The 832,273-nt window shown below is 35.4% G+C and overlaps 11 protein-coding genes, 1 non-coding gene and 1 pseudogene across 47 annotated transcripts; 8 read left to right on the top strand and 5 right to left on the bottom strand.

The window, feature by feature from the left end:
• Positions 1 to 9,213: 9,213 nt before the first annotated feature.
• Positions 9,214 to 15,929, bottom strand: LOC141450161 (putative nuclease HARBI1). 4 transcript variants are annotated; one of them, XM_074120316.1, is made up of 4 exons: positions 15,412 to 15,929; positions 13,840 to 13,998; positions 12,785 to 13,185; positions 9,214 to 10,470 (listed from the first exon to the last, which is right to left on the bottom strand). In XM_074120316.1, exons 3-4 carry the CDS (start codon positions 13,154 to 13,156, stop codon positions 9,691 to 9,693), a joined length of 1,152 nt encoding a protein of 383 aa, XP_073976417.1. In that variant the 5' UTR covers positions 13,157 to 13,185; positions 13,840 to 13,998; positions 15,412 to 15,929; the 3' UTR covers positions 9,214 to 9,690. The 4 variants fall into 4 exon arrangements, with proteins under 4 accessions (XP_073976417.1, XP_073976418.1, XP_073976416.1 ...); XM_074120317.1 differs by lacking the exon at positions 13,840 to 13,998; XM_074120315.1 differs by lacking the exon at positions 15,412 to 15,929 and having other exon boundaries at positions 13,840 to 15,340.
• Positions 15,930 to 17,608: 1,679 nt separating this feature from the next.
• Positions 17,609 to 53,949, bottom strand: LOC141450159 (uncharacterized). Of its 4 annotated transcripts, none has more exons than XM_074120308.1 (4): positions 53,805 to 53,949; positions 20,502 to 20,679; positions 20,297 to 20,416; positions 17,609 to 19,213 (listed from the first exon to the last, which is right to left on the bottom strand). In XM_074120308.1, exons 2-4 carry the CDS (start codon positions 20,659 to 20,661, stop codon positions 18,285 to 18,287), a joined length of 1,209 nt encoding a protein of 402 aa, XP_073976409.1. In that variant the 5' UTR covers positions 20,662 to 20,679; positions 53,805 to 53,949; the 3' UTR covers positions 17,609 to 18,284. The 4 variants fall into 4 exon arrangements, with proteins under 4 accessions (XP_073976409.1, XP_073976407.1, XP_073976406.1 ...); XM_074120306.1 differs by lacking the exon at positions 53,805 to 53,949 and adding an exon at positions 37,105 to 37,233; XM_074120305.1 differs by lacking the exon at positions 53,805 to 53,949 and adding an exon at positions 21,704 to 23,291.
• Positions 27,144 to 45,573, top strand: LOC141450160 (uncharacterized). Of its 6 annotated transcripts, XR_012455962.1 has the most exons (3): positions 33,323 to 36,882; positions 40,843 to 42,161; positions 44,510 to 45,573. XR_012455962.1 is itself a non-coding variant. In XM_074120312.1 (2 exons), exon 2 carries the CDS (start codon positions 40,905 to 40,907, stop codon positions 41,688 to 41,690), a length of 786 nt encoding a protein of 261 aa, XP_073976413.1. In that variant the 5' UTR covers positions 27,144 to 27,232; positions 40,843 to 40,904; the 3' UTR covers positions 41,691 to 45,573. The 6 variants fall into 6 exon arrangements, 5 of the variants coding, with proteins under 5 accessions (XP_073976413.1, XP_073976411.1, XP_073976410.1 ...); XM_074120312.1 differs by lacking the exon at positions 33,323 to 36,882 and adding an exon at positions 27,144 to 27,232 and having other exon boundaries at positions 40,843 to 45,573; XM_074120310.1 differs by lacking the exon at positions 33,323 to 36,882 and adding an exon at positions 27,631 to 28,801 and having other exon boundaries at positions 40,843 to 45,573.
• Positions 51,065 to 51,135, bottom strand: TRNAG-GCC (transfer RNA glycine (anticodon GCC)). The gene has a single exon. It is a non-coding gene; the product is annotated as a tRNA-Gly (tRNA).
• Positions 53,038 to 68,270, top strand: LOC141450158 (uncharacterized). 2 transcript variants are annotated; one of them, XM_074120303.1, is made up of 12 exons: positions 53,038 to 53,222; positions 53,415 to 53,583; positions 55,203 to 55,393; positions 56,374 to 56,484; positions 57,084 to 57,232; positions 58,511 to 58,621; positions 59,663 to 59,857; positions 60,303 to 60,415; positions 60,585 to 61,070; positions 61,595 to 61,747; positions 62,121 to 62,434; positions 63,094 to 68,270. In XM_074120303.1, the coding sequence occupies exons 2-12, from the start codon at positions 53,415 to 53,417 to the stop codon at positions 63,166 to 63,168; spliced, it is 2,067 nt and encodes a 688-aa protein (XP_073976404.1). In that variant the 5' UTR covers positions 53,038 to 53,222; the 3' UTR covers positions 63,169 to 68,270. The 2 variants fall into 2 exon arrangements, with proteins under 2 accessions (XP_073976404.1, XP_073976405.1); XM_074120304.1 differs by lacking the exons at positions 53,038 to 53,222; positions 53,415 to 53,583 and adding an exon at positions 54,318 to 54,459.
• A 1,801-nt stretch (positions 68,271 to 70,071) lies between these two features.
• Positions 70,072 to 78,141, top strand: LOC141450157 (uncharacterized). Its single transcript, XM_074120302.1, has 5 exons — positions 70,072 to 70,450; positions 72,927 to 73,162; positions 73,774 to 73,943; positions 74,742 to 75,033; positions 77,943 to 78,141. The coding sequence occupies exons 1-5, from the start codon at positions 70,397 to 70,399 to the stop codon at positions 78,118 to 78,120; spliced, it is 930 nt and encodes a 309-aa protein (XP_073976403.1). The 5' UTR covers positions 70,072 to 70,396; the 3' UTR covers positions 78,121 to 78,141.
• A 6,571-nt stretch (positions 78,142 to 84,712) lies between these two features.
• LOC141450153 (high affinity 3',5'-cyclic-AMP phosphodiesterase 7A-like) lies at positions 84,713 to 477,407 on the top strand. 10 transcript variants are annotated; one of them, XM_074120290.1, is made up of 17 exons: positions 84,713 to 84,858; positions 89,038 to 89,146; positions 415,700 to 415,766; positions 446,009 to 446,235; positions 450,481 to 450,544; positions 452,502 to 452,597; positions 452,700 to 452,800; positions 452,889 to 453,020; positions 454,014 to 454,184; positions 454,288 to 454,528; positions 454,661 to 454,845; positions 455,442 to 455,893; positions 455,999 to 456,152; positions 457,588 to 457,711; positions 462,518 to 462,607; positions 468,676 to 468,828; positions 470,835 to 477,407. In XM_074120290.1, the coding sequence occupies exons 2-17, from the start codon at positions 89,039 to 89,041 to the stop codon at positions 470,870 to 470,872; spliced, it is 2,403 nt and encodes an 800-aa protein (XP_073976391.1). In that variant the 5' UTR covers positions 84,713 to 84,858; position 89,038; the 3' UTR covers positions 470,873 to 477,407. The 10 variants fall into 10 exon arrangements, 6 of the variants coding, with proteins under 6 accessions (XP_073976391.1, XP_073976392.1, XP_073976388.1 ...); XR_012455956.1 differs by lacking the exons at positions 84,713 to 84,858; positions 89,038 to 89,146; positions 470,835 to 477,407 and adding exons at positions 152,001 to 152,461; positions 199,775 to 201,947; positions 463,627 to 468,571 and having other exon boundaries at positions 468,676 to 468,829; XR_012455958.1 differs by lacking the exons at positions 84,713 to 84,858; positions 89,038 to 89,146; positions 462,518 to 462,607 and adding exons at positions 152,002 to 152,461; positions 199,775 to 201,947; positions 462,038 to 462,203.
• On the top strand, positions 188,489 to 188,609 carry LOC141450566 (U2 spliceosomal RNA; annotated as a pseudogene).
• Positions 477,408 to 482,561: 5,154 nt separating the features above from the next.
• On the top strand, positions 482,562 to 494,721 carry LOC141450156 (uncharacterized). Of its 7 annotated transcripts, XR_012455961.1 has the most exons (8): positions 482,562 to 484,141; positions 484,207 to 484,374; positions 484,454 to 484,601; positions 485,064 to 485,216; positions 485,764 to 485,958; positions 486,873 to 487,019; positions 487,463 to 487,654; positions 487,795 to 494,721. XR_012455961.1 is itself a non-coding variant. In XM_074120299.1 (7 exons), the coding sequence occupies exons 1-6, from the start codon at positions 483,873 to 483,875 to the stop codon at positions 486,990 to 486,992; spliced, it is 1,053 nt and encodes a 350-aa protein (XP_073976400.1). In that variant the 5' UTR covers positions 482,562 to 483,872; the 3' UTR covers positions 486,993 to 487,019; positions 492,769 to 494,721. The 7 variants fall into 7 exon arrangements, 5 of the variants coding, with proteins under 5 accessions (XP_073976400.1, XP_073976399.1, XP_073976401.1 ...); XR_012455960.1 differs by having other exon boundaries at positions 486,873 to 487,654; XM_074120299.1 differs by lacking the exon at positions 487,463 to 487,654 and having other exon boundaries at positions 492,769 to 494,721.
• A 1,420-nt stretch (positions 494,722 to 496,141) lies between these two features.
• Positions 496,142 to 801,581, bottom strand: hiw (MYC binding protein highwire). 4 transcript variants are annotated; one of them, XM_074120283.1, is made up of 75 exons: positions 801,381 to 801,581; positions 800,308 to 800,377; positions 799,030 to 799,254; positions 779,102 to 779,255; positions 778,815 to 779,008; positions 777,396 to 777,528; positions 777,117 to 777,310; positions 776,869 to 777,030; positions 776,060 to 776,278; positions 775,749 to 775,971; positions 775,496 to 775,663; positions 775,252 to 775,404; positions 774,697 to 774,901; positions 774,433 to 774,590; positions 773,656 to 773,913; positions 773,417 to 773,566; positions 772,806 to 773,002; positions 772,465 to 772,720; positions 771,872 to 772,025; positions 771,208 to 771,479; positions 771,004 to 771,131; positions 770,770 to 770,904; positions 770,561 to 770,652; positions 770,295 to 770,475; positions 769,918 to 770,125; positions 769,318 to 769,446; positions 769,083 to 769,222; positions 768,637 to 768,864; positions 768,343 to 768,537; positions 767,817 to 768,023; positions 767,593 to 767,727; positions 767,130 to 767,308; positions 766,800 to 767,037; positions 766,513 to 766,709; positions 763,240 to 763,538; positions 760,390 to 760,602; positions 760,154 to 760,298; positions 517,736 to 517,958; positions 515,843 to 516,025; positions 515,592 to 515,768; positions 515,308 to 515,514; positions 514,638 to 514,843; positions 514,324 to 514,462; positions 514,105 to 514,249; positions 513,833 to 514,024; positions 512,897 to 513,062; positions 512,358 to 512,545; positions 510,417 to 510,443; positions 509,646 to 509,738; positions 509,061 to 509,218; positions 508,620 to 508,954; positions 508,347 to 508,523; positions 507,913 to 508,240; positions 507,567 to 507,771; positions 507,205 to 507,468; positions 506,808 to 507,064; positions 506,442 to 506,613; positions 505,761 to 506,155; positions 505,470 to 505,675; positions 505,033 to 505,135; positions 504,704 to 504,928; positions 504,512 to 504,626; positions 503,144 to 503,334; positions 502,898 to 503,056; positions 502,500 to 502,751; positions 502,261 to 502,409; positions 501,964 to 502,177; positions 501,652 to 501,879; positions 501,406 to 501,534; positions 499,775 to 500,008; positions 499,513 to 499,701; positions 498,859 to 498,966; positions 498,549 to 498,728; positions 497,244 to 497,514; positions 496,142 to 496,966 (listed from the first exon to the last, which is right to left on the bottom strand). In XM_074120283.1, the coding sequence occupies exons 1-75, from the start codon at positions 801,446 to 801,448 to the stop codon at positions 496,851 to 496,853; spliced, it is 13,968 nt and encodes a 4,655-aa protein (XP_073976384.1). In that variant the 5' UTR covers positions 801,449 to 801,581; the 3' UTR covers positions 496,142 to 496,850. The 4 variants fall into 4 exon arrangements, with proteins under 4 accessions (XP_073976384.1, XP_073976385.1, XP_073976386.1 ...); XM_074120284.1 differs by having other exon boundaries at positions 512,897 to 513,041; positions 801,381 to 801,580; XM_074120285.1 differs by lacking the exon at positions 510,417 to 510,443 and having other exon boundaries at positions 801,381 to 801,580.
• LOC141450154 (uncharacterized) lies at positions 520,366 to 578,723 on the top strand. Its single transcript, XM_074120294.1, has 4 exons — positions 520,366 to 521,296; positions 572,706 to 573,113; positions 574,025 to 574,317; positions 574,937 to 578,723. Exons 1-4 carry the CDS (start codon positions 521,135 to 521,137, stop codon positions 576,507 to 576,509), a joined length of 2,436 nt encoding a protein of 811 aa, XP_073976395.1. The 5' UTR covers positions 520,366 to 521,134; the 3' UTR covers positions 576,510 to 578,723.
• Positions 719,417 to 754,860, top strand: LOC141450155 (uncharacterized). Of its 2 annotated transcripts, XM_074120296.1 has the most exons (3): positions 719,417 to 719,555; positions 719,788 to 719,935; positions 751,386 to 754,860. In XM_074120296.1, exons 2-3 carry the CDS (start codon positions 719,930 to 719,932, stop codon positions 752,682 to 752,684), a joined length of 1,305 nt encoding a protein of 434 aa, XP_073976397.1. In that variant the 5' UTR covers positions 719,417 to 719,555; positions 719,788 to 719,929; the 3' UTR covers positions 752,685 to 754,860. The 2 variants fall into 2 exon arrangements, with proteins under 2 accessions (XP_073976397.1, XP_073976396.1); XM_074120295.1 differs by having other exon boundaries at positions 719,417 to 719,935.
• Positions 801,582 to 804,514: 2,933 nt separating the features above from the next.
• Tmc (Transmembrane channel-like) lies at positions 804,515 to 825,290 on the bottom strand. 5 transcript variants are annotated; one of them, XM_074120278.1, is made up of 16 exons: positions 825,104 to 825,290; positions 823,809 to 823,995; positions 813,519 to 813,663; positions 813,212 to 813,422; positions 812,128 to 812,365; positions 811,678 to 811,866; positions 811,333 to 811,580; positions 810,918 to 811,112; positions 810,402 to 810,650; positions 810,237 to 810,306; positions 809,384 to 810,083; positions 808,749 to 808,900; positions 807,904 to 808,179; positions 807,488 to 807,808; positions 806,345 to 806,540; positions 804,515 to 805,383 (listed from the first exon to the last, which is right to left on the bottom strand). In XM_074120278.1, the coding sequence occupies exons 2-16, from the start codon at positions 823,950 to 823,952 to the stop codon at positions 804,635 to 804,637; spliced, it is 4,083 nt and encodes a 1,360-aa protein (XP_073976379.1). In that variant the 5' UTR covers positions 823,953 to 823,995; positions 825,104 to 825,290; the 3' UTR covers positions 804,515 to 804,634. The 5 variants fall into 5 exon arrangements, with proteins under 5 accessions (XP_073976379.1, XP_073976380.1, XP_073976382.1 ...); XM_074120279.1 differs by having other exon boundaries at positions 813,212 to 813,419; XM_074120281.1 differs by lacking the exons at positions 823,809 to 823,995; positions 825,104 to 825,290 and adding an exon at positions 819,777 to 820,168.
• Between the last annotated feature and the right edge of the window lie 6,983 nt (positions 825,291 to 832,273).

Below are 832,273 nucleotides of genomic sequence, written 5' to 3'. Positions count from 1 at the left end.
TTTACAAATCACCTAAAATAAAACTCCAAATATCTCGTATTCTATTTATCAGAATTATATGAAACTTTGCTCAATTGTAGAATAAATCAAACTCTACAACTGTGTGTAATACCAGTATTCTAGCTTCAATAGTAAACGAAATATGCAATGTTGAAAATTGCAGTTTTTACAAATCACCTAAAATAAAACTCCAAATATCTCGTATTCTATTTATCAGAATTATATGAAACTTTGCTCAATTGTAGACTAAATCAAACTCTACAACTGTGTGTAATACCAGTATTCTAGCTTCAATAGTAAACGAAATATGCAATGTTGAAAATTGCAGTTTTTACAAATCACCTAAAATAAAACTCCAAATATCTCGTATTCTATTTATCAGAATTATATGAAACTTTGCTCAATTGTAGAATAAATCAAACTCTACAACTGTGTGTAATACCAGTATTCTAGCTTCAATAGTAAACGAAATATGCAATGTTGAAAATTGCAGTTTTTACAAATCACCTAAAATAAAACTCCAAATATCTCGTATTCTATTTATCAGAATTATATGAAACTTTGCTCAATTGTAGAATAAATCAAACTCTACAACTGTGTGTAATACCAGTATTCTAGCTTCAATAGTAAACGAAATATGCAATGTTGAAAATTGCAGTTTTTACAAATCACCTAAAATAAAACTCCAAATATCTCGTATTCTATTTATCAGAATTATATGAAACTTTGCTCAATTGTAGACTAAATCAAACTCTACAACTGTGTGTAATACCAGTATTCTAGCTTCAATAGTAAACGAAATATGCAATGTTGAAAATTGCAGTTTTTACAAATCACCTAAAATAAAACTCCAAATATCTCGTATTCTATTTATCAGAATTATATGAAACTTTGCTCAATTGTAGACTAAATCAAACTCTACAACTGTGTGTAATACCAGTATTCTAGCTTCAATAGTAAACGAAATATGCAATGTTGAAAATTGCAGTTTTTACAAATCACCTAAAATAAAACTCCAAATATCTCGTATTCTATTTATCAGAATTATATGAAACTTTGCTCAATTGTAGAATAAATCAAACTCTACAACTGTGTGTAATACCAGTATTCTAGCTTCAATAGTAAACGAAATATGCAATGTTGAAAATTGCAGTTTTTACAAACCACCTAAAATAAAACTCCAAATATCTCGTATTCTATTTATCAGAATTATATGAAACTTTGCTCAATTGTAGAATAAATCAAACTCTACAACTGTGTGTAATACCAGTATTCTAGCTTCAATAGTAAACGAAATATGCAATGTTGAAAATTGCAGTTTTTACAAACCACCTAAAATAAAACTCCAAATATCTCGTATTCTATTTATCAGAATTATATGAAACTTTGCTCAATTGTAGACTAAATCAAACTCTACAACTGTGTGTAATACCAGTATTGTAGCTTCAATAGTAAAGGAAATATGCAATGTTGAAAATTGCAGTTTTTACAAACCACCTAAAATAAAACTCCAAATATCTCGTATTCTATTTATCTGTGGAGTTGATAGGTTCATCTGTGGAGTTGATAGTGTAAAGATCGCTCTGTGTTTGGAAAGCTAGTTTACTTGGTTGTAAGTGACAGTTTGTGATAAAATTTGGCGTGTTTGAAGTTGAGTGACTAAACGTTGATCTGGTGAAATTTCAAAAAGTTCTACCGAGGTATTGCCTAAAAATTTGTAAAAGAAAATTTAACGGTTTTATTAAAATTATATATTTGTATAAGTGGCCTTGGACTGTGGTGGGGAGAGATGAGCGACAATAATACAAATATTGATAAGACAGGTGAGCCAAGTGGTGGGGGCACTGTTTCTATTACTGATACATTAATAAATAGCATTTCAAACATTTCATCTTCCATTACCTCTATAAATAATGAAATGAAAGCTATGAGGAAGGAATTTGATGTAATTCGTGAGGAAAATAAGCGTATTTCCCTGTCTGTTACATCGTGCGAAAATCATCTTAAAAAATCATTGCGAGAGCTCAAAGATGAAACTTTACAAATTAAAAAAGTTATTAAAAATTTGGAAAAAGAGAACTTACTATTAAAAAATGAATTAATACAAGTGAAACAATCTACGAATAAGGCTATTAAAATAACAAACTTCCCTAAAACTGAAAATGAGAGCCCTGTGTCAGTTTTTGGAAGAATTTGTCAATATATCAAATTTGATTTCAATCTGGAATTTATAGAAGATTGTTATTATCTGAATGTGCGTAATAGCAAGTATCCCCCTATGATTGTGGTCAAATTCTTGAGAGATAAAGATAAATCGTTGCTACTAAAATATTTAAGAGAAAATAAAATACGACTATCAACAGAGATGTTTGTTAAAGAAAATACAAATGTACCGATCTATATTTCCGAATTTTTGACTCGTGAAATGGGTCAGTTGTTTGCAGAAGCAAGATCACTAAAAAGAAATAATGAAGTTAAATACGTATGGGTGAGAAATAGTCGAATCTTTGTTAGAATCTCCGATAATAGTGAGCCAAAAATTATAAGAAGTAAACTTGATTTACAGCAATGTTTGATGCCAAAACAAGTGGGTACTATGAAGAAGGATTTCTATGAGGAAACTGACTTTGAGGAATCGGATGCAACTGATATTTCTGAAGCTAGTAAAGGAAGTAAGAAGAGAAAATTGAAGAAAATTGGGGGACATGAGAAGATTGATCGTTTTTTTCGCATGCCAGAGAAAAAAGAAAAATAGTGGATATCGACTACATATTGAGAATGGTTTTCGACTGGTATTTTGGAATGTAAGTGGTTTTAAAAATATTTATGAATTGCCAGATGATGGTGCTTCGTTCCTTAGGGACTCTGATATAATATGTTTTTGTGAAACTTGGTTAACGACCACCGATCTCTCCTTCCCTGGATTTCTTCGTGATTACGGAAATATTCAAATTTTAGCTGTTAAAGAGAAAAGGCTGGGGCGCCCCTCTGGGGGAATTTTAGTTTTTACTAAGAGAAGTTCTATCGGGGAGGTGAAGATTGTTGGTCGTTCCAGTTCCTGGGTCTTCATTAAATCTGTAATTGATAACGATCTTGCAATTATAGGCGTGGTTTACTTTAAACCAAATTTAAGTAATGTAGAATTTGAGAAATTTAATGAAATTCTTTATGAAATATTTATTCACTACAGTCATTGTAAAATAATTATTATTGGCGATTTTAATGCTCGCCTTTCCAATTTGAATTCTTTCGATGATAACGTATTTCAAAATTCTTCCCTATATGGAGAAAGATGTTCGTTGGATTTGGTACTGAACTCACAAGGGAAAAAATTGTTGGAAATTATGGAGAATTATGGATTCTGGGTATGTAATGGCAGATCGCTCGGAGATCGCCCAGCTTGTTATACATATGTCAGTGCAAATGGGTGTAGCGTAATAGATCAGGTGTGGGTTAACTCTACTTTGCTTGATTCACATTTAGATTTTGAGGTGTTGAACTTAGCTGGCCACTCTGGTCATTCACCGATACTTTTCAGAGAGAATTTTTTGCCAAATTGTTTGTCTCCCTTTGATTGCAAAAACAATTTAATTAGTTATAACGTAATCAACAAAGACCCTTGTTATTTAGAGCATTTCAGAGAATTTTTGAATAATTCTAGTAATATATACTGTTACAGTAATTCGGTTGATGAATTGAATGAAAATTTGATGAGTACAATAACGGAAGCTATGACAAAGACTGGTATGAAAGTTACTCGATCAGTGAATAATAATAACAAATGTAATAGTGCAAATAAATGTTGGTTTAATGCAGAGTGTTGGAGCGCTAAAAAAGTAGCTGCTCGCTCACTTAGGAAATGTAGGAAATTTAATTTTGAGCAACCCTATCTCAATGAATATTTACAAGTTAAAAAAGAGTATAGGAAAGTTTTGTCAGTTTCTAAGATTAATTATTTTGAAGTTGTAAAATTAAGATTAAGGAATGTAAAAAGTAGTGCAGATTTTTGGGCGGTTGTGAACAGATTAAAAAATAAAGATTTTCAAAAATGTCCAATTACCATAGAGGCATGGGAGAATTTTCTTAAAGATATTTATAAAAACAACCCTCTCTGTTTGGGTCTTGGGGAGCATGAAATTCATCCATTTCTAGATTTTGATATAACGCTAGAAGAACTAATAGCAAGTATTGACTCTGTGAAGTTTAACAAGGCGCCAGGCCCTGATGAAGTTGTTAATGAATGTTACAAGGTGTTACCACCAAATTGGCTACATTATATGTTGAATCTTTTTAATACAATACTGACGGCGCAGAAAGTTCCAGCGACTTGGGGAAAAATTAAAATGAAGATGATCCATAAAAAAGGTTGTCCACTTGAGCCCACTAACTATAGGGGTATTGCACTTGTCAATAATTTAGTTAAAATATTTACTAAAATCTTAAACAAGCGATTGGTTGATTGGGTTGAAGGTAAAAATATTATTTCTGAAGAGCAGATGGGATTTAGACAGCAAAGAGGTTGTAGAGATGCTGTCTTTTCGTTGTCCTCTCTGGTGAATATTCATCTGCGTGTTAAAAGAGCTAAAGTCTTTGGAATATTCGTAGACTTTCAGCGGGCTTTTGACTCTCTGTCTCATGGGAAATTATGGGAAAAATTAAATGACGTAGCCATATATGGCAGAGCTGTAAATATAATAAAGGACTTGTATGAAAAGGCGTCAGTATTCATTGAAAACAACAGGGAAATTACTAACGAATTTAATGTCTCTGAGGGAGTCCTTCAGGGGGAGAACCTTAGCCCTCTTTTGTTTAGCCTGTACATACAGGACATCATCCACTTCTTTAGGAATCATGGAGCGGTGGGTGTTAGTGTCGACCAGAAAGAGGATGTATTAATGCTCTTATACGCGGATGATATTGTCATTTTGGGTTTCTCTTGGCAGGACGTGCAGTTCAAGCTGGACCTTTTACATAAATATTGTCGTTCCAATTCCCTAAATGTGAACATTGATAAAACAAAAGTCTTACCCTTTCATAAAGGGCCAAAGCTAGGTGAACATAGAAAATGTTTCTATAATAAAAGGGAGATTGGAATCGTGAGAGAATTTAAGTATTTGGGCCTAGTTTTTACTGCGAATGGTAAATTTAAAAGAACAAGTGAGCACAACACGTCCTTAGGGATTGCCGCGGCAACGAAAGTCAAAGGGATATTGTGTAAAGGTAAATCGGATACTTGGGAAGCAAAGGAGGTACTGTTCGACTCAATGGTTGCTAGTGTGTTGTTATACTGTGGTGAAGTGTGGTCACTCCCTTACGCTGATCCGCTAGACAAGGTCCAGATAAAATTCTTTAAGTCGCTTCTTCAATTGCCTAGATCAACTCCTGATGCATTGTTAAGATTTGAAACTGGCAGAGTTCACTTGGAGTTACAAATTTTTAAAAGATTAATTAGCTGGTGGGTAACACTGCTCAAAATGGGTAATGATCGCATTCCTAGAATGTGTTACAATAGATTGTACAGTATTCATAATTGTCAACAAATGCCCTTCAACTGGTGTAGTTATCTCAGGTGTAGTCTGGAAAAAATAGGAGCTGTGCACTTATGGGAAAGCAATAACTACATAGAGGTGAACAAAAATAAAAATAATTTAGTTAATGCTTATAAATGCCATTTAGTCAGTATCGATATTAACAAAATTTATAATACTAAATATAACAGTTTCATCAGGTTCGTTACTACATTTGATAATAGAGAGTCATATATTAGATTAAATATTCCATTTGAGTTTATAAAGATTATAGCACAAGTACGCTTAGTAAATCATAAATTCCCAAGAATAATAGTAAATAACATAAAATATGAATTTAAGCCAGAAAGTGATTGTGTTCTCTGTTCGGGTAATTTTTCTGATACGATTATACATCTTTTATTGGAATGTAAATTTTTTGCAATTTATAGGTCAAAATATTTAAATAAATTTTGTTTCACAAATGAGCATACCGAGCTGGACAAATTGGACCTTATATTAAACTGCACTACTTTATATAAAATTAAATACCTATGTACTTATTTAAAAAAATGTTTAACTATAAGAAATAATATTGTGCCATGGTTGCGGAGTAGTCATTAATGCTAGTACATGTATGTATGTATATGTGTATGTATGTGTGTTTGTATATATATGTATATTAGAATGGAATTACGCTATAGAAACAGTTAATGAAGTAAAATATCAGAAGGTTGATGTTATGAGTTTGATACTGAAGGTCTTTCTTATTCTTTGTATTTGTTTATAAGTATAATTCTTTTTCGTTTTATTTATTTTGTTATTAGATCCATTTAAAAGTCAGCTGAACTCATGCTACAAAAATTGTATTTTTTAAGCAAATAAAGTATATCTATCTATCTATCTATCTATCTATTTATCAGAATTATATGAAACTTTGCTCAATTGTAGAATAAATCAAACTCTACAACTGTGTGTAATACCAGTATTCTAGCTTCAATAGTAAACGAAATATGCAATGTTGAAAATTGCAGTTTTTACAAACCACCTAAAATAAAACTCCAAATATCTCGTATTCTATTTATCAGAATTATATGAAACTTTGCTCAATTGTAGACTAAATCAAACTCTACAACTGTGTGTAATACCAGTATTCTAGCTTCAATAGTAAACGAAATATGCAATGTTGAAAATTGCAGTTTTTACAAACCACCTAAAATAAAACTCCAAATATCTCGTATTCTATTTATCAGAATTATATGAAACTTTGCACAATTGTAGAATAAATCAAACTCTACAACTGTGTGTAATACCAGTATTCTAGCTTCAATAGTAAACGAAATATGCAATGTTGAAAATTGCAGTTTTTACAAATCACCTAAAATAAAACTCCAAATATCTCGTATTCTATTTATCAGAATTATATGAAACTTTGCTCAATTGTAGAATAAATCAAACTCTACAACTGTGTGTAATACCAGTATTCTAGCTTCAATAGTAAACGAAATATGCAATGTTGAAAATTGCAGTTTTTACAAACCACCTAAAATAAAACTCCATATATCTCGTATTCTATTTATCAGAATTATATGAAACTTTGCTCAATTGTAGACTAAATCAAACTCTACAACTGTGTGTAATACCAGTATTCTAGCTTCAATAGTAAACGAAATATGCAATGTTGAAAATTGCAGTTTTTACAAACCACCTAAAATAAAACTCCAAATATCTCGTATTCTATTTATCAGAATTATATGAAACTTTGCTCAATTGTAGAATAAATCAAACTCTACAACTGTGTGTAATACCAGTATTCTAGCTTCAATAGTAAACGAAATATGCAATGTTGAAAATTGCAGTTTTTACAAACCACCTAAAATAAAACTCCAAATACCTCGTATTCTATTTATCAGAATTCTATGAAACTTTGCTCAATTGTAGAATAAATCAAACTCTACAACTGTGTGTAATACCAGTATTCTAGCTTCAATAGTAAACGAAATATGCAATGTTGAAAATTGCAGTTTTTACAAACCACCTAAAATAAAACTCCAAATATCTCGTATTCTATTTATCAGAATTATATGAAACTTTGCTCAATTGTAGACTAAATCAAACTCTACAACTGTGTGTAATACCAGTATTCTAGCTTCAATAGTAAACAAAATATGCAATGTTGAAAATTGCAGTTTTTACAAACCACCTAAAATAAAACTCCAAATATCTCGTATTCTATTTATCAGAATTATATGAAACTTTGCACAATTGTAGAATAAATCAAACTCTACAACTGTGTGTAATACCAGTATTCTAGGTTCAATAGTAAACGAAATATGCAATGTTGAAAATTGCAGTTTTTACAAACCACCTAAAATATAACTCCAGTTATCTCGTATTCTATTTATCAGAATTCTATGAATCATTGCTCGAATATAGACTAAATCAAACTCTACAAGTGTGTGTAATACCAGTATTCAAGCTTCAATAGTAAACGAAATATGCAATTTTGAAAATTGCAGTTTTTACAAACCTCCTAAAATATAACTCCAGTTATCTAGTATTCTATTTATCGGAATTCTGTGAAACTTTGCTCAATTGTAGACTAACTCAAACTCTACAACTGCGTTTAATACCAGTAATCTAGCTTCAATAGCAAACGAAATATGCAATGTTGAAAATTGCAGTTTTTACAAACCACCTAAAATAAAACTCCAAATACCTCGTATTCCATTTATCAGAATTCTATGAAACTTTGCTCAATTGTAGACTAACTCAAACTCTACAACTGCGTTTAATACCAGTATTCTAGCTTCATTAGCAAACGAAATATGCAATGTTGAAAATTGCAGTTTTTACAAACCACCTAAAATAAAACTCCAGTTATCTCGTATTCTATTTATCACAATTCTATGAAACTTTGCTCGATTATAGACTAAATCAAACTCTACAACTGTGTGTAATACCAGTATTGTAGCTTCAATAGCAAACGAAATATGCAATGTTGAAAATTGCAGTTTTTACAAACCACCTAAAATGTAACTCATATGTCGTATTCTGTTTATCAGAATTCTATGAAACTTTGCTCGATTATAGACTAAATCAAACTCTACAACTGTGTGTAATACCAGTATTGTAGCTTCAATAGCAAACGAAATATGCAATGTTGAAAATGGCAGTTTTTACAAACCACCTAAAATGTAACTCCAGTTATCTCGTATTCTATTTATCACAATTCTATGAAACTTTGCTCGATTATAGACTAAATCAAACTCTAAAACTGTGTGTAATACCAGTATTGTAGCTTCAATAGCAAACGATATATGCAATGTTGAAAATTGCAGTTTTTACAAACCACCTAAAGTTTAACTCCAGTTATCTCGTATTCAATTTATCAGAATTCTGTGAAACTTTGCTCGATTATAGACTAAATCAAACTCTACAACTGTGTGTAATACCAGTATTGTAGCTTCAATAGCAAACGAAATATGCAATGTTGAAAATTGCAGTTTTTACAAACCACCTAAAGTTTAACTCCAGTTATCTCGTATTCAATTTATCAGAATTCTGTGAAACTTTGCTCGATTGTAGACGTCCGTGAAGTTGGTATGGCCACCACCGAGTTTTTTAACCAAATTTCGCACATCGTTTACAGAATTCTATGATAGTTTTGGTGGGGTTAAAAAATTTGAGATCTGAACAAAATAGCTTAATGCTGTAATACTTTATTTTATAGTCGTTTTTTGTGATTATTGAATAAACCTGGTCAGTAATGTTAGAATACTACAATAATGGTTTTTATATACAGTTTGTACTATTTATGGAATAGGTTTGTCAATTTCTTGGAAAGATAAGAAATGCTTACTTTGATTATGTTACATTTAATTACAATTCCTTTACTTAGAGAATGAAAGAGGTAGAGATTATCCATTCCTCGTCGTTAATGTGCGAGATCTTTGGAAGTCGGCGTTACATGTGGTCTTCAGCATCATAAAAATGAAAATGTTTTTTTGTCCTTCAGTTTTTTTATTTTGCGGCACCTTCAGATTTCATTTTGGGTCATAACCATTTTCTAAAACGATTCACGTTCAGTAGTAATCAAGATGCTTAGTGTCTCGCGTGTAGCCGTTCCGTTGTTCTTGACGTCAAGTTTAGTTTTTGTCTATCTTGTACAACTATCATGGTTTCAGCTCATTGCTGCTACCTTATACTGCCACGGAAGCATTCCTTCACCGCAGAAATACTCTTTCAGGCAGTCTCTTCTATTCTTAGCCGCATAAGGTGATCCCTCGTCATTATATTTGCCTAAATTGCGCAGTCCCATGATCTCTGACCTCCATCTGCCGTGCGTTACCTCACCAGTGTCACAGTCTTGTTCATCGAGCGCTCCTTTGAACAGATAAGTTTCACCGGCCGTCAAAGTAAACCAGTTATGTAAAGCACAAGCTGCCCCGACCAATTTGTTAATAGTCTCCATTTTGACGGCCAATCTTGTGTCTAAAGCACGAAATCGGCTCAACAGAATTCCAAAAACATTTTGCACAGTTCTTCTAGCTCTGTTTAGCCTACAATTGAAAATTTTCTCATCTTGTTGCAATGGATTGTTGGCATAAGTGTACGGTTTCATTAGATAGTTTTCCAGTGGAAAAGCTTCATCAGCAACAAAGAAATATCCTTCCGGTAACATGCCATTTTTTACGCACTCTAATAGTGCGCTATTTTGGAAAATACACTCAGGCGATTTGTAACTTTTTTTCTTACAAATTTCATAATTTGTAATACAATATCTATGATCAACTACTATTATTAATACTACACTGTCGAATCCTCTATAGCGGAAACATTGTGCGTTAGTACAATTGACGAGAATGTGTTTGGCGTCAATAGCTCCGCAACATCCGGGAAAATTCCAAAGGAAATCGTATGCATCGCTTATATCTATCCACTGTTTCTCTGTCTTTGGCTCCTAGAACAAACAAAAAAAAAAAAATTGTCAAAACGACAATCGTGGGAAATTTCACCATAAAAATCATTAGATGACTTACAGTAATTATATCTAGCCGGAAACTGCAAATCGCCACAGTGGTAATGAAGATTTCTTGAACTTAAGAGGGTCGTTTGAAAAGTCCGTGCAAAAATAAAAACTACTTAATTTTTTGGGGTAAACCTTTTTTATTTTTCAACATAGTCTCCTTTTAGGCTTATACACTTCGTCCAACGCTGCTCTAGTTTGTTGATCCCTTCCGAATAATAGGATTTGTCCAAATAGCCATTCGTTTCTGCAATCACCTCCTCGTTTGAATAAAATCTTTTTCCCGCCAGCCATTTCTTCATATTGGGGAACAAATAGTAGTCCGAGGGAGCCAAGTCTGGAGAATAGGGGGGATGTGAAACGAGTTGGAACCCTATTTCCATTAATTTTGCGACCACAACTGCTGAGGTGTGAGCTGGTGCGTTGTCGTGATGGAAAAGGACTTTTTTGTGGGCCAATCGTGGGCGTTTCTCTTGCAGCTCGGTTTTCAAACGGTCCAATAACGATGAATAATATGCACCTGTAATAGTTTTACCCTTTTCCAGATAGTCGATGAGGATTATTCCTTGCGAATCCCAAAAGACAGTCGCCATAATCTTTCCGGCCGAAGGAACGGTCTTCGCCTTTTTTGGCGCAGATTCCCCCTTGGTAACCCATTGTTTAGATTGTTCTTTGGTCTCAGGAGTGTAGTGATGTATCCATGTTTCATCCACAGCGACGAAACGACGCTTAAAGTCCTGCGGATTCTTCTGGAACAGCTGCAAACCGTCCTTGCAACACTTCACACGATTTCGTTTTTGGTCAAGCGTGAGCAATCGCGGCACCCATCTTGCGGATAGCTTTGTCATGTCCAAATGTTGATGCAAAATATTATGTACCCGTTCATTCGAGATGCCCACAGCACTAGCAATCTCACGCACCTTCACTCTTCTGTCTCCATCACCATATCATGGATTTTATCAATGATTTCTGGAGTAGTAACCTCAACAGGGCGTCCAGAACGTTCAGCGTCACTTGTGCCCATATGGCCACTCCGAAAATTTTGAAACCACTTATAAACTGTTCTAATCGAAGGTGCAGAGTCACCATAATGTTTATCAAGCTTCTCTTTAGTCTCCTGAGGCGTTTTGCCTTTCATAAAGTAGTGTTTAATCAACACACGAAATTATTTTTCGTCCATTTTTTGAAAATCACTCGACTTCCTCGATTCAAACGAATGCCAAACACAAAGAAATAGACCGATCTGGCTGAAACTTGGTGTGTGTTCTTCCAAGAGATGCTACTAACTAAACACAACCTCGATACGCGCCAGTAGTGCTATCTCTCTGACTTTGCACGAACTTTTCAAACGACCCTCGTAAGAGTACCAGAAGTAACAACATAAGATAGGAAATGAGACTGTAACTAATTTTCAATAAAAAAAATGAAAAAAATAACCTCTGAAAACCGCTGATTCTTATTTCTTTTCAGAAAAGTGGCCATTTTCCTTGGTGATTAGAGGGGCTACAGTAAATTTAAGAACGTTAAATTTTCCATAAGTAGATCGATTCCTGATCATACAGACTTTGCTGGAAAACCTGCAAAGTTTCAGTATAGTGGAAGACGATGTATTTCCCTCGAAGATAATGTTTTATCTCAATTTGCGGTCTTTCCATTCCTGGAATTTATTTTGTGACTGGACTTAACTCCAGAAAACTGGAAAAAATGTCATAATTTTCAAAATTTGAATTAACTACTTCTTACACCATCAACACCCTTTTTGAGCAAAAAACTGTCAAAGCTCTTTAAAAAAATCATCTTAGAAAAGTGTTTACTATTTATTTAAACTTAGAAAAAAATCCCCCTTCCCTAAACTGTTCAAATCTTGGTGTGTGCATTTTTTAAAAATGGTTTTAAATTTTTTTAGCGTCATAATTTATTTGTGTTAATTGCGTTTCATTAAAAACCTGTGCATTGTTTCGAACCTCCTTTTAAAATCAATCTTAAATTAAGTGAAGCGAATCTTCACTATTTTGAAAAATATTTTGTAGATGAAAATGGCCAGCATAATAGAGTCTGTGACATCTAATAAATTGTAAACAATATTAATGAAAATTTAATGCAGCAAAATTCACTTAAATGACGATAATGAAATGAGTACTTGCTGATTTGTTTACCTTTTGTCGTTTATATAATATAACCCCTCTTATGTATAACCTTATACATAACCTTTTAAACTGTTTATGAGTGAAAGAATGATCAAGCTTACCGTTATGAACTCTTGAAGGCTTTCAATAATGGCATCGCACACATTCGGTACAAAGTTCGATATAGCCGCTTTTGACACACGAAAACAACACTGCTGCGTGTGATAACTACTTCCAGTGGCCAGGAAATTCAATGTCACTTCCAGCATAACACTTGGCGAGATTGGCTCTCTCAAAACGGTACCCAATTTTTGTATCTTTGGCAAAACCAAGGCCAGCAGTCGATCAAAAACGTCTGGCGTCATTCGCAACAACATCCTGTATTCGGCTATATATTCAGGCACAGGTTCCTGTACCACCGGCACATAGGCTACTTGAAAGTTCTTCTTTTCAGCGTTTTCCGCTTCACGCAACTTCGCTTTCTCCGGGTCCATTTCCAATTCGACAAGATCTTCCACTTCGTCTAGTAAAACATTATATACACGTTTTAGCAATACTTTAACAGCACGTCTACGATTTAAGAGCATCTCCTGGGTTGACATATCTGGATGTTGTCTCTTAAAAAAACTAAATCAAAAAACACTTCTAATTATATGAAGGTTAGTGTACTTGTACTGGTACCGTTGTTAACTGGCTCACAGACGTGACACTACTGCTGTCTAGCGACTGTTCTCGTCCCCACTGCACCAAATGCGCTTGGAGTGGGGTACAAAGGACGTCACATTAACTTGCCAGCCCTCTACTGCGTCACCCTATTTTATTTCAAATATTTACGGCCCTAAAAGCAACGCGTATACTTAGCATTACATAAAAAGTGGCCAATATTTACCAAAATCTGTAAAAATCCGGCGTGAACTCGTCACTTCCTCTTACAAAGAAGTCTCCAACGGAAATTCACAAAGTTACCTTTTATCTTTTAGAGGAGTTCGAGCCATATTTAATTTTCACAAACATTATGCATATTTTGTAAGCAGCACTATGCGCCAAAATGTTTAAATCTTTTTTAAAAATGCCTACCTCAGCCACTCAAGTGAACTAAATGTTAACATTATAAAATTGATGTTAACTTGTTGTAAAAATGGTGGTGCATGTGTGGTGATGAACTGGACTGGTTTACCTGTAGGTTCGCTAAATCCAAGCAGTTGCAGTCCCTTAACTACCTCTGCAGGCCCTACTGTGTGTTAATTGAGTGAATTTTAGTGTTCTAAATGTTGTTAGGCTGGGTTACCCGCAGCGACGCCAAGATCCCTGAAGAAATGGCTAGTCCACTTCCCACCTACGGAGTATAAATATATATATATATAAAAAAAATGGAATGACTCAAATCTATAACCACTTTCTACAAATAGTGAATTTCAGCGGATGTTGCGTATTGGTAAGTCGGCCTGACGTAAATTATACTAGCAAGAATGTCGCACTTCCTGGAGTTCTGATTTTAATTCTAAATGTGGTCGTAACATTCCGTCGTACTATTTTTTATTTACAAAATACAAAAGTACAAAAAATTAGAAAAATAAAGAAAATTATTAACAGTATTAATAGGCATGGCGTCCGTCGGCCTAAGTTCGCTAGACATTCAAATAACAAAATTATCTCAACAAAAAGATTAACTCGATTAATTTCAAAGTAAAAGAAAAACTGAAATGTTTTACAATCAAAAAAAATGTTTGCTCAGCTCAATAAAATTAAATACTGGATTTTAAATAAAGAATGGTGTAGGTAATTATCAGATACATAAGAGATCTTTACTGGGAGGTAAATAATTTAAACAAGTGATTAAATACAAGATTTTGAGATTTTGAGATGACGGGGCGGGACCCATGCCCCACGGCACCGCAGCCACAAGAGGCTTATTGTGCCTTCTCCTCAAGTCTAATAAGTGAAACCTCTCCTTCTAAGAAGGTCGAGGACTTTCCCTACCAGTTCCTTCTGCGCTACAATCTCCTTTGGCCGCAAAGTTTCAAAGATTTCGTAGCGCAGTCTCTCGATTGCAACGCAATCGAACAACAGGTGAGAGGCCGTTTCTTCCTCTTCCTGACACACAATCTGCACATCGGTTCCGAGCTAATAAGCCCCCACCTTGTGCAGATGCTTTCTGAACCTGCCGTGCCCTGTGAATAGGCCTGTAATCAGAAGTAATCTGATTGCTGCCCAAACCTAGAGTCACTTTAGTTTTTTGTTAGCACAACAAGGGCATGACCCTCTTGCTGTGTTTGACCCCAGGAAGCATCACCCAGTACCTTTCATGTTCTCTCCAGATCCAATCTCTGCGAACTGCACCCCCAGTGATCCCCAGGACTGGTTCCGGACCAGTGAAGGAAGTACTAGCTCCATTCCTGGCCAACTGATCAGCTATTTCATTCCCGTTAATCTCCACATGGCCCGGGCACCCATTCCAATCGGACTTAGTTGTGCCGAGCCAGTTGAACTAATCTAGAGCCTTTTTACACTCCCAGACCAGGGAAGAGGTAGTTCTGAAGGAAGAGAAGGCCTTCAGTGCCGCTTGACTGTCCGAAAAAATGCAAATCTCCCTATTTCTAAGACCCATTCGCAGATTTTCCCCAGCGTAGGCATTAAATACAAGAAAAAATAGAAATTTTATGAATTTATATGAATTATGTGAAGTGCTCTAACATATAAATAAGAAAGTGTAAAATATTAGTAAATAAATGAAAACTTAGTTATAAACCTGAGAAATATTAGAAGGTCAAGTTTTTCCTCAAATCCATAGCCCTACTAGTATATTCTCAAGCAAAGGTTTTGCACGACTTGGAGGGATAACATCTGCACTATGTCACTCCCTTGAAGAGTGGCACTACCAAGGAAACGTTTTCTCAAATCACTTAGAGCGGGACATTCTACTAAAAAGTATGATGAAGATTCTGTCGTACTAATATTTTATGCAAAGCTTTAAAAAGGTACAATAATGCACTGTAACTGCACTGTTTTAGACGATAACTTAACTACTCATTAAGAACCCAGCTTAAAGTTCCGTGAAAAAAAATGAGAAAAGTTCAAGAAAAATAGACCTCCAAATGTGGGTTCGAAGTTTATCAAAAAAAAAAATCACTTAAACTCATTTTTAAGGAGCAAAAATAGAAACAGTAGTAAATTGAGCAAAGCAGCTCTGTGGTCTTCGATTAGCTACACATGGAAACCACTGAAAATTGAGTACACTCAATACGCATGTTACTGGACTAAAACTCATAATTTAAAATTGCAATATTCTCTCTCTATTTATGGGGGAAAGAAAATAAATAACAATGAGAAAAAAAAATACTTTATTACGTAATAGGAGCTCTAAAATAGAAACTGTTGCATCCTGGTTGGTGCATACGGCGATAAAATTGTATATCCATGCACCAACGTGTGTGAGTGGGGGTTTTGGCATGGCGCATCGTAGTGGTGTACACAGGGCGTTTTGGCAAGAAGCACTATTGCCAGTTCTGGCACCATGTCCAGAGAGAGATCTGGCAACGATGTTTTGCTGTTATCTCTCGGCTGTGTAAGCAGTTCACGACATCACTCCGCTGATAACGCTGAACCAATATAATTTATTGATAATTTTTTACTCATACAAATTTTTATAAATAAGTCATAAAAACAAAACAAAAAAAATCTCGTGTGGTTAAATTGTGACCCAAGAAATTGAGTCAAATTTTGTTTTCTTCGCCCGAAATATGGGACCCATAAACAGAACTAAAATTCTTTTTTTCGTCTTCAGGGGACCTCAAAATGATATTTACAGCGAAAAATTGATATCGTTTGTTTTGATCACAATTTACTTTAAGTGTGATCACTTAACATTTTACTTTTATTGTGAAACATTGTTACATTTGATTTTTATATGAGAGATGTGATTACCAGATATTTAATTTATATTTATATTTATTTATATTCCGGGACCAATCTACAATTTTTCTTAATCGAATAATAAATTCGATTTTAATCGAATTCTTTTCTTACGTAATTTTTGGAAAAACCTATAGCGTAAAAAAAAACAAAAACAAATAGTTTTTCTTGCACTTTTTGCGAACAGTTTGAGAAGACGGATGAAAAGGTGTGTAGAGATGCGAGGATTTGTGAAGAAGGGTTGATTGGGCCGAGTTAAGGAGCACAGAATGGGGATGACCTTGAACACTAGATGAAGACCCCGCTCACTCTCTCTAGGAGTGGGGGCAAAGGGCTGACATGCCCGTGCACCACTGCGCCATCACTGGGACCCCCCCCCCCGTTGGATCAATAGTCCGGGGATAACCACAGCTCGCAGCACCTTTAGTCACCGCCGTACTTACCGCCTCATGTTCTGGCAACGGCCTGTAGAGTGCACTCCATTCAAGGGATTACACGTTGCAGCGAGATTTGAACAGAAAATCCGACGGAAGTACTCGAAAAGACTTCCTCTTTTATATCAGTTATTACGAGGGGTGTCTTATTAATTATTTTTTTAACGGGAACGCTTAGGCCTAAACTTTTATTTTTTTAAATATTTTTTACGCACCAAAAAGGATTTAGTAATAGTGCAATCACGGTAAGCGGCGACATGACGTCCCAGTTAGTTATTTTATTAGCCAATCATGCAATGCAATAATAACCACATACGGAACTTACTTTTACATAAATTGGAGAATTCAGAGCTGGATCTGACCTCCATGCGTCTAGAGGTAGACAATTGTGTTCACCATATCAACCAATTTTCGTTAAAACAGAAATCATCTTTAGTTCCGGAACGCGTTCCTGTCCAAAAAGGAAGTACCGGAACGACGTTCCGCTTACAAAGACGAAATATGAATCCAAAAAAGTCAGTAGCAAATTAAAATCTACATTTTGCTGTCAATAAATTACGCGATAACAGGGTTAGGAGGTTACAATTCACAAAAAAATAATGAAATAATAAAAAAATCTTTGTACTTAGTTGTAATTCACAATAAATCACTTGGTAAAATAAAAATTTTACCTTTAAAAAAAATATTTTAAAAAAACTAGTTCAATTCAAATGAAGTTATAATTCAAAAAATAAAAATAAAGCTAACGTCACGGAGTATATACATTACAAATACAAATGTTCGCTACTTATTTTCACAATTTGTGAATGTTCAGAACGTAACAGTACAGGTTATGTTGTGGTTTTCTCGTAAATCGAATTATGGCCACAACGTGCTTCAGCAATGGCGCCGCGTCCAAAGAGAATTGCCTTAATTTAAATATGGTGTGCAGTCAAGACTAGATTTTTGCAGGAGAAGAGCGATTCTTCTATGAATGGTGGAAGGCCAATCACGATGTGTGGTGTACAGTCAGACTAAGAATCGTTTTTATTCAGAATATAGAGTTCGCTGTCACTCGGATTATTCACAAAAATTTGTGGCTCATATTATTCATATAAATACATTGTTAGTTCGTATATCATTTTTTAGCACGATTAACGTTAAGATTGTGAAGTAAAATAAGGATACAGGAAGTCCAGATCAGGCTGAAGGAAGCTGGCAGGACCACACTGAGCACACTGGGCCCCCACGAAGAAGTTCAGTTTCTCCCACACAGAACTGTGCATTCAAACTTAAACTAAGTCGTCTTTTTCAGATTAGTTACTTTGCCATCCAAGTTATTCTTTTCGATCTCACTTAGCACTTTCAACACCTTCCACCGGAACTGTTGTTTAGCGCTATCTGGTAATAGTTTAACACGAGGTAATAGTCCATTGAAAAATGCTAAATCATCCTTGCTCACAACTATAACGTTTTTCTTCGAAAATTGCGGGCTACTCAATACGTTGCTGGGTGTTGGCCTCAATAAACTGGCACCACTTTTATCCGGGCTTTTTGGCTCATTCAGCCCACTTCGACTGTTCGATTCAGCGTTTTTTTGCGCACCACTGTTTGTGGCGACCAGGGTGAGATCCTTTTCAGGAGGTAATAATTGAAAAGAGAAGTTTTCCTTTGAACTAGCTCCTGTTGCTTTATGATTGCCTGATTTTAAATCATTCTTACCTGGAATCCTAATAAATGTTCTCTGATCTTTATTACCTCCTCCAGCCAGACTTCCTACATTTTTATAAAAAAGTTTTGGATTTTTATAAATTTTAATTGACTGATTGTTAGCCAACGGTAGAGTGTTTGTAGATGTAGTATGTAATATTGTCAGAGAGTTGCCCAAATTGACAGCTTTTTGTAGTTTAGGTATTGGCACTTTAGGCACTCGGTTTGTCTGTTCCAATTTGGTTGAATTGTTGATCACTTTGTTGATACTATTTGTGTCGTTCATTAAAACTTTGTAAGTTGCATTGTTACCAACTTTATATCCAGTAGGTAATACAGTAATAATACTTTCTCTTCCAGAACTATCAGCTGCGGTACTTTGATTTTCTAATTTTAAAAATGAAAGTCGATCGAAGTATTGCCAATTGCTAGTTTTAATCTTCAATTTTTCCATATTAATCAACTCTTCAAAGAATTTCCTTTGTAGATGTTGCCAAATCTGTTTGACGATGTACACTGCAAGAAAGAAAATACCTTTTTTAGATCAAACAATTCTTCATCTTGCTAAGATTTTGAGGAAGAAAGACGCTACTCTCTCTCCAAACGTAGTTTTTCTAATTCCGTCACTACGGGAGACAATAATATGGTAACAAGGACTAATTTTACAAGAACTGAGTTTCTAAGTGGAATGCCCAGCTACTTAAGATTGGGCTTAAGTCTGGTCGGGCCCCAATGGCTGGGGCCCTTGGTGGTTTTGTAACGGAGAGGGTCAAGTTCATACCAAATTGCCTTTGATAATCAATGGGATTGGCTCATTTCCAACCATTTCGCCGCAAGTCTTGATCAGAGAGAGTGCCCACAACCACTCAGGATACCTTTGCCCAGTTGCGAATCGAGATGAGGAAACTTTTTTTTTTGTATCCTGTCTGAGTGTCTGCAACCGCTATTTTTGGACAATTTGACCTTTTTAATACCAAGAAAGTTAATCGAGTTAATGGAAAAACCCAGGGCCTCTTTTAGTCCAGGAACATTCGGTGAAATGAGATATAAAAAGCATAATGATGAGGAGAGAATGTGGTAAATAAAGACTGTACTGATAATCGCCGTATACAGAGTCTTCATGGCCAATGAGAAGATTGAGTTAGGTTCTTCAGGTGACAGAAGAAAAGAATGCCTTAGATGCGAGTGAGGAGGACATGGTGGGCCTTGGGTTGAGGGAGATTGGATGGACATGGCAAGGTTGTTTCCACGGGGAGTTCCTCAGGCCTTCAGTTCCCTAATCCTGGCATGGTTGCTTGGGCAGATAGGGTTTATCTTACACCCTTGCCCTTTGGGTAGGGCTACCTTACAGCAAGTAATTCACGTATATTAAGAGGGTTGTTTAGGGCTCTATTAGGAGAAAAGGGTACTTCAGTCAGCACAGCTGCTTGTAAAAATACCACTTCCTTTCTCCGGGAAGGTTCTTCCTAAGCCTCAGGAGATCATTCCTCTACCCTCTCTTTGATGCTCCTCTATCGGTAACCACAAACACCACTTTAAGGATTTCACCGGAGTGCGACTATCCTCAAGACCAATGTTAACAACCAAAACTGAACCTACCACCTCGTCTAACTTCTTTCGCCACTTCAGTCCACAGTTTCTCTACCTCGTCCTCTTGACCTTTGGCAGTTTCCATCCACAATTTTGGGCGATTATAAATGGCCTTAATAATGGAATCCTCTGCATTAACAAAAAAAAACAACAAAAAAGTTGTAAGTAAATGGATTTGAGTAAAAGAAGTAAATCCCACAAATACTTTCATTACCTAATGTTACTTCGCCCGTGATAAGCTCCGGCTCGCTAGGCGGTACTGGTGCGTTTCCATTCTTATCGGGTAGAAGATCAGATGTAGCCAATGGTAAAATCTTTGGAGTTGGGCTTAATTCTACTGCTTGAATTCGAGGTCTCTTTGGTGATGGTTCCATCTCCTCTGATCTGCATGGCTGTGAAGAAGAGAAGTAGGTTTATTTAAACTGGTTCCAGTTAAGTTGTTCGCCAAGATTCATGGTCAGGTAGCGAACATCATCGCACTTCTACCTTCCCGAACAAAGCTGATTCCCAGGAAAACAAAAAACAATAAGAATGTTGTCTTCTTCTTGTTCCAGTTAGGAAATGAATTCTAAGATCGTATCCAAGATAAGAAAGATCGGAAATTTCTGTTTTAAGCTTCCATGTGACACAAAAAAGTATCTTTTTTAGGAAAAACTATTTTCGGGGGGCCCCAAACGGAAGTACCACTTTACTAAATAGATGTTTTCACAACTTTTATTTCGTAACATTTTTTTTATTTCAGGAAAAATCAATTAAGGGTACTTCCGGAGAAGCAGATGGATAAGTATTCCTCTAAAGTACCAATTCAGTATTATTTACCATCTTATGATAACTTTTTTTATGGAGGGAATTCGCTTTGTAGTAGTTCTACAACGGAAGAGTTATGGCTAGATGTGTCATTTTGGTATGTGGTTTTTACAATGTGTAATGAATTTTAGTTATAATTAAATTTGGGGTTAGAAAAAAAAAATACGTTAAGTTAAATCCAAAGAATCGTAGTGTGTTCGCTCCTTGCTTCAAGACATCGTAAAAATCTTTTCTTATAACATGGCTAAGAACGTAAATAATAACTTAATTCTGAAGCATTTCCTGTCCGTGAGTTCCGCAGGTAGAAATGAAATGAACATAACTTCTACAGCTGTACACACACGCGGACGGAAAAGGCAGAGGGGGATAGAAAACAAAAAGATGCGCATGCGTAGATGTTCTGCGCATAGACAGTTTGCCTTAGCTGATGATTCGTTCTTTTGACATTTCAGTGAGAAGTAACTAAAAATGATTCGTTCTCTTTTACATCACAAAACAAGAATATTTACTCTGGTTTAAAAAATACTCACATAATTTTCTGTTACATAAAACATTATTTAATTGTTAAATTTAAAATTAATTGAAATCAAAATAAATTTTAATGCTCACCAACTGATCACTGCCATCTTCATCATCAGATAAATTGATAATCTCATGTTTTACATCGTTTTGCCCAATAATTTTACCTAATTTCGATGTTACCATTGATTCTATTTTAGATTTTTCAAAGATTGTAGGACATGAATTCGGCTTTAAAATTGCTCTTTTAATCTTCTTATTTGAATGTTCACCAAGAAAAAGTTCTTTAGGTTTAGATCTTTTTTTCCGAATAATACAATCATCTGTAAAATGTTTCATACAAACAACACTACTACTGGTTGGCGTGAAATTCGTTCGGCCAATATTCTTTAACCATTTTTCAACTAATTTTTTATCTTTTGGAAATAGAAAACAACTAATATATTTATGCTCATTTCTATAATTACTTCTACAACCGGGTACACAACACTTGAATGGCATTTTGTAATTGAAATTTCGAGTATTAACAAACCAAACAATAGCGTCCTACACTATCAGCCATGACACTTTCAACAGCAACGCAGTCTGCGCACGAATGAGTGGGGGCTAAAGGCCTGCTATTCCCCCACCCCCAAATTGATGACGTAGTAACCCCACTCTTATTGCACATATTTCCCATAATGCTGTGGATTCTGGTACTAAATTTTTAAAGATATATTTATTTTATTTTCATTCCAAACTTATAAATGTTTATTTAAAGGAAATAAAATCTTTATTAAATAAATTATTTTTTTGTAGTCTACTATAACAAAAATTATTCCTTTATATGCTTTTTTTCTCAATAACTTATGGCAGCAAATTCAAATTTAAACCCATCCGTGATTCTTTTATAAACCTATTAAAATATACTTTTTTGATTTTTGAATTCATTTTTCTGGGAACCTCATTAGGATACAAAATTTTCTAGTTCATGTTCTGCATAAAGGTGTGTGGTGTTTAACAAAATAAGATTTCATTTTACGAATCGAATCGAAAGATCGAATTTATATATTTCTTTTACTATTCGTCAAAGAAGGTACTGAAATCATAGACTTTTTTAATTATGAGTTTGCACCAGAAATATCTGGTTTAAGATCACCCAAGAATCAATAAAATCTGGTTTGACTCACTCACACGACTTTTTCTAACTACTATTCTCAAGGTTCCTAACACATTTAATATTCACAAAACTGGGAACCTGCTGTAACTCACTCACACGACTTTTTCTAACTACTATTCTCAAGGTTTCTAACACATTTAATATTCTCCAAACTGGGAATCTGGTGTGACTCACTCACACGACTTCCACTAACTACTATTCTCAAGGTTTCTAACACACACTCACACGACTTCCACTAACTACTATTCTCAAGGTTTCTAACACACACTCACACGACTTCCACTAACTACTATTCTCAAGGTTTCTAACTCATTTAATATTCTCCAAACTGGGTATCTGGTGTGACTCACTCACACGACTTCCACTAACTACTATTCTCAAGGTTTCTAACTCATTTAATATTCTCCAAACTGGGAATCTGGTGTGACTCACTCACACGACTTCCACTAACTACTATTCTCAAGGTTTCTAACAGATTTAATATTCTCCAAACTGAGAATCTGGTGTGACTCACTCACACGACTTCCACTAACTACTATTCTCAAGGTTTCTAACACATTTAATATTCTCCAAACTGGGAATCTGGTGTGACTCACTCACACGACTTCCACTAACTACTATTCTCAAGGTTTCTAACTCATTTAATATTCTCCAAACTGGGCATCTGGTGTGACTCACTCACACGACTTCAACTAACTACTATTCTCAAGGTTTCTAATACATTTAATATTCTCCAAACTGGGAATCTGGTGTGACTCACTCACACGACTTCCACTAACTACTATTCTCAAGGTTTCTAACACATTTAATATTCTCCAAACTGGGAATCTGGTGTGACTCACTCACACGACTTCCACTAACTACTATTCTCAAGGTTTCTAATACATTTAATATTCTCCAAACTGGGAATCTGGTGTGACTCACTCACACGACTTCCACTAACTACTATTCTCAAGGTTTCTAACACATTTAATATTCTCCAAACTGGGAATCTGGTGTGACTCACTCACACGACTTCCACTAACTACTATTCTCAAGGTTTCTAATACATTTAATATTCTCCAAACTGGGAATCTGGTGTGACTCACTCACACGACTTCCACTAACTACTATTCTCAAGGTTTCTAACACATTTAATATTCTCCAAACTGGGAATCTGGTGTGACTCACTCACACGACTTCCACTAACTACTATTCTCAAGGTTTCTAACACATTTAATATTCTCCAAACTGGGAATCTGGTGTGACTCACTCACACGACTTCCACTAACTACTATTCTCAAGGTTTCTAACTCATTTAATATTCTCCAAACTGGGAATCTGGTGTGACTCACTCACACTAGACTTATTTAGACAGAGACTGAGACTGACATAAACACAAACATACACACGTACTTAGTCCATTTTAAAAACACTTTTTAGCACTCTGGGCACCTCAAATCAGACACTTTCGGTGAAAACTCGAATTCAAAAATCTTCTAAATAATTTTTTAGCCAAATATGGCTACCGGAAGTGCCATTTTGATGAAAGTATATTTCTGTTTGTTTTTTTTTGGCTTGAATGCAGTTGTATAAAATTTTTGAACAATAATTACATTCCATTAGTTTGTGATGTGGTAATATAATTATCATTTTACTTACGTGCCCATTAATCTACCATTTTTACGCAAGCTATTTGTAATCATAATTAATACCTAAATTAACATAGCAAAATATTGGAGCTTAAAAAATGGTAAAAAAACTGTTCAAATTACGATTCTCCACGTTCAGTACTTCTAACACCGAATTTCGGAAAAACATGCCGATTCAATTATTACTTCCGGTGTGGAAATTACCTCCAAATTCGGAATTTTAGCATTTTAGAATTTTTGTTCCTTTTTGTAACAATATAAATAATAAGAACTGCACTGAAATGGTACTATTTATAGGAAAAACCTACTAATCTTTTTTTTTTCAGAGTTCATCTCTTTAACAAATTTTTCGGAAAAATGCTTTTAATCTAAAATTTTAGACTACTAAACGAGCACAATACGAGTGTGGATTTTAAAGAAAATTGTTCGCGTCATATTCGAGGAAAACTTGTCAAAAAGGTGAGAATAGATAATTCCGTATTACAATTACGCCATTAATTTATTTATTTATAATTTATGTAAAAAATAATTTTAGTAAAGGTTCTGGGATGGTTGCCTCCCAGTGAGATTGCCTTCAGTGTCATCACTTCAATGTTCGGTTAGAGTGAGGCTCAAATGATCGGCGTTTGAAGAAAATCCGTAACTATGATACGAGAGTTCACTGCTGATCGTTCCATTACCAGGAGTGGAGATATTTTGCGCTACAGTATTCACAAAGAGGATTGTGGTGTTGGCGCGCATTTGTGTAGGCGGGAGAAAAAAAGAATGGGCGTGGTTCAGCAATTCCGGCGCCCTTTGTGAGACTGCGCGTCAGTGCTTAGATGGTGGCGCCGTGGTGTAGCTAATGTTCGTAACTTGGTTCAAACCATTTAAAGTCTTCATTAGCCTCCCTGGTCACCGCTCGTTCATACGTTCTTTTGCGTTTTTGCCAAGAAATTTTTGCTCTCCTTGGTCTTAGCCTTTTTAGGAAATAAAAAGATTAAAAGTAAATGAAATTTGGGTATCAATTCAGTTGTAAGTTTTCAGAAAATCTTCTCAACTCTTTTGTGCGTTCTTTGCGAAACACCGCAAAATCTTTTTCTTTTTTTTTTTTTTGAAGCTTATTTTCGAAAACTGGACCAAAAAGAAATACCAAATTTGAGCTTTCTACTTTCATTCAATGAAATGGGCTGAAATTAATATTTCGAACACTTTGGTACCCACAAAATATTTAATTGGGAGAAAATTCATATTAGAAAATTTGTTACTACCCACTAAATTTCGAGACTAGGTATAAAATGTGAAAAAGTAAAGTAATTGCCTATTTTTTCGGGCCGGCTTTACGTCCAACTGGTGACGTGAACTGAGGCGACTAGCAAACATACTTTACTATAAATTTCTTTTATTAACCATTAAACAAAATCCAAGGCCTAGACCAGGGGAATCGAACCCACTAAACCAACAATACATCTTAGCATTGCGGGTCTAGTCTCTTAACCGCCTAACATACTTGACTATAAATTTCTCATATTAACCATTAAACAAAATCCAAGGCCTAGACCGGGGGAATCGAACCCACTAAATCAACAATACATCTTAGCATTGCGGGTCTAGTCTCTTAACCGCCTAACATACTTTACTGTAAATTTCTCATATTAACCATTAAATAAAATCCAAGGCCTAGACCGGGGGAATCGAACCCACTAAACCAACAATACATCTTAGCATTGCGGGTCTTGCCTCTTAACCGCCTAACATACTTTACTATAAATTTCTCATATTAAACATTAAATAAAATCCAAGGCCTAGACACCGGGAAATTGAACCCACTAAACCAACAATACATCTTAGCATTGCGGGTCTAGTCTCTTAACCGCCTAACATACTTTACTATAAATTTCTCATATTAACCATCAAAATAAAATCCAAAGCCTAGACCCCGGGGAATCGAACCCAGTACCTCAAGACATTAAATGTGAAAAGGTTCAATTCCATTTTACCCTCTCAAACCACTTTAAATTTGAGCCTAATAATCAGCCACTTTGAGGCTTTGTATTTAAGGCGAAAAATTAATTATATTACTGCTGTTAATACTTAGACTCATATTCGATCACAATAATACTGACTAAAACATCAATAGTTCCAAAATTGCTCACGATGTTGAGCTTAAATCGGCGCTTCTATTTTTTCGCATTTAATTTTCAATTACTAAATGATACTGCATACATATTAAAAATTTTAAAAAAAGTTTTCTGTAAAATGTAGTTAAAATAAGTTCAATGCATGGATACCGGATATTCATGGATCTGTTTAGGTATTGACTAGAACGAGGGGTATATAGTAAATACTACGGAAATAGATGTAATGAGAGGGCGACATGACGTAACAGAGGTATTTCATTGATCCGGTCGTTTTGTGTGTGTGTGTGAGTGGATCCAGTACACTGAAACCTTCCCGCCTGGTTATCCATACAAACAGGTCTGGCAATACTGGGTCGGGCAGTTAAAAAAAAGAGAAGACAAACAGTCGCGCACCCTGTCCACTCCCTGGGGAACTTCCGACTGACAGTTGGGAGGTTATGAAAGCCAACCAGCCGTACAATGCGAACAGCTGTGCTACACTACAGAGTGGGGATATAACTTGTATTTATTTTTGTTCGAGTTGAATGCTTGAGGTAGGACGCAATGTTGGGGTGGTTACTCTAGGCTCGGTATGAGTATGGTAAAGAGACAGAGAGCTCGTTTAGTAGTAAAAAAACAGTTGGTTTGTACTGAACACAGTGGGACGGAAGTACTGTTCAGTTCGCTCGCTGCAGCATCCTTAGTATCATCAGTGCAGTGATTATATTTGGTATTTCTCTTACACTCAATACTGAGCATGCTCAATCGTGCAGATTTTCCGATTTAGAGTTACAACCGAAAACTCCTCAGTCCGAAAAGAAAAGTGGATTTCTACAAATTGGTCTGTGTATTACTTAACTCGGAAAAACATAAATAAAATTATCAAAAGTTGTTTCGCATCGGTACGGTACACCATTAGAGAACGCGTCAATGCGGTTTTCGTCTAAAGAGCCCAATTTACCAAAAGGTTTTTTTTTTTTTTAATTTCTATACATATATACTTCTTCCAAAGAGGCGCCACGGTAGCCGAGCGGTTAAGAGACTAGACCCGCAATGCTAAGATGTATTGTTGGTTTAGTGGGTTCGATTCCCCAAGAATAGGCCTTGGATTTTATTTAATGGTTAATATGAGAAATTTACAGTACAGTATGTTTGCTAGTCGCCTCCGTCCACGACACCTAATTTGGTAGTTGGATGTAAAGCCCCGCCTGAAAAATAAAACTTCCTCCAAAGCGGTTCCTTTGATTTCGCTTTGAACTTCCGATGCTCATTAAACTCTTACCGGATCTCTTACTTTTATTTAAAACCTAATCAATGGAAAAGCCTCTCAAGACAGTTCTGAGGAAGTGGTGGCCATAAGCTTTTCTCTTATGTCGCCAATCCGGACTCATTTCTGGCATAAAATTTAATCGATTTAAGGAAGTAAGTGAAATCCTCATTATGACGCAATACGCTTAACCGGAAGTGATGCTGAATATAATATTTTTTTTTACAAATTCCAATGATATTCTTCGCAACTTTGTGTACACATAAATGCGGGCCTTTAGTGCAGTTATTTGCAACCGGAAGATTATTACTAATTTCGGTCATAATATTGCATTTATTTACTTTTTGCCAATCTTTCTATACGCAGGACCTGAAGATGACCTAGTGGCTGGGTCGAAAGCATGGGGGACGTGAACTGATTGGCTGAGTTTTCCCTTTCGGATTGATTATAAAGCAGCCTCCGAATAAGATGAAACAATATTCTCCAATTTATTTGCAACATTTCTTTTTTTTTGTGCAGTTTGCTCTAACGTGCCATTTCAGTATATTGTACGGTTCTAACACCTCTATAATATTTACTAACTGTCTAATCTAAATGGCGAGTTGTAGGGAATCGCTACGGATTGCAAGTAACCTTTCAAGTTCTCTAACTTTCTTGACTGTTCTCCGAAGGGTTTCCTTTGAACTTGAGCCATAATGTAGGTTAGTCTTGAACCTTTTTTTGGTCCCAAGGGTATATTGGAGTGCACCCCGGGTGCATATGTTCTCCTGGCATTCTCAACCTAGTAAATTTGCATTTAAACTGTTCGAAATTTCGGGATCATAGTTAATCCTTACTGACCTACACAATATGTTTTGCAAAAAACGCTGTGTCTCACAGAAACTTTGGAGGGAAGACGAGAAAATCGAATTTTCTTAGAATAATTATTCAAATGAAAGTGCTAGATGAACTATGAAGTTTTAGAAAAAAAAGAATATCTCAAAAAAGGAAATAGACCATGCAATATAGATGGCGTCACTTCCGGATACTCAGGTAAAGACTCAATTTCGAGAATTTAGCCAGATCGCAATCTTACTGCAGTAGTAAGAGAGAATGATAGAACTTGGCAGGTGAGAATCTAAGCAGGGCAAAAAGGGCAGAAGTGAAATTGGAACTAGAGAGAGAGGGAGGATCGTTGGCGTGTTTCACCACTCCAAGAGACCTTGGAAGGGCCAAAGTGCTCGGGTGCGGAGGGTCTGCAGGAACAAATTGCCAACGGATAGTCGTGCCAGCTCCCAGAAGGGTCTCCCCTCCGCGCCCCAGAGGGCGTGGTCCTTGATTACCCTAACCTACAAAGTTCCCAAACTCCAATCTCCCAAACCATCCATCTCCCGACCTTTCTTGGAAATATTCCCAAAACCTCTAAAGCCTACTTGAGGGGGGGCTTAATTTCGCAATCTTTTCATTAAATGCAACAAAATTTTAAGTTTTAATTAATTTTCCGCTTCCTCTCAATACTACCGGCAAAGCGGAAGTTCATGACTACTTCCTGTCATTACTACCGGCAAAGCGGAAGTTGATGGTTCCCAAAAAAACACACGATTTTCCTTACATTTTTTTTAATTTTTAATTTTTTATTGAAATTTACAACTGCAACAATTGTTGTAGCAAGCAAATGTGGTACGTACATGATTAAAAAAAATGTCACGTGAAAATATATGAGTGGAGAAGGCGCCCCAGAAGTGTCGCTCCATTATCGTGGATAAATATTAGTCTGCTCTTATGATGAGAGTAGATCGTGAGGCCATCTTCTCTTCAATCTTCTTGGAAGATCACCTGGTATTGCCAGGAGAAGATAGTTTTTCGATTAGAGGGATAGGATGAGCTACTGTTGAGAGAATTTGAGAAAACGGAGTTTTAGCAAGATCATTGACGAAAGGTATTTTGAGATCATTATGGATGGTGAGGTTAGATAAATAGTGGGCGCCACGGTAGCCGAGCGGTTAGAGGCAAAAGCTGCAAAGCTATGTATTGTGGTACTGGATTCGATTCTCGATCTTAGGCCTTGGATTTTATTTAATGGTTAATATGAGAAATTTACAGTAAAGTATGTTTGCTAGACGCCTCCGTCCACGACACCTAATTGGTAGTTAGACGTTAAGCCCCGCCTGAAAAAATAGGCGATTACTTTACTTTACACAGAATGGAGCGTTAAGAAGTTTTCGTAGTATTTTTTGTGATTGTAAAGTCTGGGTGCGTAGAGAGTTGAAACGTTTAGTCGATACCTTATGCTTCCGATGCTGTATGACGCCAAATAGGTCGCCGTAGCAGAAGGAATAAGAGTCTTTTCTTATGTAGGTTGAAGTTTAGATTGATTGTCAAGTAGTCTGGCGAGAAGTTTTGTAGCTTTTCAGTCTATTTTGGGGGATTCTATGTCAACCGCTTGTTTCTAGGTACAGTCCAAGACCGCAGATTAAAATTTGAGATTTTGAACTAAAAAGTTTTTTGATAATTTCTAAAAAATTTTACTTTTTCACTAAATAAATGAAAAGGATACTGTCGCCCAAAAGGAGTTGACTGTCACAGCTTCCCTTCACAGTTTAACAAACCCCTTAGAAAGAAAGTGCCATACCAGAGTGTGACAGGTTAGTCTTGAAGTCTTCCAAGAATCTATGAATCGATAGGCCATTACAAAACTGATAGAAATTAACCGTCCCGAAACTTGGCTAATAGTCGGCCATTACTTTTGGGTAAGAGTTTGGGGGGAATCCCCCCCAAAGAGCGGCAGGAAGCAACATGAAGACGTCTACATCCCCTCCACTGGTTGATCGATAAGACACCAAGGAGCTTGTGTCTAGCCAGGTGCTTGATCGCCTAATCCATACTGGCCACATCCATTCGCTGTTGGCCCTGTTCTCACTGCTTTGTTCCAAAACAGGCTTGCCAATTGTCGAATATTTTACACGGGTGGCTACACTGCTTTAGATTTTATTCTTGGAGGAATTTTTGAGTTTTTGGTATTTTTTTGTTTTGTTTTAAGGAACAACTTATTATTTTCAACGTTTCGAACTATATTTAGTTCAGGACTACGAAACAAAAAAAGAGAGATCTTGGAATTTGAAATATCAAAATAATGATTGAGGTTGTGTATTCGTTGTTTAAAGTGTTTCAAAGCCGCTAGTACGTAAACCCAACTAATAATTAATTCTATTTTGGAACTTACAACTTATATTTACTTTATATCTAAAGTAACCTCCCCACCTTCCCTATCACCATAAACCTGAAGAAGGACATCAGGGTAGCCCAGGGAAGATAATTAACATAGTGGTTAGCGAATACTGGATTCCAGTTCCAACGTTGAGATCACGGGTTCGAATCCAGCTGCTAGCACATGGATTTTCTTTTTCTAGAAGCTTCTTACAACTCACTCTCTTTTGATGGACAGTGTTATCTGAAATGAGAGAACACTGGCCGGAGGCCGAGGCAGTACATTGAAAAAAAAGCTCCGAGCACTAATAACTTCAGAAGTTGTCGTGCCTTAAATCATCTTTTTTTAAAAAATATTCAGAGTTAGCCCCAAGAGTCGAATATTTAAGAAAATTATTACTTTCTTTTGACCCCAGCCAACAACATCAGGGCACCAGTCTGAGCGATAGAAATCCCCATACCCCGGAACTGCCACTTTGCTGAATGCATTTCCGCTTAAGTTTTTCTCGACAATGACTCCATCGATTTTCTTTGATAACTACATGATGCTGTGACGTAGATCTATCATGATTATTCGGAAGATTTTTCTAGGAAAATCCCATTACCGGAACTCCCAGGACAGGAAGGATGGGGAGTCTCTTAACAATATCATTTAAGTATAACGAACGGTTGTGTGAATAATTAAGAGTTCAACGTATTGAAAACCGGAAGTCATAAAGAAATTTGCTTTTAATTAGAATTGAATCTTTTTGGAGAACAATGTATTGCTCGAGAATTCTAGAGAGAGAGAGAGAGAGAGAATTTGACTTGAACACCAGATTTCCCCACGCTTAAGTCCCGGGTTCGAATCCAGCTGCTGACCCTTAGATTTTTTCTCTTTCTAGGACTTCTTACAGCTCACTTGCAGCCCCGGTGATGGACAGTGTTGTCTGTAACGAGAGAACACTGTCCAGAGGCCGGTAGTGCACTGAAAAAAGCTCCGGATGTGCCAATAACCTTAGATGTTGACGCGCCTTAAATCATTAAAAAAAACACCAGATTTTTCTTTTGAGAATCGTACTTTGCAGTGAACATGTGTAATACTGAAGTGAGCTACTGTTTTAGTATAAAGACCAAGTTTAAAAAACGTAAATTGCGGTAAGAGAGAGCCTAATGGAGTTCCAGATCAGTTTTATTCCAACATATCCTCAGAGCGTCTCTTAGCATTCGAACAGAGCTCACTGAAGCGGACATAGATACTGTTTCCGTTATCACCTTCAGCCAAATTGATCAGTAGTTAGTTGATGAGTCAAATTATTTCCAAGATTCTGCACAGTAATGCCACCCTAATACAAAAAAAAAGAGAAAATACCTGCACGGGAGCTAAAAAAAAAAAAAATCATGCACCAGAGACTAACTCATGCACGCACACCGAACATGAAAGAGATCATGTTGCACGCCTGCCAACGGAAACACTGTGATTCGTGTACCACACTATCAGCGTACCTTTTTTAAACCCTATTAACAAGATCTATATAGCTGGAGCGGATGGCGAACAAGCATGCCAACATTGGCTCAACATGCAACTAAAAAACAACATCATGATCATGGATGTTAGAAAAGAAAAATTAGAAAGGGAAGAATAATTCTAAGTTCATGATTTTAGATTTAGATCGATTAAATTTATCGATAATACGGCGAGTGGTTTTTTTTTTTTTTAGTACAAACGATATTTGCTTTAGAGAAAGTTTTAAGATTTTGAAATAAATAAGCTAATTTATAAGGTTCCCATCTACCTTGGGGTTGCTGAGCGATAGCCACTTAAGGAGCTGGAGAATGGCTTCTAAATACTTCTTTGGCAAGATTTTCAATGTTCTATCTAAGACAAAGGGCTGGGAAGGGTGGAACGCCACCATTAGATGATACTGAACTATACGACAGCTCCAAGAACGCGACTGTTAGATGATACTGAACGATACATGGACAGCTCCAAAAACGCCACTGTTAGATGATACAAGGACAGCTCCAAGAATGGAAAAAGAGCCAGAATGCTTTTGGGAAAAGAACTAATCCATAGTTTGGCATGTTTGTAAGCCCAAGCAGATTACCTACAGACTATCCGGCAGAGCTAGACGAAGTATTTATTTGCGATGCCTAAGATATAAGATAAACAATAGGTAATACCGTAGTCATCATCTTAGACCACCCAGTCTGGAGAGGGGAATTCTGAACCCGGATTCGAGTTCAAGCAATACTATCGATAGAATTTCCAATCCTAGAAGGTGCAACCTTACGGTGCTGGATCTAAAACCGCAATATTTTCCATTCATAAATAATTTTTAATTCACACCGATATTTCCTAGCGAACTACATAAATAAATACTAAATTAAAAAAAAAAAAGGTGACCAGACAGACATTAAGCAAACCTCACGTAAAGAGCACACCGTACTCAACGTGACGGACACGAATCTACACGAAATGCCAGCTGTTAAATGTCAGCTGATGACATTTACAGCTCTGGATATTTACAGCTGTACAACTTTAATACAATTCAGGCAGCAGTGGATCAGCTGATTCGGAAAACTAGGTTTCAAACTTTTTAAATTAAAGTCTATATAATAGATTATGTATATATTTTTTAATTTTCGATGCTCATCAAATCCCCGGAAGAGTTTTTTAAGATAGAATAATGTGGCCTGCAGGAAATGGATTAGAATGCGTGAGATTCGTTCAGGCTTTGTAGCCAATAAAATATGCGCATATTAACCCAAAGGGACTTTAACTTAGCGATCGAAATCCCCAGCACGAAATCGCTAAAGAAACTTAGATTTTTTTTTACGTTTTTAAGAAAATGGTATCTACTTCCTTTACTTATAGCTAGGATTGGCTGGAGCAAGCAGGAAGGCCTTGTCTACAGTTGGCTATCAATGCAACACGCTATCTCTTTGTAATGGCGATAACACGTATCAGTTCGTATCACGAACATAACGCCCATATGGCATTTTAAATGAAAGTATTCTTTACCCAGACATTCCTGGAAGATATTACAAATAAAAGTTAAATGGTAAAAGCAGGCAAATAGTTATGGTATGAGTGTCTCAAATTACGGGAAGTCGTTAGAGTTGAATTTGAGGAAAACTGCTGCTTTTAGTTTCAGTGTTGACAACAACAGGGATATTTCCCTCTATTTATTTTTATTTTTTTGCAATTACTCAAGGAAGTGCTCAACTTTTTTTAAACTACCCTTTAAAATATAGTACTTCCGGTGGAGACATGTTCTTCTCCAAAATCAGGTTCCAGGAAGTGATCAGACAAAATACAAAAATTTAGCTTACAAAATTCTAGGGGAAACTTTGATACTGCAAACATAGGACACAATCGCAATGCTTAATTTTTAACCTATTTTAGGTTACAGTAAAAAGTCCAGTGCAGCCATAATTGTTAAATTACGCTTATAATAGAAGGACGAATGTTTGTTCACATCTGCATTGTTGGTTTGCTTTCAGAAAGCGTGATTAATTTGTGAGAGCAAACAAAACAAAAATGGCGCGAGGCGTCACAAATTGTTGATACGAACTACAAGGTTCTGTGAAGGTAACGCCACAATCAATCACAAATGTGAAGAAATTGTCCTTAATATTTTGTTTATCTAATCCTTCCCTGCATGGATATTTCATTAATAGACCATTACAAGAAAACCTAAAGGGCTGCTGGTAAATGTTGAAAATGTTGATAGACAGCGCTAGTGTTTATTAACGTATCAGGGTTTGGAGGAACTTCCGGTTCAGTGAGTTTTGGTCGCTAAACTTCTTTCAAGTCCTAAACTAAATATACACTTGGGACTTCCGGCAAATTATTCATTTTCAAGTTAGTGTTAGTGCACATAAAGACCAATTAGAGAGGAAGCCAATTAGTAAAGAAATCACTTCTTTCGTGCACAAGACGAGACCTTTGAAACGTGTATATTTCAAGAGAAATTAAAAAAAATTGCCAACCTGCACGAAAGCAGTTACTTTTACTCTTAGTAAAAGTTCAAACGGAAAAGAAAATATTGGCAGCCTGATAAAAGTGCCAAAGAGATAAAAAAAAGAAAAAAAAAGATGACCAAGCGCGGGAGTAAGAGCGAGAAGGCGATAAAGGAAAGAGAAAATGGCGGGTAATGGTAGTGGAGGGCGCTGAACGGAAACGAGCCGAGAAGAAACTGCGACTTTGGCGGGAGACAGATAGAGAGAGTGAGTGGTGAACTCGCTTGTTTGGTGAAATCATTTTGCAAACGTGCGCGAGACTCTACTAATGTCCGTTCTATGTCGAAGGTACAGTCCCTGTCCGAAGTGTACATTCCTATACAAAAACTAGAAGCAGAAAAAAAAAAAAACGTAGTGTGAACACACTCACACGACTTTTATACTTTGTGCAAAATGTTTCTTCAAGAAAGATAATTTGACGTAACTTAATACTTTGCAACAATCAATAAAAGAGAATTATTTAAGGGAAACATGACGTCATATCTTCCCCAAAACGACTTTTTAAAAATAGTAAAAACAGCCCAAAATTCAGGACCAAAATTCAAGGCAAAAAAAAATTAAGATGTACCCAAGATGAAATAAAACCATTTTTAAAGAATTCCTCAGAAAATAAAAAAACATCGTAAAAGCTATTTCCTATTCGATCCACACTTCCGGTGGTGTAAAGCGGTTAAACTCAGGATTTTGGCAATATACCAATAATAGTGAAAACAGCTAAACACTTCTTTCAGTGTGGTGAATGAATCTATGAACTCGAAAAACCTACTTGCGATTTCCGTTTAATTTCATTTTTTTTTTTGTTGTAGATATTTTATTTGCAACATTTTAAAAACATCACCACAGGTGCGGGGGAAAAAAACTTTGAATTTTGAAAATTCGATCGCAAGACATATTCTCGTATAAGCTAACAAAGCTAAGTACAATTTTTGAAAAAATGTCCGTTTTTGCACATTTTTGGGCATGAACGTTGAATTATCGTTTTTCTCGATAATTAATTAAACTATGTTATTACGAAAAAATTACAGTTATAAAGGAGGATTTGCCCTATATTATAAAGAAAATTTGGAAATTTTATCTTCTATAGAAAAAGAGAAAAAAAATTGTCAAAGTTGGGTGTTTTTCGTGCAGTTTTTTGACGATCAACCCTTGATACAACTGTTTTATTAAAAGAAAATTAAAAATCGATTTATTTAAGTACTTCCGAATTTTGATGAAAAAATTTAAATCGATCTGCCAAATATCGAAAATATGCACAATTACAATACTTTCTTTTTTAAAAAAAGTAAAAGATATAAAATTTTGTGCAAAATTATTAGATAAAAGGTTGCGAAAAATAATTAAGAAGACGAATATTAAAATTAATAAAAATATCAGGTTATACAAAAAAAAACAAAATAAAATAAAATAAACGTAGATCAAAAAAGAGGAAAGTGCGAGCGAGAGGCAACGATGGAAGATGAAGTGGTGGCCGCACACAGTTTTGTATGTGGTGTATACGATATTATAAAAGGAACGAAATATTCCCCAAGTACACCCAGGTTCCATACCAAGCGAGACCCTGCGATACGAGGACGTCCGAATGTAGCCGAATGGAGGCCGAGAACAGCCAACCACTATCGGCCTCGTCATTTTCTGTTCTGTTCAGTTTAGTTCGGTTTTGTTCGGCATTCGGTGAAGGTTATACAAAGAAAGAAAAATAGCGTAAAATATTTTTTTTTTTTTTTTTTTTTTTTTTTTTTAAGTAAATACAAAAATTTTTTGTTGTATATTTTTTGCAATAATTAATATAATGGATGTGGCTAGATTAATTACTGAAGTTTATAAAAGAAATGGTATTTGGGATCATAATTCTTCATGCCATTACATGAGAGATGCTGTAGCTGGACTATGGTATGAAATTGCTGACGTCCTCGAAGCGCCTGGTAATGTACATATATAAAACACAATAACAGTATATAATTTAAAATTAATGAATCCGTTACAGTTTGTATTAAAAGATTTTATTGCGTAATGTGTACAATATATATATTATTTTTGAAGGTCACCAGTGCATATATATATATATATATATATATATATATATATATATATATATATATACATACGTATGTAGTACAATAAATACGTTGTAATACTTTACTTACATATGTATATGTGCATATGTTTCCTGTCTGGAAGTAGTTTTTGCAATAGTAGAGGGGGGGTGACAGACACATTCCTGTTAGAAAACCAACATGGCGGCAGAGTTTTCGTGTAGATAGAAAGTGTATGGCGTGGTTATAACCTAGGCAGGTTTATTAATGACGTGTTTTCTTTTTAAATTTTAAAATTCTTCATTTTAAATTTTAAACTGTTTCTAAATTTTTTTTTTTAAATAAACAAAAGTTTGTGATAAAATAATGCCTTTAATAAACAAATAATTTGTAACCTAATTTTTATTTTTTTATACGCCGCTTTTAATGTGAGTTGCACATTAACAACCACAAATCGACACAAAACGAACTCGTAATAATTTGTCAAAAAATTGTTTAAAAAAAATAAAATAACTTACAAAGAGGTGAATGCACTCAAAATAACCGGTTTAAATTTTTTGGGGGGAAAAAAAAATTAATTGAATTAAACCTTTTTCTTGGCTAGTTATCGTTCGGGGAGCAAAAAAAAAAAAAAACCGTTATACTCTGGGCTGATCAGCTGTTTTTGTAAAGTGCCTTCCACTCACTGAATGCATTTTATGTATGTGAGATATGTGCATTAATTTTTTACAAAGCTGGTGTAGACACTCGCATGACTTCCTCTTTTTAGAGCAGTTTACGTAATTAGATTTTATTTTTATACTTGGGATTTTTTTACGAAAATGGTATTTTCACTTCAATATTGAGACATATTCTCTTTAAAGGCTAACTTTCCCCGAAAAAGGGGTGGAAAAATGCTAAAACTACAAAGATTAACTTTTGGCCAGCCAATTTCCCTCAATATTTTAAATACATCGTGATTTGCTCAACACCGGAAATAGCCCTTAAACGGAAGGTAAGTTGAAACATTTTGAAATTGAATCAGGCCTGGTGTTGCTAGGAGACCTGTTGGGTTTATACCTGCAAAGTATTATCTACCAACCCTAAAGCACATCCAAAACTAAGTTAACTTTTAAGAAAATATTGAATCTTCAATTGTGACTAAAACGTTGATATTTTAGCAAATGGTTACTTGACTCCAATGAACCATCAAGCAATAAAATCGTAGTGTTTTGCTAAATTCAGATAATTTTCATCTGTGCTTTGTTTTATATTGATGTATTATTGTTGATGCCCCACAATACATTCATTACCTGGTCTATAAGGTGAACAACATCCTGGTGTTGAAGAGAAATCGGTAAAAGACCTAAATTGCGGTCAACAACCGGCTCTGTCCTTGGTCTTTCCCAGATTTACTTTTTCTTATTCCTAGTAATGTGGGGGAAGTTTTGTAGTCTGATTATTGAATTTCACCGGAAGTCGTACGTGTGTGAGGTTATCAGATTACGAAATAATGGTTCTTAATAAATAGTTATGGATGCCTTCAAGTATTTGTACTTCCTTCCCAAAGTAATTGCCCGGAATTCTCCAGTTTCGCCACCCTTACACTGTCCATGCTAGGATTCCAGCTTACTAAACAGGTGTGGCATGCAGAGTAAGGGGACGTTTTGTGCGTTACTATTGTAAGAGATACTAAGAATTCAAAGTAAATTTTGGTAGTAACTCACATTGTGTTAAAAGAAACAGATTTTAATGCCGACTTTAAAGAACATAAATTTTTTTTAGGCAAATTTAGCGATAACCTAATTAAGCTAAATCAACAGATTTAACCACAAAGTATGAATTGTTTTCAAACAAGCGTAAAATACAGTTTTAGCATCGAGCTAAATCTAAATGCAGAGAATGTGGAATGAACAGCGCCTGAGCTTGCATACACCGGATATGAATATTTAAACAGGTTGACCTAGCCCTTTGTGTCAGCCCAGCTGATCCCTACTTGTTTTGTTTCCCAAACAGCTGATTCTAACATCGATCTGTGGCGGTAGTTTTGTTTTACTTTTTTAGGTTAGGAGAATTTTTGCTTTCGTGTTTAGATTTTCTATTTCTAGTTTTCACGGGAAATATAAAGTTTTGAGGAGTTTTCCTGATTAGGTAAAGAAAAGTGGTTTTTTTTTTTGGGGGGGGGGACAAATGTTGGGTCATCAAATATCGCCAAAGCTGAAAACGTCAGAAAGCTGAAACTTTGTGTTCATTTCCTCTCAGGATCCCGACAGCATCCTGGCCGCCAAAATCCATCCACCGGAAACCCCACTTAAACGATTTACTTAGACTTTTAGTAAGTATTACTTAAATGCTGTTATCTTTCCTTATTCCGTCAAAATTTTAATGGGGCCATTATCAAACGCTATACACCCCCAGCCATTTTTACAGTAATTTTGTGAACATTTTGAACGTCTACCTTGTTTCCATGGTAATTTGCACGAGCACCATGAAGTATTCGATTGGCTAAACTGTGCTCGAGGTAATCTTAATGCAAAAAATTATTATTAAAAGGAAGAAAAGTTATAAAATAAATGATATTTAATTGGACAAATTACACGAACACACTGCGCTGATTGGTGGAAGGGAATTACTTTAACGAAATTGGTGATGTTATTTAACAAATCGATACTTTTTAAGTCGATTAATAATAAAAAAATTTTAAAGACATTGCGAGGGAGGGTTAGCTTTTACAGAAAATAGTGGAAAATTAAAGAAAACATTTTTTTTGTGGAAATTCTAATTTTTCTTCATGTTATTTTATTTAAAGTTGAAATCTTCTTTAATCTGAATTAATATTAAGTAAGGTGTAGACAGTATCTTCCATTAAAGTGGCAGTACTGGAGTTTCTTTTTATATTTTCCAGAGAAAATGCCTAAATAAAGGATATAGATTCCCGCATTTAAGCAAGGATTTTTTTTAAACTTGTATTTAGGGAGAGAAAGTGATAAATAAATTTAGAAAATTGAGAACCATGGTTCTGCAGTAAGAGAAAAATAAGATTTTTTGTTAAGATCAGAAATTATTAGAACTCTTTAAAAGTGTAGTTGAAGAAGTCTACCAGTTGCAGTAGAGAATGCCTCCTGGAGTCAGGTTGACGAAGTCTGTTAGAGCAGAACAATAGCCAAGTACCTGGGGACTAAAGCCCCTTTGTTAGAACATCTGTCCGGGCAAGTGACCATCCCTAATGTTCTGCATTCAAGGGGTTTCTACTCCTGAGCCCCACCACTTCTGGTGCTAGGAAATATCTCTGTTCTGGATAACAGTTTCGGGACAGGTTTCTTCAGGAACATGTTTTTATAAAGAGAGAGAGAGAGAGAGAGAAGAACTGTGAAATACTTTTGCCCTTCTACTGGCGGTGCGTCATCATTACCGCACCAGGCTGGGCGCCGTGCGTATTAGTGGGCCCCCCCCTCTACCGCCACTTCAAAAGAAGTTAGAACCTGGTGGATAATTTGGTGCTAATTAAGTTGCTCTGATCCGGATTTTGTCGCTCAAGACGATTAGCCGGAAATCTAATTTAAAGTGGGCGTGGCTTGCCTAATAATATTCACCCTTCTACCTTCTACACCTGCAAAAACTCTGCTCTGAACACACTCACATGACCTTCTCTTACCACTACTCTCGAGTTGTTCATTTTCACACACCCTGAAATTCCTCCTGAAATAATTATTCAAATAGAAACTTGGGATCTCAATGCGAAGTTTAGAGAGACTCCTGAAGGCAATTAGGAATGAACATCGACAAGGGGAGAGGGGAATTCTGTTTTCAACTTTCTGTGAACTTAATTTTATTCATCATTTAATAAATATTTTCATGTTTTTGTTCTAGTTGATGCGGTAAAAGCAAAATGGAGGAACTTAAGGGATACTTACACAGCCGAATGTAGGAAGATGTACAAACGAAGTAGAGGCAAAGAACCAATGGTACGCTCAAAGTGGGTGTGGTTTGCCTCGATGGACTTTCTAAGGCCGCACCTGAAAAGACTGCGAGAATTACAAGAAGGCAAACCGCCAGGATTGACACCAATCGCAGGCAGAGGAGCCGGCATTACTGCCTACCATCGGCTGAAGAAGGTGATGAAGGAGGAAGAGGAGGATGAGGAATTGAAGGACGAAGATCAGTTGATCGAAAACGTTGAAGTGGACATGCTTCCGAGTGAGACACTACTGCAGGCTGTACAGCATCTGGAAGAAGATGAAAACGGAGCTGTGATCACGGAAATCAACGATGATTCCGTGGGTCCACCTGGTGGTGGTAACGAGGTGGTGAATAGTTCGCATAATTCACACGGTATGGTTAACTATGGCCTGGCGAATGCTGCGGCCAACGGTTCTATGGGCGGCCGGAAACGTCCATGGACGGCCACGTCTACACCTTACTCTAACAATCATGTGACGACCATGGACAGGAAACGAAGCAGACAATTGCGCTCCCTAGAAGAAGAATTCTCCATGCGGGAAGTGGACGATACGTTTCATTTTCTAATTAGTTTACGCGAACCGTTAAAGTCTTTAGCGTTAGATAGGCAAATGTTTGTACGATATAAGATACAAGAATTATTATTCAACGAGACCTACGATCATCAGAAATCGCTGCAAAACGAACACGTAGAACATGTGGAAAGTACGCCGGAAATCATGGCCTTAGGTAATATAAAAATGGAACCACCAAATTGACTCTTAACATTTTGGAAAATAGTACGGAGAAAATGTTCTTAAAAAAAAAAAAAAAAAATATGTACAAAAGAGAAAATACCAGGAGTGTATAATGTTATCCTGTAACAGGAGAACACTGAACCCCAACTTGTGTTGTGCGGAAGTAAACTACTTGGGGAAGGTGACGCCTTGTTTTAGCAACGTGTAAAAATGTGTTAATGCAGTGAACATTCACTGCAATTATGTGACTGTAGATTATGGAAAATAATCCCCTTAAGCTATTCCATCCCAAATCCAACAAATGGCCGTATCGCATCAGCGTTGCGTATCATTTTCACTGATAAGATACCAGTACATATCTTGATTTGTTGGACTTAAGTGCGATTCCACGATAAAATAATTGCCACGTATTATTTGTCCTAATACATTAAAATTATCAAAATTCTTGAGCTCCTAATCCTGTCCAGAGACATTATCTTTAATTAATAGGAGGTTGGATAAGCGATTTAGTCGCTTTTTTTATTATTATTAAATGGTCATACTTTAATAGCATTCCTGGAAGTGCAACACTGTTCATGGGGAGAGAGGACTCAATTTTAACATAAAATTATACAATTATACTTTACTTAGAACTTCTACTTAAGGATTCAAGTTGATAGCCTCTCCATCCACCCTGTGAACAGGCGTTACTCTTACAGGAAGCCATTACTTCACTATAAGGGAAAGGATTAGCTTAGTGCTTAGCGAACGATTGATACCTTTTGAGATTAAATCCTGAATAGAATGCCCAAAGAGCAATCAGTGTTCTGAGGCGATTAAGGGCCCCACCTTCCTTCAATACTTCCTGCTTCCTTTCTCCATAATCGGCAAATTGCAGCCCCCAACCTAACTATGGGAATTCTTAAAAGCTGGTCGGATTCGACTAATCTACTAAGTTTCCCTTAAAACTCGTTCTAAACTGAAGATAAGTCTTCCAAAGCATCCAGAGCACCATAAATTTCGTTTTACATTTAACGTTAGAACGCTTACAATTACAACGAATTCTCAACTTAGTCACTGGGGATTACACATTGACACGAGTTCTTCAAATCTTGTTGCGACCATAAATGCTCTTGCCTCTACACAATCACTATCGTACATTGATACGCAACGCTGATACGGCACGTCCGTTTATAAAGAGAGGATTATAGGGCTTAATTGTTTTGCCTATTTTTTTAAAGTTAAATTTTCTTTCTGTCTTTAGCAAGGCAAAGATGATCTTAAATAAAATGTTATTTCTTGAATTTTTTTAAATTTTATTTTATTATTTTTAATTTACGGAAGGATGTTAATTATCTCAATTAAGCATGACGTCATTTCTTGTGATGAAAACATAGTTTATGACATCAGTTCTTGGACTCCTCGCCACTAAAAGTTGCAAACATTTCATGTGCTTTGCGCCGCCCGGTTTTATGATCAAAGCATAACAGTGCTAAGTCTTTCCAAGTCTTAAGTCTTAACAGGTGCAAGTTCTTCCAAATAGGTTCTGATCGTTAAAAAAATAAAAAAAAAACCTTTGTTTTCAAATTCTGCATAAATGCAGAAAAAGGCTCATAACAATTTAAAATTTTTTTTTTCTTTTACAAATGTTTTCAACCTCCTTAAAAACCGTATTTTATAGTTACAGATGGTTACCAAAGGAAAAAGCGCTTGGCACAACAACAATGGCATTTTGGACAAGTATGATTTGGCAATCGCCACCATTGTTTTTGGCTAAAGACAATCCACTTGACCTAACAAGGCTCCTACTAAGGGAGCTGGTCAGCGTGCGTTCCCGTCTTAAGACTGTAGCTCCTCTGTTGGATCGGTTTTTTAGGTGTACCGGATTGTCCCGGAATTATCCGAATAGTTGCGAACAACTTCAAAATAAAAAACCTTACTAAGGTAAAACACATTTTTGTGCAGGTAGTTCTGCCGCCATATTGTTTCCTCATTTAATTAAACATTTGTACTTCGTCCATTTTTTTATTTAATTATTTTTTTGTAATTATTTAACAATTTCTCTATTAATCACATGAAATATTTGCTACTTTTTTGAGAGATCTTAAGTGTGGGCACTTATTAAATAAAAATTGTACTTTTGGTTACTTTTATGAATATTATAGGTTGATCTAAATATTATTTCTGTAGTAGCTTTAGCCTTCACAGATAGCATCTGACTGGGCAACTTAGTTTTCTTTTTTTAAGAAAATCCCCAAAATCTTCTTGTTTTACTGCCCACTATCAGCTGAGGCGAATATCTTGCTTGGTACTCCGCTAAGAAGAGGTATGTGTGGAAGACCCTATGGCCTCTTCTTATTCAACAGAAGTTAAATCTTTAAAGAAATTAACCAGTGAAAGTAGCCTGGGTCTTAATACCCGATTTCCGTGGACTACAACTAAAATTTAGGAACCCACCAACTGAGATCTTAGAAAATCGTTTACCAGTTATATTTACACATTACCTCCACTGCAAAAATGACTAAATACAAAAACTGCCTTGGAAAATGACGTATTAACTAGACAGAAAGCTAGAGCTATTCGATCAGTCAGACTATCTGCCTAGGCTAAGTATCTGCTTGCCACATTATTAAGTAATATCGAGCAACTAAACAAATTGAAATAAAGTAAAAATGAAAAACTACGTAAATTAGAGAAACTCAGACTTCTTTCTAGATTGAGTTTTGGTCCAATCTTCACTCTATTGTGTTATTTATTTAATTTTTTATTTTATTTGTAGTTTTTATTGTATTTATTTTATTTATTATTTAGGCAATTAAGGTATTTTTTTAAAAAAAGTCATTATCATTAATTAATAGGAGGTTGGATAATTTCTCTCACGTATTAATTGCCCTAATACATTTAAATCGTCAAAATTCTTGAACTCCTAATTCTGTCCAGAGACATTATCATTAATTAATAGGTTGCATAATTTCTATCGCGTATTAATTCTCCTAATACATTTAAATCATCAAAATTCTTGAGCACCTAATCCTGTCCAGAGAGACTTGTAACTCTCCCAAATACCCTGGCGATATGGGCTTATATTACCTAGGTAATTCTCATCAATACTGCACATTCAGGAACACCCGCCTGTTTTTTTTTTTTGTAGACGACTGGCTTCCAAGGTGGTGGCGCCTACTCTGCACATATTTTGGAACTTTGCATTGTATCCTTTTCATGGATTTTCTCTAACTTGATCACTTTCCCGTCTATCTATGTAAGATCAACAGGATCTGTGAGTTTATCCTTCGCAGACGTTCAGTATCAACCCTATTTCCAGGACCCCGATCAGCAATTTACGCGGCCTATGCTTTTTGCCAAGAGCATATCCATAAGAAGATTTAATGCTTTGCCATACATTCTTGGAAGCCTAGATCCAGAGAGCCGATAGCAGATTCTAATTAAGCCTTAAGAAGCCATTCCCCCCCCCCCACAGTTTCATTTCCCTAGATACCCCTCTCTCTCTCATTGAGGATATCCTTTCTGGTAAGAGCCGTACATCCCCGGATATCAACCAGCGAGACGAGTTTCATAAATTTAAAGTTCAACAGAAATTATTTCAACCTTCATTTCAACTGTTTATTTTTTTTTTTTTGTACCATCATCTTTTTCATTATATTTTACAAGTATTAAAGTCACTTATTTTTATATTATCAATTAATTGACTACGAACAAAATGACTTCGAGGTTCATTTTGACCAATGGAGACCAAAATGACATGTCTGTTGAAATCAAGTACTTAGTATAATTTAGATGCTGTATAAATTATTTTTTAATACTAATTATTTATACTAAGACATTATTAATATTTTAATTGTGATTTAAATTTGTAATTTTTTTGACTATTAAAAGTAAATGTATTTTTTATTTATTTTATATCCAGGGAGGGGGCTTATTGACTTTTTTTTTAAATAATAAAGTCACAACTAGAGTAACATTTTTAGGCTGTTAATTTTAAATTTTGTTCCCTAGTTTATTTTTTAAAAGCAAAAATGTAATAATAAATAATTCTTTTTTTACTTTACCTAACTATTGGTTAGGGAATTTTTTTTAAAAAAATCTTGTTTTATTTAAATTTGATAAATAGGTTGTCAAAATTTTTGAATTAAAAAATAATAAATTGTTACCTAGTAAGTTGTCTACTGTTCTAGTACCTTAACTTCCTTAGGTTGTCAATAATTTAGGGAAACTTATATTTTTTCCTAATACAATGAAATTGGATATACATTACCTGGATAGAAGTTCATATTTTCCCAGTTTGGGGAAAAATAACTTTCTAGTGAGTACTGGAATAAGGATACCCGATAGATAACGCCACGGTCAAGCTAAAATCATCAACCAATCATTTCTTATTTATTTATCCTTTTATTGTTTACACCTGTACCTGTAGGTACAGGTGTGAATGAGGTAAATGTATATAGTAACGTGGCAGACGTGAATGACGGGTCATCCATTGGTGGCCGCCATTAGTCACCCAGAGTTGGTCACGGGGCCAACGGCGCCTCAGCCGTCTTCGAGGATTAGAGGGTAGCCGTAGTTGAAGACAAGTTTGCAGCTAAAGGGTTGGGGGATTAAATGAGAGTTTTTGATGAAAATTTTTTATATCAGATTTTGGCAAGTTCGGAGATGAATGGGAATTTGGAGATCTGTATCTTATTGTGTGGTTGCTAACTTATAGAATGGGAGCGTCTACTATACGGCGGAGTATTTTTAGATTGGAGTGTTTGCACAGTCTATTGATGTTTGATTTTTTTAGCTGTTCCGTAAAGTTCCGAGTCCGTAAGTCCATATTGGTGGTAGAGAAGAGCTGTATAGAGTCGTCGTTTGTTCTGTAATGAGAGTTTTGAGCGTTTGTCGAGTACTCTGGTCTAGAAGTTTTGTATCGTTTGTTTAGTTCGGTACGTTTAAGTCTCGTATGAGGGTACCAGGTAAGTCTTTTGTGCTAGGTACATTCCAAGGTACCCGCATATGGTCTCGGCTGGTGGGACAGGTGTATGATGTAAGAAGACAGATGGTGGAGTTTGTCGTTTAAGTGTGAAGACTATGTATTTAGACTTAGCTGGGGTTAATTTTTATGCGCCAGTTTTCTAACCAAGGTTCTATTGAGTGAAGGTGGGACTGTAGTGAGCGTACTGCGAGGATAGGGTCAGTGTGTGTGGAGAAAATGGCAGTGACGTCAGCGAAGGTGTAAATAGAGGTATTAAGGTTAGAAGGTAAGTCGGCAGTGTAGATTGTGTAAAGTAGAAGAGCTAAGATACTTCTCTGTGGTACACTAGCAAGTACAGGATAGATGGAAGAGTGAGTAGTGCCCTTGGAGAACTTGGAAGAATCTGTCAGAGAGATAAGAGCTGAGTATGAGGTAATAAGTGCTAGGAAGGATACGTTTGAGTTTTCACAGTAGACCTTCGTGCCAGACTCGGTCGAAGGCTGGCGATACATCGAGGAATACTCCAGCGCAGTATTGTTTTCGTTCGAGTGAAGAAACGATGATGTCTACAACACGATGGGCCTGCTGGATCGTCGAAACCAATCATTTAAATAAATAATTTGAACTCATTAAGTGATTAAAAATCTGCTGTAAGAAAGTTTTATTTCCAACTACAAGTTTTCCATATCAGCAACCCGAGAATGAGGTCAACCATTGATGTGGAAGGTAACACGGTAGGTTACAATGTTTCCGAATACTAAAACCTTTTAAATCTTTCAACACGTTTTCAGAACATTTATTTAAGGACATCTTGTGGCTTACTGATCAAGTTCAAAATTTAAACATAATTGATCAAACAACAACAAAAATGGTGAAGTTCAAAAACTATATTAGGAATTCAGATCAAAGAATTTATTATAATTCTCTAGACATTCAAATTATTTAAATTTATTGATTGTGGGCTCTTATTAATTTCATAAAATCCTGTTTTATACCGAAAAATAATAAGAGTAATTTCCAGCTATAGCAATCGAAGAACTTACAAAAATGTGCCACAGAATGCGCTACGTGATAGGGGCTCAAAATAAAGTTTAACCAAACACGTTTTTTTTAACGATTGGCTGGCTGAACAAACTGTAACTTTTTTGATTTTGGGGTTATTCTGTTAAAATGCAGTCTCAGGCCCAAGTTATTTGCTAAAAACTACTTTTTACTAAAAAAGTACTAAAGTTAATACTACTTTTACTACTAAAAAAACTGTGGCTGTATCATGGACACGGCCGTGTGTTGTACGTGAATACGTTTATGTAACGGGTTATATTTTTTATATAAAATATTTTTATTTATGTATTTAGGATGAAATCAAATTGGTCATTATTTATCGACGTTGATGAAATTAAACTCATTGAGTCGCTATTTAGAACCCAACAGTGGTGCGATACAGTCCGTTGTCGATGTACGTAGAAGCGATTTCATCATCCACTTGCATAATTTCAACCGGCCCAGCTGTACTGACACCGTCGTTGTTGATCCGCTCGGCCGCATTCATTCTTCTACGTTCCTAGGCACAGCTTGACCCGGTCATATGGTGTTTTATTATTACCATTCGATTGTACTTGAGAAGCCCTTTCCAACCGTATACGATCTCTTGGTATTTGGTTTTGATGCGTATAGGCCGACATTATATATTTTTTTTGATAATATTTTTTTTATTCTAACACCTTATTATTTTCACTGTCACTATTTTACACTAATGTTTTATATAAGATCGATAGATTGTGACAACAGCTGACGATTAAAACTTAAAGGAACATCGTAGCTTCTCCGAGTCAAAAGTTATATGTACTAATTGCAAATCTCGATACGCAGCAAAATGATCTCAAAATGGCGGCGCGATGCGACACAGTCCTCGCTTATCGTAATGATCCTTTTGCTATCCAGTAGTTTAATTTAATTTTGGATGTAGACGATAGATTCGAAACTATAATGCCAAACTGTATCCCCCGATTTTGTTATCATTAGTTTTTTTGGATTGCCTCCATATGATAGCAGATTTAAAGACGTATTCACGTCAAAACTGATATCTTTGTCCTTGTTTAGGATTTTGTAAATGAAACGTCAAACCGACACGAGTTTTTCAGTTTAAAGAATTTTTTCCCCTTAGTTGACTATTGTAACCGAAGAAATTTATTGAAACACCATTTTAAAATCTAATCAATCTTTATTTACTCACCGCACCACGCATGTTTGTTGTACCCCTAACCGGTTTCGGACTTACGTCATACCTTCTTTAATATTTAATTTAACAAAAGAACAAATAAAGATGAATGCTGTACAAATTCAATGCTTTCCGCTCTTTCCAGGCCAAGTACAAACTCGTAACTTTACGATTCTGAAAGAAAATGCACAAAAACCTACAGGAACATACACGATTACTAACGCACAAAACATACAGCATCCTCAAATTAGTGCTAGGTATCATTATTTTTTTTTTTTTCATTATTTTAACTAAATGTTTTACGATTCATTAAGATTTTGAATAAAACACACATACACAAGCTTGTAACCTTCTTCATTCAGTCAGCAAGTGTAGCGGAAACGGAAACATAATTAGATTCTCTACCTCTGAAGATGGATGTAAGTCCAAAAAATGGTCAGGGATACAAAAAAAAACAGGATATGACGCGATAACATCAGGGATATTATCTAACACTATGGATTTTAAGAAATTTTCTATATAACCTTACTAACCAATAACCTTAACCAGGGGTCGGCAACCTATTTTAAGACGAGAGCCATTTCTCCTCAAATAATTTTAATAAATTGTACCAAGAGCCGCAAGGATGATAGTGTAAACAACTCTGTAGATCATTTATATTCGCAAATTATTATTTTATGATATTCAATAACATTTAAATGTTTTATACATTTATTTTCACATATTGCAAAGTAAATAAACAAATAAATAATAACGAATGAAAAGGCGGCAGTCTTACAATATAAATCAAGCACTTTATTTTGATATTGTATAATTCTATTCAATTTCGAACCTGTCACTTTTTGAGATTATTTTTGCAAAAATACCTTTAATAAATGGAAATTTTCATTCGTTTCAATAAAATTAAAATATACAATATATTTTGGGCAGGCTGAAGAGCCACCCCACAATTTGGATAAAAGAGCCGCATGCGGTTCGCGAGCCACGGGTTGCCGACCCCTGACCTTAACGACAAAAAACAAACAACGAAATGGAATACCAATTTTAAGATACCTATATGTGACTTATTAATTTTGGATTATTACGTTAAAATGCTGTCTCAGGCACAAGATATTCGCTAAAAACCACTTTTTACTAAAGAGTACTTAAGTTAATACTATTTTTATTACTAAAAACTGAACAAGATGATTTTTTTAAAACGTCCAAAAACTCGATTGAAATGATTGCAATACCCAGAATAAGGGAACGTGAACATCTGGATTCCCCTTAATGAAAGTACCATTACGTTTGGTGTGGCAAATTAAACATCGATCTACTAGTTGGCATTGATGTTGTGTGGTGCATCTTATCTAGAGCAGTTATCACCACAGTGGTTCGTCGCACTTCCTAGAAACAATTAATCAACGTCACAGTAGATTGGCGTTGTAGCCAGATATCTTGCATTATTCTGCATGCTTTAGCAGGTTTTAACTTACATCTCCTTAGTGCAATGGATACGCTTAAGTTTTATACATCAGCACCTTTGTAAAGAGAAATCTGTTATCAAAACACTCTTAACGACTATCTCTCACCATTTTAAAATAAAATTTTTTTGAACTAAGTGAGGTCAGCTGGCTGCCATATCGCAATAAAAATAATATAACAGTTAACATCACCTCTACAGAACAGCTCTCCCTTAGCCCTGGTAAAACATCGATCTCCTGTCGATATCCGGTATCATGAGTGGTCTTATCACTTAATTAGATTATAATTCCGTGTTTGAAGATTACATAGCCGGAAATATCACTTTACGACAGAGGGACAAACTCGAAAGCAACTTCCTGTGAAATTCTGCCATAAGTAAGCTCTACTGTTCGATCGATATTTATTCTACAAAGGTAATAAATAATTATCGTATAGTTTGTTTAAAAGTTCATGTAAGGATTTTTTTTTTTTGTGATTTGTTATCTGCACTGTTTACTTCAGCTTTAAATTTCCCCTAAAATAGGATGATACTTGTACAATGTGCAGGAATTTTAATGTGACTCCAGTGAATAAAAAAATGTATCAAGCTTGATTTGGCCTGGAAATAGCAAGAGATTCCATTATTACAGCTAATTTCTTTAAAGCTCAATGAAACATTAAATTGAAAATATTGATTGACAATTTGATTAAATTCCACCCACAACATTCCTCCAAAAAAGTATTGTATACCACATCGTGAGATTAAATGGGAAAAAAAAAAAACTATGCATCGGCCGGGAATCGAACCCGGGCCGCCCGCGTGGCAGGCGAGCATTCTACCACTGAACCACCGATGCTTGTACGCAGCGAGTGAAAATTAGTTTTATATATTGAACAAAATACTGATTTTTGTAAAGATTTGCTACACACGAGCGAGTGGTTTAGATCAAGAGGAAAATGTACCAATTCAAGATGAATAAATTTTGTTCATTTATCGATACTAATATTGTTTTAAAAAATCAACAATCGCCAAAGTTTTGCTTTACACACTTGAACGGATATGACTATCAGGATGTGCGATAGCGATTAGAAGTTTAATGGTGTGTAAAAATGAGCTTCATTTCATTGTGGGAACTGAAACTTCTACCATCTTCAGTATTACGACTTCTACGACACAAAGCGGCACCACCTTCTATTCTATCGAAAATGATGTTTACAGCTGGTAAACTGTAATTCTAATTGCAAAGTTGGAAGATTCAAAGAAGCATCATTCAACGATTCATCTAGTTTTATTTGTTACGAGTGATTATTATTTAAGGTTATTATGATTAGTATCACTTTATTATTGGTATTATATTTTCATAACACACGTGGACCGCATGCGGACTGCAATACCTGTTGTCATCAAATGGGCGTGTCGGCACTGTCTTGACGTTCTACCCATATTAATTAGAAAGATAAGTGAACATTTATCATATACAACGGTGCAAATTGAAGTAACAGAAAATGCATGTGAACGCCTCAACTAGAATATTCACTTACCTGCACTTATAGCCCAGTATTCTGATCGTGTGATGTTTCCGCAGAATCCCAGAAGAATCTCTTTTTAAGAAACACAGAATTTTAGCATATTTAACTCAAAAGTTTTGTAGATTATGAAATCGTATAATTCAACATAGATGACGCAATAGAGGAAAGACCCCAAATACTATTCTCTCTCGGAAAATCTCCTAAAAGAGAATTTTCACCGAAAACGTTTCAAGTTAAACTGATTAAAGTTCTTGCAAAAGTATTTCTTATGCACAATTTATTGAGTTCAGTTTAATTGGTTTTATATAAAAGTTGTGGAAAACTGAAAATTATATTCAGAAAATTGGCACATCCAGGAAGGTCATTTTCCTCAAAATTGTAAACTAAAGCAACTCATTTAATCCCTTCAGAGAAAAGCGTCTTCAACTAAATTTGTCCAGGATAATATTTGAAACAATGCTTCTTTTAAAAGTGCCAATCCCAGGTGATATATTGTCACCCATGACTTACATGCATTAATGGCGGGTTAAATGCGCTGAATTTAGGGTCCCAAAAAAAAGCTCTTCAACCGGAAGTACTACATTGAACGTAAATCGCAGACACTTGGATCTATAACTTCAATTTGAATCATCTTTGTAGAAAGCGATGTTTAGAAATACTTCAGAAGGACGAGTAAAACTCCTCTCTAAAGTATTGTTTCAGAGTAAAATTTTTAGTTTTAAAAACTATTACTAGAAAACTTGAAACTAGTTTTAATATCTAGTGCTAACACTCACATGACTTACCGGAAAAACGATGTACTTTGAACCCGGAAACAATACAGAGGTAAAAGTTATAGAAGTTAAATAATTAATGTATAGATGTTGGCAAGTTTTAAAAAAATCTTAGAAGCCACTATCGAAAACAAAAATCGATTTAGTGACATTTCTGTTTGACAAATTATGTTTTAAATTTAGAATTTTGCTCACGCATTTAATGTGTTTTAATATTATAACAGATAATGAGACCGTACATTACTATAGAAAATTGTACTTTTAGTCTAAATTATAAAATAACGAGCACTCGTTAAAATAATGCCAGCTAATTGAAGAAGCAATTACGAGGTTTTTTAAATTAAGCTCAACTTTCAGACTTTCATAGTGGGGCGTCCACGAGTGCGTTAGTTGGTGCACCTATGGTTAGTGTGCAAGTTCTGGATTGGATTGGCTCGACCGACACTCTGTGTGAGGTGATTGGTACCAAGAGTGGGGAAAACAGTCTGTGTTGTTTTCTTGTGTCGGACAGTGTCGATCTTAGTCGAAATTATATTTGGTGTTTTGTTTCTTTATTCCACTATTGTGGAAAATTATAAACAACTTTGTTTTCTTAATTATTAGTGACATTGGATTTAAAAAAAAAAATATTTAAGCTAAAAGTAAGTTAAATAGCAAAGTGAACTTCTAAAGCCTAACCTTAAAATAGTGATAACTCCTCTATTGTGCAAAAAAAAGAGAGTAAATTATCAGATAATCGACTTTCTTTTATCTTAAAATTACTTGCAATTTTTTTTTTTAACTTTTAACTTTTTTTCGTTTATTGTTTAAATCTTAAATTTTTTCCATTAAAGATGGATGAAGAATCTAATGAAGAAATTGATAAAGAATTTAAACAAATTCTAACAACTTGTTCATTTTGTGATGTTGTTCTTGATAATATGGAGTCAGTGAAAAAATGCAAATTATTACAGTGTTTACACAGTATCTGTGATAATTGTGTGCAATACATTCATTCACAAGGTAAGTTTACACTATTTTATTTTTGCACCCACCAAAAATCAAAATAGGAACTCTTTTTATTATTATTATTACATTTAAACTGGAATTAAGGTATGATGCAATTTTAAGTTCATTATTAAATATTGATAAACTGTGGGAAAACTCCTTAAAACTTCTTTTAATAAGTACCTTTAAGATGATCAATAAATTTCTCATTAACGAACAAAGTAAAAGAAACTTACAGTGCAAATAAAGTAGACTTCTAGTTTAAATTACTCTTTTTTAACTTAAAAAACAGTAAAAAATTGTTAAAGAAATAACATTAAAAAAAAAGTTTAAAAACTCACAACTCCAAAACAATTACTATTCCTAACCTTACTTGTTTCATGGCAACAGAAATATACATTTATAACCATTTAATAAATATGTATTACTTCTTCCCGTAATACTATAACCTTCCTAATTAATAACAAAGTTATATTAGTACAAAGTATAACCTCTCATTTTTTTTTTTGTGATTTAAATTAAAGTAAATGTTTATAACCTTCGTTTATGAAAAATATTAATTCTGTTTTACAAATTTTTTGAGATCAAATACAATTATCTAATTTAATTTTTAAAATCTATTTTATTTAATTTATCGTTACTAAAAAATATTTTAAAATCCCATCTTAATTCTTAATTGAAAGTTGATTATGAAATTATCTCCTCACTTCTTTTTAGCCTCATTTTAAATTAATTTTTGAACTAGGATTTTTATTTTTTTTTTAATAATAAAGATTTAGCCTAAAAAAGAAGTATACTGGAAATTTTCATCAAAAATAGTTCTACGCCATGTTGTCTAGGGATACTTGTATTTTTCTAGTTCAGCTTTATTGATTGAAGGCTTAATTGAAGGTTGATAAAGATCTGTTAAATGATATAGAAAAAAAACTATTAAATAAAAGAAAAACAAAAAATCTCGTGAGTTATTATGGGAGTAAATTTAAAGTTAAATTGATCATCGGGAAAAAAACTATTTGATATAATGACCATATCATTGTATTGTTTGAGACTTAACCATTAGAGGATTGAGACCAATAATTGTGGGGATTTTCATTTTTCATTTCATGCAGTTACCAGAAGTCATAATAATTTCTTGTTTATTTTTTCAATCATAAAGAAAAAACTATAAATTAACAATTATACATCAAAATTAAACGAAATAGTTGGTTAAAGTCTTACTTAAAACTTCCTCTTAGTTTTTAAGAATTATTAAGAAAAAGATTCTTAGCAATAGTTACAGTAACCCTCATGATTGGCAGAAACTTTTACGTGCATGTTTTTTTCATTGTTCTCAGAATACTTTTTTTTTTTTTTAAATCGAGCTATTTTTCTCAAATTGCAAGCAAAAACAGCCTATCAACATTATTTTCAAAATACAAGAAATTTCATTGAATCATGATAATAAACTTCCAGTGTAGAGTCAAGATGTCAAGACTTTAAAAAATACGATTGACTGATGTTATCTTTCTTTTAAATTATAACTTCCAGAGCAGTAATTCTCTCCAGTAACATTTAATCTTTAACCTCTTCATTGTAGCATCTTCTCATTAATCTTTCATGCATATCCATTTGTTTATTTTACTTTCTTGTTGCAGGAAACAAAGAAACGTACTGCCCAAAGTGTACGTTGCCAGTGAACATGGAGAAATTATTGGATCATAAAATTTTGGAAGAATTAATTGCTTTTGAAGATGAAACAAATGTGACCTGTATGATGCATCCATCAGAAAGTGTAACACATTGGTGTAACAATTGTTTGGAATATATTTGTGATGTTTGTATTAAGGTAAGTTTATTTTATTTTTTATCCTGTTTACCGGAGTATTTCTTGGAGGTGGATGTACTTGGATTTGATAGGAAATATGAAGAAAGTCTTTGTCTTTCATGGAAAAAAGAGTTTTATTGTGTCGACCATTTGTGAAGGTCTATTAAGAAAAAGAGCCTACCCAAATCAGCTGGGTAACAAGCATCTCAAGAAAGAACAAGAAATCTTGCTCCTGCTAATTTAGCCAGTTCATGATCCCTCCACGCCACACATATCTAAAATGAAACATTGACAAAGAATGTCAAGTTGGATTTCATTCTCTTTGTCTCATTTTTAAAAAATATAAATGGGGATCCAAGTGATAAACCGATCTGTTCTGATTTGGTCTGTCTAAATGGATGGTAGATTTACAGTGGAGTCTCGGTTATCCGTCACCCTTTTATCCGTCTATTCCAATTAACCGTCCCTGTCCTCAGTATTTAAAATTGAAAAAAAAAAAACAAAAAATTATTTTAAAAAGAAAACTTTTTAAAAATTTATTTTAAGAATATTTTCTTTTGAGATTTTTTCCTTTGTCTTTTAGGTACATACTCCGGTCCATCATTCGATAGTTTGTGGGTTTTTTCCTAAAAAGATCAACAAACAAACAAAACCGCCCACAAAACCGATTAGATGTCGGCAGACATTGTATTCATTAATTTTAATACCCAATAGAATGAATTGAATAATGAAAGATACCTGACCTCTAAGGCTTAAGCGTATAAACGTATAAAATATATATACCAGTTAATACAAAGTTTTGTACACGTTAAACAAAAGAATCTGGAAATTTTCCTGTTTTTTTTCCATTATCCGTCTATTCGACTATCCGTCACGTGTGCGGTCCCGGTCATGACGGATAACTGAGACTCCACTGTAGATTTTTCTATTATTTTAGAACCATTATTAGTATTTTCATTTAATGATAAGTACAATGTTTAATTTTTAATTTTACATTTTAGTTACATTTGCAATTGAAAGCTACAAAGGAGCATGAAATCATACCAAAGATGGAGTATTTAAAGTTTAATGAAAATAAACAGGGCAATTTCCCATGTAAATTACATCCTAGTGTAAGTATAGTTAATTGAAAATAATAGTTCTTAGATTTGTTCATTTAATTATCCATTTTCAGCTATAGGTGTTGTTATTTTCCAACCTTGGTATAAGTCTAGTTTGGTTGGTTTCCGCTGGGTATTGCATTGTTATATTGTAAAAATAACTTTTTGAGGTGAACGCTAATTCTGCGATTCAATACTAAATCAAAAATTGAGAGAGAGATTTCGGCTTCACTTATTACCGTCTCGCAGTATACTTGCTGACTGAAAAATATACCAAAAATAAATACTCCTAAATATCCCTTTTTTTTTTTGTTTCTTAACCTAGCCAAATCTTTCATTTCATTCTAAACTGTCTCTTAACACTTATCCCGTACTATTTTCCCCTCGAATATCGCCTCGCGATTACCTGATCGCATGATAGAAAAGATCATCCTTCGAAATCATTTCAATACCCTGTGTGGGTCGACTCATGTAGGTCGCCTCATCCGTTGGACCCTCATTTATTTCTTCCAGTTTAAGTTATTTATGTACAACACATAATCATATTTACTTGTTGCTAACAGGTAGTTGTAAATTAAGTAAAGAGAGTTAAAAAAAAAAAATTGTTACAGGAACAATTAACACTGGTATGCACAACATGCAAACAAATGACCTGCAGAGATTGTCAACTGGATCTACATCGTGAACATGGTCATGAATTTCTAGGCACTGCAGTAGTTCCGGCTAAAAGTGAAATTCTGCTAACCTACATCCAATTGGAGTAAGCGTCTTGTTTATTATGCTAATTATTAACTGTACCATAATAAAATATTTCAAAAGTGTGCATTTAAAAAAACAAAGGATATGGACTTGACATTTCATCGGTTTCTTTTTTCCTCATGGAATCAAGACAGCTGTGAAGATAAAAGAGTTTTTCATACAAAAGTTACAGGTTTAAAGTTTGTTTCAGTTGTATTTTACAGGTAAAATATTTCTTTAACCTACCTTCTTTTATTCTTCTTAGTGTCTTAAGAAACTAATTGTGTCCCTTAAGTTTTATGATTGAATTAGAGTTCAGCAAAATTCTTGTAATAAAATAAAAATGTACGCCAAGCTCATGAAATTTCATTACTGCAAACAAGCTTTGCAGATTCTTGGCGAAGCCCTACCAGTAAGTGTGATTAATAAGAAGTAATAATTTTAAGAGATGCTGTAAAATTAAGTCAATCTTTTGGGTTGAAGCTAGCGAAAGTGTTGATGGAGCAGATTTTCTGTCCCTCCAAATCGATTCTAGATAATAGTTTAGTCATGTTTTTTCCAGACAGAGACAACTGTAATCATAGAATACTACTTTGTGTAAAAGGAATGACAAGGAATATTTTCTGAAAGGAGGGCTGCGCTCAAGGTTTTGGTATCAGCTTAAGTTGAGAAGGAGCTCAAAACTAATGGTTGAATGTAGTATGGAAATACGTGATCACGTTGCTCAAAAAAAATTTTAGGGTCCTAGGAAATGTAGTCAACGTATGATGTGGCAAATTGGATAGTTTGTGACAGAGAAATGAAAAATTAAACGATGAAGGAACTTATTTTAGCTTTTTGGATGCCCTTCACTACAGTAAAAGAGGGCAACTGTTCAACAATTGAAGCTTGCAGAAGATTTGATAAGCGTGAAAAAACTTCATGAGCTTAGCGTACATATCATAAGCATACGTGAAAATGCTTTCATACTTAACTCCCGGGGTGGGTGAGAGGTCAAAAAGCGTTCTAATCTGCAAAACCATCTAATCTCGCACAGAGAACACTGCTCAACAAGTCACAAGTTATTATTAAATGTTAACACGAATATTTCAAGCTGTATAGGTTTTTAGAGTATGACGCATTATTCTCTCTATATTTGTTGCGCACCCCTGCTTTGCAGATTTTTTTTTTTGGCAAAAACAGTCCTTCCTAGGAAGTCGTAGAAGTTTTTGCGAAGCTGAGGATTTATATTTTGTATCCACGATTATTATTTCTATCAATTGAAGTAATCAATAATTTTTGTTCTGTTTTTAATTTGCAGACATCACAAACTATTGTTAGATGAGGCCCACAAATTGATTAAAGAACGAAGAAATGAAATTACCCAAAGAAAGCAGGAAGTGCACAAGGAAATAAATACATTTTCTCAAAAGTGTGTAGTAATTAGATCTATTTTAATGTATTTGTATTGATAAATATTCTTGTTTATTTCTTTTATTAGGCTTAGAAAATTATTGCAATTGAGTCAAATTTTCGAAGTTGGAGTTTTCAATTGAAAAATCCTTGTATTTAGGGCTACTTTCTGACTTCAGCGGTGCAAGTACTCGTATAACAGAAAGTAAAACAATTAAGTGTGACCCCTTATCTCTTACAACAATTTCCCCAAGCTCAAAGCTTTGAGCTCAGTTCATTTTTTAAACTTATTTAATTTTTCCAAACAAACTTATTTTACTTACTTTGCAAAGCAATGACTTAGTGGATTACCTACCTCACTTCTCAGGTGATAAGGTTAACTTTTAGTAACTATTTTCCACAAATTCACAAAAAAGGTAAACAGTAATAATAATTGTCTTTATTAATTATATTTACATTTATAAACATCACAAAATTAAAAAATCACCTACAAAAGAAAATAACTAAATATACTGCAATCATTTTATCGGTGGGCCCGAAGTGAACCTGTGCTTTGGTTGATTTTATGATCGTTTACAGGTAAACAGTAACATAAGTTCTTATGTGAAATTTTCCTAAAATTCGAAATTTTAATTATAAATTACCTCTCCTTTATAATATATACATAAGACACAGTATTATACATTATTATTAATGGTACGAGAAGAGAAGCCTAACAAATCTCGTTTCTCCAGAAATCGAAATTTCCTCGAAAAATTTGTAATCATATGGGTGGGTACAAAGTTTATGGAAAATTTTTTGAAAACATTTTTGAGGAGATTTGTAAAAATGTGAAAAAAAAAAATGCATTCAGTGTAGTTACTGAATCACTGTTACTAATCGGATTCAATCGATATATAAAGTTCCAGTGGTTATTCGATTTTGTATAGTTCATTTTGTATCCCACTAACTAATTTTTCGGACTCAGATAGCCTGGAGTAAAAACATGATTTCGCAAATTTGACATCTCAATAAGTTTTTTTTTTCTTTATTTTTTCTAAGAGAAATATCTGTTTAACAGTCTAGTAAACATAATCATGAAGTGGACCAAAAATCTAATTGGAAATCTGGATATGATAACCTCTAAACAATTGACGTTATACGATACCCAGGCTGAATCAGTCAAAGATCTGACTCGGCCAATCATTCACACGTTGAAGTTTGTTAAGAAAACTTTGAAGACAAGTTCAGATACTTCTATACTTTACTACAAAGAGTAAGTCTTTTATTAGTTCTATTAATCTTGGAAGTTAGATTGATTGAATATTTATACAGGCTTTGACTCTAATGATCAAAGAACGTATAAATAATCTTGAACATTTTCTATTTTGAGTTTTTGAACCGGAAATAAACGTTTTAAGGTCCAATCCTGAGTCAGAAAAAGTGGATTTTACAAAATGGTCTGCGAGTTTGCCTGTATATCCGAATGATTTAGATGCCAAAAAATACGCCACAATAAATTTTTGATCAATATCGGAAGTATAACTTCCGCTGAATCAATTTTTCCTTTTGTTTGATTAAGGTTTGCTCAAAAAAAAAGTCATGATTTTCTTTAAACTTATGTAGATCCATAACTTTGATTTGAAAGATTTTTATGAGGATTTTGTTTGAACTTGTGTATGTGGTTATAAAATTTGTTTTGTTCTTCTTTTTTTTTCTAGTTTAATACTAAATCGAATGCAGACATTGAATAGGCAAAAGGTGCTTGTACCAAATTCTGCTAAACAAACAAGAGTTAAATTTACATATGGAAATTTAAATAACTTAGTTAGAGGTAAAGTGAAATAAATCTCTTATTTTTCTACCTTACTTTGTGATTTCATTAAAGAAAATAGAACGATGGTAGTTGCATTGGTTACAATTTGTGGATTTTTATTAACATGTATTTTTCTCTTATTCAAATGGAATATTGATTATTTTTTCTCATGATCCCAAACTTTTAGTGTTGCAAAGTTTTGGTGAGATTACGGTATACGATGAAATGGAGGACGGAAGCACTGGCAGTGATGAAATTAATGACAAATTAACTTCTATGATGGCACATCGAATAAAACAGCAACATCAGCAAAACCAGCAACAACATCAGCAGCAACAACAACAACAACAGCTGCAGCAACCGCCGCCACAAGACGAAAGGAGTAAAAGTCTGCCAAATTACAATGCGCCTCTGGTCAGCGCACATGGACAAGTACTTGCGTCAAATCCAGTGCCAGAACAGTATGGCAGATCTGCAGCGCTAACTCCGGCCGCCCCAACTCAACCACCGCCTCCACAACCACCTCCCGTGGTGATTCAGCAGCCTACGCGCCATTCCCAGTCTTCTTATGCCAACCAACTCTTGCTACAGCAGCGTCAGTCACACCATCAGTCCATGCAGCAACACGCCAATGCTGCCCATCACCCTCAGCCAGCTGGATATACGAATACGGGTAATTTTATTACAATTAGTACGAATACTGCTATTTCTTGTAAGGTCTCTCCAATCTTCAATGAGAAACTTTCTTCTTTTTTAACATTTAAAGAAAAAGTTTCTTATTCAATAAATTTCAGGCAGATATTGTATTCTGTGTTTTTAGATGCCAGTTAACAATTGAAAATAATATACAACCGAAAAAATTATTTTGTAATCTAGAAAAAAACAAAATAAACTAAAACATTGTCAAAAATGGCTCATACTATTTTGTTTAAACTTGGTATACTGATCGCTCACAATGTAGAGTATAACCCCAAGGCAAACTATACTCTACTGTGTAAGACTAGAGCTTTAATTTGAAATAAATTTGAGAGAAGAGGAAGAGGAAGAGGAAGCTTCTTCCACTTTACGGCAAAAGTTTTCAGACAATGGCTTCTACGTGATTTCACAAGTTTCTTTTCAAATATTACTAATGGATTAAATCCATTTATCGAGCTTAAATGATAACTCTTAAATGATTAGCATCAATCTTTGTCTCAGTGAAAATGAGCTACGCAGAGATGCGGATGCATGCAACCACACCACAAATCCCAACTCCTTCACAAGCCAGTTATCCCAATCACCAGTATCCAGCTGCGCATACAAAACCGTTACATCATCAGTATCCATGGCCTGGAGCGACACCAAGTATGGGTGAGTGGAATAAGATAAATTTCTTATTTTTTTTGGTAAGATGGAAATTTCAAATAAAGTACACTTTTCTTAAGATTTTAGAATTTCCAGTCTTCTTGATCCAGGCAGATCCGTGAGATCTCTTTCCCTAAATGCCTTTTCATCCTTCCTTTCTCGGGATTGTCTTTCCTTTTACTCCTTAAATCTTCTTTTACTTCAAGTGTGACCCTCGGGTACTGTAAGTAATAACAAAAAAAAAAAAAAAAAAAAAATCTAGCCACGAGATTGTCCGTGCTATAGGGTGTGCATTATCTTATCGCAAACTGTTACCTCCTCTCGCCGCAATGTCACTATATTCCCCAGAATTAAGATTTCATAGCTTTATTAATTCCAGGTCCGCAAATAGATCAAAGAAGCGTTTATCCTTCAGAACAAGCATACCATCAATCTTCCATGTTACATCAACGGGCCATGATTCAACAGCATCATCATCAACAACAACAGCAGCAGCAACAACAACAACAACAACAATCACAACAAACGAGTAGTTGTCTATATCAGACTGTGCAATATCAACCTTATCCACCGTATCAACGGCCGCAGCAAGTCTATCCTAACACTTCCAGATCGCCAGCCCATTATCCTGCACAACCTCCTGGTTATGGTGATAGGCAACAACGTGTTGTTCAACAACGGCCTCAGACACCAGTAAGTTTTTTTTTTTTTATGATACGAATCTCTTAACAAATCTGTGTTCCACAGACCTCTCATAAGTTGATGCACCTTAATTTATAAAAGTAACAAATGATAATGTCGAGAGAACACTGTCTGTAGACAAATTTCTCTTTATTTATTCTTCTCTTGTCGTCTCAGTGGTCCTGCTTCTAGGAGCAGTTGCTCTTTAGCACCTCTGGGAGGTAGAGATTAAATTTTGTTCACAGCCTTCAGTCTATTTATTAATTTATTAAACACTGTTTCGATACAAATATGTATATAACAGTGGGATTGACCCATTTAAACACAACCTTCAGTCACGTTTTCACTGACTGTGAAAATGTGCAGAAAAGCGGTTGAAAACTTCAGAATTCTCCTTCAAGAGTGTATCGCGGCTGACGGCCGCCACCTAAGTGATATCATCTTTCAAACTTAATGTAAAAAACTAGATTCTGTACTGAATTAAACAATATAAACATAATTTCTGTAAGTTGAATTGTTTTTGTTTTACATCCCTTTAAAACCGGTTCATACCTTTTGCCCCACCCCCTGTACTTTTCAGAAGCATGGCAACAAGAAGTAGAGAAGTAAATAACCCGATTTCCTTCAAAAAATTGTAACAGATTATCACTTATTCTTTCTCTCTATTCTAGGTAGCTTCCTGGCACATACCTCAGCCCAGAACATCCGACGCAATGTCTACAAGTTCGGGTGGCACTCCAAGCTAGTGATCGTTTTCTTCTAATTAATTAGAAATAACTCAATATTATATAAAAAGAAGTATTGTAAATAAGGTCATGCATATATATATATTAGTGGAAGTGTTAAAATATCGATAGTTCCTAAGTAAATAAAAGAATAATAATTTTTAATCATATTAAAATACTTATATATATATATATAAAAAATACTCAATGTACAATTATTAAGAAAGAAAAAGGAAAAATTGAATGAAGTTAATTTTATAAAAATCAATATTTGTAAGGTTCAGTAAATTAAAAATTATCAGAGCTGAGGGGCACTTGTAAGGTCGGTACTTTAAACCAGATGCTATCAGCTTATTCTCTTAAGAATAAAATATGAACCATATGTTCGGAGTTGAAAGAAAATTTGTGAGTTAGAACCTTGAGAATTTAGTAAGAGGAAGTCTTGTGAGTCTTCATGCCTGATTTTTTTTTTTTTAAGTTAAAGACTTAGTAGTCTTTTTTGGGTTCAACCCAAATATCTAGAGCAGTCTTGGGCAAACTACGGTCCCTAAACTAAGGCTTCTATCCGACCCGCCGCTGTTTGTTTTTTTTTTAACATTAGAAATTTTAAATTTTATTGTATCTAATAAATTCTGTACAACAACAGCTGGTGAACGATTACGCGTCACTTCCTGTCTGTGCAGATATTTCCTACAATGGAACTACCAAAAAGAAAGGTTGAATTAGAAACAGATCAATAAATCCAGCCTTTTTTTATCTTCATTCCTCAGAATAAGTTCGTACTTATCCGTGTACATCCAAGTACAAACCTGATTTACTGAAGGAATTTTTTAGAAAAGCAGTTACGATTCCATCCATTCATCACATTAAATTTTTAAGAATTTCCAAGAAACATGTAGTCCTAATCTTTGTCTTTATTGCGTTAATATTCTTGGACGACGCTCCAAATTACCCATTGAACTCAAACGCTTAATATACAGTACTATCCTCAAACCTAATGTGGACTAAGCGGACTGTGAGGTTCAGCCAAACCTACAAAACATACGGACAGTACAAAAATTTCAGACAAAACTCCTCCGACAGATAGCTGACGCTCCTTTCTACAGTGACTAACCTCCACTCTTCACAACGATCTCAACATTCCCTTCATAGACCAACTCGCCAATACTAAATATCAAAAAATTCCATACTTGTTCTCTCGACTAGCTCTAATTCTCTTGTTCTGTCTCTCGCTTTCTCTGATATTCCTAATAATCCTCCTCGCCGACTGAATCGCCAGTGGCCCCGCGACTTCCTTGTAGGCTGAAGGCCTAAACGCCATTATTTTCCTATCTCTCCTCTCTCCTCCTTATATTCTCCTCCTCACATTCTCCTCTCTCCTATAAAGAGTGCTACCGCTGGGTAGTTTCTCTCCTCCTGCTCTCCTCCCGCACCAGTTCATCACTCTCTCCTCCTCACATTCTCCTCTCTCCTATAGAGAGTGCTACCGCAGGATAGTTTCTCTCTTCCTGCTCTCCTCCCGCACCAGTTCATCACTCTCTCCTCCTCACATTCTCCTCTCTCTTATAGAGAGTGCTACCGCTGGGTTGTTTCTCTCCTCCTGCTCTCCTCCCGCACCAGTTCATCACTCTCTCCTCCTGCTCTCCTCCCGCACCAGTTCATCACTCTCTCCTCCTCACATTCTCCTCTCTCCTATAAAGAGTGCTACCGCTGGGTAGTTTCTCTCCTCCTGCACCAGTTCATCACTCTCTCCTCCTCACATTCTCCTCTCTCCTACAGAGAGTGCTACCGTTAGGTAGTTTCTCTCCTCCTGCTCTCCTCCCGCACCAGTTCATTCACTACTCACTCCATATTTCCTGATTGTATATGTACAATGTATACAGATTGTAAATTACAAATTAAAATAGTTCCCCCCAACTTTTATTTTTGTTCTGAGGCCTACTTAAAAAAAAAACTTTGTCCATCATTGATTTATAGCATCCCTGGTTGAAGTTCAGAACTGCTGTCTTTTTTAAAGTACTGATTTTATAAACTGCCTTTGGAGATAAAAAAAAACATCAAAATAAAATCTTTATGTAAATTAAGAAACTTTCTTCTTAGCTATTCATCTAAAAAAAAAAAAAAAAGTTTGAGAAAAAATGTTCTTGTAGTTAAAAAAAATAAATCAATAAATAAAGCCTAGTTATATGTTAATAAAGACAAAAAATAAAATTATAACTTAAGATGAAGATTTGTTAAAATTAATGGAAAAGCAGTATTAATTATTATCTTTTATTAAAGGTTCATCTAAATCAAAAGATTTTAAGGCTCTCTATAAAATAGATTAGAATACAAAAAGGTTAAGTAATTTTACGTGATGATGGGGGGGGGGGAGGAGCAAAAACTTGAATTTTACCGTCTTTGTCCTGAGTCTAAGCAGTCGATAAACCTTATCAGCTCCAGTATGATGAGCTAAAGTTCGCCAAAATAGTTACAGATAATTCTTCAGGCCCATTTCTCTGTAGGGTAGATGTATGTAAGGTACCAAATCCTAAATTAAAAATAAATTATTGGCTATCCTTTTTGGTGCAATATAATATCTTCATTTTATTCATAATTTTAAAGTTAATAATTTTTTTTTTTTTTTTTTTTACGTTGACTTAGACAGGTTATTCACGCACAACATCTCCTTTAAATTATATAAAATCTAAGAAATCTAGGGTTTCTTCTAGAGTATATCCTCCTCCAAACACTTGTCAACCAGCTGTGCGTGTTTTCAAATTTTCCCTGATTGATGGTTAACCTCTCCTATTCCCCCACAGAATCTGCAGATAATCTCCTATAGTTGTAAAGTCTTACAAAGACCAAGAGAGACATTCTTTATTTCTCTTCCAGTTTATAGCTCACCAGCCTTATCTTAGCTCTGGTGAGTTTAATATATCTTAAGACCAAGATATAAACGGCTAAACTTCAATGAATTTATCAAAATTAATGAATTGAACATTTGGTCTGTCCTGAATTTTTTTTTTTTTTTTTTTTAAAAAAAGTCCAAATCATCTGTGATGATTTCAATTGAATACTTTTTCAGCTTGAAGAGTGTTGCCTTTGATTGCCTTCCTTTTGGGTGGATTTCAGCTTTTCCATTTATTAGAAAACCAGAGATTTCTCTCTTATTTCCTTTTCTTTTCACAAATTCCCGAATGTTTACCGTAATATTTTATCCAATCCGGGGGCTAACATAAAAATGTAAAATCAGACCCAATACCATCTTACAGAATGTTCAGATAGTAAACCATTTTTGAACCTCCTTGAAAGATTAAGGTTATTCCTCTTTTTTGGACTGGTTTTAGTCACAAGTACAAAAAACTGGAAAATTAAGCGTACGTCTGAGTTCTGCCAAACAACCCCCCCCCCCCCCATCAAAACTAGCTTGTACCATATTCTCCTCTAAAAAGAGGTATTTTGTAATCAATTTGCCAAAGTAAAAAGACAAAATGTCTTTATTTCAGTTTGTTCTTTTTTTTTTTTAGATTGTTCTGAATTGATGTGTATATATTTTGAAAAATATTTTATGTTACCTTTTAATTTCATAATGTGTGATAATTTTAATTATTATTATTTTTTAAAAATAAGAATACAAATTTATATTTTAGCAATATAAAAATTAATAAGTAAGGTTTCAATAATTGTGTAAATATAATCTTTAAAAATATCTTAATTAAAAAATAAAAATGTAGATTACCTTAATATTTAAGAATTCATTGCTTTTTCATTTTTCATTTTTGTTTTACATTCGCTCCATTTTCTTTTAATTAACTGTTTTAATAATAATAAGTTGAACAGAAAGTTTGTCTGTAACTTTAAGTAGTTATTTGTATGAACTTTATTTTTTTTTCATTTAAAATATGTTTGTCGTTTGAAACAAGTGTTAGCCAGCAGTTTTGACCACAATCTTGTAACATATAGACGCCTACAAATGGCTAATTTGCATTATTACAAAAAGTTCAATAAGAAGAAGTAGGTTCCCGCTGCTGACTCTTTTCTCTTCCTAGGAGCTTCTTACAGCTCACTGTCTGGTGATAGACAGTGTTGTCTGTAACGAGAGTACACTGTCCGTAGGCCGGTATAGTACACTGGAAAAAGCTCTGGGCGCCAATTCCCCTTAAAAAAAAAAAACTATCCAATTGATCAATTCCTCTTCTTGTAAAAAGAATATCTCATCCCTTGCCTCTAAATAATCATTTTGAACCGGTAAAAGTTGATCCCATTCCGCGTATTAGAAAAGATACCAATTCATCATGCAATTATCTTTTATTAAACTGTACTTTCTTCACTTACAGTGTATTTAAGGACAGGCAAAATGCGGATTTCTGTAGAATCTGGAAATTCTATTTTCCTGCTGCAACTTTCGCGATGTCCATCATTTCCCAGATGCTCCCCTTGGGAACCAGGCTCTTTAGGAAAGAGTTTTAAGGAAGAGACAGAGAAACAGTAACCACTCTCTGGAGACCACCAGTACCCTGATATTCCATAGATGGGTGTCTCAAGTTGGGAGTTTCTCAAGTGCGGGCACACTTCTTTACCCTAAATTTCACAATTAGTTCAGAAAAGACTTGAGGTTTCCTGGAAAACATGGAGACTTCTCGTTCACAACATACGACATCCCCGTGACATCCAATCTTCAGTACGGTTTGGCTGTTAACTTGGATCAGGCTTGAGATTGGTCTTTAAGGTTTCACTATAAACCCCCAAATAAAAAGCGCACGTCAACTCTGCAAAAATCCTTGCAAGTAGTTAAGGCAAGGATATGCTCAAAGACACAAGATCTCTTCAGAAATGGCTACTTACCTTCATGTGGGCTTCAAGTTCACATTTTTCATTTATTTTACCGAAAAACTTTCTGTTCATCTTGATTAGACAAGAAAGCCAAAAAATCTTTGCCAGTGAAGATTGATAATTAAAAAAAAAAAGCGATTTGTATTTTCCCTATTTAATTAATAAATTTTTTGTCATTGTGTTAATTTTTTCAATTAAAAAATTATTTGAAAAAAACTAACGGGCATGTGCAATTTTTGATCATATATTTTATAATTTCAATTAAACTATGTACAGTAAATCTCATGAAAGATTTTTTCCATTTTTTACACCTTTTATTTTATTATTATATTTTTATTTTAATTTTTTGTGTACTAAAGTTGTATTTTGTTGTATATATTGTAGATTATTTTGTAGTTTTGTTTTTTAGTAAATATTACTGTATTTGAAAGTTTTTATTAAGGATATTGTCTAAACAAAATATAATAAATCTTTTTTTTTTTTTTTTTAACTGAACTGATTTTTCTGATGTTTTCACCATATTTTTGATAATTTTAGTTCTTACACGGTGTTTAAAACTCTTATTTGTATGCCTGTTGTTTACCCGCCATCGATTTTTAGAGAACGATCTTTCGAAGATTTTAATTTATTCATTCATTGGGTTTCAATATTCGTAACTGTTTAATTTCTTTGTGTTCTTTGGACAGCCTTAGCATATACAGAGTACTTTTTATTTACGATCATGGTAATCTTACGATTTTAACTTCTGCCACAAAGAGAAGTTTTAACTTTTAGTAATCTTGAATAAAATTTTCTTGTATAAAAATGTCTCGCTCACCGGCAGAGAGATAAACACTACAGTACACAGCAAAAATAAGTATAACCAAACAATGTATCATTGCTAACTCCACAAATTATTCTGAAACAGTAAATAAACGCAATCGACATCGATTTCTCGTACAGAATCTGTCCTTGGTGTTATCCACGGCGCCGTGTGGGCTTCTTTTAAGACATGGTTTTGTAAAAAAAGAAACACGACCAACACTGAAAAATAACTTATTATTATAAAGAACTAAACACACTAAGTGGTTAATTAATGCCTGGATTACAATACACCAGAACTGAAGAGATCGTTGACTTAGAAATTGGTATACCAGCAATCACCATCTATAGACCAGAGAATATCATAATAGTGGACTTTGCAAAAAGACGAGGTTTTCTGCAAGGAATAATAGCCTCTGTTTAATTTGAAACAGTTTATCATGCAGATATTTAATCTTCTCAACTAGTCTATTTTATGTCACTCTTCTGCGAGCGTAGAAAGATACTCTCAAGAAAACCGTATAAAAACAAAATACCACCAACTCATTTACCAACTAGAAACAATATTAAAGATTGACTCGGTGAAAAATACGTATATCTAATTAAATTACGAATTGCTTTAAATACTAGATACCTAAATCGGAATTGATAAAAGAAGTTATACAAAGTACTTGTTATAAAATTTACCAAGCTCTTAAGAATAAATTGAAAGAAATAGATGTCGATGGAACTGAATGGGGAGAAAATTCTGTTATGATATATTTTTGCATGGAAAGTGTAATATTATTTGTTTTTCTATACTACATGATCAAACCTAGTTTTTTTTTTAGTTGCAATGAAGATTTATTTAAAATTTGGAACTGGGAGCCTTGCAAAGCGAGATGTTCACCAGCTTCTTTTATGTTATGCAAATTCCAAGAATAGAGAAAATTGATTTCACATCCTATTTAACAAGAATCAGACTTATAAATAAACTTGAATTCAGTAATCAAATGTTACAAATAAGAGACCAAACACTAAGTAATTTACGTCTAAAACATTCCTAGCCTAGGGTTTAGTGGCACCCTCCTATAATGAATTGAAATAAATAAACTAAATTGGTCGTATCCTTCGAAAATTATTGGGCACATCCTCAAAATTTATAAAGGTTGTCATGTGCAATAACAGTGTTTAAGCTGACACTTTTCCATTAGCAAGTTAGAATGGTCACATTTTGTTTTAAAAACTGCTACGCAATCTTTACTGCGAAACTTTACCATCTGTTTTTAATTCAACCATAATTAAAAAAATGTCCAAAAAACTTCAAAAATAAATCTTGGAATAAACAAAATTACTTCTAACTTGTTTTAATCATTTAAATTTTTACTATTTAAGAAATTTATGTCATAACAAAGAGTAATATTTTTGAGGTTACCAATTGTCTAATAGAGAAGGTCTTGTTTACACTTACAGACGACTTTTCGATTTAAGGAAACAATGTAAGTGGTTATAGTTTTTAAATTTTGATCACACATCCAACTTCGTTGTACATAGATAAGAAGTTTTTTTAGAAATGTAGTTTTAATCCAGGTTAGGAGTGCAAGGTTTTAATTACGAACATATAATCTACCCTGGATAAGTACAATTTTACATTATGGATATTTTCATTGGAAGGTTATTAGAACTTTTAAGTGATTTATTTTTGCAGGTAATTTTTTTCTAATATTTTGTTTTAAATATAAATTTAACTGTTTAACAGATCGTAGTCCAAAGTATAGTTGTGTTTTAATGCTTTTAGTCCTTCTTTTATTTTTTGTTTACGTTGCGAATAAATTGGTATTTGAAGGTACCGGGTCTTCTTATTAAGCTATAGTTTAATGTTTATTAACTTGATTAGTAAACAGTTTCTCTCGGAAAATTATCGTTTTGTAAAATGAGAATTGCTCTTATATAAACAGTAAAATCATAGCTTTCAACATTTCATCATCGTCCGTAGATGTTGCAGTTGTTGGCAATCAATATTTAAAGAACATGTATTACTACCTTCTATTGCAATTTAACCTAAGAGAAAACGATTTGTTTCCGATATGTTAAGTTTCTGTTATGTGGAAACCATCACAGCGTATGTTTCTCACCGAGGCAAGCCTCTGATCTATTCTGGTTATGAGCAGTAGTAGGTAATACGAGTATTGGGCCCAAACTCAAATAAAGTATAACTTCGGTATTATTTTTATTGTAGCTCTATAGAATAGTATTGGTTCCGGTGACGAAGGTTCGATTCGAATTGTTCTGATTTTAAATTATTTTTCTTGTATTTCTTGGAGTTTTGTTTGTATTAACTTATTGTATGTGTTTCAGTAGTTCATGGGTTTTATACGTCGATATTTATTTTCCTGTGAACGTAATTTCCAAGTTAAGCGCATTGCTGCTATATTGATTTTTAATCATACTATAATTTTGTTATTTGCATGTTCTAAGCGCTTCGGTTATGTACTTATTAACAATAATAGTGGAGAGGAGATATTAGGTCTCTATGCTGCAAATGTTTCAGAGAGAGAATAAAACACTTGCCCAAGTGCTTGGAAATTGCCCTAATAAAATATTTCTCGTGACCCGGCCGGCGAATATGGAGCTAACGACTGACAGACAAATCAATGTTTTAACGATATGAAAATGTTTGGCGTTTAGACAAGTTTTCAACAACTACACCCAAGAAATCAGAATCCAAACCATAATAGTAGAAAAATATAAAATCAATAAGTAAGCAACTAAAAATAGAATACTAAATGTGAAATTTTTGAAGCTTTCTGTTTACATATTTGCAGTCAAGCGATAAACATATAATATAAAAACAAAAAGTTGAAAATCTTTTCCTCTATTCTCAGATAATTTCCAAACTTGTATATTCCTGGCGAGAGCTCAATCACGGTAATTGACCAATGATTATGCTTCTTGCATGAGCATTAGGAAAAAAAAACATGAATCCACAGTTGTTTGTCAAATTGGTCACAGAAATTTTAGTAGTGAGTGACATGATCTGATAACTGACAGAAATAAGATATGATTGGATGCAATAATGGGCTAAAAAAAAAAAAAAAAAAAAATAGCATTTTGTATTCGTAAGATTCATATAATGGAATGTAAAAGTTAGCAATTTGCGGAAGAAATATATCAAATCCATTAAAAAACCCCAAAAAATATATTATGTACATATGTGAGACTTACCTTTTTTTTTAATGCTTTAAAATCAGGTTTGTAAAATGTAAGCCTTGAATACTCGTCTTCCCCTGTAAGCCAATTGTTTTGGCAAGGATGTCAACCCGCATCAGCGGTTAATTTGTGACGGAAGTCTGCCATTCATTAGCAGAGGTTATAAATCTAGTTGTGGTTCTAATCAGATGACTGCGATGGAGGCTGATCTCTCTGCCTTCTTGATTGAATTTAATTATATGGTTATGTATACGATTTGAGCTATTTGCGCCTTATCCTGTAGTTAATTATGGTTGAATTGTGTTCTTCATGGATTAGAGCAATAATAAAGTGTAATTTTGGTATTCCTTGTAATATTTTCCCCGTTTCTTTATCGGTGTAGACGGGGAAAACAGGCTACAACTGTTTATCGTGTTATCTTTAGATTCGAATGTTTATAGGTTTGGCTGAGCCAGGGCCGGATTTTCCTATAGGCTAACTAGGCTTCAGCCTAGGGCCTCAAGATCAAGAGGGGCCTACATTCAAATTGTTAGCAAAAATAAAATTACACCATACTAAAAACAGTACCAATAACAACATGTTTCATTTAATATATTGATATATATCACAGTAGTGATGTATTTTATTATCTCTCATATAATTTACAAACTTAAAAATAGGAGGTGAAAGGGCCTCATAAGTGGAATAGCCTAGGGCCTCTTTTCATCTAAATCCGGCCCTGGACTGAGTCCTAGATTTTTAGTCCATAGGTTTGTTTATAGGATTGTTAATTAACTTTTTTTGTGCAATCGGTAATTTAAGACATTTTTCTTATAAGTCAATTATATAAGTTAGCGCAATAGTCTTTTCTTATGTCGAGTGTACGGGTTGTTTAGCCTACGAAGAATAGCGCAACTGGTTTCTGTGATTGTTATAGCACAAAATTGTTGATAATTTAAGTTGATATTAACTGAAAAATAAATATTTGCCCCCAGGCTTTCGTTAACCAATGGCAAGTGGCCGTTTGCTCAAAAAAAATCCAAAGTGGAAACTCATCTCGGCCAGTGAAGAGACAACGTAGTATTGTGCGCACGATTGGTACCTACCTTCCGCTTCGCAATGCGCCCAGGGTGCATTTGAATTTGGCAGCATGGAATAACTGTGCGAATAATTACGCACCAAATGTGACTTTCCACGAGCAGGACTTTGGAAAAGATGACTTGGATACAAAGTAAGTTGTTCTTAATAGAGTACCGGGATGTTCTGTGGGCAGACGAAGGGCGTAAGTAGCATATTGTAGATATTGAAGGCGCCACAGTAGCCGAGCGGTTGGAGGCGAGACCTGCTAAGCTAATATGTCTTGTGATATTGGGTTCGATTCCCAGTCTAGGACTTGGATTTGATTTAATGGTTAATAAAATGAAATTTACAGTAAAGTATGCTTGCTAGTCGCCTCCGTCCACGACACCTAATTGGTAGTTGGACGTAAAGCTCGCCAGAAAAAATAAGAAGTTACTTTACTTTGTCGACACTGAAACGTTTTTCAAAGATTCAAATTATAAAGAGACCAATTTACGTAAAAAGAGGGTGTGAAATGTGTAATTGATTAAAATAAAAGAATTAGTCTACAACCTGAAGTAAAAATTAACGAATTCTTAGTTTCTTTGTCGAAAAATTGCCAAATATCCTCGGGAACATAAAATGTTGAAGTCCTCTCTCTAGTTTCCTTTCATCCCTGTTTTCCCTAATACTATGAAGGTAACTGCATATTTCTCTTCAGAATGAAACAAAAAAAAAAGGAATAATTACCTATTTTATAATAATTTGTTCATGATTTTGCAGTGGAACAATAAGCTGTCATAATGCAGAACGTGAGGCGAACAACAAATATTTGCAAGAACAATTGGATCAGTTAAAGCTTTTTGTGGCGGAAATACTGGAAAAACAAAGTGATACGATCAAAGAAATAGTGGAGGAAATATTGGACAAACAGAAGAAGAAAACAGTTGGCAGTAAGTCGGGCTTGGAAATTGTTATAGTTAGGAATATTGGTTGGGATAAATGGTCTAAAATTTTAGAACGGAAGGGAAATCAAAGACATACACACATCCGCTCGTACAAATATACAGCAAAACTGACAACTGATCAAACGCAGTCACCAACCGGACTGTATCAACAACACAATGACGCTGTTACGTACAGCAAGGAAAGGAAAACGTAATGGGACATCTTAGAAAGAAAAGAATAGAAATCTACTAATCAGAAAGCCATTCCCAAAAAACATTACTTTGCCCTAGTACGTAATATACTCAACTGGACGCCATAGTTTATTTGTAGTTTTAATGATAAAGTGTGTGTTATTGTGGGCGGTTGGAATGCTGCCAATAAGGAATCACTAGGCAGGAGAGATTTTTTTAGTAGCCATTCAGGCGCCACGGTAGCCGCGGCGATTAAGAGACTAGACCCGCAATGCTAAGATGTATTGTTGGTTTAGTGGGTTCGATTCCCTGTCTCTAGGCCTTGGATTTTATTTAATGGTTAATATGAGAAATTTATAGTAAAGTATGTTAGGCGGTTAAGAGACTAGACCCGCAATGCTAAGATGTATTGTTGGTTTAGTGGGTTCGATTCCCCCAGTGTCTAGGCCTTGGATTTTATTTAATGGTTAATAAAATAATTTATTGTAGGAGTAAGTTTGCTAGTCGCCTCCACTGTTGGAAAAAATAGGCATTACTTTATTACTTAGCCGTAGATTGTTACTTCCACCACAGCTTATCAAGCTTATACCTGCACAATTCTACTCCCTACAGGAATGGTGTGGATCCAGACGGACAGTGAAGAAGAAAACAAGCCGAGCGTTGAACTATCCATACCTCCGCCGCCTCCACCTCTTCCACCAACTCCTCCACCGCCTCCACCACCTCCACTGCCTCCGGCTGCCTACACAGGTGTCAATGGATTGAAGGGAACTAGGAAATACCGTTCCAGTAATAGTTCTCTAAACAGTAATTCCTCTACACCTCAGACAACAGCCAAAGAAATCTTAGGACAGTTAATGTTAGAAATGAAGAATGGCCGACCGAAATTGAGGCCTGTTCAAAGGTAAGCGTAGCAATAGAAAAATCTGTTTTGAACCCCATTTCTATTTTCATGTTAAAACATGTAAAATTCTTACTAAAATTTTCAAGTTCATAAAAATCGTATTTTTTTATCAAAACAAAAATAAAAAAAATACATAAAATAATAAATGATTTATTTAAATTTCTTTTTTTTACATGAGATACGTTTCGAACTTATTTTAAGTCTGAACAGGAAGGAAGTAATAATATGTCAGATGAGAGTATAATATCTTAACATATTTTCCGAGCATTTCTGAGTACTATTTAGGAAAATATACAAATTTTATTATTGCCTTTTGCGCCGAGAATAGTTTTCTGTAGTACAATTTCCCTTATCCTGTAGGATTCTAACCAAAAGGACAAGTTGTCCTTGTAAGCGGCTCATTCCAAAAGCAAAAATTATCTCGTAAGTTGACTGTAACTTATATTTTATAGGTAAAACATTTTATTTTCGTTTTTAAAAAGTATAAGCTATAATTAATTCAGTTCAAAGCATATTTCACAATCTAATGAAGTGATTAATTATTTATGGTCTACGTGGAGATACAGTTTCTTCCTAAAAAGCAAGGGGGACAACTGTCCTTTTTGTTTGAATCCTATAAAATAGGGACAATTTAATTTTTAGTAAATCGCTTATTTAAATACATTTCTTTAGTTTTTCTAAATGTTATTCTGATTTAAGATCTAAATGTGTCACATGATGTACTCTCTTGATTCCTCTTTTTTCGTACATCTCAGGCTGAGATGTACTTAATATAAGTTAGAACTGTTTTCTCTTGTAAAAAAAAAAAAAAAAATTAAAATTTGGCATTTAGGGTGAAGGGACCAGTAATTGACTGCTTAAGAAAAAAATCGAGTTTAAGATAGAATAACTTCCGTTATTTTGGCTCCAGGTGTAGGTTGTAAAATTGTACCGCTCCAGTAGGATGTATTTTATTTTATTAATATTTTAAAAGCAGTAAATTCGATCTTTATGTCAACCAAAAATGACTTTATTTGTAAGTATGTCAATGACCCAGTAATTGACATACCGAATTTTCGGTGGAACCAGTGTTTGACATGGGGTGGGACCAGTAATTGACATACAAATATATTCATGAAACGACATAAGGTATGCATTCAAAATCACTTTTAAATCTAAATAAATCACCTAAATCACTTTTTCAATTGGATTTATAACAAAAATCAGTCTTATTCATAATTAATTACAATCAGTTCTTAAATAGGCAAACCTAAATAATCTAATATTTTTTCATCGTTACTCTTTTTTATGCAGTTTTTGACGATCAACCCTTACACAACTGTCCTACCGGACAGTTTTAATTAAATCTAAACCAAGACAGGTAATTTGAAGAACAGCCCTTTCTTTCAATAGTACCAAGGAGATATTAGCTAACATGCTTGTTAGATCGTACACAATGTCTGTCGGCTCGCTTTTATCTCTTTCTCTCAACCCTTCCGCTCTCTTATCCTTTCAAGTTTCCGCTAAATATTTTGTTACTTAAACCTTTTTTTTTGGGAACGTTTTTGGTTCTCACTTTACCAAACTCTACTTCCGATTAGACTATGTGGTCACATCCTTGTTTTATTCATTTCGCCTATAACGCTGCTACCGATCGCAACTACGCGACTTTGTGTTCGAGTTGTTGGTGCTTTCTAGTGAACCAAATTTCTCCTACGCTTCCCCTCTTTCGGGGCGCTTCGCTAATATTTTCCACAATCTGTGCTGCCAGTGTCATTTGCTTCGAAACCTATCTGATTGTAATTCATTCTTACTTTCTGCATCTATTCAGTATTTTATTGTTTATTATTACTGAGTTACCTCTTGGGCACATGTATATTATACATTGTGTGCACGTTCATCGCGTCCCGCCACAGGTTGTAAGCATTCGCACTTATAACAGTAATAAATAAATGAAGCTGTTCGGCGATCACGATTATTCCAGTTTGTTGTTCATACATTGTTGTTCTCTACAGAATAATCATTCTGCATGCCCTCTTGAAATAAGGCGTACATTTGCTAATTCATTAATTTAAACATATTTTGTTGGAAGTTTTACTATTTATTTTGCCGATTTTTATCAATGATTTTATTTTACAATGATTGAATTTTTAATTATAATAAAATTTATCAACCTATCTTACCATTTTCCCAGGAAGTCAATCACTGGTCTCAAACAAAAAAGCTGTAGGACTAGTAATTGACATACATGTCAATTACTGGGCAGATTGCCGTTTCAAGGACCAGTGATTGACAGCCCCATTTTAATCCTCAATGCTTCTTATAATTAAAAAAAAAACTACATAAATGAAATCTACAAGTAATACTAATTATAACAGAACATTGATAACCACACGAATATATGAACAAATAAACGAAAAATAAGAAAAAAGGAAAATTATTTTCTTATCAATCCTCCTTAGCAACGGCTTGTTTTTTCCTTGATTTTGAACTTTTAACACAAATAACCTTCCACTGATACCAAGGAACATTCCAATAATTAATATTTTTCTGGAACTGCTGCCCAAAGGCTTCTCAATAACGAAATTGAAAGAATCACCACTAAAAACGGCTCATATCCCTTATAATACCAGTTTATTTCTGGTATGTCAATTACTGGTGCCCAGTCAATTACTGGTCCCTTCACCCTATGGAACTTGTGTTTTTTTTTTTTTTTTTTTTTTTTTTTTTTTTTTTTTTTTTTTTTTTTTTTTTTTTTTTTAACAGCCAACACACCAAATGTACAAATTTTTGTACAATTTAAATATACATATTCGGCCAGGGAGTTTTCATTTGCTAAATCTATTTCCTGACAAGCAGGGAAAGTGGTTAACGTAAGGGCTAAGAAGAAACTCGCTAATAGTGTTCTCTTTTTTTTGTCTGACCCACAGATCTCCTGGTGGCAATCCAATAAAACGTGCAAGAACTCCATCTAAAGCTGATCCAGCCGATATACTGACCGAAGTGTTAAGGAGAAGATATTCACTAGCGCAGATGTCCGATACGAACGGATCGGATACATCATCAGGTGTAGCTTCGTCGCCTGATTGGAGATCATGTTCCGCTTGATGAGTTTTTTTTTTTTTTTTTTTTTTTAAAGAAAATAATTGAGAAGACAAATACATAAATTTGGGAAAAAAAGTTTATGTCGCAAAAAATATAGCAATTTTTTGTTTTCCATCCCTAAAACAGCAGCTATCCTGATGATTAGAGCTGTGAAATCTTTCTGAATACATTCCTGAATTATGTTCCCATATTTTCCATTTTCTGGTTTCCAATTTGGTTACTTATTTGTGACATACGTAAACGTTTATGTGCACTCATGTTTAAAAAATAAAAAAACTAAGTTTATTCGTTTGAGACCAATTCTGTGACAATCTCCTGTCTTCACACGTAAATTTTAAAAGTTCCTTGTATTATTTTTTTAAAAAATGCGTAAAAGAATATGGTTCCATATTAGTTAAGGAGCTAATTTAGTGTTTTTCGTGTTTAAATAATTTTTTAAAAATGTTGGGTGCTCAAAAAAGTATTTATGTAATTATTAAATTTAATAGTTTCATGTAGAAAATAGTAAGTTGTCTGTAAAGTTTATTCTTGTATAAGTTGTGTAATCGTTGATAATATCGTTGAAATCTTAAACAATTATATTTGAAGTACATCTTGTAAAAAGTCTCCTCCAATAATTACTTTTTTTTTTGGTGCGATTAATTTATAGTTCATGTCATTTCTAGGCTGAATCACCTTTATGACGATTTATCTGAACTTACAATGTGTACTCACCGCCCATTTTTTTTTTTAAATCGCAATACCAAAAATGTATCACCAATAATCGTTTTCATGGAGCAGAACAAAAATAGAAAATCCAACCCTAAAATGATCTTTTGTTTATTGAATATTTCAAAAAAATGTGTTGAGTTTGTGAAAAAAATAAAATATTGTAGCTCAGTGATTACAGCTCTGAATTAGAACGCAATGCCAGAGAGTTAATCTTTTCAGAAGCCTCTTACAGCATATAGATTACTGTAAGGAGTTTACAATATCCTAAGACTGGCAGTCAATACATAAAAAAAAAAGTGATTTTAGTCAAGAATTTGTCCAAAGATTTTTCTCTAAATTAATCATAATTAAGTATTAGAATTAATTTGTTTAAAATATGTACCATTAATAAAAAACAAATACGTTGTGTCTTAAGATTAAATTACAAATTCAAAGTCAGTTTACTGCATAGTATAAGACTAACATTCTGTCATTCAGAGGGTTTAAATGATATAGTTTTAAAAAGGTTAATTTTTTTAGAAGTGCCTTTACAGAAATATAATAAGGTTGGTAACATTTATTATTAAGCAGCTGTATTCTGAAACTATTCGGGAATTTCGAGGATATATAATCCAGCGGGGGGACGTACCACAACAAAAAGTTGAAAATCCTCACGCAAAACGGGGGGACCTACTTTCTTCACTGTTTATACAGATTGCCTTACCTAAACCCTATGGAGCATTCTAGGTTTCTTAAACTTTAGTACATTTCTAGTAAGATTTCGTAACCTGAACTAAACTATTAAAACAAATTTTCTTTTCTTTTCTTTTTGGAGTGCCCCCCACGAGTCTATTAAAAAAAAAAACCAATCATGTAATTTATATCATTTTAACATCTTCTCATTAATTTTTTTGCCATTTTAATTTATTTTTTTATAGCATTACATACCCAATGCCTAACTCTTTAAGTCCAGGATAAGAAAGCAAGATATCCAGGTACTTTATTCTGGAAGAACTTCCCTTCCAAGCATTAAAGTCGCATCTTTTCTTCCTACAAAGTCAGTTATGTTATAACAGTATCTGAAGCTATGCATCAGTTAAAGAATATATTCATTTTTATCGTCACCATCCATTATAATATTTTAAATAAATTTTGCTTCCGTCCTGATTTTTGAGGGGAGGAAATAACTGTCCATTTTAATGATTCTACAGCTTGCAAAAATTTGAATTTGTAATAATCTTATTAGTTTTTAAGACTGATTCTACTAAAGATATAATAAAGGCAAAAAAGAATAAACATATAGAAAATTATAAAGATCTCAAAATTATTAGCTACTTAATTGTGTTTATTGTGAAATTAGTTAAAATATTTGTTGTGTACAAATTTCTAGTATACTTAAAAATTGCAATGTATAATAGTTTATATTTTGAGCTTTAATTATTAAGCAGATAAAAACAAGTTTCAGTACTGATGCCTAATGAATGAGACTGCATGTGATCTTGATGAATACTGTTTTTAAATAAAAATTTGTACTTTTTCTACTTTTATAAATAAACTTTTCATGTTTTTTTTTAAATTAAATTATGGCGTTTCAGTTTGAATTGCCTCTTCCATTTGGTTGAAGTTGCTTGCAGTATACTTCAACAATGATCCGGATTCTTCTGCAGTCCTAACCGCCCCATGTTCCATCAGACTACACTAACAGAGTTAGATATTGTCCCGGATAAACTAATCCAGGATTGTGCACAGATCTAGAGTATCGTTCCATGGTAACATCTGTCGTATAACTTCTGAAAATTTCTTGAGGGAGAAGTTTTTTTGCTTGTTCCAATGTAATTGTAATTACTGTTTGTTATTGAAAAATGTAAATGTTATTCTTGTATTACGGATTTATGTTGAAGATATGATAAAGTAACGTTACATTAAAAAAAAAGAAGTAGAAACATTTCATAAGAATTTAAATCATAAAATAATTTATCTGCTACTCAATAAAAGTATTGTAACAAGACCAGTATTTTTTTTTTTTTTTTATGATTTAAGGCGCGTCAACATCTAAGGTTATTGGCGCCCGAAGCTTTTTTCAGTGCACTGCCCCGGCCTACCGGACAGTGAGCTATAAGAAGCTCCTAGGAAGAGAAAATCTAAGGGTCAGCAAGCTGGATTCGAACGCGGGACCTCCGCGTGGGAGTCCAGTATGCTAATCTCATAGCTAATCCCTTCCCTAACAAGACCAGTATTGTTAACTAATGAGCCTAATATTTAAAAAAAAGTACAAATTAATTACGTGAACATACGGACTTTGTACAAAACATTTCAGTCAAAACTACTGCCGACAGATAGTTGACGCTCCTTTCTACGGTGACTAACCTTACTCTTCACATCGATCTCAACATTCCCTTCAAAGACCAATTCGCCAAGACTAAATACCAAAAATTCCATACTGCTCTCTCGATTAGCTCTAATCCTCTTGTACAGAGTCTCTCGCTACCTCTGACATTCCTAATTATTCTCCTCTCCGACTAAATCGCCAGTGGCTCCGCGACTTCCCCGCAGGCTGAGACCTAAACGCCATTATTCTCCTATATCTCCTCCTCACCCTCTCCTCTCTCCTATAGAGAGTGCTACCGCTGGATAGCTTCTCTCCTCCTGCTCTTCCCGCTCCAGTTCATCACTCTCTCCATATTTACTTTATGGTATACAATTTATACAGATTGTAAATTACAAAATAAATTAAAGAAAAAAAAAAAAATTACGTGTTAGAAAAATAAAAACATTATCCTTAACAGACTACGCGAGTTAATCGAGGCCCTATGCTAAAAGTTGCTACTTTTAAGAAGAGACATCAACGATTGCTCTCGGATTGTTTTTATCTTATGCTCACATCCTTCATCTCTTCAAAAATCCATTTCCACGGCCAGTAGATAATAATATGTTTTGAATTTAACTTTGCAATAAGTGTGCTATGAAAATGCGAGTGTAGGTAGCTATAGTATTCAAAATATTATTTTTTAAAAAAGCGAGATTTTTTTTACTTTTAATTTTTTAAACGTAAGTTTTATAACAGTTTTATCAGTTATTTCAAACCAAGGTAGAGGTAAGGAGTGGATTATTTATTAACAATGTCTCAATTACTACTTAATCTTTCTTTTGAAAATATTGTAATCTTTTAATGGTGCAGTGTTTACCTTAGCTGATAAAAAGAATTTCAAGAGATTAATTGTTTGTTTTATTTAAAACTATTTTAAATTTTACTGTAATTTTTCGTAAATTTGGGTTTTTATATAGCGGCGTGTACTTTTTTCAATGATCTAAAATAGAAATTATATTGCAATGAGTCTTCGACGAATCTTTATGTCAATTTTCATTACTTTTTCAATGAAACGGTCTTTAAAAGTTTCCAAAGACGATTTTTGATGCTGCAGGATTTTTTTTTTTTTTTTTACTTTTCATTTATATATTAAAATGTATTTATGTTGTGAATGCGCGTCATCATTTTGTTCCAATGGCGAATGACCTAGCGGCTGTTTCGAATGGAAAATCGCCCTTAAAACGTTTCCCGCTAAAGGGCCAGCGTGTGACCAAAAACAAGACCTATAGCTTTCTATTGGGGAACAGTAAACGTTTCACCTCCTCGAAAGTCCTGGAAAAAGGAAACATCCTTCCTGTTTTCTAAAAGGCGCAATCGCTAGTTTTCGATATAACTTTGCTGGCATTAGGTAACCAGAAGAGATAATGCGGAAAAGCTAACAGTTAGAAACCTCTGGTTTCTTGTGAAAAAAATTTCCAGCAGTACGTTGGAGAAAAAAGGACCCATCCTGTAGTTTAAACTATACCATTATCCCTTGACTTCCCATTATTTCTTAGAAAGTAGACCTTTACTTGCAGCTTCCCACTCAGAAGAATAAATTATTGCATACATTCTGAAAAGTTTGACACAATGGACAAATCGACATTTTTAAAGTAAGCCTTTCAAATTATTTTTTACTGTGATTTAATAAAAAAAAAAATAGAATGGAGTAAATCTATAGAATAAAGAGGCAGAGCAGATTTGTGCTAACAAATAGAGAATCTAAAAACAATTTATTATTTACATTTTTCTTACTTTATTTACATTGATTTATTTGCATTAAATCAATGACCTTATAAATGATGAATCAATACACACACAAGTGATGTGCAAGATATACATACATTAATTTCAAGGTCTTTTTTCTTGAATTGGAAACATCCATCCGCATTTTTTTTGCAATCATAATAATTTAACGCGAATTAATAAAATATAAATGAAATAATTTGTTAGGAAAAGTAAAGTATATCATTACTATTAAATGAAGAGACAAATTGGATGTGCTTAAGGCAGCTAAATATGTAGTATGGATCACAAGGAATCCCTAATGCTTTATCCGTAATAAGACCTATCACAAACAAGCTCATCTGTGATGCATAGCGCTTGTGCAGTTAAGTCCACTCCAGCGTAGTCTTGCAGATTCAAACGGGAAACGAATTTGAAAAAAAAAAAAAGGCGTCAACGGAATGATTCTGTAACCTGGGTTTCAAATTTGATATTTCGTTTAGGTATCACCCAAGTGAATTGACAATTTTTTTTCGATAAACTTAACAAGTTCTACTTTATTGGATATTACTATTATTCACCAAATATTTTTCTAGAATACCTTGTTTAGTAAGGAATGAAGACAAGCTCTGTTCTGAAGTACTCTATTCTGGCATATTCTTCGGTTCTAACATCTACGTATGTTTCGTGAATTAAGAGCACAAAGTTCGATCATACCGTATAGAGCGGCTTGTTTCTAGTTGCCTTTCTGTAAAGTCAACTAAGTCCAACCATCCAAGACTTGGACATAACTTTATGATAAGCCAATCATTTTAGTTCTAACTTATTTAGAGAAAATTGATCTTATTGAGGGGTTCACAGCTAACTGAAACATAACACCTGCCCTTTCCACAGTACCAGTTTTAATAATACAGCTCACAAAGTATAAATATTGAAGATAACTTTTTCTTTTTAGAGCAAATTTCAAGAGGTTTCATAAAATTTTAATAACATAAGTTGGGCTAAGAGAAGGTCGTTTGAGTGTTTACAACAGATTTAATGATTTCAAATTTAATTAAGGCCAAAAAAATGCAGTTTTTAAGGCGTAATTCGTAACAAAAGGTAATAAACGTTATGACAATGGGTCATAAATTAATAATTAACAGCACTACGTGTTAGTAAAAGGAGCCTTAATAATGTAATAAAACAAATTATTTTGTAAAATGTAATATTAAAATTGTTTTTTTTCTGTGGATAATGAGTAAAAACAAATTCCAAACCTTATTTGTGTAAAATAAGTGAATAAAATAACCTATACAAAAAGCAGTGTGCATGGAAAATATACATAATAAAGCCACATAACACTGTATATAAATCATGTAGAGGTTATACGAGTAAGGAAATAAGAGCTGCAAACAAACAATACCGTTTAATACGAGCTGAGAAACCAGATTTAGTAGCTAGAAATAATAATATAGAAAACGCAACTGAACGGGGTCAAGGGTAGATTTAATAATGTTTGGTAGTATGGATGGAGTTAAACTCGCGTCTCGTATACAAGTTTAATAGTATGATAAACCGAAGTCCCCCGTCAGTAGTACACTGTCTCGGCAGCAGGATACAACTCGAGAGTTATTTTAATTTTTTTTTTTTTTTTACTTACACTTGTGCTGTTTTAATAATTAATTTCGTTCAATGTGCTACTTTGTTTACTAAGAGAATTCAATTAATTTTAATTTTTTTAAAAAAAACTTTTAGGTTCACTGTGTCACAAAATCTTCTAGTTTTTGTTGTCTATGGATTCAAAACAAAAATAATGGGTTTAATAATAATGTAAAAAGTTATTCATCGCAGAAAAGTTGTGTGAATATGTGTGTGGTTCCATGAAAGTGTTTTGTATTAAATTTTCCTTTTGGTTTTGTGATAATTTCCAAATAAAGAAACTAACCAAAGTGGTTTTATAGAAAACATCTCTGCTGCAGGTTGCATCCATATTTTAGGTTAGATTAAAACAATATTTTCTTTGTTTACACCTTTTTATTGAATCAATATAATGCTTAGTTAAATAACTATATTAAATTTAACACTATAGTGATTAAAAAAAACAAAATAACAGACAACAAAAGTAACACTTGATTTAAGTTTCGACTTACGAGGACCATGTTTGTAGCTATGCAATTTTATAAGCATGGTTAACAGCTGACGACTTGAACAAGACTGCCAACTTGTAAACATATGTTCTTTTTCTCACTGCAGCTTAACGTATTTATTATTTTGAAAAACAAAAAAAAAATTATATTCAAAAGTGTTATAATAGTATAAAATTGTGCTCATTCATTAAAATTGTGCCGTCCCATAACTGTGCTAGGATCAAACTTAAAATGAATGTTCTAAAAAAAAAAAAAACTCTCAAGTCGGAATTTTGGCTACTCTTAAGATATTCTGAAACAATACTTATAAGAAATAAATAATTAAAGAGAAAATAACATCTGTTACGTAAATTGGTCTTTCCGATTGGACCGATTTTGCGAACGATAAGACCTGAAATTGATCCTTTAAAGGGAAAATCCTAAAATATATTGAAATGGGCACTTACTGGCAATTCTGTGGGACAAACGCTTACTTTTTGGGTTCCTTGGTGGCACCTGAACCAAATATCAAATTTGAGCTTTTTTTTCTTTTTTAACATAGTAAATGAAAGTAAAAAAATATTACTCTAGCCAGTAAATCAAAGAAAATTGAACAAATTTTAGTAACCTCATTTCGATCAAGCGATATTTTTTCAAACAAGAGATTTTTAGTGAAATATTCAGTTATTTCTAACAACTATGCCTAATACTTTAGACTAAAATGATACTTTAGAGAGATTCCTAGGTTCTATCAAACCTTCCTGCATTAATGTTTTGAATACAGCATTTTTAACAGTAAAAACCAAAATATTAACAGTTTTCGTGAAAACAGAACTATACATATATATTGTTGTTTTTATTATTAACTGCAAAGTAACCTTCTCGATTGTATAATTTTTGTGTAAAATCTCAATTTGGTTTATGTATTACTTACTTTTTTTCTTTGGTAAGAATAAAATGAAAGAATGTTTTTATTAGGTTGCATGTATGTGAATGGGAACAGATTCAAAAAGCTCTAATTTGATGTCAGTTGTAGTTTTGATAGTAATGTTTTTTTTGTCGAAATCTAGGTATGAAGTATCGATTATACTGAAGCGATTCGTCAGTTTTTTGCGATTAGTTTTTTTTTTTGAAAATGGCTCTAAGACTTTGCATGAAACTTCTGTATACTACTGATGCGTATAATCAAAAAACGGGGGTAACACTTTTATTTGGAACTTTTTCTGCAGAAAAAAAATCGATTAATTGCAGTTTTGATGGTGAGGTGGCATCCCTTAAAAATATCATCTCAATGGATTGTGTTAGGTTAGGTTAGGTTTCAAAAATTCGGACGATGAGTTGTGTAAAGGAAGCTATTGTATTTTTTTTTTTTAAATACTTTATTTTTTTTGTACAACAGAAAATTAAAAGTTGAAATTTTATTTCCGGCTCCATTATAAGTTTTTTATTTTATCAAAAACAAAGACATTAACGCGCTAATGAAGTCACTAAATTCAAAAACACTCTCTGCAACGGGAAGCAGTTATGATTGAATAAACGTTATGTTAATAATAAAATATCCTTAAACAAAGTGAAAGCAAAAAATAAAGGTGCTTTTTTGTTTTTTTTTATCTTTGAATGAGTTTATTTCCGATTTTTTTTGGCAAATTGTCTTATCGTGTGCAAAAAAAAAAAAACGTTACCCAGTCTACACGATAATTTATTTGCAAATAATTTAATTTGGGTCTAATTTATTTTAATTAAATGCATAGAATTTGCATTCTGGGTGACATTGTTTTTTTAAAAAAAAGGTTTATGTATTTATCAATACCATTCTTGTAAACATAATTTAATGGAACTTTTCAAGTTTTTCAATCGAATTAAATCGATATAAAATGGTCTAACTTTTATTTTAATCATTGCTTTGGAAAAACTCTTTTTAGTCCTTTTTTTTTTGTCTAAATACACAGCCTCATCGATTTCAAAAAAATTTTGTTTTTGAAATTCGATTGTAAACAAATATTCTAAATTGAAGTAAATTGCGTAATCGATTCCAATGATTTTTGTACACTAAGAGAAATCGTTGAATTCTTTTTTTCAAGTTCTAATAAAATGACGTATTATTTGCGTCACAATGTTAAAAGTTTTCTTGATATTTTATTATTTGATACAATCAAAATACTTGATGTGAATAGAATTTTCCTTGAGAAAAACAACAACTTCTTTCTCAAGAACATAAACGTAATAAAGTTTTCTTCCAAAGAGATAATAAAATATTTCCCTAATAGTTTATAATTTTTTTATTACATCCGCTAACATATTGATATTTAACTGCTTCTCAAGTAGGTTAAAACTTATATAATACTCGCAAACAACTTGCATCATGGGAACTGATTCGATTATTGGTCGTCCATTGTTGACATTCATAAGCCCTGTGTGTTTTCTTTTTTGCTTACTTTACGACTTTTCGACCAATGATTTTTATTTTGACGTCAGCTTTAATATTTCTTGTTTTATTTTCTTAAATACAACCAGTCTTACCCTCAGTCTACACGTCTATGACGTCTGCCTCACGCAGCTTAAAATAATAATTAATCAGAAATTGACATCTTCTTTCATTGATTTCTGTTATCGATATTTAATCTCTACTGTATTCTACACGAGATGTGGCTATTAAATAACGATGCTGCTACAGAAGAACTATGCATACGCCAAATCCTAACGACCGACAGCTGTGCAGCGTAAAGCCTTCTCCTTGTGTCGTGTTTGTAGAGAAATCAGGCTGACCGGAACAGTCGTTAGTGGTATTAGAGGTGTTTAGTTTCGTTTTGCCGCAAAACATCGATACTACGCAACGTAGTAGAGCAACGAATTGTCGTGAAATTTCACATCAAAACTTGGTAAAACCTCTACTTAAACTTATCTTTTATTAAAAGAGGTTTATGGCGATGAATGTTGAATCACGTGCGCAAGTTTTTTGAGTGATTCAAGTGGTTTCCAAGATGGCCCGAGAAGACGTCAGGAGATGATGTCCGCCCCGGATCGCCCTTCCACGTCCAAAACGGATGAAAATATCGATTATAATTAATCAAACATTACTACCGGTGAAGTGTTTTTCTCAACTCCGTGAAAGAGTAAGGGGAAAAAAAAAACGACCCAATTTTTGTGGAAGAACAATTCACCGGGGTTCTCCATCAAGGACAACCGCGGCGCCGGCTCACACTGCATTGTCTCTGTCAAGATGACATTTCTAGCCAAGTACAACATCCCAGTTTTAGGCCATCCGCCTGACCTGGCGGCCCCATGTGACTTTAGAACTGTTCCGCCAAAGTCAAATCTGCATTTTAAAAGGAACACGATTTCAGTCCGCTGTGAAGCTGTGAAAGAAAAAGCCTGCACGCGTCATGCAGGCGCTCACAGAAGAAAAAGACTTCCAGCACTGTTTCAGAACAATGGTAAATTCGCATGGAGCGTTGTAGGGATAGGGGAGTGGTGTATATTGAAGGTGATAATAACTAAATATGTTTAAATTTGGAATAAAATGTTTTTTTACAGCATCAGTCTCGTTATTTAATGGCCACACCTCGTATAAGGTTTTTTCTTTTACTTTTGTCTTAACAAAATCGATCGATATACATGGCAAGTTTAAAAGGAAACTTGCAGGAGTCAATTTCGTAAATAGGAAAAAGTATTAAATCCATTTAATTAAGTGGAACTTCCGAATGATGTAAAGTTGAAGTCAGAAAGTACATTTTGTAGTGAGATAAAGTCGTTTGTCATGGTCAGATATAAAAATAATGTAATTCTTAGTGCAATTCTATAATACATTACAGTATACACGACGTATATTCCTAAAATTATCTACTTAATAATTAAATTGAACTATAATAGAGTAGAGAATCAATATTATGCTAAATAAACATACAGTTGGCAGAATTGTTTACAAGATTTCCAGGTATACCATTATACATAATCTCTTAGGTAAACAAATGTTCACTTATTGATGTCCATTAGTGGGAGGTGATTATGGATGGATCAGGTTAGTTTACCCGGCCTGTTCAATTGTTACAGAATGATGTTGCCCTGTTTACCGTTAGACATCTCGGTGCCCAGCTCAATTCTGGCTAGGAGGGGAGCGCTAACCTGTCTGGAACTACCTCTGGAATATCTTCTAACGATGGTAATATCACAACGTTCTATTTTTATTTTAATGGACTTATTATCATTACTTTCAGCAAATAAATAGAGATCTATTTATGTATCAGAGGTAAGTTATTTCCTCAACTAGAATACCCCCATCCTAAAAAAATTATGTAATCTATATCAAGATGAAATATCCCCCCCCCCCATTCTAAAGAAAATATATTTTTTTTACGATTCACAAACTGTATACCTTTATTTTTGGGTTAGTGTTTAATGAATAATAACTAACAATCGATCTAAATCAATTGAATTATTCAAATCAGCTGTTTACGTCATCCATGTTCTTCACCTTACCCTTATTATTCTAGGATTTTTGTTTGCACTAAATATTTGATTAGGAATTGGTTAATTTGTGTAAGAATAAGAAAATTCTTTGTAAATATTTACTTCTAATACACTGTGTGCCTATTTGTAATTTCTCTGGTTTATACTAAATAAGAGGAAGTATTGTGATCGTTTCCAATATCAATTTTTCAGCGGGAAGATTCATTTTGAGGGCCCCCTGAATCAGGAAAATCAAATTTGAAATCTAATTCAGGGAGGAGCAATCACTGTCCCCGCCAAAATGTAACCAGTAGTGCTTTTTTTTTTGTTTTTCTTGAATTTATTATTAACTTTTTCTTTTTTAAAAACAATATTTTCACTGAGGCAGCCTCTAGCATTTTCTTCAAACTTGGAGTTCTTACTTTGTGCGTTAGGTAACTTACTAGATTAGATTAGACTAGGGCGGCCTCAAGGCCCACGCCACTACGACCCCTTTGGAGATCTATTGTGCCTCCTCTCACTCTAAAGCTCACCCTTCCAGACCTCGTCCTTTTAATCAGACTCTTAATTCTGGGAGAGTGACTCTTGGGTAAAGCTCACACAGGCCTTGGTTTTTCGCTCCCCGAGAAGTAAACATCCTTAGCCCAGACAAGACCCCTCACATTGACACAACACGTGCAGTGACGTTTACTCCTCTTCCTGACAGAACCTACAAAGGCTATCATCTGCCAGGTCCAGAGGGTTTTCTGAGCCTGCAGTTAGGTCGGTTAATAAGCCCACAATCATCCATATAGCACCACACGGCCTTGACGGATTAATTCTGCAGTCAGCCTCGGCGAATAGCCCCGTAATGAACTCCTTCGCCTGTCTCTGCACCCATAAGTTAATGGTCGCAGTCTTAACACACTTCGAAACCCCAAAACAGGGCTCCGGGCCAACGAAGTGTCCCGCAGAACCTTCCCGGGTGAATCTGCCGCTTCGTTTTTCCCTTATGTCCTAAATGACCAGGTACCCAAAACCAGAAAGACCTTATTTTGGTCACTAATTTCCTTCAGGGCACCCAGACAGTCCCAAACCAGTTTTGAGTTAACCTGGTTGGAACTAATAGCTCGTAGAACAGCCTGACTATCCGAGAAAATTACGACCACAAAGCTCCGATTACCTATTGAAGTTAGGTAACTTGTAGTAGCTTTTATTTATTCGGGAAAATTCGACTAAGGGCTACATTTTGGCGAAGGATTGCCCTTCATTTTGCTTCTGACTAACAAGGTGAATCGTGAAATAGGTCGTACTCTCCACTGACCGGAAACTAAGCTGTGAAAATCTCAAAAAAAAGGGATGTTATCCCATTCTGGAGTAGTGTTAGTTCCGGTTGAGAGGACTTGATTTTGCCATTTACTTTGTACCATGCACAAATATAATATGCTGTTACTTCGTCAAGGTTAATGTATTTTTATGAAAATAGTTGATACTCACTACTTTTTTTAGTTCGTAGATAGTTTTTTATTTATTTATTTACGGATATGTCCTTGGCGGAAATAGAGAAAAAAATTAGGTCGCTTTGTGACGTCGCGAGTAAAGTGACAATGTGAGACAATTAATCTGATCTAGAAATTCCCGTAATTGCTATTATTACTGCGCTAATTGTCCAAAATTCTCTTAGAACTTAACGTAAAAAGGGCAATTCACATATTCTACAATAAGCCTGTGAAATTTCGCTAAATTTCGTGATTGTTTACGTAATTCAAATGCAATTGTTTTTTATTGCGTCTATCTGCTGCACTTTCCGAGTTTAATTGATAACTTTATGCTCTGGCTGGCTGGCTATTTGACCCCTGGCCTACGGCCTCAAGATCAAGAGGGGGCCTACATTCAAAATTGTTAGCAAAATTAAAATTACACTATTCTAAAAACCGGTGAACACTAAAACACTGTATTTAGTGATGTATTTTATTATCTCTCATGTAATTTACAAACTTAAAAAATGGGAGGTAAAAGGGCCCCTCATAAGTGGAATAGCCTAGGTCCTCTTTTCATCTACGAGGGTCGTTTGAAAAGTCCGAGCAAAAATAAAAACTACTTAATTTTTTGGGGTAAACCTTTTTTATTTTTCAACATAGTCTCCTTTTAGGCTTATACACTTCGTCCAACGCTGCTCTAGTTTGTTGATCCCTTCCGAATAATAGGATTTGTCCAAGTCTGAAAAATAGCCATTCGTTTCTGCAATCACCTCCTCGTTTAAATAAAATCTTTTTCCCGCCAGCGATTTCTTCATATTGGGGAACAAATAGTAGTCCGAGGGAGCCAAGTCTGGAGAATAGGGGGGATGTGAAACGAGTTGGAACCCTATTTCCATTAATTTTGCGACCACAACTGCTGAGGTGTGAGCTGGTGTGTTGTCGTGATGGAAAAGGACTTTTTTGTGGGCCAATCGTGGGCGTTTTTCTTGCAGCTCGGTTTTCAAACGGTCCAATAACGATGAATAATATGCACCTGTAATAGTTTTACCCTTTTCCAGATAGTCGATGAGGATTATTCCTTGCGAATCCCAAAAGACAGTCGCCATAATCTTTCCGGCCGTAGGAACGGTCTTCGCCCTTTTTTTTGGCGCAGATTCCCCCTTGGTAACCCATTGTTTAGATTGTTCTTTGGTCTCAGGAGTGTAGTGATGTATCCATGTTTCATCCACAGTGACGAAACGACGCTTAAAGTCCTGCGGATTCTTCTGGAACAGCTGCAAACCGTCCTTACACGATTTCGTTTTTGGTCAAGCGTGAGCAATCGCGGCACCCCCATCTTGCGGATAGCTTTGTCATGGTCCAAATGTTGATGCAAAATATTATGTACCCGTTCATTCGAGATGCCCACAGCACTAGCAATCTCACGCACCTTCACTCTTCTGTCATCTATCACCATTTCATGGATTTTATCAATGATTTCTGGAGTAGTAACCTCAACAGGGCGTCCCAGAACGTTCAGCGTCACTTGTGCGCCCATATGGCCACTCCAGAAAATTTTGAAACCACTTATAAACTGTTCTAATCGAAGGTGTCAGAGTCACCATAATGTTTATCAAGCTTCTCTTTAGTCTCCTGAGGCCGTTTTGCCTTTCATAAAGTAGTGTTTAATCAACACACGAAATTCTTTTTCGTCCATTTTTTTTTGAAAATCACTCGACTTCCTCGATTCAAACGAATGCCAAACACAAAGAAATAGACCGATCTGGCTGAAACTTGGTGTGCGTTCTTCCAAGAGATGCTACTAACTAAACATAACCTCGATACGCGCCAGTGGTGCTATCTCTCTGACTTTGCACGGACTTTTCAAACGACCCTCGTAAATCCGGACCTGCGATTCACTTATGGTTCTAATTCGTTTTTGGTTAAACACTCTTAAATACTTTAAAAACATAATTAGTTAATGATGTAACTAACATTTCATTGAAATAGACGCCTAAAGATTTACAAGATTTAGCGCTAACCTTTCTAAGAAAATGCCGTTGATCGAATGTTTCTTAGAAAATCTACGCAGTGAATGGGGTGTCCTTCAGTTTTCCAGGAAAATCGTTGATGTTTTCCTTTGAAATCTTGACCTCAAAATGTGGCATCCTAGGCTACTGTTCAGGTGATCTTTTATTTTATTTTATTAAAACAAATTTTGATTTAAAAATAAATTTTATCGAAATTCAGTTTAAATAAAATTAACCTAAAAGATAAGACCATAAATAACATTCAGCGAGTGGTGACGTGTCTAGTAGAACTTTCCCGCCAATGCAACGTCAATTTTAGGTTACCATTTCCCGCGTTTCAAATTTTAGGTTATCTAGGCCCAACTATTTTTTTTTTATTGCAACTATAACTTAAAAGTGGTTGTTTATTGTTTAACCAAACAATATTACAAGTTTTATTGTCGTTGAAGTTATTCTCGATTAAAAAAAAAAAAATATTTGAAAGGATAAACAGAACTTCGATTCCTATTGTGTAACTATAGTTCTGGGTTACTAAATTTATTTCAAATTTAAATTTCTGGCATTACATTTAGTATCTCTTATTAACTAATAAAAGTATAAATAATAAATTCCATCAAATTATACAGTATTATTTACCTGAACTCCAGCCAAAACGAAATAATGAATTCTGTGAATAACAAATTTTTTTTTTCTGCACGTTGCATACTGATTGTGCACAATTTCTATTAGTTATCTGCAATAAAAGAACTAATTATTGTACAATAAATATCACCAACGTACAATAACAATCCATTAGACTAATTACTTTTTTTTTTTTAATGATTGCTACGTTGATAACAATGACAATAATTGTGTGCTTTCTATTGAGATATTTTGATTAGACATCGATTGTAGGAAAAATGAGAATACTATAGATGTTCGCTAATGGGTTATTGTCCGCTATCACCTTTTAGTACGACATTATTATGTTTTAGTGCGAGGCAACACTGTTTTAGTTTAGAAGAGGGGAAAAAAACTTAATTTTTAATGACGTAACTTTTGGGAAATAACCTCTCACCGAGAACAATAAATTATATTAACACAGTACCTAATGAGATAGTTTTATTTTTAATTAACTAAAAATTACTTCTATATGGGGGGGGTGTCGATGGAGATTTCTGTAAAATTATATAGGGGGGTCCATAATCAAAAAAAGTTTGGCGACCCCCCCCCTGATCTAAGCGAATTATCAAAAATTTGATCCTAACCGTTTCGCCCATTAAAAACTATTTTTCCCGAATTCAGGGTATCTATCTCAAAACGGATGTTTAAGGTTAAAACTCGAAAATTTGGAAATCCGCACGATTACAGTACTTCCTCTTGCTTAGGAGTAGAGTGAGCAAGAAGAGCCCAATCCTGGTGGTGGGGGGGGGGGCCGAACACGCAAGTCTTATTGAAGAGCTGTTAGACCATGGCCTTATTTTAGCCATTATTTTATTTACTTTATTCTGCGATTGTTGCCTGATTCGTGAAAAAAAAAGAAATACAATTCTAACTAGCTATTTGGGGGAGTTAACGGGGTTAGCAGCTGGAATTATTTATAGGGCCGAGGGCCGCTGGGTGTGTGACGTCACATAGTACTAAATAATAATATTTCACCGGCCCCCGCGCCCCCCGCATGGCTCTCTCCATACATCCTAGAGAACGTCATAGTTCCAACCCCGTCTTTACATGGAGGGGTGCCTTGCTTTTTCCGCTTCCTCAGTTCTTTCTTAGTAGTTTCCTTGTTAGTTCTTGGGACAATAGTGTGCCAATCCGGTGATGTGATAATCATCCAGTTCAAAGAGGAAATGCTTTGCACATGGAAGCCAGAGGAGAATTCTAGAACCTACTAGTTTCCGCTTTCTCGGCCAGTGATGACCATCTACGTGTAAGTCCACCATCATTTCCAATTCCTGGATACCACCTTTTACAAGCTTCACTGGATAGCCAGAAGTATTTCCCAGGAGACTATAAAGAAAAAAAAACAAAACAAAACTTCTAGGTACCAAATTTTCCGTCCAAGAAATATAATACTGGAGTTGAATCGTTGCCAAGTGTCACGGCGCGGTTGCCAAGCTTTACTCTGGTTCAAGGTAATTTAGCTTTGTGCTATAATATTTTCTATTATTTTATTTTATTTTTTAAAATTAATTTTATCCTAGTTTTTTTTACGATTTCCAGACTCTCTACAACTGCGCCTATTTTTGCTGCATCCGGCTAGGTTAAGAAAATAATTGCGGTCATATGAGTAATCTGATAGTTAACAGATTACCTCAAAAACTAAAAAAAATCCCTTAAATATGAAACTATTTTCCATCAAATTTTTGATCCCTCCCAGAAGACCTTATGGTGACGTAACGATCAATAATTCCATAACCGGATGTACTACTCCAGGAGCGGGGAGATTTTATTGCAGAATAATGCCATGCTAAGGATTCACTTAACTTCCTATGAACCAGACGTGTTTTTAAAGTAAGTACCGGTTTTGAAATTCGGCCGCTACAGTGCTGCGGTCGGTATTTGGCGCATGCGCGCTGAGTAGTTACACTATACACACGTAAATTAATAACTTTTCTCTACAAATCCTATGAAATACAAGGTCTATTAATATTAACTAAATTTAGTGAAGGAATTTTAATTTTTCTCAGTCGTCAATTGGAACTAATTGTGGATTTAATTAGATGATGGGATATTTATATATTTTTTTTTGATGATTTAAGGCGCGTCAACATCTAAGGTTATTGGCGCCCAGAGCTTTTTTCAGTGCACTGCCGGCCTCCGGACAGTGTTCTCTCGTTACAGACAACACTGTCCATCACCGGCCAGTGAGCTGTAAGAAGCTCCTAGGAAAAGAAAATCTAAGGCTCAGCAGCTGGTTCGAAATTTTGGTTTGCGCCCAAATTATTGACATTACTGTCGTGTTATTCGTGTTCATGAATACAGCTGAAGTTCATGGCTGAACTAGTAATCCGGGTCCATTAGACTGGTCTAGTTTTTTGAGCCTGCAGACAAGTAAGACCTTTTAAGAAAAATGCAGCATTATTTTGAGAGAATGTAATTGGTCACGAACAACACCAAGGACTTATTACTTCTCTTGGCCATACTGGAGGGTGGGGGCAGTGTTTCTTTTTTATAAAGACGTGGCATTGGCATGACTCTAGTACATTTTCTGGGCTGTAGGAAGGGCCTGAATTCCGACCATATATTTATTAACTTTTCTCATGAAAAATAGTTGTATTGAGAAGAAAATTACTTTTAGAAGTTATTCTGTGTTTATTGGCCTGCGGTAAAATCATAAAATGAAATTATACTCATTAGTTGCGTAGCTTGGTTATTTTATTAGGGTTGGCTAAAATTGTGGGGACTCCATTAATATTTTAAACGCATAATAAAAATTCTTCTTAAATACACTATTGCTTAGCGGACACATCAAATAGTTTAAAGTGGAAAGAAGTAGAGTACGAGTAATGGCCTATTTATTCAGGCGAGCTTTACGCCCAACTACCAAATTAGGTGCCGTACATGGAGGCGATTAGCAAACATACTTTACTATAAATTTCTCATATTAACCATTAAATAAAATCGAAGGCCTAGACCGGGGGAATCGAACCCACTAAACCAACAATACATCTTAGCATTGCGGGTCTAGTCTCTTAACCACCTAACATACTTTACTATAAATTTCTCATACTAACCATTAAATAAAATCCAAGGCCTAAGACCAGGAATCGAACCCACTAAACCAACAATACATCTAAGCATTGCGGGTCTAGTCTCTTAACCGCTCGGCTACATCTACCTACATCAAACCTACATCAAATAGTTCATATAAAATGATTTTCAAGCAAATCAATTTTTAAAAAGGCATTCTAGAAACAACAAGATCCCCTTGAAAGTACTTTTAATTGGTGATCGTACATTAAAATCAAATCGTACATTAAATTTTTTTTCTTGTATAAAAATACCATGTTTGGAGAAAAACTATGAAAATTGTGGAGATAGTCGTGTGTGACCAAAATTGCATTATTATCACTATTAAAGGTGTCAAGCTCAATCCTGATAAAAAAAAAAAAATGTTTAAAAGATAATCTGCAGAACTAAACCAATAGTAAACAAAGTTTCATGAGATAAACTATGGAAGCCAATCACAGATAAGAAAAGTACCTCCGGTGCGCGCGTAAAAAAAAAGAAAAGAAGTATAAGTTTTGAGCCAATGAAAAAATCTAATTCAGTATCATGTTCCACTGAAAGATAACCAATGCTAAGCGTAACCTACACCCACAAAAGTAAACTGAACGTATCAAAGTGGTAATAGGTTAAATTTTGAAGTTAGGTTATCTCTAAATATTAATTTTCTTATGTGTTTTTTTGGGATCCGAGTATTTTTGTTATTTTATTTATTTTCTTTGTCTTGTTTAAGAATTTAGCGTTAAGTACTTGATTAACATCTTCTGATGTGGGAGCGCTACATGACACTTTTTATTTACGAAAAAATCTTGAAACTGTTAAGTGGTTTTCCGTGGGGGGAATTCTAAATCCCCTTCAAGAAGGCTCCCCTTGGTAAAGTAATCAAAAAACAATAGCTGACATTGACAAAATTCACAAGGTAAGATCCGAAGATATGGTTGATCACTTTTTCTCTGATTTCTGTAAACGGACAAATCAACCAACCCAAATATTTAAACTTTCTGATTGCGGAAATGCCCAATGATATAAATTACTCGTATCAGCAAGTACCTAATAAAAATACATGCTTTTCAGTTCGTAATTTCGACCATTTAGAAACGTTCGTTAAAGCTTAAGGATTTTACTCAAATTTTACATCATTTAAGTGAATTTTACTGCATTCAATTTTCATTAATATTGTTTACAATTTATTAGATGTCACAGACCCTATTATGCTGGCCATTTTCATCTACAAAATATTTGTTCAGTAATTGGAGATTGTAAAAGGAAGTATCTGAACTATTAATCATTCAATCTTTAAATAATAGCTCTAAATAAATAAACTCACGAAATGACAGGGAACAATAGCTGAACAAAACCCACAATTTTCTTTTACCTACTTCACCAGGAAAATAACCATTATTCGTAGTTTTCTGGTTATCCTTACATTATTAGAATATTAAAACAAGACATTAAGCGAGAAAAATCTTTTATTTTTCATGTTTTTATTGAGATAAGTTTTGCCTATTTTGATTCTTCATTAAATACCTACGGGGGGGGGGATTAGTAAAAAAAATTAAACTATTATTTTTCATAGAAATAATTAAGAATAAAGAATTGGCCAATCTCAGTGAAGAATGGAAGTGTAAAAAGTAGGTGGGATGAAAAGCCAATCAAAAGCGAGAACTGTTTATCAAACCACGCCTACCCACCCATGTATGTCTAACCACGCCTACCCGCCCATCTATTTTACACCACGCCCTCTTTGGCCCATAATAAAATAGTACATTTCATTCCTACTTGTAATTTCATCCATTTAGAAACGTTCGATAAAGTTAATGTATGTTTACCTAATTTAAATTAATTTTTAATTTAATTTTTTTAACCCATTTTCATAGAACGATTTCTCAGTTATTGTTTAATAACCTTAGAGGAAACCTTATGCACGTTGAAATCTTGATGATTCACATAGTTAAGGAAACCTGTTTTAAGTAAGTAAGTAATTGCCTATTTTTTCAAGCGGGCTTTACGTCCAACTACCAATTAGGTGTCGTGGACGGAGGTGACTAACAAACATACTTTACTATAAATTTCTCATATTAATTATTAAATAAAATCCAAGGCACCTGGGGAATCGAACCTACTAAACCAACAACCAATCTTAGCATTGCGGGTCTAGTCTCTTAACCGCCTAACATACTTTACTATAAATTTCTCATATTAACCATTAAATAAAATCCAAGGCTTAGACACAGGGAATCGAACCCACTAAACCAACAATACATCTTAGCATTGCGGGTCTAGTCTCTTAACCGCCTAACATACTTTACTATAAATTTCTCATATTAACCATTAAATAAAATCCAAGGCCTAGATACCGGGAATCGTACCCACTAAACCAACAATACATCTTAGCATTGCGGGTCTAGTCTCATAACCACTCAGCTATCGTGGCGTCTTAGGGAAACCTGTTTTAATTTTTAACTTTACAGAATGAACTAGGAAATATCTAGTAACCACTTAATCAAATCTTAATCAAAAAGCTACCTACAATATTCGCCATTAAAATCACCTGGTTGTGAAAAAAAAACAAGGTTATAACCTTGTGTATAACCTACATATGAATGTTATAACTTTCAAGTAGCACACTTCTGTATTATGATACATATCAGCCACTGGTGAGGGCACATATCTGTGCTGAAATGTTGAGCATATACGCGTTATACGCGCCAAGACCCAACAACACCCAATAATGTAGATTTATTTAATTGCCATTTTGTACCCAATTAAAATTATTTACATCTTAATTTAAGAATTGAAATATGAGAAACCTGTAATCAGTAAGATCATTGGTCCAGAGTTACCGGGGCTCCTGCATCAAGTAAACTAGGAAAGATACAAAGCCTGGATTAAGTACTACTTTTGCACTGTGCATGTTTTTATTTGCAATTAGTAAGAACAATTTACCCAATGAATATAAAGGGTTGTTAAATTTAAATCGATCAAGTTGACCTTATCGATTGCAGAACTTCTATTTGTGATTTGAGTGTGGGCGGCGTACATTTACTTATCAATTTCCTTAAATTACTTAGTCAATAAGAAACACATTTATGTGAACACACTCACACGATTTCCTTTTACTGCATTTAATCAAGTTTAATAACTCCAACTTTTTTTTTTCAAATTCGAAACATATATAAAATATTAATGACCGTAAAAAAGTTTTTTGATAACAAAACGATAACCGGACTTAATAGTGAGGAAGTAGACTCAGTGTTGGCCCTAGAGTTATTCGGCGAAAGGTCGTTGAACAGGGATTACCTCGCCCTACTTGTAGGCCAACACGTGTCAGACACGAGTCCCCAGCACATCTTTGTTTAAATCTTTAGCAAATGTTAAATAATTAAAATAGATGTAAATATCAACTAACCAACTGTCTTCTGTAAAATATTACGTTTATATATATATATTTTTTTTATCATCTTTTACTTGGTAAGAGGATCTACTGGGATTTTGGTACCGAGCTTAAACCTGAATGTCCACCGTTTAAGGACCCCTGGAATCTGAAAAACGAAAAACAGCAAAAAGCTAAAAATTCTATACTTCGATTGGATCTCATCAGGAGACCTGACTGCAAGCTTGAGATCTAAATTTTGCCCACCGGAAGTACTACCACTTTACAGAAACGGATTTTTGACCTTTTTTTTGAGATTTCCTTAAAAAAAAGAAAAAGCTTCAAAATAATTTCTTTTAAACTTGCCCTAGTATTGATTTCTTTTCTTTCATAAATTTTTCTCGAACAATTTGATTAATCTCGGAAGTAGGGGCGGCTGAGTAGGGGGGGACTGAGCTTCATGGACGTAATATCGGCTCCAGCTGACGGACTAGTCCAAACTGTAAAATACTTTTTGTCATTATCATTTTTATTCTTTTTACTAAAAGTTTTTTTATTATTACTATTATTATTATTATATTATTTTTTTTTTTCAGGCGGGCTTTACGTCCAACTACCAATTAGGGGTCATGGACGGAAGCGACTAGCTTACATACTTTACTATAAATTTCTCATATTAACCATTAAATAAAATCCAAGGCCTAGATACCGGAATCGAACCCACTAAACCAACAATACATCTTAGCATTGCGGGACTATTCTCTTAACCGCCTAACATACTTTACTATAAATTTCACATATAAACCATTAAATAAAATCCAAGGCCTAGATACCGGAATCGAATCCACTAAACCAACAATACATCTTAGCATTGCGGGTCTAGTCTCTTAACCGCCTAACATACTTTACTATAAATTTCTCATATTAACCATTAAATAAAATCCAAGGCCTAGATACCGGAATCGAACCCACTAAACCAACAATACATCTTAGCATTGCGGGTCTAGTCTCTTAACCGCCTAACATACTTTACTATAAATTTCTCATATTAACCATTAAATAAAATCCAAGGCCTAGATACCGGAATCGAATCCACTAAACCAACAATACATCTTAGCATTGCGGGTCTAGTCTCTTAACCGCCTAACATACTTTACTATAAATTTCTCATATTAACCATTAAATAAAATCCAAGGCCTAGATACCGGAATCGAACCCACTAAACCAACAATACATCTTAGCATTGCGGGTCTATTCTCTTAACCGCCTAACATACTTTACTATAAATTTCACATATAAACCATTAAATAAAATCCAAGACCTAGACACCGGGGAATCGAACCAGTGGTTCTTAACCTTTTCATTGACGCGGAACACAATTATATGTATGTATTTTTCTCTTTTTCTAGAGGAAAAAATTCCATACCAATACCTGGTTCACAGTGGAAGATATAGAACGGCCATAATTTTACAGAATTTCATGACCCAACAAATTTTCAACCCTTTATATCTTCGACATTTATAGATCTGTGCACAAAATAACTATAGTTTATAATTGAGAAAAACAAAGTGTACAAGAGAACGAAATTCCATATCAATACGTGGTTCACAGTGGGAGATATAGAACGGCCATAATTTTACAGAATTTCATGACCCAACAAATTTTCAACCCTTTATATCTTCTACATTTATAGATCTGTGCACAAAATAACTATAGTTTATAATTGAGAAAAACAAAGTGTACAAGAGAACGAAATTCCATATCAATACGTGGTTCACAGTGGGAGATATAGAACGGCCACAATTTTACAGAATTTCATGACCCAAAAAATTTTCAACCCTTTATATCTTCTACATTTATAGATCTGTGCACAAAATAACTACAGTTTTTAATTGAGAAAAACAAAGTGTATAAGAGAACAAAATTCCATACCAATACGTGGTTAACAGTGGAAGATATAGAACGGCCATAATTTTACAGAATTTCATGACCCAAAAAATTTTCAACCCTTTATATCTTCTACATTTATAGATCTGTGCACAAAATAACTACAGTTTTTAATTGAGAAAAACAAAGTGTATAAGAGAACAAAATTCCATACCAATACGTGGTTAACAGTGGAAGATATAGAACGGCCATAATTTTACAGAATTTCATGACCCAAAAAATTTTCAACCCTTTATATCTTCTACATTTATAGATCTTTGCACGAAATAACTATAGTTTATAATTGAGAAAAACAAAGTGTATAAGAGAATAAAATTCCATACCAATACGTGGTTAACAGTGGGAGATATAGAAAGGCCACAATTTTACAGAATTTCATGACCCAAAAAATTTTCAACCCTTTATATCTTCTACATTTATAGATCTGTGCACAAAATAACTATAGTTTATAATTGAGAAAAACAAAGTGTATAAGAGAACAAAATTCCATATCAATACGTGGTTTACAGTGGGAGATATAGAAAGGCCACAATTTTACAGAATTTCATGACCCAAAAAATTTTCAACCCTTCATATCTTCTACATTTGTAGATCTGTGCACAAAATAACTATAGTTTATAATTGAGAAAAACAAAGTTCACAAGAGAACAAAATTCCATATCAATACGTGGTTCACAGTGGGAGATATAGAAAGGCCACAATTTTACAGAATTTCATGACCCAAAAAATTTTCAACCCTTTATATCTTCTACATTTATAGATCTTTGCACAAAATAACTATAGTTTATAATTGAGATTAACAAAGTGTATAAGAGAACAAAATTCCATACCAATACGTGGTTAACAGTGGGAGATATAGAAAGGCCACAATATACAGAATTTCATGACCCAAAAAATTTTCAACCCTTCATATCTTCTACATTTGTAGATCTGTGCACAAAATAACTATAGTTTATAATTGAGAAAAACAAAGTGTACAAGAGAACAAAATTCCATATCAATACGTGGTTAACAGTGGGAGATATAGAACGTCCATAATTTTACAGAATTTCATGACCCAAAAAATTTTCAATCCTTTATATCTCCTACATTTGTAGATCTGTGCACAAAATAACTATAGTTTATAATTGAGAAAAACAAAGTGTATAAGAGAACAAAATGCCATACCAATACGAGGTTAACAGTGGGAGATATAGAACGGCCGCAATTTTACAGAATTTCATGACCCAAAAAATTTTCAATCCTTTATATCTCCTACATTTGTAGATCTGTGCACAAAATAACTATAGTTTATAATTGAGAAAAACAAAGTGTATAAGTGAACAAAATTCTATATCAATACGTGGTTAACAGTGGGAGATATAGAACGGCCATAGTTTTACAGAATTTCATGACCCAAAGAATTTTCAATCCTTTATAAATCCTACATTTGAAGATCTGTGCACAAAATAACTATAGTTTATAATTGAGAAAAACAAAGTGTATAAGTGAACAAAATTCCATATCAATACGTGGTTCACAGTGGGAGATATAGAAAGGCCACAATTTTACAGAATTTCATGACCCAAAAAATTTTCAATCCTTTATATCTCCTTCATTTGTAGATCTGTGCACAAAATAACTATAGTTTATAATTGAGAAAAACAAAGTGTATAAGAGAACAAAATTCCATACCAATACGTGGTTAACAGTGGGAGATATAGAAAGGCCACAATTTTACAGAATTTCATGACCCAAAAAATTTTCAACCCTTCATATCTTCTACATTTATAGATCTGTGCACAAAATAGCTATAGTTTATAATTGAGAAAAACAAAGTGTATAAGTGAACAAAATTCAATATCAATACGTGGTTCACAGTGGGAGATATAGAAAGGCCATAATTTTACAGAATTTCATGACCCAAAAAATTTTCAACCCTTCATATCTTCTACATGTGTAGATCTGTGCACAAAATAACTATAGTTTATAATTGAGAAAAACAAAGTGTATAAGTGAACAAAATTCCATATCAATACGTGGTTCACAGTGGGAGATATAGAAAGGCCACAATTTTACAGAATTTCATGACCCAAAAAATTTTCAATCCTTTATATCTCCTACATTTGTAGATCTGTGCACAAAATAACTATAGTTTATAATTGAGAAAAACAAAGTGTATAAGTGAACAAAATTCCATATCAATACGTGGTTAACAGTGGGAGATATAGAACGGCTATAATTTTACAGAATTTCATGACCCAAAAAATTTTCAACCCTTCATATCTTCTACATTTGTAGATCTGTGCACAAAATAACTACAGTTTTTAATTGAGAAAAACAAAGTGTATAAGAGAACAAAATTCCATACCAATACGTGGTTAACAGTGGAAGATATAGAACGGCCATAATTTTACAGAATTTCATGACCCAAAAAATTTTCAACCCTTTATATCTTCTACATTTATAGATCTTTGCACGAAATAACTATAGTTTATAATTGAGAAAAACAAAGTGTATAAGAGAATAAAATTCCATACCAATACGTGGTTAACAGTGGGAGATATAGAAAGGCCACAATTTTACAGAATTTCATGACCCAAAAAATTTTCAACCCTTTATATCTTCTACATTTATAGATCTGTGCACAAAATAACTATAGTTTATAATTGAGAAAAACAAAGTGTATAAGAGAACAAAATTCCATATCAATACGTGGTTTACAGTGGGAGATATAGAAAGGCCACAATTTTACAGAATTTCATGACCCAAAAAATTTTCAACCCTTCATATCTTCTACATTTGTAGATCTGTGCACAAAATAACTATAGTTTATAATTGAGAAAAACAAAGTTCACAAGAGAACAAAATTCCATATCAATACGTGGTTCACAGTGGGAGATATAGAAAGGCCACAATTTTACAGAATTTCATGACCCAAAAAATTTTCAACCCTTTATATCTTCTACATTTATAGATCTTTGCACAAAATAACTATAGTTTATAATTGAGATTAACAAAGTGTATAAGAGAACAAAATTCCATACCAATACGTGGTTAACAGTGGGAGATATAGAAAGGCCACAATATACAGAATTTCATGACCCAAAAAATTTTCAACCCTTCATATCTTCTACATTTGTAGATCTGTGCACAAAATAACTATAGTTTATAATTGAGAAAAACAAAGTGTACAAGAGAACAAAATTCCATATCAATACGTGGTTAACAGTGGGAGATATAGAACGTCCATAATTTTACAGAATTTCATGACCCAAAAAATTTTCAATCCTTTATATCTCCTACATTTGTAGATCTGTGCACAAAATAACTATAGTTTATAATTGAGAAAAACAAAGTGTATAAGAGAACAAAATGCCATACCAATACGAGGTTAACAGTGGGAGATATAGAACGGCCGCAATTTTACAGAATTTCATGACCCAAAAAATTTTCAATCCTTTATATCTCCTACATTTGTAGATCTGTGCACAAAATAACTATAGTTTATAATTGAGAAAAACAAAGTGTATAAGTGAACAAAATTCTATATCAATACGTGGTTAACAGTGGGAGATATAGAACGGCCATAGTTTTACAGAATTTCATGACCCAAAGAATTTTCAATCCTTTATAAATCCTACATTTGAAGATCTGTGCACAAAATAACTATAGTTTATAATTGAGAAAAACAAAGTGTATAAGTGAACAAAATTCCATATCAATACGTGGTTCACAGTGGGAGATATAGAAAGGCCACAATTTTACAGAATTTCATGACCCAAAAAATTTTCAATCCTTTATATCTCCTTCATTTGTAGATCTGTGCACAAAATAACTATAGTTTATAATTGAGAAAAACAAAGTGTATAAGAGAACAAAATTCCATACCAATACGTGGTTAACAGTGGGAGATATAGAAAGGCCACAATTTTACAGAATTTCATGACCCAAAAAATTTTCAACCCTTCATATCTTCTACATTTATAGATCTGTGCACAAAATAGCTATAGTTTATAATTGAGAAAAACAAAGTGTATAAGTGAACAAAATTCAATATCAATACGTGGTTCACAGTGGGAGATATAGAAAGGCCACAATTTTACAGAATTTCATGACCCAAAAAATTTTCAACCCTTCATATCTTCTACATGTGTAGATCTGTGCACAAAATAACTATAGTTTATAATTGAGAAAAACAAAGTGTATAAGTGAACAAAATTCCATATCAATACGTGGTTCACAGTGGGAGATATAGAAAGGCCACAATTTTACAGAATTTCATGACCCAAAAAATTTTCAATCCTTTATATCTCCTACATTTGTAGATCTGTGCACAAAATAACTATAGTTTATAATTGAGAAAAACAAAGTGTATAAGTGAACAAAATTCCATATCAATACGTGGTTAACAGTGGGAGATATAGAACGGCTATAATTTTACAGAATTTCATGACCCAAAAAATTTTCAACCCTTCATATCTTCTACATTTGTAGATCTGTGCACAAAATAACTATAGTTTATAATTGAGAAAAACAAAGTTCACATGAGAACAAAATTCCATATCAATACGTGGTTCACAGTGGGAGATATAGAAAGGCCACAATTTTACAGAATTTCATGACCCAAAAAATTTTCAACCCTTTATATCTTCTACATTTATAGATCTTTGCACAAAATAACTATAGTTTATAATTGAGATTATCAAAGTGTATAAGAGAACAAAATTCCATACCAATACGTGGTTAACAGTGGGAGATATAGAAAGGCCACAATTTTACAGAATTTCATGACCCAAAAAATTTTCAACCCTTTATATCTTCTACATTTGTAGATCTGTGCACAAAATAACTATAGTTTATAATTGAGAAAAACAAAGTGTATAAGAGAACAAAATTCCATACCAATACGTGGTTAACAGTGGGAGATATAGAACGGCCACAATTTTACAGAATTTCATGACCCAAAAAATTTTCAATCCTTTATATCTTCTACATTTATAGATCTGTGCACAAAATAATTATAGTTTATAATTGAGAAAAACAAAGTGTACAAGAGAACAAAATTCCATATCAATACGTGGTTAACAGTGGGAGATATAGAACGGCCACAATTTTACAGAATTTCATGACCCAAAAAATTTTCAATCTTTTATATCTCCTACATTTGTAGATCTGTGCACAAAATAACTATAGTTTATAATTGAGAAAAACAATGTGTATAAGAGAACAAAATTCCATATCAATACGTGGTTAACAGTGGGAGATATAGAAAGGCCACAATTTTACAGAATTGCATGACCCAAAAAATTTTCAACCCTTTATATCTTCGACATTTATAGATCTGTGCACAAAATAACTATAGTTTATAATTGAGAAAAACAAAGTGTATAAGAGAAAAAAATTCCATACCAATACGAGGTTAACAGTGGGAGATATAGGACGGCCATAATTTTACAGAATTTCATTACCCAAAAAATTTTCAACCTTTTATATCCTCTACATTTATAGATCTGTGCACAAAATAACTATAGTTTATAATTGAGTAAAACAAAGTGTATTAGAGAACAAAATTCCATACCAATACGTGGTTAACAGTGGAAGATATAGAAAGGCCACAATTTTACAGAATTTCATGACCCAAAAAATTTTCAATCCTTTATATCTCCTACATTTGTAGATCTGTGCACAAAATAACTATAGTTTATAATTGAGAAAAACAAAGTGTATAAGAGAACAAAATTCCATATCAATACGTGGTTAACAGTGGGAGATATAGAAAGGTTACAATTTTACAGAATTGCATGACCCAAAAAATTTTCAACCCTTTATATCTTCGACATTTATAGATCTGTGCACAAAATAACTATAGTTTATAATTGAGAAAAACAAAGTGTATAAGAGAAAAAAATTCCATATCAATACGAGGTTAACAGTGGGAGATATAGAACGGCCATAATTTTACAGAATTTCATGACCCAAAAAATTTTCAACTTTTTATATCCTCTACATTTATAGATCTGTGCACAAAATAACTATAGTTTATAATTGAGTAAAACAAAGTGTATCAGAGAACAAAATTCCATACCAATACGTGGTTAACAGTGGGAGATATAGAAAGGCCACAATTTTACAGAATTTCATGACCCAAAAAATTTTCAACCCTTTATATCTTCTACATTTGTAGATCTGTGCACAAAATAACTATAGTTTATAATTGAGAAAAACAAAGTGTATAAGAGAACAAAATTCCATACCAATACGTGGTTAACAGTGGGAGATATAGAACGGCCACAATTTTACAGAATTTCATGACCCAAAAAATTTTCAATCCTTTATATCTTCTACATTTATAGATCTGTGCACAAAATAATTATAGTTTATAATTGAGAAAAACAAAGTGTACAAGAGAACAAAATTCCATATCAATACGTGGTTAACAGTGGGAGATATAGAACGGCTATAATTTTACAGAATTTCATGACCCAAAAAATTTTCAATCCTTTATATCTCCTACATTTGTAGATCTGTGCACAAAATAACTATAGTTTATAATTGAGAAAAACAAAGTGTATAAGAGAACAAAATTCCATATCAATACGTGGTTAACAGTGGGAGATATAGAAAGGCCACAATTTCACAGAATTGCATGACCTAAAAAATTTTCAACCCTTTATATGTTCGACATTTATAGATCTGTGCACAAAATAACTATAGTTTATAATTGAGAAAAACAAAGTGTATAAGAGAAAAAAATTCCATACCAATACGTGGTTAACAGTGGGAGATATAGAACGGCCACAATTTTACAGAATTTCATGACCCAAAAAATTTTCAATCTTTTATATCTTTTACATTTGTAGATCTGTGCACAAAATAACTATAGTTTATAATTGAGAAAAACAATGTGTATAAGAGAACAAAATTCCATATCAATACGTGGTTAACAGTGGGAGATATAGAAAGGCCACAATTTTACAGAATTGCATGACCCAAAAAATTTTCAACCCTTTATATCTTCGACATTTATAGATCTCTGCACAAAATAACTATAGTTTATAATTGAGAAAAACAAAGTGTATAAGAGAAAAAAATTCCATACCAATACGAGGTTAACAGTGGGAGATATAGGACGGCCATAATTTTACAGAATTTCATGACCCAAAAAATTTTCAACCTTTTATATCCTCTACATTTATAGATCTGTGCACAAAATAACTATAGTTTATAATTGAGTAAAACAAAGTGTATTAGAGAACAAAATTCCATACCAATACGTGGTTAACAGTGGAAGATATAGAAAGGCCACAATTTTACAGAATTTCATGACCCAAAAAATTTTCAATCCTTTATATCTCCTACATTTGTAGATCTGTGCACAAAATAACTATAGTTTATAATTGAGAAAAACAAAGTGTATAAGAGAACAAAATTCCATATCAATACGTGGTTAACAGTGGGAGATATAGAAAGGTTACAATTTTACAGAATTGCATGACCCAAAAAATTTTCAACCCTTTATATCTTCGACATTTATAGATCTGTGCACAAAATAACTATAGTTTATAATTGAGAAAAACAAAGTGTATAAGAGAAAAAAATTCCATATCAATACGAGGTTAACAGTGGGAGATATAGAACGGCCATAATTTTACAGAATTTCATGACCCAAAAAATTTTCAACCTTTTATATCCTCTACATTTATAGATCTGTGCACAAAATAACTATAGTTTATAATTGAGTAAAACAAAGTGTATCAGAGAACAAAATTCCATATCAATACGTGGTTAACAGTGGGAGATATAGAACGGCTATAATTTTACAGAATTTCATGACCCAAAAAATTTTCAATCCTTTATATCTCCTACATTTGTAGATCTGTGCACAAAATAACTATAGTTTATAATTGAGAAAAACAAAGTGTATAAGAGAACAAAATTCCATATCAATACGTGGTTAACAGTGGGAGATATAGAAAGGCCACAATTTTACAGAATTGCATGACCTAAAAAATTTTCAACCCTTTATATCTTCGACATTTATAGATCTGTGCACAAAATAACTATAGTTTATAATTGAGAAAAACAAAGTGTATAAGAGAAAAAAATTCCATACCAATACGTGGTTAACAGTGGGAGATATAGAACGGCCACAATTTTACAGAATTTGATGACCCAAAAAATTTTCAACCCTTTATATCTTCTCCATTTGTAGATCTGTGCAAAAAATAACTATAGTATATAATTGAGAAAAACAAAGTGTATAAGAGAACAAAATGCCATACCAATACGAGGTTAACAGTGGGAGATATAGAACGGCCATAATTTTACAGAATTTCATGACCCAAAAAATTTTCAACCTTTTATATCAGTGGTTCTTAACCTTTTCATAGACGCGGAACACAGTTATATGTGTATATTTTTCTCGCGGAACACTAACATTAAATAATTTGAAATTCGGTATTTTGCAAGAACTTAAAATTAAATTCAAATTAAAAAAAAAGGAACAATTCTTTGTTTTCGTATCTTTCCTAAGTTTCTAAATTTCAATACATTTAAAATTGAAATTTCGCGGAACACTTGGACCATATTCGCGGAACACCAGTGTTCCGCGGAACACCGGTTAAGAACCACTGGCCTAGACACTGGGAATCGAACCCGCTAAACCAACAATACATCTTAGCATTGCGGGTCTAGTCCCTTAACCGCTCTGCTACCGGTATAACTGCTAACCTAGTATTACTCTTATTATTATTACTATTAATATTATTATTATTATTATTATTATTATAAATATTTGTAGGGGTGGCCCACTAAAGTACAAGTTCAGGATAATGCACGACTCATCTTTATACTATAAGTAGTAGGCTGGATTCCTTGATTAAATTCCTAGTTAGAAGGGGATTACAAAAACTATCGGAAGTATTGAGTTACTCCATGAACTTTTCTCAGTTTTTTCCAGCCATAAAATGTTTTCTAAATTTTCTTTGAACATCATATTTGGATAATAATTCTGGGAAATTTTTGTTTTCTTGCATTTTGAGTTGTGTTTAAAAAAAAAGATGTTTATATCAGTTAACTACTCAAGAATTGTAGTGTTAAAGGAAAAAGTCTTGTGAGTGTTCACATCAAGTTATCTAACTGGAGTACCATGAAGTATTATCCAGCAAAATGAGTATCATCAATTTTACTGTGATGACTTTTCCACTAGATACGTGATATGAATCATCTATTGCACATGCGCTAGCACACTGATAAACTCATTCTGCATGGCTTTGTTATCTTCTGCTTTGTGGAGGTACTTTATCATTCTTTTTAACACAGATGTCCTTATCAGCCGAGCAACGCTATCAACCAAAACCCTTTTTTTGCTCTGCTAGATAATGCTGGCTGGGCTGGTATTTCTATCTCATTGACTTCCGATATTCTGTCCTGGGTTATATAGACCATGACTATATAGAGTATTCCTTTCTTTAGCTTCAGTGTGTGTATGTGCATGTGAACACAATATTTGAAAAAACTAAAGACTGACGTAGCTGGATGGATTTTTTTTAAGAGTTCCGAGATTATCTGAAATATTGCAGCACTCAGCAAAGGCTTTCTAGAGGATTTCTGGTATGTATGGGGTGGGGGAGCATCAGGGTGCCAAATTTACCCTTTTACTCTAATGCCCAAATGGAGATGGAGGTCCTCAAACAGGGAGAGTTCTAGGCAGGGCGGGTCTTCCTCAAGGTTCTCCAGGGAAGGTTCCTGGTAGATTAGAAGTGTCGCGTCATCCTCCTTCTCCTTCTTTTCGTCCGAACCAGCCCCTCAAGCGCCTTCCCTTAGAGTTTTTATTCTTCTTCAGAGGACACTTACTCAGACTCTCTGGGAAACTTCCAATTTCCCATTGTCAATATACTTCCTCTTATAGCTCTCTTTGATTCGGAGGATCGTTTTCACGATTAAGTGAATTTGGATACACCTCTAGTGAAATTCATGGTAGAGCGGGGTGCTCAGGAATAACCATTCTTTGATACCTTTGATACGGAAGACAGTCTTCCTAAGGGAATATCCATCTTGAACATCTAAATGGGCTCTTCAGGAAGGTTATTCTGGTCTGCAATCAGATATAAATACATCTTGTAACCAAGCGCACCCTCACCCCCGGGCCAACCTACTATATAATTCAAGGATGATTTACAAAATTAAGAAAATCCATGAGAAAATCCATTATAGTAAGGATATAACCTTCTCTAAACCTATGAAACTTCCGTTTCCTTCAGAGAAGTTCTAGAAATAGTAAGGCACCAGAGACCTGCGAAGCTAATGTGTATTGTGGTACTGGGTTCGATTCCCGGTCTTAGGCCTTGGATTTTATTTAATGGTTATTAAAAGAAATTTAACAGTAAAGTATGTTAGGCGGTTAAGAGACTAGACCCGCAATGCTAAGATGTATAACAATACATCAACAGGTTTAGTGGGTTCGATTCCCGGTGTCTAGGCTTTGGATTTTATTTAATATTTAATAAAAGAAATTTACAGTAAAGTATGTTTGCTAGTCGCCTCCGTCCACGACACCTAATTTGGTAGTTGGACGTTAAGCCCCGCCTGAGAAAATAGGCGATTACTTTACTTTACTTTTTAGTAAGGCACCAGCTGACTCCCCCGCGTCAATGTCATCCTCCAGATAAACCGGGTATGTTTTTACCAAACTGCAAGATTGAGGATTACTAATATATCCCGGTTGCAGCACAAGACCCCATTCTTGTCCTGTTTTTTTAGCCTTAGGATGTCAGAGTTAGTAGTAATCAAATTTTTTTGTTGCCTCAAGTTTCCTAGATTTCTTGAAGTTGAGGAATCTCAAAGTAAGCCTAGCTTAATTTTCTCTAGGCAAGAAAAAGAAAAATAAATAGAGAAAATAATTTCTCATAGTTCTAAAGTAATTTGATGAGACTCACTCTGCCGTGAAAATCAACCAGGGTAAGCTACACGATTCACTTCTAGTAAAATATTTATTAGAGTTAGGAGAAGGTTGGCTACACTGAGAAAAATGTAATTTCCGTTGGTTGTGAATGCAGGCTTTACAGGTGTTAAAAGTTTTATTAAGTTCACTCCAAAAAGATTTTTTTTTTTTTTTAAATAAAAATTAATTTATTTTCCCACCCTGCTAGTACTTTTTCTCGCTAGAAAATTCAATTTGAGTGCCTGCGTTTTCCAAGGAGTAATTTTTCCAGTAGATCCAAAGCAAATGCCTAGGCTAGCGTGTGGACTAGAAAAGGAAACTGTATGGCAAAAGAAAAATTGCTAGAGTTTCCAAGTTAGGGGAAAATGATTGGAAAATGGAATTAATGAAGACTCAGGACCCTTGGCTCTGCCCGTTAAGACCACCCTCCAGTCAACTACACGTCCTTCTCTTTCTGGTATTCTCAAAGTTTTAACCCAAATCCAGAACTTTTGATTCTCCCCCAAGAAGTTAACCGATTTTTTTTCTAGAAAAATGATAAATATCTACGAATAGATCTACGAACGTACAATTAGCATTCCAACTTTAAAGGAAAACGTATAAATATATTTTAGAGAAAATTAAAAACCAACGGAACTATCGATTCACTCACTTTTCACCTTCGGTTTTTAGTGATTTTAACCAAAACGTTATTTCGGATTCCTTTAATTTGTAGATACTCCTTTTTCGGACGTAAGACATCTCAAAACTAATATTTTTGGTACAAATCTCAAAATCCGCACGATTACAGTACCGTCTATTACTTATGAGAGAGCGAAAAAGACAAAATACCTCAGTTTTATTAAGATCAGCTGATTCTCAGAAATAACCTAACAAATCTAACAATAATTTAAAAAGAGGTTATCCCCCTCTATTAGAAAGTAAACAGACACTTGATATCCATAATTCGATTATTCAAGTGTTAGCTACTGTACTAAACTCACACACTAGATATATCGAATTGTTTCGACAGATCGATAGTCATTACACACAGCTGTTTGGAGGACAAGTAATTTAAGGTTAGTGTGTCACTTCCCGCCCAAACGTTAGCTAGCGCTACGTGGTTTCCAGCTATAACCTCGATTTAATTATTCAATCTGGGGCTGCGTCACCCATTTAACTCCCCCAATATACTATATATTCCCACCGTTTCTCCTCATATCCCCAAACAACTGATTTTGTAAAAAATAAATAAAATCTCAATATGGACTCTTTTTATTTCCCTCAGGACACCAAATGGGCCAGTTACACTGAGCCTTTTACCCACTCCAGGTGTTGTTGTCAGGGGCTACAGAAAGTAGAACTTCCGGAACCCTCTCTTCCGTTTCGGAGTAATGGCGGGAATACAATGATTTTACCGCCGTACGTAGGGATTTTTTTTTTTCTCGCGCCGTTTGTGAGGAAAGTGTTGCAATAATTCCGGATATACTTGTCATCCGGAAATATCAGTTTCGAGACTCCACAGTTAGAAACATGGCCCTTTCCCTCAGTCTTTTATCATTAAGTCCATAAAATCAGGATCAATAAAATATGATAGATTTGTCTAGCTGAATCCAAATAAGGAGACGCCATTATGCGTTAGGGCGATGTTTAGGACTGCTTATTAACTGTGAAGACGGATGGTTTATATTAAGTACTATGATTTCCGGTTTGGAAAATTAATTAACCGAAAGTATGACTTTATTGGTTAGACTTTTCACTTTCTTTTATTGTAATTTTCTCGCGTACAGGAAATATAACACACTAAATTCTGAATTATAAAAATATTGCACCAAATGTTAAACCTCATACACTGGACAAACTTCCACAATATCTAGAAAGCAAAGTGCAAAACAACACGACAGTGGACTTAATAATAGTAAGTAATCGCCAATTTTTTAGGCGGGGCTTAACTCCAACTACCTTTTACTAGGTGTTGTGGACGGATGCGACTAGCAAACATACTTTACTATTTCTCATTTAACCTTAAATAAAATCCAAGGCCTAGAGATCGGGGAATCGAACCCACTAAACCAACAATACATCTTAGCATTGCGAGTCTAGTCTCCTAGCCTAAAATATTTTACTATAAATTTCTCATATTAACCATTAAATAAAATCCAAGGCCTAGACCTGAGGAATCGAACCCACTAAACCAACAATACATCTTAGCATTGCGGGTCTAGTCTCTTAACCGCCTAACATACTTTACTATAAATTTCTCATATTAACCATTAAATAAAATCGAAGGCCTAGACCTGGGGAATCGAGCCCACTAAACCAACAATACATCTTAGCATTGCGGGTCTAGTCTCTTAACCGCCTAACATACTTTACTATAAATTTCTCATATTAACCATTAAATAAAATCGAAGGCCTATACCAGGGGGAATCGAACCCACTAAACCAACAATACATCTTAGCATTGCGGGTCTAGCTCTTAACCGCCTAACATACTTTACTATAAATTTCTCATATTAACCATTAAATAAAATCCAAGAACAAGACCGGGAATCGAACCCAGTACCACAATGCATATTAGCTTTGCAGGTTTGACTTAATAATATAATAATATATTTTATTTGCCTAAAGAAAAATACATCTTGTGGCAAGGAGACTGTCCTGCACACTTTTACAACTTTTACAAAAATTAAGTAATCTTAAATTAAAAGTTAAAACCATTACATCCTGAATTACTCGAAAATAATTAAAATATAGAATAATGATATACAAAGAACAGATACATACAATTTAAAGTAAAAAGAACAACTACTTAGATACAACTTACTCTGATAAAATAAACTAGAAATTCTCGAATACCTGAAATTAACACTACTGACAAAGAACATTTAGTTAACTTCTAATTTATTGAATATATAGATATACAAAGAGCACACGTTTTCACCTACTATTCTAGCCATAGCTGGCAGTGCTTGAATAATCTTAAGAAAAATATTATTTATTTTTGCTCTAGAGCTTACAACCAAAAAATTTTCTTAATCTGTCGGAATGAGTGAAATATTTAGAAAGCCAATTTTTCACTTAAAGATGCCAGCGGAAGGCAGTTCAGATAGAAATGTTCCAAGACTATCACCATCTGATTTACAAATTATACAATTACGACAGTAGATTTATAAATAAACATGTAGCATTTTAACACAGCCCTAGCAATTATTTGTGGTATTATTACAAAACGCCCCACATTGTGTGGGGTAACTTTGATTTTATAAGAATAACGTGATCCCTTTAACAATAGTTCAAAACTACAGAAATAACTGTTTTTAACATATGTTTTGTATTATTTGTTGTTTGACTGACAGCAATTGGCGTGGTATATTAGAGCACGTTTTATTTGAAAATAAACTAAACATAATTGGCTGGTATTTAGGTTGCTGCTGCTCTCTGTAAACAGATTGGTGAACTAATTCTGTTTTTTTTTTTTTGTAAACACCAATTATTGATGGGCAGTTTTCCTACTTTTTAGAGCTGGGGTGACATTTAAGGCATTGTTTGGGCTGCCATTGCTCAAAAAAGAAGAAGAGTAACTTTGTACGTCAACTGGTATCTTAAAATGGAACCATATAAAAATAATCAAATTTAGTTCAAATCTGTTCTTTTAAGGGGACCTTTATTACCAACAAAGAGATTTTAAATTATGGACCCATCCAGCATCCTCTTCCGCTAAAGGTTGGTAAGGGGGAGCCCTTACCGTTCAACATTCAGCTCATCAAAGGACATACTTGGTGGGAATCTTCGGTGAGAAAGAGAAATAATAAATCTCACTTCCAATGGCTGCGAACAGGTGTGGAGTTCGTCCTGGAGATGGTAGGCCCGAGGGAAAGTTGTTGGCAAGATCTGCTAGAAGCCTAAAGAAAATTAAAACTATCAGATACGAAAGATGATGTGGATGGAGAAGAAGTATAAAGAGAGTTGTCGTAGAGAGGGCAAGGAATCCGAGGAAAGAGGGGAACTAACAAAGTTTAAGGACGACGACGCTAAAAAATAGGCGTGCTACCGGAAGTTCAAAGTTTTTCAAAAAGGAAATATTGACTCAGCGTATGAGAGATTTGAACCAGGCTAGAGATTACTGGAGGGGCGCGTTAGAGGCGAGACCTGCAAAGCTAATGTGCATTGTGGTTCTGGGTTCGATTCCTGGTCTCAGGTCTTGGATTTTATTTAATGGTTTAATATGAGAAATTTACAGTAAAGTATGTTAGGCGGTTAAGAGACTAGACCCGCAATGCTAAGAAGTATTGTTGGCTTAGTGGGTTCAATTCCCCCCCAGTGGCTAGGCCTTGGATTTGGTAAATATGAGAAATTTATAGTGAAGTATGTTTGCTAGTCGCCTCTGTCCACGACACCTAATTTGGTAGTTGGACGTTGAGCCCCGCCTGAAAAAATAGGCGAAAAAAATACTGAAGGGGCGCCAAACTGAGAGAGCACGCCTGGAGATAAAATGGAGAAAACTCAAATAGAATAGCTGGCCTGAGGCAGACTCCTTAATTAAAAGTAAAAGGTGATATCATTGGTACAGGATTTATGTTTAGAAAAGTCATTGAAATCATGGGGTGGTCCTTCTTAGAGAGTCAATGAAAGAGATATGAACCATCCCGTGTAAAAGGGAGGAAAAAAATTCTTCAATGCATCCTTGATAAATTGAACAGGCACTACAGAAAAGAGGGATGAAGGAGTAAAGGATAATTTCCAAGACTTTTCTTTCATTGGTCCTTCGTAAAATTGTCGTGGGGTGAGAAGTTGGAAAATCTGGGTGAGGAATCCAATTGGACAGCGTAGTAAAAGGTGAAGCTAAAGTAATGAACATTTTTCCAGGAATATTCGATTAACGGAAGTTCTATGGCAGGAAGAGAAGTCGAGGGTATCTCAAAATTATCCGGGGGGGGGGACGGGAAACATTTGAATCGATCGCAGTACTTCCTCTTCTCAAGAGTTTGGACTTAATTTTCTTCAGATGCTGACTATTATAGTCATACTTACAATAATTAATACCAGCATTATACAGTTTGTAAAATAAATGTTGGGTACGTATTCTATCTTTGTAGACAAACTGAGGAGTTTTACTTTGTGGGGGGGGGAATTGGACGACCCATTTTGAGCTAAGAGGAACTTCCGGTTTCAGCAATATTCCTCAAAAAACACGGAATTTAACTCTGCCTTTCACAGAACCCAAGAGATGGAACCGTGTGTATCCTACAAAATATGGACACTTTAAGGTGGGGTGGGCTCCTCAGATAAGGGACCCCCATCTCTCAGAGGTACCCTTCTTAATGGAATCTCCCGAAGACAATTCTTCAAATAAAGAGTGTAAGTTTATAGGTTCGAAACCACTATTAGATTTTTTTTTTGTAAATCTCAAAATATTGCAAATTTCATTCAATAATGAGGTACTTCCGGTCAGATTTTCTTGTAAATACAGAAATTTAGTCCGACCTTTAATTCTAATTGGTAATGCTGTTGGCTAGACATCCGTTTCCGGAGAAGACTCAAACATTGAATATCTAACTCGATTAAAGAACCCCCCTCTCATACTGCAGTAAACAAAATTACAAAGAACAATTTTGATTTACAAAAAAGTTTTGCAAAGGGAGAGAGAAAATTTACGTTGCTAACCTTGATTTGACCTTAACAATAACCTCCCTTTGTAAGGGCGAAGCAAGGTCAGACAGGCCATCATTCTGTTGTTGTTTAAGATAACCTATCAATTTCATCGACAGGCTTTTGAATCTTCTAATGGAAAATTAGTTCACCTGAATTCCTCCAGCCTCATTATAACCAACCACAAGCCGCCACCCGCGCCAATCACATCCTTCCGTTACTCCCCCCACCACCACCAACTATAGCTTTTCCAAACCAAATTTTCCCCCTTATTATTTTCCTTTCTTGGAAAAGAGGTGTTTTCCTCTTAACAACCACAACGCCAAGCCCACAAATGACTTGACTTTTCCTGTTTTCATTTTAACCCCCCCCCCCATTTGATTGGAAAATTCAGCAGACAATCCTTCCCGTTTTCAACATCAAGAGTTTTACTTCCGTTTACGTTGCTAAAGTAAGTAAGATTTTCTATTTCTAGGTTTCACAGGAAATATCGTTTTGGGTCTTTTGAGTCCTAAAAAAAAGGTTTTTTGCATTCTCTCTCTCTCTCTCGGGCACTTCCGGTCAGATGGTTTTCATTCATTTTGGAAATTCAGTCTCTCATTTGATTCTTATTGATACTGTACAGGTGGCAATCCGGTACAATAAACAGTAATGGCACTTTACAGGGTAAGTGTAACCACCCCCTCGCCCAGAAGTGCCCTGGAACGAATTCCTGCAAAAATGGTGTTACATTAAAAGGAATCATCATCCTGTGTCAGTACCTAAGTTAAAGGTCACGTACTATTCTCTAAAAATGTGGTACCGGAAGTACATCAAATCATTCTTTCTCGGAAGGTTCTGGTGATCAAGAACAAGGAATTTACCACTGCGAAGAAAAAAACCATTTCCGGTGGGAAGAGATTTTCAACCATACAGAGTGTAGCGTCTCTTTGTCCGATATATCGAATTTCATTTTTCCACGATTTACCATTACACAAAAAACACTACTGTGAATACAGATATATGTATATACACACACAAACACGTCAATCTGTGTAGACCAAAAACTCTTTTTCCCGAACTCATGTGTGAAAAGAAAATATTTGAGTAAACAAACAACTTGTTGTTTTAATAATTCGATCTGGACTTGGCTCTCCAATCGGCCTGGCCAAGGCCGTAACCTTTCTACGGGTCAAAGGTTACCAGGTTCATGTGCGTTTACTGGGGCTTAATAAATACATGTTTTCTGTGATCATCTCGGGTTTTTCTTTTTTTCCCCTTTTAATTATTTGCCTGGTTGATTTGGAATTTCCCAATCGATTTAAATACTGTTTTGTGGTAAACTGATCTACTGTCACAAATTATTTTATCGACATTGGCTGGCGATACTACTAATGATTAAGAGTCGATGAGAAGATGAAAAATTTTATATGCAGATTAGAATGTACATTAAATGTTTTTAATATAACAATAAAAACGTGCTAGAATTTCTGAAGAAGGACATTATGGTGGTCATATAGACGTTTTATTGATTATTATTATTCCATATGTAATGAATTTTAGTAATAATAAAATGTAGGGAACGGATTAGCTCAGTGGATAGAAGATACTGGCTCTCAATACGGAGTTCATGGGTTCGAATCCAGCTGCTGACCCTTAGATTTTTTTTCTTCCTAGGAGCTGCTTTCAGCTCACTTGTCCGGTGATGGATAGTGTTGTCTGTAACGAGAGAACACTGTCCGGAGGCCAGTGGTGCACTGAAATAAGCTCCGTGCGTCAATAACCTTGGATGATGACGCGTCTTAAATCATTAAAAAAATTGGATTGCTGCTCCCAAAGTTATACCACTCCGAGGCCTTTGATTGAACCTCAACACTGTGATGTGTTAGGACTACTGAGAAATTACTAGTTGTGCCCTAAAGCCCAAAAGCTTGCGGAATATGATGTTATAGACCAGGGATGGCAAACCTTTTTGAGACGTGGGTCAAATTTTGTTCATTTTCTTTTTTTTTTAGTACTAGCTCTTGGGTCACTAATGCCCATTTGGCACAAGAGTTAAGTTTAAAAATTTTAAACTGAATATTTTCAAAACTAAACATCTTTAAAATTCAGTTGGCTTAACTGGGTAAAACGGGGACGAAACCAAGTGCTATGGAAGTCTCTTTTTACAAACATAACTGACACAAAACCTTAACAAAAAGTGTGTTTTATCTGAAGAAAAATCTAAATATGGTTATTTGCTTTGGGTTGTCGATTTTTTTTAACAAACAAAATATGAGTAAAATTATACATTTTATTTGATATTTTGTAAACACTTTTGCTTTATTTCCAAATACTACAGAAGCATTTGTCGTCATTTGCGTTTTTAGAACTGGTAATGATCAAACTAAAGGTTATAGATAGCAATTTAAATTGCTTTTGTGTCTAATGCGTGATTGAAAAAAAATACAGATAGAATATAAATTATCCTCAACAATTAGAAAATCTAAATCTTCTCCGCGTAAACAAACAAATGGTTGCCTAGCAATTGTGTGGGTCAGTGAAAAAACTTGCGCGGGTCATAGGTACGCCATCACTGTTATAGACGTTCTTTATCCTCTTGGCGGATTACTTCTGTACGTTTTTTTTTGATAATAGGGCGAACGAGGGTGATGGCCCCTTCTCTGTTTAGCCGCTAGGAAGAATTACATTTGTTTCCTCCCTACTACTTAACGGGACAAATTCCGTTTTCTCACCACCGTAAGCTTTCTTTCTTTGTCGGCCTGAAGTCCGGATTAGTGTGCCGACATTGGTGTGACAATAATAACAATGGAAAATTCCCCATAATATTTTATTTGTATTTTATATTTTTCAATTTATGACGTTTCAACATCTGTGTTTACTGGCGCCCGGGGTCTTTTGGACAGTGTTAAACCCAATGAAAATGGCACTGATGATGACACATACTCTTGGTGGGCCCATGTATTATGTGTTGGAAAAAATATATATATATATATATATATCCCTTAATGTCCGTCCAATTCCACACACTACTACCAACATTCTACCATCCACTACTAACGACAATCATGAAGGCTACGTATTGGTGTTGTGTCCGGGTATGTCCTGTACAGGATATGCTCTATCTGTTCCTGTCAAAGGGTGGGAAAGGTTTTCATCATCCTCCACCCGCCACCACTCCACACAGGGTGGGTTGTAGCGTGGCGGCCGGGGTTTTGTATACACCACCAGAGGGCGGTCTTGCTTGCTCCCTATTGAGCGAACTCTAGTAGCCGTTTGGCCAAAACTACCAGTATCAAATCTGCCACCATTGGAGTCGGTTGGGTTTTTTCTTTCTCTTCTATCGTCACTCTTTTCTCTCATCTTTGCCTAGTTCTATTGTCTGTCTTCTTACCGAATTAATTTTATTTTATTTATTTCTTAACATTTGCAAGTATATTCTCTTTTGTACACTTTATTCCTTATTTTTTTGGGGTTTATATTGTCGGTGTGTTTGTTTGTGTTTGTTTTTTTTTTTAAAAAACTATGACGTAATTTATTTTTCTTGTACACAAGTTTCGTAATAAAAAGTTTGTATAATAAATTTCTCTCTTTGTTTAATTTTTCTATATTTTTTTGTTTTTTCACTACGCATTCACAAATTTTTTTTTGTGCCGTTGCGTTGATTTTGACTTCCGTTTACGCGTGCTTCAACTACTTTTTCCTCCCAGTGCCAAATAGATCGCAGCAACATGATTCCTTTTACAACAGTACTTGCTTCCCGTGGACGATGGACCATTCTTATCACTCAGGTATATGTTAATATTTTTGTCTGTCTGTCTGTCTGTTCGTAGTTGTTGATTTTATTTTTTTGAATTAATTATCCGATTATTTTTTTTGAAAACACCTCAATTGACTTCCTCTTTACTTCTATTTCCCCCCCCCCTACCCTTTTCTCATGTTTTAGGATGACAATTAATTGTTACACAGTGTTAACAGTTTTCTCGCTTGATTTTCCCAGGAAAAGACAAACTTTTCCTCGAAAGAAAATGATTCAAATTAAATGTTATGGGATTACCTTTTGTGTTATGAATAGACAAAAAACTAAAAGATTGCTGTGAGCTGTTTTTTTTTTTCAAGAAAATCTCAGGAAAATTGATTGAATGAATCTTTTCATCAATGTAGAGCTTCCGGTGGGGAATAACGTTTCTTAGAATTTTCGCTAAACATTTTAATAGCATAGAAGACGATATTTATGCGTAAAAATTTCACTGTGTGTTTACATTTGAAAGGAAAGACTGCCTAAAAAAAAAAAAAGGGGGCCTTATAAGGCTATTTCCTGTGACAGATTCCTGTGAACTGGAAAAAATTGTAGAAACCGTTTTCTGGTGGTGGGGGGATGGTAACCTTCCAAAAAAGTGGACAAAAAAAGAAGGATTCTGTGAATCCAATGGACTTCCGGTTGGTTTGATATTGAACGAAATGCATATTGGAAGATGCAATTTGTGTGTGTGTGGGGGGGCTTCAAGTCAAACCAATTTGTGCAGTGAAACTACTCACACGACTTCCCCTTACACTGCATTCTCATATTTGCTTCCGGTTTTACTCAGACTTGAATTTTTTTTTTTTTTTTTGCTATTAACTACAGAGTAACGTACATACTGCGTGTGTATCTGTGGAATAACTACTTACTTATAGAATACGTAACTTACGAGTTTTTTATTTTATTTTGTGGGAATAATTTTTTTAAGTAGAAGTTATAGACCGGAAAGAGTGGAAAGAGTTAATAATGTTAAAGGCAAAAATCAGTTAGAGTTTGGCTCTCAAGAAAACCCAAAATTGTGAGGAAAAAAGAAACAAAGGAACGTGCTACTTCCGGTTGGCAGTTCATACCAACGCTAGCGCATGCGCACAACAGATTATTCTCAGAAAACCGCTTTTTCTGCTTCAGGCGACTCCAAAACAGAGTCTAAAGCCTTCTGTATTTGGGCACGATCGCAAGATGTACTTTTACTTAGAGATTCGAGTGTCGTGTCATATCCGGGAATCCCTTACCTAGTGTTCATGATTAAGAATTTCAACCAATAGCAACAGGTCTGAGCAACAATGTGCCAAAAAAAAAAGGAAGATATCTTACTAATATTGAATAATTTGGTGGTAATACCAAAAATAGTCAGATAATGGCACGTCAGAGAGCTGCGTGTCCAACAGTACTCCTTTTAAAGTGTAAGATGAACCTTCGAGACCCCCCCCCAAAAAAAAAACAGTAGCCCAAAAAGCGATTGGTAGGAAAAACCCTTGGACCTTAAAGAAACGAAAGATATTCTTGCTCCAGGGTCCTAACTAGCAGTCGCAGTTGGCTGTAGGGGCTTGGGAAACAGGATCCGCCCCATGGTTTAATCCAGTAAAGATTCAGCATTTTAAAGGAAACTCTTTTGACTGTTCATTGGAAGATCCATCATGATTTTTCTGGAAAATGTAAGTGACGTATTAACGTGTCGGAAATCGATGGACGATGACCCAAAAGTTTGTGAAAAGAGATTTCGTTAGCTCACGAGTGCTTGGCTATTTTTCTGGATAATCTCTCCTAACTCTGTGATCAAGAAACTAAAACGCTTCAAATGGTCCGGCGATCTTATGAAGATGGACGGAGATTGGCGGCAAAAAAAGAAAAGAAAAGAAGAACAGTTTACTGACTAGCTCCCAAAAGAAAAAGACGCAAGCGAGACAGTCCTAGAAAACGCTGGATAGTTAAATGTAGGGTCAAGTATGTCTGTCTTGAGGATTCAGTGCAGGAGATTGGTAGTACTGGAAATTAGGGCTTTTGGGGCTATGGGGAGACAGGAATAATTGAGGTTAAAGAAGGCCCGTGTAAGTGTTTCGAAGAATTGTCTGAATTGATACGAAAATAATGTCTACACATATTTTTAACTCAGCCTTAAAGCTCGGGGGTCTTAAATCTGAGTCATGTTGAATGGAATAGGAATTGTGTGAAGAGGGGGCAGAACGATACCCATATACTGGTGTCAGGGGGTAAAAGATAATGGATGGTTTGTGTACATTGTGATTGGTTGGATGAATCACGCTGAGTTCTTTGCGAGCCAATGATTATGTTTTCTTTTTTCTGTTCTCGTCTTTCACTGTTTACTAATTATTTAGTTTTGAGAGGTTTTACTTGGACTAAACATTCATTTTGATCAATCAAACACTAACACAGTTAGTAGTGTTGATATGTTTGTTCTCAGTTTGTTGTTACGAGTTTATTATTCCCCAGCATTATCCGGAACATTCTACCAGATCCCTTTCGGCTATACTAGGTCACCGTCCACTCAAATCTTCGTCTTTTATATTATTCACTTCCTGCATGCGCAAGCGCATTCATTGTTTTCCTTTTTAACTGCTTGCAGGAAGCAAGTAAAAGCTGATTGGGCAATTGAATTTTCCCCAGAATATATATGACTTAAGGTCCCTTGATTCCGAAAAAATGGTATTTAGAGAAAAGGTCAGGTTTTAGGGTTTGAAACCTCGTTCGAAACTAATAAAAGTAAAGTAAAAGTAATCGCCTAGTTTTTTCAGGCGAGGCTTAACGACCTTAACTAATAGGTGCCAATGAACAGGAGGGCAGAAGCTCATACTTTACTATAAACATTTTTTTTTTCTAACAAATAAAAAGTAGTCATACGCGGGATTCGATCCGGGGATCTCCTACATACGAAGCCATTATCTTGACCACTAGACCAACACCCGCTCCGCATTCTAAAACTAATATTTGAATTAGTAATCATTTTCTGAAACATGATTCCCATCTCTCCCAAGTTATAATGATAAGCATTATTTAATTAAATGTGAATGAGATCAAGGGCCTTTTGTTTAATTCAGTTTCTTACGGCTGAATCTGTTCATATGACCGACATATTGTCTCCTGTCAAGGTTTACCTGCGGGACTTCAGTTGATCTCCCTCAAGTTACATTTTTTTCCCCTTGATTCCTTTTAAATTTAACCTTCAATTGACTTTTTTTTATTTTAGGGAAAAAAAACTTATTATTATTCGTAAGAAATCTCCTACGTAAGTCCCTCTGGGTCTAAATAGCAGCAGCAAGAACATCGGCTCCATACCCTGTCCAGGAAGTAGGACCTAGAACTTCCCATTCCCCCCCCAGGATGTGCCACAAGATGGAGGGGATGCCCCCACCAAAAAAAGTGATTCCCCCTTTTGGTCTCTGTGTGTGTATGTTCCGCCATTCCACAATAACCACAAATCACCGAAAATTGAACTTAGATATGTTGAGACGGAGTAGTAGAAGTTTTTCGAGGACTTTCCCCAAGTCCCCAAACTGAAATAGTCCCTTTAAATATCATTCCTGACCATCAGTTCGGTTTTCGGAGTTGCCACTCGACTGTTCTCCAAGCACATCGAGTGGTGGATGTAATCGCTACTTCCCTTGAATTAAAGCAGTACTGCCCGGGTGTCTTCCTTGACATATCTCAGGCATTTGACAGGGTATGGCACACGGGACTGCTTTATAAACTCAAACGCCTACTGCCTTCTACCTTTTACCTCATTCTTAAATCTTATCTCTCCGACCGTTTCTTCCAAGTCAAACAAGGTTCTTCTACTTCTTCTCATATCCTTCCAATACTCGCTGGAGTTCCTCAAGGAAGCATTCTAGCCCCCTTACTTTATATTCTCTATACTGCCGACTTACCAACTCACCCGACTACAATTACTTTCACTTTCGCCGACGACACTGCAATTCTTTCTCCTCATCTAGATCCTGTAATAGCAAGCCGTGCACTCCAATCACACCTAAATCTTCTCGAGCCTTGGCTGCAAAAGTGGAGAATCAAAGTGAACGAATGTAAGTCTAAATACATAGTATTCACCTTAAACAAGAAAATTCTCCCTCCTCTCTCCTTCCACAATACATCTATACCAATTACTAACCAAGTACGGTATCTCGGACTACATCTTGACAAACGACTAACATGGAACCCTCACACGAGACTCAAACGAACTGACCTCAATCTGAGGTATAAAATGTTGAAAAGACTACTCGACAAACGTTCAAAACTGACCCTGACAAACAAACGATCACTATATACCGCTATACTTGCCCCAATATGGACGTACGGAATACAACTTTACGGAAGTGCCAAAAAATCGAACATCAACCGACTTCAGACCTTACAATCAAAAATTCTAAGAACCATAGTTAACGCTCCCTTCTACGTCTCCAATCATACTATACACTCTGATCTCAATATTCCTCTCGTTTCTGAAATAGCCCAAACTCGATACACAAAACTCCATTCAAACCTACACGATCACTACAACCCTCTGATCCATAACATGTCTACCACAACACTTCCTTCTAATCCTCAACGCAGACTAAAGCGGCGGTGGCCACGCGACCATCTCAACACAACGCCGACCTCCTAGGATGGTTGCTGTGTAAGCTTGCCAATCTGGCGAACTAACGGCTTCCATCACTGGATGGTCGTCGTTCACTCCAATCACGCCCTTGGCGCACATGCATGTGCGCGTATGTGTATGGATATGCATATGCGTGCATGTGTATTTGTGCCATCCCTTTTCACTCATCACTTTTGCTTATTGTACTGCATACAGTTGCAAAATAAATAAACAAATAAAAAAAAAAAAAAAAAAAAAAAAGATATGTTGAACTTACGAGACAATCAGATGGGTTGCGCCATACAAGTTTTGGCACCTAAAATCAGTTTGCCGGAAGTACTACTTCAGGATTTTTCATTTTCTGAAACCTTTTGTTTTGGGGTTACGGGGGGGGGGAAGGAAAACGTCTCCCTAATTTTTGCTCCTTAACTTCGTAATTAGATCAAAAAGAGTTTATATTTGAATCATTTTTTTTTGTGGTACTAATTCGTTTTGGGCATTTTTGTGGTGTGCTGGAAAACCTTTTTCAACAGTAAGTCAACAACTTGGGAATTTGAGTCAAAGAAAATGTCGAATGAAGATTTTTTTTGCTAAATATAAAGCATAAAGTTTGGCAGCAAAAGTTTATTTAAGCAATAAACCGGAATTGGGCTGCACTGTAAGCATGCTTTGCTAGACACTCAAAGCACCCTTGAACTTAGCCACCTCATTTCCAGGGGCTACTCCAGTTCTTCCCCTTTAGACTATCCTCCTTTAACTCATTATCTACCTACTCTCCTCCATTCTTCCTACATAATGTAAGCTATCCGTTTTCAAGCTCTTTTAAAAGGAGTTGGAGGGAATAAGAACTTCTTCTCTCATCGTTTCCTGTTAAGCCGAACTTGAAAACTCTCCTTTTATCTCCTAAATATTCTTTCCTGTTCCGTCGATGCTTTTTTTTCTTTTTTACTTTTTATCTTGCTACTTATTTAAAAAGGAAATTTCAGTTCTGTGGTAAACTGAGTGAGTGGGAAAATATGGTTTTCAGGAAAAAGCTCTTTTTCTCTGGGCGAGTGTGTTTGTATTTGTATAACAACACACACTAGTTCAAAAAAAAAACGGAAAATCTTTTCTTTTTTTTTGGAGGGAAAATGTTTATAAGGAACGTCTTTTTTTTTAAGGAAGTCCCAGTTCCTGTGCAGGAGCAGGACTTCCTGTGCTTTCATTTCGCTGAATTGTACGAGTTTCAAAACTGTTTTATTTAGAGTTAAATATGTTTTTGTCCAGCATCCTCTTAGCATGTTCCATAGTAAAAGTCGTGTCCAAAATTAATTTCCGCTTTTCCCTATTTTATCTATTTTATGGGGGGGGACTACTTCCACAATTTCACCATTTCATTGGGGGGGGGGTGTCTCCAAATAAATTTCATTTTTTTGATAGGCGTAAGGGAAAATGTAGAAAAAAAAAATCTTTTGCGAACTCGCACGACTATTTCTTCTTACAGCTGTTCTCAATATTTTTCTCTTCTTTTACTTAGGAATTTCCTTCAAGTACCGGAAATGAGTCATATCGAATTTTCCAGCCATATATGATGTTTCAATAAAATTAAAAGGAGTTTTTTTTAAAAAAAAATATATTATTTAAGACGCGTCAACATCCGGAGTTATTGGCGCCCACAGCTTTTTTTTTTTTTCAGTACACTGCCGGCCTCCGGACAGTGTTCTCTCGTTACAGACAACACTGTCCATCATTGGTCAGTGATCTGTAAGGAAGCTGCCCTAGGAAGAGAGAAAATCTAAGGGTCAGCAGCTGCTTTCGAACCCAGGACCTCCGTGTGGGAAACCAAATACGCTAACCGCGTAACTAATCCCTTAGGAGAGAGAGTTTTGTAGTTTGTTTTTGGGGGTGGGGGTGGAAATTCTATTCAGTACAATGGCACTTCTGATTTTCCTCTAAATTTATAAAAATTTAGTCCCAATTTTTTGATCCTTCGTAATATTTGTGAGAGGGAAAGGACAGTACAGTGAACAGTAATGGCACATTAGAGGTATGCCTTAACCACCTTCCTCTCCCATAAAGTGCCTTTAATTCCAGCATTTGGCTGGAAAAGTGTTTTTTTTAAAGAAAGTTACCGATTATCGTTTAATTATCAAATAAATGGAAAATTGACTCATTTAAGTGTTACTTCCGGTAGACTGGTTTTGGCCACTTTTAGCGTCTAAATTAAATATCAAATTTCAACTCCCACGATTTTTTTTTCGGTACAGAGGGGGTCCAATATGTGAAAACCACTTTTGCGAACTCAGTGGACCACTAGTAGATCTCTGGTACCCAGTCCTAACGAATGTAGAGTTAAAACGGACGTCATCAACAGGTTTTTTTTTTTTAAACTCCGTCACCTTTTACCCCACCCCTCCATACCCAGAAGTTATGACGTAACCATACATCTAGGGTCTTTAAATCTTTGCTAGCAGGCCATAATAAACCCCAAATCTAGATTTCCAGCACAGCGCAGTGCACACATGAACTTTTTCCACCTTCTGAAAAGCCATGCAAGATTAATTTTCCGAGCTAGTGATGTGGAAAATTGTTGCGCTCTGCACTTTAATTAACTCCAGTTTTCCATTTAGAGCTCTAATCTTCTCCAGCTGTTTAAATTTCCATTTATGGTCGCCTACTTTTTTATGTCCATGTTTAATGTACTCTCCTTTTTATTTGTGTGGTACTTTTGTATATTCTCTTACTGCACTATAAAAAGGACGTATTGCGATCACATTTTTACCGGAAATTCCCCATATAAGACCCCCTGAGATCGATAAAGTTGTTTTAAAAAATTTGTGTGTGTGTGTGTTTATATCTATCGTGGAACAGGATATTCGCAGAAAGTTCAGATATGGTATTTGGTTCAGGTGCCAACGGAAGGAAGTCACTATCAGGTTTTGTCGTCAAGATTGGCCAACCGGAAGTACCAATTACTATTACCGGATTATTCACTATTTCCTTAAAGTCACCTATTTTCTTGTAACTTTTCTGTTCTCTAGTGCGCTAGTGTTGGTCTACCACTATTTTTAGATAATTTTTTTTCCCCAGGACAATTCGGTTAAAGAGTCCCTTGGGAGTGTGGAGGGGTATTCATCCCTGTATAAGACCATTTGAATGTGATGTGCTTTATATTGTAAAAAAGGGGTTAAATATCTTGATTACATATCGAGTTCCAAGAAAATACCAAAACCACCGGAAGTGCCAAATTACTGAATGGTGTTTTTAACTTTTCTTTTTTTCGAAAATGTATCCTAAATTTTTTCTCTTAAATACGTATTTACATTGAAAAGTTTTTTATATTTTTAAATGATTTTTCGAGAAAAATTTATTATTTTGAGGCGTTTTGAGGTTTAAGTTTTAAGAGGAAGTCACTCCAGAAATTTCCCTTTGAGTAACTTCCTTTCTCACTTCTGTAGACAACTGTTACTATTTTTGACTGATGATCATACAGTTCTATTTCTTGTTCTTCACTTAATTGAATTGGCGTGATCTGCCATAAAACACGTTCAAATCAGGATGATACCCGGAGAAGTGTGGTGTGGTGGGGTTAATTTTTCGAATAACCGGATACTGGAGTGACGACGGGAAGGTCGGGATTACAATGGTTCGTGATATTGGTTGGTCGCTAACCGGGTAGAGAGCTACGGGTGCTGTAGTGCCCCAGAAGAACGAATGAAGAAAAGGTTGATAAGGAAGAAAAATTGAGGGAAGGGATTAGCTATGAGGTTAGCATACTGGACTCCCACGCGGAGGTCCCGGGTTCGAATCCAGCAGCTGACCCTTAGATTTTCTCTTCCTAGGAGCTTCTTACAGCTCACTGTCCGGTGATGGACAGTGTTGTCTGTAACGAGAGAACACTGTCCGGAGGCCGGCAGTGCACTGGAAAAAGCTCCGGGCGCTAATGACCTCAGCTGTTGATGCGCTAAAAAAAAATAGTAATAATAGTAGAAGAAAAATTGAGTTCAAAATAAGTGTTTTGTTTTTTTTGTGGGTAGAAAGTGAAATTCTCCAACTTTAGTGAATATCCGCTGACAGAAGGAAGTGAAACTTCTTTCTCACTTGGGCTCTAAGCGGAAATAATCAACAAATAGCTTCTTCGTGTTTAATCAAATTTATATATTTACAAATGTATTTAGGTCTGCGTGCTAGATAATGTTGTTGAATTTTTTATCCAACGTTGCACGCATGTATTCCTGTATCCAACCTTGTATTCCTGATCCTTGTAACCCTGTATCCATCGTAGCACGCATGTATTCCTGATCCTTGTAACTCTGTATCCCTCGTATCCATCGTAGAACGCATTTATTCCTGTATCCAACCTTGTATTCCTGATCATTGTTACTCTGTATCCCTGTATCCATCGTATCACGCATGTATTCCTATATCCAACCTTGTATTCCTGATCCTTGTAACCCTGTATCCCTGTATCCATCGTAGCACGCTTGCATTCCTGTATCTAACCTTGTATTCCTGATCCTGGTAACTCTGTATCCCTCGTATCCATCGTAGCACGCATGTATTCCTGTATCCATCCCTGATCCCTGTATCCCAGTATACATCCCTGTATCCCGATATCCATCCCTGTATCCTGGTATTCATCCCTTTATCCCTAATCTGTTTTGGACTTTCATCCTTCATTTCTATTCTTACACAGTATCAGCCAAGAAAACATACTTGAATTCTCTTCACCAACCACTGAAGATGAACCTTTTCAGGTCTTACAAAAAAACAGATGGGATGCAAAATTTTACAAAAACAATAAATTCAGCTGCCAGAGTTATTTATTTAGACTTAATGGGTGGCACTTTATAGTGGCAATTGTTGATTTTACAGTTTGCACTTGATCTTACAACTCGTTAGCGTGAATAAGATGAGATGAACAGTGTAAATTGCGATGTACGAGTAGTAGAGGTCTTTTGAGCCAGCAAATCGTAGGCCCGGGGGGGGGGCAGTTCTTGGGCGGCCACCCGACAGACAGTGGCGCTACTCCAGGTGCTGTGGCAATCCTGGACCATGGTATACTCCCATCCTCTTTATCTCTTTGGAGAGTTCCTGGCCACAGTCCTGTAATCAGGTTAATTAAAGCTCACCACCGCCGTCACTCACTGTAATACCTCTCACCCCCTCACCACCCGGAGACCCGTATCTTTTTCCTTTGTCCATTATCTGCCACCCGACCATCTCTACTGCTGCTGCTGCTGGTGCTGGTCTCGTCCATTTCCCTTTATGCTACCGCGTAACCTCCTGAACCATTATTCCCATTAGTTTCCTTCTTTACAGTGAATCTTATCAAGGTTTTCTTCATTGAAATTTTGCACCTGAAGGGCACATGTTTGGAAAAGCTGAAAGCGTTTCCTTTTTTTTTTGTGGAAGAAGGGGGAGGGGCGAGTTTGTTTTCAGAATCTGATCAAAACGAAAAGCGGAAGTTAGTACGTTTTGGTAATATTGATACTTTCTTCAGAACCATAGTTTGGATTGATGCTGTACTCCCTAGGCGAATTGTAGGGTTGCGTTTCCATGAGGAGGAGTAGGTGTTCCAAACAGACGTGAATTGCTCTACTTAAAACTAAGATACCTAATCTCTAAAGACATACTTTCGATCGGTCAACACCGATCTTCTTCAGATTGAAAATTGAAGCATCGCTTTTAATATTATTTGATATTCTAAATGCAACAGAACTCTTAACTTGTTTTGAAGTAGCACTTTAGAGGGATTGCCTTATGTTGAAGTTCCCAGAGTGGACCTCCAAAACTCATTTTCCCTTAGAAAATGATTCAAACAAAAGATATTGGCACTTGGGAGGATAATTAAAAGAAATCGCTGGAGCCATTTTGGTAAGAAAAGGCCAGTTTAAAAAGTTAAGTATAAGAGTTTGATTAAACGACAAAAGGTACCTAAATCAGCTGGTACCTAACATTTTTTCATTCATTATTCAGTTCGTAATTTCAGCCTGTAATAGGAGATGTCAAACTATTAATCTTAAAATAACTAAATAAACATACAAAATGGCAGGTAACAATAGGTGAACATGAAACGTGACCCACAATTTTCTTTTATCTACTTCCCCAGGAAAATAACCATTATTCCCCAATTTCCCTGTTTACCCTTACACTATTAGTACAGAAAACAAGACATTAAGCAAGAGAAATCTTCTATTTTCCAAGTTTTTATTGAGATAAGTTTTTATTGCTTATTTTGATTCTTCATTAAATACCTACGGGGGAAAAATTAGTAGAAAAAATTAAACTATTATTTTTCATAGAAATAATTAAGAATAAAGAATCGGCCAATCACAATGAAGAATGGAAGTGTGAAAAGTAGGTGTGTCCAAGAGCCAATCAGAAGAGAGAACGGTTCATTGAACCACGCCTACCCGCCTACACGCCCTCTTTAGCCCATAATGAAATGGAAGAGCTGTACTTTTTATATTATCCTGTTTTCTAGTACTTTTTACAAAAGAAAGTATTAGCCAATTACATTTAAATTAGGTATTTTGTTGCTAAAGAAGAATACTAGAGTACAAAGTAACATACAGTTAGTAACAAATAAATAACTACTTGTAAAAAATTCATTCTAAATTAAATGGGTGCTACATTTTACAGAACAAATATTTTTGTAAATGAAAATGGCCAGCATAAAAGTCTGTGGTCATCTAATAAATTCTAAAAAATTGTATTGAAAATTTAATGCAGTAAAATTACTTAAATGATGTTATTGTTATTAAATCTGAATAAAACACAAGCCTTTTCAAACGTTTCTAAATAGCTGAATTTACGATCTGAAGAATGAATGAAATTTTGGGTACTTGCTGATTTGTGTTACCTTTTGGCGTTAATATTAACCCTTATACTTTTTTTTTTAATCTTTTATTGCAATTTACCACTGCAACATTTGTTGCAACAAGCAAATATGGTGAAAGAGAAAATAAATAAAAGGAAATCATGAGTGGAGAAGGCACCCAGTAGTGTCACTCCAGTAACGTGCTTTGCTCTCACGATAAGAGAAGTTCACGAGGCCATCTTCTCTTCAATCTCCTTAGAGAGGATTACCTGGTAATGTGGGAGGAAGATAGAATGTTCTATGAGAGGGTTAGGATGAGCTGCTGTAGAGTGGAATGAAATTTGAAGAAACGAGTGTTAGCAAGATCCTGTAATGAAAGGGATTTTGAGATCATTGTGGATGGTGAGATTAGGATACATAGAACGGAGCGTTTTCGAAGTTTTGCGAAATATTTTTTGGACTGTAATGCCTGGAGGCGTAGTGAGTTGGAAGAACGCTTAGTCGATCCCCCCCATACTTCGATGAAGTATGACCAAATGGGTCGCACGCAGTAACTGTAGATATATGAGTCTTTTGTTATGTAGGTTAACGTTTTGAACGTTTGTCAAGTAGTCTGGCGAGAAGTTTTGTAGCGTGTGGTTCAGTTTCTTGTCTTTTCCAGTCTAGTCTGGGGGATTCCATGTCTAGGTACAGTCCAAGGTAGCGTACTTTGTCCACAGTTGGTACAGGAGTTTGGTTCAAGATGACAGGAGGTAGGATTTTCCGTCTGAGAGTAAATACTATAAACTTTGACTTCGTAACGTTGGTTTTGATTCTCCATTTGAAAAGCCAATCCCTTATACTTCAAATTTTGTTGTCAAATCTTGTTATAGGGATATTTCATCCTATTATTAATAAAATAAAATAATAATATAAAAATAAATTATATAAATAAAATATAAAGTTCCGGTGATAATCGGAAATCAGCACGATCGGTAGCGTCTGCTCTTACCTAGTAGAGTTAAAGGAAGTGAAAATAGACGATTAATTCGCTTAAATTCGGCGATTTTGCTTTTCTTTTTTTTTTAGAGGTTTTATCCTAATACAAATGATATAAGGGAAAGTCGTATGGAGTTGTTTTACACCGGGATCAATAGAAAGGAAACTGGAGGATTAGGGATACAGGGAGAAATGGGAAACTAAATGAGAAATGAAAAAGGGCCAAAGAAATCCAGGTCATGTACATTAAAGTTATATTAGAGAGAGAGAGAGAGTTAGAGAGAGAAATAGAGGTAGCATAACTCACAAACATTCCACCAATTGGTGTGGGTGGATGAAAAGTTATTGCGCATGCGTTTTCACATAAGGTTACCCTGTTGAATGAATAATACCTACAATTAATTGAAATGACCCTAGAATAATACGAGCCCTTCGACCCCAATCTTTTTTTTTTTTTTTTTCTGTCACTGAACGTACTGGACGTCAGTCAAGCCGTCTCTAGAAATTGCGCAAACATGCAACATGCTGAAGGAAAGAAATATCTGTTCACAGTAGTCTTACAATTTTCGAGGTCATGACCTGAGGTCACCGCCAAAAAAGAAAAAAAGTCAAATTCTCCTCTTCCGCCCCCACATTACTCGAAGATTCTGTCACATTGTTTGGAATACCAATTTTAAAAAATATCGTGTGCCGTTCTTCCTAACATCCTGATTGTTGAGCTCCTACATTACCATTGTAGAGCTCCTACATTTCAATTGTTGAGCTCCTACATTACCATTGTAGAGCTCCTACATTTCAATTGTTGAGCTCCTACATTACCATTGTAGAGCTCCTACATTTCCATTGTAAAGCTCCTACATTTCCACCGAAACGTAGAAGCTTTAACGGGAAACTACGGGGCTAATTATTCCTCAGAATGCTCTTAGAACGTATTTTTCCTTTTTTATAGGAAAATTATTGAAATAAAGCTCCTGTGAACTATGGGATCACATTCATTTCAACCGAATAAACAACATCAAAGGATTCCAGAACTATTTCAATTTTTTGGTTCCTCAACTAGGTATTAATTTTTATCTGCCCTAAAAAAAAAACGATTTAAAGCTAATCAGGAGTTAAACATCGTTGAATTTGTCTGTCGAAGAGAGGCACACTGAACCGGATGCAGACTTTCTAATTTTTCTGAACAGATTTTTCTTTTAAGATTTTCTTCAAAAACTTTCCCTATGATTTAACGTGGAAAAACAATTATAGCTGGAAATGTGGAAATGAAACTTTTCTTGATTTGAACCATTTATCTCAGAAGCTTTACTGGGAAAAAGGTTAGATTTTCCTGCTCACATTTCTGTCAAAGTAATCATCGTATACCTCTTATTCACTGTTGAGTGGAAATTCGTATCGTTGCTGGAAATCTAGTTCAAAGAAAATACCCTAATCAGCTGAAACTTTTTTCTACTCCAGGAAAAATGTCTTCTTGTATTTGCTAAAAATTTCCCAGCTACTTAACACTTTTCATTTTTCCAGAAATCTTTAATTGGAAAATCTGATTATGATTTCTTCTCTTATTGGTAGAAAAAGGTAAATAACTTAAAAAGAAAATTGCCGAGGTATATATTTTTCTTGCTCTGTGGTTGTTGTTTCCCCCCTTCCAACTTGTCTGGAAAAGCTTCTGAATGTAAGCACTTTAATTCAGGTGGTTGAGCACACACTTGCGTCATGCTTCTTTCCAGCTTTTTCCTGCAACCACCGTCGCAGAGTGCTTACCCACCACCCCCGCCAACAGCGTCTCTACTTGCCATCAACCAACTGTCAAGTATCATTCAGAGTGTAACAGACAAAAGATCCTTAGTGAATGCTTGGGAAATTCAGTTTAGAAAATAACAGAGATAGTATTCATTCACTCTGTTCAGTTTTTTTTTTTTTAGCTTTTCTTTAAAAGAGACAAATTTTCTTTTGACACTTTCCTTGTGGTTTTACCTCCTTTTTTACCATATAAAATTTTCGAAATGTTGAGATTTCTACAATCCGAATCCTAGAATAACATTTCTCTCAATCTACCAATAGATAACATATTTGAGTTCAACTTAGTTCAACTTTTCAAACTCCTTTAAATTTCAAACCCTTGCCTCTCTCCCTATATTGTTCAGATTTAAAGAATACTTTACCAAATTGTAGAGAAAACATAGCTCTATAACTGACATAAATGCCATTCATTTAGTAATAGTAGTTATAGAGATATTAAAGCTTAAATTTTGGTGTTTTACAAACTGCTTCAAATTTAAAACCTTCATATCTCTCTTTGTATTGTTCAGAATTCTATGATTTCTTTACCTAATCGTAGAAAAAACATACCTCCATAAATGACATAATTGGCATTCTTTTAGTAACAGTAGTTATAGACATATTGAATGTTAAATTTTGGTGTTTTTCAAACTGCTTCAAATTTCCAACCTCCATATCTCTCTTTGTATTGTTCAGAATTCTATGATTTCTTTACCTAATCGTAGAGAAAACATACCTCCATAAATGACATAATTGGCATTCTTTTAGTAACAGTAGTTATAGACATATTGAATGTTAAATTTTGGTGTTTTTCAAACTGCTTCAAATTTCCAACCTCCATATCTCTCTTTGTATTGTTCAGAATTCTATTATTTCTTTACCTAATCGTAGAGAAAACATACCTCCATAAATGACATAATTGGCATTCTTTTAGTAACAGTAGTTATAGACATATTGAATGTTAAATTTTGGTGTTTTACAAACTGCTTCAAATTTAAAACCTTCATATCTCTCTTTGTATTGTTCAGAATTCTATGATTTCTTTACCTAATCGTAGAGAAAACATACCTCCATAAATGACATAATTGGCATTCTTTTAGTAACAGTAGTTATAGACATATTGAATGTTAAATTTTGGTGTTTTTCAAACTGCTTCAAATTTCCAACCTCCATATCTCTCTTTGTATTGTTCAGAATTCTATGATTTCTTTACCTAATCGTAGAGAAAACATACCTCCATAAATGACATAATTGGCATTCTTTTAGTAACAGTAGTTATAGACATATTGAATGTTAAATTTTGGTGTTTTTCAAACTGCTTCAAATTTCCAACCTCCATATCTCTCTTTGTATTGTTCAGAATTCTATTATTTCTTTACCTAATCGTAGAGAAAACATACCTCCATAAATGACATAATTGGCATTCTTTTAGTAACAGTAGTTATAGACATATTGAATGTTAAATTTTGGTGTTTTACAAACTGCTTCAAATTTAAAACCTTCATATCTCTCTTTGTATTGTTCAGAATTCTATGATTTCTTTACCTAATCGTAGAGAAAACATACCTCCATAAATGACATAATTGGCATTCTTTTAGTAACAGTAGTTATAGACATATTGAATGTTAAATTTTGGTGTTTTTCAAACTGCTTCAAATTTCCAACCTCCATATCTCTCTTTGTATTGTTCAGAATTCTATTATTTCTTTACCTAATCGTAGAGAAAACATACCTCCATAAATGACATAATTGGCATTCTTTTAGTAACAGTAGTTATAGACATATTGAATGTTAAATTTTGGTGTTTTTCAAACTGCTTCAAATTTCCAACCTCCATATCTCTCTTTGTATTGTTCAGAATTCTATGATTTCTTTACCTAATCGTAGAGAAAACATATCTCCATAAATGACATAAATGGCATTCTTTTAGTAATAGTAGTAATAGAGATATTGAAGGTTAAATTTTGGTGTTTTTCAAACTTCTTCAAATTTCAAACCTTCATATCACTCTTTGTATTGTTCAGAATTCTATGATTTCTTTACCTAATCGTAGAGAAAACATAGCTCCATAACTAAAATAAATGGCATTCTTTTAGTAACAGTAGTAATAGAGCTATTGAAGGTTAAATTTTGGTGTTTTTCAAACTGCTTCAAATTTCCAACCTCCATATCTCTCTTTGTATTGTTCAGAATTCTATGATTTCTTTACCTAATCGTAGAGAAAACATACCTCCATAAATGACATAATTGGCATTCTTTTAGTAACAGTAGTTATAGACATATTGAATGTTAAATTTTGGTGTTTTTCAAACTGCTTCAAATTTCCAACCTCCATATCTCTCTTTGTGTTGTTCAGAATTCTATGATTTCTTTACCTAATCGTAGAGAAAACATATCTCCATAAATGACATAAATGGCATTCTTTTAGTAATAGTAGTAATAGAGATATTGAAGGTTAAATTTTGGTGTTTTTCAAACTTCTTCAAATTTCAAACCTTCATATCACTCTTTGTATTGTTCAGAATTCTATGATTTCTTTACCTAATCGTAGAGAAAACATAGCTCCATAAATAAAATAAATGGCATTCTTTTAGTAACAGTAGTAATAGAGCTATTGAAGGTTAAATTTTGGTGTTTTACAAACTGCTCCAAATTTCAAACCTTCATATCTCTCTTTGTATTGTTCAGAATTGTATGATTTGTTTACCTAATTGTAGAGAAAGCATAGCTCTATAACTGACATAAATGGCATTCTTTTAGTAATAGTCGTTATAGAGATATTGAATGTTAAATTTTGGTGTTTTACAAACTGCTTCAAATTTAAAACCTTCATATCTCTCTTTGTATTGTTCAGAATTCTATGATTTCTTAACCTAATTATAGAGAAAACATAGCACTATAACTGACCTAAATGGCATTCTTTTAGTAATATTAGTAATAGAGATATTGAAGGTTAAAATTTGGTGTTTTACAAACTGCTTCAAATTTCAAACCTCTATAACTCTCTTCCTGTTCATCAGAATTCAATGATTTCAAAACAAATTGTAATTGGTTCTCTCCTTAAAAACAAATAAACATGGTCCAATTAAATGTATTTATTTGAACTGGCATAGTTTAATTAAATCCTCATATCTTGATAGTAATTGGTAGCTGTCAATTAATTTCATGTTATAATAACTGGGCGAGAAATTTTGTGACGCCAATTTTATTTATTAAACATTTGTTGTATTTTTATTGTTTTCCTATCTCTTACACCTAGAATGAAGAGGTATTGTGATCGTAGGAAATTGTCTTGAATTTCCACGGGAAGTACTAGTTTAATGGTTTCGTGAATATTCTTTCACTTCTCAAAGTAAGAACTTACTTTTTTTTGCTCTCACCGGAAATGACACTTGAGTGGTAACTCATCCAGGAAAATTCATCCAAATCTATGGATATTGACATGTCCGAAAATGTCTGGAGTGTACATTCATGCCATTTCCTTTTATCTATCTATCCAGCCTCCACTCTCTTGGCAGTACCGTATCGGTTAACCGGCACTTTTGCAACGGAAATTCCGGAATGTTTTTTTTCTTGTCCCTTAAAATTACTTAGAGCTGTTAATTCTGTATATTGTTTTGTTATCGCACATTAGAGGACTGTATGTGTTTGATTGAATCTTTTCTGATAACTCGTCTAAAAGTAAATTTTTAAGTTCTTAGGTAGACCCCAATAAATACGAAAAATAAAGAAAATGTCAGTTTAAAAAAAAATTGTCAAATTAAATGGTAAAGCAGAATGAAAAATCCCACTTCCAGATAAAGTTAAAGCTTTCCGTAATTTTTCTTTTTTTGTTTTGTTTTCCCGGGACCCGTCTTAAAACTCGTACTTCCGGTGAATACACACTTTCTAAAATTTAACACGATCGTTCGTGCCTAGGAAATCCTAGGCTGTACTCGAGAAGAATCTATGTTAGCCAGAGATTGGAGAATACTTATATTTAAGTTCGCACTCAGTTAAGAGAGAGAGAGAGAGAGAGAGAGCGAGAGAGAGTGAGAGTACGCGAGAGAGCGTTAGAGAGAGTGAGAGTGCGCGATAGAGCGTTAGAGAGAATGTGAGAGCACGAGAGAGTGAGAGAGCGATAGAGAGAATGAGAGAGAGTGAGTGGGAGTGCGGAAGAGAGCGTTAGAGAGAGTGAAAGTGCGCGAGAGACCGTTAGAGAGTGTGAGAGAGCGAGAGAGCGAGACAGCGATAGAAAGAGTGAGAGAGAGCGAGAGAAAGAAAGAAAGAAAGAAAGATACGTTTATTATGCCCTGGGACTCATGTCCCTTAAGGGCAACAAAAATAAATAAAATTTATATGATAAACAGAAAAAAACTCTCGGTTAAAATAATAAATATAAAATAAAATCCAAACAACTGTTCACAAAAAATTATTTACAATAAATATAAACTAATAAGAAAAAATTATAACTTTCACAACTAGAATAAATAATAAAAATAAATAAATAAACTATTTCCTCCTAAATTCCTGTAATAAGTAGTCATAAAATAAAAATCTGAAATTAAAAATTGTTTTCCTGTTCGTAAGGTCCGTTGGTAGGTCGTTCCACAGTCTACAGGCAGTAACGAAAAAAGAATTCTGATAGGTAGCAGTCCTGTAAGTTGGTATGTACAGTCTGGTGTGGACAGTCCTTGTAGTCCGTAAGTCCAGTACACCCTTAGCAGTAAACATGTCAAACAGATATCGTGGAGTCTGCGTCCTAAACAACTGGTATAGAAAATTGCCCTTAAAATATTTCCTGCGGAACTCAACATTAAGCCACCCCAACTCATGGTAATGTGCTGTTATATGTTCGTCTTTTCGCACATTTAATATAAAACGGACACATGAGTTTAGTGATCGTTTTAGCTTTAAGTTGAGTTCCGCAGTCAAATCAGCGTACACTAGGCAGCAATAATCCAAATAAGGGAATATCAGTGTACTGACCAGCTGTCTACGGAGCGGTACAGGTAGCAAGTCTTTGTGGAGTCTTAGCTGGTACAGTGACTTGTAAATACTATTTGAAATATCACTGACATGATTATTCCAGGACAGTGTATTCGAAATAGTCACTCCCAAACATCTAGCAGACTCCACATAAGGTATTGCAATGCTATCATTTACAATAATTTTCGGTACTATATCCAGCTTAATAGAACTTATATATCTGTTACTGCCAATTATCATTGCTTTAGATTTAGAAATATTAAATGAAATAAAATTACACTTTGTCCAGTTATAGATAGCTTCTACATCCGCCTTGACTTTTTCTATTCCATCTTCTAATTCTGACGGTAGACAGTGTAAATATATTTGCAAATCATCTGCATAAAGCGCATGTTTACAATTTTTCATTACATTCCATAGATCATTAACATATAAACAGAACAGAAGAGGACCCAAAACAGAACCCTGAGGCACTCCGGAATTGACTGACTCCCACGAAGATCTTTCTCCATTACCACCAATCACTAACTGGTTTCGGCTACAGAGATATGACTCAAACCACGACAAAGCAGAATACGAAAAATTTAAAAGTTTTAATTTGTGAAGCAATAAGGAATGATTGACTGATTCAAAGGCCTTTGAAAAGTCAAAAAGCACGAGAATAGTAACCATTCTTTTGTCTATAGCCAAACGAATGTCATCTGTTATCTTCAATAGCAGACTCTGTGTACTATGTCCTTTCTGGTAGCCAGACTGGAATGGATCTAATAAATTATTAGTTTTTAAATATTCTTTCATCTGGTTACATACAATTCTTTCCAAGGGCTTGGAAACTGCTGGAAGTAAAGATATAGGACGTAGTTCATTTAGAGAGGAAGGAAGCTTAATTTTTGGAAGAGGACGAATGAGAGATTGTTTCCATATTGATGGGTATTTTGAATATGTTAGAGAAAAATTATAAATTTCTAGTAAAGGAGATATAATGGACGGCATTGATTTTTTTATAAAGTCTATAGGAATTTCATCTGCACCCTTTGCATTAGACTTACTGTGAAAAAGGTTCGACATAAGTACATCAAGGGTTATGTGTTTGAAATAAAATTGTTCTTGACTGACACTGGCCACCGGATACACTACATTGGAGAGATCCCAGATATTAGTGTCATTAACAAAGCTGGCAAAGTATTTATTAATTTCATCACAGCTGAACGGTATATTAGTCTGTTGTGACTGAGATTTAATTAATCCAAGTTTCCTCAACTCATTCCAAGTTACCTTGGAGTCAGTGATAGCTGAAAATTTAGTGGAGTAGAATGTCCGTTTAGCCTTTCTAATTATATTTTGTACTTGATTTCTCTTAATTTTATACTTCAAATAGACAGTATCATCACGCGTTCTAATAAATGCCCTACGTAACTTATCGCGTTCACGCATCAAACTACGAATTTCATCCGACAGCCAAGGCGCTGATGGTCGCTTGATATTAACAGAACGTAAAGGAGCATGATTGTTCATTGTCTCAATTATAAAGTTATTAAAGAATTGTACTTTATCATCTATATCTGAAGACTGATAAAAGGAATTCCAGTCACAGTTCTGAAGGTCAATTAAATATTCTTCAGTGACAAAATGTCTAAAATCTCTGAAGGAAATTACCCCATTAAGTAAACGAGTCACTTTAAAAGAATACCTTATTTGAATCAAATCATGATTCGAAAGAAAAGAAACCGGAAGTTGAGAATGTTCTATAACTTTGTCAGGGTCGTCAACAATAAATATATCTAGCCAGGTGTGCGAGGATGATGTATGATGGGTAGGATAGAATGGAACCAGGAACAAATTACACTCATGTATAAAATTACTGACATAACTACTGTCGAATGTAACTGCATTCATATCAGTATTCCAATCACCCACAATAATTAAATGCTTATAATTCTGATTGTATTGCGAGAAAACTTTCTCAAAATCAGAAATAAATCCTATTTTAGGGGGACGGTATAGAACAGTGAATAGTAATTTAGAAGCTTCATGGCCCTTAATCTCAACAACAAGAAACTCAGGGCGAGAAGAGTAGAGCGCTGGAGAAGTGGCTAATACTTTTGTGTGCAATGAGTGGTGAACAAACAGACCAACACCTCCACCCACCCTACCCAAACGATCCCATCTGATAAGGTTATAATCATGTAAACTAACAACCGTATCATTAATATGTGGTTTTAACCAGGTTTCTGAAAGAGCTATGATATGATAAAAATGTTTTGCGAAAAAGTGACGAAATTCATCAATATGCGCAACCAATGATTGACAGTTAACATGACATACTAATAAATTATCTACCATAATCATTGTAAAAATCAACTCCAAAATCATTCCTAATTAAGAAGTAAATGTAAACAATATATAAGTGTTGTACCTGTGTGTCTAATTTTAAATAAAAATACAAATCAAAATTAAAGAGAACATAACGTGAAATATTAGTAAAATAAAATGAATACAATTTGATACAATAAAAATAAAACCTTCTGTTGCTAGAGAAATAACACTTTTGACAGCTGTAGTTTTCCTTATTTAATTTCATATAGTAAATGAAAGAGTAACATAATGAGAGAGCTGAATTAATACGCATTGCAATACAAAATTTAACAGACATCCGATCTCATTGAGATGGTATATCATCTAGTTTATGCACCACTATCACAGGAGCACCATCAGCTTTCCTAATGAGCACCCTACCGTTTTTCACCCACACATATTTTACAATATTTGATTTTTTCGCGGCACGAGCCGCACCATAGAGTTTCTTGAAGTACGGAGTGAGGGATTCATTGATGTAGATAATATGATTCTCTTGTGTAGCCCAACCGATGTGCCTAGTAGAGAAGTCCCTTTTTACTTTTCTTCTAGTGATAAGGTCATCTCTAGTGCACTGCCTCAGGAAAGTAGCTATGATGGGAGGTGGTCGAGGGGGGTCAACAATACTTGGACCTGGTTTAGCTCTATAAACAAAATCGACCTCTCCAACATTGACATCTAGAGCTGTTCCTATTTTGTTTAACAAATCATTCGCATTCTCTCCCTGAACCAGTGGCACATTATGAATTTCTACGGTTTTACTTCTTGAGGCCTGTTTTAACACCTCAACTGTCACCAGTAATTCTGACACTTTACCTTCAAGTGCTTTTTTCTCCGAAGTGAGTACATCTACTTGAGCAATGAGAGAATCAACCTTTGCCTGTAAAACATTTACAGTGGTCGTATTCTCTTGTATAGAGGTATGACAATCATCTAACGACTTTAAAATGTCCGCATTTTGTACCTTTTGACTCTCAATAAAATTATTGAGTGCAGAGGTGTTATTCTGAATCGCCTTGAGTACTTCATTTAACGCAGACATTTCACCGCCAGAAGTTATTTTAGTGGGAGCTGGAGATGCTGGTGTGGAATCAGTACGAGCAACTCGCATTTCTTTATTACAAGCATTACAGAACCATGCTTTATTTAAATCTTTTAACGTGGACCAATCCGCAGGTGTGAAGCCAACACACTCCAAATGAAACAATAGATTGCATTTGTCGCACCGTGCGTGAGTAACATTTGTTGCACGAGTTAGTATAACGTTGCATTTACCACACTTTGCCATAATAATACACTTTAAAAATATTTGTACTTGTTGTAATAAAGGTAAACAATTAAATTATTTACCAAAGTATCCAAACGAGCGAAGTTCAAACTAAAAAGAAACAATGACTCACCTCTACTGTTCTCTTATTAAACTTAATTAAATTTTAAATTACTTTTTTTACAAAAACCACTCGATAGATTATTTCAAAAATTTTTGTACTAATTCAAAAGTCACTTCAACACAACTCTGCCAAATTTCACATCAAAGAGATCGCTAGAAAAAAAACTAAATCAAATTAAATGCAGAGACGATGTTCACTGAGTGACTGCACAACACCGAGAGAGTGAGAGAGAGCGAGAGAGTGAGAGTACGCGAGAGGGAGTGAGAAAGCGAGAGAGTGCGAGAGAGCGAGAGAGAGTAAGAGAGAGTGTGAGTGCGCGAGAGAGAGTGAGAGAGCGTTAGAGAGAGTGAGAGAGAGAGCGAGAGAGGAGAGAGCGATAGAGAGAGTGAGAGTGCGCGAGAGGGAGTGAGAGCGAGAGAGAGAGTAAGAGAGAGTGAGAGATAGAGTGAGAGTGCGCGAGAGATAGTGAGAGAGAATTTGAGAGAGTGAGAGAGAGAAAGAGAGTGTAAGAGAGAGAGAGAGTGTGAGAGAGGTTTATTGGCCGATATAAATAGTCCACCAATAAGCTCGCAAAATTGGCCCTATAACACTGACCAGTCACCATGGCAACCACACAAGCTCTCTTTATCCCTTATAATTAGGGCAAACCTTACAAGATTTTGTAACTTTAACAACCTGCGTATGTAACCTCTTCTGGAAGGTTCACTCATTTTTATTGGTGTCAATTTTTTTTTTTGAGGAAATATTGGTTCTACATTACCCATTTCCTTTACCGGAAATTCACTAAAGACTAATCAGTAAATTGTGCACTTCCGGCCAGCCAATATTTTTTACATGTGGGCTTCCGGGAACATATTTAATCCTTATTAACATTTAGTAGAAGCTGAGTCCGTACTTTGAGGGAAAGCCTCTACCACTCGTGCCGGAAGTGCTCATAATTAAATTATTATTATCTGTAAAATGTTTTAAATATAAAGTTTAGATCTATATTCGGCATTAAGAATACCAAATTGTTCTCCCGGGGAGGCTACGAGAAGGCATCTGGTGGAGGCCAGCCCGTTGGCGGTGAGGGTTGAAGGCAAGTGGAAAACGGGAGGGAGGAGAAAAGGGAAGATAAGGAATTATGGGGGAAATAAATAAAAAAAAGAAAGTTGGCAGAGGACCAGTTTGCGAACCTACGATGTGCGACTCAGTTCGCCAATGCTCTAATCTAATCCAGGGGGCTCTTAACGTAGTGCCCGCGGGCGCATTTGCGCTGGTACCCCTGCTGGTTTTTCACACACTTTTGTAGGATCAACCTAGGGTATCCCACTCAGGTGCGCGTTGGTGTCAGGGTACCTTCCTCGCTGTTCTCTGTTCCTTTTCCAGCTGTCTTCGTCACTCGACCCTCTAATTAATTCCTTAATTTAATTTCCTAAACTAATTTTCTTAACCCTACATTTTCCGTAATCCTAACTATACAAGTCTAAAGAAGCTAGAAAACACTAGAAGAATTATTTGCCTGCTGGAGAAGCTGCTGCACGATCTAAAAAACAAAACCGTGAGAACCATAGTATAATCGTAAGCAATAGTATACGGTCATTTCCTGTCGAAACCGGAAAGCAAGCGTTTCTTTAGCGAGCGCAAAGATTGACCTTACATAATCCAATAGCTGCGATTTATTAGATGTTCGTGTGATTTATGTAGCACTGCCAGCTATGATCAGTGCATTAAATTGCCAAAGTTTAATTTATAATTCAGCCGTGACCCGTCTCAAGGTTGAATCGTAAACTCACAGTTCAAATGTAAATTTCATTTTAATTCAGTTTAAAATGTATTCGTAATAAATAGAATATAAACTACTATTCACATTTCAATTTTTCAACTTTCTTTGACAATTTAAAGTAATTAAGATTTCATTTCCTTGAAATACTTTCAAAATAAATAATATTTTTAACCTTAAAAATTTGGCCGCCAAACCAAACAGTGTTTAACCTTCCACAGCATGAATGTGCCTGCACTATCTTGATTTTGTGTAAAGTGTTTAATTAATACTTTAATAATAATAATAAAAAAATTGACTTTATTTACAGATTACAGATAATTTCCTTTCTTTTGTTAATTATTGCTGTCCTTCCAGTGATTGTAAGGTGCTTATTTTGTTCTCCTGAAGGTGATGTAGTAATTGCAATTCTCTATTTTCAAACTTGTACTGGTGCATAGGAGCAATTAAATATGACACTATTATCTGTATCTAATAATAAGGTATAGGAAGGCGCCACGATAGCCGATGCGGTTAAGAGACTAGACCCGCAATGCTAAGATGTATTGTTGGTTTAGTGGGTTCGATTCCCTGTGTCTAGGCGTTGGATTTTATTTAACGGTTGATATGAGAAATTTATAGTAACGAATGTTGGCTAAATTGCCTTCTTCCATTACATCTAATTTGGTAGTAGGATGTAAAGACCTCCTGGTAAAATGGGCTTTACTTTACTTTTCTTGTAAAGCTCAAGTAATGAATTTAATGAACGGTAATCTATTATACGTCAATTTAAGTTATCTTACAGTTAGCGTACATAAATTTCAGTTATCTTAAAACTTAAATTCCTAAAGTAACTGAACTAGTAAGAACAGAAAATCATGCAATTTTTTTAATTAAGAAATATGTAAATTTGTAAACAATGTAAACACTTGACTGAAACAAACACCTGTAGTTTGAATCGTGACCACGTCACAACAGGACTTCTAGCCAAGTAACAGGTGCTGCCATCGCTACATCGCCGTGGGCAGTTGCAGTTCACTTGCTAGTTCTGCCGGTCGCCGACAGAGATGGTACCCAGTACCTAATTCAGCCGGTATTCTATATTCCTCTATGTGGAGGAATAATTTTATTATTTTGTATTTAATTATTTGAATAAAGGTTCTGATTTTTTAATTATTTTTTTTTCCTTGCGTCACTTGGTAAGAGGAAGTGAGGCGATCTTGTAAAATTGTTTAATTTCATCGGAAATCAGTGCTTCTTAAACTTTTAGTGGCCGTGACCCCTTTTTAAAGTGAAAATTTCTTGCCAACCTCTTTATATCCTAACACCTAATGATTAGGCTATAAGTCGATTTAAGGTCATATTTGGTGATGATTGTATAATGTAAGTTTATATATAAAACATCAGGCTGTAACATCGCTAAATTTATCCTCGATTTTTTTAGACAGGAAAAAAATTGAAGTTTGTAAAAATAAAAATACCGTATATTAATTTTAGGCTTTCAATGCTTCGTCAGAGGTTGTTGGACATTTTTTTTAAACTTCAATCCAAAAAGTAGCTAAACTTTTCTTGGGAAATTCATGTTTAAGACTTCAGCACCAGCAGAAAGTTCTGCTAGTTCTTCCGGTGTCTTTAGAGTGATAAATGTTGCACTTGATATTTAATTAAGTTGACTTCAATACCCATTTGATTAGATTCAATATCTGAATTTTGTCGAAATAAAACAGTTAAGTTAATAATTTCAATAATTTTTGTAGTAACAATTTTTAATGCATAATTTGATTCTTTATGAAATACCTACGGAGGGAAAAATAGTAAAAAAATTCTAAACTATTGTTTTATTAGAGAAAAAAAGCATTAAAAATCCTAATGGCGGATCGAACAAGCGTGTAGTGGGCGTGTATACTGGCCAATAGAACCGTAGGTAGGTGGGGGACTAGACCATTCTCAAATTCACGCCCACTTACTACTTCTAAGTTCCACCATTATGACTTTTTACACTCTTTTTTCGTCACAAAAATGTACTCTAGGATTTTTTCACTATTTTTCCCACCATAGGTATTTAATAAAGAATGAAATTATGCAAAAACAATAATAAATTTATTTGAATATTTATATTACGGTTCACCATCAACTGCAAGTTATGAATGATTGCAGAATATGTTTTATGTCACTTAAGATGTTCCCAATTTGGATTTGATTAAAAAATGTTGTCGAAATAAAACAGTTGAGTTAAGAATTACAATAATTTTTGTAGTAACAATTTTTATTGCATTAATTGATTCTTAATGAAATACCTACGGAGGAAAAAATAGTGAAAAAAATCTAAACTATTGTTTTTATAGGAAATAATAAACATTAAAAATCCTAATGGTGGATCGAACAAGCTTGTAGTGGGCGTGTATACTGGCCAATAGAACTGCAGGTAGGTAGGCGGAGACAATGCTCAATTACACGCCCACTTACTACTTCTAGGATCCACCATTACGACTTTTTAGGCAAAGAATTCTTTGAAAGTAAATTCTTCTTTTTCGGATTCACATTTTTTTAGCTTGATTTAGCCAACTTATCGATTTTAGAGTACAAATTCAACTAAAAATAAATCGTAAATAAGTATCGATGTTTTTAATTTGTATGAAGCGTAGAACTTAATAGCCTTTAACATTTACCACGTATTTGTAAGATTAAGACACTGTGCAATTGGACGAAACCTAAACTCCGTTGAAAATAGTGCACTGCCACAGAACAACAAACTTATACTTCACTTCCTCGGTATCTTTGATAGGATCACTACAACATGTATCCCCACTATTTGCTGAACGTTCGCGTGTTACGGTAGTTTTTCTATTTACTTGTTCCTAAAATGTTAATTGTGCTAATCAGTTCACAATATATAGTTCCGCGACCTCCAAAAAAAAGTTCTCCCGGAAGGGGTCGCGACCCATAGTTTAAGAAGCACTGGTTTAGGAGGTAAGGTTCTCTCTGTACGCAAAAATGGTTCTACGTAAACTAAAAATGAAAAATAGAATTTGATATTTAGTTTAAGGCGCCACTAAAAAAAGGTTATAAAAAGAAATTCGCGATAATCTTTAGGAAAAGATGTTTGCGGCTGTAGGATTTCCACCGGAAGCACTCATTCCATCTTTGTTAGTGGTACTTCCTCTTCCTCCCCAATAGCGTAAACTTCCCGGGTAAGTACCAGATGATGTAAGTGTGGTTATGAACATAATATTTTCTTCCTGTGAGTACACCGGATGATAGATTGCATTGGGTAGCCTTTTAGTTAAGCCCGGGGGTGGGGTCAACTTAAATCACTGTTTTCACCCACTAAATGGGTCTGTAATCAAGATATATAACACTTTGAGAATTGTACCCTTTATCTTGTTTTTTTCCGTCTCTACTTTGAGTTTTTTTTTTTTCTGTTTCCATTGTTGTTCATCTAGTTGTTGTTTTGTTACAGGTAAGTTGTACATCTGCTGCCTAACTACCAACCATTTATCATCTGAAAAATATACAGGCTGCGTTGCCAAGGTAACACAAATCTCTTTACATTTATTCTTCCTCTTACCCATCCACACCGTAGCTACGAGGAAACTCGTTATTTGGCCATTGTTACGTTATTGTGCAGCGTTAGTGGAAGGTAGGGGGAAAATGGAAAAATGGAAAATAGGTCTTCCTACATTTTCCCTAGGCTATAAAACAGGCTCTCTCCGGTTTTTCTCGCTGGTTTATAATCATAACCAACCCCCACCAGAGTTAACTGTTTTTTTTTTCTTTTTTTTGGGGCCATATTGGTGCAGAAAACGCTTTTTCTTATTAGAAATTCTTAGGATTCTTATAATTTTTGAACTTCAAATCCGTGTGTACGTAGGTTACAGAAAAAATCTTAGGAGCCATTTTTCTGTGAAACATTTTTAGCAACCTGTTGATTAAAAAAAAGCACTTCCGGTAGAGAAATGTTAGCAACACTTTTTTTAACCCTACTACTACTAGCACCACCAAAGTTAGGATCGTTTTTCACAAGAAAATGAAAGTTTTAGTGAAAAATCTAACCATTTTCTTTCTCAGAGGTGCTTAGAAAATTTAAATAAAAAGGATTTTATTTAATGGTTAATATGAGAAATTTATAGTAAAGTATGTTAGGCGGTTAAGAGGCTAGACCCGCAATGCTAAGATGTATTGTTGGTTTAGTGGGTTCGATTCCCCCTGGTCTAGGCCTTGGATTTTATTTAATGGTTAATATGAGAGAATTTATAGTAAAGTATGTTAGGCGGTTAAGAGACTAGACCCGCAATGCTAAGATGTATTGTTGGTTTAGTGGGTTCGATTCCCCCTGGTCTAGGCCTTGGATTTTATTTAATGGTTAATATGAGAGAATTTATAGTAAAGTATGTTAGGCGGTTAAGAGACTAGACCCGCAATGCTAAGATGTATTGTTGGTTTAGTGGGTTCGATTCCCTGTGACTAGGCCTTGGATTTTATTTAATGGTTAATATGAGAAATTTATAGTAAAGTATGTTAGGCGGTTAAGAGACTAGACCCGCAATGCTAAGATGTATTGTTGGTTTAGTGGGTTCGATTCCCCCTGGTCTAGGCCTTGGATTTTATTTAATGGTTAATATGAGAGAATTTATAGTAAAGTATGTTAGGCGGTTAAGAGACTAGACCCGCAATGTTAAGATGTATTGTTGGTTTAGAGGGTTCAAAACTCATAGTCTAAGCCTTGGATTTTATTTAATGGTTAATATGAGAGAATTTATAGTAAAGTATGTTAGGCGGTTAAGAGACTAGACTCGCAATGCTAAGCTGTATTGTTTTACTTTACTTTTACTAACACTGGTTTCACTTAACATTGTCAATGACGATCGTATTTATCGCGCAACACGCGCTATCGAGTAGTGGGGGTGCTATTGGAGGGGGAGGTGTGTGTTGTTGGTTTAGTTAGAGAGAGAGAGAGAGAGTGAGTGATAGAGTGAGACAGAACGAGTTTCATTGACTTGGATTGGTTGCTGTTATTGTGGTGTCGTTCGTTATCTCTCGGCTCGTTACCAGCTTTTTCTATATTTATTTATTTAATATTTCTTTTTTTTTTATTTATTATTTATTTTCTTTGTTAAATATTCTGTTCTTTGGTGTAAAATGTTCAGTAGTTAGTTTACAAGCATTCCGTGCGCTTGCATTGTATTTCCGTCGTTAGCGATGTAGGTCAATCGCAAATAAAGAAAATCTTTCTTTGATTCTTACTTCATTTATTTATTTATTTTTGTTAGTGAAATTGAAAAAAAGTTATTTCGTGAAATGTGGTGACAAAAAAGACAATTTTTTGTTGTTGCTCTCTCATTTTTGTGGTAGTAAATGGAAAAGTGCTCGTGAAGTTGTTATTTTTTGGGGGGGGGGTTTCCATTTTCCTTAGTTTAGAAAAAAAAAAATTATTTTCATTTTCTAAAAATTGAGGATGTGCTTAGATAAAGTGGACCATATTTCTAGTTTTTCTTTGCAGTTATTTAGTCATTTGTATAGATCTAAGTTTAAAAAGAAAAAGGAAAACTTCTAATTCTAAAGGAAAATCAGAACAAAATAAAAAACTGGGTGCGTATTTAAAAAATAAAAATAATCAAAAAAGTGTCTTTTTAAAATAACTAATTTTGGGCTAAATAAAAACATATGTTCATTTCAAATAAATATTTAAACATCCGGTTGCGACTACACATACGACTTTTATTTTACAATTCTTCTTACTACTAAGTTCGAACTCATTAATACTTCCTTCCAAACTCCCCCCAATGTTTCGAGTTAGGAAAGGTTTTTGCGTGAAGTATTTATTTCAGTAAATTGGCACTTCCGGGTCAGTTTTGTTTGTTTGTTTAATCAAATTTAAGAACTTTTTATCCTCATATTCGATTCTTATTAATATTATACACGTCCGGCGAGCCAGTACAGTGTACAGCAATGGCACGTTAGGGGCGGAAGCGAAACCATCGTCTCAGCCGGAAGTGACCTTAATCGAATTTTCCGGGGAAAAACTTTTTTTTTTAAAAATAATAGTTATAGATCTAAATAGACCAGTGGTTTCAAACCTTTTTCATGACCAGGGACCATTTTAATATTTTTGTTGTTCAGCAGGAACCACAAAGTTCAGCATCACAGTAAACTACTTTTAGATTTTACAAATAAACGGTCAATTAACATTGTGATTATGTTTTTCAGTTATATTAATGTGCTTTTTGAGCTTGCATTTTCTTAACAAGATGGAGTAGTAATCCTGGGATTGATGAGATTGCTCCAAAGCTACACGCACATATCATTTGCTTTTTAGTCGACTCCTGGACTTGTTTTTAGGCGCTCTAAGCGATGCTCGACGTCCCCATTCACCGTGCCGTAGCCGCATGTCAAATAAATACAGTGGTACCTCGGTTCTCGACCACAATTCGTTCCGGAAGTGCGGTCGAGAACCGAAACAATTTATCCCATAAGAAATAATGTAAACTATGTAGTTTATTTCGTTTCCTAAGCCCCAGAAATATTAGGCCGTTTTACTGGCCTAATATTTTATATTTTATGTAAAAAACAAGCTATCTAAACAAGAAATAAGATCTAAAAGTGTAAATATAAGACAACAACTCGGCTCATCTCGGTGGTGTTCGAGTTCCAAATGTTTGTTCGGATTTCAGGACAATTGTTTTCTTCGAATTTCTTGGTCGAATACCGATTTGTTCGAAAGTTAAGTCGTTCGAAAACCGAGGTACCACTGTATATTATTATTTAAAAAATGTTAAGTGTTTCGCGGAACCATATTTTAGTTCTTGCGGACCACAGGTTGGGAACCACTGACATAGACCAGTTTATTTAAAAAAAAAAAAAAACTCTTTTTCGGGAAACTCAGTGAAAATTATAAAATCGGGGGGAGAATTGCACGATTACAGCGCTTTCTCTCGTGAAAAATTTTGGTTTGAACGGGGTTCTTAGTTTTTTCTTTCCTTAAAATTCGAAATGTTAATTGACTTTAATATAGGACCCCTTCACAGTTTACATTTATGATAATATCAACTGTCAATCGCTATTGTAAATTCAGCAATCAATAAGTTGGTGACTTTTTGCATGAGTCATACAGTTCACACGACTATTTCCTCTTATTGCATTTCCGGGCTTTTCTGACGTAAAAAATTTACACCAAACTACATGTTTACTTTATCTTTACTAACATTATGCTTGTAGATTGTAAATGACTCATTAGCGAAAAGCTAAAGTCTCATCCATCCCTCTCTGCTGAAATACGTATCTTAAAAGGAATTTCCGTTGAAAGAAAGAGAATAAAATAAAAAAAAAAGAAGATTTTTATATAAATAATAATTATGGCACACAGTTAATCAAGAAAAAGAAGTTGAGAGAATTTTTTTTTTCGAAGCTATTTTGGAGAAAAATGGTACTTCTGGTTGAATGATATAGATCGCTATACAACAATCGGATCCCCAGGAAGGAACCAAATCAAAGTATACAAGTTTCATTTTCCTGCGATTTTCTGTTTTAGAGATATTCATACACACACACACACACACAAATTTCTGAGAGGATCATAAAATAGTTTATTTCCGGTAAAAAGATTCGATCTCGAGAATTTACTGTGATCGCTACACTTTCTTTATTTTTTTTTAAATAGACTATTTAATTCTGTGGCATTTCCCGGCCAACCAATTTGTACTTTGAACAACCCAAAAAAAATCATGGGCATTCCAAAGTGAACTCTAACCAATTTGATGAAGTCAAATGTTTTAAAACAAAATTCTTTTGAGCTATTTAATGTAATACATGTTTTAGGTCTCAATAATTTTTTCTAAACAGACTGTTTAATTCTGTGGCATTTCCCGGCCAGCCAATTTGAAATTTGAACAACCCAAAAAAACATGGGCATTCCAAAGTGAACTCTAACCAATTTGATGAAGTCAAATGTTTTAAAACTAAATTCTTTTGAGCTATTCAATGTAATACATGTTTGAGGTCCCAATAATTATTTTCTTTTTTGAGTTATTTTGTTCATGTACCCCATTTTCTATTTGTGTATTTGTACATATATACAAAAATTCGGAGACATCAATACGTGGTATTTCCGGTGAGTTCTCAATAGCGTAAGTTTAATTCGATGTAAAAAAAAAAAAAAAAAAAATTAGAAGGGGATAAACTTGTTATAATTACGTCTTGAAGAAGGTTATTTATAATTCTTTTAGACAAATATTTGTTTTATTTCGTTAAATATTACTTAGTGTGCGTTTGTGTATTTAATTTTTATTGGCTAGGAGATTAGATTAGAACAATAATTTCGTTTTATTGTGTCTCCACTTTTTTTTTAAATATGTTTATGGAACTGGGTTAATATAATTACTTAATTACACATGGATTCGACCTAATTGGTTTAGTACTGGGTAAATTGTCTTTCTAATATTTTGAGGAATTATTGTGGTCGATGTCGATCGAAATTTAGAGTATTTACTGCGCATTGTAAGTTCCACAAAGCATCCAACTTCCTTAAATAATTCGTCACTTCAGACCGGGAAGTCATTCTATTGACTCACCCAAGATCTTTAGCAAAGTACCAGGAGAGGTTGTTTCAGGACTCTGCGATTAGCGATATCTACTCCAGAGGTTCCGACTCCTCGCTTCCTTCTTGGAAAGTGCTCCCAAGGGAATGTATTCTCCCTGCAACACCTGGTACCTTGTCTAGCCTCTCCAGGTAGAGCGGAAAGTTGGAAGTTGGGGTAAACGTTTCGTGTGTGACACATAAACACTATCACCAGTTGTTCTGGAAGAGCCTATTAGTCAAGTGAATTACTGGATCAGGTGTAATCCATATTCTGGTGTTCCATGCACCTCTCTCTTTCTCCATCACCTTCCCGAGATTGTGATACAATTTCTAGAAGTGCGATTGAGATCTACTTCAACCCTGATCATAGGGTAAAGCCTCAAATCGTCTTCTCGCGTTCCTGCTCTTAGGAGCAGAGTTGTCCGGGAAGCTACACGAAGAGTTAGCGATTGGAATCTCTATCCTGAATAAATTATTGTGGATTCCCTCCCGGCAGTAACTGGAGACCATGCAGGTTCTGCAGGGAAGCGCCAAAAAGCTAGGAGAAGCTGGCCGGCTGGGATAACAACTTCAGTAACTCACAGCTTTTTCAACCCTGTCACCCCTGCGCTATCCATTTTCCAGCCGTTTTAGATTGGGCTTTGAAGAGAGGGGGAGCAGCAGAGAGCGCTACCACACCCTCTCCAGAGCCATGTGCTCTCTTCACACTGAACATCTTCCCTAAATCTTCTAAAGGATGACCCTATGTATACCCAACAAGTTGTAAGAAATGTGCGATTGAGATTTACTTCAATCCTGATCATAGCCTCAAATCGTCTCCGCTATTCCCCTGCACTTAGGAGGAGAGTTGTCCGGGAAGCTTCACGAAGAGTTTGCGGTTGGAGTCTCTATCCTGAATAAGTTGTTGTGGATTCCCTTTGCCTTCTGCCACCGTTTGACCTCATCATAAATCTTATAAACCTTATCTAAATTCAGATCCCTTTAATTTATTTAACTACAGTCTTACTTTTATCAAGGAAAACTTGGTGATCTTAGAATTACAGTTCTGGCGCTTAGAGTTAATCGTATCCATATCTTTATTCTGTAATTACATCTTTGTACAAGTTTAAGAAAACGTTTGTTGAAACCACGTTTTTTGAAATATACTTTTTTAAACGAACGCATGTCGTAGGCGTTCTACAGGACAAATCATGAACGCATCTACCTTTATAATTGGTTAGTTGTGGATGTAAAACATGGGGTCTTATATGCGAACATCTTATTATTATTTTTTATGCACATGTTTATCAAGAATACTGGTGCATCGTTATCTTTGGATGCGTCCCAACTTTTTATAATGTGGCAATAATGCATCCTTCAGCTGTCATTAGATTTATCTATGCAATTATTATCACGTGATTAATCGTTGGTGTCGCTTGACATGGAAGTGGGGTGGAGGGGGAATAAAGAGAACCACTGATAGTTTACAGGAAAAGAAAAAATAGAAATCACATGAATTACGTCAGCGGAAGTATTGTGATCAGTGTTTTCTTTTTTCTCGCCGGAAGTTACGATAAATTTAGCGTGAACAATTTAATTTTTAGTTTTCAGCAAATCGTGGATATATTCCCTTTTAATGGGAGCAGGATATACTCTCCCAATCTCAAGGTTGTCCCCTTACCTTCTCCAAGGCACATTAACTGATTGTCTGAATTGCAACGAGAAACCTCGAAAACAAAGAAACAAAAAGAAAAAGTTTGAATAATACAGCTGTTCAAATATTTAAATGTACACAATAAGAATGCGCAATTGTTTGCATACTTTATTGTTGCTCCTCTAGTTTAATACAATTTGTTTGTTTTTGTTTTAAAGAAATCGCATAACAGCTGTTATTTTGAAGACACAGCATTGTTGAATTAAAATCGATTGTTAATAAAATAAATAATAACAAAATAAGACCGAATAATAAAAGAAAGATTTTCTATGGGTTAGACTACACAATTTTTAATGAAATTAAAAGTAAAGTAAAGTAATCGCCTATTTTTTCAGGCGGGGCTTAACGCCCAACTAACAATTAGGTGTCATGGACGGAGGTGACTAGTAAACATACTTTACTGTTAATTTCTCATATTAACCATTAAATAAAATCCAAGGTTTAAACACAGGGAATCGAACCCACTAACCAACAATACATCTTAGCATTGCGGGTCTAGCTAACATACTTTATTATTTCTCATATTAACCATTAAATAAAATCTAAGGCCAAGACCGGGAATCGAACCTACTAAAGCAGCAATACGTATTAGCTTTGCAGGTCTAGTCTCTTAACCGCTCGGCTACCTTAATGAAATTAATTGAATCATTAAAAATTAGCATCAAATTTTAATAAATTCAATAGGACCCCCCCCCCATATGTGGTAGAAATTTATTATTTCGCAATTATTTTTTATTCGAAATTCAAGTAATCTATGTAGGTGTGCTTAAATATAAATGATTTAACTATATGACGTAATGAATGATGTGAGTGGAATAAGTAATTATTATAGAATGTCATTAAATTTTAATTGAATTATGACGAAATATTCATTAATTGTTGTTAGTTCTGTTTGGAATAGTGGGTACAACAAAACATTTTGCTGTTAGAAGATTGATAAGGAAGTAAATCAACCCTGTGGAGTTCTGGTGCGAACAAACAGGAAACCTCGTTTTTCTTTTAAAGCTTTCAGGGACTTGCCACCTATCGTTGTTCAGAGTTCTGTTCCTTGGTCCCTAAACTCGTAGAGGTTTCTTAGCCTAAAACTAGCAATTGTTCCGCAATCTTAAACTGGGAGATGTTACAACTCCTCGTGTTCCTTGACTTAGGAACTAGCCACACCTACAGCGTGGATATGTTTTCTCACTTGACATGCTCTAGAACAGTGATGGCGAACCTATGACCCGCGGGTTAGACACTGACCCGCACAAGCTTTTTCACTGACCCACAATTGCTAGGCAACCATTTGTTTGTTTACGCGGGTTGATTTAGATTTTCTAATTGTGGTGGATAATTTATATTCTATCTGTATTTTTTTTTCAATCACGCATTAGACACAAAAGCAATTTAAATTGCTATCTATAACCTTTAGTTTGATCATTACCAGTTCTAAAAACGCAAATGACGACAAATGCTTCTGTAGTATTTGGAAATAAAGCAAAAGTGTTTACAAAATATCAAATAAAATGTATAATTTTACTCATATTTTGTTTGTTAAAAAAAATCGACAACCCAAAGCAAATAACCATATTTAGATTTTTCTTCTGATAAAACACCCTTTTGTAAGGTTTTGTTCAGTTATGTTAGTAAAAAGAGACTTCCATAGCACTTGGTTTCGTCCCCGTTTTACCCAGTTAAGCCAACTGAATTTTAAAGATGTTTAGTTTTGAAAATATTCAGTTTAAAATGTTTAAACTTAACTCTTGTGCAAATGGGCATTAGTGACCCAGGAGCTAGTACTAAAAAAAAAAGAAAATGAACAAAATTTGACCCACGTCGCAAAAAGGTTCGCCATCCCTGCTCTAGAAGAAGGCCAGATTAAGTCAGCATAGACTCTCGGTCTAGAACCGCCATCGGTTAGGCCAGCTATGCCTCTAAAAAGGTGTGCGCTATTACCTAGGACTGCTCTAGAGGGCGGTGACCTGAACTTGAAATATTCTTCAAGTTCTAGGAGCGGAAGGGAAGGAATGCTTCGCTACTAGGTGAGTGTATATGCTCCGTCTAAAGCAGGATACCGAACGGTCCTCTCTAGGGACATCTCCCAAGGGCCTAAATTTAGGTAGCAACTACTACAGCCTAAAACCCTACTCTATAGTCCCCTTTTTTTGCTTCTTCTTTGCTCGGAACTATAAAAAAAAAAAAAAAAAAATAACGGAAATGACGTGAAAAAAAACTTGAAGATAGAATAGAAACTTCCTGCTTACTTGTTCATTTAAATTCACTCTTAACGATGATTACGTTTATCTTTTTCAACACAATCACTTAACGAGATTGTTTGTCCAATGTGTTTACAAATGAATTTAGATAACGTGACCAATTTTTTTTTGTTTAGCTAGACTACAGTAAGCATCAATAAATTGACAGCCATTAATAATTGAGTAATTACTTTAAAAGATAATTGTTTAGATCAGCTGACTCTAAAAAAAAACATAGCATTTTCATTGGTGTTTCCTGTGTTACTAGTACAGTAGATAGGTTATAATTAGGTTAGTAAAGTAATTTTTGGAGCATTACGTATTCGTAAATCGTAATAATTTCAAACGAATTTAACCTAACAAGTGTCGCAAGTTTTACGACAATACTATCTATTCCGCCAAAAAAAAGAAAAAAAAAAAAAAAGATAGTACATGCGCAGTAGGTCGCATTGAATTAGCCAATTAGATTGAAAATAAATTATGCCAAAGAGAAAACATGTGTGTCTAAAATGAACCATTTAAAGAACGGATCTTTATAAGTTTAAAGATTCGTTCAGCCAATTAAACAGATGACAGAATTGACATTGATATCTATTAAATTTTAGTATTTTTTTTTTTTTATCTCTCATTTAATACTTTAATGAGGTCAGTCATCACTTTCTATTCGCAGTTCCGTTTTTAATACAACGAAACTTTAAATTTCCATAGAATTGCCAACTAATTAAAGGACTCGTTCTCTTTTCACCGGAATGACCTTTTCTAATAACAAAATGAATCAAACCTCTCTTCTATTTTAACTCAGAATCTTTCGGATCACTATTTCTAAAAAAAATGAACGAATAAAAGATAACCCGAAATGTAAACTCCCGACTGAAAAGTTTTTACTTGCTTCCGGTATTTTTTTTTTTTTTTTATTTCCACCGAATAAACCATATACATACAAAACACATTGCTACCAACTTCTTTCTAGAAAAAAAAAAAAAAAAAACTATCAAAACAATATATTTATATGGCAGTGATGTAGGGAAGTTTTTTCCTGGTTTGTTTTACAATTTTGCTCTGTTTTCCGTGCGTGTGTTCGCTGCAGGGATATTTCCTAGATCCCTGAGTGTGTTTTGTTGGCTGCCTTTGCACTCCCTAAAGGGTTCTTTATGTTTACTCCTGCCATTATACTTTCTCCCGGGTCTTTATTTTCTATTTTATCCCCTTTGCTTCCATCTTTGCTATATCCTTATGCCCTAATATCCCTTTTACTCGCGGTAAGTTATCCCAGATATAAAGAATGTGTGAAAATATAAAAAATTGAAAAAAGAAAAGAAAAAGTTTTGAATGATCGCTTTTTTTTCTCTCTCTCTTACCTCTTAATATAGGATGTTCTGCAATCATGCTGATGTTTCAATGTTTTTTGGGTTTCCACCGGAAATACACACGTTTTGTGGGAAATACGAGAAAAAACCAAAATCACGCCTGAACATCCTTTTCAATTTCCTCTTATCACCCATTAACGTATTTTTTAATTTTCTTGAAAATTTCTTGAATTATGCAATTTGTACTAAAGAAAAAAGGGAAGTTCATTTCAACGTCTTAAAAACCAGTTTTAAAACTTGAAACATTAAAAATCTTTTATAGCATTTCCGGTCAGCTGTCCAATCCTTGCAAATGCGCGATAGAGAGCCAAAATCCAAACCATCACTGAAATGACGTAATCTAGGAAACCCTCTTCCTCTAACCGGAAGTGCTCTTATTCCAGTTTTCCCGGGGAATAGAAGTGTAGTAGGAACTGTGTAGGAGCAATAAGGGAGCCAAGAGCCGTGGGAACCATTACCGGAAATGGCAGTAAAGTGGCACTTCCGGTTCACTGATTTGTTTTTCCCCAAAAGCATATTGTCTAGACTAGAGGTCGGCCAAAGTGGTCTATATAGACCCCCCCAGGGGTCTATTTAACAAAGGTAGGGGTCGAAGGAAAAAACAATTTCGAACCCAATATAGCGGAACCTTGCAAAGAAACACCAGGCACACACCCATCTCAAGCAATACTGTAGTTACTTTACTTATTATTTAATAAATATTAAGGTGTTTAAATTTCAACATTAAGATATTTTTCACAAAAACTATTTGTTACACAATGTAAAATTACTTTAATGAATGTTTAAAATCATTAAAATAAATTGAACAAACACAGTCAACCTAATAGATAGTTTTATTTTTAATTAACTGAAAATTATTTTTATATTGGGAGGGGGTTCGATGGAGATTTCTGTAAAATTATATAGGGGGGGGTCCACGATCAAAAAAAGGTTTGGCGACCCCTGGTCTAGTCCCTCGGTGACGTCTGAACCAAATATCTTATTTAAACTTCCTGCTTTTCTTAGCTTTTGTTTTGAGTTATAGACTATCCAACAGCCAAATATCTCTACAAACCTTTCTAGATTTGAGATTATTTTAGAAAATTAAAATTATTTGGAAAATTTATAATTGATTTATCCACCATGGGATCTGGCACTAAGCTTTTGGTGAAAAACCAGTGCACCGGAAGTCCCACTTTATTGAATAGATTATCCAGTATTTTCAGTTTTTCTCCAAGATGGCTGCTACGATTTTCTTTAAAGCTTGGTTTACTTATTGCAACTTAATTACAACTCAAGACGCGTGGTCCAAGAAAGCCACCTGTGTGATTTCCTCACACTGATGATAATTTCGCGAATAACTTCCGGTGAAAATAAAAATAACAACCAAAAATCAATCAGGAAAATTCGACTTGAGAAAAAGGAGGCCATGAGAAAATAAACTGGTAGAAATCTCGCGAAAAGTTTTAGCGGCGCTATCAGCTGATATATAATTGAATAGGAAAATAGGAGTATAAAGTGTGCCAACACAGTTGAGTGGGAAAAACAAAATTACCTTCTTTTTTTTCCTTTCTTAAAAGGTTAGCATGTCAAGGTCAAGGACTGTGTTCTGTAACAAAAAAAAACGCTTGGAGTAGTAAATATTTCCTAGATCCAACTTCTCTCCTTTCTTTCTCTCTTGTAAGTGAGTCTGGAGGCCATGGCGTCACTATTTCCCAGCCAAATGTCTACAATTTAGCTCACAATGAATGACACATGCTAAAAACTAAACAACAGAAGATGTTTACCAATTCATTAGGACGAACAAAGAAGAGAAAAGAGAAACGGCCGTAAACAAACAACGCCAAGAATTAGGAAGAGTGGGGAGTGATCGTTGTGTGAGTGGGTGGCAGAGAAAGAGAGTTAAAGAGCAAGCGAACGTGAGAGAGAGAGAGAGAAGTAAAACCTCTTGAATACTCTCTTAAGTGCAAGTACTCAGATGGTGATAAATTTCTTTAAAGTATTCAGCGGTAGTTCGCGTACAGAGAGATTGACAGAGTTATTAAAAAATAAATATACAATATATTCTGATTTTTCATCTTATTTCTCTTATAATTCTCTTGGATCCTCAGAATGCGAATCTTATAACATGATCAACCATTTTCCAGTTGAAAAATTCAATATTCCGCATAATGACACCTAGGAGCTGGGTAGCACAATCATTAAAGTTATAACTCAACTTTTACTATTATTCTTATAATTATACTCATCTCCTACTATTATTCTTAAAGTTATTACTCAACTCTTACTATTATTCTTAAAGTTATAACTCATCTCTTTCTATTATTCTTAAAGTTATAACTCATCTCTTTCTATTATTCTTAAAGTTATAACTCAAATCTTACTACTATTCTTAAAGTTATAACTCATCTCTTTCTATTATTCTTAAAGTTATAACTCATCTCTTACTATTATCCTTAAAGTTATAACTCATCTCTTACTATTATTCTTAAAGTTATAACTCATCTCTTACTATTAATCTTAAAGTTACAACTCATCTCTTTCTATTATTCTTAAAGTTATAACTCAACTCTTACTACTATTCTTAAAGTTATAACTCATCTCTTTCTATTATTCTTAAAGTTATAACTCATCTCTTACTATTATCCTTAAAGTTATAACTCATCTCTTACTATTATTCTTAAAGTTATAACTCATCTCTTACTATTAATCTTAAAGTTATAACTCATCTCTTTCTATTATTCTTAAAGTTATAACTCATCTCTTTCTATTATTCTTAAAGTTATAACTCAACTCTTACTACTATTCTTAAAGTTATAACTCATCTCTTTCTATTATCCTTAAAGTTATAACTCATCTCTTACTATTATCCTTAAAGTTATAACTCAACTCTTACTATTATTCTTAAAGTTATAACTCAACTCCTACTACTATTCTTAAAGTTACAACTCATCTCTTTCTATTATTCTTAAAGTTATAACTCATCTCTTACTATTATCCTTAAAGTTATAACTCATCTCTTACTATTATTCTTAAAGTTATAACTCATCTCTTACTATTAATCTTAAAGTTACAACTCATCTCCTACTATTATTCCTGAAGTTATATTACCATTTTTTTTCTTTGTTGAAATAGGTTTCGAACACTACTTTGCCGTCCCATTTTTAGATATTTTTTTCTTTAAGAAAATTGCAGAAAACTAAAAATTCCATTCAGAAAATTCACACTTCCCGTATTGCCATTTCCTTTAAAGTCGTAATTTTTTTTTTGCAGTTTATCTTATTCTAGTGAATATTTTATATGTGTCATGGGTATTGTTCATCGTTTTTGGTGACTTATTTGATTAATCTAAAAAGAAGAAAGAATATGGTCAATTTCAATTAATTATTTTTAATTTTTCGCGAGCTTTCCATCTAGAGAGTACGTCATCTTCAGGGTTTATGCTTTCTGACAATTACTATATTTGTCTGAAATTGGTTGAATTCTTTCTTGCTTATTATATATGTGATAAGACCATATTATTATAAAATAAAATAATATTTTCAGGGCTATATCCGGTGAAAAGAAGTCTAAATTGAAAATCTTTTACGAGAATAAGAACTACTTCCTGTTACGTATTCCTTGGCCGTAAAAAATTAATTTAGATCTTGGATTGAAGAAAGAATCTTCTAATTAGGGGAAACTATAATTGCCTGATTTATAAACAAATAATAAATATTTTATCATCAGCTGATTGCACAGATTGGCGATCTCTACATATTTGGAAGGCAGTGGAGATTAGTTTGTCTGGCTCGTAGTTTTTCATTTTTTTTTTTATTTTATTTTCCATCTTTTTTAATTTTTTTTTTTTTATTGGCCAAACTGTTATCTCTCTCTTCTATGATAATTATTATCAATAAATAACAGAAATTAGATCATCGGCATTCTTTCTATTGATTTTATCAGCGTCAACTTTGATTAATTTTATCCAAATATTAAAAAAACGTTAAATGAAATCATTATTATTATTATAATTATTATTATTATTATTTTAAATGATTTAAGGCGCGTCAACATCTAAGGTTATTGGCCCCGGCCTCCGGACAGTGTTCTCTCGTTACAGACAACACTGCCCCATCACTGTGGACAGTGAGCTGTAAGAAGAGAAAAGCTCCTAGGAAGAGAAAAATATCTATGGGACCAGGCAGCTGGATTCAAACCCGGGGACCTCCGCTGGGGAGTCCAGTACGCTAACCGCATAGCTAATCCCTTCCCTTGTTATTATTATTATTTTCGCAATATCGGTCTCCCTTAGTGTGTTCCCATTAAATATCGGTTTCTATAGTTACGCGTTTTTTGAGTTTTTGAGTTTTATTGAGTCTCCACCCTCTCACCCACATAATGACCAATTTTTAAAATAAAAACTACTAATTCAATTTAAGTAGCGAAACACTCAAAATACATAAATAAAATGAAAAAAAAAAACAAAAAAACAACTTAATTTTTGGCAGATTTAACAAAGAAAGTAAAAAAAAAAAATTAAATATTTTAACTAACAATTAAATTACAGTTGTGCCAAGGGGAACATTATTTAAGAGGTTAAGTTAAAATTATTGATCAAATGTTGTTACCATAGTAACAACAAAATTCACCCAGATCTAATATCTTTTATTAGTATTGTCACTTGGATTATTATAATTCTAACTGATAGGATAACATGTTACAATATAGATATCTCCTTAACAAAAACTTACAGTTTAAAAAGTTAAGTATAAGGGTTGATTAAACGCCAAAAGGTACACAAATCAGCAAGTACCCATCATTTCATTTATACTTCATTGACATTATTTAAGTAATTTTACTGCATTAACTTTTCCTTCACATTTTTAGAATTTATTAGATGTCACAGACCCTTATGCTGGCCATTTTCATCTACAAAATATTTGTTCTAGACTGTAGATTGTAATATCTATTTATCTATAATAATCAAACTATTAATTACAGGTTAAAAAGAAAAAAAAAAATAGGCTAAAGATTTCAAAAACTTTTTTTAAAAAAATGCTTACACCAACATACATCAATGATTTCATTTTATTTATTTTTATTTTTAAATAAAAATCGTCGGTTTAAGTTCATTCTTCGATTAAAGTAATTGTTATTTTATGTAGTAGTCAAACGTTTGTGATAATAGGTAATAATTATCTGGCTTTATCGCAAATAATATAGTTTTCTTCAATTACATTCTCCATCTAGGTGTTCTTCCCACAATGTTGTATATATGTAATATAAAATAAATAAGATATGCATATTTTTAGGACAGCTAATTATTCCAGTATTTTACTATAAGTAAAATTAGGGAGACTAAATTAAATTACAATTGAGAAATGAATAATTATTGTTGAATAATCTACTTGTTATTAACTGTGTGTTATTTGTGCTCACGAATATTTCGGTAAGACGAATTCAAGACTGAAATATTGTTTTAAATCCTTCGTGATTCAAATTTAAATAGTGGCTGACTCTGACTTTGTCTTTTTCTACTTTAACATGCATGTATATGTGACTACTCAGAATAATTCAGAACTCATTTTATCATAATTATAACAAAAAAATATTATGAATGAACTGGCCAGCATAAGGGTCTGTGACATCTAATAAATTCTAAAAATGTGAAGGAAAAGTTAATGCAGTAAAATTACTTAAATAATGTCAATGAAGTATAAATGAAATGATGGGTACTTGCTGATTTGTGTACCTTTTGGCGTTTAATCAACCCTTATACTTAACTTTTTAAACTGTAAGTTTTTGTTAAGGAGATTTTTGTACCTTTTGGATAGATTTTTCTTTTTGTCTATTTTGCAAAGTTACATATCTGCTTTACTGTTTTTTTTTAAATTTGGAATAAGCAATTCTATCATTATAACCTGATAAGGTGTTAAGTAGGAACCGTAACTACCACTGGAGAGATCTTTTTAAAGAATGATTATAGTTGCGGTCCCCAAACCATCCTCAATAACAATTTTTTTGAGAAAGCCTTTTTATATAAAATAGGAAGGTATTTGTACGTAAAAAGCAAATTTAAACTGCGATTTCAGACCTTCCTTTTAAGAGGAGTAAGAAAAATAAACGGGCGATTACAGTACTTCTCCCTAAAAGGCAAAGAGGCAAAGATTTTGAATCGAACGACAATTCATTAATGTAAATAGGTTCACCCATTGATAATTTTAACGATTTCAGTACTTCCTCTTAGTAGGTGTAAGAGCATGATGGCACTTCACAGCCATGTAGAGGAGCTTTAATCACTTCTTCGTGCTAAATTTTATCAAAATCGGACAAAGCGTTATAGAAATATTGGTAATAATAGTTTTAGAAAGGGCCTTACTTGGGTGGGGCAAACTCCCCTCCATATGAGGCATAGCGACGAGACTTTTAAAGTGCAAATCTGTACAAAATTTCGATTCGAATGACACTTCATTCATGAAAATCAGTTCACTTGTCGATAATTTGAAACGATTGCTATACTTCCCCTTAACTAGTGTAAGAGCAGATCGCCGCTTTAATGTTACGTAGGGGAGCCCTAACTCTATCATCCTACCAAATTTTATCAAAATCGGGCTAAGATTTACAGAGTAATTAGTAATAATAATTTTGAAGGGGCCTTACATAAAAGGGGCTAACTCCTCTCCCATTCGGTGTACAGGGTCGAGACCCCCAAAAGGCACATCTACATAAAAGTCCGAATCGAATAACACCTCATTCATGAAAATCGGTTCGTGCGTTTAGGCGCTACGTTGTTTACAAAAAAGGTAACAACAACAACAACAACAACAAGAACAACAATTTTTGAAAAAGCGGTTTTTGCTCATTTTCGGCAACTTTTTTCTCGAAACCTATTAGATCTGGGTTGTTGCAAAAAAATTACAGTTATAAAGGAGGGTTTGCCCTATATTTTAAAGAAAATTTGGGAATTTTATCTTTTATTGAAAAAGAGAAAAAAATTGTCAAAGTTGGGTGTTTTACAACGTTACGCTTTTTCGTGCACTTTTTGACGATCAATCCTTATACAACTGTCCTACCGGACAGTTTTAATACAACTGTCCTACCGGACAGTTTTAATAATACCGTGTGGTTAACTACTGATAACAGAAAATTGGATGCTGGATTTGAATCATTCAATAAAATCAGACTTATTATGATATTTAGGAGCATTAAGAATTTTTACTTTCACTTCCATCTAAGATTAAAAAAAAAATGTTTAAGATAATTTTCACCAAATCTTTTAATGTTTGAGTCGCTCGCTGAAAGTATACTGTTATACCTGTCTGAAGTATGGGGGCTGTCAATATGCTAATGAAGTGGAGCGTGGGCAATTAATTTTTTTTTCAAAAACTCTATTGAGATTGCCCCCCCCCCCAACAATCCCTCAAATGCATATATTCGACTGGAGACTGGAAGAATATGAGCTGTTATTTTTGAAAGTGGTATAAGTCCATTTTTCCATGTATCGAGATATTTAAGGTTTTTCACTTTCCCCTTCTTTTACGGGGCCAAACATTTTTCCTCAGAATCTTCCTCTCCCAGGAATTAATCAATTTTCCATCCTCCTTGGTCAACACCCACGTTTCACTGGCATACTGGCCTCAATATGCTTTTATTAGACGGTTAGTTTTGCCTCCCTAGATAGTTCTCGAAAACTTAACACTTTCTGTAGTGCCCAGAAACACCTATTGCCCTGCCGTTAACCTGCCTTTTATTTCTGCACTCACTTCATTTTAATCGGTTAAAACGGCTTCTAAATATTTGAAAGATGAAACCCTCTCAAAATTGTACGGTGCGCATTTTATAGTGCAAAAAAAAAAAAAAAAAAATTCACCTAATCACCCCCTCCCATTAAACATTTTCAATCTTAAAAATCGATTTAGAATTTCTACGCATACAAATCATTCTTACGCAGTCAAAAAAAATTACGTAATAATCAGAAAAATATTTAAAAAAAAAAAAGAAATATCCATGAACGCGATTCTGTATCACGTCGCAATTTATGCTAATGTCCCCCCCAAAAAAATTTTAAGAATAAATTTATACATATATATTTATTTTTATTTATTTTTTAATTTAAATTTTTACGATTTATTAAGTGAAAAACAAAGAAAAATCTACGTGATAAACATCTTTGGTACCTCGCTTTTTGTGACTTGTAATAAAGTAACTCTTTATAACAAAAAAAAATATGTCATTTTATTTATACTAAGAAGTTGATTGTATTTTTTGATCTTTTAAATAAAACAACTTAGAAAACAATATTTTCTTTTTAAAAAGGCGGCTCGATAAAGAAACGAATCTTTAATAAATAAGTAATAAATTCGTCTTTAGCAACGGTTGCTATGGTTATTGTTTATTTTCATTTTTATAACCTAACCTTCCAGCTGCGTAACAAGTATTGGGCGAATAAAAAATAGAAATAAACCCAAATAAATGGTAACATATTTTGCTTTTAAATTCTTATCTTTCTTCTACTTCTTTGTTTTACATTTTATGTTAATATTTCGTGATCCTGAGACATTTAACAAGACTGGGATGGGATATGGTGAGGGACAATAATTCCTTTAAACAAACCTAAGTAAAGTAGTAGTGCTTTTTATTTAAAAAATGTTTGCCCCTTTGTAATAGAGAAATGATAAACTAGAACTATGAATAAATAGAGAACTAATACATAGGCTAAACTATAGAAGCACAAATACACTAAACTTGTTTTATATTTACCATGAAATTGAGCTAAATGGGCGATGAATAGATTGCAGTAATGCAGGATAATGGTAGAGATTAGAGCAATAGATTACAGTTTTTTTAGAATTGGCTTTTAGCGGTCGATCTGCTGAAATGCGCTCATTTTTTTTTTTTTTACCGCCCTTCAATTCCCGCGTCTTCAGCCTTATTGTTTTTTTGTTTTTTTTCATCCCTACGACAATTCGGTGAGCGGGTGTTGGGGGTTGAGTTAAGGCCCCTCTATAATGTGGGAGCTCGTTACCACCGTAACAAAGCTACTTTCACTAACGCTACTAGCTAGTGAATTCAATTTATGGTTTTATCAGAGAATTATTCCTGGGTCCAAAATATTGGTAGAAACTAATACCGAATCGTTTTATTTTTCAACGAATTTCTTAACAGAGTGTAAACATGGTGTAGCAATAGTAAATATCTTAAGGCGCCACTATAGCTGAGTGGTTAAGTAACTAGACCCGCATTGCACAGATGTATTGTTGGTTTAGTGGGTTCGATCCCCCCAGTGTCTAGGCCTTGGATTTTATTTAATGGTTAATATGAGAAATTTATAGTAAAGTATGTTAGGCAGTTAAGAGACTAGACCCGCAAAGCTAAGATGTATTGTTGGTTTAGTGGGTTCGATTCCCCAGTGTCTAGGATTTGGATTTTATTTAATGGTTAATATGAGAAATGTATAGTAAAGTATGTTAGGCGGTTAAGAGACTAGACCCGCAATGCTATGTTGTATTGTTGGTTTAGTGGGTTCGATTCCCTTGGTCTAGGCCTTGGATTTTATTTAATGGTTAATATGAGAAATTTATAGTAAAGTATGTTAGGCACTTAAGAGACTAGACCCGCAAAGCTAAGATGTATTGTTGGTTTAGTGGGTTCGATTCCCCAGTGTCTAGGATTTGGATTTTATTTAATGGTTAATATGAGAAATGTATAGTAAAGTATGTTACGCAGTTAAGAGACTAGACCCGCAATGCTAAGATGTATTGTTGGTTTAGTGGGTTCGATTCCCCGGTGTCTAGGCCTTGGATTTTATTTATTATTAACTTAATATGAGATACAAACAAAAATTCAGAATTATAACAACTCATAAGACTTTCTCTGCCCGCAAATAAATTTCCTTGAAACTTATTGTACAGTTTGTACTGAAAAGACAGCTCACTTCAATATTACCGTTGGAAGAAAGGAGAGGTCGCAGCGTACTCAGTATCACACACTACCTACTCAGTTGAAGTTGCAAACCAAGATAAAAACACACATTTTGTCCTCGTTCAAGTGAACATCTTTGGTAACTGCCTGGAAAATTCACCAGAAAACGGGGAAAAGCCTTTCTGCAAAGTCGCATTTCTCTTCTCCAGCTCTGCCATTTACTTGCAATTTAGCTTCCATCAATCCGCTGCTAGATTGCGCTGCCAAAGCGTTTACCTTGAAGAAAACAGGCGCATTCGTTTTCTTAATGTATTCATTAAAAATGTATTTTTTAAAAATTTTATTTTACATTTCTTTACTCGTTTTTCCTTGTTCTTTAAAATGTATTTATTCTTTATAAGAATTAAAAAACAAATATATTTTTTCAAGATTCTCTCATGAGATACATTTTTGAATTTGTTATCTTACTGAACAATCTGGCCCCCAGCGCTTATTGCTTTCATAAATGGTTTTAGTACCAAGCTACAAGTTATCAATCAATTATGCTTTTTTACTAAAGCGTTTTCATCTATCGAAGTTCATGTTCAATCCCTTATTATATAAGCTTACATCTGCTTATCTGATTTGCAGCTTTATAGAATGGATTATTACAGTTTGGCTAGTTCAAGTAATCTGGATTATTTCTATAACTTTACTCTTTGGATGGGATCAAGCTTTAAGCTATCCAAGATCTTATAATGGGCCTGTTCCCATCATACTAGCTGATACAGATATTGAAATAAATCCGGGCTTAAAGCCTCTCATGACTATTCCCTGAAGCTGTTTTTTTAGAATGTATTGTAAACTTGCAGAGTCTCTTAGACTCGCTAACTGCTGCAACAATGTCTCTTAGACTCGCTAACTGCTGCAACAATGTCTCTTAGACTCGCTAATTACTGCAACTACATCTCTTAGACACCACTAACTCTGCAAACAATGTCTCTTAGATTCGCTGACTACTGCAACAATGTCTTTTTGACACCGCTAACTACTGCAACAATGTCTCTTAGACACCGCTAACTACTGCAACAATGTCTCTTAGATTCGCTAACTACTGCAACAATGTCTCTTAGACACCGCTAACTGCTGCAACTTTTGTCTCTTAGACACCGCTAACTACTGCAACAATGTCTCTTAGACACCGCTAACTACCGCAACAATGTCTCTTAGACACCGCTAACTACTGCTACAATGTCTCTTAGACACCGCTAACTACTGCTACAATGTCTCTTAGACACCGCTAACTACTGCAACAATGTCTCTTAGATTCGCTAACTACTGCAACAATGTCTCTTAGACACCGCTAACTACTGCAACTTTTGTCTCTTAGACACCGCTAACTACTGCAACAATGTCTCTTAGACACCGCTAACTACTGCAACAATGTCTCTTAGATTCGCTAACTACTGCAACAATGTCTCTTAGACACCGCTAACTACTGCAACATTTGTCTCTTAGGTGCACATTAGCTGCTGCACTTTGCTACGATCTATTATTATTTTTCCTTGTCAATAGTAGCGCATCACTTGTGACAACATCTTTGTAGCAAATGGGTTAGAAACATCCTCTCAAATATACACATCCTAGCTCCCAGCAACAGAGCAATCTGTTGAGAGAGAAAAGCAAATCCATTTTAAAATTCTATCACAGCATCCTCCCATATATATATGAGAGATGTTTTGTGTACGCAGAAAATAGAAGAAAATGATTTCGAAGGAGCGGATGTCTTGGGACGGGGGGAAAATGCCGAGGAGAAAGATGGGATAGTTTTCCCACATGGGTAGCGGAAAAGCACTTAAAGAAGAGCATGTTGCTTTCCCTCACACTCTTTTCCCAGGGAAATCCTTCTTCTGTGCTGTCAACTCAGCAAGCAACGGAACTGCAAACCACTTGGTGTTCCCCCATTTTGTTGTATATACTTCGCGTTCATTCTTACGTTCGTTTACTAGATGGTGCGAGGTGGGGGTGGACTGGTTCAGGTTTCCCGTGGGCTCTTCTCATATTTTCTACCCTCTTAAGACTCTGATTGGCATTTCCCATTATTTTTCCTTACAGAAGATTTTCCTTTCTGGTCGTTCCATTTGCACTTCGTTTTTTTCTTTGTATCTAAACATCGCACAGCTTGCATACAAATAGATAAATATGCAATATTTTTCCGAATGTATTGCCATCCATCTTGAGAAAATTCGTGGGAAATTTATGCCAAATATTGTGCTACGTGAGTTTTTTTTAGTGTGTACGAAGATACTCTTTTAGTTACCTAGCGGAAATCTGCTTACGCTTTAAGGGATTTCCTTCCGCCCTGCACTTTAAAGTGGCGCATCCTCTATGATGGATTTTCATAATTTTCTTTTTCCAAATTTTCCTTTTTCTGTTTTTTTCTTTCTTCCATTCGTGGCAATACCGCAAATAAAGGGACTCTTTAGGGTTAAAATATAGAGAATTAGAATGACAAAAACGAAATAAATGAAAGGAAAAAATCGAACTGTACAATCGATTGTTAACTTTGTCTGTCAGCAGGATTTTTCTCTCTTTACAAACCATCATAAAAAAAAAAAAAATAAGCACAAAGTTTATTCTATCGTGCTTCTAATCGCCCTGAGCGATCCTGCTCCCTTGTGAAGGTCACTCACACACACATAGATCATACAGACAGACAAGCAGGAAAGCAAAACGTATTTTTTTTTAAGGCTATCAAAGCATACTTAGTTGACGTCAGTGTTCCTGCGCTTCTTAATTTCAGATCATTAAATGTTTACATTCTCTTACACAGGTAACAGAAGTATTGCAATCGTATTTCTTCCTTTTTTTTTTTTACTTTCCCGCTTCCTTTTTATGTTTAGGTAACCAATCAGATTAGATACTAGGCTCACAAAGCTAAGATACGAGGTGTGTCTATTAAATAACCAGACTGATGCTGTAAAACATTTTTATTTTAAATTTACACATATTTAGTTATTATCAACTTCAATATACACCCCTCTCCTATCCCTACAACGCTCCATGCGAATTTACCATTGTTCTGAAACAGTGCTGGAAGTCTTTTTCTGTGAGCTCCTGCATGACGATTGCCGCTTTTTCTTTCACAGCTTCAACAGACTGAAATCGTGAACATCTATAAGTCACATGGGGCCAGGTCAGGCGAATCAGGCCGATTGGCCTAGGAACTGGGATGTTTGTACTTGGCTAGAAACGTCGTCTTGACAGACAATGCAGTGTGAGCTGGCGCAGCGGGTTGTCTTGGTGGAGAACCCCGGTGACTTGTTCTTCCACAAAAATCGGGTCGTTTTTTTTCCTTACTCTTTCACGGAGTTGAGCAAGCACCTCACGGTAATAATGTTCGATTAATTATAATCGATATTTTCAAATCGGTTTGGACGTGGAAGGGCGACCCGGGCAGGTCATCATCTCCAACATCTTTTCGGCCATCTTGGAAACGCTTGAACCACCCAAAAATTTGCGCACGTGATAAACATTCATCGCCATAAACTTCTTTTAATAAAAGATAAGCTTCAGTAGCGGTTTCACCCAGTTTCATGTGAAATTTCACGACAATTCGTTGCTCTACTATATGTGTAGTATCATGTTTTTGGCAAAACGAAACTAACACCTCTTACACAAACGACGGTTCCGGTCAGACTGATTTCTCTACAAACACGTAAGAAATCGCAGCTGCACAGCTGTCGGTCGTTAAGATTTGGTGCATGCATAGTTCTTCTGTAGCAGCATCAGTCTCGTTATTTAATAGCCACATCTCGTAAATCAATTATTCTACCACTGATAATGGATGAAAATCCAAAACTGGTCAGATATTTATCCAAATCGGGCACAAGATTTACAGATTAATTAGTAATAAATAATTTTGGAAAAGGCCTTACATACATGGAGCTAACTCCTCTCCCATTCGATGTACAGCGTCGAGACCCCCCCAACAGCACACATTTACATAAAATTCCGAATCGAATGACACCTCATTCATGAAAATCGGTTCACGCGTTTAGGCGCTACGTTGTTTACAAAAAAACTTAACAAGAACAATTTTTTGAAAATGCCGTTTTTTGACTCATTTTCAGCAACTTTTTTCTCAAAATCTATAACATCTGGGTTGTTGCAAAAAATTACAGTTATAAAAGAGGATTTGCCCTATATTTTAAAGAAAATTTGGGAAATTTATCTTTTATATGAAAAGAGAAAAAAATGGTCAAAGTTGGGTGTTTTTCAACGTTACGCTTTTTCGTGCACTTTTTGACGATACATAGAATAGAATAGAAAAGAAATTTATTATTCTGGGACAATTGTCCCCTAAGAATAAATACAGGTACAAATAGAGGCCTTCATAGTTTGGCCTGTGATTACACAGAAATTAAATAAATAAATAAGTATTTACAAAAGTGAAAATGAAAGTAAAAATAAAATAATAAAACAGCAGAAATTAAGGAAATAAATTAAAACAATTAGAATTTCGGAGGAAGCTGAATAGAAAGGAGATAACTGAATAGACGGGATTTAAAGATGGATTGGGTAGGAGCATGGCGAACAGATGAAGGCAAGGAGTTCCAGAGAGAGGTAGCACGTATTAGGAAGGACTTGTCAAAGGATGAGGTACGGTGAGAGGGAGTATAGAGATCAGATGAGCGAGATCTAGTGTTACGGGAATGGATGGAGGATTTAAACTTAAGGAGTTGAAAAATATAGGAAGGCCTTTGAGACTGGATGACTTGAAAAAGGAAAGAAGCCAAAAAAAATATTGGCGGCGATAGACAGGGAAAAAGCCACTTCAACTCATCGTAGCAGTGCGAAATGCGAGAGTCTCTGGAAATGCTGAAAATAAATCTTATGAAGCAGTTCATGAGGCGCTTAAGCTTAGCCTCAATATCACCAGAAAGACCGCCATACACTAACCAACCATAGTCGAAATGGGGGAATATAAGAGAGGAAACTAGGAATTGCCGGGTCTTAATTGGAAAAAGGTGACGGGAACTATTAAACTGCTTAAGGATATGGATGGAACGACGAGAGATTTGGGAAACATGGTTTTTCCAGGATAGGTTTTGATCGAAAGTGATACCAAGGTTTTTCACAGAGGAACAATATTTTATTTTATTATATATACTGTAACTTTACTATATTTTAATATGCTTCCCTTTTATTTAAGTGATCGTAATTATTGAACCGGAAGTAAAACTATTATGAATTTAAATTTTATTAAAATTATATCGAAAATGATACCAATTTAAATGGCTCTTTTAGATGAGCAGGAAGATTTTTGGGTATTCTTCCACAAACTACGCTACCACCTCACTGAAATGAAAAAGCTAAACCGGAATTGCTTTATTAAATCGTTATATTTTAGTTTCCAACTTATTTCCTCCCCCCCCCCAAATTTAAGTTTCAAAGAAATTTATTTTTTCAAAAACTGTGTCATGAGAATTTTTCTAAATGATTTTCTAAATAAATTTGTGAATCATTAATTTACAATTCTATTTACAGTGAGACGAAAATAATATTTACAATTTTAATTTACATGCCTTATTTAGTTTAGTTTAGTTTTTTTTTTTTTTCTTTTTAGTTGTATTAAAAATTTATGTCGACCTTGAGAATATCTAAACGATGTTTACATGCTAGCTGTGTCGTCGCTAAAGGAGACAATAAATTTGTTAATATCTGCGGTTTAATTTCTAATACTCTCTCATTGGCTCTCTCTCTCTCTCTCTCTCTCTCTCTCTGTGGTGTGTGTGTGAGAGAGAGAGAGTGTGAGAGGGAATACAGAAGGTATTCAGAGGAGTAGCAGAAACAGAGATACATTTAAAATATTTCTAATTACCCTATTCTCCTTTTTAATAGACATTAAATATTAAGAAAATATCCGTCTCGTATTTCCTTGAAGGAAATGCTTCTATAAATACACGAACAATCAGACGTACAAACAATTTTACATTTAGAATATAGTTGCTCTAAGATAAACAAAGTCAAGATGAACGAACATTAAAAATACCTAATAAACAATGTATAATCACTACAATTATTTAATGCAACGATAATAAAGAAGAAATTGTCAATCCAGTGTTGTTTTTAATTTCTGATGGTTAAATAATAGCAATAATAATAATAATAATAATAATAAGGGGAGGGATTAGCTATGAGGTTAGCATACTGGACTCCCACGCGGAGGTCCCGGGTTCGAATCCAGCAGCTGACCCTTAGATTTTCTCTTCCTAGGAGCTTCTTACAGCTCACTGTCCGGTGATGGACAGTGTTGTCTGTAACGAGAGAACACTGTCCGGAGGCCGCGGCAGTGCCCTGGAAAAAAGCTCCGGGCGCCAATAACCTCCAGAAGTTGATGAGTCTTTAATAATTACCATAATTAAAAAAAAAACCACACATTTTACTGATTCATTTTTTCCGGTTTCCGGAGTTCTTTATCTGTCCGCAGATGATGGTATTAGTAAGTCTTTTAAGGTAAATACCTTAGAGAAATTAATCGTAAGATTGTTTAAGGTTAATTTTGGAAAGGGAATAATAAAGGGAATAATTTGTTTACGGCAAGATGAAATGGAGTTCTATTCTGCGAACGTAGATAAATTTATTATCGACCTTAGAACAGGATGTAAGTGTGGGTATTCAGCGGAATTCACTAGTCCTGGAGGAACAATGGGTTGGGTTCATTTCGATTAATACGTCACTCAGCATCTTATCTATCCCAACAATAACCACGGGCATCTCTAGTTTATCCAACGCTACGTCATTAATGATGCAATAAACTAATAATCAGTTGTTGAAATCCCCAAACATTCCTCTAAGATCTACAAACTTTGATCAAAGTTCAATCTGTTCCCTATTTCTCTTGGTTTCTACTAATTAGTGGAAGTATGACGATCATGTTGAATTTTCTAAATTCAATTTTCAATTTAGTCCCTGACTGATACGTCAATAAAGAGCCTCTGACAACAGCTATGAAGCTATGGCCGTTCTATGAATAATGAAGACATCCGCTTAGAAACTTTCTCTTTTTTTTTCAAATTCGGTGTGATCACTCAGATGACTTCCGCTGGTTACATTTCTCGAGGGAGGGCCCAACTTTTACAGTTGCTTCAAACCTAGAATTAAAAAAAAAATTCTTTCTAGAATTCTTAATATCATTATTAACGTTTTAAATCAGTGCGTTACACCGAAGTGGCACTTATGAGCTAAATGCGAAGGGGATGAAATCGTAGGTGTCACCATGGAGACCAGAATATCATAAAAAATGAAAAAAACCCATCCAGTAACTTCCAGTTAATACGATCGCTCTGGTATAGTCGTCTTCCGTCGTAGGGTAAGTCAGTCCGACAGGTCTAAAGAGCTACGATTTTTCGTCTTCTTCTACCCAATCGTTCCTAAGTCTTCTGTCTAATATTTTAGTGGATACATTACGTAATACTTACCTGAGAGACGTAAGCCCTCTAATTGATCTTTTATTGAATTCAATTCAAAGGAGAAGGTAATTATTTAAGTAATTGAATAGAAATTGGTCGGAAGAAAGCTATACTTGGGAAAAAAAATGCCCTTAATCCAGCCGGAAGCTTACCTTAGTCATAAAATCTTCTCACCGGAAATCGCTTACTTTTTCATTTTCTGATGAATTTTATATTAGGGGGGGGCAAACAAATTTTTACCGCATTATTTTTCTGGTTTAGATATTAAAAAATGAACAACGAGGATTCGGCAACATTAGCAACACTAGGCCCCAGTTGAATCAATATTAAACAGATCGATAGATATCGCTAATTGAAGTAATGCGCTTGGCGATAACTGTATCTGTAGTTAATTATAGTTTGCTTTACAATGTATATACGTATATTGGAATGATCTTGTCACAGTTCATCGCAGACGTAATCATCATATCTTGTGACCGACCATGTTAGTTTCATCTATTTCCGGTGTATGTAAACTAATGCTTTATAAATAGGCCTTCGTTCAGCAAACGTAATTATTATTTACATGGTTATAATATTAGAAAATATCGCATTATACATTATCCATTTTTTCTTGTTCGGAGCTGTTCCTCTGATAGGAAATCGGGGTCCGTCGTGAAACTGTTGCGCCTGAATAAATTTTTTCAGCATTGCGGGTCTAGTCTCTCTTAACCGCCTAACTTAGTTTACTATAAATTTCTCATATTAACCATTAAATAAAATCCAAGGCCTAAGACCTGGGGAATCGAACCCACTAAACCAACAGTACATCCTAGCATTGAGGGTCTAGTCTCTTAACCGCCTAACATAACTATAAATTTCTTATATTAACAATTAAATAAAATACAAGGCCTAGTCACCGGGGGAATCGAACCCACTAAACCAACAATACATCTTAGCATTGCGGGTCTAGTCTCTTAACCGTTCGGCAAACGTGGCGCCTTCACTTAATAATTTGGCTCCTCTTTCCGTGTTACTCGGGTACGTTTTTCCCTGGTCGCAAGCGAATACTCGATCGGGTTTGGCATCCAAATTGGGTCCTCCAACTGGAAGTTAGTTAGATTCCTGTGATTTTTCTCAAATATGGCTCTCCTACCATTTTCTTTAGATCCTGGTTGTATACAAATAGACTTTGGTTAACGTAAGAAAACTGGGGAAACTTTTCCTTCTGTAACTTTGCTTAAAAAAAAAACTGGGAGATGCAGTTTTCTAAGGAGATGGTGGGGATAAAATAGAAGGCTGTGGAAGGGCTCGCTGATTGAATAAAGCAGGTCAGAGTTGGATTTTAACGGCAGCATTGTTAGGTCCGAACAAAGTTGCCAGCGAGCGAGCGATATACACACTACGGGGTGAACGAACCCTAGCTTGAGTGTGCGAGCTACATCGATCTTGCCGAGGGGTCCCGGTGGCCCACTAACACACCCTATCCCCACCACTTTCTGTTTCTCTACCCCCACCACCATTCAGTCTCATTCTTCTCCCACCACCAGTCCTTCTACTCCCCACCATTTCCAAGTTTTTTTCTCCTACTCTTCAAATATCTGTTGTAGTTCTTTATCATTTTCCAGCTCTTATCGGACTCCATACCGGCTTAATTGACCATTCCCATGAGTACTCTCGTATAGGAAACAATTTTTATTTCCACTTACTTTTCGTAAGAAAGTATTGTAATCGATTAGATTCTCGATTCTGAGCTTCTTTAAGAAATATCGATTTAAGATACCTGCATACGAATAACAAAAAAGGTTTTTTGTGTTTTATGTCAGCCTGTTACTGTGTACATATCCACCGCAATATATTGTATTGTATTTTTATAGAATGAGCATAGATCGAGTAATGGAAGGTTCCTGGTCGAGCCACGACGTATCGTCATTTACGAAGCTGAACAAATACTCGAAAGGAATTCCATCACACTTTACATCAAAGCTGGGCATGTCCAAATTTTAGACCTCGTGGGCTTCCATTGTTTTGTGATCAAAATGGACTCTAATCAAATCAAATTCCTGCAAAAAAAAAACAAAAAAAAACCTCATTTCATTGGTCTAACTTCCATGCAAGCAATCAATTTAGTTAAAAAGTCCAAGTTTCCAAGAAAATTTAATATTACGCACACTGCGGCACAAGAAAGTCGTGTGAGTGGTCACCAGAAATATAAAAGGGAGGGGATTTTAGTTTCGTAAGATTCGTGAGATGCGAGTTTTTGCTCAACTCTTTAGTTCCGTTTTGTGGCTCCTAACGCGGCGAAGATATGACTGTTAAATGAGTCTACCGTAGTTCTGAGTTGATACGAAGTTCATTAAGTTTTCTGTGTAACTTAAGCCAGTCAGCGCCAAACTGTTCGGGGGAAGGAGTCTATCATATTACTTTCAATTAGAGAGAACAATTATCCCAGTGTGGTTCCAAGGAAGCTCTGACGTCATACTTCCTTCAAATACGGAAGTTAATTATATTTTTTTTTTAAGTAAAAACTCCAGGTTTAAAGAAGCACATTAGAAATTTTGTTTTTCATCGTTCAAATACACTTAATTTACTGGCATTGTTGCCAGATCTATTGACGAGTGACGTAGTAAAACAAAGTCTAAGCAGTATAGTCGTGATTTAATCTGATTTACCTAATTGTAAGAGCCGCCCCCTTCCCTGCGGGCAGTGGTCCCCCCTCTAAGCAGTTTCCCGCATTAGGGAATTATCATTTTTGCTGAGTCTACAGATATGAATATAAAATTTATTCAATTAAAGTTAAAAGAACGATTCGCTCGTTCATGTTTTTCCTCTTGTTAAAATTATTCCAGAATTTAATTGGGTAATTTCTTTACTATCACGGGAGCTTCGGGAGCGGGAGAATTATGTTTGTTGCGGTTAGATCTCAATGGATCTGATCGCATCCTCAGCCATCTCCTCCATACCCAATCAGCTTGGACAATAATGGCCAATTTGGCATGACCACAATACTTCCTGACATCTGGTGGTGCACCTTAGTAATGTAAAATAAAAGGGCGTGGTTCCTTTAATTTGGACCAATGGAAAGTGTGAGTTGGGCAGATCGGCCATTTTAAGCTTCCCAAAGTGATATCAGCAGCCATTGGTAAAAATGTTCTTCCATTCCAGGGTCATCCGACTTCTTGTGTTCGCTTTCTTTCTTCCAAGAGGAATAACGCACATTGATCCTCTGTGTGTGTATGTATGTCCAGTCGATTGCCGGAATCATGCAGGATACTTATTGTCTACAAGACCACTCCAGAATCTTTCCTCAGTACTGGTAATTCTAGCTACCTGGACAGATTGCTTGAACCAATTAACCATTTCTCTTTGCCACCTCTTCTAATACTAACCTCAGTTCTTCTCAGATGATCTCTTTTTCACCATTCCATCCACTTCTACCACCTTCTTTTAATTTCACTATTTTCTTTTAGAAAAGTTTAGTTAGCTTACAGAATAACCTGAAAACTTGGTTCTGCCACACTGCTTAGAAGTTGTTCAGTATTTGGTTCATTTATTTGGACTCCTAAGCGCCACGGTAGCCGAGCGGTTAAGATACTTGACCCGCAATGCTAAGATGTATTGTTGGTTTAGTAGGTTCGATTCCCCGTATCTAGTAGGTCTTGGATTTTATTTAATGGTTAATATGAGAAATTTATAGTAAAGTGTGTTTGCTAGTCGCCTCCGTCCACGGTACCTAATTTGGTAGTTGAACGTAAAGCTCGCATTACTTGAAATAATAGGCATTTCTTTACTTTACTTACTTTTATTTGGTCTCCTTATATCCATAAAAGTTCCTTATATCTTGGTAAAGTATCCAAGATAATTTACTTAATTTAGTGAGATTTAAGTTTGACGTTTTCTCAGGTTAGTTGCTGAGTTACCGAGCTTAACTAAACTCGTTTAGGCATAACGTCAAACTTTCAAAATTATCCTGCAGACGGCAGCAATCATTGTCATATTCATCCTCTTCCTTAATTATATAAACTGTCTAGAACTACTCTGAACTTCTCCACAGCATCTTTAGTACAGATAGCCTTAAAATCTCGAGGATTTTGTTCCTTTATGTTCCGTTTTCTGAATCACCATTTACCATCAAGCAATGCTACTTTATTTGGAGCTTAAAGATGAAATTAACTAGATATTATAATTATATTTATTTTAATGATGTTCCAGCAGGTCATCTGAATCTTCTCCTCTAATCATTAACCACATTCTCTAAGGAATCTGATAATCTCCCACGTCATCTAACACTGGGACAGACGCATAGACTAATGTATGAAAACTATTTTTCGAACTCACGTTGCCCCCCCCAAACCGGAAATGCTTAATGACTGCGATGCTTCCTCTCACAAGGGGTTAGCGGAAGTAAAATATATATATATATATATATATAAAAGATACATTTATTTGTAAGAAGTTGGTTTGGTTTAGTAAAGTTAATTTTATTTCAGTTCAACTTGGCGGTTATTGTTTATGGCCTCCGGAAGTTGTTACAGAGTGGCCAGGGTGATGTGGTGGTGGAGGGGGTTAGTGGAGTTAACTGCCGTACGAACTAGTCTGCCTTCCTCGCCGCCTCGCCCATAGAACCCAAGACTTTGTATGAACTATGGGTAACACGCAATGTTTTCACTTCTATTGTGCTTTATTTAGAGTACTGTTTGGGCTTTACAGTTCTAAAGTCTAACTTACTCTGGGAATCATTTACATACCCGTTTGCATTATGGAGAATTAATTACTGCTACACTCTCTGGCCTAGAAATGGAGTTTATGAAGAAGTTAAGAGTGGTGGGGATGAAACTACTCTGAAAGTTTCCGGCTGTAAATTCCTTTGAATTTATCAGCTGATGAATCAGCTACTACATCTCGCAGTTCTGTCTACAAGGTGAACTCATGAAAGAATATGGCTATAAGTAACTAAAGTAAATTGCCTATTTTTGTGAGGCAGGCTTTACGTCCAACTAACTACCAATTAAGTATGGATGGAGGTGACTAGCAAACATACTTTACTATAAATTTCTCATATTAACCATTAAATAAAATCCAAGGCCTAGACCGGGGGAATCGAACCCACTAAACCAACAATACATCTAAGCATTGCGGGTCTAGTCTCTTGAACCGCCTGACATACTTTACTATAAATTTCTCATATTAACTATTAAATAAAATCCAAGGCCTAGACACCGGGAATCGAACCTACTAAACCAACAATACATCTTAGCATTGCGGGCCATAGTCTACCAATTGAATGGTAAGAGGAAGTGAAATTAGTTTTAGGACTTTTTCCTCGTGGAGGAGTGGGGGTAGAAATTTCCTTGAAGAATCATTCCACACTCCAGCGGATATTTCTATTCTATACGTATAAAGACAAAATGTTCGCATGATCACGTCACTTCCTGTTTACTAAAGGTAAAGGAAAATTGAAAATAAGGTATAGCATATCCGATGCCTAGGCGGTATAGTTTGTTGGTCGGAGGACTTAGATGCTTTAGGTATGCCTGGGAATATTTATTTAAGGGTAAGCCTAAAACAAACTACAGACTATAGTTGGGAACGTCTCTGTAAGATTTAAAGAGGAGACAGGTTGAGTTTGGCCAAAGAGAAGTTAGTGGGATATGGTCCATGATGCTGAGAGAGTGGAGTGAGATAGAGAGAGAGAGAGAGAGATTCAGTATAGGGGCAAGCCAAGGTGTATTGGAGAGTTGTGAACGCGCGGCTACTGTTTCAGACCTTGACCTGAATGTATGTCGTCACTAGGCTCGCCATTGTTGACGTCACCATCTCTCTCAACCTCTCTCAGGACTCCAAACCCCCTCCCCGCCCCGCCCCATGGCCACGCAAATGCCGCGTACCGGTGGCCTCGCTCCTGACCTAATCTACCAATAATAAGGGTGATTCGTGATTTGCTATTAACTGAAAAAAAATCTATAATTCACTATTATTTGTGTTAGTTTTTCTCATCCCTTTTTATTTTTTTCCTTTTTCTTACTTAGCAAGGGAGGGGGGAGCAGAGTTTCCATTTTGAGATTTTATCGGAAGTATCTGTTTCAAGGTCACTTTATCTTTAAGTGAAGAGTACGTATGTCTGTCTGTCAGTTTTATATCCGCCGTAACTTAAAAACAAAAAGTCACTGGAAGTTCAAATTTGATATTTAGCTCAGGCATTAGCAGAGAATGAGATTGAGAAAAGTTTCCGGTCAAAATTGGTCAACCGGAAGTGCCCACTTTTTCGAAGAGAATTTTCCCGTATTTTAAAATTGTCTCGCAATCAGCTGCCAGCGAGTTTATTTAAACTTCGTACAGTGATTACAAACACACAAATCTACAAACTTTTAGCGGAAACATTTTAAATATTTTTCCGGAAATTCGATCAAGTTGGAGGCGGGAAGAGTCTTTTTAATGTGATTTTTAGAATCAAATATGTATAATTAGGAGACCTATTTATGAGTTAGACGTAATCGTAATTTATTTGGTAAATATTTTCTACGTGGGATGGTATTAAAAAAAACACTAAAAATATTTCGATGTTCATATCAAGGTTGCTGAAAATAAAAAAATAAAAAATAAATGAATATATTTATAACCTTCCTCAGTAACCTTCGTGTAATTCTGTTTGTCCTTAATCCAAAAACAGACCTTTGCAAATAGTTTTAGGGGGGCCGGTTCTTTTCGGTCAAAGTCGGTCAGCTGGGAAAACACTATTACTTAAAACGTTTTTTCTTTTTTAGTGAATATTTTTTCCAAGAAAATGCTAATTTGGGCTTTCTTTTTCTTTCTAAATTCTTATTGTTTTTCCTTTTGCTTTCAGTTTTCTTAAATAAACGCCACAACAAGTCCTATCATTTTTGTTTTATATCTTTTTCCTGGAAAAATTCATTTACGCGATAAATTTCTCATATTAACCATTAAATAAAATCCAAGGCCTAGACTCTGGGAATCGAACCCACTAAACCAACAATACATCTTAGCATTGCGGGTCTAGTCTCTTAACCGCCTAACATACTTTACTATAAATTTCTCATATTAACCATTAAATAAAATCCAAGGCCTAGACTCTGGGAATCGAACCCACTAAACCAACAATACATCTTAGCATTGCGGGTCTAGTCTCTTAACCGCCTAACATACTTTACTATAAATTTCTCGTATTAACCATTAAATAAAATCCAAGGCCTAGACACTGGGGAATCGAACCCACTAAACCAACAATACATCTTAGCAGTGCGGGTCTAGTATCTTAACCGCTCGGCTACCGTGGCACCTAGAGAGGTATTTTCTTTTTTTATAAATGTAAATGAAAAGTATAGATCAGTGAGTCTGGTAAAAGATTAATGAAAATTGTTGAAACCGTTGCAAAAACCGGAAGAGTGATCGTAATTTCTGAGTTTTCTTTAATTTTCTGTTGGGTGGTTAAGAATTTTATTCCTTTTTTTTCTTTTTTTTTTACTGATCAGCGTAGTAGCCCTAAACTTAGCCGTTGGAAACGAAATGTCGGTATGTAGATACGAGAGAGCGTGGGTAATTGAATGATGATGATGACACTCCAAGATATGTTTCACGCTGTGTAGGCGGTGGTAGTTGGTGGGTCGTACAGAACCCAGGACGTTGAGTAGGGTGGAAGTATAATAACGAATGACGTATAAAGGTGTTATGAGCAACACCACCTGGTGCCTATAAGCCAGGGTAACTAGGGAGATTTTGGTATGGGGTCCAGAGGAAGAACGTGAGATCGATGCGGACGCGGTATAATAGCGCTCTCTGTTGGATCGCTGGTCAGAGGTTTTGAACAACGATTAAAAAAAACAAAACAAAAAAATGGGTGGGCGATGAATCGCGCGACGTCGTCGTTGTGTGTGGTGAGGTATGTATGAGCGTCATGTTATAGCCTAATCGTGACGCGGTGGCCATTGCGTCACCGCTGGTCATCGATCTCTCCACCAACTTCCTCTCTCTTCTTCTTCGTACCTACCCACCTTCACTGTGCACATCGCCTTCTTCTTCATCCCGGGCTACATTTGACTAGTTTTACCTGTCAGCCTTCATTTCCAACTAATTGCTTCCGTTTTAAAACCACCGCCCCCCCAACCTGGCCGTCGTCCGTTCCTAACCTCTCTCTTTCTCTCCACACTTCCTGTACTTTACACCGTTAGAGTTGGGTTACGACGTCATCAACTAGTTCCTCTTCAGCCCCGCTCTAGAATACCTCTCGTAATCGTTCCAATTTTTCCAAACTATTCTTCTTCTTCCAGTTTAAGTTATTTATTTTAATTACTCCTTTACTCTAAATTCCTTCCAGCAAATAATTATTATTAATTTCCCTTTTAATCTTAGGATCTAATTTTTGGAATGGGATAAGTAGTTTAGGAACTGCCACAGGTTGCTTTTTTTTTGTAATCATCCATTGTGATTAGCCTATATCTCGACATCATGAGCATTGACCACTCAAGATCGTAGTCTTCGTCGACCTCATCTTCTACTTTTTCTTCAGCATCCTTTTTCAGGATAATACCCCCTGAAATCAAGCTCATCCCTACCCGATTGATGTACTGAGACCAATTTGTTGTTGATCATAGAGTCTAGTACCGCCTCACTCACTCACTATCTGGTGCAACAGTCCTTAAAGTAGGATCTGGACCTCCTCAACAAACTGTCCCATCCGCTCCGGTCTGCGGCCTTAAGGCGCCATCTTCTTATTCCAGCCCGACGAAGGTCTTCCTCTACATCATCCAGCCATCTAAGTCGAGGGCACCCTTGAATTCTTCTGCCTCCTGGGTTTTCATTTAATAGTTTTCGGGGCACCCTTCCCGCAGGCATCCTCTCCACGTGTTCCAACCATCTCAATCTCCCCTTCTTTATTTGGGCGACTATGTTTGGTTCTCCAAACAATTCCATCAATTCGTGGTTCTTTCTGATTTTCCAGTCGCCATTCTCCTCGCACTTCGGGCTAAATATCTTTCTTAATACTTTTCTTTCCCAAACCCCGAGTATCTTTTCACTTTCTTTGCTGAGCACCCAGGTTTCGCTGGCATATGTGACGATGGGTTTGATTATTGTTTTATAGGCTATTATCTTAGCCTTGAATAGCGAAGAGGCATCTGTTTCCTGCCGCTATTCTCGCCTTTATTTCTGCGGTTATGTCATTATTGTTTGTAACAAGTGACCCTAGATATTTAAAATCACTCTAGTACCGCCTACTAAATATTAAAAAGAGCTAGTCGCCAACATGACCATTTCTCGGACAGAATGGAATGTCCTATGAAATTTTTAGAAGCCTACTCCCTATAAGATTCTGCTGAGGCTGGCTTAATACCCTAAAACTACCCGAACTACCACAAAAAGGTATACAATATATACCCAGACTTGCAGTCCGCCTTTTCAAGAAAGCCTATCAGAGATTTGTCGCGACAGAATCGCTTCTGCAGTCGTTATTTGGTGTCCTTACTTTCCTAACCGATTACAGAAGTTTATGATGGCTTTTTCTTCAAAGAGGAACCCTATAAAGGCTAAGATTCATTTAGAGCCCCCTTCTTAGCGCACTCATGCCAAGATCATGCGTCCCTTTGTTTCTTGTTCATCCCAACGACAACGTGATCACTTCTTGCCAAATCAATTTTATCCCATTTATCTAATCCATGCCTGATCTCTTAGTCTAGCCGAGCAAAAGGGAAAAAATCTGTAGGGACTATCCTTATACCAGCAGTCGCATCAGGCCAAAAACTTGTACTTCCTTTCAATAACGTTGCTTACCGGAATTCCCATTTTTCCTCGATATCTTCCTCTAAATCATCTTCATCATCTGGTTCATGGTCTTCTTCTCCTTCTTCAATAAGCGTTAAAGGCGTTTTTCAAACAGCGGTATAGTGGATCTTACCTCAATGTACCACCAGTTAAATCACCACCGCAACCAAAAAAAAAAAAAATCCAGGTTTTTTGTAACCTTCCAGCATATCTGTAACATCATCTTGGAGGAGTTCCCATTAATTGTGTTATCTTTTTACCTCCTAAGATTCTAGGACACCTAGAATTCTAAGGGCTAAGTTCCAGGAGGAGTTCCTCCATAGGGCGCCAATTTCTAGATCATGTTTTTCTTTGTTTTCCGGTCTCCACGATGGTCTTCCCCCCTCCCCACAATCAACAACAAAAATAGAAGATTAACGTCCGCTGAAGTTTTAACATTATTATTTATTTATTCTGTTTTAACCAGATAGGTATACAGAAGAAGTTGCATAAACAAAACAATTACTAAAAGATACAAATTAAACAGAACTTAAACAGAAAAATAATTATAGGTAAATTATGAATCACAAAATATAAAAATAATCGTACTAAATAAAAGGTAAACTTCTAAATTAAATTATAACTTAAAAATTGTAACAATAACTTATAACTTACTTCAGTCGCTTCTCGGCCTTTTGGCTAAGATCAAAGTGTAGTATCTGTTCTTAAGTTTTAACATGTTCGGAACAGTATAAGTTTCTGTCAAGAACAATTAATCCTGTGATTTTTACCGATTTTTTACTGCCGTGTAGATAGAACTGTAATCCTGATAGTTGCCAATAAAACGGTCTGGGGGTTCTCTAAGATTTATAATGAGCTCCTGTTCCGGCGAGCTCTTGCTTTTTTAAATTTTTCAGGACCGCAGTACTTTCTCTTGAAAGAGATGAGAGAAAGTATAAAATTGATTAGTATGTTGAGAGAATGGGAGGAAGATGATTGCTGGACGGAAGAGAGCAATATCAGGATCGTTTTGGTTAAACCTGCGACTGGACCATCGACAATTTAACCTTCTGTATTTGTATGAGAAAAAATGAAAATTAATAATTGAAATACGAAGAAAAAATAGTTTAAACGTTCTCCCAGAGGATTATAAAGTGACTTGATTATCCCAACCAGCTGGTTGCTGCAGCAAAGCGTAGGCCTGGATTAGGATCGATCCAATTTGTAAAATGGAAATAAGGGAGGAGGAGGAAGACAGAGAGAGAGAGAGGAAATAAAAAAGGGGATTAACGAAGAATAAATGACTGAGATTTAGCTGAGCTCCATGATTGGCTGGAAATTGTACGTAGTGGGAGCGTCAAAGTTCATACACCCACGCAGCAATGTGATGGCAGTTGTTGATGGCGGAAGCCAAGTAGTGGATACTTTTTTCTGCCATTTCTCTCTCTTTCTTTTTCTTTCGAAATGCCCTTTGGGAGAAATTGAATAGATCTCGAGTAGCAGCCTCTCAGCTAACTAACTTGAGGAGCTTCAAAAGTGGAGCTGAAATTACTAGCAAATAAACAGGAAGTACAGCTGCTGTAGACCCATCCGGAAAGTCATCTCTAGCCAGCCAGGGAGGGGGTGGTGGTGAGCCAAGGAAGTGGCAGAAGTTCCTCGGTAGTAACCTCCACACTCCATTCAACAACAACTCCCACCCTAACAAGGCTGTGCCAGTCTCTGTCTGGGTATGTCGATAATGGGACATTGAGCGCATGCACTTGCAGCCAGCCAGCTGCAATAATCCGGCTGGTGCATCTTGTGTTGCTGGTGCAGTAGATCGAGTGGAATGTGCGTGAGTATGCATCCCGACCAAACAGTGAGCCTACCTTCCTGCTCTCCTTCTTCACTCCCACCCATCAATGCCGCCTCCAACATCGGCGCAGAGTTAGGCTCTTGTTGTCGTTGTTGTTGCCGTTTCTCCACCTGCAGGGTGCAGGGCAATTCTTGCTGCAATCCTGAACTTTAATCTCCATGGGACTCACTCGCTCTGCTGTGCAATTGGAGTAATCAATATTTATATTATTGCCGTCTGGTACTGCCAATGTACTCTTCGTTATAATAACGTTATATTCACTGGGCAATATAGTTGCATTATTCCTTTAATAAGAGGCCACATTGCGATCGTAACTAACTCTAGTGATGGAGTAATGAAAGTTCATTGTTATTAAGGTTCTCCCTGAGGTGCGTCTTTCAGTCTGTGATCTGAAACCTAATTGAAATCTGGCATTCTGTCTTGACTTGGAATTCCATCTTGACCTGGTACTCCGTCTTAACTTGAAATTCCATCTTGATCTGGTACTTCGTCTTGACCTGGTTCTCCGTCTTAACTTGAAATTCCATCTTGAACTGGTACTCCGTCTTGACCTGGTACTCCGTCTTAACTTGAAATTCCATCTTGACCTGGTACTCCGTCTTGACCTGGTACTCCGTCTTAACTTGAAATTCCATCTTGACCTGGTACTCCGTCCTAACTTGAAATTCCATCTTGACCTGGTACTCCGTCCTAACTTGAAATTCCATCTTGACCTGGTACTCCGTCTTGACCTGGTACTCCGTCTTAACTTGAAATTCCATCTTGACCTGGTACTCCGTCCTAACTTGAAATTCCATCTTGATCTGGTACTCCGTCTTGACCTGGTACTCCGTCCTAACTTGAAATTCCATCTTGATCTGGTACTCCGTCTTGACCTGGTACTCCGTCCTAACTTGAAATTCCATCTTGATCTGGTACTTCGTCTGGACCTGGTACTCTGTGTTGACCTGGTACTCCGTTTTGACCTGGTACTCCGTTTTGACCTGGTACTCCAATTTGCCTTGTTATTTCCACTATTACTCTTTTATTTGTTCATAAGGTAGGATGAAGCCCCATTAAGTCCTACACAGCTACACTGAAGCAAAACAACATAAGCCAGTGTCCAGAAAATAAGCCCAGACCTAAACTTGTAATACTTAGAATTAACTTTGTAAAAAAAACTTGTAACTCCTTCAACGTCTACCTGTTTTTACTAAAGATCTTGTTCTTAAATCTAGTCCAACTCCAGAAAATTTCGCCCTGGGAGAATGGAAAATTTCCCCTTTCCTCATTTCACCAACTCTCCTGTGTAGATCTGGTATGTGAATGAATCCCCATTATGTAGAAGAATACCTTCCCCGCAAACCCATGATGTCAGCAAGAGATCCAAGAAGCTGCGCCAGAGTGGTATATCCATGGCAGATGAAGAAGAATCACTTTAGGGTTCCGTCTTCGTGGGAGACCCCTAGAGAGTCTGGGAGGGTTACCTGAGTCAGGGGAGTCTCAATATTTGTGAGAATACTCCTAAAAATAAAATTTTGGTACTACCTTTTGTAATCGTACCTTGAAGAAGAATGACGTTGTTAACAAAAAAAAAAAAGATGGATTAAATTTAGTAGAGTATTGCGTGACTTTTACTTTTTTCATCTCCGGAGGTTACAGTAGGGTTACTAGGCGACATACAGGTCAGGTTGGTAATGGAAGTCAGAGATTAGGTTAAAGGGGAGCACAAATTATTTACTACATTGCCTATTTTAAGACCACAATACAAACTTCCGGCTTAAAAATAATAAATTTTCGACATCTCAAATACATCCTTCAGGAACTTGTTCAGAAAAGGTCCCTAAATATCTTTACAATATCAGGAGCATTGAACTTTGTATTGTAAAAACACCCAAATATCCAAATTTATAATACATTTTTCCAATTTGGTTGTATTGTTTTATATTATAATACTTTTTATGTATTAATTTACCTTTTTTTCTACTTTTTTCTTACTCTTATAAGTAATCGTGCAGATTTTGGGATTTCCCTGGACATATCCGTTTTAGGGTCTCCTGAGTCAGGAAAAGGGTTTTTCCCGAATTGGTATGTATGTGTTGGTGATGCGTATTTCCGCTGCAATTCTAATACGATAAATCCAGAGATAGTTCAGATGTTAATAGTGCCAACAGATTAATCTCTCTCAGTAAGGCGTGGTCAAGATCGTCTTATCGGAAGTAGTATCACTTTACTGGCTAATTTTTTTAAAACATTTCCGCCAATATCTTCTGAAAATTTTCTTTAACTCTGTATGGAGATTACAAAGCCATAAATCTGCAACTTTTACTGGAAAAAACAGTTTTCCCCAAAAAAGTTAAGATTAAGGGCAGTTCTGAGAGAGAAGGGGTAGACAGAGAAGGGGGTGGATCCCTTATAAAGTGATTTAGAATTAAATATGACTCAAAGGTTCGGTATTTGAGTAGAAAAAAACTAATCTGCGAGTCAAAACTTTCAGAATAGTCGTGTGAGTCTGCACAGCTGAATAAGTTTGAATCGTAAGAAGATAAAGGTGAAGATTTTAGTGTTTAGTTTATGGTGGGGGCAAAACTTTGGTGTTTGTTGCAAGCGAGAGACGCTAAAATATCAAGGAAAGTTTATGGGTCAAACAGTTTTCCGGTAGATAGATGGGATTCTGGCTGGACCACCACTTTTCCACTTCTAATCTCCTACTATAATACCCCCCCCGCAAGTTGAAAGGGAAAACTTGGACTTGCGTGTTTCGAAATGTCTTTAAAAAAAATATTCACCAACCAGGTAACTTCCGGTTGATCGGTGTTCAACCAAAAAGGTAACTTCCGGTTGATCGATGTTCACCCAAAAAGGTAACTTTCTGTTGAATCGATGTTCAACCAAAAAGGTAACTTCCGGTTGATCAATATTCACCCAAAAAGGTAACTTCCGGTTGATCGATGTTCACCCAAAAAGGTAACTTCCGGTTGATCAATATTCACCAAAATGGGAACTTCCGGTTGATCTATGTCAACCAAAATGGTAACTTCCGGTTGATCGATGTTCAATCAAAAAGGTAACTTCCGGTTAATCGATGTTCACTAAAATGGTAACTTCCAGTTGATCGATGTTCACTAAAATCGATATTTTCGGTGAAAGCCCCAAAATCATAGATATGGTCGATTTATCGATAACAGCATAATATGTCGATAAATATATCGATTACAGTACTTCGATTACAGGCAAACGTACTAAAATAAAGAAATCTTATGCGAGAAGTGATCAACAACTATTAGAGAAATTATGTTGTCAACATATATGATCACTCAGAACTGATACATCCATTTGCATTTGGAGTATCATAGGCAGGCCTCACATATTCTAGTCGAACGGAACAGACAGGCAAACTGTAACTATATTCTGCCGCCAGTACAAATCACGTTCATGCCATTTATCAACGAGCGTTCCCGCTTCCCTCGGACATCTTCAATATTACTGGCTTAAAACTAGACCATAGAGACCCCTACACAGCCAATGAAATTAGTTTTGAAACTTTGAAATTGCTTGAGTGAGGGAGAGGGAGGAAGTGATTCTGTACGGGAGTATATTGTGTGCACTCATTTACGCCACTTCCTGCCTGCCCCTGCGTACACACACACACACACACACACACACACACACACACACACACAGAGTTCATGCTCGATATGACCTAAAAGCCTGACTGTCCAACCCTCTAGCGTCGCCGCGGCCATGTTGGAATTGAAAACATTGCCCACTGTATACATGAGTTATCAATAAATCAACACAAGGGACTAATTGTGTACATCCGGCAGAGAATCTGCCCTCCCGAATGGATTCTGGTGGGTACATAATCATGTCCCGGGGCAAACAGAGAATCATAATACCCAGATGGGCTGCACAGGATTAAAATTACTGCAGTTTTTCCTACACACTTCTTGGACTAATTTACGTTCATTTTTCCCAATGAATAAATTAAAAAGGATTTACAAAGAAAAACGGAACTGTATTGTTCACAGAATTTTACTAATATTTTTTCGGCAGAAAATGATACTGCGCTAATTTTTCTTCACTTTGCGTCTTGGAAAACAGCACTTTCTTCTCGTAGATAAATATAACATCTAGTTGGTCCATGCTGCAGTACTATGCTGATATAATACTTTTCTTATTTTACGCTATAATTTTAAAATAATTAGAGACGCCACGATAGCCGAGCGGTTAAGATACTAGACCCGCAATGCTTAGATGTATTGTTGGTTTAGTGGGTTCGATTCCCCCTGATCTAAGCCTTGGATTTTATTTAATGTTTAATATGAGAAATTTATAGTAAAGTATGTTAGGCGGTTAAGATACTAGACCCGCAATGCTAAGATGTATTGTTGGTTTAGTGGGTTCGATTCCCGGTGTCTAGGCCTTGGATTTTATTTAATGGTTAATATGAGAAATTTACAGTAAAGTGTGTTTGATAGTCGCCTCCGTCCACGGCACCTAATTTGTGATAATTGGACGTAAAGCCCCGACTGTAAAAATTGGCTTCACTTTATTATAAAATAATTGGGTACAGAAATGTATCAGGAGACGAGAAAAGAAGGTGTAGAATCTTTGTAAATTACCTCTCTCTATGCTAATAAATGCATTCATCCTAGTAAATACTCACGTTAGATTCGATTCTAGTAGGGTGCCCTTAAAGGTCTACGCCACTGCGTCCCCTTTGGATCTATTGTGGCTCCTCCCACACTAGAGCTCGCCCTCCAGACCTCGTCCGTTTAAGCAGAGTCCTGATTCTGGGAGAGCGACTCCTGGGTAGTAAAGCTCTCAGGCCTTTGTTTTTCCACCCCGAGGAGTAACATCCTCAGCCAGAGAAATCCCTCGCAATGTCACAACACGTGGTGCAGTGCCGTTTCCTCCTTCTTCTCCTCCTCCTGGCAGAACCTTGCAGAAGGCTATCATCGGCCAAGCTCATGCGATGCATGTGTTTTCTGAGCCTGCAAATGGCCGGTTGAATAGGCCTACAATTTTCCAAATATACTATAGTAAGTTACCCCCCCACCCCCATTCACAGCATTCATACTGCGCACAAATACCCTACTTCCAACTGGAGTAGATTACAGGATATTCATTATTCCTGTAGGAAAATTCCATATGAAACGCGTTCTTATATCAGGAGATTTAAGAGTAAATTATGATTAAACGAATTACCTGTTATTCTGCCAAAATTATGAACATATATCCGGTAAAAAATTTAGTTACATGGAATTTAAATTAGAAAAGCCTTCATAAACTTTTCATCACTCAATATGGAAAACTCAAGTGAATTATTAATTTCGGATTATAATGGATTTTTGTTTTTCTCCACCAAAGTTTTCTTCTTTTTTTTCCGCTGAGTTTGTAAACCAGCTTTTCCACCCCTTCGTCTCTCCTCCTCCCCGCGAGTGGAAAACTCGTAGGGGAAATTTATTTTAACTTGGGTATTAAACAGATTAAAAAGTTTTGTTTCGAAAACACTTGGATGTGAGTGTGTGTGTGATAGAAAGGACAGTGTGTGAGTGAGATGAAGAGGGAGGAAGACGGAAAGATCTTAGTTGCCATGGTGACGCAGTTCACCTCTTCTTATAGTTTTTTTATTAACTTATCTAGGGCCAAATTTTTGGTGGTAAAAATTTTCTTACTCTTCTGGAAGTACACAGTTTTGGGCGGCAGAAATTGAAAGTATACTTTGCAAAAGTGGGATGAAGGCTTCAACTTGAAGATTAAGCTAAGACTTTGTAGAAGTAGGGGGACAAAGTGGCGGGAAAAGCAATTAGTAAAGATTTTAAAATGACTCTACCGCCTTTTACTTCTTTCCTGTTAAAAGGATGTATGGTATTGTGGCAGCAGTGATTTCTAAGTAGGAACTTAGTAAGAGCCGGTATATATACGTACCTTTTTAACAAAAAACTTTAAAAGTTTAAAAAGTTAAGTATAAAGGGTTGATTAAACGCTAAAAAGGTTCACAAATCAGCAAGTACCCAACATTTCATTCATGTTTAGTTTTCAATCGATTAGTTTAAGTTTATTGTTCGATTAAATCTATTGTTACTTCACTTTATCTAGTAGTTACGCTTAAAAATAATTAATCTAGTTTAATATTAGTTTTCAGCAATTAGATTCTTAATCTAGGTTTCTGTAATTTTTTGCTCTTGTATTCTTCTGTAGCTAAAAATTTCTAATTTAAATATAATTGGCTAATACTTTTGCTTGTCAAAAGTAATAGAAAACTGTAAAATGTAAAAATTACAGATCTTTCATTTCATGATGGGCCAAAGTGGGCGTGGTGTGACAAATGGGCGTGTAGGCGTGGTTTAATAAACAGTTCTCTCTTCTGATTGGCCTTTCAACCCACCCACTTTTCACACTTCCATTCTTCACTGTGGTTGGCCAATTCTTTATTCCAAATTATTTCTATGAAAAATAAAAGTTTAATTTGTTTTACTAATTCCCCCCCCCCCGTAGGTATTTAATGAAGAATCAAAATATGCGATAAAAACTTATCTCAATAAAAACATGGAAAATAAAAGATTTTTCTCGCTTAATGTCTTGTTTTCTGTACTAATAATGTAAGGGTAATCAGAAAATTGGAAAATAATGGTTATTTGTCTTGGGAAGTGGGTAAAAGAAAATTGTGGGTCACGTTTCAGGTTCACCTATTACTCCCTGACATTTTGTATGTTTATTTATTTGGGGCTGTTATTTAAAGATTGAATGATTAATAGTTCAGATACTTCCTTTTACAATCTCCAATTACTGAACGAATATTATGTAGATGGAAATGGCCAGCATAATAGAGTCTGTGACATCTAATAAATTGTAAACAATATTAATGAAAATTTAATGCAGTAAAATTCACTTAAATGATATCAATGAAAAAGTATGAATGAAATGATGGGAACTTGCTGATTAGTTGTACCTTTTGGCGTTTATATCAACCCTTATCCAACTGACCTATAGAAAGAGAAGTCAATCAACCAAGCTCCTAACGCGTCCCAAAAATAAAACTCGGGTATAACATAGGACAAGTAGTGGGAGTGAAGCTCCCGAAGGAACCACATAGGGACGCTTAGTACACTGTATAGTCCACAGTTTTTTTTGATAATTCTATACAAACTAACTTCAAATGCCGGGGCAGGGGTGGCAAACTTTTGTCTTCTTGTCTCGCAGGACGTCTTCCTGCACTTTCTCGGGAGCCACTGCTTTCTAGGACGGGTGGGTCTGTGTCGGGATTGGCACCCTGGCACGCGTATGAATGGGCTGCGTAAATGTAAATAGATTTAGGATTGTAAATGAGTGAGAGGAATATAGAGTACTCCACTCAATGTATATATAGGAATATAACTATTAGGATGAATGTATTTATTAGGATGAATGTATTTATTAGGATGATTGTATTTATTAGGACGAATGTAATTAATAAGATGAGTATATGAGTGTACAAATAAATGTGTAAATAGGTTTTTTAAAATTTAGGTTAGATCTCTATGGGGTGCGAGGAATATCGAGTACTCCACCCCAACATTAGTTAGTTAGGTTAGAAGAAAATAGGAGTTAGGCCAACCGTTAGGTTTGTATCGATCAGATTGACTAGGTTAGGCTGTGTAGTAAAGTGTCTATTCTACAGTATAGTTTAGGTGCAAAGGACCCTTGTTGTTGCGCACCTTACAAAAACCCCAAACCAAAAACTAACTTCACTCAGTCCACTTCACTCTTCCGCTTTGCAGACAGGAAGGAAGTTAAGGCTAGATGACGTTAAGAATTGTAGATTTACTTTTTGTAGGCTCTGTAGATTTAGTAAAAACCTGCAACCCTAAATAGAAACTATAAACTTTCATTTCTAGAAAGAACAAACATCCGATGATACTTATTAATCATACGTAAGTTATTATTTTTTAAACATGGCACTTTTAATGTGACCATGTAGAAATTTTTGGGCTTCAATTACTTTCAAGAAGATCTAATTTACGGTAAGTGAAAGTCGTATGATTGGCCACAACCGATTATTTGAACGAATCCAAGTCCTTCAAATGATTCTCGCTTACATTTCCATCTGATTCCCAGAATTGTTCTATTTTGTTCCCTGATATTTTGGTAAATAAGAATTTTTTTTTTTCTAGGAAAAAGTTAATTTAATGAAAGTCTGTGGAGAAGGGGAAGGGAAAATTGTGACGTCCAGCATCTCAGTTTATTTATTTCTTCCGCACGTCAGGATATTTGACGTCATATCTAAGGAGTATTGAATTTCATTTTACGTACACTACATTGGAACTGCTGCGTAGCTAATAGTAAAACTCATATCTAAGGGTTGGTAGGTTACGGAAAAAAAAATAATAATAATAACAAAAATCGATAACCAATATCGAGATAATGTGTGATAATGACGTCACTACTATGCTTGGGCCAAGAGTATCTCTCTTTCGCTCAGGTAGTATTAGAGCAGAACGGCGGGCGGAGGACGTTGATGGTTGGCTGGGTTCGTGGTAATAGAATGGTGAAGAGATTGGTGGAAGATCTATGGGTGTTGGTGTTGACAGCAGGCTATGAATCTTTTGCTGTCAGTCCTGGGGGCTTCTTCCTCTACAGCGGGGGTGTGGGGTGTGGAGAAAGATTTCCTGGAAGTTCCAACAGCTTGCTTGCTGTCTTGCCGCCCCCGCAGAAGTGGTTGGTCTTATTATACTCGTCTACATTGGTCTTCTTTTTGGTATCCTCCACAATAATTACACAAAAACTAGGTAACGTAAAGGTAAAACCGGATATAGCAGGGAAGCCAGGGGATTTAGCCAAGTGGTTGCTTCCTTTTTGAAGACAAATGGTCCCAAGACACCGAGGAGCTTCAAAGATACTTCATATTAAATCGCAATGTGTCCCAATATATCGCAAGTACCAGCAGTCACTGATATTTCCTTCCGGTCTACTGATTACATCTTTCAGCTCTTGTTTTATTCTACATAAAAACAGAATCTGTACTCTTTATTACTAAGGAATAATTACGATAGTTCAAATTTTCGAGATATCGATTTTTTTGCACTGGAAATAGCTGCTCCTGTTTCGATAAGCTAAGAATGTGATCAGAGAAACGTACGCTTGGTAAAAGTAATAATTACGATAGTTCAAATTTTCGAGATATCGATTTTTTTGCACTGGAAATATCGAGAAATTTCTGTTAAGTATGTGATCAGTATAACTTAGAAACGTACTGTGCTTGGTAAAAGTAATAATTACGATAGTTCAAATTTTCGAGATATCGATTTTTTTTACCGAAAATATCTCTAAAGTTTTTTTCGATAAGCTAAGTAGGTGATCAGAGAAACGTACGCTTGGTAAAAGTAATAATTACGATAGTTCAAATTTTCGAGATATCGATTTTTTTGCACCGGAAATATCGAGAAATTTCTGTTAAGTATGTGATCAGTATAACTTAGAAACGTACTATGTTTGGTAAAAGGAATAATTACGATAGTTCAAATTTTCGAGATATCAATTTTTTTCACCGAAAATATCTCTAAAGTTTTTTTTCGATAAGCTAAGTAGGTGATCAGTATAACTTGATATCAGCTTTAGGCGCCACCTTCAGCTACGACAAATTTTTGTTGCTTTTTTGAACAAAATTATCCAACCGGAAATGCCTCTTTACCTCTTTATGAGTTGAAAATTGATTCCCATTTTTTTTTTTTTTTTTTTTTTTTAAGCAAATAAAAATTAGCTTTACACGGGATTCGAACCTGTATCTTCCAGTTACAAAACCACGCTTTCTAAACCCACGACACCAACACTAAAATGTGCTAACAAAATAATTCGAAACTCTTAACGGAAGAATGAATTTAAATGAACATATGTTTTTATTAAATGTTCAGGTTTTTTATTTTTAAATTGAAATAAGTAGGTATATCTTTGTTAATTTAACTTGATCTTTGTTAATACCTCCATTTTTTTTTTTGTAACTGAATTGATTTTGCCACCATTAATAACCGTCACAGTTTTAGAATCAAATCTTTCTGAGTCCCACAAATCGCCATCTGTTTTAAATCGATTTCTGTCCTATCGATTTTCATTATTTTTTAATTCAATTCTTTATTTTTTTTTGTATAGGAAGATGGAGACAACGATTTCGAGTTTGATTTAATGATGACGTCACAGCTTGTATAGATTTGGAACCTCTGTAATCATTCTTATGACATTCTACCTGTTGCAACTTGTTTTTCTAAAACAAAGAACATTTTTATAGTGCTTTCTCTTTCTCTTTTTGTTCTTCCCGCGCGCGGAAGCTGCATTAATAGATGAGGGTTTGGTTTTTTTTTTTTACTCTTTAGTGGTGGTGAAGTGACGTCGTAGACGGAAAAACTCAGTGTTAGTGGTCATTTTCCTTTGGAAAATGTTCTTTTAGACGTGTTTATTTTACGGCCCTTTTCAGGTGTAAGGAGAATACAAAAAAAAAAAAAATCAATTTTAGAAATGTGATGGTATTAGTGCTTATAAAAGCGGAAGTGAAAATAAAGCGTAAAAGAAGAAAGAAAAAGCGGAAGAAAAGGAAAAGGCGGGTGAAAAAAGAAAGAGGGGAAAAGTTTGTGTTTGTGTGTGTGTGTATTTTTATTTTTTTTTTTTATTTTAAAAGAAAATTTGTAATAGAAAGGAAATTGTGACTTGTTTTCTTTTTTTTTTTTTAAAAAAAAAATTCATTTAGGTTTTTCCCCAATAAAAATGGGAACAATAAGGTTTTGTTCCAAATTCCAACCAATCGGAAAATAAAAAAAAGAAAAAAGAAAAGTGTTCTGATACTAATTTAAGTTTTTCCTCCCTTCAGAAAAGTTCCATTTTCACAAAGAGTTTTGCTCGTGGTTTTTGGAGGTGGGGTGAGGGGAAAATGTTTGCGTTAAATAATAAATTTTTTCTACTCAAAACATTCATTATAATAATAATAATAATTTTAGAATTCAATTCTGAAGATTTGATTGTGATTTTTGCACATACTAGAACCAAAGACAATTTTTTTTTTTTTAAGGGCGAAGGGATTTTTCAAAATAAATTTTAGTTTAACAATAAATAAATAAATAAATAAAATAAATAGAAAAAAAATACTGTTCACGTATTCTTTTAAAGGAGAGTAGCAAAAGCTTTGATAGAAGACACAAGATTGGCTGTAGTTTAGCGATAGTAGCGCTCCTGTACGTAGTGGGGAGAAGTTATTGATCGTACTGGGCGCGGGCGACCACATTTTTATACTCGCGTGTGTTCGAAGTGTGATATTCTCGCAATTTTTTTTTTTTTTTAAATTTTTTGGCGCCACATCTTGGGAAGATTTATAAATCCAATTGGGGGTGGTGTATTTTATTTAATTTTATTTTTTAAAATGTGGTGAATAATTATAATGAGAAGGTACACATAAATAAACGTAGAAATAATGATAATAATTGGAATTTACTCGTAATAAGGGTAAAAAATATAATTTTTTTGTTGTTAAAACTATTGAAAAGCAACAACAAAAATATAAATTGATATGGAGATATCACAGCGAATATGTTTCCAAACTTCTAAAGAAGAGCTCTTATGTTTAGTTTCTGGCTAGCTTGTTGGAGAGCGCTAGATGTCATGCCAGCTATACTGCGCAAGCGTTTACCCTGACTGTGTTTAGTTGACTAGTGGGGGAGCTCTCTGTCGGTTATCGTGTGTATTTCTCTTCGTCGATTCTCCTTCTCATTCCCTACTCTCTCTCAATTGCTTTCAGCTCCAAGTAGGTAGCTTTCAAATACGCGTGCGCCTTCCCTTTTTTTCTTTTTTTTTTCTTGTGTATTTTAGTGTGTACCAGTGTGTAAATAAAATATATATATATTTATAAATATATACATATACAAAAAAAAAAATAAATAAATAAAATAATAATAATAATAATAATTACACTCCTCTGTGTTCGTGCCTCAGTGTCTGTGCGTTACCCGGGTTAGCCTGTTTGGTTTATTTATTTATTTTTTTATTTAATTTTATTTATATGTGTTGTACGTGTTGTGGAAGCGGCAACGGGTTGCTCCACAGAGCTCCACGGAGCTGTCGCGGGAATCAAGGAGGCGGTGACGGTGGCAGCACCTGCAAGCCAAGACGTCCAGTGCCGGGCAGTCGGCCGCTAGCTGGCCCAGTAAGGGGCCGCAACATGCAGGCTCAGTGTGGACTTTGTTCGGCCGTGGCTACACTGTTCAGGCGATTAATGTGTATAGCTCCTTCGCGACGTGGCTCCCACGAATCCTATTATACTTCTCTGCAACAAGATCAGGTAGGTATCAGGATTACATAATTATTATATTATACAATTTTTATTCCATTTTAGTATATTTTAATTTTTATTTTATTTATTTTTTTAAAGACGATTAAAATATGTCAACTTTTCTTATATCCGCTCTGCTCCAATTTCATTTATATTTTTAACATTTTAAAGAATTTTCATTTTTTGTTTTTCCGACCATTACTTACTCTACTGATTTTCTATTTTGAATTTTCCACTGTCAACTAAATATGAAAAAGCTTTTCTTTTAACGAATTAGTCTCTCTCTGACAAGTTTGTACGTATGTAAGTAAGTATCCAACCGATCATAGCTCTAAAACGGAAAAACGTAGAAAGTTTAAATTTGATATTTAGCTCAGGATGCTGAAAGAGGAAGTCAACAATAAGTTTTCGAACAAAATTCAGTCAACCGGATGTATCAGTTTACGGAATAGAGTATTTTCAGTTTTCACAAACATGGCCTTTTTGATTTCTTTCAAACTTTACAGCACTAATTATATGCATACGTCATTCTGTTATTTTTTTTTTATTTAAAACATATTTCCGGTAAAATTCGAGTAAAGGGGTTTTTTTTGGGGGGGAGACGAGGGGAGCGGTTACACTTATCTCTAATGTGCCATTACTAGAACATTGTACTGGCTTACCACCTGTACAGTATTGATAAGAATCAAAAGGAAAACTGAATTTGCAAATTCATGAAAAATCAGCCGACCGGAAATGACTTTTTATCGAACAGAATTTCCCGTTTTTTTTTTTTTTTTCAAAGATTTCCACGCAAAAAACGGCTCCTACGATGTTCGTTAAACTTGGTACAATTTTTTGGTTTCTATCCAGATCCATAAAATTTAATTTGAAATGATTTTTTTTTTTACCGGAAATTTCGATTTAAGGGCCCCCCTTTGTAGGACCCCAAGTTATGGTAGATTTTCTTAAGTGGGGGGGGGGCTATTTGTCCCCGTAATGAACAGTCCCCCAAAACATAACTGTGGGTGGGTTAAAGGTGTTGATAAAAAATGGGGGGAAAAAGCTCCAGCCGGAAGTACCCGTTTGCTCAATGGATTTTTGTTGGGTTTTCTCCCGAAAATGGCTCCTGACGGTTTTTTACTCTAAACTTTTACTATTTAAATTATTTTTTTCAAAAACAAATTTTTTTGTAGGATAGTTTCTGATGAGGAGAGTGGCGCGGGGGCTGGCTTTTCTCTAACGTGTCATTTACGGTCACCAACTGTTTACAGTGTTGATAAAAAGTAAATAGGTTAAAACATTCATGGTTTGAAAAAAAATGATCAACTAAATAAATTATTATTACTATTATTATTGTAAGTTAGAATGACGTCATGAGAGTGGTATCAGAAAAAAGTCTTGGGAGTGTTCTGAAGTTTTCATTTTATTATTTAAAATTTATTATTATAAAGATTAATTTATTATTTTTTTCAGTTTTATTTTTAATTATTTATTAGGTTTGTTTTTATTAATACCTACTTGCTATTAATTTTTTGTTCACAATATAAACTTTTATTATTACTATTATTACTACTACTACTATTATTATTATTATTACTATTATTATTTTTAATGATTTAAGGCACATTAACATCTAAGGTTATTGGCGCCCGGAGCTTTTTTTCAGTGCACTGCCGGCCACCGGACAGTGTCCTCTCGTTACAGGCAACACTGTCCATCACCGGACAGAGTTATCTGTAAGAAGCTCCTAGGAAGAGAAAATCTAAGGGTCAGCAGCTGGATTCGAACCCGGGACCTCTGCGTTGGAATCCAATATATTATTATTATTATTGTTATTATGCAGAATGACTGGTAGAGGACCCCGTTTGACTGGACACAGAAATATCTGTATCGAATAGAAAAAGATTTGGCAAAATAAGTTGGAAGAAGAATCCTTTCGCAATAAGCCGGGATGTTATACTCTGGAGCAATACTCTGGCTTCCGCTCTAGAGAAAGAAGAGATCTTACCACACGATGACTCTGACCGGTAGTGAAACTGCAGAGTGCACAAAAATTTGAATAAGGCAAAAGAATTTCCGGTTCCAAGAGACTTCCGGGCGGAAAGGCAGTATCAGATTAGGCAAACAGCTTGCGTAATAATTGGACTAGCTGATTTACACAAAGAAACCTCTCTGACCAAACACTTGTGGGTTCATGGGATGCTGTAGTCTTCAGTGATCACTACGTTGATTTACTCTGGTGGACTGCTGGACTTTTGTTCCTATAAATATAATGAATATTAGAGCACAATCCCTATTACTGGAAGACAATCAGAGAGATCTTCTATTTATAGTGTCACCTAAAGGAAGAAGTCTCTCTTAAACTAAAGAACTTGAGGTAGACCCGAGGAGTACCGTGAATTTTCCAATTATTTTCCCGAGCTCAGAATAGATCGTTATCTAATACCATTAATAAGATTAATTAAAGACTATAAGATGCGGTAGTCTTTCCAGATCTGCTTAAAGGGAGTAGAGTTTCCATTTGAATGGAAAATCTAGATTGAACATTTCTTTCCCGCTCACTACTTTCCAACTTGTGAATTCTTTTTTTTTTTGTACGAACTAAAATATATTTAATTATTACTGACAATAATAATAACAAGACCTGCGAAGCTAATATGTGGTACTGGGTTCGATTCCCGGTCTTAGGCCTTGGTTATTATTTAATGGTTAATGTGAGAAATTTATAGTAAAGTATGTTAGGCAGTTAAGAGACAAGACCCGCAATGCTAAGATGTATTGTTGGTTTAGTGGGTTCGATTCCCCCTGGTCTAGGCCTTGGATTTTATTTAATGTTTAATATGAGAAATTTATAGTAAAGTATGTTAGGCGGTTAAGAGACTAGACCCGCAATGCTAAGATGTATTGTTGGTTTAGTGGGTTCGATTCCCCCTGGTGTAGGCCTTGGATTTTATTTAATGTTTAATATGAGAAATTTATAGTAAAGTATGTTAGGCAGTTAAGAGACTAGACCCGCAATGCTAAGATGTATTGTTGGTTTAGTGGGTTCGATTCCCCCTGGTCTAGGCCTTGGATTTTATTTAATGTTTAATATGAGAAATTTATAGTAAAGTATGTTAGGCGGTTAAGAGACTAGACCCGCAATGCTAAGATGTATTGTTGGTTTAGTGGGTTCGATTCCCCCTGGTCTAGGCCTTGGATTTTATTTAATGGTTAATATGAGAAATTTATAGTAAAGTTTCCTATTCGCCTCCGTCCACGACACTTAATTGGTAGTTGGACGTTAAGCCCCGCCTTAAAAAATAAGCGATTACTTTACTTTTTTAATAATAGTAAGAAAAGGAGGAGGAAATCTCCCCACTTCTCTCCCATTCTATAAAGAATTTATCTGAAAAACTTATTCAGATGAAATTTATTGATCTACGTGTATCTATAATGTAGATTATAAATGATTGAAGCAGGCATATTTTTTGTAAAATAAAAAAAGGCGGAAAAATGAAAAACCAGTAAGGTGTCACTTCCGATTGTAGAATTTTCTTCATATCCTGAATTTCCGCTAATAATCTTTCTCTACTTTTGATCATGGACCCCCCTTTATAATTTTTTGAAATCTCCATCGACCCTCATATAAAAATAATTTTCAGTTAATTAAAAATAAAACTATCTATTAGGTTGGCTGTGTTTGTACAATTTATTTTATGATTTTAAAATATTTATTAAAGTAATTTTACATTGTGTAACAAATAGTTTTATGAAAAATATCTTAATGTTGATGTAATTAAGATACCTTAATATTTATTAAATAATAAGTAAAGTAACTACAAGTATTGCTTCTTAATTAATGAGATGGGTGTGCTCCTGATGTTTCTTTGCAAGGTTCAAATGTATTGGGTTTGAAATTGTTTTTCCTTCGACCACCCTGCCCACAGATCGACCCCTACTTTTGTTAAATAGACCCCTGGGGGGTCTATATAGACCACTTTGGCGACCTCTGCTTTATGTACTGTACTGGCACTCCAGAGGAAAGCAAGTCCTGCTCGCTAAGAAGTGCCTTTTCCGGTTACCCCCTCACAAAGGGAAAATGCTTCAAAGAAAATTTATTGATCAACTTTATCGAAAATTTAGTACAAGTTTAGAGGAAATCTTTAATTTTCCTGAAAAAAATATCTTTAAAAAACTGGAGGGGGAAAAAGGAAGGATTAATGGAAATAGTTGCATGAATTCCTGAATTTTCATTAATTCCCGGAATTCAGGCAAAACACATTTCAAGCCCACCCTCCCTTCCAGCCTTTATAAATATGTGGTACACAGAAGCGTACAATATACTCGAAATGCTCTTTTAGTGGAAAACCTAACCGCACCAACTAAACGCAGAAGTGCCCCCCTAATCGAGTTTTACCCGTGGGAAAATGCTCCTACAGGACACCATGAGTGTGGTCTAGTTTACAGGAAATCGTTAGGGAAACTCATTTCAGTGGAAATCTCTTCCCCCCCCAAAAAAAAGAATCCGCTCAGTAATTTTGGTTACTTCCGGTTTAGGGATTCCTCTCTCCCCCCGTTATCACTTTTAATTTACCTATTGTTTTTAATTATTAAAATGCCAAGAGTAAATTGTATTCTCTTTTGTTGCTACTAAGTAACTTTTAGTGCATACAATTAACAAAAAATTATCTCATGTTTTATTGGTGATTTATTGTGTATATAAGTAAAAGTAAGTAAAGTAATCGTCTATTTTTTCAGGCGGGCTTAACATCCAACTACCAATTAGGTGTCGTGGACGGAGGCGACTAGCAAACATACTTTACTGTTTTTATTTCTTTTATTAAACATTAAATAAAATCCAAGGCTTAAGACCGGGAGTCGAACCCACTAAACCAACAATACATCTTAGCAATGCGGGTCTAGTCTCTTAACCTCCCAATATACTTTACTATAAATTTCTCATATTAACCATTAAATAAAATCCAAGGCCTAGACACCAGGGAATCGAACCTACTAAACCAACAATACATCTTAGCATTGCTGGTCTAGTCTCTTAACCTCCCAATATACTTTACTATAAATTTCTCATATTAACCCTTAAATAAAATCCAAGGCTTAGACACCAGAGGAATCGAACCCACTAAACCAACAATACATCTTAGCATTGCGGGTCTAGTCTCTTAACCGCTCGGCTACCATGGCGCCTAGAGTTATTGTGTATATAAGGTTTATACCCTGTAGCTGTTGCCCTATTAAGGTATCACACTATCTCTTTATGGAATCACTTGTCTTCAAACTAGGTAGGTATTTATTTATAACAAGCATGTTTTATTGTTGTCATCTTTTTGTTTTTTTATTACATTTATGATTATAAATAAAAATTGAATATTCAGTGGTGTTCGTCATTTTGTATGTAAATTACCATTCAATTGTGGATTATTTCTTAGTCATTAATATAAAGATATAAAACATAAATTAGAAATATTTTTACGATTATTATGGTCATTTAATGATGATTAGTACTTACTCTTGATTGGCTGTTCATAATAAGTATTTTTTTTTTTACATAAAAATATATGCAAATTGTCGTAAATGATGGTTAATCGGGCGTTCAAGTTTCTTTTAATCGCTACAGTGAGCGCTAGTGTCACTTAGACATTTCCTTATCCGCTCCTGAGAATACGTTACTTTGTATTTGCGATCGTTCAAATCTCTATTATCACTTTCCACCGGAAATACACGTTTTAGGGTTCACTGAGTAAGGGAAAAATTGGGTCCTGTATTCACACGACAAAAAAAAAGAAAAATTTACTATTTAATACGTAATCATTTTGAATAAATTTGTCTTTATTTTATTTTCTTTTTCTCTTACTAAGTAATCGTCCGGATTTTCTAATTTTAAGTTTTCATCGGGGAATATATGCGCTTAGAGGCCCCCCTCCTAGAGTCGGAAAAAGGGATTTGTTTTTTAAATAAAATGATTCAGTATGCACATGTCTAATTGTTCATTATTTGAGAAATTTCCCTTTAGCTACTCAGTAGAGGACGTCACAATAAGATTTTGGGTGGGAAATCAGCCAACCGGAAGTGCCACGGAAGTGACGCCTATTTTTTATTTTTTTTTAAAAGATTTTCTCGCAAACTGCCTTTTGCAATTTCCTTTAAACTTTGCGAGCGAGCTAAATAAATGTACGTGGGCAGATCTATCACTTCTATCTGGAGCATTTAGCCATCCTGTATGAGAGAGTTGGTGTTACCTATCCTGTTTGTTGTAATACTTCGACCCTACTGTGTGAGTTATGGATCACAATATTCCGCAAATCGGAAAATTCCAATTCATTAAGTGGATTTCTTCCTGTAATTAGAGTGACTCATTAAAAAAAAAAAATCTACTACAATTTTTTTATTCCCAAGCTTAAAAGTGCTACTTAAATTTATTAAAAATCTTTAAGGGCTTCTGGGAGACGGGTTAGGCGTCCCTCGTTTAGAGTAATGTTTTCATTGTGATTAAGTCTTTTCGAAAATGAACTCTTTGATCAGAATATAATAAAAATGCTATGTAAAAGTGTAACCATCAAGCTTACATAACTAACCTTATGAACTAGACTAAAAGCTAGGCGCCACGGTAACCGGGCGGTTAAGAGGCGAGACCTGCAATGCTAAGATGTATTGTTGGTTTAGTGGGTTCGATTTCCGGTGTCTAGGCCTTGGATTTTATTTAAAGGTTAATATGGGAAATTTATAGTAAAGTATGTTAGGCGGTTAAGAGACTAGACCCGCAATGCTAAGATGTATTGTTGGTTTAGTGGGTTCGATTCCTCGGTGTCTAGGCCTTGGATTTTATTTAAAGGTTAATATGGAAAATTTATAGTAAAGTATGTTAGGCGGTTAAGAGACTAGACCCGCAATGCTAAGATGTATTGTTGGTTTAGTGGGTTCGATTCCTCGGTGTCTAGGCCTTGGATTTTATTTAAAGGTTAATATGGGAAATTTATAGTAAAGTATGTTTGCTAGTCGCCTCCGTCCACGACACCTAATTTGGAAGTTAGACGTAAAGCCTTGCCTGAAAAAATAGGCAATTACTTTACGTTACTTTACTTAATAAAAATGCCAGCAAAGTTTTTTCACAGTTGCGCAGTGGTTTTTCGTGGAAATTTACTTTAGAAAAGAAGATATTTTGTCGTCTGCCTTTTGATGGGCCATTTCCGGGGATTTTTTTTTCTTTTCTCCCTCACGAGACCTGTATACGTAGGTATTTCTAATGAAAGAGAGATACCTGTATGCAAATTTAGACGTGAGCACAGTTCTTTCTCTTACTGGAAGTGATTGGATGTTACAAGGGGGGGAAGAACAATTTCTTGTGGGGGGGTTATACAAAGAAATGTATAATAAAATACACTGTTGCACGTAAAAGTTGGTTGATTTTTTTTTTCTCTAATATGAAAAAAGCTCGCTAGAAAAATATTTTCCCAAGAGAAAACTATATTACATAGGTTTTCCTGCCGTTAGTATTAGTTGGCCATGGGATTAGAACTGTGGATGCTCTCCAGAACAGGGGAGAGAACTTTTGCCCGACTGGTAGCACCTGTTGATTTTGAATCTGTCGGCAAAAGGGGATGGTACAACTATTTCTATTGGTTGTAAAACGTGTCCCTATGATAGATTTTTTTTGGTACTATTTTTAACTGTTTTTTCTTTATTCTTTTTTTGTTTTTAACTTCCGGAAAAGGAAAGTATTGATTGAATTTTGACCGGAAGTGTATAGCAAAACAGGTTCCTTTTCTAAAGGTCCCGTGAACATGTTTTTTCCCCCCTTTGCAAATGTACTCTGTAAGTTTGTGTGTTTGTGTAAGATTAAGATTAAGATTAGATTGCCGGGGTGAGAGCTATGCTCCACGGCAACGCAGCCACAAGAGGTTTATTGTGCCATTCCCCTTCTTGGATCTAGTAGTCGAAACCTCCCCTACTAAAGAGGTTGAGGACTTTCCCTACTAGTTCTTTTTACGTACCATCTCCTTTGGTCTCAAAGATCCAAAGGTTTCATAGCGCAACCACTTGTTTTCAACAAGTGAGAGCCCGTTTCCTCCTCATCCTGAGACAATCTGCACTACAGTTCCGAGAGCTAATAAGCCCCCCCCCACATTGTACAGATGACTATGCCCCCATGTGTACTGTGTATCTGTAATGGGGTGTAGTAACAGTATATGTTGTGTTTATGTATGTTACCAGTATATGCCACCCGTACGGAGGTGTGTTTATGTATGCTAACTGAATACCACAAAAGTTCGAGCGAACACAATCTTGGTATTACAGTGCCTTGGTATTTCTGTTCCTTGGTACTACAGTGCCTTGGTATTTCCGTTCCTTGGTACTACAGTGCCTTGGCACTTCCGTTCCTTGGTACTACAGTGCCTTGGTATTTCCGTTCCTTGGTACTTCCAGTCTCTTCAGATTCTAAAGGTTTAGGCCAAAATCCCTGAACCGAAGCAGAAGCGATTTTCCACGTAAAAGGCTCCCAGAAGAATCGCCTTTCCATACTATTTACCCACCTAATTTCTCGCCACTTTTATGTGAACCGGAAGGAAGGAAGATTATTGCCAATTTCAGTCACGATTTTTTTTTTTTTTATTAAGCCGAGCTTTCGACCCAAGGACTAGGGTCATCTTCAGATCTCTGGACCATATTTTACAGTAACAGATTACTACTATATTTTATACATCAATCAATTAGTATAGTTTTCTAAATCAGATTGATGTAGAAATTATAATCATTTGTTACAATAAAATATGGTCCAGAGATCTGAAGATATCCTGGACCCAAAGCTTGGCAATCATCCTTCTTCCTTTATTTCTCTAAAACATTTATCCACTTTTTGGGGGGGGTATCCAAAAATGGGAGAACTTTCAGGGCTGTTACAGGACAGGATAAAATTTTCACCACCTGTAGAATATCAAGTAATTTTAATTTTGTGTAGCTAAAATTTCAAATTTAAAGAAAAATGGTTTTTCCGGAAGAACGACTGATCTAGGAGTCGTGAAGTACCAAGGAGGGGTTGTTTTTATATATATTTTTGGAAATTTGATCTTTCCATATTTATTTTTATTATATTTAAATTGAGTTCAAAGAAAAAACAATTATTTCTATACTCTACCTATACTTCCTGTCAAAACTGCGCTAATCCTGTTACGTAATGTTAAGTAATCAGTATTAAGTGATAATCGTTATTAAGTATTGTCTTTTATTCATTGTTATTTTTGCCAAAAAAAGTTACAAATTTGTGATAATATACGAGTATATATATTTACATTCATTTACGGTACCTATATTTTTTTTTTAATTTGCACCATTTCAAACAGAGATGAATGTACAATTGTATAATACAATGGTGGATCAATACTAAATGCGTCATTATATTAAACATTCATTTTTAACCGCATTAATTATGTGTTACTCTAATGACGTCATGTTCTCACAGTCGAAATATTTTTTTTTTTTTTTTAGCGTAGAATAAGTTTGGAAATTGGAAAGCTTTTTTTAGCAAACGGTAAAGTTAAGTAAGTAAAGTAATGCCTATTTATTCAGGCGGGCTTTACGACCAACTACCAAATTAGGTGTCGTGGACGGAGGCGACTAGCAAACATACTTTACTATAAATATCTCATATTAACCATTAAATAAAATCCAAGGCCTAGAGGCAGGGAATCGAACCCACTAAACCAACAATACATATTAGCATTGCGGGTCTAGTCTCTTAACTCCCTAACATACTTCACTATAAATATCTCATATTAACCATTAAATAAAATCCAATGCCTAGACACTGGGGAATCGAACCCACTAACCAACAATACATCTTAGCATTGCGGGTCTAGTCTCTTAACCGCCTAACATACTTCACTATAAATATCTCATATTAACCATTAAATAAAATCCAAGGCCTAGAGGCAGGGAATCGAACCCACTAAACCAACAATACATATTAGCATTGCGGGTCTAGTCTCTTAACTCCCTAACATACTTCACTATAAATATCTCATATTAACCATTAAATAAAATCCAATGCCTAGACACTGGGGAATCGAACCCACTAACCAACAATACATCTTAGCATTGCGGGTCTAGTCTCTTAACCGCCTAACATACTTCACTATAAATATCTCATATTAACCATTAAATAAAATCCAATGCCTAGACACTGGGGAATCGAACCCACTAACCAACAATACATCTTAGCATTGCGGGTCTAGTCTCTTAACCGCCTAACATACTTCACTATAAATATCTCATATTAACCATTAAATAAAATCCAAGACCTAGACACTGGGGAATCGAACCCACTAACCAACAATACATCTTAGCATTGCGGGTCTAGTCTCTTAACCGCCTAACATACTTCACTATAAATATCTCATATTAACCATTAAATAAAATCCAAGACCTAGACACTGGGGAATCGAACCCACTAACCAACAATACATCTTAGCATTGCGGGTCTAGTCTCTTAACCCACTCGGCTACCGTGGCTTTTTGTATATCCACCATAAATCATAAAGGAAACATCGCAGAAAAAATTCAAATTTGAAAGTTCAGTTTTAGGGCTAAACCAGAGGATGTCATAATTAAGTTCCGTTTAAAATTGGCTGAAACGGAAGTATCACTTTAATTGAGTAGATTTTTTTGTTGTTTTTTTTAATGGTATTTTCTCACAAAATGGCTGCTACTTTATTTAAGCTTCAAATAGTGATTACGAACATACAAATCTACAACTTTTTCTGGATTTTTGGCGGCCCCCCAAAATTTGATAAAGGCTCTTTCTGATTAGAATTAAAAAATATGATTCAATAGTTCCTTGAGTTGAATCTTTCGTGAATAATAGTTACAGGAAGTCGGGTGAGTGTTCTCTACAGTTTTTTTTTTAAATTGAATTTTAAATTATTAAATTCATTAATAAATATGAATTTTTGGTTAACGCTTGTGTGGAAATGTCAAGCTGATTATGATTAAGCTGGCAAAATTTTTAATTAAAGAAATATGTTAAACAAATTTCATCTAAGAGAGAGGAGAGAGTGTGAGGGAATCTCATTAATCAAATGCATGACTCCCAATATCGGCGCCACAGCATCATCCCGCAATCTGTCTCGCAGATCTCTCTCTCTCTTCTCTACGACTTTCTCAATGCTCAATCTAAAAACAAACATCGTTAAATGGAAAATGGCCGCACTGTATTCAGTGGAGATATAAATTTGGCAGATATATATCGCCTTTGGCATTGTTGGAATTGGTGGGGGGGGCGGAACTCCTACGTCACTAAGTAGTTTCCATGTTATCTATGATTGATTTGTGCCATATTGTGTCACCAGTTTAATTTCCATGATGTATATGCCAGCTGTCAGAAAGTTGTGCCAATCTTTGGCACCATAAATGTTCCTTCAAAAGCATTTCTACACGTTTTCAGCAAATGCCTGAAATGGCACTCTAGAGGGTATAGCTAGCTCCAATTACTCACTTCCCCCGGAAATGCTTACTAAATTTTTAGGTAGAAAAATTCCCCCTGGAAAATGTAATAATCTTTTTGAACATGAGTTTACGTTGAGCTGAGATATGATAATTTTTGTCTGCCATGGCATGCGTGTTTATTCATGATTATTTCGACTTTTTTGAAGCAGTAGTACGAGATGGTGACGTAAGTAAAGTCGAAATCTCTACACCAAACTAGTCTACCTCTGCTGACTCGATTAAACATGCTTGCGATGATCGATAAAGTCAAATGATAATCTTTCCATTATTAATTAGGATTTACAAGTAAAAAGACTTCTGATCGATTAGTTTTCCATAAAAACTGGGAAAATTAAAAAAAAAAACATTTCCTTATTTCATTACTCCATTTCTTAACCAGTTAAGTGTGGAATTTAGTTTTTAACCCCCCCCCCCCACAATATGCGGAATTAAAATCAGACAATGACGTCGCATACACGTCGAACGCAGGGCAAAACAACCAAAAGTAAAACAACGACGTAATAGTCACTGCAAGCGACTTTTCCTGCAATCTCTCTGAGGCTTACAGATTACCAGAGTATTCTGTGTTCATTCCAAAATCTTGCACCTTTTTAAGTTATGCATTGCTCCTTAGTTAACTAGGGACGCAAGAGCTTTTTCTACAAGGAAGAAAAGAGCTCTCTGAATTCTGTGCAAAATGAAATCATGCTCATACTGTGAGGTCTGAATCTCTAAGGTAAAAACCAGGGCATTGCACAAGGGGTTGAGTGCTTCTATTTGTGTGCGTAATTCCCCCAATCTCTAATACGGAGACCCAAACATGTACCAACCACTTAAGTCATTTGGCTGACTTCCATCGCAGTTCTATTGGTAAGATAAAGGAAACATCCCCACCAAATAATATTCTTCTTCTTTTTTTTTTCCTTAAAGGCGCGTCAACATCTAAGGTTATTGGCGCCTCGAAGCTTTTTCCAGTGCTCCGTACAGTGTTCTCTCGCGTTACAGACAACACTGTAGCATCACCGGACAGTGAGCTGTAAGAAGCTCCTAGGAAGAGAGAAAATCTAAGGGTCAGCAGCTGGGATTCGAACCCGGGACCTCCGCGTGGGAATCCAAAATACACTAACCGTGTATTCCTTCCCTTAATATTCTTATTGTATTTTATTAAAAATTTCAAGTTTTTATCATTAATTTATTTTTTTTTATTTATTTATTTATTACTTGTTACAACTTAGCAGTTTTACAAGAGAGTTGGGACTTGACAAAATATGGAAAAATATAATATACAAATATAATATTACAAAAAGTAGAAAGATTACACCTATATAATAAAAAGAAACAACCAATAGTGCAGCACAAGTATAAGAAAGATATCTTCTGGACATTTGAAAAATTTAACAAACTCACAAACATTTATATTGACTAACTATTCATTCATAATAAAGGATCTCAGCTTCAATGAACCCAACACGTAATACACAATGTCGTTGATCTTGTCTGTACTGTCAAATACAAACAAACTCACAATATCAAGGTTCATTGAAGGGAAATACTTTAATATATATTGATCGCGTAGAGGTCCGTATATAGGGCAGTAGAAAAAGAAATGTTCCAAATTTTCTATTTCATTTCTTTTGCACAAACTGCACAACACGCCGCCATCCAAACAATACTTATTGCCTTTATAGAATATCCTTATTACATTTTTATGAGAGAGACGAAGTTGAGCTATGATTCTAATTTTTGAAATAGATAAATTTGCTTTTAAATAAGTCTCTCCATCGCCCCAACAGGCTATACTTCTATAAATGTTACTGTAGCGGGAATTCAATACATTTTCAACCGCTAGACTGTACCAGTGGTTCGACCATTTCTCAGTTAAATCTTTAATAACATTTTTCACCAACTGAGGGTTAGTGAAATTAACCATTATCATTAATGGCAATTTTAAAATTTTTCACAACGAGTATACGTACACGTGGAACCCACACCATAATCGAGATTTGGATTGACGTGTATACACACCTCAAACACGCTTAACTGGTTAAACTGGAATTGGCCCTTCAAATCAAGGCTCAGAAAAAGGCGTTAAAATTAATTTTTCCTGAGAAAAAAAAAAAAATGCTGTAGCCCTTCGTATGAAATGTTAATCAGCTGTTTTCCAGAAAATCTCGGGGGGGGGGGGATGAAGGGAAATACGGTTTTTTGGGGGGGCCACCTGTAGCTTCTTCTATTATTGTAGATTAAGGCTTCAGTTTCAGAAATCGTTCTAATAGGTTTATAATTTTTTTTATCTTTTAACAAAAATGTTTTTGAATTTAATGATATCATTATTTTCTTGTTTGATTACAGGTAAGTGGACGAAGCATGTTTTCTGGCTTTGAAGGAAATCTGTAAGTACTAAGACTTAACCAGTTCTCTCTTTGGTCAATTCTGTTTCGCACGTAAACGGGAGGGATTTTCCTTAGGTAAATACAAAAATTTACGGTTTCAAAGGTTCTGTAAATAATTTTTTTATTATAATTTTTAGAATTACTCGTAAATATTTATTTCCGGTTCTAAATTTTTTAGTTTCGAAATATTAGAAAGGGAGAGAGACACACACACACATACATACATACACAGGCACATAAAAAAAACAAAATAACACCGCCGCTTTCTTGATTAGAATTAATTAGGCTGATTAAAAGTAATTTCACTAATGAAAGGTTATAACTGGTTATAAGCAGTACGTGTTATTAAGTAGGTTATTTGTGTAAAGGTTATTTTGTGTAGTACGTATATGCGTGGAAGTAATGTTTGTGTATTATTATGTTTACTAAACAGTCGTGTATATATATATATATATGTATGTATGTGTGTGTGTGTGTATGTATCTCTGAGCGTGTTGACAATTTTGTGTAAACAAGAAGTAAAGTGCCCATTTATTGGCGGAAGTAGTGGCGACATACGTGCATACGCGCGCAAACAGTTATGTTGACGCACGCGCACTAATTCTTGCACAGCGCTACATTTATGTTGTGTTGTTACCATTATGGTGTACGTATTGCTCATATTATGGCAATTAAAACATTGTTAACTAAATTGTTCACCATTTTCATTGTTTTTTTTTTTTATCCCCCACCCTTTTCGTCTTTGTTTACATGTTTACAAATGAAACGATCTCTCAGCGTGCTCTGCATGCTGTTACTTGTATTAAACTGTGTGCCCTATATATATCGTATAATGCCTTTATAATTATCTACTACAATATATCGATTAGTGTATCTTACTTATTTATAGCGATGTAAACATGATGTTTGTGTGATTGTATATATATATATATATATACATATATATAAAATAGGAAATGAGCCTGTTATAATTAATTAATATCTTTTAATTTTGGAGAATATATCACTCCATCTAATCCGGTTACTTCCTGTGGGATTAGGGTGGCCATGGTTTATGCTTGGCTTACCCATTCGATACGCCACAATTAGAGCACTTCCTCTAGAATGTGACTATTTCTATTTCTCGGAAGATTTGACCTTTACCTTCCACAGTACTAGCAAAATAGTAAACAAAATATTTTTTTATCTAGGCCCCGCTGATTAGATTAGATTAGATTAGTCTAGGCCTAGGACGGCCTAAAGAAGGCCTACGCCACTGCGACCCCTTTGGATCTATTGTGGCTCCCCTCAGTCTAAAAAGCTCTCCCTCCAGACCAGTCCTTTTAATCAGACTCTTAATACTGGAGAACGACTCTTGGGTAAAGCTCCTCAGGCCTTGGTTTTTCGCTCCCCGAGAAATAACATCCTTAGCCCCAGACAAGCCCCTCACACTGACACAGCACGTGCAGTGGCCGTTTCCTCCTCTTCCTGACTGAACCTACAGTGGCTATCATCAGAGAGCGATGCATGTGTTTTCTGAGCCTGCAGTTAGGCCGGTTAATAGGCAATTATCCTTACAGCCCCACGAGGTCTTGACGGATTAATTCTGCACTTAGCCTCGGCGAATAGCCTTTAATAAACTCCTTCGCCTGTCTCTGCCCAGTGGTGGCAAGCCACCACTCCTGAGACCTATGCTCCGCTGATAGTTACCCCGGGTTTTGAATTTTAATAATTGTCGACTCTAAATCTGGCCTTATATCATGTTATAAGTCCCTGAGGAGATTGAAGCTAAAAGTGGAGATACGGTCTCTCTCTGTCTCTCCCACTCTTCCCCATCTGATGAAGCCTTCTTCTTGGGACACCTGGGGCGTGGTGGGAAGACAGGATTCCTCCAGGAAGTGGTTATCTCCGAATGCCAGAGCATCCTAAGCTTTTCTTTCAGTTTCTTTTAATTTGAGAGAATCATTTTACCAGAATACCTTCGGGTGGACATTGTCACAGCGAAGTGATCCCTGGACTACCTAGAACTCTTTCTAGGATTTGCCTATAGAACCTCGTTGACTGGTTTCATCACCTGGGAGTGCTGCAGGATGACTGCGAAGTAAACTGGGTGCCAGACAGGATGAAATTTATGAATTTTGTTTGCTACCAAATTGAAAAAGTTTGCGAAGCAGTTGTTTCTTCGACTTTCATGAGTAGAATTCGCCCCCAAGCGACACACGTTTAAATTACATCCTTGATATTATTTCGTATAATAAAAGTTGGATAATTCTTTTGTTTTTATTAATACGTCATATTAATACGTCATCAAAAAACAAAAACAACAAACACCAAAAAAAGAAATAAAGTGTACCATTACATTCATGACAGATGACGTAACCCTTTATGCTCATCCCATAAGCAGTAAGAAACATTTTGTCCGTTAAAAGATAATGAAATCTTCTCAGCATCCCATAACACACACACGCAACTTCTAGTACTACCACTAAATATAACTAACTTAGTGTTAATTACGTTAGCTGTGAAACATTTACCATTATATATACGACAAATACATTCACATTATAATTATTGTGAATGAGATGTGAATTCGTGAATGTGAAGATTTGTGTATGCATGCAGAGGAGATGATTTATGAATCTCTAATAATGTGTTCAATCCACGTGTGCAACACAGATGTTCTAAGACGCTACCTGTTAACGTGGCTTTTGGTTTTCCTGTTCTTCCGTTTACCGGCATTTCCGTACCATTGCACACTGTTCAAAATAATTTCTTCCATAAATTTCCAGCTGATCTTACAGATGAATTTTTCAGCCGCTTTCTCGCAAGCACTAAAGAAAACGAACTCACAGTGCAGTACGTATTTCACAGTCGGCGGCGGGATTCTGCAGCGGCGGAAGCATTTTAAATACTTAGAAAAGGAACATAAACACGGTCGAATGTTTCCGTATTAGCGTCTGGTTTCTAACTGACCGATGTAAGTACACACAGCGCGCATGCGCCAAATGCGGACCGCTGCAGACACAGCGCGCATGCGCCAAATGCGGACCGCTGCAGACACAGCGCGCATGCGCCAAATGCGGACCGCTGCAGACATAGTGCGCATGCGCCAAATACCGACCGCTGCAGACACAGCGCGCATGCGCCAAATGCCGACTGTTGCAGACACAACGCGCATGCGCTAAATGCCGACCGTAGCGCTGTGGCGGCCGAATTTCAAAACGGTACATATTTAAAAAAAAAAAAACGCCTTAAAGTGAGTAAAGTGGAGAAATTCTGACATGTTGGTAATATTATTGAATCATTTTTTTTCTTTTTTTTTTAAAAAAAACTATTTATAACTGCACAAGCATAAATGCAATTCAGATACAATTGAATGCTATTCAGCTTTTGCTTTTTTTAGATGAATGGGTAAATCTACAGGGTTAGTCAAAAAGAAAGGGTTTAACGAACTAATTATTGATTTAATCTTGCTGTTGGCAATAACTTCATTCCCGGAAAATGCAGCGGTGTCAGATTGTCGGGATTCTCCGGGTGAGTTTTCTTAGGTTGAATAAGCTAGCGAGATTCCAGCAAGTAACTTTATTTCTTAGGTGGTAAAGTACTGTTTTATAGTACGCTAATTATTTCCGGTGAGCATTTGGCCTCAGTATATTCACGTACGAGCAGGAGGAAAAGATGTAATAAAATCAGCTGTTCTAATATCTTTAATAAAATCAGCTGTTCTAATATCTTTAATAAAATCAGCTGTTCTAATATCTTTAATAAAATCAGCTGTTCTAATATCTTTAATAAAAACAGCTGTTCTAATACCTTTAATTGTTTAACTACCAATTAAAAACAAACAAAAAAAAAAACCTTAAAGTAATGATGGGTAGACCCAATCATATCTCTCACTCACTCCTCCACCACTACTTTTTGACATCAAAGGATTAAATTAATTAAACAAATTGTGTTAGTATGAATTAGTATTGATTGGTGGCGGAAGTAGGAGAGGGTGAGGGGAGGAAGTGGCGGCTGTTCTTGCAAGTAGGCTCAATTCAGAGGGTGGTTTTTTAACCACTTTCAATGAGGGCAAACTTTCCAACAAGGCTAACAGAGGAATGGCTAGAAGAGAGAGAGGCGTGGTCTAAAGTGAAAACTCTTCTCTTTCAAATTTTCTCCATAATTAATTAATTTCCCACAAATTAGTTTTTCCTCGCCTCCACTAAAAAATTATCGTAGTAAATTTTTTGTACGTACAGTTTTAGAAGGAATTTTCTTTCCAGATTTTCTTAAGCTTTTTCTCGTGGAATTTCCTTCTTTTTTGGGGGGGGGGTGATATTTTCTTTACTTTCCATTTTGGGGGCGGTCAGCTTTTCCGAGCTTCTATTGTAGTACATTCACCCACCAATATCTTCTAATAATGTACAAACCTCTGGGGGAGAACGGTAGGAAAAATCGGATTAGAAAATTAAACCGCTTAAAATTATTTAATTATAAATTTTCATTCTGTGCCGATATGAAGAGAGGGGGGAAGGCAAGTTTTTCCGGACTAAATAATGGCCGATTTATTCTTTATTGAAGAATTTTCTTTTAAATTCTCATTTTACTTATTTTACTCCTTCCAATAAATTCAATCAAGATTTTAATTTCCGGTAATATTCTACAATTTATTGCTAACCATAAATTAACCTCTTTCCCCTTCCGGTCGTGTTATTCCCATTTTTTTACTTTTCCTTATTCACAGTGTAGTTGGAAAAACGATTGTATGGAAGGGATTGGCTGAGTAGTTAGCGCATATACTAGATTTTAGCGCTAGAGATGAAACCTCCCCTACTAAAGAGGTTGAGGACTTTCCCTACCAGTTCCTTCTGCGCTACAATCTCCTTTGGGGCCTCAAAGTTCCAAAGATATCTGTAGCGCAGCTGCGTTGCAATCGAATAACAGGTGAGAGGCCGTTTCTTCCTCTTTCTGACCACAATCTGTACAACGGTTCCGAGCTAATAAGCCTCCACCTTGTGCAGGTACTTCCTGAACCTGCCGTGGCCCCTGTGAATAGGCCTGTGATGCTTCCTCTTCCTGGCACAATCTGTACACAACGGTTCCCAGGTGATAAGCCCCCACCTTGTGCAGGTACTTTCTGAACCTGCCGTGCCCCGCGTGAATTTGACCTGTAATCAGAGTAATCTGATTTCTGCCCAAGCCTTGGGTACTTTGTTTACACAGCAAGGGCATAACCCTCTTGCCGTGTTTGACCCCAGGAAGCATCACCTAGTTCTTTTCATGCTCTCTCTCCAGATCTCAGTCTCTGCATCCTTGGTGATCCCCCAGGACTGGTACCAGGCCAATGAAAGGAGTACTAGCTCCATTCCTGGCCAGTAGATCAGCTGTATCATTCCCCTTGATCCTCCACATGACCCGGGCACCCATTCCAAACCGAACTTTACTTTGTGCCGAGCCAAAGTTGTTTCAGGGCCTTTTTTTTACATTCCCAAACCAGGAGGGAAGAGGTAGTTCTGAAAAGGAAATAAGGGCCTTCAGTGCAGCTTGGCTGTTCGAAAAGATGAAAAATCTCCCTATTTCTAAGATTCATTCGCAGATTTTGCCTCAGCGCAAGTTTTAATGGCAAAGATCTCGGCCTGTAAGACGGTGGCATATCTCCCCAAGAGCTCTCTCAATGAGTATCTCAGGTTTAACCCCCCCCCCCTCCCATACACTCAAGCTCCTTAAAGAGTTGCCTTTTGCTTCCTAGAATCCTGTTTCCTCCCAATTCCAGTAAAATGATACTTCCGGAAAACGTATTTTTGCAGAAAAAAAAAACTTAATGCGGGATTCTCTGGGAGTACGTAACAGAAATTATCACATCTCAAAATTATGAGATTTCCTGTATTTTTTGAGTAGCACACACAGACCAACTGGGGAAAACAATTTTTCCTGTACTTAGGGAAACTCAAGATTCTTTCTGGATGAAATCTGAAAATAAATAAAAAAAAAAAAACCCACGGGATTAAAATGTTTTCTCTTACTAGTGGAATAGAAAGTAAAAGTACTTTATGTAATTGCCCTAGTTTACGCACAGATCTCTCTCTTACAGTAAGAGTAAGTTTCTCTTACGGTAGTAAGTTTCTCTTACTGTAAGAGAAAGTCGTGTGAGTTTGCCACATAAGAATTTATTTCCGTTCAATAATAATTGAACACTTTCTGTTCTAAATAAGCCAGCGCCTTTTAAATAATTTATGGTGCACAAGTTTTACAGTTAAATTTTAAAAAAATAAATAAATATATAAATAAAATTTTATATATATATATATATATATTTATATACACATATAGATATTTACGTAAACTAGAAAGTTTGTAGCGGTAATAAACTAATAGATAATTTATCATACTGGCTTATACATGTGTATATTTATGACGACACCTCGAGGTATCAACTTACTACCGCGTTATGACCTCATTACATTCCAGGTATATTTAGTGTTTTTCCCCCCACTAGTTCGGCATCCCTTGCACACTGAGTGTGAGTATTTACATAAGATGGCCGAAGCGATTTGTGATGATAAAGTGCCGTCAATAAATTAATATAAATATTTATAATTATCTTTTTTTTACATTTGATAAATAAAGATAATTCGTTCTTTTAATTTATTTATGAATTTATTTATTTATTTTATTGATGCTTTAAGCAATATTAAACAGCTGTTTGCGTGGGGGGAGGTCGGTCTATTTGTTTGGGTGATAAGGTTTAATCTAGATAGCCTGTGAGTAGTAAGTAGGTGTCTGGCTGGTTAGGGGATTAGGAAAAAGAGCAGGTTATCGTGGTCTACAGGGCGTTGCCTTGGATACCAGGAAGTGGAGTTATCACTGAATCATCTAGATGAGTTATTTCATCAGCATGGAGGGGGGGGTCTACACCAGTCCTATAGGGTGGGAGGTCTTATGTGATGAACTAGCCGGTGAACCCCGACAATTTCTAGCTAAACACCGAATGTTAACTCTCATGCTGGGCCCTCTATTGCTGAAAATGTGTCTACGAAAGAAATCTACTCTCTTAGAAGTAGCTATTCCCAATTTTGGGCTTAGATTAGATTAGTCTAGGGCGGCCTCAAGGCCTACGCCACTGCGACCCCTTTGGAGATCTATTGTGGCTACCCTCACTTTAAAGCTCACCCTCCAGACCTGTCCTTTTAATCAGGCTCTTAATGCTGGGAGAGTGACTCTTGAGTAAAGCTCACAGGCCTTGGTTTTTCGCTCCCCGAGAAGTAAACATCCTTAGCCAGACGAGCCCCTCACACTGACACAACACGTGCAGTAACGTTTCCTCCTCTTCCTGACAGAACCTACAGAGGCTATCATCTGCCAGGCCCATGCGATGCATGTCTTTTATGAGCCTGCAGTTAGGCCGGTTAATAGGCCTACAATCATCCTTATAGCCCCACACGGCCTTGACGGATTAATTCTGCAGTCAGCCTCGGCGAATAGCCTTTAATAAACTCCTTCGCCTGTCTCTGCCCAGTGGTGGCAAGCCACCACTCCTGAGACCTCCTCTGCACTCATATGTTAATGGTCGCAGCCTTAACACACTTCGGAACCCCAAAACAGGGCTACGGGCTAACGAAGTGTCCCGCAGAGCCTTCCCAGGCCAATAAATCTGCCACTTCGTTTAATTTTGGGCTTAGGAGGGCCCGTTGTCAACTTCTCAGCGTACACTTGCATTCTCCTCAACATTCCCTTCATAGACCAACTCGCCAAGACTTAATATCAAAAATTACATACTACTCTCTCGACTAGCTCTAATCCTCTAGTGCTGTCTCTCGCCTCCTCTGACATCCTTAACAATCCTAATCGCCGACTGAATCGCCAGTGGCCCCGCGACTTCCTTACAGTCTGAAGGACTAAACGCCATTATTCTCCTATCTCTCCTCCTCCTCCTCACATTCTCCTCTCTCCTATAGAGAGTGCCACCGCTGGGTAGCTTCTCTCCTCCTGCTCTCCTCCCGCACCATTTCATCACTCTCTCCATATTTACTTATTGTATATATTTATACAGATTCTAAATTACAAAATAAATTTCAATTCTTTGTGCTTCCCTAAAAACAGCCTGGATGATGGTGCTGCGAGTTTTGGGCTTACTTATTATTCCAGATACTTATTGGGCGGAAGTAGTTCTTGAATTTTTCCTGGGCAACTTTGATTGAGGGCACTTAGAACCTGAGGGAACGGTTGGTATTTACTCTGAAGTCCCAGTTTAACGTGTGGGCTTCCTTCGTCTTCTTCCTAGCCTCAGATTGAATATGTAACCAAAAAGTACAAATTTTAAGAAACAGGACTGACCGGAAATAGCGATTTATAATCGTAAATGGTACCTTTACAGCTAACAAATAGTGAAATCACCTACTAATTGTGAAAATGATGTGTCTCTTTACACAATATTTTTGTTTTGTGAATGACATTAAATTAATTTAAAATAAATTATGTTTAGTGGTATTGTTTGGACGTTACCCAGAGAACAGGAAGTTGATAAAACAGAACGAGTTTAGTGGTTCTATTTAATGGTGGTAGTGGTGGTAGGCCTGATTCGTCCCAACAATACACACTCAAGCCCTGACAATACACACATTACGACGCACACCAATCACTCAGTCTATCCTACTTAAACAAAAAAGGAAATTAGATAATAAAGAGTTTGAGAGGTCTATTGTTTTCTAACTACGTCCTTAGTAGAGCCTCTACGCTACTGATAGAGCGTAGAGGCTCTACAATCAGAACTGTTCTATCCTACTTCTGACATCAACTAGCCTTCATATTCTATGCACCCTCTCAGCCTTTTTTCTCTCTTCAATTGAATCTACAAAAAAATCTATTCAATGAAAATACTTATTGGTACTTCCGGTATGTAAAATTTGAATTTCCCGCTCACTTCGGATGCTCGAAAGAAGGTCATTACATAAATTTAGATAACCAGATAAGAGTTCAAGTTATATACAGGGTGTTCATTTTAGGACGGCTCAAATGCATTTCATGCTTAAACGGTTGATCTGAGCAAAAAAAAAATGGTAGAGGAAAGATTTGTTGCCCGTCAGCTCTAGTTTCAGAAAATGTGACTTGATTTTAGATTTCTGCCCACATAGCGGCGACCAAAAGTGAGAGGGCTCGCAGTTGACCCCCATTTTCATATACACAGTTTTAAAGAGTATAAAAAGTTATTAAAGAAACCGGAAACCGCAATTCGATATCTTCAAAATTAAAGGTGCTAGGCCATTTCAAAATCTGGTATTTATTAATCATATTTCAATTTTTTAACTTGTTATCAAAGAGAAAGAAGAGCACGCGATAGATCGTTTTTATGTATTTTTTCATCCCCTTTCTACTGAAAATATTGCCAAGGCAGTAAAGCTAGTATTTTGCTTAATATCGGGAAATAAGTCAGTTTTCCGAGTGATTTTTCTAAGCAATAATCAAATGTTAAGAGCTTTAGATGTTCTCAAGCATACACAAAATGGCTAAAAATTAATTTTACATTTGTTACAAACAAGAAGGTTTAATAATTATTTGGTAATTTTGGGAGAATGGCGTTTAATTACCAAAAAAAATTGGAAACCTCCTGCCACATATTTAAGTGATCAATATCTTTCATGTAAAAGATCAAATTTATTCCTTAATTTATCAAATAATGCACTTTACTCAACTTTTGAAGCATATACTGTGCCTTCAAAGGTGCCTCCTCTGGCTCGCAAGCCAGGTTAGCCAGGAGGTTATCAAAACTGCTCTCTGTATCTGTTAATGTATCTGATAGCTGTGTAGTAACTAATCCTGGTTCTGTAGTAACTAATCCTAGCTGTGTAGTAACTAATCTTGGCTGTATATTAACTAATCCTGGTTCTGTGGTAACTAATCCTGCCTCTGTTGTAACCAATCCTGGCTATGTGGTAACTAATCCTGGTTCTGTGGTAACTAATCCTAGCTCTGAGTTAACTAAGCCCAGCTCAATGGGAAAAGACAGTGAATACTCCTCCAACCAACCATTTTTAGCAACCACCCGGTCCATTCTAGAGGGAAACACATTCATGGATTGCATACTTTTTTCTGGTGTCGCATACATCCCTCTCTCTCTTACCACGCCTTTTCCCCCAGATAGTCTTAGGATGTCTCACTTTTCCCAATTTCTTAACAATCTTGGTGAAAAGAAGTAAGAATTGAGGATGATCTACAATGGCGAATGTGGAATCTGATTCCATACTGTAAAAGGGCAATCACAAGGAAGTTTGGATCAGATTTAGGCTTCTTCCGGACGGTTAAAGCAAAACGCATTACTTCCTCTGAGTTTGAGATGTCAGTAATCGATCAGCTGAAATCGTAACTCAATACAATCCTCGTGCTGAGACACAAGGTAACAGTTAAAAATTAGGTAGTTAAAATCAGTAGGAGTAACAAGGTTGTCAAAAGTATAAAAGTACGTCTTAGATATCTTCCTGTGTGTGAGTGAAAGAGAGCGGAAGTAGCGAAAGAGAAAGATGGAGCGAGGGGTAGTAGTATGACGTAAAGGAAGACCATCCACCAAGTCACAGTTATCGTCGTCTCACTTTAAATGTATGAGAGCGAAAAAAGGGGATTATGTAAGGACGTTGGAGAAAAAGGAGAGGAGAGTGTGAGACGTGCCAACAAGGAGGATCCTTCCAGGACGCGAAAGACGGGATGAAGAAGAAGTAGAGAGGGAGCCTTCTGGCACACACCAACTGGTCGCCCTTACATTATAATTCATATATACGTCATATTGTTTCTGTCGTCATAATCACCGTGTCTAACCTCCGGTTTGATGGATCTATGTTTTCGTACGTATCTAAGACCTTTTATTATTATTATTATTATTGTTATTCTTCTTCTTTGTCTTTTTTATTTTTTGATGACGTATTTCTTTTTTTTTTTATCAAGAGTGAACCAAATACCACCGTTCTTCTATGCTAATTTTCAAGAAGATAAAAAAGGTAAAAATGTTGATTGGACAATTTTTGTGACGTCAATTTATATTGGGCAAAGGGAGGGAGTAGAAAGAAAAGCTGGAAAATGAAGTCATCGCTTGATGGCTGACACGTCATCGTTTTGTGTTACAGATTTAGGCTACTGGGGCGGTGAGGGATGAAGTCACTTTTAATTGTTGTTAATTTGGAAATTTGAAGTTTTCCGTTTTGGTAAATTAACAGACACCTGACACAGCAAGGCAGTTGCTGTTGCATATTTTCTTGTACAACACGGTAGATCAATCTTCTGTCAAGTCTATTTCGTAGAGATCGCTCTATTTTATTTTGCTTTTTTTTTACTTTGTTTTTGCCGGTAATCACTTCCTACTTTTGGAAGAAAGCAAAGAGATCAGAATTGGTCATTGCTGTCCTCTGAGTGGGAAAAGTGATTTTCGCAAAAGCGGAAGAGGGGCCCCCTCCGGTTTGAATTTTTGTGAACAAAAAAATTCTTGTCTCATGCTCTAATCTCTCTAAAAATCTAAAGACTACCGTATTTACTATTTACGAGGTGTGGCTATTAAATAACGAGACTGATGCTGCTACAAAAGAACTATGCATGTGAGCCAAATCTTAACGACCGACCAGCTGTGCAAGCGTAAAGCCTTCTCTGTCGATTGTAAGAGGTGTTAGTTTCGTTTTGCCGTAAACATCGATACTACACAACGTAGTAGAGCAACGAATTGTCGTGAAATTTCACATCAAAACTAGGGTAAAACCGCTACTGAAACTCATCTTGTATTAAAAGAAGTTTATGGCGATGAATGTTAATCACGTGCGCAAGTTTTTTGAGTGGTTCAAGCGTTTCCAAGATGGCCGAGAAGACGTCGGAGATGATAACCTCCCGGGTCGCCCTTCCACGTCCAAGACGGATGAAAATATCGATTATAATTAATCAAACATTACTACCGTGTGAGGTGCTTGCTCCACTCCGTGAAAGAGTAAGGTAAAAAAACGACCCGATTTGAGGGAAGAACAAGTCACGGGGTTCTCCATCAAGACAACCGCGGCGCCGGCTCACACTGCATTGGACTGTCAAGGCGACGTTTCTAGCCAAGTACAAGATCCCAGTTTATAAGGCCATCCGGCCTTATTCGCCTGACCTGGCGGCCCCATGTGATTTTAGATCTGTTCCCCAAAGTCAAATCTTCATTTTAAAAGGAACACGATTTCAGTCCGCTGTGAAGCTGTGAAAGAAAAAGCGGCACGCATTATGCAGGAGCTGACAGAAAAAGACTTCCAGCACTGTTTCAGAACAATGCAGTAAATTCGCATGGAGCGTTCTGGGATAGGGGAGGAATGTATATTGAAGGTGGTAATAACTAAATATGTATAAATTTAGAATAAAATGTTTTACAGCAATAGTCTCGTCATTTAGCCAATAGCCACACCTCGTATATAAAACTAATTCAGAATTCATCAGACATGGTTTGCCATGCTTTGGCTTCTCTTTGCTTTTGGAATCTTTGGATTAGATTAGACTCTAGCTTGGGGGTTGTATCTAAGTCATGGCATCCCAAAGACGACCCCTATTTCATTGGACATGCCAAAGATTGGATTAGACTAGAGCTTGGGGTTATGCTCGGGACATGGTATTCCCTATTCTTTTCCAACCTCTTTGGAGGAAGCTCTCATATTTTTGCAAATTGATCAAGATCTTTTCCCAAGTTATCAAAGATCCACGTTTTGACTTTAGTTCGTTTCCACTTCCTCGTGATCCATGTTATTAATAACCCTTAAAAGTGGGGGGGGAGGCTTTTTTTTAATGAAAACCCTTTGTTTTCCGTAAGGGCAGCCCTAGTTTTTGTACTACAAAGAAAACTCTACAAAATAGGTTTTTCATTTTTTTTTAAGGCTCAATGAAAAACAGTTTCTACGCTTTTCTTTAAACTTGGAGTGCTCATGATGATCTCACCAGATTTTTACAATTGAATTGTGATGATTTCACTCCAAAAAAACAAAAAAAGAAAAGGCGTGCCTTGTGTAAAACCAAGGGAAAATTGTCTTTCCTTCTAATACATGCTCAATAACATTTATAAAAAAATAATGTGAAAAATCGTCTCACTACCAGTGGAAGGAACCATTATCGGGAAATTCAATAAAATTATAGAAAAATGTCTCCCATCATATCTTTGTACGTATGTAGATGGTTTGAAGTTCTCGTTATTTCCGATAATGTTTTAGGAAGTCCAATAATGGAGACCGTAATAGCAGGAAGTGGATGATGTAAGGAAGAAAAACAAGAAGTTACTTCCTCTTTTTTTGGGGGGGGGGGGAAAATGGCAAAGTAATTTCCACCCAAGCTGTTTAGCGGTTTTTCAACGGGTCCGTTCGAGCGGTTAATAAGAAATGAGAGGTGGGGTATAAATGGGAAAAATTTCTCAAAAGAGAAAAAAAGCGCGGGTATCTCTTTTTATTTATAGCATCAAAAGATTAGATCTGGGAGTCTGTGTTCCCAAGGCAACGCAACAATAGGCTTATTATGCCTACGCCTTGTATGTTTAGTAGCAAAGGACCTCACTAATTTTTTTTTTCCATGCGAGTTTTCCAGAGTTTTTCCTCTCCATTCCCTTTTTTCTTTTTTTTCCCCTGGTCTCAAGGTCCCCATGAACGTCTATAGATTGTGGAAAAGAATCCCTCAAGGGTATCAGTAAACAAAGTTGTGACTGGCTAGGGGAGAAAGAGGGACGCTATCCTTACGGGCGCCAGGTAGCCGGAGCTATCAAGAGACGATATCCCTAACCAGCGCCAAACAGATAAAATACCCTTAAGGGCGCCTCTGGCGGGATAGCTCATCGCGAGAGGAGGGAGGGTACTGTAGACGATCACCGGGGCGATAGGGAGCAAAATAAGTTCTCTCTCTTTTGCTATAATTGGACAACCAAAAGAATACCTTTATTTAAGGAAAGATTGATGCAGAAAAGATTGAGAGATTTAATTATAGAAAAATTGTAAGTACCATATGTTCTAAACTAAAGCAAGGTAGAACGAAAAGCTTACAAAAAAGAATAATTATGCTGATTACAAAATAATAATAAGAAAATACAAGACTCACAGTGACGATAATGATAATCAAGGCACTGGCCAGGCCGAGCGAACGGCAAGGAATGAATCTCTTATTTTTAAAAAATGTTAGCGATAAACAGTATATCGCTTTTGCAGTTCAAGGGTCAATCCAAATTTATATTAATGCGGCAGCTCCTGCTGCCATTTTTTGACCATTTTTCGGTTACAAACTTTAGTTTTCCTGAAATGATGAGAAAATTTCAAAAGAAAAAGAAAAGTCGATTCAGTTAAGAGGCTCGGCTGGAATTAGCTCAGTGAAGTGTTTAGCGTATACTTGAAGTGCAAAGCCCGGAGAACACAGGATCGAATCCAGCTGCTGGCTCCTTAGATTTTTTCTTCCCTATGAGCTTCTTTCTAGAAAAATTGTAAGTACCATATGTTCTAAACTAAAGCAAGGTAGAACGAAAAGCTTACAAAAAAGAATAATTATGCTGATTACAAAATAATAATAAGAAAATACAAGACTCACAGTGACGATAATGATAATCAAGGCACTGGCCAGGCCGAGCGAACGGCAAGGATTTCTGTTGATACGTCTTATACAAACACAAATAATTGAAGTGCTTCAAACTATCGTATGTTTTGTCCTAAGAGTCAGTCATGATTGTGGCGTCTAGGCTACGTATCTTTAGTGCCACATTCTGTCCTATGATTTGGGGCTAAAAGTCAGATGTGATTGTGGCGTCTAGACAACGTATCTTTAGTGCCACATACTGTCGGATGATTTGGGGCTAAAAGTCAGATGTGATTATGGCGTCTAGACAACGTATCTTTAGTGCCACATACTGTCGGATGATTTGGGGCTAAAAGTCAGATGTGATTGTGGCGTCTAGACAACGTATCTTTAGTGCCACATACTGTCGGATGATTTGGGGCTAAAAGTCAGATGTGATTGTGGCGTCTAGACAACGTATCTTTAGTGCCACATACTGACGGATGATTTGGGGCTAAAAGTCAGATGTGATTATGGCGTCTAGGATACGTATGTTTATTGCCACACCCGTCGGATGATTTTGGCCTAAAAGTCAGGCGTGATTGTGGCGCCTAGGCTACTTATCAAATTGCAACTTCCTGCCACTTTTCGTTTGTGAGTTATGCTGGACCCCACCCTCCACAGGGGGGGTTACACACCATCATAAGAACAATTTTTTTTTTCAACTATTCAGACTTCAATACGATTTCCGGTAAAAAGTAGAATTAAAAGATGCAAAATACGGAAGCAGTAGCCCAAATTTAACACAGGAAGAGGAAGTAAAAAAAAAAAGAATAACGAATTTTCATGACGAAGTGCTTCCTGTAAACGTCATCATTTTCTATCCCGTGTAGTTTTATAAAATAAAATTACTTTTGGCAGTATAAAACTTATGTTTTCCTAGTCTCCTTAGACAAATAAGGCTTTTTGGGGGATAAATAATTTCCCTTTTACTGGAACCATTTTTATTTGCTACTTATGTTTGTTTTTTTGTCTCTTTTTCTTCTTTTTGCGTTTGCGAGGGCGGTTAGAGTGGACCCACCCCCCTCCAAAATGGGTTGATATTAATGGAAACTGTGTGACAGTTGGAGGGGGGTATTAATATAAATATGGTGGCAAGGGGGGCATGGTGAATACATTTCTCTCTCCATCTTGTGAACACAAAGTAAAAAGCTTACGTCATTCATTGCATCACTCAGAAAAAAAAAAAACAAAACAAAACAAACCCAGAAGTTCAGGCCGTCAAGTAAAGTTTTCTTACTCCATAGAAAAGGCCATCAGTCACGTCACAGTTCTGGCGGCGGTACCACACTCTATCTTCCCGCCTCCTTCCAAAGCATTGCTTTACGCTTTACTACTTCACTTCCACACAGTCCAGTCCAGTACTTCCGCCAGTATGAAGCAGGCAAATGGAAATGTGAGGAAATATAAATGAGATTTCCTTTTTTCCTCCACCACCACCGCCACCCTATATCCAAAAAATGGGCACTCATATTTCATTTTCCTTCATATTTTTTTTAACTTGTCACAATGAAATACGGAGATCTTGAAGACAAATTGGGTCACATTTTTGTTTACCTCGTATTTCATACTTCAAGTGAATAGATCTTCCAAAATTTTTTTTCTGTCCTGGATTCTAGGATCGTGAGAAAAAAGGTTTTCAGCGGAAGTCGTCTTACGAGTACGGAAATAAAACAAAAAAAAAACTGTGAAAAAAATCACACGATTTCCCCTATTACAGTTTACGTGATAAAAATAATTATAATAATAACAATAATTGTTGAGTTTTAGTGATAAAAGTTAATAAGATATAGAAAGTTACATTTGCAAATACGTTCAAATTTGAAACCTCTATAATACTCATCCTGTTCATCAGAATTAAACGATTTCTTTACCCAATTGCAGAGAATACATAGCCCTATAACTGACACGAATTGCATTGTTTTAGTGGTAATAGTGTACGAGATATAGAAGGTTAAAGTTTAGAGGTTTTCAAATACCCTCAAATTTCAAACCTCTATAACTCTCTTCTTATTCATCAGAATTAAACGATTTCTTTACCCAATTGTACAGAAAACTCAGCTGTATAACCGACCCGAATTCCATTGTTTTAGTGGTAATAGTTTACGAGATATAGAAGGCTAAAGTTTAGAGGTTTGCAAATACCCGCAAATTTCAAACCTTTATATCTCTCTTCCTATTCATCAGAATTAAACGATTTCTTTACCCAATTGCAGAGAATACATAGCCCTATAACTGACACGAATTGCATTGTTTTAGTGGTAATAGTTTACGAGATATAGAAGGTTAAAGTTTAGAGGTTTTCAAATACCCTCAAATTTCAAACCTTTATATCTCTCTTCCTATTCATCAGAATTAAACGATTTCTTTACCCAATTGCAGAGAATACATAGCCCTATAACTGACACGAATTGCATTGTTTTAGTGGTAATAGTGTACGAGATATAGAAGGTTAAAGTTTAGAGGTTTTCAAATACCCTCAAATTTCAAACCTCTATAACTCTCTTCTTATTCATCAGAATTAAACGATTTCTTTACCCAATTGTACAGAAAACTCAGCTGTATAACCGACCCGAATTCCATTGTTTTAGTGGTAATAGTTTACGAGATATAGAAGGCTAAAGTTTAGAGGTTTGCAAATACCCGCAAATTTCAAACCTTTATATCTCTCTTCCTATTCATCAGAATTAAACGATTTCTTTACCCAATTGCAGAGAATACATAGCCCTATAACTGACACGAATTGCATTGTTTTAGTGGTAATAGTTTACGAGATATAGAAGGTTAAAGTTTAGAGGTTTTCAAATACCCTCAAATTTCAAACCTTTATATCTCTCTTCCTATTCATCAGAATTAAACGATTTCTTTACCCAATTGCAGAGAATACATAGCCCTATAACTGACACGAATTGCATTGTTTTAGTGGTAATAGTGTACGAGATATAGAAGGTTAAAGTTTAGAGGTTTTCAAATACCCTCAAATTTCAAACCTCTATAACTCTCTTCTTATTCATCAGAATTAAACGATTTCTTTACCCAATTGTACAGAAAACTCAGCTGTATAACCGACCCGAATTCCATTGTTTTAGTGGTAATAGTTTACGAGATATAGAAGGCTAAAGTTTAGAGGTTTGCAAATACCCTCAAATTTCAAACCTCTATATCTCTCTTCTTATTCATCAGAATTAAACGATTTCTTTACCCAATTGTACAGAAAACTTAGCTGTATATCTGATTTGAATTGCATTGTTTTAATAGTAATAGTTTACGAGATATAGAAGGTTAAAGTTTAGAGGTTTTCAAATACCCTCAAATTTCAAACCTCTATAACTCTCTTCTTATTCATCAGAATTAAACGATTTCTTTACCCAATTGTACAGAAAACTCAGCTGTATAACCGACCCGAATTGCATTTTTTTAGTGGTAATAGTTTACGAGATATAGAAGGTTAAAGTTTATAGGTTTGCAAATACCCTCAAATTTCAAACCTTTATATCTCTCTTCCTATTCATCAGAATTAAACGATTTCTTTACCCAATTGCAGAGAATACATAGCCCTATAACTGACACGAATTGCATTGCTTTAGTGGTAATAATTTACGAGATATAGAAGGTTAAAGTTTAGAGGTTTTCAAATACTCATGTTTCAAAGGTTTATATCTCTTCTTGTAATCATTAGACTTCAATGAATTCTTTACCTAATTGTAGAGAAAAGTTACTTCTATAACTGGTATAAATCCCTATGTTTTAGTGGTAATAGTTAATGAGATATAGAAGGTTAAATTTTGCAGTTTAATAATTTAATGCAGTAAAATTAATCAAATAATATCAATGAATTATTAGCTAAAAATTTGTAATTTAAATATAATTGGCTAATACTTTCTTTAGTCAAAAGTAATAGGAAACTGGAAAATGTAAGAATGTCCTGATCTTCTATTTTATTATGGGCCAAAGTGGGCGTGGTGTGTGTCATAGATGGGCGGGTGGGCGTGGTTTTAATAAATAGTTTTCTCTTCTGATTTGCTCTTCAAACCCACCTACTTTTCACACTACCATTCTTCACAGTGATTGGCCAATTCTTTATTCCATATTATTTTTATGAAAAATAATAGTTTAATTTTTTCCACTAATTTCCCCCCCCCCCCCACCTTAGGTATTTAATGAAGAATCAAAATAGGCAATAAAAACTTATCTCAATAAAAACATGAAAAATAAAAGATTTTTCTCGCTTAATGTCTTGTTTTCTGTACTAATAATGTAAGGGTAAACAGGGAAATTGGGGAATAATGGTTATTTTCTTGGGAAGTGGGTAAAAGAAAATTGTGAGGCATATTTCATGTTCATCTATTGTTACCTGCCATTTTGTGTGTTTATTTGCTTAGGGCTGTTATTTATCGATTTTTTTAGATTTAATGATTAATAGTTCAGTTACGTCCTTTAACAATTTCCAATTACATGAAAATGGGCAGCATAAAGGTCTGTGCCATCTAATAAATTTTAAAAAATATTAATGAAAATTTAATGCCGTAAAATTACTTAAATCAATGAAGTACGCATGAAATTTTTGGTACTTGCTGATTTGTGTACTTTTCAGCGTTTAATCATCCCTGATGCTTAATCTTTTACGCTGTTATTTATTTATTTTGTTTTTTTGAGAGGGAGAGATTATTAAATGTCATTCTTAGCAATAATGTGGTTTTATTAAGTATAGAAAGCGACCAATCAGTTTACTGCATGGTATTTTTAATATTATAATAAAAGCGAAAGTAGGCTAATCATATGCACGAGAACATATTGTAAATGAACGATCGATATTATCGCGGGCATTCCAATTGTCACTGTGGACAGTATGTTTGATTACGTACGGTGAATTTATTATTGTTAACGATAATAATTACAATAATATTTATCGAAAATATAGTTCAGTTGGTTGATATCGTGAACCTGTATGAGCACGATAGTGTTTAGTTATAAAACATTCAGTGAATTGTTTGTGTATTTGTTAGTTTGGTTATTCACGATTTTGACATGTTCTGTAAACAATAAGTTTACATTCACACAATGGTTCTTTAATCTTGGATTTTCTATTGTAATTTACGAGACAGTTTTATCGTTTGTCGCAGCAAGAATGCGATTTATTTTGGGTATGGGTTTAAAAAAAGTTGGTTAGCCTAAATCGAGTTCTGATATTTCGATTAACCTCGTTAGGCTCGCTAGTTAATCTTTTTGGCGAAGTTAGTCGTTCGAACCTAGTTCAGAGCTGCTTAGATCCTAAATTTTGTAATAAATTCCACAGAATAGTACTTTATCTCAGACAACCTGCAGGTACTTGCAGGTCCATTAAGTTCTCTGAAGTCTGTACCAACCTGTTTTAGGAGTCTGCTTAGAAAGCCGAGGATGAGAGAGAATTGGTGTGATCAAAATGATGATGTTCTTTCTCGTCTCGGTTTTTTTTTGGGGCAATGTGACTGCTGGGTCACCTTAGAGTTTTGTGCAGTTTTTACCGGTGGGTGGTGGGGGGGCTGAACCCATTTTTGGCACCATTGTAAAGTGACTGTGTGGATTCTGTGTTGGTAGAAAATGAAAAAAAAGGACTTTTCTGACATTGTGATTGGCTCATAGTTTTGGAAAAGTAAAAATCTATGCCGTCACATTTTGGCCTATGGGCTCGAAATCTTACTTCTAGGTCTAGTCAAACAGACTGGTGGGAATGCTGTATTAACTGTACCTTAATAGACCCATTCGGTTGCAGTGGAGCACACATTCAGGCCAATCCTTGCAGAATCTATCTAAAGTAAAGTAAGTAGTGCCTATTTTTCCAGGCGTGCTTTACGTCCAACTACCAAATTAGGTGTCGTGGACGGAGACGACTAGCAAACATACTTTACTATAAATTTCTCATATTAACCATTAAATAAAATCCAAGGCCTAGAGACAGAGAATCGAACCCACTAAACCAACAATACATCTTAGCATTGCGGGTCTAGTCTTTAACCGCCTAACATACTTTACTACAAATTTCTCATATTAACCATTAAATAAAATCCAAGGGGAATCGAACCCACTAAACCAACAATACATCTTAGCATTGCGGGTCTAGTCTCTTAACCGCCTAACATACTTTACTATAAATTTCTCATATTAACCATTAAATAAAATCCAAGGGGAATCGAACCCACTAAACCAACAATACATCTTAGCATTGCGGGTCTAGTCTCTTAACCGCTCGACTACCGTGGCGCCTTCCTTGCAGAATCCATCTACTTAGGCAGGAAAAATAAAAATTAGCCTCTAATGATGGATGAAAATCTGAAACCGGATGGCAATATAAAAAAATATGCGTACTACGTCGGATAATTAAAAATACGTATACTCATTAACATTTATCGATGTTTTATCATCTACCTCCAAAAGTCGGCATCGACTTGCCCAAGAATGTTATATACTTTAAATAACTCCAGCTCTGTAGGTGCCCCCTCTCCCAAGCTGTAAGTGCCCTTATTATGAATTTTCCGGAAAACATATATTTTTCCCAATAAAAATTTCCAGATCTACGTAAATGCAATCAAAAGTTCAAAAAAAAGTAAATATCACTTAGAAAGACACAAGGGTGTAAATTAAGCAAATCACTCACCGAACAGCTGATGGACATCTGTTCCAAGTAGGACGGCTATCTGCTGATGACGTAAGTTTTTTCTTTTTTTTTTTTAATAAATTAGAGACAGCTGTTCAGCTACATTATTAATGTATGTGTAATTTATTCTCTAAAACTAAAAATATTTGCTAAATGAAACGCATCTAAGATGACGTTAAATATTTCCCGCCATCCGTAGATTTCCTGTGCGCCCTTATATCTGTAATATAAGGTTACTGTAGATCTAAATATTTCTGAGAAAAATCACGATTTTTTGTTCCTATGAATTTATTTATATTTTCTATTTCTTCAGCTGAATTGATCTTACATTTCCCGTGTATTTATTTATTTTTAAAGTAATGTCTATTTTATCAGGTCGGCATTAAATCCAACTACCAAATTAGGTGTCATGGACGGAGGTGACTAGTAAACATACTTTACTATAAATTTCTTATATTAACCATTAAATAAAATCCAAGGCCTAGGCACTGGGAATCGAACCCACTAAACCAACAATACATCTTAGCATTGCGGGTCTAGTCTCTTAACCGCCTAACATACTTTACTACAAATTTCTCATATTAACCATTAAATAAAATCCAAGGGGAATCGAACCCACTAAACCTGTTGGTTTATCCATCTTATTGTTATACATCTTAGCATTGCGGGTCTAGTCTCTTAACCGCTCGACTATCGTGGCGCCTTTAAAGAAAAAAAAGCTTTTCCTAATATAGACTCCCACGATTTTACTCTAAACTACGTATCTGTAAAAATGTTATATAGCCAGTACTGGCTGTGAGCAAAGGAGAGTGACACCTAAGTGACACTACGTAAATGCAATGAAAGTTTAAAAAGTAATTATCACTTAGAAACACACAAGTGTGTAAAGCAACCAATTCACTCACCTATCAGCTGATGGGCGACTGATCTGTACTCGTTATCTTATAAATGCTTATAACAAGTGTATGTGTTGATAAATTTTTAAATAAAATTAAAAAAAAGATTGAGCGGAAGTGGTTTATTTATTTGAATGTAATTTTTAATTTTAAGCGATTTTTTATAGTTTTTTTTAAAAAAAAATTCTTACTTAAATTACGTCATGAGAAAGTCGGTGAGTGTGCGTTACTTTTTCTTCCCTTTTCTCTTACTCGAGGAAGATCGAAGGGGAAGTGTAACTGGAGATAACTGCACTAAACGGAATTTCTCTGGAGGAATTACTTAAATAAGACCCTGTCTACGTGTGCAGCGGTACGAAGGACGGAAAATCGTCTGCGTCATTTGCGGAAAAAAAAAATAGGAAATCAGTGATAGATCTCTGTGTCAAGTTCTACTTCCGGTTTCTTTATTTATTAATTTATTTTTTATTTTTCGGTATTCAATAACCAGGAGCTTACAAAACTTAGTTATGTCTCAAATTTTTCTGAAAATTGTGCCTTCCATTTTAGGCAATAACTAATCTTCATATCCTAGGTATCCCAGTTATTTCCATCATCAGTGAAAATGGGTTGCCCAATTTTCTGGGGTAATCTTGTAGGAAAAGCTGTTTTCCTCTATCGGGAAATGAAACGTTTAGGCGGCCAATATGGTGGGGATGTTATAGTTGGGAGTATATCTTTAGCATCATCTTCAAAAGGGGGAAGTGTACCTACTTCCTGTTTCACTCAAATTCTCTCGGCGTTTTATCGTTTCCTGTGTTGTTTTTTTTTGTAATCTATTTCAGGTTATCGACTAGGAAATTCGTTTAACTACCTAAAATCACTCATGTTCATTATTTTTTCTGATAGGTAGTTATTTTTTTAACTTATTAGGGTGCTTGCGCACCATTACTAGTTGGATAGTCTTAACCACTCGCACGACTCTTTCTCTTACGGCCATAATTTCTCTCACGACTGTAAGTGGTGAGGGGGGGTGTGGTTGTTCGATAGTATGTTTTCACCGGAAATACACAATTTGGAAAAGCGCGTAATTTGGACAAAACTCGCTTTTCTTTGAGCTGGAAACTAGTACCAGGAAATCTGTGTTTTTTTTTTGAACACTCTCGTGACTTCCTTTTTTTAATTAAACTAAAAAAAAAAAAATCTAATGTTAAAAAACATCATTTCCGGTCAGTTGCTTTGAAAATGTCGCCAACATATTTTCTATTCTTCAATATTATTATTAAAGAGGTGACTTCAAAGGGATCTTCATCCAATCTTTCCGCCAGGAAGTGCATTATATCGATTTTTTTTACCAGTTAAAAAGAAAAAAAAAAAAAAAAAAAGATAAAAATACGAATTATGGAACTACTTTGCGCCAGAAGAATCCCAATTTGATCGGAGGGGGGGGGAAGGAAATATATTGATCAATCGTACTGGTAATATGGTGTTTCCGGTAAGTTGACTAGGATCGAAACTGAAACTGAAACAGGACCTTTTGCTCTTGGGCTTAGCGTAGCGCAGTCACTTCCGGTTGCTTTCATTGGTGGGCTATTTTCTTTTCTACGAGGAGTGGGGGGAAAGTGAAGAATTAATTTTAAAGAAATAAAAGAAAACAAGTACTAACCCTTATGAAGCAGCTAGATCTGTTAAGGGCGCCACAATCTACTCCTTTTACGAAAAAAGGGTTGACGTAGTGTTTTTGGCCATCCCTTTGGAATTTATTCTAATTATATAATTAAATTACTAGCGCCAGTTAATTAAAAATCTAATTATATTATTTTTAAATAAATTAATTTTATATTTGGCCCTTAATCGTGTTTTTAAAATATATATATATATATATATATATATATATAGTAGTTGAAATTTTTATTTTTAGTAAATTGTAAAATTTTATTTGTGGAAGTTGCTTTTAACTCATCCTATTATTATGATGGCACTGGTTTGTTTTGTGAGAGAGGGGGCGGCGGCAGGAAGGGAGCGGAGAAGTGTTTACAAAGTTTTTGGCACACCATTTACCTAGTGTGTTACCTCTCCCCTTCATTCCCCTAACCCCCACCACTCTAATACATCTCTTTAAAGGTTTTTTTTACTTGGCTCTTTAGTGACTGAGTTGACAAAAATAACCTCTCACTGAAAGGTAATAATAGTGGTTATCTTTCTTTTCTTTTCTTTTCTTTTTTTGTATTTTTAAATCTATGGTGGTACCCCTGAAGATAGACGTAAGCGTTGTTTTATATATATACATACATATACGTGTGTGTGTACATTTCTTTAATGGTAACAACGCAATTTTTATTTTTTTATGATTTTGTAAATAAATAATAGTTTAACTGTTGCAAATGTTCTTTTAAGTTTTAACAGCTGGACATTTCAAAATGTTTTTGACTAAACTAAAAAAATTGCATACCCCTCCATGGACGTCTCCCAGTTACGAACCTGTAGGAGCAGCCAGGGAAGTTAAAGACAACTTAACTTACATAATTTAATTTCTCTTACCCTAGTAAGATGAGATTAGAAAGCGGTACGGGAACTACACCCTACGTCACCGCAGCCACAAGAGACTTATTGTGTCTTCCCCCTTTTTTTTTAAGGATCTAGAAGACGAAATCTCCCCTACCAAATAGGTTGAGGACTTTCCCTACTAGTTCTTCAGTTACGAACCAGTAGGAGCAGCCAGGGAAGTTAAACACGTAATTTAATTTCTCTTACCCTAGTAAGATGAGATTAGAAAGCGGTACGGGAACAACACCCTACGTCACCGCAGCCACAAGAGACTTATTGTGTCTTCCCCCCTTTTTTTTATGGATCTAGAAGTCTTCCCTATCAAAGAGGTTGAGGACTTACCCTACTAGTTCTTTTTACGCTATTATCTCCTTTGGTCTTAAAGATCCAAAGGTTTCAAAGCGATTAAATATGTCTCTAAAGTTTACGTAATTTTTAAAGAATATATTTGTGAGTTAGTAACTAGAAAACACCAGTAAAAGATTAAGTTTGTGTGAAGATTCACAGCAGATATTTTGGCACGCAGCATCCCAAGAGAGAATGAGGTATTCTGTGTGATTTAAAAATATTTTTATTGTGACATCAGTTTGAGGGACACAAAATATTTTGTAAAATACATTTTTTGTATTTAAAATAGTATTTTTTATATGCGTACATAAATTTAGATACAATATAAATAACATTTCATTTGTAATCTATTTTGTTCTGGCTGCTTTATATATAAGTATATAATGTAAAATTTGTAGCCATCCATTGGTCCAGAGTAACTCGGATACAAGCCAATCAGGTCAAAGAATTTATTATTTAATTTTTTATTTTTTTAATATTTATTATCTAAACTTTGTAGTTTTTAGGTTATGTTCTGATGAAATAATGATTTCGTAAAAGAGATAACTAATTTCCAAAACATATGGGACCACTAATGGCGCCATTAATATTAGGTCATGCACGTGCAGGTTTAGATTTTGTATCAGTTATGGTTTTTATATTTTTTACATACTAGTAAAAAAAAAAAATTATAAACTTTCATTTATTTCCACGTAGATTGAGGCGAACACGATAGTGGAGGGGTTAAGATACTGGACCCGCAATGCTAAGATGTATTGTTGGTTTAGTGGGTTCAATTCCCCAGGACTAGGCCTTGTATTTTATTTAATGGTTAATATGAGAAATTTATAATAAAGTATGTTAGGCGGTTAAGAGACTAGACCCGCAATGCTAAGATGTATTGTTGGTTTAGTGGGTTCGATTCCCGGTGTCTAGGCCTTGGATTTTATTTAATGGTTAATATGAGAAATTTATAATAAAGTATGTTAGTCGCCTCCGTCCACGACACCTAATTTGGTAGTTGAACGTAAAGCTCGCCTGGAAAAATAGGCATTTAGTGGCCCTGAAAAAATATGGCAGTTCAAAGGGGTTGGTTTAGAATACGCTTCCCTTTAATTTGTCATTTCTATGTAGTATATGAATTTACAAACTTTATATAGTGTTAGTAAGACGTAAATATTTTTAAAAAATTATGAGTTTCAAGGTTATGACCTTCACATCAGCTGTTTTTTTTACAAACAATTTTGTTGGTATAATTGAAAAGAAAAGTTTTATTAAATTCATGCTCACTTTGATGTTGATGTAAAAGAGAACTTTGGCGTTTAAACTTCGTACAGAGTTTGTGAACATGAAACCTTGCCCTAGATAAGGGCAGACTTTAGGTCTGTGTGTAGGGCTACAAGTCGGAGTAGAAACTTCATCAAGTACTTTACTTCAAGTATGTGTGTGTGTGTGTGTGTGAGGGGGGAGTTTTCCACAGCTTACTATGTTTTCCCGGTAGAAAATATATAACCGGAAGTTACTTCAAAGTGATAGCGGCAACTGATGTAGTATTTTCATTGCTTCTGGAATCGTGTTTAGTTCTAATTATTTCTGTTTTTCAACTCTCACTCCCGCAAGCAATGGAAAGCATTGCGAACTTACAGATTTTCTTTTTTTGAGGTCCCTTTGGTGCGGAAAAGTGTTTTTTTTCCCATTTTGTATTTATTTTTCTCATCATTTTCTCGAGATTTGTTTATAAGAGAAAGTCGTGGGAGTAGTAAGAGAAACCGTTTTTTTGAGTTTAATTAAAATTGTACAAATATTCACAATAATTTCTTTCAGCAAGCGGAAGAAATGCACAGGTGGGTTTGTAGCGAAAATTACCCACATTAAACTGTCATGTGGGCTGGTCCACCACTGTGACAGATGTGCCAATATCTCCAGTTCCTCTTAGCGAACATCAGGGATCTATGTCGCCCTAACTGGGCTATTCTATTCAGTATCCTAGCTGGGGGGTTATTTGATATAGTACTGCAGAGATATTGAGCTACTTCTAGTGTGTGTAGGTGATGATAAACCCTGTTTCCTGTCACTTGTTCAAAGATAGATGCTCATCTATCAGAGCCTCTAATCAGACGGTTACTTGGGAGTTAAGGTGTCCAAGATGGATGTCTCTGCGTATCTCTTATAGACGGAGGTGACTAGCAAACATACTTTACTGCAATGTTCTCATATTACCCATTAAATAAAATCCAAGGCCTAGACTAGGGGAATCGAACCCACTAAACCAACAATACATCTTAGCATTGCGGGTCTAGTCTCTTAACCGCCTAACAAACTTTACTATAACTTTCTCATATTAACCATTAAATAAAATCCAAGGCCTAGACCTGGGGAATCGAACCCACTAAACCAACAATACATCTTAGCATTGCGGGTCTAGTCTCTTAACCGCTCGGCTACACTGGTTGTATCAAATGTATGTAATTCTTTCTCACTGTTATAATTCATTGCAGCTCCCTCTCACAGAATGAAAAATGTTTCTAAATAAAAGTTTTTGATTTAGATCTTTCGATTTCATACCGTCCATTGACCCATGTGGGGGGGGGCCCTCCCACTAATCTAACTTTGCTAAAACTCTACAGCGCTTTAATTTTTCCATTTATATTTTCATTATTTTCATCGTAAATTTTTTTTTTGGCCTTTTTCTTTTCCTGCACCCTCTATTTATATTCATCAATACCCAGTTATTTTCATTCACTTATTCAAAGAAAGAAAAACCGAATTTCCATGGCAACTTTATTTACCCCCCACCCCACCCGCAATGGTGAGGGTCTGTCATGATTTTCTTCTTTTTAGAAAATCCCAAACCAGATGGTAGTTCGTATTTTCTTTCACTGGGCCTCTCTGACAAGGGGTTGGGGGAGTGGCGATGAATGCATTACACTTTATTCATTCTTCTGATGATATTGCTTTTTACCGTATTTTACTTCTTTTATTATTTATTATTTTTTTTTATTTGTTTTGTTCTATTCGTTTCAAGCTGTCGATCTATTTTGTCCTTCAGTTCCAATGTTTACTTTTTTCAGCGGACTAAAAAAGAGAAGTAATTACTGTTTTGTTCTTTATTCTTTAAAATGAATATTTATTTATTTATTTTTTTCTCTTCTACATTGCTCGAATTCTTTAGTGAATAATTATTTTATTGATGATAAAAATAATTATTAAAGATTCAGAATTTTAACGAAATAATACGAAATAGTACGAAATAATACGAAATAATACGAAATAGAACGAAATATTACAAAATAATAAAAAACTAAGAACCTCTTCTGTATAAGTTGAAAATGATGTTTACATCTAGGTTCTCTTACTTCTACCAAAGAGTGATATGTGATCAAGGTCAGATTTTTTTCTTATCAAGTTTTCACCAAAAATAAAGTTTTTTTAAGGCTGATAAAGTGGTTTATATAAGCATGTCTGTACTTGTCTTTTGGTATGTATACACTGTAACCTGCCCAAACAAAACTTTGAAAATTGCATAAAGTTTAAATTTAAAATTTAGCTTAGAGGATGCCGCCGTATACAATTTTTTGTTCAAAATCGAATAATCTATAAAAATACTAATTTTAGTTAGGCGCCACGGTAGGCGAGCGGTTAAGAGACTAGACCCGCAATGCTAAGATGTATTGTTGGTTTAGTGGGTTCGATTCCCCTGGTCTTAGATTTTATTTAATGGTTAATATGAGAAATTTGCAGTAAAGTATGTTTGCTAGTCACCTCCGTCCACGACACCTAATTTGGTAGTTGGACGTTAAGCCCCGCCTGAAAAAATAGGCGATTACTTTACTTTACTTTTTTTTTTACTTTTACTAATTTTAGTTTCTAAGATTTTTCTTAAACTTACATATGTGTGATCTATACCATTTTTCGAGGAAAATCTGTTTAATAGCATTTCCGGAATATCGGTTCGGCGATTTCCTCTCTGAGCTGCCACATCATGCATTCTACGCTCCTAACTCTTGTGCACTCTTAAGGAGAGTTAAATTTCTTGGTTTAAATTGAATTTAAAGAAAATTTCCCCAACCGGAAGTGTTTTTTTTTCAATCAATGGATATTTTCCAGGAAATGGTTCCTGGGGGTTTTCCGGTAGACCCTACGCGTAAGCGTAGATTTATACTTATATATTCAATTTTCTCGGAACATTCGTTTGGAGTTCGAAGGATGTTGGTGAAGTTACTCACAAACACCTTATCAGGGAAATTTTCTCAAAACTGGGAAAAGCTGGAAAAGGAATGTCTCTGCTTTCTTGAAAGAGGGGGTGAGGGAAAGTATTGAAGGGGGAAAAAAGAAAAGCTGATCTGACGTTGCTTTGATAGGTATAAAATAGGATACACAGCACGACCTTTTATTGAGACGACAGTTGTCAAAGGGCCAACCTAACCTCATTAAAATTTACCCAATCCCTCATTCCATTTTGTATTACACGTAAAATAAAAAAAATAAACTTCGTTAAAAATTAAGCACGAAGTAAATCGTAAAGCTCGTTGAAGGGCGGACGAGAAGATGCTGTGGATTGCCCAAAAAATTAAGTATACCTTGAACTTTAATCAAGATAAGCAGCATCATCATGATCAAGTTGTCTTCTAAGCAGCAGGAAGGACTGCGGAGGGCGGAACAGGATGTTCATAACACCCCCTCTGCCACCCACTCTTTTGATCTTAAAATGAAATTATAAGACAAAAAGTCAAGTTAAGAGAACCCGGAGGGTTGGGGGGACCCGGACTTGATATTCTGTGGTAAGACTTTGAACAAAGTCCAAGGATGGGAATTCTGGTGGTAAGGGTGTGTGGGGAAAGTGCCAAGTTCGCTGCTGTGAAAATAAGAAAACCATCCAGGGTCTTTTTTCTTGGGTGGGGCAGGACCCGCTCCATCGTGTCCCGATCTTGACAAACTTGTGGTTCCTTGAGGAAGTAAAACCCTGGCTAAGCCTTTATTCCCTAATTTTTGTTAAATTACTCTTCTTTAGCAATAATTCCCTCCCTTTCTATTTCCTGAGGGCATTGAAGTCTCCTAAATTGATCTCTTTTCCGTTTATTTGTACGCCTATGTATTCAACCTGGGTGTTAACGAGAGAGCAGGAAAAAAAAAGATTAAATACCTGGGAAAGAAAGGTTTTAAGAAAAGTATATGGTCCTGTGAGTAGTGGTAGACGGGTGGAAAATGAGATCCAACTCAGAACTGAGGGAGCTGTACCGTGAACCAGATATAGTGGGAGTGGTAAAAGCCAGTAGACTGAGGTGGAACTGTGGTAGATGAAGAAAGCAATGGATGGTCAACCAGGTGGTAGAAGATTGAGGGGCAGGCCGAGAATGAGATGGTTGGAGGATGTGGGGAGGAGGATATACGAAGACTGGGTATTAGGAGATGGCGATGGTTTTGATGGAGATTGTCGAGATGAAGCCAAGGGTCTCCTGGGTATGTAGAAAGAAGGGGAAAAGAGAGAATGCCCAAGAAAGCAATGGATGGTCAACCAGGAGGTAGAAGATTGTGGAGGGGCAGGCCGAGAATGAGGTGGTTGGAGAATGTGGAGGAGGATATATGAAGACTGGGTATTAGGAGATGGCGATGGTTTGGAAGGAGATTGTCGAGAGGAAGCCAAGGGAATCCTGGGCATGTAGAAAGAATGAGAAAAGAGAGAATGCCCAAGAAAGCAATGGATGGTCAACCAGGTGGTAGAAGATTGTGGAGGGGCAGGCCGAGAATGAGGTGGTTGGAGAATGTGGAGGAGGATATATGAAGACTGGGTATTAGGAGATGGCGATGGTTTGGAAGGAGATTGTCGAGAGGAAGCCAAGGGAATCCTGGGCATGTAGAAAGAATGAGAAAAGAGAGAATGCCCAAGAAAGCAATGGATGGTCAACCAGGTGGTAGAAGATTGTGGAGGGGCAGGCCGAGAATGAGATGGTTGGAAGATGTGGAGGAGGATATACGAAGACTGGGTGTTAAGAGATGGCGATGGTTTGGATGGAGATTGTCGAGATGAAGCCAAGGGTCTCCATGGCCCGTAGTATTCAACATTGGTAACTTCCTCCATAATTTCTTGCTGATATTCCGTGCCGATATTTTGGCTGCCCCCACGAAGTTCTTGTTGATACCTACATGCTCCCAATTCCCGATTTCAGCCCCATTCTATGCAAGAGACTACATTTTTTTTGTTTCTTTCTTGCTCGAACAATGTGCCTTCTAAATCTACCTAGCACGCACATACTCTCTTTACCCTTTTCTACCAAAAAATCAATAATAAAAAACTCAACATTACAAAAATAAAAGTAGACGTATTTTGGAAAGGATCAGATTGGAAATGCAAAAGCATTTATTGTCCGAAGAATAGAATCATAACAAATCTTAGTAAATAGACAGTCAAGTTAGACATATGGTGCTCGTCAGATCCAGAATAGAAGAAGATAAAGGAATACAAAAAGGAAAATTACAAACCTATTTGTAAACAGAAAAATACGATAAAGGAAGAGACTAAAAAGCATTGAAATATGTAATTGCAGCAACCACTTTTATAGTGTTCAACCCAAACGAGCGAGCTACGTCATTGTTATTGTTAAGACTAAAGCCTTCTTTTATTGTCGTTTATTTAATCTTTCTATTAATATATATGTTTATGTTGGTACGCTTGAATATTCTTCCTCTTCAAAAGAAAAGAGAAGAAGTCTGTTGTGCACATTCACATGACTTAACGCAGTTTACCGTAATTAAGTTCTCTCGAAACTTCGTCATACAGGTTCAAAATGGCATTTCCGGTCTGGCTAATTTCCTTAAAAAATTGTAATTTTTGGTTAAATAATTAATCCTTGTATATGTTTAATGTGGTAAATCCTTAAGCTTCCCCTAAAATAGCACTTTAGAGTGATTCCTTACCCCCCCAAACTCATTGCCTTAAAGTAGGGGGTCGCCAAACTTTTTTTTTTGATCATGGACCCCCTCTATATAATTTTACAGAAATCTCCATCGAGCCCCCATATAAAAGTAATTTTCAGTTAATTAAAAATAAAACTATCTATTAGGTTGGCTGTGTTTGTACAATTTATTTTTATGATTTTAAACATTTATTAAAGTAATTTTTGCATTGTGTAACAAATAGTTTTTGTGAAAAATATCTTGAATGTTGAAATTTTAAATACCTCTTAATATTTATTAAATAATAAGTAAAGTAACTACAGTATTGCTTCTTAATTAATGAGATGGGTGTGTGCCTGGTGTTTCTTTGCAAGGTTCTCGGTATATTGGGTACGAAATTGTCTTTTCCTTTGACCCCCTGCCCACAGATCGACCCCTACTTTTGTTAAATAGACCCCTGGAGTGGGGGGGTCTATATAGACCACTTTGGCGACCTCTGATCTTAAAATGTCATTAATCAAATTTCTCCCGAGAAAAAGTTTTTTTAATAAAAGTAGCGCAACTGGAAAATTATTTCAGTGAAGTCGCATTTCCGGTTGGATAATTTTTTTTTTCCTAAAAACTTCCGATAGTAGTACCAAAATCGGATGTAAAATTTAAACTTTCTATGAGTTTTTAATGTACGAATATAGACAGCAGCTGTTTTTGAGAAAATCTATAAAAAAAAATCTGATAAATCATTTCTAAGTAATGTTAAGACTTCCGGTTGATCGAACTACGTAAAGATGATGTTAAAAGTTTTAGCGAAAAATCTGGAAATAGTGGAAAATCAGTTCCGAAGTTCTGGGCACCTTCAGGTGACCTGAAAATGGGTATTTCCGGTGAAACCGGGGGGGGGGGTGATTTAAAGATTTCCCAAGATCGTAATAATAATAATAATAAAAAAGAAATAGGTATATTGAAATTGTTTTCTCGTATCAGGTCTGTTATAATATTGTGTACAGTGTGGTCTGCCGTGCATTTCAAAACATAGACCATGAAAAAGACATTTGTGTAATAAATACAATAAACCACATTGAAAAGGCAGCGTTAATTAGCATTGGAGTTTGCAAAAAAGTTTTCAGGTTTAAATGTTTCAATAACAAAGCCCCTAGATACATTATTTTTTTTAATTTAGATGCAATTGTTAACATAGAATAATTAGCCTTCTTTTGTGGTCTTGAATACATACGTAATTACATGCATAAATAATTTTTTTTTTGTTTTGTTTGTGAAAATGAATACCTAAAGACAAGCTAAAACATGCTTGGAACTGTGACGTACTAAGAATGAGAAAGATTTGAAGCTCTTAAACGATTTAGAATTCTACTCCTGTTAGATAGGAGCTCGGCCAAATGGTGTCATTCGCTTTTATTATCGATTAAGTTATTGCTATCATGTAGGTTTTTTTTAATTTAAATTTTCACCGGAAATGAAGAGAATTTTTCACGAAAACAACATCTACGTGTTCGAATTATTTTTGATGGAAAAATTTTATTTATAATATTTTCCGAGGGAAATTCTATCAAGAGTACTTCAAGAGTAACAAGAGTAAGGGGGGGGGGGGGAAAGTGCCTTTTTTCTCCCACAAAATTTTTGTATATTTTTCACAGTTCAGGGAGGTTATAATATGTTACCGAAATCGTATTTAAGGAAAATTTTGTTCTACCGGAAATGCCTCTTTTTGTTCAAAGAGCTCTTCTCTTCATTTCTGGTGAAAATTTAAATTAAAAAAAAAAAACCTATATGATTGACATAACTTAATCGATAATAAAAGCGAATGTACCATTTGGCCGAGCTCCTATCTAACAGGATTAGGATTCTAAAATAGTTTCAAGAGCTTCAATCCATTTTCTCGAATATGGTTCCTAGGCTTTTCTGCTTTGTATTTAAATATATTTATATTACGTAAACTTTTTCTTTTTTATTTTTTTTTAAGAAAAACTCGTTTTAAGGCAGATTTCACGAAGAGGATGTTGCATAGGCTTAATATATATTACGGTAATTTATGGTTTTACAGACGGTATAATGATGGTAACATATTGAATGTATCTCAAGTGTTTTGCTATTTGAATAACACTTTTGAGCTAAAATTTTGGAGAATTAGTTTAGAGAGCGGAAATGGAACTACCACCGGAAGTTTTTAGAAAAAAAAAACAACAAAAATTAGCCAACCGGAAGTGCCATTTAACAACATTTTTTTAAAGTCTAAATTCTAAGTTTCAAGGACATTGAACTACGAGTAAGTTGGCCTAAGTACTGACTTCAGAACATCGTATTCACTATTTTGAATGGATTTTCAGAGTGCAATCGAGGCCACCCGTCAATATTACTCGTACTTGCAGGTCCATGTTAGTGTTTTTTGCAATCCACATTTCAAAGGGTTCTCCACTACTTCCGCCCTGGTATGACGTGCTCCAAGTTGAGTGCAACGAATAGAGTGAGAGAGGACTAAAAATAAATTCTCTAAGGCGACAGTTTTGGAACTTTGCCCAGCGGCAATTATTGCAAAGAGGCGCCTTAATGTTTGTTGCAGTTGTCAGCATTTACTCTTTCACTTTATTAGCTGTTTTTATCCTTCTCTAACTTGTTTTTTTTTTTTTTGCAAATACAAATTCAAAGTAATTTGAGTGTTTTGTTTTTGAGTTTAAATTAGTTTAAACTTTGAACATTTCTTTTCTTACACACACTTCTCTTAAGTTTTGTACATTGCCCTTTCTTATTTATTACGTAGCGGAAATAGGATTGGAATGTTCGATGAGTATTCTAGTGATGGTGTCATCATCATATTAGCAGTCTACACAGCGTCGGATCTAGGTATTAGGCATTTGATTGAGACGGTCGTATGGCCACGGCCGCTACAGTTTGCGATTCAGGAAGTATACCCTGTGGTAAACACAAAAAAAAAAAGCGAGTGGTTTTAAAACCGGAAATAAAGTTCTATGTTAGAATTAAGAAGCTTTCAAAGCTTTTTAAAAACTTATTTTTAGTGTGAAAGATTAAAAAACAAAAAAAAAGCGTTGAAGTTTTTTTTAAAAAAAAGCTTATCGTTTAAGTTCTTGCCAGCCATATTGGGAAGGAAGTGGAGCCCCTAGTAGGTACACCATTAGCGTTACAGTTTTACAGGTAGTTGGGGGGGGGGGCTTTTCCCCATAGCAGGCAAGGCGGTAGTTTAATTCTAGAAGGTGGCACTCCAAAATGATAAGAAAAGCCCGGGAAAAGGACAGTTTGTTGCAGTGTGCGAGGTTTCTTCCTGTTTGGCTTAGTGTGTGTGTATGTGTGTATCTTGCGCTCATCCTTGTTATAATTCGGAGGGGTTGGCGGAAGCCACAAAGTTAGTGTGGAAAGAGTTTTAGCGAGAGTGACTTAGAGTAGCTCTCACCTTCCTGCACCATCCCCAACCCACGGTAGGGCCACCCATTCCGATCAATTCCAGGTCCCCTCGTCAGGCTGAGCGCTTGCTAAGGCCGTGCTCACCACAACACTCTGCTACACTCTCAGAATTCATTCCCCCACCCACTCTCTATCTCTCTCTCCTTCCCTCCATTCAGTAGGGTGTACTTCGCCCCCACCACCACTTCTCGCCAACCTGGACAGGGTACACCACCTGAGCCAGCCATCTATGCTGGCGGCGAAGAAGGGAGGAAGTGCTATGCGTGAGTAAGCACCGCGCCATATTGATCTTACCCCCCCCCCTGTCACAGGTGTACACCCTTTTCCGGTTCCTCTTCACTTCCCACAGTTTGGCTACTACCAGGGCCTTCTATTAAGCATGAAAAATATTCCATGCTTAAAAAGAAAACTGGTGTTATCACACTCGCAAGACTCACCTTCACTACATTTTTTTCCTCCCAGTTTTCCATGTATAAATTTTCCTTCATGCTTACAATATTTAGACTAACTAAAGTACAGTTGGCAGAACCGTACATTACACTGAAATGACCTAGGTAAGCCTCCTTCCCCCGAGAACTGCCCTCCAACGAACTTTACATTTGAATAATGACGAAAAACTTAATCAAACTTGAGTCAGTAGCTGTATTTGTGAGACGGAAACATGAAGACGAAATTTTAACACGACATTGATTAATCGATCTCTGATGATGAATGAAGGTGCAAAACGAGCCTTCTACGATGGATAAAGTCGACGAAAAAATAAATGGATTTTCAAAAAAAATAAAAAAGTTGTCAGGACTTCCTGTCCTAGAGGGGTTTTCTTAAAACTTTGGAATTCTAGTTACGAGATTAAACTCTCCTTAAGATGACCCAGAAATGGTTCTCTAGAGGAAGCTCTTCCTGGTGTATCCTAATCAGGATTATCCTGGCAATAATGTAAAGTTGTAGTTTATACGTGTTAAAGACTAGTAGTAAGTAGTGGTAAAGTAATCGCCTATTTTTTTAGGCGGGGCTTAACGTCCAACTACCAATTAAGTGTCGTGGACGGAGGCGACTAGCAAACATACTTTACTATAAATTCTCTCATATTAACCATTAAATAAAATCCAAGGCCTAGACACTGGGAATCGAACCCACTAAACCAACAATACATCTTAGCATTGCGGGTCTAGTCTCTTAACCGCCTAACATACTTTACTATAAATTTCTCATATTAACCATTAAATAAAATCCAAGGCCTAGACCAGGGGAATAGAACCCACTAAACCAACAATACATCTTAGCATTGCGGGTCTAGTCTCTTAACCGCCTAACATACTTTACTATAAATTCTCTCATATTAACCATTAAATAAAATCCAAGGCCTAAGATCGGTAATCTAACCCAGTACCACAATACATATTAGCTTCGCAGGTCTCACCTCTAACCGCTCAAGTTTAAAGACTATCTTAAATTACAAAATACCATTTCTGTTCAGTGGGGAGGGGGTTCTTCAAAATCGGAAATGTAATATGCAAATTGTAAAGGTGGTGAGATATTTTCCGAGGTACAGTACCCCGGAAATGCTACATTAGAGGAAAACCTCTTCATCCAAAAAAAAAAAAAAATTGGTTTGAAATAAACGTTACAGATCATTGCGTAAAGGAAAACTTTAAAAGATTTTCTTTTTCAAGAAAACCTCTCAAGAATTGGAGTGAATCTACCTGTTAAAGTGTGGCACTTTCGGTTTGCCAATCTTCTCGTAGCGAAGTATCAAATTTGAATTGTTCGTGTTATTTCGTTTTTAAGTTGTGTGTGTTTATATACACACAGACATACAAATGGGTACCTACACACGCTCACATATACACCAATGTACTATTTCTCACACTTTGCTTGAAAGTTAAGTCAGTTATTTTAAGTTGGGATATTATTTATCAATTTTCTATTTTTATTAAATTTTATTATTTTTCTCTGTTGCAGGTAAAGTGAATCAGTCATATTTTACTAGTGAATATGTTCCGTGGAAATGAATTTGTAAGTAAAATTTCTTAATTTTGTTTTCTTTAAATTGGTGTAAAGTTTTGGAGCTGCGGCCATCTTGATTTATTCGTTCTAAAAATTTGTTACGTTTTTGTACTTCCTGGGGAATCGAACCTTCTAAACCAACAATACGCCTTAGCATTGCTGATCTAGTCTCTTAACCGCCAAACATACTTTACTATAAATTCTCTCATATTAACCATTAAATAAAATCCAAGGCCTAGACACCAGGGAATCGAACCCACTAAACCAACAATACGCCTTAGCATTGCGGATCTAGTCTCTTAACCGTCTAACATACTTTACTATAAATTTCTCTTATTAACTATTAAATAAAATCCAAGGCCTAGACCAGGAGAATCGAACCCACTAAACCAACAATACATCTTAGCATTGCGGGTCTAGTCTCTTAACCGCCTAACATACTTTACTATAAATTCTCTCATATTAACCATTAAATAAAATCCAAGGCCTAGACCAGGGGGAATCGAACCCACTAAACCAACAATACATCTTAGCATTGCGGGTCTAGTCTCTTAACCGCCTAACATACTTTACTATAAATTCTCTCATATTAACCATTAAATAAAATCCAAGGCCTAGACACCAGGGAATCGAACCCACTAAACCAACAATACATCTTAGAATTGCGGGTCTAGTCTCTTAACCGCCTAACATAATTTACGATAAACAATTTTTCGTAACAAATAAAAAAGTAGCCATACACGGGATTCGATCCGGGGATCTTCCACTCACAAAGCCACTATCTTGACCATTAGACCAACACCCGTCCCAATTTCTAGGTTTTTTAAGTAAACTTGGCCTGTATAAACGTGTAAAAGGTTTTGTTTTTTTTTTTCTATAAAATCCTTGTGTGTGACAATTTTTCCCATCAGATTTTCTTGTCCTTTTGAAAAACTAGTACCTCGCCTTTTCATCAGTTCAAGACAAGATTTAGTGTTGCTATTTTTAAAGTTGTTTCAACCTAAAAGTTTTGTTGGGGGCCCGAAGTTTGTGTTATTAAGCCGCCTAAAGCTCACATGTTTAATTAAAGTTTTGTTTCAAACTATTATATACATGGTACTAGTTGCTAGCGTGTGTGTGTATATGGATTAGTTGGTGGAGGGGGCGGAAGGAAGCGTGGGTATAAACTGAACGTGAGGCTCTTTGTCGGAAGTGACGTAAATTGCACGGCAGACTAAGTTGTAAGTAATTTCGCTTCCTACTGGTTGGAAGTTGCCTTAAACGAAAGACAATCAATAAATCTATAATGGTTAAATAGTTTTAGAAAATTTAAAAAATTATTATGGGAAAAATAAATGTTTTTCTCTTGTCACAGTTTACTTATACTTAAATTTTTTTGAAACTTTAAATTTGTTAAAAAAAGTAACAAAATAAACTGAATCAGTAAAGAGTTACTTCCGTTACAATCCATTTTCATTTAAAATTTGGAATTTGACTTACGTATTGAATTCCTATGTGTTTTCTAAAGGTAGTAATGCTTTGTACGAGTCTATTAAAACTTAAATTTTATTTAATGGTTAATATGAGAAATTTATAGTAAAGTATCTTAGGCGGTTAAGAGGCTAGACTCACAATGCTAAGATGTATTGCTGGTTTAGTGGGTTCGATTCCCGGTCTCTATGCCTTGGATTTTATTTAATGGTTAATACGAGAAATTTATAGTAAAGTATGTTAGGCGGTTAAGAGACTAGACCCGCATTGCTAAGATGTATTGTTGGTTTAGTGGGTTCGATTCCCCTTGGATTTTATTTAATGGTTAATATGAGAAATTTATAGTAAAGTATGTTAGGCGGTTAAGAGGCTAGACTCGCAATGCTAAGATGTATTGCTGGTTTAGTGGGTTCGATTCCCGGTCTCTATGCCTTGGATTTTATTTAATGGCTAATATGAGAAATTTATAGTAAAGTATGTTAGGCGGTTAAGAGACTAGACCCGCAATGCTAAGATGTATTGTTGGTTTAGTGGGTTCGATTCCCGGTCTCTATGCCTTGGATTTTATTTAATGGTTAATATGAGAAAATAGTAAAGTATGTTTGTTAGTCGCCTCCGTCCATGACACCTAATTTGGTAGTTGGACGTAAAGCTCGCCTGAAAAAATTAGGCGTTAGTTTGCTTTAATTGTAAGTTTCAAAAAATTGTATTACGTAAACTGTGGTAAAATAAAGTGTGGTGAGTGTGCATCTTCGATTTTTATTTTTTTTTGGGGGGGAGTTCTTTGTGCTTAAATAACCTACCAAATTGCAGGATCTCTCCCAGATGTTCCTTTTTTTATTATTAGCTGCCTCTTCCCTTTTTTTCTATCTCACTATCCGCACTTTGTGTGTTAGGTTTTAATAAAGAAGGTCATGACATTTCAAACTGAGGCTATTTCCGTTAAGCTGTAACCTTCATCCATTTCCCGTCCACAAGTTGTGGTCCATTGCGGCTTTACTCTTCTGAGATGTGTCTTCGTGGTTGTTCTCTTCGTATCTTCTCCTTCCATTGCTTTTCTCCAGACCTTCTACACAGGCTGGACAACATTTCTAATTCTGGTTTATTAGATACTTGTATATATATATATATATCGGTATTTTTATCTTGGATTCTCCAGGTTTATTTTTGTTAACCTTGTTACTGGACGAAATCGACTTCTCCAGTTTGTTGCTTTTTATTCCTTGTTAAATTTAGCGCTTGTAATAGGATACTAAGCGATGTTTAGGCTCTTTGCCGTTCTTTTTCACCGGCAGTTCGCTGTTTACTTCTAACTTTACCTCTTTGTTTTACGAGTATTTACTTTCCTTAAATGTCAACTTGTTTTGGAGGGGGGGGGTTCACTTTCTCTCATGATGCTCATAATACTGGTGTGGCTATTAAATAACGAGACTGATGCTGCAAAACATTTTATTTTAAATTTATATACATATTTAGTTATTATCACCTTCAGTATAAACCCCTCATCCTCTATCCCTACAACGCTCCATGCGAGTTTACTGCATTGTTCGGAACAGTGCTGGAAGTCTTTTTCTGTGAGCTCCTGCATGACGCGTGCCGCTTTTTCTTTCACAGCTTCACAGCGGACTGAAATCGTGTTCCTTTTAAAATGCAGATTTGACTTTGGGGAACAGATCTAAAGTCACATGGGGCCAAATCAGGCGAATAAGGCCGGATGGCCTAAAACTGTTTACTATTGTATTAATATATTAAAAATAACTAATATTTGGCACTTTTGAAATCTATTTTAAGATAAAGAAATTACGAAAATCGGGTTTAAAAAAAAAAAAAATCAAAGCCTCGGCACAGATAATTATACACCCAGTGAAGCAATACACAGTCATGGCGCGTATTTTCTAAATGACAATTGGTTGGCTTCGCTTGAACTGTTCAGGTTATTTTTACATTTTCCTATACTTAGCAAAACCCTGATTACGCCAAGTATCTGTCGACGGGGGGGGGGAAATAATAAAATTACAATGTTCACTATCTCATTATCCAAAAACTTATATCTTTGATTTTATAACCTGTCTCAGCATGCACGTTTATTGATCGGTTTTTGGTTATTCATCCATCGTCAGAAGTAGATTAACAGTTTGGTGTAGAGATTTCGGCTTCACTTACTTTACCGTCAATCAGTACAGTTGCTGAGGGAGATAATATCGGAATTTTAAGATGTAACCACAGAATTTTACTAAAAAAAAAATATCCGTTCATTTAAGTCACACTTCCGTCTGAAGTATTTGAACTATAACTTTAGTAGAATAATTAACAGCAAAAATTGAACGCAGTATCTTAGTTACGTAATAATGATCAGATATCCGTCTCTATAATAGTAGGATATCAGATTTAATCTCGTCATCTTTTGAAGACCTTGGTGGTCTTTGAAAGTTGTTGGCCGGCCGTTGATGATGACATTGAAATCGCGGGGGTGGAATCCTGTGATATGATGACGGGGCCTTTGCGCAAGCGCGTCGGTACGTTTATTTTTTTTTGCGTTTCACTTAGACAAGATGGTGCGCTTCTAAGAAGTATTGGAGTGAAAACTTCTCCAGTCCCCCTCCTAAAATAAGGAAGGGAGAATTTCCAGAAGTTACATTGATTTGACTGGAGGATTTTTTTTTTTAGTTAGCGTTGAGTAACTGCTCCAAGCCCTAGATACAGAGAATCGAACCCACTAAACCAACAATACATCTTAGCATTGCGGGTCTAGTCTCTTAACCGCCTAACATACTTTACTGTAAATTTCTAATATTAATCATTAAATATAATACAAGGCCTAAGAACGGGAATCGAACCCACTAAACCAACAATACATCTTAGCATTGCGGGTCTAGTCTCTTAACCGTTCGGCTATCGTGGCGCCTTTTATGTTTAACATATTATGAAGCTTCAATAGATCATGTTCGCCCAGAATCATTTCGTCATCATTTTCTCATTAAAAAATTGATTGCAATTTGTACCTAAATGCAATGAAGTTTAAAAATGAAGGGCAGAAACAATCCATTTACTTATCTCGATCCAAATCCCCCCTCCTTCTCCAGATAAAAGTACTGGGCGCGTCACTTTAAACGAAGGTAGAGGGCGATATGTGCAAGCAGAGGCGATAATAAAATAAGTCTAGGAATATAAAGTTGGTAAACGAGAAATGTTTGGACGAATGTTTTGTACGATTAAGGGATCTACTCACGTAGATATAGTGGGTGGGGATTCAGCGAGGGGGTGGGGGTATCTAAAAAAGCGGTTTATGTTTGTGTTGTCAAATATAGACTGGGACTGTCTCAAGAAAGTGAGAGATATAGTCGACAGCTGGAGGCCTCGTAGTTGGGAACAGAGACGAAGTTATGTCATTGAGCGTATGTGCAACAAGGATAGATGGATGCTGGCTCTTTTACTTTAAAAAGAAAACTCTCCAATGAGTAACCTGGAAGTGGGAGAGAGAAAGATAGACAGTTGTATTTATAGTTAGGCGAGCTTGAGGAACTAAGTAGGAGCAGCGGGGCTTCGGAGGCGAAGTCCTAGATTTATTCTCTTCTCCCTTTACAGCTTCAACTCAACTTTACTGCGTTACTTAGTAAGTCAAGTACTAAACTTACATAACTGTATAAAGAAGGCTGCTACATAAATTCGCCGCACCTTTCTAAACAGTAGTAAAATATACTTGGAAAGGATGTTTAAGCAGAATTTCTTTTCCACTGCTTCCTTCCTGTTTCCATGTTTCACCCCCACCAACCAAGAAAGAGCAAAACTCGATTAGAAAAGAATCAATCCGCATAAACGAGGTCTGCAAATTAAGTAATGAGACTGAATTAAAAAAAAAGAAGTTTTTTAAACTTCCTTCTGAAGCCACACAGCGCTGGAGACGTTTCTTCCACTCCTCATATCTATCTGTCTATACATGGCACAACAGTCCTAAAGGACCCAGGTCTCGTCCACAAGCTTCTGCCAAACACCCTTGTCTTTGGCCTTCATTCTCCAACGCCTAACACCAATTGGTCATCCTGGAGATCGTCCAGCCAGCGCAAGCGAGGTCTTCCTCACCGGCCGAGCTCCACCGGGTCGACCATAGAGGAGCCTTTTAGGCAGTCTTTCTTCCTCCTTTCTCTCTACATGACCTAACCAGCGGAGATGACCTTTCTTTATAAAGGTCACAATATCATCTTCTTTGTACATCTTCCACTCCTCATAGCAGTGCTCAAACTCCGATAGTGGAATAGCCTTCAGCTGGTCGGTTACAGCCGTTTGAATGTTTTTCGACTGTCCCAAAATGAGTTCCCTTGAGGTGATTTTTCAACTTCGGGAAGAGAAAAAAAGTCACAAGGACTCCAAGTCAGGCGAATAAGGCTGGAAACATAGTGGAGCGGCGAGCAAAGCGGCGAAAACAAACACTCTCGAGTTGCTCTATCTTCGCTTTACTCTCCACTATGCGCGGTCCCAAATGTTAACTTGTTCGCCGCTTTGCTCTTCGCTATCATCGCCGCTTTGCTCGCCGCTCCACTATGTTTCCAGCCTAAGGAGGCTGAGGAGCCACAGGAATGTTTTTACTGTCCAAAAACTCGTTTATTAAAAATTGACAAGGAGCGTTATCGTGATGCAACACCCCCACTTGTTCTTGATGTTTGGTCTCACAAGAAGGAGAACCTTTTTTCTTAAGTTTTTCAAGAACCTCTCGTTAAAAGTGTTGATTGAACCGTTTGATCTTGAGGTAGAAACTCTTTGTGGACGATTCCCCGTGGATATCGATAAAACAAATCAGCATGCATTTGATCTTCGACTTCGCCATCCTTGCAATTTCAATAAACGAGTTTTTGGCCAGTAAAAACATTCCTGTGGCTCCTCAGCCTCCATTATTCGCCTGACTTGAGTCCTTGTGACTTTTTTCTCTTCCCAAAGTTGGAAAAATCAACTCAAGGGACAGTCGAAAAACATTCAAACGGCTGTAACCGACCAGCTGAAGGCTATTCCAGTATCGGAGTTCGAGCACTGCAGCTATGAGGAGTGGAAGAAACGTCTCCAGCGCTGTGTGGCTTCAGAAGGAATTTATTTTGAAGGTGACAATATAGAATTGTAATTCTTTTTGAATAAAATTTTTTTAAAAAAATCAGTCTCATTACTTAATTTACAGACCTCGTATGCGCCAACACGCTACCAGAATAAAGTACACAATATCCACATTTGGACAACAGATTGGCTAACATAATCCAAATTAAAAAAAAAAAAAAATGGAGGATGTACTCTCGTGCACATGATTTGGCCAATATAAAATGGAGCACAAAGTGTGGGATAGTTGAGGACACGTCGCCCAAGAAGAATGGCTTCCCTCCACAAAACAACTACTTTAAAGTAATGAGGGTCCCAGTAATTTAAAAATTGGGGAGAGAGAAGAGCAGGACGATAGAGTTCCCCGGCCCCAACTAAACCATCTATTTCCTGTTTGTAACTAACATTTTACAATTCGCCCCCCCCCCCCAACTAGGGGCAATATTGTTGATAATGATGCAAATTTATGGTCGTAAAAGAAAAAAAACTATTTCAATAATTTGCATATAAAAAAAAATAAAATACAAGGCCTACAAATCTAGGACAATTCTAGTAAAAAGGATGTCATTACGATTACGTCATATTGACTCGGAAAAGTGCCTTTTTCCACTGGATGGAAATCGATCTTTTTTGGCGAGATCCATTGAACGAAAAAATGCTTGATTAAGTTTACATAATCGTAATGCGACACAGTAAGGAGTGGGCACTTTTTTTCAGAATAATAATTAAGCCGTTATTATTTCCGGTGCCTTCAGGGAAAAAAAAAATCTGATTTGATTGCGTACTTCCGCAAGTTAGTTGGAGTATGAGAGAGAAAGATCGATAAATGACGACGAAATTTTTTGTAACACGTAATAATACCTTAACGAGCAAAACAAAATGTATTCCTCTCATGACGTAATCAAATTAATTAGCATTTTCAAGGAAGAAAATACATTATATTTACAAAAAATTCTACTACGTCTTTTAGGTTGGGAAAATTAAAATCTTCGTTTTAGTCAGTCCGGTGAAGCAAAAGCAAGAGTTAAATGTTAAAGGTTAGGGAAAAACAGAGTTTTCTTTTCGGGTCTGGCTAAAATGAAAGGTTGGGGGGGTATCTTTAATAGAATTTAAATTTGTTCCAAGAGTTTAGGCGCAGGAGGTGAAGGGAAATTTAAAAGTATAAACACAAAAAAAATAGTAGGAGTTTGAAGAGGGGGAGAAAAACTCCCTGGAAAATCTTGTACAGCACAGGTATCATGATGGAAATTCTGGATTGCATGCTGAACAGTCCTTCGGGCACATTAGCTAGCGGCTTTTTCTTTTTGTAGCTGTGCATGGGGTCAGCTAAGTTGTAATGACGTGGGAACATGCAAAGTGAACTAAGTAGGAGAGAACTTCTAGATTGGAGGAAGGTGGGAGATAAATATCGATCTAAGTACGCAGTAGAGTACCAGCTGACGGTTCTGAATCAGTTTAGCCCAGCTGGTTGCCGTAATTTCCCTTTCCGACTCGCTGCAAGGCTTTTTATTTCTGTTTTCTCTCAAAAAATGCACTTGATGAAGTACGAAGTATTTTAGTTTAATTAGTTACCAAGGAAACGTTTTAGATCAGCGTTTCCCAACCTTGTGGTACGCGAAAAATAATCAATAATGGCGGACTTAAAAAATAATAAAAATATCATAAAAATTAGTTTAATTAATAATATTATACAGTAAAGTTGTTAATATGTACACAGTAATAAGGTTAGGCTGTCTCGAGATATACGAGAAAATATCATAGCACATTTAACAGGATTAAAATTAGTCTTTCTTGCGAGTATTTTCCCAAAACCCGAAAACACAAATGATTAATTGGATTTCAAAACCCCCTTCTATAAAGAAAATTTAGGAAAAGCTGCATCATTATCAATAAAAGATAAAGAAAATTTAAGAGAATTATCACGTGAAAGAACTTAAATGATAACTATGTAAAGATCTGCTTAAAGAGACTGGATTGTAATGAGTAAGCTCTATCCAAGCAACATTAAATTTAATTGGTACTTACAGGTAGTTGAATACTTAAATGAATTTAATTTAGAAGATTTGGGCACAAATATAATAATCCTAAAGAAGAACTTTGTAAATTAATTAATAATTTTAAAGAGAAAAATATGTACGCAAGTTTTAATTATTTAAAAAAAGTTTTAAAACTAAGATCTTACACTTTACAAAGTTTATAAAGTGAACATGAACTTGGGAACTCCTTTGTAACAGATACATTGGTATCTCTATACAAATAAAGATGATAATAAAAAGAAAATAACACACTCGGGAATAAGAAATTTCACGAAATACAATTATTTTCACGAAGTGGTAAAATTTAGAATGATGAATACTACCAAGTGGTACGGTGAGCCAAAAAAGGTTGGGAAACGCTGGATTAGATTACGAATTTCATTCTAAAAACGTCACGTCTTTGACTTTAAAGGTGAAAAACTCAGTGGGATGCCCAAACTATTGTCCTGGAGATTTCTCCCGTTGCCTGTCTGCGACCCAAATCTAGGCAATATCACAGATTAAAAAAAAACACAAAAACAGATGATCGTTCAAGATTTCCACAGTCATGGAAATGTCTGGACAAAGTTTGGGATGGGCACTGAGTTATCTCCATAGTTCACCTAATTCTGGGCACTAATGGCCGGTGAACCAGTCCGCTACCCAGTCCGCTAGGTTTTGCTGATTCCAGTACAATTTACAGGAATTTACAGGATTCCAGGAAATTGTCTACAACAAATTTTGGGATCTTGATCTTTTAAAGTGTGCATGACTCTGCATCGGGGAAACAATCTTTAGATGGTAAGCAATGTCTTTAAAAGTGTGCATGAAACTGCATGGGGAAACAATCTTTAGATGGTAAGCAATGTCTTTTAAAGTGTGCAAGACACTGCATCGGGGAAACAATCTTTAGATGGTAAGCAATGTCTTTTAAAGTGTGCATGACACTGCATGGGGAAACAATCTTTAGATGGTAAGCAATGTCTTTTAAAGTGTGCAAGACACTGCATGGGGAAACAATCTTTAGATGGTAAGCAATGTCATTTAAAGTGTGTATGACACTGCATGGGGAAACAATCTTTAGATGGTAAGCAATGTCTTTTAAAGTGTGCATGACACTGCATGGGGAAACAATCTTTAGATGGTAAGCAATGTCTTTTAAAGTGTGCATGACACTGCATGGGGAAACAATCTTTAGATGGTAAGCAATGTCTTTTAAAGTGTGCATGAAACTGCATGGGGAAACAATCTTTAGATGGTAAGCATTGTCTTTAAAAGTGTGCATGAAACTGCATGGGGAAACAATCTTTAGATGGTAAGCAATGTCTGCAATGTACGAGATGGTGATGGTAAATGGTGCAGCGAAGACACAAATAGAAGATCTAGAATAGTCAGCACGAATCCACAGACAAACATAGCCTATTTTTCGCTCATAGAAAAAGCTATAATTAGCTAGTTTTTTTTGCATTTAACTTTCTATTTTATTCACTATGTGCAGTTAAAGAAACAGAATTCCGTCTGTAGAATGTGCATTGCAGCGATCGCTCTACAAATAGTAAAATAGCAGTTCAGATAATAGTCTACTGGCACCATGCCAAACTTTGTAATACACTTTCTATTTTATCCCCAACGAGCCACTTATCAGCTGATTGACAGTCTATAAAACATATGTTCTATAAAATATTTTGTATTCACCCAACAGCTGTTTAGATCGCGTGTTTACAAATCAACTGTTTATAAAACGTTTTATTTCTTTTTGTTTTATCTTTTAGTTTCCATTGGATGTGATGAAATAGTGAACCACGTTGTTCAATTATATTACATTGGTAGCAAAAGTCTTGTCATTTTTAGTAAGCGGAAGAAATACGAATTTTTACCGGAAACATTTTGCTCCAAGTCCCTCTGAACACAAAAATCAATGTTTGAAAACTAAACATAAAAGGAAGTTTGAACTTACGCTTTAAATATATTATCGCTTCCGTTTTGGACACAATTCGTCATCCGGAAATGGGATTTTCTCAAAAGTAATGTGACATTTTCCTGGTGTAAAATGCTATCATCAGATCTAAACTATTTCCTATAATGTAGTTTGGAGATCAAGAGGATACGAGTTTAAAGTGGAAGGCGGAAATCATTGCAAAGGGTGAGTGACTTCACAAACCAGATTGGGCTTTTCGTGTTCGCGGTGGCGATGGCTGACCATGAAGTCTTGGGCGATTATCAAGTATCAGTGGTAGATTTGAAAGGGCAGACATCATTACCTGCGGAAATGGCTAGTCCACTTTCCCCCTACAGGAATTATTTGCGCCCTACAAAGGATCCCCCATTCTCGCTCTGTTTATCCTATTGCACCTGGACATTATCTGCCAGGACTTATCCACCGGGCCAGTTTTTCCTACTAGAAGTCTTCTGGGGGGTTCTCTTCCCTCTGATGAATCAGAAAAATGCTGTTATCCATTTAAACTATTCCAAAGGATAACTGGAACCTCATCATCTAGACATCATCTGCCAGGACTTATCCACTGGGCCCGTTTTTCCCAATAGAAGTCTTCCGGGGGATTCTCCTCCCTCTGATGACATCAGAAAAATGCTATTATCCATTTAAACTATCCCATAGGATAACTGGAACCTCATCATCTAGACATCATCTGCCAGGACTTATCCACCGGGCCCGTTTTTCCAACTAGAAGTCTTCCGGGGGATTCTCTTCTCTCTGATGACATCAGAAAAATGCTATTAACCATTTAAACTATCCCAAAGGATAACTGAAACCTCATCATCTGGACATCATCTGCCAGGACTTATCCACCCGGGCCATTTTTCCTACTAGAAGTCTTCTGTGGGGGGGGGGATTCTTTCCTCTGATGACATCACAAAATGCTGCTATCCATTTGAACTATCCCAAAGGATAACTGGAACCTGTACAATGAAGGTATGGCGCCGTAATCCGCTTTTCCTGATCCTCTGGGGTTTTTGCATTCCAAAAGATGCCCGCCCCTATATATTTTTCCTGAGCAATTCTCTATCTAAGAGAAATTCATAAACAGAAAAGATTGTTTTTTTTTTAAGTTTGTATGTAATTCTTGTCAAGTAGTTAATACTGTTTTTTTAACCACTTTAATGCCAAAGCAAGGGAACTTTGATGAGGACGAAGTAAAGTAGTTTTTCTTTTTTTTTTTTTTAATTTTCCCCTAAACCTACAATTTTTCTCTTTCAGTGATGCTCGCAAAGAAAAACTTCGTAACACTAAATTACCTCCGTTTACCCCTCCCCTCATAGAAACCTTTTCTTGTAATTAACCCAAAGTTCAGTACAGCAGGTGACCCTAATCTGCCCTAAAGGTTATCTACATGAAAAGGATGTTGGCAACACTGTTTTATAAAAGTGTTTTTTAAATATTTTTTTTGTTGCTACTTTGTAAGTAGAACGTTTAGTTTAGATGAATCAATTTCACTCTTAAATATCTTGAATGAAAAGAGTGTTTATTTACAAAGTGTTTAAAAAAAGGAAAAGTAGGAAAAACCTGTCTGCTGTTTACATTCACACGACATTTTGTTATTTTATAATTTATACCTCTTCAATTACAATTTTTATTTTTTCTTTCTACAATGCATTATTTACTTTGCCTTCAAACTTCTAAAATTTACAATCCCTATTCCGCTTTGACGACACTTCGCACTATTTCAGTGAACACTATGTCACGTTCGGGTAATCCAAATTAGGTTTTTAAATGTACACAACAAAAACAAAAAAAGTGATTTTCTGTTAGTGTCCAGTTTCCAGTTGGATTTTATTTAATGGTTAATATGAGAAATTTATAGTAAAGTATTGTTAGGCGGTTAAGAGACTAGACCCGCAATGCTAAGATGTATTGTTGGTTTAGTGGGTTCGATTCCCTGGTCGAAGCCTTGGATTTTATTTAATGGTTAGTATGAGAAATTTATAGTAAAGTATTGTTAGGCGGTTAAGAGACTAGACCCGCAATGCTAAGATGTATTGTTGGTTTAGTGGGTTCGATTCCCGGTGTCTAGGCTTTGAGAAATTTATAGTAAAGTATATTAGGCTGTTAAGAGACTAGACCCGCAATGCTAAGATGTATTGTTGGTTTAGTGGGTTCGATTCCTCGGTGTCTAGGCTTTGGATTTTATTTAATGGTTAATATGAGAAATTTTATAGTAAAGTATGTTAGGCGGTTAAGAGACTAGACCCGCAATGCTAAGATGTATTGTTGGTTTAGTGGGTTCGATTCCTCGGTGTCTAGGCCTTGGATTTTATTTAATGGTTAATATGAGAAATTTTATAGTAAAGTATGTTAGGCGGTTAAGAGACTAGACCCGCAATGCTAAGATGTATTGTTGGTTTAGTGGGTTCGATTCCCGGTGTCTAGGCTTTGAGAAATTTATAGTAAAGTATATTAGGCTGTTAAGAGACTAGACCCGCAATGCTAAGATGTATTGTTGGTTTAGTGGGTTCGATTCCTCGGTGTCTAGGCTTTGGATTTTATTTAATGGTTAATATGAGAAATTTTATAGTAAAGTATGTTAGGCGGTTAAGAGACTAGACCCGCAATGCTAAGATGTATTGTTGGTTTAGTGGGTTCGATTCCTCGGTGTCTAGGCCTTGGATTTTATTTAATGGTTAATATGAGAAATTTTATAGTAAAGTATGTTAGGCGGTTAAGAGACTAGACCCGCAATGCTAAGATGTATTGTTGGTTTAGTGGGTTCGATTCCTCGGTGTCTAGGCCTTGGATTTTATTTAATGGTTAATATGAGAAATTTATAGTAAAGTATATTAGGCTGTTAAGAGACTAGACCCGCAATGCTAAGATGTATTGTTGGTTTAGTGGGTTCGATTCCTCGGTGTCTAGGCTTTGGATTTTATTTAATGGTTAATATGAGAAATTTTATAGCAAAGTATGTTAGGCGGTTAAGAGACTAGACCCGCAATGCTAAGATGTTGGTTTAGTGTGGGTTCGATTCCCTGGTCTAAGCCTTGGATTTTATTTAATAGTTAATATTAGAAATTTATAGTAAAGTATTCAGGCGGTTAAGAGACTAGACCCGCAATGCTAAGATGTGTTGTTGGTTTAGTGGGTTCGATTCCTGGTATCTAGGCCTTGGATTGTATTTAATGGTTAATATGAGAAATTTATAGTAAAGTATATTAGGCGGTTAAGAGACTAGACCTGCAATGCTAAGATTGTTGGTTTAGTGTGGGTTCGATTCCCTGGTTTAAGCCTTGGATTTTATTTAATGGTTAATATGAGAAATTTCTTCCGCTTACTAAGAATGACAAGACTTTTATTACCAAAATACTTGTAATAACAACGTCCTTTTTCTCGTTACATCCGGTGGAAAAATCCTAAACACTTCCACAATACTCGGTAGTACCTTTAGAGGTAGTCAATGTGTTGCAACTATTTGGATTTAGCAAATCCACAGGCAAACTCGAGCTCACCATTACCCCCACACACAAACACTTATTACGCATTTAAACAAATTAAAAGATTTTTGGGAGCCACAATAAAAATTTTTTGAGTCGTAGTGATTGTGGATTACCTTTCCTTCCCTAAAAAACATGACTGGAACAATCTATTCAGTTCGGTTGGATCGATTCTGACCAATTCTGACGATTTTACTGCAGGAAGTGATGTCATTGTCTCAAAGGATTTTCTTATAACCTTATTTTATATCCACCTTGTTGAAAGAAAAGCATTACTTTAGTTCTGAAATAGCTTTCCATTTTCACTATTTTTTTTTTACTCAACATACGGCTATAAAAACTTTTATACTTTACTGTGTAGCCTTCGTAAGAGCTCATCGTAGTAATGGCGTAAATCGGCGAAGAGCGGAAGCAGATAAAAACGCTTAAGGTACTGCTAATGCCTGTGACTATTTCCTTTGGTCATAAAAGTGGAACTTAAGAAAGAAGAAATAACGGAACTGGTGCGCAATAAAACTTAACAGCATCCGGTTTCCTTTGGTATTTAATTATAGTAAACCGTTGTGAAAATGGTATTGGGTTGTTGTCTTCAGCGAAGTCGAACGTAAACCAGGAATGCTTGTGAAGTTGTTGGAGACAATCGTGTTGAAAGGATGGTCTCTGCTCCTTGTTGTTTTTTTTTTTTTTCGAAGAATGCTGCTCACTGTGGACATCCATTCAAGAAGAAGAGGTAGAACCTAGAACTAGAAGAACTAGAAATGGATATTCCGAGCTAAATAAATGTGACCTCCAAGGAAACAGGAAGTGAACGTCATCCATTATCTGGACCTGACAGAATTGAGCTAGTACTTTGTTTCAAACCATGGTTCGTATCCTTTGCGTGGAATTAAAGGAATCTTTTGCTTCTTTAGCAGCAGTTCTGGATACCTCCAGTTAAATTACAAAATCGAAAAATCTTTACAATATAAGAGTAAAAGATTTCCTGTTAATTCTATTATTGAAAACCCTCAAGTTATACTTGAGAAAAGAGGAAAATTCTTTTCCTATAAATGATTGCTGACCAAAAAAAATAACAGAATTTTTTTCACTATTCACTGGCGATACAAAGAGTAAAACTGTGGCTCAAATTTTCTCCTTAAAGGCGCCAGAAAATTCCTATCTTATTACATTCTTCATTTTCCCCTCCCTGATTTATGATGAATCTTGAATGTCTGGAAGAGAAAAAAGATTCTCAGAAAGATTTATGAGCCAGTGAAGGAGCGAGAGAGACAGGTGAAGGATTAGGTCGAATGTAGGAGTTGAGCTATTACCAGGAACCGGGATCTTGTAGCCTTCATTAAACAAGGGACGCCATGGTCATGTGTAACCGGATGGAACCAGAGCGCTTGCCCAGAAGGATGTTTTATGGCACTTCATCGAGGGTGGCCTCATATGGGGTACGCTGGATGATGTTGGAGACAGCGCTGATAAGCTGGGATGGGGTTCCAGAGCCCAAGATCGAGAGGAATGGAGGAGGCTGGTCAAGAAGGCCCGGATCCTTTCAGGACTGTAGTGCCCCAGAAGAAAGAAAGAAAGAAATTTATAATGAATAAGTTAAAAGAAGGGAAAAAGAAAAATTAACAAGTCCTGGAAAAAGGCTAAATGAAGAAAATGCAAAAAAAACATCGGGAATAAAAAGATTTCCCCTTTAATGTATAATAGATTTGTTTTTGTGTTCCCAGTGTTTTTGTATCCCTAGATAAGTTGGTTGGCAGATATCCAGGATTTACACAAAAAATTAGGATAGAATATCCACAAATGATTTTACCTTTTTTTCCCCCCCAGAACTTCTGATAACCAATTCCAGGATGAAATTTTCCTGGAGACAGTCAGGCGTCGTCCAACTAAACTATTTACGTAACTGTTCATTATCTTTGGTGACTGAATCATAGTTTCAGCAGGAAGAAAAAATTAATGCCAGTTTCAGTCATTATAAACTTTATTATGCCGAGCTTTCGACCTAGGGAATAGGGTCATCTTCTGGGCTGTGGAACATATTTTTACAGTGTGTTAACAATAATTATATTAAAATGAATATGTATAATGTAACATAGCACAGAAAACCATCATACTTTCGATTTCACAACAAAAAAAGGAAAGTGCTAGAAATGATACACTTATCTAAGACAGAAAACAGTTTAAATTTCAAAAAACTGACACCTACAATTTAAACAGTATGTACGCAAACTTACTACAAAATACTTGACAATTGGCAACACTGAGACTTCCACACAACCAAACACGTATCCACACACAGACCGATCACACTCAGTCTATGAACAGACAAGACAGAAGACACTCTAACCCTGTAATGTTGTAAAATATTACCTTGTAAATTAGGTAAATAATTTTTGTAAATTTCGTTACATTATACATATTCATTTTAATAGAATCATTGTTAACAAACTGCAAAAATATCTTCCACAGCCCTGAAGATGACCCTAGTCACCCTAGGTCGAGAAAACTCGGCATAATAAAGTTTATCATGACTGAAACTGGCGACTATTTTCTCATCTTATTTATGTAACATTTAATTGTGCCTTAATATTGCTTTTCAGTTAATATCTTCGTCTGTCAAGCCATGAACTTCAAGCGTAGAAGAATTTGGATGATCTTACAGCTGTTTGAATTGAAAGTGGCCTGGAAAACTGTTGGTCCAAAATGATCCTAGAACTCCTGGATTCACTCTAGAGTTGCATAAAATGTTGTTAAAGACCAGGGGGGCCTTTATTTGGCTTAGGGTAAAAGTCAATACCAATAAAAAGAAAAATAAAAGAAAAAGTTCATGTATTCTGTTTGGTTTTCCGCTTGGAAAATATATAATTTTGATTAGTTAAATATTGCTTCACTCTCCGGAAAAACAGCTCCTGGAAAATATACTGGCCTCCTTAAAAGCTGCAAAGCACAAAAGAAAAAACAAGAATAAATGTTTTTCTCCCCCATTTTCTATTATTTCCCAGAGAACGGGTTGTTCCTTCTACTGGAAAAAAGAAAAAAGACTGGGTAAATTTGGGTTGGCAAATGGAGCAAAATATATAAAAATAAATAAAGTTCCCTACAAAGTAAAAGGGCCGACAGTTAAAGGGAAATGATAGGGAACAGAGTGAAAAGAGATAATGCTATATCCAATTTTCTTTCTCTTTTTAATCTTTTCTTCTGTATGTTTTCTGTTATTTTAGTTATTTGTTCTGTTTTCACAGTTTTTCTTCTTTTCCATTTTCTCAGCTTTTCTTCTCTCGTGGTTTCGATTTTCAGTCAATATTTCTACGGTTTTTCTCTCTCCCTCACTCTTCCATTTCCCATTCAAAGCAAAGTAACAGATACCTTATTATATTTTTTTACTCTGTATGAACGTAAAGGCTTTGTATTTTCTTGTTTTTATTTTCCCTTATTACTTGAGAAAAAAACATTCTTGGGAAAACTCTGCTTTAGGATTGCAGCGGTCATTGATGACATCATCTATTGGAAAAAAAAACAAAAATGCAATTCTGGTACAATGCATTCAGGTTGCCTTTATAGTTACAATAAGTACTGTCATACCACCTAAATAATCTCTTTAACAAAAACTTAAAGTTAAAAAGTTAAGTAACTATAAGGGTTGATTAAACGACAAAAGGTACACAAATCAGCGAGTACCCAACATTTCATTCATACTTCATTGATATCGTTTGAGTAATTTTACTGCATTAAACATTCATTAATAAGTAAGTATAGTAATTGCCTATTTTTTCAGGCAAGCTTTACGTCCAATTAGGTGTCGTAGACGGAGGCGACTAGCGAACATTCTTTACGGTAAATTTCTCATATTAACCATTAAATAAAATCCAAGGCCTAGATACCGGGAATCGAACCCACTAAACCAACAATACATCTTAGCATTGCGGGTCTAGTCTCTCAACCGCCTAACATACTTTACTATAAATTTCTCATATTACCTAACCATTAAATGAAATCCAAGGCCTAGACACAGGGAATCGAACCCACTAAACCAGTGGTTCTTAACCTTTTCATAGACGCGGAACACGATTATATATATATATTTTTCTCGCGGAACACTAACATTAAATAAATTGAAATTCGGTATTTAGAGAACTTAAAATTAAATTCAAATTTAAAAAAAAGAACAATTTTTTGTTTTCGTGTCTTTCAACTTTTCAACCCTGTATATCTTCTACCTTTTTAGATCTTTGCACAAAATAACTACAGTTTATAATTGAGAAAAACAAAGTGTACAAGAGAACAAAATTCCATACCAATACGTGGTTCACAGTGGGAAATATAGAACGGCCATAATTTTACAGAATTTCATGACCCAAAAAATTTTCAACCCTTTATATCTTCTACCTTTTTAGGTCTGTGCACAAAATAACTATAGTTTATAATTGAGAAAAACAAAGTGTTTAAGTGAACAAAATTCCATACCAATACGTGGTTCACAGTGGGAGACATAGAACGGCCATAATTTTACAGAATTTCATGACCCAAAAAATTTTCAACCCTTTATATCTTCTACCTTTTAAGATCTGTGCACAAAATATTTATAGTTTATAATTGAGAAAAACAAAGTGTACAAGAGAACAAAATTCCATATCAATACGTGGATCACAGTAGGAGATATAGAACGGCCATAATTTTACAGAATTTCATGACCCAAAAAATTTTCAACTCTTTATATCTTCTACATTTATAGATCTGTGCACAAAATGACTATAGTTTATAATAGAGAAAAACAAAGTGTACAAGAGAACAAAATTCCATATCAATACGTGGTTCATAGTGGGAGATATAGAACGGCCATAATTTTACAGAATTTCATGACCCAAAAAATTTTCAACCCTTTATATCTTCTACCTTTTTAGATCTTTGCACAAAATAACTACAGTTTATAATTGAGAAAAACAAAGTGTATAAGAGAAAAAAATTCCATACCAATACGTGGTTCACAGTGCAAGATATAGAACGGCCATAATTTTACAGAATTTCATGACCCAAAAAATTTTCAACCTTTTATATCTTTTACCGTTTTAGATCTGTGCACAAAATAACTATAGTTTATAATTGAGAAAAACAAAGTGTACAAGAGAACAAAATTCCATACCAATACGTGGTTCACAGTAGGAAATATAGAACGGCCATAATTTTACAGAATTTCATGACCCAAAAAATTTTCAACCCTTTATATCTTTTACCTTGTTAGATCTTTGCACAAAATAACACCAGTTTATAATTAAGAAAAACAAAGTGTATAAGAGAAAAAAATTCCATACCAATACGTGGTTCACAGTGGGAGATATAGAACAGCCATAATTTTACAGAATTTCATGACCCAAAAAATTTTCAACCCTTTATATCTTTTACCTTTTTAGATCTGTGCTCAAAATAACACCAGTTTATAATTAAGAAAAACAAAGTGTATAAGAGAAAAAAATTCCATACCAATACGTGGTTCACAGTGGGAGATATAGAACAGCCATAATTTTACAGAATTTCATGACCCAAAAAATTTTCAACCCTTTATATCTTTTACCTTTTTAGATCTGTGCACAAAATAACGATAGTTTATAATTGAGAAAAACAAAGTGTATAAGAGAAAAAAATTCCATACCAATACGTGGTTCACAGTGCAAGATATAGAACGGCCATAATTTTACAGAATTTCATGACCCAAAAAATTTTCAACCTTTTATATCTTTTACCTTTTTAGATCTGTGCACAAAATAACTATAGTTTATAATTGAGAAAAACAAAGTGTACAAGAGAACAAAATTCCATACCAATACGTGGTTCACAGTGGGAAATATAGAACGGTTATAATTTTACAGAATTTCATGACCCAAAAAATTTTCAACCCTTTATATCTTCTACCTTTATAGGTCTGTGCACAAAATAACTATAGTTTATAATTGAGAAAAACAAAGTGTATAAGAGAACAAAATTTCGTTCGAATACGCGGTTCACAGTGGGAGATATAAATCGGCCATAATTTTACAGAATTTCATGACCCAAAAAATTTTCAACCCTTTCTATCTATTACCTTTATAGATCTTTGCAGAAAATAACACCAGGTTATAATTAAGAAAAACAAAGTGTATAAGAGAAAAAAATTCCATACCAATACGTGGTTCACAGTGGGAGATATAGAACGGCCATAATTTTACAGAATTTCATGACCCAAAAAATTTTCAACCCTTTATATCTTTTACCCTTTTAGATCTGTGCACAAAATAACTATAGTTTATAATTGAAAAAAACAAAGTGTACAAGAGAACAAAATTCCATACCAATACGTGGTTCACAGTGGGAGATATAGAACGGCCATAATTTTACAGAATTTCATGACCCAAAAAATTTTCAACCCTTTTATATCTTCTACCTTTTTAGGTCTGTGCACAAAATAACTATAGTTTATAATTGAGAAAAACAAAGTGTATAAGAGAACAAAATTTCATTCGAATACGTGGTTTACAGTGGGAACTATAGAACGGCCATAATTTTACAGAATTTCATGACCCAAAAAATTTTCAACCCTTTATATCTTCTACCTTTTTAGATCTTTGCACAAAATATTTATAGTTTATAATTGAGAAAAAAAAAGTGTACAAGAGAACAAAATTCCATATCAATACGTGGATCACAGTAGGAGATATAGAACGGCCATAATTTTACAGAATTTCATGACCCAAAAAATTTTAAACTCTTTATATCTTCTACATTTATATATCTGTGCACAAAATGACTATAGTTTATAATTGAGAAAAACAAAGTGTACAAGAGAACAAAATTCCATATCAATACGTGGATCACAGTGGGAGATATAGAACGGCCATAATTTTACAGAATTTCATGACCCAAAACATTTTCAACCCTTTATATATTCTACCTTTTTAGGTCTGTGCACAAAATAACTATAGTTTATAATTGAGAAAAACAAAGTGTTTAAGTGAACAAAATTCCATACCAATACGTGGTTCACAGTGGGAGACATAGAACGGCCATAATTTTACAGAATTTCATGACCCAAAAAATTTTCAACCCTTTATATCTTCTACCTTTTTAGATCTGTGCACAAAATATTTATAGTTTATAATTGAGAAGAACAAAGTGTACAAGAGAACAAAATTCCATATCAATACGTGCATCACAGTGGGAGATATAAAACGGCCATAATTTTACAGAATTTCATGACCCAAAAAATTTCCAACTCTTTATATCTTCTACATTTATAGATCTGTGCACAAAATGACTACAGTTTATAATTGAGAAAAACAAAGTGTACAAGAGAACAAAATTCCATATCAACACGTGGATCACAGTGGGAGATATAGAACGGCCATAATTTTACAGAATTTCATGACCCAAAAAATTTTCAACCCTTTATATCTTCTACATTTATAGATCATTGCACAAAATAACTGTAGTTTACAATTGAGAAAAACAAAGTGTACAAGAGAACAAAATTCCGTATCAATACGTGGTTTATAGTGGGTGATATAGAACGGCCATAATTTTTCAGAATTTCATGACCCAAAAAATTTTCAACCCTTTATATCTTCTACCTTTTTAGATCTTTGCACAAAATAATTACATTTTATAATTGAGAAAAACAAAGTGTATAAGAGAAAAAAATTCCATACCAATACGTGGTTCACAGTGGAAGATATAGAACGGCCATAATTTTACAGAATTTCATGACCCAAAAAATTTTCAACTCTTTATATCTTCTACATTTATAGATCTGTGCACAAAATGACTATAGTTTATAATTGAGAAAAACAAAGTGTACAAGAGAACAAACTTCCATATCAATACGTGGGAGATATAGAACGGCCATAATTTTACAGAATTTCATGACCCAAAAAATTTTCAACCCTTTATATCTTCTACATTTATAGATCTGTGCACAAAATGACTATAGTTTATAATTGAGAAAAACTAAGTGTACAAGAGAACAAAATTCCATATCAATACGTGGATCACAGTGGGAGATATAGAACGGCAATAATTTTACAGAATTTCATGACCCATAAAATTTTCAACCCTTTATATCTTCTACCTTTTTAGATCTGTGCACAAAATATTTATAGTTTGTAATTGAGAAAAACATAGTGCATAACAGAACTAAATTCCATAATAATACGTGGTTCACAGTAGGTGATATAGAACGGCCATAATTTTACAGAATTTCATGACCCAAAAAATTTTCAACCCTTTATATCTTCTACCTTTTTAGATCTTTGCACAAAATAACTACATTTTATAATTGAGAAAAACTAAGTGTACAAGAGAACAAAATTCCATACCAATACGTGGTTCACAGTGGGAGATATAGAACGGCCACAATTTTACAGAATTTCATGACCCAAAAAATTTGCAACTCTTTATATCTTCTACATTTATAGATCTGTGCATAAAATGACTATAGTTTATAATTGAGAAAAACAAAGTGTACAAGAGAACAAAATTCCATATCAATACGTGGATCACAGTGGGAGTTATAGAACGGCCATAATTTTACAGAATTTCATGACCCAAAAAATTTTCAACCCTTTATATCTTCTACCTTTTTAGGTCTGTGCACAAAATAACTATAGTTTATAATTGAGAAAAACAAAGTGTATAAGAGAACAAAATTTCATTCGAATACGTGGTTTACAGTGGGAACTATAGAACGGCCATAATTTTACAGAATTTCATGACCCAAAAAATTTTCAACCCTTTATATCTTCTACCTTTTTAGATCTGTGCACAAAATATTTATAGTTTATAATTGAGAAAAACAAAGTGTACAAGAGAACAAAATTCCATATCAATACGTGGATCACAGTAGGAGATATAGAACGGCCATAATTTTACAGAGTTTCATGACCCAAAAAATTTTCAACTCTTTATATCTTCTACATTTATAGATCTGTGCACAAAATGACTATAGTTTATAATTGAGAAAAACAAAGTGTACAAGAGAACAAACTTCCATATCAATACGTGGGAGATATAGAACGGCCATAATATTACAGAATTTCATGACCCAAAAAATTTTCAACCCTTTATATCTTCTATATTTATAGATCTGTGCACAAAATGACTATAGTTTATAATTGAGAAAAACTAAGTGTACAAGAGAACAAAATTCCATATCAATACGTGGATCACAGTGGGAGATATAGAATGGCCATCATTTTACAGAATTTCATGACCCATAAAATTTTCAACCCTTTATATCTTCTACCTTTTTAGATCTGTGCACAAAATATTTATAGTTCATAATTGAGAAAAACAAAGTGTATAAGAGAACAAAATTTCATTCGAATACGTGGTTTACAGTGGGAACTATAGAACGGCCATAATTTTACAGAATTTCATGACCCAAAAAATTTTCAACCTTTTATATCTTCTACCTTTTTAGATCTGTGCACAAAATATTTATAGTTCATAATTGAGAAAAACAAAGTGTACAAGAGAACAAACTTCCATATCAATACGTGGGAGATATAGAACGGCCATAATTTTACAGAATTTCATGACCCAAAAAATTTTCAACCCTTTATATCTTCTACCTTTTTAGATCATTGCACAAAAAAACTACATTTTATAATTGAGAAAAACTAAGTGTACAAGGGAACAAAATTCCATACCAATACGTGGTTCACAGTGGGAGATATAGAACGGCCACAATTTTACAGAATTTCATGACCCAAAAAATTTTCAACCCTTTATATCTTCTACATTTATAGATCTGTGCACAAAATGACTATAGTTTATAATTGAGAAAAACTGAGTGTACAAGAGAACAAAATTCCATATCAATACGTGGTTCACAGTGGGAGATATAGAACGGCCATAATTTTACAGAATTTCATGACCCAAAAAATTTTCAACCCTTTATATCTTCTACATTTATAGATCTGTGCACAAAATAACTATAGTTTATAATTGAGAAAAACTAAGTGTACAAGAGAACAAAATTCCATATCAGTACGTGGATCACAGTGGGAGATATAGAACGGCCATAATTTTACAGAATTTCATGACCCATAAAATTTTCAACCCTTTATATCTTCTACCTTTTTAGATCTGTGCACAAAATATTTATAGTTTATAATTGAGAAAAACATAGTGTATAACAGAACTAAATTCCATACTAATACGTGGTTCACAGTGGGTGATATAGAACGGCCATAATTTTACAGAATTTCATGACCCAAAAAATTTTCAACCCTTTATATCTTCTACCTTTTTAGATCTTTGCACAAAATAACTACATTTTATAATTGAGAAAAACTAAGTGTACAAGAGAACAAAATTCCATACCAATACGTGGTTCACAGTGGGAGATATAGAACGGCCACAATTTTACAGAATTTCATAACCCAAAAAATTGTCAACCCTTTATATCTTCTACATTTTTAGATCTGTGCACAAAATAACTATAGTTTATAATTGAGAAAAACAAAGTGAACGAGAGAACAAAATTCCATATCAATACGTGTTTCACAGTGGGAGATATAGAACGGCCACAATTTTACAGAATTTCATGACCCAAAAAATTTTCAACCCTTTATATCTTCTACATTTATAGATCTGTGCACAAAATGACTATAGTTTATAATTGAGAAAAACTGAGTGTACAAGAGAACAAAATTCCATATCAATACGTGGTTCACAGTGGGAGATATAGAACGGCCATAATTTTACAGAATTTCATGACCCAAAAAATTTTCAACCCTTTATATCTTCTACATTTATAGATCTGTGCACAAAATAACTATAGTTTATAATTGAGAAAAACTAAGTGTACAAGAGAACAAAATTCCATATCAGTACGTGGATCACAGTGGGAGATATAGAACGGCCATAATTTTACAGAATTTCATGACCCATAAAATTTTCAACCCTTTATATCTTCTACCTTTTTAGATCTGTGCACAAAATATTTATAGTTTATAATTGAGAAAAACATAGTGTATAACAGAACTAAATTCCATACTAATACGTGGTTCACAGTGGGTGATATAGAACGGCCATAATTTTACAGAATTTCATGACCCAAAAAATTTTCAACCCTTTATATCTTCTACCTTTTTAGATCTTTGCACAAAATAACTACATTTTATAATTGAGAAAAACTAAGTGTACAAGAGAACAAAATTCCATACCAATACGTGGTTCACAGTGGGAGATATAGAACGGCCACAATTTTACAGAATTTCATAACCCAAAAAATTGTCAACCCTTTATATCTTCTACATTTTTAGATCTGTGCACAAAATAACTATAGTTTATAATTGAGAAAAACAAAGTGAACGAGAGAACAAAATTCCATATCAATACGTGTTTCACAGTGGGAGATATAGAATGGCCACAATTTTACAGAATTTCATGACCCAAAAAATTTTCAATCCTTTATATCTTCTACCTTTTTAGATCTGTGCACAAAATAACTATAGTTTATAATTGAGAAAAACAAAGTGTACCAGAGAACAAAATTGCATATCAATACGTGTTTCACAGTGATGACCCAAAAAATTTTCAACCCTTTATATCTTCTTCATTTATAGATCTGTGCACAATTTAACTATAGTTTATAATTTAGAAAAACAAAGTGTATAAGAGAAAAAAATTCCATATCAATATGTGGTTCACAGTGGGAGATATAGAACGGCCATAATTTTACAGAATTTCATGACCCAAAAAATTTTCAACCCTTTTTATCAGTGGTTCTTAACCTTTTCATAGACGCGGAACACAATTATATGTATATATTTTTCTCGCGGAACACTAACATTAAATAATTTGAAATTCGGTATTTAACAAGAACTTAAAATTAAATTCAAATTAAAAAAAAGGAACAATTTTTTGTTTTCGTATCTTTCCTAAGTTTCTAAATTTCAATACATTTTTTTTTTTTTTTTTTTTTTTTTTGTAATTTATTTGTTATTCACAATCTACAAAAGAATAAAATGCAATCAGTGAATAAGATGAAAGAAGACATTATGGCTGGATCAGCTTGAGGAGAGAAGCTGCCCTCCGGCAACACTCTCGCTGGAGTTCCTTACATTACTGGAGCTGGTCACGAGGCCAACAGCGTTTCAATCGACGTGGAGGACAATCTAGAATCGTTGTGGAGGCAAGATTTTGAATAAGAGGATTGGTACAGAATGGAAGAGAGTCAAAGAATTTTTTATATTTAGATTTAGATTCGTCAGTTACGTATGAGATTTTGAGATCGTTATGGAGGGTGGAGTTAGAGACATAAAATGGAGAATTCGTAATCTGACGGAGTATTTTTGATTGGAAGGACTGTATTCTTTGTGAATTGGAATGTTTGGCTGAACCCCACAGTTCAAGTCCATAAGTCCAGATCGGTTTAAGTACGCTGTTGTATATTAGTCGTTTATGTTCCAGTGGTAGTTTGGATTGTCTGCCAATTAGTCGCAGTAGTAATTTGTTTCGTCGGTTGAGTTCAAGTCTTTTGAGTTTAGTGTGCGGGTTCCACGTTAGTCTTTTGTCGATGTACATCCCAAGGTAGCGAACTAAATTAGCAGAAGGAAGAGGAATTGAGTTAAGACTTATAGAGGGACAAGAATTACGACGCAAAGTAAAAGTTATCTGTTCGCACTTTTGAGGATTGAATTTGACTCTCCACTTTTTGGCCCAGGGTTCTAGTTTGTGTATATGAGATTGTAGATGAGAGGAAGCGGTAGTGGCGTCTGAGTTAGAAGAGAGAATAGCAGTATCGTCAGCGTAAGTGCAGAGCAGTGTGTTTGAGTCAGTTGGTAGGTCGGATGTGTACACAGTATAGAGGAGCGGTCCGAGAATACTACCTTGAGGTACACCAGCCCGTGCCAGAGAGTAGTCGGAAGAGGCAGATCCACAACTTATCTTAAAAAAGCGGTCGGTAAGAAATGATAGTAGAATTAAGTAATAAGTTGATGGAAGAGCACTCTTTAACTTCCACAATAGTCCTGGGTGCCAGACTCGATCAAAGGCCTGAGCCACGTCGAGAAAGGCCCCACAGCAATATTGTTTCCGCTCCAGAGAGGAAGATATGGCGTCTACTACTCTGTGACACTGGTGAATAGTGCTGTGCTGTTGTCGGAAGCCAAACTGATGTGTTGGAATTATAGTCACAGATTCCAGAATAGGGTAGATGCGTTTAAGTAAAAGTTTTTCCAATATTTTTCCCATAATAGGTAGCAAACTAATAGGTCGGTAAGAGGTTGGAAGGTGTAAGGATTTATTAGGTTTCGGTATCATTTTTATTACAGAGAATTTCCAAGTTAAGGGAAAGTATGTTGTCCTGAGAACTGAGTTATAAATGTATGTTAAGAAAACGATTGCTTTTTTCGGAAGATTGCGAAGAATTTGTGCTGTTATCAAGTCGTATCCTGGAGATTTTTTGTACGGTAGGGATTTTATTACGTGTTTAACGTCAGACGGAGTGAATGGTTTTGGTGGTAACGAGAGTGGGAGAGGGATGTCTAGGTCTGCTATGACGTCAGTGCAGTGTGACTCGTCTTGAATATCTGGGTGAGGAGTGAATACGTTAGTTAAGTGGTTCTTAAATTCTGTCGCTGTTTCATTGTCGGTAACTGTCCAAGATCCATCGTCACGTCTAAGAGGAGAGGAGACAAATTTATATCTGAGAAGACGTTTGGTGGCTGTCCAAAGAGATTTGCGGTCAGATACCAGAGAGGTCACGTACTCGTCATACTTTAGGGATCTGTGTTTTTGAAGCTCTCGTTTCAGCTGTCTCGTCAGTCGGTTGAAGGTCAGCTTGTCACTCGGATAGCGAGTGTGTTGCCACAAAGCACGGGCTCTTCGTTTCTCTCTTATTAGCATTCTTATGGCAATAGGTACATTGTGTTGTCGAAAATTATTCTTTAGTGAAGTGCATCTGGTGGATTCGGAAATGGAAGTTTGAATAGAAATAGTAAGTGTCTGTACTGCGTTATCTATTTCATCAGGGGTTTTTAATGATGTTAACAGATTTAGTTTGTTTGCTAAGATAGTTTGGAAGAGAGTCCAGTCTACAGGCCCAGTGATTAGTGTAGGAGGTGAAGGAGTGGGTTTGGCTACTACACTGAGTGTAAGGAGTACAGGGCTGTGGTCAGAAGATAAGTCAGTAAGTGTATAAATGTCTTTGTAAATGGACGTCGTATTAAAAGAGATGAAGATGTCCAGAATGTCAGGTAGTTTTGACTGTGCTGTAGGCCAGTATGTCGGTCGGTCTGGTGATAGAACATCGTACTGTTTACGAGAAAGAACATCCAGCAGTGTGCGTCCCCGTGGATTGGATGTACGACATCCCCACTGAGGATGCTTGGCGTTGTAATCTCCTCCAGCAAGAAATTTAGGCCCTAGGGAATGGAAGAAAGATTGAAAGTCCGTTGCTGAGATAGCTTTATTAGGAGGGCAGTAAACTGCTGCTAGATTGAACCCTAGAGGTTGGCAGTCTAGAGAAATGGCTGTGGATTGAAGGAATTCTCTCTGGTAGGAAGGAATTTGGTGATGATTTAGAGTGCTTCTGACTAAAATAGCTGCGCCACCATGAGATGTGTCGTCTGGGTGATCAGTCCTGTACGTTTTGTATCCGGTTATGTAAAAGTTGGATCGTCCAGTAAAGTGAGTCTCGGTAATAAGTGCAACGTCAATTCGTTTGTCATTTAGAAATATCTCTAGTTCGTCTCTGTGAGAGTTCAAACCATTTGCATTCCAAAGGAGAATTGCGAGTGATTGCTGAAGATTAGAGTTCAACGTGAGAGTTTGGGAATGATTTCTGTTACCAGAGAAGTGAGTAATGTGATGAGTGGAGTGATGAGAGACTTGAATTCGGAGAAGAATGTGTTAAGGAGAGAGGTGAGGTCGTGAGAGATAGGGGATGGTTGAGTAAAAGCTGGACGAATCGCTGAAGGCCCCGCAACTTCTGCATATGTAGGTCTGTTACTGGTGGTGGTTGGTAGAGGATGTTCACGAGTAGATTCTTTAGCAGGAAGCACAGGAAATTCGGAGCTTCTTGGAGGAAGAGCAGTTTGCTGTGATGAACCATTCTGATGTTGATCTGGCCAGATTCCATTTTTGGCGTAGATGTTTCTTCTCCTGAGGCGCTGAAGTTCTTTGTGAACAGTGCAACCTTTGTAATTTGCTGAGTGGGCTTCAAGACAAAGTGCACATGTTGGAGGAGTTTCTATTGGTTTCTTGCATTCTGAAGATGGATGCATACCTGCACATCTTACGCACCTCGGATTATGGTTGCAATATGACCTCGTATGGCCATATTGTTGGCATCTTTTACATTGTAGGATTTCTATTGTCTTGTGTGGTTCCTCTATGTTAATTCTTGTGTGTACAATCGTTTGTAATTTGAAAATATCTGTATTATTTATTTGGGGCTCAAGATCAACGAAAAATAATGGAAGCGGTAATTTTGATTTTGGATGTCTGACATTGGTTACGTTTCTAACTTTGAAATTATGGCGTTCCAGGTCCTCTTTAATTATTTCAGTTGGGGTGGAATGGTGAAGGTGCCGAATAACAATGCGGAATGCTTTTTCTGTTTTAATTTGGTAGGTGTGGTATTCTGCTTTATTGGCTTGAAGATAGTGTATTGTCAATCTATATGCTTCGACTGTCTTTGTGGACAGCCGTAGACTGTCTACACTGGATTTACATTCGAACGAGTCTGGACCAATAATCTGAGTTAGTACTTTGCAAAATTCTACATAATTTGACACATTTTTGATGAATATTGGAGGTGGTTTGGTATTTTTTTGAGGTTGATTTTCTTCATGTGTTGGTTCATCTTCCACGCTCAGGGGTGCAAATGGATTAGGAGTATAAAATTTAGATTCACAATTGCTAATTTTTACGGGGGAATGATCAATCTCATTTGCTGACGGAGGATTTTCTCGGAGAGATTCTAATGATTGGTGGATACTTGTATTATCTTCGAAGATCTCGTCGTCCTCAGTAGAGGAGGTCTTTCGGGATTTTCCTTTATTTTTTTTATTTTTTTGTTGAGTATTGGAAGATGTATTTGTTCTCTTAGAACATTTATTTATAACCGTATTAGTGATGCTCTTGCCTTCTTGATCACAGCTGGTTGTTGCGTGGTTACACTCCATATGGACACTTTATTAAATTAAATTTAATGAAATATATATATATATATATAAAACAAAATGTTCAAATAACTTACTAACTAACCTTAAAAGTTCAGTTTATATTTGTAGGACTAAATAAAATATTTTGGTTCCTACATCACAACTTAGAGTTTTAACATGCACTGAAAGTTAAGCTATATGAGAGGAGAATCTCCACACACTAAACTGTACACTTTTACCTTTGAAAATAACACAGATTTCAAGAGCGAAATTTATCTATACTTTCCGTGTCACTAGCCACAGCTTCAATACATTTAAAATTGAAATTTCGCGGAACACTTTTACCATATTCGCGGAACACCAGTTTTCCGCGGAACACCGGTTAAGAACCACTGCACTAAACCAACAATACATTTTAGCATTGCGGGTCTAGTTTCTTAACCGCCTAACATACTTTACTATAAATTTCTCTTATTAACCATTAAATAAAATCCAAGGCCTTGACCTGGGGAATCGAACCCACTAAACCAGCAATACATCTTAGCACTGCGGGTCTAGTCTCTTAACCGCCTAACATACTTTACTATAAATTTCTCATATTAACAATTAAATAAAATCCAAGGCCTAGTCCGGGGAATCGAAACCACTAAACCAGCAATACATCTTAGAATTGCGGGTCTAGTCTCTAACCGCTTGGCTACCGTGGCGCCTTAACTTTTAATATTTTTTAGAATTTATTATATGTCGCAGGCTCTAATGGCCATTTCCGTCTACAAAACATTTGTTCAGCAAAGTGTAGCACCCACTTAACTTAGATTGCATGTAATAGGTGGTATTAAACTATTCATGCACTGGTTTTACGAAAATGCATTTACCAACATACATTAACATATGTTTTATGTTGACATCTGATTTAAGTACAATTTTTCATTGCATCAGCAGGAAGATAAACATCGATTGGTTTACGTTTATATTTCGATTAAATCAATTGTCACTTCACTTTATCTAGTAGTAATTATTAAAAATAATATGTAATTTATAATTAATGTAGTTTTTTTTCAATTACATTCTTCATCTAGGTGTTCCCATAATGAAAAATACAGATCTTCCATTTTATTATGGGCCAAAGTGGGCGTGGTGTACCATACATGGGCGGTAGGCGTGGTTTAATACACAGTTCTCGCTTCTGATTGGCTCTTCAACCCACCTACTTTTCACACTTCCATTCTTCACTGAGATTGGCCAATTCTTTATTCCAAATTATTTCTATGAAAAATAATAGTATAATTTTTTCTACTAATTCCCCCCCCCCTAGGTATTTAATGAAGAATCAAAATAGGCAATAAAGACTTATCTCAATAAAAACATGAAAAATAAAAGATTTTTCTCGCTTAATGTCTTGTTTTCTGTACTAATAGTGTAAGGGTAAACAGGGAAATTGGGAATAATGGTTATTTTCCTGGGGAAGTAGATAAAAGAAAATTGTGGGTCATGTTTCATGTTCACCTATTGTTCCCCGCCATTTTGTATGTTTATTTACTTAGGGCTGTTATTTATCGATTTAATTATTAATAGTTTGATACCGTCTATTACAGGCTGAAATTACGAGCTGAAGTATTAATGAAATGATTGGTATTTGCTGATTTGTTCACCTTTTGGCGTTTAATCAACTATTGTGCTTAACTTTTTAAACTGTAAGTGTTTGTTAATAAGATTTTTGTACCTTTTGGATAGATTTAGTTTTTTGTACCTTGACTTGAAAAACTTTAGATATATTGCTGGAATATCCAAACCAGGGGATAACCACAGAGACATGGCATACTCTAGTCATGAATCCTGGACTGATTTTATTGCTTTCAGTCGGACAGAGAATAAGTTCCCAACTGGCGGCATTCCAAATTTAATGACGACACCCTGACGACATAATAAATTTATGCTAATTTTTTTATTGAGAAAAAGAACAAAATTTTGTCTTTTACTCTCGTGGGCGGAAGTGACGTGGAACTAGGTTAGGCCATAAAGTCCGCCATAAATACTTACATGTCACAAAAAACAAACAAACAAACGAACAAAAATGAGTTTATGGTGAATGGCCAGTACAGAGATATGACGATGGACGATTATAATATTGGATATGAGCAAGCAACGAGTATATCGATTCTTGTAGTTTCTCATGGTTGAATGCTAGTTGCCAAATAAAAAATCGTAGACATTATTTTGGAGTCCTGACGCTTCCATAAGACAGATATCAGCGGCGTGCGGATTATCTTGTAATGGGTTTGTTTTTGTTCTTCATTCTCGTAAAGGAAAGTATGGCGATGTGCCAAAAAAATGATAGAAAATCAGTTTTCACGAGAAAGTTCCAGTTTGAAAAGTGTCGGATGGTTTTTTTTCCGGATAGTTATGTATGTTTACAAAATATCTAAAAAATGCAAAAAAAAACACGCAGTTAGCTGGAACTTTAAGTTTCCATTTAGGGGACATAACTATTACTTAATTATCAAATCTTCCAACAGGAAATACCTGGAAGGAGGCGACTAGCAAACATACTTTATTATAAATTTCTCATATTAACCATTAAATAAAATCCAAGGCCTAGACCAGGGGGAATCGAACCCACTAAACCAACAATACATCTTAGCATTGCGGGTCTAGTCTCTTAACCGCCTAACATACTTTACTATAAATTTCTCATATTAACCATTAAATGAAATCCAAGGCCTAGACACTGGGGAATCGAACCCACTAAACCAACAATACTTTTTAGCATTGCGGGTCCAGTCTCTTAACCGCTCGGCTACCGTGGCGCCTAATATTGTACTGTACTAACTCATATATTGTATTAAAAAGGTGAATCAAATGAGTTGTTTAAACTCCTTAAGTTCGAAGAAAACCCTTGACCGGAAGTACTACTCTACAGATTCAATGGTTTAATTTTTTTTTTATTGATTATTAATCGATTTAATAATGTAATAATTAAAAATAAAACAAAGGGATAACCAAGAACATTGACCTATAGGGAGACTAAGTGTATTTTGAATAAAAAGTATCTTCAATATTTATTAATAATTTTTATCAAATATTTGAACAAATAATCATCCTCTATTGTTTACCTTAAACAAAGTACGATTTAAATAAATCAAGCACATATTAATGTTCGCCCACACTAATCTATCTCAATAACCTGCAATTTACAACCTACCCAATTTTTTTTGTTGTTTTTGTTTTACTTCATGAATTATTCGCTTATTTATTTAGTGCGCCCAATCAAACCATTATTTATCTTTTATTTATTCACGGATCGTTCATTAACTAGATTTTCAGTTTGCTTTTTTTTTTTTTTTTTAGGTTATCTTTAATTCTCATTTATTTTCGTATTTATGAGGGGTTTTTCTCTTATTACTGAAAAAAATCTGGTGTATGTATAATCTTACAGCTTTCTCTAATAAAGAGACCTCGAGTTTCTAGCGCGCATCTTTCAAACTGTGAATTTTATTAAATGTATAATTATTAGATTATTAAGATGCATTATCTTTAAAAATTTAATAAGTAGGCTAGCGATTAGAGGCGTGGCCCGCAAATAATATTGTGGTACTGGGCACAATGCCTAGTGTCTAGGCCTTGGGGATTTTATTTAATGGTTAATATGAGAAATTTATAGTAAAGTATGTTAGGCGGTTAAGAGACTAGACCCGCAATGCTAAGATGTATTGTTGGTTTAGTGGTTTCGATTCCCCCGGTCTAGGCCTTGGATTTTATTTAATGGTTAATATGAGAAATTTATAGTAAAGTATGTTAGGCGGTTAAGAGACTAGACCCGCAATGCTAAGATGTATTGTTGGTTTAGTGGGTTCGATTCCCTCGGTCTTAGGCCTTGGATTTTATTTAATGGTTAATATGAGAAATTTAACAGTAAAGTATGTTTGGCGGTTAAGAGACTAGACCCGCAAAGCTAAGATGTATTGTTGGTTTAGTGGTTTCGATTCCCCCGGTCTAGGCCTTGGATTTTATTTAATGGTTAATATGAGAAATTTATAGTAAAGTATGTTAGGCGGTTATAGGCTAGACCCGCAATGCTAAGATGTATTGTTGGTTTAGTGGGTTCGATTCCCTCGGTCTTAGGCCTTGGATTTTATTTAATGGTTAATTTGAAAAATTTATTAAAACTGTCCGGTAGAACAGTTGTCTAAGGGTTGATCGTCAAAAATTGTACGATAAAGCTGTAACGTTGAAAAACAATCCAACTTTGACAATTTTTTTTTCTCTTTTTCTATAAAAGATAAAGTTTCCAAATTTTCTTTAAAATATAGGGCAAATCCTCCTTTATAGCTGTAATTTTTTTATTTTTGCAACACAGATTTAAAGGATTTCACATTTTCAATAATCGACTTGTTCCTGTTACCTTTTTTTCGTAAACAACGTAGCGCCTAAACGTGTGAACCGATTTTCATGAATGAGGTGTCATTCGATTTGGAATTTTATGTAGATGTGCCTTATGGAGTTCTCGACGCTGTACTTTCTACCAGCGAGTAGTTAGCTTCTTTGCCCCCCCCCCTCTAAAACTAATTTTACCTATATTAATGGATTCAATTTAGCCAGGAATCTGTCGAGAACAAAAAACTTCAACTCCGTCTATTTGTCATAGTTTCGGGAAATTTAATTACCTTCTTCAGAGCCTATGCGGTTTGATTGAGTTACAGAATATGTAACAGAAACGTTGGCCAATCATATCAAGATTTTTGAATCTTTTCGATCATTGGGGATCTCTGAACTTATATTTCCGGTCTAAACATCGATTTTGAAAACTTTGCATGACCTTAATACTTTCTTTACCTAGTATGGAAATAGTATATGCGATCGTTTTTTTATTTATATAGCTTGGTACCGATAGAAGTACGCATATCGATCTACTTCCGGTGGGAAAAAAAACTTCTGAACGGCAACATGTCTGCCCAACTGTTTCTCTCGCCTTTTGTCACTTGATTAACAAAAGCTTTTAATTGAACATTTAAGCAGATTAAACTGAACAAAAACAACTAAGCGCTTCCATTAGACAGCATTAGATGGCATGTACGCATTGTTAACAGTTGTTAAAAAGTTGCCACTTCCGGCAGGAGTAAACACTTTCCGGTGAAAACCCTCCCCCCTCCACACACACGGCTTTCTCTTGTTCTAGTAATTACAAATTATGGTATTTTCACTTTTATTATTATATTTTATTATTAATTATTCACTTTTCTTTTTACGGTAGCCGAGCGGTTAAAAGACTAGACCCGCAATGCTAAGATGTATTGTTGGTTTAGTGGGTTCGATTCCCCGGTGTCCAGAGCTTGGATTTTTTTTAATGGTTAATATGAGAAATCTGCAGTAAAGTACGTTAGGCGGTTAAGAGACTAAACCCGCAATACTAAGATGTATTGTTGGTTTAGTGGGTTCGATTTCCCTCGGTCTAGGCCTTGGATTTTATTTAATGGTTAATATGAGAAATTTATAGTAAAGTATGGTAGGCGGTTAAGAGGCTAGACCCGCAATGCTAAAATGTATTATTGGTTTAGTGGGTTCGATTCCCTGTGTTTAGGCCTTGGATTTTATTTAATGGTTACTATGAGAAATTTATAGTAAAGTATGTTTGCTAGTCGCCTCCGTCCACTTGAAGTACACAGTAATGGAGTAGACCACGCCCTTTTAATAGTGAAATAATTTCGGAATAACGGAAATCGGTAGAAGAGAACGTCGTATGAGTAGGCCTTCCAAATTTGTTTATTGATTTTTTTTTTAAAAAAAAACATTCTGACTGAGCTACAAATATTTTCCAAACCAATTACTTTAAATTCCAGGACATTTAGGGATAAACTACCTTCCAGATAACTGCTGGGAAATGATTGTGTTCAAAGTAAAGCGGATGTAATAGTGTTAAATTACAGCAGATCATTTTATTTAAGTAAGTTTTGTGTGGGAAAATTGGATGAACTTGGTTGGAAAATTCAGAGAAACAGGAAATAGCAATTTGTATATAGCGGAAACAAGATCGCTCTCTAGTGGTTAAACATCCGACGGTTATTTCGTTAATGGGACGTCATCATGCTGGAAATGGTGGCTAGCAATGTGCTAGTTACCTGTAAGCATGGTAGGAGAGATGTGACACTCAGGTCTCCGGACGGTCCCGTCAGTTTGCGCTGGAATGCCCGGCTCTTAGCTACTTCCACACACACACCCGCAGCAAGGTAATATAGTTAAGTGGTCCCTAAAGGAGGAGTACAACTCTTTGCTTTCCCATTCCCCTCTAATTTCCACCACTGTCACAGTTTCCGCCTCCTCAAAAGCCTCATAGCGATTTTTGGGAATAGGGCGGAGGAGGGGTTTTGCAAAGAAAATGCCTATCACGTGATATTTATTCTCCTGTGAGACGGAACCAAAATTGTACAGTCTATCGATTTTATTTGTACGTTCATAAGTAGGCGTTGAACTTTGTCGATTGGAAAGCGTTCGTCCGAAAGTTTTGTGGCATCTAAATACTCCTTGTAAATTAATTAAAATGGACTGAAATCGCTGGGCCCAACTTTGACGCAGGAGCCCCATTACCATGCAACACCTTCTATTATTAATTTAGTATTTCTATAATTAATTTAGAATAAATAATTTTTCAAAATAAAAATTATTGATACTCATTGTTGAATCAATTCTTTGAACATTGATTTTTTTTTTAATATTTCGGTGGGGGTACACATTTTCCTGCATTAAACAGATTGAAATAACAATGAGACGCCACGGTAGCCGAGCGGTTAAGAGACTAGACCCGCAATGCTAAGATGTATTGTTGGTTTAGTGGGTTCGATTCCCCGGTGTCCAGAGCTTGGATTTTTTTTAATGGTTAATATGAGAAATCTGCAGTAAAGTATGTTTGCTAGACGCCTGCGTCCACGACACCTAATTTGGTAGTTGGACGTAAAGCCTGCCTCAAAAAATAGGCAATTACTTTACTTTGCTTTTTACTTTTAAATCATGTCGGGAGCTTCCGCAGACATTCCTGATTATAAGGATGATTACTTGGAGAATTTATTGAATGCAGAAAATATGGATTATATATGATTGTTGCCTTTATAATACATAAAAATTGGTTACCATAACAACATCCCATTAAAATTTCATCATAATCTCACATCTTCCTCACTACCATTTACAACTCTATTCTCAGAACTACTTACTACCCTATACTCTGGAAATTTTCTACAGTTCGAATGATACCCAAGCCCAACAAACCGACTCAACTACCTTCTTCTTATCGACCGATAAGCCTACTGCCTCTCTTGGGCAAAATATTCGAGAGACTTCTGTTACCACGCCTCCACGAAATTACAGAATCTCTCGAAATTATACCGGACCATCAGTTTGGTTTCAGAAGCTGCCACTCGACGATCCAGAAGGACCATCGTATTGTAGACACCATCGCTTCTTCACTCGAGAGAAACAATACTGCGCTGGAGTATTCCTCGATGTTTCGCAAGCCTTCGACCGAGTCTGGCACGAAGGTCTACTGTGGAAACTAAAACGCATCCTTCCTAGCACTTATTACCTCATACTCAGCTCTTACCTCTCTGACAGATTCTTTCAAGTTCTCCAAGGGCACTACTCACTCTTCCATCTATCCCGTCCTTGCTGGTGTGCCACAGGGAAGTGTCTTAGCTCCTCTTCTTTACACAATCTACACTGCCGACTTACCTTCTAATCTTAATACCTCTATTTACACCTTCGCTGACGACACTGCCATTCTCTCCACACACTCTGACCCTATCCTTGCAGTACGCTCACTACAGTCCCACCTTCACTCAATAGAACCTTGGTTAGAAAACTGGCGTATAAAAATTAACCCAACTAAGTCTAAATACATAGTCTTCACACTCAAACGTCAATCTCCGCCACCTGTCTTCTTACATCACACACCTATCCCACCAGCCGACCATGTGCGGTACCTTGGAATGTACCTAGACAAGAGACTTACCTGGAACCCCCATACGAGACTTAAACGTACCGAACTAAACAAACGATACAAACTTCTAGCCAGGCTACTCGACAAACGCTCAAAACTCTCACTACAGAACAAACGACGACTCTATACAACCCTTCTCACACCAATATGGACTTACGGACTCGAACTTTACGGAACAGCTAAAAAATCCAACCTCAATAGACTACAAACACTGCAATCCAAAATACTCCGCCGCATACTAGACGCCCCATTCTATGTTAGCAACCACACTATACATACAGATCTCCAAATTCTACTCATCTCCGAACTTGCCAAAATTCGATATAAAAATTTTCACCAAAAACTCTCACTTCATCCCAATCCTTTAGCTGCAAATTTATCTACAACTACGCTACCCTCCAATCCTCGAAGACGGCTGAGGCGCCGTTGGCCCCGTGACCAACTGGGTGACTATGGCGGCCATCACTGGATGACCGTCATTCACGTGTGACACGCTATTGATTTATACCTATCACATTTACCTATTGTACCCTGTAGGTTCAGGTGTAAATTACATTAAAAGGATAATAAAAAAAAAAATCTCACGTAATACAGAATTAAACCAAAAAATAAAAATAAATATAGTTAAAGCTGAAGAAGGACCTCTCCAGAGAAGGAGATGAGTCCTGAGTCCTGTGGGACAGCCCTTTATGTTCGCTATTTTGGTTTTTTACGTCTTCCCCGGTTTTCTCCACTCTTTCTGCAGTTAGCCCTCGTCTACAACCTAGTAATTAAAACTTAATTATTCAATTCTGGACTGAGTCTCCTCTCCTCCCGCTCCTACGGGATATATGCGCTGTGGCTCATCCTAAGCCCAACTAACCCTTTTTCTTTTTCCTGGATTTTCAAGTTAATTAATTTTTTCTCTCTCTCCCTCTCTCTCTAGAAGCACAAATTATATTTAGAACTTCCGCTTTTCTTTGCCCGCCATTACAATGAGTAGCGTTGCAGAAAATAAATAAATGAATGGAAAATTGGGAGGATGAGAATTTTGTGTTTTTCACACTAGTTAGGGGAAGAGAGAGGCATCGCTGTGACGTCAAATTTTCAAAATTGAGTTTACCGGAAAAGTGCTTTTCACCAAATTACGTCTTCACTTTGAAATGAAGACGTAATTCAAAATTAAAGAAAACAAAAAAAAAAATTACTGTAAGCCCAAAATTTAGATTTAGATGCCACTGCCGACTATATTAGAAAAAATCATCCAACCGGAAGTGACACTTTACAAAAATCGATTATTCAGTTTTTTTTTTTTTTTTAAATTGTCTGGAAAGCTCCTCCTACGATTTCCGGCAAACATTGGTGTGCTTATTGTTGCACAGTAAAGTTCTACAACTTATATTTTTCCCGGAAAATGCGAATAAGGAGCTTTTTTTTAAGGGGTGGCTGGTGAGGGGGCTTTTCTCGAAAGTGTTAATTTTTTTTAAATAAAATTCAATTAGGTTAACTGCGGTAAGAGATAGCCGCGTTTTGGATTAACAATTTTAGTTCTGTTCTATTTGAAATTTATTTCCGGACTGTTAGTTCATTGAATTTAACCTGGAGACGTATTTTTGCAAAGTTTTATCCATTGACAAATGAAAGTTTAATTAAGGATTTATTATAAATTCTTGACGTCACTCATTTTAATTTTTTTTTATAGTGACGTCATCAGTCTGTGGCGAAGTTTATTCTCCTTTTTCCAGTAATGTTCCTTTTTCACTCACTTAATTCTAATTAATGTTTCCCGAGAAAAAAAGGGGTCGTTAAAGGGCTTTACTGAGCCGAAAGAGTAAGCCCTTCTTCCCCCTTCTTTAGTACTTTATTATTACTCATAACTTCTAAAAGAAATCCTTTCCTAATTTCCATGGATACCCATTCCCGTTTCTCGTGGAGTTGGTCCGTTTCCCAGCCCATTGTAGCTCAAAGAGATTTACTTGTACGCTTCTAAAAAGCCTTCTCTCTGTCAGCGCACAAGTCTGGAAATTCTTCTCCAGTAGCTTTCCCTTTTTCCATCGGCGCAATCTTTGCACATCTGCTAACTGGGATCAAAACCCATTTTTTTTTTGCGGAGCTATGGAGAGATCCATATGGCTCCTGCCAACTAGTGCACAACGTTCTTTTCTCTTTTTATTCTCTAATAACGAGGCGCTACGGTAACCGAGCGGTTAAGAAACTAGACCCGCAATGCTAAGATGTATTTTTGGTTTAGTGGGTTTGATTCCCCAGTGTCTAGGCCTTGGATTTTATTTAATGGTTAATATGTGAAATTTATAGTAAAGTATGTTAGGCAGTTAAGAGACTAGACCCGCAAAGCTAAGATGTATTGTGGGTTTAGTGGGTTCGATTCCCCTGTGTCTAGGCCTTGGATTTTATTTAATGGTTAATATGTGAAATTTATAGTAAAGTATGTTAGGCAGTTAAGAGACTAGACCCGCAATGCTAAGATGTATTGTTGGTTTAGTGGGTTCGATTCCCCGGTGTCTAGGCCTTGGATTTTATTTAATGGTTAATATGTGAAATTTATAGTAAAGTATGTTAGGCAGTTAAGAGACTAGACCCGCAAAGCTAAGATGTATTGTGGGTTTAGTGGGTTCGATTCCCTGTGTCTAGGCCTTGGATTTTTTATTTAATGGTTAATATGAGAAATTTATAGTAAAGTATGATTGCTAGTCGCCTCCGTCCACGACACCTAATTTGGTAGTTGGACGTAAAGTCAGCCTGAAAAAATAAGGCAATTACTTTACTTTTTCTCTAAACACGGTTATTTCCAGTGAATATTCAAAATAGAATCTGCATGATTATTAGAAGAATAAGACCCTTAACTCATAAGATTCACTTAATTACATAATCTTTACGCGAAGGAAACTGTTTTTGGTTCGCTGCCACACTGCTAGCTGAATCGTTCTTGTATATTCATTAGTATAGTGTGGGTGACCTTGGCCGTCAGCTGGCCAATACAATGGGACCACCCGCAAATTCCGCTTATTTCTGTTACGCTCTTACTATGTAACATACGTCCTATCGATTGGAATCTATTCCGATCAAATATTTTACGCTCAGTAATCTGCTAAGTTAATTATTGTAAACAAACGTATTTACAGATTTTCCAATTTGATATGCTTCATTTTATTTTTGTTTGATTACTTTTTCTTAATCTTCGTAAAAAAAAGAGATTATTGTAATTGTGCGGATCATTTCCCATGTGAAAAATTTTACCGGAAATTACCTTAAGAGATCTCGTGAATATAGAAACAGAGTTTCAACAAAGTGACATCTGTTTGTGTATCCACCGTAACCAAAAAACCCAAAATTGTTACGACAATTTTCCACAAATTTGGAAATTTGGTTACCTATTTAATTCCCTAATAAATACTTGATTGGTTATACATCCAAAAGTCCAGTGACGTGTGATACTTTCTAGAAAATCTCAATCACCACTTATTCGAATTTTCACGAGAAAATGTTTCAAGTAAAAGTTTTTTAGAACTTTTTATGAGTTATGCAAAATTTGGTGAAAATCCTAGGAGCCCTTTTCTGGAAAATCGATTCAATGTAGGTGACACTTCTTGTTGATTGATTTTGTCCAAAAGCTTAACTGTAAAAATCGATTGAATTTAGGTGACACTTCCGATTGATTGATTTTGTTCAAAAGCTTAGCTGAAAAAATCGATCCAATTTAGGTGACACTTCTTGTTGATTGATTTTGTCCAAAAGCTTAACTGTAAAAATCGATTGAATTTAGGTGACACTTCCGATTGATTGATTTTGTTCAAAAGCTTAGCTGAAAAAATCGATCCAATTTAGGTGACACTTCTGGTTGATTGATTTTGTCCAAAAACTTAACTGGAAAAATCGATTCAATTTAGGTGACACTTCTGGTTGATTGATTTTGTCCAAAAGCTTAACTGTAAAAATCGATTGAATTTAGGTGACACTTCCGATTGATTGATTTTGTTCAAAAGCTTAGCTGAAAAAATCGATCCAATTTAGGTGACACTTCTTGTTGATTGATTTTGTCCAAAAGCTTAACTGTAAAAATCGATTGAATTTAGGTGACACTTCCGATTGATTGATTTTGTTCAAAAGCTTAGCTGAAAAAATCGATCCAATTTAGGTGACACTTCTTGTTGATTGATTTTGTCCAAAAACTTAACTGGAAAAATCGATTCAATTTAGGTGACACTTCTGGTTGATTGATTTTGTCCAAAAGCTTAACTGTAAAAATCGATTGAATTTAGGTGACACTTCCGATTGATTGATTTTGTTCAAAAGCTTAGCTGAAAAAATCGATCCAATTTAGGTGACACTTCTGGTTGATTGATTTTGTGCAAAAGCTTAACTGGTAAAAATAGATTTAATGTAGGTGACACTTCCGATTGATTGATTTTGTTCAAAAGCTTAGCTGAAAAAATCGATCCAATTTAGGTGACACTTCTTGTTGATTGATTTTGTCCAAAAACTTAACTGGAAAAATCGATTCAATTTAGGTGACACTTCTGGTTGATTGATTTTGTCCAAAAGCTTAACTGTAAAAATCGATTGAATTTAGGTGACACTTCCGATTGATTGATTTTGTTCAAAAGCTTAGCTGAAAAAATCGATCCAATTTAGGTGACACTTCTGGTTGATTGATTTTGTGCAAAAGCTTAACTGGAAAAATCGATTCAATTTAGGTGACACTTCTGGTTGATTGATTTTGTCCAAAAGCTTAACTGTAAAAATCGATTGAATTTAGGTGACACTTCCGATTGATTGATTTTGTTCAAAAGCTTAAATGTCAGCTCTGATAAATGGCACTTTATTTTTGTGCTTCCGGACATTTTTCGTTTTGAGTTTTGTTGAACGCCCACTCTATAGACCGACAGACGGACATGGATTTATATGAAAATCACTTTTTTTTGGGGGGGGGGAGCTGCAGGAGACCTAAAAACGGAATATTTCCGGTGCAAACTGGGTATCGATAGTTTGACATTATTGAAATCATTTCCTTCAGTAAAACAGTAAAAATTAAAAACGTTAATTTTCTTGTTTACAAAAAAAAGAAAAAATTGTTTACCAATAATTCTGTGACGGACATTTTGATTTTTTTTAAGAGTCGGCGGAAATGCTAATTGCGGACAGAAATCAACAATAGGGAAACAACTGCTGTTGACAGGGATTCACACAGCCTCCTTGAATAAAGAAAAGCGAGCTTCTTTTCTTCCCGCTAAAAATAAAAATAAAAAGTTTTTCTCCATAAATTTTCCATCATTTTTCCTCCTAAATATGATGACAATGAACAGGTGAACAACTTGGAAAACAGTTTTTTTTTAGCAGCCAACCTAAACCAGGTTTGGCCCTTCCCTCACAAAATGGGAATACTGCCGCCCTTTCTAAGTGGTTGTTGCCCGCAGTTGGTGTTGTTCCCTTGCCCTTCCCGCGGCTTATCACGTCGTTCTCGGCTCCAAAGTGGCTTTCTGTTGGCTTCTTTGTTTAGTCGCCAAACACATTTTACCTGTTGTCGCCTACCTCCCGAATATTCCCCAGACCTAAAGTGGGCGACCTTAAAACTCCTGTCCTCTCCCTTACTTAACTTCTCCTTTAACTAGAAGAGAGCACTGTTAAGTGGGAGGGATAACTTAAGAAAGAGTTTAAGTAGAGCAACGTCGCCTGTTCTAATGCCTAACGTGGTGTGGTCACATTTAAGGAACCCCTCGCATAATCGTCCCTGATCCTACCCTCTAATCCAGGATTAGCCCTGCAACAACTTGTCACTTTTTTAACGGGTGTATAAAACTGCCATGAATTTAGGTCTCCTACTAAATTTAAATTGCTCAAAAACAAAAAATGTACTTCAAGTGGACGGAGGCGACTAGCAAACATACTTTACTATAAATTTCTCATATTAACCATTAAATAAAATCCAAGGCCTAGACCAGGGGAATCGAACCCACTAAACCAACAATACATCCCAGCATTGCGGGTCTAGTCTCCTAACCGCCTAACATTCTTTACTGTAAATTTCTCATATTAACCATTAAATAAAATCCAAGGCTTAGAACAGTGGAATCGAATCCACTAAACCAACAATACACCTTAGCTTTGCAGACCTCACATATATAAACCCGTATGAGGGTCCATGCCAGATTTTTTTTTATGGTATTTTACCAATTTTGGGAGTTGTATCCTTTCAAAAAGTTTGAGAATAAGTCACGTGTTTTTGAAATATCAATTAAGCAGTGCCATCTAAATCTGTACACTCTTTATTACTTTATTTCAGTATATAACCACAAAGTAAACCTTTCTCACTTCCGGTTTTATATATATAGGTTTTATAAACAGTGTTGCTAGTGCAAAAGAGCAACACTTCTGGCATCCAGAAACTGTACTTTTGTTTACACACTAACACATTTACAGTTTACACACAAGTTCGCTTGACAGTGCTGCTATCTCTGGTCTAGTTGTTTGTTGCCGGAACTTTATATATAATGAAGTTTCTGTTTAAAGTTTCTGCTTCATTTCTCTTTGCCGAACAACCCGAACTGCCACTGCAAACTGTTAACAGCAACAAAACGTACAGTTTTGTCATCAACACAACGTTATATATATAAATATATATATATATATATACAATATATGTATTTGTTGTATGCCTCTTGCCTTTGTGTGGGTTTCTATTATGATTATAAATGTGTACACACGTCACCAAGCGCTGTTGTTAACTAAAAAAGTTGCTTGTAACTTCGTTTATATGGGGAGTATCCTGTAGATCGACATCCGTTCCAACTGGATCAGTAAATCCGCTGCAGCCTCATCCAGAAAAAAAAAACATTGACCCTCGAATGGCTTAAGACGGGGCCACAAGATCCCCAGAAGGCTGTAGTTCAGTTTCACATCAACTTCCTGAGGAAATTTACGCTTAAAATACGTGCATTTTGAAAGGAAGTGCGTCATTAAATTTAACCACAACCGGAAGTATCACAATCGTGAATTTTAAGCGATATCATGGCTGCCATTATTATTATTTTTATTTTTTTAATGATTTAAGGCGCGTCAACATCTTAGGTTATTGGCGCTCGGAGCTTTTTTCAGTGCACTGCCGGCTTCCGAACAGTGTTCTCTCGTTACAGACAACACTGTCCATCACCAGACAGTTAGCTGTAAGAAGCTCCTAGAAAGAGAAAATCTGAGGGTCAGCAGCTGGATTCGAACCTGGGACCTCCGCGTGGGAGTCCAGTACGCTAACCTCATAGCTAATCCCTTCCCTGGCTGCCATTATTATTTTTAGTCCCGGGATACAGTTTAGTTCACGGGAAACGCATGTATTTCCGGTGAATTAGAATATTTACATAAAAACTATGCTTCCTTTTGTTTTGTGCTGGAGAAAAATGGGAAAACATTGTTGGAATGCTTATAAGACGAGCTCCTGGAATGCATCCTTCTTCCGCTTCAATGCTAATTACTTCATTTTCACACCTGTTAAGTATCAGGATAAACTATGTCAGTAATTTTACCAAAGATAAATGCATAGAGAATTTCGTTTCGCGCACAGTACGACGAGCAACATTTTAGCACCTACTTGATTAGTGTCACACCTTCTTCCAGAAGGTATTTGGCCGCCAGCTGTAGAGAACCGTCGAGCTTGGGAGTATTTAAACAATATTCCAGTATCCAGCGTGTTCCGGCTCCAGGTGGGGGAACTTCCAGGTCGGCCACACTCACCATCCTAACTGGCAGGTGGGTGGGGCATCACGCCGAGCTGGAACTCTGACCTAGATAGGACATTTCCTCCTCACTTCTGCTGCAGTTTCGCTACCCTCATTTCTCCGGTGGGCAAAAAAAGGAAAACCTCCTTTTCCTGGGCAGAGATAACGACTAAAGAAAAATTATGTGGAATTGAGTAAACCAGTGATACGAGTAAAAACCCCGAGCTGTCTCTGTGCCTGCTCGCTTCCGTTTCCTCTGCCCTCTCTTTCTCTTAACAGATGAAAAGATTTAGCGCACTTAATAACGATTCAAGACACATGTTACGTTTTCCGGTGATTTACATCCGCTATTTATTTTTGTACGTAATTTATACAAGCTTAAAACAAAAGAAATATTTACACCGTTAAGTCAGATTCTTCAGTCGAAACAGGAAATCCATCCGTCAGTCCAACACGCCTTTGAGCTTTTTTTGGTTTTGGACCTTGGTTGTCTTCCTCTATTTGTTAATCGTCGGACACGAATATCAATGGAACTGGTGAAGATTAGGAATATATATGTAGTTGACAGTGACCCGGTAGATACTTTAAATAATTATCAGCTGTTTAAGAACCAATCTGAGATATTATAAATAAGATGTGTGACAGAAATAGAAATAGCGATAGAAGTTTTTATCAATACTTAAGTGGCTAGCGTTAACTTAACTATAATGAGAGATTTGCGCTAACTGAACTCGGAAATCTAAATGCAAGTATCAATTAAGTACATTTAAATTGCAACTTTGTAAGACCTGCTAAGCTAATATGTATTGTGTACTGGGTTTGATTCTCGGTCTTAGGCCTTGGATTTTAAGAATGGTTAATATGAGAAATTTATAGTAAAGTATGTTAGGCGGTTATAGGCTAGACCCGCAATGCTAAGATGTATTGTTGGTTTAGTGTGTTCGATTCCCCCGGTCTCTAGGCCTTGGATTTTATTTAATGGTTAATATGAGAAATTTATAGTAAAGTATGTTTGCTAGTCGCCTCTGCCCACGACACCTAATTGGTAGTTGGACGTTAAGCCCCGCCTGAAAAAATAGGCGATTACTTTACAACTTTATAAAAAAAAACACTTTTTCCGGAAAACTCGATTAGGGATACTTCTAAGTGAGGGGATGAATAGATCCCCCTATAAAGTTCCAGTTTGATGTAATGTACGGTCCTGTCTCTTTTGTCCTGGTAAGGAGGATTATTTGTTATTAAAACTTCTGAGTTTAAAGAAAATCCCTCAATCCGATGTAGACCATCTACTTAAGGTTTATTTTTTGGGGTTCCCGTGAAAATGACTCTTAGGATTTTCCGGCAAACTTTGTGTATATACACTACATACATACAGATGGACTTATCAAGTTGTATCTGTCCCGGGTAGATTTCCTAGGAACATTTCAATGTAATGTTTTTTACCTAACTGTATATTGTTGGTAAGAATTAAATATAGTAGATATTGTTGTTGGAAGGAAATTGATTAGTAATGACCTTGAGAGTTACAGGAAGTCATGAGAGTGTTTTCACTTAAGATTTTATTTAACAGCTGATATGATGAAAATTATGTAGCTAATAATTTTATTTTCTTTTGTTCACAGGTCAGTATTGTTGCGCATGCTCACTAATATTTGTAAGTATGATTCTACTTTTTCAGATTTTTTAGGTTTTAGTCCCTTATTTAGTACAAGGAATTGACGACAAAATGGAAAATATACGTAGACTTTAATTGGGTCGATAAAGGGGGTTTTTTAAAAATTTTGATAAGGGGCGGTCGATGATTATAAAACATTCCTGTCAACTCCTGTTCTAAATATTAAAACCTGCTGTCACCAGCGAAAACTAGCAGGGAAGACATTTCGTCCGGAAGTGAGTGGGAGTGCGAGGAAGGAAGAGAGAGAGCAGGTTACTCTGCTCTGGTCCTGGGAGGACTCTATTAGTTAATAATCGCCCCCAAAGTGGGGGTCTCTAGAACTGTTCCCCCCTTCACACCCACATCTAGACCCCCTCCTCTTGCATATCCAGGACCAATTTTCCTCTCAGCTGCCCGTTTGTTTCCTGTCCCTTGGTCGCGTCAGGTGTTCCTACATTTTCATTTTTCTTTTTGTACCCTTTGGTTTTCTAAATTAAATTTGAAAACTTAGTCCCATTTTCTATTAAAACATTTCTTCCTCCAGTACTGAATTGTTGCCCTATTTTGGGGGGTCTAATGTTTGATAAAGGGCACAAAATTGTGGCCAGAAGGCGCTTACCATTGTTTCTCGAAGATATAACCTGCCCTAAAAGAGATCCGTCTAGACCCTTCCGACCACGCACACATCTGGTTCACACAGCAGCAGCAAAATTTAATTTAAGCGAGTTCTGAAAGGATGTAGAGCAGAGCAGCTTCTTCTTTAGAGCTTAGCAAGCTGGGCTTATTAATTTCCTTTGTCACTTTAAAATCTGACCAAGTTTTATATATATATTTTTTTCACATTATTATTATCATCTATTATTTTCTTGTAGTTCCGGCGTAAACAAAAAAAATATAATAATTTCCATATAGGGCGCCACGGTAGCCGAGCGGTTAGAGGCGAGACCTGTGAAGCTAATATGTATTAAAACTGTCCGGTAGGACAGTTGTATAAGGGTTGATCATCAAAAACTGCACGAAAAAGCGTAACGTTGAAAAACACCCAACTTTGACAATTTTTTTCTCTTTTTCTATAAAAGATAAAATTCCCAAATTTTCTTTAAATTATAGGGCAAACCCTCCTTTATCACTGTATTTGTTTTGTAACGACCCAGATTTAATAGGTTTCGAGAAAAAAGTTGCCGAAAATGAGCAAAAACGGCTTTTTCAAAAAATGTTCTTGTTCTTGTTCTTGTTCTTCTTGTTCTTCTTGTTCTTCTTGTTACCTTTTTTGTAAACAACGTAGCGCCTAAACGCGCGAACCGATTTTCATGAATGAGGTGTCATTCGATTCGGAATTTTATGTAGATGTGCCTTTTGGGGGTCTCGACCCTGTACATCGAAAGGGAGAGGAGTTAGCCCCCTTTATGTAAGGCCCCTCCAAAATTATTATTACTAATTACTCTGTAAATCTTGGCCCGATTTTGATAAAATTTGGTAGGATGATAGGGTTAGGGCTCCCCTACCTAACAATAAAGCGACGATCTGCTCTTACACTTGTTAAGGGGAAGTATAGCAATCGTTTCAAATTATCGACACGTGAACCGATTTTCATGAATGAAGTGTCATTCGAATCGAAATTTTGTACAGATTTGTACTTTAAAAGTCTCGACGCTATGCCTCATAAGGAGGGGAGTTCGCCCCACCCAAATAAGGCCCTTTCTAAAACTATTATTACCAATATTTCTACAAAGCTTAGTCCGATTTTGATAAAATTTAGCACGAAGAAGTGATTAAAGCTCCTCTACGTGGCTGTGATGTGCCATCATGCTCTTACACCTACTAAGAGGAAGTACTGCAATCGTTAAAATTATCAATGAGTGAACCGATTCACATCAATGAATTGTCGTTCGATTCAAAATCTTTGCCTTTTAGGGAGAAGTACTGTAATCGCAGTTTATTTTTCTTGCTCCTCTTAAAAGGAAGTACTGAAATCGCAGTTTAATTTTGCTATTTACGTACAAATACCTTCCTATTTTATTCAAAACGCTTTCTCAAAAAAATGGTTATTGAGGATGGTTTGGGGACCGCAACTATAACCATTCTTTAAAAAGATCTCTCCAGTGGTAGTTACGGTTCCGATTTAACACCGTATCAGGTTATAATGATAGAATAGCTTATTCCAAATTTTAAAAAAATCTGTTAAGCAGACGTAACTTTGCTAATAGACAAAAAGGAAAATCTACCTTTTCAAAATTGCTGATTTGTGCACCTTTTGGCGTTTAATCAACCCTTATACTTAACTTTTTAAACTGTAAGTTTTTGTTAAGGTAGTAAAGTATGTTTGCTAGTCGCCTCCGTCCACGACACCTAATTGGTAGTTGGACGTTAAGCCACGCCTGAAAAAATAGGCGATTACTTTACTTTTACTTTAATCATTTCCATATTTTATTTAGTCCCTCCTCCCCAAGAAACCTGTTTGACTTCACTTCCACCTAGCGTAACCTATTCACTTTCTTGCAGTGGAAGTACGATCACATAGTTTATTCATGTGATTAATTTTTTCTTTCTGATTGGCTAAAACTTGCAAATAGACCACATGAAAGAAATATTCAAGCAAAGGAAAAATAAAAATAAAAAGACAAAGAAAAAAATCCATGAAATATTCAAATACTAATGAGAAAAAGAAAAAACAAAAGAAAAGTGGAATACGTGTGAAAGAAAAATAAAGAAAACCGCCAAGAGAAAAAAAAAGGGCTTTTGTGACGCAAAACACACTCATACAGAGTACACGGAGGGAAATGGGTGAATGGGTGGGTGATGGATATAAAAGAAAATGACCCGAAATGTCTGTTTTGAAAATCAAGGAGGTGATTTTCTTTCTGTTTGTTTTCTTACTGTGACAGAAATATACTTAGCAAAGGAAAAACTTAGCATGGGGGGGGAATAAAGGACATTTGTGATTCAAAAAACAGGTTGCTATGGTGATACAGTGGAAGGGTCAGTGGTTGTACATTAGCAACGGGATGGGGGGGGGGAAGTCCTCGTCCAAAAACTGGCTGGAAACCTTCTTAAGCTGGGAAATTCTCTCCCTATGTGTGTGTGAATATAAAGAGAAAAGGAGATTTCCCAATGATTTTCTGCACCCTTTCACTCTTAACAACCATGCTAACGCATTTTCACATCCCTAAAAATACAGTTTGTTTTTCCGACCTGACTTAGTGTACAGAACTCTCAGATAAAACAAAAAAAAAAAAAAAAAAAAAAAAAATGGGTCCCAGCTAGAATGAACGTCCAGGACAAGTGAATACGAAGAAAAGCTTTCAGACGCACTTACTAGGCCCTTATAAAGGCCAAAATCACCACGCGAATGTCCGACATAAAAGGGAACCAACAATAAAAGGGTTGAATAATCAAAAATAATCTTTCCTCTTTCGTCTGTGCTAGATTGACGAAGGAAATTTCTAGGGCTCTGTGGATGGTTAAAGATGGAACGTAATAAAATGGAGTAAGGATTGAACGGATGATTTTAGGATGAAGGGATTATAGTCTCTGAAAGGTCGAATATTTGGCTGAATAAATCCCATATCCAATTCAGTACGTTCAGGTAGGTTGTTAAATTGTATTATAGTAAGTCGGTTATGTCGATTCAGTTCTTGTCAGTCCTTTTATCAATGAACAAGCGACATTGGTGAGAGAAATAGAGGGGGTTAAATTGTGCTAAAATGAGGCTCCACGGTAGCCGAGCGGTTAAGAGACTAGACCCGCAATGCTAAGATGTATTGTTGGTTTAGTGGGTTCGATTCCCCGGTGTCTAGACCTTGGATTTTATTTAATGGTTAATATGAGAAATTTACAGTAAAGTATGTTAGGCGGTTAAGAGACTAGACCCGCAATGCTAAGATGTATTGTTGGTTTAGTGGGTTCGATTCCCCCGGTCTAGGTCTTGGATTTTATTTAATGGTTAATATGAAAAATTTATAGTGAAGTATGCTAGGCGGTTAGAGATTAGACCCGCAATGCTAAGATGTATTGTTGGTTTAGTGGGTTCGATTCTCGGTCTCTAGGCCTTGGATTGTATTTAATGGTTAATATGAGAAATTTATAGTAAAGTATGTTTGCTAGTCGCCTCCGTCCACGACACCTAATTTGGTAGTTGGAAGTAAAGTCTACCTGAAAAAATAAATTAATTATTGGCCATTGCCCATATATTCACAGCGTTTTCGTTCTTACTTATATATTCTATCTCCTTAACAAAAACTTACAGTTTAAAAAGTTAAGTATAAGGGTTGATTGAACACCAAAAGTTACACAAATCCGGTAGGACAGTTTTAATAATGCACTTTTTGACGATCAACCCTTATACAACTGTCCTACCGGACATTCATTTAATATTCTTGACATTACATGTCGTAACTCGCTTTTTTCTTTCTTTTTTTTTTGTCCCGGACCGGTTTCGAACTTTTTTCCATCATCAGAAGTAGAATAATCATTTTGATGAGGAGATTACAACTTCATTAATGTTATCATCTCGCACCTTATTTGTTGAATTGTATAGTTTTGAGTGGTTGTTGTTTTTGTTGTTTTAGTTTCATTTACGCACTCTCGGACACACTTTGTGATTCACTATTTCCTTAAAAAAAAAAATCAGTTTTTTTCGGGATTCAGGGTTACTAATCAGTGGCAATCCTTCTTCTTCTCAACAGGATTTAGAAAAAGTAAAAATACCTCCTGGCAACAGGTACATCTTAATAAGAATGACGTAGGTTCCAGTTCAGCGAGTGACGTGATATCATTTTTATTTTAGTTATGGTGCTGCGGGGGTAGAGGGGGGGAGAACCTAAAAAATAAATAAACAAATCCTTTTTTCGGCTTTCATAAATTGTCTACAAGTGTTTAGGTAACAAGAAAAGACAAATTGAATCGTAGTCGTGAACAGTTCCGTGACGTAATTGCGGACTTCCTTTTAAACGGATGCGCAACTCGATTAGAGATTATCTTTGTCTGTGTGTGTGTGCGTGTGAGACTTATTTCTTACCTTTTTTCTTAAAATTTTTTATTTTTAAACCATTGGTTTACGTTAGAAATTTAACTGTATCGTGGTGACGTCACATGGTAGCATTAAATTAGATGTTTATCTCCAAAACTACTAAACTTGATATTAATATTTTGATAAGGTTAAAGCGGATACAAACAGTGCAAGTGAGACAGAGTGAATCTCAAATTAGTACTCTCTGTAGATGCGAGATATAACAGTGCTGCTGTGACGTCGTTGGATCAGTGCTCTCACTGTCTGTTGACGTCATCAATATAAATATATATCTTAGTTCCGCTTTGTACGTTATAATACTACTTCCCCTTTCTTTCTCTGGTGTGTATGTTTGTCCTATATATACGAGTAGTACTATATGTTTTGAAACATGAACTGAACATGTTATAGACCATTAAAACTTTTATCACTCATGCTATAAAACTTTTAAAGCTCTCTATACACAGCAGAAATTATTAAGTTTATACACTGAGAGTGAAGTGAGAGGGAGACTGTGAAACAAGTGTTGCTTTATAAAATTGCTTTCCACTCAAATTGAATCCAGAGATCTGCAAGGTAACGCAATTTGTAATCATGTTGTTTGAAATTACATCATCTTTGTAGTAAGGATAAGCTTTATTTTATATTTCTATTCTCTTTTACTTGTATATATGGAGTTAACTTTAGCCGAGCGGTTAATATACCAGACCCGCAATGCTAAGATTTATTGTTGGTTTAGTAGGTTCGATACCCGATGTCTAGGCCTTGAATTTTATTTAATGGTTAATAAGTGAAATTTATATTAAAGTAAGTTAGGCGATTAAGAGACTAGACCCGCAATGCTAAGATGTACTGTTGGTTTCATGGGTTCGATTCCCGATGTCTAGGCCTCGGATTTTATTTAATGGTTAATATGTAAAATTTATAGTAAAATATGTTAGGCGGTTAAGAGACTAGAACCGCAATGCTATGATGTATTGTTGGTTTAGTGGGTTCGATTCCAGGTGTCTAGGCCTTGGATTTTATTTAATATTTAATATGAGAAATTTATAGTAAAGTATGTTTGCTAATTGCCTCCGTCCACGACACATAATTTGGTAGATGGACGTAAAGCCCGCCTAAAAAAAAATAGGCTCATGTTTGGTGTCAAACAAAAACTCTTTTGAGCTTTGAAAGAACCATTGTGGCTCCCTTGTGTTCGTTATTATTATGTGTTTAATTAATGTTACATCTTATGATTGTTATGATAGTGTTGTTTCAGTATTAGTTTTTACATTCTACCACATTTTAATAATAGTTGTAATTAGTTTGTAAGCTGTATAGTTTTATTTTTGCACATTTAACAATAAATAATGGAACTTCTACCAATAAATTCCCTGCCTACAAACTCACTCTTTGTAAGAACCATTTTTTCGTACTCAAGAGAGGCTAAAAACAGGTACTCCGGGTGAAAACTCCAAGTGATAATCGGCCCGATTACAGGACTTCCCGGTTACAAGGGTTAAGAGGAAATAAAATGAGTAGGATTAAAATTTTAGTTTTTTTTTTTTTAATTTCCTTTTCTCTTGGATTCAAAAAAATATATATATAATAAAATATGAACAAAAGAGGCTTCGCAAAAAAAAAAAAATAAATAAATAATAATAATAAAGGGATAAGGTATAAGCCCTGTAAAGGGAGAGGACATTGTGCTAGCCAGCCTGAGGGAGTTAACCGTTCCGCTCGTTAGTTAGTTTTAATGAAATTTAATGATAGAGCCCAGCCCTATAGATAGGGTATGTCTGTCCCTTTCGCTAACTCGGCCTTATTAATGGCGCTTAGTTCATTTCATTGGACGTGGAAAAAAAAGGTAGTTCATTGTCCGCCTACCTTGCATGACCACTCTCACATATACCCCATTGTATGCTGACACGTTTTCCACGCATTTTATTTTTTCCTACATATCATTAGTAACTTTATTTTTTTTGTTTTTGCAGCACCCCCCCGGGAGTAGTTGGGGAAGAAACCTATTGTTTTTCCAGGATTTATTTCCTCCCCTCCTCCTCACCCCACCCTGCATTGCACAAATATGGAAGGAGAAAGTTTCCATTGTATTTTCCACCAGTATCCTGTAGTTTGTAACTTTTGCCTTAACTGGGATTAATGAGTCTAGTGAAGGGAGGCAGGTTTTCTGAGACAGAATTGATGAACAAAAAAACTAACTGGTACTTATGGCCGGAAGTAGCTAGTCCCTTCATAGCCTAGGGATATGGGACTGGACAGTTTTTTCATTTCCTGTGATGAAACTCTTAAATTTCCAAACAATTGACATCATCAAAACACTTTTTTCAAATGGAAAGAATTGAAATAAAGTTATAAAGTTGCAGTTCAATTTCAACTTGTTGTTTATAAAGCACAAAAAAAAATTGTGGCATTGTATTTAATTGCTTGTAATTGATAAAGCGAGAGTTTGATAATTCGACCTTGGATAGTGACTTGGAACAAAACTGTCACAAAAGTGGTATGTCTTTCGTACAACGCGAGAATGTGTCATTATGTGAAAATAATAATAATATTACTAGGCACCACGATAGCCGAGCGGTTAAGAGACTAGACCCGCAATGCTAAGATGTATTGTTGGTTTAGTGGGTTCGATTCCCCTTGTATTTTATTTAATGGTTAATATGAGAAATTTATAGTAAAGTATTTTAGGTGGTTAAGAGACTAGAACCGCAATGCTAAGGTGTGTTGTTGGTTTAGTGGGTTCGATTCCCCAGGTCTAGGCCTTGGATTTTATTTAATGGTTAATATGAGAAATTTATAGTAAAGTATTTTAGGCGGTTAAGAGACTAGACCCGCAATGCTAAGATGTATTGTTGGTTTAGTGCAGTGGTGGGCAAACTTTTTTAATGGGGGGCCACAAAGTTTAAGAAATTCTAGAGGAGGGCCAGGAATTATAGAAAAAATGCATTTTGTGTTAAAGCTTTTAATCATAATATTATCAAAACATTACAGCATTACACACTTGTGTAACTACGCGGCTAGTTTAGCTTCACCTATAGGTTATGCATCTATTATTCTACTAAGTAGAATCTACTTTATACTTCTCGACCGTCAAAACGTAATTATAGCGGCCCATATACTATCCATGTCGGAGGGTCCCTCGGCGGGCCGGATTAAATACTTCCGCGGGCCGGAGTTGGGTTTAGTGGGTTCGATTCCCTGTGTCTAGGCCTTGGATTTTATTTAATGGGCAACAAAAGAAATTAACAATAAAGTGTGTTTTTCTAGTCGCCTCCGTCCACGACACCACATAATTGGTAGATGGACGTAAAGCCCGCCTAAAAAAAATAGGCATTACTAATGATAATAATAATAATAATAGAGGGATGGGATTAGCCATGCGGTTAGCGAATTGGATTCCCGCGCGGAGGCCCTGGGTTCGAATCCAGCTGCTGACCCTCAGATTTTCTCTTCCTCGGAGCTTCTTACAGCTCACTGTTCGGTGATGCGACAGTGTTGTCTGTAACGAGAGAACATTGAAAAAAGCTTCAGGCGCCATTAACCGGAGATGTTGACGCGCCTTAAATCATTAAAATAATAATAATAATAATAATAATAACAAGAATAAGGCCTAGACACCGAGAAATCGAACCCACTAAACCAACAATACATATTAGCATTACGGGTCTAGTCTCTTAACCGCCTAACATACTTTACTATAAATTTCTCATATTAACCATTAAATAAAATCCAAGACCTAGACACCGAGAAATCGAACCCACTAAACCAACAATACATATTAGCATTACGGGTCTAGTCTCTTAACCGCTCGGCTATCGTGGCGTCTTATATCCAATAATATGTTACGATTTTATTACATATATTTATCACAATTTATATTATTTATATTTATTATCACAGGTGCTAAGCGGCCATTTTGCATACATATATCCTCATCCATCCCCCTCCTCTTTGGCTTCCATAAACTATGAAGTGTTTGCGTACCTTCCCCTCCCCTTTAATGAATAAATAAAAAGTGATAAAAAACACATGAAAAACCCAAAATTGTAGCAATAATTAGAAAATTTTTAAAAATAAATAAACAAACAATTTAATCCACTTATTGAAGGAAAACTCAATTTCCCATTGGATGAAAAAAAGAAACAAAATTAATAAAATAAACAAATTAAAATTATTTTCAATATTTCATCCCATAATTACATAAGAAAAACCAATAATGAAAATGTAAATAATTTCAATTGAGAACCAAAAAAAAAAAAAATTTTTTTACAGTGAAAGAAAAATTAAAGTGGTTATTTTTCTACTACTTTCCCTTACATTACGTCACGCCGGAAAATTGAAATGGTGTCCAGGGGTGGGGCTAGTGAAAGAAATGAACTTCTAACCCCTCCCACCCTCTTCTTTTTATTAAATAAATGAATAGAAACCCAGTAAAGGGTGAAATGGTTATGGGCCAGGGAAAGTAGGAGGGGGAATCCCTCCAATATCGTTTCGCATTCTCTTCTTCTCTGTAAGCCACGCCTCTTTATTTTTTTATTTTGTACAAGTGTATATATATATATATATATATATATATATATATATATATGTACGAGGGTCGTTTGAAAAGTCCGTGCAAAGTCAGAGAGTTAGCACCACTGGCGCGTATCGAGGTTATGTTTAGTTAGTAGCATCTCTTGGAAGAACACACACCAAGTTTCAGCCAGATCGGTCTATTTCTTTGTGTATGGCATTCGTTTGAATCGAGGAAGTCGAGTGAATTTTCAAAAAATGGACGAAAAAGAATTTCGTGTGCTGATTAAACACTACTTTATGAAAGGCAGGAGACTAAAGAGAAGCTTTATAAACATTATGGTAACTCTGCACCTTCGATTAGAACAGTTTATAAGTGGTTTCAAAATTTTCGGAGTGGCCATATGGGCGCACAAGTGACGCTGAACGTTCTGGACGCCCTGTTGTTGAGGTTACTACTCCAGAAATCATTGATAAAATCCATGATATGTTGATGGATGACAGAAGAGTGAAGGTGCGTGAGATTGCTAGTGCTGTGGGCATCTTGAATGAACGGGTACATAATATTTTCCATCAACATGACAAAGCTATCCGCAAGATGGGTGTGCCGCGATTGCTCACGCTTGACCAAAAACGAAATCGTGTGAAGTGTTGCAAGGACGGTTTGCAGCTGTTCCAAACGACTTTAAGCGTCGTTTCGTCACACTGTGGATGAAACATGGATACATCACTACACTCCTGAGACCAAAGAACAATCTAAACAATGGGTTACCAAGGGGGAATCTGCGCCAAAAAAGGCGAAAAGCGTTCCTTCGGCCGGAAAGATTATAGCGACTGTCTTTTGGGATTCGCAAGGAATAATCCTCATCGACTATCTGGAAAAGGGTAAAACAGGTGCATATTATTCATCGTTATTGGACCGTTTGAAAACCGAGCTGCAAGAAAAACGCCCACGATTGGCCCACAAAAAAGTCCTTTTCCATCACGACAACGCACCAGCTCACACCTCAGCAGTTGTGGTCGCAAAATTAATGGAAATAGGGTTCCAACTCGTTTCACATCCCCCCTATTCTCCAAACTTGGCTCCCTCGGACTACTATTTGTTCCCCAATATGAGGAAATGGCTGGGGGGAAATAGATTTTATTCAAAAGAGGAGGTGATTGCAGAAACGAATGGCTATTTTTCAGACTTGGACAAATCCTATTATTCGGAAGGGATGAACAAACTAGAGCAGCGTTGGACGAAGTGTATAAGCCTAAAAGGAGACTATGTTGAAAAATAAAAAATGTTTACCCCAAAAAATTAAGTAGTTTTTATTTTTGCTCGGACTTTTCAAACGACCCTCGTAAATGTGAAAAACAGTCAAGTGAAACAGGCAGCAATCGGTTCATCGACCACACAACACATCGGATCACTGATTCAAATAGAATCGGCACCCATTTTAGGTTTCAAATTGGGACCGTTTTATATCAACCTCCATATTTTTTTTTATCGTCCCGGCTATCCCCACTCACCGTTGGGGTTTCTCTACCTTTCTAAGGGACTCTTTTTCTGGATTTTAAAAATAATTGTCAAAAGACTTGAATCTAAACTCTCTTTTCATTTTGATTTCAAATGAATCGCCCCCCTCTTTAAACTATCAAAGCATTTTAATAAAGCTGGTATAAACTTTAAAGTTTATATAATGGCTTAGATCTTAGTCTGATGCTATCCTGGTAAAGTTTAATGAAGTTTTATGTGAATCGAGGATTAAAAAAAAAAAAAAAAGCTCTCTGTAAATTTAGCTTTTTTTCTTACTTCTTGGTGGGGGTAAGCAAGCTTTTATTTTCCTTAGTGTGACCAGCTTTCCTGTTTCTAGGGACATTATGCTCTAGTTGGCTTCACTAGAGAAGAATAAGGTTGCACATTCTGCAGCATCTCTTCCAAGTCTGTTGCAAGTTACCCATGGACGTTTCTCATAGAGCAATACCAAATACGGTCCAAGGATGGCTGCCGTCACTCTCTTGAAAGATCTGGAGAAACTGAAGAGAAGAAGGAGCAAAGAACTTGGCCCCGGATCTGTTTCATATCACTAGGGAGGCTTTTAAGATCTCATTTTGTCAAACTGTTTGAAGATCGTATCCAACTTCATGACGGGTAGACACTTCAAAGTTCAAATTTGGACTACCCAATAAAAGGCCCAAAATGCGGCTGTTGGTCTAGTGGTCAATAGCGTGGCTTTGTAAGTGGGAGATTCCCAGTTTGAATCCTGTATATGATTACTTTTTATTTGTTAGAAAAAATTGTTTATAGTAAAGCATGAGCTACAGCCAACCCCCGTCCACGACACCTAATTGGTAGTTGGACGTTAAGCCCCGCCTGAAAAAATAGGCGATTACTTTACTTATACTTTATTAAAGCCCCAAAATAGAATTTTTGTATAGAAGTTTAAAGGATATGGTAGGAGCAATTTTAAAGAGGATTTCCCCAACCCCCCAAAAAAGAGAAAAATAGTTTCAGATAGGTAGCATTTTCGGCCCAAAAAGCTTTTCTTTCTTTGTCAAGTAAACACAAACAGCAGATGATCAAGAATTCAACTTCTTGTGATTGTCCAGATTTGGAGTATTGAATAGCCGCAAACTCCACAAAACAGATCAATTTGTCCAATTTGCCCACTTTTTTTTTTGAGTCAGAGGAAAATCTTTGCGAGTTTTTTTGAAGGAAATTTCCTTAACCACAGGTAGGCGCCACGGTAGCCAAGCGGTTAAGAGACTAGACCCGCAATGCTAAGATGTATTGTTGGTTAGTCTAGGTGTTGGATTTTATTTAATGGTTAATAAAAGAAATTTATAGTAAAGTATGTTTGCTAGTCGCCTTCGTCCACGACACCTAATTTGGTAGTTAGGCGATTACTTTACTCCTTAACCACAGGAAGTAGTAGTATGTCTTTTTTTTTAGATTATCCGGGAAATATCCGGAAACCTCCTGCATATACACAGACATTCATCTGTCTTTATTAAGGATAGTTGTTGCGGAAGGGCCCTTTATAGGATTTAAAACTTTGTTGCTCGTAACAATCTAATATGGCTCATATGGTCCCCGCGAGATGTAAGTTCGTACTTTGAGAATAGAATTAAGAGGAAGTCCTGTGAGTCTGTTCTCGTCCAGATCTTTTTTTTGTTTTAAATAAAAACTAAATATATATTTAAACTTAATGTAACCAAATTTGGTATTTTCCTTTTATCTTGCTCTTTTATGTACGTCTTTGCCCCCCTCCACTAGCTGGTTTCCAATAAACTAGACGGTTTATTAGGCTGCTTTTGGTTGTCAAAAAAAGCAAAGTGTTACATAGCTGTACACTGATTGGCTGCTGGCTAATGTTGGATTTCTACATCGCTTCATGTTCCTATTTACTTCCATTTTATTTTGTATTTTATCACAGTTTGGTTAATTTCCATCTTTCTTCTATTGGTTTCTGTCTATAATAAGTAGTTTCTTAAAACAAACTTTGGTATAAAACTTTAATGTATAACCTTCTGAGTTTGGTTATTTAAAGTTCAAAAACAAACCCAAGCGGAAAGGATTTAAATAATTATATAGTCTGAACATTTTAGTCTAACTTTTTTTAGCCATTACAACTTACGGCGCATTAGCATCTGAGTTTATTGGCGCCCGGAGCTTTTTTAACATTAACTTTTTTTTTTTAACTTGACTAAAATTGTGAGCTGAAGTATGAATGAAATATTGGGCACTTGCTGATTATGTGCTTTTTGACGTTTAATCAAAGCCTTAAACTTTTGAGACGATCTTTACGTCCAACTATCTTTGTGATATAGATATATCACAACTACTTTGTGTAGGTGTCGTGGACGGAGCTGACTAGCAAACATACTTTACTGCAAAATTTCTCATATTAAACATTAAATAAAATCCAAGGCGTAGACACCGGGGGGAATCGAACCCACTAAACCAACAATACATCTTAGTATTGCGGGTCTAGTCTCTTAACCGCCTAACAAACTTTACTATAAATTTCTCATATTAAACCATTAAATACAACCCAAGGCCTACAGACGGGGAATCGAACCCACTAAACCAACAATACATCTTAGCATTGCGGGTCTAGTCTCTTAACCGCCTATCAAACTTTACTATAAATTTCTCATATTAAACCATTAAATACAACCCAAGGCCTATAGACGGGGAATTGAACCCACTAAACCAACAATACATCTTAGCATTGCGGGTCTAGTCTCTTAACCGCCTAACATACTTGACTATAAATTTCTCATATTAAACCCATTGAATACAATCCTAGGCCTACACAATACATTATTTATTTAATTATATAAGCCACTCATTCTGAATCGATTTTCCTTTTTCGTTTAGCGTGTGTTGGTCCTTAAAAATAGTTCCAGCATCCCTTTTTTTTATTTATTTTCTAGAAATAATTCATTTCCAGGATACTCTGAGAGTTTTTGGGTTTCCTCTTGGAAAAAAAAGAAACATTTTAGAATAATGTGCAGACTCATCTAATATTAATAGGTATTAAGTACTTTAAAATTCCAAATTGGCAGTACAAGTGGGTTTAGAAGGGCCACTTTACTTGATTGAATTCTTCAACCTTGAAGGACTATCGGATGGTGGGCTAAAGAAGTTAAAGCCCTCCAGCCAAGGGCTGTTTCCGTACATTTGGCGGTACTAAGAAACCCATAAAATATTTATGAGAGTGAAGAAGGTAGTAACAGAAATTCCACAGGAAGTGCGTCCGTTTAGAACGTTTTGGTTCCAGTTGCCTGTAATTCCCTTTGGCTATCTTTAAAGGGTTAATTTAAAACTTAGCCTCACTTTGTTTTTTGGTTTCGATTAACATAAAAACAGGAAGTAAAACATTTCTATGCTCAACCCATTAACATGGTGGATTTGTAAACTCACCATTTGTATGTCTCTATGTTCAACTAATTGGAAACAGCTGTCCCATTTTTGGGGGAGAGTAATGGGTCGGCGGGTGGGGTGGGGGAAATAGACGACGATTGTAGCTTTTCTATATGGGGGCAGCTAGTTAGTATTCAACAGGTGAATTAGGACAGCGGCTGTTTTCTTCTTAATTAGCGCTACGACCTACAACACTCCAACCTCGACGTCTTGTTTTTTGCACGTCCAGTAATGGTGTACATAATTCGTCAGGTGACCTTCGTTCAACACCTGCCATCTTTTAAAAAATATATTTATATTTGTTTTAAGAAAAAAGATTCTTTCACCGTTTTCTTACTACTGTAAGAAGGCACAGATACAGACACACACATAAATCATGCAGTTTCTGTACTAATACACTAATTCTGATGACTTACTTTCTCTTACAAAGGTAAGAGACCATGAAATTAATAGCTACATGCATAGAATTAGCTATTATAGCAATTTATTGAAACCGTGTGGTTGGGGTCAGCAATGTTGTAAACCGATATTTTTGTAGATTTATGTACGAGCAATGTAGAATAATGTAGAAGTTGTTCGTGAAAGAAAAAAAAAATACGGAAACTTCCGTTTGTGAAAGTGACATTTCCGGTGAGCTGATCTTAGCCTAATTGGGAAATTCGGTGTCATTATTATTATTATTTTTTTTTTTTTTGCGCATCAACAGCTGAGGTTATTAGCGCCCGGAGCTTTTTCCAGTGCACTGCCGGCCTCCGGACAGTGTTCTCTCGTTACAGACAACATTATTATTTTTTTTTTTTTTTTTTTTTTTTTTTTTTTTTTTTGGCGCATCAACAGCTGAGGTCATTAGCGCCCGGAGCTTTTTCCAGTGCACTGCCGGCCTCCGGACAGTGTTCTCTCGTTACAGACAACACTGTCCATCACCGGACAGTGAGCTGTAAGAAGCTCCTAGGAAGAGAAAATCTAAGGGTCAGCTGCTGGATTCGAACCCGGGACCTCCGCGTGGGAGTCCAGTATGCTAACCTCATAGCTAATCCCTTCCCTAACATTATTATTATTATTATTATTATTATTATTATTATTATTATCACGCATACATGTGAAGTTAGTACAATAACTATTATTTGATATGACACTTCAAAGAAAATCTCATTATCCTCCCCCCCACTCAACAGAAGTGCCCTTAATCGAATTTTCCTGGAAAATTGTGCCCAATAAAAAGGACCAAAAGTGAATGGGCAGCAGAAAGCTGAAAGGAAAATAGTGTGTGAGTCATGGGAAAACTATGAAAATTCTTCTTCTTTTTTTGCAGAGTGATACTTCGGTTGATTGATTTTCAAGGAAAACCTAATTGTGGCATCTATCTTCCGTTGGTGCTTAAGCTGAATATAGCGGCATTTAAGCTTTCTGCAACATTTGTTCTTGCATTTACGCTGGATACGCACAGATGCAGACCAACTAGTGAACAAAGTAAAGTAATTTCCTATTTTTTCAGGCCGGCTTTACGACCAACTACCAATTAGGTGTAGTGGACGGAGGCGACTAGCAAACATACTTTACTGTAAATTTCTTTTATTAAACATTAAATAAAATTTAAGGCTTAGACCGGGACTCGAACCCACTAAACCAACAATACATCTTAGCATTGCGGGTCTCGCCTCTTAACCGCTCGGTTATCGTGGCGCCTTCAACCAGTGAAAACCTTCTATTTTTTCGGATTCAGAGGACCTCAGAGAACGGATATTCCCGGTGAAAAGTGAAAATCATTACGATTGAAATAAGAGGAGTTTTTTTTTAAAAAGTGAAAGTGCCGTTTTAAAATAAAAGAAACCAAACAAGTGAAATTGTCTAAACAATTTTATTTTTGCCAAGAAAGCCTGTTGCCTTAATCTAGTTTTCTACACAATAATTGCCATTAATATTAAGGCACTTATCGTCTTCCGCCTGATTTGACAACCACTGCAACACGGTCGTTTTGGCCTTAATCATTGTCGACGGACGGGACGCTGATCACCCAGTTTGATCTTAAAATGCAGAACCAGTTGGCAGGTCACTGGATCGGGTCTGTACTAGGTGGGTATCCAGTGAGACCATAACTTCCTTGATAATTTAAGCCGTCCGGACACAATTTCATGGAGAACACACTTCGTGGACATCTTGAGGAAGCTAAAGTTGGTAATGGCGTCCTGTTCTCTCTTTCACTTTTTCCTCCAACTTTCTGTGCCCCAAAAAATCTTCAGTAATGATAGAATTAGTCTCCTAATTCGTTCCACAAACTTAAAACACGGTCTCCGTGTTAGCGTCTGGTTTGTTACTGACAGATGTAGGTACACAGCGCGCATGCGCCAAATGACGACCGCAGCACTACAGCGGCCGAATTTCAAAATGATACTTATTTTAAAATAAAACACGCCTCGTATCATCTCTCGCTTACACGCTAAGTGAGAGAAAATAATAAATAAATTATAATTAATTCAAATAAAAATAATTCGAACCCTCCAACTAGTAATTAGTAATGCCAATTAGTAATTAAATTATAATATTGTAAAATTAGTATTTACTAATTAATTAGTCAAACCCATCAAATAATATTTACTTGTTAATTAATTAAATTTTAATTCGCAGAGATTTCAATTAAATTCGCAGTCAATTTATTAGTATTGAATTTAGTAATTTGTTAATTGAATTTTAAAAAGTGTAACTTTGTTAATTTGTTTATTACGTGGATACTTCCTATGAGAATGGAATAAAATCAAAGTTAATTAAATGTGTAGTACAGGAAAGAAGTGGCGCCACGGTAGCCGAGCGGTTAGAGGCGAGGTATTGTGGCACTGGGTTCGATTTCCTGGTGTCTAGGCCTTGGATTTTATTTAATGGTTAATATGAGAAATTTATAGTAAAGTATGTTAGGCGGTTAAGAGACTAGACCCGCAATGCTAAGATGTATTGTTGGTTTAGTGGGTTCGATTCCCGGTGTCTAAGCCTTGGATTTATTTAATGGTTAATATGAGAAATTTATAGTAAAGTATGTTAGGCGGTTATAGGCTAGACCCGCAAAGCTAAGATGTATTGTTGGTTCAGTGAGTTCGATTCCCCAGTTCTAGGCCTTGGATTTTATTTAATGGTTAATATGAGAAATTTATAGTAAAGTATGTTAGGCGGTTAAGAGACTAGACCCGCAATGCTAAGATGTATTGTTGGTTTAGTGGGTTAGATTCCGCCGGTGTCTAGGCCTTGGATTTTATTTAATGGTTAATATGAGAAATTTATAGTAAAGTATGTTAGGCGGTTAAGAGACTAGACCCGCAATGCTAAGATGTATTGTTGGTTTAGTGGGTTCGATTCCCGGTGTCTAAGCCTTGGATTTTATTTAATGGTTAATATGAGAAATTTATAGTAAAGTATGTTAGGCGGTTAAGAGACTAGACCCGCAATGCTAAGATGTATTGTTGGTTTAGTGGGTTCGATTCCCGGTGTCTAAGCCTTGGATTTTATTTAATGGTTAATATGAGAAATTTAAAGTAAAGTATAGTAGAAATATCAATTTAAGCTCAGTTGACCTAGAAGAAAGAAGCACATTTCCCCTATCTATTAATGTGTGAAAGGGTAAAAAATTGAATAATTACAATAAACAAACCAAGTCAAATAATAAAACATTAATAATAGACATAGTAATAAAATCAGAATAATGTCAGCGCTAAATATAATTTGACCTATATTAATCTAGACGGCCTGCCATAACCATTAATATCCGCCCTTCTGTGCCTGTCTAATTTATCATCTGCTTTTATAACCATCCTCAGTTTCATTGTAACAGCTGACAGCTGTGACGTATCAGAATGAATGTTCTACTTTCTCCTATTAATTGTGATCATTGTTTTTGTTCAGTATCAAGTTTGTTTTTTTTTTACCGGAAATATCCAATTTTTGGGCCCCCTTAGCCCCCTCCTAAAAAAAGAAGTGTTTTTTTTATTTAGAAAATGATCTGTACGAGAACAGAGTTAAGAAATTAGAACAATATATTTCATTGGCATATCCTGTGAGATCCGGATGTAACTTTGCGGTGAAAATCTCAAATTCTACAAGACACCAGGATTCGAATTGGTGAACTCTCTCACTTGAGTTTGACTGTGGGTTCGCTGTGCCAAAATAAAAAGTAAAGTAAAGTAATTTCATATTTTCCCAGGCGAGCTGCTGGGAACGTGCAACTGCCAAATTAGGTGTCGTGGACGGAGGCGACTATCAGACATACTTTACTATAAATAAATTTCTTACATTAACCATTAAATAAAATCCAAGGCCTAGAAACCGGGAATCGAACCCACTAAACCAACAATCTTAGCATTGCGGGTCTAGCCTCTTAACCGCCTAACATACTTTACTATAAATTTTTCATATTAACCATTAAATAAAATCCAAGGCTTAGACTATGAGTTTTGAACCCACTAAACCAACAATACATCTTAGCATTGCGGGTCTAGTATCTTAACCGCTCGGCTATCATGGCGCCTCTGTGCTCAAATTATGGGGGGTATACATCTCTGCAGGCCTGAAGTGAAGTGTTGTCCGCGTTGTTAGACTCAAGGATGCCCGCAGGGGCGCTTAAATGGATAGGTGTTCATACAACATTAAAAAAATATTGGATAAGAAGCGGATATTCAGTTTTGAAACCCTTTATTGTTGTTTGTGAGCGTGGGTATGTATGAGGTCTTCTGTTATTGGTCTATCATCATGTGGGCTGAGCTAGCCCCCCCCCTATACTTTTTTAGCTCTGTTCATCATCTTTTCACTTGCCGCCCTTATAGCCTACACAGAATGAGAGTATAAGAAAAAGAAAAGATAAAGTCCAAAGAGTTCTGGGAAGTAGCCGCCCCTTCTTTTCAAAGACTTACACTGTTTAGATCCTTTTTATTGGTTGAGAGATGACAGGGAATGGAGAGGCTAATCCATGGAGTCCCCTGGAGAGGAGCAGGAGGAGCTGAAAGTGAAATGGACTAAGTGAAGAAGTAAACGATGAGAGAGTAAAGAAAACCTATACTTGGGGGAGGCTGTATAGTAGATTACGGTTTAATAGACTTACAAAGATTGTGGCAGGTTTGGTGTGGTGCCGGCTGGAGAAGGAGGAAGGATATGTGGGTGGTTGAAGGGGTGTCATTCCAGCCCCTGGAGCTGGCAATAAGGTTGGTTTGTGTGTGTATGTGGCCAACGACGGGTGACCACTAGGGCGAGAAGTATGGGACCTCCTGGCTAGATCCGTTCTGTGAGGAGGTAGTAGCCTGAGATACCCTGGCCGGGTAGGACCTCCAGTTTATTGATTCTCATCCTGCAACTCCCTCCTTCTTCTCCTCCTCCTAGTCATTGGCATCTTCATCAACTTTTCATGGTACATGAACTTGCCACTACAACCTACAGTTTTCACTAATTACCCCAATCCGGGTCCATTACTATTCGTATGAATTTTAGCAAATCATTTTTGATTCCCTTAAGAATCTCGTTATATTTCCGGTAAAAATAGTCTCAAAAATTTTTTTTGGGTTTACACACTTCCGCTTTCCACATTTTGTTTCTCTACAACACGAGGAAAAACCTCAACTCACATAAGAAAAAGAAAAACACAAAAGTTAATTTCCTTTCTGATATTTTTGTTTTTCCTTTCTTTTATGAAAAAAGTAAAATTAATGAAAACTAAATTTACATTTCCATGAATATATTTCCCATTTTCTAAATAATATTTTCCTCAGATTGCTGTTCAGCGCGCTCTGTCTGCCAAGTTTATCAACGCAAACTTTTTCCAGACTTTTCTTTTTTACTGGAAAAAAGAGAAAAGTTTTCATAAAATTTTCTCTTGCCACTTCCCCAAGGTGTTTCCTTTTTACTAAATATAATTTACATAATTTTCTTATAAGAGAAATAGGAAAAGTAAATAAATAAATGAGATAGTGAGGGTGGAAAAACCTTTTACACCCCATCTTATATTTAATTTAAATTTTTTTTAATGCTTTAATTAATTTTCTTTTAGTATTTTTTTCTTTTTGCCTAATTTTATTTAGCTTTGTGTGTGGAAATTGTGGAAAGTGGTATTTATTTAAAGCACTAATTTCCCTCTCCACAGTTAGCCGAGGTTAAAGGAAAAATTAATATGACGCAATGAAAATAAATGTATGTAATCAATTTTTTAAAAATTTATTTATGTATTTAACCACAACTGTGTAAATAATTCAACAATCATAACATTTCATGTGCCTTTTGTTTATATACGAGTAATATGTACATTTGAGAAGGAGGAAAATACTTTAGATTTAAAGAAAATTTAGGCGGCTTACTGGTGGAAAAACTCACCAAACACCATAACAGTGTAAACATTTTCCACTACGTAAACTAAATATCAAAATTATGACTTTTCCGAATATTTTTATGAACTCTTAAGAACCTCATAGAATACGGCGTATTACCGATGGAAAAACTCACCAAATAAGTGAAATAACTGCGTAAAATTTTCCGCCACGTAAACTAAATATAAAAATTTGACTTTTCCGAAGTAGTGCTGCACGAGACCGTGACGAGGCGAGACTTTATGCAGTCTCGATCTCGGTCTCGGTCTCGTCGAGATATCTCGGTCTCGGTCTCGGTTTTTTGAATTTTTGTTCAAGTATTAAAAGCGGTTTGCTATTTTTTTTTTTTTTTTTTTTTTTTTTTTTTTTTGGCGCATCAACAGCTGAGGTCATTAGCGCCCGGAGCTTTTTCCAGTGCACTGCCGGCCTCCGGACAGTGTTCTCTCGTTACAGACAACACTGTCCATCACCGGACAGTGAGCTGTAAGAAGCTCCTAGGAAGAGAAAATCTAAGTGTCAGCTGCTGGATTCGAACCCGGGACCTCCGCGTGGGAGTCCAGCATGCTAACCTCATAGCTAATCCCTTCCCTGCGGTTTGCTATTAATAATCTTTTCAAAAAATGTTATAATTTTCTAATAATTATTTTAATTTATATATTGGTGATGAAAATGTGTGTAAAAGAAGACAACTACTTACACTTCAATGCATCATATGTTACTATTTCTGTTATATATCTTTATATAATTTCAAAAAGATGTTAAAAACGCGCCAAATGAAAGACCCAAATAACATATCTGCCTGCTATAACAAGTCGATTCGTGAAATAAAAAATACACCTCCCAACAAACTTCCCGCTCCATTAGTTATGGCTGTTGGTGAAGATAAAGAATCTGATGATTCACCTTTTGACGACGACGACGACTGCATCAATATTTTTGCACCATTTGCTCAAAAATCAGCAAATATCACCGAAGCATGGAAGACAGAAATAATTAATTACACCAAATTAGACCAAGCACCAGTAGACGTTGACATTTTAGAATGGTGGAAAACACTTGAGAATTCCTTCAAAAATTTGTCTAGAATGGCAAAAGATGTTTTTAGTATCTGTGCAACTTCAGTGCCATCGGAAAGATTATTTTCGCAAGCTGCGATGATAATGACCAATAGAAGATCTTCTCTAACTTCTGACTCAGTAAAAGCTCTTTTATGTAATCAATGCTTGGGCAAAGTGTATCTTAAAAACGAAAATTTGTGGCAATATTTTTTAGGCGCATAGATAGTCTTTTTTTTCAAATTCACTAATTCCAAAATTCTAAAATATAATTCAAATAATATCAAAGTTCAAAGTATTAGATTATTAATAGTGAAATTTATGAAATTGAATGAATGAATGATATGAATAGTGAAATTTAGTGAATTTAAGTAAAAATTATGTAATTCGAAGGGGGCCGCCACGGTAGCCGAGCGGTGCGAGACCTGCGAAGCTAATGTGTATTGTGGTACTGGATTCGATTCCCGGTCTTAGGCCTTGGATTTTATTTAATGGTTAATATGAGAAATTTACAGTAAAGTATGTTTGCTAATCTCCTCCGTCCGGGACACCTAATTGGTAGTTGTACGTAAAGCCCCGCCTGAAAAAATAGGCGATTACTTTACTTTGCTTACTTTATTTATGTAATTCGAAGTCAAATAGATGTAGTAATATTGAGCATATATAATAAAATCGTAACTTTTAATAATTAATTCAATACCCGTAATGATTATTTATTAATAAAGAACACAATTTTATAATTTTGTAGCTAAAAATTAATATCTGAAAAACCGAGACGAGACCGAGATTGCTCGACGAGATATATATCATGTCTCGATCTCGGTCTCGGTCTCGGTTGCTCAAGTCTCGTCTCGGTCTCGGTACCGAGACCGAGACCGAGACCGAGATTTGTCTCGTTTCTCGTGCAGCACTATTCCGAAGATTTTTACAGACTCTTAGAACTTCCATAGAACGGGGTATTACTGGTGGAAAAGCTCACCAAACAAGTGAACAGTAACAGCGTAAAATTGCTCGCCACGTAAACTAAATGTCAAAATTTGATTTTCCCAAAGATTTTTTTTATGGACTCTTAGAACCTTATAAGAAGGAATTGGAAAAATCAATTTCCAATATTTGAGACAGGATAGAATGAGAAAGTTATAGCTGAGCCCCCACCCTCACTCTATGTATTTAGCCACTTTCTTTTGGGGATTAGGCCATCCGCCATAGGAAAGTGGTCAAGTGAGTTTGTAGCTGTTGCTGTTAAAAGTTTTTTACTCACTTGAGAGATAAAATTACATTGTTCATTATAGTATATTGGTGTCATCCGACTTTCATTTTGCATTTATTAGATTTGTTTTAGCAACTTTCAGATTTCTACTTTTAGTCAATTATAGAACACGATATGATTTTTTAGAAGTACTCCCTTGGTAATTAATGGCGTAACCTCACTTTAGGCTTCAAGGCCCAAAAGATCTCCCCCTCCACATACACACAAAGAAAGCCTTTTTGAAGTCCTGAGACTTGCTGCCTAAGAAACCTCAAAACTTGTTTACATTCATTCTTTATTTCTCAGTAGCTGGCCATCGCTCTTAACAAAGATGACAAAGAGATACCTCCTACCTCTTTTTTTTCCAGGAAGCGGGAACCCAGAGCTCACTGTCGCCTGGAACCCTGGGACGTCAGGATGTTGGACGATAGACGGTAGGTTAGGTTGAGAGAGGAAATGGTCTCTGAAGGAAATGTTTTCCAGAGCGGAATTAAACAGAGACAACCTCAATACTGGGGGTAGTTATACCCTGAATGTCGGACCCATTCAGTTGGCGTCAGAAAAACCGTCTTATCCATTTCCACTCGGGACCACTGAATTACGAGAAAACAAAGCTTCATTTAAGTTTGTTGAGGTGTTTGTTCGCTTTGTGAGTGAGAGGAGATCTTTTGTTGTAACCGCATGCTGGAGGCAAACAAAACCGGCAAACGGCTATTCTACATCATGCTTGAATAAACAACATTTTAGGGCAAAATATGGTGGGTTATTATTATTGTTATTGTTTGGGCTGGCCCTGAGTTGGTACTTGAGACTAATCTGGTGTTTCAACCATCCCTAAATCCAGAATTCCCAAGAACTTCCCTTAGAAGGAACACCTGTTAGTTGGCCTGTAAATAATCTAACAACCTTCAACTCCAAATCTGCTAACCATTTCCTTTGTGACTACAAAGAGGGACTTGATTGTAACTTTACGATCCAGATTTCATAAAGATCATCCAGATTTTCATTTCTTCCGGATAAGTAATGTGATTGGGCAAAATTTTTGAATTTTTGGTGGTTCCTTGAATCCCTGAGAAAGAATGGTTCTAAGTTAACAGTGTGGGATCACACAAACCCAAAAATGAATAACCGTAGGAAGTCAAAAACTCAACTGAAGTCTTTTAAGTGATCTCACCACACTTCCGGGTGCTTCCAGCAGTTTATTGTCCAGTCTAACACTGGAACCTAATCTAAAAAGCTAATTTGACTCACACACAATCCTAATCAGGGGCCCTCAAGGCGGATATTTCCAGTGAAATTACTGGAAATAGATTCTCTTACTTAGTTGACTAAAAATTAAAGAAAAAATTATCAATTTATTTAAATTTAAATCTACATAACGGTAAGCCCGAATGAACCAACCTTTCAGGCATGAGAATGGACCTCACCAGACAAATATCCAAAGATATCCTTACTGGATACGAAAGTTCTCCTGTAATTGAGCTTGAAGAGAGACAATTCTTCCAGAAAGTGTTGGATCTCTTCACGGTGTCATTACAGTTACTAAGAGCACCTTGTTTTCTTGATTAAGTCTTCAACGAAGCAGGACTTATAGTTTAAGTATAGAATTTTTCACATCGCAGTTTAAAAAATAAAAGAAAACAACAGTAAGAGAGGTTTTAGTTCATTTAATCATAAATTTGAGACGATACAATCCTCATAAGTTGATGACCAAGTGACAGGATCAATTGGTTAACTGACTACTCGAGTACACAATACACAGGAACGGAAGAAGAGAAGTGAGAGTGCCATTTTGAAACAAACCCTGGAAGTAAGTGGAAGTAATTTCTTGCCCCAATATTTGAATAAAGAAAAAAAAAAAAGTTCTGCCGATAATTTGAACAGCTGTTTTAAGAACTTGTTTGAAGGAGGGGGAAGCGATGAACTGATAGAGGTGGCAGGAGTCGTAGAACTGTGCCTATTGAGGACAAATAATTCTGGAGGAAGGCGCCACGGTAGCAGAGCGGTTAAGAGACTAGACCCGCAATGCTAAGATGTATTGTTGGTTTAGTGGGTTCGATTCCCCCGGTCTGTAGGCCTTGGATTTTATTTAATGGTTAATACAAGAAATTTATAGTAAAGTATGTTAGGCGGTTAAGAGGCTAGACCCGGAATGCTAAGATGTATTGTTGGTTTAGTAGGTACGATTCCTCGGTCCAGGCCTTGGATATCATTTAATGGTTAATATGAGAAATTTATAGTAAAGTATGTTAGGCGGTTAAGAGACTAGACCCGCAATGCTAAGATGTATTGTTGGTTTAGTGGGTTCGATTCCCCCGGTCTCTAGGCCGTGGATTTTATTTAATGGTTAATACAAGAAATTTATAGTAAAGTATGTTAGGCGGTTAAGAGGCTAGACCCGGAATGCTAAGATGTATTGTTGGTTTAGTGGGTACGATTCCTCGGTCCAGGCCTTGGATATCATTTAATGGTTAATACAAGAAATTTATAGTAAAGTATGTTAGGCGGTTAAGAGACTAGACCCGCAATGCTAAGATGTATTGTTGGTTTAGTGGGTTCCATTCCGCATGTGAATACTTCAATAAAATTTTTATCAATCCTAGATAAATTCCACCATTACAATAATTTCAGGATTTGTTTTCTTTTCCTGCAGGATCATTTATCCTTGAAATGTCAATTTTTTTTTATTTTTTTTTATTCTGCACCTCCCACATACTTGCACGTTCATTGTTCAATTAATAATATCAAAAATTTACCAAATTTACATAAAATTACTAGGTACTTTATAAAATTGAAATTAATTGAAAAATCAAAATAACAAATTACATAAAAAACTATTAATTGTTTGACAATAGTTATTTTTTAATAAATATAACCTTGAGTTGTCAACTAATTTCATATCAATACTCAGGTGTGATTTTTTCAAAGCAATTGGCGTAGGTAGGAGCAATACTACGACGCAGTTATAAAGTAGTGTTTTGTTCGTCTTAATATTTTTAATATTCTTTAATCGGCTGTAACTTCCGGTTACCACAAGGGGAAGTGTTGACATCGTGGATATATTTTCTGAATCAGGTTTTTAACCGGAATAAACATGTTTTCACATTTCTCTTTCTAACTTTTTTCTTTTATGATTTATTTTAATACATTAATAGATGAGAATGTATTATTCCAATAAATAAATAACCTTTAAATAAATTAAGTCCCATAGAATAAAATAAACTTTATTTAACATTTTAAGGTATATACATATGTACATAGGAGTTCCAGTATAAATACTGTAACCTCCAGCTAATTACATAAATTGTTACAAAATGTAATAAAAAATAAAAGTAAATAATGAGGGGAAAAACAATGAAAAACCCTCAGCCTCTAAAGAAAGTTTTACTTCAGGGAGTCCTTAACTCTCCTGTGTGCCTGTGCACCGTGTCCAAACTATAGTCCCGTATTTGGCTGCAGTGGTGGTTGTGACTTGATTCACACTTAACAGAAGAAACCAGTAGCGAGGTACTTGATGTAGTGTTCTACATAGTCCATGTTGGTGTTATGGAGTGTAAGTCTATAATACGCGTGTAGCGGGGGGAAGTTGAATTAAGAACCCATAAATAAATTGTTCAGCTTGAAATAAAAGTTAGACTTTCAATGTCTATTCCGAGGATTAGTCGAAATAAACCAAAGCTGAAGTAAAAATCGTCAAAGACTGGAAAAACTGATTCAGTCAAGTGGCTGATTTCGGTTATAGCTGATTTTTCGTCCAAAAACGTTTTCATAGCCATCTTCTCCCAGCATCTAATTTTGGAGCTTTCTTTACTTCGCCATTTTTTTTTTGTGTTTGTCCCAAAACGTTTATTTCTTATGAAAATTAAAAAAAAAAAGAAAATCGCCACGATTACGTCATTTCCTGTTACGTCTGGGATATGAGTAAATAAAAAAAACAAGGACTCGGATCAATAATACCCTTTAGATTTGCCTAATTAGGTTAAGGAAATCACTTCTTAAATCTCTATCGTTACTTAAATACCAACTTAAATATATAATACCTTTGGTAAACTGGCAAAATTTGTAGTTCATCAAAGTTTGACGCTGCAGTTTAATTCTTTATCATAGTTTTCTTTTTAACCCCTTCTTCAATGGAAGAAAGTAAAAAAAAAGCGCAATTATTTATTAAATAGGAAAAGAAAATAGAGAATTAGAGAGGAAACGACAAGCAACAGGTTGTTGACAATAGTTCACACATGCTACCACCGCACTACGGCCCTTTCCTGCCTTAGAATCACTTGCCACTGCCCAAGTGATATCTATATACACTCTACAGCCATTGCTATTTAAACGGAAATCGATATTACACTGAATTTATACTTTTTTAAAAGCTTTTGTCTATGTATTAGGATTAAATAAACACAACTTGTCAGCATTATTTCTTATTATTAGACTATTACTTAAATAAAATTTATTTCACGTTAAAAAATATATATCTCGTATTACAATAAAATGGAGAAAGAGCCCCGATATAATATATTCAGAGTTTTAGACAAATTCAAAAACACAAAACAAAAAAAAAACAGCTAGCAAAGAACTCCTTTTTAAAGTATAATTAGAACCAATTTTATTATGGAACAGAGTAGCTGAGTGGTTAGAGAATGCTGGTTTCCAACACTAAGGTCATTGGTTCGAATCCAGCTGCCTAGACCTTAAGTTTTTTTCTTCATAGTAATTTCTTTCAGCTCATTGTTCAGCGATGGACAGTGCTGTCAATAACGGAGAGAACACTCGTGCACTGGAAAAAAAAGCTACGGACTTCAATATCCTCAAATGTTGAAAAATTGGGGGGGGGGGAAGTTACTATTAATTAACCGAGCAATGGTAGTCTTATTATTTTTTCTTTTTCATATTTTTTAAGAGACAATTTTTTTCATTTCTCAGTATTTAAGTGTGCTAACAATCTTTCTCTTTATTGTTTGCACCTAAGTACCAGATATAAAGTTCCTTCTGCTTAATAAGTAAGTATAATTAAGCGCTTATTATCGTCGAATTTATTTCTTCCATAGCACTTTATTTTGTTATTACCCACATTTTGGATATTCATCCATCATCAGAGAATAATTCCATCATTTTGATGGTAGAAAGTTTGAGAACTTTCACTATGTTTTTAAAAACAATCATTTGCTAACCTAACCTTTGTAACCCAAAATCATAACAAGAAAACATCATTTCATTGATAGCAACGCCATCTGTGAGCCAGCGCTGGAAACGTTTCATCTTAACCTAATTGTATTTATGGATTTTCTTTTTTTTACTTATCACCCTATTTTCCACCCTATTTTCGTACCGTATAATTTGTTTTAAATCAAATTAATAATAAATTTTGGTTTATAAATAATATACAACAATTTTGGGAATCGGGAATAAACAAAAAAAAAATTGAAACATAGTAGGGAGATAAAAGTATTTTAGATTAAATTTACTGTTAGCAAATATAGAACAAATCTATTCGTAGGGTTAGATTAAGTTTAGGTTTTAGCTAGTTTAGCTTGTAGATTGGGAAAGTGTGCTAGCGGAAGGGAGGCAGCAGGAGGAGTTGGATTCAGCCAGACAGGCAAAGATAAAACCCGCTTTTCTAACTGCTGTAGTATAACTGCTCAACAGGTGTGGGAATTCGATTATACTCTGGTAAATCCTCTGCCCCCTCCTAATTCTGTTTAGATATATATCTGTCTCTCTCTCTCAAAAACACGCTCCTTATTTATTAACATCCCCATTTTTTTATCCCATTATATCACATAAAATTGAAAATTAATTTTAATTCAGCTTCATACAAGTTACAGACACACTTACACAAAATAGAATCCTGGGCCAAGAAGTGGCGGATTAAAATGGAACCCACAGAAATGCCGGGCGGCTCCTGTCCATCTGTCTTCCTCTTCAACAGCAATCCTCTTTCTTGGTACAGATCTGGGTGCGCTACCACGTGGAACCCACTACACTGGACTTAAAAGAACAAGCAATGACGAAACGAGGCGAAACTGCTTTACAGACTACTTGGACGACGCTCCCAAATTACCCATTGAACTCAAACGCTTAATATACTTACAGTACTATCCTTAAACCTAATGTGGACTAAACGGACTAGAGCTGTGGGGTTCAGCCAAATCTACAAACGTACGGACTATACAGTCATTTCAGTTAAAAGTACTGCCGACAGATAGTTGACGCTCCTGAAACGTGCGAAACTGCTTTACAGACTACTTGGACGACGCTCCCAAATTACCCATTGAACTCGAAACGCTTAATATACAACACTATCCTCAAACCTACATGTGTGGACTTACGGACTAGAGCTGTCTGGGGTTCAGCCAAATCTACAAACGTACGGACTATACAGTCATTTCAGTTAAAAGTACTGCGGACAGATAATTGACGCTCCTGAAACGTGCGAAACTGCTTTACAGACTACTTGGACGACGCTCCCAAATTACCCATTGAACTCGAAACGCTTAATATACAACACTATCCTCAAACCTACATGTGTGGACTTACGTACTAGAGCTGTCTGGGGTTCAGCCAAATCTAAAAACGTACGGACTGTACAGGACATTTCAGTCAAAACTATTGCCGAAAGATAGTTGACGTACCTTTCTACGGTAACTAACCTCACTCTTCACTATAAGACCTCAGCATCCCCTTCGTACAAACAACTCGCCAAGACTAAATACCAAAAATTCCATACTACTATCACGACTTGTACTGTCTCTCGCCTCCTTTGACAATCCTAGTCGCCGACTGAATCGCCAATGGCCCCCGTAGTCTTCCTCGCAGTCTGAAGACCTTAACATCATTAATATCCCGTAGAGAGTGCTACCACTGGGTAGTATCTCTCCTCCTGCTCTTCACGTACTAATTAATCTTAGTACTTCCTCATTTACTTATTGTGCATATGTATATACAGATTATAGATAACTTAATAAATTTAAAAAAAAAAAAATTAATTATTATGCTTGCGTAGCTTGGTATTTTATCTGGGTAGGCTTGAACTAAGGTAAAACTTTCTTTTTAAGAGACAACACTGAATAGCAGATACATTAAAGTTAAAGATTTTCCAAAAAGGGATACAGTTGGAACCTTTTGTTGTTGTGGGAGGGGGTGATGACGTATATATTTCTCTTCAAATCATTATTATATTACGACTTTGTTAGGTTGTCCCTAATTCTGAAGGAGATCGTTTGAATTTCTCATGTCTACCGTCTTGACAGTAACACAATTTTTTTTCGCACCCAGGGGACTACAAAAAAGGAAGGTACACTTTTCAAAATAAATAAATAATAAATCAGCGCACTCTTACTGAGATTAAAATAAACTATCAAATAAAAATGGTTAATTAATATGAATTTAATTAGTAAATAACTAATTTAAATTAGTTAACTCTGATATAGAACTAAAAGCCACAGAGCCCACATTTTAGCCTGGACTGAGACTGACAAACATTGGCTCAGCATGTGTGTGGGGGAGGGATAGTAGATGGAAATGAATACTCGCATCTACGCATCTGTTAGTTAGACACTTTGGTTTCAGTTAATGGAATATATATATATATACTGCACTATGAACATAACCCACAATAGATACTGCCTAGGTAGGACATACATATGTACGGTAAACAATTAAAGCCTCGGCTGAGTGACTTTAGTAAATGAAGCCACCGCATGGAGCGCCACAACTGGATGCATTCAACATGAATGTCTGTGTGTGTGTGCTTACTTTACATAACATCTACATGTATGTATCAATAAAGAACTCATTGTGTTCTTCCATTGTGTGAAGCTTTTAAGCTTTCTCTGTGTTTGCATGTGTGCTTAGTGTACATGCAGCTTGGCTAGCTAGCCCCCTCCCACCCCCCCACGTTGAGCTTCAAAACTACACTTTTAACTCTTCTTTGTGCTTAACTCTCTCTTTGTGCAATTACATTGTCCCAACTAGTGCTCTCTTTGTTTCCGCGAGTTCATTCACTAACTGTGTGGTACAACTAGCGCTATGTATCTCTGTATTCTCTTGATGTAGCCATTAATTAATGGTACTGAATGCCAGGGTGCTCTCTAATGCAATGCTTTTGAAAATTAAAAAAAAGATAAGAAAAAGATAGTTCAAATGTAGAGTCTGTGTATAACTAGCCTGAAATATGAGAGTTCACAATAAGCACCCTAGACATTTCTTTTTTTTTGAACTCTATTTAATTTACAACTAGCTGTAGGCAACGAAAAGAATTTGATTGCGTACAATACATTAAACAAAATAAATTGAAAGAATTGAATGAGTCGGCTAACTCAGAATACCATCAAGAATAAAAGAAATTTTTAGATGAATATTTACAGGCGTCACGATAGCCGAGCAGGTTAAGAGACTAGGACCCGCAATGCTAAGATGTATTGTTGGTTTAGTAGGTTCGCCCCTGGTCTAGGCGTTGGATTTTATTTAATGGTTAATATGAGAAATTTATAGTAAAGTATGTTTGGAGGTTAAGAGACTAGACCCGCAATGCTAAGATGTATTGTTGGTTTAGTGGATTCGATTCCCCAGGTCTAGGCCTTGGATTTTATTTAATGTTTAATATGAGAAATTTATAGTAAAGTATGTTTGCTAGTCGCCTCCGTCCACGACACCTATTTTTTAGGTGAATGTGAATACTCTGATTGCTAACAGTTCAATCCCAGCAGGTGAAGACAATTTATTTTAAAAAAATAATTGTTATGGGATTTTTTGGAAATGCTTTCTACGATTTCTGTTTTTAATTTCCAATGTGGAATTACTTACATGGTACGCCAATGGGAGGTTTAGTTATTCAGACCAATGACTGGGATACACTCAATTCGAGTCCAGCACCGTCCACGAAACTTGATTGGAAGTTGTACGATAAGCCACGCCTTAAAAAAATAAATAAACTTTACCTTTTATTTAAAATATAGATCAATAGTTTCTATTTATATTATTTTGCTGAGCATTTTTGTTATTGGTTAAAACATTTTGTAAAGGGATTGAGGTTCTTCAAAGTGCTATTTCGATTTGATGTACAGATTAACAATCGATATATCAGGGCAAATTAAATGAGTTTCTAAATGTTTTGATGTAAACATCGATCAGTTTTTGTTTTTTTTTTGTTAATGTAAACTGAATGGCTCATTCAAATACAGGTACAGCGGAAGTGGCTGCTGAATTTAGTATATGGAATTTCCATGCGTGTGGGGGCGTTCAGAATATATTCACGTGGGGGCCAATCCAATGGGTCCACTAATACTCTGGAAAATCGAACGCTGAAATATTGGGAATTGACACCATCACTTTGTGACGCAGTTATCCCAGAGATTGCGCGCAGGTCCAGAATATATCCCCCATTCAAGCGGGCAAAATTCTGTCGCATATCCATCTGCTGTGTCAGATCTTGGTTGCATCAAAGTACTCTCTGTGTGTGAGACTTGATGGTTTTGTGTTTGTGGTAGTACGTCCCCACGATCTACCCAGACTAGCACACAGCGCGAAACAACCCCCCTCTCACTACCTCTCTCTCTCTATCTCTCTCTCGCCTCCTTCCACACGAAACCTATTCCTCCCCAACCACCCCTCCCACTCGTCCTAGACTGTTCCAGTTTAATTAAATTCCAAAGCTTTGATATTGAATCTGAACCGTAAATGGTAAACATTTCCTGTGTCCGTTTTGTGCGTACGTAGGGCCGGATGTCGGTGAGCGGTGCGTACGAGTGTACCCAATCATGGGATACATTACCCCTCATCATCATTGCACTGTTTGAAAGTTACCCTCAGTTTATATTATACACGAGGACGTAGGCAGGGATGCTGGTCCTGCATTGGGCGCTCTGCAGAGGAAAATCTAATGTTTCCTTTTGAAAAAAATCAGGACTGTTTTTTTCCCCTTCGGAATAGAATATTAACATTTTTGATGTTGGTGTTGTGTACAGTGTATTCATTTAAGCTGCGTGTTCTCTCAGTTGTACAAAGAGCCTCAGTTTGCTCATTGCTCAGGGTAGTGCTTTAGTTGGCAATTAGAAGACGCATGTATTAACTTAAGGGACTAAGGCGCCACTGTAGCCGAGCGGTTAGAGGCGAGACCTGCGAAGCTAATATGTATTGTGGTACTGTATTCGATTCCCGGTCTTAGGCCTTGGATTTTATTTGATGGTTAATAAAAGAAATTTACAGTAAAGTATGTTAGGCGGTTAAGAGACTAGACCCGCAATGCTAAGATGTATTGTTGGTTTAGTGGGTTCGATTCCCCGGGTCTAGGCCTTGGATTTTATTTAATGGTTAATATGAGAAGTTTATAGTAAAATTTGTTTGCTAGTCGCCTCCGTCCAGGACACCTAATTGGTAATTGGACGTTAAGCCCCGCCTGAAAAAATAGGCGATTACTTTACTTTACGTTACTTACTTAAGGGACTAAAGGGACTTACTACTTACTATTAACTAGCAATGCAGTCTTCAAAAGATATTACCAAAAAGACTGGGACCCTAGAGGCTGTTCTGTAGGGTTATTCTTACTACACCCAACTGGGCAGGTTATTCTATATTTAGGATAGGGTTGATTAACCAAGAGCGATGCACTTACCAACCTTGTTCAAAAAACTGGGTGGAAGGCTCTGGAAAAAATGACTCCCACTGAAGTATACTCAGTATACTAAATAAGACACATCTAAGATCTTTCTGGTCACCTAATCCAGCGTTTCCCAACATTTTTTTTGGCTCGCTTACTTGGTAGTAAGTACATCATGCTAAATAGTACCACTTCGTAAAAATTACGTAAGTAAGTATTACGTGAAATTTTTTATTCCGAGTATTATTATTATCATTATTTCCATAGAGATACCAATGTATCTGTTACAAAGGAGTTCCAAGTTCATGTTCACTTTATAAACTTTGTAAAGTGTAAGATCTTAGTTTTAAAACTTTTTTTAAATAATTAAAAATTGTGTACATATTTTTCTCTTCAAAATTATTAATTAATTTACAAAGTTCTTCTTTAGGATTACTATATTTTGTGCCCAAATATAGTAAATAATAAATTAATTTCTTGTAAGTATTCAACTACCTGTAAGTACCAATTAAATTTAATGTTGCTTGGATAGGAGCTTACTCATTACAATCCAGTCTCTTTAACCAGATTTTTACATAGTTATCACATGATAATTCTATTAAATTTTCTTTATCTTTTTATCGATAATTATGTAAGCTTTTCCTAAATTTTCTTTATAGAAGGGGGTTTTGAAATCCAATTATCATTTGTGTTTTCAGGTTTTGGGAAAATACTCGCATGAAAGACAATTTTAATCCTGTTAAATGTGCTATTATATTTTCTCATATATCTTGAGGCAGCCTAACCTTATTACTGTGTACATATTAACAACTTTACTGTATAATATTATTAATTAAAATAATTTTTATGAATTATAGGAAAAAACGTTTCTATTATATTTTTATGCCTTAATTTTTTTTTATTTTTAATGTCCGCCATTATTGATTATTTTTCGCGTACCACCAACCAGCAACTCGCTTACCACCAGTGGTTGGAAAACGCTGACGTAATCTATCTCTTTGGCAGAACCGTTAGTCGTGTGCTAAGTAAAAGTTTCCTTTCCTAGACCCAGATCATTGATTCCTGTAGGATTGGACAAGCTGTGAAGGAAATATATGCCCAGAAGGTTTGAAACTATATTCCATTAGCTTGGGGGGATGGCTTGCATTCTGTTCTGAATCTCCTTTTAACATTAGGCTCCTGGAGCCTGCAACTCGCTCAGCTCTGGTCTTGCATTCTTGTATGTGAGAAGCTGTTTTCTTCTAGGTAGAGGCCAAGTGACCACACTAGTAGCCTAGAGATTAGAGATTTACACGGCGGGTCGGGACCCATACCCCCACGGCACTGCAGCCACCAGAGGCTTATTGTGCCTTTCCTTAAGTCTAGTAGAAGAAACCTCCCCTTTAAGAAGGTTGAGGGCTTTCCCTATCAGTTCCTTCTGCGCTACAATCTCCTCTGGTCTCAAGGCACCAAAGCAATCGAATAACAGGTGAGAGGCCGTTTCTTCCTCTTCCTGGCACAATCTGCACATCGGTTCCGAGCTAATAAGCCCTATCTTGTGCAGGTGCTTCCTGAACCTTCCGCGCCCCTGTGAATAGGCCTGTAATCAGAGTGATCTGATTCCTGCCCAAACCTAAAGTCACTTTGGTTCTCACAAGTGGCCTAAGTCATAGTTCCTCCTGGAGGCCCATAATTCAAGTCAAATAAAAATTCCTTCTTAGAAAAATTCTCTTTCATAGGAATTTACGTTACAGGTTATGATTTAACCTTAGACTCTAGGATGTTGTCCAACATCAGTTACGGGTAAAAAGTAGTTTATCAATCAAATTTTTATTTATTATCTTAAGAGAATTAAATGGCTACATTAACCTTCAAATGTCCCTCTTACGGTACATGGTTCTTTAATATAGTATATGTAGCGTGATATCATGCTTGTATATGTTTGGTATTCTGTGCATGTTTAGACAGGAATATATTTAGGTCATGTTCCACAGTTTTGGAATAGGCGCGGGGGGTGGAGATTAAGTTACAAGTACAGTTTAAAAGCTAGTGAAGTTCAATTGAAGCAAGCCAACTCAGTTAACGGGGTCCCACCCGACCAGGGAGTCCTCTCCTAAACCTCCCCACAACTTATCTCCAGCCCGGAGGGGGTATAACTGGGAGAACAGTTAGGATGATTATTAGATTTCAGCCAGGGGAAGAAGAGGTAGTTGTTGTTAAAGTTGTTGAGGAAGCGCGTCTAAACTTGTAATGGATTCCGATCATGGTATTTTAAACGGACTACTCTCTAGAACTGAGCGGGGCCGGTTCGCCTGCCACTATGGCCATCCATTATAGGCCTGCCGCCTTCAACCTTTCTGTGGTACCTACCATGTGTTTCAATGAGGAGGAGGCGGTAATCGGAAAGCAGGTTCTTCCTTTCTCGTTCACCGCCTCCACTCACAAGTGTTAATCAAAAGTTAGATCGTACATACATATATGGTAAACTACAGCCAGATATGTGCTCAATTTGGCGGCAGTTTTCCACCTTGCATGTGCACTCACACTAACACAATGCCTTAGTTAATGCTAGTCAATAACTGTTCAACACATAGACACACACAAAAGCCCGTTTCAATCTTTAGCCTCATTTCACTGTTCGTCCGCAAAAACAACCACCTAGTCGTCCTTACTTCCTCTTTGATATAAACAACTTCCGCTTCTTTTCAGTCCCCCCACTTCTTCAAACCCCGCATTCACCTAAATTCTCTTACGTTTTATTACCCTAGCTTTACCAAAGTCTTTGAAGCTAAAAGCTCCTGGTTTTAATTTAATATTAAATTGCTTGATTTCTCAATCTTGGTCTAATAGTGAGCTTGCTCAGTAGTGACAATAAACAGTAGTAATCAATAAACAACAACGAAACAAATCAAAGTATTAAAACTGACTGTTAGGACAATTGTATAAGGGTTGATCGTCAAAAAGTGCACGAAAAAGCGTAACGTATTTATTAGAATTCAATGAATTCACTAACGAATTGTAGAGAAAACTTAGCTCTATAACTGACATAAATAGCAATGTTTTACTGATAATAGTTATTGAGATATAGAGGGTTAAATTTTGAAGGTTTGCAAATACCTTCAAAATTTAAACCTCTATATCTCTCTTCCTGTTCATCAGAATTCAATGATTTCTTTACCCAAATGTAGAGAAAACTTAGCTCTATAACTGACATAAATCACAATGTTTTAGTGATAATAGTTATTGAGATATAGAAGGTTAAATTTTGAAGGTTCGCAAACTTCTTCAATTTTCAAACCTTTATATCTCTGTATGTATTTATTAGAATTCAATGAATTCTTTACCGAATTGTAGAGAAAAGTTAGCTCAATAACTAGAATTAATTAGAATGTTTTAGTAATAGTAGTTAATGAGAAATTGTAGCTTAAATTTTGATGGTTTTCAAACTCCTTCAACTTTCAAACCTTTATATCTCTGTATGTATTTATTAGAATTCAATGAATTCTTTACCGAATTGTAGAGAAAAGTTAGCTCTATAACTGACATAAATGGCATTGTTTTAGTAATCATATTTAATTAGATATAGATGGTTAAACAGAAATTCTGATTAAAACTCTGTCTTTAGAGAATTAATTAATGATTTTCTAAGTTCTAATTTCTCAAAATAACTAAGTAATTAATTGTTTAAACTCATTATTAGGTTCGTAATATCATTACCATTGATGGGGAACTGGCGCAAACGTCACTTTGAATGCTTCAGGCGATTGGCTGAAAACCTTTAGTTATTTGAACCAATCAAATGGTAAACACTGTCCGCTTGGGTATTACTCCACAAACTTAGTTGTTAAAGTGTTTCTAAGATCAACATAATCTAGCCGGAGGATAGATAGTTGACAGTTAGGAGAGTGTGGGTTGACTAATCTGCAGTGGAGGCGGCATCATCTTCTATACACAGGAAGTCTTCTTCTGTCGTAATACCGTTGGCTGCTATCAGCTACTCTGTGGTCAGATCACGAATAATGTTAGTTCTCTTGAAGATAGTGTGCGTCGTTGATTTCTTCTGTCAGCCTCTTTATCGGTTTCTCTATATTTCTCTCTTTTCAAGGCCAATAATTTTTGGTTTTCCACTAGAAGGAGGGGAGAGGGAACATGAGGATTTCACGTTGTAAGTTTTTAAAAGACTTTAAAAAAAGGTTTTTCGAAGTCTTAAGAAGACTTTTTGGTGAGTGATGTTGAGGGTTACCTTGTTGTGGGTTACCTTGTTTTAGGTTACCTTGTGGTGTGTTAGATTGTTGTGGGTTACCTTGTTGTTGGTTACCTTGTTGTTGGTTACATTGTTGTGGGTTACCTTGTTGTTAGTTACCTTGTTGTGGGTTACCTGGTTTTAGGTTACTTTGTTGTGGGTTAGCTTGCTGTGACCTTAAAATTCACACTAGTGAGTAACGTTCAGGTAGAATAAAAAATTAGATAATACCGGAAGTAGGTAGCTTAATGGAAGGTAAATATCTTGAAACAACCCTTTAAACACGTGACGCACGAACAAACTTAGCGGAAGAAAGAATAAAACTACCATAAAATACTCCAGACTGTTAAACAAACTTAATGCGCGTATTAGTAAATTACAAATATTCTTTGCAGCATTTTCCGGGAAGTATTTGATTAAAGGATGATTTTTAGTTGTTAGGCATCCCTCAAAAGTGGCGCTTCAGTGTTACGTGAAGTGGTCACCAATAAAATATTAATAAGAAAAAAAAATATTGTTATTAAAATTTCAAAATTTAAATAAAATTGACTGACCGGAAGTACCATTTTACTGAATTAGTTTTTCGTGATTTTTTAGCGATATTTCCGGAAATTCTACGTTTAAAGTGAACCAGTATAATGTTGAAGTTAGGTACCCTTTTCTTTCCGGGACAAATCATTAGTTTGGAGAAAATTTAATTACGTAAATAGAGGTTAGCGGAAGTCATGAGAGTGTACACACCAGTTTATTTGAGTAAGAATGCACCGCCTCAAAGCGGGGAAATGGCGTCCCTGCGGCAATCCCAGCCTAACAACCCAGAACAACACTCACACTAACACCCTCATAGTGTCTGTAGAGGTAGTTGATGTTTGTTCAAAACTCGAGCTCACCAAATTACCCACACTCACTTAAACATTTAGCATTTTACAGTGATCTAAATTTTATATACATAATCATACATCGATAGCCACAATAGACCTTTAAAATCGTGGTGAATTGGTCTCTGTATCGATTCTCTTTTTTAATCTGCTGTATTAAATAAACTGTTTTAACTGCTGAAATAAATGAATTGTAAAACGTTTGCCACGATTGTAATACATCGTGTTCAAGGCGTAAGAAAAATAAATATTTAAATACCTAAATAAAATTATGTAAATTAAGGTCGTGAATAAATTAAATAAGATCTGCCTAACTCTGACCAGTTTTTATAGAATATACGACTAGCCAACAACACTGCCGTGTCTTGCTGGTCTGCATACATCTAACATTGTTAAGGGGCGCTCTTGGGTGCCAAGTTGATTCCTCTTCCATATCACCTAACTCAATACTTTTTTAGTCGATTGTAATTAATACCATATTTTGGTATTCTTTTATTTAAAATCACTCATCAATTATTGTTGTTTGACAAATATTACGTAGAAATATTTCTACAAATTTAAAGGTTTTATATATATATATATATATATATATATATACTAAGTATTTTAACTATAAATAGAACATAATTTATTAGACGGAACATTGTTAAAAAACATGAAAACACCCAACTTTGACAATTTTTTCCCCTTTTTTTATAAAAGATAAAATTCCCAAATTTTCTTTAAAATATAGGGCAAATCCTTCTTTATAATTGTAGATTTTTTTGCAACAACCCAGATTTAATAGATTTCGGGAAAAAAAAGTTGCTGAAAATGAGCAAAAAATGACATTTTAAAAAATTGTTCTTGTTGTTACCTTTTTTTGTAAACAACGTAGCGCCTAAACGCGTGAACTGATTTTCATGAATGAGGTGTCATTCGATTGGGAATGTCATGTAGATTTATCTTTTAGCGGTCACAAAGCTCTAGATCGAATGGTAGAGGAGTTTTAGCCCCATGTATGTGAGGCCCCCTCCAAAATTATTGATATTGTTTTTTTATTTAATTTTTTTAATGATTTAAGGCGCGTCAACATCTAAGGTTATTGGCGCCTGGAGCTTTTTTCAGTGCACTGCCGGCCTCCGGACAGTGTTCTCTCTAGTTATAGATAACACTGTCCTATCACCGGACAGTGAGCTGTGTAAGAAGCTCCTAGGAAGAGAGAAAATCTAAGGGTCAGCAGCAGGATTCGAACCCGGGACCTCCGCATGGGAATCCAGTACGCTAACCGCATAGCTAATCCCTTCCCTCAAAATTATTATTACTTAATAACTCTGTGTAAATCTTAGTCCGATATTGATAAAATTTTGACAGGATGAAAGTGTTAGGGCTCCCCTAATTAATATTAAAGAACCGTCCTGCTGCTCTTACACCATCTAACGGGAAGTACTGCAATCATTCAAATTATCGATGTATCTGCTCTGATGTTCATGCATGAATAAATTGTCTTTCAATAACAAAAATTTTATGGCCTTTTTGGGGTCTCGATGGTATCGTACTTACTTTAGGAAAGGAGTTTGCCCCCCCCCGCACCGTAAGAAGGCTCCCTCTATTAAAGTATAATTAATAACTCTGTAGATCTTCGCCAGATTTTAATAAAATTTGGCAGGAAGAAGTAGTGGAAGGGGGGAACTATTGTAATCGTACCGTATTCACCGTTTGATTTCTCTTTGCCTTTTTAGGGAGAAGTACTGTAATCGCAGTTTAATTTTTCTTACTCCTCTTAAGAGGAAGTACTATATTCGCTGTTTAATTTTTTAATACGGAATTGCCGTTTACCTAGAAATAAATAGGGTAAAGTCGGGTGAGATGGCCACCATTTTATTTGGAGGGTGCCTGCAAAATTTTGGTTAAGGCTAGGCTTACTTTGTTATTATTTTTTGGAAACCTCATACGCTCACAAACATAAGATAAGGAAAAAATGCTAAGGGGAACATTTTTTTATTCTTACCAAAAAAAAAATAGCAGTTGGCCCAACTGGGTTGGGTGAGTTGGCCAATGTAACTTGGGAGAGATGGCCACATATTGTAAATGAAATTGCGCTAGTAAAACGTAAAAATAGCAGAAAACAATGAATGGTTACTTAATATTTACTTATTCTTCTTCTTTTTAAATGCGGTTTTACTACAATTTTGGCTTTGTGTATGCAAAAGAAGAGCAATTTTCGTGGAACCACTTCCGGCATATTACGCATTCAAACCAATCTTTTTTTTCTGGTCTTGTTGTAGCTTTCCCCCATATCCTGTACATTCAGTTTCATCGATTTCTGAAATGGTATCACTTTACTCTTCCACTATTATTTGAAACATTTTACCAAGAATTTTACTTTAAGTAAAGACACCAACTCTAAGCCAGTCTCTTCAGTGGTAGATAAAGTTCCGCTGGTGCACAATATCAAGTTATAGTGAAAGTATTACTTATTCCAAATGTTAAGAAAACCTTGCAACTTTACGGAATTGACTTTTAAAAACTTAGTTTTACGGAAAACGGCATTATTGATTTTTAAAGTATTTTAAAAGTAAGGCTGTTAATTAAAGAAATATTTATCTATTATCATACTTTCATTGGGATGCTGGTGTGTTTTATTCAATTTTTTTAACAAATGATATTATTTAAGTAATTTTACTGCATTAAATTTTCATTAATATTGTTAAGAATTTATTAGATGTCACAGACCCTTATGCTGGCCATTTTCAGCTACAAAATACAATAATTGAAGATTGTAATAGTAGGTATCAAACTATTAAATCTTTAAAAATAAATAAACATACTAAATAGTAGGGAGCAATACGTGAACATGAAACATGACCCACAATTTTCTTTTACCCACTTCCCAAGGAAAATAACCATTATTCCCCAATTTCCCTGTTTACCCTTACATTATTAGTACAGAAAACAAGACATTAAACAAGAAAAATCTTCTATTTTCCAAGTTTTTATTGCCTATTTTGATTCTTCAATAAATACCTACGGGGGGGCGAATAGTAGAAAAAATTTAAACTATTGTTTTCCATAGAAATAATACCAATAAAGAATTGGCCAATCTGAGTGAAGAATGGAAGTGTGAAAAGTAGGTAGGTTGAAAAGCCAATCAGACGCAAGAACTATTTATTAACCACGCCCACACTTACATGTCTGTAACACCACGCCTACACTCACATGTCTGTCACACCACGCTCTCATTAGCCTCTAATAAAATTGAAGATCTGTATTCTTCATTGTCAGAATCCCTAAATTAAGAATGTAATTGAAGAAAACTATATTAAAATTTGAAAATAACAAAGTACGTGAATTATTAATTACACATTATTCTTAATACTTAACTACTAGATATAAACAAAAGTTGTCTCCATAAACAGGTAAAATATAAACAAAATCTATCGTGTAGTTTACAAGATATTTGAAGTTACAGTTTTCACTGTGTAAAACAGAACAAAACTTCAACTCATAATATCTCGTTTTCTACTAGATAGATTTTTACTATATTTTATACTGTTATAGGCAATAGTGGTCTCCACATACAGGTTAAATATAAACAAAATCTATGGTATAGTTTACGAGATATTTTAAGTCAAAGTTTTAACTGTGAAAACGGAGCCAAACTTTAACTCAAAATATCTCGTTTTCTGCTCAATAGATTTTTACTAAATTTTACAGAATTGTAGACAATAGTGGTTTCCATATACAGGTTAAATATAAACAAAATCTATTGCGAAGTTTACGAGATATTTGAAGTTAAAGTTTACACTGTGTAAAACGGAACCAAACTTCAACTCATAATATCTCGTTTTCTGCTCTATAGATTTTTACTAAATTTTACACAATTGTAGACAATAGTGGTCTCCATATACTGGTTAAATATAAACAAAATCTATCGTATAGTTTACGAGATATTTTAAGTCAAAGTTTTCACTGTGTAAAACGGAACCAAACTTTAACTCAAAATATCTCGTTTACTGCTCAATACATTTTTACTAAATTCTACACAATTATAGTCAATAGTAGTCTCTATAAACAAGTAGAATATAAACAAAATCTATCGTGTAGTTTAGGAGATATTTGAAGTTAAAGTTTTCACTGTGTAAAACGGAACCAAACTTCAACTCATAATATCTCGTTTTCTACTCGATAGATTTTTACTATATATTATACAATTATAGACAATAGTGGTCTCTATATACAAGTAGAATATAAACAAAATCTATCGTGTAGTTTACGAGATATTTGAAGTTAAAGTTTTCACTGTGTAAAACGGAACCAAACTTCAACTTATAATATCTCGTTTTCTGCTCGATAGATTTTTACTATATTTTATACAATTATAGACAATAGTGGTCTCTATATACAAGTAGAATATAAACAAAATCTATCGTGTAGTTTACGAGATATTTGAAGTTAAAGTTTACACTGTGTAAAACGAAACCAAACTTCAACTCATAATATCTCGTTTTCTGCTCGGTAGATTTTTACTATATTTTATACAATTATAGTCAATAGTGGTCTCTATAAACAAGTAGAATATAAACAAAATCTATCGTGTAGTTTACGAGATATTTGATGTTACAGCTTTCACTGTGTAAAACGGAACCAAACTTCAACTTGAAATATCTCGTTTTCTGCTCGATAGATTTTTACTATATTTTATACAATTATAGACAATAGTGGTCTCTATATACAAGTAGAATATAAACAAAATCTATCGTGTAGTTTACGAGATATTTGAGGTTAAAGTTTTCACTGTGTAAAACGAAACCAAACTTCAACTCATAATATCTCGTTTTCTGCTCGATAGATTTTTACTATATTTTATACAATTATAGACAATAGTGGTCTCTATATACAAGTAAAATATAAACAAAATCTATCGTGTAGTTTACGAGATATTTGAAGTTAAAATTTACACTGTGTAAAACGGAACCAAACTTCAACTCATAATATCTCGTTTTCTACTCGATAGATTTTTACTATATTTTATACAATTATAGACAATAGTGGTCTCCACATACAGGTTAAATATAAACAAAATCTATCGTATAGTTTACGAGATATTTTAAGTCAAAGTTTTCACTGTGTAAAACGGAACCAAACTTTAACTCAAAATATCTCGTTTTCTGCTCAATTGATTTTTACTATATTTTATACAATTATAGACAATAGTGGTCTCCATATACAGGTTAAATATAAACAAAATCTATCGTATAGTTTACGAGATATTTTAAGTCAAAATTTTCACTGTGTAAAACGGAACCAAACTTTAACTCAAAATATCTCGTTCTCTGCTCAATTGATTTTTACTATATTTTATACAATTATAGACAATAGTGGTATCCATATACAGGTAAAATATAAACAAAATCTATCGTGTAGTTTACGAGATATTTGATGTTACAGCTTTCACTGTGTAAAACGGAACCAAACTTCAACTTGAAATATCTCGTTTTCTGCTCGATAGATTTTTACTATATTTTATACAATTATAGACAATAGTGGTCTCTATATACAAGTAGAATATAAACAAAATCTATCGTGTAGTTTACGAGATATTTGAGGTTAAAGTTTTCACTGTGTAAAACGGAACCAAACTTCAACTCATAATATCTCGTTTTCTGCTCGATAGATTTTTACTATATTTTATACAATTATAGACAATAGTGGTCTCTATATACAAGTAAAATATAAACAAAATCTATCGTGTAGTTTACGAGATATTTGAAGTTAAAATTTACACTGTGTAAAACGGAACCAAACTTCAACTCATAATATCTCGTTTTCTACTCGATAGATTTTTACTATATTTTATACAATTATAGACAATAGTGTTATCCATATACAGGTAAAATATAAACAGAATCTATCGTGCAGTTTACGAGATATTTGAAGTTACAGTTTTTACGAGATATTTGAAGTTACAAAATCTATCGTATAGTTTACGAGATATTTTAAGTCAAAGTTTTCACTGTGTAAAACGGAACCAAACTTTAACTCAAAATATCTCGTTTTCTGCTCAATTGATTTTTACTATATTTTATACAATTATAGACAATAGTGGTATCCATATACAGGTAAAATATAAACAAAATCTATCGTGTAGTTTACGAGATATTTGATGTTACAGTTTTCACTGTGTAAAACGGAACCAAACTTCAACTCATAATATCTCGTTTTCTGCTCGATAGATTTTTACTATATTTTATACAATTATAGACAATAGTGGTCTCCACATACAGGTTAAATTTAAACAAAATCTATCGTATAGTTTACGAGATATTTTAAGTCAAAGTTTTCACTGTGTAAAACGGAACCAAACTTTAACTCAAAATATCTCGTTTTCTGCTCAATTGATTTTTACTATATTTTATACAATTATAGACAATAGTGGTCTCCATATACAGGTTAAATATAAACAAAATCTATCGTATAGTTTACGAGATATTTTAAGTCAAAGTTTTCACTGTGTAAAACGGAACCAAACTTTAACTGAAAATATCTCGTTTTCTGCTCAATTGATTTTTACTATATTTTATACAATTATAGTCAATAGTGGTCTCTATAAACAAGTAGAATATAAACAAAATCTATCGTGTGGTTTACGAGATATTTGAAGTTAAAGTTTTCACTGTGTAAAACGGAACCAAACTTCAACTCATAATATCTCGTTTTGTACTTGATAGATTTTTACTATATTTTATACTGTTATAGGCAATAGTGGTCTCCACATACAGGTTAAATATAAACAAAATCTATCGTATAGTTTACGAGATATTTTAAGTCAAAATTTTCACTGTGTAAAACGGAACCAAACTTTAACTCAAAATATCTCGTACTCTGCTCAATTGATTTTTACTATATTTTATACAATTATAGACAATAGTGTTATCCATATACAGGTAAAATATAAACAGAATCTATCGTGCAGTTTACGAGATATTTGAAGTTACAGTTTTTACGAGATATTTGAAGTTACAAAATCTATCGTATAGTTTACGAGATATTTTAAGTCAAAGTTTTCACTGTGTAAAACGGAACCAAACTTTAACTCAAAATATCTCGTTTTCTGCTCAATTGATTTTTACTATATTTTATACAATTATAGACAATAGTGGTATCCATATACAGGTAAAATATAAACAAAATCTATCGTGTAGTTTACGAGATATTTGATGTTACAGTTTTCACTGTGTAAAACGGAACCAAACTTCAACTCATAATATCTCGTTTTCTGCTCGATAGATTTTTACTATATTTTATACAATTATAGACAATAGTGGTCTCCACATACAGGTTAAATTTAAACAAAATCTATCGTATAGTTTACGAGATATTTTAAGTCAAAGTTTTCACTGTGTAAAACGGAACCAAACTTTAACTCAAAATATCTCGTTTTCTGCTCAATTGATTTTTACTATATTTTATACAATTATAGACAATAGTGGTCTCCATATACAGGTTAAATATAAACAAAATCTATCGTATAGTTTACGAGATATTTTAAGTCAAAGTTTTCACTGTGTAAAACGGAACCAAACTTTAACTCAAAATATCTCGTTTTCTGCTCAATTGATTTTTACTATATTTTATACAATTATAGTCAATAGTGGTCTCTATAAACAAGTAGAATATAAACAAAATCTATCGTGTGGTTTACGAGATATTTGAAGTTAAAGTTTTCACTGTGTAAAACGGAACCAAACTTCAACTCATAATATCTCGTTTTGTACTTGATAGATTTTTACTATATTTTATACTGTTATAGGCAATAGTGGTCTCCACATACAGGTTAAATATAAACAAAATCTATCGTATAGTTTACGAGATATTTTAAGTCAAAATTTTCACTGTGTAAAACGGAACCAAACTTTAACTCAAAATATCTCGTACTCTGCTCAATTGATTTTTACTATATTTTATACAATTATAGACAATAGTGGTATCCATATACAGGTAAAATATAAACAAAATCTATCGTGTAGTTTACGAGATATTTGATGTTACAGCTTTCACTGTGTAAAACGGAACCAAACTTCAACTTGAAATATCTCGTTTTCTGCTCGATAGATTTTTACTATATTTTATACAATTATAGACAATAGTGGTCTCTATATACGAGTAGAATATAAACAAAATCTATCGTGTAGTTTACGAGATATTTGAAGTTAAAGTTTACACGGTGTAAAACGGAACCAAACTTCAACTCATAATATCTCGTTTTCTACTCGATAGATTTTTACTATATTTTATACAATTATAGACAATAGTGGTCTCTATAAATAAGTAGAATATAAACAAAATCTATCGTGTAGTTTACGAGATATTTGAAGTTAAAGTTTTCACTGTGTAAAACGGAACCAAACTTCAACTCAAAATATCTCGTTTTCTGCTCAATACATTTTTACTAAATTCTACACAATTATAGTCAATAGTAGTCTCTATAAACAAGTAGAATATAAACAAAATCTATCTTGTAGTTTAGGAGATATTTGAAGTTAAAGTTTTCACTGTGTAAAACGGAACCAAACTTCAACTCATAATATCTCGTTTTCTACTCGATAGATTTTTACTATATTTTATACAATTATAGACAATAGTGGTCTCTATATACAAGTAGAATATAAACAAAATCTATCGTGTAGTTTACGAGATATTTGAAGTTAAAGTTTTCACTGTGTAAAACGGAACCAAACTTCAACTCATAATATCTCGTTTTGTACTCGATAGATTTTTACTATATTTTATACTGTTATAGGCAATAGTGGACTCCACATACAGGTTAAATATAAACAAAATCTATCGTATAGTTTACGAGATATTTTAAGTCAAAGTTTTCACTGTGTAAAACGGAACCAAACTTTAACTCAAAATATCTCGTTTTCTGCTCAATTGATTTTTACTATATTTTATACAATTATAGACAATAGTGGTATCCATATACAGGTAAAATATAAACAAAATCTATCGTGTAGTTTACGAGATATTTGATGTTACAGTTTTCACTGTGTAAAACGGAACCAAACTTCAACTCGAAATATCTCGTTTTCTGCTCGTTAGATTTTTACTATATTTTATACAATTATAGACAATAGTGGTCTCTATATACAAGTAGAATATAAACAAAATCTATCGTGTAGTTTACGAGACATTTGAAGTTAAAGTTTACACTGTGTAAAACGAAACCAAACTTCAACTCATAATATCTCGTTTTCTACTCGATAGATTTTTACTATATTTTATACAATTATAGACAATAGTGGTCTCTATATACAAGTAAAATATAAACAAAATCTATCGTGTAGTTTACGAGATATTTGAGGTTAAAGTTTTCACTGTGTAAAACGGAACCAAACTTCAACTCATAATATCTCGTTTTCTGCTCGATAGATTTTTACTATATTTTATACAATTATAGACAATAGTGGTCTCTATATACAAGTAAAATATAAACAAAATCTATCGTGTAGTTTACGAGATATTTGAAGTTAAAATTTACACTGTGTAAAACGGAACCAAACTTCAACTCATAATATCTCGTTTTCTACTCGATAGATTTTTACTATATTTTATACAATTATAGACAATAGTGGTCTCTATATACAAGTAGAATATAAACAAAATCTATCGTGTAGTTTACGAGATATTTGAGGTTAAAGTTTTCACTGTGTAAAACGGAACCAAACTTCAACTCATAATATCTCGTTTTCTGCTCGATAGATTTTTACTATATTTTATACAATTATAGACAATAGTGGTCTCTATATACAAGTAGAATATAAACAAAATCTATCGTGTAGTTTACGAGATATTTGAGGTTAAAGTTTTCACTGTGTAAAACGGAACCAAACTTCAACTCATAATATCTCGTTTTCTGCTCGATAGATTTTTACTATATTTTATACAATTATAGACAATAGTGGTCTCTATATACAAGTAAAATATAAACAAAATCTATCGTGTAGTTTACGAGATATTTGAAGTTAAAATTTACACTGTGTAAAACGGAACCAAACTTCAACTCATAATATCTCGTTTTCTACTCGATAGATTTTTACTATATTTTATACAATTATAGACAATAGTTGTCTCTATATACAAGTAGAATATAAACAAAATCTATCGAGTAGTTTACGAGATATTTGAAGTTAAACTTTACACGGTGTAAAACGGAACCAAACTTCAACTCATAATATCTCGTTTTCTACTCGATAGATTTTTACTATATTTTATACAATTATAGCCAATATAGGTCTCTATAAACAAGTAGAATATAAACAAAATCTATCGACTAGTTTACGAGATATTTCAAGTTAAAGTTTACACGGTGTAAAACGGAACCAAACTTCAACTCATAATATCTCGTTTTCTACTAGATAGATTTTTACTATATTTTATACAATTATAGAAAATAGTGTTCTCTATATACAAGTAGAATATAAACAAAATCTATTGAGTAGTTTACGAGATATTTGAAGTTAAAGTTTACTCGGTGTAAAACGGAACCAAACTTCAACTCATAATATCTCGTTTTCTACTCGATAGATTTTTACTATATTTTATACAATTATAGTCAATAGTGGTCTCTATATACGAGTAGAATATAAACAAAATCTATCGTGTAGTTTACGAGATATTTGAAGTTAAAATTTACACGGTGTAAAACGGAACCAAACTTCAACTCATAATATCTCGTTTTCTACTCGATAGATTTTTACTATATTTTATACAATTATAGACAATAGTGGTCTCTATAAATAAGTAGAATATAAACAAAATCTATCGTGTAGTTTACGAGATATTTGAAGTTAAAATTTACACTGTGTAAAACGGAACCAAATTTCAACTCATAATATCTCGTTTTCTACTCGATAGATTTTTACTATATTTTATACAATTATAGACAATAGTTGTCTCTATATACAAGTAGAATATAAACAAAATCTATCGAGTAGTTTACGAGATATTTGAAGTTAAAGTTTACACGGTGTAAAACGGAACCAAACTTCAACTCATAATATCTCGTTTTCTACTCGATAGATTTTTACTATATTTTATACAATTATAGCCAATAGTGGTCTCTATATACAAGTAAAATATAAACAAAATCTATCGTGTAGTTTACGAGATATTTGAAGTTAAAATTTACACTGTGTAAAACGGAACCAAATTTCAACTCATAATATCTCGTTTTCTACTCGATAGATTTTTACTATATTTTATACAATTATAGCCAATAGTGGTCTCTATATACAAGTAAAATATAAACAAAATCTATCGAGTAGTTTACGAGATATTTGAAGTTAAAGTTTACACGGTGTAAAACGGAACCAAACTTCAACTCATAATATCTCGTTTTCTACTCGATAGATTTTTACTATATTTTATACAATTATAGCCAATAGTGGTCTCTATATACAAGTAAAATATAAACAAAATCTATCGTGTAGTTTACGAGATATTTGAAGTTAAAATTTACACTGTGTAAAACGGAACCAAACTTCAACTCAAAATATCTCGTTTTCTGCTCGATAGATTTTTACTAAATTTTATACAATTATAGAGAATAGTGGACTCTATACAAGTAGAATATAAACAAAATCTATCGTGTTGTTTACGAGATATTTGAAGTATTAATCCATGTTTATTCTCTCGGTCGGGCGGTTAACGCACTATTTCCTGCTTTTATTGTGGTATATAGGAAGTAAAAGTTCCAAGTTAAAAAAAAAAAAGAAAAGACTCTTGCAAATTACCAGTAAGTGACATTGATATAAGTGTGGTTCTTTAGGAGATTTATGTTTTGGTTACTGTGCGGCGATCGTAAGTTATAACCCATTATAATAATAGATTTGATTTATCACACGTCATCTTCCTGGCAAAAAGTTTTTCCCCCCTCACCTACCGTATTTGTTTTTTTTTTTTTTTACGAACAGAGTTTGACTACTCCTGGGAGAATTATGTTCGTGCAGTAGCTTTATCTCTGGGCCCTACCCCTTCCTCCTCCAAGCCATAGAGTCTACTTAGGCGGACATATTTTCTATCTAGATATTATATCATAAGTTTTGGAAAGGCTTGACAGGTTAGTCTTCTTGCTTGAGGTTCTCTTTTCTGTGGAAGTGTGTTTTGCAAAGCTTTCCTTCTTTAGTGTAGGAAAGCTACAGGTGGAAAATATAATTTTTCTTTTCTTTTGTTAGTTTTTCGATTGTCTTTTTTTTTTGTTTTTCCTGTCTTAAAATAGTTTTCCTCTAAATTCTAAATGTTAACTAATTTTTCTTGTTACATTCATTTGTTTACCTTAATGAGTGGGTGGGAGACAGGATATAATTATTATCCCTCTTTTCTGCTTTTCCCCCTCTAAACATTTTTACCTTCCTTTACCTCTCTGGTATTGTGATTGGTCAAACTATCGATATATTTTATATGTATGAATCGATGGATGTGATATTCTAGCTAAAAATTGGAAATCTCACAGAAATCTCCTTACATAATAATTAATTTAGGTATCCTTGGTTTCTCTTAGGGTCCTGACAGGAAGTGACATAGACCAAAATCTCGTAACTATAAGTTTTCAAATGATCTTTGTTTGATAAAAAATTATGATAAAAGATTTTTTTAAATGGAGTAAAAATTTGCTTCTTTTTTTTTTGTAATAGTTTGCGGCTAAATAGATCTACGTTGCCCCCCGCCCAACTGTTACGAGGTGAGATCACTCACTTGCAGCATCCTCACGCTGATGAAACAACTCGAATCAGATTCTCTAAGGAAACTGTAGAAAGAGAAGTACGGAGTGACGACTGTTAGGAATGGACATCCCCCACTCTCCTCAAAAGCCCCCAAGTTTTCTGAGGCTGACTACCCTCCTCCCCCGCCAAAATAAAGGGGGTACCAAGATATCCAGGAAGGATAACAGGATTGACACTCTGCAGCGCTCCTTTTTCCCCACATTCCTGCTTTTGGTCGAGCCGGGATTTCTAGGGGGAAAGCCAGTTCAGATTGGGATAGCCAGACAAGGAGGATAGACGGCACTTCAATGTCTTGGAATTTTTGACTGGATTGTACCTTGCCTTGGAAGTGGCACTTCAGAGTGAACCATGACCACCTACTTCCCCCTGTGGTGCTCAAAGTCCAATTTAAAGTAAAGGAAATGTCTAAAAAAGTTGATTCTACACAATGGCTATCATAATTGATGGATTTTAATTTTAAACTTATTGCAGGGTGAGCTGTGATGGCTTGTCAATGATTTAAGGCGCGTCAGCATGCTAGGTTATTGGCGCCCGGAGCTTTTTTCAATGCACTGCCGGCCTCCGGACAGTGTTCTCTCGTTTCAGCAACACTGTCCATCACCAGACAGTGAGCTGTAAGAAGCTCCTAGGAAGAGAAAATCTAAGGGCCAGCAGCTGGATTCGAACTCGGGACCTCCGCGTGGGAATCCAATACGCTAACCGCATAGCTAATCCCTTCCCTAAAAAAAAATATTACTACGATATTCAGACAGAACGATACAAAAACGTCAAAAACATTTTTATTTTCGGTGATAGCTCAATATCGATATCCCCGTCGATTGTTTTAAACTTCCTTCGGCTGAGTTTACGTTGCACTTTTTTTTGGGTTGATTCAAAAATCTTCCACGAGATTTTTTACTTCTGAAATGACGGCTTTGGTCATTTCTTACAAGACGTAGACGGTAACAGTTTGGGCCAAACACGTGGGGAACTGGTCCCAACATTGATCCATGTGTTGGACCCACCAACTCTCTCTCTCTCTACCGACCACGCCTGAGGCTGCCCCACCCTAGACCCTAGAATACACACCCTATTCTATAAGGCCAGCACAGTAGTGCTCCTGGCGGCCAGCAATACTACTAATCACTCTCTCACTCACTCTCTCTCTATTCTCACTGCTCAAACTTGGTCATGACGTCATCATCTCTTTCAAAGCACCCTCTCCTCCTCCTTCCAACCATGCTCCACACTTTGGGATACTCGGCAAGTTACTACGACTAAATTATTGTAGTTTATCACGTAACCAACCACACACTCTACCAAAGGGCAACTCCTCCCCTGCTCCACCTCCTCCATACTGAAGTGTTTCTCTTCTGAGAGAAGCATTTTCACGTTAAGATCACTTTACACATGTTTTACTCAGTAAATTGTAACGTACAAACCTACATTTTTATACATACTTTAGTTTTATCTTTTTTTCTTTCTTGTAAATTCACCTTTGACCTCGACGAAAAATGTTGGAATAAAAATTCTCTTTTTTTTCATCGAGAAAAGTTTGTTTTTTCTCTCGGCCACGGTAGCCGAGCGGTTAGAGGCGAGACCTGCAAACCTAAGATGTATTGCGGTACTAGCCTATATTCCCAGTCTATACCTTTAATGGTTAATATGAGAAATTTATAGTAAAGTATGTTAGGCGGTTAAGAGACTAGACCCGCAATGCTAAGATGTATTGTTGGTTTAGTGGGTTCGATTCCCGGTCTTAGGCCTTGGATTTTATTTAATGGTTAATAAAAGAAATTTACAGTAGAGTATGTTTGTTAATCGCCTCCGTCCACGACACCTAATTTGTAGTTGGACGTTAAGCCCCGCCTGAAAAAATAGGCGATTACTTTACTTTTCTCTCGCCACCAAAAAAGTATCTTCACAAACCCAAGAACATGCTGATCTCTAATCATCCACAGCATCCCTTGTTTGTGCCCAGAACGTTATTCCCATTTATCAATGTAGATCTTTTTACTAGATCTTTTTTCTCTCATAAATTTGTGTCGCGTAGTTATTTTATGCGTATTTCTTATCATTTAAATAACTGATTTGTTTATTGGTAAATGATTTCCGTGGAGGGAGTCTATTATTATTTTCTTTATTATTTTTTATGTTATTTATTTTCCGGGCGTTCCGGAAGGCCCCCATCTTATGTTTAGCGGATATAACTACCACTCAGGAAGTATTCTCATATAAGGAGACTGTCGGCGCCTTAACTCGCTCGTTTTAGGGAGGGTTAATCTCTAGTTGCCCTTAATGCGTTGGACACCAAGCGGGGGTCAAGGCTGAAAGGGCTAGGACCAAAAAAAGAGGGCAAACAAAAGGACACCGTGACAACCCCTGCAGATGGAAGATGGAGAAAAACTGATGCTGAAGAGAAGTGTAATATAAATGGTACAGGAAGGCGGTTGTTGCTCCTTCTTCTTGCCGATGAACGAGGTGCACCTGGAAAGAACAGAATTGAAAACACAGCAAAGGTTATAAGGATGTGAGGCTACAGAAATTTGGCGGGAACCGCCAGTTCTTTTCATTTTCTCTCATGACCTATCCCAGATAACCTACCCAGGCGATTAAAATGGACCATAGTCTCGGGAATTCCATTCTTCACTTGAAATGAGCTTTGGGTAACAGACTCGTAGGAGCGTCTGCGCGTATGTTCGTAGGGGGGGTTCCACTCTAAAAATGGCTCCAAAGTTTTGTCTTTAAATTTTGGATGCTGATTACATTCGTCTCTTGTAACATTTTTCTACGTAAAGGCTTTTTTTAAGATCGTTCATTGGTGGAGAAGTGAGATTAAGCGTTCCAATAGGGTGTCAATTCAGGGTAATGTACAGGATTACCACCTTTATAGATAAATATGCGAGTAAGTCCAGATTTGAAGGAAGGAAGTTGAAGAGGTTCGACAAATAAGATTGTTTTGTATCAATCAAAATTTTGTCTTATTTTATTCTTTGATTGATTTCTTGGCAACTACTCGCTGCTCTCTCTGCTACTTATGTTAACCTTAGTAGTTATTGATTTCAATAAGAAGGGGGGGACTATTAAAAAATGGTTACATCACCTGGGTTAACGGATACGTGAATGACGTAACGCATTTTGTAACTTCTTCTTTAATTATACCAGTATACGCCATTTCCTCCCAATGATACTTGGTTAATCAGTGCTTTAATTAATCCTATTTAAATTGTGAACGTTCTAGCCAAGTAACTTACTTAAGTTTTTGGAAAATTTGATATGATTCCATTTCCTTGTTTTTCCCCTAACAGAGTAAAAGCAAGTGGAAATCTCCGAGAAAATAACACGGCCCCCCACCAGCTCGTAGAGCCTAGAGAACCTAGAAAAAAGCAAGGAACACAGTGAAAAGTGCCGGAGAAAAAAGGAGTCGAAGATAGAAGAGGAAAGCGGATTTCCCTTGCTTGTTCCCGCGCCCATTTTTCTCTTGTCTTTCTTTATCCTATTTAGCTGTTTATTTTCCTTGTTTTTCCCGCCTTTTTCCAGCATGTTGCCACTCAATATCTATGGCTGGTGGCGCTGTCTCTAGGGAAATGCAGTAAGTAGAGAGAGAGAGAGAGAGAGCGAGAGAAGAGGAAGTTGAGGAGTAAGGAAATCCTCTTAGAACTCCTTCAGTTTCTTCTATTTTTCTTATTTTCTTGGCAAAACCCTGGCAGAGTTTAAGAGCCCCCCACATCCACCCACAAGGTTGGTAATACTAAACGGATGGAATACCAAGGATTGCCAACCTATAAAAGAAAAAAAAATATATATATATATATTGAGAGAAACGACGAAGAACAAGAAGAAGAAATAACGGAATAAAATAACAAATAACATTATTTGTCAGAGTGGTTAAAAAGTTCTTGTGCGCCGCCCTATATTTGAGGCGCACACATATTTGATGACCTCATAATATGGCGGCGGATATAATTTAGAGGAAATTGCAAATTCTCTGTCTACATTCATCTCGTTTCCTTCCCAGAGCTCTTCCTTGTCCTTCCATAAACTCTCTTTCTTTTAATAAGCTTTCGTAATGAATTTACCACCACCTCCTTTGCTCTAGATCAAGAAATGAAAACGGTTTTCTTCATCGTGACATCCAATCCACTTAGAAATATCTTGCTGGTTTTTTTTCCTCCTCCTCCCATTTAGTGAATATAGAAATTAAAATAATTTTCCACTCTTTTGGGAAAACCGTTTTTTAAAATGTATTTTCTCTTTGCAAGTAACTAAGTAACCAGTAACTAATTTCCGTCGGAAATGTACTTACGAAGTACCCTGAGTGGGTTAAAGAGTGTTTTTTTTAAGGAAGAAGTAATTTAAACGGAAGTTTAATTAGCATTTCGTCGATTACGAGGTCTGTAAAATTAAGTAATGAGACTGATTTTTTTTAAATTTTTTTATTCAAAAAGAATTACAATTCTATATTGTCACCTTCAAAATAACTTCCTTCTGAAGCCACACAAAGCTGGAGACGTTTCTTCCAATCCTCATAGCAGTGCTCGAACTCCGGATACTGGAATAGCCTTCAGCTGGTCGGTTACAGCCGTTTGAATGTTTTCTCGACTGTCCCAAAATGAGTTCCCTTGAGGTGATTTTTCAAACTTCGGGAAGAGAAAAAAGTCACAAGGACTCGAAGTCAGGCGAATAAGGAGACTGGAGGAGCCACAGGAATGTTTTTACTGGCCAAAAACTCTGGTTTATTGAAATTGCTGTGTGACAAGAAGCATTATCGTGATGCAACACCCCCACTTGTTCTTGATGTTTGGTCACACACGAATGAGAACCTTTTACGAAGTTTCGTCCACAAAGAGTTTCTACCTCAAGGTCAAAACGGTCAATCAACACTTTTACCGAGAGGTTCTTGAAAAACTTTGAAAAAGGGTTATGTATGCCCGAAAAAACCCCGATTTTCTCTAGAAAAACATTTTAAATAATAGTGATCTGCGTTTATCTACGTAAATATTATTTAATTTGATTAAATATTTTTAAAGCAATATACAAATATTATATTACTTAGAAACATATTAGAGTAAGAATGATTTTTACCCTGCTGCTTATGAGTGGTCAGAAGAAAAAATTGGGAAAATCACTTCCACGAAATCACACTTCCGGGTTGAGTACTCCGGCCAAATAGTGGATGTGACGTAAGATTTTTTTTTTTCTTTCAACTATTCGCACATAAAGATTAAAAGATGCACTTCCTGTGAAAAACTCTACGACGATTACTGTCCGGTGCTCCATATACTCGCGGAAAGTTGTAACAGACTCTGAAAGAAAAATTCTATGGATCCGGGAAGATCTAATATCTTCTTCCTTCTTTGCGCAAGGTCCCCTAAGTCACGGTTTTTCTTTGTTTAGAGTTTCTAGAATATTTTAGAAAAAATTATTTGTAGTCAAGGATATTCTTCTAGACTGAGGGGTCGGCAACCTCCGGCTCGCGAGCCGCATGCGGTTCTTTTATCCAAATTTTGTGGCTCTTCAGCCTGTCCAAAACAAAGTTTTATTGAAACAAATGAAAATTTCATTTATTAAAGTAAAGATATTTTTCCAAAAAGAATTTTAAATTGAGATTTGGTTTGAAATTGAATAGAATTATAATAAAATACAGTACGTAATATATAGGACTGCCGCCATTTTCATTCAAACACAGGTTTAGTTATTATTTATTTGTTTATTTACTTTGCAATATGTGAAAATAAATATATAAAACATTTAAATCTTATTGAATATCATAAAATAATAATTTGTGAATACAAATGATCTACTGAGTTTGTTTACACTATCATCCTTGCGGCTCTTGGTAAGATTTATTAAAATTATTTAAGGAGAAATGGCTCTCTACTTGAAATAGGTTGCCGACCCCTGGGCTAGCCTGATTATGTTCGGGAAAGAACTGGTCATGTGACCCAGAACGGACTGATTAACATCTTTACAGGATTTACGGGATTTACTGTTTCTCGGTCAGTCTTTAAAATGATCTTGGGTTTATTTTTCTTCAGAGATCTCTGGAGACTACAGTTTGCACTCTTGTTACTGGACACTACATGATTTTGGGAGAGATCTTGTTCTTTGTGAGATATAGAAGAATCACCCAATCAGAATTGGCGATTTTTTTTTGTGCTTTAAAGAAATCTGATGCCAGATCATTGGTCGATAGAACTAGAGGCTGCCTCTATTATGGTTATGGTCCAATTTATGCTGTGGCTAGCGACAAGTGTTTTGTCCTAAACTCGGTCTCCTCTCAGAGAGAAGATCCTCTTTGGTGGCTCTTTGATTAGCTTAACTGTCTGAGAGAGAAAAAAAATACATAGTTAATAAGCTAGAGTCCCCCCCCCCCAGGGATAAGCTAAAACACTGTCTTGGTTACTACGGAAACCATAGCATCTCCAGTTGGGATACATGCCAGCTTCTCCAATCTCCTTGAGGGGGATAAAAAAAAAAATCTGGCTTAACTCTCATTTCCTTATTAATAACGCACAATCTCTGCTTAATACCCATATAAGCTCATATCGCAGAAGATCCCCGTCCCCAATTTCCGTTTGTAATGCTGCTGGCACCAGTTTTAACCGTGGAGTTCTAAATATTAAAGTAAAATAAGGTTTTTTACTATTTGCAGTATTCATGGCATTGTTTGCCACGATTTGGCCATTCTTGGAACTAGTAACATTGTTCTACTTCAGTTACAGGAATATAACCGAGTTAATATGGCATAACTATTCTCCCATTCCCCTTGAAAAACAAAAAAAAGAATTCTGGATTACAAAAGATCCTTTGGATTAAAGCCAGATTTTTTTTTATTTGAAAACCACTTGTGTAATAATGTCAGTTATTTTCGTAGTTAGTTTTAGTTGCAAGAAATTAGTTTCTTCCTTTATCCTGTTATTCTTAAGAATAGTTTGACGTTGAATAATAACTCTTTTAGTTTGAACAATATTTGAAATAAACAAATGAATATCTGGTAGAATAGCCTTATTCTCATTATTCTGTAAATAACCAAAGCCAATAGTAAAACTTAAACTAGATACTTCCGGTAAAGCGAGACAAAGGAAAATGAGATTTATGTGGCAAACTGCCTTTTTGCTTGTCTGACATTCTGAAAATGATATTTTAAGCAAAAGAACGTACCTAAAATTTTGTAATGGGGTAACCCAAAATAAAAATCCACTTCCTGAATAATATTACAGCAAGTTAACCTCAAGAAAAATAAGTTTCTTTGACTTTTTTGTCATAATTAGACGTGTTTAAAATAAGATTAGTGATGCTGTTTTGGGAGGGAGGGGAAATCGCTTGAATACGATAAAATCGATTCAAAAAGTGGTCACTTAAAAGTTTGGCTGACTTTTAACCAAATACTTATTGGGTGTGGCGTTCTTAGTTGATGATTTTTTTTTTTTTTTTTTTTAAATCGAATATCAAAAATTTTAACTTCATCGATGCATCGATTTTCATACCAACCATGTTCACAGCGTAAAGATTGGAAACATATGAAGAGTGGCTGTGATTTACCAAACCACATGAAAGAATCTAACCGTTTTGTTGACTTTATCCAGTCCAGCACCCACGATTTTTTCTCCTTCCTCCCCACTCTTTTTGTGCGGTTCTGCAGCGACTAGAATTCACTCACACGACTTCCTTTTAGCGCAATATTTGCGTAAAGAAATTTCCTTTGGAAGTTTTTTTTTTTTTTTTTTACGAAAAAATCACTCAAAACCACAAAACGTAGATTTTCATGAATTGGCACTTCCGTCTAAACTGATTCTCTTCTAATTTGCATTTTACTTGAATAAAGAATTCCTATTAAAGTAAAGTAATGTGATTGCCTATTTTTTCAGGCGAGCTTTACGTTTAACTACGACATTATGTGTCGTGGAGGCGACTAGCAAACATATATTACTTTACTGTGAATTTCTCATATTAACCATTAAATAAAATCCACGGCCTAGACACCGGGGAATCGAACCCACTAAACCAACAATACATCTTAGCATTGCGGGTCTAGTCTCTTAACCGCCTAACATACTTTACTATAAATTTCTCATATTAACCATTAAATAAAATCCAAGGCCTAAACACCGGGAATCGAACCCACTAAACCAACAATACATCTTAGCATTGCGGGTCTAGTCTCTTAACCGCCTAACATACTTTACTATAAATTTCTCATATTAACCATTAAATAAAATCCAAGGCCTAGACACTGGGAATCGAAACCACTAAACCAACAATACATCTTAGCATTGCGGGTCTAGTCTCTTAACCGCTCGGCTACCGTGGCGCCTGAATTCCTATTATTAATTTAATGAGTAAACATAATTGTCATTTCTGAGGGAAACTATACCCACATATCTCCCATTCACTTAGCAATAACATTCTCTTAAACAAAACAAAAACAAAAAGGAATTAAAACCATGTAACAACTCGTAACTGTCACAAAAGTAATTGATCACTATCGAGCAATACTTAAGTGATTCAGTATGCCCCCACTTTGATGTACCACACTTTGGCTTTGATGTCTAATGATTTGTCATCAAACCGTCACAATAGTGAGAGACAGAAATCGTCTTGCCTTGTTTATTGCGTACAGATAACATTTATGCTCGACCTTAATGAGTAAACATTTACGAAATTACGTCACTGTAGAGCAGTATTTCCGGAGGATACGATAACTAGACTTTCTCACGAGCATTAACTAAACCTTACTCGGATTTCCAAATATAATTTGTAAATTATAAATCTTTTTTTTCTTCTTAATTTTATACTCTTAGTCGCAATATATATTGAGCAGAAATTCATGCATCCATTTATAACACGCTAGTGACGTGTGGCTGTCTTCCAGTCACACGTAATGAATGACTGGTCTTAATTTGAGCACACAGTGCTGGCAACCTAAATGTTTTTCATTTCTAATTATATAAACATGTCTTTCTGTTATCCTAGTTTAATAATAATTGAAAGAAAATTTTTCATAATTTTGGTAAAATAAATGTTGTTCGGAAATTTGGTTAAAAGTTAAAGTAAAGTAATCGCCTAATTTTTCAGGCTGGCTTTACGTCCAACTACCAAATTAGGTGTCGTGGACGGAGGCGACTAGCAAACATACTTTACTGTAAATTTCTCATATTAACCATTAAATAAAATCCAAGGCCTAGACTGGGGGAATCGAACCCACTAAACCAACAATACATCTTAGCTTTGCGGGTCTAGACTATAACCGCCTAACATACTTTACTGTAAATTTCTCATATTAACTATTAAATAAAATCCAAGACCTAGTCACTGGGGAATCGAACCCACTAAACCAACAATACATCTTAGCATTGCGGGTCTAGTCTCTTAACCGCTCGGATATCTTGGCGCCTGGAAATTTGATTAAACATTTAATTTAATCATAAATTTTTATGCCCGTTTTTTTTTATAATCGTAAAAACTGTGAATTAGAGAAAAATATAACTTCATTCCAAACTGTGAAGCTGTGCCCCTCTTAATTAAGTCATGTAAGATGAATGCATTCAGAGTTTTCAGACATACAGATTCGCTCAATTAAGCGCAAGCTTAAATTTCAAAAAAAATAAATAACATTTACATCATTAATGGACCTGAAAACATGAAGTTCCTGTTTGCAAGATCAAAAATTTGGTCCAACCCTCACAATATTTCCGGTCTAACTGGAATATTTGAGAGAAAGCAGCCAACACCCCCCCTCCAAACAACCCAATAAATACAAAATATTCATAAAATGCAAGATAAATTGGAACCATAGAATAGTAATAAGTGCAATGGAATGCAATTGGAATTCACAGAAATGCAATAAAAACTAGATTGAAAATTCAATTACTAAACAAATAACTTGGGGGGGGAAAAAATGTCATGTTCGCATGCAATAAGCAAAATGAATTTTACAATGTTTAAATAACCATGAAAACTGCATACAATTGCATAGAATTTAAATTAAAAAAAGAAGGAAATGCAACTCAATGAAACAGGAAATAGGAGATCCGTTTTCTGCGCTGGTTGACGTTATTATTGCCTAGAGCTCCCCCACACCTTTACTGGAAATTTTTTGTTCCAGATCAATGCCATTCCAAAATCTAAAAAATAATGGAGAGGTTATAAGAAAATTAAGTTTTCTACTAAAAAAAGAAAAAACCTTTTAAATAACTTGACCCTTTATTTTTCCTTGCATATTACCTACTTTTTGGTGACCCTTAAAATCGAATTTACTTTTTCGATTTATTTTTCAATCAATTCACCTTTTTCAATCTATCCTTATTCTCAGGAAAAGTCGCTTCTATTTCGACACGTGCAAAGTATAAGACTTTTTTTTTCTTTTTTTTTTTTTACACTTACAAAATCAGTCTTAAAAGGTTAAACAAGGTTTGACCTTTTTAACCTCCTAAACTTGTTAACGAATCTGTTTTTGAATCTAGAGAACAGATTTTTTTTTTTTTTTTTTTTTTGAAGTGTTACAGCGACATACTCTTTACAGCATCCAAATCTAACTCCAGTTATGGAAGAGCGTGGCCCTTATTTTGACAAATAAGGGTCAATTTAGCTACTTGCAGGAAGTAAATATAAAAAGTCCCAATTTAGGAACTTTTTCCATTAAATTTTCCAATAATTGCTTTTTCGAACTCAGGGACTTCAAAGAGAGAACTGGAATTTCTCAGAATTCAAACAAAAATTTAGCTTGATCTGTATGCTCCAGAAAGATTGGTCCAGAAATTGTTCCCTTATTGATTTGTTACATGATCTTATTACGTAATTGTTTTTTGGTTGAACTAAAATCAAACTTCTGTTTCTCTGATTCCAGGTAAGTACTTGAAAGCTGCAAACAGACAGACGAAAGTTTGTTTGTTTTTTGTAAGTACACGCTTTTTTTCCCGTTAGTAATACGACAAAGACACGCTTTCCAGGGAAAGCTTCTTTTCCCTTGGAAAGTTGGAACTCTCTGGAGAGTTTTCCTTTTCCCTTCTTTTTGCTGATAACACCATTCCACACACACACACACACACACACACACACACACACACACAGACAAAAAAAAATCACACAAACTGGAGGAGTCTACTCTTCCTCCACAACAACTCGTGAGACCACAGCACGTGTATTTCCGGTTTTTCCGGAAAGGAGGAAATATCTGCATGATGCGAGGACCCTTTCTTGTTGCGATATATGCGTAAGTAATGGATCGGGAAGCCACAAAACCAGCCAATTTAAACTGGATATTCTTATAATTGTAAAGTTTAGAAGCGATTTTAGAGATCAGGTTTTAGAAAAACAAAGACTTTTAGATAAAATCTAGTATTTATTTTATTTATTTAATCTCTAAACAAACATTCAGAGACAGAGAATTTTGTATAAACAAAGAATCTGTAAATGGAATTACATGTTCAAATCTACTCCGTGTGCGTAGACGATTTTCAAATAAAATATATTCAACACAAAACAGATGCTGCCAATTAGTAAGTCTCTTCCCCCGCTGCCACCAGAGGCGGGAATATAGGATAAGCGGAGGGGGGTAGAAGGGGAATTAGCTGTACTCAAAACCGATTAACTAGGAACTATTTAGTGGTAAACAGCAAACCGACCCAAATCTGACGTCACAAAACACATTCCCAGATGTTGTTGCTCTAGTTTATGGCCTGGTGACGTCACCGTTAATATATTTCCTACTGATTCCTGTATTGACATTTTAAACACTGGGCACTACTGTCCTTTTATATTTTTGTTACAATTTGAGGAGGGGGTGTACTATATAATCGTTGGCTTAACATTTAAAGTGAACTGTAAATTCCCCCCCCCCCCACAAGACAAACTAGTTTTTATTACGTCATTAATAAAGGTTTATTTGTCGTAAAAAAACAAGTTGTTGCTATCTTGATCTGTTGTATATACATTCATTCATTTGTGCGCAGGATTTGTGTATATTTGTCGTCATGTTTGTTTGTTTATTAATGTTCGCTGCTTTGATGAAAAGTCGTCACAGAGAGAGAGATCAAGTTCTAAGAATGTGCTGAACTCACTTCCGGCCATCACCGGAATGTTTACATTAATTAAGACATCCCGGGAATAAAGGGAAATCCGTTGGCTAATACCAGCTGTTAACAGTCCATACCATTTTCTGGTGCTACATCTTTTCCGAGCTTACAATTTTCTACTAATTCTACAAAACTCTACATTTTTAAAATTTATCTAAATACAGTCGACGCTCTCAATAACGGACACTGGCGGGGGAAAGCAAAGTGGCCGCTATTTGGAGGTGGTTGTTGAAGGAGGTTGGTAAGTTTCATATTGCAAAAATATGGGCTTTTTTCCCAAACATCTATTTAAAAATATTCATAGATTTAAAAACGTACATAATTGCATAATTATTTAGCTATAAGATATGCATCAGATTTTTCTTAATTATCCAAAACATTTATCAAAAACTACCTACATATTATTAACTTAATTAATAATTTTTACAATAATCATCACATTTATTCATAACAATAATAATTTATGGTAAATTTATCATCATACTATCCATCTATTATTAGAAAAATAGAACAAACCTTTCGGTAAGTTGACGATGGCTCGATTTGGTTTTTTGGCAAAATCTTCCAACACATTTATTTTCTCTTCTAGAGTTAACCACTTTTCGTTTAAAAGACATATCAGGAAAAAAATAATATTGTTCGTCCAAAGTAATATTGAAAAATGATTAAAATGGTACAAGATATATGGAGCTTATATAGGAAACTTTAGGAAAAACCAGAAAAACTTGAGAGGGGATAATAATTTTGATCACCGCGCCAAACGAACTTTTAATAATAAGGTGGTCGTTGGTGGGAGGTGAAACATTTAATCCGTTCCCCAAAATCAATGTCCGCGGTCGCCATGTAGAGTGTCCGTTAGACGGTGGAGGTTCTTTTATATAGAAAGTGTATAGGGGGTAAAACGGGGAAATCCAAAAACTGCCCGTAAATGGAGGTGGTCGCTAGTGAGAGTGTCCTTTATGGGAGGCTCGACTGTATTTATGGGCGCCCAACAGCCTAAACTTTTTTCTATGAAGTGCTTCCCCCCCCCCAAAACAAAATAGAATTTTCCTAATTAATACCCCAAAACTTATAGGTAAAACCATTTCTTTCTTTTCAAAATAGGAATTGCTGACTTTTTCCCCTCCAGCTAAACTATCAGGAACTAGGGATCTTGATTATTCCCGGGGCTTTCTTATCTTCCGCTAAACGGGTATGAAATCAGCTGGAAAACTATGCGGTACCTAAATCAAAAATTTTCGCCTCTCTATTTGGATTGACGTACCTTCTTCCTGTGATAAGCCACACTTTGCCGTCATACCTCGTTCAGATTTCCTCTTTTATGACAACCGTTATGCTGAAATAACACCTTGGAGGAATAAATCACCGGAAATGCCATTCACTGTTTCAGCCTAACGGTTCTACAATCTGAAATAATGTTAATAAAAATTCAATATCTTTTAAAAATTTCGAGTTTTTAGAAAATGTGTAAGTTACAATCGTAAGTGAAAGTCATGTGAGTGTGTTCACAGCTGATTATCTAACTGTAAAGATTGATATTTAAGTGGGGGGAGGTTTAAGGGCAATTAAGGGACCAGCGATTTCCAATTTCCCAGGATTCCTTTTGAAATTCGCAACTATAAAAGGGAAGTGTTTATATAATACTTTGGTTACGTCATATAAACCAACTAAATTCTCAGAGAGAGACAGAGTGAGGAACAGTACCACCTACACATTGTCCGTTTGTATGTGCGCAATAAGTGCCAACATTCGCCGTCCCCCCCCCACACTTGAAATGCGTCTACAAACAAATCTACCAAACTACAATATAAAAAAAAAAAAGGTTTAAATTGTGACCCCCCCCCATTTATTGTGCCAGTTGAAACAAGTTTTAACTAACCAGTTGAAACAAGAAAACACTTGTTGAATACTGATTACAACAAGAACGTTAACAGTTTCTGCTTAGATTGCAGTCCGTGCCACCACTATTTTAATCAATTTCTGGGACTGTGAATGTTTTAAGCCCCCCCCCAAAAAAAATTAACGCAACCAACTGGAATACTTAAGACTAATATAATTAATGGATTGCTTTGTTGCTATTTATTATTTATTTTGTTCATTCCCTTACCCCCACTAACTTAAAAAAAAAAAACGACCATGATTGGTTTAGAATAAAAGTGTACATAAATTGTTCAATTTAGAATTCTAAATTTTAACAACTCACTCAATTCTTGTTATAAACATGTGTTAAGTGATAAGACCGTAGATTATCTTGAAATAAAATTTTTCCTTGAAAAAATGTATCATTTATTTACAAATTCTAGATGTGTTTGAATCATCATTTCAAACTATTTTCCAGGAAATCTTAAATTACTAAAGAAAATCTGTACAGTAAAGTGATCCTTCCATTTTAGGAGTTTTCATCGTAAACATTACTTACAGCTTTCATGGAAATACGTAGAGGAAATACTACGGATTTAGTCCGCAGTAATTACACGCACGTTTATTTCCGGTGAAAGCTCTGAAAGCGTAAATCAACGCGAACCCAATTTTTCTTCTTACGGGAAAACTCTCATAACACAACAGTAAAAGTGAAATTTCTGGTTGATTATACTAAAAAGGGAACCTTAAATTGTAAACAATTATTAAAACTGTCCGGTAGGACAGTTGTATAAGGGTTGATCGTCAAAAACTGCACGAAAAAGCGTAACGTTGAAAGACACCCAACTTTGACAATTTTTTTCTCTTTTTCTATAAAAGATAAAATTCCCAAATTTTCTTTAAATCTTACTCCAAACCATCCTTTAAGACTGTAATTTTTTCGTAATAATATAGATTAATTAGTTTTCGAGAAAAACGATGCGAAAAATGCACAAAAACATTTTCAAAAATTGTTGTTGTTCTTGTTCTTCTTCTTGTTGTGGTTACCTTTTTTGTAAACTGCATAGCGCCCAAACGCGCGAACCGATTTTCATGAATGAGGTGTCATTCGATTCGGAATTTTATGTAGATGTGCCTTTTGGGGGCCTCGACACTGTACATCACATGGGAGAGGAGTTAACCCCATGTATGTGAGACTCCCGCCAAAATTATTATTGCTAATAACTCTGTAAATATTAGCACGTTTTTGATAAAATTTGGTAGGGTGAAAGGGATAGGGCTCCTCTACCTAAAATTAAAGCGACGTTCTGCTCTTACACCTACTAAGGGGAAGTTTTGCAATCTTTTCAAATCATTGTCGCAATAACCGATTTTCGTGAATGAAGTGTCATATTATTCAAAATTTTATGTAGATTTGCATTTCAGAGGTCTCGACGCTGTGCATATTTGGGAGGGGAATTCGCCCCACGCGAGTAAGGGCCCCCCAATATTATAGTTACTGATAACTCAGTAAATCTTAGCCCAATATTGATAAAATTTGGGAGGATGAAAGGGTTAGGGCACCCCTGCGTAACAGTAAAGCAACGTTCTGCTCTTACACCTACTAAGGGGATGTTTGGCAATCTTTTTAAATCATCGTCGCAATAACCGATTTTCGTGAATGAAGTGTCACATTATTCAAAATTTTATGTAGATTTGCATTTTAGAGAGCTCGACGCTGTGCATATTTGGGAGGGGAGTTCGCCCAATGAATGTAAGGCCCCCTCCAATATTATTGTTACTGATAACTCTGTTTATCTTAGCCCAATATTGATAAAATTTGGGAGGATGAAAGCGTTAGGGCTCCCCTGCGTAACAGTAAAGCGACGGTCTGCTCTTACACCTTCTATGGGGAAGTTTTGCAATCGTCTCAAATTATCAAATGGTCTGACTGTGAGTGTATGAAGGTAGCACATTTTCTCAGAAAAGACTTCTGAGTGTTACTTTCTTCAAAAATGGACATTTTATTGCCCGGTAGATTAAGCTTTCCTTAAAATGTATCGAGCGGCCAGAAAAAATTTTCTCTATCTCTCTCTCTCTCTCTCTCTCTCTGTTTCAGTGTGTGTTTGTGTGTGATTATCAACTACCAGAAATCGCAGAACGTTAAATGTCTTAGCTCAGATGATCCAATAAGGTTTAGTCAAAATCGGTATACCGGAAGTATCACTTTAATGAGTAGATTTTTCAGTTTGTCAGGAATTTCTGGGAAACTTAAACAGGAAATCCGATTAAGCCTAAATTTCTATAGTTATAATTAAATATAACAAACGTGCCAAGTTCGTAGAATATTTGTGAGTTTAATTTAAAGAATAAGATTAAGAGGAAGTCGTGAGAGTGTTGCTACCAGATTGTTTTCATAGAAATTATAATTTCTGAGAAAATCTCATTCCAAAAGTTGCGATAAGAGAACTTCATCAGTTAAAACTGTTTGAATTATTAATTTGTATTTGTTGCGATGAGACAGAGTGAATAATAATAAAGTTTTCTATAATTTAATAAACCATGAAGAAATGTCTACATAGAAACATTCAGAAATAATATCCGTGACTAATCCCCAACTTGATGAAATAAATTCTTTTAGACTTCACTCTTTCCACCTGAATTAGTAAACAATAAACATGGAATGGTTTTAACTTAATAAACTTTAAACTTATAGTGGCGTGATTTCCCCCTCCTTTATCTTTTGAATGCACTATAAAGTCGAAATAATTAAAACTGTCCGGTAGGACAGTTGTATAAGGGTTGATCATCAAAAACTGCACGAAAAAGCGTAACGTTGAAAACACCCAACTTTGACAATTTTTTTCTCTTTTTCTATAAAAGATAAAATTCCCAAATTTTCTTTATAAAGTAGGGCAAATCCTTCTTTATGCCTGTAATTTTTTTGCAACAACATAGATATAATAGATTTCGAGAAAAACGATGCGAAAAATGCACAAAAACATTTTCAAAAATTGTTGTTGTTCTTGTTCTTCTTCTTGTTGTGGTTACCTTTTTTGTAAACTGCATAGCGCCCAAACGCGCGAACCGATTTTCATGAATGAGGTGTCATTCGATTCGGAATTTTATGTAGATGTGCCTTTTGGGGGCCTCGACACTGTACATCACATGGGAGAGGAGTTAACCCCATGTATGTGAGACTCCCGCCAAAATTATTATTGCTAATAACTCTGTAAATATTAGCACGTTTTTGATAAAATTTGGTAGGGTGAAAGGGATAGGGCTCCTCTACCTAAAATTAAAGCGACGTTCTGCTCTTACACCTACTAAGGGGAAGTTTTGCAATCTTTTCAAATCATTGTCGCAATAACCGATTTTCGTGAATGAAGTGTCATATTATTCAAAATTTTATGTAGATTTGCATTTCAGAGGTCTCGACGCTGTGCATATTTGGGAGGGGAATTCGCCCCACGCGAGTAAGGGCCCCCCAATATTATAGTTACTGATAACTCAGTAAATCTTAGCCCAATATTGATAAAATTTGGGAGGATGAAAGGGTTAGGGCACCCCTGCGTAACAGTAAAGCAACGTTCTGCTCTTACACCTACTAAGGGGATGTTTGGCAATCTTTTTAAATCATCGTCGCAATAACCGATTTTCGTGAATGAAGTGTCACATTATTCAAAATTTTATGTAGATTTGCATTTTAGAGAGCTCGACGCTGTGCATATTTGGGAGGGGAGTTCGCCCAATGAATGTAAGGCCCCCTCCAATATTATTGTTACTGATAACTCTGTTTATCTTAGCCCAATATTGATAAAATTTGGGAGGATGAAAGCGTTAGGGCTCCCCTGCGTAACAGTAAAGCGACGGTCTGCTCTTACACCTTCTATGGGGAAGTTTTGCAATCGTCTCAAATTATCAAATGGTCTGACTGTGAGTGTATGAAGGTAGCACATTTTCTCAGAAAAGACTTCTGAGTGTTACTTTCTTCAAAAATGGACATTTTATTGCCCGGTAGATTAAGCTTTCCTTAAAATGTATCGAGCGGCCAGAAAAAATTTTCTCTATCTCTCTCTCTCTCTCTCTCTCTCTCTGTTTCAGTGTGTGTTTGTGTGTGATTATCAACTACCAGAAATCGCAGAACGTTAAATGTCTTAGCTCAGATGATCCAATAAGGTTTAGTCAAAATCGGTATACCGGAAGTATCACTTTAATGAGTAGATTTTTCAGTTTGTCAGGAATTTCTGGGAAACTTAAACAGGAAATCCGATTAAGCCTAAATTTCTATAGTTATAATTAAATATAACAAACGTGCCAAGTTCGTAGAATATTTGTGAGTTTAATTTAAAGAATAAGATTAAGAGGAAGTCGTGAGAGTGTTGCTACCAGATTGTTTTCATAGAAATTATAATTTCTGAGAAAATCTCATTCCAAAAGTTGCGATAAGAGAACTTCATCAGTTAAAACTGTTTGAATTATTAATTTGTATTTGTTGCGATGAGACAGAGTGAATAATAATAAAGTTTTCTATAATTTAATAAACCATGAAGAAATGTCTACATAGAAACATTCAGAAATAATATCCGTGACTAATCCCCAACTTGATGAAATAAATTCTTTTAGACTTCACTCTTTCCACCTGAATTAGTAAACAATAAACATGGAATGGTTTTAACTTAATAAACTTTAAACTTATAGTGGCGTGATTTCCCCCTCCTTTATCTTTTGAATGCACTATAAAGTCGAAATAATTAAAACTGTCCGGTAGGACAGTTGTATAAGGGTTGATCATCAAAAACTGCACGAAAAAGCGTAACGTTGAAAACACCCAACTTTGACAATTTTTTTCTCTTTTTCTATAAAAGATAAAATTCCCAAATTTTCTTTATAAAGTAGGGCAAATCCTTCTTTATGCCTGTAATTTTTTTGCAACAACATAGATATAATAGATTTCGAGAAAAAAGTTGCTGAAAATGAGCAAAAACGGCATTTTTAAAAATGGTTGTTGTTCTTCTTGTTGTTGTTACCTTTTTTGTAAACTGCGTAGCGCCTAAACGCGAGAACCAATTTTCATGAATGAGGTGTCATTCGATTCGGAATTTTATGAAGATGTGCCTTTTGGGGGTCTCGACGCTGTACATCGAATGGGAGAGGAGTTAGCCCCCTTTATGTAAGGCCCCCTCCAAAATTATTATTTCTAATTTCTCTGTAAATCTTGGCTCGATTTTGATAAAATTTGGTAGGATCATAGGGTTATGGCTCCCCTACGTAACATTAAAACGACATTCTGCTCTTACACTTGTTAAGAGGAAGTATAGCAATCGTTTCAAATTATCGAGACGTGAACCGATTTTCATGAATGAAGTGTCATTCGAATCGAAATTTTGTACAGATTTGCACTTTAAAAGCCTCGAGGCTGTGCCTCATAAGGAGGGGAGTTTGCCCCACCCAAGTAAGGCCCTTTCTAAAACTATTATTACCAGTATTTTTTTATAACGCTTAGTCCGATTTTGATAAAATTCAGCTCAAATAAGTGGTTAAAGCTCCTCTACATGGCTGTGAAGTGCTATCACGCTCTTGCACCTATTAAGAGGAAGTACTGCAATCGTTTAAATTATCAATGAGTGAACCTATTTATTAAATCAATGAATTGTCGTTCGATTAAAAAATCATTGCCTCTTTGCCTAGAAGTACTGCAATCGCAGTTTATTTTTCTTACTCCTCTTAAAGGAAGTACTGAAATCGCAGTTTAATTTTGCTATTTACGTACAAATACCTTCCTATGTTATTCAAAACGCTTTTTAAAAAAAAATTGTTATTGAGGATGGTTTGGGGGACCGCAACTATAATCATTCTTTAAAAAGATCTCTCCAGTGGTAGTTACGTTTCCGACTTAACACCTTATCAGGTTATAATGATAGAATTGCTTATTCCAAATTTAAAAAAATCTGTAAAGCGGATATGTAACTTTGCAAAATAGACGAAAAGGAAAATCTATCCAAAAGGTACAAAAATCTCTTTAACAAAAACTTACAGTTTAAAAAGTTAAGTATAAGGGTTGATTAAACGCCAAAAGGTACACAAATCAGCAAGCACCCAACATTTCATTAATTCTTCATTAATATTTAAGTAATTTATATTCATTAATATTTTTTAGAATTTATTAGATGTCACAGATCCTTATGCTGGCCAGTTCATTCATAATATTTTTTTATTATAATTATGATAAAATGAGTGATGAATTATTCTGAGTAGTCACATATACATGCATGTTAAAGTAGAAAAAAACAAAGTTAGAGTCGGCCACTTTTTAAATATCAATCACGAGGGATTTAAAACAATATTTCAGTCTTGAATTCGTCTTACCGAAATATTCGTGAAAACAAATAACACAGTTAATAACAGTAGATTATTCAACAATAATTATTCATTTCTCAATTGTAATTTAATTTAGTCTCCCTAATTTTACTTATAGTAAAATACTGGAATAATTAGCTGCCCTAAAAATATGCATATCTTATTTATTTTATATTACACATATACAACATTGTGGGAAGAACATCTAGATTGAGAATGTAATTGAAGAAAACTATATTATTTGCGATAAAGCTAGATTAATTATTACCTATTATAATCGTTTGACTGCTACATAAAATAATGTACTTTAATGGAAGAATGAACTTAAGCCGACGATTTTTATTTAAAAATAAATAAATAAAATAAAATAATTAATGTATGTTGGTGTGAACATATTTTTTTTAAAGTTTTTGAATTTTTTAGCCTCATATTTTTTTTCTTTTTAACCTGTAATTAATAGTTTGATTATTATAAATAAATAGATTCTACAGTCTACAGTCTTGAACAAATATTTTGTAGATGAAAATGGCCAGCATAAAGGATCTGTGACATCTTATAAATTCTAAAAAATATTAATGAATATTAATGCAGTAAAATTACTTAAATATTAATGAAGAATTAATGAAATGTTGGGTGCTTGCTAATTTGTGTACCTTTTGGCGTTTAATCAACCCTTATACTTAACTTTTTAAACTGTGAAGTTTTTGTTAAGGAGATTAATTATAAATTTAAAATTTAAATTTTCGGTTAAAAACGTTTACCAATCTAACTTATTGCATCATTTGCTTTTATATGATTTGCTAGTAGTAAGAATTTTTTAAAAAGAAAATAAGAAAAGTGCATTAAAAACAAAACAAAAAAAAATCAATTGTAAAAAGCTAAAACACATCGCTATTATATGGGCGTACACTACTTGATGTGGGCGTGGCCACGCTAAAAGTTACTAGTTTTTTATTAGCCTAGTCTACCCTCCTTCATTTCACACCCCCTTATTCTTTATCGTGATTGGTCATTTATTTATTACTAATTTTTTCATGGAAAAAATAATTTTTTGTTTCTAATTAATTTTCCTCCTATAGGTAATTTGATGAATTACCCAAATTATGTAATTTAAAAAAAAAAGAAAATTGTATCATCAAAATATCGAAAATTAATGGTTGGGGTTTTACATTATGATGCAGTTACAGAAAGTGGAAAAAGTTTGAAAAAATTGTTTATTTTATTTAAAAAAGAAGTAAATGAAAATGGTTCATATTGTTGTACTTGTAGGCGTTATGATAGCCGAGCGGTTAAGAGACTAGACCCGCAATGCTAAGATGTATTGTTGGTTTAGTGGGTTCGATTCCCCTGGTCAAGGCCTTGGATTTTATTTAATGGTTAATATGAGAAATTTATAGTAAAGTATGTTAGGCGGTTATGAGACTAGACCCGCAATGCTAAGATGTATTGTTGGTTTAGTGGGTTCGATTCCCCTGGACTAGGCCTTGGATTTTATTTAATGGTTAATATGAGAAATTTATAGTAAAGTATGTTAGGCGGTTATGAGACTAGACCCGCAATGCTAAGATGTATTGTTGGTTTAGTGGGTTCGATTCCCCTGGTCTAGGCCTTGGATTTTATTTAATGGTTAATATGAGAAATTTATAGTAAAGAATGTTTGCTAGTCGCCTCCGGCCACGACATCTAATTTGGTAGTTGGGCGTAAAGCCCCGCCTGAAAAAAAATGGGCGATTACTTTTGTTCACTTGTAAAGCTGACAATTTCTAAATTAATCTGTAAATGGCCGCCAATCATCAAAATCGAAGTGATTGTGAGGTACTCATATTTTGATTCTAATTCTGTGATTTTCTGTTGTTTTAGTTACGTTGATCATATATACGCACAAACATACACTTCTAATAACAGGAAAAATTAGTGGTGGAGAACTCGTAGTAATTAATACATGTGATTGAAGCTAGGCTATATTGTGATACAGATCAAATTGTAGAACTACTTTTTCGTGCTCAGGGGAACTTGAGGAATTCACTTCCGGTGAAATTTGTAGCACGGCATGAACACAATACTTCATTTCTCTAGGTGTCAGTGAAAGTAAAAAATTAAATTAAAAAACAAACACACAGTGCCGGAAGTAGATCTGTTCAAATATTTGTCGATTATAATTTTATCGCTTGATGTTATTCAATTATATCGATATATCGATTGATAAATGAACTCCATGTCTAATGAGTTTATGAATATTCCTCCCCCACCTAAAAGAAAGCAATCTATTCCCTTTACGATGTATATTTCCAGTTCTGCATTTATCCGCCTTAATTGAGATATTCCAGTTTTTATTTGGCGCTGGATACGGGAGGCTGATTACTCTTCAATACATTTATCCGGTGGTTTCCTTAATATACAGCTGCTGGATCACTGAAGATTTTGTAGCCATTGTTTCAGTGAACTAAGAGTGGGGTTTGAGTAAGAGATAAAAAACAGATGTTTACCTATTTGTCCTTGAAAAATAGTTCTGTATAGAGGTGGGGGCCCAAATATATCGTGGGTAAATGGATTTATAGGATAATGGGTAAATTTGACGTCAATAGATAAAATACATAACAGTTTTATGTATTTTCCCAAAAATGATTATCAACCATTCTCAGGTACTCTTTCTTTTTGTAAATGGAAGTATTGCAATCTAGTAACATTGTCGAAATTATGCCTTCATCAGGGGGTGCATATTTTACAGGGTCCCCGGGAATAATCAAGATCCCTAGTTCCTGATAGTTTAGCTGGGGGGGGGGAATTCAGAAATTTCTATTTTGAAAAGGAAGAAATGGAAGAAGAGGAAAAAAAATGAAAAACTGCTTTTCTTTATTGACGAGATATTTTCTCTTACAAAGGATTTTCAAAGGCTCTCTAATTAAGAGATTTTTTTTCTAGTTTTATGATTCTCTGGAAGGAAAATTGTTTATAAGATTTCCACAAAGATATTCCAATTTTCTTTTTTTTTTTAAATAGTTTTTCTTCGGGAAAAATTTGTTTTAAGGCAGCTCTGAGCTGGGGAGGAGGGGTGGAAATGATGGAAGGCGGTTTTAATGACGGAGGTGACTTTAATGTACGGTTCCACACAGGTTGTCCGCATTTTTGTTTTCAATGAAATATGTTTTCTAATTTCCACGTTTAAGGAAAAATATTTTGCGGGAAAAGCATGAGAATATTTTAACAGGAAGTCGTGTGAGAGATTTTTTGTGACCGCGATGGATATTTAGGAGCCTTCAGTTAAGTATTGCAGGGGTCGGCAACCTATTTCAAGTAGAGAGCCATTTCTCCTTAAATAATTTTAATAAATCTTACCAAGGGCCGCAAGGATGATGGTGTAAAGAACTCTGTAGATCATTTATATTCACAAATTATTATTTTATGTTATTCAATAACATTTAAATGTATAAAAACTGTTTCCGGTGGGACAACTGGTATAAGGGTTGATCGTCAAAAACTGCACGAAAAAGCGTAACGTTGAAAAACACCCAACTTTGACAATTTTATATGTGTAGAGTTTCCTTTTTTGTTCGTAAGAGACAAATTAGGAGCGTTTGTCGAGAAGTCTTTTTGGCCATTCGGTGACGTATGTGAAGTTCTAGTCGCTTAAGTCGGGTATGGGGGGGTTCCACGTAAGGTGTTTGTCGAGGTAAAGTCCGGAGATATCGCACCTTATCTGTCGGAGGAATAGGAATCCTCCTCCTCCTTCTCCTCTTCGGCGCTACAGTCCTAAAAGGACCTCCTCAACCAAGGCTCTCCACTTAGCTCTATCCAAGAGCCTTCAATCTCCACCTTTGCGCACCCATTTTCCTTAAATCCCCCTTGACGTCATCTAGTCATCTGATTCTTGGCCTACCTCTTATTCCGACGCCTCAGGGGGCCTTCCATATAAAAGGCGTTTAGGGATGCGGTTATCCACCATCCTCTCCACATGTCGTCCTAACCAACTTAATCTTCCTTTTTTAATGTATGCAACGATGTCAGCTTCTCCATAAAGAGTAAGCAGTTCTAAGTTGGTGCGGATTCTCCATCTTCTTGCCTCGTTCACAGGACTATATCTTTTCCTCAATACTTTCCTTTCCCCATACTCTCAAGGCTGTCTGGCTCTCTCTTGGGTCCAATACCCAGCACTCGCTTCCATAAAGCACTACCGGTTTTATCAGGGTCTTATATATGTGAGAAGCTTCGCTTTTCTAGAAAGGGATCTGAAACATAATATTTTCTTTAATGCGAACAGGCACCTCCTCCCTGCCGCAAGTCAAATTATTAATTAAACCACATCTTTGGATGATATTTTTCTTCCCAAACAAATACTTCTAAATTAAGCCCCGTTTTAAGACAAATAAATAAGTAAATAAAAAAAAAATAAGGCGATTACTTTAATTTTATCGCCGATGTAAGGACAAAAACTATACGTACATAAGAAAAATGGTCGTACCTATTCAATTCACCCATGCAAATAAATCGATCTTTATAAACGATTCATCACAAATCGGATTAAAGCTATTTTGAATTTCCAGAGCACATGTTAAACATCTTTGATTTCCTAAAATAAACCGCAGAAAAACATGCCCTAAAAATAAAGACCCCCATCATAAATGAGATGTATTATTTACGTGAACATAGACACTCACACAGACAGACAAACCTGTTTACCTGCTTTTATCTTCCGCCATGTTGACCTTTAACCTTTACCTAGACCTCCCCCACCCCTGTGTGTGTGTGTGTGCGCCAATAAAAACCTAGTGTTTACATCCGCCCATTCCGATCTATTTGCCCATATACTGTTCTATAAATAATGCCATATGGATAAAAGAATTCATGAAAAGCTCTCTAAGCTTTGAGCTTTTAACAAAAAAAAAATTAACGCTGTACACTCGCACGACAATTCTCATTTTGTAAAAACTCTTAATTAAAAAAAAAAAACATGCTGAATTCTCTAGCTAGCGATCGGAAATCCCTTGAAGCGGAAGTACCCACAGTAAAGCAAAATAGGGCGGCGTCTATTTTTCTTCGAACTTTGAAACAAAAAAACACTTTGTACTTAAGGTGATCTAAAAAAAACCTTTATTTGGAACATTTTTTTCCTGGAGAAAATTCGATTAAAGGGACTCTTGGGAGAGATGGGATGAGGGACTCTTGGGAGAGATGGCATGAGGGATTCTTGGGAAAGATGGGATGAGGGAATCTTGGGAGAGATGGCATGAGGGACTCTTGGGAGAGATGGCATGAGGGACTCTTGGGAGAGATGGGATGAGGGACTCTTGGGAGAGATGGGATTAGGGACTCTTGGGAGAGATGGGATGAGGGACTCTTGGGAGAGATGGCATGAGGGACTCTTGGGAGAGATGGCATGAGGGACTCTTGGGAGAGATGGCATGAGGGATTCTTGGGAAAGATGGGATGAGGGAATCTTGGGAGAGATGGGATGAGGGACTCTTGGGAGAGATGGCATGAGGGACTCTTGGGAGAGATGGGATGAGGGACTCTTGGGAGAGATGGGATTAGGGACTCTTGGGAGAGATGAGAGAGGGACTCTTGGGAGAGATGGGATGAGGGACTCATGGGAAAGATGGGATGAGGGACTCTTGGGAGAGATGGGATGAGGGACTCTTGGGAGAGATGGGATGAGGGACTCTTGGGAGAGATGGGATAAGGGATTCTTGGGAAAGATGGGATGAGGGAATCTTGGGAGAGATGGGATGAGGGACTCTTGGCAGAGATAGGATGAGGGACTCTTGGGAGAGATGGGATGAGGGACTCTTGGGAGAGATGGGATTAGGGACTCTTGGGAGAGATGGGATGAGGGACTCATGGGAGAGATGGGATGAGGGACTCTTGGGAGAGATGGGATGAGGGACTCTTGGGAGAGATGGGATGCATTCTGCTCTCTAAAGTACCATTACAGTATAATGTACGTCCACACTTGTACCTCAATCACAAGGTACTCCTTCCAATTTATCTAGACCCGATTCCTATTCCTGGTCTCTGGTCACAGAAAGGAATGAAACATTTGTGAACATAAAAACCGAGACTTGCGGCAGGGAGGAGGTGCCTGTTCGCATTAAAGAAAATATTATGTTTCAGATCCCTTTCTAGAAAAGCGAAGCTTCTCACATATATAAGACCCTGATAAAACCGGTAGTGCTTTATGGAAGCGAGTGCTGGGTATTGGACCCAAGAGAGAGCCAGACAGCCTTGAGAGTATGGGGAAAGGAAAGTATTGAGGAAAAGATATAGTCCTGTGAACGAGGCAAGAAGATGGAGAATCCGCACCAACTTAGAACTGCTTACTCTTTATGGAGAAGCTGACATCGTTGCATACATTAAAAAAGGAAGATTAAGTTGGTTAGGACGACATGTGGAGAGGATGGTGGATAACCGCATCCCTAAACGCCTTTTATATGGAAGGCCCCCTGAGGCGTCGGAATAAGAGGTAGGCCAAGAATCAGATGACTAGATGACGTCAAGGGGGATTTAAGGAAAATGGGTGCGCAAAGGTGGAGATTGAAGGCTCTTGGATAGAGCTAAGTGGAGAGCCTTGGTTGAGGAGGCCCTTCTAGGACTGTAGCGCCGAAGAGGAGAAGGAGGAGGAGGATTCCTATTTCTCCGGCAGATAAGGTGCGATATCTCCGGACTTTACCTCGACAAACACCTTACGTGGAACCCCCCCATACCCGACTTAAGCGACTGGAACTTCACATAGGTCACCGAATGGCCAAAAAGACTTCTCGACAAACGCTCCTAATTTGTCTCTTACGAACAAAAAAGGAAACTCTACACATATAAAATTGTCAAAGTTGGGTGTTTTTCAACGTTACGCTTTTTCGTGCAGTTTTTGACGATCAACCGTTATACCAGTTGTCCAACCGGAAACAGTTTTTATACATTTAAATGTTATTGAATAACATAAAATAATAATTTGTGAATACAAATGATCTACAGAGTTTGTTTACACTATCATCCTTGCGGCTCTTGGTAAGATTTATTAAAATTATTTAAGGAGAAATGGCTCTCTCCTTAAAATGGGTTGCCGACCCCTGCAATACGAGTAGGTAGTTGTAAATCAAATAAAGAAGTATAATGTATGGACACCTGTTGGAAAATACCCCCCAAAAAAACTAGCGGAAGTAATTTACCGGAAGTGCCACATTACTCAATTGAATTTTTTAATCTTTCGTGAGTTGTTTCGAAACTGCCTTAAATTTTGTTTAAAACTTCCGTGTTTAATTTGAAAAATTTCATCTGCGAAAATCCTTTTTGGGCATTTTGAAGTTTATTTAAATGCCGTAAATAAGGGAGGTGACCGGAAATTAGTAGTATTAGAGAGAGAGAGAACGCATGCGAATGTTCCAAACAAGATTTTTTTTTTTTTTTTCTAATTTCCTTTGATCAGCTGATACAATTCATTTTAAGAAACCACCAAGGACATATTCATTTCTTTAAAATAAAGATGGGCCCGGAAACAGCTGATTTAAAGTGAACTATTACAGCCGTAGATATAAGTAAATAAATTACTTATGTTTTTGTTTTCATCTATTTATTTAAAAATCTTTTTTCTTTTTTTTTGTAGCCATATTTATTTTATTGAGTTGATGAACAAAATAGTGTTGAGTAATTTAGTTGTTTTGTAGTGGATGGGGCGGGGGGGGCGGCTACACAATTTATAACGATTGTTTTCGTGTGTTGATTGTCTTTGTAGAGATAGATGGGTGAGGGAGACTACTAAACTCCTTCTCACTATGTGTAATTACAGTGTCAAACTATAGTTTCACTATTGTATTTGATTTGATCAATAGTTTGGAATAGTTAGTTTGTGTTTCAGTCGGTCTGTTGTTGTTGTTGTTGTTGGTTTGATGAAATTGTTTGTCGCTTTGTCTATGTAACTGCCCTCTTACTCCGAACGCTCTGTCTCTCTCTCTCTCTCAGTCTCGCTAAACTGTCCGATTCTCTCACTCTCTCTTACTCTTTAGCAACAACATGATCGTGTCAAAGTTTCTATTCTGTGGTTTGACCGGAAGTACTGGTTTTGAGTTCGAATAAATTTTGTTTTGTTTCCGATTCTTGAACTTCTTCATCTCTTCTTAGCGGGTGCCCTAAAAATAAAATTTTCGTTACAAAAAAAATTGAAATAAACAGTTATAGTTGTGAAATGTGGTTAGGTTGGCAATGCTGGATAATATTTTTGATTTTACGAGGGTCGTTTGAAAAGTCCGTGCAAAGTCAGAGAGATAGCACCACTGGCGCGTATCGAGGTTATGTTTAGTTAGTAGCATCTCTTGGAAGAACACACACCAAGTTTCAGCCAGATCGGTCTATTTCTTTGTGTTTGGCATTCGTTTGAATCGAGGAAGTCGAGTGATTTTCAAAAAATGGACGAAAAAGAATTTCGTGTGTTGATTAAACACTACTTTATGAAAGGCAAAACGCCTCAGGAGACTAAAGAGAAGCTTGATAAACATTATGGTGACTCTGCACCTTCGATTAGAACAGTTTATAAGTGGTTTCAAAATTTTCGGAGTGGCCATATGGGCACAAGTGACGCTGAACGTTCTGGACGCCCTATTGAGGTTACTACTCCAGAAATCATTGATAAAATCCATGATATGGTGATGGATGACAGAAGAGTGAAGGTGCGTGAGATTGCTAGTGCTGTGGGCATCTCGAATGAACGGGTACATAATATTTTGTATCAACATTTGGACACGACAAAGCTATCCGCAAGATGGGTGCCGCGATCGCTCACGCTTGACCAAAAACGAAATCGTGTGAAGTATTGCAAGGACGGTTTGCAGCTGTTCCAGAAGAATCCACAGGACTTTAAGCGTCGTTTCGTCACTGTGGATGAAACATGGATACATCACTACACTCCTGAGTCCAAAGAACAATCTAAACAATGGGTTACCAAGGGGGAATCTGTGCCAAAATAGGCGAAGACCGTTCCTTCGGCCGGAAAGATTATGGCGACTGTCTTTTGGGATTCGCAAGGAATAATCCTCATCGACTATCTGGAAAAGGGTAAAACTATTACAGGTGCATATTATTCATCGTTATTGGACCGTTTGAAAACCGAGCTGCAAGAAAAACGCCCACGATTGGCCCACAAAAAAGTCCTTTTCCATCACGACAACGCACCAGCTCACACCTCAGCAGTTGTGGTCGCAAAATTAATGGAAATAGGGTTCCAACTTCAATTTTTTTTTTTTTCGACTTCACTCATATGTTCCGTCTCGCACTAAACTGGCTTACTCTGACTGACCTAACGAGGAGGAGACATAGATTAGATTCAGCTAGTGCGACCTCAAAGCCTACGCCACTGCGACCCCTAGACCTCGTCCTTTTAATCAGACTCTTGATGCTGGAGAGCGACTCCCCGGGTAAAGCTCCTCAGGCCTTGGTTTTTCCTCCCCGAGAAATAACATCCTTAGCCCAGACAAGCCTCTCACACTGACAAAACACGTGCAGTGACTTTTACTCCTCTTCCTGACAGAACCTACAGAGGCTATCATCAGAGAGCGATGTATGTGTTTTCTGAGCCTGCAGTTAGGCCAGTTAATAGGCCTACAATTATCCTTTTAGCCCTACGAGGACTTAACGGATTAATTCTGCAGGAGCTGGAGTGTATGGGGGGGGGTTAAACCTGAGATACTAATTGAGAGAGCTCTTGTGGAGATAAGCCACCTTCTTTCAGGCCGAGATATTTTCTATTAAAACTTGCGCTGAGGCAAAATCTGCTAATGACTCTTAGAAATAGGGAGATTTTTCATCTTTTCGGACAGCCAAGCTGCACTGAAGGCCCTTATTTCCTTTCAGCCTTGGCCGAATAGCCTCGTAATGAACTCCTTCGCCTGTCTCTGCCCACTGTGGTAGCAAGCCACCACTTTTGAGACCTACTCTGCACCCATAAGTTAATGGTCGCAGTCTTAACACAACTTCGGAACCCTAAAACAGTGCTCCCGACCAATGAAGTGTCCCGCAGAGCCTTCTCGGGCCAATAAATCTGCCACTTCGTTCCCCCCTTATGTCCTGAATGACCAGGTCACCCAAAACCAGAAAGATCTTATTTTGGTCACTAATTTCCTTCAGGGCAACCAGACAGTCCCAAACCAGTTTTAGGAGGACACATAAGTGAAGTCAAAAAAATTTTTTACACCAATAAACTAAAATAAAATCAACCTCTGATGATACATGAAAATCCGTAAACGCGGTCAGTAAAGGCCAACAAACATAAAACCCGTTATGAAACTCAGCAATGCGTGTATACGTACGTATTCCCTTTAGGAGTTTCTCATTACTGAGCAGGAGGGCGCTTCTCCGTAATGCAATTTCCTTTAATAATCCTGGTATCCTGGTAAGGATAATGACAGGCCCATGGCTGATGTTAAGCTGTTGACAGTTGGTAGCTCCTGGAGCAAGTGTTCACCTGTCCAATTAGACGGGAATAATTGCATTCTACCATCCCTGTTGAAAACTTGGAAGGGTTTTGTACAAAACTTACAATATTCCTTAAATTGTTTTAACAACTTTTCGAGGATAAAATTAACGGTCATATATACGTATTATCCGAGTCCGGAAAATGATAAATTTTCATTAATTTGAAACTTAAAAAAAAATATATAATTATTTAATTTTAAATTCAAAGTTTATTTTACAAAATTAATCACATTGAGTGATGACGTCAATAACATAACTTCAAAGATAGCGTTTCACCTGTCAGGTGTAAGAACGCCATGTTCGCGACCTACCAATACCTGCCATAACAGGCTCTCGGCCAAAATTACTCTCAATACTTTGAAAAAACATAATTCTAAATCTAAATATATTATCCATCGCTGAGGATCTAAACTCATTTTTAATAAATACGTAGTGTATTAAAGTGTACCATCTATTTACTTCCTGTTTCTCTAACTTGGTAAAAAAACGGAAGTGGTTACGATCGTGAGTGAGAAACTTTTTTCTATTTCAAGTTTTCATCAGAAAACCGAAACTAGAGTGTATGGGGGGTTAAACCTGAGATACTCTTTGAGAGTGCTCTTGGGAGATATGCCACCGTCTTTCAGGCCGAGATCTTTGCTATTAAAACTTGCGCTGGGGAAAATCTGCGAATGAATCTTAGAAAATAGGGAGATCTACATCTTTTGCGGACAGTCAAGCTGCACTGAAGGCCCTTATTTCCTTTTCAGAACCACCTCTTCCCCCCCTGGTTTGGGAATGTAAAAAAGGCCCTGGAACAACTTTGGCTCGGCACAAAGTAAAGTTCGGTTTGGAATGGGTGCCGGGTCATGTGGGGGGGATCAAGTGGGGATGAAACCGCCGATCAAACTGGCCAGGAACGGAGCTAACACTTCTTTCATTGGCCCGGAACGAGTCCTGGGAATCAGCAAGGGTGCCGGCTCTCAAGAGACTGTGATCTGGAGAGAGCATGAAAAGAACTGGGCGATTAGTGCTGGGGTTGTTAATCACAGGTAAATGTATGATACCTTGGCTGTTGTTAAACAAAGTACCAAAGAGATCCTGTGTTTGGGCAGGAATAGTGTAGGAGATTTTCTCTACTAGATCCAAAATAGGGGAAGTCACGATAAGTCTCCTGTGGCTGCGGTGCCGTGGGGGGGGGGTCTAGGTCCCGTCCCGTTTTCTATTTTCTGTTTCATCTGAAATAAATAAGTTTTCAGATACTTTGAAACAGAAAAAGTTGTTTATTTATAGAAACAGTTTCAGTTTTATCTGTCTTTATCGATTATCAGTTTATCGATCTTTAAAAATTGCAAGACGAAGAGTCGCAGATTTGCATCTTTTTTTTAGGTACCATCAATCGGATCCTTTAATAAGTTATTTTAGGCAAAAAATCCTCCAACCGTAAGTAACACTTTACTGTATCGATTTAGCAATATTTTAAAGCTATTTCCGGTAGCGGTTCCTACGGCTAAGGAAGCCAAGCCTTATTGCTCCATCGGATCCCTTAATAAGTTATTTTAGGCAAAAGAATCCTCCAACCGGAAGTAACACTTTACTGTATCGATTTAGCAATATTTTAAAGCTATTTCCGGTAGCGGTTCCTACGGCTAAGGAAGCCAAGCCTTATTGCTCCATCGGTTCCCTTAATAAGTTATTTTAGGCAAAAGAATCCTCCAACCGGAAGTAACACGTTACTGTATCGATTTAGCAATCTTTTAAAGCTATTTCCGGTAGCGGTTCCTACGGCTAAGGAAGCCAAGCCTTATTGCTCCATCGGATCCCTTAATAAGTTATTTTAGGCAAAAGAATCCTCCAACCGGAAGTAACACGTTACTGTATCGATTTAGCAATATTTTAAAGCTATTTCCGGTAGCGGTTCCTACGGCTAAGGAAGCCAAGCCTTATTGCTCCATCGGATCCCTTAATAAGTTATTTTAGGCAAAAGAATCCTCCAACCGGAAGTAACACGTTACTGTATCGATTTAGCAATCTTTTAAAGCTATTTCCGGTAGCGGTTCCTACGGCTAAGGAAGCCAAGCCTTATTGCTCCATCGGATCCCTTAATAAGTTATTTTAGGCAAAAGAATCCTCCAACCGGAAGTAACACGTTACTGTATCGATTTAGCAATATTTTAAAGCTATTTCCGGTAGCGGTTCCTACGGCTAAGGAAGCCAAGCCTTATTGCTCCATCGGATCCCTTAATAAGTTATTTTAGGCAAAAGAATCCTCCAACCGGAAGTAACACGTTACTGTATCGATTTAGCAATCTTTTAAAGCTATTTCCGGTAGCGGTTCCTACGGCTAAGGAAGCCAAGCCTTATTGCTCCATCGGATCCCTTAATAAATTATTTTAGGCAAAAGAATCCTCCAACCGGAAGTAACACGTTACTGTATCGATTTAGCAATCTTTTAAAGCTATTTCCGGTAGCGGTTCCTACGGCTAAGGAAGCCAAGCCTTATTGCTCCATCGGATCCCTTAATAAGTTATTTTAGGCAAAAGAATCCTCCAACCGGAAGTAACACGTTACTGTATCGATTTAGCAATCTTTTAAAGCTATTTCCGGTAATGGTTCCTACGACTCTTGGCTCACTTATTGCTCCTACACAGTTCCTATTACTTCTACACCTGGGAAAACTTGAATAACGGAACTTCCGGTTAGAGCAAGAGGGTGGGTTTTCCTAGATTACGTCATTTCAGTGATGGTTTGGATTTTGGCTACCAATCAAGTCGTATTTGTAAGGGGATTAAATATCTAACCAAAATTCTAAATTTGCAGAAAATTTGACTGACCGGAAATGGTCCTTATCCTACCTTTAAGGGAGAATGAATACCTTAATTTTTTTATTACAAATCGTAAGGTTTTGAGAAAAATTTAACTACGTAAATAGGGAGGCAAAAGGAAATCGTGTGAGTGTGCGGAACGAATAAAAAGAAAAATGTTTTCATCATCATGAAAGAGAATGATTTATTTGAATAGTAATAGTTCATTTCTATTTCCTGTCTATTTACAAACAAACTTTTTTATTAAGAAGTAGTGTTTAATAAAGTTGAAAGGGGAATTTTTTTTTTTCTTCTTCTGTCTTTTGCGCGTTGGTAACACTGTTTAGTAAATACGTACAGCAATGTGGCTGGTTATTTGTAAAAACCAGCGGCCGTAAGCTACAAAATTTGCTGGCCCAACTAACTTGTGTAGAACTACTTTGTTTTCTAGTTCCAACTAATACTAGAGCATTCTCCTCCGTCTTGAAATATATTAATCCAAAGAAATCTAAAATTATCCCCAGCATCAGTCAACGCCGAAAATACCAAATCCTATACGTCAAATGCATTTAACCAATCACTCAACATGGTTTCTTTCTATTTAACTATTTACAAGAAAACATAGATTTTCAGCACTTCAAAGAAAAAGAAAAACAAATAACAGCTGTTTATTATTACACTTTTTATTAATTTTCTCATTTTCTATTCTAACCGGAAATAGGCACTACGAAAAATGAAGTATCACTTTCACTTAACACAATATTTAAGTAATGTAAATTTTCTTTAAAACGAAATAAACCAGCCGAAAACTATTATGAAATAGTTAATAAAGTTTTCCATATGTTTAATGGGGTATAAAATGACGCACTATTTCCAGATATGAAACAGTTGGTAGAATTGAGACCTTCTATGTTTTACGCACTGGTCTTGAATAAAAATAACAATAATTATAATAATAATAGTAATCTGACCATAAGATTTTCTCTTCCTAGGAGCTTCTTACAGCTCACTGTCCGGTGATGGACCCGATGTTGTCTGTAACGAGAGAACACTGTCCGGAGGCCGGCAGTACACTGAAAAATGCTCCGGGCCGCCAAAATAACCTCAGATGTTGACGCGCCCCCTTCCCAAAATATATAATATATACGAGGGTCGTTTGAAAAGTCCGTGCAAAGTCAGAGAGATAGCACCACTGGCGCGTATCGAGGTTATGTTTAGTTAGTAGCATCTCTTGGAAGAACACACACCAAGTTTCAGCCAGATCGGTCTATTTCTTTGTGTTTGGCATTCGTTTGAATCGAGGAAGTCGAGTGATTTTCAAAAAAATGGACGAAAAAGAATTTCGTGTGTTGATTAAACACTACTTTATGAAAGGCAAAACGCCTCAGGAGACTAAAGAGAAGCTTGATAAACATTATGGTGACTCTGACACCTTCGATTAGAACAGTTTATAAGTGGTTTCAAAATTTTCTGGAGTGGCCATATGGGCACAAGTGACGCTGAACGTTCTGGACGCCCTGTTGAGGTTACTACTCCAGAAATCATTGATAAAATCCATGGATATGGTGATGGATGACAGAAGAGTGAAGGTGCGTGAGATTGTTAGTGCTATGGGCATCTCGAATGAACGGGTACATAATATTTTGCATCAACGTTTGGACCATGACAAAGCTATCCGCAAGATGGGGGTGCCGCGATTGCTCACGCTTGACCAAAAACCGAAATCGTGTGAAGTTTTGCAAGGACGGTTTGCAGCTGTTCCTGAAGAATCCGCAGGACTTTTAAGCGTCGTTTCGTCACTGTGGATGAAACATGGATACATCACTACACTCCTGAGACCAAAGAACAATCTAAACAATGGGTTACCAAGGGGGGAATCTGCGCCAAAAAAAAAAGGCGAAGACCGTTCCTTCGGCCGGAAAGATTATGGCGACTGTCTTTTGGGATTCGCAAGGAATAATCCTCATCGACTATCTGGAAAAGGGTAAAACTATTTTACAGGTGCATATTATTCATCGTTATTGGACCGTTTGAAAAACCGAGCTGCAAGAAAAACGCCCACGATTGGCCCACAAAAAAAGTCCTTTTCCATCACGACAACGCACCAGCTCACACCTCAGCAGTTGTGGTCGCAAAATTAATGGAAATAGGGTTCCAACTCGTTTCACATCCCCCCCCCCTATTCTCCAGACTTGGCTCCCTCGGACTACTATTTGTTCCCCAATATGAAGAAATGGCTGGCGGGAAAAAGATTTTATTCAAACGAGGAGGTGATTGCAGAAACGAATGGCTATTTTTCAGAGCTTGGACAAATCCTATTATTCGGAAGGGATCAACAAACTAGAGCAGCGTTGGACGAAGTGTATAAGCCTAAAAGGAGTCTATGTTGAGAAATTAAAAAGGTTTATCCCAAAAAGTTAAGTAGTTTTTATTTTTGCACGGACTTTTCAAACGAACCTCGTATTTATACACCAATACATAAATACAAAGCCTCTTTTTCGCACTCCAGGACATCAATTCGGGAATTCCCGATGAAAACTCAGAATCGATAATCGATTCCTTTGATGTGTTTGGGGGGGGTAAGAATAAAAATACAAATTTAAAAATCTGAAAAATAATAATTTTTAAAGAAATCTAAATTTATAAAAATTGTTTAATTTATACAAATGAAAAACGTTTACCAGAAATCCAAAAAGTATATTTTTATTTTTCCAGCAAACGTCATTAAATGTAATACGTACATATGTTACAAAATACATAGCCTTATATGTACATATTTTTATTTGTGACATCTCTACACATAATTTATACAAAAATAAAGACATATAAATTTAATGTCAGAATAATTAATCAAAATAAAGGACCCCATATTCTTGCGACCTTTAAAGGAATACTAATTTTTTTTTTTTTTTTAAATAATTTTTATGGCGTCATATCCTCCTCTGTAAGAGATGGGTAGTTAATCATGGTGGCGTTGGTTTAAATTTTTTTTTTTTTTTGCAACTCGGGGGGGGGGCGATCAAGTAGACGAAGCATTTTGTCCTTGAAAGGTCAGGGCCGCTTACTTCCGGTCATTTCACTGCAAGTATCTGGTCTTCGCATCTTCTAACCTTTCGCATTTATAACAGCAAATTTCCTCCACTTCCTCTCTCTTGCTTGGCCTCCTGTTTTCTCAGCACGGTCTTAAAAGTATCTTATATAATGGACCATTTTTTTCAAATGATTCTTTTATTTTTATTACGTATTACATGGGATAATAAATTTAAATTGCCTGAGTAAAACTGGCTTTTTTTTTTTTTTTAAAAAAAACTCTTTTAAATACGCAATAACCGGGAATATTTATGGGATATATAAGTTGGTGTTTGATCTTTGCAAACAAAGTGGACTGTATAGAATAGGGTGTAGTTCGTTAAGCGGGCAATCAAATGAAATTATACAAATAGAATGAAATAATAAGGCTTACCTTGCAAGATGTGGACACTGGCGTGACCCAGCTCTAAGGAAATGGAAACCCCAAAGGGAAAAGAGAGTCGACTCCCCCACCCCCTGGCCCCAGATACCTTTATGAGCGTAGATTATGTCCTCTTGACTAAAGGCGAGCTGATTGAAGGCCAAATAGGCATTAATATTCTTTATAGCGGTGAACATGCGGTGTAGCGAGAATAGCGGTGAACATGCGGTGTAGCGAGAATAGCGGAAAACTGCGTACCCGTGAACATGCGGTGTAACGAATAGAAGTGAACACGGGATAACACTTGAAATTGCGGTGTAACAGGAAGAGTAGTAAACTGAGCACTCGTACAGTTTCGGTGAACGTGCGGTGTAGCGAGAATAGCGGAAAACGGAAAACACTTCCGTACGAGCGCCAGAGAACAAACGTTACGAACAGACTGCGGTAAAACGAAGAGAGAAACTGAAGGTGGACTGCACAGAGCAATGAGCAGCCGGGAACAGTCGTAAGCACGACAACTGCCGAGGTCGATGCGTGCGATGCGATTAGCATACATTGGAGGACAGAAAGGAGTAGGAATGAGCTTGAACAGTTGGTATAGCTGTTTTTCTCAGCCCAAAAGTGGAAACAAAAGAAAATCTGTAAATGATTTCATGATTTCCTTTTACAACCAAATTTACGTCATTAAATTTTCTTGAAAAAAAAAAAGGTAGATGACTACACTTCCGTTGTGTTACTTCCGTTTACGTCTCAGTTTATTCCCATCAAGGATACAATAAAATCAAAGTGAAAAATATTTGGCCAATCATGGGGGGGGGGCCATTCACTTTTCCAATACCCAATTAATCCATCCCCTTGAAGAGCAGGATGTCCTACGTAGTAAGCTTCGCGGTATCCCGTACTGTTGGTAGATTGTAGATTTTACTAAAAAGGCGGTTCCACCAAAAAAGGGGAAGGAACGCAGGCAATTCAAAATGCCCATTGTTTCCCTATGAGGTCAGGGAATACTGGATTCCAACGTAGTGATCATAGGTTCAAACCCACCTGCTTTTTGGAATTTTTTCTCTTCTAAGGAGCTACTTATGGCTTACTGAAGAGTGTTGTCTGTAGATTGTAGATTGTATTAGAAGGGCGGTTCCACCAAAAAGGGGAAGGAACACAGGCGAATCCAAAATGCTCATTGTTCCCCGCCCACCCATCATCTCATGAGAGATACCGGGGCTTCAAGACTAACTAATCCGACTAAAGGTTGCCAGATGCCAATACAATAAACTAATAAAGTAGCAACAGGACACTAGGGAGCATGGTGACTCAATCGCCTCAGTGCACTGGAATAAACCTAGAAAGTTCTGGGGTAAAGATTACCAGATGCCACAATCTCCGGTAGGGAGACATTTAACCTCCCCGAAGACGAGAAATCTAGTTTTCTGAATAAACGGGGACACACCTCTTACAAAGTGCCGTACAGTCTCATTGGACTCCACCACAGCCAGCGCCAATTGGCGAGACTGGATAAGGCCACATTTGAAAAAGATGGTACCGCTAAATTCGCATGCCCACTCAACCAAAACCTGTACCAACTGGCCGGATCCGGGGGACCTGCTAAAACCAACTATAGCCGTTTTTTTTTTTTTTTTTGACAGGCCAAGAATTTCTTTAGCCTGACGGCAGTCAGCTCTCGGGATCTCCACCGTTTCCAGATGTTCCTTCAAAAATCCACTGCTCCACTGCTCTGTTCTACAACGTCGATAGGATACAGGGATAATGGGCTGATGAGTCATTGTTATCAACGCAGCTCCTTACTTTGCTGTTTCATCAGCAAGTTCGTTAACCCAGAATCCCGGAGTGACCAGGAGATACTGTTGATGAAGTTTAGATAAAACTTCTTTCTATCTTCAGTCTTCAGTTACTGAGGTTAAACCCAGTAAACTAATCAGAGCTGCAAAAATCTCCAAATCGAAATTCTAGAAACTATGGTTACCCAGACTTCCGGCGTGTTTATCTTTTTTTTTTCAAAAAAAAAAAATTAAAAATTAAACCGTTCTGTGATTCGGCCCCCAGACCCCTGTTTCCGGTGGCAGTGAACTGTGAGAAGGCTAGCCACTGTGAGATACGAACCCGTTTTCCCAGCTTGGGTACATCCAAAAATCTTTTAACCGGAAATGTGACTCAGTACAGAACATTGTAAGTTTAAAGCAGCTTTACGGAACAGAACAACCCACTGGACATTTAAGTTCACATAAATATCTGTACCACATTTTATGTGCATGCATCATTTTCCAATTTGTGAAGGTACCGACTAACGTAATACAATAATAGAAAACAAAAAAATATAAGGGCTTAGTGTAGCCCCTCCCACATAGTAAAACCGTGCATGATAAATTTTTCTGTTAGAATCATCAGTTCTTTGGAAAAAGTGGGTGAAATTCGAGTGATTCATACTGACAGACAAAACTCATTTCTTCAGAGAAAAAGAAATAAACCAATCTATAAAATGTAAACTAAAGAAAGCCGGAAATTACCATTAGCTGTGGTGCCAAAAATAATGATGTCAAAGTATACGTACATTTATATTTGTCAATACGATATAATGAAATGGTTTAAACGTTCTAGTAAAAAAAAAATGATACGTGCTATTCAAACACGTACACATATAAATCCCAATATAAGGAGACAAACGGGCTGTGCTTTCAGTATGTGTGTGTGTGTGCGCGCGTGTGTTAGTGCAGAGAGAGAGAGAGTGAGTGTGTTAGTAAGCTAATTTCCCCACCACTAAACAGGAGCTCGTTCTCTCTACCACTAACTTTTCTCTCCCCTCTCTATTAAATAGCTCCTGCACGACCCTACTCCTAATCATTTGACCAACAGTACGATTAGCACCCGCGTTTTTATACTTCTTCAGTATCTTGACAATACTCGTGCTAGTAACCGTTGCGTCTTCTATTCTGAAGTGCGTTAAGTTGACGTTTGTCTGTCAGTTCGTGTTTCATTTATTTATTTTTTTTTAAATCACCCTTCTTAAAAAAAAATTGTTAATTCAATCTTGATTTTATAAGTTTTGTTTTTTCTATAATTCATTGAAACACGCGATCTTACAAGATGGTTGTTTACACAGTAAGAAGAAAATCAAAGGTAACTAAAATTCTTTAATTGAACAACCATTAATTTTATTATTTAATATCTTCATCTAATTATCAGCTGATTCGCCTCATAAAACATCTTTTAATATTGAAATTAATACCTACTTTCACTTTAATCGAAAATAATATTTTCACTTTGCTTTCTCAGAATTTCTCTATTCCTTATTTTTACTTTTCTCTTGTTCTACTAATTGTAAGAAGAACTATGCAGAAATTACTCAGAAATAACTATTTTCAGGTTTACCCTAAAGTACGAAACGAAGTTATTTTTTACAAATGTTCCTGTGGGCGTGTCTGTCTGTAACTACGTACACCGCAGAAAAATTCGAATCTTGTTATTTTGTTTAGATGCCAACTTGAGGGCGCTGATGTAAGGTTTTGATAAACAAAAACAAAAAATCGATCAATCAGTCACTTTACTGGATCGATTTTTCAGTTTTTTTTTTTCTTTAAACAAATTTTCACGATTTTGCTTTTCTTTATCCTTGGTGGTCTAGTTGCATATTTGTAAATCTATAACTTTTATTGGACACTTTAAAAAAAGTAAAGTAATTGCCTATTTTTTCAGGCGGAGCTTAACGTCCAACTACCAATTAGATATCGTGAACGGAGCATCTTAGCATTGCGGGTCTAGTCTCTAACCGCCTAACATACTTTACTATAAATTTCTCATATTAACCCATTAAATAAAATCCAAGGCCTAGATCTAGGGAATCGAAACCACTAAACCAGCAATACATCTTAGCATTGCGGGTCTAGTCTCTTAACCGCCTAACATACTTTACTATAAATTTCTCATATTAACCCATTAAATAAAATCCAAGGCCTAGATCTAGGGAATCGAAACCACTAAACCAGCAATACATCTTAGCATTGCGGGTCTAGTCTCTAACCGCCTAACATACTTTACTATAAATTTCTCATATTAACCCATTAAATAAAATCCAAGGCCTAGATCTAGGGAATCGAAACCACTAAACCAGCAATTCATCTTAGCATTGCGGGTCTAGTCTCTTAACCGTCTAACATACTTTACTATAAATTTCTCATATTAACCATTAAATAAAATCCAAGGCCTAGAGACCGGGGGAATCGAACCCACTAAACCAACAATACATCTTAGCATTGCGGGTCTAGTCTCTTAACCGCCTAACATACTTTACTATAAATTTCTCATATTAACCATTAAATAAAATCCAAGGCTTAGACAGCGGGAATTGAACCCACTGAACCAACAATACATCTTAGCATTGCGGGTCTCCTTCAGTTACTGAGGTTACCCCAGTAAACTAATCAGAGCTGCCTTCAAGGTTTAAAAAAAAAAAAAAAAAATCTCCAGATCGAAATTCTAGAAACTATGGTTACCCAGGTTTCCATACAGCCTGGATGCCCCCCAGCATTAGATTTACGAACTATCCCAGCGTCACTGGGCTTTTCTGTTTTTTATTCTACTCCTTAGAGATAATCCCTCTGGCATTGCCACCCTTTGATTATTGATTGCTATGGTTTTGAAAAATTAGGGAAAAAGCAGTAAAGGTTAAGGCACAAAATGATTGTTCATCCTTGAAAACGATCCGAATAGCTGCACCAATTGAGAAATATTGCGTCAGATCAATGTTATTTAGAATGATGTTAATTTAAAAAAAAGAAAAAAAAGTCAAGATTCTGATTTATTATAAGTAAAAGTCGCGATATCTAAAAGATTTTCTTTTATTTATTTTGGAAATTTTCTTTAAAACAAAAAATAATTGTAATTATAATTTTCATAGTTATTGGGATATAATGAAAACATTTAGAGAATTGGTATCAGCTGTTTTTAGAGAAATTGTCCAAAACATTTTTATAAACCCTTTCAGGAAATGGGTATATCCGGAATTTTAGGGTTTTTGGCCGTGAACTTTGCTCCCAGATTCCAAGGAGGGACTCAAATAAAATGTGAATTTGGAGCTTTTTGTTGTTGTTATTATTTTTCGTTTTCCAGCTGGAATATTAACTTGAAAGAAAAAGAAAATTGTATCGAACTCCGGGGGCCTAAAAAGCAGAAATTTCCTCTGAAAATGCGATTAAGAAAATTTGTAGCAGTAGAGCTATACTTTTCCTTGTAAGTAATGAAAATAAAAGGAAAACAAAAAAATAGTCGCTCTATAATACCAACTGGAATTACCATCTCATTAATCAATACCCTGTCTCCATGTTCCCTCCCTTCACCCCCCCCCCACAGAAATAATCGCCCTGTTTTAGGGATATAAATAGTCTAACCTGTACCTGTTATTCAGGCATGTAGTCTATTTTCGTCATCCTGTTCTTTGTTTAAGCTCTGAGTTAAGAAAGAAAAAAGTAAAACACAACTGGATCATGTTTAATTCAGGATGGGCTGATTTATTTCCCAGTCAAACATATACAAGATCCATGTCTGCATGACTAACTTCCCTTTATAATCCCTAATTCTTAACTTGTAAGGTTTTTTGTTTTTTTTATGAATTGTTGATTCGTTGGCTTAAATGTTATAAGATCAACTACAACAGAAGAGTGACTTCTAGTTCAATAAATGTAAAAAACTTATAAGTAGCCACAATTTGGTCCATAAAGCGACAATACTCTTGATTCTGAAGATTGTCTAGTTGATCTGCTGGTTGCTGGACACTACTGAGTGGAATCTTAAACTAGTGTCTTTATGCAGCCCTCAATTTGTTGGGAGCTTTGAATAGTGTTGCTTTATAAAACAGCAAAGGAAGGAGCTGCGTTGATAACCAATGACTCCTCAGCCCAATATCCCCTGCATCCTATCGACGTTGTTAGAACAGAGGTGGAGCAGTGGATTTTTGAAGGAAAGAGGTGGAGATCTCGAGCTGATTGCCGTCAAGAGGCTAAGGAAATTCTTGGCCTGTCAAAAACGGATATGGTTGGGTTTTAGCAGGTCCCCCGGGATCCGGCCAGTTGGTTCAGGTGTTGAGTGGACATGCGAATTTAGGGTACCATCTTTTGAAATGTGGCCTTACCCAGTTTCGCCAATTTGCGCTGGCCGTGGTGAGTCCAATGAGACTGTGCGTTTATTATGAAAACTAGATTTCTCGTCTTCGGGGAGGTTAAATGTTTCCCTATCCGGAGATTGTGGTATCCTGGTAATCTTTAAACCAGAACTTTCTAGGTTTATTCCAGTGCACTGGGGGCGATTGAGTCGCCATGCTCCCTCTAGTGTTCTGTTACTACTTTATTAGTTTATTGTATTGGCATCTGGCAAACTTTAGCCGGATTTGTTGTTGTCTTAAAGCCCCAGTATCACTCATGAGATGAGGGGTGGGAGAGGAACAATGGGAACCATTTTGGATTGCCTGAGTTCCTTCCCCTTTTTTTTTAGTGGAACCGCCCTTCTAATACAATCTACAAAATCTACAAATAGTGTCTTTATTATTGATCGATTATTATTATTGAAAAATCGAAAATAGTTCAATTTTAGAAATTGTCTTCAATTTTCTCGTTACTTTTGCACAATTATAGCTGCTCATTTATTTATTTATTTTTTTTGTAGAAATCTTCGAATAAATGTTTATTTAAAATAATAAAGACAGAAGTGTAGCGTTCTTATTTCAATAAAGGTAGGCTATGGAATCTCTGATTGCTCTATAGTTAACCTTCTTTTAAGGTCTACAACTGAAATAGCGGGCACCACAAATCCTTCTTGTTGCAGAGTATCGCCATTGGTTTTGAACACCTAAATCACCCCATTAATCAGTAATTTCGCTTACAGAACTAACAGAAAAAAAGAATCTCTTTTACTCATATTTTTTGCTCTTACTCATATTTTACACATAATAATTTTTTGGAAGTAACATGAGTTAGTTTTTTTGGGGGGGAACAGAGAGTAGAAGTAGTTAGTTATTGGCGGTGAGTTATTTAGGTCATGTTACTCCCACGGGAATAAGGCCAATCCTCCGAAGAAGTTGTTGGCCTACTTTTTCCACTAGCTTTAGGGCTGCAACCTTATAAGATATTTTTCTTTTTTTTTTCTTAGGCGAATTTCGTTCACATCAGAATTTCTTAATAATTTATTAAGGAGAAAGAAAATTTTAGTTTTTATTTTTTCGATGTTTTTATTAATTAATTTATTTAAATTAATTAAAAGAAAATTAATACTGATGTTCAAAGTACAGTACATCATTAGCACATTTACGAGAGCACTTATTCGACTGTGATGCCCATCTTTCGACGAGCTGATGCGAACACCTTGCCGCAGCTGTGAAAATGACGAAAAATTTAGTAAAAGGAAATCCTGTGACACTACGTTTTATATTATACAATATATATAAATAACAAAATTCGGTCAGTAATGCGGTTATTGTACACTGTCCAGAGATCAGTTCAGCCTTGACACAATAAATGTGTCCGTTTACGCGTGTATGTGTGGTAGAGTGCTTCTATTAGATTCGTTTGTAATGTGTGTGTGTGTGTGTGTGTTGATTATTAACAATAAAAAAAAAAAAAAACTAATTTTAATTGTTTTACACAAAAATTAATTGTTAATAACAATTAAAAAATAGGAAATTAGTCACGAACTGACAAACATATTAATAACTTCCTGATGTTTTCTTTTAGTGTCCGCGTAACGGTGCTTTTTCACAAATCTTTTGCTTATTAAAGTAAAGTAATCGGCTATTTTTTCAGGCGGGGTTTAACGTCCAACTACCAAATTAGGTGTCTTGAACGGAGGCGACTAGCAAACTTTACTATAAATTTCTCATATTAACCATTAAATAAAATCCAAGGGGAATCGAACCCACTAAACCAACAATACATCTTAGCATTGCGTGTCTAGTCTCTTAACCGCCTAACATACTTTACTATAAACTTATCATATTAACCATTAATTAAAATCCAAGGCCTAGACACTGGGAATTGAACCCACTAAACCAACAATACATCTTAGCATTGCGGGTCTAGTCTCTTAACCGCCTAACATACTTTATTATAAATTTCTCATATTAACCATTAATTGAAATCCAAGGCTAAGAGACCGAGAATCGAACCCACTAAACCAACAATACATCTTAGCATTGTGGGTCTCGCTAACTCTGTCGCCTCTAACCGCTCGGCTACCATGGCACCTCTTTTGTACCTTGCGCAGTGGCAATATCGTCTCCTGAGATGCGATTATTGGCTAGTTGAAATCTTTTGCTTATTATTTTCTAGTATTTCCATTGGCTGTGATATTGTGTAGTACAAAAAAAAAACATAGTTACGAGAATTAGTATTACAGTTAGAACTGGTATTTCACTTATTTTATTTATTTTGTAGTTATTTTAATATTTAAGTAAATGTTAAATACTATTTATATCTCTAGTTAGCACTGGAACTGTGTAAGTAGGCCAATGGGGATTTAGTTGACCGAAGCGACTGCCAAAGGTTAATCAAAACTCTTGTTTTAGTTACGCCCTTGGGGGGGTATTCTAAATTTTTGTGTTTCTTTCTAATTCTTATTTTGGACAAAATAAGCTTAAACTGATCTCCTCTTTTTACAAATTTGGAGATGTACTGTTTACTCAAGACAGCGCTTAAAACTACTGCTTCTTAAGTATTAAATAAGTCGCGAAGTATAGCTCACTTCTTTTTTTTTTTTTATGCTTTGAGCTTTATTTTGCTGGGTATAGGTCTGAAAAACTTGGTTTTTGTCTAGAAAGTGTACCGTTATCAGTGGCTCTAATAGGTTTGCTGCATGACAGGTACACGTATGCTAGCCATACTGCATAGCCTGTGGTAACAATCAGGTGATTGCTTTGACGACTTCTTGATTTGAGTTGGAAAAAATTCGATTGAGAGTACTTGGAGTATGTGAAGGATAGTTAAAGTGCTATTTCTGTACATGGTACTAGCTTACCACCTAATTTAAAAACAAATGTGGGACAGAATTTGCAAATTAATTGAAAATCGATTTTTCCGGAAGTGCCATTTTGTTTTTTTTCTCACGGCTGACACTTTTCTCCTGGGATTTAATTGAGCGGCACTTCTGGAAGCGAGGTGTAGGATTTCAAAGGTTCAAGAGTTTGGTGGAATATTTATGAGTTAAAAACTTTGAAAATCTTACGAAGAGGAAGTCGAGTGAGTATATTGAGAACCATTTTTTTTTTAAACTTCATTTCAGAGAGAATCTGATGATCTCGGTCAGTCGAGAAAGTAGTAGCCGGAAATGTTATAATTCAAACTAAAATGCGGAATTGACAATTGGGAACAATGCAGATTTATGAATCCAATGCCCACAGTTAGCATCCTGCCCACGCGCATGCGCGCCGATTATACTTCTCTCAGCATTCCAGAATGAATCAATTAGGCGTGTTCTCTTTCGATATAATTAGTGGGCCTGGAATTGGGTCACATCCTTTCAGACAATCGTAGAAACACCTACAGACAAACCATATTTATGTATACGGAGTGATACTTTTTGAAGCCTTTTATTTATTTTGGTATTTTGGTCCATTAGCTAGAAAAAGCTGAACTTTGGTCTTCGACCTTTTCCCACATTAAGCTCAAAAAGTCGCAACACCTTTTTCTTTTTATTAAAGCTTTACTTTCAGTTTGAGATCGTGCAGAAAAATAAATTGTTTCAGCGGGAAAAGTACTTAATTTTGTTGAAAAGGAAGGAAGTAAAAACTGTGTGCACGATATGCCACTGCTTACTAGAGAGAGAGAAAGAGATCGTTAGGTGAAAGTAAGAAGTCAATATTGATCAATACTGATTGACGACAGGACGACTCTGCTGGCCTGCCTGCCCCTCTCCATCAATAACTAGTTATACTGGGAAAGTAAACAACGTCACTTCCACTCCTCTGTGACGTAGATAATGAAGGTTATTTCATTGTTTCTGGACAACTCGTTATTATTTTTCTCTAATTGTTGGAATTCTTAAGAAAAAAAAAAAAAAATACAAAAAGAAAAATTACGAAAACAGTTGCCTGTAGTACGTGACCATGCGCACACAGTCTATAAACTCGGCCATTATTTTTGCCGGCTGTCAAAAACTATTAACTAGATGATGGGTTCATACAAAAATTAGTTTCAATTACAGATAGAAAAATCTACGCATCTACAAGACACGTGCAAATGTTAGTAGTAATTTTTGGAGGGGGTTTTATATGCGGGGAAATGTAGAAAAAAGGGACAAAGTAGTTATTATATATGGGAAAATATACCCATGTGCCCTGGTACCTGCCATGTCTGTAGGGGGGGGGGCGAAGTAGTTGCGCAATGTGTTTGTAATTTGCGTCCATTGGGTTCTTTGCTCAAAACATAAAAACGAGAACGTGATACGCGTTAAGAGAAACTAAAAAAAAAAAAAAGAAAAGTAGTTGAATAATATCTCTTTACGTGAACACGAGAAGAGCTCAGAGCTGGGGTCGGGGGCAGTCTAGAAATCCGAGTCGACAATTCCCCCCGTCCAGCACTAATTATCAAATCTGGGTCACCCAGTATTTATCTCTTATGTTTACATTCTCTTCAAACTCATTTTTGGGACAGTCTGCTTCGTTTTTTTGAACCGATAGTTTATTTGTTTGTTACATATTAGCTTCATAACCTTCTCTCATTTCTAATCAAGAGGGGGGAAGTAGAGTACGATCTCCGGTAAATCGTTGCAGTGATCTTTTTTCACTGAAAATCAATATCAAAAAGGTGGTTCTGGAAAAGTTTCTTGTAAATTTTGTATTCGAAATGTTGTCTTCAACATAATATTCATGGTTCTACGTCTCAAAACTGATCAAAAGAAAATCTCTTTAATTGGTATTTCCGGTCAGCTGATTTTAGTGAAAAATTAGAATTTTCCTTGCAGTTTTCCTTTTTCATGATTTAAGGCACTTCAATATCTGAGGTTATTGTCGCCAGGTACTTCTTTCAGCGCTCTCCCAGCCTCCGGACAGTGTGCTTTCTCGTCACAGACAACAATTTTTCCATCACCGGGACTGTGAGCTATAAGAAGCTCCTAGACAGAGAGAAATCTATAGGCCAAAGCAGCTGTGGATTCGAACCCCTGGGGGCACTTTGGGAATCCAATACGCTAAGCGCATAGCTAATCCCTTTCCTTTTTTCCTTGCAGTTATAATTATTCAATAGGATGTAAAAATAGTCGCCAGTTTCAGTCATGATAAACTTTATTACGCCGAGCTTTCGACCTAGGGACTAGGTCATCTTCAGGGCTAATTTACAATGTACTATTTTACAATACACGGTTTTACATCATTAGAGAGTTGGTTTGTCTTCTGTCTTGTCTGTTCATGTAGTCCATGATGTAAAATAGTACATTGTAAATTAGCCCTGAAGATGACCCTAGTCCCTAGTCCAGAAAGCTCGGCATAATACAAGTTTATAATGACTGAAAATGGTATTAACTTTTTCATCCTATTGAAACTATGATCCAGTCAACAAAAATAATGAACAGTTATTATAATTATTACTAATAACTTGTTGATTTACAGTGAAGTGGCCAATTTAGAATAGTCAAAAGAATATCGTGAGAGAGCTGAAAAATCGATTCTTTTCCGGTGGATCATATATAGTTTTGACCATATTTTCAATTTTGGGGGGGTTCTGTGAAGTGAATACTTCCGGTGAGTACTCAAAAATCGAATAATCACAGGAAGCTTAAAAATTATGTTCCCTTTAAAGCGGATGTACCCTCTTAATTATTGAATAGAATTTTCAGTTTGTTTTTTTCTGTTTTAAAGAAAAAAGTTTTTCATGATTTTCTTTTAAATTCTGGTGCACAAAGGGGGGCTGCAAATTTTATCTGAAATATTTCCCCCTGAATATTCTATGAAGAGTACGTGCATATTGGACCCCCCTTCCCCTAAAGTGCCTTATCAGTGTAACAAAAAGGGACTTATCACCTAATCAAGATTAATTAAGGATTAAATATTTTACCCTTATCACCTTACCTATAGGATATCCATACAGGCTGCCTTACAATATAGCCGCCTAACTTCTGCCAGTTGACTCTCAACCACACGTGGAAAAACAATATTTGTTTTCCTCAAAAACCGCTAACCTTAACATCAAGGTTTAACAGACAAACTGACTATATGGTACTTTACATAGTACAAACCAAACTGGTTTAAGGCGATATGATTGTGTAATCAAAAATTTTTCCACATTTAAGGAAAATAAGGTTTGATAATCGGAAATGATCCATTTTCCGATCTTCCATTTTAAATAAAACATGTATAATGTTGAAGCGAACTAAATTTTTTTTAGTTTAAATTGAAATTCCACCCCCCCCCCCACTGAAGCAATTCTGGATAAATTTTTAACAATTCCATGTTTACGAAAATGGAAATCTTAAGCTCGACTTAGTTTTCAGATTTCCTGGGTGGGGGAGGGAACAAATATTTTAAGGAAAAGATTCTAGTGGACTTAGGCTATTCTCAAAAGCCATCTTACTACTACAATGAACCAGTTTTCTCGTAGCTCGCTAAAATTTAGTAAAAAATCCCAAGTTGGAAGTAAAAGAAAGTCATGTAAATGTTTACAAAATGATTCTTTTAATCCAAATGAGTCTCTTTGGATGAACAACACTCTTTCGTGATCTGAGGACCTCATATTTTGTTCACAGCATCATCAGACAGGATTTTTCTTGGAAAGAATCTTTTAAAGCACTAATTTATTTATGAGTGCATTTTTCTTTGTTCTTAATTAGTGAAGTGAAAATGGAAGAATAGCTTTCAGAATTGAAAGCTATTATTGTGTAGATAAGAGGGGACGCCGGTGAAAGAAGACACGCTTTCTAAAATTTATTATTTTCAGTTGAATATTTCATCAGGCTAGCCGATTAACTTGTTAATTATACACAGGTAACAGCTGGTTAATTAATAGAAATTACCTTGTGCTGGTCAGTGATCAGGAAAAATTTTCTAATGATGTTTTACTTACTTTCCTCTGAATGCTGTACGATATATTGAGAATCTGTGCGTAAACTAGTACATCATTTCCAAGGCTGGGGTGGCTGTTGTCTGTCAATAAGCCCCAGATTTTCCTTTGATCTATTTCCGGGAGATAGCTAAGGAAATCCGATGTTCCGATGCGACGGAACAGGTCATTAGGTGATTGCTGATATATAAAACATGAAGAGTTACTTCGGTTACAGCCTACTCAGATAAAATAACTGTTTATGAGGCGCCACGGTAGCCGAGCGGTTAAGAGAATAGACCCGCAATGCTAAGATGTATTGTTGGTTTAGTAGGTTCGATTCCCGGTTCTAGAATGTTAGATTTTATTTGAATGGTTTATATGAGAAATTTATAGTAAAGTATGTTAGGGGGTTAAGAGACTAGACCCGCAATGTTAAGATGTATTGTTGGTTTAGTGGGTTCGATTCCCCTGGTTTAGGCCTTGGATTTTATTTAATGCTTAATATGAGAAATTTATAGTAAAGTATGTTAGGCGGTTAAGAGACTAGACCCGCACAGCTAAGATGTATTGTTGGTTTAGTGGGTTCGATTCCCCTGGTTTAGGCCTTGGATTTTATTTAATGCTTAATATGAGAAATTTATAGTAAAGTATGTTAGGCGGTTAAGAGACTAGACCCGCACAGCTAAGATGTATTGTTGGTTTAGTGGGTTCGATTCCCCTGGTTTAGGCCTTGGATTTTATTTAATGCTTAATATGAGAAATTTATAGTAAAGTATGTTAGGCGGTTAAGAGACTAGACCCGCACAGCTAAGATGTATTGTTGGTTTAGTGGGTTCGATTCCCCTGGTTTAGGCCTTGGATTTTATTTAATGCTTAATATGAGAAATTTATAGTAAAGTATGTTAGGCGGTTAAGAGACTAGACCCGCACAGCTAAGATGTATTGTTGGTTTAGTGGGTTCGATTTCCCCTGGTCTAGGCCTTGGATTTTATTTAATGGTTAATAAAAGAAATTTATAGTAAAGTATGTTAAGAGGTTAAGAGACTAGACCCGCAATGCTAAGATGTATTGTTGGTTAGTGGGTTCGATTCCCGGAGTCTAGCCCTTGTATTTTATTTAATGGTTAATAGGAGAAATTTGTGTATGTTAGGCGGGCAACAATTAGACTAAGTTTTTATGCATAGTTAGCCTTATTTAATTAAGTTTAAAAAATATATCTATAATTAGCTAATTTTGTCTCTTCCTCCCCCTACTTTAACCTGACGTAACGATAACCATAGTTTGGATAATTAGGCCAGCAAACAGAACTAATAGAAAATATGCAGATGGCTCCCAAATTTAGAAACTTAAAATATTTAGATAAAATCATCTATTTGATTTCTATTATTAACTAAGTATTTAAAACAAACTGTGAATAGTTTAAATAATTTTAGTTAACCGCAACTTTGCTTGTAATTTCAAATGTAAACTGTGTTGCTAGAAACAAAAATAAGTAAAATTACAAGTTAAAAAAAAAAGGGGCTTTTGTGAACTATTAACACGACTTTACAGGACTCGGATTACAGGAGTGGTTCTTTTAAGTGGGGGGGATGGTTCTCAGAGTCCCGCGGAATATTGCGGTTCCAAGAATCGCCTCTTGTGTCCTGAAAAAAGTCTGGGTCATGTTTATGGTCAGGGAAATGATCTTGTGAAGAAATATCGATTTCTATCGCAACAAGACTGCTCAACATTATATCGATTACACTTGTTACATTTTGTTGAATGAAAAATAATAACAGAGAATAAATCATATTTCTCAGCGTTTCGTGAAAATCCCTTCCAGGAACTTTTCCAGGTTTTCGATTTAAAGTCGAACTTAAAATATATAAAATGACAAAAAGAAAAAGAAAAAAAAAAGTCGAAAACCAAAGTGACATTGTCGTTTAGTCAGTCCAAATATTTCACAAATTTTTAGTGAGAAACAACATTGGGGAATATAAATTGTTCGAATAGTCTATAGAGATCTGCTACAGAGATTTAGCGCTGACCAACGATGGATGAGCCTAATACAAGTAGGAAGCGGATAATACAGTCGTGTAAGATAGTGTTGTTGTCCGCAGATTACCGGATAGGGGGATAATGACACGGTTGATATAGTTGACTAAGTTAATCTGAAGCCGTCAAAATACTGACCCAACTAACTGAAGGAATAATTACTACAAAATACTGACCAACTAACAGCAGGAATAATTACTACAAAATAACTGACCTACTATCAGCAGGAATAATTACTACAAAATAACTGACCAACTAACAGCAGGAATAACTAGTACAAAATACTGTGACCAACTAACAGCAGGAATAATTACTACAAAATAACTGATCAACTAACAGCAGGAATAATTACTACAAAATAACTGACCAACTAACAGCAGGAATAATTTCTACAAAATACTTTGACCAACTAACAGCAGGAATAATTACTAGAAAATACTGTGACCAACTTATAGCAGGAATAATTAGTTCAAAATAACTGGACAACTAACAGCAGGAATAATTACTACAAAATACCGTGACCAACTAACAGCAGGAATAATTACTACAAAATAACTGACCCAACTAACTGCAGGAATAATTACTACATAGAAAATCCGCTGATAATGTCAACTGTCGGGATAGTGTTGAAGTAGCGTTCAGTGCAGTAATATGTAGACACGAAAGTCTAGAAATGCAGTCTTATCTTCTACTATCGCGCAGAATTATCCGGAAAAATGCTATTAGTCAATCAGCGCAAACAAAATATGCTTTATGCAAGAGCTAGCCAAATTCCATTATCTAGAATTTATATTAAACAAAAATGTTTTGAAAACATTTTTTTCAATAACAATACACAAATAATAAATAAAATAGCCATAATTACATAACGGTTGTCTAAACTAAACAGCTGTTATCGTATATTTTTTTAGAAATTTCAAGGTCATCTAAAATATATTATACACTTATAATTTAAATTTGCAATTTTATTAATTTATCCGTTTAATTTATTTTCCAATTCTAATTTAATATATTTATAAAAAATAATAACAATAATAATTACAGAAACCCATTATTAAAGGGAAGGAGAATTGCGGAAGTTGAGATTTAATTGAATTAACAATTTTTTTTTTAATAATGTCCGCCTTGTTCTTATCTTTTGTAAGAGGAAATAATCCGCAAGTGAATAATTTTCCAAATTGAGAATATTTTTGGAAACATCGAGTGCTTCCGGGATAAGACAGAAAGTATGATCATAAATTACGAAATATCTGAAGCATTGCAATTATTTCCGGGTAAGGAATGTTTTTTACTTTTAAATATTCATTCATCTTTAAATATATCAGGGCGGAAACACAAAATTGAAAATCTCCACACTTAAAGAATGAGTGTAACTCACATGACTGTACTCAGATATTTGATGATTCTGTTGGCACTTTGGCGAAGTATTAAAAGTTAGGACTTCCTTGTTTTTCGTATTTGTACAGAATAATTCCTTGTTTTTCGTATTTGTACAGAATAATTCCTTGTTTTTCGTATTTGTACAGAATAATTCCTTGTTTTTCGTATTTGTACAGAATAATTCCTTGTTTTTTCGTATTTGTACAGAATAATTCCTTGTTTTTCGTATTTGTACAGAATAATTCCTTGTTTTTCGTATTTGTACAGAATAATTCCTTGTTTTTCGTATTTGTACAGAATAATACCTTGTTTTTTCGTATTTGTACAGAATAATTCCTTGTTTTTCGTATTTGTACAGAATAATTCCTTGTTTTTCGTATTTGTACAGAATAATTCCTTGTTTTTCGTATTTGTACAGAATAATTTTTAAAAAGCACTTTTTAGTACTTTAGCTGCTAAAAAAGGGAATATTTCCGCCGGAAACTGAAAATTAGGAGAATCAGCACGATTACAATAGATTCTCGTCAGTGGGAAAGGTAAAAAAACAAAAAATAAAAACAAATCAGTAGTCTAATGAAATGGTTTAGCATATGCATAAGGTAGAAATTTACATGATTCAACTGGAACTGTAATAGACAAAGATAGGCTGGTTCTAGTTAATTATCTATTTGCATAAAACATTAAGACCAGTCTAACGAAACACAATCCTTTAATCAAAACAAGTCCTTTAGTCTACACTCGTATCCATCATTGTGACAGACAAACGCTTCGCTATTTATACACGCAATGAACTGGAGGGGGGACGCCTGAGGGGCGTGGCAGGCGGAGCGGAAATGCTTGTGGCCAGAGAGAGCGAAACAGAACGTTTTATTGGTTGGGGTTTAGAAGCGCGACAGGGGGGGGAAGTTCAGCAAAGTGCTGCAGGAAGTGGCGCTGAAACTAAATCCCAAACTGTTTTTGGGGGCGCTGAATTGCTTAAAGCATTGTTTGTTAAGGGCTGAGTGGTGGTGGGTTGGGTGGTCTGCGGCTGGTTAGTCTTGCCACAAATTCGCGCTTTGTCTTATTATCAAACCGGAAAGCCCCTCCCTAGACTGGGTGGGTCGTAGTGTGTAAATCTTACAAACACAGTGTATCTTCCTTTGGTCTCTCTATCTCTACTTTGATAGAGGTCCTTACCTTTGCCAATAAAAGTGCCTCAGCTGAAACTATAGAACCTTAATTTTGGGAAACCTCATTTACTGCAGGATGATTCCTGGTAAGGTTACATCCAAGTTTATTCCTGGTTGGCTAGATAACAAGAAACTTGGGAACATATGAGGGAAAACTCCAGAAAAGTGGTGTACAGACTCACATGACCTTTCTTCCCGGAATTCTCACTAATATTTACTCTCTTCTTCACCATTATGCATCTTGTGAAATCGCACTTCACTGGGAACATTCCAGAGTCCAGAAACTGCTCCAAACTGCAAAAATTATAGTTGTAGACCTATAATAGTACCAGGTTACCACACATGCGCACAAGATTCTATTTCACAAAAAAAAAAGCCACCAATTAGAAATCTTAATATAAAACTTAGTTTTACGATAGCCATACTTCCCTCTTATACAAGTGAGAGAAAAAAATAAAATAATCACCTACTTTTTTCAGGCGTAGTTTAAGTCCAACTATCAATTCATTATTAGATGTCGTTAACACTTTAATAACTTTTTTTTTTCTTACAAAAAAAAGTTAGCTATACGCGGAATTTTCGAACTCAGGATCTCCAACTTAGAAATCCACTTCCGTAACCACTACAACAATATTTGCCCCTTTCATGGAATGTAAATATGAAGATTAGAGAGAATTTGTAGAAGCTATATGGCGGATAATCTCTAAAAATAGTGAAAAATTGACTCGGCAAAGTGGTACTTCCGGTTCATGGTTTTCCTTTCGAACTTTGGAATTTAAGCTCATCTCCGTAATAATCCGTAATTGAATACCGGAAATTCTTATTGAAACTCGGCAAAGTGGCACTTCCGGTTTATGGGTTTCCTTTCGAACTTCGGAATTTAAGCTCATCTCCTTAATAATGCATGATTGAATACCGGAAATTCTTATTGAAACTCGGCAAAGTGGCACTTCCGGTTTATGGGTTTCCTTTCGAACTTGGAAAATAAGCTCATCACCGTAATAATAATATATGAGTTATTACCGGAAATTCTTAATGAAACTCGGTAAAGTGGTACTTCCGGTTCATGGTTTCCTTTCGAACTTGGAAAATAAGCTCATCACCGTAATAATAATATATGAGTTAATACCAGAAATTTTTAATGAAACTCGGTAAAGTGGTACTTCCGGTTCATGGTTTCCTTTCGAACTTGGAAAATAAGCTCATCACCGTAATAATAATATATGAGTTAATACCAGAAATTTTTAATGAAACTCGGTAAAGTGGTACTTCCGGTTCATGGGTTTCCTTTCGAACTTGGAATTTAAGCTCATCTCCGTACTAATATATGATTGAATACCGGAAATTCTTCTTGAAACTCGGTAAAGTGGCACTTCCGGTCCATAGGTTTTCTTTCGAACTTGGAACTTAAGCTCATCTCCGTACTAATATATGATTGAATACCGGAAATTGTTGAGAAACAATTCATGAAAGAGAACAGCCCTTCCGGAACTGCCCTTATTGGAAGTTCCTGGAAAGATAACAAGTAAAAGTGCGTAGTGTAAGGGAAATCACATTGCCCAATCGCGTTACCTTCATCACGTAGTGAGATAACCCTAAAGAAATCAATTTATTTTAAAAAAAAATCTTTACGCACAAGTCTATCAGTGCGTAAAAGTCATACCGGAAACAGAATATAGATTTTTCCAATGAAGAAAACAAAGAATACAAAAAAAAAAAAATGGCCAACCTGTTGAACCTAACTAGAAGTTGTAGCGAGCGTAGTGGGTGTAGTAGAATGTCTGGCGCCAGACATACAATGTAGGGCATGACGCACTGCAGTATGTGTACGGCGGTGAACTTAACAGGCGTCAATACTAACATTGTGTGTTCATGTTATTGCACTTGGTATGCACATTGTTTTAACTGTTATTTATTGAAACAATAAGCAAATCTTGCCGTCATCCAAAACAGATAGACACAATAACAGACCTTACAACTTTGCTATGACCTTTCAATTTAAGCTTTTTGATTATCCAATCTTTTTGGGATGATTCCTGCTTATTTTGTGCAGCTTGTCATCTTCCAGATTTACAATTTTTGGGTTATCCCTGAAAATATATACGTTTTGAAGTTTACTAATTAAGAAAAAGTGATTTTTTTTTTAAATTTGTCTGTTTGTCGATTTGTGTTCACTGTAATTCAAAAAACCAAAGATCCCAGAAAGTTCAAATTTAACATTTAGTTTAGATCCCAGAAAGTGAGACTTCTCATTTTGAGGTTAGGTCAATATCGGTCTACCGGAAGTACTTCTTTATGGAATCGTGTTTTCAATTTTTTGGATTTCCTTTTCTAGATTTGGTATACTAACTGTATGCGTATAGACCTGAAACTTTAATTTGAATCATCTATCGGGGAAAATTCGATTGAGGGGGTAGGTTTTCCCCGAAAGCTCAAGTACAGGCCATTTTCCTGCACTGTACTGCCCGGAAAACTGTGTAATAATAGTAAAAATCAAGTGGGGGTAGAATTAAATTTCGAAATTTGAAGAATAACTGCTGACCGGAAGTACTCTTAATCAAATAGATTTTTAAGTATTTTGAAATTTTCTTAAAAACTGCTTCTACAGTTTTCTTTTTTTTTTTTTTTTTTTTTTTTTTTTTGGAACATCTTCCACAGGGAAATTCAATTAAGGGCGCTCCTGGCAAAAAGGAGGATGATGCGTTTCCTTCTCTAAGGGGCCATATATTCTGTAATGCACGGCCATAAACACTTGCGCAGGGTGAGGGTTTAATGTACCGGAAGTGCTTCTTTTACCCAATGGATCGTTCATTTTCCCAGCAAATGGCTCATAGGAATTTCCGTTTAATCTGTATATATTTTACGTACCCACTTTGTAACTTTTACTTTCATAGTTTTTCTGCCAGAAAACTTCTATATTAGGGCTTTTTTGGTTTAGGCTTTTACCTGTAAAGTGTAAAATGTACGGTTACAAATGTTACAAAGAATTACAAATGGTACAGATGTTCGGAGTTTGGCAAACAAAAAAAAATGTTTGAGTTCGAAACTTTTTCTAAGAATAGTAGCAAGGAAAAGTCGGGAAGGCTTCGCCCCAAAAATTAGGATTCTGGGGGAAGGCTGCCAAAATGAAATTATTACACTGCTTCTGTGGTAGTAGTAGTAGTAGAAATTGCTTATTTTTTCAGGCGGGGCTTAACGTCCAACTACCAAATTAGGTGTCATGGACGGAGGCGAATACCAAACATACTTTACTGCAAATTTCTTTTATTAACCATTAAATAAAATCCAAGGCCTAGAAACCGGAGGAATCGAACCCACTAAACCAACAATACACCTTAGCATTGCGGGTCTAGTCTCTTAACCGCCTAACATACTCTACTGTAAATTTCTCATATTAACCATTAAATAAAATCCAAGGCTTAGACACCGGAGAATCGAACCCACTAAACCAACAATACATCTTAGCATTGCGGGTCTAGTCTCTTAACCGCCTAACATACTTTACTATAAATTTCTCATATTAACCATTAAATAAAATCCAAGGCTTAGACACCGGGAATCGAACCCACTAAACCAACAATACATCTTAGCATTGCGGGTCTAGTCTCTTAACCGCTCGACTACCGTGGCACCTTACTGCTTCTGATTATCTATAATTTACTTTCAAACTGTAGAATAAAGACGGCAACGTCTGTTCATGTATTTTACTTTTTTTTCTTTTTTTACGAAAAAGAAGTTACGTATTTAAAATTAAATTTTCAATTCTGTGAGAACTTGTGTGGGAAAAACTGGCCTTAAAAAGGAAAGAGGTGGGAGCGGAAAATCTGTGACACTGAAGTGCCCAACAACTGTATAGACAAAAAAATATTAACAAGAAAATAAAGGTAAAGGTGTAAAGGAAAAGTACAGGGTGGTGTAGAGTGAGGTGGAGGGGATGGAAATTAATTAAATACTAAAGGAAAAAATGAAAAGCGACCAAGGAAAATATATATACATACAGTCTGCACAGTAGAATTTAATAAAGACTTTTAAATGAACAAAGAAGTGGAAAATTAAAAAATATAAAGGATATTAAAAAAAGATAAATTGGGAAAACTTAGAAATGTCTGGGTTATTGCTTTTTTCTTTTTTGGAAATAATTTTTCCTTTGTTTTGTTCCGGTTAAGAGGAAATATTAAGATAGGATCGCGGAAATCACGAAAAATATAACCTATACCAATTATGCCTATACGTTAAAAAAAATATATATTTACAAATTAAGTATTGCGGATAACACAAATTTGGTATTCTGTTTTGGTACGGCTCTCGCCTCAGACACTAATCTTTTGGTCGAAATCTGAATACCGGAAATAACACTTTGAGGGCTGCTCAAAGATCGTAACATTTAAGCAATGCTTCTAAAATGTCTCTAAAGAAGGGGGACCCCCCTATATAATTTTTCGAAATCTCCATCGACCCCCCTCCATATAAAAGTAATTTTCAGTTAATTAAAAATAAAACTATCTATTAGGTTGACTGTGTTTTTTACAATTTATTTTATGATTTTAAAGTACATTTATTAAAGTAAATTTTACATTGTGTAACAAATAGTTATTTGTGAAAAATATCTTAATGTTGAAATTTAAATACCTCTTAATATTTATTAAATAATAAGTAAAGTAACTACAAGTATTGCTTCTTAATTAATGAGATGGGTATGTGCCTGGTGTTTCTTTGCAAGGTTCCGCTATATTGGGTTCGAAATTGTTTTTACTTCGACCCCCCTAGCTTAGATCGATCCCCTACTTTTGTTAAATATACTCCTGGGGGTTTATATACGAGACCACTTTGGCCTTCCTCTTTTCTAAAGAAGACAGTACATTATTTCCGCTTTTATATTGGGAAAAAACCACTTTTCTCAAATTCAGGGGTGCAGCAGTACAAGTGATTTTTTTTTTTTTTTTTTCACTCTGTATATTAACAACTGCTGCAATAGTTGCATCAAGTAAATTTGATCTTACTGGTTCGGTTCTCTTGTAATGTCATGGTTATAGCAATCACCCACTGGTGAAACTCTTACACAATGATTTAATCACAATAGATCTCTAGGCCACTTCCGCTTCAAACGTCGAGAAGGATTGTCGGGAAGGTGAGGAGAGGAGAGTTGTTGAACAAGAGGATTAGGATGGAGAGCTTAGGAGGCTGTGAAAGTTGCGGTAGCGAGACTTTATTAGGTCAGTGACAAAAGGGATGTGAAGGTCAGTGTGAATGGTAAGGTTAGAAATGTAGTATGGAGCATTCAGGATTTTCGCGTAGGATTTTAGACTGTAGTGTCTGCAGGCGTTTGGAGTTAGAAGGTTTGATTGAGCCCTACACTTCTGCTCCGTATGATTTAACTTAAAACTTAAAATCGAAAACATTTGCACGATTACAATAACTTCTCTGTAGCAGAATGAGAGAGAATGATAAAAAAAAAAACCGCAGGAACGTCCGTCAACTGAGAGTGCACCATAATGATGATCGAAAACAGAATCGATTTTTGCTCGATTATCGATTATCCAGTTTTTGCGATTCTATCGAAAACAGCTCCTAACAGTTTCACTAATAATTGCTATTCCCAGTTTAGGGATCAAAATAAACATAGAACCGAAAATTTTAATTAAAATACTCTTCCTAAGGGAAAGAAATAAACCAAAATCAGCTGGTGAAATAAAGATCAGCTGTCCAAAGTGTGAATACAAAGGCCTATTTACAAAATAACAGCTGTTATTTTATCAACATCTCCCACTAATTTTATCTTGCCTCAACTTTTAAGACTCTACATATAGGAGATACGAACGTCTGGTAATTTTCTGTAGTTTATATTATATCTTACTAACAATACGTTCTTATCTGCTTCTAATAATATTGTTACAGCAGTAGCTTGTTGTTCTATTGGACATTACCCTTCTTGATGGGACCTTGTGACGTCACACACTCTGCTGGTGATAATGCCAACTATCTGGCCTTTTAAACTGTTCAAATAAGTTATCTGTTTGATTGTTATTTTAATACAGTTTCAATCCGTCAATATTTTGTCTCAATTCCCAAACAGATTATCTTCTTCATCGTCCATGTTTTGATGTTTCTATCGTAATATTTTAATTTATTTATTTACTCTACCGGAAATGGCGAAAATATTGCTTTCACTAACGTTTCCGTCACACACTTTGCTAGTTGATTTGAGGGAGAGAGAAAAAAAAAGAGTTTACTTGCTGTAAACGGAAGTGAAAAAAAAGAGGAAAATTAAGGTAGTGCCTATTTTTGCAGGCGACTTACATCCAACTACCGGTCAGGTGATCAACAACACTTTACAGCTATTTTGTTAATTATTTTGTATTAAAGTGTTCGCTAAATTTTATTTTACGTCCACATTCTAGTTTCTATTCTGCTTCTTTCTAGATAGATACAATTTTCCATAATATCGCTAAAAATCTACGAAATTCTTTTCTTTTCTTTTGTGAAATGGCACTTCCGTTCAGGAAATTATCATCAAAGTTGGAATTTCAGCGCCAGCTTCCGGAAAGTGTACTCTCGTTACAGATAACACTGCCCTTCACTAGCCAGTGAGCTGTAAGAAGCTCCCTAGGAAGGACAAAAATCTAAGGGTCAGCAGCTAAGTATTCGAATCCGTGGAATCCTGTATACGATAACCACTTGACTAATCAATCCCTTCACTTTTAATCCTTATTAAGTGATGAATCCATTTAGTAAAATGAAGAGGGAAGCCTAACCAGTCCCTCATTAAAAAAAATAGTGCCCCTAAACTGAAAGAGGCTTAAATATGGAACAAAAAATCTGTTTCAGCAATTACCTTTATACTCAATAAATTGTTCACTTTCTCTAAAAATCTCTCCTTGGCTTAAATATTGTATCTAAAAATGTCTCCTAGGCTTAAATGTTGTGTTTTTTCAAAATGTCTCCTAGGCTTAAATATTGTATCTAAAAATGTCTCCTAGGCTTAAATATTGTATCTAAAAATGTCTCCTAGGCTTAAATATTGTACCCAAAATATCTCCTAGGCTTAAATATTGTATCTAAAAATGTCTCCTAGGCTTAAATATTGTATCTAAAAATGTCCGTGCCAAGAATAAAATGTGAATAAAAAAATTTGTGAAATAAAACCATCAGAATAATATGAAATCTATCTTCCCACCAGATTTTAAATTCTTGAAAAACATTTTTCCACAGTTGATTTTAACAATTCAAGCCTAAATTACAAGGCCGCCTTTTTACATGTAGCGGAACAATGTAACTAGTACTAGCATTGTGAGAGCTAATCTTACAAATGAAGCTCTATTCAAGTGACAATTTAGCAACTTCGTCTCCATTTATTTTTTTTTATTATTTTTTTTTTTGTTACTTTTAAAAAAAAATCTTTTTTGATGAAAAATAAATTTCTAACAACTGCATAGAAAACTATGGTTGACAATGAGCGGAATCAAGCCCCACGCGCCCAGGCAGGCTTGCAACTGAAGAGAGAGAGATGTTGGAGACGGAAATTGGCACTGCCATCGTAACAATACTTGTCCTAACTAGGCCTAATTCTCTACTATACTGTTTTATTTACTTTGTCTGTGTAAATCGCACGCTTTATATAAACGGAAATGTTGGGCAATCTAGCTAACAGTACTAACGCCCTAAGGCTTCCAAAGCGGAAACTGTTATATACGCGACAATATGGCTGCCTGACTTCGATTCTGGCCTCTTATTGGTTCTATTCTGATTCAAGTAGGTTTTTTAAAATTTTGTTCTACTATTGTCATTGGATGGTTACTTTTTATTGTTAATAAAACTGCATTTCATTGCCTGTGTTACTAAATGCGAACACTAGGTTATACAGACGAAATAAAATAAATAAATGCAACCTTTAGTCTTTGTAAATTTGTTGTTTTTAATAAACAATCGTCCCAATTAAATAATACAACAAGTGGTTGCTTATCATTTTATTGTTTTATTATAAATAAACAATTTTTATTATTATTATGATTTAAGCACGTCGACAAGTGAGGGTATTGGAGCTTTTTTCAGTGCACTGCCGGCCTCCGGACAATGTTCTCTCGTAACAGACAGTGAGCTGTAAGAAGTTCCTAGGAAGAAGAGAAAAAATCTAAGGGTCATCAGCTGGATTCGAACCATATATCTTCGCGTGGAAATGCAATACCCTAATCCCTTCCCTAATATACAATTAATGTGAGTAAACACTCACACGACTTCCTCTTACTACTGTTCTCAAAGTTCTAACTCATTACTATTACTGCAAACTCGGAATATTTGAACGATATTTAAGTAAGAAAGTAAAAAATAAAGAAAAAGTTATACTAAACCAGCCTTGCATACATGTTTTGCATTTCATGAATTCTCGCATAAAAAATGGGGATTTATGAACTTAATTGTAGATTTTTTTTTTTTTTGGCAGGCGCCACTATAGCCGAGCGGTTAAGAGACTAGACCCGCAATGCTAAGATGTATTGTTGATTTAGTGGGTTCGATTCCCCAGTGTCTAGGCCTTGGATTTTATTTAATGATTTAATATGAGAAATTTATAGTAAAGTATGTTAGGCGGTTAGAGGCTAGACCCGCAATGCTAAGATGTATTGTTGGTTTAGTGGGTTCGATTCCCCAGTGTCTAGGCCTTGGATTTTATTTAATGATTTAATATGAGAAATTTATTGTAAAGTATGTTAGGCGGTTAGAGGCTAGACCCGCAATGCTAAGATGTATTGTTGGTTTAGTGGGTTCGATTCTTTGTGTCTAGGCCTTATATTTTATTTAATGGTTAATATGAGAAATTTATAGTAAAGTATGTTAGGCGGTTAAGAGACTAGACCCGCAATGCTAAGATGTATTGTTGGTTTAGTGGGTTCGATTCTTTGTGTCTAGGCCTTATATTTTATTTAATGGTTAATATGAGAAATTTATAGTAAAGTATGTTAGGCGGTTAAGAGACTAGACCCGCAATGCTAAGATGTATTGTTGGTATTCTTTACTTTTCTAATTTTTTTGGCATTTTCACCCATAATAATGGTCATTTTTCTTCTGTTTCAGCATGGGTCCGCACAAGCTTCTTTCGATGCTTCCGATCCGAATGCCATTCTTATACGTATGGGCGAGGGTAAGCATTATTTCTACTTATTTATTTTCTTTCTTAGTATTTGTTTTAGATGAGAGGTATGAGAATTGTGCCTTCCAAAAACATTTATACTCAGTACTAATGTTCGGTCAGTATGTGAGTCTGAAATATATTTTTCTGCAATCGCTATTATAACGGAAGCGCTATTGCGTTTAATGGCGGAAGTTCTTTTGTACTTAATTTGTACTTTCTCATATATGCATTGATCATAAAGATTAACATGAATTTAATCGATCGTAGCTAGGCTTAACTTCTCATACTCCTACAAATAAATTAAGTCTATTTCTACATTCAAAGTTTGAAGAAATTGATTTAAGTTTTTTTGGTAAGTTGAGAATCCTTTGTGAAAGAAAGTGTGCTTAAATAAATGGTGCAGAAAAAATATATTCTTCATTTTAAATAATGGAGCACAGTACAATATAGTGATAGATAAACTATATCCGGTGCATTGGAGCGAAATTTGGCGGAGCAATGCGCATACCTGACGCCAGAGAATGATATTCAACTCAGCTTTGTGTTGACAGTGACGCTGATGTCTGGCCGCTTTGTGTAGTAGTGACACTACACAGAAAGTCGGAGGATTTCAACGTTAAGTTGATTTTCCTTTTTTTGGAAAACAAATCGGAAGCAATCTGTTTGCATGACAGGCAGAGACATGTTATCCTTCTTCCGCTGGCTGAAAACTTCTCAGGGAAATCTGTTTTTCAGTTTCCTTCCATTTTATTGCACTAGTGTTTTTTTTTTTTTTTTGCCAGGTTTCCTGAACCCGAAAAAGTGATTTATTCTAAGTCACAAATTGGATCAATAAGGTTTTTTTGGTTAAAAAAATAAAATGTGTCAAACCGGAAATCTTCAGTCTGTCACGGCTGACATTGGAAGAGTTTAAGTGCGTGTTTTTTCCTTGAGGTTGTTGCCTGAACAGCCGGGAAATTCTCCGGAGGCTCAAATCTGGACCCGGATGTTTGCTCCTAGACTCATGTGGCCTTACCCAGTCTCGCCAATTGGCGCTGGCTGTGGTGGTGAGTCCAATGAGACTGTGGCGGCACTTTGTAGGAGGTGTGTCTCCTTTTATTCTATAAAACTAGATTTCTCGTCTTCGGGGAGGTTAAATGTTTCCCATCCCGGGGATTGTGGTATCCTGGTAATCTTTACCAGAACTTTCTAGGTTTATTCAGTGCACTGTGGCGGTTGAGTCGCCATGCTCCCTAGTGTCCTGTTGCTACTTTATTTGTTTATTGTATTGGCATCTGGCAACCTTTAGCCGGATTTGTTGGTCTTGAAACCCCGGTATCTCTGATGAGATGAGGGGTGGGCGGGGAACAATGGGAACCATTTTGGATTGCCTGCGTTCCGTCCCCCATTTCTTGGTGGAACCGCCCTTCTAATACAATCTACAATCTTGGTCCTAGACTCGGCTGTTCGTTATTTTCTTTAAGGAACCCAGAAGGGGCGTAGTCTCTCCGCACTGACGAGTAATTAATGCACAGGAAGTGCAACTATAAACAGGAACTGCTTTTACCAGTTTTTCCATAATTTCATGCGCAATAGCAATAGTACACTTTCTTTACATCCGCTTTGAGGACCTCTGATGCTGGAAAAAAATTTTCTATGTTAAAGCTACAGAGGGAAGAACACATCTCTCTAAGGTGCTATTTATTTCAGCACAATTTTTTACGATCCTTTTCATCCTTATCCTGAAACTATTAGATATTACACGTCATGCTGAAAATTGCCAAACCGGAAATAGCACTTTCTGTGGGTTTTTCTCGAAAATGCATCCCAATCATTTTTCATGGAAGATTAGTTCCCTCCCATCTAAAGTGACATTTCAGTATAATTTCTGGTTTTACATTTTTACTCCTGTGCACATATATTTTTGCTAAACAAGTTAAAAAATCGGAGAGCACTGGCAATTATATCCTGTTTACACAATTTGTTTAGTGAGAGCACAACAAAAAAAGCCGTTACATCTAATCACATGGTAAATATTTGACACATGTTTAAAGGGGTGATATTCGAACATAGTATGTACACATATAGTTATACTGTATGTGTTGTCATGACAACATTAAGTGACTGACATACATACTTGAATAAAATCAGTGGCGAAGTTGTTCACTTTAAATTTAAACAATACAGACGTAAACTCTGTGTGTGTGTGTGTGTGTGTGAATAATGTTGATGTGAGGAATGAGGAAGCCGAACAGGCCAACATCCTCTCTAATAACATCAACATCATCAACACCATTGTAGGGAACGGGTCTCCTTTAGGCCGTGACGTCAGCAAGCTGCACGCATGCCTCTCTCTCGGCCTTACCCCCACCACAACCATAATACACTTAACTCTCACCAGTGGTTGTCATGGTACCTGACACTAATTTATGTTCCCATCTCATCTCGTCATATCCCATTTTCAGCATCTTTCTATATTTAAACACGAGCGCATATTGTTTACTCTCTCTCACTCTCTCTGTCTCACCCCCACCACCACTCTTTCACTGTCGTGTGAGTATTTGTGACCAGAATGTAAAATCGCACAGTTAAAAACTTCGGTTCGTCGTCATTTCCGGTTTAATGGTCAACTCGGAAGTACCACTTAGCAGTACACTTCTTCTAAGCGTCTTCGTCAAATTTCCAAGATAGGTTGGTCTGTTTATAAGTCCCATAAATCCGGAAAAAATGATTTTTGGAATATAGCCTTAGTTTGGTCGGCTTAATTATTGACGAATTATTGAGGAATGTTAGTTCTTAGATTGAATTTCAGTTACACAATCTGTTTCTAACTGTATCATTTATTTATTTTTATTTTTTAATTAAGGCGCGTCAAAATCTAACAATAAGTTGAGGTTATTGGCGCCCGTAGCATTTTTCAGTGCTCTGCCGGCCTCCGGGCAGTGTTCTCTCGTTACAGAGACAGTGAGCTTAAGAAGCTCCTAGGAAGAGAAAATCTAAGGGTCAGCAGCTGGATTCGAACCCGGGACCTCCGCGTGGGAGTCCAGTACGCTAACCGCATAGCTAATCCCTTCCCTTGTATCATTTACTATTTTCTAAAAACAGGGATGTTTCCAATTCACAACAAAAGTTGAAAATGTTGTTAGATTGAGTTAATCTTGTTGATTATACCCGTCGTAACTTAAGAATTATTGAGTTCTGTTCTGTACTTGGTACTGTTAACATCGTTAAGATCGTTTATGTACGTATTTGTGGCCTGAGGACGTCTTCGTCCAAGGACGACTATCAGAAAAGTATAGTGTACGTTTCTGCCAAACATTACACTCAGTAACTACAGTTAAATAGAGACTTATAGACTCTAACCGAAAATGGGGTAATCTTCAATTCTGTAACTGCAAAGAACCTACGTGGTATACCAAAGATGGAATCGACAGACAGACAAATGGGTTGAAGTGACCGCCTATTTTTTTTCAGTCAGAGCTTAACGACACCACGATTAGGTGTCGTGGATACCGGGGTGGTACCTCATACTTTAAACAATTTTTTTTTAACAAATAAAAAGTAGTCAGTCATACGCGGGATTCGATCCAGGGATCTTCTGCTCACAAAGCCACTATCTTGACCACTAGACCAACATCCGCTCCAAGTGATTAATAAATAATAACTATTTAAAACTAAATGAAGTAAAAGGTCCAACAACGGCAAAGCTATCGTTATACCCTTTTAGGGCTTTGTGAGCATTAATAGAATTCTAAGGTAGTTTTTTTGGGGGGGGAGGGTGGTAAATCTACAGATTAACAAATATTCTAGTTTAATAGTTTTGCATTTATGATTATGCAACTTGATTTTGAAAACAAAGAAAAAACAAAGTCAAGTGAAAGTATGAAGTAGTATAATAAATCCACCTTTACACAAAAAAACAATAAAACGGGAAGTCTCAGGTTGTGCACATAAATTAATATTTTGCCAATACAGAGACTTGAGTTGAATTACAGTTCCACCAACCTACACTGCTGACTTAACTCCTATAATTACACCTACTTGAATTTATTACCGCATCATTCTTGGGCCAATTATTTACGAAGTATTTTGTCACTTTCACTGAAAAAAAACAAAAACTAAGTCCCTACTTAAGACAAGAAATTTATGTACATGTTCTAAGCCTTGTACAGATTTCACATTTCGTTATTTCATAAATGTCAGGTGTCTTTGAGTAAAATTTCTATTTTTTCGAGATTTCTACTTTCTCTTAACCCCCCCCCCCCCGTCATTCTACGCATCGTTAGGCTGTGACAAAAGTCTTCAACTTTTTTGCTATGCTATAATAAGATTTCAAAAAAAAATAAGTCTCTTTCCCGTTCACTCAAAAAATAAAAGAAAATAATCTTCGATTATTAAAATCGAAGCAGAAAATAAGCAGAAAAATTAAATTCAACCGCATTGCATCTTACTTCCGGACCAATGCACCGGAATAAAGATAATTCGAACGAATTCGACCTCTGCAGTATCATTTTTTAGACAGACTAACACCAAGCCGTGAGTTATGTATTATCCTATTGTTGCAAAACTTTACCGCCAGAGAGTCATGCAGCTTAAATTGTATATTTCCATTGAACCGGACGGAACCTAGCATTCACCAATTTCCCACCCAGATGGACCACTACATTGAAATGAATTATCAGCTTTTTACCTTGAATCAGATTTTCACGAAAAGGTCACCTAATTTTCTCTTCCTACCAAATTCATTAATTTGTATTCATGCATTTGAAATTTATGTACAGTAAAATTAAATTACGGGCAGTTCTGATTGGCGGGGAGTTTCAGTGTGTAAGGATAATTCGTGGTTTCCTGAGTGGACCTTTAATACTCATGACAATAAACCTCCAATCCTTGAACACTATGCAGTTGAACACTATGCAGTTGAACACTATGCAGTTGAACACTATGCAGTTGAACCAAAATTCTTTTTGCTTTTCTCAATAAAAATTGACTCTTTCTCAGACTTATTAACTGAGTCTACAGTGATTTTGCTGTCCAAGAAAGAATATACTTACTTACCAAAGATTGTGGCTTGCATTTAATTGGCAATAGTACATAAAATGGTGCTCTTGCACTTTCATTCAATGATCTAGATTTTACTTTCTTTTACTTCAGGAAGTTATTTCATTAACTTTTTTGATTCTGCATTACATTAGAAGTATGAAACCGGAAATATAACGTTCAAAACATGTTTATTTTAGATATTTTTAGGATATCAATTTTTATTGCATTATACGATAATTTATCAAATACCTATGGGGGAAAAATTAGTAAAAAAAATTTAAATGTTATTTTTCCTAGAAATAATTAACAAAAACGATTGGCTATTCTCATTGGCGAACGGGATGTGTGAAGTGGGCGGGCTGTAGCTGATGACGTATGACACCGTAATCCACTCCCTCACCAATAAAAGCAAAGTTATCCAGTACATAAAATGGTGCTCTTGCACTTTCATTCAATGATCTATATTTTACTTTCTTTTACTTCAGGAAGTTATTTCATTAACTTTTTTGATTCTGCATTACATTAGAAGTATGAAACCGGAAATATAATGTTCAAAACATGTTTATTTTGGATATTTTTAGGATATCAATTTTTATTGCATTATACGATAATTTATCAAATACCTATGGGGGAAAAATTAGTAAAAAAAATTTAAATGTTATTTTTCCTAGAAATAATTACCAAAAACGATTGGCTATTCTCATTGGCGAACGGGATGTGTGAAGTGGGCGGGCTGTAGCTGATGACGTATGACACCGTAAGCCACTCCCTCACCAATAAAAGCAAAGTTATCCAGTACATAAAATGGTGCTCTTGCACTTTCATTCAATGATCTATATTTTACTTTCTTTTACTTCAGGAAGTTATTTCATTAACTTTTTTGATTCTGCATTACATTAGAAGTATGAAACCGGAAATATAACGTTCAAAACATGTTTATTTTAGATATTTTTAGGATATCAATTTTTATTGCATTATACGATAATTTATCAAATACCTATGGGGGAAAAATTAGTAAAAAAAATTTAAATGTTATTTTTCCTAGAAATAATTAACAAAAACGATTGGCTATTCCCATTGGCGAACGGGATGTGTGAAGTGGGCGGGCTGTAGCTGATGACGTATGACACCGTAAGCCACTCCCTCACCAATAAAAGCAAAGTTATCCAGTACATAAAATGGTGCTCTTGCACTTTCATTCAATGATCTATATTTTACTTTCTTTTACTTCAGGAAGTTATTTCATTAACTTTTTTGATTCTGCATTACATTAGAAGTATGAAACCGGAAATATAACGTTCAAAACATGTTTATTTTAGATATTTTTAGGATATCAATTTTTATTGCATTATACGATAATTTATCAAATACCTATGGGGGAAAAATTAGTAAAAAAAATTTAAATGTTATTTTTCCTAGAAATAATTAACAAAAACGATTGGCTATTCCCATTGGCGAACGGGATGTGTGAAGTGGGCGGGCTGTAGCTGATGACGTATGACACCGTAAGCCACTCCCTCACCAATAAAAGCACAGTTATCCAGTACATAAAATGGTGCTCTTGCACTTTCATTCAATGATCTAGATTTTACTTTCTTTTACTTCAGGAAATTATTTCATTAACTTTTTTGATTCTGCATTACATTAGAAGTATGAAACCGGAAATATAACGTTCAAAACATGTTTATTTTAGATATTTTTACGATATCAATTTTTATTGCATTATACGATAATTTATCAAATACCTATGGGGGAAAAATTAGTAAAAAAAATTTAAATGTTATTTTTCCTAGAAATAATTAACAAAAACGATTGGCTATTCCCATTGGCGAACGGGATGTGTGAAGTGGGCGGGCTGTAGCTGATGACGTATGACACCGTAAGCCACTCCCTCACCAATAAAAGCACAGTTATCCAGTACATAAAATGGTGCTCTTGCACTTTCATTCAATGATCTAGATTTTACTTTCTTTTACTTCAGGAAATTATTTCATTAACTTTTTTGATTCTGCATTACATTAGAAGTATGAAACCGGAAATATAATGTTCAAAACATGTTTATTTTGGATATTTTTAGGATATCAATTTTTATTGCATTATACGATAATTTATCAAATACCTATGGGGGAAAAATTAGTAAAAAAAATTTAAATGTTATTTTTCCTAGAAATAATTACCAAAAACGATTGGCTATTCTCATTGGCGAACGGGATGTGTGAAGTGGGCGGGCTGTAGCTGATGACGTATGACACCGTAAGCCACTCCCTCACCAATAAAAGCAAAGTTATCCAGTACATAAAATGGTGCTCTTGCACTTTCATTCAATGATCTATATTTTACTTTCTTTTACTTCAGGAAGTTATTTCATTAAGTTTTTTGATTCTGCATTACATTAGAAGTATGAAACCGGAAATATAACGTTCAAAACATGTTTATTTTAGATATTTTTAGGATATCAATTTTTATTGCATTATACGATAATTTATCAAATACCTATGGGGGAAAAATTAGTAAAAAAAATTTAAATGTTATTTTTCCTAGAAATAATTAACAAAAACGATTGGCTATTCCCATTGGCGAACGGGATGTGTGAAGTGGGCGGGCTGTAGCTGATGACGTATGACACCGTAAGCCACTCCCTCACCAATAAAAGCAAAGTTATCCAGTACATAAAATGGTGCTCTTGCACTTTCATTCAATGATCTATATTTTACTTTCTTTTACTTCAGGAAGTTATTTCATTAACTTTTTTGATTCTGCATTACATTAGAAGTATGAAACCGGAAATATAACGTTCAAAACATGTTTATTTTAGATATTTTTAGGATATCAATTTTTATTGCATTATACGATAATTTATCAAATACCTATGGGGGAAAAATTAGTAAAAAAAATTTAAATGTTATTTTTCCTAGAAATAATTAACAAAAACGATTGGCTATTCCCATTGGCGAACGGGATGTGTGAAGTGGGCGGGCTGTAGCTGATGACGTATGACACCGTAAGCCACTCCCTCACCAATAAAAGCACAGTTATCCAGTACATAAAATGGTGCTCTTGCACTTTCATTCAATGATCTAGATTTTACTTTCTTTTACTTCAGGAAATTATTTCATTAACTTTTTTGATTCTGCATTACATTAGAAGTATGAAACCGGAAATATAACGTTCAAAACATGTTTATTTTAGATATTTTTACGATATCAATTTTTATTGCATTATACGATAATTTATCAAATACCTATGGGGGAAAAATTAGTAAAAAAAATGTAAATGTTATTTTTCCTAGAAATAATTAACAAAAACGATTGGCTATTCCCATTGGCGAACGGGATGTGTGAAGTGGGCGGGCTGTAGCTGATGACGTATGACACCGTAAGCCACTCCCTCACCAATAAAAGCACAGTTATCCAGTACATAAAATGGTGCTCTTGCACTTTCATTCAATGATCTAGATTTTACTTTCTTTTACTTCAGGAAATTATTTCATTAACTTTTTTGATTCTGCATTACATTAGAAGTATGAAACCGGAAATATAATGTTCAAAACATGTTTATTTTGGATATTTTTAGGATATCAATTTTTATTGCATTATACGATAATTTATCAAATACCTATGGGGGAAAAATTAGTAAAAAAAATTTAAATGTTATTTTTCCTAGAAATAATTACCAAAAACGATTGGCTATTCTCATTGGCGAACGGGATGTGTGAAGTGGGCGGGCTGTAGCTAATGACGTATGACACCGTAAGCCACTCCCTCACCAATAAAAGCAAAGTTATCCAGTACATAAAATGGTGCTCTTGCACTTTCATTCAATGATCTATATTTTACTTTCATTTACTTCAAGAAGTTATTTCATTAACTTTTTTGATTCTGCATTACATTAGAAGTATGGAACCGGAAATATAACGATCAAAACATGTTTATTTTAGATATTTTTAGGATATCAATTTTTATTGCATTATACGATAATTTATCAATTACCTATGGGGGAAAAATTAGTAAAAAAAATTTAAATGTTATTTTTCCTAGAAATAATTAACAAAAACGATTGGCTATTCTCATTGGCGAACGGGATGTGTGAAGTGGGCGGGCTGTAGCTGATGACGTATGACACCGTAAGCCACTCCCTCACCAATAAAAGCACAGTTATCCAGTACATAAAATGGTGCTCTTGCACTTTCATTCAATGATCTAGATTTTACTTTCTTTTACTTCAGGAAGTTATTTCATTAACTTTTTTGATTCTGCATTACATTAGAAGTATGAAACCGGAAATATAACGTTCAAAACATGTTTATTTTAGATATTTTTAGGATATCAATTTTTATTGCATTATACGATAATTTATCAAATACCTATGGGGGAAAAATTAGTAAAAAAAATTTAAATGTTATTTTTCCTAGAAATAATTACCAAAAACGATTGGCTATTCTCATTGGCGAACGGGATGTGTGAAGTGGGCGGGCTGTAGCTAATGACGTATGACACCGTAAGCCACTCCCTCACCAATAAAAGCAAAGTTATCCAGTACATAAAATGGTGCTCTTGCATTTTCATTCAATGATCTAGATTTTACTTTCTTTTAATTCAGGAAGTTATTTCATTAACTTTTTTGATTCTGCATTACATTAGAAGTATGAAACCGGAAATATAACGTTCAAAACATGTTTATTTTAGATATTTTTACGATATCAATTTTTATTTGCCAGAGAGATCACCCTGAGGAGAAAGTGGGCGGATACCTTACGGCGGCTAAAATATATTGACTCCGGGATCTCATTCCAATTTCAGCTTTCCCCTTTCACCTCCATCCCACCAATTTCACGATTTACTCCTTGTGAGGGATTCCCTTTAGTGCTGAGTAAGGCTGAAGTGGGTTCTACACCACACCACGAGTGATACATTACGTAACAGTTGGGACTATGGGAAAGGAGAACGTCGAAGATAAACTTCAGACCAACGGATGCTGTGCAACAAAAAGAGGTTGTAGAACTCTCCAAGAAGAATTTACTACTAATATACAAACAATCTGTTTAGCTGTGCTACATCAGTCTGTACGAATTTATTCAGAGACAAAGTTTGTGTTTTGTAAAAACACACCAAATTTCTACATCAAATATCTCAGCTGCTATTGAACCTAGAATGTTATAATTTATGTCAATTATAGAGCTAGTTATTGTCTACAGTTGACCAACGTTTTATGTAGTTCTGAGCATAAGAAACGGAGATATTGAGAGTCAAAGTTTGTGATTTGTAAAAACACACCAAGTTTGAACATCAAATATCTCAGCTGCTATTGAAGCTACAATATTATAATTTATGTCAATTATAGAGCTAGTTATTGTCTACAATTGACCAAGTTTTTATGTAGTTCTGAGCATAAGAAACGGAGATATTGAGAGTCAAAGTTTGAGTTTTGTAAAAACACACCAAATTTCAACATCAAATATCTCAGCTGCTATTGAAGCTAGAATATTCTAATTTATGTCAATTATAGAGCTAGTTATTGTCTACTATCGACCAATTTTCTATGAAATTCTGAGCATATGAAACGGAGATATTGATAGTCAAAGTTTTGGTTTTGTAAAAACACACAAAATTTCAACATCAAATATCTCAGCTGCTATTGAAGCTAGAATATTCTAATTTATGTCAATTATAGAGCTAGTTATTGTCTACAATCGACCAACTTTCTATGGAATTCTGAGTATATGAAACGGAGATATTGAGAGTCAAAGTTTTGGTTTTGTAATAACAGACCAAATTTCAACATGAAATATCTCAGCTGCTATTGAAGCTAGAATATTCTAATTTATGTCAATTATAGAGCTAGTTATTGAATTCTGAGCATAAGAAACAGAGATATTGAGAGTCAAAGTTTGTGATTTGTAAAAACACACCAAATTTCAACATCAAATATCTCAGCTGCTATTGAACCTAGAATGTTATAATTTATGTCAATTATAGAGCTAGTTATTGTCTACAGTTGACCAACGTTTTATGTAGTTCTGAGCATAAGAAACGGAGATATTGAGAGTCAAAGTTTGTGATTTGTAAAAACACACCAAGTTTGAACATCAAATATCTCAGCTGCTATTGAAGCTACAATATTAAAATTTATGTCAATTATAGAGCTAGTTATTGTCTACAATTGACCAAGTTTTTATGTAGTTCTGAGCATAAGAAACGGAGATATTGAGAGTCAAAGTTTGAGTTTTGTAAAAACACACCAAATTTCAACATCAAATATCTCAGCTGCTATTGAAGCTAGAATATTCTAATTTCTGTCAATTATAGAGCTAGTTATTGTCTACAATCGACCAACTTTCTATGGAATTCTGAGCATAAGAAACAGAGATATTGAGAGTTAAAATTTTGGTTTTGTCAAAACACACCAAATTTCAACATCAAATATCTCAGCTGCTATTGAACCTAGAATGTTATAATTTATGTCAATTATAGAGCTAGTTATTGAATTCTGAGCATAAGAAACAGAGATATTGAGAGTCAAAGTTTGTGATTTGTAAAAACACACCAAATTTCAACATCAAATATCTCAGCTGCTATTGAACCTAGAATGTTATAATTTATGTCAATTATAGAGATAGTTATTGTCTACAGTTGACCAACGTTTTATGCAGTTCTGAGCATAAGAAACGGAGATATTGAGAGTCAAAGTTTGTGATTTGTAAAAACACACCAAGTTTGAACATCAAATATCTCAGCTGCTATTGAAGCTACAATATTATAATTTATGTCAATTATAGAGCTAGTTATTGTCTACAATTGACCAAGTTTTTATGTAGTTCTGAGCATAAGAAACGGAGATATTGAGAGTCAAAGTTTGAGTTTTGTAAAAACACACCAAATTTCAACATTAAATATCTCAGCTGCTATTGAAGCTAGAATATTCTAATTTATGTCAATTATAGAGCTAGTTATTGTCTACTATCGACCAATTTTCTATGAAATTCTAAGCATATGAAACGGAGATATTGATAGTCAAAGTTTTGGTTTTGTAAAAACACACAAAATTTCAACATCAAATATCTCAGCTGCTATTGAAGCTAGAATATTCTAATTTATGTCAATTATAGAGCTAGTTATTGTCTACAATCGACCAACTTTCTATGGAATTCTGAGCATATGAAACGGAGATATTGAGAGTCATAGTTTTGGTTTTGTAATAACAGACCAAATTTCAACATGAAATATCTCAGCTGCTATTGAAGCTACAATATTCTAATTTATGTCAATTATAGAGCTAGTTATTGAATTCTGAGCATAAGAAACAGAGATATTGAGAGTCAAAGTTTGTGATTTGTAAAAACACACCAAATTTCAACATCAAATATCTCAGCTGCTATTGAACCTAGAATGTTATAATTTATGTCAATTATAGAGCTAGTTATTGTCTACAGTTGACCAACGTTTTATGTAGTTCTGAGCATAAAAAACGGAGATATTGAGAGTCAAAGTTTGTGATTTGTAAAAACACACCAAGTTTGAACATCAAATATCTCAGCTGCTATTGAAGCTACAATATTATAATTTATGTCAATTATAGAGCTAGTTATTGTCTACAATTGACCAAGTTTTTATGTAGTTCTGAGCATAAGAAACGGAGATATTGAGAGTCAAAGTTTGAGTTTTGTAAAAACACACCAAATTTCAACATCAAATATCTCAGCTGCTATTGAAGCTAGAATATTCTAATTTCTGTCAATTATAGAGCTAGTTATTGTCTACAATCGACCAACTTTCTATGGAATTCTGAGCATAAGAAACAGAGATATTGAGAGTTAAAATTTTGGTTTTGTCAAAACACACCAAATTTCAACATCAAATATCTCAGCTGCTATTGAACCTAGAATGTTATAATTTATGTCAATTATAGAGCTAGTTATTGAATTCTGAGCATAAGAAACAGAGATATTGAGAGTCAAAGTTTGTGATTTGTAAAAACACACCAAATTTCAACATCAAATATCTCAGCTGCTATTGAACCTAGAATGTTATAATTTATGTCAATTATAGACCTAGTTATTGTCTACAGTTGACCAACGTTTTATGCAGTTCTGAGCATAAGAAACGGAGATATTGAGAGTCAAAGTTTGAGTTTTGTAAAAACACACCAAATTTCAACATCAAATATCTCAGCTGCTATTGAAGCTAGAATATTCTAATTTATGTCAATTATAGAGCTAGTTATTGTCTACTATCGACCAATTTTCTATGAAATTCTAAGCATATGAAACGGAGATATTGATAGTCAAAGTTTTGGTTTTGTAAAAACACACAAAATTACAACATCAAATATCTCAGCTGCTATTGAAGCTAGAATATTCTAATTTATGTCAATTATAGAGCTAGTTATTGTCTACAATCGACCAACTTTCTATGGAATTCTGAGCATATGAAACGGAGATATTGAGAGTCATAGTTTTGGTTTTGTAATAACACACAAAATTTCAACATCAAATATCTCAGCTGCTATTGAAGCTAGAATATTCTAATTTATGTCAATTATAGAGCTAGTTATTGTCTACAATCGACCAACTTTCTATGGAATTCTGAGTATATGAAACGGAGATATTGAGAGTCAAAGTTTTGGTTTTGTAATAACAGACCAAATTTCAACATGAAATATCTCAGCTGCTATTGAAGCTAGAATATTCTAATTTATGTCAATTATAGAGCTAGTTATTGTCTACAATCGACCAACTTTCTATGGAATTCTGAGCATATGAAACGGAGATATTGAGAGTCATAGTTTTGGTTTTGTAATAACAGACCAAATTTCAACATGAAATATCTCAGCTGCTATTGAAGCTAGAATATTCTAATTTATGTCAATTATAGAGCTAGTTATTGAATTCTGAGCATAAGAAACAGAGATATTGAGAGTCAAAGTTTGTGATTTGTAAAAACACACCAAATTTCAACATCAAATATCTCAGCTGCTATTGAACCTAGAATGTTATAATTTATGTCAATTATAGAGCTAGTTATTGTCTACAGTTGACCAACGTTTTATGTAGTTCTGAGCATAAGAAACGGAGATATTGAGAGTCAAAGTTTGCGATTTGTAAAAACACACCAAGTTTGAACATCAAATATCTCAGCTGCTATTGAAGCTACAATATTATAATTTATGTCAATTATAGAGCTAGTTATTGTCTACAATTGACCAAGTTTTTATGTAGTTCTGAGCATAAGAAACGGAGATATTGAGAGTCAAAGTTTGAGTTTTGTAAAAACACACCAAATTTCAACATCAAATATCTCAGCTGCTATTGAAGCTAGAATATTCTAATTTATGTCAATTATAGAGCTAGTTATTGAATTCTGAGCATAAGAAACAGAGATATTGAGAGTCAAAGTTTGTGATTTGTAAAAACACACCAAATTTCAACATCAAATATCTCAGCTGCTATTGAACCTAGAATGTTATAATTTATGTCAATTATAGAGCTAGTTATTGTCTACAGTTGACCAACGTTTTATGTAGTTCTGAGCATAAGAAACGGAGATATTGAGAGTCAAAGTTTGTGATTTGTAAAAACACACCAAGTTTGAACATCAAATATCTCAGCTGCTATTGAAGCTACAATATTATAATTTAGGTCAATTATAGAGCTAGTTATTGTCTACAATTGACCAAGTTTTTATGTAGTTCTGAGCATAAGAAACGGAGATATTGAGAGTCAAAGTTTGAGTTTTGTAAAAACACACCAAATTTCAACATCAAATATCTCAGCTGCTATTGAAGCTAGAATATTCTAATTTATGTCAATTATAGAGCTAGTTATTGTCTACAATCGACCAACTTTCTATGGAATTCTGAGCATATGAAACGGAGATATTGAGAGTCAAAGTTTTGGTTTTGTAATAACAGACCAAATTTCAACATGAAATATCTCAGCTGCTATTGAAGCTAGAATATTCTAATTTATGTCAATTATAGAGCTAGTTATTGTCTACAATCGACCAACTTTCTATGGAATTCTGAGCATATGAAACGGAGATATTGAGAGTCAAAGTTTTGGTTTTGTAATAACAGACCAAATTTCAACATGAAATATCTCAGCTGCTATTGAAGCTAGTATATTCTAATTTATGTCAATTATAGAGCTAGTTATTGAATTCTGAGCATAAGAAACAGAGATATTGAGAGTCAATGTTTGGGTTTTGTAAAAACACACCAAATTTGAACATCAAAATCTCAGCTTCTATTGAAGCTAGAATATTCTAATTTATGTCAATTATAGAGCTAGTTATTGTCTACAATTGACCATGTTTTTATGTAGTTCTGAGCATAAGAAAAAGAGATATTGAGAGTCAAAGTTTTGGTTTTGTCAAAACACACCAAATTTCAACATCAAATATTTCAGCTGCTATTGAAGCTAGAATATTCTAATTTCTGTCAATTATAGAGCTTGTTATTGTCTACAATCAACCAACTTTCTATGGAATTCTGAGCATAAGAAACAGAGATATTGAGAGTCAAAGTTTTGGTTTTGTCAAAACACACCAAATTTCAACATCAAATATCTCAGCTGCTATTGAACCTAGAATGTTATAATTTATGTCAATTATAGAGCTAGTTATTGAATTCTGAGCATAAGAAACAGACATATTGAGAGTCAAAGTTTGTGATTTGTAAAAACACACCAAATTTCAACATCAAATATCTCAGCTGCTATTGAACCTAGAATGTTATAATTTATGTCAATTATAGAGCTAGTTATTGTCTACAGTTGACCAACGTTTTATGCAGTTCTGAGCATAAGAAACGGAGATATTGAGAGTCAAAGTTTGAGTTTTGTAAAAACACACCAAATTTCAACATCAAATATCTCAGCTGCTATTGAAGCTAGAATATTCTAATTTATGTCAATTATAGAGCTAGTTATTGTCTACTATCGACCAATTTTCTATGAAATTCTAAGCATATGAAACGGAGATATTGATAGTCAAAGTTTTGGTTTTGTAAAAACACACAAAATTACAACATCAAATATCTCAGCTGCTATTGAAGCTAGAATATTCTAATTTATGTCAATTATAGAGCTAGTTATTGTCTACAATCGACCAACTTTCTATGGAATTCTGAGCATATGAAACGGAGATATTGAGAGTCATAGTTTTGGTTTTGTAATAACACACAAAATTTCAACATCAAATATCTCAGCTGCTATTGAAGCTAGAATATTCTAATTTATGTCAATTATAGAGCTAGTTATTGTCTACAATCGACCAACTTTCTATGGAATTCTGAGTATATGAAACGGAGATATTGAGAGTCAAAGTTTTGGTTTTGTAATAACAGACCAAATTTCAACATGAAATATCTCAGCTGCTATTGAAGCTAGAATATTCTAATTTATGTCAATTATAGAGCTAGTTATTGTCTACAATCGACCAACTTTCTATGGAATTCTGAGCATATGAAACGGAGATATTGAGAGTCATAGTTTTGGTTTTGTAATAACAGACCAAATTTCAACATGAAATATCTCAGCTGCTATTGAAGCTAGAATATTCTAATTTATGTCAATTATAGAGCTAGTTATTGAATTCTGAGCATAAGAAACAGAGATATTGAGAGTCAAAGTTTGTGATTTGTAAAAACACACCAAATTTCAACATCAAATATCTCAGCTGCTATTGAACCTAGAATGTTATAATTTATGTCAATTATAGAGCTAGTTATTGTCTACAGTTGACCAACGTTTTATGTAGTTCTGAGCATAAGAAACGGAGATATTGAGAGTCAAAGTTTGCGATTTGTAAAAACACACCAAGTTTGAACATCAAATATCTCAGCTGCTATTGAAGCTACAATATTATAATTTATGTCAATTATAGAGCTAGTTATTGTCTACAATTGACCAAGTTTTTATGTAGTTCTGAGCATAAGAAACGGAGATATTGAGAGTCAAAGTTTGAGTTTTGTAAAAACACACCAAATTTCAACATCAAATATCTCAGCTGCTATTGAAGCTAGAATATTCTAATTTATGTCAATTATAGAGCTAGTTATTGAATTCTGAGCATAAGAAACAGAGATATTGAGAGTCAAAGTTTGTGATTTGTAAAAACACACCAAATTTCAACATCAAATATCTCAGCTGCTATTGAACCTAGAATGTTATAATTTATGTCAATTATAGAGCTAGTTATTGTCTACAGTTGACCAACGTTTTATGTAGTTCTGAGCATAAGAAACGGAGATATTGAGAGTCAAAGTTTGTGATTTGTAAAAACACACCAAGTTTGAACATCAAATATCTCAGCTGCTATTGAAGCTACAATATTATAATTTAGGTCAATTATAGAGCTAGTTATTGTCTACAATTGACCAAGTTTTTATGTAGTTCTGAGCATAAGAAACGGAGATATTGAGAGTCAAAGTTTTGGTTTTGTAAAAACACACAAAATTACAACATCAAATATCTCAGCTGCTATTGAAGCTAGAATATTCTAATTTATGTCAATTATAGAGCTAGTTATTGAATTCTGAGCATAAGAAACAGAGATATTGAGAGTCAAAGTTTGTGATTTGTAAAAACACACCAAATTTCAACATCAAATATCTCAGCTGCTATTGAACCTAGAATGTTATAATTTATGTCAATTATAGAGCTAGTTATTGTCTACAGTTGACCAACGTTTTATGTAGTTCTGAGCATAAGAAACGGAGATATTGAGAGTCAAAGTTTGCGATTTGTAAAAACACACCAAGTTTGAACATCAAATATCTCAGCTGCTATTGAAGCTACAATATTATAATTTATGTCAATTATAGAGCTAGTTATTGTCTACAATTGACCAAGTTTTTATGTAGTTCTGAGCATAAGAAACGGAGATATTGAGAGTCAAAGTTTGAGTTTTGTAAAAACACACCAAATTTCAACATCAAATATCTCAGCTGCTATTGAAGCTAGAATATTCTAATTTATGTCAATTATAGAGCTAGTTATTGAATTCTGAGCATAAGAAACAGAGATATTGAGAGTCAAAGTTTGTGATTTGTAAAAACACACCAAATTTCAACATCAAATATCTCAGCTGCTATTGAACCTAGAATGTTATAATTTATGTCAATTATAGAGCTAGTTATTGTCTACAGTTGACCAACGTTTTATGTAGTTCTGAGCATAAGAAACGGAGATATTGAGAGTCAAAGTTTGTGATTTGTAAAAACACACCAAGTTTGAACATCAAATATCTCAGCTGCTATTGAAGCTACAATATTATAATTTAGGTCAATTATAGAGCTAGTTATTGTCTACAATTGACCAAGTTTTTATGTAGTTCTGAGCATAAGAAACGGAGATATTGAGAGTCAAAGTTTGAGTTTTGTAAAAACACACCAAATTTCAACATCAAATATCTCAGCTGCTATTGAAGCTAGAATATTCTAATTTATGTCAATTATAGAGCTAGTTATTGTCTACAATCGACCAACTTTCTATGGAATTCTGAGCATATGAAACGGAGATATTGAGAGTCAAAGTTTTGGTTTTGTAATAACAGACCAAATTTCAACATGAAATATCTCAGCTGCTATTGAAGCTAGAATATTCTAATTTATGTCAATTATAGAGCTAGTTATTGTCTACAATCGACCAACTTTCTATGGAATTCTGAGCATATGAAACGGAGATATTGAGAGTCAAAGTTTTGGTTTTGTAATAACAGACCAAATTTCAACATGAAATATCTCAGCTGCTATTGAAGCTAGTATATTCTAATTTATGTCAATTATAGAGCTAGTTATTGAATTCTGAGCATAAGAAACAGAGATATTGAGAGTCAATGTTTGGGTTTTGTAAAAACACACCAAATTTGAACATCAAAATCTCAGCTTCTATTGAAGCTAGAATATTCTAATTTATGTCAATTATAGAGCTAGTTATTGTCTACAATTGACCATGTTTTTATGTAGTTCTGAGCATAAGAAAAAGAGATATTGAGAGTCAAAGTTTTGGTTTTGTCAAAACACACCAAATTTCAACATCAAATATTTCAGCTGCTATTGAAGCTAGAATATTCTAATTTCTGTCAATTATAGAGCTTGTTATTGTCTACAATCAACCAACTTTCTATGGAATTCTGAGCATAAGAAACAGAGATATTGAGAGTCAAAGTTTTGGTTTTGTCAAAACACACCAAATTTCAACATCAAATATTTCAGCTGCTATTGAAGCTAGAATATTCTAATTTTTGTCAATTATAGAGCTAGTTATTGTCTACAATCGACCAACTTTCTATGGAATTCTGAGCATAAGAAACAGAGATATTGAGAGTTAAAATTTTGGTTTTGTCAAAACACACCAAATTTCAACATCAAATATTTCAGCTGCTATTGTAGCTAGAATATTCTAATTTCTGTCAATTATAGAGCTAGTTATTGAATTCTGAGCATAAGAAACAGAGATATTGAGAGTCAAAGTTTGTGATTTGTAAAAACACACCAAATTTCAACATCAAATATCTCAGCTGCTATTGAACCTAGAATGTTATAATTTATGTCAATTATAGAGCTAGTTATTGTCTACAGTTGACCAACGTTTTATGTAGTTCTGAGCATAAGAAACGGAGATATTGAGAGTCAAAGTTTGTGATTTGTAAAAACACACCAAGTTTGAACATCAAATATCTCAGCTGCTATTGAAGCTAGAATATTCTAATTTATGTCAATTATAGAGCTAGTTATTCTCTACTATCGACCAATTTTCTATGAAATTCTGATCATAAGAAACAGAGATATTCAGAGTCAAAGTTTTGGTTTTGTCAAAACACACCAAATTTCAACATCAAATATTTCAGCTGCTATTGAAGCTAGAATATTCTAATTTCTGTCAATTATAGAGCTTGTTATTGTCTACAATCAACCAACTTTCTATGGAATTCTGAGCATAAGAAACAGAGATATTGAGAGTCAAAGTTTTGGTTTTGTCAAAACACACCAAATTTCAACATCAAATATTTCAGCTGCTATTGAAGCTAGAATATTCTAATTTCTGTCAATTATAGAGCTAGTTATTGTCTACAATCGACCAACTTTCTATGGAATTCTGAGCATAAGAAACAGAGATATTGAGAGTTAAAATTTTGGTTTTGTCAAAACACACCAAATTTCAACATCAAATATTTCAGCTGCTATTGTAGCTAGAATATTCTAATTTCTGTCAATTATAGAGCTAGTTATTGAATTCTGAGCATAAGAAACAGAGATATTGAGAGTCAAAGTTTGTGATTTGTAAAAACACACCAAATTTCAACATCAAATATCTCAGCTGCTATTGAACCTAGAATGTTATAATTTATGTCAATTATAGAGCTAGTTATTGTCTACAGTTGACCAACGTTTTATGTAGTTCTGAGCATAAAAAACGGAGATATTGAGAGTCAAAGTTTGTGATTTGTAAAAACACACCAAGTTTGAACATCAAATATCTCAGCTGCTATTGAAGCTACAATATTATAATTTATGTCAATTATAGAGCTAGTTATTGTCTACAATTGACCAAGTTTTTATGTAGTTCTGAGCATAAGAAACGGAGATATTGAGAGTCAAAGTTTGAGTTTTGTAAAAACACACCAAATTTCAACATCAAATATCTCAGCTGCTATTGAAGCTAGAATATTCTAATTTCTGTCAATTATAGAGCTAGTTATTGTCTACAATCGACCAACTTTCTATGGAATTCTGAGCATAAGAAACAGAGATATTGAGAGTTAAAATTTTGGTTTTGTCAAAACACACCAAATTTCAACATCAAATATCTCAGCTGCTATTGAACCTAGAATGTTATAATTTATGTCAATTATAGAGCTAGTTATTGAATTCTGAGCATAAGAAACAGAGATATTGAGAGTCAAAGTTTGTGATTTGTAAAAACACACCAAATTTCAACATCAAATATCTCAGCTGCTATTGAACCTAGAATGTTATAATTTATGTCAATTATAGAGCTAGTTATTGTCTACAGTTGACCAACGTTTTATGCAGTTCTGAGCATAAGAAACGGAGATATTGAGAGTCAAAGTTTGAGTTTTGTAAAAACACACCAAATTTCAACATCAAATATCTCAGCTGCTATTGAAGCTAGAATATTCTAATTTATGTCAATTATAGAGCTAGTTATTGTCTACTATCGACCAATTTTCTATGAAATTCTAAGCATATGAAACGGAGATATTGATAGTCAAAGTTTTGGTTTTGTAAAAACACACAAAATTACAACATCAAATATCTCAGCTGCTATTGAAGCTAGAATATTCTAATTTATGTCAATTATAGAGCTAGTTATTGTCTACAATCGACCAACTTTCTATGGAATTCTGAGCATATGAAACGGAGATATTGAGAGTCATAGTTTTGGTTTTGTAATAACACACAAAATTTCAACATCAAATATCTCAGCTGCTATTGAAGCTAGAATATTCTAATTTATGTCAATTATAGAGCTAGTTATTGTCTACAATCGACCAACTTTCTATGGAATTCTGAGTATATGAAACGGAGATATTGAGAGTCAAAGTTTTGGTTTTGTAATAACAGACCAAATTTCAACATGAAATATCTCAGCTGCTATTGAAGCTAGAATATTCTAATTTATGTCAATTATAGAGCTAGTTATTGTCTACAATCGACCAACTTTCTATGGAATTCTGAGCATATGAAACGGAGATATTGAGAGTCATAGTTTTGGTTTTGTAATAACAGACCAAATTTCAACATGAAATATCTCAGCTGCTATTGAAGCTAGAATATTCTAATTTATGTCAATTATAGAGCTAGTTATTGAATTCTGAGCATAAGAAACAGAGATATTGAGAGTCAAAGTTTGTGATTTGTAAAAACACACCAAATTTCAACATCAAATATCTCAGCTGCTATTGAACCTAGAATGTTATAATTTATGTCAATTATAGAGCTAGTTATTGTCTACAGTTGACCAACGTTTTATGTAGTTCTGAGCATAAGAAACGGAGATATTGAGAGTCAAAGTTTGCGATTTGTAAAAACACACCAAGTTTGAACATCAAATATCTCAGCTGCTATTGAAGCTACAATATTATAATTTATGTCAATTATAGAGCTAGTTATTGTCTACAATTGACCAAGTTTTTATGTAGTTCTGAGCATAAGAAACGGAGATATTGAGAGTCAAAGTTTGAGTTTTGTAAAAACACACCAAATTTCAACATCAAATATCTCAGCTGCTATTGAAGCTAGAATATTCTAATTTATGTCAATTATAGAGCTAGTTATTGAATTCTGAGCATAAGAAACAGAGATATTGAGAGTCAAAGTTTGTGATTTGTAAAAACACACCAAATTTCAACATCAAATATCTCAGCTGCTATTGAACCTAGAATGTTATAATTTATGTCAATTATAGAGCTAGTTATTGTCTACAGTTGACCAACGTTTTATGTAGTTCTGAGCATAAGAAACGGAGATATTGAGAGTCAAAGTTTGTGATTTGTAAAAACACACCAAGTTTGAACATCAAATATCTCAGCTGCTATTGAAGCTACAATATTATAATTTAGGTCAATTATAGAGCTAGTTATTGTCTACAATTGACCAAGTTTTTATGTAGTTCTGAGCATAAGAAACGGAGATATTGAGAGTCAAAGTTTGAGTTTTGTAAAAACACACCAAATTTCAACATCAAATATCTCAGCTGCTATTGAAGCTAGAATATTCTAATTTATGTCAATTATAGAGCTAGTTATTGTCTACAATCGACCAACTTTCTATGGAATTCTGAGCATATGAAACGGAGATATTGAGAGTCAAAGTATTGGTTTTGTAATAACAGACCAAATTTCAACATGAAATATCTCAGCTGCTATTGAAGCTAGAATATTCTAATTTATGTCAATTATAGAGCTAGTTATTGTCTACAATCGACCAACTTTCTATGGAATTCTGAGCATATGAAACGGAGATATTGAGAGTCAAAGTTTTGGTTTTGTAATAACAGACCAAATTTCAACATGAAATATCTCAGCTGCTATTGAAGCTAGTATATTCTAATTTATGTCAATTATAGAGCTAGTTATTGAATTCTGAGCATAAGAAACAGAGATATTGAGAGTCAATGTTTGGGTTTTGTAAAAACACACCAAATTTGAACATCAAAATCTCAGCTTCTATTGAAGCTAGAATATTCTAATTTATGTCAATTATAGAGCTAGTTATTGTCTACAATTGACCATGTTTTTATGTAGTTCTGAGCATAAGAAAAAGAGATATTGAGAGTCAAAGTTTTGGTTTTGTCAAAACACACCAAATTTCAACATCAAATATTTCAGCTGCTATTGAAGCTAGAATATTCTAATTTCTGTCAATTATAGAGCTTGTTATTGTCTACAATCAACCAACTTTCTATGGAATTCTGAGCATAAGAAACAGAGATATTGAGAGTCAAAGTTTTGGTTTTGTCAAAACACACCAAATTTCAACATCAAATATTTCAGCTGCTATTGAAGCTAGAATATTCTAATTTCTGTCAATTATAGAGCTAGTTATTGTCTACAATCGACCAACTTTCTATGGAATTCTGAGCATAAGAAACAGAGATATTGAGAGTTAAAATTTTGGTTTTGTCAAAACACACCAAATTTCAACATCAAATATTTCAGCTGCTATTGTAGCTAGAATATTCTAATTTCTGTCAATTATAGAGCTAGTTATTGAATTCTGAGCATAAGAAACAGAGATATTGAGAGTCAAAGTTTGTGATTTGTAAAAACACACCAAATTTCAACATCAAATATCTCAGCTGCTATTGAACCTAGAATGTTATAATTTATGTCAATTATAGAGCTAGTTATTGTCTACAGTTGACCAACGTTTTATGTAGTTCTGAGCATAAGAAACGGAGATATTGAGAGTCAAAGTTTGTGATTTGTAAAAACACACCAAGTTTGAACATCAAATATCTCAGCTGCTATTGAAGCTAGAATATTCTAATTTATGTCAATTATAGAGCTAGTTATTGTCTACTATCGACCAATTTTCTATGAAATTCTGATCATAAGAAACAGAGATATTCAGAGTCAAAGTTTTGGTTTTGTCAAAACACACCAAATTTCAACATCAAATATTTCAGCTGCTATTGAAGCTAGAATATTCTAATTTCTGTCAATTATAGAGCTAGTTATTGTCTACAATCGACCAACTTTCTATGGAATTCTGAGCATAAGAAACAGAGATATTGAGAGTTAAAATTTTGGTTTTGTCAAAACACACCAAATTTCAACATCAAATATTTCAGCTGCTATTGTAGCTAGAATATTCTAATTTCTGTCAATTATAGAGCTAGTTATTGTCTACAATTGACCAAGTTTTTATGTACTTCTGAGCATGAGAAACAGAGATATTGAGAGTCAAAGTTTTGGTTTTGTCAAAACACACCAAATTTCAACATCAAATATTTCAGCTGCTATTGAAGCTAGAATATTCTAATTTCTGTCAATTATAGAGCTTGTTATTGTCTACAATCGACCAACTTTCTATGGAATTCTGAGCATAAGAAACAGAGATATTGAGAGTCAAAGTTTTGGTTTTGTCAAAACACACCAAATTTCAACATCAAATATTTCAGCTGCTATTGAAGCTAGAATATTCTTATTTCTGTCAATTATAGAGCTAGTTATTGTCTACAATCGACCAACTTTCTATGGAATTCTGAGCATAAGAAACAGAGATATTGAGAGTTAAAATTTTGGTTTTGTCAAAACACACCAAATTTCAACATCAAATATTTCAGCTGCTATTGTAGCTAGAATATTCTAATTTCTGTCAATTATAGAGCTAGTTATTGAATTCTGAGCATAGGAAACAGAGATATTGAGAGTCAAAGTTTGTGATTTGTAAAAACACACCAAATTTCAACATCAAATATCTTAGCTGCTATTGAACCTAGAATGTTATAATTTATGTCAATTATAGAGCTAGTTATTGTCTACAGTTGACCAACGTTTTATGTAGTTCTGAGCATAAGAAACGGAGATATTGAGAGTCAAAGTTTGTGATTTGTAAAAACACACCAAGTTTGAACATCAAATATCTCAGCTGCTATTGAAGCTACAATATTATAATTTATGTCAATTATAGAGCTAGTTATTGTCTACAATTGACCAAGTTTTTATGTAGTTCGGAGCATAAGAAACGGAGATATTGAGAGTCAAAGTTTGAGTTTTGTAAAAACACACCAAATTTCAACATCAAATATCTCAGCTGCTATTGAAGCTAGAATATTCTAATTTATGTCAATTATAGAGCTAGTTATTGTCTACTATCGACCAATTTTCTATGAAATTCTGATCATAAGAAACAGAGATATTCAGAGTCAAAGTTTTGGTTTTGTCAAAACACACCAAATTTCAACATCAAATATTTCAGCTGCTATTGAAGCTAGAATATTCTAATTTCTGTCAATTATAGAGCTAGTTATTGTCTACAATCGACCAACTTTCTATGGAATTCTGAGCATAAGAAACAGAGATATTGAGAGTTAAAATTTTGGTTTTGTCAAAACACACCAAATTTCAACATCAAATATTTCAGCTGCTATTGTAGCTAGAATATTCTAATTTCTGTCAATTATAGAGCTAGTTATTGTCTACAATTGACCAAGTTTTTATGTACTTCTGAGCATGAGAAACAGAGATATTGAGAGTCAAAGTTTTGGTTTTGTCAAAACACACCAAATTTCAACATCAAATATTTCAGCTGCTATTGAAGCTAGAATATTCTAATTTCTGTCAATTATAGAGCTTGTTATTGTCTACAATCGACCAACTTTCTATGGAATTCTGAGCATAAGAAACAGAGATATTGAGAGTCAAAGTTTTGGTTTTGTCAAAACACACCAAATTTCAACATCAAATATTTCAGCTGCTATTGAAGCTAGAATATTCTTATTTCTGTCAATTATAGAGCTAGTTATTGTCTACAATCGACCAACTTTCTATGGAATTCTGAGCATAAGAAACAGAGATATTGAGAGTTAAAATTTTGGTTTTGTCAAAACACACCAAATTTCAACATCAAATATTTCAGCTGCTATTGTAGCTAGAATATTCTAATTTCTGTCAATTATAGAGCTAGTTATTGAATTCTGAGCATAGGAAACAGAGATATTGAGAGTCAAAGTTTGTGATTTGTAAAAACACACCAAATTTCAACATCAAATATCTTAGCTGCTATTGAACCTAGAATGTTATAATTTATGTCAATTATAGAGCTAGTTATTGTCTACAGTTGACCAACGTTTTATGTAGTTCTGAGCATAAGAAACGGAGATATTGAGAGTCAAAGTTTGTGATTTGTAAAAACACACCAAGTTTGAACATCAAATATCTCAGCTGCTATTGAAGCTACAATATTATAATTTATGTCAATTATAGAGCTAGTTATTGTCTACAATTGACCAAGTTTTTATGTAGTTCGGAGCATAAGAAACGGAGATATTGAGAGTCAAAGTTTGAGTTTTGTAAAAACACACCAAATTTCAACATCAAATATCTCAGCTGCTATTGAAGCTAGAATATTCTAATTTATGTCAATTATAGAGCTAGTTATTGTCTACTATCGACCAATTTTCTATGAAATTCTGAGCATATGAAACGGAGATATTGATAGTCAAAGTTTTGGTTTTGTAAAAACACACAAAATTTCAACATCAAATATCTCAGCTGCTATTGAAGCTAGAATATTCTAATTTATGTCAATTATAGAGCTAGTTATTGTCTACAATCGACCAACTTTCTATGGAATTCTGAGCATATGAAACGGAGATATTGATAGTCAAAGTTTTGGTTTTGTAATAACAGACCAAATTTCAACATGAAATATCTCAGCTGCTATTGAAGCTAGAATATTCTAATTTATGTCAATTATAGAGCTAGTTATTGAATTCTGAGCATAAGAAACAGAGATATTGAGAGTCAATGTTTGGGTTTTGTAAAAACACACCAAATTTGAACATCAAAATCTCAGCTTCTATTGAAGCTAGAATATTCTAATTTATGTCAATTATAGAGCTAGTTATTGTCTACAATTGACCAAGTTTTTATGTAGTTCTGAGCATAAGAAACAGAGATATTGAGAGTCAAAGTTTTGGTTTTGTCAAAACACACCAAATTTCAACATCAAATATTTCAGCTGCTATTGAAGCTAGAATATTCTAATTTCTGTCAATTATAGAGCTGGTTATTGTCTACAATCGACCAACTTTCTATGGAATTCTGAGCATAAGAAACAGAGATATTGAGAGTCAAAGTTTTGGTTTTGTCAAAACACACCAAATTTCAACATCAAATATTTCAGCTGCTATTGAAGCTAGAATATTCTAATTTCCTTCAATTATAGAGCTAGTTATTGTCTACAATCGACCAACTTTCTATGGAATTCTGAGCATAAGAAACAGAGATATTGAGAGTCAAAATTTTGGTTTTGTCAAAACACACCAAATTTGAACATCAAATATTTCAGCTGCTATTGAAGCTAGAATATTCTAATTTCTGTCAATTATAGAGCTAGTTATTGTCTACAATTGTCCATCTTTTAATAGAGTTCTGAGATTTGGTTTCGAATTATTTTTTAATGAAAGTGACTTTTACGGCGTTTATTGGGTATGTTTTGTGGGTTTCACTTGTTAGTTCGATTTAACATTTTTACCATTTATAATTTTTCATGAAACAATGTTAATATTTTTTAAAACGGTGCAGAAATTAGAAGGTCATAATTTATAGTAAAAGGAAGTAGTCTGTTTTTTCACGTGAAATTATAAGTAAATAATAACAGTTGGCAGAAATGTAATGTAAGAGCTTAATTGAAAAAAAGGATTAATATGACGTCAGTAAAGATCAAATGACGTACAGTATGACGTCAGAGTTTTCTCCTTTCTCCTAGTTGGTGAAAGAATATCATTCAGGTGTGAAGTGTTACATCAGCAAGTGGGTGTCAAGGTAAGAAGATTTTCCTGAGTGGAAAATGCAGAGGAATTTTCATTGCGAAAACTCTTATGTGCGTATGTAAACATGAGATGTTAAAGCGGAAAATTCTTTCTGTTTACTTTTTTATTAGCGATGAAAATAGCAAGAAATGTGGGTGGTGATCTTTACAAATTTTAGCCAAAATGTTTTCCATTAACTTTGTTAGGCCTCCTATCAGTTTGATTCAAGACTTCAGGCTTCTGAAGGTGCCAGGAAGTGATTGTATTGTTTGTTAATACGATTATTTCTAGAAAGAGGTGCACGTATATTGCATAGGAGTGGTAAAAGTTTCAACTAGCAATAATTACTAGCATTGTGGTACTGGGTTCGATTCCCGGTGTCTATGCCTTGGATTTTATTTAATGGTTAATAAGAGAAATTTATAGTAAAGTATGTTAGACGGTTAAGAGACTAGACCCGCAATGCTAAGATGTATTGCTGGTTTAGTGGGTTCGATTCCCCCCGGTGTCTAAGCCTTGGATTTTATTTAATGGTTAATATGAGAAATTTATAGTAAAGTATGTTAGACGGTTAAGAGACTAGACCCGCAATGCTAAGATGTATTGCCGGTTTAGTGGGTTCGATTCCCCCCGGTGTCTAAGCCTTGGATTTTATTTAATGGTTAATATGAGAAATTTATAGTAAAGTATGCTAGGCGGTTAAGAGACTAGACCCGCAATGCTAAGATGTATTGCTGGTTTAGTGGGTTCGATTCCCCCCGGTGTCTAAGCCTTGGATTTTATTTAATGGTTAATATGAGAAATTTATAGTAAAGTATGTTAGACGGTTAAGAGACTAGACCCGCAATGCTAAGATGTATTGCCGGTTTAGTGGGTTCGATTCCCCCCGGTGTCTAAGCCTTGGATTTTATTTAATGGTTAATAAGAGAAATTTATAGTAAAGTATGTTAGACGGTTAAGAGACTAGACCCGCAATGCTAAGATGTATTGCCGGTTTAGTGGGTTCGATTCCCCCCGGTGTCTAAGCCTTGGATTTTATTTAATGGTTAATAAGAGAAATTTATAGTAAAGTATGTTAGACGGTTAAGAGACTAGACCCGCAATGCTAAGATGTATTGCCGGTTTAGTGGGTTCGATTCCCCCCGGTGTCTAAGCCTTGGATTTTATTTAATGGTTAATATGAGAAATTTATAGTAAAGTATGCTAGGCGGTTAAGAGACTAGACCCGCAATGCTAAGATGTATTGCTGGTTTAGTGGGTTCGATTCCCCCGGTCTTACGCCTAGGATTTTATCCAGTGCTTTGCATCCATATCCTGGACGGGCTCCTGACAAACAAGTGAATGTCCGTTAACCGGAAGTTCCTCCATAACTCAATATTTTGTAATTTCTCTTAAAATAAGATTTATTACTATTTCTTTAATCAATTTTCTAGGAAGTTTGTTTTAGGGTTAGTTCTCGTAAAAGGGTTAGTTCTCGTAGGCTTTGCTGTATGGTTTACATTCTAGTATAATGTACGGTTACAAACTCTACGTGTAACTTTGGTGTAAGTGTTGAAAAAAATTAATAAATAAATAAATTGTAAGTTTAGAATCTTCAAAAAATTTGTAGCAATAGGTTTTTCCAAGGTTATATGTAAGTTTACAAACTTCCCGGGAAATTTTAGATTTTTCTTTTCGTTTTTTTTTTTTTTTTACCTCTTAGAGAAGATTGTTTTCCTATTATTTTTGGTAGGTGTCAAAAGTTTTTATTTGCAATATATTACCCGCTGGAAGAGTTTTCCACATCAGTTGTGTTTTCCCAATAGTCAGTATTTCTCTCGAGTATTTCCCTGGGGAGTTTTCACTACTTTGTTCCTCTCTTTCACACACACACGTCCAAAAAAAGAAAAAAATAGTTAAAAGTTCCTAGTTTTTGCTTTTCTTGCTGAACAGACTTCAGTACTTTTTATATATGCTTTTGGATTGTCTTCTATAAATTTATCTTTAAAGACTATTTGATTGAAATATTTTCTCTGACTTTTCCTTACTCAAAGAGAAAGAGAGGGAAGCCTTATGACCCTCGCGCCAAATTTTCTCACCTCAACCAAGTTTAGTGGCCCCCCTCCCTATTTCCAAGATTTATATTCAATAAAGTATTTCCTTCATCAAACTCTATCTCGAGGATTTAATGGTGAAGTAGAGCTTTGATTGAATGTAGATTGAATATGTGTTTATTGATTTGTTACAGCGGCGGAATCGATTGGTCGTGACGATGAGAAAACGGTGGAAAATGAAACGGAAGAGATGAGAAGATTATCCCAAGGAGAACTGTTGCTAGTGTCTTCAGTGTCCGACAGGGGCACCAGGACTGGCCGGTTCTTGACAATGCACAAACGTCGTCGGCGGAGACTGACCACCAGGGCGTTGCACGATACGCCTGCTTTGTTAGACGATCTCCACCATGGTCAAGTGCAGGTAAGGTTCTAGCCGTTAAAGTCTTTTGAATTCGTACCATCTGGGTGAGGTGAGGTTACTCCCAAGTCTTGGTATAACATCCGGGTAGAAAATTACAACTTCAGGAAGAACGGAGTAGAGGATGGCGTGTTAACAGCTGTTTTACATTATTGGAATGTTTCCAGAGCACTTCTCTTACAGCTCACTGTCAATCACCGGATAGTGAGCTGCAAGAAGCTTCTAGGGAGAGAAAATCCCAATCTAGCCAGCAGCTGGATTGGGAATCAATACGCGAATCCCCTCCCTGCTTCCTAATATCAATACATTTAGATATCGCACCTCACTTAGATATCGCACCTCACATCTATACTGCTCCCAATCACATCATGGATTAATTCTATTAAAAAAAAAAAAAAAAAGGCAATTTAAATGAATTTGAAGAAAAACTATGAGTTAGAACTTGGAGAATAATATCTTTGATTTTAACCGTTCGTGTTGCGCATCTTTATACACATCCTGTCCTTGGTTTTGGACTTACACCCATCATTAGAGGTAATTTAATTAGTTTCGTTGTACATATGACATCACTTATGCTACTCTTGCTGGCTGAGTGGAGGAGAGATGATACACATGGTGTGTATTGTTGTGCGAAGTGACTTTTGGCGCCATCTTTTGTGAGGAGATGGAACCTCTAGTTCTCGTTAGGGAGTCACTAGAAAGAGCTAGTATAAGTCAAAAGTCTAGACTTGACCATGGACAGACAGAAATACCTTGATTATGCTGTAAGCTTCTGGCGGACTCCAGAACATTCTAAGGGAATATAAAAAAAAGCGAAAGAGCGGCTCCAGTCCTGGTGCAGTCCAGTCCAGTGAGCAGTTTTTATTGTGAATTTATGTACGAGTTCAGTGTTCAACAGTAAACTCTTGTAACTTTAGTGAATTAATTCAGTAAATAGTTATGTTGTTATTAAACGTTTATTCACGTGCTCTGTAATAAATCAGGTTTGTTACAAGTCTAGCGTGTTTTATCATTAACTAATAGCATTCACTAGTTGTAGTTTGTAATTTTCAAATAGATACAGTATGATGATGTATGAAAGCCCGAAAAGTCGGTCAGGGAAAATCATGCCCGGACTAAACCAACGATATTATCCAGTACTGCGGGCTAACCACATTTCCTGCTGAAATTCTTGATAATTTTGAGACGAATTTAACAATTAATTATATACGTATATAAATAGGAAGTAAAGGAAATGACGGAAACTATTAAAAAGTACCTAATATTGTTCGTAGTCAATTACGTGAAATATTAATTAATATTTGTAAGATGAAAAACTAAAAGATAGGTTTGTTATCGTTTTCACTTTTTTCCCCACGATTCACTTGATGGATGAAATTGTTTGATTGGTTTTAAAATTTACCTTCACTAACAGTAAGACCCTCATCCTTAACCATTTTTGGTGCTGGAAAAAGGGGGGAGGGCTTTTCACTGGAAAAGCAGCGGAGGTAGTAAAAAGGGAAAATTGTGGCCTAAAATGAATTTCCATCCTAAACCCCCCCCACACTGGAGCGCCCGACGCTGGAGGACGCTCTGGGGTCTAATTAAAAGGGTTAAAAGGTCTTCATTCTCTTAGTCCCCCTTTTTACTAACCTTGTACACTAACACAGGCGCACACTTTAGCCTTTAGCCCCTCCTTTAGCCAGCACAAAGCAAGACCCCCACCCTCCCACTCGTAATTCTCTACAAGTTTCAACTTTTCGTCTAATTGGCTCGACTCTGTGGATCACCAATTCTATGGCATCCTTCTCGTTCTGGCTAACTTTCCATGGCAAGTTAGCTTCCCCCATCCACTTCCCTCTTGTGCCGCGCCTTTCTGATCTCTTCTCCAGGTTTTCAGGTGACTGTTCTCCAGGACATGGACATTTCCCCGGTCACTTCCTCCATCAATAAGAACTTTTAACTTTTCTTTAAAAAAAAAAAAAAATATTTTCTCCTACGCAAACGCGTCTCGCTTTTCACGAGCAAGTTTTTCTTTTTTTTTTTTTGCTAGCCTGCCTTAGACTCTTTTTTTTACTCAATTTTCTTCGGTCTAAAAAGTAATTTACTTCAATAATAATTTTAGAAATGTCCATCCGCCTGAGATGTTGTTATTAGTCAAAAAAGAAGTCGAACTGAACCCTACTCTTTCTTCCGCTTACTTTAGTAAGTTACGAGATAGAATTGTAATTTATCTCTGCTCAGAAATAACCTGTGGGTAGTTACTGGTATCGAGTTGAATGAATGAAATGATTCAATTAATCGATTATATGTTTATACATATATATAAATCCATTCTCTCTTCTTCTAACGTCTGGAAAAAAAGATGGCAGGGAAGAAAATTTATTTTTTATCCTGTACAATAGAAGGGTGTCTGGGATAAAATACTTCTTTTTTGGAAAGATGAAGGGGAGAATTGTAGCCAAGGGTGTTACTATTCCTTTAGGGTAGATCAGAATGCCTTAGTGAAAGATTTAGTGAAGAAAAAAAAAAAAAAACCATGTTCCAGTACCGCGGTAGGGAAGACGTAGTTTGGTGAGTGGAAGGCTTAAGGCTATTTTCGGGATAGGCCGGGGAGGCAGGCGATACCAAGTGAGTAGCAGCAGTCCGCCTCCAGTCTTAACTATAGAGCTCTTTAAGATTAATGACACTGAGGGGGCCATCCATCTTTCTCCGTCTTCTTGGTGTGTGTGTCTGTGTCTGGAGGGATTTGTAAGAAGGGCAAGTGTGTGTGGATGGGTGTGGGAGGTTCTGCTAGCTAGATGTGGGCAGCTAGTAGCTAGTAGCTGGTAAGGAGGATATATTGGCGAGCAGCAATATAAGATGGAGGCTGCGGCCAGAAGCCTTGAAGATTCTGCCCGCCCCATCATTGGACCAGTTTTTCTAAAAAAAGGAAAATTTAGCTGATCTGGTTTGCCCGGACCAGGCTAGTATTACCCGCCCATCCCACTGTGTATCCCTTATCTATCATTCCCGGATATCCATCATTCCAGCAGTTATCCCTTACTAAGTCCTTTTTGTCTTTCCTTTTCCTTCAGCGAGCTGTGTAAAGCCTAAAACAAAAGAAGGCGCATGAAATTCTCTCTCTCGTTTTCTTCTTTCACACCCCCCCCCCCTTCCAATCACAATTACAGGGATTAAATTTTGACAATTTGTCAGGGAATAGCAGAGTTGTTATCCCTTCTGTACGCTTGCTACCTTTCTCTTTTTGTTAATCGTGCAGATTTCCAACTTTGGTTAAAATTTCAAGTTAATTTATAAAGCTTAGAATTTGGCGTCAAATGAGTCACCATTTCCTAAAATTTTAGGAAAGCTTTATGAACTTACAAAAAAAGTAGTAAGTAAAGTATAGTAATTGCCTATTTTTTCAGGCGCGCTTTAAGTCCAACTACCAATTAGATGCAAATATAGTTTGCTGTAAATTACTGTAAATTCTCTTATATTAACCACTATATGAAATCCAAGGACTAGACACCGGGAATCGAACCCACTAAACCAACAAAACATCTTAGCATTGCGGGTCTAGTATCTTAACCGCCTAACATACTTTACTATAAATTTCTCATATTAACCATTAAATAAATAATCCAAGGTCTAGACACCGAGAATCGAACCCACTAAACCAACAATACTATTAGCATTGCGGGTCTAGTCTCTTAACCGCCTAACATACTTTACTGTAAATTTCTCATATTAACTATTAAATAAAATCCAAGGCCTAGACACCGGGAATCGAACCTACTAACCAACAATACATCTTAGCATTGCGGGTCTAGTCTCTTAACCGCCTAACATACATTACTATAAATTTCTCATATTAACTATTAAATAAAATCCAAGGCCTAGACACCGGGAATCGAACCTACTAACCAACAATACATCTTAGCATTGCGGGTCTCGCCTCTAACCGCTCGGCAACCATGGCACCTATTAACGTTTAAACAACCCTTATACTTCACTTTTTAAACTGTAAGTTTTTGTTAAAGAGATTTTCGTACTTTTTTGATAGATTTTTTTTCTTTTTGTACCTTGACTTGAACAACTTTATATTTAGCTAATGTTAAATAAATATTAAGATATCTAAAATAATTAGGCTGATTTCCCCCGGTGATAAAAAAAGTGTTTTTATTAATACCTTGAGATTTTAAGAATGTACAATTTTATTTATGTAAGTTAACATATTTGTTTGTTTACCTCATTTCTGATTATTTTGTCTGTCTGTCTGTGCAGTGCGTGCTTGACAAAGTTTGGCAGTGGCCTTTCAACGCTTTCACGCTGGATACCGCCACAGGAGGTGAGCTTAAGTTTTCTTTTTTATTCTTCCTGTTCCCATTTCCTCAAAATATGCAAGTTTTATCCCATCTCTCATACAGAGGTTCCGGGCCCACGAAGTGTCCCGCAGAGTCTTCCCGGGCCAATAAATCTGCCGCTTCGTTTTCCCTTATGTCCAAGTCCTTAAAGTCGCAAGTATGGGTATGTCGACTGCTTGATGTGATGCTGAGCACAGAATGGGTCCCAGGTATTCTCTCCTGCGGGATCCCCACCCTCTTAGCATGGAAAAGATGTCCTGTGAAAATAATCACAGGAGGTCTTCCTCAAGTGTTTACTTATTTCCATAGAAGTTTCGGAATTAAAAAACAAACAAAAAAAAAACAAAAACTTGTAATATTTACTTACAGACATAGTTGAAATAATTACACTTAATGACGTCATTTGTTGTAGTCATTAATTCGGTCATTTTTTGTAGGGCTAAAGGTCTTGGAACTAATTATAATTCTGAAAAATGCTAAACTTTAGCAGAAAATACTGAAAAAGAACAATTAGGGGTAGCATTATACTAATGAGTATAATGAAACACACGTGTGTGTTGCGGGTTTTGTATAACGCTTTGTTTTTTTTTTTATTATTAAAATGTTTTATTCATTTCTTATTTTAAGTAAAAAGGAAGTACTCTGACGTCGAGTCAAATTTTGACCGGAAGTACACATTTTGACGTCGCCTCTGTCCCCTCCACGCCCCCCTCCCAAAAGTGTCTTCCAGGCATGTGACCTTTCAAAAAAAATGCCGACTCAGTTTACACGATATAGTTCTTCTCCAACGGAAAAACTCTTATGACGTACAACTTTTCCTTTCAAAGAAGACGTGTGTGTTTTGTACTTTTCCCGGTTGTTTGGCCTCCAAGTAGCACAGCTGGCTGAAACCTGTTGATTCTCGCCTTAATCTTTGTCGGCCCCCCCCCCCCACACGCACACACAGCTCCTAGAAACAGCAGCCAGAACTTTCGAAGAGGCAAACTGTCGTCATTTATTATTTTTTTAACAGGAAACAGATTGATGACATTCTTTTTGTAAATGAAACTTTAGGTTATTGTGGTTGGGAGGGGGGGGGAAACAAGTTTTTGTTTAATTGAAAAACTGAATTAAGTTTTCATTTTGTTTTTGAGCAATTTAATTAATCTTTTTAACCCCTTCCTCCAGAAAAAGAAGAAAATGGTTACGTCAAAGAAATTATTCTTATACAAACTCTCTTTGTAAGGGGGGTCTAATAAGACGATCTTTCTTGTTGTTTCCGCTTTACACAATCTACCACTCGACTTTCTGTTATTGTAATTACCTCATTAAATTTCCTCTGGATTGATAATTCTGCCTACTTAGAAAAATTTTGATTTGACATTTCATAAGTGAGCCGTTCACACTGAACAAAGCGATTAACTCCACTTTTTTTGAAATATCCTTAAATTTAAGTGGTCAAAGCACTTGGGTACAATCACAGCTTCTTATATTTATAATAAATTTCCTCAAATAATAAAGATTAACACCATTAAATGACAAAAAAATTTTGTGGCTATTAGTTAATAAATAATTTATTTCAGAAATCATTTTCGATTAACTCCAGCGCGATAATGTAAATCGTTGCATTTAATTCAACTCAAATTCAGGGAGCAGGCGCTGAATGATGACGGCGAATTTATTTGAATTTATATTTTTAAACAGAAATTTTAAGTAAACAATGTATCGTTACATTATATTTCATCGTATTTCTCCACTATTTTTTTTATTTTATGCAGTTAATCGATTTGTGCAGTGATCGACTGATATTGTTATTAATTGTTACTCCATTTTCGGTGAAAACATAGAAACGAAGATTTCTACGAATACATTGCTTTCGCTTACTAGTGATAAGCAAAAGTGAGTAGACCACTAAATGCAGGCGATATTTGATGTTAATGTTGTGGATGTTGTTTGTTGCAGGAAGATCACTTCCGGTACTCTGTGTTCATCTGTTCCATTGGTACGGCCTCATGGACCATTTTAATTTAGATGTAGTGCGAATTTGGAAATTTTTTAGTAAGTATTCTATTTCTTCTTCTTTATTTAGTTTTTTTCTGAGAATTTTCTCCGATATTAAATCGATAATTAATCGATTTCATTTTTCCCCCGCAATTTTAGGTTTAGTGGAAGAAGGTTACCATAGCACCAACCCTTACCACAACGCTATACATGCTACGGACGTGACGCAAGCCATGCATTGCTTTCTACAGGAAGAGAAAGTAAGTAAGCTTAAACTTACTCTTACTCTCTGGTTAAGATAGTAATAGCTTAAGCCCCAGAAACAAAGTTCCATGATTTTTCTTGCAGATTCGTGAACATTTAAGTCCGCTTGAGATTATGTCAGCATTGATAGCCGCAGTTACACATGATCTGGATCATCCAGGAGTAAACCAGCCTTTCCTGATCGCAACGTCCAATCATCTAGCTGCATTATACGAGGTGAGCCAATTACTCCCAACTTAATTTACTCCTTTCCAGGTTTATCGCAAGCAAAAAAAAAAAAGTACTTTTTTGAGGGATTATATTAGTTTATTTATAATATGTTTTGCATAACTTTTGGAACAACTGTTCTTGTGTTTATCTAAACTAGATCCCCAGGGAACATAACCAAAAAGAGGCTTATGTAGCCATTCCCCTGGAAGTCTACAAGGTAGAGCCTCCTCTCTTTGCGAAATTTAGTCTGAGGCCTTGGTTTCCATTTCTACTGATCCCAAAAATAATACCTTATCTAACCTAAAAAAGGTTACTATCTATAGCTTGATTTCATTCACAAAGTACCAACTTTTGTTTTAACAAAAAACGAACAAATACAAATGCAAAGATTGATGTCAAAACCAAGTTTTTACTTGGAACCCTAAAATCAGTTCATTTGTGTAATCCCTTTCACAGTAATTCATTAGCTCCCTCAGTAAGTTATTTTCTTGCCTATTCCTGCGATATCCCTCAATAACCCCGGGATGATGATGTCTAAACTGGCGCCACCCCTAGAGAGAGAGCCTTTTGGCGTGTTGAATAAAGGAAACGGAATGCCTACACAATCCGAAGCCCCTTTTGGACCTCATAGGAGTAAAAAAGGGAACAGGAACCGATCTTCGATGTAAATTAAAACACGACTTCTTCTTAAATGGCGCTACAACTCATGAAGCGTCTTGGCCTCCTCAAGACGTGCCCGCCAGACGTCTCTGTCCTGCGCAGCCGCCCTCCAGTTACGGAATCCAAGCGATGCCAAAGCATCTCTTGCCACACAGTCCTGCCATCGCGTTCTTGGTCTGCCTACCCTCCTGGGACCTTGTACGCTACCATCCATAATTTTTTTGGGTATTTCTTCATCCCCCATCCTTGCCACGTGCCCTGCCCATCCGAGTTTTACAATTTTGACGATATCCGGTTTCTTGAACAAATTAAAAACACGTGTCAATCAAATTATTACAGAATACGTCAGTGCTGGAAAATCACCATTGGAGATCGGCCATTGGTTGTCTACTGGAAAGTCATCTAGCTGAAGAGGTGGCCAACGTAAGGCCGGAAATGGAAAAGCAGATAGCATCGCTCATACTTGCTACTGACATAACTAGACAACAGGAGTTCCTAACAAGGTTTAAGGTAACTAAAAGGGAAAATATATTCAACTAAACCTAAAATTGAACAAGTTGAACTCCAAAAGTAAGATTAGTTTTTATTTCCTTCTTCTTCTTTCTTCTTGCAGAAATATTTGGACGAAGATTCCTTGGACATGCGTAGGCCAGAAGATAGACATTTCATTTTGCAGATCGCTTTAAAATGTGCGGACATCTCGAACCCGTGCAGGCCATGGGATGTGAGCCGCAAATGGTCGCAAAAAGTTTGCGAAGAATTTTTCAGACAAGGTGATTTTGAACGTCAATTGAATTTACCAGTTACGGCGTTATGTGATCGCCATACGACGTCAGTGCCAAAAATTCAAGCAGGTAAAGGAATTTTTAATATTTGGGAGGGGGATTTTTAGATATTTAAAGAGTTTCAAATAATTTAAATATTTAAATAATAATAACAGTAATAATAATGGTAGTAGTAGTAGTAATAACAAAACCTTTCCGCAGGTTTCTTCAGATTTGTAGTTAGTCCATTGTACGAAGAATGGCATAGGTTCCTAGATACGCAGTTGTCGCGAAACATGATGGCCCATCTGAAGAACAATCAAGCTAAATGGGAGTTAATGATTCAACAGGAAATAGCCGAAGAGACAAGAACGGAAATATCAGAGGCTGAGGAAATACCAGAAGAGGTAATGATTTTATTTAATGTTTAATATGAGAAATTTATAGTAAAGTATGTTGGGCGGTTAAGAGACTAGACCCGCAATGCTAAGATGTATTGTTGGTTAGTGGGTTCCATTCCCTGTCACTAGGCCTTGGATTTTATTTAATGGTTAATATGAGAAATTTATAGTAAAGTACGTTTGGCGGTTAAGAGACTAGACCCGCAATGCTAAGATGTATTGTTGGTTTAGTTCGATTCCGGGTCTCTTAGCCTTGGATTTTATTTAATGTTTAATATAAGAAATTTATAGTAAAGTATGTTTGCTAGTCGCCTCCGGCCACGACACCTAATTTGGCTGTTGGACGTAAAGCCTACCTGAAAAAAATAGGCAATTACGAGTCGTTTTACTTTCACTTAGTTTGTTTTATTTGATCTGATAAAGTAACTAGGCCACATGCTTGCACTTTCTTCCGGTAATAGATATATTCCTGAAAAGTTAGTTGATTTAAGGCGCTTTCCTCAGGAGTTCATCGCCTCCCTGAGTATAGTTTTCTGATTTCTTTGAAGGTTAACACTAACGATTTCAGTTTCTTTCCTAATGGATGTAATATCTTTCATCAGGTAAGCAGTACAAGCGGAGTCGGTAAACTGGAAGAACGACGAGTATCACTGTTGACAGTGCCTACGATCGGCATGGAAAGGCGTCGACACTCGGTACCGGTCAGCGCGTACGGCTGTCCAGGCACTGGAGGCGTGTCCAATAGACGAGAGAGTCTACCAAGCAGAAGACTGGCTCCTACGCCTATGCTGTTGGACGATGATGATCGTCTTTCGCTGGTATCTTCTTGTTCTTCGGCCAGACGTAGTTCCACCAGTCCAACGGATGAAAGACCGGTGTCCAGTGAAGCTTTACTGCCGGACGTGTCCATAGCTTCAATAACGTCGTCCGGTGACGCTGGACGTATCTCGTCTGTACTACATGGTCAAACTCCCACGACGTCACAACCTCCTGCGTTTTCCCGTCTCACCAGGCAGCAAACGTTTCCACCGATTCAACCTTACGTTAGAGTTAGGTAAGGGTTTGAAATCAAATCTTTGCAACTTTTCTCTATTTTTTTTTTAAAGTGAACCACTTTGTTTGGTATTAACTTCTTCTATTTCTATCTCTATTAACACAGGTATCTGTCAGCTACTGGTGAACTTCGAGGCAGTTCTAGCTCGGATAGTAGTACAGAAGTTCGATGCCCAGATATGGACAACAAGCCGTTGATCAAAGAGAAAGAGAACGTCGATCCTGATATCACTAAGTTTATTCGCAGGCCGATAACTCAGGTACGCTCTATCACTTTTAGTGCACACCCTATATAGGTTCACTTATTAGTATTGTAAATCTAGCTAAGTCTCGCAAAGTTGACCTCCCTAATTCCAGATGGGATGAAACTTTTTCACGTCTCATATCCAGATGGTGTGAAGTCGTCCTTTTAACACTCCTAAGTAACTTTTTAGGAATCTATTATTCCTCCCCCAAAAAATCAAACTTTCACCATTAAGCTGTATTTCGTTTTTCTATGCTATAATCGAGTATTAAACCCCTACGAGACTCCCCCTAACCTGGTCGTTTAAAACCTTATTTTAATATCAATGGACTGAATGAAGTAATCAGCTCCAAGGCAAGGAACATCAAAATATTACAAAATGGTGAAGTCTAGAAGTAGTGGAGAGGGGGGGCCACATTTGAACAGAATTTACATTTTCTGTTTACAGAGTGCGCACAGAATCGTATTTTTGAACCTTTTTATTTTGTTTTCTACAACTTTCAAGTCTTCTTAACAGATCTACGATCAATAAACAGTTGGTACTTTATTTTTTTAATTTAAAAATTTTGTGTCAAATGTTAATATCTGCCCCACTGGGTGGGGGTCACCTTTGAACTCAATATAAAATAGAAAGAGATGATATTTACTTTACTCTGAATCTACCTTCTATCAGTTATTTCTCTCTCGACTACTACAATTACTTTCTCTTTTAAACCACTCTGAAATCTAGTTCCATAAAATCAAGAATGACTCAGTTCGGGGATGTTGTACTCCCGAAGTGTGATGGGTTTAGGGAAGTTTGTTGCGCTTCTTAATGTAGTAGGCTCGGACCACTTTCCCCTTCTCTGCGATTAAACCAAAAAATAAAAAAAGTCCCAAACTTGCAGAGGTCGGTAGGGCGGCACATTTTAACTGGTGATGTTGAAATGTGGCCCCCCTCTCCTTCCATAAAAGAAAATATAATATCCAACACTTTTTGCTGGCAAGCAAATAGACTTTTCTGTAAATACTAGATTTAAAAATACGAAATCCAAATATGGACTAACAATACTTTCCCCCTTGTCCACTACAAATCTTCACAATACCACTTCCGAAAGCTGCAACAAACATTTTTACTTCCACCTTCCAAAATGTAACATTCCTCAATTCTGGACTTTACCAAAACAATGAAAACGGAAGGGAAACTCTTGTCAATTGTACAACAGGTCTACCAACAACATATGGAGAAAATTACCGATCATAAATGTTTTAAATATTTGGCGAGAAATTGAAACTGTTCAAGGGTGCCCCCTGTTCAAATGTGGCCCCTCTCCGCTATACGAGTTTTTATTTAATTTTAATTCAGAGATGCTGCGATAATTTTGCTTCTTAACAAAATTTTTATTGAATATTTTTTTGTTTTCTTCTAAAAAAAAAACAAATTGACTACAAAACCCAAACCACTTTTACAGATGGTATCAAAACGACGTGGCTCTGCCCCAGTAGGACTGCAACCTTGTGATCCGGCCTCGCAGGCCTCCAGACGTGGTTCCATGCCCACAGATCCGGCGGCACTTCTAATACCTCGTTCACAAAGTAGGCGATGTTCACTATCTTCTAGGACACATCAGCACTTTCAGCCAGATTGGATACAGTTCACAGTATAACAGCTTCCGATTTCGGCCAACTATTAAAATACCAAATTTAAATAAACCAAAAAAAAATAAAAACAAGAAATAAGAAAAATCTTTGTGGAGACTGCCTTCTCTCTTCTCTGTGCTGAGAAATTTTTTCTTTTTTTGAATTTCTTTTGTTTTTTTTGTTTTTTTTTATTTTTTCAGTTATAATAAGTAGAGAAATCAAAAGAATAATTTAGAAATTGTTCTGTCAGAAAGGGGTCAAAGTTCGTGACCTATACTTCAGTTTTCATTAAATTTAAAAATTCTATTTATTCAATAATACTTGCTGTGGTGACTATATATTTAAATAAAATCAAAATAAAATAAAAAAAAAATTATTTTTGTGTATTTCATCAGTGATATCTATAATTATAAACAAATATAGATATAAGAATATAAAATCGAACGATTCTAATTTAATTTTTTTAAAAAATCGTGTGAATCAGTTGTATCGATTAACTAAATACTTTTTTGTATATAGAAGTGATTAATTTTTATAAGGTAAGGTCCTTTAGTTTCGAACCGCAGCAATTTTGTGACGGGTTTCAAATTTAATTATTAAAAAAAAAAAAATGGTTATATTATTTGAGATAGGGAATTGATAATTAATAATTTCTTTTAATTATTATTATAATTAATTTATTACTGCTTTATCTTGTATTATCATCACCAAATCACTCACCTTTTCTTTAGCCCACCTTATGTTTCGTTTTAGTTGAATTTAGAGCACTCAGATTAAAGCTTCTCCTGCTCTAGTTAAATTCCCTTACTAAGAGTAACATCTTGGGTGTGAACACTCATACGACTTTACGCAAACTAACTATTAAGTTCTAAGTTCATTAAAAACTCAGCCGCCACAGTAGCCGAGCGGTTAAGAGAGTCTAGACCCGCAATGCTAAGATCTAATGTTGGTTTAGTGGGTTCGATTCCCCAGTTCTAGGCCTTGGATTTTATTTAATGGTTAATATGAGAAATTTATAGTAAAGTATGTTAGGCGGTTAAGAGACTAGACCCGCAATGCTAAGATGTATTGTTGGTTTAGAGGGTTCGATTCCCCAGTTCTAGGCCTTGGATTTTATTTAATGGTTAATATGAGAAATTTATAGTAAAGTATGTTAGGCGGTTAAGAGACTAGACCCGCAATGCTAAGATCTATTGTTGGTTTAGTGGGTTCGATTCCCCGGTCTCTAGGCCTTGGATTTTATTTAATGGTTAATATGAGAAATTTATAGTAAAGTATGTTAGGCGGTTAAGAGACTAGACCCGCAATGCTAAGATCTATTGTTGGTTTAGTGGGTTCGATTCCCCAGTTCTAGGCCTTGGATTTTATTTAATGGTTAATATGAGAAATTTACAGTAAAGTATGTTAGGCGGTTAAGAGACTAGATCCGCAATGATGTATTGTTGGTTTAGTAGGTTCGATTCCCCAGGTCTAGGCCTTGGATTTTATCCACACACTGCACAATGCACTGAAAAAAGCTCCGGGCGCCAATAACCTCCAGAAGTTGATGCACCTTAAATCATTAAAAAAAAAAATAGGGGCTTTTATAAAGCTCGACTTTCCCGGTTGTTTACTGGCTAAACCCCTATGATCAGATAGTAACCAATCAGAGCCATATCACAGAAGAGTTTGCATTCTTCAGGATGATGGTTTACGCAATAGTATAGTTTTTTTTTTTTCACTTCGTCGATTCCATTTAATGTGAAAACGTTTGCATTTTTCTTCGTACTTTTTTTTTTTTTTGGTACAAATAATAGTTGGAAATTGGAAAACAATTTTCCTTCTAGTATAAAACAGTTTCAATTTTCAAGAAAAATTTTCATTGCAGTTTAGAAAAAAAAAAAAAAAGAGTCGTTGAGTGCTTATATCAGTTGTTATTTATATATTTATTTTTGAGAGCTAATTGGACTTGATAAACAGCTGATCCAATAAAGGTTTTGCTCAACCAATCAGCTTTTATTTTTTGGCCTAAATATTAATCACACACCTGTTTGAAAATTATTTTGTAACTACATTTTTTTTTTTTTGCTTAATTGCTTTATTTTTTTCTTTTTTTTTGGTTCCATGAGAAAAAGGAAATGTGGGCAAGGGGTAGGAGAAACTGAAAAAATAAAAGAATAAAATAAAAACCCAAAGATATCTAGAGAGAGATAGAAAGCATGATGGGTTGTACGAGAGAGAGAGAGAGAGAGGGTAAAATCCTGAAGAGTGTGACCAATCATTTTTGCTCTTTTTTTTCCTTTTTTTTTTTGCCCGCGCAAAAAGCTTTTATACTGTGGAAAGTGGTCCTTTTTTTTTATTGATTTTTTTATTGATTTTTCAGTTTTTTGGCTCAAAAAAATTTAATAAATAAAATGCTTCTTTTTTTTTATTAGTTTATTCTCTTATTCGTTAATTTTTGATTCTGTTCACTTTTTTTGATTGTGTTGTACAGATTAGATTTTTTAATCAAATTGAAAAAATAAATAAATACATTTTTAATAAAGTAGAAGCTGTGTGCGGCCATCCTTATATCTGGCTTTTTTTGCTGATGTATTTTTATTTAGTTTTTATTGATTTATTTATTTATTTGATCGCTGCTCATTTTAATTTTTTTTTTTGGGGGGGGATTTTATGATCACTATTTATTTTATTTGTTTTTTTTTTTCTAGCTTTGCCAAATAAATTAGTTTATATTTTTATTAATATTTTATTAACACAATAAAGTTTTTTATTACAATTTTTTTTTACTTTGCAAATTTATTTTTCTGTTATTTATTACATTAATTTTAATATAAAAAATAAATCAAATTATGGAATAATTTCTGAGATATTGTGTCCGTGTCCCATGGCTTGCTTCTTTTCTTTAATTCTGGCCATTTACGTATTTTCAGCCTTCAGCACACAGGTAGATCCTGAAATTGATCCGAAGAACATTAGTGGAAGTCTTGTCTAGCGATATTCGTGAAACTAGGGTAGGAATTCTTTTGATTGTTAAGACCACATTGCTGCTGTAGCACTCCATTGAGCTCCCAAGATAATAAGACATCAAACAGCCTGCTTCCTTGAGGATGTTCTATGGAGAACGAGGAGCCGCAATTTTTGTAGGAATAACTAACTCTCTTCTAAACCCACTCGTAGGAAAAAGATTCCCCTTCCCTTCGCAAAACTACTGAGATGGGGGATCCTAGAAAGGGGGGATATTTCCCTCTTCCCCTGTTTCTTTAGAGAAGCGCTGAGCCGGCATTTAAGCACCACCTGGTTATCCCTCTTAAGATAGGTTCCTCCAACGTTGGGCAGATGTCTTAAGGAGGAGTCTATTCAAGAAAGATTCTTGAGCCCTGTGTCAGGTAACCCTCCGTGGACTCCAAAGCAACCTTCCTCAATTATCTAACCTTTTATTATTGCCTTATTTCAGATTAGAGACCTCTCCCACCCGCTCTCCCAGTCTTTGCGTACACATCATTATAGGTGATAGTTCTGGACTCAAGACGCGGAGGTTCCAGGTTTGAATCCAGCTGACGGCTCTTAGATTTTTTCTCTTCATTGGAGCTTCTTAAAGTTCGGTGATGGATAGTGTTGTCCTGTAATTAGAAAAGCCTGTTCGAGATATGGTAAATGCACACTGGCTAGAAATGTGCTCAGAAGAAAAGCTCCTCAATGACCGCGCACCCTTTTTTTTAAAAAAAAATAAAAGCTCCATCCAAAGCTCTTCTGTGTTCACCAAGATACCCCCTTAAGAAGAACTAGAAACAGTACAAAGCGAATTATAGGATAAAATCCTTTAATTTTGGGACATGGACCAACAAATGTGGACTAGACATGGATTTAAACAGCCCTAAGCTCGTCTGCAACAATCCTAATACTACCCCCGAACATCTAGAACCCTAATCCTCTCCACGATCTGATGAATCCTCCAATCATGAAATATGTGTTCAGTATCCTCACCGAGTTATGGCTCCTAAAATCTCAGCTGCAGCCCCACTCGTAGCCACCACTTTTTGGATTGTCTTTGAAAGCATTGATTGTCTTTGAAAGGGTTTACTGGTACTTAAGATTCCGGAATGCCTGGGAATACTTATTTTAAGGATGTTTGTGCTTCTTTATTTAGTAGGTGTGCTGGAGCCGAGAAATCTTCCCATCGAAGGTCTCACAACCTGTGGGAGATTGGGTCCAGAATATCAGGAGAACGGCTATCAAAATCTTCTTTCTTTGCAATTCAATCGCCACATAATGTATTTTTTTTTTTTTTTTCCTGGAAAGGTCTATAGTCGGCCTCTTTTGGCGGCCATCCTGGACAGAGGATCTATCTTTAACAGCGTCTAGTCTCAGGATACATCCGATCGTTTCCTGACTGATTGTTTGAGTTTGTTAAACGGAGATATTTCAGTTCAGCTTCGGAACAAGAAGATGATGTAAAATGGTTCAGGTTTGTTACTGTCCTAATTTGTTTGGTTGGTTATTTTAGGATCTTGGGGTGGTTCAGATACTGACTGGGATTTCCTTCCTGTATTCAGCGTTTGGATTAGAATTAAAGTAAAAACAGAAGCAATGTTATTTGAACGGATACTAGGTCAAAAAAAAAAATATATATACCCAAGCAGTACTGGTCAATGATTCAAAAAACCACACTTTATTGCGTTATTGTTTAGCATTCATAGTATTTTAGTTAAAATGATTTTGGGTTGTTGTGAGTGCCTCTAGTAGTATCCCGTTTGAACGCTTATCTGTTGTAAACGGCAGGTATATTGAAACCGCTGCGTTGTAAGGAGTTTACGGAAGTACTGCTACGGTGTCCAAGTTCCCCGATAGTTACTTCCACTTCCGTTCAAGGTAAAACAAAAAAAAAAAAATTAAAAAAATAAATCAATCAAAGTTTCAATTGAATTAGAATAATTTGATGTTCGATGTGATTTTGTATTTTGTTGAAACCCTTTTTTTGATTTTTTTTTTTTTTTGATTGAGTTAATTCGATATTATCTATTTTTGTTTCCCATTATTGATTTTTTAAAAATTTATTGATTATTTTTCGTTTTTTATTATTGCACGTTGATTTTACTGGCATTGTTTTTAAATGTTTGTTGGAATACAGCCAACTTAATTAAACTTCAACTCAGAGCTCAGTCAGTTTTTTGACTGCCTTACATTTTTTTTGATTTAATATTGCATGATCAAAAAAAAATAACCCTTTTTTTTTTTAATATTTGATTTTTATTCTATATTTGTTTTTAAAACAAATTATTCATTCTTACCTCTATTTTTTTGATTTTGCCCTGCGGAAGGAATCAAATTTTCAACTATCTTATTTAAACAAAAAAAAAATCAAATAATATAGCCATGTCTTTTTTATTTATTCAATTTATTACGAATAATCAAAAATCAAAAAAAAATTCTTTGATGGAATATTGATCAAATTATGCTTTTTCTAAATAATAATACAAATTAATTGTTATTATAACAAATAATGTAAATAAGTAGTCAATTTTTATTAATTGTTTAATAAAACTATTTTTCTTCAATTATTAACCATAGGTTAATTCATAGTCTGGCACTATTAATAGTCTAAAAATAAAGTGGTGACGTCATAAATTCTTTTCTATCAGATTACTAAAAATATTTTTCGTTTCTATTATTTAAAAAATAATTATTAATTTTTGTATTAACAAAGACACTTTATTTAGAGACATTTTGAAAGTTGTGTGCATTTTTTGGGTAGGAGTTTGAGCTGAAAGAAGAAGTGCCGACAAAAGTATGGGGACTAAAGTGTAGAGCTGTACCCAATGAAATTATTATTAATTAATTTGATTTCATATCTCAGAGGGGGTTGCCTAAATTTTTGATATATTTTTAAGGAAGACAGTGTCCGATAATGCTGTACCAACTAAATCACACTCTTACGGGTTTGAGCCCGTAGTCACAAAGTTTGGGACTCAAATTCAGAACGTGACCCCTGGTCTAAGCTATCTTGAAGGAAGCAACAACTGCAGTAACCAATTTGGACTTGAGAACACCAGCATTCTGTATAAAGAAAATCTGAGAAATCTTTCAAGAAGAAAAAGTTTGTTCCTTGTGTGTGGGTGTATATCTTTCAAAGTGAATCCTCCATGGATTAGATGGAGGCAGTGTGGCCATGTTAGAGATCTGGGTATTCCACTATATGAGAGATGTCTTCTTGATCAAATAACCCAAAGTAAGGGACACCGACCAAAGAAGATGAGCACTTTTTTTTTTCTTTTTTTTTCCCATGGAAGACGCAAAAATTTCCGGCTTAAATCTATTTTGAACCATCTGGATCGCTTTTAAAGAAAACTCAACCACGCCACCCAGAATGTGCATGTCCGATTGAGTTTCCCAAGTTATCCAACACCAAAAAATAGCTTGGGAATGACAATGGCAGACAAAGTGAAATTTTTTTTTTTTTTGGATACCAAGAGAACTTAGCGTTCCTGAGATAGCCGCTGATACTCTGGATACAAGAAAGGATGCTGAATTTTCCTATTGATTATAGGTCTCCTCCTGAAGAAGCTCCAGAATGAGGAAACGAAGTCACCGGAACTTAAGCTTTTGGAATCGTTGGATGTTCTAAACTTGTTGAATGTCTCTCGACTTTTATCCTGCATGAAACAGATCGTTGCCGTGGCTAGCGTTATGCAAATTCGAATAAAGAAATCATTCTTTGCAGGAACTCTTCTTCATTTGGTCCAATGCAGGACCAAACTGTATCAAGATCAAATAATTTCACGTTGTGTAAAAGTACAATTTTTGTTTTTCTTAATTTTATTTTGGAACTTTACAATATATTTTGTATACAATCAAAAAAATCAAAATAATGATTAGAAATTTTATAGTGACGCAGGGTTGCCAGGGATCAAAACATGAAGATATCTATTTATTTTTTGCACAAGTTCGGATAGTTTTAAATTTTTTAAAAAAAAATTAATTCCAATTTCTTGCCCCCACTTATTAGCAAAAAAATGTTTTAATAAAGATAAAAAAAAAAAAAACAATAAAACTTAAGGGAAAACATGAAATCGTTTTGCGGGGTCTTATATTCGAAGCATTTATTTTATTATTATTTTTTTTTAAATAAATCGTCGTAAAAAAAAACTACCCGGAAGTGGCAGGGAATTCAGAGATTTGTGTAATAATGACGAACAAGAAATGAAGAACATTTAAGAGACTCCTAAAAAGGATGAGGGTGAATATACATTCTTCCTTGAAATACTTAGAATGGGTTTCAGGGGATTAACTCTATAAAAGCTCAATACCGGCTTAATCAACTACTCAAACTGCTTAGCGCAAATGTGCTTAGCCGAGTGCTTCAAATTTTTCTCAGCTTGATCAAATTTATGAAAAATGAAAATTTAGTAAAATTGTTTTCCCATAAAGTTTTTCCCATCTATAGAAAAATTTTCTTAAATAAAATCAACTTTTTCCTTTTTTTTTTTTGAGCTGAAAATTTAGTTATTTACAAAATTAATATATATTTGTTATATAATATAAATAATTGCATATATTTAAATGTATTTTATATAAACCTTTTTTGTAAGAATCTATTTTTGAACCGTACATATATATATGTATAGCAAACTATAATTGTACATGTTTATATACTTTTTAATGTTAATTCTGTGGTCTCCTGTAATTTATTTGTGAGACAGAAATTCCGACTGTTTACCCGGAAAATCTTTAGCGAAGTCATGAGATTTTAGATCTTAGATTCCGTCTAGAAAATAATTTGAGAAAATGCAAACAAAAAAAAAACTAGCGTGACAGTGTAGCCAATCTAAGCAGAACGAAGATCTGTGTTGTTTTTTAAATGTAACCTATGTAATATGATCAGCATAATAATACGTAACCTTACCAATTACCTAGTTTGAAAACAAGGTGATTTCTCCGGCCTTGGCCATAGATGGCAGTGCTGACAATAAATATTTATTTTTATTATCATATATGCTTTTCGTGAGAAATGGAAGCCAAATGGTTTGGCAATGATCTGTCAGAATAGTACACAGTGATGTTGGGTGATGATTTAGGGTCCACTTATGGTAAAACTTAAGAATTTAAAGCGGGGGAAAAACAAAACTCTTTTGTTAACGGGACAGTGCTGCTACCACAAAGAAAGGTGACGGATTCTTGAAACTTCCAACCATTTCACGAGATTTGGCGCCGGTTGTGACTTTCATCTACTGCAAAATCCAAAGATATGTTGGGACTGGAAAAACGATTTGAGTCATGACAAAAGAAAAAATGTGAACGACAAACCAGGATTGCACTTTAGCTATGGAATCTATTGATTGGGAAAACGTTAGACTAAATTGGGAAAGAAAAAAGAAAAATGCATTTCTTTATTTTGATCAATTAAAAACTTAATTTTCAGTGCCAGGCAGAGAAAGGTTCATCTTGTTTTCGAAATTACTTTATTCTGTTTATTCGAGTATTAAAGTTCTCCTCTAAACATTTACTGGATAAAATTATCGTATGACCTGATGTAATTTCCCTTTTATTAGCTGTAACTGGTATGGCCACCCACACTACGACTTTATATTACTGGTACGACTTTATATTACCACAATTTTGCGCAATTAAATTGTTTTGAAACTTGCAATTTGTACGGAAAAGACCGTTGACTTCAATATTATGCATGTTCACTTTAAAGGCACTATTTTCTAGGGGGGGGGGAGCGGAAATTGCTAAAAATTTAAAAAAATCTATTCAGTAAAGTATCAGTCACTTCCGCTAGGCTGATTCTGTCTGAAAGCTTATCGTCGTGCTTGATAGTGGCACCCAAACCGGCTTTTAGATTTTGAACTTTCTTCATTTCAAGTTATGCTGACTGACTATACACACTCAACAGACAAACATACAACTAACTGACTAATTGCTGAAGACTCCATTCTTTTTGTGACTCAGGACCATCACAAAACGGATATTTTCGTTGGAAATTTTAAAATTAAAAAAAAAAAAAAAAAAAACTGCTCATACGATAACTTTGCCCAGCAAATACGATAATTTTGCCTTGTAAATACGATAATTTTGCCTAGTAAATACAATAATTTTGTCCAGAAAATACGATAATTTTGCCCAGTAAATACGATAATTTTTGTACCCTCATAATGGTTGTAAAAAACTTGTTATTGTTAAATGTAGTTAAAATATTTTTTAATTAATGTAACTTGTCTATTCAAAAATTAAATAATAATTGATTTTCTATCTCAATGTTAATAATTGTCACAAAATTAAACTTATTTATCAGTAAGAATAATTTAAAAAAATCAAAAATCAAAAGAAAAATTAAATGTTTAAATCAATGAATGTAATGTTTTGTGGATGCGCCTCCCCATATATATATAAAAAAAAAAACTTTGTGATATCTGTAATCTGTCACTTTAAACAACTTGAATATTTGTTTTCCTTAAATTGCTGTAAAAAAAAGTCGTTCTATGGTTGCAAATCAATTAAAAAAAATTAAAAAAATACATATCTTGTACAAAAAATTATATATATATTTATATAATTTAATAAATTTAATTAATTTTTGTTTTGGTTAAATTCTTCAAAATATTTTATTGTTGTTTACTCACATTTATTTATTACTGATTTACAAAATATATGAAATACTGATAATTTTGTGCGTATATATACTAAGAGTATATATCAACCTATTTATATTTAAACATTATTATTTTATTTATTTTTTTTAGCGTCTATAAATTTTAAGAAAAAAATAATTAATAAATGGTGAAAATGAAATTTTTTGATTTTTCTTTTCTTTTCTTTTTTGTGCTTCTTTGTTCTTGCTTGTTTCTTCTTCCCAGTATTAATTCGTTTCCTGTCTTGTATTTGAGTAAAAATTTCTTTGTTCTTTGTTCAATGTTGAATTTATAGTTCGTCACGCTCTTCTATTTGTTTATTCAATGTTGAGTAGGTTTCATTTGACATATATGTTTTCTGACCTCTTAAAAAAAAAGAACTTATAATTAAAAACCATTTTTATTGTATGTGGGTGTATGATGGCAACACTGAATCGCAAGGAGTTTAATATTCCTCCACGATTTCACTTCCTGTAAATCAATCAACGCCGACTTTCAGTATTTTTGTCTAATTTTTCTCGTAAATTGCATCGTTGATCTTGTCTTGTAGTTCGTGTAACTGCAAGGGGTACCTACGTTGTTTTTGTTTACTTTTTTTTACCGTGACTAAAACGGTCTATTGTGGACTATTAAGGGTTTATTTGTACCTGGTACCGCATACTTACTCTACAGCATAGCATATCCAAGTTCATCTAAGAGTCGGCAGTCAGAGATAACCAAACTGTGAATAAAGAGAGATCCCTCAGGCTTCAGAGATGTCAGCTGTTATTCCAGACTGAGTTCCTAGAATTCCTTACAAAGGCGTCCACCACCAGGATGCTATAGGGTTATAGAAGGGATGAGCCAGGAGACGAGAAAAAATTGTGATATAAATTTTGTTGGGGGGGAAATATTGTGACTCAGTGGGTCCATTTCACCAATGTTAGGTTATATTCTCATAAAATATACGATAAATTTGTAAAAAGAGAAATTTTGTGAGTTTTTTTTTTAGGGTTAATTTTAGCAACACTGTGAGAAGGTGAAAACAATCTAAGTAAAACCAACATGGCGGTCTTGTATAGGTACAGACAACAAACATTGAGGCGGGCTTTTGTAGTTAAATTTTTTAAACATCCAACCTTTTACTAATTACTGTAAAATATTCTGAATTTGATGTTCTATGAAGATTGTCACGATGTATTTTTGAGTGTTTAACGCCTTGAAAGTGAGTTTTGTTTCAATTTTAACTAACAGAATTTAGGAAAGAAAATATAAACATAAATATTTTATAATTTATAGTGATAATTATTTGCTTGGTTACTGTTGCAGGACCTGGAGATGAGGATCGCAGGCGCCGAAAAAGTAAGAAAATATTACGACGTCGCAGTTCAGGCGGTCCAGAGACGTTTACCAACAAAGACTCCATATCGTCCAGAAGACGTGGTTCTTTGCCGATTGAAGTGTTATCTTCTTCAGTTTCAGGTATTGGGCACAATATATATCTTAGAAATAATTTCTCTGTTACGGGACATCTGCTAAATCCGACTAATGAAGTTCGGACGGAAATATTGGTGTAATTCTTTAGGGGCATTGTTAGAGCTTCTCGCGTCCGTTTCGTCTAAACTGTGGCTTAAAACGGAGGGAAAAAAATTCTTCTGCTATCAGGACAGTGAAAAAAAAAAGTGACTGATTCTTGGGACTTCCGCCCATTCCACGAATTGCAGACTCGGAATCTTCAATTTACTAGAAAATTAGAGAAATACTGAAAGAACGGCATTTTCCGTTGCCAAGTATGTATCAGTACGGTTTGGTTTACACACCCGAAAACGGTTACTGAAGAGGTAAAGACGAACTAACTTTGTTACATGAAGAATCTGAATTTCATATTCTGGAGATTATAACTTTAAAACATCCAGGATAAAAGTGTTCAGAAAATAAGAATATTGTGTATCACATTTTATGTTGGCTGATTCATGAATCTAGAAGTAAGAAAAGTTATTGCAAATTTCAGTTATAATTAATTTCATGACCAAGCTTTGGCAAAACGGTACTTTTCCGTTAGCCGGCGCAAATGTCGCCAATTGTGAACCAAACGCGAGCCAAGTCAACGGAATAAAAGTCGAAAACGTTCAATTATAAACAAATATTAAAACTGTCCGGTAGGACAGTTGTATAAGGGTTGATCGTCAAAAACTGCACGAAAAAGCGTAACGTTGAAAAACTCCCAACTTTGACAATTTTTTTCTCTTTTTCTATAAAAGATAAAATTCCCAAATTTTCTTTAAAATAAGGGGCAAACCCTCCTTTATGCCTGTAATTTTTTTGCAACCACCCAGATCTAATAGATTTCGAGAAATACGTTGCTGAAAATAGGCCAAAACGGCATTTTCAGAAAATGTTCTTGTTCTTGTTGTTGTTCTTGTTGTTACCTTTTTTGTAAACAACGCAGCGCCTAAACGCGGGAACCGATTTTCATGAATGAGGTGTCATTCGATTCGGAATTTTATGTAGATGCGCCTTTTGGGGGTCTCGACGCTGTACATCGAATGGGAGAGGAGTTAGCCCCCTTTATGTAAGGCCCCCTCCAAAATTATTATTTCTAATTTCTCTGTAAATCTTGGCCCGATTTTGATAAAATTTGGTAGGATGATAGGGTTAGGGCTCCCCTACGTAACATTAAAACGACATTCTGCTCTTACACTTGTTAAGAGGAAGTATAGCAATCGTTTCAAATTATCTAGACGTGAACCGATTTTCATGAATTAAGTGTCATTCGAATCGAAATTTTGTTCAGACTTGTTCATTAAAAGTCTCGACGCTATGCCTCATAAGGAGGGGAGTTTGCCCCACCCAAATAATAGACAAAAAGAAAAATCTATCCAAAAGGTACAAAAATCTCCTTAACAAAAACTTACAGTTTAAAATGTTAAGTATAAGGGTTGATTAAACGCCAAAATGCACACAAATCAGCAGGTAACCAACATTTCATTCATACTTCATTGATATTATTTAAGTAATTTTACTGCATTAACTTTTCCTTCACATTTTTAGAATTTATTAGATGTCACAGATTATGAATGAACTGGCCAGCATAAGGGTCTGTGACATCTAATAAATTCTAAAAAATTTAATAAAAAGTTAATGCAATAAAATAACTTAAATAATATCAATGAAGTATGAATGAAATGTTGGTTACCTGCTGATTTGTGTGCATTTTGGCGTTTAATCAACCCTTATACTTAACATTTTAAACTGTAAGTTTTTGTTAAGGAGATTAATTAATAGTAAGCAAAACAAGTTCAACTATAAACAAATATTAATGAATTGTAAAGAAAACAGTTTTATCCAATACTGTTTTTCGCTTGCGACCGGCTAATGTACGTGTTGATTGATTATTGGCAATATTCTTTTTTCTCTTTTAAAAATAAGCATTTATTCAAAACATTTTAAAGATTTGCATTTTTTTTTTTTTTATTTATTTTTTACAGGAAGAAATAATTCTGTTAAAGAAACATTGAGACATTGAACCCGGATATATTTCACATCCCACAGGCATTTGGGGATGTCGTCGGCCACAAGAAATACTTTCTTGTTCAGTGAACTTACCCTGGGCCAAAATTGGAAGAAGTTCCTAAAGTGGACATGGAGTGCGCATGCATCGTCTAGAAGAAGACAGTGTGGAAGGGACGTCTGAAAAGATAATGTGAATTTTCTCATTCTCAGAATTGACTGTAGATGGTAAAACAAAAATCAAATTTAAAGACTGTATAATTTTAATTTAATTGATTGATTTTATTAAAAAAAATTATTAATCAATCATCAATGTTTAAAAAAAATAAATAAATAATGGTGCATAATTTTAGAGGGAGTGTGTTGTGTCTGTGGCGCCATCTTTTTAGTATTTTTATGAACTATTTCACACACTACCCTTAAAAATCAATAAAAAAACAATGTTGTTTTTACTCAAATTCATTTACAATAAAAAATAAAACTGTGTAAATGTTTAACAAGAAAAAAAATCGTAAGTGTGATAATATTGTATAATTAAACAAGAAAGAAATCTTAAATCATTTTTAAATCAAGAAAAAAAGTGATTAAAAAATAAACAAAAAATTCAGCCCCTCTCCGCAAACTAAAAAAAAAAAAAAATTCTATGTAGCATTCCTAGTTTAAAAAAAAATGAATAAAATAACTTTTTTATTATAATTGTAATATTATGTTTATATGTATATGGATGTAATTTAATGTAATAAAATATTTTATTAAATGTAATTATTAACGCTGCTATCTTAAAAACAAATATGTATAGTTTTTGTGTTTTGTTTTTAATCTGGGGGTGTTATAATTTTTTTTTTTAATTTTTACTGTTTTACTTTATGTTTTAGTTAATAAAAATTGTATATCCTTAATACTAAATACGTATAATTAAAAAAAAAAAAAAACAATTATTGTGTTCATAAGAAATTATATTTAAAAAAAAAAATTAACAAAATTAAGTAATAATTTAAACAAAAATAATAATTAATAAATACCAAAACTATACAAATTTTTAGAAAACAATAATAATAGATTTTAATCTAGACAGTTTACTAGATGATTTGTTTTTATATAATTATTATTATTTAAAAAAATTATGGTATTCAGAATATTTAGTAAGTTTGCATAATTTCGGCCATATTATATTTATTTTTTATTTTTTTTTTTAAATTTGGGTGGAAAGTCCAAAATTCTCTTCCCTTCTCTGAAATTTCTCCTATGATAATCCTTGTACAGGAGAAGGTACAGGATAATACAGGAGGTTCTTATAGTTACAAGAGTTTTTAGTAGCTTGAAAACAACATTCAAAATGGATTCACATTTTTGGTAATGCCATTTTTTTTCAATAAAATCACAAATTTTTAGCAACCTTAATTAAGGATAATAAAATGAAGCTGTTGGATCTCTAGATTTCTTTTTCTCTAGAAGTATTTGTTGCACAATAAGAAGAGCTTCTCTCTCTCTCTCTCTCTCTCTCTCTCTCTCTCTCTCTCTCTCTCTCTAGGTATCCTCCAATTGTTTGTGCTCATTCGCCAATATTATTCTATAGTTTTTTCACAATCGGGGTGGAAAAATCACATCCCTTGCTTTTAGGGTACGTAACCTTAAGATGGTCACATTATTTTGATGTCTTAAAAATTGATTCTTATTAATTTCCAGCTTTCTGTGCGCAGCAACATTTAAAACCAATTAATAATAATCAAGAATTTGGCAGAAATTATGCAACAATCTTAATAGATTAGTATTTTTTCAAAATGAAAGAAAATTAATGTTAAAATTAAAAAAAAAAAAAAAATTGCTTAAAAAAAAGAAGAAAATAAAATTAATAATTCTGTGCCTAAAAAACTAAAATAAAATAATAAAAAATAAATAAATCTTATTATATTTATTACAAAAAAAAATTATTTGGGGCGGACAATTTTTGGTTTAGAAAATAATAATATTTTTTAAATTTAGTTTTAAATTTTTTACAATTGTTAATTTGATTAAAATTTTTATAAATATATTTTGTTTTATAATTAAAATGATTTTAAATAAATAAAACTTGTAAATAAATATGTTAGACCAGCTGTTCTGCTAATCAGCTGTTTTGTTCGTTGTTTTCATTTTTGTTTATTAGTTAAGTTGGTATTTATTCATTTTATATAACTTGATTTTTTAATAATTTGTTTTATTAGGTTGTCTAATTTTCCCCGTGAATAGTTCATTAACATTTAATTTTTTTTTTTTTTTCGTTCGTTTAATATCGAAAAAATATGTATCGATATTTTATTAGTTCATGGATAGAAGGACAATATCAGTTGCTTTTCTGCACCTCTTTACCGGTCGATTTTGCTGTTTGAGGCTCATTACTGGTCTGCCAGTATTTTTTGCTTAGTAAAAGCTAGTGCCCACCTGATTATTTGAGGAAAACAAAAATATATTTCGTTGTTTAAAGTTTACTGTACGTGTTCATCCTGATCTAATTTCTTTCATGCCTTCATGGACCATTTAATCCATTACTTCATTACAAAATCATCTTTCCGCTCTAACCTAAAATTAGTATATATCGTGTTAGACTCTTATTTTAAAATAACACCCAATTCTCATTATGTATTACAGTTAACGCTTTCTTGTTGCCCTAGTTAAGGAATAATCTTCATTTAATTATGTTAAAAAAAGACAACCTAATTAAACAATGAGCTAAAAAGTAAATTACAATGAAAAAAAATAAAAATAAAATAAGCAATCTAGTCAAGAAAAAGAAGCAGAAATTGTATAAACAAAAAATTCGATAAATAATTAAATAAATAAAGTAAAAAAAAAATGGGGATTTAAAAGAATACAAAGAAAACAAATTTTTTTGGGAAGGTTTAATGTTAACGCAACCTAAACTATATTTGTATTTTATATTATTAATAATAGAATTTAATAATAGTAATAATAATACAAAATAATAATAATAATAGTAATAATTGTACGAAAATGTGTTCAATAATAAATTTTTTCAAAAGAAATGTTGTAATATTTAGGGTTATTAAAGGTGTATATTTGATTATTTTTTTTTCTAATAATAATATTAAATAATAATTCTTACTACGGGTTTGAGTTGATTTTTCATTATAATGAACTATTGTTTCATTTAGATATAATTTAAAAAAAAAAAAAAAAAAAAAAATCACGCACACCACATTTTGACAGTATTGATCACCAAAGTGATTGCAAATTGATTTCATAATAAAGCTAGATATCTTAAATTAAGCCTAGCTTTAACTTCTCTAATTGTTTTTTTTTTTTTATTTGTACTAACTTGGCCTGTTATTACCGCACTTTAACCTCGCCTAAAGTTTTACGAACATGCGGATTTTCGATTTTGACTTTACCAAGGTAGTACTAGTTTTAGAGATGCACTGAACTCTCTTGAGTGTGTAAAAGTTTTTTTTTATTTAAATTGTCTGTCTTTCTGTCCGTCCGTCTATTAAAAAAAACTAAAAAAAAAAATGGAAAAACTCGTATGGTTTAATATTTCCGATACAATGCCGCAAAAGGAAGGATACTGAAATCTCTTATAAAGTGATTTTGATCAAAATACGATTCCTTAAAGATTCGGGCTACATTAATTTAATTCAAACTCGTAATGGATTCCACACGTGTAGATTTGACAACGATTATGTACCAAACATTTTCCCAAGAGAACTTTAAAGTGGTGGTGGTGGTGGGGGGGGGTAATTTTTCCGTATTTCAGAGAGATTCTGTATAAGAAGCTTACAAAAAACTCAGCTTTCAGTTAATTGAAGGGAGATATTAAATGATTTCCTTGTTGTGAATGAATGAGGAAACTGAGATTAAATGTATTTTCCACAGTGAACACTCCTAAAAGGGAAGGAAAAGTCGTGCCACTGCTACAGGTCTTTATCTTCCAGCTGCACCTCGCATCTGGCGTAACCCTTTGGATTTAGGATAAAATCGGCACAGATAATATCTCTACAGCGTACATCCTCTGTTTGTGATTCTAGCCAATGTGGAAATTATATGACCAGTGGGTTGGGGGTAACGTCTCTCGTAAGAGGCGCCACGGTAGCCGAGCGGTTAAGAGAGACTAGACCCGCAATGCTAAGATGTATTGTTGGTTTAGTGGGTTCCATTCCTCAGGTCTAGGCCTTGGATTTTATTTTATGGTTAATATGAGAAATTTATGGTAAAGTATGTTAGGCGGTTAAGGGACTAGACCCGCAATGCTAAGCTGTATTCTTGGTTTAGTGGGCTCGATTCCCGGTGTCTACACCTTGGATTTTATTTTATGGTTAATATGAGAAATTTATAGTAAAGCATGTTGGGCGGTTAAAAGACTAGACCCGCAATGCTAAGATGTATTGTTGGTTTAGTGGGTTCCATTCCTCAGGTCTAGGCCTTGGATTTTATTTTATGGTTAATATGAGAAATTTATAGTAAAGTATGTTAGGCGGTTAAGAGACTAAACCCGCAATGCTAAGATGTATTGTTGGTTTAGTGGGTTCCATTCCTCAGGTCTAGGCCTTGGATTTTATTTTATGGTTAATATGAGAAATTTATGGTAAAGTATGTTAGGCGGTTAAGGGACTAGACCCGCAATGCTAAGCTGTATTGTTGGTTTAGTGGGTTCGATTCCCGGTGTCTACACCTTGGATTTTATTTTATGGTTAATATGAGAAATTTATAGTAAAGTATGTTAGGCGGTTAAGAGACTAGACCCGCAGTGCTAAGATGTATTGTTGGTTTAGTGGGTTCGATTCCCCAGGACTAGGCCTTGGATTTTATTTTATGGTTAATATGAGAAATTTATGGTAAAGTATGTTTGCTAGTCGCCTCCGTCCACGACACCTAATTTGGTAGTTGGACGTAAAGCCCGCCTGATAAAAATAGGCGATTACTTTACTTTACTTTTATGTCTCTTCATAACCTTGCGATATGTGAGGCCTCTTCATGGCACATGGCGATTACTGGAAGTAATACGCTAAAATGACTGATAGGAAATCTTAACTGAGATTTTAAAACAAGAATCGGCACGATTGGCCTCCTCTCATAATAGACTGTAGGTTGATGAACTCCTTGTGTCGTCAGAAAGAGCAAAAAAAACAGCTTCCCACGACGACTGCGCTACAATCACTAGCTTGCGATATGACATAATGATCACATTAGAGCCAGAGGAGAACTCATCCAGAAAAAAAATCCCTTGCCCAAGTAAAGAGAGGTAAAAAGAAAGGCTTAAATATTCAATTTACAAAATGATTTGCACAATTAGTTCATATCTTTGGCTACTACATTCCTTTGGGAACAATTCCCGCCCCAGTGCTCCAATGATCTAACCAAACTACAAAATTTGTAGTTGCTTAATGAACGAACCATGCTTGCACAACAGTGGAATCCCCACCATAGTGATCCCCGGGTTGTTGATTAGCACAAAACCAATTGAGTCAATTAAATAACACTGTTATCCACACAATTAGGCCAGGTCAAAATCAAAACAGGCGACCGTTGCAATCCATGGTAGTAATAGTAGTAATTGTGCACAATATCCAAATACTGTACTTGATCAATTTTATCCTTCAAAGTAACAGATCTGGACACACCCAAAAAGTTAGGGCATTTTTGATAAAAACAAAATAAATTCCAACCACCACATCAAATAAAGACAAAAACAGCGTTCAAAATTAGTACCGTGAAATTAAATTTCAGTTTAGTAATGTGGTGTGATTGTTACTAGAATTTGTTTTGTTATTTAATTTTTACGGATTTCTTGTTAAAATAGGTAATCTAGATACATTATTTAATTTACACGTATGTACGTTGAGTACCTTGGATAAAATACTGTATATTTAATAATAAAAAGTTCTGTATGTATTTACTGTGTAAGTATGGACGTGTGACGTACGTATGATGATGTATTTTATGTAAGTTTTATTACATCCTAGTATTCCAGATATATTTGCATTAATAATTAGCAGACAAACACTTCATTTTTTGTTTTGTTTTTTAAAATTAACAAATTGTAAACAAAATTAATTGTAAAGTTCAAACAAACAAAAGAAATTCATTCAAGAGGATTACAGAACTTTAAGAACAAAACAAAACATTTAGGTTAATCGAAAAATAAAGGATTTATTTAATTTAACTTTTTCACAAGAAATTTATTTCATTTTGAAGTAAGGACCAAAAATACTAATTACACAAAAAACAAACTACCCCTGTTAGGAGAATATTTTGACAAAACACATTCTAAAATTATATTTTATTAAAAACAGCTGTTTTTGATTTTTATAAACAAAAAAACGAAAAAAGAAAACTTTTGTTATATTTGTATAATTAAAAAATATAAACAAAAAATTGCGCATATTTATATAAGACTGAGTCCAAATACAAATTATAAAAGAAAAATATAAAAAAAAAAAAAAATGACAGATTTTTCTTATTGGGTTTCAAATTTGGTTAAAATGTCAGGTCCCTTGATACGGGTAAAGAAAATCGCGTAAGAAGTTCATTTAAAAAGGATACTACAAAATATTAATTATTAGAGGTTGGGAAGAGATTAGCTTAGACCTGGGGATTCCAATGTGGAGACCCTAGATACGAATTCAGCAGCTGGGCTTTTATTTTTGAATGGAAATGAATGGAAGAAATCTGAGTGTCCTTGTAAAAAAAGAGAGTACACTGATCCCTCGCTACTTTGCGGTTCATTTATCACGGCCCCCCAGTACATCGCGAATTGTTCAAAAATTCAAAATTGAGGAATTATGGCGCGAAAGTTGGCCCTCCCGCGCCCAAAAAGAGTTTTAATAACATATTTACAGTATGTACACTTTAGTTATATCTACAGACATCATTAATTACATTATTTTATGTATGTTATTTATACTAATAATATTTTATTTACATGTTTGAAACTATTCTTTAATGTTCTAATGATAACTTGTGTACTTATGTGGTTTCGTATGCACTTATTGATATTATACATACACTAAAAATGAGAGGGTGACACTACTTCGCGGTTTTTCATTTATCGCGGCCAGTTCTGGTCCCTATTAACCGCGATAACCGAGGGATGGACTGTACTACTCATGAAGCCTGGATCTTCCAAGCTGTGAGATACCCATTGGTATCACTGAATTTATGTGCTGATTTATTAAGATTTTGTTGAAATTTTCCAATTGAACTCATGGCATTCCTCGAGGAGCCAGGATGTGCTGGATAAAACGAGATATCTCCTCCTCTTTGTGATCCCAAAAGCTAGAGGTTCGCTTCCAAGTACTACTTCAGCTATAGATTACTTACAAAAAAGGTTAACTTATTTCAGATGTTATTTTTTAAAAAGAAAAAGATTTTATTCGAGATAAATAAAAAAATATTACTTTTGGGACCACGCGAAACAGACTCCTACCCATGGCTGATATTTACCAAAGTGAGACCCACAATTTTTTTAAAAATTATTATTAGTAGTAATAAATACTGAAAATAAATAAATAATAAAGAAAATCAAAGCATATCGTCTTTAAATCAGGATTACAAAAAAAAAAAATCAATATTGTAATTTACTTGTTTTGACTGAACATTTTTTAATTGTACAGGGAAAATGAACAAATCAAATTGTAAATTTTTTAGAGACAGAGAAAAATTACCCCTTTTTTTAAAGACAAAAAAAAATTGTAAATTATCCCCCCTCCTAAAAAAAAAGGTACTGTAAAAATCCGACCAACAGATGTTCATTTTATCAGCATTACTACGCTTAATAATCTTCCCTAAATGTCTTTTTACTAAAAAAAAACGAAATTAAATGTGTAAAATAATGTTTTTAAAATCTCTTTAAACCTTAAAAAAATAAAAAAAAAATCTACTCCAAAATGTATGTCAAATCTTTAAAAATAAATACAAGTTTTCATTGATGTTTAGTAAAAAAAAAAGAACTTGATGTTTTTATGTGCATGGTAGTTTTTGAAAAAACAAAGAAGTATGTGTAAACAAAACAATCTAACTTAGCGTACGATATTTTTTGTTTTTTTTTTAAATCCACAGCCTTCTATAAAATTTCTTTTTATGAAATACTTAACCATTTAACCAGCTGATAAATAGTCGCACGAATTTCTCTTACTGTAAAAACTACCAACTAAAATTGTAAAATTACCAAAGTAATAAGGGTCAAATTGTCTACTGATTGAATTTTTTTACAAAGTAACCTTAAGTGATAATCTTTACTTCTCACAGATGTTCCACAAAAATTGAAAGTAGCATCTTGCAGTGTGAGAATGTTCTTTTTGGACTGAGAATAAATTGGGAAATAAGATGGTGAGCTTTGAGAAAGAATGAATTTTGGCGTCCCTTTTTTAGTCTTTATTAGTCTTAAAAAAGACACTTATCTTGTCACAAATATCGGACGGCTTCACCCTTAAAGAATAGATTTTGTCTGGGCTATGACATCTCACATACTCCTGAATGGATCCAGTATTGAACATTGTAAATTTTTAGGAGAAATCTCAACCGTAATTAGAAGATCCTTCTTGCAGAATTCTTGGGGAAACATCTGTACTTATTGCGAGGTACTGTTTAGGGTGTAAGCTTTAAAATCTGAGGAGGAGCTTAAGCTGTTTCCCCATCAGGGTTTTCGCATGATTTGGACAACTCTACGTACCTCTCTTAGAAAATGGTTCGCTTGGAGGAAATTCATTTTCTTTTTGGGACTTCATCTAATAAAAACGCCAGAACATTCTTTCCATTTTTTCAGTTTTTTCAACTAAGCTGTTCTATTTTTTCCGCCTCTAACTCAAGGTAGAGCTCGCTAAACTCATGTAACTTTTTGTGTGAAAACTTAATTTTTGAAAATTTGGCAACAAATTTGTATCTTGTACGAAAGATACAAACAGTAATGAGAAATGAGAAAAAAAAAAAGAACTGCCTTCTTAATGAAATTATATGCCTACTTTCAAATAAATGTTGAAAACAATTAAAAAATTTCCACTACCTTTATTTTGTTAAAAGAAAATTCTTCCAAAAAAATAAAAAATAAAGTCCTAGTGTCCTTTAAAAAGAAAATTTTAAAATAATATTTTCAAAAAAAATGAAAATTAATTAATTGTAAAGAAAGAGCATGCCTAATTCATAAATTATTATAAAAAGTAATAATAGTAATTGTAAATATTGTTACATTCTAAGACATTCTTGTAGTGTGGTACTTATCGATTTGTAAATTTAATCGTTCGTTTTAAATGGTATACAAGTTGGATAAAAATAAAAATAAAAATATAGTAAGCGAGGTGTAAAAATAAATTGTTTGGTGTTCAAAATGGGCGAAATAATAGAACAACAATTATCAAAATAAATACAATTTCCCAGAAAGCCACAAACACCACGCCAAAGTTCGATATGAACTTTAAAAAATGAAAACTGTTTTTTAGTTACATTTTGTTAAGTTATAAAAGGGTTTATTTATTTTGGAGGTTTCAAATTCCTTATTGTTGTTTTTTAAGTTTATCTGTGCAGCCTAAACGGATATATATATATATATATATATATATATATATACGATACATTTGGTGCTACTCAGTAATTTTTGTGTAAGTTTTCGAAACAAACCAACAAAAGCTGTTTTTTTTTAATTCAGGTAACTCGTCAAATAATAAATTCTTAATAACTATAATGGAAACAAACAATTGGGTAACCTAAAATCGTTAGTTGCAATGCAATGCAATCTTGGCGTCAATTTTACTTACCCCTGAAAATTCAGTTAAGCTTTGGTATATGTATATTTTTAAAAAAACTTACTTGGTGATTAAATTAGATCTATTGGATTCCCACAAGTGCCAGGTGTGACCGACCACTCAAATAGGTGTACTGTAGATAGCTTTTAGAAATGGAGTCTATACTCAGGGATAAACACCCGCCGATGTTCTGCGCATCCTGTGCCTTTCCCAAATGTTCCAAAGATGGCATCCGAAGTCTCAGAGAAATCGGAGCACCTGCAGATTTGTATTACCGCTCAACTTCCTGGTGCGTAAATTCCATTTCCTCCCAAGAGAGAGGATGTTTCCTTCTTTACTGTCTGAGTTAGGCTCTCTGCAGCTTTAAGTCACAGTACTATCTAAAGCCAGTTTTAGTCAGGAAAGCTTTCTTAGCTGGAGAAATCCTCCTGGAGCCTTGGGGTATACGTTCTCGATAAAGAAAGTTTCAGATTCGATAGATTTTTATTTATTCATCTGCTATTATTGGGGAAATTTTATTTAATAAAATTAATTCTGCTGCAGCAATTTTTATTTTAATATAATGGATTGAAAGCATCCAGAGCTCTATACTTATACGTTGTCATCATTGTCCACTGTGGCCACTCCACTAGACTGACGCCAAGAATGTTCCGACATACTAACAAAACGTCTATCCTGACTGACATTCATCCATCCATTCGAATGACTCAATTTCAGTACTCAAAATATCTAAAAAATCCATCAATCTCATTCAGCACTTAACAGTCTAGTCTTGAACATAAAAATGGGCAATCAAACTGGCATTTCTTGGTCTATTAAACTGACCATCAGTCCGATTAAGTGCCTTTAAACAGGCTCCCAAAAAGTAAAAAAAATAGGCAAAATTCTGGACTGCGGGGAGGTTCAATAAAAAATCAACTTTATATCGTGGAACTAAGTTGAGGCTGACATAGGCATTTTTATTTATTTTAATTTTTTGTTAATTTATTCTAAGTTGTTTATTCTTGTTATCATAATTAAATGACAATTTGTCAATTATGAAAATTAATTAATTAAAATTTGGTGAACATAACTAATTTTATACTGTGTACAACAATAAGGTTTATGTTAGGATCGATTGTTTTCTATTGATTATTGTTTTTCCTGTAAAAAAACGATGAATTTCTGTTAAGTATAGATGCTATCAGCTGTTTGAATGCCCTAAACAATGTTAAGGTAGTAAATACAGATATATAAAATTTATGTTATAGTTTTAATAAATTCAAACTAAGTTATTAAAATATAATTTTTAAAATCAATAAAAAATAATTATAAAAAGTTTAAAAAAAAAATGGTTTAAGTAAAAATATAAATTAAAAAATAATGCATTTTAATTTATTTCGTCACCTTACCTTTTGTCTCACCATGGGGAAATTTCGGCCATGAATTTTTCCCTGAAAATGTCCATTTTTTTTAAGGTTCTGTGGAGTTCCATGTAGTTTTGCAGAAAATTTACCTGATGTTTTCACAAGTGCGAAAAGTAAAAAATTAAGAAGCTGCCAAGACCTTATTTTTCTGGAACGATTTTCTTTTTAAGTTTTTTTTGTTTCATATTTATAAACTTACTCTGTTTTTACTTTTGTCTTTTGTGGAAACATTTGTTTCAATGATTATTTTAAGTGTAACTTAAGGGGTGAATTGGCCAAACAATTGTGTCTCCGAAGATACTGGTGTTTAATCATTTTAATCGGTTTTTATCAGCGTTACAAATCACTTTTTTTGGAAATCAAAATACAGTGTTCTCTCAATAAAGAATTATTTCTTTAGTTTTTCAAAACTTCTAGATTGATTTGTTTGCGTTATCTTTGTAAAAACTAAACCTCAAGGGTTCGTAGAATACAGAATAAATATATAAAAAAAGCCAGTTCTAATGCTGTCATTTACAGCTTGCGTACATTTATTGGGAAAAAATTATTAGGCGTTTACAGGAAACAAAGGAAGAACTGAATAGACCGATTGAAAAGATAATTGGCCATCATAGAGAGGACGTTAACGCTGCCTCATTTCTTTCTTTTCTTAAAAAAAAAGTTTGGTTTTCAGGTAAGAATCTATCGTTAATATGTGACGTTAATCAGCTGGCATTCTGCAGATTGATGACCCAAATAATAAAGAGAATTTTTTTAAAAAAGTACAAATTAGCCTTTTTACTACAACATACTTTCTAAACTGGTGAAGAAGAAGGAAGTATTGCTTTCGAGCTAAATTTTCTAATTTGAGTTTTCGACCCGACTGTAAAAATCAAAATCAATAAACTGAAAGTATGCTGAACTATTTTTTAGTACCTCTGAATTGGTGTCGAACAATTTTCTTGAAACTTATTCATTGGACTCAATCAAACTGTCATAATTTCAATTTTCAGGTAAATTCAATTAAGGCATTAATGGAAAAGGTTGGGTGTGTTACATTTTTGAAATATGTACGTACATACACTTACTTTTTCATTTTTAAGGAGTGTATGAGAAATTTTTAGATGTGTAGCTATAGCGATGTTTCCAAATTTGAAAAAACAAATCCGTCAATAAGTTTCTCTAAACTACGTAAGTATACAGACACAAGTGGATCAATAACTTTTGAATTTATTCAAATTCTCTTTAGGGCATTCTGAGAAGATTGTAATTTGTTGCCTATGATAGTGACTCTTTCAGTATAATGGGCAGTTTTATATACTAAGAAATAAAATATGTCTTAAAATTCAAAGTTTAAAAATATGTACAAATTACAACGAAAGATGTCATAGTTGAGTCATCACGTCAAGTTGAAGTTTGCCTTTTTTTCCTATTGAAATATGTTTTTCAATTGTGTGGAAAAAATATTAAATAAATAAAATGAAAATTAAAAATAATCATAGATGACCACCCAGACTTGACGCATGCGTGCACAAATTATGAAGGTTTCTGTACTGGCCACCAACGAAGGTTACACCCAAAGTTAGGTAACAGTAAAGTGAGGTTTCTTCAGCGGTTTTTTAAGGTGTTCCCAATAGTGTGAATTGTTAATTTGTTTACTAGAATTATTTAGTTGTTTTTATATCAGTATTCCTAGTGAATTTGCACGGTTAACTAAAAATCTGTTAAACATTTAAGATTAATTGAGAATACATCTAAATAGATTACAATAGTTTTTATATTATTTCTACATTTTTTTTTATACATCGTTCTGTTAATTTGTTTGCTAACCAGACATACAAGCGAGTTTAATAAAGATAGGCCGGAGGACTTATATTTTTGACGAAGAAAACTTGCATTTATGGCTCCTACAACAAAAAGGGTGCGTATCGAACCGAACGATACGTTGAAAGAATTAAAGGAAATGTTTGATAGAAGAATGTACGCATTAGAAAAAAAGGTGGAATTTTTAATAAATACTTGTACTACGATATTAGGTAGTTGTGAATTGCATAAAAAAGGCCACACAAATTCATGTTGTGCTCAGTTATTATTGCCAAAAATTAAGGTTATTGATAATTATATAAGAAGTGTTAAGAATCAAGATGATAAAGAGGAAAAGATTCAAAGGTAAGAACATAAAAGTTATATATTTATTTTTTGTTTTGTACAGTTTTTTTTAATCTAGTTTAAAGCGTTTTTGGTTGTAGTTCTGCACCAATAGTTCTCCTATCAAACGTAAATACTTGTAACGTTGAACCCCAAGTGATTGAATTGAATTCTGAAAAAGATTTACCGTCCGGTTCGTGGTTAGGCGATGAAGATAATCCAAAAGCAAGAGTTAGGGTGAATATTTCACCCGAGTAAGTAATTTGATCAATGTTACTCTTATTATTATTTAAAGTATTACCACAAAATCAAATTAGTTGTTGAAATTTTTAGAAATCTCGTAGAAATAAATGAAGGTTGCCATACACCAGAAAAAATGGCTCTTACATTACTTGATTTTCTATTTCCTAAAGAAGTTTTAGCCGTTTCAAATCTGTCTGGCAAAGGAAAACATTCAAAGAAACAATTGGATCCTCTTTTAGTATGTATAATTTAACTTTATATTTTTAAAGGAATATCGAATTTTTTTTTTAGGCACACCTAAAAAATCTATTGGTATCTGGTCCAGAATAAACATAAATTTCAAAGTAGTACTTTTCTGAAATTTAAACGGCTCTACTATCTATCGAGCTCTACAAGTTAATGTAAAAATACGTTTTCTACCAAATGTATTAGAGTTAAGCTATCTAATCTTGCGCTAGAGCTAAAATTTCCTTTAAAAAAAGAATAAAATCTACATTGAAATTACATATCCTACAGTTTACTGTTGAAATCTTAGATTTTTGTGTGCTTTCCGGTTGCACAATTGTGGCCAAAAACTTACCTGATGGTTGTTTGTTGAAACTTTAAAAAGCTTGAAACTTCTAAATTAATAATCTATTTCTAAAAATAACAATACTTTTATTATAATATATTTTTTTTTACAACAATTTATTAATTTCAGATATATGCTATAAGGTGTCATTTGATGTATAAATTCAACATTACCGAACAAGACTGGCATCGAATTAAACAGAATCTTGATTCAAAATGCCGAACAATTTGGAAGAAAAATCATATGGGGTTATTGATAAATAGTAACAATAATAACAATAAGGTATCTAGTATTTTTTTTTTTGACATTTATTAAAGAATCCAGAAGGTGAACTTGTAAAATAGATTTTCAAAAAATGAGAATGCTGTATCACCTCATCTCCTTTGTTGGCTTATAGCTAGATAAGCTAAATCAAAATCTTTATTATGTTCTAACCTTTTGGCTAGGCGCTTTGTTTAGCCTTATAGTTCGCCACAGAATTCAACACCTTCTCTCTTTCTTAGTGATATAACTTATGCTTAAGATATTGGGAACTTAAAATAATGAAGATTTCATCCTCAAAGACAGTCGAATGAAATGGCGATGCGGACACGGCACAGTTCATGTAGCCATCAAAGGTCTGTCTGTGTAGGCGACAATCTCATTTCTGTTTCGTCAGGGTAAATTTTGTTTTTAAAATGATAAAATCAAGTTTATCAGCTCTGCTTCCAGGCATAAATTGAGGTATTTTCTAGAAAGTCCCCATTGCTTGACCCTGGATTCTCCAATGAATAACGGACGGTGTTTTTCATTTTTTTTGTTGTTCAATAAAAATTTCTGTCGTTTGCAGACTCTGAATGATGACAGTATTAATAATTTATCTGAAGACGTAGAATTACCAAATAATTTAAACAATACCGGACTGTACAGAAGATCTTCTGAAAGTAGATCTAATTCACCATTAAAGAATATAACTACCTTACCATCTATTATGGAAGAAGATCCAGCCGATGTGGTTAACGAAGGTTTCAATGAACTACTGTATGTAAGTGTTTTGTTTTAAGATCTATATTACTCCCTTCAGTTTGGGATCGTCTTTTTTTCAGTGCATCGCTGGTTCAGTGAACCCCTGGGATCTCCGCATGGATACGCTGTACACCTAGCTAATTCCTTCCCTTATTATCATTAATTTACAAATGAAAGCGTATTATTCATTCATTTATTTATTTTTTTAACCAGTTAAGCGTGTTTGAGGTGTATACACGTCCAACCAAAATCTCTATTACAGTGCGTTTGACGTGTATACTCGTTGTGAAAAATATAAAATTGCCATTAACTATAAAAAAAAACACGAAATTTTAATAAAATACAATAAGATTATGATTTGAAGGAATTTTTCCTTTATCTTACCCAATAGAACTGCGGTGGGAGTCAGCCAAATGATAAGTGGTTGGTACATGTTTGGTATCCGCATTAGAGATTGGGAAATTACGCACACAAATAGAAGCTCTCAACCTTTGTGCAATGCCCGTTTTTACCTTATACAGAGATTCTGACCTCTCAGTACGAACTAGATTTCATTTTGTACAGAATTCAAAGCTCTCTTTTCTTCCTTGTAAATAAGCTCTTGTGCGTCCCTAGTTAACTAGGAGCAATGCATAACGTGAAGCGGTGCAAGATTTTTGAAATGAGCACAGAATACAGTGGTAATCTCAAGCCCCCCCCCCCCCAGAGAGATTGCAGAAAAAGTCGCTTGCAGTGACTATTATGATGTTGAAAACGTTTGGTTGTTTTGTCCCTGCGTTCGACACGTGTGTACACGTCATTGTCTGATTTTAATTCCGCATACTGTGGGTTTTTTTTTTTTTTTTTTTTTTTTTTAAACTAAACTCCACGCTTAACTGGTTAACAGAAACACACTTTATATAGTAGTAAGTAATTATTAATTCTTATTTTCAGCCTGAGCTGCGATTAATTGAAAGTGAATGTTTCGACTTGGATTCAAAATGTGATGCCGATTTAATTACTGCCAAATTATTCAATGAGGCGCTATTGGATTGTCAACAGTTAGATTCTTAATAGAAGAGTTTATTTTTTAGTTAACAGGTAACAAAGATTGTAGTAAGTTGAATTTATTTTCAATTTTTTCTTTTTATTTTGTTTCTTAGGAAGTAAAAAAAAAAAAAATTTGATCCTAAAATCAGACTTTAAATAATGATACTTCATCAAGCCATCTGCAGTATTTAGAAAGAGATACTAATTTATTAATAGTTGTAGATATATTTTTTTAATTTTTTTTTTTTTTATTAGAAAAAGATATTGCAAGTGAAAAATAAAACTTGTGCACAATTGTTAAATAATCTCTGACCCCTCCCACTACTTTACAAGTTTATTCAAAGTTTAATCATTTAAACCCTTGAATTTTGTGAATTTTCATTTTCCTCTTATTTTTCTATTCCTTTTAGTTTTAATCGATTTGTCTTTTATTTTTACTTTCTAAAAATGATTGAAAATTGTGTCTGTAATCTCTTTGTTTTTATGATTCCCAGAATTTTGAAACAGTTTGCACTATTTGGATTGTCGTATATTGAAGGGTTTTTTCCCTCATAAAATTCTAAGTAACTTTCTTGGTGAAAATCTGGTTAGGTTGGCAATGCTGAATAATATTTTTGAGTTTATACGTCATCATATCATGCATGATAGGACTTGTCATGGTTTCGAACTTTCTTCTATCATCAGAGGTAGGTTAATCAGTTTGGTGTAGAGATTTCGTCTTCAATTACGTTACCGTCTCGCACTACACTTGCTCATAGCAACTGGTACTATTTTTTTTTTTTTTGAAAATCATTGGAAATCTAAAATAAAAAAATTTGTCCTTCAGGTAATTTCTTCGAATCCAATCATCGAAAGGGATCTACAGAATAGAGTGGTACAGATTGGCAGTGAGTCAAACGCCCTGTCTCACTGCCATCTGAAAATGATCTTCTGTAAAGTCTCCCGTTTTTAAGTGATAGTTGAGAGCACTTTCTTAAACCCAATGCTTGGAAACAGGCACCAAAAGCAATTAAGAGGCGCCTCTCACATTAGCTCAACACTGTGAATCATCCAGTTTGTGGAACATCCTAATTTTTTCAGGAACTTGATTCCATAAAGTCAAGTGATATCTAGGAACTTATTCTTTATTTTTTTTAAGTGTGAAAACAGATCACTTACTTAGCCTCAATTTGCATTAAAAATACTATTGTGTACACTGTTGTCACACAAATTACAGCGCGGATGCAATTTTGTACGGCTCCCGAATTAGGCAGTCCACAGTTGCAACACTGCAGGGCATGGCGCACGATTCAAAACTGAAGTCACGAGTAATTCATTTATTTTTAATAACCGGTTCTCTATTTTTTTTTTTTTTTTTTTTTTTTTTTTATAATAAGGTTTAAATAATTTTAAAAAACGATTCGCGCGAATCGGTAGGATGCCATCACTGGGTACAAGGATATCAATAGAAGAGGATCGTCGTAACTATGATAGGTATTATTTCGTATTGATGCGAAACAAACTTAAACTTAAAAACTGATTCCAAATTCAGTTCAAAATAGAAAGGTTCTGGGCAGTGAAAATTTTACTAGAACCTATTCTCGTTATCTGCACAATCTGTGAGCCCCTTCGTAGATGCTGTTCTGTACGTCAAGTTCGAATAAGAACGTCGGAAGTATTCTTTTTAGAAAAAAGAAAAATCGATTTAGTGTAGTGGCCTTTCCTGTTTCACCAATTTGTATTCGGATCCCAAGGTAGAACCCGAACATAATATATGGTTTGAGCTACCAGACACTGAGACCACTATTTAAAAAAACATTTTAAAACGGTGTATTTCAATAGCTGCATTTTGTATGTTTATGTTGGCAACACGCGCAAGACTTCCTTTAATGAGAAAGTAAAATACAAAGCAACAAATATTTTCATCTGGACTTTTGTGTTTATTTTAAGAAGCATCGAAAAATAAACATTTTGTAATAATACATTACCTAAGAAAAATTATGAGGAAACCATTCAAAAATATTAAGGATGACCGTATAAGTGCAAATCTGTAATATATATGTATGAAACCTAAGAACATTAAACTTCTAAAAGTTATACCTCAAATATGTGTCTAGTTTAAAAAAAAGAAAATAATCATAAAAATTTATCCTTTAGAAAAGTCAGTCATTGTTGTGTTTAAAAAATAATAAATTACAAATTATTAAAAAAATAATAATAAAAGAAATACTAATCATATCTTCTCCCATAGTTTATACTAAATGTTTGCAATGATTGTGTCTTTTGGATTTGTAAATAAAAAAAGAGAAACAACCTTAAAAGGATACAGATCTGGTAATAACTACTGTAAGAAAATCGCATCCTGTGGAAAGAAGAAAAAAGGTATCGTAGGTCCCAAAGTTTTATAAAATTGTTTCCTAAAGAGTTTAAATATTATCTTAATGCTTTTTTTTTTTTTGTATTTGTGGGAATAATTGTTGTTAAGTTTAGTAATTTGTTACTTACCAAATTGCTTTACAGTTCTTGAAGAAACCATTAATCTGTACCAACAGTTGGTAATGTTGCGTTTTATCTCATCTCCATCTTGACCGGCGTTTGTCCTCGAAATCCTGCTACCGAGAAAGTTTAGGTCTTTGATCTCCTGTTTTATCTGCACTGTACAGCAAATTTTCTAGGTCCCTTTTTCGTCTGGCATTCTTTGGACGTGACCTTGCCATTTCGGCATGGCTGTTTTTAATTGTGATCAATAAAACAATGTCACGTTTGTATAGAGATTCTTATTTTCCCTTTTTTCTTTATAGCCATAAATTTTCCGCAGCACTTTTCAGTCTCTTTGTGTCAGGGTCCGTGTCTTAAGGTGGCGAATGTAACTTCTATCGGATCACTATCTTATAGATTATTTATGTAGTCTTTAATGATCGTAACGCTATTTGCAACGAAAGTAAGCATTAGATTACCACCAGCTTATTAGGCGAGCTTTGATTTCCATTCGTTTTCGTGGCGCCCAGATACTTGAAGGAGGTACCACCACTTAGAACTTATGCCTCTTAGAAGTCAAACGAAGTCATCTTTCCTCGAGGCCATCAATTACTTACTTTTTACTTTCATTGATTTGTAGGACCATTCCACCAATTCCTACAATGCTCTGGAGAAAGCAGGCAGTGACCATCACATCTTCAGCTAAATAGGTCGGTTAGAGACGGAGAGATAGGAAAAAAAAAAAAAGTTCTTTACTTTTTTAAGCCACACGCTACCTGAAAATCATCCGACTTTTGTGTCATGGAAGGCAGTTTTGAACTTTTGAATTTGCGTTATTTAGTCCAGATTACTCTCAATGGTCATTCGGGTAAACCAATCCAGTTTCTTTAGGATACCAAGGCGAATCTCTTCTCTAAAAATAAGTGTTTACCTAATTTTTCAAGTAACTTAAAACACATTTACACTGACGATACACTATTTTCAATTTGCATTGGTGCGATTTATCTCAGTATTATATAAAATAACGAGTATTATTAAATAATAAAATCCTATATTATAACAAATTAAAAGTCCCCCACCTTATATTGTGTTTATATGCTAATAATAATAATAACAACAAATATAATCAAGTTAATCTAACCTTAATTTGTTAATTAGTTTACCAGGTATTTTTGTGGTTATAACCTATAGTAATTGTATCCAATTTAACAGATATCGTAAATAATAAATAGCTAGAAAAATTTATATAATATTAAAAAATAAATAGCTGATAATAAATAAATCATTTAATCTATTGTATTGTATATCTAAGTGTAATGATAAAAAAAAGGAAAGATTATAATTATTGGTGCGAAAGAGAAAACTAGTTTGAAATTAAAATGACCATTTTAGTGTTATAGTCAAGAAAGTAATTATACCAAGTACAAAATAAAATGAGATGTATATTCTGTACACACACAATTTTTTTTTTTTAAATAATTTTTACTCAATATTGTTATTTGTTATTAAGTGATTTTATTAATTATTAATGACTGATTTTATTTTTTAATTAATCTTTATTTCTCGTTGCAGCTTAGTAAATTGTTGATCTTTTTTTAGCTTTTATTTTTTAAAGAAGATTTTTTATCTATATTTGATCATTAGAAATAAAGCTATCTATCCATTTTTTTTTTAAATTGGGTGTAATATAACCTCAGTTTCAAATCATCTAGCCATTGGCCAATGTGATCCCTATCTGTAACCTCAAAGAGGTGATACCATTTTCTCGGGATTTTTGTAGTGCCAGCCGATTTTTTATTCTTCCCCTGCTATTGGAAATTTGCCTTTTTCTGTTTTAACTTTCTTTTTTTTGTAATTATTAATTTACATTCGTATTTTTTTTTAAAGTGGAATTAGAAGAAAACGTTCGAGTTAATTGAAAAAAGTGTGTTGTAATGTTTCTCTTACTATAAGTATCCTCGATGTCCCAAACTCTGAACTATAATACATTTTTAATTATCATTAACATAATTTACATTGTACATCACATCGTAATGTCACTTCATGGGGAATCTACTCCCATCCGTCCTTAGGAAATTCCCTAAAATCTGGTGTTTATATTCGCATCCCTTTCTCTTACTACATTTCTGGAGTTATTTAATTAAAGGTACATTTTAGGTTACACTTAAAAAGATAAATAGTTTCATACGATTTGCCCATCTGCTTTAAGTGGATAAATAGCTTTATTATCTACGTAGTTTTGGCAGAAAATTGAATTAATTCTGTTTGAATAAGATACTGATATATCTTCCAGTACATTGGTTTTCATTCTAGTTAATAAATTGAATATAGACTCCAAGGGCATTCAGACGAGCATTGGAAAATAATTCTTATTTGGATACTCTTCATAAGGGGCACTCTGAGTAATGGTTCGGAAGATCTGTTAATAGAAAAATAGGGGATTTAGCTGTAATTGAAGTCAGAGGAAGGACAAACAAGATGTTTAGTACATAGAACAGATTCCAGCTTACGGTGAATTTAGGCTCTGCATGGAAATATCGCCCTTTCTTTTGCCAACAACATCTAATAGCTCCTGTGGTTTAGCAGCATTCTGTAAGAAAAATTTCGTTTAATGTTTTCATGAATTTACTTTTTTTTTTTGAAAAACGTAAGTAAGCCTTCTTTATTATTATTTTTTGGAAGATTTCTCAAGGCGCTAATCGTTTCTAATGCCTACCCTTCGGTTTGATAGTGGCCTCGTTTGAGGCGTCGGCCATCTCATTTAATGTGTCCGTTGAGGCATACGTAGACTAACTTTTGGGCTGACAACAATAGTTGAGCGCTTAGTTGACTCTCTAATGTCTCGCTTAAATACCTTTCGTTTGCTTACAAAAATAGTGTGCTTTTTGTTAAGTCTATTCGCAAGTCCACAAATATCAGTGATTTCATTCATCTTCAAGAGATTGACTCTCATCAGTTTATGTAAAAAAATTAGACTTTTACTTCTACTGCCAGTTCTCACTTCACTGTCTGAGAAAGGTTAAGGAGTCAGTATGTCCCTTAAGAAGTCAATTTTTTTTTTTTTTTAATCAATTACTTTAATTAATCTCAGTCACTTTATAATTTCTTTAATTTTATTATTAAATATGATAGTATTAATATCTGCTTCTGAAAATTATTCTTTTTTTTTAACATTTTGGTTGATGTTTGTCAGCCAGTGCCATGCATTCTAGTGCGATTTACAGTATTCTTCGGGGGCCGGTGGGGGGGCTTCGCTAGAAATAGTCACAGAATAAAAGAGAGTAAGGTCCCCCCACGAATTAATGTGTCACAGGTATTTTTAATCTATGCATTTATTTTTAAGATCCGGATACTGGACGTGCGTGCATTCGTAAAACAAATTGGGAAAGAAGTAGAATAAACAAATTTATACAATATATTTTTACAAATAGAGAAATTTAAAAATGAAATGTAGAAAAGATTGTGTCAGTTTATTTCGTTTGATTTCCTTTTTCTTTTGCTGAACAGTAAAATTTTATTTACATTGTTCATTTTTGTTTAGATCATATTCTTGGCTAGAAATATTTATTTCTTCCATATAAATGTTTATTATAATAAAATCTTGGAAATTTGTACTATAAAATGAAAAAGACTTCTGAAAAATATGTTTTTATAGGTGGTTAACAAAAATTTAAAAAAAAGTTGAAAGTACCAAAATGGGAACAAACGTCATATTTGCTCAGATTCTATAAAAATATATTAGATTTCATATGATTTATTCATTAAAATAAAGGAAAAAAAAACGTAAATGTCGATACAGATCAAAAAAATAAATGAATTTTTAAACAAAATATGAATAACTAGTATTTTAAGAATTAAGTAGAATGACAAAGGTTCAAAAAAAAGAAAAAACAAGGTTATAAAATAATCAAAGAAAAATTTAGAAAAAGGAAAATAGTTTTCTGAATGTCTTTTATAAAAATTGTTATTTAATTTTAAGTTAGATTATTTTTATTGTTTCTTATTTAGTATATTTTTTTGCTTTTTTTTTTTTTTTAAAGTGTTCGATAATTCAATTAATTTACATCAATAAACAAGAGAAGAGAGAATGTAAGTAAAATTTACTGTTTTTTTTAATTGTTTTTGGTGACTGATTCATTAATCTAGAAGGAAGAAAGAATATTGCCTATTTCAGTCATTTTTTTTTATTTTAGCCGAGTTTTCGACCTACAGGGACTTAGGTCCCATCTTCAGGGCTGTGCAACATATTTTACAGTTCGAGTTATAAAATGTATTGTAATTTTTTTTTTTAAATTGGTTTACAAAAATTAATTACTAGTAATATATTAACGGTTCGCCTAGAACGATTTTAATTGAAAAGTTCACTAACATGAAAAAATTTTTCTTTCTCCTTAATTATTTGGGTCAAAACGAACCAAAATCCACTGAAAACCAAATCGATTTACGTTGCAGATTTTTTTTTTTAATTTTTTTGCATTGTTAAGCCTAATAAGGAAAAACAATACAGTTTTTTTTTTGCAAAAACCAATGCATGCATTTTGAAGCTGAGGGAATTTCCGACAGATTGATGTATTTTATAAATGATAAAAATGAAATTTATAAAATACATCAATCTGCCGGAAATTCCCTCAGCTTCAAAATGCATGTATTGGTTTTTGCAAAAAAAACTGTATTGTTTTTCCTTATTAGGCTTAACAATGCAAAAAAAAAGTCGTTTTTTGACCTAAAAAATTAAAAAAAAAAAAAAAATCTGCAACGTAAAACGATTTGGTTTTCAGTGGATTTTGGTTCGTTTTGACCCAAATAATTAAGGAGAAAGAAAAAAAAATTTCATATTGGTGAACTTTTCAATTAAAATCGTTCTAGGCGAACCGTGATATACTAAAATCGGAGACAAACACACAGACAAAAATAGTTTAAATTTGAAAACAGTTACGAAACAATCTAAACAAACCATAATAGGCCGACTTACTTTAAACTGATCTCTGTTTCACCAAACCGAACACACTCAGTTCATTAGCAGACAGAACAAAAAAGATACACCAACTTTATGTGTAAACAATGTAAAAGAAATGTTACAGTGTGTCAATAGGATAAGCCCTGAAGATGACCTATTAGTTTCTTGGTCAAAAACTTGGCAAAAATAAAAATTACCACTGAAATTAGCAATATTCCTTCCTTCCTTCAGTATTTTGTATATGTATAAAACAAAAAAAATTATGTTGTTTTATTTAATTAAAATTTTATTTTATGTAATTATAAATACCTAATAAAAATATATTTTATTTGAAAGTTATTTTATTTAATTTATTTGAAGGTAATTGCAATTGTAGCCAATAGTTAATTTACAGGTAGATGCTCATTAATGAAAAAGTTTTGAATTTATACTCAAGGTTTTGAAATCAACGTCTAACCGCAGAGGAAAGAAACTATGATAGCCAGTAAAGTTGCTTGTTTTTATTAAATTGAACTCTTTCTACAAGTTATATGTTTAAATACTCACTTTCTTTAGGCGCCACGATAGCCGAGCGGTTAAGAGGCGAGTCCAGGGAAGCTTATAGTGGTACTGGGTTCGATTCCCCTGGTCAAGGCCTTGGATTTTATTTAATGGTTAATATGAGAAATTTATAGTAAAGTATGTTAGGCGGTTAAGAGACTAGACCCACCAATGCTAAGATGTATTGTTGGTTTAGTGGGTTCAATTCCAAGTGTCTAGGCCTTGGATTTTATTTAATGGTTAATATGAGAAATTTATAGTAAAGTATGTTAGGCGGTTAAGAGACTAGACCCACCAATGCTAAGATGTATTATTGGTTTAGTGGGTTCGATTCCCCGGTCTCTAGGCCTTGGATTTTATTTAATGGTTAATATGAGAAATTTATAGTAAAGTATGTTAGGCGGTTAAGAGACTAGACCCACCAATGCTAAGATGTATTGTTGGTTTAGTGGGTTCAATTCCAAGTGTCTAGGCCTTGGATTTTATTTAATGGTTAATATGAGAAATTTATAGTAAAGTATGTTAGGCGGTTAAGAGACTAGACCCACCAATGCTAAGATGTATTGTTGGTTTAGTGGGTTTAATTCCAAGTGTCTAGGCCTTGGATTTTATTTAATGGTTAATATGAGAAATTTATAGTTAAGTATGTTAGGCGGTTAAGAGACTAGACCCACCAATGCTAAGATGTATTGTTGCTTTAGTGGGTTCGATTACCCCTGGTCTAGGCCTTGGATTTTATTTAATGGTTAATATGAGAAATTTATAGTTAAGTATGTTAGGCGGTTAAGAGACTAGACCCACCAAAGCTAAGATGTATTGTTGGTTTAGTGGGTTCGATTCCCCGGTCTCTAGGCCTTGAATTTTATTTAATGGTTAATATGAGAAATTTATAGTAAAGTATGTTAGGCGGTTAAGAGACTAGACCCACCAATGCTAAGATGTATTGTTGGTTTAGGTTCGATTCCCAGTGTCTAGGCCTTGGATTTTATTTAATGGTTAGTGTGAGAAATTTACAGTGAAGTATGGTTTGCTAGTCGCCTCCGTCCACGTCACCTAATTTGGTAGTTTGACGTAAAGCCCGCCTGAAAAAATAGGCGATTATTAAAACTTTACTACTCACTTTCTTTTTAACTTCTTGAATGTTAATTGAACAGTATTTTTTCTTGGGCTGAATAAATCTTGAATAACTTATTTTTCAAAGATATAATCAATAAAACAATTTGAATTTAAATAGGTTTTTAATAATTTATATAATATAATTAATACTGACTAGAGTATACAATATGCATCAAGAAATGAGTAGTACAAATCACTGTCTATTACTAAATTTCGTAACAGAAATCATCTTTCAAAGATTAAAGCTAAGAAAATAAAATTATTTAAATCATAAATGCATATTAATGAGTATGTCTTATTTATTAAATAGAAAAATTTGGAATCTTTTTTAATTAAAAAATAAACTTAAAATATTATAATTTTTATTTCTCAGGTTTTAATTAAGAATATTAAAACGCTTTCTTAGAAAAGAAATTCCAGAGATTATTTAAGGAAAAGCCAAATTATTTCAAGTTAATTCACATTTAGATCTTAAAAATTGTTTTGTTAAATTTTTTTTGAAGTATTTGGATTAATATGTGATAAAGTACTATTTAAAAGTGTGAATACATAAAACGTAGATTGTGAAAACCTTATTTAAGATATAATTCCTTAACGTAAAAGAAAACAAAATCAAAAGAATATAAGAATTCTTTTGTTAAGTTACATACTTGTCTTCGTTTAATTCTAAAGCTAATCTTCTTTTTTTATTTAAAGTTTATATTCGATTAAAAGTTTTGAATTAAAAGGGAAATAACTTTTCGTTACCTTCTTTAGTAATGAATGAAATATTACTATAAAATATGACAACACGACAAGTATGTGAAACTATACTAAAATGTATGCGCATTGCGACAAACTCCACAACCAAGCGCGAATTCTTCACCAGTCGGAGGATGTTTAACATGTAACGGACATTCTTCGCCTTCCAATTGTTTAGCTTTTGGTCCTGTGAAAAAGAGAGAATGCGCTAGTTGTTCGCTATTAGTCGCACTTAGACAAAGGATTAGGCTTATTGTAAAAGAGGTTCTAGAATGAAGTAGCCATTTAGGAAATAAGTTGGATTATACATACTTTACCAATTGAACCTCTGTGTTCTAGCAAATCAACCGATTTGGTTAGCACCATTTAATTTTTTTTTTTTTTTTTATAGTAGAATGCCTCTTTCTCTTTCTTTGGAATCTTTAAACAAACAGAAATCAATTACTAAAAAATAAATCACTCACCAGCCGGACATCCAGGAAGCTCATTTTTGGGTATGTTAGTGACCCGTTGAAAGTCATCATGACAGGCGTTGCAAAAATGAGTAGTACCAAAACAGAAGAATACGGCCACTGAACAACAGTATCGACATTTGTATTCCAAAAAGTCTGTACCATGTTTTGGACACATCTGCGCACGGCTGACATCTGAACAAGCACCGCACACCAGTTCTGATGGATCGAATTCACCACTGCCTAATTCTAGATCGCATCTAGCTTCACCACCATAATAGGCCTGGTGAAAATGAAATTGTATTTTACAAAAAAAAAAAAAAAAAAAAAATGGGATTTTTTTTGTATGCTTTTAGGTTTCGATTAAGATATCATATATCAAATATAACAGTTTTTGTTCTGTTAAATGTAAATTGGTTCAATTTAAACATTCTTCAATTCTGAGTATCGACTCAGATACCAACCCCAACAATCCGTATCAATATCTAGTCCAAGGTGTTTTGGCTAACTAAATTGATATTCCTTTTAAAAAAAAAATCCAATCTTTAATTCAACTGGCAAATCTCTAACTTTGATAAGAAAATCTCAAAGAAATAAATAATCCATTCAGTAAAGCGGTAAAGACGCCATGGTAGCTGAGCGGTTAGAGGCAAGACCTGTAAAGCTAAGATGTATTGTTGGTTTAGTGGGTTCGATTCCCCAGGTCTTAGGCCTTAGATTTTATTTAATGTTTAATAAAAGATATTTGCAGTAAAGTATGTTTGCTAGTCGCTAGTTTGGTAGTTGGACGCACAACCCACCTGAAAAAATAGGCAATTACTTTACTTTTTTACTTAACAGTAAAGCGGTAAACTGCCGGTGGTAGAATTTTCATCTAACTCGAGATTTTAGCAACATTATTTAACCCTTCTTTATATGTCAAAGGAAAACCATGGATTACTCCTCCTTTAGGAGGAAAACCTACACATCCCTCTTCCCTGAAGTGCCCTTAATTGATTTTTTTTCCTGGGAGATTGAGAAGTTGTAGACCACCTTGAGTAGAATGTGTGTACAGGGTCTAAAGGACGGAAATCGTTGTGTCATTTTTTTGGGGGGGGGGGGAATCCCAAGTGTCATAAATCAGGGGGCACATCCTGCAGGAAGTTAGTTTTTGAGAAATTTCTGTTCAAACTATTTTTTTTTTTCAGACCCAGGGGGGGATCTTAAAAACAGATACTTCCGGTGTAAATTAGCCACGATCGCAATAATTCCCCCCTTACCTTTTGAGAGAATGTCAAAAAAAGATCTGTATGTAGGTAAATGAAGGGCAATCAATACCTTTTTACACTTGAAACAAACATAGTAAGCGTATCTGTCCATAGCATATGAAGCAGGATCTGGTCTTCCTTTGTCCAATCCTTCGTACTCCAGTCTCATCAATGCTTTCCTGCGTACATCTTCCATCAATTCTTTCACCGGCTCCAGTTGTTTAACCAGTACTTGATGTTCCATTGGACTCTGTATTCATATTGAAAAGTTTATGCGTTACTCTTTTTATTAACTTGAGAAAATTTCAACTAACAATCATGGAATTATCGAAACTTAAAGCAGCAAATCAGGATTAAAAAATACATATATGTTATCAAACCTTGCAAATAGGACACTGAGCGAATGCAAACGTAATTCTTGGTCCAGCCCATTTTTTAGTCAACACATTGCGACAGCAGTGCATATGGAACACATGTCCACATTTCAACTGAAAACAGATCATGGAAAATTAAGTCTTATTTTGGGGGGAGGGCCATAAATTATTATTAAAATTCTAAAACTACAACTCATTTGTGCCCTGTCGGAAAATATATACGACTTTCTCTTTACTTAAGTTCCAACTTACGTTATTTTTATTTATTTATTTGTGAAGCCTCAGCCATACAAATGAGCACAGTATTTATACACAAAAAAGTAAAAGTAATAATAATGATCTTCTATAAAAATGAATATAAATAGGCAATTTTTTTGGGCAATGAACCAATGGGTTATTATGCCCTCAACCCCCCCCCCCCCATCACCTCACCTGATCACACTTACGTACTGTACACTCTAAACACTGCCCCTGTTTTAATTTCAGTGTACTGAGTGGAGTCCAGAGCTTAGTCTCGAGTTTAAGAGTAACTGAATCTTATTTCTATAAAACTGTTGCTATTTATTAACTAAGTCTGTTATTTGGTCTTTTCAGTTAAAGGATTTCATTATCCCAATAAGTTCTTCTCTTTCCAATGGTTAAGAAGAAACGAAGTATTACCTGAATAGCAGGTGCTGAAGACAGTGCTTCAATGAAGCAAATCATGCACATATCATCAGCATCTTGTTTCAATTGTACAGCTCCAGGATTACATCCGTGTAGACAGGGCAGACATTCCACTTCACTGGCTATACCGCCGCACACGTGACCACATTGGTGTACTTTGGTACAGGCATTTCTTGCATGCTCCTGTAAAATATAATTTAGTAGGTTTATTTATTTAAAGATAAATTTACAAGTTAAATACAATCCACCAACTCACCTGACAATCATGATCCGCACAAACGTTACCAATAGACAGTAGTCCTGATGAACCTGAAGCACCGCAAAATCTGCAAACACCAAGACCGCACGGTTGTGATCGTGTTCCTTCGCGAAATTCTACCAAAGCTTTCAGTGTGCTTGAATCGGCCAACAGCAGTGCCCAGAACAATTTCGTCCTGCCACAACCTTCATGTAAATCAACTTTGATCGCTTCTTCCTCTTCTTTACAGACCTGGAAACCCCGAAATCGTTGATTGAGGATTAAGCATTTTTTCTACAGTTGGGAAAAAATTGGAGTGAAAACACTCTCGTGACTTCTATTCTCATGATTCTAACTTGCATTCACATTCATAACGTATGGGCCATATTAAATTTTATTAGCAACATGTAAACTTAAGAGATGCATACCCCACACCTTCAGCAGGTATTGCTTTAAAACGATTTTTTTTTTTTCTAAGAAAAATGATAAATAAATGTATGGGGTATATGTAATTTGAAGATAAATAGCCTGATTCAAGAGAATAGCAAAAATGTCAACAGCCCATTGAATATAGACATAAATTTGGTTGGAGAGTTTACTTTAAAGTCGAATGTTAGTTATAAATTTAAGTGATGGTTTTTGGTTTGTTTCGACCGTTGTTGATGGATGATTTTTGGGGAATATCGAGGTGCGGTCATCAATAAATACAACTTTTTTGCTTTATACCAACGTTTCTTTAGGACAGACACGAACAATCTTTCAAATTTCTACAATAACTGTTCTTCAAACAGTAACTTAACAAATTACTCACCACATACCTTAGGTTTTTCCAGCCCTATTGTTTTCACCCCTCCCTTAACTCCATATAAACCCGCTTTTCCGTGAATCCTTAACAGTTATGATATAGCTCTACATTAAACTTCACAAACTTTTTTTATAATATAAGTCATTCCAAATATTTATTTATTATGAATATATAGTTTTCGTGACCGCAAATTGTTAAACTTAGGATGGAAGATTTGCGAGGAATCGGTCAAATAAAACAACTCGTCTTTCTTTGGCGCGGAGTTTTCTGTAACTCAACCAACCCGCAGAGCCGCGCCCTGAAGAGGACAATATATTTGTCGAAACGTTGGCAAAAAGACGAGTTGTTTTATTTGACCGATTCCTCGCAAACCTTCCATCCTAAGTTTATTTATTATATTTATTTATTTTTTTAATTTTATGTTTTAGAAATATGTTTTATTTATTCTTTATGGTCTTCAAGTTATGTCTATATTAGTGTACAGACCCTGAAGAAGGTAGTAAAAATTACCGAAACGTTGGTAGAAAGCAAAAAAAAATTGTATTTATTTATGACCGCACCTCGATATTCCCCAAAAATTATAAATTTAAGCTTCTTTAACAGTTAACAAGAAATAGAACCGTACATTACCCAACAGTGGCACTTTAGAGGGGAATCTAGGCAACTGTTCTGTACAAGGAGTTCGAAAATACATCTAAGTGAGAGGACTTTTATCACTAGTTCGAGAAAGTGGTACAATCCAGTGATTTTTGATTTTGTGTTTTTATACGGAAATGAGGTTATTGAGGTTTCGAGTACAATGTATCTCCATTTGGTTCCTCTTAGCAAGCTTTCTTTTAATCACCTGTCTTTGATGCATTCTAGTTCTTCTATGCAAATGAAGATATCTGTCACATTCAGCGCAAAGACTTCCACACATGTTGCATTGTATAATAGCATTTGTTTCTCCGTCATCATGGTTATTGCATGTTGGCTGCAAAAAACAAAAAATAAGACTAAAAATTTTACATTTAAAAAGAAAAAGAAGTTTAATCCTTATTAAAAGATAGAAAATAGACTCATTAGATAGAGAGTTAGATTATAGACATACCCTAGGCGGTGGTGGTTTTCCATCAGCAGTATTACGCCACTGTCCTGAGGAAAGTCTGTCCACATGATCTCGATCGAGAACGCAAAGCGATGCCAAAGCAAGCCATAACGTTGGACTACGTAGGCAATCGTTAGAGCCACGTTGTGATTCTGTTAGTCGGGTTAGATTGAGTATATTTTCAGCCACGGCACCTTTAGTTACACAAGCCCAAACTTCTGATAGTTTACCCTGTTGTGACATTTATAAACATAATTTGGATAAGCTACATTTCAATAAATGATTTTTATGAAATAAGGAATTCCATAAACTTACAGAAGCCATATCCCTAATCAACGAGATAATATCTTCAGCCAGTTTTCTGGAAATACATCCTCTGAGCCACCAGCGTGCTCCCACATTGTCCCTAGGATGGATACACGTGGCCAAAGAGATAGAACTAACACCTTTACTTTCTTTGCCTTTGGTTTTCACTTGAACTGTGAGCGCTTTTGCAATACAACTTAGAAACACGTCTAAAATGCCCATCCTGAAATTCAAATGCTAAAGTTAATAAAAACTTAAAATGAAACTAACAATCCTTGGAAATATAAAGTTAGTTGGCTGGCCTACCTGTGGAAATCAAATGCTGTCATCTCTGTAGAACGACTAATTGTTGCTGCAATGCTAAAATCAGTGGGCGGTAACTGTTTAACACCAAGAATATTGGCCAGTGTGGAAGGCGGCACTTCCGCCAGCATTCTTCTTAGAAGTGCTGTCACCTGAAATAGTTAATTTTACTTTGTTTTTTTAAAAGGTTTTGGAAAAGAAGTGACATAGGTTTGTTTATCCAAGAACCTGCATTCACTGACCTGCCTTTGAACTCTAGCAGAGCCAGTATGCAGTAAAGAGAGCAAGTCAGAAAGAAGGCCATGCTGATGTGCCAGATAGGAACGACCAACGGCCGAACCGCTCAACGCTAACACCATGGATAACATTTCAAAGCAGTATGTATCCGGTGCTTCGCCACTACTGGAACTTGTGGCCGAACAAAGACGGGTCTCCCATTCTTCACGCATAACCGTAGCCTCTTTGCGTATAGCTTGTACGATGTGTACGCAAACCTATTGTAGCAGAGTGAAACTATTATTGTAAAGCCTTCTCTATAATAACCACATACATTACAAATTTACGGACATAGTATTTAGAAAAACAAAAAACTAAGTTTTTCGAATGACCACAGTAAAGCCTGGAAGAAAGTTTGTCTCACCTGTTTTTGAAGATGTGTCAGTTTACTTCTGCTGAACAATATTCCGACCATATGCTCCTTGAGATCATTACTTCCTTCCGCGCTACCGCTGACAGCCGCTCCTTCACACTCCACCAAAGTAGCTTCTTCCTGTTCTCCGGTGATCAACTTTCCAAACACCTGTTAAAAACAGAAATGCACAAAATTTAACTGTGGTAGCGAAGAAAAAAGAAAACTGTATAGACACTTCCAGCGAGGGCAACTTACCTGCGAAGTAATCAATCTGAAGACTCTCAACGTTTCCGCTTCAGTGTTCTTCTGTTGTATGACAGCTGCGGCATGCTGTCTGCCCACTTTCAAAGACTCACCTTCCATACGACCCAATACACGTACCTGACGTATTCTCATTGAATTATCACCTCCTTTCAGTTCTAATCGTATCACTGAATGACTTTTTTCTAACAAAATAAAAATATTCATTTGAGCTTCTCTTATCGCTTGCTTAGTAATTTAATTTTGCAACCTAGAAAAATCTTTACTCAAAAGATAGTATTTACTTCAAAATTATCTTCATAAAAAAACAAAAACTTACCAATTAAAACAATTAAGAATAAGGGTTGATTAGAGTCTCACATTTGTAGGGCTAAATATTCTCCTAATGTAGGGATGGCGAACCTTTTTGAGACTTGGGTCAAATTTTGTCCATTTTTTTTTTTTTAGTAGGTACTAGCTCTTGGGTCACTAATGCCCCTTTGCACAAGAGTTAGGTTTAAAAATTTTAAACTGAATATTTTCAAAACTAAACATCTTTAAAATTTAGTTGGCTTAACGGGTAAAACGGGACGGGAAACAAGTGCTATGGAAGTCTTTTTTTACAAACAAAACCTTACAAAAGTGTGTTTTATCTGAAGAAATATGGTTATTTGCTTTGGGTTGTCGATTTTTTTTAACAAACAAAATATGAGTCAAATTATACATTTTATTTGATATTTTGTAGACACTTTTGCTTTATTTCAAATACTACAAAAGCATTTGTCGTCATTTGCGTTTTAGAACTGTAATGATCAAACTAAAGGTTATAGATAACATTTTAAATTGCTTTTGTGTCAATGCGTGATTGAAAAAAATACAGATAGAAAATTATAAATTATCCATACAATTAGAAAATCTAGATCAACCTGCGTAAAGAAACAAATGGTTGCCTAGCAATTGTGGGTCAGTGAAAAAAGCTTGCGCGGGTCATAGGACCGACATCACTCTTCTAATGTATGTAAGTGCGACAAAAGACACATCCCCTTCTGGGTCCTTCTGGAGAACCTGTCGCTTTTCCCATACAGAATGATTCCAGACCCTATGAAGGAAGATTAGCGCACCCTTACCTTGCCAGGGTGGCTGGCTCTCTCCTCTCTTTCTACCCCTTCGCCACTGTTTGAACGGGAGAAATCACTAAATCTTCCAACAGATTTGCAAATCTAATTGAAAGATTTTCTGCAAACTTGTGAAACCATAAATCACACAGAAAAGACACCTTACTAAGTTTCAGGAAACTTGCTTCAGTATGGGTTTTCCTCGGAAAATTTGTTTCAAGTAAAAGTTATAAAGTTCAAAGAAAATTCATTAGGAACCACTTTTTACCTAAAATGGAACAACTAATCCATCCAGTAGCTCGGCTTTCCACTTCCACGGTTCTCAATTTAAAAAGCTCATCAACGTTTGGTCCAGATTGGAATGTTACACTTGACACTTTGTTCTGTCAGAAAAAAAATAACAATTATCATATTTTGACTTCATATTTTTAAATCAGCCATTAGCAAACGTAATACTTACTCCAAGATCTCTACAATTATCAATATGCACGTAGATCATAGTTGGATGCGATCTTGGGCAACAGGTCAACGTTAATGTTTTTGTCTTATTGCGATCTTCATCACCAGATTCCCAAAATGTTTCCGTAGAATTGTCGGTTAAACTTCCAACCATTGCCTGTCTGGAGCTGGCTTTTATCTGTACAGAACCGGTTAGATCGGCCAACGCTTCCACATAACTTGCTTCCTGTATGATTTGTTTTTTTTAAACAAAGAATGGGAAGTTGATATCTTTCAGATATTGTGCGAACTTAACGAGGAAATAATCTTGTAAAATGAATTAAAAGTTACCTGAGAAAAGGAAGAGACATGGCTTTCTTGCATGCTGAGTAGGTCTTCTTGTTCTTCTTCAGATCGAGACAATATCTTACTGATGTTGCTAAAAACATGACTCCTGAAAGAGTTAATAAACAACTGTTTATGTTTTTGTAGCTGATTAAAAGGAATATGGTTTTAAAAACTTGAACCGAAATGCAAATGAGCATCAAGTAACAAAGTACTTTAAATGAAAATAAATGGAGAACAACAATCCAGAGGAAGAAAAATTAATTCAAAGGGGGTCCTCCGCTAACTTCCGCTTTAGACGATATTTTCCGCAAAAAAAAAAAGTTCTGAACAAAACGGAAGTAGCGAGACACGAAAATGGTTGTTTACTGCTCAATTTTGTTTCCATTCTCACTAGTGGAAGTGAGCAGGTTTGAAGTGCCATTAATGTTTAAAGTTATGACCTATGAAGGAACATATGATCTGCTTGAGTAAAGTTGATGCCCCAACATCTAACAGCCATTTGCTGCAATGCAGAACCCATAGGCAGTAGTAGCATTAGATCGGCGATGGACTGCAACAGTGAATGAAAGGTCGATGGCAGAGGATGCACCGCTTCTCCAGCTATTCCCATATCGTTCAACGGATGTTCGCATACTCCTCGTAAATCCTAATCGAAAGGTCAGAACACTTTAGCGTCATATTTAATGAAATTAAAAACTGTTTTGACAAAAGTCATTTCTCAAAAAACTTACATGATCCTCCTTTCTTTCATCCTTCCTCTCTGGCAAATCATCTTTCAGCTGATCCGGATCAATTTCCGGTGGAATCGGTGTCGGCGTGAGCGCGGCCACAAACCACCAAAGTAGATCGTGCAAACAGGTAGCCTGGGTTACTGTGTGCAGTAGCCAATCTAAAGCTTGCATTCCATACACTCGACATGTGGCTTTTCTCAGCGCCTGTTTCATGGCCAAATGGAGGCTGGGCAGATTGTGCTGTTGTAATAGAAAGATAAGAACTGGTCGAGATAATAGATCCACTGTGCTAGCATTACGATCTGCGGCTGTGTTTACAATGGCTGATTGGCTCAAACTGGGCACAAGTTTTTGAAGCGCAGCTGAGGGATGACATAGTAGAGATGATCCACTTTCTGAAACATTTATTTCGAAGCGATTACATTTTTGAACTGGAATAAGTAGCGTAGCATGGTTATTTGATTAGGTTAACCAGGATGAATCTTCAATTTTATAACAAAACTTCTTAACTTAACGAAAGAATAGAATAGAATAGAAAAATATTTAGAAGATGACTCACAATGGAGAGCCTACCCATGATAAGTTTTAATGACCATTTTCAATTTCTTAATATAAATTCATCCTTCACTGAATATAATTTAGGAAAAGTGATGGAAAATTTACAATCTCAATAAATCTCACCATTAGCTACGTCACATGTGCTATTATTCCTTTTTCTAACCCCAACTAAACGGCCATCCGGTTCTCTTTTGCTCCAGGGCGCTCCGTTGGTGCCCATTGATACAGAACGATGGAACAATCTTCCTTTTCCACAGTCGCTTTCGCCATCACTTGGTGGTCCTTCAGAAATGGGCTGTAAAATTGTAGTAAGACAAGATAACATCAGCACTATTTCATTGGTAACGTTCGTTTTGGGATACCCTGAGCTGTTTGCACATTGGTCCATGTTTATGCAAAAGGAAATAAAATTATGGCCTCCCGGAAATAAAGAAACAAGACCTCGGAATCAGAGCTCTATTTCATATTAAAAAAAAGAGTAAAGATCACCCTTGAAGTTGGATTTCCTTCTGAATCTTTTCTTCTGAAGATCACATCATCCTGAGGAAAGTGATGATCATCACGCAGCGCGGAAGGATTCACTCCAAGTGAAAGTAGACACTGGAAAGGTCCCGGAGGCGGGAAGGGCAATTCTGGCGGACTGTCTCTTCCGCCGCCGGCCATACGCTTTGGCGAGCCTCCACACAATTCCAACAGGAACATCGCGTTGTTCTTCATGACCAGGTGTGTCTCCAAGGTTGATGATGCTGCAGGTTGAATAAGAGGAAAAAAAAGGAATTTAGAAGAAGGAAGAATTAATTAGGAGGTCTAGAGAGTCTAGATAGGTGCTTGATTATTTTTACAAACCACACCGCGACCGGAACTAAATTAGAATTAGTAAACCCACCGGAAATATTAGAAGCAGGTGAAACTATCTTCGCCGGCTGAGGAACTGTAGCTGCTTTCTTTCTGGTTGGTTTTTTCACCACTGATCCTAAAGCTGAACCTGAAGCGCTTAGTTTTTTCGCCCTAAGATACTTGTCCCTACAAGTATCGCAGACTAAGTACCAAGAACTCCCACCGACACCTCCGTCGCCACAATTTCCCGCCCAACCGACGCAGAAGTTACCGCCACTGTTGTAACCTTTACCACCTGCATGTCCTCCACATCCTTCAAAACGAAAAAAACAAACAAATGAAACTGTACAACATCAACAAAATTCAATGTCTAGTCAACATCACCCAAAACAACTACCGTGAAAATCATACCTGCATGAGCTTGTCTCATGTGGTAAGTAACTGGATGAGGAAAGACTCCTCCACAAAGTTCACAAGAACCCATCCTTTCGTTACCACCTCCACATCGACTGCCACCTGCTTTCCAGTCTTTCTTCTTTCGGGCAATTCTCTTGGTTTCACCATTTTTTGCTGAAGGCGCTGTAGGACTGGGCAAAACGCTGTTCACAGCAAACGCCTGAAATATGTCAAGTGAAATTTAATGCAAACTGTATTCGTACTGCTTAATTACTGAGAGTGTCAGACTGTCAGAACGCCACTTCAGGGTCCTTATACCTGTAAAGAAAAGTAGAAAATAAATTTTAACAACACAACATACTTGCAAACAAGTCAGTGTCAATTGTTCCCATAAATGGACCAAACACTTGAGCGCCGGGGGTAGAACGGTTACTGTGTGCTCTTCTTGGTTGTCAGGACCACTGCAGCACGGTTGGACTGAAGTGGACGGCACTACTGGAGGTTTCTGTTCATCCGTAACGCCTCCACGACCTTCTTCTCTGATTACATTCTGTTTATTTCCACGATGTCTGTTAGCGTTAGCATTGGCCGCAGATCTTGTCAATGTTTCCAAAGTAGATGGCTTGATATGTAGGTAACTACCTGCCGTGGAAACTTCAAGAGAATGTCTCTGATCTGCTGTACGTGCCCTTTAAGTAAATCGAAAAAAAGGTTTTCTTAGTTTTGGATGTTTTTTTGGAAATGGAACTTTATAACTTAACAACCTTTTGTAAATCTGTTGTAAATGGTACATACCTGTCTGTATGCCTGGTGACTACCAGCGCACCTTGTTTGGGCAAAGTTGGATGAAATTTCAAAAATGAGGCACAGGCCATAGCATCATGCACTATTCCTTCATGCCACAAGAAAGCAGCAAAAGTGGCTCTCAAACTTTCCGCAACCGAAGGGCTCATGGCTTCCTTAACTGGCGCTCTAAGAATCACAGTAAAGATTTATATTGCTTACAAAAGAAATAACTGCCTTTATGACAATCTTTTTTTTTTTTTTTTTAAAGGAAGATTTCAATACCTGATTTCCCGGTGCTGCCGTCCAGCTGCAGGCACAGGCTGCTGAGCAGGCGACATGGATCTTTTACCAGCACCACTGGCCGATCTATTCTTTCGGCTAGTTTTTGGAGACAACCGGCCGACAGCTGACGAGCTAACGCTTCCTCCTCCGATACCAACAGAAGTGAGTCCATCATCACGGGTACATACACCACCAGCCGAACCGATACTGAAATGTGGCTGAGGTGCTGGCGGATGTTGAGGTTGTTGAACTTTGCTGCTTCCTTCCGGCGATGTTTGAGTACCAGCAACTGCTATGGATTTTGAGCTGGAATCCGTTTCTTGTGGAAAAGTGCACTGCGGGGAATAAGACAAGAAAAAATTGGTTTTAGTTTTCTGGTAACGCTGGCCTAGATTGAAATACTTTCTTTTTCGTCAAGAGAACAAAAGAGAAAAAGCCTGCCTGATCTTTGTTCTTCCTTGGTGTAGATGGCGTACTATTCGGACTGTGCAATGAACAACTTCCGCTCGGACTGGGTGTAAGGTCTCGAGTCAAACTGCTGACCAGCGCGCTCGTATCGCTTTGAGTCGACCCTCGGCGTTGCGATTCTCCGCAGTACACTAGCACAATTGATAAATGAATCAAGTAAATAAATCCAAGTATTTTTGGAATTGGGGATAGTTCTATGGTTAAACAGCTGTTTCCTCCACCATCTTACACAAGTTTCTTATACAAAAAAATATGGTTTGAGTCCTCTTCCTATATGCACTTAGACTCAGTTTCAATGGTGACTGAAATAGAATGTTTCGTGGATGGTAATGTGCAGGTTTTGCTTGACTGGTAAAAAACGTCAATCCATATCCTCGGCTCTTGAGCAAAGTTTCTCTATGCGTACAAAACGCCCACGGCCTTACCTTAATACGTAGACTTCTCTCAAGAAGGGTTTTTAGGGTTTACTTAAGAGCACTGAGCTTGCGCATGTACTCACTGACACTTTAAAGCACTACTTACTAAGCAAAGTATCGCTTATTAAGCGATTAAACTTACCAGCTGGGGATAGTCCAACACTTCTTGGAGATCCGTATGCTAAAGGACTGCTACTGATGCTGTCCTGTTGAAGCCCCATACTACTCTTAGCTCCTAAATAATAAACAATAACTTTAATTTACTGATAAACCTGGAATAGTAGAAGATAATACAAAGAAGGATACATAGTTTGAAGGTAATTATGTACATATAATGTAAACTTCCGCAATTTGTATCTAAAAACTGTCATGCACATAATATACATACTAATAAAAAAATTCTGTGAAGAAAAACTAATCATAATCCACCGTAAATAATGGTAATAAATTTATGATACATTTATAACATACATAGATACTTGAAAAGGGGGGATAAGTGAGAAATTTACAAAAAATTATACACAACTATATAATCAGGGGTATATACAACGAGGATGCATTTGATTTTCTCTTATAACAATTAATCATGCATCTTCAAATCACCAACTTAAGTCAGATTTTTCATTCAATAGGAGGACAAGAAATAAATAATGCAAAGGAATAATAATAACAACTAAAACTTAAAATAATAATAATAAAATAATAATGCAGGGTTAGTAAAACTAAAAATGCGATTACTTGACTTAAAAAAGAATATATATATAAAAAGAAATAAATAGAAAAAAGATACGGGGTGGTTTAAAAACAATATAAAGAATACATTTTATTTTATTTTTTTAAAATAAAGATTCTGATGAAGCAAATATTTGATTTTGTACTTTAATTTTTAAGCTCTTTTACATTTTTAGAATACCTTGGCTTCGATGTCTGCCTGGAAATGCTAAAGGAAAACCAAGAGGTTTGTTTGTAATTTAACCCTAAAATTATTGCATTTATCTTAACTCTACTACAAAATAATAAGCATCAGGATTTTCCTGTTGTTATATATTTACAAGTTGTTTACTAGAAAATTTTAGAAAAATCATTTGAATGCAGTGGCAAAAAAAAAACAAAAAAAAAAAAAAACAAAGTGCAGTCAGAACATTGAAGAAGAGAATTACCATGCAGAACAATGCATCAGATGCATCTCCAGATTTCCAGTAATCATCATCATCATCATCACATTACTAGGAAATTGTTTATGATTTGTACAGGAGGTTGCTCGCACCTTAAAATTCTATTAGTTTGGGGCGGAGATTCTATTTTATTACAACAGAAAATTTTTTACGTGAACAGTCATACGATTTTTCCCCGACTGCAATTCCAGGAAATTTCGTTGTAGGGTACTTCTAGGAAATAGGGTTGATATCCCCATCCCTCTGATGGGTACTTTTAACAGTGGAAGATTAAATGTTGTAACCGCGTAGGTTGGCAGAGCCGTCAGAGACTGCTAGCGCTACTAGCGGAATCTTACCTAACATATATTATTACCTTTTCTCTTGACCAAAGCATGTGCTCAGTATTTTCATTTTCTTTATATTTTCTATTTTCCTTGCTTGCAAGACTTTTCATTGTTAATTTTTAGCTATTTCAGTTTATTTTTAGTTCTATTGTGCATGGTTTTCTTTTAGTTTCACCAGAGAGCTATCTTGCATTTCTCTTCTGCTTTCTTGCTTGTATATATTGTTTCTTATTTGTGGTAGAGTATTATTATCTGTATATATATATATATAGCCTTGTAAATATTTAAGTACAATTTGTTCGTGTAAATAGACACTTTGTTTAACTTGGACTCTGTAACTGCTTCGACCCTCCCTTCTCGCCTGAGTTCCCCAAGGAGAATTATTGGAATGACCCATCTCACGCTTCCACCAAAGGAGAGAAGTATTAAAATCAGTTTTGTGGTCATAATATGTTGCTAAAATCAAATTTGAAGATATGTCCCTCAAATGGAAGTACCACTTTACTCAATAGATGGTTCTGACTTTCTCGAAAAATGGCCTCTAGGCTTTACTGGAAAACTTTGTTTATACAATATACTTATTCTCACAGATTTTTGAACTTTTTTCTTTGTCATTTTCTAGGAACATCTTTTAGGGCATTATGCGGGGATGGGTTTCTTCGTCAGGTTAAATTTCAGTGTAATGTATGGGGTTACAAACTATATAATGTTACTAAGAATTAGATGTATTCAAATGTTCGGAGTTTAAAGAAAACTTGGGAGTCAGGGTCAAATCGCAAAAAGAAAAAGTCGTGTGAGTTCACACCAGATTCTTCACAATAAAGTTCGTTGTAATAAATAAGTTGCTAAAAAGCTCTAAAGCTAAGAGTAAAATAAATAAAAATAAATTTGTAGGAAATTTATGGCATCTAAGAAAAAATAATTTCCAACCTAGGCTAGAATAGAATACTGAAAAATCTGGCTTTTTAGTTTTCAACTATTTTTTTTTTTTGGGTTATTTTCCTTCTCAAGTTATAATCTGTCTGAAATTTAGTCCTATATTTTATTCTGTGTGAACAGTTAGAGTAGAGGCTGGATGGTAGCGAAACTAGCGGTCAAGACCAGAACTAAGGTATGTATCTCCTGAACTGAAATCTGATGGCCTTGATCCTTTCATGGGTTGTCACAGAAGCAAAGATGAACTTCAGAAAAATGTCTTCAGAAAAGTCTAAAAGGCTCAAATTACCAGAGTACTGAATAATAGACTTTAAAACTAATCTATGAACTTAATTTATAGTGATCAACTAATTAATTAATTCCTTGGGAAAAAGCTGTACAATTATCATGTAAAGAAGAATTAAGAACTGAGTATACCTGGTATAGGTAAAGGGCTAGAGCAGCTTGCACTCTGAGAAGTTCTAGATGTGGGCAACGGACTGGACGATCTAGATGCTTTACGCGGAGTATCTGGTGGCGTAGCACCATTTCCATTGGCACGACTCTCGCCAATCGCTTTTACCAGTTCTTTCACTGAAACGCCTAGCAGTTCTGGTGGTAGATCCCTAAAGAAATATGTAAAAGTTAATAAAATCTTGGTTAAGGATGGCAATGCTCTTAAATAAAATGAAGCCTTTTATGATGGTCACGACATTCCAATTTATAAATTTCAACAAATAATATAGACAATTTTAGTAGCTGGGTATAGAAAACTATACACTTAGTTGACGCTTCAGCGATTTAAAAACAAAATTTAATTGATAGCATCACCTTCACTCTGTGCTTGCCCGAGAACTGGTCACCTTCCTCCAGTAACTGAGGGAGATCACAAGCCACAGCATCCGCCGTAAAACTATTTTCGTAAGTGCATACAAAAAAAATAGAATGGGTTCATGTTACACTTTTTAATAACTTACTTCCCAGAACTTCCTTTTCTGTCAACAATTTTCCCATCGTCTAATTTCAACCATTTTGTCAATGCTGGTGATTTTGGAGTCTCTCTGTAGACAGATCGGCTGGACTCTTCTTTTACTGCGTTGCCACCTCCACCAGCTCCAACTCCTAAAGACCGAGATAATCTCTCTTTTTTTTAAAAAAAAAAAACTATGGGTAACGAGAAAAATATACACAAAATTTACTTATCTTTTAATTATCAGTTCCCTAAAAACTTCTGTTTTGTTGAAAACTATGAGCCTGATTGGAAATTCGTTTCTATATTTAAAACAAAGTCAGACCAGCAGAATGGATTCCTTATTGAACAATATCTTTTGATTGAATCGGTTGAATGAGGATTTAGAACATGTGTAGAAAATGGATTCCGCTTATTGAGATCATCAGACTATAATCACGAAAAATAAAGGATATCAGACTTTGTACTCAGAAAGAACTTGCGAAAGTGAATAGAGTTTGTCGACAAGGGTTTTCCACTGTCACCCTCTATTTACTTATTAAATCGTTGATCACACCCGAGAATGACAGTCATGGCTTAGGAGATGTAATGGGGCTATGGCGGTTCTAAAAGCTGATGATCAGGTTCTTTTGGCAGCTAGGGAAGATGCTTACAGCGTGCTGTCGACTAGACTGTTTGGACTGGGTACGGATTCCAAATTATTTTCCTTTCGGCGCATCAAACTGCCCGAGTCATTAGCGCCTTTACGATTGCACTGGCAAAACAACGGCTTGCACCCAAAACTACATTCATTCTTATAAATTCGCTCACATCAATACAAACTTCTACCTTGTGCAGTCGCAATACTAATCTACTCTGTATTGTTCAAATTTTAGCATAACATACATGTACCGCTGAAGCGAGGCATTGTTAAAAATAAATGCACACATATAAACATACAAACCTTGATGAGATGTAGAGCCGAAGACAAATGGCACCTGCGATGGTGGAGTTAAACGGCCACTTTGAAATATGGGGAATACTCCACCTTCTGAACTTGCAGCCGCTCCGCTCGTAAAGTCAAATCCTTTCTTACACTGAGGCGAAGTTCCGAACGCTAGGTCATTTTCACTGAAGCTCATTCCAAAGTCTATTCCTAAAATCAAGCCCTCTTTAAATATTCAATTTCCCCCTCGTCACCCCAATTCAAGTCAGAGGAAGTTCTTTTAAAATTACCTTTTTCAGAAGATGCACTCTCCGGGCGTAAGTATACATTGCTTAAATCTGAAGCTAGCGACCAAGCTTCGCCGTTCCAATTGAAACAAAACTGATTCACAGATTCCTTGTCCAACTGGATCCAGGTTCCTTCACTATTTTCCACCTGTTGTGACAGTTTGCATTAGTAAAGGATATTTTTGAAATGGTTCACGCTTTTCCCCAATTTCTTCCACTCACATGATCTATGACTGTTATGGAATTTCCCAAGGTGACCATGCCAACTGGAGGTGCCTTAAGATTTGGGCTGCTTCTAACATTATGTCCTGATGCACCGCACATCACTACTTTGTATCTTGAAGATTTCTTGGAACTTTTCCTGTAGAAGGAGAGCAATGAGTTTTTATAGTTTCAAATGAATAAACAGCTTAAGTGAGGAAAATTAAAGGCTGAATTTGGTGCGAATGGCCTACTTTCTTTCACTTAAGAGTAAAAATAATAGATGTTTTCCAAAGTCGATAGAAAACTATATTAGTGAAAAACAAAACACTTACGGAGAATCAATGATTGGTGATTTCCTGACATTGGGATCCTTGATGGCTACGTCAAGAATTGATTTTGGTTCTTGAACAGGCAGTAGCAGCGTCTTGCCAAGATGTTGGTTGAATTGTAAGCACCAAGCTTCCGTATACACACCCTCACAATACTGTCTGATCGTCTCCTGGTTTAACCTTAACCATACTCCATCATCATTGTGGATCTGTGAGCAAAACATTGTGATTATTAAGGAAGTTGTGCTAGTTTCAGGTTTTGTTTCGGGTTTAAACACCTTGTTGTAACATTTACACTGTGGGAATTACGAAGTCAAAGATTAAAATTGGTGAGAAACTAGATTTTATATACTTATCAACATCACACCAGCTAGTAAGATTGACGCAACGTTATTATTATTTATTGAAGAAGCTGCAAGTTTGATAGTTCGCACTTTTATCCAAAAATATAAAAACTATATGTGTTAGCATTTCTTACGAAACTTTTGGGCCAGCTTATCAGCGTTGAGCTGCTGAATAAAGGTACATTCGGAAATTTTCCCAATAGATCTTTAAGAGCCGTGGAGTGCTGTTAGAACTACAGCTTTAAACTAAGCTTGTAACATCTTTAGAGCCAATATTTATTCCAGTATTATTTCAAAAAGCACTCACCGGAATGAATTTATTAGTTTACCTCATCAATGAAAGCAATAGTTCCGTTGAGATGTACCACACCAAGCTGTTCACTCTGTAGCGACGGATGAGCACGAACTCTCAGACCGGCGCTATTTTTAGCCACAAATCGCCTAAGTTTACTCGGCTGATGTGTGGCTTTCCGGACAACACTTTGCGAAGGCGGAGTTAACCCTTGTGGCGGTTCTTTAACCTCCACTTTGTAGCCCTGAAATAAGAGATCTTTGTATTGATTGAATTCCATCATTTTACGGCGCTGATGAAACCTACCAACGAAAGGCTTACCTCATGCGCAGCATAACCATCAATGGTGGTGAGTATGGAATACCATCCAATACTGGCTGGAGTCCAGGTAGCGCTGTAGGTCCCATCGCTATTCGGCCTTACCAGCATATTTTCACTAGATCTTTTAATTACAGGTGAGGTGTAGCGTAATTCTTCGAAGGAATAGTTCTCATAAGCCTGTAATGAAACAGTTCACTGCTAGAAACAAATGATCCCACACCAAAATACATAAATACTACTTAATCTCATACCTTCATAATGGAAATGGCATAGTAGCACATTTTGTCCTTAACTGTGACTTCATAAGGAGTATCCAAGCATGGTAAAGCATGACCTCCAAATGTCTGTTCATCCGGTTGGCTTATTCTTCGCATCTTTCGGCTGACATCATATCCTATTTCCTTCTTATCTATCGGCACGGCTTTTACTTCAATCTAAAATAGATATAATTGGTAAATATTTCGAAAATCACAACCATATATTCTTCTACATAGCGACGGTCAACCAAAGATCTATTGCCCAACCAAAGCACCAGAAATTGTGGGAATTGGATTGTAAAGTTTTACTAAAACTACTTGACCCTCACCCAACTGTTTACTTTTTCATGATGCCTTAAACCACGGGTTTGTACCGAAATCTACAATGAACCAGTTTAACCAATATTTGGTTTCTTGTGACTCTTAAGTTTATAATGAGTCATGACTATCTTTGAGAGGGTACTGTTTTGAGCAGCCAATTCCTCCGTTCACTACTATTCACAGATACTATACTTTAAACTTTGCCAAAAGGCCAAGAGGTACATAAAAATGTTTAATGATTTAAGTAGCAAGGTATTTTTTCATTTAAAATATTCTGGAAGAAAAAAAATAATCTAATGTACCTTGATACAAAATTATGTTTTAAAGCAGCAATACTTTCTCGAAGAATCATACCTCCACCGTCAATCCTAGAGAAATAAAGTAAGAAGCACATAAGTTTGTTTACAATTTGAAGCACGTACTCAATAGAAAGGCCATGTGTTACTGTTCGAATGGTTCTCTCTCAGCAGAGCAGTAAAATTCTGTACTGTCTATATCCAACAGACAATCTTCATAACAGAATATTGGTTTATGATTATAATCTGACTTGGTGTTTATAATCTTCTAATAAGGTGCTACCTTCTCTTACTTGGTGACTGACATTTATTACTAACATTGCAGCTGAAGGCGACACAACGAAGACGTCTTATCTATTATTAAAAGTGGACGTATCCGAAGTAATAGTGCAGGAATGTAGTAGTACATTTTGCATTCAGAAAATTGGTTTAATCGCAAGTCGCACATCATTTAGCTAGTTACACATAGTTAAAGCGAATAGAAACGGCCAAATTACCTATAAACAGAAAATTTGAGAAAGATAATAAGTTCACTAAAATAACTTCACATATTTACTAAGTATACACGTACGTACAAAACTTATGTATAAAAAAAATCAGAAAACTTATAATGAAGATAATGGCCGGAAGTGGTCCCAAAATTGTTTTATATCTCAAAAAAAAAAAAAAAAAAAAAAAAAAAAAAAAAAAAAACTACATTAGATAATTTGCAAAAACACAATTATGTTAATTCCCAACAATGAGTACACGCTACTATAAGATAATGGTTAGGGCATGATAGAATACTTCTCTCGCCCGCCCTTTTTAGTTGTGATAACCTACTGTAGGGCACGCAACCGGAGGTTAGAAAGGCGAGCGAATATTCTAAATTAATTGCGCATGTGCCTGGCATGACATGTGATTCTGACAACTGGAGAAGAGTCGGTGTCAGAAGTTGTCTAGAAAGAATAACAAAGCTTGTGAGATGAGGAATGACAATGATGGAAAGTGAAGACCTCTTGTCTGTCTTATTTACTTTTTACTTTACTTTATATTGCTCAATACTAGAGATGGCTGTGCTCTACAATTAAGCAAAATATCGATATCTGAGCACTAAGTAGCGAGATATTTTGAGTAATGAAAAATCGATTATTTTCAAAGCTTGTGCCACCAGTATTCATTCAACCCAACACTTCTTTTTAACCAAAGATATGAGAAAAAAAAACGCGAGCAACCAATTAGACATCTTCTTAAGAAACGACTTCATTTAAACAAAATCAATAACTCTCACCCTTAAGTTTGGAACATGAACAATATCACCATATTGATCTTTAGTCAACATTGTCAACAAAGCTGGCCATCCACAGCGCATATCTTCTCTGGAATAGAGTAACTCTGATCTGGTGGGATCCACGTACGGCTCTGGTTGCAGCCATCTGGATAGGCGACCACCGCTAGTGCCGGGCACACATTGTACCAGATCTCGTAGAAATAGCCGTTCATTGGAGTGGCAACTATAACACAGAATGAAAAAGAAGTTATTTAAAGTAAATTTGTCATTATATTAAGTAATTATCAAATAGTTTTATTGGAATTTTGAGTAATTTATATTTGTAACCAGAATGTACGTATGTAAATCTGGTTACGGCGACGAAGCTCCAAATAAACTCCTTCTTTCTCCGTCTAAAGACGAAGATGATTTTTAAAGTTGTAAGAGCTGTCTCTCTCGAACAGATTTCCCGTTTTCACGTTAAAGTAGAAGATGTGATGCGCATTTTTCCGACGCTTTTCCCGTTGAATACGAGAGCGTAATGTTCATTTACATTAAACCGTTCACTCAATAAGAAATATGTTGTCAGATCATTTCACGAATATTTTTGGAACATTTTTATCAGATAAAGGTGAAGTTGAGTATTAGGAATATCTCCTGTTTAGAGGTTATGTCCTTAATGTTGATATTAACTTCCTTTTACTTTAAAATGAAACTAGGAAATTAAATAACTACGGACATTCTAAATTACTGAAGTTCAAAGAGGAGATAAGGCGAAACACAGTAAATAAGAAGATATAATAATAAATTAACTGCCGATAACAACACTAATCTACACGACGACAACTGGTTTAATTGGTTTTTGAAAACCGGTTTGCGTATTTAGAAAGTATTGGTTCTAGGAAAAATTACATTGCAGTTTTACCCTTCACATGTAAATGTTCACCAGCTGTTTTCGACTAAAAAATTTGCAACAATTACAAAATAAGGAGGTGTTCAAATGAATAAATGTGCAGCAAAACATTTGGTGAGCACACTCACACGACTTCCTCTTACTCTACTTCTTGAGGTTTTACATTTTTTTCAAACTTGGAATTTTAAAAATATATCTACATGTGCGCTATGCAATTTACAAAGTCTAGGGGAAATTGTAGGTTGCTTCAAACAAAATCTTAGACAAGTGTAAAAATAAAATCTTCAAAAGGAGCATAATTTACTGAGAATAAAAGCAGTACTTCCGGTGGGGGGAGGAATTTCAACCGCGAAGTTAGACCCCAAACTGAAGTTTAAGTTTCCTTCAGATTTGACGTTTTCAAGATCATTTTGCTCGCACACGTACTCGCAAAAGAGACTACAATATTTCATATTTGAACTGTAACTCAAGGAGCGGCGTCACAACGGAAGCTTCCGGCGAATACTAGATTTCGAAAATTTGATACCATCACAATATTTTCCATAACAGCTGGGACAGGAAGTAGCCCAATTATGCGGAAATCAGATTTCGAGTTTTAGGTTTCTTTGATCAAGACTCTCGCTCTATGTCGTCTTCTTCTTCTTAACTGGCGCTACAACTCAAGCAGAGTCTTGGCCTCCTCAAGACGTGCCCGCCAGGCGTCTCTTTCCTGCGCAGCCGCCCTAACCAGTTTCGGAATCCTAACATAGATGCAGCATCCTTTGCCATACTATCCTCCCTAAGCACAGCTTTGGTCTGCCTTCCCTCCTGGATCTCCTTGCATGTTTCCCTTCCAGCACTTTCTTAGGAATCTCATCTTCACTCATCCCTAGCTACGTGTCCTGCCCATCGCAGCAGTCTACCAAGCTTTATTATTTTTATTATATCAGGATCCGTGAAGAGAGTGTACAATTCCTGGTTTTTTCCTACTTCTTTAATTCGGTCCATTGCGTGTAGGAGCAGCTCCCGCTCAAAAAACGAAAGGGCCCGTTCATCTGCCTTGGTCATCGCCCACGCTTCGGAATCATAACTCAGCACTGGTCAGATGAGGGTTTTATAGAGAAGGGCTTTTGTGTCCCGAGGGATGAGTCTACTTTTTACATGCCTTACTAGGCCGTAGTAACGTTTGTTAGCTCTCTTTTATTTCTGAACCAACTTGGTTCTCACTGTTTCCCAGTGACCCAAGATAAGTAAACTCGTAAACCATCTCAAATTTATAATGGGCGGTGGAGCCACATCCTGTGCGCATATACTTGGGTCTCTACGTCTAAATACAGAAAATTACTGAGAAATCAATTTTTAAAATTTCGTTTAGCTATCTACAGAGGACCATCCAGTAAGGTATCTTACAAAGTGGTAGTTTCGGTTGTGGAATTTCCATCTATCTCTGAATTTGAGCAACCCATCTACTTAGTCCTCCTTTATAATGTTTAGGACACAAAACCTCTACAAAAAATGGTCTTTTAGAGGAAAGCCGTAAAGTGCATCCGGTTCTGGGACTTAAATCGCTAAATTAATCAGGTCCTCTGGCGGAACCCAATCTTAACTCACACTTTCAGCTTCTGGCAATTTTCAGTTTTTTTTCTGAAATATCTGGTTCACATACACGCAGACCATTTTGTGAAAGCCACTTTTTCGGAAAACCAACTTGAGCATTGCAGTTAGACGTGTCCTCGGTGCGTGTACATCCGGTGAGATTAATGTTGGAAATCTGACGCGTTTGCAATCTTCCTGCTTTTTCGCTCGTATGTCGCCAAGAGAAAGGGCCCCCACATTATTTGTGGCCACAAAAACAGCGCGAATTTAGTGCAAGACTGTGTGTGTGCGTTAGGAATAGAGTAGGGGTAAGCGACGGTGAGAGGGGCACAGCCGAGATAGTGGGGGGTGCCGACAGTGTTGTGAGTAGACTGGTCTAAGTAGTTCAGTCGGCGTGCCACACTACACTGTGCCACAACTAGCTAGTGTTCAATGTGTCTTCGTGCTTCATCAGCGACCGTCTTGTGTGTCTAATTTTTTTTTTTTTTTTCTTAAGTTCAATGTGATAAGTGGTTCGAGCCTCGCCATATTTTCTCGCTGAGCTCTAATCAATCATGAAATTTTAGGTTTTTTTCTTTTTTTTGAAGAATGTTAGGTTTGGTTTGTTTTGGTTCTTGTAGTGTTTGCAAGAAGTAATCAAAGAATCGCTATCATTTCAAAGTTTCGGATTTCAGTGTCCAGTGTCGGGAAACTCCTTCTTCAGGATGTCACACGTCATCTCCATGTAATAAATCACAAGATTAATCTAATTGGGCAGGAGGTTGGTGGGGGCGGCAACTTCAAGATATTTTCCAAAAAATCCCCACCCGTACATTAAAGGGGATAGTACAAAAACAATCCTTCTGTCCGCCGCCAGGAGGGCTGGAAGTTCCAGGAAAAAAAAAACCCTCTCTCCAGCTGAGAAAGCATAAGCAGTGAAAAAGGATGCAGACATGCGACATCCGGTCAGCCAACTGTTCCTTCACTTGTTGGTACTGGTACTATTGTGTATTCCACATGTACTACCTCTATGTCGGCGTACAGAATGCGAATGTACGAATGACATCTCAAAAAGTAGTGGAGTGGCCGCTAAATGCATTTTCCCAAAAAGACAAGTAAGTCAAAAAATATAAATAAAAAGAAATTAAAGATTTTTTTTTCATTTTCAAAATAAAACATTTAATGTGAAATTTATAACCTGAAATATAAAATATAACCTCCCCTATTGTTTATACTTCTCTCTAGTAAAAACAGTCGAACTGTTTTGTGTTGGTTTCTTTCAACAAGTTATTGAGGAAAATTTAAACTTTTAGTTGAAGGATTTTCCTCCAAGTTACTTTTTCTGTATACATAAAAAGAAAATTCCTGAACTGAAAATAACATTCAATAAAAGCACAATTTCGACCAGCTGTTATTTGCAGATATAAATAACTTTTTCTTTTTTTTTTAGTAACTCCGATTTAAATTTTCTCGTATAAATAGTAGATGTGTTAGATCTAAATTTAATATGTTCATTTAACGAATTATTAAATAAAAATCATTTAAACCGTTTTTGCGACAATAATTAAAAACTGACTCAATAAATTGACGTTCTTTTATCATTGTCAGTTCCGGTTCAATTTTTGCACAAATTTATGCGGTGGTTCAATACTTCTGATTGAATTTAATTTATTCTGGAAGTAGAAAAAAATAAATAAATAAATGGTATTTGTATTTTTAAGTATTCCGGATAAGACCAACTTTGACGGAAACTCCATTAGTTTTTGGAAGAACAAAAATGAAATACGAGGGTCGTTTGAAAAGTCCGTGCAAAAATAAAAACTACTTAATTTTTTGGGGTAAACCTTTTTTATTTTTCAACATAGTCTCCTTTTAGGCTTATACACTTCGTCCAACGCTGCTCTAGTTTGTTGATCCCTTCCGAATAATAGGATTTGTCCAAGTCTGAAAAATAGCCATTCGTTTCTGCAATCACCTCCTCGTTTGAATAAAATCTTTTTCCCGCCAGCCATTTCTTCATATTGGGGAACAAATAGTAGTCCGAGGGAGCCAAATCTGGAGAATAGGGGGGGGATGTGAAACGAGTTGGAACCCTATTTCCATTAATTTTGCGACCACAACTGCTGAGGTGTGAGCTGGTGGGTTGTCGTGATGGAAAAGGACTTTTTTGTGGGCCAATCGTGGGCGTTTTTTCCTGCAGCTCGGTTTTCAAACGGTCCAATAATGCACCTGTAATAGTTTTACCCTTTTCCAGATAGACGATGAGGATTATTCCTTGCGAATCCCAAAAGACAGTCGCCGTAATCTTTCCGGCCGAAGGAACGGTCTTCGCCTTTTTTGGCGCAGATTCCCCCCTTGGTAACAACCCATTGTTTAGATTGTTCTTTGGTCTCAGGAGTGTAGTAATGTATCCATGTTTCATCCACAGTGACGAAACGACGCTTAAAAGTCCTGCGGATTCTTCTGGAACAGCTGCAAACCGTCCTTGCCACACTTCACACGATTTCGTTTTTGGTCAAGCGTGAGCAATCGCGGCACCCATCTTGCGGATAGCTTTGTCATGTCCAAATGTTGATGAAAAATATTATGTACCCGCTCATTCGAGATGCCCACAGCACTAGCAATCTCACGCACCTTCACTCTTCTGTCATCCATCACCATATCATGGATTTTATCAATGATTTCTGGAGTAGTAACCTCAACAGGGCGTCCAGAACGTTCAGCGTCACTTGTGCCCATATGGCCACTCCGAAAATTTTGAAACCATTTATAAACTGTTCTAATCGAAGGTGCAGAGTCACCAAAATGTTTACCAAGCTTCTCTTTAGTCTCCTGAGGCGTTTTGCCTTTCATAAAGTAGTGTTTAATCAACACACGAAATTCTTTTTCGTCCATTTTTTTGAAAATCACTCGACTTCCTCGATTCAAACGAATGCCAAACACAAAGAAATAGACCGATCTGGCTGAAACTTGGTGTGTGTTCTTCCAAGAGATGCTACTAACTAAACATAACCTCGATACGCGCCAGTAGTGCTATCTCTCTGACTTTGCACGGACTTTTCAAACGACCCTCGTAGAATGAAAAATTAATGCCATTTTCAGTCATGATAAACTTGTATTATGCCGGAGCTTTCGACCTAGGGACTAGGGTCATCTTCAGGGCTAATTTACAATATACTATTTTACATTATTAAAGGGTTGGTGTTTCTTCTGTCTTGTCTGTTCATGGACTGTCGAAAGCTCCGGCATAATAAAGTTTATAATGACTGAAAATGGTATTAAATTTTTCATCCTATTGAAACTATGATTCAGTCACCAAAAATAATGAACAGTAATTACAAAATGAAATAGTTTTTAGCGTCACCTTTATAGAAATCTATCGCCTTCATTGTTGGTGATTTTCTTGCAAATGGATGTAATTATGATTTTCTTAAAATTGGGTATAAAAATTATAGAGGGAGTATATCAAAATTTTTTAATTTGTAACACTGTTCTCGTTGAAATTGATTAAGGGCTCCTCTGAGAGAGAATAGGGTTCGGTTTCCCTCCATTTTTGCACAATTGTGCACTTACAATGTTGTGAATTGTTTTCTAAAATGACGAGTGTGAAGATACTTGCGGAAGGGGAAGTGTGAGGATCGAACGAATTCCGCTTCCTAAATAATTTTTGGTAAAAACTTAATGGTCCACGAGAGAAGCTGGTGAACTGTAATTAGTTGTCTGAAAGTATTGAATTCATTGGAAATTTTCAATAATACATTTTTCTTTAGCCAATTCTTAAAGATATTTTTTTTATCTGTAGTTAGCCGACAATGACCTAAAAGGTCTGTACAAACTTGGAAGAAAATAACCAAATCAAACATGTCTGAACATGAACGACCTTGAACCTCGTGGTATTTATGATATTCTTCTGCATCTTCCAAGCTACTGATGACTAATAATTTATTCATCATGAACAATCAGCATTTAACGCAACCGGAAAACAATTAGCGATTGTGCTCTAAAAAAGCGGAAGTTCCTTTTCATTTTATAAAGTAATTTCCTTTTGGGTGAGGCAACCTATTTCTTCTTTCCTTTCCTTTCTTGCCAAACTGGAACGGAAATTAGGTTGGACTGTTACGTAAACACCTGGGGGAAGGGCGTTATGTTATTGGAAATTCGGATGTCTTTAGAGCTGGGGAGTGGGATATTCACTAAAAAGATCCCTAACTGGATGCTCGAATAAACAGCTTTGACTAGCCACGACTATTTCTCCAGCTAACAAAATTAAGCTTGGAACTTTACTATGAGGAGGTTTCGAATCGAAGTTACAGAACTACATGAATGCCATTCAGTATTGCTCGTGATATTTTCCGGTCGCTAAATTATAGCTGGCTGCACCTCCAAGAGTTTGCGAGATATTGGCAGACCACTTTTTTTCGCACTCAAGCTACTTCACATCAAATCATATTTCCGGTGAAAATCCTATATCGATTAATTGTGACTCGATTACTTATCGCGTGAAAGTTAGTTGTAAGACAGTAAAAGTAAATCAGAAGATCGATATAGCGAAATCTACTAAGTAAATTATTGGGCAGCTCTCGAAATTATATAGCCATCGATATCAGGATGAAGTTTTTTTTTTTTTTATCTGATCTTTAATTGACCCAGGGTACGTGAGCGGAAGCTACCGGAAGACGACTTACTGTGGAGAGCTTGTAAATGCTTGTGAAAGGCAGTAGACAAGGACACCTGTAGTTTCTGCCGAAGAAGTATTTTGCCAGCACCTCTCTAATAAAAGTACCTCAGCTTGTTGTTACAACCAACAGCACCTCGCTCTGCCAATTCACAGTGAAAGTCAATTTACCGGCCCAACTTTCTTAAATCACTATTAGTGTCAAAGTGATGTCTTCATTTTAAGCGTCTTAACTGTAAATTGAAGTACTTTTTCCATTGAACAGAAAATTTGGCACCATCAGAGTTGATTACCATGTTTGTGTGACTATAAGGGATTTCTCTGTTGTAGTATTTTTATTTCATTTTATTTTAAGGATTTTTTATATATTATAAGGATTGAAAATTGTAAATATACAAAAAAATAAATTGGACAAAAAAGTAGGTACCCCATTATCTTCTTTGTGTCTGGTCTTAAACTATAACCTAAAACGCTAAGGATTCGGTCAAATTCGGATACTGATTAGATTCCGAATCATTCGATTCTGAATCATGAACGAATATCTCAGTCCGAGTCTCGGCAAGTTCAGTTCCCTGAACCTCTCTTAATTACTCTCAATAGTCAGGTGTACTGCAATCGTGCCAAATTTTCCCCCACTTCCAGTTTTCACCGGAAACATCTGTTCTGAAGGCCTGCTGGGTCCGGAAGAGGGGTGGTTTCTAATAAAATGATCTCCGTGGCTCAAGAACTGGAGTCGTTGTGAGGGTCCACACTAGAGTTTTCTCAACCAAGAAAATTAATTCCTCTATAATTTTCCCACTAAAAGCAGTTATTTGTTCGTTAAAAAAAAATCTGGGTAATAAATATTTAGTTAGTTGATAATCCTACCCAGTGTCCAGGGAATGTTTTTTTTTTGGGGCTGTAAAATATTTGTTTGAGGTTAGATATGGGGGGGGGGCGTAAACGTGGAAAATAAATAAAAATTATGGCGGTGGGTCGCCCAAAGAGAACATAGAAACGGAGGCGGTGTGTGGGTCTGTACCGTGGGTATTACAAGGGACACCCTGCGAAGGTTGTTGGGGATTTGTTCTGCTTCCACCCTTTTTGCTGTAATTCATTCGGGCCAATGCAAGGACAGGGTGTCGGGCGGGGCCCCTTAACTAATTTATTGTGCGCCATTAGAGGGAGGGTGGGGGGCGCGCGTCCGCCTAAAAAGTTTTGACTCTTACACAATCTAGGGTCTCGCCATGATGATGTAGCCGAGATACTAGCAGCACTGCTGGGGGAAAAAAACCCATGTAATTCTTTTTCACTTTTTCTCCCTTTCTAATCGGTCATTGCAATCATGGAAAATATTTTCTATTTCAAAATTTTCAGTAGTAGTAAATGGTCTGTCTGTATGAACTCCAGCTCACCAGTCATGAGGGACTTTGGGGGTAACTTAGCGAAGGCGAACCGAAATTAACACGTTGCAGTGTTTTTTTTTTTTTTTTTTTTTTAAATTAAGGCGCATCAAAATCTAAGGTTATTGGCGCCCGGAGTTTTTAACCATGTATTGCCGTCCTCCAGACAGTGTTCTCTCGTTAGAGAATAAACATTAATTTAACTTTCAAAAAAACATTTTTTTGAAAGTAATAATAAAAAATAATCAGATGATTGATGACGAAAGCTGCTGAAAACAAAAAAAAAGAAAAAGAATTATGAATCAGCTGTCAGCTGATTTAGGTTAAATGGTGTTTATAAAGTTTTTGAAGAAACAAATATGGCTGATTCTCTAAAAGTTTCGCGATAGGAAATCACGATGATTTATGAACGCACTAAATGGATTTATTTTGTTGTTTTTCAATTGAGTTAGGAAAAAAAAAAAAACTGTTTCTATAGCAGCAAGTTTAGCTTTAATCTTAGTTTAGCGCAGCGTGGTTTTTTATTGTGGTAGACTGTGCCATGTGAGTTACTCTGAACAGCTGATTGCTGAGGTGTCCATGGGGCTGTGTGTTTCCAGGACAATGGTGGCTAAAGATGAAACTGGCCAAAAGACTGTAACTGAACACTGCCCCCGTATCATCCGCTGTAGTTTGCAAATTGATACACAACAAATCATCACCACCATACAAGAAGGGTACACTATCCTCATAATCCCACATAATCTGGACAAAATCTCAAAAAGGTGCTCGTGTCGATTGGTGCAAACAACTGCTTAAGAAATACAATGGCGATGCTTCAAAAGACGTGTATAAGATTGGAACAGGTGGCGAATCATGGATATATGAAACTGGTCATGTGGCAACAGTGCCTTTAGAGGAACGTAGAACGGGTCAATTCTGAATGGTACACAACCATTTGTTTGCCGGAAGTCTTCAATGATATAAGGAAAACAAACAAGCGCCGTCGTTTCATTCAATGCCACATCTCGTCTAACAACCGACTATTTGAGCACTCAAAAAAATCGAATTAATGGGTCATCCGCCGTACAATCCTGATTTGGCACCAAATGACTTCTTTTTGGTTTCCGAACGTCGAAGAATAAATTACGTGGACAACGATTTTCTGTCGGCAGAAGAAGCCGTTGATGCATTCAAAATACCATGTTTTGGAGGTGTCTCAAGCGGAATGGGAAAAAATGCTTTGACAAGTGGTTCGAACGCATGCAGAAGTGTATAGATCATAAAGGAGGATATTTTGAAAAACAATAAAGTCATTTACAATGACAAATTACTGTTTTTGTATGATTAGACTCAAAATATAAATAGTGCCCCTCGTATCTGATAAAGAGAAATCAGCCATCAAAAAAAAGTTGATTGGATACAAAGTATCGAGAACGTTTTTACAAGATAAAAAAAAAACGTGTTCACGCGAGTGACGAAGACAATTGTTACTAATTTTGGGCGTTTGACCTTGTGAACAGAAAAGGGCACTTTGAAAAGTAAAACAATTATTTATAAGAATCAGTTTTTTTTTAATAGAGTGGGGGGAATAGTGACGTGTCATAGCTTGTAACGGGTCAGGTTACATTAAGACAGGTTACCACGACAAGAGGTATCATTTTACGGTTATCGAGAGAACTGTGAAAGTCGATTAGCTCGATTAGTAGCTGTGCTTGGGGTGAGGGGGAGGGGGACGTTAGGTCACTTAACTACTGCTTCACTAGTCGACATCTAGTCGAGGTTCACTGTTCAATTAAAAAAAATCGTTTCAAAATGAAATTTAATTTCTTTTTACAAATTGTTCTCTGTTTTAGAAGTTAGTTTGGGAGAATATTAACAAATTTACTGGTATGTTGTGATTTTTATTTGTTGTAGACTGTGCATATTTATTGTATATCCCTGAACGATTTCGGACCTTCAGCCATCATCAGAGAGGCGTTTACTCAGTTCAATGTAGAGATTTCCGAGTTTATTGCAAGACAGAAGCAAAAATGGAAGTCAAAAATCTATACCAAATTCATTTATCCCACTTGAAAATCCGAAACTAGACAGGAATATAATAAATATAACCTGCACTACGACGTATAACAAGAAAGATATTAGCCAGTACCGCCAACCTAACCTCATTTTTAATACTTAGTATTTAATGATGGTTATAGTTTTTTTCAACCGTTGTTGATAGATGTCTGTACGTTTCTCGGTTGTACAAACCCTGAAGAAGGTAGTAAAAATTACCGAAACGTTAGTATAAAGCAAAAAAATTTTTTTTTATTTAAGACCGCACCTCGATATTCACCAAAAAATCATAAGTAAGGCGCCACAGTAGCCGAGCGGGTTAAGAGGCGAGACCTGCAAAGCTAATATGCATTGTGGTACTGGGTTCGATTCCCGTTCTTGGCCTTGGATTTTATTTAATGGTTAATATGAGAAATTTATAGTAAAGTATGTTAGGCGGTTAAGAGTCTAGACCCGCAATGCTAAGATGTATTGTTGGTTTAGTGGGTTCGATTCCCCGGTCTCTAGGCCTTGGATTTTATTTAATGGTTAATAAAAGAAATTTATAGTAAAGTATGTTAGGCGGTTAAGATACTAGACCCGCAATGCTAAGATGTATTGTTGGTTTAGTGGGTTCGATTCCCGGACTTAGGCCTTGGATTTTATTTAATGGTTAAATGAAAAATAGTAAAGTACGTTTGCTAGTCGCCTCCGTCCACGACACCTGATTGGTAGTTGGACGTTAAGCCCCGCCTGAAAAAGTAGGCGATTACTTTACTTTACTTTTAAATCATTAGTATTTAATCTTCCGCATTAGTAATTTCATCAAAGTGATAAGGTATTATTGCAAAAATGCCGAGATTTCATACCCTGCTAATAGCAAGATTTAAATTACGTACACAAAAATCTAAAATTTTCTAATTTAATCATTTTTTCTGGTTAAAACACTGGTTTTAGTGCAGTTTTTTTTTAGGGTGGGAGTTGTTTGTTTTCCTGTAAAGTGCTATTCTAGGATAATGTACAGTTTTACCAACTGGCGTTAAGTGTTTAAAAAAATTATCATTATTTGTGGTCATAATGAGATTATTTTTTTTTTTATTCGATTGCAACTGACTTCCTTTTACTAAAAGAGAAAGCGGAAATGAAAAGTTGATAATTCACCTCTAAATATCATGATTTTAGAGGCTGTGGAATAATAATGTCAAAATAAAGTAAGAAAAAAAAAATAGATGGGCAAAGTGAAGAAGTGGGGGCGCCGTACAAGATAAACAGCTTACAACACCACTGCCTGCTAAATGACTCACTTGTTTTTATTTTCAGTGTTGCCATCTAGAAAAAAAAAAACTTGTTCTGCAACATTTATACAATTATATCCCTGCGGCACTACGTACACCAACTCCCATTTTGTTTTGTTCTTATTCCTAATTATGTGAAACTACAAAAATGAATATTGTTCTAAATGACAAACTAATATTATTATTTACGTTTTGCCCTGAAAAACTTTTGTATCCAGAAGAATTATAATGACAGTGGTCTGGGTCTCCAGGAAGCTAGAAGTCCTTAGGGAATTCTCCATGCTGTAATTAGGGGAACCCTTTAGGGAGGTGTATACCAGTATATATTGTACTTTTTCCCCACCATAGAAACCAGGCTATTGTGAACACGCAGGGACTGCCTGTCCCTGACTTACGTCTGGAATTGTCATGGGCAGAAGGTACTTATTTATCGTTATTGCCCAGGTTTTGCTTTTATTTTTTGTTTACAGTTAATATATTTATAATTGACTTTTTTCCCCTAAACTAGGACCCTTTGACTCAACCTTTATTTGTCCTTAACCTTACATCAAGTAAAGTCAAGTAATTGCCTATTTTTTCAGGCCAACTACCTAATTAAGTGTCGTGGACGGAGGCGACTAACAAACATACTTTACTATAAATTTCTCGTATTAACCATTAAATAAAATCCAAGGCCTAGACACAGAGGGAATCGAACCCACTAAACCAACAATACATCTTAGCATTGCGGGTCTAGTCTCTTAACCGCCTAACATACTTTACTGTAAATTTCTCATATTAACCATTAAATAAAATCCAAGGCCTAGTCACCGGAGGAATCGAACCCACTAAACCAACAATACATCTAAGCATTGCGGGTCTAGTCTCTCTTAACCGCTCGGCTACCGTGGTGCCTATTACTTCAAGTAGGGTATATTGTGGTTGTTATGAATAAACAAAGTGAACCCTTCTTTTATCCAAGTAGTAGTAGGTCTTTCATAAAACCTATACATAATAACTAATATCGGCCAATCTACTCTAGAAATAACCTCCTCGTAGGACCCAAAGCATAATCTTTTTTTGTGGCAGCCCTCATGTTGCGAATAAAACTTGGGACTATTAACAAAACGAGCACCAAGCGTAATTCTATAAATTCATTCATTCGGTTAATGGGCATTTTTCAAATTTTAAACTTGACATCATTCTATGGATGGAAAAACTTGTTCTGAAATGGCACTCTCCAGACAGGTGTTTCAAGTTTTGGCTTCCTTGAAAAAGAACTTAAAAAACCAATTTTTCCTAGAAAAATGCTTCAGTCTCGGGAGAGCAACAATACTATCGAACCAAGATCGAAATTAATTCGATTTTTCGTGTTCATAACAGAGCAGGAGAAAGTAAAAATAATTCAAGCTCACTGATTGGCTAATAACCTTAAACAAACTTAATCAGAGTTATAATTAAACTCCAACCTCATGAGCAATTATATAATGGTTCATAAAGAACAGGATGTGGATAAGAAAAACGAGAGTGAAATGTTAAATACATAAATAAAAATGAAAAAAATCAAGTACAAGACAACAAAGAAAATTACTAATACAGCAAAAATAATTACAGAATGTAGCTTAAAATAGAAATGGCGATAAACTATAATACTAGATTTATGTATTATTAAACAAACAGGTTAGTGATCAAGTGTATGTTATTATTAAAAATATAATAATAGAAATGGGTGTTGGCAGGACTGTTTGTCAAGGTCAGATCAAGAGGGCAGCGTGTGAGCCAGGTGTACGTACACAAAGCTTTCATTTATATGTACACTCATAGTGTATGTTGTTTTTAGAAGGGTGGTGGCGGGTAAATGCTAAAAAAAAAAAAAAAGCGCGGGAGAAGAAATAGATATTCCTTTACCATTAAGGACAACAAGGTTTACGTGCCTAGATCGGCATGTTAATAAAGCAGCCTATAGAACGGAAATGGCCAAACTGACAGCTCTACAATAAAAAGCAAACTTCTCGCATATTGTAACAAATGAATTAATTATTAACTTGAGCAAACAAAATACATTAGTAAGATCGCTTCTCGCTCAAGTTCTTAGAATCACTCACCCCCTCTCCCCCCAAATGGAGGAATTTTCGGCACTGTGAGTAACCCCCCCCCCTAACAGGAAATGGGCATTTTTATTATTTCTAGTTAAAATGTTTTGACGCTTTCATTTTTAACCAAAAATATGTTTCGTGAATCACAAAATATCGATCGTGAATATCGAAACAATATGGCAAAAAAGAACAAAATTATAGTTTGAATACATATAAAAATGTATGCATAATATATTTCTTAACTTATCTTACTTAAGGAACATCCTAACCCGAAATTATCACTTTTACCGGAGCAGGGACTTTCTGGAGCGGTTTCCTTTAAACACTTGGTTATTCTACACGTTAATTTGAAATTTTTATAATAAAAATTAATTTTAATGAGAGTGGTCTTCTTCAGATCACGCACTAACTGGGAAGTGCGAGAGAGCAAGAGAGAGAGAGAAAAAATACGCCACTTCCGGTGAACCCCCTCCCCTCTTTTAATAAAAATTTGACAAGATTCCTGTTTACTATGTGTATAAGTTAGAAAGAGAGAAAAAAAAACTGATTATGGTGTTTAAGTTGGTAGTAATGGGTTGGGAAATAATGAGTTTTTTTTTTCATTTAGATAGCTCCAAGTTGGTAACACTGTGAGTAAAATAAAAGCTACCGCCGGCATTACATCTTAGTTTTAAGTTATTGCTGATAACAGACTTGCGTGTTTTGTGAGTTTAACGAGAAGTTTTTATTACTTTTGTCTTCAAGACAGTTTGTCCGCTGCTTGTAAGTGGAACTTAAAAACGGAAGTAAAACAAAAAAAAAAAAAAATCTTTCATCACAATTTACGTAATTGAAATTTTCTTAAAACATAAAATTTTTACGAAAAAAATTTTCTTTTAGCTTTTCTTCTAGTAGGTAAGGAAAATATTGCTTAAATCCAATCTCTTATTTCAAAGTTATCACAGGAAATACAGTTTTGAGGTCTCTTCTGATACGGAAGTAAAATTTAAGGAAAACTTGGGGTTCACTAAAAAGATTCAAAGTCGCCACAAGCGGAAGTATCGTTGTATGGAACATTCGCTACCGCTTCCGCTGTCACGGGCTTTTTTAAGCTTTGGTTTTTAAAAAAAGAATTAGATAAATAAAAGTAAAAAGAAAATTGTCTATCTAATTTCAAGGAAGTTAAGTGAAGGTCATGTGCGAAGTAGAACTGCGCCAAGTCTTAGCTCTGAAACTTCTTTCCATTTCTTCCCCCTCCACGCAATTCTCAGAAGCCAATAAAAGATTTAAAAAAAAAATATGATTAAATTATAACTCCCTTTCGTACCATTTCTGAGTGTCATTTATATTCCGTTTTCTGTTTGTTTAATCATGATCTATCTTACATTACTTTTCCCCCAAAAAAACCTTGTGTCATTATGGTTTCCTGGTACTCTCCAGTGTCAGGCGCTATCTACCTCCTCTCTCTCCAAGGACATCGTACTCCCCCCCCCCCCACCGGATGTTTGTTTGCTCTCCCAGCTAACTTTATACACGTATCTAAGCCAACTTAAGACAGCAATGAAGAAGGTAAAAAAAAAGTAATCTTTCTGCATTCACTAACAAGGCAATGAATAAGCCATTTATTTCTTGGGATTTTCCTCAAGTTTATTAACCATAAAACGTTTTTTCCATTAAGTTATCTATTTCTTCTTACAAAGAATACTATACCGACAAAGGTTTACCGTTTAGTTGCAACACAAAGAAACAATAAACGTGCATTGTTTAGGGAAAGGTTAGAGGCCTAGAAGTTGCTAAAAGGGCAGTTGAAGGGTTAGTGTTGAAAAATACCTATTCTTTTTTGAAAACTTAGATCTAGGACTTATGTTACTGTAACAGGAAGTGGACATGTTGCAACCGGCAGAAAGACGGTCAAAAAAAGACTAGTAGGAAGGCTGTGCGGTTAGTTCGGAATATTAGCAGGACATAAAAGTTGCACTCACTTCCGCCAAAAAAATGGATTTCCTTTTTTTGGACGACAACCACTCTAACCCCCCCCCCACTCGTGAGAATTACATCTCCAACAAATACTTGCACGAGATTTGCATACAAAGTGCCAGCGGATCACTTCCTTCCTATAAATGAATCTGGTGCGACCGTTTTGGTCATAATGGTTTAGACATCTCCAACAAATGATTTTTGATTCTCACACCCCCTCCATTAAAGGCGGATCGCATGTGCCTCCTTAATTCTCCCAGTTCAGTTCAACTGATTTCCTCTAGACTATAATTATTCTGGAAGTTATAATGTATTCCAACTGTAATGGTAGATAATTGTTTCGTATTTTTCATTAATTATTATAACGTCACCAGTGGCAACGTTATTTTTCACAGTTAATTATAACAGGTTTTCCTTTAGTGATTAGTTAATTTATTGTGGGACGCTTTAAAAGCTGTTTATAGAATAAAAGGATATAAAATTGAAATACTCGCACGACTGCAATTTACTGTAATTAATTTTTTCTTGAAACTTGGCATAAAAAAAGTAATTGATGACGTCGGACACAATTTGCTGAAAAAACCTACTGCAGCAGTTTTATTTTCGGGCGGGCTTTACGTCCAACTACCAAATTAGGTGTCGTGTACGGAGACGACTAGCAAACATACTTTACTATAAATTTATTATATTAACCATTAAATAAAATCCAAGGCTTAGTACCGACAGAATCGAACCCACTAAACCAACAATACATCTTAGCATTGCGGGTCTAGTATCTTAACCGCTCGGCTGTGCGTGGCGCCTCCACTGTAGCAGTAAGTGAAAGTAGAAATGTTTTTTTTTTGCAAATTTGGTTGCACAAAGTTTGCAGAACGAGACGTGCACCAAATTTAAAAAAAAAAAATTGCAGAATACTTTTTTGCGACCCACGTACGCAATTTACTACGAAAATAAAGCCTACGCAAAGACATTATGCAAAATAACTATCTCAATTTTTTTTTTTCACACGTAAGCGCTGCTAAAAACTAGTAGTTACGTGATATGCGCTACCCACGTGTAGGTCTGTAATTTTGTATTTTGTATAAAAAATTCTACAAATGTACTGGCTAGTATGAATGTAACTTGAATTTTAAAATTCTTATCTCCAATAAAGATACATTAAAATTTTTCGTCTCCAAAACTGTCCGTGATAGCACTATATATTGTAGTGAGTTTAAATAGGTTAAAAAAACACATTAGAGGCATGTTACAAGCAACTGAAACATCGATTCATTAAAGTAACAACACTTTCGAGTTGATTTGGTCTCATTTAAGTGCAAATTGGGAATGTCTGACTAGATAGACTAGCTATCTATCTTATTTCTCGTCATCCTCAGGGGATTTCTTAAACAGTCCCCATCCTGATTGAGCAGATTTCTGAAGTGAGAATAACAGAAGAGTTATCTGGAAGCCTAGGCTAGTCATCTAGGACTGGAAGAAAAGAATTTCGGAGTTTGCAACCTCCTCATTCACTGACACACGCACAAACAAGGGTAGATTTTCTTTAAAAAACCCCTAAAACGTGATTTTTGGAAAATTTGCCCTAATCCCAACCCCTCCTCTTACCACTCCTTAAAAGAAAATAAAAGAAAGGACATTCGCAAAATGCTTATACCGTTATATGATGAGTGGGTAAGGAAGCAAAACAAAAGATAGGTTCACAAAGGTAACGTTGTGAAGGTTATATAAACTTTTAAGAGAAGGTTACGGAGAAAGTTATACTGAGACTATATGAGGAAAGAAGAGATGGTCCCTAGTAGCTATGAACATGGAAATAAAAAGACTTTTTATGACTAGTTGTGAAAGGACGAAGGAGGAGAAGGAGTGCAGACCTGTCTAGCTGGTGGTAGGGTTGTCCTTAATAGTCTCTCCTTAAGCCCTTTTCTCCTGCGTGCACATCCCCCTGGAGACAGTCTCTGCTGCTTCTGGGCTACCCAGCGACGCAAGGATATTACTTCATATCCCATCAAATATCCATACATCAAGGCCTCCATAAATTTTTTTTTTCTTTACTGTATCGATTCTCAAGCCTTTAACAGACATCGACTATTTTATAATAACATTTCAATGCTTTACTTTTTTTTTGGTCCTATTTTTGTGCAATATAAAAATGGTGAATTTCAAGAAGTTTTCATTACGTAAACCGCGCCCACGGGAAAATCGCGGGAGTGGTTGTATTCATTTTCTTGGGCAAACATGAAAAGGAAACTCGATTAAGGTACAAGGTTGTGAAAGAATCACAACGTACAAAAAATCCCTTTAGATCGTACTTCCTGTCTCTGTCCCTATAAAGCGCCACTTATTACGTCAGTGGCGCCACATTTTTTTGGCGCTAAATCGTGATTAGCGAGGTTAAAAAAAATAGCAAGCCCGAACTGGCTGAAAAACAGCTGCACTAGGTATTGGCTAAATATTTACAGCCTATTTATAGCTGCACCAATTGGAAGAGGAGTGTTGCCTAACTCCATCCACCCCACCACCTGCCAAACACTCACGTGACTTTCGTTAATTACAATTCTCGATTTTTTTTTTTTTTAAACTTCCACTTTTTTCAAATGCCAAATTTTAAAAACATATTTTTACTGGAAAACTATCCCCATTTATCGGCTCTCAGACGATTGCTCAGAAAACGACGTTTTTCAAGAACGATTTTTTTTTTAAATAAAAAATTATTGATCCAATGGAAGGAGGAAGTTTTAGAGGAAATCATTCGAGAACTTCAGGAAAAAGTCTCAGAAAAAGCGATAAACCCCTTCAATTAATTGGTACTTCCGGTTGTGGAAATTCCTTGGAACTCGTTTTAATAATCTTTCCTTAACATAGGCCCGCATATAAAAGGCAGGCAAACGAATTTTCCCAGCTAAAAAAATGCTACTTCCGGTGGAAGGTTTTTTTTAGATCGCTAAGTTGCAGCTGGTTTCCCTCTAATTGAATCCAATCGAAGTATTCGAGTATCAGCTTCCTGTGTGGTTTTTTTTTCGATTTTTGAGAGAAATTTAGTTCACAGACTCACATAATGTTCTGTAAATATTTTTACTTTTTTTTTTTTTTTTTTTTTTTTTGCATTAGCTGTTAAGCCATAGCCACTTATTATTCCTACACGACCAAAAGTTGCCACCCCTGGCCGGTATTGGTCCCCCCTCGCACTCAATCGTACCAATTATGCACACTAAGGATTCTAATTCTAAATCTACACTATTACTATACAGCCACTGCAATAAATACTTTCATTCAAATAAATACAGTCATACCGGTAAAAAATAATATATGTACATGCAAATTATATAATACACTCATACAAAACCGTATATGCTTTATAACACTCACACACACATACATACGCACACATAAGAATACTTTATAAGGGTGGAGTACTCGATATTCCTCCAACCCATTAGACTTAAACCTACCAGGAAACTGTGACTAGATATAAACGGATATCAACAATAAATTAATCATTCTTATATTTATAAACACCTAAAAAAGTTATTAGTTCTTGTAGAACTACTAAATTATCTGAAAATATAATACTTTCGTAATTGAAAGGACACTCTAAATATTTTAATATTTTATTGAAAAAGATGTTTCTATCCCGTGAATACTTATAACATGTCATGGTAATGTGTCTAAAATCTTCATTCTGTTGACATTGTTCACATAGAGGGGAAGGACACAGCCCCAATCTATTCATGTAGGCCTTACAGACTGCATGATTGGCTCTTAGACGACTTACCATCGTGACCACCTTTTTATCCACACTTAAGCCCTTAAACCACACTGTTTTTTTAAGAAATGGGTGCATAGATTTATAAAAATTGCCTTTAATACCGCTACTATACTTCTCTTGCCATTTTTGCACTACCAACTTCCCTAAAATTCTTTTTAAATCTTCTATTGGCAAGGAAATGTAGTCTATTCTCTCACCGTTAACTGTTGCATCTTTTGCAATTGAGTCCACAATTTCATTGTTCTTCAAACCACAATGTCCCTTTACCCAACCAAAATTTACTATAATCCTATTTTCTTGTAACAAACTTACCGCGTCTAAAATGTCATTAATTATAAAATTATTTTCAAAATAGTTTCTCACGTTAGTTATTTTTATAAGGGCACTTTGGCTATCACTGATTATAGCAAAGCAGTGTTTCTCCTTCAAGCTTATAATATGTTTAAGGGCTAAAAGAATCGCAGTCAATTCAGCAGTATAGACCGATGCATATCCATGCAGGTTGGCCATTTGAAACAAATTTTTCTGTGGATCATAAAAGGCACATCCCACTTTCCCATTCAGTTTAGACCCGTATTTTTAAACTTAGAGGAGCTTAAAACTGATATTTCGGGTGAAAGCTTAAAGTCGGAAATGAATGAATCCTCACTCAGGAAGTAGAAACAGCTCGATGAAGCCGTCGAATTTTGCAATTAAAAAAAAAAAAAGAAAAAGCGGAAGCGAAAATGAAGAAAAGCGAAATGCGATTTATTACGATCCTTAAAAATTAGCATTTCCGGAAATCAGTTTTTAAATTAAAAAACTTTTCCACGCAATCAACAATTTCCGTTTTTCCAAAAGTTAAAAAAAAAATAGAAAATCCTCTTATCAAAAAGACGAGAATCACCTTACTCATCACAGTAGATATTATAGCTGTATTTACGATAAGTTTGTACGTAAGTGCGCTGTGCACCTTATCTGCCTCTGTAAGCGATAGTCGCTACAGAATCTTAAAAACCCTTATTTATATTTAATCGCTTTAAGACGCCAGTCATCAAAGAATATAGTTCAAGGCTTCCTACTTATAAGCAATCCTTTATTAACTCTTTAAAGATCGCGTATTAAATTATGTGATTAATAGAGAACGAAGGCGTAATTTTTTTTCCCCCTAGATAAACAGAACAGATGTTTTATAATGAAAATGAAGAAAAGTGAGATAAATGTGCGGCTCCCCCCACTTTTAAAAATAATTCAATTCCATCGCATATTTTGTAAAGATATTTTATTTCTTCATTCAACTCAAAAGAGGAAGTGTAAAGTTGAACTTCCGGCCGTGGCGGGGGGGTGGTCGAATTTTAGTGAAGAACTTCAGTATTTGAAGCGATAAAAAGTGAATACTAAGTTATGAGTTATCTGCGTCTTTCAGTGTGTGTAAGAATGTCCTGTGTTAATACACACATACATACAAAACTAGTACTTCCGGTGCAAAACAATTTGACACGATCTTGCGTCTTTCTCTTACTGGGAGCAGTGGGGGGGGGGTAAGAGAAAGTTGAGCAAAGAGAGAGAATAATACCGCGGTGGAGGGGATATAATAAATTATCTTTAAAATGTATTGTTCCTATTACAATGTAATCGTCTTTTTTATTCTCCCAAATTCTATTGTGAATATACGAGTATTATTTTATTTACGGCTGTTGATTTTTCCATTTTATTGTTTCTTGTAACAAATAGCTTTATTGTTATGACTAATATTACTAATGACTGTAATTTATAATAATAAAGATAACGTAAACAGTAACAATATTTTAGTCCTGCCTAAAATGTAAAAGCAACAAGTTTTTTGTGGGCAACTCAAGTAGAGGGGGGCAAAAAATAATACTCTCCCCCCACTCTATAGTTACAGATGGTGTCACAGCTGATCAAATGCACCCAGCTGAACAGCAGTCTGTAAATATTACTTGGGGTGAAACATGGAAACATCAATACTTTACTGAATTCAAAGCGCGTAAATGATTACTTCCGGCGGTTACTGAAGTTTTCCTTTTTTACGACACATATCCTGTTACTTCCAATAAAATAAAAAAAAAAAAAAACTAGATAAGGGTTGACCCGCAAGCCTGATGCTAGTTATACTGAGACTGGAGTAGGTAACTGGCAAATTTGTCGTATCAATGATTTCACAAATTACCTGTAGCAAATACAATAGGATGAACAAATAACTGCCAGTTTCAGTTATGGTAAACTTTATTAGGCCGAGCTTTTCGACCTAGGACTAGGTCAGGGGTCGGCAACCTATTTTAAGTAGAGAGCCATTTCTCCTTAAATAATTTTAATAAATCTTACCAAGAGCCGCAAGGATGATAGAGTGTAAACAACTCTGTAGATCATTTGTATTTTCACAAATTATTATTTTATGATATTCAGTAAACATTTAAATGTTTTATATATTTATTTTCACATATTGCATAGTAAATAAACAAATAAATGACTTAACGACTGAAAAGGAGGCAGTCTTACAATATAAATCAAGTAATTGTTGTTTATTCCTTTTGGTGACTGATTCATAGTTTCAATGGGATTGAAAAAGTAAATGCCATTTCAGTCTAGTAAAATTTATTTTGCCGAGCTATCGACCTAGGGACTAGGTCATCTTCATGGACTGTCCATGAACAGACAAGACAGAAGACACACCAATCCTGAAATGTAATAGTATTACTTTCTAAACTAGCCCTGAAGTCGACCTAGTCCCTAGGTCGAAAAGCTCGGCAAAATAAATTTTACTAGACTGAAATGGCAGTTATTTTTTCAATCCCATAAATCAAGTACTTTATTTTGATATTGTATAATTCTATTCAATTTCGAACCTATCACATTTAAAATTATCTTTGAAAAATTACCTTTAATAAATGAAATTTTCATTTGTTTCAATAAAATGAAACTATACAATATATTTTGGGCAGGCTGAAGAGCCACACAATTTGGATAAAAGAGCCGCATGCGACTCGCAAACCGCAGGTTGCCGACCCCTGGGGACTAGGGTCATCTTCAGGGCTAATTTACAATGTACTATTTTGTACACACAGTTCATGAACAGACAAAACAAAAGACACACCAACCCTCTAATGATGTTAAAACAGTACACTTTAAATTAGCCCTGAAGATGACCCTAGTTCCTAGGTCGAAAGTTCCAGCATAATACAAGTTTATCATGACTGAAACTGGCAGTTATTTTTCCCATCCTACTGAAACTATGAATCAGTCACCAAAAATAATGAACAGTATTATAGCAAGTACATTTGAGAGTTGGTTGAACCACAGGTATACGTGTAACGATGCAGATCCAGAACACATGCTTTGGCTACCTGCTCCTAACCTGCTTCAAGTTACGAAAACGTAAAAGAAATTTCGGTTTTAATTTTCAAATTAGAAGAATATTACGTAACCGGAAGTTTGTTCTAATGAAAATCGAAAGTATTTCAATTTATCTATAGAAGATTCCACAACTTTAATTTTAGACTACTAAGCTTTCACAAAAAGGAACTGGTCTGAGAGAAGAGCCGGAGATAGATAAAAGAAAGAATACGAAACAAAAATAAAACCTCAAAAAAAGAAAGAAAAGAAATAAAAAGAAGAAAAAAAGGAGGGAAGTTAGTTTTGTTTAGGAATGCATTGTGTAGAGAGCACATGTCTAGCACATGACACAGTGCGCCATCTTAAAGACATGTTCCAACTTGTCGCTCACTTTTCAGCGACAAGTTTGTCTCTAGAGGTCCAGGTTATAAAAGAACGTGACAAAATTTCTTTTTTAAAAATTCTTTAAGTGGTTATTAAAAAATGATGCAGTACGAAACAAAAAAAATAGCTTAAAACTCAATTTAAAAAGGAAGTAGGTCCGTACCCTCTCTGCCGGAAGTACCCTTAATCAAATTTTCTGGGAAAAGCTGGTGGTTTTATAATGCACGTAATCATTACAGGAAGTTAAAAATAAAATCGTAGGAGTTTTCCGAGAAAATTTGTCCAATATACTGAAAAACCGTTTCAAATAAAATAGAACTTCCGGTGGGCCGATTTGATCCTTATTAATACGATATCTAGGAGGCAAAAGATAGCTCAATAATGGAACCATAGAACTGCTCCCTCATACATAATTGAATTTTCCGACAAAAATGATTTAGAAACTAAAAAGCTGAACTCAAGTGCGCTAAGTTTTGCAAGCTTAAAAGAAACTCCTTCGAAGTATGGAGGAGCTTAATAAAAGTTCGCTGCTTTTTTTTTTTCTCTCTTTTTTTCCCCAAAAACTTTAGACAAAGCTTTATCCCTTTTTTTCGCCACATTGAAGCTTTTCAAAGAGGATCCCGATTTAAAAGGCAAATTATGTCCCTTTTTATCATGATGGCCACCTCTCCCCCCCAAAAAAGGGATAAAATTTATTTAAATAGAATTACTTCTCCCCCTCTCCCCAAAAAGCCACGATATTAAGGGAACTCCTTTGTAATAAAAAAAAAAAACCAACCACATCTTACATTCAACCCTCATTTTGTGTGGTTTAATCAACATAAATAATGGTGAAACCACTAAATAACCTCCACTCTCCTTCGCAATAAAAAATACTCATGTGTGTTTAAAAAACGTTCACTTAAATTCAATGTTAACAACATTGGGAAATAAAATCTATATCAGGGACATTTCTTGTTTTATTGTTAGGATCACACGCATCACTGCACAATATTGTAACAAATCATTCAAGCTTAACACAGTTTTTTGTTTTGTTTTTTTTAAACAGCTGATAAAACTAGAGCACAAGTTTGTAATACGAGTTTTTTTAATTTAATGGATTAAGGTTGGTAGTATTGTGAGCGAAGTTGAGCGATTGTATTCGAATGTTTGTTTGTCGGGTTACCATGGTTACACTTTAACCGAAATTTTGAAAACGTTTTCTTGTTTTAAAGTTATACTAACCATACATACACTTTCACTATAATATTTACCTATTTGTTCATTTTTCTTTGTACGATGTCCTTTTAACTGTTGTTAACCAAGGACAAGTTATTTTATCACATTAATATTTTTTATTTAATTTTATTCTATTTCTCCTTCCACTGTGTCGGCTTTGACTCAGCATCTTTATCACACTATTTTTCACTTTATTTAGAAGAGAATAAAAAATTAAATGTTCATTAGTAATAAACAACGTAGAAACCAAGAATGAAAGATATCGATAATGTAAACCGGAAACTGCAACTGATATAACAGACGTGACTCATTTCTCAAGTTAATTATTTTGCATATTCGTAATTATTTAATTTGGCCAATAAACAGTAGACTGTGTCATTATAATATATGTACGTATTTTTTTTTAAAGGAGATCTTTTATTGAAAAAGTTTTCTATTATAAAATCCCGTCAAAGGAAATTTCTCTTACAACTTTCCCATTTCTCTTACTACGTAAGAAAAAGGAGGTATTGTGATCACTTACTCAAAAAGAAAAAATGGATATTATAGGTTTCTTGGGTTCTTTACTGTTAATGACATAACTTCCTTAGCATGCATTTGGTGCGCAAAAAAAATCATGCGCAAGAACATACGAGGTGTGGCTATTAAATAACGAGACTGATGCTGCTACAGAAGAACTATGCACCGACCAGCTGTACAGCGGTAAAGCCTTCTCTTTCGATTGCAGCAGCGTCTCACGTGTTTTGTTTGTAGAGAAATCTGTCTGACCGGAACCGTCGTTTGTGTAAGAGGTGTTTAGTTTCGTTTTGCCGCAAAACATGATACTACACATGTGTAGTAGAGCAACGAATTGTCATGAAATTTCACATCAAAACTTGGTGAAACCGCTACTGAAACTTATCTTTTATTAAAAGAAGTTTATGGCGATGAATATTAATCACTTGCGCGAGTTTTTGAGTAGTTCAAGTGGTCCAAGATGGCCGAAAAGACGTCGGGAGATGATGACCGCCCGGGTCCGCCCTTCCACGTCCAAAACGGATGAAAATATCGATTATAATTAATCAAACATTACTACCGCGTGAGGTGCATGCTCAACTCCGTGAAAGAGTAAGGAAAGAAAACGACCCCCGAGGTTTGTGGAAGAACAACTCACGGGGTTCACCATCAAGACAACCGTGGCACCGGCTCACACTGCATTGTCTGTCAAGACGACATTTCTAGCCAAGTACAACATTCCAGTTCTAGACCAACCGGCCTTATTCGCCTGACCTGGCCCCATGTGACTTTAGATCTGTTCCCCAAAGTCAAATCTGCATTAAAAGGAACAAGATTTCAAGCTGTGAAAGAAAAAGCGGCACGCGTCATGCAGGAGCTGACAGAAAAATACTTCCAGCACTGTATCGAACAATGGTAAATTCGCATGGAGCGTTGTAGGGATAGGGGAGGGGTGTATATTGAAGGTTATAATAACTAAATATGTATAAATTTAAAATAAAATGTTTTATAGCAATAGTCACGTTATTTAATAGCCACACCTCGTACACAGTTCAACTCGCCAGTTGAAAATGAGCTGTAGCTGAAATATAGACAGGTTTGCTGAGTGAAAATTGGAAAAAATTCCCTGCATTCAAAAATAGGATATAAATCTTACGATCTTTTCTATCCCTCCCCCAAAAAACTAGGGACCTGGTTTGGGCTGTCCATTTCAATGCGCTACACCATCAAAAACTACTGAGCCGCCATTACTCAACGTCAGAATTCAATTCATGCTACCCACTCTCGGCGAGCGTCTGTCGTAGAATGGTGTTACTGACAGTTTACATTATGGTGGAATAAATAAATAGAGAAAGATGGCAGTGTTGACATTTTATTTTTGCTTTTAGTGTGGGGGGGAAAAAAATTATCGTACGAACGGCTTAAATAGAAAGATGACAGTGTTGACCGTTTTATTTTTGCTTTTCTGGGGGGACAAAAATTGTCGTACTTTCATTAAGTAATCAAACCATACTTGTCTTGCCCCTCCTTCTGAAAATGGTTCCATTTCCCAATATGCTATCTTCCCGCGCAATAGCTTATCAAGAAAATGTTCGCGCGTGTATACAGGGCAGACACATGCAACCCTGTACACTATAACTACGCTAGTTTCCGGCGCCATTAGCCGACGTGTTTTTTTATGACCATAGCGTGATCACAAAACTAAAGTAATAGTTTGTCCTCTGCACTCTGGACACCCCATCTACTACTACACTACATTATACTAATTAAACTTCTTTGTTTGTCTGTTTGTTTGTTTCTTCCTCTGTCTAGAGGAAGTGTACAAGTTTAAGCGAATCAATATTCACCGGAAATACTCGTGTTGAGGTCAACTGAACAGGACAGTGCTTCATTTGATTAATTTTTAGAAAAAAATGATTTGCGCTAATCTTAAGAATAAACTATCAAAGGATACGTCTCGAAACATATTATGATAATAGCAGGGCAGACAAAAGTCGCCTGAAACCCCATGTGCCGCCACAGATGGGTAGTGTTTACAAGAGGCTTTATGGGCGCTAAAATGCGAGGAAATGTTCTAAATATTTTCCGTACTATTTATGTAGCGGAAGTGAACTACAGATAGACAGACAGAGCATCATTTACCAGCTCATTAAGGAGCCCAGAGTGGAGGATGCTGCAGGGGTCGGAATGAAAGCTCAGCTGTCGACCTCTCTCATATCGACCTGGTTACCAAATTTCACTGCGGCCCCAATAAATCGCACATGCCAAAGAAGGGCTCAAAACAGCCGGCATCCAAATCAAAACTCGATAATCGTTTCCTTCCAGGATCACTAGACAGCTTCCTACTTTTAATTACTCCTGTCACATTCATTACAGCTCATTATCCTCTTCAGTGATGCTGTAATTGACATCTAAGTCTTGACAATTTTTCTTACTGTCTTGCAATTAAGGGGTGCTTAGAATCTTCAGCAATAAATCTTAAAAGGAAAGATTGTTAACAGAAAATGCTGACTAAAAGCGATTTTCACCTTCTTCTGAAATTATTTCAGCAAAATTCACGTTTACTCACACTTGGATGTAAAACTCTTTATTTGTATCACTTCCTAGAAAAAATTTGTTGATTGGGTAGCGCTAGGGAAGTGAAAGGTTAGGTTTATTTCTCACTCCAAAGTGTAAGTTTCCGGTTTTAGAAACAAGATTTGTAAGAATTGCAGAAGATTTGAAGCAAATATTTAATCCTTAGAATCTTAAGGATTTCAGGGAGAGAATGTCCTGTAAAGATGGAAATTTAGAACGATTTTAGGGAGCTGAGACATCACGTTACTCCCTTAACTGTATTTCCTTTGTTTCTGTCCCTTTTTAGGCCAACAGTCTCCCCAAACACATGTCCAGAAGGAAAAGCAATGACAACAACGAGTCTAAACTTCTTTCCAGATTACTTGGAAATCGTACAAAATTGCCCGGAACTACTTGAACCATAGATTATGCAACACAAAACAACAACATGGTCTTACAGACCATTGCTGTGGAGGTTCACGCAAACTTTTTCACACAATTCAAATTTCAAAACTACTGCCGACAGATTTTTTGGATTTTAGATTTTGAAAAGGCGGGACGGTTCCTGTGCCCCAGGGCACCGCAGCCACAAGAGGCTTATTGTGCCAGCCCCCTTTTTGGGTCTAGTAGGCGAAACCTCCTCTCTACTAGTTCTTTTTGCGCTACTATCTCCTTTGGCCTCAAAAGTTCCAAACACTACCGACAGACAGTGACTAACCTCACTCTTCACAACGACCTCAACAGCCCCGTCCGTGTTCGTACAACAACTCGCCAAGAATCGAAATATCCTTAAATTCCATACTGCTCTCCCTACTTGCTCTTAACGTACAGTTCGCTATCATTCCTAGGAAATCCATCGCGCCCGACCGGCGCTCTAGTGACTCCAGAACTTCCTTGATGACTGGACATCGCATTGGTTATCTTATAATGAGTGTTATCGCTTAGTTAGCTCTCCGTCTACCCGTCATATCTTTCATCTCACATTTACTTATGGTATACATGTATTTATGTGCAAATTGTAAATAAATAAATTATTTTAAAAAAATAATATTGAAGTGGAACTAATTTTTATTTTAAAAAAATAAATTTAAACCGGAACTTGAAGAAATACAGGAAGAGAAAGGCGGCTAAAATTATGGAGTTCACAGACGAGACATTCTAATAATTTACAGAATGTGCAGACAACCTGTTGCATGTCGTTGAACATTCTGCACTCCTGGCTAGAGATTCTGCTTAGATGCAACTAGTTCAAAAGATCTATTAGTAAACAGTTCCAGCTTTGGTATCACCATCCACTACGTAGTGGGCAACAGTCGACGAAGCTTCTTTACTCCACAGGAACGTGTGACCCACTTTCCTCTACTATTTTTTACGCGCGCGCGCGTGCGTGTGTGTCTGTCTGTCTGTGAGCAACAGCCCATTAAGAGTCCGTGGGAATGCAGGCCTTGCAGACCAACATAGGCCCTGCATGAAGAGGGTACTACTGGGTGGTACGAGGTGTTTTAGACGAGGGAAACACGCCCTCATCCACCACCGGATACTACTTCCGCCTTTACATTGTCTACAGAGATATAGGGGGCAGCACCTACCGCCGGTTCAGTTAGGCTACAGTCCTGGGGTTTAGAAAAGCCCTTATTATTATTTCCAGCTGGAACTAAACCTCTTTAGGAGGTTGCCCTTTCATTTTTATATTTCTTTTTTTTAAAAGTGTTCTACTTTTACTGTTTCTTATCAATTATAAGTGATTGCTACACGTTCGTGCAGTGATTCCGGAAAACTTATTTACAGGAAGACTGAGTTAGGCACACACGTCTCCAATACTAATACATTAAAAGTAAATATATAAGTTAGATCTTACACATCCCTAGGTCCCAGTTACAGGTACCCAAAGACTTAGGCATGACTCACGATTACCCAGGAAGCTAGGAGGTACCCAAACTTAAGATTTTCCCGTTTCTAGCTATACACACGCCATTTTCTAAAAACCAATTTTTTTTTATTTTAGACCCAGGTGACCCCTCCAAAACAGTTAACTGAAATAAAAACAAGAATTTCTAATTTTTACGTCACGATCTCAATAATTTTCTGTGGCTAGTAAAGTAAAATAAAAACCAAAATAAAGCAAAGAACAGGTTATAAAATGGCCCAGCTGATTTATTGATTATCAATTAGAGCAACTTATTATAGCTCCCCTTATCAGCTGATTGCTAGTTACGTGTACATTTCCGTCTATCTAATATTCACTACCATTATTTTAAATACCAAAATAATTTCTTTGATTTTATACGTCCGTAGTATGTTTCGAAGTTTCATCCATTATCAGATTAGTCCTACCTTTTTCAATAAAAACTAATATTAATTAGGTGTCGTGGACGGAGGCGACTAGCAAACATACTTTACTATAAATTTCTCATATTAACCATTAAATAAAATCCAAGATCTAGACACAGGGAATCGAACCCACTAAACCAACAATACATCTTAGCATTGCGGGTCTCGCCTCTTAACCGCTCGGCTACCGTGGCGCCTAATTTTTAAATATTATATTAAAAACATTACTGGAACATATTTTGTTCGTTGACCTTGTGCTTTGTAATTAAAAATAAGGCAACCTGACCATAAAGGCAATCAAACTTGTGTAATACGTATATTAATAACATTACCTAATATTAACTTTTTTATTTTTGTTGATTATACAGGAAGTTATAAACAATATAAAGGAAATTAGCTGATATAAATTGTACAAAAATCCGTTGCTGACATAATATAAAAACAAATGACATTAATACAGAACTGAGGGTAATGTTTACCAATTAAACTACATAGTAAGAATACATTTTTATTTCTTTAAAAAGTAGTTATCCAGTGATAGTTTGAGGAATTGTAATAGTTTCGCGGAAAATTACCACTATTGCTGCATCATTAACGGTACAAAAGTGACTTAAACGAGGACATTCACACGATTCTTCTACTCTCAGAGTTTTTCTGCAACTTAGACGTTTTACTGAACACTAGATGCTTTCAATATAGATTTATTGATGAATTTCCGAGCTGTGTTAAGATGTAAATAATATATACATATATTGCTGTAGTAAATATTCTTAGCGTAAACATATTTAATTGGCATATGGTACAGGAAATACCTCCACTCTTGCCAACTCGTGAGAAATATCACATCCAACACACATCGATGTTTAAAAATAGAATTTCTATTTCGATTTTTCTTAGCTAAATCGATTTCCTTGTTTTTCTTCTTATAGCGTGAGTTTATCATGTTTGTGACTTATTTTAAGGTCTTGTTTTTGGTCAAGTAAGAGGACTTTTCCCTAAGTCTAGTACTTTGTTTGAGCTCAGTTGAAACTTAACTTGTACAAGATTTAAAAGTCGTATTGAGGGTGAGATATTTTGTGGAGCCGGGAAGTTTACTGCAGTTCTATGCTAGAATAATATGACCTTTTGCTTTTTTCATTTACGGAAGAATCATTTCCGTACACCTCAAACCAGGAACCATTTTTATTTCTAGCAATTTCTATGTTGGAAGACAAAAACTTTTTTGTCTTGTATTTAAGACGCCTCAACTTCTGAGGTTATATTGTCCGCAGCCTATTTTTTCCAGCGCTGTAAGAAGCTCCTAGAAAGAAAAAAAAAAAAAATCTAAGAGGCCAGCAGCTGGATTCGAACCTGCGATCTCCGTGTTGGAATTCAGTATTCGCTAACCACTCAGCTGATCCTTTACCTTATACATCAGCTGATCCATTTCCCATTATACTAATTATTATTTATAATTTAATAATTTGACTAAGTGCACGTCGTTGTGATTGGCAGACCGCGACCAATTTTTTTTTTTTTAACCTTGCTATTTGTTCTAGTTGAGCAAAATGATTTTTAACAATGATGCAAATGATTACCATGTCACTGATTGGTGCTGATGCGGAGATGTAGATGGGGGAGGCAGGAGCTCTGCTCTGAAACTATTTGACCTTTACTCTTTATAACTAACTTGAACTTGAACCCTGCACAATATATTAGTATTATATTATATAATCACGAGCTCTTACTGCAGTTTGGTATAATTCGTCGTGCTGGATTCTCTCACCGGAAGTGGCCGCTTAGAGATCTCTTCTAATAAATCTAGAAGTTCAAATTTATTATTTTCGTTTAAGTGTCACTAGCGGAAGTGAGTAATACATTTTTTTTTTTTTTTTTTTTTTTTTTTTTTTTAGCACTACAGCCCGTGAAGAGCCCTGGCCTCTACAGTAATTTTCCTCCATTCCTCTCTCTCTCTCGCCTTTTGGCGCCATCTCCTTACTCCCTGTAGCCGCATATCCTCCTCTATCTCATCCTGCCATCTTCTTCTCGGCCTGCCCACCTTACGTCTGCCTTCGGGTCGGCCCAAGAACAGCTTCTGCACACTTCTCTCATTGACCATTCTCACAACGTGCCCTGCCCAGTCCAGCCTTTTCCCCTTCACTTCCCCTACCAGATCCGGTGACGCGTACAGCTGCTGCAGTTCAGAATTTTTCCTAATCTGCCATGTCCCATTTATCTGTTTTGCTCCGAAAATCCTCCGCAAAATTTTACGTTCCCATATTCGGAGCATATTACATTCATTAATCGAACTAATTACAGAATTTAGTTTCAATATTTTTAGATCTTTTTTCGAAATAATTACCACTTTTCTTTAAATATCTGCTCTGGAGCTTTTATTTCAAAAATTTTCCAGGGAAAGCTAGATTAATTCCAGTCCAGGAAGAGGGGTTAGACACCTCCTTCAAGGACTTCACCTACTCAATTTAATAACGATTGAACGAGTAACGGAAAAATTGCAGATTTCAAGGAAACGAGGATTGCCGGAAGTGCCCGAATGCATTATTTTTTTTTTTTAAATAAATGGTTCCGTTACAGTGAATAAGCGAAGTGAAAATCAACCTAGCTTTTAGTACAAAGTTTCAAGAAAACTAATTACGTCAGTTGCTACGTCAGAATAGAAGATCGGTCGTGTGAGTGTTCACGTCAGATGATTTTATTTCCTTTTTTAATTAAAACTCGTTTTTTCCATTATAACCCCCACCAACACCAACACAACCACTGCCAACTAAATTAGTAGGGACTTAACCATCTATCTTCTACCTTCCTTCCGGTCAGCCAGTTTTCCCACCGTTTGTGTGCAATATATTTGTAGTTTCTTCATGCTTTTACTTCGGTCACCGGAAACGGAAGTGAGAAATTATTATCATTATTTTTTGTCATCTTTTAACGGTTGTTTTTGGTTTTTCCTTTTATTTTTTTTACTTTCTCTCGGTTACTGGAGAGGAGGGTGGGAAGTATTTGAGTTTTTACTGGATCCCCCCCTCAAATAAAATCTGTTGGTTTCTTGAGTGGGCGTATCCACTGTTCCGGTATCCAAAAACAAAACCAAAAATATCGTAAAAAAGCAAAGGAAACTCAAACTGTTGATGCCATTTTTGAGTAAATAATAAAATGGAAAAATCCGTCCAATAAAAGTTGCACTTCCGGTTTCAGAATTTTGATCGCCCCCCCCCACCACAGGGAGACCCAATCGAAATATAAAGGTTCCGCTTCCTGTGAGTTTTTTTCGTTGTTGAGCTTGATTATCCTTAACATCATCATTGATTAGTTCATCAATCCGGTAATATGATTAAAAGCCAAAGCTGTTGGATGAAGCTAAGAATTGGTGGTACCACAATAACTCAGAACTAGTTCAAGATGCAGTTCGTGTGACTGAGCATGAACACATGTTCTAGAAGTAAAGAATACTTTCTCGGGAGCGGGAGAGGCAGTGGAGGCAGAACGCAGGCGGAATACTACATGAACCACCTGTTGCTCGCCTCCAACTCTGCTCCCCTCCACAAAGATGACACTACTTTATTTCCATTACGTCATCAATAACACACCATTAATTAATTCTTTCTTCTTTTTTATGTCTATTTCTGAATTTTAATTCATTCTTTTTGGAGATACTTTATTGTATTATTTAAAAGTAGTCATGTAATAAAGTAACTGCCTATTTTTTCTGGCGGGGCTTAACGTCCAACTACCAATTAGGTGTCGTGGACGGAGGCGACTAGCAAACATACTTTACTATAAATTTCTCATATTAACCATTAAATAAAATCCAAAGCCTAGACCTGGAGAATCGAACCCACTAACCAACAATACATCTTAGCATTGCGGGTCTAGTCTCTTAACCGCCTAACATACATTACTGTAAATTTCTCATATTAACCATTAAATAAAATCCAAAGCCTAGACACCGAGGGAATCGAACCCACTAAACCAACAATACATCTTAGCATTGCGGGTCTAGTCTCTTAACCGCATCGGCTACCGTGGCGCCTTTATCGTATTATTTGTTGTTTTTATTTTTCAAAGTTGTAGTTAGAAGTGTTGAGGAATCAGTCCTTAGTTATAGAAGCGACTCAGATTCTCTTTATTTGGGTGGGCGGAAGGGCTATTCACCGGAAGTCTGCTGATAACTTGGTCTGAGACTGGTTTACTTACAGGAAGTTCTCTGATGCTTAACTGCTGTAATCTCAGCTTTCCGATATTTTGGAAATTTTAGTCACAATAGAAAATCGGAAATGTGTGAGAGAAAACCTCGAAAATGGTGAGTGAAAGTCGAGTGAATTTCCACACCACAATTTTCCTTACCTGTGTGACTTTCTTGCCGACCCTTGACTTCTTGACTTCCAAAAACTCCAATAACAAACTGGAATGCGGGTTTATCGAACCAGAAGTTTGTTCTATTTAATCTTAATACTTCTTAGAAGAAGTGAGCTTGTCTAAGAAATATTTTCAACACGATAAGCGATATGCCAGTCTGGCAGAACTCATCACCAAGCAGTTCTACTGACAGCGCAGCATCTCTATAGCTGATAGCTGGAAGGAGGAGACAATTATCTCTCGATTAAGGCATCTTGTGACTCGATTACCAGTAATGTTTCTTATCTCCACAGAATACACAAAGTATTCTCCCCTTTCCCTAGAGGTAAAAGGTGGTATCATATGTTTCCCTTGCACCAAACAGCTGACAATAGCACACAATCGCTTCACACGGGTCCATCGCTCCTAGTCTACATTGTTAGATCATGCCCAGGTACAATGACTTCCAGCGCAAGAAAGAATACTATAAATGTAAACAAAAAGCAAGAAGCACGACAATCTTCAATCTTCTTACTTCTTTCTCCCGTGGGACAAATGTCATTTCTTTTCGAACTTAATTTGTGTGTTTTTTTTTTGTTTTTTTTTTTAAATGAGAGATGTCAGTTATTTTGGGCATTGTTTGTCAGGCATGTCAGACAGTCGTGTTCTGTCAGGATCAAGGAACAGATGGTTTGGGAATTGTGACAAGTAAAAGGATTTCGTATATTTCTATGAGAAGGAAATATTGCTTAAGATAATAATCCTGTGATGAAATCAAGGAGTTATACAAAAAAAAGAGGATAAAATCGATAAGTCCGCCATTTTGAGCTTCCCATTTTTTGGGGGGGACTGTTTTTTTAATCCTTACATTACTTCCGCCATCATTATAATCTCAAGAACATGGAGGTCCTGTGTTGTAGTTTGTTACTTTATCTCACTATTTGATAAAAAGAGTATTGGGAAATTTTATGCCAAATTTTCGAAATCATTTTACCATCAGAAATATCCGCATTGAGGTTTCGAAGTTTGGCAAAGTGGTTATTAGAACGTGTCCCTCTCACCATACACACACAGACCTGAGAATATCTCTCTGTGGCAGAGTTAGCCCAATCCCACTATACTCTCTCTGTGGCAGAGTTAGTCCAAACTCAATATACTCTCTCTCTGTGGCAGAGTTAGCCCAAACTCAATACACTCTCTCTGTGGCAGTGTTAGTCCAATCCCAATAAACTGTCTCTCTGTGGCAGAGTTAGCTCAATCCCAATATACTCTCTCTGTGGCAGAGTTAGCCCATACCCAATATACTGTCTCTCTGTGGCAGAGTTAGACCAATCCCAATATACTCTCTCTGTGGCAGAGTTAGCCCATACCCAATATACTGTCTCTCTGTGGCAGAGTTAGGCCAATCCCAATAAACTGTCTCTCTGTGGCAGAGTTAGCCCATACCCAATATACTGTCTCTCTGGGGCAGAGTTAGCCCAAACCCAATATACTGTCTCTCTGTGGCAGAGTTAGCTCAAACCCAATATTCTCTCTCTCTCTTTGGCAGAGTTAGCCCAAACCCCCAACTAGAAATCCCACACCAAATCAGCTTCCCACTTCAATCCTCTAATCCGTTCTCTTTCCTTCCAGAACACTCCTCGTAAACTCGAATCGCCATTACGTGGTAGCCAGCCCATAGAGCCATCAATAGTGAGCATAGTTCGTGCCAAAAGGATTCGTTTGATTCACCAGCATAGTTCGTTCACATTATTGATTCCAAAAGGAAGGAAAACCCTGCAGTGTTCCCAACCTTGGGCAACTTGTTCACTGAATGATATAATAATTCCATGTTTGAAGCAAGCGGAAAAATCAAATTAAGTATTTCAGACATTCAGTTCTGTAAGTTCAATTAACTTCCTTGAGTTGCAGTTTTCCGTGGAAACTCTCACGCCTACTAATAGCGGAAAATACTTCGCTCTCGCTTATCCCCACTCAAAGGTTGACCATTTAAGGACATACAGTGGTTTCCCGAAGGCTATTCCCTCACTCCTTTTAAGTTCATCTTTAGAAGGGAAAAAAAGAACTCCATTGTTAACCAGGTTCATTGTCAGACGATGTAAAGATGCTACCTTTTTTTATTGTTATTGTTACATTATTGTACTGAATGGGCAATATTCTCAGATTTTCCTTTCTCTTTTTAAAAGTGAGAAAAAAAGGGAATGTGGAAAATTGTAAGGGGAAAAACAAAAAAATGAAAGGAAATGGTTGTTTGTTATATTTTTGTGCATCACTGTTTACTATCAACAAGACCAAGACTATTTTGTATCTCCAGTAATATTTGTTCCGTTGAATTATCCAAACCCTTTGTGTTCGTATTTCACGGAAAAGAGCAAGCACACTGTGAAAGGATCTGCGCACACCTGTTTGCATAATTTACAAAAAAAAACGTATATAAACAGGAAGAAGGATCGAATTAACCGGTGGATTATAAGAATTCTGCAAAATATATCAGTTTTGAGATGTTTATTAAAACCATATCTATTGTAAATTAATTGCGCGAGCTACAGTTTGTAAACAACAAATTAGCGTCCTCCATTTTGATTTTATTAGTGGTAGCAACTTTAAAGTGAATCGTATTCTCGCGGGGTCGTGACCCAAAAACAGCTTGGGGAAATCTATTTAAGTAAATTGGTATTTCTAATCAGCTGATTTTGCCAAAAATAGTTTTTCGCGATTTTTTTCTTATGTTATTTATGTGCAACCCCATAGACTTCCTTTTAGTTATTGTTCAGAAAAATAACTTCACTAGTGAACAAAAACTAATGGCTGCCATTTCCTAATCAAAATATCAATTCAAGTCAATAATTTTTATTTCATTAATTATGATTGAACTAATTTTGGTTACTAGTGTAGAAATCAATTAGAAAAAAAAAATTAATTTATAAATAATTAAACCCAAAAATTCTTCAAATTTTAATTATTTTTAATTGACACTTAGGCGCCACGGTAGCCGAGCGGTTAAGAGACTAGACCCACAATGCTAAGATGTATTGTTGGTTTAGTGGGTTCGATTCCCGGTGTCTAGGCCTTGGATTTTATTTAATGTTTTAATACGAAAAAATTATAGTAAAGTATGTTAGGCGGTTAAGAGACTAGACCCGCAATGCTTAGATGTATTGTTGGTTTAGTGGAGTCGATTCCTGGTCTTAAGCCTAGGATTTTATTTAATGGTTAATATGAGAAATTTATAGTAAAGTACGTATGTTAGGCGGTTAAGAGACTAGACCCGCAATGCTAAGATGTATTGTTGGTTTAGTGGGTTCGATTCCCTGTGTCTAGGCCTTGGATTTTATTTAATGGTTAATATGAGAAATTTACAGTAAAGTATGTTTGCTAGTCGCCTCCGTCCACGACACCTAATTTGGTAGTTGGACGTTAAGCCCGTCTGAAAAAATAGGCAATTACTTATTAATTTACACTTCAATTACTTACTTTTTTATTTTTTCTTAACAAAATTAATCAATTGAATTTCTGTTTAAAAATAATAGAAAACTTTTTTAAATAAGCCGAAATCGAACTAAATAGACTTAGTGAAAAATATAACATGGTAGTCTACTTTTATACGTCAATTTCCTTACGACTGTAGGAGATAAGTACGCGTCATCAAAAAAAGAAGTGCTTTACGCGCTCAAAAACCGTGTGGTAAAGCGAACTTTTCTGCACGGAAGTTTTATTTTACAGATAATTGAGGGCACTGAGATTTTGGAATTCAATATAATGTAGATCGATGGCGATTCTGTGTAGCAGTGTTGCTTTTTATACTTCATACGTTGTGAAGAACATAATCTTCGTATAGGAATTATATCATAATTGGTACACAATTAGTTACGTTAAAAGAATATAAATTCATTTTGCAGCTAAGTGTAATAAAAGCTAGCCTAATTACATGTGGTTCGCAACAAAACCGCGGAGGAGGATTAGCGGCGAGTCGAGCGGAAGTGCTAGGAGCACCGGATATAGACTAGTTAGTGGGTTACCTTGGCAGCCAACATCTGCCGCCCCCTTCGTGACCCTTTCATCTTCTACTCCGCCTACCTCGCCCGCCTCTTTATTTCTATAAATTGCTATCCACATTTAGCATGTCTTTTGATGGGGAAATAGCGACTACGTATAATTGCAAGTTGTAGATGTAGTTCTTATACAGTCTTGAAACAGTCGGATTTATTGTGGGCCTACCAAATTTAAAGTGAATTTAAGTTAATATACCACAGGTTTTGGGATTCATTAGGTAGGAGGAACAATCTGGTTCACTCTACAGGACTTCCTCTCCGTACAGCTCTCAAATTTCCGCATCCCTCAGAACCCTCTTAGGCTGGAAGCATAGTAGAGCGGCGAGCAAAGCGGCGATGATAGCGAAGAGCAAAGCGGCGAAATCAAACCTAAGTTAGCATATGGGACCGAGTAAAGCGAAGAAAGAGCAACGCTATCTATAGAGAGTGTTTGATTTCGCCGCTTTGCTCGCCGCTCCACTATGCTTCCAGCCTTACAAAGATAATTAAATTACATGTTCAAGATCTGTGTGGAAGTAAACTTGGAACTTTGGAAAATTTGTCTGAGCCATTTTTACCTGATAAAATCCCTGAAAAAAAGGGATAATTTCCTTTAGGGAAGAGTTGTTTCGGGTTGAAGTATATTTTAAGGGCCAAGTTACTGTCAGACCCCCCTCCCAAAAAAAAAGGGGCACTTAAAATTATTAAATCTAAGCATCCTGCGATTTAACATAGCCTCTCTGATTTTATACTGTGTCCCCACAATCCACCAACTTTGGGATATGGCTAAGGGATTGTTGTCCCTTTTTTTATACTGGAGAAACAAAACAAAGACGCACAGTAAGGAAACTGGATGGAGGAATGATGGAGAAATCTCCGTCCAGGATGAGGATGATTTGGAATGAAGACTGTTGAGGAAGCCCCAGATTATTTTAGGCAACTTGGGTACAGAAGGACAAGGGACAAATACAGGACCTCAAAACCGGTTACTTCCGGTGGGAACGTAAAAATAGAGTTTAACATGCTTCCGCTACATCCCCTTACCTCAGTAAGACTACGTGTAAATCTAAATAAAAAAGACCAAAAAAAAAGACCTCACATAGATTGCGGCAGTCTTATTAAAATTTACGCCATTGCTCATACTTTAATTTATGGGAGCACTGTGATCGAAAAATCTTAACTAGATCAATAATAATTAATTAAAACCAGTTTTTTTTTGTACGCTTGCGCAAATACACTAGTTGATATTTGATTTTTTATACCACTGGTAGGTTGCGTGCTGATAACCTCGCGATGTTTTACTACCATCACATGTTTATATATATTCTAGGTAATATATATACATATATATTAAAAAAAACAAACATAAAAAACGCCAGTACAAGCTGTCAGGTTCAAGTTTCCAAGGCTAACCTGATCAGTGCAGTGTGGCCAACACACTCTTTTTTTTTAATACTTACTACCAACTTTCTGCTTTCTTTTATTTTATAAGCTCACGATTTAAAAAAAATAAAAAATAAAGAAATACGTATATATGTATGTACATATACCTATATATATATAAAAAAAATACATAAATAAAAGCCTCATGTGAAGATACTCGTATATCGTAAAACATCGCGAACCGGTCTCCTCTATAAGTGTTTTGAGTTCTCTTTTATTCGTAATTGTATATAACCTACCCTGTCACCATGGTAACCAGTCAAGGTTATTCTTCATCCCCCTCCACTTTAAATAAAAAAAATAAATAAAATAAACTAGTTTTATTCAAGCCCCCCCACCACTCAAAAAATGGATGAATTTTATTTTTACTATGTCTGTTACAAGTAAAGGGAAGAAGGTATTTGGTTATTTGTCGTATTTAGATTTTTAAATTTGACCGGAAGTATTCGTTTTTCGAGGGTCCCCTCCCCACCATGTTCGAGTAAAAGTCTCTGAACAAAATGCTCTATGTGTAAGTGAGTATGGGTCTGTCTGTCAATCAGTCTGTCGTATCCATCGTAATGCTGGAAAGCTTTAAATTTAGATATTTTGCTAAATTTCCAAATTTGAAGCATACTCGTAGTATGACCAGAAATTCTATTTTACTGCAGAGATTCTCCCCCACCATCACCAAAATTTCACGATTTCCTGGGAAACGGCAGCTACGATTTCATACAGAGATAACAGATACAGGAAATCATATGTAGGGTAAAAGTAAAGTAAAGTAATTGCCTATTTTTTCAGGAGGGCTTTACGTCCAACTACCAAATTAGGTGTCGTGGACAGAGCTGACTAGCAAACATACTTTACTATAAATTTCTCATATTAACCATTAAATAAAATCCAAAGCCTAGACCGTGGGGAATCGAACCCACTAAACCAACTAATCTTAGCATTGCGGGTCTAGTCTCTTAGCCGCCTAACATACTTTACTATAAATTTCTCATATTAACCATTAAATAAAATCTAAGGCCTAGACACCGGGGAATCGAACCCACTAAACCAACAATACATCTTAGCATTGCGGGTCCAGTCTCTTAACCGCCTAACATACTTTACTATAAATTTCTCATATTAACCATTAAATAAAATCCAAGGCTTAGACACAGGGAATCGAACCCACTATACCAATAATACGGTAATACCGACACCAAGGTAGCCGAGCGGTTAGAGGCGAGATACTAGAGTATGGCTTCAGAAAATTTGCAGTAATTTTCCGGTCTTAAAGCCACAGAAATGGACTATTATATTAGAACTAACCAGTGTGGATTGGAAATGTGTTGCTCAGGGATTCTGAGGGTGCTGTAAATGTCGCTCATCATTTTTTACAACATCCTGTAATTAATTGACATATCTATTATTAGTTATAGTATAAATTCCAAGTTGTAAGTAAATTTAATTACTCAAAATGAAGTAAAAGGAAGTCTAGGGATGTCTAACACCTTCTTTTCAGTACCTTTCTCCATGATTAAGGCCGATTTTCTTTTGATTAAAGAAAAGCTCCAGAATTTTCCCAGATAATTTAAACTTTCACCACCCTTTCGAATACTTTCAATGGAAGTCCCCAGTATTTAAGGGGTTAAACAACCTTCTAATTCTTAGGAAGTGGTAGGATGCCTTCTTGGTCTTGTACAGTTCGGAGAGGCGACTATCCGTTGCAGACAAGAGCTGTGAATTGTCTTTCAAGGAGGAAGTGGTGAGAATGGAGAGTCCGCCCTCCTGGAAGGGCGTTAGTGGGTTTGTGGGGTGGGGGTAGGGGGGTTAAATGAAAAGGTATACAGGAGTGATAGAGGGAAGAAGCTGTAAACGGAGGAGTTAATTTTGTTCACTTCACTGGCCCCTTAACTTTACTCGCCGGGTTTAGGAGGAGTCCCTTCTTGTCGTTAGGTTACTTCCGGTGCCCTACCCGGACCGCAAGCTTCCTTCCTGATAGCTTCACTTCCTCCGTTACTCTCTGGCTGAACAAACTGAATACTCCCACAACTCCCAGAACCCATACCTCTTCACTCTAGTGAGTTCCAGAACAGTGCTACCAATTTCATTTATTTTCACTCGCAGTTTTTTTCCCTCTAATTTCATTTTTACCTTTTTCCGGTAGACTCCACAGAACATTTCCTTTTTATTTTTTTTTCAATTTTATTCTATTTAATCTTTCCTCACCAATTTATTTAAATTGAACACAACCAATTGGTTAAAAAAGTTGTGGATTTGTTATTGCAATATCGGTACACCGATAAAGAGTACCTTTTAAATGATTTAAAATACCGAAATACCTGTTTTATGTCTGCGTAATTTTCCGGAAAGCAGATCTCTATTTGATGTGGCAATTTATAGGTTCAGCTTCGTGCGATTTTCTCGCAAACTGTTGCTACGAACATTTCCTATCAACTCGTGAGTCATCAAATGATGTATTTCCGAAGAAAATCATAATACGGAAATAAGAGTTAGTAAAAAGTTTTTCAAAATTATTTCTTTTTTGAGTTTTACTACGTCAATGATGTATAAATATTCGGCGAGCTACAATAACTGGAGCAGACACTAGTGAATGCGTCTCTGTCTTATTCTGCATATTTAAGAACCTTAAATGACCTTGCCGTCGCCAGCCTTCTTAACTAGGAGCTCTTTGTCGTCATGGTGCGTCGTCTTCTTAATGGGACCATCATTGAAATTATAATTAACCTTTTTCTGAACTTTAGTAATTTAAAAATTCTATTAAAAGTTCCTATTTTTTTTATTTTTCTTGCTCACTAGGTAAGAAAAGTAATCGCACAGTTCTTTGATATTCAGTTTTTACCAGAAGTATTCTAGTTAAAAGTAAAATAATGCCTATTTTTTGAGGCATACTTTACGTTCAACTACCACCTAATTAGGTGTCGCGGACGGAGGCGACTAGTAAACATACTTTACTATAAATTTCTCATATTAACCATTAAATAAAATCCAAGGCCTAGACACCGGGAATCGAACCCACTAAACCAACAATACATCTTAGCGTTGCGGGTCTAGTCTCTCTTAACCGCCTAACATACTTTACTATAAATTTCTCATATTAACCATTAAATAAAATCCAAGGCCTAGACACCGGGAATCGAACCCACTAAACCAACAATACATCTTAGCATTGCGGGTCTAGTCTCTTAACCGCCTAACATACTTTACTATAAATTTCTCATATTAACCATTAAATAAAATCCAAGGCCTAGACACCGGGAATCGAACCCACTAAACCAACAATACATCTTAGCGTTGCGGGTCTAGTCTCTCTTAACCGCCTAACATACTTTACTGCAAATTTCTCATATTAACCATTAAATAAAATGCAAGGCCTAGACACCGGGGGAATCGAACCCACTAAACCAACAATACATCTTAGCGTTGCGGGTCTAGTCTCTCTTAACCGCCTAACATACTTTACTATAAATTTCTCATATTAACCATTAAATAAAATCCAAGGCCTAGACACCGGGAATCGAACCCACTAAACCAACAATACATCTTAGCATTGCGGGTCTAGTCTCTTAACCGCCTAACATACTTTACTATAAATTTCTCATATTAACCATTAAATAAAATCCAAGGCCTAGACACCGGGAATCGAACCCACTAAACCAACAATACATCTTAGCGTTGCGGGTCTAGTCTCTCTTAACCGCCTAACATACTTTACTATAAATTTCTCATATTAACCATTAAATAAAATCCAAGGCCTAGACACCGGGGGAATCGAACCCACTAAACCAACAATACATCTTAGCATTGCGGGTCTAGTCTCTTAACTGTTCGACTACCGTGGCGCCTGGAAGTATTATAGTATCCCGAAAATTTTTAAAATATGTACTGTGCTTGAAAAGATGTATAAGTTATATAGGGGTAAGAGGAAGTCATGTTCACACCATGTTTATTTCCTTTTACTGTTGTTAGTAAACAAAATTATTGAACCGGAAATAGAAATATTACTACTGAATTAATGCAGTGAGATTCAATAAACGAAAGAAAGGAAGGAATAGCACGTCACAACACTTCTAATTGGTTGAGATTTGCCCCCAATGAACTAACTACTAGAAAAAAGAATGGGTTTTTAATTGCGGGACACTATTTACTCTCGCCACTGATTACTAGAGCTAATATTTGTACGATATCTCAGTGCTGTCAATTAGCTGGAAATGCGGTGAGTTATCGTGTTGTTCTCGTGTGTTGTTTGCTAACAAACATTCTCAGCCTAGTTCGAAATGTCTTCCAGGTCAAAATATCGTATTTTTTCGGGAAAACTATTTAGATTTGTGTTTATCATTTACTAGCGAACTGTTTATCGTGTTCTTCCCACTGCTAACTAAATAAGTAATCTCTCAAGATAACTGCTTTCTTTCCAGGCTTTTCTCATGAATAGTAATAACAGTAATTATAAAAGAAGAGTTAGGGTCATTGAATGGTACATTGGACTCCCACTCATTAGGGATCGTGACCTAGCCTATCCTTTGAATTCTCTCTTCCAAGGTGTGCTGAAAAAATCTTTATGGGTGCTAAGGATCTCATATTTAAAATAAATATGTACAGGTAAAAAAGGGGAAACAGGTTTGTGGATAGCATATTGGGTTCCGGAGATCTCATGTTCGAATCCAGCTGCTGGCCGTTAGACTTTCTCTTCCTAGAAGCTTCTTACAGACAACACTGTGCAGCAGCTGTGACGAGAGAACACTGTCCGGCACTGGCAGTGCACTGGAAAAGAAAAACTCCATGGGCCAATGACCTTAAATGTTGACGTACCTTAAATTCATCAGTAATAATCATCTGGCGGGAACATTGGGGCACAGGAAGTTCCTTTAAAAGAAAAGGGAGTGGGGAAAGTTGGAAATTAAACACAATTTAATCAGCCAAGTGGCATTTCTGCTTTTGGTTGATTGCCTTCAAATTTAGAATTTTTCTTATAATGATTTAAGGCGCGTCAACATTTGAGGTTATTGGCTCCCGGAGCTTTTCTTAGTGAACTGACAGCCTCCGGGCGGTGTTCTCTGGTTTCATTGTCCATTACCGGACAGTAGGAGCAGGATTCGAACCCCGGGACTTTCGCGTGGGAATCCAATACGCCTCCATCTTAGATATTAATTTATTTATAACTATTATTACAGAATGATTGATGGCAGCAGATAGATCCATGAGGATAGAACTGGATTGGTTTCAGTCAGAATTCTTGGGATGAGATTATCGTATTCCAAGCATATATGTAAGTAGTTGAGTTGTATGGAGAGAGGTAGGACAGACAGGTAGAGGGGAACGGGTACTCAATTTTTGAAAACCCTTGAAGATTCGTTCCTTACAAGCTCAAAAGCGTCTCTGAAAATGCGCTTTGAGTAAAAAACCATGTTCAAAACTATTCCACTCATTGGCAATACAAAATAAATAAATAACATACAATTTAAGGCTAAATAATTACCAAGTGCCAATAAGCCTTGGGGGGAATAATGTTACAAGAAGTGGCTACAAAATTATTAGCCGATCTAGAGAGGTGATAGGACTTAAAAGTAGAACGGAGGGAATATAGGCCGATCAATGTTGTGTCTGGCCCCACTCCGTGCACTTCCGCCGCCGCTGTACCTTCTGCGGACTTCCTCTCTGTGGAGGGGCGGGGGGCGACTGCACTCACTAATTTACTTCTTCTTCAAGCTGCGTGGTACGTGTATCTTTGTAAATGTGTCTTCGTTCTCCCATGTCTTTGGCCATACTTTGATTTATTATCTGACTACTCAAAGACAAAAAAAAAATAGTAAGTAGTACGTAGAATTACATACAAAGGAAGTAGTTTTCCAAAAAACATTATTGAAACTTCGTTTTAGATATTCTTTTAGAGTACATATTAACCAGAACCCACATTCAGACAGACCTCCCCTCACTGTGTGGGTAGCCAGCCGGTAGGTTATATGCGCTCAATAGCCGATAAATGCTCTAGAGGAAGTTCATATTGAACAACTACTTTCTGTCAGGGGATAGCACCCAAACTAACCACTCACTAACGCGCCCATGTCCTATGACGGCGTACGTACGTACGTGTCTTGCCCAATCATGGTATCAATCGGTAACATTAGAAATTAAAAGTTGTTCTATCATGCGGGGGGGGGCACAGTACTTGGATATTACTATATATATACATATATTTCTGTGTTATATTTAACACTTGTTGAGAGGGTCACTTAACATTATGATCTCCACCAAGATTGTCTACGTCAGACGACAGTATGGCGGTCCCTGCTCTGTGCGTGATTCCAATACTTCTCCATTGGACAGTTCCCTCTGTTCATCAGGACAGATTCAGTTTTTTTTTTTTTTATCACTTTTCCTGAGGAATCTGCGTTTTCCTGAGATTTCAGCTATTTTAAGCTCCTCGCCACAATTGCAGTACGATGACACTGATTCTATATGAAATTTTTCTTTGCAAACTCTCGCTGTGTTAGGAGATTATTTATTTATTTTCTTTCTAGTTTATCTTCCTTCTGATGATGTTTTCGAAACTAGAAAGAAAGCTCAAAACGTGTTACAAAATGTTGTAGTGGGGATTTTGTGTAGTTTTACTTCGCTTCATTACTTAGCTGTCGCCGCCCTTTGACTTTATTTGATTAATTCTTCGACTGCCCATCTTACTAACAATTTGATTATCTTTGATTTAATGCAGCCTCACCCGTTTTCGGTCTTACTTTCATCATCAGAGATTGATTAATGTCTTTACTCTTACTGTGATTCTCAAAAGTTCTAACTTACGAATCTGGATCAAATTCCGAGCATTTATCTTATTAAATAATCACTAGCATTCTACAGTTTCAAAAGCCTACATTTATACTGAACTTTAAACTTAAAATGAGGAAAGCCTATCACAGCCTTTACTCAGGATCTACTCTAAAATGGATTACGAGGTGTGGCTATTAAATAACGAGTCTATTGCTGTAAAAAACATTTTATTATAAATTTATATATAATTAGTTATTATCACCTTCAATATACACCACTCCCCTATCACTACAACGCTCCATGCAAATTTACCACTGTTCTGAAACAGTGCTGGAAGTCTTTTTCTGTCAGCTCCTGCATGACGCGTCAGCCGCTTTTTCTTTCACAGCTTCACAGCGGACTAACATCGTGTTCCTTTTAAAATGCAGATTTGACTTTGGGGGAACAGATCTAAAGTCACATGGGGCCGAATAAGGCGGATGGCCTAAAACTGGGATGTTTGTACTTGGCTAGAAACATCGTCTTGACAGACAATGCAGTGTGAGCCGGCGGTTGTCTTGATGGAGAACCCCGTGACTTGTTCTTCCACAAATCTCGGGTCGTTTTTTTTCCTTACTCTTTCACGGAGTTGAGCAAGCACCTCTCGCGGTAGTAATGTTGATTAATTATAATCGATATTTTCATCCGTTTTGGACGTGGAAGGGCGACGACCCGGGCGGTCATCATCTCCAGGCGTCTTCTCGGCCATCTTGGAAACGCTTGAACCACTCAAAAAACTTGCGCACGTGATTAACATTCATCGCCATAAACTTCTGTTAATAAAAGATAAGTTTCAGTAGCGGTTTTATCCAGTTTTGATGTGAAATTTCATGACAATTCGTTGCTCTACTACGTTGTGTAGTATCGATGTTTTCGGCAAAACGAAACTAAAACACCTCTTACAGAAACGGACGGTTCCGGTCTGGCAGATTTCTCTACAAACACGTGAGACGCTGCACAATCGAAAGAGAAGGCTTTTCGCTGCACAGCTGTCGGTCGTTAAGAATTGGCGCATGCATAGTTTTTCTGTAGCAGCGTCAGTCTCGTTATTTAATAGCCACATCTCGTATTCTATTAAAATGATAAATATAGGCGTACATACGAAGTTAAAAAAAACTTAAATATGTTCACGAAATCACTCAACACATTGTACTTCCGGCGGACACTTGATTTTGAATATTTGTGACACGATCGCAGTGCCTCCCCGTGCCAAGTAGAAATGCTGTTACTGAATCTGACTGTAATAAATAAGAATCGATACTAAGTGGATCGATTAAAGAATCGCTGTCTAGTCGAGAGGCCTAGTCGTAGCCCTGTGCTCCATTTAGCCTTGATTCACCCAACCTGTAAATGTTACTGGCCACCACTACAAGTAGACCAACCCAATTATCATCACAGCCAACCTGTTTTTAGTTCGACATCTGTTGATTAATAACAGCATCTAATTAATTTCTTATCAGTTCACTGATCACTTGTTAGCTTTACGAAAATTACCATTAAATAATTGATCAACTTTCTTCTTTCTTATTCGGCTTGACTTCAAGGTGTTCAGCCACAGGTGCGCAGAGATCTCATTAGAGAGAGACAAAGAACAAAGAAAGTTCCATTACGCTTTTGTATTTCTAACATATTTTAATTAAACATATGTTTGATTACTTTTTAATTGGACTGCAGCTGTTCTAATTAGTTTGATAGATTTAGTTAGCAGTGTAATAAAAAAAAAAAGATTTTCGGTAAATTGAATGTTTTCAATAGGAATTATTCCCAAAATAGCCGAGCGGTTAAGAGACTAGACCCGCAATGCTAAGATGTATTGTTGGTTTAGTGGGTTCGATTCTCGGTGTCTAGGCCTTGGATTTTATTTAATGGTTAATATGAGAAATTTATAGTAAAGTATGTTTGCTAGTCGCCTCCGTCCACGACACCTAATTGGTAGTTGGACGTTAAGCCCGCCTGAAAAAATAGACTTTACTATTCCCAAAATTTTAGCTTTTAATTTTCCTCATATTCTATTCTTATTATTTTTTGAGACATTTGTACAACTACAAAGCGGATATTGTTCGGTGGGAAATTCATTAAGTAAATTTGGCAAGATCACAATACTTCCCTAACTAGCAGTAAAAGAAAATGGCTGTAGATTTTCTGTGTTAGATTTCCACCGGAAATAACTCGGTTTAATTACGTGATCTGCGAGAATAGGAAGTCTAAATGTGTGTTCACACTTCTACTACGCATGAAAATATATTTTTGTTTTATTAAAGGATCATCTGTTCTAAACGTAAACAGGAAGTAAACCATTCCTTCAAAGAATTCTCTTACACTGGGACTCGGCAGTAAATCCTTGGTAAAACTGTTACAATCTGTCCCCAGTTGCTGTGCGGTATGTTATGTTACACTGCGTAGGTGTCTGTTGTTTAATAAAACAACACTTATGACGTCAACTTTGGACGCTCATTGTTGAAATTACTATTAAATTGGCGCCACGCTAGTTCTTGGTTTTCATCTTGGCTTAAAAAAAAATAGCTGCAAACTTCTCATAGCGTATATCGTATTAACACCCAAGAGAGCTTCAGCTGGACAAAGGCTCAGCTGATTAAAGGTCGCCGTGTGAATGTGTGGGTGGAGGTGGAGGGGGAAAAAAGGAAAATTATTTGGAAAACTGTGTGACGATCAAAGTTCAGCAGAGAGAGAGGAGAGAATGTTCGAGTAAGGTTTCATTAAAATGTCAGAGTCAGGCTATTTTACTGCAGGCCCTTTTTAGGGTTGTGTCTCAACAAAGGGCCCTACGTCAGGAGAGTATTAACCTTCATGTAGTGGGGATTAAAAACAAAATCCTTTGAACATTGAGTTATGTTACCGTAGTAACTGCAAAAATTTGATATTTCCTCCACCAGGAGATCATGTAAATGAGGTTTCGATCAAAACCGGAAGTCCCTCTTACTAGATCGATTATTTTTCCATCTCATAAAATTTGAAGGACTGCAATTTCAATTTTTTGAGGAGAGATTGGAGGAGTGATTTCTTCCCTCTAATGACTCATCACGGAAGTGATATGATGAAGATGGTGTTCGTAAAGAAAAAAAAACATGAAAGATTCCAACTTTGAAGGAAATATACGCGTGAGAAGGTTTAGAGTAACATTAAAGAAAATTTATTGGCGGTTATAAGGTTAAAAATTATTTATTACGTATTTACTTTATTAGGTTAAGGTTAGAGAGGGGGGGTTAGCCCTTAATCCTTGTGGCTAAAGAAACCTTTACGCATCACTAACAGTCTCGTCTAACTGCTTAAAGCTGTCCTATATATCGCCCCTCATCCCCCAACAGATTTACTGAGATTTATGTTGGTACACCTGTCCGAAACCGGATGCTGCACTAGAACTGCTAGAAAATGAAGAGACCCAGAGAAAGAGAAAGAAACACATCAATCAACGAGAGACTTCTTGGGCAGTTACACAAGTATTTAGCTTCTCCGAGCGCAGCGCTCACAGCGGCTCAGTAAATGTCACCGGAATTAGATGATGGCAGTGTCTGTGTCATCCCGCCCCACCCCGCCCACTTCTAGTCATGTGCTCTCTAGCCCAGTGCCTTCTAAATAGCCCCCCGGACATTGAAAGCACGGCCATTCCCTCTCTCTCACTCTCTCTCTTTGCCATTGTCACTATTAGGGATGCCATGGCGCCCCTGTCTAGACGCCACAGTAATACTCTCCTTGTTTAAGCTATTTATTTACATATTTTCACAATAAAGTTGAAACAAAAAATCTAATGTGCACATGACCGCATGACTTCCTGTTTTGCCACAAGATTTTACCACAAACCCCAATGACTTTTTCCTGTTTCCGAAAAGAAGATCAAGTCTGCCCTTAAAAGGAACCCGGTTCGAGTCGATGGATGGAAGAGGTGAAGCGCCGAAATCGGCGGTGCTCCTAAATGCTCTTAAAAAAAGAAGACTTCCAGCATTGCTTTGACCAATGGGACGGTGTGTGGCGAGGGGTGGAGAGTACATTGAAGGGGAGCAATCGATTGTAGAATCGATTTTTTAAAATAAAACTCTTTTCATAAACAGTCTCCTTATTCAATAGCCAGACCTCGTACCTATTACTCCTAACCCCGAATTTCCGGTACGTAACCATTCTTTCCGCTGAAAAAAAAAGAAATAAAGCGGAAATGATTTTGACAAAAAGAAGGGGGGGATAGGCCTACTTATATTATTTATTTTATTTGCATTTAAGGGCACCTCAACATTTGAGCTTTTTTCAGAACACTGCCCGCCTCCGGATAGTGTTCTCTCCTTACAGACGACACTTAGCCCGGACAGTTGAGGTAAATCGACGTAGATCTGGCATAGAATAAGAATGGGAATAATTTTTCTATTGTTATTTTGGGAGGCAGAAAGAAAGATGTATACAATTCGTGGTCCAAATGTATTTAGAAATAATTGCATCAGGTGGTGGATCTGTTCGTAGCTAAGAGATATTGGAAAACCAGAACAATCCCCAGGGACAACAAAACGGCTATCCAGAATATTATCAAAAAATAACACGCGGCTAAATGTTCACAATGTTCAGCAACAAGCAAGCACAGACAGCCCCACCCCCCCTCTAGCCCAATCCCCAGCAATTACTGAAACACCAGCAATTACAGTTGCAAATACAAGAACTGAAAGCTTAAAAGTTACCCGGTGACGGTCTTAGGAAAGCCAATATCTTGAGGTTACAAGATAACACTGTCACATCACAGCGGACAATTGAGCTGTAAGAAGCTTCTAGAAAGAGAAAAAATCTAAGAGGGCCAGCAGCTGGATTCGAACCCATGACCTCCGCGTTGGAATCCAGAATTCGTTAAGCGCAAGCTCATCTCCACCCTGGGCTTCTATTTATTAGTATAGTTCTCAGATAATACAGTGTAGTCCTGGAAGAACGGTTACGTCACTTTTTTTAAAAATAGTAATATTTTACTATCTAGAGTAACTAAAAGGCATGTCTAATATTGAAATCTTTCTATACTTTTTCCTGGACAATTTATATAGTTTTGTTAAAATTTATTTACCTAAAAGTAAATTTGTGTTTATCGCAGATATTGTGTACACATCGTTGCTTTAATTAGATAAAACGCTGATTGCGTTTAACAATGTATACATATTTTAACAATAAATGAAAAAAAAAAAGCGCTTACGTTCCATCTACATTTCATGCAGGGTCATTCCATGTCAAATCAACACGGGGTCTGAACCTCACCATCTCGGATTTTCTTGAAATTTGGCACATGTTTACTATTGGTATAGACTTGGAAAAATATGAAATTTTACTATGATATGTCAACTGGTTTATGAGTTGCAGGGCTGTAAAGTTGCCAAAAATGGGCTGAAAAACAGGGAACCCCGTGTTTTTGAATTACTGTAGAAGCTTTCCTAATTGAGCCACAGACTTGGGATTGGTGTCATTTTGTAGCATATATAATGCCCTTTCCTGTGATGTGCGACACCATATGGGTTAGGATAAATAAAGTTTGTTAAATTTAAATTTAAAATTTAAAATTTAAATTTTTTTAAAAGTACATATTTTAAAATTTTAAAATTAATTCTATAAATAGCTAGTAGTGTTATGAATCACTGGGCAAAATATTAATTTGGGACGACAATGGCTTCATTGTTAAAAAAATTTAAGACTAAAGCTCCAATCCGATTAATTCAACTCTGAATTCATGTTAATACAATAATGCTAATAATAATTCCACTAATAAGTCCAAAGTAAAACATACTGTTAAGTAATAGGATCTCTTTAATATTTTAAGCTTGAAAAGGCGTCATTTGTTTGTCATGCATCACTTTCTAGTAGGACATATGTAAGTTCTTCCAGTCAGAGTCACAGGATCAATTTTTATCAAAACATCCACTACTGAGACCCAAAGAATATCGGCATTTCTTGGATGCGAGATGATTTAGAGGGTTCAGCTGGATGAAGAAAAGTTACTTTTACTTCATCAAGTTCTTCATTTTTCTCTAAAACATATCCATGCCAAGCCACCAGTTTCTTTATAGACTACACTGATATACAACCTGATATGGCGGCTAATTTTAGTTTATCAGGGAATTTTGAAACTTCCATTTCGCAAGCTTCTGACTTCATAGAAAAGTTTTTAACCAATATTTTGGATTTACTTCTGGGAATGAAAGCATGGTATTGCTGTGTTCCTTTAATAGCCAATGCTTGAGCAAACCGATTTTTTAAAAAACACTCAGATTCAACAGTCTTCCTGGGTTGAATATGCAAAGTCTATGTTGGTTATGTTTTCTACTGCCCACTCAAAAAGTTGTAGTGAAGTTTGGATTTGATTTCCATAGGGTCGTTGCAAACTGGTACGAGCTGCCAGTCTCTTTACCGAACCCCCTACGCCATCACAAGGCCCTTTGCCGACTTAAACCAACTTAAAGAGGCTGTTATCTCAGCCAAAGAAGACTGTTCTTGAACAAAGATATTGAATTGAATTATTTTTGTATAATTTGATTAACTGCATAATTTCATTAAAATAATATAATTAATATGATTAATTACTGTAATCATAATTATTAATTCTAAAAATGATTTCAAAATCAATATTTTAAATCTTAATAATTATTAATTATGATTCATTGATTCATTATTACTATTTTCAATTTATTTATTACTTTAATTTTATTAAAATATGTTTTCCATGAAAAGGAGCTTTGGTCTTAAATTTTTTTAACAATGAAGCCATTGTCGTCCCAAATTAATATTTTGCCCAGTGATTCATAACACTACTAGCTATTTATAGAATTAATTTTAAAATTTTAAAATATGTACTTTTTAAAAAATTTAAAATTTAAATTTAAAATTTAAATTTAACAAACTTTATTTATCCTAACCCATATGGTGTCGCACATCACAGGAAAGGGCATTATATATGCTACAAAATGACACCAATCCCAAGTCTGTGGCTCAATTAGAAAAGCTTCTACAGTAATTCAAAAACATAGGGTTCCCTGTTTTTCAGCCCATTTTTGGCAACTTTACAGCCCTGTAACTCATAAACCAGTTGACATATCACAGTAAAATTTCATATTTTTCCAAGTCTATACCAATAGTACATGTGTGCCAAATTTTAAGAAAATCCGAGATGGTGAGGTCAAAAATGGTCTTTTTTTGTGTTGATTTGACATGGAATGACCCTGCAGCATTACGCTAGCTCTCCTCCACCCCCCCGCCCACACCACCCACAATTTACTCTCGCCACTTTCATTGTGAACATGCTGCTGTTATGTTCATGGTTTGTCAAGCATGATTATTTCACAATGTGTTCACATATGGATAATTCAATTAAAATTACTGTAAATATAGAAAGTGGAACGTGCCCTCTCCCCCTCTACTTTGTTTACCAAACTCAACAAGATGTGAATTTATTCATTGGAATACTCAATAAAATAAATATATAATTTGGAAATTAATGTAAACATAAAAACAAAATCTATCTTTACGTTGTCCTGTATTTCATACATTTTAATTTAAGGCGCTTCAAAATCTGAGGTTATTGCCGCCTGGGACTCTTTTTAGTGCAACTCCGGACAGTGTTCTCTCTTTACGAACAATACTCCAGGCAATGCTCTCTCGTTACGGACAACACTTCGGACAGTGTTCTCTCGTTACGAACAACACTCTGGTCAGTGTTCTCTCGTTACGAACAACACTCCATCTGAGGTTATTAGCGCATGGAACTCTTCTTAGTGCAATTCTGGACAGTGTTCTTTCGTTACGAACAACACTCCGGATACTGTTCTATCGTTACGAACAACACTCTAGTCAGTGTTCTCTCGTTACGAACAACACTCCATCTGAGGTTATTAGCGCATGGAACTCTTCTTAGTGCAATTCTGGACAGTGTTCTTTCGTTACGAACAACACTCCGGATACTGTTCTATCGTTACGAACAACACTCTGGTCAGTGTTCTCTCGTTACGAACAACACTCCATCTGAGGTTATTAGCGCATGGAACTCTTCTTAGTGCAATTCTGGACAGTGTTCTTTCGTTACGAACAACACTCCGGATACTGTTCTATCGTTACGAACAACACTCTAGTCAGTATTCTCTCGTTACGAACAACACTCCATCTGAGGTTATTAGCGCATGGAACTCTTCTTAGAGCAATTCTGGACAGTGTTCTTTCGTTACGAACAACACTCTAGTCAGTGTTCTCTCGTTACGAACAACACTTCATCTGAGGTTATTAGCGCATGGAACTCTTCTTAGTGCAATTCTGGACAGTGTTCTTTCGTTACGAACAACACTCCGGACCAGTGAGCTGTATGAAAGTGATCTGAGAGTGCTTTTCTCATAACCCCTAAATTCCACTTGAAATTATTATTGCTAAACTAGTAGAAAAGAAAGATTAACTTTTTTTTTTGTTTATGTTTTGTTTCACAGATGCTGGAGATGAAATTGGGCGACTTCCCGGAGAATCTACAATCAGTAGAGATATCTGGCGGACGAGAGTTGAGATTCTCCACGGAAGTATTCTCTAGGCATCCTTTATTAGAGGAAGTGAAAATAATTCGAGTGCCTAAAATATTCGTTAGAGAACATTCATTCGCGAATATGACCAGTGATAAATTGGTAAGATTTGAATTTACTGACGGTAACAGTCTAATCTTGGAAGGACTATCTTGGAAGAACGTGGCAAGTCCAATCAGCGCTTTGGTGGCCAGAATCGACCAGGTCATCATACAAGCACAGGCTTTCTATTGGCTCAAAGATATTACCATCAAGGATGTGGCCAAATTGGAATTGTTGGAAAAAGCTTTCCAATTGGAGAAACCAATGGAATCAACTGTTGTGAGTATTATTATTATTTTCACTTAAACCAAGTAAAAATTGTAATTATGAAAACTTTCGACTTCCGTGTTCTCATCTGGAAATGATGTTAGCAATATGATTCCCGGAAAAATTTATTAATTAAAGACTTGTGGTTAATGGATATTCCACGAATTCATCAGTTTTAAGTTCCTCGCTATCCTAAAATTTGATTTTCTATCAACAGTTCATTTTCGGAGAAAATTCCAAAAAAATTGTTCATTTCCTTATTCAAAATTAATAGAAAGTAAAAAACTTATGAAAGGATGATACGTAAAAAAAAAAAAATTGTTAAACATTCAACTTATTCAATTACAATGGGCGTGGTCTAGTGATGTGGGCGGTGTACATTCAATGAGGGCGTGGTTATGTGGGCGGCGTACATTCGATGTGGGCGTGGCTAACTAACGTGTTCCTATTTCTTGATTGGCCCACACTTACCGCCTACATATTTCACTTTCATTCTTCAATGTGATTGATTAATTCTTTATTGCTAATAATTCTTAGGTAAACTACAAATAATAAATCTAAATTTTTTTGTAACTAATTTTTCTTCCATAGGTATTTCATGAATTATCAAATTATGCAAGAATTTTTTTTTCCTCCATCGTAAAAAGACAAAAAATAAATGTTTTTCTTTTATAATGGTTTGTGTGTTTAATGCTAATATTGTGCAGGGAAATGAAAAAGTTCATGAAATTAGCAATTTTATTGAAAAAATAATTTTTTTCGGTGGAAAAGCTCAGTGAGAAGGTTAGAGCGGACTGGGAGCGGATTTTCCCGATTAGAGGTGGCTTTTTGGGGACATTTGGGGCATATAAGGTTGATTTTATTGATTGTAAATTGTTGTTATTTTATTTTTGATTATGTTGTTTTTCCTGTTCATTTTCCAGATAACCTTGGAACGTGTACGTATAGAGAATCTAGCGTATGGCACATTCCAGTCTCTAGTCTCGGAGGTACAACTATTGAATAGCGATGTAAAACGCATCAAACCGGATGCATTCAATGCGATATTTATAAATAAAGTATTAATCGATAATACAACATTGCATCGCATCGAAGCTGGTGCATTTTCGCATAAAACTTTAATCAAAAAGTTCACCATGAGTCATGTAAGGGTGCATGAACTATGCGCCGGAGGCTTTCACAATGCTTTTTCGGAGATGACCATTACGCATTCAAGGTAGAGATTATTTATTTAATTAATTTTATTGATCGATTTTTTTATTTATCTTCCGTTAACTCAACTTTGTGTAACGGAAGGGGTAATCGTTGAAATCGTGCAGATTTTTATTTTTATTTTTTGAGTGAACACCGGAAGTGGCCATTTTGAGTTCCTCTGAGACTTAAAATGAGGCTCAAAATGTAACTAGAAAATAGAAACACTGCATCCATTTCAAATTTGATTTATTTAGCTTAGGAGCTAACAGAGGATGGCACACAATTAATCGATCGATGTCAAAATCAATCAACCGGAAGTACCACTTTTCTGAGTCGATTTTTCAGTTTTTTTGGGGGGTATTTCCTCGCAAACGACTCCTGGTTTAATCTTGGTTTAATCCTGGTTTAATTCTGGAGAGCGACTCTTGGGTAAAGCTCTCACAGGCCTTGGTTTTTCCTCCCCGAGAAGTAACATCCTTAGCCCAGACAAACCCCTCACACTGACACATCACGTGCAGTGCCTTTTCCTCCTCTTCCTGACAGAACCTACAAAGGCCATGCGCGCCAGTCCCATGCGATGCATGTGTTTTCTGAGCCTGCAGTGGCCAAGCGCACCGTTAATTATTAATCGCTTGTTCCAGATTGGGCGTGGTCCATTCGACCGGCATGAACGTGACAGTCGCCTCGGCCACACTGGTCAGCAACATCTTCAGCAAAGTGCACCGAAATGGAATCTCATTCACCCAGTGGACCAGTCTCAGTCTGGTGAACAATACGTTCAGAAGTGTAGACTCAGAAGCGTTCATCGCATCGCTCTCAGCATCCTCGAACAGTGAAACGGTGGATCTTTCGTCGATCCAGCATTCACAACATTCGCTAATACGTTCGCCAGAGTTCAACTTCACCGGAAACTGTTTGTACGAAATTGCGGATTCAGCTTTTGATTTTTCACTCGGTGAAGATTTCAACATTGTTATCGATAATAACTTTTTCTTTTTCAAATGCCATTGTGATATGTCCGGTCCGGTTGGTGCGATTATGGCCGGAAATGAACCTTTAGTCTTCGAAACTGGCTATTGTTCCATCGATCGTACGCTGTCCAAGTGTTTCCACCTGCCGGAAGGTTTTATCAAGATGTGGAATTTCACTGAACAGATTTGCTTAGCCAATGAACGGATATTGTGCGAGGAAGTGCAAAGAGACGCAGCGGCCATTGTGCCGCCAAGAAGTATTGGAAATGATGTGATCTCCGGGGACATTCTGTCCGGTTTGCCTGGAAGCGCTTCCGGCGATAATATCGTAAACGAACGGCGACTATTGTTCACGATACTAGCATTAGTCGCTTTGAGTGCGCTGATCATCATAACCTTGACGGGCTTTATGTGGATTTGCAGAAAAGGTTATTGCACGAAAGCCAGAAGATTGTTGCTCCCATCCACGAACTCTCTAGTGGAACATATCAGCAGGATGTTCTCTAATGATGGGGTCACGCCGGCTGGCTCAATCTCCAGACTGTCCGTCCATGAGTACGCTGAACTACAGAGAAAAATGGAAGAGGCGAAAATCGACGATGAAGGTGGCCACAGTGCTGTTGACGATGTCCCGTTGGAGGACAAAGCTACACAAACGCTACCGGAAGAGCTCACCCAAGAGCTGCTACAATCGCTTAAGGAGAAACTAAACGATCCGGAAAATTATAGCGAAGCTCGTGATATGATCGAACATCTTTATGATTTAATCAAAGTCGAAGAGAATTGTAATAGAAATTATCGAGAATCCAGTTCGATCAACGTGGAGGATTTAGAAAGAGAGGAGAACGTCTACGATGTGATACGACCGAAACGTTATAGTCCGCCAAAGTCGAAGAAAGATGTGGTCAGTATAGGCACTCGGGCTCCATCGCCGGACAAACTGTTACCCTACGCTAAACATGGTATCTGCGCCGGCTCTACAACAATGGTGGCCGACTATATGGAGCCTAAGGATCGGAAACTGCATACATATTCAGAATTACCACACAGGCCGGATCTATTGCAGCCGGCCATGGCTAACAGCACCAGTACCACCACAATAGCCGAGTATAACGAGCCGACTGACACTAAAGTACACTTGTACACGGAATTACCGGCTAATATCCGATTAGCCAATCGACCACTGCCAGCCCAACCAATCTCCAGCGCTGCTCGCAGCAACAACAGGCACACCCAACTGTGATAACCAATAGTTGCTTTACTATGGACGGAGAGGAAGTTCCTCTTTTTTTTATCCTCTTCGATCTGCCACGAACTTCACATTTTTATAAACAACTTCAAGAATACCTTTTGTTTAATAGAAAAAGCAGATGCCTTAAAATCAAATTTAAGGATGACAAAGACTAATTTTAATCTGAAATTGTGAACAAAAATGTGAGATAATAACTAAATAAATTGTGTGATAATGTAATTATGTATTAATTTTTAATGTATTTTTATTTTAAATTTTATTTTTGAGAGGAATTATCAAAATTTGGTCATAAATAAACGCGGTAGAGCGATGGAGTCATGGCGATTACTAAGAAATGGTTGCTTTTGAAATGGATCTTCTTCAATGGCGTAATGGAGGTGACAGGGTCCCTTAAATATTAGAGGGCTCTTATCTTCTCCTCCTTGAGCCCATAATAAAGATCCTAGGGGCGTTTACTCCAGAATCTGTTGGAGCCGGTATGTCCACAGCCTTCGGTCTTCCAGATCTTACCTCTAAAGCGCTGAACACTTCCTATGAAGTTGAATCTCCTATTGGGAGAACTTAATAGTGATTCCCCGAAGTGTGCTCCTGTTATCCTGTTCTCTCACATTCAAGTCCGGTTCCCAAGAATACTTCTTCTTTTTTTTTTCTTTCCTGTGAGCGAGCGGGCTTTGGAACTCTCTAATGTTAGCTGTGTCCATCATGCTTAACTTTAAGTCCTGGGTGCAGTCTAATATAAACTTGAACCGGGTTCCTTTCATGAAGAATTAAAAATCTGCACTTAGACCAGGGTTGAGCAAATGTTGAGCCCGCGGATGAAAGCAACTCTTTCCTCATCAGCACTGGAATCATTCCAAAACGCGAGCGGAAACGTTGACTTCCTGTTCAGGGGCTTGGTTTCAGTTGCATTACCGAGTATAATGCCAGCATATCCAAGGAGTTTGGTTCTCCTAGCCACATTTCCTACAAAACTACAGCTTGTTCCTTCCTTTGTTAGGAAGGAAGTTTACTCAGTAGTCTAGGTCAATCCTACTTCTTAGGCTTAACATTCACCCAAGGTGGTAGCCAGAGTATTGCCTCACGTGCACGTTTCTAAGTGAGTTACATTTTACTCAGTAACTCCACAGACGGAATTTTTTTTTTTTTACATGAAATGCAGCCCAAAAATTCTTAGCAATACCCCCTCATCTTTGCCGGCCTTCTAAAACTTTCAAGTTTACCTTCCCCCCAAAAGCATTCACGCCCCCCAGCATCCCTGTGACAACGGTCCCACTTATCCCCCGGCCGAAGATAATAATTATTCTTTTCCTTTTCTAAGCTCCCTCTTAAAAAAAAACCAAAAAAAAAAAACCAAAGGTTCTAGGAAAAAAAACCATGAAAATGTTCTGGATCTCATGTGGCCATTATTTCCTATAAACTACAGATCTTCCCTTTGTTCAAGGATGTTAGCGTCAATCATAGATAAAACATAAAACAGGAGTATGCTCAATCAAACTCCCAATTCAATGCTTCCATAAAACTACTTTAACGTCCTGTTTTTACGTGTATATTCCATCATTATTTTTTTTTTTTTTTTTACCCACACAATCCTAAGAAAGATTAAGAGGGGGTTGAACATCCCGTTAAGCTGATGATAGAACCCAGAACATACCTGCCGAAACTATACCAACCTCTCAATTCTATTTTTTTTTTTTTTTTTTACCTTAAATGTTTGTATTTGTAAATACATTTTTAAATGAATTCTAGAGAAAGTGATAAATATTTTTTACTTTATTTTATTTTTATTGTTTTGTAAATGGAATAATTATTTATAATAATGTAAGTAGAAATTTATACAATACTATTTTTAATAAAGTATTGTAAGACTGATTTATTATTTTTATTGTTATTTTTTTAATTTTTAACTTTATTTCTCTTTTAGTTTATTGTTTATCTCTTCGTTATTGTTCATTTCTGTCTATCAAAAATAAAAATGTATAGTTTCTCTTTGTTACCATCTTCTCTTTTGTTAAATAAATAAATAAATAAATAAAAAGCCACTGAACGAATTAAAATGTCTGATAATACCGCAATGTGTGTCAAAATAATAATAATGTTTAGAAATTTAAATAAAAAACACAATCAAAATAAACTTTTTTTGTAAATACAATAAAATAAAATAAAAACTAAATATAAATTAAAAAAACAAAAAAAAAATAAAGTAAACTGAAAATGTGTTTATTTACTGTGTATTCAATTTCAGTATAACAATTGAATTAATAATGGAAGATTAAATTAAACTTCAAACTTGTTTTGTTTATCTTTTTAATTTGTAAAAATTAATTACCTTATTCACAAATAGTGGACAAAAGAGAATCGTATATTGTGTATAATATTTATTCAAATCGAAGAAAACAAGAATTATTTTTTTTCTAAATTTATTTTGACCTTTTTTTTTTTCTATTGTTTGTAAATAACTATTGTTTATAATATAAAATAAACTTTATAAATTTATTGTTCCATAATATTTGTAAAAGTGTTAATAATAATTTGTACAAAAGAAATGTAGAAATTGAAACCTTTAAAACAAAAACAAAAAATAAAGGAGTGAACATGAAATAATCTTTAAATACATTCCATTTTTTATTAATTTATTTTTGTTTTAATTAAATAATACTTTTTTAATAATTATTTTGTTTTTAAATCCCTTTTATTTTAATTTACTTTTATCCTATTTTTTAATTTAACCGGCAATTGAAAAGACTCAGAATTTTGAGTTTTTATTAGAAGTATCGTTCTTTTGAATTGGAAATACTGGTCTTTGTGTGTATGTTTGTGTGTGTGTGTGTTCGAACAAAATCTCTGTCCCCCCCCCCAAAAAAAAAAGAAGATACAAATCTCGAAAAGGCTGTTTTTAGATTAGTGTTCTTAGCACAAACAATCTAGCGATCTCTACATAAATCTCTTGACAGGAAGAGGAAGTTCCTGTGATTGAACCACCCAGATCGTTTTTCCAGAACTTAATGTGGGTGGGTGGGGGAGTCTCCCCAAATCTGGGTTTTTTTTATTCACTTAAATTCCATTTTAAATTGTGGTAGGTCTACAATAATAAATCTTTTCAGGCGCCACGGATAGCCGATGCGGTTATAAGAGGCTAGACCCGCAATGCTAAGATGTATTGTTGGTTTAGTGGGGTTCGATTCCCCAGTGTCAAGGTCTTGGATTTTATTTAATGGTTAATATGAAAAATTTATAGTAAAGTATGTTAGGCGCTTAAGAGACTAGACCCGCAATGCTAAGATGTATTGTTGGTTTAGTGGGTTCGATTCCCCCGGTGTCTAGGCCTTGGATTTTATTTAATGGTTAATAAAAGAAATTAACAGTAAAGTATGTTGCTAGTCGCCTCCGCCCACGTCACCTAATTAGGTGGTAGTTGGACATTAAGCCCCGCCTGAAAAAATTGGCGATTACTTTACTACTTACTTTACTTTACAATAAATCTTCTTTTCTTTTTTTTAATTTATTTTGTAATTTACAATCTGTATACATTGTATACAATAAGTAAATATAGAGAAAGTGATGAACTGGTGCGGGAGGAGAGAAATTACCCAGCGGTAGCACTCTTTATAGGAGAGAGGAGAATGTGAGGAGGAGAATATGAGGAGGATAATGTGAGGAGGAGAGACATATAGGAGAATAATGGCGATTAGGTCTTCAGCCTACAAGAAAGTCGCGGGGCACTGGCAAGGATTATTGTTAGGGATGTCAGAGGAAGCGAGAGACAGTACAAGAGGATTAGAGCTAGTCGAGAGAGCAAGTATGGAATTTTTGGTATTTAGTCTTGGCAAGTTGGTCTATAAAGGAAATGTTGAGGTCGTTGTGAAGCGTGGAGGTTAGTCACCCTAGAAAGGAGCGTTAACTATCTGTCGGCAGTAGTTTTGATTGAAATACCACTGTACAGTCCGTATGTTTTTGTAGGTTTGGCTGAACCCGTAAGCTCTAGTCCCGTAAGTCCACATAGGTATTTTGGGAATTTAACTTTGGAAAATAGAAAATTTTACTTAAACTTTATAAAGAAATACACATAAAATTAGCTTCTCAAATTTACACAAATTATGTAACAAAATCTAAAGATTAAAAAAAACATCGTTATAGGTAACATTGGGGTAGGTTTTTTTTTAAAGAACAGGTTATAATGTATGGAAAGCACATAATATTGTGGAAGGAAGAGCTGAAGTGGTAGGTGTGATACAAAGACAATACCGACTGACAGACTCTACGAATAAGCGACACATACACACACACACACAAGTATGGCTGTAAAAAAAAATTAGGCCTACAACTTAACTGAAGAGGAAGTGACGTATTGTTGTCCGGTTACTCTCTCTCTCTCTCTTTCTCTCTCTTGTTGGGCTCCCAAGTTATTGATTCTGCCAGTTAGAGTGTGCTTCTCGTACGTAAGTACTCACACATAGTTCTACACTACCATAAAATTGTCAACCTGGTCTCCCTTTACGAACTTCATTTTAATATTGGTGTATGGTGTTTCTGTCCGTCTGCCTGTGGGGGGGGGGCTGAGCCAGCTTTGGGGATGGATGACGTCATCACCACCACCACCATCATCATCATCAACAACACCACAAGGAAACATCTGGGAGAGTTCAGAGTTCCACAGTTACACTATTTCCTAGATTTGAGCCGCGTCTTATTTCTCTGTGGCTCTTAGAATTTTGCTTCCCCCCCCGACCACCCAAGCTGGAGGAAGTATTAAGATTGGGTCAAATTTTTCAAAATAACAAGATTTCACCGTTTAAATACAAGGTTTTTGACGTCTTCTCAACATGATTATCGCAAACAAAAAAATTGAGACAAAAAATCAGATTTCATGATCTTGAAATGCGATCGATCAAAAGCGTAATCATTTTCTTTGCAAGAATTTTCACCCACCTAAATTAACCTCTTAGATTTCTTTTCCTAACGAGTTTTTCCAGGAACTTGGGATTAAGGGCTTCCCTTTGAAGGGACCATTTGAGTGTATTGTAGAGTATTGTGTCCTACCCAATGTCCAGGAGGACCAATTGTGTTGCTCTAATTCAGAGATTGATGAACATTACTCGACCGGAAGTAGTTTTTTTTTTGAGATGGTTTCGAGACCCCAGTTAACCAATCACTGGCAACAACAACCAGGGCTGCCAGAATCAGAGAGGGAATTACAAGAAATGGCGACTTACGAATTATCAAATGGAGGCGGCAGGAAAGATCTAAAGAACATTTTAACGATGATCAGTAGACATGAGAGAACGTAATTCAACGAGTTCAATGTCAATATCGAGGAATTGAAGAATAAAACAGGAGTCGGTGGCTCAATAAAAATTGGGGAATGCAGATTGAGGATGATCGAAATGGAGGTGGTTACAGAGGGACACGTTTATTGTTACCTGTCACAATCAGATTTGTGAAGGTACTGTGTAAGGAGAATGGCTAGATTCAAGATAAACCCAGTGTGAGAATTGAATGTGAGGAGAGATAGGATTTTCTATCTCAGGTAGGGTCCAGGCCAAACCCTATCCCTTAGGGCACCCTCTCAATAAGAATAACAACAACTCTTTTTTCCACCTACTTAAAACCAGATTTCCTTCACAGTTCACAGTCCAAGAATAACTTCCCCTTCTCCCTGAATACAGGACGCATAAAACACGTAATAAATGTTCAGGAACCTCAAGATAAATAGAGAGAGAGAATTACAGGAGAGCGCAGTGAACTATTTGAAACAGGAACATCAATGGACTGGAAGGTGAGTAGGGGGGGATGATACAGCATCCCCAACACCATGCATCATTCCTAACCGAGACAACAAGGAAGGAACCCACGCATTATCAATACTGACCTGTTCATTCTAACAGAGTGACACGTTCCGAACAATAATAACTCATTAAATACAAAATATTATTTAACAATAATCACAATAAATATGATAATTTAATTAAAAAAAAAAAAAAAAAAAGATGAAGGGAAGGTTTCAAAAACATATAAACATATTAAAATAATAACAGGTTATATTACTGGCTTGGCTGAGAAGTAACCGTGATTGAGAAGGCAGTGGCAGAGTTGGTTGAATGCGTGCGCAACTTGCGCATGCGCACATAACATCATGGAGAAATATTTTAAATTGTTCAATATCAATTGAAAACAATCGTGTTTAAAGAGTCCTATATTGGTCTATTTATTTGCGGATCTTGGATGTCATTGGATAATTAGAAAGGATTCTCATTCGATTTATTTGATCGATTTACCTTCCTCTTACCATTTGTAAGAGGGTAGTATTTAATCGGGGCGGATATAATACGAGGTATTAATGTCGGTATATTTTCAAAATTTCTACAGTAGATCATCCTAATGAATAATATCTATCTGCCTGTAACACTTGTAAACTTAAAATCATCAATCAACCATTGGCGAAAACATTGATCAACTGAAGCTGTTCAGAGTTGACTTTAAGCAGACATCAAGGCCAGCTTTAGCCGTATTATATAATCCAGAGCACTCATATCTTAGCTTCCTGAGAGTCATCTGCAGTGATAATAAACTAAGTATCATTCAATCTTAGCCACTGGCTCATCCATAGATTGCGTAAAGTTGAACGTCTTTATCAAATAACTGTGGATTTCTGCACTCAAAATGTTGATTGCATCCTACAAGTGTAGTGGAAGAAAAGGATTTTCGTATGTTAGGCGGTTAAGAGGCTAGACCCGCAATGCTAAGACGTATTGTTGGTTTAGTGGGTTCGATTCCCCAGGGTCTATGCCTTGGATTTTATTTAATGGTTAATATGAGAAATTTATAGTAAAGTATGTTAGGCGGTTATAGGCTAGACCCGCAATGCTAAGATGTATTGTTGGTTTAGTGGGTTCGATTCCCGTCTAGATCTTGGATTTTATGTAATGGTTAATATGAGAGATTTAATAGTAAAATATGTTTGCTAGTCGTCTCCCTCCGCTATACCTAATTTAGTAAGCTTTCTGAAATGTGGTCTTCGGAGGAGACGAAGTAGCAAACAAGTCTTAAACTTTCCAGGGAAGCAAAACAGCAAAAAGTTTTGAAACTTCTCTTTTTTTAAAAAAAAGTAGTTGAACTTCCAATAAAACTGTTCTTTCTTAAGCAGCATCTCCAGAGCAGATCCACATTTCTTAACAAGTAAATGAGTTGTGTCGAATTGTAGTTAAGAGGGATACAACTAAAAAAAATACACGGTCCCGGGATTAGAGGTAAAGAGGTAAAAGGAATAGAAGAAGAAGAAGAAGCTCTGACACAAAGAGATGGTAAAAGACACTTGGTAATGGTCGATCGGAGTCACGTACAGGTAAAGCAATAAACAGGTGGTGCCAGCCGGCCGAGAGGAATCAAATAAAAAGAACGAGGAGGTGAAGAAGTACTCTTGCTCTCTCGATTAACTACTGCGGCAACAATAACAAAACTAGAGGACACTTGGTAAGTGAGTTGAATGGAGTAGGAAGGGGTGGTGTATGAAGGATGATGTATGGAGACTGGAGAGTCGAGCGTGACCAACTAGCCAGCGACACTTAGCCGTCTTTAGGATGGTCCATTACCAGCATGGGATCCGACAATCCAGCAGCTTTTGGGCCGGAAGTGTCGTCATTTCATGGAATCGTCATCGCTGTTAGAAGAGAGGAGATTTCCGATCTTGCGTTTTCACAGAAAATGATTGTTTCAAGGTCTTCTAAGTACAAAAAGGGTGATTTTACAAAATTGGTCTTTGGTGTCCTATGCACCATGATACGGACTTTAGGCTTTTTGCTCAAAATTGGTCCATCATAAGTACATTACTTGGGAGATATTTTTTTTTTTTGCGGGTACTCATTTTGATCTTCTCTCCAAAATGATTTTCTATGAACTTCAGGTACTAATTGTATATTATGCAGGTGTACCAACTTTCATTTGGTAATATTGTTCCCGAAAAATTCTGTAGAGAGCAGTGCTGGCTGGGGGCGTGGCTAGACTTAACACGATAGCATTAATTCCTTTTTTTTTCTATTTACCCAAATCCTTAAATTAGATCAAGATTTTGCAATAAGTGGTAGTCAGAGGGATTCAAATCTGATGAAAAAGGGTGGATATTCCAATTATCTGGTTTTCAAATCTTCCAGTTTCCCTTTGGTGCAAGCGCCTTTTCTTTCAGTCCCAGTTGGGTCCTCCAGAATACAGGGCCACACTCTTTGCAAGGTAATCAATAAAAAGAATCCCTTTTTTTTTTAAGTACCTTCACCTTAAGATGAAATCCATTTTAGCCTTTTTAGGGAGCAGAGCAATCGCTCTCAGATTGCTGTTTGGTTTGTAGCCTGTTGTGGTGGACTCCAGGGTTCATCCTCAGCAACAAGTCGGCGTACAAATTCATATTCTATTTTTATACGATATTTAATTAAACCTCATTCCTTCTTCTGTTGTGCATCGCCCTTGACATTTTCAGTGGTTGCAGTTTTGGGGCCCGTCTTTCACGAGGAACATCTTCATGAGAAGTACGATCATACTTAAATTTAACCCGCTTTTCTTTTTCACTATTTAGACCTAAGCTATTTGAACCTTAAGGGCTATTTTCAATGAATTTCTGTCGGCCAGAAACCAGCGGCAAAAACGCCAAGAATTTTATGGCTGTACTGATTTATTGTGGACCTACCAAATTTAAATTGAATTTAAGCGAATACAACCAGATTTTGAGACCCCATTAAGTTCTGGAAGAACGATCTGGTTCACTCAGAGGACTTCTTGTCAAGAGATTGAGTAGATCGCTAGGTTACGCTAAGAACCAATCTAAAACTGTCGTATAATTGTAGTTAATCCAATTTTTATGGAAATTCACATTTCACGTACACAATAAATTGTCCTAACAAAACTAAAACAAAGTATCAGCTAGCTACGCGATCTCTACGAGATGGCCGAGAACACTTCATCTTGCTCTAGTTTACGGGCTGTAACCAACTGATCAGAACATGTCCAATATTAGTAAGCCCAAATCCAAATAGTATTGTATTGGTAAGTGGGATACTGCCCTAGCCACTTTAGCCGCTCTAAGCATCCTATTGTTCTACAAACCTCTTTCACTTCCTCCATTCATACAAGACATACATACAATACATACATATGTATAAGGACCTAGGGACACGCCTTCATTCTTCTGAAACCGGCGGACAATAGTCCGGAGGGGGGGAGGAGATTTGGCTACGTGTCTAGGGTAACTATCACGTAGAAATATGCTCAATAAAAAGAGAGGGGAGGCTACAAAATATAATACAGACATAAAAAGAAAGAATTATTGAATACTTCAACATAAATTAACAAGAATGCTAATTATGCTCACACATACTTGTAACATGAAATACTTTTATGGGATCAAAAGTGTATAAATTTTACTGTCTATTTTATTTTTTTAAATTTGTCTTATTGGGAAGTACTAAATGGGAAGTACTACGATCGAGACAAATTTACGGTACTGACTTTTGACCGGAAATAAAAGTCTTCAGGTTCCCAGAGTGGGGGGAAAAAGTGTTTATTAGAACATGGTGCATATTAGAGTAAGTCCCTAAAATAGGGCAGCTCACTCTTTCAGAAAGCCTACCAAATTAGAGATAGTGGAGGGAGGCGACTAGCAAACATACTTTATTATAAATTTCTCATATTAAAAAGGGTAAAATCCAAGGCCTAGACACCGGGAATCAAACCCACTAAACCAACAATACATCTTAGCACTGCGGGTCTAGTCACTTAACCGCCTAACATACTTTACTATAAATTTCTCATATTAACCATTAAATAAAATACAAGGCCTAAGACAGGAGAATCGAACCCACTAAACTAACAATACATCTTAGCATTGCGGGTCTAGTCTCTTAACCGCTCGGCTATCGTGGCGCCTATAACAATTCTACTGATATCTTGCGTACCTTTAAAGTTTAAACTATTTCCCCACTTTGTGCAACCAGCTCTGAAGATATGACCATTTGTCTCTGATATGAATAATAATGTTAATACTTTAACTATCTAATTTGCAGGAAGAACGTTTCAGGTAAACCTGTTAAGTTTTGAAAAGCTGAAATTCACACTATTTTCTAGAAACTCAGCTGATAAAACTCAACTAATATTAAATGGGTCGCACTTTAGAGGGAAGCGTAACCACCACCCCCCACTCTAGAACTTCCATTAACCGAGTCTTTATTCATTTTTTTTTTTTTGCTGAAAAGATGGCCGCACAATTTTTCAATAATGAAGAGAAATGTGAAAGCAGCACTTATCCCTGGACAGCTGGAAGGGTGAATGATGCAACGGCAGATCTGGAATCCAGAGGCAAGAGAGAGAGTGAGACAGAGTGTAGTGAAGCGGAGAAGACATGTCTGGTGGATATATTTTGGTCCAAACACCGATCCTAGAAATAAACTATTCGGTGGCTAGCCTAGGCAACGTCTCCCTTCAATGTCTCTGCCACAAACTTCACACAATCCACTATTTAACTCATTACTAGCCAAACGAGTTACTTTTAATAATTTCTGTTATTAGTGTGAGAATTCTGTGGATTCAATATTTGAAAATGTATATTAAGTTTGCCATATAAAACTTTACAAAATATTTATCCTAAATGTAGTTGTAGTTGTACATAGGACACTTTATGGGATCCCAGCTTTGAGACAACATTAAATGGCATAACTCTCTAGATCTGCACAGAATCATAAATCCTGCCCTTTCTTTGTCTGCTTTCTAATAATGGTTATTTAGTCTAAACATTGGACGTGAGTCTAGATTGGATTCCATGGGAGTTGCTCAGTCGTCTTACTCCAAGACCCCAAGGATTTCGTTTGTAGTATAATTAGACCCCAAGGATTTCGTTTGTAGATAATGATTCCTGGAGGTGCAACCTTTTTCTTCCCCAAAGAGCGAGGCTTTTTTGTCTGAAGTTGCTCAACAAGAGGGTTTAACATTACCTAACCAAATGCAAAAAACAACAACTAGTACCATTGCTGTTGATTGTACAGCCGTCAATGAATCAAATGTAAGACTTTGTTGATTAGAATTTTCAGGATTTTAAGCTTTTCCCACCAACGGAAAATCTGGTTAAGGGTACTCCTGTGAGTATGGGTGGGTAGATTCCTCAGGAGTTTGGAACTTTAAGGATAGTCGTGAGAGAGTCTGTTGAGTGTTCACCCCGGATTCTAACCAGGACTTCAGGTCCATAGTACATGAGATTAAGGGACCTCCTTGATTATTGAATTGCACAGTTTTTTTTTTTACATTAACCTCATGCCAATATCCTGTTTTCCTCCCGAGCCATTGCTTAAGAGATGTTCGCCCAAAAAAAAAAAAAAGAGAGCATAAAAGAGAAATAAAAATTTTTCTGTAGCCAGGAGCGAACCCACATACCAAAAGACACAGAGCATCTCTCTCTTTAAATCATACCACATCTATTTCATTCACTTTCTTCTCTACGCTCTCAAGATTCCCATCTACAAACCAGATGACTTAAATATATTTGAACATATGGAACTGGTTGCCACTTCCTCCAAGCTTGTTTATATTATATCAAAATCATTCCCTTTTTTTCCCCTTCCATTTCGTGTCCCTTAATTCTTCTAAAGGTCCACCTTCTCCGCCAGTCACCCCCCACAGATATATATATTTCGGGCGCTTGTTTTGGCTCAAACTCTCAAAGCGCAACACGTGCGGCTAATTTTATTGACTAGGTTTGTAATTTTTATTTTTTTAAAATTAAATTTATATTTTACTACATGAATAAATTATTTTAAATGCTACCATTATAATATTCAGCAGTTTATGTTTACTATTTGATTATTTCTTAAATCGATTTAAAGGAAATCTCTAACGAGCAAACTCTCACGAAATCCTCTTATCGCATTATACTTAACTAATATATTCCTAAAACTTAGAACTGTTCTCTGATTCAAGCCCAAGTGATAGGTAAAGCCTTAGTTTAAATGAATCCCTTTAGCAGGAGAAGCCTAAGTGGTTGATATTGACTTATTCTTTAGGGGGGGGGGGAAGAAGTCGATCCTGACACTTGGGAATTAGAGGAAACGTATAAATGTATTTTTATATTTAAAGTACCGCGGCTAACTAACAAATAGTTTGAGCTAGGCGCCACGATAGCCGGAGCGGTTAAGAGGCTAGACCCGCAATGCTAAGATGTATTGTTGGTTTAGTGGGTTCAATTCCCCGGTGTCTAGGCCTTGGATTTTATTTAATGGTTAATATGAGAAATTTAAAGTAAAGTATGTTTGCTAGTCGCCTCCGTCCACGACACCTAATTTGATAGTTGGACGTAAAGCCCGCCTGAAAAAATAGGCAATTATTTTATTCTACTTTACACAGTTTGAGCTAGCCTCTCACTTTGCGACGTCGTCAGTATTGGTTCTGTTAGTGTTTTAAATCATTTCAAAATATTATAATTTTACAGGCAGAAACAGTTCTCCAGTTCTGGCTCTTAGTTTTCTCTAAGAAGGCCATACACTTTTGTCAAAACGTTGGCAAAAGGAGAAGATGTATTTGGACCGATTCCTAGCTAATTTGAATCCTTAATATTATACTGTCTTAAAAGCTCAAGCATTCCATCCATTTCCTGAAATTAGTCACAGCTTCGTGAAGTTAGAATAAGTAAGGAGGTTTTTCTTAGGTTACAAAAGAGTTTTATATGTTATTGCCAACTTAAAATCTTACTTAACATATTAAACAATACAGAGCTCGGAGCTACTTTCAATGCACCGCCTGCATCCGGACAGTGATCTGTCGGACGTATACAAAATATTCAAAGTCTACCCCCACTCCACCAAATCGTTGGGCTAGAGATTCGCTAACCCCTGGTTTTCAAATAAGATAAAATTATTCAGCCAAATTTCAGATGTTGAAAATAAATCGAATTCGACGTTAAATCGCTCGGATTATGTTTCTACAAAAGGAAATGCTAGTCAAGTAGACTAATGCAGGCTGTATTACAATAAGCCACTTTGTTTATTGTAATACTAATGTTGTAAGTTTTTGTTTGTGGCTGTGATACTAGAAGAGGGTCATGCCTTGAAGAAGATCTGACAAGAAGACAGATAGCTGGGATGAAGGGCCTAACACTAAGGTACCCACAGGTTGGGATCACCTGCTGTATTTTCTCAGGACCTCTCTACACCCTGAAGGACGGATCACCCTTAGGGGGTGAGCAGGATTCTATACTTCATTACCTCCAACACAACCCAACAATCACCTCCCTCCATCTATCCCTGCTGCAGGATTTCTTTCTACAAACCTTTTTTTTTTCTCGCTGTCCTTACTCGAACCCCCCTTTCCTAGCAGCATTATCTACCCTTAGGGGTTGAAGGTAATTTATTTCTAACATAAAAGAAATACGATCATTAAAGATTCGTTGGAGAAATTTTGTTCTCTTTCTCACTCACTCAGCGACAAACATGGTGAGAAATTCGCAAAACGCAACTACCAAGAAATCTGAACGAACACTGTCTAACAACGGATAATCTGTAATCTAATGCGGGATTCTGTAGAGAACAATGCTGGCCAAATCCTGCCACAAATACCGTTAAAAAAGCTCAAAGGATTTGGGTTAGATCCTTAGTGTTAGAGTATCAGTGATTTTATCCGTTTTCTTTCTGATCGGTTTCGCATTTTCAGCCATTATCAGAGGTTGAATCACAAGTATGATTCGGAGAATTTGATTTAAAAAAATTTAAAAGTTACAATTTAGAGATTTCACCCAAAATTCTTGGTTTAAATGAAAAAGTAAAATTCTCCCCACCTTACTGATGAATCAACTTATAATGATGGATGAAAATCAAAGAGTATAAAGATTGTGACGCAAGGGCGTGTATTTTTAGAGTTAAAATAGATTTTGCCACGGTTCTCTGTTTTGTTAATGATGATTGAACTCCTAGGGGCAAACTACTCCCGCAATGCTAAGATGTATTGTTGGTTTATTGGGTTCGATTCCCCAGGTCTAGGCCTTGGATTCTATTTAATGGTTAATAAAAGAAAACGGTAAAGTATGTTAGGCGGTTAAGAGACTAGACCCGCAATGCTAAGATGTATTGTTGGTTTAGTGGGTTCGATTCCACCGGTCTAGGCCTTGGATTTTATTTAATGGTAAATATGAGAAATTTATAGTAAAGTATGTTAGGCGGTTAAGATACTAGACCCGCAATGCTAAGATGTATTGTTCGTTTAGTGGGTTTGATTCCACCGGTCTAGGCCTTGGATTTTATTTAATGGTTAATATGAGAAATTTATAGTAAAGTATGTTAGGCGGTTAAGAGACTAGACCCGCAATGCTAAGATGTATTGTTGGTTTAGAGGGTTCGATTCCACCGGTATCTAGACCTTGGATTTTATTTAATGGTTAATATGAGAAATTTATAGTAAAGTATGTTGGCTAGTCGCCTCCGTCAACGACACCTAATTGGTAGTTGGAAGTAAAGCCCGCCTGAAAATATAGGCATTACTGTATTTTCCTCCCGGTTCAAAAACTGGATTTTGGTCGTTGAGTCTGTGGCGAAAAACAATCGGAATCTTAATTTTCAGCTACCAGTGACTTTTCCGCCTTACGAGTTATTTCGCCCTAAACAAAAACATCATTTTCCATAACCCGTTGTGGAAAAACTTGTGGAAAATTCGACCATAATCCCAATACTCTAAGGGAGTAAACAAAGGGAAAAAGTTGAATGTGTTCGCAGATTATATAAAAATAAAGAAAAGAATACATAACTGACTAAAGGTTGAAGTTACGAAGTTAGCGAGCTGCACAAGTGAGCGATTTGAAACAGCTGGGCGAGGTAGTGAAGCAGAATGACAATTCCATTGCTGGCTGCCCCTGGAGAGGTAGAGTTCTCTAATTGGCAAAGTTGTGTAATTAAACTGGAGTTTAATTGTTCTCTCCAGCCAACGCTAAACACCTGCACTTTAGTCACTCTTTTGTGAGCTTCTCTATTTATCAATTATTTGGCCCCCCCAAAATTGATTATTATTATTTTTTTTTAATCTCACTTATTAGAGAGAAATTTCTCATATTAACCATTTAATAAAATCCAAAGCCTAGACACTGGGAATCGAACCCACTAAACCAACAATACATCTTAGCATTGCGGGTCTAGTCTCTTAACCGCCTAACATACTTTACTGCAAATTCCTTATATTAACCATTAATTGGGTCAAATTTTAGAAACAGTTTTCACTGGTTCATTTTCGGAAAATTACAAACACGAGTAAAAGTTCTCTTTCATTACAGTTTTCTTAATGACGGGGTAAATAATCTGTCTTTTAAGAAGAATGAGTTGAGGATGTAAAAAAAAAAAAACACCTAAAGAGAACAATGTATGATCTTAGGGTGAAGAAAAGATGATATATGTATGATGCTGGCGAAATTAAAGAGGAAAGTGCATTCTTGATGACAAGGTGTGTTGGCAAACTTGCAAGTCCCTCTCCTCTCTCTTGCACTCACTTCTGGTGGAGGGCTACTTCAAGATTTCCGGCTGTAAGTGTTTTGTACGTGTATGTTTGTTTGTTAGTAGGTGCATTCAATCTTACCTTTTTTTCTCTTGTGAGGATTCTTTGTCTTCCTTTCTTTCATATGCACCGTGTGTTATGACGGTGAATGCACTTTTATCAAGCTCTACAAGAAATATTATGTCCATGGCAACAACAACTACATGGTGAGTTTCATAAAAATCTTCTTCAGGGGATCACCTCGGCCCCCCAAATTTGGATTTGATACTCTCATGACCTTCTATTACGACAAATCTCGATGTTCTGTAAATAATAAAATTTCGAATTGTAAAAACATATTTAATTATTACCAACCATTGTTCCAGATCTTAAAACTGTTCGTTGCACCGAAATGAAAATTTTAGCGGAGAAAATCGAGGAAAAGTGAAAAATCCATTAAGTGAACAACTACTTCCGGTAGTGTGATTACCTTCAAAATAGCAGAAATTCTAATTTATCCCTCTTTTAATCTCATTATTACGCAGGAAGGAAGAAATATTCTTTGAGGCAAAGAAATACCTTCATAGCTGGAGGAAAAGTTACCCAGCCCCGAATTTAGGGCACTACGCTCATCCTTTCTCTCTCTCTCTCTCTCTCAAGGGCTGATGTACAAACAGGAAGTCAATATTCCCAGTAACAAACTTAACGCTGACTTTGACCCAGTCAAACGCAGACATACGTACGCACAAACCTAGCCACCCCAGTGCGCGTATAACCTTATTTCCAAAAAAAAAAAAATTACTTTAGCCGAATAACCAACTGTATCCTGGGCTACATCTACGGGTGGAAGCACTTAGACTAAGGGATGTATTGCCCAGAAGGTCAAAACCCTTTTTTACGTATATTCTAAATGAATGCTGGATCTGTAAGGCTTAAAAATTTAACAAAAAAAAAATCATACGTCATCTTCATATTTATGACGTCACAAACTCTGAAAGAGTTTCGTCAAACTACCTTTTGATTAGTAATAATAATAATAAAAAAAAATCCCGTCCAATCAAAATTAAATTCCCTTTTAACTATCATCTCTTGCAAGATAGCACTAGATAGAGACTAGACCCGCAATGCTAAGATGTATTGTTGGTTTAGTGGGTACGATTTCCCGGTTTTAGGCCTTGGATTTTATTTTAATGGTTAATATGAGAAATTTATAGTAAAGTATGTTTGAAAGAAATATGAGCTTGGAAGATTATCTACGCTCAACAATGAAAGGCACATATGAATTCTCGACGAAGAAGTAGCAGTTGGAGACATCGAGTGAGTAAAAGTACCATTTTGCAAATTCTTTCTTTGCTCACTCTTCCGGACTGATCAATTTTTTTCGCATTAAAAAGAAGCTTAGAACTCATACTTCCGGGCGGAAAAAAATTATATTTCGAAACATGCTTACAATTCTACCACCAATTATTGCAATAAACCTCCCTGTTTTCGAGTCTTAGGAGCAAGCAAAACGAATCATGTGCCAACCTCAAGGAACGTCTCACATAAAGAATCTGATTTAAGAAAACAGACCAACTGGACGGACTTATATACTAAATAATTGCACAAAATTCATGTATACCCAAAATGTAAACAAACACAAATTTACAGTTTAAACAAATGTTGTAATATGTACAGGTGTGCCAACCAAATGGAATAATAAACCACTACTCTAACTGCTAATATAATAATACTGCCCGGCAGTGTACAAGAGCTAGGGTTGTATTGTTATTATTAATTTCAACATTACGGTCTTGATGTAGTTAGAAGGCTTGGTAGTGGAACCCAGTGGAACATTAATTTTCTACAAAGTGTACAGAGTTCGCTTGTGCATTTTCCAGGCTATTTTCAAGGAATATAGTATCCCTTATATCTTCAAAGGAAGTTACAACAAAATTTGTCCAATTCATTTTGTGACGTAAACAATTTTGAAAATATGCTCTTCATCCTTATTGAGGGTAAAATTCAGTAATACATCACCGGAAGTAGCTATCATCTTCGTAACTAAATCTCACCCACTATTTCCGAGGACTTTGGTGGTGTGTCCGGAAGAGATAGCAGGTCTTGTATTTAGAGTTAGGATTTCTAGCCTGGCATGCTTCTGCCTACGTTTGGAGCAACTTGCTGAGAAAAGGAAACTTTGAGAGAAGTTGAATTAAAGTAAAGTAAAGTAATCGCCTATTTTTTCAGGCGAGTTTTACGTCCAACTACTAATTAGGTGTCGTGGACGGAGGCGACTAGCAAACATACATTACTATAAATTTCTTATATTAACTATTAAATAAAATCCAAGGCCTACAGACCGGGCATCGAACCCACTAAACCAACAATACATCTTAGCATTGCGGGACTAGTCTCTTAACCGCCTAACATACTTTACTATAAATTTCTCATACTAAATATTAAATAAAATCCGAGGCCTAGACACCGAGAATCGAACCCACTAAACCAACAATACATCTTAGCATTGCGGGTCTAGTCTCTTAACCGCTTGGCTATCGTGGCGCCTAAGAGAAGTTGAATAACTAAGGTGTGTGACCCTTAAAACGAGCTCCTCTCATCCGGGACGATTATAGGACCCCATGTTTGACGGGAATTATTTTCTTTCACATCCTCCATGAAGTTTGTTGAAAAGAGCAGTGTGGAAACTGTCTCTTATAGCCTGTCTAATTACTTTGCCATTGCTATTACACAAAATAAGATTTTGAGCACTTTTAAGAATAAGAAGAAATACACTAAAGAGCGAACCTTGGACCTTGTAAAGTGGAGAACTACCTTCAAATTGCAAGGAGGAGCCTTGGAAACCTCCGCCCGGTGCTCCCAGCTAAATCTAGTTTTCTTTTGGCAGAAATAGATTGGGGATCCTTTAGCTGCTGAAGTAGTTCGTTTAAATGTACGGAGAGTGGGCGTACAGAGTACACATTGTCATATAGTCTTACATCAGAATAATGAAGTTAAAAAACAACAGAAATTACACAAGGTTAACGACCTCTGAGTTGTGCATGCGTACAACCAATCAGAACTAATGGGCGTTTATTTAGAACGCAGCGGACACATAGAACTGTCAGTAAAGTTGAGGATTGGCCAGCGTCCTGACCAGAGGAAGGTGATTGAATGATTGATATGGTCCATTTCGTGTCGTTGCTACAGATCGTGATTGTATCATACTAAACCATCCTGCAACTAACTTGTTTATGGGATTTTGGTTCCAGCTATAAGGCCTTCCAACTGGATAAGTTACTATTATTTTACTCTTGCCAGCTAAATATTGGCGGAAGTTGTCCATCTTGGTGGTTACAAAGAGGAAGTGCTTGGTAATAACACGTGTTTAGTCCATTTTACTAATCTGCGCATGCGTTTAGTACTATTGTAAATTACTTTAAAGTTTTTCTTTTCTTTTTTATGTAATAGTCAGAATAAGACGATTGAAAAATACTTTTATAATTATTATTAGTAAAAAGAAAAGTTCAAATCGTGAAGATTTTCTATTGTGAGATTTCACAGGGGAAAACCCGAAATCAAGCTCCGGTCAGATACTAACTTAAAATCAAATATTACGGGGAGGAATGTCTCCAGCATCCACACAGTAAGCGCTCAGATGCAAAGTCGATCAAAAGTAAGCTCAGGCAACATCAAGAAAGACACTAGGATAAATTTTACTTCCGCTCAAAGCCAGTTACTATGGTTACTACAACATGATGAAAGTATTGGGAGTTAGTATGATGAGCACAGAATCCAAATTGATTATCAGAAATTACTTTCCTAAGACTTTAGAATTGAGATTAGGGCGTTTAAGTTGAAAATGTTTCTTCTAAAAATTTTACCCAAAATATTAGTTGAAGCTCAATTCGATTAACAGGGTGCAATCGATCATCACCTGAACATTCCCTCATTCTCTCAAGGTGTACTATCATTGGCACAATGATCTTGAACAAAAAAAATGACTAGCTCACTTCCGCTTTCCAAGAAAGATTCCTCCCCAAAAACCTTTAACAGCAACATTTCGGCCAATATCGTACACTATCGTACAACTAAATCAGGAAGTTACACGAAATACCAGGTCCCGTAGATTTTTGCTCTTTCTAGGAGCTTCTTACAGGTCACTGTCCGGGGGTGATGTGACAGTATTGTCTGTAACCAGAGAACACTGTCCGGAGGCCGACAGAGCACTGACGAAAAAAGCTCCGGGCGCCAATAACCTGAGATGTGTTGACGTGCCTTAAAATCATTAAAGAAAAAAAAAGTTAACATGATAAACTTACTGCAGTCCATGCATCAAAGAAATCTAAATTCAATATCCAATCTAAATCTGGTATTATACGTTAGAATAGTACCTAGATTTCCTACTCCTTTCAAAAGATTCAATAAGAAAACCTCTAAGTAAAGTTTGTTAATAAACATTCCAGAAATGCTGAGATTTAAAGAAAGGAAAATTAGTTTAGAAGAGGATAAAAGAGGGCGGGTGAGTGAAAGAAAGGACGGTGAGGGTTACAACCCATTGTAAGAGATAAGTTCCCGAAGGAGATTTTTATTTTACAAAGTCAGCAGACAACGTTTCAACACTATCAATGGTATTGCACGGGTTAAAGTAAAGTAAGTAAAGTAATCGCCTATTTTTTCAGGCGGGGCTTAACGCCCAACTACCAATCAGGTGTCGTGGACGGAGGCGACAAGCAAACATACTTTACTGTAAATTTCTCATATTAACCATTAAATAAAATCAAAGGCCTAGACTGGGGGAATCGAACCCACTAAACTAACAATACATCTTAGCATTGTGGGTCTAGTCTCTTAACCACCTAACATACTTTACTGTAAATTTCTCATATTAACCATTAAATAAAGTCCAAGGCCTAGACTGGCGGAATCGAACCCACTCAACCAACAATACATTTTAGCATTGCGGGACTAGTCTCTTAACCGCTTGGCTATCGTGGCGCCTAAAAGAAGTTGAATAACTAAGGTGTGTGACCCTTAAAACGAGCTCCTCTCATCCTCTCAAACTATAGTTTATAATTGAGAAAAACAAAATGTATAAGAGAAAAAAAATCCATATCAATATGTGGTCCACAGTGGGAGATATAGAACGGCCATAATTTTACAGAATTTCATGACCCAAAAAATTTTCAACCCTTTATATCTCCTACCTTTTTAGCTCTGTGCACAATATAACTATAGTTTATAATTGAGAAAAACAAAGTGTATAAGAGAAAAAAATTCCATACCAATACGTGCTTCACAGTGGGAAATATAGAACAGCCATAATATTAGAGAATTTCATGACCCAAAAAATTTTCAACCCTTTATATCTTCTACATTTATAAATCTGTGCACAAAATAACTATAGTTTATAACTGAGAAAAACAAAGTGTATAAGAGAACAAAGTTCCATACCAATACGTTGTTCACAGTGGGAGATATAGAACAGCCATAATTTTACAGAATTTCATGACCCAAAAAATTTTCAACCCTTTATATCTTCTACATTTAAAGATCTGTGCAAAAAATAACTATAGTTTATAATTAAGAAAAACAAAGTGTACAAGAGAAAAAAATTCCATACCAATACGTGCTTCACAGTGGGAGATATAGAACGGCCATAATTTTACAGAATTTCATGACCCAAAAAATTTTCAACCCTTTATATCTTCTACATTTATAAATCTGTGCACAAAATAACTATAGTTTATAATTGAGAAAAACAAAGTGTATAAGGGAACAAAATTCCATACCAATAGCTGGTTCACAGTGGGAGAAATAGAACAGCTATAATTTTACAGAATTTCATGACCCAAAAAATTTTCAACCCTTTATATCTTCTACATTTAAAGATCTGTGCAAAAAATAACTATAGTTTATAATTGAGAAAAACAAAGTGTACAAGAGAAAAAAATTCCATACCAATACGTGCTTCACAGTGGGAGATATAGAACGGCCATAATTTTACAGAATTTCATGACCCAAAAAATTTTCAACCCTTTATATCTTCTACATTTATAAATCTGTGCACAAAATAACTATAGTTTATAATTGAGAAAAACAAAGTGTATAAGGGAACAAAATTCCATACCAATACCTGGTTCACAGTGGGAGAAATAGAACAGCTATAATTTTACAGAATTTCATGACCCAAAAAATTTTCAACCCTTTATATCTTCTACATTTAAAGATCTGTGCAAAAAATAACTATAGTTTATAATTGAGAAAAACAAAGTGTACAAGAGAAAAAAATTCCATACCAATACGTGCTTCACAGTGGGAGATATAGAACGGCCATAATTTTACAGAATTTCATGACCCAAAAAATTTTCAACCCTTTATATCTTCTACATTTATAAATCTGTGCACAAAATAACTATAGTTTATAATTGAGAAAAAAAAAGTGTATAAGGGAACAAAATTCCATACCAATACGTGGTTCACAGTGGGAGAAATAGAACAGCTATAATTTTACAGAATTTCATGACCCAAAAAATTTTCAACCCTTTATATCTTCTACCTTTTTAGATCTGTGCACAAAAAAACTATAGTTTATAATTGAGGAAAACAAAGTGTAATAGAGAACAAAATTACATACCAATACGATTTTCACAGTGGGAGATATAGAACAGCCATAATTTTACAGAATTTCATGACCCAAAAAATTTTCAACCCTTTATATCTTCTACATTTATAAATCTGTGCACAAAATAACTATAGTTTATAATTGAGAAAAACAAAGTGTATAAGAGAACAAAATTGCATACCAATACGTGCTTCACAGTGGGAGATATAGAACAGCCATAATTTTACAGAATTTCATGACCCAAAAAATTTTCAACCCTTTATATCTTCTACATTTATAGATCTGTGCACAAAATAACTATAGTTTATAATTGAGTAAAACAAAGTGTATAAGGGAACAAAATTCCATACCAATACGTGGTTCACAGTGGGAGAAATAGAACAGCTATAATTTTACAGAATTTCATGACCCAAAAAATTTTCAACCCTTTATATCTTCTACATTTAAAGATCTGTGCAAAAAATAACTATAGTTTATAATTGAGAAAAACAAAGTGTACAAGAGAAAGAAATTCCATACCAATACGTGCTTCACAGTGGGAGATATAGAACGGCCATAATTTTACAGAATTTCATGACCCAAAAAATTTTCAACCCTTTATATCTTCTACATTTATAAATCTGTGCACAAAATAACTATAGTTTATAATTGAGAAAAACAAAGTGTATAAGGGAACAAAATTCCATACCAATACCTGGTTCACAGTGGGAGAAATAGAACAGCTATAATTTTACAGAATTTCATGACCCAAAAAATTTTCAACCCTTTATATCTTCTACATTTAAAGATCTGTGCAAAAAATAACTATAGTTTATAATTGAGAAAAACAAAGTGTACAAGAGAAAAAAATTCCATACCAATACGTGCTTCACAGTGGGAGATATAGAACGGCCATAATTTTACAGAATTTCATGACCCAAAAAATTTTCAACCCTTTATATCTTCTACATTTATAAATCTGTGCACAAAATAACTATAGTTTATAATTGAGAAAAACAAAGTGTATAAGGGAACAAAATTCCATACCAATACGTACTTCACAGTGGGAGATATAGAACGGCCATAATTTTACAGAATTTCATGACCCAAAAAATTTTCAACCCTTTATATCTTCTACATTTATAGATCTGTGCACAAAATAACTATAGTTTATAATTGAGAAAAACAAAGTGTATAAGGGAACAAAATTCCATACCAATACGTGGTTCACAGTGGGAGAAATAGAACAGCTATAATTTTACAGAATTTCATGACCCAAAAAATTTTCAACCCTTTATATCTTCTACATTTATAGATCTGTGCAAAAAATAACTATAGTTTATAATTGAGAAAAACAAAGTGTACAAGAGAACAAAATTCCATACCAATACGTGCTTCACAGTGGGAGATACAGAACGGCCATAATTTTACAGAATTTCATGACCCAAAAAATTTTCAACCCTTTATATCTTCTACATTTATAAATCTGTGCACAAAATAACTATAGTTTATAATTGAGAAAAACAAAGTGTATAAGAGAACAAAATTCCATACAAATACGTGGTTCACAGTGGGAGATATAGAACCGCCATAATTTTACAGAATTTCATGACCCAAAAAATTTTCAACCCTTTATATCTTCTACCTTTTTAGATCTGTGCTGAAAAAAACTATAGTTTATAATTGAGGAAAACAAAGTGTAATAGAGAACAAAATTACATACCAATACGATTTTCACAGTGGGAGATATAGAACAGCCATAATTTTACAGAATTTCATGACCCAAAAAATTTTCAACCCTTTATATCTTCTACATTTAAAGATCTGTGCAAAAAATAACTATAGTTTATAATTGAGAAAAACAAAGTGTACAAGAGAAAAAAATTCCATACCAATACGTGCTTCACAGTGGGAGATACAGAACGGCCATAATTTTACAGAATTTCATGACCCAAAAAATTTTCAACCCTTTATATCTTCTACATTTATAAATCTGTGCACAAAATAACTATAAGTTATAATTGAGAAAAACAAAGTGTATAAGAGAACAAAATTCCATACCAATACGTTGTTCACAGTGGGAGATATAGAACAGCCATTATTTTACAGAATTTCATGACCCAAAAAATTTTCAACCCTTTATATCTTCTACCTTTTTAGATCTGTGCACAAAAAAACTATAGTTTATAATTGAGGAAAACAAAGTGCATAAGAGAACAAAATTCCATACCAATACGTGGTTCACAGTGGGAGATATAAAACAGCCATAATTTTACAGAATTTCATGACCCAAAAAATTTTCAACCGTTTATATCTTCTACATTTATAAATCTGTGCACAAAATAACTATAGTTTATAATTGAGAAAAACAAAGTGTATAAGGGAACAAAATTCCATACCAATACGTGCTTCACAGTGGGAGATACAGAACGGCCATAATTTTACAGAATTTCATGACCCAAAAAATTTTCAACCCTTTATATCTTCTACATTTAAAGATCTGTGCACAAAATAACTATAGTTTATAATTGAGAAAAACAAAGTGTATAAGAGTACAAAATTTCATACGAATACGTGGTTCACAGTGGGAGAAATAGAACGGCTATAATTTTACAGAATTTCATGACCCAAAAAATTTTCAACCCTTTATATCTTCTACTTTTATAGATCTGTGCACAAAATAACTATAGTTTATAATTGAGAAAAACAAAGTGTATAAGAGAACAAAATTCTATACCAATACGTGCTTCACAGTGGGAGATATAGAACAGCCATAATTTTACAGAATTTCATGACCCAAAAAATTTTCAACCCTTTATATCTTCTACATTTATAGATCTGTGCACAAAATAACTATAGTTTATAATTGAGAAAAACAAAGTGTATAAGAGAACAAAATTCTATACCAATACGTGCTTCACAGTGGGAGATATAGAACAGCCATAATTTTACAGAATTTCATGACCCAAAAAATTTTCAACCATTTATATCTTCTCCCTTTTAAGATCTGTGCACAAAATAACTATAGTTTATAATTGAGAAAAACAAAGTGTATAAGAGTACAAAATTTCATACGAATACGTGGTTCACAGTGGGAGATATAGAACGGCCATAATTTTACAGAATTTTATGACCCAAAAAATTTTCAACCATTTATATCTTCTCCCTTTTTAGATCTGTGCACAAAATAACTATAGTTTATAATTGAGAAAAACAAAGTGTATAAGAGTACAAAATTTCATACGAATACGTGGTTCACAGTGGGAGATATAGAACGGCCATAATTTTACAGAATTTCATGACCAAAAAAATTTTCAACCCTTTATATCTTCTACATATATAGATCTGTGCACAAAATAACTATAGTTTATAATTGAGAAAAACAAAGTGTATAAGAGAACAAAATTCTATACCAATACGTGCTTCACAGTGGGAGATATAGAACAGCCATAATTTTACAGAATTTCATGACCCAAAAAATTTTCAACCATTTATATCTTCTCCCTTTTTAGATCTGTGCACAAAATAACTATAGTTTATAATTGAGAAAAACAAAGTGTATAAGAGTACAAAATTTCATACGAATACGTGGTTCACAGTGGGAGATATAGAACGGCCATAATTTTACAGAATTTCATGACCCAAAAAATTTTCAACCCTTTATATCTTCTACATTTATAGATCTGTGCACAAAATAACTATAGTTTATAATTGAGAAAAACAAAGTGTATAAGAGAACAAAATTCTATACCAATACGTGCTTCACAGTGGGAGATATAGAACAGCCATAATTTTACAGAATTTCATGACCCAAAAAATTTTCAACCATTTATATCTTCTACCTTTTTAGATCTGTGCACAAAATAACTATAGTTTATAATTGAGAAAAACAAAGTGTATAAGAGAACAAAATTCTATACCAATACGTGCTTCACAGTGGGAGATATAGAACAGCCATAATTTTACAGAATTTCATGACCCAAAAAATTTTCAACCCTTTATATCTTCTACATTTATAGATCTGTGCACAAAATAACTATAGTTTATAATTGAGAAAAACAAAGTGTATAAGAGAACAAAATTCTATACCAATACGTGCTTCACAGTGGGAGATATAGAACAGCCATAATTTTACAGAATTTCATGACCCAAAAAATTTTCAACCATTTATATCTTCTCCCTTTTTAGATCTGTGCACAAAATAACTATAGTTTATAATTGAGAAAAACAAAGTGTATAAGAGTACAAAATTTCATACGAATACGTGGTTCACAGTGGGAGATATAGAACGGCCATAATTTTACAGAATTTCATGACCAAAAAAATTTTCAACCCTTTATATCTTCTACATATATAGATCTGTGCACAAAATAACTATAGTTTATAATTGAGAAAAACAAAGTGTATAAGAGAACAAAATTCTATACCAATACGTGCTTCACAGTGGGAGATATAGAACAGCCATAATTTTACAGAATTTCATGACCCAAAAAATTTTCAACCATTTATATCTTCTCCCTTTTTAGATCTGTGCACAAAATAACTATAGTTTATAATTGAGAAAAACAAAGTGTATAAGAGAACAAAATTCCATACAAATACGTGGTTCACAGTGGGAGATATAGAACAGCCATAATTTTACACAATTTCATGACCCAAAAAATTTTCAACCCTTTATATCTTCTACATTTATAAATCTGTGCACAAAATAACTATAGTTTATAATTGAGAAAAACAAAGTGTATAAGAGAACAAAATTGCATACCAATACGTGCTTCACAGTGGGAGATATAGAACAGCCATAATTTTACAGAATTTCATGACCCAAAAAATTTTCAACCCTTTATATCTTCTACATTTATAGATCTGTGCACAAAATAACTGTAGTTTATAATTGAGAAAAACAAAGTGTATAAGAGAACAAAATTCTATACCAATATGTGCTTCACAGTGGGAGACATAGAACAGCCATAATTTTACAGAATTTCATGACCCAAAAAATTTTCAACCCTTTATATCTTCTACATATAAAGATCTGTGCACAAAATAACTATAGTTTATAATTGAGAAAAACAAAGTGTATAAGAGAACAAAGTTCCATACCAATACGTTGTTCACAGTGGGAGAAATAGAACGGCTATAATTTTACAGAATTTCATGACCCAAAAAATTTTCAACCCTTTATATCTTCTACTTTTATAGATCTGTGCACAAAATAACTATAGTTTATAATTGAGAAAAACAAAGTGTATAAGAGAACAAAATTCTTTACCAATACGTGCTTCACAGTGGGAGATATAGAACAGCCATAATTTTACAGAATTTCATGACCCAAAAAATTTTCAACCCTTTATATCTTCTACATTTATAGATCTGTGCACAAAATAACTATAGTTTATAATTGAGAAAAACAAAGTGTATAAGAGAACAAAATTCTATACCAATACGTGCTTCACAGTGGGAGATATAGAACAGCCATAATTTTACAGAATTTCATGACCCAAAAAATTTTCAACCATTTATATCTTCTCCCTTTTTAGATCTGTGCACAAAATAACTATAGTTTATAATTGAGAAAAACAAAGTGTATAAGAGTACAAAATTTCATACGAATACGTGGTTTACAGTGGGAGATATAGAACGGCCATAATTTTACAGAATTTTATGACCCAAAAAATTTTCAACCCTTTATAACTTCTACATTTATAGATCTGTGCACAAAATAACTATAGTTTATAATTGAGAAAAACAAAGTGTATAAGAGAACAAAATTCTATACCAATACGTGCTTCACAGTGGGAGATATAGAACAGCCATAATTTTACAGAATTTCATGACCCAAAAAATTTTCAACCATTTATATCTTCTACCTTTTTAGATCTGTGCACAAAATAACTATAGTTTATAATTGAGAAAAACAAAGTGTATAAGAGAACAAAATTCTATACCAATACGTGCTTCACAGTGGGAGATATAGAACAGCCATAATTTTACAGAATTTCATGACCCAAAAAATTTTCAACCCTTTATATCTTCTACATTTATAGATCTGTGCACAAAATAACTATAGTTTATAATTGAGAAAAACAAAGTGTATAAGAGAACAAAATTCTATACCAATACGTGCTTCACAGTGGGAGATATAGAACAGCCATAATTTTACAGAATTTCATGACCCAAAAAATTTTCAACCATTTATATCTTCTCCCTTTTTAGATCTGTGCACAAAATAACTATAGTTTATAATTGAGAAAAACAAAGTGTATAAGAGTACAAAATTTCATACGAATACGTGGTTCACAGTGGGAGATATAGAACGGCCATAATTTTACAGAATTTCATGACCAAAAAAATTTTCAACCCTTTATATCTTCTACATATATAGATCTGTGCACAAAATAACTATAGTTTATAATTGAGAAAAACAAAGTGTATAAGAGAACAAAATTCTATACCAATACGTGCTTCACAGTGGGAGATATAGAACAGCCATAATTTTACAGAATTTCATGACCCAAAAAATTTTCAACCATTTATATCTTCTACCTTTTTAGATCTGTGCACAAAATAACTATAGTTTATAATTGAGAAAAACAAAGTGTATAAGAGAACAAAGTTCCATACCAATACGTTGTTCACAGTGGGAGAAATAGAACGGCTATAATTTTACAGAATTTCATGACCCAAAAAATTTTCAACCCTTTATATCTTCTACATTTATAAATCTGTGCACAAAATAACTATAGTTTTTAATTGAGAAAAACAAAGTGTATAAGAGAACAAAATTCCATACCAATACGTGGTTCACAGTGGGAGATATAGAACGGCCATAATTTTACAGAATTTCATGACCCATAGACATGATGCTCTTTCCTGCCAATTGTCCCTTACTGCCAAAGAAATAGATTCGGCTTTAACCGAGTTACATGCATCTATTATTCTATGCTTTAGTTCATCTACAGATGCAATCCCGGCTAGATTCTGATACACCTAGATTTAGAAATGCTTTTAGATGAGCAGTAATAAGGAAAGAAAGAAAAAAGTTATGAATAATCACCTTGTTTTTCAGTTATCCACAAAAAATATAGTCCAGAGGAGTCAAGTCCGGTAAGAGAGGTGGCCACTGAGTCGCCCCTCGTGTCGATATAACACCATCAGGCATGTAAAGAGATATCTCGATAGGCAATTTGATGGTCGTGTTATATCGACATGCGATTCAATAGCCACCTCTCTTACCGGACTTGACTCCTCTGGACTATTTCTTTTGTGGATACCTGAAAAACAAGGTGATTATTCACAACTTTTTTCTTTCTTTCCTTATTTCTGCTCATCTAAAAGCATTTCTAAATCTAGGTGTATCAGAATCTAGCCGGGATTGCATCTGTAGATGAACTAAAGCATAGAATAATAGATGCATGTAACTCGGTTAAAGCCGAATCTATTTCTTTGGCAGTAAGGGACAATTGGCAGGAAAGAGGATGTCTATGCATCTTTAATGGTGAAGGCCATTTTGAGCATGATCTGTAATATTAATGAGGAGTAAAATTTATAATAAAGTACTACTTTTCTTCTTATTCAATCAAAAAACCGTTATAATATTATCATTTGACATTTCTTATATAAATCATGTTTTCATTCATAACTTCTGGAATATCGTCATAGAAAAAAACTGCTCGAGTAAATTTTTCTTAAAAAAAATAGAGGAATCTATTTCTGAAATAAAAACCGCACCTCCCCACTTGAAAAAATGAATTTGGTGCCTGTATCTCGCTTCTGGAAGCACCGAAAAAAATTTACAAATTAAATTTGGATTTCTAACAAAAAACTAAGGGAACACGGATTTTTTAGTTTTTTTTTCTGGCTATCTTAGTTTCCGAGAAAAAGTCGTTATCCATATAGCTTGGGGCACCCTGTATATGTATAATTGATACACATATAGTACAATAGAATTGGAAGATCGCAGTGCAAAATATCCTGAAAAACCAACAGACTTCATCCTGTTCCTAGATTTGTCCTGCTCCTTTCAAAAGATTCAAGAAGAAAAGTCTGTTGATAAACATTCCAGAAATGCGGAGATTTAATGAAAGGAAAAAATTAGTTTTCTTTTAGGTTTAGAAGAGGATAAAAGTGGGCGTGTGAGTGAAAGAAAGATAAGGAGTTAGGCTGATGAGGGTTACAAAGCCATTGTACGTTTTTTTTTTTAAACAAAGTTAGCAGACAGAGTTTCCAACACTATCAATGGTAATGTTAGTGTTAAATTTCATTGTGTAAATACAAACCACAAAGTCTAAATAAAACCAATAGTCAATCAAAAGCACTAACACAATAACAGCCAAAAAAACAATGGCCGCTCCTGCAAACTAGGGCTAGCTCTCTCTCTCTCTCTCACTCAGTTATCAGTACCAATGATCTTGAGTGTTCATTGAACAGTATATACTAGCAGTGAGTGTCAGCACATGGTTTGCCATAGCAACAACCCCTTTCGAGACACAGATCCTCTTATCTCCATTGTGTTGCATAGTTGTGCGAAACTGATTGTGAATCAGATCCAACATGTCTGTTTGCAATATTAACACGCCCCATTTATTATAACCACTAAATCAACAAGATGGTATAATTATTTATAAATTATATGTATTTTTTAAATTGTTAGAAAATACAACTAAAACGATAAAGGGGAGAAAAACTGATTGACCTTGGATTAGAATTTATTAATTTGTTAATAACCCATCACCAACAAAATTAACAGAAACAAAAAATGTATACATTTACTTACTTAATAAAGTGCAAAAGTGTCCTCCACTTACCTGTAAAAAAAAACAAACAAACATATTAAATTAAAACCTTTATTACTTCACGTTCAAACATGTTTCCAACATGTTCAAACATGTTTCCAACATGTTCAAACATGCATGGTTCGAGTTAAAATTCGTTGCCCGTCGAAGAAGCCGCCGGCTGTTTAGCGACACCCTCCCAGCTTTGAATAGAATGATGTACCCTTAAATCTACGCGTAATACGTATGCGCGGATTGTCCAAGGTTGCTCTTATAACCTTTCAAAAAATCTTTCCATTTTATTCAAGCCAAGTGAATAACAGTTCAAAATTTTTTTAGGTAGATAGACGCAGAGATAAGAGTGGAATGACGTTTTTATTTAAACAAGGAGAACTAAGCAATTACTGGATAAGAGAGAGAGAGAGTGACTGAGAGAGAACCTCGGCAATCCAGCCCCACTCTCCCACCTTGGAACAGCGAGAGTCTGGAAATGTGTTTACTAAATGTAAATGGAAGCAGAGATCTGTTTGCACAGCATCCTGACTGAAAGTTTTTACCATCCACAGCTGTTTGGCGGCCCGCTCAATGAATGTGGGTTCCCGCATTTTTATTCTGCCAGCAAAAAAAATCTCTTTTAGCCCCAAATGGATTGATTCATTGAGTCCATGGAATTCCATGAATCTTATAAAATCAGTTTCTAGTTTTTTCCTCACCTTTTATGGGCTTATGGATTTAGATGGACCACGCAATGGACCGTAAATCAGACATTTTGAATCTCTATTCCTGAATTCAAGCTACTAAGTAGAATCACACTCTTTTTATGGAACCACTACAAAAAAAAACAATATTTCAAATGTTTCAGATCGTCCTACTGAACTGAATTTTTAATTGAATTACGATTTTCTCGATAATCGCTTTGAGAATTTTCTTCGATAAAAGGGAGGATGGGTAAGCTACTCTCTAAAGTACCATTTCCGGACGTTTTGCAGCCATTATCTCATACTGAACGGAAGGATATTTACGCTCTGAAAACTTGATCCACCTTCGGAGATTTCAGATACTCATCAAAAGATATTCATCAAGAATTTAGTAGATTTTTTAGGCGAAATCATCACTAGGGCTCACAATGTCCATTCAAACCCTTAGCATGGAGGTGGGAGGTAAATTTAAAAGTAATAAAACAGTTCCCTTGAGAAATTATTCAAAGTTAAAAATAAGTCAAAAAAAAAAAAATAATAATAATTTGCGCCTACCCTGAGAAAACTACATTTTAAAGATCATCACAAAAGATTATGTATTAGGCATTAGATGTGAAAGAAAATATATGGTCTGCAGACACGCTATTCACAGAGGTAGGTAGGTACGTGCTGTTGGGTGTTAAGTTCAAGTATAACTTAATTGCAAAGCTGGAAACTTTAATACAACTTTAATAAAGTTTCAAAAGCCTTTGATGTAAAGGGTAAGACGCCATATAACCTAAGATCCGTATTTTATATTCTGTTTAAAAGGGAGAATAGTAATGAAAAGAAAAATAATTTCCACCCTTTTTTGACTTTATTATTCATCAACCCTACGCAACCCAAAGACACTCCAAGGAAAAGACAAAAGACAAGGAACATAGGAGCAAAATCCAGTCCCGGGGCTGGACAATCCATTGTGACTAAAGATCCAAAAACCTAACTTTAAATATGCCATCATAAAATGGATTGTAGCAAGAGAATTGAACAATAAGTATTCATCACCAAAACAATATTAGTAGTTATTAATTTTTCTATTACTTATATTAATATTATAAATGAAACAATTATAGCAATAACAGAGCGCAGCCTAAGTGAGCCGAAGAATTATTAATTCTCCGCACAACTTCCGGCCCAGTCGCCGCCTGCTTCCTTTCCAAACATTCCGCCACGACCTGTTACTTTCACGCTGGTTAACTAATTCTATTTTATATTAATTGTATTTTTTCAAAAAACTTTGAAATTTTAAAGTACTGGTGTAAAAAAAAAACTATTACGACTACCTCTGACGCAACTAAGAAAATTCTTTTTTCTTTTCAATAATTTAGAGCGGAAAAAAGCGCTAACGCTTGCAAATGTCATTAGAGCTTAACCGCTTTTCTTCAAAGTATGAATATGATTTTCTTATTGAATTCAAATTAAGTTTATAAAGCTATGAGTTCGTCAATTTCCTTAGAGAGGGCTTTCACTTCTTTCCTTTAGCCTGAAAGTGCCTGAAGAAGCGTTTTCCTGGGAAAAGGTTTTAAAAATACAAGTTTCAAAACCTAAGATTTTTCATTAAGCATGGGAAATTCAATAGTCTCAAAAATCGTTTTTCAGTGATGCTGGAAAACTCAGGGAGAGAGAGAAAAGCACAAGTTTTCTTGCGCGGAGGACATTAAAACAAAGATTTCCCATGAAAATTAAAAAACTGAAAATCAGTACGACAATAATCGAACTCAGGGAAATAAGGCCATCGTTTAATCTACGCAAAAAAGGATGGAAAAATTGTCAGCACTCCGTTGTACTACCGTCAAGATATATTCCAATAAAAATACAGTATTTGAAAAACAAAAAGTTAAGTGATCCACTTCTGGGTTTTAGTTTATTTCCGGTAAAAAGGTAGTTTCCAAAATCTGTCTGGATTAGTATACTTTCGTTTGTAGCGTGATAAAAAGAACGTATAATATTGGTTAGATAATAATGATAAGGACACTATTATCGAATAGTTGCTCAAATAAATGATAATGTTTCCTCGGTAGAAACAGGCAGAGTAACACACAAATCACTCTACCATAACGACATTACCAACAAAAGGCATGGAAGGTAATATGAGTGGAGACCAATGCAGCCGTACAAGTGTCGGCAGGAAGAAATGAAGTATATCTCTGTGGCGCGTATCTAATAGGAAGATTGCTTTCAAGACGAATCTCTGTGGAGACTAGGGCCCGCCAGCGGGTCAACTGTAATAAAACATGGCTAGATATAAAACTCGTATCGGAGTTTCCAAAACTGAAGATTTCACTTAAATCTTTAAAATTCCTAAGAATTAATTAATTAAAACAAAAAAAAAAAACGGAAAACTTCCTTTTCCTGCAAATGACGTAATCAAATTTTCGTGAAATGGAATGCAAGCTGAAAAAAAGAGAGTTGATTTCCATAGAATTTCAATAAAATCAGTGTTCCGTGATTGGCGCCACTGTAGCCGAGAGGTTCAAGAGACTAGACCCGCAATGCTAAGATGTATTGTTGGTTTAGTGGGTTCGATTCCCTGGGTCTAGGCCTTGGATTTTATTTAATGGTTAATATGAGAAATTTATAGTAAAGTATGTTAGGCGGTTCAAGAGACTAGACCCGCAATGCTAAGATGTATTGTTGGTTTAGTGGGTTCGATTAGGCCTTGAATAATGAAAAGAGATGCTATACTCGTACACTTTACTATTGATGGCACATTAGAGGACAGTTTTAAACCTCACTGCTCCTTAAACAACCTTACTTAAATGAAGTTCCCAATAAAATGTTTCAAAACATACCTCTGTGTGCGTAGTAAAATGGCACTTCCGCTTTGAAGATTTTCTTGAAATTTAATATTTTATATAAATTTAATACCTACAGGAATTATAAAGGTAAAAAGGCCGTAGATTACAATTAAATGACGCTTAAAGGAAGCACAACTTTACCTCTCCCCCAAGAGACTGCTTCAAAAAGCATTTTCTATGAAAAATGTTTTATAATTAAAGCTATAGAAGTAATTACTAAAAACTGAACAATCGATTTAGTACAATGGCATTTTTGGTTGGATGGTTTTGTCCAAAAACGTATTACCTTCCAGTCGCTTCGAAATCGAAAAGGAAAACTACACGATCACAATAACTCCTTTTACTACTGCTAAGAGAAAGTAGAAAAAAAAATTTATATTCGTATTCGTTTGAAGCTTGTCAGCAGAAGAGAAGAAGAAAATGCCATTCAACAGGACGCAGAACAGCCCAGACAGGAAAGGAGCAGGGATCTGACTATGGCTTCACGCTGTGAGCCGCCTCATTTCCGGAAAATATTGACACTTGTCAACCACTGGCTGTTTTTTTTTTCTCTCTCTTCTAGAGTGACAGTTCTCGTTCAGGAGGCGGCATTCTGTTTCCTTACACAATTCCTATTGCCGTCTCCAATCATACCGCTGTCACATCAGGCTACCCATATCTCACCTCTACTCCTTCTCCTTCCAACACGAATAACAAACATCACGTTCACTAACACACACACACACACACACACACACACACACACACACACACACACACACACACACACACACACACGGAAAAAAGATGGCGGGCGATTGTGAGCAAACTTTTAATTGCGCGATAAATTCATTAAAAAATGTTACTATCGTTAGTGGTAATCTAAAAAACGAATTGAAAAAAGACATTTTGTCAGCTATTAAAACTTTGAGTGAAGTGCATAATAGTTACAAAGCTCAAATAAGTGAACTAAATCGAAAACTTTTGGCAATGAGTAATCCCCAGCTGCAGAAAGTAACTTATGCGGACAAAGTATTAACAACATCAGCAAACAGGTCAGTAGATAAAGTCAAGAAAGTTACATTTAAGGCAATAATAAAACCAAGTAGAGAACAAACAAGTAGTGAAACTAAAAAAATGTTGAAAGATAATCTTGATCCGTGTAAATTAAAATTAGGTATTGAAAACATGAGAGGGATTTCTAATGGCGGCGTAATGGTAGAATGCTCAACTAAAAATGAAATTGAAACTTTGTGCGAAAATATTAACAGGGTTTGTAATGATAATTTACATGCTGTTAAGTTAAATAAAATGTTACCCAGGCTAAAAGTAAACAATATTCCTGAAGAAATCACTGTGGATAATGCATTAGATGTAATAAAATCTCAAAATGAAGAAATAATTAATGATGCTGATACAATTCAGGTAAAAAGCTTGTTTAAGAATAAAAGAGGAAGTAGGTTTCTAATAATTGAGGTAAATGCTAACTTACGTAAATTGTTTTTAGAAAAAAGAATTAAAATGGGCTGGAATGTTTGCCCAGTAGTAGATCATTTGACAATTAGCCGTTGTTACAACTGCAACAAATTTGGTCACCACACTTCACAGTGTAAAGGAACTACCACTTGTCCACTATGCACCGCGAAACATTCACTTAAAGAGTGCACTGTCCGGGAAACAGAATATTCCTGTGTAAATTGCATTCAATACAACAAGTACTCACCGGCCGATAAACAAGTAGATACTAATCACGCTGCGCTCAGTAAAGCCTGCCCTTGTTACATTCACAAAATAAACATTAAAAAGAGCAATATTGACTATGGCCTTTAAAGTAAACAAACAAACTTGCAATTCTTTAACTAATATTTCTGTTGTTCAAATAAATCTAAGAAGATCCATTAGAGCGCACCACGTGCTTAATAACTTTATTAGTTCCCTTAGAATAGATGTCGCCATAATACAAGAGCCTTATACCGTAGCAAATAAAATTTCATCTTTTCCCTTAAATTATAAAATTTATTATAAAGGTAATAACAGAATAAGAGCTGCAGTTATAATAATTAATAATAATATTGATGCTATTTTACATACACAAAATTCAAATGAAGATAAGGTTTTGGTTGAGCTGGTTGTTGGAAATTTTCATTTTTGGGTGGCCAGTGTTTACTTACCATATGATGGTCCAATTGGTAGTGATGTTTTGGAAATAGATGGCCTATTGAGAGCTTCTTGTGGTCGTTTATTGATAGGTATGGATAGCAATGCGCGCTCAACTTCCTGGTTTGATACCAACACAAATGAAAGAGGCCAAATCTTAGAAGAATATTTAGCTTCAAGGTCTTTAATAATATTGAACGAGCCCAGCGATATACCAACTTTTGAAACCATTAGAGGTTCGAGTTGTATTGATTTGACTGTTTCTACACTCAACTTTGTCTCTTATGTCTCTGAATGGTGCCAGCCGCGAGAGGAAAGTTGCTCGGATCACTGCTACTTGACTTTTCAAGTAAATTTAACTAACTCCTACACCACAGTGCCTCATCCATCAAGTTATAAATTTAATACAAAAAAAGCTAATTGGAGTGAATTTTATAATCAAATTTACGAACAATTTTGTAATTTCTTGAGTGTAGAGAGTAATGTGTTAGACCCGATTGAACTGGATAAATCCTTGGAAAAGTTTTTCAAACATTCGCAGGATTTTGAAAGGGATGTCGAACTGTTTTTTATAAATATTATCACTTCTTGCACAAAATCAATCCCGAGTATTTGCAAAAGAATCCGACCTGTTAAGAGAACCGTGAGTTGGTGGAGTGATGAACTCAACATTTTGCGTAAAAGAGTTAATGCTTCCAGGCGCCTATATCAGCGTACTTATAATAATGAAACTTTTCGACAGACAAGGAAAAAGTTATACTATGATCTCAAGAAACAGTATCAGATGAAGATAAAGGATGCAAAACTTGATTCCTGGAAGGCGTTTTGTGATGCTACTTCTGTGAATAATCCATGGAATTTTATATACAAGGCGGCAGCTGGTAAATTATATCCAAGTACCTGTATAGCAACAGTTCGTAAAGCAGATGGTGAATTCACGTCTGATTTGTATGAATCCTTGGAGGTGATTATGAAGAAATTTGTACCCGAGGACGACCTTCATCAGGAATTGCCGATTCATAAAGAGACGAGGCGGACTGTGGAGGAGGGAATTAAGACAGATGATGATGTCTTATTTACGAGAGCTGAGGTGAGGTGGGCTATTGAGAGCATGCGATCGAATGCAGCACCTGGATGGGATGGCTTAACAAGCGAAATATTAATTAATGTTTATAACCAATACCCTACAGCCATGACTAGCATTTATACTGAATGCCTCGTGCGCGGAATGTTCCCGGTGTGCTGGAAGAAATCCCGAATAGTGATCCTGACTAAATCTGGTAAGTGCGAATCAGAAGAACCATCAAAGTTTCGGCCCATTAGTTTGCTGCCCGTGGCGGGCAAAGTGTTGGAAAAATTGTTGATGGATAGAATCATGCATTATATGAATTCAAATCATTTCTTTCAAGTAAACAGCACGGATTCAGGCCACAAATGTCAACAATTAGTGCTCTGAAAGCAGTCAATGAATATATAATTGGTTATTTCGATATAAAGTGGGAAGTGCTTCTTATTTCGCTTGACGTTCAGGGAGCGTTTGATGCAGCTTGGTGGCCAGCTATTTTGAAAGGTTTGAAAGAGAGGAAATGTCCCAAGAATTTGTTTCAGCTCTCAAAAAGTTATTTTACTGAAAGATCTGCGAGTATAAATCTTAATTCAGTATCAAAAGAGGCCGTAGTAAGCAGAGGATGTCCACAAGGATCATGTTGCGGCCCAGGATTCTGGGTTATTATGTACGACGATCTCCTCCGTCTTCAGCTTCCTGATCGTTGTGATGTTATAGCATTCGCCGATGACTTGTTAATACTAGTTGCTGGAAAATCTGGCTTGGAACTCAATGTTGATGCCAACAGAATACTTACTACAATAGAAAATTGGGCTTTAGCCAATAAAATTACCTTCAACAAAAACAAATCTAAGGTGCTGCATATGTCTAGGAGAGACAGAATAAATTCTGAAAATATAGCAGTGTATCTTGATGGCGTGCAGTTAGAAATGGTGGACCAGTTGAAGTACCTGGGAGTGATTTTTGATAGAAAGCTATGCTGGGACCGGCACTTACAGTTCATTTGTGAGAAAAGCTGGCAGTTTGTTAATATATTATCAAGAGCGGCTAAGGTGCATTGGGGACTTGGTAGTCGTGCGTTGAGTGTCATCTACAAGGGTGCGTTTCTCCCTCTAATTACCTATGCGGCTCCTATTTGGAGGTCTGCCTTAGGACTTAAGAAAAATAGACAGAAACTCAAAAGGGTTCAGAGATTGTTTCTTTTGCGTTTGATTAAGGGCTATCGCACTATTTCATTTAGCGCTGCTGGAGTGATTGCTGGAGTCATGCCGATTTGTTTTCAAATAGAGCAACTATCAACTATTGATACTGTTCAATCGGGTGGAACAGTCAGGGACTGGGGTGGAGCAGTTATGGATGCACCTGTTGGCTTTAAGGATTGGCTGCATCCCGCTGAGATACCAACTATTCATATGGACTTGGAGGTGACATACGATACAGACATCTTTACAGATGGAAGTAAGGATGGTGATTTTGTTGGGTGCGCGTTTATTGTGATGAGGTTGAGACAGGTGGTGGTTCAAGAGGGGTTTCGTCTGGCGGCGTTTTGTTCAAATAACCAGGCTGAGCAGTTGGCCATTGTTAAGGCTCTGGACTGGGTTGAGGGCCATTTCTTCTTCGGAGAAAAGGTAAGAATTGCTACCGACAGTCGTATCACCTTGGACTCTTTGCGGAATAGGAAAAACCACAACCCTCTAATTGAGATGATAAGGACAAGGCTGTGTAGGCTGCGGAATAAATGCACTATTTCTTTTTCCTGGGTTAAAGCCCACGTGGGTATCATAGGTAACGAGACTGCTGATCTGATGGCAAAAGCAGCTTCAAAAGATAGCGATCTGACCATAGCCTACAATAAGTTCCCTAAAACAGCACTAAAGCAGTGGGCGTATCAACGCAGTGTAGAAGCCTGGGAGCAATTCTGGAACGAATCAACCACGGGTACACTCACAAGAGATTTCATTCCCTCTGTGACGGCTCGACTTCGAATGGACCACTTCACCATAAGTTATGGATTAACTCAGATTCTTACTGGGCATGGGAAAATGGCACATTATTTATTGAGATTCGGTATTTTGCAAAATTCGTCTTGTGGATGCGATTCTTTTTCAGCCCAGACAGTTGATCACCTGCTATGGGATTGCGAATGCCTCCTGTCAGCGAGACGGCTGCTCATGCAGAATGTCTTAACGCAGGGCGAGAATTGGCCACCCAACAAGGCTGTTTTGCTTCAGCCGCAATTCTTCCGGCATTTCAACTTTTATGTCAGGAGTGTGCTCGAGTTTTTGTATAGGGGTCAATAGTGTGTAGATAATGGTACAAAAAAAAAAAAAAAAAAGTAAAAAAAAATAAAAATAAAATAAAAAAAAATTAAAAAAAAAAAAAAAAATAAAAATAAAAATAAATAAATATATATATATATAAAAAAAAAAAAAATAAATAAAAAAAAAAAATAAAAAAAAAAAAAAATAATAATAATTACTATTGAAAACAATTTCCTATTGTATTTGCCAATCAGATAGTAAGCTATCTTCGTCACTGTATTGAATGTCCGCCATGATTTTGTTTGCTTAATTTATCGAATCTTACATATAATTTAATTTTCTACAATAACCATGTTTTAATTATATTATGTTATGCCCGTGGTTTTGTGTTTATATAAACGTTAGTTGTCATATTTGAATTTGTACTGTTATTTGTTAATTTCATGTAGTGCTCAAATGAGCGGAGCATGATGGAAATAAAGGAATTTTCTAAAAAAAAAAAAAAAAAAAAAAAAAACACACACACACACACACACACACACACACACACACACAAACACACAAACAATTTTCAATTACAAATGTTCATATTCAATTTCATTATCAGCCACCATTATTATATCTCCTTAACAAAAACTTACAGTTTAAAAAGTTAAGTATAAGGGTTGATTAAACGCCAAAAGGTACACAAATCAGCAAGTACCTATAATTTCATTAATACTTCATTGATATTATTTAAGTAATTTTACTGCATTAATTTTCATTATTATTGTTAAGAATTTATTAGATGTCACAGACCCTTATGCTGGCCATTTTCATCTACAAAATATTTGTTCAGTCAAGTGTCAAGTGTAAGTACCCATTTAACTTATTATTAAAGTACTTTACTTATTATTTGATTATAAAACTTCTTTACAAGTACTCAATTAATGGGACTGCATTTTATTATTATTTATTATTACAAGTAGTTATTTGTTTGTTATTAACTTTGTGCTCTAGTATTCTTCTGTAGCAACAAAATTCCTAATTTAAATAAAATTGGTTAATACTTCCGTTTGTCAAAAGTAATAGAAAGTAAAAATATGAAAAAAATACAGATCATCAATTTTGTTATGGGTTAAAGAGGGCGTGGTGCGGCGTACATGTGGTAGGCGTGGTTTAATGAACAGTTCTCGCTTCTGATTGGCTCTTGGACACACCTACTTTTTAAACTTCCATTCTTCACTGGGATTGGCCAATTCTTTATTCCAAATTATTTCTATGAAAATAGTTTAATTTTTTCCACTAATTTCCCCCCCCCGTAGGTATTTAATGAAGAATCAAAATAGGCAATAAAAACTTGGAAAATAAAAGATTTTTCTCGCTTAATGTCATGTTTTCTATACTAATAATGTAAGGGTAAACAGGGAAATTGGGAAATAATGGTTATTTTCTTGGGAAGTGGGTAAAAGAAAATTGTGGGTCATGTTTCATGTTCACCTATTGTTACCTGCCATTTTGTATGTTTATTTGCTTACGGCTGTAATTTAACAATTTTTAATGATTAATAGTTTGATGCCTTCAATGATTTAAGGCGTGTCAACTTCTGAGGTTATTGGCACCCGGAGTTTTCTCCAGTGCACTGCCGGCCTCCGGACAGTGTTCTCTCGTTACAGGTAACAGTGAGCTGTAAGAAGCACGTGGGAAGAGAAAATTAAAGGATTAGCAGCTGGATTCAAACCCAGCACTTCTGCGTGGGAATCAAATACACTAACCGCATAGCTAATCCCTTCCCTTAATAAATACTCGTATATCTCCCATTACACTCAATCTTGTGTTTTTTATCGGAAGTAAAAGTTTTAAAGTCAACTAAATATGAGAAAACATTTTTGCTTTTAACAATTTTGAGTAATTGTTGAGTGCATCAGCAAAAATTCAAAAACGGAAACATGGAATCATATTACGAGTGAACGAGACGAGCAGCTTCAGAGAAAAACCGGAAATGCAACTTTACGAAGCGAGTTTTCACTCTTGTGGAACTTTTCTCGAAAACGGCTCTAAAGATATGCTTTAATGATCCAATACTACGAGTATTTACACACCTAAATGCCTATCACTTTTATTAGAATCGTTTTCCCGGTAAAATCTAGGGTTACATAGGGAAACTGAGAACTAGAAAGAGTTTTGTTACACATATAAATGTAAAAAAATTTACTGGCAGAGCTTAATTGTGTGAATAATTAAAATTGAGCTCTTGGACGGAAGTAAGGATAAAGGTTAGCGGAAGTGGAACCGAAAGTTATAGGATCGAATGGGCTAATGATCTCTTGGTTGGACGGACGGCGCGTGTTGTGCAGGAAGCAAAGCAAGGGTGGTTTCTTAGTCTGGGTACTCGGCAAATGGTAAAGAGTCCATTAGAAGTTGCCGTTATTTTTCTCGGTCAAGTCACCATTAAACCCGCCTCCTGTCAACACCCACCAGCCACTTAAATTCAAGGAGAGTAACTAATCTTTTCAGATTTCCGTTTTGCCAATGAGGGACTTTCTGGCGCCATAGTAGCCGAGCGGTTAAGAGACTAGACCCGCAATGCTAAGATGTATTGTGGTACTGGGTTCGATTACCCCGGTGTCTAGGCCTTGGATTTTATTTAATGGTTAATATGAGAAATTTATAGTAAAGTATGTTAGGCGGTTAAGAGACTAGACCCGCAATGCTAAGATGTATTGTTGGTTTAGTAGGTTCGATTCCCCCGGAGAAATTTATAGTAAAGTATGTTAGCTAGTCGCCTGGAAAAATATCAATTTTCATGCTAAGTCACGAAACATCTTCCCCAATGGAGTATTTTTCTGGAGTACTTAATAAAGTTTAAATAGAAATCCCAAAAGTTTTGAATGAAATTGGGTAAAAAGGGATTGAGTGAAACAAAACAAGGGGAAAATGTTTTTTTTTTCCAGGGATGTGGCTAGTCTGAACGGTCTTTCAACATTGAACGGTGGGCGTTGATAATGTTATTAGGATTCTGGATTAGAGAAACTGGATACGATTAAAAGTGGGACGCTAAACTGTTCCTTATATTTCAAGTCCATCAAATCCAGATTGTGTAGTTCCGTATTCCTGTTCCTCCTGCAGATTAAGTACCACATATTGAAGTGCACTTCAACTAACGCCTCACTTGGAACTCCTACATCCGATACTCTTCGTACTTAAGTTATCGAATGATCAAATTGACGGTTGTATTTATAAGCGAAAAATTATCATTGGTGATATGTATTTTTGGGGAAAACTGTATTGGAAAATTGGTTAGAGATTGAATTTCCCTTTAAAATTCATAAAGAATAGAGAAGCAGATTTAGATGCACAGGATGCAGTTTAATGCAGCTAGTAATTGTTCTGCGGTGTATTCCTAGTAATCCAAAATTTATAGCCTTTTAATTTAGATATACAAGATTCTCTTGCAAGGCGATCCGGTATGAATATAAGCAGCGTACACACTGTGCTTACTTCCCCCACACCTCCACAGCAATAAGCATCCCTCTGGTAGGCTTACTGCGGCGATAAATATGTTGGCATGTTTCCAATAGTACAATGTTCGTGCTTATTCCTCTATACTAAGTTTAAAAGAAAGATTTGCCGTTCAAGATGATTTTGTCCCCTTAGAATCACATCAAACAAATTCCTTAAGATTTCTTCCATCTTATAAATATAAATTTATATTTATTATCATATATTTAGGTATATATTTATTATATTTAAATCATTCTAATTTAGAAAAAAATTTCTAAAAAGTCTGCAAAACTGTTAGATAAATGTAAAAGTTTAAAATTATGTAGTTAGGAGGAGATTGCAGTTAGGTATTAGATTCCCACTCGGAGGTCCCGTGTTCGAATCCAGCTGCTGACCCTTACATTTTCCCTTCCTAGGAGCTTCTTACAGCTCACTGTCCGTTGATGAACAGTGTTGTCTCTAACGAGAGAACACTGTCCGAAGGCCGGCAGTGCACTGAAAAAGGCTCCGGGGCGCCAATAACCTTAGATGTTTATGCGCCTTAATTAATTTTATTTTTAAATTACTAACTGCTTTAAATAATGCGTGACGTAAATTGTAAATACAATAATGTAAATTATGATTGTGTCAAATTAGACATTGAGTTTCTGCTACAAAAAACCGTAATCACAGGAAATAAACAAAAATATATTTCGTCCGGAACTTAGCGATGAAAATCCTCCAACCGGAAGTACCACTTTATAGAACAGGAAGTATCACTTTATTTTACAGGAAGTACCACTTTATTTTACAGGAAGTACCACTTTATTTAACAGGAAGTATCACTATATCTAACCGGAAGTACTACTTCATTGAACCGGAAGTATCACTATATCTAACCGGAAGTACCACTTTATTGAACCGAAAGTACCACTTTATTGAACTGGAAGTACCACTACATTTAACAGGAAGTACCACTTTGTTGAACCGGAAGTACCACTTTATTTAACAAGAAGTACCACTTTATTGATTTTTTTTGGTTAGACCCTCATTTCGATCAGATCTGTAGATCTAGTAACTTTTATATGAATTATTATTACAGAAAAATTCGATTAAGGGCACTTATGGTGAAAAGGGGCGGAGAAAGGGGTGGAGAGAAAGGGGCGGAGAAAGGGGCGGAGAAAGGGGCGGTTACGGTTACCTTTAAAATATCATATCAGTGTGGCCCTTACGGATTATGGATACATTGAATATTAACAAGGATTACATCAATGTGATTTCAATTTACAGGAAAAAGAAGGGGCCAAATCAAAGTTGTTTTTCTCTATTCTCTGACTAGGTTAGGATCTAGTCTTTCAATTTCCGAGTTTTCCATAAGGAAATAACCGCTTTGATATCCCCTGCGTCCCGTCTATGTGGAAACAAAAAAAAACGCCCAAAAAGTGAAAGTCAAAACTTTAAAGTGATCTCTACCAGGAAACCTGACTGTACCTGGCGATAAAAAAAAACCGGAAGTGCTATGTTTCTGATCAGGCTTCTAAGACTTTTTTTTTTTGCTGCGTACATAAAAATCTATTCCTATAAGGTTTCTCTGAGGCCCTTTTTTCCGAGCAAAAATCGGATTAGAAGATTACTTGGTGTCAAAGAGGGCGTTGGTTTTGGGCCGCCTCCCTATGAATGGCTATTTCAGGCTACAGTGAACGGCCTCAGGTTTCTCTGTAATCTTAATGATAAAACTAAGAGATCAGTAACCATAGATACCAAACTCCCTGAAAGTAACCTGAAGGAAATGCCATGTTACTGAACAGAACTTTTACTGTTTCCTTTTTTTTTTGCAAATAGTGATTTTCTTGTCCCTCACAAGAGTATTTTCGTTATGCTCCCCAAACCGGAAGTACCCCCACGACTAAGTAGATTCTTTAGATTTCCCCAAAGATTTTTTTCTTAGTTATTAACAATTAAAATAAAAGAAATTTTTCCCTCTTCCCTCCAAAAAAAAAAATATTTTGGTAACATCTTTGTAGAAACCTGTATAATACATAACTATGTAATTATACACACAAGTTTTCTGTTTACAATTTTTCTATAATTTTGGCATCTATTCAAGAAAAGAATGTATCAAGAAAAGAGAAAGAGGGGATAGATAAAGAGCTGAAGGGGGGGTGCCTTTAAGAGAGCCACTCTCTCTCTCTCATTATCACTCTCTTTGTGCTTTCTTCTATTGTGAGAGCGATATATCTGTATTTTGTACTTACAAGAGAAAGGAGAAAGTAATAAAGAGAGAAGAGCTCCGAGTTGGTGGACAGTCGCCATAGTTTTGGCACCGCCAGGCTGTGCCACTGCCAACAATCCCCCCCTCACCACACCACCACATAACTCAGCTGTCGCCCCGCCAGCATCCAGCATCACTTCCTCACAGATCTCCTTACAGCCTCCAAATAGCACGCACTACGTATCTCTTCACTTTCTTCAAATTTTCTCTCATTTCTTCTTCTTCTGCTTCGTAGAGTAATAAAAGGAAGTGATTCACTCACCTTCATCAGTTTACTGTCCTCATCACAAATCAAAATCAAGTTTCGAACTTATTAATATTCCTTAAAAACTCGGAATATTTGACCCATATTAAAGCTCACATTAAACATTGTAAAACCGTACATTGTACTGAAATAGCACCTTATCAGGGAAACCGTACACCAACTAATATCAAGTTTACTTGAAAAGCCAAGGTGAGATTGAATGAAAAGGTACTTTCCAGGTAAAGAACTTCTTTCAAGACTCGATTTTATAACAGTACCCTTAAATTGCGACTGACACCGTAAATCTTACTGGGAAAAGCAATTTTGGGCATTTTAAGTTTTTTTTAAAAAAAATGATCCTGTAGGATAACTATTTCGTTGCTAATACTCACAGTAATTAAAAAAAGGGCTTAAATCATTCAACATAAGTAAGTAAAGTAAGGTAATCGCCTATTTTTTCAGGCAAGCTTTACGTCCAACTACCAAATTGAGTGTCGTGGACGGAGGCAACTAGCAAACATACTTTACTGCAAATTTCTCTTATTAACCATTAAATAAAATCCAAGACGTAGCCCAGGAGAATCGAACACACTAACCAACAATACATCTTAGCATTGCGGGTCTAGTCTCTTAGGCTGGAAACATAGTGGAGCGGCGAGCAAAGCGGCGATGACAGCGAAGAGCGAAGCGGCAAAAACAAAAACTAGAAATAGATAGAGTTGCTCTATCTTCGCTTTGCTCGCCACTATGCGCGGTCCCATATGTTAACTTCTGTTTGATTTCGCCGCTTCGCTCTTCGCTATCATCGCCGCTTTGCTCGCCGCTCCACTATGTTTCCAGCCTTAACCGCCTAACAAACTTTTCTATAAATTTCTCATATTAACCATTAAATAAAATCCAAGGCCTAGACACAGGGAATCGAACCCACTAAACCAACAATACATCTTAGCATTGCGGGTCTAGTCTCTTAACCGCTCGGCTATAGTGGCGCCTAAATCTTTCAAAGTAATTAATTTTATAGTTTTCATTAGAACTAAAAGAATCGCATCTCCCTGAATTCCAGTGCTCTAAGAAGCTAAGGCAGGAAACAGTGCGGAAAAAAAATAGGTATGAGTGAATAAGGTTCTATCTACGAAGGCAGACAGGAACTAGGTTCCGGGTACATAATGAAACAAGATCCTTCACTATTGGAGCAGAGTGTCACAGTACGGGGGCAGCGATCACTATTACACCCCCACCAAGCCAAAGCGTTCACTAACCAATCGATCATCGCCAGCCTTACCTTGCTACCGGCGGTCTATGACAGTCTGTTGGTCTGGCTGCGCCTCACACATACACACACACACACAAAGCTCCGGTTAGGGTATTCTGCACTCATGCTAAAGACCCACAAAATTTCCTGCTTCAGCGAATAATATTTCAATATTAGTGATATACCATCGCTTCAAAAAGTTGCCACCAACCACACTCTCTCCACGTCAAGAATGTTAATGTTCCTCCTCCAATAATGTTCTACTTAATCGAATTTACTTGGAGAAATGTTTGAAGTAGAAATTACGGATTTACCTGTTTTTGGAATGTAAAAGTTAAAAGGAAAAATCTCTCAGAACAGTGAAAACAAGCGGTCAAAGAATTTTCTCCTAACTCGCAACTTCCGCGAAACATTCCCCAATAATAGTGGCAGCTCTTATAACTGTCGCATCTTTCTCTGCTAGCCGGTAGTTCATCTAGAGATGTTAGAGTTTTCCTCAAATAGTTTTTTTCAATTTTTATATTCTTCTGGACTCTTACACAAGGTTTTTAATCGTCACGGAAAAAATTCAGGATGCTCAGGACGTCCATTAGGAGCCTGCTTGCTCTTATTACAACGCTCTAAGAACATCAAAATTCCTGGAGGCTATGTGTGGAGCCCTTCAGGCTAGTTTATTGTCATCCGGCACAAGCCAATACTCTAAATCAGAGAATTAAACAGCCCAGAATTCTAGTTTGAAGCTCGGATATTTTATTGGCGTTTCAGGTTTTGGAAATTTTTCATTGCTAAATTTCCTTCAGGACCCTATGTTTGTACCCAAAGGAAATATAGATTGGAATTCCTAAGTTTGGTTTTCGAACTATTCTGATAGAGAGGAGATTAGCTATGCGGTTAGCGTATTGGATTCCCCCATGCGGAGAACGAATCCAGCAACTGACCCTTAGAATTTCTCTTCCTAGAGGCGGCTTCTTAAAGTTCACTGTCCGGTGATGGTCAGTGTTGTCTTTAACGAGAACACTAATTGGAGGCCGGCAGTACACTGACGAAAAAAGCTCCGGGCATCAATCATTGAAAAAACAAATATGAGGCATCAAACTATTAATCATTAAATCTTTAAAAATCGATAAATATCAGCCCTAAGTAAATAAGAACACAAAATGGCAGGTAACAATAGATGAACATGAAATATGACCCACAATTTTCTTTTACCCACTTCCCAAGAAAATAACCATTATTCCCAATTTCCCTGTTTACCCTTACACTATTAGTACAGAAAACAAGACATTAAGCGAGAGAAATCTTTTATTTTCCAAGTTTTTATCGAGACAAGTTTTTACTGCGTATTTTGATTCTTGATTAAATACCTAGGGGGGGGGGGAATTAGTGGAAAAAATTAAACTATTATTTTTCATAGAAATAATTAACAATAAAGAATTGGCCAATCACTGTGAAGAATGGAAGTGTGAAAAGTGGGTGGGTTGAAAAGCCAATCAGAAGCGAGAGACCACGCCTACCACCCATGTATGGTACACCACGCCCTTTTTGTTAGGAGAAAATTCTTTTTGACTTCTTGTTTTCACTTTCCTGAGAGAATTTTCTTTTTAACTTTGTGTATTTATATTCCAAAAACAGGGTAGATCCATAATTTCCACGCCAAACATTTTTCCCAAGTAAATTCGATTAAGTAGAGTACTTCTGGAAGAGGAGGGGGCTTCTTGGTAGCAACTTTTTCGAAGCGATGGTATGTCCAGAAGCCGGGGGCAGTGCACTGGAAAAAGCTCCAGGGGTGCCAATAACCTAAGATGTTCTTGCGTCTTGAATCTATTCTGTTTGCGCACACACAGACAAAAGACCATTTTCTTTTGGACTTTTCCGGAAAAAAAGAGGACCCGATGCAAAAAAATTGTTTACGATCGCATAACTTCCTCTTCAAGGGAAAATTAAAAAAAAAAATAGTTCAAACAAAATTCAATTGGAGAATTTGAATTAGATTCTGTAGCTAATCTAAAAGAGATCTCTGAATAGAGAGAACAGTAAACGACAAAACGGAGATGAAGATAGCGAAATATAGTAGTCCCAGTCCTATTGAATATTAATGAGCCCGACCGCAGTTCACCCTCCCTCCTCCTCCTCCTCCTCCTCGTGTGGATTCTGCGAGCTACTCTCGCTGCTAATTTACATTCAAAGTCTTGCTAAGTTTTTTCCTGCTTCGCTTTTTCTTTTTCTTTAAGCTCATTCTTTTGCATGCTTACTTAATAATCAGTTTTGTTTTAGTAGGTATATGTTTTTAACTGCGACAGATAATCTGGCTCCGCCCCGCCCAATAATGGCGTCACAATTCTGTGAGGTCCCTTAGATTAGATTAGACTAGGGCGGCCTCAAGGCCTACGCCACTGCGACCCCTTTGGGGTCTATTGTGGCTCCCCTCACTTTAAAGCTCACCCTCCAGACCTGTCCTTTTAATCAGACTCTTAATTCTGGGAGAGCTACTCTTGGGTAAAGCTCCTCAGGCCTTGGTTTTTTCCTCCCCCGAGAAGTAACCTCCTTAGCCCAGACAAGCCCCTCACACTGACACAACACAGTGCAGTGACCGTTTCCTCCTCCTCCACCACCTGACAGAACCAACAGAGGCTATCATCCTCTATCCGCTATCATGCGATGCATGTGTTTTCTGAGCCTGCATTGTGGCTAGTTAATAGGCCTACAATCTTCCTTATAACCCCACACGGCCTTGAATTATTAATTCTGCGTTCAGCCTTGGCCGAATAGCCTCTGATGAACTCCTTTGCCTGTCTCTGCCCAGTGGTGGCAAGCCACCCACTCCTGAGACCTACTCTGCACCCATAAGTTAATGGTCGCAGTCTTAACTCTTTGCGGCTAGGTGGGTTAAAAACTGCCCCCACCTTTTGCTTAGCTTTTGCTGCATGGATGGGATATATTTTAACCCACCTCGAAAAGTTGAAGTTATCCATACATACAGCTTAATATGTTATTTAAAGTTTTTCATTCAGTTGGCAGTGCATATGCACCAATGGTAAATGCGTAAATAAGTGAAAAACGAATTGTATATCAATTATAAACTTGACCGATAGTAAAAAATGGTGGCACCGCATGCTGTTCTACTATTTGGATGCAGCTGTTGTTAATTCATATATTGTTTATAAAAAATTGGGTCAAAACGTGGAACTTAAACATTTCAAGGAACAGTGCGCTGAAGGACAGTGCTGTACTGTCTGCAAAGTTCCGCTTTGTTTTGGTAAAAAGTTGTGTTTGAATGAACATCATATAAAGCATTAGTTGCATAGTGGTATTATACAATACCAGTGGCCCACACTAAAAAAGGACTATTGAAATGGTATTAATTTTTTCTTTTCTTTTTTTCGTATTTCGAGAGTAATGATTATTTGAGAGGGATGATTACAATATGTAAAATAATGGAAATGAATGTTTATTTCCATTTTTTTATAATAAAAGAAATGCTGTGCAGCTAGGGCTGTTATTTTCTTTAAAATCGTGTGCATCAAAGAGTTAACACACTTCGGAACCCCAAAACAGGGCTCCGGGCCAACGACGTGTCCCGCAGAGCCTTCCCGGGACCAACAAATCTGCCGCTTCGTTTCCCTTCATGTCCTGAATGACCCCGGGTACCCAGACCAGAAAGACCTTATTTTGGTGAGGTCCCTTGATTATAGGAAGACTTTTTAAAAAAGGGGAAACGGTCAACTTCTTCTGGAACCCTACAACCCAGTTTTTTTTATCCAAACCATTGGGAAAGTAGCAAAGTGGTTCTCATTTCCGGTGAAGCGTTTTTTTTTGTTTTCTTCTTCAAATTTGGAATTTTCACTGTTAATATTTCAAGATTTCAGTAACCGGAAGTCAATTTCGAGTGTTCCGAACTTAAACACATATCAGCGACCATAAAAACCAGTTCTGTTAAAATAGTATTTTTTATTTCACATATCGATTCACTTATTCTCAGCGACCCCCCCCCCCCCAGCTAAACTGTAATTATTTATTTCATTTAGAGTCCACATTATTTTGGCGGCAGATGTGCGTGCGTAAAGTACTACTGGCGGGAAGGTAGAAATTATTTTAATGACCTCTTGTGTATTGAACCGAGATGAGAGAGTGTCAGGTTGTTTAGGCGGTTTTCTGGTGTGTCTGTGTGTGTATGTTAAGATGAGTCAAATATTCTAAATATAGTTTTTACCGACTGAGTGAGAGAGACAGAGAGGGGGGTACAACACGCGTCCCGCCAGCGGTTACCCAGCAGCTCCCATGGTAACCCCGCTAACACCTACGTGTACAAACACACATAAAGGATCGCTTTATAACCTCATAGTTTAGTTTAAAAACACACACAGATATACAGAACTAGTTCCCCCTTTCTTTAAATCTCTTCCAGGAGGAAATTCCAGGACCCTTAGTCCTGGGACTCACAGAGACAGAGAGGGACTCACAAAACCCCCACAACTAAAAGTGAGAAGAGTTCGTTCGGTATGCGCAGATATGTGGCTAAATTTAGCGTTTCCTCTCCAGCTGTAGTCATCCAGTGGGACTTTTTCTACTTTTTACAGGACTCATCGGGATACGTCTGGATTTATTACAGCTTTTATTATTACAAGAATAAGGGGAGGGGGGCTTGAGACAGTTTCAAAGAATTATATTAAACGTTAGAACAGAAATAGTTAAGCTCTGACAAAAAAAATTGTGTATTTCTGGACTTAAAACAAAATCTGCTATAGTCACACTCACAGGACTTTCTCTTACAACAATTTTCTCACAGTTGTAAGAAAAAAGAAAAAGCAAAAATGTCATCAAACTAAAAGCATGATCATTTTAGAAGAAATCTAGCGAAGAAGATACACTTAATCACCACTTCCGGTGGTGGTGGTGGTGGGGGGGAGAATTGTGCAAAAACTTGAAATCCATTCACTAATATGCTACTTCCGGTCAGTGTATTTTTGGTGTAAAACCTCCGGTATCCGGTGTTTACCACGGGATAAAAAAAGATAGGATCAACAACTTTTTATTTATTTATTACGCGTCACTTCCGGTTTGAAACACATTTCCGAAAAGTGTGACACGATTACACCTGTTAGAAAGGGTAAGAGAAAGTGTAAATAATTGAATTTATAATTTTTTTTTTTTAGGCACCAGAGATTAGAAGAGACGAACTCCAGGTTGATGGGTATTGCTAATGACAGCCACGAGAGTGCAGCATACACGTATTCATAATCAGGTTTGAACTGGTCGCACTTGACCCCCCCACTTGACGTTCTAGGCAGGGGGGTTATTACGGCATGACATAATGAGCACTAAGTCTATGTTTATTTTCTCTACTCAGTGAATAGAAGGTTCTGTAATTGTGAGGACTTTCAATTTTGGAATATCACCGGAGATACCCCCTCCACTATCTCTATGATTCTGTACTGTGATTGTTGTAGTGAACGTATTCAACACAACACGTAACTAATACGAGAAAAAAAAGCAGTAAAATAAAATTTGTTACTACGATTAGCTGTCACTTGGGGAAGCCAACTATAAAGTCTTATTTAAAGTCGATTAACTGGATCGATTACTGAATCGATTTCTCATTTTTTGTCGATTTATTTTTGAAAATGGCACCTAAATGGCTTCTCTAAACTACTTATAACTGTACATTTCACATAGACATTTGATTTTGATATTTTTTTTTTAAAGAAACATTTCGATTTATGGCAGCAGTTCAGTTACAAATTACAGTGATGATTAAGCGCGCCTCATCTCGCCGGGAACTCCCGAAGATAGTCGAAAGCCTAGTGCCTTCACAAGCAGTAAAGAGTTGTCAATGCGCAAGCGCAGAAGGCTGCGAAAAGCACTAGCTTTGAATGTTCAGGCTTCGATTTCCTCATAGAGCACGTTATTTAAATGATACGAGGTGTGGCTATTAAATAACGAGACTGATGATGCTACAGAAGAACTATGCATGCGCCAAATCCTAACGACCGACAGCTGTGCAGAGGTAAAGCCTTCTCTTTCGATTGCAGCGTGTCTCACGTGTTTGTAGAGAAATCTGTTTGATCGGAACCGTTTGTTTGTGTAAGAGGTGTTTAGCTTCGTTTTGCCGAAAAACATGATACTACACAATGTAGTAGAGCATCGAATTGTCGTGAAATTTCACATCAAAACTGGGTAAAACCGCTACTGAAACTTATCTTTTATTAAAAGAAGTTTATGGCGATGAATGTTTATCAAGTGCACCAGTTTTTGAGAGGTTCAACCGTTTCCAAGATGGCCGAGAAGACGTCGGAGATGATGACCGCCCGGGTCGCCCTTTCCCCGTCCAAAACGGATGAAAATATCGAATAATTAATCAAACATTACTACCCCGCTTGAGGGTTTGCTCAACTCCGTGAAAAGAGTAAGGAAAAAAAAAAACGACCCGATTTGAGGGAAGAACAATTCACCGGGGTTCTCCATCAAGACAACGCGCTGGCACTGTCTATCAAGACGTTTCTAGCCAAGTACAACATCCCAGTTTTAGGCCATCTGGCTTTATTCGCCTGACCTAGCTCCATGTGACTTTAGATCTGTTCCCCAAAGTCAAATCTCTGCATTTTTAAAGGAGTACGATTTCAGCGCGTTGAAGCTGTGAAAGAAAAAGCGGCACGCGTCATGCAGGAGCTCAGACAGAAAAAGACTTCCAGCACTGTTTCAGAACAATGGTAAATTCGCATGGAGCGTTGTAGTGTTAGGGGAGGGGTGTATATTGAAGGTGATAATAACTTAATATGTTTAAAACTTAAAATAAAATGTTTTATAGAAATAGTCACGTTATTTAATAGCCACACCTCGTATTTCGCTTTTTTTTAGGTTAATATTTAAGGTAGGCGCAACGTTACGGAAATAATTCAATCTTCTTCACATGATTCGAATCTAGAACCATGAGTCTTTAGTTACAGGAACTCCTTCGTGAGCCCACATCGGACCCAGTTGTTTCCGTTTTATTTCATTAAAAAAAAAGGACTTGGCAAAGGAAGTAATGATTCATGTAACAAATATGAACCTTCCCAGAAAGGGTGCCAATGTCGGCGAACAGCTGGTCTATTGAACCAGCTGAGCAAACCCAAAGGGGAGAAATCGACTCACTAAAACACTCTAGTGAGTTTGATGACTCAGTTCTAATTAACTGAAACTGAAAGAAAAAAAAAACATTTACTTTCAAGCACAAAAATTTAAAGAAAATAAAGCCAAACCGGAAGTAAAAAGTTATCCACGAACTTTTAAGAAGGAGTTGAAAGCCTGTTAAATTCAAGGTGGTATTTTATTAAATTAAAACAAGGCGTTGTCGTTTTTAGATTAATGGAGTTAAAGAAGAGACCATCTTTACGTGCGAGTAAAACCAGCGGAAGTTATGCTGTGAGATTTAAGACGGCCTGAGGAGGCGATGATATAGTCATCAAGATTGGCGCCGGTGGTGGCGGGGGTGGGGTGGGGGATTAATTAAGTTCTCAGCCAGGTCTTCTTATCTCCATTATTCTTCGGCCCTTTTTGAAGGAAAACTGCTCTGTCAACTTTACGCGTCGTCCCAAACAGCGTCTGTTTAATACAATTACGAGTATAACAGCAAAGACCGGCATTAGTATACTCTCCGGAAATTCACCAGCTCCTTTTTGTGGAATTTTTACCACGTCAACACGATAAAGATTTGGGAAATTTAATTCAATGTGTAAATTTTTTTTTTGGCGTTTATTGTGTAATAATGTTACAATAGAGCAGCGGTTCCCAACCTGGGGTACGCGAAAAAGAAGTTATTATGGCGGAAGATATAAAAATTATACAGATATATAATTAATGAGAAAAAAATTATATAGTAAATGATTCCTACAACTTAATTATAAAAATTATTATAATAAAACTGAATAACATATAAATTGACAAGAATTAAGTACTCATTCGATACTGCAATATAAAATGATCTTTTTAATAGGAACATATTCGGGTCTAAGTAAAGCCCAAGGTAGCCAGGCAACGTTCACTACTGATAGAGGTGTTAGGTTATAGATGACTGGAGGAAGAGTAATGCGACGAAGAGTGAAGGTGATGTTTTGCGACTTAGTTTCATTAAGCTTAATCTCTTGAACCCACTGTTCTAATCAGGTGAGATGAGATTGCAGATTTCTGTGAGCTAGTACAGAATCATGATTAGTAGTCAGTAAGGCGGTGTCGTCTGCATATGTGAGAAGTGTGGTGTTGAGGATCAGGTGTAAAAAAATAAAATAAACTTTTAAGTTCTCTTCAAAGTTGGACTTTCTCTTTCCGCCATGGATACATTTCACCGGAAATATACGTTTGGAGGCCATCACTGATCGAGAAAGTAGTTTTTTTTTTAAAAAAAATTGGACCCCCCTCTGTGTTTGTATCTCAGTAACTCAGATTAAAAAATCACGGAAAATTGCCGGAAGTACTAATTAGATATTTCGCTGCTTAATGACGTCACAAGGTTTTGGTGAAAATCGGTCAACCGGAAGTACCATTCTACTGAATCGATTTTTTTCCCCAGGTTTTCTCAAAATAAGACCCCCATACGATTCTCCTTTAACCTTATAATTGAATCATTTCCCCAGGGGAAGTCGATTAAGGGCACTTCTGAAAAGAGAGGGGAGAGAGAGAGACAGGAAGTCGGTCAGTACGCCTTGACCTAGGCCACAAGATGCAAGTGTAGGGCTCCACACCATATGCTGGTCTTTTTACTTTGTAGGTTCTAATATTAAAACTGTGCCATACACGTACACACAAACACAACGAAGTAGAAACATAATTTACCCCCACCACTTGATTGTTGGCACGCGTAGACCCCCTGCAGAGAGATAGTCCCCAACTAGAACATCGTTACCTGTATGCGCTGTGAGCTTGAGCATATAAAGCACTACTGTTATAATTGCATTTTATTCAATTATGTTGTGAGAAAAGACAGTCGGACTTTTCTCATTTTTGGCTTCTTAAACCTGAACGAAGAATTCTTTTAGTAAGGAGTAATTTTCTTGGTGTCGAAGGGTATGGACAGGGCCGATGTAACAGCCTGATTTCATCAAGTTCCAGAATGTACTTCTGTATCAATTTTGATGCTAGGAGTCGTAAAAGTATTCTGCTTAAATAGAAGGTTAAGGAAGGGATTAGCGTATTGGATTCCCACGCGGAGGTCTCGGATTCGAATCCCAGCTGCTGGCCCTTAGATTAGACTAGGGCGGCCTCAAGGCCTACGCCACTGCGACCCCTTTGGAGATCTATTGTGGCTCCCCTCACTTTAAAGCTCACTCTCCAGACCTGTCCTTTTAATCAGACTCTTAATTCTGGGAGAGCGACTCTTGGGTAAAGCTCCTCAGGCCTTGGTTTTTCGCTCCCCGAGAAGTAACATCCTTAGCCCTAGACAAGCCCCTCACACTGACACAACACGTGTAGTGCCGTTTCCTCCACTTCCAGACAGAACCTACAAAGGCTAACATCAGAGAGCGATGCATGTGTTTCCTGAGCCTGCAGTGGCCAGTTAGTAGGCCTACAATCAGCCTTATAGCCCCACGGCTTTGACGGATTAATTCTGCAGTCAGCCTCGGCGAATAGCCTAGATTTTCTCTTACTAGGAGCTTCTTACAGCTCTATAGTGTTGTCTATAACGAGAGAACACTGCCCGGAGGCCGGCAGTGCACTGAAAAAATGCTACGGGCGCCAATAACCCTCAGATGTTGATGCGCCTTAAGGGGGGAAAAAAATAGGTTTAAAGTTCACTAAATAGTGGGCGGGTATTTCTGTGCCATAGCTTAATTATATAACATCCAGATAATCACGAAGGGGAGTAACTAAAGGTTCTGGAATAGGGCCAGGCGAATAGTTCTCGGCATTGCTCAAAGATGACGTTTCTGCCAATGAAATTTTGTTTTTTTTCAAAACAATAACTAGTTTAAACACTGCGCATGACTTCTGAATCAGCTGGGCGAATATCTTGAATCAGCTGGTTGAATATCTTTCAGCAGGACAATGCTACTGCTACTGCCCCCTACTGAGAGATTTAAAGAACTCAATTTTGGGGCAACCACTCAGTACCCCATCAAGTACCAAGGTTTTCCTGTGAGCAGTTGGTTGGCCCACGTTTTTGAGGGGGAACTCAGTACATGAATATTCGATAAAAATTTCTTACGAATAGAAAATATGCCCACACTAATTAGAGAAAGAAATTAAAATTAATTGTGCATAAAATAATGCAATGCAGACTTAACTGCAACTGCTATAAAAGAGATGCTTAAATTTGACCCTTGTATTGAGCAGACAGTAACTGCATGCAGAGCGCCATAAAGCGAGCTGTACAGGTGCAACTAATTAACAGGTATAACCCTGTTCGGCTACAACTAAATTAGATTAGAAACTCACCAGTTTTACAACTGTATATCTGTTCAGCCAATGGGCTGTAAGTATGGCGGCCATTTTCTCTCATAATCCCCTTCATATTTGAACCAATGACTTAATTTCCAACAGTTCATTCCCAAAACTATCAAAAATGGCACGCACCCAGGATTCACCTTCCGGAATATTCAGTGCCCAACTTTTCTTGAGAAAAAAAATTTTGAACTTATTACTTTCAATAATGGGAAAGGATTAGGGGCATAAATCACCCTATCGAAACTTTGAAGCACGCCATTTTTTATTTATATCCCTTAGATTCGAAACCAAAAACTCTCACTTATAAATCCCGCATTTCCTGGAGAACTAGATAGGTTCTTGGAAGCATCTATGGGTAAATCATCGCTACAATGAGGTAGGGCAGGATCTGATGATTGCAAAATGTCCACGATTTTACCTGGCATTTCCTTCATAAACTCGGTTTAACCACAAGTTGTGGAGGCGATCTGAAGCAGAGCAAGATATAAGATACGAGGACATTCAGCAGCTGAGAAGCTGAAACAAGCTCTCTCCTCTTTTCCTGTTCCATCTCCTTTCAGCAAACCAACCCTCTAATCACCCTTCTTCGTACAAAGAAAACTCCTAACTACGTTAATAAATCTAAAGTGAAAAGATTTTCATCAGTGAAGTGTTTTTTTTCCCCCAGAGCACAAAATGGCCGCAAAACATAGTTTTCATCCATTTTCCTTCTTCTTCGTTGCCCGTAGCCAATACCCTTCCTTACTTCATAGAACTCATTCTTTAAAATTTTCACGCCTCCGCCTCCTCCTCCTTGCTCGCAATCTGTGTTTTTCTTTGCAACTTTCCCTTTAGTTCCATTGTTTTACTTTGTAAGAAGTTTTTCTTTTTTATCATTGTGACTTCCAAAGAAAAACTTTACGGGGTTAGGGAGGAAAAACAAAACAACGTAGAGATTCTATTCTGTAGAAAGAAAAGGCACAATTTCCTTTCAATCAATTTTCCTGCTAGCTTGCCCTTTCTAATGATTCTATTTAATGGATCTTAATTAAGTTCTGGTAAGTTATTGGAGAAAATGTACTAATAGGCTCGCCACAGTATCCGAATGGATAGAGGCGAAATCTGCAATGCTAAGGTGTATTGTTGGTTTAGTGGGTTCGATTCCCCAGGTCTAGGCATTTTAATATGAGAAATTTATAGTAAAGTATGTAAGGCGGTTAAGAGTCTAGACCCGCAATGCTAAGATGTATTGTTGGTTTAGTAGGTTCGATTCCCCCTGGTCTAGGCATTGGATTTTATTTAATAGTTATTATGAGAAATTTATAGTAAAGTATGTTAGGCGGTTAAGAGACTAGACCCGCAATGCTAAGATGTATTGTTGGTTTAGTGGGTTCGATTCCCCTGATCTAGGCTTTGGATTTTGTTTAATAGTTAATATGAGAAATTTATAGTAAAGTATGTTTGCTAGTCGCCTCCGTCGACGACACCAATTTGGTAGTTGGACGGTATGCCCCGCCTGAAAAAATAGGCGATTACTTCACTTTACTTTACTACTAATAGTGCAACAATCTGAACGCGTTTTTATGGAGAATTTTAAAATTAAGGCACCCCACAATCTCAGGTAAGGTTAGGATATGCCTGTATTTATCTAGTGAAGTAAGCCACAGCTGACTTGTAAATGAACATCCGCAACACAGGGAACGCTCAGACTGCTACACGCATCGCCACTTACAGAACTGAATCCTACAAAAAGGGAATACATTCCCTTTTTCCACTAGATCCTTCCGTATTATTAGATTTTTCCCTTTTTGAAGGAAGGAAAAACAGACGCCTTTGATCCATTTCCCTAGAATTGCTACCACTTTTCCACTACACAGCCATCCAAGTCCAATACTCACTGTGGGGGCGGGGGCGGCAGTCGCCAACAGTGTTCCCAACCACCCCATTTCCGGTGGTAATCACGTGACCCAGTTTTCTTCCTTTGTGTCAGTCACTCCAATATATAACACTACTCAGAATGGTTTTAAATCTTCCAAAAGATGTGAAATTCATGGATCTATCTTTAGAAACGTAATTCTGTAATCAATGCTCAAGATTGCTGGAGAAAAAGTGGACCAGAAAAAAAAAGAAGATTTGGAGAATTTACTGGAGAATCCCTTGCTTAAACTTAAATGATTCAGAAATAAGTGCCGACCTATTTCAGGATTTTTTCCTTTTTTGCAGGATAATATTAATGGTTGTGATTTCGCCGGTCTCTATTCAAACCCAGGACCAACAGCCATCCTTACAGAACAAGATCAGCGAAAGACATGAGCTAGGGAATGCATCAAACATGACTGCTTGCACATTTTTTTTTTTTGCACATGCGCATAAAACAATACCTTCGTAGTCCAAAAATATTTCTTATTTTTTTTGCAAACTTGAACAATTTTTATCAATATTCTTGCATAATGTAGAAAACTGTTTGTTTGCAAATCCCTAAAATCCAAGGATGGTTATTTTTAATAAAATTGAAAACTTGAAAATAATATTTTTCAGGAGCTAAAAAGCCGAAGAAAATCTGCAATTTCACAAAAACTTTCTTTTAGATTTATTGTTGAAAAAATATATTATTCTGGTGTTATTGTTACAAAAAATATATTATTCTGGTGTTATTGTTACAAAAAATATATTATTCTGGTGTTATTGTTACAAAAAATATATTATTCTGGTGTTATTGTTACAAAAAATATATTATTCTGGTGATATTATTGTTACAAAAAAAATATTATTATGGAGATATTATTGTTACGAAAAAATATATTATTCTGGTGATATTATTGTTACGAAAAAATATTATTCTGGTGATATTATTGTTACGAAAAAATATTATTCTGGTGATATTATTGTTACGAAAAAAATATTCTGGTGATATTATTGTTACAAAAAAAATATTATTATGGAGATATTATTGTTACGAAAAAATATTATTCTGGTGATATTATTGTTACGAAAAAATATTATTCTGGTGATATTATTGTTACGAAAAAAATATTATTCTGGTGTTATTGTTACAAAAAATATATTATTCTGGTGATATTATTGTTCCAAAAAAAAAAACTGTGGACATGAAGGACAAACCAAAATCATCAAAGCTGAAGACAACCGAAGGACAGGAGAAATAAGGGCATTCTCAAACGACGGTGGAAGCGGAATGTTTTGTTTGAAGACCATCCAGGAAGGTGTGCTTTGATTTTGGAGCGATATATTCTGGAGTGGCGTTAACCACGAACAGAATGGAGCACAAACACATTGCGGGCTCTCCTATTACCGCCAAAACTAACCTCTAAATACACACACGGCGACGCCGCTCATTCGGTAATAACAATGCCAGTTTCCTTGACAACAGTGAGAGCGAGAGCTTATTGTCCTGGAACATCTGTTCCGGACACACGACGAACCACAAGGCTCTCCAGCTGGTCCAGGAGGTGGTAGTTATTGCCTTGGCAGTTGTACTCGTATTGTACTGCTAACTAGTATTTGGCTCATTCGACTCAACCTTGCCAGAATTTTGAAAGTTGACAAGCTAAAGGCTAAAATGCCCATTATTTTGGGGCGTGGGGCGGGGTCAACGCTCAAAAAATGGCCGACCATATCTACACTTCCTCTTACTCCTGCGATCGTGTGAAATTTTCAAAATTAGACCCTTTTTTTTTTGGATGCAGTGCCACGAGGAATCAGATCCTGGCAGGTTTTTTTCCCAATGGTTACATTACAGATACGTAATATCCCAGAGGACCCCCTAAGTCTGAAGAAATGGTTTTTACAAATTGATCTATGCGTATGTCTGTCCGTATGTGTACGTGTATCCCTCCCTTGACTTAAAAATGAAAACTCGAAACTAGAGATTACACATTTGGCTTATGTACGTTGGTACATACTCTCTGTTCAGAGTATGCCATCCAGATTTGGATAGAAAGGTCAATCTCAAGAACTGCTTTGGATCAATTTATCCATTTTTTTTTAGGCATTTTCTCGGAAAACGGATGCTACGAACCTCTTTGAACTTGTGCTTACTGAGCTTAGCTCTGGCTCTACTTCCTTTAATTGAAACATTCCTCCTGGAAATTTCTATTAAGGGTACTTCTATTTAAGTGGTGGCTTATCTCTAAAGTGCTATTACAGTTTATTGTTTTGACTTACCATCTATATAATATCAATAAGAGAATCTCAAATATGAGATTCAAAATTCCAAATCTGATGAAAGTCAATTGACCGGAAGTGCCATTTAATAAGCGCGAGAATAGAAGTAAGAGGAAGTCGTGTGAGTCTGTTCCAGATTGTTTACAACTGAAATTATTCTTGGAAAATTCATTAAAGCGTGGCATTCTTAAAGAAGAGTTAAGTCGAGAACTAATAAACTACTTATCAGCTGTATTTCTTTTGATGGAACAACTTTACCGTTTCATCGTCTGGAATTAGGTATTGTCACAGCACATGTATTGTGGCTCAAGTAAACAGCTGTTGACACATTCAAAAAGCATAAACGGTCCTGCGTTGTGTCATGAGGACCGTCCGCACTCTCCAGTCACCAGGTGACAACATAAACATTCCAGCCTTGGACAAGAAAGTAAAGCGCCAATGGGGGGATTAGAACAGGTGCGCGATCACCTGCTGGAATTTCAGTCCAGACAGAACCGTCCAGTGATCCCGTTGTTCTAGCCTGAAGGAGTTCCCCTCGTCCACCGTTACGACGGCGGCATAACGTATCATACATCATACTTCAGTATGATAATCAGCAGCCAGTATTCGAAGATAATGACCATGCCTAGGAGGTTTTCTAGAAGTACCATTCGCTGCTTCACTCGGGCATATCCCTCGGGCGAATCTCCCATCATCCCCTAACACTTCAACCCTAACTTGTACCTGACGGGAATAGAAATGCCCATTATGCATTCTAGATGTATTTTATTTTGATAACTTATGCAATTACAACCCAGATAGATAAATAGAATAACGACCGCTGAATAGTGATATTAATTTCAACATCAATTTAAATAATATTCCTAGAAAAAAATAATATTTATTCAAAATTAAAAATTTTTGCGCCATATACTTTCAACAGTTTGAGCCAATAATTAGAAATGTACAAGATCGAACATTGTATCGATAGCATGGATATATTACGTGCAACTTCTACCAAAACTATTGGAGTCCCTTTCAGAGAAGTAGGAATAAACAAAAAAAAAATCGATTCTATAAAATAAATTTCTTTACCTGTTTTATACAAATTTACGATATTGGTTCTGTGTTCATTCTTATAATTCATATCAACATCAAATATCTCAGCTGCTATTGAAGCTAGAATACTATAGTTTATGTCAATTATAGAGCTAGTTATTGTCTACAGTTGACCAACTTTTTATGTAGTTCTGAGCATAAGAAACAGAGATATTGAGGGTCAAAGTTTGTGTTTTGTAAAAACTCACCAAATTTCAACATCAAATATCTCAGCTGCTATTGAAGCTACAATATTATAATTTATGTCAATTATAGAGCTAGTTATTGTCTACAGTTGACCAACTTTTTATGTAGTTCTGAGCATAAGAAACGGAGATATTGAGAGTCAAAGTTTGTGTTTTGTAAAAACTCACCAAATTTCAACATCAAATATCTCAGCTGCTATTGATGCTACAATATTATAATTTATGTCAATTATAGAGCTAGTTATTGTCTACAGTTGACCAACTTTTTATGTAGTTCTGAGCATAAGAAACGGAGATATTGAGGGTCAAAGTTTGTGTTTTGTAAAAACTCACCAAATTTCAACATCAAATATCTCAGCTGCTATTGATGCTACAATATTATAATTTATGTCAATTATAGAGCTAGTTATTGTCTCCACATTCAAAAAAGGTTTTTTAGTGCTCTGTTCCTTAAGTAACGAAGGTATTTATAGTTACAATTTGATTTTGGGAAAATTCTTAATTTTTTGAATTTTTTTAATCTCTATTGTGGCTGTATTTCTTAGTATTTACGTCAATAACAGACACTTTAGTAGGCTAAATCGACCTAATTTACACTGAATATGCGTTAATTTGAGAGCTAAGAACTTCAGTATGTTTTGGTGACAGAAATAGTAATATTCTATACATACACTGCTATCTACCGGTGACAGAGCAAACTAAACTTTAACTTGCACTGCGTGGAGCGCCCTAGTGGGGGAAATTTAAACAATTTGTTGACGTTTATTGCCCTTTTTTAAACCGTATTTTCTCTAATTATTATTAAAATTTTATAATTATGCTTCGAAATCTTTAAATTCATGCAGGTAATGGCAAGTTATATGTTTGTTTTGTTTTAAATGGAAGTTAAATAATTTTATACTTAGCTTAGTTGGTGGTGCTATCTGTGTGAAGATCTTACAAACTGAATGCACAGTCTTTAGTCTACACCTCTTTTTTAGTGCTTGTTTTGATTAAATTTATTTTTATTTTATTTATTAAACAATTTTAATGTATTTAATAAATTAAAGATACATCTTTTTTTATATATATGCATAGTATTTGTACAGCTTTTGATCAATTGTTAATACCTATTCGAAGTTTGTTTGTTGAGAAATTTTGGACAGAGATTAATGTTGATTTTATGAACGTGAAAGATGTTGTGAATAGAATTACAAATGACGTAACTTCCGTCGTGTCTTGCTTCTGTTTTGTGTAATATATGACAGATTTGTGTCCAGGAATTTTCTGTTCGTTTTATTTAGCTTCTAATCTGTCATTTAGTTTACCTTAGAAATTTAATGTAGAACATTTTAATTATGTGTTATTTAATTTTTAATTCATTTATTAATTTTAACACGAGCAAATAGAACCTAATAATTATCACACATGCTCTTTGCTACTAAAAAAAAGATTGTGGAATATTGATTTAGATAGAGAAATTAAAAATGATTACTTACATAAGTAATGAAGTGCCAAAATGTCTTTATCTACTTACCTGTAACAGAGAATAGATTAAATGAGTATTTTAATTTTTATGGTCTCATGGAATGATGTTGAAGGAGGTCTATAGATTGTTCTCGACAGGTCAGTGTTGTCTGTAAGTAGAAGTGCTTGGATGGGACTTAAAAATAGGCTGTGGGTGGCGATAACATCTGACTATATTAGCAGTTTTGAAATGTATCTTAATTTCAACTAATATTACATTATTACCGTTAAAAAAATAAAACCTCCTCATTACACTAAAGCAGGGGTCGCCGAATTTTTTTGATCATGGACCCCCCCTATATAATTTTTCAGAAATCTCCATCGACCCCCCCATATAAAAGTAATTTTCAGTTAATTAAAAATAAAACTATCTATTAGGTTGGCTGTGTTTATAAAATTTATTTTATGATTTTTCAACATTTATTAAAGTAATTTTACATTGAATAGAAAGAATAGAATAAATATTTATTATAATAAATGTATGCAATACATAAAATAAATTAAGAAGTATAAATGTATAAAAAAAAAAAAACATTTCAACCTTCTTAACTAAGTGAAGTAAGAGAAAAGTTAGGTGAGGAGGATTGGAATGCAGGGAAAAAAGGAGGAAAAACCTGCAGCTAGTGTAGAGAGTTAGAGTAGGATATGTTTTAGTCTTCTGTGTTTGTATGTTGTAGAAGGATCTGTAGGAGGCTGGCTATGTCGCGGCATAGAGTGGATTGGTATGGCAGTTTAGGATGGAAAGGAGTTTGAGCAGACGATTTTGGTTAAAGGAGTGTACGGGAGTCAATTCTAGTACATCGTGGAGAGTCTGTTGCGAGTCTGAGAAATTTGTTCTGGGTTATCTGAATTTTCTTGATGTTGCTACTACAAGTCCAGGCTCCAGGCGGAGCAATTTTACATTGTGTAACAAATAGTTTTTCTATGAAAAATATCTTAATGTTGAAATTTAAATACCTCTTAATATTTATTAAATAGTAAGTAAAGTAACTACAAGTATTGCTTCTTAATTAATGAGATGGGTGTGTTGCCTGGTGTTTCTTTGCAAGGTTCTCGGTATATTGGGTTCGAATTTGTTTTTCCTTCGACCCCCTGGCTCAGATAGAAACGCTACTTTTGTTAAATAGACCCCTGGGGCAACCTCAGCTTCTCTCACAGAATTCTCTCAAAAATCAATTTTACCCACGAAAAATGATCAACTATAATCTTTTTTTTTTGATCTCCGTGTACAACTTAACCTCGGAAGTTTAAGGGAATTGATTCATTTTTAAAACGAAAGCAATTGGGTGCACTTTTAACATTATCAGGTGATTTCCGGTTGAGGAAATCCATTTTACACTCCTTCATAAAAATTTAAGGGAATAGGAAATAGAACTTCAGCGACAAACGTCACTATTGCTCCGAATAAAATGCGTCACTAGTAGTGACAAAATATCGCAGTATACAAGTTACTGATCTTACGTGTACATTTTATTGAGGACACGCAGTTAATAGAAAAATCATTAGAGAGGAAATCAATTAAATTTATAAAGCTTCACCTCATTCAGGTGCTGCAGAAGCTTACTTCATCTTTATTCCGCTAGATGGCAGAGCAATGATCTAGCTATGCTTACTTCATGTTTATTCCGCTAGATGGCAGGGCAATGATCTAGCTATGCTTACTTCATGTTTATTCCGCTAGATGGCAGGGCAATGATCTAGTTGTGATTCTATGTTTTGAAGAACACCGTATTATGGAAATAGCGAATTTCCTGAATCAGAATTTTCCACAATTTTCATGAATGAAATCTCTACAGTAGATTTCTTTGGAATTACTACATTAACCAAGGTTTCTGGCAGAGAAGGTACTTTCGAGAATTTTTCCTCTAGTGTGCCACTTATAGTAAAATGAACTTTTAAACCACCAAAATAATTTTAATGAGATTAGGAAGATGAAGAAAAGCAGAAGATGAATGATTATAATGACGTAATGAAAACACTCTTCAAGACTTTTCTTTCTCTTAACCCAGAAGAATTCTTTGTTAGGACATGATTGGAGGGATGAGAGCTAACTTTACCCCCTCCCAAAAAAAAAGGCTTTTCAGTATAATGTGTGGTCTCACAATGAGCGTAATATTACTGGGTAAGTATGTAAGTAAACAATCTGGTAGGAACATTCATAATTTGTCCTCAAATTCCAGGACATTTGAGTCATACTTAATTCTTATCACTTCAAAAGAAATCTCTACCTCCTGGAGATAGATAGAATCATAGAAGTCGTTTGCGAGAAAGTTCTACACGTGGTCGTACCAATTAAAAGTGACATTTAAGATGAAAAATAATGACCCCCCCAAGAGAAGAGCATGAACACAGAGTGTGCCCAAGACCGACCCAGGAGGAATCCAGACAGCTCAGGTTTACACACAGAACAAGGATTGTCCAATGGAAGCAGCGGGCGGACTAAGGTATACAAACACCGATGAGAAGATATTTTAAAGGGGAATGCACAGACACACAGAGACACGGAAAAGGTATGAGAGGTCAACTCAGGGCCAACACCACCTGACACCACTTCATATATTCCCCGCCCATTCCCCTGTCCAACAACCTAGAAACATCTGCCGCCTTTCATCTTACCGCCTCACTAACAACACACACACTCTTTGCGCTACTCTCCACTACATGGAATACGACCATTTCCACAAAATGACAAACAAACAGGAAGGGTATCTTATTTTCATTTCCTGCGACCCACTCATCTTAAAGTTCTTAAATTAGTCACCAGACGGTGGCAGAGATAGAGGAGAAAAAAAGTATTCATTCTTAAGATAAGTCCTCCGAGGGTAATCTAGGTGGCAATAAATGCTGATTAGACCCAAGTTTATTACTTCCTTTTACCCCAATTCCTTTGACGTTACACAATTTTTCTTCAAACCAAATTTTACTTTCTCTTACTAGGTAATGAAAATTGATGAAGGAAAAAAGAAAAATAGTATCCATTATAGTAAAGTAATCACGCCTATTTTTCCAGGCGGGGCTTAACGTCCCAACCACCAATTAGTTGCAATGAACAGGGGCGGAAACTCATACTTTACTATAAACATTATTTTTTTTTTCTAACAAATAAAAAGTAATCGCATACACATGGGGGATTCGGTCCGGGGACCTTCCACACACAAAGCCACTATCTTGACCACTAGACCATCACGCGTATTCAAAATTAGAGTAACTAGTATTTCACTTAACCCCGCTTGAGATATCTACACAATATTTTTGGCTTTATTTCGCCCTCCTGGCGATTGTGCCGCCTCTCAGGAGGAGGCATCCTCGTAGTTATTTTCCAGGAACTTCCGGTTGATACATTCATTCTCCAAATTCGAAATAATAATCTCGAATATTATTATATAAATAATACGAAATGTACAATACACTAATACAGCACATTAGAGAAAAGTCTATCCAAATCCCGTTTAATAAAATTTCCCGGAGAAAATGTTCCAAATAGAAGTTGGTAGAGATACGTGAGTGAAATGCATATGTTCAATTCAAGCAGAAGAGATGGTGCTGTCTTTTTTTTTTTTTTTATAGAGGATACATTGTATATTCTCTTTGGCAGACATCACATTTATAGCCCTAGAACAGGATGCAACAATAAGGGAGGAGAAAAAAAATATATAAATTTTTCCAACTCAAAAATGAGAGTTTTCTTTGTCCAAAGAAAACTACTTTTCTTTACAAAAGAAAAATGATAAAGAAGTGCATAACTTTGTTATTTTAGTTTTTCATCACTCTTCTTTTTTTTTTCCTTCACCTTCGGTTAAAATAGAGTCGAACACAATATATAAGTTTTAGTTTGGCCTAAAGTTTTCCACCTAAAGTGGAGTACTGCGACTAGGGAAAGAAACGGGCGCCCGGGGTGGGGGGAACTAGTTTTCTAAACTAGAAACCCTTAGGGACATTTGGTCGCTGAAGAGTCCAGAGAGGAAGAGGGAAATGGGACAATCTAATATTTCCATAGGGGTGAAAATGGTTTTGTGAACAGATCTCTTTAAAAACACGAGTTTGTTAAGTTCGAAGAATCGTAGGATTTCTGAACTGAATTCAAAGACATGGAAGGGTGACTTTTCCAGCGCTATGTTACTGAAAGGGTTGGATGATTACTGCATTACAAGAAATTAGACTGGATGACCTATGAAGGATTTCCCATTTCCCTTATTTCACCTCAGAGGAAGAAATTGTAATTGTGTAGATTTTTAGAGTTGAAAGAGCTATACCAGGAATCGGATCTCTGGTAGCTTTCATTTAACAAGGGACGCCTTAGGTGGTCATGGTCATGTGGAGCTGGATGGAACCAGAGCTCTCGCCCAGAAGGATAGAATAGATTAGATTCAACTCAAGACCTACGCCACTACGACCCCTTTGGATATATTGTGGCTCCCACCACTCTAAAGCTTGCCTTCCAGACCTGTCCTTTTAATCAGACTCCTAATTCTGGGAGAGCGGCTTCCCAGGTAAAGGCTTTCAGGGCCTTGATTTTTTTTTCTCCTCCCCCGAGAAGTAACATCCTTAGCCCAGACAAGGCCCCCTCACACTGACACAACACAGTGCAGTGGCCGTTTCCTCTTCCTCCTCTTCCTGACAGGAACCAACAAAAGGCTATCATCTGCCAGGGGCATGAAGACAATAAGTGGAAAACTTTGGGGTGTGAGGAAAACAATTATTTTGATGGAGTTCTACTTCCCCCTCCTCCTCACAAAGAAGTTTTCTGAAAGGGATTTTCTGGGGGGGAAAAAATATCCTGTGAATTTTACAGATTTGTGTTTATTTTATCAGTATACAGAGTTTTTCTTTTACCACCAGAATAACAAGAATTAAATTTAGGACTGAATTCTGACAGAATCTACAAAGGCTATCATCCGCCAAGTGCCCATGCAATGCATGCGTTTTCTGAGCCTGCAAATGGCCGGTTAATAGGCCTACCATTATAGCCTTATTGCCCCACGACCTTGACGTATTAATTCTGCAGACAGCCTTGCCCAGAAGGATGCTGTATGGCTATCCAGGGAGGGAGCGACGTCACCGAGGGAGGCCTCGGATGAAGGTGGCTCTGGATGATGTTGGAGGCAGCACTGAGAAGCATGGGCGTGCGTAGATGGGGTTCTAGAGCCTACGACCGAGAGGAATTGTGGAGGCTGGTTGAAGACGGCCGGGTCCTTTCAGGACTGTAGCGCCCCAGAAGAGGAAGGAAATGAGGTTTTTTTTTTTTTTACAAGTTCTCTCTCTAGAGACAACTTCCGGGAGTGTTCCCATTAATGGGATTCATTGACCACAAAAACCACATTCACCAAATAAAAGTCGGCCAAAATGGGTGGCTGTAGATTAAGCAATCCTTACAGCAAAGGAAACGTCGATTTTAATCCCACCCACTTACTCCTCCGATCACTTACTGTTACTATTTTTACCCCAAGGAAATAAATAATTCCTATTTAAAGAGTTCGGATGTAGTTTAGCACAAATTGTATTAGTTTGGACACTAATTGAAGTCAGCAGGATATAGGAGGAGGAGGAGGAGCTTAGCTTGGCTTAGTTGGACGGAACGTGTGGCAGACTCTAAGAATAGACCAATATTAGTTCTGTACTTCGACCATGCCTGCCTGCACTACAAGAAAACGGAAGGTTTAGAAGGGCGGAAGTTGAAAAAATAAATATATAAATTACCACAAATAACATTGAAAATGGCAAGACATGGGAGCGCCGTTCAGCGGCAGTGCATTGAATTATTTATTGGACTCTCCAAGTAATAAGATCGCTTCGAGCTAGATCGCCCCCGGACTAAACTTGCTACTACTCTATTTTGTTCTATTTTTACGAACGGTCACAATCAATTGTTTATTTATAACCAAATATTTTACTAATTCACTTGATAATCGGATAAGTCCAATGAAAGGAGGATTTCCTGCAATACTGGCCTCTATACTTTAAACATTATTACTTGATGAAGACTAGTTCTTAAAATTGTTAAATTCTGGTGCGACCACGTCACACTTTTTTTTTAAATCGTTCATTTACAGCGACGAGTTAAGAGAAAAGAGTCTCATTTAAACGGACGGGGTCTGGAGGGCGAGCTCTAAAGTTGGGAGGGCCACAATAGATCCAAAGGGGTCGCAGTGGCGAAGCACTTCAAGGTCGCCCTAATTTAATCTATTCTACAGTGACGAGTAATTGTAAGAGCTTGGTGCAAAAAGGAGCTATCTACATTTTTTTCAGAAAATGTGTTTAGTGGCGCCCCCTATTGTACGAGTATGTTCAATTCTACATCTTTTGGTGCATAAACGAGTCTTTATGCAGACTCTCGTTTATTATTGCATTATTCTGTAACCTAGGTTAGATTTGGAGTTTTCTACTGCTGATAACTTTCTTTTGCTCCAAACAGAAAAGATGACGCAATCAATCAAACATGATTTAACTCAGATGTTTATATTAGGTAGATATTATTATTTTTCTTTTTGACAGGCATAATAATATATCTAACATTCGCTTCGACAAGACACAAAATGCCACTTAAAAGCTCAAAAACAAGAAATCTGTTGGCTAAAGTACTTAATACGAGTATATACTCAAGTTTTACTGAAAATTATGATTTTGGTGCAAAAAAAGAGAGCTGCAAAATAACTTTTGCTTATAGCAAGCTTAAAAAATGCCCCCAGAAAGTTAAAATTGAGCACCAAATGACCCCTTCACAATATATTAACTAATCCTTACAGCAGACACAACATAAGGAATACATCTTACGAGCATATTTAGCTTTTTGTCCCTAAAAAAATTTTAAAAAAACTGTAGATAACTCCTTCTTGCACCAAGCTCTTCAATTGTAAAAGAGAGAACGACTGCAATAAGAGCAATAATTGTTCACACCAGTGGGAGTTAAAGCCGATATCCTGTGTGGTCGTAACGCTTTTACGAAAACTCCCCCCCCGCCCAATAGGAAAAGTAAGAGAAAAATTTTGTTCGCCTCAAGAAAGGTGAGAAGAATTAAGTGTGACGCCGGCCGGAAGTAATATTGGTTAGCTAGCAAGAAAAAAAAGGAAACAGGAAAGGCAACTAAGAGTTATTACGCGGGAAAGTAGACAGGAGGTGGGGTTAGCGGTGGCAGTTTGCCACTATGAGCTAGGGGTGGAATATCCTGTTCAAAGGCAAAGTGCCACGCAGGAGCTAGTCTCCCCTGTCTAGGTAACCTGCACCAAATACTTTGCAAGCAAAGCAAGATTTATTGTCCTAGTAAAACAAGTTATCCTGTAAAACTAGATCTTCCACCCCCTCCTCTTTTGGTTTGCTAGTATTCTCGGTACTTGGGGGTGGTGGCCTGTGGTGTTGTGGTGAAGAAGGATTTAGTCAGCATTGGAACAGGGCCGTCCGGCTTCGTAGTTGTGGTAGTGGGGGAACTATAAAATGGTGGAGAACTAACTGGAGGAGCAGGGTTGAGGAGAGGCATGGTGATGGAGAAAAGTTGCTGTCAATTGTCTACTTCTGCCAGCAGCTGATCTCCTGATTGTTTAAGAGCTCATTAAATGCTAAAAAAAAAAAAGGCGCGGAAGGAAATTTACAAAAATCTGGTGGTACCACTCACATGACTTCCTCTGGCTACGATTCACAAGGTTCTAACTCGTTGGAAACTTGATTCAGTGACGTAGTACTTCCTGTTAACCTATCTGGGCCAAACTGTGGCGTCCTCAAATTAGTATTTAAGAGAACTGAGGAAATTTAAATTTCCTCCGACTTTCGTTATGGTGTCTGAGAGACACACCCCTGCCCACAGCATCACACTTACATTCTCTGGACGGGTCGTCTAAGGCTGGAAACATAGTGAAGCGGCGAGCAAAGCGGTGATGATAGCGAAGAGCAAAGCGGCGAAAACAAACACTCTCTCTTGGTAGCGTTGCTCTATCTTCGCTTTGCTCCCCACTATTACGACGGTCCCATATGTTAACTTGTGTTTGATTTCGCCGTTTTGCTCGCCGCTCCACTATGTTTCCAGCCTAATCAACCATTTTAGAGACTGTTGACAGTAGCTCTCTTCCGTAAGGCCTCAAAAAAGCAATATGCACGTATCAGACTGGTTTAACCCGTAGGAGGGAAGTGGATTAGCCACTTCTTCAGGGTACTTGGCGTCTCTAGGCGGGTATGCCAGCCTAACAACATGAACATGAGCAACATATACTTGTATGTACACCTCAATACATTTACACAGTACACATAGGGGTCATAGTCATCTGTACAAGGTGGGGCTTATTAGCTCGGAACCGTTGTGCAGTTTGTGTTAGGATGAGGAGGAAACGGAGAAAACTCACTGACTGTTCGATTGCGTTGCGATCGAGTGATTGCGTTGCAATCGAGTGATTGCGTTTTAATCGAGTGATTGCGCTATGAAACCTTTGGATCTTTCGAGACCAAAGGAGATAATAGCGTAAAAAAGAACTAGCAGGGAAAGTCCTCCACCTCTATAGTAGGGAAGGTTTCACCTACCAGATACAAAGGGGAGCTGGCTCAATAAGTCTATTTTGGCTGCGATGCCGTGGGGCATAGGTCCCACCCCGATAATCTAATCTAATCAGACTGATTTAGGACCAACAGCGAGGAGAAAGGCTCTTCCTATTTCCTCTTTATCTGAAATCCCCATATCTATTGACACTGGAATTTAAGGATATCTTCAATAGAAGCTATTGTAATTCTTCCCAGAACTACAAGAGAATAAGGTAACAGCCTCCTTTCACCAAATTTGGATGTTATATTTTCAATGGCGATGGATGGTTTATCCAACAGAAAGCAATTTATGAGCTATTTATGGCACAGGATTATCCGTCCTATCGAAGTACAGCACATACCTCAAGGACTACCCTAAAATAAACCGTAAATCCAATATCTTGTTAGCATCGCCGGAGATCAGTGACTGATCCAGAACTTTCCTTTTTAGACTACTTCACGAACATACGGTAGTGGTGCAAACTCAATTTCACAACCGCAATACTTCCTGCTGGAAGCAAGACAAAGCTTACGGAACGCTCTACATGTAAAGAAGCAAGAAGTTGATGCTCCAGCAGATTCCCGAGCATAAAAGTGGCGAAACTACCAAAGTATTCAGAAGAACAGTAATAATAACCTTCGCATCAATCAAAACTGTAATACCCAATGCTACCAAAGCTTCGAACAAAGAAGCAGATGGAAAAGTGCTTTTTCTTCATTTAAATAAAGAATAATGTCGGCGAGGTGGGGTGGAAAGAAGAATCCCAGGAGTTCATAACTAAGTAGAACAAGTGCGAAAGCTTCCACGCCTCTCACCACATTTAAGCTCCTTACGAAAAGAAAAGCTTAGCAAGGAAAACTGAGAGAGAAGAGGTTGGAAAGGTTCTCTGAGGTGATCTAGTTGAGGGAAAATTTCCCCTTTTTTCTATCTCTCTCTCTCTCTCTCTTTTTTTTTTTATTCTTTCACTAAACTAAACGGAAAGATTGGTGTTCTGTCTTTCAAGGGTTTAGTCTGTGTGGTATGCCTGAAGATCCTCTGCGTACAGGACATCCTCTCAGCAGGCTATTCATTGCTATTCAGAGCAGCAGCAGGAAAAACCTTCCTCCACCTTATTTCCCTTCCACTCGTTTTAACTAGCAAAGCTCTCCTTCCGATTTCTATTCAGGTGCCTCCACCCTTGGTCTATTTCCACAGCTATACCCTTCCTTTTTTCTTTTCTTTTTTTACAATTTACAAGGTGAAGGATGAAGCAAGAGGAAAAACATTTAAACAGAAAAAGGAAAAACTCTAGTGTGTTTGGTATGTGTGTGTGTTGGTGATCAGGCCTTTGAAACTTTTCCTCCCAATTGCAATTATTGATTTCCCTTAGCTTTTCCATTTTCCTTCAGCGAAAAGTTTTCTTTTTATAACAATTTAAACTAATGAGTAGTTGGTTTAGTGGGTTCGATTCCTCAGGTTTAGGCCTTGGATTCTATTTAATGGTTAATGTGAGAAATTTATAGTAAAGTATGTTAGGCGGTTAAGAGACTTGACCCGCAATGCTAAGATGTATTGTTGGTTTAGTGGGTTCGATTCCCCTGGTCTAGGCCTTGGATTCTATTTAATGGTTAATATGACAATTTTATAGTAAAGTATAGTTAGGCGGTTAAGAGACTAGACCCGCAATGCTAAGATGTATTGCTGTTTTAGTGGGTTCGATTCACGGTGTCTAGGCCTTAGATTCTATTTAATGGTTAATGTGAGAAATTTATAGTAAAGTATGTTAGGCGGTTAAGAGACTAGACCCGCAGTGCTAAGATGTATTGTTGGTTTAGTGGGTTCGATTCCCCAGGTCTAGGCTTTGGATTTTATTTAATGGTTAATATGAGAAATTTGTAGTAAAGTATGTTTGCTAGCCGCTACGGTCCACACCTAATTTGGTATTTGGACTTAAAGCCTGCCTGGAAAAAATAGGCATCCTCCGCTTAAATAGAACTGAAACAACCATTCGTTTTTCCAGGGCTGGAAGTACACTTAAGGGATGGAATCTATTCATTTGAAAAATAAAACGTACGACCAAGTCACCAAAAACTACAGCCATTCAAATTATGTCCAATATGAAACATTACACAGATAGTACACAACTGATAAATCGATTGACTGCGATTCCCCAACAACCTACCTTTTATGTACGAAACCTCTCACATATACTCGGCAAACTATCACGCACTCTTGATGGCCAATATTGGAACTAAACAACAAACACCCAACACAATTACGGCAATTATATCCTACCCCCCTACCACCGCCCATAGAACGGCCAATACCATGACAATATTCTCGGCTCGGATTATCCTTTAAGAACATTAGGCTGCTAAATATCTGCTACATGTGGCAATATCTTTACAGTGTTAACCCTTCTATTCATTAATTGTTGTGCCATTCAAAATTTAACATTTTGCTTTTCATTTGTTTACCTTCTTTTTCCATCCATTCATTCATTTACATTAATGGATTATATTCAGTTGAATAAATTGTTAATGTGAATAGAATTCATAAGAGAATACATCTGCCACGTATCTTTGTTTAGATTCTCTTAAATGATGTCTAATTATTATTACTATTATTATTATTATTACTATTATTTTTTTAAAAATGATTTAAGGCGCGTCAACATCTAAGGTTATTGGCGCACGCAGCTTTTTTCAGTGCACTGCCTGCCTCCAGACAGTGTTCTCTCGTTTTCAGACAACACTATCCATCACCGGACAGTGAGCTGTAAGGAAGCTCTTAGGAAGAGAAAATCTAAGGGTCAGTAGCTGGACTCGAACCCGGGACCTCCGCATGGGAGTCCAGTACGCTAACTGCACGTAGCTAATCCCCTCCCATTGGTGAGTCTATTAAAGTGATGGCGAACCTATAACAGGCGCAAGCTTTTTCACTGACCCACAATTGCTAGGCAACCATTTGTTTGTTTACGCTGGTTGATTTAGATTTTCTAATTGTTGAGGATAATTTATATTCTATCTGTATTTTTTTTTTTTTTTCAATCACGCATTGACACAAAAGCAATTTAAATTGCTATCTATAACCTTTAGTTTGATCATTACCAGTTCTAAAACGCAAATGACTACAAATGCTTTTATAGTATTTGAAATAAAGCAAAAGTGTTTACAAAATATCAAATAAAATGTATAAATTTTACTCATATTTTGTTTGTTAAAAACAAAATCGCCAACCCAAAGCAAATAACCATATTTAGATTTTTCTTCAGATAAAACACACTTTTGTAAGGTTTTGTTCAGTTATGTTTGTAAAAAGAGACGACTTCCATAGCACTTGTTTCATCCCCGTTTTACCCAGTTAAGCCAACTGAATTTTAAAGATGTTTAGTTTTGAAAATATTCAGTTTAAAATTTTTAATCTTAACTCTTGTGCAAATGGGGGCATTAGTGACCCAAGAGCTGGTACTAAAAAAAAAAAATGAACAATATTTGACCCACGTCTCGAAAAAGGTTCGCCATCCCTGCGTCTATTACATTGTGATATTTGTGTGCATTCAGACTAAATAAACTATTTCTTCAGCCAACCTTTCTAGAAAGGGGTTAGCAAAACATATCAGTTGGGTGAATTTGGAATCCATGTTTAAATTACGGCCATAGGGTATACATTTGTTATTAGCAGGGCAGCCAGAGAGGGGTGTACTATACCTTAGAATAACATGGAAACAACATGAATGTAGTCCTGAGTGCGACTCAGGATGAAGGCGGTGGACCCAGTGAGGTCTGAGTCTCTACCACTACACCAACCAAGACATCACACAACCCAACCGCCCCTAGCACCTTGCATTCCCCGCTAGGATCACTGGAATTGGACTTGGCATAATTTATATGGCGTCAAGCTCACACATAACCTCTCGCCTCCTGCTGTATGGTGTATGGTCTATGCCAAGAGAACATATTAGGTGCTCCTCTTCAGAAAGCCCAGTATAGTCAGTAGTAGTGCACTTCTGGTGTTGGCAGCATATTATATTCATAAGACGATAACTCATATCACCGGCCGCCGGAGTCACAGGAGGTAGTCGCATCCTCCTCCCAGTAGAGGGCTAAACAGGGCACGCTACTTCATTTCCACCAGTAGTTCTAAATATTAGTCAACTAAACCAAATCTACTAACATTTCTCCCATAAATATTCCTCCCTTCTCCAGACCCACACACTGTTTGTTCCCCATTGCTGTTGGTAATATCAGCATGATTTATGGACAAATCATGCAGTCGTCATGTTGTACTGTCATGCTCTCTACAAGAGAACCCAATGCTCTAATTACAGTTCATAAAATGTGCACAGAACATAGTTAATTGAGAAGATTTCTTTCATTATCATTTTGTTGGTCATCGATTTGTTAAGAAATGCAAACAGATGAAATGCCCATAAAATTCCGTGCATTACACGTAAAATGGTCCTTCAAAGAGCAGTTTCATCTCCCTTTTCTCCCTCCAAAAACTCCCTGAAAATTCGACTTAATAAAGTGACTCTTCCAGTTGGCTGGGTATTAAAGCTTTTTATTGGCGGTGTCCATGGTAACCCGCGATTTCTGATGTCTTACGCGATTTTCCATTCTTACGTCATCATGCTGAGATCAAAACTTAAAACAATATTTCCGTACTCAAAAAACCACAAAAAGTGTACATCCGTGCGCTAACTCGAAATTTGAAAACCCATTACTTCCTCTTGAAATATACCAATCACCGACTGTGATCGGAATACAAGTAAAATCGCCTACTACCCAGAATAGGGCTTAACCTCCCCAACTACCAATTAGGTGTCGCGGTCGAGGTGAAAGAACTTTACTGTTAACACTTTTCTTCAATCAGATAAAAAGCTGGGATTCGAACTCGGGATCTCCCACTTACAAAGCCACGCTCATAACCACCTAGTCCTACACGAACAGAGCCAAAAATGAAAGTAAATATAAAGTAATAAAGTAATTTTTAACAAGACAGGTACAATTCTACTAAGTGGATGATATTGTCTTAGAACAGATTATCCCAAACTATTTCTACATCCCTAGTAAAATACAGCTTCTTAAGAGAAATCAGAAAGGGATTAATCCCATGATTACAGACTCTCTTAGCACGTATTGACAACAATGTGCAGTTAATATATTATATACACACGAGGTGTGGCTATTAAATAACGATACTGATGCTGCTACAGAAGAACTATGCATGCGTCAAAGTCTTCTCTTTCGATTGCAGCGCCACCTAACGTGTTTGTAGAGAAATCTGTCTGACCGGAACCGTCGTTTGTGTAAGAGGTGTTAGTTTCGTTTTGCCGAAAACATGATATACTACACATTGTAGTAGAGCAACGAATTGTCGTGAAATTTCACATGAAACTTGGTGAAACCGCTACTGAAACCTATCTTTTATTAAAAGAGGTTTATGGCGATGAATGTCACGTGCGCAAGTTTTTGAGTGGTTCAAGCGTTTCCAAGATGACCGAGAAGACGTTGGAGATGATGACCGCCCGGGTCGCCCAACCACGTCCAAAACGAATGAAAATATCGATTATAATTAATCAACATTATTACCGCGTGAGGTGCTTGCTCAACTCCGTGAAAGAGTAAGGAAAAAAAAACGACCCGATTTTTGTGGAAGAACAAGTCACAGGGGTTCTCCATCAAGGGCAACCGGCGCCGGCTCACACTGCATTGTCTGTCAAGACAACGTTTCTAGCCAAGTACAACATCCCAGTTTTAGACCATCCGGCCTTATTCTCCTGACCTGGCGGCCCCATGCGACTTTAGATCTGTTCCCCAAAGTCAAATCTGCATTTAAAGGATTACGATATCAGTCCGTTGAAGCTGTGAAAGAAAAAGCGGCCCGCGTCATGCAAGAGCTCACAGAAAAAGACTTCCAGCACTGTTTCGAACAATGGTAAATTCGCATGGAGCATTGTAGGGATAGAGGAGGGGTGTATATTGAAGATGATAATAACTAAATATGTATAAATTTAAAATAAAATGATTTACAGCAATAGACTCGTTATTTAATAGCCACACCTCGTATATATAATTTATTAAATAAACTGCGATGGCAATAAATGTATTTGTCTAAAAGGAAGTAATACGTGTACGAATTAAATAAATAATATTGTGTGTGTGGCGCGCGTGATAAAATAAAACTAACGCCCCGCCTCCTACTGGATGGAACCGGAAGATAAAGTAAATAGAATGATCACCTAATATATCATCAAGATGGCACATAGTCTGCCGATAGAAATGGCACTAGGCGCCGGAAATGATTCATTTTTGACACTTTCGAGAAAACGATATTTCGATTTTCCATCTCCATTAAACCAAGGTTTTGCCTTGACAGTGTGCAATATATTTCATATATTCTCCTAGAAAATTGGTTAGTTTTTAAACCCTTTTAAACCGTGAATTTAGGATATATATATATTGCAATATGGCCAACTTTCTAATACTAAAGTAAAGTAAAGTAAAGGCGGGGCTTCACATCCAACTACCAATTAGATGTCGTGGACGGAGGCGACTAGCAAACATACTTTACTATAAATTTCTCATATTAACCATTAGGCCTAGACACTGGGGAATCGAACCCACTACACCAACAATACATCTTAGCATTGCGGGTCTAGTCTCTTAACCGCCTAACATACTTTACTGCAAATTTCTCATATTAACCATTAAATAAAATCCAAGGCCTAGACCGGGGGAATCGAACCCACTAACCAACAATACATCTTAGCATTGCGGTTCTAGTCTATAGCCGCTCAGCTACCGTGGTGCCTAGGGCTTTATTTAGTTATTCATTTTTTGTGGGGGGAGATAGTTTGTTTACGCACTTCCACTCAAAGAGATCAAGACCATTTTCTGGAAAACCACTTCCTCTACCTGGTGTCTAGAGAGCCATCTTATTAAGGTTTGATTAAACTTAAACTCCCTTCCGTGTAGACGTGGGCGTCACGAAGAAGAGGAAATAGTTTCGTCTTCTTTGCGAATCCCTAGTTTGCTGAAATGAGGTTTTAGGGCAAAATTTCTGGATCTCGTTTAGAGAGGGGAAGCTTCCTCCACCTGTCCATGGGGGGATGGAAAATAATGCTTTTTCAGCTGCGCTGCTTTCAGCAACATCCTGCGTCTTGTGATCCAATAAATAATAAATAGACATTATGAATATCTAATTTGTTTTAGTAGGTGGAGGGGATTTGTTTTCCCGAACAGGAAGGGGGAAGAATTTTCAAGATTTAATACAGAATGGGAAGAAAAAACGTTACAATTTTTTTTTTAAATATTTTCCCTGCACATTTTTTGGGGAAAAGGGTTAAAAAAAATCCCGTTATCTCCAAGTGACGGAGAAGAGTAAAGGTTACAGATGTTATGGCCGCAGTGATGTATGTACCCAGGCTGTGTAATCTCCATACATAACCTGGAAACATCCATCCCGGTTGCTAAATATTTACTTCGCCAGTAAAACAAGTTCTCTATCTGCTTGGCATCGTCCTCACTGTAGCCAACACCTTGTTTGCCCATTACAGGGGGGATACGCCTTCACTTCCTGACTAGGGATTCACTTTAATGTTTTCACAACTTTGATAAAATCATAATGATGATGATGAATTTATCCTTTTTAGGATGTTAGGGCAAATTTTGGAACTCCTGGTTTATTTGTAAACTCGGAGTTTTTACTTAATTTTTGCAGGACTTCAATTTGGATTCATTGTAAAACACAGGACTTTTGAGTGCTGGAGTGCTTTGAGTGATTTTCAAGCTGGAGTAGAGAGTTTGGCAGGCGCAACGGTAGACGAGCGGTTAAGAGACTAGACCCGCAATGCTAAGATGTAATGATGGTTTAGTGGGTTCGATTCCCCTGGTCTAGGTCTTGGATTTTATTTAATGGTTAATATGAGAAATTTATAGTAAAGTATGTTAAGCGGTTAAGAGACTAGACCCGCAATGCTAAGATGTATTGTTGGTTAAGTGGGTTCGATCCCCGGTGTCTTGGCCTTGGATTTTATTTAATGATTAATATGAGAAATTTATAGTAAAGTATTGTAAAGGGAGAGCATTTAATTTGTAAATAATAATTGAATAATTAGTAGGAAAAAATGCAATTGTTAAGTTAAACTGCTGACGGCACGGCTGGTAGCGGCCGAGAGCAATGTACCGCGTGAGAGAGAGAGAGAGAATAGCGAGCGCGTGGTGTATAGTGTATAGACACCGGCAGAGTTAGTTAGAGTGTGTGAGAGGAAACAAGTGTTATGCGTTTGATGGGATTGTTTTGCTGTGAGTATTGAACATAAATTTTTACGCATTGCTTCCGGCCGAGGCTAACTGTTGCCGTAGTGAGGGAGGAGTACATTTGCTAGAGTGTAAATTAACAAAGATAACCGATAGTATTAATAATAATAATAATAATAATAATAATAATAATAATAACAGTAATAATAATGGAATGTTTGAGAATAAGGGCCCAACCTTGTTGATTTAATTTGTAATTTGCCTATTTAATCTTACTTTATGTTATCTCATAGTTTCTTCAGTTTCGTTTATATTTCTATTGTTAATTATGTTTTTGGAAGTATTAGTTTGGTTTTGTATTAATGAGCTCAACTCTTTGTATGCGATTTTCTAATTGATGTATTGGGACCAACAATAAATCAGTGTATTCATAGCCTGACGAGTTATTTGTACCCCCTGCTGAGCGAGCGAAATTCCCCTTGCCCTGATCGCCCTTAACGGCCCTCGGTCACAGTATGTTTGCTAGTCGCCTCCGTACACGACATCTAATTGGTAGTTGGACGTTAAGACCCGCCTGAAAAAATAGGCGATTACTTTACTTACTTTTTTTTTTACTTTAGAGAGTTTGGTGCATAGATCATACACCACTATATGAATTAGTCTCCCAAAAAAGGGATTTAACCTGTACATGCGATTAGATCATTTTTATTACGTGATCGAACAAAGAAAAATTGAAAACGAACTAAAAACTATAAGAGAAAGAAAAGAAAAATCAGATGTCCTTCCCACAACCATATTTTTAGTAAAGAAAAACTCTGGTGGAAATACAAGAATTACGATTCACGTACATGGTTACTGTCACGCTACATCCGAGATTTTTAAGTTTAAGGTTATCGGTGGCAGTAAACAGAATGGAATAGAGAACGAGAGCGAATGCACGGAGAAAATGTAGTCCACTATATTCTGAAGATTGCCGGAGAAAGCGGGCAAAATCTCCGGAAGAAAATACGTGCTATCTAGTTTGTAAGGGTCGTCTAAGTGGCTGTGGATAATGTGGGAAGGAAATGGGAGGAAGATGCTTGTGGTAGAGAGAGGGGGGAAAACTCTGTGGTGGTTGTAAATCGGGTACAATTACCTTACAGGAGCCTGCCGGCGACAACCAGGGGACGAGCGGAAATCAGGAGTGGGGGTGGTTATCCATTCTCTATCTTGAAGAGAATTCACGCCTCTTCTCTTTCACAAAATTATATCGAGATTTCCGGCTCTTCGAGCTGGTGATCCTCAGCAGCAGCCGCCGATCTACCAACAGTTCTTAATCATTCCAGCCTTGTTAGAAGCGCTAACAAATAACCTATTACTGGGGGCCCAGTAATTGTGGGCAGCCCCCCACAATTCTAGTTTCTGTTTTCTCCACGCAAATTATCTGTCCAGATTCTGGTCCAGGGACCTAAAATAGCTTTCTGCTAATGAACCATCCACTCCCCCTTCGGGGGAAGGCTATGTTCCTACTCTGGGGACAACTCTGCAGTTCCAGATCCAGGAGTAAACAGTAGATTCTGTGCGTTTTCTCTCAACAATATTTTGAACGAAACGTTTAATCAAGAATCTTTTAGCTTGTCTTTCATATTGAAAGAGTGGAAATTGTAGTAACCGGTTGTCGTCAGAATGTTCTAAGCAGGATTTCACAGATAATTTACTTTGTGGTTGGAAATATTTATAAATATTGGAAATTTAAAATTTTATGAGCGTAGTTAACACAAATACTCAAACATTTCTCACCTAGTAGATTGCAGATTGTATTAAAGGGGCGTTTCCTCCAAAAAAACGGGAAGGAACGCAGGCAATCTAAAATGGTTCCCATTGTTCCTCGCCTACCCCTTCATCTCATAAGAGATACCGGGGCTTTAAAAACAACAAATCCGGTTAAAGATTGCCGGATGCCAATACTATAAACTGATGAAGTAGCAACAGGACACTAGGGAGCATGGCGACTCAAATCGCCTCAGTGCACTGAATAAACCCTGGAAAGTTCTGGTAAAAATTACCAGGATACCACAATCCCCGGGATGGGAAACATTTAACCTCCCCGAAGACGAGAAATCTAGACACACCTCTACTAAATGCCGCACAGTCTCATTGGACTCACCACCACAGCAAGCGCAAATTGGTAAAAACTCACCTAGTAAGAGAAATTGGAAAAAAAGAATTACTAAGTTAGTTATTGCAGTGTGCCACTATGATTTAGTTAAGGTCCAATAGTTTTATGACTGTTTGGGGGGGGGGCGCCGCAACAGATTGCGGGGGAAGTATATTACGACCGTACTAAAAGAGTTGACCACCTCCATTTCAGGATACCATTCTACAGACTTTCTATTCCCTCAGGATCCAAAACTTGCAACAACTACTTAAAACTGGTGTAGTTTAAGCGCAGTTCAAAAAAAAAAGAAGCACTTTAGTCTTTAGCTCTTTGTTAGTCACATTTTTAGTTTTCTTAGAATTGAGCAGCTTCCCCCCCACCAAAATTGCTTTCCTTCTCCCACCATTGGTGTGGGAAAACACACCTCTGACACCATTTTTTTATTTTTGCTACGTAATAACCAGATTGTAGGCGTAGACCAATAGCAGAAGAACACTGTAAACCTACAGAAGGATTTTATCTTGTGTTTTTTTTTGTGCGCAATGGATACTGGGCTGCAACGAAGGGAATGGGGAAAAGGGAACACGAAGTGCCCAACAAGAACCAACATCCCATCCTGGAATGTAGGGAGGATAATAGCCACAAAAAGGATCCCCTTACTAAGGCGAGGGCTGGCTGCCTGGAGCAATGTAAAAGCGGTTAAGGTTGGTTCGCTCTGCCCTTTGGCAGGAGAGATAAAGGGCAGAACAATGTCATAAGGACCTTTTCTCCCCCCTTGTCCTTTCGCCATCCCCCTCCTTCCCAAAAAAACATGGCTCACATTTCTACCCTTTCTCCAGTACTGGCTGTTTTTATAATATTATCCCTAGCAAATCCTTGACCGCCTCGTTTTTCTGTTTGTTTAAAGTTGTTACACGGTTTAAAATCTTCTTGTAATTTAAACCTTTATCTAGGTCTTAACGACAAAGTTGATAATTTTAATTAAATCTGTCCCCATTAAGAACTAATAATTCTTAATGATTTAAAGTTCAAGAACCGCCACCGAAGCCAGAGCGGTTAAGAGGCTAGACCCGCAATGCTAAGATGTATTGTTGGTTTAGTGGGTTCGATTCCTTGTGTCTAGGCCTTGGATTTTATTCGATGGTTAATAAAACAAATTTACAGTAAAGTATGTTTGCTAATCGCCCCCGTCTACGAGATTAATCTTGAGCGTGAAGAATGTGAAAAGTCCAACTGCCAAAGTAAATCACAGAACTACTCATCAGCAATAAGTACTTCCGGTTTAAAGAAACTCGTGAATAATCAATTGTGAAAAGTGGCACTTCCGGTAGGCTAAAAGCTTGTTTGCCGAGTAAACTTTTTTTGGACTCAGGTGACCGCAAAAACCGGTGAAAACACGACATAGAAAATTTGACTCGATCGCACTACTTCCTCTTATTGAGTTATAGGTAAAAGAAAGGAAGGTAAACAAACCAAATAAAATGATGGAAGATATAAATGGGGAAAAGTGTCCCCTGTGTCCACTGGTTTAGACTATCTCTGAGCAAAGTGAGAATTTCAATAGCTCTATCTCCCGCTAGATCCAATCCTATTTATACAGCTTCCAAAATACCGTTGGAGAGATTGTGATCATAACATGTGTGCATATTGTGTATAAGTTGGCCTAGTACCTGCACAATATCACAATGCTATTATTCCTTTACCCTACATGATAGTCAACTGCATGGAGAAGGTTATATTATTGTTAACTCTGAAGAGTATCAATAATAACAAAAGCGCTGCAATAACAACAACAACAAGGCAGTCTGCAAACAGAATAGTGTAACTGCAGATAGTGAGTGGTCCGGACACAGCCTTCTAGGGCTGTATTTATCGAGACAATTGGCTCTCTGTGGGCGTCCATCTGTCTGTACACAGTTTTAACTAGCATGGTGCCCATTATCTAGGAAACTGCCGACTGGAAAAACTCTATCTGTTGTTAATATCACAGTTTAGAAAAGAGTGCAGAAAAAAAAATCACATGAGAGGAGATCGTAATCTCTGTGTGTTACAGATGCTGTGGGTTTTGTGCTGGCTGGGATCTCATTAGGGTTTGCACAGTCTGGGATCCCTTACAATAATTCTTCCAACCAGTAGCATTGAGAAAGTAATTAGTGTAGGCAAATATTGAGATGAGGAAAAGTTGGAAAATACAGTTGAAAGGAGTAAAAGGTAGGCTGTGGAAAATTTGAGCGAAAAAGTGAAATACCTTACTTTCGTTTGCGTTTACTTTGTTTGGCACACAAAGTTCTGTCTACAACCCGCTAACAGCAGCGTACTGTTCAGACAATTGAAGTGATATAATAGTTACAAGCGAAAAGTGGTGGAGGGGGTGGGGGGTTGCTCACTTCACCCTTGTTTTAGTATGCACAGGAGCCTGCTTTGAGAGTGTGTGTTGCTCCAAAAACTCGCGCAGAGATGTTTGTATTCTGGAGCAACGGTGGCTGTGTTGTTTCCCAGCCTCACTCAGCAAATGTTTCCACACTCTCAAAACCGGCTCATTCATTCATTCATTAAGTCAAACTCTACCAAAACTGCCACTTTCACAAAACGTACAAATAATCTAGGGCAAAAACATTAAACATTTGCCAAAGTTTAATGAATCTCCACTCTTACATATCCTCATTCACTTTGGTACTCTACGTATAACTTCCTGTCTGCATACATCTTCACTTTCAGCTTCCGTGCTTACATCTGCTTATTGAAACTCTGTGATTCCCGTCTTCTATATACTGACTGCTCTTCTAACTTCCTTCTTATTCTATTCAAGTAATCGGGCAGAGTTTATTTTTAGTCGCGACTTCAACAGCTGGGTTTTCTGGAAAATACACATTGGATAGGAAAGACTAGATCAAGGGTCAACATGCGGCCTCTTGAGGCCACTTATCCGGCCCCCTGAGGCCACTTATCCGGCCCCCGCCACACTTCCGAAATGGGTAGCTCTTTCATTGGTGGTATGTGGCAGCTTCGCTCACGTACAGTAAGTACTACTTCCGGTGACACGGGACGCACGCGTCATGGCTCCGGAAGCAGTGTGAAATAATAGCAGAAGTAGGAAGAAGAATCATAACTCTATAACTAAACCGGACATACGACAATCTCATTAGCCAAAAGCAGGCCCATAGTTCCCACAGAAATACTGGGCAGTTTGGTGATTTAAATTTACTTTTTTTTTTTTTTTCTTTTTTTTTGCCGGCGCATCGACGTCTATGGCCATTAGCGCCCCTTTAAATTTACTTGTTCTTTATTTTAAATACTGTACGAGGTGTGTTCAAAAAGTAACGGGAATTTTCGTTTTTTGAAAAAAATATTTATTTATTCATCTACATTAATATTGTCGCCTTCAAAGTAGTCCCCTTCGCATACAATACACTTGTGCCAGCGCTTTTTCCAATCCTCGAAACACTTCTGAAACTCGATCTTTGTGATAGCTTTCAGCTCTTTCAGCGATTCGCTTTTAATGTCATCTATGCTTGTAAAACGACGGCCTTTTAATGTTCTCTTTATGTTTGGAAATAGAAAAAAGTCACATGGAGCCATGTCTGGCGAATATGGAGGCTGGGGCATCGTTAAAGTTTTGTTTTTGACCAAAAATTCACGAGCAGGTGCATTATCGTGGTGCAAAATCCATGAATTGTTTTGCCACAAATCCGGGCGTTTTTTTCGGATTGCTTCACGCAAACGGCGTTGAACTTGTAGGTAGTACTCCTTATTGATTGTTTGACCTTGTGGCAAGAATTCATGATGCACTATGCCATTAAAATCGAAGAACACAGTGAGCATAACCTTCACATTCGACCGCACTTGTCGAGCCTTTTTCGGTCTTGGCGATCCAGAATGCCTCCACTGGGACGATTGAGCCTTAGTTTCGACATCATATCCGTAAACCCATGTTTCGTCACCTGTTATAATACGTTTCAGTAGATCCGCATCGTTGTCGACTTCATTGAGTGACTCTTGAGCAACTTCCATTCTCCGCTGTTTTTGTTCGAAATTCAACAATTTTGGAACAAATTTTGCTGCCACACGTTTCATACCCAAAACATCCGAAAAAATTTCATGGCATGAGCCAATTGATATGGCAACATCATCAGCGACTTCTCTGATTGTGATTCGGCGATCGTTCATAACCATTTCTTTCACTTTTTTCACGTTTTCATCGGTTGTTGATGTGCTTGGACGTCCAGGTCGTTCGTCATCTTCAACGTTTTCGCGGCCATCTTGGAAACGCTTATACCACTCGTAAATCCTTGTTTTACTCATAGCAGACTCACCATATGCCTTTATTAACATTTCACACACTTTATTTCATTTTTTACGCAAAATTTAATACAAATTCTTTGATCCATTTTTTTTAACAAACAAAAATCGCCAAGCTCGAAAAACACGTCTAACCTTAACGGCTGCCACTTAAGAAGTAAACAATGAATATTACTGAAAATTTTATCGTACTTCAGGGGCATGTGTACCAACATAATAAAAAAAAAAAATTTACAATCAGACTCTCCAAACCCGCGAAATTTAAAAATTCCCGTTACTTTTTGAACACACCTCGTATTTGTTTTATGAGATATGTGCAGTGTGCATAGAGATTAGTTCATTGTTTTTTTTTATAATCCGGCCCTCCAACGGGGTCTGAGGGGCAGTGAACTGGCCCTCTGTGTAAAAAGTTTGGGGACCCCTGGACTAGATAGTCCCTGGGAGCGCCTGTTGCCCAAGGAGGCTCTGTTCTCTCACACAGTCACCCCTACTTTTTTTTTTTTTAATGATTTAAGGCGCGTCAACATCTAAGGTTATTGGCGCCCGGAGCTTTTTCCAGTGCACTGCAAGCCACTAGACAGTGTTCTCTCGTTACAGACAACACTGTCCATCACCGGACAGTGAGCTGTAAGAAGCTCCTAGGAAGAGAAAATCTAAGGGTCAGCAGCTGGATTCGAACCCGGGACCTCCGCGTAGAAGTCCATTACGCTAACCGCATAGCTAATCCCTTCCCTTAGTCACCCCTATTTCATCCATTTCTGTGGCATAAGGTGCATACCACCTTGGGATTGGGAGTTGAGCTAGTTTGCCTGCAAGTCCTTCTAAGCCCAAGTAGTTGTCCACTTCCTTCCTCCGCAGGTATTGCCGTAACAAAGTGCAAATATTAGGAGTAGTAGGCCTAAACAGAATTTTTCTAGAAAAATTTTTTAGAATAAAATCTTTTGATATAAATATTAAATTTAGAGAAAATTTAGAAAAACTCGAAAAAATCACCGATAAGTGAAAAATCCATTGGGTAATTTAGTACTTCCGGTAATTACGGGAATTCACTACGAACATTTAAACGCCCTTTATACTATGTACGTCACAAAATCCCTTGTCACAGAAGTGCGCTGAATCGAATTTCCCTACCAAAATGTTTAAAATGACAAAAAAAAAAAAATTGTAGGAGCTAATTTCGATGGAAAAAAGCGAAACCGGAAGTGTGTTAACTAGCTCTTCCAGCAAAGTCCTGCAAAAAAAAATCTATTGAAAAATTAAATCCCGAAAAATTGGACCGCAAGACCCCCTTCTACCTCAAAGATCGTTTCCCAGAGAGAGAAACTTGCGCAAAGATCGTGCGTCTAATCTTCTAGCTAATTACCAACTACTCGCAGACTTAATACCAAGTTCCAGGTGTTAATAATTAGAATCAAAAGTTTAGTGCGCCCCCCCCGTTAAGCCTTCCCACTTGTTACCAACTAATTTGAATTTGCCCCCCTCCCACCACCAATGAGAGTGTATCAATTATCTCAGATTCCTAGATTACTTTCTTTTGTTTTCTAACTTTATCATTGGAGTTTAATACAACCCACAGCTGGTCCATTTAAGCCTTCAGAAAATAGGCATGAGGATATCCAGGTTCATGACTTGGTGAACTGGATCCGCCACTGTATCTAGAAATCTTGATGAGCAACTCCTCACAAATAATTTCTCTTAATAATAAATTAACAGGAGTTAAGTAACAGGAGTAAAGGAACAGGAGTTAAGTAACAGGAGTAAAATAACAGGAGTTAAGTAACAGGAGTAAAATAATAGGAGCTAATGCTAACAGGCGCCCAGAAGCGGAGAAGCCATATCTTAGGCATTAGATGAGGCTTCATTGGCGCTAAAACAGTGTTTTTTTTAAAAGAAAATGATGGGTTTATGCAGACAAAGTGTCTAAAAAAAAAAACGCCAATCCAGAAAGCTGAACCTTTATATTTCACAAAACTGTAACTCAGAGATCCAAATCATACAACTGGTAGTACAAATTTATTGAAGAAATTTTTCACTTATTCAAGATTTCCTTGAAAAACAGCCCCCCCCACCCGTTAAAAATGATTTTCTTTTAAACTTTTTTACATATTTTATTTTCATGGAAATCTACAATATGAAAATTTGAAATATCTATTTCCCGAAAAAGACAATTACAGATGAGATTTTTCTACTTTTCTCAAATAGTTTTGGAAAATGCCTCTTACGATTTTTCCTACCTCTTTTTTGCTACGTCTTTTGTAAACAATAAAATTTATTTTGGGTTCGCTCATTTCGGCGAGACATACTTTTACAATCTGGATAATGTTAATAAATTAATGATTCTTTGCTTAAAACAATTCAATAATTCCGAGTTCGGAAAAAAAAAACTAGTTAGAACTTCGATAAAAACCCCCACATCAAGGAAAACCAATTTTCCCAGCTCTAACTCAGCATCAAGAAACTGCAGCCCATCAGTAAAATGTATTATTGACTCCATACAGAGAATTTACAAATTTACAATTAATTTCCAAACAACTCTGCATGGCTAAATTCTAAAATCTAGTATTGTCTCGTGTCGAGCATGACAGTCAGTAACCCCCTCCGTTACCCCCAGACAAACTCAAGAACTCCTCCTCCTCTCGCTTCCCCTCAGTAAAACTAACAAAACAATATTGTCATTGTGTTTCAAGGCAACAGCTGTACTGTCTAGTTCACTATCACAGCCCCAAACTAACATTCTAATGAAGGTAGAAGTTGGTAGTGAACTGGATAGCAAAATAGTTTACATATAGACCACTCCCTTATCCTGCTACCAACTAGACCAGAGCAGGAATTGAGTTCAGCTAGTTTAAAGGAACTACTGAGGGGAAAAGCCAGTAGGGTCGAAGAATGAACACATTATAACTATATAATAGAACTAGAAGGGAAATTTGTTTCATAAAGTATTAGAACACACCTTGGGACTCCTAGTTCCCTAGATTAGTTTCCAGGCTAGAGGTAGTTGTTACTATTTGAATAACTAAAATCTAATATTTTAACACTAAATTAGCAAGTTATTACAACAGCGAGGGAGCACTATCTGGTCCCATTTCAATGAAACACGCCGGAAGTGGAATTACCCCAGCGGCCTTCCTGAACAGCTGAACACCCCTTAATTACAGTCGATAATAAATAGTAATGGGATTTCATTAAAGAATTATTTATTTGTTTTCCCCTTTCTCCCTGTAGATTTAATTCAGTTTCCTCGGAGAAAATAGTAGCTATTAAAGTCGAAAGAGGAAATATTATACTAGAATTTTCCAAATTCAGTTTTCTCTGACTCTCTGATTCAAACTCGAAGGAATCTTTACCCACGAGGGGAAGCCACCATTGGCTATGACGTAAGTTTTTCTGTTAATGATTTAAGGTGCGTCAACATCTAAGGTTATTTGCACCTGGAGCTTTTTTTTCCGGTGCCCTGCCAGCCTCTGAAAAATGTTCTCTCGTCATACTGTCCATCATTGACCGGACAGTGAGCTGTAAAAAGCTCCTGAGAAGAAAAAAAAAAATTTAAAGGCCATTAGCTCGATTCGAACAGGGATCTCTGCGTGGGAATCCTATTGGATTGCTTATTAGCAAACTACATAGTTAATCCCTTCCCTCCCTATGACGTCAGTAGAGAGAATGTTTGTACAATTAACTGTCATAAATAAATGTATATGTACGTAAGATAATGTCTAATGTCCAACTACCAAATTAGGTGCCTTAAAAGAAAGCTAACATACGAAAAGCCTAATATTAACTATTAACTCACACTATAACGTTTACTTCATTAATTTTTTTCAGTAAAAATTAATTTAATGGCAGTTCTATAGAATAAGAATTCCCTCTAATGTGTTATTTCAGAAAGATGTACGGCTTTTTCGAACTGTTAAGATTTAAATATGATTCAAATATTTGGAGAGAATTTATTAGTTAGGACATTGAGAATGGTAGCAAGAGGATGTCGTGTAAGTGCGGTCAGACCGGATGGTATAATTTACTTCCTTAATATCCTGTTCGTAGCAAACCATCAATGGGCTTGTATTGATATAGTCTTTCTTTTGGGGCAGCTATATGAACCAAAAAGAGCGAAAAATTAAGGCTTGATCCCTTCCTTAAGGAAACAACATTAAAAGCAATTCCCACGCGAAGGTCCCAGGTTCGAATCCAGTTGCTGGCCTTAAGATTTTCTCTTCCTAGGAGCTTCTTACAGCTCACTGTCCGGTGTTGTCTGTAACGAGAGAACACTGTCCGGAGGCCGGCAGTGCACTAAAAAAAGCTCCAGGCGCCAATAACCTTAGATTTGGCGCGCCTTAAATCATTAAAAAAAATAAATAAATATCCATAAAAAAAAGTAAAAAGTAAAGTAATGCTTATTTTTTCAGGCGGGCTTTACGTCCAACTACCAATTAGGTGTCGTGGACGGAGGCGACTAGCAAACATACTTTACTGTAAATTTCTCATATTAACCATTAAATAAAATCCAAGGCCTAGACCTGGGGAATCGAACCCACTAAACCAACAATACATCTTAGCGTTGCGGGTCTAGTCTCTTAACCGCCTAACATACTTTACTATAAATTTCTCATATTAACCATTAAATAAAATCCAAGGCCAAGACCGGGAATCGAACCCAGTACCACAATACATATTAGCTTTACAGGTCTCACCTCTTAACCCGCTCGGCTACCGTGGCGCCTTAAATCGATTCAGTAAATGGGCCACTTCCTGTTGGCTAATCTTCTTCAAATGCGGAAATTCAGTCCTAAATTTAATTCTTATTATTATCATTTATTCAAGGTGGCAAAAGAAAAACTCTGTATCCTGTTAAAATAAACACAAATCTCTAAAATAGACACCGGGGAATCGAACCCACTAAACCAACAATACATCTTAGCATTGCGGGTCTAGTCTCTTAACCGCTCGGCTACCATGGCGCCCAAATAGCAATAATAAAAATAGAATTATTTCCTAGATTCTAAATAAAAGCCATAATATTAAAATTCTGTTTAATTCTGTGTCTGGAGAATTGCCGAAGAACCGGGAAGTAATTTAAGTTGGCTAGTAAAACAGAGCCGCTAGTAAAGGATAGGGGAAGTTGTGAAGAGACTGTGGAGTCTCCTAGATAAGGTGCCACAACTATTAACCTGGAACGTAGTGGCGGAGTTTCGGCTGCTAAGGGAGCGGGGACAGAGAGGTCTCCTCTCTCACTGCGTCTTTAATAGAGGAGGCAGTGGCACACGCTGATTGGCCTTGTAGGTTCCACTCCACCGGCACCCAAAACCCCTGCGACGACCCTCGCACTATTACGTTACTATCACAATCTTACTGGTTTGGTGATGAAAACTTCGCCGGTGGTAGAGGTCTCATCCGGGATATTTTTTTTTTTGGTTGCCGTTGGAGTCCTGATTACGCAAATACTCTCCGCCGAGACACCAAAAATTGCATTATGGGTATTTCAATAAACAATTAACATTTTCAGAGTGTTGAATTGAAATAAAAATCAACTGCCAAAAATCACACCACATTTTTCCAATTATCGTTGGCGTAGTTGAAAATATACATTTTCCTTCGGGAAAGTTAAAAAAAATCCCTTCAAAAACCAGATATTTCCGGTCTTTAAAGAACTTTACTTTTTTAATAATCTAATTTTCTTTTTCTTACTTTGAAAAATCTATAGAAAAACTGGAAAAGACGAACACTAATTGGCTTTTCTAGAAGTTCATCTCTAACATAAAACTTTTCCCAAACAAGCCGGTCAGCTTTTCATCATTTTACAAGTTATAAAAATTTCCCATTCCAATCAGACGCTTTTTTCCCCCACCTAATCTAATATGACGTCACCAACAAAATAAGCGGTACTAAATGGGAAAAGGGAAGAGGATTTCCGGTGCCAAACTTAAAACTGTAATAAATCGTACCCAAGGGTAATTCGCTGGGTTTAATTTCGGGTATCTGCTGGGAGTTTACCCCAGGTTAGTTTAATTGATCCCAATAGTTCTTGAGCAGGACCTACGTAGATCTGTAATTAGTATTTAAAAGAAACGGAGAGGATTAGTTGTGCGGTTGGCGTATTGGATTCCCACGCGGAGGTCCCGGGTTCGAATCCAGCTGCTGACCCTTAGATTTTTTTCTCTTCCTAGGAGCTTCTTACAGCTCTCTGTCCGGTGAAGGACAGTGTTGTCTGTAACGGCAGAACACTATCCGGAGGCCGGCAATGCACTGAAAAAAGCTCCGGACATCAATAACCTTAGATGTTGACGCACCTTAAATCATTAAAAGAGTATTTAAAAGATTATTTTTCTGGAAAATTCAGATTAAGGAGGCAGCGCTTCTAGAGAAATGTCAGAGTAGATTCCTTTGAAAGGGCAATTTTCCCAAGGGCAATTTTCCTGTATTGCACACTCCTAAGTTTTGTGTATTGTTGCTAAAAACGAGCTGAAAAAGCCGGAAGTACCTGTCTACTCAATAGATTGTCCACTTTCTTCAAAATAGTTCCTAGGTTTTTCTGTAAACTCCTAGATATACATTGCAGACTCTTAGATGCTTTTAAGTAAATCCGCCCCCTCCAAAACCTGGGAAATTGATTCAGTAAAATGGTCTTTCTGGTTTGTTCGATCTTCACCAAAACCTTATCCTCTTTAGCTATGCGAAATATCGAATTAGTACTTCCTGCGAGTTTTGGTAGATACAGACACACGCACACAAATGGCATTTTTTATATATAAAAAAAATCACTTTTCTGACTCATGGGACCACAAAACGAGATATTCCGGTGAACCTCCGCCCGATTACGATATATCGATAGTTGAATGAAAGAAAGCAATGAAAGGAAGAGGGGGGAAAAATAAAATATATTGGAAAAAAAATGGAACCCTGAATAAAAATACACATACGATGCAAAGTGTAGATGGTAAAAGTAAACATATAGAGCAGAGAATAATAAAATATTTAATAATTTAAACTAGACAGCAGCACTGTAGCAGCAACGGCAGCCATATTGCAGAAAAAGAAGGAGCTATACAGTTAAACTACCAAGCAATATTAGGAATGTAGAACACCTCAAGAGTTATGGTTCCATAAAACATGTATAGCATAGAAGATAATAAATAATAGCAATAAAAAGAAAGAAAGAAATTATTATTATTTTACTGGAAGCTCAGGTAAAATAGTAAAAGGAATACTGAGCCGGAAGAGTGATGGCAATAACACCCTAAAAAAACTCACCGGAAGCAAAAAAAAAAAATTGGCGAGAAAAAAATTACGCGGCATTTCCTTTGCAACTTTTAGGACCTCAGATTGTTTAGTTTGGCATATTTTCAACCAATAATCCAACACTTTTTTGGACTTAGGGGCTCACAAAACGGACACATTCGGCGAAAAGTTCAAAATCAAAAAATTAAACACAATCACCCATCATTATAAGGGCAGAGATGGATGGACAGGACTCTCCAGCCTCTTCTCACTTCAGCGACCACTCCTGAAGGAGCATACCCTTAACTAGTACCCAATAATTAGGCTCCACGGTAGCCGAGCGGTTAAGAGACTAGACCCGCAATGCTAAGATGTATTGTTGGTTTAGTGGGTTCGATTCTCTGTCTAGGCCTTGGATTTTATTTAATGGTTAATATGAGAAATTTATAGTAAAGTATGTTTGTTAGTCGCCTCCGTCCACGACACCTAATTTGTTAGTTGACCTGAAAAAATAGGCAATTACTTTACTTTACTTTACCCAATAATTTGGCCGGAATTGGTGGCCAGGAATGACTGCTGCAACTGATAGCCACGCCATTACCATTCAAAACAAAATAAAGGGGAATGAGAATATGTGGACTTCCTTTTTTTTCCCTTTTTTTTCTAATGACGCAGAGAGCGCTAGTGTGCCCCCGGTAATTAATCATAGCGTGGAAAATTCATATAGCCCCAGCGGTGACTCCTATAAAAATGGCCTCAAAAATAATGCTCGCCTTCTAATGAAGCAGTCAACAAAATATAGTTGATAAATTTAGAGTGCATTGAAAATAATTGGGCATAAAATTCTGCTAAAGGGCCTTAAATTTGGTTGAACTTAATTTAAACTCATCACCAGATCTAGGAAACATTGGATTTCAAAGGTAATGATTAGGTTTTTAAGGCAGTTCTAGAGGGAGTGATTGGGAGGGCCATTTTTTTTTTTGTTCTTTGCGAACTTTCTAGTGAATGCTTCACAAATACTGGAAAAATTTGGAGAACCTGGAGACGGTTTTGGTTTGGACGGTGAGAAAGAGAGGAAGGCAATCGCTGGAATCTCACCTTATTGGTCCAGTGATTACCCAGCCGTTAAAAATATATTATTTTAACAAACTTCTAAATACTGAGGGTGCAGCATTTCCCGTGAAATTTCCACGTGGGCGGGGGGGTTTAAATAAATCATACTCAGGGGGGCCCCAGTTCCGCTCACGGTAGTACACCAGGTTAGGAGAGTGCAGAGTGTACACTGTGAAACAGTTCCTCCACTCTGTAATCTGTACAGAGTCCACCCCCCCTATTCACCATGTGTTTTCCGCCAAAATAAGCGGCAGCGGTGGCGTGGGGGGCGGAAAGAGGAAGAAAAACAATTAAAACCAGCTTACTACCACTAGCTGTGAAGGAACAGAGAGTTTTCTCCCCCACTATATTTCTGTATCCGTGTGTGTGTGTGTGTGTGTGTGTGTGTGTGTCTGTGTGTGTAGTTAACAATTCTAAGCCACACCCCCCACCACCATGTTTTTATTTTTAACGCAATTCGTACTCTCCTCCATAAATTTGTGAACCAAAACCTACGTACATGCATATGTACAGTATGCAGGATGTGTTTAATGAGCGTAATTCATACGCTGTATCCCCAGTATTCCATTTCTTTTCCCAGTTTTTCTTTTTAAGGGCTTGCAAAATGGAATTTAATCCAACATCCATCTCCCAAAGCTCTGGATAGAACTGTAACTTCCATCTGGACTATTCAGGACTTATCTTAAACTATAGGTCGCGACCCCTTCCGAGAGAATTTTTTTGGGTATCGCGGAAATATATTTAGTGAACTGATAAATTAATTCACTTATTAAACATTTTAGTAACCAATAAATAGAAATAACAAGTTTTTTTGGGGTTCACTCCAGTAACTCGCGAATGTTCAGCAAGTAGTTGGGGATACATGTTGTAGTGATCCTATCAAAGATACCAAGCAAATGAAGTATATAAGTTTGTTGTTCTGTGGCAGTACACTTTTTCAATGGAGTTTAGGTTTCGTCCAATTGCACAGTGTCCGTTAATCTTTCAAATACGAGGTAAATGTTAATGGCTATAAAGTACTACGATTTATACAAATTAAAAACATCGATACTTATTTACGATTTATTTTAACTAAATTTGTACTCTAAAATCGATAAGTTGGCTAAATCAAGCTAAAAAAAGGTGAATCCGAAAAGAGAAGAGTTGACTTTCTTTGTTCTTGCATAATATCATTCTTAATTAAATACCTATGGAGGGAAAAATAGTAAAAAAAATTCTAGAGTGCATTTTTCTTAAGAATAAAAGGCCTACAAAGTCGTAATGGTGGAACTTAGAAGTAGTAAGTGGGCGTGTGGTTTACTCCCACTTACCAACGGTTCTATTGGCCAGTATTCACGCCTACTAGACGCTTGCTCGATCCGCCATTAGTATTTTTAATGCTTTTTTTCTCTATTAAAACAATAGTTTAGAATTTTTTCACTATTTTTTCCTCCGTAGGTATTTAATAAAGTATCAAATTATGCAATAAAAAGTTTTACTAAAAAAATTAATATAATTCTCAACTCAACTTTTTTATTTCGTCAAAATTCTTCAATCAAATCGTAATTGGGCTTACTATAATTGAAATAAAACATATTCTGCAATCATTCTAAAACGTAGTTGATGGTGAAACGTAATATAAATTTTCAAAATACTTTATTTTAGTTTTTGCATAATTTCATTCTTAATTAAATACCTATGGAGGGAAAAATAGTAAAAAAAATTCTAGAGTGCATTTTTCTTAAGAATAAAAGGCCTACAAAGTCGTAATGGTGGAACTTAGAAGTAGTAAGTGGGCGTGTGGTTTACTCCCACCTACCTACGGTTCTATTGGCCAGTATACACGCCCACTACACGCTTGTTCGATCCGCCATTAGGATGTTTATTGTTTATTATTTCCTATAAAACAATAGTTTAGAATTTTTTCACTATTTTTTCCTCCGTAGGTATTTCATAAAGAATCAAATTATGCAATAAAAATTTTACTACAAAAATTAATATAATTCTCAACTCAACTTTTTTATTTCGTCAAAATTCTTCAATCAAATCGTAATTGAGATTACTATAATTGAAATAAAACATATTCTGCAATCATTCTAAAACGTAGTTGATGGTGAAACGTAATATAAATTTTCAAAATACTTTATTTTAGTTTTTGCATAATTTCATTCTTAATTAAATACCTATGGAGGGAAAAATAGTAAAAAAATTCTAGAATGCATTTTTCTTAAGAATAAAAGGCCTACAAAGTCGTAATGGTGGAACTTAGAAGTAGTAAGTGGGCGTGTGGTTTACTCCCACCTACCTACGGTTCTATTGGCCAATATACACGCCCACTACACGCTTGTTCGATCCGCCATTAGGATCTTTATTGTTTATTATTTCCTATAAAACAATAGTTTAGAATTTTTTCACTATTTTTTCCTCCGTAGGTATTTTATAAAGAATCAAATTATGCAATAAAAATTTTACTACAAAAATTAATATAATTCTCAACTCAACTTTTTTATTTCGTCAAAATTCTTCAATCAAATCGTAATTGAGATTACTATAATTGAAATAAAACATATTCTGCAATCATTCTAAAACGTAGTTGATGGTGAAACGTAATATAAATTTTCAAAATACTTTATTTTAGTTTTTGCATAATTTCATTCTTAATTAAATACCTATGGAGGGAAAAATAGTAAAAAAATTCTAGAGTGCATTTTTCTTAAGAATAAAAGGCCTACAAAGTCGTAATGGTGGAACTTAGAAGTAGTAAGTGGGCGTGTGGTTTACTCCCACCTACCTACGGTTCTATTGGCCAATATACACGCCCACTACACGCTTGTTCGATCCGCCATTAAGATCTTTATTGTTTATTATTTCCTATAAAACAATAGTTTAGAATTTTTTCACTATTTTTTCCTCCGTAGGTATTTTATAAAGAATCAAATTATGCAATAAAAATTTTACTACAAAAATTAATATAATTCTCAACTCAACTTTTTTATTACGTCAAAATTCTTCAATCAAATCGTAATTGGGCTTACTATAATTGAAATAAAACATATTCTGCAATCATTCTAAAACGTAGTTGATGGTGAAACGTAATATAAATTTTCAAAATACTTTATTTTAGTTTTTGCATAATTTCATTCTTAATTAAATACCTATGGAGGGAAAAATAGTAAAAAAATTCTAGAGTGCATTTTTCTTAAGAATAAAAGGCCTACAAAGTCGTAATGGTGGAACTTAGAAGTAGTAAGTGGGCGTGTGGTTTACTCCCACCTACCTACGGTTCTATTGGCCAGTATACACGCCCACTACACGCTTGTTCGATCCGCCATTAGGATGTTTATTGTTTATTATTTCCTATAAAACAATAGTTTAGAATTTTTTCACTATTTTTTCCTCCGTAGGTATTTTATAAAGAATCAAATTATGCAATAAAAATTTTACTACAAAAATTAATGTAATTTTTAACTCAACTATTTTATTTCGTCAAAATTCTTCAATCAAATCGTAATTGAGCTTACTATAATTGAAATAAAACATATTCTGCAATCATTCTAAAACGTAGTTGATGGTGAAACGTAATATAAATTTTCAAAATACTTTATTTTAGTTTTTGCATAATTTCATTCTTAATTAAATACCTATGGAGGGAAAAATAGTAAAAAAATTCTAGAGTGCATTTTTCTTAAGAATAAAAGGCCTACAAAGTCGTAATGGTGGAACTTAGAAGTAGTAAGTGGGCGTGTGGTTTACTCCCACCTACCTACGGTTCTATTGGCCAATATACACGCCCACTACACGCTTGTTCGATCCGCCATTAGGATCTTTATTGTTTATTATTTCCTATAAAACAATAGTTTAGAATTTTTTCACTATTTTTTCCTCCGTAGGTATTTAATAAAGTATCAAATTATGCAATAAAAAGTTTTACTAAAAAAATTAATATAATTCTCAACTCAACTTTTTTATTTCGTCAAAATTCTTCAATCAAATCGTAATTGGGCTTACTATAATTGAAATAAAACATATTCTGCAATCATTCTAAAACGTAGTTGATGGTGAAACGTAATATAAATTTTCAAAATACTTTATTTTAGTTTTTGCATAATTTCATTCTTAATTAAATACCTATGGAGGGAAAAATAGTAAAAAAAATTCTAGAGTGCATTTTTCTTAAGAATAAAAGGCCTACAAAGTCGTAATGGTGGAACTTAGAAGTAGTAAGTGGGCGTGTGGTTTACTCCCACCTACCTACGGTTCTATTGGCCAATATACACGCCCAGTACACGTTTGTTCGATCCGCCATTAGGATCTTTATTGTTTAATATTTCCATTAAAACAATAGTTTAGAATTTTTTCACTATTTTTTCCTTCGTAGGTATTTCATAAAGAATCAAATTATGCAATAAAAATTTTACTACAAAAATTAATGTAATTCTCAACTCAACTTTTTTATTACGTCAAAATTCTTCAATCAAATCGTAATTGGGCTTACTATAATTGAAATAAAACATATTCTGCAATCATTCTAAAACGTAGTTGATGGTGAAACGTAATATAAATTTTCAAAATACTTTATTTTAGTTTTTGCATAATTTCATTCTTAATTAAATACCTATGGAGGGAAAAATAGTAAAAAAATTCTAGAGTGCATTTTTCTTAAGAATAAAAGGCCTACAAAGTCGTAATGGTGGAACTTAGAAGTAGTAAGTGGGCGTGTGGTTTACTCCCACCTACCTACGGTTCTATTGGCCAGTATACACGCCCACTACACGCTTGTTCGATCCGCCATTAGGATGTTTATTGTTTATTATTTCCTATAAAACAATAGTTTAGAATTTTTTCACTATTTTTTCCTCCGTAGGTATTTTATAAAGAATCAAATTATGCAATAAAAATTTTACTACAAAAATTAATGTAATTTTTAACTCAACTATTTTATTTCGTCAAAATTCTTCAATCAAATCGTAATTGAGCTTACTATAATTGAAATAAAACATATTCTGCAATCATTCTAAAACGTAGTTGATGGTGAAACGTAATATAAATTTTCAAAATACTTTATTTTAGTTTTTGCATAATTTCATTCTTAATTAAATACCTATGGAGGGAAAAATAGTAAAAAAATTCTAGAGTGCATTTTTCTTAAGAATAAAAGGCCTACAAAGTCGTAATGGTGGAACTTAGAAGTAGTAAGTGGGCGTGTGGTTTACTCCCACCTACCTACGGTTCTATTGGCCAATATACACGCCCCGTACACGTTTGTTCGATCCGCCATTAGGATCTTTATTGTTTAATATTTCCATTAAACCAATAGTTTAGAATTTTTTCACTATTTTTTCCTTCGTAGGTATTTCATAAAGAATCAAATTATGCAATAAAAATTTTACTACAAAAATTAATATAATTCTCAACTCAACTTTTTTATTTCGTCAAAATTCTTCAATCAAATCGTAATTGAGCTTACTATAATTGAAATAAAACATATTCTGCAATCATTCTAAAACGTAGTTGATGGTGAAACGTAATATAAATTTTCAAAATACTTTATTTTAGTTTTTGCATAATTTCATTCTTAATTAAATACCTATGGAGGGAAAAATAGTAAAAAAATTCTAGAGTGCATTTTTCTTAAGAATAAAAGGCCTACAAAGTCGTAATGGTGGAACTTAGAAGTAGTAAGTGGGCGTGTGGTTTACTCCCACCTACCTACGGTTCTATTGGCCAGTATACACGCCCACTACACGCTTGTTCGATCCGCCATTAGGATCTATATTGTTTATTATTTCCTATAAAACAATAGTTTAGAATTTTTTCACTATTTTTTCCTCCGTAGGTATTTTATAAAGAATCAAATTATGCAATAAAAATTTTACTTCAAAAATTAATGTAATTTTTAACTCAACTATTTTATTTCGTCAAAATTCTTCAATCAAATCGTAATTGAGCTTACTATAATTGAAATAAAACATATTCTGCAATCATTCTAAAACGTAGTTGATGGTGAAACGTAATATAAATTTTCAAAATACTTTATTTTAGTTTTTGCATAATTTCATTCTTAATTAAATACCTATGGAGGGAAAAATAGTAAAAAAATTCTAGAGTGCATTTTTCTTAAGAATAAAAGGCCTACAAAGTCGTAATGGTGGAACTTAGAAGTAGTAAGTGGGCGTGTGGTTTACTCCCACCTACCTACGGTTCTATTGGCCAGTATACACGCCCACTACACGCTTGTTCGATCCGCCATTAGGATCTATATTGTTTATTATTTCCTATAAAACAATAGTTTAGAATTTTTTCACTATTTTTTCCTCCGTAGGTATTTTATAAAGAATCAAATTATGCAATAAAAATTTTACTACAAAAATTAATGTAATTTTTAACTCAACTATTTTATTTCGTCAAAATTCTTCAATCAAATCGTAATTGAGCTTACTATAATTGAAATAAAACATATTCTGCAATCATTCTAAAACGTAGTTGATGGTGAAACGTAATATAAATTTTCAAAATACTTTATTTTAGTTTTTGCATAATTTCATTCTTAATTAAATACCTATGGAGGGAAAAATAGTAAAAAAAATTCTAGAGTGCATTTTTCTTAAGAATAAAAGGCCTACAAAGTCGTAATGGTGGAACTTAGAAGTAGTAAGTGGGCGTGTGGTTTACTCCCACCTACCTACGGTTCTATTGGCCAGTATACACGCCCACTACACGCTTGTTCGATCCGCCATTAGGATCTATATTGTTTATTATTTCCTATAAAACAATAGTTTAGAATTTTTTCACTATTTTTTCCTCCGTAGGTATTTTATAAAGAATCAAATTATGCAATAAAAATTTTACTACAAAAATTAATATAATTCTCAACTCAACTTTTTTATTTCGTCAAAATTCTTCAATCAAATCGTAATTGGGCTTACTATAATTGAAATAAAACATATTCTGCAATCATTCTAAAACGTAGTTGATGGTGAAACGTAATATAAATTTTCAAAATACTTTATTTTAGTTTTTGCATAATTTCATTCTTAATTAAATACCTATGGAGGGAAAAATAGTAAAAAAATTCTAGAGTGCATTTTTCTTAAGAATAAAAGGCCTACAAAGTCGTAATGGTGGAACTTAGAAGTAGTAAGTGGGCGTGTGGTTTACTCCCACCTACCTACGGTTCTATTGGCCAGTATACACGCCCACTACACGCTTGTTCGATCCGCCATTAGGATCTTTATTGTTTATTATTTCCTATAAAACAATAGTTTAGAATTTTTTCACTATTTTTTCCTCCGTAGGTATTTTATAAAGAATCAAATTATGCAATAAAAATTTTACTACAAAAATTAATGTAATTTTTAACTCAACTATTTTATTTCGTCAAAATTCTTCAATCAAATCGTAATTGAGCTTACTATAATTGAAATAAAACATATTCTGCAGTCATTCTAAAACGTAGTTGATGGTGAAACGTAATATAAATTTTCAAAATACTTTATTTTAGTTTTTGCATAATTTCATTCTTAATTAAATACCTATGGAGGGAAAAATAGTAAAAAAATTCTAGAGTGCATTTTTCTTAAGAATAAAAGGCCTACAAAGTCGTAATGGTGGAACTTAGAAGTAGTAAGTGGGCGTGTGGTTTACTCCCACCTACCTACGGTTCTATTGGCCAGTATACACGCCCACTACACGCTTGTTCGATCCGCCATTAGGATCTATATTGTTTATTATTTCCTATAAAACAATAGTTTAGAATTTTTTCACTATTTTTTCCTCCGTAGGTATTTTATAAAGAATCAAATTATGCAATAAAAATTTTACTACAAAAATTAATGTAATTTTTAACTCAACTATTTTATTTCGTCAAAATTCTTCAATCAAATCGTAATTGAGCTTACTATAATTGAAATAAAACATATTCTGCAATCATTCTAAAACGTAGTTGATGGTGAAACGTAATATAAATTTTCAAAATACTTTATTTTAGTTTTTGCATAATTTCATTCTTAATTAAATACCTATGGAGGGAAAAATAGTAAAAAAAATTCTAGAGTGCATTTTTCTTAAGAATAAAAGGCCTACAAAGTCGTAATGGTGGAACTTAGAAGTAGTAAGTGGGCGTGTGGTTTACTCCCACCTACCTACGGTTCTATTGGCCAGTATACACGCCCACTACACGCTTGTTCGATCCGCCATTAGGATCTATATTGTTTATTATTTCCTATAAAACAATAGTTTAGAATTTTTTCACTATTTTTTCCTCCGTAGGTATTTTATAAAGAATCAAATTATGCAATAAAAATTTTACTACAAAAATTAATATAATTCTCAACTCAACTTTTTTATTTCGTCAAAATTCTTCAATCAAATCGTAATTGGGCTTACTATAATTGAAATAAAACATATTCTGCAATCATTCTAAAACGTAGTTGATGGTGAAACGTAATATAAATTTTCAAAATACTTTATTTTAGTTTTTGCATAATTTCATTCTTAATTAAATACCTATGGAGGGAAAAATAGTAAAAAAATTCTAGAGTGCATTTTTCTTAAGAATAAAAGGCCTACAAAGTCGTAATGGTGGAACTTAGAAGTAGTAAGTGGGCGTGTGGTTTACTCCCACCTACCTACGGTTCTATTGGCCAGTATACACGCCCACTACACGCTTGTTCGATCCGCCATTAGGATCTTTATTGTTTATTATTTCCTATAAAACAATAGTTTAGAATTTTTTCACTATTTTTTCCTCCGTAGGTATTTTATAAAGAATCAAATTATGCAATAAAAATTTTACTACAAAAATTAATGTAATTTTTAACTCAACTATTTTATTTCGTCAAAATTCTTCAATCAAATCGTAATTGAGCTTACTATAATTGAAATAAAACATATTCTGCAGTCATTCTAAAACGTAGTTGATGGTGAAACGTAATATAAATTTTCAAAATACTTTATTTTAGTTTTTGCATAATTTCATTCTTAATTAAATACCTATGGAGGGAAAAATAGTAAAAAAATTCTAGAGTGCATTTTTCTTAAGAATAAAAGGCCTACAAAGTCGTAATGGTGGAACTTAGAAGTAGTAAGTGGGCGTGTGGTTTACTCCCACCTACCTACGGTTCTATTGGCCAGTATACACGCCCACTACACGCTTGTTCGATCCGCCATTAGGATCTATATTGTTTATTATTTCCTATAAAACAATAGTTTAGAATTTTTTCACTATTTTTTCCTCCGTAGGTATTTTATAAAGAATCAAATTATGCAATAAAAATTTTACTACAAAAATTAATGTAATTTTTAACTCAACTATTTTATTTCGTCAAAATTCTTCAATCAAATCGTAATTGAGCTTACTATAATTGAAATAAAACATATTCTGCAATCATTCTAAAACGTAGTTGATGGTGAAACGTAATATAAATTTTCAAAATACTTTATTTTAGTTTTTGCATAATTTCATTCTTAATTAAATACCTATGGAGGGAAAAATAGTAAAAAAATTCTAGAGTGCATTTTTCTTAAGAATAAAAGGCCTACAAAGTCGTAATGGTGGAACTTAGAAGTAGTAAGTGGGCGTGTGGTTTACTCCCACCTACCTACGGTTCTATTGGCCAGTATACACGCCCACTACACGCTTGTTCGATCCGCCATTAGGATCTATATTGTTTATTATTTCCTATAAAACAATAGTTTAGAATTTTTTCACTATTTTTTCCTCCGTAGGTATTTTATAAAGAATCAAATTATGCAATAAAAATTTTACTACAAAAATTAATGTAATTCTTAACTCAACTGTTTTATTTCGTCAAAATTCTTCAATCAAATCGTAATTAGGCTTACTATAATTGAAATAAAACCTATTCTGCAATCATTCTAATACGCAGCTGATGGTGAAACGTAATATAAATTTTCAAAATACTTTATTTTTGTTTTTGCTTAATTTGATTCTTAATTAAATACCTATGGTGGGAAAAATAGTGAAAAAATTCTAGAGTGCATTTTTCTTAAGAATAAAAGGCCTAACATGTCGTAATGGTGGAACCTAGAAGTAGTAAGTGGGCGTGTGGTTTACTCCCACCTACCTACGGTTCTATTGGCCAGTATTCACGCCTACTAGACGCTTGCTCGATCCGCCATTAATATTTTTAATGCTTTTTTCTCTATTAAAACAATAGCTTGGAATTGTTTTACCATTTTTTCCTCCGTAGGTATTTCATAAAGTATCAAATTATGCAATAAAAATTTTTACTAAAAAAATTAATGTAATTCTTAACTTAACTTTTTTATTCCCATAAAATGTATTAATCAAATCCAAATTGGGAACATCCTAATTGAAATAAAACATAGGACATAAAGAGGTCGGCCGAGCAAACCAACAGCGAACCTACAGTATTTACGAAGTAATTACTTACAGTATATGTACTCGAATGTTCTAGAAACTTGTTACGACACCATCTGACTAAGGGTATTTGGGGCTCTGTCGCTCAACTAAGGTAGTTTCTTTTGCGGTCAGGCTACAGTTCTCATATATTATCAGCATTATTACGTGCCCTAACCTATCTACTCCTAATACCTAGAAAACCAAGTAAAAGACTTTACTACTCAAATAATGAACCTCGAATAATCCAGAACTGTAAGGCGTTCCCTCGGGAAGGCGGGAAATGAAATATTCCACTCGGTACAAAACGCCCATGGTCCATGATAATGTGATGACAGGTTTGTAAAATATCACTTAGGATTTGGAAAACTGCCCATCAGGAGGTCGTGAAAAATCTTATGAAATATGTGTACAGAGTAGTGGGTGGGGGCGAACAGACAGTTCCCCCCCCCCTCCCAGAGCAAAAGGAAGGAAAATCTATTTTCATTTTTATTATTTCACTTATGGTTTGGAAGTTATGATGTTTTATTTGTTACAGTTGGGAAAAGTTACTGTGGGCTTAGAATGTATCATAAAACTGGAAAGCGGAAATAATGTTTGTTTGCTCTTATCCCGCGGAAGCGGAAGTTAGGTGAATAGTTCTCGGCCATGCGTAAGAGATGGCAGTAGCTATCAATGGAATTTTGTTTTTCTTATTGTTGCACGTACGTACGGTGTAACGTACATCAGTTTTTAACTTGAAACGTTTTTCTTCCTACGCCCTTCTAAAACTAGACGTATTGTGTGACGTAAAACTTTTCATTTTGGATTGGTTCAAAGAGTTGATTAAGTTCAAAGGCAGAACGGCTTTTTCCAGTTTTCTTTTAATTTTCGAGGGCAGTCACTTAGCGTCGTATACGGGGGTTGTCTTTCTTTTCAATTTCCTTCTGATTAATTTCCATGGATTACCTTGTCTAAGAGTCTAGGCACTAATAACTGCCCCCATTTTTCTGGACTAGCTGAACAAGAGGCTTGCATTGCAAAATATTCAAATCATGTTTTAACAGGACATTGCATTACACTGATACGTTACAGGAAATCGAATCCACAAAAATCTTACGAGTAAACCTTAGGTGTATTATTATTATTTTTTTAAATAAGGCGCGTCAACATCTCAGGTTATTGGCGCCCGGAGCTTTTTTCAATACACTGCCTGCCTCCGGACAGTGTTCTCTCGTTTTCCGACAACACTGTCCACCACCGGACAGTGAGCTGTAAGAAGCTCCTAGGAAGAGAAAATCTAAGGGTCAGCAGCTGAATTCGAACCCGGGAACCAATACGCTAACCGCATAGCTAATCCCTTCCCTTTTGGGTGTATTATGTTTCCATTTCCGTTTTCACCTGCTTTCTGCACACATCGGCCATCACTTACTTCCTTGCAGGGCGATATCTATGGACACGAAGAAACTTATCATGTCCAGATGTAGGTAAGATACACGTTCAGATAGGAACAGAGTGAAAAGGAGTCTACCACTTATACCCAGCAGGATTTTGTACAAATGGCAGCAGTTAGATTTTACAGACTCCACTAAATCTTCTTGTTGCTTCTTTCTACACAGTGAAATCTTATTTGTCTATCTCCCCCAACCTGTTACAGAAAGACTTCCACGTCATGAGACATGCTTCTCATGACATCATATTATAGAATGAGGCAAACAAGGAAATGGATTTTCATATTCAAACAATCAAATATACATATATATATATATATACACAGAGGAAGTGATTATTTACAAGACTTGAGATGCTGCTCTCACCTTCTCCTTGACGTTGCGCGCTTTTCAACTCTCTCTGCCTTCCGTATTTTTGCGGCTCCTCCCTCCCTTCGTTCCCCCCCTCAAACACATTCACATATCAATTTCACCATTGCCTTCAGTGAACTGCTTCAGGAAAAAACAAGTCTTTAACGAATGATGAATGTATAATTTTGGAAGCATTGGAAACACTTTCTCACACGACGACCGAGTGACGATATATGCCAAATCATATTAACGCCACCGGAAGTATCTGCCACCGGAAGGCAGAACGGCTTTTTCCAGTTTTCTTTTAATTTTCGAGGGCAGTCACGTAGCGTCGTATTCGGGGTTCTCTTTCTTTTCAATTTCCTTCTGATTGCTAAATGCAAATACAGATTAAGTAAAATTTCTGTTTTGATAGGAATTCAAATCAGAGATTCCAGTCCCAGTCACAGGAAGAAGTAATCTAGTGAGGCAAGAGGAACAGCAGACTGCTCATTTTTTTGCGCAGATCAAAGTGAAAGCTGAAGGGGAAACCGAGTGGAAAGCTTTTCCACAACAAACTTCTCGACGGATCTTAATTTCCCGGCTCCCAAACTAATCCCGATATCAGATACAACTATATTTACTTGCGAGGGGTGGGGGAAGAATCCAATGCTGGGCCGCCTATTCTTCTGGAAAAGATTAAAACCAAAACTCTGGGAAATTGATGTAAACGATACTGGCCGAGGGTTAGGGGGGCGGGGTAAAAGGAGGTAGCCTGAACAGCTTTGGGAAAACCAAAGATAGGAAGTTCATTAAATCTGCCAAACCGGAAGGGAATGTTTAAATTTCATTATTACCAACACAGCACACAGAGTTTCCCTGTGCCAAACAGATAGCCGCAGTTTGTAGCGCCCGTCCGTTGTAGAGGAGTTTTCCCTCCAACCACCTAGTTCTCTCTTTTTAATAGGGAAAAGGGAATATTTCGTGGTATGAGCAGCGCGGAAAAGAGGGCTTTCCCCCCCTACAAGTAAACTGCCGCCTCCGCTTCCTCCTCCTCCTCCAACGGCCATGGGAAATTTTCTCCACTCCGCAGCAAGTCTCTGGTTTTTTACTCTTCATTTACCTCTCCCTCAATTTTCAATATAGACCAGTGGAAAAGCTTATGTTCCCTCACTAGTTCAGTTTTCTAACTTCAGTTTCATAATTGGTGAACCTCATATCCTGTGATCCTCCATCTTTATCAGCTATCATGCTCCAGGAAAGTGATATTTTGAAAGGCATGAATAGAGCCAAGCGAATCTCAATCATTAAACTCTCTCCTCTTCAAAAAAGATAAATAAATAAACAAATCTCTTTTATAATTAAAGTTAGCGCCCATCTACTGCGCATGCTCCATAACTCAATCTCCTTGACGACCACTTTTCCAGCATACACACACACACACACACACACACACACACACAGCCTAAGGCCAGTAATAATTTCGCACTTTGTTTTCAGTTTCCAGTATTTAGATTATATAAAGAGCAGTTGTACATTTCATTTAAATCACTTCATCGTTTCCATGGTAACTTGCAACATCACAAGATTGAAATGAGGAGACAGCCTGGGGCGGACGAGGAGGAGGAGGAGAAGTTTGCCCTATTTTCCACCAAAAAGAGGAGAGTGGGGAAAAATCAATGATCAACCCCAAACCCCAATATTCAAATGACCTTTTAATCAATGTTTAACATTAGAGAAAGAGACCCAAAGTGTTATTTGTTATTGTTTTGGAATCCATGGATTTCCCCAGTCACAAGGTCAATAAGAGCCAACACTGTCGATGGCCTTTCTCAAACAACATGTTAGCTTAAAGCGGTTTCCTTGACAACAACCTCCTTGTTCTCCTTCTTTCTTCCCAAAACAACAAAAAGAATTGGGAAATCTATAAACAAAAGTGTAACTAGCATGCCTTTGTATAAAGGAAAAAAAAATCGAAGGAATCGATTATAAGGACCACCCCTACTAAACTGAGAAATCGGTTCAGTAAAAAGTAAAAGTAAGGTAAAGTAATCGCCTATTTTTTCAGGCGGGGCTTAACATCCAACTACCATTTACTAGGTGTCGTGGACGGAGGCGACTAGCGAACGTACTTTACTATTTCTCATTCAACTATTAAATAAAATCCAAGGCCAAGACCGGGAATCGAACCCACTAAACCAACAATACATCTTAGCATTGCGGGTCTAGTCGCTTAACCGCCTAACATACTTTACTATAAATTTCTCATTTTAACCATTAAATAAAATCCAAGGCCTAGACACAGAGGGAATCGAACCCACTAAACCAACAATACATCTTAGCATTGCGGGTCTAGTCTCTTAACCGCCTAACATACTTTACTATAAATTTCTCATATTAACCATTAAATAAAATCCAAGGCCTAGACAGAGGGAATCGAACCCACTAAACCAACAATACATCTTAGCATTGCGGGTCTAGTCTCTTAACCGCCTAACATACTTTACTATAAATTTCTCATATTAACCATTAAATAAAATCCAAGGCCAAGACCGGGAATCGAACCCAGTACCACAATAATAATAATAATAATAATAATAATAATAATATCTTTATTAAGCCAAATTAAAAAAGAAATAAAACAAAACATTCACTGAGAATATAAAGATAATACTCTTGGGTTTTATAAACCATCAGAGGGAGCTGGCATTTAAATAATAATAATAATAATAATAATAATAATAATAATAATAATAATAAACATAAAATAAATAAAAAATAAAACAACATTCTGCATACAAATTATAAGATGGTACTTCTGACTTGGATACATTTTGATACTTAACAAACAAAATTAAAAATAAATACATTTTACAAACAAAACCAATAAAATACTAATGAAAGGGAACGTATAGGGATTGTTACATTAAAGATTAATAATTAAATTCCTGTACTAGGAAATACCTGTACTGCCAGGCCGTTTTGCAATAATTAATCAAAGCTTTAAAATCGGCACCATTTAAGTAGTTTATTAATTCTTCCCGTGTAAGTACAGCCTTTTTCAACCACTTCACGCGAAACTCTTTTAGGATTGGACAGATTGCAATGAAGTGGTAGATGTCCTCCTGCTGTGAAAGGTTGCAAAGCGAACAGAGGGATGATGCGCTTGTTTCATAACGTTTATAGTTCAAACTAATCAATTCCCCTCTCGCTTTTATTATCCAGGTGAGATCATTTATGGAGGGCCACTCATTTATGAAGTTTAAATCGTATTTTAAATCTTTATAAATTACTGACGTTTTAGACGAGGTAGCTGCATTTACACAATCCTCCAGAAATTTCAAACCGATCTGCTTCCTTAATTTAATAAAGCTATTATTAAGAGCTTCTGGATTGACAGCACCCACATCAAATCGAATTCCTTGCGAATGAAACAGTTCATTTTGAATCTTAAACCAATACAAATTTTTTCTGATGGCAAACTGAGCTAGAATTTTCGGATATCTGAAGTCGGGCATTTCCAGTACTTTTAAAATATATTTATGATGTAAATTAAGAGTGAAAGTATATAATGGGCAAAGCTTTGTCTCGAGATATAATAAATAATTTGGAGTATTTACTGGCAATCAGTACCACAATACATATTAGCTTTACAGGTCTCACCTCTTAACCCGCTCGGCTACCGTGGCGCCTTAAATCGATTCAGTAAATGGGCCAGTTCCTGTTGGCTAATCTTCTTCAAATGCGGAAATTCAGTCCTAAATTTAATTCTTATTATTATTATTTATTCAAGGTGGCAAAAGAAAAACTCTGTATCCTGTTAAAATAAACACAAATCTGTAAAATTTACAGGATATATATTTTTTTTTCTGCCCCTGGCAGATGATAGCCTTTTGTTGGTTCCTGTCAGGAAGAGGTGGAAACGGCACTGCACGTGTTGTGTCAGTGTTTGGGGGCCTTGTCTGGGCTAAGGATGTTACTTCTCGGGGGGAGGAAAAAAAAAAAATCAAGGCCCTGAAAGCCTTTACCCGGGGAGCCACTCTCCCAGAATTAGGAGTCTCATTTAAAGGACAGGTTTGAAGGGCGAGCTCTAAAGCTGGGGAGCCACAATAGATCCAAAGGGGTGGCGGTGGCGTAGGCCTTCAAGGGCCGCCCTAATCTAATCTGTCTATCTATCTTCATACGATAATTTTCCCTTCAAGCTGCACGCAGTTGCAAGATTCATTTTACTGAGAACATAGTTTCCTGTATTAGACGCCCACTTTTCCCGGGACCTGCCGCTGATTTCGGTTCATTGAAGAACTTTTCCGGCTCTTCGGTGTGTGATGGTATTTTCTGTGAATATCCGGTAATGAACTTAACTGGGTGAAGCAGCTAGGAGGGGATAAAAAACTAGATGAGACCAGAATGCTTAAGTATATCCTAGGGTCAAGAAGTATGAGGTAACCAATTTCGGCAGGCAATGATGTCAACAGCTGATCTAAACAGAGAGATATCTTAGTGATGACTGTTTCCGCTCAACTATAACCTTTTTTTAAGAAGGAAGAAAACAAACCAAATCACACGACTGTTCCTGGCTAAAACGCTCCAGGTTTAAACACTTTTTTTTTTGAAACTCTGAATTACTAAAGTAGATTTAATTCCCTACTTAATTTATGCAGCTCTTAAAGTTGCATAATTCCGGAAGTGGCACTTTAGAGAGGTAGTCTACCCCCACCACCACCAACACCACAGAAAGCCCTAAAATTATTTTCAAGAAAAGCTACAAATAAGGGTGACCAAATTGCTTCTAAAAAAGGGCTGTTTCCGGTTACGGAATTTCGATCGCTAAGTGACAGACTGACTAACTGACGGAAACCAATCGAAATATATTAAGATTCAGCTTCTCGACTTTATTTTATTTTTTCTTTTGAACATTTTCTGATTCAGAGGACCGTTTTGTGGGATACTAAGTAAGAGGATTTAACAAAAAACGGAAGTCCAACAAGCCGAGATCTATAATAAAGATCACGTCCGCACAGGATAGATTGCTGACGTCATCTTATTATCTCCGGATGAGAATCCAATCTATAGCATTATTTTGATTAATAAATTCTAGATTACAAGAGGATTGTATTGTTCACGAGGATAAAGGAGTAGACAGACCATCACTGACATATCTGGTAGCCTGGAAGGTCTTGTGAACACAATAGGTTGGGACTAATCAGCGTGGCTGTGGTGGATATACACTCGTTTGTTCAGGAGGTCAGTAAGTTGGTGGTATTGTTCGAACATATCCAGAGAACAACACATTATTCAAAGTAATTAACGGAAGCCCGGCCAAATTTAGAACAATAAAGCTCAAAACAAACTTTCAAATTTGGACTGGAATTAACATCAAGTTTAAGTATGGGTGAAAGCTTATCTTTTAATGGGGAACATAAGTTTGGTATACGAACTGACAAAACGGAAACCATGGCAGCAATATTTTTACTCTTGTGCAATCAAACAACGTGATTTGTGCTCCGGCCAAAACACTTCCGGATAACTATGAACCGGAAACACTAGCACGACTTTCCTTTTGCACTACGCTGAAAGGTATTTTCCGGATAAAATGATGAAAGAAAAAAAGTTGTAAATCTATGAGTGAGTATGAGGTAAATATAGGATTCGAAGTTTCCAGAAAAACCTAGCACAGCCATTTCCGTCAAAGTGAACAACAATCCATTGTGTAAAAGGCATAAATTCTGCATAAACATGAACCCAGTCGATATCTACAGAGAGTCAAAGCTCAACAACCACTAAGAGCTTAAATACGATAATAGCGCACAACAACACTAAGGTGTTTAACTTAATGTTCGGCAGCTTTTAACCGGCAGCTCTCAGCAGCTTTTGTGGTTAGCGGTCCGCTCGCTAAAAGCTCTGCATTAGGCAAGGAGTTTTAAGTCTTAATTAATCCGCTAGAATTTCTATATGTTTGGACAATGTTATGAAATAAGTATGAGCAAATACAGTGTTCCTAACAGATCAAAATATAGGAAATTTAGTCAAGTGAAAAAGACGCCACGATAGCCGAGCGGTTAAGAGACTAGACCCTCAATGCTAAGATGCATTGTTGGTTTAGTGGGTTCGATTCCCGGTGTCAAGGGCCTTGGATTTTATTTAATGGTTAATATGAGAAATTTATAGTAAAGTATGTTAGGCGGTTAAGAGACTAGACCCGCAATGCTAAGATGTATTGTTGGTTTAGTGGGTTCGATTCTGTCGGTACTAAGCCTTGGATTTTATTTAATGGTTAATATGAGAAATTTATAGTAAAGTATGTTAGGCGGTTAAGAGACTAGACCCGCAATGCTAAGATGTATTGTTGGTTTAGTGGGTTCGATTCCCCTGGTCTAGGCCTTGGATTTTATTTAATTGTTAATATGAGAAATTTATAGTAAAGTATGTTAGGCGGTTAAGAGACTAGACCGTCAATGCTAAGATGCATTGTTGGTTTAGTGGGTTCGATTCCCGGTGTCAAGGGCCTTGGATTTTATTTAATGGTTAATATGAGAAATTTATAGTAAAGTATGTTAGGCGGTTAAGAGACTAGACCCGCAATGCTAAGATGTATTGTTGGTTTAGTGGGTTCGATTCCCCTGGTCTAGGCCTTGGATTTTATTTAATTGTTAATATGAGAAATTTATAGTAAAGTATGTCAGGCGGTTAAGAGACTAGACCCTCAATGCTAAGATGCATTGTTGGTTTAGTGGGTTCGATTCCCGGTGTCAAGGGCCTTGGATTTTATTTAATGGTTAATATGAGAAATTTATAGTAAAGTATGTTAGGCGGTTAAGAGACTAGACCCGCAATGCTAAGATGTATTGTTGGTTTAGTGGGTTCGATTCCCCTGGTCTAGGCCTTGGATTTTATTTAATTGTTAATATGAGAAATTTATAGTAAAGTATGTTAGGCGGTTAAGAGACTAGACCGTCAAAGCTAAGATGTATTGTTGGTTTAGAGGGTTCAATTTCTTATATCATTACAAAGTTAATAAGTAATTACTTTACGCCGATCATTTTGAATTCTACTGGATATTATAATTTTTCTCCGATAAATTCGAGCACTTCGCATCCACTCGTCATGAAGACAAGGCTAGACCGCTACCCACAGTTCTGTGGAGATTTCTGCGGGTTCCATACCCTCAGGAAGTTTTCTCCAAACAATACTATAACTTAATTTCGAACTCTATTTTCTTTTCTCATTTCTATAGAACTAGTTTTACTTCCGTCAGCCCGCCCCAGCATAGTCACAAAACTCCATTATTTCCACCATTGTTGTTTCTCTGGCATTATCTTCTTCGAAGTTACAGCACTTATAATTCTTTTTTGGATTCAAAACTTACTTTTTCTTACCCATCCTTCTCTATAAGAAAGTATTTCCACGCGTACTTTTTAATTTTTTACTTATTAAACAGGAACTACTGGGTTTTTGGATCCCCTGATTACGGAAAAAAAAACTCACACGACATTCCATTTAGTAAGGCTACATTTCAGTATAATGTACGGTTATTATAAATTGTATAATGTTGGCAAGAATTAAGTATGACACAAATTTGGATAGTTAGAAGAAAATTTACAATTAGAATCTTGTTAACACCGGATGTTCGTTTCGACTTCCTCTCACGTACACACCTCTATATATATGTGTGTGTGTGAGGGAGAGAGCGAGAGAGAGAAAAAAAACAATTTTTTCGAACTCAAAACGTGTATACCCTACGTAATATTGCGGAAGTGCGAACATAAGTAAAGACGAAATCTTTACACCAAACTGGTGGTTAATCTACCTCTGGTGATGGATGTAAGTGTGAAACCATTCAGGGATCGAATAGACATGCGCACTACGACAGATAAGTTTCTATTTAGGGTGGGGGACAAGACAAAAAGTAAACGAAGCAACATACATTAGTGAAACTGTGAAAGAATGAAGTCAGAATTTAGAAAAAGAGTTTAGGGTGGGGGCAAGCAGGAAAGAAAGAGACAAACACCAGCTGATTGTTTATTAATATTTTAAAAAAACAGCTGATTTTATTCGAATATAAAAATGGTGGCAACTTCAAACCTATCAGGTATGGCGGCCCTTGAGTTAGGAGAATCTGGTTGTGTATATAATATTATTAGGTTTGAGGGAAGAAGATTGAAGGCGGCTCCAGAGCGGTGGCAGAGGGAACGGGGAACCAGAAGATGGATTTAGTTTGGCGGTGGTGGTGGTGGGGGGGGGGGGGGGAGGATGATAGGATAACCTAATCCTGTGCATTGAATTTTAAATAGGGAAAAGAGGAGAGACACTAAATCAGGCTCTCTCACTGAGTCCCATACCGATCTGCTGAGACAGGAGAACCCTCACCTCCCTTACGGCCATCCTGAAGGAGAACAGCTCAAGACTGCAGAGAATCGCAACAGGAAATAATAAAATAAAACTGCCGCCTATAAATCCAACAGCCAGCAATGACTGGAATATATTTTTAAATACAAAAAATTAATACAGCGAATATTAACAGATATGTTCTTCAAGTTTTTCGCGTGACTTACAACCGGAAGTACCACATATTACTGAATCGATTTCAGCACGTTTTTTAAGAATTTCAACGATTCCTGTTTGCCTGGAATTTTCTAGTACTCTAAGTTAAAGAAAATCGGGAGCTTTTCTTACAGTACAGTAAAAGGTTAACTCCTTTTGTAACATGCAACTTTGTATAAATACAGAAATAAATAAATAATTAAAAAAAAAACAAAAAAAAACGGGAACTTTTATTCCAAACATTTCTTCCTTAAAAAGTCGATTAAACGGGAGCAGATTCCCTCCAAAAATCCTTTATCTAAAAAGCACAGTTCTAACTCTTGAGTTAAAGGGCGGTAAATGTATTTTTTTGCTGAAATATCCTAAACCGGAAATATCTCATTACGGATTAGATCGTTGACATGGTCTAAAAATGGTTCCTACGATTCCTGATCATTTCCATACACTATATTACAACATTTCCCTTATATGATTTTTCTAAAAAAGTTTGGTTTTTGGGTAGTTCTCGGATTGGGATTGAAGTAGGCTTTACCACTTTAGGTTACATTTCAGTGTCATCTACTGTCAGACGCTTAACGTGTCTGACGTGTGTATACACGTCCAACCAAATCTCTATTACGGTGATACTCGTTATCAAAAATATCAAAAATTGCCATTAACTATAAAAAAAAACTCGAAATTTTAATAAAATACAATAAGAATATTATTTGGTGGGATGTTTCCTTTATCTTACCAATAGAACTGCTAAGTATTTTATACGGAGGGGGTGGAGGGAGTCAGCCAAGTGATAAGTGGTTGGTACATGTTTGGTCTCCGCATTACAGATAGGCGGAAAGAGAGGAGTACGCAGACCAAAGTTGAGATGAGAGGATGATGTCATCAGTGACGCAAGAAACCTGCTAAAGGTGAGAAATTGGAAAGCGGCTGCAAATGACCGGGAACTATGGAATGGACTCATTGGGGAGGCTAGGGGACCCACCAAGGGTTGTAACGCCAATTAGATAGATAGATAGATTAGAGATTGGGAATTACCTCACACAAATAGAAGCTCTCAACCCTTGGGCAATGGCCGTTTTTACCTTTCAGACCTCACAGTACGAGCTTGATTTCATTTTGCACAGAATTCAAAAAGCTCTTTTCTTCCTTGTAAAAACCTCTTGCGTCCCCCTAGTTAACTAGGAGCAATGCATACGTGAAGCGGTGCAAGATTTTTGAATGAGCACAGAATGCTCGGAGGTAATCTCAAGCTCCCGAGAGAGATTGCAGAAAAAGTCGCTTGCAGTGACTATTACGACTATTGTAAACTTTTGGTTTGTTTTGCCCTGCTGCGTTCGACACGTGTATACACGTCATTGTCTGATTTTAATTCCGCACACTGTGGGGGTGGCTTTTTTTTTAATTTAAATTTTACTCTTAACTGGTTAAATATTCTTCAAATGTTCGCGATTTGGAGAAAATTTGTGAATTAATACGCAGTCAAACTAGATTTGCTGGAGAAAAAAGAAATTGTCCGTACAACTTCTTCAAGTGACAGCCACAACGTAAATGACAGGAAATTGGTTCGGAGAGATATTTCCGGGCCTTGAATATAATTCAAGGAGAATAGTTGTTAGAAGTCCCAATAACAAAAAGAAAAGCGGACTAGATTAACCAAAGCAGACCACAAACCTCTTCCGTCTTAAGCAACTATTTGTGACAAGTAAGCTGGAATATACAAGATTAGCGGTGTTGAAAAGAGCTCTCTTGAAGGAAAGGCAAAGAGGACAGTAATTGAAGAGGAAGCCCCCAGTCGAGAGTCTACTGAAGGCGCCGTTGAACAGTGTGAGCCAACCAAACCTTGCTGGAGTGGCTGCTCTGAGTAATGAAGTTGGGCATCATCCCTGTCAGTCGGGCGAACTTACGTAATACCCTGTGAGGGAGGAAACATATATAACGTCACCTCGAGACACACCTCTCGACGAGAATGATGATGTCACTGTGACGTCAGTGCCGCTGCTGTATTCTGCCGCATATTGCTTGCTCGCTAGATTACATCCGCGTGTATCTCCTTGTAATTCACACACACCCATACTCTCCTGTCGCATATCCTCCAATACATGGCCTCACTATATCCTCAGCCAGCCTCAGTTTAGCCCCACAACATCTACTCAGGTCGCCTCACAAAGAAACCCCACTCTACTTCGTTCAGCTTCTACCAATTATTATAATCCTACAACTCCCAGTTTCTGTTATATTGTTGTTTAGTTACTAGTGTTAATTGTCATGTGATAATAATAACGTATGTTGAGTTAAAAATACAGAATTGTATAAAAACGCTAATAAAGAATATCTAGAATAATACTAGAGTTCTTTCTTGTAATAGTAGAGATATTACACTGGCGACGAGTAAAATAAATTATGGCACCTCCAAAGAATAGGAAGAGTCAAGGTGAAGTACCGACAACGGTTATGATGTATCAGGTTGGGAGTATTCCGGAATTTAACATCATAACAGATGATTGGCAGATATATGAAGAACGGTTGGAACAGTACTTCATCGCCAATAATATTCCGGAAAACAAAAAGGTACCGGTATTGTTAACTTTGTTAGGAGAGGCAGCCTATAAGTATCTTAGGGATTTATGTTCCCCGGAACTGCCAAAAGATACAAGCTATGAGCAGCTGTGTGAGGTGATGTCACGGCAGTTTTCGAGTAGGGTTTCTATTTTTAGAAATCAAATAAAATTTTACAGTTTGCAGCAGGAAAAAGAGGAAAGTATCTCTCGATGGTTTGCGAGATTAAAGGGTCAGGCAGCCGACAGCAAATTTGGAAATTGTTTAGAAACTGTCCTTAAAGATAAATTTGTTTGCGGTTTGTAGTCTACAGCGGTTCAGGACAGGCTTTGGGAAGAAGACCCGCGAGAAAGAAGCTTGCTGCAATTGTACGAGCTGGCTTTAACAAAGGAGTCCGCTATTTTTGAATGCTCCACATGGAAGTGGGACCAATACTTCGTCGGAAACTATCTGTCTTTTCGCTTCTAGAAACGAATTTTCGCAGCTGGCATCCCATCGAAATGGTTTGCCTTTCTTCAATAATTCATATAAAGGTGCCAGAATGTTGGCCAAATTTCTAATAAATCGTCCATAATAACTAACTGCACCAACAAAAGCTCGCACTTCCTGGACGCAACTCGGGCGAGTAATTTCGCTGATTGCCCTTAATTTCTCTCCGTCCTTTTGGATGCCCTTTCCATTTATCACGTGACCCAAAAACTTTATTTCTGGATCGAAAAACTTGCACTTTTTGAAGTTTAATCTAAACCCAGCTTCTCTCAATTTTTCAAACACCGAGCGCAAATTTCTAAGGTGTTCCACTTTGGATGCTCCAGTCACTACCAAATCATCCAGAAAGTTTACCACTCCGAGAACCCCCTGGATACACTTTTCAACAATTTTTTGAAAAATTGCCACCGCTGGCTTGGTTCCAAATGGCAGTCTATTCACTTTGAAAATACCCTTATGCGTGGACCAAGCCAATAACATTTTTGTCTCTTCCTCTAATTCCAAATGGTTATAAGCCTTTAAGAAATCCAGTTTGGTGAACATCTTACCTCCTTGCAACGCGGCCCATATTTCTTCTATCCTCGGTAGAGGATATTGCACATCTTCTAAGTACTTATTCAAAGTAATCTTGTAGTTGGCACATACCCGGATGCTGCCATTTTTCTTTAATACGGGTACTAATGGTGTCCCCCACTCACTATTATCTACTCTGGTGATGATGCCTGCCGCCTCTAATTCGTCCAACTCTTTGTCCACCTGTTCTCTAAATGCAAACGCTACAGGTCGGGGTTTTATAAATTTAGGTTTAACCTCTGGGCTTACCTCTAACTTAATTTTGCCATACTTGTAACAACCAACCGCCGGTAGAAATAAGTCTTCGAATTCCGTTAACATCGCTTTTAGCTCCCAATCCGATGTTTGCTGTACTGGCTCCGCTGCATTCACCTGCTTCATTGGTGGTCTGAACGAAGTAACCTAGTGTGGACAAAATTTTTGTAGCCAATCTCGGCCTACGAGAGATCTCGTACCCGTTGGGGCAATTAATAAGCGACACTTGCTTGTTCTTCCTAGCCAGCTGACCTCCGAGTCAATTTCTCCTAATGGAACCACTATTTGCTGGTTATAAGCTCTCAGCCTGATATTACTAGGATGCAATTTCAAAAATCCTAATCTTTCCAAATAAACTTTTTCAGGAATGACGGACTCCTGCCACGGTTTCTTATGGGTGCTCGGAGCTTGTAATAGTAGAGATATTACAGTTTCCACTTTTCCTTCACTGCTTTCCTTGATATCGACTTTTCACCGGAAAAATGGCCAGCTTTTCCAAACCATCATTGCGTAACTCAAAATCACTGCAAGTTCAACTCTGATATCTTCTGGTTTGGGTCACCATCGGGACCAAACAATCATCAGCTTTTCGACAATATCAACGAACCTGAAATGCCACTTTAATGAATCGTTTTTCCAGTTTTTGTGGCTGAAAATAGTTCGTTCAAGTGATTCTATTTTTTTTTTTTTATTCGTAACCTTTTTCCGGTCATATTCTGGCCCTTCAGAAAGATGGGAAGGTTACGCTAACCTATACACTGCCATTTTTCGTCAATGTGTGGACTTCTTTTAACAATTACTTACAAAAATATGGATTAAATGTGTAACCAAAATTTCGAATTTGAAGAAAAACTGGCAGACCGGAAGTAAATTTTACGGAATAGATTTGCGTAGTTTTTGTTTTGTTTTGAAAATAATTCCTTTTAAGTGAACTTTTACAATATTGAAGTAGACTTCCTTTTCAGTACAAAGTTTACGAAAATTTAATTGCATAAACAGCTGAAAGGGAATACCGGAATTGAAAGAAAAACTAATAACGGAAATAAAGAGAGCCTACGTTCGTTCTATTTTCCTCTGGCCGGAAAATATTGTTTAAATTGAATTGTTGAGTGAAAGTGGAGATTTAAGATTTACCTCAGGTCGCGCTTTTCACTTTTTCTTTTATATAGCACTTTCCCCACTGTAGCATTAAAGTTATTTATTATAAAAATAATACGAGAATTTTTCCACCATGCTGTTATTTTTAAAAGAGAAAAACTTTTTCTTTTTTTTTTTAATAACGGAGGGGAGGCCACCACTGAAAAATCTATTACAAGAGAAAGCAAAAGTACAAATCTGGCGTTTACCTCCATACATTACATTTTTCTATTGAATTTTGCAAGCGGAAGGATATCCTATTAGGTAAAAAATCACAATTCTGGTACGGATTTTTCTGAAATTCGGGAATTCCAGCCATTCTGCTAAAAATGCCCTTATTTTAGATACTTTAGAGCAGTGGTTCTTAACCGGTGTTCCGCGAATATGGTCGAAGTGTTCCGCGAAATTTCAATTTTAAATGTACTGAAATTTAGAAACTTAGGAAAGGTGCGAAATCAAAAAAATGTTCCTTTTTTGGTCTCTTGTACACTTTGTTTTTCTCAATTATACACTATAGTAGTTTTGTGCACAGATCTAAAAATGTAGAAGATATAAACGGTTGAAAATTTTTTGGGTCATGAAATTCTGTAAAATTATGGCTGTTCTATATCTCCCACTGTGAACCACGTATTGATAAGGAATTTTGTTCTCTTATACACTTTGTTTTTCTCAATTATAAACTATAGTTATTTTGTGCACAGATCTATAAATGTAGAAGATATAAAGGGTTGAAAATTTTTTGGGTCATGAAATTCTGTAAAATTATGGCCGTTCTGTATCTCCCACTGTGAACCACGTATTCGTATGAAATTTTGTTCTCTTGTCCACTTTGTTTTTCTCAATTATAAACTATAGTTATTTTGTGCACAGATCTAAAAAGGTAGAAGATATAAAGGGTTTAAAATTTTTTGGGTCATGAAATTCTGTAAAATTATGGCCGTTCTATATCTCCCACTGTGAACCACGTATTGATAAGGAATTTTGTTCTCTTATATACTTTGTTTTTCTCAATTATAAACTATAGTTATTTTGTGAACAGATCTATAAATGTAGAAGATATAAAGGGTTGAAAATTTTTTGGGTCATGAAATTCTGTAAAATTATGGCCGTTCTGTATCTCCCACTGTGAACCACGTATTCGTATGAAATTTTGTTCTCTTGTACACTTTGTTTTTCTCAATTATAAACTATAGTTATTTTGTGAACAGATCTAAAAAGGTAGAAGATATAAAGGGTTTAAAATTTTTTGGGTCATGAAATTCTGTAAAATTATGGCCGTTCTATATCTCCCACTGTGAACCACGTATTGATAAGGAATTTTGTTCTCTTATACACTTTGTTTTTCTCAATTATAAACTATAGTTATTTTGTGCACAGATCTATAAATGTAGAAGATATAAAGGGTTGAAAATTTTTTGGGTCATGAAATTCTGTAAAATTATGGCCGTTCTGTATCTCCCACTGTGAACCACGTATTCGTATGAAATTTTGTTCTCTTGTCCACTTTGTTTTTCTCAATTATAAACTATAGTTGTTTTGTGCACAGATCTAAAAATGTAGAAGATATAAAGGGTTGAAAATTTTTTGGGTCATGAAATTCTGTAAAATTATGGCCGTTCTATATCTCCTACTGTGAACCACGTATTCGTATGAAATTTTGTTCTCTTGTACACTTTGTTTTTCTCAATTATAAACTATAGTTGTTTTGTGCACAGATCTAAAAATGTAGAAGATATAAAGGGTTGAAAATTTTTTGGGTCATGAAATTCTGTAAAATTATGTCCGTTCTATATCTCCCACTGTGAACCACGTATTAGTATGAAATTTTGTTTTCTTGTACACATTGTTTTTCTCAATTATAAACTATAGTTATTTTGTGCACAGATCTAAAAAGGTAGAAGATATAAAGGGTTTAAAATTTTTTGGGTCATGAAATTCTGTAAAATTATTGCCGTTTTATATCTCCCACTGTGAACCACGTATTAGTATAAAATTTTGTTTTCTTGTACACTTTGTTTTTCTCAATTATAAACTATAGTTGTTTTGTGCACAGATCTAAAAATGTAGAAGATATAAAGGGTTGAAAATTTTTTGGGTCATGAAATTCTGTAAAATTATGGCCGTTCTATATCTCCTACTGTGAACCACGTATTCGTATGAAATTTTGTTCTCTTGTACACTTTGTTTTTCTCAATTATAAACTATAGTTGTTTTGTGCACAGATCTAAAAATGTAGAAGATATAAAGGGTTGAAAATTTTTTGGGTCATGAAATTCTGTAAAATTATGTCCGTTCTATATCTCCCACTGTGAACCACGTATTAGTATGAAATTTTGTTTTCTTGTACACTTTGTTTTTCTCAATTATAAACTATAGTTATTTTGTGCACAGATCTATAAATGTAGAAGATATAAAGGGTTGAAAATTTTTTGGGTCATGAAATTCTGTAAAATTATTGCCGTTTTATATCTCCCACTGTGAACCACGTATTGATATGGAACTTTGTTCTCTTGTACACTTTGTTTTTCTCAATTATAAACTATAGTTATTTTGTGCACAGATCTATAAATGTAGAAGATATAAAGGGTTTAAAATATTTTGGGTCATGAAATTCTGTAAAATTATGGCCGTTCTATATCTCCCACTGTGAACCACGTATTAGTATGAAATTTTGTTTTCTTGTACACTTTGTTTTTCTCAATTATAAACTATAGTTATTTTGTGCACAGATCTATAAATGTAGAAGATATAAAGGGTTGAAAATTTTTTGGGTCATGAAATTCTATAAAATTATGGCTGTTCTATATCTCCCACTGTGAACCACGTATTCATATGGAATTTGTACTCTTATACACTTTGTTTTTCTCAATTATAAACTATAGTTAATTTGTGCACAGATCTATAAATGTAAAAGATATAAAGGGTTGAAAATTTTTTGGGTCATGAAATTCTGTAAAATTATGGCCGTTCTGTATCTCCCACTGTGAACCACGTATTCATATGAAATTTTGTTCTCTTGTACACTTTGTTTTTCTCAATTATAAACTATAGTTGTTTTGTGCACAGATCTAAAAATGTAGAAGATATAAAGGGTTGAAAATTTTTTGGGTCATGAAATTCTGTAAAATTATGGCCGTTCTTTATCTCCCACTGTGAACCACGTATTGGTATGGAACTTTGTTCTCTTGTACACTTTGTTTTTCTCAATTATAAACTATAGTTATTTTGTGCACAGATCTATAAATGTAGAAGATATAATAGGTTGAAAATTTTTTGGGTCATGAAATTCTGTAAAATTATGGCCGTTCGGTATCTCCCACTGTGAACCACGTATTCGTATGAAATTTTGTTCTCTTGTACACTTTGTTTTTCTCAATTATAAACTATAGTTGTTTTGTGCACAGATCTAAAAATGTAGAAGATATAAACGGTTGAAAATTTTTTGGGTCATGAAATTCTGTAAAATTATGGCTGTTCTATATCTCCCACTGTGAACCACGTATTAGTATGAAATTTTGTTTTCTTGTACACTTTGTTTTTCTCAATTATAAACTATAGTTATTTTGTGCTCAGATCTATAAATGTAAAAGATATAAAGGGTTGATAATTTTTTGGGTCATGAAATTCTGTAAAATTATGGCCGTTCTGTATCTCCCACTGTGAACCACGTATTCGTATGGAATTTTGTTTTCTTGTACACTTTGTTTTTCTCAATTATAAACTATAGTTATTTTGTGCACAGATCTATAAATGTAGGAGATATAAAGGGTTGAAAATTTTTTGGGTCATGAAATTCTGTAAAATTATGGCCGTTTTATATCTCCCACTGTGAACCACGTATTGATATGGAATTTTGTTCTCTTGTACACTTTGTTTTTCTCAATTATAAACCATAGTTATTTTGTGCACAGATCTATAAATGTAGAAGATATAAAGGGTTGAAAATTTTTTGGGTCATGAAATTCTGTAAAATTATGGCCGTTCTGTATCACCCACTGTGAACCACGTATTCGTATGAAATTTTGTTCTCATGTACACTTTGTTTTTCTCAATTATAAACTATAGTTGTTTTGTGCACAGATCTAAAAATGTAGAAGATATAAACGGTTGAAAATTTTTTGGGTCATGAAATTCTGTAAAATTATTGCCGTTCTATATCTCCCACTGTGAACCACGTATTAGTATGAAATTTTGTTTTCTATTACACTTTGTTTTTCTCAATTATAAACTATAGTTATTTTGTGCACAGATCTATAAATGTAGGAGATATAAAGGGTTGAAAATTTTTTGGGTCATGAAATACTGTAAAATTATGGCCGTTCGGTATCTCCCACTGTGAACCACGTATTCGTATGAAATTTTGTTCTCTTGTACACTTTGTTTTTCTCAATTATAAACTATAGTTATTTTGTGCACAGATCTATAAATGTAGAAGATATAATAGGTTGAAAATTTTTTGGGTCATGAAATTCTGTAAAATTATTGCCGTTCTATATCTCCCACTGTGAACCACGTATTAGTATGAAATTTTGTTTTCTATTACACTTTGTTTTTCTCAATTATAAACTATAGTTATTTTGTGCACAGATCTATAAATGTAGAAGATATAAAGGGTTGAAAATTTTTTGGGTCATGAAATTCTGTAAAATTATTGCCGTTTTATATCTCCCACTGTGAACCACGTATTGATATGGAACTTTTTTCTCTTGTACACTTTGTTTTTCTCAATTATAAACTATAGTTATTTTGTGCACAGATCTATAAATGTAGAAGATATAATAGGTTGAAAATTTTTTGGGTCATGAAATTCTGTAAAATTATGGCCGTTCGGTATCTCCCACTGTGAACCACGTATTCGTATGAAATTTTGTTCTCTTGTACACTTTGTTTTTCTCAATTATAAACTATAGTTGTTTTGTGCACAGATCTAAAAATGTAGAAGATATAAACGGTTGAAAATTTTTTGGGTCATGAAATTCTGTAAAATTATGGCTGTTCTATATCTCCCACTGTGAACCACGTATTAGTATGAAATTTTGTTTTCTTGTACACTTTGTTTTTCTCAATTATAAACTATAGTTATTTTGTGCTCAGATCTATAAATGTAGAAGATATAAAGGGTTGAAAATTTTTTGGGTCATGAAATTCTGTAAAATTATGGCCGTTCTGTATCTCCCACTGTGAACCACGTATTCGTATGGAATTTTGTTCTCTTGTACACTTTGTTTTTCTCAATTATAAACTATAGTTATTTTTTGCACAGATCTATAAATGTAGGAGATATAGAGGGTTGAAAATTTTTTGGGTCATGAAATTCTGTAAAATTATGGCCGTTCGGTATCTCCCACTGTGAACCACGTATTCGTATGAAATTTTGTTCTCTTGTACACTTTGTTTTTCTCAATTATAAACTATAGTTGCTTTGTGCACAGATCTAAAAATGTAGAAGATATAAACGGTTGAAAATTTTTTGGGTCATGAAATTCTGTAAAATTATGGCAGTTCTATATCTCCCACTGTGAACCACGTATTAGTATGAAATTTTGTTTTCTTGTACACTTTGTTTTTCTCAATTATAAACTATAGTTATTTTGTGCACAGATCTATAAATGCAGAAGATATAAAGGGTTGAAAATTTTTTGGGTCATGAAATTCTGTAAAATTATGGCCGTTTTATATCTCCCACTGTGAACCACGTATTGATATGGAATTTTGTTCTCTTGTACACTTTGTTTTTCTCAATTATAAACCATAGTTATTTTGTGCACAGATCTATAAATGTAGAAGATATAAAGGATTGAAAATTTTTTGGGTCATGAAATTCTGTAAAATTATGGCCGTTCTGTATCTCCCACTGTGAACCACGTATTCGTATGAAATTTTGTTCTCTTGTACACTTTGTTTTTCTCAATTATAAACTATAGTTGTTTTGTGCACAGATCTAAAAATGTAGAAGATATAAACGGTTGAAAATTTTTTGGGTCATGAAATTCTGTAAAATTATTGCCGTTCTATATCTCCCACTGTGAACCACGTATTAGTATGAAATTTTGTTTTCTATTACACTTTGTTTTTCTCAATTATAAACTATAGTTATTTTGTGCACAGATCTATAAATGTAGAAGATATAAAGGGTTGAAAATTTTTTGGGTCATGAAATTCTGTAAAATTATTGCCGTTTTATATCTCCCACTGTGAACCACGTATTGATATGGAACTTTTTTCTCTTGTACACTTTGTTTTTCTCAATTATAAACTATAGTTATTTTGTGCACAGATCTATAAATGTAGAAGATATAATAGGTTGAAAATTTTTTGGGTCATGAAATTCTGTAAAATTATGGCCGTTCGGTATCTCCCACTGTGAACCACGTATTAGTATGAAATTTTGTTTTCTTGTACACTTTGTTTTTCTCACTTATAAGCTATAGTTGTTTTGTGCACAGATCTATAAATGTAGAAGATATAAAGGGTTGAAAATTTTTTGGGTCATGAAATTCTGTAAAATTATGGCCGTTTTATATCTCCCACTGTGAACCACGTATTGATATGGAATTTTGTTCTCTTGTACACTTTGTTTTTCTCAATTATAAACCATAGTTATTTTGTGCACAGATCTATAAATGTAGAAGATATAAAGGGTTGAAAATTTTTTGGGTCATGAAATTCTGTAAAATTATGGCCGTTTTATATCTCCCACTGTGAACCAAGTATTGATATGGAATTTTATTCTCTTGTACACTTTGTTTTTCTCAATTATAAACTATAGTTGTTTTGTGCACAGATCTAAAAATGTAGAAGATATAGGGTGAAGGGACCAGTAATTGACTGCTTAAGAAAAAATTCGAGTTTAAGATAGAATAACTTCCGTTATTTTGGCTCCAGGTGTAGGTTGTAAAATTGTACCGCTCTAGTAGGATGTATTTTATTTTATTAATATTTTAAAAGCAGTATATTCGATCTTTATGTCAACCAAAAATAATTTTTTTTGAAAATATGTCAATGACCCAGTAATTGACATACCGAATTTTCGGTGGAACCAGTGTTTGACATGGGGTGGGACCAGTAATTGACATACAAATAAATTCATGAAACGACATAAGGTATGCATTCAAAATCACTTTTAAATCTAAATAAATCACTTAAATCACCTAAATCACTTTTTCAATTGGATTTATAACAAAAATCGGTCTTATTCATAATTAATTACAATCAGTTTTTAAATAGGCAAACCTAAATAATCTAATATTTTTTCAACGTTACTCTTTTTTATGCAGTTTTTGACGATCAACCCTTACACAACTGTCCTACCGGACAGTTTTAATTAAGTCCAATCCAAGACAGGTAATTTGAAGAACAGCCCTTTCTTTCAATAGTACCAAGCAGATATTAGCTAACATACTTGTTAGATCGTACACAATGTCTGTCGGCTCGCTTTTATCTCTTTCTCTCAACCCTTCCGCTCTCTTATCCTTTCAAGTTTCCGCTAAATATTTTGTTACTTAAACCTTTTTTTTTGGGAACTTTTTTGGTTCTCACTTTACCAAACTCTACTTCCGATTAGACTATGTGGTCACATCCTTGTTTTATTCATTCCGCCTATAACGCTGCTACCGATCGCAACTACGCGACTTTGTGTTCGAGTTGTTGGTGCTTTCTAGTGAACCAAATTTCTCCTACGCTTCCCTTCTTTTGGAGCGCTTCGCTAATATTTTCCACAATCTGTGCTGCCAGTGTCATTTGCTTCGAAACCAAACTATCTGAATGTAATCCATTCTTACTTTCTGCATCTATTCAGTATTTTATTGTTTATTATTACTGAGTTACCTCTTGGGCACATGTATATTATACATTGTGTGCACGTTCATCGCGTCCCGCCACAGGTTGTAAGCATTCGCACTTATAACAGTAATAAATAAATGAAACGTCAATGAAAAAAAAACTAGATTAAAAAATATATATCTGTTATTGACTCTTTAACTTGGAAAGGATAGGTATTAAAATACACATGCCTACAAATAAACCACTGATATTCACATAACTAGGTAACCAATTGACAAAAATATGTGTTACTAAAATAGGCACACCATAAAAGAAAAAACGAATGAAAAAACAAAATATTCTTTCGGAATACATAGGAAATGAACATCATAATATATCTTATGTAATTAATTGATAATTAGCCACTTGAAATCACAAGCCATTTGAAAACCTCACACATCAACGGTTTTATTAAATTGGTAACGTTCTCCATAAAGTAGTACAGGGCGATCCAACCTTCACGTCTTTGGGGATTAAAAATGGTTTTCATACCGATTTCATTTTTTTTTTAATACAGTTTAGCCTATTTAGCCTATGGGATGCTATATATTCGTCTTCGGTCAACATGTCTGTCAATTAGTAAATACAATAGATCTTACAATCTTTTTTATGTTATTATTGTGTAACATCACAAAGTCACCAACTCTCCACGTACTCGTATGTTTGATTTCGCACCTGGTACTTCTCTTGAGGGAGCTTCATTTTTCCTCTGGCCGTTTCCTTTGATGGAATTCTATGGTTTAGCCATTTCCTCGCTTTCTTCTTTGTCATGTGGCTAGGACCCAAAACTGAGGGAGAATGAGAGATTTTCCAACTCCGATAAGTGGGCGTCGTTTTTATCAGTCACGTTGGCCTCGTGAAACTGTTCGGCGATCACGATTATTCCAGTTTTTTGTTCATACATTGTTGTTCTCTACAGAATAATCATTCTGCATGCCCTCTTGAAATAAGGCGTACATTTGCTAATTCATTAATTTAAACATATTTTGTTGGAAGTTTTACTATTTATTTTGCCGATTTTTATCAATGATTTTATTTTACAATGATTGAATTTTTAATTATAATAAAATTTATCAACCTATCTTACCATTTTCCCAGGAAGTCAATCACTGGTCTCAAACAAAAAAGCTGTAGAACTAGTAATTGACATGTATGTCAATTACTGGGCAGATTGCCGTTTCAAGGACCAGTGATTGACAGCCCCATTTTAAACCTCAATGCTTCTTATAATTAAGAAAAAAACTACATAAATGAAATCTACAAGTAATACTAATTATAACAGAACATTGATAACCACACGAATATATGAACTAATAAACGAAAAATAAGAAAAAAGGAAAATTATTTTCTTATCAATCCTCCTTAGCAACGGCTTGTTTTTTCCTTGATTTTGAACTTTTAACACAAATAACCTTCCACTGATACCAAGGAACCTTCCAATAATTAATATTTTTCTGGAACTGCTGCCCAAAGGCTTCTCAATAACGAAATTGAAAGAATCACCACTGAAAACGGCTCATATCCCTTATAATACAAGTTTATTTCTGGTATGTCAATTACTGGTGCCCAGTCAATTACTGGTCCCTTCACCCTAAAGGGTTGAAAATTTTTTGGGTTATGAAATTCTGTAAAATTATGGCCGTTTTATATCTCCCACTGTGAACCACGTATTGATATGGAATTTTGTGCTCTTGTACATTTTGTTTTTCTCAATTATAAACCATAGTTATTTTGTGCACAGATCTATAAATGTAGAAGATATAAAGGGTTGAAAATTTTTTGGGTCATGAAATTCTGTAAAATTATGGCCGTTCTGTATCTGCCACTGTGAACCACGTATTCGTATGAAATTTTGTTCTCTTGTATACTTTGTTTTTCTCAATTATAAACTATAGTTGTTTTGTGCACAGATCTAAAAATGTAGGAGATATATAGGGTTGAAAATTTTTTGGGTCATGAAATTCTGTAAAATTATGGCCGTTTTATATCTCCCACTGTGAACCACGTATTGATATGGAATTTTGTTCTCTTGTACACTTTGTTTTTCTCAATTATAAACCATAGTTATTTTGTGCACAGATCTATAAATGTAGAAGATATAAAGCAGTGGTTCTTAATCGGTGTTCCGCGAATATGGTCCAAGTGTTCCGCGAAATTTCAATTTTAAATGTATTAAAATTTAGAAACTTAGGAAGGATACGAAAACAAAAAATTGTTCCTTTTTTTTTAATTTGAATTTAATTTTAAGTTCTTGCTAAATACCGAATTTCAAATTATTTATTGTTAGTTTTCCGCGAGAAAAATATATACATATAACTGTGTTCCGCGTCTATGAAAAGGTTAAGAACCACTGCTTTAGAGGCTTGTCTATTATTGGTGATTCCCAAAGAACCAGTTTCATTAGATAGGAAGTAATTTTGGCCAAGATTTTAAAGGAAATATTTGGAACCATTCACCCAAAAACGATCGATTCAATAATAATTGTACTTCCTGTTTGAGAAATTTCAAATTTGAGTGTTGCAAGGTTTGTTGATATCACGATAAGCCTAGACTTACAGGCTAATCTATGCCTATGCTGCTGTGAAGATCACCAATTTCAGAGTCGTTCTCACAGAAAGCTGCGAGTCTCCAGCGCGGAAGTGAATCTGATCCTGATTGGAACTGTGTAGAGAAGACTCTGGTGACCAAAACCAGATCTACCCAAAGGTTTCTGGATAGAATGAGAATGCACGAGTTCGTTTACATGTGGGACCCCAATAGCTGCTTACGAGGAAAAATTGCAAGGGTAGAGACGTGGCTCTGGAATCGCTAAAGACGGAAAATATAGTTCTTTGACCAATACAGATCCGTTTTCATATTTTTTTCCCGGAAATGGATAGAGGAAATGTGTACTCTCTGCAGGGCTGGATTTAGATGAAAAAGGGCCCTAGGCTATTCCCACTTATGAGGCCCTTTCACCTCCCATTTTTAAGTTTGTAAATTACATGAGAGATAATAAAATACATCACTACTGTGATATATATCAATATGTTAAATGTTAATATAATATATGATATATTTTTAGAATAGTGTAATTTTAATTTTGCTAACAATTTGAATGTAGGCCTCTCTTGATCTTGAGGCCCTAGGCTGAAGCCTAGTTAGCCTATAGGAAAATTCGGCCCTGATTCTCTGGCACTTTTGGGAAAACTGCATCTTGTCTCCTACTTCTGTGCTTGTGTAATTCTTTATATCCATTACCTTCCCAATATCTAGAGCGACCCAGGCGGACGTTGAGGAAATCTTGCCACTTTACTGTTGCACAAAGAATGTCTGCGATGTAGAAGGAATATTACAAGAGTGGAACAAGGAATCTATCTTGAATTTCGACGCAAATAAAAGCTGAATAAATAATTTAGAACAAAACTTATTAAATTAATTATATTGCGAGCGTAATGGTGTGTTGGGCCTGGACACCATATTACATACGGCAATGTTCGGGAAAGTTCGTAAAACAATCCGAACTGCTGCAGTAAAGATATGGGCCCGGTTAGTGCGAGGCACTAGAAGAGGTGGTGGTAGGACTTAGTGATGGGCTATTTGAACGGACTCGTTCCACTGGAACGAGTCCGATGGTGGAACGAGTTGATTCAAATCCCTATTTTAAAAAAAAGTGATTCCGCCCCGCCCCAAAAAAATTAAAATGAAAATGAGACAGCAGAGGTTTTGGAACGATTAAACATAAGAACAAATGTCACGTAATTTATTAAAATATATCATTAACAGTTAGCTTTTCCAGTTAATAACAAAACTATATTTCTTTTACACACATTAAGTACTATCCCTAATTTCCAATTGCTCTGATAAATATAAAATTAACAACGTAACACAAATATTAACCCAAAAATAGGCTAGTCAATTATAAATTAAAGCAATTTTGTCATTATCTAGCTTGACCACTGGAAGACTGGAGTTAACTTGCTTCAAGAGGATTCAATATAGAGAAACGGAAATGGGTAGGAAAGTATTCCATAAAAATTCTAACCCTTCAAACAAAATTATAATTACTCACAATATTTATCTAATAAGAATTGAATATCAAGCTTTTAAAATATTATCTTATTGTTTTACAAAAAGAAAAAGCTGTGTGCTTAATCTTTAACTAAGCGCTGGACACTCTTACTCTTATCTTCATTGGCGTAAGTTTAAACGTGTACATGTCCGCATGACGGTCAAAGTAAAACTGAGCCAAAATGTAGTATTACCTAATTGGTTTACTTACTGTAGTATCCCTCCCACTCTATCACCTATTTCACAAACATTCATCAATTGGAAATATTTTGTAGTTAAATATTCGTTTCATTTGAATACAAAAAACATAATAACGCTTTCTTAAGATGATTTTAATTTTTAAATTTTGTTTTTGTCCATTACTCTTATAAAATACGAAGAATTTCAAATAAAATATAATACACAAACACAAAATGATCTAGAGTGCAGGTGGAGTCAGTCGTGGTTGCCATGGTAATGGAACCGTTAAACGACTCCGGCCCAACTCTAGCATTTTCATTGGTTAAATCCACTGGAGTTGGTGGAGTCGAATCCGGAGTGATTTAAATCCTTTTGAAACCGGACTCGTTCCACTTTTTCGTTCACTGATTCTAGCCAATAGAAATTGCTGGAGCTGGAACCGGAGTCGTTTAACGGTTCCGTTACCATGGTAACGACGACTGACTCCACCTGCATACTAAATCATTCTGTGTTTGTATATTATATTTTATTTGAAATTCTTCGTATTTTATAAGAGTAATAAACAAAAATAAATTTTAAAAATTAAAATCATCTTAAGAATCTGCTTAGAATAAATAGAATAATATTTTGCTAAAAAATATTTCCAATCGCCGAATGTTTGTGAAATAGGTAATAAGAGTGGGAGGGAGTCTGTAGTAAGTACGCTCTTTAGGTAATATAATTTTTTTGTCTCTAGATATGTAGCTATAGCAATAAGGGCCATTTCAATTTCATCTTTCGTGCTGATAACAATATTTCATGTGTCTGTCTTCTGATGATAAGCAGATAAGGGTGTTTTCCAGTGGTAAATCTTAATTAAGTTGAAGAGCGTGTGCTTTGTTGATTTCTAAAATATTTTCAAAGACTAATATTTTCCTAAATTAAATAATTATTTCATTTTTATCTTTTGTTTTTCTTTATTGAATATTTGAAAATATTTTAAAAGCAAAATATTTAATAAATTAGTTTAATTTTTTTACTTTTTTATTTATTTATTTATTTTTGCCCATCAACAACGGGGTTATTATCGCCTTTTTTACTATTGTTTCTTATTTTTTAAATTTAATATTTTATTAATTTTTAGTAAATTAATTTCAGACAAATGCCAAAACGCAGTGAAATTTGGAATCACTTTAATTCTATTGATTCTGTCAAAGCTAAATGCCGGTATTGCCACGAAATCGTTAGCTTTACAAGTGGCTCTACTAGTAATTTGTTCAGACATATGAAGAGAAAACATCCTATATCATTCAATAAAAGAAAGAATACAGAGCAAAGCACTGAAGAGATCCCTGTTAAGAAATCTCATTTAACTTCTATAGACACTCAAAATTTAAGCTCGCTTCCCTCTACTAGTTTAGCTTCCATCCATTCAGAAGTTGCAGATGTCGCTCCTCTCTCTTCATCTGCCCATAAGGCTCCGGTAATTCAAAAATCCTTGACTGACTTTGTAGAAGTAATCAAACCTTTGCACCCCAGTAAGTCCAAGGAAATTGATGAACAATTGCTCAAAATGATAGTAAAAGAATATCATCCTTTTAGTATTGTTGAAGATCAAGAGTTCAGAAAATTAATTAAATTGCTTTGCCCCAGTTATAATGTACCTTCACGAAAGTATATATCCAACAGTTTACTCCCAATGATTTATAAGCGGGAAGAATCAAAATTAAAAAGTAAATTCAACGAAGTAAATGCCGTTTGTTTAACAACTGATTGTTGGACATCGGTGAATAATGAAAGCTTTATTGCTATAACTGCCCACTACATAGACCAAAACACAAATTTACAAACACATTTATTGAAGTGTACTAGTTACTCTGAACGACATACAGCGAATAACTTGGCCTCACACCTGCAATCCACGGTCCAAGAATGGGAACTCACCAATAAAGTAACTGCCGTTGTTACTGATAATGGTGCAAATATTGTTTCGGCAGTAAAGCAGTGCAATTGGAGGCATATTTCTTGTTTTGCCCATTCAATGAATTTAGTTGTCCATTCGGGAATCGCAGAAATTCGCGTAACGACCGACAAAATTAAAGCTTTAGTAGAATATTTTAAAAGAAGTTCTCATTCTCTGACCAAGCTACATAATACACAAACACAGATGGGTTTCCCAAAATTAAAATTAAAACAAGACGTCCCCACTCGTTGGAACTCCACATTTATAATGTTTGATCGCGTTTTAAAAACCAAACAGCCATTGATCGCGACCATAGCTTTATTAAATCTACAGGGTGAACATAATATAACAACAATCGATTGGGAAATATTAGAGAGCGCGGTTCAATTATTGCAGATATTTAATGAAATTACGGACGAAGTAAGTTCGGAAAATTATATAACAATTTCTAAAATTATTATATTCTCGCGCTTTATGACCGATCACGTTTCAAAATTTTTGCACACAAATTACAGACCTGAAATACAATCAATGGCTCGAGTAATTTGCGCTAATATTTCAAATCGGTTTTCCAATTTAGAATCGGTAGAAATTATAGGTCAATCGATGATTTTAGATCCGCGATTTAAAAACGAAGGTTTTTCGAGCGACGTTAAATTCCGGAAAATGTACCATTCTCTTGCCACTAAATTATCATTTATTCAAATTCCGAAAGCTTCGTTATCTACCGATGTTCCATCATCCACAACTTCTACTTCTAGTCTTTGGCGGGAATTCGATGCAAAAATTAAAACGTTAAACGCGAAACAGACCCCAGTATCTGCCAGTATAATTGAATTAGACAAATATTTGGCAGAACCTTTTTTAAATAGAGAAGCCAATCCGTTAGATTGGTGGAGAGAGAGGAAAGACTTATATCCCAGATTGTATGACGTTGTTTTGAAAAGATTATGCATTCCAGCCACTTCAGTTCCTTGCGAAAGGATTTTCTCTAAAGCTGGACAAATATTAGTTGACAGACGCAATAGATTAAAGTCGAGCAATGTTTCTATGATATTATTTCTGAATAAAAATTTACATTAATTAATTTCTTAAGTTCTAAGTAGCTTTAAACTTTAATCCTTCTCTAGTCTGTGATAAAAATTATTCATTTTGTTTTGTATTGGGATATATATATATATAGACGGCTTAGTTTTATTCATTATTAAATATTTAGTAATATAATTTCATTTCGTTAATCTTTCTTAGTTTATGTTCATTGTTATATTTTAATTTGTTTGCATGTACATATTTTAAGGTCCAACTAACATCATTGATACCTTTAACAACCTTATTTCCTTCCCATTTCATTTCCCCTCCTGGCAGGGTAACTTCAACCTCCCAGTGGTCCTGCTGGATATTAACAAAACTGCTTTGTTTTAAATCTTGTTCTTGTGTAAAGCTAATTTTATTTGATGTTGTCAATAACAATTAGATATTATATATCTTTTAAAACTGTTGCAAATTACATGTAGTTTTGTTATTAACTGATGAAGTTAAGTACTAATAAAATATTTAATAAATTGCATGATATTTGCACGAAAGCATAGGATAGGTACGGCAACTGGAATCGATGAACGAGTGTTTGGAATCGATTCCGACCCTGGAGTTGATTCAAATCCAATGATTCCACAGGCGGACTCGTATAGCCCATCACTAGTAGGACTGTCTACCCTCCAGATCGATCTCCCTACACTGTGCCATGGACATGAGGTGGTGGTAGTGGCTAAATGATGTCGAGGTGTTGGTGGAGGGGGGATAGTGGAGAAAATGCATCATGTATTGCGCGCTTTTTTTTTTTTTTTACTACGAATTTGGCGGGGAATATCTTTCCCGCTTATTTCCATAGCTACTTTCAAAAAAACCTACTCTGAATGGTTGTGCGAAACAGAAACACAAAAGAAATCGAAATCTCTACACACCAAACTAATTATTCTACTTCCTCTGATGGTGGATGAAAATCCGAAACCGGTCAGCAATTCAATAAGCATGCGCACTACGATGTTATCCAGCATAACAGACCTTTGAAATTTATTAATTAATTTATTAATTTATTTATTCATTTATTAATTTATTTATTCATTTATTTATTCATTTATTAATTAATTAATTTATTCATTCATTTATTCATTAATTTATTTATTTATTTATTCATTTATTAATTAATTTATTAATACATTTTGAAATTTATTTTTTAAAAAAGCGTTTGAAGAAAAAGAAGAAATACATCTTGATTCTCTTGCACCATTTCTCTTACTTTTATGTTACTCAATGTTTTCTCATACATTTTCCCATATTCTTATCCTTGCCCATATTATATAGAAACTGGAAATGATATGATGGCGAGAGATTCATTCTGAGACAAAGAACAGCTATTGACCGAAATAATCTAAGACAAATCCAAGAATATGGACAAAGACACACTTGGACGTGGAAGATAAGAGATTAGATAATGAAAGGCCAAGATAATTGGAAGTTGTTTAATGGTGGAAGTCAGGGAAAGAAATGGGTTCTTGAGACCAGCAAGAAGAAGAAGAAAAAAAAGAAAAACCGGAAGTAAATTTGCACGAGCTTCGTACCACTTTACGAATAATCCGAAAGGTATGATCTCCAGTGAAAACTCAACTACGCTCTTATAGCTTGGAGTAAAAAAAAACTCAACTACGCTCTTACAGCTTTGAGTAAAAAAACTCAACTACGCTCTTACAGCTTTGAGTAAAAAAACTCAACTACGCTCTTACAGCTTTGAGTAAAAAAACTCAACTACGTTCTTACAGCTTTGAGTAAAAAAACTCAACTACGCTCATACAGCTTTGAGTAAAAAAACTTTACTACGCTCTTACAGCTTTCGAGTAAAAAAACTTCGGAAGTTTTTTTTACGCAAAGAAAATTTTGAGCTAGGAGACGCCTGAAAATGGTTAAAACCATATAGCAGATGATGATGAAGATGTATTTCTATCTATAATACGCTTTCTCTAAAAGGGATGAGAGAAAACAGAACTCCTGTTGGCATAGTGACAACCCCCGAAGATGGGGAGGCTGGCCGATTGATCTCCAGAGAGAGATACGGCGTAGATGATGTAGAGGATGTTGGGGGTACGGGGCCGTGTTACAAACTCTGCTATCCTCCTACATCTGCCGAACCACTAACATACTACTAAACTAACCTCTTAACAGCAATCGAACTCAGAGCCGTTATGAGTTTAAACGTTTAGTTTTTACTGTCTCTGGTTTTATTCACTCACGGAGTTACTAGTTATCATCACTATACCAGATACTGCTAGTTGTCTGCACAGTAAAATAATTTTTTTTACAGAAATATGGTTCCTCTTCAAAACTGCTAATTTTAGAGAAAAAAAATTTTTTTAGTCTAATGAAAAATCAGTAAAGTGGTCAGTAAGTGGCACTTCCGCTCGAGGAGGTTCCTGTAAAATTGAAAATTCCAGCGATACGTTTAGCCTTGACAGATGTGATTAGGCCATAATTAACACACTTAAGGCGCCACGGTAGCTGAGCGGCTACGAGTTTAGACCCGCAATGCTAAGATGTATTGTTGGTTTAGTGGGTTCGATTCCCCGGCCTCTAGGCCTTGGATTTTATTTAATGGTTAATATGAGAAATTTGTAGTAAATATGTTTGCTAGTCGCCTCCATCCACGACACCTAAGTTGGTAGTGGACGTAAAGCTCGCCTGAAAAAATAGGCAATTACTTTACTTAACCCACTTGAGCAGTTTAGAGGAAAGATTACCAAACCCCCTCCCCCAGAAGAGCCCTTATTAGAAGAATTTTCCGGAAACAATGTTTCAATAAAATGTAGATCTGCATCAGGACAACGAGAATAAGTTAAAAGAAAAGCGTGAAATGCCAAAAAGTTCGCAAAACAACTGGCAAACCTCTTCATTATAGAGGCATTTCCGGTAGGCCGAATTTGTCTTGGGTAATTTAGAGAAAGTAACTCCACATCCATGCACCATAAAGTGCCCTTATATCGATATTTCTGGTTAATTATTTTACAGGAAATATTTTAAATCTAATTAATGCCAATAGCATGACAAGTTAAAAGGAAATCACGGAAGCCATTTTCGTGGAAAAATATAGGAAAAAACCTGATAAATTTAAGGAAAAAGGCATTTCCGGTTGGATGATTTTACCAGAAAGCTGTAGTCGGGCTCTTTAAAACCTAACCGAAATATCAAATCGGAAATTCCGGCATTTTTTCGTCCAAGTTATGCAGAAAAAACACTCCTTAGACAGACGCACGTACAGACAAGATCGCCATAGTTCCTCTTATCTGGTTTAGTTAATAAAAAGGGTAAAAATTCCAAGTATAAAGAAAAATCATATTAAGAGAATTCCTGACAGTGTTTAGCGCTGATTAAATTTTTTCCCTGAATTCTGAAAACAATAAAGGGCACGTTCCTGGAAGCCGAGGGGCTGAAATATATATTACGCAATAAAGTAGGAGTAAGTTTCAACTCAGCACACGTATCCCAATCGATCAGGGAAGAATATAGTGCTGACTTTTACTTGGGTATCCCAGCAGCTGGTCCCTGTATTTTCTCTTCTTAGAGAGGGAACCTTCATAAAGAAGAACTAAGACGTCCCCAGGAAGTGGCCACACTCACTGTGTGCACATCATTCAGTGGAGACAATAAAAAGGGTCACAAACTTTCCTCTTTTTTTATCAACTACCAGCACTTGTATTATTTTTTCAACTTCCTGTAACCAGTTAAAGCGGAAAAGTATTCCAATCTGGGAAAATGTTTGGAAGTCGAAAAAAAAAAGGCCCGGAAAAGTGTGTTTGTTGACAAATTGGCCTGCGTGTGTGAGTGAATCCTGAAAAAGCTGGGAAAACTGAATCTCCACCGGAAGCTGAGACCGTATCACACTTTGTTTAGGCTCCCCCATGGTGCGTCCCCATAAAGACCTGACTTTGCGGAGGAATATTCCCTAACTATTCCAGCAGCGCTCCTAACCAGTACACGATTGTTGGAACTTGACACACTATTAGCCTTGACTAAGCATAATGGCTTAGCAACGCTAAACATGTTCATTAGAGACTAGACCCGCAATGTATTGCTGGTTTAGTGGGTTCGACTCCCCCAGTCTAGGCCTTGGATTTTATTTAATGGTTAATATAAGAAATTTATAGTAAAGTATTAATTTATAGTTAGGTGGTTAAGAGACTAGACCCGCAATGCTAAGATGTATTGCTGGTTTAGTGGGTTCGATTCTCGGTCTCTAGGCCTTGTATTTTATTTAATGGTTAATATGAGAAATTTATAGTAAAGTATGTTAGGCAGTTAAGAGACTAGACCCGCACTGCTAAGATGTATTGTTGGTTTAGTGGGTTCGACTCCCCCAGTCTAAGCCTTGGATTTTATTTAATGGTCAATTTGAGAAATTTATAGTAAAGTATTAATTTATAGTTAGGCGGTTAAGAGACTAGACCCGCAATGCTAAGATGTATTGTTGGTTAGTGGGTTCCATTCCCTGGTCTTTGGCTTTGTATTTTATTTAATGGTTAATATGAGAAATTTATAGTAAAGTATGTTAGGCGGTTAAGAGACTAGACCCGCAATGCTAAGATGTATTGTTGGTTTAGTGGGTTCAATCCCCCCGGTGTCTAGGCCTTGGATTTTATTTAATGGTTAATATCAGAAATTAACCGTGAAGTATGTTTGCTAGTCGCCTCCGTCCACGACACCTACTACGTGAAAAATATAAAAAAAAAATTTGTGAAATTTACCACGAATGCACCAGGTAAAAGGCAGACTGTGTGAATTTCCTGCTGTCAAACCAAACTAGGGGAACTTCCTCCCTTCCTCGGCATCCAACTTCAACGGATGAGGAAGTTGATCCTCTGGAATCCCACTGGAGACATTACCCTCACTAATTCAAAACCCCATTCCAGCTGAATACCAACTTTCACCCACTTATTGATGACGCACACACTTAAGTTTCGGTCTATAGTTTATAGATGCAGCATTGTTACGTCATTACTATAAACTGACGTATCTTTATAATGATCTCATTTAGTGGTCTATTTTGAAAGTGTCTTCCTTCCATTGCCACCATATTTACCTGCCTAATTAATAATGTTATAAATAATGGCTCAACCTTGACATTATACTTTAAACTGAAATTTCTTTTTTTCTAATTTGACGATGCAACTTTTACATAGATTTTCTCCAAAAACCAAATAACTAAAGATAAAAAAAAAGTACCATTTTTTAGACAACTTAATTTTTGTATCAAATGCACACTTTTCGAAAAAATTACAACTACCATTTGCACTAGAAATGAGATACGTAAAAGACAGACAATTGGATGAAGAAGACTTAGGGCAGAGTTCAGTGATTTATTCTTCCATCTAAAGCAGGGGTCGCCAAACTTTTTTTGATCATGGACCCCCCCTATATAATTTTTCGAAATCTCCATCGACCCCCACCATAAAAGTCATTTTCAGATAAGTAAAAATAAAACTATCCATTAGGTTGGCTGTGTTTGTTCAATTTATTTTAATGATTTTAAACATTTATTAAAGTAATTTTACATTGTGTAACAAAATAGATTTAAGAAAAATATCTTAAATGTTGAAATTTAAATACCTTAATATTTATTAAATAATAAGAAAAATTAACTACAAGTATTGCTTCTTAATTAATGAGATGGGTGTGTGCCTGGTGTTTCTTTGCAAGGTTCAACTGTATTGGGTTCGAAATTGTTTTTCTTCGACCGCTACTTTTTTAAAATAGACCCCTGGAGGTCTATATAGACCACTTTGGCCGACCTCTGCTCCAAAGTTATCACTTTAGTGTATAATATAAAAAGGGGTTAAAATGACTTTTTATTTATTTATTTTTATTTTTTTTAAGGAAATCCCAAAACCGGAAAGAACATTTTATCGAAAGGTTTTTAGATGCAAAGCAACGATATTCCTTCCAAGTTTGTATATCATGATTTTGTAAAGCCGAAATTGTTGTTTGTGAAAATCAATTTTCGATTAGATAATCGATTAGAGTTAATTACCAATACTCTCCCTCGCCCCACCCCCAAAACACACTTTTCCTGTGTGAAAACAATTTAGAAAATTTGACACGATTGCAATAAATCTAAAAAAAATTGAAGAGAAAGTGAAAAAAAAACCATCAACTTCGTATAAACTCGATAAACATCGTCTATATTCGTAAATAATAAGAGGGGAGGGGAGAGTTTTGAAGCTAGCCGAGTTAAAAAACCACAACGAACAGTTAGTAGTACAGCGGCCAGCTGTCTAGAGGGTGTTAGGCACCATGATGTAGTGGTGGGGGCCAGAGATAAATGAATTTTGCCGCGCCAGTCACGTTTAGATATTCACTGTTGGAGTATCGGTTGTGTCAACAAGCTAATTAACATCGATTAAAGGTGTTTTTTTGATTTCTGTTTTTAATAATTTCTCTATAAAAACAAAAAATGAATTCCTAACAAAAAATTCTCGATTATGTGAAATCGAAAATGGTTTTCGATAGTGAATTTGTGAAATATCTAAGATAAGGAATATTAAATTTTTAAAAAAACATAAAACAATGTGTTTCCTAATGAAATTTTATCTATCTATGAAAATTGGTTTTTCAATGGTGCCATCATTGGTGTTTAGCACAATAATACTGGTGATATTGTTAACGGATAACTGCCGAGTATCTGGTGTACTACATCCGCCAGGATCGCTTCCGACAACAATCTGCGATCTACCTTATTGCAGCTGTGATCAGAAAGTTTACTGCAGATGTACTGAACCTATGCAGGTAAAAAAAACTTAATGTTTGCGTGGAAAGAAAAATAAACAGGAATGAAATCTGTGGATGAAAGCTTGGGAAAGGAAACCGGGATCAGGGATACATCCTGTGTGGGGGGAGGAGAACAGACTCACCAGGACTTCTTTCTAAATACAATTGAACTGAAAGGGGTAGTCAATTTTCACTATAGCAATGGTTAAAGGAAAGACGTCGCTAGCAACCCTCTTACTTATATTAAATTCAAAAAACAATAACTTCGGCGGTTAGCTTGGTGGTACATTGGACATTCGCTCCTTAGGCTGACTTTTCCTTTCAGTTCGGGAAATACAGTTAAGACTTTTACTACAACACAAATGTAATCACATGATTTGAGACTTTGCCAAGCTAATATGCATTGTGGTACTGGGTTCGATTCCCCGGTGTCTAGGCCTTGGATTTTATTTAATGGGTTAATATGAGAAATTTATATTATAGTAGGTTAGGCGGTTAAGAGACTAGACCCGCAATGTTAAGATGTATTGTTGGTTAGTGGATTCCACTGTTCTAAGCCTTGGATTTTATTTAATGGTTTAATATGAGAAATATATAGTAAAGTATGTTAGGCGGTTAAGAGACTAGACCCGCAATGCTAAGATGTATTGTTGGTTTAGTGGGTTCGATTCCCCGGTGTCTAGGCCTTGGATTTTATTTAATGGGTTAATATGAGAAATTTATAGTAAAGTATGTTTTTTAAAGTAAATTGGATTTTTTGGGGGGGGGGGGGTAAATATTTAATCCTTCTACAAAAGAGCAGTCAACGTCATTTACACTGGAATGACGACACACAAAACTACAAATTTTCCTTACACCAGTAAGATCATAAACCGTGTATTTCCGGCGGAAACTAAATAGCAAATTTACACGATCGTAACATCTACTTTTCACACGGATTAGAGAAAAACTACTGCCACACATACACAATAATACTTTCAATGACAAATTACCCATTAACTCTGCCCACTTTATTTTAATTACCTATAATAAACAATAAAGACCCCAAGGTTTTGCTTCAAACTAAAGTTGGATTGCATCAATGTATTATCATCTCCTTAAACAAAAAAGAATTTTTGAGGGACGCGTGGTTTATGCAGGAGCGATAATTTTAAAGTGTTTAAAGGTCTTTATCAGAGAGGTCGATGTACGAATGCTAAAAAAGAAAACGTTCCGGAAATGTGCACACTTCTGACCGGGTGATTTTATAGTTCGAACTAAGGAAAAGTCAAGTAATCGCCTATTTTTTCAGGCGGGGCTTAACGTGCAACTACCAATTAGGTGTCCTGGACGGAGGCGACTAGCAAACACACTTTACTATAAATTTCTTTTATTAACCATTAAATAAAATACAAGGCCTAAGACCGGGAATCGAACCCACTAAACCAACAATACATCTTAGCACTGCGGGTCTAGTCTCTTAACCGCCTAACATACTCTACTATAAATTTCTCATATTAACCATTAAATAAAATCCAAGGCCTAGACCTAGGGAATCGAACCCACTAAACCAACAATACATCTAAGTATTGCGGGTCTAGCCTATAACCGCTCGGCTACCGTGGCGCCTCGAACTAAGGAAATTTAACAACGTAAGATTTGATGCTCATTATACACTTTGGTGCTTTAGGAGGGATGCTTCATTCTGTCCGAATACTTTGGGAAAAACAAAGTTTTCAGATCTACGCGTACTTAGTGCATAAACGAAGAAGTTCAAAGTGGTAACCTTCGGAACCATATCAAAGAAACTCCACAGAGTCACGGGCAAAATGGCCCCTACTTAGGGAAGATTAGCCCTCTCCCACAAACGTGTCCTTATTACAGACCTATTTAATTTTTATTTTCCAGGGACGCCAAAACTGTAGTAGACAAACTCAATTTAGATTAGAACGCCAAAACCACACAACCTAGTCGCGATTTCCGGTTACCTATTTACAGGTAATTCTTAATAATATTGAAGTCTGGGGGAATCTATGCCCTAAAATGGGAGCCAATGAGGTGGGGATCCTTCAGGAAAAATTGAAGACATGAATACTTCCGGGTAATGACAGGCCGAGCTTGCTGCAAGTTCTGTTTTTTGGGCTGCCATGATCATAGACGAACTCTTTAAACGGAAATCTTTCTCCTACTTATTGAGGTAACCCTTGATTTCCAGTCATGATTCAGTTTCCAAATTTTTCACATCATTTTGTTACTTCCTGTTACGTAATACCAAAAAAAAATTATCAAAAAATATATATATATTTTTTTTTTTTTAAATAAAAGGCATAATTTGATAGAATGAAACACATGAAAGCACGTAATCTAGAAGAGGTATTCGATAAAAAGAATATGTCTCCTATAGATAAGGCGGTAGCAGACTGATTAGAATGAGTGGCTCGAGCGTGGGTTGGCAGCACTGACATCATCACCAAGTCTTCTCCTCTCACTGGTTACACCTATATAACCTGACACCACAATACGAAACAGAAACTATGACGAGTAAACTGATACGAGACTCTGTCGTGTTTAACTGTCAACATACGTACGGGGGAGGGGCATTTTCAGCAATGTTCAGCATGTTAGCCGATTCATTTCATTCATAGTGACACAATATGTGTGTGTGGCAGAACTGTAAAATTCCCGAATACTTCCCACCCACTCGGAAACCCTTCAACAATCCCTTTCCCAGGAAAAACGTTTCAAGTCCTTACATTAGACGATAAAGCATAAAACTGCCAACTCAATAGATTTCCGAGTAAATCACGAAAAACAAATTACAGAAAATTAGTCACTTCCGGTATTGTTGTTATTGTAAAACTCGTAAATTTTAACAGCTCCTATAACTCTTATGATATAATAAAAAATTATAAGTAAATCATCGGAACATAAAAACTCTAATCTTCAAAGGCGCACACTTCTGGTTTAGATTTTTTTTTACAGCTAATTCAAGACAGATTACAGGACCACTTTAAGCTTTATTGAGAGTTATCCTGTTTTTGAGCTCAAGCAATTAATAACCACTTAATAATCTCAGGCGGAAGTTAATGATCGGATATTTCCGGTAAAACATGTAATACGAAAATCTGGCAAGAGATCACAATAATTCTTAATCTTCTATGAGTAAGTGATAGGAGGAAAGAAAAACGAATTTGAGGAAAAAGTAGATGCGCATGCATCCCTCAATTTTCCAGCACAGTTTCCATGGTAACCGAACAGCTGTAACAGCCGGTATCATTAGGGTAGGTGCTTTTTTTTTTTGATTGATTACCTTTATTATTTTTCTCCATCTCTGCTGGCGAACGGAAGTATTGGGAATTTTGAGGGAAATTTTCTATTTCCGGTTTTCATCCGGAAGTACGTGCTCTGAGGTTCCCTCGGTCTAAGTTGGGTTCAACGTCATTTATATCGGTGTACAATTTTGAAGTCAACTACTTTTAAGTAAGAATTCCATGTTTCAAAAAAAAAAGTAACAATATAAAATTAAATAAAGGAAATTCTATAGAGTAGTAGACTTGAGTAGAAATAGAAATAAACTCGTAGTTAATTACTAAGCAATTAGAAGAGCTACACAAACTTACACTAAACTGTGAACCGATACTATTTATAGATACGAGACGCGAGAGTGGTCTGTGTTTGCTGAAACGTAAACAATCTAGAAGGTCAGATCGGGCTCCCGATAATCCGTCTTGATTTGGGAGTTCCAAACACAAACACTAGAAAAGGAATTCAACTTGGAACTATATAATCTGGGATGATTAGGAATGCACAATTTTGGGAGGATAAACTTCTTCTGTTCCTGTTCTCTGTATTCTATATATGTACTTCCTTTTCCTCCCAGTAGGAAGGTGTACTGTGATCGTCTGGAAATTTTAGAAATAGGCTTACCAACCGGAAGTTCATATTTTGAGAGCTAAGTGTGGAACGTGTCACTTCCTCTACCTTTAACAAAAACTTCCAGTTCTAAAAGTTAAGTATTAAGGGTTTGATTAAACGACAAAAGGTGCACAAATCAGCAAGTACCCATCATTTCATTCATACTTCAGCTCGTAATTTCAACCATTCATACTTCAATAAACGTTCGCTTATTGTGCTTTTTTCAAATGTTAAATTGTTTACAATTTATTAGATGTCACAGACTCTTATGATGGCCATTTTCATCTACAAAATATTTGTTCAGTCAAGTGTAAGTACCCATTTAACTTATTATTAAAGTACTTAACTTATTATTTGATTATAAAACTTCTTAACAAATACTCATTTAAAGGGACTGCATTTAATGATTATTTATTATTACAAGTAGTTATTTATTTGTTATTAACTTTGTGCTCTAGTATTCTTCTGCAGCAACAAAAATACCTAATTTAAATCGAATTGGCCAATACTTCCGTTTGTCAAAAGTAATAGAAAGTAAAAATATGAAAAAAAAATACAGATCTTCAATTTTGTTACGGGTTAAAGAGGGCGTGGTGTAGCGTACATATGGTAGGCGTGGTTTAATGTACTGTTCTCGCTTCTGATTGGCTTTTCAACAAACCTACTTTTCACACTTCCATTCTTCTCAGTGGTTGGCCAATTCTTTATTCCATATTATTTCTATGAAAATAGTTTAATTTTTTCCACTAATTTCCCCCCCCCCCCAGGTATTTAATGAAGAATCAAAATAGGCAATAAAAACTTATCTCAATAAAAACTTGGAAAATAGAAGATTTCTCTCGCTTAATGTCTTGTTTTCTGTACTAATAGTGTAAGGGTAAACAGGGAAATTGGGAATAATGGTTATTTTCTTGGGAAGTGGGTAAAAGAAAATTGTGGGTCATGTTTCATGTTCACCTATTGCTCCCTGCCATTTTGTGTGTTTATTTATTTAGGGCTGTTATTTATCGATTTTTAAAGTTTTAATGATTAATCGTTTGATACCTGCTATTACAATCAATCTAAGTTAAATGGGTGCTACACTTTACTGAACAAATATTTTGTAGATGAAAATGGGTCTGTGATATCTAAGCTTTACAGAGTTATTAGTATTAAAAACATTACTGTTAATATCTACGCATTTGCAGAATTCCTCTTGTATACGAGGATTTGCCCTATATTTTAAGGGAATTTTGGGAATTTACCTTCCAAAAAATGTTTTTTTTTTTTTACAAAATTGGTCATATAAGTTTGGTGTGTTCGGAATAACTAAAATATCGCAAAGCACATCTCTTTGTAAGCTAAGTACCGACCAAGTTCGAACATCCGAAATGCAACAAAATCTTATCCTGGAAAACAGCTATCCATTCACCAAGTACATGATCCCTCTTCTGACTTTTCACACATTCTGGAACCATTGCTGTAAAACCTGATGGAACTGTCAAGAAACCAAGAAATGAGCTCATCCTTAAACATACTTTACTATAAATTTCTCATAGTAACCATTAAATAAAATCCAAGACTAGACCAAAGGAATCGAACCTACTAAACCAACAATACATCTTAGCATTGCGGGTCTAGTCTCTTAACCGCCTAACATATGTCTTATTTGAAGACAATAAGTGAGCCTTGTTTTTTTTAGTGACCAATGGTTCCGGTGTAAACTACTACCGAGTGAAAAAAACCTGACAATATCGGAGTACTTCCTGTTTCCGGTGAAGGAGAGAAATGTTACCTATTTCGTGCGCATGGCTTTCCACCAGTCTTGAAAGTGAATGTGCAAAAACTGAACAAAGCAATATAAAGTCCCCGGGAAATGGGTACTCTTTTTCTTGAACAGATAGACGGGAAATATTTGTTGGACGAGGACACAAGAGGCGCGAGAAAGAGAGAGAACTGTGGAAGCTGAAGAGAAACCATCCAATGAGCAGCTGGTATGGAGGAGGTTTGACGGCAAAGAATAGATAGCGGAACGGGAGGAAGAAATAGGAAGGCAATTTTTCCCGCCGAAGAGATGTGTAAAAGGAATGAGACCGACGACGACCAGGGGGAGTTTCCTGACAAAAAGAAGCATACCATGAAGAGAGAGAGGGTGGCGCGCGAGGAATGTGAAGTTAGGACTGGGACCTACCCAGGCAGAGCAATGCTAGCGGTTGATGGGAACAAAAAGCAAGGGGATTTCTTCTTCTCACAGCCGAATCCCCCGAACAAACCTTTAACACCAGCACCCGGCCACACCCCCACAGCTTTCTCACATACATCCTGTGACTTCCCGCCTCCCAATCTACTTACTGCAGACTCCCTCCTCCTCCACCTCATTGTGGAATCTCTTTCAACAAAAAATCTAACAAGCGAATAACCCCCCCCCCCTTACACTCCACTTGACCAAAGAAGGAGGGAAGGAAAGAAAAACCCCTTCAGGGTAACTCCTAACCACACATCGCCTGGGGGGATTTTACCCGCCTTTTTTGCGGAGGCAATTCTCACAACGACTCTATAAAGTGCTACTTCTCACAAAATAAGGAAAAACAGAAATGGTTTCTCCTTCCTCTGGAGAAAAGACGAAAAATCAATTTACACTTTCCCTTATTGAGTTTAAGTGGAAAACTTGCGAAATTTTCTTTAAACGTTCCCTTTAAATAAAGATGGACAGTCATTAAACTTTCCTCTCTGTTCAATAAATAACTATTCTACAGTTTAAGCTCTAAGAAAAGCTCCAAACTTTTATTTCCGGCAACAATGTAATGAAGAAAATTTGATACTATCTAATAGACTTCCTGCAGCTAATAAAAAGAACATTAAGAAGTACAGTTTGAGAAGAGGAAAAGAGAAATCGGAAGAACTATTTTTGGTCAGAATAACTGAAAACCATTACAGCCACTATGTTAAAGCTCCTCCAATAAACACAGGAAAGGCACATAAGAAATACAGTCAATATTAAACACATGGGAGGCGATAGAGGTAGACCTGTACAAACATGTCAATAAGAATACAAATCGGCATAATAAAGAAGGACGATATGTTCCCTGATAGATGTCCGAAAGCAAACATATGGAAAAAAAAATGACATCATCTAAAGTCTAAGTTCTGAAGTCATCGGTACAGCCACAATCATATGTGGAACATGTGTGCTCCTCGGGGAGAGATGGGGGATGTCTTAGACAAAACAACGATGTCAAGATGCGGCGAGCAAACATGAATTTATTGTTTTCTCTACTCCCGCTCCAGTTGAACGTACAAGAAGGATAAAATGCAGGCAATTTTTGTTGGACGACCAAAAAGAAGTTGGGAAAACCCGCAAAGCTAAGATGGTATTGTTGGTTTAGTGGGTTCGATTCCCCAGTGTCTAGGCCTTGGATTTTATTTAATGGTTAATACGAGAAATTTACAGTAAAGTATGTTAGGCGGTACAGAGACTAGACCCGCAATGCTAAGATGTATTGTTGGTTAGTGGGTTCGATTACCCCTGGTGTCTAGGTCTTGGATTTTATTTTAATGGTTAATATGAGAAATTTATAGTAAAGTATGTTAGGCGGTTATAGGCTAGACCCTCAATGCTAAGATGTATTGTTGGTTTCATGGGTTCTTCTAAAACTTCGACAGTCTACTTAAATAAAAGGCGCCCACTTGAGCGAGTTTTTATCCACAAATGGCGATAAAAGAATAAAATAACTCTCCATTCAGTTCTGTTATCTCAACAGCAAAGCGAATTTTATGGGTCGTTATCTCGAGAGTTACACTCCAGGTGCTACCATCCAGCTGACTCACTAAGCATCTATCAAAAACTCCACCTTGGGCAAATAAAATTTAAAACCAACAATATGAAATAAATGTTGCGATCGAGTGAAATGTGAGGCGCTTTTTGAGATACTTAAAGTTCAAACTTTACTTCTTAGCAAGCCAGGACAAAGTATAGGCACTTAAGGCGGAATTCTGACCACCTCTCTCTCCCAGTAAGTACGGATTAATCGGATTTCCGTGAAGTTTAAAAATAAAATCGTAACAACCATGTTCTGGGAAAATATTAAAAAAAAAAAAAAAATAAAAAAAAAAAATAAATTGAAACTAGTAAAGTGATACACTTCCGGTAAAACGATTTCTACCAAAACCCTTATTTTGGTACCTAAACCAAAAAAATATCAAATATAAACTTTGGGTAATTTTTGTTTTATTTTTGGGTTTCGCACAAACAAACACTACCCAATTTATAGAAAACCACTTTTATGCGATCTCAGGGGACCCTCAAAATGATATTTCCGGTAAAAACTGAAAGCAGAAAAATCTGCTCGATAACAATACGTTCCTCTTATGTAGAAGGAAGTAAGAGACGGTAAGAAAATATCCGCTTAATTAATTTTTATTAAAAAAGAAATAAAGTAAAAAAAAGTAAAGTAATGCCTACTTTTTCAGGCAGGCTTTACGTCCAACTACCAAATTAGGTGTTGTGATCGGAGGCGACTAGCAAACATACTTTACTACAAATTTTTCATGTTAATCATCAAATAAAATCCAAAGCCTAGACCTGTTAAATCGAACCCACTAAACCAACAATACATCTTAGCATTGCGGGTCTAGTCTCTTAACCGCCTAACATACTTTACTATAAATTTCTCATATTAACTATTAATTAAAATCCAAGGCTTAGACACCGGGAATCGAACCCACTAAACCAACAATACATCTTAGCATTGCGGGTCTAGTCTCTTAACCGCCTAACATTCTTTACTGTAAATTTCTCATATTAACTATTAATTAAAATCCAAGGCTTAGACACCGGGAATCGAACCCACTAAACCAACAATACATCTTAGCATTGCGGGTCTAGTCTCTTAACCGCCTAACATTCTTTACTGTAAATTTCTCATATTAACTATTAATTAAAATCCAAGGCTTAGACACCGGGAATCGAACCCACTAAACCAACAATACATCTTAGCATTGCGGGTCTAGTCTCTTAACCGCCTAACATTCTTTACTGTAAATTTCTCATATTAACTATTAATTAAAATCCAAGGCTTAGACACCGGGAATCGAACCCACTAAACCAACAATACATCTTAGCATTGCGGGTCTAGTCTCTTAACCGCTCGGCTACCGCGGCGCCAATTAAAAAAAAAAAGGAATATTTTTTCTGTTCGGTTGAAATTGTAAGAAAAGTTGGAAAAAGTTGAAAACTAGCTAAACAGGATGAAACCTACTAAAGAACGGAAATAAGCGAACGAGTGAACCCATAAAACAGTAGGGGTCAAAATATTTGAAACTTAATTATACGCATCTCAACAAATACGAGTTTGTCACTTCCATTTTCAATCGATCTAAAATGGTGTGCGTCCAGAAAAATGGATTTGGCAAAAAAAGAAGGAAACCCATCTATTACTCAATAAAATAATCGCCAGAGAGATTATTGGCCCGTCAATGCTAAACACGTAATCACAGATTATTAATTGGCCCAGAATAAGGTCATACAGTAACGCCCTCTAACTAACCAAACCGTAAACTATTCTACACCTTAAACATCGTCTTCTACAATACCACTGCCTTCTTGATTCTATAAAAAATAACCACAGCTGATTAAATATTTATAAGCGATCTAGAAGCACTGAAGTGCAGTAATTTTGTGGCACACGCAACGTTAGTATTTTTAAAGGAGAATTCTTGGTTTAAAAAAAGGGAAAAGGGTAAATAAAGAAATAAACCATTTAGTCTATTTTTAGATTTGACCCTAGGAGTCTATTATAGGAAAATCAATGCTCACTGTATCATTAAAGCTCGACAACGAGGCCAAGTCGATTGGGGGAATATTACTAATTCTGTTACAATCTACGCGTCACAATTGCACATCTCCAGTTTGGCCACATTTTTTCCCAAAATATCATCATCATCATCTATCCTTCTAAGTTACACCGGAAGTGGAATGAAAAACTAGTTTCCTATTAATAAGTAAAGAGTAAAGTAACTGCCTATTTTTTCAGGCGAGCTTTACGTCCAACTACCAAATTAGGAGTCGTGGACGGAGGCGACTGACTAGCAAACATACTTTACTATAAATTTCTCATATTAACCATTAAATAAATCCTAGACCTAGACACAGGGGAATTGAACCCACTAAACCAGCAATACATCTTAGCATTGCGGGTCTAGTCTCTTAACCGCCTAACATACTTTACTGTAAATTTCTTTGATTAAGCACTAAATAAAATCCAAGGCCTAAGACCGGGAATTGAACCCAGTACCACAATGCTTATTAGCTTCGCAGGTCTTAATAATAAACTATTTCGACTAATCAGCTGATCTAACAGCTGTTTCAATTATTAAAGAATTTAATCATTAGAATAATTAACTGGAATAAAATAAATAAATAACATTTACAACGCAAATAACTTAGACCAGCTCAAGGCCACAATACTTCTGCATATAGAATAGTATACAGTGAATTTGTAGGAAGATAATTTTGTCGAACAAAAAAAAAAACTATACACAAAGAGTGCGCTGCTGATAATGTTAAATTTGTGCACTATTTGTGAAAGAGCCGTAATGCATGTCCTTGCACATAACATAAAGCTCTCCCCCGCCACCACCAGCCGCTACGCCTACAGCACATAAATTTACTTTGTGACAAATATCATGGGGGGGGGAAATAAATTTTTGCATTTTTTTTAACACAAAAACTAACCAGGAAGATATATGGCTGACGATTTGCTCATTTTGTTTCAACATTTGTTACGTAATTCTCTATAAATATTTTATTTAAATTGATTTAAATTTATTAATATATTATATATCTAGAAAGAAGTAAATAAACTATTTACGTCTCTCTAATTGAAAGTGCCGCCTTTGAATGGCCTCATGCCTGGTAATCCACTGTGGATCTTACCATTGTAGCGATCATGACATCAAGGGGAAGGAAATGATCCCCCCCGTGAGATTGGGGCTGCAAACACTAGTTTTGTGTTTATGAGGATATGAGCCCACAGAATTGGAGGCCAAGGAAAACGACTCCTGTCGTTAAGTAAACCCCTCTAAGCCTTGTAAAGAGAAGAACCAAAAAGGGGATCGCACCAAGGACTTTACAGGAAGGGACCTACCTGGAGCTACTGTGCGGACTACGTCAATACTTTAAACTTTCCATTCTTGTTGCTCTAGAGTTGGTCTCCCAAACTTTTATTGGGAATAATTTCTCCAATAGAATTCGATTAAAGGACCGCTAGGTGAGAGAGTGTGGGTTGTCTTCCCTCTAATGTAAACTATCAAGGGCGCTTAAATTTGCAGTCGATTTATTGGAAAATGGATTTTTCCAATTTTCCAACAATTTAAATTTCTGAAAATGGGCTTCTAAATTTCGTATTTTCGTAATAATTAAAATTTATTTATCAGGGGAAAATTTTTTTTGTAGGTTATGAGGTGTGTTAAACATGTTGCAAAAATCAAAGCGAGAATATTAGTTGGAGGAAGTCGTGTGAGTGTCCACAGCAGGGCTGTTTTCCCCATTTCAAGGAGGATGAGGAAGTTGAAGTTCAAACCATGGAGCCAGTGCGGAAGTAATGCACAGGTTACTGATTGCCATGTCTTGCATTTAACAAAAATGAAAGGTGGCACTACAAGAGGTTAAGAAATCGAACGACTATTTAGCTCTCGATTGTCTAATCAAAAAGTTCTCTTTAGATATATCAGTGTAAAAATAAAGGCAAGAAGAATTGAATGGTTGGGGACAATGCCGGGGATAATCGGATGCCAAATAAAACTACTTTTCTCCAAAATGGAAGGTGCAAGAGGTAGAGGACGGCCAAGAAGGCGTTGGATGCTGGAATTGGAGACTGACTTGGCGGAATCACGGTGTGGCTGATTGGAAAAGGAAGGCGCTGGACAGAGAGAGGTGGTCAGGGAGGCTAAGACTCGATCAGAGCTGTAGAGCTATTTAGTAAAGCAAAGATTAAAGATTCACCGAGATTTCAACCAACCAGGTTACAAAGAAAAACTCTACGCTACAGCAATTTAAATGCCTTAACCGCCATGATATCTGCAAAGTTGTTCACGAAATTATAGCTACACCCCCAGCTCCAACGAAGAAGGCCCCTCCAATGTGCCTGTGGTTACATAACTAACATTGTTAACAAACATAAACAAACACGAAGAAAGCAAAAGTTATGATGAGAAAAAGAAGAAGGAGAAGAAAAAAAAAACTTGTTTACGACAATAATTAGAGCAATATTTCAAGTTCGCGTCAGCTCTACTGGATTGCGCCACGAGCGAGCAAGACGATAAGTTGCTATCTACTTTACTAAGTCAGTGGAAAGTAAACAAACCAACTTTATAAATAAATAATTCCTCAACATTACCAACCCCCCCTTCACTTGGGGTTTTAACACTTGAGGTTTCCTCTCTCTCTCACCCCCACCACTCACTTGACGTGCTTCTAAAACTTTCAGAAGAAATAAATCAATAAAGGAAAACTCTTCGCAACCGTGGCAGCGCCGAAAAAAACCACTAAACCAACAATACATCTTAGCGTTGCGGGTCTAGTCTCTTAACCGCCTAACATACTTTACTATAAATTTCTCATATTAACCATTAAATAAAATCCAAGGCCTAGACACCGGGAATCGAACCCACTAAACCAACAATACATCTTAGCATTGCGGGTCTAGTCTCTTAACCGCCTAACATACTTTACTATAAATTTCTCATATTAACCATTAAATAAAATACAAGGCCTAGAGACCGAGAATCGAACCCACTAAACCAACAATACATCTTAGCATTGCGGGTCTAGTCTCTTAACCGCCTAACATACTTTACTATATATTTCTCATATTAAACCATTAAATAAAATCCAAGGCTTAGAACAGTGGAATCCACTAACCAACAATACATCTTAGCATTGCGGGTCTAGTCTCTTAACCGCCTAACATACTTTACTATAAATTTCTCATATTAACCATTAAATAAAATCCAAGGCCTAGACACCGGGAATCGAACCCACTAAACCAACAATACATATTAGCATTGCATGTTACATATTAGCATGTTACTTCTCGGGGGAGGAAAAATTCAAGGCCTGGTGAGCTTTACCCAAGAGCAAGCTCTCCCAGAATTAAGAGTCTGATTAAACGGACGGGGTCTAGAGGGTAGGGGAGCCACAATAGATCTCCAAAGGGGTCGCAGTGGCGGCATAAGCCTTTTAAAGACCGCCCTATTAGAATCTAATCTAATAATCCAGTATTATCTATATTCTATGTTAAGGGCAGCCAAACATTTTGTAGAAAATATGGCGGCCTACATCATTGTTGTATCCCTAACTGGGTTTCGAACTTACATCCATCATTAGGGGTAGATTAATGAGTTTAGTGTAGAGGTTGCGATTTCACTCGTGTTTTGGAAAAAAAAAAAAAAATACGTGCATCAAAATACCGGTAAAAAACTTTCTAACCTGATAAATTGCCCACCAATCAGTATTCAAGGAAGTAACAATGAACTTCGATAAAACGGAAGTGCTTAACGACCTTTAGTGCTTCAATTATTGAGTCGACCTTGCAACATGCGGGTGTATACAGCTCGTAATTAGAAGAGGAAGATCTCTAAATACGTAACCTACTTCATATTGAACCTCCCCAACTGTTATCTGTTTTCTTCCTTCTCCACCATTATAACACAGCCATTCGCACGTAATCGTATTCCATTCTGACAATTGGATCATTCCATCTTAATTTTACTATTTTTTCTGTTTTTAATCTTCTATTACTATTTTACAAAAAAGTAGTTTACAGACTAATTATAGATATTATGGACAACAATTATGATAGATTAGGGGTCATTAAATTGTTTGTTTCAATAATCGTAGGAAATTATAGCCAGTATTTTTTCTATTTTGGCGTCTCTCCATGAGAAGTATTTGAAAAGTTTTATGAGAACGCATGTGGAGGTAGCGTTCAGTTTACTTCTGGGTAAACTATGACGATAATTCGTAATGCGAATTTACACCGGAACTAGCAGAAGGCGACTAATTGCGTTACGCTCAATACTCCGGACTAAGGCTCTAACTTTAACCGGAAATGGCCCTTTTTCACTGAAAAGCCATTTTCATTTTTCTTGTGAGATCGCTGCAAATGACCACAGCAAAATTCCTGTAAACATGGTACGTATACTAATTGATATCTTTGGTATAACATCATGCAAACTTTTATTAACCCCATCCGTGCACTCGGAAATAGAAATTTTTTTTTTTTGAGTATTTCTACGGAAATGGGGGAGATTTGTTTTGTTTTCCATGGTAGTTTTAATGGTTTTAGATTCTTGTCACTTGGGAAGCTTTTGGAGGAAAAGCTCCCAAAAAATCTCTTCAATAATGACTCACTTCCGGTTTACAGATTCATACGTTAACCTTGAAAATCAAAGACAGTATCGATAGTACGTAATCATCAGGGCACCCACTGTGAGTTTTGAGCGACTCTTGATTTTAAACGACTTGAAAATATGTATCTCCGTTCTCAAACTCAGATTCGGAAATGGAAACACGCTTAGTAATTTCTAGAGGGGATAAAATCAATTAAATTTTTAATTTTATTTATTAACCAACAATTAATTATATTTTAATAGCTTTCTCGGTGAGGCCATTCTCAGAAACATTAAATGAATGATAAGTTGAAACGAAAATTGAATAAATAAACATCGTATCAGTCAATAATATAATAATAATATTAATAATGATGGAATAGATAACCTTTATAATCTAAATGGCAGCTGAATTATATAAAATAGAAAACTCCACAGGATGGTTTTTTGATTCATTATATTCTATATTAATAAATTTAATTATCGTTCTATTTGCATTCAAAGAATTATCTATCAAGTATTGATTGTGTATCGATATGTGAATCATCACGCTGATAGCGATTGAAATCAATTTAATTGTTGTTTTGACATTGAAAGAGAAAAAACAATTATAGGGTTTTCTAAAAACATTTCATTTTTAAATAAAATTTATGTTTCTACTGCTCATAATATTTTTCCCAAAAACTTCACTCAGTGAAGTGAACAGTGTCGGCGGAGGCGGATTTTTAAATACTTACAAACAAACGTATAACGCTGTACGGAATGTTTCCATAATGGTGTCTGGTTTCTTACTGACCGATGTGGGTACTGACAGCGCGCATGCGCCAAATACCGACCGCAGCACTGCGGCGGCCGAATTTCAAAATGGTACTTTTTTTTTTTTTTTTAAACACGCCTCGTATTTCATAAATAGCATATTTTATCGAACCCGGAAATAAATTTATTTAAATTCGATCAATCGATTTTTTTTTTTTTTTTTACCTTCTGGTTAAGAGGAAGTATGTTATTATGAACGTCGTATCAAATTTTCTAGATCAAGTTTCCGTTGGGAGTAGACAGGTTCAAGTTTCTTGAGTTGGCGCTTACCCAGTACGCTAACCCTCACCGAGTATTATCTAATCAAATATAGCCTAGACTTATTTGAGAAGTTCTTTTAAAGTTTATACAGATCATCTACATCCGGTTGCAGCAAAAAAAAAATGTGACGGTTAAAAAAAAAAAAAAAAGAAGAAAACTTTTAGCCTAATTAATGAACATAACAGAGGATTGCGGAAGTCTCTAAATTGGGAACATCCTCGACAGGGCAACGTTTCTTCAATTGGATTCATTTTGTCGCCACTTTCTTCCTCTAATTCTTACAAACCTCTGGTCTGAACACTCACACGACTTCCTCGGCGTTCAACGATTCTAATCTCCCTCTCTAATAATTACGTACAAATTCTGGGGTACCCTAAGCATGTACTTCCGGTGAAAACTGAATTTTTGATTATGGAACCTATCGCAGTGCTGACCGTTACTAGCAGTAACAGAAAACGGATCTCAGTTGCAGATTTGTCTGCAGATTTCCCTAGTTAATAGATTAGGATTAAGTAGGAATGAATGGTTGGAAAAACTGTAGTAACTAGTTGGCAGTAACAAGGTAGTAGTAGGTAACTAAGGAAAAATAAATAAATAAAAACTGTTCGGGAAAATTGCTTCATTTTTCTTTGTAGTGTCATTTCTCTCTTGGAGCTTTTCCTATTGTCTTGAGAGACCAGCCTCTCTGTCTGCTACTTCCTCTTCCGTGCAGGAGGTTCCTCGCAGGAAGTTACTCCCCCCCACCCACCACCTTGCTCTCCAGGATCCTTTATTTTGCTCTAGACTTCACAGCCGACCTACCACCCTCTCTTCCACGATCTTGATCTTGTTTTACCCGCCCTTCTTTCCCTTATCGTATCTCTTCTTTCAACCCCTTCGCTCCTCCACCCATATCTTGTTACTCTGTGTTTTCTTTCATCCAGAATTTGCTTTGGTTAAAAAAAAACCTCTCCAATACAAAGCGGGGTAAGAATTTTTCCCTTTGTTGTGTACAGGTAACTTTTCTTCATTTTCCCCTTACATAGGCCTGGAAAATGTAGCTTTTTTTTTTTTCTTTGAGCTTTTACTTAAGTGAAACATTTTGTGAGAAAAGGCTGTTTTTGATTGCAAGAAGAATTTTTGCAGGTCTTTGGATGGGGACGAAAAAATTGCAATCAACTCCTCCTACAAGTCTTTCTGTTAAAACAGTTTGCGTTCTTAAATTTTCTTAGAATCTGTACTAAACCGAGCGGTTAAGAGACTAGACCCGCAATGCTAAGATGTATTGTTGGGTTTAGTGGGTTCGATTCCCCCAGTCTAGGCCTTGGATTTTATTTAATGGTTAATATGAGAAATTTATAGTAAAGTATGTTAGGCGGTTAAGAGACTAGACCCGCAATGCTAAGATGTATTGTTGGTTTAGTGGGTTCGATTCCCGGTATCTAGACCTTGGATTTTATTTAATGGTTAATATGAGAACTTTATAGTAAAGTATGTTAGGCGGTTAAGAGACTAGACCCGCAATGCTAAGATGTATTGTGACAAGTCCCTCACACTGACACAAAACGTGCATAGCCGTTTCCTCCTCTTCCTCCTGACAGAACCTACAAAGGCTGTCTCATCTGCTAGGCCCATGCGATGCATGTGTTTTCTGAACCTACAGTTAGGTGCCAGTTAATAGGCCTACAATTATCCTTATAGCCCCACACGGTCTTGACGGATTAATTCTACAGTCAGCCTTGGCCGAATAGCCCGTTATGAACTCCTCCTTCGCCTGTCTCTGCCCTGTGGTGGCAAATGCTAGATAAAAAGTGACACTATCTGGTGCCCTAAAAAAACCTTGAAAACCTATTTAAAACTTGGTAGTTACCTACAGGAGTTTTAAAAACCATCAAGGATTCATTTTTCAAATCCTGAGAGAGCTTATTTACAAAACTGTTTCAAGCATTATATTTTGCGTATTTACTTGGCCTTAAGTGAAATTTCTGAAGTACCATTTATCAAACTTTACCTATTTTAAAGTAGCTTTTAGCTTTTAGGGAGGAGGGTCTAGATGGAAACTTCGGGAAGAGGAGGTGGGTCTATTAGTCGGACGTTCAGGCGGAAAATGAGAGGAGTTTGTGAGAGGAAGAGAATCTTAAGCCGATATTAACGTGTACAGGCAGGAAGTTGGAAGCCGGTATTGCGGGAAAGTGGAAGGAAGTATAACCTGGCAAACATTTCCAAACTTGTTCCCTTGCACGATATATTAGATCTAGCGTGCAGAGTCATTAATAACGCCACTAGATGCACTACATTACAACTAATACCTCCTAGGTAGACAGCTATTATAGATGTCGCCCCTAGAACTTCAAAGTAGCCGCCATTGAAATAACCCACGCAAAACTATCCACCCTTCTTTCCGGTATCTTTTAAATTGCAGTAAATAGGCTGCAGAAAAAAAAAATTAGATTTTAATAAACAACCCTAATGTTCCCCTAAAGAGACATGTCCGAATTTTCCGCAAACATTTCCAAGAGAAAGATTCCTTCCTTCGAAGGATTTTCGGCCCTGAGAAAGATGTGTGGAGAAGGAGACGAAACAGGGAGCTATATCAACTGTCCGGGAGAGGTGGATGTGGTACGTGTGTGATAAGGTTGGGAAGACTGAGCTGGGCTGGGCATCTTGCGAGAATGGATGGCGGATCGATTCCCAGGAAGATCGCTCAAGATGGAGGATAGACGGGGAAAGAGAGGAGTAGGCAGACCAAAGTTGTGATGGGAGGATGGTGTCATCAGTGACGCAAGAAACCTGCTAAAGGTGAGAAATTGGAAAGAAGCCGCTGCAAATGACCGGGAACTATGGAATAGACTCATAGGGGAGGCTAGGACCCACCAAGGGTTGTAACGCCAATTAGATAGATAGATTTCCAAGAGAAAGGTGCTGTAGATTTTCTATCCGCTCAGTACTGAACAGTGGATTTCTAAATAGCTGGAGGAGTTTGTTTTTTTGTCCAAAAACCGGAAATCTAGAATTTTCAAAACTTATATTACGTTTAGGAGCTTCAGTTAAGTCCAAATCTATCAACCGGGAAGTAAAGCTTCACAGAGTCGATTTTTTAGTTTGCATTTTTTTTTTGTAGACTGTGAGCTTTTCCCAGGAAAACTGAGGACTCCAGAGGGAAAAGCGAGGAAAAGCTTTCCTCTGAAGTACCATTCCAATATTAATTAAAATTAAATATACAAGTAAAATTTCAAATTGGAAGCAAAATAGGCGGAACCGGAAATATTGACTTATTGAATATAATTCTACAGTGTTTTGTAATGCTTAAAATTTGAGTTCCGTGGAAATTTCATGACGTAAATTGCGATAAGAGTGAATGGTGGGGGGAGAGGTTAATCTAAAGATAAACTCTCAATTTCACTGAGACCTAAATTTGGAAGAATAATAAGCCAATTGTCGGCTGCAAAAAATTAATTTAGTCATCTGCTAATAGAAAATACAAATTTGTATTTTCCTTTTAATCGGGAAAATCGTAATGAAGTTTGCAAACAGAAAAAGATTGTTTCATTATCTCAGTTTCTTTTCTGTTTTAAAGTGAGTGGAGCATGTTCGTGATCTTCGTGAAGAAGATATTCCCATGGGATAGACACAAGTTTTAGTGAAATGGAGAGAACGAAGATGGACAGGCCGACAGTTGAAGGTGGCCAAGGCTAGCGAGGGTAGAAGAGGCTGAGAGTTCCAGGAGCTGTGTAGGCAAGCAAGGGGTGCAACTACCTCCTGAAGGGAGGTTAGTTCGCCGACTTCTTCTGTCCCCTCCGTGTCCCAGAGTCTGGCATCTCAGGCGCTCGCTCCCCATGGCAACCTGGTGACCACCAGTGCCACAGTCCTACATCTTGCTCCCCCACCACTCAACTCAACATAAAATATACTCACGCAATTTACTCATCTAATTCCACTCTTGAGCACAATATTTCACTTCCTGTTTACGTCACTAAGTGAGAAAGGTGGCAAACTTAACGGCTTCCATCACTGGTCGTCGTTCACTCCAATCATGGATACAGTTGCAAAATAAATAAATTAAAACAAAAAAAAAAACAGTAAGTAAGAACGGAAGTATTGCGATCGTGCCAAATTGTCAATATCGATATTTCACCGGAAGTGCCCGTTTCAAGATTCCCAGTGATGGAAACAGTAGCTTCTAAAGGAATGATCTTGCGCAGAAAGCAGCTCCAACATTATCTTTGCTATTAGATCCGACCGGAACTTGGCGATGGTAACCCTCAAGCGGAAACAGTACTTTGTAGATGCGTTTTCCCGCGGGAAAAGCTCCAAATGGTTGAAACTTTCCTTAAAACTTGTTGCTGTAACTAAGTACATGTAGATTTCATACCTTTTTAAAAAAAAAAAAAATAAGTTTTTCCGTAAAATCATATAAAGGGTTAATTTCCCGGAAGTCCAGTCTCCTTTGCTATTAGATCCGTCCGGAACTACTGTCACCATCAAGCGGAAACAGTACTTTGTGGATGTGTTTTCTCGCGAGGAATAGCTCCAAATGGCTGAACATTTCCTTAAAACTTGTTACTGTAAACTATGTACGTGTAGATTTCCCGGAAGTCCAGTCTCCTTTGCTATTAGATCCGTCCGGAACTACTGTCACCATCAAGCGGAAACAGTACTTTGTGGATGTGTTTTCTCGCGAGGAATAGCTCCAAATGGCTGAACATTTCCTTAAAACTTGTTACTGTAAACTATGTACGTGTAGATTTCCCGGAAGTCTGTATATTGTTCCCAAAATTCCCAATTTGAAAAAAATGGATTCTTTCGAAGATTTCTCTCAAGATCAGCTTCAACAATTTTATTTAAATCTCGAACATCCTAACTTGAAGATATATTAACTTCTACTTAAAGCATTTTTCTGAGAAAATTTCTTTTAATAGTGGGGATGAAGGTTAAGTTCTCCCATAAAGTGACGATTTAGGATATGTGGATTCGAGTACTTGTGTGTTATAAAGTACAGAATCAACTGTTCATCATTTTTAGTGACTGATTCATAGTTTCAATAGGGGGAAAAAATAAATGCCAGTTTTCAGTCGTGATGCATTTATTCTGCCCTGAGCTTTCGACCTAGGGACTAGTTCATCTTCAGGCCGGCGGAACAAGTTTACAGATTGTTAACAATGATTCTGTTTCGATGAATATGTATAATATAATGAAATTTACAAAAATTATTTACTCAGTCGATGAACAGACAAGACAGAAGACGCACCAACCCTGTAATGTAAAAGTATTACTTCGTAAATTAGGTAAATAATTTTTGTAAATTTCATTATATTATACATATTCATTTTAATAGAATCATTGTTAACAATCTGTAAACATGTTCCACAGCCCTGAAGATGACCCTAGTCCCTAGGTCGAAAGCTCAGGGCAGAATAAATGCATCACGACTGAAAACTGGCAGTTATTTTTTCACCGTGTAGAATCAGATTTGCGGAAGTACGTGTTGTTTGGAATATCAATCCACCGGAAGTACTACTATCGGGAAAGCCGAATATCGCTGATTTTATCCATCGTAGTAAGCATGTGTTTCCCCCCCTCTTCCTCCTCTGACCAGTTTCAGGGTTTCATATTCCAGCACCATTTTCAACCAATTTTTGAACTTTACGCAATTTTCATTGTTTTCAAATATGATTTTAACCAATTTATAAAAAGCTCAGCTTCACCTCACAAGGTTTTGCCAATATCTCAAACCTATAAAAAACCAATAGGGACCTAGTTTGAGATAGCACTGATCATTTATACAATATTTCAAACTTATTGTACGCATCTGTGGGCGACTCTGCCCAGAAATTACCTTATTCACTGGAATAGGCAGAGATATATGCGCATTATCCATTATTAATGCAATTAATACGTTAATTGTACATAAACATAAATCATATTATACATTTGTGGGCATTACAGAGGATGGGCGAGGTAATAACTGTTATTAATGCAAGCAAATATTATATATAACTGTGGACTATAAATTAGAAATGAGCTGACAACAATATGGCGCAATCAGCTGACTAAACAAATCAGCTGTTTATTCACTGTCAGCTCGCATTCCATCAACAAAAGCTCTATTAAATTAATTATTACTAATAATAAGATTTATTTTAAATTTAATCATCTCACAATGGAGTGTTGAGGTTGATTAAAAGCCTCAAATTAATTAATTTAATTTCTTACGTTAAAGTAAAGTAATTGCCTATTTTTTTCAGGCGGGCTTTACGTCCAATATACCAAATTAGGTGGTCGTGGACGGTGGCGACTAGCAAACATAATTTACTATAAATTTCTCATATTAACCATTAAATAAAATCCAAAGCCTAGACCGGGGGAATCGAACCCACTAAACCAACAATACATCTTAGCATTGCGGGTCTAGTCTCTTAACCGCCTAACATACTTTACTATAAATTTCTCATATTAACCATTAAATAAAATCCAAGGCCTAGACCTGGGGAATCGAACCCACTAAACCAGCAATACATCTTAGCATTGCGGGTCTAGTCTCTTAACCGCCTAACATACTTTACTATAAATTTCTCATATTAACCATTAAATAAAATCCAAAGCCTAGACCGGGGGAATCGAACCCACTAAACCAACAATACATCTTAGCATTGCGGGTCTAGTCTCTTAACCGCCTAACACACTTTACTATAAATTTCTCATATTAACCATTAAATAAAATCCAAGGCCTAGACCGGGGGAATCGAACCCACTAAACCAACAATACATCTTAGCATTGCGGGTCTAGTCTCTTAACCGCCTAACACACTTTACTATAAATTTCTCATATTAACCATTAAATAAAATCCAAGGCCTAGACCGGGGGAATCGAACCCACTAAACCAACAATACAACTTTGCATTGCGGGTCTAGTCTCTTAACCACTCTGACTACCGTAGAGCCTTAATTTCTTACGTTTTATTTTATTTGAGCCCATTTAGCCTAAAAATTGCTCATCTCCAATTTTGTTTCAATTACAGATTTTTTTTGTATTTTTTTTTTTTTTACAGTACTTTTTCGTAAACTCGAAGTTAGTGTGAAAAGAACAAGTTACTGTAACTTGAGTATTGTAATAAGAGAAATTAGGGAGCGTGTTCACGGCAGATTTCTGTCGAGGGGAGATTTCATAACTTGAAAGATAAATATGATCCCAATTAAAACGGGAACAAGAAGTACAGAGCCCCAGAATCTGTGAGCACTGTTTTAAAGTAATTTAAGATCTAAAAGCTAGATATTCTTTTCCCTTCAGATTCCCCTCCTAACTTGCTGGATAACTGAAGCGGAGGATACACTGGCCAAAAAAAGCAGGCGTTGAAGCATGATACCCTTAAAGCCCCCCCGAACCGCTCCTGCCATGTCTTGTTTGTTGGCTGTTTGCAAAGAAGAAGGAGGAAGGATGAGGTATTGTTTAATTGTGTACCACCCGCTCGACAGTCAGAGCCACACAGTAAGCCTTCTCACTCTCCAAGTAGGAAAGTCTCAGAGATACCCGAACAATCTGTCACCCGGGGGGGGGGGTTCCTCTCTGCGTATAACATCCTTTGAAGGGAGGAAGTAGAGGTTTCTATTCTTTCTTCCCTTTTGCATGAAACTCTCCTTGTCTTTTTTTTTCAGGGATCCTCTTCTCGTGTTATCTCTCTTAAAGCCAGGCTACAAAGCCACTAGCATCATATGTCCTGTACATGTTCAGGGACACGAGGGGGAGGTACAGCCCTCCTACACTGAGGAATTAAAAGAACATCAAGCATTTCAAACAAAAACAGACTGGTTATAATTGTAAAGGGCAACTTTTCCTTTTTTGGAAAATGTACAATGGCTTTGTGTATGGCCAAATTTAATGAAGATATTCAAGAAAAAGAGAAAACTCTGTGACAGGAGAATTACATTTTTCTTGAAAAGTAGAAATTTTACTAAAAAGATTTCAATTTTAAATAAGTTTATTGTAAAACCACCTAGTGGCTGCAGTGCGTTGTAGTCGTACTTACTTCCGTCCAGGTTCCAAAGAAAATCAAATAAAGACTGCTTGGTACGTTACAGAAGACTAGAATAAAGAAACTATACTGTACGGAAGTACTTCCAGTGGAATAGTCTCCGAAGTTGGAATTTTGGCTCATAACAGGTGATAGAACTGTACTTACACTACAGCAGAAAGTTATAGGAGAGCTTAACTACACTTCTCCCTTAGCTTAAAGCTTCCTGTAAAAATGTTTCTAATTATTTTCTTAATGTTTTCCGGAATTTTCTCAAAAAAGAAAAAATCTTTCCAGCTGATTTCTTTTGAAACCAGCCTTACGCTTTGTCTACGATGTTTTAAGATATACTGAACTCCAAATCTCCGAAGTTGAAATATGGGTACATCGAACTCATGAAGTGGTACACAGTCCGTCCAATCCCTTCAACAGAATTCTTAATCACAGTATTGGATATCCTTAGGTAAGATCACTGGACCAGCCGAGCGTGCCTTAGTCAGCACCACTAACAATGATATCCTACAGAGAGGAACTTCACGTCTCCCTGCCTAAATCTCTTTTAAAAACTTTTTTACCTGCAAGTATTCGGTTTTTTTTTACCGTTCGATACTTCTTCATCTGTTTCATCCAGGTTTCCCTAGATCTTAAGGTCACAAAATTGTTTGGAGACAGCTGGTATAATGTGATATCCCACCCTAGCCTTTGCGTTCTATTCCGCTTTCTAGCTTGGTTGCAAGCAGACACCTAATCTCCTAAGATGGTGGACACCTTTCAAAAGTGGAATATTAATATTTTTTAAGGATTTCCACCGGGAAAAAAGGGTGGTAAAGGGGGTGGGAGGTAAACGAACAAGAAAATACCAGAGAGCCTGTTGCTTTTCTCAGTTTCCCCATTTTCTTGTTTCAACCACAATGTTCTGCATGGAATTTTCCACTTAGTTTACTGGTATATAATATTATATAAAGTAAGAAAAACATTATGGGGACTTCCACAACGCGGTGGAAAATATAAAGGAGAGTTCATTTCACCACCGGTGGATGAGAAAAAGAAAGCAAGAAGGAAGTTTCCCATGCTTTTGAAAGTTGCTACACACACACACACACACACACGACATAGTTAGAGAATAAAGTACCGTCAGGTATGAGGCAGCCTCCCTTCGTAGGGGATATCTTCCACTTTGTGAACCATTAGCATAGAGGCCCGGGCCTAGAGTTCTCTTCCAAAGCTAAAACTCCTGTGGTTACCACAAGGGAATATCTTGCCAAGTGAGGGGCACCATCTTCTTGGTCGACTAGATTACATGTGTTATAATAATGTAGCCGAGTATACGAGCATTGCCACGCTCATGCGCTGTATTGGTTACCTCTTTTTTTGTCTTGTTTACTTTTATTTATTTTGTATTTTAGGCGCGACGACATCTGAGCTTATTGGCGCCCGGAACTTCTTTTCAATGCACTGCCGGTCTCCTTAACAGAAACCTATCTATTACCGGACAGTGAGCTCCTACAGGACTTAATTTCCATCTATAAACTATTATTTTATTAGAATTCTAATCTTTGTTTGGTTTTACAAAGGTTGCCATTTTTTTTAAAAAAAAAGGGCAAGTTCTATCAGCACCATGTTTTCTAAATCACAAAGTAATTTTGCATAACGCTCCATGTTTGTTCCACAGTTCTGCCAACAGCACAACAATGCTTCAACCAAATTTCCCGATTTTGTATCCCCCCCCCAAATACCAACCATGAAACTCCCATGAATTTTTTTAACGAGGGTATTGCAAGTTAAAATTTTTAAATGGCAACTTGGCAGCATAGTCAGTCATGCAGACATATGTTACAGAATCCAAATATATGTACCAAGACCAAGGTTTTTCTTTACGTTACAAAAATTATGCGTGACTAATTGAAAACATGTTGCTGAGCAAAGAGCACGTGTATTCGTTAAATCTACACGTGTCTTTAGAATGTCTCAAGTTTTAGTTAGGACGTCAGGCGCTGATCAGCATGTTTATAACCCGTTTTTTAACTTTAAACTAAAACGCTACAATTTCCGCTACCGGCCTTTGATTTTTCATTATTTTTCCATAAAAATCACACAAATTGACCTTATTTTCTTTTTTTCCCAAAGTATAAATAAGATAAATCAATAAATATGAACACAATTAAACAGATATTTTCATTTAAAAAATTTTATTGCATAATCTCATAATTTATCAAATCAACCTACAAGGGAAAAATTAGTAAAAAAAATTCTAAACTATATTTTTCTAAGAAATAATTAGTGCTAAACTATTGGACTAATCAGATGGCAGAGCTAGAGGTGTGAAATATAGGCGGTTGGATTGGCCAATCAAAAGTTGGAATTTTCATAGCGTCTACGCCCATTACCGAACTGCAATGGCTGCTTGTTAAAGTGTGCTACTTAGCACATAGTCTTAAACTATCCTACCATTTAAATGATACAACACTTTTAGTTTTTTTTTTAAAAAAAAAATCCTAAATTAGAAGTACGGTATTAGAATTACAGCATAAGAATTACATCTTAGAAGTATAGGGTTAGAATTAAAGTATTAGAATTACAGCGTTAGATTTACAGTTAATGTTTTAATTCTAATGAATTAGAATTGCAGTATTAGAATCACAGCATAGAATTACAGGGTTAGAATTACAGTATCAGAATTACATCTTAGAAGTATAGGGTTAGAATTAAAGTATTAGAATTACAGCGTTAGATTTACAGTTAATGTTTTAATTCTAATGAATTAGAATTGCAGTATTAGAATCACAGCATAGAATTACAGGGTTAGAATTACAGTATCAGAATTACATCTTAGAAGTGCAGGGTTAGAATTAAAGTATTAGAATTACAGCATTAGAATTCTAGTATTAGAATTACAGTAAAAGAAAGTGGGTGAAAGTCCGAACATTTAGTGATTGTTTCTCGCCAGGTTCACAAGTTTTTTATGCCGGCGTTTTATTGGTATTATTATTATTATTATTATTATTATTTTTTTTTTTTTTTTTTTTTTTTAGCGCATCAACAGCTGAGGTTATTAGCGCTCGGAGCTTTTTTCAGTGCACTGCCGGCCTCCGGACAGTGTTCTCTCGTTACAGACAACACTGTCCATCACCGGACAGTGAGCTGTAAGAAGCTTCTAGGAAGAGAAAATCTAAGGGTCAGCTGCTGGATTCGAACCCGGGACCTTCGCGTGGGAGTCCAGTATGCTAACCTCATAGCTAATCCCTTCCCTTATTATTATTATTATTGTTGTTGTTATTGTTATGGAATAACCGAGGCATGCTAAGCTAAGAGCTTTTTGCGGTAATGACTTCCACTACCAGTCTTAGTCTTACGATTTTATTCAAAGCTTAATATGACAAAATTTATAGTAAAGTACATTTGCCAGTCGCCTGCGTCAACTAAATCTAATTTGATAGATGTAAAGCCTTAAGCTAGTGTGGCGGACACATTCTAAAACAATTTTGCCATAAAATGACTAAATATTTAAAAAGTACAACTTGAAAAATTGTTATAAAAAAGATGGCTATACCGATATTTGCTAAGACAACGCGTGTATCTATTTAGGAATAGACTGATTTAGCAGTCTGAGTAAGCAAGTTTCAAAACGTCTGTCTTGGAGATGATATAGTAATGCATTAGATAGTTCGCTATGTAAACAAATTTTAAGAGATGCTAATCTAAAAAGCTTGCAGCTGATTTTTAATTTAAACTATTCACTGCCTTGTGTGCAGTTTTATAACTTTTTAGAATCACTTTCAAAAGCATCATAGAACTATAAATTGAAAGTGGAATAGTTAACAATATTTCAACGAGTAAAATTAGAAGAAGATAGAAAGAGCCAAACTAAAAACTAGCTTTCTATTTGTTCCGGATAAACAGCTTCAAGTGGTTTGCTCACGTCACCGAGACAAATATAAATATGGCGGTACCCTTAAGAGATCTCTAATTGTGTGGGCAAACACGAAGCGCCCATATTCTCAAATATCTTGTTAAAAACATGATTGGTCCATCTGCGGGTAGACTTCAGGCTAAAATACTTATTTCCTGCTACAAGTCAAGCTTCCCACAAAAGTCCCCTAGTAATGTAAGCTAACCTAATAGTTAGTAAATCTTCTCGAGATTAACAATAACCACCCTGAGGATTCGGTAGAGTTTCAAAACGGACTTCTTTTTTTTTTTTTTGTAACCATCTGTGCGCTAAGAAAACCTCTCTTACTTTGTTTAAAGAACTAAATCACCGGAAATCCCAACAGGAGAAAAAAGCTGCATCTATATTTGCAGGTTTAGAAGTTGGATGTGCAATCCCTAGGGAATATCTTACTTGCCCATCCACTATTCCCTACAGATCGGTTCGATTCAGACCAGATGTGAAGCTTTGATATAATCCAATACTTCTTGGCAAGCTCCAGGAAACCTTTCACATGGTATTAAAATAAACTAAACATGTGTCATATATTTGCAAATACTCGTACTGCTTAATCACCAGTTAATAAGAACAATACACGGTTATCTTATCTTAGTTCAAACATACAGACACACACCATGAACGTGTACGCAGGACTGATAAGAGCTTGTCTTGACTTGCAGCGGGGTGTTTTTTATCGTTATCTCCATTATCCACTGCCATACTTGATATTGTGAACAAAAATATCTTCTTACAAGACTCATGGGCCACCAGTAATGGATGATTATATCCAGGGCTGCCGCGAGTGGACGACAGATTGCAGCTCTAAGGATACACAGCATCCTCTTTCAGCATTCTAGCTTATTATTTACATTTTTTTGGCCAGTTCATTTTTTTTTTTGTTTTTTAAGTCGAACTAAAAATACGATTTTCTGTGATAACTTAAGTCCATAAATAAGATAAGACTTTGGAGAATCGTGCGGTAAATGGTACAGTACAACACAGATTAACTTAGGAAGCTTAAGCTTTTTTGGTAACCATACCTAAAATACCCGTTTGCATAAAGTTTCCTGAACTGAAAATGTATTTAGAATAAGTTATAGGCCTGCGGATGCATGTAGACGCAAACTTTCTAGGAAATCGTTCTAGAGAAAATCTTGAAAATCTATTCGTTGTAAATCGCCACTTTCAGTCAATTTGCTTAACTCCCTGTTTAATGTTATTTTGATCCCACAGTGAGATCCATCATGTACCTTGGTGGAACTGGCACATTAGACGGATCAGAAGTAGGAAAAAATGTAATGGTCAATGTAAAGTGTTGTTAGGCAGGGATATACCCAAAGATCCCCTAGGATAGCCAGTCCATTCCTACCAACGGAGTCATCAACCTGTTAACTCATTATTACTAAGCAGAAAATCAGCTGGAATCCTCAGTACATCCCCTTCCGGTGGTTCAAGAAAGTAAAAAAGAAAGTTCTTCGGGATAACCTTTATCAAAACAATCACTGATCAAACGCTAACAGTTCCTCAAATTGATTCATTCTCTACAACTTTGCACAAACAAAGATGGCTGACAGGTGAAAGAATATTTACAAAATATTGGTGAATACAAAATGGTGGACTTTAGATGGACCAAAAACAATAACATTGTAACATCATCCCTCGTTGCACAAAGATCGTTGCACCAGACAAGCATGTCGTCCTATACAAGAAGCGGAAGTGGGAGATCCGTGATGGTAGCAACAGTAGGAGAGATTAGCGCTACAAATTGATTGATTCCAAGTATACTGACAGACAACACGCGGCCAGTTCAGTTTGATTTGCAAACTGGGTCATAGTGCACTAGCGCGCGCACCCAACACGTACTGCGAGCACGTACGTCACACATCAGCTGATCGCGCTGCCTTCACGGCCTCCTAATGATGCAAAGCCGGCTGGGCTAATATTGCCAAAGCTGTAACACTCGCTTCAAAATATGACCAATAGAATTTCATTAAATTAATAAGAGAGAGAGAGACAGGATAATATTTTGCTCTCCCTCTAATCCAGGGGTCCCCAAACTTTTTACACAGGGGGCCAGTTCACTCTGTCCCTCAGACCGTTGGAGGGCCGGACTATAAAACAAACTATTTTAAAGTAAAAAAAACGGGAACAAATAGAATATTTCAAATAAAGAACAAGTAAATTTAAATCACCAAACTGCCCAGTATTTCTGTGTGGAACTATGGGCCTGCTTTTGGATAATGAGATGGTCCAATGTCCGGTTTAGTTATAGTGCTTTGCCTTTCTTCCCTACTTCTGCGTGAGTCCCGCGCGTCACCGGAAGTAGTACTGTACATGAGCGACGCAGAGGGCTTTGCGGCACCGCCACATATAGTGCTGCTCCTCTCACTGACCACCACCAAGTGAAAGAGATGCCCCTTCCGGAAGTGCGGCCCACGGGCCGTAGTTTGGGGGACCCCTGCTCTATAATCCTTGACTAAAAAGGTTTAGTGAACAGCATTCCCGCCAAATTTGATCTTTCGGCTCCTTTATTTTCCACCGGAAGTGAATGTTTCAAGATATCCTCAGCACTAGTAACAATTCAAATTTGATATTTCGTGTTATTATCACAGCAACATTAACATACACACTCATGTCTACAACTTTTATTTTTTAAAAATTTCACACTTCCGGTTTAGCCGATAATGAAATTCCAAGTTTACAGAAAATCGAAGAAAGCCGTTTTCCCAAGAAAATCTATTATAAATTAATGTTGCGTTTTATGTAATTAATTACTTGGTATATTATATGCATGTAATATGTATCGATCGTATAATCAATTCCCGGAAGTAAGAGGTATAAAATAATACAAACAGACCAACATCAAATTAACGTTACTTTAAGGGTCTGAAAAAGGATGTTTCCGCTGAAAGAGTTTTCCCGGAAAGCCAAAATTTCCACGACTGGAGGCAAGAAGACCAAAATAAATATTATTCGTCCATCACCATCAGTTGGACCAATCAAAGATTTATAGAAACATTATTCCATCCCTTATACCCCCACCCGAACGAATTAATTCTAAGAGAGAGAGAGAGAGATGAGGGTGAAAGAGAGGGAGAAACGTTCGCTTACTCACCGCACATGCGCAGACGCGATTCTCTTTTTTGTTTTGTTTGTTCTCCGTACCTCCCCCCTCCCGCCGCTCAACTTGCCGTATCATGCAAATTTAATCAGACCTAAATATTCATGACGTAGCTGAATTTGTTTTTTGTTCCCGCCACAGTTTGGGAGGGGGGAGAGTTAGGGCGTATGTATTTCTTTACTATATTTATCGCGGTTGACCTGATACAAAATAAATACCTAAAATGCGTGTAAAACTAGGGTAACACTGCACATACACTGGAAAATTTGGTCTCCTCCATTTATTCTGGCCAATAAATGTTAAAAACAATTTGGTAACTCACACGACTTCCTGTTACTACAATTTCACCGAAATGGACACTTTTAGGAAAGAAAAAATTTCAAAAAAATTGTGAACTTGTATTTCCGGTTCCTGGAGTTTTCTATATATATATAAAAAAAACTTTCATCCAACTCGTATAACCTGTGTACAAGATAGAGGACGTACATTACATTGAACTGGGGACTTTACAGGGAAAGGAAAGACCGATACGGGGTCATTTATCCCACTTTCGTAACGCACTAAGGCCGTCCATTCCCAAAGACGGAGTTTAAAGGGAAAGTTTGGGTTTTCGAACCATGAAAACAGTAACAAGAGCAAGTGGTGTTTGGGTTCGAACCATGAAAATATTAGTAAGAGCAAGTGGTGTGTGAGGTCGAACCTTGAGAACAGTAGTAATAGCAAGTGGTGTGTGGGTTCGAACCTTGAGAACAGTAGTAAGAGCAAGTGGTGTGTGGGTTCAAACCTTGAGAACAGTAGTAAGAGCAAGTAGTGTGTGGGTTCGAACCTTGAGAACAGTAGTAAGAGCAAGTGGTGTGTGGGTTCAAACCTTGAGAACAGTAGTAAGAGCAAGTGGTGTGTGGGTTCAAACCTTGAGAACAGTAGTAAGAGCAAGTGGTGTGTGGGTTCAAACCTTGAGAACAGTAGTAAGAGCAAGAGGTGTGTGGGTTCGAACCTTGAGAATAGTAGTAAGAGCAAGTGGTGTGTGGGTTAAAAGCAGATTATTTTTACGGACTAATTTTGAAGTACAACACTTCTATCTTTATGTTTCAGACGATAGTGCTAAAAGCTCAAGGCTTCGACCACCTACCCGAATTGTCCGGCTCGATCAAGGTCGAAAGATGTAACAAAGTATTGGTTACCAAAGGCGCCATCCTACGTATGAAAGGATTGCTCAAAGTAAATCTAGAAAATATAGGACACCTGGAAATCGAGGAAGAAGCGTTCAAGTGGGACACGACCAGAGTCCTAGAGACCTACACAAATCCTGGTGTCAACATCCGGATTGTGAACACTACTGTACCAATGATACCTAGTGAAGCGTTTCAGGGCCGTATAAATAGTATACAATTTGAGAATGTTTCCATAGCGAAGGTACGAGCTTTAGCCTTTTCTAATTTAGCCGGCATTGAGAAAATTGAATTTAAAAACTGTGATATAAAGAGTATTGAACCGCAAAGTTTCAAGAAGTTCATACTGGACGCGTTCATCATCAACGGCGGATATGTGGACATATTGCCAAGTTATTCGCTGATCGGGATCACCATCCAGAAGGGATTGAAATTCGAGAATGTCCATTTTGGATATATGCGAAGTAGTGCGTTTCGCATTGACGGACCAACAATCTTTAAAATACAAAATTGTATTATCGAGAATTTGGACAGTGAAGCGTTTCGTGTCAACACGCATGGACCGGTGTTCATAGAAGACAATATATTGCCACAAGTCTCGCATGGAGCGTTTGCTGGCATCACCCTAGACTCCACGTATCTGTCTTGGTCTGGCCGACAGGATCTAATCTTTGAGAATAACACGTTGAAACAGTTCGAGGACTATGCCCTGCTGTTTAATAATACTGGTCTTTCACCAAAATTGGATCGTATAGTCTTGGACAAACTATGTGCATGTGATGACATAAAACTGTGGACAGATCGACTAGTCAAATATACGGACGGCAGTCGTCCAATCGATCTAACCAGACTGATGTGGTGTACAAAGGATGATCGTAAAAATATCGACTCAGTAGTGCAAGATTTCCAGCGAAGACATTGCGCGCACAGTGCGGCCCGAGTTTATTGGATTGTCTCCGTTTTGATAGTCACCTTGATTGTGCTGATCGGATTGTGCAGTCTTGGGTTCTATCTGTTTAGAAGACACGCGCGACGATACATGAACGTACCGACTAACGACAACGCACAGAATCGTCTGTCCGTACATTCCACCCATAGTAATCACGTTATCATTATACCTGAAGGAAAAACATATCGTGAAACGGAACTACACGTGATCGAAGAAAGAGTCGAACCAATCAAAGAGTATGTCCCACCACAAGCGGTCACCCAACCAATTTAACTTGGGAAAAATCTAGCGCCATTTTTTATGTTCACTTTTAAAGACGCCCTTTCATTGGTGAAAATCAGGTTTCTCTTAATCCAGGTTTGAACCAACAGATTTCCTTAAAATCCCGAATGTTCCAAGTCATAATCAAATATTGCTAACAACTGTAGCTTTGTACGGTAAGCACAATTAGTGTCCAAGTTTGAAGGAAGTTCTCTGAAAATCGACTACGTAAAGTGGCACTTCCGCAAGGAGTCATGCTTCTTTTATCAGCATTTTTTCCTTTTTTTAATGGCTGAACAAGGCTAATATTGAGAGGGTCAACTATCCTAGTGCAATGCTGAAGAAAATTGAGGAAATCAAGTGACTTTTAAAGTTGCATCAACAGAAGTTGGCTACCCTGAGCCTTTTCTTACTGCACTTCCGGTCTCCAGTCAGTTACAGTTCACAATTCACTATTACTGTCAATTAAGGGATAAAATACTGCCACAATTTTAGGGTTCATTTTAAAATTCAATAACAAGTCTTTTCCTTGAAAAGCTAATCGCTCACATAAAAGTCCAAGGCTGTAAAAAAAAAATTAGCATTTGAAATTAGGGTCATCACTAAATTACCATTTCATTTTATTTTACGGGGTTTTATTACATATTTAATAACTCTAAAAGAAATTCAAATATGATGTTAAAAAAAAAAAAAAACCTAAACATTCCGTGTTTGAAGAAAATTCATCACCTACAAGAACTAATAGTAAGAGAAAAATCGTGTATAAGTAATCCCACCAACACAGCATTTCAAAGAAAATAATTTTCTTTTGCCCTCAACTTTATCAACGCAAAAGTATCACTATCTCAAAACAGGCTGATAAGATACGAGGTTTTTCAAGATATGGCCAATGTAACAAATTCGCTAAATTTATTTTCTACTTAGTAATCGCTAAAAAAATTAAAATTAAATAAAAATATTTCCTCCAATCAAAAACCAGAAAGCAAACAAATTAAATAAAAAACAAAAACTAATATAGTATTTGAAAAACTGTAAACCAAGCATAAAATAATTGAACAAAATTAATTTTGAAATTCAATAGTCATTAAGTTATAAAAAAGATTTAAAAAAAAACTCTTAAGATAAAACTGTATTCACTTTTGAGTACGCAAAAGTGTTTAAAATATACAGAGAAAAATTTGCATCACTAGCGCTGAAAAAGTGATTTCTTAAATTTTTTTGCATCACTAGCGCTGAAAAAGTGATTTTTTAAAGAAATTCTCATCACTAGCGCTGAAAGTGATTTCTTTTATCATTACTCACACGTAATTTTTTTTTTTCTTTTCTTTTTTTTGTATGGTCAATAAAAAGAAAAAAAGGTGCTGAAAAATAAATAAGTAAAAAATGTAAAACAACATGATAATCGATTTTATACACTAAATCAATAAGGGAGCAGATTTTTTTTCGATTCTGCATTAACTGATCAACCAATTCCTCTGCATGCCCGTAGGATTTTAAAAAAAATAAAAAATATTTTAGGGAAAGTGAGTGTATACAGAGAAAAATGTAAAGGGCCTAAATGTGAATTATTAATAAAGACTAGACAAAAAAAAAAAGGGATGGAAAACACTAGTAAACAAAATCAACAAAATGAATCGATCTCATAATATATCGAATAAAATTTAGGCACAAAAAAAAGATGGATTTTTTTTTATATAGTTTTTTTTTTTTTTTAATAAACTCTGTGCCTTCTTTATAGTCACATTGAGCTTAGGTGATATAAAATTGTGTACATAAGATAACTGTAGTGAGAGTGTAGATAAAAAATATATAATAATTGTCGTCAGTCAAAAAAAAAAAGCGCACTCTAGTATATGACAGGTTATTACGGTTATTCTAATCAAACTGTTACTGTATACAATGTTTTTGAAATAATAATTTTGCATTTAATTCTGAAAAAATATAATGTCAACATCAAAAAAAGATGATTTAAATTAACAAATAATTATAGAGCGAAGTTTTTTTTTTTTTTTAAAAAAATGTTGTCTTTTAATAACTTTGGTAAAAAATAATAATAATGTTTAATAAAATGTAATAATTGCACACGGTATGAGTGACAAAAAATGAGCCGTGGATGTATTACAACTCTTTGTATCATGCATTTTGAATTTCTGCTTATTTCTAATAATTTGGGCGCAGCTGAGAGCCTGACAAAAAATCTAGTGTCCTCCACCAATTCAGAATAAGTCTGAATTTCTGTTAAAACTTAAAGCCAGTTTCAAACGAGCATGGTTGCCTGGTTTTTATAACACGGATCAAGCCTTATTTCCGTTTCCGTTCCCCGCTTAAATAAAGTTTTCTTAAAAATAAATAAATAAAGACCAAAGAAAAACAGATCTACATCTATGATTTAATGCAAATTAAAAATCATTGGAACTGTTTAAAACTTTGGTAAAAGTGACACTTTTCGGTTTTGGCTAATTAGTTGTTGGCTCCCCATTATGGCGTCTAAATCAAACGTTCTGCGATTTGCTCGAACTAATGGGACGTCAAAACATGAATTTTCCCGATAAAACGCAATCTAGAATAACACCTGCACGAGATTACACGAGCTAAGAGGCAGTAAATAATACTTGAACTAAAATAATTATTATTATTTTTTTTTTTTCATATTAACCTCAAGATTTGTTTGCATTTCGTCATCTGCAATCCCAGTTAAAAAAAAAAAAAAGCTTTATCTGACGTATAAATTTTACAGTTTACTGCGCATGCGTGGTACAACCGGCCCATTAGACATAGGCCAGCTTATCATTCCGGGTTTTTTTTCCCGCATAATGTCGGGTGCGTTTGAACAGTTAAAAGAAAAGGAAATCGTCAACGCTTAAGCAAGTAAATTGCAAGAATGCTCGTGAAAGATCGGCACCAGCAACAAACTAACATCATCCACTGACGCGCAAGCTTTTGATGACAAGAATTGATGTCTGATAGTGACGTAGAGGCCCATATGTGCGGATAAGAGTATGTTAATCCTTACCGGTGTTCATTACAAAAAAAATATATCACATCTGATTAAATGATAATTTTGTCTTACCCCCAAACCTAAAAATGATGGTATTAGCACTGAAGTTTTGTTGGCAACATTGTAGTAAAAATGACTTGTTTAAGAATTTTGTTAACCTTTTCATTATTATAAGTGTAAATGTACATTGACCACTTCCTAATTGATTGCCACCGAAATACCTAGGTATGGCTGTAAGAATTAGTCAATAAGAAATGAGTGAGGTTGTAATTTAATTTTAGAGTAAAAAAAACAAAAAAAATGTAATTTTTATTGTAATTTTATCCCTGTAAATAAAATTGTACAATGTGTAAACATGTAAATAGTGTGAGTGAGAATTGAATTAAATGTTAACTGAATGGTCATAAACAATAGAGTGGGACCATGTGATTGAATTTTTGTAATTAAAACAAATGGAAAAGTTAAAAGAATTAAATCAGCTGATCTCCACTACAAAGAATTTTAAGACGAACCAAAAGATGGCTGCAATTGAGTCATGGCATAGGTTATGTTCCGTGTTCTATCATTAACCACAATAATCTGTTCGTGTGAATAAAAATTGAAACTTCGAGTCTGTAAAAAATGTAAAAAAAAAATCATTCAGTGTAATAGTAGCTCAATATGTAAAAAATCAATGTAATATTTCTAAACAATTATTTCTTGTGTTTTCAATTTTTGTTCTCATAAAAGCAAAAATTTGTTCATTCAAGACAAGAAAGCCTCCTAAGACTGCTGTTTCTGAGCCAAATTAAGGTAAAAGTAATAGAATAGTTAATAAACAATACTAGAATAGAAAAACTAAAAAAAAAAGCAATGCAAGTCATGGGTTCGTCTTAATTTGTAAATAACATGACTGGTATAAAAACAGCTGATTTGAAGAAAAAGTTAAAATGTATAATTTTAAAAATTTTATATTATAAATATTCAAGTATACGTTTCGCCATAAATAAATAATTACTATAGAAAAATGTTGATGTTATGGCGAATGAAGTGTAGACAAAAAATTGGTTTAACGTACGTAATTAAATAAATGTTTAAATTTTATAGAAGAGAAAGAGAGTCTGTAACCCATTTTTCTCGTTTTTAAACAATGGCTAGTCAAATAAAGAAACAAGGTATTCAAATTAATTGTAAATATTGATTAATATGGTTTTACCACTGATCTGTACAACCTTGGATTAAAACATTCTTCTTGATTTCTATTTATATTCTACCTCATTTTTCACAGCACTTTTATTTTAAAAATACTTATCGAATTCAAATTGTAAATTGTATACCAATTTAGTTTTTTTAAAAAAAACTGTATTTAAAAAAATAAAAGATACCAATGTGGTTTATTATTTTTTAAACCTCATTTTTCCAGATTTTCACAAGAAGGGCGAATAAGCAGCGGAAAAGATTGGATAATGAGGTAATTTAGTTGGTAATAAAGTTGTCAGAGTAGAAAATTATTTAAGGCTAAATTTGAAGGAACCATTTATGTAAAAGTTTAAGTTTAAAGCTGTAGGTATTTTAATAAAATATCTCATAAAAGCCATAATATTACGTCTTTCTATGAATATTTCTACGCTATGGAAAAATTATATTTTAAGGTACAAAAAGCTGGTTGTTCATGGAGAGTGTTTGTTCAAAGTTCGTAGAGTAACAACAAGTACTCAAAATATTTACAAAATAAGCTCTTAGATTTGATTGAATAAAGCATATTCAATGCTACCTAAATGTTCTATTGCGTAATTGTGAGTTAAAGTTTTCTTCTGCGTACAGTAACCCGAATTGGAATAATGCATTAAGCACGGCAATTATTCTAGTAGTACGACAAATTAACAGGTATTTAGATACACCCTTTCGCTACGAAGACATAATATACTCTATCAACATCTATGTGCTTAAATCTATAGCAGAGCTAGCAATGAAATATGAGTGTATTTAAAAGTTATAGCCGATTAGAATGAATGGAAGAAAATGATTACCTGATTTTAATTTAGGTTAAGCAATAAGGATGGCAAGAGCACAGAGACTGATCCATCCATTATTTGTAAGGTTTATGTAAATAGTTGTATATAGTAGAGAGATGAATGTGTGAAGCGAATGTATAAGAATGGAGAGAGTGATATTCTAGTGATAAGCACCTAGACGATGCTGGCCGTATGGCGAAAGCCATTGCCAAAAAGAAAAAAATAAATTCGTCCGGGATACCAGCAGACAACAGCACCTGTCAACATGAGAGGTAAAGTAGAAAAAGTTCTGATCCACAAACGAACATCTCCTCATCTATTCTGAAGAAAGGAAACAAATTTGGAACCGAAATTCGGCACAAAGACCTACTCGGCATTTCCACATTGTTCTTCGGGCGAGAATGTGAAAGCTGCTTTCAGGAATATCTGATAACTTCCTAAGACATTCTCCAGAATAAGATGGAAAAAAAATGTTACTTTATTTACAGAATCTGGCTTCCATAACAGATGATATTAGGAGAAGTGCAACAAAATAATGTGGTTAGATCGCGTCAAACATTTAAAGGGTATGCTAATCCGTAACTAGCTGGACATAAGTGCGACATAACCGTCGTCTAAAAAGAGTATTTCAAACATAGCGTCACTACAGTAAACAATCATTTGTTTCAAGTCTAATGGTCAAGAGCGTGGCTTTGTGAGTGGGAGATCAGCAGTTCGAATCCTGGCGTATGACAACTTTTTATTTGTTAAAAAAAAAAGGTTTATAGTATAGTATGAGCTTCCGTCCCCGACCACGACACCTAATTTGGTAGTTTGACGTTAAGCCCTGCCTGAAAGTAATTAAACGATTACTTTTATAAGCTATAAATAAATTTTATTAAGCCCCCCTCCTTTAAAAGGAAAAAAATAAAAGATAATAAAAAAAGTAATTGTTCATTTTATTACAATGAATGAGAAGGTGAGTTGTTTTATGTAATGATTTAGTCAGCCCTGACAGAATTAGATCATTTTATCTGTAAATCATTCGGTATCACAGCTTGTATTAATCACTTTGCAGGTACTCCGGGACAGATTACATTTTTATCTAATGATTGCACCCAAAAAAATCATCAAATAAGAATATGAAAATCATATGAATAAAAAAATAAACTGTTTTGCCCAAAAATAGTTTTAGAATTGTATTCATTTTCAATGATTACTCTGTTTCTATAAGAAAATTCTTGAAATCTTGATAGATTTCCGATTTTTCGCCGGAAATAGCTTTTTTGAGGATTCAAAAAATCACTGGAAGCTAAGATTTTATGTTTTTTGATTGATCTCATCAGAAGATCTAACTGTAACTTAGCAATCAAACAATATCAACAAGGGAAATAACTAATTTTTACAGATTGGATTTTTTTTTTTTCGGAGAAAATGGCTCCAATGGTTTTCTTTAAACAATACATCCGAAAATTGAAACTGATCGTGGTCTGAAGAAAATCAGGCAAAGACATCGATCATTTCTGAATTCTGTCAGGGCTGGACAGGAAAAGAGTAGGATTTTTCCTTTAAAAAGTATCATTTCAATAGAATGTCCGGTTTTCCTATTCTATATATATATTATAAATGTGCAGAGCTAAAATTCGGAGTTTGAAGAAAATGGAAAATTTCATTTGTCACAGTTTTCTAGGAATTTTGTTTTTTTTCCAGGGCATTTCTGAAGGATCTAGGTTCTCTCTAAAGGGTCATTTTACTGAGTAGTGTACAGTTTTAAAAATCTGAGTGATGTTATTTATTTCTATTACGCGCTTTTAGTTGCCTAGATTCAAATCTTCTAATTACAATATACTCGATTTCAAAACCAGATTCTAAATAATAAACAAGGAAGGGATTAGCTATGCGGTTAGCGTACTGGACTCCCACGCGGAGGTCCCGGGTTCGAATCCAGCTTCTGACCCTTAGATTTTCTCTTCCTAGGAGCTTCTTACAGACCACACTGCCCAGTGATGGACAGTGTGGTCTGTAACGAGAGAACACTGTCCGGAGGCCGGCAGTGCACTGAAAAAAGCTCCGGGCGCCAATAACCTAAGATGATAGAAAAAAATATGCAAAATAAAATTACACAATTAGAATTATTATGCAATATGCAAAACATGTAGACAAGGAAATAAATAAAAGCTGAGTACGTAAAGGTCATCAACGTAAGTGCGTTTGAATGCACGTTGGCGTCCAAAAGTAAACCTTCACTAATTAGGAATTAAAAATTACCCAGTACTTTGGGTAGGCAATATATTTCTCCGTCATACTCTAAAGATTAACTCTCGACAATGACATGATATTATTTCGTTCAAAAAGATATTTGCAAAAATAATAACTTTGTGGGTAAAACCTCGTATTTTGGTTCATGGTAGGAACATCTACTTTTCTTCAGATGAAGAAGGCATTGTTTATAAGAAGCAGCTGAAAAAAAAAAAAACACTAAATAAAAACCTAATAAAGAACGGATCTACCTGTACGGAAGTACACCATCCAAAGCCTGGTTGATCGTGAGCGGATTTGCCAACGCGAAACCTTTGCCAAGAAGGGACGAATGTTTTGAGTAGACTTGCTGTGCTAGTTCTTCCACAATTTCCATATCTTCTTCTAGTTCATCCGCTGAAAATATAAACTTATTTCCAATTTTTTTTCTACCATTATAAAAAAAAAAAAACTTCTTATAAAAGCATTCTTGAATAACATTTCTTACCCGAAGAAGGTGGAAGCACTAGATCCTTTTTAATAAGTGATGCTGAACACATCCCTCCGAGAAATGCTAATTCAGTTTCCAACAATTTAAGACCATCATAGGTTTCATTATTCCATTCATAGCCGGTCACCAAACATTTAAAACCATAGAAATTGGCTTTATCATCTTTCACATAGTCAGAAGCAGTTTCCAATGAAAATACAACTTCATTTCCTGGAAATATAATTATTATTTTTAAAAGAAAATTAAAAACAGTGAAAAAAACAAATTACGAGGGTCGTTTGGAAAGTCCGTGCAAAAATAAAAACCACTTAATTTTTTGGGGTAAACTTTTTTTATTTTTCAACATAGTCTCCTTTTAGGCTTATACACTTCGTCCAAGTCTGAAAAATAGCCATTCGTTTCTGCAATCACCTCCTCGTTTGAATAAAATCTTTTTCCCGCCAGCCATTTCTTCATATTGGGGAACAAATAGTAGTCCGAGGGAGCCAAGTCTGGAGAATAGGGGGGGGATGTGAAACGAGTTGGAACCCTATTTCCATTAATTTTGCGACCACAACTGCTGAGGTGTGAGCTGCAACTGTTGTCGTGATGGAAAAGGACTTTTTTGTGGGCCAATCGTGGGCGTTTTTCTTGCAGCTCGGTTTTCAAACGGTCCAATAACGATGAATAATATGCACCTGTAATAGTTTTACCCTTTTCCAGATAGTCGATGAGGATTATTCCTTGCGAATCCCAAAAGACAGTCGCCATAATCTTTCCGGCCGAAGGAACGGTATTCGCCTTTTTTTGGCGCAGATTCCCCCTTGGTAACCCATTGTTTAGATTGTTCTTTGGTCTCAGGAGTGTAGTGATGTATCCATGTTTCATCCACAGTGACGAAACGACTCTTAAAGTCCTGCGAATTCTTCTGGAACAGCTGCAAACCGTCCTTGCAACACTTCACACGATTTCGGTTTTTGGTCAAGCGTGAGCAATCGCGGCACACCCATCTTGCGGATAGCTTTGTCATGTACAAATGTTGATGCAAAATATTATGTACCCGTTCATTCGAGATGCCCACAGCACTAGCAATCTCACGCACCTTCACTCTTCTGTCATCCATCACCATATCATGGATTTTATCAATGATTTCTGGAGTAGTAACCTCAACAGGGCGTCCAGAACGTTCAGCGTCACTTGTGCCCATATGGCCACTCCAAAAATTTTGAAACCACTTATAAACTGTTCTAATCGAAGGTGCAGAGTCACCATAATGTTTATCAAGCTTCTCTTTAGTCTCCTGAGGCGTTTTGCCTTTCATAAAGTAGTGTTTAATCAACACACGAAATTCTTTTTCGTTCATTTTTTGAAAATCACTCGACTTCCTCGATTCAAACGAATGCCAAACACAAAGAAATAGACCGATCTGGCTGAAACTTGGTGTGTGTTCTTCCAAGAGATGCTACTAACTAAAAATAACCTCCATACGCGCCAGTAGTGCTATCTCACTGACTTTGCACGGACTTTTCAAACGACCCTCGTAATTTGTTTTTTTAAAAAATAGAACATGGTGACGATGGCTCCATTCTGATTTGTTAGCTAAGGAGTTTTCTATTTCAGCGAACTAGATATTTAGGACGAAAGGTTGGCACATGCTTGGCCTGAACGAATTATGAGGAAACTCTTGGATTAGATTCTTGTAGGGCTTGGAAGGCGATCTTAAGGCCTTCGCCACGGCGACCCATATGGGATCTATTGTGGCTCCCACCACTCTAGAGCTTCATTTAAACAGATAGGAAAACCTCTTTGAAACTGTTTCGCAGAATAATTCTACACCTTTTTAAGCCAGCTCTGCCAAAGCATAAGTACTCGTATGTTAGGAAATTGCAGGAACGTTGGATAAAAAATTATTAGGTCTAACTAGACTACAATAATTACTAAGTAAGTAACGCATTGGCGTTCCAAAGTCTGTAGTGTAGGATCTCTTTGCAGACGACTGCAGGCAGGGGTACACACGAGTCGCACAAGTCAATCAAAAGATGTGAAGCTGTTAAGAAATTAAGGAATTTTCTTTTCCTGAAAAGAAAAACTTGTATACCTTCTAGCATTTCCCAAGGAGGCCCTCTCAGTCTTCTAACTGACAAGAACAGGTTATGTGTTATAATAGATCAAAACATAGCTATGGTTTATGCTAATTAGGTAAAGGCTCTTAGCTTCTGTCTACTATACCATTAAATATTGGTATACTATTGGCTACTGGTTAAGATTAAGATTCTAATAGGGCGGCCTTTAAGGCCTACGCCACTGCGACCCCTTTGGATTTGTTGTGGCTCCCCGCACTTTAAAGCTCACTCTCCAGACCTGTCAGTTTGATCAGACTCTTAATTCTGGAAAGCGAATCTTGGGTAAAGCTCACCAGGCCTTGGTTTTTCCTCCCCGAAAAGTAACATCCTTAGCCCAGACAAGCCCCTTACACTGACACAACACGTGCAGTGCTGTTTCCTCCTCTTCCTCCAGACAGAACCTACAAAAGGCTGCCTCATCTGCCAGGCCCATGCGATGCATGTGTTTTCTGAGCCTGCAGTGGCCGGTTAATAAGCCTACAATCATCCTTATAGCCCCACGCCGCCTTGACGGATTAAATCTGCAGTTAGCTTTGGCGAATAGTCCTTGATGAACTCCTTCGCCTGTCTCTGCCCTGTGGTGGCATTGGCTACTTGTACAGATATTATTGCTCTAGTCCAACATAAAATTAACGAAAAGTTTTACGTTCTAAATATAGTTAAGAACGAAAACAACAATGAAGGTCTTTGGTATTAATTTGTATTTGATATTTTCCATACCACAAAAATAATAATATTAAAATACCGGGCAAAACAACAGCCGACTGTGGCCACTGGGCTGGATTATTGCTGAATTTATGCAAGACTGGCCAATATGGAAAAGATATTGGTTCATCGTTTAAGGTGGTCACACAAGCAGCAGCAGCTCCTTTATCTTCAGCACGCGCTGTTATTCCACCAGCTGCACCCAAGTAATCATCACCAACCATTGCAGACGGCCTGGTTCCAGGTATGTACAACTGTAGTGAGTCTTCCGCTTGGGCTGTTCCACATTCAGCGGTGAATTCTATGGCCATCCATTGTACTTGATCAGGGAATACGACTCTGGTGGAATAAAGCAGAAAAATATGGGGTGAGTCATATGAGTTCTTTAACTACAATTAATTATTTCTTTTTCTGATTTTATAATTTACGCGTAATAATGGCTACTACATTTAATACGTAATTAGCATTTTCGTTCAACCGATTTTTTTTTTAAATTTGGAATTCCAATTAGATATTGAATTCCTAATTGTATTTTAGACAAAATACATTATGCGCCAAACGGGACCCACTAATATGTTCTCGGCGGCCCACCACTACTTAGGGCCAAAGACTCTATCAAAGAACTATAGTAAATTGTTTAGATTAAAACTGTCCGGTAGGACAGTTGTATAAGGGTTGACCATCAAAAACTGCACGAAAAACACCCAACTTTGACAATTTTTTTCTCTTTTTCTATAAAAGATAAAATTCCCAAATTTTCTTTAAATCTTACTCCAAACCCTCCTTTATAACTGTAATTTTTTTGCAACCACCCAGATCTAATAGGTTTCGAGAAAAAAGGTGCCGAAAATGAGCAAAAACGGCTTTTTCAAAAAATGTTCTTGTTGTTGTTGTTGTTGTTGTTGTTGTTCTTGTTGTTACCTTTTTTGTAAACAACGTAGCGCCTAAACGCGTGAACCGATTTTCATGAATGAGGTGTCATTCGATTCAATATTTTATGTAGATGTGCCTTTTGGGGGTCCCGACGCTGTACATCGAATGGGAGAGGAGTTAGCCCCCTTTATGTAAGGCCCCCTCCAAAATTATTATTACTAATTACTCTGTAAATCATGGCCCGATTTTGATAAAATTTGGTAGGATGATAGGGTTAGGGCTCCCCTACGTAACATTAAAGCGGCGATCAGCTCTTACACTTGTTAAGGGAAGTATAGCAATCGTTTCAAATTATCGACACGTGAACCGATTTTTATGAATGAAGTGTCATTCAAATCGAAATTTTATACAGATTTGCACTTTAAAAGTCTCGGCACCGTGCCTCATAAGGAGGGGAGTTCGCCCCACCCAAATAAGGCCCTTTCTAAAACTATTATTACCAATATTTCTATAACGCTTAGTCCGATTTTGATAAAATTCAGCTCGAATAAGTGGTTAAAGCTCCTCTACGTTGCTGATTCTCTTGCTCCTACTAAGAGGAAGTACTGCAATCGTTTAAATTATCAATGAGTGAACCGATTTAAATCAATGAATTGTTCGATTACAAAATCTTTGCCTCTTTGCCTTTTAGGGAGAAGTACTGCGATCCTAGTTTATTTTTCTTAATCCTCTTAAAAGGAAGTACTGAAATCGCAGTTTAATTTTGCTATTTACGTACAAATACGTATTGTTATTCAAAACGCTTTCTCAAAAAAATTGTTATTGAGGATGGTTTGGGAGCCGCAACTACAATCATTCTTTAAAAAGATCTCTCCAGTGGTAGTTAACACCTTATCAGGTTATAATGATAGAATTGCTTATTCCAAATTTTAAAAAAAAATCTGTAAAGCAGATATGTAACTTTGTAAAATAGACAAAAAGGAAAATCTATCCAAAAGGTACAAAAATCTCCTTAACAAAAACTTACAGTTTAAAATGTTAAGTATAAGGGTTGATTAAACGCCAAAAGGTACACAAATCAGCGGGTACCCAACATTTCATTAATACTTCATTAATATTTAAGTAATTCTACTGCATTAATTTTCATTAATAAGTTATTTTTTAGAATTTATTAGATATCACAGACCCTTATGCTGACCACTTCATTTATATTATTTTTTTGTTATAATTATGATAAATCACATATACGTACATGCATGTTAAAGTAAAGATAAAGTTAGAGTAGGCTACTGTCTTGAATTCGTCTTACCGAAATATTCGTGAGCACAATTAACACACAGTTAATAACAAGTAGATTATTAAACAATAATTATTCATTTCTCTATTGTAATTTAATTTAGTCCCCCTAATTTTACTTATAGTAAAATACTGGAATAATGAGCTGTCCTAAATATATGCATATCTTATTTACTTTATATTTCATATATACAACATTGTGGGAAGAACACCTAGATGGAGAATGTAATTGAAGAAAACTATATTATTTGCAATAAAGCCAGATAATTATTACCTATTATTACAAACGTTTGACTACTTCATAAAATAGCAATTACTTTAATCGAAGAATGAACTTAAACCGACGATTTTTATTTAAGAAATAAAAATAAATAAATAATATAAACAAAATCATTGATGTAAGTTGGTGTAAGCATTTTTTTAAACAAGGTTTTGAATTTTTTAGCCTCATATTTTTATTTTATTTCTTATAACGTTTTTCTTTTTAACCTGTAATTAATAGTTTGATTATTATAAATAACTAGATATTACAGTCAATCTACAGTGCTACTTGAACATATATTTTGTAGACGAAAATGGCCAGCATAAGGGTCTGTGATATCTAATAAATTCTAAAAAATAACTTAATAATGAAAATTAATGCAGTAGAATTACTTAAATATTAATGAAGTATTAATGAAATGTTGGGTACTCGCTGATTTGTGTACCTTTTGGCGTTTAAGCAACCCTTATACTTAACATTTTAAACTGTAAGTTTTTGTTAAGGAGTACTATTGTAGCTTCAAATACTCAGGTTTAGATCGAATTCAGGAACAGGGAGTGCTGCATCTGATCGGATGCCATTTTTTTTTTCTGTTTCTCCCATATTTTCTGGAAGATAGCTAACAATTATTTTAAACTTAGATTGGTACACCTGTGGGCTCATCATTTTGTTTATAGCAATGCCACGGAATCGTTTTTGAGAAAATCTAAAGTAAATACCCTAAAAGTTAAATGTCATTTCTGTTAGCTAATTTTGCATGAAAGCTTAATATAGCATACACAAAATACAAAAAAATTACTGATTTGATAAAAAAAAAAACACTTCTTTAATATAAAAATAATATGATACTAGAAGTAAGAGAATATAAAAAGAAGCTATTACTTATAATTGGAAACTGTGGCAGGTTTGTACGGATGATCACTCTCAACCCAAGCTTTATGATTTGAGGTTGTCACAGCAGCCTGATCATGGCTGTTCTCATCGGAGCATATCGACTGGAAAGCTTCATGTTGGGTAAGATTCAGCGCAGAAACATGAGGAAGTAATTCTTGTAGAAGACCAAGCACCTGGACGGCACTCTGGCAAGAAAAACATATTAATTGTATTGTTATTTTTTTCTATATTTTAAGTGGTTGTAGCAGAATTAGTGATTGATTAGTGAAACTCACTCTCGGATCTGATGTAGCTAGCGGGCTGATATTTGCTACAACCAACGGAAGTAGTATTCTAACAAGTGTGGACGAACTGAGTGAATCGTAGGCTTCCACAATGTCAACATCCCGTCCCATGGCCAATACTTCTGAACAACGATTCACAATGGCCGAGGTTACATTCAAGGTTATTCTTCTCGCTTGTGATTCTATGGCACCTTTATTCTGTGCATGAGTCTCCGAATCTTGAGGATTACTGTTTTTGTAAACAAAATAATAAAAATAAAATGAAGATGAGGGAAAAAACTATATGGCTCATGAGAGAAACAGGAACTAGTTCCAGATTACCTGTAGTACAAGATATAAGGGATCTGCCCTCTGGTCTGTGTAGTTCCATTAAAGCTGAGGGAACACGTGGAAAACGTGAACACCACTCCATCAGGTCCTTTGACGGTGCTTAGTCCTCCGTCTCCGTTGCTCGTTCGGCCACCATGGTTTCTTAATCTTATCGCATATTTTACATTTTCCTGTAATAAAAAATTAAACAAAGATTTTTTTTTTTGCATCAAATATATTTGACTTTAAAGAAAATAGTTTGAGACGTTTTTGAGAAAATCACAAAAAAAGTGTAAAAAAAATCTCGAATAATGTGTCACTTCCTGATTTCAGACAACTTGATCTAGTGACAAACCAAATTTAAGCATGACTTAAAATACTTGCCTTTGAGATACGATCGAACTATTTCCTCTCTCTCTATAAGACGTAAGAGGAAGTGTCAGTGCGCTCAAATAGAATAAATATTGTTGCTCACCTTAATAAATACTGGAAAATCGAATTTAATCTCAGCAATATCATCGGCAAGGCAGTCATCAGGTCCAAAAGATCCTCTAGTCACTTGAAGACTATTCCAGCGTTGAGTATGTGTAGGATCGTAGCCAGTGTTTGTCTGTTAAATACAGAAAAAAAAAAATTAAAATAGAAACCCATTTTGAAATCAGACCCTAAATTCTACCGAGTCCATTAGCATTTACTCACATCATCCAACATTTCTAGTTCATAATCATAACTTCCAACTCCTCCGTAAACGCCAACACCAGCTACAACCACACCTGGACGATCCACAGAAAAGCAAATAGCGTCCGGGGAACCATTTCCAGTGTTCCAAGTCCTGCTCTGGTTAGTTCTAGTGAATCTGGACGGTGTAACATGAAGCATACGACCACAAGCGCCGTCCATGTCGTCCTGAAGAACAAGGAAGTTAATCTGTTTAGACTGGAGGAATTTAGTTAGTTAAAAAATTGTAGAGGAATATACGTGAAAAAAGTGCTGGTTCAGAATCAAAATGCAATTGCTACGATTTGAAACAGGGAAGGACAAGAATTTGTTTGATCTTTTTCTTCTGTCTCTTGCTTCTTCGTGCTTAGGAGTGGAGTCAAGTGATGTTACCTAAGTGACCATTCTTTTCCAGCGATAGCCTACGTCACGCTAATCGCTTTCATCTTATTCCACCCTCTATTATACACTTTACTGGGGTAGAAAAAAAATCTCTAGTTTAACTTACTGTTGTACCACTTGCAAATATAGCAAGTTCTGCTACAATTCTGGCCAGTATGTGACAAGCATTAAAAGAGAGTTTGCCAGAATAAGACAGCGGTGCGTCGTACAATCCTTCTTTGACTGGAATGGTTACAATATCCAGGAGTCTGTCCAGAACATCTCTGAATGCCCATCCAGTCCCAGAACCACCTCCTTCAACCTGGACAGAGTTATTAACATGGTAAAACTTTGAATTACAAAAAATTAATGATAACAGTAAAAAAAAACGATATTAATTAAATTGAAATTCTAGCCTTACCTGACTCCTATAGCTCATTTGTTCAACTAAAATTGGATAATGATGCGTATCAATGCATGGCATCATTGGCAGGCCTGAATTGTCTGAAGGTGATAATTGTTTCTTCAGTGAATCTGGTGCATCCATGTTAGGACCGAGTATAGGAAAAGTTGAACGTAGCCGTACTGACGGGCAGCGTAAAGAGGCTAGCATAGAAGTTAACAGCTGGTCTACGCCCTCATTGTTTTTCTGTAAAGAAAAAAAGAAGACAGGTAAACTACACAAAAGATTCCAATTCTCGAAATAATAAAAACAAAATAAATCGGTAATGTGGCATTTTTAGTCGACGAATATCCTTCGCTAAGTTACTATCAGGTTCAATGGAAGTATTCAAAGAAATTAACACAAAGCTATTTAGGTTCCAGATCATGGAAAACTATTGCTAGATAAATAGTTTAGCTATCTACCTTATTAATATTAGCCAATAGATCGCACAATGCCGTCCATTTTAGATAAGCAGTTGGGTAGAAGGCGTGGAAACAAGCAACAAACGTCTGATGGCATTCATTCATTATTTCTTCCACAAGTCTTTTGTTTGTGCCCACAGCTGTTAGATGATAACAGTAAAAGAGCAACAGAATTATAACGTAGATTCTATAAATTTAATTAATTAATACAAAAAAATTAAAGAGATTTCCTCACCTAATATACCTTTAGGTCTTGGATCACATTTTACCGATGTGTCGGATAAGATCTGCTTCAACAAAGCTCTAATGTCGCCAATACACTCGGCCAATAATACTGATTCAGGTAATTGTCTTTTGCAAGGTACTGGAAATGAATTTAGACAGAATTAAAAGTTATTGTCATAAGTAGGTGTTTAAATTCATACAAATTTTTCAAAAACTACTAATCTTAAGTTTAATTTTTAACTAAATGTTGTCTATAATAAAAGAACTCTTGAGAAAATCGTCACATCTAAGAACACTTCCTTAAACTCAATCCAAAACTAAAATATTATCACACAAAAGCGAGAAGATCGATGGTAAACGGAAGCTATAGGGTTCACGCTACCGATCACGAGAGTTTCTTGCAGGTTCCGATGAAAGTAATAACTTTCAACTTCCTGCAAGTATTTGTTCATTCACAGTCTCAGGCTATTTTCTAAAAAGCATTTTTCCCAATTCAATGGGCACCGAAATGGATATTTCCCGTTACATTATTACCCTTAATCTGTCTACATCTTTGAAAATAAACAACTAGAAAATCTAACTTTGAAAAAAAACACTTAATCTTACTAACTCTGATTTGGATAATTTTCATTCGTATACATTCTTAAAAGTCTGAGACAAGCTTTAGTAATATAGACCAGCCTTTCTTGTTCTTGTATAGCCAATTGGAAATCGTATTGTTCATTACAGACATAAATCGTATTGACCATCTCCAGCAGGCCGACCTTAAAAGTGTTCCAACTCCACTGAAGTAAGGCTAATAAAGACTGCAATCCTTCCTGTTAAATAAACGTACTTAATGTAAAGAAATAAAGTACTTAATAACAAAGAAAATAATAATGAAAAAATGAAAGCTCAATTATCAAAATCTCGAGGCCTGGACATCGATAATTTTGTTTGGTATTCAACACAAAATTGTACAAACTAAATATTATGTTTATAATTTACCCTAGTCACAGTTCTGGAAAATTCTCTAGATAGTATACAAGCCGGTTCTGTGGAATCTGTCTGCCTGTTCGGTGTTTGACTTTCAGGTGTTACCACTTTATAAAGTAACTGGGGAATTTGTCCAGCGTTTACGTCGGTTCCATTGTTTGATTTTTTGGATGATTTAAAATAGAATACAACTCTGGAAAATTCAAAGGAAAACAATAATGATAATTGATACAATAATTAGATGAATTTCAATGAAACTTTTGCTAGGTCTCACTTACTGGTCTTCTGTAGTTACCATGCCCTGTCCACTGGAACCACAATCACTAGATGGACCGCTGACTCTTGCCCAAGCTACGTACCATCTATTTGCCTGTATTTCGAAGTATTTGTTACTAAACTTATTATAATGTATTAGAAGCTTATAAAATGCCGATACGAAGTTTACAGAAATACCCACTTTAGAGAGCGAGAAAAAAAATTAACTTACTATTAATGGCATAGGCTCTTCAAAAAGCATAGGATATTTTTGTCTAGGCCCACATTCATACGGGATTTCTTCAGTTTCTGCCAGTAATTCACCATCACTCTCTTGCTCGCCGCCTTCGGTGCCGATATCAAACAGCTGGAAATCCGAGAATGAATCAGTAATTATTGGTGACTTTAAAAAAAAAAAGGCATTATGGAAATCAAAATTTTAGAAACCCTGAAGCAAAATACCTACCTTAATCTTGCCAGTATACTCTCCGCGTCCTCCGAACAAACCAAAACCTCCCATCAGAATGTCAGTGTCTGCCATAAATCTGATAGCCTCGATAGAATGGCCTGAATAGCCCCAACCGCCTCCATGACCTTGGAAATAGATTCGGAGAAAATCAGCAAAAACAAAAAGTCTGATTCACAATGATTTTTGCTCTCTAAAACTTACACTCAAATCGGCCAACAGTTGAAAAATCCTCCTTACTGTAGACCTTTGTTTGCGCTTGTCGTGCTCGCTTTTCATCCGCCGAAGGACAAAGAACATGTTCTGTGGCTGTAAGTGTGTCCAGAGCGGCCAGTAAATGCAACGCCGCCTGGGATCTTGTGACAGCCATTCCTGGTGAAGTTGGCAAAGCCAATTGACCGCTAATTATGGACCATCGGCCAAATTCTGCCTCACAACAGACTGTATTGTAACAGTACAGATGGCCGTCTTGGTAGCTGCAAATAACATAAATTTTTATTTCAGTGGTTATCTGGTAATATGAAATGAGAGGATATTAGTTCAAGGTCTTTGTTCCGGACTGAATGACGGAGGAAGGGCATCTCATTGGATTTATTGTCTGATTTGTAGTTAAATCATAGGAGGCTCAGGTGCGATTCTGCATTTTATTGTTGAACATTCGGTTTGTGTCGATATTGTCTTATTTATTTTTTAATTTGGGTCAACCATAAAGATCTAGAAGCGGAAATCCTTTTACTTTCTTCCAACTTGGAACTTTTACTATTTGACTTTGTATTAAATTTGATAACATCCAAAAATGTTCCCTACCATTAAAACTACCGTCAAAAAAATTATAAAAACAACAATTATAACCATCAAACAACCTTACCTCCACAATACATTATAAACCGGATCTAAACAAACAATTTTCTGTGAAAAATCCACTTGAGATTCTTCACTAAAACTGCAACAGTTTCCATCACGTTTGTTTATCACTAAACATCGAAATGATTTATCTTGTTCACATTTTTTTGGTACCAGAACTGTAAAAAAAAGAAATTATGAATCGATAATTCAGTGATTATTTTGAAAAATAAATTTTTTTCATTAGTTCTTACAAGGAAATACGTCACAGCTGCTTTTAAAAACTGTGGTAAAACATAACCTCTTTTTCTTGTATATGTGGATGTATGCACAAAACGTGATTTTTAATAATTCAACTGGAAGACTTCTTAACATAATTTCAGCTTTTTATTTTATTAATTATAACACGAAACTGAGTGCAATTATACATGTTTGCGCATGTAAAACCAACTTACTGTTGGACACAAATTGGCGTAAAATGGGTACAAGATATGGCTAACCCACAATTTTTGTGCATTGGCCTTCCATACCGAAGAGTTTTGGTTATGCCACATTTGTCAATTATTGCAGTGACCTTTTTCTTTGATGATAAATTTAATTTCCATTTAATATACTTACGAATAGAGGTTTTATTAGCCATTATCGTGGACTGATTCAAAGAAACTGAATTGATTAAGCTTTCATCAACTTTCAGATAAGTTTGATCGGCTGATGCTCCAACCCATGTTGCCCGACGTCCCTGTCTTGGACCAACCCAGCTCAACGGTCCAGGAATGGAATGCCAGGGTGATCTTGACGGATCTGTACGTTTACTTGAACCTTCTCCCGCTGGACCGGGACCATTACTTCCCATGCCTCTCCCTAGCTGACTTTTCTGAAAAAAGGATAAAACAATTAATTAATACATCATTTCTAGCGAATTTTGAAAAGAAAAATTGTTTAATCCTTCAATAATATACCTGATGAGCTCCAAAAGTGTAAACATGACCTTTGGATGTTAATATAACTGTATGATTGCTGCCTGCGGCAATGTGTGTGGCAGCAGCGGGTAGTTTCACTTGAACCGGCCCGCCTCTGACCATCACGTCACCAACTCCCAACTGACCATAGCTGTTACTGCCGAACGTATAAACTTCTCCACTCTGTACCAGGACAACTGCAAAGAAATTATTAGTACTTAAAAATCTGCTAATATTTGGTTGTGCTAATTTTCAGATGTGGGACTTCAAAGCATTCAAAGGTTTGGATGAAGGAATGTTTTGTGTTGCTTCGTGGTATGTCACGATCTTCCAATCTGAGATACCGCACAGTTCATGTATTCCAACAAAGAGGTTATTCACAGTACCATTATACGGTACAATGCAAAGAGATGGCACTTTAGTACGTCGGTAACCCTCCTAAAATCAGTGTTCACGAAAAAAGTTTCAATTTCAAAATTGATCGATCATTTAAACCGATTATTTAATTGGTTTTCGATAAATGAAAAAAAAAAAACATTCTCACTTCCATTTAACAGATTTTGGTAAAAACCAAAAGGGAGTAAACACGAGTTTTCCTTTTTTTGACTTACCTGTATGATGAAGACCACATGCAACTTGAACTACAGGACTGTCGATGGGCAGATGTACTCTTGCTGGTGGCAACGAAGTTACTCTACTTGCATCTCTCTCTACGTCACTTCCGACTCCTTCTTTATTAAGAGGCATGCCCACGTCACTACCTGAAATATTTTTGTAGAAACAATTACTAGAAGCTGATTTTTTTATTAATACTGATTTAACTAATAGCCTAGTCGCTCAGATTACTTACTAGAAAGATGACTAGGAGAAACTGACGTTATAGGAGTCTTACAAGACAATAGAACTTTAGCCTGAGATGGCAGAGGTGACGACGAAGAAGCTATACCACTGCTGCTACTTCTCGCCGAACTGCCTTTCATCTTCAACACTGAAGAATGTTTACTCTGACCAAGTTTGGCTCGTTGACGTTGCTTTCTCTCTTCAAGGCGATACTGTAAGTGGTCTTGGAATCGACCTCCTGGCCGGCCGCCGATTATAGCTCCGTTAGCTTAAATCACACAAGAGTCAAACGGAGTTCAGAAAGATAAATGAGTTATTTTGGTGGATATGAGCAAATTTACACAGCGGTCGATCACCGTTTAGCATAAGTATGCTACATTTCACTGTAAAAATTGAATTACAAAACTGGGTGCTTTCTATCGCTGAGTAGACCTTTGATAAGGAAAATGATGCTGAAAGCTTAATGTGCAATATTACGTAATGAAAATTACTTTATCTGAATAATTTAAAATTGTAAACATACAGAATGATCAGGATAACTTTGTTGTCCTGTCATGCAGCCTCTGGGAATGTCTACATACCAAACTAGGGATGAGTTCGATTTACCAACTAATGACTACAGCGTAGTCTGGCTGTTTGAGAGAAAAAAATCTCTCTCTGTCTGTTTAGATTCTACTCAGCAATGGCCTTAGCAAAGCGATCGGTCTAGACAACTCTGACTAAATCTCTGACGGCGATAGCTGCACTAATGAGAACTATTGAAAGGACTAAATTAACAAAAGCATACCTCCAAAGATAAGATCCAATCGCATCATTCCAGCAATGTCACTTGCTCCGCTAGGGCCCAAAATAGCCATCTCTGAATTATCCACGTTTTCTCTAGCACAAATGCGACACGCACCACACTGAGAACACCCAGAATCTCCTTCTCCACAACCGCATTCCCTAGGGAAAAACAAAAATTCATTCGCATCAATAAAATTATTGACCATCAAAGAAAAATATTTAAAACTCTATTCCTAGCACTAGAAAATTAAAAAATGGAACCTACTGGCCAGGAATTCTATCCGGCCGCATACTGCTAAGACAGGATATACTGTATCCTGTGCACTCCCGGCAAACTGTACACACCATACAGAGATCTTGTTTCCATTTATGTTGTCCTGGAGGACACATTCCTCCTTCATCTACCCATTCACCTTCCTCTTCGTCACAACCTTCTTCTTCTACCGTGGTTTCCATAGCAACTATTGCAGCTGAACAAAAAAAAAACAAGGATAAGCAAAACATAAACATAATGATAGGGATTAAAGGGACAGGCTAAGATTTATGACCGAGAGCCCATCAAATGGTGGGGAATTAACTGCCTTCTCCCTGTCTTGAATTCGTGAAATCTATTCCTTTCCCATTTAATGAAACCGAACTCTTAGATTCCTCACAAATCAAAAACAATAAAATTCTCTGGAAAGATCTTTCAAAGAAAAACTAAATGATTACTTCTTTGGCATTACTCGTAATATCTCAAGTTTGCCTAATTTTATTCTTAAGTGTACATTTTCTCAAATTAATTAAATACTTAAATCGAAATTAAAAAAAAAAAACAAACCTTCTTTGACTTGAGGCGTAAATTCTCTTCCACATTGACCTTTATTATTAATCCCAAATGTATAGAGATGTCCTTTATTGGTCACCACAACAGCATGAGCTTTTCCTAGAGCAACCTGACTAACTTGAACATTTTTTAAATCTGATACGAAACCTGTAGAGAACATAAAAATCACCTTAAGTTCAATCAATAATTTTTCATAAAAAGAAATAATAATAATAATGAAAATGAAAATAATAATAACCCGTATTTGGTTCACAATGCGTAGTATCTTTACCGAACATGAGCAGTTCGCCATCTTTAGTGACCAAAGCTGTTGTGCCATTGTTACATGCAGCATTTACGATTGTGTAACCTTCAACTTTCAACATTTTCTTCGGTTTTACTGCTTTTGGCTGGCGTCGAACTTTACCTGAAATTATAATTTTTTAAAACAAAGTAGAGGACTTCAAGAGGACTTCAAACCGTTTACTTCCCGCTTAGAAAGAAAAACTTACTGTGATCTCCATCTTCACCACGTCTTGCAGTACCCGTGAAGTAGATGCTTCCATCTTCTGCTACCAGGATTGCATGCAGACCGTCATGTCCGGCACACACTTGAACAATCTTCGGTCCTTTTGGAATAACTAGTTCAGACCAACGACTGTGTCCTCCTTTAACACCAGCACCTCCGCCACCTTGTTTCAATCCAAGACTGCTTGGCTTACCGCTGTACAGAACCTGGGCCGAAAAGGAAAACCGCATATTAAAATTTACCACTGAAAAAACATTGTTTGATAAATAACAAGAAAAAAAAAAAAAGAACTACCTTTCCAGTTGTAGTTTTCACTAAAGAAAACTCCTTTCCAGACACTATGGCAGCGGTTTCCTCGTCAACACCAGTATTTAGATTATGTAAAGATGTGTCCTCATCGAATATAGCATAACCAAAAGCAACAACACATTTCCTAGCCAATTTCAATGGTAATTCGCTCACATAGTTCATTGGAGAAGCGTCTGGATTGACACTACGAACTACGAAGCCGTCCTGGAATTTTTAATCGTGAAAATTAAAACACCATTTTTTAACCGTTAAAAATGAAAAAAATTGTTCAAAATCATTGAGCAGTAATAATTTCTTAAGTACAGTATAATGGTTAAACTTTAATGAAACCTAGTCAAAATTAAAGCTCTGACCAAGACAGAATGAGAGAAGAAATTTTTAAAGTGAGACGATTTACATGAAAAACACAGCCAAAGTTTTAAAATATACATTTCTTCAAATTCTGAATTCAAAATAAATAAATAAAATAATAATATTATCCAGATCACAAAATTGTACATTAAGCTGAAATGACGCTTTTAAAAATTTATAAAACTACTCATGTGCAGTACTAGAGTTCAATAAAAAGCCATTTTCCGGGAAATAGAAGAAATTTTTCGGCAAAGTACTTCCTTTTTTTTTTGAGCTACATTGTTCACGTAAATTTAGAACTCAAAATAGGCATCTGCCCAATTACTTTGGTAACAGGAAGTAGAAATGTGTTGGAAGAAGATTGAAAGTTCTAAGAAATATAATTCCTTTATTTCCAGGTTCTCACTAAAGCCCAAATCTCTTTTGGGAACGGCCTACTGTACCTCTTTTGTAGGCGTTACAATGCCAAGACTTTCTCCATCTGAAAACATGACACCAGGAATATCAATTCTTCCAATTTCTTTAACATCCAGCGTCTCCCTATCAACCACCATAAGTTCTCCCTTATCAGTACCAGATCTTTTTAGGCGAAAGTACAACTTATCCTGGAAAAAAATTTATGAAAATACAAAATTATTCAACATTATCTCAGGGATTGTTTGTAACACAAAGAATTACCACCATCACCAACCTGTGCCAAACCAAGCCAGCCAGTTTTATTTGGGAAAAAGTCAGGTTTATGAGCGTAAATGTGTGCTTTAATGGTGCCACCATAACCTGAGCCCATCTTGAACAGTCCTCGATTGGAATGTATATATAGATAACTTCCATCACTAGCCAGCGATTTCTCGCCTCCACCTTTTGCGGCATCACCATCGTACAAATCTGATCAGGGGAGAGAATACGAAGAATTTGAAAAATTTTATCACACTTACAAGACATAAATGTAGTAAAATAGCTAATATCTTACTTTGATTAAGTATATGATGAGAAGATAACAAGGCTGATTTAGGAATACCGTGAGTTATCCAATCAGGAGCTACGGTCTTACCAAGCATCACACCTAAAACACTTTTTTGTAGAGCACCCAGTATGCTTGGCATCTGAAAATTGTTAATAATTAGTAAATATTTTAATCTACTTTTTCAAAAACGTGCTTTACAAAAAATCCTTCAAAAATATTAGGCAGTAAGTTCAATTTATTTAATTTTCTTAACCCTCAAACCACAAGATGCGGGTCGTATCCGACCCGAGGCGAAAATATATTTCCATTGTTCCCCCCACAATTAACTCTTAGCGATTAGACTCGGTATACCCTTTCTGTGAGTCCTTAGGAAGAGACCACACTGTTTCCGCCGATTCGGTAAGTGACACTCCGCTCTCTAGGTTCTTATTTTTGTCAGTAAGTCAGATTCTAGGTCGGATCCGACCCGACCTTGGTATTAACGTTATACGTTTCGTCCTGTACAAGTGGAACAAAAATGAAGAAAGTTACTCTGGAGATGCACGTTCGACGTTTCTCAAGAACCTTGCATTTTCCTTGACGCAACCTCTTGTAGGAAAAAGACTGAAAAACGAGCGTTTTCCAAAGGAATTACTCAATACGATTGGAAAATATGTCCTACTTGTTCCCACTGATAATGGCGAACAATAAAATGATTTTTTTTCCATAACGATGCGATAATTTTGTTACCACACAACTATTTTACTTTAATTTTCATTCAAGCTTTTTGTAAACAGTTTTATTTTTATTGAGACAAGGTTCCTTTTTCAAGTTCATTTCTTCATGTATTAGTCTATTCTAAGGTAATTGTGCCATAAAATTATACAATTTATTAAAAAATTTTTACATTTTATATAGAAATAAATGTGTTATTTTGAGTTATATTTGAGTTTTTCACTGTAAGTAAGAAAATATAGTATCGGGTCGGATCCGACCCTACCTTGGTGTTCGTGTCAGGAAAATTCATCTTATGGTATGAGGGTTAATCTTGAAATGTTTCTAGAAGTCACACTTTTGAAATTCTGTTTCCTCTGAAAAGGAAATTCTCCCGAAAAAAAGTTTCCTAAACCATATAATTTCTACACTTCCAACTTCCGGTAAAAGTCTCGTACCCATGATGGGTAAGATTTAGGAAGAAAAAATCACCCTTCAGAGAGAATTTATAATGAACTTGACGGTCCCTTCTTCTATGTAGGATCAGTTCGCAATACAAATTGTTCCATATCAACGTTGCTCTAGCAGCTCTAGAGCAAAAGATTAGTTATTTAACTGTCCCACTGTCCTCTTATCTAGCATTTGATCAGGTATGGTACTCTTGACTGCTGTGGAACCATAAATCCAGTAGAAACTAAGCGTCAAAAATTTGAAACATGAAGAAAAGCTTACATGAATTTTCTGTTGAGCTAGAGCTTGAGGGCACATCAACAGAGCCGCCAGAGCGCTTAACAATTTTCCAGTATCACCACGAGCGATCACCAAAGCAATTAAACAAGAACAGGCGACTGCTTTCAAATGAGTCGCTTCACTGCCAGTTTCCGGAGCAATTGTTGCCAATTCCAGTAAGAGTTCTAATAATGGTTCTGGATAAATCAGATAAATACATGTTATTTTTCAAATAATTACCAAAGTCATTAAGGACATTGATGAAAGCCAAAGATTTTTCTAACCCTTACCAATCACTTCAGCCGGTTCCAATTTAAGACCTTCCGGTTGATGTCCTTGCACAACGTCCAGAAGTGCACTTAATGCTTTACTACATAATGCTGGTTGAGTAGTTCGACTTTCTCGGATAAGTTCAAAAACACTTCTAAGACCCACGCCTACAATCTGAAAATGAGAGAGAAATACTATAAATGGCAATACTTTAATGATAAAAGTTATGGAAAAAGTTAAATTTTAAAAGTTTTGTAAAAACGCTCAAATTTCAAACCTCTATAACTCTCTTCCTGTTCATCGGAATTCAATGATTTCCTTACCAAATTGTAGAGAAAACAAAGCTCTATAACTGACATAAATAGCAATGTTTTACTGATAATAGTTATTGAGATCTAGAAGGTTAAATTTCGGTGGTTTGTAAATACCTTCAAATTTAAAACCTTTATATCTCTCTTCTTGTTTATCAGAATTCAATGATTACTTTACCCAATTGTAGAGAAAACAAAGGTCTATAACTGACATAAATAGCAATGAATTACTGATAATAGTTTTTGAGGTATAAAGGGTTAAATTTTAGAGGTTACTAAATACGTTCAAATTTCAAACCTCTACAACTCTCTTCCTGTTCATCAGAATTCAATGATTTCTTTACCTAATTGTAGAGAAAACAAAGCTCTATAACTGACGTAAATTGCAATGTTCTAGTCATAAAAGTTATTGAGATATAGAGGGTTAAATTTTAGAGGTTTCTAAATACGTTCAAATTTCAAACCTCTATAACTCTCTTCTTATTCATCAGAATTCAATGATTACATTACCCAATTGTAGAGAAAACAAAGGTCTATAACTGACATAAATAGCAATGTTTTACTGATAATAGTTATTTTTTTTTTTTTTTTTTTGCGCATCAACAGCTGAGGTTATTAGCGCCCGGAGCTTTTTCCAGTGCACTGCCGGCCTCCGGACAGTGTTCTCTCGTTACAGACAACACAGTCCATCACCGGACAGTGAGCTGTAAGAAGCTCCTAGGAAGAGAAAATCTAAGGGTCAGCTGCTGGATTCGAACCCGGGACCTCCGCGTGGGAGTCCAGTATGCTAACCTCATAGCTAATCCCTTCCCTCTGATAATAGTTATTGAGATATAGAAGGTTAAATTTTAGAGGTTACTAAATACGTTCAAATTTCAAACCTCTACAACTCTCTTCCTGATCATCAGAATTCAATTATTACTTTACCCAATTGTAGAGAAAACAAAGGTCTATAACTGACATAAATAGCAATGTTTTACTGATAATAGTTATTGAGATATAGAAGGTTAAATTTTAGAGGTTACTAAATACGTTCAAATTTCAAACCTCTACAACTCTCTTCCTGTTCATCAGAATTCAATGATTTCTTCACCTGATTGTAGAAAAAACAAAGCTCTATAACTGACGTAAATTGCAATGTTCTAGTTATAATAGTTATTGAGATATAGAAGGTTAAATTTTAGAGGTTACTACATACGTTCAAATTTCAAACCTCTACAACTCTCTTCCTGTTCATCAGAATTCAATGATTTCTTCACCTGATTGTAGAAAAAAACAAAGCTCTATAACTGACGTAAATTGCAATGTTCTAGTCATAATAGTTATTGAGATATAGAAGGTTAAATTTTAGAGGTTACTAAATACGTTCAAATTTCAAACCTCTACAACTCTCTTCCTGTTCATCAGAATTCAATGATTTCTTCACCTGATTGTAGAAAAAACAAAGCTCTATAACAGACATAAATTGCAATGTTCTAGTCGTAATAGTTATTGAGATATAGAAGGTTAAATTTTAGAGGTTACTAAATACGTTCAAATTTCAAACCTCTACAACTCTCTTCCTGTTCATCAGAATTCAATGATTTCTTCACCTGATTGTAGAAAAAACAAAGCTCTATAACTGACGTAAATTGCAATGTTCTAGTTATAATAGTTATTGAGATATAGAAGGTTAAATTTTAGAGGTTACTAAATACGTTCAAATTTCAAACCTCTACAACTCTCTTCCTGTTCATCAGAATTCAATGATTTCTTTACCTAATTGTAGAGAAAACAAAGCTCTATAACTGACGTAAATTGCAATGTTCTAGTCATAAAAGTTATTAAGATATACAGGGTTAAATTTTAGAGGTTTCTAAATACGTTCAAATTTCAAAACCTCTATAACTCTCTTCCTGATCATCAGAATTCAATGATTTCTTCACCTGATTGTAGAAAAAACAAAGCTCTATAACTGACGTAAATTGCAATGTTCTAGTCATAATAGTTATTGAGATATAGAGAGTAAAATTTTAGAGGTATCTAAATACGTTCAAATTTCAAACCTCTACAACTCTCTTCCTGATCATCAGAATTCAATTATTACTTTACCCAATTGTAGAGAAAACAAAGGTCTATAACTGACATAAATAGCAATGTTTTACTGATAATAGTTATTGAGATATAGAGGGTTAAATTTTAGAGGTTTCTAAATACGTTCAAATTTCAAACCTCTATAACTCTCTTCTTATTCATCAGAATTCAATGATTACATTACCCAATTGTAGAGAAAACAAAGGTCTATAACTGACATAAATAGCAATGTTTTACTGATAATAGTTATTGAGATATAGAGGGTTAAATTTTAGAGGTTTCTAAATACGTTCAAATTTCAAACCTCTATATCTCTCTTCTTGTTTATCAGAATTCAATGATTACTTTACCCAATTGTATAGAAAACAAAGGTCTATAACTGACATAAATAGCAATGTTTTACTGATAATAGTTATTGAGATATAGAGGGTTAAATTTTAGAGGTTTCTAAATACGTTCAAAATTCAAACTTCTATAACACTCTTCCTGTTCATCAGAATTCAATGATTACATTACCCAATTGTAGAGAAAACCAAGGTCTATAACTAACATAAATAGCAATGAATTACTGATTATAGTTTTTGAGATATAGAGGGTTAAATTTTAGAGGTTTCTAAATACGTTCAAATTTCCAACTTCTATAACTCTCTTCCTGTTCATCAGAATTCAATGATTACTTTACCCAATTGTAGAGAAAACAAAGGTCTATAACTGACATAAATAGCAATGTTTTACTGATAATAGTTATTGAGATATAGAGGGTTAAATTTTAGAGGTTTCTAAATACGTTCAAATTTCAAACTTCTATAACTCTCTTCCTGTTCATCAGAATTCAATGATTACTTTACCCAATTGTATAGAAAACAAACGTCTATAACTGACATAAATAGCAATATATTACTGATAATAGTTTTTGAGATGTAGAAGGTTAAATTTCGGTGGTTTGCAAATACCTTCAAATTTCAAATCTCTATATCTCTCTTCCTGTTCATCAGAATTTAATGATTTCTTTACCTAATTGTAGAGAAAACAAAGCTCTATAACTGACGTAAATTGCAATGTTCTAGTCATAAAAGTTATTGAGATATACAGGGTTAAATTTTAGAGGTTTCTAAATACGTTCAAATTTCAAACCTCTATAACTCTCTTCTTATTCATCAGAATTCAATGAATACATTACCCAATTGTAGAGAAAACCAAAGTCTATAACTAACATAAATAGCAATGTATTACTGATAATAGTTATTGAGATATAGATGGTTAAATTTCGGTGGTTTGCAAATACCTTCAAACTTCAAATCTCTATATCTCTCTTCTTGTTTATCAGAATTCAATGATTACTTTACCCAATTGTATAGAAACCAAAGGTCTATAACTGACATAAATAGCAATGTTTTACTGATTATAGTTTTTGAGATATAGAGGGTTAAATTTTAGAGGTTTCTAAATACGTTCAAATTTCAAATCTCTATATCTCTCATCTTGTTCATCAGAATTAAATGATTACTTTGCCCAATTGTAGAGAAACCAAAGGTCTATAACTAACATAAATAGCAATGTATTACTGATAATAGTTATTGATATATAGAGGGATAAATTTCCGTGGTTTGCAAATACCTTCAAATTTCAAATCTCTATATCTCTCTTCTGGTTCGTCAGAATTCAATGATTACTTTACCCAATTGTAGAGAAAACAAAGGTCTATAACTGATATAAATAGCAATGTTTTACTGATAATAGTTATTGAGATATAGATGGTTAAATTTCGGTGGTTAGCAAATACCTTTATATTTCAAATCTCTATATCTCTCTTCTTGTTTATCAGAATTCAATGATTACATTACCCAATTGTATAGAAAACAAAGGTCTATAACTGACATAAATAGCAATGTTTTACTGATAATAGTTATTGAGATATAGATGGTTAAATTTCGGTGGTTAGCAAATACCTTTATATTTCAAATCTCTATATCTCTCATCTTGTTCATCAGAATTAAATGATTACTTTGCCCAATTGTAGAGAAACCAAAGGTCTATAACTGACATAAATAGCAATGTATTACTGATAATAGTTATTGAGATATAGATGGTTAAATTTCGGTGGTTAGCAAATACCTTTATATTTCAAATCTCTATATCTCTCTTCTTGTTTATCAGAATTCAATGATTACATTACCCAATTGTATAGAAAACAAAGGTCTATAACTGAAATAAATAGCAATGTTTTACTGATAATAGTTATTGAGATATAGATGGTTAAATTTCGGTGGTTAGCAAATACCTTTATATTTCAAATCTCTATATCTCTCTTCTTGTTTATCAGAATTCAATGATTACATTACCCAATTGTATAGAAAACAAAGGTCTATAACTGATATAAATAGCAATGAATTACTGATTATAGTTTTTGAGATATAGAGGGTTAAATTTTAGAGGTTTCTAAATACGTTCAAATTTCCAACTTCTATAACTCTCTTCCTGTTCATCAGAATTCAATGATTACTTTACCCAATTGTAGAGAAAACAAAGGTCTATAACTGACATAAATAGCAATGTTTTACTGATAATAGTTATTGAGATATAGAGGGTTAAATTTTAGAGGTTTCTAAATACGTTCAAATTTCAAACTTCTATAACTCTCTTCCTGTTCATCAGAATTCAATGATTACTTTACCCAATTGTAGAGAAAACAAAGGTCTATAACTGACATAAATAGCAATGTTTTACTGATAATAGTTATTGAGATATAAAAGGTTAAATTTCCGTGGTTTGCAAATAACTTCAAATTTCAAATCTCTATATCTCTCTTCTTGTTCATCACAATTAAATGATTACTTTACCCAATTGTAGAGAAAACAAAGGTCTATAACTGACATAAATAGCAATGTTTTACTGATAATAGTTATTGAGATATAGATGGTTAAATTTCGGTGGTTAGCAAATACCTTTATATTTCAAATCTCTATATCTCTCTTCTTGTTTATCAGAATTCAATGATTACATTACCCAATTGTATAGAAAACAAAGGTCTATAACTGACATAAATAGCAATGTTTTACTGATAATAGTTATTGAGATATAAAAGGTTAAATTTTAGAGGTTTCTAAATACGTTCAAATTTCAAACTTCTATAACTCTCTTCCTGTTCATCAGAATTCAATGATTACTTTACCCAATTGTAGAGAAAACAAAGGTCTATAACTGAAATAAATAGCAATGTTTTACTGATAATAGTTATTGAGATATAGATGGTTAAATTTCGGTGGTTAGCAAATACCTTTATATTTCAAATCTCTATATCTCTCTTCTTGTTTATCAGAATTCAATGATTACATTACCCAATTGTATAGAAAACAAAGGTCTATAACTGACATAAATAGCAATGTTTTACTGATAATAGTTATTGAGATATAAAAGGTTAAATTTCCGTGGTTTGCAAATAACTTCAAATTTCAAATCTCTATATCTCTCTTCTTGTTCATCACAATTAAATGATTACTTTACCCAATTGTAGAGAAAACAAAGGTCTATAACTGACATAAATAGCAATGTTTTACTGATAATAGTTATTGAGATATAAAAGGTTAAATTTTAGAGGTTTCTAAATACGTTCAAATTTCAAACTTCTATAACTCTCTTCCTGTTCATCACAATTAAATGATTACTTTACCCAATTGTAGAGAAAACAAAGGTCTATAACTGAAATAAACAGCAATGTTTTACTGATAATAGTTATTGAGATATAGATGGTTAAATTTCGGTGGTTAGCAAATACCTTTATATTTCAAATCTCTATATCTCTCTTCTTGTTTATCAGAATTCAATGATTACATTACCCAATTGTATAGAAAACAAAGGTCTATAACTGACATAAATAGCAATGTTTTACTGATAATAGTTATTGAGATATAAAAGGTTAAATTTCCGTGGTTTGCAAATAACTTCAAATTTCAAATCTCTATATCTCTCTTCTTGTTCATCACAATTAAATGATTACTTTACCCAATTGTAGAGAAAACAAAGGTCTATAACTGAAATAAATAGCAATGTTTTACTGATAATAGTTATTGAGATATAGATGGTTAAATTTCGGTGGTTAGCAAATACCTTTATATTTCAAATCTCTATATCTCTCTTCTTGTTTATCAGAATTCAATGATTACTTTACCCAATTGTAGAGAAAACAAAGGTCTATAACTGAAATAAATAGCAATGTTTTACTGATAATAGTTATTGAGATATAGATGGTTAAATTTCGGTGGTTAGCAAATACCTTTATATTTCAAATCTCTATATCTCTCTTCTTGTTTATCAGAATTCAATGATTACTTTACCCAATTGTAGAGAAAACAAAGGTCTATAACTGAAATAAATAGCAATGTTTTACTGATAATAGTTATTGAGATATAGAGGGTTAAATTTCCGTGGTTTGCAAATACCTTCAAATTTCAAATCTCTATATCTCTCTTCTGGTTCGTCAGAATTCAATGATTTCTTTACCCAATTGTAGAGAAAACAAAGGTCTATAACTGAAATAAATAGCAATGTTTTACTGATAATAGTTATTGAGATATAGATGGTTAAATTTCGGAGGTTAGCAAATACCTTTATATTTCAAATCTCTATATCTCTCTTCTTGTTTATCAGAATTCAATGATTACATTACCCAATTGTATAGAAAACAAAGGTCTATAACTGACATAAATAGCAATGTTTTACTGATAATAGTTAGTGAGATATAAAAGGTTAAATTTCCGTGGTTTGCAAATACCTTCAAATTTCAAATCTCTATATCTCTCTTCTTGTTCATCAGAATTAAATGATTACTTTACCCAATTGTAGAGAAAACAAAGGTCTATAACTGACATAAATAGCAATGTTTTACTGATAATAGTTATTGAGATATAAAAGGTTAAATTTTAGAGGTTTCTAAATACGTTCAAATTTCAAACTTCTATAACTCTCTTCCTGTTCATCAGAATTCAATGATTACTTTACCCAATTGTATAGAAAACAAACGTCTATAACTGACATAAATAGCAATATATTACTGATAATAGTTTTTGAGATGTAGAAGGTTAAATTTCGGTGGTTTGCAAATACCTTCAAATTTCAAATCTCTATATCTCTCTTCCTGTTCATCAGAATTTAATGATTTCTTTACCTAATTGTAGAGAAAACAAAGCTCTATAACTGACGTAAATTGCAATGTTCTAGTCATAAAAGTTATTGAGATATACAGGGTTAAATTTTAGAGGTTTCTAAATACGTTCAAATTTCAAACCTCTATAACTCTCTTCCTGATCATCAGAATTCAATGATTTCTTTACCTAATTGTAGAAGAAACAAAGGTCTATAACTGACGTAAATTGCAATGTTCTAGTTATAATAGTTATTGAGATATAGAATGTTAAATTTTAGAGTTTTCTAAATATGTTCAAATTTTAAACCTCTATACCTCTCTTCCTGTTCATCAGAATTCAATGATTTCTTTACCTAATGGTAGAGAAAATAAAGCTCTATACCTGACATAAATAGCAATGTTTTACTGATAATAGTTATTGAGATATAGAGGGTTAAATTTTAGAGGTTTCTAAATACCTTCAAACTTCAAATCTCTATATCTCTCTTCTTGTTTATCAGAATTCAATGATTACTTTACCCAATTGTATAGAAACCAAAGGTCTATAACTGACATAAATAGCAATGTATTACTGATAATAGTTTTTGAGATATAGATGGTTAAATTTCGGTGGTTTGCAAATACCTTCAAATTTCAAATCTCTATATCTCTCTTCTTGTTCGTCAGAATTCAATGATTACTTTACCCAATTGTAGAGAAAACAAAGGTCTAAAACTGACATAAATAGCAATGTAATTCTGATAATAGTTATTGAGATATAGAAGGTTAAATTTCCGTGGTTTGCAAATACCTTCAAATTTCAAATCTCTATATCTCTCATCTTGTTCATCAGAATTAAATGATTACTTTGCCCAATTGTAGAGAAACCAAAGGTCTATAACTAACAAAAATAGCAATGTATTACTGATAATAGTTATTGATATATAGAGGGATAAATTTCCGTGGTTTGCAAATACCTTCAAATTTCAAATCTCTATATCTCTCTTCTGGTTCGTCAGAATTCAATGATTACTTTACCCAATTGTAGAGAAAACAAAGGTCTATAACTGATATAAATAGCAATGTTTTACTGATAATAGTTATTGAGATATAGATGGTTAAATTTCGGTGGTTAGCAAATACCATTATATTTCAAATCTCTATATCTCTCTTCTTGTTTATCAGAATTCAATGATTACATTACCCAATTGTATAGAAAACAAAGGTCTATAACTGACATAAATAGCAATGTTTTACTGATAATAGTTATTGAGATATAAAAGGTTAAATTTCCGTGGTTTGCAAATAACTTCAAATTTCAAATCTCTATATCTCTCTTCTTGTTCATCACAATTAAATGATTACTTTACCCAATTGTAGAGAAAACAAAGGTCTATAACTGACATAAATAGCAATGTTTTACTGATAATAGTTATTGAGATATAGAGGGTTAAATTTTAGAGGTTTCTAAATACGTTCAAATTTCAAACCTCTATAACTCTCTTCCTGGTCATCAGAATTTAATGATTTCTTTACCCAATTGTAGAGAAAACAAAGCTCTATAACTGACGTAAATTGCAATGTTCTAGTCATATTAGTTATTAAGATATAGAAGGTTAAATTTTAGAGGTTAATAAATACGTTCAAATTTTAAACCACTATAACTCTCTTCCTGTTCATCAGAATTCAATGATTTCTTTACCTAATTGTAGAGAAAACAAAGCTCTAAAATTTAAATAGCATAAATAGCAATGTTCTAGTCATAAAAGTTATTGAGATATACAGGGTTAAATTTTAGAGGTTTCTAAATACGTTCAAATTTCAAACCTCTATAACTCTCTTCCTGATCATCAGAATTCAATGATTTCTTTACCTAATTGTAGAAGAAACAAAGGTCTATAACTGACGTAAATTGCAATGTTCTAGTTATAATAGTTATTGAGATATAGAATGTTAAATTTTAGAGTTTTCTAAATATGTTCAAATTTCAAATCTCTATATCTCTCTTCTTGTTCATCACAATTAAATGATTACTTTACCCAATTGTAGAGAAAACAAAGGTCTATAACTGACATAAATAGCAATGTTTTACTGATAATAGTTATTGAGATATAGATGGTTAAATTTCGGTGGTTAGCAAATACCTTTATATTTCAAATCTCTATATCTCTCTTCTTGTTTATCAGAATTCAATGATTACATTACCCAATTGTATAGAAAACAAAGGTCTATAACTGACATAAATAGCAATGTTTTACTGATAATAGTTATTGAGATATAAAAGGTTAAATTTTAGAGGTTTCTAAATACGTTCAAATTTCAAACTTCTATAACTCTCTTCCTGTTCATCAGAATTCAATGATTACTTTACCCAATTGTAGAGAAAACAAAGGTCTATAACTGAAATAAATAGCAATGTTTTACTGATAATAGTTATTGAGATATAGATGGTTAAATTTCGGTGGTTAGCAAATACCTTTATATTTCAAATCTCTATATCTCTCTTCTTGTTTATCAGAATTCAATGATTACATTACCCAATTGTATAGAAAACAAAGGTCTATAACTGACATAAATAGCAATGTTTTACTGATAATAGTTATTGAGAGATAAAAGGTTAAATTTCCGTGGTTTGCAAATAACTTCAAATTTCAAATCTCTATATCTCTCTTCTTGTTCATCACAATTAAATGATTACTTTACCCAATTGTAGAGAAAACAAAGGTCTATAACTGACATAAATAGCAATGTTTTACTGATAATAGTTATTGAGATATAAAAGGTTAAATTTTAGAGGTTTCTAAATACGTTCAAATTTCAAACTTCTATAACTCTCTTCCTGTTCATCACAATTAAATGATTACTTTACCCAATTGTAGAGAAAACAAAGGTCTATAACTGAAATAAATAGCAATGTTTTACTGATAATAGTTATTGAGATATAGATGGTTAAATTTCGGTGGTTAGCAAATACCTTTATATTTCAAATCTCTATATCTCTCTTCTTGTTTATCAGAATTCAATGATTACATTACCCAATTGTATAGAAAACAAAGGTCTATAACTGACATAAATAGCAATGTTTTACTGATAATAGTTATTGAGATATAAAAGGTTAAATTTCCGTGGTTTGCAAATAACTTCAAATTTCAAATCTCTATATCTCTCTTCTTGTTCATCACAATTAAATGATTACTTTACCCAATTGTAGAGAAAACAAAGGTCTATAACTGAAATAAATAGCAATGTTTTACTGATAATAGTTATTGAGATATAGATGGTTAAATTTCGGTGGTTAGCAAATACCTTTATATTTCAAATCTCTATATCTCTCTTCTTGTTTATCAGAATTCAATGATTACTTTACCCAATTGTAGAGAAAACAAAGGTCTATAACTGAAATAAATAGCAATGTTTTACTGATAATAGTTATTGAGATATAGATGGTTAAATTTCGGTGGTTAGCAAATACCTTTATATTTCAAATCTCTATATCTCTCTTCTTGTTTATCAGAATTCAATGATTACTTTACCCAATTGTAGAGAAAACAAAGGTCTATAACTGAAATAAATAGCAATGTTTTACTGATAATAGTTATTGAGATATAGAGGGTTAAATTTCCGTGGTTTGCAAATACCTTCAAATTTCAAATCTCTATATCTCTCTTCTGGTTCGTCAGAATTCAATGATTTCTTTACCCAATTGTAGAGAAAACAAAGGTCTATAACTGAAATAAATAGCAATGTTTTACTGATAATAGTTATTGAGATATAGATGGTTAAATTTCGGAGGTTAGCAAATACCTTTATATTTCAAATCTCTATATCTCTCTTCTTGTTTATCAGAATTCAATGATTACATTACCCAATTGTATAGAAAACAAAGGTCTATAACTGACATAAATAGCAATGTTTTACTGATAATAGTTAGTGAGATATAAAAGGTTAAATTTCCGTGGTTTGCAAATACCTTCAAATTTCAAATCTCTATATCTCTCTTCTTGTTCATCAGAATTCAATGATTACATTACCCAATTGTATAGAAAACAAAGGTCTATAACTGACATAAATAGCAATGTTTTACTGATAATAGTTAGTGAGATATAAAAGGTTAAATTTCCGTGGTTTGCAAATACCTTCAAATTTCAAATCTCTATATCTCTCTTCTTGTTCATCAGAATTAAATGATTACTTTACCCAATTGTAGAGAAAACAAAGGTCTATAACTGACATAAATAGCAATATATTACTGATAATAGTTTTTGAGATGTAGAAGGTTAAATTTCGGTGGTTTGCAAATACCTTCAAATTTCAAATCTCTATATCTCTCTTCCTGTTCATCAGAATTTAATGATTTCTTTACCTAATTGTAGAGAAAACAAAGCTCTATAACTGACGTAAATTGCAATGTTCTAGTCATAAAAGTTATTGAGATATACAGGGTTAAATTTTAGAGGTTTCTAAATACGTTCAAATTTCAAACCTCTATAACTCTCTTCCTGATCATCAGAATTCAATGATTTCTTTACCTAATTGTAGAAGAAACAAAGGTCTATAACTGACGTAAATTGCAATGTTCTAGTTATAATAGTTATTGAGATATAGAATGTTAAATTTTAGAGTTTTCTAAATATGTTCAAATTTTAAACCTCTATACCTCTCTTCCTGTTCATCAGAATTCAATGATTTCTTTACCTAATGGTAGAGAAAATAAAGCTCTATACCTGACATAAATAGCAATGTTTTACTGATAATAGTTATTGAGATATAGAGGGTTAAATTTTAGAGGTTTCTAAATACCTTCAAACTTCAAATCTCTATATCTCTCTTCTTGTTTATCAGAATTCAATGATTACTTTACCCAATTGTATAGAAACCAAAGGTCTATAACTGACATAAATAGCAATGTATTACTGATAATAGTTTTTGAGATATAGATGGTTAAATTTCGGTGGTTTGCAAATACCTTCAAATTTCAAATCTCTATATCTCTCTTCTTGTTCGTCAGAATTCAATGATTACTTTACCCAATTGTAGAGAAAACAAAGGTCTAAAACTGACATAAATAGCAATGTAATTCTGATAATAGTTATTGAGATATAGAAGGTTAAATTTCCGTGGTTTGCAAATACCTTCAAATTTCAAATCTCTATATCTCTCATCTTGTTCATCAGAATTAAATGATTACTTTGCCCAATTGTAGAGAAACCAAAGGTCTATAACTAACAAAAATAGCAATGTATTACTGATAATAGTTATTGATATATAGAGGGATAAATTTCCGTGGTTTGCAAATACCTTCAAATTTCAAATCTCTATATCTCTCTTCTGGTTCGTCAGAATTCAATGATTACTTTACCCAATTGTAGAGAAAACAAAGGTCTATAACTGATATAAATAGCAATGTTTTACTGATAATAGTTATTGAGATATAGATGGTTAAATTTCGGTGGTTAGCAAATACCATTATATTTCAAATCTCTATATCTCTCTTCTTGTTTATCAGAATTCAATGATTACATTACCCAATTGTATAGAAAACAAAGGTCTATAACTGACATAAATAGCAATGTTTTACTGATAATAGTTATTGAGATATAAAAGGTTAAATTTCCGTGGTTTGCAAATAACTTCAAATTTCAAATCTCTATATCTCTCTTCTTGTTCATCACAATTAAATGATTACTTTACCCAATTGTAGAGAAAACAAAGGTCTATAACTGACATAAATAGCAATGTTTTACTGATAATAGTTATTGAGATATAGAGGGTTAAATTTTAGAGGTTTCTAAATACGTTCAAATTTCAAACCTCTATAACTCTCTTCCTGGTCATCAGAATTTAATGATTTCTTTACCCAATTGTAGAGAAAACAAAGCTCTATAACTGACGTAAATTGCAATGTTCTAGTCATATTAGTTATTAAGATATAGAAGGTTAAATTTTAGAGGTTAATAAATACGTTCAAATTTTAAACCACTATAACTCTCTTCCTGTTCATCAGAATTCAATGATTTCTTTACCTAATTGTAGAGAAAACAAAGCTCTAAAATTTAAATAGCATAAATAGCAATGTTCTAGTCATAAAAGTTATTGAGATATACAGGGTTAAATTTTAGAGGTTTCTAAATACGTTCAAATTTCAAACCTCTATAACTCTCTTCCTGATCTTCAGAATTCAATGATTTCTTTACCTAATTGTAGAAGAAACAAAGGTCTATAACTGACGTAAATTGCAATGTTCTAGTTATAATAGTTATTGAGATATAGAATGTTAAATTTTAGAGTTTTCTAAATACGTTCAAATTTCAAACCTCTATAACTCTCTTCCTGGTCATCAGAATTTAATGATTTCTTTACCCAATTGTAGAGAAAACAAAGCTCTATAACTGACGTAAATTGCAATGTTCTAGTCATATTAGTTATTAAGATATAGAAGGTTAAATTTTAGAGGTTAATAAATACGTTCAAATTTTAAACCACTATAACTCTCTTCCTGTTCATCAGAATTCAATGATTTCTTTACCTAATTGTAGAGAAAACAAAGCTCTAAAATTTAAATAGCATAAATAGCAATGTTCTAGTCATAAAAGTTATTGAGATATACAGGGTTAAATTTTAGAGGTTTCTAAATACGTTCAAATTTCAAACCTCTATAACTCTCTTCCTGATCATCAGAATTCAATGATTTCTTTACCTAATTGTAGAAGAAACAAAGGTCTATAACTGACGTAAATTGCAATGTTCTAGTTATAATAGTTATTGAGATATAGAATGTTAAATTTTAGAGTTTTCTAAATATGTTCAAATTTTAAACCTCTATACCTCTCTTCCTGTTCATCAGAATTCAATGATTTCTTTACCTAATAGTAGAGAAAATAAAGCTCTATACCAGACATAAATAGTAATGTATTACTGATAATAGTTATTGAGATATAGAAAGTTATATTTTGGAGGTTACTAAATACGTTCAAATTCCAAACCTCTACAACTCTCTTCCTGATCATCACAATTAAATGATTACTTTACCCAATTGTAGAGAAAACAAAGGTCTATAACTGACATAAATAGCAATGTTTTACTGATAATAGTTATTGAGATATAGAGGGTTAAATTTTAGAGGTTTCTAAATACGTTCAAATTTCAAACTTCTATAACTCTCTTCCTGTTCATCAGAATTCAATGATTACTTTACCCAATTGTAGAGAAAACAAAGGTCTATAACTGACATAAATAGCAATGTTTTACTGATAATAGTTATTGAGATATAAAAGGTTAAATTTCCGTGGTTTGCAAATAACTTCAAATTTCAAATCTCTATATCTCTCTTCTTGTTCATCACAATTAAATGATTACTTTACCCAATTGTAGAGAAAACAAAGGTCTATAACTGACATAAATAGCAATGTTTTACTGATAATAGTTATTGAGATATAGATGGTTAAATTTCGGTGGTTAGCAAATACCTTTATATTTCAAATCTCTATATCTCTCTTCTTGTTTATCAGAATTCAATGATTACATTACCCAATTGTATAGAAAACAAAGGTCTATAACTGACATAAATAGCAATGTTTTACTGATAATAGTTATTGAGATATAAAAGGTTAAATTTTAGAGGTTTCTAAATACGTTCAAATTTCAAACTTCTATAACTCTCTTCCTGTTCATCAGAATTCAATGATTACTTTACCCAATTGTAGAGAAAACAAAGGTCTATAACTGAAATAAATAGCAATGTTTTACTGATAATAGTTATTGAGATATAGATGGTTAAATTTCGGTGGTTAGCAAATACCTTTATATTTCAAATCTCTATATCTCTCTTCTTGTTTATCAGAATTCAATGATTACATTACCCAATTGTATAGAAAACAAAGGTCTATAACTGACATAAATAGCAATGTTTTACTGATAATAGTTATTGAGATATAAAAGGTTAAATTTCCGTGGTTTGCAAATAACTTCAAATTTCAAATCTCTATATCTCTCTTCTTGTTCATCACAATTAAATGATTACTTTACCCAATTGTAGAGAAAACAAAGGTCTATAACTGAAATAAATAGCAATGTTTTACTGATAATAGTTATTGAGATATAGATGGTTAAATTTCGGTGGTTAGCAAATACCTTTATATTTCAAATCTCTATATCTCTCTTCTTGTTTATCAGAATTCAATGATTACTTTACCCAATTGTAGAGAAAACAAAGGTCTATAACTGAAATAAATAGCAATGTTTTACTGATAATAGTTATTGAGATATAGATGGTTAAATTTCGGTGGTTAGCAAATACCTTTATATTTCAAATCTCTATATCTCTCTTCTTGTTTATCAGAATTCAATGATTACTTTACCCAATTGTAGAGAAAACAAAGGTCTATAACTGAAATAAATAGCAATGTTTTACTGATAATAGTTATTGAGATATAGAGGGTTAAATTTCCGTGGTTTGCAAATACCTTCAAATTTCAAATCTCTATATCTCTCTTCTGGTTCGTCAGAATTCAATGATTTCTTTACCCAATTGTAGAGAAAACAAAGGTCTATAACTGAAATAAATAGCAATGTTTTACTGATAATAGTTATTGAGATATAGATGGTTAAATTTCGGAGGTTAGCAAATACCTTTATATTTCAAATCTCTATATCTCTCTTCTTGTTTATCAGAATTCAATGATTACATTACCCAATTGTATAGAAAACAAAGGTCTATAACTGACATAAATAGCAATGTTTTACTGATAATAGTTAGTGAGATATAAAAGGTTAAATTTCCGTGGTTTGCAAATACCTTCAAATTTCAAATCTCTATATCTCTCTTCTTGTTCATCAGAATTAAATGATTACTTTACCCAATTGTAGAGAAAACAAAGGTCTATAACTGACATAAATAGCAATGTTTTACTGATAATAGTTATTGAGATATAAAAGGTTAAATTTTAGAGGTTTCTAAATACGTTCAAATTTCAAACTTCTATAACTCTCTTCCTGTTCATCAGAATTCAATGATTACTTTACCCAATTGTATAGAAAACAAACGTCTATAACTGACATAAATAGCAATATATTACTGATAATAGTTTTTGAGATGTAGAAGGTTAAATTTCGGTGGTTTGCAAATACCTTCAAATTTCAAATCTCTATATCTCTCTTCCTGTTCATCAGAATTTAATGATTTCTTTACCTAATTGTAGAGAAAACAAAGCTCTATAACTGACGTAAATTGCAATGTTCTAGTCATAAAAGTTATTGAGATATACAGGGTTAAATTTTAGAGGTTTCTAAATACGTTCAAATTTCAAACCTCTATAACTCTCTTCCTGATCATCAGAATTCAATGATTTCTTTACCTAATTGTAGAAGAAACAAAGGTCTATAACTGACGTAAATTGCAATGTTCTAGTTATAATAGTTATTGAGATATAGAATGTTAAATTTTAGAGTTTTCTAAATATGTTCAAATTTTAAACCTCTATACCTCTCTTCCTGTTCATCAGAATTCAATGATTTCTTTACCTAATGGTAGAGAAAATAAAGCTCTATACCTGACATAAATAGCAATGTTTTACTGATAATAGTTATTGAGATATAGAGGGTTAAATTTTAGAGGTTTCTAAATACCTTCAAACTTCAAATCTCTATATCTCTCTTCTTGTTTATCAGAATTCAATGATTACTTTACCCAATTGTATAGAAACCAAAGGTCTATAACTGACATAAATAGCAATGTATTACTGATAATAGTTTTTGAGATATAGATGGTTAAATTTCGGTGGTTTGCAAATACCTTCAAATTTCAAATCTCTATATCTCTCTTCTTGTTCGTCAGAATTCAATGATTACTTTACCCAATTGTAGAGAAAACAAAGGTCTAAAACTGACATAAATAGCAATGTAATTCTGATAATAGTTATTGAGATATAGAAGGTTAAATTTCCGTGGTTTGCAAATACCTTCAAATTTCAAATCTCTATATCTCTCATCTTGTTCATCAGAATTAAATGATTACTTTGCCCAATTGTAGAGAAACCAAAGGTCTATAACTAACAAAAATAGCAATGTATTACTGATAATAGTTATTGATATATAGAGGGATAAATTTCCGTGGTTTGCAAATACCTTCAAATTTCAAATCTCTATATCTCTCTTCTGGTTCGTCAGAATTCAATGATTACTTTACCCAATTGTAGAGAAAACAAAGGTCTATAACTGATATAAATAGCAATGTTTTACTGATAATAGTTATTGAGATATAGATGGTTAAATTTCGGTGGTTAGCAAATACCATTATATTTCAAATCTCTATATCTCTCTTCTTGTTTATCAGAATTCAATGATTACATTACCCAATTGTATAGAAAACAAAGGTCTATAACTGACATAAATAGCAATGTTTTACTGATAATAGTTATTGAGATATAAAAGGTTAAATTTCCGTGGTTTGCAAATAACTTCAAATTTCAAATCTCTATATCTCTCTTCTTGTTCATCACAATTAAATGATTACTTTACCCAATTGTAGAGAAAACAAAGGTCTATAACTGACATAAATAGCAATGTTTTACTGATAATAGTTATTGAGATATAGAGGGTTAAATTTTAGAGGTTTCTAAATACGTTCAAATTTCAAACCTCTATAACTCTCTTCCTGGTCATCAGAATTTAATGATTTCTTTACCCAATTGTAGAGAAAACAAAGCTCTATAACTGACGTAAATTGCAATGTTCTAGTCATATTAGTTATTAAGATATAGAAGGTTAAATTTTAGAGGTTAATAAATACGTTCAAATTTTAAACCACTATAACTCTCTTCCTGTTCATCAGAATTCAATGATTTCTTTACCTAATTGTAGAGAAAACAAAGCTCTAAAATTTAAATAGCATAAATAGCAATGTTCTAGTCATAAAAGTTATTGAGATATACAGGGTTAAATTTTAGAGGTTTCTAAATACGTTCAAATTTCAAACCTCTATAACTCTCTTCCTGATCATCAGAATTCAATGATTTCTTTACCTAATTGTAGAAGAAACAAAGGTCTATAACTGACGTAAATTGCAATGTTCTAGTTATAATAGTTATTGAGATATAGAATGTTAAATTTTAGAGTTTTCTAAATATGTTCAAATTTTAAACCTCTATACCTCTCTTCCTGTTCATCAGAATTCAATGATTTCTTTACCTAATAGTAGAGAAAATAAAGCTCTATACCAGACATAAATAGTAATGTATTACTGATAATAGTTATTGAGATATAGAAAGTTATATTTTGGAGGTTACTAAATACGTTCAAATTCCAAACCTCTACAACTCTCTTCCTGATCATCACAATTAAATGATTACTTTACCCAATTGTAGAGAAAACAAAGGTCTATAACTGACATAAATAGCAATGTTTTACTGATAATAGTTATTGAGATATAGAGGGTTAAATTTTAGAGGTTTCCAAATACCTTCAAATTTCAAACCTCTATATCTCTCTTCCTGTTCATCAGAATTCAATGATTTCTTTACCTAATTGTAGAGGAAACAAAGGTCTATAACTGTCGTAAATTGCAATGTTCTAGTTATAATAGTTATTGAGATGTAGAAGGTTAAATTTCCGTGGTTTGCAAATACCTTTAAATTTCAAACCTCTATAACTCGCTTCTTGTTCGTTAGAATTCAATGATTTCTGTACCCAATTGTAGAGAAAGCTAAGCTCTATAACTGAAAATTACAATGTTCTAGTCATAATATTTATTTTGATATAGGAAGTTAAATTTTTGAGTTTTCTAAATACGTTCAAATTTTAAACCTCTATTACTATCTTCCTGTTCATCAGCATTCAATGATTTCTTTACCTATTTGTAGAGAAAACAAATAGTTATTACTGATAATAGTTATTGAGATATACAGGGTTAAATTTCGGTGGTTGGCAAATACCTTTACGTCTATAACTGAAAATTGCAATGTTCTAGTCATAATATTTATTGTGATATAGGAGGTTAAATTTTAGTGGTTTGTAAATACCTTCAAATTTTAATCGACTTACCTTAATAAAAACTTACAGTTTTAAGATAAAATTATTATTAATTTAATTGTTAAGTATAAGGGTTGATTAAACGCATCTTTTAGCGTTTTATCAGCCATTATATTTAACTTTTTAAACTGTATGTTTTTGTTAAAGAGGTATGTACTACAAAATCCAATTTATAGTTAAAAGTGACATCTAAATCTTGTTCAGAATGCCTTCAAACAGGCCCAATCTTTAGCTTTTTTTTTGTATTCTGAAATGATGATGTGTGTCTGTGCTCAGTGAACTTGAGGTGAACGCCTTTTGAGGTCTGTAGATCCGTTTTTGTGTTTGAACACACTTTATCAGTTACACATATGTAACTGAGTTTAGAATACCCAGTTTTTAAAATACAATTAATTTTTAAAAGTTAGCAATAAATAACCTTCGGTATCCTAGCGGGTGTAGGAACTGGGTGGGAATTTTCATCTTCACTGTCCGAATTGGAGGCAGACTGCGGAGGTGCGCTGCCTGAGGAAGTCAAATAGAGATCGTTTGCTTCTTTCATCCATCGCTCCAAGACGGCCAATCTGACCGTGGAAAATACGGCAAAGTTGGAAGCATTTCCGGCCACTTCAATCTCCGGCGGCACTTCTCCAACGATTTCGATCTAGTAAACATAGTAATAAGGTTAAATACGATTAAAATGAGTTTTCAAGCTATAACCCAGCATTAAAACGTACATTCACAGATTATTTTAAGATTTGCATGAAAGCAACTTAATTAGTAGAATATTAACAAATATAAATAATAGATGTAGTGCCCCCTTTAGAACACTTAGTATAAAAAAATTCATTATTGTTTAAGATTTTAATTAAAGATGTTTTAGTTTTGAAGAAACTTCAGTTTTATGTTATTTGAAGGGCTCCCTTAACAGGAGATTAGGGCTAATAAAGTGTTAGCAAGAAACAAGTGTTAAAAAGTATTGTAAGTAGAGGCTTAGACTTCAAGTGACTCTGCAAAGCTAGCGTTGGCCGGTTAGAGAAGGATACCATAATGGTTTTAATGAGGACAGCAATGCTCTGCTGTTATTCTTTAGGAACTAAAAAGCCTGTCTAGAAATGGAGCTTGGGTATACGGTTTGGGTCTGAAGCATAGGCTCCTCCATGGAGGAAGTACTCTTTCCTTTGATTAACGCAGTCTTGGGAAAGCAGTTTAGGTACCGTATTTGGTTACCACGATTTGGAGGAGTATATATGCTCCCATTTTTTTTTATTTTCTGGAACTAGATTTTCTTAAGTAGGAGAAGTCATCCTCAGAACCAATGTTGTGTTAAGGTGGTTGGTGTGATTTGTACCAGAGCATAGTTTTAAAAAGGTGTACTCTTTCTAGGATGCTTTATGGAACACGGGTGAGCAGTTTCGCTCGGACACTTCCAGGGTAAGCACCAAATGTTCCATCTGGTCGGAGTATAGAATAGCCGGTAACAAAATAATAATAAAAAATAGTGCAAAGTTGAAAACTACTCGTAAAAATCAACATAAATATACAGTTATTCAAAAAGTGAATTATTGATCACTCTTGATTCACAATTTGTACAATAATCCATTTTTTACATAAAAAATAAATTAACAAATGTTATATTTGTTAATAAATATAAATAAATGTTTTGGTAAAACTAAATTAAAGTAGATAAAATGTAATATTTTCCTTTTACTTGTACCTTAGGCTTTCTATTTTCTTTTCCCTTTGAAGATTTATTCTTTTTATGTTTCTTCCATTCAATTTTTTTCCTGAAAAAGAAATGAATATATTAATATTTAATATAATTATAATTAATATATTAATATCAATATTTTTGTGTTAACAGAAGGCCATTCTCAGAAAATAAAAATATCATAGATACAACAAAAAGTTAATATTTTTAAAAATGATGTACACAGATGATGTCCACTACTATTGCTTTTTGAACTACTATATTGGGCATCGGCTATCCAATCTTTTTCTGTAAAATATTGTTTAAAACACGAAATGTTAGTTTCACATTCCACAGAAAAGTTTACTTTAAAATAATAATAATCTTTGTTGTCATTCTGTCGTAAGCAACATTTTCAAATAAATGAATAATTTAAATGATAGATTTGTTTTTCCCACAATAAGTGTATGCACGACAAGGGTGGGTAGCAATGAGTCACGGGACAACAACCCTTAATATGTGAATGCTGATATTTGTTTTAAAAATTCCCTAAAGCAAATATCAATAAAAAATTATTTTAAGCCATTATATTTTCTGAGTTATTAACGCAGCAATAGTTAAATGTAACAGTTTCTGAGCTTGTAAACAGCATTGCAAGATATGAGTAATTTTAAAATAAGTAAATTATTGTTGCAACAAACAAATATTGATCTTTCTGGTAAGATGTTTAAAGGTAGCAATGCACAAAAATTTCATAACTTTGAATCAAACTGTCTTGTCAGAAGTGCAATGAAGAAACTTTATTTGTGTTTTAAGGCTAATTTAAATTCCAAAATTGTATTCAAAGAACATATATAGTGAACTAACATTTGATGTTTAAAACGGATAAAAATAACTTGAGAAAGCAAAAATGGTTTGGCCTAATTAAATGAATTTAAGTTAAATAAATACATTTCAATTTTTTACAAAATGAAATTTGTTTAAATCAACACACAATATACTTTAGATTAAATTTTCTAAAAAAAAATAAAGCTAATGCATTTATTGATTTTGTTGTCAATGCTTGTTTAAATGTAAAAGTAAATACTAAAATCACTTACTTTAACTCAGGATGTACTCTGAATAATTTATAAAAATGAATGGCAAATTCATCCGGTTCTGGAAACATTTTACAGTTAAGCTATTTCTTAATTTTACTATGCTTTAATTAAACTACATCTTCGTGCAAAAAGAAAAAAACACTTTTAAGATCGTGTCCAGCTCTGTTTAGAGTGCCATAACACTCAAATACTGGGCATAACACTAGTGTAACCTTCATCAAAACAGACTTGCGCGTCCCGGCATCAAGGCTGTGATAGTAACACTCTACTAGTAGAGGTCCTTGTATGTTCAAGTTGTAATGCCCCCGGGAAAATTTAAAAATCTACTGGTAACGTTCTTTAAACATTGTGTATTCACTAACTACTTGTGATGATAAACGTAACATTGTAATTGTAATAAATGAACATTTGAGAGAAGTATAAGGTTCCAAAACTCTCTAGTAAATAGATTTTCATGAAAAGAATTTCAAACAAAAGCAATTTATCTCTGCACTCGAAAGCTAGAAAGAGATACATGTTTTAGTTCAAATGATTTACCATTGAATTCCAAATGTTGTAGCAACATATTAAATCTCCCAAATATTACACGGTTGTTAACACCGTACAGTTTACTGAAATAGCGCCATGATAGTAACTCACCAGACCTCCTTAGGACCGTGCAACTTGGAATCTCTCCCAAAACGGAAGAGACAATGCCACTCTAAGAATTGTGCGAAAAGTTAATGAGATTGAATGGATCTTTTGGATGGAAACATCTATAAGCTGGCCACACATAATACTGAAAGTCTTGCGAGACATATACAAGCTCAATTTGAGATTAATTCCCATCTCATTGCTATTTTACCAAAAATGTATCTTCCTGCTTTGTTAGGCCATATAGTTAAATCTGATATTTCTTTGAAGTGAGAAGGTTAAATCAGAAGATTTGGAGACTAAATTTCATAAAGCAACTGCTTAAGTTAATCGAGCTGTACATTTCTTTCCACTCTGCATGAACTGCTTTCTGATATTTTGTTTACAAATTATACTTATAAGAACAGTTGAAATACTGCAGAATTTTTAATTATTGTACTTTACAAATGTTGATTATGTAAAAAAAATTGTTAAATGTAAAATATTACATGATAGTTATTGTTCTCGTGTTTATGTTTTTATGTTTTAGATGAACCATCAGAATGAAGAAACTTATTTTTCATAATTTGCCTACAAATATGGGCTATGTTCTAGGGTCACATACCGTAGTTTTACCCAAATGAATATGAATTGAAGCCCATAACCTTAAACTAATGTATGCGAAATATGTTTATTTATACTTACTCTTGAAGTTAAGGGGATAAAAAAGATAGAACCATTGCGTTTATTTTTTTTTAAATAATCTTTAAAATTGAATGATCTTCAACTGAAATAAGTATAAGATGAACAAAATTCTACAAGTAGAGTTAATTTTGTTCAATTATGTTTATATATACAGTCGAACCTCGCTTAACGAGCAATTATGCTCGAATTATCGTTCCAGAACCTTACTCGTTAAGCGAAATACTCGTTAAGCGAAACAATTTTTTTTATTTAAATTAAAATAAAAGGGGATAATTGGTTCCATGCAAAAAAAATATTAATAAAAATTTTTTTTATAACATTTATTTCGAAAAAATTATATACATACATATGTACATATGATGTAATAATATAAATTACATATATTAATTGAGATAAATATGTACATTCATAATTAATCCTTTTTAATTATAAATTTGTCCAATGTTCCTTGTTTCTGCCGTCGCTTCAAAATGTCTTCAAATGTGACACAGCATTATCATTAAATAAATTTATAGATCGCATAGCCACAGCCTTATTCGGGTGATAGTTTTCTACGTGTGTTGCAACAGTTTCCCATGCTTTCAACATTTCTCTTATTGCGCTGGAAGATTGTTGTTCCTCTGATATTTTCTCCTCTTTGTCTAATAAATTCTCTTCCACCAATTCTTGTTGTGAAATGTGTTGCAACTCAACAAGTTCCTCTGTGGATAGCTCTTGACTATGATCTGCTACAAGCTCATCAATATCATCTTTATCAACTGTCAATCCCATATCCGTGGCCAAAGACACAATTTCATTATCTAGAGATTCCACAGGTTCGGATTCAATCGCCTCAAAACCAGATTCGACGAGGATTTCAGGCCAGAGCTTCTTCCATGCAGAAATTAGAGTTTTTTTGGTAACCCCGTCCCACGCCTTGTCGATTATCTTGAGGGATGTAACAATATGGAAGTGGTATTTCCAAAATTCTCGCAAAGTAAGGTTTGTCTCTTCAGTCACCTCAAAACAATGTTCGAAGAGACCTTTAGTGTACAGTTTCTTAAAGTTGGAAATTACTTGTTGATCCATAGGCTGAAGTAACGGTGTAGTATTAGGAGGCAGATATTGAATTTTGATAAATTGAAATTCGTCAAGAAGATCATTTTGTAGACTTGGAGGATGAGCGGGAGCATTGTCCAGTACAAGCAACGCATGGAGCGGCAGAGTCATCTCCAATAAATATTTTTTCACAGAAGGACCAAACACTTCATTTATCCATTCAACAAAAATGTCACGTGTCACCCAAGCCTTGTTATTGGCTTTCCACATTACATTTAGTTTGTTCTTGTGGATGTTGCATTTCTTAAAGGCTCGTGGAGTTTCCGAATGATACACCAGCTATGGTTTAATTTTCAAGTCACCGCTTGCATTAGCACAAAACAGCAACGTGAGGCGATCTTTCATGGGCTTGTGGCCGGGTAATGCTTTAACACAAATGTCACTATATGGACTTTCCCTATACACCACTCATTCGGTGAAGTTCGGTTTCGACTGTATCAGTGCATTAGATACGTGGAGAATATGAAACGCATATGCGTAAACAGGAATGACTAATCGAAGAATGCGCAGTTTTCGATGAGTCAGCGAAAACTGCGCAGTCAGCGAAATGTCATTAGAAAACTATCGTTATGCGAAACATCGCTCGCTATAAGAATCAATTTGTTTTACTCGTTATGCGAATTACTCGTTAAGCGAGGTGCTCGTTATGCGAGGTTCCACTGTATTTCGATCTATATTTCTGTAAAAGCTCAATTATGGATCACCATACTTTCTCTTACAAGCTGTAAGGGATCGTGGAAAAATTTCAATAATTGCTCAGTAAATAGAAATTATTTATTTTTTACACAACATATTTTGGGGAAAAACATTTGTAATTTTAAATGGAAAAGTTCAACATATCACTTATCTCCTCTATGTCGCCTTTCCAGTTCGCTGGCTATCGCGTTCGCCATAGATTTCCTTTCAGTTTCACTGCCAACCATCTGGCCAACATCTTTGGAACGCGCAACATCCGACGGAGTAGTCACTAATTCTTGCATTTGCATAATCGACAAGGGTATGGACTCATAACTATCGCCGATATGCATCAAAGTTTCCTCAGATTCCACATCTTCATTGTTCCGCTGTTGTATTGGAAATTTTCGACTATTCCACGGTTTTTTCGCTGACTCTTCTGGAGGATGTTGATTAAGAGAGTATCTTGAAGAATCGATTGATCTGGAGTTTTCTACGATTTCTGCGCAGGTTTCCTTCACATCGTTTTCATTAAGAATATTATCTCCAATATTCTCTTTTGAGCCGGAAGCAATATTACCATTTGTATCTGATGTTATGATATTTATTTGCGGTATGTTTTCACCAGAACGAGTAGACGTTACAGAATCCGCTCTGGATTTACTCTGCAGCTTTTTATTGTGACACTTAGTGTTGTCCACTTCTTGGCCGTCAGTCGATGTCCTTTCTGCAGGAGAGTTTCTATTTTTCAAAGCACTTCTTCTCACAGTTCTTGTTTTGGAGCTTTTATTAACCTCATCCAAACAATTCGCTTTCGTATCTCTTGGAGTATCTGGTTCCAACGGGGAGAAGCCTTCGTCCGAAGTATTGGAAGACTTTCTAGCTGTACTCTTCAATAGATTGGATATCAGTTCTGAAAATGATCAAATAAAAAAATTGGATTAGACGTAGTTGAGCAGACTTTGCTCTCAGTAAGTATCTAACATTCAACCTTTCTACTTCTTCGACAGAACATTTTTCACGATTGAAATTATTGCAGTTGTGTCAACTTTTAGAGATTGAATTTTCATTGGCTATTCAAGTTTTGAGAGCGCCCGGAATACAAAACAATGTTCTATGCGCATGGTCAGTATGTGCTGCATTTAGCTTAATATTGTATTCTGTTATCGTAAATTATTGTTGTATTAAATTTATTAACCTTTTACGAGGTTTTATGGATGAAGAACGAATAGTGAACGATTTTGAGGAGTTTCTTATCTGGTTTACAAATTGGGATAAACAATACTTTTATAATAGGTTTTCTGAACTTTCATTTACATATTTTAAGGTTTTACTACCTCTAAGTATTTAATTATTAAATTTCTAACCAAACTTCCGAGAAGAAAGCAAATCAATACCGGAAGTGCAATTTTAAAGAAAGGCTTTTCTGAAATTTACTGTGAATTTGCCAAACAGATTCCTTTGAAGCTGATCTAATGGCGTACTTCAGCTTAAATGTCAGTTTGGCTTGTAATTTTTTCTTAATTAATAGTTTGGTTCAGAAGGAATGTGTCGCATTCTATCAACATTATTATTAATTTGATCTCTTTTTTCTTTTTATTATTCAATTCTAAGTTACAATAAAATTCAATTATATTCGTAAATTATGGTAAGCATATGAGTGTTCACAGGAATTTTTTTTCAAGTAAAGGGAGAATGTAAAGGGAAACTGACGAATATTGGCGAAAACAAATCGAAAACGATAACAATTTAATAAAACATTTCTTGAAAATGGAGAATTTTTTTTTTTGAATAATTTGTTAGCATTTTTTACACAAGATCAATATTATTTCTAAAATAACAAAAAATTGTTATTTTTACATTGATGGAGTTACCTTTCCGCTCGGAATTAATTGCAGCCGAAGTTTCCTTTGTTGCATTATCAACTGGCGATTTTATTTCCGGCACAGAAGACAACAATTTACGCCATTTATTGAAAGGAATGTCAGCTGAGTCCAATCCTCTGCGTTTCTTGTCAACCATTTGTAACATTTTTCGCCTCTCTTCGGTACGCTCCCGGCGAAGTTGGATCTGTAGAAATAAGATGGATTAAAAATTCATTTTTTTTTTGGTATCTGTTGAAGATTTTTAGCAAAAAGGGGGGGAAAACGTTGTCTTATAAGAAGACAATAAGTATTTCAAATTATTAAAGCTTTCTTCACTAGAATGAGCAGATGCTCTGCTCACTACACGGCTCTGATTAAGCAGATCTGCAGTAAACGGGAGTTCTTGGAAAGGAGCTCTGAAGCTGCCATCTACTGTAACTAATCAGATTTTAAGAATATCCTGTTCAAGAACTGCAGAAAATGTGGAGGAGCCCAGGCTTGTACCAACGAGATTCTAAAACGAAATCTCTGGCCATTTAGCCACTTTGCCAATTCCAGACTCTGGTGATACCCAACATACTCACTATATCCAGGCTGGCAAGTGATCTGGGAATTGAAATGGCGATTAACTGGTTCGGGGAATCCAAATGACCGTTTCATGAGCCAGCATCTCTTCTACTGCGTGGCTAGAGCCAAAATGATCTAGGTACGCAGTAAATCTGAGACCTGGTGGCATACTACCAGCCAGAAGAAAGTGAAAGAGCTGAGGCGAAGTGGCTCTGCTGGATCGAGCCCTGTTGTCTTCGAAGAGATATGAACCTACTGGGTGCTCAATAGAAGTTTTGGCCTGACTGAGAAAAAGACTCTGCCATCACGAGGATGTAATGAGGACAAGATTTCTTAAATTAGGCGATGAGCCTTAACGAGGTTTGGAAACCAGCTCAGGCGGGATTTTGAATCCTTGAATTCACGTTCAGTCCAAGATTTTTGACCTAAACACGGCTTGTTGTTGTTTTTCTTTGAGATAAACTTCAACCTACACCCAGAAATAGTTTGGGCTTGTAAGCGTAGTGTTCGCTACGTCCAATAATCTGATAACTTTTCGTGAAAAGGAGTTTCCAGCGTAGTTAATATTTAAAATGAAAAACTTACTTTAAGATCGTTGTTAGCTTCTCTGAGTGAGTTAGTGAGTGATACCAGATAGTAGATGATTAGGACCAACAACATCAACAGCGGTATAACGATACCCGGCGAGGCAATGTAGTCCAGCACTTTGTGCAAAGTCGCTGGTATCAGCCGTTTCAACCATCTGGTGAATATGTGCGAGATTCTCTTATAGTTGGAGAACGGACCACAATGCCAGGACGGTTGCAGCCAGACAATGGCAAAGCCGACCGGTAGTACGCAGAGAAAGAGCATGGTCAGCAGTAGAGCTAAGTAGAAGTTGTTTGAACGGGATGCTTTGAACACTACCTGGAAAACAAGTAAACAAACTACAGAAACTGTAAGCGAAGAACTATTTGCATGTTAATACTCTATAAAAAAGAACTAGGTGAACTTAAGCTAACCTCATGCGGAACGTTGCATGTCAGCACGGCCCAAGATCTCATGTACATGATGATGACTAGCTTTAAAAGATTGATCAAGGGCAGCCCAGGCGAAAAGAACATGCCCATCCAAACCATTCCTTGATTGTTCACTAAATGCAAGATGTTTTCGGCGATTTTGAAATCACCATACTGTGGGAAAGTTTTCTCCAGATCCCAGCACCAGCAGTTGTTCATCACACGCACGAACACAGCTCGCATGAAGTCCATTATCATGATTGAGGTAATTGTGATCATCTGGCATATTTGGAACATTAGAAAAGATGAAAATAAGATAAAGAGACAGTCTTGATGATCTTTTTTTATGATGAATAAATCAAATTAAATTCAGTGAAAAAAGCGCAAATTTCAGTCGCAACTGCGCACTATTTGTGCTTAATTAGTAAGTTTACATTTTTCAAAGAAAACCTTCTTACATTTCAGTCAGCAGAAACGTTAGTTCCCTTTAGTGGTGAACATCGTGCTAAAAATACTAAACTTAATAAGATTAGCAGAAAAATAATAGGTAAAACTGTCTTTATAAGTGACAACTAAACCAAATCAAGATTACCAACCATCTCTAGTTTTGGAAACAATTCTAAGAAAGTTCATCAATATTAAAAATAATTTGAACTTTTCGTTTTACCAAGAAAATTAACCCTACAGAAAATTCAAATACTTTCACGAAATTGAGTTGTCATGTAATTCTGTTATTATTCAATGAATTTTCTTCATGAAAGTATCATTTGTTCCAAAAAATTCGCTCAATTCACATCTGAGGGGCCATCCTCCTCTTGCAAACCAAAAAAAAAAAAATAGCCACTTACCAAATCCATTATGGTAAGTTTCACCAGCTCCTGGCCGAACATGGTTTCCCAACATAGATTTCTCAACTTTTTCCTAGTTTCTGGATCCAGAACATGTATCTGTGATGATAGATCCTGAACAGGTGCGTCAGGCTCTGTAACATCTAGGATATCTTGAAATGAAAAAGGAACCAAAATAATAGTTTTTACTCAGTTTAGTATTGATTACAGCACAAGGCGTGTTTTAGCGCTTTACCAGGTGATAAGTTTATTAGTATGTCGTTAGATTGTAATACACATATTTACTAAAGTTTCAGAATCTTTAAAAACTAATTAACTTGTCAAAATATTTGACTAGGTAGTTGATTTTTGGTGCTGATTTAATCAAATATGAAAAAATATTTTAGCACATAAATAACCAAGAATACTCTTTAGCATAATTTAGGTAAAGGGGAGAATAATTTAGATAAAAGGATTGTGCGTAGGTTACATTATATTTTATAACTTGAGAACATGTGTTGGCGGAAAACAACTCATCTGGAGAAAAGATTATCTCAGTAATTTGGTACAAACTACAGTTTTTAAATATCCGATCACGCCCTAATACACTCCTTTCATAAACAGAAAATGACTTGAGAAACTTTACACTATCTTACCTGTGTTAGGTGACAATGTGGTATCTGCTTCAGAATGGTTGTGGTGGTTACTTAATGTTGTAGAGATTATCGTAGTGTTTTCTAAATATGTTCCAAATTTGTTAATTTCTGAACAATTTATAGTTATATAACACAGTTTTTCTTTAAATTCTGTTGCGTTTGCCGGAGTAAACATAGACTGTTGTGTACTTGTGCTGCTGTCTGTGGAATTCTCCAGTAACTTTTCAAGGGTAGTACTAGTACTATAGTCTTCGGTAGATTCGCTACTAGTTTCTGTAGTCGGCGCTGTCGTGAACTCTTCTAGATTTTCCGTAAACGACTTTGTAAAATCACTGTAAATTTCATTCCATTTATCAACGGTGATGTTTTCAGTTAATTTAAACTGAGTACTGTAGAGATCATTTGATGTTACACTTTCATTGTATACGGGAGTACTATTGTAATCAACAGAAAAGGGACTGGTTGCGTTCAACAATAGTGCCGCTACAGCTAAAGTAGTTGTTGTAGATGAACAAGGTACTTTGATGCTACAATCCGCTGTACTTTCCTCAAAGAAAGAATAGATACTAGTTTCTGATGCTGTGGAATTGACCAAATCCTTAATTGGGTTTATTATATTATTCGCATAGATTGATGGACTGGATGTTGATGGAATTGAAGTAGTGTTCGCTGTTGGTTTCAGATCATTTAGTTGAATAGTCTGAAATTAAAATAAAAGATTTTTCCTTAACTTACTTTTCCAGCAAAACCTTAATGTGTTTGAGCTTTAACATTTGGTAGAAATGAACATTTACGATTCAGAAACAATAACTATTATGGATAATACAGTAAGCTTATGCAAAAACGTACTTACCATTTTCTCAATTTTGGAAAAAGTTGCAAAAATGAAAGAATATAAATTTAGTAAATTTAGTACCATTATTCTGAAACAACAATGCTCTCATTTAACATTTTAGAATAATAAAAAAACAAAACGCATAGTTCCATATTTTGGGTCTTCTAGTCCCAGAAACCTAACCTTGCCAATTGTAAACGTAACGCTTTCCTGGGATGATATCTTTCGATTAATCGTATCAGATCGAATACCATTGGATATACAAAGCCGATGATTGATACAACCAGTGTTACTTCACTTTGTCGCCACCAGGAAGCTTCAGCACCTACGTCTCTAGATCTGTCCACTACCAAGATCACTGCGTACATGGAGGTACAGAGTAGTCCTGCCACGTTCAGATGTGTTAGTATCCTGACGGAAGTCAGCTTCCAGCTGTCACAATGAAAGATATTTTAAATTAAAATTTCGAATGCGGTCAGGATTGCGTACTAAAATTAAATAAATTATTTATCCGCTTCTCTTTTCTTTCCTGAATGAAATGGATTTGATTTCGTTTAAATGATTTTTGTTTTCTCTTGTACTGGGCCGGACTTACAAGGTAAATAAATCTATTTATTATTATCGTTATCACAAAAAAAACTAAGTTTTTAAAAAAATGTAAATGAAGTCTTTAATAACAATAAATAAAGTCGCACCTACTTCCGGCCATCATTTCTCTTTTTCTCGGCTTCTTCCAGCAACGCTTCCCGAAAGCCGAGCACTATGGATGCAGTCCTGTTGTGCGCCGTTTCCGCATTGCCAATCATATAATCCCATCCTGTGAAGATTTTCCAAGTGAATACACATTCATCATCCTTTTCTGACAGTTTACTTTGTCTGGAATTTTCGGCCATTCTGGAAAAAAAATTGACAGATGGAAAAATTATTTTAAATTAGGTAGGATTCGTAAATGAGATTCCAAAGAAGGATACATTAGGCTGGGAAGCGAAAGAACTGAGGCTGCGACAGCTCCATGACATAGAGCAGCACCTAGTACTGGAGCGCCAAATTGGTACAGGAAGATGGAGAAAGCTAGCAATTCTAGGAAAATAGAAGAATGACTGAATCAATTTACTTGCGCAAGATGGCGACAAAGCTATACATGTAGACAGCTAATCCTGCGGTGAAATAGGCCAGTGGAAGTCTGTACCGGAAAACCCCATCCTTATCTTCGTCGTCCATGTTGTAGTATCCATAGAAGAGCGGCGAATACTTGAGTACACCCTCGAAGTTCCAAAGAGTCACCAAATTCATTGCTCTCTGTTTTTCATCCTCCAGCATCTCTTTTCGGCCGCCTGATTGGCCACGACGAGCCATCAGAACCTGAATAAATCAATACCAATTTTCCACAGTCAGCTGAGATAACAGTCCTCACAGGTGGCATAATTATTTATTGATCTTACTGAACGAATCTTCTTACCTCTGGCACTGCAATGAAGGTGATCAGTACTGTAGCTATCACCAGATTCACTGAGAACAGCCATCTTAAGAATATGAAATAGGATGCAACTACAGAGCCAAAATGTGATTCAATTTCTTTAATTCTCAACTCCCATGGAATCAATAAGTTGGACATGTTGAGCAGTTCTCGTTTCAGATGATTCCATTGCTGTCAACAACACAATAGCTATGATATAGGCAATGGCCGAATGTGGTGGCCGGGTTACTAAGAATTCCAGGTTCTCCAAACTAATTATGAAAAAGTATTTTATATAAGTAGCCCGACAATTGTAATATAAATTCAAAATCAAAGGCCATTGAGTCGGTTAAAATGGAGCCATCCTAGGAAACTGTGCTGTACCTAATATCTAGACAAGATGATGCAACCACTTCTTAGTAATCAATTATTTAGAAAAAAACACCTTCTTACATTGATCATAAGAATTTTGAAATGAGCCAGTACATCTTTAGTCCGCCTATTGTGGGCCAGCCGCTCTTGCAAAGCACCTTCATGTTGTTTAATGTAAGCTTTGGCCGTCTGCACTAATTTCAACTTCTTCCTTATCGGCCATGGTTGGTACTTCACCTGGCTTAGTACTTCTTTATGCAACTTTATCTGCTGGTAGATCTGCTCTTGCTTGGCCTTCTCTTCGATGTCAATGGCGGTGCTGGAAATCAATGCAAAATATTGAATTGAAAAAGAGAGAATGCAAGTTTTTTATTGCGATCACTGTGAGATGAGGTGAAAAATTCTTGGCTGTGCTCAAAGATGGCGTTACTGTCAACGAAATTTTTCTGGTTATGTTGGAACACTGATTATAATGTGCATCAATGTTCAACTCGATCAATAAATTAGTTTGCCTTATGAGAAACATTCAAGTAGAAATGTAGATTTATTTTGAGATGGATAATCAGGAATAGTGTGTACTCAAGCTAGTCTTTGTTCTGGGAGGTTCGTCGCGAACAAGAATTCATTCGAAAGTTAGGTGAAGGTTTTCAAAGGTTCTGCTCCTCCACTTTTTAATTCTCCGGAGAGGATGATCCAGTGGAAAGCCCAAAACCATTAATAAAGCTGAAAACATTGCCAAGGCATTAGATGATGGCAAATTTATAGATGTATGAGGTAAAAGTGAAGGCACAACAGCAGACACGCTTAAGGTGTAGAAGTAATATGAGTTCCGAAGAAGAGTTCGCACCCTTCTTCGCTATCGCAAGGACCGGAAACAGCAAGGTTCTTTTTTGCTGTGCGTTGAAATCATCATGTTCCCATCATGCGGCTTAGGGATTGCGATATGACATTCACTGGTCACGAATGGGGGCGTTGCAATAGGATTTCAAGAGCGCCGTGACCTACGACTTCTCCCTTTATAGCTTGTAACCCCAAACGCTCCACTTACTGCAGCATTTAAGGTAATGATATTAACTGTTTATGGTAGGCGAAAGTAAAAACCATTAATGTCTCTATATTACCTTTAAAAAAAAAAAATACTCACGAACACTTTTGCTTTACTTACTCCCCGGAGCTGGTAGTGAACACGGAGGATCTTCTGCGTAGGTTCGATATCGCCGACTCTTGATCGGGTGAAAAAGGAGACGAACCTCTTCTACGGGCGCTTCTCTTGTTCCAGCTCTGTCGGTTCGCCTGCCGCACCATGATCGCGCTGACGCTGGCCGAATATTCATCCTCTTCGTCTTCGCCTTCCTCATTGCCAACTTTGCCGTCTGCTAATTAACATCATCGGCAAGTACGAAAGAGAAAACATGAATGCAGCTGCTGTTGCACTTAAACTTAAAAAAGAAAAAAGTTGATAAACAATTTACCTTGTTGGGTGGATAATTGCTGCTGTTCTCGCGTGAATCGTACTTTATCTCCAGCTGGTGATTCCGCATTAGTTCTGCCCTTATCTTCTTCAACTTTGGATGTTGCAAGTCTGTCGGTCGGTGACTGTGCAGTATCTGGTTCTATCTGCATTTAAGAAAACTTATGAAGCGATCGAACTATTGAATCATGTTTGATACTTTTAAAGAAAGTTATGACGTCATTACTCCCAGAGCACCTCAGCAAATTATGTTCAAGTTCAAAAGAAATCCTTTGGCGACCGAGTGTCTAGAAAAATGCAAACAGTACTGCTTACTGTTTCACTTCCTGTGAACTGATCTTCCATCTCGTAATTTCATATTCACAGACATTATTCATTAGTTGGAACTATGTACTGAAATAGCACTTAAGAGAAGCTTAACTTCGTGTGTAAAATTTTAAAATGTGAAAATTTAAACATCATTCTCTAATACAGTTTTGTATCTCTCTTAAGAAGATAAAAAAAAATAACTTTGATAAGTTTTCTATTTAGATGGGGGTCTCTAAGAGGAGTTTTACTGCATAACATTGGCAGACATTGGGAGATTGGGTTCCATGGATTCAATAATTCTGCTATTTACAAAAAACTAATGAGACAGTAATAAAATGAACGTTTAAAGTAAAAAAGAATTGGCACAGACAAGTTTTCTGCTAAGATTTCGATCTTTATTAATCAATTTGGGTGTAAATTAATTAATGAAAATATCTTTGGATGATGAGAAGGGGAGGGGGAACAAAACAAAGTTAGAAACTCAATTAATACCATCAAGGCTAACTAACTTGTAACAATGTTAGTGTACAGAAGCAGGCGACAATCATCAGCTGACGAACTTTCTTCTTCCCCTTGCACGGCTAATTATATCAACCGGTAAAGCGCTAATCGATTATAATCTCTTTAGCATAGAAAATTAATTAACCGACACAGAACGATAAAATAATCACTTGGTAATCTCTTATCGTGATCTCGAATGTTTCCACGTTGTTAACAAATGATTAGATTAATGCGATCCACATGACAGGTTATAGAATTATAACCTTTCCTTATTGTTGACAATGTGGTTAGACAATATCTTTGATTTATTGTTGTTCATTCATTTTGGTGACTGATTCTTAGTTTCAATAGGATGAAAAAATAAATGCCAGTTTTCAGTCGTGATACATTTATTCTGCCCTGAGCTTTCGACCTAGGGACTAGGGTCATCTTCAGGGCTGTGGAACATGTTTACAGATTGTTAACAATGATTCTATTAAAATGAATATGTATAATTTAATGAAAAATAACAAAAATTATTTACCTAGTTTAGAAAGTAATATTTTTACATTACAGGGTTGGTGCGTCTTCTGTCATGTCTGGTCATAGACTGAGTGTGATCGGTCCGTGTGTGATATGTGTTAGGTTGTGTGGAAGTCAGTGTTGCCAATTGTCAAGTATTTTGTAGTAAGTTGGCGTATACGTATGTTGTTTAAATTGTTCGTGTCTGTTTTGAAATTTAAACTGTTTTCTGTCTTAGATATGTATATCATTTCTAGCACTTTCCTTTTTTGTGTGTTGGTTTCTGATTTAAGTATCTTTGTTTTTGGGAAATCGAAAGTATGATGATTTTCTGTGCTATGTAAGGAAAGTGCTGTGGTGTTCTTTTTTAGTTTTGTGTCGTAAGAGTGTTGGTACAGTCTTTTTTTTTAAATACTGTGACGTTTCGCCTATATATTTTTTGTGGCAGAATAAATGTATCACGACTGAAATGGCAATTATTTTTTTATCCTATCTTTTGATTTATTTTGTCGCTAGTGCGCATGTTTATTGTATCTCTGACCTGTTTTGGACTTACATCCATCCTCAGAGATAAGTTTGGCATAGAGATGTCGACTTCACTAATTTTTCCATCTCGCTCTACACTTGACAGCTACTTCTAACAGTTTTCTGACATATTCTCCTAACATCAAGAAATTTCAGTTGGTTTTAATGCTATTCAAGCATTCTTATTTGTTCGAATTACATACTAATTGGAATATCTAATAACTTATTTCTAATCTAATCTATACCCAATAAAAAAAAAAATCATCTTTTGCCATTGGTGGATATATTTTGGTGAATCCGGATCACATGCTCGTCTACAGGTTGAAGGTCACAACTTAAGGAGTTTGATGTCGCCACACTCTTTCTGACAAAAAATAAAAACCCAAGCTCTGTGAATTAATGAAGTGCAAATGTTCTCGACCGATATCGCAAGTGCTATGTGCTGTTTCAGCCATCTGTGCAGTTTTTTACCTTTTTTTTTTGAAATCGCGTCACGAAGGATGTCTTTGGTTAGCCGAAACGCTAGAAGTAGCCTTATTTCTGTTCATGAGTAAGATCTTTCCTAATCTCCCAATGCGTTTTTTTTGGGGTGGAAGGGGGGAAATGTACTTTCCTGAATAAGGCGCCACGGTAGCCGAGCGGTTAGAGGCGAGACCTGCGAAGCTAATACGTACTGTGGTATTGGGTTCGATTCCAGGTGCCTAGGCCTTGGATTTTATTTAATGGTTAATAAAAGATATTTACAGTAAAGTATGTTTGCTAATCGCCTCCGTCCATGACTACCTAATTGGTAGTTGGACGTAAAGCCTGCCTGCAAAAAATAGGCAATTACTTTACTGAATATTCTAGCGCCAGCAAAACGGATATTAAGAGAAAGTAAAGAACACTTATCCATCAAAGTCGAAGATATTGTTATTTAAAAAGACCTTCTTCTGAAACGGAAATAGCTTGATTAGAACCCATAGACTCGCACACTCAATGATTAAATGAAGAGAAAATACCGCGTTTATTTATTAAATGAATCAGCTGACGATCAATAAGGCCAATGGACAACAATTACATCAGTGTACATTGTTTTGAAGGTTATACGAGGTAAGGTTAACAGACTGTTCGTTAGTGTTAAGTGAAAAAAAAACAAACTCTTCGATAATATCATAGCAATACAAAATCTCCTTGGTCACAATGTAGACGACCTTGTGTCTAGAGAGTGCGGGGCGGTGTAAAGGTCTTTGCCTAGGCTATTTTCTACAAGGCAGAAGTAAATCTTTGGTTATTGGCCCAATCCTATTTACAAAAAATTAGCTGATTCGTGTCCAGAGTATGAGGTTAGGGTTAGGGAGGAGACAAATGTTACATAAAAGAAGAAAATTGTAGTCGAAGCGACGTAAATATGGCAACGTCACGAGATGGTTAGGGGCTGGGTAGCCATCTCTGAAATGTAATGTATACGGTTATTGCGTTACCTTCAATGATTCAGGACATCCTATTGGTTGTGCTAATATCTTAAAATGGACTCTAATGAAATTTTTCATGCCTTCAACATTCTTTTATTTGATAAAGAATAGGTTTTGATTTAAAAGTGGGGCTCAGGTAGAGATAAATTTTAAGTTTGAATTAAGGAGTTGGAATTAGACTGGTAATATCGACTATAGACTCTAAAACCTCTTGATTCGTTGTCCCATTGTAGATAGGTTCAGCTTCAGTGGGCCCTAGGACTGGAGCAGAGGGCATATCTATTTTAGCCTATCTGAGTGCGTCATCTTTAACGGTTTATGAGGATATGTGGTCTGTGGCACTTAAGATGGAAAAAACAATTGGTAGTAAGACCATGGTTCTTGTAAGCAGAACTACAAGGGATCGGCACAATTAGCTGCCTACCCGGATTCAAGATTCGTCCCGTGTTGTAATTTAACCCGCAGGATCACTTAACAAGGACTCCAAGTCTTTCTGGTGACTCCAAGTTGTCGCAGCTCATTTTCCATCATTGTCTTATATATCCTTCTTTTTCTTCAAAAGGGTCGAGGAGGATTGTTTTTTTTTTTTTTGGACGTTTATCTCTCGATTTCCTCAACCATCACAAGCGAGCCTATTTCTCTCAAGGTCACAAAGTTGATCAAGACATTTGCTACACAAGTTGATGCTGTTTTGCAGCATATTTTTCTTGTTTCCGACATTATATTGTTTGTAACCCTGTACAATCCCTTAAAATGTCAGGGATAAGCTTATCCCTACTTTCTATCTCTCCAGAAAAGCTAGAATGTCCACTGTAAAATTATCCAAAAGTAAAATTAATGGAACCAAAGGAATGTCCGCAATAGTGTGGCAGTTTGAAATAAATCGTTTGGGCTGCTTTAAACGAGTACCACCGGAAACAAATCACCTCACTTTATTTCCGGTTGCAAGATTTTAAAGCCCCAAGTTGTTTGTACACAAAATGTACATGAGCTCAGTTTTTTTTTTTGTTTCGTTTTACGAGCTAGAAGGCACTCAGACTTTTTCTGGAAAATCCTTTTTTTTGGGGGGGGGGGGGGTTTCTGCGGAAAATTCAACATCGGAAATGTTATTTGATCTCTCTAGTAGAATAAGAGGAAGTTACATCACGAGTTGGTGAGTTTTTATTTAAAAAACTTTCCGGTAGGACACTTGTATTAAGGGTTGATCTTCAAAAAAATGCACATAAAATGTTAAAATTCCCAAATTTCCTTAAAAGTATAGGGCAAATTCTCCTTTATACGTGTAATTTATTTTTACTTTTTGCAACAACATAAATTAAATAGATACATGTATAATATAATGCAATAGGCTACTACCAGCTGGAATTGTGATAAACACGGTGACAGTATTAGCAATGCATTTATATTGTATAATACAGACAGGTTGTGACATGTCCACACAACTGTACGTGCTAATCTAAAAAGTGACCCTCATGTTCAATCCCCCATCCTCCCCCCGCTACTTTTGCTGTTGCTCTAATGTAATAATTTGCCCCCCCCCGCGGGAGGGGGAGAGAGGCATGTCAAAGTTGCTACATTAATCTGTTCTGCCAGTTTAGAGGGCAGCTTGTCTGCACAGGGTGCCTTGTTTAACTTACCAGTTTTGGCACGATGTTGGTTATATATACATTCCCCCGGGGGGCGCAGTTTAACCTAACTGGAATATTAACAACTCCCTAAATATTCACAACTAGGGAATATATTTTTATATTTAACGTTCTAAATTCAGTCCGTTTAATGAAGAAGGTTTTATGTTGCTGAATTCAGCCTGTTATAAACAAACTAATTTATCATAAAAATTATTTTATATAATAATCTCGACTAAACGTACAAACTCAACTCTCCTACCACGTGTCTCGAATGATTACTTTAACGATCGACTTTTCATCGTTATCGAGAAAATATCATAAAAATGAAAACTTTCATTTAGTAAGGTGATACTTTACATTAAAAATTCTTTTTAATTTTAATTATTCATTAATTTTTTTTAATCGATTTTTTCCATTTATTGGGTTTTCCTAGAATAAGATTTCAATGATTTTCTTTATACTTTACTAGTGGCACTTTTGCTAGAAAAATCTCTGGGGAAGAAAAAATTGGGGGTAAAGTCTAAAAAATAATGCTAACCAAATAAATTGTACGCGCCACGGTAGCCGAGCGGTTAAGAGACTAGCTAGACCCGCAATGCTAAGATGTATTGTTGGTTTAGTGGGTTCGATTCCTGGTGTCTAGGCCTTGGATTTTATTTAATGGTTAATATGAGAAATTTATAGTAGAGTATGTTAGGCGGATAAGAGACTAGACCCGCAATGCTAAGATGTATTGTTGGCTTAGTGGGTTCGATTCACCAGGTCTAGGCCTTGGATTTTATTTAATGGATTAATATAAGAAATTTATAGTAAGTACGTTTGCTAGTCTCCTCCGTCCACGACACCTAATTTGTGGTTAGACGTAAAGCCCGCCTGAATATTTCCAAAATTCTGAGTTCGTAGTGTACGAGTCCACCGAAATTGCTTCAATACCCGATCGGCTTTTTAATCGAGTTTCAGCTGACAGTTTGTTTCAGGAGGTTTTAATTCGAAGTAGGGCGTAACATATGCTAGGCTCTATTCGATTGATATGAAATGTTTCCTCAGGGAATATTGATTGGAGTGGGATTTGAGGGGAGGGAGCTGTGACGTCAGCTTCCTTCATCAATTTCATTTTATTGTAGTGTAAATTTCTGAATACTACGTATTATATGTATATTAATTTTTTTTGTTTTTTAATCTAAATTTCCAGGAAAATCCACTTTATCGAAATCAGGGGGGGGCGTTATATTTTTGGAGAAAAATAAAAATTGAAAATCAGCGTAATTGTGAAAGTTCCGTTTTGTTCAGAGTTAAGGGAACGTAATAAAAATAAAGGAAGTTAAGAGAAATTATACTTACTGAGTAGTTCGGATTTGGTATCAGCATATTGCGATTCAGTCAAAAGCAAAGTGAACAACAGCTATTTCTTTAACATATGAACATATCAACTCGCGTCTATACCGGAAATGATTTAGACACGCATGGAGAATTGATGAACTATAAAGTAATACACAAAAACTTTTTTTTTTGTTTTTTGATTTTTCTTTTCGTTTAAGTAACTGGAAAAAAAACTGTTGGAGGTCTTTTGCGTTAGAGAAGGCCGTATGTATGTCTGTACTTAGACACGCGTAGTTGGCCAGCCGGGTGGCTAAAGTGAATTAAACCTCTTTGCCAACTATCCAGTCAGCAATGGCATGAGTACGAACGTAGCCGCCGCTATTATTGTCATTATTTAGTCGGCACAGAGCTCCTCTACATGCACACTAGGCTCCAGCCCCCAGCTGATGGATTGCGCTCGCAACTTACTCGTGTTCTTTCATTTTTCCCGTTGCCCATTTCTTCGCTTTATTGTCGGTAATTTATTAAACAACTTTACTTAATTAAAGTTTGGTTCCAAGAGAAATACTTGTAATATAATTTTTCCTTCATTATTTTCATTTTCACTGTCAAGTGAAGTATTAAGATCGTGACGCATTTTAAAGGTTAAATTTTCACCAGAAAATTCCTCTCAAAGTCTCGTAATTATGAATTAGAAAATGGTTTGTGTGTCAGTATGAACATACACTAGTAGAACGTACACTCATTTCAACTACATGTGTCTACTAGATTGTCTTACATAAAACATCATGGCCGACGTACTTCTTTCCTCCAACATCTAAACAGATTTTAAGTGTTTTCCTTTTTTTTTTTACCATAAAATGACCCAATTTTCTTTTGCCCTTAAACATGAAAAAAAAAAAAAAAATCCAATAAATAGGATCACATTCAAATAGTTATTGTTTTTGTTTTTGTGACTTAAGGCGCGTCAACATCTAAGGTTATTGGCGCCCGGAGCTTTTTTTCAGTGCACTGCCGGCCTCCGGACAGTGTTCTCTCGTTACAAACAACACTGTCCATCACCGGACAGTGAGCTGTAAGAAGCTCCTAGGAAGAAAAAATCTAAGGGTCAGCTGCTGGATTCGAACCCGGGACCTCCGGGTGGGAGTCCAGTATGCTAACCTCATAGCTAATCCCTTCCCTATTGAAATAGTTATTTTTCAGCTAGAAAATTTTTATTGCCTAATCTGTTAATTTATCAAATACCTACGAGAGAAAAATTAGTAAAAAAAAAATAATTCTAAACTATATTTTTCTATGAAATAATCAAGTGTTAAATAACTAACCAATCAAAATGCAGAGATAGAGGTGTGAAATGTAGGAGGGGTTAGATCGGCCAATCAAAAAGCTGGAACTTTTATGGCGTCCACGCCCATTAACCTAACTTTATCGAATTGCAATGGCTGCTAGTTAAAAAAATGTGCAGCTGCTTATTTATTATTCCTTAGAGTGTACATAAGCTTTAATGTGTTTTATCAGTATTTTCATCATTAAAAAATTATTTATGAACCCTACTAAACTAAACGAACGAAGAAAATCAGAATTTTGAATTGTTTGGTTGGGGCACAACAGCTCTGACAATTCTGTAGGCAACTTTTTTTTTTTTTTTATGAGGGATTGCTTTTGCCTAGTAACCTCCATCCATAATTTTGGAGGAAGCCTTGTAAACGTGTTGATGCTCATTGCGAGGTACGAATTCATTTCCTGGAATTAAGTCTTTTTTTTTTTTGGCTAACTCGGGAGAAGTAGCTCTTATCTTTCCATGCCCAAGACATTCCCTTCACTGTAAAGGCACCTCATAGGAGGTAATAGGGACTAGATGCTAGATTAGCGTCCTGATTCTAGGCTGGAATGCCTGAAGAATGATATCTACACATTCTTTCAATACTATTTCCGCCTTATAGCAACTTTATTGGCGTCTCGAACATTGTCACTCCGGACAGTGAGCTGAAAGGAGTTCCTAGGAAGAGAACATCTAAGGACCAGCAGCTGGATTCGAACCCGGGATGTCAATGACGTTGAAGTATGGGGATCGACTAAACGTTCCAATTTTTTACGCATTAAGACTTTACAATCAAAAATACTACGAAAACTACTTAACGCTCCATTCTACATTTCTAACCTCACCATTCATAATGACCTCAAAATCCCTTTCATTAACGACCTTACTAAAAAAAACTCGTTTCTTAAAATTTCATTCTTTTACAGCAGCTCATCATAATCCTTTAATTGAACACTTATTTTCTTTCACATTACCAGGTAATCCTCCAAGGAGATTGAAGAGAAGATGGCCCCGCGATCTACTCTCCTCATAGCAGTATAGCGATCTGTTCATGTTAATAGAGTGTCGTCACTGGTTGCCTTCTCCAGTATTCATTCAAGACATTATATTACATCGCATATGCAAGTTGCAACAACCGTTGCAGTCGCGAATTTCAATAAAAGTTTAAAAAAAAAAAAGTTCACATTTTCTTTATTATTTTCTTACTTTAAGTAGATGTAAAGTAGGTAAATAGGTGGTTGGGAGACTTGGAGAAGGAGCGCAAAGAAATGGAGCCGATACGTCCAGGAAAGAGACCAGTGGAATAGAAAAGGTGGGGGTGTGGTCTTTTTAGTGCCAGAAGAGTGAGGACGTATGCCTTCTCATAGGAGGCAATTGCTTATTGTCTTGATGAATATCTCCAAAAATGGTTACCACCCAGTGGGCGGGAGCTGAGAATCGGGATCCTAGATCCTGACTGAATGCGTGGCAATAGCTAGTTGGTGGTTTCGAGGCATCATCCAATTGGTGAATTGTAAAGAAAAAAGGCTTAGGAAAACTTCCTGGGTCTTTAAAACGAAGGCAGATCTCCAGGATAAAACTCTCGAATCATCCCCATTAAAAGTAGATTAAAATTAACCAGGTTTTTCTTGGTTTTTTAATTAAATTAGTTAACTTGGCCATTGCTTTGATAATAATCAACGTAATCCTACGACATAACAGTGATGTATTATGACGGTTACTTGATAATTATAATGGATAGATCTGACGTCAATGTGTAGTAAGCAGCAAGTTGTGACAAACTGTTGCAGGTCAGAATAAGTTGTTGCACCACTACCTTCTGAATAACACGCTGCTAATAAATTAGTTTTTTTCCCCCACCCACCAAGAAGGGATATTAAAGTTTGGGTGATAAGTCAGGGGTGGGGAATTCATACTTTGCGATGTTGGCACCCCTGTACACAGCCATGGTCGTCATCATTAAGAGGTGACTATGCAGAGAGAGGGAATGGGGTGTTGGCCAAGCGGAAAGGCCAAACCCACAAGCTAAGTGGCCATTTGGGTGCGATTCCTCGAATTACCAAGAATTAAGCTCACGCAACCCAAAATGTCCACCAGGTCACACAACTGCAGACAGACTTTAATTTCTTCGAGTGTATGAAGAAGAAAAAAAACTGGTCTACCTCGTGCGAACACGTGCTTTAGACAACAAGATGTTCGAATGTGTGGGTGCAAAACAGCGAACTGTCACGCTACCAAAGAGCGCAAAGAGGGGGTAATGGCGATCTTGTTCTAGGAGAGGAAATGGTTACTGTATCAACATTAATGCAATTACGTATTTCTCTCACCACACTTCAGTAAGAGAAGTTATTGTAATTGCGCACCTTTTCGATTCGGACATTTTACCGGAAATCCGTTTTCAGGACCCCTAAGTTCGAGAAACGGATCTTGACTATAACTTAGCGTTTCAGAATCCGTTTATCAGAAATGCCATTATGCTCTAGAGATTTGTACCTATCATTTTTTATTTTTGTTTAATTTTTTCGTTAATTTAAGGAGTGTCAACATCTGGAGCTCTTTATCCAGGGTACTGCCAGTCTCCGAACAGTGTACTCTCGTTACAGACAGCACTGTACCATGAGATATAAGAAGCTGCCTAGAAACTACAATGTTTGGCCCCCACTTCATGGACCAAAACTGCCATTGCAGACCACCCTATCTCATACAAACCATAATCATTATACACTACTTACGATAAACTGTTTATCAACGATGTTCATCCAGTCGGGTGTATCTTTGAATTCAACGGAAACAGCAGAAGTTCTTCTAGCTCGATCAGTTAGATCCAATCTTAGTATACCTGGTTTGGCTGATCTTCGTTCGGCCAGTGTTGCCATCTTTATTCAATTTGTATTTTACAGCTGTTTTCTATTTAATCACCTGTTTCAGTTGTAAATAAATAAAGTAGCTAATAATTAATAAGAAAATTAAAGTTTTTTCCATCACCATGGAAGTGAAATTAGATATCGTAAAGTACACTACTGTTTTTTTTTATTACTGTTTCATTTCATTATTAAACGTACTGTTCAGTATTTTATGTGTTTTTTGATAATTATGTAGGGTACTGTGTTAGGATAGGCTAAGTGCTTACAGTACTGTACTGTTATTATGGTAATACAGTACTGTATTGTACTGTATATGGTACAGTTTACGTATATTCCAACTTACGTCGAAAAAAACGGTTTACGACGCCGTGTAGGAACGGATCAACGTCTTAAGTCGAGGACTACCTTAGAAATACATTTGATTAAAAAAAGTAATACTGAATCTGGCGCCACACTCGCAGGACTTTATCGCACTAACAAAGCCCAAGTTTTAAATTACAAATTTCTTTCAAAATCTAAATAAAAATGTAATGGCGAACTTGTGTAGCATGTGTCGAATTACCAGACTAGGTGGTTGTAGTCAGCGACAAGCTGACAAGCTCATATTTTACTATAAATTAAAAAAAAAAGAAGTTTAAAGAAAGTCTCAAACTAAGATATCCACTTGCAAGTCTACACTCAACACCACAAGATAGCAAAACTCTGAAATAGCATCCCATAACCATGAAATGCCTTTACTGAAGAAATGCTGACTCAACCCTTCCTTAAAAGTGATTTTTCTCAGGGGGTATTGTTGCGAGTAAAAAGTTTTAGATCAACAAGCAGGTTTACAGAAAATTATGGAAGCCATTTTTCTTTTTCTGAGTGAAAAACCCAAAAAGCTGGAAAATTGATACAGGAAAATGGCACTTCTGAGTGACTGATAATGTTCAAAAACTTATTGTCGGGTCCAAAAATGGCGCACCACCCAAATATCAAATTTTGAACTTTCTGCAGGTATTGGTTTTTGAGGTTATTTTGACTGAGAAAGACTCTGATCCAGTCCAATCAATTTTATACTCGTAGATCCGTACTCAAAGGAGATGCAATATTTACTTTCCAATGAGGAGTTGACGAGAAATTAGCAAATAAATAATTTTATTGGATTAATAGTTTCTACTTACTATGTGGAGGTTTTCCTTTTTCATACTGTCCGAAAGTCAGAAGGCTGTCACTTAGTGAAGAACTCTGTGTCCAAACTGACAGGGTCACACATGTAGAAGCTTGTCGGCAATAATTGGGCATGTTGGGTATCAGTAAGTCGGACACAAATACACCCACAGATAGCCACAGTTACGCACCCACACTTTCTTAATACGGAGGTCACGCCATTTTCTTATCACCTTAATCTTTTATCAATTCCACCCTCGTTGCTCTAAATTAAAATACTACCTCTAGGATAAACACAAAGGCATGTTTTTTTTTTTTACCTGTTGGATATTAATTAATTTGACTAGAATTCGTAGACATAATGACGCAGCCAAGCACAATGACGTATGCAAAACAATGAAATTACTTCTAACGTGGTATTTTTTTTTCTTTTTTACAAAATTAATCATATTTGTCAAAGTATAATTAAGTATGTTTTGTAATTAATGCTAGCTACTAAATGTAGTTATTGCATATGAACGTTCTTCGCAATGTTCGTGTAGCTACAGATTAAATAACAATAATTACTTAAAGAAAATAAAATTAAATAAAAGAATCAGGGTTTATGTTTTATGACGTTGAAGAAAAGATCAACTTGCCATATTTTGGTACTAGGCGAGTTCATAACACAAGACTCTAGACTTCGGTGGTAGGAGATTAGAGCTGCTTTCGACGCTCAAACCTTGCTTACCTTACATCCAGGGTGACTGGTGATGACTGGAAGTCGGAATTTTGGATGAAGTAAAGTAATGCCTATTTTTTCAGGCAGGCTTTACGTCCAACTACCAAATCAGATGTCGTAGATGGAGGCGACTAACAAACATACTTTACACTTTTTTTTTTTTTTTAATCTTTTATTGGAATTTACAACTGCAATGATTGTTGCAACAGTCGTTGATAAAAAATACCTGATAAAAAAATACGTGAAAATCAGGAGTGGAGAAGGCACCCAGTGATGTCACTCCAGTAACGTGCTTTGCTATACTGCTCTCACGATAAGAGTAGATCACGAGGCCATCTTCTCTTCAATCTCCTTAGAGGATTACCTGGTAATGTGGAGGAAGATAGAATGTTCTATAAGAGGGTTAGGATGAGCTGCTGTAGAGTGCAATGAAATTTGCGGAAACGAATGTTAGCAAGAACTGTAATAAAAGGGATTTTTGAGGTCATTATGGATAGTGAGGTTAGGATACATAGAACGGAGCGTTAAGAAGTTTTCAAAATATTTTTGGACTGTAATGTCTGGAGGCGTGGTGAATTGGAACCATACTTCGATGCCTTATGACCAAATAGGAACGCAGTAACAGTAGATATAAGTCTTTTGTTATGTACGTAGGTTAAGTTTCGAACGTTTGTCAAATAGTCTGGCGAGAAGTTTTGTAGCGTTGGTTAGTTTCTTGTCTTTTCAGTCTAGTATGGGGACTTACACTTAATTTCTCATATTAACCATTAAATATAATCCAACGCCTAGAACACCGAGATTAGAACCCACTAAACCAACAGTACATCTTAGTTTCACAGATCTTGCTTCCAACTGCTTGGCTACCGTGGCAAAGTCTAGATACAGTTTTTGAGTATAACCGCAGGCCTCTGAACGGAGAAAGTTGCAGGTGTTTTTTTTTTTTTAAAGATAAATTAATAAATGCACAATTTAAATATAAAAAAGTTTTATTTATTTTTTTTTTTTTATAAATATCTAAGAAATATTACATTAATTACGTCAAGTCTTTAAGAATTCATTAATAATTTAACAATAACTTAGAATTTCTAACTTAAAAAATTAGGCTACAATCGTTATTAGGCGTTTATTTATGGCAAATTCGGCCATACGTGCTGAGAACTAGTGTAAACAATCTAAAACTTTATTCTAAAATATTAAAGCTTCTTCCAGTAGATTGTTTACGCTTGTAGACTGATCTCAGCCCAGAATGGATGAAAAAAATTAAAAATTCAGGGTGGAGGCGCTTTAAATCTTCGGCTCGTTTTATTTTATTTTCTTTTACACCACTTTTCAATCAAGTCACCATTCCAATTCAACGTTTTTCTTTTTCTTTCAACCGAAAAAATAAAACGTGAATTTTTCTACAATATTTTTTTCAACATTTTCAAAATAGTTTTTCTTTTCTCATTTTCTATTAAACACCTTCACACCCAGGATTGTTGTTTAAATAAACCAAATTTATTAAACACAAAACAAAAATTTATTTATACAGACACATATAATCGTATTGCTAAAATAATAATTGTAATAATAAAAAATCATATAAAACAGTTTGCATTTTAAATGGTAACGGATATATTTAAATTTCATTTTTAAAATTTCGCTTAGAAATATCGATCTGTTTATCATATCGATAAAATATAAAAACAATAAAGAAAATCAGCTGATAATGAATTTTGAGGTTAACAATGGGTAAGGTTGGATTGGAAGCAATGTAGGCAACGCTAGTTTTTCTCAATAAATTTTGCTGTACGAGTCTAGTGAGACGTATTTCAGATTCCCATTCCTGTAATGGGCTAAATCATGGTTATTATCTCTTTATAAGCCATCAAAAAGAAAATTGAAAGAACCCGGACAACTCATTCTCAAGCGTTAGTTGACCAAAACATGAGAAAAACAAGAAGACTTCTTCTAAATCTGCGCAATGGATGAATTTCATTTCATCTGCGCACAAAAACAAATGGCTACATTGTTAACCTGAACTATATGGTTTTCCATTTTCATTCTACAATCCACAACTCTTTTTGCTGCTAAGAAGTTAACCATTTTCATTGTAATCAATAATTACTGTCACTAACAAAAAATCCCTATCTATTGTTCAAATCTATTTCATTTACAAAAGAGAAACCAAATTTACATTTTAATTAAATTTATTAAGCAAAAACTTGACTCCAAAGAGTCAGCGAAATCTAGATAGTTTAATAAATTATTTCTAAAACAAAACTTCTAACTTCTAAACTTCACACAAATTGATAATTATTTAAAAACACAAAGGAAAAACAATACTGTTTATAGTAATAATATCGAATAAACAAAAAATTGTCATGCCTTAATTTTGTAAAAATTATAAGTCTTGTACTTATTTATTTAAAGTAATAACTTATTACTAAATAATAATTTGTGAAAGATACTTTAATACGATGTTTTTTAACTGCTTACTTGGTGACATTTTCTTGATCTTTTTTATTTACATTTTTCATACTGTTGTTTGGAATTGTAGGTCTTAAAAAAAATAACAGTTTTACTTAAGAAGGATGTTTGTCTTCCTCATTGGCTCCGATAAGAGGTGTTGGTGAGGAAGTTCTAGTCTGGCCTAGTTAGTGAATCGGGAGTTTGCATTCTTGATTAGTTTTAGATTATGTAGTTTAAAGACAATAGGACGAGCATAACAAAGAGGATATTTATTTGATCAAAAAACACAAATTACTGAAAAACGAAACATCTCCTTAGTACTTCAGCTAGACCATATCGCTGAAACTCTTTGCAACCCGTCAATACTAGATCATGATGAACAAAGAAAATGCGTCTTAGATCCAACTCAATTAAACAGCACAAACCAAATAAATAACCACATAATAAAATACTAATCAAGAAGCTGCGTCAACAGATCGTCATGGCAACTACCTGATTGTAACCATGACACTGTAAAACATCCCAACTAGAACTGTATCATTTACCTATTAGAGACCTCTGAGGAAGAGATCATCCGTAGCAAAACTTTTTCTTTTTTTTAAGACCCCCCTCACTAAAACCGGGTTCAACATGTATTTAATTTTTTTTTTTTTTAATATTTCTTACTTTCAAAATTTGTTATTAAAATTAGATGACTAAAACACCTGGTTTATGAAATGTGTCTATTTTTAGTAACAGAGTTGCCATATTGGTTTCGAGATTCAAACTATATTAATTTTCTGAAGACAAGCGTGAAATTTCTCCAAACTAGGTTTCAAATCATTTTCGTAAAATACTAATAAGGAAACAGCTCTAGATTTGGAAAAAAATCTCTTTCATTTAAAATGAAAACATAACGTCAACTCTAATATTAAAAACAAATCAGCTGTTATTATTATTGTTATTATTACTGCAGTTATTGTTAAGTAAAGTAACACTTTAGGTTAGGCAATTTTAGTCACGATCCAGTTTTTATTATCTAAAGACGTTTAATAATAACTTTGTGCCAAATATAATACTAAATATTAATAAGTCTTCAAACACAACTTCGGTAAGTTATTTTGCTTTTGCTAATTCATGTTTTTAATAAGGAAGCATTGAGTAGTGCGTTAGTGTGGTGACAATTAGTTCTATCTTTCACTTAGATTTAAAACAATAAAATCTTAAGTTCTCATTAAAATTATAACATACTATATATATATAAAATTATTAATTAATGTCTTTATTGTTTTCTAAGTAAAGTATTGGAGAGCATTTACATGTCATGGCGCCGGTATATCACAAATTGTATTTTGTTAAAACATGTACTCTACCTTAATTTTGTTTTTTTAGTACTCAGGAAATAATTTTTGTTTTCTTAAATTTAAGATAGCTTCTAAAAACGAAAAAAGTGGTTCTTTGTAATCAAATTTCAACTTTTTCATTTATGCATTCTGAATGTTTGAGGTTACGTTACGTGCAAAAAGAGATGAAAAGATTACAAAACAATTTCCAACTGAAAGGCAAATATTCCAAAACAGCGGCATAACCTCCTGTTGGGACTTCAAAGCTCAGTCTAGGCAAAATTTTTCGAAAAAATAGTATTTATTCTTTTCAAATTCAGTTTTTGTCACAATACATCGTTTAGGGCGACTCGCTTTTCGAACGATGTCCGGAATGTATACGAAATTCACCGAAGGATTTGTGGGGTTGCCACAGCCTCCGTGCGCAGTTATCCAAGTGAGTGAGATTGTTTGAGAGGAATGAGGTCACAGCAGCTAGACTTCAGAAAGGTGAGCAAGCAATAATGTTCAATTGAAATGCCAATTTCATTTTCCAGTTGGAAAATGTTACTTCTAATGAGAATTTTCTTCTTCAAAGTGTAATCCAAGTGCATTAACATCTTTCCGTCACTGCATGACTTGAGATTCTCAAACATCGTGGAGTCCAATAGGACAACGTCTAGTCTCTCTGTTGTTTACATTCTTGTAGTTTCCAATATCAATTAAAAGGTGTATGCATTGCCTTCAACGCCTCTGTTGGACTTACCAGTTCAGCCGAATTACTGCAAAGACTGTAATAAACATCATCTGGTTTAAAATAGATGTAGTCCAGGCGTCAGAATAGACCGCCGTTCCAGATGGTCTACAGTAAAATATGTTAAACATTTGGCTGGTCGTCCAAATATCGGCCATTTAGTAACTCAGTTGGAAGTGGTTTGTTGGAACAAATCTATTATTCAGTCCATTAGTAAAAATAGGAAAAAAGAAAGAAATGAGTCATGAAAAGACTAGAAAGGCTAGAAAGTAATAAATGAAAGAATTCGCCGAACTTGCAAGCCTTAGAAAGCGCCTTAATTCGCTTTCAGAATGCATAAACACAATTAACACAAAAAGTTTCATACTTAATCACCTTTTATTTTCTTTGTTTCCCAATAAATTATTCCAATTCTCCCAACTTTAATTTTGTCATGTATTTTTTCAAAAAGTTGTAACTTTACCAATTTTCAAGCCTAATAATTTCCTACGTTTTCTAGTTGGCAGACGATTCAATAGAAACGTTGAATCCGGTGGTTCATCCGCTTCTGGTGAATCCACAAAGCCGGATTCTGGTCTAGATAATGGTACTAGAGCGATTGGATCCAGCATCTCAAACCATCTTGTCACCTTGGTAGTTGGGCTCATCTGTTACAAAGGTAATATTTGTTTTTTCATTATTTATTTCGTTGGAGGTGAACTTATTATAAGAATATGATAAACTTACATCAGTAAGTTCGACAACTTACTGTCTGATACTGCATAATAAGTCTGTTTATTTTATTGCATAATACATTTGTTTGCAGTACCTTGATCTGGCAAGTTTTACCTTAGCTAAACTTAGTAAAGGCTAGGTTAACTAAAAAAAGTACTTAAACTCGAGTTAATGACCACTATGAAACAATAAAAATAATGAAGAGGAAGAGGTACTTGCGAGGGAAGTAGAAATATCTTGGAATTTGCCGAGGGTGATGCTGGAGATAAGTTTGGAGAAAGGAACAAGAAGATGAGGTCTTAAACCTCAGCAGCATCTTTGAACAGCTTCAACTCATCCGAGTGGTGAGCATGGGTGATCTCCAAAAAGCTCAATAACAGATGATCAAGCTTAGTACGATGAAAATGTAAGAAATTCCCATTATCTTGTTTTAATTTTATTTATTTATTTATTTTGCCCAATCGAGAACCATAAAACTTTCAAGGCTTATTTTAAATGTATTGAGAACAAGATCTCGCTTTAGTTAGATTCAGCTGTAATTTGTGGAAACTTAGAGAAACAGTTTGCCGTTGCAGCTATGCGAGAGAATCTAATGGTACTCAGAAAGCATCTAAATGCTTGCAAAATTCTTCTTCTTCTTTAGGGATAACCCGATTGAAATAGTTTCAGTGTATACGATAGAATCTCACTGATTGGAAGCAATTCAATCTCCTAAATAATTCATTTTTTTAAAAAAAAGAATCAAAACAAAATTACTAGGGAAAAAATAAGACTGTGCGACATCTCTTGTTAATATCACAAAGCTTCGATAGTTCTTAAGTTTGGCGCTAGAGACATTATGTCTTTTTCATTTTTTCTTTGGGCTAACTTTTTGACAGTTCAATTTCAAGAAATTGTAGAATAAACTCTATTAAGAAGTTAAGCCAATCGCTTGAAGTTTGTAAATAAATAATTCCTTAAAATATATTATATATCCTTAGAGCTGTCATAAATACTCTGATAGTGTTTAAAAGTTTTAAATGCAAGTTTAATTGCTAAACTTTTATTTCATTACCAATTGTAATATCTTTACGAAACACTTATTTCTAAGAAATGGTTACTTTTGGCACTTTGTATTTTGGAAATCGTGGGTGGTAATAAACGCTGAATTTTCTGCGGAAATGTACGCGTGACCCGCTCTGAGCTATTCAGACATACGACTCGTAAATGTCGTCTGTGATAAAACGAAATCCCTCTCGGTTTC

Source organism: Rhodnius prolixus, unplaced genomic scaffold, assembly GCF_049639745.1.
Source record: "Rhodnius prolixus isolate KJV_2025 unplaced genomic scaffold, Rpr scaffold_2, whole genome shotgun sequence".
NCBI classification, from domain to species: domain Eukaryota; kingdom Metazoa; phylum Arthropoda; class Insecta; order Hemiptera; family Reduviidae; genus Rhodnius; species Rhodnius prolixus.
Note: the sequence above shows the minus strand (reverse complement) of the source record. Positions and strands in the feature narration are given on the sequence as shown.

Bases quoted from the DNA above. Each gene is read 5' to 3' on its own strand.
- LOC141450161 (XM_074120314.1), bottom strand. From the start codon at position 13,264: ATGTCAACCCAGGAGATGCTCTTAAATCGTAGACGTGCTGTTAAAGTA. The intron at 10,471-12,784 runs GTAAGCTTGATC...TGTTTGTTCTAG, and splicing joins GCCTTCAAGAGTTCATAACG to GAGCCAAAGACAGAGAAACA.
- LOC141450159 (XM_074120305.1), bottom strand. From the start codon at position 22,114: ATGCCATTCAAGTGTTGTGTACCCGGTTGTAGAAGTAATTATAGAAAT. The intron at 20,680-21,703 runs GTGAGCATTAAA...TCTTCTTCACAG, and splicing joins AAGATGGCAGTGATCAGTTG to CCATGCAGATCAGAGGAGAT. The intron at 20,417-20,501 runs GTAATGAAAGTA...TTGTTAATGCAG, and splicing joins CACGGGCGAAGTAACATTAG to AGGATTCCATTATTAAGGCC.
- LOC141450160 (XM_074120309.1), top strand. From the start codon at position 36,750: ATGGATGTGGCTAGATTAATTACTGAAGTTTATAAAAGAAATGGTATT. The intron at 36,883-40,842 runs GTAATGTACATA...TTTTTGTTCTAG, and splicing joins TGACGTCCTCGAAGCGCCTG to TTGATGCGGTAAAAGCAAAA.
- LOC141450158 (XM_074120303.1), top strand. From the start codon at position 53,415: ATGGATGAAGAATCTAATGAAGAAATTGATAAAGAATTTAAACAAATT. The intron at 55,394-56,373 runs GTAAGTTTATTT...TTTACATTTTAG, and splicing joins TTTGTGATGTTTGTATTAAG to TTACATTTGCAATTGAAAGC. The intron at 58,622-59,662 runs GTGTGTAGTAAT...TCTGTTTAACAG, and splicing joins ATAAATACATTTTCTCAAAA to TCTAGTAAACATAATCATGA.
- LOC141450157 (XM_074120302.1), top strand. From the start codon at position 70,397: ATGGATATTTTCATTGGAAGGTTATTAGAACTTTTAAGTGATTTATTT. The intron at 73,944-74,741 runs GTAAGTCGGGCT...TACTCCCTACAG, and splicing joins GAAGAAGAAAACAGTTGGCA to GAATGGTGTGGATCCAGACG. The intron at 75,034-77,942 runs GTAAGCGTAGCA...TCTGACCCACAG, and splicing joins AAATTGAGGCCTGTTCAAAG to ATCTCCTGGTGGCAATCCAA.
- LOC141450153 (XM_074120287.1), top strand. From the start codon at position 201,669: ATGTGTTGTACGTGTTGTGGAAGCGGCAACGGGTTGCTCCACAGAGCT. The intron at 454,529-454,660 runs GTAAAGGAATTT...ACCTTTCCGCAG, and splicing joins AGTGCCAAAAATTCAAGCAG to GTTTCTTCAGATTTGTAGTT. The intron at 468,829-470,834 runs GTATTGGGCACA...TATTTTTTACAG, and splicing joins GTTATCTTCTTCAGTTTCAG to GAAGAAATAATTCTGTTAAA.
- LOC141450156 (XM_074120299.1), top strand. From the start codon at position 483,873: ATGGCTCCTACAACAAAAAGGGTGCGTATCGAACCGAACGATACGTTG. The intron at 484,602-485,063 runs GTATGTATAATT...TATTAATTTCAG, and splicing joins AACAATTGGATCCTCTTTTA to ATATATGCTATAAGGTGTCA. The intron at 485,959-486,872 runs GTAAGTGTTTTG...TCTTATTTTCAG, and splicing joins GTTTCAATGAACTACTGTAT to CCTGAGCTGCGATTAATTGA.
- LOC141450154 (XM_074120294.1), top strand. From the start codon at position 521,135: ATGCGACATCCGGTCAGCCAACTGTTCCTTCACTTGTTGGTACTGGTA. The intron at 521,297-572,705 runs GTAAGTCAAAAA...TTTGTTTCACAG, and splicing joins GCATTTTCCCAAAAAGACAA to ATGCTGGAGATGAAATTGGG. The intron at 573,114-574,024 runs GTGAGTATTATT...TTCATTTTCCAG, and splicing joins AACCAATGGAATCAACTGTT to ATAACCTTGGAACGTGTACG.
- LOC141450155 (XM_074120295.1), top strand. From the start codon at position 719,717: ATGTGTTTCCTAATGAAATTTTATCTATCTATGAAAATTGGTTTTTCA. The intron at 719,936-751,385 runs GTAAAAAAAACT...TTTATGTTTCAG, and splicing joins GATGTACTGAACCTATGCAG to ACGATAGTGCTAAAAGCTCA.
- hiw (XM_074120283.1), bottom strand. From the start codon at position 801,448: ATGTTTCCAGAACCGGATGAATTTGCCATTCATTTTTATAAATTATTC. The intron at 760,299-760,389 runs GTAAGAAATGTT...TTATATTTTCAG, and splicing joins AGTGCTTCCACCTTCTTCGG to CGGATGAACTAGAAGAAGAT. The intron at 496,967-497,243 runs GTGAGTGATTTA...TCTTTTTCACAG, and splicing joins GCTTCCTGGATGTCCGGCTG to GACCAAAAGCTAAACAATTG.
- Tmc (XM_074120278.1), bottom strand. From the start codon at position 823,952: ATGGCAACACTGGCCGAACGAAGATCAGCCAAACCAGGTATACTAAGA. The intron at 810,084-810,236 runs GTAAGTACGTTT...TTTTAATTTCAG, and splicing joins TTTCCAAAATTGAGAAAATG to ACTATTCAACTAAATGATCT. The intron at 805,384-806,344 runs GTAACTCCATCA...GATCATTTTCAG, and splicing joins AATTAATTCCGAGCGGAAAG to AACTGATATCCAATCTATTG.